Source organism: Sciurus vulgaris, assembly GCF_902686455.1.
Source record: "Sciurus vulgaris genome assembly, chromosome: 8".
Lineage (NCBI taxonomy): Eukaryota > Metazoa > Chordata > Mammalia > Rodentia > Sciuridae > Sciurus > Sciurus vulgaris.
Genome location: NC_136468.1, coordinates 3,246,774 through 4,395,181, shown reverse-complemented (window position 1 = coordinate 4,395,181; position 1,148,408 = coordinate 3,246,774). Strand labels below are relative to the sequence as shown.

At 50.9% G+C, this 1,148,408-nt stretch overlaps 1 protein-coding gene across 6 annotated transcripts; it reads left to right on the top strand.

Annotated features, from left to right (window-relative positions):
* The first annotated feature begins 204,310 nt into the window (after positions 1-204,310).
* Positions 204,311-1,138,898, top strand: DPP6 (dipeptidyl peptidase like 6). Of its 6 annotated transcripts, none has more exons than XM_079149262.1 (26): positions 204,311-204,514; positions 782,190-782,304; positions 808,728-808,826; positions 852,612-852,706; positions 867,517-867,591; positions 936,869-936,921; positions 965,521-965,602; positions 1,007,283-1,007,403; positions 1,030,155-1,030,309; positions 1,032,848-1,032,945; positions 1,052,573-1,052,696; positions 1,054,088-1,054,126; positions 1,059,753-1,059,860; positions 1,061,698-1,061,789; positions 1,062,682-1,062,729; positions 1,063,923-1,064,041; positions 1,108,394-1,108,441; positions 1,119,310-1,119,408; positions 1,122,325-1,122,394; positions 1,124,180-1,124,374; positions 1,130,039-1,130,093; positions 1,132,210-1,132,321; positions 1,133,996-1,134,054; positions 1,134,948-1,135,020; positions 1,135,110-1,135,183; positions 1,137,011-1,138,898. In XM_079149262.1, exons 1-26 carry the CDS (start codon positions 204,455-204,457, stop codon positions 1,137,155-1,137,157), a joined length of 2,415 nt encoding a protein of 804 aa, XP_079005388.1. In that variant the 5' UTR covers positions 204,311-204,454; the 3' UTR covers positions 1,137,158-1,138,898. The 6 variants fall into 6 exon arrangements, with proteins under 6 accessions (XP_079005388.1, XP_079005390.1, XP_079005387.1 ...); XM_079149264.1 differs by lacking the exon at positions 204,311-204,514 and adding an exon at positions 308,896-309,092; XM_079149261.1 differs by lacking the exon at positions 204,311-204,514 and adding an exon at positions 423,451-424,034.
* Positions 1,138,899-1,148,408: the final 9,510 nt, after the last annotated feature.

Genomic DNA, 1,148,408 nt, shown 5'->3' with positions numbered 1-1,148,408 from the left:
GGCATGACTGGTGCCCACCTCGCCAAGACCTGCTGTTTAAAAACGAGGTGGGGTAGCTTTGCAGGGGCTCCCCCAGGGGCTGCCCACACCTGCGCCTGCTGACAGATGACACAGCACTGCCAGCCAGTATGCTGCCCAGGAGCGGGAAAGTGCGGCCTGCCGGTCCGGCCTGGCAAGGCTCCTGCCTGCTCCCGCGGGTGCCAGGCTCAAAGGCAGCAGTGCTCAGCTCCTTGGCCTGCCACCCAGGCAGCCAGGACCGAGTGCAGACAGCGCAACCTCCTCTCTTCGCTCTGTGATCTCCGCACCTGTCCCTCGGGAAGGGTCCCTAGGATGTGCTCCAAGAAGCAGCTGCAGGGGCTTCGTGTCTTAAACTCTCTCCTGGGTTCACTGCGCATCGTCCAGACCCAGAGGGCACTTCAGGACCCATCTCGGTAGGTTGGTTGTCAAATCACTTCGGTTTTGCTTGTGACTTTGTATGGTTTTCAATCAAGTCACGCTCAGCCACCCACGGCTTCTTACCTTATTCCACCTTTGCTGGATTTAATCCTTGAATCAGGAACCTAATCACGGAAAGAGATCCAATTCTCTGATTTAAGACAAACAGGGATGCGTGGTTCCTGTTGGAATCCCTCCCTCCTTCTGAAGAAGTCATCTGCCATTAGAAGCAGTGCCTTCCCTCCTGAATGTCCCCTGGATTAAAACCTGTGACTTCATTCATGGGAGCCGTGGCTCTCAGGTGAAGAACCGTGCCGGTACAGAACTCTTCACCGTGCTCTCTTTTTTCCATGGACTGACTCATACTAACTCTACAAATCCGTGGGCTCGGCGGTGACGTTTCCACACGTGTCCCAGTCGTATTGTGATGTGTCTGCCCTGCTACCACCTGGCTCACCCTCCCCGTCCCACCCCTCCGCCCTCCCCGTCCCTGATACGCCTCTTCTTGCACATTGTCTTCATATCCTCCTCCTCCTCCTGCTCCTCCTTTTCTGTTTTCACATATGAGCAGATCTTGCAATCCTAGTCTTTCTGCGTCTGGCCGATTTCCTTGACATGAGAAGCTCAGTCCCATCCGTTTCCCCGCCCATGTTCTCTGGTCTGAGCGATGCTCCGCTGAGGACACACCCCATGTTTTTCATGCAGGCTCTTCATCTCAGGTGGGCTGCCTGGGACCCGGAGTGCTTCCGGTCCTCCTCATCCCTCCCCCGCTCCCTCGCCCCGCGGGTTGCTGATCTGCTCCAGCAAGTGCCATGCAGAAGCTGTGTGGCAAAAAACAAGGTCCTGTCCTCCCGGGGTCAGGTGGGTAATTTGAAGGGTGCAGAAGAGGAAGGAGGCTCTAGAAAAGGAGGAAAGGAGGTGATGGCTTTGGACTCACCTGAACCCACAGTTGACATCCCTCCCTGGAGGCCTCTAATCCTGGGCTATGGGTTCCTGCAGATCAAGCAGCCTCTCCCAGCAGAAGGGGAGCTAATGGGTGACTGTCCCATCAAATGCCATCCGCATGTGAGACTGTCCTCTCTGGCTATGCTTCTCCCTCCTGCTTCTGCACTTGGCAGTTTCTCGCCTTTGAAGTTTGGACCTTCAAAATGCCTCATGCTACAAGAAGGAAAAGACCAAAGAACAGCCAAACACTTGAGGAAATCCTGAAGCATGAGAAAGAAAGACTGCAGTGAACAGACCACTAGAGGAAGCAGATCCTGAGGGAAGTGAGGAAAACGTGGGATCATTCGTCAGTTTCCAAAAACAAACCTGAACAAAAATGGTACACACTATTTTTTTGAATTGATATTTACTTAGAAGCAAGAGTTAGCTCTTGCAAGTTCAAATGAGACTATGTTTTCCAAGTGTTGTTAATGAATGCAAGGATTCAAAGGGAAGGCTGAGGAGACCATCTAGAATTCAGAGCACAAAAGCAGACCCTGGGCAGACAGGTGAAGAGAGGCAGAGGGGCAGAGTTTTAATTCAGAAAGCTAGGTGTTAACTCAATGAACATTATGGAGAGGGAGACCAAGGGGATAGAAGAGCTGGTAACCCAACCGCCAATACCAAAGTCATCCAGACTCGAGCAAGATTTGGGTCTTCATTCTGAATGAGGCTGATGAAGGGGGTTATAGTACACGGAATATGAGAATAAATGGCTCAAATACACACTTTCCAAACATGCATTCAGCAGATGAGAAAGGCTGACACAAAAAGAGACTTAAAGCAATTTCAAATGGGACAATGAGAGCAGCTGAACACCAGCGATGCCCTTGTAATAACTCAGGAGCTGGAGCTGGGCACAGGTGTGCTGAATCCTCAGCTCTCCCAGTGGGACTCGGGGACTCCAGACGTATTGATGGAACAGGTCATTTAACAACAAGGAAAGAACCAGAAGAAAGATTAAAGCAGCAAGTGGGAAGACATGGGACTGAGGCGTGTTGTAAGTCTCTAATTCTTTATGTGGTTTCTAGTATTCGTTCAGGTGCTACTTTGATTTAAAAAAAACTGTTTGTTAAAATCTGCTCTTCAACTAAAAGCACTTCAGACATCTTTGCCGGAGAGGCAGACCTTTGTCAGTGGAAAAATCAACAGAAAACTGCAGGATCACTATGAGTTGTACACACGTGTTAAGTAGCTAAAAACATTCAGTGCCGTACGGCTCGCCTCTCCTGCGCTCAGTGCTTCTCAGGGATGCTGAGCTTCGTCTGACATGACTTTCTCATCCTAATGCACACACTTGATTTATTTATGCTTAAGGTCTTCCTATTGTCTTGCCAGTCCGGAAGTTATTTTGTCTCTTGAAGACTATGGAGCCTATCTTAATTCTGATCTTCGTGTGGGTTTTTAAATTCAAAAAACTTGGTTTTTCCAGTTTCCCAGTCCCAGTGGCCTTTCCTTTCTTGCCAGGGCAGTCCAAAGGCAAAGTGGAACTTGGGCTGAGTCTTCAATGATCACAGACACGTGAACAAGCCAACTGGCCTGCGTGTGGACACGTGTCAGCTGCCTGTAATGATGGGGGGCTTGCAGGGATGGACTGGCAGGGCGTGTTCCCTGGTGACTGGATTTGAGCATCGTCTATGTCACTCCCCATGACCATGCAGCAGGAGTTCACCATATCCACACCTGCCTGGCCAGGAAGGTGACTGGCCTGCCCACCATCTGATTCTTAACTACTGTCCTGCCGGGTGGTCTCTGTTCCCCAGCTGAAAAACAGCCGTAATGACCTTGCAGGCTGTCGTTAGAATCCAATAATGCAGTCAAAGCCTTTACCTATCAGACACCGAGTCCCAAGTGCCAGAGATTACGTAATAGTACTGTGGTCTCATCGACCCTTAATGTCTGAATGGGATCCATTAGGATTTATTTGTAAGCTTAAGTAGTCTGTGTTGTCAAAATAGCTAAGTGATTCTTTCACTCAGTGGACCACATAACTACCTTTTAGAAATTACCAAGTATACATGACTTGATTAGCTACTCCCAAGAGATGAGTGATTATAACGAGATCTTAGAGAGGAAGTGGGGGGTGCCAGTTTCATATTTATCACAAGAGGACGTGTGTTTAAGAAGAGGTTGAGTTGAGAGTAAATACAGAATGGTCTCGTTTATATGTGGAATCAAAAGTGGTCAAACTCAAAGAAGCACGGCGGTGGCCAAGGGTGGCCACGGGGAGAGAGTGTTTGAAGGACACCAAGTTTTAGTTATGTAAGTAAATTCTGCAGATATCACACACTGCCCATGGCTAGCAATACTCATTGAGCACTTAGAATTTTCCAAGATGGTAGGGCTTCTGTTCCATCTTGTTACAAAAATAACAGCAACAAGGGGAAACTTTGTGAGGGTGGATAGGAGCATGGCCTTGACGCTGATGATAGCTCCATGGATTTTATCCTCAAACTATTGAGACGTAGACACTAAGTATGGGCAGCATCTTCTGGTATGTCAATTATATCAAATAACATAGGATAGAAAAATTGCTGTGAGGATAACCGAAAATTTTTTTAGAAATAGTATTCTGATACATAGGAGACTTTTAGCAGATATTTTATTATCTATTATCTAGACAGATAGCATACATTATCCATACTACTGGAAGAACATAGGCTTCCCACATTTACTTCTGTGGATATTTAGATTGGCTCTTCAGATTTGAATTAACATGTCAGCCAAACCATAATTGTCTGAAGTTATTACAATGTCATATGCTTTTTAATGAGAGCCTGGCATTTAAAAATTCGAAGCTCATGTCTTTATTGTGGTAAGAATTATGAGCTATTCTCCTAACTGTCTCTGTCACATCCCAGAGCATGCCTGCTTGCTGTTGGGTTCTAATTTAAGCAAGGGAAAGAGATTGTGAAGTTATTTGATTAATCTTCATAAGGAAACTGGTTTAAAGCCTAAGCAGCACGATAATTGGGGGCCTTAAATTATTAGTAATTAATGTTGTGGATTGCACATTTCACAAGGTGATTTTTAAAAAACTAATTTTAGTATATGAAAATTAATTGTATAGAAAATTAGCAATAACACTATAAGAAGCTTAGCACCATATGTAAATATTTGTTCTAGAAGGAGAGCAGGCATTCTGAAAGGGCCCTTGCCAGGCTGGACCAGGGTCTCGAGGCTCAGAAGAGGGGCTCTGTGGACCTGAGATCTTTGAAAAGGGGTCCTCCTGCCAGCTGGTGCCCCCCAGGGTGCCATGAGGCAGGTAGTGGAGAAACCGCACTCAACACCTTCTGCTGAAGCAGTCGCTAATGACGGGGAGAAGGAACGGGAACAGCAACATTGACCTCAAGGGGAAGCAGGTGACATGCAGCCAGGAAGCCCACAGGACGGAGGGAGGGATGTGTCCTCCTCCTCCCTCTCTCTGACTCTGTAGAGACCCCTATTGGCAAAGTGCAACAAGAAACCACCTGACCCAGAGGAAAGCTGGTTTCCAGAACCCTCACCCACTGCAATGGAAAGCCAAGAAAAGCTCAGGCGGGCGAGGTGGAAGGAAAGACTGCTGGGCACAGCGTGGGGGCGGTCAGTTTCCTAGGACCGCAAGGAACAAGGTGCTCTGCCCCAGGAGCCTGGAGGGCTGCCAGTGACCTCTGGCAGCCAGCTCTTCCCCAGGAACTGCCCCTGGCCACAGGACGTTGCCCTACCAATGAGCTCGAGGCAAAGGCTCGGAGGCCTGGGCCCACCCTTGTCCTAATTCAGGGGAACTCTAGAGGCCCAGCTCCGGAGATGGCCAGGGCACTGGCCAGGTCTCTATGACGACCCTGGTCAGGGGCGTCCAGCTTCCTGTGCAGTGTGGTGCCTGTGAGCACCTCCTCTGCACACCCTCCTGCCCAGCACGTCGGTGAGTCTCCCAGCAGCCCCTGGTCTGGGCTCGCAACAGGTCTACTGTTACATGCGCCAAGTCAGAAGGTTCTTTCGCCATGAGAAGAGAACAGTTTGCATTCCTCTATTACTTACCAGAAGATCTCCAAGGAAAGAAAAACGGAACTGCTGTTGTCAGGGGTCTCTCTCCCATCGTGGCTGAAGTTGTCCCCGAGCTTTCTCCACTGACTGCTGCCTGGTGAGGATCAGTTAAGTAAGTGAACTTTTTTGAAGTATAACCTAAATGCAAAAAAACAGTGCAGTTCTTAAAGGTACAGTTTGGTGAATTTCACAAAGTGAGAACATCCATTTAATCAGCACCCAGATTGAAACAAGGAACATTATCACAAATGCACATAATTTTTACACGGATCTTACAGTAGCTGACTTGCCAAAGTTTTTTTGGATCATCTACAAAATTTGTCTAAAGATTCTTTTGGGTTTTAAATGAAGACGTGTAATTATACAACACTTTCTTCTTTTCAAGTCTTATCATTTAATTATTTTCTGATCTTATTTCACTACCTAGGACCTCCTTTTAATATTGAATACAAATAGTGCTAGGAATCTTTGGGGGATAAGATCAGGAACAAAGTCAATTCTTCCACTAATATCTCACCATTAAGAATGAACTCTGAGGTGGCCTTTTGGCAGGTATTATTTTGTAGTTAATGTTGTTCTCTTCAATTCCTCTTAGGCTAAGATTTTCACAATTATAATTGGGTGCCAAAGAGTTTAATAATATTTTTGGCATACATTGCAATAATCCACCATGACCAACTGGGTTTTCCCCCAAAATTCATATAGTTCATCTCCTTTAATTTGTTAATTAAATTCATATTTGTTAATTGAAATCAAAGGAGATAAGCTATATGGTTATCTTTTTGTCATACCTAACTGGGTAGCATTCTGCAAAAGAAATTAGAAGCATTTGGCATTTAAGATGACGAGAAGGATTGACTTAATGCTTTCCTTTCCAACTTTATTTGGCCTTAGTTTCAGAGTTTCAGTGGCCTCTTCTATGGACACACTCTGTCTGTTCTCTGGCAGGTAGAGTATGATTGGGCTCAGGAGGATTTACTGTCACAAGGTGGAAGAAGGTGCTGATGAAGACCTGTGCGCCTCCTCCGGGGACACACCGTCCACAGCTCCACTCCCCGCTGGCTAAAGCCCTGCTGAGTGTGGCCCTTGGTACCAGCACTTTGTTTGGCTTTGTTGATATTTTCAATCGTATCTTTTACTTCTATTTTATTCTTTTATTTTCTTATCAGTATATCATTATATTTACCTTAAAAACTTCTCAGGTTGATTGACTAACTCATACACTTTGGATCTTTCTTTTAACATAAGCATTAAAACTAAGTGTCTCTAAATGCAGCAAGAACTGCGCCCACATGTTCTAAGATATGTGGTATTTAATCAACTGCCAACACTCGGTCTCTAGATGCCCAGACCAGTGAGGCTTTGTGGAACAGCATTTTGGGGAAGGATCAAAAACATTCTGCTGCTGGGCATGGTGGCGCACTCCTGCAATTCCAGCGAGGAGGCTGACGCAGGAGGATGGAAGGCTTGAGGCCGAACTCAGCAACTTAGAGAGGACCTAAGCAATTGACTGTGCCTGGAGATGTGGCTCAGTGGTAAAACTGCCCTGGGTTAAATCCCTAGTACCAAAACAAAACAAAGAAATATTCTGCTAACTCTGTATTTATGGCATGTTCTGGAATAATTTTTTTTTTTTTTTTTTTTTTTTTTTTTGTGGTACTGGGGATCGAACTCAGGGCCTTATGCCTGCAAGGCAAGCACTCTACCAGCTGAGCTATCTCCTCAGCCTGGAATAATTTTTGAAAGTTACTTAATTGAGAAGATTAAAATAGTCCTTGCTTTTCTCATTGTGTTGTTTTCTTATAACTATTTTTTTATGCAAGAAAAGAAACCGTGTTTGTGACTTGTTCCTCCGACAATTCTTAATTTTTCCATTTCAAAATTTCAGTCCCAAATTCAGAATAATCCACACTGTGTCACCGTACCAAAGTAGATCTAGGACATTAAGATGGGATACATATTTATATAAAAATAAAATACAGGAGAAAATATATGGATAATAAAATTAAAACTGCCAAAATCCCTGCACAAAGCAGAACCCGGGCTCACGTTTGGGACACCCACCAGGTGCAGCTCTGAGTTGCACACACTGTTCTTTTCTCTGCACACACAACTGTTGTTGAGTCCTCACAGGTGACCCTTTCAAAACAGGCTGGGACTTTGTGTGGCTGGGGCAGAGGGCATGCTGATGCACAGCAGGGAGATTTGTTCACGGTTCAGCCCCAATAGGATGACAGAGAAGAGGACTGTGCAGGACGGAGACCCATGCTGTGCACAAGACGTGACGGAACCCAGCTGCTGGAGAGACGGCCACAGGCCAGCGGCCAGGCGGGGCGAGGTGTTTTCTTCCTCTCCTCGTGGATCTCTGTCTGCAAGAGCTCACAGTGGGTTGTGCATGAGTGGGTGTGTGCACGTGTGTGGGTGTGCATATGCGTGTGGAAATCTCTGGGGCGCTAGAGTGCTCGTAGCCGAATCACTTAGAGGTAGATTATGTTCACCAAACCAGCATAGATATGTGTATTTTTTTCAATTCTGGTGCCGGGGTCCAGCCCCAGCAGGGGTCCACGGGTTCCACACTGCTAAGGGGGCGCGGGGAGACAGCGTCGGCGATGGATGGAGAATGAAAGACACAGACTCTAGTTCTGGTGCAATCATTCCTACTTTATTCTGGGGAAGGCTGGGTTTATATACATTTTTCTTCAGGCTTTGATGACAGGCTTGTGACTAATAAAATCAAAGAAGTTTCCAAAGCATAGGCAGAAATTGTTTTTACCAAAAGATTATGAGAAAACAGTAACCTTACAGATTATCCTTACTTAATCACCAGGGCTTGCCATTGATAAAATAAGCTGGTCCATATCTAGTAGCTACTGTGGGAGGTGCTTTGTGCTTAGAACTTGGGGAAACATTGTTATCTATAAGTTTCTGTGCCCCAACAGGTTCTGACTGTGCCAGTAAATGCAGTGTTTGGTTTTTAACATAATAAAAATATTCTGCTGTTGTGAGGTTAATCATCACAGGTTTCAACATGTGTTTTGTCTCCATGATGTTTTTCTGGAAATTTGTAGAATTATTCCCATCACCTCTAGCAAGATCCCCAGACTGAAGTGAGTAATATATTATTAGGAAAACTCCACAGAATGACATCTGAGCTAGGGAGGCATACATCTGGCATGCAATCCTTTTAGGATGAGTCTTTGCAATCATCCTTCAGTGGAACTCTGTCAAGCACTGTAAGGAGAGCCAGGTGCCCCACATTCTGGATTTAGTTACTTTTGAAAATATTTGCCAATTTGATAGGCAAAATATTATTATTATTGCAATTTTATGTCTTGCCCATACTAAAATAAATATGAGTCGGTATGGTGGTGGCCCGTAATCCCAGTGGCTCAGGAGGTGGAGACAGGAGGACTATGCGTTCCAAGCCAGCCTCCGCAACTTAGTGAGGCCCGAAGCAACTCAGCGAGACAGTCTCTGAATAAAATATAAAAAGGGATGGGGATGTGGCTCAGTGGTGAAGTGCCTCTGGGTTCAATGCCCCCACAAAACAATAAAAAATAAATAAAAAGGAAATAAAGAAACACACTGTGTCCCTCCTGCACTTGTGATTCTTTGATGAATTGCTCTTTGGGGGTTTTTGTCCATTTTCCATATCCTGACTCATCTTTTGTTCCTTAATTGATTTCTATGAGACATATTACAGTATACAATGGATTAGGAAATGTAAAGTATAGATTTTAATTTGAATCTTATTTATTGCAGTTTTCTGCACAGAAATTTAAATTTTTATGTTCTGAGTTATTAGTCTTTTTAAAAATGTTTCTGACATTTTGTTATGAGAAGGAGCTGGACTTCATCACTCAGGCTCAGTTATGTGACCAAGCTCATGAACGCATCACCCGTGTCTGTACTGCATGGTCACAGTTCTGTACAGCTTGATATTTGATTCTGAGTACTTCATTTTTATTTGCAAAATGAGACAGATTTATTTCTCTTTGACAATGGTTAGCCATTTTTAAGGCTATTTATTAATAATAAACTTTTCCCCCGATTACTTAGAAAACCATCTTTGCCGTAGGGTAAGTACCCAGCCAGAAGTACGTGATAGTGATTGTTAGGAGATGCCTGTTAAAATAACGTTCCAGCTATTGATGCCTTTGAGATTCTCCCTCTGAACATTCTTCACTTCCAGCAACTCGTAGAAGCCAGTGGTGTTGTCCCAGGCTGGCAGAGTATGGTGGCTTGTCACACTCGGTCATTGTAAAGTATTCACCGAGTGTCCCTCACGAGCCTACATGGTTGCAGCAGCTTTGGCCACATCAGTGCCCACAACATACACAACCTGGGCTCACGGAGCTTGCTTTCTTTGGGAGTTTTTTCCAGAGTGAAGTTTCTGTGGGCCCAGCAAGACTAGCAGACGGTAGTGGGCCCTGGTTAACAGTCCCTGGTTTGTTGGCTTAGGTCCTGGGATGGCCCAGCAGTCGGGGTCTGGGTGGGAGCAGCAACTTGTCCTTGGCACCCTCTCTCTGCTCTGGGGGCCGGGAAAGGAAGAGCCTCTCTCCCAGCAAGCGCTCCTCGTAGGGCCGTGCTTGGGAATCTGAAGGTGTCCCAGCCCGGCTGCCTTCATTACTTCTACGGAAATTCTTTTGAGCTTTTTCTACAAAAGAGATTCCGTGTTCCTCCTCTGGTTAGTCTCTATTCTGTCTTCAGTGCATTTCTGTGCAGGGATTTTCTGAACCACAAATCCTATGAAGCTTTTATTAGTTTTACCTGAGAGGGTATTATGCAGATGGTGCGAAATAAATAAGGGATTAAAATTCCCCGACATTAATATTTATTAACCTAGGTACTTAGAGCATATCTGTTCTTGCCAGGCCTAAGCAAATGAAGCCGGCTGGATATCACAGGCCGCTGGATATCACTGAGTTAGTCATTACTCACAATGTAATTATTGACCAAGTTTTCCCCAAAGGAAAAGGGAGCTGCCGGGATGATCAATGTTAGCAGAAATTGAAAAACTTCTAGGTAAAAAAATAAGCTGATTTATTCTATTTACTTACCTCTGCCTTCTCTGGTCTCACCAGGACACACAGTTTATCACATAATTATCTACCATCCTGCTTGATTCATTATTTATCGGGTGCGTGCCTTTTGTGAATCATTAACTAGATTTCATGCTACTTTGGGGAGGACTCGGTCTTCTCCTCGCCTCCTCTTACCCTTGCCTGAACGTCCCGAAGCAGCAAGCTCCGCTCCAGGGGGAAGGATGAGCACTCAGCAGTTAGTCTGAAGTGCGCGTCCCTCCGTAGCTCTTGCAGCCTGGCCCCACCGCAAACCTCCTTCAAAGCCCAGGTGCACTTAGCTTTCCTTCCTGCGGGTGGCAATTCGGGTTAAGCTTAGCCAGGCAGCTCTTCTGGTCTCCTGGGGCCTCCCCTGTGAGGCTGTGGTCAGCCTGGCTCTGCCAGGGGCTGGCACTTCTAGGGAAGAGGTAAGGGCCACCAAGGGACCAAGAAAGAGAACAGAAGTACCAGAGGCTTCCTGAGCCCGAGGCTCAGCAGCAGCACGCTGTCCTCTCCTGTCCTAGGCAGGCTAAGTCACGAGGCCACCTGGGATTCGGGAGGGAAAACACCAGCACACTCCTGGATGATCACACGCAAGGGCTCGGCGGGAACTGCAGCCGAGCGGCCGCCCGCTCCACAGGGCGGACTGTGTCCGCCAAGGCTCACGGGTCCAGGACCTAAAATCCCGTTCCACCCACTGTGGAAACACTCGAGGTGGCCAGGGATGCGCGTGTGATGGGCGCCCTTCTTGTCCTGCTACGTTTCTAAAAGCAAAGTCTTAGGAACGCCTCCGTCTTACTCTGAGGATGACGTGTTCCCGAAAGGCTGGGACCTGCCTCCCTGCTGCAGACAGAGATCCCGGCCCAGGAGAGGCGAGGATGAGTGCAGGAAGTGCCTTCCCAGCCGGTGGGGACTGCCCCTCTGCATGCCTGCCGGCTCCTTTAAGGCTTTCATTCTGTGACACTGTGGGGGGCATCAGGGATTTCAGAAAAGATGGGATGAGACTTGAAGTCTTGGGTAGTCCTGGGGTCCCAGCAAGGCTACTGACCTTCCCCAAGCCCTTCCTTCCGTCTGATAAAACGGTTGTTCTAAGGTCAGACCAACAGCATGAACTTAGCCACCAGCATGCATTGCGTGACTGGAATGTCCCTTGCCATTCTTTTCTTTATGGCTGGAGTTTTAGGGTTCCTGCAGTTACTGGTAGGATGCACTTTCTATCTTCCCTGCAGGGAGGTGGCTGTCCCCATGCCTCTATCTTCCCTGCAGGGAGGTGGCTGTCCCCATGCCTCTATCTTCCCTGCAGGGAGGTGGCTGTCCCCATGCCTCTATCTTCCCTGCAGGGAGGTGGCTGTTCCCATGCCTCTATCTTCCCTGCTGCGAGGTGGCTGTCCCCATGCCTCTATCTTCCTTGCAGGGAGGTGGCTGTCCCCATGCCTCTATCTTCCCTGCAGGGAGGTGGCTGTCCCCATGCCTCTATCTTCCCTGCAGGGAGGTGGCTGTTCCCATGCCTCTATCTTCCCTGCAGGGAGGTGGCAGGTCCCTGTGCCTGCACTGATCATGTGGTTGAGAGTGGAGCTGGAGTCGCCATCCGTCGGCATTCTTGCCCTCCGTGAGTTCCGGTGCGTTGCATTGAGATCAACCAGACACGTGTGGCTGCCCAGGGCGGTGCGTCCAGCCTCCAGCCGGCTAAGGACTCCTGCTCTATTACAAGGAGGCCTAAGCTGCGTTTCTGGACAATTCGCTACTTGCTGAGGATGCTGCATAGGAACCGGACACAATCTCACTTTTTTTTTTGCACTCCAAGACTCTGGGTGTCACGGGCCCTGACAGTTGAGTGTGGCAGGGCAGAGGACTTTGCCTTCCTGTCGTGACACAACAGTTCCTCCAAACCCCACTGTGCCCTAGCCCCTCCTCTGCCAGTGACATGAGCTGGGGAAGGAGGCACTTTCCTTGCCACGTGAAACGGCGCCTCAGAAACACTCCCGCCCGTTGCACCCATCCATCCTCATCCCATCCCCACCCCGGGCCCCGCCTGTGTTGCCAGCTCACATCAGCCCTGTGAGCACCTGCCCCTGGTGGGAACTCCACTGGCCGACTCGACCTCACTGTCCGCCTCTGAGTATGGGCATCTATCTGTCTGCAGCAGAGCCACATGCACCTCGGCACCGACCGATGGCCGGGCAGCCTGGTGCATCTCCGCTGCTCGGGTGACGTCAGAGGGCAAGCCGGCGGGTCAGCCCTGGCCTCACAACATTCAGATGTGTGGCAGAGAGGCGGACGCAGGAGGACAGGGAATGGGAAACACCAGGGACCAAATCAGAGCAGACCATATTCCATGCTTTTAAAATCATGTCAAAATTAATTCTAATGTACATGTAACTAGAAAGAACCAATTAAAAAAATGGAAGAAGAAAATCCAGATGGGTTCATTGGTTTGACAGGGAGCCCTGTGAGTCCTAACGGTGACACGTCACTTCCCCGCGCCCTCCAGACACTTCTTGCAGGATGGGGGTGTGTGGCAGGGTAGCCGGCGCGGTCACAAGCTGCGGTCACAAGCTGCGCTGGCACGGAGCGGGGGTAAGCGATGCGCGCAGGTTTGCACACAGTCTCCGAGGGCTTCTGTGCTTCACTGCAATCTACTGATGGCAGCTCACATTTGTCTGGGGAAGAGAAATTTGGCCGCCGAGGGGTTGATACTGGTTTCCAAGCAGCCTGTGTCCGGAGCTACCAGCGGAGGAGGGAGGCCAAGCCAGGCCTAAGCGGGTCACGGACGGGGTCCTGTGGTCTCCCCTCACCATCTGTGGTCCTGTCGGTAACCACCGAGGAGCACGTCCAGCTTTGGAAGAGCAGCCATCAGGAACAGACACCTGAAACCCACCTGCTGGCTTGGCCCCCTCCTGCATCCGCAAGGCACTGGGGACACGCTGGACAGGCCGGAAGCAGCAGTTCGACAGCCTCTGCTGCCTGTTTGGAAGGGTCACAGACCTGCCTCCCCCTCGCCGGTGTCACAGCTGCACTGCGGTGACGGGAACGGCTGAGCCTCACCCTCCGAGTCTCCGCTCCTGGGGAGGTCGGGTCAGGCCCGTGCTCAGGAGGGCCAGGCGGGGAGAAGTCAGCAGTCCCCAAAATGGTCTACATTCCTGCAGGAAATAAAGGCCCCTGGATCCCAGGGCCCCTGTAGAAGCCCTGGCCTCTGGGACCCTGGGAGTCCCTGTGAGACCAACTCTTCTGCTTCCCCTGGGGGAGAGACCCGTAGCCATTTGTGCAGCTATGGTCCTGAAGGCAGTAGAATTTCATCTCTCCTAGGAGGGCCAAATGGTCACAGTCCCAAGAGGCCCCTCAGTGAAGCTCCAGTGCCAGGCCAGGGGTGCCCTCGCCCTGGGCACTGACATTTAGAACCGTGCTCAGAAACCTGGGGTGTCCCAGGCCCTGGAAAGAAGCCTGGGACAGAAAAGTGGGTTGGAAAAGGATCACGTTTCCAAGGAGACTGTCGCAGGAGGGGAAAGAGTGCTGTCCAGGTAGCACACCTGTATCACCTGGTGACCCCCCTCCCTGAGCATGCCCTCCCCAGACAGGCTTGGTCAGCAGGAAGCGCTACTGTTATGACCTGCACAGTGTAGGATACCAAGCACTCCAGAATGTCTGGCACCTGTTCCCTTCCGAGCAGGTGGTCTCAGTGGACCTCTTGGAGCTGAAGAGTGGAGGAACATTTGACTGCACCAATAAGGAAGTTTTCTGGCAAAGATGGGGTGACTACCTGCACCTTAAACCGCAATAACCCACTCCAAACACGATGTAACCAGGACAGATGTTTTGGTATCCATGTCCCGGCTCTGTGTTCATGTTAGACTTCTTTAGCTACCTTCCCTGAGCAATCTCTCCCTTAAAATCCTGTAGCGATGCCTCGCTTACTGTGGTCTGCAGTATGAATGCTTCTTGACTCCCAAGCCCCTCCTTCAAGCCCAGCACCCTGGCCGGTCTGATTCCCAGCCCACCCTCTGCTTCACCCAGGGCTCCCAGGCACCCTTGCTCTCCCCATCTGGTGCTACTCTCCCGGGACTCCACTCCAGCTCAACACCCGTGAAGCTGCCCCTTTACCACTTCCTGCTTCAGCATCTCCAAGACTTTTAATCACAATATTACAGAAGCTAGATTTAATTATATGCTGACTTAAATTATTTAGTTATTACATGCTAATAACTAAACCATGCCCAATACGGTGACCTTCTCACACCACACCCCTCAGTGTTTTATCCACATAGGCACTTAATGCCTGTTGAGTGATGGCCCCTAGATCAGTAGGGAGTATTTGGCCAATCCTCAGTCTGATGTCTGCAGAGCCTCTCTGTATGCAACTTACTCAGACCACAGCAAGCTCAGTTAATGGGGTAAGCATTGCACCTGCATCAACAGAGAGCATCAGGAGAGCCTTACGCCAGCATCTAAAGGGGGCATCTCAGCTGCACTGCAGAGGCTGGTGGCATCATGCTTTTCCTGATGCCATTGCTTTCCTGTGCGTCTCACATATTCCAGAGCCCATCTGGGAAATTTTAAAGTGACTTAGTATCTGTTTGTGAACTTCCTATCAATCCTATCAATTTCATGCTGAAATTGATACACTTACGAAATATCAAAGAAAGAATAGTTTAAAACCACATGAGATCTTCTTACAAGTTGGGTAAATTGCACATCATTAGAACATTGGTATTTTTGGCTTAGTTATTAGTACTTTATATAATTTATTTCAAGTGCAGTGTTTGCATATACTTTTGAGTGGTTTTAAAATATTCTTTTAACAGCCATTATTCAAGTCAATCCTTTTCAAACCAAAAATGTGGTCCCCACCAGACCAGATGGGAACAAAAGATGTACCAGATGCTATGCTGAAAGTTAGGGACAGAAATGTCAGTGAGGGCACAGTCCTGCTCTCAAGGGATCCCCGTGATGTGGGAGACTCAGAAATGATCATTTCAGGGGTGGGACGCAGCTGCCCCTGAGGCCGCAGCCACCCAGAGGTGTGTTCCTCGTGCCGCTGCTGCTCACGTGCATGGACTGCGGAGGTCTGTCCCCCGGTGCCAGGGTCTCGGGCAGCACTGCCATCACCCAGGGGTTTTCTCTTGGGGCCCAGTTGCCCCCACACCACTGAGGCAGGGGCCCGGAGGTCTCTTCTCCAGGCACTGCTGCTGCTGTTGATGCCGTTGCCCAGGGGCCTGCTGCCCTCCACGCTGCCCTGGACGCCCAGCTGCCATCCACACTGCTGCCGCCAAAGCTGCTGCCGCTCCCCGGAGGTCACATGGAGGTCTCCTCCTCGGGGGCTGTTGCAGCTGCAGGCACAACTGCTGCCGCCACTGCCACCACAGTCCCACCTGCTGCCAATGCCACCAACATCTGCAGCTGCTGCTGACCCCCTGCCTGCTGCCACCACCTCCTGCCACGACCACTTCCACCACTGCCCAGAGGTCCGCTGCCAGGGAGACCCAGGTTTCGCTGCACGCCACCAAGCCCACTTTGAGACTCGGCCAGAGCCTGGGGTTTGTTTGGAGTGCTGCTGGGCTCGCTGACACTGCCATCTTGGGGTGCAGCTGCCCCCGTCTGGGGACCCCAGCCAGCACCTGGAGGCCCAGTGACAGGGTGCCTATGGGCTTGGCTGCCCCTGGGGTCCTCCTCCTGGGAGCGTGGGTGGCTGCCATCTGGTGACGTCTCTCAGGGCTGCTCATCCCTGGTGGGCTCTCTCCAAATTCCAGTGGCACTGAGATCTCGGGATTGCAATGTGGCCGAACCCAGGGCATCTGAGGCCCAGAGTGGCAAGATAGTGACTGGGTCTGCCAGGGCCTATCTGGGTAGGTGGTCTTGTGGGAAGTCAGAGACAGGGCTGAGGGGCTTCCGGACGCTGGCAGGGATAGTTGTTCAATTTTCCACCGAGATTTATTTTAATTTTTGTCTTCTCTGGCATCTCACCACATTTAGAGCAGGGTGGTTTTTTTGTGTATCAGTTTGCTGAAGACAGTGATAGATGCATGGTGTTTTGCAGTTCTGCTGTATATTCTTACATTTTTAATGTTTTTTCTCTTTGTATCTATTCTTCCTCTCGTTTGTCTGTCTTCCTGGATTCCCTTTCTACCTTTTCTCCAGCTACCAGTCAATCTCTGTTGGACCCTCTTCCACTCTTCCTGTGGATTTTGGCTTCTGGCTTCTCTCTTTCTCCCTCATGAACACCATGTCCTGCACTGTTTCTGTTGTTTCTTTGTCCACTATTTGAGATTGCAAATCCATCTGGCAAATTTTCTGTTTTTATTGCAGACAATGATTGAACTCATCATTGCTGTCTATAGAGAGAGGGCAGTGGACTCCTTGCTGGACGCTATTAGATTTGAGGTTGTATGTTGTTTGCTCTGGATGTTGTTGATATCTCCCTTTAAGAGGGAGATACTGGAAATCTTCAGAGACAATATAGGTCTACAGGGTAGAATCTGTGTTGCCTCAGATCCATACACTAGATGGGAAAACACAAGGCAACATGAAAAAACAAGGGAATAAAATGCTACCAACAAACCAAGATGCCCCAATAAGAGAAGCCACTGACATCACAGTAGGAGAAATGTCAAAGGAGGAGTTTAGAATGTACCTAGTTAAAATGATCTGTGAAGTAAAGGATGGTATAAAGAGTGAAATCGAAGAGAAAATGCAGGAAGTGAAAGATCACTTCAACAAAGAGTTTGTGGGGAAAAAGAAAACAAGTAGAAATCCTTGAAATAAAGGAATCAATAAGTCAAATTATAAATTCAATGGAAAGCATCACCAACAGACTAGACCATTTGGAAACCTCAGGCACAATATAATATATTTACTATTGAAAATAAAGTTGACCATGCAGAGAAGATGGTAAGAATCCATGAATAGAACTTCCAAGAATTATGGGATAGCATGAAACGACCACATTTAAGAGTTGTCAGGATAGAAGAAGGAGCAGAGACACAAACCAAGGGAATGCACAATCTTTTCAATGACATAATATCAGAAGATTTCCCAAACCTAAAGAATGAAATGGAAAATCAAATACAGGAGGCTTACAGGACCCCAAATGTACAAAACTACAGCAGACCCACACCAAGACACATTATAATGAAAATGACTAAAATGCGGAATGAGGATAAAATATTAAAGTCTGTGAGAGGAAAAAAAAAAAAAAAAGCAAACTACATACAGGGGAAAACCAATTCAGATCTCAACTGATTTCTCAACCCAGACCCTCAAAGCTAGGAGGTCATGGGACAGCATATTTCAAGCTCTGAAAAAAGAAATGAATGCCGACCAAGAATTTTATATCCAGCAAAATTAAGTTTCAGGTTTGAAGATGAAATAAAAACCTTCCATGATAAACAAAAGTTAAAAGAATTCACAATTAGAAAACTTGCACCATAGAACATTCTCACAAAATATTCCATGAGGATGAAATGGGGGAGGGGGGGATAAAAACCAGCAAAGGGATGAACGACACAAAAGGAATAATCAATAGAAACTAATCAAATTAAAAACCAGAAATAAACCAAAATGATCAGGAATACAAGTCATATTTCAGTAATAACCTTGACCATTAATGACCTAAACTTATCAAACAAAAGACATGAACTCTGCAGATTGGATTACAAAACAAGACCCAATTATATGCTGTCTCCAAGGGACTCACCTAGTAGGCAAAGACATCCACAGACTGAAGGTGAAAGGATGGGAAAAAACATATCACTCACATGGATCACGTAAACAAGGAGGGGTTTCCATCCTCATATCAGACAAAGTGGATTTCAATCCAAAGTTAATCAGAAGGGACCAGGAAGGTCATTTCATTCTACTGAAGGGAATCATACAGCTGCAACGCAGAACAACTGTAGAACTTTATTCTCCAAACAATGGAGCATCTACGTACGCCAATTTCAAGAATCAAATAGATCACAACACAATAACAATGGGTGACTTTCACACTCCTCTCTCACTACTGGACAGATCTTCTAAACAAAAACTAAGTAAAGAAACTATAGAACTAAATAATACAATCAGTACTTTAGACTTAACAGACATATACAGACTATTTCATCCATCAACGAGCAAATACACTTTTTTTTCCCAGCAGCGCATGGATCCTTCTCTAAAATACACCATATCTCATGCCACAAGCAACTCTTACTAAATACAAAAAATTGGAGGTAATACCCTGCATTCTATCACATCATAATAGACTGAAATTAGAAACAAAAGATAAAATAAAAAATAGAAGCTACTGTAACACGTGGAAACTAAATAATACACTATTGAATGACAAATGGATAGCAGAAGAAATCAAGGATGAAATGAAAAAATACTTAGAGGTAAATGAGAATACTCATACAACATACCAAAATCTCTGGGACACTGTGAAGGCAGTGCTAAGAGGAAAGTTCATTGCATTAAGTTCATTTATTAAAAGAATAAAACGTCAACCAATAAATGGCCTAACATTACATCTCAAAGCCCTAGAAAAAGAAGAACTAATCAACATCAAAAGTAGTAGAAGACAGGAAATAATTAAAATCAGAGCTGAAATTAATGAAATTGAAACAAAAGAAACAATTGAAAAAATTGACAAAATGAAAAGTTGGTTCTTTGAAAAATTCAATAAAATTGAAAAACCCCTAGCCACACTAACAAAAAGAAAAAGAAAGAAAACCCAAATTACTAAAATCTGTGATGAAAAAGGAAATATCACAACGGACACAACTGAAAAACAGAAGATAATTAGAAACTCTTATGAAAATTTACACTCCAATAAAATAGAAAATATTGAAGACATTGACAAATTTCTAGAGACTGAATGAAGAGATCATACATGATTTAAACAGAAAATTTTCAAGTAATGAAATAGAAAACACCAAAAAATCTACCCATAAAGAAAAGCCCAGGACCAGATGGATTCTCAGTTGATTTCTATAAGAACTTCAAAGAAGAATTAACACCAATACTCCTCAAAGTATTCTATGAAATAGAAAAGGAGGGAACTCTTCTAAACTCATTCTGTGAGGCTAAAATCACCCTGATAGCAAAACCAGACAAAGACACAACAAGGAAAGAAAACTTCAGATCAATACCCCTGATGAACAGATTAAAAAATTCTCAATAAAATTCTGGCAAATCACATACAAAAGCATATTAGAAAGATAGTGTGCCATGATCAAATGGGGTTCATCCCAGGGATGCAGAGTTGGTTCAACATACAAAAATCAATAAACGTAATTCATCAAATCAATAGACTTAAAAACAAGAATTACGATCACCTCAACAGATGCAGAAAAAGCATTTGACAAATGTCAAAACATTAGAAAAACTAGGAATAGTAGGAATATACCTCAACATCATAAAAGCCAAGGCCAACATAATTCTAAACAGAGAAAAGTTGAAAGCATTCCCTCTAAAAACTGGAACAAGACGAGGATACTCTTTTCTACCACTTTTGTTCAACAATGTCCTTGAAACTCTAGCCAGAACAATTAGAAGAAAGAAATTAAAGGTATACAAATTGGTAAAGAAGAACTCAAACTATCAATATTTGCTGATGACACTTCTATATTTAGAAGATCCAAAAAATTCCACCAAAAAGCTTCTAGAATTAATAAGTGAATTCAGCAAAGTAGCAGAATATAAAATCAATACCAGTAAATCAAATGCATTTCTTTATGAATCCACTGAAAGAGAAATTAGGAAAACTATCCCATTCATAGTAACCTCAAAAAATAAAATAAAATACTTGGGAATCAATCTAACAAAAGAGGTGAAAGACCTTTACAATGAAAACTACAGAACAGTAAAGAAAGAAATTGGAAAAGATCTTAGTAGATGGGAAGATCTCCCATGCTCCTGGATAGGCATAATTAATATTGTCAAACTAGCCATACTACCAAAAGCTTTATACAGATTCAATGCAATTCTTATTAAAATCCTAATGACATTTTTCATAGAAATAGAAACAGCAATCATGAAATTCATTAGGAAAAACAAGAGACCCAGAATAGCCAAAGCAATCCTCAGCAAGAAAAGTGAAGCAGGAAGCATCACAATACCAGACTTAAACTATACTACAGAGCTATAGTAACAAAAATGACATGGTATTGTCACCAAAACAGACACATAGACCAATGGTACAGAATAGAAGAAGCAAGAGACAAACCCACATAAACACAGGTATCTTATACTAGACAGAGGTGCCAAAAACATTCAGTGGAGAAAAGACAGCCTATTCAACAAATGATGCTGGGAAAACTGGAAAGTCACATGTAACGAAATGAGATTAAACCTTATCTCTCACCGTGGATCAAAGACAGACCCTAAAGCAGAGACCCTGCAACTTCTAGAAGAAAAAATAGGCCCCAATCTTCACCATGTTGGCCTAGGACCTGACTTCCTTAATGAGACCCCTAAAGCACAAGAAGTTAAATCAAGAATCAACAAATGGGATGGAATCAAACCAAAAAACTTCTTTTCAGCAAAAGAAACAATACGTGAAGTGAAAGCCTACAGATTGGGAGAAAATCTTTACCACATGCGCCTTAGATAAAGCATTAATCTCTAGAATATATAAAGAACTCAAAAAAATGAACACCAAAAAACCAAATAACCAATCAATAAATGGGCTAAGGAACTGAACAGACACTTCACAGAAGATATGCAATTGATCAAAAAATATATGAAAAAATGTTCAACACCTCTAGCAATCAGAGAAATGCAAATCAAAACTAAGATTTTATGTCACTCCAATCAGAATGGCAATTATCAAGAATACAAGCAACAATAAATTTTGGCAAGGATGTGGGGGGAAAGGCTCACTCATACACTGCTGGTGGGACTGCAAACTGGTGTAACCATTATGGAAAGCAGTATGGAGATTTCTCAGAAAAGTTGGAATGGAACCACCATTTGAATGAGCTATCCCTCTCCTCAGTTTATACCCAAAGGACTTAAAATCAACATACTACAGTGACACAGTCTCATCAATGTTTATAGCAGCTCAATTCACAATAGCTAAGTTATGGAACCAGCCTAGGTACCCTTCAACAGATGAATGGATGAAGAAAATGTGATATATATATATATATATGTGATGATATATATATAATGGAATATTACTCAGCTTTAAAGAAGAATGAAATTCTGGCATTTGCTGGTAAATGAATGGAGTTAGAGAATATCATGCTAAGTGAAATAAGTCAAACCCGAAAAACCAAAGGTTGAATTTCTCTGATATGCAGATGCTAATTCACAATAAGCGGGACAGGGCTAGGGAAGAATTAGAGTTATTTTACATTAGGAAGAGGGGAGTGAAGGGAAGGGAAGGGGTATGAGGGAAGGAAGGATAGTAGAGTGAAACAGACCCATCATTACCTCATGTACAGGTATGACTGCATGACCTATGTGATCCTGCAATACGTACAGTCAGAAAAAGGAGAGATTATACTCCATTCACGTATGAGCTATCAAAATGTACAGATGCATGCTACTGTCATGAACAACTAATTAGAACGAATAAAATTTTAAAATGTAAAAGAAAAAGAAGCACTCATTTCTGAGAAGACCCAGTGCACTGTGCAGCGGCTCTTCCAGAGGCAGCAGGAGGGGCCAGGCAGGGAGGGGATCCTGCTGTGGCTGATGCTGTGGGGAGTGGGCCTGAGACGGGTCCCACGTCAGCCAGATGTGAATGACATCTCTGGAGATGCCCTCCAGGGACCGTGCAGGTGCTCTCTTGTGAGCGTGGAGTCCTGGTTAAAACCCAACCTGGGACACCATGGGAGTGACCTAACGACTTGCCATAGCACTGGGACAAAATGGTACACACTCCATGTCTGGGGAACCCCGGAGCACCAGGCACAGCACCCCAGGGAAGGCCCTTCCACCAGGGCCCCGAGCCCAGGCAGTGCTGTGCTCACATGGGCAATAGGACGCAGGCCTGCTGCTTCCCAGCCCAGCGTCATTCGTGGTCACCAGCCCTGGGTTCCTGGCAGGTGGCAGGATCAGGACCGGAAACGAGAGGAAATCATTACAGAATTTGGGAACTCTGGGATGTTGTGACCAAAATTTCTGATAGGAACACTTAGAGGAGGAGGGGGTCACTGGGGACTCACGTTTCAGAGGTTCCTTCCATGGCAGACCGACTCGACTGCTCTAGGCCCGCAGGGAGGCAGGACACCATGTGGGAGGGGCGTGTGGAGGACAGTGTGCAGCTCATGGCAGCTGGGGAGAGGGGAAGCGGCCAGAGGGAAGGGGAGCCCTTCCAGGCACTCCCTCCCCCAGGACTCCCCAGCCACACCCCATCCGCCTCCACTGCCAACCATCCCGTCCATCCAAACTAGGAAGGGCTGCTGAGGTCACAGCTCTCGCGATCCTGTCCCCTCCCCTCTGAACACTCCTGTGGTTGCGCAGGGCTTTGGAGGGACCCCTGTATCCATCCACAGCCAGGAGTCAGGTGGCCGAGGCCAAAAGGGAGCAGAGCACCATTATGCAAGGTCAGCGCCCGTTTCCTCTCTAGTCCTTTCCTCCTGGACCCTCCATAGTAAGGAGGGGCTCTAAGGACTTGGTGACTCTTTGCCCCCTTGTGGTGCTGACCCCAGTCACAGGGGAATCAGCAAAGCTGACCCTCAGGCCAAGTCCCCCACCCAGCCTTACACAGTCCTCTGCGCAGGTCCCTGCCCCGCCCCAGATAGCCAGAACTTGCTGGTCCCTAACCTTCTAGTCAGCAAGGAAAACGTCTCAGGAATCGCCCTGTGAGGCCTGAGCAGCTCCGTGCTGACCCTCCCCATCACATGGTGTCTTCACAAGGGCCATGATGTAACACTGAGGCGGGAGGTGCTGGCCCTCCTCTGACCTGGCTCTCCTCATCCTTAGTTAGCCAAGGAGGGACTATGCAGGCCGATGGCCACTGGGCCAGCAGCCCCGATTCCCCCCTGCAAATGATTCACCGTTTTATATCCTGCTCCCCAGCCCCCGCCAGGCAGCCACGCCACACAGGGCTCAGGTAGAGCCTGATCTACTGCTGAAAACACAAGGGGACCCGCCCTGAGGTTCCAGTTTGACCACTTGCTGTGCTTCCTAAAAACTAACAAATCAACACCAAAAAACAAAAAGGGTGAGCAGGAGAGACAAGACAATGCCAGACGGCCCGCAAGCTTGTCACCTCCAAGAAGCTCACTTTCCGCGAAATCAGCGTCCTGCATTTTCTGATTCGGGTCTGTCATCCTCCAGGCAAGAGCACCTGGTGGCAGACGAGCCACCTTAGCCCAGGAAACCCAAGTGCCAGGAAAGGGGTCGCCCATCCCTGCCCAGAGCTGTACTGCAAGGGAAAGGGGGGACCCCACCAGAATTCTCAGACAGTGGACTAGCCCAGCATCCCCAGAAAACACCTACTCTCGTTCTCTCGTTTCTCGAGTGGTGTTGTGACCAATAAGATTCCTGCACGACTTAGGAAAGGAAGTGAGGTGCTGGCTGGGCACGGGCGGTGGAGGGCCCCTCTGTAAGCCAGCACCAAGGGGTTAGCAGGGCCTGCCTGCATTGACTGGGAGCCACCTGCCCTGCATACCCCGTAGGGCCACCAAGTTGAAGATGTCGCTTCAGTTATGGAAATTCTTCTACTGAAGCCACTGTTTTCAGGGTGGAAAATATGTTCCTTTTAATCTCTCCCCCCACCTCTCTCCCTCTCCCTCCCTTCCTCTCCCTCCCTCTCTCTCTCCCTCTCCCCCCCTCCACTCTCTTTCTCTCTCATGTACACCTGCACACAAACAGGGGGCCTCTATTTCATCTCAAAGGCCTCCTCTCGGGGATGGTCAGCTTCTCCCCCAGTCCTTGCTTACCTCCCACTGAGAGGGTCACACCTCCCCCTGGGTCTGGTTTCTGTTCTAAGGTGCCGGGCATCACAGGGACTCAAAGCTCCTGTGGGTGTGGACGGGTCACAGCTTCCAGAATCTGCTCATCCATCCCTTGATCCTAGCAGTGGGGCAGCTCCGGGCTGGAATAATGGTTGGAAATGAGCACTGCAGAACCGAAGGGGAAGCATGGAAGCTGGGCTGGCCTGGCTGTTTAGCTGAAGTGTTTCCTCCTCTAAAATGGAATCACTTTTGTAATAGAAGCACTTCATAAGGCAACGAATAGCTGGCATTTATATAAAACAAATAAATTGCACCATTAAATTCCAGACCATGTGCTGGGGCCTTGCTTGCATTCATTCATTCAGCATAATCCTCATCTTCAAAAGCCACTGCTATGAATCAGTCAGCTTCCTGATACTCTAACGAAACAAACTGAGTAATTAAGTTATAAGGAAAAAAGGTTTATTTGGCCAAATTCAAGATCAGGTGGTCCTATGCTTTGGGCCTTTGGTGAGGCTTCATATCATGGTGGAGCTTGTGGAGGAGCAAACAGCTCTGCCAGGAAGCAGGGGAGCAAGAAGGGATCAGATCCCTCACTCCTCTGAGGGAGACCTGCGGAGCTCCCTCTGGGCTCCACCTCCTAAAGGCTCCACCATCCAGCAGCAGCAACGCCCTGGGGACCGAGCCTTTGACCTGGTCCTTTGGGGACACTCGTCCAATAGCACGAGGCTCACGTTTAAGACAGTGGTTCCAGTGTCAGAGAAGGCCACTGGATTTGGCTTTCGTGTGTGACACAGGAGATTCAAACTCTGTAGACCGAAGTCTCTTCTGAAGCCGAGTGGACGGCAGCCCCATGGGGGCTTCGCAGATGCCTTGGTGTTAGGGGTGGGCGTGTGACCGCTCCTCGCAGCCCGCTCCAGCGGGAAATCATCGCGTCTCTCAGGACGGGGCCACAGAGAAACGATGGCATTTTTTGTGGACACAATTATTGTGGTCTATTTTCGGGGGCATAAATTGTAATGATTCAATTGACTAAATTCAACACAACCTAAAATGGCACACAGTCACCATGGACGGAGGTATAAGCGGGGATCGTCAGAGAAAACGCAGGTCGCTCACTGCTGCGACTAATTTCTTTACTTCTAGAAATTTTTACGTAATTCTATGTGGGATTGCCTTACTGGAGGAGAAACAGAACAGCCTTCTCTGCCGCCAGCGCCCTCTTCCTGGGCCGTGACCCTGGCGTTGCTCTTGAGGCTGTGGGAGGCACGCTGTGACCCACTGTCGAGCCCAGGACTGGGGACGGGTGCTCCTGAGACCACAGCTCCTGAGCAGGCTGCCCAGAGCACCCGGCTGACACTTGGGAGCGGGACTCTTCCCCTTCTCTCATCTCTGTGCCTGTCTCAGGGCTAAGGAGTGAACCCACAGGGTGACGTGTCCCCTGACGGGGTGGAGCCAGGTCTCCCACGGAGCAGGTGATTGATGAGCTTTTTGATTTTTAATGAAATGAGCGACAGATTTTTCCAATGGTCCATCAGCCCCCAATATCAGGGCCCCTTATGGAAGATGCAGCGTATGGGGTGCCTCTGGAATGGCCCCCAAGGCTGTGTTCCCCTCTCAGGTGCTGTGGGGAGGTGGGGGAGACTGCAGGAGGGCCTGGCTGGAGGAGGCAGGTCACAGCGCTGTCCTGGGTGTTGTCTCAACGCCCGCTCCCTCCCTCCGCTCCCCCCTCTCCATCTCTGTCTTTCTCTCCCTCTGTCTCTCTTTCTCTATCCCCCTTTTTCCCTCTCTGTCTCTGTCTGTCTCTCTTTATCTTCCCCCTCTGTCTCTGTCTCTGTCTCTCCACCTCTCTGTCCCTCTTTCTCTCTTTGTCTCTCTGGCCCTCTGTAAAGATAGAAAGAGCCCACACCTGTGTAAATACAAATATGAGGCTCTTCCCAAACTGCCCTCAACCCCTCATAAAAGCCACAGAGAATTTTCATCTCTTATCTTGTCTGTAAAGGCCAGGTAGCTGACTCAAAAGCAAACTTTGCTGGCACAAAAGCAAACTTAAAGATAATGATAACCCTCCTCTCAGAGGTCAGGGTGACCCAGAACTTAAAATAACATGCTTTGTATACAATTTTATATGTCAACCAATTAAAAAGAACACTGTAAAACTGCTTGCCTTTCATTATAAAAACCCTGCTAAACAAGGGCTCGGGGCCTCTTAGCGTCACCGGTTACCAAGTGCACGGAGGACCAGGCTCGAGCTTGCTAATAAATGACTCTGTGTTGCTTGCATTGATCGTGGTCTCTGGTGGTCTTTGTGGGGTCTCGAGCCACTGGGCACAACACCTCTTTCTCTCTCTCTCTCTCTCTTTCCCTCTCTCTCTCTCTCTCCCTCTCCCTCTCTCTCCCTCTCCCTCTCTTTCCCTCTCCCTCTCCCTCCCTCTCCCTCTCTCTCCCTCTCCCTCTCTCTCCCTCTCCCTCTCTTTCCCTCTCCCTCTCTCTCCCTCTCCCTCTCTCTCCCTCCCCCCTCTCTCTCCCTCTCTTTTTCTCCCTCTCTCTCCCTCTCTCTTTGTCTCTCTCTCTCCCTCTCCCAGAAGCCTCCAGGCAGGTGAGCAGCCCTGTCCTACCACACCCCCTCTGCCATGACACTCTGCCATACCACAGGCCCGTAGCAATGGAGCCAGTCATGGACTGATACCTCTGAAACCATGAGCCCACCTAAATCTTTCCTCCCTTAAGATGATCTTCTCAGGTTTTTTGTCACCATGACAGAAAGCTGATGTTATGGTTTGGATACGAAATGTGCTCCCAAAGCTCATGTGTGAGACAATGCAAGAACTTTCAGAGGTGAGACGATCAGATCATGAGAGGTGAAACTTGATCAGTGGATTAATCCACGGACATGGATTAGCTGTGTGGTAACTGTAGGCAGGTAGGGTGTGGCTGGAAGAAATAGGCCACAGGGACGCCTTTGTGGTTTATGTTTTGTCTGTGGTAAGAGGAGCTCTCTCCTTTCTCTCTCTCTCTCTCTCTCTCTCTCTCTCTCCCCCTCCCTCCCTCTCTCTGCTTCTCTCTCTCCCCCTCCCTCCCTCTCTCTGCCTCTCTTGCTCCTCTCCTTCTCTCTTCCCTTCCTGGTTTCCATGTTCTGAGATCATGACGTCCTGCCTCATCTCGAACCCAGAGCTATGGAGTTCCCAACCGTGGACTGCACCTCTGACACCCTGAGCCCAAATCTACTTTTATTCCTCTAAATTGGTCTTGTCAGGTCATTGGTCACCGAGACAGAAAAGCTGACTAGCACATGCAGTAAAAACACAATGTGAAACAGTCCCCTTTGGAAATAAGTTCCAGAATCTATAAATTTGAAATTATTTAAAATTAAGATTTTTTGGGAAAATTGATAAGATGCTACCTTCAAATTAATATTTTTAAATTTCATGCATACATTTTAAGGTACCAACTACATTTAACTGGACATTTTCTCCCCTCCTTTAGAGGTCTTTCTGCAAGAAGACCAAGAGAAGGAAACGCGCAGGGCACTGAGAGCTGTAGGACTGAGAGGTGGGAAACGGTAGGCTCTTCCCGAGGGCCACCCCAACCAGCAACTTCCCTGTGAGAGTATTAGGTGCCCTGAGACGTGAACCCTCTGTGATGGATCATTTGTAGAGGTGCACACAAATCTCAGAGGTTTTTAATTTTTATTATATTTTATTTTTTTCATTTCTTAGTAACTTTTGCAAGAGATTATGGATGAGTCCTTGACTCACCTGTTGAAACCTTGGCACAATCTGCAGGGAAGTTCAAACTCTTCCTCTGAAGGTTTGCATCTGAGACTCTGGAATGAACTGACAATAGGCGGATTAGCAGGACAAAGGCATGGAGATTTGTTGACGTGTGTCTGCACAGGAGCCACATGAATACAAAGAGGAGCCAGATGGTTGAAGCTTAAATGTTCTCTTGTAATTGGGATTTAGAGGCTGTCTTTGCTGAAATCCCTTACTCTGCACGTGTGCCTGCAGATGACTGACAGGTGACGGAAAGCAGGGTAAAAAGCTTGGCATCTCTGCCTTATTTCCTATCTGTCTCCTTTTCCATCTTAAACTTTGGGCCAAATTCCTGCTCAGCTCTGCGCGTAGACTTGTTAATCATTTGGGGAGCATCAATCTAAAACTGAGTTCAAGGCTGACTAGCCCTAATTCCACCTAACTCTCTCATCCCCCTCCAGGGTGGACACACCAAAGATTTGAGCTACAAAGGCATTTCTAAGATTTGCAGACTGTCAGTTGTCAATTTTGACATCAACCTATTCCAGGCCTCTGGAGCGATGTCTAGAAGTCCCCAGGCCCTGAGTTAGAATTGAAGCCTAACTAACTCCATCTTGCCTTCTGACTAGCCTTCCACTAAGCCTTTCTCCTGCAGTCTCCTTGGATTCCAGGAGCAACAGGTGGATAAACCTCCATGACAAGATTCAGAGCTACCCTCCCGCAGGCAACAGCAATTTCTAACCGCTCTGATGGACCAGACCACAGTTGGACCGAGACTGCGGACCATGCGTACTTCTAGCCCCAGCCTTTTGTTCCTTGCCCTAAACCAGAAGTGAAGACAGGTCTGGGCATGTGAGTCGCCTTGTCTTCCCGGGGTGGCTGAACTGAATAAAACTCCTTTCCTGCTTTGCATCATCAGTTTCCATTTGCTTTCTGGGGTAAGTAGCTAGCCCTGGTATATCGGGACTCCCCAGAGTCAGCTCCCCTTCACCCAGGACTCGGCCAACTCTCTTCCTAAGGATGAAACCGGAGGGTTCTGTAGGCGATGTCGGAGGGGCAGCAAATGGGTTTTAGGGGAAGCGAACGTGTGCCCAGGGAACGGTGATCTGGAAAACTTCTTCCGGGCTCTTCCTATGGTGTTTGATTCTCAGCCTCTTTCTGTGACTGGAGTTTAATCTTCTTCAGACATTTCCTTAATGTTCCTTAAGGACATTTCAGTAAGACAACTTAAAGGGCATTGTGTTCCTCTTTGGTGGAGCCAATCTTTAGGTCAAAAAAGAACTTCAGAGAAAGCCATCTGCTGCTCCCCAGGATTCTCAGTCTGAAGTCTAAAGCTGCATACTTCGGAGTATCATTGTTTGAACCTCAACAACTCCAGCAAAATCCTAAAATGTCAGCAGCAATACCTGGTCCCAAGGTTAGATGCAGGCGTTCTATGCCGTGAGGAGCGCCGCAGGCGGACTAGCCGCGGGAACTCTCCTGCTGGAGCCACCTTCCCGCCTGGACCTCTCGAGCAGCCTTAGATCTGTTTTCTCCATGATGAGACCCAGGGTTCTCTATGCAGGCACATCCCCTGGTGCAAGCCCCAACGGCCCAGGCTGCTCTCCCCATCTCTGCTCTGACATGGATTCGTCCATTGCTGTCTAGGGTGAACCTTTCCAGAAACAGCGAGGATCAGAGGCCTCCCCCTCGTCCACGGCAGGCATTTCCACCGTTTCCAGCCTCCTCTGTCACCTCCCCTTCTCATCTTTCTTGGTAACACTCTCTCTCTGACATTACAGCACGTAACTCTGCTCACAGTGCTGCATCTGAGCTCTGGGAGGCCAGCGGCTCACTGTCTGCTGCTGCCTGGAAGGCCTGGTGCCCAGCAGCGCCCAGCATGGACAGTTGCTGGATTCGCCCTCGTCCTCTCCCTCCGAGCCTGACTGTGAGCCACGCCAGGGTCGGTGGGCCACTCCTTTGCATTTTGTTTTTACTGAAACCAGAACAAGTGGACTGGACTAAAGCAAAAGGACAGCCTGGGCGAGGAGGGGAAGTGACTTCCTCCTTTACTTCTCCTGGGTGGGAAGGACTTCCTGTGACTTTGAAGGCTTCTCTGCCTCGTGGCCAGCAGGGTTCAGAGCAGCCCAGACAACACTTACAAAACGGGAAATTAGTATTTTAATTCTTTGAACTGTTTTTCCTTTGTGAGATCTGTAGCTGTAAGGCATTTTAATTTGCATTTGAATGTGCTGATTTTTAAATAAATGGGATAAGATCAATTACCCTCTTTTAGAGTATGCATGTAAATCACCATTTATTAAACAGACCCTTAAAAAGAAAGGAATTAAAAATAAAAGCAAACCAAATATTAAATATTTTATTTAATTAGAAACTAAAGAAAATTGTTAATTTTGACTCTGTTTTCTACCAGTATGACAAGGTACAGCAGTAATGCCTCAGTAACCCCAGGGGTCTCCTCGGGATCCCTCTAGCTCTTCCTCCTGTGCCCACCCCATGCAACCGTCCTCTACATTTCTGTCCATCCTAGCAGGGTGACCCCTGCCAGGAGATGAGACCAGGAGCTATCAAGCAGAGCAGGGCCCATGGGTCATGTTGACCAGTACCTGTCACCTTTGACCCTGTGCAACCCTCTTCCTCCCAAGGAACCCTGAGAAAGGCCATACTCTTGTAGGTGATACTGACACCAACAGGGTCCTGAAGAGACAGAAACGTCGGCTGAGAGAGAAGGCCAGAGCACCGTCAGTTGTAGAGGTCATCTTGTGCAGGGAAGGGGCATCCCTCCTGATGAGGGAGCAAGGCCAAGAAGCCAGGAAGCCCAAGCTGAGCCAGCCGGCAGCGAGTGCAGCCATGGGAACGGCACAGGCTGCCCTCGGGCTCAGTTTCTTCTCGGGTTGGTACCTTGAGCTGTGAAGTGAGGTCGCTTCTCTGAGGTCTTCCTTCTTTGTAAACAGGCACTCTGCTAAAACTGCCCCTCAGCACTACCGTTGCCACATCTGTAAGTCTTAGCCTTGTGCGTTTTCATTTTCGTTTGTCTGGGGCATTTCTGCTTTTCCTTTGGCTTGACGGGTTGTATAAGAGCATGTTGTGTCATTTCCCCGTGTGGGAACTCCCCCTTCCTGTGGTTGCTGGCGTCAGCCCCTTCCTGCTGTGATGGGGAAGATGCTGGATAGGATCCCAACGTGCCTAAAGCTGTCCAGACTTCCTCCGTGGCCTCCTGCGGGGTCCGCCCTGGGGAATGCTTCGTGTGCCCCTGAGAAGCTCCTGCCTGCGGCTGGTGGATGGCATGTCCCAAGGAGGTCCGGGAGGACCTTTTGTCAGTCCATGGCTTTCCTATTGACTTCCTGTCCAGATGCTCTCCCCCTTGTCCTGAGTGAGCTCTGGTGTCGCCACGGGCATCGTGTTGCTTCTGTTCCTCCCCCGGGTTCTGGAAATGCCACCCTGTATGCTCAGGTGCCCTGATGTGGGTGAACTGATCTTTGGTCCTTGTATCATACTCTTTCTTGTCTTCTTTATAGGGAGTATTCTAACACTTCATCCATGTTTTAGGTAAAAGAATCAAGTTCTGCCCTCTGCAGGGGTTAATCCAAAAATGGGATGAAATTAATTGCTGCTCTAGTTATATCACAATGTGCTATGCAACCGTGAGGAAGCCACAGAATGTCTTTAACACAGAAGTTTGCTCATCTGTAAGTGAATGGCATTCACTTGATTCGTTTTATAGGAATTTCCAATTTTCAAATTTTACAGCAGACTGACCAAAAAAATGGCCTTGATTCTAGCCACGCTACTTGATTTCTTTGTAGAATTATTTGCAACACTGGCTAGTGTAAATATGAAATGAATTTCTCCTGATCTGGGTGAATTTACTTGTTGAACAAGAGCATAGCAAAGTCTCATTCATGGTGACATCAGAGACTATGGAGCCAGATATTTTAATGACAACTTTATCACATTTGTAAAAACGATACATTGTCACTATAAAACATACAGGCAAGTCAGAAAAGTATTAAGAAAGTAATCACCTATAATCCTCAAAAATAGTGGTGTTTTTATTTGATGAATATTACTTCTCTACACAGATATATACATAAAAGGAAACAAGGAAGAGAGAAAACATCTAAGCATAGATTCAGAGCATACATTTTTATTTAAAAAGCATCACACTTACTAATCCTTGACTTTATCAGAGAGGAAAAACTATGGAAATATTCAAATTCAGATAAATTCTCCTTTAGAAACCAGTTTCTGTAGATTTATTCAAAGCCTAAGAAGATGAGGAAACCACAGATCTTTCGGGCTTTGCTCAGATATTCTGGCCTTGCCTGCCCCTGTGGCATCTCTACATTGGCTCAGACCAACTTTACAAAGTGCAGTTCTGTGCATTCCTACCCCTCCTCCAGCTTCCCTGGGAATTTCTGCACAGCGCAGACGTGTTTCCAAATTGGAGAGGAGTCCAACACCCAGGGAGAGTTTTTTTCATAAATGCAAAACTAGTGCCATGTAGACCTTCTGCTTACCCCACAGTCCCCAGACAGGGAGACCTTGACATGCAGTTTATTTGCTTCTTGGAGCCACATTCCCAGAATCAAGCATTCGCAGTTAGCAACCTGTGAACCTTGCCTCTTCCCACACATGTATTCCTAAAGGGCACTATCACACGTGTGCATGAGTACACACACACGCATGAACGCACACACACACACACAAGCTTAAAACTAGACGGTGATTTCAGCAAAGTTGTAGGATACAAAATTGGCATAAAAATCAGTTGCATTTTTAGAATATAACAATGACCAATTTGAAAAGGACCTTTGTCAGAAAACAACCTCATTTAATAAGGCATCAGACAGGACTTAGGAATAAACTTAACCAAGACTTGAACACCAAAAGCTACAATACCTTGCTAAAAGAAATTTTAAAACATACAAATAAATAGTAAGATGTCTCATGGTTGTAGATTAGAAGACTAAATACTGATACAAAGCCCATGTCACTCAAAAAATCTAGGAATTTAACATAATCCCTAATAATTTCCTAATGATTTTTTTATACAAATAGAAAGAAAGTTCTTATATTTACATGGATGTCAAGGGACCTCAAAAAAGTCATGTAAATATTGAAAAAGTAGAACAAAGTTGAAGGCTTCACAATCTGTTACTTCAAAACGTACTGCACATTGGCAGTGATCAGGATGGAGCAGAGCTGGTGTGAAGACAGGCGCTAGACCAGTGGAACAGGACAGAGAGCCATCAGCAAGGACGCAAAGACTGCCCCGTGGGAAAAGGACCGTCTCCTCGACAGCGGGCATTGGGGAAGCTGGACATCAAACACACGGGAAGCTGGATATCAAACACATGGCAAATGCAGTTTTATACAACCCGGATACAAGAACCAACTCAAAGTAGGCTAAACACCTAAGCAAAGTCCTAAAATGATAAGGCCCTAGAAGAAAACTACAGGGGAAACTTGAGGACCATGGGTTTGGCCACAGTTTCCTGGTTATGACACCAAATGCACCAGCAGTGATGCAGACAGACAGGGGACATGTCACCTGTGAGCGTCTCCACGTCACAGAGAACAACCACAGAGTGAAGAGGCAGGAGAAGCGTATTCGCAAATTACAGATCCATAGGGTTACTATCCAGGATAAATGTGGGGCACATTTACATCTCAACAACTCCCCAGATGCAAAGAACCTGAATAAGAGACAGGCCAAGGCCTTGAACAGGTGTTTCTCCAAAGAAATATATACAGTGGTCAACAAGCCTGAAAGAGATGCCCAACATCCCTCTCATAAAGAGTATGTGAAGCACAGCCACACTATCAGCACACACACGTTAGGATGGACAGGAGCAAAGTGATGGAAAGTACTTAGTATTGGTGAGGATGCTGAGAAATTGGAACACTTGTGCTTTGTTGGTGGGAATGTAAAACAAAGCTGCCATTATAGAAAATGGTTCAAAACTAAAAATAGAATTTTTATTCTATTTCAAAAACTAAAAATAGAATTTTTATATGATCCAGCACTCCCACTTTTTGGTATGGATCCAAAAAGATGCATGCAGGATTTTTAAGAGAAATTTGAATTTCCACATCTGTTTGCTGTATTATTCACAATGGACAGGAAGTGGAAGCCACCCAAATGCCTGTGGACATAAGAATGGATAAAGAAAATGTGAAATACCCTTAAAATGGAATATTGTGTGGCCTTCAAAAAGGATGAGATCCTGTGACTGGTTGCAGCATAGATTTATCTTGAGGGATTATGCTAAGTGGACTGATCCAGTCACTCAGAACAAGTACTGTGTGGTTCTACTCTGGTGAAGCATCCAAAGCTATCAATCAGGTCAGTGAAAAGTAGAAGGAGATGGACAGGGCTGGCGTGGTTGGAAACCAGGGCTTCTTGGGTCCAGAGTTTCCAATTTGCCAGATGGAAAGGAGGGACTTGTGCTGTGTGCTGAGGATTGTCACTGCGGGAGACGGAGTGCCAGGTGGTTTTTACCATAGTGACAAGAAGAGAGTTCTGTCAAGTGACACATCCTGGAAGTCCCTCTCTTCTCTTGCAAATATCCAGGTGGCAAACAGGAATCTTACTTTTCCACTTGACTTTTTAAGAGCTGTGCCCAGTTAAATTAACTAGGGAAAATATTATATTGACTCAGCTTCTCTTATTACTCCTCGTAGGGCGTGGGGCAGGGACAGAATGTGGGGTCTCCTGGGCCACATTGTACTCTTCATTTCTTTGGCTTGCTCCATTCCACGTGACATTCTGTACCTTGTCCGTCAGTTTCGACCCTCTTCCTTGTCTACTTGTGGAATTTCCTGTTGGGTGTCTGTTTACCAGGTATTTATGGGAGAGCGATGATGTGATCTGCTTCATCCTGCCACCTTTCCCGTGGCACGTGAGTGTTCTCACATGCACGGTCTTATGTGATAGTGCCAGGACACTCCCTGTGTGATTACATTACTGTTGGGAACAGTGACAGAGGATGGGAGAGCAGTGAGTGAGATGGGGGTCTCTGATGCCCTCATGGCTGTGGCATGCCTAGTTCCTGGGAATGTTCCTGTGCAAGGACACGGGATGCTCAGCTCCTGTAGCAATGCCCTGCATGAGGAGGCTGTGGGAGAGTCCTATCAGCTCTGGCCTTGATCTCAGGCACACAGCTCCTGGGAAGGAAGGAGTTCTTATGCTAGACAGCCACAGTGTTTCACCAGCTCTGCTTCTCTAGTTCCTACCTGCCTTATAGCAATTTTTAATGGACTTTCTTAAGAGCCACACAAAGCTCCTAACATTGCACTTTGCAACTGTGGATTGCTACTCCAGAAAAACTACATAGATGTACTGGTTTCTGTAACTTTCCTGAAGACAAAGAATAATGCTCACATAGTCCTTAACCTGATAAAGAGACATATATAAATAAAGATTGCTCGTGTAACTCTTTAGACCTGCATCTCCATCAGAGAGCAGGCTCCACCTGATGTGGCGGGCGAAACTCGGGGCCCGGGGTTATGCCACGTGCATCTAAAGATGGCGACTGGCAGAGAGCAAACGGCATCCTGATTATGCCTGGAGAAGGGCAGAAAGCGTTTATCATTGGCTGTATGATAATCAGTTCAGCCGCTTAGCGCGTGGACAGATATACTTTACATGTATGCTCGAGCAAGTGATCGCTTGACCTTTAACAGGATTGGATGGACATATCTGGTTACAATTGCTTATGCATGAGACTGCTTATATATTGAAGGTGTTATTTGAATAAAGGGGAAGCTGCTTCATGAACCTCTGAAGCGTACGTGTCTTTCGTCCCGCTGGTCGGGCCATAAGAGAAGCGGCTGCGGAGCCGCTTGGAGCGCCCAGACTAGAAGCGGCGGTTTTTGGTAACCTGATCCCAGCTTAAGCTTCAAGAGCTGTGTCTGTCAATCTTTATTTTCCAATCCCCCTTCACCCCTCACCAGACCTAAGAGATTGGTCGCACTGGTTACAGCACATTACTTCATATCTGAAGAAACTTAGTGCACACTGAGCAATTACTGCAACCCTCTGGCAGCTGTGGTCTGAATGTTCACACTCCCTCCTAAGTTTTTGAGCTGAAATTGAATCTACAGCATGATGATGCTGTAACTGAATGCAGGGTTCACATCAGCCTAAAAGCACCTCCAGGAGCTCAAAGAGAGGAGGAAGGTTTATTACCTGCAGCAGGTAAGGAGAGCAGCGCTGTCCCTGAACAGAGGAAGCATGGGGATTTTACAGAGGAGCTGCACAGTCACAGAGGAAGGCACACCTGGGGAGGGGCGCATACCTGAGTGTGGTCAGTTCAAGGCTGCGTCAGTCAGGGCTCTCTAGAGGAACAGAATGAACAGGAAGTATGATTATAAAAGGGGATTTCTTAGATTGGCTGGACAGTGCTACCCTAGTCCAAGACCAAGGCTTCTGGAAACTACCTGGAGAATCCCTGGCAGAGTTCGCTTTGGAAGAGTGAAGAAGCAAGAGTTCAATGTCCTCAGACGATCAAAGCAGCAATCAAGAACCTGTTCAGGAAGAGCCGAGCGGCATCTGCATCTGCTTCCTGTTCTTCCAGCGTCTATTCCATCCTATTGGGCGGTGCTGCCCACGCTTAGGGAGGCGCTCACTTCAGTTCCTATCCCACATGCCAGTCATCCCTAGACACGCCCCCACGGACACACCAGAGGCCTCTTAATCATGGGCAGCTCTTAATCCAATGGAGTTGACGGCTCACCTTAACCACTATAAGGTTGTGGCTCACGTATTTACAGGAATGCTTCTGGGCACGCTCCATTCAGTGTTCCAAGGAGCCAAGTTCACTCTGGCATGCCTAAAAGTAGAGTCGGGGTGACTTGGTGACTTTGGTTAGTTCCAGTAAGTTTCTCCAAAACCTTTTAGCTGAAACAAAAAGAAAGAATGACTTTAAAGGTGTGCTAACAGTCTTTTAAAGGGACTGTGCTTTCTCCCCCTCAGTGTGGGACTGTGCCCTTAAAGGTGCCTGTCTCCCTTAGCTCCTAACAGTCTTTAAGGTTGAGACATATTTTTTAAAAATCTTGAGACTGAAGGATCCCTGAATCTCTAATCCCCTTATTCTACCCAGATGGTCTTCCTACTTTCATGAGACCCCTGTCCCCCATTTTTCTTTTTTTCCCTCTAGTTCCACATGAGAAAAATATGATGGATGTCTTTAATTATTTTGGATAAGTACAGAGGAGTGAAATAGCTGGATACTGCAGTGTTTATGTTTCCAGTGTTTTGAAGAACCTCCACACTGATTTCCATGTGGTCGTACTAATGTGCGTGTCTACCAGCGGTGTATAAGTGTTGCTTTCCCCCAGATACTTACTACTTACTGCTTTGGACTCTTGATTGTCATTGTGACTGGAGTGAAAGGAGTCTCAGAATACACTTGATATGCACTTTCCTAATAGCTATGATTTCTTTTATGAAATGTCTGTTTAGTTCATTTGCTCATTTATTGAATGGGTCATTTACTTCTTTGACGTTGATTTTTTTAGTTCTTTATATATTCTGGGTACTAATCCTCTGTTGGAAGAGCAGCTAGCAGAGATCGTCTCCCATGCTGTAGGTTCACACTCGTGGGTTTTTTTTTGTTTTTGTTTTGTTTTTTATTGCTGTGTAGAGGCTTTTTAATCTGATGCCATCCCATTTATCAATCCTCAAAATTATTTCCTTAGCTACAGAAGAACTATTCAGAAGGTCTTTGTGCCTGTGTGTGGGAGTGTTGACCCTGTGTTTTCCTCTGGCAGTTGCAGTTTCTGGTCTTGTACCCAGGTCTTTGATCCATTTGGAGTTGACTTTTGCACAGGGTGAGAGATCGATTCTGTTTTATATTCTACATGAGCTTTCCCAGCAGTGTGCTAAAGAGGCTGTCCTCTCCAATGTATGTTTTGGGCCCTTCTGTCATGAAGCAGATGATTGTTTCTGTGTGGGTTTCTCTGTCTTCTATTCTGTACAAGTGGTCTACGTGTCTGTTTTTATGCCAGTACCATGCTGTTTCTTTATCATGGCTTTGTAGTTGAATTTGAACTGGGTTTTGTGAGACTTCTATATCTGATTAAATTCAGCAAAATGGTGGGATATAAAATCGACTTACAAAAAGCAGTGAGTTTTCTATACACTGAGTGTTAGTGCATCAGAAAGAAATCAGAAAACAATCCCATTCACAATAGCTTGAAAAAGAAATGAAAAAATATTTAGGAATAAATCTAACCAAGGAGTGAAAGACCTTTACTAGGAAAATTACAGAACACTGTAAAAAGAAAGAGCAAAGACTGAGTCAGTCCATCCAGGATGTAGCACAAAAGAGGCCAGTCAGCACAGGGAGGACAGGGCCCGTGTTCCACCTCCAGGCAAGGCCTGTCAAGCTCAGCAGGGGGGGCGGGTGAGAACTCTGCTTGTTCTGACGCCCAGCTGCTCTGCAGGGAGGCCAGGCGCCACCCCGGGAAGAGCTGGGGTTCCTCCTCACTGTTCACTCAGCTCGTCTCCTCAGAAGATTGATTCCAACCCGCTCAGAGGCAAGGACCTTTCTATGCACATGACTAAAAGCTCTTCTTTCTAAAACTCATAACAATTCCCTTAGAATCTCATCAATGAACTTGAGGAGTTGAGAATATCTAGTGCAGGCAGAGAAGGAAGGAGACGTGCTGCTTATGTTGCTGATACGAGTCAAGCACCTGTTGCTTCGGTGGATTTGGAAAATAACTTGACAGAACTGATTAAAGAGAAAAGACACCTGCATTTTGACACAGAAGAGAACGCTTGGGGACTGATCCTGCTGAAGTCACGCCATCAGTGTGAGACTGTGGATAAGGACGTCACTGAGCATCGTGTCCAGTGGTGACCAGGTAGAGAAATGGGCACAACAACTGTCAATACGTGAACAATGGCGCAGTCTCAGTGCATCCACTTACAGGACAGCGCACAGTTGCTGAGAACGGGTAGATGGCCTGGACTGGAAAGGGCAGTGTGCTGGTGGCCCATGGACTCAGAGTCTGCATCCTGAGCATGTGACAGCGTATGTCCCACGTGCCTCTGCCTGTGTGGCTGTGTGCATTTTTTGAGAACAGCAGCAGTGTGGAAGGACGTACACTGGAGTTAAGCACCAGTTCCCGGGGACGGGGCACGAGTGGCGGAGGCTGGAGAAAGAGTTCCCTTACTTTGCGTTTCCTGTGTTGGGTTGTGGATTTTTCTTGCCGCAACAAGTGGCATGTGTTACACTTGCAGTTTGAAAGGAAAATCCAATAAAGCATTAGAAAATAGTAATTTGTGGCCTGAGGGCTCACTCAAATGCATCTAGTGGTATCAGCAGCAGTGAACTGTCCGTCCAGTGGGGGACGTGGGACAGTGATCTGCATGTGCTACCATAGTGACTCTGTGCTCAGCGAGTCCACGGCCCCGGCTCTCGCTGGACGGGAAGGACTGAGATGGCTGCGTCACAAGGTGCCCTCCGAGGCCTCCGCTGACTGAGCTTGAGCGCAGTGCCCCACAGTCCCCTCAATGACTTCCATTCCTCGGTCGTACTGATCCGAGCACGCTCCGACCTGCCTCGGTCTGTCCAGGAAAAGGCACTTGCCTATCAAGGGCAAGGCGCGAAGACTCTGGGCCCTGCTCATCCATGCAGAGCAGACTTACGTCACGAGGGAATCGTCCTTCCTCTCCGTCCCACCAGACTCGCCCCCGGCATCACCGTGAGTAAACCGGGGCTGCCTCTCCTCAGGGTTCCTGGAAAAGGCTGACCGTTATCCATACCAAAGATTGCTTGGTCCCGAAAACTCAAGCATCCCTACATACTTACTGGATCTATTGTAAAGCCTCTTTCAAAATACAGACCCGCAGCATGATGTGCGACCAGTGTGAAGTCCCAGGGTAGAGCTGGGCAATGTAGCGTGGGGACCGAACGAAGAACCGGTCTGATCTCGACTTGCCGGCACACAGTCATTCCACAGGGGCCTTTACAGGGACCCGAGAAAAATCACCAAGAACTCTGTTATGGTTTGGATATGAGGCATCCCACACGAGGTGTCCCCAGTGAGAGACAATGCAAGAACTGAAACGATTAGACTGTGAGAGGTGTAACCTAGTTGGTGGATTAATCTACTTGAATGGAGTAATTGAGTGGTAACTGTAGGCAGGTAGGGTGTGGCTGGAGGAAGTAGGTCCCAGGGGGTGTGCCTTGAGAATTTATGTTTTGTCCCTGGTGATGAGGACAGCATATGCAGGGGACAGGACGGGGACTCACTTGGTCCGCAGAGGGACGGGCCTAGTGGCCTCTCTGAGTCTGTGGCCAGCCTCCCCACCCAGAGTGGCAGGAGAAGGTGTAGACAGAATTACTTCCATGGTCTGATGACCCCTTATCTACCTTGAGTTTAAGCTGCCTCATCTGAGTCAAGCAGATTCGTGGATGATGCTGGGTGGGAAAAGCACTGGGTTTGGGAGTCAGGGGTCAGCTGTCGTCCTGAGCCATCTGGCCAACGAACTTCCCCTTTCTGCCTCCTTTCTTCCAAGTGGAGATGGAGCCTGCCCTTGACACAGTACCCAGTTAATCTGAGGACAGAATGAGATAACAGATTAAAAAAATCTTTTTCAGAAAAATTTCAGTGCTCCAAACTTAAGAAAATTTTATAACATTCTCTTTTCTTTGCTATGGAAACCCAGTCTTTCCTCACAGTGATATTCAATCTCATGAGAGGTTTAGTCCTAATTGGAAACTGTACCATGACCTTGCCTTCTAGAAACTTCCCTGGAGCGTCAGCTAGAGTGGCAGCGATGACCGGGGCAGCTGCTCAGTGGGCCTGGACCCCGGGGAGGTGTGTTTCCTCCAGCACACGCGGAGTGCTGCCCTTCCACCTGGCTTTCCCACCGGAGGCCTCGTTTCCTTCCCTGCTGCAGTTTCAAGTTTCGCAGCAGATCTTCTGAATTCAAGGAGGACACCAGAGCAAGGCCCAGTGAGCAGCCCCTCAGCTGGTGGGTCCTCGGGCTGAGACGGAGCCGCCACGGAGGCGTGCAGTCACACAAAGTGAGCGGCAGCCCAGGATACTTCTGACATCCCACTGTCCTTTCTGACAGTCAAGGATGAGGGAGAAGACGGGTCCCGAGCCAGTAGCCAGTGAATAATAGATTTGTCAAGCAGGTGGCCGTGTGCTTTCATGCAGGTGGATTCGATAAGATCCTGTGCTCACTCCGCTGACTCCTCAGAGCTGGTTTCACCCCGCCCCACACATCTTCTCTGGGACGATGGATGTGTGTGCTGGCTTCCGTCACTCTCCTCTCTCCCTATTTTAGGAAAACCACCTGCCAGCTTGCGGGAGGCTGCGGAAGCATTCTCAGGTGATGACGGCCACCGCTTAGGGTCCCCTCCCACCCCCTGTTCCACAGTGACCCCCCTTTCCACTCTGAGGAGACCCAGCCTGTCCCTCCTGGTGTCCTGCCCCTCCTGGTGCATCTGGGGCCTCAGAAGTAAAAGCAAAGTGTGGGCAGGGGAAGGCCATGCAGGCCTCTACCTTCTAATCTCTCAGAAAAACATTTTTGACCCTGTCTTAGTATTTTGCTCATTTTTAAAAAAAACAATGTATGTGTGCCCATGGGACAAAGATCAAGCAGTTCTCTAAAGAGAATCCTGCATTTTTCCATGGATAACTTTTCTGCTGGCATTGGAAAGCTAGCCTGATATTTTGTTGGGTTTTTTGAGAGATCACAGACACATACAATTCGTACATATGTGTGATGCACACCTTGATATCTGTAAACACTGTCAAATGGTAACCCCAATACAGCTTCTTTACAAGTGCATCATCCCTACAAAGTCAGTGTAAGTGTGTGTGTGTGTGCGTGAGTGTGTATGAGAGAGAGATTCCATTCAGTTAAGGTCAATCCTTTTGGCAAATTTCGGGAACACGGTACAGCATTGTCACGTCCTGCCACTGTGGTGTGCTTTGATCTCCTGAGCACATGCGTTTTGCATCATCGGAACTTAGGAGCTTCATTTTAAAAGGAGAGGGTAAACACTGAGTGCCAGCAAAGACTCCTGTGCAAGGACAGGGAGATGCCCCTGTCCCTCGAGGTCCGCCCTTTGATGCCCCGTTGACCCTGTTCCACCCTGGGTCCTGAACACGGGCCCCCTGACCCGCCCTGGGTCACATCCGTGCTCCTCCTGCGTGTCAGGCTGCACCGCACGTCTGCTTTCCTGGGGTGTCCTGAGTGGGCCCCATGCTTCCCTGGTTTCTGCTGATCTATGAACCCAGCCCTGGACTCCCTGGGGCCTGTGGGAGGCCATGTGGATGAGGCACTTTTAACTGCCTGCTCCAGGGTGCTGAGGAGCAGAGAGACGTGTTGCCTCGCTATTATTTTGCTGTCAAAATGCCCCTCCCTCCTTCCTGATGGCGGTTCTTTGTGCAAAGTGACTGCAGAGCCAACCCCCTGCTCACGGTGGGGCCGTCAGGATCCCCGGCTGTGGGGCTTCCTTGTGCATTCTGCCAACTTCCTTCCAGCCGGATCTGGCTTGTTTGTTAGACGGAAGGGATCTGTGGCATTGCAGACTTCTGTCCCGACACCGAGGCCTTCTAAGACGCTCCACATGGGCCACATACATCCTGCTCCCTCCCCAGAGGATGAAGGACAAGCCACGCCCTGACCACCCAGTTCAGCTTCCAGTGGAAGGATGGTGGCAGGAAGAAGTTCCAGGGACAGGTGATGAGGCCAAACCAGGAAGGAAGCAGGCCCAACCTACGGTGCGCTCGCCTGTGCCTGGAATCGGGAAGCCTGTGAAGGTCTTAGGATTTCACATCGTTGTCGCAGGCAAATCCTCTCTCTACACAGGGGCTGTTACAGAAGCATGTCCTATGTGTCCTCCTAGGAATTCAGAGAATGGGCCATTCGTGTCGACAAGGATCAGAGAAGATACCACAGAAAAGGAGCGATTGCAGGTCAGCCCTTGAGGGTCTGTGAAACCTCAGTTAAGAGGACCTGGATAGCCTCTGTCAGAAGAGAAGTAGGGGATGGACAGAGAGATGGGTGTCCAGCAATAGGACCCACGTTTAGGAGCAGAGGTCTCTTGCTTCCTATTTGCTTCTGGCTCTCTGTATTTTCCCGAAAAATAAGAGAGGACTTCACCAGCCGAAATTAAACCCAAACGTTGCTTTCCTGCTGGCTCTTGCTTTGCTGGACCTTGCAGAGGAAGGGGCACATTCAGCTGAGGATTCTTTCTGATGTGCGCTGGTCCAGCAAGCTCTGCTTCCCCGTCTCAGGCCAGGCCCAGAGCATCAGGCTGGCTGACGTCTGTAAGAGGCTTCGTTTCTTTCTGAACATTTAAAAAATGTTCCTTTTCCTTTAGCAACTCAGATACTGCTACGTTTAATATGTGTGTGACTTGCAACAGGTAGTTTATAAATACGAATCGACTAAGTGGGCTCCGGTGATTGTGTTTGAAAATGAGGACTTCCGCCACAGGACGTTTCCATCTGAAGGTACCGTGCTTCAGGCCTTTGCCTTGGTGACGTCAGTCAGAGGCGGCATTATGGCTTTCTTTGCTTTGGTGGCAATAGGGATTGAATGTCCTCTCCATTCTTCCTGTGTCTATTTCCCAAACCTTATGCAAGCAGTAAATGAGATTAATATATATTAATATAATTTATGACAAGCACTTAACGTGTATTTAATGTGAATTATGAATAAAACGATTTCGTTCACTTCAGAGATATTTTCATTTTAGTCCATTCCTCCCATTGGGAACCAGCCATTCATTTCCTTGTCTAGGGAGGAGAGGGAAGGGTTTTGAGATGGTGGAAAGCTGGTGAGGCAGGTGGGGTGTTGCTGTTGAGAGAAGTAGGGTACTCACAGACACACGTAAGAGGAGGTTTTCACGGGACGGGTTGACATGAGTTTGGGGCTAGACGTCCCAGGCAGGCTGTGCTCCAGCTGGAGAGCAGAGAGACGTGGTGGGGCTCTCTCTCCGGGGAGGAGGCAGGGAGGGCATTGCTGGTGTTGGCCTCAGAATCCAAAGGCCCAAAATCCAGGAGCTTGGTGCTGACGCGGAAGAGGAGGTACCAGCTCTCCTCCACTTCCCTCTCCCCACTTCCTGGTCTATTTGGGTCCTCAGTGAATTGTGTGATGCCCGCTCACCTTGGGGGACAGTGGCCCTTTACTCAGTCTGCTGATTCAGATGCTAATCTCTTTCAGAAACACCCAGACACACCCAGAAATAGCATTTACCAGCTCTCTCTGGGCAGCCTGTAGCTCAGGCAAGTTGACCAGCTGTCACATGGGGCACATTTCTGGCTCCACAATAGGGTTGGGATGCCCCAGATAGCACTTCAAGGTCCGCGGTGGGTCAGATACGGAATGGAGCCCTTCATCAGACACTGTGTGAATTACCCTAGAAGCTGTGTGAAAGCACAACGGGAAGCACACTATTGCTTGTCACTGGTCTCTGCAGCGACAGAGGACATTTCCTGTCCTCAAAGGAAAGGCAGAACTGGTCCGGAGGGACTCAGGAGACCCTGAGGAAATCAGAGGTGAGGATGGACAAGACGGGGGACTGTGTCTTCAGAAAGGGGAGCTCACTTAATGTCATTTTCAAACCTATGAGTCAGGAAGGCTTCATACTAAATGCTTTGCCCATGTGAGCCTTTGGACCCACCCGCAGGTGACGGCCCTCCCCGTGGTGTGACTCTGTCCACAGCTGCAACAACTAATAAATACGGAGAATGAGAAATCCCCAAGATAATGAGGCCTGAGATGAGGGAGTGGAAACGAAGGCCGTGCACTGACGGAGGTTTCGGGGTGCGGCTGCAGATGGAAGGAGGCATCTTACACCCCTGGAGAACCAGTCTCTAGGGGGCGCTGACCTCCGCCAAAGTAAGTCCTCTCAGACACTTGCCCACTGACCCCCGACCCCAAAAGCCAAATTCCTGAGTGCCGGAGGAAACCGATGTGCACCCTACCACCCCTGAGATAACCCATATAAACCCAGCCCCTTCTTCGTTCAGTGGCTCGTTCTCCACCAGGAACGCGGGTCCACGGCGCCATTTCTTCCCTGCAGCCCCTGTTCCTGAATGAACAGCCGAGCTGACCCCTGAGCTTGCGCCCTGCCTGGTCTTCCTGTGCTAACAACAACCAGTCCTAGTCGCTCACCACGACTCTCAAACCCCGAAGAAGAGTGGCGGGTGCCTCACACGTGCAGCTCATGATCACAGAACTGTACGAGGCATGACGGAAGCACCTCAGGACACAGGGGCCACGGGAGATGTCTTTCCCAGGACACGGCCTCCCCCGGGGACGTAGCTGAAGAGGCCTGGGCGCTGGGGTAGCCCTCTGACTTCCTGCAGGCAAGAGGTGCCTAATTAATTAATTGGTTTCTGCAGTCTTGGGATTAAACAGGGCCTTGCACATGCCTGCCAGTCACATGCTCTACCTCTGAGCTACACCCCAGCCCAAGAGCTGCTGTCAATAGCCTCATGCTCCTCCTTCTCCCGTCCTCCCCAGCTGTCCCACACATGCAGATTTAGATGGGTGAGGTGGTAGCCTCTGTATCCCCCTCTAAGATTGTCACCCTGTGCCCTTAGTGCTCCCCTGTGTCAGGTCCCTCACTGTCAGATGGTCCTCAGACGGACAGAACCAGGCATCCTTGACTTCCCAGAAGATCAGACCACCAAGTCTCAGAGGGATGAGATTATTCCGCACATCCTGGGGTGGGGTGCTTTAAAAAGCTGAATTCTGACAAACTGCTGCGTATCATCCCACAACCAAACCTCTCCCATGTGGGCCAGCTCTCAGCTTGATTGGGGCAAAAAAATTAAAAATAAAATATAGTTTTATACATACATGCATAGAGTCAGTTAGAATAGACTTTTTAACAAGTAACCTAAATTCATCACTATTTTTCTATTTCACCTAAGTAGAATCTCAGCACCGGAAACAAAGATATTTGCTCCAGAAAGAAAATGTGCATTGTATACATCATGGAATGTTACTCAGCCATAAAGAAGAATGAAATGATGGCACTTGCTGGTAAATGGATGGAGCTGGAGACTATCATGCTGAGTGAGATAAGCCAATCCCTAAAGCCAGAGGCCCAATGTCTTCTCTGATATGAGGATGCTAATTCACAATAAGGAGGCTGGGCTCTAGAGACCAATAGAGGGGGGCGAAGGGAGCGGAGTGGATACAGGGATAGGAAGGATAGTAGAATGAAAGCGATACTATCACCTTATCTATATACACAACTGCATGACCCATGCGATTCTGCAACATGTTCAATCAGAAAAATGAGGAATTATACCCCATTTATGTATGATACATCAAAGTGCATGAATGAATTCTGCTGTCGTGTAACTAATTAGAAAGTGTTATTCAAAACTAAACCATTAGAATTTGTGCACATCTGTAGGAAAAAAAGACTCATAAGTTAAAACTTTAGAAAAGGACTGATTTTAAAAATTTAAAAAAACACAATGAGATACCACTGTGTACTCAATTAGAATGTCAAAAATTAAAGATTGACAATTAAAAAAAATCTCGATTTCTCCCAGCAATAATGTTCTACAATTTCAATACTTCTGGAATATGATTCAAGGATTCCTGACCTTCCCCAGTTATGGGCCCTTCGGTTATCTAAGAAAAGCTATGAATGCTCGCCAGTTTTATAACCCGAAACTTCGCTCTCCAGGGCTGGGAGCCACCTCTCTGCTGTGATCTTCCAGGAAGACAGCCGGGCCTCCAGCCCCAGCCTGTGTGGGAGGTGGAGCCTGCTCTAGGGCCCCTGGCTCCATGGCGAAGCTCCCTCCTGTCCTCTGGGTGAAGCCACTCGCAAGCACAGGGCGCCTACCATCCTCTGGCCCCTCCGCTTGCTCTCAGAACCCTGCTCTTGCTTCAGCAGAGCTGAGCTCAGACTCAGCTCTGGTCTTCTCCACTCCTGTCCTAGCCTGTGTAAAGTCTCTCTTACCTGCTTAGGTTTGTCTGATACAGTTTTTGCTTTGACACTGGTGAAGTCAAGATAAAAACCTGAGCTGGGCACAGTGGCACACCCCTGTAATCCCAGCGACTCGGGAGGCTGGGCCGGAGGACCCCAACTGCAAGGTCAGCCTCAGCAGTTTAGCAAGACCCTGTCCCAAATAAAATAAAACTTCAAAGGGGGATGCGTGTGGCTCAGTGGTAGGATGCTTGCCTAGCACGTGTGAGGCTCTGGCTTCAACCCACACTGTCATCAGAATAAGAAAGGGAGGGAGGGAGGGAGGGATGGAGGGAAAAGAAAAGAAGAGAAGAGGTCCTCCTTATTTTCCTGGGATCAAGGTGTCCCTGGGTGCTCCACACCCCTCTCAGGTGGCTTCTCATTATGAACCACAGTCTTGGAGTTGCTCTGAACATTTCAGGGAATGCCACGTCTCATGACATCCGTGCCATGTAGCTGTCTGAGCCAAGGTGCCAGCTATAAGGCTGAGACACTGCAGCAGGAGTAGTTTCCAGTGAAGTGGGAGCAAGAAAGCAAGAAGCCAGGGGCCCTCCAGGGACAGGAGAGGAGCCGCTGAGGAAACCCAGTGGCAGGCTCGGAAACCAGAGCCCACCCAGCCAAGTGGATACGCATGTCAAGGTCCACGGGCCATGTGGAGCCAGCCTCGAAGTCCTGCCAGGGTCCGTGGGCGTCCCCTCCTCTGGATTAGAAAGGCCGCTGGCTTTGACGCTTGGCCTCAAGTCCGAGACTCGGCCTCCAGCTGGCTCATCCGGCAGCCTCCGTTTGATCCGCACTCTCCTTCCTGGCCTCCCGCTCCAGGAAGTCATTCAGCCCTGAACCTGGGGGTCACCTGGCACCTCTATCCAGTCAGCTAACACGTCCTGAAGCCTTCAGCGGGGCGTGCCTGGACCCGTCCCTTCCTGTCCGCCACCCCGGATTCTAGTTCACACTGCTGCCGCTGAGCACCCCTCTCCACGCGTCACGAGCCTCCTCCACCCGCTGAGACAACCGCACCTCAGGCAGAGCCAACCATGGCCCCTGATCTCCTCTCTGTGCCAAGGGGACAGCCTTTCCTGGACAGAGAAGGTCCCTCCCTCTCGCTCCTTAGCACAACTCATAGCATCTCTTTCAGGTCGTAGCAAGAAAGAGAATGACTGACTTTGCTCTTTGTACTACGATGCTAGTCATTGACGACATCCTGGCTTAACAGCCGTACAACACTGAGAGGTTCCTACATTTTTATAGGAGGGCATGATTATTATAAAAAAGCACTCACTGAGGGACAGAGAGAGAGGCGGGGGAGAGGGAGAGGGAAGAAGAGAGAGCAGGAGAGAGAGAGGGAGGGAGAGGGAGGGGGGGGGGAGAGAGAGAGGAAGAGGGAGACACAGCATGACCCAGGGACCTAGGAAACTACTTTGGAGTGATGCATTAGTCTCGCTTGGCTGCAGAGGTCACTCCGGGACTCAGTGACGACACAACAGCTATTGCCCTACAGTATTCCGGTGGTCAACGTGGGGCCGACCGTCTGAGAGCTCAGACTCCAGCTCTCTCATGATGCTGCAGCCACAAGGCTGCGGCAGTCTCCTGAAGGCTGCGCTGGCGGGAAGGTCACTTCTAAGATGCCCACTCATGGGGCTGACGGCAGGACCCTCCTCAAGGCGTTCTTTGCCCAGGTTGTCCGTCCCCACTGGGCACCTGGGGTCCTCACGGGTGGTGTGACTCAGTCGGTGGGTTCTCCTCATGTGGAGTGCAAGCCAGCGAGCACAGCCAGAGGTAAAGACAGAGGACTACCGAGTGGACAGGGAGCTCACTGGGGCCGCTTGCAGAGTAAGGCTCTACCCAGATGCGGGGGCGTGGGGATTTTATTGGGGAGCTTATACATTTTCATGTAGGAAAACGCATGTAGAGGTGGGCGCTTCCTTCTGAGCATGCTCAGTTTGGGTCATGGACCACGTGCCAAAAGGAAAGCTGGCAGACACGTGCTCCTGGGCACTCTCAGGTCACTATTGTAATGAGCCTGTAAGAATGAGTCAGGGTGAGTGAGCGAGCCAAGTGAGAGGAGCGAGGAGGCAGCAGCAGAGTCTTTTGTGACCTTGTCTTGGCAGTCACACACTGTCCCTATGCCACATTCTGTCGCGGGAAGGGAATGACCAAGTCCAACCTTCAGAAGGGGAATCAGACTCTACCTTAGAAAGGAGAACTGTTGTAGAGCTGGACACATTTTACAATGGCCAGTAGAGAAATGGTCTGACTCCACCCGCTTCACGGGAGACAGTCTGCAGGCAGGGGACACGCCTAGCTTCTTCCTAAGAGCCTGTTCCTCCTGCACCTGGCCAGACAGGGTTCAAGTTCTTAGAGGGATCACCCCACATGGTCTGTGATTGCTCACCTTTTGGACTTTCGATTATTCCTTCAAAGGACCAAAATAGTTCTTCTAGCACAATGTTGATTTATGTATTAATATAAAAATTATCAGCAGCGTTTTTTAATTCTGCTTGCTGTCTAAATAGGAGTGCACTGCTGAGATTTTCCTCTACACGGTTTAACTCAATAAGCATTAAGTGTGGTCACAGAATGACAGTTTTTAATGATCAGGTTTAATGCTTACTGGTGAAGGACTAGGTTCAAAAACGATGTGCACATGAATCTAAAAGAGCTTGCTGAATGGAGATGCCTGCCCGGGTCCCACAAGCAGGGATTTTGACTCAACTGGACTAGAGCAAATCCAGTGGTCTGAGTTTTATTAAGCACCAGGTGATTCTGATATAGATCTGTGACTGAAGATCACATTTTGAGACACAGATTGTAGTGCACTCCCTTGGCACCCCCACCCAGGTCTCCTTTCCAAGGCCAGGAGCCCAAACTGAGCTGTGAGGACTCACTGTCAATGTCACATGGATCCTGTTAGCCAGAGAATCCCCCTGGATGCATCCACCCAGCTCGGAGCCACATCCCTTACACCTGCCTGGCAGCCCCAGGCCAAGGACCGACTCCGTCAGAGGTACAAAGGTTGACTCTGCCTCAGGAGATGGACAGGGCCTGGTACATCAGAACTCTGCGCTGACGGAGCTGGTTTCCAGCTGAGGCCACCCACCATCGCTCCCTTAGCTATTTCCCTGTCCTACCCTGTCTCCCTTAATTCCCCGTTTCTGTGAAGACGGATCAGGGAATCACTTGAGAGAAATGCTCATCTCCAGCTCTGCTTCCAGGGAGCTCTGCAGATGGACTAGAATCAGCTTTCACCTGGAGAATGAGCATTTCAGTAGAACAGAAGGAGGAGCGTTCAGGCCCTGGCAGCCCTTGAGGGAGAGAGTGGGCCAGTAGGCGGGATTTCAGGAGCAGCCGCGTTTGTCCCTGTTACTTCCTCCTCACAGGTGGATCGCTTTGCCCTTTAGACGTATTTCCACATTAGCGTTCAGGATATGAAAACATAAAACTCAATGTGAAGACTCGTCACGTTTTCTGAACTCTTGCAATTACCAAAGAGTAGATTTCTGATGTTTGTAGACTAATTTAAAAATGGCAGCAAACGTGTTTTTGCTCGACGTCATGATGCCACCGCATGTCCCGGTGCTTCCTGGGACCTGCCCTTCCTTTGGCAGGGCATTTAGCAAACTCGGTGGACTGGCCAGCAGGCCTCATCTCACATCGTGGTGCTCCTTGCCTTTGCTACTTCCCGTACTTTCTCTAGGACGCATTAGGCGTTCCGCAGTCTAGGTTATGGTTAAATAGTTCTCTATTTTCCTTTCTTAATGGAGTTAACCTAGCCTGAATTTTCTGGGTCTATCAAAATGCTATCTCACCCCTGACTCTCACCCTCTAATGGAATTTGAATAATGTACTGCTATGTAACCTCCAAAAATTGATTGAATCTCAAATACTAAGAGGCGGAATTCAAGGATGTGCTTTTATCCCTTGGTCTCTTCTGAAAGGCTTGGTAATATTCCATAGGATAAATGTCATTTCGATGAAGAGAAATGGAAGAAGAAAAATAGTTCATTTTTTGAAAGCTTTATAAATGAATCATTTTAAAAATATAGAATTTAAAAAACTGAAACTAAAAGCCTCTAATACTAAACTACATTTAAGATTATCCAGTTTAATCACCATTGATTCTGTGTTAAAAATGCAATCTACCATAATGGGCACAAATGAGGTGCATACATTTGCTGATTCTAAAAGCAACACACAATTATTCTAGCGTGTTCTTTAAATACAGAAAGTACACAAGAGAAAATAAAAAGTAAATACAACCTTCAGTTCCTTTTGCTGGAAATAACCACTCTTAATATGTGCTTTATTTTCTTGTAATCACTTATTTCCCATTAGCATTTATAAACATAACTGTAATTAAAAAGTAAATGAATTTAAATTGATTTTTCATATATTATGAGATAATCTGCCTTTATAAAGTGTTATTTTCTTTCATCCAATATTTCCATCTTTAAGATTTTTTTTCCAATTGAAAAATCACATATCAGGTGATACCACAAAATGGCAGAGCTGGGCACTCCGGGAATTGACGACAAATGGCAGAATTTTTGCTCATCCGTTGAGCACCACTCCTCTCTCTCGGCTCCCCAGAGTGTCAGCAACAGCCGTGGGGTGTGGGCCTCATTCCTGGTGTGGCTTTGCTCGTGCAAACTCTCGTACGTTCATTGTCATAGCAGCAGGTAGCCAAAAGGTGGGAAGGGCTGAAATGTCCATCCACAGATGAGGAGCTGGACTACTCTTGCCATACACCTATAAATCTTTAGAAAGGAATGAGGTCTAATAGGTACTGCAGTGTGTTAAACCTCAGAAGCGTTATACTGAAAGAAAGAAGTCAGGCACAGGAGGTTGCTCATTTCATGATTCTGCTTCCATGAAACATCCTGGTGAATTGGTAAATCCACGGAGGCAGAAAGTAGCTTATTCATTGCCAAGGGCTAAGAGACAGGGGCAGGGAGCAACTCCTCAGTGGAAGAAGATTTCCCTTTGATGGTGTTTTGGACTGTGCAGAAGGGATCGCTGTACACGTGGTGAATGTGTCAAGTACCACTGCATTTTTTGCCTTGGAATAGTTACGTGAATTCCTTCAAATATAAAAAGAAAAGTGTCGGCCGCTGGTGCAGGCGGTCATACGGCCCTTCTTATTGCTGAGTGGGGTCCATTCTGCACACACTGTGGCCCTCCCTCCCTGTACTGATGCCTGGGTTTGCCCTTGGTGATGGAGGACGGATGGGTGTTTCCCCATTGTTACCGAAGACCAGAGCTGGGACAGGGAAGTCATTACTATGGGGTAACGCAGGGGTATCTTTTTGTAGTTCTTTCTACTTACATTGGTGGTTACACGAACATATACATGTGGTATCAGAGAACACTTCAGAAATCATGAGAGCACATGAAAGCAGATTTAGTCAACGGTCCACCAGGGCCAATCTCCTCATTTGTGGCTGTGGGTCAGCTGACGTTCCTTGCCCAGGACCTCCATTTCTGCTCGGGCACAGTGGCCCTCCACACACATCCTCTGAGATCCACGTACTTCTCTGCTGCAGCTGTTAAGGCTTCGCTCCAGAAGCCTATGAATAGAGGCTGTGATGCTTCTTTGGGGTTCGCATGAACTCTACACGACGTACTTTTCCACAACAGATGCCTCTGATGATGCACAGTCTCCTGGTTCTGTGACCTGAGTGGCAAGGAGGCTCATGCCAATGTGGACCTGCCCTGGTATCAACTGCCATGTGGGTCGGAGCAGCCTTTTCAAGAGTGGAATACGCAGCCTTCCAAACCCGGACACGGTGCTGTCGTCTTAGTGGTGAGAGCGGTGAGACGTGTTAATGTATCCTTCATTCGGAGAGGATGTACATACACTGGACTCCTGATGAGTCAGTGATGTGGACCACTCTTCATCTTTATCTGTGGACAATGGACTGCACCAGTGTTAACAAGGTCTCCAGCGTACTTGCTGCTTCTCTCCCAGTTAGCAGGGTGCATTAACGTGGGGATACAGGGTGCTCTGTGGAATATCCAGGTCTCTTTGAGCAGAGTGTTAGCAGAGATCTGGAGACAAGCCCCGAATGACTGAGAATTATTCTTGATTCTTCTTTTTCAACAGGAGTGGAGGAGCATGTGCTTCCACGGCACTGGCTCACATTCCACCTGAGGTCATGTGGTCTGCTCTGGGGAAGATGCCACACTGCGCAGAAGCCACAGTTGTGGATGCAATGCCCTGCATTGGGGCCGGGAAGTCGGGAACAGGCCCAGACTGGTGAAGCCAACGGAGGTGTGATGGGGACTCTACGACGGGCTTCTCTGATTCCAAGGGTGGAACGGATCTCTACGTCCCCTAAGAGGCAGCGCTGTTTCAGTTTCCCTCCCATTTCAGGCAGGAGGAGGCGACCTCAGAGGCTTCCATTTGCACCCCCCCCACACACTCTGGTAAATCTCATCCCCCACCAGTCAGTGACCGAAACAGGGGCTCTGCCAGCTCAGTGCACATCCTGATCACACCTTCAGGGCCATGGAATCCCACCAGGAGCGCCATGTGACAGTACAATTTACCAGCTGGACTCAGGGCTCCGATTTTTATCCTCCCTCCACGCCCTGCCCATCACTGATGGGGTGGTGATGACAACACTTACCCACTCAGGACCCTCTGTCCGACGGTCCTCGACATGAGCCAGTCTTCCCTCTTCCCCATGGCGTGTCACCTACGAGAATGGCACGGCCCTGTGGGAGGGTATTGGGTGAGCCAGCGTGCATCCAGCTGTTACTGTGTGCAAGCTCCTCGCCAGGGGCCAGGCATCTTCTCTGGACAATGGGCTCTGGGTCTGGAGATGGCACCTGGACCACGGTTTTTATTAGAGTGGCTGGCCTCAGCCTCTGGACACTTGTCCTGGGTTGAGACTTTGGTAAGCCCTGGTCGGAGTCCATCAGTCCTGGCCCTAGGGATGCTGCACCCTACTAACACACCCCCGTGATCCAGGCATCAGAAACGCTGACTGCCACTCTGACACCGCTGTTCATTGTAACTGTCCCCGTGTTGGTCCTTAAGCATTGTCATTTTGCTTCTGTTACTTAGAGATCGCAGCGTCCCCATCAATAACGGAGTCCGGATCTGTGAAAGCATCTTCTCCCTCGGCTCCGGCCACAGAGGATGACCACTGCTGCCAGGTGTGTGCGCTGCTCATACTGACCATTTCAGTTGGTGTTTATGGCCATATACCCCTTCTAAAGCAGGCTACCACCTTCTCCCACCAACTTCAGAGGCAGTTCCAGCATGGGCACAGCTTAGCTTGGCATTTGCCCTCCAAGCTTCTAGGAGCTGCCTCATGATCCCGTTAGCACCCACTCCTGGAGCTGCTGCCAAGATACCGTCTTTTGTCATGGCCAAATGCTCCCATAGGCACAGACTTTCATGGCCTAGCTCCACATTCTGTAGGCGCTGACTCAGCCTCTCAAGATTCTGTTCTACAATACTCTCCTGGCACTTTCTAGAACCTGCCAATGAATCCCTACAGCTCTTCAGGGTATAGTACCTTTTCTCTTGGGGGACCGGAACTTTGCCAGAAATGCTTTGTTATATTTTATCTCTAGATATTGATCCAGTGACCAGGAAGGTAAGTATAAGTAAACCTGGGGGAGTGGCGGCTGGGACAAAGAGAACATATTTTGTAGGACAGAATTCTCAACATCATCTTAAGCAAATGAAGAAACCGTGGAGATTTTATTTTTACAGACCCGAAGTGTTTAGGAGTCAAGATTTTCCATTGCGTATAGTTCCAGATTTCCCTAGTCCAGGTTACCTTCTTAGTCATGGCTTTGACCTTGGCTTAGCCTTCCTACTGGGTTGAAAATTCCGCCTTTTCTGGAGTTCTACTGTCTTATAATTAAGCTCTGAGCCTGGTGAACAGGGTTCTTTCTCCATTTTTCCCCTTTGGCTGCAGAACACAAGACTCTTCTTGGATACGGATGAGGACGTCTTGGGCCTCTTATCGAGGACTGATGACACCAGACCTTTCGCTGTTCTCCTGCCGTGTGTCAGTTGTCTAATTCCACAATCTTGGCATCAACAGAGGAACGGCATGCTCCAGCCAGGGGTCCTTCCTCTGGCAACTCGTCCCATTCCCCTCTGGGGAAGGGCTTAGCAGTGCACTCTGTGGCACACCCGGGCGTCCTGGGCTCTGCCCGTCACTAACGATGAGGTGCTGATTGCCAGCCCACTGGTAGACGATCCAGCGCCCAGATTTCATTTTGGAGTGTGTCTTCTCAGATGACTCCTGACATGAAATGTCCCGTGGGTAACCCTACCCATGAAACAGACCGTGAGGTGGAGATTCTGGTGCAGGGAGTTTGGGGGACTATACTCTTGAGCTGAGCATCCATGAGGGAGAGGTCAAGTGGGAATGGTACCAGCTGAAGGTGAACTATGACCCAGTCACCAATGGCCTCACAGATGCCAGGGGGGCTTTGGGGACAGGATGGCTCTTCAGAGTTGTCTCAAACTAAGAGCAGGCAAGCAGGTGTCATTGGATGTGGGCTGCCTCCAGGAAAAGGCAGGACCTAACTGAGGAGACTCTGTTCACACGAGAGCAATTTCCAGAAAGGCATCCTGCTGAGAGTGTCGGCAACCTACAATTCCAGACCTGGGTTAATTCCTTACCAGCCCCAGAGGAGAGCGGTAAGACCTCTGGACTGTACCATAGAATCCAGTGCACGATTTTAGGGAAGGGGACTCTCAAAGAGTCTTGATGAGTAATTTTTAAAGTGGAAGGACTACAGGTTCAGAGATTCTAAGAGTGGATTAATTTCAAACTGGGAGAGCACTGTAGGTACTAAATTAACACGATAAGTGTGATTTTGAGCTGGTATGAAGAGTGGTGATCCTTCTTCACCTGCAATGAAAGGTGTCAAAGGAAGTTCTTCAGAGGGAAGGAAACTGACTGACATCAGATGGGAAGGAGGTTCACATAGAGAAACAGCAAGAGAGATGGTGAGTGTGCTAGGGAGTAATTGCAAAAAAAGTAAAAAAATTTTTTTCTCATTTTTAATATTCTATAAACAATAACAGCGTTTCAAGAAAAAATAGTACTTTATAATTTATGAAGCAGTAATTCGCACGAAAAAGATAACACCAAAGATGAGAGGGAGGAAATTCAGGTCTATAGCCATCCATAAATTATTTCCATTAAATTCAAGTGGAATCTCACTGCTTGCAGTAGGCTGAAGAGTAAGAGACATACAACGTAAGACACAGGACGGAAACCACTTTTCCTAATAAGTCGGCAGTGACAATAAAGTAGATTTATAACCATGCTTAATCCAAGATTAGGAAAAGGGATCTATGGGCAATGAACAAATGGATGGTAGATTGGAATCCAGCACCACAGGCATGGCGGGCAGGTGCTCTAAGTGCTGTGATTCAGAGGCAGAAAGCAGGGACATTAGATTAATAAAAAGCAATACCAATTATTGCTGTATAAGACACATTACATATAAAGATATAGTTAAAATAGAAGTTAAAAAAAAAAGAATGAGGGGCTGGAGTTGTGGCTCAGTGGTGGAGCACTTGCCTAGCATGTTGAGGGTTCAATTCTCAGCACCACATGTATATAAATGAAAAAAAAATGACCATCAACATCTAAAAAATATTTTTAGAACGAATGAAAAAATACTGTGTAGGTACTAATAATAGGAAAGCTGGAGTAAAGAGTGGTCCTAGTTAATTATATGTCACCAAGTGGACATCAGGACGAGGGATGCTAACATGGGACAGAAAGGCCTTCCTTAATGACTCAGGGGCAGATTCACCAGCAGACACATGCTCCTACCTGTGTTCATGACAGAGCTTCAAAGGACACTGAGCAACAAATGAGAGCTGGAAACAGACAGAAAGCTCTGCAGTTGTAGGCGGAAAGTCTAAGACTGGTTATGCAGCAATTGGTAGAACAAGGAGACAGAAAATTAGTAAGTCTGACATGACTGGAAGGCCATTCAGCAGAACCAATGCAGTGCTGGTGGAGGTCCTCCTGGTGGCAGTGAAGCGGGTACAAATTCAAAGACAGCAGACGGTCACCAAAGTGCGCCCCTCTCCAGGGCACAGACCCTTCTCAATGATCTTTACATGAACCAACCACACAAAATATACATCAGAATCACATGGATCAAAATAGGACAAGAATATGACTTGAAGATAAACAAAGAACAAACTTCAAAATAGTTAACTGTGCTAGTCATCTCTCCTTTATTGTGACGAAAGACCCAGGGGTCAATCAACTTAATGGAGGAAATATGTATTTTGGCTCATGGATTCACAGGTATCAGCCATGGTCACCTGGATCCATTGTTTCTGAGCCTGCTGAGGCAGAACATTGTGGCGGGCGGGGACTGTGTGGTGGAGCAAAGCCGGTCAACTCACGGTGTCTGGAAACAGGAAGGGAGGAAGGAGCCTGTTTTCGTCAGCTTTTTTGCTGCTGTGACCAAAAGGCCCGACAAGAACAATTTTAAGGGGGAAGAGTTAATTTGGGGGCTCACGGTTTCAGAGGTCTCAGTCCAAAGAAGGCCACCTCCATTCTTTGGGACCCAAGGTGAGGCAGAACGTTACGGCCGAAGTGTGGTGGAGGAAGTTAACTGGGAACACGGTGCCAGGAAGCAGAGAAAGTTCCACTTGGCAAGGAGAAAATCTATACCCCAACGCACGTGCCAGGGACCCATCTCCTCCAGCCACACCCTACCTGCCTACAGTTACCACTCAGTTAATCCCTCTCAGGGGACTAGTTCACTGATTGGGTTAAGGCTCTCATAACCCAATCATTACACCTCTAAACCTTCTTGCACTGTCTCAGACATGAGCCTTTGGGGGCACCTGGTACCTAAACCACAAAAGAGGCTGGGACAAAATATAGCCTTCAAAGGCACAGCAACAATGACCTACCTCCTACAACACACCCCCTTCCAGTGCTTCCATCACTTTCCAATATCCCATCAGCTAAAAGAAGCCATCAAGGGATTGGCCAACGGCTGAGGTCAAAGCCCTCATGATCCGGTCACCTCCCAAGTCCCTCCCCTGAACTACTGCACTGGGGACCAAGGATTCAGCACTGGAGGTTCTGGGGGACATTCAGTCCAAACCATAACATTAGATGTAAGAAGGGAGAAGGATGCTGAGTCCCAGTACCAACCTCTCCATTCCCCCAACCCAGACTCAGCTTAAGTCTTTGTGAGGAGCAAAGAAGACCAGTGAAGAGGGAAGGAAGGGGAAAGCCAGGAGGTAGCCTGGGCTTAAAGCTGATCCAAAAGCATTTTCAGAAAACTTAATTTTCCCTAATTCTGAAAATACTAACACGTGTCTGAACCACCCAGAAGAGACTCACAAGTCTGCACAATGCATGACTTGGGAGGGAGAAAAGGAAGGAAAGCACGTCATTTGGCAATTTGGTGTACAGGGGAAAAGAACAAAGGTGGAGATCTAAGGTCCTACAAGACAAAAGAGAACACAGAAGAAATACCCCCACACACAAAAGTACTCACACTCAAGAAAATCCACTAAACTATCAGGACTTAATTAAAAGAAATGGGCATTGCTCAGCTGGGAATCTTGTAAGCCACAATGAGCTGTCACTCCACATCCGTTAGCAAGGATGTCATTAAAAAGACAAAGAGCAAGTGCTGGCCAGGATGATTTGGTGGGAATGTAAATCAGAATGCATTACAGAAAACAGTGTAGGGGCTCCTCCATAAACTAACCCTAGAACCACCACCTGACCCAGCAATAGTCCCTCCTCTGGGAGCAGATCCAAAGGAAAGGAAACCCCTGTGTCAGAGACATCTGCACCCTGTACTCACCCCTCACAGTAGCCCAGATGTGGAGGCCACCTAGGGGTCCACATGAGGTTGGACGGAGAAGGAGACCATGAGACGTGTCCACAAGGAGGATTACTCTTCACAGAGAAGGCAGTCCTGCCATTTGTGACAACAGGGATGAACCTGGAAGACATTACACTAAGTGAAACAAGCCAGACACAGAAAGGTACTGCATGATCTCACTCAAAGGCGGAGTCTGAAAAAGAGGATTTCATAGAAACTGGGAATAGAACCGTAGTGGGTGGGGGTTTGGGTAGATATTGGACAAAAGATCTAAAATCTCAGTTATATATGAGAAATGATTTCAAGAAACCTATTGTACCACAGGGTGGCCTGTAGTTAATAATCATGTAATGTATATTTCAAAATTGCTAAAAGAAGATTTCAAAAGTTGGCATCATGATAAAAGTGATAAGCATGTGAGGTGGATATGTTAATCAGCTACTTTTAACTGTTCCATAATGTATACCTGTCCCCAAACACTGAAATATGTATAATCATTATTTTCCAATTAAAAATAAATATTAAAAACTCAAATAAAACAAAACCAGAAATGAATAAGAAGCATGAAGAACTCAGGAAGAAAAAAAAAGAGAGTCCATGGGAATCAGGTAAGAAGTAAGAGAGAACGCAAAATTACTCCAGACCGTAATGATAAGTTACAGCATTTAAACTAAAACAAGACACTAGCGAGAATCACTGAAGAAAAGCGAGAAGATAAAATGATAAATAACTTGAAAATAAGGTTAAAATTAAAGATTCAGAGGGAAAAAGTAGCAAAATGGAAGCTAGACAAGGAATAACGTTTATATTTGGGGGGTTCCCATGAGAGTAAATGAAATAGTCACGTGGGACTAATTAAAAAAATAAAACTCAAGAAAACTTTTCAGAAAAACCAAAGTTACTTGAAAGTCCTGTACTTTGAAAGGGCTAATCAGGTACCTGGGCAGGTTAACACAGTATGATCAACTCTGAGAAGCTTCACAGAAAACTGTCAGATTTCAAAGATGAAGAGAAAATTCTAAAGACCTCAAGCCAAGATCAAATCATTTACAACAATGAAAGAACAAGGCTGCCATCTGATTTTTTCAAAAAGAAGCATACAAAGGAAGATAAAAATGAGGCAGTGTTTTAAAAAAGGATCAAGGTTATCAGAAAACAATATCCAACATACAAAAATTAAGGTACTTCCGCACCCATGAGCCCTTCCTGAAGAACACATTGGAGAACGAGCTCCATGCATCACAGTGACCGAGTCTGGGACAATTTGAAGAAGAACATAAATGATGATAGTAACAGATATGAGCTCCAGGACAAAATCGTGATTTCAGACAAGTGGGAGAGGGGCAGGTGTCCTTATCCTAGATTTTAATTAATAGCTACAGAATGAATGTCGGAAATGAAAATTTCTGACATTAGGCAAACACCACGGCTAAAATTGTTACTGCAAGAATAATGGATTGATTAATTTTCATTCATTGATGAAATTTCATTATTTCATTAATTTTCAAATTAATAGACAAAAATAAAATGAGAAGCTGATGTTCTTACAGGTTCGAAGCATCTCCCTTTGAGACAGTTGTGTTAGTCAGCGTTTCATGACTATGATCAAAATACCTGGCAAGAACAAATGTGGAGGGGAAAAGTTTATTTTGGCTCATGGTTTCAGAGGTTCAGTCCGTGGAAGGCTCCAGGATCAGCCCTGGGCCTGAGGGAGGCAGAACATCACGGCAGAAGGGCCTGGCAGAGGAAAGCTGCTCAGGACTCGGCAACCAGGAATCAGTGAGGGCACGTAGGAGCCAGCGACAAAACATAAACCCCAAAGGCACACCCCTGGCTTCCTCCAGCCACACCCGCCTACAGTGACCCCCCAACAGTCCATCCAAACTGTGAACCTATCAAATAGATCAGTCCCCCGAGGAGGTGAGCGCTCTTGTGATCCATCATGTCCTGTATCAACACAGGAGTTTCTGGGGATGTCTCATGTCCAAACCATAACAGCAGCACATAGAACGCGGCTCAGTTCCTTTGGGGCAAAGCTAATTTAGGGTGCTCCTCAGGGCTAGGAACACTGACGGTAAAGGGGCACAGGGACTTTGGTCAGGGGTGAGACCATTCCCAGTCCTGGAAGTGGTCACAGCTGTCAGAACCCACGGAGCCGCCCCCTGGAAGCCAGCCCCTCATCCTAGGAAGCCCACCTGGGTGGGACTGCTTGAAGCCATCACCCCCCTAAGGCAGCTCAAAGCACAGCCCTACCCCATGCCCATCAATCTGGCTGCGTGGGAATAAAAAATCTCCCAAAATCCCGCAGGTCGAGCTGATGCTCCATTCTAGCTTCCCTCAAAACTCAAACAGGCCCTGAGACCACTTTTGGGACCTGCTCGCACTAGGAACCCTTTTGAGAGATCAGACGCAGCAGGTGCAGCTCACCAGAGAAATCCCTTTACTTGGGGCAAAGCCCCAGCTCAGACCTGGGACGAAGGGCCACTCGGATTCTAAGAGAGCAGAGGATGCTGCAGCCCCGCGGTCCCAGCTCTGGAAATCTGATGAGGGACCAGAGGCACGTCCTTCTGACCTAACGGGAGAAGGAGCGGCTCCTGGAATCCAGAGATAAGGTAGCTGCGGCGGTGGCGGGGCTCTGGCTTTCTCCAGGTCTCTGAGTTCCGTCACCAAGCCTTGGCACTGCCAGGCTCTGCGGGCACCGAGGCCAGGTGGGTGGCTGTGGGTCCTGCCCGCAGGGAACCAGCAGGGGCCAGAGCACCTCTGGCAGGAGAGCAGCCCACCCTGCCAGGATCAGCTGCCCTCCTGCCTCTGGTCCAGCCGAGGTTACCCTTTCCCTGGGCGGGAGAGGAGGGACAATCCCTCCTTGCTGCCTTAGAAAGCAACGGCCGCTGTGTGGGCCTCTGCCAGCCAGCCAGGCTCACTCTGGAGCTCAGCCTCTTCCGTCACTTGTCACCTTCTGCCAGCTTTTATGACTTCGTCTATGTCTTACCCCCACTCCCTTAACTCTCCCATAACACGCCTCTGAGCTTACGGAGCAGGCGCTTCTGGATCTGAACTTTCATTTTCAGGAAGATGCAAATTGGTTTCTTATAAAAGTAAGAAAAACACGCAGGTAAGCTTTCTTCAGAGCAACACAATCTCACAGAGATTTAGAAAGTGCAGAAGAGGAACTAAAAGTCACCTTTCAATGTCCCCCAAGTGATAACTGCTTACATTTTCATGAATTTCTTTCTAGCAGGGACTTAATTACTTTCACTCTATTATTTTGAGAATAGAATTCAAGGTGGGCCACAGCGATCCCTTCAAAACTGTAAAAGACCTTGACACTTTCGATTTCCTTGTGTCATCTGTGCCCAGGAAGCACTCCAGAAATATTTTCCAAATAATAGGAGATGGAGCGTCACTGTCAGTCTGGAACTTTCTACTCCAGATCTGCTTCTCCTTCTGCAGAGCCATGTTCCTACTCTTGTGGAGACACAGCCAGGAGGTTGGCCTGTTTGCAAAGAGGAGGGAGGTGTGTTGATTGATGGCTCACTGGACCAGGGATTCCTGATAAACGATGCCACGGGAGCATTCAATTATTCAAACAACTCCCAACTCCAGGGTCTGAAAATAAGAGCTAAAATTTATTAAGAATTTATAATATACTTGTTTATTGCTCAAAATTATATTAGTTCCTTATAATATATATTAATTCCTTGTAATCATTTAGCAGAATCATGGCCCTTGTTATGTCCAATTTGTGAGGGGGAAACTCAGGATGAGAGAAGCTCTCGCATGATGGAGCCATAGTTGAATCCAGCCTGTCCGGCCCAGGGCCTGACCTCTCTGTCCTCTGCACCATGATGCATGGTCACTACTGTGCTGGAGCATGGTAATGACGTTAGAGAGGCCCAAGCCAGGAGTCGATGCTCTTCTGGACTTGTGTCTGGACTTGTCTGGAAGAGTCTGGAAGTCCACTGTTCACTCTCTGCCTTAGATGCAGATGAGACTATGGGGCTGACAAACCCTGGAAGGCAACACATAATAAGGCCAGCTGTGTGTGATGGGGGTCTGGGGGCTTTTTACCCTGTGGAACCCTCAAGACCCACTGCTTCCTAACCAAGCTCTGGTGGCCACTCAAGCTTCTTAAATACAGCCTGCAGTAATTATTAGTCACCAGCTTCAGAAAGGACACCTAGTTCTATTGAACCCTGTCCTGGATCCTTATTTTGCTGAAATGTGATGACACTGAATGTCCCATCACAGTTTGCATGGTTGAGACGGGGGTCGTGCCAAAATGGCTTGCTTCTCTTCTTCATTCAGCTCCTGACAACTCTAACCCTGAGATTCTAGGTGTGTCAGAGAACAGAGAGGTGGACATAGATTTCATGGCCTTTGACCACACCTTCTCAGCCAGGAGAAAACAGGGCATATCAAATACCAGGAAATGCTTCTACCACCCTCAGGGATCTCTGGCTAAACTTGCCCTGGCAGAATCTCCTGGTCTAACTGAGGGAAATGTTGCATTCCAAGCACTTCGGGTGTAGCAACTGTCTGTTTCTAGATTCTAATTCTAGAGCATGACTCTTGCACTGTCAGTAGCCCAATAGCAGGTTAGCATTGATTTGGATGTCCTCTAGAATATGCAGAAAGCAGATCAGGGATGTTTCCGGAAAGTCAAGGAAATCGTCTTAGTGATAATGACCACCTGTGCTATATCTCTCCTGACTTGTTCAGTACGTGCGTGGTCCTGCAGTCGGGGCTTAGATGCACCAGCTCTGAGGCAGAGCAATTTGTTCAGGGCTCCTCAGCTGTTAAGCTGCAAGGCGGAATTTGACTCTAGTTCTGCTCTTACTCATGGTGGTACTTCCAGAAGGAAGCCTGCAGCCCAGGCCTGGAGAGAGACACCCATCACCCTCCCGCATGTTCACTCTGCTCACCTGGCCTGGGAACTGGAAGCTTGATATCTGCCCGTCGGGTGATACTACGGATGGATCTGCATGTCCGTGTCACCTGGAATGATGAGCGTCTTCCTAACCATTTCTTGCTTTTTCTTTAGATCTGTCCCTTTATCCTATGCCCAGGGGTCTGCCTATTCTTAAAAAGAATATGTTGTCACTCAAAGAGAAAAGGTAGGCATCCCAATGTCACCCGTACCTATTGGTGGGGACTGAGCATGTGTGCCAGAAACCAGATCCCTAAATCAAGCAGAGTGCAGCAAGTGGCCCACCCCCAGGAGCACGGCTTGAGCGGGGCCACGGGGCTTGGGATTGCTCTACGAGAGCCTGCGGAAAGCAATATGGTGCAAGGGAAAAGCAGCCGTGGGGCTGGAGAGCCCCTGCAGGCCAGGAGCTGCTGAGATGCGCCCTGGTTCTGGGGACAGTCTTGGGAATCCTCGACCGCCCCCTGGGGCCTGTCGTTCATGCTTCTCTCTCACATACGGATGCACTTCACAGGTGAGCCTGTGAGCACACTGCTTCTTAGACAAGATGTTATTCCTCCAACACGGGGCTTTTGAGCCGTTCCATGGTATACAGTGCGTGTGCAGAGCAGTTATTTTTATGCAGGATCTAATACAGTGCTTTCTCCGATCCGTCATTTAGCAGCAATAAGCCATTTCGTTATTGTCGTCCAGCTCCAACCGGCTCCTAATAATGATGTACACATTCCATGTGTGTAGACAGACTGAGAAAACCAGATATCGGGGAGGCTGGTGTGGTCAGGATCATTAATGAGCTACATCCACGCTCTGCTGATGTATCGAGACAAAAGCTTCTCACTGAAGAATAAACAGGATAAAGGGCATTGCTGTTTACTAATGTAAGATCGGTGAAAGCACAGGCCAGAGACACATGTCCGTCCGCATGCCGACTTGCTAGTTTCAGTCAGAGACCACGTGGAACCTCATGGGTCGTGTATTCTGGGACTCTCAGGGAGCCGGACGTTGCCTCTGTATTTTGTAGACCTTTCTTCTCTTAGAAGTTCAGTGTGTTCAGTATTCTGGACTAGGATGCCTTTAGACTGTGCTCTGCATTTCACACAGATTAGCTGAACAGTTCTCATCTGCAGCTCGTAAGAGTCCCTTTGCTTCCAGGGGCCATGGTGCCCAGACAATACGTGTAGCCACCAATTAGCATCAAGAGCAGGATGAGAGGTCAGCTCCGCCACTGGCCAAATACTTCATCATCATTCTCTTGATTTAATGTATTCATCTGGGTCTTGCTTCTAAGAAACTTTTGTAAATGGGCAAACTATACCATTACCGGCATCTTGAGGAACTAAGTTAAACATTAAAAAATGATACATTATTTTCTCTGAGCTATAAGAATGATCTATAATCATTTTGTAAATATGGGAAATGCAAAAAGAAAAGAACCAATATGAAAATAACAGTTGTCTAGAATATTAGAATTCTAGTAACTGAGACAACAACTGCAACCATCCCAATGTAAATTGTTTTTTTCTGTGCAGCTATATACATGCATACACGGACATGTGATTTGCATAGAGACTTACCACACATTGAATTATGATGTGCTTTGTGATTTAATAAATCATACAACTATTTTTCTACATCATGACATTTTTTTCTGCCTTAAACATTTTAAAGAAAACATAGGATTTAACCTGTGAAAATCACTTATTTAATCAATAACATTAAATATTTACGTAGTTTTAATTTTCAATTGTTTTAAATAATACCATTAAAAGCAATTACCGAGGAGTACTGTGGTACATTTCTTCACACAAACCCAATTATTTCTTTAGATGAAATTCTCACAAGTGGAATTGCTGTGTTAAAGAGAAAGTATATTTTTAAGCCTTTTAACACATCTGGCAAAATTGCTTTCCAGAAAGATTGTTCAGGTTTTACACTCAAAGTAGCAGGTCCATTTCCTCAAGCCCTCTCCAAAGCTGCTTACATCACTCACTCTGCTTTTCCTGACAAATTGTAAAATATTTTTATCTTAATGCCAGTATAGTTTCTCTTTTCTTTGTTGGTGGTGGAGCTGATTTTATTTCTACTGCATGTTTCCTTTGGTTTCAGTTTTTTTAACGTCTTCCTGAAAGACACCTGTGTATTAGTCACCTCTCCCTGCACAACGAATCACCGTGAACTCAGGGTCTTAAAACAACACACATTTATGACCCCACAGTTTCCATGGGTCAGGAACCGGCACCGCTCACCAGTGTCTCTGGCCGGGTGTTGGCTGGGGCTCGGCTCCGGGGACTCCGCTCCGGGGACTCTGCTGGGGCAGGATCACCCTCAACACTCCTTCCTGGTGTTTGGCAGGACCTGGTTCGCTTTGGGATATTGGGCCGAGAGCATCTGTCCTAGCAGACTGTTGCCCACAAGCTGCCCTCCGTTCTCTGTCATGTACACCTTTCCAAAATGGCAACTGGCTTCACCTGAACCAAGAAGGGAGAGAGTCAACCAGCAAGACAGAGGTCGAACATTCTGCCTTCTAGTCATGAGCATAGCCATCGATTAACTGTCAAGAGCAGATGATTGTCCCCTAAAGTTGAGTCATCCCATTGGTTGGGGGAGTAACTATGGGAGAGGAGTGCCTCATGCCCCAAATACCAGAGGCAGAGATCCCAGCTGTGGTGCCCTGCTCTGCTTCCTTGGGGGAATGTGTGACAACATGGCTGAACTTTGTCATGGTTTGATGTGAGCTGCCCCCCAAAACCCTCCTGTTAGCGCAGGAGTGTTCAGAAGTGAAGTGATTGGATGGTGAGTGTAACCTAATCGGTCCATCCCAGTTTGAATGGACTGACTGACTGGTAGCTGTAGGCAGGTGGGGGTGGCTGGAGGAGGTGGGTCACTGGGGGCTGCCCTGGAAGGCTTGTTCTTTCTGCAGGTCTTGTCTCTCTCTCTCTCCCTCCCCCTCTCCCTCTCCCTCCCCTTCTCCAAGCCTCACTTCTGGTCTCCAGGTGACCCCATGCAGTCCAAAGACTGAACGGGTGCAAGGTAGGCACTTTCTGCCTGAAGGGCAGCATGTGGGCGAGGCTGGCACAGGTATGGCCTGTCCCCTCTGGTCTGACGCCTCTGAAGGGTCTTCTGTGATCGAGTGCTCTCCACAGGTTGCTGGCAACTACTGGAACCAGCATACCTCAACTCCGTTTATCTATTTTTCCTGTTCTCTCCCACAGGAACGGATCCTGAGTCCACACCCAAGAACCTCTACAGGCAAAAGTCTACCAGTGAAACGGGTGTCCTCAGCCTGTACCCCTAGGATTCAGCTCAAACTTCTCCAGCTTCCAGCGCCACAGGCTTGGGCCCCTCCTCTGGGGCTGGATGGAGCTGTCCCCCATGCATACACTCAACCCTGCCACCATTTAGGGGCATGAACAGAGATTGGATTTCTTAAACTGTCCTGCTTAAAACCTTTTGATCTACCATGTGGGATTTAATTTCAGAAGCGTGTATGCAAAAGCATTTTTGTACTGTCAGTTTTGCTGTGATAACAAACCCCCAGTCCTGGGAGTTACCTCCTGCTGATGTTGCACATTGGCTGCAGATCAATTTTTGCAGCTCAGTGCGTGTCTTCTTATCCAGACTGCAGAGCAGCCCTGCTTTGGAACATGCTGTTCTCAAAAGAGGAAGAAGAGTGAGGTCAGCTCCTGCCCACACAATTACTTTTGAGCATGCACAGGGCCTATCACACCTGCTCTGATTTCCTTGCCAAGTCACGTGACCCAGCCTTACAGTGGGATGATGGGGAGCAGCAGAGGTTACAAGCCATGAGTGCAGGAGACTGTGCTCCTCTCATTGGTTGCGATCCAAGATGCCTTTCCCCTGGCTTGCCTCTGTCACTACAACCCTACAGCTTGGAATTAAGGCCTTGTCTTTGCTGCCGGCTATCATTAAACACAAATATTTTATTTCTGAGAAGAAATGTATTTACCCATCACCTATTTGCACTAATTATCTTGATATCTCTCTTTTTTGCTACATATATAGAAAGCAGGAATTTGAGGGCTGAGGGAGGGTTAAAAGAAGCTTAGGGCGTGACCCTCGGTCTCCCACCCGTTTGTGCTAGAGGCGGCTGGTTCAAATGTTCCTGTGGATTCTCTGTGGGGGGAAGTGAGGAGGGAAAGTCCCATGGCCAGCGGGGCCATGGTTCAAGTCCGCAGTCAAGGTTCTTTCTGGATCCTGACTAACGTTTGCTGGGTGCTTGATGTCTTCTTCCTGCCTCTTTATTATATTTAATCCTTATAACGTGCCTGTGAGACAGACACCCTTTCCACTAATTCTAAAGAGCATCCTTTTTTTTTTCAATTTTAGCAATGCTGAAATTCGTATGACTTGACTGCTGCTGGCTGGGGTAGTCACATCCCAGCTGTCACTGCAAGGGAGCCGGGAGGGTCCTGCGCCTGGGAGCAGCACGGTCCCATAACACGGAGCACTACTCCTGCTCCCAGGTGCAGAGAAACAGGAAGGTCAGGAAAGAGGCAGAAAACCAAACCCGGGATGCCATGCGATCTTAGGAATGACTCAACCTATTAATTTAACCTACATTTTCCTTTTTATTAATGCACAACAGTGATGTATGATAAATAGCACTCAGTTTAAAAGAGCTCTTTAAAATCCATAAAATCAAAATCCTAGGTGATCAGATAGCATCATGTCATGGTTGAATCACTGACGCTGGCTCCTTTTTTACTGATACATAAAGACGAAGCTTCTGATCATGATCTAATTCTAGTTTCTCAATTAGGCTCCATGAGAAATGCTCAGTGCCAACGTCCAGGTGAGGACACTGAGGCGCACAGAGGCTGGTTTGCTGGCCCCGGGCCTTGGGGCTCAGGGTCCTGCTTTGCAGATTTGTTCTTCCATGTTCCTTAATAACTGGGCTCGAGGACTTTTAACACCACCTCTCTGAGCTGGGACTGCAGGAAATGTGACCGATGCCCAGTTCTGCTTCCCAAACCCATCTCTTCCCCAGGTACCAGTGTGGCCTTCTGCAAGTTCTGACAACCCCCGTGTCTGTGACGGCCACTATCACTGAAGGAGGGGGTCTTGTAACCCTGACCCTGGCCGGCAGGGTCAGCACTCTGTGCGGCCAGGTCTTGTCCCCCTTTCCTCCCCAGCGGTTCCCAGATGCACAGGGTCCCTATCCCTGATGGCTCCTGCAGCTTACTCCAAGTTGGCCAAGATCAACACAGACCCCTACTTTAGACCTGAGGAAGTTATGAAAGAAGAGATAGATCTCACCTTTCATGTCTGTAGAGCAATCACCACCGCAAGCTGATGACCACCAAGATCTCATGAGAAGGCCCCTGCAGAGTCACAGAGCAAAAATTACTTTCCTGAAGATCTGGTGGCGAGTGATACAAATCATGAAAAATATTAAATCCTACATTTCTCTAGTTTAAAATTCCCAGGTAAAGATGATTGCTATGCAGGAAGGGGCTTTGCAGAAGCCACTGTGATTAACCCCTTAACTGTAGCCCTCCCACAGGGAAGCAGCATCAGGGGACCAGGGACACCCTGGGGACCACTGGCGGTACCCACTTGCTGGCGATAGACCACACTAGTAACTGTACCAGCTAGCAGTTATCCAGCCTGTGCTGTCTCAGGGTTTCTGACTGAGCTGGAACAACCTCACCGTCTCATTGGAATAGAATGACACGGGGCGAGTTTGTATCTACTTACACTGAAATGTTCACGTCTGTTGCCTTTTACTGTTTGCTGTTTGGTTGAATGAAAATAAAAACATGTTAGCAGAGCCTGTTAGCCAGGGAATGCCTCCCGGGATATGCCGGGGGCTGAGCAGGATTATAAAGGTGCAGAGCAGAGGACAGGGCCTGAGGAAAGGCGAGCAGGACGCTGCCCGCATGCTCGGGAGAGTCCGGGTGGGCTGCAGGCGAGGCGGCAGCAGTCAGGAAGGAATCTGCGCTTTCCGCCAAGCGCACCTACGAGTGAGCTTTTTGAATTATTTGATTCTGTCAGGCAGCAGTATGTTTGCTTCCATGTTCAAGTCCGTGGGCGATTATGGAGCTGCACCCAAATGCCCACCTGGTAATGGGACCAACTCAAAGATTTAGAACATCTATACTGTGTCTTATTTTCCCAACTAAGCCTTGGGAATTCTTGAGGGCTGGACACCACTGTGTGGGGCACATTCAGGACAAGTTCCTAGGTAGAGTGACCTGAGGAACTTGGTGGCCCAGGGGAAGCCCACTCACGGGCCCTGCCATGCCTCCCTGGCCAGCTCATCTGCCCCGCCTCTGAGGGCAGCACCTCCCACCACGGCCACGGGTTCCAGTTCCACCCTGGTTTTGGGAGCCGGGTCTCCCTGTGTGGCCCAGGCTGGCCCTGAACTCCTGGGCCCCAAAGGTCCCGCTCCAGCCAGTACTTCAGACGCAACCAGAGTGCCACCTGCTCCGGTGCAGCCTGAATTCTGATTACTGAGGCAGATCTGGTAAAACTTTCAGAAGAGGCTTCATCTGCTTTTCTCGGCTATGGTTTGTATTTTAACAAGGACCTCCAGGCTGCGAGGAATGGCCACAGGGCCGCGCTCTCTGGTGGGAGGAGGTATCTGATTCTCAATCCTCACTGCCAGCTGACTGTACTTCCTCTTTATGGCCCCTGGAGACGACCGAGCAGAATCGGCAACACGGAGCGGGTGGGGCATAACGGGCCCTGGAGGTAACGCAAGGCCACCTTCCTGAGTAAGTAAGTGGGGGGTCCGGCACCCAACGAGCGGATGTCCTGTAGGGACACTCCCAGGCCCCACACCTCTTGCTCCCGCCCCTCTTGTGACATTTTTGTTCCTGCACTGAAGGTACTAGAAACACTCTGTTTTCAGTTTTTTTTTTCTGCACTGGGGGGAAAATTGATGAGCAACCGCTGGCCTCTGACTACTGGAATGTCTGGCACCACCGGCCCTTCCTCCCGAGAGCTTGCTGGGCAATGCATCTGCAAGCGGCACGGACTCTGCACCATCTGCACGGTGGGCACCGCCTCTTCACGTAGGAGCAACTGAGGAGCTGGGTGGGACTTCCTGAGGGCAGGGCTGGCGTCCTCTGTGTGGGCTGTGGCTGTGCAGAGCCAGGGACACGGACCAGGCTGTGGTCCAGAGAGCACCTTCTTCCAGTGTCACTGCCCAGTAGGAGCAGCAACCTCCCCCCATCCCTTCCGAGAGTCTGGACTTTCAGCCGGGCGTTACTTAGCAGAGAAATGGGGACCCAAGAAGAAATGCTGCAGAAGAAAGCAATACAGAGGAGCTCATTTCAGTAAGAGCCCAAATGGCTTTCAAACAGGGGAGAAGAAGCAAATGAATTTCTTCCTGAAGCTTGATTTGGATGCCCAGGGAGGATGTAGAAGTGTTGTGAGCTATTTCAATTCCAGGAAGTAGGCTTAAAAAGCTAAATAAATAATTGACCATTTTAAATTATTTAAACCAGAAGTTCTTAACTCCTTTTGGATACTGGGCCCCTTTGAGGATGTGAGGAGAACTCCAGACCCTATCTTAATATAAACAAACACCCAAGCCTTTGCAAATAAATCCAGGAGATTCGATGGGGCTTAATGGCTGTCCACAGGCCCCAGTTCTGATGGCTTCAGCTGTAGGGCTCACTTCCACCCTTGACAGCATTTGCAGCGGTAGATTTAGAATTACACCACTCAAACCAACTGCCAGAGCTAATGCCTACGTAGACGTGCTAGCTCATTCTCTCAAGGGCAACAGCAAGTTAAATAAAACAGCCTTCAGCCAGCTTGGCTATGTTTGTGGACTGTCCACGCATGGACAGGTTTGCTTCCCTTGCAGAACCAGGATCCATAGAATATGGTGATTTCAACCTCAAAGTCCTGGTGCCCTCCCCTGCAGATTTTCAGTTTCTAGTCAACAAAGGAACCAAAGCCTGCTTTCTCACTGGGAGAAGGAGGAAGGCCGGGGAAAGGAGGTTGAGGCTGTCCCTGGGATGAGGGTCGGGAGGGAGACATGGTTGTGTCATGCCTGTGATTGGTCAACTCAACTGGAGCCTTCTGAGGAAAAGGAGGAGGATGCCACCTAGCAACAAGGACTTTCGAAGCTAAACCGAGAGCCCCATCTCACAAGGAGCAAGAAACCCACCCTAATTTCCAAAGGCTGTTCTCAACCATATCCAATAGCAAGTGCAACTCTGAAGCAAGAGGTTCTTTAGAAACTACTTGTGAAACCTGCAGGACTGGAAGACCCCCATGAACCTGCAGCCTCGTTATCTGACATCCTAACTTTAAAGACGTAGGGCTGGGATTCAGGTAAGACGCCACTGTGTGGGGCTAGCCTTAGAACCCAGTCACTCGCCGAGTGCTGGAGTGGCCTGCTGTCTTCAAGAAGCCTGGTTAGGGATTGCTCAGGGCTGAGTGGTTGCTCAGGAACATTCTAGGTCCAGGTGTGGGTGGTGTGTCCCCATTCGTCAACAGCCAGGGGAAACGAGTTGCTCAAATAAGGAAGTGAACATTAGGGTGTCCAATGCTACTGGAAGTAGAGGAAAATACCAGGAGAGAAAAAGAAGGCATTGAGCTCTCATCCCACATAACTGTTGAGAGTCTGCTTTCATTCACTCATCCATCCATCTAGTCATTGAATAAGTATTGATCATCTGTTTTATCCAAGTCATATTGAGGTGCACTGGGTAGCAGTGCTGAACAGGAGGGAAGAGATTTCAGAATACAGAGCACATTCAGACTAGGGTCTCAAAGGCAGGAAAACAATTAGCAAGCAAACTGCAAGTTTTTATTATAATTTTGGAGGTTCTGACTTGTTATTTTAGTTATTTACTTTGTAAATTTTATTATGATACGTCACTGCTGGTTGTTCTTTGAATTGATTCTCAAAAAGCTGCACAAGAGAAATAGCAGAGAAAGGGTTAAGTGAGGATGTTTGAAAATTCTCTTCTCCATAAAAACAACCAGAAAACTGGCAAAAGTGTCAGGATTCACTTTTCTCCAACTCTAGAAAGTAACCAAAGTCACACAGCAATCCCAGGAGCAAGTATTCGAGCAACATAGCTGAGCCCCAGTCAAATCAGCAAGCTGTGGTGTGGCACCTGCTCTAATTCCCCTCTGTGAACTCTGTGAGGGTCTTGATGTCAGCAGCCCCCCTCATGGTGTGAACAGCAGCCTGGCAGCCGTAGCCTGGGCAGGATGCCACTGCGCCTGCAGAGCCCCACGCAGAGTCGCCATTGTTCACCGGGCACGGAGGCCTGGGAAGGGCAGCACTGGGCGGCTGCTTTCATTGGAGCTGACTCAGAGCCCGCCTAGTGCAGAAAGCCTTTCCCAGGGTTTTGTCAGAGTTACAGGAAACCCTTACCAAAGCAGCTGCCTGAGACTGAGGTGCCATTTGAACAAAGGACAGGCTCACCAAGTCCCTGAAAGAAAACCTAGAGCAAGAGATCACAGAGGGAGCAGGAAGCTCTGTTCCTGAGCATCTGGAGACACACGCTTGGGAGCGCACATGCAGAGGGCAGTACACATGCTCAGAAATAGAGGGCCCCACGCTCTCACTTCTGGCTGACCTGGGGCTCTCCCACGCCTTCTTTCTTTGCATGGATCCTGGTTTCTTTCTTTCTTTCTTTTTTTTTTTTTTTTTTTGGTGCTGGGGTTTAGAACCCAGGGTCTTGTGCTTGAAGGCAGGTGTTCTACCAAATGAACTATCTCCCCAGCCCGGTTCCTGGTTTCTAGTTGAAAACGGAGTCTTTAACTTACTGTGATGACCATTGCTGGTAACCATGGTCTCAGTCCCCCGGGTTTGCTGTCACTGGCTGTCCTTGTTTTGTTGTTGTTTGCTTACTCTCCTTCCTGCAAAGTCTGTGTGCCTTTCCATGCGCAGCCCTGGAGCCTCCCCTTTGGCTAGCTATAGGACATCTAATGATTGGGCAAAGATTTCCTTTAATGCTTGGAACTATTAAGTGTCCCCGTTTTTGCTGAGTGCACTTGTGTGTGTGTGTGTGTGCGTGTACACCTTGAACACATCACAAGGCAGCTGCCAACGCTGCCTTAGCGTTCACTTCCCACTGAAATAAGCCAGACACAAAAGGCCACACATCATAGGCTTCAGTTTATAAGCCGTCCAGAATGGGCAAATGCAAACAGCGCGGGAGTAAGCCCCAGTGTCCAGGCTCTGCAGGGAGGACGGTGGAGGCGGCTACCCGTGGGCTTGGGGTTACTCTTGGGTGGTGAAAATGTTCTGGAATTAGAGAATGACCTGGGGAACCTCCCACACACCTTGGGAACAGGGAGAATGTTGGGGTTTGTTTATGTTAGAGAGGTTTGTTTGTGGATGTTAGAGAGGCTGAACCAGGTCATCTGGAGCTAGTCCGTGAGACATCTGCTTCTGGCCAAGGTGGTTTAATAGACACTGAATTTACTGTCCTTCCTGAGAAACAAAACAAAACAGAAAACATATTGCAAGATAAGGGTCGTAAGGGCTGACCATCAGGCAGTGGTCAGGGTGGCCCTGAGAGGTGAGAGGCAAAGCAGGAGTGCTGAGTCCCACCTGGGAGGAGCCTGCGAGGGGAAAGGCTGCAGCCGGCAGGGACAGCTGACTTGCTGGGCTGAGCAGGTGCACTGAGCACAGGGACACTGGGAGCGGGTGCTTGCCTGCAGAACCCCAGAAGTGAGAGAGCTCCAGACGTGCACCAGACTGCCAGGCATTCAGCAAGAACCCGCCAGTCCAGCGTGTGAGGGAGCTTCCGAGGCCAGGCACCGTGACTGGAGCGGATGGTGTCCCTGCTCACACAGCCCCGGGACAGGGCTGCCCAACAAGGAGGCTGCGAGCTTCAGTTTGTGGGTACCGAGCCCAGCACGGGGAAGGGCTCTCCTCAGTAGTGTGGTGGTCCAGCCCTGTTCTCACGGCCCCGCCACATTTCAAATCAAGACTAGATTTCAAAGGCTTAGGTGCATTCCCCAGCCTGGGGGGCGGCGCACTCCTATCTACAAGAACACAAAATGCAGCAGCTAAAACTCACAGCCTGGCATCTAACTAGAGATTACTAAGCCCACAGAGAAGGAGAAAATCCCCACCCATACTAAGGATAGTAGTCAATCAATTAAAATATAGAAAAGACGTCAAGGTTAGAATCAGTAGAAAGACACTGTGTAACTCCATTCCATGTAAAAAAGCTCAGCAGAGGCATAAACGTTGACAAATAGACACAAGTCAAATTTCCAGAGACAAAATCTGACACCTGAAATGAAAAAAATCCACTGACTGGTATTAACGGCAGCCAAGGCAGCCAAGGTAAGATCAGAGAAGTGGAAGGCCCAGCAACAGGACCCCTCCAAAAGGAAACAGTCCACGGGCATCGCAGAGCCGTGGGACAGGTTCCTTCAGCCTCCTGCCATCAGAGGCCCCAAAGGAGGGGAGGGGACCATAGCGAACACATGGAGAAACCAGGGGGGAAGATCCCCATAAGGATCAAAGTCTTCATCAGCTTTAATCAAAGTACAGCTCAGCAGAAGGCCTGGGTGGACCCACGTTTCCCCAGACCAGGACAGGGGCCCCGGCATGCTTCCTGGACCGACTGGGACTGCTGGCTGGTCAAGATGCTGGTGTCTCCATCTCTACTGGCATGTCACCCAGGTGCCTGCCTCCTCTGGTTCACCAGAAAGGTGCCTGAGCCGCTCTTCTCCCCTCCCCTCCACTCCCTTCTCCTCTCTTCCCACTCCTTCTTCTTCCCTTCTCCTCCTCCTCTTCTTCCTCCCCCTCCTTCTCTTCTTCCCACCCTCCTCCTCTTCCTCCTCCTCCTCCTTCTCCTTCTCCTGTCTTCCTCCTCCCCCTCGTCCTTCTTCTTCCCTCCTCTCCCTCCCCCTTCCTCCCCTCCCCCTCCCCCTCCCTCTCCTGTGCTGTGGGCACAACCAGCAGGGCAGGCCCGCGTCTGCCTCCAGCCTCAGGACTGGAGAGTCCAGCGCTCAGCAAACTCTGTGGGAAAGGACAGAGCTGGAGCCAGGAGCGGGCAGGAACAGGAGCGGGCCGCAAGAGAAACTCTCTCCAGGGCCCTTGATCTGCGTGGAAGCCAGTGTCCAGTGGAAGGGCCAGACCACAGGTTGCAGCAGAGGCCAGCAGACAGCTCTGGTTTTGAGACGCCTTCCTGCTGCAGCCTCCAGCTCAGCCCCGCAGGAGAGAAGTGGCTCATCATTGTAGCAGAGCAGAGCCCTTCGGTGTGTTGTCTGACCGCCACCGCCATCTAGCCTCCAGAAACCAGGTGGAGCGAGGAGAGGCTCATTAAGCTACACAAGATCTCCCACCCGTGAAGGGCAATTAAATTTTGGAGGCAGATGAAGAAGGAGCTTATGAAGCTTCGGTGTTTGAACACTCATGAAATAACCGTTTTCTCTCCCCTTGCTGGTGAGCTCCTCGCGGCTCCCTAGCCAGCTGCGCTTGTGATTAGCAGACCCCGTCAGGGTCCAGAAGTGCCAGTGCACTTGGGCTGTTTCCTCTCTGGTTTTGGTGTGGAGATCTGAGACCCCTTCCAGAGAGGTATCACTCCTCCCTTAAGAATCCAGCAACACAAACGTTGTTTTCCGTTTTCTGGCCTCCTGTGAAACCTATCACACAGGGCTGGATATTTTTAAATTAAGCTCCCATTTTAAGGTATCCACCCACCCAACCCTATTTCATAATACTTGGTCAGGGTTCCTTTTCAAAAAGACTGTGATGGTCAATGGTCAGTTTTGTTTCAACTTGTTAGGCAGTGGGGTCTTAGATATTCAATCAACATTATTCCGGATTTGTACATGAGGGTATTTTTGGATGCAGTTAACATTTTAATTGGTAAACTGAGCAAAGCAGATGACCCTCCCAAAGTGGTGGGCCTTATCCAATCAGTTGAAGACCTGAATAGAACAAGACAGGGTGGCCTTCCATGAGTAAGAGAATTCTTCCTGCCTGGTGGCCATCAAACGGGACACTGACTTTCTCCTGCTTCACACTTGAGCTGAAACGTCAATTCTGGGACCTGGAGATGGCTGGTCTTGGGACAGGACGGCACTGCCGGATCTCCTGGGGAGGCGGTTTGCAGATCCACCCCAGGTCTTGAGAATTGTCAGCCTCCAGAGTGAACTCCTCGCAGCCAGAGTCCCTCTGCTCCCTGCCCCCCAACACACCACACGTCCCTTGGTTCCTCGGGGACCCGTGGCCCATGAGGCATCCTGCCCCTGTTTTCTAGGAGCCAGGTAGACAAGCAGCCTTCCGGGGCTCTCCTCTGCTCTGTCGTCCTGGGGAACCCAGTCCCTCGCCTCCCAGCGACACTGCCACTTGGTCACCTCTTCTCCTGCTGCTCTCTGCTCCCCAGGCTGCCTGGAAACCTCCTGTGACTTCACAGCTCACCAGGAGCCTGGCCCAGCTGCCCCTGCACTCCACTGCTGCCCTCTGTCCATGCCTCATGTCCATGCCAAGGGCGAGGCCAGGACAGTGGGGCCAGGCCTGCTCTGCTCGGGAGGCAGCACAGCAGAGGGGTCCACTCTAACGGCCCCTGGCTTCCTTCCGACCTCACCGGCGGCCTGCAGGGAACCCTGGACCTGGCCCTCTGTGTCACGCGGTCGGCAGGGATTTCCTGGGGGAAGTCCAGGGGAGAAGCGGGCGCTCCTTCTCCTGGTTGCCTCAGGGCTCCTGGGAGACCACGTTTCCCAGGGACTGTTCCGCAGGCCTGCTCCCTGCGGAGTCCAGAGCATCCCCAGAAACCCAGAGCCAGCCTGAGAAGCGTCCCTCTCTTTGGACGCGTCTGGGTGCGCAGGCTGGGGCGGCTGCGTTCCTCTTCGCTCCTCGCCCTGGGGACCCAGCCCTCCCTCGTGCCCGGCCCACCGGCCTCCCTTCCGCCTGGCCTCTCACTCTGGCTGGCGAGCCTCCTGAGGCTGTCTCTGTGCCGGACCTCCACCCTCTGCGTGGCCTGGGTAGGGAGCGTCGCCGGGAGCTCACAGTCAGCTCTGACCTCCCGCCTTCTCTTCTTCAAAGTCATGGGTCTCTTCAAGGTCCTCCTGTTTCCAGGTCAGTTTTGTGAACATCTTGCTGATCTGAGGCCCTGGCTGCCAGGATCTGGGCCGCAGCGTCCGGATCCCCTGGTGCCGCTGCTGGGGAGGCGGCCAGTGGAGACCTTAGCCAGGACGCCCCCATGGCTCCCTGAAGCTCTGCTCGCTTGTGTCCCGCTGCTGGGTCGGTCCCTGGGACCCCCCGGCTTGGGGAGTTTAAAGCTCTGTGTTAACCATTACTGATTATTTTTCTCCTGCTATTTCTAATTGGCTATTAATCCCCTCTGATCATGTTTTATGTTTAAATATTATGTTTTTCAGCTCCAGTATACAATATTTTAGCAATGTGCCTTTCTCTCTTTATTATGATTTGAAATCTTTGAATATATTTTTAATTGACTTAAAAATACCTTTCTGCAAATTTTACTTTTAAAATTTCTGATCCTATTTCTATTCACTGAATTTTTTCCTGGTTATAGGCCACATTTTGGTCTTTTTTGCCTGTCCATGTTTTTAAAAATTTTGTGTTAGGTGCTACTTTGTGACTCTCTGGGGTTGGTTGTTTTCCTTTAAAGTGTGTCGAGTTTATTTTATCAGGAAATTAATTTTTTCATGAACCAAACTGGATTCTTTTTATTTTTGTTGCTCTTTTGAGATATACGTGACAGTGGAATGTATTTCGACATATCACACGTACATGGAGTGTAACTTCCCTTTCGAGTGGTTGTCCATGATGTGGAGTTTCACTGCGGTGTATTCTTACATGAACATAGGGAAGTGCTGTCCAGTTCATTCTACTCTTTCCTAGTCCCAGTCCCCTCCCTTCCCTTCAATCTAATTTGCCTAATCCAATGAACTTCTATTCTGCCCCCATCGTGTGTTAGCATCTACATATCAGAGAGGACATCCGGCCTTTGGTTTTTTGAGACTGACTTACTTCACTTAGCATGATGGTCTCCAGTTACGGGCGAATGCCATAATTTCATTCTTCTTTGTGACTGAGTAATATTCTACTGTGCACATGTTCCACATTTTCTTTATCCATTCATCTGTTAATGGGCACCTAGGTTGGTTCCATAGTTTAGCTATTGTGAATTGAGCTGCTATAAACATCTATGTAACTGTGTCACTGCAGTATGCTGATTTTAAGTCCTTTGGGTATAAAGCAAGGAGTGGGATAGCTGGGTCGAATGGTGGTTCTCTTCCAAGTTTTCTGAGGAATCTCCATACTGCTTTCCATAATGGTTGCACCAATTTGCAGTCCCACCAGAATGTATGAGTGTACCTTTTCCCTACGTCCTCACCAACATTTATTGTTGCTTGTATTCTTGATCATTGCCATTCTGACTAGAGCGAGACAGAATCTCAGTGCAGTTTTAATTTGCATTTCTCTAATTACTAGAGAGGTTGAGCATTTTTTTTTATATATTTGTTGACTGATCATCAAGCTGTATTCTTCTGAAGAACTTGGTGAATTTTTCTTCCTGTCCACCTAGAATAGCATCTGCTCTGGAACTAGTTTCTCCCTAATGCCGAGGCCTGAACTTTGTGGTGACCGCTGTGCGTCTTGAGTCTTGCCATGTATTCTCTGGGGTGCCTTGTCCAGGGCACTTCCACGCCTCAGCTTCTCCCCCAGACCCGGGGTCGACATGGCCATGCCCTGTGTGGCGGCTCACCGTGCACCCTGGTCCCCGGGGAGGGAGGATCGCCCCATTAACCGCTCTCCTCTCGGCGCTGAGTCCTGCGTGTGGCTGCTGAGCACGCAGAGGCAGCTGCTTCACGCGCCTCTCCTGCTTTTTGTTTACCGCAGTGAGAGACCTGGGCGAGGTGCAGAAGGGAACTTGCAATGTTATCTTCAAATCTACAGACACGTGGCCTTGAGACATTCCTCCATCCTCCATGGTGGCGCTGAGAGACGGTCCCACCTTGGGGGTGGTTTAGCTCTTCACTTTTTACTCAGCTGCCTGGAACACAAACACACACATCTCAAGTTGCCCCCATCTCCCCCTCAAAACATTTTACGGGCTGATAACAAGAATGCCTTATGTTCACACTGTATTTCAGAACTTGAAAGTGCCTTTTTATTCTTTAACCCATATAATCACGAGGAAAAAAAACCTGTGTACATAAAAGATATTTTTCAAAGCTGAACTGCGGGACCTTGGGCGAATTCCTGAGGTGAGGAGGCCAGGGGGCGTCCCCGGCCGAGCCTTGCTCAGACCACCTTCATTTCCGACGTTGCCTGGCCACGTCACAGGGTGGAAGTGCACCTGCACGGTGGTCCCACCAGGCTGCCTGGGATCCTCGGAGGGTCCCCTTGCACCTGTCACTGCCCCTACCAAGCACATGAGGAAAATAGAACTCACGGCTGGTGTAAAAAGCCAACCCTCTTCATAAATCAGTTTTTATTTCATACCACAGTCCATGGGTAGGAGCAGGAGAGCAATTTGGTCAGTAGCATGAAGCCTGGTGTAAAAATCTTTACGAGCAGACAGGTAGACGTTCATTAGGCACGTTACTCTCCCTCATATGTTACCCGTAAAAAAGACAGAAAGGGGCTGAAGGGGAAAGCCTCAACGCTGTTCATACAACCTTCCCCTCTCTTCAAGTCAGTGTGAATATACGAACGCTCTCGGGTCCCGATTGGAAAAGGGTTGCAGGGCCATTGCAGACTCAGCAGAAAGCAGCGCTGAAGTTCCATCCTCAACGTTTGCAGACAGAGTCAGAAAAGGCAGCGGAGACACAGCAGAAAGAAGCAGCCTCAATCACGGATCCCAAGGGAAGCATGCTTTCTTAAGAACTCGGTCTCTTAGAGCGAAAGCTTCTTTACCTATGCAGAGCAGTGTGGAGTGACACTGGGTCACTGGAGGGGCAGATCATGACTGAGCACAGGCCTCCTAAGAAGCCCGAGCTCCTTAAGGCTCCGACTCCTGTGCAAACAGCACAGAACGGGACAAGAGGATGGGCGATCGCTAGCCACCTGCATGTCACATGCACAAGGTGACATTCCAGGGGGCAAGAGGAGCGAAGAGACTTTGAACCAAACTAAGTTGGCAGAATTGAGTTCTAGAGGAGGTGTCATTTATAAGTCAGGAGAGTCTGATAGACACAGGAAAGGACACTAGAACTGATGAGCGGGTGGAGAATAACAAGGCGGACGCGGAACTCTGTCACTTACTGAGCAGCCAGGGTGCCAGCAGTCCAAGTCTCGGCTTCGTCACCTGCAAAATAAACACAGGTGATAATCGAACTTCAGTCGCAGAGGCTGCCAGCACCTCTGGAGAAGAGAGATGGAAAGAATTCCCATAGAGCTAAGGCGCAGCCCTACTCTCACCCCCGCCCCCTGCCCTGTGGCCGGGGCATCGGGTCCTCAGCAAACACCAGCTCTGCAGTCGTCAGAAGCAGCGAACACGCGATCGCCTGCTCTAGTGGTTACCGAGTGACTCCATCCGTGCCCTGCGTGGCTCTGTCGTATCACTGCTTCGTACAGGAGAACTGAGCAGCTTCCCTCACATCACAGAGCTCTTAGTTTCTGAACCAGAGTGTCACCGGGATGTCCCTGTGACCCGTTTCACTACGCAGCATGACTTTTGTAAGAATCCCCTTTCAGCTGTGATCTGTGTAAGACACGAGTGTTTTAAGTGGACTCGCGTCATGTAAGGACGGCATTTCGATGCAGACTCGTGAACGTACGACCTCCCACCTCGGCAGACATTCTTGGTCCCGTGCACAAGAGGACAGGATCCCAGCTGTTGGGGAAGGTGACACACAGGTGCTGGCCGTGCTGTGGCAGGGCCCATCAGACGTCACGGAAAGCGGTGAACACAGAGGGGAGGACGGCGAGCTCTCCTGAGCACGCCAGTCCACCCGGAGCGGCAAGGATGCGTGACGGTCTCCAGCAGGAAGGTGACTCAGCCCGGCTGGTGCTCTGGGAAGAGGTTCTGGGGAAGGAAGGTCGGCGGGAGGGTCAGACCTGCAGGCAGACGGGTGCCTGGGAGGCTCTTCAGGTTGCCCAGCAGGAGCAACTGAGGCTGAGGGAGACACAGAAGCCAAGGTGGAACCAGGGGACGAGGCAGGGCCAGGCCCTGCCCTCCGGCCCTGTCCCTCTGACTCCCGGGGGTCTGCTCAGCGCCTCCTGAGACTCCTTCCCCACCACCTCTCAGGGCCAGCCCACCGAGTCCTCCCAGGTACACCCCGTCACCACCTTCTGGACACTAGGGCTACCTTAGCTGACGGACGGCCAGGGCCACATGTGGCGGGGGCGCCCCCTGTGGGCCAGGAAGACAGTCTCCCCACTAAGTGCCGCAGAACATGGACGTAAGGACAGAAGCTTCCACGGACGCTGGCGACTAGGCCTGGAATAAAGTTGACGATACAGCGAAGTTGGAGAGGGGGAGTAGAGGGCCTGCAGTGGGTGACGGACAGGCACATGAAGAGAGCGCTCAAGGACTTGAACTTCCCAGAGGGCAGGCAGTCACCTGGGGCAGGTGACGCAGAGAGGCTGGTAAAGACGGGGAGGTTCTGATTAACCGAGTTTTAAGACGCTGATACCTGACGAACGCTTGTACCAGCCAACCATGGACCTTCACACCCTGGTGCATAAACACACCAGGTCCTGTCCTGACAGACTTTGCGTCCACTCTGGGGGACGGCTGGCGATAAACAAACCTAACAAAGAACACAGAGTGTTCAGGCGGAGATGAGTGCCCTGGGAAGAAGGCCTGCATGGCTACAAAGGCCGCAGGGAGAGAGCGATCCCAGACACGTCAGGAGGGAGAGAGTAGAACATTCCAGAAGGAGGAGGGATGGGCGTGGTTCAGCCACAGCCAGGGGCCAGAGGGGCTGAAGGGAGGGAGGAGCGGAGACTGGGGTGGAGAGGTCACAGGACAGGCGGGGACTCAGTCCAGGTGAAGAAGCTAGGCTCAGTCTGGAGGGAGCAGTGGCTGTTTTAACAGGGCACCGAGGTCGCTGCCTGGAGAACAGATGAAGGGGGAAGAGGGCAGAGCAGGGAGAGCCGCTGGCTCAAGCAGGACGAGGCCCAGTGGGCAAAGGCAGCACAGAGGTGGAGAGCAGGCTCCCTCCTGGAGCTGAAGGCGGAGCTAGCGGGATGGCTGGAGCCAGGACATCAACTCATACCAAGTTCCCGGAAACCGCCCGTGAGGTGAGCTGGGAGCTGAGGGGCGGGACTGGGCAGAGGGAGCTGCTGATCTCAGGTGAGTCCCCACAGGGACCTCGGGGGGGTCAGGAGGGGAGCTCTGGAAACGGGAGGCCAGGTGGCCAGCCTCACGGCCTGCTCCCGTCAGCATTGGAACCAGCCGCCTGGCAGCCTGCGGCCACACACCAGTACTCAGAGGTCTCAGCCACTTCTTTTCTGGAAAAATGCTCCTGGCATCCAGTGGACATTGGGATCTGTGCAGCCATGCAGTGAGCGACTGCTTAGGGCTTGTCCTGAGTACATTGGCCACTGTGGTCAGCTCCACCCTCAACCACCCCAGGAGCTAGAGACCGTGACATTATCTTGCAGGTGAAGAAGTGGAAGCGCTGGCAGCATTCATAACTGGCTCCAGGTCACAGAACTAGGATGGAGAGGCCCGGTGCCCACCCCAGGTTCTGCCTCAACGCTGTTCTGGGGCAGAGTGGCCACTCCTCTCTCAGGCAGCTTATAAAGTCCATCCAGCAAAGCCATAGCTCGGGACAACTGTGCGGCCGAAGGTCCCCAGACCTGGCCGCAAAGCCTGGCCCTCTGTGCACCTGCATGTTTTCTACCTAGGCTTGCCCTTGATGCCTCACAGCAAGTCTTAGGCCGTGCTCAGTGTTGCCTGTTAATCATGAGTCTGTCCCATAGGAACTTTCCTTGTGAGAAAATAATCGGTCAGCAAAATACCTCAAAATCAATCTTCTAAATTTTGAAATTAGTCCTATGTAGAATTGTGGATTTTCCAGATAGTGTAAGAGATGCCAAGCATGGGAACACTTTCCAGTGGAACTAAAATTTAGAAGGATGATAATTTCAAAATCTAATAATGGAACAGTTGGGATTCTTAAACATTTCTGGTGAGAGTAGGAAATGGTATGGTCATTTTGAAAGATTCTGTAGTTCCTTCTACATTTAAATATATTCCTATTCAATGATACAGAGGTTCCATCCAAGATGTTTACCCAAGAGAAAGGAAAACGTGTCTACTAAAGGACTTGCGTGTTCAGAGCACCTATATTCATAGCACAACAGAACCCAGCTGTCCATCAGCCAGAGATGGACAAGCAACCACAGTCTTGGTCACACAAAGGGACGATACTGGGCAATAAAGAGGATCTGGCGGCAGGTGCACAGACAGGACAAGGAATCCAGAGGCCTTGTGCTGAGTGACAGGGGTCCTGCACCGGAGAACACAAGGCATGGAACTCATCCGTGGTGGGCAAATAAATCAGACAGATGCCCTCGGGTGGGCAGGCATCCGCTGAGGAGGGCAGGGGTGTAGCAAGCTTCTGCATTTGGTAGTGACACTCTGTTTCATTTGTGTTTGAACTTTGGAAAACAGAGAATGCATCTGTGCCAGGTGGTTATATGCCCTCTTGACCCTGATGGGAAAACTAAACAAACACGGGATTCTACGTGGTGGAAAGTATATCCTTGAGGAGGTTTGCTGGCATCTGAAGTCTATTTGTAAATGCAGCAATAAATTCAGAGGAAGGCATGAACGACCAAGGAGTAGTTGGATGGATAAGGTTCACAGGAGGATAGGTGGGAACAGCGGGATCTGGGAGACAGGAAAACGCATGGTCAGCTTGGATCCTCTCAACTCTAGACCTGAGAAGTCTTTAAACAAATGAGAGAGAACATAGCTGAAGACACGGTGGCTTAGGTACCCACACACCCGATTTTGAAGACTTTTGTGTGTAAAGTGTGGCCGTGGCTTCACTTTTTCATGATCCAGATGTGATCACAACACCTGGCTTGCACTGGCCGTCTCCAGGTTCTGGTGTCTTGGTCGGGCCAGCAGCTCATGGAGTCACAGGGTGGATGGGTACAGGTCCAGGCCTCAAGTGGCTCACCTTCCCACACATCATCAACAACGACGGAAACACTCCTACAGATATGGGACAGTGGCCTAGTAACCACACTCATCAATTTACTGTGGGCTGAGGTTGGAAGAATGAAGAAATACTCACCTGAACAGGAGAGTGAGGAGGAGGGGGTGGGAAACCTCGGTCCAGAGCAACAGAAGGCAAGGAGTGCCCTTGGGCCAGCACGATAAGAGCGTGGCCAAGACGATTCTGAGTGTCCTGCAGGCCAGGGGAGGGTGAGATCGTAAAGGACAGACAGTGGCATTTGCGTTTGCAGTTGAGTAGACGTTGGGAGAGAGCACACAGGTTCCCAGTTATTCCCTAGGACAAGGTGGACGATCTCTTTCTTTGATAGACAGATAAGGGACAGCCACATCTGTGTGGGAAGATGACAGAATAAAAAGGCTAATGAATGCTTCCCTAACGGCGTTCATGGTCCTCACTTGCCAAGTAGAGTTGGTGTTGCCACGGGCAGAAGACCTTGTTGGATGCAGGCGTGTGGTCCACAGATGGAGAATCGCTGCTTCAAAGACGCGAAACACTAGCTCAGCGGTGGTCCAGGCGGGGCTGCTTTGCTGAGGACCCACGGATCCCAGCCTCCCTTCCAAGGAACGGGCGTGTGTGGCACGGCTTCCCCATGGGATTCGCAGTTGGGCGGCTGCATGTTTTACTTGGATGCACATTCTGGTGATGCATAGAGATGATCAGTTTTAAATAAAAATCAGGACCAAGAGAAAGCACTCAACCCTCGGACTACAGGGAAATCTTCTCCCTCATCCGCTCTAGTTGTGAACGTCAAGGTTCCTAAGGAGGCAAGCTGCGAAATCCGTGTCTGACGTGTGCTGTGCTCCGTTTTGGTTGCTGCTGGGACGACAGAGCAGTAAACTACCCGTAAGTGGCTTCCACTTGACAGAATGAACTGTGAACGAGGATCTGCCTCATTTGGAAAGCATGAATAAAGCCTCAGGTGAGTGCTGTCAGGGAACCTAAGGCCCCTTCCACGTTCCTGGGAGAGAACACAGCGATCGGGGACAGCCCGGCCCTCCCTACAGCAGGTCTTTGCTTCTTTAACGCAAGAACAGAAGACATCCTGAAAAATACATGAGCAATATGGCCTTCTGCATATTTAAAAAGAAGCTGCTCCCTCCGTCAAGATCCTTCCCAGGAGAACAGCTTGCAGGCAGGGCTCGTGCCTCCTGCCTTGAGAGAGCCAGCGTGGCGGTGCTGGACTCATCTCGGAGTGGTCTCCTGGGAAGGGAGTTTCGGCTGCCCCTCTGGAGGCCCAGACTTCCCTCCGCAGGATCCTCCGCCTGGCCCCACACCCAGCGCCTCCACTCGATCTCTGCTCATGTCCAGGTGTATGTCCCACCAGTACAGAAGGGTTTGGTGGCCGTCCCTTTCCAAACACCCTGTCTGCCCCCTCAAGGCCTTGCTGACCTCCACATCAGGCATTTTGGTCGTTAAATCGTCGTGGTAGTGATGAAGGAGACCTCCTGGTAACTTCCCTCCCCCACCTGAACAGAAACGCTGTGAAACAAAACTTTCAACTGGAAAAACTAAGACATTCGGGCATTTTAAAACCCCCAGTACTGTTTCATTTGCCACCACGTGTGCCATATTCTTCCTGAAAGGGGAACAGAGAACCAGACCCCCATGCTCAGCAAGGTATCAGCGTCGGAATGTCTACCTGAAAATCCAAGGCGGCTCTCAAGTCACTCATGAGGGCAGAAAGCAGGAAAGTGAAGGACAAGGGACAGGAGCTGGCAGATGGCAGGAGCCAGCGGCCAGACCAGGAGAGCCCAAGAGAGTGGGAGACGCTGACCGCGCTCGATTGTGACTCCAGAGAGTCCACTGCCAAATTCAGACAGCTGAACAAGTAAGCAGATGGAGAAGGAAGGGAAGCTCTTCCTCAGAGAATCACAATGAGCAGGAAGGACGCAGGAATCCAGAGTCTCCACTGGAACCCTGGAGAAGTGGTTGCTGCAGGAGAGACCCTCCCAGGAATGCTGAACTTAGAGAGCGGGAGATGGAGGTGACAAGGACATCTGTGTAGTTTGAAGTGCCTCCCATAATGTACCCATTGCAGAGGGGAGAAGGAGGAGGAGGAGGGACTTGAAGGTAGCTCCTAACCGAGGGACAACTTGGCTGCTGACTTACTAATGAGACACATCAGGATCGGGCTCCCGGATCGATGCACAATTCAAGCAGGTGACCATAATAGCAAATCATCTTGCCACATTTCCTCCCAAGGTCCATGACCTTAGTATAATCGTGAAAAAATCACAAAAATCCAAATTGAAGTGTAGCCTGTGAGATACATGATTATTATTGTTCAAGAGGGTCAAAGACATGAAGGACCAGGAGAGGCTGCGGACCTGTCGCAGGTTGGAGAAGGCCAAGGAGAGGACTAATTGCTGCCTAAAATCCCACAGTGGATCCTGGACTCCAGTGGAAACATCAGCTGAAAACGGGCACCGCCTGAGTGTAGTCCACGGCTGGCTTAGTGAGCACAGTGCCTCAGGGCAGCAGGGGAAGCCCGGGGAGGGTCGCAGGACCTTTGCACTGTCTGCAATTTCCTCTAGGTTTAAAATTATTTCAAGGCTTTCTTTTTTTAATTTAAAGGTCTGTATCCGCTTAGAACGCCATCTTTACACGTCCATGTAACGTGGATGGGTTCCATGAAGCAGTCAGGTCTTTGTCAAACACATAATTCTGTTTGTATGTAATTTAACTTTTGGGAACGTAAGTGCAAAAGGTTTCATTTATCATTATTGAAAGTCACCTCCGCAGAGGGTGGATAAGTGGAGTACAAAGGGTCTTTAAGATGCTGAAACTTTTCTGTATGAGGAGGTGGATACATGTCCTTACACATTTGTCAAAAACACAGGATGTCTGACATCAAGGGTGAGGTCCGGGGAGGGTGACAAGCCATGCCAGCAGGTGCCTCGTGGGACACTGCCCCTCCATGGGGGTGCTGAGGAGTGGGAGGCTGTGCACGTGGGCAAGGCACAGGTGTTCTCTGCACACCCCCAACCTGCCTTTGAAACACCTGGCTGGACAAACTTTCTTAAGGTCACTATTGCTTTAATTAGCGATTAGCAAATAAGCTCTTATTAAGTTCTGCGTCTATTATCAAACATATTTAGAAACAGAATTAGGGAAATTTCAAATTTCACAAATGAATTTTTATATACATAATGGATAATATGATTTTAGATGATATACTCATAATTATTTAACCATTTTATAATCCTGATTTTATATATTACAATTTCATGATTACTTAATAATTTGATAATCATTTCATATTACAAGTCAGTTAAGGTATGACCTCTTGGCCTTCATGTTGCGTGCTAAGTACGCCACGTTCAGATGCTGCGCTCTGCGCTAGGAGCAGGCTGTTCAGAAGCCTGGCGGGACCGCGCACCACGCGCCCCCGAAGCCTGTGATGGCCACGTCTTCACACACTGGGTTGTGTGATGTTCACCTCCGCAGGCACACCGCCGCACTTTAACTACAGAAGGACAACGCTGCCAGGGAAGCCTGGTGCCCACGGCGGCCCTGAGCGCCCAGGTCATGGCCGCGGGGCCCTCTGCTGTGCCCCTCTGCCAGGCGGGGTCTGACCCTCCTTTAACAGCTTAGCCGCCCATCCACGTATCACCCATTGTCTCCGCTTCCCTTTGCTTCCCTTTCTGGGGTGCAGAACATGTTAATTCTTGTCTGTGTTCAGCCATTGAAGAGGTGCAGGCTGCTAGTACTCCTCTCACCGCCACGTGTTTCTGCGTAGATCAAGTATCTGGATTCCCACCACACTCACTGTGCTGTGCCTCCTAGACTTTGAAGCTGTGCTTCTTTCCCTCCTGAGACTTGTAGGAGTGTGCGGTGCTTCTGGCAGAGTGGGGCAGCAAGGGGCCAATCCCAAGTTCAGTCTGCTCCCCTGCGAGTCAGGCATTGCCCTGGACTGCAGGTTTGTGTTTGTGACAATCATGTCACAAGATTGGGTTGGACTGCACTGGGAATCAGCTTTGTCTCCAGTCCTTTTTCCATGTGAACTGAGTCTTTCGCCTTTACACTCAAGCAGGCCACCTCGACCCGTGGGTTGACGTCTGTCTCCATGAGTGCTCCTGTAGGGGCCGTTCCCCCAGTGCTGTGTAACAAACAGCCCCAAAGCTCAGTGGTTTAAAGCAGCTCATTGTGTTTCATTACACCTATTATTCTAGTTTAGTGACTCAGGAATTTGGAATCAGCTCAGCTAGTCTGCTACAGCTTAGCCCTTTCATAAATTGTGGTCAAGTTTTTGGCTGGGGTGGAGGATCTGAAGCTCGTTCAAAGCAACCAAAAATCTTTCTTCTAAAACTCAGGCTTCCTGTGTGTTTAAGACTCTTGTGCTCTAGGAAAATAGATGAAGATAATGTTACCCTAAGGATGATTTGGGGTTGTTATGCCCCCCTGGAGGAATCTTCAACTCAGATGATAGTACAAATTAGAGGTGCCCTTGAAAAGAGGTCATAAGACCTCTGAATGCATCTTTTGATTGGCAGATAGCAATTTCTAAAGGACAAAAGACTCTGAGATAGCTTCTCTGCAGGATTCCTGGAAGTACGCCAGTGAGAAAACCAAGGCTGAGCTTCTCACAGTTCTGACATGACAGGAAGGATCAGCCCCTGTTAAACTCTGCGCCTCTCTGATTCTCATTGGCTGATCATCCTGAACCTGAACCTACTAATCCCCTTGATCCTTGGCCCCTTCTTCCTGAACTCTCTCAACATCAAATTATCTTAAAAAAATATCTTCGAGTGATCCAAGGCTCCTGACCTCAGAGGATTAAACCCTGTGTCAAGTTGAGCCACTGTCAAAGAGTTTCCAGGCTCCCTAAAGTCCAAACTAAACCTATAGAAGAATTTAAAAGTCTTCTTGGTGCCTATGATCCTGGACTCCCTGATTTATAACAATTTATACACCCAGAAGACAATCCTGAAGGGGCCCCCAAATGGTTTTAAGTAGTACATTGGGGAGCCCATAAAAAAGATCTTGAATACCATTCCAAACATGCCTCTAGAGATGGAATAAAAACAGCCAGAAATTTAGCATAAACCCTGAAACAGTTGCCAAAGTTTTTCCTATGAGAACAGATTGGGCCCTGCACAATCTTATAAAAAGAAGAAGGATGGACCAGTGGCAGACTTCTGAATCATTTAAAAGGGGTATGCAGACCACACTCTGGCCTCAATATCTAGGAGGGGAATTGCCCTGTCTGCCAGGTTTTTTTTTTTTTTTTTTTTTTTTTTTTAATGAGCTTCACCCAGAAATCTGTGATTTACTAAAGAAACTATAAATTAGAGAGGAAAATCACCCTTTTTCCAGAGCTTCAACATTTTGCTGGGCATTCAAAAAGAACAATAAAGAAAGAAAAGCTGTCAAGGAAATAAACTCCTGGCCCTACAACAGTTACTGGGGCCAAGTTTTTCTTTTTCGTTTTCTTTTCTGGGTATCGAGGATTGAACACAGGGGCACTTGACCACTGAGTCACGACCCAGCCCCAGCCCTTTTCCATGTTTTATTTTGAGACAGAGTCTTGCTGTGTTGTAGGTGGGCCTCACTAAGTTGCTGAGGCTGACCTTGAACTCGTGATCCTCTTGCCTCAAGTCACTGGGATTACAGGTGATGCCACTGCACCCAGCTCCAGTTAATCTTGAAAGATTTGCCTTCACTCCAAATTTTACTCCTCATAAAGGAGATACCTATAGAAACTGTAAGCAAAGAAGAAATTGGATAGATAGTCATGGGCCTCTCAAGCATCTAGTTGTCCTGCAAGAGGGTGGCCTTAGCGCCCAGATTCCTGTGATGATTGACAACAGTGATGGAGCCAATTCATTGCACAATAAGCTACCTCCAAAAATTCCCTTCAAACAACAGAGAAATAAATGGGAAATTTGTACCGTTCTTGTATTTACCAGAGTGGCTGTGTGTACACCAAACCCAACACCATACACCAAATGTTTCTCAGGCAACAAAAATATCTCAGTGTTGTAAGTTTCAAATCAAGTTCCAAGATTTCCTTTTGAGGACCTTAGAAGCTTCAGTCCCATTTGGAAAATAAAGTGGCAGGTCATTTGAAGGCTCTGAGTCATCGTGGCTTTGATGAGTCCTGGGCGCAGCTACCCTCACCAATCTCCCAGCCCACCTGCCTGGATCTCTGCTTTGTTTCCTGATTTACAGGGTAAGCGTCTCTTCTCGCTTGCCCCTCTCTCGCCTGGAAGGGAATATCCCACAGCCTGGACTTGTCTTGCAGGCACTGCTGAACTCCTGCCTGCCCCCAGTGTGTTCCGCTCCGAGAGGTGGGATGCGCAAAGCCAAGTGCTGCACAGACCTGCCGGCCTCTCCCACCCAAGCCCAGTGAGGGGCGGCCTGAAGGTTCTCTTCCCATCCGTACTCTCTGGCAAGGTAGCAGTGCCTGTGCCCAACCCACCCCTCCATGCTGTTGCCAGGTAAAACCAAGGGACTCAGTCTGACAAGTGGCTGCCTCTGCACAGCCCCCGAAGGCCTCCTGAAGTCTCCTTGAGGTTTCTGTACCTGCAGATCCTACTCTGGGAGCAAAGTGCACAACAGCCTGAAGGGCCAGGGCATGGTGGGGTGCCGAGATGGGGGAGGGGAGGGAAGGGAGGGGAGGGGAGGGAAGGGAGGGGAGGGAGGGGAGGGGAGGGAAGGGGAGGGGAGGGGAGGGGAGGGCCCTCCTGCCCCAGCCGGTCCAGCCCACTTCCTGCTCTGCCTTTCACAGCCTGTCACTTCAGGCCTCTGGCAAATTTCCCCACGGGAAAGCCGAGGCGGCTCTGCAGTACCCTCGGCCTACCATGTGGCGGTTGCTTCGTAAGTACCAGGGTGATAGGCTGGCGGCACAATGGTCAGACACTCATAGTCTAAAACTGTGTCTGAGATCAGAAGTTCCAAATGCTTTGTCAACTCCAAATCCATGAAAGGAGACTGCAGGGAGTGCAGAAGGCACCGGCTGGTCATCGCTGGCGGTTCCGTTTCAGAGTCTCCTTGGCAGTTACAGTGTCACCAGCTGGAGTGTCACCAAAGTGAGGGGCAGTCTGAACACCACAGGCCGCCATCCGGTCCACTGCAGATCCTCGGCCGCCCTTCCAGCTTAGCAGACGGGTGGACGTCACTTGATTCCGGTCCCCCTCTCCATCAGCACCGGTTCTTCACCGCCTCGGTCCCCACTGAGTCCTGTTCCTGCATTCCCAAGAGGTGTTACGTAGTGACTAATATGTCACCCTTCCAACCAGGGGTTAATGGATGGCTAATGAATGGCCCATCTGGAGAGTGGTGCATTTCCCCTGTGACCTCTGTCTTGCCTCCAGGGAGGGAACAGTCCATTCAGTCCCTGACTCACGGCCTCCCTGTAAATTTTCTGCACCAGAGATGTTTGCGTTCAGATAAAGGAGCTCTTGGCAGCAAGAACGGCTGTGAGCCTGTCTGCGGGTTGGCATAGCAGCCTGGGACCATGGCGTCCCACCAGGAGGTGGACACATGGAAAAGGGCCACAGCAGGAGCTATGGAGAACTTCCCAGGTCAGCTGTGAAAGCCGAGGGTCGAAACCAGCCGAGAAGACCAGGGGAACTGTGCACGCTGCTCTCTGCTGTCCCTGTCCTCTGGGAAGGGGCCCCGCTCTGGCATTTAAAATGGAAGCACCAGGCTGCAGGACAAGGGCAGGACAGGGTGGGCACCATGGTGGTGGGCCACCTTTCCTGTCCCCTCTCCAGCATTGAGGTGTCCCAGACGAGGAGCTGGTGTAGCAGGAGGTGGCAGGTCTTCCTCCTGGGGCAGCAAGTGGCTGCATCCATGCCGCCAGCACACACCAGGCCACCCTCACACACCGCGGAGCCCTGGGTGGGTTTGTGCTTTAGCGCCTTGTGTTTGAGAAGCACATTGCAAATCATCACAGTTCAGAATCTCGTGGAGGAAATTACTTTGTACTCTACGTTAAACCAAGGGAAATAATTCAAACCTCTGAATCACTTCTGAAGGTCTGAAAACAGCTTTGATTTATTTTTCAAAAAGAAAATATAAGGAAAGAAAGAATGACTGGTTTTGATAAAAAGTGTGTTTTTTTGAGGGGGGGTAATTTTTTGTCTGACTTAATTAATCCCTTTAAAAGGTCCTCGAGGGAGCATGAGGAAGTGTGAGTGGAGAACTGCAACAAATCGTGAACTTGTAGGACTTCCTTCAAGGGAATCCTCACGGTTGACCTAGTGGTGCTGTCGTCTGCAGTGTGCGGAGCCTGTGGTGAGGACCGAGGCTGTGGTGTGGACGCAGCCAGCCCCACCCTTGGCTCTTGAAAGCTGGCACCATGATGTGTGGCATCCCCGGCTTCAAGGAGGCCCAAGAGGTCAGCTCACTTCATAAGACACCGATGTCACTGGGCTCCTTTCTTCTCGTGTCTCCTGAGTGCGTCCACTGTCTGTCAACACGGCGTCGGTGCCCACTTGCCCCTTGCTGGTGCTGAATCAAGGAGCGTTCACGGTTTTCTTAAAGCTCATGACGCTACCCCGCCCTCTCCAATCCCACATCTCTGTGGAGCCGCCTGTCCCCAGCCTCCGGCTAACAGGCATTATTGGGGACGAGTGCAGAAGCAGATGTGAGGGCCCAGCTGTCTTCTATTAGTCCAGATGTGGGAGAGATTTGAAAACATTAAACCAGTACCATCCCTACACTGTTTCTTCTGTCTTAGGAAATGTAGCTACTTGTCATAACATGATTTAATTGTATCAACAGGGAATGGCTAATCACCTATTATTATTTTAAATGAACTAATAAAGAAATACTTTTAAATGCTCTGCTTTTAATTCCGATCTGGTGAACAGAAATTGACAGGGCCCACCTAAGCAAAAGTCTTTTCTGTCCTCAGTGATCTTAATTTAAGAGTAGAGAGACATAGTCATGTCGTGAGACAGGATCACCGAGGAAATGAGACGTGCAAAGCAAGGCAGAGTCCGCCTGGACTCCGGGGAGTGGGAGTCACCGGTGTCTCGGGAGGCCAGACACCCTGGCAGCGTCTGCACTGACTACCTCCAGGACGGAGGTGTGGTCTCGAACCCACGCCCAGATCGGCAGTGTTCCTGCTGAAGACAGACTGGCTCCTTGTTGAAACTCGCCTCCCGCTAGGTCAGAAGCACAGCCTCCTTCCTGAGCTCTTTGCTTTTCCAGCTCATTGTACATAACTAGAATGAAAACGGCCTGTGAGTTTCTCGTGGTAAGGCAGAGGTTCGAATGGTCCCTCCACAGTGAGGATGGCCCGAGACACTGAGGGTGGGACAACAAGCACAGGTGGGGACACCTCATTAGCCTTTGTGCTGCATGGTGACATTGGAGGGAGTTAGTCGAGGTTTAACATAGAACAAGCCGCAGGCCCCGCCGCCAGGCACGTGGTGTTGGAGCCTCGGGGCCCTCGGTTGTGCAGCACGCCAGGAAGCGAGAGGAGTCTGGCTGGAGAGGCCCAGCCACGGAGTCCCAAGAGGAGGCGCAGGAGGCATTTCAAGAAAGATGGGACAGTCCCACGATACTGTGCCATGTGCTTGTTAGACTGAGTGACGTGAGGAGAGAATTAGCAGTTGGGTTTGGCCACGGAAGACATGATGACCCTGATGAGAGCAGTTTTAGGGTTGGCGGACAGATTGGAGAAAGTTCTAGAGAGAGTGGAAGGGAAGGAACTGGGAAAAGGAGCAGTGGACTTATGTTTCAAAGAGCCGCCCTCTTAAAGGAGACCAGTCCTAAAGGAGGCCACTCCTAAAGGAGGCCACTCCTAAAGGACTGCACTCCTAAAGGACTCCACTCCTAAAGGAGGCCACTCCTAAAGGACTCCACTCCTAAAGGACTCCACTCCTAAAGGAGGCCACTCCTAAAGGACTCCACTCCTAAAGGACTCCACTCCTAAAGGACTCCACTCCTAAAGGAGGCCACTCCTAAAGGACTCCACTCCTAAAGGACTCCACTCCTAAAGGAGACCAGTCCTAAAGGAGGCCACTCCTAAAGGAGACCACTCCTAAAGGAAGCCTGAGGCTGGGAGGAAGGGCGAGGCCCAGTGAGGCTCTCTCCCTAAGCCCAGGGCACGTGAGAGCCTGTTCGTCTGAGGACCTAGCAGTGGAAACCGATGGCACAGGACTGTGCAATGGCACCTATCTGCACTGAGGACCAGCAACAAACAGAACGTGCTCATCACTCCGAGATCTGGAGTCGTTTAATCAGATTGACGAACATTGTAAATTTACATAATCAGTAAGTCATGCTTTTAGCAAAAGGGCCAAATTAACAAATTAAGAATGTGTGCAAGCTGCTCTTCTTCAAAATAAAGCAGTTCCATCGAGATCAGAGAATTACTGTCTAGAACAACTTAAATATTTTATTCATTGAAAAAACATCATCAAGAAAATGACATTCTGTTTAATGATTGACTTACTGATACCTGAGGTGTCAACACGTAGCAGCATCATGTTAGTATTTCATACTTTGAATGTGAGTCCGTTTTTGAGCGTGGGTCTGTGGGCCCGAGCAGCGACGGGACATGCCACAGGGAGCGTCGCAGACAGAAGGCCTGGCGCCGCCTCCTGAGATCTTTCCCTGAGCCACAAGTCCTGTGGCGGCTTCTCAAGGGCTGAACACACAGGATGCTGTGGCAGGACCCTTCCTGCAGACACGGGGGCTCCTGCTGGCTGGCTCTCACAGGATTTCTGTTGTTGTTCTTTTTAGCTATTCATGGCAGTGGAGTGCACTTTGACACATTATACATGCATGGAGTATGACGTATTCTAGTTAGGATCCCATTCTTGTGGCTGTCCGTGACATGGGGTTAATCTGGGCATGTATTCACATAGGAACATAGGAAAGCGATGTCCAGTTCATTCTGCTGTCTTTCCTATTCCCATCCCCTCCCTCCCTTCATTCCCCTTTTTTAATCCACTGAACTTCTTATCCCCCCACCCATTGTGTGTTAGCATCTGCATATCAGAGAGAGCATTGAGCTTTTGGTTTTGGGGTATCGGCTTATTTCATTTAGCATGACAGTGTCCAATTCCATCCATTTACCAGCAAATGCCATAATTTCATTCTTCTTTATGACTGAGTAATACTCCATTGTGTGTGTGTGTGTATGTGTGTGTGTGTGTGTGTGTGTGTATACACACACACCACATTTTCTTTATCCATTCATCTGTTGAAGGGCATCTGGGTTGGTTCCACAACTTAGCTATTGTGAATTGAGCTGCTATAAACATTGATGTGGCTGTGTCACTGTAGTATGTTGATTTTAAGTCCTTTGGATATAAACCAAGGAGTGGGATAACTGGGTCAAATGGAGGGTCCATTCCAAGTTTTCTAGGAATCTCCATTGTGCTTTCCAGAATGGTCGCACTGATTTGCAGTCCCACCAGCAATATATGAGTGTGCCTTTTCCCCCACATCCTCGCCAACATTTATTGTTGCTTGTATTCTCGATAATTGCCATTCTGACTGGAGTTTTAATTTGCATTTCTCTAATTACTAGAGATGTTGCATTTTTTTATATATTTGTTGAACATTAGTATTTCTTCTCTGAAGTTTCTGTCCATTTATTGAGTGGGTTATTATTATTATTATTATTTTGGTGCTAAGTTTTTGAGTTTTTATATATCCTGGAGATTAGTGCTCTATCCGAGATGCACGTGGTAAAGATTTTCTCCCCTTCTGCAGGCTCTCTCTTCACATTCTTGATTGTTTCTTTTGCTGTGAAGAAGCTTCTTAGCTTGATACCATCCCACTTATTGATTCTTGATTTTACTTCTTGCACTTTAGGAGTCTGGTTGAGGAAATCAGTTCCTAAGCCAACATGATGGAGAGTTGGGCCTACTCTTTCTTCTAGTTGGTGCAGGGTCTCTGATCTATTGCCTAGGTCCTTGATCCACTTTGAGTTGAGTTTTGTGCAGGGTGAGAGACAGGGGTTAAAAGTCATTCTGCTACATATGGATTTCCAGTTTTTCCAACAGCATTTGTTGAATAGACTATCTTTTCTCCAATGTATGTTTATGGTGCCTTTATCTAGTATGAGATGATTATATTTATGTGGGTTTATCTCTGTGTCTTCTATTCTGTCCTATTGGTCTTCTTGTCTGTTTTGGTGCCAATACCATGTTTTTTTGTTACTATGGCTCTGTAGTATAGTTTAGGTCTGGTATTATGATGCCTCCTGCTTCACTTTTCTCACTAAGGATTGCTTTGGCTACTCTAGGTCTCTAATTTTTTCAAATGAATTTCATGACTCCTTTTTCTATTTCTATGAAGATCATCATTAGAATTTTAATGGTAATTGCATTAAATCTGTATAGCACTTTTGGAAGTATGGCCATTTTGACAATGTTAATTCTGCCTATCCAGGAGCATGGGAGGTCTTTCCATCTTCTAAGGTCTTCTTCAATTTCTTTCTTTAGTGTTCTGTAGTTTTCATTGTAGAGATCTTTCACCTCTTTTGTTGGATTGATTCCCAAGTGTTTTACTTTTTTTTGCGACTGCTATGAATAGGATAGTTTTCCTGATTTCTCTTTTAGTTGATTCATCATCGGGTGTAGGAATGCAATTGATTTATGGGTGTTAATTATATGTCCTGCTACTTTGCTGAATTCCTTTAAGAGTTCTAGAAGTGGTGGAGTTTTTGGTGGAGTTTTTGGCTCTTCTAAATATAGAATCATGTCCTCAGCAAATAGGGATAGTTTGAGCTCTTCTTTCCCTATTGGTATCCCTTTAATTTCTTTCTTCTGTCTAAACGCTCTGGCTAGAGTTTCCAGGACTATGTTGAATAGAAGTGTCTTGTTCCAGTGTTTAGAGGGAATGCTTTCAGTTTTCTCCACTGAGAATGATGTTGCCCGGGGTTTAGCACAGAGAGCCTTCACGAGGCTTTCCTTGAGCTCTGGCTCTGCTGCTCTGCAGTCTTGTGTGCTTCCGCCATCCTCCCTGCCTTTCTTCACTGGGGGACGTGCACTGAGACGGTTGCTTCTCTCACCTCTCTGGCTTCCTCCTCCTCTGGTATCCTTTCTGAACATTTGTTCACATTCTTGCATTCACATCTTGGAGGAGCCAGACTCATGCATACGGTACCAAGAGTGGCCTGACATGGTAAGAGAGGATTGGGGAGGGTGGTAAGTTTAATATACGAGAAGTCCTCCAAAACTCAGTGTGTGACAATGCAAGGAAGTTCAGAAGTGAGAAAGTGAGATGACTGGATTATGAGCCTTAACCTAAGCGTGCATCACTCCATGATAGGGGTTAACTGGGTGTGACTGTAGGCAGGGAGGGTGTGGCTGGAGGAGGTGGGTCCCTGGGGCGTGTTTTGACTATTTCTATTTTGCCCCTGGTGAGCAGGGCTTAGTCTCTCTCCCTCACCCCTGTTCCTAGAGGCCGTGTCCTGACCTGCTTTCCTCTACCACTTTCCTCTGCCGGGATGTTCTGCCTCACCTAAGCCCAGAGCAATGGAGTCGGCTGTCTGTGGATTGAGACCTCTGAGACCTCTGAAACCTTGAGAACCAGATAAACATTTCCTCCTAAAATTGTCCTTCTCAGGTCTGTTGATCACAGTGGTGAAAAACCTGTTGAAAACAGGAGGGCTCCCCTTGCTTGGCAAGTAGGCAGAATGTCACCTGGTTTGTGGATGTGTCATGGATAGTCTCGGCACAGGTTGCAGACAGTTTCTAAACATGTCATTGGTTGTGACCTGGAAAAATGTCTCAGTGGAGGGAAAAGCCACAGCAGGGCATGTGCAATTGAAAATGTGCCCACAAGCAGAGGCACTGGCTGGCCACTGGTAAGTTGTACTGGCTTGCTGTGGAAGGATGAGAGTGGGGATATTAGCGAGAAGTCAGTGGCTCAGTGGATAGACAGTGATCATTTAAGAAAGAGAGGAAGGAGGGACAAACAGCAGGCCAGACACTGTAAGAGTTAGTGAGTCACAGATCACATGAACCCATGGCCAGGCCCCGTGTGGGGATCACCTAGAAGCTAGGGACAGGGCTGTGGACTGATATGGTGATGCTGACTTTGCAGTTCCCCTGGGCGCATGGGCTTGCAGAGGTGACCCACACGTCCCTAGTGAGAGTCAGTCCTCCCATCCCTGAGGGAGTTCGCAGAAGCCCCTCTCACTCAAGGCTGCGAATCCCAGTGGCTGGCTGCCTGACTCTCCAGGCCGACAGGACAACAGGCAGGTCGAACCCCAGCATGTCTGAGCTGCAGAGGGTCGTGCCTGACGGGAGAAAAAGAGCCTGTGCACTTAAGAAACTGTGAACTTTAGGAGGCATTTGTCAGGGGAGCCGGGAACACCCTGGGATTGCACCTGAGGTGCTGATCATAAGGGCCAGAATATGCATGGCATAAGTGGCACACTCGCCACAGGGCAGCAGGAAGCAGCAGATACCGAAATGACCCCCAGGCTGCTTCATGCAGGACTTGGGCGTTGCAAACCCTCAGCACTGGACTCCGGGCTGTGTGTCTTGTCCCCAGTGGAGCATGAACACAGCAGGGGACACAGCAAGACTCCAGCTGTTGCCTGGGTGGGCTACCTGGCAGCCTCCAGCGACCTCTGCCCTCCTGATGCCCAGCAAGCACAGCGTGAGGTCACCATGCTCATGATAATTGACCCTGAGCCTCAGCAGCAAGCCAGATGGTTCTAGGAAATTCAGGCAGGGAGGACTATAAGAAGGGCCTGGACGGTCACCTCACTCCTCCTTTATGTCCTTGTCCCATTGCACAAGTGGACATGAGGAGCATTTCTGAGCTGAAGGGTACAACTCCTAAGTGTCCAGGACCCTTAAGGATGAAACTGGATCATAAAGCCAGGCAAAGCCACCAATGCCTGCCGAAGTGATTTCTGAGGGTGAGGATAGTTGCTAGAATCAACCGTTGCGGGCAGAGGGGGGATACCCTGTGGCCTGAGGTCCCTGCTCCTGTGGGTCCCCTCCTAACCCCCTCCTGAGCTCCTCAGGAAGAGAAGGCCTGCAGGAGAACTCAGGAAGCCGCTCCCCAAGCCTGCTGGAGAGGCCGATCGACTCAGGGCAAGGCTGGGACGCCGGGGCCACAAGAAGGCTGCTGGGAGTGTAACTGACCGGGAGTTGAGCTGCTCGCTCTATGTCCTGCAGCAAGAGCAGCAGACACCCCGCACTTTGGGGCTCCCCAGGGCGGACTGGCAGGCTCCCTGGGCCTGGTTCCCTCCTGGGAGACCTAGGACTCCCCGAGGTCTTGCGTGGTGATCCAGGGCTCTTCCCTCTCTCCTCCGCCTGCAGTCAGACTTGCCCTGGGGTCTGGCGGCTTCCCCAAGTCCCCCTCCTGTAAGTTTCCACAGCGGAAGTCCTCAAGTGCTTAATTTTAACTCTTCTCCTCAGAGGACAAGACTGCGCAGACCAGACTGCGCAGTCCAGTCGGAAGCAAGGGGCAGTGCTCCACCTAGGACCAGAGCCACCAGCTCCTGAGGAGGACTGGCCGCCATGGCACTGCCACCCCTGGCTGGGAGGGGCCTCACTGTGCCCAGCAGACCAGCCTTCTGAGCATCTTGGTTGGGGACACAGCCAGCTCCGGGGGTGCCTTCGTGGTTAAAGCACTCGGCACTTCCCCAAAGGACCCCCGACCTCCTGCCCACAGCGGAGGGGAGTAAGGCCTTTTCAGCATGAGTGATGTCTTGGATAGAGTTGGGACGCAGGTCAGAGATGGGCAGGACGCAAGTCCTCGCTCCCATCTGCTTTTTATAGCACCATTATCTTCCGGTCACATCTGCCACTCTTTGGCATTTCTAGGGAAGACCCATCTTTATCCAGGAACAAAGAAAACTCAAGACGACAATCTGTACTTTGAACATGCATGATGATCAGCTGTGTTTCAGAGTCAGGACCAATGGAATCTTTGTCCTGGTGCCCTCGGTTCAGGCTCGTGCCTCAGTGGGAGACAAATTTGTGACAGTGACATTAATGTACTAGTAGAGGAGGAGAAGCTTAATCACTGGGCATGACCACCCTCCCAGAAGTCCCCTGAGGTGCCACAACCAAGCACCACGGCTGGATCCCTAATCACAGAAGTGGACGTTCTCACAGGTGTGGAGGCCAGAGGTCCAGGTGAGGGTTTGCACCCTCCATTTCTTGAGGTCTCCCTTTGGCTTGTAGATGTCCCTGGGTCCTCAGGTGGCTATCCCTCTGTATCTGTGTCTGAATTTCTTCCCCTTTCAAGACGGACACCTGTCAGATTGGATTAGGAACTGCCCTAATGACTTCAATTTAATTCAACAGCTTCTCTAAAGACCCCTTTCCAGTGCAGTTACATTCTGAGGCCCCAGGGTTAGGACTCCAAAACATGATTTTTGAGAGGGCATGAGCCTGCCTATAATTTTTTTTATTGACTTTGAGAAGAAGCAAGCCAAATATATTCATTTTATTTTTAAGTATACATGAACATTTTGATTTTTAAAACTCGGCACGTTATTGTGTCAAGACAGAATAAACCCAGTACTTGATGCATACTTGGCTTTGCAAGGTTCCAAATACCTTTGAGCCTAGAAGAAGACAGAGTGGCTTCCCACAGAGCAGCTTTTGTGAGCTGTGGAGGAGCTAACTGAGTGTATCCTGAGTGGAGATGAGGAGCTGAGGCTCAGACGGAGCAGCGTCTGGAGTCAAGGCCAGCTGGAGAGGGAGGGGCCGGGCAGATGCCCTTCATGCCAGCCCTGCAGCCACTAGCTTGCTCTTCTGCATGCTCTGCTTTTGGACCACATTCACAGATGTTCTAAGTAGCCACTGCCTCCCCTTGCTCTCACCCTCTGTGCCTGCACAACACTGAGGACATTAGTTGAGTTATTCTATCAGGGAAAAAAAAAAAAAACTTAAAAATCCAAAGATCCTTTAATATGATAAGATTTTTTTCAAGAAGTCAGGAATGCATCAGGGCATTTCAAGTCTTATAATAAAACCAAATGTCCTATATTCAGCTGAATTCTTTAGAGAACTATTCCATCCATGGACAATGAGAAATCAGTAGTTTATTAGTCAGTTTTCTGTCACTATAACAAAATACCAGAGATAATCAGCTTATAAAGAGAAAAGATGTATTTGGCTCACAGTTTTGGAGGTTCCATGCATGTTGAGTTGGCCCTATTGCTTTGGGCCTGTAGTGAGGCATCACAGGAGCATCCGACAGAGAAGAATTGCTCACTCTGTTCAGAAAGAGGAAAGTGCTGGGGCCCCCCTATTCCCTTCAAGGGCATGCCCCAAAGACTTTAAGGGCCTGCCATTGACTCTGCCTTGAAAGGTTTCCGTTATTTCCTGGGGCGCCACACTGGTGAGCGGACCTTTAACCTGCAGGCCTGTGGGGGACATTCAAGATGCAGAGAGCAGATCATCAGGTAATGAAGGCGGGAACGACGAGGCGGCCTTGCAGTGAAAGCCAGCTTTCCATGGACAACCTCGCAACTGGCTCTAAGAGCTGGAAAACGAGACTGTCACCACCATGGTGAGTAGCATCTGCCGAGTGGGCTGTTCCTTACCATGGGGCTGGTGATCAGGAAAAAGTGGAATCACAGCCTTGAGGGTTTCAAAGGCAAACAGGTCACCCATTGTTCCACCCTCCGATAATCACCGTCAAAACTGAAATTGTGTGTATTTTCGCTCAGTGGCAAATCCAACTTTTAAAACAACATCCCATGACTAATTAGAGGGCTTTCCTCAATATGTTTTTTGTGTATAATTTCATGTTTCATAAACGTTTGTTGCGCCTTTGACAAAACACAAGGCCTTGAATCTCTGCAAACTTCAGATAATTCCTGAGCCTGGCAGAGTAGATGATATTAAAAAGTTAAGCTTCTGTCTGCACAAACTAACTGGTGCGGGTTTTTATGTGTTTTATGAACGTCAATTTAGTACTGAAGAAATTAGTCCCGTGCTACGTATTCTTCTGGCAATTAAGAGTAAGTTGTGGGCACGTTATCATGTATCTCACAAGCACGCTTAAACTAAGAGGGGCGTGCCGATGAGGACCAGCCACACGCAGTCAGCCACCTGCCCGTCATCCATGGCTGAACATTGGAATTGCCATGCACCTTCCTCTCTGAGGGTCACTCTGGCAGGGACAACAGAGCTCTATAAATTGGCTGCTGTGATGTGAGCTTTAGCAACAGGAAATGGACATGTTCTAGAGAGCCCTGCACAGCGGAGAGCCTGTGGTTAAGAACACAGCATTGTGCACTGGGTTCAGAGGACAGATCTCATGGTAAGCACCCCTACTACACAGGCCTATCAGAGATCCCCAGAGAGCGCCAGGAGACCCGGGAGGCGCCAGTGAGGTCCGCTGCCTTGATTAGGGTGAAGCTATCACAGGAGCTGGCTTGTGTCCAAACTCATCCAACCACGCATGCTAAATACACGCAGGTCTTTGTACACCAAATGCACAACAAAAAAGATTCTAACAAAGGAAATTTGAAATCTAGTTCACAGGAACACTGATGCGGAGATGAAGGCACACTTCATATTTTGGATCATCTAATACCTTCACAGATAAATCAACAATTAAATATGTGGGGAGTTCGAAGCCTGTCGACTGTGACTAGGCAGCCCCAGAACTGACAGCTGCTTCGTCTGAGTGAGGTGGGATTCTTTGGAATGCATTTCCAGCCAGAATGTTCTCTGTGGGAGGGTTTCTACGGGGAGCGCTGGGCTGCAGATTTGCCCGTGAGGAGCTGGCTCTCTGCTCTGGGCTCCATGGCTGGGCCTGGCTCCTTCCTTCAGCCTCTCTGCCAGGGAACTCTGAGTACCCATGAGTGGGCTGCCCAGCCTGAGGACCAGGGCAGAAGCCACTCTGGGCTGATGCTTCCAGCATCAAAGTCCTTAGGGAAAGAAATGGGAACCATTCCATTCTGCCTTGGCCCAGGGGTGACTGTGGTGGTTTGGACTTGTGGTTAAAAAAAAGTCAGAGAGAAGATCAAGCCGGAGAGGCAGAGCGGAAAAGAAAACTGAGAGGCGCCTCCTGAAGCACCCGCACGCCTGCTCGCTCCTGAACCGCGGCGCAGCCTTGGACGGCGTCCAGAATCAGACCGCAGCGGTGCCTGCGGCTGGAGGACTCTGCTTTGACCCACAGGGTGCTAGAGTTTGGTTACAAGTGGACCTCAAAGGGCCATGTGGTGAAGGCTTGGTCCCCACCGTGGTGCTGTTGGGAGGTGGCGGAGCCCTCAGAGTGGGGCCTGGGGCGGGGCCTCAGGTCGTGAGGGGTGTGCCTTGGAGGGGTGATGGCCCCCAGCCTCTGTCCTCTCCGCTTCCCGGCCAGAAGGACTGGTGTTGCTCCGCTATGGAGTGCTGCTCTCTCACGGGCCTAAAACAGGGGCAACCAGTCGTGGGCAGACACCTCTAACACTGTGAGCCAAAGGAGACCTTTTCTCTTTACAAGTTGACCGTCTCAGGCATTTGTAGTAGTGAGGGAAACCTGACTCACACACGGCTCATAAAGGCTCCAGGTTCACATAATAAATGAAGCCACAGAAGCCCGGAGAGTTTTGTAGTGGGCAGTGGGCCAGCCCATGAGGCCCGACCCCTGTAGAACAACAATGAAGAAAAACACATTCATGCTGTCTTTAAAACTTTGATATGAGCCTTCCTCTTTTTTACCAGAAGAATCTTAAGAGATATCAGAGCCTTCGGGAGACGCTTGGCTTCGCCTCTCCATCCGTGTGCTTTTTGGCATTCCTGAGCTCTTCTCTGAACATCCAGGAAGCTCAGGGCAGGACCTTGCACACACTCGGCCCTCCGTGGTGGGCTTTAGTTTCTAGACATCTCTTCCTCCATGCCACATCACATCTCCCAGAAGCACAAAAAATACCTGATTTCAGTCACGACCTAAACAAGGACTTTCAACAAATTATAACGTGCCTGGCAGACAGAGTTCATAAAGCTGCTAGTCACTAAAATGTTGAAAAGCAACAGTAAGAAGGATGAGCCCACTACAAAGGCTTTGCCCCAGGCCCGGTGCGGGGCTGGTCACTGTCCACACACTCTCTCCACGTGCACAAAAGCCTGGCCGCCTAGGTGCCACTTTTAATTGTCTCACAGATGGAGGAGCCTGGACGTAATTAAATACTGGAGTGGATGTTTTGCCTCCATCATGTGCTTCAAAACACTTCACCAGGGAAGAGCTGCTCATTAGAGAGCAGGAGTCAGGAGCTAAACGAAGAGCTCAAGTGCATCTTTCTGGAAGGGAACGCAATCCTCATGCCCTGATCAAAAGTCTCCCTGGATGACCGGCACCAGCTGTGAAGGCAATTCACAGGAAGATGGCGGAGGAGGACCAGTGCTGGCGGGGTGGTGACACTCAAGGCGAGACCACGAGTCACACGTCAATGGTTAACTACTGGCCAGAACTGAGGCCTGGCCAGAGCTAGTGGGCACCATGTTTTTTAACCCTTTGGTATCAAAGCCCAAACTTCCTGCCCACCCAGATATGGCTTTGGAAGGGAGGGCCTGTGTCATCGGGGACCCCGAGGGTACGAAGCCACTGGGCTTGTGACACAGCCTGGCACGGGAATGGATTCCCTCTCTACCCTCCCACTCAGCAAATGTTTCCATGGGACGAGTATGTCCACCCCTTCCCTTGAACCCGAGTAGCCAAAGCCCAGCTGCGAGGGGACACGGCTGCTTTGCGTAGACGTGATTCAGATTTGAAGATAACAGAATGAGGCAAGGTCACCCAAGAAGACCGGCTCCAGCAAGGACTCTGAGAAGAAGGAAGCCTTCCAAGTCATTGTAAGCGCCTCCTTTGCCCTCCGCACCCGTGACACGTTAATGACAGAAATGAGCGAATGCCAGTGGGATCCGGCCGGTGCTAGGAGGTCTGCACAGGCGCGAGGAGGCGCTTCGGGCTTCCTGCCCATCTGCGCCAGGTGCCCAAGGGCAGGCCTGCTGTCCCCAGCGCAGCCCAGAGCGAGCGCCCTCAGCCGGAGCCTGCCCCGCAGGGACCTGCGGCCGCGCCCCTTCCGGTTGTGTGTCCCCGAGCCCCAGAGATGTGCTTCTGGGCGTGGAAGTTCACCGCACAGATCTCAGTTCTGCCTGACCACACGGGCCTGGTGGAGCCTTAGCTTCCTCGCCGTCTAATTTGAGTGACGATCACTGCACCCGTCGCTGCTGTAAGAAGGAAACCAGCTGATACACGTGGGTCTTCTGAACAGTGCCTGGCCCATGATAAGTGGTATAGAATGTCAAGCAATTATTACAGCTTTGTTAGCATGGAACATTGATTAATGCACTATGATTGACTTTCTATAATTATGTGTTGTTAGTGTTGATCATTGTAATATATTATATGTAATTATAACTAATATAAAATATATGTGGCATATATATGCTAAGACAGTTCTAGCAATTGCTAAAGTTCTATAGCACTAATTATGTGCCATGCACTTAAGAAATACACACACACACACACACACACACACACGCAGACTTTCAAAGGATGAGACCAACTTAAATGTAAACAAAATGTGTTTTCTCCTGGCCCCACAGTGAGGGCTTGTAAGCGCATTGGGTGCACATTCCAGTCCGAATGTCCTTTTTCCATAAAGGTCAGACAGTAAACATCTTCAGTTTTTCAGGACATCATAGTCTCTAGTAGCTACTCGGCACAAATAAAGCAACCGACAAGTTTTTTTAAATTTGTTTATTAATTTTTTTATTAAAATCTTTTTTATTTTTACAGACATATTTTGCTTCATTGTACTCAGATGGGGTACAACTTTTCATTTCTGTTGTGCACAATGTAGATTCACACCACTCTTGTAAACATTCATGTACGTAGGGTAATGCTATCTGTTTCATTCTACTTTCTGTCCGCCACCCCCTTCCACCCCTTTTTCCTCTGCACCTTCCAAAGTTCCTTCACTCTTCTCTCCCCCCCCCCCATTACATATTGTCACGCACTTATCAGAGAAAACATTCGGCATTTGGTTTTTTGGGCTTGGCCTATTTCATTTAGCATGATATTTTCCAACTTCATCTGCTTACCAGAAAATGCCATAATTTTATTCTTTTTTATAACTGAGTAATATTCCATTGTGTATATATACCACAGTTTCTTTATCCATTTATCAATTGAAGGGCATCTAGGTTGGTTCCACAATTTAGCTATTGTGAATTGAGCTGCTATGAACACTGATGTGGCTGCATCACTGTAGTATGCTGATTTTAAGTTCTTTGGGTATAAACCAAGGAGTGGGATAGCTGGGTCAAATGGTGGGTCTATTCCAAGCTTTCTGAGGAATCTCCATAATGCTTTCCAGAGTGGCTGCACCAATTTGCAACTCTACCAGCAATGTATGAGTGTGCCTTTTCCCCACATCTATGCCAACACTTATTATTGCTTGTGTTCTTGATAAGAGCCATTCTAATTGGAGTTAGATGCATTCTTAATGGAGAAAAACTGAAACCATTCCCTTTAAAAACTGGAACAAGACAGGGATGTCCTCTTTCACCACTTCTATTCAACATCATCCTTGAAATATTAGCCAGAGCAATTAGACAGACTAAAGAAATTAAAGGGATACGAATAGGAAAAGAAGAACTCAAGCTGTCACTATTTGCTAATGACATGATTCTATAATTAGAGGATCCAAAACTCCACCAGAAAACTTCTAGAATGAATAAATGAATTCAGAAAAATAGCAGGATATAAAATCAACACGCATAAATCTAAAGCATTTTTATTCATAAGCGATGAAACATCTGAAAGGGAAATGAGGAAAACAACTCCATTTGCAATAGCCTCAAAAAAAAAAAAAATAGTTGGGAATTAATCTAACCAAAGAGGTGAAAGATCTCTACAATGAAAACTACAAAACATTGAAGAAAGAAATTGAAGAAGACCTTAGAGGATGGAAAGATCTCCCAGTTCTTGGATAGGCAGAATTAATTTTGTCAAAATGGCCATACTACCAAAAGTGCTATACAGATTCAATGCAATTCCAATTAAAATCCTTATGCCATTTCTTATAGAAGCAGGAAAAACAATCATGAAATTCATCTGGAGGAACAAAAGACCCAGAATAGCCAAAGCAATCCTGGGCAGGAAGAGTGATGCAGGGGGTATCACAATACCAGACCTTAAACTCTACTACAGAGCAATAGTAACAAAAACGGCAAGGTATTGGCACCAAATTAGGAAGACAAATGGTACAGAAGAAGACATGGAGACATACCCACACAAGTACAGTAACCTCATACTAGACAAAAGTGCCAAAAGCGCCAAAAGCTTACAATGGAGAAAAGATAGTCTCTTCAACAAATGGTGCTGGCAAAACTGGAAATACATATGCAGTAAAATGTAATTAAACCTATCTCTCACCCTGTACAAACCTCAACTCAAAATGGATCAAGGATCTAGGAATTAGACCTGAAACCCTTCACCAAATAGAAGAAAAAGTAGGCCCGAACCTCCATCACGTTGGCTTAGGACCAGACTTCCTTAACAAGACCTCCATAGTGCAAGAAATAAAAGCAAGAATCAATAAATGGGATCGATTCAAACTAAAAAGTTTTTTCTCAGCACAATCAGTAATGTGAAAAGAGAGCCTTCAGAGTGGGAGAAAACCTTTTCCATACACACCTCAGACAGAGCACTCATCTCCAAAGTTCACAAAGAACTTAAAAAACTTTACACTCAAATACAAAGAACCCAGTCAATTAATGAGCTAAGGAAATGGGCAGACACTTTACAGAAGAAGGTATACAGGTGATCAACAAATATATGAAAAAGTGCTCATCATCCTTAGCAAATAGAGAAATGCAAATTAAAATCACCCTAAGATTTCATCTAACTCCAATTAGAATGGCTGTTATCAAGAACACAAGCAATAATAAGTGTTGGCAACAGACGATTTTTAAGTGACGGATGTGCACCAGTAAGTCTTGTCTTGTTTTGTTTTACACACAGGTGGCAGGAAGTCCAGGTCTGCCTAAGGGCCACACCCTCTCCCTTGGGGAAAGGATTGGAACAAACACAGGGAACTTGTAAGGAGACGGGACCAGGTTGTCCCCATTGCGAATGTCCCAGCAAGGCCGGTTGTCTTGTTAGTGAACTTCCCAGCCCCGGGTTAGTAAGCAGAACCAGAGGGGCCCCTCCGGGGATCACTTCTGTAGGGATTCCGAGCTTCGTGGGCACAGCCAGACATAGAGTGTCACAGACCTTTCTGAAGCTCAGACTTAATTATTCTTTTCCTAAATAATGCTGAATGTAGGTCATCGTAGGCATTCTGGGAGGTCCGTAAGTGAAACATAGAATCATTGCTAGGCCTAAGCAATTACAGAAAAGAAGCAGGAGGTGGTTGTAGCCTTCCATTCCAAAGCTCTGAGTATAGCAAAGTTCCACCTTATAATCCCAGGGGAGTTCCCAGAGGCGTGCTATCTTCCTTCCTGGTGAGAGGTACAGGTGGCGGCAGCCTGTCTTTCCACTTGGAAGTCACTGAAACCCCCAGAATCATCCTCGAGGTGGGGGGCCTGACCTTTCATAGGTTCTGTCCCCCGCTCCCCAGATCACACATGCCACGTGAAAGAGGCCACTCTTCAGAACCAGGCAGGCTAACTGTGGACAGCGTGACGTTCTGCGGAATGTCAAGGAAGTCCTTCACAACTGTCACAGTCCTGAGCGAGGTTGTGAAGTCCTGCTCCCCCGGCAGGTGAAAGCAGACTCTTCTCGCCACCCTCGAAAATTAACATGGAGGGAAAAAATCAGCCCCGTCCGCAGATGCACACCAGATGCTAGGGACTGTGCTGGCATCTTCCAGGAAAGATCTGCAGCAGGACCGGCAGCTGGAGTGGAATCACCACGTCATTACACAGGGGCAAGCTGGAGATATTCCCAAGAGCCTCCCACCGCCTCGCATCCTGCACAGGGAGCCAGTGGAGGGACACGGGCATCGCCTGCTGTCTGTGATGGTGACCCTGCACTGGCACCCACCAGGGACTGCTTATCGATGAGGAAGGTGGGGAGGGAAGCTTCCAAGGCTGCTCCTCAGCCCTCCGCCCCTGGTCGGAGGACTCGTGGGGATCCTGCAGTGCTGGGCACGTTCATTCCAGTGGGACATTCAGGAGCTGGGGAGATGGCCACAGGTGGGGCTTGGCTCTCTGTGCCCATGGAATGCTGAACAGCTCATACTCCACGTGTCCCCTGACCACCATCCACACCCACTCAGGTAGTGAGCCCGTGGTCGCCCGACCCTCCGGGAGCCTCCTGCACTTGCTCTCCAGGTGGGGAAAGAACCCCACCCCGTGATCAGCTCCAACGCCTCTTTACAACCAAATCGACCAGACCCCAGCAAAACAGCAATGGCAGGAGGACACCACTGAGAGCTGCAGACATCACCCTTTAACTTTTTAACACTTTCCAATTAATTTATTTAAATTCATTAATATTGCAAAAATATGTTTGCCAGATCGGGACACAAGGCGTTGCATTCCCAACAGGTCCCTTTATTTTTAAAGAAAAGATAGGAGACCTACTTTGGGTCACCTCCCAGATTTTATAGTTTCAGCCAGAGGGGAAAGATTAGCATCACTTACCTGAAAAAGAATGTCCTCTGCCACCCCAGCCCATCCGTAATCCTATTATTGGTGGATAGAGAAGCAGCATTACAGTTAACGGGGCACCAGGGGCCTGTTGGGAGTTTATGATGATTTCCGGGGACCCACCCAGTCTTTACTGGGCACTTTATCCTCATCAGGCCAGGTGCTCCAGGGTCCCTTGTGCATGGTAGACCGTGACAGGTATTCTGAATTAAGACCACATCCACTAACTGCGAGTTTCCAATCTGTCCTCTCCTCTTTCTCTTGCTGGGTTCTGAGATCACATATTGCAGAATAGCTGCCAGATTTCTTTTGCTCTTTTCAAGAGAGAAATTTCCCATTTCAGTGGGGCCTCAGCAAGAGGCACTTCCCAGCTCCGCGCCGTCTGACCTCCCCACACGCCAACCGCAGGGTCAGCTTGGGCTGTTGGCTTTTGTCTTTTCCCTCAGCGTTGACCCTGGGGCCAGAGAACCACATTTGGATGTGACTACAGATACAAGGTCCTGGGACTGATCTCTGAAGCCTCGTGGAAGCTTTGCTAAACCCTCTGGCTCGACTCTGGGAGCTGTCCATTTGGGTCGGAGGCATTTGGAAGCTTTCTCAATGGGAGGAGACAAATGCCCTTCATGACAGAGTGGCCTTCTCCGAGCCACACTGTTGAGGTCACTTATGGCTTCTCTCCCCCTCCACCTCCAGGACCACCATGGAGAAACACAGCTGGGTTCCCCTGCTGTTTCCAGACGTCGGGCATGCCTGCCATGGACTCTGAGTAGGCAGGTGGTTCCTCTCGAGATCGTGAACGTGTCCTGGAGGAAGGTGACACAGACATCCTTGACAAACGCTAGCCAGCAGATTGCCATTTCACCTCCCCTGAAAACACCGCTCGCAGGTTACTAATTGTCAAATGTCTGCCAGACATACATTATTTTTTGTCTGCTCCATAATATTTCAAAAATTGCTTCAGTTCCTGATTTAATGGGGAGGAAATTGAGGTTGAGGAAATTAAGTGATTTCTCCAAGGTTACATGGCTGGTAAAGGGCAGAGCTGCAATTTCTGCTAGTAAGCCAAAAAGCGCTGTCTTATTAAATCTGTAGTCCAGAGACAAGGAAGCCAGGCAGAAGCCATGTGGGCGGAGGAAGCCATTTTCCCTGATGGGTAGCGAAGCCAAGGTGTTGGGACATGAGACAACTCTCTCTCCTCCTTTCTTTAGCTAACCTCGCTGTGAAGCCTGAGTGTGGAGCCCTGTCACATGCAGTGACAGCTGGGCCTGCTCTCCATTACATGTGACAGCGGTCGCTCCAGTGTTACCATTGAGGAAGGGGGAGTTTCAAAGAGACGAGTTGCCCAGAATTACAGCCCTTCTGAACCCTGGTGCCAGATTCGAAACTAGAACTGTGACCCTGGACAACATGATGGTCTCCGCTGCTTCCGTCGCGATGATTCACTGAAGGGTCTTATGAGTGTACAGACAGGAGCTCTAAGCCCTGGGAAGACAACGTGCCATCCTCACCCAGATTAACTCCACGTGAAAACAATGGTATGGATAGGCCCATGAAGTTGTGATTTTGACACTTTCTTGAGTCATCAAGTGTCGCATTATTCCGAATACTTCTTGCTCCTTCTTGGTTCTGCTCATCTCTTCAGTTTGGGGCAGTTGCTTACACGTCCAGTCCATCCTTGGAATCCTGCACAAGGCCACCTTCTGCAGCCCCCTCTGGGCAGATTCCCAGGTGCCAAGTCAGAGAGTCACCCCATGGAAGGCCACTGCAGTCTCCTGAACCCACTGGGACCTGCTCAGAGACGCCGTCTGCATGTGGCACTGCCTGCACATGTCCAGGTGCAATGGCCCTGTGGGCCCTGCTGCCCAAGTGTGTCCAGGTGCCCTGACCCAGTGGTCCCTGCTGCCTGGGTATGTCCAGGTAACCTGGCCCTATGGCCCCTGCCTCCTGTGCATGTATAGGTGACCCAGCCCCGTGACCCCTGCTGCCCACGTGTTTCCAGGTGATGTGACCCTCTGGCCTCTGCTGCCTACGTGTGTCCAGGGGCTGTGGCTCTGTGGCCCCTGCTGCCTGGGTGTGTCCAGATGACCTGGCCCTGTGGCCCCTGATGCCCTGTCTGATCCTCATCGTCTTGTCACTTGTTTGCCCACTCTTTGTCACACCCACCAGGCTGACTTCCAGATCCACCTGACTTGTGCCAGGCAGCTCACCATCTGCACATCCGGCCTTATTTGTCCTTCGTCCTCTCTGTCGACTCTGGCCTCCCGCAGTGCGCCTGCTCCAGGCCACCACCTCATTGTAGCACCACAGAGCACCCAGTGCATGACACAACCACCCCTGTGCTCCTCTGTGTCCGCAGGCCAAGCCTGTGGGGCTCCCGCAACCCTTTCCAGCACTGGAGCGCATGACCCAGCCACGCACACTGCGCCTTGCGCATGTATTTTTTTCAGTTTCTGTGAGGCAAACAGTACTGACATGCTGGGTAGTGTTTATCGTCCATCATGTCTGCCTGGTGCCATCCTGATCTGCTGAGCAAGTGAGGCAAGAGCAAGTGACAGGTGACATGAACAGAAAGAGTGGAGAGAGGTTAGCTACACTTTTCAAATTCCCTATTTTTATAGATGACAGAAATACGAATGACTTGTGCACATGCGTGCAATTAATTTTTAGGAAGTTAAACTCAAACACTGACACCCTGCGTTCCTGTCCCTCATGGCTCTTGTAGCTAACAGCCTGCACGTCCTTTGGTGAAGCGGTGATAGGTTTGTTCTGTTTGGTGTTCACCCTTTTTTGCAGCTTTGGAAACAATGCTGGCTCCCTGTGGCCCCACTTCTGCTTCTTCAAACAAATGTCCCAGCTCTCCAGACCCTCATCCCAGGCCACTTACCAGGTTGCACTGAAACTGAAATATGGCAGAAGTGTTACTTGGCTGCAGGTTCCACACTAGGCCCTTGGCCAGCTCCTTTGTTCTCCATTCCAGGAAATACAATGCCTTGGTGCCCTTCATGGAGGAACATCGGCCCCTGAGCAGGGAAGCCCTCCCCTCACGCTGTGAAATCAACGGCACCGTCCACCTGTCCCCACGAGCACAGCCACCCTGTGCATGCAGCATGCCTAGCAATGGTACGTTTGCCACAGGGAAGGACAGAGGAGCAACCAGATAGGGCATTTCAAAGCTCCCAGTCATGCACTTGGGCACTGTGTTGCACTGACTGGGAACCATGCCCCTAAGGACACGCCTTACTCTCTTCTTCCCTGTGGCTCCCCAAAAACATGTCAGGTAGGCTAATGGGTAAATAGACCTTCTCAGAGACCTTGAGGCAATTCGCTGACCAGATCCTGGGAAAAAGCAACTTGCCCTTCACTTAGTCCCTTTCTTGGGAAATACTTCTCTTTGGAGACGGTATTGAGACAAGGGTGGCAGACAGGCTCTACGTTTTCTTAGTCTTTATGCTAAAACAGAATTTGGTGCCATTTATTAATCAGTCTGTGGAGAGTCGACAGTGAATGCCAGACACTTCATTTCAATAACCAGTGTGGTTTCATGAGGAAAGGGTCATGCTTCACCAGCTTGTTAAGGATCCTATGAATTTTACTGTCACTTAATCAAAGCAACTGTAATGGAAGTGCCCACACCACAGCCTTGGGTCATTCCTATCGCTTTGTAAAAAAGTTTCCTCACGTCGAGGAAGCTTCATGAGGGGACAGAGGCATGCAGTATTGACCAAGAGCGAGAAACTCAGTAATGCTGCAAATGGCACGGAACCAACCACAGACACAGAGGCAGGCAGCCCGAATCTTGGAAAGGTCTTCAAGACTACTGCCCATCCCCCAGATTTTGCAGTGAAAAATTCCCAAAAATGTGCTCCTCATGCTCCCTGGGTTCACAGCCAGAGTCGACGAGGCCTTTGATCCGATGGCTACCTTACTGCCCCACGGGTGATTTTCTTCTCTCTCCGTAGCACAGATTTCCTCACATGTTCTGCAGGAGACTTTGTACACAAGGGTGCACTGTTTCTGTTGATGGTAAGGAGGTGACTAATGATATGGAAAGTGCCGGTTTTCAGCCCAGTAAACCATACTAACTAGTGTCATATCAACCAAGATGTGTCATCCAGTCCCTCCTGACAAGCAGGACTGGAAGGAAATCCAGAGACACGACTTCAGGGTAGCAGACACGGTAGGTGTAGTTATGTATGGAACAACTCCTTCCTGAAAGAGGACAAAATACAACACAGTAGATTTCTGCATCATATCCAGAAAAAAACAATTGATCAAAATCTCTTATCTTACAGATGAAAACTGAGCCCTCAATGGGCAGCAATTTACCCGAAGTCTCATGGTGATTGCCAAGTGTTTTGGTTTAAATGTGAAGCGTCCCCCAAAGGTCACGGGTGGGACAGTGCAAGAAAGTTCAGAAATGAAATAATTGGATCACGAGAGCCTTAACCTAATCAGTGTGTTAATCCCCTGATAGGGACTAACTAGGTGGTGACTGTAGACAGGTGGGGTGTGGTCGGAAGAGGTAGGTCACTAGGGGAGTGACCGTGGGGTTTATATTTTGTCCCTGGTGAGTGGAGCTCTCTCTCTGCTTCCTGGCGATCATTATCTGAGCTGCTTTCCTCCTCCCCACCCTTCTGCCATGATGTTCTGCCTCCTCTCAGGCCCACAGTAATGGAGTTGGCTGGCAATGGACTGAGACCTCTGAAACCATAAGCCCCAAATAAACTTTTCCTCCTCTAAAATTGTTCTTGTCAGGTCTTTGGTTACAGTGACAGAGAAGCAGACTAAAACACCAAGGATGGCTAAGCAGATGACAATTTCAGACTTCACAGAGACATAGACAAATAGACACAGAGACGTGGACAAATAGACACAGAGACAGACTTTTCTGAGAATCACCTGCTTCTTGAGGGCAGGTACTATACCTACCTATTCCCAGGTCCTCCTCTCATGGGGAATCATCACCATATCACTCAACTGACCACCGTTTATCTGACTCTTAATCCCCCAACATCTCAAATTTTTAAACAACCAGTGCTGACAGAGTCACTCTTCCTATAGTGTTCAAAAAAGCTTCTTCCATTGGTCCTGTAGATTCGATGACCATACATATAGAGGATTAGCTCAAACTACATACTCAAATTCTGTCTCTCTGTGTATGTAGGTAGGTAGGTAGGTAGGTAGATAGACAATAAATGATAGATAGATGTATGATTAGTGGAACGTGGTTGAAAAGTGACTGGAACATCTTGGATTTCCTCAGCCTCGCCCACCCTCACCCTCTGCTGCCTGCTTTGCTGACTGGCACTGCCTGTGGCTGTGTAGCCCACCAGGAAGTCAGACGCCGCTCACCACCTGCTGTCTTTTCTTGCCATTGCTGGTGGTGTGGGCGAGGGCACCGGGGGTCTGCTTGCTGCCATCTCCCTGCAGGTGAGCATCGGCTGCATGGTCTGCATGAGGCGGGCCCACAGAACACCCAGGGCTGCGGAACAGGGAGATGGCTTTCCTGGGTGGCTGTGAAGTGGCAGGCGGGAGTATGGGTGTGTTAACTCCCATGAAAGCAGAACTTCAGTCAGCGGGAGGGAGCAAACAGATGCAGACCCTCTCCCTCCTCCGAGGGTTTTGGAGAGACTGGTTCTCTCGCCTCAAGAGCCGCCCTTGCTTTCCGAGGGGTCCTCCTGCAGAACAACTGGCCGCATTTCCTCCTCCTGGGCTGTGCAGAGGGGCGGTGAGCGTGGGAAGCATTGCACACGTTGCTCTGTGTCCTTTCTTTGGCTCTTTTCTCTCACTCTTGGATTGTTCCATCAAAACAAAGCTTTGCTAGTTAGTTTTTCCTCTGGCTCTGGTTTCTGGTTAAACTATGTTAACACAATCTGCATCATGCATTTCGAAGTCATGCACTGGAAGGAAGAGAATTCAAAAAATTACTGGCTTGCTCTCAATACCAGTGGCAAATCCCTGCTCTTGTAAGTGAGGTGCAGTTTACTGGCCCAGAGTCATTTCAACCCATCCCTGTGGCAAGAGCATCTCCCTCCTCCAAAATACGAGAACCAGTGCACTAACCATCCTCCACCTGCAAGGTCAGAATGACCCGGAACGAGAAAACCCGAACAGTGCTGCATCGGGGAGTGGGATTTGTTTCTCCTCTTCTTTCTTCCTTTTTTTCTTTTTCTGCTTTATTAACTTTCTGAACTCCTTCCTCCATCCATCAAAAAGCAAGCCATGGAGTGGCAGAGCAGTGTCTAAAAATGAACTCCGGAAGAGAGCCTTTGAGTTGTGAAACTGCCATTGAATATCCATCTGGAGACATGATTTACGCGACATTTCAGAGCCTCACTTTCCCAGTCAGATCCAGCGAGGGTTAGAGATCGGCCCGGGAGCGCAGCTAGTGCTGAGCTTGGCAGAGCCGGCGTAACCTGAATCTCTGGGTTTGCTTCCCCCAGATTGCTTTGGTTTACATAGCTCTTGAAAGAAGTCCTATTCCACCTCTGGATACTAATTGCCTCTTCAGATTATGTATCTCATTAAGCTCTGTATATCTTCATTTTCTAGCCTCAGTGGTAATTGAGTGCTCAGTCATTGTTATGTTCACTATCCTGACAACATTTATTAAAATGAAGCAATTAACTATTGTCTTAAATGGAGTTTAGAGGTAAGGCTCATTAGACTCAGGCGCATTACAATTAACTTAAATGATAAATGCAAAATTGTTTTATCCAAAGCTTTACCCTGAAAATTAGTTCAACTGGATTTCTCCAGAGCTGCCTTTCCTTCCTCACATTAGAACTGGTTAGTGAAACACCATCTTCATTAACAGAGCGTTATTAAAAATGTAAGGCCCCCATTTGGCTCACAGGGGTCCTACACTGTAACCCCTGGCCCCGGGCTCAGCTGGCTTCACAGCTGCCACAGATTTGGACTCTGTGACCCTCTTAAAAGGAGGAGAAAGGAGGAAAGAGGCCCAGACTAACAGGGCTCAGCCCTGGTCTGCCTTCAGCTTCACAGCAGATGTGTGCCCGCCCCACGGGCCACGGGCGAGCCACGGGCAGGGGCAGGACCGACTGGCTGCAGCAAGGCCAGGGCTGTCAGAGCTGGGTGGTTTTCTTCTGGGATAATCAGTCTCTTGCCAGACGCAGGCATTGGACATGCCATTTAGGGATTTTAGTTTTGTTCCAACAGTCTTAAGAAAAGGAAACAGAAGCAGGGGGAGTCTTGTTTAGCTGCATCCGTCCCCTTCCACGTCACGTCTCAGCAGGAGGAAGTTTCTGGAAAAGCATCATCTCAGGGCTCACATCCACGTGTGGGCTCTGGAGTAGGCAGGGCCTCGTCCTCTCCCAGGGGAAACAAGATCCCCCGTGTGATGCGCAGACACACTCAACCTCCCCAGATCTCACTTCTGTGACCTGAAGTGACGTCTGATCCTCCGGCGGCAGTGGGACTAGATGAGAAACGAAGGGAAGTCCCTCAGGTAATCTCAGGCCTGATGAACACACAAAGGGTATGGGCTCCTTCCACCTTTGGCTTCCGTGAGCATCCCAACCACTTGTTTTGAACAGAAAACTGGTTCGGATGGATGTGAAGACCTTTCCTAGAACGTCCAGCATAAGTTAACAGTGCATGGAGTATTCTAGATTTGCCCCTCTCCTGCCAATGATTATTATGTTCTCTAGTTTTTGATTCAGAGGAGAGGCTTCTCAGTATAATCCTTAAAATCTCTAATAGTCGGATGACAATTAGAAATATTTAGAGCAGTCCTCTCAGCAACCATAATTTGACTGTGACCTAATGGAAGGAATGAAAGAAAAAAAGGGGAATCCATTGTAATCACAAAGCTGATCGTGAGGCATCTGGGGAGCCCTCTGGGGTGAGCAGTGATGTGAAAAGATGGGGAAATGGAATGATCAGGTCACCAAAAAAAAAAAAAAAAAAAAAAAAACAGATATATAGTTGCTTAAAATAATCAGATTTTGTACTTTTTTTTTTTTCCTTACCTTACAAAAATCTCAGAAAGACGTCATCAAGAGGACAGAGCAGGAACACATGGGCACAATGATTCAACAGCAATATCCAGATGAATTCCCTTTGTGAGAAATGCAGAAAATAACTGAGAGGCTCCTGTATCCTGACAAAATGAACCAGCCAGGCTAAAGCTGATAGTAAAGTTGGCCTCACTCTTTCACCCTTGTCCCACCCCAGCACAGTGCCATACAACCGAGAAACACCAAGCCCCAGCTCCTCTCTGGAAGGGAAAGAATTAAACCATGAGCCCAGTGTTCCAATTTTTCTGCAGGTTGCCCAAGAGACTGCCTTCAGTCTCCCCTTTCTGGATGAAACCCACGTATGCTACATGCCTGGGGCCACTGGGATCAAAGAAGGTGGTTTGAACAAGCAAACACACAGTTGCCACAGGCCTTTGCAGCCTCAGCTCAGGGCCAGCAGTCAAAATCTTCAGCTACCCTTTCTCACCAGGATGGGAAAGAATTCGATCACCTCTCCCATGCTCTGCTTTCTCCAGGCTGTCCGAGGAATTGGCTTCTGCCTCGTGTCTTGAAGTGCTGACAATCCTGGCATACTCTGGACTCCTGGGAGCCACTGAGAACAAAATGGTGGCTTGGACTGGCATGAAAGTTTAAGAAGCTTTCAGAAGCTCTAGCCAAAACAATCGATTAAGGTTTTCTCCTGAATGGGTGAAATCATGAAGAGGGGGTATGACTTCTCTCCTAATGGGTAGGTAGATTCGCCGGATCAAAGGAGATGAAGAGATGGGGAAACATCATCTGAACAAAGGAACAAGATAAAACTCCAAACATTATATACACAATGGAATAGGACTCAGTCATAAAGAAGAATAAAATACTCTCATTTTCAGCAAAATGTATGGAACAGAAGGATACTACATTAAGTAAAATAAGGAAGACACGTTTAAAAAAAAGGAAAAAAGCACTGCATGTTCCCTCTCCATGTGGAAACTGAAGAATGACCTGGAAATAGGCCAGCAATGATGAGATCAGGAAGAATGGGGTGGTGGGTGGGAGGATGGAAGAGTGGCTGGGTCTGATCCAGGCGCCCTGTACGCGCACAGGGACATATCACACTGAACCACGTTCACTAAGGTGCATCCATTAAATCATCCTCGTGAAAAACCAGTGGCAAAGGGAAACTTTTGGAATCAGTCAAAGTGACAGAGCACAAACATGGAGACTTCCAGGGGAAGTCTGAGACTTCCTCTGCCAGCAGAGGATTCTCAGCAGAAACCTTGCAGGTCAGGGGGACAGGGGACATATTCAAGTGGTGAAAGAAAAATAAACTGCCAGCCAAGGCTGCTCCACCAGGCAAAATGTCCCTGAAATGTGATGGCAAGATAAAGGCCGTCTGGACAAAGGAAGGTGGAGGAATTCCACGGCCTCGGCAGCTGCTGGGTCAGAGTGAAGGGATTCCAAACCCGAGATGAAGGGACACTGACCAGCAACTCGCAGCGGGAGTGTAGCCAAAGGCAGAACCTGCTGCAGGGGTGGTGGACAAGCCGCACCTAACTCTAGAATGAAAATCAAACGTCGTCACCAGGGAGATGCCGAAGACGAACAGATCAGCGCGTCTGAATGTGTAGAGCAAACATCGACAGAACTCAAGGGAGGCAGACAGCGATACTCCACGAGTAGGAGACGTTGCCCAGTGTTTGTGTTTGGGGCCCTGGGGTGGAACCCGGGGCCTCTCATTTTTTAATGTTTACTAGTGCAATATCACCATACCTATTAGCAGGGCTCATTTTGACTCGTTGATAAGTGCACATAGTTTGCTCCATTTCAGTCCGCACTACTTCCTCTTTTTCTCCCCTCCTTCCTTCCCCTGGTCCCCTTCCTCTACTCTTTTTTTGAATTGGTGCATACAGTCATATGTAAAATTGGAATTATATGTGGAATTGGAATGCATTGTGACATATCTATTCATGCACAGAGCAGAATCGAGTCAACTTCATTCCCTGGTTCTCCCCATTTCCTTCCTCTTCTCGCCTGTTTGGTCCCCCACTTCTGCACTACTGATTTCCCTTCTATTTTCACAAGATCTCACTTTTTAAATTACTTTTTTGTCTAACTTCTGCATAAGAAAGAGCATTCAACCCTTGACTTTCTGAGTCTGCCTTATTTCACATACCATGGTATTCTCCAATGTCATCCACTTGACAGCAAAGGACATAGTTTCATTCTTTTCCTAGGACTGAGTAGAACTCTGTTGGGTAAATATAATACATTTTCGTTATCCTTTCATCTATTCAGTGGGCATCTGGACTGGTTCCATAACTTGGTTATTGTGAATTGTACTGCTATAAACATTAATATGCATGCATCACTACAGTATGCTGATTTTTAGTTCTTTTGGATAAATACCAATGAATGGGGTAGTTGGTATTTAATCCCCTGTTGGAAGATCAGCAGGCAAACATTTTCTGCCATTCTATAGACTTTCTCATCTTGCACTTAATCATTTTCTTTTATGTATAGAAGTCTTTTAATTTAATGTCATCCCACTTATTGATTCTTTGTTTATTGTTTAAACTTTTGGAATCTTATTAATGAAATTGGGGCCCACACCAAAGCATTTTCAGTGTTGCTTGTATAATTCCTAGATCTTTGATCCACTTTGAGTTGATTTTTGTGCAGAGTGAAAGATAGAGATCTAGTTTCATTTTTCTATATATGCATATTCAGTTTTTCCCATACCATTCTTGTGGCTCTTTTCTCCATTGTATGCTTTTGGAAACTTCGTAATCATATGACTGTATTATTTATGTGGATTTGTCTCTGGGTCTTCTCATCTATTCTGTTGGTGTTTATATCAATTTTGATGCCAATACCATGCTGTTTTTGTTACTATAGCTCTGTAGTATAATTTGAAATCAGGTATTGTGATGTCTCCAGTCTCACTCTTGCTGACCAGAATTTGACTATTCTAGGTCCTTTATTCTTCTACATAAATTTTAGGACTTTTTATCTAGTTAAGTGAAAAATATCTTTGGTATTTTGATGGGGATTGCACTGAACCTGTAGGTCACTTGGGTATTGTTGCCATTTTGACAATATTAACTCTATCTATCCATGAACATGGTACATCTTTTTATCTTTAAAGTTTTTCTTTGGTGTTTAATAATTTTCATTTTAGAGGTCTTTCACCTTGATTTCTTTCTTGGCAGATTCATCACTGGAGTATAAAAAGCTATTGGTTTTGTATGTTTTATCCTGTATCCTGCTACTTTGCTGGATCTGTTTATCAGCTCTCAACATCTTCTGGTGGAGTATTTGGGTCCTCATGTCTTCAGCAAACAGAGGTAGTTTGACTTCTTTTCCTGCTCATATCTGTTTAAGTTCCTTCTCTTGGCTGATTGCTCTGGCTGAAGTTTCAAGAGCTATAGTGAATAGAAGCAGTGAGAATGGACATACTTGTCTTGTCCCTGATTTTAGGGGAAGGTTTGTTTTCCCATTCAGCATTATGCTGGTTTGGCTTTGTCACAGATAGCTTTTCTAATGTTAAGGTATTTTCCTTCAATTCATCGTTCCTTTAGTGTTTTTAACATGAATGGGTGCTAAATTTTGTCAAAGACTTTCTGCATCAATTGAGATGATCATGTGATTTTTGTCCTTGATTCTATTTTGTGGTGATTTACATTTATTGATTTATGTATATTGAACCAATCTTGCATCCTGAGTATGAATCAAACTTGATTATGACGTAAAATCATCTTAATGTGTTTTAGAATATAGTTTGCTAATTTTTTATTAAGGATTTGTTCATCTATGTTCATCAGAGATACTTGTCTGTGGTGTTCATTCCTTAGTGTATCTTTATATGGTTTTTTATCAAGTTGATATGGATTCATATTATGAGTTTGTGAGTGTTCCCTCCTTTTCTGGTTCATTAAATAATTTGAGGAGGATTGGCATTAGTTCTTCTTTAAAGGTCTGTTTCAACTCTGCTGAGAATCCATCTGGTCCTGGGATTTTCTCTGTTGCAAGACTCTTATTACTGCTTCAGTCTCATTGCTTGATATTTGTCTGTTTAAGTTTTCTATAGCTGTTCAGTTCAAATTTGCTAGGTTATATGTGTCTAGAAATTTGTCAGTACCATCTAGATTTTCCAATTTATTGCAATATAAATTTTTGAAATAGTCCCTAATGAGCCTCTGGATTTCAGAAATGTCTTGGATAATAATAAAATATGCCTATTATTGAGAGTCTATCAAGCAGTATTATACTGGTTGCTATAAATCTGGTTTTATTAGTTATAACAATGATTCAAATTCTAGGCATAAGTTATTATCACTTCCACATTAGGCAATGGTCACCAAAACATTAACTAGATTACCAAGGTCAAGGAACAAGTTAGTGCCAGAGCTGCCTTGTGAATAGTCAGGTCTGTGTCATACACACACACCCTATGAAATATCAAGCATGACACCTGTGTGGAGTGATAGGAAGTAAGATGAATGAAGACAAGCTGCAGCTCTGCCAGTTTCCACATGCCAGCTTCCCCATGCCATCAACTACCAGCAGCTGATGGTTTTCAACTTGGCATTTTCTCAGTGGTTGAGCAGAAGCAGGGATATTCCCAGAGAGATGGAGCAAGAGAATACACCATGCAGGCCTGGGTCCCTGGAAGACCAGATGGTCCATGTTGTATGCTTTCTGCTTGCACAACTCAGCAAATAAATTTTCTCTGACTTTAATTGCACTTGACACACAAGGACAAACACATTTGCTTTTGCTTTTAACAGCCCTTCAGTGGTATCTGGAGCGTGCACAAGCACGGCGTTTACATGATCTGAAAAGCCAGTCCCCGCCTGACGGCTTCGGCATTGCTTCTCGTCCCCTTCCTCTCTTTGCTGTTACTTCTGGTGTTTTATGGATTTAGGTTTTATTCAGGAACATGGCACTCTGAATTACTTGTATACCTGATGTGAGGCAAGCAGTGCAATTTTTGCATTTGCTTAGCCACTCGTTCTAGGATGACTGTTGAGAACACAATAGACGTGAAGATTGCTTTGCACCTTTGTCAACAATCAATTCACCATATATGAGTGGCTCTATTTTTAACTCCATTTTTGTCATTTTTTTCTATTTATCTTTAAAGTAATTCTAGAGTACAGTAACTTTATAATAAATCTAAAAAGGTAGTCTTGGTCTTAAAACTTCTAGGTCATTTGCATTTCCATATGAATTTAGAAACAGCTTGCCAATTTCTGCAAGAATCCCGCTGGAATATCAGTTGAGTTTGCAATGAATCTATAGAACCGTTTGAGAGAACTGTCATCTAAACTATTGAATCCTACAAACCACAAACATGGTACAACTCAGTTGATCTAAGTCTTCAGTTCCTATCAGTAAAGGTTTATGGTTGTCAATGCAGTGTTTTCAGAGAGCTTGAATATGGTTTGGGGGCTGTAAATACCTACATACCTAAGTAGTTCATGTGTTCCTGGAATTGTAGGTGGTGTTTTTTAATATAAGCTTTTTATTTTAGAACAGCTTTAGATTCACAAAGACTGAACAGGTAGCATCAAGAGTTCCGATGACCATCTAAGCAGACACCCATATGCACGTCTTACCTTGGTATGGAACCCCTGTTAGAACTGGGGGTCAATGCTAATACATTGCTATTCAAGCTCACACTCCATCTAGATTTCCTTAGATTCCCCATGTCCTTTTTTGGTCCTGGGCCCCCATCCAGGATGACACACGCCAGTTAGTAGTCATACCTCCTTAGGGTCCTCTTGGCTTCTCAGACTTCCCTTGATTGTTGATACCCTGAGGAGCGTTGAGGCGTACTGATTATGTAGTTTGCAGAACGTGCCTCTCTTGGGATTTATCTAACATTTTCTTCATGATTTGACCAAAGCAATGTGTTTTGAGGAGGAGACGTGCAGAGGTGAAGTGCCGTTCTCTTAATGTCATGCCAAGGGCGCCGACTATGTCCAGGACATCATGGCTGATGCCGACCTTGGCCACCTGACTTGAGAGACTGCTTACCATTTTCTCTGTCATGAAGTTACTGTTTTCCCTCTTTTTCATTTGTATGCTCCTCAGCATGTGCTGCCAGCACCTGAGGGGTGGGTTGTGCCCCTCTTCCTTGAGGGTGGAGTGTCATTTATCATTTAGGATTCTGTAGATTTGTCTCTTCTTCCCTACTTATTTAATTGTGTATTTATTTAAGCATGGGCTTATGCACACTCATTTTATATTTTGAGGTATAATCCCACATCGCTTTTTGTACTTTTTGCTCACAACTGGCCATCTGTTGAGCTTTCAGATGATTGAATCCTACATCCTGTGACCTACCCCCAAGTGTTGTGGAGTGGTTGCTACTTTTTTTTTTCCCCATTTCCTTGCTGTCTGGCACTATAAGATGTTCAGTGTCTTCTTGGATACTTCCTACCCCAGACCTAAACTCAGCCACTTCTCCCAGCGCCCTGGTTTTTGTCATGGGAGAGGCTCTGGAAACTGAGAGCTGGGTGTTAGGTGTACTTATGGCTTCTGGGGTGGGGAAAGAGTTGCTCTTAGGTCTTTCAGTTTACAGAGTAGGAGACATGTGCCTGTCATACGTACGCAGATGAGTATTTCTGTATGTTGCAGTCATTCTACAGTACGCTAAGCAGGAGTTTGTACTTACGTATCCAACTCTAAGACCTTTCCACATGGATCATTCCAGCTTGAGGAGGGGGCTTTTCTAATGAGGAATTGTTTCCTCTTGGTTACCATCGTGATCGGTCTACAACACAGATCTCTCAACACCTGGCATCATTTGCTTTTCTCTAAGTTATACTGGCTTGACGTGGTCAGGCAGGCTGTCGTACTGTGTAAAGATGACCTACAAGTCTCAGTGGCTTGATAGACTGTGTGTTGCTTTATCACCCATTACGTGTCCAGCGAGGGCCAGGAGGAGGGCTCTGCTCACAGAAGCTGCATCTCCACCTCTGCTTGCACAAACAGAGGAGGAACATGGTGATTTTAGTGTGGGTGCCCAGGGTGAGTGACACAGCACTTCCACTGGGTGTTATTGGCCAAAAGAAGCAACATCGGCTGACTGGAAAGAGTTGGGAAATTCAGTTCTAATCTAATGCCCAGAAAAATCAAAGCCAGAATTTTTGTGGACACTTGTAATATTTACCAATAAAAACTGTGTCTTGCTTTTCTATTCCACATCTGCTCATTCAAGGGTGTTAATTTTCTTTTTCTTTTGAGGCCATTTTCCTAGTTGTGACTGGCGTACAAAGTCATGCATAATTGAAAATATACAGCGCGTGTATTTGTGAGAAGAATACACATCCATAAACCCAGAACAGCAAGCTATGCCACATGCCTAGACACCACCCCCAAAATATTTCCTCCCTCCTCTTCATTTGTTATTACTGTGATGGGAAAAGTCAACATAAAGTCTCCTCTTACAAAACCTTGAAGAGTCTTCTGCCTGCCCATGTTCATGGCTGCATTATTCCCAATAGCTAAAGAGACAAGGAAACAGTGCGAGCATCCACCCACAGAAAATGCCCGCATGTACACAGCTGGAGTGGGGCCCAAGGACGCTGGGTTAGAGGAGCCAGACGCAGGAGGACAGCCGTTACGTGATCTCTAACGAAGAAACCCACGGAGAGTGGAATGGTTTCCAGGGCTGGGGAGCAGGGGTCAGCCGGCCGGACCCCTAGCTGCCTCACGAGACTGCCTGCCCGTCACCGCGCTCCACACGCCCTAGCGAGGCGTGGGCACTGAGGTTCAGCCTCACTGGCTTGTGTGGGTGAGAAATAAATAAAGCCAACGCCTGTTCTCGCTCTCTTGCTGCTTCCTGTACAACATTAAAAATGCAAACTAAAGCAGCTGGAGTGCTATTGCTCCCTTTCTTCTCACTAAGTGGCTCTAGGGTGAGATGACATTGTGCGTTCATCTCCTGGCAGGTGCTGGGAACATCCCCCGCTCGCGCTCTCCTTCCTCATTCTGGGACACATGTTGCATGAGAGGTCCGCTGTCGTTCATGCTGAGCACTCTGGGTGGTCCTCCCACAGTGGAGAGCAGCCTGGAGTCCTGCCACAGCAGACGGGCGGAGTGGCAGGGTGGACAGCAAGCCCCTCCCCAGGCCTGCTTGGCTCCTCGCTGGTGCTCGGGCGGGCTTCCTCTGTTCCACTGTCCGCAGGCCTTGGGGATGGCTCTTCTCCTGACTGCTGAATCCCCAGAAGGCTTTGTGCATGAGAAGGGAGAGCTGGGAGGACTACAGTGAATCACAGTGATGCCCTGGCAGCCGATCTGGATCTGACGAGAGGCTGCCAGCTGCCTGACCAGGAGCAGCACTGCACGGAGAGGCAGCTCTGAGGCGCCAGTGGGCTGTTCCCAGGGTCCCACAGGGCACAGGTGAAGGCTCCAGCAGGAGTGTGGTCCCTAGAATTTGTGACCCAAATGAAGTTCAGTGATGCACTCAGAGATCACGGAATTGTAGGTGGCATCAAAAATCCAAAAAAGATGGATGCGGATAACTCAGAAAAATACCTTGTTCGGTCAGGCGGGGTCAAGCAGAGCGAGCTTTCCACCTACACAGATCAGGGCATGCGCCTTGGCAAATCTACAGGGGACCCAGTCCTAACCCTGCCAAAAGGAGGAGGGACATGTGGAGGTTGAAGAGGACACTCCCCACCTGTGTGTGCTCAGGGTGTTCCGCCTTCAGCAGGATCTGCATGGGCCCCTAAATGGCTGCCCTGGGGGTGCAGTATTTTTATAGGTGCATTAATGATTCCTTTGGAAAAACAGCTACTAACTGAAGAAAAAGACGTGTCGGTTGTAATCACAGCAGTAGTAAGTAAGAGTTTGTGTGTACTGAGCCCTTATTATGAGCTGTTCTAAGTGCCCTGCAAATATAAACTCAGGTAATCATTACAACCTACAAGAAAACAAGGTACAGGGAAACATCTTTCCCCACGTTTGAACGAGCGCCAGGATTGAAACCCAGGAAGTCTCTCTCCAAACGGCCACTCGGGCTTACTTGGTATCAATCAGATCACAGCTCGAATCTTAGCCAGGGCTACTAAGTGGCCTTGCCTTTTCTGATTGATCACAAAATAACTGTCTTGTTCTCCTTGCAGGAGCTGCTCATGGCCTCACCAGAGGAATTTTAACCGTCGTCTATTCCCGGACCTCCGGTGGGGATCTCAAAAAAGCTGAATGGGGACGGAGTCCGGCCCTGTGGTCTCAGCCGTCCTCCCCTGGGCTCTGGGCCTTTCCTCTCAGCTTTCAGCACCACGTCCGTGCCCACTGCGGATTTGGCCCCTCTTTGGTTCCCTCTGCCTGGCTAAAGACCCCAGGAACACTTTACCCATGTTCACAGCTGGGAAATAAAGCTGGCCTCCCACAGGGGCAGGGAGCAGGGGCTTGCTGGAGAGTCGGGCACGGGTATGTCTTCAAAGGACGACCGTTCCAGGGAACGGAATTCTGTGCTTCCTCTGGAAGACGGAGAGGCCCTCTACGCCTGCCTGGCTCACGAGGCTCCCTCGGTGGAGTCTGCAGAGGCCCTGTTGCCACGAAGGCTGGAAGAGGAGCGGGAAGAGTCCCAGTGAGGCCTGACTTCTTTCTCGGGCTGCTCCAACATTCACAGGTAAGAACTTTACCTATGGTGACCGCGGACGTTGCTGCCCCACGTGGAATGTCCCCCACGTCCGTCCGGGCATGTTTTCTGAAATGTCCTCACCTTGGTACTTAGTTCTTGACATGTTTACCATGCTGGATTCCCTTGAGGATCTGGAGAGAGTTGCAGACTCGCTTTAAAGTTCCGGTGCGCACATGCTCACATACACGCAGGGCTCCGCGCACAGAACCAGGGGCTTCACACGAGGTCAAGACCCCGTGACCCAGCTTTCCCCTTGGATCAAAACCATGCTGTGAGAAGCGTGCCTTGAAGGTGGGGCCTCTGCAGTTTGTGACACCCAAAGGAAGACTTTGCCCTTCGGACACGGCTGTATCAGAAATCAGCAAACCAGACACGGCTCGGTTCTGAGGGAGGACGGTTTTCGTTGGCAGGGAAGGAAAGACCTCTGAGAAGGAAGGAAAGATCATTGAAAAGAGGGCTCAATCCAGACGGAGCCCCGGACTGGGCTTTAGGGATGGGGTCAGGCAGGGGTCAGGCAGAGGCCCCGCCCCGGCCCATCTCACCTCGCTCCCTGCTTCCTTCCCACTCACCTTGGAAGCACAAAGGTCAGAAGCTGCCGAGGGCTTCCTAGGACCACTGCTTCCCTCGGCATCCTGGTCACCAGCTCCGACAGCACGTCCACCACGCATCACTCCCTTTTACAGATTAATAAACGGAGGCCCCACAGTTCAAGCGGTGCGTCTAAGGTTGCCTGAAGAGTGAGTTACAAGCTGCAGCTCGGTTTGGGTCCTTTTTGGAATCGGCCTGCAGGAGCAAGACTCAAGGATTATCAACTTAACTGACACGAGATCACAAGCAGAATGTGCAAGTACCCGCCCTTTTGAGGGAACTGCACTAATCCCACATGTAAGATAACTAAGAAATAAAGCAAGTGGTGGAGTACCTCTGCTTGAGGTATTTTCCATTTAACTAGGAAAACAAGACTAACCCGCATGATCTTAGAATAGTGACTTTCAGATTGATCTGTGGCTTCTGTAATGGGCCTTGGATTTTTCAAAACTGTGCAAATATTATCCATAATTACCCATTAAAATATGTAATTCCATGCACTTTTGTTTTTAACATGGGACAGAAGAGATCATTTGTGCATAACCTGGCAAGTGGATCATGAAGGGTTATTGAAGTCGACACACCCAAGTGCAAGTTCGCACAGTGGCAGAGCTTCCTGAGACCCTGGTCAGCGTTCGACACAGGACTTTGGTTATGGTGAAAGGTCTAGCACCCAAAGCTCCTGGCGAGCGTGCTCACCGTGGGCAGGACTCCAGTCGTTTCAACATCAGCATTGAGGTAAGATTTGGAGTGCTGCTATTATTTGGCTTTCGAGTCATAAATTCCCATTAGTTTACATTTACTGTTTATTGGCTCAGTCTTCACGTGGTACTTGATCAACCTAAAATGAGTAGAAGTGAATGTGAGCATTAGGAGTATTTATGCCTGTGGTTCTACAATAAACAACCCTTATGTGTGTCCGAATTCTATCCTCAGACATCAGTTACTATCATGTTATTACTGAGGATAAATGACCATGAAACTTTCAGGTACAGTGGCTTGTCGTTACATATTTTCTCACATGAAGTTGGATCTGAACTTTTGGGTCTTCTGTGAAGGTCTCCTATTCCTGCTAACCTTCAACTGGGCCATGAATAAAAATTGTTTGACAATTTTTGCACTAAAAATATGATACGATGCACATGAACATATGCAATGGTGGCCCTCAATCTTGGTGGGTTAAGGTGGATCATATCCACTTGAACTACTGCATCCATAAAATTGGAGTGCTGAGCATTTATGTACGGACTGACTGATGACTGATTGGTGGACTGGCTTGAACTGGACCTTGCTACAGGGCTAAAAATGGCCACAGTCCAGTGGGGAGAGAAGGCACTTAAAGCTAAGGGGCTGGAGCCAGGACTGGGGTGGAACATGTGAGTTCTCTGCAAAACAGTGACAGGATGAGGGCTGTTTACCAGGAGCCACAGCCTGCACAGAGCCGGGTGGATAATGTCCAGGGCACACAGACGTCCCCCTGTCAGCATCTGTCCACCCGAAGCCATGTGATTCCTTACTTGTCAACTCTATGTCAACAAGGTAAAGGAGGAGGGACTTGTCCACAGATGACAAGCAGTGGCCTTCTTTTCCGCAGAGTAAAATAGCAGACCAGCCAGATGGTAGCATTCAAGGGACAGCAGCTGGCCAGACCCCTCCAACTGGAATTTCACACTGAGAGATTCATTCCTTGGCATCCACTGTCTCCATGGCTTTCCCTTTGGGGGTGCGGCCCCTAAGCCCCTGTGAACCAGGTGGGTATGAGTGGCCGACACATCTCAGGAAGGGTAAGGAGGACAGGCTTAATGGGAGAAGCCCTCTAGCTGCATTGTGAATGAGGCCTGAGTGCAGCTCGGGAGAGTCACCGGCAGAAGCACCTCACCGGCCAAGACACAGACGCACCAGAGTGTTTGAGGCTGGAGGGGGGAGTGAAAGGGGGACTCGGTCTCCAACCACTGGCACTGAGGCCGCCCCGGCCTCACCGGAAGAGCTTCTCGGATACTGGAGGGGAGAGGCAAGAAAGTCGGGAGGCGCTCTCAGAGGAGTTTGCACTTGGACAGATGCTGAAAGGTTTAAATTAGGGAGTGACAGGACAGGGTCTCTATTTTAGAAGGAAATTCTGGAATTCTGATTCTGGCATATGATAAACTAAATATCTTAATGTTTAAGACCTCCTAATAGTTCATTTCAGTAATTTTAGAGGCAAGTCCTAATGTTTGATTTTGTTTCATGGATCGGGATGTGCAGGTGACATTCCGTACCTTGCATCTCTTTCCTCACTATAGTAACCAGCTACTCCACGTTCTGTGCCTGCAACTCCCAAACCTGGACTCCCACAGGGCTATCTCTGCTGCTCTTATTCTCTCTCTTGGTCCTATGTCCTAGTTAGTATTCCTGCATGCCAGACTTCCATGGAAAATTCTAGACGGTCCGAGAGGGTTTACTTTTCCTTCCAGTAGGCATTAAGAGCAGGTCGACTTGATCCGATAATGCTTAGAGTATTGAGCTTGACTTCCAGCTTTGGAGGATGATTTGTTGGTCCTCCTGTGTCCTCGCCCGCCAGGTGTGATGGACGTGATGGACGTCTAGGGTGTCTCCAGCACTCTGACGTCAGTGTCGCTCACCAGAGGGGTAAGCCAGACACCCTAAGAGTCAGCCGCTGCCTCGGCATGGACCCCAAGACCTTGCTGCTGCAACTCCCCAGCATCTTCCAATGGCTGGCAGTTTCTTCTACGTGTATTGAGATTTTATGAATATCCTTGGTCAGAGATTCAGTCTGATAGGACGGACTGCATCACGACCAGGTGGGAAGGCTTCTGCCGCCTCGGGATTTCCCTTGGGCTGATTTCGGTTCTGTAGGGGCATCCCTCCTTCTCTTATAATCCGGTCCATTCGACTTTGGACAACAGTGTTTGTGTTGTGTATCGGAGGATCTTTCAAGGAGGGACGGACTGTGGAAAGCGAGGACCGTGTTGAATGACGCGTTCTGTGTGCCACGGATTCCATGACTCACACGTGTGTTCCTGACAGTGATGAGTGTCCCCGTGCAGCGGAAGGACACTCCAGAGACGCCTCTGCGAGGCCCCGGAGGTCCTTTCTCTGGGCATGGCTGTCGTCTACACTGCTGCTGCCCACGCTGCTGCTACCACCTCCACTGCTGACTCCAGCCCGGCTGCCACCCTGGGGGTCGTGGGAGGTCTTCTCTCCAGGTGCCGCTGCCCTGCAGCCAGTGCTACCACCCCACTCCACCGACCCCCACCTGCTGCCAACTGCACCAACTCACAGCGGCTGCCACCGACCCCAACCACTACCACTTCCACCACCACCCAGAGGGGCGCTGCCGGGGGCTCCGGGTTTGGCTGCGTGTGGCCACATCCATCTTGAGACACCAGCCAGGACCTGGGGGTTGGGGTGCCAGCGGGTTTGCTGCCACCGCCATCGTGGGGCCCAGGCACCCCTATCTGGGGACTCTGGACAGGACCTGGAGGTTCAGTGTTGGGGTGCCTGCAGGTTTGGCTGTGCTGGGGTTCCTTCTGGGAGTTCTGGTGGCCACCACCTGGTCACTGTCTCTCGGTTTTGCTCATCTCCAAATCCCGTGGCACTGAGATCTTGGGACTGCAGCATGGCCAAACCCAGGGCATCTGAGGCCAGATCTGTGGGACAGAGATGGGGCCTGGCCAAGCAACCTCGTGAGAAGTCAGAGAGAGGGCTAAGAAACTTTTGAACGACAACAGAGACAATCGTTCAACTCTCCATTGAGAGTTATTTTATTTTTATTTTTTTCTTCTCTAACATCTATCTCCACCATATTTGGAGCAACATATTTTTCATACATCACTTTGTTGAGGACAGTGATATATGTGTGATATTCTGCACTTCTGTTGTACGCTCCTATATGTATATGTTTTTTCCTCTCTGTATGTATTCTTCCTCTCACTCGTCTGTTTTCCTAGATTCCCTTTCTGTCTTTTCTCCACCTAACAATCAATCTCTGTTGGTACCTCTTCCACTCTTCCTGTGAAGTTTTTCTTCTGGATTCTCTTTCTTCCTCATGAACACTGCATCCTACATTATTTCTGTTCTCTTTTTCCACCATTTGAAATTGTAAACCTTTTTGGCAAATTTTCTGTTTATATTGTAGACAGTGACTGAACTCATCATTGCTGTTTATAGCAAGAAAACAGTAGATGCCTTGGTGGGAGCTTTTAGATTTAAGGCTATACATTGTTTGCCTGGGTGTTGTTGATATTGGTCTCCCTATTAAAGGTAGGATACTGGAAATCTTCAGGAACAATATAGGTCTACAGGGTAGAATCTGTGTTGCCTTAGATCCATATACTACATGGGAAAACACACATGCAACGTGAAAAAACAAGGGAACAAAGTCCCCCAAACAAACCAAGATGCCCCAGTAAGAGAAGCCACTGACAGCACAGCAGAAGAAATGTGCAAGAAGGAGTTTAAAATGTGCACAGTTAAACTGATCTGCAAAGTAAAGTATGGTGTAAAGAGTGAAATCAGAGAGAAAATACAGGAAGTGAAAGATCAGTCCAACAAATAGAGCTTGTGAAAAAAAAAAGAAGAAGAAATCCTCGAAATGAAGGAATCAATAAATCAAATTATAAATTCAATGGACAGCATCACCAACAGACTAGAACATGTGGAAGACAGAACCTCAGACAATGAAGACAAAATATTTCATATTGAAAGTAAAGTTGACCATGCAGAGAAGATAGTAAGAATCCATGAACAGAACTTCCAAGAATTATGGGATAACATGAAAAGACCAGATTTAAGAGTTATTGGGATAGATGAAGAAGCAGAGATACAAACCAAAAGAATGCACAATTTTTCAATGACATAATATTAGAAAATTTCCAAATCTAAAGAATGAAATGGAAAATCAAACACAAGAGGCTTACAGGAGCCCAAATGTACAAAATTACAGCAGACACACACTAAGACAGATAATGAGAATGGCTAAAATATAGAACAAGGATAAAATCTTCAAGGCTGTAAGAGAAAGAAAGCAAATTACTTATTGGGGGAAACCAATTCAGATCTCAACTGATTTCTCAACCCAGACTCTCAAAGCTAGGAGGTCACAGAACAGCATATTTCAAGCTCTGAAAGAAAATAGATGCCAACCAAGAATTTTCTACCCAGCAAAATTAAGTTTCAGATTTAAAGATTAAGCAAAAACCATCCATGATAAACTAGAGCTAAAAGAATTCACAATTTGAAAACCTGCACTCAGAACATTCTCAACAAAATATTCCATGAGGATGAAGTGGACAAAAAAAAAGTGAAAACCAGCAAAGGGAGGACCACACTAAAGGAATAGTCAAAAGAGAAACTAATCAAATTAAAAACCAGAAGTAAAGCAAAATGGGAATACAAATCATATCTCAATAATAACCTTGAATGTTAATGGCCTACACTCATCAGTTGAAAGACACAGAATGGAATATTAGATTAAAACACAGGAAGCAACAATATGCTGTCTCCAAGAGATTCACCTCATAGGTAAAAGAATGGGAAAATACGCATCACTTGTATGGATCACATAAACAGGCACGGGTTCTATCCCCATATTAGATAAAGTGGACTTCAAGCCAAAGTTAATCAGAGGGACAAAGAAGGATACTTCACTCTATTGAAGGGAATTATACATCAGTAAGACATGATTCTAAATATCTATGCCCCACACAATGGAGCATATATGTACATCAAACAAACCCTTCTCAATTTCAAGAATCAAACAGACCACAAAATAATAATAATGGGTGACTTTAACACACATCTCTCACTACAGGATAGATCTTCCAAACAGAAAATAAATAAATAAACTTTAGAACTAAATAATAAATCAGTAATTTAAATTTAAGACACATATATAAAATATTCCATTCATCAATGAGTGAATATACTTTTTTTTCCAGCAGCACATGGATCCTTCTCTAAAATAGAGCATATCTTATGCCACAAAGCAACTCTTGGTAAATACCAAAAGTTGGAGACAATACCCTGCATTCTATCAGACCATAATGAACTCAATTTATAAATCTACAGTAAAATAAAAAATAGAGGCTACTCTAACACATAGAGACTAAATAATACACTATTGAGTGATGAATGGATAGTAGAAGAAATCAAGAAAAAATAAAAAAAAATACTTAGAGGTAAATGAGAATACCAATATAATATACCACAATCTCTGGGACACTATGAAGGCAGTGCTAAGAGGAAAATTCATTACATTGAGCTCATTTATTACAAGAATAAAAAGTCAATAAATGAATGACCTAACATTACATCTCAAAGCCCTAGAAAAGAACAAATCAACACCCAAAGCAGCAGAAGACAGGAAATAATTAAAATCAGAGCTAAAATCAATGAAATTGAAATAAAAGAAATAATTGAAAAAATTGACAAAACAAAAATTGGTTCTTTGAAAGATATCTACAAAATTGAGAAACCCCTAGCCATGCTATAAAGAAAGAAAAAGAGAGAAAACGCAAATTACTAAAATACATAATGAAAAAGAAAATACCACAGCAGACACAACTGAAATACAGAAGATAATGAAAAACTATCTCAAAAATGTATACTCCAATAAAATACAAAATATTGAAGACATCAACAAATTTCTAGAGACATATGATCTATCTAAACCAAATCAGAAGGTCATACACAATTTAAACAGAACGATTTCAAGTAATGAAATAGAAAATGCCATCAAAAGCCTACCAATTAAGAAAAGTCCAGAACCACACAGATTCTCAGCTGATTTCTACAACACCTTCAAAGAAGAATTAACACCCATACTCCTCAAAGTATTCCATGAAATAGAAAAGGAGGGAACCCTTCCAAACTCATTCTATGAGGCTAATATCACTCTGATAGCAAAACCAGGCAAACACACATCAAGGAAAGTAAACTTCAGATCAATATCCCTGATGAACAGAGATACAAAAATTCTCAATAAAATTATGGAAAATCACATACAAAAACATATTAAAAAGATAGCACACCATGATCAAGTGGAGGTAATCCCAGGGATGCAGGGTTGGTTCAACATTACAGAAATCAATGAGCATAATTCATCATATTCATAGACTTAAAAACAAGAATCATATGATCATCTCAATAGATGCAGAAAAAGCATTTGACAAAATATAGCACCCTTCATGTTCAAAACACCAGAAAAACTAGGGATAGTAGGAACACACCTCAATATCATAAAAGCAATATAAGCTAAACGCAAGGCCAACGTCATTCTAAATGAAGAAAAATTGAAAGCATTTCCTCTAAAAACTGGAACAAGGCAAGGATGCCTGATTTCACCACTTTTTTCAAACTTGTCCTTGAAACTCTACCCAGAGCAATTAGGCAGGAAAAAGAAATTAAAGGCATACAAATAGGTAAAGAAGAATGCAAACTGTCACTATTAGCTGATGACATGATTCTATATTTAGAAGATCCACAAAATTCCACCAAAAACTTCAAGAACTAATAAATGAATTCAGCAAAGTAGCAGGTATAAAATCAATACTGATAAACACATTCCTTTACATCAGTAATGAATCTACTGAAAGAGAAATTAGGAAAACTACCCCATTCATAGTAGCCTCAAAAAAAAAAAAAAATACTTGGGAATTAATCTAACAGAAGAGGTGAAAGACCTCTACAATGAAAACTACAGAACACTAAAGGAAGAAATTAAAGAAGACCTTAGAAGATGCAAAATTCTCCCAAGCTCCTGGATAGGCAGAATTAATATCGTCAAAATGGCCATAACCAAAATCCTTATACAAATTTAATGCAATTCCTATTAAAATCCCAATGACATTTTTCATAGAACTAGAAAAAGCAATCATGAAATTCATTTGGAACAATAAGAAACCTATAACGGCCAAAGCAATCCTTAGCAAGAAAAGTGAAGCAGGAGGTATCGCAATACCAGACTTAAACTATACTACAGAGCTATAGTAATAAAAACAGCATGGTATTGGTACCAAAACAGACACATAGACCAATGGTACAGAATAGAAGACACAGAGACAAACCACATACATACAGGTATCTCAGACTAGACAAAGGAGCCAAACACATTCACTGGAGACAAGATAACTTATTCAACAAATGGTGCTGGGAAAAATGAAAAGCCACATGTCAAAATGAAATTAAACCTTATCTCTCACCCTGCACAAAACTCAACTCACTGTGGATCAAAGACTTAGCCACCAGAACAGAGACCCTGCGACTACTAGAAGAAAAAGTAGGCCCCAATCTTCACCATGTCGGTCTAGGTCCTGACTTCCTTAACAAGACCCCTAAAGCGCAAGAAGTTAAATCAAGAATCAATAAATGGGATGGAATCAAACTAAAAAGTTTCTTTTCAGCAAAAGAAACAATAATGTAGAGACAGAGCCTACAGGATGGGAGAAAATCTTTACCACATGCACCTCAGATAAAGCATTAATCTCTACAATCTATAAAGAACTCAAAAAGTTAACACCAAGAAAACTAAATAACCCAGTCAATAAATGGACTAAAGAACTGAACAGACACTTCACAGAAGAAGATATACATTTGATCAACATTTGAAAAAATGTTCAACATCTCTAGCAATTAGAGAAATGCAAATCAAAACCAAGATTTCATCTCACTCAACTCAGAATGGCAGTTTTCAAGAATACATGCAACAATAAATGTTGGCGAGGATGTGGGGAAAAGGTGCACTCATACATTGCTGGTGGGACTGCAAATTGGTGCACCCATTATGGAAAGAAATATGGAGATCCTTCAGAAGAAACTTGGAATGGAACCACCATTTGACCCAGCTATCTCACTCCTCAGTTTATACACAAATAACTTCAAACTAGCATACTACAGTGACACAGTCACATCAATGTTTATAGCACCTCAACTCACAATAGCTAAACTATGGAACCAACCTAGGTGTCTTTCAATGGATGAAAAAAAAGAAGAAAATGTGATATATATGATGGAATATTATTCAGCTTTAAAGAAGAATGAAATTATGGCATTTGATGGTAAATGGATGGAGTTGGAGAATATCATGTCAAGTGAAATAAGCCAAACCCAAAAATCCAAAGGCTGAATGTCTTCTCTGATATGCAGATGCTAATTCACAATACAGGGGAGGGTGCTAGGGAAGACTAGAGTTACTCCAGATTAGGTAGAGGGGAGCTCAGGGAGGGGAAGGGGCATGGGATAGGAAGGATAGTAGTGTGAAGCAGATATTATTACCTCATGTACATGTATGACTGCATGACCCATGTGATCCTACAACATGTACAGCCAGAAAAATGAGAAATTATACTCCATTTATGTGTGATTTATCAAAATGCATAAATACATTCTACTATCTTGTATAACTATTTAGAACAAATAAAAAATTTTAAAAAGAAACATGAACTATTGAAATAATCATGTGATTCTTGACTTTAAGTCTGTTGATATGGTGAATTACACTTACTGATTTCTGAATGTTGAAACAACCTTGCATCCCTGGGATAAAACCCACTTGATCATGGTGCACTATCTTTTTAATGTATTTTTGTATGCGATTTGCTAAAATTTTGTTGAGTATTTTTGCGTCGATGTTCATTAAGGATATTGGTCTGAAATTTTCTTTCCTTGATGAGTCTCTGTCTGGTTTAGAAATCAGGGTGGTATTGGTTTCATAGAATGAGTTTGGGAGGGTTCCCTCCTCTTCTATTTCATGGACTACTTTGAGGGATTTTGGAATGAGCCCTTCTTTAAAGGTTTTGTAGAACTCGGCTGAGAACCCATCTGGTCCCGGAATTTCTTTGTTGGTAGGTTTTTGATGACTTCCTCTATTTCATTACTTGAAATTGATCTATTTAAATTGTGTATGTCCTCCTGGTTCAGTTTGGGTAAATCATGTCTCTAGAAACCTGTTGATGTCTTTGAGATTTTCCATTTTGTTGGAGTATAGATTTTCAAAATAGCTTCTAATCATGTTTTGTATTTCAATCGTGTCTGTCATGATATTTCCTTGTTCATTCCAAATTTTATTAATTTGAATTTTCTCTCTCCTTCTCTTTGTTAGTGCAGCTAAGCGTTTGTCAATTTTATTTTTGCAAAGAACCAACTTTTTATTTTGTCAATTTTCTATTGTTTCTTTTGTTTCAATTTCATTGATTTCAGCTCTGATTTTAACTATTTCCTGTCTTCTACTACTTTTGGTGTTGCTCTGTTCTTCTTTTTCTAGGGCTTTGAGCTGTAGAATTAGGTCGTGTATTTGTTAGTTTTTTTTTTTTTTTTCTTTTATTGAATGTGCTCCATGAAATAAACTTTCCTCTAAGAACTGCTTTCATAGTGTCCCAGAGATTTTGATATGTTTATCTTTGTTCTCGTTTACCTCTAAGAATTTTTTTATTTCCCCCTTGATGTCTTCTGTTATCCATTCATCATTCAATAGCGTATTATTTAATCTCCAGGTGTGGAAGTAGTTTCTGTTTTTTATTCTGTCATTTATTTCTAATTTCAATCCATTATGATCTGATAGAATACAAGGTAGTATCTCTATCTTGTATTTGCTAACAGTAGCTTTGTGGCATAATATATGGTCTATTTTAGAGAAGAATTCATGTGCTGCTGAGAAGAAAGTGTATTTGCTCTTTGTTGGATGGTATATTCTATAAATATCTGTTAAGTCTAAATTATTGATTGTGTTATTGAGATCTATGGTTTCTTTGTTCAATTTTTGTTTGGAAGATCTGTCCAGGGGTGAGAGAGGTGTGTTAAAATCACCTAGTATTATTGTTTTGTGGTCTGTCTGATTCCTGGAATGGAGAAGGATCCATGGTGTACATGGATGAGCCACTGTTTGGGGCATAGATATTTATGATTGTTACGGCTTGCTGATTTATGCTTCCCTTAAGCAGTATGAAATGTAAATGCAGCACCCCTTCATGCTCAAAACACTAGAAAAATTGGGATAGTGGGGACATTCCTTAACATTGTAAAGGCCATCTATGCTAAGCCTATGACCAATATCTGTCTAAATGGTGAAAAACTGAAAGCATTCCCCCTAGATACTGGAACAAGGCAGGGATGCCTTCTCCCACCACTTCTATTCAACATTGTCCTTGAAACTCTAGCCAGAGCAATTAGACAGACCAAGGAAATTAAAGGGAAACAAATAGGAAAAGAAGAACTCAAATTATCCCTATTTGCTGATGACATGATTATATATTTAGAGGAACCGGGAAATTCCACCAGAAAACTTTTAGAACTCATAAGTGAATTCAGTAAAGTAGCAGGATATAAGATCAATGCTCATAAATCTAATGCATTTTTATACATAAGTGATGAATCTTCAGAAAGAGAAGTCAGGAAAACTACCCCATTCACAATAGCCTCGAAAAAAATAAAATACTTGGGAATCAATCTAACCAAAGAGGTGAAAGACCTCTACAATGAGAACTACAGAACTCTAAAGAAAGAAATTAAAGAAAACCTTAGAAGATGGAAAGATCTCCCATGTTCTTAGATAGGCAGAATTAATATTGTCAAAATGGCCATACTACCAAAAGTGCTATACAGATTCAATGCAATTCCAATTAAAATCCCAATGACAGAAATAGAGCAAGCAATTATGAAATTCACCTGGAGGAATAAGAAACCCAGAATAGCTAAAGCAATCCTTAGCAGGAAGAGTGAAGCAGGGGGTATCGCAATACCAGAACTTCAACTATACTACAAAGCAATAGTAACAAAAACAGCGTGGTATTGGTACCAAAATAGACAGGTAGATCAATGGTACAGAATAGAGGACATAGACACAAACCCAAATAAATACAGTTTTCTCATAGTAGACAAAGGTGCCAAAAACATGCAATGGAGAAAAGACAGCCTGTTCAACAAAAGGTGCTGGGAAAAGTGGAAATCCATATGCAGCAGAATGAAACTAAACCCCTATCTGTCACCCTGCACAAAACTCAACTCAAAATGGATCAAGGACCTCGGAATCAGACCAGAGACCCTGCATCTTATAGAAGAAAAAGTAGGTCCAAACCTTTAACATGTCGGCTTAGGATCAGATTTCCTCAACAGGATTCCCATAGCACAAGAAATAAAAGCAAGAATCAATAACTGGGATAGATTCAAACTAAATAGCTTTCTCTTAGCAAAGGAAACTATCAGCAATGCGAAGAGAGAGCCTACAGAGTGGGAGAATATCTTTGCCACTCATACTTCAGATAGAGCACTAATTTCCAGAATATATAAAGAACTCAAAAAACTCTACACTAAGAATACAAATAACCCAAGCAACAAATGGGTGAAGGATATGAACAGACACTTCACAGAAGAAGATCTACAAGCAATCAACAGATATATGAAAAAATGTTCAACATCTCCAGTAATAAGAGAAATGCAAATCAAAACTACCCTAAGATTTCATCTCACCCCAATTAGAATGGCGATTATCAAGAATACAAGCAACAATAGGTGTTTGAGAGGATGTGGGGAAAAAGGTACACTCATACACTGCTGGTGGGGTTCAAATTAGTGCAGCCACTTGGAAAGCAATGTGGAGATTCCTTAGAAACTTGGAATGGAACCACCATTGACCCAGCTATCCCACTCCTTGGCCTATAGCCAAAGGACTTAAAATCAGCATACTACAGAGATACAGCCACATCAATGTTCATAGCTGCTCAATTCACAATAGCCAGATTGTGGAACCAACCTAGATCCCCTTCAATTGATGAATGGAAAAAGGAACTGTGGTATATATATACAATGGAATATTACTCAGCCATAAAGAATAATAAAATTATGGGATTTGCAGGCAAATGGATGTAATTGGAGAATATCATGCCAAGTGAGATAAGCCAATGTCAAAAAACCAAAGGATGAATGATCTCACTGATAAGCGGATGATGACACATAATGGGGGTGGGAGGGAGGGAAGAATGGAGGAAGGAGGGACTCTACAGAAGGATAAGAGTGGTGGGAGGGTGGGGGGGGAGAAAAAAATAACAGAATGAATCAAAAGCTATTACCCTGTGTAAATGTATGATTACACAAACAGTATGCCTCTACTTCATGTACAGAGAAACAAGATGTATCCCATTTGTTTACAATTAAAAAAAAAAAAACATGAACTAGAAAATTCTTTGAATAATGCAGACGTTTAGAGGGCCCTAATGAGGGTCGTGATGATTAAGATGAAGAGTTTTAAGGGATGAAGATTTTCGCAGGGAAATCCAAAGAGGAAAGGAAGCGGGGTGGGGTGGCGGGAGGCCCTGGGGCTGAAGGCCAGATCACGGAGGGGCTGCCCTGGAGGAGTGCGTGACAAGCCCGCCACTATGTGCAACCGCAGTGCGCCATGAAAGATGTGGAGAGGGAAGAGGACGGGACCGTCTCCGAGGGTGAAGGAAATCGACCTGGAGAGGTGGACTCCAGGGTGGCGGCTGGACCGCCCAGGGCTCCAGACAGAGGAGAGCGCGGGCGGCGGGTCGGAGGCGGGTCCACCGCTCTGGAAGCGCGTCCAGTGGCAGCGCGGGTCTGGGCGGTGCAGGAGCCTGGCGGGTGCTGAGCGTGGTGCAGGGCCCAGCAGGAGGCGGCCGGCCCTGGAGCCGGGACGGGCGGCCGGAGGGTCGGCGCTCAGCAGCGACTCCCAGCACGGCCAGCACCGCGCCGGGTTGCCAGGTGGCTCCACCGAGGAGTGTGTGTGCCGGGCTTCCGGTCGCGGCATGGTGGGGTGACGTGCGAACCCAAGGGACACCAGTTCCCTCCGCGGGTCTCCAGTTTCAGGTGGGCAGCTCCGCCTGGCCTCCGGCCCAGCCATCCCGGCCCAGGCCTCAGCCGTCCTGCAGGGCTCCTGCTGGCCCTTCGCAGGTCCCCTCTTCCCCCGCAAGGCTTGTGCTGGACCCTCGGTGCCGCCCACATGCCAGCTGCCCAATAATGTTTGTTGAACAAATACAGAACTTTAAGCCTGGCTGCGGAGACCCGCTGTGAGATGGTCACTGTCCGGATCCTGGTGTGGCCAGTCGCAGCTGCTGAACCCAAATTGAATTGTGTGTTTTTACCCAAACTGGAAATCAGACTGCTGGCAGCTGGGCAGGCGGGTTCTCTGCCTTCTGGAAAGGCGGGCCCAGGCCACACGCGCTGGCCTCTGCGACCACCTCCGGACTAGGCGCCCGTACAGCACAGATGAAGCTGGCCTCGCGGCCGGCAGAATCCTGTTCTCTTGCCGCCACTTGGAAAGGATGCAGGTCCTAATGGGGCAGCAGTCAGAGCTGCAAGTAAGTGCAGGGAACAGGCTGCCAAGAGGCTGGTGCTGAAGAACCCGAGCCGCATCATTAGGAAACCTGCTTAAATATTCATGCGGTTTCTTATTTTCAACTGAGGCAAAAGAATTCACAGTAACTCCGAACCTTTTCCTTCTCTCATATGGAAAAATACTTGGGCATCCATATTAGAAGGACATAAAAAGCCCTTTTATGATTTTTTTCATGCAACCCCTGTCTAATCCACATTTGCCTGGATTCTAGATATTATTTGTGCGTGTCTTGGGAATTGATAGGTTTTATTAATATTTCTAGCTCTGATATGACCCTGCCTGATGCTTGAGGTGGACTTTCCCAGGGCCAGTCTTCTGAATGAACCAGAGGGGCTGCCTGTGCTGTCCTACACAGCCCATGTCCCAGAATGTCACTCCACCAGGGAAGACCCTCCCTGGGCCTTCGCGGTTCGCAGTGTGTGACACACTGAGACGGCAGGTGACCTCAGGCTACAATGGTCCACACACCTGGTGAGGTCAGTATCACTTAGGGAGCGAAGAGGAGGTGGGACAGAGCGACTCCACGGGGCGACCCAGAGCGTGCCTCCTCGCAGGTGTGTCAGAGCCCCCGGAGATGCCCCAGAAGCCCTGCTTTGCAGAAAGGCGAATCTTCTGCACAGAGAAGACCCCAGGGGAGGTTTCAGGGAGGAAATGGCGAGGCCCAGTCACGGCCGGAGAGTGGAACCAGGGGGAGGGATTCACCTGACAGGAGTGGAGCAGGGGAGGGAGCTGGGGAGAGACTCGCGCTTCTCAGGTGACCAAGCAGGTGGGAGTGGTGACAGACGTGGAGATGGAGAATGTAGGAAAGGGGCTCTTGGATCTAGGGGTTCCTGGTGGCGCCAGCGTAAGAAAAAGCAATCCTGAGCGCCTTCCGTCAGTCATTTGAAATGTATATTTGAAAACATTTAGTTGTGGTGTAGTGACAGTGTTGCTGTAGCTCTGTCCCCGTGACACTGCCTCCACAGCCACACAGGAAGGCCTCCGCCTCCCCAGCCCTGTCTCCCTCCCCTGGCCGCCAGCTGCCCGGGTGACCGCCCTCGGCTCCCTTCACTGGAGCTGGAGTCTGTGCTTCTCAGGCCACTGCCACCACAGGCGGCTCGCTCTCCTTTTGCCCGGCCTTCATCTGCGAGTCTCAGAAGACCTTCCGTGCCGTCCTCCTTTCCATCGGGAATGGGTGTCATATTCTCCAGCTCCCTCTTCCATGTCTATCGACGTCCCCATTAAGTTGTCGGGCCTCAGCGGCTGCTCTTTGGAGGCTGGCCTAGCTTCACCTTCCTGGTTGAAGGGCCTCGGTCGTGAGGCACTGGCCTGCTCTGCGTCGTGGGGTGTCCTTGGCCGAAGCTCAGCCAGAAGGCCTTGCTCTGTGTGCGAGGGACGCTGAGCGGTTTTCCTGTTTCCCAGTGTCTTTCTCTAATGCCAGCTCCCGGGAAGTCCATCTTTCATCTTCCTTAAATGTCTGGAAAGCTTTGAGCCGCTCGTGTCTGGGGTTTCCATTGTGAGGTTTCCTAAACGACAGGACCGATTTCTCAAACGGATTCAGAGCTATCAGACGGCACGCTCTTTTTAAGTGACATTTGACAGCCTCGCCCGTCCGGCTGTCCACCGTGCCCCCTCCTCGTGACCACAGGCCTGTTCATGGGACTGTTTCATTCCTGACATGCAATCTGCATTTTCTCCATCGTTTTCTATTCAGTCTGACTAGAGATTTATCAGTTTTACAGATCTTCCCAAAGATCTGGATTTCACTGGGTTTTTTCCTATCATTTTTAGTTTGCCTAGTTTATTGATTTCCACTCTACATTTCCTCTGCTCCTTTTATCCTAGTTGCTAAAGTTATTGAATCAAAGTCTATTTTAACAGAGGTGCTCATCTCCGACATTTTCTAAGCACCTTTTCCATCGTGAATGATGAGAATGCAATACAGCTTGATTTTTTTCCAACGTGCCTTTCAATATCTTTTTTGACCCGCTTGTTATTCAGGAGTGTGTTGTTTACTTTTATCATATGGATGAACAGCCCAAAGTTCGTTTCTTATTCATTCTAATTTCATCCTACGTGGTCACAGAACACATTTTCCGTGACTTGAATCCCTCAATCCTTATTGAGGGTCGTATTATAAGCTGCAGTAAGCTCTGTCTTGGTCAAAGTTGTATGTGTACTTGAAGGTAACGTCTGCTGCAGTCGGCCTGTTGAATGCTAGCAAGGCGACACCTTCGGTACCCTCCCTGCTTAGTGGCTGTATGTGTTAGCTTTCTGCCCCCGTGGGAATACCCCTGAGATACCCAACTTGCAAGGATTGTTCAGGGTTCAGAGGCGTCTGTCTATGGTCCTTGGCCCCCTGGCTTTGGCCTGTGGCCCAGCAGAGCATCATGTGGGAAGAACAGGGGAGGGAGCTACTGAGCACATGGCAGCCGGGAAGCAAGAAGACAGGAGGGCAGGGGTCCCAGAGTCCCTTCAAGCAGGGCCTGTGGCCTGGCCTCCTCCCCCAGGCTCCAAAGTCTCCACCTCACCTCAGCATGTGACCTCTGGGGCACACTGCAGGTCCAAGCCACACACTACATTTCCCTTCTCTCATTTAGAGATGAAAGTAAATCTTCTTGACCTGTATTTGTGCATAAGGCTTTTAATTCTTGCACTGTTCTCGTTTGTACTTCATATATATTGAAACTATGGGTTTTAAAAATACTTTTTAGTTGTTTATTCATTTACTTACGTGTGGTGCCAAGAAAAGAACCCAGTGCCTCACACATGCCAGGCAAGTGCTGTACCACTGAGCCACAGCCCCAGCTCCAAAATTCTGTTCTTTGGCACAGAAAGGCTTCGGATTCCTGTGTCCTGTGGACCCCCTTTATCAATGAGGCGTGGCCCCTGCTCCCTCAGCACATTCTTTGATCTGAAATCGATTCCACCTGATATTAACATGACCACTGCACATTTCTTTTGATTTCATTAAGATCTGCTATTGAATAGTTTCCATGTTTTTACTTTCAGCCAATTTTTATTTTTATATTTAATGTGGCTTTTCAATAAATAGAAGGTAGCTGGGTCTTGTTTTTTAAATTTGATTTGATCATCTCTGCTTTGTAGAGAGGTTACTTAGGACCTTCGCAGTTAACGAGGTGGTTCTATTGTTGGATTTAAACGTGCTGTTTACTCTTTGTTTTGAATATTTTCCCATTTGTTCTTCGTTTCATTGCCCCTCTCAGTTTGCCTCCTCTTGGATTAGGTGATTTTACAGTCTCCCTGATTCTCCTTGTCACGTCAGGGTAGAGCAGTGAGGTTTATATATGCATTTGTACCTTCACAGTCTGCTTTTTGTTTTTGTTTTTTTGTTTTTGTGCTGGGATTGAACCCAGGGGCGCTTCACCACTGAGCCACATCCCCAGCCCTTTTTATTTTTTGTTTAGAGACAGGGTCTCACTGAGTTACTACGTTGCTTAGGGCCTCGCTAATCTGCGGAGCCTGCCTTTTAATGACAATCCTCCTGCCTCAGCCACCTGAGCTGCCGGGAATACAGGTGTGCCCCGCGCACCTGGCCTGTGGCCTGGTTTTAACTGATGTCAGCTACCTAGAGCACAGACCTCCCTAGTAGCACATCCCTTTCTCTCTCCCAGCCCACGTGGCCACCCTGTCACGTGTCTTACTTCTGCTGTTATGTGTTAAATCCCTGCATACCTTGTTACTACTTTTGCCTTAAAGAGCAGTTATTTTCCCAGGGTGTCCCAGGACAAGGACACAGTAAGCTGCATTTCTCTGGTCGCCAGGCCTGCTGTCCTCGTCCCCCGTGCAGGCTGACACTGTCGTGCTGGCTCTCCCGCCCTCTCTGGCCGGCGTCGCCTCACCTCCACGCCCGCCAGGGGTACAGTTCCAGGCAGCTTCCCTTTCCTTCTGAAATGGCTGCTCTGGGCCTTCTGGCTGGCATGGAGACCTTTATTTTTGTTCTGTCCGTAATGTGACTTATTTCCTCTTCATACTTTGAGGACTTTCCCTTGAAAAAGAACTTACATGTCACACAGTTCTTAGCCTGCGGGAAGCGTGGGACCTCAGTCACCTAGGTCCTCTGACCTGCCACAGCAGCTTCTGCAGCCTCCCAGAGGCCAGCCCGAGGGCACGGCCTCTCCCCGCGGGCTGCAGTTCTTACCTGGGATGTGGAGCGGGTCCCAGATCCTGGGTCTGACGATGCGGCCACCGTTCCAGGCCCAACCTCTGGGCGAGGAGCATGCGTGTCTCCCCTGGCGGCCTCGGGGGCTCCCGGTTCCCACCTCCTCCTGCGCCCCCCTGCCTTCGGGACTGCCCCGACCGCCGTCCCATCCTGAGGGCTGGACTGGCGGCTCCTGGGCGCAGCTGTCCGTGTGCTGGGCATGCACGAGGCTCACTGACTCTCGGAGCTGTTGTTTTGGAGGCTATAAAATCAAACGTCGATCGTTATCAGCCATTAATTATTGCTTCCATTTTGTCGTTGTCGTCGCTCCCTTTGCTCCTTCCAAGATTTAATGACAGTGCTGGGCTGCTGGAAGCTGTCCCACCCGCTTTGATCACTTCTTCAATTTTTCGCCTGTGCTTCAATCTGGAGAGCTCACAGATTGCACCTCCCGTTTGCGGCTGCACCTTCCGTTTCACTTACCTGCTCTTCTGCCTCGTTTGATCTGCCGTTAGTCCTGCCTGCTGTGTTTCATCCAGGTAGCATCAGGGGTTTCACTGGCTCTTTGTGTGTCTTCCGTGTCTATACTGAAGATGTCTGACCTTTATCCAGTTTCTTGGCCACACGGGATACAGTCACACGAACGCTCAACACCCTTGTCCATGAATTCTGCCTCTGTTATGTTTCCGTTGTTTAAAGTAAAAATACGGAGTGGGGACATAGCTCGGCAGTGTACACCTGCCTAGCCTGCGAGACCCTGGGTTCAATCACTAGCAGCACACATAGCACACACACGCTCACACTCACATGCGCACACGTGCAAACGTGTGCAAACGTGATCTCACTGGAATCTCTGAGGATGAGGGTGGTAGGCCTCTAGCCCCTTAGGTTTCCACTCAAGGTCACACTTTTCAAGACCAGAAATGGCAACAGATGCCCAGGCTCCCCCGAGGAGCAGGTGGCATGGGATGTCTGAACGAGTCACGCTCTCGTCCCTCAGGAGCTCCTTCCTAGAGCTTGTCCATCTGAGACCCTCTGCGTCCTGAGTTCCAACAAACTATTCACTATTTTTGCTTTTGTCCACTAGTTAGAAAGTCAGGCCTGCCTCCTCCTCCTTCAGAATCTTTCTCCTGTGCATTGAAAACATCCAAGCAGGGAAGGGACAGTTCAAGAACAGACGGTCTAGGAACCGTAGTCCCGAGGGCCAAGGCAGGTGGTCAGGAAGCCGACTGGAGAGGGCAGCATCTCCTTGGATCCGGTCCAGAGACTTTGCTCCCGTGCTAGAGCTTCAGGGGAAGGAAGACACATGTATGGGGGCGTGAAGAATCACACTCACCCCTTCTGTAGCAAACGGTCAGACTTTTTCCATCAATAAATGAGCCTGATCTGACTAGTCAGGCTAACAACAAGAACTGGCTTTACCACTAAGTTTTTTGACAGACATTGCTTTTGAATTGAACAAGTTAAATCTGCAGCTCCCTCATTTGGATAGCTATATGTTTGAGTATTGATAATATCTAAACAGCTTATGCAACCAAATATGCAATAAGAAATTTTAGCTATCAAATTTAAAAATATGTGGCTTCCCCATGGAATGCTGTTCAGCCCCAGGAAGAGTGAAATCCTGCCATTCACAATGTGGATGGATCTGCAGGTCATCGTGTTAAGTCGGATGAGCCAGGCCAGGAGGACAAGCACCACATGGTCTCTTCCACATACATAGGCTTAAAACGTCGGTGTCACAGAAGCAGAGGGCAGCAGAATGGAGGCCCGGAAAGGCAGGGGAGGCTGGCCTGTGGGTGATGAGGCACAGTTAGAAGGGAGGTAGGAGCTTTGGAGCTAGTGCACAGCAAGGTGGCTTCAGGTAGCAATGACAGACTCTATTTCAAAAAGGCGGAAGAAAAGCATTTGGATGTTTTCCCATGAAGAAATGAGAAGCTAGAAATGTTTAACCTGATGCAAACACTACACAATACAGACATGGATTGGAATATCACATGGTATCACATAAATAAGTACACTTTTATGTATTTATATATCAAAGTAAATTTAAATTTAAAGTTTTCAAAGAGTATGAATGCCAAAATTATTATGAAGCTAAAAGTTTCCAAGAATTTAATTTTTAATTGCCTGTGATAAATACCAATTTTTATCAGAATATTTTAAGATCGACATCCAACTAGAATCTTACAGAAGGAAACATTGTGTAATTCTTTAGGGACAACAGAGGAGCATCCACAGGAGACCCTGGAAGCCCCGCCTGACCAGGGAACCTGTGGCTGTCCCGGCAGGGGCTGTCCTGAGAGCGTCCAGACAGCTTCCTCGGGCCTCCTCCTGGGCAACTTAAACCTGCGCCCTGGCTCTGAGAGCTGCCCCCGTTCCTAGCCAGGCCAACGGCAAAAAAGAACACGAGCAAGGCCTCCTCAGGCCCTGTTCCAGCCCTGGCACCTGCGACTGCAGGAAGCTCCCTGGTGGCGGCAGCTGAGGCAGGACAGGCTCCCATCTGAACAGCCTGGGGAGAGCGGCAGAGACAGGGACGGTGTGGGCGCGGAGGGGCTTGTGCGGAGGGGCTTGAGAGGAGGGACGGCTGGGGAGGAGGGTCCACCTCGCCCTCGGTCACTCTCCGGAGGGCGCCCACGTCGGGCCCTACGTGGCTGCTGTAAGTTCTTTGAACTTTAACGGGCTCACCGTCTAAGTGCGGGGGCGGAAGCCACAGCCGCAGGTCAGCCAGCTTCGTGTTTCGTGAATTTGCTGCTCCGTGTCGGTTTGTGTCCCGCCTCCTCCCCAGCTGTTCGCACAGGTACGAGCTTCCAGGACACGTTCAGTGCGAACCGAAGAGCGGGAGCCGTCGGAAGGGCCTTGGTGCGGAGGCGGTGAGCACGCGCGGTCACCCGACGGCCGCGCAGGAGCCCCGGCCGGCGCCCCGGAGGGGAGCGGAATCTGGCCTGCGCGTGCTGCACGGGCCACCCTGGCAGAGGAGGCGAGGCCCGGGAGCCGCCCTCGTCCCCCCGCCGCAGAGCGGGGCTCTGGGCGGCGCCTGGCCTGGCCCGGGGGAGCGGAGCTGGGCGCTCGGCCTCCCCGCGTCCCGCGTCCCCTCGGGAGAGTCTGGAGGCGCGGGAGGGTCCATGCTGCACCTCTGTGTTCCATACTCAAACCAATACGCTTCCTCCCACCTGCCGCGCGTCTTTACTGCGAGATCGCTCTCGTTCCGCGTAGGAAAGGAGAACGTCGAAGCCAACAGCGGTCGCGGCGCACCCTGGACACTGCGCCGGCCACCGCCTCCCGCCTCCCGCCCCCTCGGCATCCCAGTCTCCCCAGAGCACCAGCCTGTAGTCTGTAGCTTCGCGCAGCCCTCCCTCCTCCTGAGAGCGTGAGGTTTGCACAGGGAGCCACCTCTAGTCACAGGCCTGCCGCTCCCGTCCCCGTGGGCATGTTGCATGAGACCACGTGGCCACATCGAGGACTGGGCTTCACGTCGAGGGCGGACGCGCTGCAGGACAGCTGGAAGTGGAGGACGGTGTTGTCACGCAACCTCCCTCTGGAGCGTCAGGGGCGCAGGACCATCAAAGGAGCCTCCGAACGCTGTTGCGCACGTGCAGGTGGATCCACCCTTAGAGGAGGGCAGGCGCACCAGCAGATACTCTGCAAATCAAATAAAGGAAGTGTAAAAGAAAGGAGGGGAGAGAGAATAAGACGTCTTCCAGCTTCAGACTATACCAGATGTCCAGCTGGAAGGCTTGTCCTGTGCAGACAGCTAGGTCCTCCCCTGGAGCTCCTGCAGGCTGCAGTGGGGCTCAAGAAGTCAGGCCTCCAGATGGGGACAGTTGCACACCTTTTTTTAAAATTACCAAATACATTTTATTTTATTTATTTTTTTCATTGTAAACAAATGGGGTATAACTTGTTTCTCTGGTTGTACATGAAGTAGAGGCATACTGTTTGAGTAATCATACATTTACATAGGGTAATGGTGTTTGATTCATTCTGTTATTTTTTTCTTCCCTCCCATCCTCTTTTCCCTCTAAACAGTTCCTCCTTCCTCCATTCTTGCCTCCATCCCACCACCCATTATGTATCATCATCTACTTATCGGTGAGATCATTCACCCTCTGGGTTTTTGAGATTGGCTAATCTCAGCATGATATTCTCCAATTTCATGCATTTGCCTACAAATCCCATAATTTTATTATTCTTTGCAGCTGAGTAATATTCCATTGTATATATATACCACAGTTTCTTTATCCATTCATCAATTGAAGGGGATCTAGGTTAGTTCCACAATCTGGCTATGGTGAATTGAGTAGCTATGAACATTGATGTGGCTGCATCACTGTAGTATGCTGACTTTGACTATAAGCCGAGGAGTGGGATAGCTGGGTCAATGGTGGTTCCATTCCAAGTTTTCTAAGGAATCTCCACACTGCTTTCCAGAGTGGCTGCACTAATTTGCAATCCCACCAGCAATGTATGAGTGTACCTTTTTGCCCACATCCTCGCCAACACCTTTTGTTGCTTGTATTCTTGATAATCGCCATTCTAATTGACATGGAATCTTAGGGTAGTTTTGATTTGCATTTCTCTTATTATTAGAGATGTTGATAATTTTTTCATATATCTGTTGATTGTTTGTAGATCTTCTTCTGTGAGGTGTCTGTTCATTTCCTTAGCCCATTTGTTGATTGGATTTGTATTCTTCATGTAGAGTTTTTTGAGTTCTTTATAGATTCTGGAAATTAGTGCTCTATCTGAAGTATGAGTGGCAAAGATTTTCTCCCACTCTGTAGGCTCTCTCTTCGCGTTGCTGATAGTTTCCTTTGCTGAGAGAAAGCTATTTAGTTTGAATCTATCCCAGTTATTGATTCTTGCTTTTATTTCTTATGCTATGGAAGTCCTGTTAAGGAAGTCTGATCCTAAGCCAACAAGTTGAAGATTTGGACCTACTTTTTCTTCTATAAGATGCAGGGTCTCTGGTCTGATTCCAAGGTCCTCGATCCATTTTGAGTTGAGTTTTGTGCAGGGTGACAGATAGGGGTTTAGTTTCATTCTGCTGCATATGGATTTCCACTTTTCCCAGCACCATTTGTTGAAGAGGCTATCTTTTCTCCATTGCATATTTTTGGCACCTTTGTCTAGTATGAGAAAATTGTATTTATTTGGGTTTGTGTCCGTGTCCTCTATTCTGTACCATTGATCTACCTGTCTATTTTGGTACCAATACCATGCTGTTTTTGTTACTATTGCTTTGTAGTATAGTTGAAGTTCTGGTATTGCGATACCCCCTGCTTCACTCTTCCTGCTAAGGATTGCTTTAGCTATTCTGGGTTTCTTATTCCTCCAGATGAATTTTATGATTGCTTGCTCTATTTCTGTCATTGGGATTTTAATTGGAATTGCATTGAATCTGTATAGCACTTTTGGTAGTATGGCCATTTTGACAATATTAATTCTGCCTATCTAAGAACATGGGAGATCGTTCCATCTTCTAAGGTTTTCTTTAATTTCTTTCTTTAGAGTTCTGTAGTTCTCATTGTAGAGGTCTTTCACCTCTTTGGTTAGATTGATTCCCAAGTATTTCATTTTTTTCGAGGCTATTGTGAATGGGGTAGTTTTCCTGACTTCTCTTTCTGAAGATTCATCACTTATGTATAAAAATGCATTAGATTTATGAGCATTGATCTTATATCCTGCTACTTTACTGAATTCACTTATGAGTTCTAAAAGTTTTCTGGTGGAATTTCCTGGTTCCTCTAAATATATAATCATGTCATCAGCAAATAGGGATAATTTGAGTTCTTCTTTTCCTATTCGTATTCCTTTAATTTCCTTGGTCTGTCTAATTGCTCTGGCTAGAGTTTCAAGGACAATGTTGAATAGAAGTGGTGAAAGAGGACATCCCTGCCTTGTTCCAGTATTTAGGGGGAATGCTTTCAGGTTTTCACCATTTAGAATGATATTGGCCATGGGCTTAGCATAGATGGCCTTTACAATGTTAGAAATGTTCCCACTATCCCTATTTTTTCTAGTGTTTTGAGCATGAAGGGGTGCTGTATTTTATCAAACGCTTTTTCTGCATCTATCAAATTAATCATGTGATTCTTGACTTTAAGTCTGTTGATATGGTGAATTACACTTATTGATTTCCGGATGTTGAAACAACCTTGCATCCCTGGGATAAAACCCACTTGATCATGGTGCACTATCTTTTTAATATATTTTTGTATGCGATTTGCTAAAATTTTGCTGAGAATTTTTGCGTCGATGTTCATTAAGGATATTGGTCTGAAATTTTCTTTCCTCAATGTGTCTCTGTCTGGTTTAGGTATCAGGGTGATATTGGCTTCATAGAATGAGTTTGGGAGGGTTCCCTCCTCTTCTATTTCATGGACTACTTTGAGGAATTTTGGAATGAGCCCTTCTTTAAAGGTTTTGTAGAACTCGGCTGAGAACCCATCTGGTCCCAGACTTTTCTTTGTTGGTAGGCTTTTGATGACTTCTATTTCATTACTTGAAATTGATCTATTTAAATTGTGTATGTCCTCCTGGTTCAGTTTAAGTAAATCATATGTCTCTAGAAACCTGTTGATGTCTTTGAGATTTTCTATTTTGTTGGAGTATAGATTTTCAAAATAGCTTCTAATTATGTTTTGTATTTCAATCGTGTCTGTCATTATATTTCCTTGTTCATTCCAACTTTTGGTAATTTGGGTTTTCGCTCTTCTTCTTTTTGTTAGTGTGGCTAAGGGTTTATCAATTTTGTTTATTTTTTTCAAAGAACCAACTTTTTATTTTGTCAATTTTTTCAATTGTTCCTTTTTTTCAATTTCATTGATTTCAGCTCTGATTTTAACTATTTCCTGTCTTCTACTACTTTTGGTGCTGTTCTGTTCTTCTTTTTCTAGGGCTTTGAGCTGTAGTGTTAGGTCATTTATTTGTTGACTTTTTCTTCTTTTATTGAATGCACTCCATGAAATAAATTTTCCTCTAAGAACTGCTTTTATAGTGTCCCAAAGATTTTGATATGTTGTATCTTTGTTCTTGTTTACTCTAAGAATTTTTTCATTTCCCCCTTGATGTCTTCTGTTATCCATTCATCATTCAATAGCTTATTATTTAATCTCCAGGTGTTGAAGTAGTTTCTGTTTTTTATTCTGTCATTTATTTCTAACTTCAATCCATTATGATTTGATAGAATACAAGGTAGTGTCTCTATCTTCTTGTATTTGCTAACATTAGCTTTGTGGCATAATATATGGTCTATTTTAGAGAAGGATCCATGTGCTGCTAAGAAGAAAGTGTATTTGCTCTTGGTTGGATGGTATATTCTATAAATGTCCGTTAAGTCTAAATTATTGATTGTGTTATTGAGATCTATGGTTTCTTTGTTCAATTTTTGTCTGGAAGATCTGTCCAGTGGTGAGAGAGGCGTGTTAAAATCACCTAGTATTGTTGTGTTGTGGTCCATTTGGTTTCTGGAATTGAGAAGGATTTGTTTGACGTATATGGATGAGCTATATCTATGTTTGGGGCATAGATATTTATGATTGTTATGTCTTGCTGATTTATGCTTCCCTTAAGCAGTATGAAATGTCCTTCTTTATCCCTTCTGACTAACTTTGGCTTGAAGTCCACATTACCTGATATGAGGATGGATACTCCAGCTTTTTTGCTGTGTCCATGTGCATGGTACGTTTTTTCCCATCCTTTCACCTTTAGTCTGTGCATGTCTTTTTCCGTGAGATGAGTCTCTTGCAGGCAGCATATTGTTGGATCTTTCTTTTTAATCCAATCTGCCAGTCTATATCTTTTGTTTGATGAGTTCAGGCCATTAACATTCAGGGTTATTATTGAGATATGATTTGTATTCCTGGTCATTTGGCTCATTTTTCTTTTTTAACATGACTTGGTCTCCTTTTTTTGGCTCTTCCTTTTTTTTTTTTTTAATTTTGGTGGTACTGGGGGTTGAACCCAGGGCCTTGTGCTTGAAAGGCAAGCACTCTACCAACTGAGCTATATCCCCAGCCCTGGCTATTCCTTTAGGATAGTTCCTCCCTTTGCTGATGTGCATCATTGTTTTTCAACTCTTCCTCATGGAATATTTTGCTAAGAATGTTCTTTAATGTTGTCTTTCTTTTTGCAAATTCTTTTAGCTTTTGTGTATCATGGAAGGATTTTATTTTGTCATCAAATCTGAAGGTAAGTTTTTCTGGGTATAAGATTCTTTGTTGGCATTGATTTTCTTTCAGAGCTTGACAAATGTTGTTCCAGGCCCTTCTAGCTTTTAGGGTCTGGGTTGAAATATCTGCTGATATCCGTATTGGTTTCCCCCTGAATGTAATTTGATTCCTTTCTCTCGCAGCCTTTAAAATTCTGTCTTTATTTTATGTGTTAGGTATTTTCATTATAATGTGCCTTGGTGTGGGTCTGTTGTAATTTTGTGTATTTGGAGTCCTTTAAGCCTCTTGTACTTGATTTTCCATTTCATTCTTCAGATTTGGGAAATTTTCTGATATTATTTCATTGAATAGATTGTTCATTCCTTTGGCTTGTTTCTCTAAGCCTTCCTCAATCCCAATAATTCTTAAATTTGACCTTTTCATAATATCCCATAATTCTTATAAATTCTGTTTATGATTTCTTACCATCTTCTCTGTTTGTTCAACTTTGTTTTCAAGATTAAGTATTTTGTCTTTAGTGTCTGAGGTTCTGTCTTCCAGGTGTTCTATCCTATTGGTCATGCTTTCTATGGAGTTTTTAAATTGGTTTATTGTTTCCTTCATTTCAAGGATTTCTGGTTTGTTTGTTTTTTTTCAGTATCTCTAACTCTTTATTGAAATGATCTTTTGCTTCCTGCATTTGCTCTTTTAACTGTTGATTGGTGCAATCATTCAAAGCCTGCATTTGCTCTTTCATTTCATCATTTGCTTCTCTGATCATTTTAATTATGTACATTCTAAACTCCCTTTCTGACATTTCTTCTGCCATGCTGTCATTGGATTTTATTGCTATACCATGTAGGTTTGTTTGGGACATTGTCTTCCCTTGTTTTCTCATATTGCTCAGGTATCTTCCCCTCTAGTAGGGAAACACTGACATATTGCAGATTTCCCCTATTGACTAATATTGTCTCTGTAGATTTCCAATAACTCACCTCCTAGCCTTCAGTAGGCTGAAGTCTTGGAGGAACTTGATAATGCTGTGCTCCACAAGGAAGCTGCCCCTCTAGGGGTGCTGGCCTTCAGGTGGGGTGTATTCCCTGCTAGTGGGCAGAGGCACCTCCACTTGTTGACCAATGGTCGGCCACAGGGGGACTAGACTGTGGGCTGGGCATGGCTGGTCTGGGCCTGGGTCTTTGGTTCTATTGCCCCGGTAGGAAAGCCTAGCCCGGGGAGGAAGACTCACTGGTGGGGAAGTCTTACTGGGCAGCTCTCCTCCGAGAAGTTCCCTGGTCCAGACCTACCGCCCAGGCCGGGGAGCCTCGCTCTGCAGGGAGTCTCTCGCTAGGCCGCCCTCCTCTGCCACACTCCTGGCTGTCTGGGTTCACGGCTCCCGCAAGGGAGTCTCGCTGGGCAACTCTTTTCCACGAAGTTCCCTGCGTTCCAGGACTACTGCCCTGGCCAGGGAGCCTTGCCCAGCGGGAGAGACTCACCCAGCGGCTCTGAGCTGGTCCCGAGTCTCTCGATACCTCCTCTTCTTGGATCCTGAGTCCTCAGCACTCTCCTAGCGTTGAGTCGCCACCAAATGCACTTTGTCATTTCAGCCACTTCGGCCACGTCCTGGTCTACTTGCCTTCAGGCCACTCATCACCAGGTTAAAACCTGTGCAGCACCGATTCAAACTGCGTTCTTTATTGACAGCGCCATAGAGGACACGAACACTCCTGCCCGAAGGGAACGACAAAGCTTTCGCCACTCAACAGCTCCAGAGGCACCAGAAGGCAGCCATCTTGAGGCCGGACGTGGAAGGGTCAGTTGCACACACCTTGAATCCCAGTGGTTCAGGAGGCTGAGGTATGAGGATTGTCAAGTGTGAGGCCCACCTCAGCAACTCAGAGGCTGAACGCCCCTGAGTTCAATCTGGTACCAAAAAAATAAAGACAAAGATGTTAGGCCTCTAACAAGTTTCCAGTGATGCCAACGCTGCTGACCCAAGGCCCACACTGTAGGAGCCCAGCCCAGCTGGTTTTAAACAGCGAGATTCAGCTCAGACTGCAGGGACCTCCAAGTTTCAGCCAGCGTCAGGAGGGATGACGTAGATGTGAAACGGCATCACCTTGGCCCTGGCAGCTCCACCCAGTATTCCCATTTTGTTCTCCTCCAGGTCCTCGTTTCATCCTTAGGCCAAGCTCCCCTCTTCCACCCATGTCCCCACCATGGTGACAAAATGACTGCTCCAGCTCTCACATCTGCTCAGTTTCACTTCCATTAAGAAAGAGCAACTTTCTCTCTCCTAATAGTAAACTAAGGTTCATTGGTTTAAACTGGAAAATTTACCCATTTCCCCCTAAAAATCTCTAGAGTCGAGCAAAGATGCTGACTAGAGCTCCCAGGGCGGATCCTGTGCTGACGGAGGGTCGGCTTTATTCCAACCCAGGAACCGGAGTGGAGGGAGGGTGGTGGCTGTGGATACTCCGGCAGAGTGTTTTCCAGGGCAACATGGAATGGATGACAGGTCACCTGGGCTGATGGGACAATAATGGCCCTTCTCTGGAATGCTCTGCTGACCTTGCAGAAAGAGAGCAGGTGAACCAAGGTCAGGACCCGAGAGCTCTGCAGAAGACAGACTGCGGGCAAGGACGGGGAGCAGCCTCTTCCAGACGCCCTGGCTCTGCCACCGTGGGGCCGGGCAGACTGGGCTCTCTGGGAATTACTGGGCCTAAAGACTAAGGGTCAGTCATGGTCCCCAAGCATGGGACACGAGCCCCTGCTTAGGGCCTTGGCCCTGACAGAGTCATGCGGATAATTTCCCTGGGCTGGGGATAAGAGGCCATGACACGCCCAGATTGCCTAGGATCCCCCACCTGTCCCTGACCCTGGAAACCACTATCAATGTTCACCTGGAGACCCCACCCTTCCAGGGGCAGGAGGGGCGTGTGGTTCCCAAATGGCAAAGTCTGTAGTGTGAACAACATGATCTCTGACTCCACCAGCAGAAACAGGAGGCGGGAGCTGGCCGAGGGGACTTAGCACCTTCCTGCACTGGGGGCGGTTCCCCGGCAGTCCTGCTGTCAGCCCTCCAGAAACCTCTGCAGACCCCCTCCTGTGGCGCACAGCAGGAGCAGAGGGTGCCCCTGGTAGAAATCACCGCACCCCCGTTTTGTCGCCAGAACGTTCGCCTAAGTGGAAAATGGGCCTCAAACGTGCACGTGCTCCTGGGGGCCTGGCTCCCCGGCGCCACCGTCCCACCCCGGAGGACTTCGCAGCCCCGGCTTCCCCTTCCTCCCCGTCCCGTGTCCACTCCCCTAGCAGGAGCCAGGCCACCCCAGGACGGCGGACGAGCAGGCGCCCGGCTTCCAAGGAGGCCTCTCTGCGCGCCTGGGCCGGAGCCCCGCGCGGCCTGCGGGGAGCCCTGGTCTCCCTGTGCACCCCCGGGTGACCCCTGCTACCAAGCGTCAGCGAGGACTGCGCGGGCGTTGTCAGTGCCAAGCACCGAGGGAGCCTGCGAGGCAAAGGGAGGCGACGGGAGGGAGGCCAGGGGGCCGCGGCAGGTGAAGGGCGGCGGGCGGCCAGGCTGCGGGCGCTTCCTGCCCTCCTGTGGGAGTTCTGTCTTCACGAAACTGGAAAAGCACATCTACCCACTGTGGCCATAGACTTGGGCCGGGAATGTCTTCCTGCAGGGCTGAGCTGGCCCGAGCGAGGGGAAGCGGTGGCCTGGGAAGGCCCGGTGCGCACGGAGCCCGCAGTTTTGCACGGGGCTCACACACGCTCGAGGACCTTCAGCGAAGTGCACCTGTGTTGTCAGACCCGTGCCTGCCAAGGCGGACGCCCAGGCTCACGGGGGAGAGCGCCAAGGAGAGCGACTGATGCATCTGTCTGTTGGTTCCTTCACTCACTCATTTTCCTGTGCTGGGGGCGGACCCAGGGCTCCCCTCCCAGGCAAGGTCTCCAGCTGAGCCCACCCTCAGTCTGACCACTATTATGTTTTCTCATATTTTTCCTTCTGGCCCTTATACTATTCAAAAGTTGTTCATTTCTCATTGTTGTTTCTCACACATTTGAAATCACATTTTTTTGAAACCAAATAAAGCAGGATATGAAATTGCAATTTATCACAAATGTTATGATTAGTTGAGAAAAAAAACATTCAATTCCTTAACTCTGAAGTTAGAAAACTACCCGGCCATGGTGTCAGGACTTGTCCACTTCACACTCGAGAAGAGATTGTCTGTTACTTACTGTCCAAATCAGTAAGATACTCACAAATTTAGTAATTGGCTCCGTGAAGCATGCTTTAGTCTAAAATAATCACCACATGAGTGATCCATTTTTGAATTTGCCAAATCTGGGAATAAAAGAAAAACAATTGAGCGTAGCCTGCTGCCACACCAACCCACACCTGGTGGGGACTCCTGAGAACCTCGGCACCTTACCCCTGCAGAGATGCTGCCACAGCCGGTTCAGAAACAGGAATGGCCACCCTCCCGACCCTGCCTCCCGGTGTTCCTCCCAGCCCCTCACACTGGAGTGTTTGACCTGCTGCCGGGTGGTGGTGCGTTCAGCTGCGAGCCATCCGCTCCTGCGCTGGAGGGGCACCTTCGTCTGCTGGTCTGCTTCTGTAACCCAGCACGGGGGAGCCTAGCACACGAAAGTACCCTCAAAAATAGTTGTTGAATGAAGATCGGATTTTTTTGGTTTTGTTCTTGTTTAGTTTTTACACTGCTGGGGATTGAACCCAGGGGTGCTCTACCACTGAGCAATCTCCCCATACCTTTTTATTTTTTATTTTGAGACAGGGTCTTACTAAATTGCCCAGGCTGGATTCAAACTTGCAGACCTTCTGCCTCCTACTTATGAGTAGATGGGATTAGAGGTGTGTACCTTCGTGCCTCGCCTCTCTGATTGTTTTTTCAACTTTTATTATATTTTTTCTTTATTTTTTTAATTAAATTTAAAAAAATTTTTTACAGACCGAATTTGGCTTCATCGTACACAGATGGGGTACAACTTTCCACTTCTGTGGTTGTGCACAATGCAGATTCACACCATTCATGTGATCATACATGTACACAGGGTGATCCTGTCTGTCCCATTCTACTGTCTTTCCGTCCCCACCCCTCCCATCCCATTTTCCTCCACAGCATCCAAGCTTCTTCCATTCTTCTCTCCCCCCCGCCAATAAGATTGAACTTTTAAATGATTTAATCTCCTCCAAAGACATTGCAGAGGGGGTGGAAAAGAGGCTCAATCCTAGCCTAATCTGGTAGATGTAGTTGGCTGCAATAGTTGAAGCAACGTCTTCAGGCAAACTCCAGCTCCGTAGATGAGCCGTTGGGGTTTGTCTGTGAGGCTCCCCAGAGGCTCCTTTGTGAGATGATAGCGGGAGGTGCACGGGGAATGACTGGGTCACGAGAGCCTTGACCAGTCAGTATTATCCCCTCGCGGGACTGATGGAGTGGTAACTGGGCAGGTGTGGCTGGAGGAAGTGGGCACAGGGCCTGGCTTTGGGCATGTATTTGTGTCTGGCGAGTGGAGTCCCCTCTGCTGCTTGATTACCAGTGGGCCTCTTCCCTCTCCCTTACTCGTCTGCCACAATGTCCTCCTCGCCCTGAGCCCTGAGGAATGGAGCCTGCTGTCTGTGGACTGAGCCCTCTGAAACTGTGGGCCCCAATCAAACCTTTCCTCCTCTGCACCAGTTCGGGTGGGTTTTAAGTCACAGCCGTGGAAAAGCTGACTAAAAACACACTGGCCTTCTGGTTCACTTCTGTCCTTCTGCCCCTGCAATGGCATCTGAATCGATGGGGGACATGTCCGTTATTCTCTTTTAATCCCCAACCCAAATCTCCCCTCCATCCTCTTTGGACTGCTCCCCAGGGAGGACATCCCTGAAGGCACTCTGGGCTCCCCTGCGTGCTGGCTTCCGGCTGGGTTTGACCAACGAACGTCACTGCCAGGAGCAGGGAGACAGGAGGGTGGCCTTCGGGGGCACTTTCCTCCCCTTCCCCTTGCTTCGCCAGTGGTTCTGACAGCAGCTGAGTCACTTCTTCACCTCTTCCTGGGCAGGACTTCTTCGAAGGCTCACCCTCAAGGGCCATGTCCCCTCAGGCCTCTCGCTGGTCCAAGATGAGTCCACACCTTCTGCTGGTCCCTGCTCCCCTTTCTGAAGCAGCCGTCTCATCCAGTCCTCTTCAAGTTCTGACTTGTACCTTCTGTTTCCTCCTGGACCCCACACGGGCAAGGAGCCCAGGCGTCCTCGTGGCTTGTAGGTACCGTGCACCACGGGCCTCAAGTTGCCTCCGTGTGACTCCTGGCCAAGGTGCCCTGGGATGCCCTGCGGTGCTGACATGGCAGCTGGAGCCCAAGGCTGGGTCACTGGTGGCCTCATTTTCTCAACACACCAAACATGGTGGTCCTGCTGCTGACGGAGCCACGTCTCGGTCCTTTCACCTCATCACGGCTCTGTTTTCTGGATTCAGAGGCATCGGTTCAGCCCTCTTGAAGGCCACTAAGACTCCCTGGTTCCTCCCACGCCATGTGGAGCTGAGGGAATCCAGGTGTGCTAACTGGGCTCTGTTAGCACACCTGGGATGCAAATCCCATGCACCTGTCTGTCCCCAGATTTCCAAATGGGGGCTGAGACAGGCCTCCTTGTGCTTTCAGATACTTACCAACCTCTGGGCACAGCCGAAACCTCCAAATCCTCTGTCCGTCTCGCTCTCTTCCACACCTCCGCCTTCCTCTTCCTCTCGGGCTGAAGAGACTGGATCATGCTTCCCGTCCCTGCCTGGTCAGGAGGGCTCACACTGCTATGCCGTGTCCTTGTCCTTTCTGAAGTTCTGTCCAGTTTCCATCTTCTTTTCATGAACTTCAAAGAGTTCAAGGAAAGAGAGGATAAACAAGATGGTGGCCAAAGGAACGTGAATTAGAGAGTATTTCAAAAATATCACAGCTCGCCTTAGGATTCTCCAGAGAAATAAATCCCCTAAGAAACGTGCACGCCTGTCCTTGTGTGTATGTGTGTACACGTATGTCTGTACAGATGAATTGTACATGTACCTTTCCTCGTGCCACAGTGGAATTCAGACCAGAGCCTTGGATTGCGCCCCCAGGCCGTCAGCCTGCCAGTGAGGTATTTCTTTACTGAAGCTCCCTCTTTGCCCCCAAGGCCATGGCTGACTGGGGAGGCTCACACCTGTATGATGGAGGGCAGTCTACCGGGCTCGAGGCCTACCACTGACTTAAATGCTGAAAACCTGTAGCTCCACAGCAATGTGGCATTTCACCAAACCCTGGACACCGTTGCCTGGCCACGTCAACACAACACATTCGCTGTGACCCCGCGTATCCATTTAACAGCTTTAAGAAGAGGCTCTCGCCTCCTGCCTTAGTTCAGGGGAGCGGAGAAGCGGACCTCAAGGTTGACTGACAGGTGGGAGGCTTGCGGGAGGATGCAGGAGGAGGCGCAGAGGAGGTGGGACAGCGAGGGGAGGAAGGAATCCTGGACCCTGGATCTTGAAGTGCCGTTGCCTCCGAGGACAGCCCTGCTAAGCTGAGGAGGTCCTCGAGCCCAGGTCCTCTGCCAGAGGAATCCCATCCTTTGCCAAAACGGGCCTGCCCCTCCTGCCACCCTGTGCTCCCTCATTTTCTGGGCAGCCGTGGGAGACATGGCTCCAGTGCTTAGGGTGATGGACAGGGAGCAGCTGAGCCGTGGTCACGTGCCCCGCACAGCAGAAGGCCTGAGGAGCACGTGGCCCCATTGATGCGCTCTCTCCAGGGGGTGTGGCCTCGCCCACGTGCCTTCTACGCCTCATACTGTCCAGTGAGGCCTCCAGAGAACAGAAATATGCTGACCACGTCGGGTTCTATGCAGCCTTTTTTTAAAGTTGGGAGACAGTTTTTTAAAAGTTAAAGGAAGAGAAATAACCTTCAAAGTGACGTTTGTAGCTGTGCGTATGAGGACTCGTAGCTGTGAAAGACCAAAGGGTAAACTAGAAAGACTTACACTGTTGGATTTGGCTGTGCATTTTCTTACTGGTTAGATTTATACAATTAATTGATTTAGATTAATTTACTGGTTAAACTATACTATTAATTAATAAATTAATCAATTTATACTATTAATATATTTAATAAATTAAAGAGATGGCAATTTTCTTTCCAACTGGTGGAGATAGGGGCTATCGAAACAAGTGGGTGAAGTGAGGAGTTTATTGTCTGTTACAAGGGGTGAAATTTCACCTAAAGATGGAACTCTTGACTGGGATTTCACTTTGGAATTATCTGATTGCTGTAAAGAAACTGCACCAGGGTTATTGAGAAGGATGAATGTGGATCTGGTTTATAGGAATAGTAAGTACATGTTCACACAGAAGTTGAGAGTCTGAGTTTGGCAAGCTGTTCTGCAAATTTATTTGTTTTTACTTTCCGAAACATTTTTAAAGGTCGTATTATGATCTAATATTTTATGATCGTAACCCTTCTGATGAGTATTGGAAAGCAAAACATAAAGCCTGGTTAGAATATTCAGAACACTTACACTCTGCCACTTGCACAGAAACGTGAGAAGGACGTGTCCGGGAGAACGGACCCCACTGTGCTCTCCTGGCACTCCTGGGGAGGAGGGGTGCTGGGACCCAGGAAGAGGTGTTCGGGACCCTACAACATGACAGCTCAACAACGTGTGTGTGCTGATTCACTGAACTCCACACGCAGCCGTGAGCCGGACTCCTGGACAGTACTGATGTGCAGTACCGACTTGGGACCTGCCCGGTGTGGGAAGGCGACACCAGGTGAGTAGTGCAGCAGCCACAACCATGAGGACAACATGGAGACACGTTCTTCACAGATCACTCAGGAAGGAGCATCGCAGGGACTGAGCCCCACAGGCCATTTATCTGGGTCCTCCATCCGTGGGGAACGCTCCCCAAGAAGTCAAATCTGAGCCTGCGGCCCAGGGAGGGAGAATGGCCTCTTTATGTGACCTTCACACAAGGTGGAGAAGCAGCCGGGCCGTGAAGTTGTGTCCACTCTCAATACGACCGGTATAGTGGCCACACTGGGAATCCTCACGTGACCGTCGTCACAACCACCGGACAGCATTTCACAAAACAGATATTCCGTTACCACAGGGTTCAGCCGTCCAAGAGCGTCTGACTGAATCTGCGTACTTCGGCTGTCACTGTACATTTCCCAGATTAGATATATATCGATCACACTCCACTCACCTTGCACATGGACCGTGCCCGTGGTTGTGCCACAGGTGCACACTCGCACACCTGTGGATTTTCATCAGTATTAGAATTAGCAGAACGTCAATGCTAACAGGAAGTCTGTAAAGAATTTGATCTTCCAGTCTTTCCCCCTCGACTTCTGCCTCTGTTTCCCTAACCTCTGTGCCCAGTGCTACTCTTCTGGGAAAAAGTCCGGTGAGTCACATTTGTCTTTGACTTCGAGTCCAATTTTTTCACTCCATCCCTCACACACATGCTCTCGAATGGCTCCCAAGATCCATTTGGCCTCATTCTTCCCTTTTTTATTTTAAAATCGATAGTTAACTTCAAGGCTACCTCTCCTAATAGCATGCATTTCAAAAAAGCATCATGCAGCAACTATTGAGCACTTACTGTTGGAGGAAACTTCACTCACCTGGAAGAAACAGAGACGAACAAGTTCACAGGACCACAGAGCACTCTTTGCTTATGGGATCCAACACATAAGCTCCTGAGACCCAGCTGGGGCCTCACAAGAACGAAGGAGCCTAGATCTGCCAGTCACCATTTTGAGGAGAGCTGCCCAGGAAGACTGTCCGACAGGACATATCTGCATTGGAAGGTGCAAGAACAATAACTCTGTTTTCACTCTTCCACGCCTCTGAGCCTAGGGACGGTAGCTACAGCAGTGATACCATCCTGAGCAACGTAGAATCGGAGCAGACGCCGGGAGAAGGGGGAGTAGCTGCAACACAGGACAATAACTTCACGACGAGCTCGCAGGAAAAGCCGCCGCAAGAATGACGGTGCAGCGATGGCATTTCCTACAGCTGCCGCTCGCCGAGCGCCCACTGAGTCAGCAGCCTTAGCCAACGCGATTGGGAGAGACGAAGCCCTGGTGTGGGGACACTTACTGGATGCATTCATCAAAGTGTCATCAGAAAAACTTATTTCTAAACACTGCAACAGGAGCAAGAGTTCAGAGGCCGGGATGGACGGGCCTGCTCCTGAACCCAGTCAGAAACAGCGTGGGGGTCTCGGAGTGGTGCCAGAGGTCAGGCCCAGCTTCCAGCTTTTCCATCCCTCCCTGGCACCACGCTTGCGTGCGCTCTCTTTAAGCCCGTGAAGACTTTGCGCATATCGCCTCCTCGCATCTGTTCCCCCCTGAAGTGGATCCCTGTGGGATAAGGGCAGTCATTGCTGCTCTCCGGATTCCAAGACCGTTAGGAGGCAGGTCGGCCCACGAAGCCCTCACCTGTGTGGGCGAGCACGTGCTACGCAGAACACGCTGTGTCTCGTCACCTCCTTCCTCCACCACAGCCATTGGGAATGAGAAGAGAGCATTATTTAACTCAAACAAGGACTGGAGGATCCTGACGCGGGGGACAGGTCTGCGCTGAGTACTGGGAAAGCCCCTCAGAAGGGAATTCCTGGGTCCCGAGCCCAGAACCCGAGTCGCACGAGTTACCTGAACAACTCAGTGATAGGCAAAGGAGAGATGCCCAAAAGAAGGAGCGGAGGTGAGGGACAAGCACTGTCAGGCCTAGAGACCGTCTTCCGTGCACCCGGGAGCCCTCCCCTCCTGATGGAGGAAGCCAGCCTCTGACCACCCCGTCCTCTAGCGTGGGAGCAGAGGGTGTGAGTGTCACCTTACCCCAGAGGCCTGGATGGCAGTTTGTATTTCCAGGCCGTACTCTACCTTGAAATATTTCAGCATCAATGTGAATAAGTGGGTGTGAAATTTCATCCTGCTTTGTACCTGGGAGAGGTTCCTCTGCACTTGAAGTGTCCTGATTAGGCATCATCTGCGGGAGCACGTTCTTCCCGTGGCTGAGGCGGCTGGACCAGGGCTTCCCCACTATAGCTTTGGTTTACAGTAACTCCACAGTTTGGTTGTCAGAATGTGCAAAAAGCACAGTTTTGTGATTTTGAGTTATCCTCTTTCTCTCTCTCCATAAAATTGCACTTTCAAAACTCTTTCCCCACTGTGGATTAAACAAGTGAGTTTTGAGACTCTAAAATTCCATTCTGCATGCCAAAAGCTGAACCCCATAGATACAGATATGTGGATGATAGTTATATATAAATAGACGATTGATAGATAGATGATAGATATATAGATAGATGATAGAGCCATGGATATTTTGTCTTTGCATTTAGGTGTGACAATCCTAAAACTACCAGAAGCAAGTGAATTCCTCTAGTCAAATAGGAGAGATTAAACTTATTAAACTTATTGTAAGGTAAAATGCAGATAAATTATCTTGTAGAAAACACTGGAGATGGTAAAAAGCTACATGAAAGAGCTTTTCACAAATGAAACAGAAACATAGCAAAGCATAGTAGTTTATCATTAAAAAATTTTCAAGAGAAAATAGCAGGGCCTTAGGAGGTAAGGCGTTGACATGGGTTTCTCTGGAGTCAAGGAAGACTCCTCTTCCTTCTGATCCTCAGGACAGGACTGAGCAAAAGATGTAGAGAAAAATATCATCCCTCCCAATATCCTAATTAACCTTTCATTTGCATCCATGGTACCAATTTCCCTTGCGGGGTCAGGGCAGGGGCCGAAAAGAGTTACAGGGTCAGGCTGATGACTTCTCAGTACCGTGTCCCTGGAGTGAGTGGGAAATGGCAACTCGACCTTCAAGTGTGGTTTCCGTTTTCGGTGTCCGTTTCTCCGTGGCATGGCTGGCCTGGCTCTGGGCCCCTTCTCTTTGGCTCTTAGCGCAGAGATCCCGCCCTGCACCAGGTCACAGGAAGCTCATCACAGGCCGGCCTAAGCGTTGTTGAGACAGACGGAGTTTCAGGAATCATGGTGAAATCTCACAGGATCAGGTGGCGACACTGGAACTCACATATCCAGAGGGGTGTTTTCAGATTAATGCCGTCTTCTCCGACAGCATCGCTGGAGCCTCTGGGCACGCTGCAGCTTGGCTGGTGTGCCTCCCTCCTGGAGACCAACAGCAAAAGGCCCCAGAACTGAGGGAAGTCTTGCCAAGCGGCTGCATGAAGGGCTACGGTTGACAAAGGATCTGTGACCCTCCCTTGGCCGGTGGCCTCTCTTCCCCGTCCACTTTGCGAACACAGAAGGGAGAGGCTCTAGGGCTCCTGAGACCCTGCATCTTCCCTGCCCCCGTCGACCTCCTCAGCTGGTGGGAGGAAGAGGAAGAGGAGAAGGGGGCGAGAGAAGGAGGGAAGGAGCCAGGGAGGAGCCCAGGAGCGGAGCCCGAAAGGAGGAAGGGGACAGGAAAGGACAGGAGAGTTTTCCAAGAAGTGTCTTCAGTCGATAGAGATAAACAAGTTAAAATATTCCTATTTCCTGTAAAAATAACAAATAAAAGAAAATCAAAATCTAGATCAAAGCACCGAGAATATATTGAAGTCAACCCAAATGCTATTTGAAATGTAATATTTCCATCAGTGAACTAAAAATATCTTCTTGGAAATAAAGAACTCTGGCAGGTAAGAGTCTGGCAGCAGACGGGAGCCAAGGGTGAGAGCCAGCCCCGGCGCCCTTGGCTGTGGTCGCACACCCCTGGATGTGGCGTTGGGGCGTGAGTCCCAGGGACCCCAGAAGACAAACTGGAAAAACTACATGGTTCTCAAGGACAGGACCACGGGCACCCCTCTTCCCTGCCCTTCAGTGCCAGCCGGCCTTGCCCGCTCCCTCTCCCATCCTCCTCCTCCACTCTCCCTGCACAGTGAGCACCAACGCGCAGAGCCCACTGCACTGTCGCCCCCTCCCCAGATGTCTGCGTGGACTGCCGCAGACACTGCTACAGTCGTGTCTCCAGGACGCGGTGTCCAGCCAGGAGAGCAAGGAAGGGGAGCCCGTGCAGCGTGCTGGCGTCTGAGGGTGGGACGTGAACCCTGCGCCGTTTGCTTGTTCCAGAGACACGTGGGCCCACCATGATGGTAAGAACGGTGGTTTACAGGAGAGAGGAAGGGACTCTGTGCACAGGAAGGGGGGACCAGGATAAAACAAGACTTTTCAAAGGTACCCAGGTTTGTAGAGATGACTTTGAAACAATAATAATCATTTATGAAATTATATAAACAAAATTGGGATTTAGAAAGTAATACTTACAAATTAATGGTGAAAAGCAACAAATGGATTCAAGTGAGTACCTAACTGTCAAAGAGTCACAGAGGCCGTTTGCCAGCAACTTTAGATCAAGTCATTCCTGAGACAAAATGAAGAGTGGAAAACACTGAACCGTCTTCCGTCATCCGTCATCCTGCTGTTGGGGGCCGGTCACAGTGAGGGTGCTGTTGTTCCAGCTGTGGGATAAAGCCAAGGAGTCCTTTGTTCATGTCATTCAGGCTAGGATGTTACAGTGAGGGCAAAAAGAAGTAAAGAAACAAAATTAATAAAACAAACAGAAAGAAAACCACATGAAGTCCTGCACTTCAACTCCAATACTAATGTGAACTCAGAATGTATTGTACTTTGAACAATTTCCTGATTGTCTGCAGAAGACGTCTGTATATTTTTAGACACTGGCAAATCCCAGAGCACAGGGCTCCCTGGTGACCAGAGTGTGACTCCAACAACTGCCTACTAAAAACCAGGGCTCTCTGGAGAAAACAGAGTCCATGTTTGTAGCAGAAAATGTACAAGATGTTGAGCCTGCAACACCTTGAAACACCAGAAAGCAAGGAAAAGGACCAAGACCCCCATGTCCTGGCCCAGGACTCAGGAGCCATCCCATGAGACTTCCCACCGTAATGTACAAAGGGGCTCCCCTGCCCATCGGTTGCAGGCCATTTTCCCCGCCTCCCAAACCCCTGGTCAACCTGTGAACATCCTGGCTAGCTATTGGTCCATCAGTCAGCTCGCAAGTGTCCTTCTGCGATATTGGTCCCGTTAGCCCAGCGGAATTCAGCTGCTTACTGTGGCCTCCCCGCCATCTTTCCCGTCCTTCTGTCCTCCTCACTTTCTCCATCCTCCTGGCTCTCCACTCTCGCGCGCCCTTTCTCGTTCCCTTTCTCTTCCTCTCATTTTCTCTCTTACGCTGCAGGGAGACACTCTGCTTCACCAACTCCCTTACGTGATTTCCCGTGTCCCGCGTGGTTCCGTGGAAATTCCCTTATACCCACATAAGGCAGCCCAGAAGGCCAAGGTGGGTCTGCTGAGCCTCAGAGGGCAGCCACTGCAATGGCCCGAATGCACAGCATTTAGGTCTAAGATTCCGACTGATACCAGCCAGGTGAGGACGTCATCAGTCACCTCTGGAGGGTGTGACGGAGCTAGTTCAGTGGCCCAAGCCTGGAACATAAAGCGCAGGAGTTAGACTCCCTTCTGTGACCCCGAAGACACCCACAGGGTCCACAGGAGGCGGTCTCCCTAGGTAGCCCTCCATGGTCAACGAGGAAGGACTGGCAGCCAGGCGCGTCCCTCCTTTTACAACCCGCGAGTGCAGGAATGGCCCGGCAGTGAGAACCCTCGGGGACGTCAGGCGTCTGTGCTACGCGTGAGGTCTTACCAGAAAAAAACAGCCCACACCTGAACCTCAGCAGGGTACGTCCACAGCACACCCAGGGACAGAAGCCACTTAGGACAGCACGGTGGGCTCCCAGGACAAGGGGAGAAGGAGAGGGGCTGGCGACCTAGGCTAAGAGACTAGAGGAACTCACAAGCCAGCCCAGGCGCAGCAGCCCGGGCATGGCTCTTATGTAGATCTGCTTAAGTTGAAAATGATAGAGAGGAAAATGGGAGAAGAGTGGATCCTACTTGGATGGCCCATAGTACAAAGGAATCATGATCATTTTGTTCGAATGTGATAAGTGGTGTTGTTGTTGTTGTTTGGTACTGGAGATTGAACCCAGGGACACTTAACCACTGAGCCACATCCCCAGTCCTTTTTTACATTTTATTTACAGACAGGGTCTCGCTGGGTTGCTTAGGTCCTCACTAAGTTGCTGAGGCTGGTTTTGAACTTATGATCTTCCTGCCTCAGCCTCCCAAGCCATTGGAATTATAGGAATAAAGTTATTTTTGATAACATAAACTTTAAAAAGAATTCTTATTTTATTATTAACCATGATCTTTTGTCTTTTAAGGATACTTCTATTTGGTTATGAGTGACAAAGTGCTTGTCTGAGATTTGCTTTGAGAGATTGGGCAGGAGCAGTAAAGGTGAGATAAAATTGACCCTGGGGACAAGACATTTCAAGCGTGCTGAAGGCCTCTCAGACTTCCTGCCTACCCTCAAAGGCTTTGCCTCCCTGCTGCTGCCTCTGACTCCTGGTCTGGTGAGTCGTCTCTTATCTTTTCTTTCCTCCTTCCCCCTGCTGCTGATCTAAGTGATACTGCTATTTACCAGTGACGAGTTCTGCTCCCTCTAATGTTGAAGATTGAACACTCAAGAAGCACGCAAGGCAAGCATATTAAGCAGGTTTATTTAAAAGTAGTAATAATACAGACTTCTCCCGGCAGGAAGAAGGGGGCCATGGCTGATGTTCTAAAAGTCCCAAGAAGTGAGCGCACCCTACATCTTTTATAGGTTAAGGTCTCTTTTGTCCTCCAGTTCTCTCCCCCCCTTATCTCTCCTTCCTGCAGATGGAGCAGGAGGAGGGCCAAAGTGATTCAGCCAGGCAAGGGCCCTGGGGCATTAGTTAGCAGCTCCTTGCTTGCAGTCCTTTGATAAGGGCAGGTAAATTTGGTAATCCATGGGCTCCGGAGATCCTTGACATTCTGTTCTCCCAGGGGCAGTGTCCAACTTCCAGAGGCAGATGGCTTTCATGGCCTCCATTGCCTCCATTTGACTTGATCCCCTATTTCTACACTAACTGCCTGTCCCCAATTCTGGCTTCATAGTCCTGGTGGGTTATCCTACCATCTTGAAATTGTCTCTAACTATTTGACATCTTGCCCCCTCAGGACCCCTGCTCAGCACGCCACCGTCGCTTGCTGTCTGTATGTCCCTCTCGTGGCGAGCTGCGCCAGTCCCAGCCTCCTCTCCACGCCACAGCTGGGCCCATGGAGCTGCTCTCGAGCGCAAAGCACCCAGCTAGCCCGACCCCGTCCCGTGCGCAGGATGAGCCGGCGCTCACCAGCCCTCCAGGGCTCTCTGGGGAGCCTCCTCTCCTCCCCACGTGGTCGGGCAGCCAGGCGGGGCGGCAGACTCCCTCCTCACCGGGCGTGGCTGCTGTGTTCAGGGGCCCCTCCTTCCTACTGTCACTGTCTCGTTTGGTTGCAGTTCGTTCTTCAGGACACCTCTCCCGTGGCCCAGGACGGGGTTTGTGCCCTGCCTAAGTGCGTCCTGTAATCTCTATTCGTTGGTCAGTTTCCCTAACTGTGACCACAATGCCTGACGAGAACGACGTCGAGGAGGAAAGATTCCTTTTGGCTCATGGTTTCAGAGTTCTCAGCCTGTGGCCGGCAGCACCTTTGCAGAGACAGCACGGGGAGGGGCAGCTCAGGCAGCGGCGAGGCCGAGGGAGAGAGAGGGACGGCCAGGGGCGGGGTCCAAGGCCACCCCAGTGGCCCACTTCCTCCAGCACGCCCACCTGCCTGCTGGTCTGCCCGTAGTCCTTTCAGCTCTCCTTAGATCCATCCAGCAAATGGAGTGACGCGCCTTGAGGTCCAAGGCCTGATCACTTTCTACAGGCCCACCTCTGAACCTTGCCACATCGGGGATCGTGCTCGCAACACGCGAGGCTTGGGGGGTCATCCTAGATCCAAACCATACACACTAAGAACACCATCCTACAGACCCGGGGATGTGGCGGGTACTTAACAGTGCTCAGTGCCAGTTAATGGACCAAGAGACTTGATCCCAGGAAGGAGCAGAGGAGGAGGCAGGGAGGAAAGACAGGAGAATTCAGGTGTTTAATAATCTGAGACAACTCTGGTCTGCTAAATCCTGATTATACTAAAAATCAACATGATCCTGAACTACAAATCCTCCAGTAAGTAAATTCACAAATAAATTATGTGTAATTAGCATTAAAGAACTTTGCCATCTAATCAAGAGAATATTCTTAAAGTGTATTCTAAGCTCTAAATTCATTATTTCTGGATTATCTTTAAATGAAAAGACCCTCAAAAATCTAAGAACAAAACCGTGTAATAACAGCTGTATCAAATTGGTATTTAACTTTACCGCTGAAACCAGTTTCCTAACCCATGGTTACGTATTTCATTAGTCGCTCACCAGCAGATTTTCTTTATTCTGGTGATCGCCACAGTAAGCAAAAACTTTATTTTTAAACCCTCGGAAACAATCCAGACTAAAACTTGAAAACTCGTTTTCTTTCTTATTAAAGAGTTAGTGTTACAACCTGGCTTTTGCATCTGAGTTTACTCTGCTTGGTGTCCTGTGTTTCCAGAGAAAGGCCAGGGACACAGCTGCATTTCAATCACCAAACGGATCAGTATTGGCCATAAACAGCCTCAGGCTGCTCCATTATTCCCTGAGCATGGTCAGCAGGAAGCCAGCCTTCTCTCTAGTGAGTGAAATGAGCAGTGTCACAATTGTGATTGCCATTGATCCTCTTCCCCTGTGGGCCACAGGAACCCTAGCCCACGGAGCCACTAGCGCTCAGAGAAACGGGACTCCAGCAAGCACCACTTCAGGGTGTTCGGAGGTGCAGAGGGGCCCGCGGAGCGAAACTAGGCACGAGGGCTGGGCGCAGGGCAGCAGCACCTACAGACCAGTGGGGTGAGGGCAGCCTGGTTCTGTGGCGTGCAGACACAGGCGTGGGGTGAGTGGAAGAGGCAGAGCAAGGGGAGTTGGTCCACAGGAAGCGGAGGCTCCTTCCCGGCTGGGCGACGGAGGCTCCTGTGAAGCCTTTCCCGGGACTGCTCTGTGTCACCTCCCAAGATGCAAAGGCCCGTCCTAAAGAGCAGTTTAGCATATAACCCTGCTCCATTCTGCAGATGAGAAAACTAATGATGAAGGGAGGGAAAAGCGACTTATTTATTTGATGATATTCATAGTCGAGATGGGAGCCCAGGGATTTGGGCATCTCTCCGGGCCTTCACAGTCCAAGGGCATGAGCAGACCCAGTGCTCAGCTGATGGAATCCTTTGAGAGAACTGCAGGAAAGGCTCCACTGTTTCACACCCAGAGCACCTCCATCAATCAAGGACCATCACACAAGGCTGAGAGAGGACCGTCAGGTGGTGATCTCCTTCCCAGGTATGTTATGGGAAGAAGATAGGAACCTGGAAGTGCTGCTTTATCCTCCCCTCTTCTCAAAGTGAGCCCCTGCAGAGAGAAATGTATGTCAGGATACTTGCAATTCAGATGGATGATTGGGTCATTGGATGGATGGGTGGGGGGAGAGAGAGAGAGAGAGAGAGAGAGAGAGAGAGGAGACATATGATGGACAGATGGATAAACCACATGATGGATGGATGGATGGATGGATGGATGGATGGATGGATGGAAAGAACAATAGATTGATGATTGGCAGATGGATGGACTGGGTGGATGAAGGAATTACAGATTATAAGATGGATAATAGATGGACAGACAGATAATGTGTGAGGATTGAGCTGGACCCCAGACCAGCTGTTGTAGCTCAATAAAAGCTCATGGGTAGAGAGTGTTTAACCCACTAGTCAGGGATGGGGTATCTATGGAGACAGGACACTACCTGAGAACATTATCACCTGGGAGCAGCTAAGAGAAAGTATTGGGCGTTAAAATGACTTCGGCATGTTTACACATTGCTTCCCTGCGCTCTGAGGAGGCTGAGTTAGGCCCTAGATTCTTTTCCTTCAGGTGTCTTCATTTTAAGCAAGATTTCAAGGCAGCTGAGGTGTTAATATTGCTCCACATGTCCATAGCTCCTGATGGGTTCATTTATATTTTACTGCAGTGATATCTGTGAAGCATTATTGGACTGCAGCTAAGAGACATTTTTCTTATTGTTTCTTCCTTCGCTTCATCTAATTGACATCTTGTGTTTTGTTCTGTAGTATCTTTTGGTGTTTATGGCAAAATGTTCACATTTCTCAAGCAGCTACCCCAAGGTGTTTCCTGTGAACAAAGATGCCTCTTATGAGAAAAACTTCCCAACTCCTTCCAGTTCTGTGCTTACTTTAATAGCCTGGATTGTTTGACAGAAGAGACTTCAAAGTTGATTGTGGTGATGACTTACAAAACTAAGTAATAACTCGGGAGGACTAGGAACAAATCTATTCTTATGAAGTTAGTACCGGTTCTTACCTGGTACAAATGCACAAATAGACTATTTTTACCTATAACTCAGTGGGTATAATGAAGTTTTAAAAATAGCTATAGAATTAAATTATTTCAAAATCAATTTCAAAATTCACCTTTTGAAATTCAGATCCTTCATCATAAGATCATTGAATTTCTAAGCTACAAGAATCCAAGAGATATTATCTAATTCATTCCGGTGTCTCTGTCAATCCAACGGTGAATCCATCAACCACGGCTTTTCCCAGCGTGAGCCCTGCCCTGCACCTTGTCCCAAGGCTGAAGCTGAGAAGCGGGAGGAGATCCCAGCACGTGCATGCCTGTGAGCCGCATGCAGCTTCCACGAAGGGAGAAATCCAGTCGTACGGCTGCAAGGAAGAGGTGGAACTTGACAGTGGCTTTGAAAATTGCATAACATTGAGACTGTAGAGAGGAAGGTGGAGAGGGTCAGAGCCAGCCTGATCTACCAGCACCGTTCACGGCCAGGGAGAAGGTAGGGGATGGAGTCTTCAGGCATCTGCACGTGGCCGCAAGAGACCTTCAAAGATGGCAGTCTCGTTTACTTTAAGGCAGAGTCCAAGGAGGAACACCATTCTAGAAATGGCTTACAAAACGGGAGGGTCAACCCAGTGACTCCAGGGGCTCCCTGACTTCAAGAGCTGAATTTTCTCTTGCCCTTCTTTTCTCCTGCCTGCTGTAATTCCATGCCCCGAACACTGTCCTCACCAAGTTACTGGTTCATGTCCACCGGAGAGGTCCCCGAGAACCTCCTGGTACACAGCCACGCCAGGAGCGGCTCAGACTGCATCTGGAATGCTGCTTTAGAAATTCACATACGGCCAGCACACTGGCACACGCCTGTGATCCCAGCAACCTGGGAGGCTGAGGCAGAAGGATCACAAACTTAAGGCCAACCTCAGCATCTTAGCGAGGCTCTAAGCACTCAGTGAGACCCTGTCTCACATAAAAAATAACAAGGACTGGGGATGTGGCTCAGTGGTTAAGTGCCCCTGGTTTCAATCCATGGCACCAAAAAAAAAAGAGAAAAGAAAAAAAAAGAAAAAAGAAATTCAGACGCAAGCCCAGTGATGCGGGGGCTCCCTTCCCAAGGCCTGCTGTGCACCTGCAAGGTGACCTCTCTCCTCTCCGACACCAGCCCTGGGAGACAGGAGCAGGCCCTCCTTTCTCCAGCCCAGTCGGTATTGTCTGTTCTGAACAGGAAACACCGCTGCTTCTCTTCTCTCCACTGCCGCTCTCAGCCTTCCTGTGTCTTTTCTCGGGAAGACTCTGTGCTTATGTGTGCATGGGACTCTGGCCTTGCCTCTCCATCCGTGGCTGGACTCCCCATTCCGGCAGGAGCTCCCATTAACCCCTTTTGCAAAGTGTGGCGCCTGCACATATTTACATGTTCTCTATATTGAAGTCGCAGAATTAGGTGGCTACGTTTATGATCTTCTTAGCAGAGCAATCCATCAATGTGTAACCTAATCGTTTTAAAAAATGCTTTCCCTTTATATTTTCTCTGATGTTCACTGTACCTTATAGCTTAGTATAAATTACTATTTTCACAGTGTTTCCTAAATAAGAAACAAATTAGCATTTGTCTGATCTGCTATTTCAAATACTTTTCCAGTGTTTTGAGGAACAGTTGACAGAAGAAACTTGTTGACCGTCACAGCATACAGCTGGAGGCTTTCCCATTCATCAATTTTCAAACTTCCTGTGTCCTTAGGTTTTATGTCTTTCAGTTGGAGAATTCTGGCCAATTCTGTGATCCATTACTTGTTTGGATTCATTTCTTCCACACATTTTTTTCTTTCGTTTGTCCTACTTTTTCTGTGTTTGTCCATTTTGCTCCTGTTTTTCCTAATTTGGAGTGATTGAGGCCTATTTTTGTTGTTCACATTTTTTATTTCACTTCCCCTGTACTAGCTGGATGACATTCTCTTTTGGCAGAGTCCTTGTTCCTTCTGGCCACACCTGTTTGGGCATCCCTCAGCATTTCAGCATTCACGTTGACCTTCAGCCAGTTTAAAGGACGCCTTGTCATGCAAGCGCTCACAATGCTGTAGCTGGGCCACCCTTTCCCGGCTACTGCTCTATTGTTTCTAACTTTAGGAGATTAGTCTTTGTAAGCAATTTACTGCCACTTTTAGATTTATTTCTTTATAGCCTCCACTCAGTATTATCTTTACATCTCAAACTTTTCTGGACTTTTTTATCTTGAAGTATATCAGTTTGAACACTGATATTCAGTGTGTGGCCTGCAGATGATCAGCATTAGCGTGCAGACTGCTAGTTACTGCTCATCATCCAACAAGGAGCTTGATCCAGAATGCAAATGAACCACATCATTAAGAACTCCACTTATTGCCGCTGACGTGTTTTTCACAGCAAGATTTTGTTACTGAACAGAACGATCTGCCAGTTTACATTCTGGAGCTAACTTTGCCTCGTCCAGGACCTGCGTATGCTCTGTAGTACGTGGAATTCTGCTGGCATTAATTCCCTCTGGGGAATTTTTCTTTTTTTTAAGCAAAATGTTCTTATCTTGTGTTTATTATGAAAAAATAATTCTGTTGACAAATAATTGTCAATAGAGCGATTCTACTTGCTGGTTGCACTGTTGAGAGAGCAGTGCTCAGCCTAGCTATCACTCCTTGGCAGTCGAACTTTTTCTCTCTGAGAAAGATTCCATGTTTACTATCATCCCTCTGGGTAGAGATTCCTTCTGATTTCTCCTGCATGGGTCTTACTGATTTCCTATACCTGAAGAAGGATTTTTCACAAACCACAGAGAATCCTTTTCCTGTATCTCATCAGTGACTCTTCAACTTCACACTGTCGTAATGAGCCCTCTGTCCCTTTACCTGTCTGGCATTTTGGAATAGCTCTCTCTGTGGTAACTTAGCCCTTTGTCTAGATCTGTCTTCCAGGTCAACGATCCTATTCCAGCATCATCTCGCATGAATCCTACTAAGTTCAGAGATAGACAGACATGAGAGTTGATGGGTAGACAACAGATAAATAGACGATACATGATAGATAGCAGACAGATGATAGAGAAATAGATGACAGGTGCTAAGTAGCTGGCAGATAGCCAGGTGACAGCTTTCTGTCACTTAACAAATACCTAAGACATCAGCTTATGAAGAGAAAATGTTTATTTTGGCTCAAAGTTCTGGGGGCTTAGTCCTCTAAAAACCGAAACAGCTCATTTCAGTCCATGATCGGTGCCATGACTTTGAATTTCCAGCAATACACTGTGGTGGGCGGGTAGGATGGAGCCAAACCCCTCACCTCATGGGACACAAAAGAGAGCAAAGAAAGGGGCTGGGTTCTGCACTCTCTTGAGGGCACCTCCACAGGGGCGTCAAGACCTCCACTAAGCCCCGTCCCTAAAGGGCCCACTGCCTCCTGAGCATCCCAGCCGAGACCAGACCTCTAACACTCGGCCCTTGGGTGACACCAAGATCCAAACCACAGCAGACAGAGGACAGGTAGACGAGACAGGTAACAGACAGGCGACAGCCAGCTCGCTCCTGACACAAGCATGGGCTCTGGGTAGAGGCGGCCTGAATGGCTCACAAGCCTCTCTCCTGCAGGGCCACGGGACAGCACCATAGAGTCAGGTGCTCGGGCTCCGCCTTCAGGCCCCGCTGACCAGGTTAAATCCGCCTCTCAGCTGCGCCTTCTGAGGCACCTTCTGGCCCCCTGAGCAGACAGCCTGAGCCTCTGTTCCTGTGGTCAGTGCTTCCAGTCCCAGCCCTCCTTGGGGACTGCGTCCTCTTTGGGCCCGTGCCCTCGGGAGCCTGCTTGGAACCCTGGGCTTCAGGCCTGTGCTCACCCTGCATGGTGCTGTCAGGGGGGTTTCCACTAAACAGACTGCTGTGAGTCTGCCCACCAGCTCTGACCCCAGAGGGCAGGAGGGGTTCTTTCCAGCTGTGAGTCTGCCCACCAGCTCTGACCCCAGAGGGCAGGAGGGGTTCTTTCCAGCTGTGAGTCTGCCCACCAGCTCTGACCCTGGAGGGCAGGAGGGGCCCTTCCAGCTTTCCATTCCCATCAGAAGGCCTGGCACGCTGCAGCTGTCAGGGGCCAGGACCCTCATCCAACAACTGCTGCTCTGGGGATTTCTGTTCCTTATTATATTGTGTAAGGTTACATTAGAATGAAATGCTAGATGTAGAAGAAAGTGCAGAGAATAACTGTTGCGCTCTATACAACTGTTCTATTTAGAGTGTGCTTTGTCTCCTGTTAAGGACTGGTATTGATTAGAATATTCAGTCCCACCTTCTCTTACATCTCACGAACCAGTACAAGTTTATGTGCCTAAAATATCGATTCAGGGTAGGAAGGAAAAGTGGGTATCTACTGGCAAGAAAGAAAGGAGGGCTGGTCAGCTGGCACACGCCTGTGAGCCCAGCAACTCTGGAGGCAGAGGCAGGAGGGTCAGAAGTTCAAGGCCAACCTCAGCAACCCAGTGAGGCCCTGTCTCAAAAATAAATAAACAAAAGAACTGGGGATGTGATTCAGTGATTAAGTGCCCCTGGGTTCCATCCCCAGTACAAAAAAAAAAAGGAGGACGTGGTCACTGGGCAGTGAAACATTTAAATACATTTGTAAGTCTGTTAATAATTCTTCTGCCCCAGAAATGGCTCCGTTTAGAGAAGGAAACTATCATAGGCACTTCTATCCTTTTATTTTAAACATTTTCCCTACCGCCCACGCCTGCCCGAGTTCCCTCAGCCACGCGTGAGTTGACAGAGCCGCAGCTCTGCCCGATCCATCCGGGGGTACCGTGACTTGCAAAGCTTCAGAACCCCTCAGCATCTGCCTATTAGAAATTCCAAGCTTGTGCTTCCCTGCTGATTTTTCACTGCAGAGGTGGAAAAGCACTAACTGGCAATTTGTTCATTTAATTTTCCTGTGCAAACAAAGTCAGGGAACAAGGAAAGATGCACAGTGACTGTGAAATGTCATTATTATTTTATCAAGAATGATAACACAATGCTCCATTAGAAGAACTTCCCAGTAATAAATGCACAGGAAAGCAAGATAGCTAGGCGTGCAAAAGCCAGATTCCCATAACACTACATCATTTTGCATACCACCAAGTGGAGCCTACCATTACCTAAGAGAAGAATTGCAAATTTCATAACTCTGTCTATCTCACCAGCCTTCTGACTGCCTACCTGATATGGCTAAACTAGGTGATATGAAATCACACGCACGAGCAGAACCCTAGCACACCTGTGCGAAGATCGCAGGGCTACTTCTGCAGAATGTGATGTTGGAGGCTACTGCTAGAAATTTCTTTAAAAGGAAACAGTAGCTCGCTTGTGATTAAAAGGGATAGCTTAACAGATTCCTCTTTTGGGAGTGATAAAGAACATGAACTTAAACTTGCCCTGAAGTTCAAATGATGAAAGGTGAGGTAGAATTTAGATTAGAGAGTGCACAGATAAATGTAATGCTTGATGCAGGAAAAGGGAGTCCACTGAAGAATATAGGGGGATACGACATATTTCATTTAATCATTAAAATTCATCATGTACTTCGACTGTGAATGGAAACAACAACCCCATTTGCATTAGGAAAACCTATGAGTCTGTTTCCAGCAGAAATGACATTTTTGCTATTTTGATATCACCTTACAGTTGTTGTAAACATCTTGAAATATTTATTCTCAACATGACTTTGAAATTATAATCATTCTTATATCTGTCACATTTGATAATCCCAAGAGTTATGTTTCAAAATTTGAGTTTTAAAAAATTTTAATTATGAAATTTCAATGTAATCCATTTCTTTGGTCATCCTATGGTTTTCTTTTGCTATATTTTCTTCTCTTTGCTGTGAAGAACTCTATTCTGAGAAACATCTCCAGACTCAGGCACTCTGCCCAGGGGTCCAAATCTCAAACAAGGTCAAGTGCCTCTGCTGTAAAGGTCAGAGGAGGCAGGAAAAGTCAGGGCTCTGTTAATAAAGTTCTCCAACTTCACGATGTTGCCCTTGGCAAAAAAGCAACGGTCCCTTATGAATACACTAATGGACAATTTAAAAATCAATTTCAGGGTAATGACAGTGAGCACAACTTCCGAACAGAATTCCTTCCAGGGTTGCCAGATGTTCATCCAGACCCGGAATCCTAGCGGGAGTTGGGGACCTCCCCATTGCAGGGAGACTCACCTTTATTCAGCAACTAAAGAACCCCATTTCCTAAGGCAGGAGAATATTTTAACTAATATTAATTGAGGCTTACCAGCAAACATACGAATTAAGTTGTTAACAAAAGGACCAGTCAAGGAAGCCTCCTATTTCCTCAAAAAAGAAGGAGAGGAGAGGAAGGGAGAAGAGGGGAGGGAAGGAAGGAAGGAAGGAAAGAAGGAAGGAGGAAAGGAAGGGAAGGAAGGGAGGAAGGAAGGAAGGGAGGGAGGGAGGGAGGGAGGAAGGAAGGAAGGAAGGAAGAAAGAAAGAAAGAAAACATGAAAAAGAGCATCCACTCCTTTCCTCTTGTTATCTCAGCAAATCATGATCCATTTGGATGAATATTATACTGTGTTAATTTCTAGGGGTCAGACTCTCCAATTGGGTCACACTTTAAATCAAATCAGACAAAAATTTTCCATTACTGGCTAGGGATATATCTCAGATGGTAGAGTGCTTGCAAGCACAAGGCCCTGGGTTCAATTCCTAGCACTGAAAAAAAAAAAAATTATAATTTTGAGGGCTGATTTTGTGCTCAGTTCATTAAATGAGTGTTTATTGAGCACATGGTACATGCCAAGTACTTTTCTTTTGTTTTCAAAATATTTTTTAGTTGTAGATGGGCACAATACTTTTTAAATTTATTTATTTTCTATATGGTGCTTGATTGCTTATAAGCACTCTGCCACTGAGCTACAACCCAGCCCCACCAAGTACTTTTCTACACAAAGGGTTGCCAACTTTTTCTGTAAAAGGCCGGGTTGTAAACATTGTCAATTCTGAAAGCTATACTAAGGTCTCTGTCACCACGGGGTGCAGTATGAAAGCTAACATAAACATACCCCAAACAGGTGACTGTTCCCATGTAAGTGTTCACAAACAGGGACGGGACCATATGTAGCCCATGGATTGTAGCCTGATGACATCACAGCAGTGAGCAGCAGCCTAAGAGCTCCTGTTAGCTACACTGACCTCCTAGCAGAGGGCACTGCAGGACGAGCTGGCCCTAGTGAGGAATCCAGGGCTCCAGGCCGGCGGGGCGGGGTCCTGAGAGAGGTCCAGTTTGCAGTGTTAGCTTTCTCTTTAGAGGGAAATGTTGGAGGATGTTTTTGAAAAAATTGAGGGAGCAAGGCAAGAGCATCCCAGTTTCTGAGATCATCACAATGACTGTGCAGGAATGAAAACCAGCTTCTCTCTGATAGAAGGAAAACAGGGACCTGGAGAGCTTAATTTGCATGTCAAAACCCGGATGGCTACGCCCACTCAGATCCTGCAATCCTAAAGGGCCTGGCTATTTTTCAAAGCTCTCTGGGTGATTTTAACTTCTAGTCATTGTTGTCTGTGGGCACTGAGCTACACAGACCTGGAACTCATTTCATTTATTTTAAAGGAAACAACCTCACACAAACACCAATACTTGTCGGACATCCCATAATTTCTGAGTTACTCAGAGTGCTGGGCAAGATTTTCTGAAATGCAGACACCGACTAAGGAGTGAACAGGCAAGAAGTTTATTAGGGGAGATGTGCGGATAGGAAACAGGATGGGACCTGGAAACAGGGAGAGCCAGGAGCCATGACAGTAGGGGGCTCAATACAGCCTGAGTCGGATGCAAAAGAGCATCATCCACCATCCCTCAGCGGCCATCCCTGGTGGGTTTAGGGAGCTAAACCGCGGCCGTGACAGGCTGCATTTAGGACATGAAAGATTTCAGGACTAGATAGCCGATTCCAGGAAGGCTACTAGATTAGGACTGGCCTTTGGCAAAAACCAATCAGGAGCTAACAAGCCGATGCCTAGCATTCCAAACCATATATGTCAATATGTTAAGACCTGGGTACCCTAAGCCAATGGAAACATGCCAAACCACACATGTTGGAAGATCAGCCAACTGCGTACTTTGCTTTGTTCAAATTTCCCGCTCTATTGTGGAGCTCATAAAAATCCCACTGAATCGAGACTTGGGACTCTCAGCCAGTACCTGCTGCGTCAGTGAACGCTGTGAGTCCGAGCTCGAGCTTGCAATAAAGACCCTTTTGCTTTTGCATCGGAGACGGCTCCCTAGTGGTCTTTGGGGATTCGAGATCTGGGCACAACAGGGCCTTGCTAACTGGAGAAGACATTCACCAGATCAACGGCTATGAACAGGGTTGCTGCTTTAGCAACGACACTGCACCCGCTGCCAGCTCGGTCGCCCATCTGCGAGAGCCAACAGTCACATCCCAGCTTCTGTTCTGGTTGTGTAGGGGCCACCGGGGTGAGTTAGTGGGAGAACCCAGAGGTCACTTTTCTGGTCTCCTTGGGTCTCTGATGGTGGTGTAAACCCTCGCCATCTTCTGGGATGTGACCCGGCTTCTTGTTCCTGTTTCCCCAGGGGGTGCTGAGGGATTCCCAGAAGTTTGTACGTGATTTTACTCACTGTGTTAGTCAGCTGTTTTGTCACTGTGACCAAAATCACCAACGAGAACAAGTTAGAGGAGGCAAAGTTAATCTGAGGCTCAAGTTTGCTGGGACCCAGTCCACCGTCAGCTGATTCCGTAGCTGCGGAGGTGAGGCAGACCAGGGCAGAGGAAGTGGCAGGGGAAGGCGGGCCAGCTGGGGCAGCAGGGAAGACGAGAGCAGCGGGAGGAGCCAGGACAGACGTTTGATCCCAGTGACCTGCTTCCCCGTGCCAGCCCCACGGCCTGCGTCGATACCAGTGGGTCAGGAGAAGTGTTGACCACCCAGGGGTTAGCCAGCCATGAGGCGCCCTCTCATCACCTACCCACTTCACCCCAGAACACCTCTGCACTGCTTCATCTGAGCTCTCAGGGGACACTCACATCCAGACCACAGCGCCCACTGGGACAGTCCCCATCCCCCATGCAAGTCCAGAGTGTTCAGGGGTCCGAAAGTGGACATTCTCTAAGGCATAAGCCGGCCAGCCCCACGCTGTGCTCCTTGGTCTCAGTCCTTCTCTTTTGGACAGTGACCTCTGCCATGGGCCAACCAAGCGTCCTCATGCCCCTGGAGTTTGCAACGCAAATGACCAGGTCTTATGCGTGCCCTTCCGCTTTGGGGCCACCTCCCACCAATGGAGACGTGAGTCGCCTTGGAAGCCAGCAGAGCTTCTCTGGCTCCCACCCTCAGCCCTTAGCCTGTCGCCAGCCTCAGCCTCTCCTGGCCTCTGGAGGTGTTGACACAAGTCCCCCTGCCAGGTGACTCCTCTCTACATACCCTGCTTCTCCGGAAGAGGAACCCACGAATGCATGGCAGCGGCTGTTTGCAGGACCCACTGAAGTTTCCACTTCCTACACCGTCAGTGGGTTCCTGAACACCCTTCCTCACCACGCTTTGCCATGGCCAGATGTCCGAGTCCTAGAAGACCTACCACAGTGCTTGACGGGTAAGGGACCACGCTCATGCACACTGCGCCCTGGGGAGAAAAGAGAGGCGCTGGGCCTGCGGCAGGGGTGCCCCTGCAGCCGGGGACTCAGCTCAGCATCACGCCCTGCAGCGGCCCCTTTGGTCTGCCGCTGCACTGCGGGCACTGTGCCATCTCTTCACGGTCATTTTCAATGGGCCTGGGTGTCCCTCGGATGGACCAGCGGGAGTACCGAGCCCAGGAATACACACCCAGCCCCACAGAGGGCCGGCGTGGAGCACAGAAGCCGACTAGCGTTCAGCCCAAATCCCAACTCGGTTGAAAGAAATGGCTCCATTCCGCTGTGACCAGACACCCCCTGGTCTGTCCACAGGGCCGATCTGTTTATCTGCTTCATGAGCCCAGAGAACCAGCAAAAGCCAGGATCCCCCATTCAACTCCAGGGGCGATTCCAGTGCCCCTGGGGAGCAGTTCACCTCAACAAGGAGCATTCAGCTCCTGTGAAACGCAGTCTACGGAGAATTCCTGTGTTGGCGGGCTGCGACATTTGGAGCATCTAAATTTCTTTTTTCTAGTTCAAATTAATTATTGGGAAAGGACAGGGTGAAATCTGGACACCACAGCCTGTGCACAATTTGACTCGAAGGCATGTATTTCAGGGCCATGTAAGTCAACCTATCCAAGTTGCAGCCACTTTCAAGCTTGGTGCCGCATTCCAAGAAGATGAGCCGTGCAGAAGAATATGCCCGTGTCCTCTGGGATGGCTTCCTCTCAGAGAAACCCAGATCCTCACCGGACACAGTTCTGAGACTAACTGCCACGTGCTTATCTTTCTATTTATAACACAGGACCAGGTGGCAAGCGTAGAATAGACTGGGATGCCACCCAAGCACACCCCGTTCTGCAAGCCATCTCCCCCAGGTCACTCACACACTGATGGGCACTCCTCAGCAGGGTGACTCCATCCTTCCTCCAGCGCCCAACACTCCACGGGAGCTCCCAAGTCTGGGTGCGGCAGGAACTGCAGCTCTTCATCACCACCCACCAGTGACCCGCGGCTTATCCATGGCACGTGCCATGTAAATGTTGGAAGGGGGACATCAGTGGGGCGGCATTAAAGGGTCTGTTGAATTAATTCTCAAGTTTTCAAGCTCAGGCTTCGAGGGACCCTACCACTCTGAGACTGTGGACAAAGACAACCAAGGCTTCGGGGAAAACCTGCGCCCAGCACCTCGTGCAAAGGCAGGTCAAGTTCCTTGTGTCCTGGCTCCCTCTGGCAGAAGCACGCCTCGTCACACCTGCGCAGTGAGCAGGGGTCGCGTGGCGTATCGTTCTCATCGTTACTAATAGCTGATACTCATTGGCAGCTTGCCTCTAAGAGGTCCGAACACATAATTCAGAAAATGGCACAAACTGGGGGTAAAACTGTACTATTTATAATAACCCCAAAGCATTCATTTCGACATCTGGACATTAAGGCTGGTATTTGATGGTTCCAAGCTACTCTGAAGTAGGGAGATCCCTGAGAGTCAGACTATAACATGAACCAAAGGTGCATCATATGCCATCGCCATGGGAGAAGAGGCCTCAGGGCAGAGCCAGACGTGACTACAGTCAGTCTGAGGTATACGTGTCAAGAAGGCAACAGCTGGAGCTGTTCCTGGCCCACTGAAGAAGCTTTGGAACAGAGTGAACAAGCAAGAATCTGCTTCTGTGGGAATCGGAGACTTGGAGGTCAGTCTTGCCTAAGACAAAGAAGCTCTGTAGACTTAGAAAGGCAGCTTTAAGTCTTGGAGGTCGAAGAGATATCAGACAATGGACTCCGTCCCTGAAAAAGGACAGTACTGGTCTATTTCAGGAGTGGACTCAGGACAACCCCCAGCAGGACTCCACCTTCCCACACAGACTCTGCACCACCTTTGCACAGTCCGGCCAGTGACAGAGTCACTGTGCTCTGTGCTTCTTCAGCCCCTGTGACTGAGCCGAGTGGCATTCTGCAAGGGGCGGACTCGCTCTGTAAGACAGCCCAGCCCTGTGGCAGCTGCTCCTTCCCTAATGCAGAACAGTCGAGAAGGCTCAGCCCAGGAGCCATGGGTGCAGTGGCACACCCCTGTCATCCCAGTGACTCAGGAGGCTGAAGCAGGGGGATCGCAATTCTAGGCCAACCTGGGTAACTTAGTAAGACCCTGTCTCAAAATAAAAAATTAAAAGGGCTGGGGATGTAGCTAGTTGTAGAGCATCCCCAAGTTCAGTGCCCAGTACCAGAAAAAATTAAATAAATCTTACCCATAATTGCAATAGCTGCTAGACCTGGTATCACTCATGTCATATTAATAAAAAAAAATAAATATGCAAGCATTATTTTACCTAAATGTAATTTGATACCAATTTAATTCTAGAGCATATCTTGCTTCTGGTATTTTATTTTAAAAATGCTAGTAGATGTCCACAGCAGTTTTAACATAAAGGTATTTCAAATTAAATATTAACTCTGAAGAGCTCAAATATTATTTCATGCAAAGATTTTAAATCACAATAAAAAAATTATGAAACAGCAATAACTTAGCAGTCTTTCTCCATTCGCTTTAAATTGCATGGTATTATGCTAACGTATTCCATAACGGAAGTCTGCTTTCTCCTTACTGACTTTCCCTAACATCTAGATACACTCTTGCCTTGTACTCCTCCTGAGATGAACTGCCCTTGCTGACTAAATTCTGACCTTTCAGCTTTGCTTCCTCCAACTAGCCCATTGTTTGACCTCTCTGGTCCTCAGACAGGGCCAAGCAATGAATCAGCAGCCCTTATTAGCTCCATTACGGCGCTTCCTGGGTGCTTGCTTGCAACGTGTGCTGTATCAGACTGCTCTTCTAGAAACTACAGTAACAAATGCTTTGTGTTCTCCAAGGAACTTAAGAAAGTGCTGGTGTGGTATAGGAGCTTTAGAATATTTTTTGATCCACAAGAATTTGGGGGAGTGAGTATGTCTATTTTCTTTCATTGCAAACACATACATACAGTTACCCAGTGGTTAAAATGTTAAGTCAAATTGAAATGTTGACTTTAAGACACTCAAAAAGAGGTATGATCATTTCTCATGGTTCATGGAGTGAAAGTCTATAGGGCCACTGGGATGAGTAGTGCAGTGACTCTATAATGTCCTGTCCCTGTGGAAAGGACAGTGTCAGGTAGAACTCTGTGAGCCTGACCCCAGCTTATTTTGTCAACCAGGCCTATTCTACATGTTTATTGCTGACTCACTAACACTGAAGTGGCCAACGCCCTGTGACCCAACCTGAGCGAAGCTTGTCTCTGTGAGGCACATCCCGATGGCCTTTTTGACTCAGGCACCAGAACACACTTTGCTACCACACAGCAATATCACCAGCAAAAGCACAGCACTGAAAGACATGGCACCAAGCAGACCGGAAGAGGACCGGCATCCAGTGTGAGCTGAAACAGGCAGGCTGGGCTGCGGTGGGTGGTGTGCTAACACACAGGGTCTCCCAGAAGACGGGGCGGACGCTGGTACAGCAACCCACAAAGGCTGAACCACGAAGGCACGGAGAATCTGAGCAGACCAGTAATCAATAACAGCACTGACTCAGGAACAAAAATATCCCACAAAGAGAGCCTCAGAATTGGGTGGTTCACTGCTAAGATTTTGCCCAACTTTTAAAGAAGTGCTAGGACCAATTCTTACACAATTCCAACAAACTGAAAGAGAAGGAAGTCTTCCAAACTTATTCTATGAGGCCATCATTACCCTCATACCAAAACAACAACAAAAGAAAACCAGACACCCATATTTCTGAAGAACATAGATGCAACCATTTTTAACAAAATTCTAGCAAATTAAATACAATAGCACATCAAAAGGTTTATATACCCTGATCTAGTGGGATTTATCCCAAGGATGCAAGGAAGTTTTAACATGCAAAAATCAATAAATGTCATATATCAAGTTAATTCAGTCAAGGGCCCAAAGTGTTTGATTGTCTCGGTAGTCACAGAAGGATCATTCAATAAGATTCAATAATATTTATTATAAAAACCCTCAAAATATTAGGTATAGAAGGAACATAGCTCAACACAATCTAGGCCATGTATATCAACGTTCTACTGAGTGGGAAAAGGCTGACATCATGCTCATTAGGATCAGGAAGATCAGGGACAAGACGAGGATGTCCACATTTGCCACCCTTATTTCACATAGCATTGGAAGTCACAGCAAGAACAATTAGAAAGGAGACCAAAAGGATAGAAAGGAGGAAGTAAAATTGTCCCTTTTTGCATATAACATGATTTTATACACAGAAAAACCTAAAGGCTCCAATAAAAACTATTAGAAATCATAAAATTTAGTTAAGTTACAGGATATAGATTCAACATATAAAAATCAGTAGAATTTTTATACAGAGAAAGAAATCAAGAGAGCAATCCCATTTACAATACACACACAGATTACTTAGCAATAAATGGAATCTCATGGAGAGATGTCCCTCTAGGGGGGTGAGAGCCCCAGAGAGCCCCAGCCCTTTGCACCTCACCTTCACAGGAAGCTGCTGAACCCCTATCACCAGACTCGTTCCACCTCACTTAGGCCACAGGATCCTTCCTTTTTGCCCACAGATGCCCCATTCCATTGCTTGCTGGGCACATTTTCAAAAGAAAACTTACCATGTTGGTGTCTTATGTTAGGGAGGGAACTAGTTCACAGGCCTACAAGAGTGTCTGCCATCTCCAAGGCACAGGTAAGTAGGAAAGTAGGGCTGCTTTAAAGGAAAAGCTCTCATCTTGGTGGAAAACAGTGGAAATTCCAAGGTCCCTGGTACAGAGGGCCAAGGGGTAGCAAATGAGAAGGAGTCTCGTCCCTCTGGAGAAAGCCAGAATGAGGATCGCCACCAAAGCCTGGTGATTCTTATGTTCTGGTAATATTGACATGCACAGTAACTCACCCTATGGAGAAAGGAATTCTTCCAAGATAGTTCTAACATAAAGATTCATTTGGAATCAATATAATGCTAACCTAATTTACTCTATATTCAAGAAATTGCATGTTGTACTATCATTACATTCTCTAAGCCCATTTCCCTTTTACTATAAAATTTATCTGACATACACCACCATGAATCTTTGTGTTTTTAAGCCTTTTACATCAAATACAGCATTTAAACCCTTATGATATAGAGAGAATTTTGTAACAACCAGATTTGAAAGGGTTGAATATTGTTATGATTCAATAAAATGGGTAAAAAGCATTTTTATTAAATTAAAAAGTTCTTCATCTCTTCTTAAATTTTATTCAGCAATAAATTGGTCTATGTCTTCGTTTTTTTCTTAAAACAGGAGGAAAATGCAGCTGGTTTTAGTTTTAAAAGCATCATAAATTTTAAAAAAACTTATGAAAAATTACTGAACCCAACTTCAATTTAATAAGGGAATTAGCAATAAAATGCGAAGTACGCTGGTGTCTATCGCGAGTAGGAAAATGGGAATTGCACTTAGTAGGAGGGCTAGGAATAAGACTGCCGGGCAGCATAGAGGACCTCCGCGGGTGCCCTGGAGTTAACCTCGACCGGTGGTGGTGGGCGGGTCACACGAAGCACTGCCCACGCCACCCGGGGCCCACATGCGCCAGCCAGGGGGCCAAGGGTCGGGCACACCAGCGCAAGCGGAGAGCGCCCGCCCCAGCGCCTGACCCCGCGCTGCTCCTTGCAGGTGTGTTTTGGAATCCTGACTAGGGCGCGCACAGCTCCCTTGGTGAGTCCCTCCAGGTCCATCATTTTAAGCGCCGTCCACACAGCACCTACTTCCGATTGCCAATCTCCAGGTCTGCAGCTCTCTCCTGAAAGCCATGTGCACGCACCCGAGAGCTGCGCTGCCTTGTGGCACCTCAGCCTAGCTGCCATCGGCCCCCGCCTGCTCTCCCGCCGTCTCCCTGGCCTCGGGAGTCGGACACCGAGGCCCAACAGCTGCAGCCATCCTGGCTTCCTCTGGCCATCACCAGGATTCCCAGGAGAAAATCCTTTGTTTCTGTCTTACAACTACCGAGCTCCGGACCTGCGGCTTCCTGCCCCGCACCCTCTACCCAGTGGCCTAAAGCAGCCCCTAAGTGGTCTCCGTGCACCTGCCGTCCGCCCTTCCCCAAAACCTCGACACGGGGATTCAGGTAAGATGTAACCATATCTGTCACCCCTGTTTGGCGACTCTGATGACTTAGCACAGCATTCCAAGAGCTTTCCAACGGCTTCACGACGGACCGACCCGGTGACCCACCGCACTACCTCCTGACCCGCCTCTCAGCACTGGTCCCACTGACTCTAGCCCAGCCCACTGCCCCCCGCACACAGTGCGGTCCGTGGTGAGGCATCAACCGCTCAGAAACACGCATCGAGCAGGTTGTCTGTTGATGGGCTGATGAACGCTGACCGGAGGCTCTGAGCACCCTCGGCCCTTTGGAACACTGGGTTATGATCATGAAGCTCGGCGTCCACAGCGCTTCACGGAACACACTCTCACGGGCGACCAGAATCAACCCAGAAGACCTGGCCTCGAGTGCAATGGGGAGGAGTGACACACAGCTGCCGAGGCACAGGCGGGGCAGGAGGGGACACGCCCAGGTGCATTGGTCTGTTCATCACCGTGCAGTTCCTGCATGCTGCCCAGCCATCTGGACTGGGAGATAAGGCAGAGTAAGAGTCCTTTCTTCTCACTGAGTGGATGAGATGCACGCTCAATACGGTGGTGCATTTTAAAACTGGATCATGGTTATTTCCTGCAACCAAGTTGATTAAAAGAACAAAAAGTGAATTACAAACTGCACCTGGACTTAATTTAAGATCAAGTCTCTACAGAACCGATTTAAAGAAAGTTGAGTACACATATCATTTTGAATGTAATGCGCCTTGAGTTTACATTATTCTCTGTGCAGCTGCTTAAGAATATAATTTCTAACTGCAGAGGACCTCCCAAAAGGGTTCAGAATACGCTACCCCCAAACAGTACAGGGTATTGGAGAAAACAGCAGGAGCAGAAAGCTCATGCTCACTCTCCGCCTGCTCCCCTGCAGCAGCTCCCGAGACCCGCTTTCAAGAGGGGTCCCTCCTCCCGAGAGGGGTGGAGGGAAGGGAGCAGCCAGGAGACTGAGCCAGCTGGCCTTGCTGGGTCCTCTTGCTGCTCACCATCCAAGCACATTCACTTCTATGCACCTTACTTCTCCCCAGCCGTGTTTCCCATCAAACCCAGCACCGAAGGCACCAATTTCCCTTCTTCTTTGGGACTTCATATCAGAAGGCACCACTCAGGTAAAACTTAAGTTACATACACGAGTAGGCTTTTCTCTCCATAGTCCGTCTTTTGTTAGGGGGCACTGGCCCTGGGTGAGGAGATGAATATTTTCATCCTCTGCATTATTCCTGTGGTTTGGATCTTAAATGTTGCCTACAGTCCATGTTCTAAAAGTCTCCAGCTTGCAGTGCCGGGAGGTGGTACAGCCTTCAGAAGGTGTGGTCTAGGGGAGGAAGGTAGGCCACTGTGGGCTTGACCTCGAAGGGCATCCCAGGACCCACACGCCTTCCCGCCCCACTCTTCACTTCCTGGCTGCCGCGAGGTTAAGTCTTTCTTCATCATGAGCTCTTGCCACCCTGATGTCCTGTTCGATCACAAGCCCAGAACAACAGGGCCAAGTACCATAGACTGAAACCTCTGAAATTATGAACCAAAATAAGCCTTTTCTCCTTTGAGGTTCATTTTCTCGGGTATTTTGTCACAGTGACAGAAAATGAATACGATTACTGTCCTTAGAACCATACTATCTCCTTGCTCTTTCAAATGTATTTAAATTGTATCCCATAAATATACATAATTATTATTAGTCAATGAGAACTATGAAAAAATAATTCAAAGCTCCTAACACTGCTCTATAAGAGTACACATGAGTTTTAAAAATTTTTAATCAATTACAAGTGACTTCAAGCAAGGGGCGGAGCGTGGGTGCTTGGAGGAGTCCCAGAGACATCTGTCTACATTTTGCCTGTAGCTCCAGGCTCTGTGTAGGAAGCAGTGTCACAAAGCCCTGCACTCTGGTCTCTGCCCATTTGCTTCTCCTATGCGTGGTGTCCTCCAGGGTGTGGCTGCACATCCTTGCTTGGTATACTCACTGCTTTTGAACAGAATCATGAGAAACAGCGTCTGGTTTGGGTTTAGTCTCCACATAAAAAAGACCACTCCTCACATTTCCTCTGCACTTTCCATGCTAGACCCCTTTCCATCCCTCCGCCAATCTTGTCCTTTAAATCAGTATTAGACCATTTACCCCAAGGCAATCATCCACAGAGTAGGACTTACATCTGCCATTTTATGATTATTTTATTGTTTCCTCTTTCATTTTACTCTTTCTTACCTTTCTATGGGTTATATGAACAGGTTTTTAAGATTCCAGCTTGATTTTTATAGCACATTTGGATAGATTTCTTCATATAGATTTTCAGTGGTTGCTCTAGGTGTTAGAAGAGAAAAAAATCACTTACGGCTTCGAGAGATGTGCAGGAATCTCTCTCCTGTCAGATCCCTTGACCCTCCTCAGGTTTTTAATGGTCTTGAGTCTCTTCTCTCCGCGCTTTGAGCATCACATCAGACGACATCCTAACGCTTGCTTCAACCATCCAATGTGATCTTTAGAGACTCATGAGAAGATTGTCTATTACATTTAGCAATGTTTTTATCCGTCCCTACATTCCTTCTTTCTGAAGTTAGTAGCTTTCTTCTTTTATCACTTTATTTCTAAAACTGTCTTCTCCTATTCTTTAGGGGCAGATTCGCCAGCAGCGAATTCCTCTCGTTTCCCCGTGGGCGACGTCTTCACTTCTCCCGTTCCTGGATGGTGAGTCCTGTGGCCGTGGAACTCGCAGTGCTTCACACCTGGAAACGGCTTCCCTTCCTTCGAGCCTCCGTGGTTGACGCCGGAGCTCTGCTGCCATCTGCACGGATGTTCTTCTGTGAGCAAGGTGTCACTCTGCCTGCTTTAAAGGTCTCTCTCGTTTTTCTTAGCCGGCGAGGATATGCATTAGTTCTTTCGTTAGCAGATGCCTGCTGCTCTGTCACCTGTACCTCTCTTGTGCGGACAGGCAAACTGCATCCATCTGCCCTCAAGTCCACTGAGCTGATCCTCTGTCATCTCCAGTCTCCTACCCAGGCCACCCAGAGCTTTTTATTTGGGGTATTTTCTTTCCTCAGGATTCCTATTTCCATTTGATATTTTATTCTCTTTTTCTTTGTGTGATTTTCTCATTTGTTTCAAGAGAATCCATAACTGCTTCCTGAAGCATTTTTACCATCGTTGTTTTAAAATTCTTGTGGGGTAGTTTCTACCTCTGATCTATCCTTGTGTTGGAGTCAGTCCTCTTTTCCCACTTATGCTGCAATTTTCCTGGTTCTTGGCACAATGAGTAGTTTTAAAACTGTATTCTGGGCACTTTGGATAGTACATTAAGAGATTCTGACCCTTTTATTTTAGGTGGGCCATGCCCCTATTGAGATGTGGCACAAGGGCAGGTGGAATTGTGAGTCTAGGTTCCTGTAAGATGGAGGACCCTGTCTTCCCATGTTCTACCTTTACAAACAAAATGTCCTGGACACAGAACAACAAAGAGTGCAGAAGAGGTAAGGGGTGAAGAGAAGGCAGACTGCTTGGGACATCAGGACCAGAAGAAGGACAGGACAGTGAGCTCCCTGAGTATTCTTTTTGTTACTGTGTGCCCAAGACAGGGCACTGCAGAAAATCCAGCCCGGAGCTCAAAATCAGCCTGTTCATCCTTGGCAAAGAACCTGGACAGGCATGTGGCCTAATAATAGAAAACATTCTGCAGTGATACCTATTCCAGGCCGATAACATGGTACCTGTCCCTGCCTGGGCACAGGAGGGCAAAGTAGGAAGCTGGTATTACATCCTACCCTCTACCCCAGCAAAGCAGGCACTGAGCTCTGGTGCCTACGGTATGCCAGCAGGATGCACTGTGAGCACCCACCTGGCATCTGGGGGACAGAGCAAGGTTGCCATCAGTGGACTTTCAACTTTACATATCGTCATGGACAGTTGTTACCAACAGTTGTTACTGGAGATGATGGTCCACTTTTGTGAATCAGTGTGATGGCTACATGACCCTTGGGCCACGGGAGAACAGACTGGGTGGCTCTGCTGCAGGCATTGCATCCCGCACCGTTAACAGAGCTGCTCCTTCTGGTCAGAGCTGCAGCTCCGGCCTCCCTCGAGAGAGTCCCCATCATCCTGCCCCTGCCCTTCCTGCGTCCTGCACCCAGGAACCTCATAACAGGGAACTGCAGAATTCACTGGGTGTTTAGTGTTAGAAAACCAAGGCAGAAAGACACAGCCAACCATCTCTAGAGCACTTGTTTTTGAGCTTTTAGAACATAAGAAAACGGTTTAACAGCTGAATCTGCAAATACAAATGGAGAGTGAAATTGGTCCTGCAAAATCCAAAGAACGAGGGGTAAGCGAATTATTCCTGCCTGTTCACCATGAGAGAGCAAGGCCAGGCTTCACGGCCTGCGTCTCCTCCACATAACCATTTTCCTAGGGCGAGTCTGGCCTGCCTGGTTTACCGAGGTTGTGGGAAACCTCCCTCCCCTCTGAGCCGACAGGGACAGCTTGGAGGAAGGCAAACCTTCTTCTTACCTCCCCAAACCCTCCTGGGTCCCCCAGGTCACCACCACTCCACAAGGTCGTTGTAGCCCCCTGCCCGAGTGTGTATCACTAATACCACACGCCTGGTGGCACAGAACCAAATGGCAGTGTCAGGGAACAGGAAGAGCCCAGACTGAAGTCCAGGGTTTCTCGGGTGGGCGCATGGTATGTTGAGGATGCCAAGGTCACGTCTGAAGTCTTGTCTTTTACTTAAAAAGTCCGTGTGGCTCTCTTTATTTCATGTCTTCCACAAACAACAACAGTATTACTTCATTTTTATCTTTTTGCCTCTTAATTCCTGAGCCTGCCTTCGTGACCTGGCCAGGAGATCTAGTGTCACACTCAGTAGAAATGACACCAGCAGCGACGTGCCTTTCCTTTTGTTTGTCTGTTTATCCTTTTTTATCACCACACCATGTTACCATTCTTTCTACAAACGTTTTAATGTGCAAAATGGACTCCTTGAATGTATACCAGAAAATCCACATTGTTGCTTTGGTGCATATGTTTTTAATATTGGTAAGTTACATTCTATTCTGTATCACATGCTTTTTCTTTTCTTCTTTTTTCCTAAGCTAAGGGTTAGCAAATTCTGACTCCCTGGCTAACTCCAATCTACCATCCGTGGCGAGATTAGAGTGGTGTTCACATTTTTAATTCGTTGGGAAATTATCAAGAGAATATTTCATGACGTGTAAACATTATGGAATTCAAATTTCAAACTGTATAAATAAAGTTTTATTGGAACGCACCTGCTCCCTTGGTTTTTATGGGGTCCATGGCTGCTTTGACACAATGGCAGAGCTGAGTGGTTGCAGCAGAAATCATCAGCTTGCGCTGCCTGGGTACTGAGTGCTGGACCTTCACACAGAAGCTGGCAGACACCTGTCTGGCCCAGGAGTCTGGACGTGTTTCACTCCTCTGCATGGATGACCTACTGCATGGTACTTGGTGGACATTCTGCTTATTTTCCTTATCTACTCTCCTGGTAAAGGACATAGAAACTCTTTCAGCCCCACACGATGCTGTAACAGGCTTTCAAATAAGGGTCATTACAATTAGAGAGATGGAGTTTGCATTTGGTGTGATAAAGAACTCTGGGGCTAGTTAATGGGATGTCTACACAACAGTGTGAATATACTTTCATGCCAATTTTAAAATGTGAATCCCACATTTTAAAATGGCTAAAATAGTAAACTTTATGTTGATCGGTAACTGATAGGCTAAATTGGTTAAAGACCATTTTTCCCTTAAGTGGTTGAGTTTTATTTACACTATTGATCCGCTTAGTCAAGTCTTCTTCATAGAGAATATAAAAGCAAAGTGCCCCAGATTCTGAAATAAGTATGGGTCTATGTAATGAACCTCCCTCCAAATATAGTAATTCACTTAATTTTCCTGAAGTATGTTTATATATATATATATATATATATATAAAATATGTGCTATTCAATATACAGCATCTTTTCATGTCTCTTCACTGAAATATTCCAGCTATTCCAATTGCATAGTAGAAATGACTTAAAGAGAAGCAGACTATAAATTTGAAGAGCGTGTCTGATGGAGGTGTGTACATTGGCCATCAACATCAATTCCAGGGAATTTAGTCTATCAGAGTTGGTGAACTGACTCTGCCATCACGTGCGGTTCTCATGGAGAAACCGAGCAAGCAACTGAGTTTCAGAGGACAGGGGTAGGGTGGGCGGGTGCACAATGGATGAAGGAGGTGGCTCCAGTGTGGGAAGTAGGTGCCTGAGGCACAGGCCAGGGTGTAGGCTGGGTGCAAGAACACCTGAGCTGGTATGGATAAGGGGCACTCAGGAGGAAAAAGTGCCAATTCTCCCTGCCGCTTGCTGAGTTCTGCCAGGATGATTTTAACATTTAATTAAAACAGGAAGAGAACAGAAAATGGATTTTGCCATATGAACCTTTCCGGAGTGTTGAAAATGATAGTTCAGTACATTACATTAACTCAGACATTCAGTTCAACAGCACCCCCGTTTTCAGGAGCACCATAGAATCTGGCTGATATGACCGAAAGCTGAGTGAGGATTTTATTAGCTAGGAAAAGGGTGGCAGGGAGGGACCCGCCTACTCAGGTGGCTTCACCTAAGGCAAGAAGGTATGGCAGATCATTTTCCAGAATTTCCTGATAGCATACCCCTTCTGCAAGTATCAAAACAATTCATATAACTTATGAAAAAAAGGTAGACTTGCAGCTTTTGCTGAGAAAACAGACTGAATGAAATTACGTGCTTTGTTAATAAAATACTAATTCCTTTAACTATGTTATCTGTAGCATGATTATATTTTGAAAACGATTGTGTGTAGGTGAATACATTCACCCATCACACTTTAGACTCTGGTGCTCATAACCCACAGAACCTGCAGATTCCAGGCCCTTGTGCCAGGATTCACAAAGCACTGGCTTAAAAATACTGTGGCAAACAAGCTGCAAATTCAGATTGTTTTGTACTAATTGTCTGGAATGATTTCTTTCAAAATGTAGGTCATCGCTGTATCACAGTATTTATCTGAAGTGACCTGCTCCTGCCTGGGCCTCATCTGAGAGGTGAACAGATTTCTTTCTTTGTGCTACATCCCATGATATAGGGATGATTATAAAAACTAAACTAAGGTTGTGTTTGTGAGGTTGCGCCTCCTCCTATGCCTTAGTTTGGGGCTCTCCCTGGAAATGGACTCTAAGTCAAGGTGCATAGGGCTGGGAGGCGGGAGGTGAGGCAGGATGCCCTGGAGGGTGGGGGAAGAGATGCTGCCTTCCTTCACCAGGAAGCACACCACGTGGGGTTAAACGCGAAACCCAGTAAGAAGCCGGTGCCTGCCGGTGTGAGACGCTCTGCAGGATCCTCGCACCAGGAGCAGCCTGCACGAGCACTCCTGCCGGGTCTGTGGGTGGCTGGGTGCACCAAGCGGGCAGCAGCAGGGGCAGGGGCCCACTGCACACCAGGAGCTCTGGCTCCCCGGGCGACCACAAGGGAAGGGAAGCCAAAGGAGGCTGCAGTGCTGATCAAGTTCCAGGAGGGCGCCGGGAGCTCCAAGGGACAGCGGGAAGGGCTCCCAAGGTCACCTTTCCCTAGGTTGAGGGCTGCACGTGTTCCGACCACCATCCACCACAAGATTCTAGTAGCACTTTTCCCCCTTTCTTTATGAGATGCACTGAGAAAATTACCTAAAAGTTAAATAGTCAGGTAGTCAATTGAGAAGATCAAATGGGCCTGAAGTGCGGACACAGAGGCAGGATGGGCAGTCTCTCTAGAGAGCAGAGCTGCACTGGGGAGGAGCTGGGCAAGGACAGCTAGGGCCTGGGGGTGCCACAGCATGGGGCACAGGAAGGGGGAGGACAGATCCTGGAGAACAGGGTGCTCAGGGCAGCTTCTGATTTGTGGGGACTGTTTGCCAAGGGAACTTGGACTACTTCACGGTCAGCCTGAAAGACAGACAGGAAGTTCAGCCAGCCACAAGAGTGTGACCTGTAGCATGCCGCTTCATTTTTAGTGTTCTGCAGCTGCTTACCTGGTCTGGAAAGTGAATTACTGAAGGAGTGAGCAACCAGCAAACCTTAAACTCACCATCAGAAACATGGAATTTCCCCTCAAAACACTGGATTTAAAAGCTCACAGCACTGGTGGCTTAACAGCGACCACACAGCTTACTCACTGGAGCAAGTGCTATTCTCAGCTATCCATTCTTTGCTCTGAATTCATGACCAGCACTTGTGCATGCCTACATCCCTGAAGAAATTTTGTGAAATGCAAAGTATGCAATTGTGAAGCGAGAAAATGTAGCCAGCTGCTGCCAATGATATGTGGCTGCATTTCACTTTGAAAAACCAAAGTCAGGTTTGACCTGATCTATGTACTGCTTCCCTCAATCCTGGTAGGAAAGGGAGCTGTCAGGTGCAGAGTGCTTGTCCAGAGCTCAGCTACGAGGGCTCCCCTACCAGCTCCTCTTGGGGTGGTCTGTGTTTGCTCTAATTTAAGAGTCACTGAAAAGATGCTTAGGTGACTTGAAAGACAAGACTTACAGGATGGAGTAGCAATCACATAGCTCACCAGTGCTCCCAAGACAGAGCTGTGCGAGGGGAAGGCAAAGAAGGAGGCTGTTTCTGCTCATGTCCCTGGACTTGGACCCTTCAAGCCTGATATAGTACAACCTATTGTGTGCGGGTTGAACGTTGCACCTCTAATGAATACCACCACGCCTATATGTTCCAAGTTTTGCTATTAAAAAGTACGATTCATCATGGAAGCTGGCCACACCACGGTGAGAGTTCTAACCCTCATTAATGATGAGAATACACATTGTGGTTAGAGTAGGCTGCTTCGTAGACCAGCTCCCCTCCAACAACCACTGAAGGGAGATGTGGTCTGGAACTGTGCTGGAAACGGGCACAGACAGACGTGGTTTCAGCTGAGCTTCCCTGGCAATGAGGAGGGTAGCACCCGGTGTCACCCGGTGCTGAGAGCAAAACATGAGAGGAGACACAAACCGAGGGAGGGAATGTTAAACAGATGTACAACAGGAGATCTCAGGTCCAAAAGACACCAGCCGACACCGTTTCAGCGTCCAGGGAATGGCTCGCAAGCCACACCTCCGCACTTCAGGAAGAGTCTGGGTGAGGAGAAAGCCAACGGCATTTGCTGGACAATCAAGAATTAAGTTTTGAGGGCCAGCTGTCACCCAGCAATGGACAAAACCAGGAAAATTTAGGAAGTCACAGCTGAGCTCTGCTCAAGTGGAGACAAGCCACCGGACGCTACCGAGGAGCAGGGATGACAGGCGGGAAGAGTGGAGGCGTGTGAGAGGGGGGGTCCTGAGTCACGTTAGGGCCCCACACGTGGACGTCACCTCCAGAAACGTCGCCAAGTTCTCACAGTGAAGAGGAGGAGAGACACCACTGTGGTCTGGGCGGAGTGTGAGGAAGAGTGAGCACCGTGAACTTCACACAGACCATCATCCTCCAAGCAAAGACCTGCTCCCCGGGGGCCACACCCGCCTGACACTCAGCCCCGGTCGTTTTCACGCTCTGCCTGCACCACCCTTCCTATCCCACTAAGGAGGGAACGTAAAACTAAGAGCCGCTTGCGAAGGTCACATCTGAGGGACAGACGCCTGCTAGATGTGACTCAATGTTACACAACACGTCCCCTTCTCCAGCCTCACCACCCCTCAGTGCAACCACAGGGTAACAGGGCGCTGCAGCGTGTCAGGGCGTGGATTCGGGTGTCCCCCAACACGCCCACGTGGGACACTCAGAGGTGGAGAGTGGCAGCCTGTGTGGTGGATTCACCCACCTTGTGAGTTAATAATGTGAATGGGACACCGGGTGGAACCGCAGGTGGCGGGGGCGGCTGGAGGAGCAGGGCTGAGCCCTGGGGGCCATAACTTGTCCTGCTGGCTTCTTGCTCTTCTCTGCTTCCTGGCTCCCTGTAGAAGTGGAGTCTAGAGGCAAAAGATGTAGAGGATAAGCCTGAAAGACCTCGTGCTGCCACAAAGGAAGGAAGGACCAACACACCCATGCACACACAGGCCGAAGAAGGCAGGACACAATGCCCAGGAGCCTGAAGGTCCCCAGTGACCAGTGCCAGAATCACTTTCAGCCCCAAACGAGACAATCGGAACATATGCCCACGTGAAATATAAATACCCGCAAGTCCAGGCTACGCTGTGAATCAGTGAATCCATGGATGAGAAAAGACAGCCTCCGTGGAGAGGGGCATAAGACTGAGACCAGTCCCTGGGACGTGGCACGTCACTCCCCTCTCCTGGGGCCTGGGCTGCTCCCAGAGCTTCCCAGCGCCCTTGGAGGACAGTCTGAAAACCAGTAAAGACGTGGAAACTGCGCTGTGGGGAGCCTGAGGAACACGCCCAGGCCAGCACGCCCGGCCCTGTGCTGTCGGGTTCAGAACCTCCACAGGGCATGACCCCTCCGTGTCCCCAGCCGGCCTCCCTCTGCACAGGTACTCTTTACCCACCCCCGTTCTCAGCACAAGGGAGGGAAACCTGGGCCTCGCCGTGGGAGCCCAGCTCCCCACCTGACCTCTTTACCTCACAGGCCTGACCCGGGAACCTCGCTCACACCTGGACTGATCCAGGTGAGGGAACTGGACTCTGAGCTGCTGCTGAGTGGGGTGACTTTGGGGGAACTTGAAAGGAAGTGGGGACACAGATCTGTGGAGGCTGGAGGGCAGACAGTGACGACTGCCCCTCCCAGCCATCCTCCCTCCTGCTGCTCCGGCCCTGTGGGTGTGGAAGGACTGATGACTTGCTCCTAACTTAAGGAATGTGGCGTGGGGAAAGCTCTCGCACCACAGGGAGGCTGTCTGTGACTGTGATCCGTCTTGCCTGTACTCCCTCCAGCTCCTCTGGAGTCCTTGCCTGATGAAGCTGTTTCCAATTGCCAGGAAAAGTAGGTGGCCCCTGGTCAACTCCATCACAGGACTGAGGCTCCAGGCAAAGTCCAGGAGGAGCGGGATCCTCCCACAGCCTTGCCTTCCCTGGCAGAGCCCTCTGATGAGGCCACAGTCCCCGCTGCCCACTCACTGCCACCCCGGAGAGAGCCTGGGGGGGGAAGACAGAGCCAAGCTGTGCTGGACCCCAGATCCAACAAACTCGGAAAGGAGAGGTGGAAGCCGGTGTTCACAAGAAGCCCTGCACACCAGTGTTCAGAAGAGTCTGGTTCCCGATAGTTGAAAGCTAGAGCCAGCTCAGGCACTCATTAGTAAGGGAATGACACGTGATGGTGTGTCCAAGGACTAGAACACTACGCGCCAAGAGAAAGAACTAGTGAAAGGTGCGGAAACACGGTGGAACTCATAGGTGCTGTGAGGAGTTCAAAATGTACGATTTCATTTATATGAAATTCCAGGACAAGCAGAACTGACCTGCGGTGACAAAGTCAGAAGTTACTGCTTGTGAGGGAAGTTTCCTGGGAGGTGGCAGGAAGCGGCCCCCACAGATGACGAGAATGTATCTTAACAGGGGTGAGGGCTAGCGAACAAACACACCTGTCCAGACCGACCTGCTCCTTTTATTACCTATAAATCACAACACAGTAAAAAAAGAAGATGGGAATTAAAAGTGAAAGAAAAAAATAGTCAAACTCAATGTCTTGGAATATTTTGGAATAAAACTATTCATGTCATAGAGAAAAAAACATTGTTTTTCTAAAGCAAAACTGACTACGTCAAAGTCATCCATGTAAGTGACATAGTCAGTTAGGCATCAATGGCTTTCCCGTCTTTTTCTTTGTGGGTCTTTCAAGCATGATTAATAAATGTGTTTTCTAACACAAAGGTGAGCCATCCGAGGTCACAGGAATTCTCTTCAGGTCACTGACAACTGCTTCCTTGAATCATTCTCCAGGACTGGTTTCCTCTACCACAGCAGCACCTGGTCTAGAGTGGAAGAGGGAAAACACACGTGATTGATCACGTGGGTCCTTGCACACGAGCGGACAAGAGCCAGAGAAGGAGTGGAGTCAAGGGATAGTGTCTGTGGATTAAGGCGAAGGGAGCAGATTCCAGATGGCAATAACAATGCCTGTCATTTATGAGCACCTGCAACTATGCCAAAGGCCTTCCACACAGCAAACCTTGGTTTTCTTACCTGGACAACATCAGCTATAACATCTACCTCGGAGATTTAAGAATCATTGAGAGAAAGAATTTGCATAAAGATGCACACTAGTAGGTGGCAAGCTAGGGTTCTAACCAACCTGCAGAAATGTGGAGCTGTTTTTGACTTCAGCGGGCAAAAGCCACCGAACACAAAAATAGATCTTACAAAGTGGAGATTACTCCAACTTGGGAATGGGAACATCAAAGAAAGGAGGAGCATCAGCAAATAACATAAGAATGAAAACAAACATTTTTATTCTTAAAGAGGCGTCCCATGGGGTGCTTGTCACCAAGTCAATGTGCCTGAAGCACAGGTGAGTCTGTGGTCCTCACCCCTGAGCCCAACTTCTTCCTGAACTTTTCACATGATAAAATTAAGGAACTGGGTCTGGCAAGTAGACACTGAATTACATGCCTTGATTTTCCATCCAGAATATTCAAACTCAGCTATCTCTGCCTAAAAAAAAAAAAAAAAAATCTAGAAAAATTCAACCTTCCGCTCATTGAAATGGCTGTATTCTAATGTGCCCTTGGTCCCCTTCAGACTCCATTATGCAATGTTGCAATGCAGTCTTCATGAAGCAGCTGCTCTTTCCTGATTTCTCATCTTCCTCAAGGGTCAATATTCCTTCCACCTGTGCCCAGATGATGCCGAATTAGATCATGACTTCACAATTGCCAAAAGAAAGACAAGGTAAAACGAAACACCAACCAACCACCCAGGTAGAGGAAGCCTTGGGGACCGGCAAAGACTTCTTGCACAGAGTAGATTTACCCTGCAGCCCCCCTCTAAATACTAAATAAGGCCCTACTCCAGCAGGTGGGGCCGCCCCAAACGGGAGGGTGATGTGAGCTGGTTCCGGATGGGGCGCGCAAAGTCCTCCCGCTGACAGAGTGCCTACTTCCCTCAGCGGTAGCTGCAGGGACTGTGCCAGTGGACCCCGGTGTGATCCCAGCTCCTCCTCCGCCCCCTCCACTTTCTCGCCTTCGCCTGTGCGGTGGCTCAGGCAGAGCCTCGCGTGCCACCTCCCGACCATCCCGAGAAGGGTTAGCGACTGGAGCCCAGAGCAGGAGCCGCAGGCAAGAGTGGGCGCCAGCCCCTCGGAGTGGAGTTGCCCGTCTGAATTAGCCGCTATCGGGGTCGGTGTGCCGGGATTCGCACTGATTACCGCTCCGGCTGGAGCTTTCCCGGGTGTGGAGGGGTCTGGAAAGATCCATGCAGGCGCGGAGGGCCAGCGCCGGGGTCCCTCACAGCAGCGGCGCTGCCCCGCGGCGTGGCGCGAGCGCGTGAGTGCGCGCGCTCTGCTCGGGCTTCCGCGGGTTTCCCCACCCCTTGCGCAGGGAAGAGCTCGGTCCTACACCCCACTCCGAACACACCTCCTCGCCCCTCCTCCGAGCGCCTTCGGGGTTGCTCCGGCCTCTGGTCTTGAGAGTCCTGGACTGCTTCCCAGGAAGGCAGTCCTGGGCAGAGCGCCCTTAGAGCCGCTGGCGCCGGCCCGGGCTCCCTCCGGGGTCCAGGCAGCTGCTTCTCCTCCGGCTCTGGGCTGCGGATTTTATCGTCCCTGGGCGAGGAGCTTACCAGAAACCCGCAGCGCGAAGACTCCCCTCGCCCTCGCCCAGTCGCTGGAGAGGGAGGACCCTCTCGCATCTCACCGGAGGCGCGCACCTCTGCCGCCACCCTCCACGCGCCAAGGAAGTTCTCAAGGTAGAGGATCCGGAACCCCCAACTTCCTCTGGACATGAATCAAACAGCTGGAGCCTCCAATAACGTCAGGTGTCCCCCCGGGAAAGGCCACAAGGTAAGGGATCCGCGTCGGAGGGGGCTTGTGCGCGTCTGGAGAGCGGGTGGAGGGTGCACTTTGCTGGCGAGGAGAGACGCCAGCTAGCTGTGGGTTCGGAGCAGACCCGGGTCTGCCCCCAGCTTGCGGGGTCCTTGGCTGGTCGCGGGGTTTTCTAAGAGTGTGTGATGTGTGAGGGACCCACAGTCAGCAGAGCCCAGGCACCTGCCTGTGGCTACCCAGGGCGGGTCTGAAGACGCAGCTGTTTCCCGATTGTGCGGGGGCAGAGGTCCGCGGTGAGGGTCGGAGGCCTGGAATCGCACCCCTTGGGTGCCAGCTTGCTGAGTAGGCGTCCCGATGCGCGCTGGGCTCCCCGCAGGCGCCAGCTCTTTTCCGTATAGCGGACACGTGCTTCATTAACTTTAATGGACCAACTCGTGCCTGGAATTATTTCCAGGAAATTAGTGAGGCTCAGAGAAAGTAGGACGGGCAATGCCTGAGGAATCCTTGCAGAACCCTTCTAGTGCCAGGGCGTATAGGGACGTCTACTTCCAGGCGGGAAAAAAAGAGCCTTGGAGGCTGGCGACTCTGCCCACGCGCCGCGCACTGCCCAGCCTTCCTCGGCCCTGCCCGCTAGTCTCTTTCCCGCTTATCTCGGGTTCGATTGTACCTGGTGGTTAACTGCAGAGAAATTCCTTACCCGGGTTTTACATAGAAAGTCACTCAGCAATACATGCATCAATGTGCTTTTAAAACATTTTAGAGCGTTCATATTTTTTAAAAATCCGAAAGACAAAGTACCTAGCATTTGATATGAAACCTGAATCTATGCTCTACTATTTGTCCTATGTTACACCTATTTTTACGTATGCATTTTTATATTCATGTGTATTAGCATATCGAAATGTTCTCATTAATTCTACTTGTTAGGCTTTGGGGCTTGTGTGGAGTTGGGGTAATGATGTTGGATCCATCTGATGGATAAAGGAACTTGTGGTCTGTTACAGTTATGTAAGATGAGGATTTAGGACTGAATACTTTCAACTGAATAATATCCAGCGTTTCCTTCTGCTATTAGATTTGGATGAAATATTTGAATCAGGAAGTCATATCTCTGATCTCTGTTCTCATTAACCATGATTCCAGTAGTTACATGTTTCACATTTACTTTATTTAATATCCATAGGAAATGTCTTTTTAATCCGTAGTAGCTGACATTATAAGATTTTAAATGAAAAATAATAAAGTTTCACACATCAGTGATTATGTAGTGTAGATATCTGTGCAGTTCAGCAGATCATACAGTAATTTCTTTTAAAAACTGCCTTTGGCTCCTGTGTTAAAGTGGCTTCTTGGCAGAATTGGACTGCAGGGTATTGACACCAATAAACCTTTCTGGAAAGTGTGGAAACACACACCAACGATTGAGAAGGTACTGGAGAACCTGTTAGTCAGGAGTCAGGGATTGGGGCTGGGGCAGTGGCTCAGTGGTAGAGCACTTGCCTAGCATGTGCCTGGCACTGGGTTTGATTCTCAGCACCACATATAAATAAATGAATAAAATAAAGGTCTATCAACATCTAAAATATTTTTTTAAAAAAGAGGGATTGCCCTGGGGAGCTATGAGGTGTCCAAACAATACGTGGTCCATGGACTTATATTAATTCAATATACAGTTGCCATTAATATTCATTTAGCAAGCATAAGCCCCTATGAAGTTCCAAGAACTGAGACCCCAAATGAAAAGTTGTTGTTACTTTCTCTCTAACACACTTCCAGCTACAGCCCCTTGCTTGCACTTTACGGTCTGTGGTGACTGACCATTGCTGACCGTGAGACCATGGCTCTCCATGAACTCAGAGAACAAAGGTCAATTCCTTTTCTCAAAGAAGAATCCACTTAATGTGTAGTTTGCCTTCAAAGTTTGTGGTTTGTGTTGAAGGTTGTTGTGGTGCAGTGGCATTGTTGAGGATGGAAACGATGGGAGACAGGTGTCCCTGGGTGCTCTGGGGAATGAGGGCCACACAGGCTGCTGCGGGTGGACAGTTTACATTGCAGAGGATCATGTGAGAGCTAGGTTACAACACCTTGAAGTATCAACCCCCCAAATGAGGGCTGATTGCATTAGGAGTTTGAAACAAGTTTGTTGGGACCTGGTGTTTGGCGTCTTCCCTGGAGGAAAGGCTGTGACCCTGGGGAACACGCCCTGGCTGGGCTCACCGTCTTGTCTCATTCCTCAGCTGATTTCTGCGGAAGTGTTTTAAACCGACCACGTCATTGTGATGTGTTCTTGCACTGACATTTCTTGAGAAGCACTTTCTTTCTTTCCAGTGGTTACACAATGGTGGACTCTAGCCACGTTTAGGTGTATTACTTACCACTAGGCTCATCCTTGAATACCAGACCTCAGAACTGAGAAGCAAAAGTCCTGGTAGCTTCCTCGTTCCTGCGTGTGGGCAGTCTGCTAAGGACCACAGCGGGTGACTGCCCACACTGTCACCCTGGTATAGGCAGGAGCCACTGTTCCTGGGAAGAAAACTCCAGGAGTTACATGCACATGGGGTGGGTAAATCCAAAATATCCCGTGGGACATACACTCTAACTGCCCCGCCCCCGTCCCCCGCTGTGTTGACATAGTGCTGGGCTCAGGGACTGGTGGTCATCAAGTACTAGCCAACAACCAGGGCTGTTCTACAAATAATTGAGGCTAGAATGACACAGTGCTGCCCACGCCTGGTAAATAACATTTCCTATGTAAACTTCAAAGGGGTATCCATTCTTGAGCAAGGGACACCAAATTGAGTTTCATAGAAAATGTAAAGTATGAACATCTGATTGTGGAACGTTAGCTCTGAAAGCCTGCAAGTACTTCCTCCTGAGCAGAGCAAAGGTGCCCAGGTGAAGATAATGCCAGCCCAAGCAGAGGCTCGCTCTTCAGTCTCAGGTTTGAAAAAGAATCTTCTGTATGGTAACTTGTCGTATGTGTTACCTTAGGCAACAAATCGTAGGTGGTTTCTCAGGTCTCTGGAAACCTAGAGTAGCTGCACAAAGCTCAGGCTTTGGAGCCCAGCTGTACTGCTGTCATTGTGGACAGATTGACCTCAGTCTTCAAGTCTTGTGGGGACTTCACTGCAGAATTGCTGTGAGTTCAGTTACCGTGATCCATGTTTGGGGCTGACAGCAGGACCTGCCACACAGGGAGAGAGAGGCATGACGTGACCCTGGAACGCCCAAAATCAGGGAGGATGGTAGGGCTTCACGTTATCCCTTCCATTTACGTGATGCGTGGTGCACAAGGTTTGGATTCCAGATATTTTTTAATTTGGTCACCTCCTTTCCTAGCAAGTCCACTCCTAAGGAGCAGATCCCACAGAAAATGGGCAGGGTGGTATATTCCTTAGGAATATGGGCCTTGTAGTGAGACAGATGGTACTATGCTAGAGATCCTGTAAGGATCCCTAAGAGGAAGGTCCTGATTAAATTTCTCTTTGCAGATCTGGAAAAAGTGAATGGAGTCCATGCTTCATCTTAGCTAACCTTTGAGAGAATGTAGCACCACATTTTTATTTAGCAAGCCATCACTAGGTCACCATGTGATAGATCTTGATGCCCAGCATGGACATAGGTGTTGGAGATTCAGGAAAAGTTCAGTGTAAAGACAAAAGGTCTTTACATTACTTATAATCGGGGGTTTCATTTTTATCTACAGTTCTTCAAACAGCCTGATATTGTAATCACTCCTATTTTATGCCTGTTGGCTCTTTTCTCTTTTAAGATTCTCCCCCACTTTAGTTTTGCACATTTGACTAGTATGTGCCTAGCCATGGGGTTATTTATCCTACGGAAGGTAAAATTCTCTAGACCTTAAATTCTTTCACCATATTGGAGATTCTGCATTCTTATTTCTTTAAATATTTTCCTGTCCTGTTCTTCCTGTCTCGGGATAACAGATACACACATATTACACAATTTTAACATGTACTGATCTGCACATTTGTAATACCCACTGACAGACCTCATTTAGACCATCCTGTAGTGACGGCCACTAGGACAGCTCTCAGCACCTTTCTCTGTGAGTTCCGAGAACACCAGCTGAGCGTGGGTGGAGATCCTGCCAGTTCAGGAATGCTCAGCTGAGGGACAGCAGCCTGAGGGTCAAGGTCAAAGACTCTCCTCTGTAGACGTGGATGTTTAACATGGCTCTCTAGTTCCGTCCTACCCTTCCCTTGTCTTAGAGCAAAGCAGGGCTGTGTCGGTTTGCCACGGGACCTTCGCCGTTTCCACCACCCCTCAGACGTGGAGCTCGCTTTCTGTGGTTCTGTCTTGACTGAGCTGCTGCAGCCCTGGGGGGATGGAGGGGTCCCCAGAAGCTTCTCTGATAAGTGGCGTGACTCATAATTTCTGTGTCCCGGTAACCCATCCGGGTTCCTGGAATGGGCAGGAGGTCAGCCAATGCCCATCACCTGGCATGCAGTTTGGGGGACAGAACATGACTTTCCACCCATGAATTGCCAGAACACTGGTGCTTCCTTTACAGGCTCATGTGGTTAAAAAGAAAAAAAGCCCACCAGGCGGTTCTGTTTAAAGCTGGCCCATGACCACCAGGGGTGTTTTCTGCAGGGCCAGGCTTGCTGCCCAGGGCCTGCCACTCTGGCCAGCTCTGGTGGCGTCTGGCCGAGAACTTTCTGAGTCTCTCCCTTTGCACTTCCAGAGCTGCTTCACCCCAGGCTGGGCAGCAGAGGTAGGGCTGTGGCCGTGCGCCTCACTCCTCAGCAGGTTCCTGGGAGGACACTAAGGGAAAAACTGTACCCTGGCAGCCACTTGGGCACAGTGTGAAGGCACCTCGTGAGGCCATACAAGCAGCCCCACCTGCATTTTTATTTTGCTTTCAGTCTGAAAGCATTTTTTTTAAATTTCCTGGGTAACAGTTCTGAGTTGGCAGGGTTTTGTTCCCCTTCAGCGATGGTGTCCCACACAAGGTGGCGGTGCCCCGGGGGAGAGGGAAGTGTTGGAGGCGTTGTCCCTTACCTACAGGTGCTGTCCTTCGCCTGCCTCAGGATCTTCCCGTTGTCTTTGATTTCCAGTCGTTGATGACCGTGTGCCAGGCTGTGGTCTTGTGTGTCCTGCAAGGAGTCCAAAGAGCATCTGAAATCTTCAATTTGGGGATCTTTATTTGGGGATTGGCAGCCATCGCCTGTTTTTGTTTTGGTTTTGGTTTTGTCCTTAATCTGTCGGGATGACGATTATATATGTTATAAAGTTTATAATCTATAGGCCTCTGAGACTCCTCATTTTTGGCCAATTGTTTTTCTATCTTCTTTGGATACAATTTCTGATCCTTTATCTTCGAATTCAGTGACTTTTCTGTCTCCTCCAGTCAGCTGTTTGCACATTCCAAGGTTTATTTCAGATATTGCTTTAATTTTAGAATTTCAACTTTGTTCTTTTATCGTAAGTTTTATTTTCTTGCTTGAATTTGCTAGTTTTCACTCATCATGAGTATCTTTCACCTTTTTAAACATTTATTTATTTTGGTAGTAGGGATTGAAGCCAGGGGCACTTTACCACTGAGCTACATACCCAGCCCTTTTTATTTAACTTTGAAAAATTTAAGCTACAGGGCTGGGGTTGTGGCTCAGTGATAGAGCACTCACCTGACATGTGTGAAGCACTGGGTTTGATCCTCAGCATCACATGAAAATAAATAAATAAAATAAAGGTATTGTGTCCATCTACAATTAAAAAATATTTTAATTTAAGCTACAACCCAGTCCTTTATGTTTATTTATTTTTTTTAATTGAGAAAGTCTCCCTAAATTTCTGAGGTTTTTCACTAAGTTGCTGAGGCTGGCCTTGAATTTTTGATCCTCTTGCCTCAGCCTCCCGGATCTCTGGGATTACAGTTCTTTTTCCTTTACTTAAGGGACTTGTTATGATAGCCACTTTAAAAACCTTCGTGTAATAATTCTAGCAACTGAGTCATCCTGGAGTCGGTCTGTGTCAGCTGCGTTTTCTGCTGCAGTTGCCGGGGTGCTCTTCTCTCCAGAAGCTGCTGACCTGGGATTCCTGTCCAGGACTTTCAGCATTTCGATCGGATCGTGCTCGAAGACCGTGCACCCCAGTGTGAATGTTCAGCAGGAGCTTCACCCAGGTGCCACTGGCCTGGAGCTCCCTGTTTCCTTCACCAGGAAGCCCAGCGGATCAGCTGTGCAGAGCTTGTCTTCCCAGGTCTGGAATCAGGGCTGTCAATCTCTACCGTAGCTCAACAGTCTGCTCTTTTTTCCCAAGGTTTTCAGCCAACCTTGTGCCCACAGCTGCCATGTCCAGGAAAGAACGGTGAACCTCCTCTCTCCTCCGATACTGCTGGTCTGCTGCCCTGCCCGCCTTTGTCCAGATCTCCGTGGGTCTGTCTGTCCTTTGACCTGAGCTCAGTCCCTTCTGCATGTCCTCGCCTGTCATCCTTCTGCTCCCGCCTGCCTTCATTCCCCTGACGTGTTATATTCTGCAAACGCACATTTTTAACCAATTACAACTTGATCAGGCTAATGGCTTCCATTTGTTCCTTCCCCTCTTATTAAAAGGACCTCTGACACTGTCCTCCCTCTCCCCAGGATACCTTCTCCTGCATCCCCTGGCGCTCCTGCTGCCTCCACATCGGCAGAGCTATGCTTCCTGGGCCTTTCGCCCTTTCCACACTTCTCCTTGGTCCGTGCTTCGGAGCTACGCAGCTCCTCTGCTTCCCACGGCTTTTCAGTTTTCAGACCCAGCTCAGTCATGGGCTCCCCTTCTGTGGGACACCCTCCCACAAATGACTGAGCAAGCCCCTGGCGCCAGGCCACCAGGGCCAGGACAGGCTCCCTGAGCTTGTGACTTTAATGATGGCAGCTGTGACATAGCAGGGTGCCCTTCTTGCCTGTCTCCTTCCTCACACATGCAGCCCAGAACCACTGCCCTGGGCCAGAGCATGCCACAGAGCGGGCGCCCCTCAGGAGGGGTTCCCCGGCGCCTGGGCGCAGGGCTCTTCTCCAGTGTGGTGTTGGTGTTGAGACCTGCGCTCAGCCCGCACCCACCCTTCTCTGAGCCTGCCTTCCCTTCTGAACTCCCAGGTTCCCCGATCCTGCCGCTCCGCACTGTCACCCTCTATGGTAGTGTCTGGTTTGTCCTGTGCGACAGACTCCTCCATCCCTAAATGTCACATTTAGAACCAGCATCTAACCTCAGGGGTCATTTCTTTCAGTCCCTTCATTTCATAAAAACTGAGATCCAACGAAAACCAAGCGGATTAATGAGAGAGCCAAGGCTTGAATCCTCATGCCCTGATCCCGGTCTGTGGCACTTCCTGTTGCCGCAGGCTGCTTCCCACTTGTCTTCTCCACGTGAGCAGAGTCGGGACCACCTCCCACGTACACTCGGGCTCCACGCAGGTCGGTGAACCAGCCCGGAGGTCACTGCACCAGTTCTTCCTACTGGAAGGATGTGTTCAATCCAGTTTCTCTCACCCACTCTTGTTCTGCGTGGTAAATGAGAAATTTTCTTGTTTGGTTGGTTACTTCCAAAAGAAGTAGGAAAAGGCACCCATATAAATAAAAAATGTAAATTCATTTTACTACCCAGAACTTAAATCATCTTGAAGGTTTTTAGAAAGTTTAATGTAATGCATAAAACATAAATTGCTTTAATGACTTCCAGGATATTAGTGAAAATCTATTTATGATATTTTGGTTTTACATTTTATTGGTTTTAAAATTTTTAATTGTCCTTGTTTTTAGAGTAAAATACATAAAATGAATATAAACTCATACATAAGTTAATTTCCAGGAATAGAAAGCAGTAAATGAGTAGTAATTGTTTTTCTGGTTTCATTTCTTGGATTACTTTTTTAAGTAAAAAGTTGTACTTCAAATGCATTACAGTTGGTCTTCCCTATTCATTGGCTCCATATTCATGGATTCAACCGACTGTGGATCAAAATTATTTGGAAAAATGCAGCTTATCTGAACATTTACAGATTTTTTATGATACTTTTTTAAAATGGAACTTTAAAACAACTATTTACATAGTATTTGTTCTGTTTTATATAAGTCATCTAGACACAATTTAAAGTATATGGGAGGATGTGTGTAGATCATGTGCAAATACTGCACCATTTTAGTCTGGGTAGAGTAGGGACCTGGGCGACTGAGGATTTTTATATTTTTATATTTGATCCTGGATCAAATCTCCCGTGGGTTCCAAGGAGTCCTCTGGCACCTTCTCTATCGTGGAGATAGCGATCTGGGATTTTACAGGACCACCAAATCTGATGCTCCCTAGGATTTGGTCCTGGCAGCCTGTGGTTAGTCAACAGTCAGGAAGTTATGTAACTCCTCACTCATCTTTGTCCCACATTTTTGAGGCTTTCAAAAGTTTTATCATTTCCATGTATCAGAGATACACTGTGTAGAATATGTGTGTTCTTGCTGTATCTGTGTCTTCCTTTTCTAATGAAAAATTTAAGTGTGACACTGAGAAAGTACAAGACACGTAGACAACGCAGCAACTTACAGTTATGTCTGACAAATGGGCCCCCAGCCGAGCAGCTTCCTGTTTCCTGGCCTTCGCAAGACCTGGTAACTTCACACGCTCAGATGGGGAGAGGCTCACCCAACGAGGGTCATCTGGGAGTGGGGTGAAGACAGGGAAGGAAGGAATAGTCCACTTGACCCAGTGTTTGCTGTGCCTGCTGATGGGCACCGGTTGCTTCTCTGGGCCTTTGCCCACCTGAGGGCTGAGGACATGCCCCTTTATGATGTTCCAGCTCTAGAAGGAGCCATAAGCAAAGCCACCGACATCATGGAGGCCTGCTGGGCATAGACGGCAAGACAGTCACACGGTAAATACCTTCACACAGAACCAAGGCTGGGCGGCCTTCAGACTTGGTGTAATAGCAGTGACCCTGGCAAGCCCTCAGGGAAAGGCATCCAGCAGCTGGGCTGTTCTTCTCAGGGGCCCTTGCTTGCTATTTTTCACTTTTAATGAGTATCAGACTCATTGCATAATTTTATAAGTTAATTAAGTTCACAGTTCGTGGCTTCAAAATAAGACCCTCCCCGCAAATTGGTAATCACCAGGTTGGCTTGTGAAACAGGTTTAAGGTCCTGGCAGATCATGTGTAAGGACTGCACCGAGTCATAACTGCATGGGTGGGCGTGGGTGGGCCTGGGTGGCTGTTTACACACCCGCGTGCACATGATGAACCGAGGCCTCTTTCCCAGCAGCTGCTCTGCTTCCAAGCGTCCCCCTCACCATCCCCTCGCTGCTCCGTCCCCACATTTCTTATGAACGGAAATAGGAACTCATGTGTCCATGCTTGTATGCCAGCTCTCACTGACTGTCATTACTTTGGGATTCGTCCCCATTGTGACATGTGTCCATAGTTCACTCTTTTGCCACTGAGTCACCGGTGATGGTGGGCTTCTCGCACCCATGTCTGGCTGTCACAGGCACTGGGGCACTTCCGCCTTTTGGCCGTAGCCTGTGACTGTCGTGAGCATTCACCTAGGAGCCTGTCACAGATAGCGCACGCTGCACGTAGCCCGGTGGGTGTCTAGAGTGGAGTATGAGTCATATGGTAGGTGTGCTTAACTCTGACGTTTACTCTGCCAAACTATTTGCCACAGGGTTTTTTAATTTTCCGTCTTGCCCACGGTGTGTGAGGCTGCCAGTTCCTCCAAATCCTTGCCGATGCTCAGAAGGCTCAGTCTCCACTAGGACTGGGTTTGCACTGTTGCAGTGTAGACTTGGATTATTCTAGTGGCTAGTGAGGTTTACACCTGCCCATTTGCTAGCCCCATGTGCTTTTTGCTGAAAAAAACAAAACCAAACAAAAAAAAACCAATAAATTAAGTGGGTTTCTCGCACTTAATGGAGTTGAGGGTTCTTTGTAAATTCCTTTATCATATTTGTGATTTATACGATTTTAAAGAGGTCTTGTGGCTTGATCTCTTTGTGGCTTTTGAGAACAGAATGTTACATTGTGGATATTTACGTGCAGGAAAAATAAGCTCCACTCCCACCACCATCTGAAAATATTGTCTCAAGTGGATCATGAATACGGATGTTAAACGGGACTGAAAATTCTAGAAGGAACCTTGGCAATGCTAGTCTGGCCAGAATCAGCTTTTTCATACATGTCCTCAAAGAATTAACTTGTGATTTCCTTGTTCTCTGTGAGTTTTTTTCCTTCCCTCTATTATTAATTTCTGCTCTGATTTTAATGTTTCTGTTACTTTATTTCAAGTTCAATTTACTGCTCTTTTCTACTTTTCTAAAGTAAGAGCAGCAGTCATTGATTTAAGCTTTCCTTTCTAATATGAACATTTAGCATGACAAATTCCACAGTAAGTAGTGCTTTAGTGACAAATTTTGCTTTTGTGACAAATTCTGCTGTTGTGTTTTCACTTGAATCAGTCCAAAATAATTTCTAATTTCCCTTTGCATTTCTTTTTTGACCTGTGAGTCACATACAAGTGTTTAGTGATTTCCAAATAATTGGAAATCTCCAGAGATCTTGCTTTTTTTTATTGCTAATTTAATATCCTTGTGATCAGAAAACAAACTGGTATGATTTGCATATTTTTAAATTTACTAAGACTTGTTTTATGGCTCAGAATGTGGTCTGTCTTGGTAAATGTTCCAGAATACTTAAAAATTGTGTGTTCTACTGGTATTCACTGGGATGCCTCAAAATGTTAATCCCATCTAGATGGAAGTAGCGTTGTTCAAGTCTTTTACAGTTATATGACTTGTCTTCCTACTTACTCTGTAAATTGAGAAAGGACTATTGAAATCTCTAACTGGAATCACGAATTTGTCTTTCTCCTGTACTTTTTTTACTAGTTTCTAAGGTTTTTTTTTTTTTTCTTTTGTTTTTGGTGAGACCATATCAATATTTTTATAAATGTCTATAATATTTCTGCCTTTTAGTACATTGATTACTTTGTCTTATAAAATGACTTTATTGCTGGTAATATCATTTGCATTGAAACTGAACTTATATTAATATATTCAGCTGCTTTTGATTGTTAGCATAGTATATATCTTTCCATCCTTTTACTTTCTACTTATTTGTGTCTGTATATTTAAAGGGCATTTCTTGTAGGCAGCATATGTTTGTTTTTTTCCCAGTCTGACAATCTCTGCTCTTGTTTGAGATTTTAGATCATTTACATTTAATGTTATTATTGATAACAGTTCTATTCTTGCTATTTGTTTTCTATTAGTCTCATCTGTTATTTAACCCCCTTTCCTTTTTATCTACCTACATGTGGATGAAGAACTTTTTCTGATTTTATTTCCATCATTTGCTTGTTAACTATAATCTTCTTTTGCCAATTTATAGTTGTTTCAGGCTGTGTAGTATACCTCTCTAACTTGCACAGTAGGACTTCGTGATATCATAGTACTTCACCTGTAGCATTAGAATCTTACGGCAGTAGATCCCCTTTTCCTCCCTAATTTCATGTTACTGCCTTTGTGCGTTTTACTTCTACTTTTGCTAGTCACCACACAGCTTTGCATGTAAATAATTACATACCTTATTTAAGCAGTTTTCTTTTAATCAGATTAACAAGAAAATCATTGCATATGTTTGGTTGCCATTCCTAGTGTCCTTTGCTCTTTTCCATGAATCAGGGATTCCACATTGGGCCAGATAATTTGTTGAGTGTGTGTTTGGGAGGAGAATCGACTGTGCTTTGTAGCCTGACTGGCATCCTGACCTCTATCCACTGGATAGAGCTGTGGTATCCCCCAGTTGTGACAACCCAAAACATATCCTGGTATGGCCAAGTGTCTTTTGAGAGGCAAAGTCACCCACTGTTGAGAACATACCCGTAGATCCATATTTACATGTAAAATTTTCTTTGATGTACTTCTTTCAACATTTTGTATAGCAGGGATCTGCCACTTGTAGATTCTCACCACATTTGTCTGAAATCTTTCATATACTTTCATTTTTAGAAGACGTCTTCACTTACTATAAAATTCTAGGTCAACAGAATTATCTTCCAGGACTTTAAAGATGTGGTTCTGCTGACATGTGGCTTATATTGTCAATAATGATAAGTGTTCTGCCATCTTTATCTTTCTTCTTTTGTACAAAGCAAGATTCTTTTCTCTAGGTGCTTTTAAGATTTTCTCTTTATCCATGGTTTAGATAATTTGGTTGCTGTGTGCCTTGTGTGTGATTTTCCTTATTTTTCTTGAGCATGAGGTTTAATGAGATTCCTAAAACCATGGGTCTATCTTTTTCAACAATTTTGGGGATTTGAGGGCATTTCTTCAAATTCTTTTCCACGCACACCTACCCTTCTCTCCTTCCAAGGTTCCAAGTACTTGCACACTAAGCTGCTGGAGTTTCACAAATGTCATTGATGTTTTGTTGAATTTTTGCAATTCTGTTTCCTGTTTCATTTTGAATTATTTACATTCTTATTTCTTCAAGTTCACTTGCATTTTCTTCTGCCATGACTAATTTGTTGTTGATCCCAGCCAGCGTCTTTTATCTCACACCTAATTCTTTTGCTCTATAGAATTTCAATGTGGGTCTTAATATGGTACACATTTTCACTTGACTTGTTTGTATGAAGGACAACTGTAGTGACTCTTATGCTCGTATTTGTTGATTTTAAAAACTGGATCAGTTCTGGGTCAGCTTCAGTAGATAGAGTCCCCCTTAACTAAATCTGTGTGACCCTCCTCTGCAGGCCTGGTGATGTTTACTCAGATGCCAGATTTGGTGGTACGTTTTCCTTGCACATGCTGAATATTTCGGTATTCCTGTACATATTCCAAGGATTGCTTTCTGTAACTCAGTTAAGTCACTTGGAAATACAGCTCCTAATCTAAAATATCTGAAATCTAAAATGTTGCAAAATCTGGAATGTCTTAAACACAGTTACAATAATCAAAATGTTTCAGGTTTTAGGACATTAGGATTTTGGATTTTCAGATTAGGATGTTTACCTGATAAAGTCTATGAAAATATTGCACAATCAAAAACCACAAATCTGAAACACTTATGGTCCTAAATATTTTGAATCAGGCACACTCCACCTGTGATTTGAGTCCTTCAGATCTTCCTTTATTCCATGGAGGGGCTGGGGCTGTAGCTCAGTGGCAGAGCGCTTGCCTAGCATTCTTGGCATCACATATAAGTAAATAAATAAAAATAAAGGTCCATCCACAGCCAAAACCTTATGTGTTTTTTAAAAAAGGAGGGTCTGAAGGACTAAGTGAAAGTCCACATTAAACATAAATAAAATAAAGGTATTCATTCTGTCCATCTACAACTACAAAGAATAAGTTAAAATTAAAAAAAAAGATTTATTGCTTGGAGCCAATAATGTGCCGATTATGCCCCACTAGGAAGAACACCCCTTCAGTGCACCCGGTGTCTCTGGGTCCTCCCACTGCGTAGGCTGGCCGTGTGGAAGGTACGTGTCCTGCCCTGCGTGTCCGGGTCTCCCAGCCCTCAGGCGGTGCGGTGCCTGCCCAGGCAGTTCCTGGGGCGTGCGCTGTTGGGAGTGGAGCTGTCCTTCCCGGCGACCCTGGCAGGCCTCCTGAGCGCCCGTCCTTCCTGCCGTGCCCTCTCGCGCCCCCTGGCGGTGAACCGTGAACTGCATGGTTCTTTAGTCCAGGGAGTCACCGGGGCTCCCTCTGGGTTCTGTCTCCAGTGGCCTGGAGCTCAGCGGGCAGCCAGCTGAGGCCAGCTGAGGCCAGCACGGGCTCCTCCTCTCGTTTCCCCTCTGCTTCTTACCTGGAAGGCTTGTCTGACATGGGTCCGGATTTCCACTTTTCAGGAGGGGAATCAGCCTGCCCTTTATCCACTTTGACCAGAAATGGAAGTCACTAAGAAAACCTTATATATCCCTTTTCATTCAGAAATCCTGATCTTAAAATAGGCATAAGAGACTGAAGGAACGGGAACGTATGCAGAGGCATGCGAAGGAACCTGGCCCGAGCCCATGAGGTGACTCCAGGGAGCCCGGAGGCCAGGAGGGCCGGAATGAAGAGCAGCAAGCAGGTCGCTCCTCTCTCCAGCCCTCCGTGCCCACCCCTTCTTCTGTAGTGTTACTTACTTCATCCTCACAGCAGCCCCTGAGAGACAGAAAAGTTCTTATTTTTACTGTTGTTTTTTTTTTTTAATTTTTTAACTAAGGAAATGAGAGGATTGTGTGCAGATCTCTATGGTTCAAACAGAAAATGCGTAAATAGTGATCTTTTATCAGCAGGCACTAGCCTGTGCTTGGCCAACCCAGGGGTCCTCCTGGTAATTTGCTCAGGACTGGTGTTGTTCATAGACCTCATAAGTTTGGGCTCCACGCTTTACTGTTCTTTAAACTAAAAAAAAAACAAAAACAACAAGAAACTCCAACTTTTATTAGCGAGTTGGGGTCTGCACAGAGGAGCCAGGGAACAGGGTGTTAAAGATGGATGACTCCAAGCTATGGGGTTGTGGTTGCTCTGAGGAAGCAGTGGTTTAGTTCCCATGGGAAATATGGACGCTTGGCCTACTGTCCCCATAACTGTGAGTGCTGTCTTCACAGGAGCATGCAGGCTGAAGCTGAGGTGCAAACCGTTTCCGTTTCCCCAAATGGTAGCGGTGAGTCTTAGCAATCAGGGGAACTGTAAGTTTTAATAGACAGTTATTTTATAGTACTTTAAATATTTACTTCTCTTAATTAAAAAATTTATTGCCAAATTATAGTCGTATATATTTATGGGATATAAAGTGATGTTATGTTTTTTGATACAATGTGGAATGATTAAATCTAGCTAAGAACACATCAGTCACCTCAAATATTTAATATTTTTGTTATGAGAAGAACTGAAGTTTACTTGCTCAGTAATATTGAAATATACACACTGCCCAGTGTTTAGCTGTATTCATCACTGTGTAATTGATTTTAAAAAGTCAAGCTTACCCCTCCTCTCTCACACGTTGCTAGCACCCCCTAACTGTCCTCCCACATCCTCCCTGCCCCAGACTCTGCTCTCCTGCTGTGAGTTCAACAGTTTCGGATTCCACATGAAAGGACATGGGTATTTGCTTTTCAGTGCCTGGCTTATTTCTCTTAGCACACTCTCTGCCATGTTTGCCATGTTGTCACAAATAGCAGAATCCCTCCCCTTTAAAGGCGGTGTAGTTTTCCTTTGTGTGGACCCGACACGTTTCCTTTGTCCCCATCCACTGATGGACGACTTGGTTGATGCCACATCATGGCTCTTGTGGAGAGTGCTGTGGTAGACACCAGAGGGCATCTCTGCCACGTACTGATTTCACATCTTTTCAATAAACACCCAAATGTGGGATTGCTGGATCATAGGGGGATTCTGTCTGTAGTTTTCTGAGGCATCTCCATACTGTTTTCCTTAGTGCCTGTAATAATTTACATTCCTGGCCATCTTCCACATCCACACCAACGCTTGTTATCTTTTGCCTTTTGACAGCACTCTTTGACAGTGCGAAGAGGTATTTTATTTTGGGTTTGATTGGCAGTCCCCATGGTGAGTGATGTCGAGAGTTTTCTTCATGTTTCTGTTCATGATTCACATGTCTTCCCTTTAGAAATGTCTGTGCAGGTGCTTCATCATTGCCGAGTTGGGTGGTTGACTTGCTGTTGACTTGGTGGATTTCCTTACGCCTCTTGGAGATCAATCCCTCCTCAGACGCATGGGCCGTGGGCTCTTCCTCCGTCCCTAGGTCACTCCGCATGCTGCTTGCTGCTTCCTTGGCTTTTTGTTCATGGGTAATTCCGTTGGTCTGTTACTGCTTTTTCTTGTCTGTGCTTTGGGGATCAAATCTAAAACATCATCGCCCAGGCCAGTGTTTTATCTCCTACGTTTTCTTCAAATAGTTTATACACAGTTGCAGCTCTTGAGTTTGAAGTCTTTAATCCATGTGAGTTGGTTTTTCTATTCTCTTGCGTATGGATATTCAGTTTTACTAACATTATTTATTGAAGAGACTGTCCTTTCCCCTTCTAGAAAATCAATTGGCTGCAAGTGTGTGGGTTCATTTCCGAGCTCTCAGCTATCTTCCATTGGTGACATGTCTATTATTATGTCATTACCATGCTGTTTTAATTAGTGTTGCTTCATAGCATAATTTTAAATTAGGTGTGTGATGCCTGCAGTATCATGATTTTTGCTCATGATTGCCTTGGCTGTTCAGGGGGTTTTGTGGCCCTGCATAAGTTTTAGGATATTTTTGTAGCAGGAAATGAGGATCAGGACACCAAGACTGGAAGCAACACTTTATTAGCAGTGCCAAGGCCAGAGGGACGATTCCCGAAGTCTGAGCCCCAAGAGAGCAGGGCTTGTATGTTTACACATACGCGTCTTGGGTTTGTCGAGGCAAGGGGGCTGGTGCAAATCTATCAGAGGGTGCATCCTACGTTGTTCACATGGGTACGAGTTTGCCAGCTGCTGAGGTCATCCAGCTTGGGGACTTTTACTGCACTGAGCCTAAGGGGGATTCTTCTGTCCCAGGTACTTTGTGTCTGCTTTTGTCACAGTGGCCATCTTGTTACAAGGACCTGATAGCTGCTGCAAGGCTGCCGTGTGTCAGCAGCAGAACCAGAGCCTGTCAGCTCTTAAGCTGCTAAAGTTTCCATTCTGTTCTTCCACCGTTTTACTGTGTCTCTGAAAAATAGCACTGGAATTCTGAAAGGGGTTGCCTTGACTCTGTAGGTTATTTTGAGTAGCATGGACATTTTAACAACGGATTCTGCCCGTCCATGAAGGCAGGTGGTCTTTGCATGTACTTGTGTCTTCTTCAGTTCCCTTCACTAGAGTTTTACAGTTTTCAGTGCACAGGCCTTGCACCTCCTTGGTTGAGCTCATTTCTAAGTATTTTCTTTTTTTCTAGCTACTGTCAGCGGGGTTGTTCTCTTGGTCTTCTTTCCAGAAAGTTCATATAAGTATAGAGAAATGATACTGATTTGTGCAGGTGAACTTTGTATCCTGCAATTCTACTGAATTTTAAAAATCAATTCTAACTGTTTCGGGGAATCTTCGGGGCTTTGCGTATATGAGATCCTGTTGCCAGCCAGCGACAGACGTTTCATGTCTTCTTTTTCCAATTGGTTACCTGTTATTTCTTTCTTTTGCTTTGTTCTATCAAGGACTTCCAGCTCCGTGCTCACACACGATCATTTGTGCCAGCGTAGGTAGAGGGGGGACCCTTCTCTTCTGTGAGATAGCCAGGCCCAGAAGGACTGTGATCACGCTCATGTGAAACCTAAGAAATCAGATTCCGCAGAAGTCGAGAGTGGCAGGGTGGGTATCACGGGCTGGGGAGGGGTGGACAGAAGGCAGTTAGGTTGGAGCAAGACACTCTGGTGCCCTGCTGAACACCAGGGGACCACAGGCAAGAACCATGCACCCGTGTCTCAGAGAGCTGGAAGAAAAGACTGGAATGTTTGCACCCTAAAGGAACCTACCAGTTTGAGTAAATAGTGTGCATAACTGACTTCAACTTTACAGTGTATATGTCTTAAAACATCACAGGGCAATTTCCCATATGAGTTAAACTTGATTTAGATTTAAGAGAAGGGAGAATGACATCTTTGCCTTGTTACTGATCTCAGAAGAAAGGATCCCAGTGTTTCAGTGATATGATGTGAGCTGTAGGCTTATTATATATGACTTCTGTTTTGTTAAAGAACATTCATTTACATATAATTTGTTGAATTTTTTTCATGAATGGATTTGATTCCATCATGTGCTTTTTCTGCAGCAAATGAGGTGACTGTGCAACTCTGTCTGTGTCCTGTGAATGCAGCCTGCAGCATTTACCGAGGTGTGGATGTGCAGCCGTCCGAGGGTCTGATCCCACTTGTTCAGTCAGGTTTTTTTTGTTGCTGTGACCAAAAGACCTGACGAGAGCAGTTTAGGAGGAAACGTCTATTGGAGGGCCCCCTGCTTCAGAGGTGTCAGTCTGTAGTGACCACTCCATTCCATGGGGCTTGAGATGACGTCGAACATCATGGTGGAAGAGGGTGCTGGAGAAAAATGGCTCAAGACATCACGCCAGGGAGCGGGGAGAGGGCTCTGCTCATCAAGGACAGAACGTATGCCCCAGAGGCTCACGCCCAGGGACGCGGCCGAGGGGGCCAAGGCTGGAGGAGGTGGGCCACAGGGCACGCATCTGAAAGTGGGGTCCTCTCTGCCTCCTGGTGCCCTGCTCCCTGGTGCTCTCCAACTCCACGTGTCCTGCGCCCCTCCAGCCCCGAGGAACAGAGCCAGCCTTCTATGGGCTGAGACAGAAACCGTGAGCCCCCAGTAAACTTTTCCTCCTCTGATTGTTCCTTTCAGGGCCTGTGGTTGGAGTGGATTGTCCTTTAAGTGTGCTGCAGAATCTGGTTTTCTCTTTGTCGAAGGCCTTCACATCGCCTTCATCAGGGACATTGTCCTCTTCCTAGGTATCATGTTTTTTCCTCAGACTAAGGAACTTTCCATCCATTATTTATCCCAATATTATTTCTGGACCTTTTATCTGTTTTTTTTCCTTGAGTTACTACTATTACTGTGGGTAACTTAGGTCTTTTAATGATGTACCGTGATTCCTATAGGTGTTCCTCTTATTTAATTTTTACTTCTCTGATCTGGTCCTTCTGAAGGCTCTGTCTTTGATCAAACTAGCTATGGAAGCTTTCTGTGGCATTCGCCATTTAGTCGTATTGTTCACCTCTAGGATTTCAATTTCTGATTTCACTACTCCTGTTTCCTCGTCACACGTCGTGTGTGTGTGTGTTTCGTGTGGTACTTAGGATTAAACCGAGGGGCCTTTGCCACTGAGCCACATCCTTAGCTCTTTTATTATGATGATTCTTTTGAGACAAGTCTCCCCGAGTTGGCCCGGCCTGGACCAGACCTGTACTCTTCTGCCTTAGCCTCCCAGCCTCTGAGATTGCATGGTTGAGATTTGTCTCCTGTGGTGGGGTCTGAGGGTGAGCTCTGGGGCCACAGGGAGCACTCAGTGAACACCCAGGTGAGGCAGAACCAGCACCTGATTTTTGTCCTGAGAAACAAGCTAATAAGTCACTGAATTATGAATTGCTTTCTAATCAGGAGTGGAGAGGATGATGGCTTTCCCGGTTGTTACTTCACAGAGCTCGCCAAAACTGAATTTATCAGACACGTGGAGGGTGTCTGTGAGGCTTGGTGACAAGAGATAAAGAGAATAGTGACAGAAAAGTTGCCGGCACCCTGGAGATGCACTTCGGGAGCAGAATAGAAAGGTCACTGTGTTATATCTTGTGTTTCAGAAAAGCATCCATAGAAATCTTTGAGTCCACTAATGTGCTTTCCAGTGGACCTGGGGCCTTTGTGACTAGTAGGTTTGGCAGTCTGATGTGACGTTCAGTAGAGGTCCAGGATGGGAACAGGGCGAGAGCCTCGGCTGCCCGGGGGCTCAGGAAATCCAGGTCACCTCCACAATGCCGGTCTGGTGTTTCTGTCTTGCTTCGTTTTTACTTTTACCTTTTTTTTTTTCTTTTGGAGCTACTTTGTATGGGTATCGATTTTTTTTTTTTTCCTTTTGCAATCAAATGAGCTCTAACAAAAATGATGCATTATGTGCCAAGCACCTTGAAGGCTTCAGTGAGCATTAGACGTGGCCTGCAGCCTCCAGCAAATTCAGCAGTGTTACACAGACTGCGGTGGACTCGGGGACAACCACCAAACACTCCCCCCGCCCCAGCTGTCTCTTCAGTACAAGCCTTTGTCTAGTTCTAGCCAGAACTACCCTGGCTTTGTAAGATTTTGTAGCTTATTTTTTTTTTTTTTTGCGGTGCTGGGGATTGAACCAGGGCCTTGTGCTTGCGAGGCAGGCACTCTACCAACTGAGCTGTAGCCCCAGCCCGATTTTGTAGCTTTTTCTGGTGCTTTTGCATTACAAGGTGTAGAACTTGCACGTTGGAGCTGCCTAGCCCACCCAATGCCCCGTCCTCAACTCCAGTGTCCTCTGAGGAGGAGGCTGTGCTGGGCCTGGGGGCTTGTGCTGCGGAGGACAGGGCTGCCCCGGGCCTTCCCAGTGTCCCTGACCCTCTGTGCTCGCTTGCCTCTGTGCCTCGCCTCTCCCTGTCTGGGGTCAAAGGGGAGGAGTCCAGGGAGCTAGTGTCCTGTGACCATCGCAGTTCACTCTGGTGGCGGGTCTCAGTGGACGTGTGGATGCTCGAGCTGACACTGTCCTCCTGGGGACCTTTGGGGACTCTCTGGACACTCCCACCAGTCTGAGATGGCCTGGCCGCTGTGCCTGTGCCTGCCAGTCACTCGTCCTCTGCTCCCTGTGTCTCCTCTCTGTCACTCTGCCTTTGGTGGAGCACCTCCAGAGTGGCCCTGGCCCTGTCCTCCCGCGGGGTCCGTGAGAACAGCCACATGCTTCACCATTGCCAGTTCCCCTCAGTCTTAGGGGTAGTTTCCAGGGGCATCAAGATGCACTGCTCATGCTTGCAGGGCACCCTGTCCCTGGTGGGAGGACTGTGAGCTCCGTGAGTGGTCCTGTGACCCCGCCACCTGCCTTGTGCCCAGAGACAGGGCAGCTCTCCCTGTCCTGACTGGTTGCGCACCCCTTCCTCCTCCCCAGGAGCCCGGGTCGCCAGGGAAGCCCACCCCTCGACTGCGGGAAGCTTCCTCTCGGGTGGACAAATGCGTGCTACCAACCTTCGTGCCCTCGCTGCTTCCCTTACTTGCGGTCTCAGAGGTCCCTAAAGGCTGTAGGACACCTGGCAACCATTTCTGAGGTTCCTGACTGTTGGTGCTTTGGCTGGAACAGAGCCGGAAGGTGTGGGTGAACGTGGTCATCCTTCTGTTGTGGCTGTCTTTTATTTCTGAGAGCGCCGGGCACTTGTGTGTGCGGAGGGCAAGTGCTTTCTGAGTTCAGTGCATGTGTTCCGGCTCAAGTGGTTGCACAGCTCTCATGGCTGGGGTGGAGCTTCAGCTGGGAGGTGGAGGACCCAGCGTCACACCTGAGACCGACCGTGTTTTACCTGGAAAACACTTGCGGCCTCTCCAAAGGGGAAATGGTCCATTCTTCACACCCGAGGACGGTGGTCCACCCTGACCCATGGTTTCACCTTCCACAATTTCAGTGACTCACCGTCAACCATGAACAAAAATATGAAATGGAAAATTCCGGAAGTAAACAGTTCTTAAGTCTTATGTTGCGTGCCAGTCTGAGTAGCAGGATGAAATCTCCTGCAGCTCCGCCCCAGACCCCAGGGTGAGTCATCCCTTAATGTGAGGTGCTCATTACCACCCACGAGTCACAGGTGGCCTCTTGGTTATCACAGCTCCTGCTGCAGTATCACAGTCTTCTGTTCCAGTGACAATTACTTTCCTTGACGGCATCCTCAGAGTGCGAGAGGAGCGGTGCTGGCCGTCCAGGGATGCTGACCAGCAGGGGCGATGGGCCTCAGAGGAGGAGGGAAGGTGCCAGGAGGTGTCTTGGGAAGGAGAAAGATCATTCACGCCACTCTTCTTACAGGGCACTGTGAATCTCTTACTGTCTCTAGTCCATAACCAAATTTCATAGGAAAAACATAACCCATGGGGTCCCCGATGGAGAAGGGGTGACCACATGCGGTTGCTCCTGGGCCCAGGCATGGGGAAGGGGCACTGCTGGGCGGCTTACTTCCCTGCCCACCAGCGTCCGCTGCACTGCTTCCACAACGTGTGCGTACACACAGGTCAGCTGGGTTTTCTTGTTAAGAAGCAAGTGAGTTGGTCAGATGGGGAGCCCCAGAGTCTGCATTGCTTAAACAGCTCCCTCATTTGCAGCTGTGGCTGCTGCTGACCCTCTGACCACTCTGAGTAGCAAGCCCCTATTGCTTTCTGAGTCATATGTACTGCACTGGGTCATGTATGAATGACAAATTGGTGGAATTTTTTATTTTGTGAAAATGATCCTTGTGATAATTTGTCCATAATGGTCTCTTATTTCCATGAACAACCTGGTGGTGTTTATTAGGAATGGAAGACTGAAATGGAGACAGGAGCTTCGGTCTCCACTGTCAGCTGGTGTCCGGGCATTGACAAGCACCTGCATTTCCAGCTCATCCAGCGGATCAAGTGCTCGGTGGGTGTCCAGGCTGGTCCCCAGAGGTCTGCCAGCACAGCTTTCTGTTTCCAGACACGCTCTCTGCTCCCCTGCCCGGCTGCACCCTTACACTCGACAGCTCAGTCTGTACTTTTACCTGCTTTTCTTCCTGGGACAGGATAGAGCTTTGCCATTAGAGGCTGCTCAGCAGACATTCACGAATGTTGATGCAGAAGAACTTCAACAGTGGAGTCCTGAGAGCAGATGGAGGTATCGAGGAACCCACAGGCTTTCGGAAACTTCTCTTTAGAAATCTTTAACGACATCAGCTTATTAAATTAAAAGAGTAAATTTTATCATGTCCGTGTATGCTGAGTCTCTTCTGATTTTGGTTTGGGTTGAATACAGGCAAATCTTCCACAATCTAACAGTAACAGCAGAGTTAAAAAGGCTTACAATGTTATCATTATAAAAACAATAACTTGTTGAAGGAAGACTAAGAAAAGCTGTATTTCTTAGCTCACCCGTTTTAGTGAAATCTCCAGCTTTTAAACATGATTCACTAAGACATTATGAAAACCACTTAATCTTTCCAGGCAGCTACTATAGTCTATAACTTTTTTAATGCAAGTATTTTGATCCAATCCACATCAGAGTCCACATACTAATTTGAAAAGTTGGTGATGGAGCTATGAGCTGTCACTGTTTGTAACCTATTGGGTGTGGGATCCATAACTAGAGAAATGGGTGGGGAAGGCGAAATGGCCTGTTGTGGTCTTGGAACAATGTGCACACATAGGAAATGCCACTACAACCTTTACCAGCTAGGGAAGCGGGAGGAGAGGGGAGAGGAGGAGGAAGCAGATGATGTTCAGAAACTCCTACTTGATAAGTCTAAGGGAGAGGTAAATGCTCCCATTTATCGAGCGGAGCAGAAAAACACCCACTTTTCTTCTACCTTTAAAGCTCTTGCTTTAAAGAATAAGTTTTGTACTTAATGCCCTTTGAAGATAGGGACAGAACGTTCAAGTGTAGAACTGACGTCTTACCCAACTTCCAAAAACTTAAGTTGGCATTTAAATATCTGTATTTGATATTATGGGAAAGTTCAGGGCCTTGTTCTGGACAAATATACCCGATGCCGCGAGTTTGTAAATTGAAAGTGCTCTAAACCAAAATTCCTTGCAGCACTGTTGCCCGGGAGCCCCACGTTTGTGCTCGCTGTTCACGTCACACAGGGAATACTCGAACAGGTGTGCGGATGCAGGTGAGGGCCACGGTAAGCGTCGTGGCCGAGGGCACTGAGACCCACACGAGGGCTTTAGCAGCGGCAGCCTAGCTCAGCCTCTGAAGCAGAAGGCCCCCCAGCCGGAGGGTCCGGCCGCAGAAGGGAAGCACTCTGAGGGTGTGTCTGATATCTGGGGGATGAGCCGGAAAGTCAACACAGGGTCGGCAACGGGAGAATGCGGTTAAAAAAAAGTAAAGTCTAAGTCCCGCGGACAAGGAATGTTGACTTTTTCCTTGGTTAAGTGCGATGGCCAGGGAAAGGAAAACGGAGTCCTCATCAGTAATTGGGGAATAAAGGGGTGAGGGTGTGCCCTGGACTGCAGGGTCCTGTGTGCCAGGAGCGTGCGTGCTTTCACCGAGCCTCCAGGTCCCCGTGAGACTGCTGTGTCAAGAGGACTCGCAGATACCCAGTCAGTGGCCAGGTGAGGTCCTGGCTTCCCGCCCGGGTTCTGGACTCTAATAGCCGCATTGCAGCCCCCCGTTGCCTGATGAAGGCAGAAAAGCAAATCCGTTACCGTGACAGCGCAGCAAAGCGTTAGTTTCCCTGGCCTCCTCTCTGTGGGAACAGCACTGGACAGCCGCAACGGCCTGTTAGAAATCCGGCTCTCCTCTGTTTGCTGAAAGGTCGTTGGTTTTCACTAGTTGATCGTGTGTCTCAGTCTCACCACTCTCTCATTAGCTCTAGCAATCAGTTTTCGCTGATTCTGCATGTTTGATCAGACTGTCCCCAGATGATGACATCACGTATCTTAATTCCCTTGCCTTATCGTTCCCACTTCTCTTAACTGCTTTGCCACTGTATACATTTAAGTTGCTGTCTGGGGTTTTGAGATACGTATACACTAGAGTGGTTAAAATACTCAAGCTCGTGATGGAATCTGTCACCCCGCGTCGTCTTGGTCGGCCTCTGGTGCTTCCTTGAGCAGCGGTGCATCTCCATCTCGAGAGCACACGATGGCTTTGTTCACGGCAGGGAAGGTGAGCAGACAGTCTGGAGGCAGATGTTGTCATCCTGCATGTGTCCCGGTAGAGACTCAGTGGAGAGTTGGCTGTGGACGTCTCCGGCTCTGGAAGGAGGTAATTTTAGGACATGCAGACTCAAGAACCATCAACTTACAGGCATTAAACTGTGAGGTCACTTTACGGTTTTTCTCAGGGGATTGAGAGATGGAAAACATATACATAACCTTATGACAAGATAGACAGCCAGTTAAAATGCGAGCTTCAGACCTTGGACTCGGTTAGAGAGAAGAGGTCATAGTCCAGCCCCTGACCCAGACCTGTCTACAGGCTGACGAGGGACATGGACACTCGCAGACCTGATTCAGTAATGTCAGCCCTTAGCAGGGAGATTTGAGCTGAAGGAGCCGGTGATTGGTGGTGGTCAGGCGCAGGCTGACGGATTAACCCGGGCTGCTTGTGTGCGGGAGGGAAAGGGCTCCTGATCTCTGGAAGTCGTGTCTTTCTGGAATCCGGCGTCCACAGGAAAGACTGGGAAGAGTGCAGAAGAACTTTCTTGCAGGCTTGAGGGAGGGGAAGGTGACCATGGCAAAGCACGGAGCCCCTGAATCCCGAGGAACCTCTTCTCCCTCCCGCCCACCAAGGGAACTGCTGCCCTCTGCACCTGGGCATGGACGGGGGACGGGCACCTACCACAGGGAGTGACAGGAGGGCCTGCAGGGCCCAGAACTGTGCTGGAGAAAGGAGGAGGGATGACAGCCACACGTCCAGGACCAGAGGAGCGGGCGGGTCCCGCCGTGGCAGAAGGCATCCTGAACCTGCGCGTTGATGCGGCCTCTGAAGCCTGCAGTTCCCAGAGTTAGAATAGCGTCTCCCAAGGCTCCATGAAGCATACCTCTTCATGTCACGGCCCCTCGCTATCAAACGCGTCTCAAAGCCAGTGCAAGTGCTCGCCAGATTAAACAAGCCCTACCCCAAGGCTGGGAGAAGGAAAAAGGAAAGGAAGGCCCACTTCCAGGCAGAACACCGAGGGCCTCGTTGCTCTTACTCTACAAGCGCGCCCAGCTGCCCGCAAGGAGGAAGTGTGAGGAATGTCGCAGCCGGGACAGAGCCGCCAAAGGCCCAGGGCAGCAGAGCTCACGTGGGAGCCCCAGCAGAGCCTGTAGTTGCTCGGCTGTGTTAAGGGCTGAGGAGAAAGGTGAGCAGGCGTGGTCACATGGGTCACTGTTCAGTAAAGGAAAGTCACGTGGAAATACTGGGAAAAAAAAAAACATGGTAAATAAAACCCATGGTGACCTCATCAATTCAGACCAAGGTGGGCATCGATAAATAGGGAGGTAGAGTAATAGAAATTTAAAAAAATTGAAACACAAGAGATTAAGTGACAAGAAAAGTAAAGAAAACAGAGTGGGCATCAGTGAGCTGCTGAGCAGCACAGAATGGTCTAACACAGGCGTTGTTGGAACCCAGAAGGGAAGGGGAGAGAGGACGAGGAGACACGTTAGCTAAGAACTGCCCTGGTTAGAAACTCCAGGCAGCCTATCCCGGCACTTCAGAGCCTCTCGCAGAGCTGAGTGGCATCACGTGCACAAGGGCACACACAGACCCACTGCCCCTGCACCAGCGCTGGAGGCACGGGAGGAAGAAGTCCCAGGCATCCAGGGAACACGAAGGCACCCAGAGGACACCAGTGAGATTACAGCAGACTCTGGGCTTTTTGTGAGGACGTGCGAAACAGAAGATCCCAAGGTAGTGTTTTTTTAAATGATGAAAACGGTTCAACACAGTTCTGTACAAACTGGGGGAATATCTTTCAGAAGTGAAGCATGGATTGACTTTATTAGACAAAAAGAGTGAGGGATGTTTTGCCCGTTGACTTACATTGAAAGAATTATTTTTTTAAAAAAGAGGATATTAAAGGGATATTTTCCAACAGAGGAAATAGGACACCAGAAAGAAACCTGGATCTACACAGTGAAACAAGAAGTGTTTGAGAAAGAATAAAAGATTTCTGATATTTAATTGCTCTGAAAGATAACTGACCTCTCCAGAGCAAAAATTATGGACATCTATTAAATATGAAATGGTTTATACAGACAGAGGACAAAGATGTCCAGTTTGGATTAAAAAGGAAAAACCAAGTTAGAAGTTTTCTTCAAGAAACCTAACTGAAAAATAAAGATTCAAAGAGGTCACAGAAAAAGAACTGGATGAAATGCAGTCATTAACAAAAAGAAAACTGGAATATCTAGATTAATTGCAGATAAACTATAGACATCAAACAGTAAGCTATCTGACGTGACAGGGGACGTGGCACAGAGGTGCAGGAGGAAGTTCTCTAGGCGCCCACTGTCCTAGGTGTGTGCACCCTCGGCAGAGCCTCAGAGCACATAAAGCAGTGATGAGTCCCAAGCCCACGATGGATTTACTTTCTTTCAATAATATATATGCCAACAACACATAGCTTCTAAATATGTGTGTGTGTGTATTTATACAGGCATGAAATTAGTAAGAGTTTATAAGAACTGAACATGATTGATGCGATTTAACCAATGATATTTGTAGAACATCACACACGACTAAAGCAGATTAAACGTTTTGTTTTAAGGGCACCTGGAACATGCACTGGACCATAAAATGAATTTTATCAAATTTGAAAGAATAGAAAACATATAAAATATGATGTCAAACCATTAGGGATTTAAACTAGAAATTAATAACAAGTATCTGCAAAATCCCCAAATAGTTGGAAATTAAATAACATATTTCTAAATTGCCCATGTATCAATAAGGAATCTTCAAAGAAAATTTTTAAAAACTTGAACTATATGGTGGCAAAAGTCTGTGATCCCAGTTACTCAAGAGGCTGAGGCAGAGGGGCCACAACTTGGAGGCCAGCCTTAGCAACTTTTTATTTTGAGACCCAGTCTCAAAATAAAAAGGTCGGGGAGGGAGGCGAGGAAGGTATAGGTCAACAGTACTTTAACCTCCAGTACTGAAAAAAAATGAACTAAAGGAAATACAGTACATGAAAATTTGTGTATAAAACCATGCTCAGAGTCAAACAATGCAATGAAGGTTTTTATTGGAAAAAAAAAAGTGAAACTAGAAAAGTCAATACAAGCAACAATTAATGTTGGTGAGCATGTGGGGAAAAAGATACCCATATGTTGCTGGTGGAAATGCAAATTGGTGCAACCACTATGGAAAGCAGTATGGAGATCCCTCAGAAAACTTGAATGGAACCACCATTTGATCCAAGTATCCCACTCCTTGGTTTATACCCAAAGGACTTAAAATCAGCATACTACAGAGATACAGCCACATCCATGTTTATAGCAGCTCAACTCACAATAGCTAAGATATGGAACCAACCTAGGTGCTCTTCAACAGATGTCTGGATAAAGAAATTGAGGTACATAGTTACAATGGAGTATTACTCAGATTTAAAGAAGAATGAAATTCTGGCATGGTAAATGGATGGAGTTGGAGAATATCATGCTAAATGAAATAAGCCAATCCCTAAAAACCAGAGGCTGAATGTGTTCTCTGCTAAATGGATGCTAATTCACAATAAGGGAGGGGGGCTAGGGAAGGATAGAGTTACTTTGGATTAGGTAGAGGGGAGTGAAAGTAGAATAGTAGAATGAATCTGACATTATTACTCTATGTAAACATATAACTATAGGAGCAGTGTGGTTCTGCATCATGTAGACCAGAAGAATGAGAAATCATACTCCATTTATGTATGATGTGTCAAAATGTATTCTACTGTCATGCATAACTAATTAGAACAAATAAAAAATTTAAAATATGAAATGGCACTAATATAAAAAGGAAAGAAATAATAAAGCCAACAGAAGCAAGTAATTACAACAAAAACAAATAAACAAAAAATAAAGAGATCAATATGATCAGAAACAGAAGACATCACAAGTTCTGATGAGGACGTGGAGGAAGGGGGATGTAGGTCAGTAAAGCCATCCTGGAGAACCTATGGTGGCTTCTCACAAAGCTAGAAGTATTCCTGACTCTTTAATATAGCTAGAATTATTTCAAAATAAAGAATTAAACGAAAGGACACTAGGGTGATAGCTTACAGAATGTAAGAAGAAAAGCATGACCTGGTTCCATTAGGGGACAGGCAGAGGAAGGTTCCCTGCTGGAGACGGAAGGGAGACTCAGGGCAGGGAGCAGAGCCCAGGGAGGGGTTTGGGGCACAGGCAGACGGGATCGCTCCAGGAGCCTTCTTGCAGAGCCTTCTCCTTAAGGAACCCCCGTGAGTGAGGAATGAGTCCAGGGTCCGTCGTCTCTGCGGTCAGTGGCAGGCCCCATAATGGGTGGAGTGTCGTGATTGAGGGGGTGACCTTGGTCTTGGAAGAATCAGATTGACAAGATGACAGTGGTCTTGGGAAGATGAGAGGGAATAACCCAGAGAATGTGGAGGTAGTATGGAGCAGTTCTCTCCTCAGAAGCTCTTGAGAAAATTCAGCTGGGATTGTCCAGAGATGTTGGAGTGGCCAGGACTTGATCTTTGTGGTTCAAGTTTCCACCTGGATTGTGATGCAAGTGTGGGCTTTCAACAGGCTATCTCCCTAGGAGAGGGATCAACTCTTGATGTCTCCTCACAACCCTGGACTTGGAGGAAAGCAAATAAATATCACTTCTGACTGCTGAAAAAGGAATAAAAGAGAAAACTGAAAAATGATTGCCATGATAAAGCTCCCTGACGTATTTAGTGTCATTCTTTCCTGAAACGTTTGTCAAAGAGACAGTGATGAGGTCCAGACCATTTCACACACTTAGGTGTGCTCTCTGAATCATTTTAGAAGAGGAGTTTCAAATGCAGATTAATAAATTACCTGTGCAAGTCAGGGTAAGGAAGCGTCACGGTCACTGCTGGGTCCATTCTCGCACCTCGCCTGCACACTCTGAAGTCTTTCACTGGCTCTGAGTTAGCTGCCCGTTGTATTTTTTTCCTGATGTCCAAGATGAGAGCCAGTCCAACAATTTGCTTAAATCCCTCATTAATCCCGGATCAGAATTCCCCAGGGCTGCAGGAAGTGATGGGCAGGAAGATGTTCTTGAGATGGGCTGGCTTTCCTTTTGCCTGGCTGGATGAGTGAGCAGCATCTGCTGTGGTTCTGCTGGAGGGGCGTGCATGCTGCTTGCACACGCACTCTGCTGCTCGTCAGCCCCTTGAGGGCAGACCGGCACAGCATGCCCCTGGAAGCCTTTGCATCCTTCCCTGGGGTCCGCTAGGGGAGGGAGGAAGGTTGCCTGGTGTCCTGTGGCTCCTCTTTCCTCACATAAGTCGCCCCTTACGATGCTGAGATGCATGGAGGTGTGAAGCAGTTTCCAGGCACCTTGGAAGGTCCTAGCTGGGCTTAGTCATTTCCCTATGTATCTGCCTCCACATCACAGTCTGTCATTCCTTCATGGAGAAATAGATGACACTCGATGAAAAGAAGGTAAATCTAATTATTGTAAGGATGATTGAAACAGCCTAATTTATGAGATGTTACTGAAGTTTTTTCATATATGGAGTCATAAAGAAGTAATTATTAACTTTTAATTATTAGCAAACTCACCTAATAATCTGAAGAAAGCTAAGCCCTTCCCCCAGAGAATGTGCATGCCTGTGGAATGTGAATGTACCTGTTCGCAGGCATCTTTCATTTCTCATGACTGTCCCATCTACAGGAACAGTCAGGATCATGGTGGTGGACACTCCAACTTCTGTGAGGGCTCCAAGCTGTTGGGGAGGGTTTCACCCAGTCCCATCTTTTGCCTGGACTCTGAGTCTTCCAGACCAATAGCATCTTCCCCTAACCACACCACAGTGACCAGTTGGTTCCAGGAAGCCAGGCAGTCAGTCCTGACATTCCCCACGGCTGTCTCAGACAGGGCCCGAAGATCTTGAACAGCAGGACTATGCTAGGAATCTAAGACACAGCTGTCCCTCCTGCGGGTGGTGGGACTGAGAGTAGCCAAGGTCAGGTGTTTGCCATGGAGGAGGCTCACCCTGGCGCATGGTGATGGAGTCATCAGCCAGAGGCAGGCGCAGTGAAGAGGGTCACAGGGCAGGGGAGTGAAACAGCAGCTTTGAAGGAGATGCCCAGGGCTGGGGAGATGCCATCCTATGTGAGCTCGACCCCCTTCAGCCTGCAGGTGCCTGTGGGTGCTGGTGTCTGTTATTGGCAACACGAGGGATCTTAAGTGCCAATTATCTGGTGATACTTCAGGTACAGAAGACAGCAAGGCAGGGAGGGGACCTGAAGGAAGGGCTGGCTGTAGCTCTCTGGCAGGCTGTCCTGGGTGCACACACAGAACTACTCACACACACCCACAACCGTGCCATGTTTCTCTGGAACACAGCCAAGTCTGGCCTCGGCTGCTTTCTTGTCATCAGTCTTAGTCCATGACTGCCCAGGGTCAGTAAGTCCATCAGCCTGGGAGAGTGGGGACAGGTGGGGTGAGGAACCAGACCACCTGCAGCCTGGCCTCACCCGTACCAGGTGCTTCACCTGATTAGACAGCTGGCTGTCCCCGGCTCTGTGGCTCCTGCAGGAAGTTGGACTGTGCGTGCAGGTGACATGCTGGGAATCTGGTAAGGCGCGCCTGCCTTTACTTCATGAAGGAGGGGCAGGAGACCAGCAGAACCTTCAGAGCAGACACATGGCAGCACAAAGCCAGGCAGTGCAGGCACTGGGTCAGGCATCCCTGATGGCCACCGTCACCTCTCACTTGGGGCATGCCCTAAAATCCGTATGGGATGTGAGGCTGTGGAAGCTGAAGGTAGGTATGCTTGCTACCCCCAGCTCTGGTAGCGTGACGGAGGGGCTTGCACACTGACGTGGGCGTGAGCATGCCCAGATGTGCCTTCCCAGGACTCCGCAGGGGCACGGGGTGTGCAGGAGCACACCCAGAGTGCTCCCAGAAACGCTGGCACAGCCCCGAACTGAAAGCAGCTCCACGTGCGTCACAGCGGCCTGGCGAATACACTGCGGTGTTTGAATAGATAGAATATGGCGCATCTCACATTCTTAAGGGAACGCATTCCTGACTTCTGTGTGAACGCCTCCCGTGGTACCCGGAGCACAGTAGTCCCTCTGGAGATGAAAGCTTGTCATTTCCCTTGAAACTCTAAATACAAGAAGATGCAGTTATTGCTCAGTGGGTAAATCAAGTGGCTCCCTCGTTCTCTTTACATCGAACGTGGTGCGTATAATCAGGGTGCAGCAAGCCTGGTAAACCTGCCATCAGCACTTCGTGGGGAACGCTGCTGTCATGTCACCTGTCCTGTTCTGTAAATCCTCATTCATCAACCTGGAAGCAAAATATGTATTCAGTGTGCTTAGCATAAACTTAATTGTAGCAAGCGGTTTCTGAATTTGGAATTACGTGGTGGTGAGAATGACCAGGAGTGTTATCTGCCCATCAGTTCTATCTTGCTCATGAACATTTAGCTATCGCTCAGCCTGTAATGATTCATATTATTGAGAAGAGCCAAATCGTTCCAAATATAGACCTTTGGTGATCCTGAATGTTTTAGTTCTTGTTTTTGAAGAATTAGCTCTGTGGGTATATTGTGATAAAATGGCTTAATTTTCAGACGAAGGTATGAGTATGACTTCCATTTTAAATCTTCAACTCCCACAGAGTTAAACTGCAGTGAAGCTCATAAAAATCACTGTCTGTAATTGATGGGACATTGGATTTTTAACGATGTGCTTCAGGAGACCGAAAGGACCTAGTGGTCCATTGCTAATAGGCCACCTAAAATAAGGTCATTTTTTTTCCCCCCAAATGCTAAATTTTATATGGGACAGGCAGGTAGATAAGGATATGAAATAGATATCCATTTTATTTGTAGTTACTAGATTTGAATAAAATCATTTTAAGGAAACTCTTAAGTCTTTAAATATCAGATCAAAATTGAAGACTGAGTAAATACCTTAATTATTGCAAGATAAAATCTTCTGTAGCATCTAACAGATTCCCAATTAGCCAGGGTCCTAGAGGGAGAAAGAAGTTGAAACTACTTCCAACTTGTAGGTTGTCTATAAATCCAGATTCTGAATCCCCAGCATGGAGGGTAGATAGCCCTTTTCTTGTCTGCATGGTTCTTGTTTCATTGGTTGGTTTTAACATGTGGATAATGACAGCTGGGACCCCGAATGAGTTCAGATCCTCAGGGGCATCTGAGAAGCCTGGTAGACGGGAGCTGGCTGCTGCGGACTCTCACAGGCCCACCTGCCCCTGCTGGGTCCCGTTTCTGCACGGTCTGCTCTGCCCCTTGCTGTGCCCACTCTACCTGACAGCAAGCTCTGTCTGCAGACTGAGCTCCTGAGGGGGCTCCTGCTTTCCTCATGGGTGCAGCGGGACCGTTGGAAAGGCCTGGCAGGTGGGGTTTCAGTGATTGTTGACTGAATTAACGACACACGATTTATAGTTGGGAGGATCAGTTTTGTCCCTCTCCCACCTTTCCCTGTTTTAATCTCTTTCAGACGTTTCCCAGATCTTCTCATTTTTTTCTTTTCTTTAAAAAATTTTAATATGTTCCATTTTTTAAATTGTAAGAATGTTTACGTTTTAATGTTACAATGGCAGGGTCCTGCAAATTAACTTATAATTCTAAATATTTTCAATTTTGAGTTCTCTCCCTTGAGAAATGGATGCTGTATTTATTTTTACAAGTGTTCTTTAGTTGAACTTGTTTTCTTCCTCTAGGACTAAACAACAAATGTGTAGAATTCCAGAACTTCAGAGCTTATGCTTTTGAGGGTCATTTTTATCCATTGCAGATCCTAACTGCATGTATTGACTTGGTGCATTCACTTGTACCTGGCCATGTGCTGCACTTGGACTAGCAGGTGGGGTCAGTCGGGTCTTGAGTATTCTTGCCAGATGTTTACAGCCTTCTCCCTTCTCTCTTGCAATATTTATACTTCCGTCTTCTTATGTTAACCCTTTAATGTTCTTAATGATCCATGACTAGAAATACTAGTTCAAAGTACAGATCTTAGCAACTGAGGAATTGCATTATCAATACAGATGAGAATACAGTGAAGACCGTGTGAACTCACTCAGGATGTGTTTCAGAGGACAGACAGACACCATGGATGTCTGTGCAACCCTCACAGTCAAGACGGTAGAAATTGAAATGGGAGTGCTGCATTGGCCCATCAGCGTGGGCAGGTCACTGCTTTAATCCGTTCCAGCCTCATCAGCATGGTGAACAAAGCCCCTCTGCTGGCCAGGGAGCTGGGAAGGGCACAGTCCAGGCCTGCATCTGGCCCTGGGTGTAAAAATCGGGGGAGGGGCATATCTCCTTTAAGAAACAGGTCTTGAAAAAGTAGTTGGGTAAATACACAAAAAGCATTTGTAGGGAGCTGCTTGTTGCAATAGAGCGCAGAGGGAACCACGCGCTATCCTCCTGCAGAGTATCTCCAGGTCTTGTTTCTTGCACAGGCAGCGTAACTGAGGAAGCCCCGAGTGCATTTCAGGATCAGGCATTAGTGTGTAAAGCTTGGGGGCAGGTGTGCAAGGTTGGCTCAGCCCTGGTGTCCGAGTGGTCTGCACTTGCTGTTAGCCTTGAGCGTGCCCGTCTGTCGCCTCGCAGCCCACTTCCTGGACCCACGCTGCCTATCGGGGGCAGGGTGGGGGAAAAGCTCGGCTCTCTAGTCAGTGGCTCAGCATCGATCCCCTCGGTCCCCCAGGCTGGCCAGCTTCAGGCCGCCAGCCACCTCTACCTTCCCCAGGTTTCCTCTCTGACAGGGAAGGAATCCTAATTCTTCATGACTTGGAGAATAACGTCCTGATCCAGGTGGCTTTGCAGATGTGAGATCTGAGGTCTGAGGCAGCATGAGTGCCGAGTATCGGCTCACGGTTCGGGGTATTCGTTTTCTCTTCCGTTTTGTGACCTGCCCCGGCACGTTCCAGAATGGTCCCTGGGAGCATCTGTCGGAATCTGGAAGTGTGGATCCACTGACCTTTGGTAGCATTCGCTGAGCTGTAATTTGTGCTGCCAGGTCGTGACTGTGCACTATTAGGCAGTTTGAAGAGTTCCTGGGTAAAGGTCTGTAGTCAGGTGAAGCTTCCTGGGGGAAGAGCCCACGGCACAGGTGCCATCAGCTCATTGGTGCCCCAGCCCATCAGTTTAGGGCCCACTCTGCACACACGTAGCTGACGTCTCCACCCCTTGGAACCACACGTGCTTTCCAGTGGATGGATACCTATGGGCAGCGCCAGCCAGCCTGGCTCAGCCGCCATTCCTGTACCTGGGAGCTCCGGGTAGGAGTTCCACCAGCATTGAGTGCTGTGACTTCCAGTTCGCACCACGTTACCTGGAAGTCTCCCTCTGACACTTCAGGTAATACCGAGAAATGTCAGCATCAGTGCTGTCCCTTGGAAAATCCAGGTGTCAGTAGCAGCCTGTACGAGCCTCTCCACTCAGTTCCTCATGACCCCCAGGGAGGACGAGGCTCAGGCTGCGGTTCAATTGTAGCGCGTTTTCTGTAAATTTCTTAACGTAAACTAGGTCGCGTCTTACAACCAGTGAGGTCTTGGAGTCAGTGTAATAAAGAACATAATTGTAACATGCCCTTTAAATCCTGAAATAAAATTCACAAATAGTAAAACTACCTACCTATGTAATTCTCGAGAATCAGTGTAATCACCTCCTTCCACAATGACAGATGAATGGAAGATATCAGCGTGTATTCACTATGAAAATGACTTGGCGCTGCCATTCCTGAATACATAATGAAGTAGTCAGGTGTTTATATCTACCTATGGTGAATAACATCGGATTTAAGAGAAATTAGACAATCAGAAGCTATTCTCAAAGGAGAAGCACAGGAGAATGAAATGCACAGGTACAGAGGGATGCTGGAGTGAAAAACTAATGCTGTGATAAATAACAACAAATGAGAATCATTTGTGTTGATCAGTGAAAGAATAAAATGATCTTAATTGGAGGAAAGATAATATATTTGGAAAATTATAAACTGTTGAAAGGGAAATAATGAGGAAGTGCTTTTCTGGAAGAGCTGGGACTCATTTACAGGTATAATATCAACATAATTGCCTTTGTTATGACACGGATGACAAATATCATTGAAAACGTCTTCTTCAGTAGGTGTCCTGATAGAAGGCCAGGTGTGCATTCTGCTCCCTAGACCTTAGACTCCAGAGACAATACACAGTGTCCTCCAAAGGTCCACTGGAGAGGCACCGTAAGATAGGAGCACGTTTGTGTGTCGGCCTCTGGGGATGGTATCTGAGTGTGGAGCTGGGAACAAAGTTCACAGTGGATAAATAATTTAAGCAGCTAACTTCGATAAGATGAAGTTGTATCATTGTGCTGTATAATTATTTAAATGTAGGAACTGGCAATAATCCGAAATATTTTTAAGAAGCCATCTTCATTAATGATGTTCAAAAAGATCCCTGAGTCTTATGTGGCTGTTAATGTAATTGTGTTTGGTTTTGAGTCTCCTAAAAGGAGTCTCCTGCCTCCCATTTTGCGTCTCTGCAGTTGGATCCTGTGCTCTTACAGAACTTTTGTGACTAAAAGTGAAATTGGAAACTTCATCATACATACAGTGGGTGAACAAATGGCCAAATTATTCCATTATTCAAGACTGTATCATTAATTCATGTGCGCATTCTTCTCCATAATAATGTTTTCGAAACACTCATCCTTTTATGAAACTTCTGGTAAGGCCTTTCGAGGGTGATTGTGCCCCTGCGTAGCACTGATATAGTGCATGGACCAGGTTCATCAGCTCGTGGGAGATGAGGGGCGGTTTTGTCTCGCGGCATTGACGTGCGCGTTGAAGAAGCGTTCACGCACTCCCTGCTGCGGAGCGCCGGTAGCACCCCGCCAGGAACACCCACGCCTGCTTTTAAAACTCTCCCATCAGGGCTGGTGCTGCGCCCTCGAGAGCCACTGCTGTCCCGGCCCTGGAGCCCGATCGGAGCAGAAGGTGAGTAAGGCTAGGAAACCTGAGCCAGCCCCGGGGACGGGTCCAACACCCTTGTCATGTTGGGTGTTATTAACAAGGTCTAGTGGGCGAGGAGTTTGTTCTCCAGGTTGGATTCTTCCATGAGTAAGCTCAGTAGATTAGAAAACCAGATTCTAACCTGGAAGATCCCTCATTGCACATTAGGACCTGCTGGTTAGCCGCAGACTTAAATGGGTCTCTGGACAATAAGGGACTCATGCAGAGCTTTCCCTCTATACCCCAAGGGTTGTCCCTTGGAATCAGTAGATGAAAGTGACATCCCTTTGTATTGGAACATCAGCATTTTAATCAAACCCAGCAAAGTATCTTAATTCTAATAGAAAACCACTGGGGAAATGATCTCAGGTGTGGTCAGTCTTAATGTTCTAATTGGAAAGAACCAGGGAAACACACACACACATACACACACACGGCGCCAAAAGGTTCTTTGTCAACTTGTTCAAGACTGGCATGTGTAGGATGCCTTGTTTGGGGCTACTTTTTGTTAATCTTATCAGATCCAACATAAAGATGATTCTAAAGTCAAACCAAGAACACTATGTTAAAGCTCCTTGTTTAAAATGTAAATAAATTTGTACATTGAACTCATCTAATTTAGCTGCTGTCCTAATTAGGGGTCCTCTGATTCAGGCAGAGAAAGCTGGTGTCCAGTGGGTGAAGCAGAAGCAATGGCTTCTGAGAGATCTGGTGAAAAAATGAGGTACTGTACACACGTGATGATAAGCTCCAGACATATTAGGAAAGGTCCCGCAGAGTTATACCTGTAAGTCGATGAGAACAAATCTGAAGCATACTTGCGAAAGAGAAGTTCCAAGAACATAGAGATTTCAATTTGTTAATTTAAAAACAATCCATAGAAAACACAGCAGAAGAGAAAGCATGCAGAATATTTACAGCAAACACAGAAATTTTGTTGAACTCATAACTAAAATAATGAAGCTTAATGATTATTAAGCAAGTTATTGAAATGGTAAATAGCAGTGTTGGTAGCGTTCATTATGCATACATGCTGAGCACCATTTAATATTTATGTATCTGATAAAGTTCTAAGTGAATCTGTTAGTGAACACAAGATCAGACTGTCATGTTCTGTGAGATGTGTGACAGTTGAAATAGCCTCCTCCTCCAAGTTGATTTTTGTTCTGAGTCACAGGGATACCTGGCACTATCACCCTGCGGCTGGGTGACAGGGTGGCCGTCCCCAGCACTAGCGCAGGGTTAGCAGGGAGATGGATCTGAGAGGATCCTGGAAATCCCTGTGCTCCTGAGGACACCTGAGACTGGTTCTCTTCATGAGCGTGTTCACTGTGCCTGGGACATAATAAGAACGCAAACATATTTGGATTAACCCATGTCACTTCCAAGTTGGTTTGCTTGGGTTTGCGATACTTGTGCTTGGAACTGATTCTACTTCACATCTGATGATCTTCTGTGTTTCTCTCTGTGCCCCTCCCCTCACAGTGAAGAGTTCAAAGAGCCATCAAGTGGTGACACATCCCGATTCTGTGGCTCTAGGACTCTTGCCTGGCCATTGTCTTACTGGGAGAGAGCCTGTTGCTCACCATGTGGGGCTCCACCAAATCCACCCAGCTCCTTCCTCCCTCCAGTTGTAGCTCTGTGACCTAGTCTGTGTGCTCCTGGGACTAGGAAGTGAAATGGGAGCAAGGGTGGTGTTTCTCCATGGACTCGGCCGCCTTGGTGAATCTTAGGCTGGCAGGTTGGTGGGCCTCTTGTTTCCCGTCTCTGATGAGCTGTTTAGGCAGAACACAGGCATCGAGCCTTCCTGGGACTTGGAAGCCTCATTAGAGCAGGTTGAGGTTTGGCAGCTGGAGAAGCGTTCTCAAGAGCATGGAGAGAGAGCCAGAGAGGCCAAGAACATGACCTGTTGGGCCATTTTTGTGGACGGCCTGAGGCTGGCTGTTTTCTCCTGGTAATCAAGCAGCCTCAGTTGCGATCTATCAGAGGGGGTCGGAGAAGAGGTGGCTGAAGAGCATCTGAAGGTGCTGGAGGGCACGGTCATGAGGGAGTGGGTGGGCAAGCCGTGGGCTCCTTTCTGCAGAGTGGCCACTCATCCCTGTGGAGGACCCAGGAGGCCAAGGAAGGTCCTGGAACGTTGAAGAGGGGAGTCCTATGGTCTTCCTTCTGGGGATGCAGCTAAGCGTAGCTCTGCTAATTACAGTCATTCTCTTGTTTGTCTCTGTGCTAAATTACTTTGATGTAAAAGTCTCAGAAATAATTGGAAAAAATTGCATGTCTTACTGCCATTTTGGGGTCCCATCGGTATTCCTAACAAGGATGCTCATCACTAAGCCAGAAGACGGCGCGTCAGGAGCCTGTGCTGTGTCAGCGTTCGAGGGTGAAGCAGCATCACCTACACAGTTTTGTGACAAGGGTCCTCAAGACTACAGGTAGCTTTTGCAGCTCAGGTACAACTCCATGCCCACTCACTCTCCCCTGCGGCCGAGAGCCCGTTATCAGTGCCCTAAATAACGACTGGGACAGCAGCCTGCCGATCACATCACGAACCAGAGCGTGACAGAGGCGGGCTGGGCTCCGTGGCAGAGCACGTGGGCCCTGGGCTTCGTCCCCCGCACACACCAGGACAAGAGGCCCCGCGCTGGAGGCCTGGCCCTGTGTGAGACAGGAGTGAGGCTGTGTGCGTAGCACTGTGGTACCAAGTGGCTTCAGGTGGGAGAGCGTGCGTCTCAGGGGCAGTGGCAGACCCCGGTGTGTCCCCCGGGGGCTTCTGGGGCTGCCCTGAGGTCTGTGCGCCCTGAGTGCTCGTCTGTCGTTGCGCAGGGAGGAACCCTGAGCTCGGCTTCTCTGGAGATGGCCTCCTCCCTGCTTTTAAGGCCCAGACCCCTTCCTGTTAGTGAGCCGATCTGCCGGAAGGGCTCCGTGTGTGTTCTTTCCGCTTCTCCTCCGTCTCTGTGAGGAGAGCTCTGAGCATGCATTGTTTTCCTGTACCCTTTGCGTTTTCATCTCTATACGAACTTCAGAATCGATTTGTGGATAGCTCCAAATACTGTTTTGGGATTGAGATGGAAATCAGGTTGAATCTATGGGAACGTGGGGAGAATCCATATCTGACAAGGATTCCCATCCCTTCACGCTCTTCAGCCGTTCATTTCAGAAGAGTGCCGACTGGAGACTGAAATTGGTGGTCCTTGCTCCTTGAAGGCTCGGTGGAGTCCGCCCTGGGGTCGTTGGGCCTGCGGTTGTCCTTGTGAAGAGACCTTTAGGAGCAGTTGGGCTCCTCTGGTCGGCGCAAGACTGTTCAGACCGGAGATTCCTTCTTGGGTGGATTTTTGTGGTCTTCCCATTAATGGGGCCATTTTGTTGAATTTCCGTCGTGGAGCATCTCCTGCAGTGGCCCTTAGTGTCCCTGTCATCCCCCTGTCCACCAGGGGGGCCTCCGCTCCCGTTCCTGTGCTTGTAGGTGGTGTCTTTTGTGATATTTTCCTGATTATTTTGGCCAGGACTTTGTTTTTATTGATCTCCTCAAAGAACTAGCTCTTGGTTCTGTCTATTGTCTGCCCTGTTTTCCCAGTTCCTACTTCATTGATTTCTCTCTGAGCTTTTATTATTTCTGTTCTTCTGTTTCCTTTGATTTTATTTACTTTTCTAGCTTCTTAAGATGGAAACTGAGTTGTTGATTCGAAACCTTTGTTCATTCTAACACGGACTTTTTTAAAAGAAAAATTTTGATCCTTTTACTTAGGTGGGGAGAAGTCACCTGACCCCTCCTGCTGGCCTTTCCCAGGCTCACCCTCCTTTTCCCCAGAGCAGGGCTCTTTCCAGCGTATGTACTGCATATTTGTACACTGCCAAGTACTAAGTGGGAGTTCTTTTCTGGTATTTATAGTTTAGATGGCATTATACAGTCATTTCTTTCATGATTTCATCATATTTTGAAGTGGGCTTTTTAAGGTTATAAATTTCCTTCTAAGAATTTCTCTAAAAGATTAACACACGCTAATAAAGCATGATTTCATTTTCATTCCCTTCAAAATCATTCATAATTTTTTCACTTCTCTGACTTCAGGATTATTTGAAGAGGTCTAATTTACTTTCCAAATATTGAGACATTTTCTCGAGACCTTGGTGTTATTGGTTTCTGATTTATTGCCATTGTAGTCAGATCACATGACTTCTGTGACTTGACTCCTTTTAAAGTTACAAGACTTGTTCGATGATCCTTAATAGGGTCTGTCCTGAGGAGTGTTCAGGGGCAGTTGAGCAGGTTGTGCATTCTCCTGTGGGTGGGTGCTCATCATGGAAGGAGATGGTGTTGGTGATGCTGTAGCTCCCGGGCTCCACATTCCCATTTACTTGTTCTAACCATTGTTGAGAGAGAGAGGTTCTGAAATCTGTAGCTACCATTATAGACTGCCAGTTTCTCTCTGTGGGCCCAACAACTCCCTGTATTTGAGGCTCTGCTATTAATTGCATAAATGTTTAGGATCTTGGAATCCTGACAACTTTGTAATTATGAAATACCTCTGTTTTCTCATAATATTACTTGCTTTGAAATCTACTTTATCTGATGTTGGTGCAGCTGCTCCACCATTTTTTTTTGACCAATGTTAATATGGTATTTGGGGAAGCGTATGATCTTATCCAAATTGAGGGCTGGCCTTCATCTCCGGGAACCTCAAAAATCCCCGAGATTGCCTGAGTGGTGGAGGAGCTTGGTCTGGGGACCATGCCTGATCTTCTATGCTAACTATGTGATCCGTCTGTGCTGAGCATATCCCATGTGGCCTCTGGGTAAGCTGGAGACAGCGTGAATGAGGGGGGACCCACCAGAACCCCACAGGAAAGCCACGTGAGCAGCTTGGCAGAGCTGGTGAACTGCCCACATCAACAAGGGAGGCATGCCCGGTGGGAAGGAGGGAGCAGAGACAGGTAGAAAGCACGGAAGGGAAGTGAGGAGCCACACGTGGCTGTGGGCCTAGAACCCCCTCAGTCTTGTGCACAGGTCTGTTTGTCCCTCCAGGCCCACGGCTTCCAAATTTCTGTGAAAACCACAGCTCTTAGAACTCTCTCTCCACCCATCTGTGAAAATCGCCGGATTCTGATGGAAGTTTAAGAGCACCGAGCACCTACCGCACGTGTTTGCAGGTTAGATGAGACGAAGCTGTGCTTTGGAAGCCTGCAGTGGAGGCACATTCCGAAGGTCATCTGGATGGAGGAGGTGAGGTCAACCTGAAGATCGCCAACAGGACCCCCCTCCCTCAGGGTGCGCCAGCAGAGGGCTGAGCTCTCCAGGCAGACCTCCTGCCGCACACGTCCCTGCCCCACCCCCGTTTCCTTTAAGGAAGAGCCTGAGACCCCAGAAGCCCTCCTCCCCCTCCAGATGGCCCACGTTCAGCTCTGAGGATGCATTTCTTCACCTTTCAGTGTCTAATAAAGCCCTTCCTCTTTGCTGAGACCTGATGCCCTTAAATTCTTTTCTGTGGCTTGCCTATTAAATATATGAATGCAAAACGATAATGCCCACTCCCAGCAGTTCCTGAGGATGCTTTGACCACTGTCTGCCTTTCCGTTCACCGAAGATGTTATTCCACCGCCTTCTCATGTACAAAGTGGCTCTGCAAAGGCTTCTGCTGGTCTGATTTTCATTCCTTTATTATCTGACTTCTTTCCTCTGGAAGCTTGTCTTTCCCCTTTAATTGTTGCCTTGTACAGTTTCAGTGCGAATTATTGTCCAGCTAATGTTTTCTGTGGATGTAACTTGAGTAGAGTTCTTGTTGCTTCCTGACACGAGGACTCCTGTCAATAGCCAGTTCCGGAACATTCCCATCGTTACCTCCCGCAACACGTCTGATGACCGAGTCGTAGCTTCTCAGTCCACCTCCACGTCTCTTCCTCTGCTTTGTAACTCACATTTTTTGTGTCTGTATTTTGGTATTTATAGTCTCTTTTAACTCGCTATCAGCTCTGTTTAATCCATTGGTTTGTCTGAATCACCTTTTCATTTCTAGAAGTTGTCTTTGTGCTTTTTCCAAACTGGTCACTTTGGCTGGCGCCTAATACCCGGAACACATGTTCGAGATCACTCTCGGATGTGAGCTGGTTGGAAAGCCGGTCCGTGTTCCGTGTCTGCTCGTTCAGACGCGTCCCGTCCTTCGGGGGCCTGGCTGCCTTCCGTTCTGCAGTCCGCCCCTTGCTGGAGGGGCTCCTCGTGCGCCTGTGTCTTTTCAGTCTGTCGCCCCCACTCTGCAGATCTCTGCTCCCGCGTCCACCTTCTGACCTGCCGCTGTTGGCCAGCTCTGCAGCAGGCTGGCCAGGGGCAGACCCTGTGCGCGTGGTGCTCTCTGCACACCCCTCTCTGCACACCCAGCTGATCTCAGAGCTCTGCCCAGAGCGCAGCCCAGAGCAGAACGGCCTGGCTGCCGCAGGGCACTCGGGCGGGAGGCACTGACGGGCACCTTTCCCGGGAGGGAGAGACTTAGGGCAAAACCAGAGTGCGGAATTTCCTTCTTGTCTCTGCATGCTTCTCAGTCACACACATCAGCCATTGCTGACAAGGGCCCGGGGATTCTTGAGACCTTTGTGCGGCTGGGCGGAGCCCCATCCTCTGAGGCCCTTGGCTGTGAGCTGTGGAGGGCACGTAAGTAAAACTGGGCTCTTTAAGGAAGGAAAACGGGGATAGGAAGGAAAGCAGCTGCCAACAGCATTGACGAGGACTTGTAATTCTACAGAAAAATGCATCTTCATTGTTAACAAAGAGTTTGGAGATTCTCTTTGACTCTTTCCCAGTGCGTTTCAAGCTGACTTTTGATTTATCTAGCTCTGTACATTTTATAGAACTAACAACCATGCCAGTCTTCCATGTTATGAGCAAGGAAATGCAGTCTGAAGTTGCATGACCAAGGCCTTTTCTGAGCTGGCTGGCTCCTTGTTTTTCATTTTTCTCTGAGGGAACGTTTATTGAGTGTTTATTATGTGCAGTAGTGCTGGACACAGTGGACCACCACCCACCCTCAGAGCTCACGTACGTCTCTATGCAGTGCACTGTTCATCTCCGGCCCCTTCCTGGATTTCCAAGAAGTGATCTTCAGATTCCACATTTTATAGCCAATAAAATCTCCTCATCAACTCACTGAAGCCTGTCTACCATACGTGTTTGAGTGTGGCAAGCTCCTCCTTGCAGAAATGCTTAAAATTTGCCCATTCCATTAAAAGGACATTTTCTTCAGTGATCATTAATTATATTAAGATGGATTTGCACCATTGAGACTAGATTAACTGCCTCTATTCTTCTAATAATGGTGCATTTGTAATTTTAGATAAGAATGAAATTATCAATTCAATTTGACCATAAACTGTATCACATAGACTAAAAGTGATAGTAGCAAGAACACTACAAAATATTCTTTTGATCATTAAGGTAGTTTGTGATACTTAGCTCATGCAGAAAGCAGTAAGTGGTGGGAGGAGAGTGCAGTACCCCTGGAACTGCAGAGTCCCTGATGCTTCTGCAAATCACCTTAATGTTTGGGCACAGCACTATTATTTTTTATAAGAACATTTTCTTTTCTAATTTCAAAAATAAAGTGTATTTTATTTTTCATTTTCAATACTAAGAAATGTATCTGGTACTCACAAAGAGGAGCCAAAAAAGTCAAGTTTGAAAAGTCAGGATGACTCTCATGGCAATGTGGGGGAAAGGCTGTCCATCAAATCTCTTTGCAAGGCCCTGCCTGGCTTGTTACCCTCGCGGGTTCTCCAGTCCTCTCGGGCCTCTACACCATGCACTAAAGGCAGCAGGTTTGCAGCTGTAGAGGGCAGGAACTGTACTGGGTCATGAGTTCTGTGCCCAGCTGCGCCCTGCATGAAGGACCAGGGGGAGGGTGGCAGAAAAGGGGCAGCACCGGCCGTGTGAGGGCAGCACTGCAGCTGCCGCCTCCCTGGGCCGTGAGGAGCCTATGCTGGAAACAAAGGAAAAAAAGAAATTGCAAGTGTTCTCATGGCAGAAATTAGGAGACTCTTTTGAGGACATAAAACACTCTGGAAACTCTCCCCAGCAGGTACATAAACAAAAAATCATGCATTAAAATTCAGAGGTGGCTTGAGGCAGCTTCTGTCCTCTGTCCAGTTATGGTTCATTGCAAGTTAATCAGCTCTTCTTTTCCAACCCTTAGTTCCCTCTTTCTGAAGTCTTCACACACCTCGCATGTCCCTTTATTTTCAAACAAGTTCTGTTAAGAAGGAAGGGCAGATATGGATCTCATGTCTGGAACAGGTGGGGGAGCGCACGGGAAGTTTTGGTGACGTAACCAAGATCCACGTGGTGGCAAGGCGGAGGCATTGAGCAGCGGGCACAGCTGGGGCCCAGCAAGCTTCCACCTGCCACTGGCACGTCCGAGCTTTGGAGCAGGCGCACCCAAATACAGTGACACCTCCGCACCTTCTCTAACCTTCCAGCCGCTCTACCTCCTCGCCTGTGACAGGGAAGGGAGATCCCCAGCACTGAGGTTCCTGCGAGGGTTCAGTGAGGCTAGGAGAAGTAAGAGGAAGCTCCAGCCCCAGTTCCTGGCTCACCTGTGCCTGCTGGTGGAGAATTGGTCCCATCCCAAGTGGCCTCGGGCTTTCCTGAGGGCTTTTGTTGCCGACATGTGAAAATCGTACTGAGGCTCTGATACAGTCAGTATTTCCAAACAAAAATTCTACCCGTAGTGCAGAAATTTGACAGAAGATAAGAAAGAAAAGACAAACAAAGCTAGTGGCCTCTTGATGATCTCTGAAATTGGCTCATGCACTGCCCGAGGCATGGCAGCTGATTGCCCCTCTTTCAGGACAAGTTATCACACTCCTTCACTCAATTATTGATGCTTCAAATGCACTGAATTTTTATCTCTGTGATGGTGCTGCCTCCAGTTCCCAGGCTGTTCAGAAAATGCACAGGCAGAGGAGATCTTAATTCTTGTTTCTGAAGATAAAACTGCGTTTCAGAGTTGGAACTTCGTGCTGATCACAGAGCAAGCGCCCGTATTCTCACAAGCGCTCTGTAACGAACTGCGGCAGGAGTCCTGCTGGCTGCGCTTCAGGGTGCACCCAGAACCCGACCATGTTGCATCTCCACGCTGGCCGCAGTTCTGGGCCACCCGGTTCCTTGCCTGAGTGGCTGCCACAGCCTCATCTGGGTCTCCTTCTCCCTTCTTCCCCTGCCCCGAGTGCAGCAGGAACCATGGTCCTGGAAAAGCAGGCAAGGCATCTGTCACCTCTGCCCTCTCCAAGTCCTGCCCAGTACATCTCCCACTGGGGAAAAGCCATCCCCGTCCTTCGCCTGTGAGCCCCGGGGACTTCCTTGGCCATACCTCTTACCTCTCCCCACAGCCTGCGTATTCCAGACCCCTGGACTCCAGGACGTTCCTCTCCAGTGCCGCACTGCCCAGGTAGACACCAGCAGCTTTTCTCGTTGCTGTGACTAATGGCTCCGACCAGCACAATGATAGAGGAGGAAAGGTTTGTTAGGGGCTCACGGTTTCAGAGGTCTAGTCCATTCCTCAGGGCTCGAGATGAGGCTGAACACCATGGTGGGAGAGTGTGGCAGAGGGAGGCAGCTCACGTGGTGGTCAGGAAGCAGGGACTCCACTGCCAGATACAAATATATGCCCATAGCCACGCCCCATGCCCAGCTCCTCCAGCCCCCCTCCGCTCAGTTACCACTCAGGTATTACCGATCAGGGATTAACTCACTGATTGGTTAAGACTCTCACAACCCAGTCATTCCTCCTCTGAACCTTCTTGCACTGTCTCACTCGTGAGCTTTGGGGGGACGCCTCACATCCAAACCATAACAGATGGTCAACTTAATTTGTCAGCCATGAGGCACCAGGTTGAACACCATGTCTGAATGGGTTTGTGGGTGTTTCTGGACGAGATGAGCATTTGTGTCTCTGGATGCAGTGAAGTGTGGGTGGGCACCCCATCCATTCAGGGCCCATGTGGAACAAAGGTAGAGGAAGAGGAACTTGACTGACCCTTTGTGCCTGCTGGCTTGGTGCATTTCTTCTCATCTTCTCTGGACCCTAGGCTGGAATTTTAACCAACAGCAACTTGGTACCCAGGTCTTTGAACTTGCACTGAACTATACTACCAGCAGTGTGGGGTCTCCAGCTTGTAGACAGCAGATCCTGGAACTTCTCCACTTCCATAATCATTTGAGCCAAGTCCTCATAGTAAATCTCTTTCATATATAAGAGAAAGATAAATGTGTGTGCACATACGTAGATGAAGATACTCATCTAGAGAGACATAAATATCTCCTTTTCTATATTACACATTACAGAAAATGATCTCCTTTTGTATAAATTATTATGTATATATAAATATATGTAATTCATGTACAAGCAGATTCTTAAGAATACATATTTTATATATAAATTTATTTATATGAATTTATAATATTGCTATTAACTATATTTCATATATAAAGGATGTTTGTGTAAGGAGATTTTTACATAGCTATAAAAGGCTGTCTGTGTATAAAGTACTTATGTGTATGCATATTTAATAATTGTGTTTATGTGTATAAGAGCTATGTATATGCTAATTTAGACACAAAAATATACACATATGTGTGGTAAAGGGACATACGTGTAACTCCTTTGACTCTTTTTCTCTGGAGAGCAGACAACAGACCCTTCCTCCAGGTGCCTGTGCACCTTATTTCCCTGCAGGGGCGAGTCTTTGCTCAGATGGTCCCCTTGAAGGAGCTCTTCCCCGTCCTGCTTGCAGCTGCTGCTGCCCCCGGCGCTCTCGGGAACTCTCAGCTGCCTCTGCTTGGGTTCTTTTCCACAGAACCACAGTTCATTAATTCTAATGCAAAGATCTTTTTCCAAATTTTAATCTCTCTGAAATTGGGCTGCATCAGGGGAAAGTGGCGAAGCTGTTGCTTGTAGATTCATGTCAAAACTCGCAGCCTGGGTCTCAGGCTGGTGGGGAGCCCCTGGACACAGTGATGCTGACCATGGCAACACCGGCTTGGCCAGCCGAGGGGAGGGATCTGGCAGAGGCGGCCTGAGTGTGACGGTGTTTTAGAAACGCAGCCACAAACCTGTTTTGTTTATGTTTTCCTTTCTAATTACTGACAAGGGTGGTATATGACAAAGGGCCCACCGATGTCTTCCTCTGATAAAGATTTCCACGAAAGTCAGTTTTTCTGATTTTAACTGTCACAATGGGGCCTCTTCCCGTGGCGTGTGGAGGAGTGGTCCAGCGCCACCAGCAGCATCCTGGACTTGGTGAGCGCAGTGGCCAGGGTGCTCAGGTCCTCGCCCTCGCTGTCCGTCTAGGAAGCCACTGCCGCAGGACACAGCACCTGCTGACCTCGCCCAGTCAGGAAGCACACTGAATGGGTCTCCAGGGGGCTACTGAGTGTGCTGGTGACCCGTCCAGCACCCCGTCCAGCTGAGGGAAGACACGCTGACACATAGGAAGGGCATGGGTTGCTCTTTGTCAACGCATGTTAGTCGACCGCGTTAATGGGCTTGACGTCGCCACACATGTCCAGTGGACGCCAGGCAGATACAGCCGCCCCTCCTCCACTGTCACCTGCTGCAGCCCCCACGCCCTGGTCATCGCCCTCCTGCCTTCAGGCCAACCCTTTCTGCTTTCCACGCCTGCGAGGGAATGTTCTCGCCTTGGGGCTGGCCGTCCCTGCCGCAGCCCACTCTGGTTTGGTGGGTGATTTCAGTTTCTGGTTGTGCCTCAAGGTCTCGGACCCATTTGGGGGTGAGTTTTGACAACCGGGTGAGGGGTGGTGGCGTCAGACCTCTGCCTGCGGAGGTCCCGGTCCAGCACCGTTTGCAGGGAGGGCTTTGCCCCGTGGTGTTAGCCCCTCCTTATGGATTCTTGGTTCTGTTCTGTTGGTCTGTGTGTCTGTTTTTCATGCCAGTCCCTGTAGCTTGTTCGTGTGTCTCGAAGTTGAGTGCTGTGACCTCTAGCGTTGCCCTTCTTGCTCAGGATGGCCTTGGCTGCTGAGCTTCCACGTGGATCTTGGGATCGTTTTCTGCGGTTCTGTGGAGATTGCTGTTCCAGGGGTGCACGGAGGGCGTAACCGTGCAGCGGGTGTGTGACCCTGATTTCTCTTGGCTTTTACTGTGAAGGTGTAGTGGACTTCACCACAGGCCTTTTCTGCACCTCTTATGGTCCAGACATTGGGTGTCCCCCAGTCGCTCACGTGTGAGACAAGGAGGAAGGCTTGGAGGTGAAGCGATCGTGTTATGAGGCCTTAACTGACTCAGGCATTAATGCACTGATGGGGCGGCCTGGGTGGTAACTGTAGGCGGGTAGGGCGTGGCTGGAGGAGGCGGGTGGTTGCTGGTGTGCCTTTGGGGTACCTATTTTGTCAATGGTGACGGGAGTCTCCCTCTGCATGCTGGTGCCAGGCCCGAAACTATTTTCCTTCACACACTCTTCCACCTGACGTTCTGCCTCACCTTGGGCCCAGAGCAGTGGAGACCTCTGAAACTGTAAGCCCCAAATAAACTCCTTCCTCTGGAATCGTTCTCGAGAGGTCTTTTTGTTGCAGCAATGAAAACACTGACTAAAACAGCACGTATTGAGGTGATGACATTGTTTTCTCCTTCTTTCTGTTGTGATGTGTCACATTTACTGACTGGCACACGTTGACCCAGCCTTTCCTCTTGGAGTTAGGCCAACTCGAGCACAGTGTTTGATCTTTTTGATGTGCTATTGAATTTAACTTGTTGTTTTATTATTTTTGCATCTATGATCATCAGGGATACTGGCCTATAGTTTTTCAATTTTTGTTGTGTCCTCCTTGGGTTTGGTGACAGCGATGCTGGTCGTACATAGACTGAGCTTGGAAGGGTTTCCTCTCTTGTGGGAATATTTTGAGAAGCATTGGTGTTAGTTCTTATTTAAAGTTTGGTAAAATTCAGCAGTGACTCCGTCCTGCCCCTGACTTGACTCTGTTGGGAGACTTTTTATTACTGATTCAATCTCATTGTTATTGATCTAGTCTGACTTTTTTTATCTTCTTGTTCAGTTTTGGTAGGTCATTTGTGTCCAGAAATTTGTTCATTTCTTCTGTATTTTCCAATCTTTTAAAAATGTCTTTAAGCCCCGCCTTCCTTTGCATTTCTGTGGTATCAGTTGTAACATCTGCATTTTCTCGATGTGGGTCTTCTCTCTTTTGTCTTGATTGGTGAAGCCCAAGGTTCGTCAGGTTTGTTTATCTGTTTGAAGAACCAACTCCTTCATTGATCTTTTGTCTTGTTTTTGGTCTCTTTCATTCATTTCTGTTCTGATGTTTCTTTCTTTCCTTAAACTGATTTTGAGTTTGGTTCCTCCGGTTGGGGAGCATCATTCGGTTCTTTATTTGAAGCCTGTATTGATGCAGGAGCTCGGCCCCAGCCCACCTTCCATGTTCCAGCCCTTCAGTGAGAATTCCACCCTGGGCGCACGCCTTGCCCACATGAAATCTCCCTGGGTGAGACCTTCCTGCAAGTGCCCTACATAACGCTAATCTCTGTCCTCTCTGAATCCCAGCACTTTAAACTCCTGCAACTGAACGTATAGACCATTTTCTTCATTCATCCATTTATTTTTCTGACAAATACTGGTTGATACTTACGAATCAGTCACTGTTCAGGGCCCTGAAAGAACAGGGTGACCACGGAGGGGTCTGGATGTAGCTCGCTTTCCAGCCGTGACCTGGTCTGCAGCTCGCCCGAGTCCAGGAGACCGCACTTGACCCTGTGCAGAGCCTTTAGTGCACCTGGCGCCTGGGAGGATGGGGACAGCTGGGTCTTTGCTGCCTGTCCCGTCAGGACTCTGTAACTGAAGCAAACATAAAGGTCAAAGTGCCACTAAATCCACTTTTGCTTACGAAGCATGCTTTCTATTTCTGGCCTGTTTGTGAACTGCCATGGCTTTGAGCCTCGGGGGCCCTTGGGAAAGACCACTTCTTTTTGTTTCGGAGGTGCCCTGTGGGTGGAAACGGACCTAGTTTCAGAGGGTGTGGGAGGAAGGAGCATGGAAACAGAATGGAGAATGTTTCCTGTGAATATACGGAAACACTTGCATGGAAATCTGATTTACTAAAATGTTTGGGAATTAGACTTTGGGGGGTTAAAACTTATTTGTCTGGAGCCTGCTAGCGCCCTCTCAGCTCCCTCTGTCTTCCAGAAATCTGTGTCACATTGTAGACTCTCTGTTCCCTGCCCTGGCATGTAAACTTTATTAAGTCATAAATCAACACTTATAGAATTCAAAAAAATGTTTAAAATTAGGTTGTATGAAAATCTCCTGGCATAAAGACAATAAGTAGTTTAAAGTTTGGGGAGACAGAATCCAGGTCGGTCCCTGCAAGCAGCCTGCTTCCTGTAGGCTGGCTGCTTTCTCCTCCAAGTTCAAAGCGCAGGAAGCATTACTTACATGGGGTTTTGGCTGGTTGGGTGGAGTCCGTGTGATGAATTATTCCTTGCATGCTCTGAGACTCGGTGCGTGCTCTAATCTGGGTGCTGCCAGCTTGGTCACAGGAGAAAAGGGAAATTGAGACGGAGACTTTGTTGTGCATCAAATCTAAATACCTTCTGTCCCTGCCCACGTTTCATTTCCAAATGCCCATATTGATTCCACCCACGACGCCAGTCGATACTGCAGCTTGAAAGAAGAAGCCTCTGCCTGGAAACTGTGGGGGAGATGAAGTGAGAGAAAATCAGTTAACCTGGACAGCAGTCGGGAGGCCCGCAACAGGAATACCAAGTACCTCCGGAGTGAGGAATGCCAGTGGGCACAGCACACGGGACGCCAGCACTGGCCGGAACAGGTGCTCCTCCATTCCTGCTGCTGCCCTTGGGATACTTCTTCCAGCTATGTTGGGAAACAGTGGACAAATGAGAAGTACCTGTGCTTAAGGTGACAAGGCACTATTCTGCTGTGCGTATGCATTGTCAAGTGGCCACCTCGTTGTGCATGGTGTGCCCTACCTTGGTCTTGTTCTGTGTGGGCAGCAGGAATGCTGAGTGCTCCCAGTGCACTTCAAGCACACAGTAGAGTTGCTTCCTATGGTCCCTGCTGTGCCTTAACCCCAGAGCTTGCTCATCTTGCCTCTGCTAGTTGGTAGCCTCCCACTAAGATCATGCCCGGACCACGTCCTGAGCCTCTACTCAGTTCCCAAGAGTTGGAGCCTTACGTCCCACATCCATGTAAATCGTGGAAATTGGGCGTGTTCTGTTCTTTCTGCATCTGGGGTGCTGAGCACGCCCTCCGGGCTCCTGCCTGCTTTCTGCGCGTGGCGGGGCCGGGCTCTCCCTTCAGGCTGAGTTACATCTCATGGCAGGTGCGTGGGTCCTACAGTTCCCTCTCCTCTGTCAGCGGATATGGATGTGCTTCCCGTTATCCTGGTGTGACTTGTGTTTCTCTGGTGATTAACGGCAGCACCTGTGTATGACCGTGGGCCACATGGCTGTCACCTTTGGAAAAGTGTGTATTGAGGCCCTCCCCCGTTTTGTGTACTAGCTCCGTATTCCTTTTGGTGCTCTCCGCTTCCCAGTGTACCCGACGTCCCTCTGTCCTACCCCTGCATATTGCCCTGCACCGGGCTCTGCACACGACGGTTCATCCCTGTCGCCGGTGTTGAGCTGGGTGGCTGGAGGTAAGTCACGGCCTCGGTGCTTCCCCTGGGATGGCCGTGGGCTTGCACCCTCCGGGTGGCACCCATCTGCTGGAGTTCCTGCCCTTTCTCTGCTCTTCCGTGGACCCACTTACCCTGCTGGAGTCAGACGGGTCCGGCAGCCCTCGCTGAGGCAGGGGTGCTCACTTGCTTTCCTGCCCAGGAATTCTAGTTCCTGAAGACAGTGGGATAAACCCTCATCAATGACGTGCTGCTGGGCGGGAATCAGCTGGGAGGGAGCCGCGGCCGGCGCCGGACACCCTGCGTTCTCGTCTGGGATCTGCTCCCTTTGGGGTGCAGCTGGGCCCACTCGCCCCGCCCCTTGGGGCCGATTCTCCCGGCTGACGCGCCCGGTTCTTCCTGTCTGCTCCCTCCCAGGGCTGTCGTCAGGGTCGCCGAGTTGCAGTATTCACGGGTCAGGGGTCCTTGCTGCTCAGCTGTGCCGTCCAGGGCGTGTGTGCGCACAGTCCACAGCCTTAGGGGAGCTCCTGGCAGGAGGAGCCAGACAGGCCCTGAGGAAGTTGCTTTGGTGTCCTGATGAGGTCCAGGTCACCTTTGTGGTCACCCATGCTGATGCTTCCGCAGGTGCTCCGACCTGAAGCTGTAAAAGTGACTCTGCGTGACGACAGCTGGGCAGGAGCTGTGGGCATCTCAGAGCTGCCAGGTCTTGTCCACCTGGGCCTCAGTGGACAGCTGCCCAATCATTGTTGCTTCACAGCCGCTCGTTTCTGGGATCGGTGAATGACTCCTAGGACTTCAGAGTGGCAAAGTCAGAGGTGGTGAGACTGCAAGGGGGACAGGTAACCCGCCCCTCATGAGCCGGGAAGGTTTCAGTGTCACATCAGACACATGGACATGGATACACCTGTTGTCCTATATTTTTGTTTCAGCACCAGCAGAAATACTGCTACACTCTAGAGAAAAACCCAAGTAGCTTGGCTGAGAGGAATGTGGTGCCACTGGATAGGAGGTGACAGGAGGAGACCGCGGAGTCCGGAGAGTGGGGAGGAAGGAAGAGCCGTCTTGCTGAATAGCGCTTCTCTCAGAACCAACAGAATTAAGCAGAGTGACCGTGTTTTCCACAGTGCCCCTCTTCTTCTACCCGCTGACCCTGATGCTTCTCCCTCTTAACGAGCATCAGGACATCTGTCCTGTGGCTGCACTGGACACTTTTTTTTTTGGTACCAGGGATCAAACCCAGGGGCCCTTAACCACTGAGCCATGTCCCCAGCCCTTTTTATATTTTATGTTGAGACAGGGTCTCACCGAGTTGCTCAGGACCTCCCTAAGTTGCTGAGGCTGGCTTTGAACTCGTGAACCTTCTACCTCAGCCTCCTGAGCTGCTGGGATTACAGACTTGTGCCACCGGGCCCGGCTGCTCTGGACACTTTTGACTGAAACGCTGAAGCCTTAAGTCCTAATTCACTCTCATTCCTACTTCATTGAGAGTTTAAAAATTACCTCAGTGATAAGGACAGAAGGGTAGGAAATAGGCCCTGCAGCCCCGGAACAAAGCCCTGACTTAACCCGCCCCTCACACCCAAGGTGATCTTCCTGGAACTGCGTGCCTGTGGCTGGAGCCCATTGTCAGCCTGGCTTCCACCAGGTGAGGATTTAACACTCAGCTCGAACGGACATTAGGCGTCCTTTGGCTCAGAGTGTCACCAGGATGTGACATGCTACTTATCCTGCAGAGAGGAAGCAGTGACTCAGAGAGAGAGGCCTCCAGGTGCAGGCAGCTCCTGCTGCTGAGTCTGGGATGCTGGATGGATGGTCTGGGACAGTGAGTAAGCACCTCAGGAAGGAGCCCCTGCCAGCCTGCCTGGCCCAGGACCTCCCGCAAGGCCAGGTGGAAGGATGCTTGGCAGGCTCCTCAGTGTGTGAGCTCTGTTCTTCAGTGCCATCTTGGTAGGTGGACTCCCCTCCAGCACCTATTTAAAATGCTAGCTTTTGGGGTGTGGCACGTGGTGTGAGTTGGGGGCGCAGAGGCCTTCTTCCATGAAGTAGAAAGCCCAGGCGTCCCAGAGGAATTGGGTGCCCGGGAGAATGCGGAGTCACCTACTCCTGGCTCGCTGTTCAGGGTTGCCCGTCATTTCTTTGGGACCCTCTACAAGTAGGTTTCCATCCAGAAGCTGCCCCTGAGCCATGGTGGGAATGGCACCCCAAAGGCTGGATCAGATGAGGCTGATTGACTCCCTCATTTTGCAGATACAGATTTCAGAGCTGGTCTCTTAAGATCATGCAGTTATGGAGGTTCATGCTTTCTGCTGGGGAGCGTGACGGCATTCTGGTGTGTGAGAGTGCCGTGTTCTTGGTGGGTCTTCCTCATCCCGGCCTTGGACGCTTCACATGGATTCCAGATGTTCAGGGGGCAGGACGGTGGGTGGCAGCCTCCAGTGCTGGGCTTGCTGGTGGTGTTTCTTTGGGCGAGCAGCTAGCTGTGGAGAGCAGGAGGCAGTGGAGGCCATGGAGGGCCAGAGACCAGCCCAGCATCCTGTGCTCCGTCATGGTTCTCATGTGCCTCCAGGGCCCTCCCCGTCCACGCGCTTCAAGCCTGTCCCTCTGGGGCGCTGGGTCCCCGGAAGAAGAGGATCCTTCAAACATGCCACCTGTTTTCAACCTGAGGAAGTGCCAGTGGGCGTTCCCAGGTGAGAGTGTTTCTCTTGTAGTTTCCTTGCCCAGCCAGGGGTCTGAGCGGGGCCCCAGCCATCCTGCCCTGGGCTGCTCCAGGTGGTCGCTGCTTGGGAGGAGCCGCTCAGGATGTGAGCACAGCCCGAGGGCAATGGACCAGGCTCTGCGAGAACAAATAAGTCACCGCCCTGTTAGACACACAGCCAAGGAGCGTGACTTCGAGAGAGCGAGGTCGACTGAAGTCAGGGCCCGGAGGCTGTGACCTGGCGAGTCCCGCCCTTGACCTGGGCATTTGAGCGGCTGACTCCAGAAACCTTTCGCACTCCGTGATCCTCAGACCGAGTCAGCATCTTCCCAGCCTGCGAGCTTCCCAAGAAGGCCGGCCCACGTGGAGGTGCATGGAACACTGCAGCCAGATCAAGGGCCTGCTCAGAGGAGAGAGGGCCGGACCTTGCTGTGTCGCCAAGCATCCGTGCTCATGCCGACAGTCATGCAGGTTAAGTGCTGAATTCTGGATCAGGTGCTGAATGGAGACTGTTTTAATCAGAATTATCATTGCTCCCACTACCCGGCTTAGCCTGACCTAGGAACCCCAGCAACGGTGTGGCAGAAGAGGCCGCGTGAACCCAGGGAGCAGAGCCTCAGAGGAGGCTGGACTCCCGCTCCTCTCGTCTCTCCCCAGAGCTGCCTCTCCAACTGGCGTTCGCAAACTGGCGTCCTAAATGACTGCTTGTTGTTCCACATATTTTAATAAAAGATGTTGACTGAAAGAAATTAGCATGGGCTAAGACAATATCATAAATTAGCAGAGTAAGGAATGGCCAGTGTTTTTTGAGGCCCAGCTAGGTTTTCAGTGTCAATTATATAAATTAATATTCTCATAACATATCACACCCCAAGTTTAATTCCAGATATATTTAAGTAACTCCACATAAAAATAGGAAAAAGATAAAATTGTATTGTAAAAACAAAAATAAAAGTAAATATTATTTCAGTATAGTCTATTTTCCTTTCAGAATAAAAACAGATAAAATGATCACAAACAAAAGTATTCTTAGATTTTTACTAATAGACCTATTTAAATCATCAAGCAGAGGTTTTCCAAAACTCTAGTGAAATATTGTGCAACAAATTCCAGATGTCACCATATTTAACATTAAGAGATGAAACATTCATTAGAAAAATCAGGCAAAATAGCAAAGATATTCTGAAAAAAAGTTTGAACTCAATTATTATTGTTATTGCTTGTAAGAGTGAAAAACTAGAAATAAACCATCCCCCTATGATGAAATATTCACAGCAGCATGCAAATTATGATACATTTACATGATATTTAAATTGGAAAACAAAACTTATGTAATTAAATCCTGTCTCTTTCCCTAGAGCCATTGAAATAAGACTAAATAGATGTAGAAAGACCTTTGTTTATAAGACACTGAGAAGCAAAAGAGGAAGCAGTGGACCAAGATTTCGACTAGTTTCTATAAGAAGGAAAGTCAAAGGGGTCATGTTAACACACACATGCTGGCGAAGGAAACCACAGCCAAACACATGCAGGAGAAGTTCCACCGGTGAGACCCATTCACTGGGAGGCTGCGTTTCCTATCCTGCTCCTGGTAGAGCAGAGCAATGGGGTAAAAAAATTAGGGCACTGATTTGTGGACTGGGTACAGGACTATATGTCACATATATATAGGTGTAGATCATATGCCCTCCAGGTTACCTACCAGGCATCTCTCCATCCAGGTTATCTGACATGCATCTATCATTCCTTGAGTTAAAAAAATAATAGAAAGACGGACAAGTGGCATAATCCAGCAGTTCAAAGAGAGAAGATGCAAGTGGCTAATGAAGATGCACATGTGATTCCAAACTTGATTCATAATCGGGAAAATCAAGCTGAACTGACCTCAGACATCATTTCCCACCATCCTCACAGCACAGGCAGCTGTACTGGCCCCATGATATGCTGGAGAAGAAGGTGGGCGGCTGCGGCGGGAGCAGTCCACGTGACCTCTGAAGAACAGATGTCGTGTCAGGGCAGAGACGGGCTAGAGAGGTCTAGGGCGTCCTCGTTGGGCGATGGGTGGCGGCTGTGGAGCACGCGTAGCGGGAGGGGCAGAACCAGAAAGGCGGATCCTGGGTACCAAGCACTGGGAGCAAGAAGTTTTGGGTGCCAGTACAGCAGGGTGGCTGCAGACAGCGATGACGAACTCTGCTGCAGAAGCTGGAAGAAAGGACACGACGTTTTACCAACGACGTATTACCAAATGTCTTTACCACATGCCCCTCCGATGAAGCATTCATCTCTACAGTATATAAAGAACTCAAGAAACTTAACACCAAGACAACAAATAACCCAGTCAATAAATGGACTGAGAAACGGAACAGACACTTCACAGAAGAAGAAGTTCAAGTGATCAACAAATACATGAAAAAATGTTCAGCATCTCCAGCAATTAGGGAAACGCAAATCAAAACCACTCCAAGATTTCATCTCGCTCCACTCAGAATGGCAATACTCAGGAGTACAAGCAACAGTAAGTGTTGGCAAGGACGTGGGGAAAAAGGCTCACTCGTACATTGCTGTTGGGTTGCAAATTGGTGCAACCATTGTGGAAAGCAGTATGGAGATTCCTCGGAAAACTTGGAATGGGACCCCCCTTTTGACCCAGTTATACCACTCCTAGGTTTGTACCCAAAGGACTTAAAATCAGCATACTACAGTGATGCAGCCACATTGATGTTTATAGTAGCTCAGTTCACAATAGCTAAACTATGGAGCCAACCTATGTCCTTCAACAGATGAATGGATAAAGAAAATGTTATATGTATACACGATGGAATATTACTTAACTTTAAAGAAGAATGAAATTCTGGCATTTGCTGGTAAATGGATGGAGTTGGAGAATATCATGCTGAGTGAAATAAGCCAAACCCAAAAAACCAAAGGCTGAATGTTTTCTGATATGTAGAAGCTAATTCACAATAAGGGAGTAGGGGGATAGGAATAGATAGATTTACTTTATATTAGGCAGAGGGGAGTGAAGGGAGGGGAAGGGGTATGGGGGTAGGAAGGACAGTAGAGTGAAACAGACATTATCACCTCATGTACATGTATGACTGCGTGACCCATGTGATCCTGAAATATGTATAATCAGAAAAATGAGAAATTACACTCCATTTATGTATGATCTATCAAAATGTATAAATGCATTCTACTGTCATGTACAACTAATTAGAACAAATAAAATAAAAATAATTAAAAGAAATGATTTATGTTTGTAGAGATAGTTTAACCTGATGTGAACATTTCCCAGTGTGCACAGTATGAAACATCAGTTACCCTCCTAATATGTGCAGTTTTTTATTAAAATAATAATGGCAATGAAAAAATAAATCTGAGAAGATTGTGCCAGAATAGTTGGTAAGAAATGGAGGGAAGAGTTGAATAGTGGAAATGAGTTTCATTCTTCATTTCTGCACCTGGTAGTAAATAGATTCTATTTTGGGGTTGATAAATCAAGAAGTGAATGTACGTGTGTTGCCCAGGTGTGGGGGCAACAGAAGAACTTGAGTCTACACCCTCAGAAGTGGTTTACTTTGAGAATGTGGGCTGAGAGCAGTGGGCATGTTGGTTTGTGGCTGATGAGTGATGATCTACTGTTACTGCTTAGTCCTATTTTGAATTTTAATTGTCATGTGCATGGATAACTCTTATAATTACATTATTAATAATAGTAATAGTGGTAAATATAAGCTATAACATTAAACCCATGGGCAGATCTACTTAAATAATAAGCATCCATAGACAAGGATCGAGAAACAATTTCTTCATGATTTTATTATCACATTAACAAATCACACTACTAAGGGTGAAATGCAAGTAGAAATCATAGATGGATTTTTTATATAAATAGGCATATAGAAGACTAGAAGGGAACCATAGTTATTTTTGTGTATTTGCTTACAGTGGATTATGTTGCCGTCTTTATTTTTGTCTCTATTTTGACCTTATCGCTATCTGTCTTTATGATCAATTCTATTAATATCAATGCCTTTGCATCTAGAAAATTGGAATCAAATTTGTTGTCAAAAGATGGGCCGGGAGGGGAACCGCGGGGCTCAAGGGAGGTGGGACAGAGGCGTGGCGTGCGGACAGCTTTGTCCGCAGCTGGAGTGAAGGTCTGGCCGGCAGGCTTGGTTTTCCTCCAGGTGTGTGGCTAGCTGAGTGCATCGCTCCATCCAGGCCACTTTATCAGGACCTCAGTTTCTTATTTGTCAAGTAATGTCTGTATTTCCACCACTTTCTCCCTGGACACGTCAGTGCAGCCGTAATACTTGTGCTGCTCTTGGGGTACAGCAGATCAAAGAGCGTGAAGCCCCGCCGTAGGAAGGAGCGTTTCACAACATCTCAGGTGACGAGAGTCCCTGCGATCCCGCCAGACCTGCTGCCCATGGCTTTCACCAATGGGCCAGCCTCCCCAGGGAGCACTCCGGCCCACTCCTCCCCAGGGAAACGTCCATGTCTCCTGCCTGCCACTCCCTATCCTCATTTCCTCTCGGGACTGGCTGATGGCCCAGTTAGTGCCCTTGGAATGTTCTGTTTCATATATTCCCTGAGCTCCGCTCTTCCCTTGGGGGATTTGTCCAGGTGAGCTGTTTGCAGGAGAAAATTAGAAAAACACTGAATTCCTTTGGTTGTTAAAAAGAAAAAAGCAAACTGGATGGAGGTGTTGTAGTGCTCCGTTTCCACGTAGGAGCAGGCCACAGTCTCTACGTGCACAGAGCTGGTGCGATTTTTGAACATCTAATAATTAGAAAGTATTGCAGAAATAAAACCAGCCCTTCGATAGCCAGCAGCACGAGAATGATTCAGCTTCCTACTGTGGAGGCCAGAGAAGAGCAGTCCTTTCTGTTTGTATGTGTTTAGCTGATCTAACAAAAAGTACATTTGTAGGAGCCCAGCCAGAGATATTTCCAAGAGTAAAGTATAAGTTATAGTGCTGCTGGAGCGATTACATCCTTTACCCCTCTTAACATTTCAAAGAAATTACCTCTTATGTATCACTTAAACAACATCAGGCTTCCTAAGGACTTACACACCATCTTAGCAGCACTGACTTAAATATATCTTCAGCATGATATTTTTCCTGGTCTTTAGGGGAGCTTCATTCAAGTGCTTTTTCAAAGGTTTTTCAAAGTGAAATATTCAGAGAGGGCCTCATGTATTATTGCTGAATTTAATAATTCTTTGCAATCAGCTGAAATCCATTCCTTTTTCCAGTCAGCTTCCTTTCCTACATCTCTCATATAGCTACTCCCTTCCTCCAAGCCTACTTGCCACCCGTGCAGAAATGACAGCTCTTATTTCAGCAAAATGTGCGCATTTAATCTGTAAACTCTGGCCTTTGCTCTGCGTCATTCTCGATGAAGGCGAGGCCAGTCGGGCGTCTGAGTCCTGCCCCACGAAGAGCTGGGTCTCTGTCTCACCCGGTGGCTCTCCCAGCTTCATCCACCTCCTCCCTCACAGGGCACCCCTGCCTGAGTCCGGGCAGTGGGAGCCACGGCGGGAGACCCGAGGGGAGGAGATAAGGAGGCTGGGTTGGGGGGCAAGCCGATGTGGTGGCTGCTCCTCCCAGTGCTCCTGCAAGGTGGCCTCTTCTGTAGCAGCTGGACACGATCCCCAACCCCAAGATCCTGATTTGCTTACTGCTCCTTGAGTTTCACCTTTTCCAGGGTGACACACAGATGGGGCTCAGGAGATTGCGCTGGGGGCGTGGAGATAGGCCTCTACGAGGAAGCAGGAGGGACCAACAGGGAGGGATGAGGACCTGCGGTCCCTTGATCCTGGTAGCCACCATGTGACCACGTACAACTGTGGAGGCTCCTCAAACAGCAGACCAGTGGGGTGACATCCATGGCATGTAAATTGTACTTCAAGAAAGCCAACCATAGTGAGGAGAGCGTGGTGGTAACCGTGATTCCTGCAGCCCACTGCCCGCTGCTGCATCCCTGCTGTGCATCCTGCCTCTCCATCTCGGCCATTCGCGTTTCCATCTGGTAGCTCCATCCCTCCTCATCCTGACTGTGCAGGGCGACGCTGAACCACACGTGTTCATGGAGAAGTCTGTGTGGTGGCCGGTCTCTTGCAGAGTCCTCCCGGATCACATCTGGGGTGGGTGTTGGGATTCATGTCTGCCTTGGTAGCTGGGCAGCTTCACTTCCAAATTCCTACTTGGGGAGTCTTTGAAGGCCCAACTAGTGAGAGGATCGAGATTTCTTTTGATAGTGAGATTCCTCAAAAAACATGTCCCCTCATCGTAATGCCAGCACCTACGTCTCGAGGCTGTCCAGGCGTCCTCCAGCATGCCCCGCTTCACCATGAGGCCGCTCCCTGGCTTTCTGTCACCCCACAGCAACTGCCCTGAGACTGGAGGACAGTGCGGGTGAGGCAGCCCCTTTTGTCAGCCGGTGGCCCGAGTGGCCTGCAGACCTCCCTCGGTCCTCTGCCGGCGAGGTGGCCTGCACTCGGGCCCTGCTGTCTGCGCTCAGGGTGCAGCCAGCTCTCCCGGCCGGGCCCCGCCCACCCTTCCTCCCTGCATCTGGTCAGCACGCTGTCTTGCTGGCTTCTGGGTCACCTGTGTCCTTCCCTGCTTTCCCACAGGAGAGGGACCCACTCATGGACACCATTCATGGGCAATGCCAACGGGCTCTCCTGCGATCTGATACCACTTACCCCCTGCATTCCTACTGCAGGGCACCTTCCAGGTCCTCTGATTTCTCCAGATAGCTCAGGACATGGAGGAGCCCAGCTGCCCAGAGTATTAGCACAGCATTGTGTGCAGATGTACCATATCCACGTGTATTCAGCTGTGCCCCCTGGTGCCACCGAGAGTGCCCCTTAGGGATGGGCACATTGTTTCTTTCTTATTTTTCTGTCTCCTCTGATTTACTATCAGTGTCTTAGTAGATGCCCAATATTTGTTTGCCACATGAAATTGTCTTCATTAAAAAAAAAAAAAAAAAAGGAAAGAAAGAAAGAAGAAAGCGTTGCCAGTGCGTATGGTTGTTGAGTTATGTGCCTGCTGCTCTGGAGACCTGGGGAGCAGCCTGCAGCCTTTCTATAAAGGTGTAACTGTGAGGGAGCCAGGAGACAGCAGCACACATCCGGCCCAGTACGTGCCTCACATGGCCCATCTGAAACAGTGACCGCTGGGAATTGAGCGCAGGGTCATCCTCACTGAAGAGCACAGCCCCAAGGTGTGTGGGGTTTGCCTGGAGGGAGCTGGATGCTGGGCAGTTCGAACTAGAGGAGAGCAGAGAGTCAGCTTTGGGAATGAGCCCTGTGGGTTGGGAGGCAGGAAGCAACTGCCCAGCCTAAGTGGACATACGTCGTGGGATGGAAGTGGGGTGCCTGCTTTGCTGTGGACTTTTCTAGACATGGAAAATGAGGCTACCTTGTCTGTAATTCTGTGTACGCAGCCTTTGGTCTCAGTGAAACTCTACCCACCGTCTCTGTGTTCTTGGACTTCTTTTATTTACTTAAATGGGTTCCAAACATTTTTAAAGGCTTTCAATATCCTTTGCTTGCAATAGAGATGCTGAAAAATTGTATTGCTAATAATGGTTAGATATGAACTATTCTGCTAATATACTTCACCTGCTACAAATGAATTTTTTGTATTTTTCTAAAAAGTGTCTAAGTACCATCACCTGCATTAAAAATTCACTCCAAGCTCCCAAGTCCCTATTCTGCCTATAAAACATCTATTTGGCTCCCAGGAAAGAAAAAGAGGTTAAGAAGCCCAAGATGTGAACCCCAGCCATGCGATTGGTGATCTCTGTTGGCCTTGCCTAAGCATTATTTTCAACATATGTAAGCATATCCATATAATATGTGCATAAAGATAATGAACTTTGACATAATATGTGTTAAGACATTTGTTCAAATGTTTAAATGTGAATAGAATGCTAAAAATAGAACTAAACAAGTTTCATGACATTTACTGGGAATTTTATGACCACCAAGTGTTGAAGACTGAGTTTGAAAAGAAAAAATTGGGATGCATAGATGAAAGCATCAAATCATTAAATGATCAAATATTATAAAAACATTCAAGATAAGGGGATAATGTGTAAATGTGATGAGTTTCTCGTGTTTTGGAAAATAATAACACTGGGCTCAAAGTTACTTCTAGTTATAATTTTAACTTTTTTCCAAAGAACATTTAACAGTCTGTGAAAATATCCATAAAGAAATCAGAGATGATACTATCATTGTTATTGTTATTATTAATATATAATATATTCTTTATATATAATTATCAATATACATTATCATTAATATATCACTAGAATACATTATATCAACTAGGAAAGGAATTACATTCAACTTGAAAGTACATTTTTGTGCAAAAATGAAAATATATACTATATGAATGGATAATTGCATATGCTTGGGAAGCTTCCAGAAGGTTACATGGAAACTCTGGGTAGGGGGGCTGACAACTGAGAACAAACTGGGAATTCACTTTTCATTTCTGCTTTTCTGTGTTATTTTCAAATTTTACCATGAGAATTTATCACTTCCATAATTGAAATGCACTACCTTAAGGCTATAAAGGAAGAAATGATCTTGAAAACATATAATATTTAAAAGACCTTGTTGGAAATAATACTAAAACTAAATTGAATTTAGACCATAGAAATCTGGATCTGGGCTACTTCCAACATGAGACACCTGGAACCCTGGAATGTATTCATTTCAAAATTTAGTTTCTTCCCAGTCATCCCCAGGGTGCGGTGCACTTACAGAGGCACAGCGTGGTTGCAAATTCACCTCGTGTCTGCGTTATCTCCATGGCCACATGGCTGGCTAGCAAAAATGCAGGACTGTGAACAGCAGTAGAAGGCAGAGTTGTCAACTCTGGTGGCAGGGGATCCTCAAAGCAGAGTGTTATAAGAGGCCCCCTCTTTCTGAGGCCACATTCTGCTTTTCTTTCCCTGGTGCATGCAATTGCGGGTCCTCCTTTCCATCCCCTCCCTCCCTTGCTGACCCCCAGCCTCTTCTCTGATGTTTGGCGTGTCTGGATTTCTGACCACATTCTCTCCACGAATCTTTGCTTGAGCATCTTCCGAGTGTCAGGCGGTGCCGTGCACGTGGACTGCAGCTGTGGGGAGCCGGGCACCCTGCTAGCCTGGAGCAGAAGGAGCGGCTCAGCCTGCCGACAGATTGCTCAGGGCACTCCTTAGTGCAGAGACGGGGAAGCCACTTCTCAGTGTTGAGGAGCTCGGACTCCTCCTCCTGCAGGGCCAGAGATAACTGGGCCACCCTGTGCTTTGCGGTTGGGCCTCCGTGGGAAGGGAAGCAGGAACTTCAGCTGCCGTGGTGATGCAGGCTCAGAGTTGTCTTTAGGAACTTGGGATCCACTTCATTACGTGTTTGTAGGAAACTGAAGTAGAACAAGGCAAAATAGATTTGGGCTTGCCATAATGCACTTGTCTCCTGGTTGCAGCTTTAGTCACGTATTAAATCGTAGAAGCCCTTTTCAGTTGTATTAATTCAGCTCACCATCAGGGCAGGGGCTGATGTCAGGAACTTCGTCAGTTTCAGCTGTTCGCCAAGAGCCCACAGTGAAGTAAGCAACTTAGGAAGAAATTTCTCATTCTTCTCAGATGGGCTCAGAAGGATTCCACAGTGTCTTCCATTGGGCTTGCTCTAAAGGAATTTCTCATGACAAATTGTTTTTATGATAACATTAATCTGTTCATTCCTAAAAATGAAGCAGTGATTGGCATGAGCTCGCGCTGGTCTTTGGTGGTCTTGAGACTTCCTCAGAGCCAGCCCACATTTGGTAGCCTTTGGTAGACTGTTTTCCTTAGTGTGATAGCCTTTCATCAATGTGACCAAAAGACACCCCCACAAAGGAAAAAAAAAAAAAAAAAAAAACTTGGAGAAGGAATGTTTATTTGGGGCTCATGGTTTCCGAGGTGCCTTGACTAACTCCATAGCTCTGGGCCCAAGGGAGGCAGAACATCATGGCGGAAGGGCACAGTCGAGGAAGAATGGTCAGGAAACAGGAAGCAGAGAGAGCTCTGCTCACCAGGGACAAAGTACAGATCCCAAAGGCACAGCCCAGTGATCCCCCTCCTTCAACCACACCCTCCTGCCTCCAGTTACCACCCAGTTAATCCACGTCAGTGGATCAGCCCGCTGATTAGGTCACAGCTCTCATAAGCGTTTCACCTCTGAACATTTTTGCTTTGTCTCATATATGAGCTTTTTGGGGACACTTCCTATCCAAACCTTAACACTAGGAGACATGCCAAGCGAGGCTGGAGGGGAGTCAGCTCACAGGAAGAGAGGCCATGTTGGGCATTGGCCGGGGCTCGCTCCTCTCCCTGCGTTGGCTTTGCAACTGGCCACCGTTAGCCATTCTTGTGCTTGTGTTCAGGGGCACTGGCTTGGCGATCTGGAGTATGTGCTATGAATTCTTCACCACGGTTCGCATTTTAGCTCTTTCCCAACCTCACATCCTTATGACTTAGATGGTATCCTGCCCAGAGAGAACAGTAGCTCAGGATGCAGTTCAGATATTTTGGCCCAAGAGCTTAATTAGGCTAGAGAAAAAAAAAATGTAAGTCACTTTATTAGATATTGACTTTCACTTTCATGAAATAAAAGGTTGATTAGCATTTTCTAAGCAAGTTCTCCTGCATTTATTTGATTCACTGAGCATCCATACACATTTTTGTTTAGATTTAATATTCTTTTTACATTTTTACAAATCATATTAGAAAATAGGAAATTTTTCCTGGAAAAAAAATGAACTCAGAAAGTGAGAAACATTAACACAACCAATATTTATGAATTTGCAACTTATTTGACCAGTTTTTCCTATATTGCCTACTATGTAACATTTGAGTAATTTCCTGCACCCTGTTACCCAGCAGATGGTCACTGAGGTCCAGCTACATGCACAGCACTATGTGAGTTCAAGGTGTGACACCAAACAGCCAAACAGAATCCCTCTTCCAGGAGTCTGATTCTAGCACAGGGAGGACATAGCATTTCCCAAGGCAGCGCAACCTCTCAGCGTGGTCACAAAGACGTGCAGGGCCATGCGCACAGCCAAGTAGAGGGGCGGCCAGCAAAGGCCTCCCAGGGAAGAGGCTGAGGCAGGGAGGGGCATGCAGCGGGTGCTGCTGGGAAGGGGCAGTGTTCACAGGTGTTGCGCCAAAGGCTAGGTGTGAGTGGTTCTGTCCCTGTGCCCCACGACCTTGCGACTTCGCTGCTGGCTTTGGAAAGGGCAGAGCACCCACACACAGCATGTAAACCAACACGCCTGGCTTGTTCCAGTGAGGTTCGTTCATGGCCACCAGCAATTACATGTCATATACTTTGTGTCACAAAATAGTGGTCTCTGAAATTTTTTTTCAACCATTACAAAAAGAAATACCATTCTTAGCTCAGAGACTATTCAAAGCAGATAGTGTTCCAGGCTCGGCCCATGTGGGGGGTTTTTGCCAACCCTTGGGCCAAAAACTAGAGAAGGAACTAAGGTGGGTGGGAGCCAGGTCACCTGAGACCATAGACTTTCTTTTATTCTAAGAAAATCTTCAGTCACTGAGGGATTTCAGCAGAGGTGATTCACGGTGTCACACAGGCCTTTCTGTGCCAGCTGGTTAAGAGTTGCAGCAGACAGGTGCGGAGCAGGAAGGCTAGGCAGGGGCTAAGGTGGCAGCTGGCAGGGGTTTAGCCAGCTCGAGGGAAGTGTGCAGGTGTGTGTGTGTGAACCCCAAGACATCAAGCCACGCGGCCTCGCCGGTACCTCGGGCTCACAGAGGCACTGGTGAAACTAGGCAGCTCCAGCTCGCCCCTGTTGCCTACCACGCTGTGCTGAACGCCTCTTGGCCGTAACAGACGCGCTGCGCTGTGTGGCCGAGTCTCTTCCAGGAGTCCGCCTGCCTCCCTTCGCGACCACAGGCGCTTTCTGATGTGCCGCCTCTGTTAGATGCTTCCAGGCAGGTCTCTCGCTGTGGCAGTGAAGCGGATGGTGAGGATGTTTGCGTTTTGTAAGAACAAACCCTAACAGAGTTTGGGGACACCGGCCACCTTTCAGAAGGTGGCGGCGCAGGCTGGTTTCCCCTGTGCTCTTTCCCTGATTGCACACACTTAGCTGCACCACTTGCCATGGAGGGGGTTTGAGCAGTGCCCAGGGGGTACGTAAACACATCAGGAATGCGTGATGTAAGTGCAACGTTAACTTTGGCCAGGAGATGCCATAAAAATATAGGGTGCCTGTGGTTGGGTATTGCCCTGTTGAGTTTTAGCAGTGATGGTTTTTTTCTAAATGCATATGGCTGTAAACATAAGTTTCTGAGCTTAAATGGCTTGATTCCAGCCTTGTCTTCTTGAATGGTTTGCAGTCTTCTCTGGACACCGGGCAAAGGCGGTGGTCCACTGAAGCACTGTTAAATCCCAGAGCACCTCCCGTGCTCCTGGAGGCTGGGTGCAGTGTGACTCTCGAGGGAGGCATTGGCTTACTTCTCAGTGAGATGCAGCTAAGGGGCATCTCATCTTCCTCTGTCTGGGACTCTTGGGACTCACCTTTGGTGCTTGGCGAAGGCTTTGGGCTGCGTGGTTTCTTCGGGTGAGATGTGGCATCTTTTGCGGTGGGATGAGGGTCAGACCTGCAGGTGCTCCAGTGGGAGTGCACAGCTTGCCAGAGTCCTCGATGTGAACAGTCCCCTAACCGGCTCCTGTCTCCAGACCTTTATCGCCTGACTCTGCTGTTACTCTGAATCCCTGCATGTAGGCATGAGCACAGGTGGAGACAGACGCACAGGGCTTACACGTCCAGGAGAGAGGGTGAGCGGTAGCCACTGGCCAGGCCCTGGCATCTCTGTGCTGCCTACTTGGGGTTCTGCTGGACTGTCCACACACGTCCCAGATGGTCCCCCCAGACTGAAGTGCCCACAGGCCGTGGAGTCCACCTGCAGCCTCCGTCTCACATCTCGGCTGGTGCATTTCCTCACAGCTGGACCGCGGGCACGTTTGTCTTCCTCGTGGTGTCCCATAGGACACAGCTGACCCCGCTTGCCACAGACCGGTGTGCCACACATTCTTGGCACATCTGCCATGCTTTTGCCATGGGCTTCGAACTCCTGGCTGTGGGTTGACGGTGGGTGTGGATGGCATCTCCTCAGGAAGTGGGAGGGCGTGAAGGAAGGGTGGGGAGCTCACGTCCCTCTGGGATGACCACGTAGGAGTCCCCAGATCTCCAGCAGCGTACTCCACTCTTCTGGGCTGGGTTTCCTGAGTCACAATTTATTTATAGGTAAAGCAAGGATAAGAGCCTCTGCTTTGTTTAGTTCCTCTGAATATTAAATTGTCTGATGAAACCGAAGGGCCAGCAGCCTGTCCTGTGGTGAGTCAGTGTGGTTGCAGGTCACCTTGGGTTTACGCAGCGCTTCACAGATACTCTCCCTCAGTCTAGAAACCTCCGTTGTTTCACCCCTTCTTTCAGCTGGGTAAACAGACGCTCAGCAAGATAAGGACTGTCCCTAGGGTCACCTGCTGGCGAGCTGCTTCTGCTGGGAGGCCAGGATTTGACCATGCTTCAGCCTCTTGCCTAGTAAATAATCGTTGGATAAATAATCGGGGCAAGACAAAAAGTGAACCTGCTCATACCAGGAGACAATGTGGCAAACAAATATAATCCAGTTACATTAAGTACATTTTAATATTAAATTCCAAGTTTAAGGGACTGGGGCTGGGGCTTGGTGGCAGAGCGCTTGCCTAGCACATGTGAGGCCCTGGGTTGGATCCTCAGCACCACTTATAAATAAATAAAATAAAGGTATTGTGTCCATCTGCAACTAAATTTTTTTTTAAAGTTTGAGGTTTGAGTGTTTAGGCTAAGTGAGGAAGATTGGCATCCGTCCTGTGGCAATCCTCAGCAAGTGCTCTGCAGTGTCCAGGCTGCCACCGCAGGACAGGGCCACTCTTGGGCAGAGGCATTAGGATTTAGAGAAAACAGCAAAACTGACAAGGCAGGAAGTTCCTTCTAGGCCCAGGTGACACAGGTGCCTCTCCTTTGTAGGTGTGCAGAGCACAATGTCAGTGGGCCTGCCTGCCATGAGTCCAGCGGTGGCCTCGTGGAAGGAAGCCTGATGTATTTCTAACTCAGAGTTGCTCGTCAGTTTCATTCATTTTAAGATGGAATGCCTGACAGTCATTTAGTGGCAGGTGTGATAACTGCTGATGTGGCTTCTAAGTAGAGGTGAGGTGCTATAGGAAGACTCTGATGGTATAGTTAAAATACCTAGAAACTGAGACTAAGCTTGCCCTCTGCTGCAGTTCGGAATCACACCCCTGGTGGCTCTGTGAGTGGAGGGAGGAAAGGATCTGCATGGCGTTCCTCCACACCTTGGAAATTCAAGGCTCCTTTTACCGTACCAGTTGATCCATTTTGGTACTGGTTCTGCACATCGATCAGATTCAAGAACCAAATGCTTCCATGGAAGGCAACTTTGAGGAGTGAGTGTCAGGAGTTGTACCCTCGAGTCCCAACAGTGATTTCTGCTGCCTCGCTCACTTTGTAAACTACGAGGGATCCTCTAACACACCCCTGGGAGTCCTGGTCGTGTGGTGTTGGCATTAGGTACTTAGTCTACCCAGAAGTAAGATTGTGCCAGAGTGTATGTAGAACACCATCATACAAGCAGCTCTGAGTGGGCACCTGAGTGAAGAATAGCGGCCACGCGAGGCAGAAAGTCGCTCAGCAACCTTCGGTACCCACTGCATCCCCAATGCATGGGCTCCCAGCATTCCTGGCACAACAGCCTGGGCTGGAGGTGTCGGGGCAACAGCCTCTGCACCAATGGCAGTGAGGGATTGCGAACCCCAGGGAAGAGAGGATGGATCACAAGAACTTCCCGCTGCAAAGCATGGTCCCTAAAGTCGGCTCCAGGCGCAGGCTAGTGGAGCCCTGAGTTGTCCTGTCCTTCCGGCTGAACATCATTCAGTTCTCTTATCTCTCTCCAAAACCACCAGCTGGCTGGCGCCCCATCTTGTCAGAGCATGAGCGTTGGTGTGCACACACTCATGGTGCAGAGACTCCAGAAACTGGAAAGGAGGCTAATACAGAGTCGCCCATCAAATCATTTTGTGCGTCTTCCTGGCTGCAGTGTTTCACATTCAACGTTTCAGAGGGAAAAGAGATGCAATAATAACCTACCTTCTATAGAGTGTTTGAAGGCAAGAAGAATAGAACATTTTAGGCCTCATCATCAGCATGCTATGTAGACTTCAGTATCCAAAATAGTTGGCTCTGATTTTGAAACAGAGCACAGTGGATTTGAACATTCATGTGTTTCCATAAAGAACATTCTTCGACATATCCTTTCTGGTTTTCTACCTTGCTAGAAACCTATTGCTGTTCAGTACACCAAGGTGGTCCATTGTCAAAGTAGAATAATAGCCTTTTTTCTAAGTTTGCAGAAAAATTAGTGGATCAAATTTTATAAACATTAGAGGTTTTTTCCCAATATTTTTTCATAATGTGTTGGCTACAAGTTCAGCACCTGCAGAAGTCAAGGAAAATGAGACTGTCTGAGGTGTTTTCTCTCTGGGTTTAGCATCTGTACATTTCAGTGGGATGGTACATATTTATCTCTACCTTAAAAGGGAGGATTTTTGTTATGAATCCAGGCTACTCAATTTCTGTCAGTCGCTGACCATCAATTGTGTGCCTCATGTGTTATGATAATTAGCTCGTTTAGTGTTGCCACCAACCCCAGGCAGATGTCTTTAACCAGGTCTGGTTAAAGAAAGGGAGGCTGAGACCACTTAAGTGGCTTTACCGAATTCTCTTAACTCACGCATACTAGTCACTGCATTTGGACTCTGGTTTGTCTAGGACTCTGGCTCTCTAGGAAGCCTATTAATTTAAAGCCCCTTTTCTGCCCAGAATGAGTACATTTCAGGCACTAGACGGGACCTGTTTTCCAGCACCTTCTTGGGTGTATAAAGGTCAGGGATAACCTCTTCACAGAACTGTGTGCTTTTGTAGCTCTGGAGTCCTCCCAGGATCCCACTCCCTGTGTCCCGTTGGCTATCATGAAAGCTAGTTTGGGGCAGGAAGCTACCAGGGAAAGAAAGGCTAGTGGAATCATTGGAAGAGCATAAACTGGGCCAGTGGCAGTTCCCAAGAGGGCGGGGAGAGTGTCCACATGTTAATCCACAGCCTCGTTCTGTGTTTCCAAGGGTGCACACGGTGTTGAGGGTGAACCAGTTACAAACCCTGACCCCAAGGCCCCAGCGGAACTAGACCAGAGAGGGGAGCGTCCAGGGTACAGGGCTCAAGGTCCAGACTCACCAGGCCAGAGAACCTGGCCAACGCTGTCACACAAGAACAACGAGACTGCCTTGCTCCTGGCTGCTCTTCTGTGTCCCCTTGGGAGGAGATGGGCCAAGAAAAAGAGCTGGATTGTCACGCTGGTGCCACTGACAGCACGGGCAGATGGTCGTGAGTCCCACCGTCACCGCTGTCATCCTGGCAGGCTGAAGCTCAGCGCAGAGCCGCGCGTCCTCGGGCACCTCTGAGGGAGGCAGGGTGCACATTCTCCCTGTGCCCAGCCTTGACATGCCCACTGCCAGAGGCTCAGCAAGGGAATGATGAGGGAAGCAGGGTGTTGGGTTCAGTGGATGGACCTGGACACGGGCCTCAAGGCAAGCTCGCACGCCCCCGCCCGCTGGGTCCATCCCGGGAGGCCGCAGCAGGGAGGCTTCCGGCTTTTTCTTTCCTCTGGTCATAGCTGTGTGGGCAAATTTCCTTCCTGCGCCCTCCAACCCTCCAAAGGCAGAAACTCACATGGCCTCACGGTTACAGAAGCACAGTCTGTACAATCAACGGTGCGGAGGGACTGTAGGACCCCCCAAAAGGAAGACCCTTACTCGAGTCTCAGGATGGCGCGCTCCAGGAAGCACGAGAGACCGGCTTGATGCAAAAGCACGAGGCACTTTAATAACGGAGCTCCGGGCCAACACGTATCTCACGCAGGAGATAGAGGAGTTGACCCCGAGGCTCAGTAGTCAGGGGTTTATATAGGAAAAGTTAGGGAGTTTGGCACGGGTACACATAATTGGCTGATTCAAACATAAGCGGGCACATGACTACATTGATTACATCAGCAAGTAGTACGTGCAAATTGACATTCCAGCAATGTGGTAGGGCAGTTTATTTTGGTTAGCAGGCGGTCAAGTTAACCTTAAAGAAAAGGGAAGAAGGGGGAAAGTGGGTGACACCAGATGGTCCACGGCCTTGTGGAGATTGTTTATCCTCCATGGCCAGTTAGATTTTGATGTTTTGGCAGTCTTATTTTAGGCTTGTTAAGGTATGTTCAGGCCTCAAGCCTGTCCCTCTTTGTTTCTTTTCCTAAGTTCATTTGCTAGACTACAGATTCTGTGCTTTAATTATGGGCACTTAAATTTTAACTCCTTCATTCCCCTCTTCTTCTTTTAACTAATTCTAATCTTAGAATTTTATAAATCAGTATCTTATGGAACTTCTGTTTCTATATACTTTTCTCCCAAGTTATTTTCTTGGCGGAGGGACTGATATTGTTGCCTGAGCATTAATACCTGTACAGCACTTACTCTTTCCCTGATGAAGGTAACTAGGCGATTTCATGGCCTTCATTTCCTCGATTTGACCCGATCCCCTATTTCTACACTAACTACCTGTTCTTAATTCTGGCTTTATTCCCCCCTCTAATCTTAGGAACTCCATGCTGCTGGGGAAGAAGGTCGATGACCGCTCTGGCTTCTTCAAGCTGGAAGTGGGTGGCGTGGGGCAAGCAGCTTGGAGTTCCTTTTTTAAAAATCGGGTCAATTGAGGGGTCCAAGGTAGAAGTCTGGTTGGGGAAGAGCATGTTGTAAAGTCATCTGGGGGTGGGTGCTTCTATGAGAGAAGAACAAAAAGACATGAGTACTGAAAGGAGATTAGTACAAAGTAAATGTTGCAGCATCTGAAATATGCCATTGAGTATCATGAAAATGACGGAAGTCAATCTTTCACCAGGAGGTGGAAGAACTGAGAAATTGTTCCCATAACTAGGCCTAGCAAAGGCTGGAGAGGACAAGGCCTTCATTTGGGGACTTTAACATTGTCCAGGTTACCAGGAATCTAAACACAACATTTAACTCTTAATGTCATAGATGTTCCCAGAAAATATAGTTAAGCTACTTAATGTCATCTGATTTTTGTAAAATATCCCTTTATTGATATAACCTGTGTTTAGTAGAGATCTCTATACTTCTGTTACTTAGGGCTAGGTAATTATACTAGCAAACATAGATTAAGTCTACCTGTGTAGCTTAAGAAGGTCTTAAACTGACTAAAAACTTCTGACTCTGGCAGTTTCTCTTAATAGTTATCAAGCACATTTGTTGAAGAATCTTTCTTTCATTTGTAGCTTTCAGTCTTTATTCTAGTGGGCTAATACAAGTGTACATCTTAAGTTACATTTAACTATTATTTCCTTTAAATGCCCAAGAATGGCTATATTTTGGGTTTTAACTGTTTTGCTGGGTGTTCAAGATGAAGCTGGTCAAATTGACCTGATTCCTGTCTTATTAAAGAGTCAGCTGAGTTCCCACAGGGGTTACTCATAGAGAACTTAAGAGCAGCTTCTTAGCTCCACCAGTGACATTGGTTAGGCAGGGTCTTCTCAATGATGTGGCTTTCCTTGAAAGCATAAGGGATGTCTCCCTTTTTTCATGACCCTCCTCTGCAGCAGATGCACTGAGTGATTTTTCATCCTCTAGTCTCAACAATCTCCTTGATCAGGAGGTTGTGTGACCCAGAGTTGCAACACTCCTTAGAGAAGTTCTCTCATTCCCTGGGTTCAGGCTGACATTGAGGGCAAGACCCAAACATGGAATTTTCTTGACCTCTGTATTTAACTCCAATTTCTAAGTTTGATCTTAATCATCCAGAAAGCCAGTCTCACCAGTCATAAAGTAACAGTACTGGGCTTTAACTTTAATGTCCATAATTTACAGTTATTTACCCTTTTATCTAACTGGAGTCTGTATTAGTACTGGAAGTTACCACTATCTGTTCTATAGGTGATGGCTTATTATCACAAGTTACCTAGGTTGCATGTTCTGGAAGCAGCTACTTCTGCAAAACAGTAATAAGCAACAGTTTTACAAAATGAAATTAGCAAGAGTAAAAACATATTCAGCTTGTATAATAACTATCTTGAATTTTGACTGAGAACCACATTATATCCCCAATTTGAGATCATACTACTTTTACAACAAAAACCAATCTTTTGACTATAACTTTAAATAAGCTGAAGTCTGACTTATTTTGGAGTCACTCTAACATGCAGTAAGGTGGAAGGCACAGCCTTATATCAGGTAAGGCGTGGCTCTTTATAGATCTTAAGTGTTTTAATTCTGATGTTGATCTTTGCTTCTTCCTTAAATATCATTAGTTTACATATACTGTTTCCTGAGTCTATATAAACTTTATAATTAACACAATTTAACATTATATCTAAAACATGAATCAAAGAAAGGCTGAGAGAGCTTTTAACTTTCCTTTTGTGTGGCAAAATGCTTTCACCTTCTATTATATGAACCTTTAAACAAATCAGGCTGTCACTGACTCTTAGACATAAATTTACATTTAAATTTTTATCTCAGTGAAATAAGTAACCAATTTTACATATATCTTATTGATAATAGGTCCCATAATAGAACATTAAATGATAAAAATAAATCCCCAATAAAATGTACCCCTTAAAGTTTAAGATTACCATTACAGACAAGTTTATTCTGGAGAATAGCAGCGCTTGATAAATTCCCTGCTTTAAAAACTTGTATACCTGGAAAATATGAACACATTTAATATGCAACTAGTGACCATTTTACAATTACCTTGACACTTTTATCTTATCAAATTTAGTTCTTAAAGAAAAATGTAGACTCTGTAACATAGTACAATACTCTTAACAGTTGTTTAACCATAATTGTATACATCCCAATCTTTAAGACTAATTGTTTTAAAGAATAAAACTTAATAGACACAAAGTTAAGAGTAAATTAGCATTTCAAATCCTTGTCATTTTACCCTGTTATTTTACCATATAGATTAGACTTTGATTTATATCAGAACATTAGTATTTTACCTTAGGAAAAACCTTAAATAGTTTTAACTGATTGTCTCACATACTTGTAACCAAATTAGTTACACACAAACTTGCTCAAACTTTCTCTTCACTTACACAGACTTTCTTAGCACTTACTTAGACCCTCATGTCATCACACAATCACTTTCTTACCCAAAAACATTTCCTTTTCCCTTTTACTAAATATATTTCCATACCCAGAACCTTTTATTTTCTCTTCATTTACACTAACTTTCTGTCGACACCTTTTTGTTCACATTCTGAGACAACTCTCATGAAATTTCTGAATTTAGATAAATTACTCCATTTTAGCAAGATAAAATACTTTGTCGTTTATAGTACTCTAACTGAAACACAGTAAGAGGAGAGATGGTAACTCTAATTCCAAACCTAAGAGCTCCTTGGAGCTTTGCAGAACTGGAGGGGGAGCAGGGGCAGTGATAAGGAAGCAGATGGAACGCTTATCCTCCGGGTTGGGGTTTTACCTGTTAGGACATAACTCTTAATAACCTTGTTTTTAGTAATGACACAAAGCAATTCTAAACAATTTTTAATTTACCAACCTATGAAAACACCAATAATGTTTAAGTATGATACCCCACGGAATTTAAGGACTTAAGAGTACTTAATGTTATTTAACAATTAGCATTTTAACTTTGCAAATTAATCAGATGTCTTTACAAACACATTAGAGTAATCCTGTACATGTTAACTCTAATTCACTTATTCTGTAAAAACCAAGATATCAGACAAGTGTCCTGAACAGTATTTGCTGTCTCTTTCCTGTTGAAGAAAAGTCCTAGAAACAACTGATATTAGACATTGTTTAACATCAACATTTCATTAGTTTGACCACTTAGCCCAGGAGTTTAAAATGCACCTCTTTTTTTTTTTTTCCTTTTTTTTTTCTCTCAGGTTAGTTCTGCCTCTCCCACTGAAACTGCTACACTTCACAACATTCCCTTACAGGCTTCAGCAAGGCCAGGCAAGGGGGAGGGAGGGATTGCCCAGGACTTTTTAACCCTTTTTTTCCTGGTTGAGAAATCAGGTTAGGTTTGAATGCAGAAAATCACAAAACATTATTTCCCACCACTTTTGGGGAATGGAGCTGCTGAGCTCTCCACCTAGGGGGACTGGAGTAAACAAATCTCTTAGGAACAAGGAGAAGGACTGTAAAGTACCCTGCAATGAGTATCCCTAAGCCTAAGAATAGGGGACCTGAGGGAGGACAAAGGGAGCCCATCCTCCGACAAAAAACACCAAACACCAAAACAATATAAAGACAACAGACACTAACACGTCCAAGCACACTCGTCCGCGCCTAGACTTGAATAGGCAGCCGAACGCGACCTCTGACGGGGTAGGACCCTGCGTCCACTCCCGCCTGGATAGAAGGAGCACTCCGTCTCCTTCGTTCCGAAAAACCACAGTCAGGTCCTCCTGACTGCCCTCCACCCATGGAACGTCTTCCAGGGCTGCAGCTTGAGGGACCGGGGCGTCCCCCCTTCCGCGGCCAGAGGGTCCTCACGGACCACAGAGGCGGCTGCATGGAGAGGGATTCCACGTCCTCTCCCTTGTTTCAAACCGAAACCAAAACTCACATACACACTGCGGGGACACACACAAACATTCAAGACTCACACCAATGTACCTCCAAGGGGTCTTCGAGCTCCTGGGGTCGCGCACTCATCCCGGACGAGCCCCCAAATGTAGGACCCCCCAAAAGGAAGACCCTTACTCGAGTCTCAGGATGGCGCGCTCCAGGAAGCACGAGAGACCGGCTTGATGCAAAAGCACGAGGCACTTTAATAACGGAGCTCCGGGCCAACACGTATCTCACGCAGGAGATAGAGGAGTTGACCACGAGGCTCAGTAGTCAGGGGTTTATATAGGAAAAGTTAGGGAGTTTGGCACGGGTACACATAATTGGCTGATTCAAACATAAGCGGGCACATGACTACATTGATTACATCAGCAAGTAGTACGTGCAAATTGACATTCCAGCAATGTGGTAGGGCAGTTTATTTTGGTTAGCAGGCGGTCAAGTTAACCTTAAAGAAAAGGGAAGAAGGGGGAAAGTGGGTGACACCAGATGGTCCACGGCCTCGTGGAGATTGTTTATCCTCCATGGCCAGTTAGATTTTGATGTTTTGGCAGTCTTATTTTAGGCTTGTTAAGGTATGTTCAGGCCTCAAGCCTGTCCCTCTTTGTTTCTTTTCCTAAGTTCATTTGCTAGACTACAGATTCTGTGCTTTAATTATGGGCACTTAAATTTTAACTCCTTCAGGACCACGGGTCCCCACCGCAGCAGGCACCAGAACCCGCAGACTGCGGGCCCACTGCCTGCCTTCTGATGGAGGCCCAGCACCAATTCGGGACCTAGCGTTTGCTTTTCTGTTCTGCAGCTCAGGTGGTTCTTGCTGGTCCTGCGGTCATACTCTGAGAACTAAGGGTGTTTATCAAAAATGCATTAAGGCACACATGGTGGCGCACGTCTGTAATCCCAGTGGCTCAGGTGACTGAGGCGGTAGAATTGCGAGTTCAAAGCCAGCCTCAGCAACTTAGTGAGGCCCTGAGCAACTCGGCGAGATCCTGTCTCTAAATAAAATATACAAAGGGCTGGGGCTGGGGCTCAGTTGTTGAGTGCCCCTGGGTTTAATCCCCAGTACCAAAACCAAACCAAAACAAAACAAAAGTAACAAAAATCCCCACCAAAACACCACCACCACCACCAGCAACAAGAAGTTAAAAATTTCCGTTGACTCGGTGCAGAGACTCCGCAGCAACACGGGTGTGTGTGCTTGTCTTTGACCAACAGTGGCAGCTCTCCTACACCAGCGTCGCATGCCTGAGTCTTCGTGGAAAGCAGTGTCATCAAATGCAGAAGTTTGCTACTTGGACTTTGTGTGAGGACAAAACCCACAGGAGGTGCTGGTGTCAGTGAAGACCCCAGGAAGACCCCCTAGGCCTTACCGCATATTTCACACCAGCTCTCTTCATTGTTGCAAAACAGGTAGGATTCCAGTAATTTCACTCATCTCCATTGCTAAATTGAATAACAATATCAGAGAAGAACGCGCTGCCCAGCAAAGCCCAGTTCAGGAAAGAGTGCAGGTGTACAACACATGGTCATATTCTCGTCAGCTTGTAATGTTCAGTCACAGAAACTAGAGAATCGAATTAAAAGTTTTGATTCATATAGTACAAATTCTTATACTCTTCTAAACTCCTGTGTTCTATCCTGTCTCAAACATAATGGTATTTGTTCATTAAATAAAAATTTTAGCCCCTGTCTCTTAGTGTAAGAAAGTGGGTTGGAAACGAACATGCAGAATTGCTAATGAAAGACTCTCAGATCCATGTAGACAACCCAATGCAGAGAGATTTGTAGACTGAGAGTTTTGGGACTGTCCTACTGGAAAAGCAACTCCATCCATGGCCGTAACCTGAATCTTCATACCCGGCTGCTCATGGAAAGAGAGGGAGAAATTTCTGCTGAGGACTCAGTAAATGATTACTCAAGGCCAGGGTGGGATTTCGCTTGCCTCTGGCAATAGTGGACCCTGCCCTTCCAGTCCTAACTTCGTGGGACAGGAAGCTCTGGGGAGCTTTGCTCATTTGAGCTGAGCCTTAAAATGAGGCCAAAGGCTTGCCCGGAGACAGTAACGTGGACAGTGCCCACCGTTGGTGAAATGCCCATTGAGACAGCAAAGGAAGGACTTGCTCCTGTGAGAGAAACCACAGCTCCAGAAAGAGCAGAGGGCTCCGCTCTGAGCTTCCTCAGGGGCCTGCAGGCTGAGCCTCAAAGAGGGCAGAAGGTCCCTGTGATATAATGAGATAAAACGTGGCACTGACGCGCCTGTTGCCAGTGACATTAAATGCTGCCTTGATAAACATTACGTCATGGTGGGCGTTGCTTGAGCACACACAACTATTTTGGAGAAATGAATCGCCAAACATATTGCTCTTGCACAAAGATGCACTCTGAAAGCCAGAGTATCACTTACCTGACCACTTGTTTGAGTAGCACGGAGGTCTCGGCTCCGGGGACACACAGTGTGCATTCCTGGGCCCCCTTCTTCTAGATCTCAACTGTCTCGCCTGATGACAGGCCACTTCTCTTTCATTCCATTCCAAGGGCTGCTTTGGGCTGCTGAAGCTCATTTTTCTTGTGCTGAATGAGGCATTGAATTAAATTCTCTAAATAAAAATTAAGGGTATCTCTGCATTACCAGGAAGATTTGTGTCTTGTTAAACAGTAAGATGGTTGGAGTCGAATGAGTTTGCAACAACTACTCGAACCAAATTGACTTTGCCCATGTTTTAAAATCTTTTCACATTTCACTTATATATTCCACACAAATGCATAAATCTTAAAGCAACTAGAGTCAGCTGAAAAAAGAAATGTTCTAAGCATTTACCGTGAACAAAAGAAATTTGAGAAAGTAGGCTGAGAAAAATCGGGAAATGAGTAGTGAGAAGTGATGAGCTATGCTGACCTGACACTCCGGAGAAAAGTGGAGGCTGCAATCAGTTGGCACCGTACTTTTTCCTTCTGTGCAATGTATTTATCTTGCCTTATATATACGCTTCCCAGTACAACCTGTTTGTAACTCTACAATCCTGTATGAGTCACTAGTTTAATGTGTATCCATGTTTCTCTGGGCTTTTCATTGACAACCATTGGAAATGAAGAACAGACCAAACAAGAGCTCCTTGCTTAGGTGTGTGGGTCCTAGAAGTGAAAGTCAGATACGTGGAGTTGACTTCTCTCAGGGTACCGCACGTTTACCCTCCAGGAAGGCACAAAATGTACAGGCGAAGAAGCAGCGAGCAGAAATGCCACTAAACGTGACCCCGCCCAAAACCCGTTGGTGTTGCTTTAAGAGTATCTCTCACTTTGGGTCAAGTAGCCTGTCTTCATTTTCATTACATATTGTCTAGTTACATTTTTTCTTTCGAATTTACCATTCTTTATTCTTGGCAATCATTTTGCCTGAGAAATGGATCAGTAATTAATATGTCAGCTTTTGTAATTAGGTATTCTGTTATAAATATTCTCATTGTTGCTGGGCTCAGTGGTGATGCCTATAATCCCAGAGGCTTGGGAGGCTGAGACAGGAGGATCTCGAGTTCAAAGCCGATCCCAGCAACAGTGAGGCACTAAGCAACTCAGACCCTGTCTTTAAGTAAAATACAAAATAGGCAGAGTAGTTGAGTGCCCCTGAGTTCAATCCCCAGGAGCCCCCCAAAATATAGGCATATATTCTCATTATTTGCTTTATAGCTCCTCCTCTCTCTCCCTTTCCCCCTTTCCTCCCCCTCCTGTTTTTAGAGACACACAAGGTCTTTATTTTTTTATTTTGCATTTGGTATTTTTCTTTATGTTGCTTGCCTATTTAATCACGTTTAAAACTACATCACTACCCCAAAATTATGCATTTATCTTAATTGTCTTATGATCCTTTTGTGACTTTATCTTTTACATGCAAATCTTTAAATCATCTGTATTTGATTGTACAATAGTGAGTAAGGAAGAGATATGCCTTAATTTTCTTTCCAAATAATTAGCAAACTGTCACAAAACCTTTTGAAGTAATGATTTTTTTTTCTGGTTGACTGGAAATTCACATTTATCATGCAGGAAGTTATTCTCTATGTATGTAGCTATGACTGAGAAGTAAATCTAAATATTGGAAGATTCTTCAGGGCACATGAGGCACTTTAGCATTGTTCAGAGCAGGTCTTGGCCAGAACCACGAAGGTCTGTCCACTCCTGCACAACCAAGATGGTGGCAGGGCAGGGAAGCCCCCCACTCTATCCCAAGAGCCTCTCTTGATGGGCATGATTTTTCACATGTCAGAAGCATACTCTTTGCTGGTGGGTGGACCAGGTCAGGCTAATGGGACATGGTTTTCCACCCTTCTGTATGTGGTAGCACTTAAAATACTTTCCGTTAGTAATTAATATACTTTTTAATGTTTTGAATTGGCATAGGTATAAATTATTTGAGGTGAATTTCTATGAAATTATATAAACAACTAAAATATAAGCTTGCAAGTATGGTCAAAATAAAAAAAAATTGAGAATTTATGTCCCAGATTTAGATGAATTAACACATCATTAAATTTTGCAATGAAGTTTCTGGAAGTCAAGGCATAATGAGCAATATAATGAAGTGTTTAGCTTTCATTTTTGAATTAAAGAAGTAGGCAATTCATCAGAAGAAATATAATTTAGTTCCAGGAAATTTTTAAGACAAATTTGGTTTTAGCAGATGGATTCTCTTTAGGAGATGTTTATCTATGTAATAGATAATGTATCCCACATTTTTTATTGTACAATTTGTTTTTGTTAAAATCAACTGTACATTTGAGATCCTGTATTAGGAATCTGTACAGTTATAGCTGAAATCCATTCCTTAGTGACTGCAGTAGTTTCTCCGTTCTTCTTTTGAGGGACGTATTTTAAGTCATGCTGTTAGGTTTAAAGACGTGTGCTCCCTTTACCTCTGTAAGGCTGGAGGTCTTAATGCCTGATTCGTCTGATGCTGATGTATTGCTGCAGATCGCTGTAGACCTGTGTATCACATAGCTTCAGACCTTCAAGCTCCTTCTACCTGGATTTCAGATCTACCTCTCCCACCCAGCCATAAACCAGGTCCATAAACCAGGACCTTAGTTTTCTGTTGGACAGTCTCAATCTTTTCATTTTAGCCTGAACCATGACAGCAATTATGGATACGTTGGACTTCTCCCGTTCATTCATCTGCCACCCTCAGCTAAGTTGTTCTTAGACTTGCTTTACTTTAGATGAAAAAAACAAACCATTTTCTTTGCTCCAGAAGTATGAAAGTGAAACACTGTATTTCTGTTCTTTGGTGGTTACAATAGGTATTTGGAAATGCACATTCAATAGAGAAAGCTGAAATTTAATTTCTTCTTCCAAAGGAGGACTTTAAAGCAGCTTAACTTGAATCCACCTCACCTTCCCTCTTGCCCTGAATATATTCCTTTTATCAATCGGGTTTATGGCACCTTCATTTAATCCCATCTTGGTTCATTTAATTGTCTTAATGATATTAAATTTTATTGTTTAATTTTTTTATCCAGTGATTTGCTATTTTCTTTCCCTTGGATCAATATGTAGGAATGGAATCCTTGCTCCTAGGATAGTAGGTGACTGCCTCTATAATGCACTAACAAACATCTTTCCAGATTATATATTTCACCTCCGTGAAGCTCAGCAAGACAGTTTTGGGTGTTCCACGTCCTCACCAACATTTGTTGTTGTCTGTTTTAATTTGACCAATTTTAATGGGTTTTAATTTTTGCCCCTGATAACTTAGTGTTGAGCAACTTCTTTCTCTCCTTTCTTATTGGTGTCTCACATTCATTCTTCTCTGAAGTATCTGTTCAAGTCCTTTTACTGTTTTTGCACTGGGTAGTTTTCTTTTGGCTCTTGATTGGCAGGAACTCTTTACATGTTCTGGATACACGTCTGTCGCGTCACCTACAGGCGCAGGTATTCTCCCATTTGGCCCCTTGTCTTTGACTCTGAAAGCTGCTCCTGATGAACGCAAGTTTTTCACACTGATGAAGCTCAGTTTATCTGAGAAGGATATTAGAATCGACCTCATGGTCCCGCTGTGCTCCGGCCTACGGAAGCTCCGGGCCTGCTCCCCTTTCTGCCATCCGATCTCCCCTCACGGACTTCCAGTGGTCTGCGTGGCACCACTCCGTGCTGCCCCAGGACCCGCATGCTCTGTTCCTTTCTCTTGATCTTTTCCCTCTCTGTTTTCCAGAATGAACCGTTACTGTTGGTCTAGTTGAACAAGCCGTAGACTTTCTCCAGCTGCGTGGAATCTGGCCGTAGGACATTCTGCAGTTCTTTTCAAATTTCAACAGTTTCAGGCTGATGGGATTACCCACTCCTCCCACACGTGCCCTTTCCCTCACGGCCTGGACCTGCTTTGTGCTGCAGTGTGAGCCCACTCCGCCTGTGCTGACCACCTCAGAGTCTCCGTGGACGCCTGTCTGCCTGTGCGTGACCCTCCATTTCCTTGCGTGCCTTGTGATTTTGTGCCGCGTGCTAGACTTGGGAGAGGACTCTGCCATGGATGTTGCCTTCTGAAGGTCCCCAGCCTTTGTCCTGGCAGGAGGTTGAATTCAGGCTGTCCCCTGGCCGGATGGAGGTCTGCTTCAGCAGCCTCAGGTGTGAATTCTGCCATTTGAAAGGCACTCTGACGGGTCTGCCGAGCCCTCTGATCTGGAGGGAGTTGAGGTGGCCGCTGTCTCCCCCAGTCGGCGCTTGTACCGCATGCCCAGGGTTCTCAGTCCTCCTCTGTTGCCCCTGCAGGCTCCTCGGTGTCGGTCCTGGGCACCTGCGGTTCGCAGTTCAGTTAGACACCTGGGGGCTTTGCCGGCAGCCCCTGCTGCCTGTGCTCTTCGTTTGTGGGGATCCTCACCTGGGGTGAGCCGCTCTGGTGGTCTCACTCACCCAGAGACTGTAAGAGGACAGTGGCTGCCAGCTTTCCGGCCGACCCTCCTGGATGGCCAGTGCTGTATAGACCCCTGGGGCTGCTGACTGCCTTGGATCTCACACAGTGCAGTTCTCTCCTGGTTGGGCTTATCTCTGCTTTTAGGAACTCTCTGGAACTGTGAGATTGCTTCCTTCCCTGGGGTTTATAATGCTATTCTGCTATAAGCTACTCTGTCACTTCTGGATCAGAACTATCCAGATCAATACTTAAGCTCACAGAATCTCTCTGAGCTGTTTTATGTTATCATGCCATCCCTTAAAGGTTTTGGGTTTGCTTTCTACCTTTTTATTTATATATATCACTTGGTTATTTTTCTAAATGTGTGTCAGTTTTGACTGTTTCTTGCTCTACTGTCCTTTCAATGATTCTTTTCTCTTTAAACACATTATATACTCATTTTGTTCAATAACCCTGTTCTCCTCCGTATCTTGGGAGTAGATATATGAGGGGGGGGTTGTCCCTTCTGACTGTAATTTATGATGGATCGTTTCCTTATGCTTATTTGAGGTATTTTTATCACAAGTTTTTCCCTTTAGAACATTATCTTTGGGAATCCATTGAGCATGGACATTAAAATGCATTTCTTCAGAGAAGAGTTTGTTTTATTTTCTTCTGCCGAAATTATGGAGAGAGCGCCAAAACTGGATTGCCCAAGTGTTTGACTTGATGTTTTATGAGCCGTACCATTATGTACAGTAGTACATTGAACAGAGATCCTAAGCCCAGTGGTGGTTACAATTATTAGCATATTTTTTTCGTTTTTCTTTTTTTTTCTTTGAATGTTCTGTAGAGCATTAAGACTGGGACCGTCATGCCTGCAACTACCTCTGTGGCAGCCGTGTCCCCAGCCCTCCACGGCACCTGCTCCTGGCAGCATCTTATGTTCCTGCCCTCCATTCAACTTTGCCTATTGCTTGGGCCCAGGACTTGGCTCCTTTCAATGCTCCATAAAACCCTAAATAGACCTTTCATTTTAACCCCATTAAGTCATAATGATTTTTGTTTTTTTTAAAGAACAGTTTAACGTTTTAGCCATCACTTTTGGAATGCCATAAAAGTCAAGGGTTTTTTTTTTTTTTCCAAAAATATGTTTAACAATTTCATGGAAATAGAAATTTTCCTAGATTTGTTTCATGTATTTTGAGGCAGTGTTGTTAGGTACACTAAAGGTCCTAGCTTTTCTTAAAGTTCTTTGGGAATCCATCACATCCCCAGCCTGGAGTGTCCTTCCTGTGTATAGGGTGCTATTTGTCTTGTAAATTCTCCTTTGTCTCATAAATGTTGCCACTTTTTTTCTGTTAACATTTGTTTTCTTAATAAACCTTTATTTTCATCCCTAATACTTTTTTTTTTTTTTTTTTTTTTTTTTTTTTTTTTTTTTTTTTTTGCTACCAGGGATCCATCAGGGGCACTCAGTCACTGAGCCACTTCCCCAGCCCTGTTTTGTATTTTATTTAGAGACAGGGTCTCACTGAGTTGCTTAGCACCTCACTCTTGCTGAGGCTGGCTTTGAACTTGCCATCCTCCTGCCTCAGCCTTCTGAGCTACTGTGATGACAGGCATGTGCCACCACGCCCGATCATCCCTCATACAATTTTGTCTTTTTCATTCAGTGAAAAATAAAAATAAACTACTGTCTGCAGGAACCCCTCCGGTGATCATAGATAAGTGTGGACACATTAGCTGTCCTGAGAACGTGCACAGCAAGGACACCTTTCCCTGCCTGGGTGCTTTCTCTTTGCATGCTTTCAGTTGCCCCACCCACGTTATGACCTGTTGCTGTGTCACCGCAGCACAGTCCCTGGGGTCTTAGAAACTCACATGGATGGTCTCACAGCATCAGCGGGCAGGAGTGCCCGCACCTCACAGCTGGGTCCTTGGTTTTGGGCTCTCATGGCCACAGTCAGGGTGTCAGCAGGCCCTGGTCCCCCCGAGGCTCAGCTGGGGAGGGTCTGCTTCCAGGGCTGCGCGGCTGTGGCAGCATGGAGGCCCTGTCTGGTGGGCACACTGAGGGCTACTTTGGTGGCTGTCAGCTGGAGGCCACCTTCCTGGCTCGTGGGCCTCTCTGGTGCCAGCTCACAATGTGGCAGCTGATTTCTCAGAAGCAGCAAGGGAGCAAGTCTGTCACCAGGACAGAGGGAAACCGAGTGCCATGTGCCATGGGCATGCAGGTGTGGACACGGCGGCTCCTCCCCACTGGGTGGGCCAGAGGGAGACCTGGGAGGGCCTGACCCATCCAGGGAGAGTCTCCCGCGTGGGAGCCGCGGGAGTCCTGGCCCTGCACTTCCTTCCCCAGCCGCCTGGCTGTGCTCTTCTCAGCGGGTCCCTGGTGGCTGGAGGTTGTCTGCACTTGCTTCTCTGCTTCCCCGGTGGGGCCTGGACTTGTGCCACAGACCCCCTTCCCTCAGGTGGGCCTGGCGCGGGGCAGGCTTGGGGCTCCATCCACGCCTCCCACTGTGGCCAGTCACCCCTGGGTGATCCAAATTCAACTTGAGATCTAGAAATTACATAAGTATGAATATTCAGCAGTAATTTAACTTAGCACATTATTAAATTAGACAGTTGGTGTTGGCACTCTTTCATTATTAAACCGTTTCTCCACTTTCTCGGGGCCATTTCTCCCTCTGGGGTTCACTTGGTGCATCACTAATTACTGTCACTCCTGACCTGCACCCGAGGCGTGTGACGCCTGGTTCAAGGTTCGTTTTCTCCTGAATTTTCAAGTTGCTACTTACTCCTCCCTGTTTCTCCAGGGTCACGTGTGAGACGTCTGGTGTCAATCTGAGGCTGGTTTCTTCGTACATAACCAGATGATTTTTCTCAGATAAAGATAAAAATCAGAGTTTCATCTTCATCTTTGGCTTCCTGAAATTTGACAGCCAGTTGTTATCAATTTTTGTTTATTTTACTAATGTCTCCAAGTTCCTTTTACTTACAGAGGATAATCGCAGTGTCAGTAGACCTCGTTTTTTCCAGGACTAGGAAGGTTTCTATGGTTATTCTTTATTTTTCTCCTACATTATCTTTATTTCCCTTTTCTGAGAACTCTAAATTCCAGCCCCAGCTTCTAGGTCTTTTATTTCATACTTCTTGTCTCTTTTCCTTCCTTGAATAAGTTCTTGAAGAATTCCCAGGAGTGATTTCCCAGCTCTGTAATTCGCATTTAGAGATGCCTGCCAGTGTGTGGTGATGTCCTGAGTTTGGCGTTTCAGCGATATGGTTTCTACTCCGCAGGATTTCGAGTTCATTTCCACCAACAGTGTTCTTCCTCACATTCCACTTTGCTCCTCCTCTGCTGCAAGTTGTTTGGTAGCCGTATTTCATGGAGTTTTCTCCCCGCCGACAGCAGGCAAGGCTTGGACATGCTCCGGCCTCTCTTCCTTGGACTCCAAACCTGCGCGGCCTTGTTGGGAGGAGTGATCAGAGATGCCAGAGAGCCCAGCAACACCACGGCACGCTCTGTGTGCTGCGAGCTGTGGCGCACACTCGCAAGTGAGGGTGTGTTTGCATACGGAACAGATGGCTTACAAGCAATTAATTACTTACCTTCCCGGGAAATTTGATGTTTGTCCTCTTACGAAATGAATTCTGATGTCGTATGTTCTCAATATCAGTTTGTCTCACTAGTTGAGTACTTTGTTGCTTTCAGTGCACCGAAATGCATCTTAGTTATGGTTGAAGAACTCAATTTTAAGACATTTTCCATAAAATGATGGATTCTATTAGTATTTTCTAACTTTAAAAAAATTAGTTTTCCCTTTTCAAGATTATCACAACTATTCTACATTCCTTGCATTTCCACAAGGACTTTGAGATTGTTCTTTCCCGTTCTTGTTTTATTGCATCTCTCCTTTTTTGTTGAAAATTGGACATTTGAAATAGTATGCTGTGGCAACTCTGAAATTCAGACCACCCCTTCTTAGTGTTTTGTTGTTGTGATTTTCTTGATTCTTTAAAGTCCCTGTTTTACTCTGTGCTCAGTTAGCGTAGTGATGATTTGTTAATGATTGGACGGAGAATCCAACCTTGTGGGTCTGGAGTCAGTAAGTCCCCTAGTCTTGCCCAGTGTGGTTTTGTGCCTGTGGACATATCTCAAGATCCAGCCAGGCACTGGAAGACCCTGCCTTAGCACTCACTTCCTGTTGAGGTCACACCTCAAGGTCAGCAGAAGGTGAGAGCGCAGGCATCAGTCTTCTCTGTCCCTGCCTGTATCTGAGGGTATGTGCTTGGCCTTCCTCATTCTCAGGAATGTGTTGAAACTTCCCAGGGGATCGATGGACCCCTTCCTTCCCAGCCTTACCGTTTGAACTCTTTGGTTAGCCTGTTGTCTCTCCCAATGGCTGTGGAGTCCCCACAGACACCTCGGAAGGAGAAGGGTGGACTCAGTCATTTCAACAATTTTTCCGCAGGTCAAAGCTTTCTGGACAGAGCAAGCCCAAATCTCATCAGATTGGCCTGAGAGACCTTCTAGGACGCCACCAGGCAGGGCAATCGTGACAGTTCTCTGGATGTGAGGCTGTGCAGGACCTCAAACCTGCCCCTCCGGCAGTGCCGCTAGGCTGCTGGTTGCACTGAAGCCTGCTGCAGAGCTGGAGAGGAGTAGGCATGGGAAGAGGCAAAGGCAAGGCCCACGGCCTTCACCATAAGCCGGCCATTTTCAGTGAATAAGTGCTCTACAGATTTATGTGAAACTTTGGTTTTAATTGCTATATTTCTGAAAAATTGGTTCTGACAATTTTTATGTTTTTTCATTGCTTTAATAGAAGAGAAAATGTTCAGAGGTTCTTACTCTGCCATTTTCACTGATATCCTACTGTTACTTAATTCACAATATCATATATGAAAAATATTAGGATATGATCAAGGGAAAAGCTAATCCTAAGCATGATTATGCTGTACGGGGAGCCTTCCTGTGGATTTGAATCAGATCCTGCCCCCAGAGTTGACTGTGGTCCTCAGTCACCCCTGTGCTCCTCTGTCAACACACCTGCCCTGTGTCCTGTTCCCAAGGGACCTCTGCTAGCTCATGAGAACAATTAGTGTTAAATGTCAATGACATTAGTGACACTTTCTATAATTAACAAGTCACATTTTCATGGTCACCAAGGGCTTCTGCGCCTGCATCCAAGGGAGGAATCATTTGCACAGTGTCTGCTGTGTAAGAGGGTCAGTCTGTCCAGCACAGAGGAGCTAAGCAAGAACTTGGCCCCAGACAGGTCAGGCTGTGTGTGCAGTTAGATTTACTTTTATTAAAAATGCCAAAACATAATCTTGTTCAAAGCATGTGAACACTATTGGACTTCTGTCACCTAATTTATTGTCTGCTTACTTTGAAAGTACACAAAATATTGACGGAAATGATCAGATACATGTTTATTATGGTTTGGATGGGAGGTTTCCCCCAAAAGCATGTGTGAAACAATGCAAAAAGGCTTGGGGTGAAATGACGGGGTCGTGAGAGCCTTAACCCAATCAGCAAATTAACCCCCTGACGGGATTAGCTGAGTGGTAACTGACTGCAGGTGGGGTGTGGCTGGAGGAGGGGGACAATGGGGGCCTGCCCTTGGGGTTTAGAACTTGTATCTGGCCAGCAGGGTCTCTCTCTGCTTCCTGATCACCATGTGAGCTGCTTCCCTCCACCTCACTCTTCTGCCATGATGTTCAGCCTGACCTCCAGCCCTGAGGATTGGAGCCGGCCTTCTGTGGACTAGGACCTCTAAAATCACGGACCTCCAAATAAACATTCCCTCCTCTTAAGTTGTTCTTGTCACAGCAGCAGAAAAGTTGACTAAAACAATGCTCCAAATTAATTAATTTTTCTGTTATGAAGAAGCCTTTAAAAATGGAAATAATTTGTTTTTTTACAAGGCCACATTTTTAGTTCACAAAGTAAGTAAAATCTTTCATCTGAAAATTTTTAGCATCTCCCTTTTCAAATAAGTTGAGCAAAGTCCTTAGTAGCTAAGTAGAAAGCATTGGGTTTAATTCTAATTTATCACTGTTTCCTTAGAACTGAGAAACCCTCCGTGCATATGTGTGTGTGTGTGTGTGTGTGTGTGTGTGTGTGTGTGCATCACAGTCGCTTAACTGCTACAGTCAGTATTTAAAGTTCTAAGCTCACTACAAAATCTCAAAGTCTGCCAGAGAGGAACTATTCCTTGACTTGAAAACTGTCCTCTGCACCAGCCCCTGCTCTAGTGTTCTGGCCTGTGACTTTGGAACAAAGCCATGACTCTTCTGCCAGGCAGGGTTTGGGGATACTCTTTGAATGTTAAATCATCCGGGATGATGATTCTCCTCCATGAAACGCAGCAGATGCTGAACACCAGCACCTTCGCCGGAATGGCGCTCGCCACAGCTCCTCTCAGGCTCACCTCCGTGAAGAGGAGGCCGCGGAGATGCGGGTAGCGTTTGACCTCCCTGACGCACTTCGCATCGGTGTGCACGATCATGAGACCTCACTAAGTGCAATGCCACGTGGACTTTCTGACGGCCTGACAGCCCTGGCTAGGTGACCTTTGCATGAGTGAAGAACGGCTGAAGCAGTGAATTTGTCATATACAAATGTTACAAGTTGAGTCCTCAGTAGACTCAGAAGTTTTCTCTGGCTCCCAAGTTGTGATGGTGTGACTTTTTCAGTACCATTTACGTATGGATGTGCTTGTTCCCTTTCATTCTAATTAGTCATTAGCAAGTGTCTTCCATGCACAGCCAGGAGGCAGTGTTAGCCAAACTTAAATTATGTTTTTTCTTTCTCTTTGTTGCTTCCCCTTCCCTATTTACTTGAGAATGGCAGTTTTCTTTGAAATCAGTTGAACGAGGCTCAGCTGAATTAGGATGAGCTGATTAATTGAACATTTGTAGTGAACTATAGTGAGTCTTTGAGGAAGAACTGGCCCTGATCATTTTCCCACCAAAAGCAAGGTTTTGTTCCTGCAAGGCCAGCCTGGACACTGGTCTTGCTGTGGTGGGGTGATGCACAAGAATTTTCAGTGTGTCCAATCAAAAATAGAGGTGCTAGTAACAGAGTCAACCTCTTCTTTCTCCAGGGACGGCCTGGACCTGGCTCAGGCCTGGACACTGACCCTTAGTTGCCCTCGTCCCCTAGATTCTGCGATTCCTGGCCCAGCGGCGAGGCTGCCCCTCCCCCAGTCCCCTGTTACTGCACAGGGGCTCCTGTGCAGCTCCCCGGTCAGCTCTTTCCAAAGCTCCCTTTGAAAGGCTGCTGCCTGTGTCCATTTTCAGCCCACTGCGTGGAATTAGACCCAGTCCCCCACAGTGACCGCACACTGCGCGGTGGGCCTCTCCATCCTCTCCTTCCGCCTTACCAGGGATGTTTGATGCAGACGTGATTTCATTTCCTTGTCCGTAGATAGCACTTGCTGAGTCGAGGGCAGAAGGTGGCTGGATGTGGCGGAGGCAGCGTGTGCTGACCACCGTCTGCCAGGACGGGCAGCGTCAGGCTGTGCCTGCCAGTTGCTGTGGTCCGCAGCGTGCCTGGGGGGGCCTCGCACCCACGTGGCTGCACCGCTCGGACCCACCAGGACAGGAGCGCCCTCTGCGGCCGAGCGTCTGCATGGGCTCGCTCCCGCTGGGCTGCTCTTTGCCCTGAGCCGGGGTCCACAGGGAGTGAACTCCTGGGTACGCACGAGCTCAGACGTGGCGACAGTAACAGAATCTTCACTCGTGCCCTTGGCGTTGGGGCCTGTTGCTGAAAGGCTGAGGCTGGTGGGCGACCGACCGGCAGGGTCACAGACGCAGGCCCGCCCTGCAGAGACCGACTGTCCGAGCAGGGTGGCACCACCCGACTGTGACCCAGAGGCAGTGCTCCCATCCCACCTCCCCTCAGGCTGGAGGCAGCCGAAGCCCCGAGGGATGGGGTGCTGGCCGTTATCAGAGGGTGATGGCGTGTGGGGACCGAGGCTCCCTCAGGCAGCCGACTGGACAGCGTCACGCAGGACCGTTTGGTGAGGAGTGAGGACTGGAATCAGTGCCTGTCCGTTACCGCCTGGGTGTGGGGCACAGTGACACCGCGCTGTGGCCCGGGTGTCCTCCCTGCAGAGCGCTGGGGTTTGCCACGGTGGCCGTGTTGGACGGGGCACCAGCAGCCTCCTTGCCCGACAGCGCGCACCTGGCAGCACTGGGTGGGCTTGCTGATGAAGTGAGGCCCTCAGCCTGCCCGCTGCCTTGCCCGCCTGCCTGCGTCTCCCACTCGTCTCCTCCGCCGTGTGGTGACCCAGCAGGCGGCCCTCCCAGGGTGGCTGCCTCGATTGAACTTCAGCCTCCACAGCAGTAAGAAGTCCATTCCTGCTCCTTACGAGTTGTCCAGCTTCAGGTATTGTGTTACAGTAGCAAAGGGCAGAGGGTGATGCTGCTGGGCAGGGGCGCTGCCAAGGTTAAATAGGCTGCTGTTTGTCGAGTGCCAGCTGGTGCCCCACAGCTCTCACTGAAGAGAGGCCGGCATCGCTCTTGTTTTAGTGACAAAAGCCGGTATCGTTTATCCAGGACGGCAGTGGTGACGCCAGCTGTCCTGGTGTGTTTGCTGTCTCATTCCACAGGAATGACCCCAAAGTCCACCCTTCCGGTCCTCTGTCGCCCGAGGCAGTCTCCCGGTGTCTCTGGGCGGTGTGTGTGCAGAGCCTCCTTTTGCCCTCGGCAGCCTCTCCCTCCTGCTCCGTGACCCAGGAGCCTGACTGGGTTTGGCCAGTGGGAGCCCCGGCAGTGGAGGGCGGAAGAGGGGTGAGGTCAGCGGGCTCTGTTCCTGACCCACCGGTTCCCCGGGCGGGAGACCCAGGTTTACGGGGGCCTCCATACCCTCTTGGGGTTCTGGCTCCTCTCGCTGCTGTAGCCCCTTTAGCCCAGGACTGGGGCTGGCTGTCCAGTGACTGGCCATCCAGTGACTGGACCAAGCACTGCACTTCCTTTGGGTGGTTCCCCCAAATCTTGCTCCCACCTTAAAAAATGTCCCTCTGCTAAGGTTTCCTCCACTCTTCCGTGTGAGTGACTTCCTCTTCCTGCACGGGCACTTCTGCCCTGGAAATCAGCCCAGGTCACGGTGACTGTGGTTCCATGCTGTTCCGAGCCCGCTTCACCTCCTCGCCTCTGTGCTCAGCTCCCAACCCCGCTCCCGTTTCAGCCTTGGTCACAAAGAACCGCAAGCACACGCCTAGTGCACAAACGGAGCAGAGCAGAGGAGTCACCCTGGGTGGCTGCGTGTCCCTGTTTTGATTATGTAGGATGTGTTCATGTTTAAAGCATCACTGAGATGCTTACCCTAGGAGCAGGTGTTTTCAAATTGCATTTTTATTATACTTCCCTATATCAGGCATGGAAATTATGATCTCTAGCTATTTCGCCATTTGCTAAATGTTCCTAGGTAGTTATCACAGATAATACTTCTTTTAACATCATATTTAGACAATTAGAACTTTTAGGTTAATTAATTTTATATATTAGAATAAAGGCCTGTTATGAATTTAAGGCAATGAGATTAACTTTATTAACAATAATAGTTATTGCAAGCCATGGGCATATTTAGAATTTATTTGTATAAAATATAGTCCCTGCTGCAAAAATACTGGTCTATTATCAACACAATTTGCAGTCCCCAAATGCAATCTTTGTGAGTAGCTGCACTTTCTGAGTATAACCTATTTGGCTATTGGCTCAGTAGAAATAAATGGTAATCATTTATTCATGCACACCAGGATCTGAATAGACGTTTCTCAAAAGAAGACACCTGAATGGCCAACAGATAAAGGAACCAATGCACAACATCTCTCACCAGAGAAATGCAAATGAAAACCAAGGTGAGATGTGAACTCACCTTTGTTAGACTGACTTCATCAAAAATGCGAGATCACACGTGTTCGTGAGGGTGTGGATGGGAAGGTGAATGAGTGCCGCCATTCAGAAACAGGGTGGAGGCTCATCCACAGACAGACAGAAAGAAAGAAGCAGAATTCCGGGTAAGCCAGCATTCCCACTCCTGTGCGTGTCCACGGGGGTTGGGGCCAGTGTGCTGCAGAGATTCTTAACAGCCGCGGCTGGAAACCACCCGAGCGCTCACTGGTGAACTGACCATTCCGTAGCCTCGGCGTGTGCTGCACGTGACGGGGCAGCCCCAAGTGGATGCAGCCACTATTAGTCAGTTTAAAATCAGCCAAGAAGTCAGGTTGGATACCAGGCTCCACTCCAAAGACCCCAACTCCAATTTTAAATACTGACTCCTCTTCAGCAGTACCTGCCGCCTTGTCCACGACCTTCAGCTTCTCTCAGAAGGTGGAGATCCCACACGTAGCCCAGGTGATCCTCACCCTAAACGCGGGGGCTCAGTTTCATGTTGTTTTTGTTTTATTTTGATCTTAGGCATCATATCTAAATAGTTCCCAAAACATGTTCTCATCTGCAGATTTTGAGATAAATAAAATGATAGCTACAAACTCATGCTGCTGACACTTCCAAAGGGAAAACAAGCTGGAGTTGGCGGCTTCAGTACTATTTTCTTATATTTTAATTTTTTCACATTTCTCAAAATATTATGATCATAGAAATAAATGGATATGCAACTTTGGCAAATAATACAAAGTCAAATTACACAGGATTATGGGAGCCTTTTGTGGGTGGGCTTATTCCAGACCAGCTATTCAGGAGGGCCTCCCTTGGGTATGCTGGGAGGACCAGGGAGGGGACCCTGCCTCTGAGTGGCAGGTGGGTGGCTGAACAAACCACCCTCAAGAACAGCCAGGAGAGGTAGACATTGCACGGCTGTCAAGAACAGGAGAACGTGAGCAGCTAAGTCCAAAACAGATGGAAGGACGGACAGATGGAGGGAGTGAGGACTGACACTTGCCATTTGCACATGGCAGCTGGCAAGAATCAGGGCTGGCGGGTGAGGAGGGCCCTGGGAATCACACAGGGTTGAGATGGAAGCAAGGAGCTGGGGCTGGGTGGTCCCTCAAGCCTGGCTGCTGCAGACCTCAGCCTCTGACGAACAGAGACTGCTCCCCTCCCAGTTGTCTGCTGGGAGCAAGACCCGTGCACTCTGGAGGAGGAAGAGCATCTGGAGCCCCAGAGTCTTGACAAAGGGCACTGAAAACCAAACACCCAGTCAGACATAGCCAAGAGGTCAGAGTGAATGAAAACGCATAGCATGTGTGGGCACACCCAACACACACAGGAAGGCAGACTGGAAAGAAACGGTCAACCGTGGACTTCAGTGTACACGTCATGAGCACATCTTAAAAAGCAGATGATAGGATGGAGACATGCCACAAGTTGGAAACTATGGAAAAGAATGAAATGGGCATATTAGAAATGTAAAAAGAAAAAAAGGTGTGAAATTAAGAACTCAGTGGGTGAGTTCAACAGCAGATCCAACATGGCTGGAGAGGGTCAGTGAGTAAGAAACAATTAGTTTGTGATCAGAGAGAGAAATAGAAAAGAGCGTGCCATACATGATGCACGTTGGCCACCTGTAACGTGGGTGCAGCTGCGGTTCCAGGAGGAGAGGAGGAGGAACTAGACGAGAACATCTCCAAGCAGCAAAATGAGCACAGATTCAAGAAGCACTGGGCACTGCAGACAGGAAGCTGGCCGGACAGCCGAGGATGCGAAGGTAGAATTTCCAAAAGCTGAGGCAGAGAGAAACTCTCCAGCCTGCAGAGAGGAGCGTGCACCAGCACCCGGAGAGTGAGTGCACGTAGGTGACTTGGAGCATGGAAGTCGGGTCAGAGGTGCGCCACTGCCACACGGGCAAGGGAGCCGGTGCCAACCTGGAAGTCTGCACACCCTGCGCTTCTCGTCCAAAAACAAAGGTGAATTAGGGCAGGTGCTGAGAAACTCGTCACCAGCAGACTCGCAGTAGAGGGAAAACTAGCAGAGAAACATGATCACAGATAAAAATGGGGAAGCTATGAAAGAAGAGTGGAAAGGTTAAACATCTAGGTAAATCCAAATGAGTATTGGGCATGTGGAAAAATAATTAGAAAAGTCCTATATAAATAATTCAGAAGAAACAGCATGAAAAACAAGATTTTGTTAAGTGCCGTTTGATTATTCAAAGTTCCTTATTACTTGGAGAACTGGAAATTTATGTAATTATAAATTAAACAGTATTAACCACTTAAATTAATATAATATTCAGTTTATTATACTTTTTACATTAACTAATAATATATGTTGAACCTCTGGGATAGACATTAAAAGAATAGTGATAATTGTTCAGTAATGGAAGGAGCGTCATCAACAAACATAATTAAGAAAAGGAGAACAAATATAAAACTAATAAGATGATTGGTTGAAATGCTAATAAATTGCACTGATACAAATGGATTGAATACCCACATTCAAAGAGAAAAATTGGCAGATTGGATTAGCAAATACACATAGCTACAAGAAAAAAAAAAAACCTGTGTAAAATATGAGGACAAAAAATGGCTAAAAATAAAATGAGAGTAAGTTAAATACAGTACAAGTGAGCAGTAGGCAAAATAAAGTTGATTTATGTGGTCTTGACGATAACACTAAAATGCACAAAATGATACATTAGTAAAAAGTCCTTTCATACTGAAGGGACTATCTGACAAGAATTTATTATCTTAAATTAGTATGCACCTAATAAAAAACTTCAAAACATATAAAGCATAAGTGGTCGTAATTTATTAAAAAGGAAAATAGATATATCTGTAATTTCAGATTTTACCATACTACTTTAAGCACTGAAAGAAAATCCAAACCAAAATCAAAAAGGATATAAAATATTGGAAAAGCAAATATAAACAACTGTGACCTAGTTGAAATATACTGCATGTGTAATCTCAGAACATATATTGCATTATATTTAATGTAGAGATTCTTTGCCCAGATAGACTATATGTTTGAAAATAAGCACACAGAGTCTGTGTCTCTCAACCACAAATTATAATTATTGAAATTCTTAGCATAAGTTTTCTCTATAAGAATAAGTAGAAATTAATACCTAAAATATAGCTAAATGTTTATTACTTACTTCTAACAAGGTCTTGACAAAAGAAATTACAAAGGAAATTAAAATGCCAGTTATGCAACTGAACAGCTCAATAATTTAGACAACAAAACAGCAAATAAAATAACAAAGAAAGTAAAATAAGAAGATAGGACATATGAGCATCCTTATTATTTAAATAGGAAAAAAATGTGTGATCCACTTCAGCAAACTAAAAGTTGTTTTTCAAGCAACTAATTAAATTGATAACCAATTAAAATCCATTTTTCAGAAATCAAGTCTTACTCCATTCTTGATGAAAAAGGAACATCACATTAATGTCATTCAAAGGGTAGCAGAGTATAGTTCCAGTTCTTATTAATGGACAAAGGACTTATATCCTAGGTGTATTAAAATATTTTACAAAATAAATAAGAAAAAAGTCTCAGACACTAGAGTTAACAAATGGGTAGAAACATTGATATTTACTCACAAAAGGAAATACCAAATAACTAAGAAACACACAGAACTTCCCTAGATATTAGTTTAATTCACCAGCAATGTTGCCTTTAAAGCAGAATGAAGCCGGATACAACCTACCAATCTCAACTGTCACAGTGGACGTGGAGCAAGAGGACAGTCCCGTGCTGCTGACGGCAGCTCGGGCTCCTGTGACCATGAGCTAAAAGTGGACATACATGCCGTCTGGTAGGTCAGTTCCATTTCTAGGTGTTTAGCCCTCAGACATTCATACTGAGGATGGGAAGACTTGGACTAAAACATTCACAGCATCATTACTTTTGTGCACAGCTAAGGATGACAGGGATTAACGATGGCATTCTCACAGTAGGGTGCCAGCTCACCATGAAGATGCATCCCCGGAGCACCTGCCTGCATGAAGCAGCCAGACTCAGGCACACATGGTCTGATGCCCTGGGTGTGAGGCTAGGAGCTCTCCAGAGCTGATCAGTGTTCCAGGGCAGGACGGCAGCTGTCTCAGCGGAGAAGGAGCGGGCTGGTCGGTGGGAGAGTGCACCAGGAGAGCGGCTGACCCAGCTCAGGTGCCCTGTTCTTGATCTGGTGCTACCGCTGGCCTGTGCTCACTTCCTGATGGGTCATGCAGATGCGTACTTAAGACTTACACACGTCTCAGAATATGCTGTTCTTGAACAAAATTTCTGGTTTGTTTTCATTTTTAAATAGTGGGAGAGCATTTAAGGTAAAGGAAATGGCAAGTGCAAGTCCTTGTGCAGGCAGTGAGAGAGGTGGGTGCAGAGTCTGAGCAGAGCCCATGTGCCTGGATGCAGAGATGGAGGTGGGGAGAGGGGCAGAGAAAGGAAGCAGGGCGGAAGGTGGGAGAGAGTGAGGCCAGGAAGGAGAAAGAGACCAGAATAGAGGAAAGGAGTGATGGGAGAGGTTGGAGGAACAATTCCATAGCCGCTGCCCACGTCCTGAAACTTGGGGACCTGCCCTAGCAGCAGAGGAATTCAGCTAGGGGCTGGGAAGTTTCCAGCTGAATGTGTTGGAAAGCAGCATGCAGGGGAGGGTTGATGAACTAAGAATCGGCGGCGATGGCCAGGAGAGAGAAGGCGGGATACCTGGGCGTGAGCAGCACAGATTAGAAAAAGGGCCAGCCCAGAGTGTGTTCCAAGAGGCACGGGTGGATGATGGTGGGCACGGTGGGGACCAGGGGGGTGGTCAGACCCCAGCCCTGGCTCCCTGACTCCAAAATGCCTTGAACATCACGTCAGCAAGTATTTCTCTTGTTTCATAACTCTTTTTCTCTTCATTGCCTATACCCAATTATTAAGAGCTTTTGTATTTTAGCCTAGTAACACTATTTGGTGGATAAACCATTTCAGTGGGGTTTCCTAGTCCACCCAGTTTTATTTATAATCTCATTTGAGACAGAGTTTTACTATATATTTGATAGTGGTGGGCCCAACAATCCCTGCCCTATAGTTGGACACACATAATAAATTTTTCAAAATTTATTACCTGCTGTTAATTTCTCATCTTTTTTGAAAGAAAAGATACAGATTTTTGACTCATTCATTAATTATTGTGCCACCTGATGGGAAAACTAATGAGGCATATTTATGAGTGTGTCTCTAAGCTTCTTTCCTCAAACTACTTGTGCCTGAAAATTATAAGTAAGCTGTCTAATTTGACTATTACATATAAGTTTTATTATAAGCAAATTAAAGTACCTCCTTTTGCATAGACACATATTCTGTGCATTAGCTTCAGTTTATAAGTGTTTGGCCATTTCTGCCCTATAAAAGATTCCATAGGAACTCTATAGCAGAGAGTCTGTCCTACTGATTCTGTAAAACAGACATGTGAAAGAATTTCACATTATCTAAAGAAAGGATTCTCAAACATTTAACTGCTTCTATTTTCTAAAATGTGCTTATTTACAAAGCTTCTTTATGCTGGTCTTCTCTCCTATAAAAGAACCCATCAATGGTCAGGATTTTCATATTTATTACACATCCTTGTGAGAGTGTTCAGTATTGACACCTTATTGCTTCGACAGAGAGTCCTTACCCAACCAGTTGGAGTAAGAAGACTGAGTGGCTGAAGTAGCTGTGGCCCTGGTGCCCAGGGCTGACGTGGGGCCTGGCTGGGGATGTGGAGCCCAACTGCTCTGCAATCTGTTCTTGCACTTGAAATTTGGGTACGTAGCAGGAACACATGTTGACTTTCAGAGGTAAGAGTGAGGAGAGGAGTGAACTTGAGTCCCATGTATTTTGGTCCCCGAAGCCCAAGACACAGAAGAACACCAGGGCCAACCTAGTCTGGAGGATTCCATCAGAATCATCTAAGAAGTTTCTGATTACAGTGGACTCGGGAAAAACCCGTCAAGTCAAGAAAGGCCTGAGATGGAAATCGACTTAAATAATGTCTTTGATGCTTGCTTTACTCTGGCAAAGTGAGATCTGGCCACGGTGAGAGGTCTTTTAAAATCTGAAACCTTTATGTAAACACTTAGGGTTTCTTCGATCCATTTTTATCAATGGGGCAGTGTGCCCAGGTTTTAAAAGGATATTTATTTTAAAATGTTATAGATGTGGATTCTTGATTGAAAGTGTCACAGGAGAGAGGTGGTGGCACAGTGCCCCTTCATTCACTGTAGAAACTGGACCGTTGGCCTGTTGCAGTTAGTTTTGGAGCAGGAGGGTGCACAGTAGGACTGTGTGAGGCGCTTCTGTGGCAAGATGATACACCAGTGTGTAGATACACGGGCGGGTTACTAAGATGCTGAGCGGCTGTGGGAGACACCAGCACAGGCGTTATAACGCTGTGCTGTCCTGGGGAGACAGGAAGTTTCATTTCCACCTCTCCACAGGGCCCCAGACAGGGAGATGGAGAGCGGCAGGCGTGGGCAGAGCGGGCTGCTCTGAGGGCTTGTGGAGCAGAGCATGCACGACTGCCTCAGTGCTGGTCCCAGAACATTCATGAGCTTATCATTCATCCTCGAAATGAGTGCAGGAGCTTCCCGGTTGCCTCACCTGACTCCTGCCTCTTTGTCCTTGGAGGGTAGATTAGAGGAGAAGCCGTCCCATTTTCAGAAGCCTGGTTCTGGCTGTGCCACACTCCACCTGGGCGGCCTTGGCTCCAGCAGTACAGTCCCCACATGGACGGGCTCCCAGAACTCCTTCTGCCGGCTCCTTCCACCCTCCTGTTCATCACTCGCCTCTCGTCCAGTCCCGTGGGAGCGTTCTGAGCAACTTGTGCTCTGCAGCACTTCCCTCCTCTGGCTCCCGGTCCCTAATGACCACGTTTCTAATGGTCCTACTGGGTGCAATGAATCTGTCATGACTCTGAACACCCCAACGCACTGCCCTCTGTATCCCTCTCTTGTGTTTACACTGTTATTACTACTATTATTAATTTTGACGTCTCCCATCAGACACTGGGAAATGCTCAAAGGCTGGGACCGTGTTCAGTAGACACATTGCCTCTCATTTGTGCCACGACATATTCTCATGTGTCTAATTTTGTGAGTGGATTGAGAGAATGCAAAAATGACTTGTTACATGCTTTCCCAAACCATTTTCATCCTATCTGTGCATTTGGTACAATAAATGTCGACCAATCTCATTTTTCCAATAGGTCTCTTCCTGAAATTTGATGAATTAAATTGTATAGAGTGAATGCTGTTTTACAGAGCAGTGAGAAAGCCAGAAATGAATGAATCTGTGTCAAAGAGTAATCTGTAATGAGAACAACTGCTCTCTTTTTATGCCACCTTAACTTTCACTTTGATGAACTGGGAATTTCATGGGTGGAGTTTTGTTCTGATGGTGTTCACCTGGGTAGATATCCATGCAGTTAAACGTCAAGGACTAAGTGACAAGAAGAGAACAGTGATAAGAGACCTGAGGAAGCTGTTCGTATATTGAAAGTATTACTTGATCACAAACGTGAAGCTGAACATTTTGCCAAAAGTCTCAACTTAAGTCAAAGCTACTATAATCAAATAAGATCTAATGCCAGCAATTCATAAATCAAGCACGGAGCCGAGCTTAGACAAAACCAATGGCTGCATTACAGCGGGTCTGGAGGGATCCAGTCGGAGTGAAATAGATGCCCATGAGTCAACACGAAGCAAAGTCAGTGGAACTCAGTGCCGTAAAACACGGCAGGTCCTCATGCCCGAACCTACTGAAACACCACTGGGCAAATCACAAGACAAATGTACTATTCTTGTAGATATCTGCTGATAAATGTCAGAACCACAATTGTGTCTGCTAAGGTTTTTCTTAATTTTTCCATTGGTGCATTGTAATTAAATATAATAGTGGAATTACATATAGTTACATAATAGTCGTTAACACATTTGTACATGCAAACAATAGAACAATACAATTTGGTTGTATCTGCCTCTGAGTGTCCCTGCCAAATTCTGAAATGCATTCCCCCTTGTGAAGTATTAAGAGGTAGGGCCAGTTGGGCTGTCAGAAGATAATCAAGATTAGAGGAGGTCGTGAAGGTAAGGCCCCATGACTGCATTAGTGGCTTCGTAAGAAGGGGAAGAGGGCTAAGTCAGCATGCTGCTGTGTCTCACCCTGTGTCATGTGATGCCCTGTGCCACCTTAGGACTCTGCAGGTCCCAGTCAGATGCAGCTGCTCAGTCTTGAACTTCCCAACCTTTAGAACCATAAGCTGAGTAAACCTATGGACTTTATAAGCCAGTCCCACTGTGGGATTCAGGTTGAGCAATGGAAAATAGGCTAGGACAATGTCCCTGCTTATGAAGGCAGCAGTGCAGGAGGAGTTACTGGGGGGTGGGGGATGGGAAGAGAGAAGCCATTTTCACATATTCCCTACTCTAATTTTCTCATAGAATAATTTATTATCCACGATTAATATGGGAACAGAGACTCGCCTATTTTAGGCCCTTCCCCTTACAGCCCTGTCTTCCTTCTTTCTCACAGAAACCTCTTTATCACCACCTCCCTCCCCAGCATTCCACCTGGCCATAGCTAAATGCCAATGAGTTGCAAAGAATGACAAAGAAAAACTACTTGAATTCCTTTGCTCTTTCATGCCCTGAATTATTCCCTCTTTAAGCTTCTTAGTTCTGTCTTTCCTGATGTTTTCTTGCCATAAGCCAGGCAGGAATCACAGAGAACTCAAGAACTCCAGGTGAGCAGTTGGGCTAATAACTGTTTGGTGAATGTCGAGGAAAATATTCAGTTTAACAGTAAAGGTTTAATCCATTTATTCCATTTTTCCATTTCCAGAAATAATTTAAAGGAAGCTATAAACATGTCAAGTCAAAAAGTGGTGTTTCCTTGTCTTCCCTCTCCCCTACATCATGTGGTGGTGGGATGGGGGAAGACCCCTTTTCTGAAGACACTTCAAGACCGTGTGATCTTCAGAACCTCTGTCCTAATTCTGGGTGGGAAAGAGGAAGACTCCAGATAAATTATTGGTATTTCAAAGAAAGCAGAAAAACCATCATTTTAATGCTGCTTGACACAGACTCTACTGGGTTAGACTAAAATTCAACAGCGCACAGATCTGTGCTCACGAGTCTGTTTCTAGAGAACAGTGGTGACTGAGAATCCTATGGTCTTGTGTGTCCCTCACTCATGTGTTGAAATCCTAACACTGAGGTGACAGTATTTGGAGGTGGGGTCTTTAGAAGGTGGTAAGGTCATCAGGGAGGAAGCCTCATGTATAGGGTTAGTGTCCTTAAAAGAGACCCCAAAGAGTGCCTTTCCCCTACAATGGTTTGAGGTCACAGCCAGAGGCTTAAGTGTGAACCGGCCAGAAGAAGAATCTGCTGGTGCCTGCGTCTTGGACTTGCAGCCTCCACCACTGTGAGGAATGTTTCTATTGTTTATAAGGCACCCACTTAGGGCCATTTTGCTATAGCATCCAGCAGAAATTAAGATAGATCCTAACCAGGGAAGAGTGCCAGGACCTGAAGCATGCCTTCTAGGTCGGCAAAACATAATCCCCGGTCCTTTAAAAGCTGCTTTCCAACCACAGGGCTTTGGTTTACCTATTTCTTCTGATTATTTGTGAAGCCCAAATCATTCATTTATACCTGCACACCAACTGCATATGTGCTTATACATTTTATGCATAACATGTAATATACATGTAGTGTATGATGTGTGCAGGCATGTAGGCATTGTGCATAGACAGGTAAATGCTGTTGCAGTTAGTTCGAATTTTCTGCTTCCGTGAGTTAAAACTGGCCTTATTCCTTTTTACACATAATTTTTATGAATGTTAAAAAAAAAAAAAAAAAAATGGAAAGGCTTCTGGAATCCCTAGCACACTGCCACTCCCGCCACTGCCCCTCCCTGCCAGACGCGGCGTGCTCCCCGCCCGGCCCACCCCGCGGGCTGCGAGCTCCAGCCTGAATCGCCTGTTGGACTGGAGCGGCCAGGGTCACTCTGCCCGCGTGCGCGTTCTCGGGAGCGCGTGTCAGTGGGGTCCAGGCAACAAAACCGCGTTTGTGAAAGATCTGTCCGAGTGCCCAGGGATGGCGATCGGGGAACCGAGGGCGTGGCCACCGGGCAACCCGCCGCTTCCCGCGGATAGTGGAGAAGTGGGCGCGGGGGTCTGACCCAGGGGGCGGGTCCAGCAGCCCGCAGAGCCCTAGTGCTGGGCTGGGGGAAGCGGCCGCACGGATCCGGTCTTGCTGCCGGGGAGGGGGAGCCGGGAAACCACGTGGCTGGAGGGGCCTGCTGGGCGGAGGCCTGGAGGGAAGCGCACCCGGCAGCCAGGTGTGCGGCGGGTCCGCGCCGGGAGCGGGTGGCGCTGCTCGCGGGAGCTGCCGCGGCTGGAAGGGTGCAGCCATGGAGACGCCACGCGTGTCCCCTCGTAACCCCGAACGTTGTCCATGAGCCGCCATCCCAGCCTCCCGCGGCTTCCCAGCGCCTTCGCCAGACGTGCGACCGACTGCACCGCCGCGCCAGGCCTCCCGCCTGGCCTCCCGCGGCGCCGCCGAGGCCGTCGCGGCGGTCCCACGGCTCGCCGGGCGCAGGCGGCCCCACCCGCGGCGGGCGCCGGCTGCCGGTGTGTGGAAGCCGCGCGTGCGCGCGGAGGGGCGTCTACCGGGGAGGGGCGCTCGGCGCGGGCTCCGCGCCGCCCCTCGGCGGGGTTGCCGAGCCCTGCTGCGCCCGGGGCTCCGGTCCTGCGCGGCCCCGGCAGAGCCCGGCGCGCGCACAGCCCCGGCCTCGCCGCCCGGCTCTCCCCGCCCGCAGGGACAAGTGCGGCGCCCGTGCGCCCCGCGCTGCCAGCCCGGGCTGCGCCGCCCCGTGTCCCCGACTGAGCCCCGCGCGTGCGGCGCCGCTGTCGCTCGCACTGTGTTGACGGCGAGCGCGGCGGACACGCACGCTGTCTGCTCGCTCCGCTCCCAGCCTCTTCCCCGCGGGGCTCCCGGCTTTTGGTGGAAAGCGGCACTTCGGCCATCGGCTCGTGCTTTCCCCTTCCTTGGCGGCGACCGAAGATAGTTGATTGGACCCGGGGTCCGCTGGGGCGCGGGAGGGGCGGGGTGGGAGTGTAGGTGGGGACACCAAGACCTGGAAGAATCTTCTTCAGAAAGGCATCTCCACCCAGTCACCAGCCAGCCCAGCCTCTACTCTGAGCCTCAACAGGACAATGGATTAAGTTACTCTTCCTTGGGGCAGAAGTCGGGTTCAGATTCCGGGCAAAATGAAGGAAAAGGCGATGATCAAGACGGCTAAAATGCAGGGGAACGTGATGGTGAGTGTTGGCGGGCGCGCGGGATCTGGGGACCCGCAGTGAGGGCATGGAGGGGTTTCTGTCCTCCTCGGTTCTAATCCCATGGGAATGACGGCCACCTGGTGCCGGTGCGGCAGCACTTGCGCCGCTTCGCGGTGGCTCCCCTTGTGCTGAGGATTCGGCATTTATTTGCAAATAGCAACTTTGGTCGCTCTCCTTTGGGCATGTGGCTTTGTGTCTTTGGGCGCGGGCTGCAATGGAGCCCTTGCTGGCCTCGTGTCTGTCAGAGTTCCAGGCAGATCCCTGGGACTATTCTGGGGGAGACGCCGAGAGGAGGTCATTTCAGCCAGGGGCAGGGCCACTCGGTCCTTGTGCCGGCGCTGGCCCTAGGGTTGAGAGTCCCCGGAGCTCAAGACCTGTTGGGGTTTGCTGAGGCTCGAGTACTCTCAGGCCCATCGCTCTGCCTGGAGGCAGCCACCACGTCCAGGGCTGCCTCCCAGGCCGGGCCCTACCCACCAGGTTTGGGAAAGATGACTCTCCTTTGATTGATGGTGCCAGAGAAGGTAATAATGGCACATGCCCCCCCAGGGATGACCAATCTCAGGAGTACAATGCTTGTCTGCAGGAAGCTCAGGGTTGCCGCCGGAGGGGCCCCTCAGCATGGACAACTTTGGTAACTTGAGAACCTGGAGTCTCACCTTCCCAGCAAGTAGGGGCCAGCTGCCTGCTCACAGCCGGTGCACTTGGCCTAGGCTCACCTGCTGTCTGATTTCCTGTAGTGGGGGTTGGGGGCGGGGCATGGGGCTGGGGTAGGGTGCTGGACTCTCTTGGTGGGGACCAGGAGGTTGCCATTTTGTTCTGTTGAAATGGTGTGTGTTTATTTGGGCCATGTTTTAACCTTTCAGGTTGGAGTGGGATGAGGGACCTGGTGTTACATTGCTAGCTGGTGCTTTCTGTTTGAGGCAGGGACAAGGAGATGGGATGGCCATGTTACTTTGGAAGGTCCAGCAGGAAATGCAAGAATTGTTTCAGCTGCAAGATCTAGAGTTGTTTACAGAAGTGGTCTGTGTCCAGGGCAGAGGTGTGGGGAGGGGTGTTTGGGAGACCCAGATGTTGGGCCATTTGGGGGTTTCCCTTCAAGCAAAAAGAGAGGAAATGAGAGTTGGTTTTAATTGAACAAATACCAGGCTGGCTCAACCAACCGCAGTAAGACACCTGTTGCCTGGCGTGGAGCAGCAGGGTGGGTTGGTCCAGAACTTGACTTCTGGTGGGGCGTGGCCTGCTCCACTGAGACCCTAGGTTGGGATGCAGCAGGAGGCCACCCCATGACGATGACGGCAAGCCCTGTTAGGGGCCGTCTGCAGCCTGTGGGTTCTGCTGCTGGCGGGCCTAATTGCTCATTAGTGAAAGCAGAACTGTTTTCCTGATTTTTCTACCCTCCTTCTGGTCACTGTTATTCAGCATAATTCCTCTTATAAACAGAGCAGAAACGTGTGTAGAGTAACGTTTTCCAATTAAGTGTCCACCCACATCCAGAATTCCTTGTTTTATATTGTGCCGTAAAGTGCTAGGAAAGCCTTCACATGGGGGACTGAGACGGAAGATAAGGATACGGTTAGTTATCTCGATAATGACACGCTATTCATGATCACATATATCTGTCATTGATTATCACCAAATAAGTCATAACTTATAGGGTATGTTATAATGTAGCAACATCTTATTACATCAGCTTTGAAAACTTTTGAAGTCTTCTCTCCCATCCTCCCCTTTCTGCCTTTTACTTCAGAAAATAAATTGGAGGACTGCTAGCCACATGCTTCCCACCTGCTGAGGAAGGCTAGCCCACCATGCTCACATGTGCTCTCCCGAGCCTGAGGCTAATAAGTATAATTAGAGCAAGTTCTACTGCTCCGCAGAATTCTACAGCAGCCGATATGTCAAGAGCCATCCACTGGACCAAGAGAAAAAGGAGAGGAGAACTGACTCAGCTTTTAAGTAAATGTTCTAGCAATTCTTTAACTGATGATCATGACTCTGCCGTCTGGTTTGTAACGTATTTGAAGCTTCCTCCACCATCTAAATGTGTGTGGCTTCACTTTAGTGATCATCCCAGGCTTAAATTATAAATTTGGGACTTCACTTTTTTATCATTTGCCTTGGAAGTTGATCACAGTCTGTCTTAAATTAGGTGACTGACACGTCTTTGCACACCCACCTTGGTTGGAATTCAGGTGATCTTTAACATTCACAATGAGGATTAGATAATTTACTCCTGTTTCTTGACAGTCGGGTTGCTGCTCATTCAACAGCTACGAAAAGTGCCTGAGCGTTTTGTGCTGTGCTGTGCTGTGCACTGCATCCTCGCGCAGGGTTGTCGGAGCCAGCCTTGGTTCAGAGTGTGCTGAGCTCCTCCAGCTGCCTGACTCACAGGGGCTTGCTGTTAAGGAGGGTCAGGAGAGAGAGGCAGGCTGCAGCCTTGGGACTGCCCGTGGGGCTGGGGAGCAGCTGTGGATGTGACTTGTTGATTCAGCCAGAGGGGAGGGGCCAGGCAGCAGCCTCTGGCCAGCACCAGCAGTGCCACATTGCGTGGTTGAAAAGCTATTATAAAACCTTCCTCCGTGTTTTATTCTCCAGACGTTGCTTTTAGAAGCTTTTTCCTGATTCCAGTTGGATGATTAAGAGAAAACAAATGTATTTGCACACTCTGTGCTCTTGTTTGGTGTTAATCAATGAGTAAAAGAAATACCATCAGTGGATAGTTCACAACTGCTATTTTAATTCTCAGGATGAGTCTATTTCATAAATATCGTGAGAACAGACGAGCCATTCAATCTGCCATTTACTGCACTGAAAAAGAAAACAAGATTTTTCCAATCTCTTGGAACAAAAAAAAAAAAGATTTTTAAAAGTAAACTGTGTTTTTGTGAAATACACATTTGAAAATTCATGGGGGGGGGGGGCGCTGTCAATATGTTGATAAACTGCTTATTTAACAGAGGCATATCCTCTTGGAATAGGTCCTGAGATCAGTGGAAGATTTTGTTATCCAAAGAGTATCACTTCCTGCTAAATTCTCCTGTTCTGTTCATATGAACTTCTTCCAGAAACTGATTGCTGAGTCGGTTAAAGGTTGGTTAAAATGAAAGTCTTGGGGACTGCCCTGTGCCGAGTGGAGACTCCCCTGCCTCCATGCCTGCATCGGGCGATCTTTAAGTACAGGGTGGAGAGCTGAAGATCGGCGTGCCTTTCTGGCCAGAGTGGTATAGGAGGGACTTGGAAGTGCCCAGGGATGATCAGAGTTCTGCAGGCCGCTGGCCTTTTTGAGGACCCTGTGGCTGATGGGTGTTGGTTTGAGGTGAAGGCTGCAGTCTTGGAATCCCCTGCTACAGGTTCTCCTTGTGTTTGCTGGAGTTGACTTAAGGTCTTTGGCCATTGATTGGCTATATCTGTGATATCATGAGCCTAGGAACTTTCCAGAATTATAATCTTCCCCATCCTGTGTTGGAAAAAACCTCTGGATCTGAGCTGTCCACAGTAAGGGTTTTCTTTTCAACCATTTGAACACAATCTGACATCCGCCATGATGCTCTACCTATAAGGAGCCCAGGTAAGCCAAGGCTCTTTGTGGCTCTTTTAGGAGATTAGTGGGCTTGTGGGCACCGAGCCTCCTATTGGGGACCCTTCCTCGGGTCACCAGCCCGTGCTCCTGAGTTGACTTACGCCGGCGTAGCCTTCAGAACTGCAGTGTTTCTCCTGTCCCAGGCCTTTGGGAACACTGCTCTCGCTGCTTCTTACACCCTGGTGATCTGAGCTGGTTCTAAACGTGATCATGGCAGCATGGATTTTGAAGAGAATGTGCCTTCTAATCATGGGTTCCAGAAATTACTTCCAAGGCCTCAGGTTTCTGAGAGTTCTCACCACGTGTCCCAGAGTCCCAGGTTATATTTTTTCTCTTCCTGGTTGTTCAGCATCCCTTTGTGAAACCATCAGCCCTATAACCAAACTCCTTTTGGAAATATAGATTAACCCCATTTCTGTAAGAATAGGTCCAGGCCTTGGTCCATTCCCCACAACTTCCTAGGTTTGGGAAGACCTTGTTAACAGCCAGTACAGAATCAACTAACAGAAGAAATTCACATATGAGAGGCGGGGAACTTGGGCAGGTGGGCTGTCCTGGTCTTCTGCAGAGCCCGTGCAGGTCTTCAGCTCCTGTGTCCTCTGGATCTGTGCGTTCTCCCCCTTTCTGTAACCCATCCTGGTCACTCATCGCTTTGCTTTAAACCTGCTCCTCATTTGCTCTTTAAACCTCTGTTACTACTAAGAGGGGGTGCGTTTTAAAATGTTAGCATTGATTGTCCCCCCCCCCCCCACAACAGTTTTGCCTAATAAGCCCTCAAGTGGACGAATCTGTTAAACGAGTGGATGAGGGATCTTTCTGAGAACAGTGTGGCGTAGACCTGGCCTTTGTGAGAAAGGCCCATGGTTTCAGCTGTACATTATTTTCCTTCATTTCCAAAAGAAGGCCTTCAAGTCTGACTCAATTAGGTCACAGGAGAGAGAATTCCATGCATAGTTTTTATTTCCACTTTTATAATAACATTGAATCATACGTCCAGTTTATTGGTAGATAACTACTGCCTTCGTTCAGTTTTTATTTGGGGAGGTAAATAAATTTACTCCAGGTCAATTTTTTTCTTTCCCATTTATTAGTTTAAAATAAACGCAACAATACAGGAGAATTTTGTGAACTGCTTTGGGAGCCAATTATATCTGACTAACAAGACCTTGTTTTAAAACTCAAGAGCATGCCCTAGTCTTGGAAGGTCTTGGGTGCTAAGAACACAGTCATAGAACCAACCAGAAGCCCCCTTTGACCATGTGCCTTGCTGGTGAATGGGAGAAAGGCTTCCATTTAAGACGTGGACTTTCCAAAAACTCACCAAGTCAGTGACTCTCAGCAGTGACTGGGAGGTGGAGAAGTGCAGGGGCTTCCACGGTCAGGCCAGCTGACCGTGGGTTGGGGATGGAGGGCCTCAACCCCGCCTCATGCTATCCACACCCTCCTCCGCCTGGCTACCTCTGCCCCTAAACCACACTCTCGAGATTCTGAGTTCATTGCTGGGCAGCAGCTGGGCAGGACGGATGTGGTGGTGGTTCTGTGCGCCAAGGTGCAGAACCACAGGATGAGACGTGAACTTCTACACGCTGCCATCAGGACTCGGGAAGCAATCAAAAGACTGAGGGGGAGGCCCTTTAGAAAATGCGCAGTGGAATCTGGTTCCACCAACTGTGGAGGAAATCCATGGAAAGACTGGGAGCGGGCACTGAGTGAGGGGGTGGAGGAGATGGTCGCTCGGAAAAACGCTGAGCGAACATGACGTTTTTTAATTAACCTTAAACAGACACATACAACCATAACGTGCATACTGATGGGGTGACAGGTAATGGGTGGATACTCTTGAATTCTCAATGTTTGTTCCCATAACAAACACGGCCGTGGATGCATTCTGTAACATTTATATCAGGTTAACCTGTCTCCTCAAACATTTATCATTTATTAAGGTGAAAACTTTCGAAATCCTTTCTTCTAGTGAGTTCTCACTTTAGGTTTCCTGGGCTCAGTGGTAACCCTGGGAGGGGACGCCTGACTGTTTGGGGAAGAACAACTGTCCCTCTCTTCATGCCCAGAGAAGAGTGATCTTTTTCTTTGAAAGATGACATTGTATGTCTGTGTTCACCTGAACGTTTATTTTACACAAAACAGAAAAAGTAGGAGCAAGGAGGCGAGCGTGTCGCTGGAGACTGCGGGGCCAGCCTGTGGGCAGCTCTGGGACCTGATTTTCTCCCCTGGGAAATGTGGGTATTTGAGTAGATTGTTCCTGAAGTCCCTTTCGATGTCCCCTCCCTGTCGAAGCAGTCTTATTACCATCTCTCGATCTTGCTCCTACAGCACGCTGTGGAAGTCACCTTCCCGGCCAGAACAGATCATCTGTTGGCATTGGAGTCTCTCATCGCTGACCTACATGACGTCCCAGCCCACCAGTCTGTCCCCCACATGTCTCTGTCACCGGTAAATGAAATAGGTGACATGAATTTATATGCCTCTAAGTTGCAAAACCTGAAGTGAGTCCACCCCAGCCGCAGGAGACCCAGGCGGAGGCTGAGCAGCGTGTGTGAGCATGTGCTCAGCACACGGCACACGTCCGGGGTGCACACGCCTCTCGTGGGAGGGGCTCCGCTTCCTGACCACAGGTGCGGACCTGCAGCGTAGAACTGCCGCGGGCACAGCTACCTTGATAGCTTGACTTTCTCGGCTATTAAATAAAAATCTCTGTGCTTTGATAAGGCAGGAGTCGAGGGTCCTGGTGTCCAGTTCCCTGCTACTCATCTGTGTAGATAGTGGGGACTTGCCAGCGGGCCAGGTGGCACAGGGCCTGGCTGCCATTGCACCGGGTCTCATCTGGGAGACATGTGGTGGATCACTCTGTCCTCACAGATTCGTAAGGTTTTCCTTTCTCATTTGCCCCTCCTGCTAGACTAGTGACCCTCTTAACACAGCATTTAATTGTACTTCACATAATTCTCATCTTATGATTTTGGTTACATATGAACAACATGTAGTGAAACTTCCACTAACAGGCCCCCAGCTGTGACCTCAGCCAAGTGAACTAGCAGTCTCAGCTGATCACAAATGGAACGTGTGGGGTGGCCGCCGCCTCAGTGTTCATTCAGCTCCATTTGCTCTACCTTGGTATTCTGTATTTTTGGGAAATAAGAATTGATGATCTTCAAGCCCAAAGACCAAAATTATTTGGTCAGAGGCTGGCTTCTCTCTGCTAAGGCAAAAGAAACACATTTTAAATATACTGTCTACAGTTATCTGTAATAGATAATCAAAGTTTTATGGTTAAATACTATTATTTTTTCCCCCAGAAATTTCTGTTTACCAGACCAAATCGAGTCTTGAGTAAACTTTTTGCAGCAGGATTTTTTTGGCTCTTCTCCCTCTGTAAACTGTGCCTGCATTCATAAGATGCCACCCTTATAGCTGCATAGAGCCTTTACCGCTTATAAAATAGTTTTCTGCACACTGTTCCGTTGCGTCCTGGCAGCACATAGTGTTGGCAGGACAGACAGCGTTTTGGTTTTGCGTTGAAAGGGCTGAGACTTGGAGGGGCTATGTGACCACAGCGAGGAGCCCAGGTGCACGCCGCATCCGGCAGCATCTCCTTGGGAAGTTCTCCACTTTCCAGTCACTCCTGACGGAGGGGCGTGGAAAGCTTCTGGAGCAGGGCCTCTTCGGCTCTGCCCCTGGGGCATCTCCAGCCTCTTCTGCCATGGCTGACGTGCTCCATTTGTTAGGCTCTTCTGTGGGGAACTTGATCAGTGAACAGCACTATCAGGAGTGAGAAGCTACCTGCACTCCCAGGAGCCACTTCAGCCGCAGGAGGAGGTTCCCTTGGGAGCCCCTACCTGCAGTCGTAGAAAACGCCGACCCTTCCCGAGAGCCCGGGACTGGAGTAGTTCCATGCCCGCTACAGCATCAGCAGAGTCTGCACCTGCGTTTGTAGAGCAATCTTTCTCTGGGTCAATGGAATTTTACAAAATGCATTAGCATAACCAGAAAAACACACATTAAAATCGTAGTGAGAAAACACCCAATGGAATCTAAGGCTTTAAAATGTTTCTAGCACTAACTTTTGCACCGAGGGGGAGGGATGGGAACCCTGTGCACAGGTGGTCGGGGAGGGCGCTGAAACATTCCCATACTAACTGCTCAAGTTGCAGATCTGCATAGTTTATGATCCAACCATTTTCCCTGGGTATTTCCCAAAAGAAATGCCTAGCTGCGTGCCCCCTAGAGACACGTACAAGAAGGCTTGTTGTACAAGTGTCGGCGGGAACCAACCCAAGCCTCCATCCACATGCAGCGCAGAAATACCTTGGTGTGCTTATACAGGGGATGCCGGACAGACGGGGGTCATTCCACTTCACACTCAGGACCCTGAGACTTCCTCAAATGGTGTTGAGTGAGGACATCAGACCTGAGAGAATACCTACTGTGTTACTAGTACTAAAAAGTTCAAAAATAGTAAAAACCAAAATATTGTGCTAATGGATATCGATGTCATACCCATAACAGAAGTGATAAGATTTCCAGAAAAATTAGGAGAATTTTGACCATGTAAATTACAGCAGGCGGACCGTGGCAGCTCGGGGGAGGGAGAGCAGAGACTGGCGGGGAGGCACAGCGAGGGGCTTCTGCAGCTCAGGTGGGTTCCGGTGTTTGCCCAGGTGGTGTCTGCACAGGTGATGGTTTGTTTTCTGCCTGTGTGTAGATGTTTGGAGTGCTTTTGCGTGTCTCTGTTGCATCTCACAGTGTGTAAAGATTTTGAAATGTGTCCCACATTTATTGGGTGACAGTCCCGTGCCACGCGTAGGTGGACATAAGCCTCTCGTTCCTGTGGAGGGAGATTGTGAGTTTGGGGTCATGATGTTTAGTGTGCCTCCTTATCTAGGGGCATAGCCATGTTCTCACACGCAGAGGTAACTTAGATGTCACCGTGCGGAGCCGAGAGTGAACTCAGGGAACAGCAGTTGGTTGGGGAAGGTGCGACTCCAAGGCGGGGGCCACGGAGCAACCAGAGGAAGATAATGCCAAGGCGAGTACCCAGAGGACAGGGAGCGTGTCAAGGAAGGTGGACAGGCCGAGCTGCCGCTGGAGGCCTTAGGAACGGGAATCCCTGGCTGTAGGAAGAAGGCTGGCTGGTCGCTCTTTCCATGTGGATTCGGTGGCCTTCCAAAGTAAGCTGTGTTGGTGGCAGAACAGGGGCGACGAGAAGCCTCTGACTTCTGTGAGACTGGAGGTCACCCTGCCTGCCGCGCGTTTGTGAAGTAGGGCCACACTGGAGCGAGCTCAGTCCATGGGTGTGGAGGAGAACCGGTCACTTTGTTCAGCTGTTTCACTCTAATAAATGGTTTCCTGCATTCTGAGTTGTCGGTTTTATGAATTATTGTGGGCGACTTGCCTTATATAAGAAGGGAGATGGCAAGAATGCAGGCTCTGGGCACTTACTGATATTTAGAATTACAGCCGGATAGAAAGCCAAGGGCAAGTGACAAGAAGCACCCTCTACCTCCTCCTTGCACACCCCTCCGCCTCTGCCCTCTCTTGCCCCTTCCCCTCCTCCCCTGGAAAACCGGTTTACCCTCGACTGAACTCATGTTCCTACCCAGCATGGTGACATGCCCACATCTGTTTTCATAATGGGAAATCGTATGCCACAGCTTGGGGACGATCTGATCACCTCAGATCTGCCCTCCAGCTGTGATCCCAATGAGCAGGAAGAATGGCGTGGCACAGAGGAGTCCAGCAGATGCTGGCGAAGAAACAGGACGGGTCTTCTCTTATTCACGTTTCCCTGTTTGTTTGTTTTGTTTTCTTGTGCAATGTGTTTTACCCTGATCAGCCTGGCCGCCTGGTGACATGTTGTTTTTACGTGGAGGCTTACTTGGAAAACTGATCTATCTTAGTCTTCGATTCTTCAATATCATTGAAGTTCTCCTGGTATCTTGCAAATTGCTGCTCGCAGATCTCTGCATTTCAGCGTGATCTGACCTCTGGCTGCTGCTCAGCTCTGGAGAAACCTGTCGTGCTCAGGTGCCCAAGGCTTCGTAGGAGGTGAGGGCACTGCAGCCGGCAGAGCCGACTGCGTCCTTTGTGTGTGTGCCAAGTGTGAACGCCAGCAAACAGGCACGTGCAGGTGCGTGCACATGTGCACATTCACACTCAGGAAGCTGGACTTGCTTCCCTCCTGTATGGTTTGGGTGTGAGGTATCCCCAGAAGCTCACCCGTGAGACAGTGCAGGAAGGTTCAGAGGAGAAGTGACTGGGTTGTGAGTGTCCTACCCACTTCGTGACTAACCCTGAGGGGGATTAACTGAGTGGCGGCTGAAGTGGTAGGTGTGGCTGGGGAGCTGGGAATTGGGGCCTGGCTCTGGGGTGTGTATTTTGTATCTGGACAGTGGGGTCTCCCTGCTTCCTGATGGCGGTGTGAGTGGCTTCCCTCTGCCACTCTCTCCCGCCATGATGTTCAGCCTCACCTGGACCCCTGAGGAGTGGAGCTGGCCTTCTGTGGACTAGACCTCTGAAACCATGAGCCCCCAAACAAACCTCTCCTCCTCTACAGTTGCTCTGGTCAGGTCTCGTAGTCACAGCAGTGGCCTAGTGACTAAAACACCTCCTCGTGGTGGTTGAAGACCTCATTATCCAACCATGGAAATGAGACAGGTGCCGGGTCCACTTGGTGTGGACCTGAGTCTGGTTCTGACGGTAAGCGGAGACCTGGCTGCTCTGCAGTCACTGGAGAGTGGCTCTCAGCAGGTGGTGCTTGACCAGCAGCATCAGCATCACCTGGCACTGGCGTTTGGGCGAGCGTCACCCAAAGGCCATGTGTTGAAGGCGTGGCCTGGGGCACCCTGGGAGGTGTTATTCCTGTAAGAGGTGGGGCCTGCTGGGAGGAAGTTGAGACGTCAGTGTGCCATTGTGTACCAGGATCTCATCCTCTTCCTCCCTTTTTGTTTCCTGGCTGCTGTGAGGTGACGGCCTCTTCCTCCTTGCTCCCACCATGATGTGCCACCTCATAGGCCTGAAAGCAACCAACTTTCATAACTGTGAGCCACAATAAACCTTTTCTCTTTTTCGATTGATAATTTCAAGTATTTCATTACAGTAATGGAAAGCTGACTGATATAACTGAGGACATCAAAGATGCACATTCTTGGGGCCCATCTAGAGCTGCTGCAGAAACATCAAAGCCTGGGGGGTTATTCTAAAACAGGCTACAATTTTGTTGTACTCTTGTTAGTTATCAAGCTATCTGTGGTGAAAGGGCTGGTTTTTGTTCTTTTTTTTTAAATTTTTGCTCCATTATAGATCAGTGTTTTTATAAAACATGGGAATGAAATAATTTAAAAATAAAAGAAACAGAAAATACAAACCCACATTTTGTATCATTAGATCAAAAGATGTAAAATTCGTCTTCAAATTGCTCTGAACGTCTAAATGACATGCTTTTTATTTTCCTACTTAACCCTTAGGGAGCCATCCAGTGGCCAGATGTTTATGGACAGCCTGGCTGCAGATGATGCTCGGAGTAGCTCTCCCCTGGAGGACTTGGAAGGGCTTCACTGGCATTCTTAGCTCTCCCTGTTAGGTGTCAAAGCCACTGTTGAGGATCTGTTGTTAAAAAGAAAATCCTTCCCCGTGCAGTCGGAAGAGAAGGCAAGTGCTTGTGTTGCCCAGCGCTGGACTGGCACGTGACGGACATCCCAGGCAGTCAGCTAGGAGGTCACGGGGCAGATTGAAGTCCCATGCTCCTAAACAGCCCGTCACTCATTCTGCTAGCTGAGTTTCGCCATCTTCTTCCTAGAAGCTGGGAGATGGTCGAGCTCCCTTTTTCCAGAGAGCTGGTGCCACAGTCCTTGATGGGCACATTCATAAAGGATGGGTGCTTGGAGGAAAGGTTGTGTGTATGTGTGCAGTGCCTCTTTCTTACTTCAGAGTAGGAGAGGTCACCTCTCGATTTTAATTCTGGGGGTGCCGTGACTCTGCTTTGCCTTTCAGCATCACCTTAGCATGCGTTTTGGTGGCAGGGAGGCCTGTGAACCATGACCCCCCAGATTTTACCTTCTCAGTATGACCATTCCATTTTGAATTCAATTCACTATAAAGTGCTTATCTGGGTGGAATTAGGGTCAAATAAATGTCTTTCCTTTGAGTTTTGTTATTAAGGAAGAACTGGGTATCTTCTCCAAAGTTTATTTTTGGCTCTGATTACTTAACGAGGTTCAATTTTTAGACATCTAGGAAATGTTAATTATTACAGATGAGACTCCCAATTCTAAAGCCAACCACAAAAGCTTTTCTTCTTCTTCAATACATGTAAAGGAGATAATGTTAAGATACTCTTATGCAAATTTTAAAATTCCCTGTTACATTAACAATGCTAATGACAGTCAATGCATTCATGAACCTTCTGTGGGATCCAAAACATTCAAAGTGCTTAGAAATGTTTCAGGACCACCCTGCAGGTCTATGGGGAATGGAATCTTCCATGGCGGTTGGCTCTTTGGAAAGGGATTCAGTGCTGGATTTAAGAGGTGAAGAAGGGTGGAAGGTCAGAGTAATGCTCTTCCAGTCAGGGGCGGAACCCTCCTTCCAGTCCACTACCAAGGGAGGCACAGCACCTGAGATGACTTCTGCAGTGTGGTCAGAAGGGGAAGCAGTCCTTCAAAAAGCACCGCGAAAGATGGCAAGAAGCAAGGGTGTTAGGGTAGGTCAGCCGATGGTCCTGGGCTCCCTAGATGAGGCGGCATGAGCCTCCAGCAGGACCACTGAGTGGCTGCAGAAAAAGCATCCTTGTTTCATAGATGTGTCAGCTTTCTGTGGCTGTGACAAAATACTAGACATAAACACGGCAAAGACTGAAGGGTTTGTTTTACGTCATGGTTTCAGAGGTTTCAATCCATGGTCATCTGGCCTGTTACTTTGGGCCACTGATGGTGGAGTGTACCAGGGTGGGAGCCTGCGGCAGAGGAAAGTGCTCAGCTCCTGGCAGCCAGGAAGCAGAGACAGGAAGGGGCTCAGGCCCAGGATCCCCTCCAGAGGCACGACCCCAGTGCTCTAACTTCCTTCCAGGCTGCCTGAGAAAGGTTCCGCCCCCTCCCAACAGTGCCACAGGCTGCAGATGAACCCCTCAACACATGGCCTTGGGGGACATTTAAAGTTCAAACTGTAATAATAATAGGACTGTGTCGATAAATCTAGTATCAAAAGAGGAGTCCTCATGTTTCTATAATGACTTAGGAAGATTTTCCTGCAGCCAGGTTTGAAGAATAAACACGCAGGCTCTTTGCCAATGACTTTTTTCTTTTTTAGGTTAATTAGGTTGCCCTAGGTCTTTTGCACTGCCTATTATTCTGGAAGCTGTCTTGACAACATCAGCCTGTGTTTTCCTCCCTTCTTCCTTGAGCTCCTTAATATTAGCGCAACAAGGGGACACGTGTAACTCACATTATGGTTTAGGTGTAGCAGATGGTGCCTTTTGCATGTTTGGGGGGTTCAGGTTCCCAGGAAGTGAAGCATTCGAGTGGTGTCTGCTGAAACAAACTGACCATAGATTAGCAGGAGTCTGAGCTTGCAGATTTGTTAACATGCAGGTGCGCGGGGGCCACACGAAATAGGAAATCTGAGAAGGTTCAGATGGTGGAGAGGAAGGTGAGCGCTACAGACAGTTTTAAAGGGGGAGCACCTTATTTTTAGAGAAACAGTGGTCCCCGGGACAGAGTGCCTCTGGGCCCTACATGTACTTGATTTCCAGGCTCTTCCTTGGTGCTGTGACTTGAATCTTCTTGGTTGATGACTTTCAGGTCAAAAGAGAACTCCAGGAAAAGCCTTTCCCTGCCTTCACTGCTCCCAGGGACTTTCAGTCTGAAGTCCAAAGCAGAACATGTTGGGATATTGTTTTTGAGCCCCAATAGGTGCCTTCTGGAATTTCCTCATGGTTACGGTTTGGATGTGAGGCGAAACCCAAAAGCTCACATGTGAGACAAAGCAAGAAGGTTCAGAGGAGAAGTGACTGGGTTGTGAGAGTCTTAACCCAATCAGTGAATTGACCCCCTGAGACGGATTAACTGAGTGGTAACTGAAGTGGCAGGTGTGGCTGGAGGAATTGAGGCGTGGCTTTGGGTGTGTATTTGTGTCTGGCAAGTGTAGCCCTCTCTCTGCTTCCTGATCACTGAGCGGCTTCCCTCTGCCACAGTCTTCTGCCATAATGTTCAGCCTCACCTTGAGCCCTGAGGAGTGGAGGCTGCTGTCTGTGGATTGAGACCTCTGAAACTGTGAGCCCCAAAATGAACTTTTCCTCCTCCACAGTTGTTCTGGTCAGGTCTTTTAGTGGCAGCAGCGGAAAAGCTGACAAATACAGAACTTGGTCCTGAGAAGAGGAGTCGTGCTGTAGCTCACCTGACCGTGACTCAGAAGCTCTCGAGTGTTTTGGAATTGGCGGGAGGAGTTTCGAGATGTGTCGCAGTGCAAGCTGCAAATGCTGTGAGTTGTTGTAAGGGAAACTTAATAGCCCATTCTGGTGGGAGGTCAGAAGACCAGAATGCCAGTAGGACCAAGGAAGTGAGGACAGGGCTCAAGAGGGCTCAGGGGAGGACTCTACTGGAATTTGGACTAGAGATTATTCCTGTTATGTTCCGACTGACAAGTGTCTGTGTTATGCCTATGTCCTGAGACTTTCTATGAGGCTGATTTTAAAAGCAATGAGCTTCTTAATCTGGTGGAAGAAATGTCTGGGTAGCATAGCATTCAGGAAGTGTCTTGGGTAGTTGCTTAGCCAAGTTTACTGTGATAGAAGCAGAAAGCAGAGCAGAAGGATTTGAAAACTTGGACTTGAAAGGCAGGAGTAAAACTGGGCCTAAAAGTTACAGTTTTACAGACATTGCCGCCACTAAAGAAACCTGAAGACTCCCTAGAGACAGTGAGAAAGCTGGCTTGAGGGCATCTCAGGAGCTGGCAAGGCCACACCCACCTCAGGCTCAAGGGAGTAAAAGTGAATATTCTCTTGAGAAAGGCCAGTGGGGCATCCTTCTTGCACAAGGGAGCCTACGAAGTATTTTCAACATGCTTGGCCACCCAGACATTCAGAGGCTGCTGCATCAAGGGTCCCTGGATGCTTGGCTGCTGCTCAAGATGGCGGCAGACCTTGATGTCAACCCATGGCGCTGGTTCTGCAGGAATGCAGGATGCTGGAGTTAAGGGGTCATGGAGGCTTCCACCAAGATTTCAAAGGAAGGCCCTTGGAGGCCAGGCAAGGTGAGGCGGGTCAGAGTCCCTGGGGGCAGCCCCTGGGAGGTCAGTGCATGAAGATGTGAGGAGAAAGCCAAAGCTGCAGTGGAGACCCCTGAGATTAAGGAATGTCAGTAACTTGGGTCAGCATCCTAGGAAAACTGCAGGAATCAAGCACAGACAAGCCAAAAGAAAGGCCACTTGGGCTGCACCCAACAAGGCCACAGGGGCAGAGCTGCACAAGCCCTTTGGAGAGGACAGCATGTCATGTGCTCCAGATGTGGAACCCAGAACTGTAGTGCTTGCTGACCAGCTGGATTTCCATCCGACTTTGATCACATCCCTCTTTCTATACCCCTAATTTTATGACTGGAAATGTTTACTCAGTACCTTTATATATTGGATACTTTTAAATTGCTTTTAATGTTACAGGAGCTCACAATGCGAGATATCCTTGAGCCTCAGAGACAACTTTGGACTTGAACGTGAGCGATCTCATGACTGTTGAGACCAGGGGGCCTCTTGGGAATGGACTAAATGAATTTGCATTGTGAGGTGGTTGTGAGCTTTTGGGGGCCAGGGGCAGAATGTTGTGGTTTAGATGTGAAGTGTCCCCCCAAAACTCACATGTGAGTGCAAGAAGGTTCAGAGGAGAAGTGACTGAACTGTGACAGTCCTCAGCCAATCAGTGAATTAATCCCCTGCGAGGGATTAACTGAGTGGTAACTGAAGTGGCAGGTGTGGCTGGAGGAGGTGGGTGTTGGGGCGTGGCTTTGCTGTATGTGTTTGTACCTGGCAAGTGTAGCCGTCTCTGCTTCCTGATCATCACGTGAACGGCTTCCCTCTGCCACACTCTTCCGCCATGATGTTCAGCCTCGCCTTGAGCCCTGAGGAGTGGAGGCTGCAGTCTGTGAAACTGTGAGCCCCCAAATGAACTTTTCCTCCTCCACAGTTGGTCTAGTTGGTCTTTCAGTCGCAGCAACAAATGCACTGACAACACTCACGGAATCTTTTGGGTAGGGGCCTGTTGGGGGATTATAATTAAAAGCAGAATCCATCCCCCCTGATGCTGTCCGTGAAGATAGTAGAGAAAGAGCATGTCCATTTTTGAGTAGGCACTAAGCAGAATGTGTGCTCCCCACAGGCTGCAGCTGGAAGCCTGCCCCACAGAGAGGGGCCTTGCCCGCTTCTGGCCAGGCAGAGGTGGCCCGCTCAGCAGCTGTTCTCTAGACAAACAGCAGCTCGTCCTTCAGGAGGAGGATTGGCATGTGTCACACACACTTCATCCTCAGCCGACTGATAGTTGGGACAGACATGTGAGCCCGTTACTGAACTTATGCAGAGAAAAACCAACTCCTGTCTTTGTGGCAGAAGCTGGTTTTGCATATGTGAGCAGCGTGGCTAGGAGGACCCCGCTGGGGGGTCCAGGGCTCTCTCCTTGATGTCTGCATTTCAGAACGTTGGTTCCCGAGTCCTGGAGAAAGACACGCCTGGGTCGTAGACCAGCAGCTGACCTGCCTACCTAGGCTTCAGTGACCCCTTTCAAAGAGATGCAAAAGTACAGTGACCAGAGCTGTAAGACAGATTCTCCAAGGAGAAGGAGAGGAGGGACATCGTTTTCCTTATTTTCTTCTTCTTGTTTTTAGCTGTAGGTGGACACAGTTCCTTATTTTATTTATTTATTTTATGGGGTGCTGAGGATGGAACCCAGTGCCTCACATGTGCCAGGCGAGTGCTCCACTCTGAGCCCCAGCCCAGCCCTGTTCCTTTAGTTTCAGTGAGGAGAATTAAGCCTCTTATTTTTAATTTGAACTTCTTCACATAGGCCACTGAATTCACTTGAGTAACCTTGACAGTAGCCAGTGACCCACAGACACCCAGGCTGTGGATGCCGAGGTCTCCGGGTATCCACAGGGTTCAGCCCAAACCAAAATCAGGATGCAGCCGTGCACACCTGTGCCTGAGGACCAGTCCTCTTCCACAGCCGTAAGAGCAGGACAGTTGCTCAGGGGAGTGCTGGGGACAGGGACTTTCCTGTCCTGGACTGGAAGTGTCCATGCCACACAGGGCAGGGAGGAGAGGCTGCTGGGCGCTGGGCAGTGGGAGCAGGTGCCCGGCTCCCAGCACGGCTGTTTCCTCAGAGCTGACTGACGTCTGGCAGGCAGGGAGGCGTGCGTGTTGCCCGCTGTACCTCACCGAGTCCCTGCACCCCCAGGACGGCCCTGCATGCAAGGGGTATTGTTGTCAGTTCTCACATGGAGCTCAAAGAAGTTCAATCAGAAAGTGGCCCAAGGTCACCTTGGTAGCAGGGAGAAGGCTTCCCATGGGTAGAGAACCCTGTCGTGTTAAGAAGGGGTCAAGAGTTGGGCGTCCCCGACTAGGGTGACACTCTTCAAGCAAGTGATGATTGGATGGAGTCCTGCTGCTGTACCGGCTGAGGCCACAGGAAGACCTCCGGAAGACACCACAGCTCCCCTCCCTGTCTCCTCTGGTCTGTGCTTTTCCTTCTTCCTCTTGGCTGGTGTTGAACAGGTGCTGGGATCAAGGTTGGCTTCCCAGCACTACGTGGGTGCTCTGCTCGTTCTCTCACAGAGATCAGCCGCCTCGCCAGCTTCCCGCTGTGCAGGGAGAGGGCGCTGGGGTGGGGAGTGTGCTGCTCTGTTTCTGGAAAGGATGAGTGGTCCTGACGGGTGGAGGGTGTCTAGGGTCTGGGCCGCCCACGCAGAGCAGCAGAAGTGTTGCTAGCGGGAGAGCAAAAGCACATCATCCTTGGCCTCTGCTCCTGGGCTGTCGGTGCCCGTGGCCTCTGCTCCTGGGCTGTCGGTGCCCGTGCTTGGACAGTGCCTGTGCTCAGCAGCCTCGTCCCTGTGCCTGGCCAGCGGGGAGGTGGAAGCGGAATTCCTCCAGGCCCACGATTCATCAGCACTAACGAGGGGAGGTGGCAGAGGGTGATGGTGGTGACAGTGAGCACTTGAATCTCACCCTGATCATCTCTCCAACGGCTGAGTGAGTGACGGGCCTGTGCGCACTGTTATCAAGGGCCCTGTGCACGGGCGCTGAGATGTCTCGGCACGGTACAGCCCTGCCCTTCTTGGGGCTCATACTCTAGTGACGGAGATCGCACACAACTGATTACGCACCTCCTCATTTAACTGGGAATTCTGATGTACTCACTGCAAAAGTAGATTAAGAGAATTAGTATTTCAACATAGACTTTTCAGTCTAGGTCTAGATGATCATACAAATAAGGAAAGTGTCTTGAAGCTGATGTCTGTGTGAGAGACCTGATAGAAAGATGACGTTTCCCCCGCATTATCAACCTCAGGCAAAACAAAATGTCATCATTAAGAATATTTCTTGAAGAAGATGAAATTGCTATAAAGTGACAATTTATTACTATAGTAAGGATTTTAAAAAGAGAAGAACTTGAATGAAATTGAGTGAAGCGTGGGTTTCTGTCATTTATGTCTGTGAAAGAGACCCTCACTGAGGAGAGCTGCCTGGACACGCTGGACCAGCTGCCAAGGTGTGCTCGTCAGACGCTGGAAGCAGAAGTCCCAGGCAGCAGCCGGGTGTAGCCTGTGGGCAGCTTCAGGTTTAAAAAGCAGAGAGGACCAGCTGCCAAGAACAGTGGATTGTGAGCAGAACAGAGGGCCCTCCCAATATGGGTGGGGCTCAGTCAGTGAAGGCTCACATGCCACGAAGGACAGGCCTCCCAAGCAGGAGGGGCTCCTGTAGCAGGCGGCCTTGGACTTGAGCTGCAAGGACAGTCCCTTGGGTCCCCAGCCTGCCGTCCTTTCCCATGGGTTTTGCACTTGGCATCTCACGAGTTGATTCCTTCATATAAGTCCCTTCCTGTGTGCCCACACATCCTGCCGGTTCTGCTTCTCTGAAGGGCCCTAATGCATGTGAGTGCAGAGACATGGGGTCACATGCCCAGCCTTTATAAACGTCTGGAAGGCTCTCAAGGAAACAGAATCAGGTGGGCTTCTGAGAGCTCTGCATTCCTGGGTTAAAATCAGAGGCTTTTAGTTTAAGAGGAAGAAGACAGCAAAAATTGATGCATTGATATAAAAATTAAGTATTGACATATGAGACAGCAAAATTCAAAACCTGGGCCCTGTTCATAAAGTTAGTGAACCACTTGTGCAAAAAGTACTGTAAACGGATCCAGGGTGTCCACTGGCAGTTGGAATTTGAAAGGATTTTGGAAGGTTCTGATGGAACTGTCCATGTTTCTGGTAGTACATGCTGTAAAGAACTGAGAAATATTTGTTTATTCCATGAAGGATGAAGTGAGACTTAACCCAAAAGAGACAGTATGGGTTTTAGATGGAGAAAGTCAGACCACAGCTAGGTAAGAGCAAAACCCTAGAAACAGTTACAGATTTGAGTCTGATTATTTTAATACTATTCTTTTGGAAATATGGGTAAGAAAAATACAGATAGGAGGGCATCAATAAATACCTAACATAAAGGGAGTGATAGCAGACAGTTTCTACCGGCACAAAAAACAGCTTATTACAGAAAGAGCTCATTTTCTGTAGCTTTCTTACTAAGAATGTGAGGTGTAGGTTTCATTTTTTAACCTTCTAATTTTTATTGGCGCATCATGATTGTACATAGTCATGGGCTTCGTTGCGACGTAGTTGTCCAGGAGCACGGCCTAGTTTGACCCCTCATTCCCACTGCGTCTTCCCTCCCTCCCCGACTCCCTCCCTCAACGCTGCAGGTCTCCTTCTGTTTTCCTGAGGCTCCTTGCTAACATTTCTGCTCCGGCCTCTACATACCAGAGAGAACACACGGCCCTGGACCTGAGGCTGGCTTAGTTTGCTCAGCAGATATCCTCTGCTTCCGTCCATTTTCCTGCAAATGATGTAATTTCATTCTTTATGACTGAATGAAATGCTACTGTGTGTCTGTACCACAGTGGCTTTATCCGCCCATCTGTCCACACACTCCCCGCTGGTTGCCTAGTCTGGCCGCTGTGACTTGTGCTGCTGTCAACCTGGGTGCACACGTCTCACCGCAGTGAGGAGACCTCAGCTGTTGAGGATAAACACTGAGGAGTGGGGCAGCTGGCCATGAGGCAGTGCTGTCACTTGGCTTTTGAGGAACCTTGGTACTGATTTCCACAGCGATTGTGGCCTTCCTCCTCGACTTCCTGACTCGGTGTGGGGACCACCGTGCACGCGGTTTTCACGTTCTGAGTGGCCCGTGATTCCTTTCTCTCTCCCAGCCACTCCAGCCAGCAGCTCCAGCCTCACGTGCCTCCTAATCTGAACACCTGTCCCTTCCTGGGTTTCAGCCCTGTCAGTGCCCTCATCCTCTCCCACCTGGACCATAAGTAGCCTCTGGTGAGGCCTCCCTGCCTCTACTTGGGGTCAGAGAGCTTGCTCCTCACAGCCTCCAGAGTGATCTTTCAGACACGTCGGGTCGCTTCCCTTGGCTTCTCACCAAGCTGGATGACGTGTTTCTTACCAGGACGCTTCCTGGCTGCTGCAGGGGCTGCAGCACAGAGTCCTCCTCGGCGGCTCCCTGTTCGTCTGTCATCTGGATCCTCATCCTGGATCTCCCTTTCCACCAGAGATCAGCTCCTGTTTTCCTGGGATGTTCCTCCTTCAGCACTTGAAGCTCAACTCATTCTCCACACGCTGCACTCGGAGCCCAGGGTCACGCACCTCCTTGGCCTCTGCTAACCAGAACCGCTGACTTTTTTGTAAAGAAACTGTCTGCCGGCTGGGTTGACGGTTGGTTCTCCACAACTAGAAGTGGCCCCACTGGTGAAGAGCCCTCTTGTGTTCTGTCCCCATGGTCTGCACACACCAGGTACCCGCCTCCACCCAGGAGGGTGCGTGGAGAGAAGGAGCCCTTCAGATTTATGACTCGTTTTTTAGAGAAAGGGTTTGGGTGTGTCCCTTCCTCCCTCCCTTTGCAATTGAGAGCGATTTCAAGGCAGACGACACAGGTTGGAAGTGCATTGGAGCATCATTTAAAAAGTCCTGTGCTGATTGTCACCACGGATGCCTCTGTCATCCTGTGGCCGTGGCAGCAGCAGAGCAGGAAGACTCCTGGGCGGAGGTGAGAAGGAACTCCTTCTGCACTGGACACGGGAAGAGAAACGCGTGGCCTGGCGTCGCCCCCGCCGCTTCCGTGTCAGTGCTCCTGTGTTTTGACACTGACTTTTAAACTTCTGCCATGTCTTCTCCTCTTCCAACAAGATGACCCCTAGGACACGTGGTGTGGCAAGGGTCCACTGAGCACTCCTTGGGGTGACCACAGCGGACTCCATGCTGTGTAGCCAGTCGAGCTGCGCGTCCAGACGTCTGCTGAACACTTGGATGGAAGAGCGATTCGGAACTTTCCTGAGTTCCAGAGCTCTGCTTTTATTGTGTATTAGGTAACGCCTTCAGTGGCATCTGAGGCACCACCCCACGAGCACAGTTATTTTCTCAGCAAAATATAATAACTATCCTAAATGAAAACAATTTTTAATGCCTTCATAGCAGTTTCTGTAAGTTTTACTACCAAAGGAATTCAGGGCATAAATGCTCCATTGCCAAATATGTTTCAAGGAGCCTGATGAGTTATGAAATTATGGTCTACATGTGACATAATCTCGGCTTTTCCAGAGCTGAATCACTGCAGCACAGCTTTACACACACTCAGTTCAAATGAGCAGCGATCAGGTGTCAGCGCGGGGACGCTGGGAGGAAGCCAGAGTCGGGGGAGGGAGCCGAGCCAGACAGCGAGCGCCCCCCGAGGCAGGTGCAGCTCCCCAGGCAGGTGCCCCTGGACAGCCCCTGCAGTCGAAGGCCCCTCTGCCAGAGCGGAACCCTCCCAGCCTGGATCCTCATTCTCTTCCCTATTACCTTTCAGCTGCCAAAATAGCTCTTTGAATTTGGTGCTTAGAAGGATTTAGAGATACTAAAAATTGCAGCACTTCCTACGGTGCTATTTGTAAGAGGAAGCAGTGGAGGTAGAGAAGTGGGTTGTTGAGAATAATAGGGCGAAATCGAAAAGGGGATTAAAACGCGGACCATCCTCTGCATGTTGAAGTTTCCCAAACTCGATTTTCTGCCAGAGGTCTTCCTCTAACGTCTTTACGGGACGGGGATCAGACTTTTCAAAGTTCACTCGCACGCACGGCGGTGGGTGGGAGGGTCACTGAGGTGTGAGAGCCTCGCTCACCAGGCACTCCAGGGCCTCTGCGTTAACACCCGTCAGCCCCGCGCCACCGTCCAACCTAAGGAAAACAGACACCTCCGCAAGAGCCTGGGAGAAGTTGAGTGTGAACATGACCTTCATGTTGCCTGGTCAGCAGGGACCAAAGTCTCCCTCCCCACTCCCCAAGGTAACTGAGCAGACTTTCCCACCTCGAAATCTTTTCTCATCTTCAGGTGGTGGGTTCCAGTTAAAACCTGGCGGTTCTTTCTAGTCTTGACGCATCCCTTCTCTGGTTTGGAGTAAGATATTACGAAATGGTTCTTAAAGCAGATTCCTTGTTTCTTCACCTGTCTACGAGCTACAGAAAACAAGTCTCAGGGTGGTTGCTGCATCCCCAGACGGTGATGCAGTCTGGTGGACCTTGGTTCCCACCTCCCTGGGCTCACTGGCCCCAGAGCCTTGGTTAGTGCCAGCACCTCACCGACTTCCTTTCACCCGACACATGACGAGTGTTGGAGGAGCTCCCTCTCATCTCCCGGGTGCTGTTCTTTTTGCTGTGTGAAAGGCTGCAAAGTCCAATTTGGGGAAGCATTGTACATTTTTCGTTCTCAGATCCTGGGAACCTGTTAAAGCTTTGCAGAGGCGCGCTCTGTTCCTGCATGACTGGGTGTGTTCTGGGAACATCCTTGTAGGTCTCCATCGCGTCGTGAAATGCTGGGGAGTCGGCTGGTTCTGGAGGGTTCTATTTGCACTGCATTACCCAGTTTGCACACTGGACAGTTATAACCTAGAAGTGAGGACCTGGGTTTTGAACATCAAAAAGCCAGTTGCTTCTCTTGTAGCTGGAGCACAAGCATCCATTGCTGTTCACTTACCACTCACTGGTTTGGTTATGTTGGCTCCTGGGCCCAGGTATTCCCTGGTCCCCTTGTGTTACCTACAGATGTATGTTGATTAGGATCTGTTCTGCAGGGGGCCCTTCTGAACACAGGCATGTTTATTTTAACAAATCTATTGGGATGTAATTCACCTAGCATATTCAAGTGGACAGTTCAGTGAATTTTAGTATATTGGGTTCTACTTCCACCACTAATGTCTAATTCTATAACATCTCTGTCGCCTCATCCCGTTTCATAGGCTTATTTTGAACGTGGATCTTGGGAAAGTCACTTGTTCCTGTCTTTGCAGATGAGGACCCTCAGGTTCAGAGAGACTGGCCATCTTTGTTCTTAATTCCCAGGGTCACAGGGCCTCCTCTGAGAAGGCTCTGTAAGGACACTGGGTCAACAGCTGAGCATCACACAAATACCTTGGTGCCTTGAGGTTATTTTTATCTATGCTGGAGCTTTCTCCTGGTTCTCCAGTCATTGGGTCTGGACTCTTGCTTTTATTCATGATCGAACATTTCAAATTGATTTTGATATCATCTAGCAAAAACTACCAGTGCTGCTTTTAGCTTTAATAAAGTGATTGTTCCACAGCAGAACTTTTTGTTTGGCATGTGTGTTCTTTTGGAATGAATTTGTTCTTATAATCTGACTGGTAAGTGTGTCAAGGATCAAAGCTCGAGATCAGGTCCCATAATTTCAGTTCCGAAGAGGGCAAAAATATAGTCCCTTCCATCAGAAAAGTTGTAGGAATCTTCTAAGCATTCTCTAAGCTTGCCCAAAGTGACTACTCCGGGAGAGTTTAGAGAAGGTCGTGTTTCTGACCCATGTCCTGTCGTCCTGAGGATGTCCGGGCCCAGTGACGACACTCCAGTCCCATCCCTGGTGCTCAGCCCATTTCTTGCCGTCCATCCCCAGGCTGGCCTCTTGCCTGGGATCACGTTCTGCAGGTGTGGCTTGCTCTCTGAGGACCGTTCCCCCGTGCTCAAGCTCAAGTCAAACAAGACCCCTTTTAAAGAACAGTTTTCTTACTTCTGTCACCAAAGTGAGCTTGGTGGGGGTGGGAGGCTCAGAGTGGGAGCCAAGGATGGAGGGGATGCAGGAGAGCTGGGCCAGGCACAGGCTCACAGGAGAGGTGAGCATGGGGTGAAGGCGGCTCTGGCCACTGAGGTTGGGGACAGTTGCTGGGCGTGGGATGTGCCAGGGGACATGGGTGACTGTCCCCTGGCCCTGTGAGCTGATGATTCCTGTGCTGCGTGGTCGTGAAGGGTTCAAGATCTGCCGTTTGTATATTTGGTGAAGTGACAGTGAGGAGGGACATTAAAGCTACAAGAGAATCATATCTTGGACCTGCCCTGAAGGACAAAGACTGAAGTTTTAGAAAGTGAAATTAGTAAACCCCCTACCTGTGCCTCAGCTGAGCCCCTCGGACAGGTGGCTCCTTTGCTGGGTCTCCAGCAGCACGTTTGGGAGCAAGTGGCCCCATCGGCTGAGGCTTCGCCCCCTCTCCTCTTCTCCCGTATTTCTGTGTATTCATCAGGACTGAGAAACAGCTTTCAGCTCATGCTGGCTCTTACGCACAGAGCTCGAAGAAGGAATTAGTGAATTTCTTGACCTTTTTCTTTAGAAATATTACTACTTTGCAGATGTGTATGTTTTAAAGAAAACTGTTCTTTTTTGTTCTAATTAGTTACAGATAGTAGAACGCACTTTGACAAATCATACATAAACAGTGTAACTTCTCATTCTTCTGTTCTTATGTGTATCTGAAACCAGTGACTTGTTCTGACATGATTGTTGTCTCTAAAATACAGTCCATCCACGTTCAGAGGTTCTTCATCCACAGATCCAGTGAACCAACTTTGCATAGAAAGTACTTTTAAAATGTTCCGTTGGTACTGACATGTACCATGTGGTTAGACCTACAAAGACTGCACCTGCCCTGAGTTCGCAGGAATATTGTCCTTATTCCTTGAACAATGCAGGTTAAGAACTCCTTCAGCAGCATTTCTATTATGTATTACAAGTAACCTGGAGATGATTTAACGTATCCAGGGTGGTGTGTGTGGGTCTGCGCAGTCACTGTGCCCTTTGATGTAAGGGGCTTAAGCATTCATGGATATTGGTATCCAAGGGTCCTGGAGCCAGACCCTGTGGGTGCTGAGGGAGGACTAATTCACAGATAGACCATCACTGACTGTCACCGTCACAGCTGAGCTCCTGGGTGCTGTAGCTTTGCTTTTCAAACTGGAATGTGTGCATAGATCCTGTGCAAACCCTTTGAAAATGTAGATTCTGCTCATGGTGCTGCCTAGGGCTGGATTCCACATTTCTAACAAACCCCAGCCAGGCCGATGATGCATCTGTGAGCCAAACTTGATGAGGTGAGTTCTGGTAGGTCTGTGGGCAACCAGCCGGGCAGGGCCGAGTGGTGCGAGTTTCCCCTAGTCTGGCTGTGCTGCACCTCCATGCTTGAGGTTTGGGGCTTGTGGCCATGCCAGTTGATTGGGGTGCGAGTAACTGGAGGGAAGTCCTGCTGGGGGGAAGGAGTCCTCTTTGCTGTGGGTGGCACATGCCGTCAGTCCTGTGTGCAGTGTGCAACTTCCCCGCAGTGGACAGGCAGGTCTGCGCAGGGGGAGCTGCTCACTCGGTGCTGCCCCTTCCTCTGCCCCTGGGTGCCGTAGACTGTGCAGGTGTGGGGGTGCTCGGAGGGCATGCCTCACTTCTCTACCTCCCACGGGTTTGGCTCCCCTTCCCATGGCCTACAGTGGCCTGAGGCTCTGGGAAATGGAAAAGCAGTATCTCCACAGGAAATGGAAATGCTGACAGAGCTTTACCCAGGCTCAGGTGCATCCGGGGTTCCCCAGGCTGCCCTGGTGCGGAAGAGCTGGTCGGGCCTCCTGCTTACAGACATTTGTTTTGACAGTATTCATATCAATTCAGATTGCATCAGGCCTCGGTCCTGGCAAGAGCACACATCACTTTACCTTGCTGTTCATGGGAAAGGGAGCGGAAATGGTTCAAAGACTTCTCTAAAATGGTTTGATCTTCTTAATATTAAAATCTGTGGCCATAGTATCTTTTGGAAAACTCAGAATTCCTTTAGAGGGGTTCACTTGATCACTCACGATGCTTCCTGTTGTCTAGGAAGAGCTCCTTGTGGATACAGGTTGTGGGCTGTCATGCTGACGTGAAGATGGCCTCTAGCAACTCGGGCCTCCTGCACTGGCCTGCATGCTGACCGCCCCACGGTGCCTTCACTCCCAAAGCCGTCGCGTCAGACACCATTTTCTGGAAAACACAATCATAAATTGGTGTCTCCTTGTCTCCACAGCATGACCCGAGAGTACTTTGACTGCTGTGGGGACTAACACTTAAAATTGAGTGAGAAATAATTTAAATCGCCCGTTGAAGAGTTCTTCATCACTCCTTATTAAAGCTGTGGAAATGATGTTCCAGCAGACTCCTTCCAGCTGAATCTCTTTTGGTGTCTTAAAATGATTGACCACATTAATCCCTGTGGCTATTTCTACTAAGGCAAGGGGAAGAGGTAAATTTTTAATAAACAGTATTGGGTAATGTCACCTCTATGCAGCCAGACAGACGCTACAGGTCTTTGGCTTCTTCAGTAAGTTTGGAGTGAAACACTGAACCACCCTGTGCCCCTCAGCTGTAGCAGAGGGTAAGGGGAGGCCAGACTCCAGCTGTTCTCCATTGTGGGACAGCTGTCCAAATTCCTGGCTTGAAAAAAATAAGTTCTAAAGCACAGGTGGGTCTCCTTGGTCTTGCTCCTGAGTTGTTTGCACCTGGTGATAATTATGCGCCTGGGACATAGGAGGTGCTGTGTGCAGACCCTGCGCTTACTCTAGGGGAGCCTGTCTTCCCTCCTGCTCTCCACTCGGGGCCTGGATTATGCTCTCCTCTTGGCAGCTGCTCAGGCAGGCTCCCAGGGCATTCATTGCCAGGTCCTGGCTGGTGTGGCAAGTCCCAGGGATATGTAGGAAGCTGGCTCTGTGGGAGCCCCAGACCATTCAGGTGAGTATCTAGCATTTTCTGTGCCTTTAGTTCCATGGTAGATTCCAACTCTGCCTAAGTTGAATAGTTGTCTACAATGGTGGAAAAATGGGCTTAACATAGGATTTCCTGATTAGCAAATTACAAGTGACAATTTACAGAGACTTTGAAATCTGAAATACATTTCGACCAAGAAATGCAAATTCTGAATGATGTATTTCATTTACAAAAGGCAGCAGCCGTTCTCTGGGGAGGGAACGTTTCCCAAGTGACCCCTTCCAGCACTCTCCCTCCCGTGCTGCACCACAAACAAGCGAGGGAAACAGAAAAGAGAGCGTGGTCCAGTGCTTTCTGGGTGTGAGTGGTTGAGGGGACTAGGGCGGAGCCTTTGCCTGGGGAGTTCTGCTTGCTGTGACCCGGCTGAGGATGTGGTGGACGGGATGCACCGTCACTGTTCTCAGGCTGTCTGCAGTTCTGAGGACCCCGCACTGTTTGCAGCTGGCACTCGGAAAGCACATTCTCAGTTCCCACAGGTGGGCTTCCGTTCCCACTGCGGTGCTTCCCAGGAGAGCACGCCAGCTGACCGTGGCTATGCAGACCTGCTGAGCGGGGCACCTCTAGGCATGGCCAGCAGCCTCTCTGTTGTCGCTGATAATAAGTGTCTCTGAAAGAAGCAGTGGGTGAGTAGCTGTGAACATGCCACCGAGTGCTATGGCCCAGTGCTGAATGCCCCCTAAAGGCCCGGGTGGTGAAGCATGGCCCCAGGATGGTGCTACTGGGAGGCAGTGGAGCCTTAAGAGGTGGGGACTGGTGGGGTTCTGTAGGTTGCTGGGGTGTGCCCGGGAAGTAGGTGGCATTCCCAGTTCCTCATCTCTTTATGCTTCCCGACCATGAGTAAGTGGGTTTGCTCTGCCGTGTGCCCCTGCCCTGATGCACTGCACTGCCACAGGCCCAAGGCAACGGGGCCAGTTGCTCATGAACTGGAAAGTCCAGCTGAGTCCAAACGAACCTTCTCTCCTCATAAGTTGATTATCTCAGGTATTTTGTCATAGTGATGGGAAGCTGACTAACACATTGGGTTAATAGTTTTGCTTTTGTTTTAAAAATTTCTTTGAAGCAAAGCTGCTTTGTATGTCTGGTTGGTCCAGAATTGGTTGAGAAAACTGGGGAGCAAACTGGTTTCCTTTTCCCAGGGTTAAGAATGTTGTGATGCAACTTGGGAATAATCCTGTCTTGATTCAATCACTTTTAGAACTGGTTTAAATGGGAAAACAGGAGAAAGAATGAGAGAGAGGGAAGGAGACAGAGGGAGGTGGGAGTGGCTCCAGAATAGGAACGGGGTCCTCTTGGTGGGATCTGGTCCACTGCTCATTTCCTGTTCAGATAGTCAGCCTCTTAGTCATTATTAATATTGTTACAAATGGTGCCATTAATTTCACCACCAGCGTGTACTAATTAAGTCACTTCATAAGGGAAAAAGGTCCAAGATTGAGAAGCCTTAAATGATGGCATTAACCCACGTGACCCTGCAGGCGCGTGGGAGAGCACCTTTGTCTTCCACAGTCATTCAATTTGGCTGTAGGTTTGTGTCGGCCAACAAAATGTGGGAGGGTGGCGCGTGAGTGTCAGGCGCTGCTCGTGGCTCCCTGTGTCTCTCCTGTTAGGAGGGCAAAAGGCACCCCAGGGAAGCCGAGTCCCCAGCCGGGTCAGCGAGGAAGACAGCAGAACTCGGTGACATGATGGCAGTCGAGCAGGAGCAGACGGCTGTCCCTGTGAGCCGTGCTAACAGCACAACCCACCCACCCTGCCTGCTGACGGTCACCTGCAGCATGTCCCTGCGGGGATCCTTTGTTTCTGTTATTTAAAAATTGATGCTGTCACATTGCTCCAGAAAAAGATTGAATCCTGCCTGAAAGATGCTCCCCACTCAGAGGAATCAAAGTGCACCAATTACGTAACTCATGCGAGCTGGCCACCGGCTGACCTGGCGAGCGAGCGCGGCCTCCCCATGCCAGCAGCAGTGCCATTATAGAGAGAACATGTTGTTCCCAGTTAAATGGACCAGTTGTTCCCAGGCCCCGTGAGCACAGCGCACAGGAGCAACAGAGTGAAAATTAAAGTAAACTACTTCAGCAGGAGTTAGAGCCCCGAAGCATGGTGCCAGGCTAGGACGTGGCCCTGAGGTCTGCAGACGCAGGGGACAGCGGCCTCCCTCGGCTCCTTCTCCACCCCCATGTCTAAGTCTTCATCCAGCAGCTGCCAGCACATCTGCCAGGGAAGGAGGCGGCTGGCCCTGAGGAGCAGGCTCTGGCTGAGCTCACGCAGCCAGCTGCACACTCAGGGTGCACCAGGCAGTCAGGCCTGGAGGGAGGACTGAGCCGACTCTTGGCATGTCAGGCCCTGCAACTCCTGGCCTCTGTCAGTCTGGTTCAACTGACTGGTCCTGAGTGGGGTCGAGAAGCAGGAATGGAATGCAGCCCTCAGAATAAGTGAGGACCCCAAGATGAGGTGGGCACACTTCCACTCCATAGTCTGCACACCCAGGTGGGTTACTTTCTTTGTTTAATACACAAGCAATAATCCCAGCCACCTATCCCTGGCTTAGCTCTGTATTTCTTCAGATCTAAAAAGCAAATTATCTGAATCTTTTTTATATTTCTCATATCATGGCATATCTAATAATGGCATGTCATATATTAATTGGAAGTCATTTTTCCTTCATAGTGATCCATAAAGTAATGTGGTACTTTGTAATCAGTGGTCTCTTTTTTGATGAAAATATACAAGGACATTTGCCATCACCTTGCCTCAGCCTGAATAGGTCAGGCTGGGTTGAGGAGAGTCCTCAGCCAGCCCCTGGTATTCCTGGTGTGACTGGCATCCCGTCTCTAGTGTACAGGTAAGAATGGGAAATTCAAAGCTGGTGTACTCTGGAGAGGCAGCATAGAAATAGATAGTCTCTTTGTTAGTCGGCTTCCTGTTGTTACAATACATAGCTGAGGTAAGTCAGCTTTAAAAAGGAAAAGTTTATTGTGGCTCAGTGTTTTGAGGTTTCAGTTCATGGTTGGTTGGTTCATTGCTTTTGGGCCTGTGGTGAATCAGTGCATCATGGTGGGAGCACAGGGTAGAGGAAGCGGGGCACCTCAGAGCAGCCAGGAAGCTGAGAGAGAAAGGGGAAGGGCTCCCAGTATCCCCTTCGAGGGCAAACCCCAGTGACCTAGCTGCCCCCCAGGCCCACCTCCTAAGGATTGCAGGTAAAAGATTGCAGTAGCACGGTCGGCTGGTGACCAGGCCTGCAAGCTGTGGGCCTTTGACGGATGCTCTTCCAGACCATCCCAGTCCTGACAGCAGTGGTTCTGGACGGTCTGGGCCTCTTAGCCTTTGCTCCCAGCTGAAAGTTCGGAAGTCTAGGGTAGCCATGCCCCTGAACAGGGGAGTCTGTCACCCCAGCCACAGGAGTGCCAACTGCTGTGTCTCACCCAGAATTCTCATTGAGTCGTGGGCACATCTCCTTAAATAGTTGGATTGGGATGTGAAATAGAAGTCTCGAAAAATAAATACCAGAGTGGTCATGCTGTTGTTTAAATTTCACCCAGCACACAGGACTCAATATCGCCTCTTCAGTTTGTAAGTAAAGGTGAGCACAGTCACCAGACGGGTAACCTCAAGCTGACCAGTAACCTCCCGGCCTTCCTTTGCTCCTGTGTGCAACGTGGAATGGCAGTAATATCTGCCACTTAGGGTCTTGAAGGAATTTAAATGAGCGCATCTCCCCCCTGGTGGCCAGCTCACCTTCCTTCCTGGGGATCGTATCCAAGCTTTCGGCTCCAGCCCCTTTGCAGAGCTTTCCCTCCTCTGCAGCTCACAGCGGTGGGCATGTGCTCCTATTTCAGGTCTGTGCTTTGAGAGGGGAGAGGAGACCGTAGCCATGTCAGGCTGATCTCTGAGGCTGATGAGCAAAGACCATCTGCCCAGCTTTTTGTCTGAGTCACCAAGGGCCAGATCCAAAGATCAGAGGGCTCCTGGGTCAGAGGTTCCAGCTGTGGTGGGTGCCCAGGAGTGCGATTGTGTGGCAGAGACAGGGCAGCACCGTGGGCACTCTGCTGGCCAAGGAGCACAGGGCCCCTTGGAGCAGTCGGTGCCTGGGTGTCGGGCTTGGTGGAAGGCTTGTGTTGTGTTCTGGACTTGGGGATGCTGCTTAGCCTGGGCGGTCTTTCCACAAGCTTGCATTTGTAGGGCTGTGGGTTTCTAAAGGCCCTGACTGGCGCAGCGTGGCTGATGGAGGCTGTGGAGCAGAGCTGAGCATGGAGCGACAGGAGCCCATACTCAGGACTCAGGCATGGGTTCCCTAGGAAGGTTGGTCCAGGACCCTGCTGAGCGCGTCCTAGACTCTGCTGGGGGCAGAAGGCAAGCATGGCGGAGGATCTCCCCTAGCAGTGGGCCTCAGGTAGGCCCCTTGATCTTTCCCGGCCTTTTCTTTTTTTTCCAACAACTCTGAAGCGCCCTCTCATTACAGTAAGGGCGTTTACAGTGGCCGCGTACCCTGAGTGCCTGGCAAGTCTGCAGGTGACTGCAGCCGTTCCTGCCATGCTGTGAACGGCCTCCTGAGATGTAGCTGCTCTCACCGATTTCTCAGGACTCGTTCCTCACACCACCCGAGAGAGCGCTTCGCTGCCTCAGCCACCCTGTCGCCTCTCTGCTGAACTCGGATTCTGTTCATTCAACAAAAACTCATGGCGCGCCCACAGAGTCCAGCCATTCTTCTGAGGCGTTTGATTCACAGCTGCACGTAATCCGTTACCTGTCACCGATCACCTGCTCGGTTCTGTCTCACGGTCTGTGGTGCACGTGTGTATAAATAAATCACGTCAGATTAGGAATTGCCTAATTAATTTGTGGAATTCTATTACGGATTGCCTGAAATCACATTTCTATCCTATTACAAAAGAGAAAGAGGACGGCAGTCCCCACAGCCCAGCTGCCACATGAGAGAATTGCCATGCCAAGCTGGGGAGGGAGCCGTGGGCTTGTTAGGGACTGAGAGCGTCCTGCCGGGTCTTACACCCAGACGGTCAGGGTTCTTCTCTAGCTGGTCTGAGGAGTATTTCTGGAAGATGGTGTATTTTATTTAGGTGGTTCAGATGTTTAAGGCAGGGAGGTTTTATGGGAGTTGATAGGTAATCGTTACTTGGTCAAAGGACAAATGAAGTGTAAAAACGTTAGCTACGCATTTTTACCTCCAGGTCTGCTCCCTGTGGAAGCTGCAAGGAACCAAGAATTACCCGTGTCACAGAAGCCAGTTCCTGGGTGGGGGGGGATGGGGGAGATTAATGGTCACTTAGAATCCCCCCATGTGGTATTGGATCAAGTTGTTCTTCCCAGGTACGCTGGAAACATGCCTATCTTTTCTTTTAAAAATAGCATTTGTTGCAAAAATGTTTCCTGGGTGGGTTTTTTATTTTGTAGAAAAAGATCATTTATTTTACTTACACTCTTACTGTGAAAAATGAATGCACCCATATATTCATTGTAAGAAATTTCAAGGTAAAAATGTGCCTGAAATCATGTCATGCTGAGATACCACCTTTACGACATGGGTGGACACATGGGTAGCTCTCCTCTGGTGCACATGTGCCCGGGAGGTGTGGAGTCTCGTATACCATGAGAGAGATCCTGAGCTCCATTTTATGCCCATTATGATTCCCACAGGAAATGGGTTCTGTGGAGAGGTCCTTGAGAGTGAGGGCAAGAAGTAACCCTTGCTGTTGTAAAGGTGCTGGGTTCTCACACATGGTATTATGGATGAGCTCAAATGTGGAGCACAGAAAGAGAAGACAACCTCACACTGAGCTAGCTGCCCTAGGACGTCCTGCTCCACCCGCACTCTGTGACAGCGCACCACAGATCAGGGGCTTGGTAAACAAGGGAATTGTATTTCTCACGGTTGTGTAGGTGGCAAGTCCAAGATCAAGGTGCCAGCAGGCTCAGGGTCTGGGAGAGTCGTTTCCTGGTTCATAGATGCACCTTTTCACAGCATCTGCCCTGGTGGGAGAGGTGCTCGAGCCCCTCAGACCTCTTTCATAAGGGCACTGATTCCATTCTCCAGGGTTCCACCCTTGTGACCTCCTCGCCTCCCAAAGGCCGACCTCTTACTCCTCACTTAGTGAATCAGCATCTCACCATGTGAATCTTCCTTGTAGGAAGCATCAACATTTGGACCATAGCAGACTTGCACACAGAGTTGGGATGAAAGGTCAGAGGGCAAATGAGGGCAGCCCGCTGGACCTGGCATGGTGGAGACATGAGCTCTGCCTTCATGCAGCAGTAAGATTGGACGGCTTTCAGGCAGAGAACTGCGGTGATCGCACTGAGCTTTGGCAGGATGGGGCTCCTTGCTGGTTGGGGAGGGACACAGGTGAGGGCTGATGGGGAGCCTCACACAGCCAGGAAACCACGGTGGTGGGTGCAGAGAAGGGAGGCGGGCACGGGGTAGAAAGGAGGGTGCCAGGTGGGGTCAGACGGGGGAGTGGGACAGAGGTTGAGGCTGACACTGGGAGGGGCGCCTGGGCAACCCCAATGGCACTGTGTGTTATTGACATGTGGAAGACTGGGGGTCCCGAAGCGCATCTGGGGTGAGGTTTTCTGCTGGGCATATGTTGAGTTTGACGTTGTTGGAGGTTGATGAGTGGGTCTGGAACTTGAGTCTGGCTGGAGGTTGGGGTATCCTTTGAGGGATCATTAGCAAACTCGGGACATTTGCAGCTTGGTGATTGGACGAGCTGAGAAGGGGAGTGAATGTGGACGGGGAAGAGAAGGGCCTGGGGAGACGTTTCCTGTGAGGCTGTCAGTGACACATTTGCAGATGAATTTGGACAAGGGCTCCAAGGGCCTTCCCCAGCGTCACAGGGTGGAGTGATTGACTCGCTGTGCCCACGTCTGTTCTCTGTGTTCTACCTTCTTAATGATGGACGACATGAAAGAAAACATTCCTACTATTTGATTGTAATTTATTTGTCAAAAAGAATGAATTTTCACAAACATATCAGTCATTTGCATGATTTACAGTGTAGTGAATTTTCTGGGTTTTCTCCGTAATTCTAAGTTGGAGAAGGTTCTCTCTTGTTACAGGGGAAGCCATGGAATATTTCTAAAGAGCACTGCATGATGCTGGTGTTATTGGGATTTTAAATCTTCTATCCCTGCATCCTTTCAATTCACTGATTCAGTCCTAGAACCTCAGCTTCCTGGAAAGTTTAGAGAAACTGGTCTTGGGTAGCTGCTAGTCAAGAAGAAGTGAGATAACTGGGTATTAATGGAAGGAAAATACTGTAATTATTGCTGGCCTCAACATGGAGATCCACTTAGGACACCTGTCAACATGGAGACCTCTTGGGATCACCTGTCAACCTGGAGATTCACTTACGGACACCTGTAAATATAGAGACAGACCACTGAGGCTCACCTGTCACCATGGAGATCACTTAGGGTCACCAGTCAACACGGAGACCTCTTGGGCTCATCCGTCAATGTGGGAACACCACTTAGGGACATCTGTCAACTTGGAGGCCACTTGAGCTCACCTGTCAACATGGAATACCACTTCGGGACACATGTCACCATGGAGACCGCTTGGGCTCACCTTTCACTGTGGAGACCTCTTAGGGTCACCTGTCAACATGGAGACCTCTTGGGCTCACCTGTCACTGTGGAGTCCATCTGGCCTCACCTGTTGGCCTTGAGTCAGGATGCACAGTGCAGGAGACAGATTCCCATCCTCTTGTTCACCCTCTTCCTGAAGCTAATTGCCGAGGCAACCCCCTGTTCCATCCCTCCCTTCAGCTCAGTGAAGGTGCTGGCCTCGTTCCTATTCACATTACACAATACATAGGCATGGTCCCTGGCTAGTCATTGTCTTCAGGGTAGGTGACATGATTTCCTGCTTAGCAACCAGTGACCTTCCCAGCAGAAGGTGGTCCAAAAAGAGCTTCTATTTTATTTTTTATTAGGAAAAATCACACATATTTATCCTGTATAGCATGACCTTTCAAACTGTTTACATTGGGTAATGGTCCCATCGAGCTAATTAACATTTTGTATAGCATGGTGACTCTAGTTAATAACAATGTATTGTACTGAAAATCATTAAGACGGTAGATTTTTAAGTGTTCCCAACAGACTTGGTAAAGGGTGTAAACATCAGGGGCCCTGCTGACTCTCACCAAACCCTCTGCTGTGGCTGTCCAGAATCACCAGTGGGAGGTTCAGGGAAGCAGAGCTCAGGTCTTGGAATTGCCTTTGGAACCTGGGCTATGATCTAGGTGCGTCTTCTCTTGAATATCTTGAATCTGCAGAACCAAGGGTCACTCAGTCGTGACAACCGAGGCGAGCTGGACTTGGGGCTACGTTTACTAGGCTTGGCTTTGAGTAAGTTGGTGAATGCCAGCTCAACTCCCGAGACACACCTCGTTTTGGAACAATGTGACTAAATTTCTTTTTATGGTTCTGCGAACAATTCTCAAAAAGGAATTCTAAAAATATTTTGAATAGCAGCAGCATTATTAGGGTTGGCTGTATTCCACCCCAAGGTGACTCCTTTATGGGAAAGGATGGTCCCTTGCCTGCATTCGTCTTGGTTGGCCTTTAAAAAGCAATCTTGGAAGATGGGCCTCACAAGCCAGCCCTCAGAGCATTCGCACTGAATTGAAAACACTAATTACTGGGAGGTCTCATTTAAAATCACCACGGGGAGGTCAAGCTGGAACTCCGGGATCAGGGCCCCTCTGTCTTTAGGAAAGTAGAATTCAGTGTTCACATTCAGAATAAGGTGCTTAAAAGCTTTGTCATTTTAACTTTTAAAAGGTCTCACATTTATCAGCATGTTTCTCCAGAGAAAGAGTCAGCACCGTGATCTGCAGCTCCAGACTCGGAGTCTTACCACCAGGGTGAACCAGGCAAGTTTGCCATCATGGTGGGCTCCTTGCTATAAATGTAACTTTTCTTTCTTCAGGTAAACATCCCAGCAAGGAAAAATATCATTCTTTGCAGAAAAAGGAAAAAAAAAAAAAAAAAAACCAACTAGTTAGAGTATTTCATTGGGGTAAAAAGCAAAAACAAAAACACACCAGGTATTTAAATTCATTATTTTGGCAGCTCCCCTGAGGTCCCCGAGGCTGTCAAGCAGCTGTTCTCTGGGCACTGTTTCTGCCGAACCCTGAGCACATTCTTGCCACACATGATTTTCCTCAGACAACAGTCGAATTCTAATAATGTTTATTTTGAACTGTGTGATAACTAGCAGCCTAAGCTGTCTCAACAGCCTCTTGAGAGTGTCGATAATGGACGTGGAGAATCCAGGTGCCGAATACCTCCTTTTTTAACTTTTTGTGACTCAGTTTGCATCACCTGATCAGCTGATCAGCTGCTCAATGTGGACAGCACTCTTCGTGTGCCGGTTAGCTAATGACATTGCAGAAGAACGTGTGTCCAAACAGCCTGGAAGGAAAACTGCTGGTTGCTGATCAGAACTATGAGAAGACTGTCAGTTAGAGAAGACAGAGGCGGGACTTGTAACGGGAAAGAGGAAACCCTGTGTCTTGGTTTTGCTGCTTGCCATTGGCTTATGGTTCTGGTCACGTGAATTATAGGCCACCAGCCTCCACACAGGGCCACGGCCTCTGATTCACAGGCCTCCCTTTCCTTTTCCAAAAACCCGAGAAATAGCAACAGCTGGAGGCCTGGAGGCCCTCTCGTCTCCTCTCAGAGGTGACAGGGGCAGGCGATGGGGAGTCTGAAGAACCAGGAGGACGACAGCCTGCCCTCTGGAAGCCCGAGGCCTTGGGAAACGTGGCAGGGGTCCCCAAGGCCCGTTTCCAAACAGCACCGGCCGCGGCCTTCTCGTCCTCTCCGGTTATCCGGGTTTCGGGGACTGAAGGAGGCTTGCCTCCGACCTGACGCTTCCCCAGCGCACTTGGCTTTAGCCTCCTACGAGCCAGGACAGTCGCCACGGTGTTGCTTCCTCTGTGTCGGATGCAGGTGCGGTCTGGCGGGACAGAGGACTGCCCGGTGGACACCCCGCCGCTGCCTGTCAGCTTAGGCAGACCTTGTCTGTGTGGACGTCGACCAAGTTCCTAACAAGCAGGAGCCACACGGGGGCTCTGCGATGTCCCCAGCCCTGACGCTCTGCCGCCTTCCCCTGGCTCCTTCCTTCCGAGGACATGCTCATCCCTGGCTCCGCGCCTCGCAGGCAGCCCTTGAGCTGGCGCAGGTAGTGAACTTGCGTCACCCCGTCCTCCTCGTGGGTTAACGTGTTTTCAGTGTCCTGCGCTGTGTCCTTCTCGCACACACTGGCACACGTGTAGAAGCCCACACCCAGACCAGCGCTCTGCCCCTGGGTTCCTGCAGGCTCCCACCTTGGTCTGTCCGACCACGTGCTGCACACCGCCTGTGTCAGGCCTGGGCAGTTCCCATCTCCGTGGCGGGTGGGCACCACGGCCTGGGGCCAAGTCCGCCTGCTCAGGCTGAGCTGGTGCAACACAGCAGCCCTGTGTCTCCCGCAGAGCCTGCCCTAGGTACCCTGGGGACCTTCATGGGGCAAAGACGGCTGAGCCCGCCCTGGGTGACACACCCACTTCCACACTGTGGTCACCTCCAGTGCCTGCTCTGGGGGCTCCGCCCCTGGAACCTGTGGAGTTGGGGTGCCCTCATCTAGGCTGAAGGACCTTCTGATTTTCCCTGTGGGCCTGGTGGCCTGGACTGGGCCCAGCTGGCTGAGGGCAAGTGAAGCAGGCTAGTGAGGAGCTGGTGAGGAGCTGGTGCCTCCCTGTGTCCCCCCAGCTGCGGGAGCAACCCACACAAAGGGATTTGGAGACTGTGCTGTTCCTTTCTTCATTGAGGCTGCTCGTGGGTTCATCTTGACTCCATCTGCACTCGAATGACAGTTTGGGAAGAGCGTAGTTGAGGTTCCAGGGTCAGCATCTCATATTCTTTGCCATGTATTTGGATCCCCCATCAAAACTGCGCATAGCTTCTCCTGGATGCAGATTGCCCTGAAGTTGACGTGTTTTGCTCCAGCTTGTAACTGAAGACCAAGGGGAGTGTTCTCTAAGGTGTGGGGCACAAGAGCGTCCATCGCCTCCCCAGGCCCCTGGTGCATTCACACACGCTCGGGCACATGACCACTGTCTTGAGGAGAATTTGCAGGACACACAGTAGCCTGGAGACCTTGGTTTGCTCCAGCACCTGTTGGTAGGGAAGGAAGCAGAGCGCATGCGAGGTGTTCAGTGAGCCAGGGCAATGAGAGTCACCTGTGAGCTGGACGCTGGTCAGCCGCTCGTGGGAGCCACCGCTGCCAGCTGTGAGGGGTGGCAGCCCAGTGTGTCCTTGCTCTGTCCTGCAGACCAAGCGAGGTCCACACAGTGCAGGACAGTGGGCCCCGGCAGATGACAGGCAGGACTGACCCAGGGTGGGGACAGGCAGACACTTGTCATCACCGGCTCTGCAGGCTGGTGACCAGCAGTGCATGGAGGAGGTGCGGGTCAGGAGAGAGGGACAGGTGTCCTGGGCCTGAGAGGAGAGGGGTAAGGAGGAAGTGTCCAGAGAGGGGCACTATTGCCATGCTGGGCTGCCCTGACCCTGGCTACAGTCATGTGATCCTTATGCTCAGAAACAGACCACTTCATCCGGTGTCACCGTCAACAGTCCAGCATTACACTCTTTCCTTGCTGGCCAACCTCCTGCCCGGCCTTCTCTCCCCAGGCCCCGCTGCCCTCTCCACCCAAGCCATCCAGTGAATGGCGCAGTGAAGCCAGGCAACAGGGCCTCATCCAGCACAGGGCATCTCGACCCTCTGTGGCAGCCCTGGGAGTTCGGTGACTTGGATCTGACTGCACACCAGGAACTGGGGCTCAGGTGGGAGGGTGCAGGCAGCCTGGCTCTGACACCAAGCCCAGGCTTCCCGGGGAGGCAGCTCTAGGAAGGCTGTGGGTCCCAGCTTGCGCCTGCCCTCTCCTGGCCCGGGGCGCATCACCTGTAGCCAGATAGCGTGCCACACACTCAGCGTGCAGTGCTGCGCCTCAAGGGTCGCCCCCAGTGTGCACGTGAGTATCTGTGGACTAGTCTGAAATGGTTCTGTTTTTCTTTTATTTCCAAGAAATCTGATGTCCCACGGAGCCCTTGGTTCAGTGCGGGGCCGGGTTCAGTTCTCTTGAGCGGAGGGGAGAACCACTCTGTCCATGCCAGCTTCTGGGCGCTGACTTCCCCGTGACAGCATGTGGGTATCACAGTGAAGTGCAATAGGATGCCAGCTTGTCTCCCAAGAAGCTTGTAAACCAGGCCTTGGAGACAAGAGGCAGATAGCTAGCGGGCAGCAGCACAGGAGGCACCGCTGGTAACCTGCCCTCTGTGGTCAGTGGGCTGTTAGGTGAGCATGGCTGGGAGCGTGGTTTCCAAGGCCGGGCAGACTCAGAGAGGGGACCTGGGGCAGGCGCGTTAGGGCGGCAGGCGCTGATCACACTGGGCCTCCCTCTCCCCACGGGGCGGATGGGGCGTCTTGCAGTCCTGCGGCTAGACGGGAGCCCTGCGGCGGAGAGCTGCCACTGGACTGTGGGGGGCCACGAGGCTGCAGCCTTCCATTCTGCAGTCCCCTTTGTGCTACTGAGGGCAGCTCTGGAGGACTCACGCACCAACCAGTGCGTCCCGATGGCAGTCTCAGGGGACAGAAACTTGGTGTCAGGACTCAGAAATCTGAGACAGGGATTGACCTGAAATTGGCTCCCCGCAGCCTGTGGCCAGGGGTGACCCGTGGGTGCAGCTGGTTGGACCAAGGGGCTGGGGACAGAGTCCTGACTCAAATTCTAGGGCCTCCCTCAGGATAGACAGAAGGTCGGAAAGCCCCTGAGCTCTGGCTGCCAGCCTCAACTTTGGAGGTCTGAGGTCGAGCGGCCAACGGCTCTCCAAAGGCAAGGCTGATGCGTAAAAGCCGCTCCAGCTCCCTCCCTCACCCACACGAAGGAGCTGTGCTGCCCAGGTTGCTTGGGACACCTTTCTTAGGTTCCTCTGTGTTTCCCTCCCCTTTCAGAACTGCCTTGGAGTCTGATCCCACCATGGGAGAGACTTCCCAGGAGGTCTGTGCCCAGGGTGGCCTGGGATGGGCTGCTGAGCTGCCCACCAGGCAGCAGGCTGAGCACGAGCGCCCGCCCTTTGGTTAAACCCAGCAGAATTTCTCTTGCAAGTCTCAGTCTGCTCAGAGGAAGAGGCACAGGCTCAAAGAGAAAAATGCTGGTCTGGAAAAATGCTGGAGCTGCCCTGGTTCCTGTGAGCAAGGAGAGCCCGGGGGCCATGCAGGCGGTTCTCTGGATGGCCCTCCAACCAGGGCCCCTTTCTCTCTGAAGAGCGTGGGAGCGCTTCACGGATTCCCCCCTCCCTGGCTGAGGGAGGCACGACCCCGTACACCAGCCTGGCCTGACCGAGCTTGGAGCTTGCGTTGTTGGTGCTCAGCCCCTGGAGACCCCGGCCACCCGCTGAGCTCATCTGCCCTGCAGTGTCCTGCCTCTTGAAGAACAAAGGCAAAGAACATGGAAAACCCACACACACCAAAACACTGTTCCTGCGGCGAGGTTTGTGGGGTCCATGAGCTGCCACCCAGCAGCGCAGGCAGCACGCCTGGTCGAACCCTGTAGTGCAGCGGTGGTCAGGCACACAGTGTCCCTGACCAAATCATCCCGTTAAAAATTCTCAGGCCGTTGACAGAAAGGCACTTTTTCAACACGTATCAATGCCGACACAAAAGCAGGTTCGAATCCATTTGTGTGCGCTCAGCATACAGAGGTTTCTTCCCCCAGAAGAAGTGAATTCTTCCGGGCCATCGCGGCCGTTGTCCTCAGCAGGAATGGAATACTCAGTGAAAGTTGAATGATGTCGTTTCTCATCATGTTATTTTTATTTTTCTGCGCCTACAAGAATGTGCATTAAGATCATCATCCATTACTTTAGACAGAATGCCATTAGTCACGACTTTAAATATAGTACAAACTCGTCATTAGCCACTAATATTGACTCAGCGTTCACGATGCCCTGGCCACCACGCCGAGTCCATGAAGTGCCGGGGCTGAGTTACCGCGCTGTGTAATTTCCACCCCGCTGCCATGGAGTGTTCTCTTACTTTACTCAACAAATATTTATTAAGTGCCTGCCCTGCAACGCGGCCACGAGCCACGTGTGGGAGGCCCAGGGCTCCCAGAGCGCACGGCTTCACAGCCCCAGCGCGAGGACATTTGGTGAGCAGTCACTGGAAGCCACTGTGACGGGATGAGTGAGGTGGCACACCGTCCCGACTGGTGCTGTGCTCCGACATGCTCCCCAGAGCTGCGTTTCTTGAAAGTCCTCGTGGCCTGCCGAGCGTTTGTTGAATGCATCAAGCCCTGTGCTGGGGTCCGGGAGAGGAAGAGACCCATTTCCTGCTCTTGAGAATTGAACGCCCCAGCGTGGAAGGCGGACATAAAGTGGGCAGTCCTACGGGCTTCTGTGACGTCACTTCCTGCACTTGCTGTGAAGGCTCATGGGCTGATGCACCTTCCAGAAACAGGACCTGAGTGGCAGCTGCCTGGGGACCAGAAGAATCTGCTATCACGTGGGAGGCTGTCAGGAGGCGGGTAGCAGGGAAGGAGCGTGGCTGGCCATTGCGCGATGAGCGTCATCAAGGGAGCAGGCAGTGAAGAGGGCTGGCTGATGTTTTGCATGTGACAGGGACTTAGACAGGAGAAGGGTGGGAATGGTTCCTTTGGACGAGGCCTTGCTAGAGATGGCTCCTGCCCTCCAGCTTCGGCTTCCAGGGCGCAGGCTGTGCCTGGCTCCTGCCCGTGGAACACGGGAGGAAACGGGAAAGCCTTTGGCGTGCAGTCCCTGTTGGGCCCTCTGTGTCAGCTCTGGCAGGACTGGTGCAGGTGGAACGGGCAGTAGCTCGGTGTCCGGTGAAGCCGGTCTTTGCTCTGCTCCAGTGCCGTCTCAGCCGCAGACTGGGATTAACCAGTGCTGTGCACTGAAGAGGCTTTGGCATCCCACGTTTCACAATCAGGGAGCGAAGGTCTCGGGCATGGCAGTTCACTCCATGTTTCATTATGTGTCAGTCAGAGCAGGCGTGGGTGTTAGGCGTTAAGGCGCAGTTACGGTTCGTGGCTAGCTCCCAGAAACGCTCCACAGACACAGGTCTCACACAAGGGACTTCTATTTTATGCAGATGATTCACGTCTGCACGGGGGAAAGGGAAGAAAGAAAGAGAGAACGTGGCGCAAGGTTTCTCTCAGACATAGGAATTTCGCGGGCTGAGAGGAACCAATCGCGGAGGAGAATTCTTACAGACTGACTGATGGACCAATGACATATTAGGTCATAACGTGGGAAGCAGGAAGATTACGGCAACGTAAGCCGGAAATTCCTGTAACGTGAGATGCGGGCGAATGCAGATTGACAGGTGGTGAGGGAAGCCAGATTCCTTACAGTGGGGACAGCCTGGCCCCTTCAACAACAGCATCTACTACACTAAACCCATTTCCCTACGCCCACTGTGGGCTCTGATGATTGACATGTGCTGAAACCTGCTCTGTGCCACAGGTGAGCACTTTGTCTAGAGCTCTGAGAAGAGAGCCTGCCTGGTACCAGCCAGGGGTTTGTCACCACCCCAGGGACAGTCCCTATGGTCTTGCTTTCCAAACCCTAATGCACATAAGACCTACCTGTGTTCCCAAAGCAGCGTAGCTTCAGGACCCCAGATTGCTGCTTGTAAATCCAGAGCCCCCCACAAGCACTGTGGTCATGTCTCTGTGGGTGGAGAGGGAGCCAGAGTGTGCTCAGAGTAGAGGCCACTTTCTGGGAATGACAGAATTCCCTCGAGAACTTTCCCGTTGTGGGCAGGTAACTGCTCTGTGCTGATGTGGCGTGAGTGCTTCAGGCGAGGTGCTGTCCCTGTGGTGAGGATTGTGTGTCACTGTGGAGGAGCACTCCTGTGGATGGTTTCCTCAGGAGGATGGAGCACTTGCACATCAGCAGGAAGCACACCTGCGCTGGCCCAGAGACCAGCCTTGGATGCCGGAGTCCCGTACCTTCCAGCCTCTGCTGGGTTCACATGCCACGCCGCCTGTGACCCAGGAATGCCTGGTGAGCTTGCCATGGTGACTTTGGCCTTTTATCTAAAGTGAGCATGTCACCCACAGGCTCCCTGGCCCTGATGTTGGATGTGGGGACCTGATGGGTGACTTCAGTACAAGGTAGGACTCCAGTCCCCTAAGGTCAGTAGAATCTCTCACAGCCCAGGCCTGGACCCACTGCCATACAGGGTCCTTTCAGAGTGCACACTGGAAGCTCACAGCTGAACAGAATGCCCAAGGAACCCTTCACACGGTGGCCTCTGCATGACTGAAGGGAGAGAGGAAATGTGAACTCGTCGTCTTGGCTGACACCTCCTGCGGCTCCCTGCCAGCCTCTGGTCTGCGCGTGCAGCCATGGGTCATTCTGGAAGTGGGGGTTGAGAGGATCATATCTTCAAACTCCACTGACCACAGAACCAAAGGAGGGCCAGGTCCACAGTAGAATCAAGAAGGATGGTCTTGATGCTGAGCTTCTGGGCGAATAATCAGAGGAGTTTCCGGAATGTGCTAAATAAGAATCCAGCTCTCTCCAGCTCTTCCTCTCTTTCTCCTCCTCTCTCTCTTTCCCATCTTCCTTCCACTCTTCCCCTCCATGAAAGTTCAATCTGCACCAACTCATGTAACCTTATATTTCACGAACAACTGGAAAGAAGGGAGTTGGGGCAAGATAGGCGCCTCCCCAGAATGACTGGTTGCAGGGAGCTCGAAACCTCCTGAGGAGAGATGTTGGCCAGGGGAGTTGATCCGCTGCCCCAGGGCCGACGGTGCCAGGGGACTTGCTGCACCCCCAACCTTGTTTAGTGCTGCCTTCAGTACCTTTGCCTTGAGAGAACCAAAGATCTCTCTAGTCATGAAATCCTCCAGGTCTCTTTATTAAGTACCTTCTGTATGCCAGGCCCCATTTCACATCCTGCATCCTCCAAACCTCACTTCTTCATTTTGGGTTTTGCATTTCTTTGAAGTATACACCTCACCTGTTGGTTGATGCCAGAAATTCTCTTGAGGCAGACAAATCTTTTTCATGACACCACATATGCTAGCTTTTTGTTGCTGTGACAAAATACCTAAGAGAAACAACTTGAAAGAGAAAAGATTTATTTTGGCTCATGGTTTCAGAGGTTTTAGTTTATGATCAGCCAACTCCATTGCTTTGGCCTGAGGTGAGCAGAACATGGCAGAAGAGTGTGGCAGAGGAAAGAGCAACCAGGAAGCAGACAGACAGCAGGGGGCCAGGAACAAAGAGACACCCTCCTAGGGCACATCCACGGTGACCTCCTTCTTCCTCCAATAAGACCCATGTCCTGCAGTCCCCAGCATCTCCTGTGGCCCGTTCAGTGGTGAACCCATGGATGGATTGACCCACTGTGAGGTCAGCGTGCTTGTGACCCACTTACTTCCCTGAAGCCCATCCTCGGAACACTGCTCCTTGGGGACTAACCTTCAACCCTTGAATCCTTGGGGACATTCCAGATCCAAACTGTATCAAAACTGTGTTTTGAACTCAGCCATGCCCCGGAGAACGGGCAGGGCCAGTTGACGCGCAGGCTCCGGCTGCATGTTGTGGAGCGGGCTGAGAGGTTGCCGAGGTGGAGAGGAGAGTGATGGTGGGCGCGAGGCCTGTGGGAAGGGAGGCCGGGCTCCAAGGTCACCGGTACCTCCTGAAGACAGCGTGGGGAGAGCCCCGCTCCAGCACTCACTCTGCATCCTCGCCCGCCGCTGTGGCTCTTGATGGGCGCTGGCGTCTCGTGTGGGGCCCCTGGAAGGTGGGCCCCGGCTGCTCTTGAGTCTGCCCTGCTCAGCTCGGTCTCCGCCGGCGGCTGCCTCTTCTGCTGCTGTCGCAAGGCCTTCCGTTCCGCCTGGGTATTTAAGCTCCTGACTAGTAACTGGTGCACGTGATGGAGGGCCCAATGCCAGCCGAGTGCCCCTCTACTCAGAGCTGACCTTTTCCCTCGGGCAGGGCTGACCTTGGGCTGCCCGTGGGGCATGGGCTTTGTTCTGGTCTTGATCTTCTTTCCCGTTTGCCTTTCTCTTGACTTTCAGATGGTTCCAGTTTTATAAGAGCCTTGTTCCTCAGTAAATATCTACACATCCCTAATAAAGTTTTATTAAGAAGAGGTTTAGAGGGACTCTCAGGTAATTATTTCACTGGTTTGGGAAATCTTAAATACAAAAATCTTAAGGTCCAGAGGAATGAATCTCTAATGGCCAATTCATGACACTCCCTGGCAGGTGGGGAGATACGTTGAGGCAAAGAGATCCCCTGGCTACTCAGAATCTATAAATAAGCTTCCATTGATTTTGTAAGCGTAGTCCGTCCCCCAGAGGGACTAGTCAGGAGGTTCAGGCATCAGGTTGGGTTGGCACCTGAGGCCCCTGTTGGGGACCCTGCGGACTTCCATGCTGTCATATCGCCTCCTGCAGGCTCCTCCGCCTTTGCCCAGGGCCTCTCAGTTCATGGAGTTTGCTCCCCGGTGGGGAGGGAGGGACTGGGTGCTCCGTCGAGGTTCCCTCTGGTGCACTGAGGCCTCCCTGGCTTTCTCGTGAACTGCCCGTTTCAGGCCCTCCATCACCAGCCTCCACGCCAACACCCCCGGGAAGCCACACAGGCGCCGGGGCTGCTCCCGTGGTGGTGTGAACGAGGCAGCCGGAGGAGTTTTCACAGATGGTTGGCAGACACTGCCTGCCAGCTTCAGTGTTGAGAGAAAGCCATTTCGCGTCGCCGTAAGTGAGCCATGTTTATTCCACATGTAATAGAGACTTGACGGTTAGCATTGAAACGTCGCTGTGCCCGCGTCTGAGCCACGTGGGGCTGCATTTTCTTGTACAGGGAATTTAAAAGAGCCAGGGCTGCAGCCCCCTGGCCTGGGACAAAGCCTGCTGCAGTGGAGCCTGCTGTGTCCTGTTCTCCCCCGCCTTCCTTTGCTCCTCTGGGGGCACTTGGTGGCCTTCCCACTTGGGCAGATGAGCACATGCTCTGTACATGGAGAAGGTGCAAGGGAGGCAGCAGAGGAGGCTGCTCCTGGTGGGAGCGACCTAGCTGGCTGACCTGGGGCTGCACAGAGAGGCCTGCTGCTCAGGAGCCCTTCCCACCTGCGTCCCCAGCCCCTCGTAGTTCCCCGACCTGTGTGTTGCCTCCTGTCCCCACCACGGGCAGGTCTTCACAGCACTTTGCCTGAACCCTGGAGGAAGGAGCGGTTAAGCAGGATGGCCAGCTGGCGGTTTGTGAGGGGAGGGATGGCAGAGCCTGGGGTCACTGAGGCAGGGAGGTCTCTGAGCACGGCCAGTCTTGCAGTGACAGGGAAGGGGGGCAGCAGTGGCACTAAGGAAGAGGCGGAGGTCTGGCCTCAATTCGTGGCGTGGGGTCTGGAAGGACACAGTTGAAGTGGGAGTGACCTTCAGGTCCTGTTTTTGCAAGATCACTCAGTATGAGGATCACTCACCCAGAGCCCAGAAGAAACCAAGTCAATCCCGACCTCCAGCCTTTGTGCACAACGCGCCTGCTGTCCTGCCCTGGGGCACAGCACCTGGGAAGTGTCTCCTTTTAGCAGTGGCTAAGGGGCCTCCCAGTGGTGCACGGAGGTTCATTCTGAGCCAGTGGTGCTGTGTCGTCCGCTCCGCATGCTCCTGTCAGATCACGCCTGGCTCATAAGGACCTTATTGCTTCATTTGCATTAAGACTGTGAGTCCATCTGTTCTTTATTCTGTAATTTGATGGGAGCAGAGACCCATCTTCCCAGTCTGCCGCAACCCTAGGACTTCACCTGGCCCAGATGCTGACAGTGGGCCCATGTTGGGTGGAGGGATGGACGCCTGTAGCCAGAGTCCCTTGGAAGGCTGCCCAAGGCTCGTGGGACCCAGTGGACTGAGGGGGCGGTGGACTGAGGCATGCGGTGGGGCTGGAGTGAGAAGAGGGATATGACTTGATAAAAAAGGGTACCCGTGAAACTAGGAAGTTTGAAAAACAGAGGGAGTCTCTCTGGAGATCTGAGGACACTGGGCGCAGGGTTGGTGGTGGGCGCCCTCGGGGCTTGGCCTGGGGCCCTTCCTGCTTTTTTCTTGCTCACCATGACTCTCATCTGACCTTTGGCTGAGGGTCTGGCTCATCCCAGTGAAATTGCAGTCCTTTGTTCCCCCCAGGAAGCTCTCGGAGATCTCCAAAGGTCAGGGAGAGGCTTCCGGGACTCTGTGGCCTTGCGTGGTGCTTGAGTCTCTCTGTCCTGCTGCCACGTTGACCCAGGGTTGGCTTCTCTCCAAATCTTAGTTCTTGTGGAAGGAGAACAGGATTGAGTCTAGTCAGCTAATCGAAGTCCTGAGTGGGGCAGTCTGGACTCAGAGACTTCTCATGAGGGCTCATGAGAAAGATGTGCAACAAGTTCAAGACCAGGCTTTTGTCCTCGAGACCCCGCGGGCTCTGCGGTGGGAATGCTGACCTGGGGAAAAGCCCTCAGCAGAACACACAGAAGCGGTTGCGCCCAGTGCCCAGGGTTAGGTGAGCAGGAAGCAGTCGGCACGTGGCCCCCGGGGAGGCGCTCAGGAAGGGTGGCACCTCAGGTCCTTGCAGTCTCCGAATAAGACTTCGCAGTGCCAAGAAGGGTCAGAGGATTCTGGGCAGAAAAGAGGAGCAGTTTGGGCACGTTCAGGGGAGGGACCGACGGTGGAGCAAGCGGTGCTCCCTGGGGGGAAGCGCTGTCCCGATGGAGGCCTTGCTCCCGAGGCAGCAGGAGGGCATCGCCTGGGAGTGCGGTCGTTCCCTTTCCCAGAGCAGCTTCTAAGCAAACTCCTTCAAGCTCCTTCCTGCCCGAAGGAATCCCAGAAAGTCATCCATTTGCTTTGCTAGAAGTCGAGGCTTAACTGGCAGATCGTGCCCTTCAAACCAAGATCTCAGGTTTTAGTGTGTCAGTGGCGATCGCTCGGTACCCCGGGCGGGCCGGCGTTGACAACCACTAAGGGTCTCGCGTCCTCGAGAGCAGGGCGTCAGCAGGGCCGGTTTCCGGGCTGGGAGCGAGGGCTCTGCCCCACCTCTCTGGCTTCTCCTATGCTGGTCTCTCTTGTGGGAGGAGGTAACCTTTCATCTTCTTGCCTCTGGGATCTTGGGCCAGGGCCCTACAAATGTAGACTGGCAAAGACAGACAGACGGAAGAAAGACAGCTTGCCTAATGTGGCACAGGGCCAGAGAGCAAGGAACCTGCCCTGGGAGGCTACCACCTGCGGGCTCTGGCTCGACTGACGGGGTGGGCAGTCGTAGTGCAGTGTGGTGGACAGACTGGAGCCATGGGAGGAGAAGCCCGGCCTGAGCCCAGGCTCCTCTGAGCACCGAGCGGACAAGGACGGCCTTCCCTGTGGAGGCCCCTCTCCCACAAGGGTCTCCTGGCAGCCTCCGCGCAGGGGAGGTGGGGGCTCCGTCCTGCCCCCGCTGTTCCTGACTCCTTCAGGTCGGAATACCCAGGGCTAACCTGTCCTGGACCCTGCCTCCCTCCATGTGTGTCCCTGTGTCCAGGTATCCCCTCTGTATAGAGAAAGACTGGTCATACTGGGCCAGGACCGCTCCAGTGACCTCTGTAGCCTGACTGCCCCTGCAGAGACCCCATGTTCTGATGGGTGGTTAGGAGGCAGCATGAGAGGGCAGCCTTAGTATGCACTATACTTGAAGCTGCTGTTCACTAAGAAAAGAAGATCAGTTCTAATGTCGTGGCCATACCATTTCTTGTCACTAGCAGATGGCACTTCTGTAGTCCAAGGAAGGAGCAGCCGCCCGGTTGCCTGGTGTGTTATTGTGAAGTGAAGTATTGGGACGTAGCGGAGCACCAGGGAGGAGAGGGAGGGCGTGTTCACTGGGCACGCACAGGGGAAGGTGGGAGCCACTGCCCAGCGTGTGCACCGAGGCCTGAGACCCTGGGCACTTGCTCAAGACGTGTCGGGAGCCCAGCAGTTGCTGTGTAGACGGAGGCCAGGACTCATGGTGGACACCAGACTTGGCCCCTCCCTGCTGAGCTGCATGGTCGTGAGAAAGTCACTTTGAAAGCTGACGAACGTTGGGCAGGCAGCTGTGACCTGGGGAGGGTTACCCTTCATCTTCCTGGGCCTTTTATTAATCAAATGAAGTAAAACATGAACTTATTAACACATTTATCCAGTGCAGCACGAGCCGAGTAAAGCCTCCACATCACTGTCCTCCGTTCGGCAGACCCCCTGTCCAGAAAGCCCCCTGAGGACGGCAGCTGGTTCCATCTGTGCACAGAAGTCCTAAGGCTCAAGAGAGCATCGCATCTGACCCTGGCTGGTTGGGACGTGACCTGTGGACCAGGAGGTGGGCTAGAACTAGACCTGGGCTTGGGGGCCTGGTTGTGAAGGCCTGTATGCACCCCCAGAGAGACTCGGTAGGTGGTGGGGAGCAGGCACAGTGGCCTGTAGGAGTGTTCGTGGGTCAAGTATGGACTGGGGAACTGAGGCTGGAGAAGGAAGGGTGACAAGGCCGAGCCCAAGGCCCAGCGAAGCGGAGAAGGAACGAGATAGGAGGAGAAGCGAGCTCCTTGGGTGGCAGAGCGCAGGACGTCGCACTGCTCGCAGAGACTGGCGGCCGGTGGATGATGACCCCATTTGCTGAGGAAGGGGAGTCGGAGAGGCTGGAGACAGAGGAGATGGAGGTGCAGGCTTGGGCCCGTTTGGTTGAAGGGACTTGGTGGTAGACCAAATGGCAGGCTTGGTAGGGTTCCAGGCAGACTTCGGGGTCACAGAAGTCCGGGGGTGCAGGGCGCATCGCCCTGACACTGCAGCACGAGGTCTGGAACCTGGAGAGCGGTGGAGCCTGAGGATCAAGTGCGCCGGACAGTGGAGGCCACAGGCCTGTGTGTGAGTCCCTAGGGCAAGTACAAGGGAGGACCACTGGGCTCCGGGGAGGCGAGCAGCCCCATGGCCCTGCTGGTGTGACTGGGGGCAGGGGCCAGGACAGCAGGAGGGTCAGAGGGAAGGGACTTGTCAGTAGGGGCGAGAGACCCAAGGTGCCCCAGGCTGATGAAGGCGCCCTCCACGTCCGCTGCTCCTCGGTGACCCTGGCAAGAGCCACTTGGGCGCAGTGGGAGCCAGGACCAGAGCGCCTGGGTTGGGGAGCGAGGAGCTGAGACGGGGAGAGCAGAGTGCTGCCCTGGAAGCAGTGCTGCGCCCTGAAGCCCCCGTGTAGCTGGGCACAGCGAGGGGACTGCAGCGCCCTGGGGAGACCGGAGCAGGTTCCTGCTGGAGGGGAGTGTCGTGGCGAGGAGGGACAGGAGGGGGTGAGAACCCCAAGGTTTCCTGGGGGGATTCCGGCAGAAGGGCAGTTTGGGGTCCCCGAGCAGACTGCTGGGCGCTGAGCTCAGAGTGAGCATCCCCCCCAGAGCAGGCAGGGCTGCAGAACCCGGGGCTTGCCAGCGTCTCTGGAGGGCAGCTCGACCCCACACAGCAAAGGACGGCACACCTGGTGGCCCGTTTGCTCCTTTTGCACTCTGCTTACTTTATGAATAGTTGATGGGTCTCAGCTAACTCTAGGTCCTAAAATGTCACGTCTTTTACCATGATGACTTGAGATGGAAACAGTGTTCAGTTGTGACGATTTATGACAAATGCTTGAAACCAGGAGAGCCACCGTCTCCCAGAGTCCTCTCAGGTCCAGACGTGGGTCAGCTGCGATTTCTAAAGGCTCATCAGAGACGGCTCTAAATCTCCGCTTAGTCAAGTATATCTTAACGCAGAAGATTATGTTTTAAATCTTGCCTGGAAATTTTCCATGTTCTTTTTTCTGATCTTGCAGTGTGCTTGGGGACGGCAGGGGCAGGGGAGGAGAAGCCCCGTTTGTCTCCAGCCTGCTCCACGAGCCTAGATGTGGGCTTTCCTGGAAGCCAGGGGGTGTAAGCATGAATGCCACCATTATCTTTTCTTCTGAACACGTGTTTGTATCTTCTTTAAATTTCAAGGGTGCCCTCAGATCTATTTCTCATTTTATCTGCAAAGCCACAAGAATTAAATGAGGCTTGGTATTATCATGGCCATTTACAGATAAGCTGAAGCCAGAGAGGTTTGGAAAATTAGCCTAAAAATATCTGCTATTTCCCCCACTTAACCCTAAAATGCTGCACACTGTCCTCGAAACTGTCATAAATTGCCAAGTTTCAGGACAGAGACGGTGTCTAGGAGATGAGACATGATGAGGGGCAGGGGCCGGCCTCTAGTGACTTACTACACAGTCTTTCAGTATTCAGTACCTTAGTTCTGCTTCAGAAATCTGTGGAGGGTTTTTTGTTTGTTTGTTTCTTTGTGGTACTGGGAGTGGAAATCGGGACCTTGAACTTGATAGGTAAGTGCTGTTCACTGAGCTACCCTTAGCCCGTTTCCTCTTCCTTCAAGCCGTGGAGCTGGTCAGAAATGGTAAATGTCATCTGGGCACCAGATTGAACTAGGTTCAGTATGCTATTGTGGAACCAACTGGCGTGTGTGTGTGTGTGTGTGTGTGTGTGTGTGTGTGCACGCCCGCACCCAAGGGCCGACTGCAGGGACGGACTCACAGGGCCGTGGGCCTGGCAGCCTGGCAGGTGGGAGCTTAGACTTGAGTTCTGTGTTACAGTCCTGAATGCAGAATTCCTTCTGTTCCAGGGAGCTCTTGTAAGATCGTCAACAACTCATATTCTTGAGTAGTCTCCTTTATTTAAAAGTCAACTAATTACAGATGTAAACAACTTCTCCAAAAGCCCGTTTGGCCAAATGTCTGGCCACTGCAGTCTCGCCAGGTTGTTAGGTGGCATTAGCTGTCACAGCACGAGGGCCCGTGCACTATCATGATGTATGTCTATAACATTAACCGCTGCATCTATTAGGTGTCTCTCTGGACAAGATACATTTGTTTCTTACCAAAGATGCTCAGGACTAAAGAATTTCCTTTCCTGAGAAATCAAAGTGCAGAACTGACAAAATTCAAATTTCTAATAAATGCAGGCCATGTTTCCCCATACTCACCTGAAAATACTCCTATTTTAAATTCCCAGGGTTCCGAGTTCCTGTATAGGGCACAGATAAAGATATGATGATTTTTGAAGAAGGTCGGTGAATCATGAAAATGGTATCAGTCTGTGATGTTTAATTTTATGTGTCAATTGGCTGGGCCGTGGTGCCCGATATTTGTTCATACATTATCTGGGTGCTTCCATATGCTTTTTGGAAGAGATTAACATGTTAACCAATGGTCTTTGAGAGAAGTAGATTGCCGTCCACAGTGTGGGTGGATTCCACCCATCAGTGGGAGGCCTGAGGAGAACCGAAGGCTGAGCTCCCCCAGGCAGCAGGGTCCTCAAGCCTTCGGGCTTGATCTGCCACAGGGCTCTTCCAGCTTCTGCAGCTGGCAGCCTGTGGCTTTGAACTGCAAGGCTTTCCTGCGTCTCCAGCCTTCTGGCCTCTCCGATCAGTTTTGCACTAGACAAGTGTGCGTCATGGAAACCACTTCCTGGAAAGATGTCTTCTGCATACACAGCCCATTGGTTCTATCCCTCTGGACTGCTCTAATTCTCCAACAAAGGCTGAAAACCCATGTAGGCAGGGGTCACGCAAGGGAGAAAAAGGAGAGCAAGCAGCTGACTGAGAGATTCAGGTGCCTGCAGCCTGGTGTGTGCCCTGGGGCTGTGGCAGCCTGCGGCTCCCCGTCCTCACAGGGTGAGCTCTCACCAGCCGGCCAATTGTCCCAATGTGGAATAGGTTCCCAGAATCCTCAGATTTCCTCGTTTTAAATAAGCTGTAAATATGGACTTTATGTGAAGTTTTTAAAAATTCGAGTGTTGGCATCTAATACTTAAAAACTTTACTTTGCCTGCAAACTTCCAGCTTGCAAGCTACATGAATGTGGCACCTGTGGATTTCAGGGGGCATTATTAAGTTATGTCATAATATCATTATGGACGGGATGAAGGAAAATAAAACAGCAGGAGGCAGTTAATGTCAACCTCCAGGGAAAGTCCTGTTGGGCTTTGAGGGACCTCCTTCTTCACCCTGTTCCAATGGACATTTGCATAAATGACTCTGTGGAGAAGAGTCCTCCTGGAAGGGGCTCGTCACCATCACCACCTCCATCACAGATACGTGTACATGGTGATGGGGCTGGTTTTGTACTTCCCCTGTGTCCCCAGACCTTTGTAACTCATGGAGCAGTATGATCGTCCCTGTTATTTTAGAGCTGAGAGGCCAAGGCAGAGAAGATGTGAGGTCACATGGGCAGGGCATACCAGTGGCGGACGTGGGTGCAGGAACTTGAGTCCAGGAAGCGTGACTTCAGAACCCACTGTGGCCAGGTGTGCTCTCAGGCGGCGATTAAACCCGAGGAGAACCTGAGCAGGAAGAAGCAGTGATTGTGTGAGACCACGCATTTGACCTTACTGGTGGGACGCCTTTGTCAGACCACACCTGTAAGGGCAGGGAACACACTGCCCGTTGGCACCTGTTCACACCTGCAGAAGCCCAGGATGGGGAAGGTGTTGGCTGCAGGTGATGTTCCCAAGCCCAGGGCAGACCCCCGTGATCAAAGAAGCCCCTCCAGCTGCACTGCTGGACAAGCAGGACTTGGCCCTCATCTCTGGGCCCACTGCCCACCTACAGGAGTGCCCCATGGAGCCACCACTGGGGAGGGCCTGGGCAGGCCTCACCTGGGCCTGGTAGGTCCAGCCAGGAGTCCAGGGCTGTGAGAGTACAGGGCTCCTGTGTTTTTTCCTGATTTCTTTTTAAACTCGAGAATCACTGGGTGGGACTTTCCTCCTGCATATACCACACTCTCCTCCCTCCCCCTGTTTTGCCTCCCATCTCTGGGGGTGGAGGACAGCAGGAAAAGGTACTGTGACTAAAATCAGCCCTCTGGCACCATTCCCTGAAAGCCTGTTGCCATTTCTCTCTGAACATCTGGCGCAATGCCTGGGCTGTGTGGAGAGAGGCCCTCTGTTCCTTCAGGCTGGGGTTTAGCACCTGTGAACACGGATGTTACAACATCCTCAGAGTCTGCAGGCCAGTGACTTGGAACACAATCTGCTGGGCACGCAGGCAGCACACCCCTGCCAGTAGGAATAATATTTACCTGCTTGGCAGAGAGGGCTGTGGCGAGGGTGTGGGGGCCCACCTGCTGTGTACAGCTGAGAGCTTCTCTAATGAAAGGCATTTGTGGGCAGAAATCAGTTACGGTGTATTTCAGAGGGGCCCGGGAACATGGCCCCCTTTCCCTTCTACTGGGGGACTGCACTGTGCTGATGGTCACTAAGGGAATGACAGCAACAGGAAGTCTTGGCTTTTCATTTCTTTTCTGTGGTATAAATAGCAGGTGGGCCTGGGCTGCCGCCATCAGCCCTATAGCCTGTTGTCCCAGTTCTTTTGACCCTTGGAACACCACACCATGCTTGTTGTTAGTGGGTCCAAAATGAACCTAGAATGTCCTGGTGTTCGCTGGTGGGTTGAATGGCAGGTGTCTGGTGAGTGACCCCTCTTAGTGACATCACATTGTGGGGGGTCCTCCAGTTGTCTCCATTTCTCACAAGAGCACCCTAAGGGTAAGATGTGATTGATGGAGGGAGCGCCTCACCTGCACACACCCCAGGTGGAGGCCAAACTGCTACGCTTTCTACTAATTAAGTTCCACTATGAAAGAATTATGCGAGTTCATTTTCGGCTCATTTTTGGTATCAGGAGACCTAATTACACGGGGGATTATGCCAGCTTGACTACAAATCGCACTTTTGGGTGTGACTGCTAAGCAGCGCTGTGCTTATTCCTTTCCTTCTTTCCTTTGCCATTCCCTGTTCTACTTCTCCCCCACCCTCCCGCATAAACACGTTTGAGACCTAAGACTGCTGTTTGCTCAGTCAGCCGTGGCATTGTTCATGTTAACAAAGGCCTGGCCGGAAAGTTGCCAGGGGCTCCAAGTCACAGGGAAGAACGGGGGCCCCTTGAAGGTCGCCACATCCCTGTGTGCTTGTATGCGTAGGTGTGTGCGTCTGTCTGTCTGTCTTGTGTGTGGGCACTGAACTTTTAAAATATTACTCATTTATTTTTGGCCCCTCTTTTGTTTTCTGTGAGTAACTGTTCCTAGCAGTGAGCTCCAATAAGCTTGTGAGACAGATAGTTAGGTGTATGATCGTATTTGAAACTGCTCAGAGCTGTCTGTGATTTAGAAACATACTACTGTGTCCTGACAACTTGTTAATGACGTTCAGCTACACCTGAGCACGTTCTCAGCATCCCATAGACTTGATTCCAGTGGTTGCTGAAAAAGGAGCTAGAGTCATTGCTCTGGTGTATGAGTTGCTGCTCTTTATGTGTGTGTATGTGTGTGTCCCCACATGTGCAAACACGTCTGAATATGCACACAGATGTGCACATTTGCATACCCAGAAAGATATGTGGATAGAGATAGATTTTATATAGGCGTGCAAATATGCTCTTTTCCACAAATAACATGCCAAAATGTTTTTTACCACGTAAGTGTGGCCCAAGAATGTGCTTTGGCAACGTCCACTTATCAACCTAGATGGAGCATACACACTGACCTCTCTCCTTTCAGGCCGCTGCCTGTGTTCTGCAGTGAGGTGTGCACAGTGTAAAGCCTCTGTTCTGCACACACACGCGTGTGACTTCTGAGCTCTGCTCTGACTGCAGCGCTGCGGGGACTGTCTTGAAATGTCCTCCTCGTAAGGCAGCGTAGGTAGGTGTTCCGCCAGCTGAAATGCTGAGACGTGGAGTGACTGAGACGGGCACTTCACCTATTTTTTCTTTTCTTTCTTTTTTGGGGCTGCTGGGAATTGAACCCAGGGGTGCTCTGCCACTGGAGCACAACCCCAGCCTTTTTGCTTTTTATGTTGAGACAGGGTCTGTCTTAGTTGCTAAGGGTCTAATTTGCCCAGGCTGGCCTTGAACTTGTGATCCTGCACTCATGAGCTTTCAGGTCCTACAGCGTTTCAGATTTTGGGATCAGTGCCGCCTAACCTGGCTCATCCTTTATAACGTACACAGGAGGTGGGGATATATGGTAACACAACTGTGTTTTCCTCACGGTGACTGCAGATAACAACCCACATGAGTACTGTCTGCATACACTATCCTGCATCCCTTGTGGGAATGGCTTTGTCCATCGCCTTTGAAATTCTGAGACAGAATCTCTTGGATCTCGTCAGAAATTGAGGGCAGAGGTTGATCCCTTGAAGATAGGTTTTTAGATTTTGAAGAGCCAAAGCCATAATGGAGCCAAATCTGGCAAGTGGGGTGTGTGAAGGGCCCTCTCTGCTCAGCTCTCTGGTGTGGCGGGGAGGTGAGGTCGCCTGCCTTATGCGGATGTCACCATACCAGTCAAAGGCGTGGTTGTCACTCGTCAAAAACAAATCAGTCACGTGCTTTATAGTCGCCCCCCCTGAAGTTAGGACAAGTTCCTGTAGGGAAGGCTGTAGGAATTCGCTGTTCCCATCATCCTATGGATGAGAGGTCAGGTGGGTGGGGGCAGTGAAGGCTGAGGGCGTGAGCAGCCCTGGGCTTGACTTCGTCAGACGACACGTGCAGTGTCTGCTCTGTGCTCCGTCACTTGTTGGGCCACAGCCGGCCCAGCAGCCTGAGCATTTGTCTCCAAGGACAACTGTGTGTGTTCCCTTCAGGTGCCGCGTGGGAGACCCTGGGCCTGCTAGGTGCCCGCGGAGTCCCTGGGGTGTCTGAGGTGACTCCCTGCCCAGGCACAGGCCCCTTCAGGAAGAAGCCCAGTGTCCCAGGAGGCTGGCGTTGGGCGGACGGCCCCACTTCCTGGGCATGGCAGGCTGAGAGAGAGAGCTGGGCTGTGCCACGCTTTGAGTTTCATGGATGTGATTGTTCCTAACACCTCCTTTTATGACTATTAGTCTTTGAAAATTGCTCGGAGCTATTTTTAAGGAGTCTTGGAATAAAAACAGATTATGGGGAAGGTGAGGGAAGCAGATGCCCTGCCCTGCTGAGAACAATGCTGTGTGGCATTTAAATAGGTCTCTCCGTCCTCAGGGCTGACAGGGCCTCAGGGCTCCAGGCCAGGTCCCACCACTGCACAGGGATCTGACCACTGCAAGCTCCGGGGCGGGTCCGCCACGGCTGCTTCCGCTCCGTTTGCTGGGACAGGCCTGTCCTCTGTCAGTGGGGCAGGCCGAGGTGTGGTGCATTCAGGCTCCCTTTCAGGAATCATCTCACCTGTGTCTGCTTCTCACGAGCCGTGTGTGCGCAGGCGTGACCATTGCCAGGGGCCACCTCTTGAGTGCGGCTTGCCCTTTGTTCCCAGGATTAGACTCTTGTTCCTCCCCTGCAGGTTTTTAGTTCTCATCTTTTGTGCTTCTCTACCTCTGCCCTTTGGGTACTGCTGTGTCCGCCCTTCCTCCTGGATGCTGTTAATTGCCTATGGTCACGGGTCGCCATGGGCTTCCATCAGCTCCTTTGCGCTCATCTACACCCCCTTGTGCCACATGCTCCGGCCCATTCCCTTCTGTGAGTTTGACTTTTATTTTGGAACTTGCTTGCAGACACTTCTAAATGGAAGCCCCCCAGAAACTGCAAACCCAGCCCCAGGAAGGAAGTCCATCATTTGTCCCTGCAGACTTTCTCTGCTTCCTGTACTTCCTATCTGGCTAATGGTGTTCTCCTATGCCAGATGGAACAATCTAGAATAATCTTCAACCCCTGCTTCCCAGCCCACTCCTCTCTGCTCCCTAGGAAGGCAGGACTTCGGCGTGAGATTCCACCCCATTCCTGTGTTCACGTTGCTCTGCTTGGGAGGCTCTGCCCTCCTGCACATCCCTCAAGGCCCAACGCACTGTGACTTTTACCTGGGCCCTGTTTTGACCCTCCTATCCAGACTGAACTAACTGCTCTTCATTTGTATTCTCTAAAGGGTTTGCACTGTTTTTTTTTTTTTTTTTTTTTTTTTTTACCATGCTTATGAAAGGCCCCAGAACTAAGAAAATAATTTTGCAAGTGCTGATGTTATGTTAAGGCATATGCCATTTTCAAGGGATGAAGAAGAAGGTGTCAGCAGCATGAGAGAAGGTGAGGAGGGAGACGGTGAAGCCAGGGCCAGAGCATGTGGAGGTTGCGGCCACGCCAAGGAGCGGCCGCCCTGGGGGGCCTTCCGCTGCAGGCCCTGTGGGGACTTGGCGTGGACCTCCTTAGACATGCTGGACCGGGAGCAAGACGCAGCCTGCAGAAAGCAGGGGGAGGGGCCCAGTGCCCTCCCAGCTCAGCCGGAGAAGGTCCCTGTGTCCGAGGGCTGCGTTCTGAGAATCAGAGTCAAGTGCTCCTTCATCCACAGCACGCATGGTACCGGCCACCTTGCTGGGCCTGGGCCTGAGGCCCAGGTGAGGCCCTGCGGTGAGGGCGTGGCTGGACTCTGAGCTTCCCAGCCTCCAGAGTCCTCGTGGACGCTCATCTGCTCCAGAGTTGTTGGAACGCAGGGAATTCTCCTGGAAAATGAATGTCGGGCTCATGGCTTTGTGGTGTTTCTGGTTCCCTTCTGTCCCCTAGCAGCACCCACCCAGCTGGGCACACGGGGCTCCGTGATGATGGCTTTCCCCGGGTGCCGGGATTTCCAGCTTTCCAGAGGTTTGGGCAGTGACAACCAGCAGGGCTGGCGGCAGCTGGGCTGCCAGTCCCTGGCTTGCGATTTCTTCGACCCTGGAGGGACTTGGGCTGGCGGAGTGCGGCCGGGCCCGCGGGAGCAGCTCTGCTCCGCAGCTGACCTCTGTTGCTCTTCTCTTGGTTTTAATGCAGAGTTAGGATCTTGGTTGATCGTGACAAGCTATTAATAATTCCTGCTCTGTTAATTTCCTCATGTCACACCGTATTTTTACAGCTTGACTTTCTCCGGTTCCCTCATCTCGTCACATCTGTTTTCTAAGCGACCTGGGGCGCCTCTCCACGCTTTCCCCAGTCCCGTCTGGAGCGGTTGCAGCGAGCAGTCTGGCTAAGGCCGCGGGTTCCGGCGCCTGCGTCGCGGGTGCGTTCACTATCTTACTGTTCCGTCGTTTCTCTACTTTCCCCTCACCAGCCCTGCCAGGCCCTCTTTGGGCCGCGTCCACACGGCCACTAGGAATGAGGACAAGTCCCCTCCCTACGTGGGTGGGCTGAGTGGTTTCGTCCTGCGGTTGCGCCTGCAGGCACGGTTCCTAGGACGTTCGTGTGCCGTGAGTGGCGATGGGACCAGCTGCCAGGTGAGCCCCGGACGGCTGCTCTCTCACGGCAGCGCCCCCTTCTCATGGAGTGGGTGTCGATTTAGTTTTTCTGATCCTACAAACTCGATGCTGGTCAAATTCCCCGTGAAGAAAATCCCAGCAGAAGGCGTCCTGTGTTTGCACCGCGGGGCTGGGGAGAGCTCCAAAGGACGGACAGACGTGAGAGCCTTTCAAAGGGGACCCCCAACTCGGCGACAGATTGGATGCAGAGGACAGAGAGGGCGGAGCCACAGCAGAGTGTGAAGACGTCTCTGGGTGGCGAGGCCTCCCTGCCGGGGACATGCTGGTGCCATGAGGTGATTAGACGGAAGAGAACAGGGGATCCTGCTAGACGGCCAGCCGTGTTAGAAATGGCCTCACACATGGGCAGGGCGTGGGTGTGTGTGTGCGTGACCGGCCTGGTGTTGGGGACATGCATTTACCACGAGGCTCCTCAGAGGAAATGCCATCCCTGTTCCGGGCCATGCCCCTCCTGGGATGGGAGCACTGTCCACCCGCAGCCCTCCGCCCTCAGCCCTCCAGCTTCCACCCAGACCCATGTCCGCCCATGTGTCTTCCTGACCTCTGTCCCAGGGACGGAGGTGGACAATGCACTGTGAGCACAGTTCTCTGAGAGTGTGGGTCTTGTAATAGCACAGCTACCTCAGAAGAAGAACCAGAGAACAAGAACTGAGTGTCGCTTGTTGCCAAGGGCGTCCCTGGGCCTAAAGTGGACTCTGAGGAGATCCAGCCTTCAAAGGGAGGCAGCAGATGGCAGACAGTCGGGGCCACTCCACCTGCCTGGCACTGTCCCTCCAAGGCTGTGTGCACAGGGGCGCTTCACACTTGTATCTGGGCTTACCTTGCAGGTGTGATGGGTTCTCCAGCCCTGACAAACTCAGCCTGTTATGTTATTCAGCTCTTAACTCTCCTAAGGAGCTGTCCCTGTGTTGTGGATGCCACGTCAGGAAGAGGCCAGGCCTCTGACCCCAGGGAGGTTAGCCAGCAGCTCCAGCCTGGTAGTTTCAGCCACAGGAGACTTCCCAGCACTTCTTGCAGTGACTGGTGGTGAGTAGGGATAGTAGGCTTCATTGTCACCTCAGAGAGACTCTTGTCCAAGGCGCTCAGCACTCTGAGACTCCCTGCTCAGCAAACAGGAAATGCACTCAGTGCAGCAAAACAGGTCGCGGCCCTGCGCAGCTCAGCTAGGTGGCCCTGAGAGCCAGCTGGTCCAGCTGGGCATGCTGGCCCTCCTACCACGTCCACATGTGCATCACAGTAGGGTTCAGACTCTGATCACAGTTCAGGGAATTCAGTGCAAATGATTCAGAGTCACCAGTTCAACTGACTCAGTGTCCCCTTCATTTAGCAGACATTTAATGTGTCCTGGGAGCCAGCCTGAGTAGTGAACACTAGGGTAACCATGTGCCACTCAATCTTGCACACAGTGAGAATCCAAAACTCAGTAGAGCCAGGGAGCTCAGGAGTACATCTAAATGAAAAGATGTAGTAAAGCAATGTCAATGCAAAAAAAAAAAAAAAAAAAAAAAATAGAATTCCTAGTTTTACAAAAGAAATGTATTCACACATGAAAGGCGTTCTCTGTGAGACCACCTGTAAGTCCACACTTTGAGAATAGATCTTTGGAACAAGGATGCACAGAAAGTGTCTGAGCACCTGAGCCTATGGAGATTTTTAGCGTCTCTATTAGATAAATCTTGCTAGAGGGTCATCTTTCAGGAAAACGGGGATCCTTGTACCCAGAGGCCTTGCAAGTTTCAGAGCAGAGTCTTGCTCTTATGGGTCTATAGGGAATCAAGGCGACTTGAACTAAGAAAGAAAATATGGTACTGTTTGGTAAAACACGCTGCAATGACAGTCCTATTTCTTTACTTGGCAAAGTACAGCAGACATCAAATTTTCCTGTAAGGCCTTGATCAGGATACGTTTTCTTATTACTTTGGCTCAGTATCAGAATGGCGAAACATGAAGTATAAGTCAAGATAATAATTTTCTTTGAACCTTCATTGTTAAATCTTTCAAAAGGAAAGCATGGTGCAAGCAATGCCTTTCCCTGATGGACGAGGATGAGGAACTGATCCAACTAACAGGAACAACACTGAGAACCAGCTGCATTCGTGCCGGGAGTCAACCAGGCATTAAAGCAAAGGCTCCTGGTCTCAGTCTCCTGGGGACCTTTGCAAGTCCTCTTGGGGACATTCCTATGGCAGACACCAACGAAGTTGTAACAGTGACCACATCCAGAACCGACCACATGCCATCCGTCCTCCATGAAGGCCACCTGGGGCTGACGTCAGGGTTCCTGTGGTGGCTTAGTCCCATCTTCCCTCAGGGACCTGAATGTCATCCTGGAGTGATTTCAGTAAAAGAGCACTCTCATGGCGAAGCAGTAATGGAAAGCGCATTTTATAAAAAACAACATGAACTTCAATTTCCACTGAAAGATACCGTGTAAGTAATTTTGACAAAAATAAAAAATGTGCTTTGTAATCTAGTTGGGAAGGCAAGAAACAGTTTTCATGAAAGAGGAAGTGATATGTGGATATCTAAGAAAGCTCGTCTGCTTGAGAAGCGGGATACAGCGTCACAGAACCTGGAGGAGTGCTTGTCCAGCCAGAAGCTGTCCACAGAAGGGCTCCGTCCAGCAAGAGGCCGACCCTCTGTGGGAAGACGTTGCTGGATGTGGAAGGAAAGGGCCAGGTGAGCTTGTACAGAAGCACATGGGAGGTGGAAGGGCCGTCGGGCCGTGAGTGGCTCCGTGTGCTCACGAGGACCCAGGGCCTCCTGCTCGGCACCCCGCCTCCCTGGGACAGCACCTCTGCTCCACCGCTCACCACCCAGGCTCCTCAGTGTACTCACAGCCCCAGCCCAGGTGGCTGCTGCCTCTTTCCCTGTCACCAAAGCACCTTGCTGGGAGGGATGTCTGCGTTTCCTCTCTTCTGCCCCCTGTTCCCTACTGCCCGCACCCCAGCAGCCAGCTGTTGTCACGCAGGTGGGCATGGCCCTGCTGCAGGCTCAGGTGCTGCTGGGAGCCAGACTGGACTGGGGGCTGCTCACCAAGTAGGAGGAGGCCGGGCCATGGCTGGCCCTCCTCCACCCTGCCCACAGGTCCCGTGGACATGAAAGCAGCCTGTGCTCCTGCTGCTGGTCTCTGCTCCTTGAGGTGGGCGCCAGGACTTGCCCCATGCTCCCCAGCTCCCAGCAGCCCTCTCACACCCACCTGTCCCTGGGACAGTCTGTCCCCACTTCTGCACACATACCACTTACAGGTGAGGTGTCAGGTTGGACGCCAGATCTCCTGAGCACCATCCTGCAGCCACTCTGTGATCCCTCAGGGGTCAGTGAGCAGGTGTGCTCATGCTCGGGTCAGACCTGGGCCTCCCTGTGTCTGTGGGTCCTGCCTGGTTTACATGATCCTTTAAAAATGGAAGACATTTGTAGTGACATGAAAATTCCAGAAAGCTTTCTTGTCAAAGGGCTTCCTGCTGCATCGCACAGGAGGTCTGTGAAAACTCTTCCTAGAAAGACGGACCCAGACGAACGCTACCTGGAGTCAGCCTGGCCTGCCACGGTGGGTGCAGGACGAGGCCCGGCCAGCCCTGCCGGGTCTGCCCAGAATCCCGAGGTCCTGGCCTGCGCTGCCACTGGGCAGGTGCCTGGTGGGGACTGCTCTCCTGCACAGGCTGCAGCAGCTTCATGGGACACAGACCGCTTTGCCACTGGCTTCGCATGCTTGAGTCAGGTACGGGGCCTGTGGGCAAAGGGCAGGGTCCTGGTGCCATTCACGGCGCCCTCTGGGTTTTTCTTCGTGGGTCCCCATAAGGATTTTTAAGAAATCTGACCTCTTTTGACGTACACTTTCTAGATGCCCAGTACCCGATCTCCTTGGGGGCTTCTCTGACACTCTTGCCCCTGTCAGGCCCGTAAGGAGGCTGCCTGGGTGGGTGTGATGGGAAGGGAGCCGCCTAGGCCTGTGTTCGTCTCACAGACCCAGACTCCACTCTGCAGGAAGCCAACGTCGGTGGACATTCTTAGCATGTCACTGGGGTGACTTTGCCCTGTCCTACCAAGTAGAAATCCTACAGAAAGACCCCAGGCACGCCACACCCCACAGGTGACCAACTCTGCGGACCAGTGCTCCTGCTCTCTGCTGCTCCCAGGTCACTGGACAGTTGGCCTTTTCACCCTGGTGCTGCTCGGGGGCTGAGCACAGGAAGGCTGGGGGTTTCTTCTGTTAGTTTTTCAATTTGCTTTTGCACTCAAGAGATTCTGTCGAATGCTGTCACCAGAGTGGCGGAAAAGAGTGTTCCATCTTCTAGTGAGACTGCAAACCCCAGCAGCACAGGAAAGAAGAAGAACAAGACCCCGCAACATGTTAGGGAACCAGTTAATTTCTCAGAAATTACATTTGACGATTTGGGGTCAAGGGTAAAAAATGAACTTTTCATCTCTAACACTGTGACCGTGGGGTCCTGAAACAATATACGGTATCATAAGAACCCTGCTATGAAAAGGAAACTTGTTTCAAGTCCCAAGTAATCCTTTGAGGAACAAATGGTTGGAAAGAAAAAAGCAAGACCTTAACTGGAAAGGGAGGCATCTGAGTGTTCACACAGGTAACTCAGACTCGATCAAAACGGGAAAAATGGCCCGTCCTGGTTGAGGACCCTGATCCGAAACACTGGGGACCACAGTGATTCAGAAACAAGGGGACTTCTTGACGTTTGAATATCCGTATGTGTATAATGAGCCACCTTGGTGCAGGGACCCAAGTCTGCACATGACATCACTGACAGTCCACATACGCCTTTACCCATAGCCTGAGGGCATTTTTCTACAATACTTTTAACAGTTTTGTGCCTGATATGAAATGTCGTGGCGTGGGAATATCCACCTGGCGCCTGACGTCAGTGCTCAGAAGGCCTCAGATTTTGGAACATTTCTGTTTCCAAGTTTTCAGGTTAGGAATGTTCCACTCGTATATTACACAGAGCTCTCCAAAGAGAGGAAGGAGGGGAAAGGCTCCTCGGTCCACTGGATGGCCATTCTGATGTCTGACCTACATCCCTTCTGCTGAAAGGCAAATAAGGCCCCCCCTTTTTTTCTGCATTTTCATTGGAAAGAGAAAACATCTACCCATTTGTCAGTCTTTAAAGAAAAGAGTGAAAAATTGCTTTTTTAAATTAATTCCATGTAATCATGTTTTCCTCAGAAATTCTCAGTGCCTTTTCTCTGTTTCAGTAGAGAAATAAGTTGCCTTGCTTATTTTTTCTGGCCTCCTCCTCTTCTTCCAAGAATGGTACATCTCATTTCTGCAGGCCCAGAACTGACCCAATGGGATCCAGCCAGGGCAATTGCATAGATCTTGCAGATCTGGAACAAAATGCCACAAAGAAAAGATTGAGTGAACAGAGCAGATGTAAGCGCCTTGCCCCAATCCAAACTTGAGAGGACTCATTAGGTGGTCAGCAGGGAAGCAGGGAGCCTGAGAACTGTGTGGAATTAAAGGTCATCTTTGTCAAGTTCAGTGAGACTCCATGATATTGACTTCTCAGGATTTAGCAGGAATCATTGGTGAAATTTCCTTGTAAACCCTGCAGATTATTTGTCAGACATAGATGAATTTGTACTCAGACCTTTCTTAGGTAATTTAAATTTCAGCAAGAAATATCACTGATGGCCTACAAGGAGTGTCCAGGGACCCAGGTTGAATCGCTGCATTTGAATGAAGCTGCGCAGGGGAAGAGCCGCAAGTTGGCAGAAAAGTCTCGACTGTTCCAGAGGCGAGGTTTGTGTGGTCAGGCTTGATTGGTTTAATTTCAGGCAGGTGTGGATTATTTAGAAAGCACATGTCTTGATTTGTCAAGGTGCTTTTTGCTCTTTGCTCAGTCGTGGTGCACCAAGGTGCAGTCTTTGTGGCTCTGAGTGCCACATACCAACACTGCTGGTCATTCAGGATTAGGAAAGAAGCCCCCTTAAGGAGAAGATGGCAGTATCAGTTTGTGTTGTTTTTAAAAGCCCTCCACTGAGCACCCCTCCAGCAAGGGCAGCTCCTGGTGTGGCTGTTGCTTCAGCGTCTCCTCCTTGTACCGTGTCACTGGCTACCAGACCCTTTTGTGTGTTGAGCAGGTTTTAAAAATCATTCCAACATAATTACTGTCCCCCAGCCTTAGAGCAAAGCTGCTGTTGCCAGCCACGCCCTCCCGCTGGGGAGGACACGGGGTCTCCCAGCATGTCTGCAGAGGGTGGCCGCCTGGTGTAGCTCCCACACGCATCAGCAGTCTGGGGAAGGAACAGTCAGACCATCGTCACTTTTCCGCCCTCAGAAAACCCAGCTAAATGTTAGTCCCGATCCATTTCCCTAGGACCTCGCTGCCAGTCTCCCAAACGCTGAAACAGGGACGGCGACAGGGCAGCAGCTAGGGAGGGGAGGGCTGGCCTAGCCAGGGGATCGGCACCCCAGGGCCCAGCGGCGAGTGGTGGGGAGCCGTGCTGGGGAGGACGTGTGGGCCGCCTCCGTCTGTTCCCCTGGCCCCCGTTGACTTGGGGTCTGATTTAGATGCAGGGCTCAGCGGGCAGGTGTGTGAGCGCAGCGTGAGTGAAGCGGCACCTCCTCCAGAGCCAGGGCCCCCATCTGGGATGCCATCCAGGAGGAGCCAGGCAGCAGCAGGAGCACGTCGGCTGCTGCGTCACCGCCCTTGGGACCTGGTCAGGGAGACGAGCTGGGAGGAGGGGAGACGGGGGCCAGAGGACCCGGGATAGGACACGAACCTGGGAAGCCAGTCCCCAGACACACACAGCGCTCTGCAGATGCCCCTGACCACCCTGTGCCCCTGGAGAGTTCTGGGGAGAGGGTGGGACGTTTTGCGTGAACTTGATCTTCGGTGGGTTTCTTCTCTTGATGGCGGAGGAGGGAGGGCATGGAAGGGCCACGCGTCACACCAAGGGTGACAGGGCACTGGCAGCTCCTGCTCCACTTCCCAGCCAGGGCGGCGATGGTACTGGAGGGAGGAGCCCGGGAGTTCCCGGGGCTGGGTGGTGGTGAGGTGTGTGGACAGGAGTGGCCGTGATGTCCCTGCTGGTGGTCACCCATCAGGAGGCAGACGCCCCTGTGTCCTCTGGCTTCCCTGCCCTCCTGGTACGGGCTGTGGGTGCAGGTGTGGTGCAGGAGGGCAGAGCGGTCAGCCTCACTGGTTAGGGATGAGGTCATTGAGGTTGGCGCTGCTCTTTGGTCTCCAAGCTCTGATCACACCCGCCCCTTAATTCAAACGCCCAGGCTGCTGAGGGAGGATGAGGAAGCGCCAGGGGGAGGGCTGTCCTGGCCCACCAGGCAGTAGGGGCGCAGGGCATGCTCTCAGCCAGGAAGCCAGGTGCCGAGTGCCAGGGGTGGGGAGAAGGGCCAGCTGGGTCCTGCTCATGGGCAAGTGGGGTGGGCAGCCTGGGGAGTCAGAAGCCTCCCAGCCTGGATGGGCGATCAGGGAAATGAGGAGTTACGGGGCTCCAGCTGTAAGTTGGAGGAATTAATGAATCCTGGAAATGCAGTTCCCGTGAAATCCAATTGCTATGGCGATTGGATGGTTTTGCGGAGACGCGGAACCCAGGAGCCGGCCAAAGGTGCTGATGATGTGTGGGAGTGAGCAGGAGCCAGGGTGGTGGCGGGGACAGTGGGGGATGAATTCCGCGCGGATCAAACAGGACCGGTGCACACGGGAAGCCTGAGCCAGCACTTTGCCCAGGCGGAGAACAGAGGTGAGTCCTGATGTGTGTGGACAGGAATGGCCACAGGGTCCCTCCTGGTGGCACCCATCCGAGCGAGTACCAGGTTGTCCTGCAGTCCCTGCTGGGCAGGTAGGGGCGTGGAGGGCGGAGTGACAGCTTGGCCTTCGCTCGTTTGGAATGAGATCACGGAGGTCTGCTCTTGTCGCTTGGCCTTCCAGGTTCTCCAGGTTCAAGTGTGGATCCTACAGATGGGAGCTGACCAACAGGGGCAGAAAGCTGGAAGGAGGGTGGGACGTGGCTGCAGGGCTAGCGGGGCAGGAGGGCAGCAGGTTGCAGCCCTGGGTGGGAGTGTGTGGGTGGAGGGAGGGTGGACGTGTGTGCGCATGCACGTGGGTGTGCTGGACACTGGGCTCCAGCGGTCATTTGAGCAGGCCCTCCAGGCTGGCTGCCTCTGCGGGACCACCTGCCCTCCCTTTGCCTCCACAGGCAGAAGCAGGCTGGGCTGAGGCCCAGCCAGGGAAGCTGTGGTCACAGTGGGGTGGGTCCCAGGTGGAGGCTGAGGGGTGACTCCCTGCAGGGTGAGCTCGGGAAGCCTGGGTCAGAGAATGTGGGACACCTGTGCCATGCAGTGGAAGGAGGACTTGGGTGCAGGGAGCCTCATGTCTGCCACCAGCCTGCTTCCCTGGGGGTCCTGTCCCTGAATGACCCCGGTAGACCTGGGGTGAAGGTCCAAAACGAATCAGAAGAGCAGACAGGAGAATAATAATTTAAATGCTTATAAAGGGCAACTCTCTTTGATTTTATTTTCTTTGCCCGAGGAATTGGAATCACTTCCAGTATACAGTTAATAAGACGGGAGGCCTTAGTGCAGGGACCTGTTACTCCCAGGCCCTACTGCTTGGGAAGGTGGCTTCCAAGAATGGGCTCCTTCTGACCTGCCTTTGAGCTGCTCATACTCAAAGAGGAGACCCCCCCACATGCTGGCTTGCGTGGCAGGGCGGGGCAGGAGAGCCCCCTCCTACCTACCATTCTGCAGAGTGGGGGCCTCAGGGAGGGTCGTGACCTGTCCATAATTACACACAGGTTTAAAGCTTATTGAAGAACAGGGCTCTGAGGAGTGGTTCCAAGTTTATTAAGCTTCAGAAGAAGAAGACTGGTTGGGTCCTATTTAGGGATGTTCCCTTATTTGCTGAAAATCAATTCAGATTCCACGTCCCTTCTGAGTTGTTGAACTGTGATGACCCGGCACTCTGGGCTTCACAGGGGGAGCATGCTGGGTGCCCTGCAAGTCTGGAGAGGGATGGTCACGGGGTTTAGAAACAGGAAGCAGGGACCAGAAGCCTGCTGCTGTCCTGAGACCAGCCCGTGGTGCCCAGGCAAAGCAGACAGGCGGGTGGTGGGTAGGAGCTGAAGTGCCCACGCGGGTGGATGAAGGTGACCTGCAGCTTTGTGCAAAAGCCATGGTGAAGACTCTAGCCTGCTCTTCCGTTAGGGAATCCGCTATTTAGAAATATCCACATTCATTTTAGACAGATCTTTTTGATGTTGTTTTTATAAAATGGAAAATAGGGAAAATTTTTCCCTTTTCTACTTGCGTCTTCCTGAATTAAATGGTTGTACATTATTAAAAGAAAATAAACATTCAGGCAAAGCTACAATAATTCCTCTGTTAGATTTTGATAGTTATTCTAATAAGATCCAACATACTTGTAGTTAAAAGTGAGTGTCTTTAAAAGGGGAGGATTGGGGTTTCCTGCAGCAGGGCTGATCATCTTTTTCCCTTGAACTAGTGTGCATTTGCCTCCAGCTGCTGGGCTCTGCCGCACCTGCCTTGATCCCTTACCTCACTCAATCCTGCGTGTGCTCCCTCCCCGCCCACGACCCGGAGTCATCCATGGCCCATCAGACAGCCTGCAGGGGACAAGCTGAGTCCACAGGGGATGCCCTGGAGGAGTTCTAGGCTGCCAACCCCAGAGCTCTTCTCCAGCATCTGCCCTTGGTCCCCTCCCATCCTCTCCCCCTTTTCCTGCTCTCCCTCTCCCCTCCCCTCCCTCTCTCTCCCTCTCCTGCCCTCTCCCTCTCTTTTTCTCCTCTCCCCCTCCCTTTCTCCCTCTCTCCCTCTTCTCTCAGTACTTTACTGCTGAGCTACATCTCAGCCCTTATTTTGAGACAGGGCCTAAATAAGTTGCTAAGGCTGGCCTCAAACTTGAGCTCCTCCTGCCTCAGCCTCCCTAGTCACTGGGATTGTAGGCCTGCACCACTGTACCTGGCAGTTCTTGGCACTTTTAATTTGCTCTACCTGTCATTTGGCCTCCCTCAGGTGAAGTTCTGGTGTCCACCACATTAGATCCCTTTATTTACTTTGAGTCTGCTTTCTCCATTTGAGATTTTCAGAAGCTTCAAAAATGTATTGTCCTTTAAATTTATAAGTAAATACCAAAGGAGCCTGAATGGAATACAAGAACTGGAAAACCAACTTCAGGAAAGCCCAGACGGCTGACCAGGGGGGCTGCACTCCAGTGCAGTTGCCACAAGTGAGCCACAGACTGCGTCTGAACTGCCTGAGAGCCAGGCAGCGAGGGAGAGCCGTTGAGAAGCCACTAGCTGCCGCCACCTGATCACTACCATGAAGCCCCCATTCACTACCATGCGCTGCCAGTGAAACCTAAGGACAGAGCTCTTGAGGGTTCTTTAAAGAAAAGATGAAGAGTGCGGTTGCAGCGTGATCCAGAGACTCGGTTGGTGATGTGTTGGGTAATACCCTCCACAGAAGCATTTCATCCGGCTTTAGAAGTGTGCACTGCCGTGTGGAGTAGGTGGGACCCAGGAGAGGTAGAGGTCACTCCTAGGCCTCTAGCACCAGGTGGGGCGGGGCGGTCCCGCTTACCTGCATTCTGGGTACCTTCAAATCCTGCAAGAGGCAGCACTTCCTCTGGAGGCTTCTGCAGGCTCAGGCCTCAGCCAGGGCCTGCTGCTGAGCCTCTGGGGCACGCTTACCCACCCTTCGCTTCAGAGTGCGAGAGTGTCCGCAGAAGCCCTGCGGTCTCTGTATCTCGGTGGGCGTAGCCTGCTGGGCTGGGCTTGTGCCACGTGCATCAGAAACCCAAAGTCTGGCTCATTTCCTGGCACCATGGGCCCTCAGGCCTGGCGAGTTCACGTGGAGCCCTGGAGCCCGGGAGCCCTGGCCCAGCTGGCATTCAGGACCACAGACATCTGGTCAGGGTTGGGGAGGCCCCTGTGGCTACATGTCATGAAGGGGGACTCCGCCCCACTGGGCAGTGGCAGGGGTCGAGTCTGTTTTTATTTCGCTTCGTGTCGGCTCAGAGACGTCCATAGTTTACTGAAGGATGAAACAGAATAGGGTTCTGTGTTTGAGTACCTTTCCTTGAAGTACCGTTTCTTAAAAGCCCCCTAGCTGGCCAGTCCTCCTGCCTTAGCAGTGGAGGGTTGGAGCCGTCAGGAGAGCTCTCCATCCCGCAGGCTCAGTCTCACGCTCGCCCAGCGGATCCGTCCCCCACCCCTCACCTCCACCGCCCTCCTGGGGCCCCCACACAGTGCGTCTCCTCACTCACCATGCTCTCCCTAACATACTCAGGGCCTCCCTGGACCTCCTGGGGCATTTGGCGGGGTCTCATGCAGTTTGGGATGTCCCGTCTCTGGGCAATGCCCCAAAGGTAGCAGGTGTCCCCAGAGTATGGTCTGACCTCACACAGTTGGTGTCATTGTTGAGCGAGCTCAGAGAGGAGACGGGATGCGGGCACATGTAGGTGAACAGTCAGCGCATGTGATGGACAGCACCCTGTGAGTTGTCAGGAAGGATTCTGAGGGAGGACGGACCGTGGGCTGAGGTGCTTGGCGATGTCTGTCCTGCATGTGATGGAGCAATGCCACCCGTGTGTGATTCTCTTCTCTATTTGGGTTCAAGTGTAGGAGGTGGGTTTGACGGAAAGAATCCGTGTTTGCTGTGGTTTGACGTTGTTTCTCCCCAGGGGTTCACGTATGGACGACGTGGTTCTTGGCACAGCCAGGTGAGAGGTAGTGGGCTTGGGTGGGAGGAGGTCAGGGCATTGGGGCTCTGCCCTTGGAAGAGACTTAGGTCACTCTCCTGGGACCCCCACTGGCTCCTGCAAGGGTGAGTCGTTACAGAAATGTAAGTGTTAGCCCTGTATCACTCTGGCTTCCCATCTCACCGTGTGACCGCTGCCTCTTGCACACACACTGCAATGTCATATCCCATGAGGTAAGACCACCAAGGGACCTCCGATGGGCCCCTAAACTGTGGAGCGGCCTGATATTGGATTTTCAGCCTCCACAACTGTGAGCTGAAAAATCCCCTTGATTTATGTATTTTTGGGGGAATGTACTGGGGGTTGAACTCATGGGCCCTTGGCTATAGAGCCACACCCTCAGCCGAATGTTGTATTTTATTTAGAGACAGGGTCTCACTAAGTTGCTTAGGGCCTCACTCTTGCTGAGGCTGGCTTTGAACTTGAGGTCCTCCCATCCCAGCCTCTGAACTGCTGGAATTACAAAATTCTCTTTATAAACTACCAAACCTCAGGTATGTTGTTATAGCTATGGAAAACAGACTAATATAATAAAAGGAACTTTCAGAGGGAGAAATATGTCTGACTAGAAAGCCCTACTCCTACCTGTGTCCCAACTCTGCACCAGTCCATTTGGAAATATCATGGTAGCTTCCTTCATGCATCTTAGAGCCTTGCGTTCAGGCTAAAGTAGCCAAAGCATAAAACAGGAAACGTGGGAAATAATCAAGTATGATTTCTCAGACAGATTTTTAGGAAAGTAGGAAAGTGATTTGCTTGCTTATGAGACCTTCAGAACTTGCATGGAGTGGGCTGAACCTCTCCCCTCAGTTCTGTGGGGTTCTTCATCACTGTGGGTAAACCAGTAACTCCTCGCTGGTAGCTCTGAGGCAGTGTCACCATGATCAGGCAGTGCTTACAGATCTTTGCTAATGCATGTATTCCAGAGAACAACATTTAAAGAAAAGGTTGGGTCTGTGTAGATACTTCGGGGAAGTAAGTTTTGAACAATGAAGAGCGCTTCAGAGAAAAACTTCTGTTATGTCAGCTTTGCCACACTCAAAATCAACAGCTATTTGATGCAAGCTGGGCTCGTCTGCGGTTCTTCGGACACAGAATCCTGTGCTTCTGTGCTGGGTGCTTCTGTTAGCTGTTGCTTGGCAAGCACCCCATACTCAGTGGCTCAGCACCACAGGCCCTCCAGCCATGAGAATCTCCGAGCCAGACATGCCTGGCCAGCCACACTGAGCAGCCCTGCTGCATACCTCCCTGTTCCTTCCTCCTGGGGAGTCTTGGCCCAGCCATGGCAGAAAAGCAAGAAAACAGGTGGGTACATGCAAGGTCTCTGGGGATGTGGGCTCAGAACGGGCTCACCTGCCCTTCTCTGTGTTCTGTGGCCCCCAAGTGAGTCCGTGCCAAGGTCTGGGGACATAAGCTCCATCCCACTGCAGAAGGACTCACAGTTCCACATGGACTGTGAATTCAGGTGGAAAGCTGAGACGACAGTATTGCAAATTGCCACGTTCTGCTAGTGTGGAACTCTTACCCATGATTCTTCTGGGCCATGAACGTGCCCAGCAAGCCATTAGGATGGTGACTGGTGGAGGCCACGTGGGTTACCGTGGCTGGTGGAGGCCATGTGGGTTAGCGTGGCTGGCTTTCCCCTCACTCAGCATCGGTTTTCACAGACTTGTTGAGGTTAAGATTCCTGGATCGGCAGAGAAGTTTAGTTCTTTCAGTTTTTTTTCTGTGGTTGGTTAGTAAATAGTCGACCTTCACTGGAGCTACCAGATAAGCACCTGCTACCCTCCTGGTTCTTGGGACGTAGGACTGAGGAAGAGTCACGTGTCCTGGGCAGCCACCTGGTGTCAGCAGCTGTGCCTTGTAAACTCCAGATAAAGGAGGTAGACGTTGCAAGTGGGGAGGCTTTGTGGGCTCTTTGATGGTTTAGTTCCAGCACATATCCGAAGGGTGGAGCATTCCGGGAGCCACCAGCGATGGAGGAAGTGGACTCCGCTTCCCGGGTCGAGCTTGCACACAGAAAATAAAGATCAGTAAGTGGGAGTGTTCTGTGGCTTCGATCATGGCTGTAGTTTGGACGTGTAGGAAACAGTGATGAATTATACTCCTCCAAACTGAATTGCTTTTAAGTGATGCCTGACAGCCTGCTTGGAGCCGTAGAGAGCAGGAGCTTTTCTCCACCTCCCTGTGACATCACCTGACACTGTCACCCGCTCTGGAGGGATTTGGGGAGGACTCCTCCAACTCACGCTTGTGCTGACGTGGTTTGTTCCTCTGACACCTACTCTCAGAGCCATGTGCCACGGGTTCCTTTCTCGGGCTTGTCTGCCCCCGTACACCTGTCTCCCGTGATGGCTGTTAATGGCTTTTAAAGAGGCTCATGATAGTCTGTTACGCCAGAGAGGTGACACTGCCTTCTGCCTTTTCTGTGTGCGTGTGGTTTTGAAAATGAGGACACACAAACACAGATACCTTACTTCATGACCTGCTAAAGCAGCGTAAGCCGTGATGCAGATTCTTATTCTGGGTGTACACAGCTGCAAACCACTGGAAGAACCAGAGATATCAGAAAAGACCTGTTTTTCAGATTTCATCTTGGAGACCATTAATCATAACAATATGATATGATAATTCCTTCCCCAAGAAAATAACTAACTTGGTTTAGACTCTGCCGTGCTTGGACTCCTCACGGAGTAGACGGAACGGCCGCCTGGGCCATCTGAGAAGTAGGCTAGGTCTGTCCGGGGCTTCAGTGCCCTGCCTGCTGACCCTGGTGGTGCTCACTCTAGCTGACTCTGCTGTTCTGATGGGAACACAGCGGACAAGGCAGCGTGCTTGGAGGTTAGTCCTGAGGTCAGACCCGGGGTCTGATCTGCGAGAGCATGAGGACCACTGCCTGGGAAGGACCGTGTACAGAGTCACTCCCATTACTCTGATGGCTCATCCGCAGTAGGTGTCTGGGCTGGCAGAAGGGTAGGAAGGTGGAAGAGGGGTGCTCAGGAGGAAAGCTGGAGGGGCCCCCAGGCTGGGCAGGTGGGCGCTGTCATGGCCGTGTGCCTGCCCTCCGCAGGCAGAAGTGGGCGAGGCTTTCCTTGACGTCCCACTCACTTCTCAGAGGGCAGACAGCTGTCCACGTGTGCTTCGCAGGAGGAGCCAGGTGCCCTAGCCGCACAGATCCGGGCGCAGTGGAACCAGGCAGCTGTTGCTGTGGTCCACACACCCTCGTTCAGCCTGCACTTGGTAGGCGTGCGCTCAGTGCAGGACGGGCTTTCCACCACCTGGTGATGGGGTCTGGCAGGCGGGTGCTGCGGAGTCTCAGGGCTGGGCTGCTCCCGGGTGGGCCCTGAGCAGCTGCAGGGCTGGAGGAAGCCAGACCTCAGAGCAGCTGCTAATTAGAGCCCTGGCTACAGGTTGGTGCCACGGGGTCCGGACAGGGTGGAGCAGAGAGAAGAGCAGCCAGCTCCTCCGAGATGGAATCGCCAGCTCTGTCCTGGGACCTGCGATGGCTCCACAGTGACGGGGCAAAGGAACAATAGCTGGTGGTCGGCTCTCCTTGTGCTGAAGGTTGGGGTCCAGGCTTCTGACACCCAGCGAGCGCCAGAGTCGGCCCTGTTTGAGCCTCAGGACGGCCTTGCCTCAAGTGGGGAAATGAAGGGGCTGGAGGCAGCGCCAGGTCTCACTCTGGGTTCTGTTATCCAAGGACCTTTCCAGAGTCTTTCTGAATGTCCAGAGGTGAGCTCAAGTGCTAAATTCAGCTGCCTTTTGAAATCACGAAACGGGGTCAACAAGCACTGGCATTTTCTGCTAGCAAGCAAGCGATGGCGTCATTCTTTCACGGCCAGGTTCTGAGTCTGCAGAGCCTGAGTTCCACCCCACTCTGCCCTCACCACTCCGGGCCCCTGGCCCGTGTTTGTTAACTGAAAACCAAGGCTGTGGTTGCGCTGCACCCTGGGGTTACTGCTGTATCCACAGCGAATGCTTCTAGGACCCCAGGAAACACCCCCGTGGATGTCCAAGTCCCTCCCATAAAATGGTGCAACATCCTCCCATGGACCGTAAGTCGTCCCTGGAGTCCTACCAAGTGTAACGCACGTGCTGTCTACACAGTTGTTGTAATGGATCGTTTGTTTAGGGCGTAATGTCAAAACCAGTCTGTACGTATGCAGTGTGGACACAGCATTTTCCCAGTATTTTGGGTCTGCAGCTGGTCGAATCTGAGGATGTGGACCTGAGGCAGCCACGTCTCTGCAGAGTGCCTGGAATGTGAGAGTCCTCATAGTCAAAAGTCTGCTGTGGTTCCTGGTGGTTATCCTGCGCGTGACCATGGGACTCTTCAGGCACGCCCTTGGCCTTGCTGACATTTGGCTCAGGAAGGAGAAGCGTAGAGCTGCTGCCTTTTTTCCGTGGGTGGCCAGCCCTCCTGGCAGGGCTGGGTTTTCAGTCTCAGGCCTGGCGCTTACCCGAGAGGATACTGGGCTCTTTCTGAGCTGCTGGAGGTTTAGGAAGCGACTGGGTGCAAAGCCCAGACATTCCATGCGTGCTGGAGGTGCAGGGCCACCATCTGCAGCCCCTTAGACCCGCCATTCTGGGGGAATTCTCCCAGAAGGACTTGCATGGTGCCCCCTGGTGTTGTGAGGTGGGATTAATGACTCCCGAGAGACCAGAGCTTCTCATTGGCCTGCCCGCCCAGTTCTTCAGTTTTCCACTCTGAATCACGTCTGCTTAGGTGTGCCACCCACATGGCCCGCTTAGACGGAGCGGGTCTGGGCCAGGTCATCCTGTATGTTCACAAGAGACAACCTAGTTTGCTGAGCACATGCCACAGTTTTTTGCACTACGAATGACGTTAGGACAATAGGATGTCAGTAGTTCTCTACAGGAAGCATGAGTTTTCACTGACATTTTATCGTAGGAATGATTCAGTCAGGTTTCCACCTTTTACAAAGGTGGAAAAACTGGCTTCAGAGGCTGTAGGTGACTTGCCACAGGCCGCTCTCCTTTTCAGAGACGTGGGTTCAGAGCCACGTCTGGGCAGTGCGGTCAGCCGCCCCCACTGCCTGTAGAACCTGGAGCTGGGGCCATGCTGGGACCAGGTTTCCTGACTGCCACTGCGCTGTCGCTTTTCACAGTGCGAGCTGGTTCTTCTTGTCTGAGCACACTGGATTGCCATGGGGTGGGCAGGCCTGACACTGGAGTAAAAGCTGCCAAAAGATTGTCCTGTTACCACGTGGAAATGTGGAAGTTTTCCGCTTCCTGAGATCTGTTCATCGCTCTTCTGAGGGCCCTGGCCCTGAGGGGCTCAGAGGTCAGCAGCTTCAGCAAGTGCAGAGGTCAGGAGGAGTGTTCTCAGCTCGTGAGAGGACTCCTGCACTCGGCCGCCTCCCGGCATTTCCTCCCCAGCTTAGACCCACGTATCTTCAACAGGTTTCACCACCTCCATAATCCACACGCTCTCTGGGGCCAGTGGTCCCGAGGAGTCAGCCTCAGCAGATTGCATGTGAGCTTCCTCATGTGAGCTTCCTCTCCCTAATGGCCATGTTCACTCGGATCAGACTCCGCTGAGTACAGTTCCTCTGGGAGTCGAGAGCCTCTGGCATACCCAAGGAGCCACCAACTGCCAGCAGCAGATGGCACAGGGCATCCCTGCAGCTCCAGCCTGACCTGTAGGCTGAGGCTTCCAACGGCGAGCTCTTCTCCTTGGAAGACAAACAGGGTTTAGCCAGTGCTGACCTTGGCCTGTTGACCTTCAAAGACGAGGGCTCCAGGAGGGTGTTGTGGGCCTTTAGCCCCATGCCAATCATTCCTGATCCTTTGCCCTGGCTCCATGGGAAGGAATCCAGAGTCCTGCCGACTGACCTCCTGCTAGTAAGACGAACGTGCGGGTCCTGACAATGACCTGAGATGATGTCGCCCCCCCATCATGTCCCAGCCATGGCCCACATTCAACACTTGCATGCCAGCTCACTCATTCTTGCTGTACCTTCAGAAGGAAAAGGACGCTGTTCTCTTGCTGGGCCCTGAACCCTTCCCACATGAAGCAGCTACCCTACCTCACCCCAGAATCGGTCTCCACTGTGAACAGATTAAAGGATGTTATAAAACCCAAGCATTCAAATGCCTGAGGCATATGAAACCAGGTACTCAGGCCCTTACAGAAAGCTGGAACTTGGCACCTAAGCGTTGCTTTTGACTTACAGCAGCACTCACAGGCCTGGAGTCACCTGGTCAATAAAAGGCTGGATACTTGTCTATTGTGGGAGGAGCTGTACCGTAATACCTAGACACGGGGGGCTGCAGGAAGAGGAGCATCTCTTTTCCTTCTTGGGTTTGTTTCGGTTTTGACTCTCCTGCCCTGAGACTGGCTTGCCTCTGAGGAAGCCAGTCCAGCTTAGCTGGAGCAATGCTGGACTTCGCCTTCAGTCAAAGCCTTTCAATAAAGAATGCACATCAGCTTAACTTCCCCTCCCAGGTCTGTCTGTGCCTCATACACCTTCCAGCAACTGAATGCAGCAAGATCTGTCCAGCAAATGTGCAGAGGGCTTTGATCTGTGCGGGCAGTTTGTGGACAGATACAGCTGCTTCCTGGGGGCCCAGCATGTTGTGCAATCAAACAGCCTGGAAGACAAGCTGCCCCAGACCTGCTGTTCAGGCATCATCTGACGTAGTGTGCCGCCAGAACAAAGCCTGTCAATTAAACCAGAATCAATTTTTTATCGTAATATCCATTGCCCAGTGCTTCAAATGATTTCTCACAAAATAATGAGCCCATCTACTTACATATCAATATTTTGTTTTATTTTAAACCAGAGGATAAAACACAAAATGAGGTTTTGTTTTCAGTGTCTACTTTCCTGTTGTATTGATTTGACAGCAACTAAAGATTGAATCACAGAATGGTTATTTCATTAATTCATTTTTAAAAATGGCTTTTATTTTTATTGGTGACAAATTAAGGGGGCATGACTTGGAGAAATTCAGACTGAGGTCATCAAAGTGGCCCAGAGTTTGGAAATTTTTATAAAATCCAACTGTGCAATTGGATTGGAACTGTGCTAAGAACAGATTTTGAAGCCAGACTTGTGCCCAATTCCATTTGGATCTTGGCAAAAAAAAAAAAAAAAAAAAAAAACCTGAAGATGATATTGGTTTTGTTTACTTGGCATTTTGAAAGCTGGTTCATCTGGCTCCTGTCCTGGTGCAGGAATGGTGAGACCTGGTCTTGGGAACTGCCGTGCCGAGGGGGTTGCAGGGTGCTGGTGCGGGGCTTTTAGGTCCCCAAGGTGCCCCCAGGGGGTACAAGGTGCAGGATGACCTTGGCTGTAGCACTTGGCTCCCCTGTTGCTTTGTGGGCTGCTCTGACCGTCTTCCCTGGGGCTTCAGGACCCTCTTCCTCCCCAGCCCAAGGAGGAAGGCCTTCCACATAAGCCCTGGGTCCAGCGCTGCTCCCGAGCCCCACAGCTGCAGGAGAGCCTGTCCGTGGAGGACCCTGGAGAGAGGCCTGTCCTGCTTTCCACGGGGAGAAGTGGATGCTGGAGCCCCCTCCCCACTGCTGTGAAAATCGTCCTGTTGCTGGTGTCCTCATCGGGACACCCCGTGGCTTGATCCGTGGTGTCTGGGACTAGCACTCTGAGCTCTGCCTTTGGATCACTCCACAGCGCAGTAGGCAGCTGAAATCTAAGCTTATCTCCACAGGGAGTCAAAAGTGAATCGTTTTTAAGTAGGCTCAAAAAATAAACCTCCGTTCACGAACTTTAAAAACTCAGAAGTGATAAAAATTTTGTCTTTGCTCTAAGAGTATAATAGCCAAGGTAAACGACATCCCTTTATATATTATTTTTTCTATGCAAAATTTTCTTCCTCACTTAAGGCAACTATTCACTGCGAAGCAATATTAGAGATGGTGGCCAAACCCACTGAGAAAAAAAGCAAGTTTTAAACAAAATATTATTCCCTAAGGAGAATTTAAACAATTTGTCAGATTCATTATTGAGATCAGTAACAGAAAGAATTGGAAGTGTCCTGAGGGAAGGCATAGCTCATCCCTTGTTTCACAGGTGAGGAAATGCCAAAGCAGGAGGAAGAGCTCACTCCCCAACCTGTTTGTGGTGACCCCCACCTTAATGTTCTGATGAGGAAGCCATCTAAAGTGATGGAATGAGAGCTGACAGTGGCAAACACTTCCCTCACTAAGTACTTCCCATACTGTATCTCACTAACTCACAACAGGACATAGCAGACGTCCTCATTCCTACCAGGTGGAAGAACTCAGGTTTGCTAACGTTAAGTAACTCTCTTGGGGTCACAAAGGAGGGTGCAGAAGGCAGGACGTGGAAGGACTTAACAAAGACAGTTTCTTTGTTGGTTTCTTTGCCAGTATGAGAATTCCTTTTCATTTACTTTTTTTTCAAATCAGAAATCTTTCTTCATAAGAAACTAATGATCAAGCACCTAAAAGTGAGAAATATAAGCTTTAAGAAAAAAACAAAGGCATATATCTAATATACCACAGAAACAAATGGAAATTTTAGAATTAAAAAAACATAACATCTGAGCAGAAAAAAAAAAAAATCTGACCTTGGGTTAGGATATTGTTTCTTACATATGACCACAAAAACACAAAGAATGAGAAAAAATAGATAAATGGGCTTCATCAAAATTAAAAACTTTTGTGCGTCCAGGAAGACCATCAAGTGGTTTGCACTCCTATAATCCTAGTGGCTCAGGAGGCTGAGGCAGGAGGATGGTGAGTTCACAGCCAGCCTCAGCAATTTAGCAAGGCCCTAAGCATCTTAGTGAGGTCCAGTCTCTAAATGAAATATAAAAAACAGAGCTGGGATGTGCCTCAGTGGTAAAGTGTCTCTGGGTTCAATCCCTGATACCAAAACAAAAGACAAAAACCAAACAACAACAACAACAACAATAGCAACAACAAAAACTAAGGAGCATACAGAATATGGGAAAATTTTTATAAATTTATATCTGACCAGAGATTATCCAATGAAAGGAAGGACAACCCAGATGTCAGTGAGAGGTATTGTGAATACCTTTTCATTTAAATCATTGAACAGTTCATACAGCTGTTGTAAAATCCTTGTCTTTCTGGTCTACCCTTCATCTCTCAGTCTAGTTCTATGGAACAGTTTTCCTCTGGTTATAGTTGGTCTCCTGGTCCTTTGTCTCATAACTCTGAATGTAGGACATCATAGGTTCTACCTTAATCTGAATTTAAAACATTCTTTTAAAGAGAGTTTTGGTCTGGACCACATTTAAATTGCTGGCTGTGGAGCTCACTCCCATGCGTTCTTTTTCTGACTTTGCAGAGTGGTTCTACAGCAGAGGTCTGGTCTCTGTGCTGCAGTGGGAAGCAGCCCTGGCAGGAAGCTGGTGTGAATGACCTGCCTGTGCTTCCCCCTATCCCAGGGCACAACCCTGTAGTGTCTGCATCCAGCTGCTGAAAACCTTGGCTACATGTGTGTTGTCCAGGTTTGTAATTGGAAGGCAGATCTGGCCACCCATTCCTCTGTCAGGATCCGAATCACAAGTCCATCCTACTTTGTGTTTAATGCTTCTCTTTTCAATATACTTAATTAAGCATTCTGCCGTGTTTAAATTATTTTTTGGGGAGAAGTTCAAGATAAATAATGAATCAGCCAAACTTTTAGTCTGGGAAGTATCATTTTAAAAAACCTCAGGTTTAAACAAATTCGAGGTTTTATTTGTTTCAGAAGTTAAAATAGGTACAGCCAAATATGGTTACAACAGGAAACCTCTGTGAACTCTACTCCGTGCTACCAGGTCAGATGACAATGCTTAGGAAGAACACAGCAGAATCCTCACTTAGTGGTGGGGACGTGCGTGGCTGGCGCTGTGCAGGAGGCGCACGGTGAGACGGCAGCACGTTCCCTTGCCCGCGTCTGCTCGCATCTGGATTGCCGCTCGTGTTCGTCCTGGTCTTCTGCCTTGATTGGCGTGTGATTTCCCCGGCCACCTCATGCTTCCGTGCATTTAGACAATTCACTGGGCCTGTAAAAGGGACATAATGTAAGCTGTCTTCTGGTCCCCTTCGGATCACCCGTCTCCTTGGGCTTTAACGTGGGCAGTCTGCACCTCCATCCTCTCCTAGTGGAGCTGTAGGGAGAGGGGAGAGGCCAGCAGCCCCTGTCCTCTCCTCTGCTCCCTGCCGTCGGGTACCCTCAGCCTTCCAGCACCTCAGCACCCGTTGTCCAGGCTCCTCTGGCCTGTGTGTCTCTCCCTCAGGCTTCAGCACTAGCGCTGACAGGAAGGTTCTGGAAAGCATGACTAGCGTACAGTGGTCCTAACACAGCAGGACCTTCACCAGTTCTCCTCGAGTCAAGAGAACTCCACCCAAAGTGGGGGATCCTGAGCCGGTCCCAAAGGTTTGTGAGGTTGGAGCATGCCCCAGGTGTTCCTTGCTCCTTACTTAATGTCTTGAGTCTGCACCATCATGAGGCCAGCCTAGCTGCTGCTGTGTGGGCCACTTGGCCACCTCATTCTGGGCGTGATAATACACGAGCCAGCTACTCTGCTTGGATTTTCCAGTTCTTTGTCTCCTCCTGCTTTACATCCCTCAATATTCCGAAAGTGAAACCTCCCTCAGGTCTCTAGTGTCTCCTAAGGATGATGAAGCAACTGTTCTGGTCTGGAAGAACCTGGGTAAAATGGTCATGGAAGATCCCGACGAAGGTCAAACCACCCAGTTCCCAATCTCAGGACACCTACACGACCATGATGGATTCTTGTTAAACCCATTCTTTATGGGTCTCAGAATGCACTTTTAGAATGATCCCATTTTTCATTTGGATGCCTGAACTTCCTTAAATGGACTATTGGAAAAGCTGCTTTCCATTGACATACGGTCCTAAAGGGATGAGACATTAAGAAGTGCCTGGATATGGGTTTTCTCCTCCAGCCCAGTGTCATCAGGGGCTTGTGGAGATCCGTGGTCTCCTCTGCCCTGCTGTGTATTCTGCCTTCAGCTCATCTCACTATTTGGACATGCTGGCCTCCATCTCACGCGCTGTCTTCTGACTTCTCCTGCACTGGCCACTCCTGCTCAGTTCCCGTGGCTGGTTCTGTGTCCTCCCCTTGACCTCTTAGAGCTCCAGCCTTGTGTCTTCCCCTTCTCTAGAGTTGTCTTCTTCCAGGGTGAGGTTGCCCAGCACTGTGGGCTTGGATGTGCCATTCTTCTCTGCCCTCGTCTCCATGAACGTGCTGCACACTGTTTTCCGGTGCCCACCTGACCACTCCTGAGGTGTTGAACGTGCTTCCACTGAGCACTTGGTTGGATGGGAACTCCTCACCTAGCAGCCCGCTCACTGCAAGTGACCCTCTGCATGGTTTTCCAGCTCAGTAAACAGCATCACCACCCACCTGGTTGCTCAGACCAGAAGCCCTGGTGTTAAAATTCACTAGTGTTCCCTCACACCCATGTATCCTTCAGCAAATCCTGCCAACCCCATCATCTAAGTATAACTCCATGGATTCATGTCACCATGCGCCACAGTCCCCAAACCAGCTGTAGCCTCCATCCTTTGGGGATCCCTGAAGTTGCTCCCCAGAGGTCTCTGCTGCCATGCTCCCTCCTGCAAGTCAGTCTTCATAAGGAGGCCAGACTGAGTGTTAGATGTAAATCAGACCAGGTCACACCTTGCTTGGTTTGGCCTCCTTTATGATGTCCTTACCGTGTCCACAGCTGGGCCCACCCTGCTTCTCTGGCCTGATGAGGACCCTCTTCCCTTCATACCGCGTGCGCTGGCCACGCTGGCTCCCTTTCCGCTCCTCAGCCTGCCATGTTGTTCTGCGTCAGGCCTTCATCCTGGCTGTCTCTGCCCAGAGGCTCCGTCGTGGGTCCTCCCTGGACTCTCTCCTTCCTCTCACTCCATTCAACCCCCTCAGAGAGGTTCTGCAGCCCCTGCCCAAGTCCCTCCACAGCTGGTCACACCATCTGCTTATCCACGTGATCCTAAGCGTGCATCACTCTTAAGAAATACTGAGAGGTCGCCATTCCAGGTTTCTTCTGAGGGAAGAGAAGGACCTTGTTTATTGGTTCTGTTGCATCTCCAATGTGCCCAATGAATGTTTATGCAATAAACAAAAATTTTAAAAATTAAAACATTTGAAAGTAGTTTTGTTTCTTTCAGGATGCCAAGGGTGTGGTGTGCATAGTAATAAAACATGTAAAGTAAGAGTCAGGAGAGCTGAAACCTCGCCAGAATTCGCCATTGCATAGGGTGAGGTCAAACTTCCGCTCCCTCATTTATAGACAGTCCCGCCTTCCTAGTCATTTCTATAGGACTAGTGAGGAGACTGGATGAAAGAAGACCTCAGCAAAGCAAGGAGGGTCATGAAGCACTGCCTAAATATCATTGTTGGCTTATTTTACATTAAAATGGCCACTTGAAGAATTTTCTTTGGCAGTGTAGAGGCAGATAAAATTCACACCCATGGGGTTGTGGTCAGAAGTGCCTGGTCATCAGGATCAGCTGTGCACCCAGGGCTGTGCGTGGTAGTCAGAGCAAGGTGACGGTGTGACCACCATGTCCACATGTCCACTGGGAGCTTCCCTTGCAGCTGTGGAGGATCTGAAGTATGCTATCCCCTGGGAGGCTGCTGGTCTTGTGCTGACCATGAACATCTATCTGGTTCCTTGTGGGACCCTCAGCACCCGGCCCAGTGCCTGGTACAGGCCAGAGGTCTAATGACACCATTCAGTAGGGAGATTGGAACAGCTGCTGGTGTAATAAAATGGAAGGAGGATGCTGAAAGGGAAGGAGAACCAGAGCAGAGGCCATGCCTTGCTCATTGAGTAGGATTCATGCACTCTGCAGCTGGTCTCAAGGTCACAGCTCCCTGCTTCTCCTGAATGAGCGGAAGCCAACTCCTCAAGGAGCCGAGGAACAGGCAACTGTCCCTGTGCGGGGACACAAGCTCTCTGCGCTCACAGCCCAGCTTGTCCGGCTTTCCAGTAGATGTTTCCATGACATTACGTAGGAGAACCTGGCGGTTCCCATGCTGAGGGCGCAGGGTGATATTAAAAGAAGCATTTGCTGCTCGTTATACTCAGTGGAAATCAAGATGGACTCAAACTCATTGAAAGCGGGGCTGGGAGCACATTTGCATGAGCAGAATGTGACTTCCAGCAGCTCCTCACAGCCTCTCCTCCCTTAGAAGAGACCAGAGCGCCTCCTGAGCCTGTTTGTTCTTAATTAAGAGGAATCCCTTTGGGATAAGAAAGGGTTCATAATGGCATTTTTACCACCATGACACAGCTTCTCAAATTTCCCCTTCCCCCAAAGCTTCAAGTACAGCATTTGCAGAAAATTCCAAGGGGGTAATATGGAAGAAACATAAAACAAATACAATAAATAGAGAAAACGGCTTAAGAAGATTCTATGCACAGAGGAATAGTGCGAAGCTCCACCATGCTTGCTGTCTGTGAAGCATCCATTTAATATGAATGATTTGCAAAGAAAAGTGACAGTCACCTTTTTTTGGCAAGCCTAACGCTTTCTGCTCTAAGTCTCAGGTGCCCAACCATTTCTGACACGGATAAGTTTTAAAATTGTTCTCAGTTTTAAAATTCTGTTTTGTGAAAACTTTTTCTAAAAGGAAAACAAATATGCTGTCCAAAGCCAGATGCTCCTTGGTCAAAGCTGTCTCCACCATTTTCTTTCTTTCTTTTGGTATTTAATTTTCAGCACGGGCTCGGAAGTCAATGCGCACGGCTTGATAGCTGATCATTCTGGCTCCAGGGAGGTTTTATTTCAAGGCAAGGAGCACATACAAAGCAGTTTCTCTGTCTTTCAAATTCCCTGTCAGTGAACACGGTCATTAAAGAATCGTAGCAAGAGGAAACACTTTTGGAGTGGGGCTCTCTCCACATTCTGAGGATGGTGTTGTTATTGATTCAGTAATACTTACAAATAATGACACAAAATGAGCTCTTCTACACTTCCACCCTCCCCCCTTCATAAAACCTTTATAGAACAAGTATGGCCAATAATAATAATAGACAATGCTCTTTAAATTCAGTCTTCCTGCAGATCACATAAAGTCTTTGATGGACGCTCCTCTGTGGCTCCTTGAAGCCTTTGTTTTCTTTGGTTTCTGTAGGAACCGCTTTCATTGTGGAGTCTGGGTGCCCACTTGGAATCTCACACCAACAATCCAAAGGGCACAGATGTCTATCTTAGTCCGTCTTGCTGACCACACTCTGGGTGTGTAGCTGAATGGACGTCCTAGGTTTCAAACTAAATCTCATAATATTTTACACACACACACACACACACACACACACACACACACTCTCTCTCTCTCTCTCTCTCTCCCCCCCTCCCCCCCCTCTCCCTCCCCCTCTCCCTCTCCCTCTCTCTCCCCCTCCCCCTCTCCCTCTCCCTCCCCCTCTCTCACTGTGGTACACCCCCTCTACTGTCTAAGATGTCCAGGTGCAGGTTTGTTTTTGGTTTGATTCATTTAAATTCTGAATTCTGTGTGCATGTTTTAAATTTTTTCTTCAGATGAACATGTGGTCGATGTGGTAGAGCTTCTTCTTAGAGAACTGGTGTGCGGAATCCCCAGGGCCGAATGCGGTACTGGGGGAGGTGGGAAAGAGGAGGGGTGAGGTCAAGGAGGGAGGAAGATGGAAGAGAGAATAAATGGACAGGAAGCGAGCTCATGACCCTGAGTCCTTACTCATGACAAGGTTTAAGCCCCCATTTTTCAGGTAGTTTGGAAAGCATTAAAGATCAGCCTGAAGTCTTAGGGGGTAAGGGTTGGGGCCAAGTCCTCCCAGTTTGGTCCAGAGCATTTTCTTCTGTGTGGCCCTCAGTTCCAGGCCGTTCATTACGTTCTGGGCAGTTCAGCCTGTGTTCTTTCAATGCTGACTTTTCTCCAGCATGGTCCAGCCTTTGAACATCGCAAGGGATTCTAGATAGACTCTGGCCTCACTGAGCTCAAATTCTCACTGTGGAGATGGTTCCAGTCACCAACAGATTAGAGACCAGCTACATAGTGCACTGGGCAAGTGCCAGGGACAGACGGAGGCGTGTGTGAGGACAGAGGAGTCTGTTGTGGGGAGTGGCAGGCGATGAAAGAGAAGGCTTCAGGATGGGTGTGCATATGGGGGAGGCAAAGATGGAATGGGAAAACATGGTGACCCAGAGGCAGACACATGACAACCTGCCCCTGGCTGCAGAGTGACAGAGCTCCCAGCCCTTCGCCCGAGCTTATGTCCATCCAGAGCAGCTGGCACACGTGGAGGGTGCCAGGCACAGAGGAGATGTCTGCCAGGGAATAACCCTGTCCACCAACCCAGAAGACAGGAATCGCTTGGAGCCAACAGATGGATTGGAGGAGGGCCCTCCCCACGGCCAGCAGCGCTGACCCCCCAGCCACCTCATCACGCAGGGGAAAGGCTCCGCACTCAGCTGCTGCTGTTCATTGATCACCCACATGCCTGGCCCTGGCAGCCCTGAGGTTGAGGGGCCTAGGATCCCAGTTTGAGGGTTCACTCAGCTGTAAGTAGGTTCCTGTGGCTTCCTGCCCCTCCATCACCACTCCCTCATGGAATGGAAGACTCTGGGGCTCAGGAGCATGCTCCTGCCGGCTGTGCTGCTGCAGAGCTGCCCCCACAGACAGGCATGCTCCCCTGACCCTGGGGCTGTGCGGCCCCCCAGGAGAGGGCTTTGTGCCCTGCTGTTGAGCAGAAGCACCTCCAGGTCATTGGGAAGGGTCAAGTACTTCCATCTCTCTCCAGTCTGTATACTTCTGGTATGCAGAAAAGTGGAGATAGGAAAAGTCAGGTGTCTTTTAACTCAGCCTACCAATCAATGATGATCTCCTTCAGAAACTTCCTCAGAGACACAAACTAGAAATGTTGTTTTACCAGCTATCTGGGCATCCTGTGGCCCAGTCAAGTTCAACACAAAACTGTCCATCACAGTTACTAAGAAAAGCTCAGGTTTAAGGGAAGGGGAAATGAACCCCACCATGCAATGGGAGAAATCCCAGAGCCACTGGAGTTTCTTCCCAAAGTTTTTACCAAGTGAATAAAATCAGGAGTGAACTTTACGCATAGCTGTGGAAGGGCATGGAAGAGCTGGAGTGGGAAGTTCCATGATGATGCCTAAATCCACTCAGATTTTTTTTTTTTATAGAAACAAAAATAATAAATTATAACAGTTTCCACCAAAAGGAATTCTCCTTTTCTTGAGAATTTGAGGAGATTCCTCTTTTTGGAGAAAAATAATTTTGAAAGTTGTTTGAGTATGGAAAGTGAGGTGCTGAGAACCCAAGTAGTATAAAGGTGGTTTATGGGTAGGAGGCAATTTTGCATTTGGAAGGGAAGACAAGAGAAGTAAATAGAAAAGAGGGGAGGGCTGGAGGATTGGGAAGATGTGAGCACTATGAGGAAGCGAAGACCAGGGGAAATTTGAGTGATGGGCTAGAACGGAAGATTTTTATCTCTTAAAAGATACATATCACACTTCCTGCCAAGAACTCTTCCTCTTCTTGTTTTAAGGCAAGTCTTGTAGACTGTCCCGGACTTTGTGTATTGTCTTGTGTGTGCACTTGGAACACAGAGTTGAGGAAGGAGCTGGATCCCACCTCAGATGCAGCACGAGTCTGCATCTCACTGAGTCTGATGGGAGGGAGGCAGGAGAAGGCAGAAGAGCTGGCCTGCAGGGGTGGCCAGAGGAACACGTCTTTCCTGGGATGTGTCAAGGCAACTTCCGTGAGGATTTTGGACTTCCCTCCCCCGGACAAGGAAGAGGCTAGAGCTAATCTTGATTATGCCCGAAGGGCAGAGAGAGCCCTCCCACCACCTCGTTTACACGTGGGCTGGGTGGTGGTATGGGCGCTTCCCTTTCCAGCTTCCAGCCCAGGAGTCAGTAAGGATCAGTTCTGCTACTTCTCCTGTGGGAGGAGCCGCCTAAAGCTCAAGGCCGCAGGTGTTGATCCTGACCGTGAGCTAGGATCACCTCTGGCTCCACCAGGCTCCGCTGACCTCTATGCTTCACGTAATGTTCCTGTCCAAGAATGGTCACTTAGCAGAGAATGCAGTGTGGACTGTGCACGTCCTGCCCGTGAGGAGGCACAGGCTCAGGCTAAGCCTCAGCCTCTCCTGCACTTTACCCAGCGTTCATAAGGACTGTGGCTCCAGTTCTGGCATTGGCTAGTGTGTGGTTTGACGCAGGAGTGTGCTAGAGATGTTTCTGCACACACACACACACACACACACACACACACATCTACTTTCCCCATATAGTAAAGTAATATACATCCCAAAAGTTTACAGGGTTTTGCAATTTAATTTAATGGCATTGGTACCTTTGAAATATTGCCTTTGTAGCTTTTAAATAATAAATTGTGGTATTACAAACTTCCTCAAAATACTTTAGATATTTTTTAAATTGCCCCCAAATTGGAGAAAATAATTACAGAAGGTTTATCTGTCCAGACAATTATTAGAAGCAAGAACTATCAAAACACCTTCCTGAAGCCATCTGAGGTTGAGCATCACTTTCGGATGCTCACCTGTGACCTTCAGTGTTCTTACCATTTTGGGAACTTTCTGGTGCTTATATTCATGCCCTTTTCAAGCTCTGCTTCCAGCTGCATGAATTCCTTCTCACCTGTAAAATATCTCCTTGAAAAAAAGCGTGGGTGAGATGGAATTGTGGGAGCAAATATGGTATTTATCACTTGAACTAAAAGACTAAACCTGGCAAATAGTCCAACTATCAATCCACAAATAGCATCTGTTGTTAGCAATGTGATTCAGAGAGTTTGGTGAGTAGATGTCATTATATGTGAACGTCGTAAGCATCAAAACCACTTTTATGTGTATTATTTTTCTTGTCACCCACAAATCATGCTGCAGGAAGATTGATGGTAATTGAATAAATTGCTGTGTGTACTTAAAGGCTGGGCTCATTGCAGGCATAACAGATTTATTAGAGGATCAATTTCGTTTTTCTCTCATGCCAGTGCTCTTGGAACACTTCCTTTCAAACAGGAAAACCAAGCTCTTCAGGTCTAGAAAAACAGGCTCCTGTTTCAAGGATGACTTTGAGAAGAGGAGAACATGGGACTGGACATCTGACTCCCTCACAGATCCCACTCGTGGGCGGCCTGACTGAGATGTCTCTAAAATCTGTTTCCGCTTGACTGTGTTACGATTTCATCACATAATGCTCACTTGGGGCTCCCTGGGCTGACTCTTATCTATCTAATTGCACTGTTGTTAGTGGAGATGGGCTTCTCCCCCCATGAACGCAGGATCTTCTTCCTGCCGCCATCTTAACTCTCTTGCTTTCCTTGCCAGTCACCAAAGTCTTCGTAAGGTATTCTGGGCTGAGACTTTGCAGTCTCAAAGTTTTAAACTCTTACTTCTGTGGCAGGGTCACCTAATCCAGTCAGTGGTCTTCATGGACTAAGCCACAAGGCAGAGCCTGAGGAACCTTGGACACCCCATCTCATCAAACTCCGTCAGCCACTGGCTGGCCAGTTTCCAGAAGTTGTGATGTTTGAGGAGCGGGGAGTCTTAAAACAGTGTTGATTCTAGGAACTCCTTTAAACCCTAACACCTGGGACATTACCTGCTGACTTACTGGGAATTAACACTCTGTGCTAATTGCATTGTCTGATGATTTTCTTCCTTTGTGGTTTTCGTCTGAGAAGAGATCTGACAAATGAGCGTCTTGAGGTGTGGAACGCATAAAGCATCAAAGACACGGTCTTGAGGGAGAAGCTAGACGAGGGAATTTGCATGTTGGACTCTGGAGAGGAGAAGGGAAGAGAGCAGCCAGGGAGCAGAGGGAGCATCGAGGGGAAGAATTTGGAGGGAGGTAGATAGTTGCCTTTGGCTGAAGTTGGACCATTGCCAACCATGTTTATGTGGCTCAACAAGAATCTCCTCTCATTTTGGTGCTGTTCGTTAAATATACAGCTATCTTGATGGATGATCCTAGGACCAACCTAGTTACGAATGCAGCTGCCCTTTCTTGAAATGATGGCTTTGAGCTCCTTAGCACTTTAAATGTATCAACTCCCTTGCGCATTTGTTTTTTCATAATGTAGGCTGTGACACATCAGAAGGTCATGAAATTAATTTAGTGGGTCATGACCAGCTTCCAAAAATAAAATACAATAAAAACAGTGCCCCATGGACAGTCACTAGTAGAATGAGTGAGTGCACTTTGGAATCGTGTGTGTTATATATGTACACGTTGTTGTTTACCCAGTTGATATGTAAAATTGGTTTCTTGCAGCAGAATGCAGTCACAATAGTCTGAAAGCCTTTGAACTCCGTTTTGGCCGTGGGAAGGAAGTGGATACAGTACAGGAAAGGGCTAGCTCAGCAGACCTGGGTTGCCCAAAGCCCACACATTGCTGTGGAAGACCAGCTTCAGGACTGGCCGCTGGGCAGCTCCTGGAATATTTAGCTGACAGTGGTTGGAATATTTTCCCCATGGAAACATTTTGTTTTGCTTACTCTGTATGCCCAAGGTCTTGGGCCTCACGGAACTAGTTTGACTGTAGTTTACCCTAGCAGTGTGATTATTGGGGAACACCTGCTTTGCTCTGTAGTAGTGTGAGTCGCTGAGGTCCATCATGTACACGTTACGTGACTGTGTGACTGACACACAAGCACCCTGGGCACAAGGCATGGGAGAGCTTCTTTGGTCGGTGGTGTGGTTTTGCTGGGAGAATTAATTGTGTCTGTGAGATTCCACTAGTAGAGAACTCCTGGGCACGTGGCCCTGGCTGGCCTGGACTCTGCCTCGTGGGGTTTTTATTCTTCCTGGCTCTGCGCGCTGTCCTTTCACTGTAATGCATCACAGCTGTAAGGGTGACCTGCAAGGTGAGCTGTTCCATGTCCTCTGACTGCTGGTGAATCACGCCCTCGGGCATCTCCAGGACCCAGTGCAGGTGCAGAGACGGGACCTGACTGGAGAAGCTGAGGGGCTTGCTGGACGCAGACCCTGAGTCTGAGCCTGGAGTCAGACTGGGACTCGGGGCATGGCTGGTGTGAGGGTCTAACCGAAATGAGCTTTTATGGTGGAAGGCCTCGTTCCGCTCTTCATTTGGGATGACAGTGATCCTTGGGCACTGCTCGTTTGAGTGTCATCTGTGAGTGTAAGTGGAGGAGAGCCAAGGGCACAAACGTTGTATTTCTTTCTTGGTCCCCATCAAGGGACTTAATAGCAGGAGGCTGATATAAAATATCGAGGGCTACCAGTCCATTTTTGTTCCTGTAATGAGACACTCGATGCGGGCTCTTGCTGAAGAAGGGAGGTTCATTTAGCTCCCGGTTCTGGGGCTCCAGGGCATGGCACCAACGCTGGCTCGGCTCTGGCGAAGTCCCCATGAGAGTGGCACATGTGGCAGGTGGAGGTCGCACGGCCAGGTGGGAAGGCAAGAGGGGCTCGGGGATCAGATTGCTCTTCTGGCAGTGCTTTTGAGCACTAGCAGGGACCCAGAGGACGAGGCTGCTCCTTCAGTGGTCTACACCCTGTCCCCAAGGCCCGCCTCTTACAGCCCCACCGCCTCTCACCTTGGACTCCCAGAACCAGGCTCCCCACACACCAGCCTGGGCGACATACTCAAACCCGACCTTGGCCAAGCTTTCGCCAACGTCCTCTCGGGTGGCCTCTGGTCCTCCTGACCTCTTTCTTCTGCCCCGATCCGTGAGTTCCGGTGATGCTTCGTGCTTGGATTTACTTTTTATCCTGGCACATTGTAAGCAGACCAGATGCCTCTCAGAGTCCGCAGGACTGAGGCTCCCTGTGAAACCAGAGTCCAGGGCACAGGGGACGGCGGGCCTGCACCCTCGCCGCCTTGGCCTCACAGGGCTTTGTGCTCACGTCTCCTCATGTGGCTCGGGAAAATAATATGAAGGAGATCAGTCACCAAAGCTTTGAGATTTAATTACGACGAGGCAGTTCTAAAGGAAATCAAGTGCCGCATGATTACTTTTTAAAAATATAAATTCAGTAAAGCATCTTGGCCAATCATTCTTCCCATACTGTTAGCTCATACTTTCTACCATCAGGGGGTAAAAACGAATTTTTGAAAACTCTTATTAACTAATAATGGTGTCTGAATTTTTAGGGCACTTTTATGGTTTTTGATTTATTTTTTTGCTGAACTTCCTCTCAGGTCTTATTTATGACACGGTCAGTTGCAGATAATACGTCATTTGAAAAGGACGGCACTTCCCCACCTTCTGCATTGAGGCGCCCGGGCTCTCCATGGAAGGAGGCTGTGGTGGGGTGGAGGGAGGAAGGGACACAGATGCACTCGGCAGAGGCCACCTCCGTCCTGCCTGCCTGCGGCAGCCCTGCAGTCCTGCAGGAAGAGCGGGAGGCCATGGGCATGCAGGGGGTTCACCGAGAAGCGCCCTAGCTCTGGGAAGCCTCTGTCTTCACCCTTTTCTATGCCATCAGATTTTTCTTTAATCTCCCACTGTGACAAATCCCTCAGATTGTAATCGGTCGACTGGCTCTTAACATAGCGGGATCAGAAAAGGCGATGCCCTTCTCTCTGTGCTCTCCTCCTCTGTCCCTCTTGGCCGTCGGCCTCGTGGGCTCCCCCTGCCCATCCTTCATCTGTGCCTCCAACACACTGTACTTAGAATTTAAACCAGGCTCTCCAGTCCTGCGTGCTTATAGACCTTGATCTAGACATTGGGCCTCGTGGTCACTTTTTACTCATTCTTAACCCTTCACCTTTTCCTGAAGACCAGTTAAATTTCTTATCCGCCACCATCTTCTTTTGGAAAGGCTCTGTGCCTTTGAGTGACCGCCCCTTCACCTTTCACTTAGGGTGCGAATAACTTCAATTAAAGTATCTTTCACTCTTGGACCATGTGCCTGTCGATCTGAGGAAGCAAAGCTTCTGTACTTCATTTATTAAACACAGATCCTGTCCCATCCACTCTATCGTCCTCTCTAAAGTGTCCACATCTCAAGCTCTGTCCTCTGGACACAGGATGGTTTGTTTCCCTCTGCGGCCTGCCTGGCTGCTTGATCTGAGGGTGAACCAGGCCTTGTTTCCAGCAGGCCGGCCCTGCTCAGCCTGGTGCTGTTCGTGCCCCTCACACCTGGCTTCCGAGGGAGGTGTGCGTTCCTCTGCAGCAGGGCCCACTCCTCCCAGGGCTGCTTCTGAGCCTCTGCGCTCTCCCTTTTTCTCCGTAACCTCCCCGGGACGCCTGCCCCACCTGGAGTGCCTTTTCTTCCTGCTCTGGCTGCCCTGGTTTCTGGAATCACCCAGGCTGCTTGCTCGGGCATCCAGGCTGCACAAGGATCCTTCTCTAAAACGGACCACGTTTTAGGCCACACCGCCACTCTTAGCAAATACAGAACAACGGAGGTAATACCGTGCATTCTCTCAGATCATAAGGGAATGAAATTAGGAATCAGTGATAAAATAAAAAATAGAAGCTACTCTAACACCTGGAGACTAAATAATATGCTAGTGAATGGCCAGTGGATAGCAGAAGAAATCAGGGATGAAATAATAAATACTTCTAGGTAAAGGAGAATAGTGACACAGCGTATCAGAATCTCTGAGACATGAGGAGGCAGTGCTAAGAGGAAAGTTCATTGCTCTGAGTGCATCCTTTAAACGAATAGAAAGTCACCAAATAAATAAAGAACAAATCAACATTAAAGGCAGTAGAAGATGGGACATAACTAAGCCCTTACTTCCTGGGCTTTGCCTCTGAATGTGTTTACCTAGTGCCTGTGTGTGTGTGTGTGTGTGTGTGTATGTGTGTGTGTGCCTCACAAATTCTCATCTTCCCCTGAAGGTCCTCGTGGCAAACCTAATCTTCTTCCCTCCTCGCACGGTCACCTGAGTCTTTGTTTTCTCTTCTTCCTGTTGACTTCTCCTTTGAAGAAGGTGAGGACCTCCGACTCTGCTGCCAGGCCTCGGCTCTGCCTGGCCCCTTTGCTGTGACCCCGCCACCCCACAGCTGTCCTCTGCCTGCCTTTGTGAACTCCTCGTTGCCTGGCTTGACCACCAACACCAGGTGCTGTGCAAAGCCAGAGCAGAGTCCCTGGCCTCCCAGAGTGCCCACCCCCTGGCTGTGCCAGGCACATTGCCCCCTTCTGCGGGCTCTGAGCAAAGCTCCATCTACACCATCCTCATACCGCCGCTCCACCCCTGATCTGGCAGGTGCCCTGCAGGCGTCTGGCACTGGGAAGAGGCACTGTTGCACCCACCCTGACCGAGGGGGTTTTGCTCTGAAACATCCCAAATACGTCCCTCCTGTGTCTCCTGATTTTAATTTACATGGGGGACATGACCATTTTTTTTTTTTTTTGATCCCATGCCTGTTTCTTCCTTGGGATACTGCAGTGGCAAAATTGTCAGAACTGGCAGATTAGAAATTTGTTAACATAGAGCCATTTGGGCCTCTAGCTTTTTCTCTGCCACCTACACATTTTTCTGAAATGCTGTGACATCTTCCCAATGGAGTCACCCACAATACCTGAAGTCTCTGTACTTTTCCTTTGTCTGCACCTTCCTGGCAGATGATGGGGTAGTGAGTGTCTGACTGACAGTCAGCATCCTGGGACCAGGCCGATGCGTAAAGTCAAGAAGCTGAGGGTCAGGTCAGGAGTCCCTCCCAGAGACAGCTGTCCAGGAGCAGGCCACCTGAGGGTGCACCCGGTCCAGGCCTGGGAGGTGCCAGCACTTCAGAAGATGCTTCTTCACTCCACCCACTCCACAGTTACACAGAGCATCACCTCAACACACACCTGGGTCACGTGAGGGAGGCTGGGCTCACATTTCACCTTCAGACTGGACCTCAGTTCTTAGCCTCCCCTAGATCTGATCCTCTCCTTCTGTTATGCTCTTCCTCTGGTTGCCTGGGAAACGCCACCTCTGCTTGAGCACATAGAGTCCCCATCCAGCCTCTGACTGCTCCGAGGGAAAATGTCCTCTCCAGAAACCCCTGGTGACTGCTCACAGCCTGACCTGTCACTCAGGGTTTCCCCTCTGGAAGCAGCGGTCCCTCTTGCTGACTTACCAGCTCTGCCGTGTTCCTGGGAATTGGCTGTCCCCACGATGCTAATGCACAACCCAGGAGCCCCGGCCTCCCAGACGTCTGAGGACGCCTTACAGTGCAACGTTCAGTCACTGCTGGATGCCCGTGGTGGCCACAGGTCAGCATGGCCTCATGTGCCTTGCTGGCACTGCTATCACCACGTCCTGTGCATCCTGCCCCCAGGGTGGGGCAATCCCTTCTCTCACCCAGAGCCACTAACACAGTGATGATGTGCACGTTGAGTAGTCTTACCCACTGAAGTTTCAGGAAAAGAGTTGTTAAACCAGAGAATCCTTAATCGAAAGCCAGGCTTCTTTCTCCGTTCCTGACATTTCTGGGTCTTACCCAAGGAAGCCCTCTCCATTTCCTCAGGCCCTGGCCTCCTCATCTCAGATAGGAAAGTGAGATTTCTTAACATGGGCCTTCAGGGGCCCAAGAACTGGGGTGGAAGCAAAAAGTCATTGCCAAAGCCTGACAAAGCTCGGCTGCCCTTTGGCATGGCTGAGGCCAAACCTGTGACCAGTGGAAGCTGCAGGTGACAATTGTGGTTCCTGACACGTAGTCCGGTCACTGTTGTGGAACCGGAGCAGTGATCAGCCTACCCACTGGGTTGCAGGCACAGACCCCAGAGCGGCTCCATCTCAGGTAGTCCCTGACCCAGGGAGCCACATCTGGCCAGCAGACCCTCAGGACTCCAACTCAGCACCCTTGGAGAGTCCAGGGTTTCCAAAGATAGGGCTGTCTCAGTTCTGCAAAGGTGCACGCTTTAGAGTCTGGTCTTCTGTCTTTGTGCAACTCTGTTCTGCTGGCTATTGGAAGGAAAATGTCAGAATTGGGCATCTGACTCGACAAGCGTGTTTCTTTGTCAAAGACAACCCCACAGTTAAATACGATTAATGTATCCAAGCAAAATAGCCTTTACACAGATAAATATTTCAAAAGAAAAAAATTTAAGTTGCTTATGTTTTGTGTATTATACTATGAATCAGTAATAAATCAATGTGAATATGTTTTATTTTTGGAGAGTTATAACTGTTTAAAATAATACATTTTCTTGGAATATGACATGACTGTGCTTACATATTTAAATGTACGATCGTGAGAAAAGAAATACAGTCTTGGTCAGATTGCCCTAGGGCTTCATTTGTCGTGTCATTTTTATCTAAAGAAAAGAAAAAGGTCTAGAATATTTCTCTATAAAGAAGTGTTTTCCTTATTTTCTCTAAATTCTTAGGGACTCAACGCCTTTCTCTTCAAAATCTGTGCCTGCCCAAACACACCTTAGCTCTGTGGGCCAGCCGAGGGCATTGGTGCCTGCTATGGTGCTGTCCCTGGGGCTTTCCTAACAAGGCAGCAGTACGGCTGACCACAGGTGACTCCACGGAGTCCTGTGTGGCAAGTGATTTCCTGCCCTACCCCACGATGTGGGGTCATTGATCGAGGACCCCACAAGTGGTGGAGAGGGAATCCAGACCCAGGGCTTCTGCCTCTGGGGCTCCAGCCTGTGGTGTTAACCCCTGTGTCATGTGCTGTGGATTCGTTATGGTGTCTTTCTACACGAATCGTCTATACCTGGTCACCTGCTCTGTCCCCAGAAGGCACACACATCTGCAGTCAAGGAACTTCATCCCCTCCCCGCATGTTTCTGCCCCTCTGCATTGGGAGTCAACTCCAGAGAGAAGTCCTGTGCATTCTGTGACTGTGTCCTTGTCCCTGCCTGAGAGAGGTCGCACTGAATCATCTCCACAGCCTTTGCAGCACCAATGTTTTTATTTAAATCCAGCGTAAGCTGAGACCCCTGACTGCGACGCCTCACAACCTGGCTGGGGACGGATCATTCTTCACATCGACTGCGGTGCACAGACTTTGCCTCAGGCTGCAGATCTTTTCCGTGAAGAAGTGACCTGGTGCCTGCAGCCCCTCTAGCGCCACATGTCTTTGGGCAGTTGCATTTGTCACTTTGGATGAGTCCACACAGCAAGCCGACAGCTCCCACATTCATTGGTCGGCTAATTTTTCTAGAAAAGAAATGGCTCATTCGTGCTCACAGTTCCTTTGTGGAGACCCAACAGGATGTTAGCATGTTTCTGAAGTACTAGTACTAAGCACCTCTTCTTACATGGCACCGGTTCCTGGGCAAACAAAAAAAGTGGTATTTCTGACAACCAACCCCTTTCTCAACTCACGTTAGTATGGCGTGGTTTCTGGGCCATTGCAGCTCGATTGGAATTGATAATCAGTTCAAATGGCACATGTTTAAAGGGACACTGAGCAGAGTACTTATGCCACCGTGATGTGATTAGAAAGTTTGCTGAGGTGATTTCTGAGACTCGTGTGGACGCTAATTCTAGCAGTGGTGTCTGCAGCTGCAACAAATTAGGCCTATTCAGTCATTTGGTGACCCAGCCTTTCCACCTGCACTGTTGTCAGGCTGAACTGGTCCCTTCCCCCAAATGGCACAATGTATTATCTTTACCTGAAGCGGGAGGTGTACCTGGTCAAGTCCTTTCATCGCAAGCAGGGTGTTCCATTGGAGATAATATGTTTCACGAAGCTTAGAACATGAAAGAATCTCAGATGTGCAGCTGATCCAATCTGATGAATTCATTTCTGAGGGCGTTGTAGTCCGAGGAGGGCATGAGACTCATTCAAGGCCATATGGGAGGGGAAGAAGGGTCTACCGATGGCCACCTGCCTTTGCCTCACCTCTGCTCACCATGGCTAGGGTCAAGATACCCTTGTCTGTAGCCCGAAAATTCATGAACCCTTTTCCTTTTACCCATCCCTCCCTCCCTCCCTTTTCATGTGTACGCTCGTGTGGGGGTGCACGTGTGCATGGGTGTTACTCTGGAGGTCAGGACTTCATATTGCAGCTGACTCCTGACTTGAATCCAGGCGTGGTTTGCCTCGGGGCTCTTGCGGCATGTGTGGATCAGTTGTGCGACACCCTCTTGATCCTTATTCTTACTGTTATATGTGGCAAAATGTGCGTAACATAAAATTTACTCTCTTAGCCTCCCTTCCCCATTTGTACAAATTATTACTCTACTCTTATGCTGGTCATTAGCACAACACAACACCATCTTTCAAAGGGTGTCAAATCATTGCCCAGCAAGGACAAGGAAGGTGACCTTGCGTCTGTCTGGGTGTTGAGTCTTTCTTCCCCGCACATTGGCAAGTGGAATTCATCTCAATTCCACTTTGCCCCCATCTCCATTCCCTTCTGTTATCAGCTTAGTCAAAAGGTGCTTTTGCCTCATAAAGGATTAACCAATAGAAAATTGAGAAGGTCAATCCATCATCTTATTTGGCCACTTTTAGTCACTGTCTGAATTCAGAGATTCATGCCATCCATTCCTGATGGATGGGCCTCCACAAAATGGTCAGCACCCCTGGTTCTGACTTGCCTTGGGACTGAGTATTGGTTTCTTCATATGGAATCCCTCCTATCCAATTCAGAACCCCACCAAATTCAGCAACCTCTGCACCCTAAGATTTTGTAGACATAAGGCTCTTTCCTGGGGTCTGCTTTCTTTGGGTAGTCTTATCTTTCCTTTTTGGACAATTGGCTCACTGGCTGATCATTGGGTTCAATAGACAACATATCCTTCTCTGCCATCTCTGAGTGACAGAGTGAAAGGCTCCATTGGAAAAAGATGATGATGCGGTCAGGAGATGGAGTTAGCTTTCAGTGTTAAATTAGGTGAAGCATTTCATTCATTACAGATAATGAACCAGTAGTACAAGCCAGCAGTAATGTCTTGCATACACTACTAATTGACTTCATTTCCTTCCTGTCCACATCAGAGTACAACAGTTGGTTTGTTTGTTTTATTTCCTTGCAGGAATTACTTGTAATGGTGGTAGTAGAACCAGGGAACTAAGACGTCCACACTCTGATGTGGGAATTCCACCTGGCTGTACTGACAATAATCTACAATGCTTTTACCCAGAGAGACATTTACCTCTTTAAACATACCTGGAAAAACTGCATAGAAAACACAGTAGCATCCAGAAGCTCAGAATTACTACAGAGGCACAGATTGGTGGTTTATAAGTCTTGTCTCACCCACAGATATCTGCAGAGATTATATCCGTACATCATTGCTGTCGACCAAGGGCATCGTCATACCATTTGCCCTTTCTGCATCCTCTGTAGGAGATATTTATTAGCTATTTAGAGGAAAATAGTAGAGCAGCTCTCCTCAATGTTAGAGGCCTTGGCAAACCTAAACTATTTTAAAAATAAAGTCTTACAAATGGCAACTCCCTGGCTGAGTCTCATGAACGGACATTAATGGCATAGCAGCTGACTGACCAATGCCCAGAAGATGTGTCTGTGTGCATAGATGTGTGTTGAAACAAACAAACAAGTTTTCTTGTTCTTTTTAGCAGTCCTCTGAAATACCTGTGTATCTCTCAATGGGAAATCCCTAGGAGTTGAGCTACAGATGACTTGCCTACAGCAATTTTGAGGCTCTGAGTTATGAAATCAACTAGTTGCTGGATCTTTTCATGGGCAACAGAGCTGTAGAAATGGCCTCAGCTCAGATAGTGCCCATGCCTCTCCACCCAGCCATGGTTTTTACTCTTCTTCAAAAGGAAGGTCAGAAATGGAGAGCAGAGGGCCACACTACAGAAAGTGTTCTACCCGTTCATGGAGGAGGTGTCTTTCCACTGGAAAACAGGATTTCTGAACAGAATTGCTGTCTCAGTAGTCAGTTGCTACACTTCAGTGCCCAAGGAAGACCTGGTGTGTGGTAAGACAGCAGGTGATAGAAATGTGTCAGCGCTACATCATCACTCTGCTGTCTATCCATGATGTAGGTCCCATGGAGGAGCTAATCCGTGGGATCTGGAGAGCCAGCAGGCACACGTTTGGTGAGTGCTTGGTCATCTGCAATCCAGCAGAGGTTATGAACAAGGCTAAAGGTTATGAACAAGGCAGTATATTTGTGAGTCATATTCAAAACTACAGTATCATTGTTTTGCACCTTTTTTTGGTCTTTTCAGTTCAAGGTTGATTTGAGATGCATGAGTCTTGGTACAGACATTTGAAAATCCCTAGACTTGAGAAACATGTTAATCCAGAATCAGCGAGGAAGCCCCACGGAGCAGCTCTGAGCTTGGTAGAAAGGCAGACTTCTCAGGAAGCAAAGCAGAGACAGCCAGCTGTGGCCCTGGAAGGCACCTTGAAGAGATTTCAGTCTGCTAATGCTCTGCGACTGTGTGGTCTCTGCTGCTGTTTTCAGAGCACGACTCGGGGGCAGAGTCGTGGCTTGGAGCCAATGTCATAAGTGTCCAGGGCCAAGTGCAAGCTCACCCAGAAACTGGGGCCTGGAGCTACATGGTTTTCAAGGTTTCATAGGTGGCCCTTTGGCAAATATTTATAGAGTAACTTTCAAAGAATCATGGATGCTGGAATTAAAAACAATACTTGGTCATGAAAAATGACTAAATAAGTGAATAAGCAATCAAAACCTTTGATATCTCTAAAGAGGCATCAGCAGAACCACCCACCATGTGTGTATGAGTGACACACACAACATGGTCGGTCTTCCAAATTTTCCTCTAAAATCATACCCTGACCTCAGGATGACATGATTTACCAGCCATGTGCATATGAAAATACACACACATGTATATGCATGAATAAAATGAATTGATTTCAAACTGTGGAGAAAATTCTGCACTGGCTTATCAATGGTATTAGTCTGTTGGGAGGGATTTTACATCTCTTGCAAGTGGCACTGAGCCATGGTAGTTTTTGTAGGATATGTTGTTATTAGCCCCTTGGTGATAAATGGCCTTCCCAGTAAAGTATTTTTTAAAATCCCCAATTAAAGCCCTGTTGAGCCTTCGGTGGAGGCTCTGTTAATTCCTGAAGGCTGCTGGAGGCACAGGGGACCCCATGGATGTGCAGCTCTGAGCACTGAGTAACTTCCCTTGATCAGAGTCTGTGGCAGAGTCCTCACTTGATAATACACACACCCAGATGTTTTGCTCGATTGATGTAAAAATGATTTGTCTTTTTATTTTCACCTTGGAAATCCAGGACGTTAGAAGTCAATGAATCCCTCCCCCGTAAAATGCACAGTGATACATTCAGGGGAAGGACATTTAACCAGCTGCACTGCTCTGTCATGGTGAGGATGCAGACTCACCTGCCACGGCTTTATCCTTGTTGTTACAGCCTCATTCATTCATTTAACAAGTGTTTACTGCTCACCTCCAGTGTCCCAGGCACCATGACTGTCACGGGTCACAAACACTGAGGGAAATGGCAGCAGTCCCTGCTCATGGGGAATTTGTGTCTCAGGTTTCTCTTTAAAGAAAATATTCTTTCCTTTTAAAATAAGACGTATCCTGTTCTTGTATAATTAGATCAAAATAGATTCTAATGTCATGTATAACTAAAAAGAACCAATAAAATACATGTACATTAGTTCCCAAAAACGTGCAAATAGCTACAAAAAGAAAAAATGTATACTAATTTTGTAATCAACATGGCCTGAGAAACTGAGAATATCTTAAGCATATTCAGGACCCTGGAGAGCAGCCTTGTGGTCACAGCTAGTCTTACAGAACACACATGTTTTGACTCTTGAAAAGTTATTGATTCATTTGGAAAAAACAGATTCACAATTTGTTTCTGAAAAGTACCATTTTTAATAAAAAATCATTTTCATATCATTGGTGTAGTCACCTGTTGGATCAGTTCCTAACAACTCCAGAGTACTGTCTTTCATCTGATCACCTTGTGAGGGTAAGTTGGGTTTTAATGAACTTCCTTCTAGTTTGAATTCCCACTGTATCTGCCACAGAGCTCCGTGTGTGAACATAAACTGAATACATCTCTTCTTAGAGAACTAGAACACATGGCCAGCCTGGTCAGGGATGAGTAATGTGTTCCATGGTGAAATGAATGGGCAGCACAGGGTAGGCTGGTGTGTTTGATCAGACAGGTGCAGTGAGGAGTTAGAGACCCTCATTGGACTCCTAAAATATTACAAAGTCTTGGAGGGTCTCTTGGAGGAAGGAGCTTTTGAGGTGGGCTTTCAGGTAAGGCTGTGATTGAGCCATTTGGAAATTCAGTTTCACAACTTCCTGGAATATACTTCCAGGGAGTGATTTGTCACAACAGCAGATGGGGTGAGCAGAAGACTCCTGGGGATTCTCCTGGTGATGTAGCTCTCAGACAGACCTGGGTGTGAACTCCTGTCCTCGACTGCCTGTAACATAGGACCTTTGAAATTATTAAATAGGATGATGTGCATAGATCACATTCTTGAAACAAAATTGAATCTGTTATCATTCATCAGTGAAACCCTTGCATGGGTTGACAGTCTGCCTGTAAATTCAGAATTCATTTGGAGGCACCTGACAGACCTACAGATATCCTTGCTTCCCAGATCCATTGCCAGTTTATAGGAAATTATGCATTTTTAAAACTGTGACTGAAAACATATTATAAAATTGTTTTTTCCAAATGAATCAATAACTTTTCAAGAATCAGAAAATGTGTGTTCTTTAAGAAGACTAGCACAGACAGGACCATGGAGCCTGGGGCTGCTGTCCAAGGTCCTGAATTCGTTTACTGTTTTCTCAGCGTGTCCACTATCACTGCACCGTCTCTTGCCCTATGAGTTCTTTTTGCTCTATAAGAAGAGGAAAGCGGTAGCTGGAATGAGCCCATGCAGGCTCCGTGGTGTGTGATTTAGATCTAGGACAGCCACCACCTAAAGCAGTTCCTCACTGTTCCCGCCATTCCTCAATACCAGTTCTGTATCAATTAAATAAAATTAAAAATTAAAAAATGGCTGAAAGCACTCCAGGATCCATTCTGAGCCACAAAATCATTCATACCCATCAATATGATATGTCTGTTCTCCATGATGATGTAAATCATACTCCCTATCAGCCTCCCCTGACCCTGGAACATCAGACTCTTCAACAAATGAGAAAACAGTTATGGTTCACCCACTGGCTTGTGTCTGAGAGTATTGCAAACATTTGTAGAGCAGCAGCCTTCCTTTCATAGGAAGCAGAAGTCTTCCAGGGCTGTCTCGTTGCCCCTGTGAGGAGCTGTACGCAGCAGCAGTGTGACTGGAGTGCAGGGTGTCCTCAGCCTGAGCTGCGGTGAGCCAGTGACTGCCGAAGTCCAGTAGCTCCCTCCAGCGGCAGCAGCAGCTCCGAGTTGCTCTTTGTGCTGCTGCTGCGGTGGTTTGTTTGCCTTGGCTTTTCTGTTGGTAATCAGCTGCTCTTGCTTTGCAGTTGGCTGAAGCCAGCAGGGAGCCATCAGTGCACAAAGCCGTAAAGCTGCAGGAACAGGCTCTGCACATCGTTTTGCAGTGAGAGGGAGGCCTCACAATGGAGGCTGGTGGTAAGGTCAGGTGGGAAGAGAAGCAGTAAGAAGAATGAGTGAAAGAGAAATCCCAGAGATTGAGAAATGTTTGTTGCTGCCTTTGCCTGATCAAGGCAGAGCACCGACAGCACACAGGGTCCAAAGCCAAACAGACTGCAGAGAGAGGGAGCATGCTCTGGGGGGCCCTTTCCCTGCTGAACTCTCCCAGCCCCCAGTTCTGTGTAAGAGGGTCTGCAACATGGACCACGTGTGTTGAATCTGCTTTGTGGCTAGTCGCTGCTGTGATCGATGTGAAATACGGGGTGGAACTCATCTTAGCTCAGAGGTGCTAAAGATCAGACAGTGACATCCCTCCCATGTGCAATTCCAAAGGGAGACGTCATCTTGTGGAATCAGGAGAACATGCATGTGTGCTGAAAATAAGCTTCTTATCAGTCTGAGTGTCGAATTCTGTATGTGCTCATCTGGCTGGAGTTTTTTCTGATTGCTTTGATCATTATTCTGATCAGGAGTGACAGAAGGCACGCTCGTCTCCTGCTGCCCACTGGGGAGCCTTTCTAGCCTGCCACCTTGTGGCTCAGGCAGCCTGGTGGAGTGGGCTCTGCGCCTGCTCTTCTGGCAACAAGTCAAGGTCGGCGTCACAGGCCCTCCAGGGGAACTGGGCTGCATATCCAAAAGCACGTCACGTGAACACGAGGATTCGGGTTTGAAAGCAGCATTCTCTTCGCCCATGGCCTGGACTCCTCCCTCCCTGCCCCGTCCTGTTTGGGGCCAGTACATCTTCTCTGTGGTTCATCCGCCCTGCAGAGAGAATACCTTACCTTGTTCTCATCTCTTCATGTGTGTAAAAGGCCTTGGCGCCTGGACCACATTTTCCTCCAGATATTCTAGTTGAAGAAATGTGAAAAGTTAACAGCAAAACAAGCAGTGGAGTTGCCGCACGACTGGCCAACAACACTCAGGGGTAAAAGCTTGATGATTCACGTTTTAGATTATTACCTACAGGCAGCCATAGCATGTTCTAGAGATTAGGAACTCACAAGAAGTTTCTAGATTGCCCTATATAACAGTGTATGTGAACCTCTCAGGAGCCTGTGTTGGTGCAGCTGGTAGGATCAGCCTCCCTAACATCCCAGTGCACTCAGTGAGGAAACCAGGCATCCAGTTGTGTAATAGGGATGCTTTTGTCATGTAATGATTCACGAATGAGAAAGGGGTCTTCACCTGGGGTGGCAGGGCTCTGTTCCTCCTTGCTTTTAGGGTTGTGGGTTTGCCTCATTGCCAATACCTGCCCTTTCTCCCATGGCCCCAGGGAGGCTGGGGTGGCTCTGAGCATCATGTCCTCACACAACTCTGTCAAAAGAGAGAAAACAGAAGGAGAAGATGCTGGGGAGGGAAGAGAGCCCCCCTTTACCACTCTCGCAATGGGGAAGGAAAAAGTCTTTACAGTAACCACCCACGAAACTTTTCATTTCTCTTTAGTTGAAGGGACACCCTTTGCTTGAGGACGGGCATTCTGTATTGGCTGGCAGACAAGTGAAAGGACATGTTGGAGCATTGGGGTAACCCAGGAGGAGTGGGTCATACCAGCCGTTGTGGGTGCCGAGTGAGGAATGTGGGGCCCACGTTTATAGAAACCTTCCTCATCACTGCTGCGGCAAAACAAAACAGATTTTGGTTACCTCGAAGGCACTGATTCAGGGACGCCGGCTTGGTCCCAGCATGCAGCACAGTGCAGAGTCAGGGTTATTTTCAAATGGATGAGCAATAGGAGCCCCCTTGTAGAGCACTTCCGTCACGCCTGAGAAGTCAGGTCCCACCACACCATGAAGGGCGTTGAGAAGATGTGCTCGGGGCTGAGAGCCAGAGTCGTGTTCGATGCTCCACAGAGAGCTCTTTCCTGAGACCAGGTGCCAGCCAGCAGCCTGGGGCCTCCTCCAGCCTCCGCTCAAGGAGGCTATCTGAACAAGCGAGAATGACATTGAAGGTGGTGGTTTTATTTTTCCTTAAAGTTCAGTGACATCACCGGGGCATTGAAGAGTGTGAATCATTTCCTTCAAGTCTCCTTGTAGCTGTGGAAACTGGTTCAAGAAATGGCATCTTCCATTTTAATTAGGAATAGAATCTAAGGGCTGGGCGTGGCTTGCCCGGGGAGGCTCCCACCTCTGAGACGTCGGCCAGCATTTCTGGCGACTATTTTCCATCACGTGGACCCGTCCAAGCAGGCTGCCTCCCCAGGAAACGTGGAGCTATGAGGAGAGGGACTCAGGGATCGGACGTTAGACCAGCACCCATCCTGAGTGTCCAGGGAGAGCCCCTCGGTGTGAGCAGGCCACCCGAAGGGCGTGGCATGCTCGGTCACGTGCTTGGAGTCTCATGTTTCATCTTAGGATACTCAGGGTTTCTGTATTCTACCCCCGAGTCGAATCTGGGTTTGATAATTTTATGTTATTTGAGCAAATTGTCTACTCAAGAAAGATGCTGAGGGATGTGACTGTCTCAGAGGAGAAGCTCAGCATTCATGGGGCCACACTCAGCCATCTGCATCTCATTTTGAGTTGAACCCGGGCTGTGGGTCATAGCAGCATCCTGAGAGAGAGAAGGGAAGGATCCTGAAAGGCAGACATAAAGAGCGCCTTGTGCTGCTTCATCTTTTGCCCTGAGATGGCTGAGACATCCTTCAAAGTCCTTTGAAAGCATTAATTCATTCAGCTCTCCCCGTGAAGATTGAAAAGGCCCTGTGTAAATGATGTGATTTGGGTATTGTTGGGTTCTAAAGAGACGTAATGGCCGTGATTGTGGGTGCAGTGCAGAGGATTGAGCTTTGGGCGCTCTCAGGGACTCAAAGCACAATCCAGGGAACGAATGAGACCCACCTCATCCTACTGTAGCCGAGAGTCAATTTTGTTGTTGCTGTGGTTGAGGAAAAAGGCTGTTCAAATTGCAGGCTTATATGACTAATGGATTTATTTAGCCAACAGGCAATTTCTGTTTACCTGTCAAGCAAAATATAAATATAAGTAATTGTTAAGGGAATTACTTTTTTGAGTTCCAAATTACTATGATTTGAAATGCAATTAGTAGTATAGACAAACCTATTTTTCCCTTTATGAGAAGGAAATTGTTCAGAAATGAGTGGAGTGGAGCCGATAGAGTTGAAGATCTCTGTGAATCGAATTACCCAGAAGACACAAATGGGTGGCTTCGTTTCAGTTTTATTGCTTCTAATATAATCTGTTTCCATCAATGAGAACCCACTACCTCTCATATCTGACTCACCCACGTACACAGCAGTCAGTTTAGCATTGACATCTGGATTTGTTCATGAGGAAGTAAACATACAGCAGGTCCAGTCAGCTCTCAGACTCCACATTGAGCATCTATCATGTGCATGTTGGTGTAAATCTGTAAATATTAAACATGCACTGTGGTCTAGAGAACATGTTGAAATTCAAGGAAAACTATCAAGACATCCAAAGTAGCATTGACCCATTGTTAAATTTACAGGAATATTCCATGGAAATTTGAAGAATATCTTAAGTGATGGTGAAAAATAAAATAGAATGGATTTTATAATGAGCATGTTAACGTGCTTTAAAGAGTAGACTCGGGAAAATCAAGTTCATAAAAGCCAACTTTCAACTTAAATATGTTTATTAACTTCATTGATTTTTAATTAAGCCAGTTTTTTTTTAATTGCATGAAGCAATGATTCCAAAGCTGAAGCACTGAGGATTTTTTAATGAAATCAATTTTTGAAACTAAGCCTGTTTCCCCCTTGTAGCTCTGCAGAGCTCTCCTGCCAAATTGCATACATCTGGGGAAATGGAAAAGGCTCTTCTCTAAGGCACACTACAGAGCACCTCTGAGACAAGCGCCCCGGTTGTGGTGTCTTAACTTTCACCCTGGTTTGGTTCTGCGTTGACAGATCCCGTTTGGCCACTGCTGCTTCCTGATGCACCTTGAACATAACTCAGGGGTGGAGCAGCACGTTCAAGGTCCCGCAGAGACCACTACACTCCTCTCTGTTGTGACCTCGAGTGAGTGCTGAGACCACCCCCATGTCAATGAGGGAGGGTAGGGAGACTTCTTGCATTCCTAGAAAAGCCTGACCCTGAGAAGGACTTTTGTTAGATACTCTAGTGTGTAAGCTGTTTCCTGAGAATAAGCAGGCCCTGGGGGCTTTCCTAGGTGCCGGGATGCCATGTAGAAAACTGTTCCACTGCATTATTGAAGTACAGTGACGTGCCTCAGAATCACCTCAAAGGCTTGTTAAAATACAGATCGCCTGGCCCCAGCTCCAGATTTGTTCAGTGGATGTGGGATGGAGCCCTGGAGAGTGCATTATGAATCCCCAGCTGAAGCTTAGGCTGCTGGTCCAGAAACACCCTTTGAAAGCCACAGCCTTGGACCAAAAATGCTACCCATTGCTCCTACAACAGAAGACCAGGCTTTATACTGAGCACAGTTGTATTCCAGAGGTTTCTAACAGTTTTTTTTTTTTTTTTTGTAATAAAATTAGCAGTGCTGCAAATGTTCTAAACTGAGCAAGAAATTGAAAAGACTGCATCTATTCACAAAAGGAAAGCATTATCAGTCAGATCATTTATAACACCAGGCCTGCTCACTGTGAGGAGTGTTGACTTCAAGCTGTGTGAATGTGAGTTCATTTTAGTCCATCACCTCACCCCTGGAACACAGCACAGTAACTGGCACGTTTTTGGCATTCAGGTGAATACTGAGTAAGCAAGTGAAGTGCTGTGGTAAGCACTGGCATTACCTGTGCCATCTTTCGCACATGGATCTGCTTTTGTTTTAGTGAGCTGATGATGCCCACACGCTGCCAGACATTAGCCCAGACACAAAGGTCTGTATGACAAGCATTTATTCCAAGACTCGTGTCCACTGTGGCTGAGCTGGTCCACAGTGGGGTCAGCTATCTGGCTCTGCTCTGTGTTCCCCAGCTGCAGGAGATGGGTAGGGTCCATGTCTGCTCCAGATGTGTTCATTTGTAGACTGGGCCATAGTGGCAGCCGCCAGCTAGATTTATTCTCTGAGTGAATCAGTAGAGTACAGAGATCAGCCAGGCTACATACATACCTGCAAGTCCTCCACTGGGTCATGTCCATACATGTGTCATCTGCCAAAGTCAGTCACAAGGTCAAGTTCAAAGTGCATGTGTCAGGTCAGGACACTCCTCAAAGTGGGTGTAGGGTGAGTGAAGATTTGTTGAACAGTAGTCCTGTCTCTCATGGTTTTGAACTTGGAAATAATGGCTTGCTCGGAGATGGATCATAGAACCTGGACTCATGTGGCTTGTGGGCAGAGTCAGATGCATTTACTGCATCCTGCTTCTGGAGGAGGCTGCTGCCCAGATCCCCTCTTACACACCTGAAAAGGTGGCTTCTGGTCCCAGAGTCTGTGCCATGTGCCCGAGTCAGCACTGGCACCCCTGCTTGCTTGGTTGGTTTTGGTGTGAGCTTCGGCTGTGTGCCAGTCATTGTTCATGGACACTGTTCCAGCAGTGCCTTGCTTTAACTCAAAGGAATGCCATGATTCTGACAGTTTTTGACATGGGCTAACAGGGGTGGGAAATTCCTTTTGAAGAGACTTTTATAAATGTGGCCAAGTGGATGATGCAGAAGCAAGCTATGCTCTCCTGCCCTGGCAAGCCGCGGGTGGCTTCCAGCCCTGATGCTATGCCGTCTCAGTATCACTGTAAGAGTTTAGAGGAAGCTGGCCTCCTCCCTGTCCTCACACCTTAAAGCCTGGGCATTGCTGGAAGGAGATGCAAGAATCCCCAGGATGCGGGGAGCTGGGGCCGGGGGTGGGGGCGTCTACTCAGCTGGCCTCCGTTTATTTTGCTGTTCCTGGCAGGCTTCTCTTTCCAGGATGAATGACATCAGGCTCACACTCTGTCCTCCAGACCTTAGTCCCCAGGCACATTCTTGGCACACACCATAGCCCCTTCCTTTCTTGAAACTGCAGTGTTTTCAATGAAGGTGGGTTTCCTAATGTTGTACTGGTCTGCAGGTGAGGGTGGGTGAGCAGGTACAGCCGTTTCCTGCTGTCTAGAGAACACCCTGCACCTGACCAGCCTCTTCCTAATCCACTGCTCCCTCTAAATCAAAGCCTGGGAATTCCTTGGGTGAGGTAATGCAGATGCACCCTGGGGGTGTCTGGACCCTCTGCTGCCCACCTCCTGCCACCTCTTCTTGCCTGCACTGACCACTCTCAACCAGGAGTGTTGGCCAGGGGTGCCACAGAGAAAAGAGAAAAGCTTTTTCTCCTTCTGGGCCACAGCCACTGCCTCTGTTGAATAAAAAATGAAAGCACAGAATGTAGAGGCTCATTAATATGACTTTGACATCAAAGGAAACCTGTTTAACCTAATCCACAGGACCCAGGGAAGTTTGTGGTCTGTAAAGGGCAAGGAGCTCTTGGGGCATTTTAGGGCAGAAGTCAGATCCCTTTGGATTTAGTCATGCCAGATCTGAAAATTAAGACATTCAGAGAATGATGTGGCCATGCGCAGATGGTCCCAGGGATACATGCAAATGCAGGCTCCGCTGCCCCGTGGCCTGCAGCTCCTGAGCGCCCCCGGAAGGCCCGGTGGGAGCGCTCATCGTGCACACAGAAAACGTGACAAGACAGATGTTTGTTTGAGCCTCTTCCGTTATTTGGATAATTTTTGAGGCATCTTGGGTTGTAAAAAGTAGGATTTTACAGTTACTTTGACAGGAGCAAAGAATATTTAGAGAAAAAAATATGTATCGCTTACTGATACTGATACAGAGAAAGAACAGGAAGGAAAGGCAAGAGGGACAAAGTGAAGAGTGAAGCAGGGAGAGCAGGAGAAAAGAAGAAACTGCTCATGCTCCAAAGTGAAGGCAGGAGGGGAGAGCGAGAGGGAAGCGGGTGTCGCGGGGCAAGAGCAGCAAGTTCAGCTGGGTCCACACTGGCCACTTAGCTGGAGCCGTGGGAAGTTTAGCCTACTTGGCAGTGAACTTGAACACCTGGGTTGGCTTCCCACCTGGGTTGGTGCATAGGCAGCTAGGCAGGTAGTTGCAGGTGTGTCCTGAATTGTGTGCAAAAGCAGGCAGTGGACGTTGCACTAGTAAAATGCAGACAAAAACGCTATTGGGAGACGAAAATTTACTGATTTTGAAGAAGATCTTTTTATTGAGTTAAAATAAATGTTTTTCTTTAAAACATGTATTTAAGTAGCAAGTTAAAGAGCTCCAAATTAAGCCAATTCATACTTTAACTTTGCATTTTTTAAAAGGCCCAGAATTATTTATGTGTGCACGCGTGCACACGCTAGACACTTCCTGTTTGAACATTTGTAAAGAGGTTATATAACCCAGGCTCAAATTGGCAGTCACAAAATAAAGAATGAAATAAGCAACAAACAAAAAGACATTTTTTCAGCGACAGCGACAGATTTTTTCGAGCTGAGGGTCTGCTTTGTGTCATGTATTTAGTACTCTGCATTTTCTCAGGCTACCCCCATAGTTGCTTTCTCCTCATTTACACAAGGTCAAGGAGTGATATCTACAAGACTTTGGAGCTGGGATTTCTTTGGAGTCTGCTGCATTGGTCATTTATTTCTTCAAATATTAGTGTTAGGAAGAGTAAGAATCTTACATAGTCTGCTCTCTTCCCTCACCAAGCAGAGAAAGAGAAAGCGAAGTCCAGCCTGCAGTTCTCCCAGCTGTAAGAAAACCTCTGACCTAATGCAGATCCTGCTTGGGTTACTGAAACCAGCCTTTGGTATTCCTGCTCTGCTTAGCCTCCTGGCTTCCTGTGTTGTCATTTTAAAACGACCACCTACCATGTTTTGCAGCATCTGCCTAATTCCAATGACTTACCGTATTTGTTTTGTAAATTGGTTCCAGGGAAAATAAACACAGTCACATCTTTACCTAATAAATGGGGAAGAAGTAATCACGTGGAATTAAATCGAAAAATGGGTCAGTGGGTCTTCTGTTTCAAGCAGTATGGAGAAATCAAAGTCTTGACACGAAGTAGTCCACAAAACAATTTCAAAGACATTTTCTTATGCTTATCCAATAAGTAATAGTGAAAATCTGCTTTAGTATCGCATGTTTCAAGTGATCAGGGATGAGTCGAGTGGCAGGAAAGAGCAGCTTGTTTCCTTCTGAAACGGCGCCCACACTGACTAGGAGCAAGAGTTGAATTACTTACGAATCATGAGCCTGAGTGGCATCTTGTCTTTCTCTGCCTCCCGTCCCTCATTCTACAACATGAGCCACAGTCTCTAAAGATGCTCTGGGATGTACTTCAGTGTTTAAGGCAAATTTGGATGTGCTGGTGCACAACCGCACACACAATCTGGAATGTTCTCTAAGATGCCTCTGGGAGCATTGTGTTCACTGTTCAAGGGGGAAGAAAGTAGCCAGATTCTTAAGTCAGCTCACGGGCCCCAGCCTTGTTCCCCCGAGGACCACCCGCCCCTGTGCTCTGCTTGTCCCTGGTGCTCTGTCTCCACTCTCCCTGCCCCAGCCTGCCTCTTCCTGCCCACATTCAGATGCACTCCTCTATACAAATTTTGACCTCAACTCTCTCCCCAGTTTTTTGAGTTTTATAGTCTTTTTGTTTTGTAGATAACTTTAAATACAAATCACATCTTCAGAATAAATTAGGATTTTTAACTTTGACCAGACTGTAATTTGCATATCTACAAGCTCAGCCAAGAAAATCATTTTTAAAAGTGAGGCCCATGTGCCTTCTTTATCAATTTATTCAATTTGTTATTGAATCAAAGACTCAATCTAATGTATGATAGGTATTATGCACATACCTTAAAAGCAGTGTGTATGATATTCTATATTCACTATTTGTATAAAATGTATTACTATGATATGTATATAAATATATACTTCCTACAGCTTGTGTAAAAACATACATGTGCATATCTTATATCATAAGCAAGACCCGGACAGCTTCTATATATAGGGAGATGTCAGGATCCAAAGGCTCTGTGCAGTCAATAGCATGAGCTCTGCCCTTTGAAGTCTGCTGGAAAGAGCTTCCTCCTATCAAAAGCCCAGCTGGTGTGAGAGGGGAATGAGAGCCAAGGTTTCCATTTATTAAATGGGATGACTTTTAAAGTTTAGTTTCATGGCTTTTGTAATTGTTGCAAGGTTCTTCAAAGTGAAGCCGGTGAGGAAGCTCTCCCTACCCCCAGACCCTTCTGGGTAGTGTTTCCCGTGCAGTGAGCCCTAGAGTGACTGAAGTACTGGTTTTACTTGTTTTTGAGTGTTTTTATCTACTTTAGTGATCACACTTGTTCCTTCATAGTTCAGAGAAACCACGGGAACACAGGATGGGTGTGGTCTAACTTTGCCTACAACTGAAAACCACCGATCTGACTGCTGGCTTGGAGAAGGGCAGGGCATAGGCATGGAAGGGTGCAGATCCCAGCAGATGCTCACTGGCCGGCAGCCTGTTTCTCCCTCCAGGCTGAGGACACAGGGAGGCCATTTCAGCCCGGGCCAGGGGGCTTTCTGGCATGGGGCAGTGATGTCAGGAAGGGGCTGGTGGTCTGGGGCCTGTGAGCTGCTGCCTGCCTATGGTTTTGAAAACTGAAATACGGAGAGGGTGGAGGAGGTGGGAGCACCATTTGGCCCTGGGAGGCGAGGATGCCTCTGGACTCAGCATGTGGAAGGGAGCAGCAGTCTCTGGGTTAGGTGCTAATCTTCCCCGCCACTCCCACAAGTTTGTGGTCCTGGCCCTGCTGGAGCTCAGGATGGGGTCCATCGCAGCCAGGAAGGACGGCAGGAAGAAGCTGTAGGGATCAGATAAAGCAAGAGCGACAGGGCCCTTAAGAAAGATCATGGCAAGGGCTCTGGAGAGAAGACAAGAGAGCCAGGTTACAGGAAAGGGAGGTAGCCCAGGGGAGGGAGGGAAGGAAGCACAGCGCCAGCCAAAGTGGAGACTCGCAGGGAAGCACACTTCCCTGTCTTTCCACACAGGGGCGCTGAAGCACGTTTTAATGCAGCAAAATCAGTTATTGCGAATCCCTGAGTGGTGCACATCATTTGGGGTCACTGTGCCCCTCATTTCCTAACCATGGGAGGTTTGGAGGGGCGGTGGAACAAGCTTTGGGAAAGTTGCTGGGATCCCAAGTGCTTCAGCCTCTCCCTGTATTTATGGGAAAGGAGAATGGAATCTGATACACACAAGCAGGCGGCACAGTGGGGAGGAGCGTGCAGTGGGACTGCTCCCGCGCTCCCGCGCTCCCGCTAGGCCTCCGCTAACCTTCGCCTGCCTCCGAGAGGGGGTGAAGGAAACGAGGCTGTTTCCCAAGACCTCGGCTTTGAATAGAAGGTGCCCCCCGCCCCGAAACCCGCTCGGCCGGCGCGGCGCAGGCCTCGTCCTCCCTCCGCGTCCTCCCCGCTGGCCCGCGCCCCTTCGCGCCGGGCCCGCAGGGATCTTTGCTGCTGTTCCGAGTTGGGCGAGACCTGGCAGAACCGCGCGGGGAGCCGCTCGGAGGCAGCCTGCCGCTGCGGCCGGAGCCCGCACCAGCGGTGGCCGCGAAGCCGAGCCTCGCGCGTGGACGGGGCGCCCGCGGGGGTGGTCCGCTCGGCCCGCCGCGTGCCACCCTCCCGGGGCGCCCGAGCGCCCGCGCTCGCCCCAGACCCGGCCGCGCGACCCGCGCGCCCGCCCCGCCCTCCTGAACGACCGCTCTGCCGGCCCCCGGCCACCCGGGCGCCAATCGCCTACCGGCGGGCGCGGGCCGGGCTGGGCGGGCCAAGGAGGAGCCGCGGGGCCGGGCGGGGGAGCGCGGAGCGCCCTGGGTGTGTGCCGGTCTCTAGGTGGTGCCCAGGGACGGGCCTCGGCGTCGCTCCCTGCGCGTGCCGTGCCTCTCCTGCCTCCGATCCCCGCCGTCAGGCGGCCGCGGCCGTGGCGAGGAGTTGAAAAAATAAAAGCGGCAGAAGCCCGCGAGCGCGCGGGGAGGGGCGCAGGGGCCGAGCCAGGCAGCGGCGCCCGCGGCCACTTGCGAGCGGCGCGGAGGGGCGGCCGCCGCTCGCCGGCTCCGGTGCTGCTTCCCCGCCGCCTCCCTGCTCCGCCTTTCTTTTCCTGTTCCTTTTTCTTTTTCGCCTGGAGGGGGTGGGGAGCGGGAGCCGAGAGTGAAAGCAAAATCTTAAAAAGCACCGAGACAGCCAGCGAGCGCGCGCGGTGACCGATGGCTTCGCTGTACCAGAGGTTCACCGGCAAGATCAACACCTCGCGCTCCTTCCCGGCGCCCCCGGAGGCCAGCCACCTCCTGGGCGGCCAGGGGCCCGAGGAGGATGGCGGCGCCGGGGCGAAGCCCCTCGGCCCGCAGGCGCAGGCGGCGGCGCCCCGAGAGCGCGGCGGCGGCGGCGCGGGCGGCCGGCCCCGGTTCCAGTACCAGGCGCGGAGCGACTGTGACGAGGAGGACGTAAGAGCATCGCGGTGGGTGGGGGGCGGCGGCGGGCTCTGGCCGGGCGCACCTGCGAGGCGCAGAGGCCTGGAGGCTCGCGGGTTTCAGGGCGCGCTCCGCGCCTCCCCTCCCCCGCGCCGGAGCGCCCAGACACTGCTTAGCGCCGGATCTCGGTCACCGCGGTCCGGAGCGGGCTGTCTGCGGCGCCCAGGAGTTGGTGGCTGGAGCGAGCAGGGTTCTGGAGCTGCGCCTGCTGGGATCTGGATGTGCTTGGGGTTCAGTAGATGCGCGGATGTCTGTAACCGCAGGCTGCTCTGGATCCCAGGAGGGAATTGGGTCTGTTTGTGCTTACAAGTTGATAGTGTCTATTATTTATGTATTTATTCATTTATTTTCCTGCCTTAAGGCTCAGGGAGCATCAGGTCTGGGCTTGCTTTTCTTTTCCTTCCACCTGTCACTGGGACCTATCCAGGGTGCCTCTCCTCACCTCCCTACTCTGGCCCTTGAGGCAAGTGCCATCACATCCCCTTCCACCCTCCCCCAGTTCTCTCCTCCTCCTCCCCAGGTGGTGGTGGTGGTGGTGGTGATGATGATCTTTTCCGAGAATATGTTAAAGTCCTGGCCTTGGAGCCCAAGCCCTATACCAGGTCCAGCCCATTTTTTGCTTATGGGCCCTGACCATCTCATGGTCTCTATCCTTGGGCCAACAACTCTACCTTAGGCTGTGTTCCTTCTCTGCAAACTTCTCCTGGAACGTTTTCTACTCTTCTCGGGGCTGGAAGCTTGGGTTTCAAAGGTTGAATTTGCATATCACCCTAGTAACGGATGACTCCTGCAGAGCGCCAGGTTCCAGGAATGGATGGGTGGAACCACCTATTGATCCTTTCCAGATGTTCAGAGCACTGGTGGGACCCAGGAGAGGAAGCTGCCCTTTTCTTTCGAGATACAATCCCAGACTAGCTCTCAGGCAAGCGGGTCTGCCATGGGTGGCACAGCCCTTAGCAACAGACACGCAGGGTGTGCTGGGTTGTAGCAGCCAACGTGTGGCCTTTGAGGAGTTTCCCTTTGGAGGCGACTTTTGAGCAAAGCTGAGCAGCACCTGGGGTCCTGCACTCAGGTAGTCTTCCCCATACTCCCAGGAAGTGCATCTCTCTGAACTGAGCGGGAGGTCCTGGCCATTGAACTCCTGTCTTAGGTTACCTGCTTCAGCATTTGGCATTTCTTTAGCTGTGTTTATGTGGGGGGTGAGCGCTTCCATAGGGACAACTCCCAGTTGCCAGATCTTACAGAATCAGTGAGATCGTGTTGTGTTTTATGATACAGGATGTGGATGCTGTCACAGATGTGACCAAAGTTTGTGGGGGTGTGGTTTATACATAGGTGGACACCCAAATGCACCCATGGATCATCCTTGCATGAAATTGCATAATTCTCTTGGGTGGTTTTCAGACTCTCCTAGTTAGATAGAGAAATACCCAAGGTCCCTTCGCTCCAGTGGACCAGGTCTTGAGAAAAATGGACAAATTCTTCAGATGTGTGGTTCAAGGAACTGGATCTCTTGGGGAGGGTGAAGAATTCCAACAAAATAGCACATATATAGGATGAACCAGTCTGATGACACAGTTCTAGGGTTATGTTGCTGGGGGTCTTGGGAAGGCCCTTTAGCTGCAATGCAGACAGAGAAGATTTGCTTTTTGCCTCAAAGGTGACTTAACAACTATCACATTGTAGATGTTTGGAGTACGAACAGTGGCATTTCTCCTCAAGTGACACTAGGTGTCGCTAGGAGAAAGGAAAGGTAAAAACTGAATATTGTGCTGCTGGCCTCCATCCATCCTCTCCAAAAAATCTTAGCTTGGAGCACGTATTTCTTTTTAGTGTGTGTAGAACTGGTTCTCAGATAAAGCAAAAGTGTTAAACTGAGGAACAAATCAGAAATTTAAGTGATGCAAATGATTTCCATAGACAGAGCTCCAAGTCCTGATATCAATATTCGTTTCCCGGAAAATACAGTAAGGTGTGTATGTGTTTGTGTGTGTGTGTGTGTGTATGTGTGTGTGTGTGTACACCTGTGTACGTGCGTGTAGGTGTGGGCAGTGTGCCTGTTTAGTATACTATGGTGTGTATTTTTCATTTTCTGTATATGTTCATCTGGACATACTCAGTACACTTTGGCAAAGATGCATTACATGTATTTCCTACAAAGCAGCAGACATGTGGAATGAACAGTCTAGAGCTCTACTGTACAGCACAAGGATTGTAGGTAATAAAATTGTACTGCATGTGGGTCTCACACTAGTGAGAGATTTCAGCTGCTCGTTGCACAACATGGTTGTGAGAGGTGGTAAATCTGTTCATTTGCTTCACATAGTAACCTCTTATATATACATGTATACGTACATATATATGTCCCATAACATGTTGTGTACCTTGAATATATTCCATGAAGTTAATTAATTGTTTTTAAACATGTAAGCAAACCCATGACACCTGGCTAAAGGTAGTATCAGTTTCTTAAAAACTTTAATGTACTTTTCTCAGAAAAGTTATTCAAAATTGGCAAAGTTATGTATAAAACCTTACAAAAAGATGATATATGTAGCAAACCACTTTTCTTCCAGGAACAAAACGTCCATTTGCCTTGTAGTCACTAGTTAGGAAAAAAAATATTTGATTTGAAAACTTTATTTTAGAGGCCAGCGTGTCTCAAGATTAAAGGATCTTAGGTGATCATTTGCTGCCCAAACTCAAAGCTGAAGAGGTGCAACCCATTAGGAACGCATGCCTATCGTTTTATGTATCTGGGCATCCCGAGGAACTGCAGGGCAGCGGCTCTGTCCTCTGTTGAGCAGCTGGGGAGCTGAGCTCGGGTGGAAGCTGTGGGTGGGTGCTGAAGAGTTCTCTCGGCACCTTGAGCTAAGCAGTGCCATCCCGGAGCTGTGTCCCGGCTGGGGCTCGTTAGTCAGGGAGAGCTGTTCCAACACACAGAACCCACAGAACACCCTCGCAGTGGTCAGCGAGAGGACGGGAAGTGGAGCGAATACCTTTGGGCTCTGTGCATCGTGTCCTTCAATCCAGAAAGGGAGGACTAAAATGCAGTCCCTGACCCCTGTTCACAAGCCTGGCTGTCGGCGACGGAGAATGAGAATTCAACCCAAAGTAGAGCTCGGGCTCGTCTGCAGGAACTCTCTCGAGGTCTACACACACAAACGCAGAGCTCCAGTGGCCTGCAGTGAACTATTGCCACGTGGCCTGAATGTATAGCTCTGATTGGAACAGGGCCTGTCACCGGGTAGCTCCATGGAAGACCCTCTTTGGGGGTCGGTTCTAAGAGGCAGCTTCTGACTGTGAAATAGAAACAAAGCCCCAGTGTCCTTACTGTCCGTTTCCTTATAAATCTTAGATTTATTTAAATATAAAGTCAATTACTTGGGCAACTCCTCCGAGGAATCAATAACCACTTTGATTTAAAATTCATTGTGTAGGTTTAAAGATAAGTTGACTCTTAAAATGTTGCTGGAAGTGACTTCAGCGGGATTCAGTGACTTCCGACTGGAACGAGCTGACTGGTTTTAAAACGCTGAATTTGTCGTGCCGTTCTTGAACGTTCCTTTTCACTTTCCTTAGGGCTCTGCCAGCCTTGCCTACCGCCTGGGCAGCAGTTTTGTTAGGACGCATATTGTGTCCCTGCGGTCTTCCTTCTTGATGACATGATTCCTAACAATGCAAATGTAACGAAAACAGGATTTTAAAACAGCAAATTGTCCCCAACAGGGCCTGAGTGACCAACCACTGCCCACGCTGCCTGCCCGCATAGGGGGCCATCCTGCACGTCCTGTACGTCTTGGGCACCCAGCAGCCCCTCTGCTTTCCTCTACCTCGGACTTCCGTTGGTATGATGTCAACATCCTGTTAACGTGACCTTGGGATCTATCAGTTTTGCAGATGTTTTCATAAGTAGCCTGGCTGCACAGATGATGTCGATATATGCTGTCACTTTCTTCACCATTTTTAAGCGTTTTATAAAAATTTAGTTTCACACGGTTTCCAAACCCTGTGAGGGCAAGACTAAGCCTTCCAGCTCTGCTCTTGATCCCAGGGCTCTTACCAGTAATTGACGGCACGTGGTGCACTCAGCTACAGGAGGGGTTTGAGGTGTCACAGGGTCCTAGGACCTTTAACCAAGGAGGCTTGCAGGTTGCAAAGTCACTGATTCCTCATTCCATCAGGAAGGTGGTGCAGCTGAGTGCCAGGGAAGTGCTCAGTGAACACAGGCGGCTGCCATTGCGCATGCCTTCGTCTCTCCGCCAGTCCTTTCTTCTCTCCCTGCCTGCAGAACAAAATGGCCTTCCCTGGTCCCTCCCACCATCCTGTCTTGCTTCTTCCTTTTATTTTGCAGCTTCCCAAGCAGGTGGGGTAGCACTGCTTCCAATTCTTTCCCATCAGCAATCCTCTGCCTCAGCTGGCTCAGATGTGGCCTTGTGTTCTGTGCTGTCCTCATGGCAGGTGCTAGACGCAGCATGGTACCAGTGTCCCCTGACTTGAGATGATGGCAGGTCTGACTCCTCCTCTGCCTTGATGTGATGGCTGCATTGCTCTTGGTGGCCACCACTCTGCCCACCACACTTTTATCTCATGCCTTTCATGATGCTGCCTGAAGTCAGGCCCTGCCTCTCTCAACTCAGCCTTTGAGCTCTTTGGGAAATCATTCCCTTCTCCTCCCCTTGAAGGTTTTTGTCCCCAGTATTCTATTCTTCCGCTTTCATGCTCTCTTCATAAGATAAATTGTCCATCTTTGTCCAAAGGGAGCCCCACACATTCCACAGCTTCTGCATTAGGAGATGGTTAAGATAGCTTTATTACTCTGATATGCTTTTACCATTTGTTCTGAAGACAGTTTGCTCTTTTATTTTACGTAAGTGGAGAATTCTAGCAGTGCAGGGCCCTTGGTGGCCACCATCTTGATCGGTCTTCTCAGTTGCCGTACCACGTGCCATGTGTCTTCCTAGGCCACTTCTGTGGTTGTGCAGGACAACCTCTTGGAATAAATCACTAATTCCTCTTCTCTTTACACCTGCCTGTTCCAAGTAAGTTTCAACCTCACCCTTATTTCTGCTACTCGCATTGCTGTTCCTTGCACTTCCTAGCATGGTGCACCGTGTGTGTAAGTGTGAACAAATCACAGTCTGTGTCTTGGCTCTTTCTTGTAACATTATTTCATTAGCTAAGTGCTGGAGTTTCTCGTGGCCCCAGAACACTGTACCCTATGCCGGATGTGATAGTTCAGTGCTCCAGAGCATACTTGGCACATACACAGCACCACGGGTGAAGTGAGTCGTCACTTCTTCATAGAATTCGGTACTGACAGATTTCGCTGAAGTCATAACAATGTTAAGCAAAACCCTGCTTGCCATTTTTGCAGAGAATATAATCATGATTAAGAAGTTGTCTCTGTTAGAAGAAAGTAACATTGACACACACAAAGAGGCAGGCTTACCTGAGTGGTACCAAGCCAAAAACAGCCTGAGACCCCTGCCTTCTGCACCACACCTGTTTAGAGCTGTTCGTGCATCTCGTTGTACCTCCACTGTTAACTTGACTGGGTGGAAAACCACCACCAAGAGCCGCTCTTTCGGCTTGGAATGTTAATAAGGGTGAGCTTAATTGGCTTTCTATTGGTGGGTCAGTTGTCAGCTGTGAACTATAGCAAAGAAATGTCACTGTGTTTATACACCTTTGCTCTCTAAAGCCAGCTTAAAAAGGTGTGTCTGTCGTAGCTCCGCAGGGGCTTTGAACTCTGCTGGCAGCCAGGGAGGTAGAGGCAGCATGAAAGACACCTTCATACGACACACTTTCTGCTGCTATGCACACATTTCCAAAATCTGCTCCTATGTGCCTGTAGACTTAAGGAGGTATGGATCACAAAATAACATCATATTGTAGTTGTCCCACATTAGTGTTCTGTCATCACTGGTAGGCAGGGATGTTTCTACATGTTGACTTTGGACACTTTTTCCTTCATGAGATGGAGCCTTTTTATTTCTTACCCAAAGCATTTTATCCTTTAGAGCTGGAATGATTAATGAGTTTAATTTTTGCAAGCAACTGGCAGGAGTTGCTGAGTAAGATGTACATGCTGATTGGATATGACCCTGTTCCTTTTAATTACTCAGATGATAACAATGCATTAATCAAGTGGGTGACGAAAACTTCTCCACAACGGGCAGTATTGATCTTTTCATGGAGCATTGCCTATAAAACAATAATCACCATAATCCTTTTAAAATTAGATTCTGTAATAAATGTAGTGTTAAGGGCATTGAGGGCCCATGGGCCACATTAGGATTTGCTTCCATTTTAAGTGCATCGATTTGATTTTATATACAGTAAAAGTTTGCTCAGCTTTTCTCATGAAAAACTTTGGGAACTTTATCAATCAAATGATCTAGCATTCTGAACTAATTCTAAGTAGACAGTTTTAAATCTTTGGCGCTGACCTAATTTCACATATGAGAAGCCTGAGGGTAGTTACATGGATGACGTGTGGCAAGGCGTTGGGGTTCTCTGGAGCGTCTGTTCTTACTCTCATGTTTTCCTCAGTGTGCTCTGCTGTGCCATAATCAAGTTGGGGGCTTTATACCACCGAGTTAACGATGTACATTACGGAATAGAATTGGTGTATTTGCCAAAGGGAGAAAACCACGCTTAATGGCATAGCAATATGAAAGGTTCTGACTTACTCTCTTCAGTAACTTTACCTTTTTTCAGCAGGTATCACTTTTTGTTTCCCAGCTGTGTCCATATCCATTTACGCATGGGAAAACTTCAGTTCTTCCCCTTACTGGTGAATGCACACACCACAGGTCTTACAGGAAAATTAGAAGCACGAAGGTCTGAGTGGCCCAGTGGTGTAGGTCCAGATGGTGGCAGACCACCGGCTGCCCACTGCCCAGAGGTGAACCTAGTTACAGGATAGAGCATGCAGCAGGCCTGGGGGAGGGGTGCGGGTACAGGAGGCAGATGCAGAGGACCTGGGAGGAATGTGCCAAAGAGGGAGAGCCTGTCTCTGCACACAGAATGGCTGGCACGTCCTGAAATAGTCTTTATCTTTAAAAAGAACATCAGCAAACTCACTTTCAGTCAGTCCTGCATGTGTATAAACAACTCGCAGACATTTAGAATGCGTGAAAATCCTCCTGGCACAAGCCCAGGGGATCGGGGAAAGAGCACGCACGTACACACACACACACACACACACACACACACACACACATTGTAATTCCAAAAAGAGACCTAACACTTTTCCATATCATCAGAATCATTGTAAAAATCAATTTTTAATTTTCAATAGTGGTTAGATTTTATTTTGGCACCAGCTTTTACCTTAGATAATTTGGGGTCAATTCTAAAATAATGCCTATATTTTAAAAAAAAATGTAATGAAGGATCGGACATCCACCCCAACTCTGATCTGAGAAACTGATTATTCCCATCTTCTTTTATTTACTACTGTGGGAAGATTTATTTTAAAGGAACTATTCAAATTAATGCAGCAGCTTCTGAACAGCAGTAGACTCATGTCATCCATAATATCTATATCTGATCTTGTTTCTGTCCTGGTACTGGGGATGGGACCTGGGGCCATGTCTATGGTAGACCAGCCTTCTCCTGCGGAACTCACTTATCTGAACTTACTTATCTGTGTTATCAATATAATGTCTGCACACTGTATTCTAAAGGTGCCATTAACTGGAAGGAGAGTGGGAGTGGACCTGGGAGCACCGGAGCTCCAGGAATCTCGGACCTCATCAAGGGGGACATTAGAGGAGGGAGCAGAAATTAGAGGTGAAGAAATGCAAGAGAAAAATCAGTGGTCTCCAACCCCCGATCTTTTTCTCCAGAGCACTCGATTTTCTAAACTGTGTTCAATATTCAAGCCCTTCCTCTGCAGTGGAAAATCCTATCCAATATTTTTTAACAATTAAAATTAAAAACCTCTAAAAGTATCTGGAGAGGTGACATTCTCTCTTTTTGAAAATGGTTAGTGTTCTGGGACACTTACCCCATCTAGAATGGCCCCACTCCAGGGTTTCAGCTCTAATGACTAGAGAGTTACTAGAGAGTCGTTTCCCATTCTGGGCTTCTCCCTGGCTCCCCCCGTGGTCCCCTCTTCCCTGGTTCTGAGATAGGCCACCTGCCCACCCCTGGAGCAGAGGAGGCTCCGCAGTCTCAGGTCTTCCCTTTCCATCATCTTTGGGCTGCCTCAGGGGCTCTATGCGGAACCTCGCCACCCTTGCGAGTCTGCACAGGAATGTTCAAGGAGGGAATCCAGGCCATTTTCTAGGGTCCTGGAGCTAGGCTGTGGGATGCCTAGCTACCCGCAGTGAGCTTTGGTCTTCCTACAGTCACCCTGTCCTTTCCAGTCTGCAGAGGCACGCCCTCCCTGGCCAGGTCTGAGTAACGTGCTGCAGGGAACCAGAGTCCAGAGCAAACACAGCTGCAAGTGTACCTCACGTGAACTCATGCTGTGTACTGCAGCCCTGGCACCTTCCAGAAGGAACGCAGACCCAGCTGTAACCCACATGCCACCAATGCTGCTCTGCAGGTGTTTCCAGGGCTGTACCCACTGGACTGTGCTCTGTCCATTTGGCATTGATGGGTGAGACCGGAGCAGGGGAAGCCGTCAGAGCCAGTGCCCGCCTGCTGTGCTCTCTTCGTCTGCTGTGGAGACCAGCAACATTCTGGCAGTGGCTGCACAGGAGCAGGGGCTAGGCTGGATTCATGAGCCCATGGGGACTGCGCTGGGGCAGCATCACCTAGCAAACCGGCTGCTACGTGGCAGGCATGATGGTGTGCGTGATCGCCCTTGTTCATGAGCCTCCATTACATCATCTGTGGGCAGAATTTACACTCACTGAACGTCTCTAGGAAGTGCACCTCCTTCCCTGCAGCTCACAGAAAGCTTCCATTCTCCAGGAGACCAGGGGAATGGCCCCAGGGAAGGCTCAGACCCTGAAGCTGCGCTCTTCCCAGCTCCTTTGTTTGGGAAGCTGGTGTCGTGCAGTGTCAGGGCAGGAACTGTTTCCTGAAGGCCTGGGCCTGGGGTGTGGCTGAGGTGGACCAGTGGGTGGCGCGAGGCCAGGAGGAGCAAGCCTTGCTGCCTTTAGAACATCCCGAGTGTCAGCTGTGGAAGTGAGGCCTCCGGCCTTGGACTGTGGGCCTTGGGGTCACAGAAGCAGAGGGTCTCACAGGCTCTCACAGTGGAAGATTCCTGGTGTGGACCAAGTCCAAGTGCCTCCTCTGTGTCCTTGGTGCGAAATGCACCCTTCGGTTTACATGGTTTCGGGACAGGGCTATCTGCGTTGAGAAGCTGAAGGTTGCAGGTTGTCATCTAAATAGCGAGGAGAGTAGCAGAAGAGTTCCGCTTTAGCACGACCCTCTCTGTTCCCAGTGTCCTGCGTACTGACGTTTCCTCTCCATTTCAAAAATGGAAAGGGTGTCATGGATTTGTCCTTCTCCTTTCCAGATTTTTAAATCTTTCAGATAGAAGGAAATCCAGCCCCTAATTTTTCCTGTGACTGGCTCTCTGTTGGAAGGAGAGCGGAATGCTGGAGAAGGCAGGGGCACTGTTTCTATAGAAACAGGAGCTGCGTGGCAGCAGGCCTCTGGTTCCGTGTCGGCGGCTGGCCTTACTGAATTCTAAATCATCGATACACTTCCTCGTTGCCGTCTCTGGCTCCAGTGAGGGCGTATCAGTCAGCAAGCCTTTCGCTTCTGCAGATCCGAGAAGGCACCTGTGCAGAATCCCAGTGCTGCCTCCCTGCCTGCCAGCGGCCCCTCCGTTCCCGCTTTTATCTTCCCACAACCACTAGAAATGCACAGTCTTCCTCCCATGGGCTTTCTGTGTCTGGGGCTGATCTCAGAGTCCCTGAAACGCCAGGGGACCAGGAGTGCCAGCTCAGCCCTCTTGGCCTGCACCCCACTGCCTGGAGATCCTCTCCCTCTGGGACTGGGGAAGTGTTGGCCCCTCTCATCCAGGATGTGTATCCTTTTGCCCAAATCCAGTCCCAGGTTTGTTTCCTTGGGTTCTGAACTTGCTCGAGACACTTGCTCTTGGGGATGCCCCCCCATGATCAGTCCACCTCTGTCCTTGCTCCGTTTGGAACCATGTGAGGCCACTTCATTTCACTCAGAGTGAAAGCCAGAGTTCCTCTCACGGCCTGAGGGCCTGACCTGTCCCCTGATCACATCAGGCTCGGCTCACGCCCACCTCGGTGAAAGCTGAACTCACCCCCACCCCTCTCACACAGCACCCACTGCCCAGTGCCCTCCTGCCCCTGGCTCAAGTCCACTCCAAGGCCAGGTCCTCAGTGAAGTCATCCACTGTCACTCAGTGCGCTGCAGTCCGCTCTTCTCTTACCTGTAATGCAGTATGTAGCGTGATTAGTATGCCTACCTTTGCTTTGGTCCTCCTGGGTCAGAACTGTAGGGAACTGAAGCTAAGGATCCTGGCTGCTTTGCTCTCTGATGAGACCAAGTGCCTCTTACAGTGCCTGCCAGAAGTCTCAGTAAATGTCGGATGATTGAGTGACAGGCACCGTAAGAAAGCATCTCTGGTCATGTCCATCTCAATAATCCTGGTTCCTTAAATTCCGTTTTCCTACTACCAGCCAGTCATGTGGATGTCGTAGACCCCCGATATGATGAGATGATGGGGCATAGCATCTCAGTGGTAGTCTTCCGCAAAGTCCTGATCATGGACCAACCAGGAGAGAACAACAGAGAAACTCCGTTGAGGGACAGGCTACTAAATACGTTACCAGAACTACATAAAATTCTCCAAGTGATCAAAAACCAGAAAAAGCTGAGAAACTGTCACAGCTGGGAGGAGCCTAAGGACAGGATGACTCATTGAAATGTGGTGTCGTGGAATGGGAAAAGGCATTTGTAGGAACACCGGGAAAATTCACAGTCTGTAGACCGGTCAGTAGTCTTATACCAGTGTTGATTTCTTGGGTTTTGATGAATACGCCATGTTTATGCAAGATGCTGACGCTGGAGAAGTAGGATGGGAATCCATGGGAACGCTGCGCCACCTTCGCAGCACTTTGGTTACTCTAGAATCATTTCAAAGTAAAAATGCGTTTTAAGAAAACAAACCAAAAATTCCGTTTTCCAATTTTTTTTTTCTTTTGTGGTGCTGGGGATTAACCTGGGATCTCCTGCACGCCAGGCCAGCTCTCTACCACTGAGCCACACCCCAGCAAACATCTGCATAAATGGAGTGAGTTCTGAAATGAGAACTTGGAGCTGTGTAAGTGGCTGCTTCCAAGTATCCACAGGTGGATTTTCACCTTTTCAGGATTCCACTTTTGTTTCATTCTGCACAGGCTTTTGCTGACTGTCCAACCAAAGAACACGGTTGAGTGAACACAGTAGTTGTTATAGGGACAGCAGAATGAATTTTTTGGGGGTTTGCTTAACGTGTATTATTTAACATCTGAATATTTTGTATTTCTTTGCCGAATTAAAAATGTCTGAGATAAATGAAAATATGTATGACTGTCCTGAGTGTCTTGTTGATTGGCGTATGTGCATGCGTGTGCATGCGTGTGCGTGTCTGTATCAGAGAAATGAAGCGGTGGAAAAGAACTGCCATAGGGAGAAGGGTGAATCCTGGCAAAGGACAGGCTCCTGGGATCTAGCAGTGCAAAACGTTGCTTTTGATTAGAACTTTACATCACCTGATTCTCAAGTGAACTGGAAGATAAGGATCAGTCTCTTTTTCTATGACACTGTGATCATTTCTTTAGTTAGTAGGTAGGAAGTGAAATCAGAATGTTTTGGAACCATGTATCATTAGAAGAAAGCTGATGTGCCCAGACCAAAGTGCATGATTTCTGCCAGGGGTAAAAAGAACAAAACAGAAGTTCCTGGATTCCGTAATCTATTTGGAGCTGCCCACGGCTCTCTGGCTGTCTCCAGCATCCATTTCTATGATGATATGATCACAACAGTCTGGTGTCTAGCAGAGCTGCAACAAGGAACTCAAGTCTCGGCTCTGGCTCTGGCCTCTGCAGAGTGACCCGGGCAGTCCTCCTTAGGTGCTGTGGAGGCTGCCGCAGCAAGCTGTGATTCAAGTCTCTGAACACACGTGCACACTTTCGGGTCCTGTTGTCAGATGGGGTAGGACAGCAGCCTGTCTGGGAGCTTTCCAACTATACCAAGCCACACTGAACTGCTTAGCCACCCTGTGGGGCCAGCCAGACCCAGCCATCGTGAACTCCGGTGTCTAGGGCAGCGTGTTGGACGGGTGAGCAGAGGCCTGCAGGCGACTCTGTCCTCCATCTGAAGCTGCAGTAGGAAGCACGTGTGGTCCTGCGTTATCAAATGGTGCCAAAGTGCACACACTTGGATGAAGTTAATGTGGCAGATAACAGCAGGATGCACAGCTGTCTCTGCTGTCCTCTGACCACTGAATCTAAGTAGCCGAAGGGCCTCAGACACTTAAGATGAAAAGATATAAAAACAATTTTCTATCATTATATCCAGATGAGGGACTGTGAGTCAGTATATCAAGAGATCCAAAACTCAACAACCAGTTCTAGTCCAGGGAAGAGAAGGTTCATGGTGCATCTGAAAAGCCACCCCACAGCACTGGCCAGATGTTAGCACCAACTCTCTGCACCTGAGAGAACTTAGGAGCCCTGGGCACCTGCCAGACTTCAACAGGACTGCCCAGGCAGGGGCTCCGTGGAGACCTAAAAGGTCCCTCTCTGTCTCCAGGGGAACCCAGGCTCAGCAGCAGCTGAAGGTAGTTGGGGTATCAGAATATCAGGATCCCTCAAGCCCCTGCCTTCAGCCCTCACTGTGAGTTGAGGCATATGCAGCGTTGGGAACAGACAGGTGACTTAAGGAGGTTTGGATGGGGCTGGGGAAGCCAAAGAGGAAGAAGGAGAATGGGGGTATTTGGGACAGGGGTCTAAAGGGAACCACAGAGGGGGTGGCCGGGCATGGTTCTGAAGCAGAAATGGGCACAGGTGGCCGTGGAGACTCAGTGACTCCTGCACAGTTAGAATTCCTCCTGGGCTGCAGGGAGGTCCAGAGTGCCCTCGATCAACAGATCGGCTCAGTGCCGTGTAAGCCACCAAGACTGCCCACAGCCAGAGGCCAGGCTGGGACTTGGAGTCCTGATTTTCATGCTGCTTCTCAGAGTCGTGGGGTTCCCTGCAGGAGCTGCCCAGGAGAGGAAGGGGGAGGTGGAGCTAATGGAACCCTCCTTAAAGTGACCCTCCTTAAAGCAGTTGTGCTCTTTAAATATTTTACTTGTATATACAATTTCAAATGAGAAAAAAAGGATTTGGGTATTAAATGAGCTCTGCTGGAGTAAGAACCAAATTATTCAATAAACTCACAGATATCCAACAGGGTTGTGTAATGAGATGTTCTTATTACAGTTTATAAAAGCCCTGCACGTAGAATTCAGTCAAGCCTGTGCCCAATACCAGTATTACGGTAAGCAGGGCCGAGACTGGTAAGCAGTTCCTGGTGACGGACCCGAGCCCACAGAGCCGTCCACTTCAGAAGACGGGCTGCCACAGGGCAGGCTGCCGGAGCTCCAGAACTGATCCTTTAGTGGTAGATGGAGAAGATCCACCATCTACCGGTTGTTTTACCAAAAAATATCACTTAACTCTTTCGGGGGCCTCAGCTTCCTCGTTTATAGAATAGGGGGAATAAATCTGTGGCATTGTTCCCGTTGGTTTATCAGAAGGTTCTGTTGACACATGTAAAACACGCAGCACTCAGGACCACAGATTGATGTGCTGGTGTCATAGGATCCTTCCAAGCAGGCCCAGTTTGCTAGGAATGGCAGGGGACAGACCTGGATGCAAGGTGAAGCCAGCTGGGGTCTGCAAGCAGGAGGAGAAGGGAGTGCCACAGTCCCTGGGGCCCCAAGTGCACTGACAGTTGAACCGTAGTTGCATGTGTTTGGAATTCAGCTGTGATTCGAAGATACGGACAGTTTGAGTGGTTTGGTTATGCAGGAGCTGGGGTGAGGCCGTCCAGGGCTGCTTGGGTGTGGCTCCATGCCCATGGCCACCTCTGCTGACCACAGTGTCCCTTCTCCCTCTGAAGGCATGCATTGGAGTCCTAGCCCCAGCATTGGGTATTTGGAGGTGGGCCTTTGGAGGAAGTCAGACGCTGAGATGGAATTCTCTGGGTGGTAGAAGTGCCCTTATACGGCACCCACAAGAGCTCCCTAGTGCTTTCTCTGCCTCAAGAGGCTATTATTAGAAGTCAGCAGTCTGAGCTCCAGAAAGGACCCTCACCGGAGCCTGGCCACGTGACTCCTTGGTCTTGGCTTCCAGCCTCCAGAGCTCTGAGAAACCCCTTGCTGTTGTTTCCAAGCCACCCGGGCAGGGCACTTTGCTACAGCAGCCCAAGCTGACCAAGAAGTGGAGGCTTGGGACAAACCTGAGCCCAGCTACCCCCTGCGGAGGGAGAGGCAAGGAAGCCCCGCCCGACCAGAGATCCTCCCAGGACCTGCAGGGCAGCAAAGAGAGGACACAAGCCACTTGCCAAGTCATTCACCAAGACCTTCTGAACCGGATGGCTCCACACTGAGCGAGAGAAAGGTGGTTGAGAAATTGCCACCTCTCTGAGCCCAGTGAGTCATTCCTAGGATGGAGAATTTGAGATAATGCACATCCCTGCTCGGTAAATAGCTTTTCCCCAGCGGTGGTTGGAACAGCCCAGCTAAAGCACGCCGGGGATGTCATGGAGGAGCTCACGGCTGGGCAAGGGGGATGGCGCACAGGGGGTTCAGCTTGAGAACCTGTTTCCAGGGCCCACCCCAGGCATGGTCTTGGCAGCAGAGAGCAGGAAGGTGGAATCAGTGTGCTATTTAGGAGAACAGAGGGTGAGGTTGGCCAGATGAGGATTTGACTGCAGCAGTTAAAAAATGGCCCTCCAACTGTAATGATCCAGAGCCTGCTTCTCATTCTGCTTCTGTCGTGAGCCTGCTGAGTCACTAACAGACCAAACACGTCTGTGTTTCTCCACAATGTCAGAGTTTATTGAATAATAGTCAATTCACAGGCTACAACACTTTGAGCAGGGGTGGTGGGTCACCTGGTGGTCATAAACCGGCAAACAGGTTCTTCTATTCTACCTTTAATTTCTAATACCTAAACAGTCAAGTCATGCGGACTTCACTCAGTGATATATAAAGAGGTCACAGAAACACTAGCAGAGGGTTAGAGTGGCCACAGGGTTATGGGAGGGTGAGCAAGGAGGGCAGGCAGAGATATGAGTGCAAAGAGTCAAAGAGTCACTGTAGCTGGTCAGATAAGGATTTTAAGGAACCAGTTCTGCCAGTGGGTAAAGCAGAGGGCCTGGTCAGCTTGGGGTGCAGAAGAAATCACACTTGACTGAAGCCCAAGAGGGACAGGAAATCAGAGATTCATTGCTGTGGCAATTTTCCTGGACAGGAGCTGGGTTGAGTGACCAGAACAACATAGTCAAGGGTGCCACCTCATCCAGCCTTGGGGGGCTCCCCCTTTTATGGGCCTTGAATGAGGGGTCCTCATCTGGTGAGGTTACGGGTTCCTGTGTCTGGTGTTCCTGGTATGATTTGGGATGTCCGTGTGTCCAGGTGTCCCTTGATGTAGCCTGGTAAGTTGGCACATGTAGGTTACTTACCAACCTGTGCCTCATGGCCATGTTGGGCAGATGGTGGCTGTTTACTTGTAAAACAAGGTGTGTGTCATCCCACTGGGCACTTGTCCTTGAAACGCAGACGCTTATGGCAAACTGTGCTTTCAGAACGGAGCCACACAGGGTCAGGCACTGCCTGGCTGCTGTTCTGTACTGTACATGGGAGAGTTTCAGAGCGGGACACACCTGCCCTCCACAGCTTCCCTTAAAATCTCGCTTTCAACTAATCTCTGTCGGTCAGGACAATTATGGCAGCAGCTTTTCTTTTTGCTTAACATGTTCCAGAAGTCTCTTCACTGGGGTTCCAAAGCTAGGTAGAGGCCTGGGTTTCTCTGGGCAGCCATTGGGATGCTAACTGTGGGTGATGTTCAGTAGCTTTGGGAGGCTGGGGAGGCCTCCCCACTTCAGGAGCCAGGGAGGGTAGAGTCGGGGAGGGTGCTCCCGGGGTTCAGAGCTGTGGCGCTGTGCTAATCTGCCTTATCTAGTGAGGCCCAGTCTCCCACCACGCTCACTGTGTGCCAGTCATCACCCACAGACATGCCACACGTCCCACACGCAGCTGCACGTGGGAGGCACGACTCCAGCGGCCCTTGCAAGCTCACAGCTGCGGTTCCAAAGCAGTGTGAAGTGCTGCTGGCCACAGGATCTGGGGGCCACAGCCAAGCGTCTCTGGGAGGTGAGGAAGGCTGTCCCCCTCGCCTCTTCAGGGAGCTCTAGGGCATGGAGCCTCCTTGGGGGTCCAGGATGCTGCCCAGGGAGCGCAGACAGAGTGCAGATGAGTCCAGATGAGGTGGCAGCAGGTCCCTGAGCTCCAGGCCCCAGACCCACATATGGGGCAGTGTGCCACTGGACACAGCACTGTTGGAGGCAGGAAGAAGACAAGGCAGCTAAGCCTGTGCCAGAGTGAAGCGAACAACCAGCTTTGTGTTTCTGGAGGGTTTCTGTGAACTCAAGACCACCAGAATCAGAGATGTCTGGTGGGCTGTCAAGCCTTGGGAAGGTGGTCAACATCAGCCCTGTCATGGGGACGCTGAGAGCCTGCCGTGAGCGCCGGCCCCCAGTCCCTCCCAGCACAGACCCCAGAGCCCAGGTGTGGCTGCGGTGGTGTGGCAGGAAACGCCAGCTCAGACGTGGGGCACCCAGCCTTTCAGACACTTAGGAAGCAGGTGCCCCAGGGAGACGGAACTCATCAGGGAGAGCAAGTCCAGGGAAATGGTGGGGAACCATCTCTCATCTGGCCCGCTCGGCCGCGAGGCACCATGTGGATCTCAGCTGCACCTGCCGCAGCCACCGGGGAGAAGCTGGCTGCCATGGAGAAGCTGCTGGCCTCGTGCTTGGGTCTGAACATTCCCACCCTTCCTGTGATGCTGAGCTTCCAGCTCCACATCCCCAAGTCCGAGCACATCTGACTTCTCTGAATAATCAGCAGCCACTGGCACTCTTCCTGGTCGTTATGGCTCCGGGACTGGCCTGTTCTCACATCATGGAGTTCAAATGCAGTCTGTTGACTAGGAGAATATAAAATTCCACTTAAAAATACAATTATGAAGTGCCTAACTTAATGTAATTCTTGAACATCAGTAATGTGCGTATGCACTTAACTGTCAGCTCTTTAGTTCCTTGGAAACAGGATTTTGTCCTTGCTAACACGAGCTTGGAGAAGACTTCACAGGCGTCTTCCCAACTGTCCTTTAAAACGCTACCCGTGCAGAGTGGACTTCACGGTCAGGAAGTTGGAGAATACCGAACTCTTCAAGGTTGTCTTATTGGCTCTAAGTGAGTTTCCTGATGCACACTGGAATGTCAGGTAGTTTCTCAGTCACTCCTGTCCTTTTGTGATGAGGCGTCCTCCCGTCTTCGCGTCTGACTCCCACACCCTTTCTGGTGAGATCGCATCGTCTCTGGTTCCAAGTCCAGCTCTCCCTGACTCCGTTCACTTCCTAGAGCGGCGGGAGCGACACACCCCCAGCAAGTTTGCCTGAATAGCTCAGTTTCTGTCTCTCAGTCCTGGAGCCTGGAATTCAGCGTCACACTGCCCTGAACCTTAGGGACGGCCTGGTGTCTCCCAGTGTCTGGCAGCCCTGGGCATTCCTTGGCCGTGTCCATCTCTTTGGCCTTCACCCTCCCTTCCCCTGGCCACCTTCCCCCAGTCTCCTTCCTTCCTGTGAGGACACTTGTCATATGGGAGGAAAAGCCCACCCTCCTGCAGCCTGACCTCATGTGAGCGCCTTACATCCGCAAGGGCCGTGTCCAAATGAGTCACTTTCTGAGGGACTGGGGCTTATTACAGCATATCTTTTTGGGGCAGAGGGGTCACAGTTCAACTTGTGACATTGACATCATGACATTATTTTCTCAAAGCATGTATAACTCTTCAGTTACCAAAGGGTATTTTAGAGGTTTATTGCCAGTAAATTAGACTCATCTACTCTGTGCAATGGATCAATTATTCAACCATTTATTGTACTTTTTGGTTGTTATTTTGCTGTTTTCATTTCTTGGCGACCTTTTTACATGCTTTGGACAAAGAGATTGCAGGAGGAAGAGAAGAAATGGATTTTGATATAATCAGGATGTCAACCTGAGAAGACGTTGGTGTCAGTCAGAGACACAGCTCAGTGAGAGGAACCATTCGGGGAATGGAGGGAAGCCAACGGTGGGAGTACCCCTCGGCTGGAGAACACAGCGAGTGTTTGCCGACTGGAGGTGCTGTTCTCCTGTGTGGGTGCTCGGCTGTGCTGCAAACTCTTGGCAGGGGCTGCGCTCAGGTGATGGGTGCTGTGTTGTTTGGTCTGGGAACCAAGGCATAGCTAAGAACTAAGAGTGTTCTGGAAACCCTGCTTCTGTGGTGTTGTTCCAAGAACCAGGCAGGAAAGCACGCTTAATTTATAGTGCTTGCCTTTCTTCCTACACAAAGTAGGTTGTAGACCTAGTGGGGAAGCTAGAAAATGAAGCCTAGGTCGATGGCTGGCAAGTGCTCACGGAACACTGAAGCGTACTTGGGCTCTGTGGCATGAAGATGTCCTGGGCTACAGGTGTTCAAGCAGTGCCACGCAGATGCCTGGACTGGGTGGTGCACTCAGTAAGCCAACGCCGTGGCCTTGGGATTTCTCTGTGCCCCCCAGCAACGGGCTCCTGAAACCAGACAGGGTAGGGTAGAGGGGCTCAGGTCTGGGGAGACTCTGGGCAAGCCACAGCTGACCTGCATATTCCTGTGTGCCAGCAGTGGCTGGGCCAGTGTCACATGCCACCTCCAGTCTGTGGCATGGAGCACAGGTGACCCGAGGTGAGGACCAGGGGAGGGTCTCAGGATGCAGGTGGGACTTTTTACCTCCCCAGCTGGTGCTACCCACGCCTCTTCATGGTCCTGGCTGGACACAGTTTTGTCCTTGATAGCAGTTGCCAGCCCCAGAGTCCAGGTACTGGCAAGTCCCCCCCCCATAATTAAATGTTTAAAACATTTAACGGACACATAATGGTTTTATGTCTTTGTAGGGTGCAGTGTGCTGGAGGCGCACGTGCGCTGTGAAGGAATGCAGTCGCGGCGATGGCGCTTCCGTCTCCTACGCACTTTCCTTTTCTTTGCGCTGGGCACGCGCACCATCCTCTCTCTTAGTCTGAAATCTGTGATAAATTGTTCTAAGCTGGGCTTCACCTTGCTGCTCCGTAGGCCACTAGAAAGTGCTCCTCCTTCCTAACTGTTGTGGCATCTGCTGAACCGCCTCACTAGTCCTGCCCCCGCCCCCGCCCCTGGACACGGATGACTCGTGTCCCACTCTTTACCCTGTGACCAGCATTGTCGGGGAGACACCTGCCCCTCATGCTCACTGCAGCCCAGAATCCACCCCCTCCGCTGTCGGATGTGTGGATACAGAAAACGTGGTAGGCAGGCAGTGGGGTGTCCTTCAGCTCTAAGGGAGAATAAAACCCCGGCATTTGCAACAGCCTGGGGTTCCTAGAAGACGTTCTGCTGAGGGAACTGAGCCAGGCCCAGAAGGACAGGTGCTGCACCTTCCCTCACAGGTGGACCCTCTAGGAGTAGTGGAGTGTCACCGAGGAGAGGAGTGATCGCAGGTGTGGCTTTGTCCAGCTGCCCCTTGCCCTGTCCCTCACACGGGCTCCAGTGTAGCCTCTGCGGCTTTGGCGCGTGCGTTTAAAGTGCGGCTTCATTTTATGGCCCTTCTTCCTGGAGCCACCCCACCCCCCAATCCGAGTTTAATGTCACTCAGACATGCCCACGGCCCTGAGTCCTCTGCTCCAGGAGCTCTGACCACGTTCAATGGAACCTGGCAGCTCCTCTACTCTCCTCCAGCAGGACCTGAGCTCCTGCAGGCCCAGCTGTGCCTGCCCTCAGGGTCTCCTGTGACCCGTGCCAACAGCTCTACTCCTCATCCTCCTTTACTTCCACTAACAGCCTCCCAGGTCGGGAAGGGGGGGCATCAATCATGAATCCCAAGGCCAGTTCTGGGGAAGATGCAGGGAGCCTGCCGGAGCCTCGCAGGAGGCGCCTTGGGCCGCGACATTTCTCCATTATTCATTATTTCCTACCCTGCCGCTTCTTGTCATGCTGTGTCCAACTTAACAGAAATGAGGTTATTTTTAAGTGTGTCCTTTCAGAAAGCCTCAGCCACGTATCTCTTGGGGTTTCCAGTCACTTCCACGGTAGGAGGTAGAACCTGCGTTCGAGGAGTGAGAGGGAAGCATTCGGCTGGGACAGAGGGAATGCGGACTGTCACAGCAGCATTGCCACCGCCCTGTCTGGCCCTCACCGGCTGAGTGTGCACCTCGGGGACGTCTCCGCCGCATGCTTGCTTTCCCTGGTGACCCACTTCCGCCTGCGGTCGGGCCTCCAGGTCAGTGTGCAGCACCGTGGCTCGGGTCCGGGCCCCTGTGGCCTCTCGGTGACGGCACCTCACCGGGCAGCCCTCGGCCTTCCCTGCAGCTCACAGGCCCTTCTTGCCTCCCCGCCATGCTGCTCGTGCTCGGCCACCACCCTCTGTGCCTTCCCATTTCTGCACAATGCCTAATCGTCCTTTAAGGCCAGCGCCAGGCCACCTGCTCTGTGAGGTAAGGTTGGAGAGGGGTAGGATGAACCTCCCTGGCGGCTAGGCCACCAGGCCTGCAGCAGGTCTCAAGGAGGACAAGGACTGTCCTCGGTGAGATGACCCCTCACTAGGCCAGTGCTCTGTGGTGTCAGCACGTGTCTGAATGCCGTTTGGAACCCTGAGCGCTTGAAGGCAGCTCTGGCAAAAGGCAGGTTCTTGGACTGTTCCTTGAACATCTGTACCCTCCTGATTTATGAAACTGGAAGTCGTCAATAAAAGCAGCTGGAGCTGGGTGTGCAGGCTCACCCTGTAATCCCAGGACTCGGGAGGCTGAGGCAGGAGGATGGCAAGTTCAGAGTCAGCCTCAGCAACTGAGCAAGACCCTGTCTCAAAATAAAAAATAAAAAGGGCTGGGGATGTGGCTCAGTGGTAAAATCCCCAGTACCAATAAATAAGTGAATGAATGAATAAATAGATTAAAAAATAAAATAAAAAAAAATAAACCCAACGGAGAGCAGAGACACAGATCAAACCAACTTTTAGAGCGTTGGCTCAGCCTGAGGGCTTAATTCTCTTTCTGGGAAAAACCAGACTGCGCGTGCGTTGGCCATGTGGGCCACAGATCTCTGCCATGAGTCCCCCGTATTCCTACAGCACTAAGGCACCAAGGGTGACGTGAACGAAGAGGTGTGCACGTGTCCCAAGGGAACTTCCTCTGTGAAGGCAGGCGGCAGGCTGGATTGAGCCCATAGGAAGGAGTTTGCAGTCCCTTGAACTGAGGAGTAAGAACTGACCATGGAGCATCAGTGGGACTTGGGTCAGCTGCCCATCGGCCAGGTGTGAGTCAAACCCCGGTGCATGGGGAACACACCAGCAAGGCGGGGGAGCTCCCTGCATCAGCCGAGGTGAAGGAGCTCATGGTGGATGTGCATGGGCAGAGGCTGGTCAGCCTTGTGCCTATTGCCAGGCAGCTGCAGAAGGTTGTTGAAGTTTTCTCTGAGGCCACAGGGGAAGGAAGTCCACTTGAAATACTGATAAAGACAGCGAGGAGAGAAAACCATGCCAGCAAGTGACCAACAAGGAGTCCAGGGGACTCTCAGGGACAGTGTAGAGCTGGAGAAGGGAGAGCCTGAGAGCCAGGGGGGTGGGGAGGAGGGGCTCTGGGAGGAAGTCTCCGGAGCTGTCACCTGGACTGCAGGCGTGGCAAGAGTGGCCTCGAGGAGGTGCGGGAGGGGCGCACCAGCAATCCACTGCACTCGACGTCAGTTGTGGGGAATCAACTCCTTGTCTCATTTCTGTCCCTGAAACAAGGCATCGACTTGCAGAGAGAGGCAGGATGGCCACACAGGGCCTTGTTTTCACAAGCGTTAAGACGGAGCTAATAAGGCGACTTGAAAGCCTCTCCGAGCGCACCCCACACGCTCCAGCTTGGCCTCATTAAGGAGCTCTGAAGGCGAGCAGGCTGCGTCTGGGCTGGGCATTGCCCGCTCTTGCTGGGCCTCTCTGCCACGTTGGTAACGAGAGGTGGCTTCTCCCCAGCCTGCTTTGAAATCACACAGACCTTCCAGAGACCTGAAGGCCTTGCTCCTTAGCAGGATGCCCCTGGCCCCTCTGGCCACCGTGCTGGGAAGCGGAGGCACGGCTGGCCTCCGGGCTTGCGGCCTCTCCTGGGTTGGAGTCGCCTGTGCTCTGCTGCAGGCCCAGGCTCCTTTGGAACTTCTCTTGCATGCAGCACAAGGCTGAGCCGCTGCTAAGGCTGAGTGTGCACTCTGAGCTTGTGATGGCCGAGGTGACGGAGCCCCAGGGCGCCGGCCACTGTTCCTGCCCACCATGCAGTGCCTCCCAGCTCACTGCACTGTCCCTGCAAGGCTGCCGTTTCCGCCCGTGACTCTCCCAGTAGACTCTCTCCATGGGCAAGTTGGACAGCTGGCGGTCCCGGGTGCCCCTGTGCATCGTCACCCTGGGCATTTGCTCACTGCTCACACCATTTCTGCTGCTTTTGGACCCGTTACTTCTCTTCAGCTCTCAGGGACAGACACATCCCGAAGCGGCTGACACGGAGCCGTCAGCCAGGGAGTGAAGCTCCGTCAGAACGAACAGTCCTCCAGGTCGCACAGGCCACCGCTGAACGCCTCCTCACATGGCTTCCTCCCAAATCCACCTTCCCTTTCGGATCCTGTCCCGTGCTGTCAACCCGTCCCGCGGCTGTCTAAAGACCATCCCGCGTTCCTGTCCCGACTGCCACGTGCCTTCTGCGTTGGGGTCCTGTGGCGCACCGTGGCACATCATCAGCCCGCTGTTCTTCCTGCCTGCCTTCACACAGCCCTTGCTCTGCGCAGCCACAACCAGAGCTTCTCGCCTTTGGCGCAAACTCTGATGAGGCAGGGGAGGCTGCGAGGGCAGGGAGGGTGGGCGCCTCTCCTCATGGCCACCAGATGAAAAGAGGTCTGGCCTGAGCTCCACAGGCCTCCGCCCTCCTGGAGATCCCTGAGGAAGAAGGGCAAGGCGCCCAGTCCTGCAGCAGCACCAAGGAGCCCCGCCCTCGTCACACCCTCGCTGGCCTGGGAAGCGCAGGCCGTTCTCTGCCGTATGCCCCCAGCATGGTCACTGCTGGCCAGTGTCCCAGAGCAACAGCTGTAGGCCAGTCAGCACGCGAGGCAGCAGCACGGGCACACATGGTCAGGCCACCTGCCTGATGTCAGCACTCTTGTCTGTGCTCAACCGAGCTCCGCAGAGGGTCAGCTGGCTGCTGCGGACCTCAGAGGGGCTGAGGCTCTGGGGCTCGGTGGGCAGGTTCTCCTCAGGGAGGGAGCCTGGGCTGAGGTCCCTTCTGACCCGCTGGTGTGGTAGCCAGACTCGAATTGTGTTTTCTGCTCCACGAGTCCCTGTGCCTCGAACATCCCTGGCGTGCCTGTGTTGTAGTGCGGGGACACCTGCTTTCTCCAGACCTCTCGTAATACTTCTGTGTTGAAAGGGATACCAGCTGAACTGGGTTCTGGTTCCCTATACTTGTGCCACCAGTGGAATTCAGTGGGCTGTCCCTTCAGAATAGAGCCCCTGTGGTCAGCTGTGGGGCTAGGCTGGCAGGCGTCTGCTCAGTGCTGTGGGGGTGTCAGCAAAGCTTAGGGCCATGTGCTTCTGACCCACCCACCCAGATGGGGAGCAGCCATTCTGGAGCCAAGAGGTAGGAGCACTCAGGACGAGGATCCTGGAGGGGGGCCTGGAAGGTGGGGGTGGAGGACTCTGGAGAGGCGCAAGTAGGGGCAGGAACTTGGGTGTAACCTGTCGGGTGGTGAGGACACTGGCCCCAGGAAGTCGGCCAGAGTGGGCTCATGCAGGAGAGGAGTTTCCCGCGGGTCCTGCAGCTGCCTTTCCCAGAGTGCCCTGCAGGGTGCTGCCTTGGAGCAGGGGCACCTGAGAAGCTCGGTCTGTGGGAGAGGCCTGCCCGTTAGCAGGGCATTGAGTTGGCATGCCCCATAAGGGCCTGGAGTAGTGGGGTCCAGTAGCGCTTGCTCCGTCCATAGAGATGCTGTGTCCACTCTGTCCGATTCATCTCCACGACCACAGGTGGCTTCCAGCACTAGAAATGCAGCTGGTGCCATTGAGGAACCGAACTTTGAATCGCATTTAATGTTCTTCTATCTCAAGTAACCATGTGTAGTGACTGCGACTTTGGCCAGCACGAGGCTGAGATCAAGAAGAGAGATTTGTACCCAAGTCAGTAACAGGAAGACAGGTGGGTTGGTTCATTTGTTTAAAACCCACGTAGGAGTCCCTCCAGAGGGGCTTGGGCCGGAGTGGAGGACCCCACGACTAGGTCACCCTTGCTCCAGTCGAGCTCCCGGCTTCTCCCACCTGACCTGATGGACGTGCAGAGGGCCCGTGGGAGCAAGAGGAGAGACACTTGATGCAGCCTCAAGGGTGCCTGGAGAGCTTCCCGGAGGCAGAGTGCTTACGACTCCTGAGGGGTTAGAGGAGAGAACTGGGGAGGAGGAGAAAGGCTCGCGTGGCAGGTTCCTGCCCCTGCAGAGGCTCAGTGACATGAGGTGGCTCAGCACACTCAGCAGGCGAGGGACTGCTGAGTGGCCTCACACCTTGGATGACCTTTTTCAAAGCGAGGGGAGGCACTGGAAAGTTCAAGCAGCATCCCGAGCCGGTGGCCAGGTCCTCCTTAGGTTTCTTGTGTGTCTGTTCTGATCATTCTGACCTCAGCCTGGAGGGTGGGCCAGGGGTGTCTGGCTGAAGGAGAGGGAGCCTGGGAGAGTAGGTGAAGCACCCTGCCCAGATGAGTCCAGCCACCTCCCAGCAGAGGCCACGAAGAGGATGAGCAGCTGGAAGGAGCCACATGTGGACACACGCGCCCCTGAGGGGCTTCTGCTGTGGCATCCTCATTTCAGGGTTTTCCCAGGAGCGGCAGCATGGCGGAGAAGGAGGGGGCCAGTGCGAGGGATTGTTAAAGGCTGGACGCAACCTGCCGGGTTGGATGTGGAGGGAGGATGGCAGGGAAGGGAGGCTGCGGGATGCGGACAGGGTGTGTGGAACAGCGTCGTCCTGCAGGGAGTCTGTCCGCGACCGCCATGCTCAGATGCGCACCTCTTGGTGTCTTCATGGGTGATCTGGAAGCTGCAGGGTTGGGGAAGGTGGGAAGTGTGCTGGGGAGCACAGGAGCACACCTGTGCTTACAGGTCCAGGAAGAGGGGACCTGAAAGGGAATCCGAGGGAAGACTTCATGAAAGAGAGGACAGGTTCACAGTGGGCACCTACCCTGCAAGCGGGAGGGCACCTGGGATTGAGGGCAGCTGGTATGGGCAGCCGGGGTGGCTTCGGTCAGGCCCGAGTAGCTCAGTTGCCACAGCTGGAGAGCTGAGGTGTCCCTGGTGGGGAAGTTCAGGGCTTCCCAAGAAGCGGAGCACTGGTCGAATGGAATCTGCAACCAGAGGAACGTCGCAGGAGGTCCTCGTGTGCAGTGGGAGGGCCGCAGCCGCCTGCTCGAGGGTGCCCGGGCAGGGCAGTGCCAGGATGAGGAGCTGCCGCTCGCTAAGCGACAGAACGGCCGGAGTCAACCACGTGGTACAGAGAGGATCCCAGGAGAGCAGGCTCCGAGGCCAGGAGGATCGCTGCTGGGGATTTCGCATAGGCCGCCAGGGACGGCCATCGCTTCACGTTCTCTCAGTCAGAAATCAACCAGTGAGAACCGGGGCAGAAAAATGATTCAAATGATTTTGTTAATTTCTGTCTATGGTGCATTTATACAAAGGTGCACACACACATACACACACACACACACCTCCCTTTTAAAGAGACAAAATAAATAAATAAAATAAAATAAAAGATAAATTGACTTAGCCACCTCTACACATCTAAGAGCCCAGCCTGGACGTGAGGTGTGCTGCCTCAGGGCCCCAGGCTGGTTATGAAGTCCTGAGGGGCGGGGTCTGTGTCCAAGGACAGACCCTAAGCAGACTCTGGATCATCTCCAAATTTCTCTTCAAGAGCATGCGTAACTGTTTCTCTTTAATGATGTTCTGCACTTAGAAATAAAACCATAAGAAGAAAGCTTAGCGGAGAAGACTAGCTTACGTGGGTTTTCTGTGGCTTACCCCCAGAATCTGAGAACATTTGGAAATGTTCAAATGATTTACAAAAGTGACCCATTTTTTATATTTTGGTATTTTTTCAAGGCTTTATTTTATTTTTCAAAATTTTCAAGCTGCTTGAGGTCATCAGGGTTCATTGGTTATTTTTGTTTTTCTTTTAGTGATGCTTCATTTAATCATACACAGATGTGTTTGATAGTTAGATACATTAATAAGTCCTCTATTCCTCCTTTAAATGGCATTTTCTTTTTATATTTCTTTTGCAAAATGCAAAAATGTGATTTTCTCAAATGCAAAGCTCTGTCTGCGCCTCTGAGTGCTTGAGCTAGCCAATATCAGGAACTGAGGTGAAGCAGGACAGCGGGAAGTGCCTTCCCCTGCCCTCTGCTTCCTAGGGAGGGTCCTGCTTTCCTCTGCAGAGGGTGTGTCCTGAGAGGGAACTGCTCAGGCAGGAGGACCCGTCTGCAACTGGATGTCACAGATTCATCACATGGAAGAAATCCTTCAGCCCCAGCTCACTCCTCTGCTTTGTAAGATGAAGCACAGGTACGGTTATTCCTCAGAGGTCATTTGTAATTATCTATCACTTTGTGACATTCCTGTTAATTCACTGAAAGGTCCTAGAGGAACGTGAGGTGCTCTGTGTGCTGGTGAGGCCACGTTGTGGGTCCGAGATGCCCTCACCTTTCCTTCGGGTCTCCACGTGCTCCTCTGAGGTTTGTCTTTCCTGAGTGACGTCATCAACGAGCGAGGCCATGCTCACAGAAACCAGCCTCGTGGGTTTTCTCCAACCACGTCCACCCTTTGCGTAACAGAAAACCACAGTCAGCAGAGAGCGTTCTTCCAGTATTTTGATTAGTCAAGGATAGTGGTCATCCAGACAGTCAGGGGCAGTGGTCATCTAGACAGTCAGGGGCGGTGGTCATCCACAGTCAGGGGTAGTGGTCATCCAGACAGTTGGGGCGGTGGTCATCCAGACAGTCAGGGGCGGTGGTCATCCAGAAAGTCAGGGGCGGTGGTCATCCAGACAGTCAGGGGCAGTGGTCATCCACAGTCAGGGGTAGTGGTCATCCAGACAGTTGGGGCGGTGGTCATCCACACAGTCAGGGGCAGTGGTCATCCACAGTCAGGGGTAGTGGTCATCCAGACAGTTGGGGCGGTGGTCATCCAGACAGTCAGGGGCGGTGGTCATCCAGAAAGTCAGGGGCGGTGGTCATCCAGACAGTCAGGGGCAGTGGTCATCCACAGTCAGGGGTAGTGGTCATCCAGACAGTTGGGGTGGTGGTCATCCACACAGTCAGGGGCAGTGGTCATCCACAGTCAGGGGTAGTGGTCATCCAGACAGTTGGGGCGGTGGTCATCCAGACAGTCAGGGGCGGTGGTCATCCAGAAAGTCAGGGGCGGTGGTCATCCAGACAGTCAGGGGCAGTGGTCATCCACAGTCAGGGGTAGTGGTCATCCAGACAGTCAGGGGCGGTGGTCATCCAGAAAGTCAGGGGCGGTGGTCATCCAGAAAGTCAGGGGCGGTGGTCATCCAGACAGTCAGGGGCAGTGGTCATCCACAGTCAGGGGTAGTGGTCATCCACACAGTCAGGGGCAGTGGTCATCCACAGTCAGGGGTAGTGGTCATCCAGACAGGGGCAGTGGTCATCCAGACAGTTCCTAAGAAGCAAGTTCTCTGTGTACTGAACTCTTTAATGCGGCGCGTGAGCTTGTTGTGGAGTAGTGTGGTCTTAGCAGTTGTGCTTCTGTTCCGCCTGAGCCACCCTCTCTGGTGTCATTGGCCTGATGCCTCAGTGCTGTGACACCAGAGCCAGCCAGCGCGGAGCAGCACAGAGCCTGGGGCAGCACAGAGCCCACAGCAGCCGCTCACCACACGTGTGCACACGGGCCGTCCTACATGCATTACTCTCTCGCTAAATGACTTCATAGAGGATTTCGCCTTGAGCGGCTGAAGGAAAGCAAGCGCCTGTCACCAGGGCTTGCAGGGTGACCCTGAGAAGGCGCTCTCTATCGCTGCTGCAGTCTGACCACTGGGGTGTGTCTGAGGGTTGCTGGAGAAAGGAGGCAGGGCTGCATGTCCTTAGCCTCCTGTGCAAGGGCATCTTAACTCGTGGTCTTTCTTCTTCCCCACGGCTAACCCCGTGCACGGTTTGACTGTCCTCATTCTGCAAATAAACAGGGATGCTCACCGAGGCTGAGAGACATGAGCAAGTGGCCAGGGAGCCTCACTCAGTGCCAGGAGGGCGCAGGCAGCCAGTGTCCAGACCCTGTGGAGTCACAGCGGGCCTTCCCCTCCTCTGGTTCCTGCAAAGTGTGGCTTCTTTGTCCTCCAGCTGTGGTTGCTCAGTCTTTGCCAGATCCAGAGGGGAGGAGCTTCTAAATTTAGGGAAACTTACAACACAGGAAGGTGGGGGGATTTGCACAGTGAGCAGCCCTGTGACCCTTGAGACCTGGGAGTCCTGTCTGACCATGTCCCTCCCACATCTCTCATTTCATTTCCACCTGAAATAGTTCCCGATGCTGGCTGGCCTGGGTCCTGATGTGTCCCATCTATGCAGAGTCCCCACACAAGCCCCGCTCCTGGGCGTCTTCAGACGAGCTCTAGTGGTATGCTCTTCTGAACCGGAACCAGGGAAGGGCGTTCCTGCCTTCCACTCCTGTGTGTGGTTAGGAAAGATCCAGCCAGCAGAATGAGCCAGGATCTCAGTCCCTTGAAACAGAAGAGTCAACAGTCTTAAATAAACAAATATCCCCTGGTGGTAAAGCTTTGTCAAGTGCTTATTCCCCGGGCTGTGTGCTTCCTGCGTGCTGACAGCAGAGGGCAGAGCGGGCTGGCTGCATCCTGTTTCGTGGGCCCTGCCACAGTGCAGTGAGGGTAGAAGAAGCAGCCTAGGAAAAATGCTCCTATGCCAGCTGAAGGGACGGGTCACGGCGCAGGCGCAGCCAGCTGGCCCTTTGATTCTGTGGCTCGTCTTAGCATTTCCAGGGGGCAGGGGAGCTGTCTTTTGGAGAAGTGCTTGCTTCTTGGGTGATGTTGCTTATGTTCTGAGAGGCCAGCCCGGAGGCCTGACCCTCCAGACCTTGCTAAGCGCCCTGGGCTGTGCTGCCCCCTAGAGGCAGGAACAGCAGTAGCAGGTGGGGCTAGATGCCGTCGTCATGGAAATCCCCCTACCTGTGCCTTGGTGTCTTGTAGCCCCCCTGCTGCAAGTGTCCACAGCAGAGGTGGATCCTTAGCATCTGTCCACCTGAATAGTGAACATGGGAGGAGGGCAGGTGGCTGCCCACCCTGGTATTATGGGTCATCAGTAGGCTCCTGCTTATAAGTGTCGTTTTTGTTTTTTTATTTTACACTGTGGGTTGCTAAGCCTCAGTGTATAAATATAAACAGCCTGTGGCCAATGTGTAAACATCACAGCCTGGGGACTTGTCTGAGCTCTCTGGTAGTGCTCAAAGGCATGACCTTTTTTTTTTTTTTAACTATATATATATATATGTATGTATATATATATATATATATATTTAGTTGTTGATGGACCTTTTATTTTATCCATTTATTTATATGTGATGCTGAGAATCAAACCCAGTGCCTCACCCATGCTGGGCAAGCTCTTTACCACTGAGCCACAACCCCAGCCCAAAGGCATGATCTTGACTTCTGGTTTGATCCGCACAGCATGGAGAAAATGCCTGTCACAAGCTGCAGACCAGCCCCTGCCCTGGTCGGTGGTGCTGTTCCCATGGTGATGCTTGGCTGGCATAAGAGAGCCATCTGGCCTCCTTGCCCCAAGACCCACTGGGACAGTGAGGCAGAATGACCATGAGGGACACAGGGAGTCTGCCACCCCACGCGTCCTCCTGCCTCCAGGACTGCTGTCCTCGCCAGCATTTCTGCAGGTGCAGGAACCTCAGGTGCAGGGAGCCGGGAGTGACCACACCTCAGCTTTGTGGCCCCCGTCGTTCCTCATTGCCTGAGAGTTAAACGCCGTTCCTCCAGCCCCTCCATGGCCTGGCCAGCCTGGCGCTGAACTCTGCCCTTCCACACTCCAGCTTCCTCTTCCCAGCAGAGAGAGCCCTCCCGCCCCCAGCCTGTCTTCCTGCATCTGCAGTGCCCTTAACGAGTGAGCTCCTGCTGGGGTCCACCGTCCCCCAGGCGGGTGCCCTGTGGGAAAGCTCCTCAGACCCGCTCCCCAGCTCCTGCTCCCGGGTCCAGTTGCCAGGCTGTGTGCCCACCTCTGTGCTTGAATCTTGGCTCTGCCCACCAGCTGTGGACAAGGACCATTAGGTAGTTCTCTGCACAAAACAGGTGCTTCTTGTTCATCACTCCTTCAGAGGAAGAATGCTGATACCTAACAGCCAGCATCCAGAACACAATCTTTAGTTTCTCGACTAAAAATTAGATTCAAGTCTTTGGTAGTAAATAAAGATCTTGAGGGGAAACTAGTATTCATGGAGGGGAAAATCTTGCTGTCATTTAAATTTTGAAAAATATGTTGTTATTTTTTAGAATACATCCATTCTATAGAAGTTATCTGATAAAATTGTTTTACCATTAAAAAATTCCGGTAGAGTTTTTCCCATAAAACATAACAAACTGATCCTAGGTAAAGGCAACAAGGAAGGATTGTGTGAGGTGTTTAGAAAGTGTACACATGCGTGTACTTTGATAAACATGCACAGGAAGGCCTGGGGGTTCCCGTACCCCAGGGGCACGCACTGACCAGAGGGGACAGTGGGGCAGGGAGAGGAGATGTTCCAGGCCAGCTGTACTCTGGGCTGTGCCTGTTTTCACTGTTTCGAGGTAGTAAGTCCCTCAGGGAGACACATGCTGTGGAAGGACAGCAGACCCGGTGCCCTGTCCACCCGGGTATCAGGCCCACAGCGAGGCCTCAGTTGGTTTCTGTCCCTGCAGCGAACAGGACCCAGGAAGCAGACAAGGACACAGCAGAAATGAGGACCACTCGCCCTGGCACCAGGCTTGCTGTGAGCCAGGCCCTACTTACACAATTTTCAAGCACAACTCCTTCCCTCCTCACAACCACTGGGAAGAGCACACAGAGAGGCTGTCCAGCACTTCAGGGAAATGAGGAGAAAGGGCTGGATCAGTAAACCCAGCGTACATGCAAGGAATTGGCCCAAGAGACGGTGTCTCACGGATCAGTAGGGAAACTAATACTTAATACATAGAAACTATTAGGCATTCAGAAAAAAATATAAAATCAGGTTCCTTTCTCTGTAGCCAAAGAAGATTCATAGGGATTAAAGACTAAAACTTTAAATCATCAAGAAAAAATGCAGGGCACTTGTGTAAGTGGTCAGGGTGGGGGATGTTCCTACACAGGACCCCAAAAAACACATTGAAACGGGAAACAATGGCGATTTTTCTGTTGTATAGAAGACAGAAGAGAAATCAATAAATAACAGAAAGCAGACTAGAGGGCCGCTGCTCTCCTGCCCAGGGTCCCCTTGCCCCCCCAACACCCACTGACCACCCACTGAGCAGGCTCTGGCCACCTCCGCAGGCCCTGCCGTTCCTTCCACCTGCTGTCTCCAGTCCCCACTCTGCTGCCTCTGCCACCCTCAAGGTAGAGGCAGGCACCCTGGCCCCACCTTCATCTCTCGTGGGATTTCCAGCTCACACTCCTCCATGCAAAAGCTCAGACTCTTCATTGGCTCAGGGTTTAATTTTCCCCAGGGGCTCCCAGGGTGACCACTTGAGAGCAGGCAAGGCCACATGATGTCTCTGCTAACCATCGCTGAGCAGACAGCAGGTGCTCAATAAAACATCTGTGGCTGGCAGTCAGGATGGCTGCACCCCAGGTCGACTCCCTAAGGATACTGAGGAGGTGGTGATGCTGTCCTGTGGAGGGAGGCGGGCATGTCGAATGGGAAGAACCATGATCCCTTCCCTTCAGAGTCCCCTTTGGTGTTTTTTAATTTTAAGAAAGGAAGAAAACCTGTTTTTGTTTTTTTCAAATCTACAATCATTTTGAAAGGAAAAAAAATTGAATTTGTTTTATAAATCATTTTGGGTGAATTTTTTTTCCTCCCCAATTAAATTCTAAAACCAGGTGGCTTTCTTTGATTTCAGTCCTTTTCATGTCCTTCCGTCATGTAGAAGTACAGTTGCTATGGCAACCACTCATTATTTTTCAGGAGTTGGCTAGATATTTGAACAATAACAACAACAACAAATCCCTAAGTCATCCTAGCCTCCAGATACTCTTAATTTATGTCTTATAGCGACTTCTAATTCTTACAATTCCTAAACTAAGCGCTTGCTACAGCCTAACCAACCCACAGTTCTGTCACTAAATGAGCTGGGGAAAATCCAGCAGAGCGCTTTCTCCTCCTATTACCTGTAATGTAAGAGGCTTTCAGAATTTTCTGGCATTCTGGAGCCTTTCTCTGTCTTTAGATGGAAGTACATGGCAGTTTAATGGCACTTAGGAATGGCGCCTGTGTGCGCATGTGCACGTTTGCTCAAGTTTGAGCAGGTTGCTATAGAAATTCAGGAGGAGAGAGTTTCTTCTTTCATCATTGTCTTCAAATTCTCATGGGGTGCATGTGCCACATTCTGAGCTCGGTGCTAGAATTCCTGCAGGATTCAAGAAGAGCTTGTGACATCTCTGGCCTTCAGCACACTTCGTGTCTGCAGTAATTAACTTGCAAGGTCAGAGGGATGCTACGTGAAGAGAGAGGACATGAATGACTTCCAGGGGACCCTGATAGGCCAGTAAGAGAAGGAGCTGAGATGGGAAGGAAAGGAGGGTCACACCTCCAGAAGTGCCTGTAGATTTCATCTTTCCGTCATTTACTGTGAAAGCATCCTCCTGGCTCAGGTCTCTCCATGTGCAGAAGGCTTCCCGGGCAAGCGGGATGAGGTTTCTTACCCCTCTGAACCGGCTGCCTGACCCCGGGACCACCCTCAGTGCCCTGGTCCCCTGTGCCATCTGTCCCACCCTCTGCTCTGCCTGTTCAGTCCTGCACAGTGCCACACTCATACATTTGGCCCCTTGGACTCAGCAATTGTGTTGCCATCACAGAGCTGGGGACAGAGCCAGGTGAGTGTCAGTGTCAGTCATGTCCTGGGGGACAGATCGCACCCAAATTAGGATCATTTAGGGAGAGTTTTCAAAGGGTAACAAATGTAAATTGGAAGCTGGGGGTCAGGAGCCACAGGGATCATACAAGTGCGAGGGACAAGTGAACGAGCTGCGTCCTGAAACCAGAAGGACCGTGTGTGAGAGGCACACGGGCACACAGGTGAACCCACCTACTGGCTCTTCTCAACCTGTCGCTGGTCCAGGCACCTTCCCCCACGTCCCACATCTCAGTGCCTTTGGTTGACGAACACCGGACACACTATGCCAGTCTTGATGGATGAGGCTGGCTGTCCGGTCAGTGGACCGAATCCCAGGAATGAGCTGGAGGTAGCAAGGAAGCTGGACCGGCCATCCCGCATCAGGGCTCCGACAGAAAGATGCATTCCTTTTTCCTTTATACCCTAGTTCTCAGCCCCAAATCCTGGGCACCTCTTACCTTCAGTGTTTCCCAGATCTGAGTAGAGAGGAGCGTCTCAAGGATTTGCCTTCAGAAGTCGTATATCAAGGATGGAGAAGGGAGTAGTGGCCTCGTGGTCCTCACCTGCCCCGCCCGCTGAGGCATCTCCCTGTTAGAGCCCTGCTGTTGTGGACGGCCAGTGTTGGTTCCATGCCACCCTCCAGCTCGTTCTGAGATTGGCTCCTTCCATTGGCCAGTCAGCCTTACCCATCAGGACTGGCCCGGGTTTGTCCACAGTGTTCTTCAGTCAAGGGCACGGGATCGGGGGCAGTGCCTCACACATTGCGAGGTGGACCTAGACCTGGGTGGTTAGGATCGAGAGGCAGGGGGGTCCTGAGGGGGCCCAAGAAATTAGTATGGTGCCTTAGGGCTCGTAACAAGCCTAAGTACCTTGTGCGAATCCCATCACCTGATTCTCTGCCATTCCAAGTGGAGGGGATGGAATTTGTCATTCAGCTAAAATACACCAGAGTTGAGATTATGGCCTGGACCTCAGAACAAAGTTCAGGTAATTTCAAACGCCTAGAATGCCAAAGGGAGCAAAAATGTGGGCTGTGGGCTTTGGTAAGAGTGGAGAGGCAAGCTGGTCTCCTTCTAGCAGGAGAGAGCGGAAGGAGAACTGCAGGCAGACCAATACCTGCACCTTACCTGACTTACATCGGTTATCAGTAAGATTCCTCTGGAACCCGCGTGGCTTCGGCAGCCACCTTGTCTCCTGACTCTCTTCCTCCTTACCCCGCTCTCTGAAGTGCTCCGTAACCCTGCAGTGAAAGGGGACTGGAGTCTGGATCTTCCAGGCTGGCCTCCGCTTCCTCCCACCACCTTCCAGCCTCACCAGCCAACACCACCTCCCTGAAGGCCGGGCACCCTCCAGCTTTGCGTCTCCTGGCAGTGCTTAGATGCCCACCTTTTTTCCTAAATGGGGACATGGATAGAGGGGACCTCACCCACCACCTTGTCCTAAGTAAGCTAACTTCAAAAAAATACCAGATGCCGTTTTTCTTTTTGTTTTTCATTTTGGTCCAGGGGATTGAACTCAGGGGCACTTGACCACTAATCCACACCCCCAGCCTTATTTTGTATTTTATTCAGAGAAAGGGTCTCATTGAGTTGCTTAGTGCCTCGCTTTTGCTGAGGTGGGCTTTGAACTCGGGATCCTCCTGCCTCAACCTCCCAAGCCACTGGGATTGGAGGTGTGAGCCACTGTGCCCGCTCAGGTGCTGTTTTCTATTTTGCAAAATAATGGACATTTTAACATCAACAAAAATAAATATCTCACTGTCATTGAAAGAAAAACATGTCTTCCCAAAACAGTGTCTTCTCTTTCTCCTGCTTTAATTTCACTGTGTGCAGAGAAGCATGTGACTAAGGACAAGCAGTCACTGAGCAGTCACCCATTCCGATCCTCCATCTGGACTGGCCCTTTGGTCTCTTTCATCCAGTGCCAGCATTCCTTCCCACCCCAAGGACTGCCCCCTCCCCGAAGCCTTCCTGGACCTCCACAGCCGTGGCCTCCACTGAGCAGGACCGCCTTCTCCCTGCTCTTGCAGATGCCCCTCCCACTCCCTGTCTCCTGACCTCCTTCACGTGGTTAATCACGAGTGTGTCTTGCCAACCAGGCAACAAGACTGTGTGCTCTCCTTTAACTCCTGGTATTTATCAAATACGTATTTGTCAGATCCACAGAATGGTCGTCCGTCAGTGTCTGTGTCCCAGTGTCCCTGAGCTCCTGGTGCTCAGTCCCTTCTGTGAAGTGGCATGGTGCTCGCATGGAGACTGCACAGCCTCTCGTGTGCTTCAGGTCAGCTTTAGATTAATTATAGTAACTAATACAACGTAAAACCTACGTAAATTGTTTAGAGAGAAATGACAAGGAAAAACTCTGTACATGGGTCTGGGGTTGTGGCTCAGTGGAAGAGCGCCTGCCCAGCACCTGGAGACACGGGGTTCGACACGCAGCACCACCTAAAAATAAATTAATCACATAAGGTATTGTGTACATTTACAATCTTTAAAACATCTTAAAAACTCTGTACATATTCAGAAAGCATGCAGTTTTTTCCAGTTCGTAGTTGGTTGAATCTGTGGGTGCAGAACCTATGGATGCAGAGGGCCGATTAGACTTAACAGGTAAGCTCTCAGAATTTGCTGAATGAAGAGGGTAGGTTCTAGCTGTACCCTGGTTTTCATGAACTATGCTATGAACCAGTTTTGAAGCTATAGCAGCAAGAAGCTAAGAGACTGCACTCCAAGTATGTCACAGTTACATATCAGAAAGCTTTAAAGACGATTTGGCTTTCTCGTCTAACATTTAAGTTTGGCTTTCTGGTCTAACATTTCTAAGCCAAATCCAAACCCAGGACTCTCTTGAAAGCTTGGAGGGTATCGCATCAGACTAGCTGTTTTTAAATCGACGGATTAAATTCTCAGTGGTCTCTTCTCCCAGAGAACTTGGGATCTGGTTGATAGGAGACGGGCGAGGCTGCTGTAGATGCCAATGATGTTCACAGCTCTAGGGACTCCACAGTGCCAGGTGAGCAGGGCTGAACCACTGGAGAGGCTTTCTGGACATAGCAGACATCGGACCGTCATGGGAGAGGGAAAAGCACGTGGCATGGTGCACACTGTGTGGACAGCTTGGGGACGTGTTTCTCTGCCCTTGATCCTGCACGGGCCCTCACATGAGATCCACCTCCTACGCAGCCTGCACAGGGTGGCCCCGTGGGCACAGGTGAATCAACACAGCAATTGGACAAACTCACTGGCCACATCTCCTTTCTCATTCCGTTGTCTCTGCCGCCCTCAGTGATTCCCAGAGCGTTCTGTTTCAGGACTCAGTGCTGAGCTGTCCACTTGTCACTCAGCTGGGCGAAAACACATGTGGCCTGCCTGATACAGCCCAGGCCTAGTGAAGGTGGCAGGTGGCTTCTAAGTGAAGGGTGGCTGTCCAGACCAGATGAGGTCCAGAGGCTGTGGGTGGGAACTGCCTGGTCCGGGAAGAGATGCATGATTATGTGACATCATTTTCCCTGAGAAGAGTACGTAGGAGCCAAGAGCTACTGCATGAGTCCTTCACCCTGGCATCAGCAGCGACCCCAGCTGTGTGGCCAGGATTCTTGCCTTAGTCTAAGAGTGACAGGAAGGCTTAGCAGAGTTTAAGCAGGGTGGTGGTGGGGTCTGAACTGTGCTCCTGAGAGACCGACCAGCTGCTGTCAGAGTGCAGGTGGAGGGAGGCTGGGAGGGAGCGGAGAGAGGGGCACTTCCCACCAAGGGCACAGGAGCAGGGCCCAGAGCCTTCCTAAAAGGGGTGGCCATTCTCTGTCCTTCCCTACGCCAGACAGGAGAGACCCAGGGCTCTGTCATGGCCAGGCTCCTCTCTGCTGCTGTCCTTGAGTGCTTTTCAACCAGGTTCGGGTTCTTTGAGCATAAACTGTTGACTTCTGCCGCTCGGGGTCAAGTTTAGACAGGCGGTCCACGACCCACAGCGGCCGAGGTTGGGGGTTATTAAGTAGGTGTGTGTTGGCACACGCACACGGGGCACTGCAGTGACCTCCAGACTGGTGCACAGGGGCCTGCTGAGTCTCTTGCACACTTGGCCAGTGTTGGAAGGCCCAGTGGCGTCCACTGATGTGTGGGCCACGGTGAAGCTGGCCTCGCTCCCTTCTTGTCCTCTTGCTTGTCTGGTGTGGTGGACAGAAACACATGTCCTCTGTTGGATGCCGCCCTCTCTGCGGTCTTGAGACCACGCTGCGGGAGTGATGCAGAGCCCCGTGGCACCGCCTGCCCCTGCATGGTTGGCTGGCCGGGAGCACCACACAGCCTGGCTGTCCCTCGGGCTGTCTGTGCTGCCCACCTGCCCAGCACTAGCTTGGGTCCAGCCCCTTGAATCCTGGCTTTGGGCCGCCTTGGCTGCGTCTCATTCTGACACGTCGCCTAGCGACCCTGGACACAGTGATTGCCGTCCTCCCTGACTCGTCCCGTGCTGTGTCTCTGAGAAGGGACCTGCTTACCAAGAGCTGCTGCCTGGCAAGCTTCATCCTTCCATGGTTATCGGCTCAGAACAGCCTGAGCTGTGGGGCCTGCTCATCCCCTGGTGGCAAATTACCTCCTCCAGCCGAGCCCCGGGTGGAGGCCCTGAAGAAGCTGCCTGAGGACCTCGGGGGAAACGGGGAGACAGGACTTCAAGCGGCAGATGTGACAGCCTTACTGTTTTAATTGAGTCTCAGTGCGGATGAGTCAGTCCACCACGTGGCGCCGGGGACACTGATGCCCCGAGAGTCTGCCAGTAAGGGCCCCTTGAGGACCAGCTGCACGTGGCGTCTAGCATCGGCTCCCGGTGACAGGTTTTTAGGGAAAACTCAGCCTTTTTGGAGAGGCCCAGACCTGCACTGACCCAAGAGCCATTGGCCACACACGGACATTTAGATTTTCAGTAATTCCGATCTAGTCGAGCAGGTCCTCTGGCCTTGCCACGTTTCCAGTGTTGGAGGCCTCACGTGGCCACCAGATGGAGGACTGGGCAGCACAGTGCTCTGGACAGTAGGGCAGGAGCCATGTGTCCTCAAGCAGGCCACCACAGGCTGGCTTCTCACGGAGGGCCAGGGGCTCGCGGGCGCGACCTGACGGCTGCGGGAAGGCCAAGGCCTGGGCTGCCCGAGCGCTGCCTGAGCCCCGTCCGGCGTTTCTGCCGGTAGGTGTTGTCTCCCGGGACTGTGATTTCTCTTTTACTCAAGGTGTTCACGTGGAGACTGGTGTCCAGGTACTGGAGACGCCACAGAGGGTCCTGCCAGCAGAGGTGGGGTGCGCCATCAAACATGAATTTTCGTCCCAGAAAAATTTAGTCCAAGTTCAAGTTTATCATTTGGTCAATAAATGACTATTTCAGCTCACCACACCCCTCAGGAGTCTGCTCAGTTAAGCGGGGGCAGTGATGAGAACCAGCTCGTAACAGTGCTTTGGGTTCTAAGTGGACAGAGGGATACAGAGAACCAAGGGCAGCGTCTGACCCCCGAGCAGCCGGCTCCGCAGTGTGGCCTCCACACATGAGCAGCTGACCCCAGGGCTAGCCTCCTGCCCTCACGAAACCCAGCCCCTCCGAAACTGCACTGAGGTGCCAGGAAGTGAGGAAGGTGCTGTCATGGGGACCAGCTTCAGTCCTCTGTGGCTTCTTAAATAAGCTATTTACAGGGCAAGCCATTCACCATTATTCATAGCAGGTTGGGTTACCAGTGTCCGCGTCACCCTGGGAAGGACCTGCCAGGTGAGTCCTAAGTCCCGTCCAGCTTTGGTTGCTGCCGGGCTTCCCTCAAGGTTCAGGGACTTCATTCACGTGGAATGTGAGTGAGACCAGAGGGACTGGTTGGAAGTTTCACCGGGGGGGCAACAACCTGTCCTCCCTCATTTTAGGCCCATGGACTTGCTGCAGCAAGACTCTGAAGGTTTTCTTCCTCAACTCTCTAGGCAGGGGCCTGGAGCTTAGCAAAGTGGGCCTGTGTGGATTGTGCCACGGAGGAGCCACGGGGTGTGAGCAGCAGGGAGCCCCTTATCCCTGTCTTCCCCGGCCAGGACCCTCTGTGGGCAGCAGGGCCTGCCTGCCCAGGAGCTGCAGAGTCACCTAGTGAACAGCCGGGCTACAGTCCCCGTGAGATAGAGGCATGTCTGTCGGTCATGAACGGGACTGAAAGATCCAGATAACCTTTAAGATCCAGTTGTTAATTGACTTGAAACATTTCCATCTTCTCACACTGGATTGAATTGTGAAATGTTCCCAGTGAAAAATGCTATGAAATCTAAGGTTTGTATTCATACCTGTGACTTTGGAAGCTTAGAACCTTGAAAAATGTTTCACTTAAAATATGGATCCCTGTGTATCAAGGAGTTTATTTTTCCAGTAATTTAAAACAAAGTGAACCACCAGTTGTCCATGAAGGTTCCTGCCCGCGAGGCTGGACGTGTTGTTTCGGGTTCTGTAGGAAATAAAGAGATTAAGCAAAGCTCCCAAGGCCACGGGAAGCCAGATGGAGCCAGCGAGGAGGAGCTAAATCCAAGGCTTGTCTTTTGTTCATCTTCTCTTTAAACTGCAATCCTTAAACTTTTCTCTATTAGTGTGGAGGCTAGGCTTAAACACTTACTTGGAGTGGTTCTAAAATTCAATTCTTTGGAACTCAATAATATTTATTGGGAAGCTTGTAGGTGCCTGGGAAAATTGAGGCCATCCTGGAGGAAATAAGGAAGAAGTAGAGCAGGGGGCACTTAGTGAAGAGGAAACCTGCCGGGACTCCTTGGGGCCCGCCTGTGACCTCCCCCTGGCAGTCGTGATCCTGCATGTTCCCACCCAAGTCTCAGGCTTTCTCAGGGCGTATTTATCATGGTTTAGCTGAAGACAAGTGTCGGCCGTTATCCTGGCACGATAAGTTTCTGGCAGCCTCTCTTGGGAAGGGAGTGGGTTCTGTGGTTGGCAGGTAGCCAGGAGCCTGTATTGGGCCTGGCCCTCCAGAAACATTTGGGAAAGCCCCTGTTCAACTGAGCCATTGGAGAGACCCAGTGGGAGGAGAGAGTCTCTGGGAAGAGGACCGTTAGCCCCTGCGTGCCTGCTCTCCCCCACCACCCACAGGGCCTCGGAAGTAAGATGGCACTCCTGCTCCTGCTCCCGGCTCCTTGGATGGGTCAACTCTGATTGTTCAGTCTAGCAGACAGACAGAATCAACAAGAAGTGACAGCATTCGATCATTATGCGGTTTCACAAATGATTCAAAGCAAAGTTCAGAAAAAGCAGGACTTTATACAACTCCTAGGGTGGAATCCCAGCAGGATGTGTAGACATCAGGCCTGGTGGACGGGCTCTCCCTTGAGGGCTGGTTGTGTTTGTCCATTGTGTGACATAAAGATGGGAACTGTTCTCACGTGAAAGGGCTTCTCCACAAACCCAGGCATCTGCCGCCCTGCTCCCTGCTCTGACTCGTGGCTCTGTGTGACAGCAGTTCAGATTTACAGAAGAGTTGCAAAGCAGTACAGAGGACGCCTCTGTATCCTTACTCAGATTACCAGCCACTTACATCTAGCTCTGTTGACTTTATCATTCTGTGTGTGTGTGTCTTGCTGAATGATGTGGAGTCAGGTGTAGAAATCACGCACTAGAGTGTGTATGTGCCCACAAGTAGGAACTCTCCCTATGCAGACAGTCCAGCTGTCGGGACGTTGGCCTTCGCTGCACTAGTATCGCCCCATCTGGAACCAGTGCTCTGGGCTCAGCTGCGGCCTGGGGTGGGAGCAGCGGCCACTGCTTCAGACTGTTGGTCACCAGCATGTGCAGTTGTCATGTCGCTGATCCCCCTTCAGCTGCACTCTTCTTTACGTGATCTTTACGCTGTTTAAGAGGTCAGTCCACACTTCCCGTCCAGTGCCTGTCTCTGCAACTTGCTTGGTGTCTCCTTGAGTGATGATTTTGGCCAGAATACCCTGGAAATGGCATTGAGCCCTGGCAGAGCAGCCTGGCGGGGGGCACCTGATGTCCTGTCCCACAGAGATGCTTGCTGACCACGGTCGCTTGGCAGGGTGACGGGCATCAGGTTCTTCACTGTCCAGTTGCTGGACTTCCTTGGAAATTCACAAGTGATCTGCCAAAGGTCTTCAGAGCTGCCTCCTTGCTCCAATGGAGAGGCGTCACCGCCCGCAGGCGATTCTTGCTGGAATGGAGGATGGAATCATGGGCAAGCAGCAGCTTTACCCTGGTCCCTCCACTGCGCACAGTTGGCACTTCAGGAGTACAGGAGTGCAACGTGTTTACTTGTGGCCTCGGCAAGAGCTGTGCTGACTACACCGGGCCACACGGTCCTAGTGTGAGTGCTTCTGAGGCAAGGTCCACGCTCACCCGACTGCCACACACACAGAGACGACAGTCACACTCCACACTCACACACACCACACCCAGTCACACACCACACTCACACACTTGTACGCACACACCACACACACACTCGCCCACGCACATCACACTCCTACGCCCTCCCTGTGGGGTCCTCCTACTGAGACTGGCACACGCAGTCGGTCAGTTCCCCTCCTTGTTGCAACTGATTCTTCATCTCCGCAGGTCATGTTTCTCCTGAGCTAGGAAGCCTAAAGGTGAGGTATGTGAGAGCTTTGTCGCACCAGGAGGACATTGGGACAGGGAAAGTGTGAGGGGAGCTGGCTGTGACCGCATGCTGTGGACAGCGTGGCCAGTGCAGGGACAGTTCCCTGACGTCCTCCCACCTCCACATCCCGTTGTGTCCCATGGCCTCGTGTTCTGTGTTGGAGCATCCTTCTTGATTGGCCCAAGATGGTTTCCTTTAATCCTTGTGGGCCTAGGAAAGAAGGAACTTTTTCCTAATTGATTTCCAAGTGTGGAAGGGCCGATTGGGGTATGAAAATGAGTGGAAATAACACTAATGCTCCACATGGATGTCCATGCACTGCGTCTGCACCCTGGACCCCTCCCTGAGCAGCCATTGGCCTCCGTGGCTGCAGGGTGGCTCTCAGTGCCTGTTAGTGAAGCACCCGGAAACCACTCCGGACATGGGCACTCATGCAGGAGATTTCCTTAAGCGGATAGGCAGAGTGCCTGCAGGGAGAGAGGGAGAGAGAGAGAGGGAGAGGAGAGAGGGAGAGGGAGAGAGAAAGAGGGAAGGGGAGAGGGAGAGGAGAGGGAGAGGGACAGAGAGGGAGAGGAGAGAGGGAGAGAGAAAGAGGGAGGGAGAGAGAGAGGAGAGAGGGAGAGGGATAGAGAGGGAGAGAGGGAGAGGAGAGAGGGAGAGAGGGGGAGAGAGGGAGAAGGAGAGAGGGAGAAAGGCGCTGGAGCCATTCTTAAGTAGTGGAATTTCGCGGCCAGTAGCAGTTGGACCAGTGACTGGCCAGGTGGTTCCCGGCTAACCGTCTGAACCGTGACTGCCTGGGAAGTTTGCCGGCTAGCAATCTAGGTTGTAAAATGGTGTTGGGGGGCGGGCAGAATACTGGGGCAGCAGAATGGCAGATCTGATGCCAATAGTTAGCGTGCGGTTTCCTGGGCTGCCTGGAGAAGGTGTCATCAGGGGAGGCTCAATAGCCTCATGGCTTCAGGTCACCCACCAGGAAGTTCCTCTGCCCGTGTGGGGTCACCCACAGACCACCCTCTTTGTCCTTAAATAGTAGCTTGTCTAGGTCGGTGTCCATCCCAATTAAACAGAGCAGAAAGAAGTAGAGGGGTCTCGCCACACCTGGTGGTCACTAAAAAGGCAGCTGCTGGGCAGCGTGGGCAGCGTGGGGGTTGGGCGGTGTCTTCACTGAGCCCTCTGTGCACACAGGGGTTCGTCTACCAGGAGACCTGCCCACGGCACGCGCGGTGGCAGGAAGACGTAGGTGACTCCCACCACATAAGAAGGACCCCTGGGAGAGGGAGCTGCCCATTGTCAGCCTGGTAACCCCAGCTCCGGAAAACAACAAGCGCTGAGCGCCAGCAGTGGGCATTCTACCAGAAGAGTCACATGCAGCTGAGCAGGTGGGCAACGTGGAGTCCCTGGCGCGGGAGTCCCTGAGGCCATCCTCTTGTGCCTGGTGCTGGTCAAGTCACACACTGTGTCTCCCGGAAGTTGTGCTTATGTCTGATAGTAGAATATTACGTCACTGAAATCGTATTTCAGAAGAATTTCCCTTTGTATTAGAAAGTCCATGTTGCAACATTAAATGAAAATGGTGTGATAGTAAAAGCCAAAACCAGAAACAAAAACCAAATCTTGTAAATAACGTATTGAGAATACTAGCAACCAACAGCGTAGTGACTAAACTATATTGGTGAACTCCTCTTTGTGCAAAGCTATGATTACATAAGAATCCCCTCTTCATTCTTTCTTTATCATTCCAGATATTTTTATAATTCACATTGATTACATTCGTAACCCCAGCAGATCAGCAGGGTGTTTTTACGACACAGGTACTGGCTGTCCTGGTTACTCAGCAGGGCTGGCTCTGCGATACAGCAGAGTCTCGGGGGAAACCTGCGGTCAGGTCTCCTTTTGGCTGTGTGCTGCCCTCCCTGGGTTGGGGGGCAATGGATGGAGTTCACGGATCTGCTACAGTAGCATGTCCACTTGGCCAGCCGTGTGGAGGACTTGGGATAACCGTGCCCTCTTGGTGACCTCTCAGCCATAGGACCAGGCTTCCCTGCCGTGTGACCTTCCGCGTGGCGTGGCTTGCTTGGGTGCAGGTCAGCTCGCCCACGCCTGCTCTTCCCTGCAGCCCACAGTGCGCAGCACCAGCTACTTAGCCAACAGCAGCTCTGCAGTCCCCTTCCGACCCTCACCAGGTCCCTGTGCTACAGACACCCTCCAGGTGGATGTACCTTGGCGGCCTCAGGAAGGGGCTGTGTCTGACACACAGATGCAGCAGCTGTGGTCATGATGCTGAGCTCTCTGCACGGCCCGGCTGCCTCCTGCTGCATCCCAGGCCCCTGGACAGGGAGGACCCCTGCTGTCCAGCTTGGTAGCACCCAAGTGCTCAGCATAGCACCCCAGGCACAGGGCATGCTCCCTAAACCTCAATGAACTTATGGTGGACGATCCATTAAATTCATCTGTACTCTGGATGGTTTTTAAGAGTTATATTTAAAACACAGCGTTATCTGTATTTACAGATTAGATTAGATTAGATGTCTATTGTATAACGAATTATCCCAACATTTTGTGACTTGAAACAACAAAGAGTTGTTGCCACAATATTTTGGGAACAGGAACTGGGGTGCTTAGCTGCCCTGATGCAGGCAGCCGTCACCTGCAGGCTGATTGGGGTGTAGGATCCGCATAGAGAGGCCCTCACCTGGCACAGCAGGGGGCCTGGGTGGCTGGCCACAGGGCCCTCTTCATACATGGGACCTGGCTTCTTCCAGAATAAGTGATCCGAGCGAGGGGTGGGAGGGGGCGTGGGGCTGGGCAAGCTGGAGCACAGCTCTGTGTGGTCTGTCTCCAGGGCTGCGCTCTGTCGCTTCTGCTGGGTCTGCTGGAAGCAAGTCACAGAGTCAGGTCCCCATGCTGGGCCCCACCGCCAGCAGAGGGGGAAGCGGAGCTGGTGGTCCTGTCCTTTCAGTCACCACAGAGGCCCAGCAGATGGAATTCGGCGAGATTCAAGTTTAGGCAGGTGACGCGAGGGCCTTCCAGAAGCAAACGTGGACGAAGGCCTGTCCACGTGCGGCGTTCTGGAGCGGGTCTTGAAGGGACGCGCCCACTGCCGGCTCAGCACCAGCTGTGGGCCTGGGCTGTGCCTGCTGCCGCGTGAGCTGCTCTCCTCCTCGCGAGTTGAGGCTCTAGCTCCAGAGGAGCAGAGCCCGGCGGACCACCCATGCTGGGGAGCCGCAGACGCAGACTTCCAGTCCTGCCCTCACGGGGAATTGGTGACGCAGCCTGTACGGTGTACGTGTGAGGTGTCCTCATAAGGCTCACGCGTGAGACCAGGCGAGGATGTCCAGAGGTGAGATGATCAGGTCAGGAGAGCTAGGACCTAATCGAAGGATGAACCCACTCGAGTGGATTAGCTGGGTGGCAGCTCCAGGCGGTAGGATGTGGCTGGAGGAGGTGGGTCACCAGGCATGCCTTTGGGGCTTGTTTTGTTTCTGGTGAGCAGAGCTCTGTTTCCTGGTGGCCATGTCCTGAGCTGCTTCCCTCTACCACTCCCCGTGGTCATGATGTTCTGCCTCACCTTGACCCAGAGCCGTAGAGTCAGCCAACTGTGGACTGAACCTCTGAAATCGTGAGCCAGAGTAATCTCTCCTCTAAGTTGCTCTTGTAGGATCTGTTGGTTGCAGCAACGTGAAGCTGACTGAACCCGTGAACGTCCACTTCTAAGTATCTATAATAAAACAAGCAGCAAAACTTATTCTTGCCACATGAAATTCCTACGCCCTCACAGTAAATCACTCTGCGCTGGTCATCCAGGCAGGAACCGTGAACAGCCTTTAGATTTGTTTTGTGAACAGTCATTCTGGTGCTTGTTCTAATGTACTGATACAGTTGACAGATTTATGATTTCTAAGCAGAATGGCAAAACATAAGCACATATTCTGCACAGGGTGAAAATGTAAATCCAGTGAAATAAAATGAGAGTTTGCTCCATTTAAGAACAGAGGCCATTCGATTCAGGAAGATGGGGGACTTTCCTCCATTGCTCTGTCCTCACACGAAGCATAGTGACATTTTTGTTAGACATAAAACTGAAGATGTTCTTCAAAAACCACTCATTCATCAGTAAATATCAAGTGAGCACCAAACATGTACCACGTGCCAGATCCTAGTTTTAGTACTTTGGAGTCAGCATTGGACAGCAAAAATCCTTGCCTTCATTCATTTAATATTCTTATTGGTGGACTGGGGTTGTGGCTCAGTGGTAGAGCGCTCGCCTAGCACGCATGAGGCCTGGGTTTGATCCTCAGCACCACATAAAAATAAAAAAATAAAGCTATCGGAGCTGAAGAAATAGCTCGTTTTGGAGAGTGCTCTCCTCGCATGCACAAGGGCCACAGTTCGAATCCCCCACCTCTCAGAGGGAAAAAAAAAATGTTTATTGTAGAACTGAATATAAATAAATCCACAAATAGTACTATGTGCTAAGTGGTGATGAAGAGAAAAGGCAAGGAATGATATTGAGGGCTTAGGGGATGCTTAAAATCATAAAACTTCTAAAAACAACAAATTAAATAAAATTGTAAAAATTGTGACTGAGAAGTCACATTGGTAAATTCATATTCACTCAAATAGCTAAAAGAGCAGAGAAGTGACCCCAGGGCTGGCAGGGAAGAGCACTCTAAGAACAGAGCAGCTGTGCAGAGGTCCTGGGCACATGGTGCTAGGATGCCTGGGGACATCCAGGAGGCCACTGTGGCCAGAGAGGGTTTGGGCCACCAGGAGCACCCTGATCACGTTGTGCCTGTCACTGTGGCCTGAGGATGCTGTTGCTCAGACCTCTGCAGCCTGCCCCCTTCTCCTCCTCCGAGCCGGGCTGCCCTCCCACCTTTCCGTGGCACTGCTTCTAGGGCCAGCCTCCACCCTGCAGTGCTCCCCAGCTGGTTTCCCAGTGGCTCTCGGGGGTCTCCGCATCCCTGTCTAACCTCGCCACATGCCACACCAGCAGCAACTGAGCATGCTCTGCACTCTGCAAATGATTGGCCCCCTCCTGGAAATGGACCGTCCCTCCTGCCCCTCTTGCTGATGGACGGAGAGCCTACTGGGTCTTCCAGTCTCTGCTCAGGCCACCCGTGCGATACAGCGCAGAGCCGGCACCCAAGGTCCCTTCACTCGGCAGCCCCCTCGGCGTGGTCTGGCACATCCCACTGTGCTAGGCCAGCTGCGTGCCGCATACCTGGCCCGCCTTTCCCACCTGTCTCTGGGCCTTGAGCCTCTGACTGCCGGCTGACAGCCGTCCTCTGGGAGAGCCCTTGGCACTTGTCATTCCCGCTGCTGGGAGTGCGCCCCACCGGGCCTCTCGATTGGGCTCGGCTTGGAGCTCTGCGTCGGGTTCCAGCTCCTGCTCCGGCTCCTCTCCTGCCGCCCTGCCCTGGGTCAGCCCTGGCTTCCTGTTTCCTGCCTTCCCTGTGTTCTTCCAGGCCCTAGGGCCCTGCAGATGAAGCTATTCCCAGAATCACAGAGGCTGGGAATTTGGGGCTCCTCGACTGCTCCCTCACTTGGGGCACATTCCCACAGAGCCTCTTGCTCCCACCCCGGTTTCCCGGGAAGCCCTCCTTTGGCCGCGTTGGCCTTCTGAGGCCTCTTAATCCCCTATGTGCTTGTTTCTTTGTTCTCAGGTTCTCAGCTAGAGTGAGAAGAATGCGTCACACTTTTGAGTGTCTTCCTCAGGATAAATCTTAGGTCTGTGCATGTTGATATGTACAAAAAGTACCAATAGGATGGTGGCAGGGAGGGCCGTTCTCCCGCCTCTGTCGCAGTCGGATGGCCCGCAGCCCATCTTTCTCCCATTCCTTTATCCTGATGTTTTCACCTGCTGTTCCTCTTCCTGTACACACGTGCGCTGTTTATCGCTAAGATCACACCGTCACATGGCTTCTGCAGACCTGGAGGTGTGTTCCGTCGGCTTGTGTCCAGATCACACAAGCAGTAAGCAGGTGGGCTCTCGGGTCGGGAGCAGCACACCTACTCAGAAGCAGGTCCAGCTCCACAGGCACAGTGGCTGACCTGATTCGCTTGTCAAGGCTGAGTTCTCCGGCCAGACGTTTAACTTCAGCCCCCAAGAGGCCGCCTGCTCAGGATACCGCGCTCCAGAGAGACTGAGAATTACAAAAGGGGGCTTCGGCCTGTGAACCCACGGTGGCTGTCCCCCTACCCTGATTCAAAGAGAGGCACCATCCATTCAGCTGGCCCTTCCTGTGTCCTGTCCCTTCTATACGCTTGACCCTTGCAGGAACCTACATCTGGCATTCCTTGTGGAAGAAATCCCCATGGTGAGTTTAAATGCGAGTGGTTTTAACTGAGCCCAGGAGGAAAGCAGGGCCAGGACCAGGATTAGAATGCGCATCCCCTTCTTGGGTTCGCAGAGCTTCCCTGTGCAAGCTCCTTCCTCCCTGAGCTGCACGGTGTTGCTCATCAGGTGGAGCCTCTCTCTGATCCTCCTTTGCCACCTCATGCGAACTCACAGAACACATATTTCCTTACCTTCCTGGAATCTCAGTCTCCTCCCTCACCCCTCAGCATGGAGATGCCTCACCTGTGTATCCACCTGATAGATAATCTTAGAAAATGCCCCTGGTCCAGAGGGGTAAGGCATTGAGCTTCCCAGAGTTTTTTGTCTAGACCTCAAGAAACTTTGCTCCCTAGACAATGTAGTCATATCTTATGAAGATCATTTGTCAGTGGCTAGGAAAGTGGACACGCGTGATGTATGACTGGGCAGGACTAATGAGCTCTTCCTGCTACACTTTGTCAAAGTCAGGTGCGCTGCCCATGTGGAGCTTGCTCTGGGAACCCCGTGAGAGTGTTCCGGTGAGGTCAAAGGCAACACATTCATATTTCACGACTCTCATGACTTCTCCAAATAGCCGCTACCATGAATCTATTGGGTGGCATGATGTGGGACACATTTTGGATTTTCTCAGAGGTCCTTTGGCCTTCACAGACACCTCTGTGGTGCTGAATGTTTATCTGCTTGCACACGTTGAAGCTCTGGACCTGTGAAGAGTTCATTCAGAGCAGAACGCCAAGAATAGGGGGGAACATTCAAAGGAGCTACTCCACCCTGCCTCTCTGACAGCCCGTCTAGGCTGGCAGAGTGTGTGTGTAGGGAAGGCTCATGGGAGGGGCAGGACCTGGGGGATGGTGCCCTCTCTCTTGTTCAATGACGTCATTCACAAGGGTAGGGATGGCCCCGAGGATCCAAATGGACGTGCAGTGAGGCAAGCTCCTCAGAGGCATCGCCTCTGGGCTTCCAGGGGCTGAGCTGTGGGGAGCATGTGGCCTGTCTGTCCCCCTCACCACAGCCAGCTCAGGGGCCTCTGCACCAGCGCTTCAGAGTCGGCTCAGCTGCTCTCGGTGTAAGGCCCTGACTTCCCTTCCTACTCTGCCTTTAGTCTGCTCCGCATGTGCACCTGAGGCCCAGCTCTGACTCCTGAGATCGCAGAAATCCCCCCAGATACACAGATTCCCTCCCATTGCACATCCCGCCTCCACCGCCCCGTGAGGAAGAGGACAAAGGGCATCAGACTGCGCTGCTCACCTGTTTCTTTCGATTGTTTTGCTGTACTAGGGATTGAACCAGGGTGCTCCATCACTAGGGTGCTCCATCACCAGGGTGCTCCATCACTAGGGTGCTCCATCACCAGGATGCTCCATCACTAGGGTGCTCCATCACTAGGGGCTCCATCACTAGGGTGCTCCATCACTGAGCCTCATCCTGGCCCTTTTTTATTTTTTACTTTTGAGACAGGGCCTCAATAAATTGCTGAGGCTGGTCTCGAACTTGTGATCTTCCTGCCTCAGGCTGTCGAGTTGCTGGGATTGCAGGTGTGTACCACTGCACTGCACCCAGCTGCACCCTTGCTTCTTAGTCAGAGACAATCGCATTCAGAAACATCACGAGCTCCCCGGGATCAACCAGTGGCTTCCTTCTTAGCTCCCACAGAGCAGCACTTTGTGGAAACTAGACCTGTGACTGTCGACCTTCTCCCCTGGGGCTGTGTACCCTGCCGCAGGGGCAGAGGGATTGACCCACTCTGCCTCCCCAGCGGCTCAGGAAACCTCAGCAGATCCTTGGTGTGTGTTTACTGAACATTGTGGTAGACACTGAGTTGTCAGAGTGAACAATGCCGATGTGATTTATGTTCTTGTGAAAGGGCGAAACACGCAATTAACTGGTGTGTCCCCTGTACCGGGTGAGTGCTGGACACAGGACAGTCACCCACTCTGCTCTTGCACGTAGGAGGCCCTCGATAACCGAGCACAGACAGGAATCAAGTGGTCTGGCTCTGTGGAAGCAGGAGATGGGGCAGAGGACTGGGTGGGGTGCTCTTTGCTGGGTGGCTGAGGATGGCGTCCTCTGAGAAGGCGACACCTGGTGAGGCCCTGGGGCAGGTGAGAGCATCTACTGTGTCACTGGAGGGAAGGCCGGAGTGCAGGAAGGATGCAGGCTGGCTGGACCATGGCAAACGCGGGTCATCAGGACGCGGCTGTGGCCCACGCACTCTGAAGCAGGAGCGCTGGCCACGGGTTTCGCTTTGGGAAGGGGCTGTGGGAAGACAGAAGCCTGGCCCGCGGGTACAGCAATGGAGTCAGCACAGCCACTGGAGAAGACAGAACTGTGTGCCACCCGGCACTCGCACAGCGGGGCACGTTCCCGGGGAACGGAAACTGCGCCCGGGAGGGTGTCCCCCCGTGTTCACCGCAGCACTGGCCACAGAGGCCGGGCCCTGGAAGCCGCCTCGTGGCCAGCACAGATGAGATGGGTGGAACTCACGGTATAGGTAAATCAGTGGGTGTGATTCGGCCGTGAGAGGAAGGAGCCTGTCACCTCTGACGGTCTGGCGAACCTGGAGGACAGTGTGTTAAGTGAAGGAAGCCGTGACCTCACCTCTGCCTGGGCGCTCCATCAGTTAGACTCTTGGCAGCAGCCATTCAGGTGATGTGTCCCGGAGGCCAGAGGTGCGTGGTGGCTGGGGAGGGTGATGCTGGTACAGGGACAGTGTTGCAGTTAGAAGGAATGAGTACTGCCCAGCACATGACGATGGTTAATAGGGTGGATTGTAAATGCTTGTGCCACACAAAAAGTGGTAAGTGTTTGAGGTTGATCAGCTTGATTTAATCGTTCCAAATGTGTCCGAATATCAGAACATCACATTGTGTCCCATAAATATGGACAGATGTTATTTGTTAATTAAAAATCTTACAAAATGAGTGATGTGATCCTGCAATATGTATGATCAGAAGGAAAGATCACACTCCATTTATGTATGAGCTATCAAAATACATAAATGCCTTCTACTGTCATGACAACTAAGTAGAGCAAATAAAATAAATTTTAAAGAAACACAAAATGAACGAGGGTTGGACAGGGTGGTGCACACCTGCAATCCCAGCTACTCAGCAGACATAGGCAGGAGGGCTGTGTGCGAGTCCCGCCTGGGCAGCTCACTGAGATTCTGGCTTAAGGAAAAGTGATAGGCCGTTGCTCAGTGGCAGGCCACTCGCCCACCAGTGTGAGGCCCTGGGTACCATCCCCGGCACAGGGAGGAAGTAGGCTCCCTCTCTGAGGATCAGGGATGAGACCCCTGAGACTGGGCTCCCCACATGGCCCCCTCTGTCATCCCTGGGCAGTGCAGACGCTGACTGGGGACCTCTGTGCCTGGTGACATCACAGGCTCAGTGGATGCACCTTGGGCCCTCCACAAGGGTGGGCTGACTGTGGGGACTGCCAGAGTTCGTGGGGCAATTCACTTTTCATTGTCTTGAGATCTCATGAAGTTTAATAACAAATAAGTATTTTGTGGGCTCTGGACAGGAAAGAGAAAATGAGTCATGTGTCCACTCCAACTTACAAAGGAGGCCCTTGGAACTCAGCCCATTCCCCACCTCTGCTCCTGAGCAGGGTCACAGCAGCAAAGGACAGTGCAAGTACCCTCAGGGCACTGCAGATTCTCATCACAAGGCCTCTGTGGACAGAGACTGGGCAAGAGCTGGGCAGGACCCACCCCTGGCAGCCCAGCCACTGGGCCACTAGCTCATGTAATGGCCACTAGCTCATCTCAGAGCCCTGTTTCCTGGCCTGTCCAGTGGTCAGTGTTGGTATGCATCTTGTGTGGACATAAACAGCTCACAGTATTCCCGTGGCACTAGCTTAACACTCCAGGGACCACTGAGGCTACAAGGGGAGAAACCTGAGAGGAAGTGGAGACTGCTGGTCATCGCCACCATCCATCTTCCCGTCCCTAACAGTGGAACAGCAGATACTCTGCGAAGTGCCTGGCATCACCTGTGAAACAGTGTCCAAAAAAACCACCAGGTGAGCATGCCCGAGCTCTGAGGCTGAACCTCAGTCCTTAGGAAGTTTGGAATGCAGAGTGTCCAGCTAGTGGATCCAGGACCAGCCCTCAGGTGGCCCACTCTTTTCAGCAGGCCAGCGTTGTGTGGTGGGGCTGCAGGGCAGACTTGTCCCATGTCACACCCAGGACCACCAGGAGCAGGGCCTTGTGCTGGGCTGCTCTTGTCGATACCAGCCAGCTCCATAAGCCTTTTTAATAATTAGGGAAGTTACCAGATGACATTAGAAAATCATTCTTTTTAAATGTGAAAATGTTCTTAATTATGTAAGAAAATATCTAGAACTTAGGGCGTCTACTTGCTTTTTCTTTTTAAGCCTGTATTTATTTATTTATTTATTCATTTATTTACTTACTTATTTATTTATTTCTATGTGGTGCTGAGGATGGAACCCAGTGCCTCACATGTGCTAGGCAAGCCTCTACCACTGAGCCACAGCCCAGCCCCAGGGTATCCACTCTTAAGAGCTGTCCATCATAAGATGAATGCTGAATTATTGAGAGGAAAAGCATTGTGACGTCTATATTCACTTGAAATAATTTAAAATATAAATACAAAGCAAATGTGGAATGAGCCACAGCAGTTAGGATCCAGGTGATGGGTGTGTGGAACTTGCCCACGCCCCCGCTGAGGTGCTTTTGCAAAATGGTCGAGAGTGGTCCTTTCCCGGATGCCCTCTAAGATGTCCCTGAGAGGCACGCTCTTCGCCCCTGGTGGCACACCATTCTTCCTGGGAGGAGGCCCTGATTGACAGTCACTGGCTGTCCACCCTCACCCATCAGAGGGCCTATATCCCTGAAGCAGGAGACCCTGGATGCTTATGCTTTGGGGGCTCAAACATGATATTGGGGAATCCCCTAAGCTCAGTGTCTTTGTGGGGGACAGGAAGTCCCCAGACCAGTCAGCTGGGGTTCATCTGGAGAGGATGAGTGAAACTTTGGGGTACAGGGTTAGGACCCACAGTGCAAACACAGCTCAACACTGGCTTCAATACCAGCTGCTGCTTTTTTAAAAATTCAACTGGAGAGTTTCGCATGGCACTAAACGCAGGAGGGTGACCAAGCAGGCCAGGGTAGGGAGAACAGGGGCCATTCTGTGGGTGGCGCCATCTCATGTCCTGCATCTGCCACCTTGGCTTCCGGCAGCAGGGAAAGCTGTGTGTGGGAGGAGGGGCCAGGTTCGCCTCCTGAGGCCCTGGGAACGCGGCTTCAATGCAGAAAGCCTCGTCTGTTCAGGTCCACCCCGCTCAGCGGTTTCTGCTGTGGATGCTGCTACCTGAGCAGAATGAACTAGGGAGGAGGCGTGGAAAGACGGCGCCCAAGCTGACTCACTGAAGGCCGAGTGGATCAAGAAGAAGCCCTGGCACTCAACTGTACCTGGGTCGTCAGGGAAGAGTCTTGATTCCCCTTGGATCTTGAGGTGGATGCACAGTAACAGCCAGAGTGTGTAAAACAACCAAGAAGGACAGAGCTGAGAGACATACACAAAGCATCCTCAGACCCCTGTCACAAAGGTACTTGAAACCTAGCAGGAGAGAGACCAGGGGCCTTGGTAGCATATGGCTGGAAGCAGGAGTGTGGGGAGGCGTCGCAGTGTTGAGTGCAGAGCCACACGGCAGCCTGGGCTTACACAGGGCTCCCCAGGAGCCACCTGCCCAGGGGAACGAGTTCCAGAGCATGGTGTCTTCGCACCCAGGACCAGATCTGGAAGCTACTTTTCCACTTCCATATTGAGGGGCATCAGACCAGCTGGATACAGATGAATCCAGAGAAAGTGGAGAGGGCTGGGGGCCAAGGGCTGGGGAGAGGTTCAGGCTGCAGCACAGATGCGTGTAGAGAAGCGTGCCCTCGAGACAGAAGGAGATAGGAGCAAGAGCAGCGGTGTGTGGGACTGAGCAGGTCCGCCCGCAGAGTGGGCTCCTCCTCGAAGTAAACTCGTGCCTTTGACAGTCACGGAAAGAAGGCCTTGGGCAGTGCCCTGCACTGGCCATCGCAGGGGCAGACGTGCTGTGGTTGCTGCTGCTTATAATCACGGGCTCCGTTGCGGGTGGCGGGGAGCCTGCTTTTTTGATGGTGGTTCTCCCACCCGGCCGCCGCTTACGGGATCAGAGTGGCCAGCAGGAGCCAAGCTGAGTCCAGCTGGAACACGTGCGGACTCGTGCTCAGCTCTGCTGCACCGAATCTCGGGGTCTATAACACAGGAGTAGTAATTGCCATGGGGGTGTGTGAGAATCACACAGAAACGCGCTGTCGAGCTCTCCAGCGGTGCCTGGCCGTCGGTAAGCACTCGCTAAACACTGCCATCAGCATCCTCACGGTGTGCGTGCTGCTGCGATGCCTGTCAGAGCGAATCATGACTTATGCCAGAGGGTAATGGGAAATATTTATCTCAGTTATCTTCTGCTCTAGGTAGTGCCAGAGGGAATCACAGAAATAAAAACAGGCAGGTATATTTTTTCCCTTTGTGTGTAAGCATGATTTAGTTGATGAAATTAGATGTCTCTTCTGATCTATTTCCTCTCTGTCTTCTGACTGGAACACAAAAATCCCATCTAAATATAGCCAAAGAAAGTCCCCACACTGGGTCTTGATGCATCAGATGACTAGGTCTCAGATTCCTGTTGTGGAGATTGGAAGGCAGTTTCAATGATCAAGGGTGAATTTCCCACATTATCAATGTAGTTTTAGGCATAAGGCAGGATCCTTATCCTTGGCAGAAAAAATGTTGAAACACATTGTTATGGTGTGGATGTGAGGTGTCCCTCAAAAGCTCACATGTGAGACAATGCAAGAAGGTTCAGAGGAGGAATGATTGGGCTATAGACTTAACTTAATCAGTGAATTGATCCCTGATGGGATTAACTGGAGGCAGCGGGGTGTGGCTGGAGGAAGCGATTTCATTGGGGGTGTGGCTTTCAGGTATATGTTTATATCTGGCCAGTGGGGTCTCCGTGCTTCCTGATCATGATGTGAGCTGCTTCCCACTCTCTCCCACCATGATGTTCAGCCTCACCTTGAGCCCCAAGGAATGGAGCCAGCCTTCTATGGACTAAGACCTCTGAAACCATGAGCCCTCAAACTTTTCCTCCTCTACAGTTGTTCTGGTTGGGTCCTTTAGTCACAGGAGCAAAAAAGTTGACTAAAACACACATATGTTCCTACTTTTTAAATTTGGAGTGAAATTTTATAAAGGCCAAAACGGGCAGGACTTAGTAGCAGAACCCAGTTTCCAGCTTGGACTCCTCTTCCTCCAAGATTCTCTGGGTCTTGGCTGGCGTGGACAGCAGAGTAGAAAAGCTGGGAGAGAGCACGTCCTTGGAGTGCCCAGCTACCCCGATGCGGGCTGGGTGTAACGCTAGGTTGTGTGCCATGGTGAAGCTGCCCACCACTGCATGGCCATTCCCATCAGACACCAGGAGACTCCTGTCAGACAGATGACACGCTCTGGGTGAGCTGCGCCACATTGCCGCAGCGCAGAATGCAGACATCACGGTGCTTTTAGCAAGGGGCCGCTTGTAGATGAACGGAATCCCTAGATATGCTGTCCTCCAGGTTCTTGTGTGTCACCGTGGGTGGCAGGACTGCCTTCTCTGAATGACACGTCGTGGCGGGCATACGCCACCTTTTCTTTATCCCGTCCTCTGTCGATGGGCTTTGGGGCTGTTCCCATGGGCATATCTGCTGTTCCTGGATCTTGGCTACAGTGAACACAGAAGCCCGGATGTTTCTTTGAGATCTTGACTTCAGTTCTTTTGGATAAATGCCACGTGGTGGGACCACCGGTCACGTGACGGTTCTGAGTACGGCTTGCAGCAGCCTCTGCACAGTTTCCCTACTGGCTGCTCTGCTATTCCTGCCAGAGTCTGGGAGACTCCTTTCCATGTCTTTCCAACCTGTGTCACCTTTTAAGGTAATAACCATCCTAACTAGCTGAGGTATCCCTGCTGTGGATTTAATTTTCCCTTCCTTGGACCTGTTGGCCTTTTGTCCATCCTCTGGAGGACAGCTGTCGCCATGTCTCAGATGAATCATCTGCTCTGTTGCCATCAAGTTGCCGGAGTTCTTCTGAATCTCGGAGATTAACTGCTTGACAGACACATGCTCTGTGACTGCTGTCTCTCTGGAGGATGGCGTTTCAGGGCTGACTGTTTCCTCCATTGTACTGAAGCTTTTTAGTTGGATGGTGTCTCACCTTTGGGGTCACATCCAAGAAATCGCTTCCTAGGCCCGTGTCATGGCGCCTCCTCCTGGGAGTCTTTCTGTTTCAGGCTTTATCCCAAGTCCATCGTCCACTCTGAGTGGTTCTCTTGTGCATGGTGAGATGGAAGGGTCCTCTTCCATTCCTTTCATCCAGTTTTCCCAGCACTGTGCTTTGAGGAGACTGTCCTCCCCCACTGCGTGTCCTCGGCACCACTCACTCGTATAAAGTTGGAAGATCAGGAACAAGACAAGGGCGGCCACTCTTGCTGGACAGTGGAGTCTTCGTCCATTTGTCAGCCAAGAGAAGACATGAAAATCATCCCAGGCGGAAGAGAAGCTAAACCATCATCACTTGCAGACAGCATCATCTTATACGCAGAAAATGCAACTTATCCCCACAGAATATTCTGCATAGTTGAGCTCAGGATAAAGGAGCTCAGGTCATTGGCCCAGCAGGTAACAAGGTGGCCTTACCTGACCCTGGGTACCTCCAGGTGCTCTTTAATTGCCAGACAATTTCTAATTGGATGGCGAATTCTCGGTTATCCACAGGAGAAGCATCCTTTTCTGGACGATGTTGGCCCTGTCTTACAGTAGCTGAGTTACCTCAAGTGAGCTACTTAAACTCTCAGAATCTCAATTTTTTTTTTTTTTATCTCAAAATCAGATTATAGGACCCCAGGGATACTCCAAAGATTAAATGAGATCTTATAAAGAGGTTTAACCAAGGCCTGAGTCTAACTCAGAACTAAAAGCTGAACTTTATTCTGCTATGGCGGTGGGCGGGGGAGAGAAAGAGCAAGACTGAGGAACAGAGAATATTTCCAGTGAACAACAGAAATTCGCTGTGTTCTCTTCCTGAGGAGAGGGCCCGGCTTCACAGCTTCACCCCGTGGCGTCGGAGAGCGGGCACACCCAGCTCCAAGCTCCACTCCCAGGTGCCAGGCAGTGGGTGCAGAGCGTAGGGACTCACCCTCAGGGTCGGTGCTGCAGCTAGTCTGCCATCTCAGGAACCCACCTCACCCAGCTCCGCTTTTTGAGACCTTTCCGTCTGTGTCCGGGAGGCTTCCGGGGGGCTTTGCAGTGCAAATCGGACATGGAGAGTCCGCCGATTTGCGCCGACTCGCTGACATCTGGGTGTTCGGATTTGTGCTGCTCCCTGGCTCTGGCCTTGGGTCGGGTTCCAGCACCCCTTTGTCTGCTAACTTGAGGCAGCGATGTTGGCAGCGCCTCAGAATCTCCTCCTTTGAATCTGGTTCTGGGTGCGAGTTGGCCTCCGGTGAGCTCTGCAGACACCTGGGAGGGGAGTGTACGGCGGCCGCTCTGCTTGGAGGGCCTCCTTGGTTATGGACAGACTCATGGGGGGCCAGAGGGTCCCTGGACAGCTCCCTTTCCCTCTGGTGGCCAGTCCTGCTGACCACTGTGACCCCAGGGCCACTGACATTCACTCTTCTCTACATCAGGACCGCAGGCTGACTCCAAGGCAGAACGGCCCCTCCATAGACCTTCGTGGCCCAGCGGCCCCCTGTGGAGGGCCCTTCCTCCAACGGGAATGTTCCATGAGGCCGAGCGTCCCCCAGTCCAGCTCTGGTTATTACCGAGGCGCTCCTGGTCAGCGGCGATTCTACCGACGTGAACCTTGGATTTCTGCCACGCCGTCACTGCCCCTGCTCTGTGGAGACTCCCCCAGCTTCATCGCACATCCTACTGGTTCATTTTTTATTTTTTAGCAGTTCTGGGGTTGAACTCAGGGTGCTCTGCTAACCGGGCCACATCTCCAGCCCTTTTCACTGTTTATTTTGAGACAAGGTCCAATAAGCTGCCAAGGTTGGCCTCAAACTTACAGTTCTCCTGCCTCGGCCTCCTGAATCACTGGGATTACAGGTGTGGGCCCTCACACCCAGCATTACCCATTCATTTTTAAAGGTGTTTCATCAACACTGTGCCCTTGAACTAAAAATTAAAGGGCTACTTATAATGGTGGAGGATCATCATCTATAAAAGTTTTCTGACTTCTAAGAACAAGGTACCAATAAAATATATTTTAAATACATTTATAAAATAAACATTGCATATTATAAAGTAGCTTTCTGAGCACTAAATTGAAGTTGGTGACAAGTAGTGTATGTAAGAAACACTGAGTTGCTGGGGACTGCAAGGAAATCTTCCTGGATTCCGGAAATGGGCCACAGAGTCCGATCTAGCAAGGGTCATCAGCTTCATTGTGTCAGAGAACAGCTCTGGGTGTCTATGATTCTCTCTGTGGCTCTCTCTTTCATTTAGTCGGGCTTTACTATTTATTGTTTCCCCTCTGCTAGGCCTGGTGTAGTTGCCCTCCTGCTAGTTTATTCAGGTGGAGTGGTAGGCGACTGGCTTGAGATCTTTCTCCTTTCTTGATTAAAGCTGGAACCACCATGGTTTTCCCTCCAAGGACCGTGTCCATTGTACCCGGTGAATCTTGGCATGCTGGTTTTCCTATCTCTGTTTCCCATGTGTCTTCCTCTGTAACCCTTTGGCTGTTTGTGAGGGTGTTTGTTGTTTAACGTCCACATATTACAGCCTCCATCTGTCTGATATCTAGAACCTTCCACGGTGATCAGAGACGTGCGTGTTGATGCGACGTTGGTCTTTATAAGACGACAGGACAGGTTTTGTGGCCTGACCTGTGGCTCTCCTGGGGAATGGCCCACAGTGCCGGGAGATGCGTGTTCTGCTGGCATCAGGCGTGATTCGTATTGCACCTGGGTTCCGACTTGGGTGTTGGCCAGGGCAGCCTGTTGCTGTGCCAACAGTGACGCCAGGAACGCAGCTCTCTGTCCTGACGCCACACAGCCGGTTCCCATCTCAGAAACACGCTCATGGTTTCTTAGCATCCATAAAAGTGGCCCATCATCCTGGCTGCACTTCTCACGATGCTAGAGATGTGAAAATGCACAGGAGGCCGAAAGTTCATCTTATTTTCTGTTCCATGTGATCTGCGCATGTGCACCTAAAGCTGAGGAAGGCACAGCCTCACAACGGGCCCGCCTCTCTAGGACCTGTGTGGGTGTGGCTTGAAGGTGATCACCCGGAGCCCAAGGCTTGTGGCATGGTTGGGAAAGTCTTCCTGTCGCAGGACCCCAGTCTCACCATCCCTGGGGTACTGAGTGCATGCCCGTGTGTGCACGTTGGTGCAGTGACCAGAGGCAGTGGGGGCAGAGGTTGGAGCCATGATGTGGAAGAACAAGAACCCTCAACCTAGATCCAGAGCTCACTGAAGACAAACCCCAAGAGCCAGATTTGATCAAGGAAAGAAGAGGCGACTCACGAGCAAGCGGTGTGACCTCAGAATGGCTCATTTTGCCCAGTACAACTCCATCTCTTAGATCAGATCAACAGAGGCTCTTGGGAAGAGATGGGGAGTTGAACGCCTGTCACGGACCCCTTGGCTGGCCTTGAGCGTGTGGCTTCTCAGAGCCGTGAGCGTCTGTTTCTCCATCTGTGGTAATGACGGCGCTCCTTGGCCATGTGCGTAATGACTGGCGTGGTATCTTAGCGCATCCGTCGTGGTGTCTGGACTGTGCGATCCTGCGCCCCTAGCCCCGCGGAAGATCCCCAGCACGGGACCCTGTGCTTCCGGCCGTGTTGGTACTGCTCTCTGCTACGAGACCCGCTCCCCCCTGCCCATCAGACCTGCCTCTCGGGCCATCCGAGGCCTCCCTCTGCCGTCACTCTCCCTCTGCTGACCTCTGATCCGCCCCCCATTTCTCCCCAGTGCTGTCGCAGCCGCAGCCCCCAGCAGATTCCCACTGCCTTTCTGTTCAGAATCAGAGCAGTATCGAAGGCGAAGGCTCGCCGAGGAGACACGTTGGGTTGATGATGGAAGATGGGGTCTGGAGGGAAACAGATGCAGCAGAGCGCGACATGCAGCTCCCAAGTGGCCCTCATGATCCCACAGAGCTTCACTTTGACTCTGTGTCAAGTGAGGACATCGGTACATAACCACCTGCTCCTTGTGTCCTGGTCCCGAGACCTGAATGGCTTCTTCCTTGAAGATCAACTTCAGGGCTTCCTTTGAAACAGTCAAATAAATAATCAGTCTAAATGCAGTAACATGCAGCCTTAAAGCTCCTTTCTTTCATAAGCATTTGATTCACGTTTACAGAGTGGCGTCAGCTCTTAAAATTACTAGGGCCACAGCTCATTTCCAGTGAAGACCAGACCTGCCACTGTTTACTGCCTGTTCTGCTCCCTACCTCCCCCTGTTCTGCTACGGCTATTCGTGCTGGCGTGTGTGCTAGCTGCACGCAGGGTGAGGAGAGCCTGCCTGGTGGAGGGCACCCCCTCAGCAAGCTGTGCTGGTGCCCACATGGCTCAGGAGCCAGCAGGGCTGGGGACCAGGACGGGCGGCACTGGCTCCCAGGGCTGGCCCACAGCCGTTCCCTCACGCGCTTCTGGCTCACTCACTGACTCCCATGTTCAGCCTTGATGTCACCAGGAGGGAGCATGTGGGTGTTGGGTGTGGAGGAAGAGCCTGGAGAACGTGCTCTTCTACAGGGTGACCAGGGCTGCCTCCAGCAGCAGCGCTCAGGCTGAAGCGTTGAGGATGAGGAGGAGCCAGTGTGGGGCGAGTGAGAACTGAAGGATGCGGAGATGGGGAGGGGGAGGGAGACTAGTCTTCAAGAGAGGCATCTCCAGAGTAGCCAAGATGGGCGAGGGGAGCGGCTCTGCCGGGGGCAGCGAGAAGACTGGCAGGGCAGAGGACAGGACAGCAGTAGCCGTGCACTGGCAGCTGAGGCGGGAACAGGTCAGAACTGGAGAGGGACTGGCTGCTTTATCCTGATTGGCACTGGGAGACATTGACATATTTGAAACGATGCCGGTAGACAGAACTGTTCCAGAACCCATCCAAAACCAAGTGGCAAGTGGGATTTGCTGGGCAGGTTTTATTGGCAGGGCTGGGGGAAGGGTCTGATAGCACCAGTGCTGTGGGTTTTTAAAAAAAAAAATTTTGGTGCTGGGGATTGAACCCAGGGGTGCTTTAACCACAGAGCCACCATCCCAAGCCCTTTTTTTTGTATTTCACTTACAGACAGGGTCTCTCTGAGTTGCTTAGTGCCTCGATAAGTGGCTGAGGCTGGCTTTGAACTCAAGATCCTCCGGTCTCAGCCGCTGGGATTTCAGGGGTGTGCCACGGGCCTGGCACAGCTGTGGCTTTTTGAGCGACCAGTGAATATTGATTTCACTTACCTTTTCTTCTTTTCCTAAAGTAGTGAACTCATTTCACTACTTTAAAAAAAATACTGTGAGTATTGCTGAACACCGACATGCGATGCTGATCTCACAATCACATCAACTATAATTGATATGATTTGGGCACTTGGTGCTGAGTTATGCTGTTTTAAAGCACTTAGAATAATACCACAAAGTCAAGACCAAGCTAATTCCAATGACTGCTGTGGATATTTTAGGAAAATACTCACCAAGAGAAACGTGATGTCAAAATATAACAGGTTTTCTCCTGCCAGGAAGACATCACATTTATTTTGGGTATGGAGGAAGTGAGGAAAGTAGAGTTGAAATCTTTAAAGAGGAAATGGAGTTGCCAGAAAGGTTTAACTCACACTGGGGAAGATCACTCTCCCACACGAGACGTGGACACAGGCGACCTCTGTTTTTGAGGACTCCTGTTGGCCATTGCTTCTGGCTCCCTAGCTATTCTGGAGGGGCAGGAGAGGGGGGACAGGGACAGCATCACGAGAAGAGCTCTTGCTGGTGTTGGAGAACGTTCCTTCCCACTGACCCACTTGCCTAATGTGGGCCAGATTGTGACCTGTTTCTCTCCGGGTTTGAAGGCAGCACTCCCTCTCTGAGCTCCTCTTTGTCGGTCCCTCCTTCTCTCGGCGCCTTCCGGCTCTGGCCTCTGTTTCCCCAGCAGCAGGCCCAGCCACATCTGCAGCCGCCCTGCAGTCAGCTCAGTGCAGCAGCCTGCACTCCAGGCTCTGTGCACCGGGGATGTCGGGCTGTGCGCTTGGAGGAACTCAGCCTCCAACAGCAGCCGGGTCTTGGGACTCTGGGCCAGAGGCAACCTCAGCAGGGACCCCACCCTGGCTTTTACTGCTTGGTTTCCTCCTTGAATCTGGGAGGGGTCACTGCAGAGTCCTTCATTAGCATAAATCTGAGCCAAGGAGACTCTCCCATGGTACCTGGCTTAGCTTAGCAACTCCTTGGTAACTCAAGCTGTTGCATCTCAGCGACGAGCAGGAAAGGACATAAGCAGTGCCCCTGGGCCTTCCCTCTCCTCTGGCTCCTTGAGAACATTGTGCTGTCATCGTGAATCTTTGAAAACCCGCCCACACCCCCAGCACAACCAGCAGTGCGCCTCTCAGACCTCTCCCCACGTGGAAGTGGAGGCCCTTCCTGCATGGAAACGGCAGAGACCAGAAAGATGATGGAAGCAGGGATGAGAACCCAGTCGCCACCCCCTCCAGTCCCCTCATGGGTCAGAGTAGCCCACTTAACAAGGACTTCATCAAGAGGTGCATCTGGCTGGCCAGAGCCCTCCCACAGCTGAGTTCAAGAGCTATTTAATTGTGCCACTCTCAGGTGGGGGCTCTGAACCGGGACAGCTAGTGTCAGAGCTGGGCTGATTCATTTCTCCAAGCTGCTAGGCAGGAAGTGCAGGTAGCCAAGCTCCTCCCTCCTGTGGAGTTCCTGCCCCCTGGCTTCACCTCTGGAGACATCAGGCACGTTCAGAGGGGACTCTGAGGCAGAGCTGAGGCTGGAGGCACCTCCTGCTTCCCGAGGTCATGCCAAGCTACCACCGCCCAAAGGGATCCTGAAGGAACGTGGGGAGGAAAGTGGACTTGGCATCCGTGACAGCGTAGGCGCTAGGATGCTTCTTTTGAACTGTGAGGCAGTTTCCTCCTCCGTAGCATTCTGCTGCGGCGCCTGCCCGCTCATTAGGTGGTGCTGCGTGAGGGCACTTGTGAGACCTGGAAGAGCATCCTCGTGGTCTCCTCTAAAGCCTTAGTGAGAGCTGGGGTCTGCCAGGCCAGCTCTGTCCATGGGCCCTCATTTTCTCCTGGAGCTCACCTGAGCTCGGACAGATGCTTCATCTCCTGTTTGATCTGAGGTCTAGCTGCGGGTCTGACAGCTGCGTCCCCTCCAGTCTCACATCACAGGTGGGAGGATGCAGTGACCCAGTACTGTTTTCTGGGGAGAGAAGCAGCGCTGTGCCTACAGCGCTGACCAGTCTGAACATCAAGTTGGAGGGCAGCTTCTCAGCGAGGGTGAGATGAAGCAAGAGGTGGCTGAGCAAGAGGGGCGGGCAGACCTGGGCAGGCACCGCAGAGGAGGGTGGTCAGCCGGCTTGGCCTGCTGTCAGCCAGATGCAACGGGTCCACGTGCCTAACAGAAGCCAGTGTTGAAGAACAAGCAGGGCGCTGGCCTGTGGGCAGCCATCGGGAATGGGTCGGGGAGAACCCCGGGGAAGCGTGACCTTCCTGGGTCTCACCTTCAGGGGGCGTGGGGTGGGTCTCAAGGTCTGTTTTCTGTTAGTTCACAGAATGTTCTAAGATGTCATGTGGGGAAATGATGATCAACAAGTGCTATGAATTCTGGGTTCCATGCAGGTGGATCCACTTGCTTATCATGAGACTTAGAGGCCATTTCAAGCTGATGTGACTCTCCAAAGTTTCCAGAAGGGAGTGTGACATGATGTGGCGGTGAGGTCTTGTGTCCGAGGACGGAATTTCTGTTCTGACTGATCACACGCCGGACCTGGGCTGGGAGCTGAGCTGGATCATCTCCAAGGCCTGTTGGCCCTGGACATTCTCCGGCTGTGGCCACACAGGGGACACCAACAATGTACGCTTCACGTCAGAGGTGCTCCTTGCTCGTTCCTGGACTTGGCACCATCAGGAAGGCCGCTTGGAAAAGGTCCTCTCCTCAGCCTCCTCCTACCTTTTGTTCTATGATGATGACATGCATCAAAAACATTAGCAACATTCTGTTTGGAGAATATTGGATTAACAGAATATTGGATAAAATCAAAATTGGAAGAGTAAGGGACTCTTACTAGTGTTGTCCGTCAGAATAGAACGAAGCGCTCGCTGTTCCTTAGCAAATGCAGAGAGTCTGAAGGATGTCCTGGGTGGGGGCCCTTTGGACTCTGGTTCTGTGTGTGATGGGAAATCTAAAGGAAAATAGGACAGTCTCCTGAAACTTTACATAAATTCTCATTATACAGAAATTGACTCAATTCATAAATTGTGTACTCCTCTGAAAAGTCAAATATTAGCCTGAAAATATAGAAAAAAATTGGATCTTTCGTTTTTACATTTTTATATGCACACATTTTTTCCTTCCCAGAAGTAAAATTTGTTTTAAAAATTTGGCTAGTGGCACAACTTGGGGTCAGATCTTGCTGGTTCGGTCCCGAATTTGTCCCAGGTAGGAGAAGCGATCTCGATCACCCTCCTGTGATCTGCCTGCTCAGAGTTCCTGAGGCAGAAGTTGCTGGGCTGGAATGGCCGACAGCCATGGTCAGAGGAGCGCTGTGGACAGTGGACTGACCGGCTGGGTTTGTGCCCCGGGCCTGCTACATCCATCCTGCAGATTCAGGAGAGGGTTTTGATGTCCTGAAGGAAGTGAGTGACCATGGTGGTCATTCTCAGCCTGGCTCAGCCCTGGGGACTCGGGGTGACCAGCCACCACAGGCCCTCCGCCCCGCCCCACCCCAGGCTGCAGTCTGCAGCTGCGCGTCCGACGCCTCCCTCCCATTCCCCCACGTCCTGCTCCGGGAGGTGGCTCCGTGCCCTGGCCACTCTTGTCCTGGGACGCCTCCCACAGGCTCTCCTGCTCATGCCTTGCCCAGGCTCTGGTGCCCCGCAGCTCTTCGCTGGTTTCCACTGCCTGAGGGTGGCTTCCACATCACCACTCGGGGACAGAGACGCCCCCATCGGGTGGCCCACCTGGCTTCCTCCTGCTGCCTCCCACCCCCGCCCCGCAGGTGCGCAGCAAGGCCCCACCCCCTGCACAGGGGTCACTGCGACTTTGTCCTGTGCTGTTGCGATTTGCTTTGCCCAGAAGACCTGCCCACTCTTCTCTGCCCTCGCAACCCGGCTCGTCATGCCCACGGGGCTCCTGTGGCCCCTCGCAGTGCCTTCCTGCTTGTGTGGAGGGATTGCTCCTCTGTGGCCACACCGCGCTCTTCCCATCACTGGGTTGGACTCAAGAGTGTGTCTCCCTGGTCTGCAAAGTAAACAGGACGGAGGATCATTGTGCAGTAGTCCTCAGTGGGACTGATACGGACACACCACAAAAGGCAGCTCCGGGCTAGGATTCTGTTCCTTTGCTTAACGTGGCATCTTATTTAGTCTTTAAGTCATTTTATCACACCTCACAAACAGGTTCAGAGAAGTCAAATACACCCCCCAGGGTCACACAGCCACTCGTGGGCAGGGCTGACTGTACTTCCCCATGGCTGTGGGGCCCAGTCCAGGGCACCAACTGGGCAGTGTTCAGAGAAGCTCCAGGAGCGTTTCCGAGTAGATCTGAAGGGCTTTCTGCCATGATCAGAGCCCTTCGTTGGGAGATGTAAGGACACTGCTAGGAAGTGGACCCAGGATGCTTTTCCTCAAGGGGCTGCGAGCCAGGGAGGGGAGACGGGAGAAACTTCCTTAAACTGGACACAGGGTGACCACAGTCAGGCACCAGGCACAGTACTGCCAGGGGAACACAGGAAGGCCACTCTCCCGTAGCTTCCTGACTTTACAGTGTTTGAACAATTCGGAGTTAATCAAAGAAGAGATGAAAGGGAAAAAATGTGTGTTTAACAGGAAAAATGCCAAAGCGGCTGTTCCGAACTGGGGCAGCCGCTCCCCACTGCACTGGGATAGAGTCGGTTGCTTCTGGTAGGGGCTTCTGGACCTGTGGGCACACTCTCATGAACTCAGTGACTCATTTTCCCGCACAGACCTGGCATGATCCCGGGGAGGCAGGAGGACATCACAGTGACTCCACAGGGCCAGATGAGTCTCCATAGTCTCCATCGACCTCCTGTGGCCTCTGCTAATTAGGTTCACTCCTCTGCTCAGCATCCTGCCGCTGTAGTGAGACTCGCCACACCGGAGGACCTTCCAGCCAGAGTTCGTAAAGTCGTGCCCCAAAGTTCAAAAAAGCTAATTCAGTTTGACCCCACAGTGCTGCCACTCAGTACGGCCTCTGGATTTAGAGACCCTTCCTCCCTCAGTGGGCAGTCCACCTGTGATTCGGTGAGATATGCTGCTTTCCTGTGTCATTTGGAACACCAGTATGTGCACAAAGAAGCAATGGCTGCTCCTCCACGGTTTGTCCACCAGACGTTCTTTTCTTCTTTGGACTGAAACTTCCTAGCACAGTCACCATGGGGAGTCATCATAACCTTAGTCTAGAATTGTCCAGAACTATGATGTCATGCTCACTCCTGACCCTTCCTTTACCATGTTCTCAGGATGGTTTGTGGATTCTTGCTGTGGGAGGTGGTAAGTAGGGAGAGCATCAGCCTGCAGTGTGGGGTTGTCCAAGGAGAGAGACACTGTGATAAAATGCCCAACTCCAGAAGCAATCCTTCCCGCGGGGCCCATTCACATAGCTAGATCTGTGCGGTCCTAGCACACATCCTGGTTCATAGTCCTGACAGCTCCGTGGGGTCAAATAAGTTTGAAATCCAGTGTTGTGTTTTCTAATCTTTTCCTCAATAAGCCTTGCATGTTCTGGTCTCTGCATCAACCTTGGCTTCCTGTAACATGATTGCTATAAGCACACACTTCCTGTGAGTGCCACTTCCTATAAATGAATACTTCCATGAGCCTACACTTCCTGTTAGTGGACACTACCTATAAATGCATGCTTCTGTGAGCCCACATTTCTTGTGAGCACACACTTCCTGTAAATGCACACTTGAAAATGCATGCATGCTTCTATGAGTGCACACTTCCTATGAGCCCGCGCTTCCTGTAAATGCACATTTCCCGGGCCTACACTTCCTGTGAGCTCACATTTCCTGCGAGTACCCCTTTCTGTGGATGCACACTTCCTACAAATGCATGCTTCCTTGAGACCACACTTCCTGTGAGTGTGTACTTCCTGTTAGTGCATATGCTTCCTGTGAGTGTACACTTCCTTTGAGTGCACACTTCCTGTAAATCCATATTTCCATGAGCCCACATTTCCTTATGAGCTCACATTTCCCATGAGTACCCCTTCCTGTGAGTGCCACTTCCTGAGCCCATACCTCCTGTGAGCTCACACTTCCTGTGAGTACCCCTTCCTGTTCCTGTAAATGCATGCTTCCTTGAGCCCAGATTTCCGGTGAGTGGCACTTCTGTGATGGCACAGTTCCTGGGAGTTCTTGCTGCCCGTGTGCACTTCTTCACTTCTTCCTCATTACTCATGCAGTTCAGACCTAGTGAGCTGCTTTGGGAAATCTTGATCATAGTTCTTCAAAGACAGTTTCCTGGAGGATGACACAAAAAACCCTAAAATGTTAATACTAGAACTTTGGAACTTATGAAAAGAAAATCTATATCAGACCAATAATTTAGGCAGAGAGTTCTGGAAAACATTAATCTACAGACATATGCCTAATGGTAAATGATTTGCAAAACTTATTATTCTAATTGGTGTGGTCTATGCAAATCTGTTTCTTAAATATTTCAGCATAGTCCACTTGCAAAACTGTGCTCAAGGAAAATGCACTGCACCGGTGGACAGAGGTGGTAGAAATGCCATCTTGGTAGAGTCCACTCAGGACCCTGCAAGGACCTGGACAGAGAATCTTAAGGAGACATCCTATGAACCTCAAGTCCCTCCCCGCAGCTTCCTGACAGTACCTGACAATCCTCCACATTGTCTATCAGAGTGAGATGACCAGGAAATTGCTTGCATTCCTTTGAGAAGTCTCTTAGGCCCTTTTATGTGGCCCTCTGAACTCATCAAGTCTGCCTTTGGCCTGTGGGGCCACCCCCCATTCCCCTGCTGGAAGTCAGCCCTCCTCCCAGCCAGCATCTGTCCCCTTCTCCAGTGCCTGTACTTGCCTTCCTCTCTAAAATGCAATCAGACCATCTGAAGCACCCGCTCCTGGGGTGTCATACAAAAGCAGGGTCATAGAAATGAAAAACCTGGGGATAGGAAGGGGTCCCAGAGGGGGGCCAGTTGGGCCAGCGCCCTTCCACCCCCACCCCAGTGATGAAAACTGGCATTTCTGTACAGAAGTGAAATCAGCAAAGAACAGGGTCGCAGTGAGAAACGCCACCGAGCGAGAAGGAACCCGTTGGCTGGTGTCGGGTTCCGGCCGAGGATCTGTGGTGCGGAGGGGACAGGCCAGTGCTGAGGGGGTGAAACAGCAGGGGCGGGGCCAGTGGGGCATTGCCAACCTGTAAAGGGCCCGAGTCCCCTGGATCAGCACATGACTTCCTTGTTGAAGAAAGTGCCCGGAGAACAGTGGTGCCCACCGGCTGCCATGGCCTCTGCCTCTCCGCTCACAGGTCACCCAGCCATGCACATCGTGGGGAAGGTCACCAGTGAGTTCAGTTGAAAAGACTGGGCTGCAGGGGCCGTGGTCAAGTGTGGCTTCCTTCTCCACCAGTGCCAGGCCCTCCTTGCCTCGACTCGCAGGACGGCACTGCGACCTTCTCCCCAGAAGTCAGAACTGACGCGGCTCCTGGGTCAGGAATTCATCTCTCCGAGCCCAGGGTGTCTCAGAGAAAAGACAGACCCATGTTCTGCGTTGCCTACCTGCTTCTGCTCCCAGCTGGTGTCCTTGGAATCCATACCTCTTCCTGGCAAATGATTTTTTTTTTTTTTTTTTTTTTTTTTATGAACAGAGTATGTGGACTTGACTGCTTTCCTTATTCTCTCAGAAGTTCATTAACAGCTTACCACACACCAGTCAGGGCTTTTCGTGGGACACAGCCAAGATGTTTCACCTATATGGTGCCAATAAACACACATCTCCAGAAGGACCGGTACTATTTTTGTAAAGTAGACTCAGTTCAACTGAATGGAAATAGCAAATTTGGGATGCTTGATTGTGACATTGAGGATGCTTTCTGGGAGGAGACACTATTTGGAAAATCTCCAGGTGTTCCAGGTTGAGGAACATTAGCATCACATCGGGCAGGTAACCCTCTGAACTAGGTTTGGGGCTTGAAGCCTTCAAGATTCTGTTTGAGTGCAACTCCACTGGAAAGCTCAGATCCATGGAGAAGGGGACAACCTACTCCTTCAACCTGACAATGTGGAACAAGATCGTCCCTTTAGCTCCTTTCTTGTGAGACTCCATACTGATTCTCTGTGGGCAAGAGCATATTGGATCAGTTATGAAACTGATACTGGCACACCCGGACCTGTGACCTCATAGGTAAAATACCAAGACTGGAAAGGAGTGTCTCTTGGGTTTGGGGGACTTCTGATCTCCGACAATGAATTTGAGCAATTAGTTTTCTAAATTTATTTTTTTTAAATGTGAACTGCCCAAGGCACCCTTCACTGTGAACCCAGATGAACACAAAATGTGTTCAGGCTGTCAGATGACTGACACCAGGACTGTCGCTAGTGGGAAGAGAGTGCACAGCGTCACTTAGCAACACAGGCCTGACAAGAATACATGTCAGCTATCTGGAACACCTGAGCCCAATTACAAGCCTCCTGCATTTATGTCGCTCCCTCTCTGTTCCTCTTCCTGGGAGCAGAGGAGTCGACGTGGCCAGGCTGAGATGGGTTTTCAGCCCATACGTGTGCCCATCAATCAAGAATCTCCAGAGAAGCAGGACCAGGAGGATGTGTAGACATTGGTATGGGCACAGATAACAAGAGGGGGTTTGGGGGAAATTGTTTTAAGCAATTGTGGGGTTGAGAAGCCCCGCCACCGGCCGCCTGCAAGCTGAAGGCCCTGGGGTGCTGGTAGTGTGACTCAGTCCAACGCAGGCCTCAGAACCAGGGAGGCTGATGGCGTGACTCTCAATCTGAGGGTGACAACCTCAGAACTGATCCACTGGTGAAGTCCTGGAGTCCAGAGGCTGGAGCTCTGGGTCCCAGGGCAGGGGAGGAAGGGAGTCCCAGCTCCAGGAGAGGGAAGAATTTGTGCTTCCAGGGACTTTTTGCTCTATCCAGATCCTTGGCCGATCCGGTGGTGCTCTGCCAACCCCAGTGAGGGCGGATGCTCTTTGCTCGGCCTGTGGATCTGAAAGTGGATCTCTTCCACAGACCCTTAGAGACACGCCAGGAGCAACACGTCACCTGCCATCTGTATCCCTTAATCCACTCACGTTGGCACCTCTAGTTAACCATCACAGAGGGGCAAGGGTGGAGTGGCTGAGTGCTTCCTGGGGCAGGGGAGGACAGTCCCCCAGTGACTTCATGGTCTGGGGAATCCAGTGAAATGACCAGTGGCCACTTTCCCCCCTGTTGACCACACAGACCTCCTTCCTGCTCTGTCTCCATCATTCCTGTGCTCTTTATTTGGGGCCACACCATCTCTGCACCTCTTGCTCCCCCAAACAACCATGGCCCTTGGCAGCAACTGCAGCTGGTACCCCTGAGAGGAAGAAGGACTGCCCTTGAACTGGGGGACATGGATGAAGGTGCTCCTTGTTTCTTACACTAGGTGGCCTTCAAGCCCCATCCTTTCTCAGGGACCTTGTAGACCAAGGTCACAGGAAACACCCACACTGCTGGTTTCCAGTTCTTGCTTCTGCTCTAGTTGCCCTTATCCACAGAGTCCTTCCTGCTTCTCTGGAGTTCTAGCAATGATGAAGAGCCCCACAGAGTTTAGACGGTCAAGGAGTAGCTCATGGGAAGACGTCCATCAGATCCTTCCAGCACATGGACTGGATGTGGTGGGAAGAGCCCAGTGATGGGTCTTGATGTTTTACAGCTTGTCCACCTGGCCCTGCCCTCCACATGACTCTTCCATGATCACAAATGTGCACTGATTCAAGATCTGGAGCCCACATTTGTACTTAATCCACCCACCAAGGAACTCTTCATTATGTGCATTTCTAAGGAAAGGGCCACATTTGATTAAATGTCCCTCATTCTGTTTGCAAATGCCAATCATATATTTTAAAAGAGACATCAAATGTCCCAAAGTAGTTAGTTTGATTTACACCAGGTTTGCTATGTAAACATGGTAGCCCTTCACTCCGGTATAGGTGAGATTCATGGCCCCTGTCCTATAGGAGCCTAAGGAGCTGAGCTTGGGGACCCTTGGAGATTCCAGGAGGATGTGTGTGCTAATACGTCTTTCAAAATGTCAGTATGTACTTAATAATCTGAAATATTCATCTGGCATGATCTAAATCTAACTATGAGAGTTTTAGAAACTCATAGTTTCAAACACAAAACACTTCTAATAATAACACAGTGATTAACCACAATGATTGAAGAATTGCCTCAAAACCTTTTTGGAAGTAGGCAGAGTATAAATAAATCGGTTAATACATAAGAGTGCTTCCAGCTTCTTGACCTTCTGGTTCTCAGGTTTCCGCATGCCACATCAGGGTCTGGCCCACCGAGTAGCTGCTGAAGTGCCTTCTGCGTGGCAGGCTGCGCCTTCACTTTCTGCTTAGGCCAGTGAAGTGGGAGGCCTGATTGTCTCTGGCCTTGGTGGACAGCCATTGAGAGACATTGAGTTCGGGTACCTGTCGAGTGCAATGAACTGGATGAGCATATCACCTCTGGTGTCATGGGTCACCCACAGATGGATGCTCATGTTCCAGGGGGTGGGGCTGCGAGAGCCCATGCTGGCTGGCCCGTGTGTGAAAAGCTGCTCATCTTTAAGGAGCCATAGTTAAGTTCATCTGCTGGCCTCCTGCGGAGGTCCGACTGTCGTCTTCTGGCACGTTAGAATTCCACTAATTCCAGATAGTGCAGCTGGTTATAAAAGCCTGTCTGTGCATTGTGACTTTCTCCTTCTCCCTCCCCAGTGTGGGGCCAGCCATTCTGCAGTTGGAGGCAGCGAGGGCCACACCTTGCTTACTCTGAGCTGAAGACTTCAGGTTCCCTTCTGTTTGTTTCTGGCACCTAGCATGGTGCTTGGCATGAAGTGGCCCCCCAGGGGACACTGAATGAATGAAGCAACAGCCCTGCCCTCAGGCGATGCCTGGGATGCCTATTCCTAAGTCCTGGTGACCTCTGCTTATGCTTTGCACCTCTTCACCTTCCGCTTCTCCTGGAGGGACATTTATGGCCCTCTGGCAGAGTCACCGCAAGCCGCTGTCGGCTGCTACTAACCTGAGGAGTAGCCCATTCTCAGCTCATGCGTGCTTCTGTTGGAGCCCCTTTAAAATAAATGGCAGATGCTTCTGTCGTGAAAATCAATCCTCGGCAGATTCTTCCTTGGAGTCCCTAGCAAAGTCCAGTCCACATTCGTGGCAGTCTTGAAATCGGGGCTGAAGTAAGCGTAGCTAAGGATCAACAAGGGGCCAGAGAAGTTGGTGAATATGCTGATGTAAATTGTCAGTGGGCTCATGCTGCAGGTGGACTGCCCTGCAGTTCATGCCAAGTGCTCAGCTGCAGCAGGATGAAGCAAGAGCATCTAAACCAAGAGTCCCAGAAAGAGTGGCCGAGGGTCTTGACTACAGCCTACACAGTTAATAAGGCGTCAGAGCACTCTTATTTGTGGCTTAGAATTGAAAGATAGGATACTCCCAGGAAAGGAGCAAGGATCACCACAAGATAAATTGATAATGACCTCATTCTTAATTCATTGCGCAAGTACTGTGTTAAGTGGTCCAGATAAGTGATAGAGGTCATAATTTAAATATGGGTATGTTGGTAGAAAAGCATTTGAAATTAAGTGACATCAACACCACATGCTGAATATTGGATAAGGACTGGGGTTTGGCCGCCATTGAATAATTGACTTGAAATTTGGTTTTCCAGACTGAATATATAATTCAACGGGTAGATAAGTCGTGAACACAAATGTAAATAAATACAGTCTATGGTTATTATTTATAGCTTCTTCCACCAAATATGTAAGGATGTGGAAGGTGGAGGTGATGAACAGTGACTGTGCCACCTGACGGGGACCAGGGTTGGACTACGAGGCCCCGCTGGCACGAGTCGCGCTTCTGTGGATGGTGTCATCCGCGGATCTGCTGTCTGCACACGCTGCTCATGGGTGCCTTCCTGCTCAGGGAGCACCGGCTGGGCCTTCAGTGATCCTTCGCGTCAGCTCCCTCCTCGTGTCATCAACAGAGCCGTGGAACTTCAGCTCTCGTGACCTCAGCCCTTTTCCTCTGCAATCACTTGCTTCATTTTGTAATTTTCTACTACTCATTTAAACAAATGAACAAAATGCACCTAAACAAAAGTCACATACACACCGAGTGGTGGGTGAACCAAGATGCTGCGAAGGTGGTCTGCTGCCAGCACCACGGTGTCTCTCCCTGTCAGCTCTGGGGATGGCAGGGGACTAGGCCACCTTCTCAGTCCTCCAGACTGCAGCATCCACAGCGCACATCGGTCCAAGTCAAACGACTCCAAAGGTCTCTTCTCAGTAAGCTCTGCTAAGCAGCAGCAGGGTGCCAGAGGAGGCCTCGGGGTTGTCGCCTGGGACTTGGATCACCCCCTGTGCAACATCTGCAGGTCACAGTGGTGACGGGAGTTCCAAGACTGCTCTGTATGTGCGCTCTGGGGAGGCAGAGGAGTAGGCAGCTCCACCCAGAGAGAGGCATGAAGGCAGCCACCACCGTGCTTCGTGGGTGGCCGGGAAGTCCTCCCGGTTGGCGGTGTCGGTGCTGAGTGCTGTCTGTCACAGGCAGTCCTTGGTACAAGGTGCTGGAGGGAGACGCATCCCGGGGCACGTGACCAATTACCTGGCATCAGTAGACCTGAAACCATTCTAGCCGTGAACGGTGGACATGAGCTCAGCTCTCAAGTGCACTTCAAAACAGCTGGACCTTTTATTCTTGAATAAGCAATCGACACGTAATGAAGAAAAATAAACAGGCCGTGGTGCACGCCTGTCGTCCCAGCAGCTCAGGAGGCTGAGGCAGGGGGACGCGAGCTCAAAGCCAGCCTCAGCAACACGTGGGACCCTAAGCAACTTAGCAAGACCCAGTCTCGAGATAAAAACAAGTAAGTAAAAAGAAATGGGCTGGGGTTGTGGCTCAGTGATTGAACACTCCTGGGTTCAATCTCTGCGTCACAACAATGAGAAACTAGAAACTTCAGGTTAACAAGTAAATGAAATGCAAACAAATCAATGAACACAGAGGGGGTCCATAATCCAATAAGCACCCAAAGATGATCACTGCCGGCAGTTGCCATATGTTCTTTCTGGCATTTTCCAGGCATCTGTAGTTCTATTTATATACATTTGTTTATACTTTGTCTATTTACTCAGATACTTTTCCTTAGCGAAACGCTGTCCCTTTCTGTACTTGCCATTTTGTGCAGAAGTAATTACGAGCCTGTTTTCCTGTCCCAGCTCTATCTGTCTCCCTGTGGCCTTCGGTAATCATGAGCCTGTTTTCCTGTCCCAGCTGTATCCGTGCAGCAGGATGGATGTCGCCACTGGGTTGTCCTCAGTGGCCAGCAGAACTGCCACTGGCCTCTCAGACATCCATCTTTGCATGTTCCTTAAATAATTTCCTTAGGATGAGATTTTTCAGAAATGGAGTTGATAAGTAGGTCGGAATTACGTTTCTCTAATACAGTTTGACATCTGTTGGGAAATCGTCCTCTGGGAAAGTCGTTCCTCTGCCCTGGCAGTGAGTGAGCCTCTGCTCCGGACGCGTCTCACTGGCATTGTCCCTCGTAGCTGACGCGCCTCGTGGTGGTAGACCCCACTACTTTGCATTTTGCTGATTCCTAAGGAAGGCTGCATTTTTAGTGGTTAGGAGTCGTTTTTCCTCGCCTCTTCCTGCTCGCTTGCCCAGCACGCCGTGCCGTTCCCCCATCGCTGTGTATTATTCATTCATGTCTTTATTTGTATCTTGTGTTTCATGTGTGTTGCGACCACTCCCAGTTTATTGTGTGTCTTTAAATTTGATGTATGATACTTTCTAACCTCTCATTTTTAAAAAATTCTGAATTTTATTTGTTCTCATTAGTTTACATGGCAGTGGAATGCATTTGTACATTTTGAGAGGTCATACATAACTAGAATGTAATCTCTCGTTTTTTCTGATCATACATATTGCAGAATCACATCCGTCAGGCAGACAAGAATGTCTCTCATTTTATGTTGCCAAATTTACCAGTCTTTTCCGCCGTGAGTTCTGCTCTTTGGGTCTCTGTGAGTTTGGTCGTTCAAGTGCATGCTCAAGCTGAAGTGCAGCAGAGGCTTAGAAACCTGAAGCTACGGTGCCACTTGCAGGGAATGTCAGTGAGATGGGGCTTGGGCCCTCAGAGTGCATGACAGAAGGATTCAGAAAAAGAACAAAGTTGGACACATACTGTCAGATACTATCAGGGGCCCCAGTTGTGTTGACTGCCATCTGTGTGTTTTCCCAATGACCTCCAATGATGCATTTGGAGCTGGAGCCTTTGGTGGGGTAGTTAGGGTTAAATATTGTCACGGGCAATGGATTCTGCTAATGACCAGTGAGTTGGAAGGAGACTCCAAGCCCCAGAAGGAAGCAGGCTGGCCAGTGCCTGCCTTTCAGCCTCCTGAGTCCCCAGCTGTGAGACCTGCTAAGCTGAGTCAGGCTTGTGACCTGCAGAATCTGGGAGGTGAGCACCTTGCTCTGTCTTGTGCTGTTAAGTTCATGGTAATTTTAAACTTGACCTAGAAAGGTGTGCCAGTGCCTGCACCCCTGCAGAGAGCAGAGGGTGGGACTGTCCAGGTGACAAGGTCCTGCTTCTCCAGCTGAGGCTTTGTGCCTTCAGGGGTTTGGCTAATGGTGCAGCTGTTCTGGGACAATGTCCCCTCATTCCTGTGAAATGCCTAAGCGGAAATTCCCAAGTGGACTTGGGAAATGCCTAAGTGGACATTTGCTGGAACATCCGAAAAGCAAATGACACTAGGTTTCAGGGTCCTCCAACAAGATTACTGTCTTTCAGCAAAGCCAAGTCTGTGGGTATTTGGGGGTCCCTACTAAGTGATAAGAGGAACACAATATTAAGTACTTTCTGTCTTGAGGTTTCAGTATTGTTGGGGACATGATGCCCACAGCCATGAAGCCAGGGGTAGCACCACGCAGTGAGCACCCATTCATTTCTTAGTGGAAGGTTCTGAGCGAGCCACAGCCTCTGGGCACTGCTTTCGCATCCCTCTGCATCAGGCCATCCTGTTCCCAACCATCCCTGTTCCATATCCGACCCTCCACCCTCCTCCCTGGTCCCTCCCCCCTCCCTGGTCCCTCCCTCCTCCCTGGTCCCTCCCCCCTCCCTGGTCCCTCCCTGGTCCCTCCCTCTTCCTAGCCTTCAGTCTTCTGCATCTCCATTTCCTCTGGAGTCACTGTCTTCTAAAGCTGCCGGGTGGTTTTCTGGCTCTGTGTCTCAGTGGAATTGCTTTCATGGTACATGAACAAGATTTGTCGTTCAAGGTCTAGCAGAAGGGCCACCCCCACCCTGGAACTGACTAAATCCCATCCTAGCACACAATCCTGCAGCCCCCTTTTGTGCTCTGACACCTCACAGGACGTTTAGAAAGTTGTAGTGTAGAGACTGTGACATGTGCGTCCTCCTGAGACGGAAAAGTCTGGTGGCGTTCCTTACCACACTGTCCCCTCCCCTCCCACCAACACATGGCAGGTGCTCAGAGTGGGTCTCAGCAAACAGGATGAAGGAGGGTTGTCTGCTCAGATTGGTGTTGCCATAGCTGAATGACCTGTTGAGAAGTTCACCTCGGCCTGTATTTGGCCTCCATTCTTCATGTGAACGTGCCAAGGTGAACTGGCCGACAGCTGTGTGGAGAAGGCTGCTTCACCCGGCAGCCATGGCAGAAGCATGAGAATTCTTGGCCTGGGGTGGAGGGGCAGAGCCCCGCTCTCCCGGCCTCCCCCTCCTCTGTGGGGTGAGTACCTCCTCCCTGAGTAGCTGGGCCACCCGCTGGTCCAGCGTCCTCTGCCTTGGTTCTCTCTGGGTGGCCAATCTTACCACTACACCTCTGAAGCAACCCAAGTAAGGACAGGGGTGCCCTCAGCCGGGAGCAGACTTACTTCGTCACCCCCTTTGCCATGACTTCCGCTGTCTGGAGAGATGGGGCTCCAGGGACAGCTGGGACGTGCCCTCCCTCTCGGCCCTCCTCACCTCTCTCCTCTCTGTGGGCTCTGTCCAGCTAATCACTGAGCCCCAGACCTCGGGTCCTGTCATGCTCACATCTCTGTTATCTTCTCTGGCTTGCCGGCCTCTGATTTTAACCTCCTCTCTCTTCCACTCCTTTCTTTCTCTTTCTTTCTGTGAATGAATATAGCATCAGCATAGAATAAAGAAGAAAATTCTAAAAGAAACCTGTCAAATTATCTAACTTGTAGGTGGGCAGGGGAGATTTTACCCTTGACTGTATTAATGTGCATTTAATATTTTTACGACACATGAAATATATTTATGTTTTTAGCACAGAGCACAGAAGCACTGCTCTCTATAGCTCAAGTTTATTTTTCTCACTGAACCAAGCCTCACAGTTATACCCGACTCCCTCCACTGGATCACACCTGTCCAGGCAGAGCCTGTTTGAGATCAGCAGGTACATTTTCTAGGAGCCCTTAGCATGCTGTTGTGACAGGTGTGGTTCTCCAGCACTTCATTATGAATTCTCAGTGGACATGGGGCTGGGCCTTGGCCACAGAGCCCAGTGGGAGCCTCTCCTTCAGGTGAGTCTTGATTACATACCTTAGCAGGAGGTTCCTGCCTGATTTTCTCCTGCCAGCTGGGCCTGTCCATCTCTGTGACCAGCATGGTCTGGAGACCAGATAGGCCAAGGGGCCACTTCCAATCCACTGCATATTACTGATGGACGTTCCAGAAACAGGGTTTGAACTAAAGGGCGTGGCTTTGGAGAAGAGAGGCAGGATGTCCCTAGAAGGACACAGAGGAGTTTGGGGCCAGGCTCTGCCCCAGACACATGCCGTTCCACTCGAGGCTTGCCGCAGTCAGAAGCAGAGTGACAACTTCAGCAACCACAGGGGTTACGAGAGAGAGTCACTGGGCTGGTAGCCTGTGTGTGCCAGGTGTCGTGGTGACGCCGTGGGCTTCACGTCACTGGTCACCAGTGATGATGAACTGCCTGATTTTACTACACAGGTTCTCATTTCTTTGAAGCAATGATATTTAACTTATTTTGAAATCTCAAATGTCGTTAAAGGACACGTGCTATTTTTAGGGCATGAATTTTAAATGCTTCCAAGATGCAGCAGCCCGTTGCCCTTATTGAAACCAGGTATTGGTTGTTCCCATGGTGTCCCTAAGAGCCATGCAGAGGGTCCCCCTGCTCTGGGGCATGCAGCAGCGCCCTGGGTTCTCGTCGTTGTCCCAGCTCCTGTGCTTGTTGATGTGTGAATCACACTGCTATGTGAAATCCATGCCAACCCACGACGGGGATTTGACCAAGAGCAAGAGGCTTTGCAAAGTGAGTTCAGCTTCCTTCACTGAGGAGAGTGGCAGAACCCCTGCTGGGCAGAAATAGCACGTGGGGTCCTGTCCACAGGCAGTTTGTTGGCCCCCCATCCCTCCTGGGCCATTCCCCTATGAGCCTCCATGCCACAGAATATGCACACACCTTCATTATCAGTCATCTTCACCTCTGGAAGTCCCTTTTGTCTGGAAGTCACATGTTCCTGCACTTCCTGCTCTCTCCAGCTCCCACCAGTGCAGAGTCCTTCAGCCAGGTTCTCTGAAGGCCAGTGAAGTCCACAGCAGAAGCCCACCAAGATGCTCCATGTTCCTCCTGTTGATTCAAGCCCTAGCCTGCCTCCTGGCTGTCAGGTGGGGAATTGCAGTGAGATCCCTTTCCTGTGGAGCTCCATCTGGCAGAACATCTGCAGCTGGCCTCGGCAGGGGGCTTGTGCAGAATTATAACTGGTACCTCAGAACTCTACTATTAGGCAGGCAGATCTGTCTGCAGACATGACTACAAATCCTAAACAGCTCTGGGAATTCTCTGCTCTTGGACCCCATCCCCACCCCTACCCCAAGAGCTTCCAGGCCCTGTGCATAGCAGGATTATCCAAGAGATTGATTCAGGTCTGGATACAGAGCAAATTCTTGGATGTAGAGGAGTCAGAATAGGGTGAAGGCTGCCTCCACACAGTGGATTATTGACACCCCTCCCAGGGCAGCCCAGGCTGCCTAGAAATTCCAGTCAGGTACACACATCTGCCTTCTGGACAGATCAAGTCTGGGAAGGATGGGTTAGATTAGTGTTGCTACAATATTATTGTTGAATTGATTTATATGGTAATTATTAGCAAAGCAAAACTAATAAACATTTTTAAAAGATGTAGGGTTTTTTCTTGCATCTTTTGAATCTATAATAAAATTGCCAGAGAGGTTGTCTCCATGGAATTCTGATGCTGTATTATAACCAAATCCCCAGCTGGAGGTCTTTGTTTTTGCTTTTTTTTTTGTTTTGTAAGAAAAAGGTTCCTCTGGTTCTTTTTTCACCTTTAATTTGGAACTCAAGGAAAGCGTAGTCCACGAACAAGGGTTAAATTGAACTTTCAAGGACTCCCTCTCTTGTTGACAAGACCCACTTCTCTTGCTCTTGGCACCTTGGCAGCCCCAACCTTGGTTCACAGAGAACATGTGGGAGGAGCTAGGATGGGGAAGCCGTACTGGAAGGCAGCGCGTGCACCGGTCACCTACTGATCTGAGACCAGGTCCCAAGGGATTGTTGAGACCTGGCTTTTTCTGGAAGGATATGCTGAAAAGAGAGCACAATGGGAAAGCCCTGGTGCTGTAAGATTGTAGGAAAGGCAACGCTGCACTCGTTGGGAGAAGCCCTACGGGACCAGCTGTGCTCCATCATTAAATTGCAGAGGAATGGAGGTGTACCCAGGTTGAGGCACCCTGCATCCTCAGCCTGGGAAGAAGAGGGTTGCCAAGTCTGACACGGGCCTGGTGGCCCACGGCCCTCTGCTGAGGCACCATGCAACCCTGCCGGGGTGCAGCTTCCGCTGGCCTTACTGTCTCCGTCTTCCCTCAGCCTCCTGCTCATCCAAGGTATTAGGAGCCACCTGAGTTTCACCTGAAGCGGCCTCCAGGGGGCGCCCTCCTCTCGCTGGGTCCTCCCGATGCCGGAACATCCTGGCTCCTGGAAGGCCAGCCAAGGCCAGGGTCTCCCAGATGCTCGTGTTACTGTTTCCATATATTCATGCAGAAGACAGAAATTGAGGACAAGTGTCAGGAACCTGGTAATTCAAGTCGGATGAATATGGCGAAGTGCTTTCCCTCCAGATCCCCTCCAGAGCTCTGTTGGCCCTTCCTCTTCTCTTCCCCTCCTGGCCAGAAGAGACACACCCAGGGGTTTATTCCTACCCGCTTCCAGCCAGACTCTGCCCCCACAGGCCCAGTTTGCTCAGACAATCCCATCCTTTCCCCAGAGGGCCTGTGCTTCTCAGGGCTCGCTCGCTGCCCCCGGCTCAAGGCCTGAAAGCTCCTGGATTCCTGCTGCCTGCTCACCACATTGGAGCCCCACTCTCTCCAGACCTCCCCCCTCCAGCCCAGCTTCCTGCCGTGGTCCAGGCCCTGGTCCTCTCCTGGGGGACCATGGCAGTAACCCCTGGGTATTCTGGCTTGGGCTTTCTGCCCCTGGATGACCGCTGCTGTCCCAGGGCGTCCTCAGAACCAGGCTTCTCTGCCACCACGCCATGGTGACGCCTTTAGGAACAAGGGTTGGTCTTGACAGCTCACACTGTCCCCACCCTGCTGCAGTCCCTTCTGCTGTGCGTGAGGTCGAGTGTGATCCTGTGGGTGCTCCTGGTTCGCCCCCAGCTCCCATGCCAGGGCCTGCCCCCACCCAGCTTCCACTGACCTGTTTTTGCTGCTACTCACAGCTGACTTGCTGAGACCAGCCTGGGAGGACCAGCCCTGAGACCAGACGGGCAGCTGTCGCTGACTGGTGCAGGTAGACAGGCAGCCGCCATGGGCCTGTGGTGAGGAGGCGGTGCCGGAGCTGCCAGAGCTGGTGAGACCAGCCCCGCCCTTCCCTCTCCTGGAGGCCCCATGAGCCGAGGACACAACCTCCACCTCAGCCTCTGCTGCCGGGGCACCTGGTGGCAGAGCAGAGCAATGTTTAGCGGCGCTGAGGAAGGAGAGCGGTTTTACAAAGGCATCTCCACCTGCCCTGAGTCCCTGCCAGGGCTGCCCAGGCATTCTGGTTGGGCATCCAGATCATCGAGCAGCCTCAGCCTCTACTAGCATTCCTCATGCTTCAGGCTCAGCTGGGCTCCTCGAAAGAAACCAGGCCCGGTGACTCGCGCTTCTGTGCTGTGACACTCCTCACACTGTCGCCTGGAGTCATTTCCCTGGTGTACATGAGAGAACAAGAGACAGGTGTAGTTTACAGAGCGGCCGGAGAAAGAGGGGGAGTGGGGAAGAGAGGGGTGGGAGGCAGGGGCCGTTCACGTACAGGAGTCTGCGGCTCCCTGCACGGCACAGGGAACAGGGTGCAGGAAGAGGGCAGATGGGCGTGACTGCTACTCAGGAGCCAGGCGTCTTCTCAGGCGCCTGCAGCAGCATCTCCTTCAGACCTGGGAGCACCTCAGCAGCTGGGGGCAGGCCGTGCTCCTGGGCGGTGGTGTTCTGTGCCAGTGAAGTGCTGTCGGACGAGGGGCACCCCTAGGAGTTTAGTGACCGGGGCATGGCTTCACAGCCGGCCGACGTTTCAGGCCAATCCACTTTGTGGATTAGAAAGTTATTAGGAAGCAGCCTTGGAGTTCATGTATTTGGCCTAAACCTCTTAGCTTCAGTTCCCTCGTCTGTAGGACTGAGGGATTTGTTGGATCACATAGCTCAGGGTAATCCAGGACCAGAAATCTGGTGGCGTGAGGCCTGATCCCCTACGGGGGTCCTGGCGATGCTTGGGCTGAGTGCTGGTCCCAGGTAGCGGGCTTCGGGAGGGAAGCAGGGCACGGCTCAGCGGGAGGCAGGTGCTCGCTTGACCTGGCACTGGTGTTGGCGATGTGGCTATGAGGACAGGAGCAAGCACCATCTCCCTCAAAGCCAGCAAGGTCTGCGAACCCTCCAGAGCAAGGAAGAGGAAGGCAGGCCTGACATGTGGAGACCCTTCCAGACATGTTAGATAAGCGTGTCTCCCACCCACATCCTGTTCCATTTCGGTTGTCCCTTCTGCCTTAGAGAGCGGCCTGCACTTGGTGAACTGGAACACCACCATGCCTGTGGTCCTGGCTCTGCAGTCCAGGCTGGGCCCAGTGGTGCCCTTGCCTGAGGCCTGTGGGGAGAAAGCCCCTCCTTTTCCTTACCCAGTGCAAAGGTCATGACTGACTCCTCTGTGACAAGGGCAGGTGAAGGAGAAAAAGTGCAGCAAGTCCATGTAGCTTTTGGTGACACGGAGACCTAACAAATGAAGACCCCAAGACTCAGGGAAACTGTCCCTCTTCTAAGCCTGGCGAAGGCGATGACTGTGGTTGGGCTTGATGGACAAAGGGGCATGATCTTGGGGTGTTAAATGGGGGCCTCAGCTGGGCCTGCTTCCTGGGTCTATCCTGTATCTCTGACTCCCTGAGAATGAGACCCTGTGACCTACCTCCAGGGAGATGGCTGGAGAACTTCTTTATAACCATGCTTCAGGGGAGGAGTGCAGGGGAAGGTTATAGCTACATTTTGCTTCTGCAGTGTTGTCAGTTACCAAGGTGCCATATGTTAGGGTGTTATGTCCTGAACCCCAACAGGTTCTCATGTGGGCAGAGTCATCTGGAGGCTGAAATGGGCCTCTAAGATGGGGACAGCAGACAGAGCTGATGCTGGCCAGCACCGTGTCTTCTCTCCAGCAGTGTCCAAGAGTCCAGGGACTCAAGAAGACAAGCCCAATATGTCCCCAGGGCTGTTGCCTTCCTTTTCCATGGGAAAGCCCTGTGCCCAAAGCCAGTGGCTTTCCTCACCTGTTTCCTGCCCATGTACATTCAGAAGGTGACAGGCCTCTTTATTCTAAACTCAATCTCTTTCAATTATTTCCAAGTTTGGAAGTAATTTTATTACCTTGTGGGCTTCCTATGTATCAAATTTTCTTCTCCCTTAGCAAAAGTTCTACCCACAAATCTGTGCAGGACAGCCCCACCCTTTTTGGTCTGTGAGTAGTGGTGTTGTGGGACAGTCCTCTGTCTGGCTAAGAGCGTGCATGAGGCATCACCTTGAACTTTCCTAAGTTGTAACAAGAGCCACGCTGTTAACTTGCTGCTGACCCCGAGGCACATTTTACTGGCAAAGCCCTGAGCTTGATAGTTACCCTGAGATCATTTCTTGATTTTGGACTCTTATTGCAGACAGGGCTGAGCATTCAAATCTGCTCTATGTCCTGGCTTGTAAGTTGTGTTTGGAAATTTTCCTGAAAGTTCTTGGGAACTGAATAGTTCCTTCTTAGTTCATCTGCCCCTTCCTGGTTCATCACAGACTCAAACAAGCCAGGTAGCACTGCTTCCCACTGCGGGGGAGGTCGTGCAGCTCCGGGGCTTCTTGGGCACCTTTCCTCTTTCCCAGTTTCCCAGCAGGTGGTCTTGTTCTTTGTTCCATGTGGCACACGTGGGACCATCCCAAAAGGACTTCCTCATTGCTGCCTGCTCTCCCAGACTCCGGTCGGAAGTCAGCACTCTGCGTCTTATGATGGTTTCCCAAATTATTTTCTGCTGTGCAACAGCTGGTCTCTAAGGTCCCACTCGTTCCCTTGGTCACAAGTCTGTAGTCGTGACTCCTTCACTGACAGGTTTTGATGAATCACTCACAGGTCGGCAGTGTCAGGAGTCTCACTGAGGGCAGGGTGTCCTTCTCTGTCCTTCAACAGGAAGGTGCTGTCCAGGCCTCTGCCGCTGCATGAGGGCTCTTCAGAGAGACTCCCTCCCAGCGTGACAGCATGCAGCTGGGGTCCAAGAGGGAGCATCACAGAGGGAGAGCACCAGGGCCTAGCTGCCCACCAGTCCTCTCCTGGACAAGCTCAGTGGTGTCCCATCACCACGGCAAGCCTCGTGGCCGACTCAGAGCTCTGCAAAGGGCCCGTACTGCTGAGAAATGAAAGTCATGCAGGGGCTGAGCAGAGCTGCTCCACAGTCCCACCTGGTGACGCCCTAACAGCTCATGCCCCTGGCCGTGCACAGCTCCAGAGTCTGCACTGTGCAGACAGCCGCTGGCCACCTCTGCTAGGCATCCACAGGTGTCCTTCCATCTCCCTTCTTAGGGACTGTGACTCAGTGGGAGGACTCACTACTGATCTGATCTGTGGTTTCTTCTGAAACTGGCCCACAGATCACATCAGTAGTGAGTCCTCCCACTGAGACACAGTCCCCCAGCTGAGGTGTGGCTTTCATCAGCAGAATCGCTGCCTCTGGAGACTACCTGCTTCTTGACCCCTGCAGATATTTGACTGGTCACCTCATTTTAAATAATACTTCCTCTCAGATTTTTGCTAAATGTCCTTCAAGCCCCACATTTGATTATTTTACTCTCCAACGGCACATTTTTTCCCCTATTTCTCTTAAACATCAGAGTGCTTTTGGAATCTGTCTGAGGTTGGGGTTCCTGGGGAGCCTGACCCTGGTTGGTGATTGGCATGCAGGAATTTTATTAAGGAGTACATTGGGCCAGTCTCCCTGGAAAGGGCAGGGAGTCCAAGTCTTCGTCACCCGCACCCCCGACTCTGCCCACTCCTGCACATTAGCCTGTGGGGAGTGCGCTGCCCAGTGACGGAAGCTGTCATGGCACAGCCTCCCCCAGAGGCTGCAAGCCGGCAGAGGGCTCATCATACCCAGTGGCTTAGACCAGAGACTGCGGAGCCAGCGGAGATGATCTTTATTGGACTGACCGGCCCTCTTTGGAGCGTTGTGATAAGAAAAACCAAGGCCACAGGTAGATAACCCTCACAGAGCAGGCATTTTGCACGTGTGTGTGCACATACAACCAACAAGCACGGACGTTTCTTCCTTGTTTAATAAAATCTCTCCATCAATACTTTCTAACGAGGTGGCCAAGCCAGGTGGAGTTTGGTTTCTTGATTGGCATGTAGATTCTGAGTTTAGGAAGGCTTAGCTGTAGCGAGGCGGAAAGACTCCATCTGCATCACACTTAGCGGACGCAGCCAGAGTGCCGTGTCGCCCGCTGGCTCCCATGGTGCAGTACTTTAAGCACACCTTGGTCCCTGGTGGCAGGAGGAGCCGTTCGGTGTTCTTCCTTATATAGCCTTAGGTTGTTTCCCTGGTGGTGAAGAGCAGGCTACCTTTGTGATTTTGGGAGAGGAACTTAATTTAAACGATATAGCCTCACTGGGATAATTAAATCCGACGTGTGAGTCTCTTTCTAGCTCAGGTAGAAGATCTGCTCGCGGTATTCACATTTGGTTATTCTGAACATTTTCCCTCCATACGTCACAACTCCCAATGCTTCAGCGTGCACATATTTTTGCATCTTATATATATGAATACCTTCATCTAAATTTTTGGAAACAACTGGAAAGAAAGAGTCAGATCATGGTAACCAGCGAGTTGCTGCTGCACATTCTGCTCTCCAACCTGGGCTAGGAAATGTGGAGAGTTTAGAGAACTCAGGCTCCCGCCAGGTCCCGTTTCTACAGCGTCCAAGAGACACACAGGGGAGAGACGTGCTCCCAGAGTGGGAATTCATTCTGTAGTGCTTTTCTGCTGTTCTTTATTTAAAGCCATTTTTATTTTTTATTCAAGTTAAGAACTACAAATATATAAAGTTGGGTTTATCAACAGAGCCCAGGTCCCCCATCTCTCTGTTCCTTAACCCAGTGTTGCTCCCCGGGCGCTGAGGCTTTGAGTTTCTTCTTGCTGTTTTCCCAGCATCCGCTTCAGTCCTCCTGTTTTGTTATTGGTTTGGACGCTGCCCACCTGGACCCGGCCCTTTCGCCTCTAGGTTCTCCAGCACTTGGGTTTGCCCTTGTGCTTGAGCCAGTGTGAGGACCAGTGCTGCGCCCCCGGCTCTAGCTCCTCCTCCCGGCCAGGTGTTCCCCTAACCGTCTGAACCGTGACTGCCTGGGAAGTTTGCCGGCTAGCAATCTAGGTTGTAAAATGGTGTTGGGGGGCGGGCAGAATACTGGGCAGCAGAATGGCAGATCTGATGCCAATAGTTAGCGTGCGGTTTCCTGGGCTGCCTGGAGAAGGTGTCATCAGGGAGGCTCAATAGCCTCATGGCTTCAGGTCACCCACCAGGAAGTTCCTCTGCCCGTGTGGGGTCACCCACAGACCACCCTCTTTGTCCTTAAATAGTAGCTTGTCTAGGTCGGTGTCCATCCCAATTAAACAGAGCAGAAAGAAGTAGAGGGGTCTCGCCACACCTGGTGGTCACTAAAAAGGCAGCTGCTGGGCAGCGTGGGCAGCGTGGGGGTTGGGCGGTGTCTTCACTGAGCCCTCTGTGCACACAGGGGTTCGTCTACCAGGAGACCTGCCCACGGCACGCGCGGTGGCAGGAAGACGTAGGTGACTCCCACCACATAAGAAGGACCCCTGGGAGAGGGAGCTGCCCATTGTCAGCCTGGTAACCCCAGCTCCGGAAAACAACAAGCGCTGAGCGCCAGCAGTGGGCATTCTACCAGAAGAGTCACATGCAGCTGAGCAGGTGGGCAACGTGGAGTCCCTGGCGCGGGAGTCCCTGAGGCCATCCTCTTGTGCCTGGTGCTGGTCAAGTCACACACTGTGTCTCCCGGAAGTTGTGCTTATGTCTGATAGTAGAATATTACGTCACTGAAATCGTATTCAGAAGAATTTCCCTTTGTATTAGAAAGTCCATGTTGCAACATTAAATGAAAATGGTGTGATAGTAAAAGCCAAAACCAGAAACAAAAACCAAATCTTGTAATAACGTATTGAGAATACTAGCACCAACAGCGTAGTGACTAAACTATATTGGTGAACTCCTCTTTGTGCAAAGCTATGATTACATAAGAATCCCCTCTTCATTCTTTCTTTATCATTCCAGATATTTTTATAATTCACATTGATTACATTCGTAACCCCAGCAGATCAGCAGGTGTTTTTACGACAGGTACTGGCTGTCCTGGTTACTCAGCAGGGCTGGCTCTGCGATACAGCAGAGTCTCGGGGGAAACCTGCGGTCAGGTCTCCTTTTGGCTGTGTGCTGCCCTCCCTGGGTTGGGGGGCAATGGATGGAGTTCACGGATCTGCTACAGTAGCATGTCCACTTGGCCAGCCGTGTGGAGGACTTGGGATAACCGTGCCCTCTTGGTGACCTCTCAGCCATAGGACCAGGCTTCCCTGCCGTGTGACCTTCCGCGTGGCGTGGCTTGCTTGGGTGCAGGTCAGCTCGCCCACGCCTGCTCTTCCCTGCAGCCCCAGTGCGCAGCACCAGCTACTTAGCCAACAGCAGCTCTGCAGTCCCCTTCCGACCCTCACCAGGTCCCTGTGCTACAGACACCCTCCGGTGGATGTACCTTGGCGGCCTCAGGAAGGGGCTGTGTCTGACACACAGATGCAGCAGCTGTGGTCATGATGCTGAGCTCTCTGCACGGCCCGGCTGCCTCCTGCTGCATCCCAGGCCCCTGGACAGGGAGGACCCCTGCTGTCCAGCTTGGTAGCACCCAAGTGCTCAGCATAGCACCAGGCACAGGGCATGCTCCCTAAACCTCAATGAACTTATGGTGGACGATCCATTAAATTCATCTGTACTCTGGATGGTTTTTAAGAGTTATATTTAAAAACACAGCGTTATCTGTATTTACAGATTAGATTAGATTAGATGTCTATTGTATAACGAATTATCCCAACATTTTGTGACTTGAAACAACAAAGAGTTGTTGCCACAATATTTTGGGAAAGGAACTGGGGTGCTTAGCTGCCCTGATGCAGGCAGCCGTCACCTGCAGGCTGATTGGGGTGTAGGATCCGCATAGAGAGGCCCTCACCTGGCACAGCAGGGGGCCTGGGTGGCTGGCCACAGGGCCCTCTTCATACATGGGACCTGGCTTCTTCCAGAATAAGTGATCCGAGCGAGGGGTGGGAGGGGGCGTGGGGCTGGGCAAGCTGGAGCACAGCTCTGTGTGGTCTGTCTCCAGGGCTGCGCTCTGTCGCTTCTGCTGGGTCTGCTGGAAGCAAGTCACAGAGTCAGGTCCCCATGCTGGGCCCCACCGCCAGCAGAGGGGGAAGCGGAGCTGGTGGTCCTGTCCTTTCAGTCACCACAGAGGCCCAGCAGATGGAATTCGGCGAGATTCAAGTTTAGGCAGGTGACGCGAGGGCCTTCCAGAAGCAAACGTGGACGAAGGCCTGTCCACGTGCGGCGTTCTGGAGCGGGTCTTGAAGGGAGCGCCCACTGCCGGCTCAGCACCAGCTGTGGGCCTGGGCTGTGCCTGCTGCCGGTGAGCTGCTCTCCTCCTCGCGGTTGAGGCTCTAGCTCCAGAGGAGCAGCCGGCGGACCACCCATGCTGGGGAGCCGCAGACGCAGACTTCCAGTCCTGCCCTCACGGGGATTGGTGACGCAGCCTGTACGGTGTACGTGTGAGGTGTCCTCATAAGGCTCACGCGTGAGACCAGGCGAGGATGTCCAGAGGTGAGATGATCAGGTCAGGAGAGCTAGGACCTAATCGGAGGATGAACCCACTCGAGTGGATTAGCTGGGTGGCAGCTCCAGGCGGTAGGATGCGGCTGGAGGAGGTGGGTCACCAGGCATGCCTTTGGGGCTTGTTTTGTTTCTGGTGAGCAGAGCTCTGTTTCCTGGTGGCCATGTCCTGAGCTGCTTCCCTACCACCTCCCCGTGGTCATGATGTTCTGCCTCACCTTGACCCAGAGCCGTAGAGTCAGCCAACTGTGGACTGAACCTCTGAAATCGTGAGCCAGAGTAATCTCTCCTCTAAGTTGCTCTTGTAGGATCTGTTGGTTGCAGCAACGTGAAGCTGACTGAACCCGTGAACGTCCACTTCTAAGTATCTATAATAAAACAAGCAGCAAAACTTATTCTTGCCACATGAAATTCCTACGCCCTCACAGTAAATCACTCTGCGCTGGTCATCCAGGCAGGAACCGTGAACAGCCTTTAGATTTGTTTTGTGAACAGTCATTCTGGTGCTTGTTCTAATGTACTGATACAGTTGACAGATTTATGATTTCTAAGCAGAATGGCAAACATAAGCACATATTCTGCACAGGGTGAAAATGTAAATCCAGTGAAATAAAATGAGAGTTTGCTCCATTTAAGAACAGAGGCCATTCGATTCAGGAAGATGGGGGACTTTCCTCCATTGCTCTGTCCTCACACGAAGCATAGTGACATTTTTGTTAGACATAAAACTGAAGATGTTCTTCAAAAGCCACTCATTCATCAGTAAATATCAAGTGAGCACCAAACATGTACCACGTGCCAGATCCTAGTTTTAGTACTTTGGAGTCAGCATTGGACAGCAAAAATCCTTGCCTTCATTCATTTAATATTCTTATTGATGGACTGGGGTTGTGGCTCAGTGGTAGAGCGCTCGCCTAGCACGCATGAGGCCTGGGTTTGATCCTCAGCACCACATAAAAATAAAAAAATAAAGCTATCGGAGCTGAAGAAATAGCTCGTTTTGGAGAGTGCTCTCCTCGCATGCACAAGGGCCACAGTTCGAATCCCCCACCTCTCAGAGGGAAAAAAAAATGTTTATTGTAGAACTGAATATAAATAAATCCACAAATAGTCTTTGTGCTAAGTGGTGATGAAGAGAAAAGGCAAGGAATGATATTGAGGGCTTAGGGGATGCTTAAAATCATAAAACTTCTAAAAACAACAAATTAAATAAAATTGTAAAAATTGTGACTGAGAAGTCACATTGGTAAATTCACATTCACTCAAATAGCTAAAAGAGCAGAGAAGTGACCCCAGGGCTGGCAGGGAAGAGCACTCTAAGAACAGAGCAGCTGTGCAGAGGTCCTGGGCACATGGTGCTAGGATGCCTGGGGACATCCAGGAGGCCACTGTGGCCAGAGAGGGTTTGGGCCACCAGAGCACCCTGATCACGTTGTGCCTGTCACTGTGGCCTGAGGATGCTGCTTGCTCAGACCTCTGCAGCCTGCCCCCTTCTCCTCCTCCGAGCTGGGCTGCCCTCCCACCTTTCCGTGGCACTGCTTCTAGGGCCAGCCTCCACCCTGCAGTGCTCCCCAGCTGGTTTCCCAGTGGCTCTCGGGGGTCTCTCCGCATCCCTGTCTAACCTCGCCACATGCCACACCAGCAGCAACTGAGCATGCTCTGCACTCTGCAAATGATTGGCCCCCTCCTGGAAATGGACCGTCCCTCCTGCCCCTCTTGCTGATGGACGGAGAGCCTACTGGGTCTTCCAGTCTCTGCTCAGGCCACCCGTGCGATGCAGCGCAGAGCCGGCACCCAAGGTCCCTTCACTCGGCAGCCCCCTCGGCGTGGCCTGGCATGTCCCACTGTGCTAGGCCAGCTGCGTGCCGCATACCTGGCCCGCCTTTCCCACCTGTCTCTGGACCTTGAGCCTCTGACTGCCGGCTGACAGCCGTCCTCTGGAGCCCGGCACTTGTCATTCCCGCTGCTGGGAGTGCGCCCCGGGCCTCTCGATTGGGCTCGGCTTGGAGCTCTGCGTCGGGTTCCAGCTCCTGCTCCGGCTCCTCTCCTGCCGCCCTGCCCTGGGTCAGCCCTGGCTTCCTGTTTCCTGCCTTCCCTGTGTTCTTCCAGGCCCTAGGGCCCTGCAGATGAAGCTATTCCCAGAATCACAGAGGCTGGGAATTTGGGGCTCCTCGACTGCTCCCTCACTTGGGGCACATTCCCACAGAGCCTCTTGCTCCCACCCGGTTTCCCGGGAAGCCCTCCTTTGGCCGCGTTGGCCTTCTGAGGCCTCTTAATCCCCTATGTGCTTGTTTCTTTGTTCTCAGGTTCTCAGCTAGAGTGAGAAGAATGCGTCACACTTTTGAGTGTCTTCCTCAGGATAAATCTTAGGTCTGTGCATGTTGATATGTACAAAAAGTACCAATAGGATGGTGGCAGGGAGGGCCGTTCTCCCGCCTCTGTCGCAGTCGGATGGCCCGCAGCCCATCTTTCTCCCATTCCTTTATCCTGATGTTTTCACCTGCTGTTCCTCTTCCTGTACACACGTGCGCTGTTATCGCTAAGATCACACCGTCACATGGCTTCTGCAGACCTGGAGGTGTGTTCCGTCGGCTTGTGTCCAGATCACACAAGCAGTAAGCAGGTGGGCTCTCGGGTCGGGAGCAGCACACCTATCAGAAGCAGGTCCAGCTCCACAGGCACAGTGGCTGACCTGATTCGCTTGTCAAGGCTGAGTTCTCCGGCCAGACGTTAACTTCAGCCCCCAAGAGGCCGCCTGCTCAGGATACCGCGCTCCAGAGAGACTGAGAATTACAAAAGGGGGCTTCGGCCTGTGAACCCACGGTGGCTGTCCCCCTACCCTGATTCAAAGAGAGGCACCATCCATTCAGCTGGCCCTTCCTGTGTCCTGTCCCTTCTATACGCTTGACCCTTGCAGGAACCTACATCTGGCATTCCTTGTGGAAGAAATCCCCATGGTGAGTGTAAATGCGAGTGGTTTTAACTGAGCCCAGGAGGAAAGCAGGGCCAGGACCAGGATTAGAATGCGCATCCCCTTCTTGGGTTCGCAGAGCTTCCCTGTGCAAGCTCCTTCCTCCCTGAGCTGCACGGTGTTGCTCATCAGGTGGAGCCTCTCTCGATCCTCCTTTGCCACCTCATGCGAACTCACAGAACACATATTTCCTTATCCTTCCTGGAATCTCAGTCTCCTCCCTCACCCCTCAGCATGGAGATGCCTCACCTGTGTATCCACTGATAGATAATCTTAGAAAATGCCCTGGTCCAGAGGGTAAGGCATTGAGCTTCCCAGAGTTTTTTGTCTAGACCTCAAGAAACTTTGCTCCCTAGACAATTGTAGTCATATCTTATGAAGATCATTTGTCAGTGGCTAGGAAAGTGGACACGCGTGATGTATGACTGGGCAGGACTAATGAGCTCTTCCTGCTACACTTTGTCAAAGTCAGGTGCGCTGCCCATGTGGAGCTTGCTCTGGGAACCCCGTGAGAGTGTTCCGGTGAGGTCAAAGGCAACACATTCATATTTCACGACTCTCATGACTTCTTCCAAAATAGCCGCTACCATGAATCTATTGGGTGGCATGATGTGGGACACATTTTGGATTTTCTCAGAGTGTCCTTTGGCCTTCACAGACACCTCTGGTGTGTGAATGTTTATCTGCTTGCACACGTTGAAGCTCTGGACCTGTGAAGAGTTCATTCAGAGCAGAACGCCAAGAATAGGGGGGAACATTCAAAGGAGCTACTCCACCCTGCCTCTCTGACAGCCCGTCTAGGCTGGCAGAGTGTGTGTGTAGGGAAGGCTCATGGGAGGGGCAGGACCTGGGGGATGGTGCCCTCTCTCTTGTTCAATGACGTCATTCACAAGGGTAGGGATGCCCCGAGGATCCAAATGGACGTGCAGTGAGGCAAGCTCCTCAGAGGCATCGCCTCTGGGCTTCCAGGGGCTGAGCTGTGGGGAGCATGTGGCCTGTCTGTCCCCCTCACCACAGCCAGCTCAGGGGCCTCTGCACCAGCGCTTCAGAGTCGGCTCAGCTGCTCTCGGTGTAAGGCCCTGACTTCCCTTCCTACTCTGCCTTTAGTCTGCTCCGCATGTGCACCTGAGGCCCAGCTCTGACTCCTGAGATCGCAGAAATCCCCCCAGATACACAGATTCCCTCCCATTGCACATCCCGCCTCCACCGCCCCGTGAGGAAGAGGACAAAGGGCATCAGACCTGCGCTGCCTCACCTGTTTCTTTCGATTGTTTTGCTGTACTAGGGATTGAACCAGGGTGCATCCATCACTAGGGGTGCTCCATCACCAGGGTGCTCCATCACTAGGGTGCTCCATCACCAGGATGCCTCCATCACTAGGGTGCTCCATCACTAGGGGCTCCATCACTAGGGTGCTCCATCACTGAGCCTCATCCTGGCCCTTTTTTATTTTTTACTTTTGAGACAGGGCCTCAATAAATTGCTGAGGCTGGTCTCGAACTTGTGATCTTCCTGCCTCAGGCTGTCGAGTTGCTGGGATTGCAGGTGTGTACCACTGCACTGCACCCAGCTGCACCCTTGCTTCTTAGTCAGAGGACAATCGCATTCAGAAACATCACGAGCTCCCCGGGATCAACCAGTGGCTTCCTTCTTAGCTCCCACAGAGCAGCACTTTGTGGAAACTAACCTGTGACTGTCGACCTTCTCCCCTGGGGCTGTGTACCCTGCCGCAAGGGGCAGAGGGATGACCCACTCTGCCTCCCCCAGCGGCTCAGGAAACCTCAGCAGATCCTTGGTGTGTGTTTACTGAACATTGTGGTAGACACTGAGTTGTCAGAGTGAACAATGCCGATGTGATTTATGTTCTGTGAAAGGGCGAAACACGCAATTAACTGGTGTGGTCCCCTGTACCGGTGTGAGTGCTGGACACAGGACAGTCACCCACTCTGCTCTTGCACGTAGGAGGCCTCGATAACCGAGCACAGACAGGAATCAAGTGGTCTGGCTCTGTGGAAGCAGGAGATGGGGCAGAGGACTGGGTGGGGTGCTCTTTGCTGGGTGGCTGAAGATGGCGTCCTCTGAGAAGGCGACACCTGGTGAGGCCCTGGGGCAGGTGAGAGCATCTACTGTGTCACTGGAGGGAAGGCCGGAGTGCAGGAAGGATGCAGGCTGGCTGGACCATGGCAAACGCGGGTCACCAGGACGCGGCTGTGGCCCACGCACTCTGAAGCAGGAGCGCTGGCCATGGGTTTCGCTTTGGGAAGGGGCTGTGGGAAGACAGAAGCCTGGCCCGCGGGTACAGCAATGGAGTCAGCACAGCCACTGGAGAAGACAGAACTGTGTGCCACCCGGCACTCGCACAGCGGGGCACGTTCCCGGGGAACGGAAACTGCGCCCGGGAGGGTGTCCCCCCGTGTTCACCGCAGCACTGGCCACAGAGGCCGGGCCCTGGAAGCCGCCTCGTGGCCAGCACAGATGAGATGGGTGGAACTCACGGTATAGGTAAATCAGTGGGTGTGATTCGGCCGTGAGAGGAAGGAGCCTGTCACCTCTGACGGTCTGGCGAACCTGGAGGACAGTGTGTTAAGTGAAGGAAGCCGTGACCTCACTCTGCCTGGGCGCTCCATCAGTTAGACTCTTGGCAGCAGCCATTCAGGTGATGTGTCCCGGAGGCCAGAGGTGCGTGGTGGCTGGGGAGGGTGATGCTGGGTACAGGGACAGTGTTGCAGTTAGAAGGAATGAGTACTGCCCAGCACATGACGATGGTTAATAGGGGGATTGTAAATGCTTGTGCCACACAAAAAGTGGTAAGTGTTTGAGGTTGATCAGCTTGATTAATCGTTCCAAATGTGTCCGAATATCAGAACATCACATTGTGTCCCATAAATATGGACAGATGTTATTTGTTAATTAAAAATCTTACAAAATGAGTGATGTGATCCTGCAATATGTATGATCAGAAGGAAAGATCACACTCCATTTATGTATGAGCTATCAAAATACATAAATGCCTTCTACTGTCATGACAACTAAGTAGAGCAAATAAAATAAATTTTAAAAGAAACACAAAATGAACGAGGGTTGGACAGGGTGGTGCACACCTGCAATCCCAGCTACTCAGCAGACATAGGCAGGAGGGCTGTGTGCGAGTCCCGCCTGGGCAGCTCACTGAGATTCTGGCTTAAGGAAAAGTGATAGGCCGTGCTCCAGTGGCAGGGCCACCGCCCACCAGTGTGAGGCCCGGGTACCATCCCCGGCACAGGGAGGAAGTAGGCTCCCTCTCTGAGGCTCAGGGATGAGACCCCTGAGACTGGGCTCCCCACATGGCCCCCTCTGTCATCCCTGGGCAGTGCAGACGCTGACTGGGGACCCTGTGCCTGGGACATCACAGGCTCAGTGGATGCACTTGGGCCCTCACAAGGGTGGGCTGGACTGTGGGGACTGCCAGAGTTCGTGGGGCAATTCACTTTTCATTGTCTTGAGATCTCATGAAGTTTAATAACAAATAAGTATTTTGTGGGCTCTGGACAGGAAAGAGAAAATGAGTCATGTGTCCACTCCAACTTACAAAGGAGGCCCTTGGAACTCAGCCCATTCCCCACCTCTGCTCCTGAGCAGGGTCACAGCAGCAAAGGACGGTGCAAGTACCCTCAGGGCACTGCAGATTCTCATCACAAGGCCTCTGTGGACAGAGACTGGGCAAGAGCTGGGCAGGACCCACCCCTGGCAGCCCAGCCACTGGGCCACTAGCTCATGTAATGGCCACTAGCTCATCTCAGAGCCCTGTTTCCTGGCCTGTCCAGTGGTCAGTGTTGGTATGCCTCTCGTGTGGACATAAACAGCTCACAGTATTCCCGTGGCACTAGCTTAACACTCCAGGGACCACTGAGGCTACAAGGGGAGAAACCTGAGAGGAAGTGGAGACTGCTGGTCATCGCCACCATCCATCTTCCCGTCCCTAACAGTGGAACAGCAGATACTCTGCGAAGTGCCTGGCATCACCTGTGAAACAGTGTCCAAAAAAACCACCAGGTGAGCATGCCCGAGCTCTGAGGCTGAACCTCAGTCCTTAGGAAGTTTGGAATGCAGAGTGTCCAGCTAGTGGATCCAGGACCAGCCCTCAGGTGGCCCACTCTTTTCAGCAGGCCAGCGTTGTGTGGTGGGGCTGCAGGGCAGACTTGTCCCATGTCACACCCAGGACCACCAGGAGCAGGGCCTTGTGCTGGGCTGCTCTTGTCGATACCAGCCAGCTCCATAAGCCTTTTTAATAATTAGGGAAGTTACCAGATGACATTAGAAAATCATTCTTTTTAAATGTGAAATGTTCTTAATATGTAAGAAATATCTAGAACTTAGGGCGTTCTACTGCTTTTTCTTTTTAAGCCTGTATTTATTTATTTATTTATTCATTATTTACTTACTTATTATTTATTTCTATGTGGTGCTGAGGATGGAACCCAGTGCCTCACATGTGCTAGGCAAGCCTCTACCACTGAGCCACAGCCCAGCCCCCAGGGTATCCACTCTTAAGAGCTGTCCATCATAAGATGAATGCTGAATTATTGAGAGGAAAAGCATTGTGACGTCTATATTCACTTGAAATAATTTAAAATATAAATACAAAGCAAATGTGGAATGAGCCACAGCAGTTAGGATCCAGGTGATGGGTGTGTGGAACTTGCCCACGCCCCCCGCTGAGGTGCTTTTGCAAAATGGTCGAGAGTGGTCCTTTCCCGGATGCCCTCTAAGATGTCCCTGAGAGGCACGCTCTTCGCCCCTGGTGGCACACCATTCTTCCTGGGAGGAGGCCCTGATTGACAGTCACTGGCTGTCCACCCTCACCCATCAGAGGGCCTATATCCCTGAAGCAGGAGACCCTGGATGCTTATGCTTTGGGGGCTCAAACATGATATTGGGGAATCCCCTAAGCTCAGTGTCTTTGTGGGGGACAGGAAGTCCCCCAGACCAGTCAGCTGGGGTTCATCTGGAGAGGATGAGTGAAACTTTGGGGTACAGGGTTAGGACCCACAGTGCAAACACAGCTCAACACTGGCTTCAATACCAGCTGCTGCTTTTTTAAAAATTCAACTGGAGAGTTTCGCATGGCACTAAACGCAGGAGGGTGACCAAGCAGGCCAGGGTAGGGAGAACAGGGGCCATTCTGTGGGTGGCGCCATCTCATGTCCTGCATCTGCCACCTTGGCTTCCGGCAGCAGGGAAAGCTGTGTGTGGGAGGAGGGGCCAGGTTCGCCTCCTGAGGCCTCGTCTGTTCAGGTCCACCCCGCTCAGCGGTTTCTGCTGTGGATGCTGCTACCTGAGCAGAATGAACTAGGGAGGAGGCGTGGAAAGACGGCGCCCAAGCTGACTCACTGAAGGCCGAGTGGATCAAGAAGAAGCCCTGGCACTCAACTGTACCTGGGTCGTCAGGGAAGAGTCTTGATTCCCCTTGGATCTTGAGGTGGATGCACAGTAACAGCCAGAGTGTGTAAAACAACCAAGAAGGACAGAGCTGAGAGACATACACAAAGCGTCCTCAGACCCCTGTCACAAAGGTACTTGAAACCTAGCAGGAGAGAGACCAGGGGCCTTGGTAGGCATATGGCTGGAAGCAGGAGTGTGGGGAGGCGTCGCAGTGTTGAGTGCAGAGCCACACGGCAGCCTGGGCTTACACAGGGCTCCCCAGGAGCCACCTGCCCAGGGGAACGAGTTCCAGAGCATGGTGTCTTCGCACCCAGGACCAGATCTGGAAGCTACTTTTCCACTTCCATATTGAGGGGCATCAGACCAGCTGGATACAGATGAATCCAGAGAAAGTGGAGAGGGCTGGGGGCAAGGGCTGGGGAGAGGTTCAGGCTGCAGCACAGATGCGTGTAGAGAAGCGTGCCCTCGAGACAGAAGGAGATAGGAGCAAGAGCAGCGGTGTGTAGGACTGAGCAGGTCCGCCCGCAGAGTGGGCTCCTCCTCGAAGTAAACTCGTGCCTTTGACAGTCACGGAAAGAAGGCCTTGGGCAGTGCCCTGCACTGGCCATCGCAGGGGCAGACGTGCTGTGGTTGCTGCTGCTTATAATCACGGGCTCCGTTGCGGGTGGCGGGGAGCCTGCTTTTTTGATGGTGGTTCTCCCACCCGGCCGCCGCTTACGGGATCAGAGTGGCCAGCAGGAGCCAAGCTGAGTCCAGCTGGAACACGTGCGGACTCGTGCTCAGCTCTGCTGCACCGAATCTCGGGGTCTATAACACAGGAGTAGTAATTGCCATGGGGGTGTGTGAGAATCACAACAGAAACGCGCTGTCGAGCTCTCCAGCGGTGCCTGGCCGTCGGTAAGCACTCGCTAAACACTGCCATCAGCATCCTCACGGTGTGCGTGCTGCTGCGATGCCTGTCAGAGCGAATCATGACTTATGCCAGAGGGTAATGGGAAATATTATCTCAGTTATCTTCTGCTCTAGGTAGTGCCAGAGGGAATCACAGAAATAAAAACAGGCAGGTATATTTTTTCCCTTTGTTTGTAAGCATGATTAGTTGATGAAATTAGATGGTCTCTTCTGATCTATTTCCTCTCTGTCTTCTGACTGGAACACAAAAATCCCATCTAAATATAGCCAAAGAAAGTCCCCACACTGGGTCTTGATGCATCAGATGACTAGGTCTCAGATTCCTGTTGTGGAGATTGGAAGGCAGTTTCAATGATCAAGGGTGAATTTCCCACATTATCAATGTAGTTTTAGGCATAAGGCAGGATCCTTATCCTTGGCAGAAAAAATGTTGAAACACATTGTTATGGTGTGGATGTGAGGTGTCCCTCAAAAGCTCACATGTGAGACAATGCAAGAAGGTTCAGAGGAGGAATGATTGGGCTATAGACTTAACTTAATCAGTGAATTGATCCCTGATGGGATTAACTGGAGGCAGCGGGGTGTGGCTGGAGGAAGCGATTTCATTGGGGGTGTGGCTTTCAGGTATATGTTTATATCTGGCCAGTGGGGTCTCCGTGATTCCTGATCATGATGTGAGCTGCTTCCCACTCTCTCCCACCATGATGTTCAGCCTCACCTTGAGCCCCAAGGAATGGAGCCAGCCTTCTATGGACTAAGACCTCTGAAACCATGAGCCCTCAAACTTTTCCTCCTCTACAGTTGTTCTGGTTGGGTCCTTTAGTCACAGGAGCAAAAAAGTTGACTAAAACACACATATGTTCCTACTTTTTAAATTTGGAGTGAAATTTTATAAAGGCCAAAAACGGGCAGGACTTAGTAGCAGAACCCAGTTTCCAGCTTGGACTCCTCTTCCTCCAAGATTCTCTGGGTCTTGGCTGGCGTGGACAGCAGAGTAGAAAAGCTGGGAGAGAGCACGTCCTTGGAGTGCCCAGCTACCCCGATGCGGGCTGGGTGTAACGCTAGGTTGTGTGCCATGGTGACGCTGCCCACCACTGCATGGCCATTCCCATCAGACACCAGGAGACTCCTGTCAGACAGATGACACGCTCTGGGTGAGCTGCGCCACATTGCCGCAGCGCAGAATGCAGACATCACGGTGCTTTTAGCAAGGGGCCACTTGTAGATGAACGGAATCCCTAGATATGCTGTCCTCCAGGTTCTTGTGTGTCACCGTGGGTGGCAGGACTGCCTTCTCTGAATGACACGTCGTGGCGGGCATACGCCACCTTTTCTTTATCCCGTCCTCTGTCGATGGGCTTTGGGGCTGTTCCCATGGGCATATCTGCTGTTCCTGGATCTTGGCTACAGTGAACACAGAAGCCCGGATGTTTCTTTGAGATCTTGACTTCAGTTCTTTTGGATAAATGCCACGTGGTGGGACCACCGGTCACGTGACGGTTCTGAGTACGGCTTGCAGCAGCCTCTGCACAGTTTCCCTACTGGCTGCTCTGCTATTCCTGCCAGAGTCTGGGAGACTCCTTTCCATGTCTTTCCAACCTGTGTCACCTTTTAAGGTAATAACCGTCCTAACTAGCTGAGGTATCCCTGCTGTGGATTTAATTTTCCCTTCCTTGGACCTGTTGGCCTTTTGTCCATCCTCTGGAGGACAGCTGTCGCCATGTCTCAGATGAATCATCTGCTCTGTTGCCATCAAGTTGCCGGAGTTCTTCTGAATCTCGGAGATTAACCGCTTGACAGACACATGCTCTGTGACTGCTGTCTCTCTGGAGGATGGCGTTTCAGGGCTGACTGTTTCCTCCATTGTACTGAAGCTTTTTAGTTGGATGATGTCTCACCTTTGGGGTCACATCCAAGAAATCGCTTCCTAGGCCCGTGTCATGGCGCCTCCTCCTGGGAGTCTTTCTGTTTCAGGCTTTATCCCAAGTCCATCGTCCACTCTGAGTGGTTCTCTTGTGCATGGTGAGATGGAAGGGTCCTCTTCCATTCCTTTCATCCAGTTTTCCCAGCACTGTGCTTTGAGGAGACTGTCCTCCCCCACTGCGTGTCCTCGGCACCACTCACTCGTATAAAGTTGGAAGATCAGGAACAAGACAAGGGCGGCCACTCTTGCTGGACAGTGGAGTCTTCGTCCATTTGTCAGCCAAGAGAAGACATGAAAATCATCCCAGGCGGAAGAGAAGCTAAACCATCATCACTTGCAGACAGCATCATCTTATACGCAGAAAATGCAACTTATCCCCACAGAATATTCTGCATAGTTGAGCTCAGGATAAAGGAGCTCAGGTCATTGGCCCAGCAGGTAACAAGGTGGCCTTACCTGACCCTGGGTACCTCCAGGTGCTCTTTAATTGCCAGACAATTTCTAATTGGATGGCGAATTCTCGGTTATCCACAGGAGAAGCATCCTTTTCTGGACGATGTTGGCCCTGTCTTACAGTAGCTGAGTTACCTCAAGTGAGCTACTTAAACTCTCAGAATCTCAATTTTTTTTTTTTTTTTTTATCTCAAAATCAGATTATAGGACCCCAGGGATACTCCAAAGATTAAATGAGATCTTATAAAGAGGTTTAACCAAGGCCTGAGTCTAACTCAGAACTAAAAGCTGAACTTTATTCTGCTATGGCGGTGGGCGGGGGAGAGAAAGAGCAAGACTGAGGAACAGAGAATATTTCCAGTGAACAACAGAAATTCGCTGTGTTCTCTTCCTGAGGAGAGGGCCCGGCTTCACAGCTTCACCCCGTGGCGTCGGAGAGCGGGCACACCCAGCTCCGAGCTCCACTCCCAGGTGCCAGGCAGTGGGTGCAGAGCGTAGGGACTCACCCTCAGGGTCGGTGCTGCAGCTAGTCTGCCATCTCAGGAAACCCACCTCACCCAGCTCCGCTTTTTGAGACCTTTCCGTCTGTGTCCGGGAGGCTTCCGGGGGGCTTTGCAGTGCAAATCGGACATGGAGAGTCCGCCGATTTGCGCCGACTCGCTGACATCTGGGTGTTCGGATTTGTGCTGCTCCCTGGCTCTGGCCTTGGGTCGGGTTCCAGCACCCCTTTGTCTGCTAACTTGAGGCAGCGATGTTGGCAGCGCCTCAGAATCTCCTCCTTTGAATCTGGTTCTGGGTGCGAGTTGGCCTCCGGTGAGCTCTGCAGACACCTGGGAGGGGAGTGTACGGCGGCCGCTCTGCTTGGAGGGCCTCCTTGGTTATGGACAGACTCATGGGGGGCCAGAGGGTCCCTGGACAGCTCCCTTTCCCTCTGGTGGCCAGTCCTGCTGACCACTGTGACCCCAGGGCCACTGACATTCACTCTTCTCTACATCAGGACCGCAGGCTGACTCCAAGGCAGAACGGCCCCTCCATAGACCTTCGTGGCCCAGCGGCCCCCTGTGGAGGGCCCTTCCTCCAACGGGAATGTTCCATGAGGCCGAGCGTCCCCCAGTCCAGCTCTGGTTATTACCGAGGCGCTCCTGGTCAGCGGCGATTCTACCGACGTGAACCTTGGATTTCTGCCACGCCGTCACTGCCCCTGCTCTGTGGAGACTCCCCCAGCTTCACCGCACATCCTACTGGTTCATTTTTTATTTTTTAGCAGTTCTGGGGTTGAACTCAGGGTGCTCTGCTAACCGGGCCACATCTCCAGCCCTTTTCACTGTTTATTTTGAGACAAGGTCCAATAAGCTGCCAAGGTTGGCCTCAAACTTACAGTTCTCCTGCCTCGGCCTCCTGAATCACTGGGATTACAGGTGTGGGCCCTCACACCCAGCATTACCCATTCATTTTTTAAAGGTGTTTCATCAACACTGTGCCCTTGAACTAAAAATTAAAGGGCTACTTATAATGGTGGAGGATCATCATCTATAAAAGTTTTCTGACTTCTAAGAACAAGGTACCAATAAAATATATTTTAAATACATTTATAAAATAAACATTGCATATTATAAAGTAGCTTTCTGAGCACTAAATTGAAGTTGGTAACAAGTAGTGTATGTAAGAAACACTGAGTTGCTGGGGACTGCAAGGAAATCTTCCTGGATTCCGGAAATGGGCCACAGAGTCCGGTCTAGCAAGGGTCATCAGCTTCATTGTGTCAGAGAACCAGCTCTGGGTGTCTATGATTCTCTCTGTGGCTTCTCTCTTTCATTTAGTCGGGCTTTACTATTTATTGTTTCCCCCTCTGCTAGGCCTGGTGTAGTTGCCCTCCTGCTAGTTTATTCAGGTGGAGTGGTAGGCGACTGGCTTGAGATCTTTCTCCTTTCTTGATTAAAGCTGGAACCACCATGGTTTTCCCTCCAAGGACCGTGTCCATTGTACCCGGTGAATCTTGGCATGCTGGGTTTTCCTATCTCTGTTTCCCATGTGTCTTCCTCTGTAACCCTTTGGCTGTTTGTGAGGGTGTTTGTTGTTTAACGTCCACATATTACAGCCTCCATCTGTCTGATATCTAGAACCTTCCACGGTGATCAGAGACGTGCTGTGTGATGCGACGTTGGTCTTTATAAGACGACAGGACAGGTTTTGTGGCCTGACCTGTGGCTCTCCTGGGGAATGGCCCACAGTGCCGGGAGATGCGTGTTCTGCTGGCATCAGGCGTGATTCGTATTGCACCTGGGTTCCGACTTGGGTGTTGGCCAGGGCAGCCTGTTGCTGTGCCAACAGTGACGCCAGGAACGCAGCTCTCTGTCCTGACGCCACACTGCCGGTTCCCATCTCAGAAACACGCTCATGGTTTCTTAGCATCCATAAAAGTGGCCCATCATCCTGGCTGCACTTCTCACGATGCTAGAGATTGCTGAAAACGCACAGGAGGCCGAAAGTTCATCTTATTTTCTGTTCCATGTGATCTGCGCATGTGCACCTAAAGCTGAGGAAGGCACAGCCTCACAACGGGTCCGCCTCTCTAGGACCTGTGTGGGTGTGGCTTGAAGGTGATCACCCGGAGCCCAAGGCTTGTGGCATGGTTGGGAAAGTCTTCCTGTCGCAGGACCCCAGTCTCACCATCCCTGGGGTACTGAGTGCATGCCCGTGTGTGCACGTTGGTGCAGTGAACAGAGGCAGTGGGGGCAGAGGTTGGAGCCATGATGTGGAAGAACAAGATCCCTCAACCTAGATCCAGAGCTCACTGAAGACAAACCCCAAGAGCCAGATTTGATCAAGGAAAAGAAGAGGCGACTCACGAGCAAGCGGTGTGACCTCAGAATGGCTCATTTTGCCCAGTACAACTCCCATCTCTTATATCAGATCAACAGAGGCTCTTGGGAAGAGATGGGGAGTTGAACGCCTGTCACGGACCCCTTGGCTGGCCTTGAGCGTGTTTCTCAGCCCGTGAGCGTGTTTCTCCATCTGTGGTAATGACGGCGCTCCTTGGCCATGTGCGTAATGACTGGCGTGGTATCTTAGCGCATCCGTCGTGGTGCCTGGACTGTGCGATCCTGGCGCCCTAGCCCCGCGGAGTCCCCAGCACGGGACCCTGTGCTCCGGCCGTGTTGGTACTGCTCTCTGCTACGAGACCCGCTCCCCCTGCCCATCAGACCTGCCTCTCGGGCCATCCGAGGCCTCCCTCTGCCGTCACTCTCCCTCTGCTGACCTCTGATCCGCCCCCCATTTCTCCCCAGTGCTGTCGCAGCCGCAGCCCCCAGCAGATTCCCACTGCCTTTCTGTTCAGGAATCAGAGCAGTATCGAAGGCGAAGGCTCGCCGAGGAGACACGTTGGGTTGATGATGGAAGATGGGGTCTGGAGGGAAACAGATGCAGCAGAGTGCGACATGCAGCTCCCAAGTGGCCCTCATGATCCCACAGACTTCACTTTGACCTGTGTCAAGTGAGGACATCGGTACATAACTACCTGCTCCTTGTGTCCTGGTCCCCGAGACCTGAATGGCTTCTTCCTTGAAGATCAACTTCAGGGCTTCCTTTGAAACAGTCAAATAAATAATCAGTCTAAATGCAGTTAACATGCAGCCTTAAAGCTCTTTCTTTCATAAGCATTTGATTCACGTTTACAGAGTGGCGTCAGCTCTTAAAATTACTAGGGCCACAGCTCATTTCCAGTGAAGACCAGACCTGCCACTGTTTACTGCCTGTTCTGCTCCCTACCTCCCCCTGTTCTGCTACGGCTCTTCGTGCTGGCGTGTGTGCTAGCTGCACGCAGGGTGAGGAGAGCCTGCCTGGTGGAGGGCACCCCCTCAGCAAGCTGTGCTGGTGCCCACGTGGCTCAGGAGCCAGCAGGGCTGGGGACCAGGACGGGCGGCACTGGCTCCCAGGGCTGGCCCACAGCCGTTCCCTCACGCGCTTCTGGCTCACTCACTGACTCCCATGTTCAGCCTTGATGTCACCAGGAGGGAGCATGTGGGTGTTGGGTGTGGAGGAAGAGCCTGGAGAACGTGCTCTTCTACAGGGTGACCAGGGCTGCCTCCAGCAGCAGCGCTCAGGCTGAAGCGTGAGGATGAGGAGGAGCCAGTGTGGGGGCGAGTGGGAACTGAAGGATGCGGAGATGGGGAGGGGGAGGGAGACTAGTCTTCAAGAGAGGCATCTCCAGAGTAGCCAAGGTGGGCGAGGGAGCGGCTCTGCCGGGGGCAGTGAGAAGACTGGCAGGGCAGAGGACAGGACAGCAGTAGCCGTGCACTGGCAGCTGAGGCGGGAACAGGTCAGAACTGGAGAGGGACTGGCTGCTTTATCCTGATGGCACTGGGAGACATTGACATATTTGAAACGATGCCGGTAGAACAGAACTGTTCCAGAACCCATCCAAAACCAAGTGGCAAGTGGGATTTGCTGGCAGGTTTTATTGGCAGGGGCTGGGGAAAGGGTCTGATAGCACCAGTGCTGTGGGTTTTTTAAAAAAAAAAATTTTGGTGCTGGGGATTGAACCCAGGGGTGCTTAACCACAGAGCCACATCCCAAGCCCTTTTTTTGTATTTCACTTACAGACAGGGTCTCTCTGAGTTGCTTAGTGCCTCGATAAGTGGCTGAGGCTGGCTTTGAACTCAAGATCCTCCGGCCTCAGCCACTGGGATTTCAGGGGTGTGCCACGGGCCTGGCACAGCTGTGGCTTTTTGAGCGACCAGTGAATATTGATTTCACTTACCTTTTCTTCTTTTCCTAAAGTAGTGAATCATTTCACTACTTTAAAAAAAAATACTGTGAGTATTGCTGAACACCGACATGCGATGCTGATCTCACAATCACATCAACTATAATTGATATGATTTGGGCACTTGGTGCTGAGTTATGCTGTTTTAAAGCACTTAGAATAATACCACAAAGTCAAGACCAAGCTAATTCCAATGACTGCTGTGGATATTTTAGGAAAATACTCACCAAGAGAAAAGTGATGTCAAAATATAACAGGTTTTCTCCTGCCAGGAAGACATCACATTTATTTTGGGTATGGAGGAAAGTAGAGTTGAAATCTTTAAAGAGGAAATGGAGTTGCCAGAAAGGTTTAACTCACACTGGGGAAGATCACTCTCCCACACGAGACGTGGACACAGGCGACCTCTGTTTTTGAGGACTCCTGTTGGCCATTGCTTCTGGCTCCCTAGCTATTCTGGAGGGGCAGGAGAGGGGGGACAGGGACAGCATCACAAGAAGAGCTCTTGCTGGGTTGGAGAACGTTCCTTCCCACTGACCCACTTGCCTAATGTGGGCCAGATTGTGACCTGTTTCTCTCCGGGTTTGAAGGCAGCACTCCCTCTCTGAGCTCCTCTTTGTCGGTCCCTCCTTCTCTCGGTGCTCCGGCTCTGGCCTCTGTTTCCCCAGCAGCAGGCCCAGCCACATCTGCAGCCGCCCTGCAGTCAGCTCAGTGCAGCAGCCTGCAATCCAGGCTCTGTGCACCGGGGATGTCGGGCTGTGCGCTTGGAGGGAACTCAGCCTCCAACAGCAGCCGGGTCTTGGGACTCTGGGCCAGAGGCAACCTCAGCAGGGACCCCACCCTGGCTTTTACTGCTTGGTTTCCTCCTTGAATCCGGGAGGGGTCACTGCAGAGTCCTTCATTAGCATAAATCTGAGCCAAGGAGACTCTCCCATGGTACCTGGCTTAGCTTAGCAACTCCTTGGTAACTCAAGCTGTTGCATCTCAGCGACGAGCAGGAAAGGACATAAGCAGTGCCCCTGGGCCTTCCCTCTCCTCTGGCTCCTTGAGAACATTGTGTTGTCATCGTGAATCTTTGAAAACCCGCCCACCCCCCAGCACAACCAGCAGTGCGCCTCTCAGACCTCTCCCCACGTGGAAGTGGAGGCCTTCTTGCATGGAAACGGCAGAGACCAGAAAGATGATGGAAGCAGGGAGGGAACCCAGTCGCCACCCCCTCCAGTCCCCTCATGGGTCAGAGTAGCCCACTTAACAAGGGACTTCATCAAGAGGTGCATCTGGCTGGCCAGAGCCCTCCCACAGCTGAGTTCAAGAGCTATTTAATTGTGCCACTCTCAGGTGGGGGCTCTGAACCGGGACAGCTAGTGTCAGAGCTGGGCTGATTCATTTCTCCAAGCTGCTAGGCAGGAAGTGCAGGTAGCCAAGCTCCTCCCTCCTCTGGAGTTCCTGCCCCCTGGCTTCACCTCTGGAGACATCAGGCACGTTCAGAGGGGACTCTGAGGCAGAGCTGAGGCTGGAGGCACCTCCTGCTTCCCGAGGTCATGCCAAGCTACCACCGCCCAAAGGGATCCTGAAGGAACGTGGGGGAAAGTGGACTTGGCATCCGTGACAGTCGTAGGCGCTAGGATGCTTCTTTTGAACTGTGAGGCAGTTTCCTCCTCCGTAGCATTCTGCTGCGGCGCCTGCCCGCTCATTAGGTGGTGCTGCGTGAGGGCACTTGTGAGACCTGGAAGAGCATCCTCGTGGTCTCCTCTAAAGCCTTAGTGAGAGCTGGGGTCTGCCAGGCCAGCTCTGTCCATGGGCCCTCATTTTCTCCTGGAGCTCACCTGAGCTCGGACAGATGCTTCATCTCCTGTTTGATCTGAGGTCTAGCTGCGGGTCTGACAGCTGCGTCCCCTCCAGTCTCACATCACAGGTGGGAGGATGCAGTGACCCAGTACTGTTTTCTGGGGAGAGAAGCAGCGCTGTGCCTACAGCGCTGACCAGTCTGAACATCAAGTTGGAGGGCAGCTTCTCAGCGAGGGTGAGATGAAGCAAGAGGTGGCTGAGCAAGAGGGGCGGGCAGACCTGGGCAGGCACCGCAGAGGAGGCGTGGTCAGCCGGCTTGGCCTGCTGTCAGCCAGATGCAACGGGTCCACGTGCCTAACAGAAGCCAGTGTTGAAGAACAAGCAGGGCGCTGGCCTGTGGGCAGCCATCGGGAATGGGTCGGGGAGAACCCCGGGGAAGCGTGACCTTCCTGGGTCTCACCTTCAGGGGGCGTGGGGTGGGTCTCAAGGTCTGTTTTCTGTTAGTTTCACAGAATGTTCTAAGATGTCATGTGGGGAAATGATGATCAACAAGTGCTATGAATTCTGGGTTCCATGCAGGTGGATCCACTTGCTTATCATGAGACTTAGAGGCCATTTCAAGCTGATGTGACTCTCCAAAGTTTCCAGAAGGGAGTGTGACATGATGTGGCGGTGAGGTCTTGTGTCCGAGGACGGAATTTCTGTTCTGACTGATCACACGCCGGACCTGGGCTGGGAGCTGAGCTGGATCATCTCCAAGGCCTGTTGGCCCTGGACATTCTCCGGCTGTGGCCACACAGGGGACACCAACAATGTACGCTTCACGTCAGAGGTGCTCCTTGCTCGTTCCTGGACTTGGCACCATCAGGAAGGCCGCTTGGAAAAGGTCCTCTCCTCAGCCTCCTCCTACCTTTTGTTCTATGATGATGACATGCATCAAAAACATTAGCAACATTCTGTTTGGAGAATATTGGATTAACAGAATATTGGATAAAATCAAAATTGGAAGAGTAAGGGACTCTTACTAGTGTTGTCCGTCAGAATAGAACACGAAGCGCTCGCTGTTCCTTAGCAAATGCAGAGAGTCTGAAGGATGTCCTGGGTGGGGGCCCTTTGGACTCTGGTTCTGTGTGTGTGATGGGAAATCTAAAGGAAAATAGGACAGTCTCCTGAAACTTTACATAAATTCTCATTATACAGAAATTGACTCAATTCATAAATTGTGTACTCCTCTGAAAAGTCAAATATTAGCCTGAAAATATAGAAAAAAATTGGATCTTTCGTTTTTACATTTTTATATGCACACATTTTTTCCTTCCCAGAAGTAAAATTTGTTTTAAAAATTTGGCTAGTGGCACAACTTGGGGTCAGATCTTGCTGGTTCGGTCCCGAATTTGTCCCAGGTAGGAGAAGCGATCTCGATCACCCTCCTGTGATCTGCCTGCTCAGAGTTCCTGAGGCAGAAGTTGCTGGGCTGGAATGGCCGACAGCCATGGTCAGAGGAGCGCTGTGGACAGTGGACTGACCGGCTGGGTTTGTGCCCCGGGCCTGCTACATCCATCCTGCAGATTCAGGAGAGGGTTTTGATGTCCTGAAGGAAGTGAGTGACTCATGGTGGTCATTCTCAGCCTGGCTCAGCCCTGGGGACTCGGGGTGACCAGCCACCACAGGCCCTCCGCCCCGCCCCACCCCAGGCTGCAGTCTGCAGCTGCGCGTCCGACGCCTCCCTCCCATTCCCCCACGTCCTGCTCCGGGAGGTGGCTCCGTGCCCTGGCCACTCTTGTCCTGGGACGCCTCCCACAGGCTCTCCTGCTCATGCCTTGCCCAGGCTCTGGTGCCCCGCAGCTCTTCGCTGGTTTCCACTGCCTGAGGGTGGCTTCCACATCACCACTCGGGGACAGAGACGCCCCCATCGGGTGGCCCACCTGGCTTCCCTCCTGCTGCCTCCCACCCCCGCCCCGCAGGTGCGCAGCAAGGCCCCACCCCCTGCACAGGGGTCACTGCGACTTTGTCCTGTGCTGTTGCGATTTGCTTTGCCCAGAAGACCTGCCCACTCTTCTCTGCCCTCGCAACCCGGCTCGTCATGCCCACGGGGCTCCTGTGGCCCCTCGCAGTGCCTTCCTGCTTTGTGTGGAGGGATTGCTCCTCTGTGGCCACACCGCGCTCTTCCCATCACTGGGTTGGACTCAAGAGTGTGTCTCCCTGGTCTGCAAAGTAAACAGGACGGAGGATCATTGTGCAGTAGTCCTCAGTGGGACTGATACGGACACACCACAAAAGGCAGCTCCGGGCTAGGATTCTGTTCCTTTGCTTAACGTGGCATCTTATTTAGTCTTTAAGTCATTTTATCACACCTCACAAACAGGTTCAGAGAAGTCAAATACACCCCCCAGGGTCACACAGCCACTCGTGGGCAGGGCTGACTGTACTTCCCCATGGCTGTGGGGCCCAGTCCAGGGCACCAACTGGGCAGTGTTCAGAGAAGCTCCAGGAGCGTTTCCGAGTAGATCTGAAGGGCTTTCTGCCATGATCAGAGCCCTTCGTTGGGAGATGTAAGGACACTGCTAGGAAGTGGACCCAGGATGCTTTTCCTCAAGGGGCTGCGAGCCAGGGAGGGGAGACGGGAGAAACTTCCTTAAACTGGACACAGGGTGACCACAGTCAGGCACCAGGCACAGTACTGCCAGGGGAACACAGGAAGGCCACTCTCCCGTAGCTTCCTGACTTTACAGTGTTTGAACAATTCGGAGTTAATCAAAGAAGAGATGAAAGGGAAAAAATGTGTGTTTAACAGGAAAAATGCCAAAGCAGGCTGTTCCGAACTGGGGCAGCCAGCTCCCCACTGCACTGGGATAGAGTCGGTTGCTTCTGGTAGGGGCTTCTGGACCTGTGGGCACACTCTCATGAACTCAGTGACTCATTTTCCCAGCACAGACCTGGCATGATCCCGGGGAGGCAGGAGGACATCACAGTGACTCCACAGGGCCAGATGAGTCTCCATAGTCTCCATCGACCTCCTGTGGCCTCTGCTAATTAGGTTCACTCCTCTGCTCAGCATCCTGCCGCTGTAGTGAGACTCGCCACACCGGAGGACCTTCCAGCCAGAGTTCGTAAAGTCGTGCCCCAAAGTTCAAAAAAGCTAATTCAGTTTGACCCCACAGTGCTGCCACTCAGTACGGCCTCTGGATTTAGAGACCCTTCCTCCCTCAGTGGGCAGTCCACCTGTGATTCGGTGAGATATGCTGCTTTCCTGTGTCATTTGGAACACCAGTATGTGCACAAAGAAGCAATGGCTGCTCCTCCACGGTTTGTCCACCAGACGTTCTTTTCTTCTTTGGACTGAAACTTCCTAGCACAGTCACCATGGGGAGTCATCATAACCTTAGTCTAGAATTGTCCAGAACTATGATGTCATGCTCACTCCTGACCCTTCCTTTACCATGTTCTCAGGATGGTTTGTGGATTCTTGCTGTGGGAGGTGGTAAGTAGGGAGAGCATCAGCCTGCAGTGTGGGGTTGTCCAAGGAGAGAGAGACACTGTGATAAAATGCCCAACTCCAGAAGCAATCCTTCCCGCGGGGCCCATTCACATAGCTAGATCTGTGCGGTCCTAGCACACATCCTGGTTCATAGTCCTGACAGCTCCGTGGGGTCAAATAAGTTTGAAATCCAGTGTTGTGTGTTTCTAATCTTTTCCTCAATAAGCCTTGCATGTTCTGGTCTCTGCATCAACCTTGGCTTCCTGTAACATGATTGCTATAAGCACACACTTCCTGTGAGTGCCACTTCCTATAAATGAATACTTCCATGAGCCTACACTTCCTGTTAGTGGACACTGCCTATAAATGCATGCTTCTGTGAGCCCACATTTCTTGTGAGCACACACTTCCTGTAAATGCACACTTGAAAATGCATGCATGCTTCTATGAGTGCACACTTCCTATGAGCCCGCGCTTCCTGTAAATGCACATTTCCCGGGCCTTCACTTCCTGTGAGCTCACATTTCCTGCGAGTACCCCTTTCTGTGGATGCACACTTCCTACAAATGCATGCTTCCTTGAGACCACACTTCCTGTGAGTGTGTACTTCCTGTTAGTGCATATGCTTCCTGTGAGTGTACACTTCCTTTGAGTGCACACTTCCTGTAAATCCATATTTCCATGAGCCCACATTTCCTTATGAGCTCACATTTCCCATGAGTACCCCTTCCTGTGAGTGCCACTTCCTGAGCCCATACCTCCTGTGAGCTCACACTTCCTGTGAGTACCCCTTCCTGTTCCTGTAAATGCATGCTTCCTTGAGCCCAGATTTCCGGTGAGTGGCACTTCTGTGATGGCACAGTTCCTGGGAGTTCTTGCTGCCCGTGTGCACTTCTTCACTTCTTCCTCATTACTCATGCAGTTCAGACCTAGTGAGCTGCTTTGGGAAATCTTGATCATAGTTCTTCAAAGACAGTTTCCTGGAGGATGACACAAAAAAACCCTAAAATGTTAATACTAGAACTTTGGAACTTATGAAAAGAAAATCTATATCAGACCAATAATTTAGGCAGAGAGTTCTGGAAAACATTAATCTACAGACATATGCCTAATGGTAAATGATTTGCAAAACTTATTATTCTAATTGGTGTGGTCTATGCAAATCTGTTTCTTAAATATTTCAGCATAGTCCACTTGCAAAACTGTGCTCAAGGAAAATGCACTGCACCGGTGGACAGAGGTGGTAGAAATGCCATCTTGGTAGAGTCCACTCAGGACCCTGCAAGGACCTGGACAGAGAATCTTAAGGAGACATCCTATGAACCTCAAGTCCCTCCCCGCAGCTTCCTGACAGTACCTGACAATCCTCCACATTGTCTATCAGAGTGAGATGACCAGGAAATTGCTTGCATTCCTTTGAGAAGTCTCTTAGGCCCTTTTATGTGGCCCTCTGAACTCATCAAGTCTGCCTTTGGCCTGTGGGGCCACCCCCCATTCCCCTGCTGGAAGTCAGCCCTCCTCCCAGCCAGCATCTGTCCCCTTCTCCAGTGCCTGTACTTGCCTTCCTCTCTAAAATGCAATCAGACCATCTGAAGCACCCGCTCCTGGGGTGTCATACAAAAGCAGGGTCATAGAAATGAAAAACCTGGGGATAGGAAGGGGTCCCAGAGGGGGGCCAGTTGGGCCAGCGCCCTTCACCCCCACCCCAGTGATGAAAACTGGCATTTCTGTACAGAAGTGAAATCAGCAAAGAACAGGGTCGCAGTGAGAAACGCCACCGAGCGAGAAGGAACCCGTTGGCTGGTGTCGGGTTCCGGCCGAGGATCTGTGGTGCGGAGGGGACAGGCCAGTGCTGAGGGGGTGAAACAGCAGGGGTGGGGCCAGTGGGGCATTGCCAACCTGTAAAGGGCCCGAGTCCCCTGGATCAGCACATGACTTCCTTGTTGAAGAAAGTGCCCGGAGAACAGTGGTGCCCACCGGCTGCCATGGCCTCTGCCTCTCCGCTCACAGGTCACCCAGCCATGCACATCGCGGGGAAGGTCACCAGTGAGTTCAGTTGAAAAGACTGGGCTGCAGGGGCCGTGGTCAAGTGTGGCTTCCTTCTCCACCAGTGCCAGGCCCTCCTTGCCTCGACTCGCAGGACGGCACTGCGACCTTCTCCCCAGAAGTCAGAACTGACGCGGCTCCTGGGTCAGGAATTCATCTCTCCGAGCCCAGGGTGTCTCAGAGAAAAAGACAGACCCATGTTCTGCGTTGCCTACCTGCTTCTGCTCCCAGCTGGTGTCCTTGGAATCCATACCTCTTCCTGGCAAATGATTTTTTTTTTTTTTTTTTTTTTTTTTTATGAACAGAGTATGTGGACTTGACTGCTTTCCTTATTCTCTCAGAAGTTCATTAACAGCTTACACACACACCAGTCAGGGCTTTTCGTGGGACACAGCCAAGATGTTTCACCCATATGGTGCCAATAAACACACATCTCCAGAAGGGACCGGTACTATTTTTGTAAAGTAGACTCAGTTCAACTGAATGGAAATAGCAAATTTGGGATGCTTGATTGTGACATTGAGGATGCTTTCTGGGAGGAGACACTATTTGGAAAATCTCCAGGTGTTCCAGGTTGAGGAACATTAGCATCACATCGGGCAGGTAACCCTCTGAACTAGGTTTGGGGCTTGAAGCCTTCAAGATTCTGTTTGAGTGCAACTCCACTGGAAAGCTCAGATCCATGGAGAAGGGGACAACCTACTCCTTCAACCTGACAATGTGGAACAAGATCGTCCCTTTAGCTCCTTTCTTGTGAGACTCCATACTGATTCTCTGGGGGCAAAAGCATATTGGATCAGTTATGAAACTGATACTGGCACACCCGGACCTGTGACCTCATAGGTAAAATACCAAGACTGGAAAGGAGTGTCTCTTGGGTTTGGGGGACTTCTGATCTCCGACAATGAATTTGAGCAATTAGTTTTCTAAATTTATTTTTTTTTAAATGTGAACTGCCCAAGGCACCCTTCACTGTGAACCCAGATGAACACAAAATGTGTTCAGGCTGTCAGATGACTGACACCAGGACTGTCGCTAGTGGGAAGAGAGTGCACAGCGTCACTTAGCAACACAGGCCTGACAAGAATACATGTCAGCTATCTGGAACACCTGAGCCCAATTACAAGCCTCCTGCATTTATGTCGCTCCCTCTCTGTTCCTCTTCCTGGGAGCAGAGGAGTCGACGTGGCCAGGCTGAGATGGGTTTTCAGCCCATACGTGTGCCCATCAATCAAGAATCTCCAGAGAAGCAGGACCAGGAGGATGTGTAGACATTGGTATGGGCACAGATAACAAGAGGGGGGTTGGGGGAAATTGTTTTAAGCAATTGTGGGGTTGAGAAGCCCCGCCACCGGCCGCCTGCAAGCTGAAGGCCCTGGGGTGCTGGTAGTGTGACTCAGTCCAACGCAGGCCTCAGAACCAGGGAGGCTGATGGCGTGACTCTCAATCTGAGGGTGACAACCTCAGAACTGATCCACTGGTGAAGTCCTGGAGTCCAAAGGCTGGAGAGGCTGGAGCTCTGGGGTCCCAGGGCAGGGGAGGAAGGGAGTCCCAGCTCCAGGAGAGGGAAGAATTTGTGCTTCCAGGGACTTTTTGCTCTATCCAGATCCTTGGCCGATCCGGTGGTGCTCTGCCAACCCCAGTGAGGGCGGATGCTCTTTGCTCGGCCTGTGGATCTGAAAGTGGATCTCTTCCACAGACCCTTAGAGACACGCCAGGAGCAACACGTCACCTGCCATCTGTATCCCTTAATCCACTCACGTTGGCACCTCTAGTTAACCATCACAGAGGGGCAAGGGTGGAGTGGCTGAGTGCTTCCTGGGGCAGGGGAGGACAGTCCCCCAGTGACTTCATGGTCTGGGGAATCCAGTGAAATGACCAGTGGCCACTTTCCCCCCTGTTGACCACACAGACCTCCTGCCTGCTCTGTCTCCATCATTCCTGTGCTCTTTATTTGGGGCCACACCATCTCTGCACCTCTTGCTCCCCCAAACAACCATGGCCCTTGGCAGCAACTGCAGCTGGTACCCCTGAGAGGAAGAAGGACTGCCCTTGAACTGGGGGACATGGATGAAGGTGCTCCTTGTTTCTTACACTAGGTGGCCTTCAAGCCCCATCCTTTCTCAGGGACCTTGTAGACCAAGGTTACAGGAAACACCCACACTGCTGGTTTCCAGTTCTTGCTTCTGCTCTAGTTGCCCTTATCCACAGAGTCCTTCCTGCTTCTCTGGAGTTCTAGCAATGATGAAGAGCCCCACAGAGTTTAGACGGTCAAGGAGTAGCTCATGGGAAGACGTCCATCAGATCCTTCCAGCACATGGACTGGATGTGGTGGGAAGAGCCCAGTGATGGGTCTTGATGTTTTACAGCTTGTCCACCTGGCCCTGCCCTCCACATGACTCTTCCATGATCACAAATGTGCACTGATTCAAGATCTGGAGCCCGCATTTGTACTTAATCCACCCACCAAGGAACTCTTCATTATGTGCATTTCTAGGGAAAGGGCCACATTTGATTAAATGTCCCTCATTCTGTTTGCAAATGCCAATCATATATTTTAAAAGAGACATCAAATGTCCCAAAGTAGTTAGTTTGATTTACACCAGGTTTGCTATGTAAACATGGTAGCCCTTCACTCCAGGTATAGGTGAGATTCATGGCCCCTGTCCTATAGGAGCCTAAGGAGCTGAGCTTGGGGACCCTTGGAGATTCCAAGAGGATGTGTGTGCTAATACGTCTTTCAAAATGTCAGTATGTACTTAATAATCTGAAATATTCATCTGGCATGATCTAAATCTAACTATGAGAGTTTTAGAAACTCATAGTTTCAAACACAAAACACTTCTAATAATAACACAGTGATTAACCACAATGATTGAAGAATTGCCTCAAAACCTTTTTGGAAGTAGGCAGAGTATAAATAAATCGGTTAATACATAAGAGTGCTTCCAGCTTCTTGACCTTCTGGTTCTCAGGTTTCCGCATGCCACATCAGGGTCTGGCCCACCGAGTAGCTGCTGAAGTGCCTTCTGCGTGGCAGGCTGCGCCTTCACTTTCTGCTTAGGCCAGTGAAGTGGGAGGCCTGATTGTCTCTGGCCTTGGTGGACAGCCATTGAGAGACATTGAGTTCGGGTACCTGTCGAGTGCAATGAACTGGATGAGCATATCACCTCTGGTGTCATGGGTCACCCACAGATGGATGCTCATGTTCCAGGGGGTGGGGCTGCGAGAGCCCATGCTGGCTGGCCCGTGTGTGAAAAGCTGCTCATCTTTAAGGAGCCATAGTTAAGTTCATCTGCTGGCCTCCTGCGGAGGTCCGACTGTCGTCTTCTGGCACGTTAGAATTCCACTAATTCCAGATAGTGCAGCTGGTTATAAAAGCCTGTCTGTGCATTGTGACTTTCTCCTTCTCCCTCCCCAGTGTGGGGCCAGCCATTCTGCAGTTGGAGGCAGCGAGGGCCACACCTTGCTTACTCTGAGCTGAAGACTTCAGGTTCCCTTCTGTTTGTTTCTGGCACCTAGCATGGTGCTTGGCATGAAGTGGCCCCCCAGGGGACACTGAATGAATGAAGCAGCAGCCCTGCCCTCAGGCGATGCCTGGGATGCCTATTCCTAAGTCCTGGTGACCTCTGCTTATGCTTTGCACCTCTTCACCTTCCGCTTCTCCTGGAGGGACATTTATGGCCCTCTGGCAGAGTCACCGCAAGCCGCTGTCGGCTGCTGCTAACCTGAGGAGTAGCCCATTCTCAGCTCATGCGTGCTTCTGTTGGAGCCCCTTTAAAATAAATGGCAGATGCTTCTGTCGTGAAAATCAATCCTCGGCAGATTCTTCCTTGGAGTCCCTAGCAAAGTCCAGTCCACATTCGTGGCAGTCTTGAAATTGGGGCTGAAGTAAGCGTAGCTAAGGATCAACAAGGGGCCAGAGAAGTTGGTGAATATGCTGATGTAAATCGTCAGTGGGCTCATGCTGCAGGTGGACTGCCCTGCAGTTCATGCCAAGTGCTCAGCTGCAGCAGGATGAAGCAAGAGCATCTAAACCAAGAGTCCCAGAAAGAGTGGCCGAGGGTCTTGACTACAGCCTACACAGTTAATAAGGCGTCAGAGCACTCTCATTTGTGGCTTAGAATTGAAAGATAGGATACTCCCAGGAAAGGAGCAAGGATCACCACAAGATAAATTGATAATGACCTCATTCTTAATTCATTGTGCAAGTACTGTGTTAAGTGGTCCAGATAAGTGATAGAGGTCATAATTTAAATATGGGTATGTTGGTAGAAAAGCGTTTGAAATTAAGTGACATCAACACCACATGCTGAATATTGGATAAGGACTGGGGTTTGGCCGCCATTGAATAATTGACTTGAAATTTGGTTTTCCAGACTGAATATATAATTCAACGGGTAGATAAGTCGTGAACACAAATGTAAATAAATACAGTCTATGGTTATTATTTATAGCTTCTTCCACCAAATATGTAAGGATGTGGAAGGTGGAGGTGATGAACAGTGACTGTGCCACCTGACGGGGACCAGGGTTGGACTACGAGGCCCCGCTGGCACGAGTCGCGCTTCTGTGTAAGATGGTGTCATCCGCGGATCTGCCGTCTGCACACGCTGCTCATGGGTGCCTTCCTGCTCAGGGAGCACCGGCTGGGCCTTCAGTGATCCTTCGCGTCAGCTCCCTCCTTGTGTCATCAACAGAGCCGTGGAACTTCAGCTCTCGTGACCTCAGCCCTTTTCCTCTGCAATCACTTGCTTCATTTTGTAATTTTCTACTCATTTAAACAAATGAACAAAATGCACCTAAACAAAAGTCACATACACACCGAGTGGTGGGTGAACCAAGATGCTGCGAAGGTGGTCTGCTGCCAGCACCACGGTGTCTCTCCCTGTCAGCTCTGGGGATGGCAGGGGACTAGGCCACCTTCTCAGTCCTCCAGACTGCAGCATCCACAGCGCACATCGGTCCAAGTCAAACGACTCCAAAGGTCTCTTCTCAGTAAGCTCTGCTAAGCAGCAGCAGGGTGCCAGAGGAGGCCTCGGGGTTGTCGCCTGGGACTTGGATCACCCCCTGTGCAACATCTGCAGGTCACAGTGGTGACGGGAGTTCCAAGACTGCTCTGTATGTGCGCTCTGGGGAGGCAGAGGAGTAGGCAGCTCCACCCAGAGAGAGGCATGAAGGCAGCCACCACCGTGCTTCGTGGGTGGCCGGGAAGTCCTCCCGGTTGGCGGTGTCGGTGCTGAGTGCTGTCTGTCACAGGCAGTCCTTGGTACAAGGTGCTGGAGGGAGACGCATCCCGGGGCACGTGACCAATTACCTGGCATCAGTAGACCTGAAACCATTCTAGCCGTGAACGGTGGACATGAGCTCAGCTCTCAAGTGCACTTCAAAACAGCTGGACCTTTTATTCTTGAATAAGCAATCGACAAGTAATGAAGAAAAATAGAAACAGGCCGTGGTGCACGCCTGTCGTCCCAGCAGCTCAGGAGGCTGAGGCAGGGGGACGCGAGCTCAAAGCCAGCCTCAGCAACACGTGGGACCCTAAGCAACTTAGCAAGACCCAGTCTCGAGATAAAAACAAGTAAGTAAAAAGAAATGGGCTGGGGTTGTGGCTCAGTGATTGAACACTCCTGGGTTCAATCTCTGCGTCACAACAATGAGAAACTAGAAACTTCAGGTTAACAAGTAAATGAAATGCAAACAAATCAATGAACACAGAGGGGGTCCATAATCCAATAAGCACCCAAAGATGATCACTGCCGGCAGTTGCCATATGTTCTTTCTGGCATTTTCCAGGCATCTGTAGTTCTATTTATATACATTTGTTTATACTTTGTCTATTTACTCAGATACTTTTCCTTAGCGAAACGCTGTCCCTTTCTGTACTTGCCATTTTGTGCAGAAGTAATTACGAGCCTGTTTTCCTGTCCCAGCTCTATCTGTCTCCCTGTGGCCTTCGGTAATCATGAGCCTGTTTTCCTGTCCCAGCTGTATCCGTGCAGCAGGATGGATGTCGCCACTGGGTTGTCCTCAGTGGCCAGCAGAACTGCCACTGGCCTCTCAGACATCCATCTTTGCATGTTCCTTAAATAATTTCCTTAGGATGAGATTTTTCAGAAATGGAGTTGATAAGTAGGTCGGAATTACGTTTCTCTAATACAGTTTGACATCTGTTGGGAAATCGTCCTCTGGGAAAGTCGTTCCTCTGCCCTGGCAGTGAGTGAGCCTCTGCTCCGGACGCGTCTCACTGGCATTGTCCCTCGTAGCTGACGCGCCTCGTGGTGGTAGACCCCACTACTTTGCATTTTGCTGATTCCTAAGGAAGGCTGCATTTTTAGTGGTTAGGAGTCGTTTTTTCCTCGCCTCTTCCTGCTCGCTTGCCCAGCACGCCGTGCCGTTCCCCCATCGCTGTGTATTATTCATTCATGTCTTTATTTGTATCTTGTGTTTCATGTGTGTTGCGACCACTCCCAGTTTATTGTGTGTCTTTAAATTTGATGTATGATACTTTCTAACCTCTCATTTTTAAAAAATTCTGAATTTTATTTGTTCTCATTAGTTTACATGGCAGTGGAATGCATTTGTACATTTTGAGAGGTCATACATAACTAGAATGTAATCTCTCGTTTTTCTGATCATACATATTGCAGAATCACATCCGTCAGGCAGACAAGAATGTCTCTCATTTTATGTTGCCAAATTTACCAGTCTTTTCCGCCGTGAGTTCTGCTCTTTGGGTCTCTGTGAGTTTGGTCGTTCAAGTGCATGCTCAAGCTGAAGTGCAGCAGAGGCTTAGAAACCTGAAGCTACGGTGCCACTTGCAGGGAATGTCAGTGAGGTGGGGCTTGGGCCCTCAGAGTGCATGACAGAAGGATTCAGAAAAAGAACAAAGTTGGACACATACTGTCAGATACTATCAGGGGCCCCAGTTGTGTTGACTGCCATCTGTGTGTTTTCCCAATGACCTCCAATGATGCATTTGGAGCTGGAGCCTTTGGTGGGGTAGTTAGGGTTAAATATTGTCACGGGCAATGGATTCTGCTAATGACCAGTGAGTTGGAAGGAGACTCCAAGCCCCAGAAGGAAGCAGGCTGGCCAGTGCCTGCCTTTCAGCCTCCTGAGTCCCCAGCTGTGAGACCTGCTAAGCTGAGTCAGGCTTGTGACCTGCAGAATCTGGGAGGTGAGCACCTTGCTCTGTCTTGTGCTGTTAAGTTCATGGTAATTTTAAACTTGACCTAGAAAGGTGTGCCAGTGCCTGCACCCCTGCAGAGAGCAGAGGGTGGGACTGTCCAGGTGACAAGGTCCTGCTTCTCCAGCTGAGGCTTTGTGCCTTCAGGGGTTTGGCTAATGGTGCAGCTGTTCTGGGACAATGTCCCCTCATTCCTGTGAAATGCCTAAGCGGAAATTCCCAAGTGGACTTGGGAAATGCCTAAGTGGACATTTGCTGGAACATCCGAAAAGCAAATGACACTAGGTTTCAGGGTCCTCCAACAAGATTACTGTCTTTCAGCAAAGCCAAGTCTGTGGGTATTTGGGGGTCCCTACTAAGTGATAAGAGGAACACAATATTAAGTACTTTCTGTCTTGAGGTTTCAGTATTGTTGGGGACATGATGCCCACAGCCATGAAGCCAGGGGGTAGCACCACGCAGTGAGCACCCATTCATTTCTTAGTGGAAGGTTCTGAGCGAGCCACAGCCTCTGGGCACTGCTTTCGCATCCCTCTGCATCAGGCCATCCTGTTCCCAACCATCCCTGTTCCATATCCGACCCTCCACCCTCCTCCCTGGTCCCTCCCCCCTCCCTGGTCCCTCCCTCCTCCCTGGTCCCTCCCCCCTCCCTGGTCCCTCCCTGGTCCCTCCCTCTTCCTAGCCTTCAGTCTTCTGCATCTCCATTTCCTCTGGAGTCACTGTCTTCTAAAGCTGCCGGGTGGTTTTCTGGCTCTGTGTCTCAGTGGAATTGCTTTCATGGTACATGAACAAGATTTGTCGTTCAAGGTCTAGCAGAAGGGCCACCCCCACCCTGGAACTGACTAAATCCCATCCTAGCACACAATCCTGCAGCCCCCTTTTGTGCTCTGACACCTCACAGGACGTTTAGAAAGTTGTAGTGTAGAGACTGTGACATGTGCGTCCTCCTGAGACGGAAAAGTCTGGTGGCGTTCCTTACCACACTGTCCCCTCCCCTCCCCACCAACACATGGCAGGTGCTCAGAGTGGGTCTCAGCAAACAGGATGAAGGAGGGTTGTCTGCTCAGATTGGTGTTGCCATAGCTGAATGACCTGTTGAGAAGTTCACCTCGGCCTGTATTTGGCCTCCATTCTTCATGTGAACGTGCCAAGGTGAACTGGCCGACAGCTGTGCTGGAGAAGGCTGCTTCACCCGGCAGCCATGGCAGAAGCATGAGAATTCTTGGCCTGGGGTGGAGGGGCAGAGCCCCGCTCTCCAGGCCTCCCCCTCCTCTGTGGGGTGAGTACCTCCCTGAGTAGCTGGGCCACCCGCTGGTCCAGCGTCCTCTGCCTTGGTTCTCTCTGGGTGGCCAATCTTACCACTACACCTCTGAAGCAACCCAAGTAAGGACAGGGGTGCCCTCAGCCGGGAGCAGACTTACTTCGTCACCCCGTTTGCCATGACTTCCACTGTCTGGAGAGATGGGGCTCCAGGGACAGCTGGGACGTGCCCTCCCCTCTCGGCCCTCCTCACCTCTCTCCTCTCTGTGGGCTCTGTCCAGCTAATCACTGAGCCCCAGACCTCGGGTCTCTGTCATGCTCACATCTCTGTTATCTTCTCTGGCTTGCCGGCCTCTGATTTTAACCTCCCTCTCTCTTCCACTCCTTTCTTTCTCTTTCTTTCTGTGAATGAATATATGCATCAGCATAGGAATAAAGAGAAAATTCTAAAAGGAAACCTGTCAAATTATCTAACTTGTAGGTTGGGCAGGGGAGATTTTACCCTTGACTGTATTAATGTGCATTTAATATTTTTACGACACATGAAATATATTTATGTTTTTAGCACAGAGCACAGAAGCACTGCTCTCTATAGCTCAAGTTTATTTTTCTCACTGAACCAAGCCTCACAGTTATACCCGACTCCCTCCACTGGATCACACCTGTCCAGGCAGAGCCTGTTTGAGATCAGCAGGTACATTTTCTAGGAGCCCTTAGCATGCTGTTGTGACAGGTGTGGTTCTCCAGCACTTCATTATGAATTCTCAGTGGACATGGGGCTGGGCCTTGGCCACAGAGCCCAGTGGGAGCCTCTCCTTCAGGTGAGTCTTGATTACATACCTTAGCAGGAGGTTCCTGCCTGATTTTCTCCTGCCAGCTGGGCCTGTCCATCTCTGTGACCAGCATGGTCTGGAGACCAGATAGGCCAAGGGGCCACTTCCAATCCACTGCATATTACTGATGGACGTTCCAGAAACAGGGTTTGACTAAAGGGCGTGGCTTTGGAGAAGAGAGGCAGGATGTCCCTAGAAGGACACAGAGGAGTTTGGGGCCAGGCTCTGCCCCAGACACATGCCGTTCCACTCGAGGCTTGCCGCAGTCAGAAGCAGAGTGACAACTTCAGCAACCACAGGGGTTACGAGAGAGAGTCACTGGGCTGGTAGCCTGTGTGTGCCAGGTGTCGTGGTGAGCGCCGTGGGCTTCACGTCACTGGTCACCAGTGATGATGAACTGCCTGATTTTACTACACAGGTTCTCATTTCTTTGAAGCAATGATATTTAACTTATTTTGAAATCTCAAATGTCGTTAAAGGACACGTGCTATTTTTAGGGCATGAATTTTAAATGCTTCCAAGATGCAGCAGCCCGTTGCCCTTATTGAAACCAGGTATTGGTTGTTCCCATGGTGTCCCTAAGAGCCATGCAGAGGGTCCCCCTGCTCTGGGGAGCATGCAGCAGCGCCCTGGGTTCTCGTCGTTGTCCCAGCTCCTGTGCTTGTTGATGTGTGAATCACACTGCTATGTGAAATCCATGCCAACCCACGACCGGGATTTGACCAAGAGCAAGAGGCTTTGCAAAGTGAGTTCAGCTTCCTTCACTGAGGAGAGTGGCAGAACCCCTGCTGGGCAGAAATAGCACGTGGGGTCCTGTCCACAGGCAGTTTGTTGGCCCCCCATCCCTCCTGGGCCATTCCCCTATGAGCCTCCATGCCCACAGAATATGCACACACCTTCATTAGCAGTCATCTTCACCTCTGGAAGTCCCTTTTGTCTGGAAGTCACATGTTCCTGCACTTCCTGCTCTCTCCAGCTCCCACCCAGTGCAGAGTCCTTCAGCCAGGTTCTCTGAAGGCCAGTGAAGTCCACAGCAGAAGCCCACCAAGATGCTCCATGTTCCTCCTGTTGATTCAAGCCCTAGCCTGCCTCCTGGCTGTCAGGTGGGGAATTGCAGTGAGATCCCTTTCCTGTGGAGCTCCATCTGGCAGAACATCTGCAGCTGGCCTCGGCAGGGGGACTTGTGCAGAATTATAACTGGTACCTCAGAACTCTACTATTAGGCAGGCAGATCTGTCTGCAGACATGACTACAAATCCTAAACAGCTCTGGGAATTCTCTGCTCTTGGACCCCATCCCCACCCACTACCCCAAGAGCTTCCAGGCCCTGTGCATAGCAGGATTATCCAAGAGATTGATTCAGGTCTGGATACAGAGCAAATTCTTGGATGTAGAGGAGTCAGAATAGGGTGAAGGCTGCCTCCACACAGTGGATTATTGACACCCCTCCCAGGGCAGCCCAGGCTGCCTAGAAATTCCAGTCAGGTACACACATCTGCCTTCTGGACAGATCAAGTCTGGGAAGGATGGGTTAGATTAGTGTTGCTACAATATTATTGTTGAATTGATTTATATGGTAATTATTAGCAAAGCAAAACTAATAAACATTTTTAAAAGATGTAGGGTTTTTTCTTGCATCTTTTGAATCTATAATAAAATTGCCAGAGAGGTTGTCTCCATGGAATTCTGATGCTGTATTATAACCAAATCCCCAGCTGGAGGTCTTTGTTTTTGTTTTTGTTTTTCTGTTGTAAGAAAAAGTGTTCCTCTGGTTCTTTTTTCACCTTTAATTTGGAACTCAAGGAAAGCGTAGTCCACGAACAAGGGTTAAATTGAACTTTCAAGGACTCCCTCTCTTGTTGACAAGACCCACTTCTCTTGCTCTTGGCACCTTGGCAGCCCCAACCTTGGTTCACAGAGAACATGTGGGAGGAGCTAGGATGGGGAAGCCGTACTGGAAGGGCAGCGCGTGCACCGGTCACCTACTGATCTGAGACCAGGTCCCAAGGGATTGTTGAGACCTGGCTTTTTCTGGAAGGATATGCTGAAAAGAGAGCACAATGGGAAAGCCCTGGTGCTGTAAGATTGTAGGAAAGGCAACGCTGCACTCGTTGGGAGAAGCCCTACGGGACCAGCTGTGCTCCATCATTAAATTGCAGAGGAATGGAGGTGTACCCAGGTTGAGGCACCCTGCATCCTCAGCCTGGGAAGAAGAGGGGTTGCCAAGTCTGACACGGGCCTGGTGGCCCACGGCCCTCTGCTGAGGCACCATGCAACCCTGCCGGGGTGCAGCTTCCGCTGGCCTTACTGTCTCCGTCTTCCCTCAGCCTCCTGCTCATCCAAGGTATTAGGAGCCACCTGAGTTTCACCTGAAGCGGCCTCCAGGGGGCGCCCTCCTCTCGCTGGGTCCTCCCGATGCCGGAACATCCTGGCTCCTGGAAGGCCAGCCAAGGCCAGGGTCTCCCAGATGCTCGTGTTACTGTTTCCATATATTCATGCAGAAGACAGAAATTGAGGACAAGTGTCAGGAACCTGGTAATTCAAGTCGGATGAATATGGCGAAGTGCTTTCCCTCCAGATCCCCTCCAGAGCTCTGTTGGCCCTTCCTCTTCTCTTCCCCTCCTGGCCAGAAGAGACACACCCAGGGGTTTATTCCTACCCGCTTCCAGCCAGACTCTGCCCCCACAGGCCCAGTTTGCTCAGACAATCCCATCCTTTCCCCAGAGGGCCTGTGCTTCTCAGGGCTCGCTCGCTGCCCCCGGCTCAAGGCCTGAAAGCTCCTGGATTCCTGCTGCCTGCTCACCACATTGGAGCCCCACGTCTCTCCCAGACCTCCCCCCTCCAGCCCAGCTTCCTGCCGTGGTCCAGGCCCTGGTCCTCTCCTGGGGGACCATGGCAGTAACCCCTGGGTATTCTGGCTTGGGCTTTCTGCCCCTGGATGACCCTGCATGCTGTCCCAGGGCGTCCTCAGAACCAGGCTTCTCTGCCACCACGCCATGGTGACGCCTTTAGGAACAAGGGTTGGTCTTGACAGCTCACACTGTCCCCACCCTGCTGCAGTCCCTTCTGCTGTGCGTGAGGTCGGGTGTGATCCTGTGGGTGCTCCTGGTTCGCCCCCAGCTCCCATGCCAGGGCCTGCCCCCACCCAGCTTCCACTGACCTGTTTTTGCTGCTACTCACAGCTGACTTGCTGAGACCAGCCTGGGAGGACCAGCCCTGAGACCAGACGGGCAGCTGTCGCTGACTGGTGCAGGTAGACAGGCAGCCGCCATGGGCCTGTGGTGAGGAGGCGGTGCCGGAGCTGCCAGAGCTGGTGAGACCAGCCCCGCCCTTCCCTCTCCTGGAGGCCCCATGAGCCGAGGACACAACCTCCACCTCAGCCTCTGCTGCCGGGGCACCTGGTGGCAGAGCAGAGCAATGTTTAGCGGCGCTGAGGAAGGAGAGCGGTTTTACAAAGGCATCTCCACCTGCCCTGAGTCCCTGCCCGGAGGGCTGCCCAGGCATTCTGGTTGGGCATCCAGATCATCGAGCAGCCTCAGCCTCTACTAGCATTCCTCATGCTTCAGGCTCAGCTGGGCTCCTCGAAAGAAACCAGGCCCGGTGACTCGCGCTTCTGTGCTGTGACACTCCTCACACTGTCGCCTGGAGTCATTTCCCTGGTGTACATGAGAGAACAAGAGACACGTGTAGTTTACAGAGCGGCCGGAGAAAGAGGGGGAGTGGGGAAGAGAGGGGTGGGAGGCAGGGGCCGTTCACGTACAGGAGTCTGCGGCTCCCTGCACGGCACAGGGAACAGGGTGCAGGAAGAGGGCAGATGGGCATGACTGCTACTCAGGAGCCAGGCGTCTTCTCAGGCGCCTGCAGCAGCATCTCCTTCAGACCTGGGAGCACCTCAGCAGCTGGGGGCAGGCCGTGCTCCTGGGCGGTGGTGTTCTGTGCCAGTGAAGTGCTGTCGGACGAGGGGCACCCCTAGGAGTTTAGTGACCGGGGCATGGCTTCACAGCCGGCCGACATTTCAGGCCAATCCACTTTGTGGATTAGAAAGTTATTAGGAAGCAGCCTTGGAGTTCATGTATTTGGCCTAAACCTCTTAGCTTCAGTTCCCTCGTCTGTAGGACTGAGGGATTTGTTGGCATCACATAGCTCAGGGTAATCCAGGACCAGAAATCTGGTGGCGTGAGGCCTGATCCCCTACGGGGGTCCTGGCGATGCTTGGGCTGAGTGCTGGTCCCAGGTAGCGGGCTTCGGGAGGGAAGCAGGGCACGGCTCAGCGGGAGGCAGGTGCTCGCTTGACCTGGCACTGGTGTTGGCGATGTGGCTATGAGGACAGGAGCAAGCACCATCTCCCTCAAAGCCAGCAAGGTCTGCGAACCCTCCAGAGCAAGGAAGAGGAAGGCAGGCCTGACATGTGGAGACCCTCCATAGACATGTTAGATAAGCGTGTCTCCCACCCACATCCTGTTCCATTTCGGTTGTCCCTTCTGCCTTAGAGAGCGGCCTGCACTTGGTGAACTGGAACACCACCATGCCTGTGGTCCTGGCTCTGCAGTCCAGGCTGGGCCCAGTGGTGCCCTTGCCTGAGGCCTGTGGGGAGAAAGCCCCTCCTTTTCCTTACCCAGTGCAAAGGTCATGACTGACTCCTCTGTGACAAGGGCAGGTGAAGGAGAAAGAAGTGCAGCAAGTCCATGTAGCTTTTGGTGACACGGGAGACCTAACAAATGAAGACCCCAAGACTCAGGGAAACTGTCCCTCTTCTAAGCCTGGCGAAGGCGATGACTGTGGTTGGGCTTGATGGACAAAGGGGCATGATCTTGGGGTGTTAAATGGGGGCCTCAGCTGGGCCTGCTTCCTGGGTCTATCCTGTATCTCTGACTCCCTGAGAATGAGACCCTGTGACCTACCTCCAGGGAGATGGCTGGAGAACTTCTTTATAACCATGCTTCAGGGGAGGAGTGCAGGGGAAGGTTATAGCTACATTTTGCTTCTGCAGTGTTGTCAGTTACCAAGGTGCCATATGTTAGGGTGTTATGTCCTGAACCCCAACAGGTTCTCATGTGGGCAGAGTCATCTGGAGGCTGAAATGGGCCTCTAAGATGGGGACAGCAGACAGAGCTGATGCTGGCCAGCACCGTGTCTTCTCTCCAGCAGTGTCCAAGAGTCCAGGGACTCAAGAAGACAAGCCCAATATGTCCCCAGGGCTGTTGCCTTCCTTTTCCATGGGAAAGCCCTGTGCCCAAAGCCAGTGGCTTTCCTCACCTGTTTCCTGCCCATGTACATTCAGAAGGTGACAGGCCTCTTTATTCTAAACTCAATCTCTTTCAATTATTTCCAAGTTTGGAAGTAATTTTATTACCTTGTGGGCTTCCTATGTATCAAATTTTCTTCTCCCTTAGCAAAAGTTCTACCCACAAATCTGTGCAGGACAGCCCCACCCTTTTTGGTCTGTGAGTAGTGGTGTTGTGGGACAGTCCTCTGTCTGGCTAAGAGCGTGCATGAGGCATCACCTTGAACTTTCCTAAGTTGTAACAAGAGCCACGCTGTTAACTTGCTGCTGACCCCGAGGCACATTTTACTGGCAAAGCCCTGAGCTTGATAGTTACCCTGAGATCATTTCTTGATTTTGGACTCTTATTGCAGACAGGGCTGAGCATTCAAATCTGCTCTATGTCCTGGCTTGTAAGTTGTGTTTGGAAATTTTCCTGAAAGTTCTTGGGAACTGAATAGTTCCTTCTTAGTTCATCTGCCCCTTCCTGGTTCATCACAGACTCAAACAAGCCAGGTAGCACTGCTTCCCACTGCGGGGGAGGGTCGTGCAGCTCCGGGGCTTCTTGGGCACCTTTCCTCTTTCCCAGTTTCCCAGCAGGTGGTCTTGTTCTTTGTTCCATGTGGCACACGTGGGACCATCCCAAAAGGACTTCCTCATTGCTGCCTGCTCTCCCAGACTCCGGTCGGAAGTCAGCACTCTGCGTCTTATGATGGTTTCCCAAATTATTTTCTGCTGTGCAACAGCTGGTCTCTAAGGTCCCACTCGTTCCCTTGGTCACAAGTCTGTAGTCGTGACTCCTTCACTGACAGGTTTTGATGAGTCACTCACAGGTCGGCAGTGTCAGGAGTCTCACTGAGGGCAGGGTGTCCTTCTCTGTCCTTCAACAGGAAGGTGCTGTCCAGGCCTCTGCCGCTGCATGAGGGCTCTTCAGAGAGACTCCCTCCCAGCGTGACAGCATGCAGCTGGGGTCCAAGAGGGAGCATCACAGAGGGAGAGCACCAGGGCCTAGCTGCCCACCAGTCCTCTCCTGGACAAGCTCAGTGGTGTCCCATCACCACGGCAAGCCTCGTGGCCAGACTCAGAGCTCTGCAAAGGGCCCGTACTGCTGAGAAATGAAAGTCATGCAGGGGCTGAGCAGAGCTGCTCCACAGTCCCACCTGGTGACGCTCCTAACAGCTCATGCCCCTGGCCGTGCACAGCTCCAGAGTCTGCACTGTGCAGACAGCCGCTGGCCACCTCTGCTAGGCATCCACAGGTGTCCTTCCATCTCCCTTCTTAGGGACTGTGACTCAGTGGGAGGACTCACTACTGATCTGATCTGTGGTTTCTTCTGAAACTGGCCCACAGATCACATCAGTAGTGAGTCCTCCCACTGAGACACAGTCCCCAAACAGCTGAGGTGTGGCTTTCATCAGCAGAATCGCTGCCTCTGGAGACTACCTGCTTCTTGACCCCTGCAGATATTTTGACTGGTCACCTCATTTTAAATAATACTTCCTCTCAGATTTTTGCTAAATGTCCTTCAAGCCCCACATTTGATTATTTTATACTCTCCAACGGGCACATTTTTTCCCCTATTTCTCTTAAACATCAGAGTGCTTTTGGAATCTGTCTGAGGTTGGGGTTCCTGGGGAGCCTGACCCTGGTTGGTGATTGGCATGCAGGAATTTTATTAAGGAGTACATTGGGCCAGGCCCCCTGGAAAGGGCAGGGAGTCCAAGTCTTGGTCACCCGCACCCCCGACTCTGCCCACTCCTGCACATTAGCCTGTGGGGAGTGCGCTGCCCAGTGACGGAAGCTGTCATGGCACAGCCTCCCCCAGAGGCTGCAAGCCGGCAGAGGGCTCATCATACCCAGTGGCTTAGACCAGAGACTGCGGAGCCAGCGGAGATGATCTTTATTGGACTGACCGGCCCTCTTTGGAGCGTTGTGATAAGAAGAAAAACCAAGGCCACAGGTAGATAACCCTCACAGAGCAGGCATTTTGCACGTGTGTGTGCACATACAACCAACAAGCACGGACGTTTCTTCCTTGTTTAATAAAATCTCTCCATCAATACTTTCTAACGAGGTGGCCAAGCCAGGTGGAGTTTGGTTTCTTGATTGGCATGTAGATTCTGAGTTTAGGAAGGCTTAGCTGTAGCGAGGCGGAAAGACTCCATCTGCATCACACTTAGCGGACGCAGCCAGAGTGCCGTGTCGCCCGCTGGCTCCCATGGTGCAGTACTTTAAGCACACCTTGGTCCCTGGTGGCAGGAGGAGCCGTTCGGTGTTCTTCCTTATATAGCCTTAGGTTGTTTCCCTGGTGGTGAAGAGCAGGCTACCTTTGTGATTTTGGGAGAGGAACTTAATTTAAACGATATAGCCTCACTGGGATAATTAAATCCGACGTGTGAGTCTCTTTCTAGCTCAGGTAGAAGATCTGCTCGCGGTATTCACATTTGGTTATTCTGAACATTTTCCCTCCATACGTCACAACTCCCAATGCTTCAGCGTGCACATATTTTTGCATCTTATATATATGAATACCTTCATCTAAATTTTTGGAAACAACTGGAAAGAAAGAGTCAGATCATGGTAACCAGCGAGTTGCTGCTGCACATTCTGCTCTCCAACCTGGGCTAGGAAATGTGGGAGAGTTTAGAGAACTCAGGCTCCCGCCAGGTCCCGTTTCTACAGCGTCCAAGAGACACACAGGGGAGAGACGTGCTCCCAGAGTGGGAATTCATTCTGTAGTGCTTTTCTGCTGTTCTTTATTTAAAGCCATTTTTATTTTTTATTCAAGTTAAGAACTACAAATATATAAAGTTGGGTTTATCAACAGAGCCCAGGTCCCCCATCTCTCTGTTCCTTAACCCAGTGTTGCTCCCCGGGCGCTGAGGCTTTGAGTTCCTTCTTGCTGTTTTCCCAGCATCCGCTTCAGTCCTCCTGTTTTGTTATTGGTTTGGACGCTGCCCACCTGGACCCGGCCCTTTCGCCTCTAGGTTCTCCAGCACTTGGGTTGCCCTTGTGCTTGAGCCAGTGTGAGGAGCCAGTGCTGCGCCCCCGGCTCTAGCTCCTCCTCCCTGGACTGCTGGTACCCACACACCCCGGGACCAGCCCCTGCAGCCTTCCCCCAAATCCACAGGCAGTGCTTGCGCAGTGCTGTGGAGCCCTCCTCCCTGCGGACTCTGTGCCTCTCCCGATCTGGAGCCTCCCATAGGTCGCGCTCTCGTGTAATGTCTCATCTTGGACGACTGCAGTCCACACTCTCTAAAGCAGAAGGGTGCAGGACAGGTACAGTTGAGTGACCTTGGGTGTTGGACTTGTCCTGCTTTATCCTAACACTGGCTCCATCAGCGGTCTGGGTAAAGCACTCTGGCTAGATGTGACTGTCCCAGGACTGGAGGTCCTCCGGACCTTTCTGGCTTCCAGGGTTGTCCCACCAAATCCAGTGCCGCCCTGACTTCCGACCTGCTATGGCACCGGCCTTTTCTCACTGGGAATTTCTGAGATTCTAATATTATGGGCCTTAGTGGGTGTCACAGAATGACCCCTTCAGTCTAGAGCAGTGATCTTTCAGATCTGAGAGATAAGATTTCACCTGCTGTCTACGCTGAGTCCGTGGAATGGAGCCTCCTGATATGCTGACTTGTACAACCTGTGTCTGTTTCTCACTCCGAGTCCAAGAGTTTAGGAGAGACTCCAACCCATGGATCACCTCTGGGTTTGGCTCCCATTCATGCAGGTGCCGTGCCTTCCTTGTCCTCTGGGGGACACATTCTGCACAGTAGCAGGCTAGTCCTGCAGCGTAGAGGAGAGATGCAGGAGGAGCCACCCTTGCAGGCTTGTCCCCGGCTCTGCGTCCTTCTGCGCAGGGTGACGCTGACAGTGAGAACGCCCTCCATGGGAGAACAGGCCGCCTTTCCCAAGCACAAAGCACCAGAAGGTTTGTGCGGACGTCTCGGATGCCCCATGCCCTTCTCAGGTCAGAGGCGTAGGACGACCTCACTCCGAGGTAACACTGATGAGACAGGCTGCCTCCACCCCTCCCCAGAATCTGTGAGCCTGCACAGGGGAAGCCTCCCCCGACCGGGCAGCTCCTGGCGGGGCAGGTAGGTGAAGTGCTTGCCCGGGAGCGCTCCAGCGCGTGTGCGGCCCTCCCTCCTCAGCCTGAGTAGGAGCTGGTCATAGCTTGTTTGTTTGGATTTGAAAAATCTCACCTAGAGAGGCTGATGGACCCCCCCAGTTGAGAGCACGAGGTAGCAGAAATAGGACTTGAGCTCAGGACCGTCCCTCCACATGAAGCCAATCCACCGGACCGTCTGTCTACCAGGGAGGAGGGCATGTGCCCGGGAGTAGCACCCTGGCAGCTCTGAACCCAGGGGACGCACATGCCACCTGGCTGCACCGGAGGAGCCGTGCCTTCCTTGTCCTCTGGGGGACACATTCTGCACAGTAGCAGGCTAGTCCTGCAGCGTAGAGGAGAGATGCAGGAGGAGCCACCCTTGCAGGCTTGTCCCCTGCTCTGCATCCTTCTGCGCAGGGTGACACTGACGGTGAGAATGCCCTCCACGGGAGAACAGGCCGCCTTTCCCAAGCACAAATCACACCCCGTGTATCTGAAAGAGGAGGCCCCCTCCACAGGGCCCTGGAGAAGGAGACTCAGGACTGCCATGGGGCAGGTGCAGATAGACGTTGCATCTCCAGACTCCAGGCTTGTCGTTTTGTTGGTTTTTTAAATCCAAGGACACTTCACTTAGTTTTCTGGACCAACGGCCAGTGCCTGAGTCTACAGGGCTTCCCAGAGTCACCCAAAGGGGAAGTGCGTATTTCCTTATTTACCTAAGAGCTTCGAAATAAGGTGTCAGAGAATACTGCTTCTCCCTGAGGAGAAGAAAGAGAGCTGAATATAAATCTCAGTTGAAATGAACTTCTCAAGTTGCGAATAATCTGAAGATTAGGAACAGTGATTCCTCTTTTAGTAAACATACTCTGGTTGGAAACATACTCTGAAGAAGGTCTGATTTCGTCATGGGTATACATACATGTGTGTCCTTCCAGGGCTCCAGGACCCTCTGCAGATAGCACACTGCTGGTGCTCAAGTCCCGTCTGTAAGGCAGTGTAGCCTCTGCCTTTACTAGTGTACCACATCCTCTGAGAACCTCTGGTCATCTCCAGATTACTTAGAACCTGATGCAAAGTAGGTTCTATGTCAGTGTTCACCGTGCTCCAATGTTTGGAGGTAACGACAAGGAAAAGCATTTTCTTAAGATAGGAAATGTTTGTCTTCCACCCACAGCTGGCTAGGTTCCTGGACAGGGGAGCCAGGGATACAGAGAACTGCCTATATTTTAATTTCCACCCCTTCCAAGAAGGTGGAATGAGGGGGGACCATGAGGCAGGGTCAATCTCAAAGCCCAGAGGAAGCGTGGTGTGCTGCAGAAAGCTCTCCCCTTGGCCTGGGGCTGAGCCCAGCCTGCCAGGTGAGGTTGTGGTCCCACCACTGATGACCCCATTGGCTCGGGGCTGGAGTGTCCTGTCAGGGGGCAGCTAGTGAATCCAAGGAGGAAGCTCAGCAACTGGGTTCCTAGGAAATAGGTGCCTACAGCTCCATAGACTCATTCTCATCTAAGGGGTGACTGAGAGAGCTATTTAACTCTTGAATATATAAACCAAAACGTGTGTGCTGGCTGCTGCCGCTGTTCATGCAGGGTCCACTCTGATCACCAAGTCTTCCTCCCACCTGCCCAGCAAGGTACAGAGATCCTGCTTCCCTGGGCAGCAGCAGAGTCTGCCTGGGACTGCCGAGATCAAGTGTGGCAGTGTTCCAGGCTGGCCCTTCCGTGTTCTGAGGTGGTCAGGGTTTTCAGTTGCAATTACTTTTGTTTTTATTTTGCTCCTTTTCAATGTAATGTTACCCTTTGGCACATTCGGTTTTGAGCAGTGGCCTAACCTGATAGCCCGCAATTAGGTGTTAGAGATGCACATCTGTTCTAAAATATTTTGACCTCAAATTCCCCAAAGCTAGTTTATGAGATTTGTTTGCCTTGACTTGACACATAAATCCTAAGCGTCCCTATTGCCCAAGGTGGAGCTAGCCATGGAGCACATGCTGGGCGCAGTAATGCTTCCTTGGGCCACGAATCACCTTCCAGTGGGAACGGCAGGCGGCGGGTGAGGAGGTCCTTTGAGACCAGCAGAAGTCAGAAGGACTTCAACGCTGCCGTCAGGGTACAGGTAGGGTGCAGGAGTTGTGGGAGGAGGGCTCGGCCTCTTCCTGCTGCCTCCTCCAGCCCTGCTAGGCCCCTGTGGCGCGGGGGCCGCCTTCTTCTTTCCAGCTGTCCACAGAGGAAAGGGTCTCACTAGGCTCCAGCTCAGGCCCTCCACCTGCCGAAGGCTCTTGTGCTGTTTGCTGAGACGCTGCACTTGGACTCCCAAGCGGATTCGCCCTGAAGCTCCTCATCACAGCCCCGACCCCGGCATCTGTGCTGAGGCCCAGCTGGGCCTCATCCTGGCAGCTGGCTCAGGTGCCTGCCTGGGCCCCGGCGGGACCGTCCGTACTCCCTCCCTCAGCGCAGGAGTTCGGACAGGGCCTCCAGCAGCACATTCTTCAGGAATCAGGACACTGAACATTCTCTCATCGCTGTGATTTTTTTCAAAAAGTGCCAGAAATGCCAACAAACGGCCGTGCGCCCGTCTGCACAGTCCTGTGTGAAACATCCTCTTTGTTTGACTTAACGTGCTGCTGCCTCTGGACCTTTCCATCTGTTTACAGTTTTGTTAAGGTATAATTTACGTACCATAAAATCCAGCCTCTCAGAGGACCCACTCAGTGGTTTTTAGTACATCCACAGACCGGAGCAACCACCACCCAACCTAACTTTAGACTGTTCCCATCATCCAACAAAAGAAACCCGTATCCCTTAACAGCCCCCCTCCCCCGCTCTTGCCTCGGGCAGCCTGTGCTCTGCTTTCCGTCTCTGGACTTGGCTGCTAGGGCTGGTCATGTAGAGGGGACCACACACTGCAGGGCCTTTGTCAACAGCCTCTGTCACTTAGAACAGTGTTCGTACCATTCGTCCATGTTGCTGCGCGTATCTGCATTATTCCTTTTCATAGCTAATCGTGTCCCTTCGTTTGGACCTCTCAATTTGTCTGTTCATAAGTTGCTGGACATGCAGGCGGTTTCCACTTTGGGGCTGCTACGAATCAAGCTGCTGTGAACTGCCCTGTCCAAGTTTCTGTGTGGATATAACCATTAGATTTATGATGGTTTTAATTAGCCATTTTTGTGCTTTTTACTGAAACTGGATGTTTTATTTCTCAGAAAGGGGACTCTTGAACTTCTAAACATAGATTCATCCTGACATAAAAGACTTAGTTTAAGATAAGCAATGTCAAGATTTGGTTTTGCTCCAAGTAATATTTCTCCTGTAGTTTTCCGTGGTTATTTTTGTTATCCTTGTTGTTTATTAAAATTTCTTCTGTGGGTGGTCTCCCAGAACAACATATTTGGCAATGTTTTCAAGGAGCTTTATTTCCTAACAGGTTTAGCTGCTTCTCCTTTTTAATCACACTTCAAGTCGAGAGCATTATTAAACTCTTCCAGATTGACACTTCCTCTCAGTCCAGGTTTTAGATTTGTCAATCAAAGGAGCTCCACAAAGCAGCGACTCTGTGCAAAGGCCCCTGCTATGTGCTGAGGAAACCCTGGAGAGCTGCCTGTGCTTGGAGGGCGGGCTGTGTGGGGGCCCACCTTGGAGAGCCCACCTTGATCACACCCCATGACAGGTCCTTGTCAGAGGGTCAGTCAGTAACCAGAGTGGGCAGCCAGGAGAGTGGAATTGGAACTTCAGAGCTGGGAGGGGGTCTCAGGCATCCCAGGATAGGAGGGGGAACAAGCAGAGAGGGCCGGGCAGGGAGTTCTGCCACTGAGGCGTGGACCACATCTGACAGCTGTTGGGAGTGTGGACCGGCAAGCTTCCTGAGCTACTACTGCACAGCTCCAGATCCAGCTCATCAAGACTCAACAGGCTGCCAGTGACAAGTGGGAGCCTCTCATCTTGGGTGTAGGGATCTCTTAGGATCACGATCGTGAAGGTTGGGCATCTGCCGCTAGTTCCCAGCCTTGGCATGTCCCCCACGCTAGAGGTCAAGGGTGTTTACATGCAAGAGGGAAAGTTTGGGTGGTGAGTACCTGTCCTCTACCTGTCCCCCTACCTGTCCTCACACAGCATGCAGTTGTGCTGAGGGCTGGGGCATACACCGGTGCAGACTCAGGCTGTATGTGAAAGGCAAAGCCTATAAGCAAGCCTAGACATCTGGTTCTGTAGGTGACTCCAAGGACAGGGCTGCCTGGGGCCAGGGGTCCAGAAGTCCTAGGCTCTGGGCTGGCCCCTGAAGAGTTAGTCTCGCTAACGAAGTCCCTGGTGCCACGCTGTCCTTTCACACCCTCCTCCTTGTGCACTGCATTCATCCCTTTGCCTAGTAAGCAACCACACGCGGAGCCCGAAGTCTTTGGTGGCACTGTCCCAGGTCCCAGCCGCGCTTGGCCTCCAGGGCTCACCGCGTGACGAGGGCAGTGGGAAGGTGTCCTGCTGTCCTTGCTGACTTGGCACCGGTGCTCTGTGCCTGGATGGCTCCCCTCCTGGCTGCTCCAGGAGGCTGTGCAGCTCGGGCGCCCACCTCGACGGTGGCCCTTTCCAGCCCGACCGCGCCTTGCCTTCCTGACTTTTCATGCCTTTCCCGTCCCAGTCTTTCTCTTCGTGCTTCTTCCTGGTCTGTCAGCTGCTCGAGTTCTTTCTGCACGTCAACCCTTGCACTCGGAACTCGGGTTAGTAAAGATGGGGAAATGGTTTCCAGTCTCCATTTCTCCTTAAGAGCACTTCTTCCCCTGCCACCAGCCAGGGACAGCTGAGAGTCTGTCTCCCTCCTGACCCCTGACTGGGCACCTGACCAGGATTGTAGTGCCAGAGCTACCAATCCAGGGGCCTAAAGGGAAGAAGGTGGGACTTCTAGAAGCAGCTTTCTTCCTCCAAGAGCCTGCCATGTTTCTCAGGACCCACTTGCATGGGGCCAGCAGCACAAGTGCCCATGATCCCCAACTTTGCATAAGACCCAAATATTCCTATCAAATAATTGAAAGTAAGGGACTCACCTGCTGGTCTTCGAGGGCAGGAAGCCTTACCCACCCCACACTGGTTAGCAAGGATCTGTTAAGTCTCTGATTAAGATCCAACCCTGTCCCAGGCATGTGGGGCCTAGATGCAAAGGGGAAGCCCTCTTCCATCCAAGAGTTTCCAGCTCCTTTGCAGATAGAGGAGGGTGTTTCTTCCCAACACCCAAGTCTGCCTGCACTGTGGAAGTGGCTTTCAATTGAACCACCTCTGGGAGGCCACCCTCTTTGCCCACAACGAGGCCAGCTATACGCCGTTCAGAAGGACAGGAGTGGCATGGAAGTCACTGAGCAGAGGCTGGCAGGCAGATGACAATAACTAGCCTAAAAGAACCCTCCAGACTTGGGGCTGAGCTTCATAGAAATCTAGCAACTGGCTTAGCAGTGGTGTTTGCTGGGAAGCTACTCAATTTAATGCTGAGCTTCTGCATAAATGCAGAGCTATCGGCATCCGGTGAGTCTTGAGCGAAGCCGTGTTCAGAATGTGTTAAGCCCCTGGCTCCCTTTCTTGAGGACATCTTGTTTGCTGAGACAGTGTGTTTTGCCCTAGGCAAATGATTGCTTGAATACGCTTTCCCATTCTAAGCCAGATCTCGAGAGTCGAGAGCTAAACTCTTTGCATAAGCATTTGACAGTTCCAATGGCATGTCCTCCTGGGTGTCCTCACCACCTCCTCCTAACCCTGTTGCTTCCCAGGGAGGTCTCTCTTCTGCTCACTGTCTACTCAGTCCAGTCAGTGCAGACCCTTTCAGGACTTGTGGCCTGCAAGGGTTTGGTGTCTATTTCAGGCTTCTGGGCCCCCTATGCAGGCCCTATAGCATTAGCTGCCTGTGGACTTGGTAAGAACCTAGATTTTCCATTAATCTAGTGACTTTGTTAATTTTAGTTAACTCTTCATTAATGGAGTGACTCTGTCATTTGCTAAACCCTGTAAACTGCTCTACACAAACGATTTCCTTTGATCTCTGCACAATGCCTGCAACATTGTTATCATTCTTACTGTTAGAAGAGTAAGCTGGAACCCACATGGGGTTGAAGTGTGGGATTTAACATGGGAGGGTCTGTAGCTAGATGCACACATGCCACCCGCTGCGTTAGGTCTCCCGAGGCTCAGTGCAGGTCTGCCTGCAGCAAGGGCTATATTGTGCCTCACCAGGGACAGAGTGGCCTCTCTCACACCTGCCAGGCACCTTTCCCCCTGAGGCTGTTTGCTGGGCCACAGCCAGCCTCATTTGGAGCCTCTGTCAGTGAGCAATCCTGCTTCTTTCCATTAGATTCAGTAGAGTCAGAGGCAGCTGCTGGAGACAGGGAGGTGGCTGAAGATAACAACAGGGAGACCAACTGCCCAGTAAGGAGCAGCCACTACAATTAAAACCGTCCCTCTCTCCAGAGGTCATGGAATCAATACAAAACGTGTCAGACCCCAAGACTGAGCTCCTGGAAACCCAGACAGAGCAGAGAGGAGCCCAGAGGCCTCATTATCCCTGCTCCAGGCAGATGCTCAGGATCAATGAAGTAAATGAGCTGTTTCATCCAGGCTGGGTGGACTAATCCAGGGATGTGGAGACAGACAGACACATAAACACAGTGATCACCCCATAGAGCCTGCTGGCCCAGCCTCCCGGAAAATGCAGGTGGACAGAAAGCAAAGAAATCGCACTAGATTCAGTTCTGGCCACAGTTCTGGCCACGAGCCACCTCTGTCCTTCTGCAGAGGGGCAGTTGCAGCATGGTCTTCCAGAACAGGGGAGACAGTGAGGGTAGAAAGGCAGATGTGTCACCAGCACACAGCAGGTGGGCAAGGACTGTCCTGCAAAGTTGCTTGACATGGGGCCTGAATTCAATGGTCTCTTCTCCCTGATCTAACTGAACCCATGTTCCGTGCGACCTCAGCACCGGCGAGGTGAAGGGTTCATGGCACTCACGAGGGGTGGGAGATCATTTCTCCAATAACAGCGACAAGAGCAATCCCAGCCGTCGCCAAGCTCGCTCCAGGAGCCAGGCCCTACGTTAGGCACCCTGAGGTAGGACAGGTGGGGGCTACTGAGACCGCAGCCCGGTCTCGAGGAGTTGAGAGGACAAGTGAACGTGCGACCAGGAAGACAGGAGGAGCCAGTGGGCCCTCGTGGGATTTTTTGAATCGTGAGACGGCAAATGACAGGAAAGACTGACACTGTCCGTGGGCAGGCTGAGGGAGGGAGGGAAGGGGCCCAGCGAGGAGGGCAACGTCCTGCTGCAGTCCCCGCGCTGCTATTCGCTCCGTGATCTGCTCGTCAACATAGGAGCCCCACCCTCACTGAGAGCTTGGGTGGAAGGGGTCCTGGACCTCGGCCCCGGGGATTGGCCAGGGCGCCTCCCAGATTCCGCATCCCCGTGGTTGAGGCTTCAGCGGGAAGCTTCGTCAACCAGTGTGTCCTCACCCAGGAATCTATCTTGTTTGTTAAAAATCTGGACCTAAAAGGAACTTATAGCAAAGAGTAGACCATATTTACACTAAAGTCAGTGAGAGGAGTGATTGGATTTCCGGGAGGGATATGTTAAAGTGAATCTCAGATTGGGATTATTTTAATTTCCTTCGGAGGAGTGTCAGCAAATAGATTTTGTTTCTTGGCGTAACTGAAGTTCTGGTTATTTTATCCCATGACAGTAAAGGCATAGGTAACGCGAGTGGTTTCTGTGCGTGCTGGGGTGGACAGGACGGAAAGCACCCACCCGATGGACAGTTAGGCAGTGCTGAAGGAAATACGTGGACAGCAGTTTTGTTCTGTCTTTTATGAGAAGCAGAATACAGGAAGCAGGTGGGCGAGAATGCTGGCTCCCGGGAGCCGAGCTGGGAGCCACGTGCTGGTGTGGGTGACTCCTGGCGCCCCTGCCTGGTCTGGGGTGGTACCCTTGGCCTCCAGCTGAGCTCCTCCCTCTGTGTCTGCCCTTTCCCTCCCCTGGTCCACCACCCTGCCTTCCTCCCTCCTCCTCTGCTTTCCACGCCCTCCCCCGTTTTCTCTTGCCACAGAGGTTGACTGAGCAAGGAACGGTCCTCTCTGGAGTCCACTGCTCATCTTTCCCGTTGTGCCCTATCATGGAAGCCAGGAGAGGATTCGGGTGCCAGTGAAGGCAGGCTTCGCCTTCCCCTGGGCTCGCCCAGGGGTGGGGAGTGACCCGGCCCCGTGAACGAGCTGTTGGCCATCCAGGGCTCTGCTGCCCACATGCGCTGTGAACAGGTGTCTCGTGGACCTGGGCGCGACCAGTCCTGAAGCTTCCCGTGATGGCCCTCTGGGCTGTTCTCTAGCGACCTGGGCTTGTTGCTTCTGGGGCCTGGCTTCTCACTCTGGCTCCTCGGTGGTCCTTCTGGCCACTTGTCTGCTTGGTTTCCTTGGCTGTTTCCAGGTTTCTCTGGGTGAGAGGAGGGTGACGCAGAATGACAGTGGACTTCAATCGCACTGTTTTGGGTGGAGCCAGACAAGGTGGTGGCTCTGGGCGGGTTTCCCGCTTTCCTGAGGTTCTGTTTCCCACAGACACCCGGAGCAGCGGGAGCCACCTGAGGTGGCCGGGAGAAGCGAACGCACAGGTGGATCACAGGCCGCGGCTGGTCTCATCTTTATCCTGCCGAAGGACAGGTAGCGCAAGCTCCGCCATCTTGCCTTTCAGGCTTCCCTTCAGCAGGGCGAGGCTCGTCTCCACCCTGGAGAAGCAGGCGGCGGCTCCTGGCAGGCTGTGTAACAGAAGGGCCTGGGTGGGAAGGTGGCCCCTGGGGCGCCCACCTGCTAGGAAACCAGGCCCTGCCTCTGGTGATGAGCCTGGAAGGCCAAGGCCGCTTCCCCGGGAGCGAGGCTGCCCAGCCCGCGGGCCTGCCTGCACATCTGTTGTACCATTTAGAATCTTCTTCTGAACGTCGTTTCTTCATTGCTGCAAGCCTGGCTCTTCGCAGAGGGATCAATATTCCCAAGGTGAAGCTACTTATTTTTGTATATCTCACTGGAGACTTTGGGTCCCTGTAATGAGGCCAGTTGTTCCCTTCCTGCCACTCATGTTCTGTCTCCCCAGCCTCCCCTTCCCGCCTTCCCCCAGCCTCCTTCTTAAGTCCTAAGCTCTTCTTCCCACTTCTCTTGTTTTTCCTCCCCTCTCCTCTCCTCTCCTCTCCTCTGCTCTCCTCTCCTCTGCTCTCCTCTCTCTCCTCTGCTCTCCTCTCCTCTCCTCTCCTCTGCTCTCCTCTCTCTCCTCTCCTCTCTTCTCTCTCCTCTGCTGTCCTCTCTCTCCTCTGCTCTCCTCTCTCTCCTCTGCTCTCCTCTCCTCTGCTCTCCTCTCCTCTCCTCTCCTCCCCTCTCTCTCCTCTGCTCTCCTCTCTCTCCTCTCCTCTCCTCTCCTCTGCTCTCCTCTCTCTCCTCTGCTCTCCTCTCCTCTGCTCTCCTCTCCTCTCCTCTCCTCCCCTCTCCTCTCCTCTCCTCCCCTCTCCTCTCCTCTGCTCTCCTCTCTCTCCTCTCCTCTCCTCTCCTCTCCTCTCTCTCCTCTGCTCTCCTCTCTCTCCTCTGCTCTCCTCTCCTCTCCTCTGCTCTCCTCTCCTCTGCTCCGCTCTCCTCTCTCTCCTCTCCTCCCCTCTCCTCTCCTCTCCTCCCCTCTCCTCTCCTCTGCTCTCCTCTCTCTCCTCTGCTCTCCTCTCCTCTCCTCTCCTCTGCTCTCCTCTCTCTCCTCTCCTCTCTTCTCTCTCCTCTGCTGTCCTCTCTCTCCTCTGCTCTCCTCTCTCTCCTCTGCTCTCCTCTCCTCTGCTCTCCTCTCCTCTCCTCCCTCTCCTCTCCTCTCCTCTCCTCTCTTCTCTCTCCTCTGCTCTCCTCTCTCTCCTCTGCTCTCCTCTCCTCTCCTCTGCTCTCCTCTCCTCTGCTCTCCTCTCCTCTCCTCTCCTCCCCTCTCTCTCCTCTGCTCTCCTCTCTCTCCTCTCCTCTCCTCTCCTCTGCTCTCCTCTCTCTCCTCTGCTCTCCTCTCCTCTGCTCTCCTCTCCTCTCCTCTCCTCCCCTCTCCTCTCCTCTCCTCCCCTCTCCTCTCCTCTGCTCTCCTCTCTCTCCTCTCCTCTCCTCTCCTCTCCTCTCTCTCCTCTGCTCTCCTCTCTCTCCTCTGCTCTCCTCTCCTCTCCTCTGCTCTCCTCTCCTCTGCTCCGCTCTCCTCTCTCTCCTCTCCTCCCCTCTCCTCTCCTCTCCTCCCCTCTCCTCTCCTCTGCTCTCCTCTCTCTCCTCTCTCTCCTCTCTCTCCTCTCCTCTCCTCTCCTCTCCTCTCCTCTCCTCTCCTCTCGTCTCTTCCCCTCCCCTGTCCTGCCCTCCCCTCCCCTGTCCTCTCCTCTCCTCCAGAGTCCGTTTTTCAACCCCCTGCCTCGTGTTTAATTCAGTGGGTTTAAGAGCCAGTTCTATGTGGTTAGCACTTGATTTTCAACACAAACAGGACTGGGCCAGGAAGGCTCCCAGGGCAATGGGGCTGAGGAGCGAAGGGCGTCGACATCTGTGCTAAGGAGTGCTTTTGTTCACATAATGACATCACTGCATTTCCTGTTGGCAGAAACAACTATGGCAATAAATTATTTACAAAAGTTTTGGAGGATTCTTCCTGGCTCCCAGTTTTTCAAATTTTAACGGAACACTATGTTTGGGTCTTTCATTTGCCTGTGGAAAGAGTCTTGGATGAATCGATGTTCAATAGGGCAAAACCTCATTAATTTAATTCCTATTTATTTTTAATATTACATAACATGGAGTCATTTCCAACTGAAATGCCTTATGGTTGAATTATTCTTAGTACTTAATACAGCCTGTCACACAAAAGCCATGTCAGCGGCCCCTGGTCACAGGCAGAGTTTTGGATCCTGTGCTCTTTGTCCTCGTGATATGCCCATGAAAAGGACTGTACCCAAGGGTCTTTGCAGATGGAGTCAAACCTGGAAAATAATCTTGAATTATATGGTGGATTCAATGTAATTAAACAAAACCTAAAGGCGAAGAGGAGGTCAAGGAACACTAAGCAGAGAAGACCTCATTGCAGGAAGGAGAAGGCCTGAGAAGGTTCTGGACGCTTCCATAGTGTGAGTGGAAAGCAGAAGGGAGCAGCACACCCGCTGCTCTCCCCAGACTCTGGTCAGGCAGGTCAGCCACACTACGCCGGGCCGCTCACTACAGAATTGCACCGCGGCAAATGGGCATTGTCTGAATCCACTGAGCTGTAGCCATTTATCATGGTGACAGGGAACTAACCCACCAACTGTTCACGGGCGGATGGATGGTTGACTCACAGACGAGGCTGACTCTCTGCAGGAAGATGCAGCCACTGAACTCACCTGCACACTTTGCCTCAACTACCTTCCAACCAACGGGTGCACGTGCCGGGTCCCTAGCCAGGTGAGCATGGATCCTGTGTCCATGCACTAGGAGGAAGTGAATTAACCTTCCGGAACATGCACCCAGAGCTCTGCTCAGCCACGTGGCTTGGCGGATCCCGACTCAGCACTCCTGGCCAGGGACTCTGAAAGCGAGCTGCAGCCTCTGGGAAGCAAGGGAACAGCAGAGCTCCGTGGACCCTGTGGCTCGCTGAAGCAGAACCTCAGGGGTACAGGGCGGGGTCTGCACTTTCTGCGGCACCAGGCAGCTCCCCCATGTGTCAGCACGCGAAAGCTCCTGCTGTATTCCAGCATTTTCCACACAGTTGGACGAGACCCAGTGGGTCCTAGAAGAATGTAGGTAGACCAGCTTTTAAAAATGAAATGAATAGAAGGAAAATGTCATCAGAGGGCTTTGCAGGGTGTTGAGGACAGGAGTGGGGAAACGGTATTTCTGTTTGTGTCTGTGTCGTCTGTCTGTCTGTGTGTCTGTCTGTGTGTCTGTGGGTGTGTGTCTGTGGGCATGTGTGTGTGTGTGAGTGTGTGTGTGTGTCTGGGTCTGTGTGTGTGTGTGTGTGTGTGTGTGTGTATGTGTGTCTGTCTGTCTATCTGTGGGTGTGTGGGTGTGTATGTGTGTCTGTGGGTGTGTGGGTGTGTGGGTGTGTCCAAGTCACCAGGTGAAGTGATCAGAAACACTTGAGATATATCTTGTCTTGGATCCCCAACCCCAGGCCTTTGGCTTGGGACTTTCCTACCCACACTCCCATGTCAGCCTCCCTGGCTGCCTTGTTATAGGGTGAGTTAGTCAGCTTTTGCATCACTGTAACCAAAATACCAGACAAGAGCAACTCAGAGGAGGAAAGCTTAATTTTGTTCAGGATAACCAAAGTCTCAGTCCGCAGATGGCTGACTCCTTTGCTTTGGACCCAAGTGAGGCAGCACATCATGGCGGAAGGGTGTGGAGGAGGGAAGCTGCTCACCTCATGGTGGCCAGGCAGTTGCAGGGGTGGAAGGAGTCACAGGGAAGACGCGCCCTTCCAGGGCACACCTCAGTGACTCACCCCAGCTACGCCTCACCTACCTCTGCTCCCACCCAGTCAGTGCACTCAAGCTGGGATGGACGTATTGGGTCACAACTCCTACCGTCCAGTCATTTCACCTCTGACTGTCTCTGCGTTGACACAGGAGCCTTTGCAGCTCACCTCATATCTAAATGATAACACCGGGCTACCCTATAAAGAATCTGGACAGGCCGGGTCTGGGAGTCTCAGGGATACGCTTCCTTCATCTGGGGCCCTGTGAAATATCTCAGTGGGAATCATTTCCTACTCTGTAGGGAACAAAGTTGCTTTGAGCATTTCCCAGAGAGAGAAAGGGACGTGCAGCTCGGGACGGTGCCTGAGGGGCTGGCTGCAGATGGCCGGAAGTGGATCTCCTCTTCCTTGGACAGCTCGCCAGTTGATGCAGAGCAATAATGACACTGAGATAAAGAATCCCTTCTGAAATTAGCTTTGCCAAAGAAATATGGTGAAAAAGGAAGTTTAAGAGGCGGAAATTAATTTAATACATGAAGTTAAGTGGAGAAAGACTTAGAGGAGGGAAGGGATCAGAGCACAGTCGTGCAGGTAATTTTAAAACGTTCCTTTGTGATGAAGCAACAGAAAGCTCAGGAGAGCAGAGAGGGGGCTGAGGAGGGCCGGCTCCAGGCTCAGGCTGTGGCTGGCGCAGCTGCCGAGGACCCCAGCATCGGGCACGCCTCGCGGGGCTCACTGGGAGACGCCAAGCCAACAGCCTCCCCCAGAAAGAGGACATCTGTTCCTCTGTGCACTTTTTAAAACTATCATCTGCGATGTGAGCAATTCCCACGGGCGGGTAAGGAAAGAGCCCTCCTCGCGCCGTGTTTGAGACGGGCGGCAGGTCGCATCAGCCTGTCTCAGCTGTGGTGGGGAGAAGACGCTGCTGTGGCAACAGTGATGGACGCTCCAGGTGGACTCAGCAACACGCGGGCGTACCCCGTGCACAGCCTGGCAGTACCATCACCACGCGTTTGGTGGGAGAAGAGCGAGGGTCAGAGAGGAAGGTGTGCGCCCTGTGGTTCGCTGTCAGAGCTGAGGGGACTGTGTGCTCGAGTCCCCGGCCAGGCCCGTCCTGTCCCGGCAGTCCCACTTCGGGAAGCAGAGGGTTAAACAAAACTGGGGCCAGATCCCGAGGGGAAGTGTTAGGTCTCCGTGGCACTTGGTCCCTGAGGAAGGTGGAGTTTCTGCTCAAGGTCATGGCTACCTTGAAGGCGAAACCTTTATATAGACAACATCCTGCCATTATTACCTAGAGCTCAGCATCCTCCACTTGTCAGGAAGCAGAGACGGCGTTGACCAGACTTTGAAGAAGCCGAGGCCCCAGGGACCACCACACCTCTGGTAAAGTGCTGTCGTGCTGACCACCTTTTATTTATTTATTTATTTTTGGCTCCTGTCTTCAGTCCCCGACCACAAAGCCAAAAACCACAGGAAGGCAGGAAAGTACACGAATGGGCTCTCTACCCAGGCCCGGCAATCACACCCTGCCTTTAATGAGTCATGCAGAAGGAGAGCCTGCGGAGCACCGGCCCTGGCGGAGCACCTGCCCTGGTGGAGCACCTCTGTCTAGTGCTCTGCAGGAGTGGCGTGAAGAGGGAAACGAGTGCCCAAGCCCAGCACGTTAGACACACGTGTCTGTCTGAAGGAAGCTCCCGCTAAGGCTGTGCCCTGACACACACAGGAACTCGCCGTGGAAGAGCTCCCTGCTCCTTGTCTCTCCCGCCTCATCCTGGGACAGCCCTTCGACCAAGCTGGGGTGCAGAAGTGGGAGGTGGGGGTGGAGAGCTTTTAGAAGCCCCAAGAGGAATAGATGGGGAGGAGGAGTGGCTCGTCCACCACGGATCTCTGGGCCCCTCCAAGGCAGAACCCCAGCAGGCAGCAGGAGCCCAGGGAAAGCCAGATGGTGCTGGAGTTCTGGGCCAGCCCTCCAAAGGGCTGTGGGTGTCAGCTGGGCACAGAGGCTGCAGGGCTACATTGCTGCTGCAGCCTGTGGCCAGTGACCAGAAGGCCTCTCCCCATGCGCTCTCACTGCCCAGACCCCCAGGACCTCCGGGCAGGCCCAGCATGGATGCCCCAGGGGAGATGAAGTTGAGTTTCCTGCCAGCCTGTTAGAACAGAGCATTGGATCCAAATTCTAGTTGTGCAAATGAAATAAGGGAGTGTGATGTTTTTTGCCACCCTGAATTACGTACAGAGAGAACCGAGGGAGAACAAATGGGGTCCGAGACGGCAGCGCCACCTGCTCGTGTGACGACAGAGTGAATGGCGCAAGCTCACCTGAGGGGAGTCGGCTTGGAAAGCCTGGTCTTGAGGAGGTGATCTGCGTTAGAAGCCCAGGAAGCCTGCTGACACCCTACGCTGAATTCCTGGCAACCTAACATGAGCCCTGCGTGTGCCGGGGCACTGTCACTTCATTAACGTTGTCCCCGAAATGCAAACGTTAATCCCGACCTCCACTCTCCCTGGCCACCAGCCTGGCAGCAGGAGTGGCGGTCACTCCCTTCCCCCTAAGTTGAGACCCCGGTTCCCTCAGGCTTGCTGCGAGTCTCATTCGCCCCAGGAGCCGTGGACTTGCCGTGGGAGGCTGGAGGCTTCATGGCATTTTTGTCTCTGAAGCATACCAGCTGCCTCCACGGCTGTCAGTGTGCAGCGGGAGCTCTGTCCTACGGTGGCCTCGGCCCGCCACCTGGGGATCGCCCTGAGCACACGCACTGACACCGTCCGGTGAAGGCCACACAGCGCCAGCAGCCTCCACCCTTATTCACAATCCAATGAGTCATTAATATTTTTAAAACAATCTAAGCTAAAAGTGATGTTACAGTCCTTGGTTTGTCAATGACCTCTTAAAAAGATGAGGAACCTCACAGGAGGGTTTCGGTTTAAAAGGTTGAAAAGGGACTTTTTGCTTTGACATATGAGGAGGTGCAGGATATACTAAGATTCGGCAAAGTCACAAAACATTGGAGCATGTTTATGTTTTTAAAATTTCAAAAGCTTCCCCTTAACACCAAGATCCATGAGTATGTCATTGTCTAAGTGACAAGGCTGGGAACCACTAATGACTTGGAACAAAAGGTGTTACAAAAGCAGCAGCGCCTTTTTGAAGAGGAGTCTTCCGTGATCGAGGGGCAGGAACCTGCGTTTCTCACTCACATTTTCAGTGATTGAAGTGTCCTCCAGTGCTGTTCCTGCACTTCTGTTTCCAGGGTTATAAATCTGCGGTGCTGCCTCCCCAAATCACATACCTTCAAGTTCACGTTGTTTTTATCAGCCTTCGAGCAAATATTTATCCGCCCATCTTGATCTTTGGCCCGTGGGTCTTGCTTCACAGACTCTTCACAGGGAGCTACTAGAAACCCGGCCAGGTCAGACCCTGGCCTGCCCAGTTCTGCGGCCGTGCCGATCCTGATGCTCTCCGGCTGCTTAACTCGCGATTCTCTAAGTGGAAAACCTCTCAGAGCCCCGAGAGTTCTCGCTTGCTGTCTCCACACTGACGTGATCGATAGGCTACGTGCACATCTTACGCGTTTCGATTCCCACACGGGGCCATGGCCCTGAAACTGCTGTGAGTGGCTCTAAATTCCAGTAAGCCTCAGCTCCCGGGCACCCCCTCCTCTCTGTCTTGGCTTTCCACTCGTGAACAGTCTGGCTTGTGGACGAGAAGGGCAGGCTGCTGTCAGACAGTGGGGACAGGGCACTGTTTGAGGGGCACAAACCGCCTCCCTACCCCACCCCACCGTCCCTTCTTCCAGTTGCCTGTGCTGGAGCCCAAATGTCCCAGGGTTCTCTGGACTTGTGCCCTAGGTCACTGTGTCCAGGGGGAAAGGCCTGTCAGTGGTGGGCTGCAATAAAGACCCTGAGTCCTCTGTTGTCATTCGGCTGAGGAGGGGCTGAGTCCACTGAGCCCAGGCTGTTCATTTATACCCATGGCAGGAAGTGAGCGGCGTGTTTCATGGAGACCTCCACTAGGGAAAGTGGGTAGCACTCTTTGCATCCCCTGTGTCTCTGCGGACTTAGATTGCATCTGGGCTGGTGACATGTCCTCTGTTCATTCACAGGGATGAACAAGATGGTCTTCTCGCTTAAGAAATCACAACAGGCCATTGCACATGACGACCTTTTGGTGGTCTAGTTATTGATTGCTTATGGAGACCAAAAATTAAGGACATCACGTCACCAATCGTAACCTCCAGGATAGGAGAAAATCTCTTCTCTCCCCCTGGCCACAGGTCCACTGCTGCTGTGCACCTCCCACTGGGCAGCCTGACAGGGGGGACCAGCCCTGTGGTGGGTGATTCCAGGTGCTAATACCGGGTGGCACGCCACGTCTTCCCATGTCTCCTGGACCAGAACTGTCACGTGGGTCCTTCAGCTGTCGGAGGTCAGCACCGTCATAGCACGTGTGCCAAGGAAGTGGGCCGCACGTGTTTGGCAGCTAGTGCAGCTTACACATGCAGGACGCAATGCGATTTCTGTGGCAAGTTAAGCCAGCAGCCCCTTCAAGGAGGGCTGTCTCCACACTCCATGATTGCAAGGAGGTTTAGGTGGTGTCTGGGGCTCTCTGTGACCCAGAGTATCACCAGCTTCCCCACAGAGAAAAGGCACAGCTCAGTGCTCAAGGTGGGTCAGGTCAGCAGGGGCAGGGGAAGGCCCCGCTCTCCAGGCTGCTCAGCCTGCCCTCAGAGAGGACTCTCAGTTCTCCTTCTGGGCTCAGAATCCTCCTTCCTCCTGTCTGCTTCCTCTGGCCTCAGTGTGCCTTTGATTCAGAGACCGTGTCTTCCTGGCGATTTCTCTTCCTGAGTTGAGATGAGACAGTGGAAAGGGACCCCACCCATTTCTGGATGTGTGACCCAAGCACAGATTCTTAATAGATGTGTGAATGTATTGCCATTTGTCCCTAGTCCCCCACTCCTTGGACCTCTGGGCACTGACCACTCACCTCTTCTGTTCCTCCACCCTTCCTTCCTTGCCCCTTGGGATTAATTAAGCCAGTTTTTCTCAAGCCCTCTGGTTTACTTGTTGCAGCCCTGCTTCTGCACCACTGTCTGTGTGCCTGGCCACCAGGGACTACTGCAGCCGTAGCAAGAAAGGCCCAGAGAGGCGGGCATCCAGCCTTCCGTGTGTCCGTCAGAAATCCCCTCCCTGGCCCCACGCTGTTGTGGTTCATTATGGAGAGGAGTAGGTGGTGTGCAGGTGAGCTGAAGGCCTTGTCCAAAGAGGCTCCCAGCCCTGCAAGGAGGTCCAGGTGTCAGCTCAGCCAGCTAAACAAGCCCAAGCCCCTGCTAAATTTCTGTAAGGCAGAAGCAGCCCAGGGAGTTGTCCCTCCAGTGGGCTGATGTGAAAGCCCGGGCACAGATGGGCTCAGGGTTGGTTTCTGTCCCCTCCTTTCTCCCTGCCGCCCTCCTCATTACTGGGCACCTGTGCCAGGTGCTGGGTCAGGGACCAAGATCCCAGCCTGGCTTGTGCACTCGAGGGTCTCACGGCATGTGGGAAGAACAGGAGATACTTAACCCTGCACAGCACAGTACTGTGCAGAACTGGCTTCTCTCTGTTCCTCACCCAGATCCTGCCGCAGGGCCTGGCATGGAGTCAGGGGTCAACGCCTGTGTGTTGAATGGACCACTGAACACGGGCCGTCACAGAGGGGGTGTAAACAACAGTGGTCAGTGCCCCTGCTCATGGCTGCTGCCTAACAGGACTCGAGCTGTGGGAGGAGGGCGTGTGGCTTGAGCCCCCGTCCTGGGACCCTTCAGTGCTGCTCTGAAACCCCTCTGGATTCGTTCAGCATAAGGGTAGGGGACCATGGCCAAATCCCTTTCTCTGGGCAGCTGAACACAACAGTTAGCTTTAGTCTTTACCAGAAATAACAGAAGTCCTGTCCCTGGCATGCCAGGCACATGCTGACTGGTAGAAGCTAGGACTAGCCCCAGTGCCCTGGGAACCCTGGGCATCAGGCTGCTGGTTCTGAGCTGAGATGAACACTACTGTGTGTCTGACTCAGAGGAGAATGTGATCCTCACCCTAGGATGTAAAGATCATCCGAAGTAAGAACGGGAGGACAGGGCCACTTAGGAAACCGCGCCTCTCCCTGAGGGGGTGGGAGGCTGAGCCTGCACTGGGGCAGCGCAGCTCCCCTCTGATCTCCAGAGGCTGAGGCCGTCCTCTTTGGCTATTGGCTGCTCCCTGCTGCACAGCGAACTCTGTGGTTGTCGGTAAGCAGCATTAAAAGCCAGGGAGTGTCCCTGCACTGAGGATCCCGGGCATCTTGCTGCTTGGCCAAGGGGAGCTGGCAGCTACGAAGGCACACCTCCACCTGCCACTCGGGATGAGCGCTTCCAGGCTGCCCGGAGTGAACAGGCTCAAGCAGTTTTGGAGGGTGAGTGAAAGGACACAAATCAATCTGCTGGGGGGAGAGTTCAATTTCTGAAAAAAATAGCTAACCTGCAGGGTGAGGCGCGCTGGAGAGGCTTGAACGATCTCACGGAACTCCACCGGGAGGTCCAGCCAGGCAAGCTTGATGCCTCGCCAGAGGGTGGGACTTTAATTTTAACTAATCTGCAGCAGATGCAATCAGCAGCCAGTTCAGTCTGGGTATTTACTCGGAGCAGAAGTTTTCTGGAAAAGGCAGTTTAGCACAGGAGCCACAGTAGGGTGGTTTGTCATATTTACTGCTACCCAGGTGTCAGGCAGCACATCTGAGCGTAGCCTGGGGACAGCGGTAAGCATTGAACGTGTTGGCTCATAGAATCCTGAAAATAGAGGGTGTAGGTGTTTCCTTTGAGGTTGGCTGGTCTCTATCAGACGCCCCATCCAACTGGAGGAAGAAAGCCATGGAAATCTGAAGCCTTGTGTTGCACCGTTAGAGCATTAGAGAGTGCTAGGGTCCCCATGCAGACGGGGACACACTGTGGACCCTTGCCACAGCCTGTGTGTGGGGACATCCGATATGAAGCTGGTCTGGTAGGGGCAGCTTCTGGTATCTCCGCGTTTGGCCCTCCTCACAGAACTGCAGAACACAGTGCAAACCGGGGCTTGTTTTTGGTTGTCAGAAGCAGGGTGCAGAGCAACAAGTAAAGAATTCTTTCCTGAGTAGTTAGTTGCTCGGACTCAGGGCGATGGTAAATGTCCCTGCTACGTGTCCACATCAGAGTCGATTTCCACGCGTGGTTCGGGACCTGGGAAGGAGAGGATGGTTCTGACTGTCAGAGACCTCTTCACACGTGACACAGAGCTGGGAGGGAGTAATGGTGACCGTCAGCGCACTCGAAGGCTATGGGATTCTATGATTTTTTAATGCCAGTAATGGCACCCTGCTCATTAGAAATCACTTTACTGGATGAATAAATAACAAGTAGTTAGTGCATTTGATATGTGTCTGACAAGAGGTGAACAGCTTTCTCTCTGAAGTTCAGAGAAGGGCCTGGAGTGATGGAGGTGCTTTGTCAATTGCTTATTGACCGTAACATCTCTTTATTTCTACGTGTAATGGCAATAGTGTAAGTTTGCCAGTGATTCTGAAATGACTTGGTAAGTGGGGTTTGCACTCAGCTGGGTAGAACCGAGGTAAGTTCTTCCCAAGCCACAATGTATGTGGACTATATACTCGTCTCTTCTGAGCAAACAGGATGTTAAGAACATTTAAACAAAGAGGCCCTACGGTAGATGCACCCGCAGCTCGCAGGGCTCGACGGAGGTGGGACACTGTTGGGTGTGGGTCCTGGGTTGTCCTCTTGATGGTGGCAGTTGCTTCTCTCCCTTCAGTTCCCACTCGTCTAAAGTGGGTGGCTCCTCCCAGCTCTGAGATTTAATCTGAACAACATGGAAAACAGATTGATCTCTGCTCTGAATTGACCAACATCTGTCTAGATAGTGACGGGAAGTCTGATTAAATTTCTTGTGTCACTTTCTGCAAAGTCTTGTTGGAGTTATGCTCAGATCTGGCTCTAGGCTTTACAACGTTCCTCTTTGGTGTCACTGAGTGGGATGAATTAGCCACTGGTAGGTGTGTCGGTGAACAACAGGCCAGTGTGTGTTTGTGTCCTTCATTTTAGCCATTCACATCTCCAAATGGTCTGAGAGTGGACTTTGTACAGCTCCCCAGTGTTTCAGAAGGCACCTCCTGCCCTGCATGCTGGGTACCCTTGGAGAGATGACCTTTCTGATGCACAGTGCATGCAGTTGCAAAGGCAGGGCCCAGGTCCCTGAACTGGCACCCAGGTCTGGCCTTGTGCACTGGAAGGAGGACTCAGGGATTTCACCAACCAACTGCACAGTCCAGATAATGGAGCAGATTCTAAATAAGCTGAGGAATCCCTTAATTATTTAGGGGATGCAAATGGGTGATACAATTACTCTGTCTCAATTCTGAATTATTCATTCCCTTTGCAATGGTAGCTTTATGCTGATAACTTCAGGCTATTATTAATATTTTTTTAAATTGAAGCTGGATTAGAAAGTGATTCACAGAAGAGATCTCAGTGCCTTCTCCTATAGGACTGGCAACAGGGCAGCCCAGTCAAAGGGCCAAAGCTGGAGCCTTGCTTGGCCTCCTGGGTCGAGTCCCACTTCCTGAGCTGGTCCCCACTGCAGTTCTGGGCTGCATGAGCTCCCTGGTGCTAGGACTCAGTCCACTGAAACTGCTGCAGGGGCCAACGGCAACAGCGGAGAAAGCAGGTGGGGTAGAATTTTCTCCAGTTGTCTTTGGCTACTGACATGAAATGGAATTTTATTACACTACAATTTGCTCTTAAAAACAGTGACGGTCTTCCTGTGGTTTTGGTATCTTCTGTCTGTTTATGTTATTTTTTTGTTGATAGCAATGTTTTTTAAGCAAACCCAGAAGCATTCTGCTGGCACTAGTTGGAAACAGGGAAGATTTGGAATCACGGCCTGCAGTGGCTTTGCTGTTTAGATGTTTGTAGGCAATGACCAAATCTGAATTTCAGATTTCACCAGGAAATCTGTAATTCCAGCTACTAGATGAGATGAGGTCATTTGATTGAGCACACATTTGACAACAGAAATCTATGTACTGGAAAAGCAGATCCAGAGTTACAAGAAGGGCAAACAGACTTTTTTCTCTGTCTTGGTTTATGGTGAGTGGAGACAACCCAAGCTCGGGCATTTCGAATGTGCAGTCCTGAAAGGCAGCGTGGGAGAGCCGGGCCCGGTCAGGACGCAGGAGCCCTGGCTCAGCCCGGCTCCCCACGGTTTACCTCCTGGCCTTCGGCTTCTCACGAACAGCTGGGGAGGAAGGTGCCGATCACGTGGGTGTGCTGCGGAGTTGGACTGGGCCAACCTCTCAGAAGGCTTCCCCCTCAGTTTTGGTGTCCAGCTCTCCCCTGCTTCAATAGGTCTGAGTCCCAGTGGGAGCAGCCCTGATGGGCCATTTCCAGCCCCCAGGTGATTCTGATGGTCAGCAGGGTGGGGCCAGGCATGCCATCTGCAGGTCCCCTCTGCTCTAGTCGTCTGTGTGCGGAGGTTCCAGTGCTGTCTAAGCACTCTGCAGACTGTGCTGGTTGGGTTGTTCCTCTGACTGTTCTGGTCATCTCAGAAGAGGACAGGAGGAGAGAAATTGCAAAAGATATGAAGGACTTTAACCCCAAGCGACTTCCCATGAATGCACTTGGTGTGCACAAAGAGCTCGTGGCTGCCTGAAGTTTCAGTCCCTTGCGGAATTCCTCTGTTCTTAAGGGCAGTGTGCTCTGATTCCAAGGGATAAAGCAAGTGAAAACAATACTTTCCCATGTACAAGCTTCTCTTGGTTGCACTGAGATCTAATGGTATGCTACGTGTGCAGAGATTCACAAGACACCCTCCTTAGGTTTGATGAATTTGCCGTCTGGTGGGGGTGAGAGTCAGCAGTAATTGTGTGATTTGGGGATGTCTATGCCTGATTCTCTTTGCTGGGCAATTCTCTAGTCTTAAGGACTTGGCTAATGAGTTCCCAAGTGGAGGAAGGCCCCCAGCCCACCATTTGCTGCTCACAGGCCCTCGGGGTGTGTAGTGAGCCTCCTTCTGAGACATGAAGATGCCTAATGAGCACAGTTCCCCCTGAACCTGTGCACACGGCACCAGAGAGTGCAGCACATTTATATCTACACCCAGCAAGTCTCTGAGCCTTTCAATACTCAATCCTGCACTGATACATTTGATAAAAGAATGAGGTGTAGTTGGATATTTCGTAAGTAATGACACAGAGGTGGAAGCCAGTTTAGAGCATTTGCTGCCCCTGGGCAGTGGGAGGCAGCTCCTGTCCCCAAAGTGTTGAATCTCCCTGCCCCGGGTCCGCCTCAGTGACCCACACACTCAGTCCAGACGCTGTCAGGGAGGGAGGGAAACGCCGGTTCTCAGCACTGGATGGGAGAGGACAAATCGCCTCCTCCAGAACTTTTGTCCCTTCCTGTCAGGTGACAGGTTAGACTGGGTTCTCTGTCTCCTCCTCAGGTTCTCTGATCCTGCCTGAAACCACCTCCTTCAGATAGGCAGGAGGGAGAGACCCATTTTAAAACTTTAATCCAAAGAGGGAGGAAGGCAGGGGTGGTCTCCCTCCAGCCCACCAGCCCGGAGGGTTGGCTCTGTAGCAAGTCAGGTTTGAATTTGGATTCTTGGGCTGGTTCCGCCCATGTGAGCCTGTGTTCCCTCCTGTGTAAGGTGAAGCTGGCGCTGCTGCTGGGGGTGCCTGGGGTGAAGCTTGGCTCCGATGGTGTCTGCACACCGCACACAGCAGGGCTCCGGGAGGGAGCGGCTGCGGCCCACAGGACAGGCTGAACGTGGGCTCCCAGCAGGTTGGCCCCGTAAGCTTAGCCTCTGCCCTGGCTCTGCCTGATGCTGTGGGTTCTGGGGTGGCAGTGCCTTTGAAGGGAAGAGCATCCCATTAGCCTCCTGGGACGGCAGGGTAAAGGAGGCCATTCCCCAGGCGCACGTGAGCCTCGGCCCCTGCCGCGGGACTCTCGGGTCCAGCCCAGCTGGGCTGTCTTTGCAGCTGAGACTCTCCTCCTGGTTTGGCTTTTCTTTTAGCGCATATCTTTCCACATCAAGCAGATCAACTGCTCTCAGCTCTGGGAGGAAAACAAAGAAACAAAACATGGCACATTCAAACAGTTCTGTTTCTCAGCACTCCGCGGTCAGGCCACCAAGGAGACTCTGCGGCCAGTCATTTTGAGGTCTGGTAATCGGTTCTTCATTTGGTCTTAAATACATCCCTTTGGAGAAAGTTCCTAGTTTCTTTTTAACCAACACTCAAAAATTATTAATTTACCTCTTTATTCATGAACATTAAAAGCTGGAGTTTGATAAATATTTTATGATTCTAAAGCTCCAGTGCATTTCTGATTGGTACTAAGGGTGAAAAAAGCCCTCCTCTCTCCAGAATTTGCAAAATCAATGTGAAGTGGCTCATGCTGACCTACCAGGTGCATGACTAACAGGGCAGGTGGACTCTGAGGGAGCAGGGCTGTGGGAGGTCCTGAAGCTGCTCCCGAGGCCTCCGGGGTCAGAGCCTGACCCTCTTCCCACACTGCAGGGGAGGAAGATGGGGAGTGAAGTAACACTCCCCCGCCATTTGGCCAAGTAGAGACTTCAGAGAAATATATACAATGACTCTCCAAAGTATTTTTGAAAATTAGAAGTTGGTTTTGGAAGAATAAGCAGGGAAGTCCCCTGGCCAGGTAGAGAGGACATGAGACTCTAATTTCTCCTGCGAACGCCCTTGGGAGCTCAGTACAGCGGACGTTCCGTGAGGATTCTTCTGCCTTTGCTCCTAGTGAACTAGAATAGTTCATCGGGTTGCTAGTGATCATACCCATGGTGGGACTTTCTCAGAGAAGACAGAGTAGGATACATAGAGACTATTTGACCCAGGAGCCTAAAACCTCGTGAATTTCCCTGATGCCCGGGCGAGAGCTGTGTTTCCATTAGAGAAGGCGGCACGGGTGGGCACTTCATGGGTGTCCTCCAGCAACTCTTCCTGGCCAGTGAGGTTGCTCATAAACTGCTTTGCTGAGGGCTCCTGGGAGAACCTGGGAAGTTTCTGTTTTCAGACATTTTACAAGAAAACACGCTAAATATTTTATAAAGGGGAAATTAATACATGAAATATAAATTCTCAGATGATTTACTTGGAAGCTAATAACCAAAGAGCTATTGATTGCAGAGAAGCTCAGTGAACAAATTTGAGAATCAGGGTCTGTTGATGTTTCATTGTTAGGGGAGTAATTTTCTAGGCTGAGACCTGTGCTTGATTGCCAGTGCCGTTTTCTGCGAGTGTTGCCTGAGCCAAGTCTCTAATTAGAGAGGTGTGTGTGTGTGTGTGTGTGAAATAAGACACACTTGTGAGATTTTTTAATATTACAATTTGATTGTACTGTTTACTTGAATCCCATGGTTCCTGAGATCATGGTGAGGAAGGCTGAGAACTGCCCTTGACAATGGGCACATAGAGGTACCGGAGAGTTCTTTAATTGCCCGTCTCGCTTGCCTCACTGCGTGGTAGTGACAGGTTGGTTGGCCTGTGATGTTTCCTGAGGAATCAGTGAGAGCACACGTGTGATGTGCCAGCACACAGCCTGTGGCTCCTCAAGGAACATTAGTGTCCCTGTCCCCTCCAAGGGCACCAGCTTCAGCCGCTGGGCGTGGACGGAGGAAGCACTAGCCCTGGAGGCTGCAGGAGGAGGGGCGGGTGGCGGGTGGAGGGATGAGTGAAGCTGCTTCCGTTCGCTTCACATCTACGTCCTCATTATGCCCGGGTCTTGGGTCACCCAGGAGCGTCTGAAGGCCGACGTTGGCGAGTCTGCCTGTGGCTGGTGCGAATACGATCCCGGCGGCTGGAGGCCATAGCCCTGGCCCCTGCTCGTCCCTGTTGCTGCGTTCTTGCCCGGGTTGTCCTGGTGGTTAGCCGCCAGGTAGGCAGCTTGCGCACTTTGTGGTTCACCTTGGAATCCACGATCGCTCTCTGACTCAGGAAGCGCAGCACCTCGACTCTCCAGTTCATCGACTGGGAAAGGAGGCATTGAAAATGAGCATCTAGCCTGAGCGCTTTCCGTGACCTCCGTGGCTAGCTTTCTGTCTGTGTTTGAGTGACTCCTTGCTGTCTTCGCCTGCAGGAACCCTCGCGGACTGATAGGTAGACTGAGTGGGGGGTCCTTCCAGCCCAGGATGCCTTGTTTTGACAAAGATTTGAAAGATGAAACAGTCTCCAGCTGAACAGTCACTACTGAACTTCATTTATCATTGACTGAGGGGACATGAGCACGCAGATCGAGAGAGGTGCCCAGACCAGAAAGTGACACCCTAGAGTGGCAGGCTTGTGCAGAGTGGCAGCTACGTGTCAGCAAAGCGTGGCAGGGGTATGGAGGCCTGAGCTGCGGCGTGAATACGGGATGTCCTCAGGACTGGGGTCTCCTCGCTGGTGGGCTCACGCACTTGGCATCTCCCCAGTGACAGGTGTTCTCAGGCCTCTGACGGAGGGGAACGGGTACGTCACTGAGTAACATTCTCAGGTTCAAACAGCAGTGTGAAAATAAGAGGAAACAGTGGCTTCTGACCCGCTGCCAAGTAGGTTATGAGAGTTCAGGTGTCCTCCAAGACCCCCGCCCTGCGTCCACCACAGAGGTGTGGGCAGCTCAGGGGCAAGAGAGAAAGATAAGCCCCGGCTCCTGAAGTGTGATCGTTGCCGTGTGTGTAAGACGGCCATGCTTTTTTAATAAAAGAAGACATCAAACCCAATTTGAATGAAGTCTAGCAAAAAGGGTCACCCAGCAGAGGAGCTGCTAAACATCGGAGTCTTTGTTCTTAAGCGTGGTCACTATGAAACTTAGGAACCCACCCGCTCCCAGATGCTGACTCTGTTAGTGTCACCTGAAGAGTCAGTGGCACTCCGGTGACACGGAAAGCACAGGACATGGAGGCGCAAGAGGAAGAGGAGATTCTAGAAGTCAGAAAATGCAGCCGGAGGGCGAGAGAGGAGGCAGCTATCCTAAGAACGGAGAGTAAAGGCCACGGATTGTGTGCACGGAATGCTCTTTACCCTCAGCAGTTTCACTGAGGGACAGATGGCGGAGAGTCCGTGGCTCCGATTTGACCTGTGCAGGTGGGACACCTCCACCAGGGCCTGTCTAGAAGCAGCCCACAGGCGGGGCGCCACACAGGGAGCCACTGCAGGCCTTCCTCCTGAGCCTGGGGTCTTACTCTGGCCTCTTCCCAGACAACCAGGTCTTTCTGCCCTGCCCGGTAGCACTTCCTAGAACGTTCCTCATGTGGAATCATCCCATGGAAGGCGCCTTTCCCGGGGGCCTCTGCTTTCGTCCTTCTCGTGAGGTGTGCAGCGATATTTCATGACGATTAGTCTGCACTTCCTTAATGAGAAATGTTGTTGAAAATCCTTTCGTGGGCTTACCTGTCTTCTTTGCTGAAGTGTCTGGTTGAATCTTTTGTTCATTTTATAACCGAGGTTTGGTTTTGTTTTATTGTGATTGAATTTGGAAAGTTCTCATATTCTGGGTACAAGTCCTTTGACAAACATGATCTGCAAACATTCCTCCCAAACTGTAGGTTTTCTTTTCTTATCATTCCCTTAAAAATGTCTCTTGACAAACAAAGATCTTTCCTTCTGATGGTGTCTAATTCACCAACTTGTTCTCTTATAGGCCACACTTTCAATTATATAGTTAAGAAATCTTTGCCTCATACAAGATCACAAACCTTTTCTTCTCCCAATTCTTCTAGAAGCTTCATAATCTTAGGATTGATATCTAGGTCTGTGAGTCATATTGAATTATTTTTGTATATTTTATGAAGTATCTTCAAAGTTCTCTGTGTCTGTGTGTATAGTCACTTGTTCTGAAACGATTTCTTGGAGGACAAAACCCACTCTTTCTCCATGAGCTATGGCTCCGGTGATAACACGCTTGATGCAGACAGCTTCCAAAATCACACTTCCAGCATGTCTTAGGATCATGGAGCTTCTTGAGCGAAGCCGCAGGAGCGCAGATGGCTGTGGTCAGCAGATGGGCTGTCGGCTAACAGCTCTCCACCAGGACACCTCCTGCACCCTGGCTAAGCTCCGCTCTTGGGCTTGGAACGTGAGGCCCACTGGTGCACTTGGGGAAGTCTGGCTGAAACTACCACTAAGCGTGGAGGAAGATAGCACTGGATACCAGGGAAGTGACCACAGGGCCCTGACCCTGGGGCTCAAGCATTGCAATTCAAATGGGCCCCACCTCTGATCACCACAGCTGATCGCCTTCGCTGTTCCTAGGTGATATTTCTGAAAACAGAAATTCTCTTCCCCTTATTTACTACATCCTGCAGCAGGCCCTGCTCCTTGAGAAGCCAGAGAACACCTCGCATCCCTGCGTTCCCTGCCCTGTTCTCACAGGACCCTGCATCCCGTCTCCCATCATTCCCTGTATATCTGGGTCCTTTCCACTTTGTGCTGGGGGTAGCACTCCAGCTGCCACTCCCCCTCTGTTGGGAAGACCCCTGTCACTTTCAAGACTCTTCATGGTGGTGTCTGTGTCTGGGTCTGTTCATCACCCAGTAGGTCAGCTGACTTCCTCCCCAGGCCGCAGTCCCCAGATGGCAGTGACAGAGACCTGCTCCTTCCCATATCTGCCTGGCTGGAATCCTCCCGCTGGGAACAGGAACTCAGGGGCGCTCAGTAGAGTGTGCTCACCAGGGTGAATTCTCACTCATATGGCCTGAAAGTCTCGGAGGGTTGTTCCGAGACTGAGTCTTGTTCTGAGGACGCCTGCCTTTCAACTTGGGTGCCACCCTGCCTCCTTTCCAGGAATACCACCTGGCCATGGCCACGAGCCAGGGATCCCAGAGCCTTGGACTCGCTCAGTCTGCATCATGGCCCGTGGTGCCTCCACCCTGCTCAGGCTGCAGGAAGCCTCACTGCTTCAGGACAGAGGCCCAAGCCCTCGGCTTCAGAGTCCTCTGCCAGCGGGTCACCCTGCCGTCGCCATGCATCTACTCTTCCCCGTGGGACGCGCCCTGGCTGACAACTCAGTCTCCTGGTGGATAGTCCTGTGTGTTCCCGCCTCCGTTACCTGTGCCTGGAAATCCCCTCCCATGCAAGCGCCATCTCCTCTTCCACCTCCCAGGTTCTCTGTTGGCTGCTGCTGGGGTTCGCATAGCCTGAGTCCCAGCAGGACACAGGCCTGGGCAGGTGCCTGGGTGAGGGTGGAGCCTGGTGAGTGGCAGGTGCTCTGCTGGAGGGGCAGTTATCTGGTCTCAGGCCTGCGTTAGTTGCCAAGGCAGCCTGTGTTTGGAAGGCGAGGCTGTCCCTTCTGCTCGCGTCCCTCTGCTTCTCTTCCACTTCACGCCGGCTGCCCCCAGAAGCTGAGCAGATGCCAGTGCCGTGCTCCTGGACACCCCAAACCTAGCCAAATCAACCCTCTTTCCTTTGTGAATTGCCTGCTCTCCCAGTTACTGTGTTACAGTGACAGAAAGGAGCCTGAGGCTCTCTGGGGCCATCCTCTCCCCTGTCTCCCTCTCTGCCTGGACAGCCTCCCTGCCATTTGGTGTCTAACCGACGCTGCTTCCTGTTTCAGAACTCAGGGCTCTGACTAGGCCATGTGTGTTCCTGTGACCCCTGGAAAGGCCTCCTGCACTGCAGGATCTGTTCCCTGATGTGTGATGCAGTGAACTTGAGCATGAGGAGAGTCCATGAAGGCCAAGCACAGCGTATGTAGGGCTGTAACTGCAGAGAGAGAGGATTTATTCAAAGATGTAAGAGGAGCCACAGGAAATAAGCAGCCCTAGCTTCCTCTAGGTGCTCCCTGCTCCTCTGTGGGAGCAACTGAAGAAATGCTCCCATCCCGTCTTGTCCAGGTGGAGGGGCCTCCTTCGGAATGTGCTCCTCAGAGAACGTTCCTGATGCATGCCTTTGCAAGAAGGAGGCGGCACAGCATGGAGAAAAAGGAGTGTCCCCTGAGATATGCCAGTGCTCCACACTCAGCTCTAGGATATCATAGCAAGGGATGATTGTAGGGGGAACTTGATCCCATCCAGTCAGCTCTGTCTATTGGCAATGAGCACCTTTGACTTATCAATATTTCCATGCCAAGATGCCCATTTGTCCTGAATAAGAATCAATGTCATTTGATTAATATAGATTATGTCACTGAGCAGTTAATTTAGAATGTCACTGCTCTGCAGTTCATATCTTAACTTGATTGAGTCTCAACACACACGCCTGGACCCACTCCATCAGGATGGAACGAGGCAGAGACCCTGAGGGCCACCCGGCAGCACACCCTGCCGAGGCCTCTATCCTGGGGCAGCTACCAGGAGCCACTCGGGTGATATCACTGGCTCTCTGGCCAGGTAGCCAATCCATGTGGGGTTTCCCTGACACTGAGGGCTTGGACCAGGAACGAGGCAGCAGCAGGTGCCCAGCCTGGGCTCTGGGTGACCCAGGTGGTGCTTTACGTGTGTGCCTTGCCCGTTTCCCTCTTGAGCTCTTTCCCTTCCCCTGGCCATGAGCAGGATGTTTGCTGCTGGTGGCACCCTGACCCATTCCTGCTGCTCACATGAAGGCAGAGAGTGGACAACAGGGTCTCAGTACGGGATGGGAGCATTTCTTCAGTTGCTCCCACAGAGGAGCAGGGAGCACCTAGAGGAAGCTAGGGCTGCTTATTTCCTGTGGCTCCTCTTACGTTTTAAAATGAGCACAGCAGTCTGAGCACGGCCGAGTGCTGGTGAGACAGCCGACGTGAATGGCTGGGAAGTGGCAGACCCTCACTAAGTCAGCTGCTACGCAAGTGCCGGAGGCGCACGGTCGTCAGAGGGCCCTAGGGCCTTTCTCCTCTGTGTTGTCAGTTGACCTTGGTCCCTGTGCTCAGGAGGAGTCTTGGAATGGACAGGGCCTGATGAGCATGGGTCAGTGAGTGACCTGGTCTTTGGTTATTTTCCGGTCCTTCTGAGCCACGTCTCTGGATTTCCCAGGCATTGGGACATTTAATACAGCCTCAGTTTCCGTAGGTCATCGTGAGGGTCCTCAGAGACCCTCGTTGCATACATCCACTCTCCTGGGCATTGGTGCTGCAGGCAATCTGCACAGCTATGTCCAGATGGGGGAGCTGGCTGCAGACAGCAGCGAGGGCTCCTGGAGGCTGCTCGGCTTCCTGCCTGAGTCAGGCCTCCTCTCACCTGTCTCAGCTCCCTTGTCCAGGTGTTCAAGAACCTTTACAGAGGCTGGTTGACTGCCTGTAGTCTCTTCAGCCCTAGAGTCTGTTCTTGTGTGGCATGGAGTTTCCATGTGCCGTAGTTGTGTCGGGCAGAGTCCTTGCGTGTCCCTGCACTTGGGTAGGCGTGAAGTCTGTGTCTGTGTCATTACCTGGCTCACCATCGCCCTGTGTAGGGAGCTATCACTCCGTCCATGGCGTTGCCTCACTCATTCCCTCTGGGCCACTTGCAGAGGCAGCCCCTGCTGTGTTGGATGAGCAGCTGACTCTTCGGAGGAGCTTTGGCGGAGCTGAGGCGGCTGGGCTGGAGCTCCCGGCTCATGCCTGGCTCGTCCCTCCTTTGGACGCTTGTGAAGGACGAGTGTCCGAGTGTGCCTCTGAGTGACAGATGGCATCCTGCGCCTGTCAGGTGTCCTGAGCAGCTTTCCTGGCTGTGCCTGTGGAGCCCCTGTCCTCACACCTGGCCCTTTGCAGGCTAGTGGGCCCAGAATGCTCTCCTCCTGGCTGGTGCAGTGGAATCTCCAGGGCTTCTCAGGAAAGACATACACTAATATTTCAGAAACGGAGCACACACACCTGCAGGTCACACTGTAGGGTCTTGTCTAATCAGCCAGGCTCTGGCCTGGCCTGGCCTTGGGGTTTTTGGCCCAGGTGACCCTGCTGCTCAGTCAGGGATGAGAGGCCTGCTGGGGTTCAAGATCTGTGTCTCTAATAACCCTGGAGCCTGGGCATTGAAAGGCTGGGAGACCTTTGTTGTGACAAATGCTAAGGGTCAGTACCAAAAACTACCCAGGCTATCCTAGGGCATTTTTGTCCCCCACAGGCCAGGGAGTGTTGCCAGCTGTGCTCTCAGGATGCACCGGTTGCTCTCCTGAATTAGGTTGCAAATAACCTGGGTTTTTTTCCTCCTGATTTTCTTTGGAAGAGTAGTGAGTGGTTAAAAGAAAACCAAAGTGTCCCGTCATTTCAGAACCTGAAAGATGCTCAGTTACAGTGTTTTGCACCCAGAGCATCAGGTCTGCTTTGAGGCCAGCTGTGAAGCTCTGTGTTACCTGAGCAGGTGTGGTGGGAGGAAGGACCCCACCACTCTCAGGGGTCCTTAGGGAAAGAGGAGCGCAGCTGCCTTCTTAGGCCTGGCTTCCGGTTTTAAACATGTGCTATGAGCTTCCCTTCCCCTAGCGGATGACACCCTTTCGAGAATAAGAAAGCCAGCCTTATACGTGGCCCCGCATCTTCAGCAGATCCCCTGGCACGGCCAGGTTTCAGGATCAGCAGACAGACATGGATTGCAGTGTCAGGTGATAGGGGACAATGTCCCTCCTGGAGCTAATGTTGATGGTTGCTGAAGGCCGGTCCAGGCTCCTGCACCTAGAATGTCCACACGGGCAGGACCCATCTGCAGCTGGGTTGCAGATGCTGGAGTCTCTACACATCCCTGTCTGGACCACTCGTGCCCCTAGGAAGGCGTTGGGACAGGCTGTGGCAGCGTGTGCTGCGCTGGCCCGGGCAGCAGTGGCCTGGCAATTCCCATCTCTGGAGGCGAAGCACAGGATGTGACTGGCAGTGGATCCATAGGGAACAGCTGCTGCAGGGATGGCAGTTAGCAAATCCAGGTGTCACGGTGGTCTTGGAAAGGGAAGCGTAAGTGACTTAGGTGGAACAGCACACCCAAAGAGCTTTTAAAATCAGGGAAATCTAGACTCGGACCCAGGGTCAGCACTGAACGCCTCTGAATGTCTTCATCTCATTAAACTTCCCAGATCTGCTTCCTGTTAAATCGTGTCCATGACCCTTGTGTCCCAGTGTCACCAGAATGATTGGCAAATGCCATTTTTTTTGTGTGTGTGTGCTAAATGAGCCCTTTTTTGTCCATTATCGTTAGTGTTACCTGACGTGGAGCCAGGTAACACTAGCTTGGAGTGAATTTGGAGGAGTTTAAGCAGGCTGATAGTTGGATGGAGTGTGGAAACTGTAAGGTGCTCCACACCCAGTTCACGCCTTCCTCAGGTGCCCACGGAGCGAGTCCTGTGTGGTAGATGCCCCATGTGTTCCGGAATGAGAGGTCGGTGGGTGTCGCCCCTGTCCCCGTGGAGTCTGCATTCAGGTAACTCTGCACAAGTGGACTTACTGAGGTAGCATCGTGGAGGAGTAGAAGGCAGCCATGGTAGGGGATGTGGAATGGCAGCAGGGTGTCCCTGGAATGGCGGTGACATGGCTGAGCACCTTCGAGGTCTGTGGGATGCGAGCCCTTCCAGGTTACGATGGCTGCTCGTAGTCACGTGCTTTGCCAGCTTTCCCTCCCGGCTCCGCTGCCCACCCTCCACGCTCACCGAAGTGCCCGTGGCCTGCACACCGCACACGAGCTCCCCCACACTCTGTGCTTGTCTGTGCTGGTCCCTCTGGGGAACCACACACAAGTTCAGCACCAGTTGTCACAGCTCAGCATGGGCCGGGTGGATCCGGCCCCTCTCCCACACAGGCCTGTGGGCTGAGTCCCATCGGTGAATGCCCCTCTCTCCTCTGGAACCTTCCTCTGCTCCAGCACTCCTCCTGCAGTGCGGGTGCCAGCTGGGCACAGAGCCAGACTCTGTCAGACCTTGCATTGCTCCTAAGTTCTGGCTAATCTGCAGGAGCGCGTGCACACGTGCACAGCAGCTCTCCTGCTGTGGACACAGGCCAGGCTGGGGATGTAGCAAGAGGCAATAGAGCTGGACTGTAAGGAGACTAAAGTCAGGTAAACTGGGGTTCAAGTTGTGATTTTGCTACTCAGGTGGTGGCCTTTGAAAAATTAGTTAAATCTCCAGATTTCCTCTCTGTCTTGGGAATAAGAACCATTATCACACAGTACATTTTTGAAAGTATTAATATGGACATGTGTTAAAGTGAACTCATGCTCAGTATGTAAAATCTGTAATTTAGCCAATGTGTTGTTATCCCAGTGGTTAGGGAGGCTGAGGAAGGAGGATCACAAGTTCAAGGCCAGCGTCAGCAACTTAGCAAGGCCTTAAGCAACTTAGTGATACTCAGTCTCAAAATAAAATATATAAAAAGGACTGGGGATATGGTTCGGTGATTAGGCACCCTTGGGTTCAATCCCTGGTAACAAAAAGAAAAAAAGCAAAGTCTGCTGCCAGCACTGGGTGTGTGCCTGGTACTACTGCCATGGGTGCTGGCCCTGCGTGAATCCAAGCAGACAGTGGGACACAGAGGTCATTATCAGATACCCTTGGCCGGAAGCCCCGTTGCTGAGGGACTGGTTTCCTTGGTCTGGATTCTCAGTGGCCTCTCCCTGCTGGGAGCAGAATCTCAGCCAGAGCTGAGGCTGAATGAGGTTCGTGGGCCACAACTTGGCCACCACGGTTCATTCTTGGGCTCACAGCAGGCCAGCGCTTGTGCTCGGTGCTGCTGTCACGACGTCACTGCCTCCTGCTCTGTGGTTGAGGTCTGCAGGAGGGGTGAGGCGGCGTGCAGGACAGACACCAGCCGAGGGGACAGTCAGCAGATCCAAACAGCATGCACAGTACCCATGTGCCCTACAGGGGTGCAGGGGAGAGCTGGAGTCCACGGCCACAGAATGAGACCTCAAGAGGGGACCAGCCTCCTGGGCCCCGGGCACCCGCAGTGGGAAGCAGCACCTGCTTCCCACACACACGTGGACTGACTGATCTTTGTCAAACTGCTGCCCCACCCCAGTGACCAGGCGGCCAACTCCTCCAGATTTGCTTTGCCTCAGTTTCCCATATTGTAAGAAAATGAGGTGCAAGTAGCTTCTTTCATGTGATTAATAAAAAACGACACTGTATTCAGAAGGTGCCTTTTATGTAGAAGTGCTTGGTGAGCAGTTGCTGTGGGGAGCCCGCCAAAGTTGGTGGAGCTGCCAGGGCAGCGTCCCTCCCGGAGCTGGGTCCCAGGAAACCCTGGAAGGTACCCGTTTCCCTCAGCTGCCTTGTCCCACTCAACACAGCCCTGCTTCCTCTGCGCGCATCTGCCTGCCGACACCCCGGGTTCTGCCACCAGGGTGTTGGGGACATCCAGGAGCAGCTCCTGAGGGCAGGGCAGCAGCTCCTGAGGGAAGGGCAGCAGCTCCTGAGGGAAGGGCAGCCGCACTGTGCCGGCTCCTGAGTGGCCTTGGGGACAGCAGGGTGGAGTCCTGGAGCCTCCTCTCCTTCTCTTGGAAGCCCGGGGCAAGTGCTCAGAGTCCCCACTCACCTCTGGCCTGTGGCGTGTGAAGGGAGCAGTCCCCCCTGCTCACTGGACACCAGGGTCATTATCCAGCACCTCAAATGTGTCTCCAGGGTCAGGAATATGAGCCTGTCCCCAGTGTGAGCAGGACCAGCCCGGAAGCCCAGGGATGGGAGATTGTTAGACACACCAGCTCCGTTTTTAGGAGTTGCTGCTGCCCGGCGTCGACCCCGTGCAGGTCTGCGTCAGCTCAGACACACCCGAGTGTCCTTGCTGCGCAGATAGCGGTTCTCCAGGAGGGCTCAGTCTCTGGAGGAGCGGCGACACAGGAACCGGTTTGGACTCGCTGCCGACTGCTCCAGGGACCTTGGGTGTGTGTGCACGCCACGCCTGTGTGTTTTCTCCTCCCGGATCTTTCACCCCGACACGTGGGAGCCCCTCCTGTGCGCAGCTGCGGCCTGTCACAGGCCTTCTGCGAGGTCCCTGGCGGAGCCGCCCGGCTCCTTTCTCTGCAGCCTTTCCCGTGGCCACCTCTTCTACCGTCTCAGGGGCTACTTTTCTCGAAACATTTACTCCTCCGCTTTCAAGATCAGGCCCCTTGAAGTCTCTTCTCCTTTTATAAAATCCAGCCTTTTGAGGTCAGTTGTAAGAAATCTCAGAGCTCCCGTGTCCCCTTCGCCCGTTCCCTCCACGGCACGTCCTGCAGAGCTAGAGGCCAGCACCGGGTACTGACATCCAGGACATTGTGTCCTGCCGGGCCCTTTGAGAGCCCCGCCCTCCCCAGCCCCAGCCACGCTCTGGTCCCTTCTCTCCGGGTAGCTACGTGGCTGGGACTGGCGACTTCCAGCTGGGCAGACTTCTTAGAGGTGATCGCACGCGCCCTGGTGCCTCAGTCTTGGAGGACTCTGAGCCTGGAATCCTGGAGTGAGAAATGCCTCTGGATGACCCCGTGTTTGAGTGATGAGCAGGGGAGGCTTTGGGAGCCGGCAGTGCCGCGGTCCCCTCTCCCTGGAGACAGGGCCGTGGATGAGGGGAGGGCTCCCGTCCCCAGGCCTGGGCACTGCCCTCGAGGGAGTCCAAGCAGTGCAGCCATGAAGCCTGTCATTAGTCCACTGTCAAGATGTCCTATTCCTGCCCACCACGCAGGGGGCCCATGGACACCCCGGCCTCCCCAGTCACAGCACAGCGGTGGCACGCTTCGGGGCCTGCAGGAGCATGTGAATGTGGCGTGCTATGTTACAAGCATGCTGCCCCTTCCAGCCTGCCCGGCTGGCCTCAAGCAGGGTACAGGCAGGGGTGCTTCCCTTAGTGCCCGCTGCATTGGACTGTGGCCATACCTGCAGGCAGGTCCTCAGCCTCCTCTGGCCTCTGACATGGCCCCTTCTGGCATCTCCCCTCTTAGAGGAAGCCCCTTCATCCTCTTCCCCGACCCTTTAGGACCAGGTAGTCAAGCACTGTCAGGCCTCTTTCTGTTCTTGTTCTCTGAGCACTACTCTTGCTGACCTCAACGGCCACCGCCCTCAGGTCCCCCAGCTGTGGCCCTTCCCATCCCTTGTCCAGGACACGATGCAGCACAGGGAATTGTCTGCCCACTCATCCTTGAGTACATGCTGGTCTTGGGCATGTCACTGGGGGTCTGAGCAGCTTATGGAATGTAGTGGACACTTTGAGGGTGTTGAAATGTCGGACGGAGCCCACTGCCCTGGCTGTTCACCCTGATCCTCACCTACCTGAGCCCACCCATCCCACCAAACGCTAATGGGGATTGTGTGCACAGTTAATCACTCCTTCAAGACATTCTTGTTTCTTTTCAATGTATCAAAACCTCGAAAAAAATATATGTGCTGATGGGTTTTACTTTAGATGATGGACATGTTCTAGAACGAGGGAGGGGCAGTGGCTGCACAACCCTGTGAGTGGACAAATGGCAGGGACCTGTGCCCTTCAGAGTGCTCAGGTCATGGCCCATGACTCACACACATTTATCATCTTTTAAATGCCTTTGGTGTCACTTCAAGGTGAAGTACCCAGATTGCTCCAGAAAAGGGGTGTGGACAGAGCGTTCTGAAATGTTTTCAGGCAGGGCTGAGACGGGCCAGGGAGGAGAGACAAGCATAAGGAGACACCTGTCCTCCTCCTGCTCCCTGAACTGACACCTGGAGACTCCAGGGAGCTGTTCGGGCAGAGTACGGAGAGTGTGGCCTGGTGGGCAGCGCTTGCCCCCGTGACTCCTGTGTGCAGTTCCTGGTACTCTCTGGCCACTTCAGACCCAGCCTTGACCCCAGCTGCTCGTCAATCAGCACAGGGAGAGGATCACGTGCATCTCCTGACATTTCCAGTTCACAGTGGTCACGCTGTTTGTTTCCAAGTAGTAAACGGGCTCACTATTCGGAGGATGTGCGTTGTACTTGTGATTTTATGTGGTCTGTTTATCAGTTTGCATGGTTTAAAAAACAACATCTTGCATTAACACTGAATAGAACATAGGAACGTTGAAGTTAATGTCGATGCTACTGGGTCAGGCCACCTCGTCTGCTGGCCACCATTGGATGGGTCACAGGCACCCCAGGTGAGGCACTGCCCACCACGCCTGCAGGGCTGGTTTCCTTCTCCAAAGACTAGAACCTCCATACTCAGCCCAGCTGTGATTTATAGTTGGCAATCCGTCAGTTATGGTTGGGGTGAAGACCACATTCAAACTAGCCACAAACAAGCCTGTTTCCAGACAGACCCAGAACAGTGTACACAGTTAGACCCGGAAGAGGTCTTCAAATACATACTTTCAGTTTAAAAATGAAGACACAGAGCCCAGAGAATGTTTTTTAAAAATAGGAATTTAAAGCAAAAATACCCTTTTTAAAGTGTCATCTATTTTTAAGAACATTTATTTTCTGGTTTTTACAGGTACACTTCCAGTTTCAAATCATTTTTATGTTTTATTCTAGTGGCATGACCCAGAAAATAGGCATTGGTTCACGGTATCTTGTTATTTTAAGAAAGAAAAGAAAAAGGATCCATCTGCCTCCTAAGCACTTACTAGCTTGCCGAAGTCAGCCCCCCTTCTGACAGTCACGGAGGGAGGAAAGAGGCCCAAGCCCTTGGAGCCTGTGACATCTGTCAATACCTGTACTAATAAGACTCCTCATGGCATTTGCAGGGTTCTGGGAACAAAGGTGCAGCAGTTATTCTTTGGTAAGAGTTGGCTAGAGAAATTAAACATTTTCTGGGCCAAAAATAGAGCTGACCTCTACCCCTTACAGCCTCCAGCCTTCCTGTGCATATTTATCCCCACCCCATTTGAAGAGCCCTGGATAAGCCAAGGTACCCAGGGCTTCCAGTATCCAGCCAGACCCCTGATTCATCCCATCTGGAATGTGTGATGTGCCATTTATCATGAACCTCCTCATCTGTCTCTCTGCCCAACATAATAAATATTAAGCGAGTGCTATGTACTTACATAATTTGCAGAATTGATCGGCTGACTTAAAAGCTTGATTCTCCAACAAAAGAAAATGCAGTGCCTTGCGCAAAGGTTAAATGCACAGTTTAATTGGCAATTGTGCATTAGGAACCTATTGTAAAACGATCACAGTTTGAGGGGACGCTCCAGATAGCACAGTCAGGGAAGTAAGTTTTCATCTTTGGCCATTAAAAGTCAGTCCTGAAATTGAAGTGAAGAAATGGGGCAGCCTCGGTCTGGATTTCTGTCTCAACAGAATGTAATTTTCTTCCTCCTACACTCTACCTCCTAACTCAGATTTTAGAACATATTAAATATGCAGACTTTAAAGATTCGTTCCTTGCCTAAATAATTTATCCAAATCTAGCAGACTGTTAAATATCAGAGAAGTGCATGCACATGCACAGTGGAGGATATTTTGGGTATTTACCATTTAAGGTGAAGGATGTGGAAATCCAGCAAAGTCTAATGAAATTACTTTCAACTGAATAAGAGCATTGTACAACAGTGATTTCCAAATATACTTAAGAAAGTATCTCACAGGAAGTTAAGGTTGTCGAGTCTCCTCCAATTCAAACTAAGCGAAGGTCCTGCCTTTTGCTTCAGTGAGGCCGTGGGGGAGAGGTGGACATCTTACTTCAGGCAATGGAAAGAGATCAGAGGTATGTGTGGTCACGGAGGGGAAGCTCTGGACTGAGAGGCATGCTCCACGGTGGAGAAGGCTTTCCCTCCCTGAGTACCCAGAGGTCTCTAGGCCTCCTGGAACATGCATCCTCCTCCTCTTTCCCACGTGGTGCTGCATTGACAAGATGCTGTCTGAGGGTTCCAGAGTAGAGCCATGTTGAGCCACAAAACTCAATCTCAGTGGGTGTGTCTTTCTGAGGCTTCCCTTTCTGCCTCTGTTGTCTGAGAGTTTATCGAGTGGTTGGTGGTCTCTGGTGGAAGATGAAACGCCCTAGTAATTCCCAGGTATTGTGAACGTGTCAAAGTTGAGAAAAGGAGCCCCTTCTTCAGAGCCGATTGGAAAGGACACAGGACATAACCTGTACTTGGTCTTTCATCCTCATCAAGAAATCCCAGAAGAATGGAGCAAACCACCATGAGTCGTGCTCGTCATTCCTGCAGTGAGTTCAGAGGGGCCTTCGCTTCTCAGCCGCTGTAATAAAGCAAGGTCAGGGGTGCAGTGTGCACGCACCACTGCAATGAGGCTGGTTGCCTGGGTTCTAGTCCAGGAACACTAAGACTGCGACTCTCCACTCCCTCTTGCCACAGGGAGGAGCAAGACAGTCAAATGGCGTTGACGCTGGTCCAGTTACTGAAAGCAACAACAGAGCTGCATCTAGGCCCCAGCGAGCACGTCTCTAAAGCCTCAGGACTTCCAGGAGGGGTGGACATGCCTGGACACACCTCCAGCTTCGAACCTTGCTCTCTCTGACTTTGTCAAGAAAAGATCAGAGCCATAAGTGTTATTTTCAATCATGAGCCACATGTCAGTGAAGAGGAGGTGTTCCTTGGAAGGAAGGGATTCATGGAGCCATGGAGATCCAATGCTTCTGATGTCCCCAAATGTTCCTGTTGGTGCCTCTTCTCATTTGAACCAGGATGCCTCGGGCAAGGAGGACCCCAGAGAAGCTCGGCTGTCCCTGCCTCCCAGTGCAGAGCCAGGCTTAGCAGGCACTGGAATGAGGCTATCACCATGTGATCAAGTGGCTAGTGGGGGTGCCTGGGGGAGGGAACGCACCAGTAAACAGGTCCTACCTGGGCACAGGTAGGTGAGGAGGAAAAGCTGCACTCAGATTTCAGGGTTTCATTGGACTTTCCTGCTCAGGACCCTCATGTCCCCCTCAGTGTGTCCCCCTCAGTGGTTCACCACGTGAGGCGGTTCATAGAATGTCAGCAGCTGCCAGAGTGGAAACTGTGCTCTGCAGTCTCCTCTCTGACCTGTGGGGCTTCTGCAGAATTCCTCCCGTACCCACAAGAAATGCATCCAGGCTCTCTGTGGGGCTCTGCACAGTCCCAGGGCTATTGTATCTTCTTCCTCTCTTGGTAAGCAAGAGGGAGGACCTCTCAGGAGGTCGTGACCTTCTCTGAAGGCGTGGGTCACCCACTCCCTACTGCGTTCACCCTGGTGCCAGGAGAACCTGAGGTGCCCCATCCCGCTCCCCTCGGATCCTCCCCTGTGAAGCACTGGAGTTGGCACTGGAGCGCTGCCTCCTGAGCTCCTGCGGGGCGTGGCTCGTCTCAGCTGCTCCCCAGGGGCGTCTGGCAGTCTGGCAGCTTGAGCTGTCACCCAGTAACTGGGGGGCATTTGAATATGACACTGCACTGCTTCGGTGCAAGATAGCGTCACTGTAAGAAGACTTCAGCAAGTCCTGTGGCCTCCTGGTCTCCCAAGGCCTCATCTTCATTCCTCATCCGCTCTTTGTACTTGTGCCTTAGAGGAAATGCCAGATGCTCTACCTACATCATTGCGATAGTTCTTCAGAAAATAAAGACACGGCACGCAGGAATTCTGGGGAAATCATGGAGAATGAACGGGGCTTCAGGATACACACAGAGCGAGGACTCCATCTGCCTTCGGCCACTGATGTTGAGAATTCCCACCTGACCAACTTTGCCTCCATCATGAAAGCCATTCAGGGAACCAGCGGGTGATTCTGGCGCCTGAGGAACCCTCAACCCTAGACACACAGGCATGTGGTGCTGTAGGCCCAATGGCCTGGTTAGGTAGGGAGCTGGAGACTAGTCGAGGTCTCAGAGCTGGGATGTCAATCAATCAATACCTGTTGTGAGAATAGAAATGGATGTTCTAGTCCCCACTTATTGAAAAGGTTGATTATTGAGGACTTACTCTGTAATCACATGCAGTGGGATAAAATCCTTGTCCTAGAAAATCCAGCTACTCAGAAGAGGACCCAGTAGCTACCAGACAGGATGGCAAGTGCTGGGACTGAGGGACAGATGGAGCTGAGCGTGAGGAAAGGAGGCTGCAGGCCCGAGCATGGTGCAGAAGACTTCCTCCAGGAGACATCTGAGCTGACTTCCAAGGAATGTTCAGCCCAGAATAAGGCGGTTCCAGGAATGTTCTACAAAAAGGCACCGTGCTGGAGGTCCACCCGCTGAGCCAGGTATCAGGGCTTACTGAGAGACCCAGCTGTCTGAGGGAGGAGCCTGTTCTGATGTAAGGCAGGTGATCCAGGTGTAATGTAATCCAGATTCACAGCTGGGGAAAAGGAGACCAGGTGGTGGGGATTGGGTGGTGTTGAGTCAGGAGAAGAGAATTTGTAAGTGGACACTCAGTGCTTTTATTCCAGAACAAGTGAGTGGGAGTTGTTTGGCATGAGTGTGCACCATGGAAGGAGTTCCTGTGGGTCCTGCAGTAATGCAGGCCGTGACCACTCTCACCAGCCCTGGAATCAGAGCCCATGTGCCCGTGTCCATGCCTCTGCTTTCCATTCTGTCACGCGGACATTGCTGCAGGAACAGTGTCCCGAAGGCGATGAAGACAAAGGGAGTCTGAGTACTGGATCTCAAACGTGCCCGTGGACCTGTGTGATCGACACCACGCTCGAGAGCTGGAAGGGTCATCTGAGGTCTGGCCTTGTGACCCCACCACCTATGCTCAATTGTGAAAGGGTGTCACTTTCCCACTCCCTTCCTCCAGACTGAGGCTAGAGAGAGAGGAATAGGGCACGTCCTCCAAGCCCCCAAACCAAGACGTGAAGTTAGACCAGCTGCATTACCTGAAGGATCTGCCCACCTGGAGGTAAACCTGTGTTTCTTTCCAGCTGGGCGTGCTATACGACACCGCCTAATGGCCGAGGTCCACCCCCTCTCTGATCTGATGGAGTTGGTGGAGATCATAGGCATCTGCAGACGAGGCCCCCACGCACTCAGGAGATCATGCGAGCGATAGTTAATCCAAGAGGACATGAATGCATGCTGGCGGAGGTGCCTCGGGAAGGCAAAGGCAGGCCAGTGGAGGCTGCCACCGTGCAGCCCGGGCTGCAGTTCCAGACAGAAGCTGTCCTCTTCCCTCTGCAGGAACACAGCACCTGAACTGTGTCTTCAGTTCTTAGGAAACACGAGCCCCCAGGACAGGTGTCTGGAAACACTTAGCTGGGCAGGCACAGCCACTAAGAGGAACAAAGTCACTGTTGACTTGAAGTGGTGACAGCCCTCTGGTACTCTCTGCACACTTAACACATTTCAAATATGTGTTTAGGTGCAGAATGACAGGGATTTCAAGACCAAAGTCTTTCCGAAAATTCCAGCAACCCAGTTTAATCCCCAAAGCATTAAGCCAGCATCTATCTACTTTACGTCGGAGTGTTTGCAATGGACATTTGAGAAATGGGCTCAGTGGCAAGTGACCTCCAGAAAGGACTTCATGTCCTTGTGGGTTCCATGACCTCTGAGGACTTTCCAGCCCTAGCACAGAGCCTGGCACACCACAGATAATTGCTGGAGGTGTAACCTGAAATGCCAATGTGATAGAATGGACAAAAGGCCACTTGGATGTGTAGAAGAAAGAGCCAGACACACCTAGGTTCAGATACCAGTCTGTCTACTTCTGATTGACATTGTCAACAAATCATTTCAACTGAGTCTCTGTTTTCATGTCTGTAAATTTGGCATGTGCACATGTGTGTCCCAATACTGTGAGGCTCAGTGAGTTGCCTGGTGTACAGAGCAGCTGATAAATGCTAGCCCCACCCACCCCCCTGGGCCCTGGCATTTGAAGGGAGACCTGGTCTTCATGGCCAAAGGGAAGAAACAGACTTCCTTCTAATAATGGCTGTTGAGAGATACCCTCCCCATTTAACCCACAACCTTGCTACTCAAGAGTGTGGTGTGTGGACCAGCCCTGGAGTCAACGAGGAGCCCTGGTAACAGCCCCTGCCCACCCCAAGTGCTCAGCCTCAGAACCCCCATTCCGAGGAGACCCCCATGTGGTTCATTTGCACTGGCCAGCAGCACCTGCCTGTCGATAGGTCGAGGAGTTCACTGACAGCCTGCCCAGCTGAGAGGAGCAGGGGAGGTGCTGGTGGAGCCTTCTAGATGCCAGGCAGGATTCTTCAGCCAGCAGCAGGTGCAGCAGAGCTGCCCTGGGACAGAGGCCTGCTGCTTTCCAAGGGTTCAGTTCTGGGCCGGCCAGCAGGTGTGCCTCCCAGCCCTCTTGTTCCCTTCCTCTGCCAGGAACCACAGTGTTCTGTACAGAGGTTCTGTTAGGACAAGCCCAGTTGGCAGCCAGTTCAGCTCTGAGTGTCCGACCAGCAGAAGAAACTCAGCAGCCTGGCACCAGGGACCCCGTGGGAGCCATCGGGCATCCAGCCAACTCCGAGAGGAGGAGGACTCACAAGGAGGAGCCCTGGGAATGAGGGGAAGGACCAGCCTCTTGGGTGGTCCTCGTGGATGGGCCCTTACCTGGAGATCTTTCAACTCAACTGCAGATCTTTCTGCACCGTTCCCACAGTGTCCCCTTCTGGAAGAGCAACAGACAGGGATCCTTAGTTGAGAATGCTGGAGTAAGCCTGCTATCGTGTGAAGTAATGAGAGGGCTTCGAAGGCCTGAGCAGACAGAAGGCTGGGTCCCTGCCTCGTCCTCAGGACGAGGGCAAAGCCTGCAGAAGCTTGCCGCTTGGGGAGGGATGAGGAGAGGGCCAGGCAAGAGCGTGAGAGTCTTACCAGGAACGACCAGAAGAAGGAAGTGCGTTGGGGGCCCTCTCTTTAAAAGGGGCAGGAAGAGAGTCCCCTTCACATGCGCACATTCTAGAGCAGCAGTAGAAGCTCCCCTCAGGGCCCACGGCCAGGAGAGGATGACTCTCCTGGGCCTCGGGGGCTGACCTGGCATGGCTGTGACGTGAGGGAAGTGGGCTTCGCAGCTTCCTTTTGCAGTTTGGCAGAGTTTTTGTGCAGTTGTTTCCAAATCACAGGAGGGTTCAAGCCTCACCTGTGAGCAGGTGACCCTGTTGGAGGAAACAGACCAGTTGAGAAGCAGCAAACAGCACTTGGAGACAATTCCGAACTATCTCATGCTGGCGGACCCCAGGGAGAAAAAACTTCCAATTCTGAGCCCTGAACCACAGTCTCTCATAACATTTATAGGTTATTTGGCATCATCTTAGACCCGTCCTATCACTGAGGCTTTTTTCCTCTTAAAAAAAAAAATCCTAATCTACGCAGCTGAGCGAAGGCCTGGTGCCTCTAACACACAGCCTTCTTACAGGTAAGAAGAAAGGCTCTTCACGGCATCTGCGAAATCCCTAGCCTTGGACCTCGTGCAGAGGTGTCTGCGTTATCAGGACCGAGCAGTCAGACTCCTAGGGCAGTTATGTACCATCCAAAAGGTAGGGACCTTGGTTAACAGGCATCTGAAGAAAGACCGAGAGAGGGGTGCAGAACTGACCCAGCCAGGTCTGGTTTTACCATCACAACCTAACGAGAGGATGTGCAGCCTCTCTGAAGAGGGAAAGGGACAGGACAGGAAGCACAGGCCTGCTAACTCTGCATGCACTGAGCACTTAGGCAGTCTCCCTTCCCACAGGACAAGAGCCAGACCCTGACCCTGTCTACAGGACACTGACATCGAAACATCCCAAGTCTCCCCCCTGGGTGGACCGTCCCCTTAGATGCCTTGTGGCACAGGCACAAAGGTAGGCAGTAGAGTGTGTCTGTCATCACCTGTGACAGGGAGAGTCCCAGGCTACACTTGTTCTCAGGGAGGGAGCGTCTGGCCGGGTGGCATCCAGCACACAGCGCCCCAGCCGTGTCCACCTCCTGAGGAACAGCAGTGTGAGCCTTGGGACTTCCAAACACACACACACCCATGTGCACACACCCATGTGCACACACACACACACACACACACACACGCACACACACAGGGTGGAATGGGAGGGAACCGCATCTCAAACTTAAATTTAGAAATTCTGTCAACTGCAGGGAGCGCGTCTCTGAGACGTTTCTGGGTGCACCAGACAGCAAGCTTCAGTGCGTGAGGGTCAGCTCATACTCAGTTACTGGGGAAATCGTGTCAGCCTTTTTGTTACAAAATCACGTTGTCGAAAAGAGTAGAAGCCTACGAGTGTCAACAGACACATTCCTTTTTCCTTTTTAAATGGGCATCTGTTGCCTGCTCTCTCGCCTAGACTCAGGTAAGTGGGCGCTCTTAAGGAAACAACTGCCAGCCTCCCTAGGCGGGCCCCCTCCCCACCCTTCATCCCCACAGGGTGACAGCAGAGCCCTGTCCTTCCCTTCCTCCTACTGGACACAGGGCAGACAAGCTGAAGGGCACCCCTGTGCCCATGGGGGAAGAAGGAAGAGGAGGGCCCGGTCTGCCCACAGTGCCTGGAGTGCCAACAGCCGGTGGGGGCTGACTCACAGAACGCACGCAGGACAGGAGCGCACTGCGTGTCACTCCTGGAGCCCACTGGGTGGTAGAGTTCGTTTCCCTTGTCAACGTAATCAATATCAAAACAAATCCAATGGATCAATGTCAATGGACAGGGAAGCACCTCATGTTTAAGGTCCGTCCATCGTTTGCTCGGATGTAGAGGCAGATTCCACACCATAGAGTCCTGGGTGATAGCGAACAGCCCCGCCTGACAGAGAGCAGAAGGGACACCTGGCTTCCTGCTCCCACACGGGGTGCCCCCAGAGTCTTCTGACAATTACTGTCACCCTAAATTGCGTAGACGTACAGATTACCTTCAAGGAGATGCAGGAGCACAGCTTTATCTTTCAAGGTAACTGAAATATCATATCGATCCTAAATCATATCATCCAGTTAACTTACCAGCTCTCTTCAGAATTAAGTACCCGGCACGCGGGCGCACCTTTAGATGGCCTGATGCATGGAAATCTGCTTTGTTCGTGGGCTTTCCTTGGGTTGCAGGAAACCTTAATATAGCTTTTGTTTCCCAGAGTGTCTGATGACACTTTGTGTGTGATCACACTACATGGGTGTTAGTGGCAGTAAATTTGAATGACATAGTCTGCAGTTTTGCACTAGGAGGTGGCAGGTGATTCATTATTTCCCTCATCTTCCTGTTTACATGCTGACTTATAAGTCATGCTCAGAATCCACCTGCCAGCTCATCTGGAAGGGCTCCATGCTCCATCACAGACTCTATCTGCCAGTCCAGAACTGTAAATCACTTTTCTATTAAACAGCAGTGTTAAAAACGCAAACATATGTACTTTAAATACACGTGGCCATTTCTAATTTCCAGCAGTTCAGCCAAAATCAAAGAAATGTCAGAAAAGCAAGTTTAGGAATTTAATGAATGAATGATTTGACTTAAAGCCTCAGAAATTTGCACCTTGGCACATACTGAGGAGATGTGAGTGTGTAGATTTCCCACAATGGACTCGTTGGGAACTGTGTATTTTGCAGAATTCTTGGTACACTGAGTTTTGATCATTAAAAGTTTTGCATTATAAAATTATTCATTCATGCAGAGTAATAAGTCAGACTTTACCAAGGAGAGATAAGAGGACTGGCTTTAAATTCTCACTTTTGTATAAGGGGAGGCTGTTGTCCACTGCCTCCCTGACCTTCAACCCAGGCCAGCACTGCGGATGGAACCACTTGCTCGGAATGAGGGACTCCCAGGCTCTGCAGGGCTCCTGATTTCCAGATCCCCTTGCGAAGGGGAAAGGTGTTTGGTAAGGACCATTTCTTTGCCTGGGAAGCAAACGCCACCCACTTCTCCACTCACTGAAGGGGACTTAATTGCAGTGTGGACAGACTCCCACAGGTGCGCATGCGTAACGGATACAGGCTGACACGTGCATAGGAACGCTCGCCTACCTGGTGTTCTTGAGGAAGGGAGGACCTCCAGGCACCTGAAGCTCGCCACCCCAGGGCTTTCTGTTTAAAACTGCAGAGGCTTCACTAGCTTCACTTCAAGCTAGATTGCTTGTCCCCTACTTTCTTAAGCAAGAGTCCCTAATGGTTTGTGTCATTCTTTGGTTCTCTGATTATGACTGCCTGGGTGTCACAGCAACTGATGGATGCTGCCTTGAAGGTCCCCGTCTTCCACCTGTGGTTTCCATCACATTTCAAGAACTGTGGTAGAGGGAAACTTAAACCCCAATGTGAGGTGTGGAGAGGCGGGCCTCTGAGAAGTGATGAAGTCCTGAGCGCTCAGCCCCTGGAGGATGACAGCTCTCACAAGAGAGGATGCAGAGAGCTGCCCTGCTCCTGGCGACCAGTCCACCTCCCACCTGGGGAGGATGCAGCAAGGAAGCTCCAGCTGGAAAGCAGCGCTCACCAGACACCTAATCATTTGATCCTGGGCTTCCAGCCTCAGAAGAGGAAGAAAATAAATTTCTGTTCTTGATAAATTTCCCAGTGTTGGGCATTTTGTTATTGCAGCACAATGGACTAAGAGAGCAGCTTATATTATAAATGTAGGGTTGGTAAGTCCTGCAGAATTCCCTGTGTACCCTTTCTACAGATTAAGCATAAACACATTTGCAGTAGCTCTTTTAGAGACCCTGGGGCTCTTCTTGTAGGGCAGTTTTGGGTGCTCTGATCTCTTATTAGCTCATGTTTGGTTTTGGTTAACTAGTGATCTCCAGATAAACAGGATTTTACTTAGATATGTGGAGCTGAAGTTAAAAAAGCATTTGACAGGTACCCATCATGAAAACAGGGTCCCTACTTGTCTTAGTTCATTTGAGCTGCTATAATGAAATAACTGACATTGGATAAAGAGTAGGAATTTATTTCTCACAAGTCTGGAAGTACAGATCAAGGCACCAGCAGGTTCAGCGTCTGGTAAGGGCCACTCCCTGCTTCCAAGATGGCGCCCTGTTGCTGCATCCTTGGGAGAAAGTAAGCTGCGTGTTCACATTGTGGACAGAAGCTGGGCCGAGCTAGTTCCCTCCAGAACTTTTATGAGATCATTAAGCACTTTTTAAAGGCCTCACCTCTTTGTACCATCACAGCGACAATTACGTTTAAGCATGGATTTTGAGAAGCAGCCACAGAGCTGCGGCCACACAGGCTTCCTTCCCACCCCCAGCCTCCTTCTTCCTTTATTACTTTGTGAAAGCGCAGCCTGTTCGATGACCTTTTCAGTCCTATGACTCAGTGGCTTAGTTTTTTATAATAAATCACAAGAAGGTGGCTTAACTACTGAAATTTTTATTAAAATGGTGATGGTAATGACTTCATTGCTCCCTGAGGCTTCCAGGTCTTCTCTGCGTTCCAGGGAGGCCGGTGTGCAGAGGCATCTGAGACTCGCTATTAACCTCCACTGCATCAGAGACAGGGTGGATGAAAATTGCTGGAAGGGGGCCAAACCCTTCTCAGAGACAATGGCCGCATCGTAGCATCCCCAGCTTAAATATAACATTTTTGCATTATTAAGAAGGCATATTAATTCATGGTAAACTGAGAATTTAATTTAATTTCCCCTAGATTAGTTAGGGAAAAAGTGAAGAATTTTTATTCTGCCTAATTGGGTGACCACAGGGACAGCAGAGCTCTGCAGAAGAGTCTGAGATGCGGCCCTTGCCCTCTGCCTGCTACCCTGGATGCCCACTCCTCCCTGTTGTGCCAACACGCCATCTGACCACGTTTTCACCTCAGCCTTTGCTCCTAATCCGCCACTCTTCATTATTCCAGAAGACCCGATTTAGTGCATCTTCCAAAACACACCTCGAATCCCAACATTTCCACACCTTCTCTACCTGCCCAGGCCAACAGGCAGCCTTTAGTTGAGTTGGGGATAAAAGAAATGAGAAATTTAAAATAAAACAAAAGGTCTTGCAATAGAGATAAACCTCACAGTAAGTTCTCCAGATCAGGATCATCATTCCCACCTTTCTTTACCTGCCTTGTGACCTGTCACATCCCTTAGCTCTGCCTCTGTTCTGACAGGTGTCAAGGTCTGTGTTGAGAACCGCACCTGCTGAGCTGGCAATCCTGATGGGCTGGCTGGCGAGGCTGTGGTGCCTTAGCTCTGCAGGAGTTTTGGTGGGGGTTGCTATTGTCTCCCATCTTCTAGGACCTGGGCACCCCATTCGTAAATACTATACTAGATCATTATTATACAACAATAGTTCTCAAGAAAGTCAAAAGCAACTCTATGGGACCACGGAGCCCAGGTAGAAAATTACTGAGCTAGAACAGATTGTCAGTAGGAAGAGGGGCGTGGCTTCCATTCCTGTAGGCATTAGACTTCAGCGTATGCAAAGTCTGTTCCCATCCCATGACAGACTCCTGGCCCAAGCTAACCATTAAAATGATGCTTCCATCAGCCAAGAAGATCAAACCAAGGAGAGCAGAGCCTAGGGCATCGTACTGACCAGCAGAGCCTCAGGTGAGCAGGACACGGCTCACTAACTGCAGATGTTAAACATCTGTGCTTACTTCTCCTTCATTTCTTTACTCATCATCCATAAGCACATTTTGACCGTATGTCTTATGAATCCACTACCTGCTAGGCACCAGGGATTCAAAAGTGAGCAAGGAACTACTGATACCTAGTCAAGGAGATGGGTAAAAATCAGATACCACCACCTACGCACATCTAACTAGGGCAGATGTTCTGAAATCACAAGAGAGGGCAGAGGTGCTGAAATGGCCCAAGATGGGAGACTAGGTCAGCAAGGTCAAGTCTCTCGTCTCTGAGGATCTGGCTGAAAGCTGAGATCTGCGGGATGAGTGGGAGCTGGGTGAGGGTGGTGGGAAGACAGAAAGCAGAGGCGGAGTCCTGGGGGGGCACGTTCTCCAGGTGGAGCAGAAGGGAGAGGGTGGGTATGTGGACAGAGACACCATGCTAAATGTTGTGAGGTGGAACCTGGGGACAGGGTGGTCCACTAGGTAGCATCTTCTGAGGACGGGTAGATGGAGCACCATCCTGGGCTCCAGATGGGAACAGAATTCAACTTGGAGGGACCTGCACACTTTGAGGACTTGTGGGTTTGTCCCCAGATCCCTGCTATCAAATGCAAAACTTTGCCTTTCATGAAGCGTGACATTGACCAGGGCCTCTTTTCACATGTGCTCTATGCCTTGAGCTATGTAAGGAATAATCAGAAAATGGACACTTCCAAATTCACTGTTTGCCTGTGGAGGCTTTAAGAGTTGTTTTCAAGATGGAAATCACAACTATGTCCAGTGTACTGTTAGATTTCAAAATCTACCAAGATTCAGCAACAACAGGAAGAGTGCTAGTGATACCCAGAGGAAATGGACACCAGCAGCGTGGCAGAGGACAGAAGGGGCCTTCTGCGGCGGTGCTCAGTCCCTTCATTGTGAGCGTCTTAAAAGCAGTGATTTCAGAGTAAGCATGCCATGAACAAGAAGTTGCCCTGTACCTTTAGTCCCTTTTGAGTTTTAGAAAAATCTGTTCAGACAATGTGCCGTTTTGTGATCATAGTCTGCAAAGCATTAGGAAAAGCAAATATTTCTTTTCAGAGGACATTACAGATACACAGAGCTACATAGACACAGAGGTGGAGGTGCCGGTGGAGAGAGATCGGACACAGCGTGTGCTTCATGAATTCAGACGTGATTTCTCATCTCTGAGGCACTGAAATAGTCAACCCCAGAGAAGTGGATGGGACGGTGGTTGCCAGGGCTGGGAAGTTCTTCCTTTTGCGTAACTGAAACCTCATACCTGCTGTGCTGTGGGCATGAGGCTTCAGTTATACAAGAGGAAAATTCTAGAGATGTGCAGTACTACATTGTGCGTGTTAAGAGTGTCATGCTGCACACTTTAAAACGTGTTGGCAGGGGTTACACCTCTGCCGTCTGATCTTACCACACTCATAATAGTAAAGGAAGCACAAAGCCCGGCGGCAGGTGTACCCAGGCTGTTCCCCTCCCAGCGCCTCCTGTACTCTGCTCCACAGCCGCGCATGAGGGGTTCAGGGCCCCTGAGGGGGGCTGGAGGAGGGGGGGGGCTGCCGTTCCAGGAAGAGGGCCCTTCTGGCCAGGATCTCCTCCCTGGGACCCGCTGGCGAGGGCCTGCTTTGTGGCGGGAGGAAACGGGGCAAAATGAGCTGCGTTCGGGGCTGCTGTGGGCTGCGGCACGGTCACTCCCCGTAGTTACGATTTATTTAAGCTGCTGAGGAATTTCAGGAGCAAATAAGTGGATGCAAAATCGATACTAATGAACAGTCTCCCTTTCAGAATTATCATAGTGGTTATTTTCCTTATTCCTCTAGTAACAGGAGATTTAAACGTACCTTAATAAACTCCTTGGCCCAAGCTTAATGGAATTAATCATCAAATGAGATATTCAGATCAATAATTCTCAAATTGACTTTGTGGTCCAGTAATTAATTCCCAGTGTGTTTTCCAGACTGAATCTGACACTTCATTTTTAAAACAATTTGGAGTGACTTTTGTGCCCGTGAAATATGCCAAGTTGAGAGTGTACAGCCGAGAGCTTCAAGTCATACAGAGAGGTGATGTGCAGTGAGAGTCCCAGGGGCCCGGGCTCATCAAACCTCCTAGTTGTACATGACAGTAGAAGGCATTTATACATTTTCATAGGTCATACATAAGTGCAGTGTAACTGCTCCTTTTTCTGATTGTTCGTGTTGCGGGATCACATGGGTCATGCAGTCATACCTGCACATGAGGTCATAAGGTCTGCTTCACTCTACTATCCTTCCTACCCCATGCCCCTTCCCCTCCCTCCATGATTTAGTTAATTCAAGTATTTATACTTTGTTTCACCTCCACCACAAAGGAGAACAGTACTAGTCCTTGATTTGAAGACAGGAATACTAGCAGTTGGCACGAATTCTGTTTCAAGTAAGACATTATTTTGCTTTGATAGTTACCTATCAGAGAAGCCTCTTGGTATAGGGAGCCAGAGGGGAGACAGCCTGGCAGGGATGAGGGCCCGGGGCATCCATCTCCCTCCACTCAGTGAGACCCTGAAGATGCTACGCTTGCTTCCAGTCTTGGGCACCGAATTAGCACTGAAACTGAGCCTTGATAACAACATGTAACGTATGCGTGTGCACTGCCTTGTATTTTCTAAACTTGTAAAGGATGAGAGGAAAACTCTTCTGGTATAGGTCATAAGGAAGTTGGGGAGCTGCCCTGTCTGAACTCGGAACTGGTGTCCCAGCTGTTGACATCCCTTGCCTCTGCCCTCTCCCTCATTCACATCCCGGCCCACAGATCCCGGGCTGATGACCCCCACAAGCACAGGAGGAGTCCTAAGGGAAAGGAGGAGGAGCAGGACATGGCCCACCTTTCCCCAGAAGCAGGTGCAGAGTCGCCCTGCAAGGTGCCTGTCAGGAAACTGTCTCTCCCTCCCTGCCCGGGTAGAGCGGGTAAAGGGGACCTTCCTGGATGCAGAGAATGATGTAGCGGAGTGGGTTTCCTGTGCCTTCTCTCCATGGCTGTGACCCCTCATCCTGAAGGGGTCAATGCAGGGTGATTCCTACCTGAGGCCAGGGCCTGGGGGTCCTGGCCAGCAGCTCCTCCCTGGCCATGAGCCAGGGCCTTCAGAGCAAGTGGACCAGAATGCATCCTGCTCCAACCACCTGCTTTACCCAGAGGGGCTGCAGGCTCACACTGCCGGGTCACCCAGCCTCCTCCCTGAGCTGGACAGTGGGAATTCTGACCCTCAGACTTCTCTCCTTAGTCTCAGGTGCATCTCTAAACTCTTCTCTAAAGGTCAGAGCCCATGTGTATCTGAAAAGGGCCTTACAGATGTTTGGGCTTATGCCATTTTGTCACACAAGAACATTTACTGAGTAGTAAATGCCACACACTGTACCAACCTGAAGAGCAGAACCAAAGGAAAGAGCTGATTATAACAAAATCAATCTGCACTGTGTGCATATTAAACTAATAACATGTATTTTCACATTAGTATAAAAAACATTTCATCTTGCCCATTCAGTTCAGAGCATAATAATGGGCAATTACTTATTTTTGACATTTGTAAGACACCTTGAAGGACAGAATTTGAAGACTACATCCAGTCATCATAGACTGTTCTTGTATATGGGGCTGTTTCCTTATTTTCCACGCGGCTTTAAACTTGCACGTGGATAGGAACCTCACAGTTTCTGGATGGGGTCTTCGGTCCTCAGAATCTTAGTATCTCAGGTTTAGTGAGGGCCACACAGAATCCTATCTTGGGAACAGCATCGTGGGCACAGTGTTTCAGTCAGCTTTGTGTCACTGTGTCCCGAAAGGCCTGACGAGAATAACACAGAGAAGGAGAAGGTCATGTTGGCTCAGGGCTTCGAGAGTTCAGTCCACAGCCAGTAGACTTGATAGCTCTGGATCTGAGGTGAAGCAGAGCAGCGTGGCAGAAGGGCATGGAAGAGGAGAGCAGCTCAGACACGGCAGTCTGAAATGGAGAGAGCTCTGCTCGCCAGGGACAAATCTAAACCCCAAAGGCACACCCACCCCCAGTGACCTACTTCCTCCATACCTTGTCTGCCTACTGCTACTACCCAGTTAATCCTTATCCATGGATTAATGCATTGACTGGGTTACTGCTCTCCTAATCTAGTAACTTCCCCTCTGAAGTCCTTGCATTGCCTCACACATGAACTTTTGGGGACACATCGTATCCAAATCAGAACACAGAGAAATGGCTGCCATGAGCCTTGTCTTGTCTCTGTCCTTCCAGGAGGCACAATGGTTGGCCACCTGGGCTTGGAAAGGCGGGTTCTCCCAAGGTCAGGTTGCAGATCTGCTGAGCCTCACAGTTTGGGGCACTTAGACTTCTGTGCCAGCACATCAGCAGTGTCCCTAGGGTGACATGTGCTCCTTCCCTGGCGGCAGGTGGGATGGGTAGCACTAAGAGGCATGTGTCAGGATAGAGTTGGGCCCAGGAGTCCCTACTCAGTCTGAGAGCACAAAGCAGAAGAGGGTCTCAGCCACTATCAACACTGGGACATCAACACAAAGTAACAGCACCTGTCCTTCCTGGGGACTGGGAGCCAGCAGCACTGAAATCAGGCAAGTGGCAGCATCTGAGAGCTTGGGGATAGGACGCCAGGGACACAGTGGAACACAGCCCTGAGCTCCGAAGGCTGAGGTGGACTCATTATCAACACAGGGACTTGGGTCCGGGAAGCCAGGTCCACTGGCCAGCCATCCAATATAGGCAGGAGCTGTCTGAGATCTGCAGGGGAAAAGGGGCAAGAAATGGATAGCCAGAGTGAGTAGGGGCCCTCCACAGAGGGTGAGATTGGGGTAGGGGAGACGTGTAGGAAGATGAGGCATCACAGGCCCGTCTGGCCACGCTGCTTCTCCTCCCTGGATTCCCGTCTGGGGTGTGGGAGTTCTGACCCCACCTACTCCGGAGCGATCGCCGCTCCCTCCTCACCCCACCACCCATCTGCATTCCATCGCATCTCTATGTCTCTGGTACCTTCACCCAGGACCTCCTGGCCCACCTTCCTCTAGAGCAGTGGCCATCACAGGTAAGGGTCAGTCAGCCAGGGACTGCTCACAGCCTGGAAGTGCCCGGGCAGTCTACACGGAGCTCTCCCAGGGCCCTGTACAGCTGGTCTGAGCCTTATTTAGGAGTTCCAAATCTGAGCAGACTTGTGGCCTTGGAGGTCCCCTGACATCCCTGAAGATAAAGTCAGGGTGGGAACTGTCCAGGGTACTGCCCAGCATCAGACAGCTGCAGGACACCCAAAGAGGTGACTTGACTTGTCTGCTGACCCTGTTTCTCCAGCTGAGTCTAGCAGGCACATGGGGGGCAGACAGAAGCCGGGAGTCAGCGGGCCACCCGGAGAGTGGTTGTGGTCAGCGCAGAAGAATGCAGATGGGGCAGGGACGGCGGAGACGGGGTGCTGGGACCTGTGAGGGGGTGCTCACCACCTCTGTATGTTTCGGATCACTGAATTTGCTGTTGGTGGTAAAAGTAAGCCATGGCAGTTGCTCTGTTTTGAAGAGAGAAGCTTGCTTAACATGGTCTCACTTAGAAGTTCCAGCGTGAAGCTGTTGACTGGGGAATCTGCAGAGAGTGGGTCTGACCAGCTGTGAACCGAGAGGCCTGGAAGGTCGGATTCAGAAACGAGTTTTGAGAAAAGCTGGCGTAGAGAGGCAGCACTCTGGCTGGCACGCCTGGGTAGGGTGTGGTTAGAATCTCACGGAGCCGAGGCGGGAGCGGCTCAGCTAGATTTCCTTGTCTGTGTGGTCGTCACTGCACTGACACAAGATAGTCGGAAGCCAGCGCGTGGTGGCCGAGGGGCTCACACCAGTGAATTGGGGCTCACGCGTACTCCTTATGAGAGGACTTCTGGACTTGTCACAGGGCAAGGCCCTGACCTTGGAGACCTCAGCATGTGGCCTGATTGGGAGCGGGAGTCACTGCAGACGTGATCAGCTCTGACGAGGTCACACTCACCTAGCCTGGGCCCTGCCTCAAAGCACACTGTCCTTATAAAGAGGAAACTTGGACAAAGACACAGAGGTAACAGGATGTGAAGGCAAAGGCAGTGGTCAGGACCAGAGCCGGCAGCAGGCCAGCATCTCACCCTCTCAGGGTCCAGCCCCGCTGCTCTTGGATCTGAGACGTGGAGCATTCTGGACTCTGAGATGAGAGTCTCCTGAGGGTTAGGCTGCCTGGTCGTGGGGCTGAGCTACAGCAGCCCTGGAAATGCGTCCTTTGGAAAAATAGAAACCAATGCAAAGCAGCTTTATAGCGCAGGCATCATGCTGATCACTACAGGGCAGGGAAACCTGGGCCCCTGGCATGAGCTCAGCGCAGAGCACACACCTAGCATGTGCCAGGGCCCGGGTTCCATCCCCAGCAATGCACGATAAACAAATAAATATATACACTGATTTTTTTTTAAAAGAAAATTTTGGGGCTGGACTTACTCTGGAAATTCCTCATAGGAAAAATAATGAACTAAACTCTGAGGGCATGTCAGAATGGTCTGGAAGGAGGGAAGAGAAGGGGATGACCTTTTTAATCACTTACATTCAGTCAGCCATTCAGAGCATATCTTGGTGGGTGGCGGGGTGTGCCAGGCACCCTGCCAGGTGACAGGTGCTGGTTCTGTTTGGCAGTGTGACAGCGTGGCCGTTCGGCAGGAAGCAGGTTTCAGACAGAGCGAGCCTTGGGGCAGAGGTGGCAGTGTGAAGATGCCTCCTCTGTTCTCTCCTGGACCAGGGAGAGTGGTGTCCTGCTGCTGGCTGGACCGTGGCCTGAGCAGGCCTGCTGCTCCTTTGCTGCGGTGACCACCGAGGTGGTCAGGCTTCATGGACGCTGAAGCTGCACCTCTGAGTGGGAGAAGCATAGAAAACAGAGGCAACTGCTGACCTTTAGCATCTCCATTTTTAACTTGCCAGACATTAGTCCCAGAGATAGCATTTCCTTCTGGATCTTAGTCAGGCCTTCCTTGTCTGTTTTCCTCCAGGCTTCTGCTTCTGGGTCTGGAGCCCACCTTTGACTTTGAGGCATTTGTCCATTTCCCACTTAAACAGACAAACATTCAAATTTGCCCCTGCCACTATGTACACAGGACAAAGCCAGTTCCCTGCATGATCTGTCTTGGGTGGACACCTGCCCTCTTCTCTCTCATCGTTTCCTGGGTGATGAAGTTATTAACAGTTTATTGAAAGTCTCATTTCAGAAGTCAGGTAGAGTCAAACCAAAGTACTTTTCAAATCTAGAGAGTCCACAGTTTGGACCCACATAGCACTTGGGAATATCTGGTCCACCTCTTGTTCTAGATGAGAAGTCTGAAGTCCTTAGAGATCACTGACCTTCGGGTGAGAGGCCAACCCTGAGTGGTGAGTACAGTCTTTGAAGTCAAACTGCCTGAGTTGACATTCTCCCCAGCCACTGCCTAGGTGTGTGACCTGGGCAGCCCCCAGCTCCTCATCCCCCCCATTCTGGGCTTTAAATGTGATTAATATTACCCAAACTCATAGGGGTGTTGTTAAACTGAATTATCCAGCCAGCCAGTAGAGCACGTGAGACTATGTCTGGCACATTGCAAACACCTTACAAGTTAAACATTGTACATATATTCTGTTTCTCAGAATAAATATGTCACATTATGGATATTTCAGCAGGTTCAGGTGCTGTTTCCTTACTGATATTTAAGATTTCAATGTATTATGATCCAAGTGGCCAGAAAATAGTAAATAGTTTCTCTTATGGTTTCATGCAGGAAATAATGGAGATTTAAAGCAATGATCCCAAAGCCATTTAAATCCTGGGAATAATGCCTCAGTCCCTCGCGAAGGCTCCCTTCCTTCTTTTGGAGAATCGGTGGCATTCTCTGCTTTATTCCAATAACCTTTATTCCAGTAGCCTCTGTGAACATGGTGGGGCTCACCTTGGCGCATGTGTGTAGCTGGTCCCTCCTGTGTGTGGATTCATGGGAAGCCTCGGCTTGAATCAGACGTTCCTCTGACATCTCCACAGCTGGGCAGTCTTGGCAAGGGTTTCCTCGTGGAGACCCTGTTTTTTACTCAGTTATCACTTTCCTGCACCCATGGAGAGCCCCATGGCAGAGAAGGGGGAAGGGCCAGAGAGAAGGTGAGGGAACAGGAGGTGGGTACCCTGGAGAGTCCCTCTCCAGCCCCATTTGGGTGTCTCTGTCGCCCACCTAAACCCAACACCTGTGCAGTCTCCTCCCCTTTCCCTCCAAACCTGCACCTAGAGTTCTCCAGCACCTTCCCGGGAGGTGTAAATGACCGATGGGAATTTAAAATGTTGCAGCTGGGCCTGAGGGAGGAACAGCAGGGCTGGATGCCTCGACATGAATCCAATCCCAAGCTGGTGGCAGCAGGAATTTAGGGCCCGTTTGCCCCCCCCCCCCCCACTTAAGCAGCCCACCCTCTGTTGGCGGCCCTGAGACCCCAGGCTGGAGGGTCTTCTAGGCCATCTGAATTCTCCCAGCATCCTGCTGTGTGTGGTGTGCACATGGAAGTACAGCCTCGTGGGGAAGCAAAGGGAAGGAGGATGAACCAGACGGCTGCGAGGCAGCACCGTCTGCTGTTTCCACGGTCGGTCCACCTCCCGACAGAACAGGCCCTCAGACTCCAGGATGCAGTACCCGTGTCAGCCTGAAGGGTCATCTCGCCTGGCAGCAGACTTACGTGGAGGCGTGTCAGCTCCGCTGGCTTGCAAAGGGGCTGAGCGGGTGATGGGCGGATGCTCAGCCGGGGCCTGCCCTCTGGCTCACCTGGGACCGCTCGGGACTGAGCGCCGTGGCCTGAAACCTCATCTTCAGTTTCTTTTCCTCTCGTCTTTCTTTTCCGCCCTCAGGCCTGCAGGCCTGCCCGTGTAGGCCTGTCCCCGGCAGCGTGCCAGGGGTCCTTTCCATGGAAGTCCTCACAGGAGCCGTAGCAGTGCTGGGTCCCTGGCAGGGGCTCTCTTACTGTGCACTGAAGTAACACCTCATTGAAAAGGAAATGCCACACAGGTTAGGAGGAGCCAACTCCTGGGTTGGCTTCAGAGCAGGGACACTGATCCCAGGGAGGGAGGTGGGGCGTCTGGGCCTCCACCTGCTGCAGGCTCCTGTCCGAGAAATAATCCCAGGCTGGCTTCTTGGTGACTCCCCCTGAGCAGAAGGAAGACTTCAGATTTCACGAGGACTGTGCTGATGTCTGAGGGACCCTTTCCCTCACCAAAGAGATGTGTTACTTGGTATTTTTAATAGGACCATCTGCCAGTGAGGGAGAAGCTCTGAGTTGCAATATTGATCTTGTCACTTTGGGGAACGGTTTGCTATTTGGATTATAAATAGGGTTTTCATTTGCCCTGTTATCGCGTTCAAGCTGTGCTTGGTGGTGGAGCCCAAGAACATCATTTTCTCATCAAATAGGAAGGTGTATGCTTTTCTTGAGGCCTGAACTCAGGATTTGGAAATAATATTGACACATATTAAAGAGAAAGATTTGCTATGAAACCTTAAGAATTCAAAAGCATTATACAAATTATTTTTCCTTTAAGATGAAATAGAGCACAGGATGTTGAAAATAACCATCATTGGCCAATGTTACCTAGCCCTGGCTGTCGGGCTGGAGTATCTGCATTGAGCCTTGTGTCGGGTGATCAGGAAGCACCAGTCATTGCTGAGCGAGGTGGCGACCTACCATCGTGTGGCTGGGTAGGAGCAGAGCTGGATTGGAGGCTGGGTGCTCATTCAGATTTCCTTTATCTCTTGGATCGGAGCAGTAGAAAACTCTTACCACTATTGTCATTATTGGAAGCAAGTATGGTCACACTTAGAAGACAAGCTGAACTGCGTGTGTCTTGGGTGGTTGGGCTGGTGCAGAGAGCGCCTGCAAGAAGTTCTGCAGCTCTTTGCTGGAACACTCTGGAAGCGTTCAGGTGGCTCCTGCTGGGTGGCGGGAGCTCGTCCTCGCATGGGACTGAGCTTGAGGCCATTTCCTGTAGGCCAGGTGTCAGAGCCTCTGGTTTCTGTTTGGATTTGAGGCCCTGTGTTTCTGTGAGAGAGACCACAGAGAGCTACCCCATGGCTCTCCAGTGTCACGGCCCTGCATTTCTTCCACATGAGCTTTTGTGCTGTGATGTAAAGAGTTCTGGGTGCAGCTGAAGAACAGACCGACCACCACTGAGAAGTCCAAATCTGAGAGTCTTTATTAAGCCAGCTGGTTGACTGGCTCACACGATGCCCCAAAAAATGGCTTTTGGGAGAACAGCCCCAACCACAGGGTTATAGGGGTTCTTATACCAAAAATCACATCTATCATAAGTGTCTGTTGCTATGATTCGAAATTACACATTAACATCATGAGATCATCCACAGAGGGGGAAGTTTGTACTTACCTAGGTACAAACTAAAGAATGGTTCTAACATCCACACAATCACCGTTCACATGGTACATTGTTAAGGAGCAATAGGAATCAAAAGAGAGCAATTCTTTACTACATAGGAGCTGCCATTGTATATTATTAAACATGTCACACCAAGTAACTGATGATGGGCACAGAGGCGGGGTATTCCCATGGGAGAAGCTTATTTCCTACATAACATGGAGTCTCAGAGCAACATGGAGTCTCAGAGCCACATGGAGTCTGTTTAGTCATTTCCCTTAGAGTCTGTCCTATAGCATTCTCATGGAGCCAGATCTGTCAGCCCATCACATAAAGTATCCCAGAATTCCATCTAGCCTTTACCATCTATAGACCTTAAGAAGAAAAGGCTTCCTGCTTTGACATTGCCACTTCTCACCAGGCTGTGTGTGCCGAGTAGCGTAATTCTAGCTGTATTTCAAGGTGCATAGATTCTCAGGGTTAGCGCTGGTTGCCACTGTCGAGAAGGCGTTTGTCCCATGCATCCCGGGGTGAGATGAGATCACCTGCTCTTTCCTCACGGCCAGCCCAGCCTGCCTGAGCATGCTGTCTTCCTCTGGCCAGAGTCCACAGGCTTTTGCCTTTCCTTCTACACTAAGTGTATGATTAGAAAATGGCCACCTGGATCTGCAGCTTCCACGCTGTGCCTCACCCAAGGCAAGGTGGCAGAGGGCAGGATAATTGCTACTTTGTTAGAAACAACCAGGAACATCACAGCACATGGTGGCCATGTTTCATGACTACTGGTTGGTGGTGTTTCCTGTGGGTGCTCCCCAGCCTCCTCCTTTGAAGACAGAGCCCAAGCACAAAGCCTTGCTAATTTGCATGGTGATTGTTCTAGTATTCTCTTAGTAGGGAATGAACAGTGACAGTTGCCTAACTGCATTCAGTGTATTGTATGCATGATGAACTGTGGTCTGACCACCCCCTTCATCTGCGAAGAGCAACATTCAAGCTCTGAAATGAGGTCACATCTAGGATTTCCGTGATGTGCAGGCTTGGACAATACACCTTTGGGCTGAAGGCTGTGATTTTAGGGAATTCCACCTAAGAAGCACACAGGTCAGCTCACTCTCCATCATTTGTCGTTGGACCCTGGAGCGTTGCATTGATGAAGATATTGATTAAAACCTTCTTTCTTGTAGTGCAAGCACATAATTTTGTGCATCAATTGTGGGGCACAAAGATGAACCTAATGCAAAGCAGCAGGTAACTCGGCAATCCTGGGAACATGTGAGTTGGCTTTTGTGCACTTGGGACAGTGTCCAGACTTATTTTTCCTCTGAAGTGCTGAATAGGATGTGCCTTCCTGTCTTTCCCTGTTCCCTCCAAATCTCCATCTTTCTGGATGCTCCATTCCTGTCTACTCCAGAAAGCCTCTCGAGGCATCCTGTGATTAACTCACTCATTCTTCCTCAAAATCATGCCACTTGTTCACTAGATATCATGCTACCCAGCATTCAGTTTTCACAATTTTATTTTCCCCAAAAGGAAGACGTATCACAAGTTAGACCGTAAGTTTAAAAAAATTAACTGCTGACTGGAAAAATGCGTGTTGAAACCAAAGAAAGGAGTCTGTCCCTTCCTGAATGCCCAGGTGGGTAACGGTGGCCGTGGCTCCCCTCCCCTCCCCCCGCACTGTGTTCTGCTCCACGCGTAGGAGGCAGAGTCCCTGGTGGGTCAGCTGAATCTCTGGTGTGGTAACCTGGTCTCACACGTGCAGGGGGCCAGAAGCTGCGCAGAGGCTCGGAACTCACTCTGCATTTCCAGCACTTGTGTCCGTCCTTGGAAGGGGCCGCCATGTCCCCCACTGACAAGCCCCAAGTGGACGAAGGGCCTGCTATTTCTGCATCCCCCAGACTGGCGCCCCTGGAGTCTCCTCCAGCCTGCTTCCTCCTGCTTGTGCCCCCGTGTGCGTGCCTGGGGCGGGCAGCCCGGCCTCCCTCAGGCCGGTGAGGAGCCGCACGTTCACGTGCTCCGTGGGCAACCAGGAGTGCGGCGCGGAGGCAGCCCCACCGGCTGACCCTGGAGCTCCAATGGGGCGATGCTGACCAGGAGGCGAGGCGTGCGTGCACCCTCCCCCTTAGGCTGCTGTGTCAGTCAGCTTTGGGCCACGGTGGCCACACGCCTGCGGGAGGAGGATGACTTAGAGGAGGGGAAGTCACTCACGCCTTCGGAGGTTTCAGTCCCCGGTGGGCCTGGTGGGAGGCAGAGCTTGGCGGAAGAATGTGGCCGAGGGAAGCAATTCAGGACATGATGGGCAGGAAGCAGGGAGAGCAGGAAGAGGCTGCGGGAAGACGCACCCTCCCGAGGCAGAGCCCAGTGACCACCTCCTGCAGCCACGCCCCGCTGCCTGGGGTCACCACCCCGTCAGTCCATTCAAACGGGGAGGACCGATTAGGCCACAGTTCGCACAGTCCAGTCATCTCACCTCTGAGAAGTCCTGATGGGGGACTCCGGGGGGACCCCACATATCCAAACCCCGGCACTGGTGGTGTGAGGAAGCACAGGCTCTGCCCCACTGCTGTGCTGGAGAGGCTGGCGCTGTGCGTTCCCTCCGGGCACAAACAGCCTGTGCTCCTCAGCTTTCTGCCACTGTGACAAACACCCGACATAATCAACTTATAATGACGAAGAGGGTTGGAGGTTCCAGTCCGTCTTCAGCTGCCCTGAGGCTTCTGGGCCTCTGGCAAGGGAGCACATCATGCTGGGAGATGCAGTGGAGCAAACTGCTGCCCTTTTTGCCGGGAAGTGAGGGAGACAGAGGAGGCCAGAGCCCAACAGCTCCCTTGAAGACACACTGCCGGTGATCTGGAGGCCTCCAGATGTCACCTCTTGAAGATTCCAGCACATCCCACAGCACCCAGTGGGGACCAAGCCCATGACACACGGGCCCTGGAGGACATTCTAGAAGCAGACTGCAGCACGACTCTACAGTGGCAGGTGTGGGGGGACAACAGGGTTAGTCAGCTCTTTCCCTGCCGTGAATAAGACCTGACAAGAACAACTTCAGAGGAGGACAAGTTAACTTGAGGGCTCAAGGTTTCAGCGGTCTCTGTAGAAGGCCGGCTCCATTCCCTGGGGCTCCCGGTGAGGCAGGACATCATGGCGGAAGGGTGTGGCAGAGGGAAGCAGCTCACGCCATCAGGAGGCAGAGAGACCCCACTAGCCAGAAACAAAATATATACCCCAAGGGCAGGCCCCCACTGCCCACCTCCTGCAGCCACACCAGACCTGCCTTCGGTTTCCACTCAGCTAATCCCGTCAGGGGATTAGTTCACGGGTGGGTTAAGGCTCTCACAACCCTGTCACTTCTCCTCTGAACCTTCTCGCACTGTCTCACTTGTGAGCTTTGGGGGACACCTCACATCCAGACCACAACACAGCCATTTCAAGACACGGAACAGGCAGCACAGAGCTGTCATCCTTGGGAGAAGGGAAGCCCGGGAGGTGAGCTCAGGTTGTCCCAGCGCTCTGCTGGGGCACTTTCCTGCAGACCTGCCTCCCTGAGCCAAAATGTGACTGCAGTTCCCAAGTCAGGAGCAGCTGGAATTTGTAGAGCAGGGCACCAGAGAAGAACAGAGGCGCAGGGGCTGCCAGAAGTCCTGGCGAGGACTCCCCGCAGGCTCCGGCCGAAGGCTGCCTGCACGTGTGGCAAGAGGAGCTGGGAGTGCTCACTTGCTGCAGGGCTGGGAGGGGCGAGCCGCTGGCCAGGCACTGCTGGAGCTGCTGGAGTCCCCGCAGCTCGGCCGGGAGAGACAGTCGGCTGAAACCTGGGCAAGTCCACACCTTAGGGGTGAGCCATGACCCAGAATAAGGGCCTTGCCATAGACCACAGCTGGGCAAAGTTCATGTCTAACAAAGGAAAAAAAAAAATCCTGATATGACTAAAAGATCCATTTGTAATTTACCTGGTTCCAGAACAAAAGTGAACATACTTTTAAAAATAATATATATAAATATATTTTTATTTGTAGATGGATGTGATACCTTTATTTATTTATTACTTTTATGGGGTGCAGAGCCTCACATGTGCTAGGCAAGCACTCTACCACTGAGCCAAACTGGCCCCAAACTTCACATACTTTTCAGTTAAAAAGACATTTTCTAGAATGTCTAAAACATTTCATCTGCAGTATTTAGCATGAATTTTACAATTACTAGAGTTGCAAATAAACACAAAGATGTGACCCAGGATCAAGGAGAAAAGCAGTTAATAGGAATAGACCCTGAGATGAAGATGGCTTTGATGTTGTACTTTTCAGATAAGGATTTAAAAGCAGTTATCATAAATATATCCAAGGAATTTTGGCCATACATGGTCATAATGATCAACATTGCAGCAAAAAATTAAAACTATAAAAATTAAAATTCTAATACTGAAAATATTTTAAATAAAAATGCAGCAGATGGCTTAATTGATCAAGAGTGCAAAATAAATGCCAGTCAAACTGAAGGAAGATGGACAGAGGCACCCATTCCGAGGAGTCAAGATAGAAAATGGAAAAAGGTGATAGACTGTATTTCAGTGAACAGCAGGACTGTATCCAAGGGAGGAAAACACTGAATCTCCAAGGACAGAAGAGAGAATAAGTTGTAGCAACAACAATAATACTAAAAAATAGGTGAAACATTCCAGTATTTGGTGAGTGGTTAAAATATTGGTTTAAGAAGTTGAAGAAATCCTGAGTGGTATACAAATAGGGAGAATCTACACTTATGATAACCACATTACTGAAAATCAGAACTTCACAGGAGTTGGAGAGGAAGACACTTTTCAAACAAGGAAACAAGCCTCCAATTCACGCTTGATTTCTTGCTAGAAAATGGTAGAATACTTTTTTAGACTGCTGAAAATGGGGAACACACAAGCAAAAATACCATTCTTAAATGTGAGTAAAATACAAACTATTTCAAATGAGTGAAAACTGAGAGAATCAAAAGCCCGCAGAGTACACTACCAGACCTATTAAGAAAGTTTTCAGGTGGAAGAGAAAGACCAGAAAATTGTGTTTGTAGGATAAAAGGAAGGATGTCAATAACAGTGAATCCGTGAATATATACAAGGCGCTATGTGTGTTTGTCTCTTAATTTCCTTGACCTGACTGTATAATGCATGATAATGACGTAAAGAGTGTGGAGCTGAATGGAATTAGATGGTTGTAAATTTCTTGCATTTATGTGCATTAGCATAATATTGACCTTTTATTGACTGCGAGATCATGTGATGTCCAGTGCAGTTGTTACAGGCCAAATAAAATCGGATACAATATACCTAAAAAACCCATAAAGGAACTGAAAATGGAATTCTAAAGATATTTGGCTAGCCCCACAGAAAGTAGAAAGGAAGAATCAAGAACCACAGGAGGTGCCAGGACACAGGACATACCAAATGGCAAAGTCAAGGCGAACCTATCACCCATCACATGAAGTGAGATGGACTGAGTCAACGAAAAGTGGAAGAGGAGCAGATTGAGTTTTAAGAAACTCAAGTCCTGACTGCACCCTGTTCACAAAGGACTCCTGCTAAGGGCAGACGCAGGTGGGAAAGGAAAGAGTGGTTGGAGATACATCGTAGAGCCAGGAAGCACGAGAGAGCATCCTTGGCTGGGTTAGCATCAAGCAAGGAGTGCTTCAAAGCAAGGAGTGCTTCAAAGACAAAGAGAGAGATGTGATTATAAGACGGTGGCTAATTTATTAGAAATACGTAAAATAATAAATATATATGCATACTGTTATGCCTGTGGTGCAGCCTGAAGAGCCAGCACTTGGAGGAGGCAGCTGGCAGAGTGCTTGGTGAGAATTCTGCAGCTTTAAATCTTTACTTAAGGGGGAAAACAGGGTAAAACCAATGATCTAGACTTCCTCTTTGAGAAGTCAGAAAAACAAATACAAAATGAACCCCAAATAAGCAGGAAGAAGAAGAACTGAAGAAAAGTAAGACATAAAACTGACAAGCAACATAAGCCACAAATGAGAAGGATCAAGATCGCTAAGATGCCAGCTCTGAGGTTGATGGACGGGCTTAGTACAAGGCCCATGAAAATCCCATCAACAATGGAAAATGAGAAGCAGATTCTAAAATATGCACAGGAGTTCAGTGGTCCTAGTAACAGTGAAAACAGGCTTGACAAAGAAATACAAATTTGAGGACTTCCACAGTCTGTTTTCAAGAAAAGTTGCTGCAACAGAGTGCGGTGTCAGCAGGAGGGGGGCGAGAATCCAGGGGACCTGTTCCCATGTCGCAGGAACAAGGTTCAGGATGCTGAGATCTGGAAGCAACACTTCATTACTATGCATAGCCCAGAGGGATAATTCCCAATGTCTGAACCCTCAGCACAACAGGACTTTGGCTTGTTAAAAACATTTTCATTTGTTCTAATTAGTTATACCTGACTGTAGACACGTCATCTTGACACATCATACATAAATGGAGTATAATTTCTCATTCTTCTGGTTGTACATGATGTAGGATCACATCGGTCATGTAATCATATATGCACGTAGGGTAATAATGTCCTGTTCATTCTGCTATCCCTCCTACCCCCATATCCCCTCCCCTTCCTTCACTCCTCTCTACCTACTCTAAAGCAACTATTCTTCCCTAGTGCTCCCATTGTGAATTAGCATCTGCATTTGGCTTTCGTTTTTTTGGGATTGGCTTATTTTTCTTAGCATGATAATCTCCAATTCCATCCATTTACTGGCAAATGCCACAATTTCGTTCTTCTTTAAGACTGATAATATTCCGTTGTGTGTGTGTGTGCATGTATGTATGTATGTATATATATATATCACATTTTTTTATCCATTCATCTGTTGAAGGTGCCCTTCAATAGGGTTTTACTTTTATACCTAAGCAAGTTTTGGATACATGGAGGTAAGATGCAATTCTATTGGAGGGTGCATTCTTCATTGTTTATATGGGTACAAGTTTGTCAAGAGCCTAGGGACTCTTACCCCATATAACTTGGGGGATTTTACTGCTCTAAGTCTAAGGGGAGTCTTCTGTCCCAGCTACTTTGTTTCCTGCTTTTGCTACTGAGGTCATCTTGTTATAAGTACTTGAGAGCTGCTGCAAGCCTCCAGGGTTAATGTCAGTAAACAGAGCTGCTGTGTCAGCCTGCAGAACCACAGCCTCTCAACTCTTCAGCTGATAAAGTTCCCATTTTGCTCTAGCACACTGGAGAATCGGGAATTAGACACACCCATATAGAAATGGTTGATTTGCAAAAGAAGAAGGCCTGAATGAAATTAAGAGAAACTTTGTAAGTCCTACCTCTCGTCATCAATAATAGTTTTTGATGGATCATATGCCTAAACATAAAAGCTAAAGCTATGAAGCATCTAGAAGAAAATAATGGGGTAATTTGCAACTTTGTGCTTCATATAAAACAAGTGATTGATTATACTTTATCAGAATAAAAATCCATGCTCATCAAAGGATATTGTTAAGAAAATGAGTTGTCAAGTAACCAGATTGAAAGACTATATGTACTCCAAATGTCTGACAGAGAACTTGTATCCACAAGATATGTGTACACTCCTGCAGATGAGTTCTTTAAAATGGATAAAAGGCTTGCTGTCCATGAAAGGAGATATATATCAATGGTCAAGGCACATGTGAAATGATTTTATTAGTAGTGAAGGCAGATAAAACTATATTGAATCCCACAAATAGGCAGAATTTTTATGTTTTATGTATCAGAGTAAAAATAAATCTATTTTAAATTAAAAAATAAGTATACCGAGATGGCATTTCCCAACCTACTAGAATGGCAATGAGGAAGAGGTTGAGGAGACCAAGCCTTGGCGGGAATTTGAAGCACAGGAGGTCTGCACGTCGGGGGCGAGCCCGGGGGTGCGAGGGCTCTGTTAACGGCTCCAGGGTTCCCTGCACAGCTGCTGTGCTGTCCAGGTGACGCCGAGGCTCTCCCGAGTGTTCCGGCGGCCAGCCTGCTGGGAGACCTGCACCAGACGGCCGCAGCCGTCCTGCCCATCACGCCCCCAAGCTCCACAGACCCGAGCCCCTTTCCCAGGATGCTGGGTCCACGCAGCAGTCTCCTAGGGAGCTTCCTGGTCGACGGCTGCTGTGTGAGCCCTGTAGGCCGGGTAAACACGAGCCAGTCATTCCTACCGGGAAGCTCCAGTCTCTGCCAGCGTGGCGCTTCTGGGGAGGGCTCTCCTCCCAGTCGCAGGCTGCCCTCTTCTGTGTCCTCATGTAGCATGAAGAGGGTGAGGGCCCCCTGGGGTCCCCTCGTAAGGACACTACCTCTGCTCCTGAGGGCTCCATCCTGTGACCTCGCCACCTCCTCACTGTCCCACTAGGGGTTGGGGTGTTAACATGTGAATGGTGGACCCGGACTTCCAGACCTTAGGTGAGCCTAAGAAGGACTGCCCCTCGGCACATGAGGCAGTACGGGTGGATTTCAACCAGTATCTCACGCCTGGCACGAACGAAGCTCGACAGGAAAGTTCCAGACCAGTGAAAGCATCAAAATAGTGTCACCTATGGAAAGGGGGTGCTGATGGCCTGTGAGGGGAGCCGAGGAGCTTCGGGGGCTGACGGGAGGCCTTGTGTTTCCGTGAGAGCACGTACGTCTGATGACTGTGTGTACCTGTCAGAGTCTGTGGTGCTCACGCGAGGTGGCCACGTTTCACTGTCCTGAACTTCACCTCGGTGGAATGCACCAGGCACGTCTTAGGATGTGCTGAACCTGTTAGTTCTAAAACTGGGTAACCCAGAGCCTACAGTGTAGCCATGAAGTGGGTGGCCTACGGCTGGTAGATAGGATCTGGGGACCCAAGTGTGTGGGCCCACAGTGAAGCCATGATAATAAACCAGTGTTTTTGCATCTCAGGTGGTGACAAGAATTTTTGTTGTTCATCAGGAAAACCAGGAGTAAGTGGTAAAGAGGTGGGGAGAAGGCACAGTTGGGGGAAAGGTGGGGGAGGAGGCCAAGGTGCAGGTGGAGGCAGAGGTGGGGAAGAGGCTGAGGTGGCATGGAGGCAGAGGTGCGGGGAGAGGCAGCTTCCTCTCTCTGAATATGCTAGCAGGAAGCCATTTACTGGCTTTGTGCATCAAACACAAGCATACAATTCACTTTCAGAAACTAAATCCAACTTTCTTTAGAAAAGGAGCTTTAATTTGACAGAGAATGAAACAGATCAATTAACCTATTAATTAGCCCAGAGAAAGTGTGAGCCAGGGAGATAGTCAAATTGCTTTTTGAAGGATTACTTGGCAAAAGAGAAACTGCACAGTTACCTCTGCAAACACTGGTGCTCTTGCTTTCCCTCTAAGATAAGGCCAGGGATTTAAGCGTCAGGGGACCCCGGCTATTTGAGGAGCGTGCCCCTCAGCTTTCCTGAAGACCGTGCTTCAGTGTTTCCCAGATCTGGGATCTGCGCTGGCAGTGGGGGCAGGGGAGACTCTGGGATTCCAGCGGTGGCCTGCAGCCGCCCACAGCCTGTTGGGTCTTTGTGCCTTGAGCACAGCTGGCCGCCTGGGAGCCTGTCTGTGGCACATTCGGGACGACATGAAAACACGGTCCTGCCTGTGACCTCTAGGCTCATCACCACGGTCTGTCCCAGCCCCTCAGCGCCGGCACCACTTCCCGGAGTCGGAAGCCCTAGCTCTCCTTTTCTTGCGGTTTGCTTCATGCAGGTACAGGCTGCTCTGCAGGCGACCTGGGGGCTGGTCTTGGTCGGTGCCTTCAGAAAGGCACAGTTGGCTTCACTGGCTGCCTGTGGATTCACACAGGAGTCCAGTGAATTTCCTTCCTTCTCCGATCCGGTGTGGGCAGAGGCGAGCTCAGACAGCTCCACTTAATGGGAGAAGTGACTTTCTGTCTCCAAGTGCAGGCTTCCCCGAGGCTCTCACTAGACTCTGGACTTGAGGAGCCACGTCAGCACGAAGGAAGGGGTGCGGCGAAAGAGGGAGGGGGAGGGCGGGACGCGAAGCCACGTGGGGGACGTGTCCCGAGGCACGTCAGTCCTCCGTCAGAGTGTGGACTCTTGAAGAGCAAGGCGGAGGAGTGTGTCACGGGGATGCGGAGAGCACGGGAAGTCCAGAGGCAACCTGACCCAGGGGACAGGGGCAGGGCGGTGTGGCCAGGCTGAGCCTCAGTTTCTCTGATCCAGATGGGAATAATCAGCCCGGGAAGTTGCAGGGAACAAAGGGGTTCCAGAGCCTGGCTCCCCGCAAGGGAGACGTTACCTATCTGTTTCTGGACAAGGTGGGCGCAGAGGCCAAGGCAGCTGAGGAAGTCATCCAGTGCCCACCCAGTTGGCAGAGGGCTGCTACATGGAGCTCTTTACTGGGTATGAGCTTCTCCTGGTTTGGGAGATGATGAGCTTGGAGAGCAAGATGCTCTGGGAATGTTGGACCAAGGGCAAGTAAGACACCAGCAAAGGTTCTCCATCAGAGAGCTGCCACCTTCCGGAGTCAGCTGGGAGGCTGCAGTCATGTGAGGAGATCAAGTGGGGATGGCGGGGTTCAGGCAAGAACAAGAACAGTGTGAGATAAAATGTGTCTATACCCGAGGCTTCAACGCACAGCCTGCTGTGGGCCAGAGCCATAGAGGGACGAGCTCTTGGGTGCAGATGAAGCTGCCCAGTACTGTTTCCTCCCGGCTACAGGCTGTGCCAGGCAGAGCACATCTGCCCACTTCAGTTACACTGGAAATCACAGCCCCAGTGTCGCTTGGGGGTGTGTGTGTGTGTGTTTTCACGTGCATGTGTGCACACAGACACACAGTGGAAATGGAGGGAGTGTGAGTGACATAAGGTTAATCTTCACACAGTCCCTTCACCTGGTTGAATGGTGAAACACTTCTGGGGATGGAGAGAGGGGCTTGTCCAGGTCCAGGAAGTGCTGACTGCTCCCACTGTTCAGAAGGGGGGCCCTGGTCTCAACATGAAGCAGACTGCCCCTTAGTCAGATCTCGTATTGTTTGAAACTCTCTGCAGACAAGGCACTGCCTTGTCGAAGTGCTTCCTGTCCCAGCAGACTCATCCCTGAGACTCTGCATCTACTCCCCACTGTCCCTGTCAAAAGCATCTGAGCAAATTTCATTGACACTACCCCTGACCAAAGTGGGAGATTTATTGACATTTATGGATTTTGACTGATTAAAAAACTAAAAAATTGCCTGAAAGATCTAGATCTGAAGAACGTCCAAAGTAGTTGGAAAGGTACGATTCATCCGTCTACAGTAAGCGTAATGGTCTTCGCCAATTGTGCTGCCAGAGTGGTCGATTGGAATGGTGCTGGAGACCCTCTGTCCCCAGCGTGAGAAGGGGCTACCTGGGGGTGCAGTTCTGTAGGAATATATGTGACTGGACCTATACGCTATAACCATGGTGATAAGAGTGTCCAATGAGGGTGATGTGCTCTCTAGGAAAAGGATCCGTATTCCAGCTCTTTCCATACGTTGTCCATTTATTCTTACAGTTACGCAGAGAAGTGATCTCGTAGATGAGGACGTGGGGTTTCCAGAGGCTGAGGAAAGGGCTGCGATGACAGCCTTTGCCAAGAGGTCCGCCCAGCCTCCCAGGGAGCCACCAGACCATCTCTTTCTGCCCTGACTTCCTGAAGGTGTCTTATGAAGCATCCTTTGCTTTTGCCACTGGGAAGCTGAACCTAAAGAACCTCGTTGTAACTGCTTGTACTGCAGGTGTGATCAGGGGCAGGTGCGTTTTGTTTAGGTTAGTTTACGATTGAAAATCCTTGTAGTCATGGCATTTGTCCATCCTGGATTTCATAAAAGGAACCGGCAGAGCTGAGCTTCCAGGAGAAAGCTAGGGGCAGGCGGGAGTTCTGTGGATGTGGTGACCTCTGCCGTGCACGGCTGCTTCTGTGGGTGGCTCTGTGCCTGTGGCGGTGGCAGGGGACCCGTGACTTAGTGATGATGCCTGTAAGGACAGAGGCAGGGCTTCCTCCCGTGTTCACGCTGAGGCGTGGTGGGAAGATGAGCGACCGAGGGAACAGTCGCTCCGTGAGCCAAGGAAAGCTAGACTCGGCCATCCAGGTGGTGCCAGCGGCTGCGTGAAGCGCTGCTCCAGTGGCCCTCTGAGCGGGGTGACGTGTTCATCGGCAGGCCCAGGGCCAGGGCCAGGAGAGGCCCCGGGAGCTGCCGCCCCCTGTTAGGCAGGAGGAGCTGTAGGTCACATCCTGGAAATGGAAATCCATTTCCTAGGGGCAGCGGGAAGCATTTCCTGATTGTGCCAGAACCATCAGTTAGACCACTGGCACACTGCAGCTGTCAGTTAGACATGGCAGCAGCGCAGATGAGTCACGCCCCAGCAGCGCGGGGGGAGGGCCAGCAGACTGTGACCTGCAGAGAGAGTAGCTCTGGCACGGCTGGGAGGCCCTGGGTAGACGGGCTGGGTGCATGCGGAGGGCAGGCGTCCAGCCTGAGCCAGGCGCTGTGCGTGGAGACCATGCGGTCTCCTCCCGCCCTGGCCTCTTCCTGCTACCTGTCTTCAGCTGGCCCTCCCTGGCTCTCCACGGTCCGTCATTCAGTCACAGAACAGGAACAAGGTGCTTCCAAAATCTCTGTGCTGTGGCTCTTCAATGTCCTTTGGCTTCACAGTGTCTTTTTATGCTTTAAAGACAACACGGCATGGTAAACAGTTAAAATGACCTGAGAAAACAATGTGGAAAGACTTAAAGACCTGGTCTCTATGTGCGATGATTCTTGCTCTGCTGTCTTATTCTTTCCTCTGACCTTTTCCGTCAACCTTGGAAAGCTTTTCCTGCTAACTGGGGGTGGTCGCGTCTGCTCTCCTTGCCAAGGACCGCACAAGGTGAATGTATGGAATCGCTCGGTGAGAAGCATGAAATACCATCCAGCCTGCAGTGGTATTTGTGCAAGGACCAAGCAAAACTGTAATTGTGTCTGAAATCTAAGAATTGATGAAGAAAAGATGTATACCGCTGTAGACTCCAACACGGTGTGATTAAAGTCTGACTACAAGAAGAAAAATCACTTCCTGATGAATTATGAGACCCAATTTATGGAATAAATTATTGGACTGGCTTTTTAAAAAGTCCAACAGTGGTTATAATTTATCTTGATTAGTAGAAAGGTCTGTTCACTGTGGCATACGAAGCATCGACCTGCTGCCAGCGCGGGCACAGGGCACGGGGTAGCTCAGGCACCTCTCGCTGCTCGGGCAGTGCCGGTGGTGGGAGGTAAGAGCGGGAGGTTACAATGGAACCACCGCTCTGCATGACTGCTATGCAGAAAGGGAGCAGGGCGTTTGAAAGCACATGCCCAGGCCTCCAGCAGTTCTTCAGTGAGAGTCCATCCGTATATTCGTATTCTTCATTCTACAAGGAGAGTCGGACAGGATTTTGATTCGTGCCTTCTCTGACTCTCACGTACTTTTTCTATCTACTCAGGCCACAGTCAAATAAAAGAGAAAGAAACTGTGCTAGTGGAGGTAGTGAGCCACCTTTTAGAGTCTTCCTTGTGGAAAGAAGGGCAATTGGGATTCAGCAGGTCATTCTCTTTTAAATTTGTTTTTATTTCTTCTTTTAAGATACACATTATAATAGAGTGTATTTTAGCGTAGTATACTTACAAGGAGTCGAACTTGTTCCGATTGGGATCCTGTTCTTGTGGCTGTACGTTACGTGAGTTCATTCATGATTGACACTTGCTGACCCCACACACTCGGCAATCATAGGGGCTTTTGTGCTTCAGTGTCGGCCTGAGGTTGTGGTGGGGCATTGTGTGTGTGCCAGCCAGGAGGTCCCACTTGCTTCCCAGCCTCCCGTGGAAAGGCCACTTGAATTTAGAAAATGCCCTGCATTGGATGCAGCAGGAAGTGTTCCCCCTGGTTCTGCAGCACAAGATACCTTTTGCAGCAGTTCTTCTCTGTCTACCCTTCACTCCACCCAGCCCTTCCAGGCAGCATCTGCCCATCCACCTCCAGAGGTCTCACACCTCTGGTGGCCTTGCTCCGTTCTCAGAGGGCAGGTCTCCCACTTAGAACTCTCAAGTTCAATGTCCAGACACCTGGGGAAGGCCACTGAGTGAGACACGGGGGGTGGGTCCAACTGTTTGAGCGGAGGATTCCCAGTGGGCGAGTGGCTGGTGTGACTTAATGGAGAAAGCTATCAGCAAAGCTGCAATGACCTTGCTTAGCTGCCCGCTGTTCAAAGAGATCCTGGACATCAGCCTGGGCCACTTGTCAGCATGATCCAGCCTGGTCCACTTTGCTGTCCTTTGTTCCTGAGAACCGACATCAAAGGGCAAAACACTTGACCTCATTTCCAGTTGTCATGTTCTAATGCAGTGTCTTAAAGCTGAAGAGCCAAAGGCCTCATTGGAAATGACATCTATTCTAGGGCAGCAGAAGGAACTTGGAGCAAGGACGAGCTGGACAGGGTCAGGAGGAGGGAGATCCGCAGCAGCTGCCCCACTTCCCACAGTCCAAGTGGCCCCTTGGCTTTCAGTACATCCAGACTGAGTTTTAGCAAAATGCATGACGACTGTGCCAAATGTTCCTTTGCTTGAATATGTAACTGTTTTGTCCTCACACAATGCGGACCCTGCTTTCATCAAACCCGTTTGAGAGATGAGTTTCAGACAGGCAAATGCCACGCACCCCAGTCCTGAAGCAGATGCCCCAGAGAGCTCGAACCACCAGGGACAGCCAGGGGACCGGGCTGGTGGGAGGACGGTGTTACAGGAATGTGTGCAGGGCTTGCTGGTTCAGGGGGTCATTGTTGTCTGTCATCGCGCTCCACAAGTGACAGACGCACATGCAAAGGATCCGTTCGAGTGCATTTTAACCTAAAACGTGTCTGATGGTGCTGGGCCCTCAGTACCAAGGTCGGGGGCATGAAGTTCAAACGTGCATTCCTGAAAGATCAAAGTCACACAAAATTCCTGTGTTTATGGGGGAGATGGGTCATGGACAATCAAATACTCTGTCTGTGACTCATAAAGAAAAGACCTGAACCTGGTAAAAATTGCTAGTGTAGTTTTGCATGTTAGATGGCTAAGAAATCACAAAACTACAATACAGATGGCACTCTACCTTACAGACGGCCTGTGGTCTGCTGGTGGGCTCAGGCTCCGGAAGGCTGTAGCAGGGGAGTGTGACGTGCGGGAGGGCCCGTGTCTGAAGTCAGGTGGACGGTGTGAGCCCACTGTGGAGCCAGGGCAGACCTGGGTGGCACATGCCTCAGGGACATCCATGCAGGCTCCAGTCCCCAGCCACATGCTGTTTTCTGTGTTTACTTGCTGTGACTCCCAGACAACATCACATGTTAGCAAGCACCAAATCAAAGTTATGCTCAAATTGTTCTCAATATATCAATCACATTGGAACAAAGCCAGCTCTTCAGAGCAGCATTTACCAGACCCGACAGCAACCAGCTCCCGCTCTGAGGAGCTCACAGTTGCGTTCAGAGCAAAACACCAACAAACACAAAACCCTGAATTGCTAAATGCCCAGGGGAACACACAGGAGTTTTAGAAAAGGAGTTTTGACTCAGAGAGAAAGTTAAGAGGCATTTTCCTTAAGGAGACAATTGTAGAAGAAATGATGTAGGCAAAGTCAGAGAAGTGGAGAACAATGTGAGGGGGAGAGAGGAGGAAAGGATGGGGCAGAGGGTACGCCTGCCCAGCACGCATGAGAAGCAGATGTGAGCAGCAGCCAGAGTGACCATCACGAACACTGAGGGCCTCAGAGAGGGTGTCTTTTAACGTGGGGCTGGATCGGTTCTGCAGCATGGACTGAGGAGAGAATAGCCTCAGAATCCCCGCTTGTCTGCCTCCTGCAGCCAACCTGTTCCTTTCTCACTGAGCAGTGCCTGCTGGTCCCCGTTGTGCCAGGCAGAGCCTACAGCTGAGGAGACAGCCGTGGGCATGAAGGCCGGACACCGTCCCAAGGAGGCCACCTCCTTGTAGGGGAGGCAGAGCAAGGGCACAAGCAGAAGGATTCCAAGTAGAAACGAGGGCTCAAGGGTCAGGGAAGCAGATCAGGGGAGAAGGAATGATGGGTTTGTGGGGGAGGTGGCTGTTTCAGGGTGGCCAGGGAAGTCCTCTCTAAGGGTCCCACCTTCGAATACCAGAGGCCAACCAGGAGTGGGAGCGGGTTTGGCAAAGCGGATCCCAGGCAGAGGAAGCAACCAAAGGAAAGATCCATCCAGAGGCAGCCCATAGGTCTGTGCGGGTGCAGAGAAGGGCATGGGGGGAGAGGACACCGGACAAGCAGGGCCCTGCCATGCAGGGCGTTGGGTCCATGATAGGGAGCAGGGCTCCAGCCTAAGTCCCTGGGGAAGCCACTGGATCGGCAGCCAAGTAGATGGAGGGCTGTTAGGCATACACTTTCCACGTCTGACGCGGAGGCCCTGGTTCCGTACCGCAGAATGTGACTTTATCTGCAAATAGGGCCTTGAAAGTAAAAGACAGAGAACAAACAGGGATAAAGTGGCGTTTGTAGGCAGGGAAGCCGCATTTCTGATTTGGGATAAAATGATTTATTTTCCATGATTTTCTTGGAGCCCAGCTGGCCTTGACAGTTTTTCCTGAGGTTTAACTTTCACCCCCATATACTGGCTCAAGTCAGTGTGGCAAAGAGAAAAAGTGGTTTACGCAAGTTGCTGTTTGATCAGGTGTGTTAGAGTTCTCTAGAGGAACAGAATCAATAGGAAGTGTGATGAGAAGAAGGGATTTATTACAATGGCCTACACGACCAGAAGCTGGATAGTCCACAGTGGCGGTCTGCAGCTGGAGAGAACCAGCAGCTGTGCAGTCCAAGAGGCGGAAGCCCCAGAACAAGAGGGATCAATGATGCTACTGTAGTCCGATACCAGAGCTTCTGTAAACTCCCTGGGGAATCACTGGCAGAGTCCACTATGGAAGAAGGAAGAAGCCAGAGTCCGATATATTCAGATGATCAAAGCAGAAATCAAGAACCCAATCAAGAAGAGTCGTGCTTACGTCTGCCGCTGCTTCCTTGTTCTTCCAACTTTTATTCCATCCAAGCCACCATGCTATTGGACAGTGCTACTCCCGCTTAGGGAGGGTGTCCACTTCAGTTGGCTGTCCCACATGCCAATCATTCCTAAACACGCCCTGATTGATGCCTCTCAATCACGGGCATCTCTTCATCTCAGTTGACAATTCAAATTAACCATTACACCAGGTAAGAACCGTGGGGAAGAATTTCCTTTAGTATCATCCAAGCATCTGCTCACCATTGAGCAGGAATAGCAAGCAAGTACAGCATGTTGATGCCACAGATCTCAGTTCAGTTAAAAAAAAAGAGCCTCCATTTCCGCCTGGGGAGAAGTCACACAAAGACATGGACTTGTCAGTGAAGACAGCCTGCAGGAAGTGCACCCCTGCCCTGCCCGCAGTCCCAGGAACCCAGGAAGTCCACCCCTGCCCTGCCCGCAGTCCCAGGAACCAAGGGGCGGCCGACAGAAGCTGTGGCATGTACAGGGTCCTCTGCTAAAGGGCTGAAGCACAGCTCAGGAGGACATGGGGATGCTTTCCTCCTCTCAGGACAGTCTTGTCTTTAAGATCAAGATTGGAAAGCTGATTAAGACAGGTTAGATTCTGCTCATGTAGGAGCGATTTTAATGGCCGAGTGGTTTGAGGGAAGCTTCGTGATCATTGCTTACACAGCAGAAGCTAGATCCACCTCCCATGAGACTATAGTTTCAGGGTGTTGGATGGAAGGAAATAGATTCTGAGATGTGAGACCCCTGGCATTTTGACTACTAGGTCCCTGTGATAAGTGGGTGCTTTGTTATTTCCTGTCTACACATCTATTTCTTTCAGTTTGGTCATGGTGATAATGATGGTGATGATGATAATGATAATAGTAGTGACAATCATGGTGATAGTGATTGTTATGCTGGTGATGGTGATGATGATGGTTATGGTGATGGTGGTGATGATTAGGATGATGGTTATGGTGATGGTGGTGATGGTGATGATGGTTATTATGATGATGGTGGTGGTGATGGTGATGATGGTGATGGTGATGATGGTTATGGTGATGGTGATGATGAGGGTGATGATGGTGATGGTGATGGTGATGATGGTTATTATGATGATGGTGATGGTGATGGTGATGATGGTGATGGTGATGATGGTTATGGTGATGGTGATGATGAGGGTGATGATGGTGATGGTGATGGTGATGGTGATGATGGTTATGGTGACGGTGGTGATGAGGGTGATGATGGTGATGGTGATGGTGATGATGGTTATTATGATGATGGTGATGGTGATGATGGTTATGGTGATGGTGGTGATGATTAGGATGATGGTTATGGTGATGGTGGTGATGGTGATGATGGTTATTATGATGATGGTGGTGGTGATGGTGATGGTGATGATGGTTATGGTGACGGTGGTGATGAGGGTGATGATGGTGATGGTGATGGTGATGATGGTTATTATGATGATGGTGATGGTGATGATGGTTATGGTGATGGTGGTGATGATTAGGATGATGGTTATGGTGATGGTGGTGATGGTGATGATGGTTATTATGATGATGGTGGTGGTGATGGTGATGGTGATGATGGTTATGGTGACGGTGGTGATGAGGGTGATGATGGTGATGGTGATGGTGATGATGGTTATTATGATGATGGTGGTGGTGATGGTGATGGTGATGATGGTGACATTAAACTGAACAAGGTCTCAGATGTGACCTGTGGTGCTACCCTCTCTGATCACTGTGCAAAAGAAGGCTTCTCAGGACATGTTTTTGCTATAGCTTGTGCCATTCAAGTCCTTGGTATGCATTCTAATAAAAAAAAGTTAGTTGAAAATATTTTATACAAATTCACCATTTAATATTCCCTTGTATAATCGAAGGTCAGGAACCACAGTAGTAAACATTTGTGTTGTAACTTTTGTTAAATTTGTTCAATCACAATATTAAGTAAAGTATTGTATCATAGTTTGTAATAGCAAATATCCAAAAACTCTTAGGTGATAATATAGCTGACAAAAATAAGCTTAAAATAACTCTTTTGGCCAAGGAGTTTCTTGAATCAGGAGAAGTATATCAGGAAAGGAATGAGATGTCTGATTCTACTGCAGTGTTTTAAGTAAGTTTTGTTGGACTTTTTCATGCTTGCTCCTCAGTGTCTTTCATTATTTGTCTTTTATTTTCTTTGTATTTTAAACTAACAAGATGTAAGACAAGATAAAGGGAATAAAGAAAGATACCTGAAAATCAGCATGTACAACACACAGTCTAGAAATCATGAGACTGGCAACATGAGAGGCAAGTGCCCATAACTGACAGCCATGGGGAGAGGGAAGCCTGGTGCCCTGCCTCCTGCCCCAGGCTCCCAGGGCGCTGGCGCCTGGCCAAGTTTCAGAGAGCTTGCATATTGCTTCTCGCTGCCCACGTGTGGGAGTTCACTGAGCAGCTCTGACAGAGCTCCTCAAGAGCATGCTCAGGGCAGGCTGGAGAAAACACAAATGAACACAGAACAAGTGAAACAATCCCAGTGTGCTCCCAGCTTGGAAGCTGGCCATGAATCCGTCCTGTCCAGGAGCTCAGAAGAATCTTACTCACCAAGACATGGCTCAGGCTCTGAGAGAAGGGCTCAGAAAGACTTCGTCCTCTGATTTCAAGTTCACCAGTTAACTAATGGTCTTACTGGGTTTTGTCTTGGGAATAGCTCAGACTGAATTTGTACAGGTCACTCAACAGGGATAATACTGAAGATAAATCTATTTAATGAAATGATTCAACCAGAAGTTTCCAAGTAGTTCTGAAGATCCTGGGGGTAACCAAGACCTGCTTAGGAAATGTGGAAAATTGAAGCTATTTTCACAATAATACCAAGATGTTATCTGCCTTTGACACTTTCATTCTCTCATGAGTATAAAACATTAATTAATTTGGTTTTAGAGTTCACATTGCCACTACCCTTGTCAAGTTTGGATATAGTGTCAAAGAAGAATGTTTGCAGTTATCTGATAAGGCTATTAAAACATCCCTTCCCTTTCCAACAACATATACACGTGAAGCCAGATTTCTTTCATCTCCTTGAATCAAAAGAGTATATTGTAACAGACTCAAGTCCAAAGCAGTTGTCAGAATCCAGCTGTCTTCCTTTTCTATGAAGCTAGAGGTTAATGAGATTTGCAAAAATGTAAAGAGATGCCACTCAAGGTGTTTGGGGGGGTATTGTTATTTTTCATAAATATATTAGTTATATTAAAACTATTTTATTTTTATTTTATTTTTCTGACTCATTGTACACAAATGGGGTATAACTTCATTTTTCTGGTTGTACATGAAGTAGAGTCACACCATTTGTGTAGTCATATATGTACACAGGGTAATGATGTTTGTCTCATAGATTTTAAAAATAATTTAATGAATAAATACTTTTAGCTTTTTTTTTTTTTATTTAAGTTTTTACTAAAGACCAGCTCCCCATATAAATAAAATCTTTTGGAGTCCAAATAACTTCTGAAAGTATAAAGGGTTCCTGAGAGCAAAATGTTCAAAAGCCACTGGATTTCTTGACAACTCTCAAATTTGAAAATTTATGGTTTCTAGAAAATTCTCAGCCCTGGTTCTTTGAAGCATGAGCGGCCATCCTTGTCCTCAGCACTTGTCATGGCATCCAGGACGGTAAGGCCTATCTACATCAAGCTGGCCAATTAGCTTTTGTGTTTTGTTTGAGCCGCTACGACAAACTACTACAAAGCTGGTGGCTTACAGAGAACAGAAATCATTCTCACGGTTCTGGAGATCAAGGTGCTGGCAGAGTTGGTGACTTGGGAGAGGCCTGCTTCCAGGAGCCAAGACAGTCCTCTCCTTGCTGTGTCCTCACGTGGGGGGACAGAGGAGGGCCTTATCCTGGCCTCTTTTATAAGGGGACCAACCCCATTCATAGGAGACGCTCACGAGCTAATGGCCATCAAAGGCCCACCACCCAATGACTTCACATTGGGTTAGGGTTTCAACATAAGAATTCAGGGTTAGGGGGACACAAGCTCAGACAGTGCAAGACTTGCTCTAATAAGCTGTGTTTTAGCTAGCAGTCTACATAGGGAGCCAGTGTGGGTCACTTCAGGTTCATGGGAAAGGTCCCAGCAGCGGGGAAGTGGGGATGCCTGCCTGCAGGTGAGAGACGCCCTGAGTTCTTCATTCTGGATAAATCCAGAACCAGGGGTGACTGAGCCCCACTTCTGGTATAGAAAGTTAAGCTGGTATTTAAAATGAGTGGCCAGGCAGGGTACAGCCAGAGGACTGTGCTGCCTGGCTTTCCTGGCACCTGGGCTGGTGATCATGGGTAGATTCCTCAGCTGCTCTGGTCTTGGATATTCTTTTCTATAAAACCTTAAGTTTGGTCAAGTTTACCTTAAGATCTCTTAAATCTTACACCTGTAGATATACTGCTGATCAAAACAGTTTACAAACTCAGGACCCTCCCAGATAACAGAATCTTACTACTTGAATGGTAGTAAAATCTGCTTTCCCAGATCCCCGAGGTACACACAGAGTCTGCATTGCAATGCAGGAATCGTGAAGTAAGGAAAGCAGGGGACCATCTTGGAGCTGCTGTTGGGCACTGTATGAAAGCTACAGTTAACTGTCAGGGTCAAACCTAAACAATGAGAAGTGCCACCAGGAAGTCCGTTCAGTCAGTAGGCAGAGCACTGGCCCCACAGCCCCTGCTGGGGCATCTTAAGCTCTAGACGAACCATAGAGATCCTCGTTTCATGCTTTCTTCCATGATTAGCTGGTTCTCATGTTAAATTCTAATTAAAGGAAGAAGAGTAAACCCAGGGTGCCGGAAGGGGTGGGGTTGGTTCTTTCTCTGTGAGTTTCCACACTCACTGTCATGTGCACTAACTGCCCCCAGTGCTGTCACCGAGCTGAGGACCGCACGACACACCGTGTGCTGCAGTCGTTAGTGTGGTCATGGCAGGGCACCCAGCTTAAACAGCCCCTCGCATTTGGCTAGGAAATCTGGGCACGAACTTCGTGAACATTTTATAGGGAAACAATTTTGAGTGTGAATAGAAGGGAAGAAAATCTAAGTCAGATGTGGAGCGCCAACTTGGCATCTAAGAATCCTGTGAAGGATGAGAAATCATCAGCCCCTATCTTGCCAAGCCACTGGCCGTGAAGCAACATGTTCAGGGTCCCCTGTTCCCCTGGCCCTGAAGCCACTCGGCCTCAGGCTGAAATGTCTGATTCCATCAGCCAGACCCATGGGGGTTCCCTGAGAGCAGAAGCAGCGAAGCCCAGCTCTCGGGGCAAGGCTGACCGTGAGCCCTCCAAAGGGGAGTCCAGGAGTGGTGCTCCCACAGAGCATGGCTGGCTTTGCTCCTAGGAAGACAAGAGCCAGGTATCTGCGCCCCGGGCATGAGGCGGAGGCCCGCCCGGGCAACTGGAACTGGACTGGTCGACTTGGACCTGAGCAGGTGTCCTGTTCAGTGTGGTTCGCTCTTACCCAGGATGCAGAGCAGCCATCAATATGGAGGTCAGCACTGGACCAGGAGGGCTGGGACGGTCCCAGTGGGCAGCAATCCTCATCATTATCCAATGGCACAGCGGCCTCATCTTATCCTCCGTGTGGGGAACGTCAGGAAGATGCCATTTGCAAGGAGTGCCCTTGCTCAGGGGACCAGGGAGTGCCATGTGCCCACAGTATGATCGTCATCCAGAAAGCCCATGCCTTCCCCACAGTCCTGTGAGTCACAGGGGAAGCAAGAAAGTCAAGGCTAGACACCGGATATCAGGCTGCCACCTGCAGACGGTGACACAGACGTCTTCCCTCAGCCTCAAGCCTGGAGCCTCCAGCTCCTCCTCCAGCCTCCAGGTCTCCTGCAGAAGGGGCTGCCTGCTAACTTGTGCTCTTAACTAGATGGATAGCCGTCCAAGCAAAACACAGGCACGCCTAGCGCATTACCGCAGACCACGAGGACACACCTCTGTCACCTCCTATGGCCCTTTTGGGACAACTGTGAATTGAGTTTCATGTAGTTTATTAGCATAATTGAAAAGGACATTAATCCGAAGGGAAGCGTTCCGCAGACGCCTGGGCGGAAACGGCAGGGAGGTAGCGCCCGCAGCGCCACAGGGGCGGCCGGCTTCCGCCAGGGTCGTCGCCAAGCGCTAAGGCGGATCTTCCTTTTCCCATTTGGAATTTGATTTTAAAAAATTTGGAGACATAAAGAATTTTAGGGAAAATTATTTTTAAAACCATAAAGAGAGTGAAATTCCGTCCTTTGTGGCAACATGGAGGAACCTAGGGGACGCGAGTGAAATTAGCCAGTCACAGGAAGGCAGGTGTCGCGAGAGCTCTCTCAGGTGGGATCTAGAAAGGAGGACCTGGTGGTGGGTGTGAGTGGAAGGGTAGTTACAGAGGCTGGGGTGGTGGTGGAGAGGGGCTGGTCACCATGCACAGGGACAATCCGGAGAAACGCAGGGAGCGGGGCTGGTCACCGTGCACAGGGACAATCCGGAGAAACGCAGGGAGCGGGGCTGGTCACCGTGCACAGGGACAATCCGGAGAAACGCAGGGAGCGGGGCTGGTCACCGTGCACAGGGACAATCTGGAGAAACACGTGCTGGTGTTTCAGTGCAGATGACTCCGGTAGAGAATACCATGTTGCTGGTTCAGCATAGTCAGAAGCGAGGGTGCCCAGCGTCCTCACCAAGGGACCTGACTCTCTCCTCCTGAGCCTCTCCCCTGCCCAGTCTGGACCCCGCCCTGCCCTCAGGCTGAGGGATGTTTCTGTTGCATGGAGGTTGGTGGGAAAAAATCCACTTTCCCCAAAACCAGAACTGCAGGGAGATTTCGGCGCTCCAGAGCGAACTCGCCCAGCTCACCTGCTTCTCACCAGAGACTCTCGGACCATTTCCCTCACAACTGACCCTGGGTGGGTTAACCTCGTCTTCTAGAACACAGAAGTGCTAGGCGGCACGGTAATGGCTCCCTGCTCTTGTCTCACTCCCATTTGCCACAGGACCTTCTGATCTGTCTGGAGTTGAGTCTGAACCATTTGAAATTCCCCAGAATCCGGGACCCCTGGTCTTTGTCCCAACTCTTCTTCCACCAGCTGTGTGAGGCCCAGTCCGGAAGGAGGAGAGACGCAAGAGCTCTGAAGGCCAGGGATGAGGACAGGGCCAGAGCCACGTGGGCCCTGAGGGCAGTGGAAGTTAATGGCAGTTCGTGGTTTTTGTCGTGTGGCCACAACCTCAAGTCCCTTCTCCCTTGCACAAACAGCACAGGACCTTGCCATTGTGACAGTCATTGGCTTAGAAGTCATCAAGTGACAGTCACTCACATTTTGGGGCAGTGCAGTTTCCACACTGAAGTAAAGACGGTCCTGTTGCATGATGACCTGTTTCTCAGTACACCTCCTTACCTAAGATGGCAGAAGAAGGGGCAACAGCTCGTGTTCTCTGCAGCGTTTGATCATGTCTAGTTTTATTGATGAGTGACATGTTTTAAACTATAATTTCAAAGTGAAATGTGTACTTCTGTTGTTTATGTAACTTAGGAAAAAATGTTTTGTGCCTTAGATTGGGTTTCCTTGAGTTTAGCCGGGATGTGGTGGTCAGACTGGCACAAGCAGAATTGTGGGCACGGTGGCGTTAGCAGGAGGAAGTCAAAAGTTCTGCAGTTCAAGGCGTCCCACCATAAATGCTGTCCACATTTTGCCTCAGACAAATGCAAAATGCAAAAGCCATCATTTATAACATGGCTCGTCCCTGCCTCGCCTGCCCCTGCTCAGGAATCCAGGTGCCAGATGAGAGCATGCCTGAGAGTTAGCCGTCCACGTGGGGAGGCAGAGCCCACGTCTGGAGCGTTTGGATTTACCTCATCACCCATCAAGAGCCGTCGGAGGACTTGGGCCCCCAGCAGCAGGTGTGCAGGTTACTATGGTTCTCGCCAGTGACCTTTCAACTGCAGGATCCCACAGTCCCGCCCCTTCCCCTTTCTTTATCCAGCGTTCTCTTGGTGCAATCGAAACCTCATTTCCAGGTTCAAAGTGCAGATCAGCATGCAGTGGGACCCCACAGTTCCCGCGGCAGGACCTGTGCTGGAGCCATCGCGACACCAGTCAGACTCTGGCAGGTGCACACATGGCAGCCACTCCCGGGTAGCCAAATGCGTAGAGCCATGTTGGAAGACGTTGGTCCTATGCTTTCAGCTACTCTCTCACCCTGACCATCCCCGTGGCCTCCCACAGATTTAGAACACTGACAAGGTGTCATCTCGGCAACTGGGACTGTCACACCCTAAATTCTAGCACGTACCAGTCGGGATGCTTCCATACCCTTGAGAAGATTTAACTTTCGGTACGTTGAGTGCAAACATGCACAGTCAGATTTTTTTCTTGCCCTTGGGCACTGGTCACCAAAGTCAGTAAGTCTGTCTTTGCCACATGCCTGCTTTGAAAGGCAGTTCTCTGCCGACATGCACGCTGGAGTCCACACCTGGCCAGGGAGAGCGTGAGTATGATTTTAAACCTTGCGGGTCCACTTCTCTCTTGTTTTTCATAGCAAAATGTCAGGAATAACTTTAAAAAAAAAAAAAATTAAATCTGAGCATTTCAAAACTACAGCCCTTCATCCTTCCCCACCATTGCAGTAGAGAATGTGCCTGGTAAATGGGTCCCTCCTCAGTTAGGGTCAAAGATGCAGTCAATGTGAACATGCTCTGCCCACATCCTCAACTGTGCCCCGCACACCTGACCCAGGTGTGCTCCAGGCCCTAGACCAGCACCTGTGTGTCCTCCTTGGCGGGACCTGCACATGCAGCCGTGGCCCATTTGTGTGCGGGACAGGTGGTTGGAAGTGCCTGGGGTTGTGTCCATTGGGGCAGCCTGGCCCAGAGACTGTCAGGTGTGGATGGGGCCCTGTGGGCTGCCCCTAGGGTCCTCGGCAGGGCTGAGATGTAGCCCCACCTGCATGATCACCTTCCTTTCCCATCCCACTTCTTTGGGGTTTCCTTGGAAATGTCCTGGAAAGCCACTTCCATGAGAAGGCGCACTTCAGTCACTTTTGGCACCTCAGCCTCAGACAGACAGCTTGGCCTCCACGGTGGTGAGAGTCCACGGTGTAGTCACTAACCTGTCACGGCCTCTGGCCACCAGGCCTTACGACTTCTCCTCTAAGGATGCCCTTTCCCCAAGCCGAGTTTAAAGGTGCGCTTGTTCCAAGTTGAGGTGACCAAAGGGAGCTCTTTGCAGGCTTTCAAAATCATTTCAGGCCAGATGTACCACGGATCAGACTCACAAGGGGTACTGAGCATCTCGGGGGCCTGTGGCCTTGATCATCCACCGACATCTGTGTACCAATATCACAGTCCTTGCCTTGGGTGCTCCGTGCTCTCTGGGACTTCGGGGGACGAAGGCCTTTGGATCTGCAAAGTAGGCACTCTGAGTCCCTCCTAGATAATGGAGAGAATATGGCATGATCTTTACTGGCCAGGAACCAAAAATGGTGGACTCGGAGGGCCGCCCCTCCTGGGATTCACAGCTGGCTTCCTGGTGTCCTTCCCTGGCAGGATTGGCACAGGCAGGCTCCCAAACCACTTGCCTTGAGGGTTGTTACAGCTTTCACTAGATGCTTTACTCAGAGCTAATAAGTGTGACATGTTCACAGGCGACCCAGCTAGTGCGGCTGCCCCTGTTCCCACTGCCCCACCCCACCCTCTCCATTCCAAGTTCAAAATGTGGCGTGAAGACTCTTAGGGATGGGGCTGTACTTGAGAGGAGCCGGAATGTGAGAAGGTGAGACATTGCCGATCCTTGGAGCTTCCTGCTCCAGATGGAACAGTGGTCACTGCTCCGTCACTTCAGAAGCCCAAGGAGCTCCGAGCTCCTCCTGCTGAAGGGTGGGTGTTGTGGAGGATGCTTCCACTAAAACACAAAAATCCCGGTTGTTCTGTCTGGGCTCCTACGTGTCACCCTGGAAAGGTGTGCACAGCCCGCGGGTGGTTAACGTGCCCACTGTAGAACAGGGCAACGTGGGCTTGGAATCGCTTTCTGATTTTCCCCAGGAATTCCCAGACAAAAGGCAAATCCTGCATCAAGATTGGGGTCTGCCTGACGTTGGTGTCACATGTGCCTCTCAATAATTAAATGGCTTTCAGGGCCACAGTAGAGATGGCGTGGGTATGAGTGAGGAAAAGGAAGATTCCCTGTGCTGGCCAGATGGTATTGATCACTGGTTAGGTCAGGAATTGAGGCTGGAGAGGAGGGCACTCTGCTGACCCTGGGGGAAGACTGCTGCTGGAACAGAATCGCCCCTCACCCTCTAGTGAGGAGGACAGTGTGGCAGCCCTGGAGGTACAGTAGATTCTTGCCGTTCTCCATGGTCAAACTGTATCAGTGGCCCTGAACAAGGGGTTAGCAGCTACTGAGCCATTGCTCCTGGCAGAGATGCTGTTCCCTGCGACCTCCAGTCACGGCACTCCTATCAACATATGCAAGCCTCTTTGAGATGGGATTCTGTCGGAAGAGGCCTTTCCGACGGTCGGTCATTGTCGATTCCCTGAAACAGAACCCACAGTGCCAGCTCTGTAACTCACGCTGGATCGAACCTGATCTGAAGTACACATTTTCCCCATGTCATGGCCTCCTGTGGTCAGGAGCCTGGACGGCACTTCAGTGCTGCCCTCGGGCTGTTTCAACAACAGAAAGCACAGGAATATGAAAATGTGGCCCCAAGTAGACTATGAAAGAAACGCTTGTTCACAGCGTGAGCAGAAATGAGAAGCCAGGCCTGTGCCTGAGCTCTGTGTGTCCTCAGCTGGGGACAGGCCTCTGGGTGACTCAGAATGTTTTCTGCTCATTGTGTGTCTCTGAGTGACCCCCGAAGCACCCTGGGTGTTGATTTGGGGGTGCGAATAAGTTTCAGCAGTAGGCAAGTTTGCCAGGATGGCATCCTTCATGATGAGGGTCACCTGTACCTGTGTCAGCCCCTGCCCTCCGGTCAGTCCTCAGGGTGTTAGGACAGGGCCATCCCTCATACCAAGGCTAGTGACCCACAACCATACACATGTGGGAGCAGCCATTAGCTCAGGAAGCTCAATTTCTTCCTCTAGTTAAAACGTTAAGGATGAAGAAGAGGAAGGCAGTCGTCTCTGTCCTTCTGGGCGGTTCCGACTCGTCCTGCCTGGAAGTTGCTACTGTGTTTGCTGTCCCTGTGCCTGTGATGGCCTCTCAGCATGTCAGTGTGGACCCTCACCAACCAGCTCTTCAGCATGCATTTTCTGAGCTCCACTGAATGGCGAGTCAGGGGTGCTGTCCACCCGGAACAGAGGTGAAGGTGGCCCATAATGAGTACAGTTCCACCACCGGGAAGCTAAAAGCCAGGCCTGAGTAGCTGAGTTCAGTGGCCACTGTGTCTCACTGGTGGGAGACACGTGGACTCTCAGTTCTAGAGACACAGTGGGGGGCGCGGGTCCACAAGCAGACTCGGTCAGCAGCTCAAGCTGCAAGATAGATGCGAGGAGCCCGCTCCAAGCCACATGAAGCTCAGCACTGCAGTACGATGGCCACTGACCAACCCGCTGACTAGGGGGAAAAATCTAGCTCCAAACACTTTGAGAAATAGTTTTCACACTTCAGAAAATTCCAGATCACTTTCATTTGCTGCTAAATCAGACACCGTCTTTGAAGAATTTGCTCACAACTTTGTTTTTGAAGCAGCTTGAAGAAGGCTCAGCCAGTGGCTGCTCCAGCCCTGTGTCTCCCGATGAAAATAGACCTGGTTTATCACCAGTGTAGACAGACCCTGGCTCGCCACAGGGCAGACATATGGAAGAACCTTTGGCGGTAAAGTGGCGTATCTTCTTAGCGGCCATCTCAGAGTGCGTCCAGGCACACGCTTTGCCTTCTTCGAGCCCCGATGAGGCACATGTCTGGAAGTGTTTGTCTGGAGATGTTTGGACATGACATAGTCACTGTATATTTGGAGTATGTTTGATGACATCATGGCACAGTCGTTTAAGGGGTGACATGTGCACACCTGTGTGCGTGTGTGTGCGTAGGTTGTGTGGACTCGTGAGTGTGCATGTATCTGTGTGCATGTCCATGCTGTGAGGACAAGGCACCTGTGGGAAGAACACATCATTCTGAGGCAGGGAAATGCCATGGTTGGCCTCGTTTTGTGCAGTGACTTTCAAGATTCGTGATTGTGTGTGTGTGTGTAGTGCAAAGATTCCAACCAGGGTGTGACCTTCTGTCAGATCATGGGGCAGAGAACATGGCTAAGGCCTCAGCTGTGCTGTGTCAGTTACTGGGCCAAACAGGGCCATGTTCAGAGCAGCATGTGGGCAGGGGACTCCTTTCAAAGGACCAAATGGCCGACTGTCTTGCTGTGATAGCCATAATGGCACCTAAATTGTGGCCTTAGTAGTTTGACATGTAATCCATGGTAAACCTTCAGAAGGGTGTTGCTGCGTCTGCTGAGAGTGGGTGGACCCAGCTCTGCCTCACACTGGGGTTAGGGCTGCCTCGGGAGTGTAGGGCTGGCGATTTCTTCCTTGCTGCTCTAACCTTGGGTGAAGAACCCATCGTGATGACTGCACAGGAGACCCTCTAAGGAACAGCTCCAAACCCCTGGAACAGGCTGTCTTCTCCACTGGGATTCTCTGCGCATTGCACCAATGTTTTGACTTAGCGTTAGGACACATTCAGAGGCCTGTACCTAAGCAAGTGTTGACAGAACATTTAGATATAAGCCCAACACCCATCGATTCCCCCAGGACTGCACCAGAAGGCCCAGCAGCGGAGACCATTCTGAGATCCAAGGACCTGGACAGGCCTGTTGTTATGACAAGCAGAAAATTTAACACTACTACTGTTATCTAGTGTTTGTTGATTAAAAAAAAAAAGGTCCTCCCCAGAGTTCCTAAGTGTTAGACCAAAATGCAAATGTAAATCCGTGGGTCGGAAGTGTGTTCCCTTGGGCACTGCAGAAACTGGACTTAGTGCCAAGGAAGTATGTCTTCGGGGCCCTCCTCCCAAAATGCCCCACGGCGCCCGGGCTGTGGGTCGCACAGCGCTGGGCTGGAGGGGTCCCCAGGCATGCTGAGACCCTCCTTTCTTTCCACTTTCCGCCTCCTGACTTTGGGCCTTGGTTCCTTTATTAAGGACACAGGGACAGTACTGTGAGCTGCAGCGGGAAGGCTGACACTGTATCCAGCAGGGTTGGTGTCATTGTGGCTCTTGAAGAGATGATGGCCACAATCATGACTATTAATTAATTGGTACTAATTCAGTTTGCGTTTGGATTTAATTAACAATCACCATGAGTGGCTTCCTTACCACGCTACAGTAGCAGTGTGTTTTCAGCCTGAAGAAAGTCCCTCCTGGGAAAAATCACACCCTGGCATCTTTCTATTCCTTCCGCCGCCTTCTTGAGGCGACGCAGTGTGAGTCGGCCTTGAGGGGCTGAGCACTGTGTGCAGACTTTATCCTGAGTACCTTGGAAATGCAGGGGGTCCCCCACTTACAGGGGTGTGACTTGAGGGTCTTGACTCGCCCTGGTGCTGAAGCCATCTGCATTCAGCAGCTGCTGTTCTTTGGATCTGGATCCTTTCCCGAGTCCTCGATAAGTAGTAGATTCCCTCTCATCACTGAGCGCAGCCAACATCGAACGGCGGCTCCGGCAGGCCCCGCCCAGGGTAAGGCCGACGTTCTAGGCCAGGATATGCATAGTGTGGTTGTGTTTAATGCATTTCTGGCTCCCAGCATCCTCCACTGGGGATGAGTTTATGGGGACCTAACCCCATGGTAAGTCACAGGTCATTAGTGTCAACGGATGTCTTCCTCATGGCTGTCCTGAGATAATTACGCTTGCTATCTCACTTTGACAGACGAGGAAACTTGATTAAACTAGTAAGTGACAGAGACAAATAGCCACTGATAACAGCAGTACAGCTTTGAGTGCCAGGGTGTGTCTCTAGATGGAGGCCGGGCCCTCCCCAAACCTCATGAGCCACACTCCTGTCTCCCAGGTGGAGAACCTGCCCCCACAGGTTCAGACCTGCAACCATATTACATGATTGAACAGCAGCGTTGTTCAGGGTAAATTTCCATAACCCGTGGCGAAGGTTTTAGAAACCAAGTATATCCACAAAGTAGGAAGATGGATCACATCAGCAATACGAGATCGGACGACGTTATGCTAAGTGGTATTTCAAATGCATTTTGTGCCTCTGTATATAATCTCTGCAAATTTAAGTGAGCAACTGGGACGGGCCCTGCTGTTAAGTAGCTGGATGCTTGACCTCGGAACTTGTTTCTGCCAGTGGCGTCTGTTTCATAGTCCCAGCGCATGTTCAGGAAGTTGGACTCCAGTGATGCAGAAGACTGCCTTCTGCTACCTGAGAAAGATGCAAAGCGTCCTTGTCCTGCCTGGAGGAGCCCCTCCCCCTCCCTCAGCGAGCACAGGGAGGACAGTGTGGGTGGTTTGAGTTGTGGGGCGTGCGGGACTTTATCTCAGTCACTCGACCTTTTTCCACCTTTGTGTCCTCACCTGAGAGGGTCATCAGGTGGGTTTTGTGTGCCGCGCTGCAGGGAGTTGGGGTGGTTCTGGCAGGGTGGCTGGCACATCCTGCACATTTATACTACTGCTTCTTGCCTCTCTGCATCCTGCTTTGTGTGTGGCCCCTTAAAGAAGGTTCACTCTCTCGTTTGCCTTCGGTGGTGGCAGATTTTGCCAGGTGTTTGTTCCTCACTTGTCCAATCCAACAACCGTGCCTTCGCTGGCGTCCTTCCCTGCCTGCGTGTCCACAGAAGTCTACACAGGATGCTCCTAAACAGCCAGCGCTCAGGCCAAGGCAGCACCGCCATGGCTCAGGATTGATTGGCATCCCTGCGTGGCGTTTTCAGAACTCTATCTCCTCCTTGCTGGGCCTCCCCTTCCCTTAGTTCCGCACAGCCCCGGAGAGGTGCAGCCACTGTGAAAATGTGTACCTTACCTTGAGCTCTCTCGCCTTGGACTCGAAGGCAGGACCAAGTCTGCAGCCCAGCACCACCCGCCTCGGCCCTCTCTCAGGGGTGGTATCTTCCGAGTCGCCTTCCGGTGACAAGCTTGAGTGGCAAGCTCGTTTGAAAGAGTTAACATAAAGTGGTTTATTTATGCTAGTGAGGCATCAAACAGAAACCCAACAAAAACATCGAGCTGGGCAGTTATATACAGCGTGGTTTCCAGGGGTTTAGAAGTCATCACCAATGACCGACTGGTAACGGAGCCTAAGTGGGAGATGGGACTCTGGGGATCACATCTGAATGCCACAGGCTCTCAGCATCCCGGACCAGGGAAAGGAGCTGTCCAGGACCAACAGGGCACCATGTCCCCCTGGCCTCAGGCAGCGCCCCACTGCCTTGCATCCTGCCTCCAGCTCCAGGACTCGGTCACCCTCTGTGGATTAGGATCGCAGCCCTTGAGACGGAAAGGGCCCACCTGTGCGCTGGGCCCGTTGTCTCACCCTCACTCCTGCCTTTGGGAGGCAGGCGGGGGAGCGTGAAGCAAGAGTCCCGCAGCTGCACCCGTCGGGGTCCTGGATTCCGTGCAGCTAGGTAGACGTAAGTGAGACAGTTTCTCCATCTCGGTTCATCGTCCGTAGCTTGAGGATCAAGCTGTGCGCTCAGCAGGATCGTTCTGAGAGTCAGCAAGTTAATACGCATATGAATCAGTAGAACGCCGGAAGCACAGTAGTTGTTGAGGGTCAGCCACCACCACCTGTGTCACCATCACCGCGTCACCGTCACTATCACCAGCATCACCAGCAGCACCAGCAGCACCAGCACATCATCGTCATCGTCATCGTCACCATCATCATCTCCTTCGTCATTTTCATCAGCATTAAGATTTTGCCGAGTGATTATAAAGGCCCAGCGATAGCTGTTACAAGGTGGAAGCCACCCAGGTGTCTGTCGGTCGATGATTGGGTCAACAAAACGTGCCGTGTACACACCAGAGAATATTACTTAGCTGTGAAAAGGAAGGAAGTTCTGATAGAGGTTCCAGTGTGGGCGAACCCGGAAGACATGATGCCCAGGAATTAAGACAGGAAGGAGAAAGCCCGCATGACTCCACCTCCAGGAAATACCTGCCCCAGGTGGATTGGTGAGGACGGAAGCCAGGCAGAGGCTGCCCGGGGCCACGGGAAGGGACACAGGCAGACGCTGCTTAAAGACTACAAAGTCCACATTTGGGGTGATGAAGTAGTTTCGAGACTACGCAGTTGTCTGGGGCACGACATTGCCCGTGTGTTCACTGGCGCTGGACGATACCGGGAGGTAGGAGACTATCCCGTTATCAAGACAGCCTCGGTTGAGTTTCTGTGAGAAATGGTTAAACATATGTGAGGTCACAACGCGACACCTTAAGGAATCTTATAAGCTGGGAGAAAACCATCGGATCTCGTGTTTTCCGTGGCAGAAGTGCTGCTCTCGGTGCGGAGGTGACCTGTTCTAGTCTCAGAGCGGCCTCCGCTGTGTGCGTGGGTGCACGGAGGAAGGGAGGTCTGCCGAGGGACGATGGTCAGCCTTCTGTAAGAGACTCCAGCGTGTTTCTCGTCCTGACCAGCTGGTGAGGAGAAAGCTCTACTTCACAGACCTGCGTGTCCTCAGAGTCCTGAGACCCACGTGGCCTCTATTCTTCCATCACACTGAACTGTACCTCTCAGAAAGCAGAGCTGGGTCCAGGTCTGAGGCCAGCCTCCTGCTCCTCCGCAGCCACGCCCTCAGAGACGCCTGATGCATCTCACTCAGCACATGGGGGACAGACGCTGAGCCTTGGGATCAGGCCACAGGGTCTTGGGACACCAGGGACATTCAGACGGGGTGTGACGCCGCCCTCTCGTCCTGTGACAGCCTTGGCAGAAGGTGGCCTTCGTGTGCCGTGTGACGGGAGCAGCACAGTGCTGGCAGGCGGGAGTTATGGAGACCTAAGGAAAAGCTGTTGCTAAGCCTCACGGACAGGCTCCCCAGCCGCGGAGCTGGGCCCCTGACCTCAAGCCTCGGATTGCTCCATCTCTCCGGGGCTGTGGGGCTCACTGCAGCTTGGGGGACCGCCTCCCTGCTCCCACAGCTTTGGGGAGCAGCCCTCCCCGATTCCACCCCACTCCCAAGATTTCCTGACTCCCGGGAAGGGACACCAGGGTGCTGTCCCCTGAGAATGCCCAAGACTACCAACAGCAAGACCCAAGCGGAAGCCACCAGGGCCCCGAGCCACCCAGCAGAGACGCAGTGTAGGGATCTCCAGGCGTCTTGGAGGCGGCCCTTGGGGACAGTGCTTGAAATGACCAGAGGGAAGAGAGCAAAGGCAGCCGCCTGCTGGCCTCTGGCAGCTGGTGTCAGGCCCGGCCCCTCTGTGCGGGCAGAGAGGGCTGCGTCCTTCCTGGCTGGGTGGACCGCGGAGGGCAGCACAGGTCCTGCTCAGTGCCGGGCCAGCCGCCGCTGCCTCGGGCCCTCCGGTCAATGCCGCGTGGGAGGCGGGCAGTCCTCACGACAGCCCCGCCTCTGCAGCCTGTTTCCAACCCGGAGCTGAGGGAGGGCAGGGGCAGGGGCAGGGAGGGACAGCGCCCGCCTGCCTCCCACCACGTCCATCTGCTCTGCTGGCGCGGGCCGCGGCTTGGCCATACGTGTCAGGGCTGGACGCCCTGTGGGCCAGCAGGGGGGCGCTTGTCACTTCCCACCTCCCTGGTTAAGTGGAGTGACTGGCAGAGCAGGAAGGCAGACCAGCCTGCTCAGGCAGGAGGGCGAGGCCCACGTCCTGTGGGGCAGTTGCCCAAGGTGTCCCTGTGCTTAGGTCCGGGCAATGGAGGACACTGAGGTGACAGGTGGGGTCTCGCTGGAGGAGAGCTCTGGAGGACTCAGACATCACTGCACAAGTTTTCCTTCTACAAAAGAGAAGTCTGGAAAAGCCACCCAGCCACCCATCAGGCAGAGCTGAGGAGCTGAGAGACGGCTCTCCTCCAAGTCCCGAGCCCTCCTCTGAGGCCGTGGCCACTGGCTTCCCGCACAGTCCCTCACAGAGGGCTCCCTGCCTTGCTCGCCCTTCAGTGCACAGGAACAGGATGGGTTGTGCTGTGTGGCCCCGTCCAGAGACGAGGAAGGTCAGAGGGCAGGAAGCCATTTCCTTGGCTCAGCGAGCCGCCGGCCTGACCAGTCCCTCTGTGGGTCAACGGACTCGCAGGGTGGGAAGCCCCCACGGCAGGCTCGGGGGGCCAGGCAGTCCTTCCCCTGGGGGCTCCTGTGACCTGCGACATGTGGAGCAGGCCAGCAATCCCTGTGCACCTGGCCAGTCCAGCCCCCTCCATCCTCACCCACCATGCACAGTGAGGGGGCACCTGCCTGGGCCAGGTAGAGGCAGGAAATGCAGCAGCCAGCAAGGCCTACGGGTCGCTGAGCTGGAGACGGCCTGGGAGTCCTTAAGAACCAGTTGGTGCTGGGACCTTTCACATGCCATCAGTACACCCAGCACTAAATGGGAACCAGTGTGGGTTTGAGAAGGAGGCCTCCAGGGTGCATAATCCCAGAACACTGGCCAGTCAGCCTAGTCGGGTTCCTTTTATTGTGAAAAAAGAAAGATGCATTAAAGTTGTCTGGATAAAACAGCTACATTAAGGATAGAGCCCCCGGAAATGAGACTGGGCAGTAGCCAGGCCCAAGGCCACTGGGGCCACCTGGCCGCTCACCATCTCTCTCCCTTGCCTCTTCCTGCCACCAGTGGTGCCCGGCTCACTGCGGCCTCTTTCCGCCTCCACCCTGCACACAGCCTCACTGGAGCTGCCTCCCCCTCCTGGACTCACCTGTGGCCCTCCTGCCTTCCATCTACTCCTCTCCCCGACAGACTCTTGGTCCTGGGAAGGGGAGCGGCCTGACTCGTGTCTTTAGGACTCAACCACCGTGACCTCGTGTTCTTACTCTGTCCTAAGAGGGAGTAGTGGAGGTGGTTACTCCACGTGAGGGACGTGGGCGCTTCTGTGAGACCTGAGGCCCCAGGGAGACCAAATGCCCCAGCAGCAGGAGCGCATGGCCTCCAGGCCTCTCAGGTCCAGTGGGGACCTTACGCCTCAGCAGACGGGGCTTCACGTACAAGCAGACGAGCAGAGTGCAGAAGCAAGCTGCCCCGAATCCAGAAAGGGCGCTCCTGAAATCGTCAGGCCAGTCCTGTGGGCTCTGCGAGTGTGGCCCGCTGGCGGGCCCTCCTTCCGGGGGCCTACGCTGTGTCGGCTCTGCTTGTTACCAATAGTTTTAGGAATGGCACCAACTGCATGTGATGAAAACCCAGTCGTGAGTTCAAAGTCTCCACTGAGGAGATATTTTAAACGGGAGCCTTCCTGGTGGCCCACTCGTGTGCCACATCAGCTGTGCCCTCCTCTGCCGGTCATCCTCCAGAGGGTGGGCCTTCACAAATGTCTCATTCTTGTGGTTTGGATCTGGAATGTCCAAAGGCTCCTGTGTTGAAGGCTCGGCCCCCAGCGCAGCGGTGTTCAGAGGTGGGCTTTCGGGAACGCAGGGGGTCGAGAGCACTCTGACCTCATCAGTGGCTGAGTCCACTGAAGGGTTCGTAATCTGATGGTTTGTTGGAAGGAGTTGGAGACTGCAGGAGGAGGCGCCTAGGGGTAAGAAATGGGTTTTTAGGGTGTGCTGTGCATACCGTATCCTCATTCCCTTCTCACTTCTCTGTCTCTCTCTCTCTCCCCTCAGTGGCTGTCATGAGCTGAGTACCTTTCCTCCACCAGGCCCTTCTGCCATGATGTGTTGCCTCCCCTCAGTCATTGGAGCAGTGGAGCCAGCTAAGAACTGAAACCTCTGAAATTGTCAGCCAAAATAAATCTTTCCTCCTTTAAGCTGTTTTCCTCAGGCATTTTGTCACAGCAATGAAAAACTGACTAACACACTAATTCTCTGTGGACTTCCATCTCACATCCTTTCTGAGATGTGGCTCAGGCCAGCCTAGCTCCCCTGGTGTGCCACGTTTACACAATACGGTCCTTATCAGCATTTGTCTGAGCCTGTGTGTAAAGGGATATAACTAATGTGGTACCCATGCTTTTCCTCCATTGCATGAGGACCCTAGGCTGACTTGGCTTGGTAGCATATTTTATAAATGAATTTGTTCCAAGTGGGAAGTTGGTGAGTGTTGGAACCAGAAGCCACTGAAGGAGTGGTCTCTGGTGTCAATTCAAGCTCTTGTGGAGAAGCTGAGCAATCAGAGCATTAAATGCTTTGGAATCAAAGGCTTCTTGGGCCCATGGTCAGGTGCCATCTCTTTTGACTTCCTGTGGAACTTAGCATGGGGCTTCCTGGTGTTTCACTGGTGAACTTGTTTTGCAAAAGTTCCACAAGGCAGTACCTTTAGGGAGGGCTATAGACACTGACATTTTTAATTTTATTTTACTTTCTTAATGCTCATTTTGTGTATTCGGAAGGTAGTTGTCCCTCCTGGTTGTTCTGCATCCCCACTGAACCATCTCTTTTCTGTTTCTTGTGGGCTGGAGGAGACTCGCCTTCTGCCCCTTATCATTTCACATAGGATATACTCTTTTTAATCACTCGGCTGGGCTCCAGCCATCGGGACTTAGGCTCCATTCTGATTTTTGGCAAACGAGACTCTTCAAAAGCACCTAGGTCCTGTGTGGGTGTGTGCGCCTGGGGCTGGTGCAGCGTGTCTCCCTGCGGTTTCGCCTGGGCTTGCTGACGTGGCAGCCGCTCTCCTCTTTCTCGTTGTCATTATTCCTTTCTACCCTTCCTCCTTTTGGAAGTGACCATCTTGGCGTGGGTTCCTTGGTCGCAGGGGTCTTAAGCCATGAAGCCCTGGGTTCCAAAGATCCACAGCTGATGTAAGGAGATCAAAATGGGGGAGCTGGCTGAGCTGGATCAGGGCTGGGGTGGGGATGGAGCGCCAGGTTCTGACGGGCCCCCACCCGCTGCCCCTTCCCATCGCCACGTGCACAGCTGGAGAACCTCGGGCTGCGTGGGTCTAACCGAGGCGTTCCTTCTGCTGAGCTGATTCCCATCCTCCCAGGGCAGCTGCATCAGCGTTTCTGGTTCCCCGTGGCCTCTCTCAGTCATTCGTAAGCTGGGACCATACGACTCTGCGCCCTGAGTTGATTCCCTTCATCGATAGGTGCCTTCCAGCCCTCAGTCCCGCTGACACTAGCGGACCCTCCCATTGTTGCGTATTCTGTGTGCCGAGACCTGGGATGAAAGATGAGAAGGCGCCCGAGGAGAGCTCGGGGAGCGGTGAGCAGGGCCAGGCGGTCCTTCTGCATGTTCCTCGGTTGACCTCATTTCTCTCACGTAATCCTGACGGCACGCTCCGAGCTGTCCACTGCTGTGCCCTTTAACATCTGAAAACTAGATCCCGGAGCTTGCAGGCAGCCAGCAACTGAGAGGACCTGGGATCTGCTAACAGGAAGTTCCTCTGACTGCAAAGGTCACGCCTTCACTGACACGGAGGTTGCAGGGAGCCCTGGCCATGGAGGGACTCACCACGGGTCCAGGAAGCCAGGAAGAGAGGTGGACAGCAACTGCGCAGGGTCATGAGCAGTGAGGCGAGAGGTCAGACCCATGGGCTGAGGGTAGGAGGTGACCTCTGCACTGGGGCACTAAGGCTCGGGGAGGATCTTGCCGGGGAGAAGGGGCTGGGCGCAGAGCTGGGGCTAGGGCCTGGCAGGGAGACTGACCCCTTGGCTCAGGCTTTGTGAAGTGCTTCTGCTTAATGCCTTCCTGAAGAAAATGCTAAGTGCTTTAGATTTCCACTGCTTTTATGTGTCTCCGATTTTAAGGGGCCCCTTTGAACGTCATTTAAGGTTTCACTTACACTAATTTCCTAAGCCATATCAGATGCACTTTACAAAGCAGGGCAGCAGGAACTGTTGACTGATCCTTCCCGAGAATGTCCTGCTCGAGCCTGTTTGTTGATTTATTTTGAGGTTTGGAGACATTTCAGTACGATGTTCTCCTGTGTGGGGAGCGAACCCCTTCCTGACCCCACTTCTGCTGAACACCCAGGCAATGTCTACAAGGCAGGTGGCCGAGGCCAGGCCAGAGGAGGCTACAGAGGGCTTCTGTGGAACATCTTTCCCAAAATACCATGGAACCCAGTATGGCAGTGGGAATATCTGAGCCACCCCATGACATTTGTCCCCAGACAATGTGACAGTCTGTTCTGCAGCTGGCGCCAAATAGGGCTGAGCAAATAGTCCCAGAAATCTCAGCAATCATAAATAAGGCGTCTGTCACGCTACTGTCACCAATGGCACCTGGCAGCATGAGGTGCCCAAGGAGGAGCGTGTGGTATCCTGGCCCTGAAGGGCAGCATGTGCAGGCCTGGCTGGGTCCAGCACAGCCTAGCTGTGCCCAGGTGTGCAAAGGTGTGATTGTTCAGGGGTAGACATGCAAAGCAGAGCAGGTGAATGAGATAGTGCTACTTTGGGCTGAAACATGAGAACTTCAGAATACAGCACAGCACAGCAGGTGGTCCCTCACAGCTGCAGGTGGCGCCCTCGAGAAGCAGGGCTTGAGTTGGCTGTAAACCCCTATTGCATGATACCCCATTTTAGAAAGCCGACTATCAATGTTGGCATACCTACCTGGACTCCAAAGTGGAAATTTCGAGCTGGAGGGCAACCCAGGGAACTCCTAATTTAAAGAGTGTGGTGGTAGCTCAGAGAGTGGTGAGCTGGACTCAGTTGTGAGCTGCACGTTCGGCCTTTATCCAACCACACCTTGTGGCCGGGCAGACTAGCCATTCCCTCTAAGCCCAATCTCCTTATCTGTAGGTGGAGAATCACAACGCCTCCTTCCAAGCATGGTCCCGAGGGTGAAATGACATAGGACGGGTGACGATGCCCAGCTACAGAAGACTCTCCATACGTTCCATTTTGACTTATTTTGACTTTCCCTACTGTTCTCATCAGTTTTTTTCGCCACTGTGACTAAAAGGCCTTCACGATTTTAAAGGAGGGGAATTTTGTTTGGGGCTCACAGTATCAGAGGTCTCAGTTCATAGATGGCTGACTCTACTGTTCTGGGCCCAGGTGAGGAACATGGCGTGGCAGACGGGTGGCCCAGCTCCTCAGCCGTGCCCTCCGACCCCAGTCGCCACCCAGCCAATCGCATCAGAAGACTGACAACCTGCTTGGAGTGAGGTTCTCGTAACCAACCATTCACCTCTGAACTTTCTTGCACACATGAGCTTTGGGGGACACCTCACATCCAAACCCGGACACTCTACTCTCAGTACAGACAAGGAGACAGAGTGGAGAACACAGTCCCCAGCACCTGGTCACCCGTTCTTCCCTCTCTCCCTTCCTTCACTCCTCCCCCCACTCTTTCCTTTCCCTCGGTCCCCTCGTGATCTACTCTGCGTCCCCTCTCCACTTGCCACAGGTTATACCCTGTTTTCAGGGCACTCTGTCTGCGTTCTTCTGAAACACATTTCACGTGCTGTGTATTCTTTTGGCTAGACGGTTGGAGTTGATGTTTGGTGTGCATGTGCGTTTACGTACACACACATATTTCTTACTTTCGTCCCCTAAGCACCGTGCCCGTGATCCGCCCAGGCTCTGAGCATACACGTAGTCTGTTGCCGCCAGCCTCTGCCGAGAGCTGCACAGGGTGCAGCCAGTCTGCCCTCCACGTGACTCCTCCCCAAGGACTGCCTCCAGGGACCCTCAGGCAGCACTGAAAGGCGTCCTGGTGAGGGTTTCCTCTCCAGTCTGCCGAGGCTGAGAGCAGGCTTCCCGGCCTGACCAGCAGAGCTGATTGGCACAGTACATGCAGGGTCATGGGGTCTCAGCAGTGGACACGCTGCTCAGGCAGAGCCCACTGTGACCCTGGTCCCTGACAGGAGCGCCGCCCCAGCTGCAGCAAGGCCAGGAGCACTGTCTTACCCCGTGAAGACTTGCAGTGAGGAGAGGAAAGGAAAAGTGGAATCTCTTCACGTGGGGTGTGGTGGAGAATCCCCTTTGAGACCAAAGTCCCCTCATCGTGTGTTTGTTTAAACAGAGATTTTCAGGCACTGGCTCAGCTGCTGGGGGTTATGGACTGGCAGACCACATGAGTGCTGTCAGTACTTAGCAAATCCTTGTCCGTGTTCCCCAAATCCACCAGAGGTTCTTGCTTCCCAGGCACCAACCCGGGTCCATAAGGCAGCAGGGTGTTGGAGGGGATGCTGTGGGCCTGCACGTGGCCACAGGAAGGAGGCTTGTCCCTCTGGTCACAGGCCACCATAGATGTGGACACAAGCTGCCTGCTGACAGGCAGCGTGGACACGGGACTGTCTTGGTTAGCACAGATCTTTCCACTCCTAAGAGTCGTCTGCTGGGTTGTCAGCAAAATGCATTAGGGATTTTCCTCTGTGGTCTTTCCTTTTGTGGATTTGGGGGAGAATACTCGGCCTTGATACTGGAAGATTCTTCTCCTGTTGAATTTGCAACCCCAAATGTGTGGACACACTTTGATTGTAACAGAGCCCCTCTGGGCCAGGATGGGTGACCTTTCTCTGCAAAGAGCCAGGCCATATGTGTTTTGCACTTCACAGGCCTCATGTCCTTTGTCACAAGTCCCACCACTGCCTCGCGGTAGTGCAAAAGTAGCCACAGACCATACGTCTGAACAGCCACAGCTTCATCTAGTACAACTTCGGTTATAAAACAGGAAGGGGGCTGGTTTGGGCCCGGCTGCCGTCTGCGGGCCCTGTTGCCATGATGTGCGCCTGCTTGCTGTGTCGTGCCTGGAACAGCATGAACTCGGTAGGTCTCACAAGGCAGCCCAGCTCCTGTCTCTTCCCAGAATGACCTGCCATGCCATCCTTTCGGAACCACTCTGAACACACCTGCTAGGCAAGCAGAGGAAGACCAGGAATCACACTGGACAGTGTCAGCTCGGTCCTGCCTTCCAGAACCTGAAGCATCGGCCACCTCCATGAGACTCAGCTGTTCCTCCTTCCTGTAGATGAAATCCAGAGGGGAGGAGTCCAGGATGCTGTGCTCACTTGCACAAGGTCTTCAGGCTCCGCTTGTTGCCTCCCACAAACCCCACACACACTGGGTGGGGAGATGGAAGACAGAGAGGACGTGAAACAGCGTCATTGGGACAGAATCTGCTACAGACGCCTCTCCATACAGCCTGTCATGATTGACTTGTGTGTCAGCTCGCCAGGCTGTGGTACCGAGGTTTTGGTCTATACCAGTGGAGATGTTGCTGTGAAGTTTTGCTGTCGTTGTATTAAGATGAAAGTATCATTTAAACCCATGGATGTTGAGGAAAGCAGGTCCCTCTGCCATGTGGGTGGGCCTCCTCCAGGCAGTCAAAGGCCTTCAGAGAAAGACAGAGGACTCCCAAGGAGGGAGGGATCCTGCAGCAGATGTGTGAGCCGTTCCTTAATCGACCAGCCAACCCATCAGTCTCTGTCTCCCTCCCTCTCACATGCATGTCCTTTGGCTCTGTTTCTCTGGAGAGCCCTGACTCACACACCAACCCTTCCTCAGAGTGCTCCAGCAGGGGCCCCTTCTGGCTCAGGGGGGCTGGTGGCATGTCCTGTACTCATGACACTGTCCCATTGTGGAGCAGCCAGAGTCTGGGTGTTGGGGACCACAGCAGGCTGCCCAGAGGGGGATGCCTGTGAGCTCACTGCAGCTCCACGCTCTTCTTATTTTTCTTAAAATAAACAATTTGAAAATGAAGGAAGCCCCTCATCAACTGGGCGTGATGCCCCAGGCTTTCCCACTTCTAGTTCAAGAGATTTACCCCCAGGCGGGCGTGGCTCAGCCGCTGAGGGCTTGCCTGGCATGCGTGAGGCCCTGGGTTCCTTCCCCAGACCTCAGGACAAAGGAGAGAGCGATTTGCCACTGATGCTCTTAACGGGGAAGCACCACTGCACCCTCCTCTGGGGAACGGACTGAGCCAGATGTGGGGCGGCGGCTCTGGCTGGGCTTTTAGGATCTCCACAGAAACTCCCCAGCAGCCATTCCTGTGGGATCCACACAGGCCAAGGGCAGAGGCTTGCTGCCTCCTGTCTCTTTCCCTGACCCTTCCTGCCTTCCCAGACCTTCCCTGACCCATCCTGCCTTCTCAGACCTCCCTCCATACAGCTTCTGCCTGGCTGCCCACTGTTCCTCACCTGAGCGTGCAGCACTTATATAATGGGCTGTCGAGGTCAAACCAAAGCAGCCTCCACATGCAAATGGTAGCTCTTCTGTTAGAGGTTCGGATTTCCAAGCAGTCAGTGGTTGGAAAGCTGACCCTTAGTTTGGGAACCTTCGCCACCTCTCATCTCCCTTGGGAATTTCCAGTGGGGTTTGTTTTTTTTTTTTTTTTTTTTTTTTTTTTTTTTTTTTTTTAATTTCAACTTGTTTCTTTGGGCCCTGGCATGACTCCTGTGACTCCTTGCCACCCCACACTTTTATTTTCGGGGAATTGTAAGTGGGAGTAGCTTCTCTTGCAGATGGTGAATACTAAAAACTTGAGACTTCCCAGATTGTACCCTCAGGATATGCTGAGCTCTACCTTATGCAGGAGATCACCTGGCATGCCTGCTGCTTGTAGGGGCTTCTCTGTCTGCACAAAGTAGGTGCTCCATAAGTGCTTGCTGATTAAGTGATGCTTGAAGCAAAGTCTTGCAGCTGACAGGCTACTTGGGCAGGCGAGAAGGAATCTGAGGAGACACTACTTCAAGCAGCAGAGGAACCCAGGTGTGCACGTTTGCAAACAAACCTGATTAGCTGTGCCCATACCAGCAACTCTGGTCAGACGGCTTCTGGAGTGGACAGCAGGTGGAGGCTGTGTTGGCCAGCCTAGTGAGGTGGCCTGTGTACCTGTGCAGGACTGACCAAGCCTCCATCCCTCTGTAAGGCCCAGCAGAGGCGTCCGAGCATCCTAATAGAACTGGTCAGACATGCTAGCACAAATGGGAGGGGAGAGGCCAAGGGAGGGGTAGTGGCATCTCCTTTTGGCCTATGGTCAGCCCCATGCCAGCTGACTCCAGGTGCCCAGGCCCAGTGAGCACAGCAATGGGCTCTCACGGCTGGCAGGCCCTGTGTAGTCCTTACTACTTGCTCTGCGTGTGTCCTGCTGCTCTGAAATTTCTTCCGTGAAGAAAGAAAGTGCCTCTACTCACAGGCACTCCATCAAGTTGGACTCGTCCTGGACACAGAGGGAGGGGGCACCTTGGGATGAGGTCTTTGCAAGATCCTCTGGGCCGCCTGACCTTAGCAGAAGCTGGTCAGTCAGGCTTGAGCTAGGAGCCTCACTCTTGTTGAGAATTTGGGAATTCATCTCCTGCCAGGCACTTGGGAAGTGTTGGCAGAAACACAGAAAGAGTGTGTGTGTGTGCACACGCGTGCAAGAGGAGTCTTGATGAAATAACTGGATGGCAGGGCCAACTCTGCCATCGGCAGCTGGATGCAGGAGGCTGGAAGGGTTCCTTACAGTCAGATGGTGCTCGGAGCAATCATTATGAGCTGTCGTGTTCTCCAAATGGTCACACGCAGAGTTCTGACCCCAGGACCTCAGAGTGCGTCTGTATTTGGAGACAGCATTTCTACGGAGGAAATCAAGTTGAAACGAGGTCATCGAGTGCCACTAATCCCATCTGACTGGTGTCCTTAAAGAAGAGGCAAGACAAGGCAAGAGGACACAGCATGATGCCATCTACACGCCAGGGGGCAGAACTCAGAAGACCCAGCACCCTGGCTTCAGTTCCAGCCTCCAGAATTTTGAGAGAATAAATTTCTGTAGTTCCAGCTGCCCCCTCTGGGGGCTTGGTTACATGTGCCCAAGGAGACGATCCTAGTACTAAGAGACTTTTAAGGATGAATTAGGGTAATGTACACAGTGAGCTCAGTGTCATTCTGGGGCAGACTGGGCAAATACTTGTACTGTTGTGTATTCTACTCTCCGGGCATCGTGGGTAGTGCCATATGGTGGTTTAGGGCCTGGACTGCTGAGGTTCAAGTTTGGGTTTGGCTATGTAACTCTGCATGACCTTGGGTTTCATATCAAATTCTCCAAATATCTCCCTCTGTGTAAACTGGGGGAACTGCAGTGGCTGCCTCACAGAGCTGCTGGGGCACAAGGTCAGGTGGCAGCGCCTGCCACTGGCAGATGGCCATTCCTGTTGCCATCACTGAGGAGAGTGAGCACCCTGCCCCTTCACTAACCAGGTGCACATCCCGGCCCTCCTCTGTGCTGGGCACTGGAAGGGCAGGCAGAGGACACCCCGTCCCCCTGGGCTGCACGCCTGCACTGCCAAAGACGCCCAGCGCTCGTCTGAGATGCCTTCCCTGCAGTCTGTGGGCGCTGCAGACCATGATATTGCTGTGTGCTGCTCTCACTAACTCACCTATAGCCTCCTTTCTTTCCCTTGCTTGGCACAACCCTGGGGCAACATGTCCTGTATTGGCCTGGTTAACCTTTAAAAGCAGAATCAAGAGTGTAGCAAAGTTGGCAGCTGGGGACTTGCTGCCAGGAAAACCCAGTAGGGAGCTTCTGAGTGGCCCTTCCGGCCTGGCCCTCCACCGATCAGTCTCACGCATTTCCTCCCTCAGGGCTCTTGATGACAGAACTGGAATGTAGGGGAGCCGGGGTCAGGGTCTGGCTGGGTCGACTTCCATGAGATCTAAGGCCAGGAGGACATTCTTTGGAAGTGCCATGTGTGACTTCACAATGTCAGCAGACTTTTCAGTATATTCACATTCATGTTAGAGGCCAAATGTTTTCAGCTCTTTACCGAGAGGTAAAATGGGAAGTGTCCAAAGGGGTCTCATCTGTTCCCACTGACCCAGCTGGCCATTCCTGCAGCACCACCTCCTGGTTTCCATGGCGGTCCTGGGAACAGTGGAGGGAAAGGTCGCAGGTCCCTTCCCATCTGCACCTGCCCATCCACTGCCATTCCTGTCCTTGGATATCAGTCCTCATCTGCAGAGGACTAGCTGTGACACCTTTCTGAGTTGTCACAGAAGGTGGCTCAAGGTTCATCCCACCCCAGGGTGTAAGAGGAATCTCTGGGGACAGCGCAGTGTTGAGCGTGGGATTGTGAAGGCGTGTCGTGGGGCAGGGGCTGCTGATGACACTGACCGCAGGGGCCGGCTGGGTCGCTGGCATGTGAAGGAAGAGCAGTCGCTCACCTTGCTGCCTGGCCCTCCTTTCTGAGTCTCAATGTTGGTTTGCCTAAGGACCTCAGGCCACCATGGCTTCCAGGGCCCACAGGTGTGACCAGGGTGGGGCCAGGTCCTTCCACATGTGAGGCTGGGATTGTATGAAGACCTTGAGAGTCCGCCCCCGCCCCAACTTACTGGCACCCACCCTTCAATCAAGACTGATAAACACTCAGGTGCCAGGCATCGCAGCAGGCAGGGCCACAAAGATGCGTGACAGGACTGCACCCCTCTGCTGTGGCACCCCTGAAGCTTAGAGCCCTGCAGGAAGTCTCACCCAACTCAGAAAAGGCGAAACAGGACCCTCCCTGGGTAGCGAGAGTTTTATGTGGGGCTTTCCTCTCCTGCACGCTGGGCCAGGCAAGCCACTGGCTTCCCCTGGAACCTGTGCCACGTGAACCCTCAGAGCAGAAGCAAGTGCAGCCTGCATGGGGGCGACTACTCCTCTTTATGATTTGGATTCGTCTGCCAACTCCAAAGGACACAGTGCCTTGGACTTTGCCTGTTGTCTGTTTTTGTAACAGACTTGGGGGGCACTGTGAAGGAGCTGGACTGTGGGAAGGAAAGTGAAGGGATGCCACTCCATTGGCTTCTTTTCTTTAAGAACTACACTGGTCTCTGCTGCGGTGCAAAGAGCATGATGACACAGGCCCGGCCACAGGGCCGACTGTAGAGTACCTACTAGTGACCACGTGGAGGCGGGCAGCTCTCCGGTCACCAAACACCAGGAACTGGCTGGGCGGATGGAGAGGCACCCAACCTGGAGGTCTAGAGTGTTGGCAGAGGTCCAGGGCACACACAACAGGGCCACAGGAGTTGGGGGGTCACAAGATGATCCCACCTGCAACCCCCTGGCCCTTCATGCATCCCCTAGATCCCCCTCTCCCTTCTCTACCCACTGAAGGTGTCACTCAGGTGTAGGCAGCAGAGTCCAGGTGTGGCAGGAGCCCTGAGTCAGTCCAAGATGGAGGCCCCAGGCATCAGGCCGACTTGCAGGGCTGTCTCCTGCTCTGCTTGAGCTCAGGGTGCAGCAGGGAGCCCAGTGTCCTCCAAGGTCATTGCACACACCAGGCCTTTGCCTTTCTTTTCTCTCTTAAGGGCCAGGAGAGACAGCCTGAGATCCGGGATGATCCTCCAGGGGAAATGTAGCTTCTTTGACTCCAAAGATGGAACCAAGTTTTCTGGATTGTAAGGGAAACAAAGGCCAAGGACCCCACCAGCCAGCCTTCCTGCAAACCCACTAGGCAGACAGAGGATCCCTTCCCCGGTAAACACCCCTTCCTCCTCAAAAGCACCAGCCGCTTCGCAGCAGCAAAACACAAAGACCATCCCCTGCGCCGCGCTGTGCCCCCCGCCCAGGTGTGAGCTGTCCGGGGCGCTGCTGCGGCCCAGGCTCTGCCTCCCGGGCGCGGCGGCCGGACACGCCGGGCTGCGGCGGGGCTCGCGGCGCGTGGGCGCGCGTCCCCCCGCGGTCCTCCCGGTGGTGGCCCCGCGGCCCCCGCCCCGGCCAGCCCGGCGGAGCGCGGCCCGAGCATGCGCCGTGCGCGGCCGGGAGGCGGCGGCAGCGCACGCCCGGGCCCTGCCTGCTCCCAGCCGCGGCCGCCGGTTGCTAAGCAGTTATTGTTTCTGTGGCGATCGCGGAGCTGTTGCTAATTGGAGAAGCCCCCAGCAGCGGCACCTCCGTCGCGCCCTCGCCCTGCCCCTTGCGTTTCCAGAGGGACTGGGCAGCCCGCCGCCCCCGCCCCCAGGCACCCTGCGCCCGGGAACTATGGACTAGGCTGCGCCCGCCGGCGCCGGGTTCCACTCTGTGGCTCCACACTCGCCTCGGCCCCTGCCCCGCGGTGGCCAGCGCCCGGCCAGACCATGACCACGGCCAAGGAGCCCGCGGGGAAATCGGCCCAGCAGCAGGAGCAGGTAACGCGGTGCCTCGCGTGTGCATGTGTGTGCCAGAGGGAGGGAGGTTCGCGCACGACTTGGTGTGTGCTCGTGGCTGGAGCCCTCCGGACCCCAGCTGCTGAGTGCAGGGTCTGCCCTGGCCTCCACCTGCTGCCTTTTTAAAGGATCGCCGGGTGGGGTCAGTCATGGAGAGGTCTGGCAGGTAAAGTTGACCAGAGCACCCGCGGACCCAGGTCTCTTCAGAACTGCCTAATTTCACCTGTTTTAGTTGCCAAGGTTCCTAACTACTTTGCAATTTGGGTGAGGAAAGACATGGCACAGAAATAAATACACAAATTAAAAATAAAGCTTATTCCCACCCCCAAGAGGACTTTGATTTGGTTCGAAGCCAAGTCACAAGGGATAGAGCCGTGTGTAGAGGACTTTGCTCTCCATCCCTCCTGTGTTCCCCCCTTTCTCCGGAGTATTTCTGGAAGGCAGGGGCAGATTGGTGCTGCTCTCCTGGTCAGAGACGGTGCAGACGTGGCCTGCTGAAAGATGTACAGTGAGGACCAGGTGAGCTGGGCTGAGAAGTAGCAGTATTTGCAGGCTGGCTGAGGGCCAGAGGTCTGCAGGGGGTCCCGTGTGCAGAGGGAAGGGCAAGAGCTGACACCCTGCCCTGGGGAGGCCTAGCTTCTGCAGAAGCGGGTGCACTTGGGGCAAGGGTGAGTCTCCAGGCCGGGGTTCAGTGCTCCTGTAGATATTGTGATTCCCTTCTTAGAGGAGCCGAAGGGTTCTTGTCTGTTAATCGCTGTTCAGTTCACCTCAGGCGGATCATTAAAATAGACCCTGGGAGACACCACTAGATTTGCAAAACCATTCGCTGGAGCTTGGTAAATCAACAGCAGAAGCAGATTTCTCCTGTGTGGTGTGGGATTGTCCTTAGGTTGCTTTTGCTAGGATCAGGGCAGAGAAAGGAGACCCCGCTATAGTTCAGGAAGGCAGAAAGCCTGGGGGAACATGGTGTGACAGAATTCCACCGTCAGCTATTTAGGGAACACATGGAGACAACTTTGCATCTGTATTGGGTGAGAGCTCCATTTTGGGATCATTTCCCCAGAGCCTGTTTTGCAGTAAAAGAGGGACCATCTTATTATCACCATCTACAGGACCTGAGAGCAATTTAATTTCTCCTGGGAAGAAGACCTTGTAAACATGGAAATCTAGAAATCCAGCATGTGAGTGTGCAAGGGTTAATGCTTAGTGTAGCTTGACAGGTTCACATAGGCCAAACCTTCCTTCTTTTAGAAATTCTACAGAATATTTGCTCAATAAAGAGGCATCTCCACCCTAAACCAGCATCTTGTAACCAATGGGGTCTCCTTTTATTACAGTTCTCTTCCCTTACTAGGTATAAAATAAACACTTACTGACTTGCAGGCTTGAACTAGGACTAGGTGGCCTTTCTGACATGGGGCAGAAGTGAAAATTATAAAAAGAGCAGAGTGCTCATAGGTCGAAACCCAGGGATCAGAGCCTAAAGCCCAGCCTGTGTTATGTAAAAGAAGTTCCCTGGTTTTCGCCTGGTTCTCCTGTTATTTTGCCATTACTCAGCAGGCAGGGGCCTGGCGATGGTTAATTAGGGTGTGGGGCTTGGAGGAAGGATAAGTTCTTAGTTTGATTTTATACTTTGACCATTAAAATCCCCCCATCTTTGAATCTGCTTCCCCTTTGGAAGACGTAAACTGGTGTAGATCAAAGTCTAAAGGCAGCCTTGGCTCCAGAGACCAGGTGGGACATTCAGAGGTGCCTGTCCTTGTCACCTGCAGCTGGGAAATCCTTTTCCTCCATTCTCAAGTGGCCTCTTCTTGACCCTAAAACATTCACAGCACTCTTTCAACCAGGTCCATAAATGGAGGGTCAGTAGCAGGCTAGGGGAGGAGAAGACTGGGTGGAGGACTAAGGCCTTGCACTAGACGGTACATATATATACACATGTGTACACACGTGTGCGTACACGTGCACACATGCATGCTGCTTTAGAGGATCTGGGCTAAAGTAACTGCCCAGAACACAAAGAGGTCCATAAAATGCCTGAAGACTGCTTCTTGTGGCTCCATCATACTTAATTTTGTGAAGCTTTAAGCTGTTCTGTGTGCTCAGGCTGCCAAGCTCTCCAGGAGTTCTGCAGGGTCTGTCTGGTGGGGTTTGCAGGGCCCACGAGAAGAGTGTGATCCCTGTGTTTTATGAGAGTGGGGTGGGTGGTCCCTGTTTCTGGTTTGATTGGTGGTTTTGGGGAAATTTATTGTTCTGACTACAAGGGCCATCTCCAAGTCACCAAGCACTCGGGGACGGTGGCTCTTTACACCTGCATATTGGGAGGCATTACCCTGAGGATTTGGATTTCACAGAGCATAAACCTATGTCCAGCATTCTTTAGAACCTATGGTGACCTCAGTAGACCCGTTTCTTCTTAGCAAGCCAGGGGAGGGGGTCTTGAAGCTTCTTCACCTGCCGAGACTCTTGGGAGCCAGGCCTGTGGGTGGAGGAAAGAAATAACTTCTCTGTGGAGGATTAGCACAGATTAGTGAAAAAATTAGGAGAACATGTAAAACCAATTGTTTTGCCTGTTAATTAGATATTGCTGTGTTTTCTCAAATTTGCTAAAAATTTTTACTAAAAACAGATGAATATGTGGAAAGAGCGTTGGGGGGTTTTGTTTTGTTTTGGTAAAGGATACTATGTGAACATATTGGAAATAAAAGAGAGAACGGAATTCCAGAAGACAATTTTTCTCTTTGGAGATGCTAAAATTTACTTGTAAGGGAAGTATTGCCAGCCCAGAAATGTTGACAAATAATATATCTTTTAATGTGAATGAATTGATTCACCCTTTGGCTCAGAAGCACACTGGCTATACCCAGGCAGAGTGTAGCCCAGTGGAAGAAGCAGAAAGTGCGGAGCGGATTTGGTTCAAATTTAGTATATTCTCATGCAGAGACTTAGAAAATCAAATTCAGTGACTTTCCCACTTAAAATTAAAAAGCAAAAATTTGCTTCAACATATGCTATTCCCATTTCAAATGATTTAAAATTGAAAAGCAGTAATCTGTAATGCTATTGAGTAAGAAGACAGAAAAATTAATTCTGGGTTTTTTCAGTGAGCCATTAAACATTTCTGCTCCCCTGTTGAGAGGGTCGAGCTGCTGGTGCACATTCTGAGCATGCATGTTGGGTGTGCAGGCACACACGCACACCACTGAGCATGCACTTGTGCCGAACACACGTGAACACATGAGGAGCCTCATGTGCCACAGGATCAGAGTGGGCAGGGACAGCTGCGTACATGTTCTCGTCTACCTGCTGTGCTTGGGGATCTTGCTTCCATAAGGGCATACCTTCCCTTCGAAGGTGCCCAGAGGCCCCTGGTCCCGCACCAACATCCTGCTTTCTGTTTGCTACCTTGGAACTTTGCCTTTACCTGTAGCCACAACCTCAGTCTTCACATACCTGGAAATCAGCTCTGAGGAGCATTCATTTTTGGTGCTTCTCAGTTTTCTGGAAGCCGTAGGAGCGCTTGTAGCCCCTGATGTGTCTATTACCTGTTCATTCCTGGGCCCAGGTGACGTATGAGCCAGAAGGGACCTCTGACTTCCTGCCAGGGCTCCTCGCTGTGGACCTTGTTGCTTATTAGTAGTAAAGTCCAGAACAGGCTGAGGTCAAGCTGGCTTTGACCTTTATGAGCGTTAAACTTGTATGCAACCATGTTGAAGAAGAAGGCAACGTAAGGCATCCAGAGTCAAGGTGACACTGTATTGGGGGAATAAAGGGTTGAAGGAAACCCTGAAAAACAAGCTGCAATAATGAGAAGTGCAGGTGTGTCATGTTGATAAGGCATGATCAAAATTCAGAACCACTCACGTAAACCGAGTCCCGTTCTGTGCACAGTCCAAGTTATCTGAGACTCTCTGCTTAGAAAGAGGACTTTAAGAGACTGGGTAAAGAGTGGGATCGCCAGGTTCTCAGGGTTCTTTCAGAACACCCCTGGGGCTCACAGGCTCCAGAGCAGGAAGGAGGGCCCACTGGGACTCAGTGAGCTGAGTGTGGAGGGTTTCCAGGGGAACTCGGGAGGTGTGGGTGTTCTAGAGAGCACAGAGTAAGGGCTGTGGGCCAGGGAGCCGTGGGGTGGGGCCTGGTGCAGAGGATGCAGGGGGAAGAGGGGGTGGGTGCGCTGCTGTCCTTGGGAGGAAGTTTGTCTCATCAGCAGAGAGGACAGGCGGTTTCCAACCTTCTGGGACCCTTGTCACAGAACTTATTCAACAAGTCAATCAGGAAATGTCAGTGCACTACACGAAAGTCCAGGCAGCCTGGGTGGGCGGAGGATATGCTGCTGGTACAGCCCACTCTCTCCACGGGAGTGTACTTTTTTGAACTATGTCCGTTTTAAAAGCTAAACCCTGTCCCCAGCCCTGCCCACCATTGCCACCACCAGCCTTGCAGGAAGGCTTAACCAAGACCTTCAAATGCAACACAGAAAAACGGGGACTCAGAGTTGGAGAATGCTTTTCACTGACCTTGACCCAGGCTTCTCTAGCCCCAAGGTGACACGGGAGTGTTCAGCTGCCCACCACTCATGGCCGTGAGCAGTCGCCGGCGTGGGCTTCGTTGAGGGTGGCAGCATCAATCTCTTTGCAGAACGGAGCCCCGTCTGTGTAACGCTAATGGCCTGGGCTCCGAAGTGGACGCCCTTCACTCCCCTCCTGGAGAGAGCCGGAGTCTGCCGAACTGAGTTGTGAAGGTCCAGGGAGAGAGGGCCCTGCTGGGGCGGCGACTCTCTGGGAGCTTCAGAGTGGTGGGGCTCGGCGCCCTGGCTCTGGGAAGAGCCGACCAGGGCGCTGTGTGTTGGTGCTGCAGCCACCCCTGGAGAGGCACGACCATCTGAGCTGGCTGCATCTCGAGTTCCAGCCGGGCCACTGTGGTCTAGTGCAGGGGGTTAGGGGTGAGGCACTCCATCCGGGGACGCTGCCTGTGGCCAACATCCTCCAGGCTCCCCGACTGTGGGATCTGAATTTCTCGAAGGCAAATAAATAGGGCGTGGAGCAGTCTCAGCGCTGCACCGGGGAGAGGGTGGACCTAGACAGTGTCCTCCCAGGGTCCTCTTCTGTGTCCTGTTGTGGTTGGCTCTTCAGGGCTGGCTGCCACGTCCTTTCATCTCCACTAGCACCTGGAATGGGCCCGAGTCTTCCCTTCAGAACTGCCGCCTGTGCTTTTCCACGGGGCCTTGCTAAGTGACCGAGGAAATCCAGCCCTTAACGAGGAGCAGAAGGTGGCGTAGCTCCTGACTCCTCCAGTCGTCCGAGGAACATGGTGGGATTAGGGGTGGATACTCAGGAAAGAGTCGTGGCAGAGCTGATGAAAGAAAAAATTAGGTGTTCAGTCATAGTCATTCATAGAAAATCACGTCACGGCCACAGCGCGACAGTCTTGGCCCCACCGGGACTGCGGACAGATGGCACGTCCTGTCAGAGCCTGTTTGTTCTGAGTCTGCGTTAGAGCTGGACTTCTGTCAGCCAGGTACCACGTCACAGATCCCGTCGTGCCTTCGGCGTCCAGATACAGGAGGCTGTTACGGTAAGAGTCGACCGCCCCTTCGCGGGAGAGTCGCTGTCCCTGCAAATGCTGCGTTGGAGCCCCGGGTCCACCTGGACAGCGCCGGCTGGTCTGCTGTGGCATCCGGAACGCAGTCCTGCACCAGGGGCTTCTCAACACTCCTCACTGAGTGAAGTCCCGCTGATCAAATGCTCTAGATCATTGCCCTACCAGCATCTGATCAATTTTTTAAGAAATTTAACCCCCCTTCCAGAACTGGAGAAAGAGTGCCTTCCCCAGCCTGAAGCACCCTGGGGCCCTGAGCATCACCTGGCCTTGCTGAGCTGGATCTGCACACAGGCTCTGAGTCCCGGCCGTGCGGCGGGGCTGGGAGGGCCACAGCATCGGCCTCAGTCTCCTGATCCAAATGGGGAGACTGTGCTGGGGGCTGTTTAAAACCCTCCAGAAGCAAAAGTCTGCCTTCCGACGTGCTCACGTGATTCCTCTTGAAGATAACGGAATCCTTTCTCTTGAAAGGGTTGATTGAACCGTCTGCATAGGTTTTACACTCAGCAAGGAGGGACATCACAGCCTCAAACCCCAGCGATGTCCCCATTTTCTTCTCTTTCAGAAATCCATGGGCAACCGAGTTGGCCTTGAATGGTAGTGATATCTGTCTTGAAATGAGTGAGAGTTTCCTTTCTTCTCTTGGACAGGGGATTTTTCTTGCTAGTGTTTGAAGTTACCATCGCATTCTCTCTGGGAGTTGTGAAATGACGGTGCTGCCTGCCTATCTCTGCTCTGGTCCCTGGGTGGCGACGGGGTAAACATTTTACTTTTAATAGCTTCCCTGATGCCTCCACTCAGGAGCGAAAGGTTGGCTCAGAGGAAGATGTGATTCTGACAAACGCAGAACGCGGGGAGAGGGGCCCACGTGGGGCGGGGAGCCGGCCGGAGAGAGCAGAGCACCCAGCGCGGCTAGGTGTGCGTGCGTGACCACGGGGAGGGTCCTCCGCTGTGCACACCTGGGAAGCAGCAAGGGTCACACAGTTCCAAAAGAGGGGAGACCAGGCCTGGCACGGGCTCCCTGCGGCGGGAGCTGGCCTGCGGCAGGAAGCGCACGTTGGGGTGGAGGTGTCGTTTTGTGAGGGTGCCTCTGGAATCCAGGCGCCCCAAGCCTAGGACGGGCACCGAAGGCTTCTGGCTTTCGCGGAGCTAAGAGGGCTTGAGACTTGGCGAGCAGTCCGGGCACTTGGAGACACTCTGGCGCACACACACATCATGAAATGCATAGCAGTTCTCAAGGTGGCCCGAGGGGCATATTTAGGAAAATTCATGGAAGTTAGGATTTCTGGCTCTGACTTTGATGAAATAAATACTTGAGTCCTCCACAGGGTCATGTGGCATGTGGTTAAAGAATGAGATCGACTGATAAAGGAACTCGGCAGGTAAAGACCTTTTTATCATTAAAAGAAGCCGTGGCATCTCAGAAGCTCCCATGGTGCATTTCATTAATCTTACCCCCGTGCCAGGATGTGGAGGGGGAACCCGCCTTTGCCTTGCCAGTCGGGGAGCTGGGGAATGGCTGCTGGGCGGCACAGGTGCTCCTGGCCCCCGGCTCAGCGCTCCACCTACGTCCCAGGCTCCTTGGGTCAGCTGGTCTGATTCCATGTTGGGAAGACCATGCCTGGCACACCGTTGTCATGAGAAGGACCGTGGATGGAGCATAGAGCTGGTCTGGAGATGCCGTCTGCTTGTTGAATGAGCACTTGACGTGTGCAGATTCAGCAGGGTCCTCGAGGGGACCGCCTCACTTTGATTTGGCAGGGGCTTGTGGGCCATTCGCGGGATTGTTCTGTAACACCATGGAATGTTTGGCTTTTAAGCTTCTTCTAGACCATCTTGCCCAGTGACTTTTGAACCTTTAATTTCATAACTAAAGTCCCCATAGGAAATAAACCAAGACTGGCACAAGAAGAGGGTGAGAACACTTCCCTGGTCATCCATCCCAAGACACATCAGTGGGATTCCAGAGCAAGTCAGAGCTCAGCTGTCAGACCACACATCTAATCCAGCAGTCTAATTCACACAGGAGAAAGAAAGCTCAGAGAGGTGCAGTGGATTATCCAAATCACACAGCTGGCCAATCGCAGTTTAGAACACCTCCTTTTTGTTGTTTGCTCCCCATCAAGTAATCCCAAGTGAGAAATGGTAAGAATAATATGCCGAGAAGATTCAGAGAAAACACAGTATTTATTGGAAACTGCAAAGGAGATGAAGGAATCAGGCCATGCTGGCTGGGGACTGTTGCAGCTGTCCCCATGTGTCACAGGTAGACACAGCTATGTGCAGATGGAGGTTCAGAGTGACTTTTCACATTCAAGTAATTACTTAATGAGTTGCTGTTGGAACAGGGAAAACGGGGACTATGGCAGCTGCTATCTCCCAATTTTTTAAATCAAGCAACAATTAATAGATTACGCGGTGGGTGGTTTTCAACCTCATCTTACTCTTGCATAGCCTCAGGTAGTAGGTGCAGAACAGGTGTGGGGAGGTGGCCGTGGGGGCAGGAGAGGGACCCCAGGAGATCACCTGTGCAAACCAGGGATTTGGCACAGTAGGGAGGCAGGTGTGGAAACATCTGGATGTTTTATTGGTTCACAAACTTAATCTGAGCTGAGAGTACGTGGGTCATTAGCCCTTGGCTCACAGATCCCTTTTGAGGATCTGACGAAAGCCACGGACCTGTTCACCAAAACTGTACCCATAACCGTCTCAGGCCTTCTGTTGTGTGGACCCCCTGGTTGTAGGTCCCTGTGGTCTTTCTGTGGTCTACCTGAGGATAGCACAGTCATTAGGCACATCAGAAGTACTCTCGGTGCTCAGATGCACACAGGTGTTGACCAAGCAGCTGTGGCGCCTGGGTGCTGGCCCGTCCCAGAGGGGCCCAGCACAGCAGATGGCAGGGCTGGGGATAGCTAGGGAGGAGCGGGCAGTGTGGTAGAAATGAGCCATGCCAGTGACCAAAGGCCACGGGAGGGAGCTGTGTAGCCAAGAGGAACTAGGGCAAGTCCTGGGGATGCCTGTCATTCGTATTTGAAGGATGGTTGAACATTATTAGAAGAGATAGGATTTCAATCTTTATTTATTTTTCATGTTGCTCTAAAAGGCAGAGCTGGGGGCGTGTGGATTTGTGCCCCTAACAGCACCCTGGTTAACTTGCTTGCCCCTGTCCTGGACTGCTCACCTGTGCTCTGCCCTGGTTTTGGAGTTGGACTAAGGGCCCATCTATGGACAACCTCAAGACCTTAGTGTGGTACCTAGTTTACCTTCTTTTGACACATATTCTGAGCCACTGAAGGACACAGAACTGTGATGTCATTTATTGCACCCCAACACCAGGCACAAAGCTCAGTCCAGACCAGCTAATCTGTGTGCTAAATGAATCAATGAAGGGATGTGTCCTGTCTTCCTCTCTGAACCTCCTCTAGCAAATGATCTGTGAAGTTGAGAACCTATGATTGTATCCATTTAGTTATTCAACACATGAATCATTGAACAGCTGAATCAAGTTTTTAGAGCCTTGGAGGAAGACCAAACCCATATCTGAATCACCCAGCCCTCTCAGCATCATGGCGGCACTTCCTTTCCCAACACCGGCCCATCCCTGTCCACTAAACCCTCTTCCCTGCTGCAGAAGCATCAGCCATTCGCCCCCCAACCCCAGTGGCACACCATCCTGCCAGCTGGTGGCTCCCATTCATAACACAAGTGAGGGTCTCTCGTTCACCAGCAGTGTAGATGAGGGGCGCAGGAGCTGACAGTCCACCTGTGAGCAAGGGGCACGACCTCACCGGGGCACGACCTCACCAGAGCCCGGTGCTGTCACTGTGAGGCAGGAGCAGCGTCTTCAGCAGATGCCTGATCTGGTGGAAAGAAGCTGCGGGTGCACCTCCCCCTCTGCAGAGCGGGGGAGTTGGATTTGGAAGATTTGTGTTACCTTCTCGCTCTTAGGTGGGGAAGCACCAAGGAAGAGGGGAAAGTGGGTCGGGATGAAGAGGATGAAGGTCTGGAATGTTCACCCCCATGGCTCTCTGCCAGGCGGGGTGGGGGAAGCTCGTGGAACTCTTTAATGAGGTAACCCGGGTTCCAGGGGATTTCAGGTGACAGGGTGAAATGTTCTCTTACAAAGAGGAAGGAATCCAGAAACAGGCTTGAGAGCCGGCAGTGGGTGTGGTCGGGAGAACCTGGCTTGGGTTCCCACAGGCCTGAGTGCAAACCCAGCTGTGGCACCTGCAACTGTGGCACCAGGCCCACACTGAGCAGATGTCCTGCTGGTCCCTGCAAGGGTTGGAGGGTGGCCCTCACTGTATGGCAGCATGTGGAAAGGCAGAGATGGGAGGCCGTGGCCGATCTGGGCAGAGTCCCGACTGTCCCATGTCCCACCCTGGTGTGGCTGCAGGAGAGGTTGCCATATGGAAATAAACAGCTGGCTTTTCCTTAACCAATGCTGTCCTTGAAACCGGGCAGGTGCAGGCCACAGCTGGAGCTGCAGTGTCTGACTGTATGGAGTTCACTTGAGCGTGTGGCCTCCTGGTCATGCCAGGGCGCTTGCAGATCAGTTGTGCTGTGTGTCCAAATGCCTATAAAGAAGCAATAAAGGAAAAAAGAAAAAAGTCATGTTTATGAAGGCTTTTTAATGGCACAAAGGAACTCTGAGATGTGAATGTGAATTAAGGATCCCAGTTACATGCAGGATATGTTCTTAACTATATGAAACAATGTTCATCAAAGAGACTGGATGGAAATAAATCAAGATGTTAAAAAAATGCCTTTGCATCTTAGATGCTTGCTTACCTCAGTAGTAAGGCTGTGGTGAGCCTGCAGACACCAGGCAGCTAATGTCTATAGGTGATGTTGTATGGAAGGTAGGCTGCCTTGCCAGGGTGGAGATCGCCGGGTGAGTCTAGAGAAATACAAACTCAGTAGTGATTAGAAGTTTTTATTAGCGTATTTTTATTCAGTAATAACTCACTGAAAATTTCTGATTTACATAACTGTGCATCTTTGTTTGAATGTGAAAATGATACTTAAAATGGCAGATAGTAATTAAGCCCAGAAAAACTTTTTAAAAATAAAGTTCACTGTCTGCAGAGCAGCTGGCTGTAGGGTTCAGCGCCTACAGCGACTTACATGTTTGTGCACGCCACAGGACCTGCAGAAAATGTTCTCAGCAAATGGATACCAAGAGAAGAAGTGTGAGATTCATGTTTTCCAGTGAAATCATCATTTCTTGAAGGAAACTCAAAATGCCTTTTAATTCTGCAGTAGCTTTTGATCTCATTCAATGTCTTGAATTTTAGGATTATTTGGAGAATTCAGATAAACCTCAGATTTAAAATTTTCCAAACGCTCTACCCTTTGGGAGAACCTTACTTCTGATCTCAAATCACTTATTTGATAGCAGTGAAAACCATTGAGAGACTGAGCATTCCACAGGTGCATTTGGAAACACGGGTGAAAGCTTTTAAGGACGTAGGGTTCATGATTCCCTCCCTCCTGATCACTCTGGATGTGTAGGGATGCCAACTGCTTTCTTGCCTTAATCTCTCAAGAGGTGGAATCAATTTAAAAACAATGAGAGTGACCTGGGGACAAAACTTACTCAGCCACAGTCAGGTGCTTCTCTCAGTGGGGCTCCGTGGTACTCCCAGGCCAGGAAGCTGGCATCACACCCTGAGGTCCTCTGCCAACAACTTGCACCCTGAAGAAGTCTCCTGGAAAGACGAGCCTTTGACTGACGTTTGTCCAGGAGGTGAGGTGTCCCCAGTTCAGGCCTGTTCCAGCCTAAGAGCAGAGGAGATGTGCCACCTGCAAGGTGGGACCCAGGGCTGCTCCTCCTGCTGTCATCCAGGAGGGGTTGTTTTACTTCTGAGGTGCAGCAGGTAGAGTGTCGTGACCACCAGTGTCACTTGGTCCCGGTCAGGTTGTAGGTTAGAGAAGAACGAGCGAGCCAAGCTGCATCCGACCACTTAGGTTGGGGACACTGTCTCGCCGTCCGTGTTGGTGGCAAGTTCTGCCAAGCAGAGGGTGAGCACAAGGAGGGCATGGGACCCTGCTGGCCAGCCCTCCTCGCGCCCTCAGCCTTGGTCATGTGTCAGTGCGGCGCTGGCTGGAGATCATCCAGCAGGGGAGGAGGAGCCTGCCCTGGTCAGGGAGGTGATGAGTGGGGACTCGGAGGACGGGAAATGCGGTCTGTCTCTGGAGTCCACGCCCGCATGAACGTCACCAACAGTCTTACTGGTTTCTTAAAGCAAAAATTATACCTGATGATCATCTATTTCATGTAAAAACAATAGGCAATTCCAAGGTAAGGATGAAATAGAGCGGTCGTACACCCCTGTCCCGCCAACTGTTCTGCTCCAGCACTGGTGACATTTTGATTTCCAAAGACGGGGTTAAAACTCCTGGTTTTTCTCTGCGTCACGTTGACATCTGGAGTAGAGCAGTAACAGAACGTGATGTTTACGTGCCGCCCGGCTCAAGCACCAGTAGAAGAGCAACGCGAGCCACAGAGGTACTCCAAGCAACCAAATGGCAGTCGCCACGTCACAAATTAAAGAGAACAGGGGAATTGGTTTTTAACTATATTCTGTCTGATCCAATGTACCAGCATCTTATTCTGATATGAAACATCTAGAGATTTTTGATGGAATGCTCTGTTCTTTTCCTCCACCTGGTCTTTGAAACTGACGTGGGCTTACACCTGCCGCACTTCCCGGCTCAGGCCAGCTGCATTTCAAGTGTTCTGTGCCCTGCGTGGCCAGCGGCCGGCGGTTCTGATGGCAGCTCTACTTGGCTTCCGCGCCAGTCCTCATAACCTCTAAGGTCTTCAGTTCTACACTGAGACGGAGGATACACTCCCAGGTGGCAGGAAGTGATCTAAGCTCCATGTTATTGGAGAGAAAAGCCAGTCAGTGGGGTTACTGTTTGAGCTTACATGGGCCAATGTAGGAGTTTTCTGGAATTGCAGAAAAGGTAATATCATTTGTTCTTGATGAATATTCACTGAGAACTTCTGGAGCACCAGGTAGTGTCATTTAATGCAGTTATTCACTGAGCAGACTTCAAGACGCAGAGGATCTGGGGAAAAACAAGAATGTCATACTGACTGACCGTCAGCCCCCACGGCATGCAGCGTGCTGACCGACAGACTCGCATCAGTACCCTGGGTTGCTGTTGTTTTTCAAAGCCTGCCTTCCCCTCCTCCTCTCTGCCCTCTCTGCCCTCTCTGCAGCCTCCTCTGGGAAACACACAGCTCCTGCGTCCCCGCCCACCTCTGCCTCCTTGTAGCTGCTGGCTGGGATTGGAGGTCAGGAGTGGGAGGCGGCCTTGCAGAGGAGCTACCCTCCTGCAGGCAGCGTCGGAGGCAGACTGGAAAGGCTCCTCTCCATGACGATGCAGCACACACATGTGTACAAGGAGATGCACTTGAAGTGTGGAAAAGCACAGGGCTTGCTTTCCCCTCAGTTCTTATTTGGGTAGAATCAGCCCAATCTGTCTGACCTTTGCCCTCTGTGCACTCTGACCCTTCAACAGCACCCTTGAATGCAGAAGGGTCAACCAGAGAAGGAAGGTCCAGAACTTCCTTTGGCCTAGAACTTTCTATCTGGTGGTGTTCTGTGCCATGAAGAGAATGATGCTCGATCATTCCTTAGACAACATAGAAGTTTACAGACAGTGTGCCACCTGCCTGCTGCCTGCAGGCACTGGGGAATGTCCCACGGCGGGGAAGTATGGATGAGATTTGGGAACCACAGCAGCCCAGGATGGAACAGGAAAGTCACTGGGCTTTAACAGGCATCTTAACTCCTGGTGTACTTGGGAAGCCCATAGCATGTGTTGGATTTCTACTCTGAAAAGCACCATTTACAGTGGGTTCATAGGGATAAACATGGTAGCCTTGTCTTCAAGGGACTCGAGGCACGGAACACGCTCACACTGGCTCAACATGCCAACTTCCGGTGCCTGTACTAATACCCCACAGCTGTGGAGTCATCCACCTGCTATCAGAAGCCACAGGCCACAAGTGAGTCAGGAAATGTGTGTGGAAGTTGGTTATGAACTGCAAGGCTGTGCAGACCCAGACGCGGTACCGTGAACGTACCTTCTGCTTTATAGCTCATTTCAGAAGCTGGCCTGCTTGTGGAGAATAATGGGCCCATTAGCCCTGCTCAGGAAGAATAAATGGAATAATGAAGGAAATTCAAATCCAAATGAGCTGCTGTTCCACGCACATCTTGAAAAAGTTTATGAAGTAGTTTAGGCATGAAGGGCTAGTATAAGCTTGACGATTAAACTGTAAAGGCATTGCTTTCTTTCCAAGTTCACTGTTCCAAGATGGCTCTAATACAAGTCTCTTGGACTTCATTTTAGTTCTTTAAATTGGTACAGTTGGCCTAAAGCTAAAACTCTGTCATCTGTATTTAAAAAAAGAGACAAAAGAGGAGGTTCTGTGCACATAGCTGCCAGGATTTGAGGGCGGCATTAAATGCACAGTCAGGTGATGATGTGGGGTGACAGCCGGCAGGCACTGGGCCCTCCTGGGGTGAGCTCCCATCTTGGTGCAGACCAGATGTGTGTGTTCGGTATGGTGTGTCCAGCCCATACCGAACCTGTGTGTCTACACCATCAGCTCATTTCCGTGGACCACTTGTTGCTCTTACCCTGGCCAAGAAACTTCGTGTACCTGCTTGCCATCTGTCCTGCGTGAAGCTGGGAGCCTCTTTCTGGAGGGGGAACTCCAAGAGCCACACCCGCTCTCCTCCGAGCAGCCCGCGCTTGCCGCCTGCCGGGGTTTCGACACCAGCTCCTTTCTCTGTCAGGCGCGGGCCCTGGGAGGAGGGCCAGGCACACTCTCCTTGGCTTTGCAGAATCCCCATAATAATCCTGATCCCTCCTTTTGAGCTGATAGCTGTGACAAAGGCCATTTGATGTCATGGTTCCAGAGCTCTGAGGGCTGGGGAAGAGCTCTGAGGGCTGACGATGGAGCAGTGGGGTGACACAGGTGGAGGCCCGGGCAGCAGGTGGCAGCCCAGCAACTCGCACACACTCTGGTTTTCCACCTGCAGCCAAGAGGAGCGGGACGGGAGGAGTCCTCGGGAGGGGGAGGCACCGCTCCTGGACAGTCGTGGGCGGAGTCCACTGGGCCGAGCCCGCGGTTTTCTCCTGTTTGGGGATCTCACTGATCCCCTCCCTCGTGCAGTGCCACCTGCTCATGGCTGCCTCCTGTGCACGGCAAGCGCTCGGCAAGGGCCGTCCGCTCCTGGGCCAGTGTGCCGTGGCTTTGCTAGGCTCAATTTTGTTCTGGATGGTTTAGTAGAATCTGTGTGTGGGGTGCCCCTGACTTGCTCTGTCCCCTTGCCCAGTACTTGGACCCAGCGTGGTGCTGGCAGTTTCCAGCCACCCTGCCCTTCACTGCTCCGTGACCGAATTGGAACGAGCCCCCTGGGTCTGTCCAGCATCACCTGGGTCCTCTTCCCCCCACCTAGTTGTACCTGCACTTAGGCCACAGCCTGGGCTGCTCTCATACCTGGGGCGAAAGCGATCCTGGTCTGATGGCAAATTCTCGCTGAGGCAGGAGGACATGGCTTTTATGGATGCCCTGGGTCTCAACCTGACCAGGGGCCTGATGCCAGCTGCCGAGGCACGTGACTCCCCAGGTTCAGCCCTCCTCCCAGGGATGTCTGTTGGGATGGGGTTGCTGGTTTCCACTGTCCACAGGAGGAAATGGAAACCCTGCAGAGGGTGTCCCGGGGCTCAGGCACTAGTGAGTGGTGGGGTCGGGGCTCGGCTCAGTCACCTCACCCCACTCCCGCCTCACACCGTAGTCTCACTGGCCACTGCTTAGCCAGCGTTTAGGGCCTGGCTACCAAGCAGGACTTCGGGCAGCACCTTCTTCCAACCAGACCGGCTTGCTCCCCAGATCAGCCTGCTGTGGCTGCCTCCCTCGCCAGTCCCCGGCCTGCAGGACCTGCTGTGCACCTTGGGCTCCAGTGCAGACAGGGCGTTCCCTTCTTTGCTGTGTTGAATCCTCTCCCCGTCCTAGGAACCACTTTGAAGCTCGACAGGAGTTAGTCCTGGTCTCACTTCTGTGATGGAAGTTCAAGGGCAGTGCTTCCTGATTAGGTCTCTGCTCTACGGATCCGAGCAGAGCACTGGCTCCGTTGGCTGTTTGTTAGGCACCAAAGATCTGGATGACGTCTTCAGATCTATTGAGAACCGCACCAAGGCTGTAGCGTTCAGTGACCATTACTCATGATCAGAGGGCAGACACCTGCATTTCCTGCCAGTCAGATGTCCCTCAATCGGGGGACCAAGGGACATTTTGAATGGATTCAAATAACAAATATAAATGGAGGCCTCCGTTACCTGAATCTCTTACCTGTGTGGAGGTTTTATTGTTACCAGCTGCCAAAGAGCAGAGATGCACCATTTAATTGAACCTTAAGCGTGATGTTTTTATTGGAAAACAACAACAAAAAAAGGATTTCTGGTTCTTTTTCATACATAGAGACTGAGTGAGGAGTGCTGTGTGAGCCAGGTTATCACAGACGCAGGTGACCTCACTTCCAAGCCTCGAGGAGAAGCAAAACCGCACTCGCTCAGATTCTTAAGTTTTGGTAGAAATTGGGCAATTAGCCCTCCAAAGGCCACAATGAAACGACTAGAGGGAGAGGAGCAGACTGCACTGTGTACAGGTGATTGGCTCCTCAAAACACGCGTGGACCTGGCCTGAGTGCTGCGCGAGCCAGGGCCCAGGATGGAGCCCGGTCCAGGCAGGCATGGTCGAGTCCTCGGTGCTTCCTAATTGAGGTGGACTGGTCTTTCCCTTTCTTTTCTGTTCTGTTTGGAGATGACCTCGCCGTGGCGCCCAGCCAGGCCTGAACTCCTGGGCCTGGCGATCCCCCCGCCTCAGCCTCAGGGTGGCTGGGACCACAGGCCTGCACACGGCACTGGCCTTGTCTTTTCTGTTCCTCGTCGTCCCTGGAGGGTGAAAGTCAGCCAGAACCTCACTTTGACTTTGCAAAATGCAGCTATAACTGACAGAACTGAACCTACCATCTCAGAAAGACAGTTCAAAAGATCTGAGAATCCAACTCGCGTGTTAATTGCTTTCTCTTGTTGCCAGGGGAGACCTCCTCTGAACCAGGCACGCGCGCGTCGGCCCCGTGTTAGTGGGTATCGGGAGGGTAGCTCTGGCCGTCTTAGTCTGCTTTGTGCGGCTCTAACAGGGCACCTGCGACTGGGCGATTCGTGAAGGAGACAGATGAGTTTCCTGTGCTCCGGAGGCTGGAAGTCCAAGGTCGAGAGGACTTCACCCAGCTAGATCCTCCTGCTGTGTCATCCCATGGAGGAAGGCGGGCGGGCAGGAGAGCACGAGGGAGACAGGAGGTGCTAGATGTCACTCTTGTCAGGAACCCACTCCTGAGACAAGGACCCCTTCCCACAGGAAGGGCACGAATCACCTCTTCCAAGGGCCACCTCTCAACACTCCTGCATCGGGCGCTAAGCTGCTAACTCGTGAACTTCGGGGACGTATGCAAACTGTAGCCCTGGCATCCAGCCACATAGTTGATCTGGGCCTGAAAATGCAGAAACGCTAAAACATTGCAGGCTGTTGTGATTGTAGATATATGATTTATGTCTTCATTGCATAAAATAATACCTTAGATTTTCCTATCATGATTTTTATAAGTCGTTAGCTGTTCAGCACCAATTTATATCTTTTACCATTGTTTTTAGCAAATTAGATACTCTCTGAGTTCCCTACAAGGAAGGGATAGAAAAGGGAAGCGATTGGTCTCTTTGATCTGTGAACAGTGCTCAGTGAGCCCGGGAGGGCGGGCCTGGCTGAGGATGCAGCCTGCCTGTCGCTCAGCGTTGTCAGGAACAGGTCTCTAGGTCTCTAGGTCAGTCCCAACGTTTTTCTTGGTTTCTGGGCCCCACAGGTAATTGTTGGGGTGTATGTGAAGATGGATGCCTCTGGGAAGAAAAATTTGTTTAGCCTTCTAGGCAATGTTGAGAATTAAGAGTGAAGACCTGGGGTGAAGGACAGTAGAAGAAAGTAGAAGGGGCTGTAGTTGGTAGAATTAGGAGAATACAAAGCAGCAAGCACTCCGCAGGAGGGTGGCCATTGATTCCGATTTGCTTAGGTCAGCCTTAGGTGTCCCGACTTGAGTTTGAGAAGCATTTCTTCTTATTCTCAGCAGTGTCCTGTCCGGGCACCAAGTCAAGTGGTCACCCTTTGCATGGTGAGGAATTAATATCTTAAATGGTAACAGGGCACGGAGTGAAGATTAAAGCAAGACCATTTTGACTTCCCCCTTCTCCACCCTGGATTTTGATGTGGGTCTGTTTTTATGAGGAGTAGTATCAATCTCCTTCTTAGAAGAAAACTGAAGGTAAGAAAAATAGCAAATTGCTCAAGGTGTTACATAATTGCCTTTCTAAGGTAGCACTGGAACTCAGAACACCAAACCTCATTGCCTGACCTAACACCCACCCTAATGGTGAGAAGTGGAAGGCAGAAGAGAACCCTGGAAGGAGGCACATGCTTGCACGTCTTGCTCTGTTCCGAACTTGTCTCTCGCTGGCCTCAGTTATGCTGGCTGTGCGATCAGGTTTGCCAGGGTAGCAAAGAGATTCACGGGATTATCAGCCCTGGTACTTTGCAGAGAAGCCTCGCCTGCCCAGCATATCCGTCCTGGGTCATCAGAGCAGGTGTTGCTGTGAGCATCCGTGGGCTCCTACGGCAGGGGTGCTGGCGGGGCTGGTTGTGATTCACCCTCCCTTGGCACTTTCCCCCAGGCCCGCGAGCTCAGGCACAGCCTCAGACCTCAGAGCACCAATTGCAGACTAAGGGAAAAGCGGGCAGGGGTCTGCTCAGACCCCACATTCCTCCACTCTTGCTCGGTGGTCTGCATGGTCAGAGTTAGAGTGGCCTGGGAGCAGGCGCTGCTTTGGGTGGGGAGACCTGGGGAAATGGCCCATCCACGGGAGACAGCAGCGGGAAAAGGCTGGTGAAGATCAGGAGCATCACAGAGCTGCCTGGCAATCAGGAGCGTGGCCTGTCATGGGAATGGGGGCCAGCAGGGGTTCGTGTCCGGCTGGTGGGTAGACACTGGGTTTTTTCAGTGAAATAGAATCAGGCAGAAGCAGGGGCAGGGCAGGGAGTCATCAATTGGTGTCGAGGGGGTTCTGGAAGCCCTGCTGGTTGGCCTGGTGTGGTCTACACTAGCAGGGAGGCCTGGGAATCCTATTGATCCTGGATTAGAACCAAGGAACCATAAAATATTAAAGCAGCTGCAAGAGAGGCACGGTCATTAAATTCATTCTGAAATGAAGGAAAAGGAACCCCAAGAGATGAGGGGTCACTCAGCTCCCAGTGTACCTGCCAGGGTTGGTGGGCACCAGGCTCAGGACACACCTGCCTCCTCTCACCAGCACCCTTCCCCAGAGAGCAGAAGGGACCCCAAGTTCCCCTTGACAGATGCAGTGTGGGCTGAGCGGATCCCACACCTGGGGCCAGAAGCTGTGTCTCTGCTCACCTGTTGGGTCACTTTCTTCCTAATTGTCAGCAGCCAGAACTGTTTAGAAACATTGAAAATAAGTGTTTCTAAACATGGACGCCCTGTAAGCAGGACCTCCCTGTCCAGCGCTTCCTGCAGGTGGGCATTTCCCAGAAGGTTCTAGGGAGGAGTGGAGACTGCGGGCCCTACCCCAGGCACCTCAGAGAGTGTGGGCTGGTGGAACTGACGGTTTGCTCTGCGGACTTGTGGATCTGCTCCCCTCTGAAGCCTTGCTCTGTTCCTGACTTTAACCAAGCTGTCCTGAGCAGCACCTGCCATGTTCTAGGCTGGTGTGGCCCTGGGGGAACGTCAGCTTGGATGGGACTCTTCCCGTCCCCACTGACCAGTGTGGTAATCTCTGGTCACATGCTGCCAGTGGGTTCCCCAAACGTGGCTGGTAGAAATGAGAAGGGGGGTTTCAAATCTTACTCAGTTACAGTGAATTAAAAAAGAAATCACAAAAAACACGCAGGGACAGTGATTTCCATGTGGACAGCAAGGATCTGGATGCTGGCATTGGGTAAAAAAGCAAGCTGAGCTGTGACCCCTGAGGGCGGGCACTGCCAGCCTGGAGAGGGGCCGGGTAGGCAGGAAAGAGGCGACCACACCGCGCGAGCGTGCTGTCAGGCACACGTGGTGCAGGGCCGTGGAGCAGAGCAGGGAACGCTCGAGGGGAAGCACAGGGACAGCTCGTCCTCAGCGTGGTCCATGCACATCTGAGATGCACAAAATGAGGAAGGTTCTCAGCAGCAGGGAACAGGCAAGAGCTCATGGTGGTGCATAGGGCCGAGGCCAGAGGAGCCAGGCTTCTGGAGACAGGGGCGTTCACACGCCCTGTGGGGCAGTGGCCAAACAGATGGTGTGGCAAGAGGCTGCCCAGCGAGGTTCTGCCACACCGTAGCCCTTGTCTACCATAATGTGACCTGAGACAAATCCGTCTTCTGCTGTGGAAGCGGGGTCATGACTTAGAGCCAGCAGGCAGGGGCGAGGCAGCTCGGACTGGGCCACCTTAGCAGAGGTGACCGTGAGCCCTATCACTTTCCTGCAGGCCGCTCTGTATTCCCGGCCCTGCAGCAGCCTTCCCTCAAGAGCACGAGCCATCTTGTCTTGGTGGGCCTTTGAGGTGGGGCAGCATGATGTGACCAGGGACTCCAGAGGTGCGTGTAAAGTCACCCCTGGTGGTGGCTGCGGCCTCTTGCTCTGGGTTCCTGTATTGTTGCTGCACTATTTTCTCTCCTTGCAAGTCTCTTGGGCCCCACAAATAACTGGCTCCTCTAGGAGCCTGTGTGAAGACTGAGCAGTATTTGAGATGTGCGGGCAGAGGTGCGTTTTGGAGATCCATCCATCCATCCCTCTCGTTACCTTGATTGGCAGTGTGCTCGGCGCACAGGGGCTGCCTCTGTGGCTTTTGGGAGAGGAAGTCAGGTTTATTTTCCCACTCCCTCCTGCTGGCTGGGTACGAAAGGTCCCTGCCAGTCTCCCAGGGAACTCGCAGGAGCTCCACTAATAGGCAGGTGCGTGGCAGGTAGACCACGAGAGAGTGCACAAGAAGAAACAACGCAGCTTGGTCCAAGAACCTCTCAGGATTTTTTTTTGCCCTTGAACTCTCATTTCTTCCAAAATGGTCACACCTTTAGACACTAATTTTTAAGAAACAGAACAGAGCTGGAGAGGGTTGCTGCTGGATCAAGAAGGTCCACCTCTGGAAGAGATCCACAGGGAAGAGCCTGTGCACCTGGGCTCTCTGGGTCTGAGGCACACCTCGGGCTCTTGGTGCCGGTCTTCTCTCAAGGTGGACACACTAATGACCACATGGCCTTTAACCACAGCAGGTGTGGTTGAAGGCACTGTCTCGTAGCCTGATGAAGAACTGAGCTACTCTGTCAAGGTCCACAAGCGTATGCTCTTCGCGTATCCCAGACAGACCTACTCCACCGGGGCCTGGCATCTCCTGGGTTTTGAAAGTGTGGAGTACGTATTTCTACACACTTGGCAAATGTGTTTCTTTGGCAGTGAGCTCACCTATTAGGCCTTTCATATTTTCGTTGATTTGAACGCTGGGGTCTGCAACCAAAGATCACAAGAGGTAGCCAAGGAAGGAATCCAGAAACGTGTTCTTCATTGTTTCTTAACCAGTGGTGCTGAGCTGTTGGTCTGGGTCTGGCCACCTGGAGACTGGGTGTGTGTCTTGGGCAGCAGGTATGGTGAGGGTCCTGCCAGCCCGCTCCCTTAGGGGAGCAGGTGTGGCTGGCCAGCTCACAGTGCCTTCAGGCAGCGAAGCCCCGGGCCTTGGTGTGCACACGGTGTGTCCCTCGGAGGATATTGCAAGGGTCCCCTGAGGAGCTTCCACAGAAGCTCCAGGACCAAGGGCGTCGGAGAAGCCCAGGTGCTGTTGTCTATTCCCGGGTGTGGCTACGAGTGAGCGGGCCTTGTGGATTCCGGCTCCTTCCATAGGGAAGCACAATGAAGTCTTCTCTGCTGCAGTCTGTGAACGACTTTTCTCAGCGTCTTGGCGGGTGTGCCTTTGTCTGCTCCAGCTCATGCTGCCCCAGGCTTCCCTGGCCAGCGTGGGCCACCGTAATTGGGAAGGTGAATTCTCGCCTCTCAGGTGAGATGCTTATCTGGGTCTTGGGCTCTGGGGACTTGGCGGCTGGGCTGGGGTTGCCTGGGTCCCAGGAGCAGCCGCCCTCCCGCTGCACCCGCTGCACAAGCCCGACACGGGGCGCTGTGGCAGGTGAGCCTCAGCCACCCGCCTCGTGGGGAAGGGGGCCAGGCTCCTCCACTCGGTCCTGAGCATCCCTCGGCCGTTTCTAGCAGCTGCAGGTCACGTGTCCTTGTCCTTTCTTATTTTCTCTGTCTTCGAGGAGGATCTGTCTGGTTCTCTATCACCCAGTGACACATTTGCCTCTGTAAGGAAATAGACACATTTCTTGGGTTTTAAAAAATGGAATGTTGTTTGCCGTTGATGTGTGATTTCTAGGCCGTCTGTAACGTGAAAGGCAGACACATTCATTCCCATCAGTTCCCGGAAAATGTCCTCCCTCGAAGCCTCTGGACGGGGCTTGCCAATTCAGCAACGACTTCTTTAATTCTGTACTTAAATCATGAACAGCTAGTCATACAGATTAATGCTTCATACGGTCTCAAAGCTGAACTCCCAGGTTGCATTTAGATGGTTTAAGGCATTGATTTCTCTCTCTGACAACCCTGAAGGTATTGGCTGTCAAAAAAAAATGGGGGGAAGCTGGTTAATCTCCACGGCACATAGGTCGCTTGCTGTGGAGAACACTGGTGGAATGTATAATTTTTCTTTATTGTAAGATGCACCAGGGAATTTGCAGATTGCTTTAAATCATTGTGAAAACTGGAATCAGAAAAACATAGATTTCTCATTAAACTAAGGAATTTAGGATCCAAAACAAGGTCCAGTCTGGTATTGGGCAATTCATCCAATATCTGACTGTGTATCACTTTAATTATTAGGGTGGGTCATCCTAATTACCTTATGTTTTGTAATAATTTCTAGCAAGCCTTTTTTGGCCGCTAGTACTCATGAACAAGAGTGGAATGGAAGAGGAAGTACCCAGATTCTAATTCCTTAATATTGTCTGGCATGGTTAGAAATTTGATTTTAGTAGACTGTTTCCATAATACATCTCAGAATCCTTTAACCCCCTAGTGTAAATACAAAACAATTTTAGTGAGGCGGATTAATTTCAGTTTTTCTTTCTATTATGTGCTGCATTAATTTAAATTATTCAGATCACTAGTATATTATTAGCACCTCATTTTCACAGAGAATTTTAAATATGGGCTGACCAGATTTTTGTGGTGTTTATGTTCTGTCAGAGTTTAAAAATGGGGAAAGGGGAGAAAAGCACTTCACAAGATTCTCTTTTGAATGCTCTTTTCCTGACCCCAGGATATTCTGATGACTTCCAGGAAGTTTCTCTCATACTGTTGATTAGCCTTCTATTACTGTAAGAAAATACCTGAGATAGTCAACTTTAAAAGGAGAAAAGGTTTATTTTGGCTCAGAGTTTTGGAGGGTTCACTTCATGATCAGTTGACCTTGGTGCCTTTGGTGAGTCACCACATCATGCAGGGAGCACGTGGCAGGCAGAGGAAACCTGCTTGCCTTGTGACTGGGAGGCAAAGAAAGAAAGGAAGGGGCCAGGTCCCAATGCTCCCCTCCAGGGCCACCTCCAGAGACCTGCTTCCTCCCAGTGGTGCCAGAGGCTGGGACCACACCTTCAGCACAGGGCCTTGGGGGACACTTCTCCGCAGCACAGCACATACCATATCTTCTCCAATGGGAGGCTTGGAGGGAAGAGGTGGGGTGCAGAGGTGGATAGCACGCTGCCACCCACTCCTGTCTCGGACGCCTCAACAAGGCCCCCAGAGCCTGCCTGCAGCTGGTCTCCAAGACCACCCTCACCTCTGCCACCAACAGCAAGCCCAGGGGCCCCTGAGACCAGCCCCAGGCCCAGTCACTTGCTGGCAGGACTCAGGAAGGTTTGCAGTCGGAGGCTGTGGTTTGTCACAGTGGAGGGAGGCAGACCGAGAGCAGCCAGGGAAAAGACTCGTAGGATAGTCCTGGGGATCCCAGACATTGGGCTCTCACAGTCCTCTCCCCGTGGAGTGGTGGACACTGTCACTGTGACCAAACACCTGACAAGAACCACTCGGAGGAGGAAAATTGGGGGGGATCACGACTTCAGAGGTCCAACCATCGGGTTGGCTGCTCCAAGGCAGAACGTCATGGTGGAAGCGCGGGGTGGAGGGAGCGGAGCCGCTCAAAGCAGCCAAGATGCTGAGAGGGAGCATGGGCCGGGGCAAATTCAGTCCCCAAAGCACGCGCCAGTGACCCACCTCCTCCAGAGACGCCCACCTGCCCCAGCTGCCAGCTGGCGGCCCCTCCCAATTGTTAATCCATCACGTGGACTAATACACTGGTGAGGCTGTGGGTCTCGTGATCCAGTCATTTCACCTCTGAATGTTATTGCTCCGTGAGTCACACGGACTGTTTGGGGACATCTCCCATCCAAATCCTAGCACCTCCCTTCCCAGCAGCATTGTGAGATGGGCGCACACAGCCTCGCCCCTCCGCCAAGGCCACAGTTCTTGTTGGGGCTGGAGAGTGGCTGCCCATGCAGCTGGCCTTCCTCTCTGACTCCTCTGGAAATGAAGCTGACCCCACCAGGCCCACAGGTTCCACCCACATTGCGTCTGCCTAACCTGGTGTGGCCCACAGCCCGGACAAGCAGAAACTCCTCAGGGAGCTTTCTAGAGCCTTCCTCCCTGCAGCTTGCAGCAAAGGCCACACTGCTTGGATAAGGTTAATCCTGCACCCAGAATTGCCAGTGTGGACCTGCTGGTCAGTTAGGCAAGTGTGTTAGAGCTTAGAGACCCGCAGGGGAGCTCCCTCTCAGGCTGAGGAGAAGCCGAGGCTCGGGGTTTTGTGGAGAAGCTTTGTTTTTGTAGAGAAGCTTTGCCTTAGCTAGTTCACTTTCGCGACTGAAAGACCCAATCAGCACAATATTAGGAGAGAGGTTTATTTGAGGGCTCACAGTTTCGGAGGTCTAGTCCATGGAAGGCCGGCTCCACTCCTCAGGGCACGAGGTGAGGCTGAACATCACGGTGGGAGAGTATGGCAGAGGGAGGCAGCTCACATGGTCAGGAAGCGGAGAGACTCCAGTGCCAGATACAAATATACGCCCAAAGCCACGCGCCATGCCCACCTCCTCCAGCCACAGCCACCTGCCCGTCACCACTCAGTTAACCCAACAGGTGATCAGTTCACCGACTAGGTTAAGGCTAAGGCCCAATCATTTCTCCACACCTCCTTGCATTGTCTCACGCGTGACCACCTCCAAACCAAGCCGGCTTCCTAGAGGCAGTGCAGGTCAGTGGCGAGTGCTGAAAGTCGCGACCCCTCACGAGCTGTGGCACATGGTTGAACTGCTCCTGAACACGTGGCGTTGCGCTGTCACCACCAAGGCTGGGTCCCTGCTGGCCACTCTGCCTGTCACCCAGTCCAGTCCTTGCCCCGCTGCCTCCGGGTGCATGGGGACAGGCAGGGAACCTCCACAGCCTTGCTGTTCTGCTCCAGGGTGGCCAGACCTGGGGTGGGCCACTGGAGGGCCGCTCCCCTGTGTGGGAAGGTTTGCGCGGGGAGTTTCCTGAGACTCCGGGGCTAGGGGTGAAGCCTGTAGGTGCAGGGGTGAGGGAGCAGCAAGCAGGAGGGGCAGTGCGACACCCCAGAGGGAGGAAGGCATGGGGGTGGGGGGACGCCCTGGTGACCAGAGTTGGGAACAGCAGGTGTAGAGGGGGCAGGTGTCACCCTTGAAGTTTGTGTCTTCACAAACTGGGTGCAGGGGGCTCTCCAGTCCTGAGCCAGGGAGAGTGACGTGGGAGGACGTCAAAGAGTACTGACGTCCACTTGGTGGTGGGGAGGCCCAGACCCAGGGTCTTCAGGAATCTAGTGACTCGGAGCATTTAGCAGAGTGGCCTGGCAGCCAGAGTGACCGTGGCATCCTGGGCCCTGCACACTTGCAAAGACAGAGTTAGAGGGTTGGGCCTCCCACGGGTGTTGGCTGGTGGCAGACTCCAGCTTTATTTCAAGTCTGACGGGTTGTGGCCTCAGCTAGTCAGTAGGGCCGGGGGGACCGTCCCAGCGCATAAGCAAACAGCACCTACTTGTTTCCTCTTGCCTTTGTGCTCTCCATTTTGTCCAATGTCCCCAGCACCGTATGTTTGAAGTGGGGCATTGGGCAACTGTGTGACGTGTCTCAAGGTCGCAGAGACTTTTGATGGGAAGTTTCCTTTGTTTTCCTGCAGTCTGAGGATATTTCTGTGTAACAGACCTAGAATATTCGCAGAGAGTGTTTGATAAACCTGCAAGGCCTCAGTTGCGTTTGCAGGGGCAGAGCACGCTCCGCAGTATGTCCTCGGACAAGGCGGCCTTCCGTCACCGTCCCGTGCAAACTCAGAGTGGTGGGAGACGAACGGTGGGCACATGTGGGTGTGGATCTTGGGCAGGGACGCCGGCTGTTTCATGACCACTGTCAAAGCAGGAGGGTGTCGCCCCCTGAGGCCTGGAGGGGCCGGATCACCTCCAGTGCCCTTCCCTGCCGGTGTGGAGCTGGCGCTTTTTAAAATCTCAAGCAGGAGGGACTAAGGAAGTGACGTGTGGTGCCTGTGTTGTATCTGGGTAGAAAGGTCGTCCGTCATCAGTTGACCACAGTGCAGGTCCCGTGTGACAGCACAGGTGTCAGGAGACCCCACTCGAGAGGCCGGGAGGGCACAGCGTTGCCTGCCCCGCCTCCTCCGGCTCCTGCGACCTCACACACGTCGCCACCTGGACAGCGGCTGGTTCCGGGCTCTGTTCTCCTGGGTCTGACAGTGCAGGGAGCGGGGGACCCTTCCCCAGGCCCTGGCTGCTCACAGGAGCCAGCGTGCAGGACATTGAGCAGGACTGGAGCCCCATGAGAGCAGCACACGCAGCCCAAGAGCTTTTAATCTTCTTGCAGAACTGGGAACGCTCAGGGGTGGGGAGAGGAGGTGGAGGAGGCGAAGGGAACCGAAGCCCCTGGCTGGGCTCCTCCAGTTTTCCTTAGGACGAGCTGGAGAGCGAGGCTGAGGAGTGTGTTGCAGAGACCAGCTTGGGTCGAGGCCAGGTGGGTGGGGGCAGTGGGACAGTCCCTCCCTGGGAGGTTGACGGGGTGTTTCAGTCAACAGCACCAATCTGGGCCCTCGGAAGTCCCACCCCGTTGTCTGAATGCAGATCTCAACCAGCGTGTAACGTGGATTGTGGACTTCAGCTCGACTCTGAATGGAATTCCAGCTCCGCCACTCACTGGCTGGTGGAAAAGCCAGGATGGCCCTACCGCACGGTGCCTGGAGTGTAATAGCTGCTCAGCAAATTCCAGGGCCGGCGGCTACCAGAGCAGAAGCACTCTTGGGTTCCCCCTGGTGTCATGTGGCAGCAAATCCTGTTCCCGCGGTTGAAAGGATCATTTCACTTTTTCAGTGTTCACGCTAGAACCCACGTGAGCACTAGTCTTCCATGCAGGAGGGAGCGTGGAGGAGCATGGGGGAGAACTGACCCACAGGTGATTTCAGGCCCCGGCTCCTTAACTCTGTCACCTTAGTTCCCCTCATGTGAAGCGAGGGACACTTACTATCACAGTTGTCGGGACATATCCCAGCGAACGCAGGATGCCAGGAACAGGCTTCCCTACCTCACATCGCCTGACGTTTTCAGCATATCAGGTGAGAGCCATCCTCAAACAACTCCCCGCACCACGCACCTGAACTTCACCTAACCAATACTGATGTTTCACCACTTGCCAGTTGTATAAATGACCATGAGGATGATTTGCTGGACACAGTCCGCACGGTTAACCTATAAATGATGTGCAGATGGAGGCCATAAACATGACACCCAGGATCCAAGAGGTGCTACGCTGGGCAGCGTTTCACATCTTAATAAACAATTACTGTAGATATTAGGAGTAAAAAATCCATCCAGGAGGCCATAAATCAGAGCGGTAAGCGCAGTCGCGGAGCAGGGAGCTCCCCTGCAGCAGCGGGGTGCTCTGCCCCCTGTCCTTCTGGGGTTGCCGCCCGTTCTGGAGCACAGGCCTCCTGGGCGTGGTTTGCACTTGGTATTCTAACCTGAGATCTACCGCTAATCGTGCGAGAGGCAACACGGCTGGTGGTGTCGATGGCTGTTAGTCAGGGGCTCTGGATGCAGAGACGGCAGTGGGTTCTGTGGGCTCAGGTGGACACAGTTCAGTCGTGCAGATCGAGGATGGAGGAGGACCTGAGCCTCTTGGCTTGGGATTTGGCACTGCAGCAGAAAGACGCGGAGTCTGGCTGAGATGTCGATGGCGGAGCTGGGAAGATGCACGCAGTTCTCCCTGGAGGGCTCTTTGCCCATCTTGTCTCAGTGACAAATGGGACGAGTGGTAAAAACAGGTGCCACAGCCACGGACAGGAGGGAGGGCTGAGGATGCTGCTGTGAGCCAGAGGTGCGCTCCAGGACACCCGCCGGGGGCTTCTCAGCGAGCTCAGTGCCGGCTGCTGGTGGCACCAGGACCCCAGAGCTGCTGAAGGTGACACCCACTCTCCACTTGGAGTCCATAATTCAAACACAGAGGTGTGGGGAGAACCCGCACGGGCCAGACGAGGCAAGGAAGAACGCCATGTAGGGTTCTGATGGATGGAGGAGTTGGAGGGGCCTGGATACAGGAGGTGGCAGAGGCAGGCGGGCACCAGGCTGACGCCAGCGGGTAGGCAGGCCGCCTGCAGACCAGGACCACCACGCGGGACCAGACTCAGGCTGTGCCCAACTCACCCCGTGGGTGCAAAGAAGGCGTCTGTGGGGACAGAAGTGGTGCCTGAGGGTTGGTGTGAGCCACCCTGCCTTCCCAATGCTGACTAGGAGCTCGAGCTTCCTTCCTGCTTAGAAGTGCCCAGGTGCAGACGGGTCGCTCTCCAGCTTGGTTCCATCAGGTGTCCTCACAGATGAACCTAAACTCACTGGTATGCGGGCAGAGTAGGGAAGGGGCTTCAAGCGATGTCAGACTGCCGCTAGGTGCTGACCCTACTGTCTGCCGTGCACAGGACCCTGGTTTGTGCAGACCAGGAGGGATCCACACCACCGTGCCCGACTCCCTCCTGCTCCTCCCAGGTGCTCCCATTCTTTCTGAAACTGCCCACTTAAAACAAGCACCCGCAGAAGTTCAAATGACAAAACATTCAGTGGTTTTGGCATTGTGACTGGAGGAGCCCATGAGCCATTTCCTTAAGGAGCGTGGTGCGTGCCCAGAATCTGAATTGTTCTGAAACCCGGAGCTGTTGGCAGAGAGGGTCCGCACAGCAGACCCCTGCCAGACTCCATGGCTGGTCGTGGAATGGGTGTCAGCACTGCCCTGTCCACTCTGGTTCCTGGCAGAACTCAGGGACCCTCTGTCTGCCTCTTTACCCTCACGGACACCCAGACGACCTAGCAGGTCTCATACACCCATGCTCAGGAGAGGAATGTGAAACCCTCCCCAGGCAGGGAATGATGGGAGGTCCCCTTCGCGGGATTGCTGCAGACAGATCCAAGCAGGTACTAGTGGAGTACTGAGTGCTGGTGAAGGTGGCCACAGGTCGCCCTTGGGCCCCTCGAGGGCCCACTGCCTGGGGACTCTTCCCGGGTCCCTGAGGTTGCTACCACATTGAACCAAAGCCTCTTCTTGCAGCCCACCGTAGAGGTGATGCAGCTCCGTCCTGGCCTGCATTTCCACCTATGTGTGAATTTGCCCTGTGTCTAGCAGATATTTTCCACGAGGCATTTTGCAGATTTGACCCTGGATTCAGGTTGTTTCCTTCTGTTGGTGAGATTCCTTGCCAAGATGTCACAGAAAAAGGAGGGTGACAAAGTTAGAAGTTGCTTAAAGTTTTGAGGGGTTCCTTGTGCAGTTTTACCCGGTCAGTACTGCCCTTCCACATGTCCAGACTCCACCTGCCAAGGATCTCTGTGTGCCAGAGTCCCTCTGACCCCATCTGAGAGGAGGAGGGTTGCCATCCAAGCAGCATCTTAAATACCTGAGGGCTGGTAGGGCCCTTAAATAGAGCGAGGCGGGAAAACAGAAAGGTCAGAAAAACAAAATTGACTCACAATTCTGAGAGATTTAAGATCTGAAATACAGCCCCAGGAAGATGCCGGGTGTTTCCATTTGTGAACGATTGAAGCCAAAAGAAAACAGAACAAGGGGCTGGGTTGTGGCTCCGTGGTGGAGCGCTTGCCTAGCATGCATGAGACTCTGGGCTCGATTCCCAGCACTGCATAAAAATCAAGAAATAAATAAAATCCATAAGGTCCATCAACAACTAAAAAAATTAAAAAGAAAACAAAACAAAAATACCCAGCTAGGGGCAGGAGCCTGCTCCTGCGTTCGGGGCCCATGCCGGGGGGTCCCAGTCTCGCAGGGCACCTTTCTCAGTGGTAGCTTGGACTCCTCCATCTTACTTCTGGCCTCAGCTCCAGAGAGGGAGACTAACCCTCCTGCATTCCACCGTCTTCAGAAATGGCCGAGCCCTCCAGGAACAGAGCCCCCATTGAGCAGAGGGAAGCAGCCCGCCCAGCGTGTCCTCCTTGGGCTTATTCAGTTAACTTGTGCCGCCCTCCCTCGCCTCTCTCTGTCCCATTCTGAGCCTGCTCTGAAAGCCGATGTGGGGAGCCCCCTGTGTGCCCTGGCACAGTGCCACCCTCATCGGTGGCCGCAGCCACTGTCCTTCTCTCCACCAGAGCACGGGGGCCAGTCTGTTTTCCCGAGGCTGTTAGCGTCCAGCGATGCTATTTAAGCTCCAGATTTCTCAACTTGCACCAGAATGGATGTGAGCAGGCCAGATTATTTGTTTCCTTTTAAATAAAGTGCTTGTTTGTTGGTTGTGTGGGGTTGGTCCTCGGCGGTCACGGCCACGTAATAAGCATGCAGGGGCTGTAGGAGGATGATGTAGGAAGGTCCCCTGCATTTCCTTCCTGGAGATGTGTTGAGCAGCACGTGCCAGGCATTGCAAATGCGGCTGGCTCAGAGCTCAGAGGGACAGGAACAGAGTGGAGACGTGCAGGTGACGTGCTGGCTTCGGGAGACTGGTGGGAATGTGTGCTGGGGAGAGGCTGGGGCTGCCCGCCTGTCCCTCAGGGTGGGGGCATTGTGACCCTCTGGGTGGACCTGATGTTTACCAAGTGGCCACTCCCGAAGGGCTCACAGCGTAGAACAGCCACACTGCCACACTCCTGGGACTCTCCGTCGGTGGGCATGCTCTGTGTGCAAGCCTGTCGGGCTGAGCAGTGGCCTGTCTGCTGGCTCACGTGAGAGGATCTCCTGACCCTTCCTCCCCATCCAGTGGATGGTGGCCACAGTCACACAACTTACTTTTTTGCCCCTGCAGTGTTGTGAGAAGCAGCCAGCAGCACTCAGTGAGGAGGAGGACTCCACACTGTTTACACCAGGGGGCCCAGGGAAAACAGAAACTCCAGCTTCTGAGCCCTGAGCCCAGTTTCTCACAACATGTGTAGGTTATTGGGCGCCATCTTAGACCCATCCTATCACTGGGGCTCATTTTTAAAACAATTCCTGATCTACGTGGCTGAAGGCCTGTGCAGGGTCTCACACAGAGCTGCTCACAGAACAGACAAGAAGAGGCTCTTTTCACAGACGTCTGTTGCATTTCAAGAGGGAGCCGTCAGACGCCTAGGGCAGTTACTTACAATCCGAAAGGTAGGGACCCTCGGTCGACGAGGCTTCCTGGAGAAAGGCTGAGAGGCCAGCGGAACTGACCCTCCGCAGGCGCTGGTTTCTTGCCATCACGTTTTTGTGATTTCATTTCAGAGCCAGGTCTGGTTTTGCCATGACAGTAGTAGGCTAGGGACTTTGCGGGCAGTTGTTGGGGTGCAAGTGGTTTGTCTCAGTTTCCCTGTGGTGACTTCTGATACCCTGTCCTTGCACGGGCACAGCTTCTTGGGGCAACATAAGCTCAACCTCAGGTTTTCTTTAGAGACATCTCAGTTGATCACGATGGAAACGCAGAGGCCTAATGCTGTCTTTGGCAGTTGTAGAAGGACGCACATAGATTTTAATTCCTGTTTGAATAGAGAGTTGCAAAAGAGTTCCCGTGCTGTCCTCTGTGATTTCCAGTGTCAGTTACGTGCCGCCAGCACACTGCAGCCTGCAGCAGTTTAACAGTGAAATGCCTTAGGCCCCCGCACCTCCCAGCTGCTGCGCCTCCCAGCTGGCTGCTTGGGTCTCTGGTGCTTTCCTTCCTTCTCTTCCTCAGCTGCTGTCCAGCCTCATCGTCCTCCTGCAGAAATGCCCTTGATTCTCTGAACGTCCCTTCAGGTTTCCTGGTTCGCAGGCTGTGGTGAATGTGTGCTCCCTCTGGTTTTAATATCGTCTATTTTAGTGTGTTTTAAAAAATGGAGACCCAAATTGTTTTTCCTGTGAAATTTTTGTTTAAAACTGTGCTTAAGAAATGCTTGCCCTGCCCTTCAACAGAAAATGTGGTCTATATACTCAGCCTTAAGAATGAAATGATGGCATTTGCTGGTAAATGGATGGAGCTGGAGAATACCGTGCTAAGTGAAATAAGCCAATCCCAGAAAACTAAAGAATGAATGTTTTCTGTGATATGCAGATGTTAATTCACAATAAGGGGGGATAGGGACGGATAGAGTTACTCTGGATTTGACAGAGGGGAGTGAAGGGAGGGGCGGGGTAAGTGGGCAGGAAGGATAGCAGGGTGAGTGGGCGTTATTACCCTATGTGCATATTCGACTACACGACCGGTTTGATTGTACATCACGTACAACCAGAAGGGTGAGGAGTACTCCGTTCATGTGTGATGTGTCAAGTGCTTTCTACTGTCAGGCTTAACCAACTGGGAGCAAATAAAGAAGAGGAACGCTCGCACCTATGCTCAGGGCGGTGGACGTTGCAGATGAGGGACGGCGGCTCTTCCCATCCACATGTGTCCATCTTGTGGTCAGTGCAGTCAGCGCAGTGGCCAGCAGGCCTTATTTCCATGAATACGCCTCCATTTCATTACTGTCACTGTCCCCTTTCCCTCAGAGGACAGGAGGCTCGGGCCCTGTAAGTCAGTGGCTTCAGTCTCCCAGGCGGGAGGCAGCATGGGCCCCACATAGGCCCCACATAGGCCCCAGAAAGATTGGCTCTGCTCTTGGTGGCTCTACGGGTGACGTTCCAAATTGAAAAAAAACAGCGCACATAAATGGCTTTCTGAAGACGTCCTTTCCCGGTGCTTGGACCTCTTTCGACCTGCAGGACATGAAACCGCAGTTGTGTCATCTGGACATGTACCATATGTTCTCCGGTGACTGAACTCAAGGCCGCTCCAATAGATGCCAGTTTTCAAAGCTACTATTACAATAAATCACACTTAAATACACGCAGAGTCCAGGAACTTACTCTGTCCCTCTTCTGGTATTTAGAAAGCACCAAAAATACTTATGAAAGGTGCTAAGTGGGGTTTTTGTAAACAAGGCACTGAGGAGGGACAGTGCTCTGACGCACAGGTCCCGCGTGCCTCCCCTGCACCAGGGGTTCGACTTGGACAGGGTGGTGCCCTCTGCCCCATCCTTGTGCCCTCTGAGGCAGCCACAGACTGCAGGGAGGAGGTGGTTGGGTGGGCCGCGGAGGTAACCACTGAGAGTCCATTTGTTTGGGTTTTAAGAGTGGGACTTACCGAAAGGTGACGCTCTGACACTTTCTAATCAGAAAAACTAAACGGTAGACAAGAGAAACCCTCATTCCAGGGTTGAAATTCACTTCTTGCCCTCCCCACTCTGCCAATAAATAAGTAAGTAAGTAAGTAGAGTGCAGAAACGAGCAGACGAGAGTTTAGTTCTTCCCTGGAAGTGGCATGAATCATCGTGTTGGAGGAGGAAACGGCTGCCATTCATTGTCTGTCTCTTCTGCCTAGTCTTGGTGTGTGAGAGGACAGAGAGGGAGATGGAGAGATGAGGGGACAGAGCTCCAGAGTGTTCCCCGCCGTGACAGTAATGACTGTCAGTTTCCATGTTTCAGGCCTCATGCATCTTCCAGCATTGCTCCCTGGCTGCTTGGTGCTGCCTGATGCTGCTTTCCACCTATGTGAGCTGCCTGGTGCTACCCTGCACCTGTGTGAGCTGCCTGGTGCTGCCCTGTGCCTGTGTGAGTTTCCTGGTGCCGCCTGCTGCTGCTCTGTCCATGTGTGAGCTGCCTGTGCCGCCTGGTGCCACCCTATGCCTGAGTAAGCACGGGCGTGGAGCTGGAAGGGAGCATTTGAGCCTGGGAAAGGGAACAGAGTGCAGGCTGTGGCCTCGGAAGAGCTCCTGGGACAAAAGTCCCCAGAAGGATGTGGAACTGGGAACTGTGAGCCTGACCAGGGCCTGGCCCACGGGGGCATCACCTCGGAACTCAGTCCTCCTCGAGTTCTTGCTGGACAGGGAGGAAGGGTTGGCACGATTCCATCTAGAGCTTAATCACAGGCCAGTTGTCAACACTGGAGAAGAAACGCTGCTCCCCCAGGGCTGGGTGGGAGCTGAGCGCCCAGTGCTGAGCAAAGGGGGTGAATGGGTTGTGGGCAGCCCAGGGTGGCACAGGGCCCAGTGTACTGGGAAGTCCCATCTGAATGGACAGCGGTCTGGCTCTGGGCAGGATGAAGGGTGCCCCGGGGCAGAGCAGGGCTGGGCTGGTCAGCTGGAGGCGTGGATTCTGTCCCCACCCCCAAGGCTTTGCACAGCAGCCAGACAAAGGTGTGGAAGAAGCAGCACTGGGTCGGGCCTTGCAGCTTTCCAGTCAGTCACTGAGTGGGGCTGGGCGGGATCCAGTTCTGGTCAGCTCCAAAGGGGAGGCTCTGGCAGCAGCTGCAGCCTGGCCACCTTAGGACTCTCTCCTTGGTGGGCCAGCAGCAGATCTGGTGAGGTGACGTAACCTCAGTGTTTCTTCTGAAACCTGGGAGAACGCCTGAGGCTTTGGTGCCTTCCCACCCTCCAGGCTGTTGCGACTCACGGGAGCCATGAATGAATCAGGTCACCATTTTCCTTCCAATGCCCAGGTCCCAAGTGACAGTAGACTCGCCTCCGCTTCTCAGAAGTGAAGGACAGGCTGCGTCGAGAGACTGCGGGCCAGAGCCACCGATGCTCTCGTAGGGAAGCTGGTCCTTGAAGTGATCGGTGCTTATCGTAGGGCAGCCAAAAGCAGCTGAGATGGGGCCCAGGGCACCACGGGGCTGGTGCCAATGTGTTTGGAGCAGGTACTTTTAAACCTGCCTCGCACCGGAGACAAGCTGGATTGTTCAGCTTTGCTGAAAATGACGTGAGGGGAGTGTGCACCTCGGGAAAGGGACTGGCCATTGCTGAAAGGAAACAGGCTGCATCCCTGGGAGGGGGAGGGAGACCTGCTGCAGGCGGCCTGCAGCCAACCACTGTTAACCAGCACAGCGCCCCCGCTTCCCAGGTGGCAAAGCCAGGCTCAGCAAGCACGCGAGTCCCCCGACACATGACTACCAGACGGCAAGGCCGAGCTCTAAACAGATCCTGTGTCCAGACACAGGAACCGCTCACCTGTCTTAAGAAGGCACCGGCGTCCTCTGTCCAGGTGCTGAAGTAGAGGCTGATGGAGTCTGGCTTTCCAGAGGCGGTGTTCTCAGGGGGTCTGTACTCAGTGTCAGGCGCGAGGTCCCATAGGCTAGGGGTGCTGTCCCACGTCTGCGGGGAACGTTTGGCAGACGTTGTGCCTCTGCCCCTCTCTCCACTCAGAGGTCTCTTCATGGGAACTGTGACGCAGCAGGTGGGCAGGCAGGCGCTGCTGGGCTTGGTTCAACCTTCTCCTATCACTCCAGGCATTTGTATCAAGCTGACTTCCCTCTGGCTGTCTGTTCCCCAGCACGCCATGTCTGCAGTCTGCCTGCCCCTTTCCAGCCTTGGTTTTGCCGTCTGTAAAACGGGCGCCAGCCCACACGTGACGGTGTGAAGATTAGGTGAGGAGAACGTTGCCTGCTGTCTCTCCATAAAAGTAACCCCTGAGCTTAGCCGCGCCTAAGGGAAATGCATCCCGTTTCCAGCTCAGAACTCAGGGGTCCCTGGAGACGAGCTCCAGCCCCAGCCTCAAGATTCAGCAACCCTCGTTTTGCTGTCTAGGGGTGCGGGTTCATTGTCTCTGCTCAGCAAAGAGTTGAAGAACAGGACACAGATGGCAAACAAGCAGCAGGTTTACTGCAAAAGCGACAGGCAGACTTCTCCGAAGAGAAGGGGCCCCCGAGCTGGGGATCTGGTGGGGAGTTTCAGCCTGTTCTTTCTGTGGTCTCTGGAATTTCCTCCTTCCTCTTCTCCTCCCTGTCCATGTGCATCTCACTGTTACTGACTGGTGCCCCCTTTGTCCACGTGTCTGTTAGAGCCCCCACTTAGGACAGGAGCAGAGGCCTGTCTGTCTGATCGGGTCTCCACTTGTGTCCACAAGCGCTTTCAGCAGGCAGTTACCTCGTGCGGAGACCCTCGCCGAGCTCCTTGTTCTGGCCCTGCCCGGACCTCCTCACTCACCGCCCTGCCCTGGCTGCCCAGCCCTGCTCCTCTCCCTCCCTGGGAGCTGGTGCTCCATGCGCTACTGCAGGGATTAAAGGCAGGAGCATTAAATGGTTCGTTCCTGGCACTTGAAGAAACTTAAGTGAGAAAACTCACCCCAGCCCTGGTCAGATGCCTCTGGCCCCGTCTCTGTGGCTCTGGCTCCTGTAACCATGCGTGGACCACGTGGCTGAGACATCGTGGTGGGGAAAGGCCACGGGGTCCCCTTGTGCCACGTGGGGACAAGACAGGGGCTCTTCCAGCGTCTCACCCCTCCCACTGGATGCCTCATGTCCTGAGGGACCCTTAGTGGCTTGACCACACTTGCTTTGTCCTTAGCTCAGGGTCGAAGCTGTTCCTCATGTCCAGCTGTGCTGCAGGGTTGATGTTGAGGTTCCAGCACATTCTGTGCCTTGTGTGGTCATTTGTTTTAATGCAACAAAACAAATGGTTGTCAGGGATGCGGGTAAACCACAGTTCCCTTACTGCTGAGTCTGAGGTGGGAGTAACAAAGCCTACGATTCCTGGGTGAACTTCACCTGCGGTAAACTCTCGCGGCCTGGCCACTCCCCATAGGGACTGGTGTCAGGAGGAGGCAGACTCCGCCTCACTCAGGGAGCCCTGTTTAATTCATCTGCACACACCCCTTCTCACCCACAGATCACTGTCTGACGTTGCTGAACGTTAAATGGCTGCCATTGACCAAACCTGGTGCCTTGGGAGGATCTCCCCTTTGCAGATCCCTTGCTGTTGAGTTCAGCTTTATTCCACCAGTCTTGACGTGGGTTGAGTTCACATGCAGGGGCTATAAATTCTTGATCCAGAGTTTTAAAACTCTGAATGGTTGTGACTCAAACAGAAAAGATCAAACCAGCATTTCCTATCCCTGGATGCAACTGTGTGTTTAAAGAGTGATGTTTGAGGCAGAGATTAGTTTTCAGAACATTTAAAGATTCCAGTGATAATATTTGCAAATCCTTTCATATGCATGAAAAATTAGCAACTAAATCTGGCCATTAAAATGTAATCTTTATTTGACCAAAGCATGGTATAAAAATGGAATAAACTGTAATTTATCTTAGCTGACAGCTAATTACCTGGAAGTCTGATCAAAGGGAAAACTAAATTTACTTAATTAGTGTTTTGGTGTTTAGTTTGTGTACATATAAATATGCCTATCTGTTCTTCTACATGAACATTGCTAGAAATAAATTACCATTTTCGTTTGGTCCCATTCAAATGCTGCCAAACTGAGGACGTTAGGAGAATGGGTATCTGACTAACAATGGTAACAGGTGTTCGAAGGGAAGAGCTGCTGAAGCAAGAATAGGTTGTGACCAAGTAGTTTCCTTTCCCCCAGTGGCTCCTCCTCTGCCAGCCAACTTGTGGACTGGACCGGCCCTGCCAATAAATCCTGGCACAGTTGGGGAAAATCTGCATATAATTAACCCCCTGAGGCAAATGGGCTTTGATAGACAGGGAGGTTGTTTTGAAAGCCTCAAAAATCCCTCGTTTGTTCCGCATGGCATTGACAGAGTTGCCTCTGCAGGATCTGCAGAAGTCTGCAGTAGCTGCGGCCCAAGGGTGCGGGGTTTTCTGAAACTGTCTCAGCTGCGGGCGCGGCTTCTCCAGCAGATGCCTTTGGGACAGATGCAGCCCACCTCCGTCCTGCAATGAAGTCATTTTCCTCGCTCAGCCTCTGGAAAGGCAGAGCTTACGTGAATTTTTAAAAGTGATCTGAAAGTCGTAAGATTTGACAGCTGTTTTTGAACTGGGAAGATATTCTTACTTAAATGGAAGACCTACCCATGCTAATAAAAATTGGGCAAAAAATATCAGTTTTAGAAAGCATTTCAAGTTTTAATCAAAATCCATAAAGAAATGAAAATCTTAATTAAATCTGAAATTCTACTTCCCAGATCTAAGAGTTTGAATTATTTTTAATTCTCACAAAACTCTCTCTTTGATGAGGGAGAACACATGTGGCAAAGAGCCCCCTATGTAGAGGAGGGTGTCCCAGGATGGGTCCTGAAGCACGTGGAAGTCTTTCGGGACCTGTGGACATGGATGGGAAGGCTTGACTGTGTCCTCACTGCAGGTCAGGGGCCACTCATTTCACTGTCCTCACTCTTCTGAGTGGCGGGATTGTCCAGCATAGTTGGCAGTTCTCCAAAATAACTGCATCCGACAGTGTTTCTGAAGCTGCAGGTGGAAGTTAGATGAGCAGCAGCTCCCTTAACGATTAGGGAAGGACGGACCTGACAGGTCCCGGAAGCGTGGCACCCACCCACTTCCTGGCCCGTCCTCTTCTCCACCAGAAGCTTAGTCACTTTCTGACCCCTCCCCGTGTTTGCCCTGCCACTTAACTGAATGGCCCCCCGGGTCACACTGTGCACAGGAATGGGATGCAGTTGTCACATGCCCTCTGTTCTTTTGAGGCCATGGACAACACCAGACACCTGTTCACCTGTTCTCTTCCGTGTCCCTGTGTGCTCATGGCGCCTGGTGATGGCTCAGGGTGTGGTCTCAAGAGAATAGGCCTGCTCAGGGCCATTTTCCAAAGGGACAGAGAGCAGAGCATGGAGACGTCCTGGGGAACATTCGCCGTGAACCCAAAGCCGAAAGGGAAGGATAGGATGACACGTAGCTTTTATGGTGTTTCCTGTTTTGATGTGGGAGTGAAACAGGGCTGAAGTGTTCAGCCTAACGCGCCAGTGCTGGTCTCGGATGTGGCGGCCTGAACCTGGCTGGGTACTGAGCTGAGAACTGCCGGGGTTGCGGTGCACACAGGGTCACGTGTGTGAATGGTCTCCAGGAGATGTTAGGAGATGGTCTCCAGGAGATGTTAGGAGAGATGTGGCTTTGGGAAAATAATAAACCTCCCTAAGGCTGGGCCCGTGTGGCTGGCTGGTCTGCGCTGGCGCCCGCGCTCCCTGAACCTTGCCTTTTATGGCGTGGCCCTTCAGTGCGCCTGAGCTCAGTGTCTCCTCTCAAAACCCAAGTGCTGAGAAGACATTACGTTAGCAAAGGTCAGATTCAGAATTTCAGTCATTTGTTCCAAAAGTAGACGCAAACACAAGTGTTAGGACTTCTTTATTTATGTGCTTTTTGCATGGATGACCTTTGAGCCAGTAAGCTGCTGGAGTCGCACTCTGTTACCCTTGACGGGCATCAGTGAGCATCAGTCAGTGCTCACCCCAGAGGATGCTGCGAGGGCACACCTCACCTCTGCCCCCAGGAGGGGTGGAGCCTGCCGTGTGAGAGGCACAGACCCTGTGACACAGCTACCAGCGGGGGCTGCAGGGGGCAGACGAGTCACGGGTACTTTTCCTGAAGGACCTAGTGGGCACTTCACCTCGGGCTGACAGACATCCAACCAGGGCCTGGAAGGTTCAGTGGAATTTTAGGAGGGGGGAAGAGATAGAAAGCTGGACCTGAGACAAGTCGAAGTTGGAGGCTTCTCAGTGGCCTGGAGTGTGGCAGGGTGCCTTCTACTCGTGGAAAGGAGCTTGCTGAGCCCATCATGCCTGCCATGCTCTGCTGCTCAGTGGGGAGTCAGTCCTGGGTCAACACAAACCCGGTCTCCACGGGACCTGTGCTGGGTATGGGAACTGAGTTGTTCACTGGTGACTCCAACACCGGTGTCAGTTAGTGACAACTGAGTACGGTGGAGAACTCAGAGAGGAGGCTCCTGGGGCCCGGAGCTGGATGGTCCCCCAGAGACAGTCAGAGATGGGGGGCTACTGCTCAGCAATGGGGCCCATCCTGAGCAGCGCACAGAGAGGGAGCCACAGGCAGAAGCCCTGCAGGGGTGGGGCCACACAGCTCCATTGATGCCCGTCTTTCCTGAGCCCCACCTGCCATCTCCTATCATGGAGAGATTGGGGAAGACCTGGGGAAATCGTGAAGAACCTGCCCTACAAGTTCAGATGGAGTATTAGAACTTTCTCTGGTCTTTCCACAGGCAAGGGAGTCCCCGCCAGTCCCTGCCCTGCGGGGGGGCCTGGCCCAGGAGCCAGGCAGGGAGCCAGGCGCTATTGGGAGGAGCTGAGAAGTGGTGGCCTCCCACCACTGCCCCCACCCCAGCCTCGAGGTGGAGGAAACCCTGCCTGCCCGTTCACAGGGGAGGATAGCTGGCACCCAGCAGGACACAGCCCCAGGGCTGGGCAGCCTGGGAGCTACCTCATGATCAGAGCTAAGAGGGTTGTTGAAAGACATGTAGTGGTGAAGAGGCCAGTCAGTGTGCCGCACAGATAGCAGGTGGCAGCCCTGGGGTACCTGCCAGTGGGACTCCAGAGCCTGCATGCCAAGCCCCGGGCTGTGTCCCCTGCTGCCACTGATCACTGGCTTCTCATCTGAACGGGTATGCTGTGAGGCCACTCTCTGCCCTGGACCTGAAAGGCCTGGCCTGGAGGTGGCCAGGCCTGCTGCAAAGTGGGCATGAGAGTGAAGAAGTGGGACAATCCCCAGTCTACTCATGGACGGCCCACTCTCCAGGATGCAGGCCACGGGGCTGCCTGCAGTCGGGGTCCTGGTCAGGACCCCGGTGGAGGAGAAGCACACATGGTGCGACGGCCCTGGGCTCTCGCCTCTTGTCCTTGAGTGTTGAGCTGTTCGAGGGCTGATCTAGGGTCACATCCAAGGTCCTTTCCTGTGTATACTGTTTGTTTTATGAACTGAGCACTGAACGGCTTCCTTCTGCCTCTGGTCTTTCCGTGTTAGAAATGCCAATGTGCTCAGCCACAGGAGGCCAGGAGAGGGATGCCCAGGCTTGCTCGGGCGTTCCCGGAAAGCTTCAGACCTGGGGACTCGCCTCATTATCTCTTGGGTGAAACTTGTGGTAAAGTTCCATTTTTCTTCCTTGTTCAACTGCATTTATTGTCTTTTAACAAGAGCTTGGACTAGCCTTACTCTGAATGTTCCAAATTGAGGCAGAAGATACCCACACACCCAGGTGGAGAGTGTGCAAGAGCATGCACACAGACTTGACCTCCAGGGTCAAGGAGTCAGCCAGCTGCTCTAGTCTGGTTTGGGAATTCTCCTGACAGTTGAGTGGAGGAAGGAGAAGTTTAAGTGTTTCCCTGTGTGTTTCTTCTGTCAAGTGGATGGGGTTTTGTTGAACCCCAGGTCTGGCCACCAGGGTCTTTACTGTGACAGAAAGAAGCATACAGGCATGTAACCTATTAGAATTTAACTCCAGCCAAATTAGAGACTTTCCTGCTGCAAATCCATAGGCCCCTGGGAAGGGAAGATAGCACTGATGCTCGGCTGACTTCGCAGTGGAAGCCTCTAGCTCAGATCCAGCGGGAGGGCCGCTGGCTGTCCGTGAATGTGACCGGCAGAAGCCTGCAGTCCCAGAGCCCCACAGTGTGCTCGCCCTGCAAGGTCTCACAGGAAGGAATTTGGGGTGCCATGTGCATTGTACCAAGGAGGGACCAAAACATTTCTCCCTAAACACTGGAGACAGCTAACAGTTAAAACACAGATCTCTGCGCCTCTCCCTGGCTCACCAGACACAGATTCCCATGCACAGACGGTCTTCCCCTACTTCTATTTCTCACCCAAGTCCACATCCCCTTGCTGGTGATGGCCACTGTAAGCCGGGGCTGGTAGGGCCACCTCAGGGGATCTGGGAGCAGGTGTGACCACCTTCCCATCTTCCTGCCTCTGAAGCCTGGAGCATGGCTCTTCTGTCTTGTCCCTCTAAGATTCAATGCTCGTTAATGGTGAAGTCCTGTAGGATAGTTTGAGGTCTGGTATTGTGATTCCTCCTGCTTCTCTATTCTTGCCAAGGATTGCTTTGGCTATTCTGGGTCTCTTAGTTTTCCAAATGAATTTCATGATTGCTTTCTCTAGTTCTATGAAAAATGTCACTGGGATTTTAATAGGAATTGCATTAAATTTATATAATGCTTTTGTTAGTATGGCCATTTTGACAGTATTAATTCTGCCTATTCAGGAGCATGGGAGGTCTTTCCATCTTCTATTCTAAAGAACTATAGTAATAAAAACAGCATGGTATTGGCACCAAAACAGACATGTATACCAATGGTACAGAATAGAGGACACAAAGAAAAGCCCACATAAATACAGGTATCTCATACTAGACAAAGGTTCCAAAAACATTCACTGGAGACAAGATAGCTTGTTCAACAAATGGTGCTGGGAAAAATGGAAAGCCACATGTAACAAAATGAAATTAAACCTTATCTCTCACCCCACATGAAACTCAACTCACTGTGAATCAAAGACTTAGGCACTAGAACAGAGACCCTGCAACTACTAGAAGAAAACGTAGGCCCAAATCTTCGCCATGTCGACCTAGGACCTGAATTCCTTAACCAGACCCCCAAAGCGCAAGAAGTTAAGTCAAGAATCAATAAATGGGATACAATCAAACTGAAGCACCTTTTCTGAGCAAAAGAAACAATCAATAATGTGAAGCAAGAGCCTATAAATTGGGAGAAAATCTTTACCATTCATAACTCAGAACACTAATCTACAGGATATAGAAAGAACTCAAAAAACTTAACTTCAAAAAACCAAATAACCCCATCAATAAATGGGCTGAGGAACTGAACAGATATTTCACAGAAGAATAAATATAATTGATCAACAAATACATGGAAAAACGTTCAACATCTAGCAATTAGAAATCAAAACTACTCAAGATTTCATCTCACTCCAATCAGAATAGCAGTTATCAAGAGTATAAGCAACAATAAATATTGGCAAGGATGTGGGGGGAAAGGTACACTCACACATTGCTGGTGGGACTGCAAATTGGTGCAACCATTATGGAAAGCAGTATGGAGAGTCCTCAGAAAACTTGGAATGGAACTATCATTTGACCCAGTTATACCACTTCTTGGTTTATACCCAAAGGATTTAAAATAGCGTACTACAGTGACACAGCCACATCAATGCTTATAGCAGCTCAGTTCACAACTATGGAACCAACCTCGCTGCCCTTCAACAGATGAATGGATAAAGAAAATACACACACACACACACACACACACACACATACATACAATGGAATATTACTCAGCTTTAAAGAAGAATGAAATTCTGGAACTTACTGGTAAATGGATGGAGTTAGAGAATATTATGCTAAGTGGAATAAGCCAAAAAGCCAAAGGCTGAATGTTTTCTCTGATATGCAGATGCTAATTCACAATAAGGCAGGGATTGGGAAGAATAGGGTTACTTTATATTAGGTAGAGGCCAGTGCAGGGAGGGGAAGGGGTGTGGGGGTAGGAATGATAGCAGAGTGAAACAGACATTATTACCTCATGTGCATGTATGACTGCATGGCTGCTGTGATCCTGCAATATGTATAATCAGAAAAATGAGAGATTATACTCCATTTATGTATGATCTGTCGAAGTGTGTAAATGCATTCTACTGTCATGTACAACTAATTAGAACAAATAAAATTTAAAAATTTTTAAATTAAAAAATAAAGAACAGTTTAAGATCGTCCCAAGCCGGTGCCTTCAGAGTTACTTCCGGAGTGAGTGACCTCCTGTGTGAAGCATCCTATTCACAGTAACAGACTTGTTTATGTCTTTCTCTTGTTAATCTGCCTTTTGCTATCAGGAATCAGTCCCTGCTAAAAGTTTAGAGGGTTGAGAAAGGAAATCACCTTCTTCTCCCCTTCACCATTTAATGTTGCAGCCTTGGAAATGGGCGGGTCAGCGGCTCCCTGTCCAGGTGCAGCCCACTGCCGCAGCCTGAAGGCTCGCCCCCCTCACTCCTGCTGCCCACTGCCACCACATCCCGCAGTGCTGTGGCTATTCCACGCCATGGCCTCTGCAGGAGCCTCTCCATGCCCAAGGTGAAGAGGATTCTGGCAGCTCTCACCACCCACCTGCTTTGCTTGCTTTCGAACCCATGAGATGCACATCCTTTTGTGTTAGAATCTGTGTGATCAGAGGCAGGTCTGAGGGAGTCCATCGTGTGCAAAGGGGTTTCCTCCCCCGCCCCTCTGTGCAGCGCCCTTTGTGAACAGAGCACCGGGCATTTATGCCAATGGTGGACATTCGTGCTGCTTTCAGATTTGGTCACTGCGTGCAACGTGGTGAAGATGCACGTGTTCACACTGCACAGATGCACGTGTTCGCACTGAGGACTAACACCTGGGGGTGTGTCGAGCTCTGCTGGACACCAACAGAGGGTCAGAGCATGCTTGTCCCTCTGTGTCCATGACTGACTGGTCCAGGGTCCCTGCAGATACAGGGCTCCGAGGATGCTTGAGTCCTTCCTAGCATGCTGTGACATCTGCCTGTACCCTGTGCCCATCCACCTGCAGTGTCCGTCACCCTCAGACTGCTTGTGCACCGGGTACGAGGGAGGTGTGCAAGTAGGTGTGGTGCTGTGCTGCTCAGGGAATGACGACAGAGTCTGTGCAGGTCCACACAGAGAGTGCGGCGCAGAGGCAGGTCGGGGGGCGATCTGGTCCAGGAGAGCCGGTGCTGTGTGCCGACGCGAGCCCAGCTGGGCTGCGAAGCTCACCCTCCCGCAGCCTCGCCCTTTTCCTCACGCCCTCTCGCCCCGGCCCTCAGAATGGCTCTGGCTAGCCGGTTGTTGGTGACGCTGTTTGGCCGTTGGGTAGAGGTGCGTTGGGGGCTTCCTGTCATCCCGATTCCGCGCACCTTCTCATACGCCTGCTGCCTGTTTCAGACGGCTTCCTCAGACAGGTATATAAGCAGGTTGCTTTTGTTTTTGCGTCTTGTCGATTGCTCAGGGGTGTCTTCCCTCTCCCCTCTACCTGTGCACCTAGGAGAGTTCTTTGTGTGTGCTGGACGTGAGACCTTTGTCAGATACATGATTGCAAGTATCCTCTCCGTGTCCTCTGCCGTTTTATCCAACAGCTTTCACAATACATTCTTGATGAGCAGAATTTTAAAACACTGATGAAATCTAATTTAATCTTTGCTTTTTGTTTAGTGGTTTTTTTTGTTACCTTCTAATGAAACTTTGCTTTCTTCAGAGTCATGGAAATATTTTCCTTTGTTATCATCTAGGAGCTTATTATCTTACTTTCAACATTTAGATCTTTGATGGGTCCAGAAAATGGTTCCCAGCATGGTGTCAGGTAGGGATCTGAGGTTCATCTATGGATATTGAGTTACTCCAGGCCCACGGGTAAAAACACCATCCTTTCCCCACAGTAAGGATTCTGTGTCTGGACTCCCATCTGTTCCCCTGGTTAATTTGTTCCCCCAGGACTGAAACCTGAGGCAGGAAATCTTACTGACTGGCCTTTAAATCTCATTAGTGGTGGTCCAAGTGCTTCTGGTAACAACCTCAAGACTCTCTCACTATCCGTTACCCTTAGAGTTTCATGAAAGTTTTAGAATCAGTTTGCCGCCTCACACACACACACACCCCATAGGAATTGATACTGCAGTCTATCTTAGAAGATGAAATTGGATTATTTGTCAATCAATGAAAAAGTAAAACCTACCAAAGAAAATTAAATTGGTAAGAATTGACATACATACAGCATAAAAATTCACGATCCATGACTGTGACATACCCCTCACTTGTTTAAAGACCTTCGGTTTCCCTTAAGGAACGTCAAGCTCCCTGGGTGGGTATCCTCCACATCTTTCAGGATTTGGGGATCGGCGATGCTACTATAAACGTATCCCTGTGATTCTCACTTTTGTTCTTTCTCCATTTGTTCGTATCGGTGAGATGGAAATACAGTGGCACTGATTTTGTTGCTGACTTTGCATTTTCTTAGTCCTCACTACAGAGAGCATTTTAAGGTTCAGTTGGTGATTGCATTTTCCTCTCTGTCTGAACTATTCGGGTGTTGGGCCTTCCTGGCCGTCCTCAGCCCAGTGTCCACCACGCGTGCTCCCTGGCTTGTGGACCTGCTGGTGGTGAGCTGTACGGGCCCTCCTCTCTGGTTAGGCTGTTCTTTGGTGGACAGACACCTCCACCTGACTTGGGAGCCGAACAGAGCTGAATGTCACAGGCTCTGCTCGTCTCTGCAGTCAAGCTTTGAGAGGAACCTTTGTGTGCAGGGCGAGGCCTCCCCACAGACGTCTGCACAGCACCTCTGCCCTGCTGTGGGCCCTCCATGAACTGCTGTGAGGTGCAGAATACATCTGGTTAGACAGCGCGGAGAAGGAAGAGGGCAGAAGCTTGAGTAGTCCTGGGAGGAAGTGAGCAGATTTCATAAAGCTGGAGGCTCCACAGCCACACGTCCAGCGTTGTATCTTTGGAGTTTAAAAATAAGGAAAGCTTCATTGGCCAGAAGTGACTCGGGCCCATCATTTAATAGAGGACTCATTGTGAAAGGGAACATAGTCGATCGCTGCCTTTTGTCCTCCTTGTGATGTATTCCAAGTGAGCAGTGAATAACCCAATGTGACCTTCATATGCGCAGCAAAAGGTTGAAGTAAAAAGGGAACACATCAAACTTTTTTTTTTTAAAAAAACCACATTAGTTCTCTTTGATCTTAAACCAAACATGTATAGTGCCTCTTTCATTAATGCATTATCTTTAGAAAATAGTCTGGGTTTGTCGGAATTGAAAGAAGATTCATTCAATCAGCTCTCGCAGTTCATCTGTTAAATTACAGCACTTTGCTCTCCATTTGTAAAATAATCTTCAAGCTAATGAAGTAAGGTCAATTGCATGCAGTTTTATTTTAGCCAAATTGCTGTTAATTGCATCAAAGGCTTTGGTAAGGTCAATAAACGCTGGCTTTTTATACCCACTCTTGAAAACGGCAGAAAATCAACGCCTCTGCTCCCCAATGCATTCAGACTTGGGGCCTCTCATGGCAGACAGAACCTTGGATTTTTACTTCCTGATCAGAAAATGCTCCATTTCTAAAGGCCTTTGGCGGGGATTGAAGGTCCCAAGCAGGTGTAGAATGGGGACTTTATTCCCGATGACTCCTCATTGCCCTTCAGGGGCAGCAGTAGGTGTCCTTCAATAAACACAGGCTTCTCAAAGAATCGCAGACTTTGTTGTTTTCATCTGCATAAGGTCGTAATTTCTACTGAGTATGTTTGAGCTACTGATTACTAATAATATAGTTTTGGAAACAACATCTTAGCACAAAATTAAGTGGAGATACTTTTAGAAGCTGCTGAATTCAGGGGATACAACACATATCCCAGTGCTGGGAAACTTGGTAAGAACCTGTCTCAAAATTAAAAAAAAAAAAAAAAAAAAGTAAAGAACTGGGAATGTAGTTCAGCGGTAGAGCGACTCTGGGTTCAATTCCCAGTACCAACAGAAGAGAGAGAGAGTCAGAGTCCAGAGGTGTCAAACACCATAGTCATGAGGGTGGAGCCTGAACTTGACCCCTGAGACCCGACTCTTCCTTAACCTTGACCCCGACAGGTGTAGACGCCCATGGTCAGCTCAGGTAGGAAGCAGTGCTCCAGCACTCAGGTAGTGGCGCCTTCTGATGCGTTGAGGACACCTCCCTAGGGTGTCACTTCCACACGGACACTGGGAGTCCAGGCCGGCGGCGCGGGCAGGAGCCGTGCTCGGTGGGGAGAGTGCTGTCGCGGCTGGCTGGGATGGGCTGCCTGCAGAGGGAAGCTTGTTCTTCTGACTGCCGCTTGGCTTTGGGGTCTAGGATTTACGTGCTTGACACCTCCCGGCCCATTTTGCCACGTCCATGATGACCTTTCTTATATTTGTAAGAATGGAAGCTGGCCTGGGTCTGCTTTCAAGCTGCCATGTCCTGGTTGGGATCGAGTGCTGCGTTAACTCTGCTCATTCCCTAGTATCACCCAGGTGTCCGGCAACCCTCTCCCTGGTATGCCACCAAGGGATTGCTGCCCATCAGTTTCCGGGGAAATGCAGCCATCTCAATGGCAGCGCTTGCCCCTGCATCTCCCAGGTCTCTCCGCTTCCATCCAACACCTCAGGGACTTCCTTTAGTTTCCTCCTTGCATAGCAGTAGATGCCAGGGTCAGCCTGACCAAAACCGGTACAACAGGATCTTTTAAAGACAGAGACTCTTAAGACCTGAATAATTGCCCAGAATGGACTGGAAGTGAATGGTGGATGTGACTTGTTGGTACCTTGTCCTCAGCTCTTCCACCAATGTGACCAAAAGACCTGGAAGAACAATCTTAGAGGAAGAAAAGCTTATTTGGGGTTCAAGAGCTTCACCCCATGGTCAGCCGACTCCAACCCCTGGGCCCAAGGTGAGGCAGGCACCATGACGAAAGGGTGTGGCAGAGGAAGGCTGCTCAGGACAAGCAGCCGGGAAGCAGAGAGCTCCACTCACCAGACAGACACCCCCCCCCCCCCCCCCCCCCGCCTGAAGGCACGGCCCCACCGCCTGGGCCCTCCCTGCCTGCTGACAGTCACCATCTGGCCGACCTGATCACCACTGGTGAGTCAGGGCTCATCCGTCTCACCTCTGAACCTTCTTGCGTCGTCTCGCACATGGGGTCACCTCATAGCTAAAGCATAACGCTCCGAGAGGCCCGTGTAGCACTTTTCAGCAAATGTCTTCACATGGCAACGTTAGTGGTTCGGTGCTACTCAAAGAATCTGAAAGCAGAGTAAGAAGCCGTTGCCCTGTTTTAAATGAGCCAGGCACAGGAGTGAGTCGTTTTCTAAGTGACCAGCCTGTGCGAAGTATGACCACATCCCTGGAAAAACTCAATAATGTGGCACAAATGAGTAGAGAGTTAATGGGGGGCTTCAGAGTAACAGGAAGCAGGGCCTGGAGCTCATGCCCACCGCCTGGAGCTCATGCCCAGGGCCTGGAGCTCATGCCCACGGCCTGGAGCTCATGCCCAGGGCCTGGAGCTCATGCCCACGGCCTGGAGCTCATGCCCAGGGCCTGGAGCTCATGCCCACGGCCTGGAGCTCATGCCCAGGGCCTGGAGCTCATGCCCACGGCCTGGAGCTCATGCCCACGGCCTGGAGCTCATGCCCAGGGCCTGGAGCTCATGCCCACGGCCTGGAGCTCATGCCCACAGCCTGGAGCTCATGCCCAGGGCCTGCTCTGGGTCTGCCTTCTGCGCATAGGGGTTGTACTGAGCTGGGGCATGTGTGCCCTAAGCTCTCAGGTCCCTGGGCCAGGGGCTTGCTGGGCGTTTGAGTCTGCCTCCAGTGCCGCTCTGGCCGAGTGTGAGTGGCCATGCAGGTTCTGATGTTTCGATAGCTTGCCAAGTAACAGCACGTGGCTGCATCGTTCGCTTCTAGACCCCAAATGACGTGTGCGTCTTCCTCATGTTTTCCTGGAACGTCTCTGCCTAAAGGTCAGGGTGAGATGAAAGGACTTTTAGGTTTTCTTCCTGTCTGAATTTATACGAATGTCACAAAACCTGTGAGCCCTGGTCCTTTGTTTGCATTGTAAAGTACGCCAAAAAGACGGCATAAAATCAGCAAGGTGAAATTTACAGGGATCAGTGTAATCCTTGTTGTAGGTTAGAGAAGCGAAGGACCTGAGCAGGGAGAGCTATGCTTGGTAGCCAAAAAATGAAAATAAAAAAGGAAAGATGGATCTGGGGTCTTACATGACCTCATACTTCACATGGGGTGACACTGAGACAGTGCTGCAGACACTATCTATTAAAATAAAAGCAAGTCCCTTAATCATTTTTACATCTGCTGAACATCCTGTGCTAAGTCCTTGGATATCGACTCTCTGCCTCCACACACAGCCCAGTGAAGCACTCTACTATCCCAGCTCTGAAAACCAGGAAACTGAGGAAAAGAGATGCAAGGTGACTTTTCCACAGTCAGGTGGGGCACGGTACACGGCTGTACTCTGAACCCATGCAGCTGGCCCCTGGGGCTCTTCCCCTTCCTGCTGGGCCTGGCCTTGCTGCATCTGGAATGTGTGCTCACCCGAAGAAGCCACATTCGCCGTGGAAGAAGCCAACAGTCAGGAAGCCACTGGCTCCACAGGCTGGGGTAGGAAGGGTACAGAGAAGAGTCTCAGAGGTGGCGTACGGCCCTACAGACGCCTGTGAATTAACTCAACACCATCCTTTCCTGCCTCTGTGGGAAGAGCTGGCATAAGTAGCTGGCTCCCAGGAGAGTAATTCAATATGAGATACGTGGGTTGCATAGACCTCAAAGCTGCCTGTGTAACTCAGCTGGGGAAGGAGCCAGACACGTCTCTAAGGACTTCCCAGGGCGGGCTCCTGCGTTCAGGGTCTTGTCAGTAAGCATGGAAGTGGTTTCCAGCTCCAAAATTGTTGGAAAGTAGATGTAAAAAACTGCAGCCTCTGTTCCAGAAGAATCCAGATCCCCTTGGAGAAGGTGTGCCGAGTCTCTCCTTGCAGTCTGTGCTTATGATGGTGAGGGGGCTGGCCAGAGCCACCCCACTTAGAGGCCTGGCCACTGCAGGGGAGTCACTGACCAGCCACACTGGCCTCAGTTGGAGCTTGTCTGAAGTGAGGTCCCAGCCCTGACGGCTAGTCAGCATGGCACGTTCACAAGATCGTAGGTGGTGGTACGCGCACTAAGCTTGGGCGCTGTGGTTGCCAGTCTTAGCTGAACCTCAGTCGCCTGGGAGAGCATCCTCAAGGCTGCTCAGGGTCCCTCCTCTTCCCCGCTATTCCAGCATGCACCGTGGGAAGTGAGGGTCTTCAGAGCTTCCCAGGTGCAGCCAAGCCGAGAAGCCCAGTGCAAGGCCTGGCAGCTGACCACAGGAACCGGCCCTCACCAGGGTCAACAGTGATCCAACCTCTACGGCTCTGTGGAACCTGTAGAACATTCCCCAGGTTAAGAGGAAATGCATGTGTTGTGAAGAGGCTTACTGTCGGGGAGGTGCTGCAGGTTACCACGTTGGCAGTTTTGATGGCAGTGTCATTTTGGCTGGGTGTGGGCAGGGCTCTTGTGTTCGGAGGCTGCTGAAGAGAGCAGCTGCATAGCCCAGCCACTTATGATGAGGTCCACAGGGGTCCAGCTGCAGGCTGGGGCCGGGTCTCCAGCAGGGGACAGGAACAACCTTGTCTGTGTCCCTGTTTCCTCATATGGACAAGCCGTCTGCTTATCAACAGCCACTGGTTTGCTTATTTGTTTGTTTTGAAAATAGTTGTCTCTAAGGCTACATTTTAGCTGACCTTTCTAATATTAATGCTTTCGTTTTTACTCTTGACAGTATTTCTTCAGGTAACACATACTCTTTATTTAATCTAGTTTTTCCACTGAGTTCCTCTGAGTTACTATCTCAGGTTTAATCTAGGTTGTTCTGTATGTTAAATTGTAGCTATATTGTATTTTAATATTTTTATATGCTTGGCCTTAATATTTTGAAATGTTACTAATTGGGTGTTTATTTACTTGTCTTTTAAAAATGGTCTCTGCTTTCACAGCTGGGGCAGGAAGCTGGGCAGGGGAGGACACTGCACTGGCAGCTGTGTCCCCTTCTTGGGAATCAGCAGTCTCAGCCACCATGCACCAGTCTGGCTTCAGAGTCCTGTTCTCACTCAAAGACCAATCAGTTCATGTACACTAATCAATCCTCTGTGTGAGTAGGAACGTAGATAAAAGATACAAGTGAATGAAATGGATGGTAAATGTGAGCCTAAGTAAAGTTTATTGTCCCAGCTTTGAAGATCAGATGATCAGCACCTGGTTAGAAGTCCCCCATGTTCTCATTGTCACGTCCCCTCCACACCAGCCCCTCTGTCTCCTGGGCAGGTGCACACACAGCACACTCAGGCCAAGCCACTCTTGTGCCCACCGGAGAAGCATAGGATAGCCCAAGTGCCCTGGACACTGACTGCCAGCCTGCTCACCTCCTTGTCCTTTGAATTCCAGCTAGTTTATGAGCACAAGAGGAAGGAGGTCTAAAGACCCCTGTACCCCGTAGGACTGCTTGATGCCTGCTAGGCTGCACAGGCAAACCAGGCACTGCTTTATAAAGCTCTTTATAAAGCTCTGGAAGAGTCTATGGAGCTCACACCACCTCCCTTGCAGAGCTCAGCCACAGTGGGAGGGCAGGTAGCTGTCACTCTCCCAGCCTGGTGGGCTTCCTCCCACCATGCTGTCACCCAGCACTCAAACTTCCTGGGACACAGCCTGTGGTAATGGGTGTGCCCTGTCAGGGAAAGATGTGAGGCTGGCAGTAACGATGGTTGGACTGATTGCCTTCCACAGTGACGCCAGGCAGACACATTCGCATTATCGCAGAAGGAGATGGATTCAGGAGTGAACCCTGCCGTAGAGGCCTGCCACCACTGGCTATCGGAGGACTTGCCCAGTACCAGACGCTTTGCTGGGTTTGTCCAGCAGAACAGGCTTCCCCCAGAAGGAGCAGAGGAGCAGAGCAAGAGCAAACTTGAACGGCAGCAGAACCAGTCCTAAAGATCAGGGTCCTGGTGGCCAGAGGTAGTGGAAAGAGTAGGGCCCCCAGGGCAGGGTCAGGCTGCGCTCACACGGGGTCAAGGTGAAGCCTCGCAGGAGCCCCGGCCCCTGCACCCTGTCCCTGGGAGAGGCGAATCACATCCCTGTTCCTAGGTTTAATCAGGTGAGAACATGTAGCTCGGAGGTCCAGGTCACACCGGGCTGAGCTTGGTCCTTCTGTGCCTAGAGCGACTGACTTGCACGGAATCCATAGCTAGACGCCCGGGTGAGCCCAGTCTCCCTGCGCACATTCGCTGCCCACCAGAAGGAGCGAGGGAGCCCTCTCTGACGTGCAGGCAGGAGAGCGTGCGTGCTGGACGCTCCTGACGGCTTCACGCCTGGGCTTTCACATTCCAGTCTGTACCCCGCGGCCGCCTAGCCACAGCTCATCACCTGCACCAGAGCCTGGCTCAGCATTAAGGCAACTCGTGCCAGCTCTTCTCACAGAGGGCTGCACGCTCTCCTCGCCTGCCCAGGAGGTGGGAGGAGGCACATGCAGTGTGAGGGCCACCCCTGAGCAGGGTGCTGGGAGGGACGGGGATGCTGGAGGGCTCTCCACACACAGCCCCACCCGTCTCCCATGCCCCCTGGTCGGGGAACAGCTCTGCAGCCCTACCTTGTCCCTGTGCCTGGGCCTTCTGATGAGATGGTGTTATGCCTGGGTTAGGGTCACATCAGTAGCTACAGGTGACTCCCAACTTCGGATGCACAGCAGCTCATGGGAGAAGCTCTAGAGATGCAGGTGCGTGGTTGGCATCTGACTCAGCTGGTCTGGGGCGGGACTTGTGCATCGGTCACGTAAGAGCTCCCCAGGTGACTGTAATGTGCCCCCGAGCGAGGGCCCCTGCTCAGGGTGAGTGACATCTTCAGGGTTCTTTTAGTCCACAGGTTTCAGAGCATGAGATTGAAGAACGGGGTGGGATGGAATATACTGAAATAGAAAGAACTAAACTATGATCATTAGTTTGTTTTTTTCTAAATCTTATTATAATTTGCTCTCAGTGAAGCCTTAAAAACTTGTCAAAACCATCTTTAGTAACCAAATTGCATAGTATGGCTGTCAGATTAACTTACAAGAACTTGAACAACGTGGGAAACTTTCTGATTATATTACTTTGTCTTTGAGACACTGTTCTATGTACTAGAAGAAAATGGCTTTTTTGCGGGGTGGGGTACCAGGGATCTAACTCAGGGTCACTCGACCACTGAGCCACATCCCCAGGCTATTTTGTATTTTATTTAGAGATGGGATCTCACTGAGTTGCTGAGCGCCTCACAATTGCTGAGGCTGGCTTTGAACTCATGATCATCCTGTCTCAGCCTCCTGAGGCACTGGGATTATAGGCGTGTGCCACCATGCCCAGCAAAAATGTGTTATTGATACTGGTTTTGCTGTGCAAGAGAGTGTTCTCTTCTTTCCTCAGGAAGGACACAGCACAGGTAGCATGGGTTTCCTGAGGGTCCAGTGGAGTTGCTGAGACAGGAACTGACACAGTTATTCCCCCACAGGAGCTGGTCAGTGGTTCCTGGGGTTGTTGCCAAGTGGCAGGCAAGAACAGATGTCTGCAGGGCCCTGGAAGGCCCCAACTCAGGGTCCCATCGTATCTCATGGTTCCACCATGGGTCACTGGTGCTACTCTTCTAGTCTTTTGTGGCATTGAGCCATATCATGATGAAAAGAAACATGTCACATGCATATTAGTGTAATTTTGGAGTGTACAATTTACCAAATTGAAAAAAAAAAATCATTTTAAGTCTACGAGATTGGTTTTTTTAAAGTGACTCTAACAAAATATATCCATGATCAAACTTCTGGAATTTCTATAGCAATTTGAAAAACATGAACACATAAAATTCTGCACCAACACTTGTTACATGCTTGTGTGCTCCTTAAATATTAATTCATTGACTCCCAAAGGTCTTTAATGATATAGTATTGTTGTATTGACTTTCTTCCAAATTGATCACTAGATTTCCACTTAAATCTGAAAGAAGTATGTCTAGCATTTTCTTGTAATGAAACAGTAAAAGAAGGAAAGAGAGAATATCAGCACACAGCAGGAGTAAGCCTTCATTTCAGTTGTGTGTATATGTGATTAGGTTGTAGTGGGAAGTGGATTTTATACCATGAAACATGAATAAAGCTTTGAAAGCTGTTGTATGATAGCATTATTTATAATAACCTCACAGCCCAATCCCACAAACATGAAGTCGATGACCTCTGCCTTATTTTCTGATAGGTACAGGAAACCCAGAAACTCAAGAGCACCCAGATTTGTCTGACTCATGGTGCACAGCTTGACCAGTGTTCTCAAAGTGTGTCTTGGACCAGCCCCATCAACATCTCTTGGAACTTGCTAGAAATGCAAGTTCACAGGGATCCTGTCCCAAATCCGAATCATAAATTCTGGGGGTGGGACTCATCAGAGTTTGAACACATTCTGTAGGCAGTTCTGTCCTGGTGTGTGGCCACTGGAAGAACACCTGGCCAGCCAGGTATGAAGACGCTCCATCTGTAAGACCTGGATCTGCATGGGGTCAATCAGTCCCATATGCCTTTAAATCTAAAGGTCAGTCTATTAGTGGGTGGATTTTTTTTTCTTCACTCTTGTAGCTAATATTTGTAACCAATTTTGTATCAACTGTTACTTGAATCAGCCCGCCACAGAATTTGAAGTTACTGAACTGCTCAGTTGCCCTCTGCCACCCAGTCCCCAGCAGCCTCTCTGTTCCCAGCCCAGCCCCAAGCTCAGGTCCTCCACCTTCCACCTGTACTCCAGCCTGACTTCTGGCTGAATTTCACCATCTGTACCTCACGTGCCCCCAGTTTCCCAGGAGCATCAGCATGTGTTCATTGGAGTGTGTCATTGTTACCACAAGGTGGGACGGGACCAGTGCAGTTCATCAGGGACTCTGATGCCTGGCGGCACCCGACAGTAAGGCTGGACACAGAGCAGGTCTGGGGGAGGGGAGCTGAGTGGACATTGTGGGGGTCCATGCTCATCACATCAGCCCAGGTGGCTGGCTGCTTTCTCCCCTGGTTTCTGGCTGGGTTGGATTTGGGGCTGCAGTCAGCTGCCTGGTTGAGGAACCACATTGCACTTCTTTGCTCTTTCAAATGCTTCCTCGACCTAAATTTGCACTTTGTAAATTTGCATTATTCTGATATTCTTCATCTCTTTGGGAAAATGTCAGTTCTGCAACTTTAGCTGATTAATTAAAATTGGGTGATGACTCACAACAAGGCATTTGAAGTTTTCAATGTGACTCACAACTGTTCTTCTGTGTAGAAATATTAGATGCAAATTCTTTCAAATATTCTGCCTCAGAACTAGGTAGAATACTTGCAGAATTTTTCTGAATGTGTTTTGTCAATTCTTAATGTAAGCAAACATACCCTATTAGAAGTTGTTCAAGAAACTGAGTGCAGAAATCTGATTACTTTAGCACAACTAGTTTCTTATCCTAGCAAGTATGGAGATATCTTTCAAACTCGGTGAATGAAGCGCCGTGAGCCTGCTCACTTGAGACTCCTGAAGAGCTCCCCCGGAGATTAGAATCCTCTGCTCGTTTGACTTGAAGGTCTGCTCTGGCTTCAGGGGCAGTTTGAGCTGTCTGGCCACAGAAATCCTTTTCCACCTCCAGTGAAATACAGAAATGCAGAAGGGTTTCTTCCTGCTGCTCTGGGAAGGGTGTTTCTGTCCATCCCATGAATGGGAGCAAGCTCCTGAAAGGAGAAGGTGGGAACAGATGAGTAATGGATGTCCCTGTGTATGACGCCACCTTGCAGGCTGGCCAGGGGTCCCAAATGGCTGGGGCTGTGCAGTGAAGGAGGACGTGCAGAGACATGCAGACAGATCCCTTTCTGGGGCCCTGAAACAGGCCCACAAACTGGAGCAGGATTTCAGGACCCAGCCCTGCCTTGGCACGATGGAGGAGCAGGGCAGTAGATGGCCAGTGGCACACCTGGACAGACACCTGTGTCATGTGATTCCCGTACAATGGAAAGCTCTCCTTCCCAAATGCCAGACAAAGGAGGCAGAAGCCAGCATCCCTACCCAAGACCTCTTCTGCTGACGGGCTGGACACTCCTGCTGCAGCCCACCCTCTGTGGCACTTGAGGAAGACTCACCCCCAGCTGTGCTGCATGTGGATGGGGTTACCCAGGCCTCTCCTGAGAGCAGGCTGCGACTGGACAGAGTGTGGTGTGAGGCGAGCAGGGCGGAGCCCCCTGTGAATAGGAGGGAGGGTGGCTGAGGGGGGGCCATCAGAGGAGGCCAGTCAGAGCCACCGCCTTGAGAGGGGCCGGGCTGCCCAGGTGCGGGCTGCTGCTCTCTTCCAGGTGTCTGATTCTTCAGACGGAAATCATTTCGAGGGTCCCGGCCTCTGGAGGCCGGGCTCCCTGATCACAAAGTGTAATGCACAGCTCTGTGACACCTTCCTCTGCAGTTTTGAAAGAAGGCTTAGAATGGAAATGAGATGATTGTGGAGTGTGGTTTTCTGAAGTGAGGCAAGCACATGGCCATCTGGCCAGCGCCCCACATGCTCAGCCAGCTCCCAGCGTGCAGAGCTGGACTTCCCCAGCGGCCTGGGGGTGCGGTCATGGTTAGGCGTTAATTCCGTGCCTAGCTCCCAGGCTGGTGTGGTCAGCTGGCTCCCTGGATGACAGTACCTGTTGGTATGTGGAGTCAAGACACTGTGTGCACAAAGGTCCTTTTCCTGAATGTTACTCCCTGAGAATAAAAAGGAATTGCCATTAATACATGAGTTGATGTGCTTAAAATTTGGGTCACAAAGAGAAGCCACGGGAGCCAGCTAAACCCAGATGGGGAGGCAACATAGGAAGTCAAGGGATCCAAGGAGACCACAACTTGGTAGTGCCAGCCTGCCACCCTGGGAGGACATCACGTGGACAGCTGTGGCTTACAGACCAGCGCCCCGTCTCCAGACAGGGCCACCGAGGACAGAAAAAGCTGCTGGCCAGTCCGGCAGGTGGACTGGCCCTGGGGGTCTCCTCCCTCGCCTTCTTCATCCGTCCCTGTCGCTCAGCAGTCAGCAGCCTCTCCTGCACCTGCCCTGACCTTGACCTTCCCTCTCTCCCTTCCTACACCTCCCTTTCCTCCCTCCTTCCTTTCCTCCCTCTCATTCTTTCACCTTTTTTTGTTCTGAGAAGAAAAACTGATGACAGTGTGGGGCATAACTGGGGCCACGGTCTCAGTTGAGTGGGTGCAGGGGCTGATCCTCGGGGTCTGTCCGGCCCCTCTTCCTGATGACCTTCACTGTTCTCCGAGGACCAGTCTTTAAGAAAACAAAGTAACCGTTTGACTCCACTGTTTCTCTTCGAGTAATCATGGCTGGCATCGTCTGCGGGAGGCATAGAGAGAGGCCCTCTGTTTTGAGGATTCTGTCACAGGGTGAGTGGGCGTCTGGCGCCCCAGCTGCATCTCCCTCCCGTCAAACACACAATGCCTGGTCCGCCTGGACCGTGAAGAAGCCACAGGTGGATCGCACAGTTTTTGAACGATTCCTGCATTTATTTCTGGGGGTGCGCGTTGTAGGAAAGACATACCTAACAGTCTTCCCCACCCCGCCTCGTCAGGTGCAGGGCTCGGGCAAGCAGGAGCGCAGGCCGATGCAAACGCCACCCGGTCCTCAGAGCCTTCCGGGGCCCCACGCTGAGGCCCAACCCCCGGCACCCGCACCGCCACCCTCCATGAGTGTGGCGGCTCTGGGTGCCTCCTGCAGGGGGACTGTGTGTCTGTCCCTCGTGCTGTGCGACCCCTCTGAGCGTGAGATGCGTGGGTCCTGGCGTGCAGTGTGTCAGGAGCCCCTCCCCTTAGCAGGCCGAGTGCGCTCATCTTCAACTGACTGCTTGGAGGCAAGCATTCTGGAGAGAGCCTGCTTTCCGGCAGGGTCTCTGCTTCCAGAAACATGACCCTGCCCCACCCCACGAGGCTCACAAAGAAACCACAGGCTCTGGATCAGACAGACCAGTGGGCACCCAGGTCTGGGACTGCCACTGTGTGACCTTGGGGAAGCTGTCGGACCTCTTTGGCTTCATGTTTGTAGGGTTTGGACAGTAGTAGTAACTGCCTGTAGGGCTGCTCTGTGGACCCAAGGACTGGTGGGTACGTGGCAGGTCAGCTCGCTAAGCGTTGGCTGGGACAGCCGCCATTGTCAGTTCAAAGGCCATTTTAGAAAACGTGTTTTCCCATCCTCTTTCCCTTGGCCACTGGCGCAGGAGTGTGTACGGAGGGCACCGTGAGGAGCTGCCCACTCCAGGCCAGCAGCCCTGCTGGGCGCTTGACTTTCCCTTCACTCTTGGAGAGAAGCCGTCAACATCATAATGGCAATTGATTCTTTTTACAGGTATTTATTTAGAAGTTATCACAGGCCAGAGGCTTTGGAGACACATTATTGCACTGCAGGGACTGGTGCTCAGTGGATGCAGGAAACAGCCCCATCTCCAGGTCCTCGGAGAGGCCCTGGAGGAAAATGAGCAGTGCTGAGTGTCGGGAGCAGAGGGGACAACTCCAGGTGTCGCCAAGTTCGCGTCTTTGAGGAGGGGACGTTGGATCAGATTGGCATGAGATGGGCAGAGTGAGATGTGCACGGTGCCAGGGACATTCTGAGCAGAAGGGAAGTGAATCTGGAACCCATAGGTGACGATCGGCCTGGCTCGTCCCCAGGGCTAGAAGAGACCACAGGGGCCACATAGGGGCAACAGACCGGTGTGGAAGGGGTAGAGAGGGTGGCACAGGGGGAGGCAAATGACCTTATTTACCACACTTGGAATTTGAACCTCTTGGATCCAAGTTTGTGCCCCCCTAGGATTCGTCTCTGAGGCCCTAACCTGGGCGCGGCAGCTTCTGGAAGTGGGTCCTTTGGGAGGCCCCAGGGGATTGGTGTCTCGGTGAGGAGAGGCCAGGAGAGGCACCGGAGCTGTCCCTCCCCAGCGCAGGGACACCCTGAGGAGCTCGGGGGACAGCCTCTGCAGAAGCAGCCCGATGGCCTGCCGATCCTGGACTTGCGCCTCCGGGATGTGGAGTGTCTGTCCTGAGTCCCTCAGTTACTGGCACCTGTCTGTGGCACCTCGCGACTGCGACGGCCTTTTCTTTTTCAGATGACTCAGCCCGCACCTTCGCCCCCCCTCCCCACTTTTAGCGCACATCCTGCCTTTTCCTAAGGCTGCTGAGAGTGAGGAAGAGTGGAACACCGCCCCTCCTGGAGAGACGGTTCTCTGGCCTGCCCGCTTGAGGGGACCCACAGGTCAGCCAGGAGACCAACACAGCCAGTGCACTCACCCTGCACGGTGCCGCCGGCCACCTGCCCTCCCAGGCCCCGGCCACCTGTGCTCAGCCCTGTCTGTAGCCGGGCAGTGTTTGGCTCTTGGGTATGTCAGGAACCCAGCAGCGCTGGGTGCCTGCTGGCCATGGAGCTGCCGTGCAGGAGGGCCCCCCAGGCCAGGCCTGGGCAGAAGGACATCTGTGCTGGCACCAAGCCTAAGGTGCTGGAAGGGCTGAGGCCGGTGTCAGCTCAGCAGCAGTTTTAGAAACTGTGTGGCCCTGCACTTTGGTCCAGCTTAAAAACACTCATAGCAAGAACACTTCAATAGGCAAGGCAGCATTAGGAAATCAGGCAGCAGACTCATAGAAGCTGTTCCACCACCTGTGTCTTAGCCACCGTTGCTAATACTGACAAACAGGCTCTCGGTATTCATCACGAGGGTAAAAGTGAGAAGGGTTATTTTTCTCAGTGGATCAAGAGTAACTCTTATGGGATTTAAAATTTCACACTCTGCTAGAATCGCATATAGCAATGCCCCATGACTGTGTGAACCAAATAAGAAATACATCCACACGTGTCCTGTGGAAGGAATTCAGATTCAGCTCTTTACAGGTACAATGACCCCTCCTGGCTAATTGACTTACAATTGGTGGTTTCAGATGCCTGCACAGTGGCTCTCGCTGGAGCAGGTCTGTCTACCCAGTGGCCCATAAAACTAATCTCCCTAGTTAATAGTGTGCAGCTTGGGTCTCATTAAGTCAAAGAACTCTGCTGGCCACACAGCTGGCTGTAATCCTCTGTATTAGTGCGCTGTAATTTGGCTCCTAACTAGAGGATTTCTCTCTGCTCATTGTGTGCTACCCTAGAAGTAGTATAGTTTCCAGCATTTTGCTTTTGGAAAGTGTCAGTGATTGATTCCATATTGTAATGTCTGGGTGGGGAGGGAGCCTGGGTTGTTTTTGGTGTCTGACATTAAACATTTTTAGAGACAACAAGTCAATAATAACATAAGATGAGGGGCAAGAGGCAGTCGTCACCGCCATGTAGTGTGTGCCAGAAGAGGTCTCGGCCGGGCCTGCCTGGCCCTCAGTCCTGGCCTGCACGGAGTTCCCCCCGCATTCTGCAGAGGAAGGGAGAGCGGCCCGAGTGGTCTGGCCCGTTCAGCAGCTGCGCTACCGTGAGGTGAAAGCCCAGCGTCCAGCCTGGAGTCGGGCTCTCTGTCACTCTCCAGCAGAGCTCGGAAGGCCTCCTTGGAGTCCTCCCTGCACACCAGACCGTGCAACCGTGGGCCTGCGCAGCACTCCAGGTGAGCCCTGCAGACCTTGGCCCCATGGAGGTGGTGAGAAGGGGCCTCAGGCACGTCCCAGAACAAGGAAGAAAGTACAAAGGGGGCCTCCCCTCGTTCTGTGCCGGGCTCTTTGGGTGGCGGCTCCTGGAGGTACTAGGCACAGTCACTTCCTGTGGACAGCGTGCTGGAGGGCAGGCACCAGGTTAGGGTCGCCTTGCAGTGGAGGACATGGAATATGGCCTTGTCTTGGGCAGGAAACTGTCAGCCTCACCTCTTGGGGCATTTGCTTTGTGTTTTGCTCCGTGTGAGAAAGCCTGGGGTGGAATGAGCCCTCGTATCGTCCCGGGAGAAGCACGCACAGACAGCCATCACAAGAGGGACAGACCCCACCCTCCTGGAAACAGTCTCAGTCCCTTCAGGCTCTGTCCTGATTACCACAGGCTCGACGTCTCAAACAGACACCGAGAAGATTTCTCTCTCAGTTCTGATTCTGGGAGCCAGGGTCCAGTGCCGGCAGATCCGGGGTCTGGGAGGTGGGCTGGCGTCCTGATCCCAGGGCGAGGCTGGAGAGAGGGAGAAGACGGGGCTGTTCACAGGGCTGCACCTCCTGGCCTGGGCCCCCTCCCCAAAGCCCCCAGCACTGCACATCAGGGTCACACATGTCAGTCCTTAAACGTTGATGTGACTACCCGGCATAACGAGTGTCCTCATCAAAGGTCACAGAGACCCCAAGAGCAAAGAGCCACCGGAGTGTAGCTATGAATTTGCTTTAAGAATTCACCCCTCAAAATGCATAAATGCATTCTACTGTCATGCATAACTAATTAGAACAAATAATTTTTAAAAGCCAGTAAAAAAAAAAAAATTCACCTCTTAAAAATGTGGGAAGTGTCTAGAGAATGGAAAGTGTCCCTTACAGAAGAAGACTGCCTAACAAATAGAGAAAGATCATGGTCTTGGACAGTTACGGTTTTGTAATCTACAGTGTCATAACTGAGTCAGCCAAAAATTACTAATAAATACTAAAAATCCTTGAGTGGCAGTTCATTCGGAAGTTCTGATGGCAAGCCTGCGCCAGGCCCCAGCAGGGCAGAGCCTCACCATGACAACGCTGTAGTCAGAAAGGTTTCGATCCAGTCATGAGAAAGCAGATAAGTCCAGGTGTGGGCCTTCTACCAGACAGCGGGCCCAGATTCTTCACTGCGAAACAAACAACATCATGTAGAGAAGACAAGCCAAGGAGACGGTGAGTTTGCAGGGGAAAACCTTAGTCAGAAGGGATACAGACAGGAGGATGGACCCAACACAAGCCTCCACTGAGCCTTGCCCGACAGTAGGCACAGAAGACACACCTGGCCGCGTCTACCTAGCTGCTTCGCATCCAACAGAAACAGGGCCTGGGGTCGGGCGGCACAGCGTGGTCAGGATCCTCGCTGGGGTGGCTCAGGGGACCGTGCAGGCTGCCAGCAGGTGGGAGAACATCCTTATTAGGGAACATGCTGAGGTATTTGGGGTGGTGTTTGTGACCTGTTTTCCAAGTTTAGTGGGAAAGTATCTATGAGTGTATGAACTGCCTGTCTCGGTGCCATGGAGGGAGAATGGGAGCTGGGGCCAAGTGCTGACCCCGCCTCATGAGGGGCAGATGGCTGCCACTGTGCTGCCACTCAGCCCTCCTGAGACTTTTCAGTCCTCAAAATAAGGAGCATGGGGCAGGTGAGACCACACCTGTGTGCCAGGTGGGGCAGGTGTGGGGAGGGCGGGTCAGGCCCCAGCTGTGCCTTTCTGCTTGGAAGCACCCTTTCCTTTGCTTCTGGGTGGGGGTGGCTGTGCCCCGTTGCTCTGGGGGTGTGAGCAGGGCATCCGTTGAGGCTGTTCTTCTCAAATTCCCTGACACTTGTTGGTAGGGAGCGTACTGCAGTGCCTGAGCCGTGGACTCCAGTGTCCGAGGGGTTGGTGGGAATGGAGCTGCTGGTGTGGCCACTTCTGGCCTGCGTGCGTCCTGGGATGTGAGCCTGGTTACAGCTGTGGTCAGTTCCTGCTTCTCCACCTGCTGGGCAAATTTGCCCTCATTTTTCCAGGAAAGCAGTTTGCTCTTAGCTTCCTCCCGGGGGAGTGGGTGTGGAGAGGGGTCATTACCCTCACCTGCAGGGTGAGGCTCCCAGAAGTAGTGCCGGGTGTCAGGTACACGCCACCTCCGTGCCAGGCCTCTGGGGCCACCCAGCTTCTTCCCCTGGGAGGAGAGGGTCCTGGAGCTGTGGGTGTGCCCAGGTGAGGTGCTAAGGTGTTTCCACTGGGGGTGGCATGTCACTTTTAAGCACAACATGGCCAGCCCCTTGGTCTTAAATGCCACCAAGCAAACCTGCACCCAGGCCTCACGCTGCCAGGTGTCCTGGCCCCGCCCGACTCTCCCACCTCACCCTCCATTTCATGCACAGGTGGTCTAAAGGAAGTGAGGCGTTAACAGTGTCCTTGTTCTGATACCGCTGTTTACGGGTGACAGTTCTGCTCCCTCTAATGTTGAATTTGAACCCTAGAGAAGCAGCCAAGGCAAGCATAGTAAGCAGGTTTTATTTAAAGGTAAAAATACAGACTTCTCCCGGCAGGGAGAAGGGGGCCATGGCTGATGTTCTAGAGTCCCAAGAAGTGAGCGCACCCTACATCTTTTATAGGTTAAGGTCTCTTTTGTTCTCCAGTTCTCTCCCCACTTACCTCTCCTTCCTGCCTAGTGACTAGGCCTGGTTTGCAGATGAGATGTAAAAAGTGAGAAGCAGATGGGGCAGGGGGAGGGCCAAAGCATTCAGCCAGGCAAGGGCCCTGGGGCATTCATTAGCAGCTCCTTGCCTGCAGTCCTTGATAAGGGCAGGTAAATTTGGCTATCAATGAACTCCTGAGATCCTTGACATTCCGTTCTCCCAGGGGCAGTCTCCAACTTGTAAAGCCAGATTCTTTCACAGCCTCCATTTCCTTGATTTGACTGATCCCCTATTTCTACACTAACTGCCTGTCCCCAATTCTGGCAAGTGTTGACAATGACTCACGATCACAAAAGTGTTTCAGAGACCAACCTGAGTCCCCGGACCTGTGTATGGTTTGAGACTCCACGGAGGTGGTCTCCTGTGCCTACACCCCTACGTGTGTGTGCACTTTGCTGTGTGCGTGGACGTTTCATCAGCAACCCTGACGCTTTTGCCTCAGGAGTTACCAGGGTGCTGTTTTCACACGGAAGTTGCAGGCGGGGCCTCCTAAATTGAGCTCACACCTGTGCTTTGAAAAACCCTGGTGTCAGTGACAGTGGCTTATTGTAGGGCCACCCTGATGCGTGTACTGTGCTGTGTATGCACGTGTGTTGGGCACGTTACAGGAACGGTGCGCATGCGCGGGAGGGCTTGTTGAGGCAGCCTGTTGTCTGCACCCTTGCTGCTGCTTTCCGCTCCATTGGGCCAGGCCCTACAGAGACCTCAGAGTCCAGTTTATCAATGGCGCTGAGCTGCTTTCTCTCCACTGGGTCACTGGGTGGCAGAGAGGCCCTGTGCCCAGTGGGTGAATCTGGGTCGTCTCATCTCTTGGTGAAATTACACACAAACCAGGCTTCGGGTCCTCTCCCGAGGAGCGCTCCTGGCTGTCAGGAGCCCACTTCCCTCGCACTGGTGTTGGCTGTGGACGCAGCAGCGCATGCGCACTGACAGCTCAGCTGCAGGTGGCTGACTCACAGGTGCCTGCCCAGGCTTGGTGGCATCTGGGTCATGGCACGTGCAAGGGGCCTGCGGCAGTGGGTGCCAAGGATGGCCTTGCACAGACTCCAGGGCCTCACATGACAAGGGTACTCACCCGTGAAGCAAGGGCACTGGGCGGTTGTTAAGACGGGGGTTGAGCCCAGTCAGCTGTCCAGGCGGCCAGTTCTGGTAGGATGGCGTCTTCCCTGAGCTTAAGGATTCCTCCGCACCTCTCTCCACCGGAGAATGGAAGCGGGAGCAGCAGCAGCCCGCCTAGCCCCGGCTCGCGCCACGCGCGCGTGCGCCCTGCAGGTTCTTCTGTCTTCAGCAGCGAGCTCAGCAGCCCGGTTCTGTCTGCCTTCCTTTCTTTTCCACATGTGTCTGGGGGCCGAATTCTGACATTCCCCTTGGAAATCTCCAGCCTGCGCACCTAGGGGAGCGTGCCCCCTCCTCCAGGGCAGGGCGCGGGTTGCAGGGGCTGCTGCGGCCCAACCCGGGGAGGCAGAGCCCAGGGCACCTTCTCAGGCCAGCCCTGGACAGGTGAGCCGGGCCCCAGGCCTCGGAGCTGCTCCGGGCTGCCTGGAAGTGGGCGCCCTTCCTAGCTGGCTACTCACGGTGCCCAGGCATCCTGGTTTCTCCTCCCCACTTCACATCCCTAAACTGCGTTTTTATTTGGTTCCTTGGTTAATGAAAATACGGGCATTTTGGTTCAGATCTTGTGTTCAGACGTTTTGAATCCTGAAGCGTTTGCTTCGTGTGGCCTTGAAGAGCATGTGGATCATTCCTGTGAGCAAAGCCCAGCGGCCTCAGCCAGCTACACATAGAGAGGTGGTGTGCCTGCCACATCACGCGGAACACCGGAAGAGGCTTTTCTCCCTGCTGGCTTATGACTCTGCAGTTTAAAAGTGAGTTACTCAGAATGGCACCTCATGGTGGACCCAGGGGATCCCTGGCGCTCTCTGGCAGCCCCCTGGGTGCTCCACCATCACTGGTGACCACCTCCACGTCTCTCAGTTCAGGGTCAGCAGCTTCGCCCTGGCTGCCCGGGACTCAGCGTCCTCCCTGCTTGTGCTTAACCGTGCTCACTTTGCAGTTGAGGCCAAAGAGCCGAGTGACCACGTTGTCACAGGATGGTGGGTTTCTGCAAAGCAGAGAGTGTATCCCCTAGGGCAGAGAGCAGCCCCCATGAACAGAGACTGTGCCCCCATGGCAAGAGTGTGAGCCCCTATGACAGGGTGCCCTCCACAGCAGACAGTGTGCCCCTCGTGCCAGAGAGTGGCATCCCCCACCTTCCAGAAGATGGCCTTTCATTTCACGAGATGTTCAGGCACACAGCTCCATGGCACGGAGCACAGAGCACAGATCACCCCTGGAGAAGACTTGCTGGATGTGTTGGTCAGCTCTTCATGACCAAGATACCTGACCGCCAGTTTAACGGTGGTGGAAACGTTTATTTTAGCTCCTGGTTCCAGAGGTCTCAGTCCATGGTCACCTGGGTCCATTGTTCGGGGCCTGAGGTTAGAGTGTGGTGAAGAGCTGCTTACCTCTTGGAGTTCAGAAAGCAGAGAGAGAATGGGCTGGAGATACGGTCCCCACAGCTGCGCCCCAGGACGCGGTGACTAGGTCTCAGCTCCTACAGCTTCCACCACCTCCCGGGAGTTTACGCAGATCATAATCCATCCAGTGGGCTAATCTGCCGATGAGTTAGCACCTCTCCGTCTAATCATTTACTGAAAGGCCTCCTTCTGAATATCACTAAATTGGGGACTAAACCATTAGCCCATGAATCTTTGGGGGCACTTCAGATCCAAACTGTCACATAGGACACTAACCTTGGGCAAATACTTGAAGGTGGAAAGAATTTGGGAGGTGGGGCAGGAGAAGTACTCCAAGATGCAGTCGGGCCCGAGGGGCCGAGGGAGGGTGGGCTGCGTCATGATAGGGCAGCGGGCCAGCCCAGAAGGCCCTTGAGAACGAGATGTGGAGATCTCAGCCCACTACCACGTCAGCTTGTTGTCTCTCTCCCTAAATTGTCCTTTTTCTTTTGGTGAAAAACAGTAAAAACCAAGTGAGTGAGTTAATTGCATTTTCTTGCCAGGAAATGAAGGGCTAAGGTAACATTCTGATTTAACCTGCTGGCTCCTGCTTCCAGTCTGTTCTTTCTTGCCTTAGGCACGTTTGCTTCAACACCCAGCTTCATACCTCCCCGAACAGACCCCACTGCACAGAGGTGTGTGCTCTGCGCCTCTGCTGCCCTCTGAGTTGCTGAGAGGGCAGCCGGAATCGCAAAGTCCATCCAGCCCCAACTCACGCGAAAGAGGAAGGGGTCTGGGGTGGAGGGCGGCCGGGCTCTCAGGGTCAGTGACGGCCTGTGACTGGTTCGGGTACTGGGAAGTCGACTCAGGTAAAGGAAGGCCGTATCTGTCGCCATTTAAGTGAAGCTAAATGGGAGAACTCGGATGGTCGAGTGGAGAGTGCCATTTGTCAAGGGTTACGTCTTACTTTTGGTTGTTCATTTCCTTGTCAAATCCGCGGTGTGCCGCCACTGACACCCGGGAGCTCTTCAGCCCCCTCAGCGCTTGAATTTTTTCCGTGAAGCAAACCTGTTGTACTTTAAGCCTGTTTGGAAACTGCCCTTCTGGTTGGCGCATCTCTGCCTGCAGCAGGGTCAGCCGCCTGGGGTCCAGGCACCCCACCCTAAGCATCTGATTTGGGTAGAAGGGCATCTTGGTGCGCCAGCAACTCCAGAGCAGCCGGGAGGAGGAGCCCGGGAGGGCCCGCATCGCCCTGCACCTCACACGGCGGGAGATGGGGCGCTCCCTGGCAGACGTCACCCTTGCTGACGTCCAACATGCCTTGAAATTTAGATGGCTCCACTTGAGGATGAAAACAGCAGATCAGAAAAACATGAAGGCAGACGGCTCCGCCCGCTCAGCAGGTGCTTGAGTCGCGAGCCTTGGTCTTCAGCTCCTGCTGCAGAGAGAACAGATGAGTGATCCATGGTTCCATGTGAGGCCTTCGATTATTTCACTGTCTCTTCCCATTTGAAAGTTGACCTTTGTGTCTTGGAATTAGTGTCAGACACTAATATATTTCACAGCATCTTGTGATCTGTTGTTTCAGCACCTAAATGTCCATAACACCACGGTGGAGTGTTCACCTTCAGAGTTATGCGCTAGCTCAGATCTGGAGGCCTCACAGTGTGGGGGGCTGGTTTTCCTTGCATTCCGACCTTCCCCAAAAATGCAATTGGCCAGTTTATTCTTAAATGGAAGCTATTCAATCAAAACTCACATGGTAACTTTCATATGTAGCAGATAAATTCTAAAAGGATTAAATATGTAAGCTTTGAAGTCCGAAGGGTGATTATCACAAAAACCAGATTAATACAATTTGGCCTCATTTCTAGACAATGACATTATAAGCAGCCCTGTAAGAATAGCTTATTATTGTAAATACGGAGGTTTACAATGTGTAATCCAAAAATGGTTAGTTTTTCTTACTTCATGCCAAAACTTACACAGTCACATGCTTGTTGGCAGTAAAATGGTGTTACCATGGGAAAGGTGGGTGTTTGGTTACTTGTCAGTTCATTCACCATGCGATTTATTGAACACGGACTGTGTGCCCGTTACCTTATCATTCCCGTAGACCTAGGTAAGGACACAGCAATTACACAGCCAGTTCGTGATGTGTCAGGTAGAGATTCGAAGGAAGTGGAGGGCAAGACAGGGTCCAGCCCCCAGGAAGGGAGGCTGGCCTCGGGACTCCCTGGGGGCAGCCTGAGCCCCAGAGCTCCTGCAGGCCAGACCGAGACTTCCATTTCATCCCAGGCAAGACCGTAAGGTGTTGGCGTTTCAGCCAGAGCAGTAACCAGGTCTGGTGAGTTTTGAGCAGCTGTCTGGATGAATTCTACAGCTCTAAGGCCTACTGAAGAGGGACCCGTGTTCAGGGGCCAGGCTGCGCCTCGGAAGCAAGCCTGGACAGGACAGGCCTGCTTGGTCCTCAGCCACCATCTCCTCTGGGACCATCCAGGGCATCTCGCTCTCCACACTCTGGACCAGCTGCCCTTTAACAACCAGTCACAGAGCCGCCCCGGGAGACCCTCCCCAGGGACTCCTCCACTCTTGGCTGCACCTTTCATGGGATTACCTGCAGGGCCCAGATCACAGACATGGCACTGCCAGTTGTCACCCGTGTGTGGCCTTGAGCAGGTGGCTTTCCCGGTCTGCACCCAGTCTCCCCGTCTGTAAAGCAGCACCTGTCAGCTGAGCCACCTCGAAGGTAGCAGGAGATGAGACCCTGAAGCTGTCAGAGCTGCTCTGTCCGCAGTGGGTGTCCTGCAGCTGTTGCCCCTTGCCAGCACTGTCCTGTTGCTGCGTCCTGTGCTACTGACATCACAGCGTCACAGCCCTTGGCCACACGCTCTCACGGCAGCCTGAGGAGCAGGTGCCATTGCTCAGACTCTCTGGTAGTTCACAGTGTCCTGGGCACTGCAGGCAACCTCTGTTCTCACTGGCTGGCAGTTCACTCTCCTTTAATGCCACCTGTCCCTTCTGGGTCCCCAGCCTCCCCAGTTTGCTGGCTTCAGGTGTCACCTCATGCATGCCACACTCACGCCCCTAGCACGGGGTCTCCTGTGCCCCCCTTGGTGTTCCTCATTTCCAGCAGCCTTCGCTCCACCTGTGTCCTCCAGGCCCTGTTCAGCTCACCTGGCCAAACTCCTCCGGCCTCCGCCAGGCGGGGCAGCAGGCAGGCTCCCTATCCTTCCCGCCCGGGCTTCCGCTGGCTCCCTCCTGTGAGCCCAGCCCCCGGGCCTCAGGCCAGAGCATATCTATAAACCGAACTTTGGTTCCCGGGGGCCGGGGAGGTGAGGCGTGGGTGCCAGTGCCGTCAGGATGGGACTCGTCTGAGGGCTTCTCTGAGCAAGGCGCGGGGTTTAACCCGCCCCAACAGAGGCCACCTCGGCATACGGGGCTCGGTGACCAGTGCTCCAAAAGAGCCACCATCAGCCGCATCTTCTGATGACGCTGCAGCCTCAGTCCGCTGGGGGAGGAAGGACCCGGGCTGTGACAGAACTTGAGACTTCACACCCGAAAGTGCACCCTCCAGGGGGTGTGGGCCCAGGCGCAGTGCGGGCGGAGCTCAGCTGAGCAGACCCCCTGGGTGGGCCTTCCTGCCTTTATCAACCTCGCTTTTTAAGAGGCAGGTCCTGGGGGTCATCTCACTCAGATGGGGTGTGGGCCTGCAACTTCCTTACACCCCCTGTAGCTTCACCCATGTCCACGGAGCTGCAGCCTGGGCTTCGAGGCAGAGCCCTCCGACCTCCAGGATGGGTTCTGTCTGTTCGACTTTCCTAAGGGCAGAGCTTGGAATGATACATCGTAGGAAGACGTTCAGCAGAGCATTGAACCTGAGCAGTGGTTCTTGTTAGTCTTCGGTTAATTAGAAAATTAAATTAACCACAACCCTCATTCCCAGAGCATTCTGGTTAATTGATGTTTTACTGTGTTTGGATTAGAGAAGGCCTCAGGAGGCCCAAGGTTATAATTGTGTAGAATTAGAGAATGGAAGGAAGAAGGAATTGAGGATAATTTGCAAAGTTCCAAGGCTGTGGGCCCTCTCAGAAGTCCAAAGCAACAACTCCGCTTTATGAACAGGTGGGGCAGCCAGGGTGAGCTCTCTGGGTCAAGAGCTCTTTCAAAGAGAACTGAAGAGTCGGAAGTGCTGTCTGTCTGCCGTGCCACAACAGAGGAAAATAGATCTCAGTGTAAACTCTGGTGGGAAAGTGGTTTATTGCTTCTAATTTGCATTTAAAATCTTAAAGTTTTTCTTTCCCCCTACATCTATCATTTTCTGTGGTTTCCAAGTATTTGCACTAGACTAATTTAGTGAAGTTTACAGTGGGCACAATCTAGTCTCTTGAGGGGCCAAAAGAATAAATGACTGAGGAATTTAATCAGACATTGTCAGTCTTAAGATAAACCTTTAATTGCACCAAAGCAGAGAACCAGATTATAACTGGAATGAGCCTGTCCCTACTAAAGCTTAGAGCAGGTCAGTGGAAACAACTAGAATCTGCATAATAGCTTTGCGTGGAATATTCAAGTGCAAACTGAGGCTGCTTTGTGGACCAAGTTTATGCCTCAAAAACAAAAGAAAACAAAACAAAAAAAACACCAAAAGCAACACTTATTAGTTACTGGGGGGGCACATTTAGCATAACGGAGTTGGTTGTAAGCGTCTTGCCTCTTGTTTTCTGGGACTTGAGTCTAGTGCGGGGAGGAAGCGGGAAAGCTTTGGAACAGGTCCAAGCACAGGAAATGGATTTTGTCCTCTCAGACCCAATGACTTTTGGATTTACACTGATAACTATTTTTTCCTCCCAACTTTTTTATGTGGTAAAATACGCACAATAGACACCTTTCCATCTTAGCCGGTGTTAATTGCACAGTTCAGTGCTGTCAATCACGGTGGCGGTGTGTGCAGCCACGGCCACCACCTCTACAAACGTTTCTGTGTAGGACTGAAGTGTCCCTGGGAGACGGCGACTCCCGTCGCTCCTCTGCAGCCCCTGCCGGCCTGCTTTCCATCTCTGTGGCCGTGAGCACTCCCGGGTCCCTCTGTGATAGAATACCATGGTGTCTGTGCCTTGGGGCCAGCTCTCTCCCTCAGCCTCACGTCCTCAAAGCCATCATTCCTTCCTTTTTGAGTGTCATTTCCCTCTTGGCGTGCCCACCATTCTTCCCTGGAGGGACACTTGGCTTGCGTCCCTGTTTCAGCTGCCGCGAGCAGGGGCTGAGGCGCCTCTTCCAGACTCTGCTGTGGGTGCTGGCGAGAGGCCAGCTGCTGGACCCGGGAGAGATTCTGTTGTGGGCTCTTGAGGCCCCACCATCCTGGTTCCCACGGTGACTGCACCCTTTTGGGTCCTCACCAGCAGCACACGGAAGCTCTGCTTTCCCACGTGGTCCCAGTGCTTGCCACTGTCCTCCTAAGAGCAGCCACCTTGGTGGGTCGCAATGAGGCCGCACTGTGGCTCTGATTTGCATTTCCTTAATGGTCAGTGCTGTTGAGCATCTTCTCAGGGGCTTACTCCTGGCCATTGGCAGCTCTTCCTTGGAGAAATGTCCATTCCATTTCTTGGCTCATTTTTTAATTGGGTTGTTTGCTTTCTGATGTCGACTTTTAGGAATTCTCCATATATTCTGAATATTAAGCCCTTATATGATTTGTAAATATTTTTCTCATTCTGTGGGTTTCCCTTTTACTCTGTTGATCTTGTTTTTTTTTGATGCAAATTTTTAAAAAATTTATGAAGTGCAGTTTGTTTTTTTTTATCCTGGAGTTTATTTTCATATTGAATACATGATTGCCAAATTAAATGTTCTGATGTTTTGCTCTATGTATCCTTCCGGGAGTTTTGTAGACTTATAGTTAGCTCTCTGATGCCCTTTGGGTTATTGTTGTGCATTGCGTAAGGCAAGTGCCAACATTTTTCTTTGGCCTGTGAGTATCCTGACTTGTCACTGTTTGTTGAAGAAACTGTGCTTTCCACTGTGGTATATACACACAATGGACTATTATTCAGCCATAAAGAGGAATAATATTATGGCATTTGCAGATGAATGGATGGAATTGGAGACATCATGTTAAGTGAAATAAGCCGATCTCAAAAAACCAAAGGCCAAATGTTTTCCCTGATAAGTAGATGATGATATATAATGGGGGTGAAGGGGTGGGAGGTGAGAGAAGAATGAAGGAAATTTACTTGGAGGCAAATGAAGGGGGGTATGAAAAAATGGTGGACTGAGACAGACATCATCACCCTATGTACGTGTATGATTGCACGAATAGTGTGAATCTACACTGTGCCCAACCCCAGAACAATGAGTCAAAATGCAGTCTATAAAAATAAAAAAATTGAAAACAATAAAAACTCTAAATAAGGCATTTAACTATAATAACTCTAGAGTGTTAGGTGAGGCAGACCTATACTTGTACAGCATCAGTTTCTTATTAATTGTATTTCATTTATCACTATATAAACTGGTTGCTGACAAATTTTTTAAAAATAAATGTGAATTTTTGGGTACCCTGTTCCTTCACCTAAAACAAAAATTCAAAAATCAAAAATCAAAAAACAGCAACCATAAGGTCTAGAAACAAAGACAAAGAGTACATAATAAATGCTATTGATATTACATTGCCAAAAGAAAAAAAAACCATGGAGGTCCTGCACCTTCTCAGAACTCACTTCCCCATGTAGGAGGGTTTGTTCTGGGTGGTCTGTTCTACTCTGCTCTTCTAAATGTCTGTCTTTGTGCTTGTACCACAGACTTTTGATACTGGAGAGTCATGGTAAGTGTTAAAAATCAGGAAGTGAGAGGCCCACAGCTCTCCTCTCTTCTTCTTTTTAAATATCGTTGTAGCTGTTCAGGGCCTCTGGAGAGCCACGTGAATTTTGCCATGGTGTTTTCTGTCTGTGAAAGCATCTTTGGGATCTAGGTTGGGATTGCATTGACCCTATCCTGGGTAGTGTCTCACTCTCTGTTAGTTGCTCTAATGAAAAGCCATGCTCCAGGGGAGCTTCAAAGCTTGGGGACTTATTTCTCCAGTTCTGGAAACTACAGTCCAAGGTCAAGACTGGTGGATTTGGTGCTGGGTGAGGGCCTTCTCCCTGTGTCCTCACCTATGGAAGGGCCAGCAGGCTCCCTCGGTCCTCTCTGAGGAGGACACTGACGGTATTCATCAGAGGACTGCTCACATGACCTGCTTATCTCTCACAGAGACCCCACTTCTTAATACCATCACATCAGGGATTAGCTTTCCACGTGTGAATTTTGGGGAGAAACCATCCTTCAAACCGCAGCAGGTACTATTGACATCGTAAGTCTTCCAGTCCACGAACATGGGATGTTACCATCTTTTATGTGCTCCTCATTTTCTTTCAGCACCGTTTTGTAGTTTCTGTTGTATACGTGTTTTACCTCCTTGGTTAATTCCTAAGTATTTTATTCTTTTTGATGTCATCGTAAATGTTTGTTTTTATGATTTCCTTTTCAGTTCATTGTTAGCCTACAATTGTGTGTTCACTCTCTTTCTACTTTCTTAATTCTTTTACTCTAAAAATAATTTTTAAATGGGATCTTTATCATTTTCTACATTTACAATCATGTCATATGTGGGCAGAGATAATTCGACTTCTTCCGATCAGGATGCTTTTCAAAAACATTTTCGATTTTTGCCTGACACCTGTCTATCCCTCGTGGTCTGTGTTGACCGCTGAGGTGGTGAGAGGCTCCCGCGTGCTCCTGATCTCAGAGGAGACTGCTGTCCTTCCCCACCATGGGTGTGCACGTTCACCTTTACCGTGCTGGGTCGTTTCTTTCTGCTCCTCCTTGTCAAGTGCTTTCATTGTGAAGGGTGTGGAATTGTGTCCAGTCCTTTCTCTGTATCAGTGGAGATGATCTTTTGCATTTTGATTAGTGCCTATTGGTCAGACAGAGTGGTGGCGGTCTTTGTGGCATGTTTGCACGTGCACATGACACAATTTGGTCCGTTTCACTCCCTGTACCTTTTCTTACCCTGCCCCTCCTGTTTCTCCCCTTCCTCAACCCCAGGGGTCTCCCTTCTTCTTTTATGACAATCCCAGTTCTTTCTTTCCCCTGAGCTTCCACATATGACAGGAAATATGCAACACTTGTTTTCTGATCTGGCTGTTTCACTTAACATGATGCTCTCCAGATCCAACCAATTTCTTTTGAATGACACAATTTGATTCTTCTTTATGGCTCTATTGTATATGTATAGATACCACATTTTCTTTATCAATTCATCTGTTGACGGGCACCTGGGCTGGTTCCATGACTTGGCTGTTGTGCACTGTGCTACAGTTAGCATGGGTGTGCATATATCTCTAAAATATGCTGACTTTGATTCTTTGCTACAAACACAATACCAGGGAGTGGTATTGCTGGATCATATGGTAGTTCCATTTTTGATTTTATATCAATTACTTCTGTAAATGTTCCTGTAACTTTGGATGAGAATATACTTGTGAATTGATTTTTTTGAATTGGATTGATTCAACTCTCCAGTCACTGAAATAGTAGCAAAAATAAAAATAGTAAGTATACTGTGTCCTCACTCACCTTGACATGGGCTGCCAGGATATGTTCACGACTCATAACCATCAGTCAGCTCCTGGGGCCCTGCTGCTGTGAGCACCACCCTACTAGTGGGACGAGACTCAGAGGCGGGGGTTCCACCTGCCCAGCTCCTGAGCCTGCGCACGTGGCTGCCGCGTTGCTGGTGTGGCGGGTCCAACACTGTGGGGTGGTGCAGGAAGGAGGAGAGGGGAGGGAAAGAACCGAATTCTCCCCTGCACTTCAGAGAACCATTGAGAAGATAGTGCCTTCCCAAGTCAAAAGAAGCACTCATATTGAAATGAGGGCCAAATGTCAACTGTGAATGTTTGCAGGGGCTGCCAAAGAAACCTGGAGCTCACCTTGACTTGCTTGATGTTTTTCAATACAAACAGTGGCCGTTTGTTAGTAGAGCACACAGGCAAGATACAGAGCTTTGTAATAAAGGACTAAATATACTTGAAAGAAGAGCAAATGGGACCTGCTTTTAGAATCATCTGATTATTGTAGATCAGAACAAAACCCCTTGTGATGATCCTTTCATGACCATTTAGCAATGAGCACCAGCTGCACAATAGTGTAGAATTGTGAAAAATTTGCATGATATTAAGTCTTGGTCTGCTTCTTATGAAAATTGTAAAGGAAAAGATAATCTGACCCAGGAGGGGATAGAAAGAACCACATTTCAGTTTTAGATTTTCAGCCCCAAACTTCATTAGAAAAGAGAATTCTAGAATCATCAAATGGATGGAAAATAATGTTTTCTCCAAAAAAGTAGTGTTGCTTTTAAGAAGTGGCACCTGCACTACCGAATAAAATATCATCCACATAATATGATATGATTTTGGTGGAAGAAATTATAAGCTGACAACCCTTCATGATTCATGGGCCACCAAGTCAAGCTGTTAATACCAAGATCAGCCCCCTCTGATGGGCGGTGGCTGGGGTCTGGGATGAGCTAGCCCCTGTCTTTAGGTGGGGCTGCTAGCAGGTGCAGGATGCTTGTTTGCTGGTGCCATCTGGGGAGGGAGGGACGGACTGCAGCAGGACCCTCTCTGTAAGCAGCCCTAGCCCTCGCTGCCCCTGGGCTCTGCGCCAGTCTTCAGAATACAATAGTTTCAGGAGTGAATTCATTGCAGCTTAACCTTTCCAGCAACCTTGATGCAGTAATGATATGGTAGTGCTGGGCAGGGCACAACTGTGAGCGGCGATCACAGCATGAACTGCTGTGTGTGACCCGTCAGGTGTGGCACTGGGTGTGTTGGGACAGCGTGTTGAGTGTCTGGGTCAGAAACTTGACTTCTTAATCTTCCCAGTACTTCGGTGGGGTATACATGATAAACCCCATCCTAAAAATGAAAAAAAAAAATCTGGATCAGATCATTTAAAAAGTTCGCCTGAGAGCTCTCCACTGATTAGCAAAGAGCCCAATTCAGCCCAAGTTGAATGAGCCCCGGGAACCAACCTGGAACCACACTGCGCTGCCCGACTTGCCTTTCGGGTTCATTTGTCAGTTGTGGTCGATGATATCATCTCCTTTTCCATTTGCACTTCAAAGACTTCCTGATCAGTCTGGAAGCCCTGGTTCTTAGGCATCAAAGTGATCGCAGGAGGAAAGAGTAATTATCTGCTGTTCTCGTCTTCTGGTCACAGATTCCCCCCGTCTCTCCCTCCCTCCCCATCCTGGCTCTCTGACTCGGTTTTGCGCAGTGACATGCCACACGAGCCGGAGGTGGTGTGTCCGGCGCCCTGCACGCCACTTGTCCCCAGGGTGAGACGCTGGTGCTCAGAGGCCGACCTCTCCTGGGTGCACTTGCCAGGTCTCGTTTATTTACCTTTGTGTCTCACAAAGCCCTTTCTTAAAAGCAGCTGTGCTTGGGCGCACGGCGGGTCAGTCTTACATGGCACACTTGTTTGCTTAGGGGACAGATTTGGAAAGTTCTCCCTTTAGAGGGGAAGATACTGTTTTTCCAGGGTAAATGGCTCCCCATCCTTGAGTAACCTAACATGTCTCCCACTCTGCCTCATTGGAGCTGTTAAAACAGGGCTTTGCTCATTCACAAGCAGCTGCTTTAATAAATGAACGGTGAGTGGAATATTTTAAACACCATCCCAGCGTTGGCCCTTCAGTGGTGCGTTACCCAGAGGATGAAGGAAGGGGGTGGGAATCTGGAGATGCTGAGCCGAGAGGCTGTCCTAGCTCCTTCCCGAGGAGGAGGAGGAGGAGCCTTCTCCAGGGGAGCTTGCTTCCCAGGGGTGGGGACCTCCATGCCTTGTCTGGGTTGTCGATTCAGTTATTTGGCTTAGAGTAGTCTTCTCCTTCTGCTGCAACTGTGCATAAGATGGCTGCATGATCCAGGCACCCGCTCTGCCTGTAGCGCTTCTCTTAACTGTATAGTTACAGTGAACAACTCCACTCTTTCAAAGACTCCATTACCGTTTCTGTAACATGAGTGACATCAGACATTCCCTGTGAACTTCATGGAATCGTTGGAAGGATGAAATGAGGCAGGACCTGCATTAAAACTTGGCCCCAATTCAATGCCAGGTGTTAGTTGATTCACACCTTTTGCTGCAGCTGACAAATGCTGAGTTGTTGTTCTGATCATTTATATGGAGGACAGACTCTGAGAACTGTTTGCATTGCCACTGAGAATAAATCTTTGCACACAGGTAACCTGGCAGGAAGTGATAGCTGCTGGGAAAGGTGGATCCTGCAAGCCCAGGACCAGGAGGAGGGGCCTAGGACGAAGAGCAGGGAGCCCTTGGACAGGACCACCTCCTTTCCATTACCAGTTTCTGTTTCTGGCTTCTCTTTGGTCACAATGCATTTGCCAAGCTTGATTTCTATCTTTCTTTACCCTCCTGAGCATCTCTCCATTGCAAAGAGCTTTCTGAACTCATTGCCCCTATATACAGATGGAACTCTGCTGGAAATCGGCCAGGTGCACAGGGCCATGTGATCCAGGATTGAGGTGGGAATGGAGGAGAAGCAGAGGGTCAGAGTGTCCCTGCTGGTGCTGCAGCTGGCTCTGCTGTTGAGCAAGGATGCTAATGCACAGTGTGGGGATGGAGGAGTACGCTCCCCACAGGAACACCCGAGCTTTGTGCAAGGCGGGCAAGTCCAGAGCTGGATCAGTGCAGCTGGAAGGGGGTTTGTGTCTATTGACTTCTCTGAAGAGCTATGTGAATATTCATTTTGCCTCCTGTTGACAGTTTTGCAAGAATCAAAGGATAGAGAGACTTGTTTAAAGGTGATCCCTGCGGGCTGGCTGATCAGTGCGTCTTCAAAGAGCATGTGGTTAGGGGAGGCTCTTCCCACAGCCAGATTCCTGGGAAGATGGGGACCCTGTTGTGGCAAGACCTGCAGAAGCAGGGCTGGTGGACTCGAGGCTGCTGGAGCTAGAAAGGAAGGAAGAAGCCACATGGCTCACTCGTCTCTTTTTGAAGACCAGGAAGCAAGCCCAGAGGGGGCGTGATGCTGGCCCGCCCTCCCAGTCACCTGAAGACACGTGCCAAGGTAATGGCACAGTGCCAGCTGGGAAGGGTGGTGAGAGGCACGGAGCTGCTGGTGTGAGCCACGCGGCTCCTGACTTACGTTCCAGGTAGTTACCTGCAGACACCCAGGGACACTGGCAAGGAGCCTGGCAGTGGCCGTCCTGGCTCGTGTGCCCCGGACATGATAAAGGGAATGCAGAGCAGGCGCGCCACTGTCCCTGCACAGCCACCATCGAGTTCCAGTGGGAAACAGAACCCCACCAGTCCGCACACTAACACTGGCAGCCGCACGTTATCAGGGGAGCCCCATCTGGCTACCCTGGGATCCTCACCATGCATCCGGGGAGCCTGGCCAGTGGCAGGCAGCTGAGCGTGGAGCTCTCCCCTTCACCCCAGTGCACTTGACCTGCTCTGGACACCTAAGAGGCACTGTTCCTGGAGAAGGGAATTGTAGACTGGCCTCATCTGGCCAGACTCTGGAAACATTTTCCCCCACGTATTTATCTATCACTGCCTGACTCGCTGCCTAGACCCTTAGAGGCGTAAAAGACTAGGGTGAGCACATGTGCCTTCCATTCCTGAGGGCTAGTAATCCAGGGGAACCCAGCCTTCTCCTGGCACAGGGGTTAGCTGTAGGCTGGCGCTGGGCGGGCTCTGCCCTGGCCCCAGCTGGAGGACCCGCGCACCCCTGAGGCTGTTGACAGGCCTTCAGCCCCCCACTGTGTGGCCATCTCTACAGCAGGCCAGCTGGCTTCCCAGAGAAAGGGATCCTGTGTCTCGTGACTGCAAGGGACATGCCATCTGTTGAGCACATTCTGTGGGTCACATGCCAGGAATACTCTGGAGAGACCCTCAAGGCTGTGAGGAGCAGGTAGAGCTGGGCCTCTGAAGACGCTGTCCCCATGTCCCATGACTGGCTACATTAAGTGAGCCTTTTCTTTGGGGCCAATCAGAGAATCTCTTTGTCCAGTTTGAATCTCCCATCAGTATATGGCATGGGCTTGCATTAGAATAAAATCCAACTATCAGCCCAAAGGTAGGCAAGGAATCACATATGCACATACAAATCCACCTTTTTTGCAGTTACCTGTACATTTACAGGTAATTATTTGGAAACAAAAATTTTCTGTTTGGTAAACATTCATTTCTCCTGGTGTGATGTGTCACCTAACGGGAAGGAGCCAGGCAGGCCCTAGGCCAGTCGTCCTGTGCTCTCCCTGCTCTTGTTTCCCTAGTTGAGAATGTTCATTGAGCACCCACTGCATGTAGGTGGACTGCAGGCTGACCAGAGGTGGCCCTGCCCCATCTCACCAAGCCCAAATCTGAGGAGAGAACACTTAGAGGATTCCTTAAGGGAGAAATGGAGACATTTTAAAATGCTGACAGTGTTGGCAACTAACGTCCAGGGTTGCATAGCTTGATTCTGTTCACCGCAACCTGGAATTACTAATCCATGAGCCTTTTGACCACAAGGAAAGAAGCGGTTTGCAGGAGGCCATGGACGCGGAGCAGAGGCTGGGAGGGGCCGAGCTGCTAGTGGTCTGTGAAACCTGCGACTAAAAGCCAGTCCATGACAGTTTCTTACCACCACTATTGGGAAGGGAATGAGGCCAAGTACAAGGGAATATCCGAATCATTGTAGGAAAAGTGAGATGGGATGTATGAGAGAGGGGGAGACGGTCCAGGCCCCGAGTCCTGCTACGTGCACTCGGCTCTTAGGCCCAGAGGGCGGAGGCATTGGTCTGCAGCTCCAGCATCGCTGAGCTGGGCTGTGTCAGACTAGACGCTAAAGCGCATTATCCGGGCTTCTATGGGACCGAGTCTCACATGTACCTGAAAGTGCCTGTGGCTACCCTTTCTGGAAGCCACGCACCTTGCGACGACCTCCTTGTGCTAACACCATGCCCACGAGGCAGATCGCGGGGCCCTGAGCATGTGGCCCATGGCGGGGCTCTCCTGATGGCCTCGGCGGCCTGCCCCTTGCCCGCCGGTAAGGGAGGGTGCACATGATGCTGAGCATCACCTCCCCTAAACCTCAGGGGAGAGGATGCATCACACCCACCCCAGGATCGGACTGCATTCCCAGGGCCACACGCCCTTCCAAACTGAGCTCAGAAAGTAGAGAGCTGTGTGGTGAGACTCCTAAATGTCACCTCCAGGGGTGGAGGTGAGAAGTGACCCAGGGACCCTGTTTGAGGCCTGTGAAGGGCCGGGTGTGGGGAGGCAGAGGCGTGTGGGTGGCAGGTGTGCAGTTTTGGCCTCGGGACCCCAGAGCAGGAGAAAGGCGTGCCCCTGTGGGGCTCACCTCTGTCCCCAACCCTCCTCCTTGGAAGCATTTCATCTCCCTTGGTAGGAAACCCGCAGCAGCGTTCAGAAGGCCGCTGACCTTGAGCTCATGAAACAGATTCACCTTCATCTCCTGCTTAAAGAAACCCACCTTGTGTTTCAGAGAGCTGCGGGAGGCTGTGGTGTGCAGCTGTCTCCTGTCCTCTGCATGCAGGCCCCAGAATAAGCCTGTAACCGACTCATTTAACAAAGCACTGAATGCAGAAGGGTGAGCTTCGGGGCTGGACTCGGAGCTGAGCTGATGGAGATCTGTCTCACTGGGCTCTAGAGGGAACAGTTGAAGTCACCGTGGGGTCTCACCTGCACACCCCTCTGCACAGACTGCAGGTGATGCTCAGGGAATGTGCCAAGGGCCCCCTGGGGCATGTGTATCGAGTGAGTAAGAATGTCCATCGGAGTGGTGTGAGCGGAGAAGAGGCTGCATGTACTCAAAAGCAGTGGAAGAAGTCAGCAGGCAAAGATCAGTACCTGTTGCATAAAGACAGAAATTTGAATTCTGTGAGATGACATATGGAAGATCAGAAAAAAGAAAAAAGAGCCAGGGGAAAATATTTACAAATAAGAAAAAGGATTACTGTCTTTGAGCTACAGGAGTGCTCACAGGAATCAATAATAAGAAAGTTACAAAGGCCAGATTCATGAGCAGCTTAGACACGAACAGATGGCTAGCTGAAACAGAGAGCATGAGCAACTCCCAGCTCATCAGAGACCTTCCGCACCACCAGTAATCGGGAAACTGGAATCAACACCAAAAGGAGGTGATTTACTTATAAAATTAGTAAATGATTTCTAGGGAACATCTTCAGTTCTAACAGTGAAATAATAATGTGGTCACCTCTCTCCACACTTGGCACGAATCATTATATCCACGTTCTCAGAGGGACTGACCTTCCATTGCAGTAGCATTGAAAATATCCATCTGCTTGAACCAGAAACCTGCTTCTGCAAACAAATTCTAAACAAATCAGATTCTGTACAGACCCAGCACTCCAAAATATGCACCAATATGTTTGTGGTAGCACTTTTTAGGTATCAAAAAATGGAAAAATGATATCCTTTAAAATTATACTTCAGTTTAATAATAACAACAGATGTGTATTTTGAACCTATGTGCAAGCTCTGTGGCTCTCTGTGCGTATATATGTGCATTTATATGTGCATATACATGCATATTTGCAGATATTCATAGTATGTCCTCAACTCAGAAATCCGTACTCTGAAATGCTCCACTACCTGAAAGTTTTTGAGTTCCAATGTAATTCCTCAAATGAAAAATTCCACACTTGACCTCAGGTGACAGATCACCCTTAAAATGCAGGCATACTGAAAATATTGTGTAAAATTTCCTTCAGGCTGCACATATAAGGTGTAGACAAAACCTAAGTGATTTTGTGTTTAGACTTGGGCCCCATCCTCAAGAGATCTCATTGCATATATGTAAATGTTCCAATCTGAAAAAAATCTGAAACAGCTTTGGCCCAGGCATTTAAGATTAGGGTGGATCCACCTGTATCTGTATGAATGTACAACATCTTTTCATTTAATGTCCAAAGCCACCCTTTAAGCAGGGCCTGCTGCTGCTTCGGTTTGCAGAGAAGAGCCTGTTGGAGAGTTGAGTAGCCCGTCAGTCACAGTCGTGCCCAGGGAATTAGGGAGCACTTGCTCCAGACTTTGAGGTTGGGATCCCATGGTCGGGAATCTGCATAAACGTTTTCAGGTGGCAGGTCAGATGTTCTGCTGTAATGACATTGTGCAGGGGTGCGCCTATGTGTTGCTTGCTCTCCCTCCTGGCTACGATGAAAGCAGAGATGTTAATTTTGTCACCAGGAAAATATGACATCTTCCGTTAGGAGATGCCTCTGAGTGGATGGAGAAAGCCACATATTAAAACCACCTGACACGAAGAGAACTGCGCCTGGGCAAGTGGCTCCCCGTCAGATCCCGCAGGCGGGGTGACAGTGTACTGACCAAGCAGAGAGGCCATCTGAGGGGACAGAAGCGCAGCCAGAGCTGGGCAGCTCTGCGCAGGGGTGGACCAAGGAGGGAGCCTGGCAGGACCCTGGGGAAGGAGACAGAGGACCCTGGCTGTCACACTGGGGTCTGTGGCTCCAGCTCTGCCCAGCTCTGTCCAACACCTACCTTCTCAGGATGAGTTTGGAAATGCTTTCCTTCAACCTGCTGGAGATATTTGGGGAACAGAGTGGGAGATCTGTGCTATGAGACGGATCCGTGTTCACATGCATGAGGAGGCCCAGCCGTGTGAGGAAGCCCTAGCAAATGCTGCAGAGAAAGGAGAGCGGCAGGAAAGAGTGCGTAAGACAGACGAGCTGACAGAAGCTAACTTGACTCCGGAGTGTGTGGCGGGCGAGACCCGGGGCCCAGGGTTGCGCCATATGCATCCAAGATGGCGACTGGCAGAGAGCCAAAGGGCGTGCTGAATGGGCCTTGAGAAAAACAGGAAGCATTTACCATTGGCTGTATGATAATTAGTTAATTAGTTAATAATTCAATAATTACATAATTAGCGCGTGGACAGATATATCTTAAATGTGTGCTTGGCTTGTGATCGCTTGACCTTTAACAGGATTGGATGGACATATCTGTTTACAATTGCTTATGCATGAGACGGCTTATATATTGAGGGTGTTGTTCGAATAAAGCGAAAGCTGCTTCGTGAACTTCTGAGGAGTACATGTCGTTTGTCCCGCTGGTTGGCGGCAAGCGATAGGTGTGCTGGGTGTTCCAGGAAGTGGATATCAGGAGATGTTATGTCGCCACTACTGAAGGGAAGAGAGCAGGGTGCTGTCATGTCCATGCAGTGCATGGACAGCCCAGAGGGAGTCCTGTCAGATGTCATGTGCGATTAGTCTGGACATCCTCACTCCGCTAAGGGGGGAAACCACAGGTGTACCAGTCAACCTTTAGTTTTGAAGAGAGAAGTTTCCACAGGGCTTTGAAAAGCCAATAAACATTTTCTGTTATCCAATGCACTTCACAATTTGGTGTGGCTTGAGGGCCAGTCTTCTCTTGAAATATTTTATAACTTTACAACACTAAAGTCGGCTGTTAAGGACATTAGGACTGGGCAGTGGACACACATGCATGTGACACACACACGCGCACACATGGGCCATCACGGAACACGGATAGCTCAACACTTTTGTCTCGTGGAGATGCTGTGGTTGTCAGACCAGCACCCGCAGCACCACCGGGGAACTTACCAGAAAGGAAACGCAGTCACACCAGATAGACCGAGTCATACTCTCTGGCCCTCGTCACTGTCCCTTGGTACCTCCTCACAGCACACTTCTGCCTTAGCTCATGCCCATTGTTTAAGTCAGCTGTGCACCTCTGTGACCCATGTGAGAGGAGGAAGAATTTATTTATCTCAGGGTTTCAGAGGTTCAGTCCATGGTCAACTGACTCCATAGCTCTGGGCCTGAGGTGAGGCAGAAAGTCATGGCCAGGGCACAGTCGAGGGCAGCAGCTTAGGACATGGCAACCAGGAAGCACAGAGAGCACTTTGCTCACCAGGGACAAAAACCCTCAAGGCACAGCCCCGTGACCTACTTCCCCCAGCTAAACCCTGCCTCTCCACGTCAGTATCCATATCAGTAGATCAGTTCACAGCTTAGGTCACACCTTTCATAGTGTAATCATCTCACTTTGGAACATTCTTGCATCATCTCACACGTGGACCAGCCAAACCATGCAACTCCACCCGGCCCCCTAGACTCATGCCTATCTCACAATGCAAACAACATTTGTCCCTTTCTGAGAGCCCCATTTGTCCTACCAGTACCAGCACTGCCCAAAAGCCCACATCCAAGATCTCATCTGAGACTCAAGGCAAACTCTTAGCTGTAAGAGTAAAGATCAAAAGCAAATCACATGTGTCCAATCTATAAAGTCACAGAATAAACATTGCCATTCCTCAAGGGGGAAATAGGGGCATAGAAAGAAGGGATGGGACCAAACCAAGCGTGAAATTCGGCCAGGCAACAAGTCCTGTAGCTCCACATTCAGCCCTGGAGCACATGGCCTCATAATGCTCTCTCCAGCGGCCTGCGTGCCTCCACCCCCTGGCCTTGCGGGTTGCAGCCCACATGCCCTTGCTCTTGGCTTGTTCCTGCTTAGTCCCTGCACCTTTCCTCAGCAGATGGTCCACAGTGTTGGCCTCTGTTAATCTCGGGGTCTGTACAGCAGCTGCCTCCTCACATCTTCCTCCATCGCCCTCTCAAGGTCAGCTCCCAGGAACTCTGACCCTGCTTCACCTTGCCTGGCTTCCCAGGCCTTCCTTTGAAATCTTGATGGAAGACTCCATGATCCCCATGATCCTAACTCCAGCATCCTGCATTTCTGCAGAACCAGCACCACGTGGTTGACGCCAAGTCTGCTGCCATCTCAAGCATTAGCCAAGCCTCTAGGGACCGTGGCTCCTGCAGTCTCTGAGTGCTTGCGTGGCTGAGCACTGAGAATCACTTCCTGCACCCCCCACGTTCAAGCAAGGCACCTCCATGGCCTCTTCGCAAAGGAATTTTGACTTTTACACCCTTGAGCCTGCAGTGGGTGAGGTCTTGCCAATTCCTGAGATGCCCTTCCAGTCATCTTATTTTCTCTACGTGAAGTCCTCAGCATCACTTTAGAGGCAATAGTGTCTTTAACAACCACTACCTTGCAATTTTGAAAAACTGGAAGTTTTTCAAATATCTCTCCTTTGCTTTCTGTTCCTGAGTATCACGGTATACGTGACTAAAAACCACCAGCAATATCCATGCTACTGCCTGAATATTGTGCAACCTGGAAATTTTCTTTGCCAGATTAATTAGTATACCACCTTTAAATACAGCTTCGGGTCATGGGCAAAGTGTAGATGACTTCTTTGCCAGAAGATAGCATGAATGGCCTCTAGTTCAATTTCCAATAAAGTCCTCCACCTCAGAAATCTTATGAGCTCAGTCTTTATCTCCATTGTCTTATCAGCATTGAAAGGTGAGGCAGAACATCATGGAACATCATGGAGCATCAAGGGCATGGAGGAGACATGCAGCTCAGGCATGGCAGTCAGGAAGTGGGGGGAGAAAGAGAGGAGGGAGGAGAGAGAGCGCTTCTCATCAGGAACAAGATTTGTACCCCAAAGTCACACCCCTGGTGACCTCCTTTATCTATCCACATGCTACCTGCCTCCAGTTACCACCCGGTTAATCCATATCAGTGGATCACTTCACTGATATGATTATATCTGATAATCAAATCATTTTACCTCTGAAAATTCTTGCATTATTCCACACATGAGATTTTAGGGGACACCTCATACTGAGACCATAACACCCATCAAAGTTCAAGATGAAAGTGAGGATGTAGTATACACCAGATGTAGTCTCTTCAGGCTGTGAATGTTTATACGTTCCCTGAGGGAGGATTGTGCAAACATGGCGCGCAGACGCTCTCCTGATCATCTGCCAATCATCCCTGACAACCCATGCAGCTCGACTCTCCCGTCTGCACTCAGACCTGCTTCTTATCACTGCCTCTCTCTTTGAAATGAATTCAGATCCTGGGTCTGCATTTGGTGTCAGGACTTTACTGCTGCTGCGTGAGTGTGGAATCCTGTGTCCCAGTAGTTTCTCTGTGTACCCAGGGACTTGATGGCCCCTCTGCAGCACACACCATCTCAGGCCTGTGGCCCCCACGACTTTGTGCCCAGCCTTCTCCTCCGACTGGAATTCCTCCTCCATTTGCATTTCCATTTGATCTAAAGAGCCATTGAGAAGGGTCCTTCAAGTCTTCCCTTCCTGAACAGCTTGTAACTTTGCTTTTCCACGGCATTGTGTCCGTCACAGATCATATTTAAAAACCATTTTATGTGTGTTATGTCTGGATGGCTTCCAGCTTAACTGAAAAAGTGTGGTGAGGAATAATCCCATCTCCCCTTTCTTGGCTTCCTTGCAGCGCCTGTCTGGTGCCTGATAAACATTCCACTCTGCTGTGTTTACCTTGATGCCCCAGATGTCCACGTAGTCTTGACTACCACGGTCTGGGCAGGATGTGTTTAAACACATTCACCCTTGGTCTCTTTTTTCCTTCTGCAGTTCCTTGGATCTCAGATGTGTTTGGTTTATGTGACCTGGATGGTTGATTTTTCTTTTGAATCTCAAAGTTTCAGGATTTTTTAAATAAGAAGTAAAGCCTACAGTTTCATCTGAAATAAAACAAGAGCTAGGCCCCATGTCTCTGTTCCTGGGGGAGTTCATTTGTGGTCCTGCTCCCTTGAGGGCCTGCGGATTCCAGGTGCCACCGTTCCCAGTGTCTCCTGCATGGACGTTGTGTTCCTGTGAATACCCTGTGAGCACTGTTGATCTTTGTGGATTGAAGTTCTGTGTAAGCTTGTAAAGTTTTCAGGGTCTGCCTTGCAACTTTCTCACTCTTTCTAAGCAAGATACATAACCACCTTTCTTTTCCCAAGTTGGGTCTAGCAGTGGTACCTGACACCAATGGTGTAGGAATGATTAAGTGAGTTGGAAAAGTACGTAAAACAGGCACAACACGTGAATTGGAGAAGGAGTGCAATACAGTCTGTAACAGCAATGAAAGAAATAGGTGATTCAAGGTCAGGAAGAAAAAAGACAGAGAAACGGTTACAGACTGGAGGATGCCGGGAGACCTGGCATCGTGTGTTAGGAATGGTACTAATAGCTGGGGCGGGTATCTCATTTACTAATGTTCCTCTTCAGGGTAGAAAAATGATATGGATTAGGAAGATCAGTTGTTTCAATAAAAACGGGATGAAACATTTCTTTTTAATAGAACTGAATTTTCTGGTTTGTTCCATATGTAAATGCATGCTGTGGTGTCTGTGAGTCTGTAATTTAAGACACCAGGCTAGTTTACAATTACCTGCTTGAATATTTGTTAGATTGAAATTGGAAACATGGGTTGGTTCTTGGTTTTCTTGAACACATCCTAATATCTGCTTTGCATGGTCATTAGGGCTTTTAAAGATGTCTTTTTGATATAATTTTTGTTTTGCAATGGTTTTAGATTAACAGAAGAGTTTCCAATGTAGCAGAGAGAATTGTTATGTTCCTTGCTCAGTTTCCCCCTTATTAATAACATCTTACTTTTCTGTGGTTCATCAGTCAAAACTCAGAGACTGACTTTGCCACATAGCCCTTGACACCACACAGAGTTTGTGTGTATTCCCTGTCTTTTCCTTCAGTGTCCTCTTTGTGTGGCAGGTCCTAACCCTGAGTACCACAATGCCAGGTCTCCCGGCATCCTCCAGTCTGTGACAGTTTCTCTGTCTTTTTTCTTTCCTGACCTTGAATCACCGATTTCTTTCAGTACTGTTACAGACTGTATTGTACTCCTTCCCCAATTCACATGTTGAAGTCGCAGGACCTCAGGAGGTGACTGTGCTTGGAGATGGCATCTTTAAGGAGGTAACTAAGCTTGAGGAAGGCCACAAGGGTGGGCCTTCATCCAGTAAGACTTGAACTTACAAGAGGAGCTGGAGACACAGGGGAAGGGAGAGGATGCCCTCAGCAAGCCATGAAAAGCAGCTTCAGGAGAGCCCGTTCTAGTTATTGTTGGTCTCCAGGGCCCTGACCTTGGGCTTCCAGTCCCTGATCGAGGAGGAGGTGAGAGTTGACTGTGCATGCTGCTCAGCCTGCGGCGCTGACTCAAAAGCCAAAGAAAGCATGATGCCTGCCTTTGAATTGGACTCACAAGTTCATTCTCAAGCTTTCGTTGCTGTCCTGTTGTGTGGTTTATACTGCTGCTTAGATGGGTTGGCGCTGGCCACTGGTCACCCTCCGTGGGGCCCCTGAGCCTCTTGGCATGGCCCTGTGCTTTTGATTCCTGAGCCTTCTTTTCTGGTACTATAAGGTGTTTCAGGCTCATTTTGCATTTTCCTTTTCTGGCCCTAGAATGAGCCATTTCTCTAAAGGGTGCTGGGCCCTTTTCCTTAAGGATGGCATTTAGAAACCAAGCGCTATGGCACAGGTCCTGATTCTTCACCTGTGGCACCTCCTGGACACTCGGTGGCTCTGGAACAGCGCCAGCCAGAACAGCCCTGTCCTCCAGCCTGGAAGCCTGGTTGCTCTCCGAGGTGCTGATCACGAGAGGGTTTTCTTCCCCTGTGCTAGGAGAGAGAGAAAAATATATAAGAACATCACACATTAGCAGGAACATTTTGTTCTGCTCACACTCACGGTGCAGATGAAGGAAGATATGCCACCTGGGTGAAAGGGATCCAGAAACCTCAGAATTTAATGAGTAGTACCTGTCCCTTTGCACATCTGTCCCTTGAAGGGGACAAGAGAGCCTCTGTAAAAAATAAACCATCCAGAATGTTCTGCGTGAACAGGGATCACACAATTTCGGATTTGCCCATCACTCTGTCTAGTGGTGACAGCTCAAGAGGAAGTTTGCTAAAGCCGAAGCTTGACAGGTCTCCATTAGATGCACGCATTCACTGACGCCTAAGGCTAGTTAGTAGATTCTGGAGCAGTAAAAATGAGCTTTACAGAATTTTCTTCCAATTCTGCTAATAAACAAGTGCAAACTGGCTTCAACATCTATGTGGGTTAAAATATTTCAGATTCATATTTGAATAACCAATGTTGTGAAGTGCTGTACTTTTTTCCTCTATATCTTTCTAACATATTGAGTGTGAAAATAGGTAGAATGGGCAATGCTGGTTGTAATTAAATAATCCAACTTTTATTTTCATTTAAGAATCCTTAATCAACAGATGTTAAGAACAAAATGGATTCTGCTTTATTACTGTAGCAGATTTTTAATTTTAGTGCTAATAACATTAAAGTCCCATAATGTGCAATATTTTGTCTCTTTCCTTTTAAAAAATTAAGTTTGGTATTTTCCCTTAGAGCCTGATTCATTTGCTAGATTAAAAGGCCTTTTTCTAGGGCTTTGAGAGGTAATGTTAGGTCATTTATTTGTTGTCTTTTTATTCTTTTAATAAATGAGCTCAATGAAATAAACTTTCCTCTTAGTACTGCCTTCATAGTGTCCCAGAGATTTTGGTATCAATCCTCAGTATTCTTATATACCTCTAAGTATTTTTTATTTCATTCTTGATTTCTTCTACTATCCATTGGTCGTTCAATAGTGTATTATTTAGTCTCTACGTATTAGAGTAGCTTCTTTTTTTATTTTATCATTGATTTCTAATTCATTCCATCATGATCTGATAGAATGCATGGTATTATCTCTGTTTTTTTTTTTTTTTTATTTACCAAGAGTTGCTTTGTGGCATAAGATACAGTCTATTTTAGAGAAGGATTCATGTGCTGCCAAGAAAAAAGTGTATATGCTCATCAATGGATGAAATATTTTATATATATACACATATATATAAAACATATATATATATATATATATATCTACTGTCTAAATATTGATTGTATTATTTAGTTCCATAGTTTCTTTATTTAGTTTTTGTTTGGAAGATCTGACCAGTAGTGACAGAGGTGTGTTAAAGTCACCCAGTGTTATTGCCTTGTGTCCTATTCAATTCTTGAAATTGAGAAAAGTTTGTTCGATGTATGTAGATGCTCCATTGTTTGGGGAATAGATCTTTATAATTGTTATGTCTTGTTGCTGTATAATTCCCTAAGCAGTATGAAATGTCCTTCTTTGTCCCTTTTGATTGACTTTGGCTTCAAGTCCACTTTATCTGATATGAGGATGGAAACCCCTGCTTGTTTACACAATCCATGTGAGTGAATGTCTTTTCCCATCCTTTCACCATCAGGTGAGTCTCTTGGAGATAGCATATTGGTCAGTCTTGTTTTGAAAGCCAGTCTGCCAGTCTAAATCTTTTGATTGATGAGCTTAGGCCATTAACATTCAAGGTTTTATTGAGATTTGATTTGTATTCCTGGTCATTTTGGTTTATTTCTGGTTTTTAATTTGATTTAGTTTCTCCTTTGATTGACTATTCCTTTAGTGTGGTTCCTCCCTTTGCTGGTTTTCACTTTTATTTTTCACTTCATCCTCATGGAATATTTTGCTGAGAATGTTCTATAGTGCAGGCTTTCTAATTGTGAATTATTTTAACTTTTGTGTATCATGGAAGGTTTTTATTTCATGTTCAAATTCGAAACAATTTTTCTGGATAAAAAAATTCTTGGTTGGCTTCCATTTTCTTTCAGAGCTTGAAATATGCTGCTCTATGACCTCCTAGCTTTGAGGGTCTGGGTTGAGAAATCAGTTGAGATATTGATTGATTTTCCCCTGTATGTAATTTACTTTTTTTCTCTCACAGCCTTTAAGATTTTATCCTTTTTCTGTATTTTAGTCATTCTTATTATTATGTGCCTTTGTGTGGGTCTGCTGTAATTTTGTACATTTGGGGTCCTATAAGCCTCTTGTATTTGATTTCCCATTTCATTCTTTAAGTCTGGAAAGTTTTCTGACATTATGTCATTGAAAAGATTGTACATTCCTTTGATTTGTGTCTCTGCTCCTTCTTCTAGCCCTGTAACTCTTAAATTTGGTCTTTTCATGCTATCCCATAATTCTTAGAGGTTCTGTTCATGGATTCTTACCATATTCTCCACACGGTCAATTTTATTTTCAAAGTTAAATATTTCTTTTCTTTGTTGCCTGAGGTTCTATCTTCTAACTGGTCTAGATTGTTGGTGATACTTTGAATGTTTAATTTGGTCTATTTACTCCTTCATTTTGAGGGTTTCTGCTGGTTTTTGTTTTCAGGATCTGTAACTCTTTATTGAAGTGACCTTTCACTTCCTGTATTTTCACTTTGATTTCACTCTTTATACCATCCTTGACTTCGCAGATCAGTTTAACCATGTACATTCTAAACTCCTTCTTGGACATTTCTTCTACTATATTGTCAGTGAATTCTATTATTGGAACATCTTGGTTTGTTTGGGGCACTTTGTTATTTCATGTTGTTTTTGTGTTTTCCCATCTAGCAGTATGGAACTGAGGCAGTACAGTTTCTACCCTATAGACTTATATTGTTCCTGAAGTTTTCTAGTACCTCACCTTTAAAGGGGAGACTAATATTGGCAGCACCCAGTGTAAACAATATATAGATTTAAACCTAATAGTTCCCACTAAGGCGTCTGTTGCTTCTTGCAATAAACAGACATAATGAGTTCAATTCCTGTCTGTAGCATAAACAGAAATTTTCTAAAAAGGTTTACAATTTCAAATGGTGGACACAGAACAGCAATAGTGTATGACATGATGTTCATGAGGGAGGAAGAAAAATCCACAAGAAGAGTGGAAGAAGAACCAACAGAGATTGGCTGTTAGGTGGAGAAAAGGTCGGAAGAGAATATAGGAAAACAGATAAGTGAGAGGAAGAATATGTACAAAGAGAAAAAAGTTTAAAATATAAGAATACAAAACAAAACTGCAAAACACCACACAGGGTTGGTTCAACATACAGAAATCAATAAATGTAATTCATCACATCAATAGACTTAAAAACAAGAATCATATGATCATCTCAATAGATGCAGAAGAAGCTTTTGAGAAAATACAGCACTAGAAAAACTAGGGATAGTAGGAAACAGACCTCAACATGGTAAAAGCCATACATGCTAAACCAAGGCCAACATCATTCTAAACAGAGAAAAACTGAAAGCATTCCATCTAAAAACTGGAACAAGACAAGGATGCCCTTTTTTACCTCTTTTATTTGACATTGTCCTTGAAATTTTAGCCAGAGCAATTAGACAGAAGAAAGAAATTAAAAGTATACAAGTAGGTAAAGAATTCAAACTGTCACTATTTTCTGAGGACATGATTCTATATTTAGAAGATAAAAGAAATTCTACCAAAAAACTTCTACAACTGAAAATGAATTCGGTAGAGTAGCAGGATTTAAAATCAACATCCGTAAATCAAATACATTCCTATACATCAGTGATGAATCCACTGAAAGAGGATATAGGAAAACTATTCCATTCACCCTAACCTCAAAAAAAAGTGAAATACTGAGGAATCAATCTCATAAAAGAGGTGAAAAATCTCTACAATAAAAACTACAGAACAGTAAAGAAAGAAATTGAAGAAGACCCTAGGACTTGGAAAGACCTCCCATGCTCCTGGATAGGCAGAATTAACATTGTCAAAATGGTCATACTACCAAAAGCATTATATAGATTTAATGCTATTCTTATTAAAATCCCAATGACATTCTTCATAGAACTAGAAAAAGCAATCATGAAATTCAGAATAGAAGACACAGAGACAAACCCACATAAATACAATTGTCTCATACTAGACAAAAACATTCACTGGAGAAAAGATAGCCTGTCCAACAAATGATGCTGCAAAAAATGGAGAGCCACAAGTAGCAAGATGAAATTAAACCTCTATCTCACCCTGCATTAAACTCAACTCAGTGGATCAAAGACTTAGGTACTAGAACAGAGACCTTCTGCCTAAAAAGAAAAAGTAGGCCCATATCTTCACCACCTTGACCTAGGATCTGACTTCCTTAACAAGACCCCTAAAGCACAAGAAGTCAAATCAAGAATCCACAAATGGGATGGACTCAAACTAAAAACCTTCTTCTCAGCAAAAGAAACAATTGATAAAGTGAGGAGAGAGCCCACAGAATAGGAGAAAATCTTTACCACACACACCTCAGATAGAGCACTAATCTCCAGGATATACAAAGAACTCAAAAAACACCAAAAAAAAAAAAAAAAAAAACCCAACAAATAACCCAGTCAATAAATGGGCTAAGGAACTGAACAGACACTTCACAGAAGAAGAAATACAGTTGATCAACAAGTATATGAAAAATGTTCAATATCTTTAGCAGTTAGAGAAATAAAAATAAAAAATAAGATTTCATCTCACTCCAGTCAGAATGGCAGTTATCAAGAATACAAGCAACAATAAATGTTGGCGAGGACGTAGGGGAAAAGGTGCACTCATATGTTTCTGATGGGACTGCGAATTGGTGCAACCATTGTGGAAAGCAGTGTGGAGATTCCTAGAAAACATGAATGAACCAACATTTGGCCCAGCTATTCCACTCCCCAGTTTATACCCAAAGGATGTGAAATCAGCATAGTGCAGTGATGCAGCCACATCAATGTTTATAGCAGGTCAATTCACAATAGCAAAGTTATGGAACAAACCTAGGTGTCCTTCAGCAGATGAATGAATAAAGAAAATTGTGTGTGTGTGTGTGTGTGTGTGTGTGTGTGTGTGTGTGTGTGTGTGTGATGGAATATTATTCAGCTTTAAAGAAGAGTGAAATTATGACATTTGCCAGTAAATGGGTGGAGTTGGAGATTATCATGCTAAGTGAGATAAGCCAATCCCCAAAAACCAAAAGCCAAATGTTTTCTCTGATACAAGGATGCTAATTCACAATAAGGAGTGGGGGTTGGGGGATGCTAGGGAAGAACAGAGTTACTTTAGGTAGAGATATTGAAGGGAGGGAAGGGGGTCTGGGGGTAGGAATGATAGTAGAGTGAAACAGACATTATTACCTCATGTGCATGTATGACTACATGACTGACGTGATCCTGCAAATGTACAATCAGAAAAATGAGAAATTATACTTCATTTATGTATGATTTATCGAAATGCATAAATACAGTCTACTGTCTTGTATAACTAATTAGGACAAATTTTAAAAAGCAAACCAGATTATTGCTAAATAAAGAGTTTCAACCTAAAAAAATGAGCTTTAAAATCACTGTTTTAGCACATGGGAAAACATACTGATTGTTGCAATTTTTTCTTTTTATAAAGAAATGAGTGTGTATTTGCATCCTGAAATAACATAGGTTTGCAGTTGTTGCTTAAGAATTACAGCATCTACATGGCTTGGCTGCTATTATTTTGATCCCCAGAATGTGTCCTTACCCCAATGTGTGAGAAAGTCCCATCAAATCAGATCCTTCTAGAACTGCATGTTCCCTTGGAAGGCCCAGAGAACAGCCCCCTACCTTTCTCTTTAAAGCTTGGTGGCCTTTTCTGAAAGCAGCCTCTTTGGTGCTCAGCAGAAATGCCCCAGGGGCGGACCCTGGCCTGCCTCTCCAGTTTCTAATAGCTCTTGCTGCCTGTCTGCTCTTCAGTTTGATGAGCGCCGTGTTATCTTCCGGGGTATCTGCGATAAGCCTTCCTGAGTGTGTCACTGACTACACCTGCATGCTAACTCACCTTCCAGAAGCCAACTGTATACATGAAGACGTCAGGACTTACTTCTGGGCTGAATTGCACTGGGTGGTATATTTTAAAACTGCATTTATAGGTCACCCTAAACACTGAAGCGCCTCCTGCATGGCTTGTGTGGGGAGTCCTGGTGTGATTGTCCCCTGGGCTGATGGGCGCTCCGCAGCCTGGGGATGGAGCACACTGGTTAACTGCTGGGCCAGAGCTCCCTGCAGTGGGCAGGCTGATCCCCACTCCTTTGGGCCCTGGGTGTGACAACATACCAACAGCGTGGCTTCTGAACAGCAGGGCTGTGTTTCTCCCCGCTCCGGAGAGCAGAGTCCAAACCCAGGCAGGATTGGTATCTGCTCAGGCAGCTTCTCGGGCTGGTGGCCAAGCCCTGTCAGCGTGTGCCTGGTGAGAGCGAGGGCTGGCGCCAAGGCCTCTCTTACGAGGACATTCCCGTGACCATACCACCCGCCTCCTGATGGTGCCCTTGGGGTCAGGACCTCAGCACGTGAATCAGGTAGACCGGCACGCAGACCAAGCAGGCTGGCACAGCAGCCGCCGGGGAGCCTACTTTCCCGCAGGCCGGAGGCTGGTGCCCACGTGTGCCGGCTCGTGCGGGGCGCTTCTTCCTGACTGCAGACAGCACGGTCTCACGGCCCTCTTGTGCCTTTTCTCCACTCTTCCTCTCCTCGTCTCTTCCTCTTCTGGTCGTGCCTCAGTCCTGCAGGATCAGGGCCCACCCTGGTGACCTCAGTGGCCACCTCCAGAGCATCTCACCCGCATCTGGGGTGACGGGGTGCAGACTGTGACTTAAGAACTCTGTTGAAGCTTTGCGTTCTCTTCTCACTTACTCAATTGCGTCTAATCACAGTGACGTCGTGTCCCCTGATGGCTTCGCCTGATAACTTCATGGTTCCTGTCCCACCCATGCTGCCCGTATCCGGTGGATGGGTGTGTCTGCTTGTCGTGTGTGTACCCTTCCTGGTGTTTTGGATGAGATTTTGGCTCTAAAATCTTACAGCTTGGTCCAGGGTCTCTCAAATTCTTCTCATTGGAATCATCTTCCTCGGTTGATTCTGCAGGCTGCCATTTTGGAATATTCAGAGTGTATTCTGAGAAACATTGATGTCACCTGGAGTCTATTAGAAATGGGACGCTTAGGCCCCTGCCCAGCCCCTGCATCAGAGCATGCGTCTTGTGGGACGCCTGCCTGGTCTTCATGCATCGCAAAGTTTAAGGAGCGTGGTTCTACGGGAGCTCTTGATACAGATTGAAAGCCTCTGCCGCCCCAACGTCCAGTCACCTGGGCTACAGCAAAATTCCCTCCCAGTCTCTTCTGAGTGTAAGTAGCCGGCTCACAGGCTTCCTCCAGGGCCTCCATTCCTGCGACCTCACTCTGCTGTTCCTGCACCCGCCTGCCTTTTATGCTGTAATCATGGGACCCCAGGCTGTTTCTGCAGAGCCCCTGCTTGCTGCAGGATCTCTGCGATCAGGTGAGCTGTGCCGAGCAGGGAGGCTGGAAACACGGCCAGAGTGCAGTTACAGTGAGCGGTCCGGGGTGAGGTTTGCTCAGTGGCCCCGTCTTTTATTCTTATCGCATTTCGATTTTCTAGAGTGAAAATGTGGAATATTATTTGAATCCATTTACTTGAAGCTACATTATAAGTAGTTTTAATTTGAGATATTTATTTTATATTAAATGTACCAAAGTTTTATAAATAAGAGCTTCAAACAGCAAGCGTCCCCCTGTTGTATATCTTTTTATTATTGTTGGGCTTTTAACATGTGACTAAGGTCTGTGAATCAAATTTCTTCTTTCCAAATGCTTGAAAATTCAGTAATCGTTTATTTAAAATCACTGAAAATCACATGAGGGTCCAGAGTCCCAGTGAATGAGGCAGTTTCTTTTCCTTCCCACAATAGCACATGCTCGCAAGCTGAGGAAAAGCCACCTGTGTCCTCGTGGAAAGCACGCGAGATTATTTTAACAACCACAGATGCTTTTCAGAGCGTGCTTTCTCAGAGTTCCTGTAGTACTGAAGTTTTAAAATAGGTGTAATTGAAAATGAATAAAGCATATGATCTGTGAATTGCTGAGGCTCTGAAGCCATTGTGTCTGCCGGTTTTTATGGAGAGGAAACGGCTCTGATTCCACCGCTTGGCCCTGCAGGCTGCCTCGCGTTGTGATCACAGCTCATTAGGGGCCGCTCTGAACACCAGCTCGTCTTTGGGTTGCCGTCACTAGGATGTTGGCTTCCCGTGTCTCAGGTGCAGAATTCAGGCCGACGTGAACTTCGCTAGCAAATGGGACTCCCCAGACCAGAAAATTCAAATGCTCTGTACAAGGGAAGGGAAGCCCTTCTGCCAGAGAGACACATGCTCCAGCTCTTGAGTTCCCTCTCCTATCTCAGTTATGAGGGCCAACTTAATTTAAATCGCAAAGGAACCTTTCTTTCAAGATGCGTGTTTGACGCCACCTCCTCTGCTTCATCCCTGACCATCCCTTAGAGATGGCTGTTTTCCTGTATGGTGAAATAGAAGTTCTCTGTCCAGCATCCTAAATTGACCCCACCCAGCATGGTCCTCTTCGTCACCTCTCTCTACTTGCCTTAAGAAGTTCTCAGTTCCAAATGACCTAGATGTTACCCACTGAGCCTGACCAGTCCTTCCTGAGAGCCTGCCTTGGTTATCTGTTGCTGCAAGCAATTCTGACATCTGCCCAGTTCTGAACTCCCTCTTGCAAGGTTGCGATAGGACGTCAGTGGTGGCTGCATCATCCGGAGGCAGGACAGGGGCTGGAGGTTCCCCAGTGGTGGCCAGTTGGTGCTGGGTGTTGGCTGAGGCTCTTGGGGCCCCGCCACAAGCTGTTTGAGAGATCCTGTGGCATGGTGGCTGGCCTCTACCCTAGGAAATGATCTGCAGTTCCCTGGCAGAAGCTGTGATCGTGTTGATAATCCAGCCTCTGAAGTCAGACGTGTCACTTCCACTGTGTGCTGTGAGCCGTGCCCCCCTAGCCCTGGATCAATCTGTAAGGGAGCGAATAGCAGAGGTTGGAACATGAGGGCCATCTCGGAGTCTGCTACCACAGGGTCTTAGCTCACACCATCAAAGCTCACCGGGGCTGGTCTCCTCATGACCCCTCCAGCACACTTGTCTTCCTCCACAAGTCTTCCTGCCTTCTTCAGGATCAAAGTGCGGGGCCTCACCTCTGAGCCTCTAGCGCAGTACCTGTGTGGATCCGGCTGCGTGCCTCTCTTTGCACGTACAAGTTTCATCTCTAGTTGTGTTACATTCCAGTTCAAGGTTCTAGCTTTTACAAGAATACCCTCCATGTGGTAGGCACTGATCCCCTAATGATGGTTACTCGGAATTAAGAAGACAAACCTGCGTCGTACATCTGATGCCTCTGACGCACTGTGGCTTTGACTCACGTTCACATGCATCTCCTCGGCCTGTGAGTGGCAGGTGTCTCAACCTTGCTGGTAAGTTTTGTGGAGAACTGTTCTGACGTTGCAGACTGTCGAGGCTGGGTGAGCCGAGGCGCCTGTGGAGAGGAGGCTGCCCTGGCATCCATGCCTGTTTAGGAAGCCACTGGGCCCCGAGCAGCCGCGGGGCCCTCGATAAGCACAGCAGACTCGCTGAGGGCCTGTCTGGCTGGGCGTTGAGTTGCAGTCTGTTCGTCGTGGTAGGAGGCACATGCCGTATGCCATCTAGAAGGCGGGGGAGGCATTGTGCTTGGTGCCGGGGAGCCTGGGCCATTCTCCCTGCAGACGTATTTGGTGTTTGGATTGAGTTCGACAAATCCTCCATGACATCCAGAAACAATAGTGACTTTGGGAAGCGAGGCAAGGGCCATGCAGGGTGGATTTGGAGGGGACCCGGGCCTCTCTCCCTCGTCCTCTGCCTTCACTTCAGGTTGTACAACTCCCCTAGGAGACGGGCCCCGTAGGCGCCTAGTTGCTACCTTCATCCTGTGGGTACTTAGTCTTCAACGATATGAACAAGTTGAATGAAAGCCCGTCGTTGAATGTTGCTCTCGTGTTTTCAAATTCTAACACTGACCTCGGTGGGGGCTTAGGAAACACTTCCAGATGGAGATGATCAAGTGTTTGGCTGGCCGGCTCCTTTTTGAGCGCAAACAATAAACATGCAGAATCTCTGAAGCAGCTGGTTCCAGGGCTGGGGAAGCAGCTTCGTGGCTTACCACGGCCTGTGCAGCCAAGATGAAGAGCCGCTTACCGCCCAGGTCGAGCTAGGATGCTGTCCAAATCAGGGGAGCCCGGTCGACAATCATTTTCTGTCCTTGCCATGTACACACTGTGCCCCAGGAGGCGAGCGAAGCCAAGCCAAGCCCCCGATGACCCCAGGCCACCTCTCCCCACCCGTCACCTTGCAGGCTGGCTCCGTGACACCCCAGATCCTTTAATTTGAATGTTCTCGCTCTGTGCACAGCATACCTTGCCAGCTTTGGTGTGCCGAGTTCGCGTAGGGACCCTTTGAGCGCACGGATTGGGTCTTGGTCGATGTGGATGACGGCCCACGTGCTGGCCGTCCACATACCAGGTGTGGGAGAACCAGGAGGCACAAACCCCTGGAAAAGTCAGCACCTGGGCCTTTGCCCAAGACAGCGTCCTGCGGGCCTGGGTGTGCTGTGCCCACCTGTGTGCATGATTGTCTCCCCTTGGTTTGTCCCTCCTCGCCAACCACTCCACTCCCAGAGACGAAGACAGAAAGTGCCAGACCACCATCTTTTCCCCGTTGGGGTGCTGGCCCCAGAGTCTACACACTCCCCCAGAATCACGGTTCATCTGTGCCCTCTCCTGCCCGGGCCTCGCCATCCACCCCACTCTCCTGGGTAAGTCACTTGTCATGGTCCCGTGGCTGATGGTTGTGTGGACGGTCACATGGTCGTGGGCTCAGGATCAACTGTTCTCTGTGGTGGTGACTGTACCTCTTTGTTCCCACCAGCAGTGTACTTGTGGGTATTTATCCAGCAGAGTGGAAATCAAGTACCAAGAGATGGTACCACACCCACGTGCATTCACGATGGCATTCACAACAGCTCAGGGGAGTTAAAGATGTGGTCTAGACACACAGTAGACTATCATGCAGCCTGTAAAAAGGAAATCCTGGGGCTGGGGTTGTGGCTTAGTGGTAGAGCACTTGCCTACCATGTGTAAAGCACTGGGTTCAACCCTCAGCTCCACATATAAATAAATAAAATAAAGGTATTGTGTCCACTACAAGTGAAAAGTATATTTAAAAAAAGGATATCCTGCCAGCTCCCCAAGCTGGGTGAAACAAGCCGTCACAGGACAAAGGCCGCACAGTCCCCGTACGTGAGTGTCTGAGATAGTCAGATGTGTGGAAGCCCAGAACAGAATCCTGGCTGCCAGGGCTGGAGGGGACGTGGGGTGCTGCTGATCAAGGGGAAAAAGTTTCTGTCACACAAAAAGGACAAAGTCTGGAGACTGCATGGTGCCTCCGTTCACACTTCCTCGTTGGCCGAAGACTTAAACATCCCTGAGGGTGGAGCTCAGGTGCAGGGCTCCCACCAGGACAGACCTGGGAATGGGAATGTGCACAGCCGGTGAGTGTCGGAGAGAAAAGCAGGCTGGGCTCTGGCCCTGGCGAAGCAGAAAGAGAACCGGGTCTGCCGGAGCAGGTGTGGCTCGGCACCTGCTCACCCATGACACTGGACGCCCGCCTGTGGGTGGACACGACAAGGTCCTGTTTTCAGCACAGTGACAGTGGTCATGCCCCTTGCAGGCCGTAGCACACGGCAGGACCCTGGAAACCCGCGGCCCCTCTCCTGCGCCCCATGCTTCTGCCCTGGCAAGCTACTTGGTACCAACAGTTTCCTTTCTGCCTTTCTAGAAAGAGGGGTTTGGACGTGGCGATCTATTTGGGGTGACCCGTGCTCTGTTGGCGAGGTATAGACAGTATGGCGCCTTCCAGTGATGCCCAAAGCTTTTGGTGAGCCCGGTCAGCCGCGTCAAGTCTTCAGAGGACGAGGCCGCTGCTGTGCGTCCCGTTCATTCCAGTGGCCCCAGCGCCCAGCATGCCGTAGGCACGGAGAGCGTCTGTTTAATGGCCGGAATGACGAGGCGTGCCAGCGCAGAGGCGAGAAGTGGATGGCACATTCAAAACAGGGTTTGAAGAGAATGAAGAGACGTTTAGAGGAACGAGCAGCAGGAAGCAGCACCCGCTTGGTCCGGGAGAGCCGTGCTGGGACCGGCAACTCTCTACAGCAACGAGGGCGCGTCCTCCCGGATGTGGCGCTGGGCCATCGGGAGCAGAGTCAGCGGCCAGTGGGGTCTGCGTGGCCCCAGGTCCAGGCCTCATCTGCTCAGGGGCCAGGGGAGCCTGGCCAGGGTTTGGCCAAGGAGTGGCCGTCGTCGGCCGTTAGCCTTCTCTCGTGAAGCGTTTTGCTCTCTCTGAGTACCTGGGAGAGGATGTGGGAAAGCCGGATGCAACGGAATATGCGGTGAAAGAGCAGTTTCCCTGCAGGACGCAGCTCGGTGGTGACTAATGAACTGGGAAATCATGAGATGCCTCCCTGAATCACTCTCGCAAATTAATCGTGTTTTGCAGGACTGCTGAGGATTTTGGCTCCTTCGTTTAAAGCCGAGTTTGGAAAGAACTGTTGAGTGTGAGCTTATGTCCTCTGCAACATTCCCGGGGGGCAGAGGAGCCAGCAGGGCAAAGGAGCTGATGGAATGTTCCAGAGTGCACACAAACACCTTGTGTTTGGGAAAGGCCAGCAACTGTCATGGAAGCAGGGACCTTGGAGGAGCTGGCATGAGGGTCCCGTCTTTCACCGCTCTTTCCATGGGGTGAAAGGATTGCCAGTGTCCCCAACAGCGCACACGTCTGTAAAAATGTCTGCCTTTCTCTCACAGAGAGTCTAAAAACAACTCTGTTCTCCGCGACTCTCTCCAGCTTCAGGCCCCTGAGGGAGGCAGGAGTCCCGCGGGCCCAGGAGCATCGTGTTAGCGACGCGTGTTTGTTCCAGCAAGCATGCACGCTCACAGGCTGGATCCGTTGTCCACAGGTAGAGGAAATGGTCCAGAGGAAGCCTTCTGCATTGTCACTATCGCTGCTGTGACGTGACCACTGATGTGATGATTCAAAACAGCGAATTCACTTCCTGCACCTGTGTTACTGAAGCCCACCCTGGGCTTCCCGGGCTCAGGTCCGGGGGCCTGCAGGGCTGGGACCCTCTCGAGGCCCTGGCCAGGGTCTGCTCCAGCCCTTCCAGCCTCCAGCGCCCCCACGCTCCCCAGCTCAGGGTTCCCTCCTCTCAGAGCCACGGTGGCTGGCGGGGTCTCCAATACCACCTCCCTCGTCCTTGTGAGTCCAGTGACTCCGGGGACAATCCAGGATCGTTTCCATTGTAAGGCCACTGGAATGCGGCGTGTCTGCGGGCCCCGGGAATCCCGGCGTAGATGTCTTCCACGGGCGGAAGTGCTCATAACGCTCAGTTCTGTGTTGGCCTAGGTGAGCCCCTCCCTCGGGTCCACCCCGAGGTGGAGGTGACAGAGCCCAGCGATGGGTCTGCAGAGAACTGGGCTAGGAGTCAGGACGGCCGGCGGCTAGACCTGGGCAGGCAGCCCTGGCCCAGCTGATCTCCCAACCGCCGGAAAGAGGCTCCCCCAGGCTGCATCTGCTACCCGAAGGCTTTGCGTCGGGCAGCCCCTGAGATCTCCTGGAGACCCCCGAGACCTCCAAGTGTGAGAATCCGTCTGCTGTGGCGAAGGTCACGAAGAGCAGTGTGTGTCGGTGTGGTGGTGACGTTCCTCTGGGCTCATTTGAGCCTTGGATGCCCCTAAAGTCTTAGGCGCGTTTAAAGTGACTGGTTCCCCGCTGAGTAATTAAATGTACATGACCCAGGGACGTGAGAGGCCGATGGCTAATTCTCCCCAGACGCAGCGTGTCTGCTCTCGGGAACAAGCCATCGTCTTCGGGGTGACTTGGCGTCCAACCTAAAGGACAAGGTGTGGATTTTGACAGAATATCATGCTACGCTTTGGGTTCCTTAGAAATGAATGATTAACTTTTTCTTTTTCACAAAAAAGACTCCATAACCCTTCACAGAGGTTATGAGCACCCCTCAAGTGGACTTCAGCCCATGAAAGTAGCAGTCAGCGCAGCCCTGAGCCCCCTGCTCCACCCTCAGCCACACTATGTGAAATGTGCTGGGATGATCCCTGGGACATCTCCCACGCGTCACAGAGGGCAGGCTCTGCTCCCGCCTGGGCCTGTAGCCATGGATACGTCCAGGGGTGCAGTGGCCCCAAGGACGTTACTGTCTTCCTCCTCTTTTCTTTATAGATTAATTTGGAAGAGAAAAAAGTCTCCTTTTAAGTATTTAAACTGGCTGGCAATACACTCGGATGCCATAGAACTAAGAGATGATCCCACTGTGAGGGCATCGGATCCTGAGTGGATCTGACTTCCTGCTACTGTGGAACACCTCACGTGCTGGATCACTAGGCAGGAGCTGACGTCCGTGTCTTCTGGCCTGGACAGTCCCCAGAGTCGTCCTGTTGCTTCAGCTGTGCGTCCGGTAGATAGCACTCGAGGCCGGAGCTCTGCACAACGCTTAGGTGCAGTACAGTCTATTTTCACACTGACCATTTTGTCTTTCATCATCTTATTGAGTTGATTGTACGACCCAGGGCTCTGCATTCTAAAGAGCACTTCTGCACCACAGGCTGGGGGTCTGTGCCCTGAGGCCCCACCTCCTGCATGCATGGTGAGGGGACTGTGGCACTGACTGACCAGCGAGGTGGGGTGGGAGCTCCCAGGAGCACCAAGCTGTGGGGTGGAGCCCTTGTGTTTTACGACGTGTTATCATGTGTGCACCCTGGGTTTTGACGGCGTGTCACAGGGAAGGCTGTGGCTGTGGCGTGTGCAGCCTGTGCAGGGAGCCCCTAGCCCTGACTGTGTAGGAGAGGGAGGCAGCAGGACAGGGCGGCTGCTCTGGCCACCAGGTCACCATGAAGAGGGTGTGCTGGGAGGACAGGTGGCCACTGAGAGATGGCGACTTTGGAAGAACATCAGCCAAGAGGCGCTCTTCAAGAGATGGAGACGTAGAGACTCAAATCCGTGGTGTGAACAGGTCCTGGAGCATAAATCTGCTGGGAAGCCACTTGTCTCCACCGCTAGAGTGGAGGACTGCCTGTCCGTGGGCAGTGCTGGGGTCTGAGCCCCGATTATCACTTCCTCTACCAGTGGCCTTTACTGGTGGTCCAGCGCCGATCGGTTCATCATAATCGGAAATAATTTTTGATAAAGATTGCTATGCAGGTAAAAATTGTAACAAGTTCGTTCATATTTTAACGTCAACAATTTTATGTTATTATGTTATCATTTGGAGCTTTGTTCTCTACTCTCACCTAAATATATTGAGTTGAGATAAACACAAGTATTATCTCTGTAAGTCACACCCTAACATTAGGAATCCACGCATTCTGTATTGTTCCGTTTTCATGCAACAGTTTGGAAGAAGCTCGAGGTCACGTGAAATCCGCGTGCCCCTTACCAGAGGTTTTTGCGCAGTGAACCGGGCCTTCTCGCTTGGGCTTGCTGTGGCTGAGACTGATGCAGGTGTCCTCTTTCTGCCATAGGGATTCCTTCCTTGTCCTAGGAATAGTCACTTTCAGGAGCTGTTTGAAAGCAGCCTTCGTCCTTCAGAAGGCTGGAAACGGGACCCCAGCGTAACATTGCACCTTGATCCTGCAATAGCCGTGACAGACGTGGGGCGGTTTTCAGGTGGAACCAGCCGGGGAGCCGTCTCTTCTTCAGCTCACCTGCGGCGACCGTGCTGGTCTCCGCTGTTTCTTCTGTGACTTGCCTGTGCATGTCTCGTGTCTTCAGCTGTTTGCTGTTCCAGGAGGGAAGCGCCTTTTCTGTGGCCATCGCCGGGACTTACATGGGGGCCTTTGGACAGAGGACACCCACTGGCGCTGGAATAAACGGGAGAGCCAGGAGGCGCTGACAGTTCCAGGTGAACGCCTCCAGAGCCGGCGTGCGAGCCGCACCAGCTCAACCCAGCAGGTCACCTCGCGAGCCCGGCCTCGGCCAGTCTGTGGCAGCGCTGAATCCGTTGCCGTTTCCTTTAAATTAGCAGCATTTTGATCTTGATTTCAATGCCGTGGCCAAATCACTTCATTTCAGAGAGGCCTAGATAAGTTGAGAGCCTGTGTTCCTAAGTCTGAATAGGATAAGACAGGTCTGGCAGATCAAAGAGGCCGTAGCAGCCTGGCAGGGCTTCTGTGGAGAGACTTTTGTTGGCAATCGGGAGGCATGAGTTCTTCATAGGATCCCATACAACGCTTCAATACCTAAGAAGTCGGGGACCAGTGGGGACCTGCTTCTGGAGCCAGGAAAGTCGGGCTACATTGTTTGTTCTGAAAGCCCCTGCTTGGCTTAGTACACCTACAACACACTAGGTCTGTCACTCGCACGGGGGGAGGTGCTCAGAGGAACACCCTTGTCAAGTGAGGAAGAGTTCTTGGGAATACCTGTCCCAGTGGTGCAGGTGAGGTACAGCTGACATAGAACCCAGGACCTGGCCTCCAGTTTCTACCTGCTGATTTACATCTGTGTGACGCTGGGCAGGTCCCTCCGCCTCTCTGAACTTCGCTTCTTAACCTGTAAAAAGGGATGATTCATCTAACCCTGTTTTTGCTCACATGACCTAGTTCTGTGAAGTACATTTGAGATTCAGTGGAATCCACGTGTGGTCAATTAAGGCCTGAAGAGTCCAAGGCGGCCACAGTGGATTTCGTAGCACCGCTGAGTTGTGCTATGATTGTTATTACCGTTTTTATGTCTTTATTATTCATTTGGGCAGAGTGTGCCGGCCACAAAGCCTGTGCTTGCTGAGCGTGGGGGTCACGCTTTGGGTTTTGCTGAGTCATGCAAGACGCTGGAGAGGGCAGTGTGGCATCTGTCTGGTGACGATGTCACTGGTCACACATGTTGTTTCCCATCTGGTGAAGAGAAACTACATGGGGGGCGGTGGCTGCTCACACTGGTCACAGGTGGCCAGTCAGAGGGCAGCATTTGTCACTGGTGACCGCTGGCCAGAATTGAGTTCCCACAGGATCATGTTTCCTTGCTGGTCCACCTAATGCTGATGGGTGCAGTTTTATGTTTGAAAAACCACCACCCCACGCTCCTACTCTCACGGGCTGTAAAGGGTTGTGGAGGTGGGCGTGTGGTGTGGGTTGTGGACGTGGGCGTGTGGTGTGGGTTTTGGAGGTGGGCGTGTGGTGTGGGTTGTGGACGTGGGCATGTGGTGGTGTGGGTTGTGGAGGTGCGTGTGTGGTGTGGGTTGTGGAGGTAGGCATGTGGTATGGGTTGTGGAGGTGGGCGTGTGGTGTGGGTTGTGGAGGTGGGCGTGTGGTGTGGGTTGTGGAGGTGCGTGTGTGGTGTGGGTTGTGGAGGTGGGCGTGTGGTGTGGGTTGTGGAGGTGGGTGTGTGGTGTGGGTTGTGGAGGTGGGCGTGTGGTGTGGGTTGTGGAGGTGGGCGTGTGGTGTGGGTTGTGGAGGTGGGCGTGTGGTGTGGGTTGTGGAGGTGGGCGTGTGGTGTGGGTTGTGGAGGTGGGCGTGTGGTGTGGGTTGTGGAGGTGGGCGTGTGGTGTGGGTTGTGGAGGTGGGCGTGTGGTGTGGGTTGAGGAGGTGGGCGTGTGGTGTGGGTTGTGGAGGTGGGCGTGTGGTGTGGGTTGTGGAGGTGGGCGTGTGGTGTGGGTGGCAGCACAGGGACCAAAGCTCCTCTCCTCAGCACTGGAAAACAAACCGTTCGTACCTCTAAAACCCTAATGTTCCGCGTGGGAAAGTCCACTCTCCTTCAAGCCTCCTCACTCGTATAATCAGCCAGGAAGCAACCATGGCTTCCCATGAGCCAGAGGAAGAAAGGAAGCCTCTGAGTTCAGGCCAGCCCTGTCCTCGGCTACCGAGGGCATCCCAAAGCCCTGCAGCCACGGACTCTCGGTTTAGACTCGAGAGCTCCAGGCTGGGAGGGTCGCATGGAGTGCCTCAGGTCCACCTTCCGTGTAAATATATCCTGCACACACAATTGCACAACCCAGCTGCGGCTGGGCTAGTCCTCCTGGCTGGGCGTTTGAAGGAAACTCATTCTAATCAGTTTATTAAGCAAATACTCATTTAGCATGTGTAGGAAGTGCTGTTTGTGGCACGAGGGAAGGAAGTGGCCACCAGCCTGCTTGCAGTGTGGCCCTGCCCTGCAGGAACTGCAGTTTAATTGTCAAGAGGCCAACAGGTAGCGTGCAGGGCGTGGGTGGCTTGCAGGTCGTAAGGGCTGCACCCTTCCTTGCAGGTGCAAGAGAGCACCACGGGCTCTGCACTGAGCTGTGGGCACACTAGGACAATGAGAGTGACGATCCTGCAGGCTGGACACCTGAACCTGAAGCTGGGCCTCGACTGAGCCGGAACAGTTGGCAGTGGCCATGGCATGACTGTCCTCTGGACAGGCGGAGGCCATGGAAGTGTGGCCTGCAGGTGTGTGGTTGTGGGTGGAGGACTCCCCTGCCAGCAGGCGACAGGGAGCCTGACAGAGACACCTCTGACTGCTCTTGGCTGTGAACTCCCCGTGCTGCCAGCCAGCCCTCTGGAGGCCAGCCTGCAAGGATGTGAGGGCTGCAGAGTGCGAAGGTCAGGGCTTGGCCTCCTGGAACATGGAACGAGGCAGGGAAGGCGCGGGTGAGTTGAGGGTGCTGGGGGCAAAGGGCATGCTCCCACACAGCACCCCAAAGAGACTTCCTCCTGAGAGGTCAAAGCCTTGGGGCAGGGCTGTCTGACAAAGGCACAGGTGGCCTTGGACATGGATCCTGAGCACCCCCGTCCCCAAGCAGCAGTGCTGATCTGGCGTCCTGGGGCATCCCATTCAAATCGTTGGCGAGGGCGTGGCTAACCCGGCTTGTCCTGGGTGGGTGTGCGGGCTGTGGCGGGCGCTCCTGTGGACGGTGGCTTCATCCTGCACTTCTTACCGGCGTCGGCTGAGGGCGCTGTGGGGCGGAATGTCCGCCCGCCCCAGAGGCTCCGGTTCAGTGGTCTCAGGCTGCGTGGCTCCGCCTTCTCCATGCCGGGACTCCAGGGCTGCCTCCAAAGCATGGTTTTGAGAAATGCGGGAATTATTTCAAACCCCCTTTCTGGTAACAGCAGTGAGCTTTCCCCTTCTTCCCTGGGGCCTACAGCTTTGTTCTTTGTCGGGTCCAAAAGCCTTTGAATTTCACGCAGAACATGTCGGCTCACGGGCTTGAGGCTGCTCTGGCCTGGCCACCCTGACCCCTCCTCCTGGGTCCAGCTCTGACAGTCTCCGCTTGCCTTCCTGCAGGCTCTGCGGGTGCCTTTCACGACACACAGCGTGGATGTCAAACAGCGATTCCTGTGTTCCCTCCCGTGTCGAACGCGCCGAGGTTAACGCGTGTGCCTCGGGTCTCCGCCGAGCATCCTAGACTGTGGATTTCAGAGCTAAGGTGTTTCACCCACAGCAGCAGTAAAGGCGTCCTGCAGCTTCCCAGAACTGCAGGAAGAACATGGGGTCATCCGTGAGGTGAGGAAGCAGCGCAGCGCTCGCGGTGTGACCGAGGCTGAGGCCTCACTCCCCACACCTGCAGCACGGGACACTCACTTTGCGTCCTGACACGCAGAGCGCCTTTGCATCCTTCACCTAGGCGACCCCTGTTGGAAATGACCCCTGTTGACCGCTGCTGTGCGGAGGCCACCACCACCTAGAAGTCCTTCCCATGCTGCAGACTCCCTTCTACACAGGGCGTGGCTGTCGCAGCGTTTGAGGCACGAGAGCACGTGCCCTCCCCAGAAGTCCAGCCTCCCCTGCGCCTCTTCCTCCACGCCTCCTGCGGTGGCACTGTCCCTGTGGCCGCAGCCTGCCTGGCTGTGCTGCGTGCCCCCGTTTTTCTCTAGTGCAGGTTAGGTTCTCCTCCCGCCTTCCTTCTTTCCTCCCTGCGTCCTGAGCTGCCCACCTGTGCAGTGGCGGGAGGATCAGTAGACCAGGTGTGCTCTCTAGCAAGTGCTCGGGCCTTCCGATCTGCCCAGTGACCCACCCATCAGTGACAGAATAAAATCTCTCTGGACATCTGAGTCCCTTGGCCAGTTTTGGCCGGTGCTCGTCTCTGCAGAGACTGCTTGCCATTGTGGCTTTGTGTTCGTGCTCCAGAGGAGGAAGCTTCCAGTGAGTCTTGGATTCCTGGGTATTGACTGTGTGCGAGAAGGAGTGGGAGAGGGGTATTGAGAGAGAAACTGAGGCAGAGGCCAAGAGAGGAGAAAGAGGAGGCATCGAGGGAGGGATCGAGGGAGGGAGGGAGGGGTACAGAGAGAGAGAGAGAGAAACTGCCCCAAACCAAGCATGATTTCCCGTGAATCACTGCAGGCTGTACTGGGCCAACCCTTTCCCACTAGCTCCCCTGACAGGGTGGTCACACAGTCTTGCTTCCATCGCATCAGGTGGGGACTGCAGGGTCGTGCGTTTTGCTGCAGCCTGTCCTGGGTTCCTGTGGCTGTCTTTGTCATGCAGTTGGTCCCCATGTGAAAGGCAAGAGCTTCCCATAACGAAGAGGAAGCGAGTGAGCTGGTAAATCAGAAATGGGAATGCGCATCCAACAGCTTCCTGGCGTGATTATTGACGGACGCGTGTCAGTTGCTGAATGTTATTTAAAACTTGTTCTTGCCATCTTAAAGCCATTTGTTGTCCTCCTGAATATGGAAATACAATGATTAGGAAGCCGTTTCGCCATCCTGAGATAGATGCACCATTGATTTTGTAATTTGTTGCTACCTTCTACTTACAGCAAATGGTCCATGGTACATAAAAGAAATTTATGTCAGAGCTTTTCACAGTGAATAAATATTAGGAAGAAAATGCATTTAGACAACAGAAAGGAGCTGCTGATGGAGCTCCTGCTGTCAGGCTCGTGTCCTTCATTTTCTCCAATGATTTTTATAGTTGTGTGAACAGTCACATTCCACCTGGGTCTGACATTTGGCACATTTTAAAGCACTGTGGGAGAAATCCTGGCCTTTTTCTGTGTACTTTTATGATGTCAATAAGAAAGTATGTAACTGATGACTGATTTCTTCTAGAAGTTTCTGAGGCAGCTTACAGAATGCTCATGGCCCGCCATTGTGCTTTGGATGTTAACACAGGGCAGGGGCCATTGTCCCTGAGGCTGCTCTGTCGGTGCCTGTTCCTCCAGGCTCATCCCACCTGGTTGCCTTGTCCAGCCACACCCAACCCCCGGCTCAGGCCTGCTCCCTGTGCATCCTCTGTGTGGGACCCACCCAGCTGTCCCACTCCAATCCCTGGCTTCCCCAGAGCCTCTCGCTGCCCCCAGTGACCTCAGCGCCTGTCCTGGGGCTCCCACCTCATGCCGAGCCTCCCTCCCGGGTCTGCTCGGCATCCTTTGGGTTGGCAGACCCGCCTCCCTCCTGCTGGCCGTCAGCCAGGGAAGCGACTCTGCAGGCGACCGCTTTGGCCAGTGCTCGTGGCATGAGGTTGGCATGCAGGCGCGGTTGACCTTGGCTACTGGAAAACATCACAGTGCAAGCCTGAGGAACAGGTAAGCCGCGTGCGTAACAGGCCCTGCCTGAGGCCCCTGTAGCCCCAGCTGGCCGAGGACAGCAGCAGCTGGCGCCCACGCTCCTGCACCTCCACACCCTTTCCAGTGGCGACCTCCCTCCCCATCCGCTGGGTGCATCTGGGCGTGTGCAGATCCTCTCTCGAGGGCTTCGTGGACTTCAGCGGGAACCTCCTGCTTACCCTGTAATTCTGCCCCTCTTTTTGTAGAAGTCAAATCATTCACCTCCCTCCTCTCAGCGTCTGACCTGCTTCACTTGAGGTTATATCTGCTGGACAGAGCGGTGACACCCCAGCCAGGCCCACCTAGATGTGCACACCCCAGTCCCAGAACCTGAGGTCACGGGGACCGTGGTCACAGTTCGCAGGAGCAGTTGAGGAGCTGAGTTCTGATCAGCTGACACCCTGTCCAGTCATTCTCTGCTTCCGTCGGCCTTTCTGTGGAACTGGATGACATTAGACCAGGGACTCTTTACCATGGACCCACCCAGTGACTCTCAGTGTAGGCCAGCTGTCGGCCAAAACCACCGCAGCTTTCTCTTTGCATGGTTTATTGCGTGAGGCAGCAAATGCCTGAGCATTCTGTCGTCAGGGGCGACTGGCCTTCCCATCTGCTTGGACTGCCCCTCCAGTCCCAGAGGTGTGGGTGTACCACTGGGGTGGTGGACAGACCTGCAGATTCCTGAGGGTCCATAAGGTGTTGCTGAGTTCCATTCAGAGTCCGCTGGAAAGGTAATTACATATTGCCACAATAGCCAGTCTTTCCTAAGAAAATGACACATTAAATCAGCAAGTTAGTTATTGCAGGACTACAAACCAAGTGGGGGGCTGTGATTTTCACCTCATCTTCAAGTGCAGGCTTTGTCACCATCTGCCACAAAACCAGGAGCATGCCCCTCATGGGTCAGCTCGGGGCTTCAGGCGCTGGGCGACCGGGCTCTGCCTTGCAGTATATCCAGCATCTTTTTCTCAAGTTTCCAAAGTCAACTCAAACTAGTTTAAGTAAACAAGACGGTGTTTCATGAGGTAGCAGCAGTGTGTCACTGACTCCCAGGAAGACCATGTGTCCTAGAGGAGGAAGTGGAGCAGGGCGGGGGGCCAAGAGCACCGCTGTCCTCCTTGCTTCCTGCTCGGGCTCCCCCCGCTGCCCCTCAGCCTCCCCGCTTTCCTCTCACGCCCCCAACCTGCTCCACTTGCTGAGTCCGACCTCCAGGCAGTGGGAGACGCTCAGCTCCCTGCCTGGCCTTCTCCTGGTCCCAGAGCTGCCAGGATGCGTGGCGTATTTTCCTCCTACACCTGGAATCCTGGAGCAGACTCCTGGGGAGAGACGAGGTCCCAGCCGAGGCTGGAGGAGGGCAGTGAGTCCTGTGCAGCGCCTGCTCTACTGACCGCACATCCGGGTGCAAGACCACCTGTGAAAATGAGCTCCAATTGCTTAGTCTTTGCCGTTGAATTGCTAGCGGTTCTTGCCCTTGAAACTTGTTTATGCTTAATACTTAGCAAGTGCCTGTGAGGACTTTTGATCGTAGAGAGTGATGTGTTGAACGTGCCCCCAAAAATGCCTGGTAGAGAAAGCTGTCTCCAGGTGGCCTGCGGGTTTAGGGGCCAAGAGAGGCAGCCGCTGCCTGGAGAGGCTGAGACATCGGTACCCGACGCGGAAATGGGGAGGATGCGGGGGCTCAGTTTTAATTCTGCCACTCACCTTGATATCAGGACTTCGGAGGAACCCTCCTGAACATGGTATGTTGTGAAACTTCTGAGGAGACAGGCCACGATGCCCTTGCATTGGGGTATTTGAGGAACCACCTGATACCCTACAAACAGTGTCAAGAGATCCAAGTGCAACTGGGCTCTGAACCTAAGAACGGTTTTCACTTGGAATGAATTTCATAAGAAGCTCTCAGAGAGTCAGTTAAGCAGTGGATACTAAAATAATTTGAACCCTGGTGTTAGAATTTGCCACTAAAATAGTCAAGAAAAGACTTTAGTCGATCTTGGAGTCAGTAATTTGCCTGGTTTTGGTTTTCTCTGGTATGATTGACAGAGCAGGAGCTCATTCTCCAAACACAGCCCCGCTGGGCTGCAGGTAGAGGGTTGGCATCAGCCTCAGCAAGGGTGCTGGATGTGGCTTCAAAGGGCTCTGCCTGAGGGCAGGAATGTAGAGCCACACGTCAAGCTGTCAACCTTAGAAGTGTCCAAACTTACAAGAGTAAAGGAGAGTGGAGCCCAGGTGAAGCCACACGGCACACACAGGATGGGCGGTGGAGAGCCTGGGAGAACCTGCTTGTGGGGCATCCACTGCAAAGAGGGAGGAGGAAGGGAAGGAGGTGCAGGAAGAGGTGCCCCCAAGAGATGATGCACTCAGGGGGCTGAGGCAGGAGGATCACAAGTTCAAAGTCAGCCTCAGCAACTTAGTGAGGCCTTAAGCAACTTGTCGAGACCCTGTCTCAAAATAAAAAATTAGGACTGGGTTTGTAGCGCAGTGGCAGAGCACTTGCCTAGCATGTGTGGGGCACTGGGTTCAATCCTTAGCACATGTAGAAATGAACAAGTAGAATAAAGGCGTGCTGTCCATCTACAACTACAAAAAAATATATATATATATATATAAAATAATAGATAAATTTAAAAATTAAAAATTAAAGCGACCAGGAATGTGGCTTGGTGACAAAGTACCCCTGGGTTCAATCCCTGCTGCTACCACAAGAAAGAAAGAAAGAAAAAGAAACAATGCGACTGTCACCATCGCAGGAGATCCTTGCGGTGTGGAACGTGTCCTGCCAGGCAGGTGTGCTGCGAGCTGGACACGGAGTCAGCACCTGCCCGCCAGCTGCAGGTTCTTGTCTTCACTGCCAGCCTCCCTTGTGAAGCCCAACCAGCTACTGACGTGTGCATGTCTAATTTTAAGAAGAGTACTGGTTGCCCAACCTTCCGTCCAGCTGTGTCCTAGGAAAGGCCCTTTTCTATTTTGGAAGCTGGAGTCAGCCTTGCAGTCTCCCATGCTTCTGAAAGCCCCTGATAGAGGAGGGGACTGACTATTGAAAGAGGGATTATTTTGAAAAAAGACTCTCCTCCTGCCCCGGTGAAAGGGCCATCTTGTTGACCCCTCTGCCTTTAGCTAAGGGAAGTAAAATGTGAAATTGCCAGCTGTCCCCTGGTGGATGGCAAGGCCAAGCTGTGCTGCCACTGCAGTCTGCTGTCCACCTGCCGCCCTGGCACCTCCCATGCCCGCAGCTCCCCCGCTGCACCTTCCACCCCAGAGATGCATTATTCACTGTGAATGGTCCACTCTCACCCCTGCTGGATGCTGCTCCTTCTGTCCCTGCAGCTGTGTGATATGTTCCTTTCACCACATGAACTGGCATGTCACATATGTGCACCCAGAGCACCTGAGGGGGTCCTGCCGCTGCAGGGGTACTCCTCTTGAGACCCAGCAAAGTTAAAAGCTTTGTGCAGCAGGAAGTGGACGAGTGGACTGTGGTCAGTCTGTACCCTTTACCCTCTTTAGAGAGGGTGGAAATGTGTATCGCACTTTTGGGTTCTTTCTGAGTTGCATCGTGTTGCAGCAACATTATCTTGCGGTGACGTCAATTAGTGGTGAAATTTCCTCTGCTGCTTCTGTGATTTCTGAGTTTCCATGAGCTCTCCAGCTTGTTGTGTCAAACCCTCATGGTGACCCCACTCTCAGACCTTCCCTGCCCACCCCTTCCATCGACAGCCTGCATTTTCTCACTTTTAAGGTCATCTCCACCTGACAGTCTTCACTGGAACCAGTTCTCCTCATCTTAAGGATGACATGATAAAGGGCAAGGGAAATTAATGACAGAGATCATGCTGGGGCCGAGAGGTGGGTCGCACAGGGGAGTCCGCGGCCTGTGCTACTGGGGATGCCTGGACCCCGCAGGCCGGGCTGTGGTAGGAAAGGCCAGCAGCCTGCAAGGAGCCCTTCTTGAATCAGTGTAAGGACACTGTGGCTCCTTGATTATTTGAATCTGTGCTTCTTCCTCTTCAGATGTACAACCACAATCACAGTATCAAGCTGTTACCGCAAATTAGAAAACAGTAACATTCTCTAAAGGTGAATTTTTTTTTTAGGACAAGCCGCTTAGGAAAATGTCTCGTTTGTTGTTAGTGCCTTGTTTGTTCCCTTTTGCCTGAGTTAAAATTAAGTGTGAACGACAGCAACATCAAGAACAAGGTGGGGACATCAAGGTCTCCCACCGTGGGTGTCGGTTCGCACTGTGGTTTTAGGGCCGTAGCTGGAGTGGCACTGTTAACACACCTGGGCTTGTGTTAACCCTTAGTTTTCTGCGTCAGTCAGTTGCTTTTCCACCACACACTCCAGCAAGGATGGCCTCTGGTGGAGGCAGTCACCTGTCCCTTCACGGGTGCAGCACGCAGTCCCTGGGCACCATGGCACCAAGTCTCACCCTGGCATTGGCACCGTGAGCACGGTTGCCTGCGACCCGTTTGGAGTGGCACTGCTGGTGGTTCTGTGAAGGGCCGGGCCACGTCTCGGTCAGTCTCCCCTGGGTCCAGCTGCTCCCTGGTCTCAGTGCAGCAGCGCCCTGCTTCCCTTGTGGATGGGAGCCAGGGTCCCCTGCTGCTGCGGGCAGACCTCCCCCACTCAGAGGTGAGCCGAGGCCTGCACACAGCCCTCGGGCCCTCCCAGCTGGCCTTGGCTGCCTGCTGTCCTCCTGGGGACTGGGCACCTGCCACGCTCTCCACCTGGACTGTCTCTTCTCAGCTGTCAGCCCTGTGTGTGTCCTTCAGTTCTGCTCCCAGCCTGCTTGTCAGGAGCTCTGCCTGACCTTACCCACCCCTCCGCCTGCTTTTGTCTGCTTCTCTTAGTGAATTTATCTGATGTTTTTCCTTCCAAGAAAGGAATGGAAAAAATTCAAGTCATTTGACCTGGGTTGATAACAGTGTCATTATCAGTTTGATTCACTAATGTATCAAAGGTTCACAGAATAGGGCCTGGGAATGTAAGCCCTAGACAGATGTGAGATGGACAGGTGGGTTGGACAGATGGATGAGGTGTCTGGATAAGGGATGGACAGATGGATGGATGGAGGGTGAGTGGATGCAAGATTTGTTCTTCTTTGTGCAACTTGTTCAGCATAAATATGCTTTTCAGTTCCTCTGGACCTCTAGTCCATATGTGGTGCCAAGCAGAGCAGGAATTGTACTGCAGGCTCATTTTCACTTGTAGGCCAAGAAGTAATACGTGCAATTCTACTGAAAACCATGCTGCCAGACGCAAGGTGTCAGGGCATAATTTATTGACTTATTTTGTCCTTCATGGGAAGCAGGGTAGATTCTACTTGTATTTTTGGGAGTTCCACTCCTGTAAGTTAAGATGAAGAAGGAATTTTGAGAGATAAACGAGATGTTCAGAAAAGCAAGCATTAACCTGCACTCTAGCTGCAAAGCCACCCTGAGCCCTGGTTACACCCATGGAAAATGAAGTGTGCACCTGGACCAGGGGAGAGAGGAGCATGGAGACGGTGAGGGTGTCCACCACCTCTTCTCTCCAGTCCGCTTCCCACAGTGTTGGTACAGAGTTGTTCGTATAGTAGAAGAAAAGGCCCTGCGCTCTGAAAGCAAAATTTGCCAGATGATAATGGAATTTAGTGAGAATGTCTTCATCCCTGTGGGTAAAATTAGCCTACTTTTAGAATGCAGGAACACTGCCTGCAAGCGCATCTGGTGCGTCTGTGCTCAGGACGGAGCAGCGACCCAGAACCCGTGAGGGGTGTGATCTCTGTGCCTCCCCGGTTACCTCGTGGTGTGTCTCGCATTTGGTGATACGTGCTGAAATGGCTCTCAGTGCAGAATCTCTTCCTAGTCCAGCAGAATCTCTTCCTAGTCCAGCAGAATCTCTTCCTAGCCCAGCAGGCACACAGGAAACAGGCTCTCTGTCCTTGTTCAGGAAGCCTCTGGATTCTTATCCTTCCACCAGCAGTACCAGCCTCCGAGGTGTGCGTCTCTCTCCCCCCGTGTGCGTGCAGGACTTAGCCCTGTCGAGCTCATTCATCGCCCCCTTCCTCCCTGAAGGACTGCCCTCCAGGATCCTGGGTAGCTCTCTGTCCACCCTGTTTGATTCCTCCGGAAGCAGCCCCTCCTGTTGGTAGGCACTGTTAATGGTCTGACGTTTTATTCTGCCTCTGCAAAATTCCCTTTTCGTTCTAACTCTGCCTTCTGAGGGACACAGTCTTCTCCCTCTTTATCTTCAATAGTTGCAGAGTGCACGTCTTGGTGTTTAAGTGGGCCTTCAATGCATGGAGAACATTAGTCTTTGGGATTTTTCACACTCCATGTGACATACTCTGCAAACATTGTTGCCTTCTGTCATCTCTTTAGACACACTCTATATGTTATTACCTACGGTGATTCCATCATTGACCTGTGTGTCATAATGTGGGTGTGTTTGGGCAAAGTAGGGCCCATGATTAAGGGAGTATTATCTTTATTTTGATTTGCTGCACTTTAAAATATTCTAATGAACCTTCAGTTATGAATGAAGACATATTTATGCATTGCATTGTCTACTTTTGGAGACTGTCTCCATTTGGCTGACTCTTGGCTTGGTCATTATGAGTTGCAATCATGGGTACTCTAGGAGTGTGTTCTCAGAGATACACATAGGAAGAGTCATATGGTTATTTGTCCTTACTTGTTCCTGTATAATTTGCTATTTTATGATTAATAATAATCATTAATATGTACTACATGTTTGTTATTAATTACCAATGTAGCTATTATTATTAATTCCTAATAATGCTCCCCTTGCCTCTCAAAGACTCCTATTTTGAACTGTGAATTATATGACCAGGGAATTGAAGTCTGGCTTCCCCAGCGCGTATCCCTGATTGAGATCCTGGATCTCTTCACCCTTTAGCATCGTTTGCCCGTGTCTCCAGACTCCTCCTCCTGCACATGGGGGTCCACAGAGAGGACCACAGACTGGAGAAGGGATAGGTGGGCTACCCAGGGAGCTGAAGACTGCGTGAGGGTTAGAGAGGAAGAAAAGACTTACAGGAGTAGAGATGGGCAGACAGTGGTTAAAATCAGTGCCAAGTATGTGTTAACTAAATATTTAAATTGTATACAAGTTCATAGCGTGGCTGGAAACGCCATCCCAGGTTGGACCTGGTGGGGGCAGACAGGCTGGCAGTAGCCAGAGGGCTCCAAGGCCACTACCTGTGGACTCTAGTTTTCTGGGAGGAGCAGCAGTGGGCTTCTCCGCAGCTTGGAATGGATAACGCCAGATTCTGTGTTGAGACTCATCTCCCCTGGTGCAGGGGAGGGGCGGCCCAGGGCTTTTCTGCCACCATAGGCGGAAAGGCACAGAAAAGAGCTGGAGCGGCTTGGAGGGCGGGGAGCTGCCCCTTCCGTGGTCGCATCTTGGTTTTGGGTCTCGGCGAGCTGCTGGAGTGTGGGGTTCACTTCCTATTCTGCTCACTGGTGTTTCTCCTTCTGTGGTTGTTTCAGGAGCTGGTGGGGAGTAACCCTCCACAGAGGAACTGGAAAGGGATCGCCATCGCTCTGCTGGTCATTCTGGTCATCTGCTCCCTGATTGTCACCTCGGTCATCCTGCTGACACCAGGTACCTGACTCATTCTCAGTGCAGGTCACTAGCAAGGGGCCAGGAGCAAGGCTTTACTCTGGTGCCGTCTGCACAGCTACCAATTCTGTCATCCATCCCCCCAGATTCTAACGCTCATTGTGCCATGTGATAATATGATGTAGTGAAAACAATCCATTTTATATGCTTTGAGTCTGTTTATACAGTTGACTGGTAGCAATGCTTGGCACAAATTGAAATCCACAATTACTTATCCATTTTTGATGAACCTAAGGACAGTGGCAATGTAGCTGCAGTAATTTCATGTATATCTTGTCATTCCTCATTCTGTATCAAGGATGAATACTAAAAATCACCGAAATGACATGTCCTGAGTGTAATTTAAGGGCGCAGCACCTCTTAGGTACCACTGACGAGGTAAAAGCCCGTTGGAAATCCCTCAGGGAAGGAGACACACTGGTCCCAGCAGTGGCACTGCAGGCGCTCAGGACGGAGATCCTTAGAAGTTCTTGGGAACGTAGGATGCGAGGTGGGCTTTGTAGAGTGGACAGAACTAGAGCCAGAGGGCAGTGGCCATCTATACAGCCGCCTTGGCCTGTGAGATTGCCATGTGGAGCTGTCATAGGAAAACACATGGCCACAGGTGAACGTGAGTCTGCTTCCTCCATTCTCATGATCCTAGAGATACCTGTGTGGGGGCACAAAGCCAGAGCCCAGTCCTCCCTAAACAGGCTGCACAGACGTCAGACTTTAAGACAGAAAAAGAAGTGGACTCTGCAATGTGAGGCAGTTTTGTGAGGGATACAAAAAATGTAGGCAAATATGTTGCTTCCATATTGCATATGGTACAGTCATCACCCTTATACTGAAATGAGAAAGGAAAACCAGAATGCCACCACCAAATTAGATGACAATGTCACAAGCCGAGGAGACCACAGACAGGGTCCCTATGAAGATAGGTAGGAAGATTCTTCCTAAAACAGCAGTGGACAGAACCCAGCAACAGGAAAGGTCATGCACCGTGACCAAATGGGATTGATCCCAGGAAAGAAAATTTGGGTCAGCATGTGAAAATCAATGTGAAAATACCCATAGGACAGAGTAGAGGATAGGTCATCTCCACAGACATGGAGTGACCATGTGGCAAAAGCCCTTTCATGATGAAACACTCAACAGCGAGGAAAGAAGATTCTCACCCTGACAACTGGCAGCCATGTACCCAGGGTCCTTAAGTGTCAGAAAGTCAGTGCCCCTGAGACCAGGGACCAGACAGCAATGTTCACTCTGTCTTTTCCATTCTGCATCCCATTGGAGCTTCTATCCAGGGCCATTAGGTGAGAGATCAGAAGAAGGACATCCATACAGGAAAGAAAGATGCAGAACTCGATTCATAGAAGACATGAACTATACGTAGGAAGTCTTAATGAACCCACAAATCCTAATGCTCATTATAAATAATAAACGAGTTCAGCAGGATGGAAGATGAAAGACCAGTGCACCAAATCGTTTATGTCTGTGCCCTCGCAGCAACAACCCAAAAAGGGAATTACAAAAACAATTCCACTTGAAATAGTTTCAAAAAGAATAAGAAAAGGAACGTTACATTCATTTGTTGGGAATGAATGTAACAAAAGAAACGTAAGACTTGTATACTGCAAACTCCAAAACTGGAGAAAGTTGAAGACCTGAGTCAAAGGAGATCAAGAAGGGGGAGGAGGGTCCAGGGGAGGAGGGTGGTGTGAAGCTGACCACACTCTCCTGTGTCCACATGTGAAGACCCACAGTGAACTTCCCTTGTACATTTACCTATGAAGCAATAATTTTTAAAAATCATAAATAAATACAGGGGAACCCAGTAGAGTAGAGGGAAGCGGGGGAGGGAGGAGAGGGAGGGAGAGAGGAAGCACTGGGGACCGAATGGGGGCACATTGCTTTCTATGCTTGCAGGATTATATAAAAACGAGCCCCAATATTATGTATGACTATGATGCACTCATAAAAATACTTTAAAGCAATTGAGAAAAAAGACCTAAGTCAATAGAGGGTGTAGTCAATGGAGGGATCCCATGTAAATGGATTGAAAGATGTGACATTGTCAACATAGCCGATTCCCCAAATGGATCTGCAGGTTCATTTCTACCCCTGTCATAATCCCAATCGCCTTTACTGAATACGTTACTGGTTGATAGTAAAAGTCTTACAAAATGCAAAGGAATCAGAATAGCCAAACAAGGTTTAGAAAGAATAATTAGAAGACTTGACCTCCTGATTTTAAAACTTACCCTAAAACTACAGTAATTAATACCATGTCATGCTAGCATCTGTACAGCCATATAGACCCATGGATTAGAACTGAGAATCCTTAAATAATTCCACATATCCAGAGTTAATTGATATTGACAAAGGTGGAAGACCATGAAAGGGGGATAGAATAGTCTTCCACAAATTTTGCTGGTACAACTGGATTTCCACACACAAAAGAGTGAAGTCAAACCCTTACTTTACACTGTATGCAAAAGCTGTTGTGTGGATCCAGTGCTTAAATATAAGTGCTAAAACTATAGAATTTCTAAGGATAAAACATAGTAATAAGCTTTTGTGACGATAGACTAGGCAACAGTTTCTTAGATATTGTTGCAGAAGTGCAAGTACCAAGGAACAAATAGATAAATTAGGTTTTGTCCAGCTTAGTCTACAGCACATCAGAAGACACCATCAAGCATGTGGAAAGACAACTCACAGGATGTGACAGAATATTTACAACCAGCAAAGGTTGTGTCCAGAATAGATAAAGAACTCACAACTCAAAATGAAAAGGCAAATCTATAATTCAACTTAAATTCAGGCAAAATGTTTAAATATAAGTTTCTCCAAAGAAATACAAGTGGCCAATAAGTAAAAGATTCTCAACACCATTAAACATTGGGAAAATGACAGTCAAAATCACAATGGAATATCACTGTATGCTCACCAGGGTGAACATAAAGTCCAAGAGCACAGAACAAAAAGGAAAATAGAAAGGGCTGGTGGGGATGTGGAGAAATCGGAACAGAAATGTGGGAAATAGTTTAAATATAGAGGTGCACATTATGCAGTATTTCTACTTCTAGATAAATACCAAGAAAACCAGAAGCATATTTATACAGAAACTTGTATATGAGAGGCTCCTGACAGCGTGGTTCATGGTTGTCCAACAGTGCAGACAACCCAAACGTCTGTCACCTGGCAGATGAACAAGCAGGTGTGGCCAATCATGCAGCAGACTCTTCCGCAGCCTAGAAAGGAAGAGAGGGCCACACCTTGGGCACAGAAAGCCCTGGACAACATACTAAATGAAAGCTGCTGGACCCTAAAAGCCACATGTGGGATGATTTCAGCACCAAATGCATAGAGAAAGAAAGGAGATGGGCAGGAAAAAGTGCAGTGTCTGCTAACAGGCACGGAATGCCCTTTCCAGGTGATGAAAATATGGTGGAATCCATAGTGGTTGTGGATGCACATTTGCTACTGTATTTTTAAAAAAAACTGAGTTGTGCATGGTAAAAGGCAGAATTCATGATGTGTAAATTTTATCCCAATTAAACTTTCAGTTTAAAAAATGATGGGGAAGTTGTAAAAACAAAAAACAAAACAAAAAAAAAAAACAACTCGACAATCTGGGCATTTATATGTGAAAGAAGTGTCATCAAAACTTGCCTAACACTGAAGAGGTTCCAGCAGCAGTTCTGAAAAGCTGAGCATCACATTGTCCTTGTGAGCGAGTCCACAAATACGCCAGAGGCATCTGGACCAGGGAGGCTTGGGATGCGACACTGTGAGCAGGAGAAAAATAGGCTCAGCAGTTGGACCCTAAATGGAGGAGCTGGGGAGGACTCGCAAAGACAAAGACCTGTTTGGTTTTGTGGCGGTGTTGCCGCAGCCACAGCCCAGCGGGGGACACAATTACAACTGTGTGTTTGTAATTGCTGTAGAGGAAATCGAGTCCCCTCCGGTCTGGGGACGCACATCTATCTTTGCTTTGCTTGGAGTTGTGCTTTACATAAGCACGCCTTGGTTCTGGGGTGTCACTCCCTTTGGGACCCTTTGGGATGTAGCACACAGTGGTGTTTGTCACTTGCAGTTTCTGCCACCCTCCCAGAGCACAAACACACGTCCCTGTCACTGGCTGCCCAGGGCTTGCACAAGTGTCACTGAGACGGGGGATGCAATGGCTGGGGAGCTGCCTGCGGAAATGGCGGCAGGGAGGTGTTTTGAGTAATGCCAGGCTCAAGAAGCCGTGCCAATGCCTCCCTCAGCCCTGGCACTGCTCCACTGCCCCAGGAGGCGGCTGCTCCGCTGTCCTTCATCCCCACTGCCATGAATGGAGAATAAAGTCACTGTGAACCGCGCTGTCTGCATGCTGACCCCAGTTGTCAGGACAGCCATGAGCTAGAGGCCAGTGCCAGGTGGGGCTCAGGTGGACCTCTGCGTCCCAGAAAGGCTTTGAAGAGGGGAGTTCTCTCACTCCTCGGTCACATGCATGCAGACCTTGCTCACCCCTGTGGAGCTGCGGCTTCCAGGTGGTCTTGCTGCTGCAGGTCATGTGTCTTGGCGCAGGTGCCGGTGTTTAGGGATGTCAGCTGCAGTGTTGTACCTTAGCTTCCCCCATCTCAGACTCTGCATGTCCACTCTCCTGCAGTGCCAGTGGCTTTTAGCATTCAAAACTCTGGCAGGAAGAGAAGGGTCTCAAATCATTCGATCTGCCACTAGCCTCAGAGATTTCTCACTCACCAGTATGCAGAGCATCCTCATGTCAGCCACCAGTACCTACCTGTCGATCCAGCATCAGTGATCCCCCACTGGGAGCTGAGCACGCATGCTTAGTCCTGGAAGAAATGTGGAAAAGCTGAGTGTTCTCCGTGATGCTCAGTGCTAGGAGGTCACAGCATTGTGAGTGTCAGGAAAACACAGGTGTCGTGAGGTTGGGCCCGAAGCCCGTTGCAGAGCTCAACCCAATTGCACCAGAGCATCCAGGTGGGTTGCTGAGAGATCGAGGAGGAACCCAGAGAGAGGACAGGAGATGCAGGGTTTATTGAAAAGCTTTGTGGGAAGGTCCAGGGATGACAGACTGGACAGATACTTTGCCGGAAAGCCCAGGGGTGTAGGCTGGACTGGTGCACTTCTACCACATGCAGTCCTCCAGTGCTGCATGGGAAAGTAGGGCCTCCTCTCCCTAGGACAGTGTCCAGGGGCAGCCACCTGGGCCACCCTTTCTTCTCCACGGGGCTCTGACCCACAGCAGCTACCACAGGGAGAGGGGTTGACGAGTTAGGCTGCAGGGGCAACGGCATCATCCAGCATCCCAAGGACCAGCTCCCTAAGATAACACTAACTTGCTCTGACTCCCAGCCCTGGGGACAGACAGCCAGTGTCCGTCAGGATAACGTGTCTGGGCATTCTGGATGGGACAGCTCAGTGCTTCTTAACTTGGCTAGGTTTCGGGGGAGAGAAGAGCCCCCAGGGACGTGTTTTACTGCCTCCTCTCCTTAAATGACACACCTACTGAACTGGGCAGATAACTGGAAACTGACCTAGTGACCGAGACATGACTAAGGGCAGCAGCAGCGTCCACCTGATGAGGCGCTGCGTTTGTTCTCCTCCCGGGGAGAGTCCCAGGAATAGCAGAGTGGCACTTTGGAAACACTGCACACACTCTTGTGCGTTCCCGTGACACCACTTCCCACCAACATTGCCTCCATTTTGGGCAAACTTAGAAATTGCTGTACATACGTAAATTTTTTTTTTCCTAAATACTACTGTTTGCCAGTCTTGTATTCTGGAAAATCAGATTACAGCCTCTGCCTTTACTTCTCTGTTCTGAACTCATCCAACTCAGCCTCTCTGTGGGCTGTATCCCGGCCCCCACGGCCCCTTAGCTTGGTGAGAAGAACCTGGTGAGTGTGGAAGGCCACATGGGTCCCTTGGTCTGGAAGGGTCTCGTGGCCATCCTAAGCGTCAAGGCTACTTGTTCCGTAATGCAGCCTGATTATTACCCATTCTGCACAATTGCTGTTTCAGAGATCAAATTAAAAGTGTTTAAGGCAATCTTACCTCCAGAGGGAGTCACCAGATGAGAATGTGTCCTTTTCAGTTTTGTCATTCATTTCTCCCTTGCTGCTGTGCTCTTTTCTAAATTTCTCTTTGGAATCGTAGACTCAGAGTTACCTTTTGTAGTTTCAGGTGTGAACTATGAGGCTATGGTGGGTCGGATGCATCAGGTGTCTTTTAGGGGCAGCTATAATTCTTGCATTCGGATGAGGAGCGCCGTGCTGTTCTGTAGGGGCACCACCTTTGTCATGGGAGTCTAAGAGTCCGCAGGGCATAGTTGCTTTAGAACCTTCCGGTACTTGGTGCTTTTGGATTTCTGCCTTGAGATGGACAGCAGTGTGATGGGCATGCTAGACCACACCCAGGCGATATGTACAGGGAGAACCGTGGACACTGGGAAGCCCTACTGAAGGTAGGATTTAGGATCAGGCCGAGCGCAGGTGATCAGAATAGGAGAGGCGCTCGTCTTTGGGTGGGAACGTAACATAGATATTATTTTTGTGTAATCAAAAAGACACTGCTATCCAATGCAGGTGTAATGTCTGACTGCACTGCTCAACCCCAACTTATCTTAAAATTTTAGAAAACAATATTTTAAAACATTCTATTATAATACACATAAAAGTATAAACATTATATATCACGTACAAATAAAATATCTGGGTGTTTGTGGATATTCTATCCCTGGATGCATTTTCAAACTAAACATTTGAAACACAGAATGTAGCCGGCTCCCCCGAGGGCCCCTCGTGCCCGTCCTCAGCAGGGATCCCTCCCTGGGGAACCTAAATGTCTAATGTCTTGGGATCGTCTCAACTTCCGTGCTTTTTCATTATACACTTAATCATATGACGTACATGCTTTCATGCTGGTCCTTTGGTTCAATATGTCTGTGAGATTCATTGTACTTTAGGTGGCACAGGTGCCCAGCTTCTGCCTGGCATTGGATTATCTCATCATAAAGTCCCACACGCTCCCTGTGAAAACCACAAACAGCTCAGCAGTGACTGAAGGCCTTGGTTACATCGTAACACATGCACCTCATTACTGTTGAGTCCTGTAGAGACAGGCAGCTTGTCCCCTACCTTCTAGGCACTTTCTCTGTTCTCCCCGAACACCCCCACAGTCCAGTCCTGTCACATCTCATCTGTCACCAACACCTGGCCCAGGGTCTGATCAGAGGAAGCACAGGTGACTGCGTGTGCCTTGGGCAACTGGGGCTGTTTCCTGGATTCCTTGGTGCCGTTCATACCCGTCTGCCGCTGGGTGACAGGGTGGGTCTGGTCTGCTCCGGTCATGAGCAGAGATTGGCTGTGGCCATGGTGGCTGTCCACGTCGCTCTGCCCACAGCTCGTGTGTTGGTGCTGGTTGGGACTGACTGCTGTAGCTGAGCATGGCAGGCGTGTCAGTCAGCTTCTCGTCACTGTGACAAATGCATGACAGGAATGACTTGGAGGAAGGAAGATCTGTTTTGGCTCATGGTTTCAGAGGCTCCACCCATGGCCGGCTCTCACCCTTGCTCTGGGCCTGAGGTGAGGCAGGACATCATGGTGGAAGGAGGTGTGGAAGAAAGCTGCTCAGCTCTTGACAGCCGGGAAGCAGGGAGAGGGCAGGGCGTGGAGAGAAGAACTGCCTTCCAGTGTCCTACTTCCTCCAACAAGGTCACACCTGCCAGTCGTGGCTTTAGCTACCAGTGGCTTAATCCAGTGCTCAGGTCAGAGTCCTCACGGTCCAACCACTTCCTGAAGCCCCACCTCTGACACTGCTCACTGGGAGCCAGTCTTCATCACATGCATCCTTGGGGGATGCTTCTTACCCAGACCATAGCAACAGGCGACAGTTGTGATAGTCCAGGGTGCAGGAGAGAACAGGTGCCTTCGTGGTGGGCTTCATGGAGAATGAGCATTACAGATGCTGATAGGCCCATTGGAGGTGGAAAGAAAGGTCCAAGAGGAAAGGCCACCCTGGGCCATCACAAGTGGCCATAGAAGGAACACCCAGGGGCTGGAGGGCAAGGAGAGGCATGGTGAGGCTCCGGATTTCAGGGGCAGGGGTCACGGCAGCACTTTGGGAGAGTCTGGGACACCAGGCTCTGGATTTCAGGCTGAACCCTAATTGCTCCCACTGTCTGTGCCAAGTTGTGATAACCGTGTCCAGAACCTGCTGGAAATGTGAAGTTAGTTTATCCCTAGGGAGGAGAGAAGGGGTACCTGTGAGCAGACAAACACTGCTGAGTTTCAGAGTCCCCAGACTGGCCGACCCATCCCTGGGCTGTCCGGGGCATCTGCTCGAGCACTTACCCAACCCCAGTGCTGTCAGTTAAAATGTGTGTGTCTGCAAGCACCAAGACAGCTGCACAAAGTGCTCAGGTTGTAGGTGTCTGCAGTGCCACAGAACAGGTCCTGGGTGATCCAGGGGCTCAGGTCACCCGGTCAGGTTGCCTCTACCCTTTGCTGCTGCCCCCTCGGGGCTGAGTGGCTGTAGTAACCTCACTGGGAAGGAGGGGCGGGAACTTGCCTCACACATCCCTCTCCATCCCTCTCTACCGCGGAGGAATCAGTTCCCTGGAAGGAGCCAGGAGGCAGCTTATTTGTGGCGCCTCTGTTGCCTGGAGACGGTGGCTGAAGGGGTGCTGGGAAAGCAGGCACTTCCCAGGAGTCCTCCTCCATCCGTGAGAGGGCAGCCAGGAGATGGCTTTGGAGGAGGCAGCTGCAGTGTCTGCCACACAAGACCCCTTGACTTGTAAGATCCGTGAGGACGCAGTCTGCATTCCTCTAGCTTGGACAGCAAATCCGAATCGCCGGAAATTGAAACAAATCTGAAAAGAGGGCGTTCTGACAGAATCTCCTGGAGGAAAGGATGAGCTTCCACTGCTGCTAACCTTCCAGGGAGCCGCAGGCTTTGGAGCACGGAGACGTGGGGCCCGAGAGCATCTTAGTGTCTCTCTTCTGACTTCCCATCGTTAATTCCAGGAGCGTTAGGTGCACCGTGGTTATTTATTGACTCCTTAAGCTAAAGGGCCATGTTTCTAAAGGACGGCCGTCGATGCTGCTCGCTCATCCTCGGGGGAAGACTGTGGGCCGGGCGGCCCGCCTGCCTGTTAATCCAGAGGGCCCTCCAGGCACTGCTCCACTGTGCAGCCGCCCCCGGGCACGGGTGCTCCTTGCGAAAAAGCAGATCTCGCCGTGGCACCCTGGCTTCTCTGGAGTCCATTGCTGGGTGTGGATGAGACTTCGTGGCAAGTTTCAGGTCAGTTTTGAGAACGTTCAGGACTACGTGCTGCCCATGCACTGGTTGCTATTTCAGGGAGCATTCTGGCCAGCCAGGAACCAAAGGCAGCAATTTAGGAGTCTGAGCTGAGTTACCAGCTAAGGGTCGGAGACATAGACATCTATCCCATAATAGAATCAGAGAACGGGGGGAAATGGCCCAAAGTGAAGCGGAGGGCGAGGGCTCCAGGGGAGGCCAGGCTGAACTGACCTGCCTGCTCCCAGAGCGGACACACCCATCTGTAAGCACAGTGGTCACTTCTCCTGCACCGTCCCTCCCACATGGCTGTGTCGGGTTCCCCAGATCCAGTTGCTCTCAGAATGAACTCGGTGCTCGGAAGCAAGGTGCTGCATCCCTGCAGACCAGGCTGTGTGGTAGCTTGCAAGTCCCCAGACGTGCTCGGGCTCTCTCGCGCTTTTCTCTTGCGCATACACTTTGTGCCTGTTTTCCTTAAATTCAGCAAGTGATTGTCACTTCTTCAGGCTTGACTCCTAAAGTTGTGAGTTGGTGGGAAATGGGCCAGAGACCCCAGGGATGAGTGGGTTAACACCCCACAGCAAAAAGATGTCCAGGTTCAAATCCCTGGAAGCTGAGTGCTGGGTACTCAGCAGAGGGGGCAGAGGGGGGAGGTCTGATGTGGTCACACTGTACTCCTGTATTCCGTATTGTCCACTGGGCCCCAGGTGCAATGACAGAAGGAGACTGGACAGAGACTGAAGAGGAGATGACCTGTAACTGGCAGCAAGCCAAGGAACACCGTCAGCCTGGGAGTGGGCAGCCCTGCTGGCTGATTTGGGCCCAGGGAGACTGATTTCTGACTCCTGCCCCCAGACCTCCTGTGGAGCTGTGCTGCAGCCAGGACAGGCCCTGATTGATACAAGGACCAACAAACGGCTTCGCCCACCTTTCAGACACCCTGTCTTGCAGGCCGCCCATGTTGTGGGCTAGAGATCGGAACCAGAAAATGATGTGCAGGCTCTGGGTCCTTGCCCTGCCTGCTTGGTCCCCTCTTCCTGCTGGTCCACAGGGAAACCATTCCACACTCCTCCCTCCCGGCTAGTGGACACCCCCTGGTGGCCAAATTTGGTTTCGTATCATCTTTACCACTAATAAGGGAATAGAAATTGAGTTGAACATTGATGCTCTTTGAAATTTGGGATGAAAAGACGGTTCATTTTCCCAGCATTCTTTCTATTACTGCTCTCCTTGTATGCATTCCACAGGCACACGCTCCACTTACAGTCTGTACTAAATTAGCAGACACCACCAGATAAAGGAGAGATCAACCCACAAGGCCAATAAAATGCAGATTGAACCCATACATTCTATATGACAGATAAAGACTTCTGAAATAAACACCCTCTTAAAATGGGGGGAGGGCATTTGCTATGTGGCACAGGTGTTTGGGGTCTCTCGTGTCTACCTGGGCACTGCAGAATCATCCACCTGCTCCTTCTCCACCCAGGGTACTGCATACCGCTACTCATGCTGCAGATGGTGTGGTCACAGTGAAGGTGACCTTGGTGACCTTGACATATCCTGAAGACATGTACCGGCTCAGGCTCTGAATCTGGGTCTGAGGATCTGCTCATGATTTGAATGTGGCTTTATTGATTTTTATTGTACAAGTCATAAGTATAAATAGAAAAATAAACAATAAAGAAATATATTGAACCAGCCAACAAAAATCAAAATAATGACAACCCTTTTCTCCGACTGTCCATTCTGTGCCAGTCCCTGGACTGCATCCTGTCCACCATGTCTGGTTGTAGTTCTTCTGGGGTCTATTCAAGTATTTCTTCCGATCATATTTGTATAACAGTGTCCACAGACCACACACTGTGAAAGTCAAACACTTATCTCCCATCTCCTCCCCTTTTCTTTCCTTTACCCCAAATTATAAAACCTATGAAGTGAGTAGAAGTCTTCCCTATATTTATTTCATAACAATATGTGAGCATGTATTTATGCACAGATTCCTCGTGGCATTGATCTTGCCTCCTCGTGGCTACTCTGGGGAAGCTGCAGGTCTGCAAGATCCCTGGCCCATCCTGTAGCTGCCTCCTCAGCTGAGGGGAGAGTTTGCTGCCTCTTCTCTCACTCTAATAAGACCCCCTGGCAAACAATGGCAAGTCTGTTTCTTAAATGAAAACCATTGATGACATTCATCATGTTATAATTAAATATTTCTTACCATAGGGTCTGAAAACATGGATGAAGCTAGACACAGAAAAAAACCGTACAGCTATTCTGCTTAGCCATTTGTGCTCAGGCCTCAGGATCAAACGGATTTCATTTCTGCTCCCAGCCCCCATTGAAACAACCATATTGAAGCCAAATAAAACAAGCCAGGGGACAGTTTGTGTTGCAAACCATCAGGAAGCATTGATAACAGTCCATCCCTGCACAGAAAGAAGGGGCAATCTTGGTAACAGAAAACATCTGAAATAAAATATTAGAAGCATAGCCATGAACATATTTGACAAGAAGAAAAAGATATCAAGCCTATTCATGTGCACCTGAATGTTTTCATTTATATTTGCTTCCTAGATACTGTTTTATTTATTTTTTTACTTCTTATATTAACCAGCAGAAATTAGAAGGTTTCAGCAAAAAGTTTGGGAGGGAAAACTCAACATATAGAAAACACAATTTCTGTTAAGTCAATTTTTTCTGCTGCTTGTGATACCGCCGTTTACCGGTGACGAGTTCTGCTCCTACTAATGTTGAAGTTTGAACACTAGGAGAAGCAGCCAAGGCAAGCAGATTAAGCAGGTTTTATTTAAGGGTAATAATACAGACTTCTCCTGGGAGGGAGAAGGGGGCCATGGCTGATGTTCTAGAGTCCCAAGAAGTGAACACACCCTACATCTTTTATAGGTTAGGGTCTCTTTTGTTCTCCAGTTCCCTCCCCCCTTACCTCTCCTTTCTGCCTAGTGACTAGGCCTGGTTTTGCATTAAGTGAGAAGCCATGGGCAGGGGGAGGGCCAAGGTGATTCAGCCAGGCAAGGGCCCTGGGGCATTAATTAGCAGCTCCTTGCCTGCAGTCCTTGATAAGGGCAGGTAAATTTGGCTATCAATGGGCTCCGAAGATACTTGACATTCCATTCTTCCAGGGGCAGTCTCCAACTTCCAGAGGCAGGTGGCTTTCATGGCTTCATTTCCTCGATTTGACCCGATCCCCTATTTCTACACTAATTGCCTGTCCTTAATTCTGGCTCCACTTGGAGAAAAAAATCAATTTTGCTAGATAACTTCCAGAATACCATGTCCAGGATGGTGTATCTGAACACACTAGAGATTCCTGCTCCTCCACAGTGTAAGGGAATTTCCATGAACCCACACCGGACACGGGAAATCACATAAGGGAATTTATTAAGCAAACAGAGTGTCTCCCTGCAGGGTAAGAGAGAAAATGAGAGGAAAAGAGAAAGGAAAAGAAAGGGCGTGTGCTAGAGAGAGTGGAAAGCCAGGATGATAGAGAAAAGTGAGGAGGACAGACAGAAGAATGGAAAAAGATGGCGGGATAGCTACAGTAAACAGTTGAATTCTGCCGGGCTAACAGGGGACCAATATCGGAAAAGGATACTTGCAAGCTGACTGATGAACCAATAGCTAGCCAGGATGTTCACAGATTGACAAGTGGTTGGGAGGCGGGGAAAATGGCTGCACCTGATGGGCAGAGGAGCAGCTTTATACATTACATTCCCCCGTTTCTGTTTTTATAAGAAAATCTTTTGCTCTCCAGTTCTTTCTGAAGCCTTCTCTCTCCTTCCTGCCCAAGTGACTGGGGCTGGTTTTGCAGGTGAGATGTAAAAAGTCCATTCTCCTTCCAGACTTCCAAAGGCAGATGGTTTTCATGGACTTCATTTCCTCCATTTGACTGATCCCCTATTTCTACATTAACTGCCTGTCTCCAATTCTGGCTTCATTCACCCCTCTAATTTTAGGAACTCCTTTGCTGTAGGGAAAGGGGGTCGATGACTGCTCTGGCTTCTTTGAGCTGACAGGGGGCAGCATGGGGCAAGCAGTTTGGAGTTCTCTTTTTAGAAATTGGGTCAATTGAGGGGTCCATGGTAGAAGTCCAGTTGGGGAAGAGCAGGTTGTAAAGGCATCTGGGGATGGGTGCTTCTATGAGAGAAGAACAAAAAGACATGAGTACTGAAATGAGATTCATACAATATAAATGTTGCAGAATCTGGAACATGCCAATGCATATCATAAAGATGACAGAAGTCAATAATTCCTCACCAGGGGGTGGAAGAACTGAGAAGTTGTTCCCATAACAAGGCCTAGCAAAGGCTGGAGAGGATAGGCCTTTATCTGGGAATTTTAACATTGTCCAGGTTATCAGGAATGTAAACACAACACTTAGTAGAGATACTAGCAAACATAGATTAAGCCTACCTGTGTCTGTAGGCCTTAAACTGACTAAAAACTTCTGACTCTGGCAGTTTCTCTTGATAGTTATCAGGCACATTTGCCTAAGAATCTCTTTTGTAGCTTTTAGTCTTTATTCTAGTGGGCTAACACAAGTGTACATCTTAAGTTACATTTAAGTATTATTTCTTTTAAATGCCCAAGAATGGCTATATTTTGGTCTTAACTGTTTTGCTAGGTGTTTAAGATCAAGCTGATCAAAGTGACCTGTTCCTGTCTGTTAAAGAGTCAGCTGAGTTCCCACAGGGGTCACTCATAGAGAACTTAAGAGCAGCTTCTTAGCTTCATTAGTGCCATTGGTTAGGCTGGGTCTCCTCGATGAGGTGGCTCCCCTTGGAAGCATTAGGGGTGTCTCCCTTTTTCCTTGACCCTCCTCTGCAGCAGATGCACTGAGTGGCTTTTCCTCTAGTGGCCTCATCAATCTCCTTGATCAGGAGGTTGTGTGACCCAGAGTTGCAAAGCTCCTTGGAGAAGTCCTCTTGTTCCCTGGGTTCAGGCTGACTTTGAGGGCAAAACCCAAATATGGACTTTTCTTGACCTCTGTATTTAATCTCAATCTCTAAGTTTGATCTTAACCATCAAGCAAGTCAGTCTCACCAGTCATAAAGTAAGAGTACTGGGCTTTAGCTTCAATGTCTATAACTTTATAGTTATTTACCCCCTTTTATCTAATTGGGGTTTACATTATACGATGTTCGCTCTTGAAGCAATACTTCTGCAAAATATTGATCAGGCAACAATTAGAGTTTACAAGGAAAATACAAAATGGAATCACCAACAGTAAAACATTCAGTTTGTGCAATAACTATCTTGAATTTTGGCTGAGTTTCCATTTGAGATCACAGTAATCTTTATAACAAACATCAGACTTTTGAACACAACTTTAAATGAGTTAAAGTCAGGCTTACTTTTTGAGCAACTGACGTGCAGCAGAGTTGTGAGGCGGAGCCTTATCTCAGGTAAGGTAGGGATTTTCCTAAAGCTAATTTTTCCTCTTTTGCTATGACCAGCATGACCAAATTCTCAAGTTCAGTGAGGGGCAAAGGAATATTAGAAAATAAAGGTTTATAAACACAGATTTTGATGATTAAGCTGAGATCAGATGAAACTCTGTTCTGTGATGGAAATGCAGATCTAAAGAGTTATGTCAGCAACATTTATATATGTATGTAAGCATTAAAAAAAGCTGAGAGAGCTTTCAACTGTCCTCTCAATAACTTTTAGAAATACATTTAACAAATTTTACATATACCCTATTGATGACAGGTCCTATAATAGAACATTAAATGATAGGTTTACCATTAAAGACAAGTTTAATTTGGAGAATAGCAGCTTGATAAATTTTCTGCTTTAAAGGCTTGTACACCTGGAAAATATGAACACATTTAATATACAAAGAATAATGTTTTTAAGTATGTTACTCCATGGAATAACTTTGTAAATTAATCAGATGTCTCTAACAAACACATTTGAGTAATCCCATACATGTCGACTCTAATTCACTCATCTTATTGTAGAAAAACCAAGATATACAAGTGTACCAACAGTATTTGCCGTCTCTTTCCTGTTGAAGAAAAGTCCCAGAAAAATTGATGTTAGACATTTTATAAACATCAATATTTTATTAGTGTGACCACCTAGAGACTTGTGAGTTAATTTTAAAGACATTTTACTTCTATTAGTTTACCCAATTTAAATTGAACCTTTTTAAATCATGTGAATTAAAAATATTTGAAAAATATTTGGATCCATTTTTAAAATTTTAATTTTTATGCGCGCTTATATTTAACACAAAAGCAAAGGCCTTGTAATATTTATCTCCATTGCAATGTAACAGATGTTCAAAAATAACTCTAGAGTTGGATAAAAAGAACTGATCAAAAATCATTAACCTAGGTATGTAGGCTCAAAATTGTGATCTCAAAAATATAGCATTTAAGAAAAACAAAAGTCCTAGAAGAAAAATGATAATGGTCATTAGTTAAAGCATGAGAAAATGAGGAGAGAAGAGGTGAAAGGGAGAAAAGTATTCTGAGTTGTAGCCCAGGAGAAATTTAAAATGGACACTTTTTTCCCTTGGGTTTGAGACTGGTCTCCCACTGCGCCTTCCTCCATTTACATTTCAATGTAAGCCTTGACTGAGATCTGAATCCGAAAGGGGCTAAAATGTTCTAGCAGAAACTTGATGCTTAGGTCCTTTTAATTTAGACTTGGACGCAGAAAATTGTCAAACAATTACCTCCCACTACTTGTGGGGAATGGGGCTGCTTATATTACACTGGGAAGCAGGGTCTGGAGGCGCTTGAGCCTGCAGGAAGAGCCAAGAAGCCAGAAAGGAGAGACTGGAAGATAAGGATCCCTTTCCATCTGCCCGCCCGCTCACGGAAGCTGTGGGCCATTACACACACGGATTTTGATGGCTTTAAGTCTGGGGTCGGGCGAAAGGTTCCCAGGGTGGAATCTGCCAGATTGGAGGACCCAGGTTCCATGGTGGGGACTGATAAGCCGAGTCTGTGGCCAGGGCGTCCCGAGGCCAGAGTACTGGGCTGGAGATGAGGGGCAGCACATTGATTGTGTCGTCACACAAGCACCAACGTGTGTGCCGGGCAAAAGCGAGAAGAGTGGAGGACCTGATATCAGGGTTTTCGAGTGCGAGTGCGAGGTGAGCCTCACCCCTGAGAGAATCTCCGCCATAAAATCAGGACTCCGCCCGGCAGGTAAGACCCACTAAGGGGCTGCCGTGACTATAAAAGTGTGGCTGGGGGTACCCCCACCCCTCAGCCGCCTCCAGGGTACAAACCGGCCTGGGGAACCGGCCTAGAGGACTCACCAACCCGAAGTCCGGTGATGACTGCAGAGCAGAGCGTGGGCAGAATGGAAGGTGGAGCCGTCTCCGGGGGGCACCGGGGCTCAGATGGGGTTCCACTCGCTTAAGCGACAGTGGAAGATCCCATCCCGAGTCACGGCACCAATGTCAGGAATCCCACGGAACCACGCGGGACACGGGAAATCACGTAAGGGAGTTGGTGAAGCAGAGTGTCTCCCTGCAGCGTAAGAGAGAAAATGAGAGGAAGAGAAAGGGAACGAGAAAGGGCGCGCGAGAGTGGAGAGCCAGGAGGATGGAGAAAGTGAGGAGGACAGAAGGACGGGAAAGATGGCGGGGAGGCCACAGTAAGCAGCTGAATTCCGCTGGGCTAACGGGACCAATATCGCAGAAGGACACTTGCGAGCTGACTGATGGACCAATAGCTAGCCAGGATGTTCACAGGTTGACCAGGGGTTGGGAGGCGGGGAAAATGGCTGCACCGATGGGCGGGGGAGCAGCTTTGTACATTACACACAGCCTCCCAGGTCTGCGCACTTGCCTCAGTGTACCTGTTAGGTCCTCACCACTCACTCCATGTGGTCCCGGCTCATCATCCTGCTCTGTCTTCCTCCAAAACCTCACAAGCCTTTTCAGAAAGTTGTGTTTCCCTGATGAGCTGCTCTTCCTCTTCCATTTCTGAGGCTCCTGTGCATTCTTCCAAGCCTCATTTACATGTCCCAACCCCAATCTGTGCTTTCAACGTCCTCAGCACAAGGCCCTAATAAAAGTTATTAAATTGTTATTTATTTACACATCTTTTGATGTTGGAAATATACTCAAAGGTGTTCGCTTTAAAATCTTGAAAGCATCTGGTTGATTGGAAGCTGGAAAGGTATATTTGCTGTCTGTTTGGCTAGCCTAGAACCTAGTGACTGCAAGAATCAATGTAACTTGGAATATTTTTTTTAATTTTTAAATTTGTTTTAATTAGTTAAACATGACAGTAGAATGTACTTTGATACATCATGTATAATGCAGTGTAATAAATAGGCTAAGGAACTGAACAGACACTTCACAGAAGAAATACAATTAATCAACCGATATGTGAAAAAATGTTCAACATCTCTAGCAATTAGACAAATGCAAATCAAGATTTCATCTCACTCCAGTCAGAATGGCTATTATCAAGAATACAAGCAACAGTAAATATTGGCGAGGATGTGGGGGGAAAGGCACACTCATACATTGCTGGTGGGACTGCAAAATGGTGCAAACATTATTGAAAGCAGCATGGAGATTCCTCAGACAACTTGGAATGAAACCACACCATTTGACCCAGCTATCCCATTCTTTGGCATACGCCCAAAGAACTTAAAATCAACATATTACGGGGATGCAGCCACATCAATGTTTGTAGCAGCTTAATTCACAATAGCTAAACTATGGAACAAACCTAGGTGCCCTTCAACAGATGAATGGATTAAAAAAATGTAGCATGTATATATATAATGGACTATTACTCAGATTTAAAGAAGAATGATATTATGGCATTTGCTGGTAAATGGATGGAACTGGAGAATATCATGCTAAACGAAATAAGCCAATTCCCAAAAACCAAAGGCTGAATTTTTTCTCTGATATGAGGATGCTAATTCACAATAAGGAGCAGGGTTGGGGGGACACTAGGGAAGAACAGAGTTACTTTAGATTAGATGGAAGGAGAAAGGTATATGGGGGTAGGAAGGAGAGTAGAATGAATTGGATGTTATTACCATATATACATATATAACTGTATGACTGGTGGGATTCTACATCATGCATAACTAGGAGAATGAAATTATACTGCATTATATATGATGGATTTCATTTCAGTCCATCAGTGGCTGCAGGTAGTGCTGAGGTATTTGGACCGTAGCTTTCTTAATCAAGCTGGGTTTTCTCAGCAACTCAATTAGATTATTTCTACTTGACATGAAGAAGAAACTTTTATAGACAAAATGAATGTTCTAGGTGCTATGTTAGTGGGGCACGTAAGTAAATTTAGGACGATCACAAAGTACAAGCTCTGTGTGCACACAGCAGCTGAGTTCCTGGTGACTAACTGCAGGAGCTGGAAATCCAAATTATGAAGATGCTGCTTGGGTTTGCTCTTCTTAGATACGTAGCTTGGGGAGTTAGATTGCAGGGTTTTCTTTTCTCATGGTTCTGGAGGCTGGAATCCAAGGTCAAGGCACCAGCAGCACTCTGCTCTGGTGAGGCCTCTATCTGGCTGGCAGACATCACCTTCTCGCCAAGTCCCCACGTGGCCCTTTTCCATGTGTGTATGTGTGGCTCATGCCAAGAGTGAGCTCTTGGTCTCTTCCTCTTCTTATAAGGACCCCAGTCCTATCAGACTGCAGCCTCAGTCTTGACCCCACTGACTTTAATTGCTTCCTTAAAGGCCCTGTCCTCCAATACTGTCACTGGGGCTTAGGGCTTCAGCGTGGGCTTTGGAAGGAATAGGACCGTTGCATCATCGCAGTGCACACGTGTGTTCTGATGGCATCATCTCACCTCCCTACCTTCTGACCCCAAATACCTCCATCCCACCTGCAGAGTACATCGTTCACTCCATCCCCAGGCACCCAGGAATCTCAGTCTATTATAATATGGACTCCAAGTCCCAAATGTCATTGGCTCCGAGGTCCCCGATCTCGTCAAGTCATCTAAGAGTCACAGTGAGACTCCGGGTAAGCTCCACCCTGGGCAGAATTCATCTTTTGTGGATCTGTGCCTAAAGAAATAAGGGCCAGCTCCTAAAACGCAGCGTCAGGACGGGCATGGGCGGCCACTATGGACGTCCCTGTTCAAAGGGGTAAACCGAAGGAAGAAGGCTGCCACCAGTGCCCGGGGTTCCCAAATGCACTGGGGACGTCCTGGGCCTTCCCAGCTGCAGCGATGCCCTGGGGCTCGCCCTCTGCAGGGGCGGAAGCCTGGGTTTGCAGCCGGCAGTCTGATGGGCCTGTCTCTGCCTCAGTGTTCTGGGGTCCAGCAGCTTCTCATGTCACAGTTTCCCTCCTCTCAGTCCAGGCTGGCGGCGTTTCTGCGTAACGAATCCTCAGGACAGGGTCTCCTGTGTGTGAAGGGTCCCTCCTTTGACGAAGGCTTCTCCACGGGGCTTCACAGTTCCTCTCATCCTGCTCTTGCCTTCTGCTGACATGGCCGGGGAGCTGTGAGTCGCACACTGTGTCTTCCAAGAGCCTTTGTGTGGCCGAACGCTGACCCGTGGTCTTCCAGAGGTTTCGGCTAAAGGCTGCTCTTCGCATCCTCAGCTCCTGCTCTCCTGACAGTGAAGACCCTCCTATTGCTGCAATCTGGGAAGGGTGAGGCATTTCTCCAGAGAACTCACGCACCTGGATGAGGAGCTTGTGGAAGGATGCCCAGCAGCACGGGCCTTCGCACGGCACCCAGCCATCCTCAAGTGCCAAGGGGCAGAACATGCTGCGCGTGGTACTAGCGGGCCGGGATCCACGGGAAAGTCCAGAACAGCCATAGAGAGAGGGAAGGTGGGCGCTCGGCTGTGCGGGGCTGAGGTGGGAGGGCAGGAGTGGGGAGCCACCCTCAGGGCTGTTTCCTTTGGGGTCGTGAGAGTGGGGCGGACTTAGGTCATAGCCACGTCTGCACGACTCTGAAGGCCAGAACAATTGAGTGGTGCCTTTAAAAGTGAGGCTCAGGGTGTGCGAGTCTTATCCTTAAGAAGTACCTCAAAAAAGAGAAAAAACTAGGTAGGACACCTGTCACCTGTGCACATGTTGTGCGAGGTCACAGGTGCCCAGTGGTGGTCACTTGTTAAAGGAAGGGATGGAGAATATTCTTAAATTTCTACTTGTTGCCCACATCTAAAGGAAAGGAGTTAAAGATATGCAGAAGGGATGGGTACCGAGACTTTCTCAGCGTACAGGGTACATGGATTAAAACTGATAAATAAAAAGTACAGCATGTCTAATTTTAATATCATACTCCTTGTTCTCTTGGATGGTTTTAAAGACCTGTGAACTTAAAATCTCTTAATATAAAGCAGCATCTGGGACTTTTCATGGACATATGCTTTAGATGTGATCATAAGTAATATACTTCATCAATGCAAAGACTTGATTATTTTAAAAAACAAGACAAAGAGCAAAGGTATAGATCATACAATCAAATGCTTTCTTCATTCAGAAGATCTAAACCAAGCTGCTACTATGTGCCAGACCCTGTAGAAAGATGAAGTCATGATTCCTATCTTAAAAAGAAGAGGGAAAAAATCATGCTAGTATGAAATGTAGACTTGATGGCAGGTGATCAGTTAGTTCAATGATAGCCCTTGGTGGCAAAAAAAAAAAAAAAAAAAAAAAAAAAAAAAAAAAAGGCCTGGTCGGTTCCACAAATCAAAAAGAAATACATCCCACAGAGGTGTGGAGGGTGGGTTTTCCTACAGCTCCTCTACTGTCACTCAGCTAAGGTGGTTCCTAGTCAGCTTCCGTCACTGTGACAAAACACTCAAGAAAATCCAATTTAAGAGGAGAAGGGTTTCTTTTGGCTGACCGTGTCCCAGGTATCATCCATGGTCATCTGATTGTCGTTCCTGGGCCGAGGGAGAGGCATCACAACAGAGCGAAGCTTCGTGGTAGCCAGAAAGCAGAGAGAGAGAGTGAGCACCTGCGAGGCCACAACCCCAAGTACCTGCCCCCTCAACTAGCCAAACCCCAGTCTGCGTCCTCTTGAAGTCATGCATCAGGTTATGAACACATGGCTGGCTTCACCGTCCATGCGGCCAGACCTCCATCCAGTCACCTCCCAAGGCCCCACCTCTGGTCATGGCTGCCTGCGACCAGGCCTTCAATACATAAGCCTTGGTAGGACATTCTAAATCCAGAGCATCTCAGTGGTTTAATATAAGTCTCATCCAGACTGTGTTACTTAGCTGCATGCATTTGTGGTGTGTTTTGGAGTCAGACTCACTCTTTGCAGAGGGAGAGAGTGCTCCCTAGACGCACAGCTGCTGCTGCTGCTGCTGCTGTCTCCAGGCCTCTTGTCTACATAGGAGATGCTGCCTCCTCGGCTCTGAATGAGGGGTTCATCTGGTGAACGGTCTGCCACAGCTGGACCACATAACTCAGAATTAGGTCAGAAATCCCCAGGGTTTTGGTTGTGATTTGCAGAGCCACTACCTGGCTTTGCATTTCATTGTTCCTGCTCTGTTGATAGCACAGCATATTATAATTTAGTCTTTCGTTAGGATAAGAATCTACCAAGGAAATAGGAGTAGCATCTACAACAGATACTGACTGCACTTCTTTTACTTAAAAAATCAAGGTCTAATTGGAAGAACGGGTTCCAGCACCTCGCTGTGCCTGCCCAGGGCACTTGTCCATACGCACGCTGGCAGAGGGAAGGACGCTCTCTGTCTCAGGGAGCCTGTTCCCCCCACCAAGCTGCACCCGTGTCAGGTTCATCATTAACGGAACAGGCTGCACTGGCTGGCTCTTATACAAAAGCAACCTCATTGGAACTCGGGAATTAGCAGTGTAAACACTGAAAACTGGACAACCTCTTTGATCTCCACCTGTTCTTCTGAAGTATTTGTAAGAGAGCAAACAAATATTGTCAGCTTTTGTAGGAATAATGTAAATATCATTCGAAATAGAAAAACCGCTTGGCTGTGGTCCTGGGCATGGGGTCTGTCTCCCCTGTGAAGTTCTACCTCACTAACTCTCCACAGCCTTTGTCCCCTTGGGGTTTTGCAGACTCTTAGGGCTTGGCGTCTGTCATCGAGCTGCCCAGTTTCTGTGGAAGAGCCAGGTGCCTGGGCTGAGCTTCCTTAGAGAGACTTTCCTGCCTCCCGTTCTGGTGGGGATCTGAAGGGTTAATAAATGCCCTCGGACTCTGCAGAGTGTAGAGCATTCGGGTGTCGACTCCTCCACTCGCTAACAGTAGCAGAAGCTTGCAAGCCGCCTCTGACTTCCTTGGCAGGCTTGCCAGGCCCTCCCCTGCCCTGGCAGAGGCACACAGCACCATGGGCAGCCAGGCTGCAGACCCGGTTTTGACCCATCGTAGGGTGACAGGATTTGCTCCTACTTTCAAAGTGTCCAGAGAAGAAGTTCCAAAATGTCCTCTGATGACTTTGCTGTTCACAGCAGAGCTGTTTAGCAAATATCTTAGGAATGAAAGGGAGGCTGAGCAGCTTGCCAGGCGAGCCGACTCGCAGAGAGCACTCCCTCACTGGAAAGGCCAGTGTGGCCCTGCTGCTGGGAGCTGACTGGGCCACACAGTCAGAAGAGCCGCGGGATTATCTGCAACATAGTGAGCTCGCGGGCTGAAAGAAACCTTCCTTTTCTGTGATCCCTGAATTCCACTCAGGGTAAAATCCAAACTGTGAAAGCCTCCACCACTTTCTCTAGCTCCAGCTCGCGGCCGACTTCCTGTTCAAGGTGAAGTCTGAACATGTACATCTTCTGGGTTTTGGCTTCAAGTATGTAGAAGTGATAGGAAGATAAACAAGAAACGCGTAGCTGCACTTCACAACAGGAGTAGGGTTCTTCACCTGCCTGGTGTGGAAAGAATAAGACAGAGACCTGCCCAGGAAGCCAGGCTGAATCCCCAGCACCTCCAGGCACAGAGGCCAAAGTCGGGCTCCACAGGAAGGTGGGCATCTGGAGTCCAGGAGAGGCCAGAGGCTGGTCAAGGGCCCCTGCCCTAGAACCTGGGCAAAGGGCCTTGGCCCAAATGGCCATGCGAGACCTGGTGGAGAGCCACTATCCCGATAGTGTTGCCCAGCTGTCCAGTGTCACCTTGGCACCGTGTGGCCAAGAGTCTCTTCAACCAGACACCATGATAAGCTTGAGACCGAGTCCCCACAGAGCACAGGCCCCAATGTAAGAGAACAGCTCATGAGAACTGAGGTCAAGAGAACTTAAATCAATAGGGAAAATGGAAAATGACATCTTGGGTTTTTAAAAGAACTATTGATGTGATTAAGGAGATTGAAACTATAAAATTATAGTTTAGAGGATCTTGAAAAGAGCTAAGTAGGACATTTAGAAATAAAACTACCCTACATTTAAAACTCGGCCGCTGGGTGACGGTGGTCCAGGCAGGCCGGAGGAGACGCTGGCGCCTGGGAGATGGACCTGGAGGAGCCTGCAGACACGCCCAGAGAACCTGGAGGAGACACAAGGGCAACTCCTACACAGCCCAGCGGGGATTCGGGAGGGCAGGCCGAGGACGGAGCAGCAGCTGGGGATGAGGTTATTCTTGGACTTTCTGATGGGCGGATATGCCATTCTTGGAGCTGGAATACTACTAACCCCTACCCAAGATCAGGAGGGGAGGTCCAGCAGCCACGTTGTCAGAACCTCAGGACACCCAGGGCGAGAGGCTGCTGTTGCTCCGCGGTCCTGCCCACGCTGCCTTGAGCAGGGCATGCCCGGACCTGCTGAGCACCCTGCATGCTGCACCTTCGCCCGCCATCCTCCCTTATCTCCTCCGTCTTCCCGCACGGTGCTTCCCTGGAGGAGGCCTCCCCAGACTCCCGCCACTTTCTTGATCCTGATCCCCTAAGCTGTGAGCGCGGCAGGCCCCGCTGTCCTCGGCTCTGTCCTCGGCACCTCCTCTCCACCAGGATCTGCAGGGTCGGCGTGGTCTACGGATCGTGGCTTCACCTGTGCCTGCCGACCCATTGAATTAGTTAGCAGTGGGACATGGGGACGAGCCACTCAGGCCTGGGAGGCCCACGGGGAGCGTCTTGGAGAGGCAGAGCTAATGGTGGACAAAGTTTCTGTCCCCAGTGCAGCACATGTAAGAGCTCATGCCACGATGCCGTCACCACAGTCTGTCGCTGTGATCGGCTGTACAGTCTCTAAGACCTTTAGAAGCCTTTAAAAACTTTAAAAACTTTAGAAGTTTTTTAAAGGAATATTTATAAGAAAGATTCCTAGCAAGTAATGAGCCTCCTTCCACCTCCTCCACGGCTGGTTTCCATGGCAGCCTCACGCTCTTCCCCGAGGCAGCCGTGAATACCGCAGGGAGGAGAGCTGGCACCGTCCTGGGGTAGTGAAGTTCAGTGGATGGGTTGTCTTGTGACCACACGTGTGGCCTCTGGGAAGTGTCCATAGCTCTTGATTGCCAGGTCCCAGGATGAGATCAGATCTCATGATCTTCAACGTCCTCAGTGAAGTCCTTCTTCCCGGGGAAAGCCTCCTGGGATCGCCGCTCTTTCCCCGGGCTGCTCTGTGGCAGAGGGAAGCACTCGGCCTGGCTCCACGTTGCGTTTAGCACCAGGCCTACCCCACGAGCTCCTGTTTCCGTCAGGCCACCTACAATCACATCTTTCTGCGTTTTTCAAAATACTTTTGTACCCAGTAAGCCCATTTTACAAGCAAACGACGCATCAAGGAACATGGGGCTTTCCTGGGAACTTCAATAAACACCCGCAGAGACAAGACAGGCAGTGGGATGCCCGGAGTGGCCTCAGAAACGTGGAGTCTTCCTCAGGAGGTGCTGTGCTCTGATCCCATCCCAAATTCCAGCAGAATTCCCTGTTGGACTCCCACCCTGCCACAGGTTTTGAAACACGATTAAAATAGACAAATGTAGTACCAAGGGCAAGCACCTTGGCAGTCCACCACGCGGAAGCTGCAGAGACATACACAGGGGCAGACTCTGCAGTGCAGAAACGCGGCGATCCCAGTACCTGAGGGGGCCTCAGCCCGCACCCTGGTAGCACTCACTGGCCCCTGGGCAGCACTGCAGAGCCGAGGTCCCAGAGACCCGGTCTTCAGGGAAGTGCAGTGACAGTCAGCATCCTCTGTTAGGAGGTGGGGACACAGAAGCACTCTAGAGGATGGTGTCCATCAGACATGGTCACTCTGACGGAGTCAGGTCAGTGGGCTGTAGGTTAGCCCCTGTTCAGACAGGATGACTGTCCAGGTAGCCAACTCCCTGGCTTCCCGGCCTCATCTTGATTCCTGGGCTTGGGAGGAGGCCAATTGGTGACCCTGCAAAGGCAGTTGAAGGAAGGCTGGCCAGATGGACTGTCCTCTGGGTCCGTCTGTTAGCGTGGGCTCCCAGGTTCTGCGTCTTTTCACAGCAGATCAAGGGACTTGGTGGCTCTTCTGAGGAGGAGCTAACATCCCAGGAACGTTGCCCTCTGGAGGGAGGCTGAGAGCTGCCAGACCTTCCACGTCAGCCTCTGGTGCAGTAGCTGAAGATCCCTCGGGCCAGGTGTGAGTGCAGTTCCTTCACAGGCTCATCCCAGGGCCGCCTCAGCGTGGGGATGGAGATGAGGCAGGGCCGAGTCTGGGAGTTTGTGTGCGGGTATCTGGAGTGTTATCCTGTCTGAACAGGAGCTAACCCACCACCAGAGACAGCCGGATGAGCAAAGCTTCCAGAGAGTAAATGCTGAGGAATATTTATGTGCCTTCGAGTTCTCAGAAACTGACATGCTGCCTGCCATTAGTGACAGTTAACAAATGCTTGCCACACAGGTGCCTGCACCTGGCCACTGGGCTCCATTCTGACATCCGCACTCTCTCTTGCCCAGCCTCGAAGCAACCGTTTACCTCTGTACCCCAAATAGGGCCATTTCTGTATTTCAGTGTGAGTGAGAGGGAATTGTGGCATGTTCTGATTCATGATATCCTTATCGAAGGTTTCGATGGTTTAATTAACAACAAAAAGCAAGACCAGCTCTCATTCACCTTTCATCTGTGGAAACCGTGTTTTGTCAGAGGTGCTGTTTCTGAACGGCGATCGGGATGTCTTACAGTCCTTTGCTTGTTAATTAGAAAGCGGGTTTAACCATCTGCCTCATCTCTTCCAGCGGAAGATAACAGTCTGTCTCAGAAGAAGAAGGTCACTGTGGAAGATCTCTTCAGTGAAGACTTCAGACTTCACGACCCCGAGGCCAAGTGGATCAGCGGTGAGTCCGGAGCCCCTCCCTGCCCTCCCCTCTGCAACGTGGCTTTGGCTGCGGGCCCCCGTCCTTGCGCAGGGCTTCCCTGTGATGACAGCAGCCGCCCCTCTGAGGATGTTGGGTCTGGAGGGCGGGCTCCTTCCTCCGTGCCTGAGCTCCAGATAACTGGCTGCGGGGACTCTTCCTCCGCCTCCTTGCTGAGCCATGATTTCCCAGGCAGAGCTGTGTTGCTAGGCAACAGGGCCTTGGAGAGAGGCGAGCTGCCTCCCCCTTGGCTCCAGGCTCCCAAGGAGGGCTCCACTCAGACCCGCCAGAGGCAGGGAGCCCTGCCTGCAGGTGCTCATCCATCCGTCTTCCCCTCGAGGCTTAAACGAGACCAGATCTAGTGTTATGGTTTGAGGGATTTTTTTAAATAGTACAACAAAGAATTAGGGATGGAAATCAACACCCTCATAGTTTTTTGGGCTCCAACGCCATCTTTCTCCTCTCTCTTGCCCTGAAACTGGCAAATGCATCCGTGGGAGCCAGAGTTGGATACCTGCTCACCCCCTCTGCAGCGCCTCTCCTGATGCTGTTCGCATTCAGTGGGGTGCCCTCGAAAGTGAACCCTCGGGTTGGCACACCTTCCCAGTGTAATGTGCAGTGCCTAGTCCACTTCCTTTCTCTTGGAGTGAATGAGGTCCAGAGAGGGCAAGTCACTATTCTAAGGTCACACAGCTGGTTAGCAGTGCATCTGTGTCTAGAAGCCCTCCTGACTTGCTGTTTGGGAGAGGGGCTCAGTGTGCTTGTATGTTGTGCTGTCAAACTGCTGCTGAAATGTTCCTCATGCTCACAGACTCAAAAATTAGTCAGCAATGTCTCTTGGCCTTCAGTCTTGCACATGGCTCTTGCTTCTCTTTTGCCTCTACTAGGATGTCGGTATCCATTTCTGACCCTTAGATGAGCTTACTAAATTGAAAGGTGGCTCTTGGAAGAAATGTATTTTACAAAACTGGGGGAGATGAGAGCCGTGTGTTGGGGAGACCAGTGGGGGCCAGTGGAGGCACCCAGAGACCCGCGCCCAGCCAGAGCAGAGCCACTTGGCACCACAGTACTTCCACCTTTCGCCTCGAGGCTGACCTGGTGCCCACTGTACGCTTGTGTTGCCCATAGCATGGGCTCCCGGGAGCCCCGTGGCAGGCCCTGGGCCAGCTCTTGGGAACAGAACGTGGTCACTGTCCTTAAGGAGGTTGAGAAGTCACATTCTGGAGACAAATCGGAGGAGCGGCCGTGGTGATCCTGGCACGCGGGAGGCAGAGGAGGAGTGAGGCTTCTCTTTCTTCCTGAGAAGGCGTCTCAGAGATGGCATGTGATCTGGTCCTAAAGGAGTGGTTAGGATTGTCTTGAGAAGCTGAGAACAGACCCCGGCAAACCCAAGTCTAGAATGCTGGTCTGTGCCAGACCCCGATTGGGAGAACCCGGGGCTGGACAAGAAGAGGGCAGCGGGGCAGACCCTGGGATTAACTGAGAGGCCAGAAATGAGGCAGCCAGGCTCCAGGGTCCAGGGCAGGCTGCAGGAGGGCCTGGAAGACCCATGAGGGGCCCAAACGACTGGGATCACATGGTTTCCGACTTGGCCTGAACCAAGTCGGCTATATGCAAAATAACCAAAAACAACAACAACAAAAAACCCACACAAGCAGAGATGTGGAGCAGGCGTGCCCTCCCCAGTCGGCACTGTGTCGTTGAGGTTAGCGGCACAAGGTGTCTGCATTTGGTGACTGAATGATGGACCTGGCCCAGAGGTGTCCTGGCTCTGGGGAAGCCAGCCAGAACTTCCTTCTACTCGGGAGGCAGGAGTGGACACCAGCCACAGTGCTGAGCCACGTGTCACGGAGTCGGCTGCCTGTCCTGGCAGGTCACCCCTGGCCACAACCCGCATTTCTCCAGGGGCCTTCTCAGGATGGCTCTTCCTTGTAAATGTGCACAGCGCCAGAGGCTGGCTCCCCAAGGCCGGAGGCCAGGTCTTCCCAAGAGCAGGCCCGTTGGAGAGTACCGGAGCTCCGGGGTTCCAGGCTGCTTTTTCCTCCTCCGGATTTTTCCTTCACTCTTCCCTCCTCCTGATCATTCCATCTCCTCCTGCTCACCAAGCTCATAGCACTCGAGGTGAATCGAGTGACCCTCTTCCCTCCGTCACCGTCACGATCGCCCATCCATCTGCTCGTCTGCCGTCCTACGTTCTGGGCTAAACACCTTCCGGACATCAGGTGAGAGACGGAGTACATCAGGAGACGGAGGCTTGCCGTGCTAACAACTCAGGCGACCGCACACAGTGAAGAAGCAAATCGACCAACCCGGTCTCTGGGCTTCCTGAACTGTGCTGGGTTGGTGGCACGGGGCCTCCCTTCCCCGCCCGTCGAGCACCACCGAGGTGATGGCGCGAGCATCTCGGAGTACTGCCAGCCCTTGAGTCCTGTGCCTGCTGTGCCCTTCCCCACGCCGCCGCCGCCGCGGAATCCCGCGCGGTCACGAGAACCCAGCAAGCCCGCAGAGTCTTCAGGGAGCGTCCCCCACTGCGGGGTGCCGCCTGGTGTCACCTGGGAGTCAGCAGCCCAGGACCCGCCTCACTCACACCACAGACCCGTTCTTGTGAACCTGCGTTTTCCGTGATTGATCCGCACAACAGCCTTCAAACTCTCGCTCCCCAGAGCCCTCGGAGACAGCCGGGGCCTGCGAGGGCGGCCTGTGGGAATCAGGGCGCGGCCAGCCCCGGGCCCGGTGAGCCCTCACACAGGCGAAGAGGCGCCGCACAGTCCCCGGGTTCGCTCTGTTGAGGACCGCAGGTCGGCCCCGCCGCCCCTCGCCCGCTGCCTGTGCGCCGCTCTGGAATCCTCTGCTCTGGCACCACTTTAGTCAGGGCTCCTTACATGGACAGCCGAGCTGGGCCCCCCTGGTCCACGCACTGTCCCATCCCTGGACAGCAGACAACTTCAAAATTCCTCCTCTGTCTCCCACGCCCCGTTCCCCTTCCAGCCTCCTCCCCAGCTGAACCTACAGAAAAGGGCTTGGGAACACCCTCAAGCCACCCGCCCCATCCCTCCCTCCTGCCACCCTGCCCACCTGCAGCATGGATGGCCTGGCCCCCGCCTGCTCCACCTGGGAAACCGCAGTGAACCTGCTCACCTCCTGAGGGGTGGCTGCAGCATGCCTCTCCGTTCCCCCGAAGTCCTGAATATTCTTACTATTGTATTTTGCTCTGTATTAGATTATTTCCTCCAGTGCTGGGGATTGAACCCAGGGTGCTACCACTGAGCTACATCCCTAGTCCTCTTATTTACTTATTTTTTGAGATGGGATCTCACTGAGTGGCTGAGGCTGGCCTTGAACTTGTGATCCTCCTGCCTCAGCCTCCGGGGTCTCTGGGCTCCCAGGCGAGCGCCCCTGCCAAGAGCATCCTGAGCTGAAGAAGCGTGCTCTCATTTCTCTCACCTTCACACACCCCTACTGAGTACAGTGCCACCAGGTCTGCCTGGTCCCTCTCCCTTCTCCAAAAACCCACTCAGTCGGGCCTCCACCCCAGGCGCCCCTGAAACTCCCGTCACGGGGTCCTGGGCATCCCAGGTTGCTGGGCTCAGCAGGCACTTCTCAGGCCTCCTCCTCGCTTTGCAGCAGCAGCACTGGACAAAACCATGGCCTTTCCCCTTCACGAATGTCCTCTGGTGGCTTGAGGCCGCCACGCCCCATGTGCTTCCTGGTGACCCTCGCAGGCTGGTGCTGCTCCCCGCCTGCCCACCTTGCTGGGCCTGGGCCTCAGGCTCTGCCACCCCTTCTGTCTACTCCGGCCCTCAGTCCCGCGGTCCTCAGCGTGCTGCCCACCCTGACACCTGGGTGAGCATCTGCAGACCAGACCACTGTCCCCAACTCCCCACCATCTCGCAGACGCCACAAGCTCCACCTTTCTGCCTCCAAGTCTGAGAGCCCCACTTGCCTCCAAACAAGAAACACAGCAAGTGGAAACCTCCCACCACAGCCTCGCCCCGCTTCCAACAGGAAAACCCCCCGATGTGATTCTTCTAATGTCCACAGCCAGGGATTGATGTGGCAGAGGCCCTCCCATGAACCCTGTTGCGGATTATAATAGGGAGAAGGTTAATGGCAGAAAGAGGGTGAAGGTGTCTGAATGAACGGTGAGCCACAGAATCAGTCTCCGTCGCGTGACTAGGATCTGCGACCTGCTCGGGTGTGGACGTGGCCTCCACAGGGAGGCCTCTGGTGACAGCACCCAGCAAAGTTACGTGCTTCTGCCGGTTTGCCTCTCAGGAAGGCAGGCTGGGCGGACCTTGGAGCCAGCGGAGAAGCCCCACGCCCCATGCTCCCCGCAGGCCGGGGCCACCTGCATCCCTCAGGGGACGGCGCTCCCTCTCCCCCCAGTGTCTCTGGGTGCAGCAGGCCCAGGCCACCCGGCAGCAGCCGATGAGCAGGCTCGGCCCCGTTCCTCCCCGAAGCCCGATCCGCTCCAGTCCCAGCGTGCGGACAGCCCTGTGCTGGCTCCGGATGGCCGTCTGTGCCTTCCCCGCTTCCCCTTGGTCCCACCACTTGCTGGCAGGGAGCCCTCTGAGTCTCGGGATGTGGGATGGGAGAGACTGTAAAAGTGGAGAAAATTGCTTCCTTTGAGTGTAGGAAAATATCAGCTGGCTGGTTGACACTGGCAAAGTATATGTTGTAGAAGATAAAATGGGAGTTAGTGCACGGGGCTCAGAGCAACTTGTTTGCTTTACTCTCTTTTGTTATTCTGAAAAAAACAGTTTTTTCCACAAAACTTGTGGGGTTCGGTAAAGGGGGCATTTGAGTCTAAAACGTTTGGGGTTCTCCCACTGCTTTTTGGAGGTGGCAGTTTTTATTGGAGTGTTGAGCCTCGAAGGGTAGAGCGAAGATGTTCCCTGGAGGCCATCAGTGCCGTGATGACCCAGGGCAGTGCCCAGCAAGGGCAGGTTCCGCAGGAGTAAGTGCCCCCGGCGGCCCCTGAGCACACGGAGAAGGTAGGAGGCACCACGTAGGTCACCGCAGTGCCCGTCTGTGGGCCCACCGCAGCCCTTGAGCGAGAAGCCAGGGGATCACAGCGTGAGTCTCTGCACACGGCCGTTCCTTCTCTCTCTGCCATCGTCACCTTCAAGATCCCACATTTCCTGGGGGCACAGATGCCGGTGGTCACCTCCTCACCGAGGTGTTTTCCAAGTCGTCTTGGGGGTTTCCCTGCAGACCCTGCAGTACCCACCTGGTTTTTCCTACCTGATGGAGCAGAGGGGCATGATGCCAGCCTGGCAGGTGGGGACGCTGGGAGGGCTGTGGGCCGAGAGTGGCAACAGTGCTTCCGCCCCAGCAGCCACAGAGCAGGCCCACAGTTGGCCGTACTTCAGTTTCACCCAAAGTAAGAGTCTGAGAACTCAGGTGGGTCCCGCGTACCGTGGATGGTTGGCGTGAGGGCGAGACCCCGGGTGCCCTTCCTAGAGGGCCTTGTAAAGCGTTCCGGGAAGCCCCGCTGAGGAGTCTCCTCGCCCCTAGACACAGAGGTCCTCGCACAGTGCTGCTCTTATTGTCATCTTCTCAGAGCACCGAGTGGTCCTGCACCAGGGCCACCTGCTAGAGCCTAATCCATCGTCATCGACACCTCTTCAAACGGGGTCCCCTTCTCAATCAATAGAACATTCCTGGAGCACCCCACACCTGAGCACTACCCGTGGCCACTTCCACCTACAGACAGGTCTGCACGTCTGCGCTGCCTGACAGCAGCTTCTCGGGCCGGAACCCATCACGCTCATTATCGTACCCCTCCTAGGCCCAAGTGTCTGGCACGTAATGAAGTCTCAATGAACATTAATCGATTGAATGACTGCCTCAGCGAGTGGGCAGACGAGTTTCCGTGGGAAGATGACTTAGGGTAACTGAATTTAGGGTTGACTGAGGGCCAACCAGCTTCTTCCTTCATGTAACTCTTGACACTTTAAGAAATTATACTTATATTGATAAATATACAGTTGAATTTATTTTCTTGCTTGAACTGGAGTCTCTAATAGATGGTGAGACCGCTCCTGCTCCCCACAGTGAGTTTTACCTGGCCACTTAATGGCCACACACTGGACACGGTGCTGAGTTCTGTGGGTGTGTGTTCTCACACGTGCCTGCCAAACCACCCTGTGAGGGAGTGAGGTGTCATCGCCACCGAGCCCACTCTCAGAAGCCTCCAGCAGGGAGGAACCGTGAACAGGAGCTGCTGTCCTGTGGGCGGACACTCTGCGGTGTCCCCTCTCCACCGGCGCCCCTCCCCCGCTGCACCTCCACCCTTCTAGACAGTTCTGTCTCGTCTCCACCTTGCTCCTTGCTGGGCCTGGTCACTTCTCTGTTCTCCTCAACACTCTAACACATGGTGTTAAGAGCAGACTGAAGAAAGTCAGAGGCTGTCAGCACGGCACCCCGAGGGACGCAGCAGCCTGGGCCAGCATGCAGGGCCGGGCCTCTTGGAGACGCTGTCACCCGCCTCCCTGTTCTTCCTGCCCAGGTCTCCCAGACCTGCAGTGGCTAGTTCCACTGTGCTCTCAGGAGTTCCTCTGCTCCAGCCGGTGACCAGCAGCAATGTGGCGGGGCCAGGGGACGTGAAGCTGCATCCAGGTTGCTGTCATCCGTGTTGCGACTCTTGGGTCCACACCTCCAGGGGTTTGGCCCCTGCCTGGTTCTGACAGCCAGTGTCCTCTGCTCTCTGTGAGCTCAGTGGCTTCCGGGGGAGGCCTTCCTGAGCTCCAGGTGGGCCTGACAGCAGGCTTCTCGGGCCGGAACCCATCATGCTCATTATCATACCCCTCCTAGGCCCGAGTGTCTGGGCTGGGCCCAGTGACAGTAATCGAAGTGAACGTCATCCTGCCGTTGGGGCACGTGTTGAGAGCACAGGCGTGGACGTTACAGCTTTGGCACTTTTTTCTTTGGATGCCTAGCTGATCCTATAAAATGGCCCTGCAGAGAAAATGGGGCTCTCCACCAGACGCCAGCATAAGCTGGTCGGTGTAGCCTCTGGGTGCTCCTGCCGAGGCCAGTTCGTCCTTTCCTGACAGCGAGCAGAGGCTCCAGTAGAGGACTCTCCCCAGACAAAACACACCTGTGATCCCCGCCTCAGTGGCTTCTTCTGTTTCCAAATTCTGGCCGGGATGTGACCTGTTGTGCTCTGCCCTGCACTTCAACCATGTCACTCTGACACACCCACAGGTCACAGGCAACCAGGCGGATCAATCGCAGACTGAAACCATTAACCAAAATAAACCTCTCCTCTTCTTAAGTCCATTATCTCAGGTGTTGGTCACGGGGGGAAGGGGGGAACCCTGGCTGGTACAGTGGCCCTAGGCCTTCTGTCTGCCTTACTCTGAAGGCCTGGGGAGGATCTGAGGCCCTCTTGAAGCTCAGTAGGAGGCTTCTGTTTACCATACCGAGGGCACTGATCAGTCACAGGGTTGACCATTAAAGCGCACTGGGAATCTGGAATTGTCCTTGAAGGACAAGACAAGGGTCAGCCCAGCTCCTTGCTATGCATCTCCTCTAGGCCTGGGGTCCTGAAGGTGAATGGCCGTGAGTGAGGGCAGGTCCGCGGTCCCAAGGCCCAAAGACAACCAGGTGCGGCTTGACTTCCCAGCCCATCCCACACGCGGCCGGGCACCCGGTGCTGTCCTCAGTGCAGCTGTGACCGCAAAGACCAACCCCAGGAAACAGACGAACGTGCCTGAGCAGAGCGCCCAGGCTGGATCATTACTTGGAGGGTTAATTGGTTTTGATCCAGCACTTTGCTGGTGGACTTTCTGTCCATCCACATGAGCTGCTGGGGGGTTGATCATCCTGAGCTTGGAACTCTAGAGGACAAATGTCTGCAGGTCTTCCCTGTTTCCTGACCAGTTCTCTCCCTGGGAGCGTCCTTTACAGAGTGACAACCAGAGGTCAGGGATGAATCTTTCAGAACCCATTCAGGACCTTGTTGCTATGTGCAAATCAGCTCCCTACTGCGACCCCTGACTGCACCGAGCACCCCCCAAGTACCAGTGGGAAGCACAGTGAGCAGAGAGGGAAGGGTGCTGTGCTCCCCGAGACCAGGCCTCCGGCTGCAGGGCAGCATGGCGGGGTCCCCCCTCCAGGGGATTCTGCTTCCCAGCCTCCTTCTCAACAGCGTCACCCATTGAAAGAGGTTCTTACTGAACTAAGTACCGTGTTCATCCTTAAGCCAAGTTGTCAGGTTGTAAGAACTTAAGGTTGGGTTGCGATCTCCTAGTAAATACAGTTAAACACAAAGCCAGGGGGTTGAAGAGAAAACCAGAGCCTGCTGATTCAGCAGTGATGGACACTAGGAGCAACCCCATTAACGCTCCCCAGAGCCCTTCTTAAGCCACTAACTGCTCAGACCCTGGACGCGTCTAGAAGACATGGGATGAGGCCCAAGAAAAGCCACAACACAATAAAAACTGAGAACTTTCCGTTTCACTTTGACTCTCAAGTAAACCTGTTGCCCCTTTTGCTTCCCATCTTCTCTTTGCTCCTAGGGTCTCGGGTCTGTCCCCAGTCTTTGCCTCCTCACTCTTGAACGGAGGTTAGAAAGAGCTGGAAAGAGAAGAGATGGCTTGGCCCTGGCCCACCCCACCCATTTCCCTTTTCCCTGTGCATCTGAGGATTTGCTCTGAAGATCAGCTGCAGAATCTCACTGAAGGGTCGAGGTGTAGTCTGACTTCCCAGCCCTAAATGTGGCCCAGAACAGGGAACAGCCAGTGGAACCAGGGAGGTCTTTACCCGTTTTCTTCAACAAGGCGCCGTGGCCCCATCTGCAGGTTGAACCTGAGGCTCCTTCAGAAGGTGGTGCTTCTCATTGACTAGGACCAAGTCAGAACAGAGCCTACTGCAGGGTGGACTGAAGGGCTCACTCACCCTGGGATGACCAGGTCAGTGTCACAGCTGGGCTGGAGGCAGGGCCCCACCCCTCCAGGCTCACTCTTCCAGGGGTTTCCAAGCACCCCTGGAACTTTGGGTCAGCCCTGACTTTTGCAATGAGGGTCATCTGAATAGACAAAACGATGGTATGAGCCAGATTCTCTCTCGTCCCTAAGCCCCAACCTGCAACTTCCTGGGGCTCTGTGACCCTGAGGGCCTGGGCAGGTGCACCCCTGCACCCAGGGAAGGCCACAGGGCTATTTTATTTAAATGGATACAGACAACTGAGGATTGGTGCCTGAGGTTCCATTGAAAGATGCAGAAGACTGAACTAAAACATTTGGATTTATTTTGTTCTAAAACTGAATTGTTTCTCTTTGGAATGCCTAGAGAGGCAAGATAATTACAGCACAATGACATCATCTTAGATAAAGGAAAACACAATTTTGATATGCCTGGAAAGGGTTGTTTTTAGTAGCTTGTTAGTTGACTTTCTTGAAATGTGTATTGAGTTCTAACTTTTTAAAAGAATTCAGGGCAGAGAGCTCGCGTCTGTGATTGCACGTTGGCCACACATGATTCCTGAGCTTCGTGTGCAGCGGCAAGCAGGGAGTTTGCTTTTTTTAAAGTGTGAGCAAGATGGGCCGTGAATCTGCCAAAAGCACCCGCTTGATAGCTCTGTTGCGATATGGAACTGCTAGACGCTCCCAGAGAAAGGTAGAGTACAAGCTAAGCCGGGAACCACGAGGACCGCCTGATAGATTCCTTACTTAGCTGGAAAGAGCTGGCCTGTGAAAGTTGGCAAAAACCGGTACTGATTCTTCTTTACTAAAAGATACGTGTGTGTCGACATCAGTAGTCCAACGTTAGTTAACTGACCATGGCCACACCACAGATGACCTGGGCACCCTAGGACCTTAGAATCTGAGATGGAGGTTCTCTGAGCCAGGTATTTCTTGAAACTGTCTTCCTTCCTACATTTTAAATAAAATTCAGATGCCAACTTTCAAAATAACTTTCCCCAGGAAATTAAAGAACGTTCTCCTCTTAGTTCAAAGACTGCATTATTGATTTTATTGGCACTTCATTAACCGGATTTTAGGTGAGAAAAGAGGAGCTGGGCAGTTCACCCAGGCGTCCACGCCAGGCTCAAGGGTTCCAGCCGAGGGTCCTTCCCATTGCTGGCCTCCTCCACGTCAATCCTTTCACTCTTTCATTTAGTCAGTGACTTAAAATGAGGTAAAGATGGGTAAGGCACCGTCCTCACCCTTGGCTAGGGAGAAGCTCAGGTAAACACTTAAGTGCCACAGTGATGGGGGGGCGCAGCAGTGCAATTCATTGTCCTGCGAGCTCAGCGAGGTGGCACTTGGCTTACAGTGACATCGGCACAAGGACCTTGCCAAGTAAAACTGGTTGGTGGCATAAGGAAGGAGTGGGGATTTAAAAATGTGTCTTAGAAGCCAAAAAGGATGAGAATTGAGGCGTCGCAGAAACTGCTCAGAATGCCAGTTGGGCTTGGGGCCGGGACACTGGGGGACGGGAGGGTTGAGGCCCCACGAAGAGAGTCTCCCAGGCCGACTCCTCTGAGCAGCAGGGGCTCGTGGTGGTCACTGAGTGGTCAACAGGGTTGGGCCCAACCCGGGGTACCCACTTGTACTGGGCGATTTACCAGGCACAGGCTTAGAACTCACTAGAAGAATCTCTTCAGAGATGGTGATTTTACAGATATTATATATCTTAATTTTGAATGAGATCCCCATGATTTGTTTTGAAGACTTCTTTCTCTCTGGAATAAACACTGATGAGCTGAACTTATTTCAGGAAAAATATAAAGGCAGGTAAGCCTCTTAAATGCACTAAATATAATCCTTTTTCTTAGAATCTGAGCCCACAAATCTCCAGTCTAAAAGGTGAATTAATTTTTGAAAAGCAAAATGAAGATGTTATGAACGGTAAGAATTCACTGGATATAATTAGCTTGCTTCAAAGGGGGGCTCTGGGAGCCCAGAGATTTAGGGTTTTTCTGTATGAGAATATTCTGTTATCAGGGCTCATATATTTAGACCGTCGTACTCAGCACTGTTCCAGGAGGGCGATTCTTCAACGGCCCGAGCTCTGAGGACAATGTGTGTGTGTGGACAGACCCAGCAGGAAAGTCAAGCTCATTTAGGCCCCAACAGGAGCGGAGTCCTCGTCTCTGCTGGGAGCTTCTCAAGGCCGCCTCTGTATCAAAAGGCAGAGTGTCCACTCAGCTCTGATGCATCATTAGCGTCCCAAAGAGCAAGCTACTGAGCAAGCGAGAATGGGCCCAGTGCCTGTTTCCCACATCTCAAAAAATGTGCACCAGAAACAGAACAGAAATCGTCCTTAACGTCACATTGAAATGAAAAGTGCACCTGACCCATGTCCGAGAGCCTGGGTTGACCCACCGTCCGTGATCACAGCTCGGGAGCACTGGGCATCGTCACTGAAAACAGAAAAGAAGCTGGATCCCCGTCTTCCAGGGGGTCGCATTCTGGTTCGTTCTTTCCTGGGGAGCTGTGTGTTGTGTCTCGGGAGCCATCTGGAGTCTGTGAGGAAGACAAGCCCTGTCCATCGGCTCACGGCGCGGTGAGGCCCAGGGGTGTGTTCCAGAGCCAAGGCGGGGGGCAGCGGGAGACAACCTTGGTGACCTGTGGTCCAGCTGCCACTTAACAGTGCACATTTGAACCGCAGGGTGACCTGTGGAGAACATTCAGCCCTTCTGGGAAGGTGGCTCCTCCTCTAAAGTAGGACCAGGGCTGCCCCGCAAGATCACCATCCGCAGAAACAGCCACAAACCTCACAGCATGGACAACTGCTGAAGGACACATAAACCCCACACCCTTTTCTTAAAATCAGTCTGCATTTCCTGCTGGTGCTCGGGGAGAACCCGGCAGGGAGTGAGGCGCACTGCCCTTGGGGTGCTCCTCCTGGCCAGCACCGGGGCTCCCCCTTCCTGACCCCTGCGCACCCAAGGACCTGCTCACTTAGCCTTGGGCCGAAGCCAGACTGCTGGCCCTCCCCATCCAGCAGGGTGATGGGAAGGCGCAGGTGTGCTGCCGTGGTGGCAGTCAGGAGGTGTCCTGTAGTCATGCACAGGTGGGAAACACCTGCCCGAGAGCAACATCATAAGCCACACCCCCGTCCAGGAGGTCGTGGAGACAGCGTCTGAACTGGCGCTCGGGACAGCGCCCTCTGACAGCTCTGAGGCCAGGAGCTGGGACACACATGCTCACAGGTAGCTGGACAGGTGGATGGGTGCGTGCTGCGTGCCAGATCACTGGGGTGGAGATTTCCTGAAGGAAAGAGAAGCCCAAATAAATGGCTTCATCAAATGTGAAATTAGTTTTCTGCACAGAGCACCTGCGGCTCCTGTTACTGTTCCCCAGCGTTATCAGGAACCTAGACTTTTCCCAGCCTAGGGTTTTGTAACCTCAGCATGGTGGACATGTGGGCCGGGCATCTTTGCTGGGGGCTGTCTTGGTCTTGGGACACTTGGCATTGTCCCTGCCCCACCTGCTCCATTCCAGCAGCATCTACCACCCTACTGTGAAGTCCCAGCGGCTCCTGTCACCACCAAAGCATCCCTTTCCTGAAGACCACTGAGCTAGACCCCTGTGCTGCCGTCAGCCACATGGACGTTCTTCTTCAGAGGCAGGAAGTGCGGCTCATGTGTCGACAGTACAGGTTTAGACTTGCAGGAGCTTTCTGCCCTGTGCGTCTCGGGCCTGAGCTCAGGGAGGGCAGTGCCTTGCTCTGGACGTGCTGAATCCCTAGACGAACTTGGGGCTCTGGAAATAAGGAAGAGGAGGCAGCATGGGTCCGGCAGGAAGCTGCCACATGTTAGGGGAGACGGAGTAAAGCACAGTGTTTCGTAGCGTCACCAAGCCAGCGTCCATGGACACAGTTGCAGGTGCTTACGGCAGCATCCCCTGTCCTGCCCTCTACGCCCAGGTGTCTGTGAGCGCTCCAGGGGCCCATTCCTGGGATCCCGGGCTCACGCTTCCAGTTCAGCATCCTAGTTAACTTGTCGCCATGAGAAGAGTCTAGCTTGTGTGTGGATGTGCACAGTATCCTTGCTGGGCGGCGGGGGCCACAGCCAGTGTTGATGGAGGCAGACCCAGCATCCTGGAGGCCTGTCCCCACACTGTTCCGTCTTATTAGCTTACCGCCTCTTTTGGGTGTCCCAGTGGTCTTCTGGAAAAGCACACTCTTTGATTTATTTTTACTTTCTAAATAAACAAACTCATTTTTGAAATTAGAGAATGGCGGACTGGATCCCCAGGTAGCCCACCCCAGCTCTGACAGTGACGAGTCATGGTCATCTGTCCCGTCTGCACCCTCTCTGACCTCCCCCAACTCTGTGATTTTGAAGAGTCTCTCATGCTCTATTTGTCCACCTGCAAACATTCCAGAATGTGCTCTAGCCAGGCCGAGGGTTGGTTGGGAGGACTCACAGGACTCAGCATCCAGACACACAGCTGAGGGCCTCACGGTGGGAGCGACCAAGAAAGTTGCTGGAGGCACAGGGCACACAGTCCCCCAGGGACTGAGGGTGAGCTTCCCTGGTGCCCTCCTGAGGGGCAGTCCACAGGACATGGGGAGTCCCCCCAACAGGTCGTACTGCACCGGTGAGACGTTGCTACCAGGGCCATGTTAGAGACACAACACCCTTGGCTTTTTGTGGGTGGCAGGTCACACGCAGCACACAGGTGTGTCTTAAAGGGCTGGACTCTCAGAAGGAAGCCACCGCAGGAAGCACTTAGGCGGAGAGTTGTATCAGGTGGAAGACGTTCTGGTTAGTGTGATACTACCAAGCACCCTTGACCCTGTGCTTTAAAACGGCTCAAATGGTGATTTTGTTCCGTGAATTTTGTCTAAATAATACGCATCACCATTTCTGTGAAGAGGAATCGTGGAGGACGAAGCTTATCAGTTGACTTGGGGCCAAATCGCATTGCACTGAACGGCAGGTAAGGAGCAGTTCTGCTCTGCAGTTCACGGGAAGGCTCCTGGGAAGGCTCCTGGGACGCCTTTGTCTGGGGAAACTTGTACTTCCTGGTGGTCACCCTGACAATGGTGTCGGAGAGCACAGCGTAAAGATCAACTACGTCACGGGCTTGGGGGGCAGTTTAAGCCCAGCCCGGGGTAGTTTGGGAATCATCCAGCTTTAGTGCTCAGAATCAGGAAACGTGGATTCGTCCTTCAAGGCCTCTGCCTGGTGGGCAGCAGACGGCCGCTGCGACAGATCTGCGTGGCTCTGGACTCTGCCAGTGCCATCCACCCGTGCTGCCTGTGTCCTCTCAGGGGGAGACACCGGGTTGCCTCTCACTGTGGCAGCGCCTTCGGTCTTGGCCCTGGAACCTGCACCGGGGGGCACCGTGTGAGCCTACCCTGAGTGCCTGTCCTTGCTGGCTTCCTGGCTCCCTGGGCACACAAGGCCGGGCCAGGTGTCGTAAGAAAACAGAAAGGGCGGGTGCTTTCAGTCGGGAAGATGCTATCCCCGTTCTGTACCTGCTGCCCCAGCGGCTGCCACCTCCAGCCCGCGATGCCCCCTGTCGGTGGGCTGCACCATGCACCATGCTTTTCTCACGCAACTGCGGAAGGCAGACGAGATGGCGGGGCTGGAAGCCCTCGGCAGGCGCGCAGCCTTGGCCGCTGTCAACAGAGCCGAGAGCAGGGCTCTGCTTTGCCGCCTGACTTCAGCTAAGCTTCAGAAACCACAGCCAGAGCGTCTGAAGAACACCGCGACGGAAGGGCTGCGGCACTCAGTCAGGACCCTGTCTGGGGAAAAGACCTCACGGGCCAGGCGGCGTTCGGGCAGACAAGGAGCTAACGTGCCAGGCTCCAAGCGAAGGACCGAGAGAAAACGCAGTGTTCTTGACTTACGAATAAGGAATGTGAACAGTGAAATATGATTCCAGCCAAGTCGCCCGCCTCGCCAGCTCGGGAGCCGCAGTGGCGAGCTGTTCTGTCAGCTCTCCGGGGCCACCTCAGTCTGGGAAGCACTGCCCCCCAGTGGCCGCGGGTGTGCTGGGCATGGCAACAATGATGCTCTGCTTAGTCTGGCCACAGAGTGAGTGGTAGGGCTGGCATTTGAAGAGATTTATGACCTCGCTGTCTGTGTGCATGTTATCTACGCGCAGCAAATAAGCAGGAAGACAGATACGATCTGGCTTGTTAACTGGGTGTGTGATTTCTTGATCACTGACCTATTAATTCTCTTATTAATATATAATGTTACCCTGGGTGTAAATTTAGCTGCCTGTCATTTATAATAACATTAGCAGGGCGACAGATTGTCGTTTGAGCAAGAGCCCTGCTTTCTGCCAAGTCCAAGAGCCTCAATGATTACTTTTTAAATGTGGTTAGGTGTGATTCTGAAGAGACATGAGTACAGGAATAGAGAGTCCAGGACCAACATATGGGGTCTGATTCAATGAAAAATTACTCATCTCATCCTTCTTTCTTGTCCAACAGATCATCACAACCCAAAAGTTCAATACCATATTTTCCAAAATGCAAATTAAACACCACCTCTCAAAATAGCCTTTCTTAACCAAAAATATCTTAACTAAAAATTTAAGCAGCTTTTAGTTAAAAAAAAAAAACAACTAGATGGAAAATATACAGATTCATGCTCATTCTCTCTCTCTCTCTCTCTCTCTCTCTCTCTCTCTCTCTCTCTCTCTCCTGGGAACACTATTAATGACAAGGTGTTTTAGAAACCTGTGGTCTGTAGTTTTAAATCCTCAACCTTGCATGGCCCAGCACACATGTATCTGGGCCATGCAAAGTGACAGTTTTGAATGAGACTTTGTAGTTTGGAGAGCTAAGGGTCTTAAATGTTTGGAGATTTTCTTTGAGAATAACTACTCCATATTGTATTTGCAGAACGGAAACGAGAGTGTCTCCTGACCGGGAGACAGTGTGTCCTGGTGGCAGCTCCTGAACAGGCTGCATGGTGGCCCAGCAGGCTGCCCCTCTGGCCTGGGATTGGCAGGGCACCCTTGCAGCTTGGCATAGCCCCACCACACCCTGCTAATCCTTTGCTTGAATTCCTTCTAGGAGATTTTTTTTAAAGTAAGGCTTTTATCTTAGAATAGACTTGTACATGCAGAAAAGTCCTGAAGACATGCAGGGCTCCCGCATGCCCCACCAACCGGTCACCGTCGTCTCCAGAGTGTGCATGCCGGGGTGCTGATGAGCCGGTCTCCATACATCACTACTGACTGCGGTCCTGCCTTCCTTCATGCTTCCTTGGCTTTAGAAGGTGTGGAAGCCCCAGGATCCCATTCAGGACACTGGGCTGCCTCTCGTCACCCTGAATGTGTGAGGCCCTGGGTTCAGTCCTTGCAGCACACACGTTTTAAAAAGGTTGGGGATTTTTGCAACTATCTTCGTAAGAGATATTGGTCCACTGTTTATTCTTTGTGTCGTTATCTATTTCTTTTTGTATTGATATTATTCTAGCCTCATGGAACAGCAACCAAGGGTCCCCGGCCCTTCCGTGTTTTAGGAGAGTATATTTTGCCTCTGGTTTAGAATGTGTATTTTGCTTCTGTGTTTTAGAAGAATTAGCAAAAACTGGGGTTTTGTTGGAATTCACATGTGAAATCATCAGGCCCCAGGCTTCCTTTAGGGGAGGTGTGTTGCTTACAGATTCAGTCTATTACCTTGTTATAGGAATAGTTGGGTTTTCTATTTCTTCTTGTGTCAATTGCAGTAATTTGAACCTTTCTAAGAATTTTTCATGTTGCTTAGATGATTATATTTGTTGGCTTACTGGTTTTCAAAATCTTTCGTGGTAAATAATTTTATTTCTGTAAGCTTAGGAGTAATACTAACTTTTTATTTCTAAGTTTAGTAATCTGAATCTTTTCTCTTTTGGTCTTGGTAGGTACAGGTAAAAAGTTTGTGAATTTGGTTGATCCTTTGACAGAAGGAAATTGTATTGCAGCATTTTTCTCTATTATTTTCCCATTATTTGCATATTTCCACTCTAATCTGCACTGTCTCTTTCCTCCTGCTTGCTCTGAGTTCGATTCGCTCCTACCTTGCTGTTTTCTCTAGGCGTGGGGTTAAGTCATGTGTCTGAGCTCTTTCTCCTCGACCTGGGGTGCCCACAGCTGTGGAATTCCCTCTGAACCCAGCCTTAGGTGGTACAGCACAGGTGTTCTGGAGTGCTCTGTTTTTATTTCTACTCCCCTTGAAATGTCTGCTTTGACCCATTTGCTAGTTATGAATATGAAATTTAATTTCCACATGTATGTGGGTTTCCCACAAGATCACCCTATGGATTTCTTATTTTGCTGTGTTGTGGTTGGAGAACATGCTTAATATGATTTTAGTCCTTTCCAACTTTGAGGCTTCTTTTGCAACCCAGAGGACCACCTTTCCTGGTCCTCCGTGGCCCGGAGAAGAGTGTACATTGCTGATGTTAGTGCACTGAAGGTACCCTTCGGCCTGGCTGTTTCACAGAGTCATCTACGTCACCCGTTCCCTCTGTCTTCTAGTCATCCTACGAATTAGTGAGAGGAGAGTATCGAAGTCTCTAATAAGTACAGCTGGATGGTTTCTTCCTCTGGTTCTCCCAGTATTTGCTTCACGCATTTTGGAACGCTTGGGTTGGTACATATAAATTTATAACTGTCACGTCTTCCTGATGGATTGACCCTGTCACCATGATAAAATGTCTCTTTCTATCTACAGTGACGATCTTTTCATCCTAAAGATGATTTTGTCTGATATTGCTATAGCCAGAGCAACTCTCTTGTGGTTACTATTTGTGAATTATACCTTTGTCTAGTCTATTATTTTTAATCTATTTATTATTTTATATGAAATGTCACTTATAAACAATGTGTATACGTATTATAGACCATTCTTCCAATCGTGTCTTTAGTCCATATTTAGAGCATTATTTTCATAAGGTCTAATATATATCTGACATTTTGCTATTGTATCATATAATTTTGTTCCTCTGTTCCTCCACTACTGCCTTTTTTGTGTTAAATAGCTATTGTTTAGGGTACCATTTTAATTTTATTGCCATTTTAATTGCATTTTAAAAGTTATTTTCTGAGTTGTTGATCTTATGGCATCTAATTCACATTAATACCAACTCAACTTCAATAGTATAAAAAAGCTTTGCTCTTATATAAGGTTGTTTCTTCTCCTCTTTATTCTATTATTGTCATGCATTTCACTTCTCTATTATAAGCTTATCAACATAGTTTTATAATTATTGACTTTTTATTTTAAATTATATTGAAAAAAATTATTGCAAACATATATTTTATATTTCCCTATGCCGCCATCTTTACTGAAGTGCCTTAGTTCTTCTTGTGGATTTGAGTTACTGTCTAGTACCCTTTTTATTTCAGACTGAAGGATTCCTTCTATTATTGCTTGGTGAGCTTAGCAGTCAGACAATGATCAGACAGAGATTCCCTTAAAAACCTGGAATCATCAAGTCTCCCAGCTTTTGGAGACAAGTTCTATGTTCTATGTGCATATTAGAGCAATACTCTGCCAGTTTACAACCCTGCGGTAGCCCTTGTTTCCCATTTTCTGAGTCTCAAGGTCAGCCAGAGGTGAATGATTAGGGCCTTCTCAGGTCTTTCTTGAGCGTGCACACGGCTCTTTGCCAGCAAATGTCTCGGATTCACAGCAATGTGTTCAAGCTTTTCAAAGCTCTTGTGGATATTGTGTTCCCTGGATTTTCCTTTGGCAACATCTTATTACTTTAGCTGTGTTCATGACCTTAGGCAACTGTTATGTTAAATAATTGTCACTGATTGTTTGCAACAGAAGCCCTAGGGAAAAGGCTGTTTGCAGGGAGTCAGCTCTAAGCTCAAATAAAGACAAGCTCTGTGAGTGTGCAGTCCTAAGGAACTGGGGCAGATGTGATGGGATTGTTTTATGCAGCTTTCTCACTGCTGTGACTAAAGGATCCAACCAGAACAACTGTACAGGAGGAGAAGTTTATTTGAAGGCTCATGGTTTCAGAGGTCTTAGTCTTAGTCCATAGAAGGCCGGTTCCATTCCTTGGCCTCGAGGTGAGGCTGAACATCATGACGGAGGAGTTTGGCAGAGGGAGGCAGCTTGCACAGTGGTCAGGAAGCAGACTCCACTCACCAGATACAAATACATACCCCATAGCCACGCCCCATGCCCACCTCCTCCAGCCACACCACCACTTCAGTACCACTGTTAATCCCCATCAGGGGATTAACTCACTGATTGGGTTAAGCTCTTACAACCCAGTCATTTCTCCTCTGAACCTTCCTGTACTGTCTCACACATGAGTTTTTTGGGGACACCTCACAGCCAAACCATATGGAGGCAGTTATCCAGATATGGGTTTGGGGGAGCTCTCCAGCTGTTGCTCCCCCTCCAGGAGCTTCTAGGCTAAACTTTTCCATGACTAACATGGTTGTGAGGCTGTAGCTCACAGGCAGCTGGAGAGGCAGAAGAGAACAAGGCAACGTACAAGGCCAAAAGCTCACTCCTATTACTGAGATTCAGTGATTTAAAACAAAGTCCCTCAGATTGTAGAAAGTCGTAAGTTTGCCAAGGTTTGGCAAAGTTGTTTTTTGACATTTTTGGCAGTCTCGTTGCTTGTGTTCAGTGGGTTTCTGCAGCCTCTGCTCTGCCGCTCTGCAGGGGGTTCCTCCCTCTGAGGGAGCTCACCTGTAGCTCTGCCTCCTCTGTGTTCAAGTGGTCTGTTTCTCAACTCCCACACTTTTGATACTGGGTGATGCTCAAAAGGATTCTAGTTTCCCAACAGTGCTCTCATGATTTTTGGAGAATTCAAGATGCTCGCAGATGTCTGTGCTGCCAGGAGCGGTGTGTGTTAGTGTGAGTGTTAAGTACACGGAAACCCATATTTTTGAAAATTATGCTGTTTAATAGTCTACTTCATAACAGTATAATATCTAATAAAGAATCATTGTATATTTATTCTGCAATGTCGAACTGGCTAATGCTTTGAGGAGGAACTACCCATGCATAATGAAATATGCACATTTTTGTTTAATGTATCAAATTAAAGTGATAGTCGTTTTTGGTCAAAATCCTCCACACAACCTATGTCAAAGCAATGTCTATTTCATTCTTTTCTGTACAGAATGACAAAAGTTTAAAAAGATGATAACTCACAATACCTGAAAGAGGAAAACATGACATTGTCCTTTGTCTCTTGAAGATGAGGGTCCACATTCAGGAGAACAGAGGTGACCCGGCTTCCTGGACGCCCACCATGGGGTCAGAGGAAACATGGGAACAGTCCACACCTGTCCCTTGTTGCTTCAGGCAGAGGATGGTGGACTGGGTGGATTCCCACACTTTTCCAGTTGTAACAGGGTACCGGGAACGCGGGGATTTCCCTCCAATGTTCTCCGAGAGTCTGGACGTTTCAGACCTTGCTTTGGGGCCCTGGGCCTCTGTTTGCCAAAGTCTCAGCAGATGTAGAAACTGGTTTCCAAGTGAGCAAACGTGTCAGCCCGTCTCGTGAGGCGCTTCTTTCTTTGATGTCCTTTCACGTGTTGAGCAGCAACTGCGTATTCCTGGTGATTAAAACCACTTTATGTGGAGTGATGGAGAAGTTTTCTTTAAAAAACAGGCTTTGTGCAGGTGAGAGTATTTAGAATGCATACTCTAATGGCAAGGCTGAAGAACACACAGCAAAGTTAGACCCCAGCAAGAATGGCATATCAGGGAAGGTAGCTTTGGAAGGCTTCATAGAGGTGGTCTCTAAGTCAGATCAGACGGAATTTATGGGCATAAGCGGCAGGAGTCTTCAGGCATTCTGAACCAAGCCTCTGGCATGGGTGTGAGCAGACAGGAGGCAGAAGCAGGGCCGGAGGGGTTTGCCCTCACCCCAATCACCCACCCACTTACGTCTGCAGCCCTGACTGCTGTCCACTAATCTGTGACTGTATGTGTCTATCCAGTGGGAGCTCAGGGTCCCGTGAGGAAGGAGGTGTGGTCCTTAGAGAGCTCTCATGGTACTAAACCAAATGTCATCTCTAGAATTCTCTACTCTCAGACCAAATTGTTTCTTTTGGAGCAACTTAGACTCAATTTAATATTTTTTGTAATATTTCTTCTAATCTTGCAGGAAGTAGCTATTATTTGTCTCTCATCCTAATTCTGTTTATATTCAAGACCAAAGCCCATTCGAAAGCACATGGTTCACTCCAGATGCAGACTGGAAGGTCAGCCTGGTGTCTCAGCACTCACTGCAAGTAAAGGACCCAGTCAGTGTACTTGAGGGATTTTTAAAAATTGGTTATTTTTGATTATACATATCAGTAGAATCCATTTTGATGAAATCATACAAACATGGAATATATCCTATTTTAATTAGGATCCCATTTTTGTGAATGTACACGATGGTGGGATTCACTCAGGTGTGTTCATGTATGTACATCGGAAAGTTATGTCTGACTCATCCCACTGCCTTTCCTAGTCCCGTTCCTACCTCCTTCCCTTCATTTCCCCTTGTCTAGCCAGCGAACTTCTCTTCTTCCCCTTTCCTTCCCTTTTTTGTGGTTTAGCTTCCATATATCAGTGAAAACATTTGACCTTTGGTTTTGGGGGGATTGGTTGATTTCATTTAACTTGATAGTCTCAGACCCGTCCATTTACCAGTAAATATCATAAAGTAAATATCATAAACTAGTTCTTCCTTATGGCTGAGTAATATTCCATTGTGTATACATACCACATTTTCTTTATCCATTCATCTGCTGAAGGGCATCGAGGTTGACTCTGTGTCTTGGCTATTGTGAATTGAGCTGCTATGAACATTGATGTGGCTGCATCTCTGTAGTATGCTGATTTTAAATCCTTTGGGTATAAACCAATGAATGGGATAGCTGGGTCAAACGGTGGTCCCATTCATAGTTTTCTGAGGAATCTCCACACTGCTTTCCAGAGTGGTTGCACCAGTTTGCAGCCCCACCAGCAATGTATGAATGTACCTTTTTCCCCACATCCTTGCCAACACTTATTGTTGCTTGTATTCTTGCCATTCTGGCTGGAGTGAGATAGAATTGCTGTGTCGTTTTAATTTGCATTTCTCTAATCACTAGAGATGTTGAACATTTTTTCATATATTTTTGACCATTCATATTTCTTCTTTGAGAAGGGTCTGTTTAGTTCCTTTGCCCATTTATCGATTGGGTTATGTGGTTTTTTATTTTATTTCTTTATTTTTTGGTGTTAAGTTTCTTGAGTTCTTTGTATATCACAGAAATTAATGTCCTATGAAAGTTAACCCTTATCTCTCGCTCTGCCCAAAAGTCAACTCTAAGTGATCAAAGACTGAGAATCAGACCAGAAGCCTTGCGCCTACTAGAACAAAACGCTGGCCCAACACTCCAACATGTCGGCTCAGGAACCGACTCCCTCAACCAGCCTCCTAAAGTGCAGAAGTAAAATCCAGAGTGATGGCGTCAAACCAAACTGCTTCTCAGCAGAGGAAGCAATTAAGGACACGAATGGCCACTCCTGCCAGGGACGGTGCAGGAGCACGTAGAGTGCAGAGGCAGCGAGCAAGAACTGCAGCTCTGGAAAGGGTCCACCGTGCTAAGAGCTGCAGAGGCACAGCCTGAGGTCGAGAGCCCCAGTGGCCTTCGTCTACACAGAGCTCTAGTGTCCCACAGAGCGCGCCGTGTCCCGGTGCAGCCTCGGCACGAACCACACAAATAGTCCACTTTCCAACTTTTTACAGACTTTGCCATGGTGTTGCTTTACTAGCTCTTATACTTTCGAAGGCAGTGTATTTATGCAAACTTGCTGGGTGACGTGAGCTGTGTCGTGCTGTGATGACCCTGACAGGCTTGTTAAGACCCTTGAGTTACTACTGCAGCACTGTCTTGTAGACGCACCAGATTTGACTCTCTGAGGAGCTGGAGTTCCCTCCCACAAAATTTATCCAGTGTCCAGGGCCAGGGTGGGAGGTCACCGGGGCTGCCGACAGGTGTCTTCCAAGGCCGGGGCCTCGATTCAGGGGCATTCTGCGCCTGGCTTCTGGTCTGCGTCCATCAAACAGCTCTGCTTTAACTTTGCCCAAATCGCGAGAAAAGCCCTAACCCTGTGCAAGTTTCTCCCTGAGAGCCTCGTGAGATCCGCACTGGTGTCCAGACAACCCTGTGCAGGTGACCGTTCGTCTCCGTTCCTGGTGCCCCAGGCGTCTGGGCCCTCTGGTGTCCCAGCTTTCCTTCACACTTGGTCACTTCCAGGCACAGTGGCACGTCACTAAAACTCTAAGCCCTGAAGCTCCTTGCTCACTGGCAAAGAGAAGAGAATCTCAGGTCACACCTGCTTCGTGCTCAGGGACGGGCTGCAGCCCACGGTCCCTTTCTGGGGAGATGGGAAGGAAGTGGGCAATCCAGCCCCGGAGCCCCAGTGTCTGTCCCACAGGCGGATCTCAGACCGCACGTCTCGGCACGGACCGTGTCACAGAAGGGCGCATGATCCTCGTCATCTCTGGTGATGACAAACTGCTGACTCCTGGACTTTCCAGGTCCACTCATGGGCTTCCAGTCTGAGTTAGCCAGGCTGCCCGCCATTCTGCTAGGACATGGGCGCACCCTGGGCTCTCACGCTGGCAGAGGGAGGCCCTTGGTGCAGCGTGGTGACTTCAAGTTGGGCAGTGAGCTGACTTGGAAGGCACACCTAGGAGAGGCTGGGCAGGTCAGTCCACCGTGGGTGAAGTGAGGCAGCCAGGTGCAATGGGTGGGTGTGCGCCCACGCAGGAGCTTCCACCAGCGGCCTGTGGGGTGTGGCCCGGCTCCAGCGGGTGCGCGAGGTGCGAGAAGCCATTAGGAAGCTTGCTTGGGCGTCCGTGGTGTCGGCTGTGGGGGAAGCTTCTTGCCTTTGAAGCTGCCCCTGGCTGGTGCTGAGCCATCCCGTTCAGTGCACGGGAGTGGACACAGAACCCCAGCAGTCCAAAAGCCAGTGTGGAAGCAGCACTGGGAGAAAGGGGACAGGCAGGCCTTGGGCACAGAAGATGTTCTGTCCCCAGAGTGAACAGATTGCCCACTGAGCCTCCTGGTCTCCAGCATTAGCTGCCCGTCTCTGGGCACTGAGCAGGGTGTCTGTCAGCTGAGGGGACAGAGCTCATCACCCATGGGGTTACCCTGCTGCCTTGACTGAAGGCTACCTCCTGCTATGTCCTCCACGTGGGGACCAGACACCACTCCGACCGAAGCATGACTACAGGACCCTGCAGCCTCATCTGGGTGCTGAGCCGCAGTGCAGACTGTGCATCCTGTTCTGGGAAGGTTGCTGTGTTGCTTCTTGAGTTGGAACCCGTGCGGATGGACAGCATGCATGGGGCACCACGGTCAGACTCGCAGGCCTGGGGGTGTAACTGGAGCTTCCGCTGTGCAAACACACTTCAGTGAGAAGTGCAGCTGCTAAGTCGAGATTCTGGGTTTTAAAAATGTTGGGCCACATGAAACGTGTTCCCGTAGTGCTGCCTTGGTAATAGGTAAGCAGCCTGGCCTGCTGGCTTGGGGACTGAACCAGGGACCTGTCCAGGTGACATGCACTCCCCCAGGGAACACCAGCGCACCCCAGCGCTGCCAGTGTCCAGGTCACCCGGTCTCGACAAGGCTGCGGGTCACAGTGTCCTCAGGTCCTACAGGAGCACCTCTGTGAGCTCCCAGGCGCCATGTCACCCTGAGGCTGGCAGTTGTCACCATCATTCTCTGCTGACAGTGCCCGTGTCCTTGATGCTTGATACTCAGCAGTCCCCGGGGCCGAGCCCAGGCCCGTCCTCACACCGTGTGAATGGGCACCATGGAGAACCCTTGTGGACAGGATATGTAGGCACAGGAAAGCCAGCTAGCCTCTTAGTACTCGGCCACCAGCTGGCAGAGTGGGGACGCCATCCTCCAGGTGAGCAACGTCAAAGCCACATTCTCCCCTGGCTGAGACGGGTAGGGACGGCCTTGCTTGCGATGACTGTCATGCTGGGGCTGGTGTGAGCGGGGAGCCAAGTGCTGGCTAGCCGCCTGTCCCTTTCAGACGGGCCTTTTCCAGCACCGACGGGTGAGGCTTTGGGGATCCCGGAGGAGGTGGGAGCCAGAGGGAAACGTGCTCCGGTCAGAACTCGAGTCACAGGACAGAGGTGGACGCCTCCAGCGCTGCACAGAGCCAAGCCTGGGACAAGGACACTGTGGCCACCGTGCCCTCCCCCTCCCCCACGGCACCAGCATCCCCTGGAGACGGTGGAGTTCAGAGCCACGTCCTGCCCACTGCAGGCAGCCCCGCAGCATGGAGAGACTGGCCGTGACTCCTCAGGTGACACAGGCCAAGCCTTCTGGAGGGGCCGCCCACCACGTGCCCTCTGTCATCAGGCACTGGACTTGGCTGATGCAGCCAGCCAGTGGGGTGGGCGGCAGTGTCCGCAGGCAGGGGCCTGCCTCCTGTCCCAGAGAGGGAAGAGCCTCTTGCCGTTCATTTCTGTTTTTGCCCCGAATGACGCTTCTCTGTAGGAGATGGCAGCTCCAACTGGAACTCCTATGTAGGCTTTTAAGCTCAAGGGAGAGGGTTGCGCAGGGGCGGGGTCTTCACGGTCCCACCCAGCATTCTCTAGAATGTGGCTCACTGCATTCCCTGACGGACAGAAGCATCGTGATTAAAAGGCAGAGTCATTTCTGCCCTTAGGAGGTCTGGGTGCTGCAGCTGGTGGGAGGTGGGATCTCATGTTTATCCAGCACGTTCTTCTCCTGTTTCTTCTTCTGCCCTTTCTCCTCCTCCTCTTCCTCCCTCTCCTCCTTCTTCACTTTTTCAAAATGCCTCCACATGGTTAAACTCAATCAGTCACATAGCAACGCCTCAGGAAAACAAGAGTCTTTCTGAAATGCAAATGAAAGGCTGAGATGAAGTGACCTGCCTCAGACAGACTGTAAAGACAGAGTTACAAATTGCTCTGACTCCAAATCCAGAAATTAGAGTCAGAATACAATCATATCTCCTCATTAGGAACAACATAAAAAACAAAAATAATACTGGTTTTAAAGAGATAGAAATGTGTCTGCCAGATTTATTTCTCTTTACATAAAAGTCAGGAATAAGGATCTATGCTGTCTGGTTTGCATTTGTAAACCATTCCCAAGGCTTAGGGTGGCTGCTCTAGCTCCATCACAACAGTATTCCTTGCTAGTAGGTAAAAAAAAAAAAAAGGACAGGGAATAGCATACTCTATTCCTTTAAAGAGGCTGTTTTAAAAGTCCTATTGTATAGTGCTGACAGCCAGTCTGTGGCAGAGCCTAAAATAGAAGCCAAATTTCCAAATTCCTAGACCAAGCTCTTTCCAACTATCTGTCTCCTATGCCTGGTACTTTCACCAGATTTTTTCCTGACGAAACCTTCCCATCAAGCATACATCTTTCAGCTCCTCCATTAGTCTTTGCTAGTAGGTGATTTTTTTCCCATGAAACCATAAAGTGAGGTGATCATTTTGATTAGACCTCTAGGTACATTTATTTGCTGATTGGTTTGGTCATTATTTAGAGTGAACAACTTTGGCATGAAACTTGAGTTTATTTTCTGCAGAACTCTGCTGCCTTCACTACAGCCTGCTGCCAGTTAGGCTATTTGAAAGGCCACACTCTATACTCATGGGGAAGAGGCTCAGGCAGGAGTCCCACATGAGGAGGCAGCCTTGACTCGGCCCTGGCATCTGTATGAATGATGATGCTTTTGGGGCAGTAACTGCTGATTCCCTAAAACTATGGCACGGAAATGGCACAGGCCACATCCCTCACTGACCTGGGGATCTAAGGATACACTAGTGGGTCGTGACTTTTAGAATAATTGATTTTGAGGGCGCTTGGCGTCCTACAAAACAGTATGATAATCTCCAAGTCAGTTAACTTTGAAACAAGCTGCTAACTCCAAACACCTCCCAAGTGACTTGGTGGCTTGGAGACTTTCCAGCACCCACCTGGGGAACTCCACCCATTTTCCTCACAGACTGCACTTCTGTCAAGGAAGCATGCTTGAGCGTGAAAGTCACAAGCCTTGTTGACATAAATAAACCTGTGCCAAAGCTTTTGTTCAGCTTGTGAAGTAATGTGTTCATGTATAGAGAAATTTAAAAACAGCCACCCAGACGAGAGTCAGAATGCTGGAATGAACTTGCTGCACAACTGGTCTTTCCCCGGAGGTGGCTGGGGTGGGGTCCCTCGTCTGCACCACGCAGAGCTCATCGCACCTCTCTGGCCAGCATCCTCACACTGCTATCAGTCTTCTGCAAGTTACGGGGTCATTAAAAAGCTCAGAGAGCAGGACAGGAGCTGGCAGGTAGAGACTGGAAGCGCCCAGTGTGCTAGAGGACCTGGTAACAAGACTCTTCAGGGATGCTTGTTACTGGGTGGAAGTGAGGTGCGCTAGATGAGAGAATCACTCTATTATGATCACTTCACAGGCCCTTCACAGAACCTCGGATTTTTATGAAAAGTAATCACAAACTTAAGAATGTCTGCGGTGTGCTCCTTTTTCGTTGCTGGGAAAGGACTTTGCTGACACACACATTAAGGGTGATTATTCTTTGGATAAATGTTTAAGGAGATTTAATCCTTGCTGATCTTTCCTTTTTCTTCACCCACACAAACATTTAAAAGCCTGCTCTCCTGCATATTTTCTTCTGTGGTAGCTTCCTGCAAAGGATCAGTTGCAAACCCAAATCTTAATTCCACAAATTGCTCCTGCTTCCTGAGCTGCGTGGCTTACCGGGGCAGGAAGAGCAACCTTGAGGCTCCTGCTGCCGCTGCTTAGAAGTCTGAACGGAACTCTGTTGAGACACAGAAAACATCTTCCTCATAAAAGGAATGGGAATTTCAAAGTTTTCAAAAGTTGTCTGGGCAGCCCATTAAGCAGACACAGAATCAGATCATCTCAGATCTTAGGATGAAAATTAGGTGAAATTTAGTCATTTCCAACCAGAAGGCTGTTTGAAGACATGTCCGTGGCTGCCCAGCGTTGTGCGCTGGGAGCTGAGCTGCGGCCCGGGCTCTCCAGCATCCGCAGCGACTCTTCCAGCGCCAGGCGGTGTGGCTTCTGCTCTTACTGAGCTGAGAGTTCCAGAGGCAGGTGCCCGTCCAGCCCCACTCCCGACGAGGGGACGCAGTCTTGTAAGGGGCAGCACATCCCTCGCCGTTTTTCCGGCTTATTCTCAGTCTGCAACTCCAACAGGAAAACCGGTTGCAGTGCCTCCCAGCCGCTGCCCTGCCCCCGGGGCGGCTGCTGGCGCTAGTTAGACGCCAGGCAGCGGCGCAAGCCCTTGCGGGAGGCAGCGGGTGGGCCCGCGGCAAGGTGGCGCGTGGCGGGGCGCCGGCAGCCCGGTCCAGCGCAGGGCTGCCTGGGAATCGATCAGCGCGGCCGCGCCCTGGCCGCCTGGCCAGCGCTGCCTCCCTCCGACGGTGCTTACGAAGAAAACCAGAAATAAAAACCGGAGCACCGGAAAGGCATGCGGACACGTGTTGGACGCCCCTGTCTCCTCCAGGCCGAAGCCCAGGCCCACCGCAGCCCTGCTCCAGGGGCCCCTCTGCGGATCACGGCTCCGGGCCGGCCCAGCCGCGGAGCGCAGCCAGGCATGAGCGCACGTTCTGCTGCAGGGGGAGCCCAGGCCTGGGCGGCGGGTGGGCGCCTTCCCGTCCTCCGGCGGCACTGGCCTGGGGTGCCCCTGGAAGCCGCCGCGTTCTTTCCTTTCTCCTCCCTGTTGTTAGAGGCACCGAGGAGCCAGGAGAAGCCAAGCCCGCTGGGAAGGGTGCGCAGGCAACGCTGCCTTCCGCCCCTGATGGGAGGACCCCGGGTTCCAGCCTCGCGGTGGCTAGGTTAAGACCAGGCGGCAAAGGAAGGGCTTTCATTAAGAAGGCCACAACTGGATCCGGTTAAGGGTGACTTCTATAATCTGAAAATGGACCACGGACTTTCTGTGTCTCACAGTTCTATATATAAAAATAAAACCCAAACAAAAAACCTTTCAGAGAAGTAGAGAGGTCCACAGAGTGAACACCTGTGCCCCCACCCTGGCACTGCCACCCGCAGTACAGACACCAGCTAACAGCGGTCCGGCCTGGGTCCTCTGCAATGTATTTTGGCTGGAAATATTTAAATGTACATTATTTTGCCATTTTATTTCATTTCCGAATACTCAAACATGCGTCTCCAAAGCATATCCTTCTGTACAGCCATGAAGCTTGCTCCTAGCTGCCCAAAGCACTGTGGTCCCTGGATGCCCAGGCCATGTTCAAATGTCCTCATTCATTCCCCAAATACCTTCTATAGCATCTTCTTTTGCTCCCAGTTTGGATCTCATTAGGGATCACAATTATGCTTGATTGCATCTCTTACCTTCCTGCAAATGTAGCCCAGCTCCTCTCTTTTCTGTGACGTAGGTTATTTCGGTGGATCAGACCAGCTGTGTGTAGAAGCCCACTTTGAGGGTTAGCCTGACTGTCTGCTCATGGACTGATTTAACGAAGTTTTCCATGTTGCCTGGTTGTCCTGCTACTGGGGATTCTTAAGCGGACTAAAGAGGTGATCATGGAACCTGTCTGTCGCAAGTGTGTCTTCCCACAGATGTCAGCCTGCCCTCTGTGGGGTGTACGTTGGTACCAGACAGTCTCACCAGCTTTTCTCCAGGCGTGGTGAGCACCCATGTATGATCATGCCTGTCCTCTCAGTCAACAGGGGTTGCGGTTTTCTAAATTGGTCACTCCTCCTACACTTAGGGCAGTCAGGCTGCAGGAAGCAGGGACTCCCCTGCACACCACAGCTGGTGTCCTTGAGCTACAGGAAAAGCAGGCTGCACCATTACTCATTCTTTTTTTTTGGGGGGGGGGGGGGATACCCAGAATTGAGTTCAGGGGCACTCAGTCACTGAGCCACATCCCCAGCCCTGTTGTGTATTTTATTTAGAGACAGAGTCTCACTCAGTTGCTTAGAGCCTCGCTGTGAACTCGCCATGCTCCTCCTCAGCCTCCCAAGCCACTGGGACCACAGGCCTGCTCCATGGCACCTAGTACTCCCTCATTTTTAACTGCTGGCTTCAGAGCAGTGAGGTGGCATCATAGTTAGATCCTCCTGTGGGAAAGGAAGTGTTTGTTTCTTAGAAATCTTCTGCTGGCTATTATGGACTCAAGAGTTTGAATCAATTTTAGCTTTTTTCTTTTGGTGTCCAGTGGTCCCAATTTCAGCTGCCAAGAGCCCATCCAGGGTCCTCTTCCTCCTACCAGTCACCTGGTGCCACAGTGCTGGGTGACAGCTGCCACTCCACCTCAGCAGCATAGTGTACATATTTCACGTGGCCATCGGTGGCAGGTAGTCAGGTGACTACTGTCGCGGCAGATTTGCTCCCAGGGCTGGACAGCTGCTGGCTGAGGCTGGTCCGGAGGGGCCTCCCCCTCTCAGTCAAGATTGCCTGATGATCACAGCAGCTCAGCTCTGCTCCACCTGTCTTTGTTTCTCCTTCTGGCACTAAAATACCAGGCCAGGCACGTTTGCCTTTTGGCCAAGGCAGAAGCCAAGAGAGGACAGGTCTGTCTCGGCCAGTGCCGCTCCAGGACCCACTGACTTGTGTTCACTGACACACCATTGGCCCATCCGTGTGTCTGAGCCCAGAGCCAAGAGAAAGGGCCCCATAAGCTGGACTGCATGATAAGGTGATCCATCTGGGCCAGTCTTGCCACCTGCTGTGGTCTTCTTGACACGTCCCTCTAGCCGTTTGTCTTTGCTTTGTGCCCAGTAAGATGATCCAGATCCATGGTGTCCTCTGTGTGCCTCAGATATGGAAATATCCATTTTTTCCCCAGGGACACTTTGTTCCTTTTAGGGAGACTGGTACTTAGAAACACAAATCTGGTGTCCAAGATAATAAAGCTTCTAGGCCCTTTCTGCATACAAACTAGCAGGCAAATGATTTTAAACATGAACACTGTTTCCTATCGATTATTCTGATGCTCGTTGAACATCATGGGGCTTTAACTTTCAGCTGAACTTACCGGATTTTAAATGTGGGTCTCTTTTCTCTCATCCAGAAAATCTTAGCTCCTAATAGCCCTAACAGAATTCCTCATTTCATGGGAACGGTCTCTCGGTGCAGTGTGTTGAACATGAACTTGACTCTAGCCAGCGACAGCGCGTTTCTCTGAGTCAGGGCACGTGGCTACCCCGTGGTGCTGTGGAACGCACTGCAGAGGACCTACACGCTGGGAGCAGCCGTCAAATGCACGGAAGCTCTGCTGGGGTTTTGGCTGGTGTCCTCTATGGCCCTCATTTCTCTCCTCAGGACACCCGCCTTCTCTGGGCGTGTCTGCAGGAAGTGAGCTCCTGAGCTGCCTTAGACAGAACACATGTGACTATTTTAGACTTTTTCACCAGCTGTCTGTGTCCCATTTACCAGGTGTTGGAAGACCGTGGATCTTTAATTTCAAATAAATAAATATAAGTATAAAAGACACAGGTGGCAGTTGTCATGTTGGATACTTCCTTAAAGATATGGTGCGTTTCAACGACATGAAACCTGAGTCCCTTCGGCATTTGTGTGACACTCGGGCTCCTATTTTGTTTCTTCTTAGTTTTCGGAGCAAATCGCCCAGGACTCTCGTGCACTAGGCTTGTGCTGTAGCACTGAGCCACGGCCCAGCCCGGAGTCCCATCTTCAATCTGTTGATTCTGACGGCGTCTATGGGAGTGAGGAATTGTAGCTTTGGGGCTGTCTGGACATATCTGTTGACTATTTACAAATCTCTCTATTGTCTTCATAACTGCCATCTTCGTCGTCACTAGGAACGGAGACACTTCCTGGGAAAGAGGCACCTGGAGGTCTACAATGACCTCTGAGGATGTCCTTTGGTTTACTTTGGTGGCTGTGGCCTCAGAGGAGTGACGTTTCCAGATGAAGGACAGACCGTGGGGTGAGCCAGGACCTCCCTGGGGAGGAAGCACACCCACTTATTAAGCCTTCTGGACAGCTGTCCCAAGGAACACCCCGCAGTGAAGGGCTGTCCATGCCTGCGGCACCCAACGCTCACCCCCAGCCACACCTGATGAGAGAGCTTTAGAGATGGGCCTAGTACACGGGAGGAAGTAAAATCTGAATTAAATTCATGTTACTGGTCCTTTTCAGTTATGCATGACGGTAGAATCCATGTTGACATGATTATAAAAGCACAGCATGTACCTTGTTCTAATTCAGTCCCCAGAACCTCTCCTTCCCTCCCCACCCCTGCTCCTTTCCTCTGTTGATCTTTCTGCCATTTACCCGTATTTACTTTTCTAATTGATTTCTTGTGGGTGTGCACGATGGTGGGATTCACTGTGGTGCACTCACATATGGACCTGGGAAAATCGCATCAGGTGCATTCCACTGTCTTTCCTTTCCCACCCCTCGCTCCCCTTCCTTCATTCCCCTTTGTCTAATCCGAAGAACCTCTATTCTTCCCTAGCCGCCACCCACCACCTTATTGTGAATTAGCATCCACATATCAGAGGAAACATTCAGCTTCTGGTTTTGGGGGATTGGTTCATTTCACTTAGCATGATAGTCTCCAGATCCATTTACCAGCAAATGTCATAAAGTCATTTTTCTTAATGACTGAGTAATATCCCATTGTATATATACCATGTTTTCTTTATCCATTCATCTGTTGAAGGGCACCTAGGTTGGTTCCATAACTTAGCTCTTGTGAATAGAGTTGCTATGAACATTGATGTGGCTGCATCACTGTAGTATGCTGATCTTAAGTCCTTTGGGTATAAACCGAGGAGTGGGATAGCTGGGTTAAATGGTGGTCCCATTCCTAGTTTTCTGAGGAATCTCCATACTGCTTTGCAGAGTGGTTTCACCAATTTGCAGCCCCACCAGCAATGTATGAGTGTGCCTTATTCCCCACATCCTCACCAACAGTTATTATTGTTTATGTTCTTGTTAATAGCCATTCTAATTGGAGTAGGATGAAATCTTAGGGTGGTTTTTATTTTCATTTCTCTAATTGCTAGAGATGTGGAACATTTTTTCATATATTCGTTGACTGTTCATAATTCTTCTGTGAAGTGTGTGTTCAGTTCCTTTGCCCATTTATTGATTGAGTTTGTGTGTGTGTGTGTGTGTGTGTGTGTGTGTGTGTGTTAAGATTTTGAGGTTTGTTTTTTTTTTTTTTTTAATCCTGGATATTAACACCCTCTCTGAGGTACAGGTTGCAAAGATTTTCTTCCAGCCTGTAGGCTCTCTCTTCATGCTCCTGATTATTTCCTTTGGTGTGAAGAAGCTTTTTAGTTTGAATTCATCCCATTTATTTATTTTTTAATTTTACTTCTTGTGTTTTCGGAGTCTTGTTAAGGAACATGATGGAGTGTTGGGCCTACATTTTCTTTTAGTAGGTGCGGAATTTCTAATGCCTAGGTCTTTGATCCACTTTGAGTAGAGTTTTGTGCAGGGTGCAAGATAAAGGTTTAATTTCATTTTGCTACATATGGATTTCCAGTTTTCCCAGCACCATTTGTTGAAGAGGCTGTCTTTTCTCCAATGTATGTTTTTGGCACCTTTGTCTAGTATGAGATAACTGTATTTATGTGGGTTTGTCCCTGTGTCTTCTATTCTGTACCATTGATCTTCATGCCTATTTTGGTGCCAATACCATGCTATCTTTGTTACTTTAGCTCTGTAGTGTAATTAAGGTCTGGTATTGGGATACATCCTGCTTCTCTTTGCTCACTGAGCATTGCTTTGGCTTTTCTGGGCCCCTTACTTTTCCATATGAATTTCATGACTACTTTTTCTATTTCTATGAAGAATATCATTGGAGTTTTCATAGGAATTACATTGAATCTATATTGCACTTTGGTAGTATGGCCATTTTGACAATATTAATTCTGCCTATCCATGAACATGGAAGGTCTTTCCATCTTCTAAGGTCTTCTTCAACTTCTTTTTCTAGTGTTCTATAGTTTTCATTGTAGAGGTCCTTCACTTCTTATTCAAGTCCCAAATTGTGTTTTGGTTGTTTTTGTTTGTTTGTTTGTTTGGTTTTTAGGCTAGTACGAATGGGGTAGTTTCCCTGATTTCTTTTTCAGCTGATTTATCTTTGGAGTATAGGAACACAGTTGATTCCTGGGTGTTGATATTGTATCCTACTACTTTTCTGAATTCATTTATTTTTTTGAAGTTTTCTGATGGAGTTTTTTTGGGTCTTCTAAATATAGGATCACGTTATCAACAAACAGAATAGTTTTAGCTCTTCTTTTTCTATTCATATCATTTTAATTTCTTTCTCTTGCCTAAATGATCCGACTAGAATTTCAAGACTCTGTGAGTAGGAGTGGTGAATGTGGGCTTCCCTATCTTGTTCCTGTTTTTAGAGGGAATGCTTTCAGTATTTTTCTCCAGTTAGAATGATGTTGGCCTTGAGTTTGTCATATGTAGCCTTTACAATGTTGAGGTATGTTCCTTCTATCCCTAGTTTTTCTACAGTTTTGAATTGTTCTGTTAGGTAAAAGATGATGTAAGTAGAGAAATCAGAGAGAAAATTCAAGAAAGTGAAAGATCACTTCAATAAGGAGATAGATATTTTGAAAAAGAGCTAATCAGAAATCCTTAAAATGAAGGAGTCAATAAACCAAATTAAAAATTCAATGGAAAGTATCACCAATAGACTAGACAACTTGTAAGATAGATTTTAAGACCTCAAAGACGAAGTATATAATCTTAAAAATAAAGCTGACCATAAAGAAAAGATGTTAGGAGATTATGAACAGAATCTTTAAGAAATATGGGCTAATATTAAAAGGCCAAGTTTAAGATTCATTGGGATAGATGAAGGTCGGAAATACAAACTAAAGGAATACACAGTATTTTCAATGAAATTATATCAAAAAGTTTCCCAAAAGGTAAATATGAAATGGAAATTCAAATACAGGAGGCATACAGTACTCCAATGTACAAAATTACAACAGATCCACTCCTAGACACATTCAGAATAAGGATAGAATTTTAAAAGATGCTAGAAAAAAATGACTGGCAACTTAGAGGTAAACCAATCTGGATCTCAACCCAGACCCTAGAAGCTAGGAGGTCTTGGAAAATATATACCAAGCTCAGGAAAAAAAAAAAAAGACACCAACCAAGAATACTATACCTGGCAAAATTAAGCTTTAGAATTGAAGATGAATTAAAAACCTTCACGATAAACAAAAGCTTAAAGAATTCACAACTAGAAAGCCTGCAACTACAAAACATACTCAATAAAACATTTCATGAAGAAGAAATGAACAAGAAAAATGAAAACCAGCACAGAAGGAGGAACTATACTAGAAGAATAGTCAAGCAAAGACAAACTAATTCAAATTAAATCAGAAATATCCCAAAACTGACAGGGAATAAAATCATATCTGAATAACAACATTGAATGTAAATGGTCTAAACTCCTCAGTCAAAAGACACAGACTGGCAGATTGGATTAAAAGCAAGAGCCAACCGTATGCTGTCTCCAGAAGACTCATCTCATAGGCAACGACATCCACAGACTGAAGGTGAGGATGGGAGAAAGCAGCATTCGTGTGGGTCACGTAAACAAGCAGGGTTTCCACCTCATATCAGACACCTTTATTTTTATATTAGTGGCAGGTGGTGCTGGAGGCCACACATTAGCACTGCTGCCTGTATTGTCAGTGTGGTTCGACTAAACGCATTTGCATTTGGCTTCTGCTTCCAGAAACCAGCATGATTCCAGACGTCAGCAGTCTGGTCATTGCTGACTCCTGTGTGACTCAGCACAGAGCTTACTGCATGGAGTCAAAGGGAAGGCCCGTCCTGGTCAGGCTCCATCACTGGGCACTGCAAGTTCACACCCTGGCTCCCCGCGTTGTAGGGAAAGAGTTCAGAATCTAAGTTTGTGGCTCAGTTGTTCCTGGAGAAATGGGTTGAAAACCCAACCACTAGTTGCTTGCAACCAAAATAGGAAATAAAGTCAATAAACACTAGGTACCACAAAAGCAGAACAAGAGAGAATGAAAGAATAAAGCCACAGTGCTTCATTTCCATAAGAGCCGAATAATTTTTTTTTTTTAAAAAAAGAACTCTTGAACTTCAAAATCCATTTTAGGTGTCCCAGAGGACAGCAGAGGGCGTGCTTCTCCCCACTCCGGTGTGGAGACAGGTGAAACAGGCACAGCACCAGCCTGCTGTGAGGCGTGTAAGCGGGACCAGTGCTGTGGGGCAAAGGCAGACGGGCTGATCCTGCCAGCAGAAACCTGGTCGCCTTACCAAGGAGGTGACCTTTCCCAGAACCCAGGAAGCTCTCGTCTGGCAGGAGAAGAAGGGCCTTTGCAGGCAGAGGTGGCAGCTCAGGAACAGGGGCAGGAAATGCCTGGCAGTGTTCAGGCTGCATCGTAGGGATGGCAGAAAGTCGACATGCGAAGAGGGACCCAGGCTAGAATACGAAGGATGTGACTGACAGGCCAAGGAACTTGGCCAAGTCGTTTCTGCCAAAGGGAGAAGAAAACATGTTTTAAAAGAGTACCGTCTGTCTGCACAGAGAGGGAAGTAAGGAGAGGGGCCCACTGGGAGGCTGGTGGAGCTGTCTGTGGTGAAGGCGCTGCCAGTCAGAGCAGGGCAGGACCCCTGGAATGAACAGGAGGGGGGATTCGAGAGGCCTCCAGGAGGGAGGGGGCAGGTGTGCGAAGGGGCAGGGAAGGGGCCCCATGCCTGCCTCCTGCATCTCTTACTGACCTGCCAATCACACAGGCATGGAAGAGAATCAGAGCATTTAAATAAGATAAAGTGTCTAAATTGAGAGAAGCTGCTACCCAAGGAAGAAAGTTGGTAGTTTAAGCCTAGCAAAGAAAATCACCTGCTCTATCAAGAGAAGCAGAACCCAGGAGGAGTAATAAGAAACCCAGAGTGTCCCTATTGTCTAGGACGTCACCCAAGATCACTCGACATACAGTGAACCAAGAAAATGGATCACACTTTCAATATAAAAGAAAACTAATCATGTTTGACCCTAAATGAATCAAATTATTGAACCAACAGGAATTTTAAAACAGCTGTTACAGCCATCCTCAGTGAATTAACATAAACTTGTGTTCAGGAATGGAAATTGGCAGAGAAATGGGAAATCAGCAGAAAAATAGAAACAACAAAGAAACCAAATGGGGATTTCCAAATATAGAAATTCAAACTTAAAAATTGAAAAAAAAAATACTTGTTGGATTTGATGTTGAAAGACTGTGACAAAGGACAGCAAATGACCTTGATGATAGTTCATAGATGCTACCCAAGGTAAACAGAGAGAAAAGAAAATATTTTAACTAAACAAAACATCAGAGACCTAGGAGATGATATCGAACTCAGCAAACTTGATAATTAGAATACCAGAAAGGGACGTAAGAAAACAGTTGTCAAATCAATGACTGAAAATGTGATAAAAGACATACATCTGCGGATACAAGATGCTCAGTGAACAGCAAACAAAATCAACAGAAAGAAGCCCAACTATAAAGGCCTTCCTGTTCGATCTGTTAAAAACCAAGAGCAACCAATAAACTTTGAAAGCTGTAAAATAAAAACAGCATTAATTGTTGGGAAATAACAGTTCAGTTAATGGACAACTTCTCATTAGACACTATGGTGACTAGAAGAGAGTGAAACAAAATTTCAAAAATGCTAAAAGGAAAAAAAAAAAACCTGTCAGTCTGGAAATCTATATTTAGAGAATCCTTCAAGAATGAAGGTCAAATGAAGACATTTTCAGGTGAGATAGAGATAAAACAAATGGGTTACCAGAAGATCCAGACCATCAGAACTCCTAAGAGAAACTTTTTAAGAAGTTGATACCCAAGGGAAGCCCAGATCCTAGAATAGAATGCATCAGAAATGGTGAATTAGTGAGTAAAAGCAAAAAGCCTTTTTTTTTTTTCTTTTATGACTCTTTCACCTGAAGTTCTTTATAAACTATGTTCTGTTACAAATGAAAATGAAAACATTGTCTTGTGGGACATCTAAAGTGTGTTGGTGCAGTATACATAACAACTACAACAGCAGGAGAATGGCTGGGGAGTGGCCAGGGACTGGACAGCTGGACAGATTTTCATATTTCATGAGAAGGGCCCCATTGTTGACTCTTTGCAGATGGGAAGAGTTAATGGTATACACGATAATCTCTGGAACAACCACTAGGAAGCTAACACAGAGAACTGCAGTGGAGGCAGGTACATAGGGAGGAGAGGGCTTAGCTTCCTACCATCCCGTTTGTCTACTTTTACCTTGGTTGCCTGTGTCTTCAGAGTATCACCCAAAAAACGTACTGCCTCGGCCAATGTCATGAAGCTTCCCCATGTTTTCTTCTAGCAGTTTTACAGTGTCGGGGTTTATACTTAAGTCTTTAGTCCAATGTGAGTTGATTTTTATATGGTGTGAGGTAAGGATCCCGTTTCATTCTTCTGCATCTGATATCCAACATCATTTATTAATAGACTGTCCTATCCATTGTGTGTTCTTGGTATCTTTGTGGAAAAGTAGTTGAGCATAAGTGTGTAGGTTTATTTCTGGGTCTTCTGTCCTGTGACCCTGTTTGACGTGTCTGTTTTATATTGATTTAATAGTGATTTGATTATAATCACTTTATAACATGTTTTGAAATCAGAGAGTGTGATTGCTTTTTACTCTAGATTATTTTGACTATTTTGGGTCCTTTGGCAATTCCATAAAAATTTAATCCTTTTTTTATTTCTGTGAAAAATGACATGGAATTTTGATAGGTATTACATCACATCTGTAGATCAATTTGGCTAGCATGAACTGAACAACAACAGAATGCAGCAGACCAAAATTTGTGAGATGGAGATAATATCATCCATAGGGGAAGTTTGTTAGCTTTGATAGTTTTACTTAAAAGGATGGAAAATATACAAAAGACCTAGGCTTCCACCTTAACAAGCTAGAAACAGAAGAGCAAATTAAAGCCAAAACAAAGAGAAGGGAGGAATGGAAAATAACATGATTCCTTGAAGTAGAATACAGAAAAAATAGAAAGGTCAGCAAAATTGATAAACCACTGTCTAGTTTGATTTAAAAAATAAGACACAAACTACAATTCAAGGAAAGAAAGTAGGGACACGATTGCAGACCCTGCTCACCTACCAAAGCACAGTCTATTATCTTATTATAAAGATGATAAAACCACAGGAAGAACAAAGTGCACACTGCTGGGGTTTAGACAGCCATCCCAGAGGGTGGCACATTGGCATTTGAGCACAGAGAGAAGTAGGGCCTTCCTGACCTTCTGCTCTTCTCCTCTGAAGCAGGCCATGACTTCCTGTGAACGAGGCCATAAGGCCCATCCACAGGAAAGGGAAGGGACAGAGATGAATCTGAACAGCCTCACTGTGCTTCCCCAGTGGTGACCTGTGGACCCCACCTGCTCTGTCCAGTCACACTCCCACCACGGTCCACTCTGCATGAAGCCTGGGTGCGGAGCAGTGTTTTAGCCAGTTTTTCTTTCTGTGACCAAAGCACCTGACAAGAACAACTTGCAGGGAGGGAAGTTCGTGTGACTCGTGGGTCAGAGGTTCAGTCCTGGGTTGGCCAAGTCCACTGCTCTGGGCCCAAGATGAGGCAGCACGTCAGGGGAAGGGCCTGGCAGAGGGAAGCTGTGCAGGATGTGGCAGTTGAGAAGCAGAGGGTCAGGGGATGAGGCCAGAGGGAAGATGCACCCACCTCTTCCATCCACACCCCACCTGCCTAGAGTTGCCATGCAGTCCATTCAAACTCAGGTGGACTGATTCAGTTGCAGCTCTCAGAATTGAATCAGTTCACCTCCAAACAAGCCTAGGCTGACTCAGGAGCTTGGGGGACGCCCTGTATGTAAACCACAGCAACACAGTTTCCCCGTTTCTTTGAATCTTCACTTCTGAAGGCTCCTGTGTCAATAAAACTTACATTAGACAAGGGTGCATGCTTTTCTCTGGCCTTCGTTTTAGGTGCTTCAGTGCAAACTTAGCAATGGGTAAGAAAAGAAAACTTCTCCCTTAGCTACTAAAGCATTTACAACCTGAACAGATAGACAAATTCCTTGATGGCCTCATATTATCAAAATACACATAAGAATAAATGTAAAACTTAAGTAGCTCTGTCAATTTAAGAACATAAGTTTTAATTAAAAACCTCTCCACAAAGAAAACTCCAGACTCAGTTGGCTTCACTAATGAATTCTATCAAATATTTAAGGCAGAAATATGCAAATGCAACATAAATTCTTTCCAAAAATAGAATAGGATAAAGCACTTCCCAACTCATTTTTCAAAGCCAGTAATATTCTGAATCCAAACCAGACCCTAAAAAAAGTAAAATCCTAAGAAAATAAACTAAGACTAATATACCTCATGGTCACAGATGCAGAATATTAGCAGATCAGGACCATAGTACAGCCTGGCAGTGGGCCTTGTCCTATTAATGCAAGGCCAGCTTAGCTCTGAAAACTCAGGGTCCCCAGCCCACTATACTAATGAAAGTCCATATGATGTCTTCAGTCACTGCAAGAAAAACCATTTAAAAATAGTCAGCAACCATTCATGATAAAAACCCAACAATCTTGCAATGGATGGAAACATGCTCATCTTATTAAGTTCACCTGTGAAACAGCTCACAGCTAGTTTTGAGCTCAGGGGTGACGTACTGGAAGCTTATTACCCAGCATGGGAGTGAACTGAACAGTCACCCTCTAACACCTCTCCTTGTCAGCACTGCACCAATGACCTGAGGTTTGTTGTTTTTGGTCACATTATTTATTACTGAGAGAATATTGACCTTCTCAAAGTGTCCTGGGATAGTAGGTACATGCATAAGCAGGTGCAGATCCCAGCCTCACACCATATATGCTAGTCATTTCCAGTGAGCTAAGTCCTTGTTTTTGAAAGGAATATCCAAAATTGTTTCAGAAAAAATTCAGAGGATTATCTTTATGATCTTATAATAGGAAAGGACTGGGTTTCTTAAATGGGGCACATCAAACATAATAAAAGATCATAAAAATTTGGTACTGTATTAAATTTACTGATCAAAATATTCCATAAAGAAAATGAAAAGTGCAGTTAAGAAGAGGCATTTTCAACACATAAAAGTAATAAAAGTATCATTTATGATGCATAAAAATTCCCTGAAAATCAATAAGATAAAAACAGTTCAAAACATGAACTTGAATTGGAAAAGATTATATCTTTATATTTACTAGATTCTAACTAAAATTTAGTATTTCCTTCAAATACAAATGCAGACAACCACAGAAGATTCTGTGATTTTTTAACCAATAGATACTATGGATATTATCAATTTATCATTGTTAGAGATACTTCAAAATTTTGGGGCTCATCACTACTCCATATGTATGGTAGTTTTAGGGCTGCCACCAGACCTTTATGTTTAGTGTACTGATAAAGAAGCACAAGCCCATGCCTATATGGCACACTAGCCCATGACCATAATTCCAGCTATTCAGCAGACTGAGGCAGGAGAATCACAAATTTGAGTCCAGCCTGGGCAACTTGGCAAGACTGTCTCAAAATTAAAAGACTGTGAATGTTTAAAAAAAAATAGTTCAGAAAAAAATAAGCTAAAAAAATAAACCAGGAATTTCCAAAATAAGAAATAAAAATAGTAAAGAAGTATTTGAAAAGACTCAAAGTCATTAACAGTACGACCATTTTGCACCTACTCTATTGAAACGAGAAAAGCTATTTTGGAGAGGACGTGAACCAGGGAGTCTTCCCCCCTGTGGATGCTTGTTCAAGGACCATGGCCACTCTGGAAAAGGACTTGTAAGGCCCTGTGACCTGCCACTTCTCCTGGACACAATTCTAGATACCCCTGGGGAAAAATGCATTATGCATTTGTACAAAAGACAAGAAGAAAAATATTCCTGGCAGAAGCGTTGGTCATAATAGAACTAGCAATGACTGACGTCCATTGTTACTCCAATATTGACACTCCAATAGAGTGCATCTACGAAAACAGAGCTCACCACGATGGCCTGAGTCTTATCAGAACGTAACGAGGACCGTCTACTTAAGTACCCACCACTGAGCTCAGTGCAAGAGAGGCGGGCTGGGTGTGGCTCAGCAGCGGAGCGCTTCCCAGCATGGTGTGGCCCTGGGTTCCATCCCAGCACTGAGAGAATGAGAACAAAAGGGCACGCAGACTGAGCAGCCTGCCACGTAGGGACAGGTCGGGTGTGATAGGGTTAGGGAGTGACGTGCTTCGGAAGCGCAGGCCAGAGGGAGAAGAGGGCACAGGAATCTCCTTCCACTCCTTAGTGATTCCTCTGGTGACCTCTGGTGTTCACGTCCTCTCCAAAATAGCTTTTCTCGTTTCAATAGAGTAGGCGCAAAATGGTCGTATTGTTAATGACTTTGAGTCTTTTCAAATACTTCTTTACTATGTTTATAAGAAGTTCATGCACATCCGCTGTCACCCAATCTTAAAAGTCACAGCTAATGTGGTGTGGCTAGTGCTGGGAGGGTGGTGACAGCAGAGAGCTTGGGGCTTCTCAGGGACTCGGTGGTAGGACATCTTCATCTACTGAAGGCAGGTTTGAGTTTTAGAAATTCAGTGTGAAAGACACTGGATAGGGAGATGAGGTGGTAAGCAGACCAAGTAGCAGCCTTTTGAAAAATTTCTTTTCTTTCTTTTCTTCTTCATCTTTTTTTTTTTCTTTTTGTAACTTTCCTGAAGAACTGATAAACAGACTCTGAAGTGTCTTCCCAATCAGAAATCTTCAAGTTGCTGTGTCAAGGGAACTTGACTGAAATGACTGAATAGGCCTCTATAGACAAAAGTATCTCAGTGCATCTTCTCCAGAGGAAAGAACTTGACTCATTCGATTTGTGCATGAAAGTATTACCCAGAAAATCAGTGAAAACAATTCCGGCAACTTCTGCACTGAACCCAAGGTGACTCACAGAATGCTTAAGTGGAACAGTCTAGAACCAGGCAGATGGTTCATACTCCTTCGTGAATGGGTTTTACTTTTCCTCCTAAAATCTGAGCATTCTGGATTTTTAATAGCTCTGCTCTTGGGTTAACCCAGTCTGCCCAGCCTTCCCCTCAGCAGCTCCAGTGTGAAAAGCCTCTGCCTTCAGACTGGCCCCATGCTCCCCCCGCTGCTCAGGACGATGGCTCTCCTTCTGCCCAGCTCGCCCTGCCTCTCCACCAGCAGTCCGACTTTCAGAACACTACCTTTTCATCCGTAGTAGGCATGTGCTCACACACCCACATGCATACTATTTACTATGTGCTCATTAATTTTCTAAGGGGATAATTGAAATCTTGGTTAATTATATGCAAAAGACTGGAGTCACTGACAGGATGATGTGTGGGTTCTAAAGAGGTTCGTAGCAGCAGAACTGTCAGAACCTCCAAGAACAGCAGGAGGAGGCTGTGGTCAGGGTACGAGCTAGCCCTGCAGGGCACAGCTGTGGGAACCATCATAGGTGCACGTGCAGTTCAGTGCGGGTCTCAGACACAGCAGATGAGCCCCCTCACTTCCGCCTCCATCCCGTGGGACCTGATTTTTTCATCTGCTCAGCATCGACACTGCTATTCTTACTCAAGAACATTCTAGTACATTCTGGAGACTGTGGATGTGGTGCTCAGAGAAAAGCATCGCATGAGGGACACATTTGCTGCATTTAAAGGGCCTGTGGATGAAAACCTGCGTATCGTTTTTCAGAACTAGTCAGTTCATTTTCTGTAAGTGTCCATCAAAAGCCAAGGCAAGTTGCTTGATGGTTCATGTTTCTCTTTTATTTCCTTTCCTGTAGATAAAGAATTCATCTACAGAGAACGGGAAGGCACCGTAATACTGCGGAACGTTGAAACAAATGATTCTACGGTGTTAATAGAAGGCAAAAAAATTGTAAGTACTCTCTCTAATGACCAGAATAATTTCAGAGTTTTTTCCTGCTGCAAGTCAATAAAGCAGAAAATGACTTTAGGTTTTAAGTTTTAGTATAGCCAAGGAAAAGCAATAAACTTGTAATACTACAGGCTGAGCAACTAAAGATAATGTGAAATTGAAATGACACTAATTTAATAAGATGAGAGCAGTTTTCTTCAGCGTCCAGGAATTTCTCTGCAGGTGTTAGAAGCAAGCACTGCATATCAAATATAATTGAAAGATAAAGCCCTGAGGCTTTTATACGTTTACAGAACAATTGCCATAATGCCTACAGAATATTTCTGGAGAACTCTCATTTAAAGAGAGAGATGTGTCCTCATGCACAGGGAATATTAACTTAAGCACTGTGACTATACCTGATGATATTAAGTGATATTTGTATCTTAAAACAAGTGCCAAGTCAACCAGGGTGCCCCTGCCTTGGGGTCTGGGAGAGCTTTTTCCCCCCAGGATTTTAAAAATCATTAAGATTGTGGGTTCATGTGTATTAGGACCATTGACTGAAGTTATGTACTAAAGATAAATTTAAAGAAAATTAACTTTGTATTGTTGTTTACAATATGCTCATGCTCAGGATTAGAAGAAGTAAATCTGCTTTATGGGGTTGATCATTTTCTTGTCTGATACAATGAGGAATTCAAAGGAAGGAATCAAGGCTAAATCTATGTAAAAAAAACAATAAATTGATACAGACTGGGAATTCTGAGTCAGAATGATCATAAAATGGCTCTGGTATGAATCAGACACCTAGAAACCTGGGGCTCCTCTCATCTGGGACTGGATGACACCACAGAAAGATTCATCCTGGTGTACGGATGAGCGTCCCAAGCCCAGCTGACTTTAAGCTTCTCAACAAGGTGGCTGGTTGCTGGGCCCCAGGTGCCCCGACCCAGGAGAAGATAGATGGCTTCATTTCTGGGCCACCCAGCCCCAGCCCCTGGGAACACCTGCTCTTCCTTCCCTTCCCTCCTCAGGGACATTTAACTGTCTTTTCACATACTTTTATTTCATTTCTTTTTGCTCACAAGGATGCATTTTTTCTTTAAAAAAAAAAAAGTTTACTGAGGTTTTGTACTAAACAGCTCCTGCCTTGCGAGCAGAGGCCGGCGGGAGGGAGGCCTCCCAGGGTGGGATCACGGTGTCATCCCCCACGATAGCTTCCTTGAATTCGATTGTGTTCTGCGAAGCAAGACCCAGAAACAGTGAATGTACCTGCATTTTTGAACTAGAAATCATCTTTGGCAGAATTACTCCCATAAGAAATTCCGATTCAACCCTCTTAAAAATACTGAAGTGGCAGACGTGGTTTTCCAACACTGCTCTGCCTGCTGCTGAGCGCCCCTACACTTGAATGTCAGCGTGTTCCTGTGTGTCCCCGGGGAGCTGGGTTTAGCTGGAGCAGGGTGCTGTGTGCACAGCTGCACCTGGTGAGGACCGGGGAATATGAACGGCCTTCTCTCCCTGCAGTCAACAGCTTGCGACAGATCGTGTATTTTGATTGAAGTTGTTTTAGCTAAATAACAAGGAAACCACTGTAGGTGAAGAAAGCGCCTCATCTTCCACATTAGCTGGCTTATTCTGTAGACTAAATCTCTTTGCTTTAAAATGTCATCTGCGCACTTAAACAAACATTTCTTGGGCACTGGGTGTCTACGGCCTGATTGATTCATAACTCTTCTCTCAGAGCTGCATTTAAATGCTCCTGGAAACAGGCTTCAAAGAGGAGAGCAGAATAAATGCCGTTGAGGGCCTGCAGCGTAAGCTGGAGTGTAGGCGCTGCGGATCTAATTTTCATTGAGCCTGTTAATCATTTACATTTCTTGTGATTTAATTGCTCCATCTCCAAGTTAAAGCTAATTTCTCCCGCCAGCCTAGATCCGGGTTCTGTGAGACCCAGAGGAATCCCTGTATGCCCTATGGTGCCCCCGAGCAGGTGTTGAGAGAGTGAGCAACTTCTGCAGGGTCCAGAGCTCACAGAACCCTCTGCAGTCTGCAGGTGACAATGACCCTGAGGGACAGAGATCACAGAGCAGTCATTGCCAAATCCTTTCCCTGCCTCCTCATGACAACCAGGTGGCTTCTTCCTAGCTGGTCCCCGAAACTCTGAGCTTGTGTAAGAGCTAAGGTGACCTGAGCCCCCGAGGCCAACTGTGATGTTCACTTTGGTTCATAAAACAGCCTGAAGCAAGCAGAGAAGTGGCAGATGTTGGAAGTCCTGTGGTCCGCAGGCTTTTAAAATCTTCCCTGTGATCTTGCCAATCTCATTCTCTTCCCTATCTGATAAACGCAGATGGTTCCTGTAGATGCTTACTTAATGTCCCCAAGTCCTTTAGTCTCCAGCCCCTTCTGGCTCCTTGGCCAGGTGACTGGGTGGGAGGGATGCAGGGAAGCCCAGCAGAGAGCGACAGAGACCCCAGGGCTGAGCAGAGGTGGGCTATGCTGGGCGCCATGCTGATGTGGCTGACCACCGCCTTCCCTGGCCACGTCTCTGATGGAACCTCCTAACTCTGCTTTCCTCTCCTGCATCCGAACAGCAGAGGCATTAAATATTCACACACACTCTGAATGGTGTCCCCGTGCGAGTACTTGCCGCAGTGTGATTCCATCGCCATGGTTCATGCTTTCTTGGAATGCTTTTGGCTTCCATGTTAGTTTTTGGAAGTGGACCATTCCTGATCCTTCTATTTCCTAGCATACCCAGGGAAGTGCAGACTTGCCTTCTGAAGGCTCCATGTTTGAGTTTGCTAAAATGAGCTGGCAGTAGGCCGACCAGCAAGTGGAGAAGCATGTGGATTAAACATGCTCAAAGGAGGGCTGATGGTTGAGGCTTAAATGCCCCTCTCTCAGGGAGAGGGAAGCATGGACTATAGTGGGGAATAGATGATTTGGGGGGAAATGAATGAGCCCAAAGAAAAGATAGTGCCTGAGACAAAGTTCCTCTGGGCTCTGGGGTTGTCAGTAATTTTCCAGAAACATCCATGTGAGAGAGGATTGGAGGAGCCATCAGCACCAGGGTGGTGACCTTCAGCTTCTGCTCTACCTCCCTGCGGGAACTAACTCTGCTCAGGGGCAACAGGCCACCAGGCAGTTGTGTAAGCTCTGCACACCCCAGTCCTGCCTCCCAGGGTGCTATAAGGCCCATGAGAGGGTGTACGCAGGCTACTGGAAGGCCAGCATAGGTCACGTGTGGATTCGAGACTGCTGGGCTGGCCTGGAGGGCCTGGGCTGGACTCAGGGCTCAGGCAGCGGGGGTGCTGTGGCTCTAAGCAGCAAGACCCCAAGGAGGGCACTGTGCTGCACGGGCAGTCCCGCAGCTCCAGGCTGCAGCAGCAGGGTTAGCATCCCCTTCCTGTGGGGCTGCGTGAGGCGACTCTCCAGAGGGAGACAGGCTCCTCAAAAGCCAGCACTGAGAGCAAGAGGCAGCCTCAGATCTCTAAAACTAAATTCAAACAATGAAACCAAAATCAATGTCCTCTTAATCTGCGTATTCAATGTCCCAGGAATCCTGGGACATCATATTCTATTCTTACTTTTAAAGTAATTGAAATGTCCAACTTAAAGTGATCTTACTTTCATGCTTCCAATAAACTCTCTTGTTGGCAAATTAACCTTTATAGGATGGTCTTTGTTATATAACTTTGTCCCCTGAAAAATGAGCCACTCTGAACGTGTCTCATGGCCCAAACTGGGTCTTTGAACGTTTGAGCCGTGGCCGCCTGGTTGCTGCAGGCTCTCATTCACTTTGTCTGCTGACTTCTCCCCTGTCTCCCCTTCTGCCCCTCCTCTCCGGTGGGAGTGTACTGAAAATGGGCCAAATACACTTGGCTGAATTAAATTCGATAGATTTCACGGGGACCGTAGTTCTTACAGAAACTTAACACTCTCCAATTCTTCTAAAACATAATGGAGCAAAACTTCTCAGAAGGATGAAGTGTTCTGCCTTTGCTTCACCCTTAGGTATTTAAGTCTGGAATGGCCTTTGGAGAGTAGGTCAGTATTCAAACCCTTCTCTCCTTGGAAGAGGAAACCACACACAAACTCCTGCTTGACCTCCACTTTCCAGGCTGTTGGTCCACCAGGAATATTCTGGAACAGATCACCGTATGGATTGTAGTGCTCAGACTTCTTGTGCCCTCTTCACTGATAATTCAGGTGGTGACAAGAAGTGGAGAGGCAGATCCCGTCATTTGCTGTGCCATTTACATCGTGCTGCGTGCTTAGAAGGCAGCGTGGCACTTCGTTTCAGGGCAGTAGAAATATGTATGCATTACAAGTAAATAATCTAAAAGGCAGTGTGGCAGCATCGTGTGTGACGGTAGGAATGCCTGAAGCTAGGCAGGCAAGATGAGTAAATAAAAATCAGATGAAATGAGGGGCAACCATGGAAAGGGCGGCTAGGAAGGCGCAGCAGTGATGGGAAGAGTAGTTAGGATTTTACCCTGAAGAGGCAGAATGCAGCGTGCGGCTCAGATGAGAAGCGTGAGCATCATCGGCGTCTACAGAAAAGACTGGAAGCGAACCCCAGCTGCCAGCTCCACACTGGGTGGAGAAATTCCGGGTATTATTTCCTAATATGCTCATTCCCATAATTGCTGCTTCAGTGCCACTCATTCAACAATTTAATCAGGTTCTTAAAAACTTAGCCTCATGTTTCAAAGAAATCAGACTTCTTCCAGAGGTGACTATGCACAAGCTGTAGATGGTTCTGGAAACCCTTGGGAGGAAAGTGGTCTGTTAGGAAAAAGCATTCCGTGGTGCCTGTGCCAGGTGTCCTTGCTTTTTGTGTCTTGATTGCTAATGGACTTGTGTTCATCACTTATTTCCACCACAAAATTAACATTTAAAAAGTATTTGCTTCTCTAATTTATAGCTGCCATTGACTTTGTATAATCATTAGACACAGAATTTGAATTTTTATCTCGCTCTCCGAAAGTTAATTAGTTCCAGCTCCTCCCAGAGAGCAGCATGATGGGGCAGCTACTGCCGTGTCAGGAGAGCCGGGAGCGTGCCCGCCTGCTCCGGAGGGCTCCAGGGTGGGGGGCTGGAACTCGGGGTCTCCAACTCCTCTTGCCCTGTTTTCACTGCTGTGCACATTCCAGCTCCACACCGTTAGCGGCTCTCCTGCTTCATTTGATTGCCATGAGGTGCTTCTCACACTGCTGCTCTCTGCCCCATGAGGTGGCAGGTGGGCAGGAGAAGGAAGCCACATCTACGTCCCCACCAGTTCTGTACGGGAGCCTGGGTGGGCTGTACAGGAAGCTCTGCCTGGCATCATCCCTGGTGGGTGACAGGTGGCCCTGGGGGCCATGGGTCCTGCTGTATTTCAGTTTCTGCTGTCCTGAGGTCCCCACAGGGACACACCATGTGCCGGGATCAGGCAGGACAGTGGGCCAGCAGTGGCAGAGGGCACCACCTGCCCCAGGCCGGACTGCACTGTGCACAGAAGTAAGACAGGAAGGGGACGTGAGCTCCATGGTCTGCAGCTGAGAGGGCAGACCTGCAGCTTCTGCTGCCTTTGGAAGGCTTTGCTGGCCCCCAGGAGACATGAAGACCCCACCTCACTTACAGGCATGTTGTGCAGAGCCAGGGGGGCTTCCTGTGCTTCTGTGACTGTTTCTGAGTCTCCGATGACCTTTGGCTTTTGGCCCATTTTCTTTCTCTTCCTCCTTTTCTCTCTTCCCATTTCCTCTTTGTCTCACTACAAGATAGAACAGAAAACATGAGTAATTCTACATGTAGTTTTGCTAATTGTCACTTCACGGGCTGTCCTTTTCATTTTTAAAGGTGTGCAGACTGCATTATACTTAGTCTTTAGAAGATCTGAAAGTCCAGCTCCTCTTGCCGACCCCCAGCAAAGTCCTCATCAGCCGGGTGATGAGCCGTCCCCCAGACCATCCGCACTGTCACTGGACACTGAGGGCAGCCTTCTCCGAGCCAGGCCCAGGGTGGGTGGAGACAGTGATTAAAATGGAACACAGCTTCTCCCGCTGGCTGGCTCTCGTCCTGGGCATAGGAGGCATGATCCCTGAAGGCAATGAGTTCTGCAGTAGTGCGCACTGTGCCCGGAGAGCGCTCTGCGGGGGAAGGAAGAGGGCTGCCGGCCCCCTGCCCAGGACCGAGGGTGCAGCATCTCAGCCACCCTTGAATTTGGGGGATGAGTGGGAGAAGGCCTTGGGGCAGAGTGCAAGGCTGGGAGGTCAGCATCTAGGGGCGGGGCGGTGGGAGGGGGCGGAAGGAGGTGGCTTCGAGGCCCAGGACTGGGGCGCCCATCTTCAGGGGCCTTGCTGCTGTCTGGACTTCACTATGAAGGAAACAGGAAGGGGTAGGAGCTTGAGCAGGGCAGCCCGATGGACTTTAGGAAAATGACTCTAGGCCCACATGAAGGGTTGGAGAAGGGAAGGATAACAGTCAGGGAGTCCCCAGGAGCTGCCCCAAGCCAGGGAAGGGGTCCTGAGTTAAGGCAGCAGTTTGAAGGCACCGAGGGCACGTGGGTCCATGGTACCTTATGGGAGGAGAATTGGGAGCACTTGACCCCTTGGGGTGGGGAGATGGAGCAGTCCTGGGTGTCACCGGGGTCCCGAGCCTGTGTTCATGAGCAGTGGTGACAGAGTGTGGAGGGAAGAAGCTGCTGCAGGGTGTGCAGAGTACAACAGCTGGTGACTGAGGCAGGAGTGCTCACGATGTAAGCGGGGTACCCTGCACGCCACGCACACAGTACTCACGCTGCCAGAGTCCTTAGGAATCCGGAGAGCCACATGCCTTATTATTCTTACTTGACAGATAGGACAAGAGGCAGAAGAATTTGTTTCTAAGTCACACAATTGACAGTCAATCGCCTGGTCACTGAGCTCAGCTTTGTCTAATTCCAAGCCACAGTGGCCCTGTCCACAGAGGAGGGCGCCACCCCCAGGTGCCAGCCCACTGTGCCAGCCCACCTGTGCTGTCTCCATCTCACCTAACCTCACCAAGGCCAGAGTTTAGGCAGGCTCAGGTTCAGAGAAAAACTAGCATGAATTTCATTTTCCTTTATCACAATTTCATGGGTAGAAAATTCATTCCTCACATAGATTCTACTAATTCCAGTGCGGGAATTTTTTTTTTCCTTTTTAAGTCAAGCATCTCACCATCTCCCTTGAATGAGCCTTCACAGCTTTGTTTGCCACAGCTCCACGCCAGCAGCCGTGCTTTTGTGCTCTGGGCCCTATTAGGTGAAATCAGGGTCACCTGAAGACAGACACTGCGATGCTCGCACAGTCTGCCCCGGAGGCGGCTGCTCGGGAGCCTCGGGCAGGTAGTGTATACAGCATGGACACGCTGGGCGGAGGGCCACTCACTCAGCAGGATGGAGCAGGAGAGTGCGATCCCCTCCTCAGGGCACGCACTTGGAAACATGAATTATTTTTGAAATTTTCCACTCAATATTTCCAGTTCATGGTTGACTGGGTACCTGGAAGTGCTGGATGTGAAACCGTGGCCAAGGGGGGCTGCTGGACATTACCTCTAGATGGCACAAAGGGCCGCTCCATAGGCCAAGGCACGGTGGTTGAACTGGAAGGATCTACAGCTTCCTGTCCCTTGCCCGTGCCGGTGGAGACCATTGCGCCTCTCAGCATCACCCTTGGAGATCCTGCTTGCTGCCCTCAGGCTCCAGATACAAAGTGGAATCAGTTTAGCCCAATGCAAACAACGACTCCTGCGGTCAGGTTGGCCAGAGCTCAACGGGAAGCACCTGGAGGCCTCAGGGGGCCGCCACTCATCCCTGCCTGCTGCACCGCAACCCCAGCTTCACATGTTCTGCCTTTCCCAACGGGAAATGCGTGCTGGGAAATGGCACCGGGACTTCTAGATGATCTTTAGATGAATAAAGCCAGAGGCAGGCTGTGGCCACCACCCCTGAGAATCCCCCCAGCCCCCAGTCGCTTCTTCCTGCTTCACTAGGAGCCGCTGCAAATAGATAAGGTTTCCTCATGACAACAGTACTTAAGTGTCAGGAAGTCAGTCAACAAACACTGTTACAACCAACAAACAGCACAACATCGGTATGGTTTAGTGGCTAGTGCTGAGGGGCAGCTGGTGAAACTTGTCAGCAGCTTCCAAAAAGTGTCCTGGGTGAGGACAGGATGAAAAACTACTTAAATAGGATGTAGTTTATTTACCAAGAACCAACCAGCAGTGAAAAGTACCCAGTGGCAACAACAGAGCCGTTTCAAGTGCAGCCAGCTGTCTGGGGTCCTCAACCTCACCTCAGCATCGAACGCGTTCGTGCAAATAACTGGAATAAGAGCTAAAAATTAAAGGAAAACATCCCCTTTCCCTGTGATTCCATCCATAGGAAATCTAAAAGACCTTAGTTCAAAAAAAAAAAAAGTTAGATTTGTTAATGTGGCTGAATATAAGAGAGACACTAATAAGTCAATCGCTTTTGTCTTCACTGATATAAGAACCTAAAAGTGGGCATGAATCTACAACAAAAACAAAGAAAAAGAATAACAAGAACACCATCAGAACCAGATAAAGAAAACTATAAAATCTTGTTAAATACTTGAAAAAATGTAAAGATACAGAATGGTCTTAGATAAGAGGATAATATTAAAATGTTAAAGTTGATATGAAAATTAATATAACCCTAATCAGAACTCTGCAAATCCTTTAGTGTCAAACATTTGACAAGATGATCCTAGTCGTTACGTGTAAGAACAATCACCTGCTCGTGGCCTGCACCTGGCGTGAGCACTTCATAGACTCCCTCAGCCCGCAGCAATGACAGCTTCACTTCCAGCTCTCGCTGTGCACAGGGTCGCAGTCTCTCCTCAGAATGCCCACGTGCGCCTTGGTAGGACAGAGGCGCCAGAAGTTACGAAGTCCTCAGAATCTCAGAGTAAGTGGTGTGAACAGTGGTGAATCACGGGCTTTCTGGACCCGGAGTCCAAGCTTCCAGCTGTCAAACTCCACATGGAAACAGCACAGAGTGGTCAAAGTCTAAAGGGTCCAAAAGCAGATTCCACCGTGATGGGCACTTGACTTATGAAGCCCGCGGGGGAGATGGGCATACAGTCAGACCACCATGCTACACAACCACGTTCCTCTCCAAGGAAATACGCACCATTTCACAAGGACAAAAAATCAGATTACATTGCATTGAAGGATCAAGTGCTTTTAAAAATCTGTCATTTGGTTTAGTGCAAAAGAGAACTTTTTAATCAAAATGGGAAATCCAGAAGATAAGACTGCTATGTTTCACCTCCCATATAAAATTTCAAGGATTTGTAAAGTCAGACAATATTTGCAAAAAATCCAGGCAACAAATAAAAAGATAACGTTTGAAATCTATGGAGAGTTTTTCCAAATTGATCAGAAAATTAAAAGTAAGAGGAAATAACAAAAATGTGCCTGAGCTGAGGCCTGCGGGGTCGCCGGGAATAGATCTTCGGTTCAGAGTCCTGAGTGTGCTGGTGGTTTTTGCATCCATTACTTGTGCCTGGTGGAAAAGGGGACCTACCGTCTCAAGTGTCCATAGCCATCGGGGGCCTGGAGGCTGGGATGGCCAAAGTGTGCAACTGCAGAGCATGAACCCCCACTAACTTGGTGGCATGGGCCTCGGCCAGCACCCCCAAGCCGATGGCCCACCCGACTGCTTTGAGAAAGCTGTGCTCTGCCGGGTTCTGCTGGCGTCGTCCTTCTGTCAGTCGTGGTGCTCCACCATGTCCAGCTGAGGTTCTAATTGTTCTTTATTTAGATGTAGATGGAGCATCAACCCAACCCAGCACCATCACCATCACCACAGAAATGAAAAAGACATGAGGATAGTCTGAAGAGCTTTATGTTAATAAACTTGCCAACATTAATGAAATAGAGAAATCCCGGAAAGACACACACGACCACAGCTCACCCTTGGAGAATTTCTTACCAGGGCAGCCCTAGACTGATGGACTAACTTGGGTTAAGAACTGAAGAGCTCCACATGAGGAAAAGAGGCCCAAGTTGCTCTCCTGATCAGTTCTACCAGTCATTTAAGGAAGAAATAACATCAGCTCTGCAGAAACTTAGAGAACACAGTGGTCTGAGTGTGTCCTTCAGAGTTCAAGGTCAGGAACTTAATCCTAAAGTCCATCAGTGTAGTTAGAGGTGGTTCTATGGGTGGTAATTAGCACCAAGTGAGGTCCTAAGGTGAGGGCCCCAGAGAAAACAGGAGCCACCTAGTGAGCCAAAGAGCAGACACACAGCAGCATGCCTGCTCTGACTTGCCACCTGGTGCCCTCATAGGGTCGTGGTGCTGCAAGAAGCCCACCAGACTCTGAGCAGATGCTGGGGCCGTGTGCATGGACTTCCCAGCCTCCAGACCTGTGAGGCAAACAAAATTCTACTCTTTCCACATTATTCAGTCTCAGGTGTTTTGTCACAGCAACGGAAAGGGGACTAAGATAGAGGACAAGTAGGAGAAGAAGAGGAAATGCTTCCCTGATCCATTCCTGAAGTCAGGAAGTACTCTGAGAGGAAAACCCAACAAAGGTCTCACCAAACAATACGGCCACAGTGCTCCTTCCAGGAGCGCAGGGTGCATCTAACACTTGAGATCAACAACACAATGTGTGATACTGGCAGGCTAAAAGAGCAGAAAAGCCCAATCATCTCAGTAAGTATTGAGCGGCGTTTGAGAAAGTCCAACACACATTCATCCTAGAAACTTGCAGCCCTGGAAGTAGAGAGGCTCGCCCCTACCTGATAAATCCCCTGCAGGGAAGGTCCGTCACCAGTACTATGGGAGACGATGGAGCAGGTGCCCCTCCGGAGGCCAGACTGGCCTTCGTGGCTACCACCACTCAGATTGGGCCGCTCCTCACAGTGTGATGTGGCGAGAGGCAGTAAAAAGGAGAAAAACATCCACCGAAAACAGTTATGTAGAAAATTCTAGGAACCTTTTTAAAAATCCCTACTGAAACAGATTTAGCAAAGTTTCAGAATATAATATCAAGGTTCTAAAATGCATCACATTCCTGCAGATTAGTAATAGAGGATTTCACATTGAGATTGAAGTATACATGTATATTTCATATGGGCAAAATATCAATCATTAAAAAATTAGAGATGAATTTAATAAAGTGTGGACAAGACCTTTATGCTAAAACACCACAAGATATTGCTGAGATAAAGATTTAAACAAGCAACCTCCTCTCGGGGAGCCTGCCGTCTAGTGATAAATGAGAGAAGCAGGTATTATCTTAGATAAGGACAGGTCTGAGGACATAACCCAGAGCAGGGCACTGTGGAAAGCCAGCAGGAAGCTCTTGATTTCTTGGCATGTGGCCGCTGAGGGAGAAGGGAGGCCTCACTCAGAGGTGGCATTTCAGGAAAATCCGTAAGGAATGAAAGCACAAGAACATTTGCAGCCAGAGGACTGGGGGGTGCAGAGGTGGGGACCCTGCAGGGCCTGGGCAGGCCTGAGGCTGGCACGATGGGCAGAGTGGAGGAGGGGGACAGGCTGGGAGAGGGCAGCCTTCTGTGGGGCAGGATGCCGTGGGAGCCAGCTGGTGACTTCCACACCAGAGGGTGGCCCTGACCACTGTGGTGAGACTGGACACAGCTGGGCCAATGAGGGCCTGAAAGGCAGCTGAAGGTCACTGCCCAGCCTCAGGGGAGGGTGGCCACAGGGAAGGGGGCTGGTTCTGCCTCAATAGGAAACCAGTGGCAATTTCTGACCCTCTGGACCTAAGGGGTGCAGAACAGAGAGAGCAATACAAGGCAGTCAGGAGTTTGGCTGAGCTCTCAAGGGAATGGATGGTTGCACCCCAACAGGAGGGGGAAGGTTCCAGAAACTGGGGGGGGGGGGGGAGAGAAGGAGCTGGGGTGCGCCTGGTGACGCCCTCTGTACATCAGGGAGAGTTTCAGGGAGGCAGTCGGATATACTATCTGAGGTCAAGGTCAGACTGGCCAAGTGCAGGCGGCTCGGCAGGATCCCTAGCTGGAACGTGGTTCTTAGGACCTTGGGTCTGGATAACTTCACCTAGAAAGTGGTTCTGAGTAGAGGAGTGAAGAGCCCCAAGTATTAGTCCAGGGTCAGGGAGACCAAGGGAAGCAGCAAGGGCACAGAGGAGCTGGGAAGAGGCAGGAAGCGCTGGGCTTTGAGGAGGGGTGGCTCTGGGGACAGGCCCCTGGGAATCAGGGCCTCAAGCAGACTGAGCCCAGGAACCTGGAGAAGAGCGAATTGGTTGAGTGGTGGGTGAAACATGATAGTGAGCTTCAGAGAGAACCGGGGAGTGAAATCAGGGCCTGGGGAACGGCTTTCAAGGGGGAGCAGGGGTTTCTGAGGACAAGCCCACATTGTCTGCCCCAGGATGATGAGACGCCAGCACACCTGTGCGTGGGAGCTAGGCTGCCAGCGCACACCCTTCCACGCCCTTTCACACCACGGCGGGCAGCGCTGCGGGCGAGGGGCCTGTGCTCCAGAGGGGGGCGGGCGGGAAGCGTCTGGATGTTGCAGGGGTGCCATGCCCCTTTGGAAGGCAACCTGGCAGCACGTTTGAATTAAAAACGAGAACCGCAAAAGAACCCGCCGCTCCTCACTCCCAGCCTTGGATGCCTGTCCGGTGAAAGTTTTAGACCGCGCGTCAGTGAAGGCACACGGCGAATCCCTCTTCACAGGGTTGACAATTGCTGCTGTCAGGAAGCTCTGTCCCCCAGTGTCCTGATTCCCATCCTCTGTGTCTGCAGACTCGCCTTCGTGGTTAGATTTATTTGTATCCCCCAAGTAATACACACCTTTGGGGTCCTTCAGCACAGCAGGAAAAAAGGGTCCTCTGAGGCTGTGCTCCTGGCTGAGCCCTCCCTGGGCCGTGTCTGCTTTCCGCTCTCAGCTCTCTGGTGCAAACGATGTGTGTGCGTGCATGTGTGTGTGTGCATGTGTGTGTGTGTTCTGTTGAGTGCTATGTTTTTCCACCTGCTTGTGTTTGTTGGCATTTCCACTGTTAAAATGGTCCCCAGGCAAGGTGCTAAAGTACCGTCCAGCGTCCTGGGTGCTGGAAGGTGTGATGTGCCTTACAGAAAAACCAGTGTCAGATCAGCTTCTTCAGGTGCTGTGGGCCACGAGTTCAGTTTCGGGGAACCAACAGCACATCTTTAAACAGAAACACACAGAAAGCCAGGCTACGCATTGGTCAGTTGACAGTGTGCACAGGAAGGCTTGCCCGAACCCAGGCCTGTGTTTCCCCAGGAGCAATGGCTCAGTGTCCTGGCTGTGTTCATGGTGACTTTGTGGGGCATAACCACCAAGAATAACAAGACTGTCACCTGTGAGCAAGGACTGAGTGAAGGAGTGTACATGTAGGTGAGGACAGTGGGATGACATCTTGAAAGATCGCCGGTCCAAACAAACCTAATCCCTACAGGTCACTTCCTTAAAGTATCCTTGCATGAGGAAATCACATGCGATGTCACTTTGCCCTGTCTCCCTGCAACCCTGTGGTCGTCTGAACACATACAGAGTGATTCATGGCAGGCTGGCAGGGAGGATTCCTGGAGGGGCCAAGCAGAGGGGCCGAGGCAAGGGAAATCACCCTGGTTGGTGGCCGCTGGATGTGCAGTGAAGACAGTTGATGGAAAGAGGGAGACCGAGACCTCTGTGTGCTGACTGGTGGGGACACCTGGGCTGGTGGAAAACAAGCTGCAGAGTAACATGTACACGTTGTTCTACTTTAGTAGCAGCTCTGCTTAACACATGCTGCTGAGCATGCGAATGAAGCCACCCCCACCATGGGGAGTCTTGCAAGGGAAGACTTAGGTCTATGAGTTTGTTACAATGGCCACTCTCTGTTGAATTTTGAAAAAAATTGAAAAAGCACCAGTGAAATGTTGTTCTGCTAACAAAGAAAGGATGCAACCATTTTTTTTCTTTTTCCACACTTTCCCTGGTGCGTTGTAGATGTACACATGGTGGGATTTGTCCTTACACACTGGTACATGCACAGTGTAACAGCACACTCTGCACATGGTGGGACTTGTCCTTGCACACTGGTACATGCACAGTGTAACAGCACACTCTGCACATGGTGGGACTTGTCCTTGCACACTGGTACATGCACAGTGTAACAGCACACTCTGCACATGGTGGGACTTGTCCTTGCACACTGGTACATGCACAGTGTAACAGCACACTCTGCACATGGTGGGACTTGTCCTTGCACACTGGTACATGCACAGTGTAACAGCACACTCTGCACATGGTGGGACTTGTCCTTGCACACTGGTACATGCACAGTGTAACAGCACACTCTGCACATGGTGGGACTTGTCCTTGCACACTGGTACATGCACAGTGTAACAGCACACTCTAGCCAGTGTCATTCCCCAGTCTTTCCCCCTCCCCCAGCATGCTCTCCCCCTCCCCTTTCCTCCACTGGTCTCCCTTTGACTCCCAGGAGATTCCCCTCCATCACCTCTGTTCTTCCCCTTTTCCTCTCTAGCTTCCTCATGTGAGAGAAGAACCTATGACCCTTGCCCTTCTGAGTTTGGCTGATTTCACATAACATAATGGGCCCAAGTTCCAGCCATTCTCCTGCAGATGACATGATTCCATTCTTCTTCATATCTGAATAATCTCACTGTGTACATAGGCTGTGTTAACCCATTGATACCGCCATCTTTAGTTAGCCAGGGGGCTGCTAACTAGTTCCATTAGCAGATTTGGAAAGTGGCATTATCAGGCAGTTCTGCTATAAGATTCTGAGTTGTTATATGCAATACTCTATAATTCTCTCTTTTTTTTTTTCTTTCAGGAATCATTAAGAGCCATCAGATATGAAATATCTCCAGATAAAAAATACGCACTTTTTTCATATAACGTGGAACCAGTGAGTACCTCCCTTTTCTGTCTACAAAGAGTTTGCTTTTTTGCTCTGATGCCTCGTTAATTGTATTTCCTTAAATCTTACTCTTCCTGAGTTTTGAATCCTGCAATCCTCTGTGGTCCTGGGATAGTCTCTGGTCACACTGCCACCTAGGAGAGATGAAAGGTCCAGAAACTTCCTTGGCAGAGGAGAAGAAACACACTTATCTTAGGAGCCATTTCTGGGGATTTTCTTGGGGAGATGGCCTCTACACAGAGATTTGCCTTTCCTTTCTGTGCATCCTTCCTCCATTATCTAAAACGGTACCTTTTACCCTAACGATGAAAGACAGTCACCAGTTTCCCCTGAGCACCGTGTGCATTACCTCCTGGCCATCTGTGATCTGGTGAGAGCTGTGACTTCTATTTTATATAAATGCCTGTTCTTAGCACTTCATGTGAACATCTCATAAAATTTTGTCAGAATTTTCTATAAAATCTCACCCTGGGTTTGAGAAGCAGCCTAAAACTTCCTGGGCCTGAGTTTCCTTTTTTCTTTCCCTCCCTCCATCCTTCCTTCCTCTTCCTTCTCTCCCAACTTCCTCCCTCCACACGCAGTTTCCAAACTTGATTTGATAGCTGTGTCACTTTTTGGGTATTTCAAATGTATTCCTCCAGGTGCAGACTTTTTCAATTCCATTTTCAGTTTATTGTTTTACTTTCTTGAATGTCTGTTATCTATAACAGTTTTTATTTCTCTCTTCAAACTCTTCTGTAAAATTGGGCATCTTTATCTATTTGATGGGGCGTAGTTGGTGAACTTGACCCCCTAAAAGGCAGTGTTTCGCTTTGGGACTCTGCATTTCCTACACTTACCCCAGCTATCTCTGGGTGCAGAGTACCTGGGCATGGCATCCCTGGATCATGCCCGATTCAGCCTCTTCTCCTTGGAAACTCCCCAGACCATCATCTCCACACCCGAGGAAGGAAGACTCAGCAGAAGGACTCTCTTTGCTGCTCCAGGAGGCATGGCTAACCTGAGTGAGATGCTCAGAAGGATTTCAGGTTGTCTGGCTAGATAGTCGCTTACTGGCCAGAGCGCCCAACAGCGGCCCTGATCTCTCTCGCGAGGTGATGAACACCCTGCTCCCAGGAGCCTTCTGGATGAAGTCCCATCTGGTTCCTTGCACTTTAAGAAGTGTGAAGAGCAACAGTTGTCGAGTAGATTTGAGAAGGAGTACGCTCAAGCACAGCTTTCCATTTTCCAGGCTGTGATACTTGCCTGGAATATGGAAAAATAATAAAATACCATGTTTTTATTTTTGTGGTCCAGACTTACAGTTTGCAAAGTGTGTTGATTTCCAGTGTCTCATTTCTTCTCAAAAGATCGTTCCTGCCCCAAACAGGTAATGTTCGCTAAGTGAGTTTGTTTTGTTCTCTCATAGATAAAGTGTCGTATTATTTCATAATGTACAGAACCTGGAGGGTTGTCTTGAAACTCAGCTAGATGTTGGGGGAACACTAATTTTTATCTTGAACACCACACTAACTACTAATAGGTAAAAATTGCCTTAAAACAAAGTTATTTGAGTATCATGTTTCTTCTTGCTTGACAAACATGGGAAGTTTCCAAAATTCTTTGAGGGAAGAAAAAAGAATTTTAAATGCAATATTTTTGATCATTTAAAAATATTAATACATTTTGTGATTTTCTAAGAGGAAAGAGAAATTGTATCTGGAAAATATTCTTCCTTAGAGAATATTTTCTGAAAAAGCCACTGAATATTTGTGAAGAATCCCCAGCCATGTTTAAAGGAGTCAATGGGGGACTGTTGTTGCCCCTGGCTGGAGTGTTGTTCTGTTCCAAATAGCATTTTACCCAAATCTCATCTAAACGAGAGCACAAGCAATCGCCCAGTCTTTAAGTTGGAAGAATGATTGACGTGTGGATGGATCTTTTCAGCTCTCTGCTGCTGCATACAAACCACCACACCCATAGTGGCCCGAAGCAAACAGCTTGCTTGGCTGGGGACAGCCCCAATGTGTCCCCATCAGAGCGGCAAACCAGCAAAATGGATGTCACGCATTTGACAAGCTAATGTCAGATGTGATATCCCCACATTTTATCCTATTCTGTGAGTTAGAAACTCGTTACGGGGCCCACTGACAAGGCAAGAAGACCGGGTGGGGTGGGGGGCACTGAGGCCATCTCAGACACGGCCTCAGCCACCACCAGAGTCCTCCACGGGAGGCTGTGTCCTGGCGTTTGCACAGTGCTTGACTGTCCCACATCTGCTCCGGGACATGCTCTGTCTGCATGGAGAGTGTGCTGAGCCCCTTTCTTTCTCACATGGCCCCAGAGTTCCAAGGAGAGAGAAAGCAAGCGGGTGAGCACAGCCGGGGCTCGAGAGAGCACTGGGCAGGAGTCAGGAGCACCAGGCCCTTGCTCCTCCATGGGGCAGAGCTGCTGGGGCTAGACAACTGCAGCGTTTCTATCAGAGAAGCAGAGAAAATAGGCCCTTCCGTTGTGATTCAGGGGTATTGTGAAAGTCAGTGTGGAAAATATACACTATATAAACATAGGGCTTTATACGCATTTGATAAATAACATAAGCAGATTCCTGGCCCAGGTCTTGATTCACAGTGAATTCTCTTCACTGTGATCTTATTGCTCTTATATATTCAAGCTCAGTGGAATAAAGATGCTACCTAAACCCACAGAGTGTGCAGTGTACTGGGATTCTCTCGGGAGCCCCAGTGAAAAACTCATTTTATGGTGTGCTAATTCCTTCCAGAATCTTAAACTTAGCAATAACTTATGTAGATATATTCCCTTTGGTTTACTGGTACATTTCCTAAAGGGCTTTGTGGGTCGTGTACTGAAGAGGAAGCTTCCCTAAGGTGTCCCATCACGTTCTGCTTGTCTCCCAAGGCCCATGCGCTAGCCTGCGGGGATCATGCCACTTACCAGGTGGGGAAGGAGGTCAGAGGTCTTGCTGCTGTAACACAGATGGTGGCTTCGGGAGGTGACCGATTCGTCACAGGTGTCATTGTTACCCGGGTGTATGTCTCCGGCCGTCTTCAGCAGCCCCTGCCTGCAGCCCTTAGCTCTGGAGGTTGACTTGTGAGGCTGTGGTGTCTTAGTCGTGTGTCCTTCCTGGGATGACAAAGTGGCATTTTTTCCTTGAGTCTCCAGCACTTAACATAGTTGTTAGGATGGCTTCACAGATGTTCTTTCACCTCCCCTCCCCTGCCAAGGATAGCAGATGCTGCTGACAGGAAGTCGAAAGATCCCTCACCTCCAGCAGCTTCCACCTCAGAGGGGAGAGGTGTCATCCCCTGCAGCCTCCTCCTCAGAGGGAAGGGGGACCACGGACAGCCCCCTCCTCAGAGGGAAGGGGGCTCCATGACAGCCTCCTTCTCAGAGGGCAGAGGGATCCACAGACAGCCCCCTCCTCAGAGGGAAGGGGGACCACAGACAGCCCCCTCCTCAGAGGGAAGGGGGCTCCACGGACAGCCTCCTCCTCAGAGCAGAGAAGTCTCCACATACAGTGTCCTTAGATAAGATGGCAGGATGCTGAGTTGTCCATTGCAGGAATTTGAAACCATTTTCACATTTGCTAGATTTCCACTCTTTCTGCACTGGTGTGAATTAGTGCAGCCTGTTTTTCCATGGAAGGGGCTGTCAGATTTATAATCCTGTAGAGCTTGAAAACTACCCGCAGGGAGGGCCTGATGGTGCCCGGGGGGGGGGGGGGGGGGGGGGAGTGAGTCCCAGCCGAGTGTCAGGGTCTCTGAAGCGCCTGCCCGTGGAGTTGCCCACTGATCTATAGGAGGAAATGTTTAAAGATGGCTTGAGGCCGTATCACCCCAGCACAAGGCGTGGCTGTCAGTTCTGAGCCGTGTGCGTGCACTGACGTACAGCCGTGTCCCAATCTGTGCACACAGTTCCGCCAGGCGCACGCCTCCACCGAGTGAAGACGCCCTTGCTGTGCTGTGGGCCTCCTGCTGACACCTCCCTCCCTCGTTAGACCTGATGAAGTCTACCCAGGAGTCACCAAGGAAATGCCTCTCATTCCTGTGCGGTGGGACTAGTTCCCCCGTGCTGTCTGTGGAGCCTATGGGGCCCACCTCTAGTGACTGGCTGACTCTGGTGTTCGTGCTGGGTGACCCCAGGCCCCTTCCAGCCACCCTCCTGGGTCAGTCTCACAGGGAGCTCTCTGCCTCCTTCTGCCCCTGGCCGGGCAGCAGCTGAGAGGGCGGGAACCGAGGCCAGCTTTCTGCAGTCCTCACTCTTCCTCCCCGGGGGAGATGAATGGCCTCCAGGACCAGGAGGTGTCCCTGGCACTGCCTGGAAGTGCCCCCGTACCCGTCAGCACTTCTCAGAAGCCCAGTTATTCTGTGCTTTATTTCTGTGTCTTTATTTCCTTAGCCAGACTTACAGATAACAGTCCAGATTGCCTTGTGAGCACGGGACAGCTTCCCCTCTAACTGTTTGAGGCCCACTCCCCTGTGACTCTCACCAGGTTAGGTTATTGAAGTGGTCCTCAGATCTTTGACATGTATATTCTCACGTCGCTCAGAGCTACATGCTGAGCATGCTTCCCAGCACCGAGGGTATCAGGTAAGGTGTGCAAGGCCTTGGAGCACCGTCTCATGGCTGAGCCCGCTTCAGGGGGGCAGGATGCAGAGGCAATGGGCCTGGTAGACAACAGCAGGAGAAAGTGCCTCTCCCTGTTCTGGAACTCTCCTGGGGGTGGTTGTGCCTTTCTTTCTTGTTTGTTCTGAAATTATAGGTCGTTAGCTTTTGTTGTTGTCATTTGGTTATTGTGATATTATTTGAACACAAAACTGATTCAAAACACACACACACACACACACACATGCAGAGTGTTTACTCTGGGGGGTTATTTTTATGTAGAGTTCTATTCAGGTTTTGGAGCTAAATTTAAGAGCACAGATGTAGACATAGAAGAAATGTAGCTCACAGGGTGGTTCTTTCCTCAGTGGCAGGCCAGCACGAAGGTACTTCTGTGTCTGTGGGCACAGGCGTCGCTCTGGCGAGAGGGGAGAACCAGGATGGTGTCTGCCTGGGAGTCCCAGACCCCACAGTTTGGAGATGGTGCTTCTAATTAAGCAAGGCCACACTTCACAGGGTGCTGCACAGCACCCCTGGCCCAGCCCTGGGCCTTCCTCTCTGACTGCTGCTCAGGTGCCGTCCTCCTGCATCCCCTGCCTGGAACCCTGGTACTTCCGCCTGTGGCTGGAAGGAGGAGCCAGTGGGCGTGCAGGCCCACAGGCCTCCAGGAGGCCTGCCTGGAAGTGCCCCCGTACCCGTCAGCACTTCCAGGAGGACGCGGAGTTGTCTCTCCATGCATCCTTCAGTTTTCCTAACACATTTTACCGGAGCTCCCTTGTCAGAGGGCGGGAGGAGTGGGCCAGGAGGAGGGAGCATGGTCTGCAGAGCAGCAACGAGTTGGTGGCCTCAGGCCCAGGGAAGCCCCTCGAGCAGGTGCTGGGAGTGCCAGGTCGTGGAGGCCTGAGTGGACCAGAGGCCAAGCAGACGACCCAGCTCCATGCCTGTCCAGGAGCATGGCTGCCCACCTCCCTGCACGTGATCCACAGGTGGGGCTCCTGGTGCTGGGAACCTGGCCCCTGGGTGAGACCGGGAGTTCAGGGTGTATCACCACAGACAGCGAAACCCACCTGGTCATGGGGGGCTGAAGCCAGGGGAGCTGTGGGTAGAAAACAGTAGAGGCCATGAGTTAATGGTCTTCAGGTGGGTCAGGCATCAATCCTGGGGAAGCTCAAATGTGGTGGAAGGACAGACTGCTCATCAGAAAATACACATGAGGTGGTGCCCCATTCAGGGGTGGACCTAGCCATGGTGCCCCGTGCAGGGGTGGACCTTGCCGTGGTGTCCCGTGCAGGGGTGGACCTAGCTGTGGTGAGGTCAACAGAAGACTTGAGAAGACAAGAGCAGGAACAAGGAGCAGGCACAGGTGTGTGGGGTCGGGGCCTAGAGGACACTAGTGTGCTTAGGAGGGAGGGGTCTTTAGGCAGAGGAGGACCAAGGGTCCCAGTTCCATCTTCCAGCCCTTGAAACATGAGAGGAGAGACTAGCAAGAGCCTCCTCTGGGGGGAGAACACAGCCCCCTCCCAAGGGCCAGGCTCCCTGCAGGCAGGAGTCGGCGGGGGACCACGTTCCCAGAAGAGGCTGGAGGCAAAGAAGTGGCTGCTAAGCTGAGGGCAGGTGTTGGGAAGTGAGGGGCGGTCAGCAAGTGGACGCTGAGTGTCTGAAGACAGCCTGGAGAGAATGGTGGCCGAGAGCCCGGCCGCGATGCTGAGGTGATAACGCCCGTGACAGTGCTCAAAGACCACCACTGACGGGCCTCGGGTGGTCTGAACTAACCAGTGCCCTTGTGTAATCGGCAGTAAAAGAAATGAAGAAATGTAAATGAGGAGAGAAGCACTTGCTGAGTGACACAGGCCGATAGCACAGAGAGCACACTAATGACTCTCATTATGAATGGCCGTCGTTGTGTTGCAGTCAGGGAAAGAAACGACTCGCATTCCTCCTGAAAGATTTGTTCTTCAGATCTATTTAGCAGTCCGTGATTGTGGGCATGCTCATTAACAGCAATTATATGCGGAGACTCAAAGCTGATTAATATGGACCAAGCGACGCAGGCCTCTGAGCGAACAATTAGAGCTTAGAGACTTCACTGTGGATCGCTGTCCCTGCTTTGGCTGGAGCATTTTCAGACTATGAACAACTGAAAAGATGGGTAATTGGGGTGAGTCAGGACCAACTGCATTTCAGATCTCCAGATCCAGCTTCTGTGAAGGAAATGATTCCACGGACGTTGAATTAAGATGCCTTCCAGGGCACTGCCAGCAATGTCGCCCGCGCGGCCCTCTTGGCGTAGGGTGAATCAGACACCCGTGTCCAGAGGCAGGTAGGAGGTGCCTTTGCTTTTCTTCTAGCCAGCTAAAATGAGCTCTGTGATTGCAGACAGATGTTCCAGAACGTGTTTCCAAAAGCTAACCAAGCTCCCCCCTTGTCCTGAGTGTGTGCGGTGGTAAGGAAGCCGTGTCCTCGAAACCCGAGTTGCTGCCCTGCATTGTGGCAGTGCCTTGGGACTTGCAGGGTTAGCAGACAGCAGGTGTCCGTGTTCGAATGGTGTCCTTTCCCCACACCACTGGGTTTCTTCCTTGTGGAGTGTCTGTCCTAGTACAGAGCCTACCAGTGAAGCCCGAATCCTCAGCAATCGCCCACAGGCTGCACGTGGCAAGACCAGAACTTGGCAGGTTCTGCTGATGCAGCTGCTGCGGTGGTATTTTGGGCCAAGTCCATAGCTCTGGGTTTTGAATCTGTAGAAATTAATGAGCATGAGTGATGAGTTGCTTGAACAAGTCCTAAATTGTGTGTCTCCCTGGGCCTGGCAGTGCCTACCCCCTGCTAGATGGGGGGCGCCAGTTCCCCAGGTTTGTGCTTGCAGGGTCCCCAGCACTACCACCGCCCCCATGTGCGTGGTGTGCGCATGCATGTGTGCGAAGGGCAGTTCTTACTTGACAGTTCCTGCGGTTGGTGGGGCTCGCAGTGCCTTCTCCCACCCTCTGCAACCTGCTATGTGCCGGGCAGCAGGCTGTGGGCTCTAGGTACAGTGAGGGAGCAAGGCCGGTGGCGTGGCTGCATTCCTAGCCCAGTCTGGTACCTCGCCTGCCTGCTTGGCTGCCCTGCCAGCTACCAGAGATAATCAGTTATCAAGAGAAGGAAACTCTCAGTCTCTTCATATGAGAATGGAGACATGTGAAGGTACTGGGGTTCCTGAGTGGAGATACCCACCCCATTATCAGGCTCTTAAACGAGGAAATAAAAATGAGTGGAACCAACCTGTACTTCCATCTGCGTAATGTGACTGCAAGGGACTTGACTTGCCTGCCGCTTCCCCTCGTTACTGGATTGTTCTGACAACCCTCGAGCCCACTGGGCATCCTGAGGAGCCAGGTAAGAGCTGCCCTTAGCAGACTGGCCCTGCACTGTCACAACTTAGATGCCAGTGGCACCCTCTGCAGACGCTCACTGGGACCCTGGAGTGGTGACAGGGAGCAGCAGGGAGGGAGGAGACAGGCCGGCAGGTGCCAGCACATCCCAGGTGTTTAAATGTCATGGTGAAGGTTTGTGACGTGAAACCCACAAAGGAGTAGGAAAATAAGAAGCAAACACAGGAACTGTTTCTAAAGCGGGAAAACCCCTTGTGCTGCAGACCAGCAGGCATGCTAAGGAGGCCAGCTGCCAACAGGACTCTGGAATGCTCGGGTGAAGGAGGTTCGACACCTCGTCCGTGCTGGAGCGAAACCCAGGATGGAGAGAGTGCTTTCCCACAATGAGCCCCTTGTCAATCACTGAGTATCCCAAGTTAGCAATGAGTCTCCTGTGCGTTGGTGAGGGTGGTGACTGGCACCCCAGATCAGGCCTGCATCTCTGAGGACTGCTCTGTCTCACACACACACACTAAACCGTTCACTCATTGACTCTGGTCTGTTTGCTCTCAGCCGAGGCTGGGGTCTTCTTTCCTATGGAAAGGCTGGGGGAAACCCCGGGCAGGGCAGCACTCTCCTGAGGGCACCATGCTGTGTGAAGGTTACTGTGAACAAGGGAATTGCTGGCTATTTGTTTGCTTGTGACACCCGGGGACACAGACGTGTGACCTGACCGTGTCCTCCCCTCCCCTGGTGTGCAGCTGCCCATCCCTGACAGCACCATTGCCCCCTTTGTCCCCTGGCCTTGTGCATTACAGTGCCAGGGCTCTGTGGAAGAGCACCTGCCCAGACATCCTCGTGAGCTGCCCTGGGTTCAGCATCTGCCTGTGGTGCAGCCTGTGTCAGGGTGAGGGGGAGCCATCAGGCCACCCGGGCTGCTCCCTGGCTTAGGGACAGGTCCTGGTTGTTCAGGAAGGACAGAGGATGGGGCTTGAGTTCAAGAGGGCTCAGGAGGAGAAGGCCTGGGACACAGGAGCTGCAGTGACAGCTGGCAGAGCCCCAGGAACGGAGGGAACCAGGCCACAGTGCCATGAAGATGTGATGCCCACGTCTCCCTTACTCGTCTACAGTCTCCGTGAGCAAAGGGTAGAGAGGTCAGAAATAAGTCAGTTTACCAGATTCCTGGGATGGGCTGCTTGTCTGACCCCAGTGCTCCGGCTCAGTTGCCTCCTGCCTCCAGCTTCCAAGGCCATGCAGAACTCACCATCTGGAAAGGAAGCAGGGACCCAGCCTTCCTAACCCCTGCTGTTCTCCTTCCTTCCTCGTCAAACTGCCGAGGATAGAGGGGCTGGCCTTGCCCTCCGTGTGCTCCCTCTCTGCTCCCTGCACGTGCTGAGCTCAACCTCCCAGAAACCCAGGGGAAGCACCACCGTCACACGTTCTACAGATTGGAACACGGGGCTTGGGACGGCCTGAAGCTTAGCCAGCCCTTGGATGGAGGCTGTGGTTCAAGGTGCCCCTGGCCATGAGGCACCTGCTCTCAGCACTGTGCAGCTGCCCTTGGCCACGGGCATCTGGGCTTGGCCCCATCACTCGGCGAAGCCCTGGCTGGTCTCACCAGCAGTGCCCTGGCCTCTGAATTCGTGGTGCCCACCTTTTTCAGGCCTTCCTGAGGCTGGCCTCTCTGCAGAACTGAGCTGCTCACCACCGGCCTCAGCATCTTGGTTGGCTGCTCCGCTCTCCTGTTTGGTTAGGGTCCATCCTGAGCTCAGACTTGGTTGGCTTTCCCTGAGTCCTGTCTGAGGTGGCCTTCTGGGGCCACACTGTCCCTGGACAGCTTCAGCACTGCAGTTGTGGCACAGTCGGGGGCTGCCCACAGCTGGCAGCAGAGGGAAACGCCGACTCAGGCCCAGCCTAACTCCCCACCGTGGGGATGCGCTCTGCAGTTTGACACATGGGCATCTGGATGGTAAGGAGTCCCCCATCGTGTCTCCGGTCCAGCTCTCTCACTCCAGGCCTGCTGGGAGCCAGAGGGACTGTCACAAGTGGCAAGGAGGAGTCAATGAGAGTAAATTTGGTCCAAAATCAATTGGCTTTTATTCGATGCTGATCACACAATTATTTATAGTTATTCTAACTTTTAGTCACACCAATATCACACACAACTTAATCACTAAATTATTATAAGCCCCGAATAAACAAGACTCACTCCTTACTGAGAGCCGTTCCTAAGGTCCACTCCTGCGTGACGTGTCTTGAGTCGAAGGGCAGCAGCTCCCAGAGGTCAGTCAGGAAGACGGCTCAGGAGATCTCACTGGGGAGTCCTGATCGGCGAGGATGGTTGGACGGTGAAGGAGGGCGGCAAGGCACAGCAGGCAGGCCGGGCAGAGACATCGCAGGCAGGATGCACACGGGCATCTCCACTGTCACTTCCACAGGGACGTCTCAGTCACGGTCTGGATGATGGATGGTCCATCAAGCAACGAGCAAGTGAGTGAGTCCCCTTCAGGCTTGGCGCAACACTGGCGTCATTAGTGTAAAACGGGGACTGGAGCTAGGCTCAACATGAGTCCTTTTAAACCCTTTTTTATCAGACCCTGCCAGCCGGTCTTGGTCAGGGGAAGTCAGTTATCTTACTCGGGGTCAGTTGCACGTGTCTCCAGCTTGGGGCAACGTCAGTCTTATCTCGGGGCAACACCACATCATTACCTCATTACAGCACAGAGCACTCAAGTTACTTTTTGCAAGTTACACAGCACACAGAATGTCACACATTTAATTTTGCTCCTTACAGTGACTCAAAGAGTGACTACACACAAACTCATCACAGGCCCAGAGTCCCCCCTTCCTTCCTCTGACAACACATTAAGAAAAACACCATCACCTCTACTTGCCAGGACTCGGGTGTGGGCCTGTGATGAGTTTGTGTGTGGGCCCAGCCGTCCCCACCAGCACCCTGCCCTTTGGAGGTGCCCATTCTCTGCTCCCCACAGCCGTCGCCTGTGCACCCAACCTCACTGTGTCTAAGGAGCCCCGTTCTCCTGTCTGTGGCCGCTTGCTCAGACACCCGCTTCCATGCATTCTCCAGGTGGACTTCAGGGTGACCATTCTGTGTGACAGCAAATGACACTCCTCTGCTTGGCTCCCCTCTCATCCTCCTGCCACCAGCCCGTTTAGCTCCCTCCAGAGGGAGTTGGTGTGCTGAGGACAGCGTCCAGGCGAGCAGCCACTGCAGCGTCCCCTGTTCCACCAAGGACAGCACACCTGTGCCTCCACCCAGCCCCAGCCCCTGGCAGGAACCCTTCCTGACTGCAGGCCTGGGTGAGCTGCCTGCCCACTCCTCGGGTCCTCTGCACTTGGGCAGTTTTCCCTGATGCATCCCTGTCCCACGACTAAGGCCCTTTCAGCTGCCTCACTGGGGCCAACCCCTAAGAGGGCCTCCAGAACACAGGAGCCCCCGTAGCGCTGCCCAGGGTCTCCTGGGACTCCTCCTGGGCTGGCGGCATTTGTGGGAAGGAAGCATTTGTCACCATCATCCAGGAAGCCCGTGGTGGCCACAGCTTCGGCTCCCGTGACTTCCATTTCTTTAATCAAGTGCTCTTTTGATGGACTGTCCCTGTGAGAGCTGGCCTGTTGGAATGTGTGCGGCATGGTGAACTCTCAGGCCACGCAGCCTTCCATGGTGTCTACACGGAAGGCCGCTTTGCCTCTGCTCCGAGCAGCCATTCTCCACTCAGCTTGCAGACGCTGTTTGTGGCTGTGGCCATCAGCCCACCTGGAGGTCCCCTGGATTTCAGTTTAGAAGCGAGTCCTCATGCCAGGTGGTGCAGAGTTTAATGTTCTCTTTTCTACTGAGTGTCTGATTCTGCGAGTTTTAAGACCTTCCAGACTTGTGTATCCGACACCACCCATCGGGGGCCGGACCACCCCTTGGCTGCCCCATCCCAGGCAGGTGTTCCTCCACCCCAGCCAGTGGCACCACCAGCCCCACTTCCGTCCCTGTACCCGGCCTTTTCTAGAATGTCATCTAAATGGCATCGAGTGGCAGATTACCTTGTGGAGACTAGCGTCAAAGTGGAGAGTTCTTTAATGTCCAAATGGGAGGAAAATCAGAGGCTTCTTCAACATAGTTGGTTTCACAGTTGTGGCATTTAAATGCTTTTCCTGCGGGAACTTCTTTGTTGTCTCGGTGAAACACATAATGCTGGGTTAAACCATGAAACGTGGTTACCGAGTTCTTAACTTCAGGTCAGAAACCCGGCAGGCCTTTGGGTAGAGCACCCCTCTCTGCAGTAGCAGAATCCCTGCCCTCAGAAAGCCAGAAGGAAAGTCACTCCCGAAGACTCAGGAAGGCAGGTGAAGGGAGCCCTGTGCACAGGGATCCCAGATCCTGTGCCAGCTGGAGGCAGACGGCTAGGACCCAGGGCACGCTGATAGCGTGGTCATTAGGGCAGGAGAGGACAACCACAGACATCCGGGACACAGGACAAGAGGAGCAGACATGCCTGAGCTGAGAGGAGACTGCAGAGACGCCCAGGTATAGGAGGAGAGATGCAGAGATGCCCCAGGTGTGGGGGGGAGACTGCAGAGACACCCCAGGTGTAGAAGAGACTGCAGAGACGCCCCAGGTGTAGAAGAGACTGCAGAGACGCCCCAGGTGTAGAAGAGACTGCAGAGACGCCCCAGGTGTAGAAGAGACTGCAGAGACGCCCCAGGTGTAGAAGAGACTGCAGAGACGCCCCAGGTGTAGAAGAGACTGCAGAGACGCCCCAGGTGTAGAAGAGACTGCAGAGACGCCCCAGGTGTAGAAGAGACTGCAGAGACGCCCCAGGTGTAGAAGAGACTGCAGAGACGCCCCAGGTGTAGAAGAGACTGCAGAGACACCCCAGGTGTAGAATAGACTGCAGAGACGCCCCAGGTGTAGAAGAGACTGCAGAGACGCCCCAGGTGTAGAAGAGACTGCAGAGACGCCCCAGGTGTAGAATAGACTGCAGAGACGCCCCAGGTGTAGAAGAGACTGCAGAGACGCCCCAGGTGTAGAAGAGACTGCAGAGACGCCCCAGGTGTAGAAGAGACTTCAGAGACGCCCCAGGTGTAGAAGAGACTGCAGAGACACCCCAGGTGCAGGGAGAGAGGCTGCGGAGACGCCCCAGGTGTAGGGGGAGAGGCTGCGGAGACGCCCCAGTGCAGGCCTATCGTGCAGGGGGCAATGGTCCTCTGCCCACAAGGATTGTGTGAGGCCCCTTGCTTCTCACAGCTGCGGTGGCCGCGTGTCCTGGTCCTGGCCTCCTGGGGCTACAGGAGAAGTTTGCTGGAGGAGCTCCCTGAAAAGGGGACAGAGGCCTGGCTGCCACCTCCCCCTCCCCCACCGTCTTTCCTTCAATGCACCTGCAGTGTCAAGCAGGTGACCACTCACGAGCACCAGAGCGCCTGGCGGAGATGCCCAAGCAGGACACACGGAGCCCAGGACCAGGATGCTGGCGACCGTTGTGCTCCAGACTGGTGGTCTAGAAAAGCCAGCCTCGTTTGTCTAGGCCACTGCCCGCGGGCCACAGGCTCCTGCTGTGGCCTTCTCCTGGAAGTCCTTCCCAAGTCTGGCTGGTGCTCGCCTCAGGCAGAAATGTAACTGTTTCTGGTTAACCACCTCCCCGGAAGCTCGGGCACCAAACCCTGTTGCCACTCCTCTGCCCTGTTGGGTCTTGAAGGGAAGAGCGGGGAGGCCTTGGGAACAAGACCGGGAAACGGATGGATGTGTCCCGGAAGCCGACAGTGCAATGTCAGGCTGCCTGCTTGGCCCGTGCAAGGGGCACCTGTTTCGGGTCCTCACTGTGAGCTACACCTGGGGCATCTCCGCAGTCTCTCCTCCTACACCTGGGGCGTCTCTGCAGTCTCTCTTCCTACACCTGGGGCGTCTCTGCAGTCTCTTCTACACCAGGCTCGAGGCAGAGGCGGAGGGTGCAGGACTGCCAGTGGCCCGGGCCTTGCACAGCTCAGCTGCTGCCTGCCGGTGCTGCCGGCCTGAACGTGTGCATGCAGCGCCCGGCTTGGGTGGGTAGGGTTTCCCAGGGGCGTCTGCTTGCCCAGGGACAGTGGGAGCAGGCGCAGGTGGTCTCGAGTCGGACCCTCCGAGTGAGCCCTCAGCCCCTGCTGCCAGCCCAGGCCAAGGCTGTAGCGCTGGAAGAGAGCCGGGCCTCGCCAACCGGGAGAACTGCCCTCCATCTGACCCCACCCCAGGGCACCTGGAGGAGCCCCAGAGGAGGGGAGCACGCCTGGTGGCGATGGCTTTCCCCAAGAGATGCGGGCATTGCCCTGTGGACATCTTGAACCCCAGCCATAGCAAGGAGGCCAGTCCTGCGTGACTCTGGAGGAGCACTGTGCCCAGGCCCCTATGTCTTCCTTCAGGACACAGGGTGCGCCCCAGGACGCTCGTCCCAGTTTCTCGTCATGGAGACTTCTCCGGCCTGCTTCGTTAGCTTATGACCCATTCCAGGATTTCATCCAGCGGCTTCTCCTCAGCTGCCTCGGATTTCACCGTGTTTCCTTAACGTCCAGCAGAACAGAAGAGCGGCTGTTCTCTTGAGGCCAAGTATCCACGGGCCTCACGGAATTCATAATTTATGTGTTCCTGTGAAGTGGTTTTATGAATTAAATTAAAGTTTAATTGTGATTTAAAATCTTTCTCAGCGTGTCTGAGGCTAGTACGTGCCCCTCGTCCTTGCCGAGTGTGAATCTGCATGCTCTCAGTGGCCTGTCCCCTGGGGACGGACGCTATCTCCATCAGCAAGCAGGAGGCTCACTCTGACGGCGAGTGGCTCCTCAGATCCGTGTTCAGGGACACAAGCCCGATGCTGAAGCTGGCCCAAGTCGCCCTTGGGCTGACCCGAGGGTGTGGCTCTGGGTGTGTGGGGTGTGTTGTTGCTGTTGATGTTTCAGTTTGGTCTTTTCACTGGACAGTGGAATGGGGGTTGGGGTGATTTTCTCAGCTTTGGGTCTTGTTTGGACGCCTTCTAGGAATTCTGCTCCGCCCTGGCTTTCCTCCTGCTCATTAGGGTCGTTGGCTGCGTTCCAGGCAGACGCCTTCAAATGCTCCCGTTGCCTTTCTCTGCAGGAAGGTATGTTTCTCCATGTGTTGATTTTAACATATTCCATGACTTGTAGAATCAGGGTTCTGAGGCTGAGGGCAGTTGGCAGGTGTCCGACATACGCTCTGCCTGACTCCCCCAGAGAGACCGGGGCTGGCTCCCAGGGACACAGCTCATCCTGTAGACCACCCCTCCTCTCCTGTGGCTGGACAGCCTGTCTTTGCCAAGCTCTTCTTACCTGATTTTGCTCTGCTGTTTAAAAGGTCTCGTCTGCGGAACCGTGTTCCACCTTAGCACACCAGTGTCCTGGAAGTGCCCTCGGCGACAGGAAGGTCCCACAGCAGCACACCTGGAGACGGTGCTGCTACCCCCTCGCGCCTGTGGAGCACTTGCAGTGGACCCACGGCAGCCAGGGGCTCTGTCCGCAGTTCTGTTTCTTTGTAGTTAGAGTCACATGGCCACATGTGGTCAGTGGCTGCCCTACGGGAAGGACGGCTCTAGAGCAACATGAGGGAGATGCTCACTGACCCTCGGGTGCTTGAGGACAGCCCTCCCAGGTGCCCCTCTGGTCCTTCCTCTGCAGCCGAGCACACGGCTAGAACACATATCTGGAGCCCTCAGCAGCAGGGTCACCTGGAGTCATGTGATTTCCTAGCGTCTCTTTAGAGAATCACAGCATTCAGCTGTCCTAAGCAGAAGGCCGCTCCTTGTGGTGCCCACGCTGGAGACGGGGAGCTGAGCTTCTCAGGGGCACCCCTCTTAAGGAGGCAGGCCCCATCCTTACTCATGCCAAGCACGCTGTTCTCTTAACGTATTAACTGAGACACAGGCGTCTCAGGCCAGAACGAAGACAGTGTGGCCGTGCCTCCCTGGGCAACACATAGGACACTCGAGATGGCTCTGCACAGGGTCTCGTGAGATGACAGAGAAGGACACAGCCTGGACCAGGAGGCAGAGAGGCAAGCGTGGTCGGCCTTGCCCTCCTTGAGTGTGGCGGCATCCGCTGGCCACGAGGTCAGAGACCAGAGAGGCAGAGACAGTGCCACAGAGACCCCTGGGAAGTGACAGCCGACGGCTAGGAACAGAGGGGCAGCCGGCCCCCGGGTCTGAGCTGTGCCCTGGTGAGCTTTTAGTTGCAGGAGGTTTGGGGCCTGGGAGGTCAAGGCTCAGCTGATCCTGAAGACTGGTGACTGCTGGCGGTGCTGGCAGTGGCTGTCCTGGGGAAGTGACAGTGACGACCACAAGGAGGGGAACAGCAGCAACAGGGACAGTGATGGCAGCCTCTGACTACAGCGCTGAGCAGGCCCAAGATGACTGTGGACATGAGGGCAACAGTGACGAGGGAGCATTCTCACTGTCCCCGAGGGGCCTCTCTGATGAAAGAGCAAGAGGCTCAGGAGTCTGGAAGGAGCCAGATGAGGGGCACGCGACTCCAGACCAGGGACGCTGGCACTGCCTCGCTGGGGGCCGACGACCACCAGGATGAGGGGCACGCGGCTCCCAGACAGGACCTGGCACTGCCCTGCTGAGGGCCAGCCGAGGATGCCAGGACGAGGGCTTTGCCCCGTCACAGTGTGTCCGCCACCCGACGTGAAGAACCGCGCCTGCTCCAGCAGAGGAGCCCCCAGGCCCAGCCCACACCCACGCAGGCCCTGGTCAACACACCCCAAGACCTGAGCCAGGATGGAACACTTCACTCAAGGGGTCCTGGCGGTCCTGGGTGTCCAGGGGCTGGGGGCACGTAGGTGCCTTCCCCCTGGACTGTGCTCTCTGCTGGTGCCGTTGAGGCCCTGGTAAGACTGCAGGCTGGCAGCAGCCACTGCAACCATGCTGAGTGCAGGGAAAGTTGGGGACCCTGCGGGTGGCAGGTGCCTGGCTCCTGTGGCCATCTGCCCTGCCTTGGAGGGGCTCATGGGCACAGTGACACAATCGGTCCTTCTGCCACTGGATCCCAGGTGAGCCCCTATCAGGGAGCTGAAGTCAGCTTCCCGTCTGGACAGAGAGGAGGGTGTTGAGCCAGGACAGGCGCCCAGTCCCTTCTCCTTACATACTCCTGTGGACGGGGCTGGGGCGCAGTATGAAGGATGGAAGAAGCGAGGAAAAGCTGCAGCCGAGGCCAGTTACCATGGCCAGCACAGTGGGGTCCCGAGGGCCAGCTGCTGCCTCTCCGCTGACCGGTGAGTGCTCCTTCATTCATCCCCTGGCAACCACTTGGCCCTGTGAGGTCAGAGGCACTCTTGTGGGTACAGGGCATGCACAGCAGGCAAAGCAGAGGAAGCCCTGCTCTAGGGGATCCTACATGCCCCTGGGAAGGGACCGTCTGTAATGGAAGGCAACGTGTCAGGTAGGGATGTGGCTCGACAGGAAGCTGAGCTAGCAGGAAAGAGCCACCGGCCACCTGAGGGAAGATGGCAGGGGCGGCCTCTTGGGCAGGTCACGTTGAAGCCGAGACGGAAAGGCAGAGGGAGGAGGTGAGGGTCTTTGAGACGGAGGGAGGGCGATGCCTGGCACTGTTCTGGGCCAGCTGCTGTCATGGGATGGTGAGCTGGGTGCCGTGTATGGTGTCCCAAACCAGCAGAGTGATGTCCAGGTGCTTCCTCTTTGGGACCCACAGCAACAGGCTCACGCCAGCTCCCCACCACCCACCCTTGTCCCCACTTGCTCAGCTCCTCTAGAGCGTCACAGAGCGAGCCGATGGGAAGCCCTTCGCTGCACGGCCTTGTCCGCTGGATCTCCCCTCCAATCCAGATGCCACGTGCTGGTGCCCCTGAGAGCCGCAGTGTGAGCTGCCGTGGCCGAGCTGCATGGGCCTGTAGCCCCCTGCTCCTGGCCAGCAGGGCAGTGTTGGTGTCAGGGCAGGTGCACCCCAGGCCCTGGGGGCCCAGATGGCACCAGAGGCTGTGCTGCCACGGGCACAAGTGTATCTTCCAAGGCACAATTGGAGTTGGGGATCCGCAGCCCCAGCCAGGCAGCAGGAGGCCGAGCAGCGCACAGCTGGTCGATGGCACTGTTCACCTCCGTCCTCATCCCGGCACATGGCGACCGCCTTCCCAGGATCGCAGGGCAGAATTTCCTATCTGTGAATCTTGAAAAAATAAATGAATGGAGTTTTACTTCAAAAATTAGATTGAGCTCAGTCACCGTGCTGTTCAAATTATGAATTTGTCTCTTAAATGTTGGACCAGTGTTTGTCAATCCTAGCAGGCTGTTTATGCAGAATCCTAGGACACTCACAGTTAAAAAAAAAAAAAAAATCACATGTCCTCCTTGGACTTTGGATGCCACTAAATCAGGAAGAAGACTAACCATGTGACACAAGAAGGGCTTCTGCTCTCAGCCTGATCCCTATGCCAGCTGACTTGATTATCTCTGCAAAGTCCCAGCTCCAAATAAGGCCACATGCTGAAGTCCTGGGTGTGAGGACTCCTCCTGGGGAAGAGGCATTTCCGCCATAACAAATGGTTAAGGAAACAGTAGCAGAGTCGGTAGATGCTTTCCGTTTGTACTTCTGTTACAAAATCAGGGCCCCATTACAGACCAGTATCATCTGTCAGGATGTGTAACTGTGCCTGCATTCCACATGCACGCTCAGATTTCCAGTCCTGATTTTCATACATGATCAAGTCAACACTATGTTCATAAGGAAAAACCACTTTAGAAAATAAGAAAAGGAAAACAGAAGCAACCTAGCACCGTACTTGGTGACGTAAACTGCGGTGCGCATTTCTTTTCAGGTGAGGCCACTTGACGCAGGCTCCTTGGCCATCATGCAGATCCCGAGCAGGTGGAATGCGCCCTGCCAGGTCCTGCTCAGTTTCCGCCTGCCAGCCCGCATTTGTTAGTGTCACAGATTCCAACAAAGCAACACTGGTGCATGAAATTAGCCACCTTGTAAATAGAGTGCAGCCTCTCTAGAGGACGAGAGGCTGTATCCCCTGGAAACAGCTGGACACAGTTCCAGTGCACGTCTTGCCAAATACCCTTGGTGGTTCAGGAAAGGGCCCTGTCAACCGCGGAGGGCGCCCTGTCCTCCCGGCGTCCAGACCCGTCCTGCCTGCGCCTGACTTGAGCCTAGCACACTGAGTGCGTCTTCAGAAGGGCCGGGTCTGCGGGGCACCGTGTCTTTTGCTCCTGGTTCTTCATGTCACGTTCGTCTTGACTTTCTGAAGTCTGTTTGATGTGTTCATCCCCGGTGCGATTACCATGAGCCTTGGAAGGAAAGAGGCTTCGTGGGGCAGGGACCCTGGGGGCAGCGCGCTGTCTCCCCATGAGGCAGAGCTCGACAGAGCCGCGCCCCATTCTCCCACACGTCTGGATGGCTGCCCACTCCTGTGCCAGGGTCCAGCCCTAGCAGGGGTCGTAGTGGTCACAGGTGAGGGAGCAGGCGTTGGCGAGGTGGAGAACAAAGCAGCACAAACTCAAGGAATGGATGCTAAGTTCTAAGTTTTATTTTTCCCAGCCAGCTTTTTATACATTAAATGTTCACGTCGCTCAGTGATGGTTTTGGGAAGCCAAGTTGCAAACCTAAATCTACCCATTTTTCAAAGCTTGTACTTCTTTAAAAAGTAACAGAAAATTGTTTACTTTTATTGCTTAATCGTGAAGTGTTTCCACTGCATGGAAAATGAAGTTGGCTTTATTCGAAATCCCCACACTCAGAACTTAGACTTACACAGGAGCTTTCTCTGTGTGCGTGACGAGGTGCACGCTGGGTGGCCGGCCACCTGTCCATCAGGGCCCGCGGTGCACACCTGTGTTCAGGTCTACACTTACCTGCCGCTGTGCTCTGTGCATTGCTGAGAAGCCCTGCCGTCTCCAACCCTGTGGGTCCAGCCCCCCGCTCCACGGGGGTTGAAGCTCTTGCCCGAAGTACGGATGCGTTCAGGGTCTTCGCATCTCGCTGCCTGACTGACCCTGGCCCCGTTAGCTCGTCGCTGGCCGCACCCTCCCTCCGGACATGCCTTGTTCTGCAGCTCATTTGGTCTTAACAGAGCCGCGTCCTTGGTTCACATTTGCGAGTTAAAACCCCTCCATCCTTTCCGACCCCTCCACATGCTCAGATTTAGAGTCTGTGCCTTCTGGATGGCCCCTTGTTGGCTCTTGCTACTTTTTCCCATTTCAACGGCCTCTGCGTTGGAAGCAGGGCATTTAGACCAGGGATCGGCAGACAGTGGCCCGGAGTCCAGCGCACTCACTCCCAGTTTTTGTGAATAGAGTTGGGTTGGATGTCCAGGAGGACGTGTGTCTTGCCTCGGGCTGCTTTTGTACCCACAGAGCCGTAGTAGCAGAGGTTCTGTGGCCTGTACAACTGAGGGTTGTCATCTGTCCCTCCGCAGAAAACATGGGCTGATCCCGGTCAGACCCTTGCCTTTGAGGCGTCACCGGTTTAAACCCGCCGTTTGCCGTCTGTCCCTATATGTGCCCATCTGACTGCGGGGTTTGCAGTCGTTGTTTGCTTGTTTTCCAGGGCTGGGTGGGGACCTGCAGCCCACTCAGGCTGGGCTGCGCTCCACCACTGAGCCGCGCTCCACGCCCTTACTTCCTGCCTGATTCTTCTTCGTTTTGCCAGTCTCCTGGTTCGTTTAGTGTGTTGCTATTCCGTTTTACTTCCATGCTTGGATTATGACCAAGCGCTTTGCTTTGTAGCAGGTGCTACAAACTTATCACAGTCATCTTCAAACAACAAAGCACTTTACATAAGGCGTAAAACCTTGCAGCAGCGGGTGAGCCATCCGTTCTGATAGCTCATCATCCATCTTATTTCTACACGTTTAAATCCCATTGTACATTGTAATTATTTCTAGTTTCAAAATTCAACATCTTAGCTGGGCACAGTGGCGCACACCTGTTATCCCAGGAACTCGGGAGGCTGAGGCAGGAGGATCAGGAGTTCAAAGCCAGCCTCAGCAACAGCAAGGCACTAAGCAACTCAGTGAGACAAAACAGGGCTGGGGGTGTGGCTCAGTGGTCGGGTGCCCCTGAGTTCAATCCCTGGTCCTCTCCCCGCAAAAATCAATATCTTTAAGGTCTAAAAAAATGAGCTTTATACTTACCCACTTCTTAATTCTTAATCTTTTATATAGAAAGAAATGTCCTCTGGCATAATTTTCTTTCTGCCTGAAGAACTTACTTTCCTTAGTTAATTTTGTTACTGATTGATTCATTTTGAGATGGAGTCTCTGTATTGCCAGGCTGGTCCTGAACCCCCAGGCTCAAGTCATCCTGGGTTGGGGTCTCGGTGCCCAGAGCAGGGTCTTACCCTGGGACTTCCTTCAACTTGGTGACAGGACTGTGCTGGCGAGGAAGCCTCCCTGCTCTGACTTCCCTGAAGGATGCTTCATTTCATCTTTAAGATGTTTTTGCTGGGAGGAGAACCCTGAGTTGGTAGGTCCCGTTTTCTTCAGCCCTCCACCCGCCATCTCATTGTCTCTGGCCTCAGGAGCCCTGCCCCTTGCCTCTGTTCCTCTCTGCACGGTTGCTCTCTGTCTGCATCCGGACTTTCTCCTCCACTTTGAGCACTGTGGTTATGATGTGCCCGGATGCCACTTTGGTTGCCTTTACTTGCTGGGGGTTCTGTGGTCTGCGCTTAGCCATCTCCCTCGTAGCCCTGGACCTCCTGCATTTCTCTGGTCCCCCTCCCCCTCCTCTTGCTTCCAGAGCTTTCATGCATGTGGGACTCTGTGCATGGTGCCCAACCCCCGGGTGCACTCTTCTACTTCTATTAATGTTCATCTTTTTCTCATAAAAACAGTGCTAAGGAATAGAAGGCAGACACAAAAGAATAAAATTCTAATTGTTCCAGATGTGCAAAGTAAGAGACCCTCCAACTAGCCAAGAGCAGTGTCAGGATGGGATGCGGGGGTGGAGTGCAGTGACCCAGAGGCGGGATTCCTTAGCCTCTGACAATGCCATTTCTTGGTCTCTGTGGATGTGCGCTGCAGAGATTCAGTGAACCATGCACGTGATTTGTGCACTTTCTTTGCATGATTCTTAAATATTTTACTTGGAAAATAGAAAGTAGCCCACATGTTCTCTAAGGTCATGGATTTTGTTTTGGTCTATGATCTTCCTGGAGTGGATTTTTGTCTGTATCATGAAGAAAGAATCTAACCTGATTTTTCTCCTGCCTTGGTAGCCAGCTTTCCGCTTGATTCTGTAATGGAACCGGTTGACTCCTGAACTCATCAGCACTGGTGGCCACCGGCCTGGGCCGTGAGGTCTGTGTCGCCTCCTCTTCAGCGCTGCTGGGCTCTCCTTTCAAACACCCCACTCCTCACATGCGGGGCTTTCTGGTCCACCCTTGTACCTGGGATGGGCAGGCCCGTTTCCCACTTCCCTTTAAGAGCTGCTTGGCTCTGCTCTTTCCATTTCTTTTCCATGTGAATTAGGAATCAACTTTCAAACTTCGTGTTTTTATCCAGATTTTGTTGACTTGAGCTAATGATTTGAGAGAATTGGTGAATGCATGGTGAACTGTCCCATGCTGGAACACGGTCTGTGCATAGGTGGGGATCTTCTTTCAAGTCTTCAGTGGTAGCATGTTACCAGCCTCACCATCAGTGACGTGAATGTGCCTAGGATACTCATTTCTATGTGATTTGTAAATAGCATGGATTGAATTTAATCACACTTCATTTACTGTGATTATCGCCAGTGCATGGAAGTGCTCTTCACTCTTTCTTGCGGTCCTATGTATAGGGCTGCCAGTTTCATCAACTTCAAATGGCTGCTTTCTCCAGAATTTTCCACATAGACATTTGTAAGCGGTGACAGTTTCCCTTCCCCCTCACCTGGCACACGTCCCTTTTCCCTGTCTGTTTTCTTGCCTCACTGCCAGCTGCGACTTCCCTTCCAGTGTTAGCCTGAAACCATGGCGGCCCTGCTCTGGTCCTCGCCTACCTGAAATGAGTATCTCCATCTTTCCATCACTAAGTGTGATGTCTTCAGTACCTTGGTTTCTGTCCTTGAATCAATTTATAAGGATCTCCTCCATCTCTGGACTGTATTTTCAGTACTTTGAATTTTAAATGGGTACTATAGAAAGTATTAATTTTTGCAAATTTAAAGGTGCTTGTATTTCTCTTTGTTTAATTTATTACTATGGAAGTTGACCTAAATAAAATGTCCAGTGTTAAAACAACCTTTATCACATTCCCAAAGTATACTTTATTTGGATACAATGTATACTTTTTTTAAAATTTGAGACAGGGGTCTTACTAAGCTGCCAGTCTGGCCTCCAACTCCTGCTCAGCCTCCTCAGTCACTGGATTATAGGTGTGCACTTACACCTAGCTCTTTTGGTTATTTATTTTATCAATTTGTAATCCAGGGGAATCTCCTTATGGTCGTTAATTCCTTCTAACAATTGCTTCAGTTCCTTCAATGGTTATGGTTCTACTCAGGCATATTTCTTCTTGGGTCAGTTTTAATATTTATTTTAAAAATTATTAATTATACTTCTGTTTTCAAAATTTAAGAAAGTTTTGGTATGATACTTTTAATGTAGTGACACCTTGTGTTCTAGACCTAATATTGTTTGTGTCTTTTTGTTTTGGTTTAAATCCATTTGGACACAATTTTGCATTGTTGTATTATTCTCAATATCGATGCTTTGGTTTTATTTTCCCTCTCATCTTTGTTATCCCTCTCATTAATTTTTCCCCTTTTATGAATTTTTATTGGTGCATATTAATTAAGTACAGTCCAGCTATGCCCCTCCTAGGTATTTTTCCGTAAGAATTATGGAAATTCAGCACAGCTCTACATTTCTGCTGCCTTTGCATTTACTTTGCTTTTGTTTTTATTTTTTTTTAGTTTTTGAGAAGATATTTAAGCACATTAATTTCAATCTTCCACCATTTCTGTGAGAACACATATGAATTTCCCTCTTTTGCTTTACCTGCCTCCACAAGTCCCAAATTAGGGGTTTGATTGAATTTAATACCAAATATTTTATATTCTACATGATAATTTTCATTCATGTATTATTAATTTTCACATGTACACTTTTTCTTACTTTTATAACAAAAGGGATATTGATTTTATAATAAAGAAATTTCTAACATAACAATTTGTAATAAATTAGTAAGTTATTAAATAAATTCAAAGTTATGCATTTATAACAAACTAGGGATCAGTAACAAAAGCTACCAATTCCAAATATCTTTTAATGCATTTAGAGTTTTCTGTGAAGAAAATTTTAGGTGTATATGTGAGACTTTCAAGGCCTACTACTTGATAAATTCGAAACAGGGATAAAATTATAACCATTGAACAAGTGTTCTAAAATGGTTCGCTAGCTGATTGCAGTATTGAAATCGTCTCTGGTTTTACTACATTTTAGTATGTTTATCAGTTTTTGAAATCAACTTATTAAAATTCTTGTAATTCTGCAAGTTTTGCTTTACGTGTTATAAGGCCATGTTGTTAGGTGCCTACAAAGTTCAGGATTCTTATAGCTTTCAGATCAGTTGCTTCTTTTTATCATTAATGTATTATTCTCTTTGTGCCCAGTAATGAGTACTTTTTCTCAAAGTTGTACTAGTCTGTTGGTATTATGTCACATTAATTTTCTTTTGGTTATTTGTGTGGAGTAACTTAACTTTTATCTTAGTTCTGTCTCAGTCATTATTTAACTATGTTTTTCCCAATTGCATATATTTTAAACATATAACTTTACATTTTAATCTGCCTATAGTTATTATGATCACTGATAAACTTTGACTATTGCTAAAATCTCATTTGTTTTTTCTGCATACCACTCCTTCCCTTTGCTTCCCTTTTGCCCTTGACTGCGCGTTTAGGATCGCCCAAATGTTCCTTATTTCAATTTTCCTCTCTCGTCACCCCAGTTAGTGGTGTCTGGTGTCTGGACTCCGTGTCACCCATTAGATCGCAGTCATACTGATTTTTACCCTTCCCCTGCTTGGCCGGCATGTGATTCATGATTTCATGACGAGCACGTCGCGGCCTTTTCCGGACTGAGCCTCTTTAGTACTTATCACGTGAATACCTGTGACCGAGAGGCTCCCAGTTCTTGTGATCATCGTTCTGATAATAGTTCAGTTAACACTTCAGGTTGACTTCTGTTTTGAAGATGACAAAGCATTTTCCTCTGGCCACGCTGTCTCTGTGATTCTGCCCACAGTTCAGTTTTTTTTCTTTGCAGGAAACCCCTCCTCTGCCTGTTTGCTTGCAAGCCTGTCTTCACTTTTGCTGAGATGTGTGTATGTCAAGACTTATTTTTATTTATGCAAGTCCTGTACTATACTACTCCCCTCTGAGGGACCATGTGTTAAATCTAAACAGATTCGCATTCCCTCTCTTCAGAGAGGATCCCTCTCGTGGTTCCTTCTTCTCGGTCCTCCTGGCGTGCCCTCCTCGAGTCTCTCCATGTGCACCACAGCGTCTGTTTCTCTTCTTGCTCTGTGTGCTGTGCTGCCTCCCGCAGCCATACCACAGGAGCGCTCGTTTTATTTCTGCTGAGTTTCACTGGCTGGGTAGCAGGTCTATTCGTGTTTTTGTTCAGCGGATGTTTTGTGATATCCCAAGTGCTCTTTGTTTCCTTAAGAGAATTTTGGGTGCAAGGGGCAAGTTCTTTGCTCTGTGTGCCCACCTTCTGCGTGGCTTCTGTGCCCGTGGCTCATCAGTGGCTTCTGTGCCTGTGCTCATCCTTTCCCCCAGGAGCTCCCCTTGAAGGGCCTGGCTTTGCTCCACGTTCTGTGGGGTGACCAGGCAGAGGGGTTTGCAGGTGCCAGACTTCAGCTCCCCTGCTACGCCCCTTAGAGAGTCCCACCTGAGCCCGCTTGACAGGAAACATACTGCCTCTTCCAGGGAGGGCAGACGGACTCTTCTAGTCCCATTTTCGAGGAAGATTAACCCACATGTGACGCTGCCTTTGTTAAGAGGTCCCAGTTCCAGGGAGGCCCTGTGCACCCCCACAGATCCGGGGCTCAGTTTCCCCCAGGGGAGCAGCCTGCAGAACTGGAGGAGGATCTCAACCAGGACCTGGACGTGGGCGCCGTCCACTGATCTCATTCAGATTCCCCGTCTTGCGGGTCTCATGTGTGGCTGCGTGTGTTTAGGTCTTTGCATCTTTATTGTTTGTTGGTATCATGCAACATCACCTGCCATGGATTGAGCCTGTTGGAAGCTCAATCCCCAGTGCAGGGGTTGGCAGGTGGGGCCTGATGGGAGGTGTCAGGGCAGAGCCCTCAGGAGCGTGTGCCGTCCCGCGGAGGGCTGTGTGTCTGCCTCCCTGCCACCATTCCAGCCAGGAGGCTCTCCCACGTGGGCCCTCGACCTCTGCATCGCCAGCCTCTAGCCCTGTGTCTCGGGTCATTGCAGTCGCCCCCCCGGGGGGCTCCCTATGGCAGCACAAGTGGAGCCACGGGCACAGAAGCCACGCAGAAGGTGGGTACACAGAGCAAAGAACTTGCCCCTTGCACCCAAATTCTCTTAAGGAAACAAAGAGCACTTTGGGATATCACAAAGAGTCAGGATACGGGACAGTTCAGAGGACCTCACATGACAGTCCTTAATGCTTCACCCCACCTTCCAGGCCTCCTGGCCTCTGTGACCACGTGTCTCTGGTCAGTTCTCTTTAACAGTGTCTTTCCAGAAGTTGTCATAAAATCAGAATTGTCCTCTCGTTTCCGTGACCATCTGTGTGACCGTCACCTATGGGTGGTGTCAGGGTTGCTTACGGTTTGGCGCTACTACAAATGGAGTTGTTATGAACTTCCATACAGGCATTGTGTGAGTATAAGCTATCATTTCTTTGCAGTAAGTGTCTTTGATAATTGCTGAAGTGTTTGGCAATCACCTGTTCCTTTTAAAAGAAAGCGCCACTGCGAGACACTGCCGTGGACCACCAGCAGTGTGGTGTTCGCCACCCTCCGGTGTTGTCATTGTTTGGATTTGGGCTATTCCCATAGACTCATATTGGTGCCATTTGGCTGGCTGTGACACATTATCGTAGACTGGGTGGCTTATAAACCACAGAAAGGTGTTTCTCACAGTTTCTGGAGGCTGCAAGTCAGAGGTGGGGGCTCCAGCAGGGCCCGTCTAGTGACCACCCTCTCCTGGGTGGCAGACTTCCGGGTCCTCCTGTGTCCTCACAGGGCAGAGCACAGAGGGGAGCCAAGCTCTCCTGATCGCTGAAGGGCTCTGCCCTCAGCTCCTGATTCCCTCCAGCACCCCCTGAGGCCACCTCCTGCTTCCCTCCCAGCACCCCCATGGGCCACCTCCTGATTCCCCTCCCAGCCACCCCTGAGGCCACCCTTATTGGAGGGTGGGAGGCAGGGGGCGGGGAGGGTTTCCTGCCGGGAGTTCTGGAGGGACGGGACCTGGCATTCACGGCAGGCTGGGTGTGTTTACTTGGTGTTCAAGTGCCTGGGAGTGCTGTCACGCTTCCCTGGAAGGTTTGGGGATGCGAACCGTCCTTGATGTGATGGAGCCCCGTGGCTGAGGCCGGGGCTCACTTAGGCCACAGAGCCAGACACAGAAGCACTCTGCCTTGCACCACGTCCTCCACTAATGCTGCTCCTCCTCCTGACTCAGTGGAACTTTCTGATGCATCCCTTCTTCCTAAAACCACAAAGATTGGCAGCCTGGCCCCAGAACTTGCCCTTAATTCTGGGATGCCCAACACATGCACGAGGCGGAGTAGTGGGACCTGGCCAGGTATCATCCAGCTCCAGGCCGAGGGGCCCTGGCAGACCATTCTGCTCTGCCCACAGCTGTCCTTCCAGGCGGCCCTGCAGAGCCCACTCCAGCCCCTGGCCACCCTCCTCCCGCTTCCTGACCCCACTCCCGAGTGTCCCTTGGCTGCTCCGCTGCCCTCCCGTCCCTCTCCCCCTCCCTCCTGCAGTCCTAGCTGGCAGAGGGTGAGCTGGCTTCACTCCTGTAAGTGTCTTGGCTCTGTTGGTTTTCGGTGTCCTGGCTCTGAGTCAGTTTAATCCCAGGAGGAGCGGCAGTCTGTCTGTCTTAACCGCATTGTCCTGGGGTGGGGGACGTTGGAAGGGGAGAGGGAGACGCGGGCTCACGTTTTTCTTCCCGGCAGTGCAGCCTTGCCGTCTTTCCAGGTAGGACTCCGAGCACAGAAGGGGTTTCCGCCTGAGTCAGACCCGGCCTCCTTGCCTCAGATGGCTTATTGGTTTTGTGGGTTTTCTTTCCTCTGACAACGTTGTCCTACCTTTGCTTGAAAACCAAGCAAGGACTTGGGTCCTTATTGGTTGTTCCTAAACTGATGTCAGCAGCAGAGTGAGCAGCAGGGCTTCCGGTTAAATTCTCCTGGGAGCTGGCTGGAATGTTCCTGTTTCGCCTAATCGAAGCATCCCTGATGTTAGCATTGGACCATCTAGAGTTCTTCTATTAGGCAACAGAGGGAAGTCGGGAGGGCGCCCTGAGGATTGCTTTCTGTGAGGGCTTCGTTGAGGCCTCCGCCTTGACAGACTGCAGAGTGGGAGAAGTGTCTCTCATTGGTCTCCCAGGTCCGCGTGCAGACTAATTTGCTTCCCCCAGGTGATACTGAGGCCCACCTGGGCCAACGCCTGTGGTGCCTGGTGGAGAGTTGCATGCAGTGAGGCCTGGCTTGGGGCACTGAGGTCAGCAGGAGGTCCTGCTTCAGCAGGACGGTTGGAAATTAAATGTGCCTGACCTGGGGCTGTGGACGTTCCTGCACAGGAGAGTTCTCGTACAGGAGGAGGTACCGGACCCAGCTGCCCATCTTTATCAATACAGGTCTGGGGCCAGAGTCCAGGGCCAGAGAGCATCCTCACCTGCAAAATGAGGAGAGTGGGTGACGATTCTTCGTGAGCCCTTAGCCCTGATTCATATTCCAAAGTGGCCAATAGCGTGCGATCACTAATGGTAAGAAAAGAGAACTGCTTCAGGGGTCCTGAGCAAGGCAGTGCTGAGCGGCCTTCACCACCATGGAACACGAAGCTTCTCTCGGCCCCAGTGGGAGCTCTGCGGCACTAGGCAGCAGCGCCCCTGCCTGGCTGCCCTCCGTGGGGGAGCCTCAGTTCTGCTCCCGTCCTCTGAGGCTCTGCATGTTCCAGGCCCCGCGTCAGCAGAGGCATCCCTGCCGGTTCACTCCCACGTCTGGCCTGCTGCTTTACCATGCGGTCCCCTCCAGGTTAAGGAAGCAACCTTCCTTTCCCTTGGAAAGCGGGGTGGGCTGCCAGCTCCCTGGTGACAGGTCCAGCCCAGGCAGAGGCCCTGGCATCAGCACGATCAGGGACGGACACCTGTGGAGGCCCCTGCCCTGACCTGAGGAGCTTCACACCTTCCACACGACAGGCAGCTGTTGCCTGACCAGGACCAGCTCCGGGCGGGCAGCTCGGGCATTTGTCAAGCCTCCACCAAACCTCCAGAGAGGATCCCAGCCTGACCCCCAAGCATTACTGCCTCCGCATGTTTAGGGCCTGAAGAGCTTCCTGCAGTTAAGAAGCTAATGCTCAGCTCCACCCCTGGGACTTGGAAGCTGGTCTCCTGAAAGGCTTAGGATTCCATTGCTTTCAGGGTCCTTTCAAAGTGGAATACAGTCAGTCTTGGTGTGTACGGTGGCTGGCTGCAGGAGACCAGAATCTAAGGAGCTCAGGTGCCTTACACAAAATGGTAGATTATTTACCAACAACCTGGGGGCATCTTCCTGTGTGCCCTGAGCCATCCCTAGATACAGTATAAATACCATGCAGCAGCTGGCTGCTGTCCTGTTGTGTTGCCTAGGTTCAGTGGCAAAGAGAGGCAAGGTCTCCATATGTTCAGTACAGATGCAGGTTTCTCTTGATTACTATCTGCAGTCAGATGTGGGAACCTGCAGGTACCGAAGTCTGACTCCTATGTTCTGTATAGTTCAAGTCCTTGAAATCGTGATCTTAAGAAAGCTATAAAATCCCCCTTTATTTTGAGTTGAAGGAGGGCAAGATCCAAAACAGCACTGGGGAGTCTGGGACACAGCCACACAGCATCATGGGTCTGGAGGGACAGAGGCTGGCAGACGAGGACAGGGTGGAGGGTGGGGATCTTATTCGTGACCCCCTGGCACCACACGCTCACACAACACACCGGAAATCACTTCCTCCAAACATGAGCTGTTCTTTTTTAACCAGAACTGGGTTCAAAGAAGTAGGAGGGCGTCAGTGTGAGAGAGAGGAAATTAGCTGGGATCTGACGTTGAGTCTCTCACTGCCTGAGGAGCAACTGCCAGTGGCCACCTCGAGGAAGCCATGGAGCATTCAGGGTGTGGAAGCTCCCATCCCATTCAAAGGAAGCAAATTCATCAATTCCCTAATCTTATTTTCTTTAAAATATAATCTCATCAAGTCAAAACCCATAGCCTCTCATAGCGGCAAACACAGCTGCAAGTTGGAGGTCCTGGAGGGCCTTCCCCGGGGGTCTCCGTGGCTGCTGCCGTGGACGCCATGGGCAGGTAGCCCCCAGACCACCCTCGTCCCTTCAGTGGCGGTCTTCACGAGGTCCTGCTGCACACCAGCCTGCCTCGTGGAGAAGGCATTTGGTCTGTTTTATAAGAAGGCCCGGCAGCCTAGCCAGGACCTAGAGCACACGGCCACTGGCCTGGGAGCTTCTGCGGGGCCAGTTGCTCGTGGCTGGAGCAGAGCCAAGGGAGGAGCCCAGCCGTGGGGTGTTTGCCTGGAGGTCCCTGTGTCCCACACGCCCTCTCCCTGCACCCCGCGGCCCACGCTGGAAGCAGGAGCTTGGGGAATATGGAGTGTGTGGTGGGTGAACTGCTGGCCCGTGCCGCAGGGCGTGAGGGCAGGGTCCTGGTTTCTTCGTGCCACCACCCCCCGCCATCCGGCGAAGGAACCTTAGAGACGTGCGTTGTGTTTTGAGAGGAGATCCTATGGCAGGACCTCCTGCCGGAAGCTGCCATCGTGTGGCTGGCTGTCTTATCCCTGGCAGTCTTTGACACACAGCCGTGGACTCCACCCCAACACACACCACCAGCCAGGCCTGTTGGTGACTGTCCGAGGTGATGATTTGTGGGGATAGAGTGCACAGAAGTGCGTGTCAGGAGGATGAGGTGTGTTAATAAATGTGTGTGTTGGTCACATGAGTATTTATTGGCATATAAATAAGCAAAGAAACTGCTCCATTAAACTTCCTCCTCCCAGGAAACAGCAAAATCATTCCCCGGGAGAAAACTAAAAGAGAAAATCCCAAGTCCAGACCAATGGGAGAGAAGGAGGGTCGAGGACGACAAGGACACTTTGGGTCAGTGCTGGGCCTTGCGTCCATCTCATGGGAGAGGAACACTTGACCCAGAGTGGCTTCAATAGGGTGCCCCTGGCCGCCCAGCACTGCAGCCCTAGTGCAGCCCTCCCTCTGTTCACCGTGAGGACTTCACATGGTGCTCCCACGTGGGTGCCGCCTCCCTTCCCTAAATCCGACCCTCCTGTGGTTGGAGCAGAGCTGCCAGAAGTCTAGAATGTCACCCTGCATCATGCTGTGGCCCTCGGGGCTGTTCCAGTGTGCTGTCATCCTGGGGCAAGCTCAGCAGAGCCTCTGGGCTGAGACCTGATTTGCTGGAGAGGGCTGATGGAGCTGTGTGCACAGAGGTCTCGGGGACTAGTCTCCCCTGCCGCCAGCCGAATCTGCACCTGCCTGTGCAACCGTGGTCTTGCTCCTTGTTCCCCCTTGTATGGTAGATACTGTCCTTTAGGAGCCACAGTGCAGAAGGGAGCCCCGGGCCTCACTCAGGGTGATGCCTGAGAAGCTTGCCGTGTGTCCCTTGGAAGGCGGCTGCAGTCCAGCCTCCACACTCCTGGAGGAGGCAGTGTTCCACGCAGGCTCCTGCCTGGGTGCAGAACTAGGTGCACCCGCCCCTAACCAACATCTCCTATGCATCCTTTCGTCATGTCATCTCTGACTACGTCACGCGGGCTCCCACTATTATCGTCCCATTTTCATGGATGAGGAGATGGAGACCAGCGAATGTTTGTGGCTCTGCCAGGGTTGCCCAGCTGCACAGTGGCCCAGCTGGGGGGTCACCCGTGCGGGTGCTTGCTGGGCCGCGATCCCATGCCTCGTTCCTGGGTATTTGTGCTCCGTGTTCGTGATCAGCTGTGGCACAATCCGTCACCTATGGCTGATTCGCTGTTTATCTTCAAGTCAGCTGAGGCCTGATACCATGGCCGCTTTGTCCTAAGCAGCAGGCCAGTGGGATCTGGGTTTTGATGGGCATCTTGTATGTTTTCCATTATAATAGAAAAGCAAATAGTGGATTCTGATAATGGACCACCACTGAAGATGGCCTCACCTGCACACCAGTGACAGACGAGGGCCCAGCCTGCCCCCGTGCTCACGGAGCGTCTTGTGTGTGACTGGTGAGGGGTGGAGAGCTTACCACCCTGATGAAGACTCTTGAAAAGGCCCGATAGCTGTCAGCACTGGGCCCACAGCAGAGAGCCCACACGACCAAGCCAACACGCCTGGTATGTGTTTACCTGCCGCGATAGACTTATAGGGTGCAGAGATCGATAAGGAAAGGGCCACAAGTTACCAGTGCAACACGGACTCCTTGACCGTGACCTAGTGAGCCAGGCCCCCGATGGTGTCATTTGAGCTTTATGTAGTCCAGGTGACTCCCAGTGGAGCCGGGCTGTAACGCAGGGCTGGCTTTCGAACCCCAGAGTGTTTACCCAGGGGCCCTTGCTGCAAGTGCCCTGCAGGCCTTGCACGTGGAGGCCTCAGAGGCTGGTGCAGACCCAGGAGCCACACCCGCTCAGGTCCAGTGTGACCCAGGGCTCCGCACCCTGAGAGCTGTGCTGCAGAACCAGCTCCTGGAGGGCTGCCCGTGGCCCCTGCGAGTCCCGCGGACCAGAGCAGCTAAGTTCCTCCAGTGCCTTTAGCTCTGGGAGAAGCTGCACAGAGCTCAGCAGCCCAGTCCAGGTCCGGAAGGATCCTCGGGTGTTCCTGGAGGAAGGAGTCTCCCCGTGTTCCCAGTGTTCCTAGAGGGCTGTAAGCACGTGACGAGCACAAGCAGGGTGTGCTGATCACTTTTTAATGTCAGTCTCTGCGACCATGTGGCACCCCAACATCAAGCATCAGATGTTGCCACCCCGCCCTGCTTGGCAGCGTCTCAGAGGCACGGCAGGCTGCGATTCCTCAAATGTGTTTGGCACTGTCAACACCAGAGCTATATAAAGAACCACTGGGTGCAGAAGGCCAAGTTTCACCGTGTGCAGCATCGCCCAGCGGGACCAGAGGCGTGGGACGAGCCACATGGCGCCGGCGGCTGGGCTGGCTCTCTGCTACTTCGACATACAGAGCTGCTCCTGCCTGGGCTGCTGCAGAGAGCTCAGCGTGCGAGTCACTGTGGACGGCAGCCATCTCAGTCCCCGCAGCTTTAGAGCGTCCGTGCCTCTTGTGCTCATTTCACACCTGGTTGCACAAGTGCTGGGCCTCACACACAGGGCCGACCCAACACCAGAGTGTCCTCGTATTTCCTGGTGGACGCCTCCCTGGCCGTCACGGCAAAGGCGCACAGGGAGAGTGAAAGCTCAGGCCCGCGGGGTGTCTCCTGCCTCAGGCTGAAGCCCTCCTGGGGTCTGAGAGCACTTGTCCTCCTTTAGAGGGGCCCTACCGTTCCAGTCTCCTAGGATTTCTTAAGAAAACATGTGGACGGGGGCTGGGGTGTAGCCCTCAGTTGGTAGAGTTCTTCCTTTCAAGCACAAAGCCCTGGGTTCAATCCCCAGCATTGCCAAAAAAAAGAAAAAAAAAAAAAAAAAAAAAGAGAAGAAAGAAAGAAATATATGGAAGTCTATGATGGAAAACAACCCCCTCTTAGAACTGAGACTGGAAACCCCACCTTGGTTCCAGCCCCCACATTCTCCAGAGTTCTTTTCCCAGCACTAGTCAACACTGGACCTGGATTTAAACATTGTGCCCCTCCTGGTTCCCTCTATGGGGAGTGGGCATTTGATTCTCTTGGCTCCTCCTAGCAGCCCTGGCGTGGTTTAGAAGCCTGTCAAGGATGCTTCTGGAATGTTTATGTGTCACCCAAGCCATGGTCACTGTAAGCTGACGTAGTCCTGCGTGTAACCAGCTGGCCCTGGGGCTTTAAAAAAAAAAAAAAAAAAAAAAAAAAAAAAAAAATATATATTATATATATATATATATGGTTTTTTATTTTTTTTTTATTTGTTCTAATTCGAATAGAGTTACCTGGGGCTTTCTGAACGTTGGTTTCACTAGGTAGGTGCTTTCTGCTTTGCGTTCTAAGCTGGATTCTTCCCCTTCGGACTGGTGAAATGGCCTTTCCATCCTGCTACTGGTTTTCCCTTCTCCGCCCTGTGCTTGCTGTTCCTCGGTCCCCTGCCCTCTCTTCCCACCTGACACTGCCATGTGGGCCTGGGGCATCCGACGTGGGTGGTGCCCTGCGATTCCCTCTGAGAGGGCTGCACGCCCGCCCCTTGCTCGTCTGTGTTCGACCTCTCTCACCAGGTCCTGGCTTCTTTTAACGAGTGCCTTTTCCTAGTTAAACTGGGAAGCAGCCTGCTGCTCTGGCAGAGCGGGGACCCTCACAGGGCAGCCAGTGGACCTGCCTCCCAGGTCTGGGCCACCTGTTTCACACCAGGATTTCGGCAGCTCGGGGTGCGTTTTGAGGCAGTGGTGGCACTGTGCAGGGTGAGTCTGGACTGGAAGATGACAGAGGCTGGTCAGGACTTGAGCGCTGGGCCAGGCTGAGCCCTGCTGGCGAGGTGCAGTGGCCCTGGCTTCCCTGCGCCGCTGGGACTGCTGCGTCAGCATGATGCGTACAGAGGATTCCAGCCCTCCTGCCTGTGGTGTCCAGAGGGCCAGCTACCAGGCTTCTGGAGTCACTCTGTGCTGGGGTGCAAGCCTCGCTGCTGCTCACACGGCTGACTCCTCCTGGACGGCAGGCAGCAAGCCAGACCAGAGCCAGCGAGTCCCTGTTGAGAATCCCTTCTGTCCCTACCCTAGGCCGACGTCCCCGGCAGTGCCCACGTGAGGAGGCTAAGAGGGTCTCCTGGTCACAGCGCAGTCAGGAAGAGGCCTCTGAAGTCTGAGCAAAGCACCAGGAGGCTCCAGAAGCTGAGCGCTCCAGGAAGCACGAGCCTGGGGAGACAGAGAAGCGGGGGTACAGAACTGCCTCCCTGAAACCTGGTGGGAACCCAGGAGGGAGCGTGGACGCAGCCCTCCGGAGTGGGGTGCAAGCAGACCAAGTGGCCCGGGAGGGCAGGAAGGAGCGCAGACACAGCCCTCCGGAGTGGGGTGCAAGCAGACCAAGTGGCCCGGGAGGGCAGGAAGGAGCGCAGACACAGCCCTCCGGAGTGGGGTGCAAGCAGACCAAGTGGCCCGGGAGGGCAGTGCTGTCAGAACAAAGCGTGCAGGTCCGCAGCCCTGTGGGAGTCCTCTCAGCTGAATGTTCCCAGTGGACTCTGAACCCTCCTCTGGTCACTGTCATACAATGGAATTTTCTCTTACCTGTGAGGATTCGCCATGAGAGGCTCAGATTAAGCTAAGAGGACCTTGGTTACCGAATGCCGGTTTCTGGTGGGGATGTCGGGGCTTCAGCTGCGGGATGGGACTGCACCGCGAGGGCTGTCTCACTCTGCCTCCTGATGCCAGTGCTGTGCTCCAGGGGCTCTGAGCCCCTTCAGCACGGGCCATGCTGTTCCTGGTTGAGGGGCGGTGTCCACAGTAGGGTCTGAGACTCCCTGCAGATAGCCCAGCCCCAGCCTGCGTCCTGCACAGGCTGACGGCCCGACACCCCTGGGGGTGTCTCCTCTGTGCTCTGCTCACGCGGGCCTCTGCAGAGAATATGCCCAGGACTATTCTCTTTAGTTCCGTGAAGTCCTGCGGGTCTGCCCCTGTGTGGTGGCCGTGGTGGGGCAGCATATGGAGCTGCGTCCTGATTCCCCAATTCTGTCAGGGTAGTCTGAAAGCCCCTCAGGAGAGTGTTTTAAATAATAAAACTGCCTCACCTTGGATTTGTCACCCAAAACAGGAGGGAATTGCTTCCCCCCACATCATTCAGGAAAATCAGTGGTTTATATTATAGTTTAGGAAATTTTTTAAGCTCTGAAAATATAAATGAGGACCTTTGCCTACCAATATCAGCAGTTGTCAGGTTAAATCCATGTATGACGGTCTATGGAGGTGAACACAACTGAGCAGAAAACTTACCCCAAGGCGTTTACATTTAAAATACATACTTGGACATAATCTGGCAGAGGAAGGCTTATTTCAAAAGCAGAGAGGAAGGTGCTTGGGGGCCTGGTTGGAGGAACAAGATGTCAGGGCTTGTGCCTTCTGCTGCTGTCCTGGAGGTGTTGGTCCAGGGTGGGGGACACTCGGGCAGAAGCAGAGCCCAGCTGGACCCTGTCAGAAGCAGAGCCCCTGGGCCAGGCCTGAGGTAAGAAGTCCTGTCTTCCCAGAGGAAGGCCTGACCCTCCCCAGCAGTGCTGGGAGAGGAGCTTCGGCAGACCTGCAGAAGCATAAGCTGCAGCCACTCTCCGCCGGGGGACAAGGCACCACCAGCACCTCACACGACAGGTGGACCCCGCCGTACTGAACGCAGATGCGCAGACACCAGGCGGATGGTGGGTGGCCATCACGTAAGAGCAGTGCATTGGCATTGTGTGGGTTTAATGGTCAGTGGATAAAGATATTCCAACACCCACACGCAGGTCAGCAGCGTCAGGTTAGGAGGAAAGAGTGAGCCCGAAACTGAACCCAAACCAGCAGCTCATCCATGAATAAGCTCATTATCAAGATCAGAGCAGGATAAAGAAAAATGAAATGATGCAGAGGCGGGAAATGGGTGGAACTAAGGGACATCCTGTTCAGTGAGAAGTCCGTGGGTCAAGGGTCACATGTTTTCTCTCATTGTGAAGCTGGAGAGCAAAGAGGGAAGCAAGGGTAAGGGTGGGTCTCCAAAGTCAAGGGAGACCAGAAGAGGGAAGGGACCCAGAGGGGGCGTCAGGAGCTGGGGTGACAGTGGCCAAGTTCTGCCGTCACACTGTGCACACATACGAATGTGTGACACAGATCCTGTCAAGCTGTACAGCTGTAATGCACCAGTAAAAAACACGGGACAAAGTGAGCAGGGCAGGAGGAGCAGAGGAAGGACTGTGCATCTGCAGAGCAGAAACCATCATGAGCCACTGTCCTGGGCGCGGGCAGGGACGCCAGCGCTGCTGAGCTTTCCCAAAGGCCAGGCAGAAGCATGCGTGTCTGATGAACAGTGGCAAGAGGGGACACCGTGTACCTCAGAAGCTAGAGAAGAAGGGCCACTGGAGAGACACAGGGACAACGGAGCCACGGGGAACCTCCTGCCTGGGACCCCTCCCTGAGTTGGCCCTGCTGGATCTTTTTTCGATGAAAGACCAGTGGCCGTGCAATTTTCAGACTTCGTCCTACTTATGACCCGATGCTGTGAACATGGCCCTGTGGCTTTCGTGGGTGTGGTCTTGGCTGACGTCCTCTGTCCCGGATGTGGTGAGCCACGTTCCTCAGCTAGATCAGACTGTTGTTCTCGAAACTGTCTGTGGTCCTCACTAGCCCTCCCAGTGAGGGACCCATGCCCTGGCCCCGGGGGGCACCAGTCCAGTGCCAGCCACATGGCAGAGGCTTGCAGCACCAGCACCAGGCTGGCCTCAGGAGCTGGGGAAACAGGTTTCTGGGCTGTGCTCACTGGTTTGCCAACTCAGCAGGACGGTCGATGTTCCCAACAGTTTGCCAGGTGATGCTGATTTCAACAGGGGTGGAATTTGACTTCATAACAATTAGCCAACACCAGCTGGCTTAGAACAAACAGAAATTCATTGTCTCGGAATCCTGGAGGCTCAAGTCCAAAACCAAGGTGGAGCAGGGCCTGGGCCCTGGAGCCTGAGGGTGGATCCTTCTCCTCTCTCTCCCGCTCCTGGCGGTGGCTGCCCTGTTCTTGGCGTTCCTGTGCGTGCGTCCCTGAGGCCTCTGTCTTTGCTCATGCTTCCGGTGGCCCTTCCCATCTCCTCCCTCCATGTGTCTGTCTCCTTGTCCCAGCGTCCCCTTTTTATAGGTGTACAGAATCAGCACCCATCCTGCAGACCTCATTTTCACTTGATAAGCTCTGTATAGACCCAGTTTTCAAACAGTTACACTTCAGGGTACTGAGAGTGAGGACCTCAGCCCGACACAGCTCAACCCAGGGCCTTGGAGAACCCCAACAAAACAGGAGCTGAGACTTTTGGATGATGACAGGGAGATAGTAAACACATTTCACAACCTCACCTAGCGTGTATAGGTACCTGTGCAGAATGGAAACGCACACAAAACGTCCTTGCCTTATGCCTTATTCTCTAATATTTTTCTTGCTTCCTACTTTATTTCTTTTTAAAAAAACAGCCCACTGCGTTGAGTCCTTGAGTCAGAGGTTGACAGACACCTTTCACTAGTGTGGGTGCCCACAGCAGAGGCTCAGGATGTTCATCAGTGTGCTGATCCATGTACTGACCAGGAGACCTGTGAGCAGGTCTCGGAGTGTGTGAGAAAAGCACGTTTACCGAGCGTTTTTACCAGGAACGTTGTCACAGCCAATGCCTTTAGCGATGTGGCTGTCGTAGGCCACCTGCTGCTCCCGGTGTTGGCTGTGAGGAATGGCCAGCACCCTCCTCTGAGGCAGTGGGAGGTCCCTTAAAGCCTGGGGTCCAGCCTCACCTGGCCCACAGCAAAGGCTCCCTACCCTTGTGACCCAGTGCAGCCACTGAACCCACCTGAGCTCAGAGCGCCCTCCAGCCGTGCCCCGGGAGCCTGCAGGACGGAGTCGCCTGGGCTTGCCGCTCCGGGGGCTTCACACACAGACCCGACCAGAGGGTATAACAGGACAGATGTGATGTGGGGGCGAGGGAGTCAGAATTTCTGATCTTGGGAATGGCTCACAGAGCAGGGGCGTTGGATTCCGTGGACTGAAAGGACGGGCTGATCTAGAAAGACACAGAGAGAGGAAACACGAGGAGAAAGATGGCCCACCCCAGCCAAGGGTGGCAAACGGTACTCTGGGAAGCTTCTGTGCAGGACAGAGTGAGCTGGGGAGCAGCTGCTGAAACTGGGAACGCAGGTTGAGGGTTTGACGGGGCGGGAGGGTTGGGCCCAGACTGGAACCTGAAGGGAACTTGGTGGAAGCTCACTAGAGGGCAAGTGGCAGTGTCAGAGATGGCCAACAACTTGGGCAGCTGCGGAGATGAAAGAGGTCTGTCCTGGGTTCTGTTCAGAGAGGATCAGAGGAGGGAAAGAGGAAGTCTGGGGCAGAGGGTCGGCATGGGGAGTAATGAGTGGCCTGGGGATGGGGGCGTCTGCTGTGTCAGATGGGAAGGCCAGGAAGAGCTTAAGGAGACAGCTCGGGGCTTGGCCGTACAAGTGGGAGGGCTCTCCAAGTGCAGGAGGCAAGCAGGTCATGAGAACTAAGCATGGGACCCGTAGATTCCAATGGCAGAACACGGAAACTGCCCCTCCAGAAGTCAGTGCCCAGTGGCCACACACAGAGGTTCCTTTTGAAAAGCAGGGTGGGGGGGACGACACTGAGTTGGCTGGACCCTTCGTCCCCGACCTCTGGTGAAGACTGGCTCGGGTGCAGCCTGGCACGTGTGCACAGACGTCTCCATGGTGCGTGCGGACATCTGTGTCATCATAACCAAGTGCCAAACATCAGGCTCCCTTCCCTGGGTGCCTGTTCACCCAGGAAGCAGATGCTGGTGTGCCCCCTTCGTCTGGTCTTGGGAGGGAGCCCAGTGCACCTTTGGCACAGAGGAGACAGCGCCATATGAATGTGCTCAGAAGGCTGTGGGCGGCTGCGGGCAGAGGCTCCGTGGTCTCCGCCTTGCTCCTCCCACAGCGACTTCAGTCCTCAGTCTCCCTACCTCTCGGCACCTACTCTGGATTCTGGGCCCTTCTGAGGAATGATCCATGACTGGTAACCGATCCTTTCTGTAGGGTGGCTGACGGTGGCTTCAGCGTTAGTCACCCAGTTCTTTTCTTTTTCAAACAACCCTTTTGGAAAAGGATCTATCCCTTGAGGATTTCCAGCTAGTAGAGAAAAGGTGGTTTAAGGGGTAGACGCTTTCTCCCCAGAATTTTATCCAGTAAAGCTAATGTAAAGCGGGTAACTCCTCGGTTCTTTTCCTTCAACATGATGTGACCTTGGACAGATTGCTTTGTATCTCTGAGTCTCAGTTTCCTGATTTAAAAGACGAAGCAAAGAAAAACTGTTCTGGCAACAAGAGAAGTTTCTCTGAAGGTCAATTTAAGGAATGGGGAAAATGCTTTGCAAATTCTGAAGACATATACAACGTAAGGACATTTATTTATTTTTATCTTGTCTCTCTGTAAGGCTAATTCTGCAGGCAGTCTATGCAACAAGAGCAGGAAGTCAGTCAAGCAAGCAGGAAAGAAGGAGATGTTGCGTCCTCAAGGAAAATTTGGCATGAGTCAGCAGAAAGGTCCGGCAGACAGCAGAATAGAAAAGTAGTGAAGTCGGAAGCCAGTGGCCAGGGCCAGGCAAAGCCAGGGTCAGTCTTCAGTGGTTGACCAAGGAGGGGACAAGGACGGACCCACCTGGGCAGAGGGGAGGGCAGGCTGGTGTGTGTCCTTGGTGTGGGGTGGGAGGGCGTGCTCCTGGACCATTGCACCAGGTTCTCCAGGAAGCTCACTGCTTTCACTGGCTCTGAAAGAACCAGCACAGGCACACGTGCAGCAGCAGGAGGTGGCATGTCCACGCCGAGGTTGGAGCACACGATTACAAAGTCCCACGTACTCCTGATTCGGAAGAGGTTCAGGAGGTGTATATTTGAAAACATCTCTGGGATCATAACTGAAACTTGCCGCTCATTTCTGAAACCAAAGATACTTAGACACAGCCTCACTTTAATCATTTTGCCGCCATATGCAGATGTTCTTTGTAGTAACCCATAACTAAAAATTCCATGTGGGAAGCAGACAGAGGCTGAAAGGAACACCCCCCACCGATGACTTGGACAAACAGGGACTGGGCGCAAGACAAGGCATTGCTATGCCTCAGGAGAAGGCATTGAGCTGCACATTTGAACAGGCTGCAGGTTCAAGAAGAAAGGAACCCCACTCTGCCCTCTTAAATTGAAAAGGGTTTGTGGTGGACGGGTTATTCCAGGAGGAGAGACAGATTGCACGCTAAGGGTTTGTATTCTGAGTCTGACAACTGTACATCTGTACGTCACCCCTCGCCTGTTGTTGCACCAGCTGTGAGCTCCACATCGTGGGGAGGAAAGGTGTGCAACCAGGGCGTGTTGGCTCATTTCCACTGCTGTAAAGAAATACCAAGGGCTGGGGAGTTTAGAAAGGAAAGAGGCATAATGGGCTGATAGGTCTGATTCCGGCGGTCCAGGAGCATTGCGGTCTGAGCTGTGCCCTGGTGAGCTTTTAGTTGCAGGAGGTTTGGGGCCTGGGGGTCAAGGCTCAGCTGATCCTGAAGACTGGTGACTGCTGGCGGTGCTGGCAGTGGCTGTCCTGGGAAGTGACAGTGACGACCACAAGGAGGGGAACAGCAGCAACAGGGACAGTGATGGCAGCCTCTGACTACAGCGCTGAGCAGGCCCAAGATGACTGTGGACATGAGGGCAACAGTGACGAGGGAGCATTCTCACTGTCCCCGAGGGGCCTCTCTGATGAAAGAGCAAGAGGCTCAGGAGTCTGGAAGGAGCCAGATGAGGGGCACGCGACTCCAGACCAGGGACGCTGGCACTGCCTCGCTGGGGGCCGACGACCACCAGGATGAGGGGCACGCGGCTCCCAGACAGGACCTGGCACTGCCCTGCTGAGGGCCAGCCGAGGATGCCAGGACGAGGGCTTTGCCCCGTCACAGTGTGTCCGCCACCCGACTGTGAAGAACCGCGCCTGCTCCAGCAGAGGAGCCCCCAGGCCCAGCCCACACCCACGCAGGCCCTGGTCAACACACCCCAAGACCTGAGCCAGGATGGAACACTTCACTCAAGGGGTCCTGGCGGTCCTGGGTGTCCAGGGGCTGGGGGCACGTAGGTGCCTTCCCCCTGGACTGTGCTCTCTGCTGGTGCCGTTGAGGCCCTGGTAAGACTGCAGGCTGGCAGCAGCCACTGCAACCATGCTGAGTGCAGGGAAAGTTGGGGACCCTGCGGGTGGCAGGTGCCTGGCTCCTGTGGCCATCTGCCCTGCCTTGGAGGGGCTCATGGGCACAGTGACACAATCGGTCCTTCTGCCACTGGATCCCAGGTGAGCCCCTATCAGGGAGCTGAAGTCAGCTTCCCGTCTGGACAGAGAGGAGGGTGTTGAGCCAGGACAGGACAGCCCAGTCCCTTCTCCTTACATACTCCTGTGGACGGGGCTGGGGCGCAGTATGAAGGATGGAAGAAGCGAGGAAAAGCTGCAGCCGAGGCCAGTTACCATGGCCAGCACAGTGGGGTCCCGAGGGCCAGCTGCTGCCTCTCCGCTGACCGGTGAGTGCTCCTTCATTCATCCCCTGGCAACCACTTGGCCCTGTGAGGTCAGAGGCACTCTTGTGGGTACAGGGCATGCACAGCGGCAAAGCAGAGGAAGCCCTGCTCTAGGGGATCCTACATGCCCCTGGGAAGGGACCGTCTGTAATGGAAGGCAACGTGTCAGGTAGGGATGTGGCTCGACAGGAAGCTGAGCTAGCAGGAAAGAGCCACCGGCCACCTGAGGGAAGATGGCAGGGGCAGGCCTCTTGGGCAGGTCACGTTGAAGCCGAGACGGAAAGGCAGAGGGAGGAGGTGAGGGTCTTTGAGACGGAGGGAGGGCGATGCCTGGCACTGTTCTGGGCCAGCTGCTGTCATGGGATGGTGAGCTGGGTGCCGTGTATGGTGTCCCAAACCAGCAGAGTGATGTCCAGGTGCTTCCTCTTTGGGACCCACAGCAACAGGCTCACGCCAGCTCCCCACCACCCACCCTTGTCCCCACTTGCTCAGCTCCTCTAGAGCGTCACAGAGCGAGCCGATGGGAAGCCCTTCGCTGCACGGCCTTGTCCGCTGGATCTCCCCTCCAATCCAGATGCCACGCTGCTGGTGCCCCTGAGAGCGCAGTGTGAGCTGCCGTGGCCGAGCTGCATGGGGCCTGTAGCCCCCTGCTCCTGGCCAGCAGGGCAGTGTTGGTGTCAGGGCAGGTGCACCCCAGGCCCTGGGGGCCCAGATGGCACCAGAGGCTGTGCTGCCACGGGCACAAGTGTATCTTCCAAGGCCACAATTGGAGTTGGGGATCTGCAGCCCCAGCCAGGCAGCAGGAGGCCGAGCAGCGCACAGCTGGTCGATGGCACTGTTCACCTCCGTCCTCATCCCGGCACATGGCGACCGCCTTCCCAGGATCGCAGGGCAGAATTTCCTATCTGTGAATCTTGAAAAATAATGAATGGAGTTTTACTTCAAAAATTAGATTGAGCTCAGTCACCGTGCTGTTCAATTATGAATTTGCTCTTAAATGTTGGACCAGTGTTTGTCAATCCTAGCAGGCTGTTTATGCAGAATCCTAGGACACTCACAGTTAAAAAAAAAAAAAAAATCACATGTCCTCCTTGGACTTTGGATGCACTAAATCAGGAAGAAGACTAACCATGTGACACAAGAAGGGCTTCTGCTCTCAGCCTGATCCCTATGCCAGCTGACTTGATTATCTCTGCAAAAGTCCCAGCTCCAAATAACGGCCACCTGCTGAAGTCCTGGGTGTGAGGACTCCTCCTGGGGAAGAGGCATTTCCGCCATAACAAATGGTTAAGGAAACAGTAGCAGAAGTCGGTAGATGCTTTCCGTTTGTACTTCTGTTACAACATCAGGGCCCCATTACAGACCAGTATCATCTGTCAGGATGTGTAACTGTGCCTGCATTCCACATGCACGCTCAGATTTCCAGTCCTGATTTTCATACATGATCAAGTCAACACTATGTTCATAAGGAAAAACCACTTTAGAAATAAGGACAAAGGAAAACAGAAGCAACCTAGCACCGTACTTGGTGACGTAAACTGCGGTGCGCATTTCTTTTCAGGTGAGGCCACTTGACGCAGGCTCCTGGCCATCATGCAGATCCCGAGCAGGTGGAATGCGCCCTGCCAGGTCCTGCTCAGTTTCCGCCTGCCAGCCCGCATTTGTTAGTGTCACAGATTCCAACAAAGCAACACTGGTGCATGAAATTAGCCACCTTGTAAATAGATGTGCAGCCTCTCTAGAGGACGAGAGGCTGTATCCCCTGGAAACAGCTGGACACAGTCCAGTGCACGTCTTGCCAAATACCCTTGGTGGTTCAGGAAAGGGCCCTGTCAACCGCGGAGGGCGCCCTGTCCTCCCGGCGTCCAGACCCGTCCTGCCTGCGCCTGACTTGAGCCTAGCACCACTGAGTGCGTCTTCAGAAGGGCCGGGTCTGCGGGGCACCGTGTCTTTTTGCTCCTGGTTCTCATGTCACGTTCGTCTTGACTTTCTGAAGTCTGTTTGATGTGTTCATCCCCGGTGCGATTACCATGAGCCTTGGAAGGAAAGAGGCTTCGTGGGGCAGGGACCCTGGGGGCAGCGCGCTGTCTCCCCATGAGGCAGAGCTCGACAGAGCCGCGCCCCATTCTCCCACACGTCTGATGGCTGCCCACTCCTGTGCCAGGGTCCAGCCCTAGCAGGGGTCGTAGTGGTCACAGGTGAGGGAGAAGGCGTTGGCGAGGTGGAGAACAAAGCAGCACAAACTCAAGGAATGGATGCTAAGTTCTAAGTTTTATTTTTCCCAGCCAGCTTTTTATACATTAAATGTTCACGTCGCTCAGTGATGGTTTTGGGAAGCCAAGTTGCAAACCTAAATCTACCCATTTTTCAAAGCTTGTACTTCTTTAAAAAGTAACAGAAAATTGTTTACTTTTATTGCTTAATCGTGAAGTGTTTCCACTGCATGGAAAATGAAGTTGGCTTTATTCGAAATCCCCACACTCAGAACTTAGACTTACACAGGAGCTTTCTCTGTGTGCGTGACGAGGTGCACGCTGGGTGGCCGGCCACCTGTCCATCAGGGCCCGCGGTGCACACCTGTGTTCAGGTCTACACTTACCTGCCGCTGTGCTCTGTGCATTGCTGAGAAGCCCTGCCGTCTCCAACCCTGTGGGTCCAGCCCCCCGCTCCACGGGGGTGAAGCTCTTGCCCGAAGTACGGATGCGTTCAGGGTCTTCGCATCTCGCTGCCTGACTGACCCTGGCCCCGTTAGCTCGTCGCTGGCCGCACCCTCCCTCCGGACATGCCTTGTTCTGCAGCTCATTTGGTCTTAACAGAGCCGCGTCCTTGGTTCACATTTGCGAGTTAAAACCCCTCCATCCTTTCCGACCCCTCCACATGCTCAGATTTAGAGTCTGTGCCTTCTGGATGGCCCCTTGTTGGCTCTTGCTACTTTTTTCCCATTTCAACGGCCTCTGCGTTGGAAGCAGGGCATTTAGACCAGGGATCGGCAGACAGTGGCCCGGAGTCCAGCGCACTCACTCCCAGTTTTTGTGAATAGAGTTGGGTTGGATGTCCAGGAGGACGTGTGTCTTGCCTCGGGCTGCTTTTGTACCCACAGAGCCGTAGTAGCAGAGGTTCTGTGGCCTGTACAACTGAGGGTTGTCATCTGTCCCTCCGCAGAAAACATGGGCTGATCCCGGTCAGACCCTTGCCTTTGAGGCGTCACCGGTTTAAACCCGCCGTTTGCCGTCTGTCCCTATATGTGCCCATCTGACTGCGGGGTTTGCAGTCGTTGTTTGCTTGTTTTCCAGGGCTGGGTGGGGACCTGCAGCCCACTCAGGCTGGGCTGCGCTCCACCACTGAGCCGCGCTCCACGCCCTTACTTCCTGCCTGATTCTTCTTCGTTTTGCCAGTCTCCTGGTTCGTTTAGTGTGTTGCTATTCCGTTTTACTTCCATGCTTGGATTATGACCAAGCGCTTTGCTTTGTAGCAGGTGCTACAAACTTATCACAGTCATCTTCAAACAACAAAGCACTTTACATAAGGCGTAAAACCTTGCAGCAGCGGGTGAGCCATCCGTTCTGATAGCTCATCATCCATCTTATTTCTACACGTTTAAATCCCATTGTACATTGTAATTATTTCTAGTTTCAAAATTCAACATCTTAGCTGGGCACAGTGGCGCACACCTGTTATCCCAGGAACTCGGGAGGCTGAGGCAGGAGGATCAGGAGTTCAAAGCCAGCCTCAGCAACAGCAAGGCACTAAGCAACTCAGTGAGACAAAACAGGGCTGGGGGTGTGGCTCAGTGGTCGGGTGCCCCTGAGTTCAATCCCTGGTCCTCTCCCCGCAAAAAATCAATATCTTTAAGGTCTAAAAAAATGAGCTTTATACTTACCCACTTCTTAATTCTTAATCTTTTATATAGAAAGAAATGTCCTCTGGCATAATTTTCTTTCTGCCTGAAGAACTTACTTTCCTTAGTTAATTTTGTTACTGATTGATTCATTTTGAGATGGAGTCTCTGTATTGCCAGGCTGGTCCTGAACCCCCAGGCTCAAGTCATCCTGGGTTGGGGTCTCGGTGCCCAGAGCAGGGTCTTACCCTGGGACTTCCTTCAACTTGGTGACAGGACTGTGCTGGCGAGGAAGCCTCCCTGCTCTGACTTCCCTGAAGGATGCTTCATTTCATCTTTAAGATGTTTTTGCTGGGAGGAGAACCCTGAGTTGGTAGGTCCCGTTTTCTTCAGCCCTCCACCCGCCATCTCATTGTCTCTGGCCTCAGGAGCCCTGCCCCTTGCCTCTGTTCCTCTCTGCACGGTTGCTCTCTGTCTGCATCCGGACTTTCTCCTCCACTTTGAGCACTGTGGTTATGATGTGCCCGGATGCCACTTTGGTTGCCTTTACTTGCTGGGGGTTCTGTGGTCTGCGCTTAGCCATCTCCCTCGTAGCCCTGGACCTCCTGCATTTCTCTGGTCCCCCTCCCCCTCCTCTTGCTTCCAGAGCTTTCATGCATGTGGGACTCTGTGCATGGTGCCCAACCCCCGGGTGCACTCTTCTACTTCTATTAATGTTCATCTTTTTCTCATAAAAACAGTGCTAAGGAATAGAAGGCAGACACAAAAGAATAAAATTCTAATTGTTCCAGATGTGCAAAGTAAGAGACCCTCCAACTAGCCAAGAGCAGTGTCAGGATGGGATGCGGGGGTGGAGTGCAGTGACCCAGAGGCGGGATTCCTTAGCCTCTGACAATGCCATTTCTTGGTCTCTGTGGATGTGCGCTGCAGAGATTCAGTGAACCATGCACGTGATTTGTGCACTTTCTTTGCATGATTCTTAAATATTTTACTTGGAAAATAGAAAGTAGCCCACATGTTCTCTAAGGTCATGGATTTTGTTTTGGTCTATGATCTTCCTGGAGTGGATTTTTGTCTGTATCATGAAGAAAGAATCTAACCTGATTTTTCTCCTGCCTTGGTAGCCAGCTTTCCGCTTGATTCTGTAATGGAACCGGTTGACTCCTGAACTCATCAGCACTGGTGGCCACCGGCCTGGGCCGTGAGGTCTGTGTCGCCTCCTCTTCAGCGCTGCTGGGCTCTCCTTTCAAACACCCCACTCCTCACATGCGGGGCTTTCTGGTCCACCCTTGTACCTGGGATGGGCAGGCCCGTTTCCCACTTCCCTTTAAGAGCTGCTTGGCTCTGCTCTTTCCATTTCTTTTCCATGTGAATTAGGAATCAACTTTCAAACTTCGTGTTTTTATCCAGATTTTGTTGACTTGAGCTAATGATTTGAGAGAATTGGTGAATGCATGGTGAACTGTCCCATGCTGGAACACGGTCTGTGCATAGGTGGGGATCTTCTTTCAAGTCTTCAGTGGTAGCATGTTACCAGCCTCACCATCAGTGACGTGAATGTGCCTAGGATACTCATTTCTATGTGATTTGTAAATAGCATGGATTGAATTTAATCACACTTCATTTACTGTGATTATCGCCAGTGCATGGAAGTGCTCTTCACTCTTTCTTGCGGTCCTATGTATAGGGCTGCCAGTTTCATCAACTTCAAATGGCTGCTTTCTCCAGAATTTTCCACATAGACATTTGTAAGCGGTGACAGTTTCCCTTCCCCCTCACCTGGCACACGTCCCTTTTCCCTGTCTGTTTTCTTGCCTCACTGCCAGCTGCGACTTCCCTTCCAGTGTTAGCCTGAAACCATGGCGGCCCTGCTCTGGTCCTCGCCTACCTGAAATGAGTATCTCCATCTTTCCATCACTAAGTGTGATGTCTTCAGTACCTTGGTTTCTGTCCTTGAATCAATTTATAAGGATCTCCTCCATCTCTGGACTGTATTTTCAGTACTTTGAATTTTAAATGGGTACTATAGAAAGTATTTAATTTTTGCAAATTTAAAGGTGCTTGTATTTCTCTTTGTTTAATTTATTACTATGGAAGTTGACCTAAATAAAATGTCCAGTGTTAAAACAACCTTTATCACATTCCCAAAGTATACTTTATTTGGATACAATGTATACTTTTTTTAAAATTTGAGACAGGGGTCTTACTAAGCTGCCAGTCTGGCCTCCAACTCCTGCTCAGCCTCCTCAGTCACTGGGATTATAGGTGTGCACTTACACCTAGCTCTTTTGGTTATTTATTTTATCAATTTGTAATCCAGGGGAATCTCCTTATGGTCGTTAATTCCTTCTAACAATTGCTTCAGTTCCTTCAATGGTTATGGTTCTACTCAGGCATATTTCTTCTTGGGTCAGTTTTAATATTTATTTTAAAAATTATTAATTATACTTCTGTTTTCAAAATTTAAGAAAGTTTTTGGTATGATACTTTTAATGTAGTGACACCTTGTGTTCTAGACCTAATATTGTTTGTGTCTTTTTGTTTTGGTTTTAATCCATTTGGACACAATTTTGCATTGTTGTATTATTCTCAAATATCGATGCTTTGGTTTTTATTTTCCCTCTCATCTTTGTTATCCCTCTCATTAATTTTTCCCCTTTTATGAATTTTTATTGGTGCATATTAATTAAGTACAGTCCAGCTATGCCCCTCCTAGGTATTTTTCCGTAAGAATTATGGAAATTCAGCACAGCTCTACATTTCTGCTGCCTTTGCATTTACTTTGCTTTTGTTTTTATTTTTTTTTAGTTTTTGAGAAGATATTTAAGCACATTAATTTCAATCTTCCACCATTTCTGTGAGAACACATATGAATTTCCCTCTTTTGCTTTACCTGCCTCCACAAGTCCCAAATTAGGGGGTTTGATTGAATTTAATACCAAATATTTTATATTCTACATGATAATTTTCATTCATGTATTATTAATTTTCACATGTACACTTTTTCTTACTTTTATAACAAAAGGGATATTGATTTTATAATAAAGAAATTTCTAACATAACAATTTGTAATAAATTAGTAAGTTATTAAATAAATTCAAAGTTATGCATTTATAACAAACTAGGGATCAGTAACAAAAAGCTACCAATTCCAAATATCTTTTAATGCAATTTAGAGTTTTCTGTGAAGAAAATTTTAGGTGTATATGTGAGACTTTCAAGGCCTACTACTTGATAAATTCGAAACAGGGATAAAATTATAACCATTGAACAAGTGTTCTAAAATGGTTCGCTAGCTGATTGCAGTATTGAAATCGTCTCTGGTTTTACTACATTTTAGTATGTTTATCAGTTTTTGAAATCAACTTATTAAAATTCTTGTAATTCTGCAAGTTTTGCTTTACGTGTTATAAGGCCATGTTGTTAGGTGCCTACAAAGTTCAGGATTCTTATAGCTTTCAGATCAGTTGCTTCTTTTTATCATTAATGTATTATTCTCTTTGTGCCCAGTAATGAGTACTTTTTCTCAAAGTTGTACTAGTCTGTTGGTATTATGTCACATTAATTTTCTTTTGGTTATTTGTGTGGAGTAACTTAACTTTTATCTTAGTTCTGTCTCAGTCATTATTTAACTATGTTTTTCCCAATTGCATATATTTTAAACATATAACTTTACATTTTAATCTGCCTATAGTTATTATGATCACTGATAAACTTTGACTATTGCTAAAATCTCATTTGTTTTTTCTGCATACCACTCCTTCCCTTTGCTTCCCTTTTGCCCTTGACTGCGCGTTTAGGATCGCCCAAATGTTCCTTATTTCAATTTTCCTCTCTCGTCACCCCAGTTAGTGGTGTCTGGTGTCTGGACTCCGTGTCACCCATTAGATCGCAGTCATACTGATTTTTACCCCTTCCCCTGCTTGGCCGGCATGTGATTCATGATTTCATGACGAGCACGTCGCGGCCTTTTCCGGACTGAGCCTCTTTAGTACTTATCACAGTGAATACCTGTGACCGAGAGGCTCCCAGTTCTTGTTGATCATCGTTCTGATAATAGTTCAGTTAACACTTCAGGTTGACTTCTGTTTTTGAAGATGACAAAGCATTTTCCTCTGGCCACCGCTGTCTCTGTGATTCTGCCCACAGTTCAGTTTTTTTTCTTTGCAGGAAACCCCTCCTCTGCCTGTTTGCTTGCAAGCCTGTCTTCACTTTTGCTGAGATGTGTGTATGTCAAGACTTATTTTTATTTATGCAAGTCCTGTACTATACTACTCCCCTCTGAGGGACCATGTGTTAAATCTAAACAGATTCGCATTCCCTCTCTTCAGAGAGGATCCCTCTCGTGTTCCTTCTTCTCGGTCCTCCTGGCGTGCCCTCCTCGAGTCTCTCCATGTGCACCACAGCGTCTGTTTCTCTTCTTGCTCTGTGTGCTGTGCTGCCTCCCGCAGCCCATACCACAGAGCGCTCGTTTTATTTCTGCTGAGTTTCACTGGCTGGGTAGCAGGTCTATTCGTGTTTTTGTTCAGCGGATGTTTTGTGATATCCCAAAGTGCTCTTTGTTTCCTTAAGAGAATTTTGGGTGCAAGGGGCAAGTTCTTTGCTCTGTGTGCCCACCTTCTGCGTGGCTTCTGTGCCCGTGGCTCATCAGTGGCTTCTGTGCCTGTGGCTCATCCTTTCCCCCAGGAGCTCCCCTTGAAGGGCCTGGCTTTGCTCCACGTTCTGTGGGGTGACCAGGCAGAGGGGTTTGCAGGTGCCAGACTTCAGCTCCCCTGCTACGCCCCTTAGAGAGTCCCACCTGAGCCCGCTTGACAGGAAACATACTGCCTCTTCCAGGGAGGGCAGACGGACTCTTCTAGTCCCATTTTCGAGGAAGATTAACCCACATGTGACGCTGCCTTTGTTAAGAGGTCCCAGTTCCAGGGAGGCCCTGTGCACCCCCACAGATCCGGGGCTCAGTTTCCCCCAGGGGAGCAGCCTGCAGAACTGGAGGAGGATCTCAACCAGGACCTGGACGTGGGCGCCGTCCACTGATCTCATTCAGATTCCCCGTCTTGCGGGTCTCATGTGTGGCTGCGTGTGTTTAGGTCTTTGCATCTTTATTGTTTGTTGGATCATGCAACATCACCTGCCATGGATTGAGCCTGTTGGAAGCTCAATCCCCAGTGCAGGGGTTGGCAGGTGGGGCCTGATGGGAGGTGTCAGGGCAGAGCCCTCAGGAGCGTGTGCCGTCCCGCGGAGGGCTGTGTGTCTGCCTCCCTGCCACCTTCCAGCCAGGAGGCTCTCCCACGTGGGCCCTCGACCTCGCATCGCCAGCCTCTAGCCCTGTGTCTCGGGTCATTGCAGTCGCCCCCCCGGGGGGCTCCCTATGGCAGCACAAGTGGAGCCACGGGCACAGAAGCCACGCAGAAGGTGGGTACACAGAGCAAAGAACTTGCCCCTTGCACCCAAAATTCTCTTAAGGAAACAAAGAGCACTTTGGGATATCACAAAGAGTCAGGATACGGGACAGTTCAGGGACCTCACATGACAGTCCTTAATGGCTTCACCCCACCTTCCAGGCCTCCTGGCCTCTGTGACCACGTGTCTCTGGTCAGTTCTCTTTAACAGTGTCTTTCCAGAAGTTGTCATAAAATCAGAATTGTCCTCTCGTTCCGTGACATCTGTGTGACCGTCACCTATGGGTGGTGTCAGGGTTGCTTACGGTTTGGCGCTACTACAAATGGAGTTGTTATGAACTTCCATACAGGCATTGTGTGAGTATAAGCTATCATTTCTTTGCAGTAAGTGTCTTTGATAATTGCTGAAGTGTTTGGCAATCACCTGTTCCTTTTAAAGAAAGCGCCACTGCGAGACACTGCCGTGGACCACCAGCAGTGTGGTGTTCGCCACCCTCCGGTGTTGTCATTGTTTGGATTTGGGCTATTCCCATAGACTCATATTGGTGCATTTGGCTGCTGTGACACATTATCGTAGACTGGGTGGCTTATAAACCACAGAAAGGTGTTTCTCACAGTTCTGGAGGCTGCAAGTCAGAGGTGGGGCTCCAGCAGGGCCCGTTCTAGTGACCACCCTCTCCTGGGTGGCAGACTTCCGGGTCCTCCTGTGTCCTCACAGGGCAGAGCACAGAGGGGAGCCAAGCTCTCCTGATCGCTGAAGGGCTCTGCCCTCAGCTCCTGATTCCCTCCCAGCACCCCCTGAGGCCACCTCCTGATTCCCTCCCAGCACCCCCATGGGCCACCTCCTGATTCCCTCCCAGCCACCCCCTGAGGCCACCTTATTGGAGGGTGGGAGGAGGGGCGGGGAGGGTTTCCTGCCGGGAGTTCTGGAGGGACGGGACATGGCATTCACGGCAGGCTGGGTGGTGTTTACTTGGTGTTCAAGTGCCTGGGAGTGCTGTCACGCTTTCCTGGAAGGTTGGGGATGCGAACCGTCCTTGATGGATGGAGCCCGTGGCTGAGGCCGGGGCTCACTTAGGCCACAGAGCCAGCCACAGGAAGCACTCTGCCTTGCACCTACGTCCTCCACTCATGCTGCTCCTCCTCCTGACTCAGTGGAACTTCTGATGCATCCCTTCTTCCTAAAACCACAAAGATTGGCAGCCTGGCCCCAGACCTTGCCCTTAATTCTGGGATGCCCAACACATGCCGAGGCGGAGTAGTGGGACCTGGCCAGGTATCATCCAGCTCCAGGCCGAGGGGCCCTGGCAGACCATTCTGCTCTGCCCACAGCTGTCCTTCCAGGCGGCCCTGCAGAGCCCACTCCAGCCCCCTGGCCACCCTCCTCCCGCTTCCTGACCCCCACTCCCGAGTGTCCCTTGGCTGCTCCGCTGCCCTCCCGTCCCTCTCCCCCTCCCTCCTGCAGTCCTAGCTGGCAGAGGGTGAGCTGGCTTCACTCCTGTAAGTGTCTTGGCTCTGTTGGTTTTCGGTGTCCTGGCTCTGAGTCAGTTTAATCCCAGGAGGAGCGGCAGTCTGTCTGTCTTAACCGCATTGTCCTGGGTGGGGGACGTTGGAAGGGGAGAGGGAGACGCGGGCTCACGTTTTTCTTCCCGGCAGTGCAGCCTTGCCGTCTTTCCAGGTAGGACTCCGAGCACAGAAGGGGTTTCCGCCTGAGTCAGACCCGGCCTCCTTGCCTCAGATGGCTTATTGGTTTTGTGGTGTTTTCTTTCCTCTGACAACGTTGTCCTACCTTTGCTTGAAAACCAAGCAAGGACTTGGGTCCTTTATTGGTTGTTCCTAAACTGATGTCAGCAGCAGAGTGAGCAGCAGGGCTTCCGGTTAAATTCTCCTGGGAGCTGGCTGGAATGTTCCTGTTTCGCCTAATCGAAGCATCCCTGATGTTAGCATTGACCATCTAGAGTTCTTCTATTAGGCAACAGAGGGAAGTCGGGAGGGCGCCCTGAGGATTGCTTCTGTGAGGGCTTCGTTGAGGCCTCGCCCTTGACAGACTGCAGAGTGGGAGAAGTGTCTCTCATGGTCTCCCAGGTCCGCGTGCAGACTAATTTGCTTCCCCCAGGTGATACTGAGGCCCACCTGGGCCAACGCCTGTGGTGCCTGGTGGAGAGTTGCATGCAGTGAGGCCTGGCTTGGGCACTGAGGTCAGCAGGAGGTCCTGCTTCAGCAGGACGGTTGGAAATTAAAATGTGCCTGACCTGGGGCTGTGGACGTTCCTGCACAGGAGAGTTCTCGTACAGGAGAGGTACCGGACCCAGCTGCCCATCTTTATCAATAACAGGTCTGGGGCCAGAGTCCAGGGCCAGAGAGCATCCTCACCTGCAAAATGAGGAGAGTGGGTGACGATTCTTCGTGAGCCCTTAGCCCTGATTCATATTCCAAAGTGGCCAATAGCGTGCGATCACTAATGGTAAGAAAGAGAACTGCTTCAGGGGTCCTGAGCAAGGCAGTGCTGAGCGGCCTTCACCACCATGGACACGAAGCTTCTCTCGGCCCCAGTGGGAGCTCTGCGGCACTAGGCAGCAGCGCCCGCCCTGGCTGCCCTCCGGGGGGAGCCTCAGTTCTGCTCCCGTCCTCTGAGGCTCTGCATGTTCCAGGGCCCCGCGTCAGCAGAGGCATCCCTGCCGGTTCCTCCACGTCTGGCCTGCTGCTTTTACCATGCGGTCCCCTCCAGGTTAAGGAAGCACCTTCCTTTCCCTTGGAAAGCGGGGTGGGCTGCCAGCTCCCTGGTGACAGGTCCAGCCCAGGCAGAGGCCCTGGCATCAGCACGATCAGGGACGGACACCTGTGGAGGCCCCTGCCCTGACCTGAGGAGCTTCACACCTTCCACACGACAGGCAGCTGTTGCCTGACCAGGACCAGCTCCGGGCGGCAGCTCGGGCATTTGTCAAGCCTCCACCAAACCTCCAGAGAGGATCCCAGCCTGACCCCAAGCATTACTGCCTCCGCATGTTTATGGGCCTGAAGAGCTTCCTGCAGTTAAGAAGCTAATGCTCAGCTCCACCCCTGGGGACTTGGAAGCTGGTCTCCTGAAAGGCTTAGGATTCCATTGCTTTCAGGGTCCTTTCAAAGTGGAATACAGTCAGTCTTGGTGTGTACGGGGCTTGGCTGCAGGAGACCAGAATCTAAGGAGCTCAGGTGCCTTACACAAAATGGTAGATTATTTACCAACAACCTGGGGGCATCTTCCTGTGTGCCCTGAGCCATCCCTAGATACAGTATAAATACCATGCAGCAGCTGGCTGCTGTCCTGTTGTGTTGCCTAGGTTCAGTGGCAAAGAGAGGCAAGGTCTCCATATGTTCAGTACAGATGCAGGTTTCTCTTGATTACTATCTGCAGTCAGATGTGGAACCTGCAGGTACCGAAGTCTGACTCTATGTTCTGTATAGTTCAAGTCCTTGAAATCGTGATCTTAAGAAAGCTATAAAATCCCCCTTTATTTTTGAGTTGAAGGAGGGCAAGATCCAAAACAGCACTGGGGAGTCTGGGACACAGCCACACAGCATCATGGGTCTGGAGGGACAGAGGCTGGCAGACGAGGACAGGGTGGAGGGTGGGGATTCTTATTTGTGACCCCCTGGCACCACACGCTCACACAACACACCGGAAATCACTTCCTCCAAACATGAGCTGGTTCTTTTTAACCAGAACTGGGTTCAAAGAAGTAGGAGGCGTCAGTGTGAGAGAGAGGAAATTAGCTGGGATCTGACGTTGAGTCTCTCACTGCCTGAGGAGCAACTGCCAGTGGCCACCTCGAGGAAGCCATGGAGCATTCAGGGTGTGGAAGCTCCCATCCCATTCAAAGGAAGCAAATTCATCAATTCCCTAATCTTATTTTCTTAAAATATAATCTCATCAAGTCAAAACCCATAGCCTCTCATAGCGGCAAACACAGCTGCAAGTTGGAGGTCCTGGAAGGGCCTTCCCCGGGGGTCTCCGTGGCTGCTGCCGTGGACGCCATGGGCAGGTAGCCCCCAGACCACCCTCGTCCCTTCAGTGGCGGTCTTCACGAGGTCCTGCTGCACACCAGCCTGCCTCGTGGAGAAGGCATTTGGTCTGTTTTTAAGAAGGCCCGGCAGCCTAGCCAGGACCTAGAGCACACGGCCACTGGCCTGGGAGCTTCTGCGGGGCCAGTGCTCGTGGCTGGAGCAGAGCCAAGGGAGGAGCCCAGCCGTGGGGTGGTGCCTGGAGGTCCCTGTGTCCCACACGCCCTCTCCCTGCACCCCGCGGCCCACGCTGGAAGCAGGAGCTTGGGGAATATGGAGTGTGTGGTGGGTGACTGCTGGCCCGTGCCGCAGGGCGTGAGGCAGGGTCTGGTTTCTCGTGCCACCACCCCGCCATCCGGCGAAGGAACCTTAGAGACGTGCGTTGTGTTTTGAGAGGAGATCCTATGGCAGGACCTCCTGCCGGAAGCTGCCATCGTGGCTGGGCTGTCTTATCCCTGGCAGTCTGTGACACACAGCCGTGGACTCCACCCCAACACACACACCAGCCAGGCCTGTTGGTGACTGTCCAGTGATGATTTGTGGGATAGATGCACAGAAGTGCGTGTCAGGAGATGAGTGTGTTAATAAATGTGTGTGTTGGTCACATGAGTATTTATTGGCATATAAATAAGCAAAGAACTGCTCCATTAACTTCCTCCCAGGAAACAGCAAATCATTCCCGGGAGAAAACTAAAGAGAAAATCCCAAGTCCAGACCAATGGGAGAGAAGGAGGGTCGAGGACGACAAGGACACTTTGGGTCAAGTGCTGGGCCTTGCGTCCATCTCATGGGAGAGAACACTTGACCCAGAGTGGCTTCAATAGGGTGCCCCTGGCCGCCCAGCACTGCAGCCCTAGTGCAGCCCTCCCTCTGTTCACCGTGAGACTTCACATGGTGCTCCCCACGTGGGTGCCGCCTCCCTTCCCTAAATCCGACCCTCCTGTGGTTGGAGCAGAGCTGCCAGAAGTCTAGAATGTCACCCTGCATCATGCTGTGGCCCTCGGGGCTGTTCCAGTGTGCTGTCATCCTGGGGCAAGCTCAGCAGAGCCTCTGGGCTGAGACCTGATTTGCTGGAGAGGCTGATGGAGCTGTGTGCACAGAGGTCTCGGGGACTAGTCTCCCCTGCCGCCAGCCGAATCTGCACCTGCCTGTGCACCGTGGTCTTGCTCCTTGTTCCCCCTTGTATGGTAGATACTGTCCTTTAGGAGCCACAGTGCAGAAGGGAGCCCCGGGCCTCACTCAGGTGATGCCTGAGAAGCTTGCCGTGTGTCCCTTGAAGGCGGCTGCAGTCCAGCCTCCACACTCCTGGAGGAGGCAGTGTCCACGCAGGCTCCTGCCTGGGTGCAGAACTAGGTGCACCCGCCCCTAACCAACATCTCCTATGCATCCTTTCGTCATGTCATCTCTGACTACGTCACGCGGGCTCCCACTATTATCGTCCCATTTCATGGATGAGGAGATGGAGACCAGCGAATGTTTGTGGCTCTGCCAGGGTTGCCCAGCTGCACAGTGGCCCAGCTGGGGGGTCACCCGTGCGGGTGCTGCTGGCCGCGATCCCATGCCTCGTTCCTGGGTATTTGTGCTCCGTGTTCGTGATCAGCTGTGCACAATCCGTCACCTATGGCTGATTCGCTGTTATCTTCAAGTCAGCTGAGGCCTGATACCATGGCCGCTTTGTCCTAAGCAGCAAGGCCAGTGGGATCTGGGTTTGATGGGCATCTTGTATGTTTTCCATTATATAGAAAAGCAAATAGTGGATTCTGATAATGGACCACCACTGAAGATGGCCTCACCTGCCACCAGTGACAGACGAGGGCCCAGCCTGCCCCCGTGCTCACGGAGCGTCTTGTGTGTGACTGGTGAGGGGTGGAGAAGCTTACCACCCTGATGAAGACTCTTGAAAAGGCCCGATAGCTGTCAGCACTGGGCCCACAGCAGAGAGCCCACACGACCAAGCAACACGCTGGTATGTGTTTACCTGCTGCGATTAGACTTATAGGGTGCAGAGATCGATAGTGAAGGGCCACAAGTACCAGTGCACACGGACTCCTTGACCGTGACCTAGTGAGCCAGGCCCCGATGGTGTCATTTGAGCTTTATGTAGTCCAGGTGACTCCCAGTGGAGCCAGGGCTGTAACGCAGGGCTGGCTTTCGAACCCCAGAGTGTTTACCCAGGGGCCCTTGCTGCAGTGCCTGCAGGGCCTTGCACGTGGAGGCCTCAGAGGCTGGTGCAGACCCAGGAGCCACACGCTCAGGTCCAGTGTGACCCAGGGCCCGCACCCTGAGAGCTGTGCTGCAGAACCAGCTCCTGGAGGGCTGCCCGTGGCCCCTGCGAGTCCCGCGGACCAGAGCAGCTAAGTTCCTCCAGTGCCTTTAGCTCTGGGAGAAGCTGCACAGAGCTCAGCAGCCCAGTCCAGGTCCGGAAGGATCCTCGGGTGTTCCTGGAGGAAGGAGTCTCCCCGTGTTCCCAGTGTTCCTAGAGGGCTGTAAGCACGTGACGAGCACAAGCAGGGTGTGCTGATCACTTTTTAATGTCAGTCTCTGCGACCATGTGGCACCCCAACATCAAGCATCAGATGTTGCCACCCCGCCCTGCTTGGCAGCGTCTCAGAGGCACGGCAGGCTGCGATTCCTCAAATGTGTTTGGCACTGTCAACACCAGAGCTATATAAAGAACCACTGGGTGCAGAAGGCCAAGTTTCACCGTGTGCAGCATCGCCCAGCGGGACCAGAGGCGTGGGACGAGCCACATGGCGCCGGCGGCTGGGCTGGCTCTCTGCTTACTTCGACAGAGCTGCTCCTGCCCTGGGCTGCTGCAGAGAGCTCAGCGTGCGAGTCCTGTGGACGGCAGCCATCTCAGTCCCCGCCAGCTTTAGAGCGCCGTGCCTCTTGTGCTCATTTCACACCCTGGTTTGCACAGTGCTGGCCTCACACACAGGGCCGACCCAACACCAGAGTGTCCTCGTATTTCCTGGTGGACGCCTCCCTGGCCGTCACGGCAAAGGGCTCACAGGGAGAGTGAAGCTCAGGCCCGCGGGGTGTCTCCTGCCTCAGGCTGAAGCCCTCCTGGGGTCTGAGAGCACTTGTCCTCCTTTAGAGGGCCCTACCGTTCCAGTCTCCTAGGATTTCTTAAGAAACATGTGGACGGGGCTGGGGTGTAGCTCAGTTGGTAGAGTTCTTCCTTTCAAGCACAAAGCCCTGGGTTCAATCCCCAGCATTGCCAAAAAAGAAAAAAAAAAAAAAAAAGAAGAAGAAAGAAAGAAATATATGGAAGTCTATAGATGGAAAACAACCCCCTCTTAGAACTGAGACTGGAAACCCCACCTTGGTTCCAGCCCCCACATTCTCCAGAGTTCTTTTTCCCAGCACTAGTCAACACTGGACCTGGATTTAAACATTGTGCCCCTCCTGGTTCCCTCTATGGGGAGTGGGCATTTGATTCTCTTGGCTCCTCCTAGCAGCCCTGGCGTGGTTTAGAAGCCTGTCAAGGATGCTTCTGGAATGTTTATGTGTCACCCAAGCCATGGTCACTGTAAGCTGACGTAGTCCTGCGTGTAACCAGCTGGCCCTGGGGCTTTAAAAAAAAAAAAAAAAAAAAAAAAAAAAAAAAAAAATATATATATATATATATATATATATGGTTTTTTATTTTTTTTTTATTTGTTCTAATTCGAATAGAGTTACCTGGGGCTTTCTGAACGTTGGTTTCACTAGGTAGGTGCTTTCTGCTTTGCGTTCTAAGCTGGATTCTTCCCCTTCGGACTGGTGAAATGGCCTTTCCATCCTGCTACTGGTTTTCCCTTCTCCGCCCTGTGCTTGCTGTTCCTCGGTCCCCTGCCCTCTCTTCCCACCTGACACTGCCATGTGGGCCTGGGGCATCCGACGTGGGTGGTGCCCTGCGATTCCCTCTGAGAGGGCTGCACGCCCGCCCCTTGCTCGTCTGTGTTCGACCTCTCTCACCAGGTCCTGGCTTCTTTTAACGAGTGCCTTTTCCTAGTTAAACTGGGAAGCAGCCTGCTGCTCTGGCAGAGCGGGGACCCTCACAGGGCAGCCAGTGGACCTGCCTCCCAGGTCTGGGCCACCTGTTTCACACCAGGATTTCGGCAGCTCGGGGTGCGTTTTGAGGCAGTGGTGGCACTGTGCAGGGTGAGTCTGGACTGGAAGATGACAGAGGCTGGTCAGGACTTGAGCGCTGGGCCAGGCTGAGCCCTGCTGGCGAGGTGCAGTGGCCCTGGCTTCCCTGCGCCGCTGGGACTGCTGCGTCAGCATGATGCGTACAGAGGATTCCAGCCCTCCTGCCTGTGGTGTCCAGAGGGCCAGCTACCAGGCTTCTGGAGTCACTCTGTGCTGGGGTGCAAGCCTCGCTGCTGCTCACACGGCTGACTCCTCCTGGACGGCAGGCAGCAAGCCAGACCAGAGCCAGCGAGTCCCTGTTGAGAATCCCTTCTGTCCCTACCCTAGGCCGACGTCCCCGGCAGTGCCCACGTGAGGAGGCTAAGAGGGTCTCCTGGTCACAGCGCAGTCAGGAAGAGGCCTCTGAAGTCTGAGCAAAGCACCAGGAGGCTCCAGAAGCTGAGCGCTCCAGGAAGCACGAGCCTGGGGAGACAGAGAAGCGGGGGTACAGAACTGCCTCCCTGAAACCTGGTGGGAACCCAGGAGGGAGCGTGGACGCAGCCCTCCGGAGTGGGGTGCAAGCAGACCAAGTGGCCCGGGAGGGCAGGAAGGAGCGCAGACACAGCCCTCCGGAGTGGGGTGCAAGCAGACCAAGTGGCCCGGGAGGGCAGGAAGGAGCGCAGACACAGCCCTCCGGAGTGGGGTGCAAGCAGACCAAGTGGCCCGGGAGGGCAGTGCTGTCAGACAAAGCGTGCAGGTCCTCAGCCCTGTGGGAGTCCTCTCAGCTGAATGTTCCCAGTGGACTCTGAACCCTCCTCTGGTCACTGTCATACAATGGAATTTTCTCTTACCTGTGAGGATTCGCCATGAGAGGCTCAGATTAAGCTAAGAGGACCTTGGTTACCGAATGCCGGTTTCTGGTGGGGATGTCGGGCTTCAGCTGCGGGATGGGACTGCACCGCGAGGGCTGTCTCACTCTGCCTCCTGATGCCAGTGCTGTGCTCCAGGGGCTCTGAGCCCCTTCAGCACGGGCCATGCTGTTCCTGGTTGAGGGGCGGTGTCCACAGTAGGGTCTGAGACTCCCTGCAGATAGCCCAGCCCCAGCCTGCGTCCTGCACAGGCTGACGGCCCGACACCCCTGGGGTGTCTCCTCTGTGCTCTGCTCACGCGGGCCTCTGCAGAGAATATGCCCAGGACTATTCTCTTTAGTTCCGTGAAGTCCTGCGGGTCTGCCCCTGTGTGGTGGCCGTGGTGGGGCAGCATATGGAGCTGCGTCCTGATTCCCCAATTCTGTCAGGGTAGTCTGAAAGCCCCTCAGGAGAGTGTTTTAAATAATAAAACTGCCTCACCTTGGATTTGTCACCCAAAACAGGAGGGAATTGCTTCCCCCCACATCATTCAGGAAAATCAGTGGTTTATATTATAGTTTAGGAAATTTTTTAAGCTCTGAAAATATAAATGAGGACCTTTGCCTACCAATATCAGCAGTTGTCAGGTTAAATCCATGTATGACGGTCTATGGAGGTGAACACACTGAGCAGAAAACTTACCCCAAGGCGTTTACATTTAAAATACATACTTGGACATAATCTGGCAGAGGAAGGCTTATTTCAAAAGCAGAGAGGAAGGTGCTTGGGGGCCTGGTTGGAGGAACAAGATGTCAGGGCTTGTGCCTTCTGCTGCTGTCCTGGAGGTGTTGGTCCAGGGTGGGGGACACTCGGGCAGAAGCAGAGCCCAGCTGGACCCTGTCAGAAGCAGAGCCCCTGGGCCAGGCCTGAGGTAAGAAGTCCTGTCTTCCCAGAGGAAGGCCTGACCCTCCCCAGCAGTGCTGGGAGAGGAGCTTCGGCAGACCTGCAGAAGCATAAGCTGCAGCCACTCTCCGCCGGGGGACAAGGCACCACCAGCACCTCACACGACAGGTGGACCCCGCCGTACTGAACGCAGATGCGCAGACACCAGGCGGATGGTGGGTGGCCATCACGTAAGAGCAGTGCATTGGCATTGTGTGGGTTTAATGGTCAGTGGATAAAGATATTCCAACACCCACACGCAGGTCAGCAGCGTCAGGTTAGGAGGAAAGAGTGAGCCCGAAACTGAACCCAAACCAGCAGCTCATCCATGAATAAGCTCATTATCAAGATCAGAGCAGGATAAAGAAAAATGAAATGATGGCAAGGCAGGGAAATGGGTGGAACTAAGGGACATCCTGTTCAGTGAGAAGTCCGTGGGTCAAGGGTCACATGTTTTCTCTCATATGTGGAAGCTGGAGAGCAAAGAGGGAAGCAAGGGTAAGGGTGGGTCTCCAAAGTCAAGGGAGACCAGAAGAGGGAAGGGACCCAGAGTGGGCGTCAGGAGCTGGGGTGACAGTGGCCAAGTTCTGCCGTCACACTGTGCACACATACGAATGTGTGACAACAGATCCTGTCAAGCTGTACAGCTGTAATGCACCAGTAAAAAACACGGGACAAAGTGAGCAGGGCAGGAGGAGCAGGAGGAAGGACTGGCATCTGCAGAGCAGAAACCATCATGAGCCACTGTCCTGGGCGCGGGCAGGGACGCCAGCGCTGCTGAGCTTTCCCAAAGGCCAGGCAGAAGCATGCGTGTCTGATGAACAGTGGCAAGAGGGACACCGTGTACCTCAGAAGCTAGAGAAGAGGGCCACTGGAGAGACACAGGGACACGGAGCCACGGGGAACCTCCTGCCTGGGACCCCTCCCTGAGTTGGCCCTGCTGGATCTTTTTTCGATGAAAGACCAGTGGCCGTGCAATTTTCAGACTTCGTCCTACTTATGACCCGATGCTGTGAACATGGCCCTGTGGCTTTCGTGGGTGTGGTCTTGGCTGACGTCCTTCTGTCCCGGATGTGGTGAGCCACGTTCCTCAGCTAGATCAGACTGTTGTTCTCGAAACTGTCTGTGGTCCTCACTAGCCCTCCCAGTGAGGGACCCATGCCCTGGCCCCGGGGGGCACCAGTCCAGTGCCAGCCACATGGCAGAGGCTGCAGCACCAGCACCAGGCTGGCCTCAGGAGCTGGGGAAACAGGTTTCTGGGCTGTGCTCACTGGTTTGCCAACTCAGCAGGACGGTCGATGTTCCCAACAGTTTGCCAGGTGATGCTGATTTCAACAGGGGTGGAATTTGACTTCCATAACAATTAGCCAACACCAGCTGGCTTAGAACAACAGAAATTCATTGTCTCGGAATCCTGGAGGCTCAAGTCCAAAACCAAGGTGGAGCAGGGCCTGGGCCCTGGAGCCTGAGGGTGGATCCTTCTCCTCTCTCCCGCTCCTGGCGGTGGCTGCCTGTTCTTGGCGTTCCTGTGCGTGCGTCCCTGAGGCCTCTGTCTTTGCTCATGCTCCGGTGGCCCTTCCCATCTCCTCCCTCCATGTGTCTGTCTCCTTGTCCCAGCGTCCCCTTTTTATAGGTGTACAGAATCAGCACCCATCCTGCAGACCTCATTTTCACTTGATAAGCTCTGTATAGACCCAGTTTTCAAACAGTTACACTTCAGGGTACTGAGAGTGAGGACCTCAGCCCGACACAGCTCAACCCAGGGCCTTGGAGAACCCCAACAAAACAGGAGCTGAGACTTTTGGATGATGACAGGGAGATAGTAAACACATTTCAACCTCACCTAGCGTGTATAGGTACCTGTGCAGAATGGAAACGCACACAAAACGTCCTTGCCTTATGCCTTATTCTCTAATATTTTTCTTGCTTCCTACTTTATTTCTTTTTAAAAAACAGCCCACTGCGTTGAGTCCTTGAGTCAGAGGTTGACAGACACCTTTCACTAGTGTGGTGCCCACAGCAGAGGCTCAGGATGTTCATCAGTGTGCTGATCCATGTACTGACCAGGAGACCTGTGAGCAGGTCTCGGAGTGTGTGAGAAAAGCACGTTTACCGAGCGTTTTTACCAGGAACGTTGTCACAGCCAATGCCTTTAGCGATGTGGCTGTCGTAAGGCCACTGCTGCTCCCGGTGTGGCTGTGAGGAATGGCCAGCACCCTCCTCTGAGGCAGTGGGAGGTCCCTTAAAGCCTGGGGTCCAGCCTCACCTGGCCCACAGCAAAGGCTCCCTACCCTTGTGACCCAGTGCAGCCACTGAACCCACCTGAGCTCAGAGCGCCCTCCAGCCGTGCCCCGGGAGCCTGCAGGACGGAGTCGCCTGGGCTTGCCGCCTCCGTGGGCTTCACACACAGACCCGACCAGAGGTAGAACAGGACAGAATGTGATGTGGGGCAGAGGGAGTCAGAATTTCTGATCTTGGGAATGGCTCACAGAGCAGGGGCGTTGGATTCCGTGGACTGAAAGGACGGGCTGATCTAGAAAGACACAGAGAGAGGAAACACGAGGAGAAAGATGGCCCACCCCAGGCCAAGGGTGGCAACGGACTCTGGGAAGCTTCTGTGCAGGACAGAGTGAGCTGGGGAGCAGCTGCTGAAACTGGGAACGCAGGTTGAGGGTTTGACGGGCGGGAGGGTGGGCCCAGACTGGAACCTGAAGGGAACTTGGTGGAAGCTCACTAGAGGCAGTGGCAGTGTCAGAGATGGCCAACAACTTGGGCAGCTGCGGAGATGAAAGAGGTCTGTCCTGGGTTCTGTTCAGAGAGGATCAGAGGAGGGAAAGAGGAAGTCTGGGGCAGAGGGTCGGCATGGGGAGTAATGAGTGGCCTGGGGATGGGGGCGTCTGCTGTGTCAGATGGGAAGGCCAGGAAGAGCTTAAGGAGACAGCTCGGGGCTTGGCCGTACAAGTGGGAGGGCTCTCCAAGTGCAGGAGGCAAGCAGGTCATGAGAACTAAGCATGGGACCCGTAGATTCCAATGGCAGAACACGGAAACTGCCCCTCCAGAAGTCAGTGCCCAGTGGCCACACACAGAGGTTCCTTTTGAAAAGCAGGGTGGGGGACGACACTGAGTTGGCTGGACCCTTCGTCCCCGACCTCTGGTGAAGACTGGCTCGGGTGCAGCCTGGCACGTGTGCACAGACGTCTCCATGGTGCGTGCGGACATCTGTGTCATCATAACCAAGTGCCAAACATCAGGCTCCCTTCCCTGGGTGCCTGTTCACCCAGGAAGCAGATGCTGGTGTGCCCCCTTCGTCTGGTCTTGGGAGGGAGCCCAGTGCACCTTTGGCACAGAGGAGACAGCGCCATATGAATGTGCTCAGAAGGCTGTGGGCGGCTGCGGGCAGAGGCTCCGTGGTCTCCGCCTTGCTCCTCCCACAGCGACTTCAGTCCTCAGTCTCCCTACCTCTCGGCACCTACTCTGGATTCTGGGCCCTTCTGAGGAATGATCCATGACTGGTAACCGATCCTTTCTGTAGGGTGGCTGACGGTGGCTTCAGCGTTAGTCACCCAGTTCTTTTCTTTTTCAAACAACCCTTTTGGAAAAGGATCTATCCCTTGAGGATTTCCAGCTAGTAGAGAAAAGGTGGTTTAAGGGGTAGACGCTTTCTCCCCAGAATTTTATCCAGTAAAGCTAATGTAAAGCGGGTAACTCCTCGGTTCTTTTCCTTCAACATGATGTGACCTTGGACAGATTGCTTTGTATCTCTGAGTCTCAGTTTCCTGATTTAAAAGACGAAGCAAAGAAAAACTGTTCTGGCAACAAGAGAAGTTTCTCTGAAGGTCAATTTAAGGAATGGGGAAAATGCTTTGCAAATTCTGAAGACATATACAACGTAAGGACATTTTATTTATTTTTATCTTGTCTCTCTGTAAGGCTAATTCTGCAGGCAGTCTATGCAACAAGAGCAGGAAGTCAGTCAAGCAAGCAGGAAAGAAGGAGATGTTGCGTCCTCAAGGAAAATTTGGCATGAGTCAGCAGAAAGGTCCGGCAGACAGCAGAATAGAAAAGTAGTGAAGTCGGAAGCCAGTGGCCAGGGCCAGGCAAAGCCAGGGTCAGTCTTCAGTGGTTGACCAAGGAGGGGACAAGGACGTGACCCACCTGGGCAGAGGGGAGGGCAGGCTGGTGTGTGTCCTTGGTGTGGGGTGGGAGGGCGTGCTCCTGGACCATTGCACCAGGTTCTCCAGGAAGCTCACTGCTTTCACTGGCTCTGAAAGAACCAGCACAGGCACACGTGCAGCAGCAGGAGGTGGCATGTCCACGCCGAGGTTGGAGCACACGATTACAAAGTCCCACGTACTCCTGATTCGGAAGAGGTTCAGGAGGTGTATATTTGAAAACATCTCTGGGATCATAACTGAAACTTGCCGCTCATTTCTGAAACCAAAGATACTTAGACACAGCCTCACTTTAATCATTTTGCCGCCATATGCAGATGTTCTCTTTGTAGTAACCCATAACTAAAAATTCCATGTGGGAAGCAGACAGAGGCTGAAAGGAACACCCCCCACCGATGACTTGGACAAACAGGGACTGGGCGCAAGACAAGGCATTGCTATGCCTCAGGAGAAGGCATTGAGCTGCACATTTGAACAGGCTGCAGGTTCAAGAAGAAAGGAACCCCACTCTGCCCTCTTAAATTGAAAAGGGTTTGTGGTGGACGGGTTATTCCAGGAGGAGAGACAGATTGCACGCTAAGGGTTTGTATTCTGAGTCTGACAACTGTACATCTGTACGTCACCCCTCGCCTGTTGTTGCACCAGCTGTGAGCTCCACATCGTGGGGAGGAAAGGTGTGCAACCAGGGCGTGTTGGCTCATTTTCCACTGCTGTAAAGAAATACCAAGGGCTGGGGAGTTTAGAAAGGAAAGAGGCATAATGGGCTGATAGGTCCTGATTCCGGCGGTCCAGGAGCATTGCTGTAGCTGCTATTCACTCTGGGGGGCCTTGCAGCAGGTGCAGGACCATGGTGTGGGGATGTGTGGGCACCAACAGAGGCCCCAGGAGAACTGTATCAGTCCCATTTGAGGGTGGTGACCTGGCCACCTACAACTAAGCATAAACTCTTAAAGCTCTGCCACCTCTTAATACCATCATGTCGCGGACCACGCTTCCCACATGTGAACCTTGGGGGATTCACTCAAACCACATTCATACCAGAGCACAGGAGAAAACAAAGGACTTCTGGTTTATATTATTTCCCAATATTTATGTTGTGCATTATGAACTAAACATGTTTGCTTTTTACTATTTTTATCTAGTTACTTGGGGTCCTATAGGAAACTTTTCTTTTTAAATCATCACAGGAGGTTAAACTTTATGAAAATGGTACAAAATAAATGGATGGGGTGTGTGGAAATGTGAGCCAACTGTAGTCCTCAGAACCCAGCGTGCCCATGGCTTGGGCTTGCAGAAGGAGAAGTCACTGTAGGTCCACCATCATTCAGCTTCAATGTCAGGACTGACGAGTTCCTGGACCACCAGCCATGGGAGTGGGAAGAGGCAGGCAGGAACTCTCTTGGCAAGATGCCGCATCCTTAGAATAGCGCACGAGGAAGATGCTGATGGAACAGGAGATTGAACATCCAGAGGAGACTGGCACCGCAGTGGACCAGCCTCCTGTAGAATCTTAGCGGGGAGAAGGTGTGGGATTTCCAAGTAGGAGGGACAGAATCGATCTCGTCGTAGGCACAGCTCACCAGAGTTGCCATGCTAAGGCTTGAACTCGTTGATCCAAGGTTCAGACAGGACAGTAGCTCTGGGAAGCGGTCAGACCTGCGCTCTAGCAAGGGCAGAGGGGTGAGGGACGCAGCAGCCCAGGCGCACCTGGGACTTGGAAGACAATTGCTGTGGCCACCTGGCTCACCCTCACCACCCCTGAGCTTTCCTGGGAGAACCAGTAAATGGTTCTTATGCTTTTGTGAACAGGCTTATCTGCCTTTATGGCAGTGGCTAGTTTCAGCTACTGTGAGATGCTGCTGTAGCCTGTCTCCTTGGGATGTGTACACATCAGCCCTACTCTCCCAAGAGAACGAGAACACTAACTCATGGTGCCCCCTCAAACCTTGACCTTGTCCCCTGATCCCCTTGGTCTTCTGTCCTCTGTGTGTTCCACCTCCACTTGCTCCAGTTTCCAGACGCCAGTCAATCTGGTCATCTACTCTAGAGAATTTCAGCTCATTGATCTCATTCCTAGAAACGGAACCCTCAACTGGGCCCATTTCCCCAAATGTGGAGGGAGAGAGTTTCTAGACACCACAGGACAACATTTCTTCCCAGAAGGTCCATAGGAACTGGGGAGCTCTGGTCTATACCCACCATGTTTGGCTGTCTTCCGGGCAGAGACATTTTGGTGGAAGGGCATGGTAGAGCTAAGCTGTCAGCTCGTGGCACCCGGGAAGCAGAGAAAGGGACCAGGGAAAAACAGGGTCTCAAAAAGGCCAGCCCTCCAGCCCGGCCCCATTTGCCTACTTTTAGCACCCAGTCATTCATGCAAAATACTACGCCATCAAATGAATCAATCCACTAGTGAAATTAGATCCTTCATGATCCAGTCATTTCTTTAAAAACTGCCTCTGAACGTTTGCTGCACTGGGGACCATGCTTTCAACACATGAGGGACTTTCCAGATCCAAGTGACAACAGAGTTAGAAGTGAATCAACCATGAACCAGTGACACAGCAGACTTCATATGAGGCGTCACTGTACTAGAAGGAGAAGTTCAATGGGAGTCTGGCCAGGGATTTTTCTAATGATTTGATTTCATATTCCCCACACTTGGGAGAGGTAATGGTGGACAAGGGTTGGTTGAGGAGGGCTTCACAGAGCAGGAAAGACTGAGGTTCAGCAGGAAGCAGAGGGGCAGGACCCAGACTTCAGGGTTAATCTAGGGAAGGGGAAGGTCTCCTCTTTCTGTGGAGATTGTGGTGGAGGAATTTGGAAGAAGGCACCTTCCCCAGGGATGAGGAGTGGCCAGTGGATTTGGGAAGGACTCAGGAAGAATTGAATTCTTCGGGGTCAGCTGAGTTGGAGTAAGGGAAGGAAGGGGCAGAGAATGGAGTCAAGAAAAACTAAATTTTCAACTCAGTTTACTAGTGGACAATGGAGCCACCAACTGAGATAGGAATTACCAAAGGAAAATAAGGTTGGAGGCTGCGGAGAGTTGATTTGGGAGTCATACATGTGTCCTCCGGTCCTGCTAGGTCTCGCTGTGTGTGATGGTCTCTGATGACCACAGTGTCCTCGTTACTGTCTCTGCTGTATTTATAAACCAGGTGTCTGTGCACCTAATCTAATCCCAGGACAGGTAGCCATGGAGATGCCTGTAAGCCTCTGATGCCCCACAATCCATGCAAGTGATGAAAATAAGCAGGATATGCACACTGGCCTCCCAGGCCCCCAGAAAACCCTGCCTCCGGCCTCCGGATTAGCTAGCTGCCCTTGCCCGCTGACGTCCTCTAGGATTCGCTAATTTGAAAACTCCCACCATCACAGCCTGTGTCTCAATGCGCTCCTTCCCCTTCTGTCTTTCAGATATACCAACACTCCTACACTGGATATTACGTCCTGAGCAAACTTCCTCACGGGTAAGATGGTTCTTTCATTCTCTTCTAATTAGAAATCTGTGGAACTTTAACTAGTTACTCGACCCTCAGAGCAGGAGCGGGGCTCCTTGACCTCTGCAGAGAAGGGTCCTCATGGTCCCAAATCCGACTCGTTCCTAGGTAACTACTAGAAGGGCATGGGGGCGGTCGCTTACGTCCAGCCGCTGGCCCTTTTGTGAAGCCACTCTGCCCACCTCCTGCTCTGGTTCCAGCCGAGGCTCCCAAGAGTGAGGTTTTCCCATGCCTTCCATCGGGCACAGCCTGGCGGTTGGCCTAGGATGCCAGGGGGCTCCTGGTCGCAGCCTCACCAGTACCTCGGAAGCGCTCACTGCACCACACGGCCTCACAGACACCCCAGGACGTGCATGGCATCGAGTGAGGAGCCCCCGTGTCCACAGGTTCGCCTTCAGCATTGCCTTGCACCGGGCAGCCTTGGCCACAGGTTGGAAGAGCTGGCTGCGCAGCAGCCCCGGGCATGTCGCTGATGGTCTTCCTGGCGTCAGGCTCCCAGGAGCCAGGGCTCAGTGCCCGCTTCTGACTGGGCCACACAGCTTTGCTGCTTCTGCCTCACGATGCACTGCCCCACTCTTGGTCTCTCAAAACTTCATGGTTTGGAGCCCAAAGTGTATGCAGGAGGGAAAGTCATGAGAGCAGGAGCGAGTTCCAGTCCCCAGCACTGTGCAGACATGCCCACGCAGCCTTTCCACGCCTGCCCTGGCCTCAGCCGGTCCCCGAGGGCAGTGAGGTGGCTGGCTGGAGTTTGGCAAGGCCATGGTGGAGTCAGCACAGATGCAAGCCAGTTGCCAGCCAGGAGAGCCAGCAGGGGGACGGGACATGCTGCTGGTCTTGCTTCTGTTCTTTTCTCACTCCTCTCCTCCTCCTTCCCCCACCCTCCACCTCTCCTCTTCCCTCCTGACTCTTGTTTTCCCCTGAACTTCCTGTTCCCCACCCACCCTTCCCCTTCTATCCTTATGCTCCATCAATACACTTGGAATAAGCCAAGTGCTCAGGAAGAGCTTGGGAGGAAACTGAGTGGGGCTGCCGCTGTCAGAGAGGTTCCTGTGAATATTTGGGTTGTGGCATCCTGATTTTTCCCAAGTGAGGTGAAATCAATAGCAGGAGCTGCTCAAAAGCATTGTTCCCAAGGTCAGCACAAACCTCAGCATGATGGCCACTGTCACTGCATCTGCTTTCCACCAAGCTTAGATAGCACTGGGCGTGTCCTTGGACAACAAATGTGGAAAAAATGATTTTGTTTGGACTTCAGACAAAGAAGAGATGCATGCATGGAGATAGGCAGCAAACTGTGATTGACAGTTGCTGTCTGATTATTCAAAAAATTTAGCCAAAGATTTGGGGGCTGTGACTCAGTGGTACAGAGCTTGCCTTGTATATGTGAAGCCCCAGCATTATTATTATTATAAACTATTACTAATAATAATATTTGTTTTTATTATTATTATTGTTATTATTATATAAAGAAACTGAAGATGGCCTACCCTAGTAAAAGTAGTCTCCATAGGAATCTTTCATTAGGAGCATATTTCAAGTAGAAATGCACATGATCTTCAGTACAGAGGAATTATTGTATTTCTTTTTGAGCAGATATACATCTTCAATGGTCATGTGGAAATATAATTATGCATTGAGATTTATCTACTGCTGGGAACAATAGAATTTGTTATAGATGATGGAACTTTCATTCCATCTTACATAAATTTGTAAGACTCAAAACTCAAAAAGCAGTTTATTCCTAATGCATTGTGTTAATATTTTACTGCATCAGTTAGAACCGATCAGGAACAGAGTCTAAAACCTGGCACAAGAGTTAGCCAAACAAGCTGGCAGGCCCAGGACAAGGAGTCGGTGGTGGAAGCTCAGCTTGCACGCTCAGACCCCTGGAGCTTACACAGTCCCCTTCCTTGCTAGTGCCAAGGAATAATGAGCTGCTCTTGGCATCTTAAAATCAGCGGGGTGACAAACCACATCGTGGCTGTGCTTTGTGCACATTTCCCCTGTGCAACAACATTGCGGGAAAATCTCTCATTACCATTTTAAGTGAGAGCTCAGAGAGAGTAAGTTGCCTGCCCAGAATCTCACAACCCATGTACAGAAGAGCCGGATCCCAATGCAGGGCAGCCTGGCTCCAAAACCCCTGACATCAAAGTAACCTCCTTGGATTAATTCGACTTACGATCAAACTTGATGTGAAGGATAATCATCAGAGCAACAAAGGCCTGGCTGTCGTGAGACACTGGTTTATTTCTCCCCTGAGCATTCTTGTAGGACTGGCAGAGGCAGCGGTTGGAGTGTTCCATTTACACCCTCTGGTGGGTGGTGGGGCCAGTGTTCCTACCTTCCAGCCACCACTTTACCAACAAGTGTCCCTGAAACCGCACTGCTGTACCTCCCTACCCTCCTCTTTGTCATAGGACCCCTGAGTGCGCAAACCATCGACTGATTATTTCAGGTCCAGCTCCTGTCTGAGTCAGTGAGACAGTGAGTCCCTGAAGGGACCTTCCCTGTGCCTGGGGCTGTGGCCGCTTGCCTCCGAGACCCTCTTGGGTCAGCTGTGCGCCTGCTCCACTAGGTGGCCAGAGATCAGCCCTGGCCTACAGTTTATGCTATGAGTGGGTTTTGGAGAGAGGAGAGCACGTTTATTTGGTAAAAATAAAGCTATCACTATTGAAATGTTTGAAGTTACATTATTCACATACAAAAGGCTTCAGAGTCTTCCTGATAATTCTGAAGACAAGACGGGTGGCATGTCTTCCCCCACCCCCGCCGCCTGCTGGGTAACAGCTCCTCCTCTTTAGGGCCAGTCCACCTGTTGTTTAAACTTCATTTTTTCCTGAGCCTCAGACTTCCCCACCAGCCACATAGATGTGTCAGATTAATTCTTCAGTGTCCTCTTCTGCCAGCCTTCTTTTTTGCAAGTGGTAGAAGAGAATCTGGAAGGGCGTCCCTCTGTCCTGCTCCTGCGTTCCTCTGTCTGTCCTAGTGTCTGTCCTTCTGTGGTTTTGACCTTCCCCAGTGGGAGCTGGGGGTTCAGCATGCCGGTGAGGGGCTGCAGCACTCTGGGAGAGCGAGGCCTCTGCTCTCCAGGCATTCAAGACCCACGTACCAAGACCCGCGCATTTGCTAGCTTGCACGTACCAAGAAGCATATTCTTAAAGGACGTGGGTCTTTTATGCAAATTTGTTTACATAAGAGGAATTAAAGCTGGTTATTATTATCAAAGAGCATTTCACTAAAAGTTTTTGTACTGCAGTCTCAACAAAATAAAGCCATCTTGCCCAGCAGAGATTGTAGCCAGCTAAATGTTCTCTGTCACGGGTCTCATGCGTTTCAGACAAGAGTTTTTGTAGATCGGCTGCCTTGTGACATTTTCCTGGCATGACTTTTTTTAAATTAGTTTTGCCTTTGGCTCAAGTCCTTTAAAAAAAAAAAAGTGTGTGTGTGTGCATGGGCATGTACAATCTCATATTTATTAGGATTATTCTGAAAGTCACAAACTCTAGAGAAAATCAACTCTATAACAGAAATCCATTTTAAGAAAAACTGGACATGTCCCTTTGTTGGCAAAGTCAGAGCAATCATGAGCAGGAAACTGAGGAGTACTGAGGGGTACTGTTTTATAGAGGTCCTTCTGCCTGGAACTGTACACTTAACTGCAGACTAGGGTGCAGGGGGCTCCCCACTGTTTAGGAAGTATGTGTACAGTGCCCAGTGCCTCATGCAGCAGTGTGATGCGGCCTCGCAAGCCTGAAGCCCTGCAGCCAGGGAGCCCTGCAGTCCCACGCACCCACTGTCCCCGACTTCGGCTCTGTGACCTGGAGAACTGTTTTGCTTCCACAATCCTTAGTTTCATATTTTTAAAAAGATGATCGTCACAGCAGCCACCTCATAGGCTCCGTATGGCAACTGAGTGGAAAGATATACCCGAAAAGCACAGAGGAGAGTTTTGCTTTTGGTGAGCTCTTCATTCTTAATGTTGTAGTACGCACCTGATATCTATTTATAGTCTTGTAATTAAATATTATCAGACTACTTCCCAGCCAGCCCAAATCCCCACTGTACAAGGACAGCAGTAATATGCCTCTACAATAATGAAATTTCCTCTAATTATTTTTCTAAAGCAGGGCTTGTTCCATGACACTTGAGTAATTCTGCAGCCTGGGTAATTTTAATTTCCCTCTTAGAAGAGGTATTTGTAGCCTTGTCTATCTACAATTCTAAATGCTCAATGAATTATTTTTATCTCATCTTGTTTGGACCTAGTGCAGTTAATTTTAGACATTCTTGTTTATCCCCCAATGGAAGCAGTAAAGACACCATAAGTCTGCAAGCATTTATTGAAATACTGTATCAAGCCACAGAAACTTGGTTGCTATCCTTAAGGAGCTCAAATTCTTATGGAAAAGGAAAGATACAGAATTGCATAGCAACGTACAGCAAAGTGCATCCAGGGGGTGTTTTAAATCTACAGTCGAATAGGAAGGGTCATGGACATCCTGGTCTCATGAACAGCCTCAAGAGGGAGAGCTGAGCCTGGCGGCAGAGCTGGTCTTGTTGATTCATTCTAATGGACTGAGACAGGAAGGCACTGCTCCAGGCTGGGTAGAGCACACATGCAGCTTGAGCTTTGCAATGAGCCAGTGCTTCCTGGGACACAGGAGGTGTTGAGCCAGGCTCCAACTGCTGTGCACCTGGGACATCACAGGCGGCGGTGGGTTTGGGGAGTTTTAGGGTGTGCCTGAAACACAGGAAACCTCAGCCCCACCTGGTGCGATTGGTTTTACAATGAGAACGTGGCAAAGGTTTTGAGTGGGAGAGACGTGATGGACGGCAGGCTTGGTGCTGGCGCAGAGTAGCCCGAAGGGAGGTGAGCCATCTGCGTTCTGTTAGGCGGTCTGGGAGGGGTCATGCCTGCGTGCCTGGTGTGAGAACTCAGCAGGGCAGAAGCCGCGTGCACTGCAATTACGAGAAGCTGGGGCTCTTGTGGAAGATGAAGACAGATTTGTGAGTGTCTGCATTCTGTGCCCTTCTAATTAAACCTGTGCCATGTGGCGAGTTGAGCCCGGTGCATGAGAAGACCCCAGCAGTGTGTCCAGGAGGGCGACAGGGATACTCCTCAGCACCAGGGCCGTTGCCCCCGCAGCTCAGGGCTTTGCCTTTCTGAGCCTTTCCTGTGAGGTGCAAGGCCCCGGCCCCTGGAGCTATGTGCTCACAGACCTGCTCGGCTCTGCAGAGCAGCACACAGCCATCGCAGCTGCCAGAGGCCACCTGCTAAAGGAGCGAGAGGTGTTCTTAGCATGGCTTTTCAACAGACGTTTTATTTGTTCTAATTGTACATGACAGTAGCATGCATTCATGCACTTTGATGTATCATACATCAATGGGGTACAATTTCTCCTTTTTCTGATTATACATGTTGCAGGATCATGTGGGTCAAGCCGTCATACATGTACATGAGGTCATAATGTCCGTTTCACTCTGCATCATTCCTACCCCACACCCCTCCCCTCCATCACTCCCCCCAACTAATCTGAAGTAGCTCTATTCTTCCCTAGCGCCCCCCTCTTATTGTGGATCAGCCTCGGCATGTCTCAGCCTGGCCTCGTGGGAGAGAGTCCCCCTGCGTGGGACTGTCATGGTTTTCAGAACTGTGGACAGCTCCTAGCTCTCCCCAAGACCTGCACTTGTTCTCTGCTTCCCTCCCCTCCCCTACTGTCTTCCTTCCCCTCTTCCCTCCAGCTGAACTCCACCTCTTGGCAAGTTTTACCAAAAACCACGGCTTTGCACTCAAATCCCAGCGAGCCTCTCTACTGTGCCGTCACTTCACCGTGTGGACACGCTCACTCTACAGAACGCTTGGCGTGTAGGACCCCATGAAGGTCTTGTGCGGTTCAGTTTGGCTGTGAGGTGTGAGTCCCAGTGCCTGTGGGTGTGCAGAAAGTGCTTCAGGCTCTGTTCCTGGTGGGCGCCACACCTTGCCCGGTGCAGCCAGACCTGACTGATTAGTCCTGCCCCTGGTATTCCCACCCTTGGGGCAGAGCGCAGATTTCGGCCTCAGTACCAACTGACCAGCCACAGTGGCTCCCTGGAGCTGTGCAGGAGTCGGATGGGGCCTTCACGGGTCCCCAGGAAAGAGTGCTTGTCAGTGAGCTGCTGGTGAGTGAGGAGGCGCACTCCGCCCCACCTTCTCTGGTGTCGGCTTGTCACACTCCCGCACATCGACTGTGCGACAGGATCTCCTTCTCGCTCTGCACCTTGTATCCAAGTCCTTCCTCCCTCAGCCCCAACTTTAAAAGCTCCTGCTCTGAAGATCCTCTCAGTGACCTGAGTTCCACAGCCCATTCCAAGCAACCATTTCTTCTTACGTTGCTGCACGTGTGATTGTCTAAGGGAGATTTAGGAGCAGGTCCTCTGACATTCCACGCCCTTCATTCCATGGCACAGAGAGGGGTTGGACGGGGCTTGACCGTGCCCATTATACCAGTGGCTGTGGTGTGGGACGGCAACTGCCCAGGAAGCTGCCCCAGCCACCTGCACGGGGCCCATTTCCCAGGCCTCTCCAGTGGGATCATCCCCTGTCCGCAGGGTCCTCCTCAGCCCCTCTGACTGGCGAGGTGACAACACACCTGCTCTTTACTTTGCCAGCTTGTGTATCCTATACGAGATGTTCATGTCTCCCTCTCCTGGCCCAGAGGGCCCCCAAAGTGTTGGTTGGTTGTTGGAGGAAATGGATTAAGTAGCTGTGGATTAGCAGGAGCAGGCGTGCCTGGACCCACCCCGACTGAGCCTGAGGATGGTCAGTCCCCTGAGCCGCCTGGGTCTGGGGTGTGGACTGGTCGATGGGGCTGCCCCCTCCTTGCCTGCTGCCTTGCTAAGTGGCACCAGGGTTGCAGTTGGACAAGTAGCACTTCCATCTCCGGGACGACCAATGAGGCTCCCCTGAAACATTCCTGTCCTGGTCATCTCAGCAGACTCAGAAGTCGTGGTGGATCTCGGATCAGCAGAGCTCCTGCCTGGTTCAGTGAGGTAGAGACTGCGTTTGGCCCCTGCCTGGCAGTGGGAGCGGAGGGGCTCCCTCAGGCCTGACAGGACAAGCAGCCGGGAGGGGATCACCAGACCCTGCCCGGCACAGGCCACCGACAGCGGCCCATGTGGCCTTCCTGCATTCTGTGGCACTTTGCCCTCCGCAGGCCCACTGAATCACACACGTCTGTCACCTGGGTTTCCTTCCTGAAAGTTGGAACTGCTCCTCAGTCTTGCGGCCTCTCCCCAGTTCGATCAGACTGTGTAAAGTTCATTTTTCCCTTTCCATCTTTTGCCTATTCCTCGGGGGGCGGGTAGCTGAATCCAGCCAGGGGGAGCTGGGCAGGGTCCCTGGGTCAGGCTGCCGGTGGCCACGCTCAGAACAGGCGCTGCAGGTCCGAGGTCTGCTCTGTGGAGACGAGGCAGCCCCTCCTCAGTTTCCTCATCTTTCCCATTAGGGGGCACGTCTCCACCCTTCCCGGCTGCCCAGCTTCACCTTCCTGCGGCTCCACCTGGCGGGACGCAGCTGTTTGGATTCCTGCCTGGGAGTCTGTGCTGCAGATGAACGTGCTGGTTTCAATCCTCTGTCCAAAGCTTCTCCTGGCATTTGGTTGGTTGCGCTTTGTTTTTTCTCTTCCCATCTTGTCTGTGCTCTCCTGTGTCGACACTCGCAGGAAATTTCAGGTCATGCACGATTAGAGCACATCCAAGACCGGCGGGAGGCCGAGAGCTTCCCCGAGGACTCCTCTGCGAGGAGCGGCACCCAGGCATCAGGCTGCACCCTGGACAGCCAGCCTGGTGAAGGTGTACCCTGTGCTGTGCCCTTGTTCCAGGGACGGAAGAGGCGGCACCCAGCGAACACCAGGCAGAGGATGGTGGTGACAAGGCCCTAGCTAGCCCTTCTTGTCTGCTGTGTTTTGTTTAATTTTTAGTCACCTTCTCTGTGCTCTGGGCTGCACACGCGTGTGAGCGCATGTGCGCCCCCCCCCCCCCATACACACACAGCATTCCTATTTGGTAACATTGACTTAGAAGAAATGTGGAGGGCAATTTTGACCAAGAGGAGCCGCAAAGACAGGGAAGGGCAGGTTCTGTGGACAAGGGGGTGGGAGGCTGGTGAGAGGAGGTGAGGCTGCGGGCTCATCCAGGGCAGTGTACTGACAACCTGCGCTTTAGGAACGTCCAGCTCAGCAGTCCGGGCTCCTAGGTGCGATCGCTGAGTACTGCTACTGCAGACGCAGAGCACTCCATCTCCCCGATGCCAGGCCCCTCCCCTTGGCAGGTATCCTTGGCAGCCACTGCCATGTTCCTTTGCCTTTCTAGAATGTGCCATCAGTGGAGCTATACAGCCTGGTCTCGTGAGTCCGGCTTCACTAGCACAGTTGCTTTTGAGAGTCGCCCCGTTGTGCGAGGGTCTGGAGTCCATTCTGTGGATGTTGAGGAGTGGTCTGCGGCCGTGCAACACCATGACTGTCCATTCACTCACCGTGGGCTGTTCCCAGCCGGGCTTTGGTGAACGACCTGTGGTGAGTGTCTGCCGTGGACACGTCTTCCTCCTCCTGGGTGAATACCTGGAGCGGGCATCGTTGGTCCCACAGTGAACGTGTCCGCTCTGATAAGAAGCTGCCACGCTGCCATCCAGAGCAGCCGTACTATTCAGGAGCCTCCGCTTGCCCTTCAGTCGGTCTGCCCCATAGAGTCCACTTCAAAGCCCTTGCCCTCCACCTGGTAACTGCATGGCTGGAGTGATCCATGTGCCCTGGGATGGCTCCATCTGCTACTGCGGGAGATGCTGGGGGACCATCTCCCAATGCCAGCCCATGGCTTCCTTTCTCCACCTGGCCCCTGGGCTCAAGGGCGAGTGTTCAATCTGCAGACTCTCCCATCTCCCGTCCCCACAAACGGTCTGTGAAGCATGCTGTAAATGACAGGCTGGCGCTGGAGTCAGCAGTGAGGCCAAGCAGCAAGTCAGAGGCAGGGGGTGGACGGGCTCCCGAGGATCGACGCTGTGACCTGGGTGTGAGCCACGGGCGTGGGGGAGGCCCCGTCGGCTTGCTCAGTGAACGCAGAAGTGTTAGAAAGGAATTTCTTTTCAAGAAGTGCCCTCCTGGGTCCCCTAAGGAGGGACAGAGGAAGGGCGAGCTCCAGACGTGCATGACCCTGCAACCTGGTCCTGGGCTGGCTCTGTTGCTTCAGGTTTGAGGGGTGAGTTCGCCATGGCATGAATGGGCTGGTGGCCTCCAGCAGAGACCCGCCTTTGGACGTTAGGGTCTGCAGCTAGGACTGGCCAAGGTCAGAAAGCAGCCTTTCTTGGAGGGGTAGCATATGTTTTCCTGACCACCATCCATCCTTCCTTACAGCTTAACCACAGCACCGTGGAAAAGACGGCAGGCACTGCTGAGCCTCCCCGGAGGCAGGCTGGTTTGCACAGTGCTCCACCCCAGCTGCATATTGGACCAACAGGTGTCTCTACAGACACCTGCTATGGACAGATCAGGAGAGGACACTTCCCAGATGAGGGCAGAAAGCCCAAGGGCTCACCTGGGGGGACGATAGCACAGAGTTGCTAGGGGTCAGACACACAGGAACAATGTTGGCATGCAGTTGGGGCCGAACCCAGAGCACTTGAAGCAGAAGAAGCCACTAGTCCAAACTAGAAATTAGTTTAACCCCATATGTCTTTTCTACATCCACAAAATGAAGCTGGTGCAAGCCTGTCAGGGTGGGGGAGGAACAGAAGTTTTGGAGTTTTACCTTTTCCATAAATACAAAGTTTAGACAGCCAGGTTCCCATGGCTAATGTGAAGCTCAGATACTTCCTAATTTGTATTCACTACATCATTGCTCCAAGACAAATTTCTGTGGACCTTTTAAAATGCTGGTAGGGGCTTTGAGGACCCTGAAGCATACACACTGACAACTTCCTAGATATCTGTGCTATACTAGGTACTAGTACTGCACCAAGTACTAGTACTGCACAAGGTACTAATACTGCCCTAAGCACCAGTGCTGTAAGAAGTACTAGTATTGTGCTACAGTATTAGGTTCCAGTACTGGTAGGTATCGGCAGAGCACCAGGTCCCTCTACTGTACTGGGTTCTAATACTACAGTAAGTATCAGTATTGCACTGGGTGTTAGTACCATACTACACACCGGTATTGCACTAATATTGTACTAGTACTGTACTAGGGACCTGTACTACGTGAGATACTAGTACTGCTCTAAACACCAATATTGCACTAAGTATTAGTACTGCAATAAGCATTCCCACTGCACAGGTTTAAGTAGTATACTAGACTCTAACAGTGTTACACTGTTAGAGTAGCTAGCTGGCGCAAACATCCACGAGAGACACAGCTCTGAGTTCAGGCATAGGTTGTTGACAGAGTCGGCCAGGCTGCCCTTCTACAAGGTGCAGCAGCCTGCTGGAAAAAACTTCTTAACTGTGTAGTCATGTACAATGGAGTAGTTAAAAATAACCAGTCTGGCCCTGTGATTGTTATTTGGCTGTGGTTTCAGTAATTAGGGACTCCTTGGGGGTGGGCCTACCGGGAAGGTTATGCCTGGATGGGCAGGTGCTGATTTTCAAAATGGAGTTACTTTGGCCTAAGGACCTAACATACACAAGTTATCAGTACTGCACAAGGCACCAATACTATACTAGATACTAGAATCTCACTAGGCTAATGTTGCACAGGGTACTTTCGTTGCACGAGGCACCATTATCGCACTGGGTACCAGTATAGTACTAGGCGTAAGTATTGCATTAGGTATCTGTACTGCATTAGGTAACTATACTAGGTACCAGTACTACACTAGTTATTAGTACTGAAATAGGTAACAACGTTGCACAAAATACTAGTACTACACTGAGTACCAGCACTGCAATAGATCCCAGCATTGCACTTATTACAAGTACCATGCTATGTACTAGCATTGTATTAGGTACCAGTACTGTTCTTGGTAATTATATCTACTAGGTAGTACTACCTAGTTACTTGTACTGTACTAGGTACCAGTATTACACTGGGCACCAGTACTATACTGGGTACCAGTCTTGCATTAGGCTTCATATTGATACTGCTGGTTATCAGTGATGAGTTCTGCTTCCTCAAATGTTGAAGTTTGAACATTAGAGAAGCCCCGAGACAAGTGTAGAAAGCAGGTTTTATTTAAAAAATAGTAACAGGACTTCTCCCGGAGGGGGAAGGGGGCCATAGCCCGTGTCCTGGTATCCCAAGCGTGATCACACCCTGCCCCTTGTATACGCTTCAGACTTTCTTTGTTCTCCTGCCTCTTCCCCTTCCTGCATACATGCCTAGGCCCAGGAGATGCCCGTGGAATGGCCAAAAGGTGAGACGCAGATGGGGGTACAAATGGAGCAGTCGGGGCAGGCAGCAGTGACGCCGTCCAGAGGAGTCAATTTGGCATGGGAGACAAACGAATAGCAAGGCTCTAGAATTCGGAACGGTTTATTGTAGATTCAGGAAACCCGGGAACCGGAACCCCGAACCTACCACCCCGAAGCCGGCTTACATTCCCTCCAGGAGGTGAAGGGTAGGGCTGACGCCAATTATGCGAAGATCAGGCGAGGAGCCAGCTGCCCATCATGGTAAAGGTCAAAACGAGCTGGCAGGATCAGGAGCCCTCGAGAACACATGTGCACGCGTTGTATGCGTGGACTTAATTGAATACGGCCAATGGCAAATCACCTGAGTGTGCTTATGTTAATTAACCTCCTCACTGCCGATGTGACCAAAAACAACTTCTGGCTGGCTGCCAGGCGCCATCCTGGTGCAGTCCGCATGGCATAGCCCCCAACAATTCCCCCTTCCTTATGTGAAATGAAAAGGAAGCTGGCAGGGATCGTGTCTGTCTTAGGTCCCGGGAATCAACATCCTGTCCTTACCCATCATCAAAGGATACCAAGGCAGGGTTGGCCCTTCTGTCTTAGGTTGGTACAGTGTTTTCCCATGGTTACCCGTCTTTGACTACCGACCCAGCATACTAAGCTATATACTGGGAGATTGTCCTGCTCCAAGGGCGGCCATGGCCTGTTTTATGATCACATTATAAGCCTGTTGACTGGCTTTGAGGTGTTTGTAGATGTAGAATAGAATCAACACAAGCATACCCAAGCTTATTAGTGTGGGACTTAAGAGTCCCCCAAATTTGGTGCCAAATTGTGTTAGTTTATCTAATGCTTCCGTGATAAGTCCTCCCAGTTTGACTTCCACCTTAGTGGCGTTCATGGCAAGGATCTGCCATCCAAGCCTTGTTACCAGCTCGTCGAATCCATCCGTCCATTGTTGTGCGATCTGTGAAAATAACTGTCTAGAGAAGTTCTCATTAAAAGTCACAAAAAGGAAAGCTAGGCACACAGGAGTATATGAAAAAACGATCATTTCACTCTCTCTACATATTTCAGTATCAGCTCCATTAACCTTTGGATCAGTGCACTTTCCTTTACTTATAGACCCTCCTTTTACAAAAGCCAGGGGGCTTATATCCGTACATGCCTTAGGTCCGCATAAGGACCAGATGGATAAGGGGTTGAAATTGCCTTTATATTCCAAATTTTCTATAAAATCTTTGGTACTTTAAGATGTGATATATTTCTGATTAGGTAAATACCAAGGTCCAAAAGCCAGATTACTGGAGACACTTTTATCAGGTCCTAGGTGCTGACAAGCCCCCATAATGGAGGCCAAGTAATAGGCTTTTTGAAGGACTGGCAATGGCCATACCAATGGATATGAAAATCAGTCTTATTATTAATAGCTTTGGGCATGTAACCGTAGGTAACCCTAATGTGGAATTAGTGGTAAGAATAGGAGGATATAAATTGAAAGAGTTAGTAAGGGGCAAAAGGCAAGGCCACACCTTTACTATCCCCCATAGGTAACGCACGGCTCCTCCATTAACATGGTGAGGGATTATCAACAACAGCAGTGGGAGGAACTTCCACATCTTCTTGTTGTTCTTGGTTTTCTATTGAGGAAGCCCTGACTAATCTTTCAGGCACCCAAATTGGCGATTGTGCGTCCTGCGGGAAAACACAAACAGACCCTCAGGTCCAGATTAATACCGGATCTGGGCCTTTCCATTGTCCTGATAGAATGTCCTTCCAGAGCACTTGAGGTAGATGATTTTTATTAGGATCTGAATGACGGTCAGCAGCCGATCAGCCCTCAGAAGAGATTTAAAAAATTTAAAATGAACAAGACAACAGATAATTTGTCTTTTGGGGATCTTATGATGCCCCTATTCCCCCTTTTTGTTTATAAAGCATGTTTTTAAGTGTTAAATGGGCACGCTCAACAATGCTCTGTCCAGTAGGATTATAGGGAATTCCTGTGATATGTTGAATTCCAAAGGTGGAACAACATTGTTTAAAGGCCTGGGACGTATATCCAGGACCATGATCTGTTTTAATTTGTTTGGGGACCCCCAGGATGGAGGAAGAGTGTAAACAGTGTGTTATCACATCTTTGGTTTTTTTCTCCAGAGTGAGCAGAGGCCATAATGAATCCCGAAAGGTATCTATTGACACATGGATGAATTGTAGTTTTCCAAATTCTGAATGATGAGTTACATCCATTTGCCAAATATGATTGGGCCGAAGCCCTTTTGGATTTACTCCTAACGAGGGGTTAGGAATAAGTGTAGCACATTTAGCACAAGACTTGACTATGTCCCGAGCTGTTGCCTTAGTAATTTTATAGTGTGTACGTAGAGTAGAAGCATTTACGTGAAATTTGGAATGAAAAGTTTTTGCATTTTCAAGTGCATCAAAGATATGTGGGTCTCTGGTGGCCATGTCTGTTAAATCATTGTGTAAACTTAGAGGACCTGGAAGGCCAGTATGAGCCCGAACATGCCCAATGAAAACAGGATTTTTTTCTGTCCCAAATAAGTTTTTGTAAGGATTGTAAATGTTTAGTAATAGTGGAGGTGAGGGAGATCAGACCAGTTAATTCTAAATTTTGAATAGCATTAACAACATATTCGCTATCAGAGAACAAGTTAAAAGGCTCATGGTGGGTTTTGAATACTTCTATTACTACTAATAGTTCTGTTTGTTGTGCAGATAGAGTATTAAACAGCAATGTTTCTGTAACATTATTTATAGTAATAGCACCCGTACCATTTTTTGATCCATCAGTAAATATAAGGGTAGCTCCTATAATAGGTTCTTTTCGGGTGACTTTGGGGAAAATTATAGGATGTTGACTCCAAAATTGGAGAAGAGGATCAGAAGGCAAATGATTGTCAAACACAGCAGAAGTACTGGTAAAGACCATAGCCCATGAATTTGAATTATTAATAAGATATTGTATCTGGTCAGTAGTATAAGGAGTAGTTATTGTCGAGGGATGTGACCCAAAGGTGGAAAGGGATACTTTTAACGCCCTAAGGATTAATTCTGCCACAGATTCAGTAAACAAGGATAAGACCTTGTTAGGGGCATAATTCATGTGAACCCATAGAATAGGACCCTTTTGCCAAAACACTCCTGTGGGTAACTTATTTGTGGCCAAGACAATGAATGATAAAGGCTTAGCTAGGTCAATGTGATCAAGATGAATCTTTCCATAGCTGTTTCAACAAGTTTGAGAGCTGTTCGAGCCTAGGGGTAAGTGCCCACTCAGAGAGGGGATCAGAATCACCTTTAAGAGTGTCAAACAGGTGGCCCAAACTTGAGGTGGGTAAGTGAAGATAAGGTCTAATCCAGTTAATGTCACCTAATAGCTTTTGAAAGCCATTCAAAGTCCTAACTTGGTCTACTCGAATACTAATTTTTGTGGGTTTAACCATAGTTGCATTTATGAAAGAAACCCAGGAAGTTTTTGGTGTCTGTCATTTGTACCTTATCAATGGCAATATGTAAGCCCCACCTTTTTAGTGACTTTATTAAGGAACTATAACAATTTTCCAAGACAGTTTTTTCTTTATGAGCTAACAAAACATCATCCATATAATGATAGATTAAGAGTTGAGGGTTTGCTAGGCGTTAGGGTTCAATGGCCTTGTTTACATATATTTGACACATAGTGGGGCTATTGGCCATGCCTCGTGGGAGAACTATCCATTCATATCTTTTATTAGGAGAACTGTTATTAAGTGAGGGCACAGTAAATGTGAACCTTTTGGTGTCTGAGGGATGTAACGGAATGGAAAAGAAACAATCTTTTATGTCAATTACAGTGGAGGGCCAATTAACTGGAATAGTCGATAAAGTATGTAATCCTAATTGAATAGGTCCCATGGGCTCCATTATAGAATATATTGCTCTTAGGTCATGCAATAGCCTCCATTTTCCTGATTTCTTTTTTATTACGAATATTGGTGTGTTGAAAGGAGAGGTGGATGGTTTGATGTGTCCTGCCTCTAGTTGTTCTTTAACCAATTGTTGGGCCGCTTCTAATTTGTCTTTTGAGAGGGGCCACTGAGGGACCCAGACAGGTTTATCAGATTTCCATGTTATTTTAATTGCTTCAGTGGCCCCTAATGAAAATCCAATCCCTTTCTATCTTGTTTTGGAGTAACTAAAATGGATGAAGTAGGTCCTCGACTATTTTTCCCAAGACCTTTTCCCCATATGTGTCCTTGGGCTAACATCACTTGATTAGCTTTTGGATTACTGCATGGGATCTCGGATATGAGATGTAAATCCATCTGTTCCATGATATCTCTCCCCCACAAGTTTGCCGGGAGATGTTCAAGGACGTAAGGTTGGTTGGACGGGTACCACTATGACCTTCTTCATCCTTCCATTTTAATATGGCTGTGCTTTTGTTAGGATTGGAAGCTATACCCAGTCCCCTTAAAGTCTGATCTGCCTGTTGAAGTGGCCAGGCTTTGGGCCATTCTGTAATTTTGATAATACTTTTGTCAGCCCCAGTATCTAATAAGCCTCAAAACTTTTGCCTTCTATCACTAACTTTGTCATAGGTCTATCTTTTAAATCCAATGTTAACATGACCATATTTTGGCCAGTAGAACCTAATCCTTTATTTCCCCTAATAATATTCTTTGATGGATATTGATCATGGCAGCTGGGTAAGACCAACAATTGTACTATGCGATCACCCTGAGTTATTATTGCTACACCTCTTGGTGAAGAAGCAAGGATTTTTATTTCTCCTGTAAAATCAGGGTCTATAACTCCAGGGACAATATTTAATCCTTTTAAAGCAGAAGAACTCCTCCCCAGAATTAGTCCCACTGTTCCTTTAGGTAACAGGCTGACAACCAAAGTTGGTATTGGTTGTACTCCCATCTCTGGAGTTAATACTGCTCTGGCGGAAGCACAGAGGTCCAATCCTCTAGTTTGTCTAATTGGGGAGTCAAGGGGTAATGGATCTGAGGCATGGACTGGATAGTCCCATATATTTGTGGGCCCCAAGGCCGGGGGCCCTGTGCCCCATTTCTTAAATGATTTGGTAACATCTTGCCCTCAACATCAGTAACTAATCTGCACTCGTTAGCCCAGTGTTTTCCTTTTCTGCACTTTGGGCGAAGACCTGGGGCATGAGGCGTAACAGGTTTTACTGTGGTCATCTCTTGTCTTTGGTTAGGGCATTGTCTCTTTGCCGCTGTATATATCTGTGCGTACACTCCAGGATCATATTGATTTTGAGTATCTATTGAAGCGTATTGGCCTTCTCCTATTAGCATATCAACATTTCTACCAGGAAACCTTGCTACTGCGTTTCTGCAAGCAGTTTCAGCACCTATTTCCTGCCACTGAGCTCTCCAATTCGGATATTGTCCTCCAGATAACACTGCTCTGCATGGCTGTTTCCAATCAGTCATAACTGCCTCTTTAAAGTTTTTCTAATGGTTGATGGTATCCCTATTTTGGTCCTCAAATACGGGCAGGTTCCATGAATTTTGAAGTTCTTTGTATTAGGTTTAGCTTTCTCCTACCTTTTTCCCTGTTCTTAAGTTTTCTGAGCAATGGTTTTCTAGGTCGCTACCACTCGATTCTCCTCGCTTTGTTCTCTTTCCCATTGTGGCACCTTGAGCAGCCTTTCCTCCATGGACCCTGGGCTTATTATCTTCTAGCTCCTCCCCAGCGTCTCCTTCCTCCTCTGAACTCTCCTCCCGTTTTTGGCCATCCCAGCCAACCTCCTCTTTAATCTCTTCTAGCACTTCTCCCTCCTGTAATATATTTTTTATGCCTCCTTTTTGAATTATCCTTTCAGACTGATTCCGAGATATTTCCGAACCCATCTTTTACTGCTAAATAAGTTTGATACAGGATGAACAAAGACCACACTAACAGTAATGCAAACACACAAACAATACAAGATACACGCACTCCGGAGCTCCTTTATCATCCTCTTTATATTCCATCACCTGGCCAGCTACCCTGAGTGCCTGACTGCCTTAGAGAGAGACAGGGCCTCAGCTTACCTGAGTACCTCTAAAATAACAGACAGTAACCAAGCAAACAAAAGCAATGGAAATACTGACACAACTAACACTTTAAACACATCTATTTACTATAGGACGTCCTTTGCTGTCTCTTGGGACAACCTTCTGTTACGTTCCCTCACTAGGGGGGCCTTCTCGTGAATCACGCTAGTGAAACTGTCTTTTACTTACCTTATCCTGTGGTGCTGATAGCTGTATAAAATGTTACGGGTCCCCGTACGAATGCAGAGTTCCCATATGGGCCACCATTGGACGCCGTCCAGTGGAGTCAATTTGGCGTGGGAGACAAATGAATAGCGAGGCTCTTGAATTCAGAACAGTTTATTGTACATTCAGGAAACCCGGGAGCTGGAACCTCGAAACTGCAACCCCGGTGCTCGAGGAGAGCCAGCTTGCATCCCCTGCAGGAGGTGAAGGGTAGGGCTGACGCCAATTATGCGAAGATCAGGCGAGGAGCCAGCTGCCCATCATGGTAAAGGTCTAAACGAGCAGGCAGGATCAGGAGCCCTCGAGAACGCCTGTGCATGGGTCACACCTCTGGCCTCGCCACCCTTCACACCCAGGCAGGCTTCGGCCCTCTTGTGCCCCGACGCTGGGGAGAACCCTGAGGCCTCTGCTGGGAGTTTCCTCCAGTGCATCGGTTCCGCAGTGGGGTTGCCCAGAGAGGTGCACAGAGACGCCCCAGAGGGATCCCAAACTCACTTTTGGGGCCACGTGGTGAGAGGTGAACCTGGAAGGAGGGGACAGACCCACTGTGGCTACTGGCCGCAGGGAGACCTGCTGCACCATTGCAGAGGAGCCCCCTGGCAGGGAGGGTCCCCTGTCCATCACCTGCAGAAGAGCCCCTGGGTGCTGAGGTGGCGGCAGAGACAGTGATTGAAGGGCCAGGACGTGGGGTGTGGAGGCGACGTAACAAGCGGGCCAGCACGTCCTCCCCCTGCCCCGGGCTGCAGCAGCACAGCACAGCAGTGCCTTCGCAGGCTGATTTCCAGGACCCGGGAGCTGGGCTGGATTCTGCCTCCCATCAAACCTCACAGTAGCCGAAGAGGACCCGCCCAGAGGAGGAAACAAGTTCAGAGGGATGGAGCGATTTGTTCACAGTCGGGACTCGGTCCCCATGAGTCACAGGAAGGCCACAGTGCTCCTCCTCAGGACAGCACAGAGGTGCAGCACGGGGGGCTCTGGGGCTATTTGGCCACAGGGACGTTCTGTGGCTTGCTCGCTGACCAGATGTGCGCTCTTAGAAAGCGGGAACGGGACCAAGGAGAGGCTGCCGCGCCTGGGTTCTGGGCTCAGGAGCTGTGTCAGGATGAGTGGGCTCAGTGGTGCCGGAGGCATAGGGACGTTTCTGAGCAGCACAGGGTGGCTTCCTTCCGGGTCTGGAGGCCACGCAGAGGCAAGTGGGCTTTGCAGGTCAGTTCTGCCTGGGGCCAGATGGTTCCTTACCTGCTGGAGGAGAGCCTGTCAGGGGTCAGCAGTGCACATGCTGAACCTGGTGTGGCCTAGAACAGCACCAGCTGGGCTCCTACCCAGCGGGCTTGCTTCCAGCACCCCCAGGAGGGGCAGTGGGGCCTCCCTAGCCCGGCTCCACCTGGCCACCTGTGGTTTCACCTGTGGGTTCACCTGTGGGTTCTCCTCTGTGGGGTCACCTGTGGGTTCGCCTGTGGGCTCACGTGTGGTTTCTCCTCTGTGGTTTCTCCTCTGGGTTCACCTGTGGTTTCTCCTCTGTGGTTTCTCCTCTGTGGGGTCACCCTCGCTAGTAGGAAGAGCAGGGCGATGACTGACTCAGGAGGTGTGTCCTTGCGTGGAGGACCTGGTACGAGTCCCTGGGAAGTGATGCAGAGCAAGAAGAACTGGAGCCCTGAGTCGCAGGGCGCCCGTCATCCAGAGCCCCTGAGGAGGTGGCGACTCCTCCCTTTGTCCCCGCTGCACCTCAGCTTCCTCTTCTCCTCCTCCTGATTTTGTTGACATGTACTTCTTGCACCAAATGTGTGTCCACTTGAATCATCCCACTCTGCAGCTTTTAGTGCATTCACAGAGTTGTACAACCATGGCCTCTATGTTGGCTTCCTGTCACTGTAAACAAAATACCTGGGATAGTCTATCTTAAAAAGATGAAAGGTTTGTGTTGGAGGTGAGCCCATGGTTGGGTGGACCTGTTGCCTTTGGGCCTGTGGCGGGGCAGCACATCATGGCAAGGAGAGCATGGTAGGAGCCCCCATGGCGCTTCCAGTGAGCCCCACACCTGATGGTGCAGGAGGAAGGGAGCTCTGGGCCAGCACAGTGTACAGACATGTCGAGTTAACTGTGGGCGGGACCTCAGCTGCTGGCCCCTTGGGCTTTCCGCCCTTAAGAATTGAAATGCATCACTTAAGATAAACCTGGAAAGGGGTAGCATGGGTCTCTCAGAGCTGCATGAGTTCCGGGAGTTACTGACCCAACTCAATCAGTTACTGGAGATTAGACCAGATCCTGTTTATTAATCCACCCATCTATTTGTTCCACCAATATTTATTGAGCATCTATTTTGCTGGGGACTCATCTTGGACTGGAGTGTGTCTGCCTTCTATCTCCCACTGTGCTGAGTACACAGGAAGACAGCACACACATATTGACGTTGAAGTGCTGTTTTCTATATCTTTAGCCATGAAAGCTTAGGAACCAGAAAAGCAATTTTTAGCTCTTTTTGCCTCCAAATGCTGTTGTTTTTAGGAAGCTTTTCAATCCCTCAAAATAACTTAGAAAGATAAATGAGCAGAGTTTGCTGCACTAATTCACTCTTCAGATTTCAACATGATTTATGCCTTGTTTTGTTTATTGCTAAAATAAGCAAAATCAGAATGGATTGCATGTTTGTTCTGAGATATACTAAGTCCAGATCATTTCATTCTTCCTTAATCATTTTTTACCAATACATCTCCACCCGTAGGTGATTCCTCACCAGCCTGCCATGGAGGATTTAGAATAAATGAATAAATAAAAAGGGGGAGGGAAAGTGGTGGAAGGGCGCTAACCAGCCCAACATACCTCCCCAGCTCCGAGCTCTGCCTCTCTCACACACGCACCACACACCCCTGAGCCCTTCAGAACCGTCTAGGATGTGGTGGAGACTGGTGGCACTGGGCCAGTTCCAGGGCCTGCAGGGGAGGGTGCTGCTGTGGTCCCCGTGTGACTGGCCAGGCTTGTCTGAGGGAGAACGGAATCCACCAGGAAAGCACTTCCTCAGGAGTGGCCCCGGGTCAGGACTAGGCATTGAAAAGTCTGGGAGACACCCCTGGGTGTGTATCCACAGGAAATCAGCATAGTAGAGATACGTCTGCATGCCAATGTTTATCACAGCATTATGCACAATAAGTAAGATGTAGGGTCAGCCCAGGGGCCCATCAGCAGAGGACTGGATAAAGAAAATGTGGCACATACACCCAAGGGAATATTATTCAGCTGTAAAGAATGAAATTCTATCATTCACAGCAAAACGGATGGAACTGGAGGATGTTAAATGAGTAAGCCAGTCACAGGGAGACAAGGACTGTGTGTTCTGTGTCACACGTTTAAGCCGACAAACAAAATCAGACAACCTGAATATGGAACAGTGATCACTAGAGGTTGGGAATCAGGTAGAAGGCTGGGTGAAGGGCAGCGGAATTTGATCAGTGCACACTCCACATGAGTGAAAATATCACACTCAGACCCGCTAATGTATACAACCAGCACAGGATGACTGACAATAAGAGGCAAGCCAGTACAGCTCACCCGTGGAGACCCGCGTGTGCATTCCGCACGGGTGGAGTAGGAGGGGCAGGCCAGAAGGAGCAGCAGGCTTCGAGGCACTTCTTCTAATCTGTACCAAGAAGTTGTTCTTTGTCTTGTACAACCAGGATCTTTCTCTATCCTCTCTCCTGTTCTTGATTTGTTTCAGTGACGTCTGTTATGCAGAAGGAAATTAAAAGACCTATATTATTATAAAGATTTGTCATTCAATAAATCTGGGAAAACTCCGAGTCAGAGGACGGGTGGGGACTGGGGTGGGTGGACGGATGGGGGCGTGTGTCAGATGGGGGTTTGGGCGTTGCGTTTCTCTGCTCTGTACGTGGGAGAGAATAGGCTTGGGAAGGGAGCAGCCAGGAGGGACACAGGCCCAGGGACCAGGAGCCAAGTCCCAGCGGTAGAAGCTGCTCCAGGGCCTGGACACCACCCCTCAGGAAGGGCAGCCTCTGGCAAGGCCAGGCGTGGCACTCCCAGACGGGCAGGACTGCGGCCACTCGGAAGGCCGCGCTTGGAGACGGGCCCCGAAGCCCTGCTCCAGCATGCTGCGCGGCAGACGCACCCCAACCCGGGGCGCTCCGGCAGAGCCAGCCCCGCGGGAACCAGGCCCTGTGAGGGATCAGTCAGGACTGCTCCCATCCTTCCCGAGCAGCCGCCGAGGAGCCCTGTGGAGGATTGGGGGCCCGGGACGGGAAGGAGACCATACTTTCATTCAGAATTTCTGTGAAAACTGTTTTTTAAAAATAAAGCCTATTAACTTGAAGATGATGACGATTTCCCCAGAAGGCTAGCGGTAAGGAAAGGTCACGATGGCTCTCCTGCAGCCAGGAGGCCCTGGCTCGGACTCAGGGCCAGGAGGAGGGACCTGCACCACACGGTGGGAAGGGAGCAGAGCGGGCCTGGGCAGCGGGTCCACGGGAAGCCCCGCTGGGCAGCATAGGAGGTTTGAAGTCACCGGGTGGCAAGCAGGCTGGGGGGTTCAGGCCTCCAGGCAGACGCGGCTGCTGCAAAGGCAGAGGGAAGAAGTGGTAATGGCACTCGGAGCCTAGGACTCCTATACACGCCACCTGGGCCCAACCCGGGGCAGAGCAGAGCCTGCCTAGGAAGTCACCTGGGCCCAACACGGGGCCAGAGCAGAGCCTGCCTAGGAAGCCACCTGGGCCCAACACGGGGCCAGAGCAGAGCCTGCCTAGGAAGCCACCTGGGCCCAACCCGGGGCAGAGCAGAACCTGCCTAGGAAGCCACCTGGGCCCAACCCTGGGGCCAGAGCAGAGTCTGCCTAGGAAGCCACCTGGGCCCAACACGGGGCCAGAGCAGAGCCTGCCTAGGAAACCACCTGGGCCCAACACGGGGCCAGAGCAGAGTCTGCCTAGGAAGCCACCTGGGCCCAACACGGGGCCAGAGCAGAGCCTGCCTAGGAAGCCACCTGGACCTAACCCTGGGGCCACAGCAGAGTCTGCCTAGGAAGCCACCTGGGCCCAAAATGGGGGCAGAGCAGAGCCTGCCTAGGAAACCACCTGGGCCCAACCCTGGGGCCAGAGCAGAGTCTGCCTAGGAAGCCACCTGGGCCCAACACGGGGCCAGAGCAGAGCCTGCCTAGGAAGCCACCTGGGCCCAACACGGGGCCAGAGCAGAGTCTGCCTAGGAAGCCACCTGGGCCCAACACGGGGCCAGAGCAGAGTCTGCCTAGGAAGCCACCTGGGCCCAACACGGGGCCAGAGCAGAGTCTGCCTAGGAAGCCACCTGGGCCCAACACGGGGCCAGAGCAGAGTCTGCCTAGGAAGCCCCCTGGGCCCAACACGGGGCCAGAGCAGAGTCTGCCTAGGAAGCCACCTGGGCCCAACACGGGGCCAGAGCAGAGTCTGCCTAGGAAGCCACCTGGGCCCAACACGGGGCCAGAGCAGAGTCTGCCTAGGAAGTCACCTGGGCCCAACACGGGGCCAGAGCAGAGTCTGCCTAGGAAGCCACCTGGGCCCAACACGGGGCCAGAGCAGAGTCTGCCTAGGAAGCCACCTGGGCCCAACACGGGGCCAGAGCAGAGTCTGCCTAGGAAGCCACCTGGGCCCAACACGGGGCCAGAGCAGAGCCTGCCTAGGAAGCCACCTGGGCCCAACATGGGGCCAGAGCAGAGCCTGCCTAGGAAGCCACCTGGGACAAGTGCCCACCCTCTGACTGGGAGGACAGCTGCCATTCTTTCTGAAGGCCCGAGCTGTGTCTTCTGCCTGCCCCAGGTGCACACCTCCATTTCAAGGAAGAGCAGAAGTTAGAGAGGAGAGGAGATTGGCACTGTCACCAGGAAGAACACAACAGACCTGGGGGTGGCTGTCAAGATGGGTGGGCACCTGCACTCAGATCAGAGACATCTCCTGAGCTCCCTGCTCTGCCCTGTTGAGGGATCAGGTGTGGACATGCAGGAGGCAGAGTCAGCATAAGGCCAAGGTGGGCATCTGCAAGGCAGGGCAGGGAGAACTGCCAAGGGACACTGTCTGTGGGAGACGGACACCAGGAACCACAGACCACGGAGAGTCTCACTGGAGAAGGGCCACCATGGAGGGCTACCTGCAGCCTCTTGTGACTTGAAAGCAAAATCATCAGGCCAGGCACCACCCAATGCCCAAGCAAAAATATAGCTTTTAAATAAATTTTTTATTTTTTAGAAATTTTTATACGCAAGCCACGTAACAGTTGAAAGGGAAATGAGGAAAACAACTCCATTTGCAATAGCCTCAAAAAAAAAATAAAATACTTGGGCATCAATCTAACCAGAGGTAAAAGATCTCTACAATGAAAACTACAAAACACTGAAGAAAGAAATTAAGGAAGACCTTAGAAGATGGAAAGATCACCCATGTTCTTGGATAGGCAGAACTAATATTGTCAAAATGGCCATACTACCAAAAGTGCTATACAGATTCAATGCCATTCCAATTAAAATCCCAATGATATACCTCACAGAAATAGAGCAAGCAATCATGAAATTCATCTGGAAGAATAAGAAACCCAGAATAGCTAAAGCAATCTTTAGCAGGAAGAATGAAATAGGGGGTATCGCAATACCAGAACTTCAACTATACTACAAAGCAATAGTAACAAAAATGGCATGGTATTGGCACCAAAATAGACAGGTAGATCAATGGTACAGAATAGAGGACACGAACACAAACCCAAATAAATACAATTTTCTAATACTAGACAAAGGTGCCAAAAATATGCAATGGAGAAAAGACAGCCTCTTCAACAAATGGTGCTGGGAAAACTGGAAATCCATATGCAACAGAATGAAACTAAACCCCTATCTCTCACCCTGCACAAAACTCAACTCAAAATGGATCAAGGATCTTGAAATCAGACCAAAGACCCTCCATCTTATAGAAAAAAAAGTAGGCCCAAATCTTCACCTCATTGGCTTAGGATCAGACTTCCTTAACAGGACTCCCATCGCACAAGAAATAAAAGCAAGAATCAATAACTGGGATAGATTCAAACTAAATAGCTTTCTCTCAGCAAAGGAAACTATCAGCAACGCGAAGAGAGCCTACAGAGTGGGAGAATATCTTTGCCACTCATACTTCAGATAGAGCACTAATTTCCAGAATATATAAAGAACTCAAAAAACTCTACACCAAGAATACAAATAACCCAATCAACAAATGGGCTAAGGATATGAACAGACACTTCACAGAAGAAGATGTACAAGCAATCAACAGATATATGAAAAAATGTTCAACATCTCTAGTAATAAGAGAAATGCAAATCAAAACCACCCTAAGATTCCATCTCACCCCAATTAGAATGGCGATTATCAAGAATACAAGCAGCAATAGGTGTTGGCGAGGATGTGGGGAAAAAGGTACACTCATATATTGCTGGTGGGACTGCAAATTAGTGCAGCCACTCTGGAAAGCAGTGTGGAGATTCCTTAGAAAACTTGGAATGGACCTACCATTTGACCCAGCTATCCCCTCCTCAGCCTATACCCAAAGGACCTAAAATCAGCACACTACAGAGATACAGCCACATCAATGTTCATAGCAGCTCAATTCACAATAGCCAGACTATGGAACCAACCTAGATGCCCTTCAATTGATGAATGGATAAAGAAACTGGTATATATATACAATGGAATATTACTCAGCTATAAAGAATAATAAAATTATGGCATTTGCAGGCAAATGGATGAAATTGGAGAATATCATGTTAAGTGAGATAAGCCAATCTCAAAAATCCAAAAGAGGAATGATCTCACTGATAAGCAGATGATAATACTTAATGGGGGGTGGGAGGGGGACAAGAATGGAGGAAGGAGGGACTGTATAGAGGGAAAAGAGAGGTGGGAGTGGTGGGGGGGAAGGAAAAAATAACAGAATGAATCAAACATCATTACTCTATGTAAATATATGAATATGCAAATGGTATGCTGTTACTCCATGTACAAACAGAAACAACATGTATCCCATTTGTTTACAATAAAAATAAATTAAAAAAAAAAAAGAAAATGTAGCTTTTACTTCCTAGAAGCAAATGCACAGGATATGAAGGGCCACCACAGGTTCCCTCCACCCCTGGACACTGTTGAATTCAACAAAGTGAACTTGTCCTTATACCTGAAAAATTATCAGGACATTTTTTTGGTGGAGGGTGGGTACCAGGGATTGAACTCGGGCACTCGACCACTGAGCCACATCCCAGCCCTGTTTTGTATTTTATTTGGAGACAGATCTCACTGAGTTGCTTAGCGCCTCGCTGTTGCTGAGGCTGCTTTGAACTCACAGTCCTCCTGCCTCCGCCTCCAGAGCCTCTGGGATCACAGGTGCGCAGCGCCACGTCCAGCTGTCAGAACTTCTAAAGAATTTACTGTAGATAATTGTTGCAGTAACATTTTCTTAGTTTTCAACCAGTTGGTCCTCGTTAGTAGAGCAGCTAACGAGCAAGGGCACATACGTGTGTGTGTTGTACTGTGGTCAAATTAATTATCTGCTGGTTTTTCAGTGAAAACACTGGTGTTTATGGAATATGTGCAGGTGAGCTACCTGTCTTCACTTGCAGCATATTTTTGAGTCCAACCTTGTGAGGCAAACTCTGTTATTCCCAATTTTATACATGAGGAATCAAACTTGGATTCAGTTACTCCATCGCCCAGAGCCCTGTGCTGGTTTGTGGCAGAACTCAGAATTAAATTCACAGCTTCTTGGACTCCGGCTCCCCGTGAGGGGCGCGCGTTTCCTGGAAGGCAGATTGCCTCTCTGCTGGCAGCCGCTGCCCTCCAGCATGTCCGGGCCATTTGCTTAGCGTACAGAGGTGGAGGGGTCGAGGGATTCACCAGCCGGCAGAAGTGAGAGGCTGTGAGAGTTTGTGAGTTGGTATGCGTCGTGTCTCCCGATGGTCGCCGTATTCTGGGGAGAAAGGTAGCTCTCTTGTCCGGGGAGGCAGCTGAGGCCTAAAGGCTTGCTGAGACATTGTCAGCATGCGGTGACCGGGGGCAGAACACCACCCGTGACCTGCAGTCTGGTTCCCATTGCTGCTCAGGCTGAGGAGGGAGTAGAGGTGGACGAGCGGGGACGCCTGCCCCCATGGTGTGTGGCCTGGTGCTCCTGCAGCCCCCTGAGGCACTCTGTCCACTCGGAGATGCCCCGTTATCTAGGGGGGAACCCAGGCTTGTTCTATTAAAGGTGAGCTGCCCCGTGTTGTTCCTGAGCACGGGAGCATCGTGGACGCCCCTGGAGAACCGAGTCTGACAGAGTGGGTCAGCCCCGGCCTGCTGCAGAGTTAACCACTGCCTCCTGCCTCCTCCGCCCTCGGAGCCAGGACGGTCCCGCAGAAGCCCAGGCCCAGGGCTGGCTCGGGCTGGCTCTGCACCTTTGCCGAGAGCCGCCCTCGCCCTTCCAGGTTGCCTGTTGGTTGCTGATTCAGAGGCGGGTATCCTGTGCCAAGGCTGTGCCCGAGGTGGTGGAAGCACTTTGCCACCTGATACCAGGGCACAGGGTGTCAAGAGGGAAATGACCTGATTTTCACCCCTTCCATAACGATGTTTAGAGCCAACGAGATAGAAGTCATCTTTCACTTTTTGTTTTGGATGATGTTAGACTTTAGTTCAAGTTGCACGTGCAGGGTGAAGAAATCCTTCTGCTCCCCGTGCCGCCTCCCCAGCCTCAGAGCAGACCCACAGCAGACCTCAGGCCAACCTCACACCTCCTGGAGTCCTCTCCCTTCACGGGACCCCACGGCCCCTAGGCCACCCCTTCTCCATCTTTCCTGGTCCTTCATGACCTCACAGCTTTTGAAGAGAACTGGTTACTTCTCTGTCTGGGTTCCTCAGGTGTTTTCTCGTGAATGGAGTGAGGCCGTGTGTCTGGGGAGCGATTCTCTGTCCTTCCCGCTGCCTCTAATGACAGCGGCTCTCGCTCCTGACGACTTGGTCACACGGTCTCTCCTGCTTTGCAGTTGCCAATTGTCGTAGGGAAGGTGCTTTGAGACTGGGTGAAAGCTCTAATTTGAACCTCCACGGGGGTCTTGCCTGCAACCCCTGGGCCTCAGTGGCCTCAGCAGGAGGACTGGGTTTCCAGCTCTCCCTCCGCACCCACCACCTTGGTGGAGGAAGGGTGCTCTCCTGCCCTGCGGGCTTGACCGTGTCCTCACACTGGTGTGGACACACGGTGTCTACTCTGAGGCTAGTCATTTCATTGATCCAGTTGTGGCGTCGACTTTTGGGAAGTCCTGTAGGTTAGCGTCTGTGTTCTTTCAACAAACTCCCATATCTTTTGGAGGCCTTCCTTATTTTCTGACCCCACAAGATGTCCCAGACACATCCTGGACTTCGCTGCCTTCAGGCGCACCTGCCCAGAGGCCTGCTTCCTGGTGGAGGCCTGTCTTCCAGGATGTGTCTTTCTCCCTCTTCCTCTCCCTCTCTCCCCCTTCCTCTCCATCCTCCCTCTCCCTCTCTGGAGAGTTCTATCTACAGAAAGCCCTCTGTCCCGAGGCTGCTGGTTTTAGGGAGTTAGAATGACCTGGCATCATGCTTAGGAAGAGCCCAAGGTGACAGTGTAGGTGGGGATTGAAATGTCGACTTTGACCATTCTGGATATTTAAAAACTTGATCTGTAGACGTGTCTGCATGTTTTCTATGGATGAATATTCAGCATCCGGGTTGAAGAACGGTGACCCTATTCACCACTGCGTGAAGATGGGGCAGGACATCCTATTTGTAACAGAGGAGAGCTCTGGAATTGGTGCAGTGGAAGGGAAGAGACGAGCCGGAGGATGAAATCAAAGCATCTTCCATTCTTGGTTCCCACCATCTTGCTTTGTTTCTGTCTGTCTGTCTGTGTTTTCAGAGATCCTCAGAGTCTGGACCCACCGGAAGTGAGCAACGCAAAGCTTCAGTATGCAGGATGGGGCCCCAAAGGCCAGCAGCTGGTAAGAGCGTCGCGCGCAGTAGCACGTTTTGATGGTCAGGAGGTTCTCGCTATCCAGACCGAGCCGCCCGCTGCACTTGGCAGCGTGTGGAGCGTGTGTGCGTGTGAGTGTGCGTGTGAGGGAGTTTGGCTTTGGATTGGTGCTCCGGGCTGTGTGAGTGTGTGAGATGGACACTCACAGAGCTGGAACAACCTAGGTCACCATATCTGACCCCTTCCAGGGGTGCCCACCCTGCCAGTACCCATACCCGAGGCTCCAGGTGTGCCGTGAACTCAGAGGGTGGAGCTCCTGAGGAGGGAGGCGTGACGACCGTGGCCAGCTGGAGGGGCCGGCTGTTCTCCTGGGACTCTCCTCCTGGGGAGTTCTGGTCGGTGTGCCGAGGCCCAGCCCTGCAGCCCAGCTCCACCTCAGAGATTCCCACTCAGACTGGCAACTGGCTTCAGAGTCTGCAACTGGCAAGGATGGCGTGGGGAATGGCCCAGCAGCGGTCCAGGCCTGGACAGGCCTCTCGCTGCCTGTGGGCCGCCTGCCAGGCTGCGGCCTGCAGTCAGCAGCCGCCGGTTAGGTGGAGGATGTGATGACCGGATCCCTGGGTGACTCGCCACCAGGCCTGTCTGCGACCCCGCCCAGCTGCTTGGCAGGAGCTGCCCCCTCGCCCTTCCGGGGGCCCTCTGCCCTCGGGCCAGGCCACTCGGCGGCACTCAGGTCAGCAGTTTCCTTCTTCAAGCTCCTCCTGAAATGTCCCAGGAAGGACGGTGTCTGGAGGCTGGCGTGGGCGGCCCTGCGAGCTCTGGGCTGCTCGGTGGGTGGGAATGTCTTCCCCACAGCACACGCGTGCTGTTGCGGTTGCTTGTTGTTCTGGGCCTTGAGCTGGTTCAGAGGAATAGGAACGCCCGGGCATGGAGGAGCCGCTCTGCCCACAGAGCCCTGATGCCACACACTTGCCAGGCAGGGGTTCCCAAAGGCACCCTTAGCTGATGGAATGGAATGGGACCACAGCAGGAGGAGGGGAAGAACCGAGGGCCGACTCTGGAAGCGGCCAGATCCACCGTCTTGGGCCTGAGGGGAAGCCAAGGGCGTTGACTCCTTGGAAACACCCCCGTGGGTGGGCCGCTCAGGAGGTCCGAGTGCTTCCGGCTCATGCGACTGGATCTCAGGCAGTTGGCGCTACAGCCGCTGAAGGTCGGCAATGGAAGAGGTTCCAGTGCCATCTAATCACCTGTAGAAGTGGCCACGAGAGCCCTCCCATCTCCATGCCGCGTCCACAGCCCGGGGCACTCAACTTGCTGCCCACCAGTCACACCTGGGGGTGGAGAAGAGAACCTTACCAAGTAGCCATCGCCCACCTCTGAACAGTCCCGCAGAAGGGATGTCATCCCCTGACCTGTCAGGGACTCCACCTGCCACACCTGCCACCTCTCCTCACTGCCACTGCTCGGCACCAACTTGTCGACCTACAGGCACCCTCTGCACCTGCAGCAGATGCTAGAGCAACTGAGACCCCAGGGACCTTTCTGCTGGCAAGAGCATGCGATGTAAAGGAGAACAGGCCCACGGTGCAAAGGAGGGTTGTGTGTGTGCGTGCATGTGTGTGCAAAAGGAAGAGTAATACATGAGCGTGCACATGTGTGCAAAAGGAGGGGTTGTGTGTGTGCACGTGTGTGTGCGAAAGGAGTTATACATGTGCGTGCGCACAGGTGTGCAAAAGGAGGGGCTGTGTGCATGTGCATGCATGTGTGCAAAAGGAGGGGTTGTGTGTGTGTGCACATGTGTGTGCATACTCCAGAGCCAGGTGCTGGAGGAAGACAAAGCCATGCTGCTTCCCAGGTCGGCCCTTCCCCACCTTCGGCCTCTGCCAGCTCCTGGACAGTTGATGTCACACTCATGTCATGCTCCTTGGGGACACGGGTGCAGAGAAGTAATCATGGCAGTTGTGTTTGATCCCTGAAAGTGGCCACAGAACAAAGTGGGTGCTGACTTCCCTGAGAAAGCTTCCCCACAGCCCGCCCACACATGCTGTCAGCAGCCCTCTGTGGGTCCGTCTCCTGCCGTCGTTGGTCCCAGACGCTGTCCTATGGCATGTGGACACCCCTCTCCTGTTGGTCACTCAGTCCTTTTCACCTTTGTCCTTTGGCGTGCCCAGTCCTGTGCCTGAGCTCACTAAATATCTGTTGAGGTAAAAACAAATGTGTGATGCACTGGCTAATTAATTAGCATGTTGCCTAAGCCAAGTAAGCATAAAATAATTGGAGAGAGGTAAGTAGGATCTATGATATCTGCCAGGACAGCCCTAATGGGGAGGGAGACTTCCCCTCCTTTCCACTCCTAGGAAGCCAGCGTCACTAAGTACCAAGTGCTGACATTTGCATTGAGTACCAAAGGCACTAACTGGCTGGTGGAATTCTGAGTTTTTAACCTTACATGGCCTCTGGGGTTTTAACGAGGCCTCCTCGTGCTGAATTTAAGGGGCAGCGGAACCGATTCCAAGAGTACCCTGTGTGTCGGAGCCGGGGTCTGAGATTTGCTCTCACAGGGGCAGGTGGCAGGGGGTCCAGGCTTTGTAGGCCCGATGGCCTCTCCCACAACCACACCTTTCTGCTGTCCTACACAATTGCAGACAGGGACTGCGGGAGCGAGCAGGCAGGCTCTGTCCCAACAACCTGTCGACAGGCACAGGTGGCCCAGGACCGTGGTTCACTGACCAACCCAGCCTTAGATCAGCTTCTCTCAAGCATCCTCAACTGGGAAGGCCTGACTCCAGGGCCACTGCCCCAATGCAGGAACGCCAAGCCCTCTGTCTGCAGACGACATTTGCGATCGAGAGCGAGCCTGCCAAACACTGATGTCCAAAGCGACAGCAAGCAACAAATCCCTGGTTGCTGTTCTATTTGAAAAGTCAATATTGCTCCCCAAAGTCAATCTGCTCTAATGATAATGAGCCAGACCCGAGTGAGTACTTCTCCTCAGGGAGCAGAGAGCACAGCTGCAGCTAAGGCCCCAGGGAGCTCTAGCCACAGCCTTCTGCAGAGTGAGCGGCTTCCGCCTTTGGCCTGTGAGCCACCAGGAGCCAGCTAGGGGCATGCTCTTCTGGTCTCTCTAGGCAGTGCCCTGTCTGTGGCTCACACCCTTGGGGTGAGCTCGGTCCAGCCTTCAGGTCGTGTCATCTCGGGGAGTCCTGTGAGGCTTGTGCCTCGTAGAGGACAGGAGCCACCAGAGTGCAGAGGCCTCCGTGGGCCAGAGTCTGGCTCTGCCTCCAGGGTCTGTGGTCACAGTTGTTCACACTGGAACCAGGGGGTTTCTGAAACTTTTGCTAAGGGCCAGAAAGTGACACTGTCTGCTGAACCTAGAAAGAGGAGCGTGGACTTGTCCAGATTAAATAGCGTAAAAGGGGAAAATGGGCGCTGAATTGCTCAGCCGGCGTCTTTCCCTGGCTGCGCCTCCTCCCTCAGCAGCGCTGGGCATACACAAAGCCTGACGTTCAGAGCACAGCCTCGTTCTCCACACTGTGTCTCCCTTCCTGTCTCCTCTTTGTGACCTGCCTGAACTGAGGATCAGGTTCCTTGGCCCTGAGCTCAAGGAGTCCTGTGTGCCGTGCATGCCTACGTGGGCCGTCCCTGCTCCCTGCAACGGGACTCCATCCTGCACACGACATAGTGCTCCACGTCCTTCTGTCTTTTCTACTGGAGACAGTTAGTAAAAGCAGACAGACCTGCAGGGCAGGAGCAGGGGCCTCTGTTCTTGGGACATGTGGAGTGAAGCCTCGGGGCGCCCCTGCAGACCCTGCAGTGTGCAAGTTGGGACATGTGACTTTGCCACATGTTATTTTTTTCCTTTGGAAATAAGAATGATGGAGATTTTTGCAGAGAAGGCTGCACAGTGTGGCCAGCATTCAGAATTCAAGGCTGGGTCTGCTGGACATGCAGAGATGACGAGAATGGTGTCTCTCTCTGGCTGGCTACCTGACATTGATAAATGAGCAGCTTTGGGAAACACACTTAATAAGTCCTTTGGGAAAATCTCAGCTGCTCAGAAAGAGAAAAAGAAGAGCAAGGAATGTAGGTGCCCAGGAGCCCTGGCATCTCCTGAGGGGTAGGAGGCCCTTAGCAGCCGAGGTGGGGTGAGCGAGGGAAGCTGCCTGCGTGTGATTTCCCAGGGCATGGAAGGCTGCAGTGGTGTCCTAAGACCGGAGGGGACAGGTGGGCATTGTTTGCCCAAGCCAGAGGCCGCACACCAGGCTGCATGAAGAACTGTCTGCTTCTATGGCTGTTTAGACCCTGGAACCATCTTTTAGGGAAGATCATGGATCCCAGGAGCTGGGAGTCAGCAGTGAAACCCTGTGTCTGTAAGTAGCTCAGAAGCAGCTCTCTTGACCAGGACTGAGCCAGGCGCACTGGGTGCCCACATGTTCCCCAGCACCCACAGCCCCCTGGAATGACAGGGCGGGTCAGTCAGCTCCATGAAGCCCGCAGGCCGTCCCTGCAGCTCGCTTTTCTGTCTCACTCTCTCCCACCCATCTGTCCCCTGTCTTGAAAACTCGCACCTCTGGAGCAGGTAGCTGCCCTCCCTCCCATGGCCCGGCTCTCTCAGGGTCACCTCGGAGTGGCCCTAGCCCTTCTGCCCGCCATCTCCATGCTCTCTGAAGCCAAGGTGGCCTGTCCACGTGGGCCCTGGGAGATGGGAACTGGCTGTGTGACGCTCTCGTGTTTCACCCAGACCCTTGGACCCTCAAGTCCTAAGGAAATGACGCCCAGCAGGAAAGCTGCCCATTGGCCACCCAGGGACCCTTGGTCCCTTCCTGCATGCTGGAAGCTCTCCCCTCAGACAGGTCAGTTCACTGGCCCTGAGGGCCAGCCTCCCTGTTGCTAACCAGATCACCTGAGGCGCAGGCAGCTCTGCTGTGCACATCTGTCCTGTCGGGCCTGCTGTCTGGGGACCTGCGCCTGCATTCTGGCCCATCTTCTCCCTTGGTAATGGTTCTGCCTCCCCAGATCTGTGACCAGGCAGCTGCAGCTAATGGCACTCTCTGTTGTGAGGAGACTAAACAAAGAACAGTTATTTTTCTTGCTGTCGTGTCCCCGCCTAGGAGAGCAGGGCCAGGCCTCACCCACTGCAGCCTCAGGGAGACATGGAGCCTACCCGTCGCCCTCTGACTTGTTTTCTGAGTCTGTGGGAGATTCAGAAAGATCCAAGCTGCAGGAGGGCTTTTGCACTCACGCTGGGCCACCTTGTGGCATTCAGGTATCAGCTTGAAAGAGGTTTTGTTTTTTTTTTAAAGTTGTGAAATCCTTGTTACCAAACTGTCATTAACTCAGCATTCTAGACACTAGATGAACAGATTGTTCTTGAAGCATCACCTGATTCCTCATGTGGAATGGAAGAGTAAAGACCTGAGCAGAAAATGCAAGCGTGTCCTGTGCCCCTCAGGTGTGGCTGGGCCTGGGAGGGCACCACAGTCCAGGGTCACCATGAAGCACAGACAGAAGAACCCAGTGCACAGGACCACCATGTCTGCACTGACCGGCAGGTGGAAGAGGTCAAGTGCAGCTGGGCGCCAGAGGGTGGGAGCCGGGACCGCCTGGACTTGGAATCTAGCAGACCTGTGGGATCCGTCAGCACCTCGGGTTGCCTCCCGGGCTCAGACACTGACAGCTCTGATCTTGAGTCATAGAAGGAGAAAAGCTGTGGTTTTCAAGGGGGTTGTTATTACATAAGCTTCAGAGTCCAAAGGGCCAGATTCAGGTCTTGGTTCTGGCTTATCTGACTGCCCGGCACTGGTTGAGGGCCGATCCCTCAAAGCCTGTTTCCTCGACCGCAAGGTGGGGATGAGAAGACCTCATCAGGTTTATTTAGGCGTACACGTCCTGGGTCTGATGGAGAACATCTAAACCCGTGCTGGCTCTGTTGCTGTGGCTGTTGTGACTCGGATCCGCCAGGATACAGAGAACGAGAAGAAACGTAAGCAGGTCTGAGTGTCTGCTGGCAGGGGACCTGGGCTGCCCTTCAGGGCAGGGAATGCGGGAGAGAAGACAGACGCCTCCGTGGGCATCGGAGGGCTCCATGACACACTGGCCCAGTTGTCCCTCAAGATCCCAGAGTGCCCTGTGGCCTTTCTCTTCTCCACATCTCGGGAGTGAGGGGTGTTGCAGAGACAATGCCTTTGGCATGGGTTCCTGGCGTCCCTAGCCCCCACAAGGTTGCCAGGGTCCATGCCTTGAGGAAGGCTAGCAGGTGCAGCGACCCTGCCTGAGGCCAACTGTGGTCATCCCTCAGACGCAGTGTCTTACACAAAAGCCCATGTCCTCTGCTCCCTGAACCCAGCCTCCCTTGAGCCAGGTCACCTGGCCCAAGCAGCCTCTGCAGTCAGCAGTCCTTCAGTGGTGGCCATTGGGGAGCCAAGAAGCAGGACAAGCCTGCTCCATGTGCAGCCTTCCTCAAGGGCACCATTGCTCAGACTGACCTGCAGTTGGGGACAGAGGGGCAGGAAGTGTTTTGCCAAGGTTGACAAATCCAGCCAGGGGAGAAAGATCTATCTTTCCAGCAAGAAGAGAGTATTTAATGAAATGTTCTGGACATGCAGAGGACCAGACTCAAGTGACGGCCATTAATGACTTATAAAGGCCTCTAATCAATTTGGGTTAATTTGGTATTCATTGTAAAAACATTTGTCACGGGCACTGAAGTTCATGACAGTAGCCAAGAAATTAATATCCAGGATGGAAATCGCCTTACGTGTCCTCAGATAATGGATGGAGACAGTTTGGTGAGGGATTTACTAGCTCCACCGAGGGTCCCCTTCAGAGTCAGCGCAATATGTCATGCTGCAGGGCTCCACAGCTAAATCACTGTAACGCTCCCTTGCACTCAAGTAAATAAGCCGCGTTTTGGTCATTAACCCAAATGGACACGGTAGAACAGCAGTGACCAGAGGATCAGTTTAAGCACCGAGTCAGGAAATGGCTGCAGAAGCTCCTTTCTGCTGCCAACGGTCTCTCTGAAGATGCAAGCATTTCAGAAGACAAAGTCGTAACGGTGGTGCCGTGGCCGAGTGTTTTGACTCTGCTCCTATGTGTGAAGAGGGAGCGTTCAGAGAACATGGATTTGGGACTCGCCTAACACGGTGTGGAAATATGCCTGGAGAGCCATCAAGACACGCCTGTGCTCAGCCCAGCAATCACTTTCCAAGAGAAGCCAAAGTTATAGAAAAGTGTATTCGTCACACCATGTTGATGATAATTTTAAAAAACTGGACTTGCCCCGCCTGTTTATAGGAGAGCGATCGGGTAAACCATGGTGCGTCAGCGGGAGAAGTTACGACCAGAAGAGACAGCCTACAGGATGGGAGGAGCAAACTATACCTCTGGTCAGAGAATAAATCCAAAACATCTAAGGAACTCAATAGCAAAAAAACAAAGAATCTGTTTTTAAATGAGCAATAGATCTAAATAGGCATGTTTCAAAAGAAGACATACAAACAGCCAATGGCTAGCTGAAAAATGCTGATAAAATCAAATCCACAAGGAGATATCACCTCACTGGAGTGTTGCCCAAAGACAGAAGGTAGCCAAGTGTTGTGAGGATGTGGAGAAAAGGGAATCCCTACATACTGTCAGGAATGTAAATTAGTGCTGCCCTTATGGAAAATGGCATGGAGGTTCATGGAAAATTGAAGACAGCTGTCATAAAACCAGCAGTCCCACTACTGGGCATGCATCCAAAGGAAATAAAATCAATGCATTGAAGAGACATCTACGCTTCCACGTTCATTGTAGCAGTATACAAAACAGCCAGGAAACTAACTTAAGTGTGCTTCAGAGGATGCATAGATAAAGAAAATGTGGCATATACACACAGCAGAATACTATTCATCTGTGAAAAAGAGTGAAATCCCATCATTTGTGACATCATGGGTGGAACCAGAAGACATTATTTTAAGTGAAATCAGCCAGGCACAGAAAAATAAGGACTCTAAAATCTCACACATCGGTAGAAGCTAAAAAGGTTGATGTCATAGAAGGTGAGAGGAAGTATTGTTTCCAGAGGCTGGGAGAGCAGGGGGAGGGAGGGCTGGGGAGAAGGTGGTCAGCAGGTCCAGGCAGATCCGAGGAGTGAGGCTGGTGCACTGAGTGACTGTGGTTAGCAATAAGGTTCTAGGGCATCCAAGAAGCCAGGAGAAATGACTTGGCATAGATTCACCCCAAAGAAATGACCAGTGTTCCAGGAGACAGATTCCCTCACCCTGCTCCCAACATTGCACAAAGTAATCAGATAGCAGAACCTCACCAGTGGCGCCCCACGTGCAGTAAACGTGTGTCACGGACTAAAAAGTAAATCTCAAGAATGCCCCTTCAAAAATATGATCAGGAAGACTAGAAGAACCTGGAACACATACCGTCTGGTAAATAACACGAGGACTCGAACCGCTCGGTGTCTGCTTGCCTGTGGGAGAGGGTTGGTCAGTACTGCCGTAGTCAAAATGGTCACTTCATGGTCAGTAATGCGATGGGCGTTGTCCAGCTTCTAAACGTTTCTTGGATGCAGCAACATTATATACCCATTTAAAATGGAAAGGAAGTGGAAAATGTGTTGGCAAATGTGAGGTCTGAGAATTCTACTCGATGGCACCTGCTCAGGTGGCCTTTCGGGGACAGCAAGGTGCTTTCTGCAGGGAACATGCACATGAATGAGCTGGTGCCCACGCTCAGGGCCTTTCATGACTCAGGTTCCTGGGCCCTTCCTGGCTCTGCTACAGACCCGTGAGAGGGCTTTTCTGGAACCCAGACTTCTCTCATTAATATAATTTTTAATTAATAATCATAGTTGTATATATTTATGGGGTACAAGGTGACTACGGTCAATAATAATGTATAAATCAAAATAACTAAAAGTGTAATTCAAACATCTTATCTCAAAAAAGTGGCAAATGAGCAAGGTAATGGAACTCACTGTTAAGCCTGAGTCAAACTAAGCAGAAGTGTTTTAGGGCTGGATGCAGAGCCCAGCCTGGCTGCCCGTGGTGCTCTGAGAGGGTGAGCCTGTTCCTTCCCTTTCCAGAGCTCCCTGGATGTGATTGTGACCTCAGTAGAGTACAGCTTCTTATGAGGAATCAGATTGAGAAGGGAGCCCAACATCAGCACAGCAGCGTCGGTCAGAGAACTTCAGGATAATCTATCAAAGAGAATTCATAAGCAGGACCAGAGTTCTGCATTAAGGAGGAGTGCATTTATTGATAGGGTCTGAGGCAGCGTAGCAAGGCGGTTATAAATTAAAATAGCCCTGCAGACGTCTGGGCGGGGAGAGCCATGGTGGCTTATGCAGCTGCAGAGGAAGCAGGTCTGGACACTCAGAAGTTCCCAGGGGTCAGAGGTGGGAGGCGAGCTCTGCTCTCTGCTGCTGATTCTCCTTAGTGCACTTAATGGGCTTTCATAGATTACTTTATGGAATTTTCTTACTTGGGTGGAGGGAACCCTTCTCCATAATAAGTCCTAAAATGTTTCACAGTTGGAAGAAATCCGCCTGCAGGCTGCATCTCCTCGTCTGTGCAGGACGACTGTGGCCTTTTCTTCCACTGGAGTGCTGAAATATTGTCAGTTAATCTTATGCTTCTTTGTTTTATTATTCAACTCTTTCACTTTTGAATAACTTTATTTCCCAGACCAAATGTAAGCTGTTCAAGGACAAAGAATGTTTTTCATTATGTTTTTATCTTCCATGGCCCATTGCTCAGTATTGAGCAGAATATAGGTTCTCTACAAATACTTGTTAAATGAATGATATCCAGGAGGAAAAGTAAAGTTAAATGTCAGATTTATGGACATAATGTTCAAAATTCATGGAAATGGGAAAAACTTGATGTCCTAACCTAAAAGATTTAAGATGTAACAATTTGTCTGATGACTGATTAAGTCAGCTATTCAGATAGAGCGACTCTGGGTTCTTGAGCCAGACATTTTTCCTAAAATGTTTGCAATGCTACAAAAGAGCTTAAAGACGTGAATTCTCACTCTCAAGTTTGTTGTTCTGAGCAGAATAAAGGGTCAGAAGTCCCTGGCTTCCATGGGAATTCAAGGGTAAAGCATCCCGTTCTGGTCTCAGGCACCATGAGAGACTTGGTTCTTAATGTCCCAGGGACCAGCCGGACCTCATGGGCTGGTGTTACCCATGCCTCTCCCAGCGTGGAACTGAGACTGACCCTCCTGAGAGTTACCCCAGGACTTTCAGGGTCATTGTGTGGGTTGTTGAACACCATAGAGACAGGTAGGGCACAGAATGGAGGATATTTATCTCACCTAAAATAAAGTGTTTCCTAGAACTTTTGGAGACAGCTCAGCAGGAACCAAGTCAGTGATGTGCACAACATTCTCTGCTTCCTCTTCACATTGGCAGCTCAGGACTCCTCCTGTATAGCACCAGATGAGTCACTTCATACTGGAAAGCAGTGTGCTCCACTTTTTAATAAGACCTCTCTTGATGTCACTGTCTTGTTGCCCTTGGACAGCCCAGGAGGCTCATGGGGAATGTGGGTGTCTGCTCTTGCCTGAGCCGAGGCAGATGTGAGCACAGGTTATCATGAGCTGAATTCCTGGCAGACCAGTCTTGTTTCCTCTGAACCAGGTTTACTTTTAGCTATTTCCATTCTAAGGAACAGATAGCAAATGAGTGAACAGATCTTTCTGTTTGCTCTTCCAGTTGGAAACCTAGTCGTCTAGCCAAGCGGTTTCAGATTTGGCTCTAATAAATTTCTCTCCATGAAGAGTTGGGATTATGTTTTAGTTTCCCCAGCCAGTCCTCATTTAAGTAGTGTGGACTGTGTTTTTGGCAAGCTGAGTGGCCGCCTGCTACCCGGCGCCTCTCTCCTGGCTCAGCTCTCTGCATCTCCCCCTGGGCATCTCAGCAGCCCGGGGCTGAGTCCGCGAGTCTGGACTCACCATCGCTTCACCTGCAGCTTCCGTGGCTCTTCTCACAGTCATCACTCCTCAGCACGTGGCGCCTCCACCCCTTCCGTTTCCCATGCTGGAGCCCTGGCATCTGGACGTGTCTACCCTCCTCGCCCCTGCTTGTCCTAGCTGACCAGTGCAACGAAGGCTGCCTCTTGACATCAGCATCAGTCCTCCATCCTGCCATCACATCACACCTAGGTTCCTGCACACCACCTGCCTCATTTTCCTACCCCAAATCTGCCCCGACTCTAGAACGTTCTCCATACAGTCACCTAATGATCTTTTAAAATGCAAATACGATAACACTGCTATTCCTGTGTAAATTCCTTTCATTATTTTGCATTGCCTTCAAGGTCATTCCCAGACTCCTTAGCACACCTTGTAAACCCCCCTCCCTGCTAGATGTTCTCTGACCTCTTTGACCGACTTCCCTTCCCTGGCTGAGGACCAGCCATATGAGCTACACCCAGTTCCCCTTGTCCCCGACTCCTCCCACCTCAGGGCTTTAGCGCTCGCTGATCCTCCAGTCCAGACGCTCCTAGGTCCTCATCCCACTCCAACTCCAGCCTCCATGGCACTGGGCTGCAGACTTTGCACTCCCATCACTGTGCCATTGCCATTATCACCACCTTGTGATAAGGTCAGGTGTATTTTATCCCAAGGAACCTTCATGCTCCTTAAAACAGCTACCTTCTCCCACGCAGCAATGCACCCCCAGCTCGCTGTGTGCCCTTGACTGTTAGTAGGCAAGAATAAGCATTCAGAGGCTGAATGAGGCACATCACTTAGCTAAGGTGGAAAGCCGTCACCTTCCCGATGTAAGCACGAGCCCAAGCTCATCCGTGATATGTTTTCTACATTTTCACCTATTGGAAGTGGGGTGATCATTCATCCTAGATCACAATTTAGGACATGCTGTCCTTAACTCTTCACCTTTGCTGCTCTAATATGGGTCATGATTACCCATGGCATCATGTTCAAGCTCAAGTGCCACTAAATTCCAGTGTCTGTAGATTATAAAAAAGTACTTGTATGTACATGTATTTGTTTCATTAAGCTAATTTCCCCACAGCCATACAGTCTCATATTTTTTAATCAGCTGAGAAAAGTGATTGTTTATTAGAAATGGAGTCATTCAAATGTCCTCTGAATTCACTGCTCTCCATTTCCTCTAAATCTAATCACCAGAGGACAGTTTGTGACGGGCCTGCTTAGTGAATGCTGTCTTCTACATTCCTGTGTCTTATTGTGGTACAAGACTGGCAGCCTCCTACATTCCCCTGCCTAAAGGCTCAGAATAATAACAGAATCTGTCAGTCAGTCGCGGGAAAGTAAGTGCACTCTGGGCTGCTGGGGCATGCGCAGCAGCTCCTGAGGCACAGACCCGACATCGCCCCACGCCCCTGGCGACCACCCCGGACCGTGACTCTCTGTGCTGTGGAGCCAGCCTGCTAAGCAGCGCTCCACCTGCCTGTCCCTCCCTGTCGTAAACAACTATGCCAATGTGTTCATGATTCCCAACGAGGTGACCGAGTCTGTAAATCCTTTCTTCCAGTAACCCTAAAATTTTACTAGCCAAGGTTTCAACAGCCTGCTTCATACTCGGTGAAACAAAAAGCGTATGGTGGAAGCTGATCACTCTGCTAATGGCTCTTAAATCAGCTATCTTCAGCTTCTGTAGCTACCCTGCCCTGGCTAAGTGCCCAGAGGTCTGGCTCCCTTGGGCTGAGCGGGGCTGGGCGTCAGGAGCCCCAGGAGCCCCTGCTCTGCACTCACACTCGAGCACCACCGCCACAGGTGCCTGCAGACCCCAGGGCTTTGTGATACACTTTAGTGAACTTGGAAGCTTTTCAACAACTCCAGTGTTGTGACAGAGCAAAGTGTATGTGAGGTTGTTTTGAGTAGGAAGGCCCATTAACAAGGACCTGTTTTATACGGAATCACCAGGCGTTCAGAGCATCCTGGGAAAACTGCTTCACAGGCAGTTACCCTCACGTCAGCAGCCAGCCTCAGCTGAGCTGTGGTCTGTGCAGGTCCTGGGCAGCCCAGGCTTCCACCCAAAGTTAAGTGCAGGATATTAGAAAACTTTTGTTTTCTTTTTCTTCTAACCATGGGTGAGGAGTCAGGGTCTGTCTTGATAAATGATTTATGCAATATCAATCATTTTAGTGTGATTTTTTTCCATCAAACTGTAGGCAATAAAGTATCCTGAAGTGACAGCCTGTTGCAGCAGAAGCACCGGATTCCAGGCAGTGGGTCCCGCTCTGTGGCTGTGTAGGTCACAAATAAACAACTGCAACTCTATTCAGGTCTTGCAGTACCTAGTCAGCCTGCTGGGGATCTCGTACTGGATGCCATCTCTTTTGCTCACATTATCTCCATTCAGCAGTGAGGCAACACAAGTTCAGATAACGGATGGATTTGCCCAAGATCATGGAGTGATGGCATCATAACTGAAACTGAATACCGAGTGCCCCTGTCCCAGCCTCTCCCCTTGCACCAAACTCTAACCTGGGTTCAGGGTCCAGAGTGACTTATCTCAAGACCAAATGAGTTCATGTGTCTGGGAAAGCTCTTTCAAATGCCCTGCAAATTCTATGTTATTATGACAGTGAATGCTGCTATCTACTCAAGGCCATTGGCGAGAACATTTTCTTTTGAGCTAAGCAGTCTCCTGATGCCACTTCTGGGCTAGTTAACCTAATACCCTTGTCTTCCTCCATACTGAGCACCCTAAAACTACATGGAACTCTGACCTAACCAATATTGTCACCAGAAATCCTTGCAGCGTTCATAAAAGAGCTGCCCCAGTTCCCAAGCAGACCCCGAATCCCAAACAGGAGGCTGGATTGTCAGTCCAGGATAGTCACATCTAAGGGATGAGCAGAGTCCTTTTAGACAATGGTTGAATGAATACAGCTGTGTGTCTCCTTCCCAGGGGGTGACCTAGACAGTTTCCATAGTTTTCTCTGTTTTCTGGGGTGTTGTTTGTTTTAGATGGATTTTTATTTATAAATGAAGTATTTTAAGAATAAAGATTGACAAACTGAGCACTCACATGCCCTCCACTCGGCATGAAATAGGAACATTACCAAGCCCTGCAGAACTGAGCCCCGTCCACATTCCCTCATCCTCTGAGGGGTTTTCTTTATGCTTGCTGGTGGTTTATAAAAACGGCCTTCCATGTATTCATGAATCCCTAGGCAGCATCTCATTTCTATTCTTAACTTGATGTAGCTCTTACCGTGTGGCATGAGCCCTCCTGTTACTGTTTGCACTCAGTCTTGTGTGTGTGTGCAGTTCCTGGCACATGTAGCTGTAGTTCATCACTTTCACAGGTGTGTGGGAGTCCCATACACAGATGTGCCGTCACCCTGTGGTGGTCCCTTTGGCGTGTGTCAGGTGCATGTATCCAGCCTCCTGTCTGTGGATATGCAGGTTATTTCTAGCTCTCATTGTGAACCACTTTTCAGTGTTCTATGCATTTTGCTCTTGTTCCCCAGGGCACCTGAGCAGAAGTGCAGGTAGCTTTCACTGTGCATGTGATTGGCTGCTAAGGAGGTGGGGCACCTTTCCGTGAATCCAGGTCCTCCAGGTGTTGACATCTGTTCGTGTCTTCCAGTGGCTCTTGGGGGAATGCCATTTTCTTATTGATTTGGTCCATTTCCGCAATTCTTTTCCAGTTATGCCATTTCTAGTATCTTCTCCGATTTTACAGCTTATCTTTTTAACTTTCATATAAGTATACTTTGGTTGTAAAATATATTGATTTCAATGGAATTTATCATTTGTAGTTTGAATTTTTTATGTCTTCTCAAAGAAACTTCTTCCCACCCTGAAGACATAAAGATATTATTCAATATTATCTTACAATATTTTTGTAATTTCTTCTTTCACAATTATGTCTTTAATCCACCAGAAATTGATTTTGGGAGAGGCATGAAGCCTACTTAATATTATTTTCTATAGGAATTATCACACATCCCAAACTAGTTATTGAAAAAGTTTTCTTTCCTCATTGACCCTCGGAGCTGCTTCTGCTATTTACTAAGTGTTTGGAGGAGGGTGGGTTTTGTTCCAGACTCTGCTTTTTGTCTCCCTGATCTTTTGTCTGTGGAGGCCATTAAATTACATGTTCTTAGCTGTGGTAGCTGCACAGTAGGTGACGTGCTGGCTTCAGACAGTCCCTCACATGCACAGTGCTAGGGAGTGCCTTGGCTGTCTTGGTCCTGAGTGTGTATGTGTGTGTGTGTGTGTGTGTCTGTGTGTACATGTACAGACAGCTTAGAATAAGTTTGTTTTGTTCTTTTTTAAAACTTTGGGAAATGAATATGAGTTGCATTAAATTTATACAACTATTGAGGGACAATTTTATAAGCTTTGACTATTGAACTGCTCAATATATGGCATTGTTCTCAATTTAAAAAATGTCTTTCACTAAGGTTTTATGAATTTTTCCACGTTGCTTGCAAATCTTTGGTTTAAATTTATTTTTATGTTGTTGTAGTCAGCTTTTCGTCACTGTGACCAAAAGACCTGACAAGAAAAATATAGAGGGGGAAATGTTCATTATGGATATGGTTCCAGAAGTTCCATCTATGTTTAACTGACTCCATGGGTCTGGGCCCAGTTGAGGCAGAGTATCATGGCAGAAGGGCATGGTGAAGGAAAGCAGCTCAGAACATGGCAACTATAAAGGAAAGAGAGAGTTCTGCTCATCAGGGACTAAACATAAACCCCAAAAGCACATCCCCAGTGACCCTCCTCCAGCCACACCTTACCTGCCTAGAGTTACCACTCAGTTAATCCATTCAAGTGGATTAACCTATGTATTAGTTTGCAGCTATCATAATCTAGTATTTTCAACTCTGAAGATGCTTGCATTGTGTCACACATGAGCTTTGGGGGAACACCTCATATCTAAACCCTAACATTTCCTCCTGACTCCAAAAACTCATGCCCATCATGCAAAATACATTTAGTCCATAACCAATAGTTCTTATAGTCTCAAAAGTTCCAGTATTATCCAAAAATCCAAGTCCAAAATCTCATCTGAGATTCCAGGCAAACTCATGGATGTTTTCCCCTGTAAAGATCAAAAGCAAGTCATACACGTAGAACATATAAAGACACAGTAAGCATTTCCATTCCACAAGGGAGAAATAAGGACATAGAAAGAAGGGATAGGATCAAAGCAAGACAAAAATCAGTTGAGCAAACTAGTCCTGTGGTTTCGTGTAGCATCTGGGACACACAGTATCATGATGTTCTCGCCAAAGGGCTTGTGTGTCTTCACCCATGGCCTGGCTGGTCCCAGGCCACTTGACCTCTGTCTGGGCTTATCTTCTCACAATTCCTGCAGCTCCTTGGTACTTCAGTTCCACAGTGCTAAAAGCTCTTAATCTGGGGATCTGTACTGCAGCGTTAGCTTCCTCTTCACTTCACGCATCACCCTCTCAGAGGCAGCCCACAGACACACTGATCCTGAGGCACTTTTCCTAAACTCCCAGGCCTTCCTTTGAAATCTTGGTGGAAGTCTCCATGAGCCCCTAGGTTAGCTCCAGCATCCTGAAATCCTGCAATCATTCAGAACCAGCACTATGGGGTTGATGCCAAGGTCTGCCACCATCTTCAGCCAAGGTTCATGGGACTGTGGATGCAGAGCCGGAGTGCCTGGGTGGATGAGCACTGCAAAACACTTCCTAGGCCCCTCGTTCTAGCAGAGTGTCTCCATGGTCTCTTCTTAAAGGAATTTTTACTTTTGTACCCTTGAGCCTGAATGAGTGTTGTGTTGCCATTTCCTGAGATGCCCTCAGCTTATTTTTCTTGTCTCTTGGTAAAATATTTGACATTTCTTTAGCGGTGATAATCTCTTTAACAACCACACATTCCTTAGCCCCAGTTTTACTTGCACTTTTTTGATCAGACTTCAAGGTTTTCAAATCTTTCTGCTCTGCTTTATACCCCTGATTATTGCAACAAACTTGGCTCAAAGCTGCCAGCAATACCCATGCCACCACCTGAATGTTGTACTGCCTTGACATTTCCTCTGCCACATTAACTATTCCATCGCTTCTAAAGTCAGCCTCACAGAAAGTCTCAGGACTTGGGCAAAATATAGACAGTGTTTACCAGAATGTAGCATGACTGGCCCCTAGTACAATTCCAATGGAGTCCTCCTGTTCTGAGATCTGTGAGCCCAGTCCTTACTGTCCACAGCCCTCGTACCATTCTGGTCTTTTTGAGTTCCCACGAAAATTACTCCTTAAGTTCCACTCACAACATTCTAAAGCTTTCCCAGCTTACATCTCTAAATTTTTAAGACTTCCTCCCCATGCAAACCAGCTGCAAAGGCTTCTGAACCACATGCTCAGGTTCTCATTAGCAGTGGTCCCACTTCTCAGTACCACTTTCTGTTTTAATCTGCTTTACATCAATGTGACCAAAGACCTGACAAGAAGAAATATAGAGGGGGTAGAAAAGTGCATTTTGGCTTATTGTTTCAAAGACTCAGTCAATGGGCAACCCATTCTATAGCTCTGGGCCTGAAGTGAGGCAGAACATCAAGGCAGAAGTTCAGGGTGGAAGAAGCAGCTCAAGACATGGCAGCAAGGAAGCAGAGAGAGCTCCAGTTACCAAGGACAAAATATAAACACCAAAGGCATGCTGCCAGTGACCTACTTCCTCCAGCCACACCCTACCTGCCTACAGCCACCATCCAGCTAATCCACATCAGTGGATTAACCGACTGGTTAGGTTGTATCTCTCATAATCTAATCATTCAGCCCCTGAAAATTCTTGCATTGTCTCTCACATGAGCTTTTGGGGGACACCTCATATCTAAACCATAACAGGTATTTTACTTAATAATTTTGGCACTGTTGTATAGGCTTCATTTTTAAAATATAGTTTTTCTAACTTATATATTCTAGTTAATAGAATTTCACTTGTCATTTTATATTTATTGTGTACCCAGCAGCCTTGCTAAATTAACTCAATTCCAGTAATCTGCCTGTGATCTTTTTGACTATCACATCTTCTCCAAATCATGACAAGTTTATTTCTTCTTTCTTCATCCTCTGCCCACGCTGCTTCCTCTTTCCTCACTCCACCTCCAGGACCAATACTATGTCAAATAAAATGGCAATAGTAGGATCCAGTGCTTGTAGTGTATCTGATCACAAAAGAAAGGCTTTCAGGTGTTCCCCACGCACTGTGGAGTTGCAGCAGATTTCTTCTTTAGGTTCGGTCCTAGAGAGGATATGTCTATTTCTGATCTTATGTGTTTTTGTTTGTTTCTTTGTTTCTTATTATCATCATTGCTCTTGTGGTTTGTGTTGTTTTTCTTAATTTTGAAAGGATTTTGAATTTTATGAAGTATGTTTTTTACATCTATTTGGATAATCATGTGACTTTTCTCTTTAGTCTATTAGTGAGGCACATTGTATCAACCAATGCAAAACTGGCCTTACTCACCTGGGATAGGTCCACTTGGTTGTGAGGCAGGAGCTGACTGTGCAGGCAGTCACTTGCTCACTGAGGGTCACTGCTTTCCATCAGTAGCTGGGGAGAGAAGGGAGCCATGTCCCTGGGGCCACCATGCTCTGGAGACCAGGCGAACTCTGCCTATGGGAGGAGGGGATAGACCCTCCACCATCATGAGGAGAAGATGAGGTCTTTCCCTCCTGTCACCAAGCAGGCCCTGGGCATGCTGGCAGGAAGCCCCTAGTAATTTCTTCTTCTAAAGCTGCGTTATTCTCATTGGAGTCAGATTTTTGACTAAGTGTTAAGACAGAAAAAAAGAAACAAAACAAAACCCTGGTCGTATTTGCTGCAAGCTCTTCACCTCATCATGATCCTCACAGTGCCTTCTGTGTGCCAACCTACCCCTGCTTTGGGTGCCACCTGCCCCAAGCAGCCTGGGCACTGTCCCATACTACTTGACACTGAAAGATTTAAGAAAAACTAGTAAAACCTAGAACATTGTTCAGGTTTTGCTTAGGTGGAAAAGATTTCTTTCATAGGACCACCTGTGACTACTAACTTTCAAGTGTTTTGATGAAGAAAATAATTTTTATAGTATTGTTTTTATCCACACACTACATAAGTGGAATTCCTTAATGTTATAGAACAAAGGCATAATGTTTGCATGGCCAGAGACATAATTTTAGGTATTACAGGGGGAGCCTTATAGAAGACTGAAGCCCAGAGTAAGGAAAGGACTCCATTTTTAATTCTTTCAAGCTTTGGCTCACAGACAAGGAGAAAGCTCCTGGCATCTCCTAACACTTACTAAGCTCCCCTTTCAACAAACAGAAAGTAAACAGACTCAGAACCTCATCAGACTTGGACTAAATTAGTAATAATGCTCTTTACTGTTTTGATTTTTTTCATATGTATTTTATGCTTACTGCCATTAAGACTACTGGTGTTCCCTGCAGTGATGATACAAAAATTCACTTATCCATGAAACTTCTTTACATAAAAGGGAAATCAATAGGAAAAGTAAAGCAAATACTTGTACCAGATATCGCAGCAAGTGGTGCAAGTGGTTGTCGGTTACCAGACTTTAGGAAGCTCTTGTGTAACCAAAGGGACGCAGCGTGAGAATCAGCTTAGGTGAAGGGGACCCAGTCCTGACGCCCCGCCCGCAGCTTCCTCACTCATAAATGGGCCACCAAGGACTGCCAGGGCTGCTGCGAAGGTCATGTGATCTCAGTCACAGGCAGCATTGCTTGCAGAGCAGATGTGAGCTCCCTCTCTTGGCCACGGGTGCTGGGGAAGAAATCTAATATTGTCTTGGAGCTGTGCCAAAGACATAATGATTTTTGCACAAGCGATGAAAAATTTACAAAATGAAGAAGCATGAACTTTCAAGCAGACCATTAGCCATTTTGACCTTGAACCTTCTGAGTCGATACCCTCATCCATAAAATGAAGATGATTAAGATGGCCGTTTTGCATGATTATTGGGTGCATCTGAGGTGGTTTATCTAATGAACCCACACAGCAGTGATCACGTGGGTCAGAGAAGGCAGTTGATGAAACATGGCGATTTGACCATCTATGTTGGGGAATTCCATAACTTGCCACCTGCATAAGGTGGCAGTTTTTTCCTTTTAAACAGTATCCTCATGTGCATAAAATAGCTTTCAGTGTCTGGACAGAACTCCTTCAAGGAATGTTTGGGGTCAAGAGACAAGACAGTGAGGTGCCTTTCTCCAGACCTTTGAGAGTTTAGGTGCCCCAATTTTAATATATGTGGTTCTGGTGTGGTTCCCAAGTCTCAACAGAGATGTACCTACTTGTTCATTAAAAGTTCAGGGAATCCAAAGTCCTTTTTCCTTGTGATACTTTTAAAAAAACAAAACAAAACAAAAGCAGTTCTTTCTCCTGTTTACTTATCTACTGATATTGCATTCTATCTTATTATCGGTCTTTTTAAGGATTTTCAGGTGGTGATCTGGCAACCCTGCAGGCATATTTCTAAGACACTCGCCTCTCATGTAATGGCAACCATCTGCGACTGTTGGGTTGTGGCTGCCGTGCTCTGCTGGCTTCTACTGAGGGAGGGCGGAGCTCAAGTGGCCGTGAAGAAGGACCCTTCCCAGCGAGATTCCATTAAACCTCCTCCAAGCACATTTCATAATGCCAAGTGATATTATGCAGCTTGGATGTCTCCTGATATCATAAGGAGTTTGAAATTTTGCTTTATTAATTAACATTTTCATTTTGCTTAAATTCTGGAGTGCACTGATTTTCCACAAGTGCTAATTAGTGAGCTCAGAGCCGAAGGTTGGCTGCATATTAAAACATTTCATCACACTCCCTGCCGAGCTCAAAGATGTCCTCGTTCAGCCTCGCCCGCCTTGCAGACGGAGGGAGGCCCCGGGTGGTTCTGCTCATGGGCTTGGGTCCTGCTCTGACCAGGATGAGCCCTGGGTCCCGACAGGCTGCTCACTCTCAAAGGAGCTACAACCACAGCTGTATTTAAGCGCGTTCTATTCATGGGTGCCAACCCCAGCGTGTGACATCAGACCACAAGAGCGTCCAGAGCCGCACCTTCTGCCCACAGCTCCAGCACAGAGTTCCTGTCATATGGCATGTCACAGGCATGTCACAGTCTAGAGAGCCCTGGAAATACCTGTCCAAGCCCCAGCAGAAGCAGAGGGAGTCACCTCCCCAGGGCATCAGAGGGACAGGTATACACATATGCATGGAAGGTTTGGGGGTGCACCTGCGTATCCATGTCCATTTGGGCTTCTGTAGCAGACTACCATGGACTGAGTGGTTCACAAAGAACACAGATTTATTTCTGTTCAGTCTGGAGGCTGAAAGTCCTCAATTAGAAGATTTGGTAGACACCAAATAGGGGCTGAGGACCCTCTTCCTGCCCTCTCCTCGTGTGCCCTCTAAGGGGGAGAGCTCTCTGGGCCCCCTTCTCACCCATGAGGACTCAGCTGCCTGACCTCATCACCTGCTCAGGCCATCTCCTTGGGGATCGAGGGGCACGGTTAGTCCGTAACACCACACGAGAAGGCACGGAATTGGGGGTTTACATACATAATTTTCAGTATTGACCATTCGGGAGTTTTCAATCCATGATACGAATATAAAGATCAGCTCTGATCTCTCAAGGCCCAGCAGAGCCCTCTCTGTCCCTTAGAAAGTCACCTCTGCTGACCTGGGTTGCCAGCCCTCCCGGCTTCTCCAGACTGAGGGGTTCCCAGGCATTCCCGTTAATGCCAGCACAGCCCAGAGCCAGCTGTCTGCCCCACTGAGACCTCTTTGGGCGTGGCGCCCCTTCCTCTCCTTGCTCCTCAGCCCGCCAGAGTTAGCTCGGCCCCTATCTCCACGCACAGAGTGCGCAGACACACCTGCACCATCCCTGCCGAGTCCCACCTGGTGATTCATCACCTGTTCCCCACCTGCTCCTCGTGTGCATAGAAGGTGAGATTTGCCACCTTGGACAAAATTTCAAAATAGTCGGTCCTCTGCTTTGTCATTTAAAATAGGCCCTGTGCCTGCGGTCAGGAGAAGAGTGGGAATGGAGCAGCATCAGCCGGAAGGAGACCGGGAGGCTGGGGCAGGGAGCTCCCAGACTCGTAGGAGGGTCAGGTGGGGCTGGCGTGGCCGGGCCTTCTGCAGAGCACTGTGAGCTCAACTCCAGGCCGCAGCCCTGGTGGGAGCGGCAGGGGGACCGTGCCATGAGCCCCCCATTGCCCAGAGCCCCGCTAGGACTCATACACGCTAAAGGAGAGTGAAGGCGTCACCCTGGCCCTAAGGAGATTAGTGTTTGGACAAGACGCATAGCTGTCAGGATGTACGAATGCATTCTACTGTCAGGTGAAACAATGAGAGAAAATAAAAAAATCAATGAGATTTAGGACAAGAAAAAAGACGAACAGTTACAGTGTCTTACAAAAAAAGATGTCTAGCTGTGACACAAGCTAAGAGCCATTACAGAGTTTTAGAAACCGAAGTCCAACCACCCCCTTTAGAAGAAAGAGGGATTTCGCCATCCTATCTGCAGTTCAGAGGGCTCAGTAGGCTCTGTGGCTCATGGTGACCCGGCATTTGGGGTCTGGAGAACATGGGATGCAGCAGCGGAAAGGCAGTGCAGGAGGTGGCAGGCGTGGGCTCGAAGGCTCGAAGGCTGCTGGACAGGGACTGCTGGCCCTCCAGCGGCCGAGTGGACACACACCAGAGGCATAAGGCGGCTTTGACCTGTCTCTGTATAAGTGGTCTGGAATTCAGTGACCTGTTTGAAAACGGGTTCCTACAGACACGCCAGGGAGGCCAGAGAGCTGGGCTGGACCCTGAGGCAGCATGTCCTCTGCAGGTTTCTTCACTGAGCAAACGCACTCCATTCAGACGCCTCCCGGCGGACCCGGGACTCAGGCTCCTTACCCCGACCTGTGGACCTCTCAAGGAGGAGCCCAGAAGGAGGCGGGCCCTGGGTGCTGGCACAGAGCATGGCCTTCCATAGTGCCAGCACAGATCCTCAGCAGGGCACTGAGGGTCACTCGTGACCCGGCCCCGCCTCACAGCAGGAGAACAGTCCGTGTGGCGTGGCCCTGGGTGTTAGTCAGCTTTTTGTCACTGTGTCCCAAATACCCAACAAGAATAACTTGGAGGAGGAAACGTTTATGGCTCGTGGTTTCAGAGGTCTCAGTCTGCGTTCACCCTGGGCCGGAGGCGAGGCAGGACTCCATGGTGGACAGGTGTGGCGGAGGGAAGCAGCTCAGCTCACGGCAGCCTGGAAGCAGAGAGGGGAGCTAGTGATGGGCGTGATCACTTCCGCGGCCACCCTCACCTGCCTACAGCTACCACCCAGTTAATCCATTCAGATTATTAACCCACCAAATGGATTAATCCCCTGATGAGGTGACAGGTCTTGTAATCCAGTCGTTTCACCTCTGAGCATCCCGCATTGCCACAAGAGCTTTTCAGGGGACACCTTATGTCTAAAGCTAACACCTAGGGGTTCCCCTAGCAAGAGGAACCTCCTGGTCTGTTCTCGTGGCTCTGGCTGACCTGGTCTGGCTCCTGGCTCTGGAATGAGTGACTTAAGAAGTGCCACCTCTGGGGCTGAGAGAGGAAGAGGGAAGGGAAGGACAGCAGGAACTAAGGACCAGAGCCTGGCCCACCCCGGGGGCTGTGCTTGTGCCTGTGTTGTGGGGCTACTCCTTGGGCTTCCTTTCACATGCACGTTCCCCCTCTGGGATGATCAATGACAGTGTCTCCTTCTAGTGACCTGCATGTCTCAGGCAGAGACATTTTCTCAGCAAGGGGGGCGGGGGGGAGGAGCAGCCTGGCCTGAGGCTGAGGGCCCATGTTGGGGCCAGTCTAGACCCAGCTGGTCCAGATGAGGACATAACCAACACTAGGGTTGTGTGTCAAGCTAGTGATCTAGCTGGGTTTGAATTCAGCTCACTGGGCCCAGAGCCACCTGCCTTGGGGACATTTGTAAGACGTGCCTCTGCCTTAGGGAGCAGGCCCCAGGCCTTGCTGCTCCCTGGACCTCCCTTAGCCAGTGTCTGCAGACACCCTCTGTGCCCATCGTCCAGACTCAAGGCCTATGTCCAGACCTGGTTCTGGACCACAGATAACATCGTGCCCACCAGAGGGAGAAGCAGTCTGCTCAGCACAACCCCTAGCCTCCATGGGCCCCCCACCTGGTCCCACAACCTCAGCCCTGGGAGGAGCAGGTGGCCCTCCTGGCCCCAGCTTCCTCCTAGGAGCCAAGCTGGGAGAAATTCTGAGATCTGATTGGGATAGGGAGCACGGTCCAACCCTGGGCTGCAGGGGTGCGCTGAGTCTCCGCCTGTCTGGAATACAACATGTCGCTCTTGATATCAATTTCCCATTGATGGAGTGTCAACCAAGGCAGGACTGGAAGAAGACTTGCCATGGGACGGTGAGAGGGGCCAGGCAACACTGGACGTCCACCTGTCCTGAGAAGGTTTCTGTGACTGGATGGAACCCTGCCTCCCAAACAGCGCCTGGTGCTCCCTGTGGGCACACGCATTGTGGGCAGCCAGAGGTCTTTTCCCACCGCATGCGCATGCGTGGCTCACTGTGGTGTCTCAGCCTGTTGCCAGTATTGGCGGCAGGTCCTTGCGGGGACTTGATCAGTTGTTCTCATTTGTTCACCTCATCACCCGTTGTGAACGTACTGCCAAGCACAGAAAGTGAAAAATGCAAAACCTAGGGAAAAGCTGCCTCATATAGACCCCGATCTCTAGTCACTGTTAACGTCTAGCATGTTTTCTTTATCCTGTCGCCAAGACCAGGCACATTTCTATAGCACTATTAGTTTTCTGTCCCAACCTTTCACCTGCTGCAATATGATTAGCATTTTACACAATTAAATGCTTATTGTAAACATGATTTTAATACTTGCCTAACATGCCATGGAGTAGATTTATGAAAAGTTAATTACCATTTCCTCTTGGACAGCGAGGCTATTTAAAATATTCCATATAGTAACTAGTGCTGTAGGACACCTTGGGGCCTGAAATGCCCCTGAAGTGGCAAACCATGGGCTTCTCAGGGCCCTGGATGCAGCCTGCACCGCGTACTCCTTGGGCCTTAGACCTTACCCGCCCTGATTGCATCCTGGCCAGGGTCAGGTGAGTGGCACTCATTTTAGGGGAATCTTGCTAATTCTATGACTTAAAAAAAAAAAAAATCTTTGCTGATATAATTCAATCGTGTCGCTACTTCAATCAGCACATTTTAGTTATATCCCTTAGTTGATTAAATTTGCATACATTTCATAGTAAATGGATTATTTTCTATAAACTATTACCCGTGAGATCTTCCTTGTGAACTGCCTGGCTTTTTTGTTGGTCAATGTCTCTTCAGTGTCTTGGTGTATAAACAACAGAAAGGGAAAGAGCAGTGCCCAGCACCTCTGGGTCCCTTGGAATTGAGCCAGGAGCTGGTCCCAGACATGTGGCTGCAAATCTCAGAGCATCTGTGTCAAAGTTGGGAGGCTTCTGAGCTTGAGGGGTTCTTTCCCTGCCTACCCTCAGGGGAGGTGCTGGTGAGCAGGACAAGGCGGGGAGGACACAGAGCCAGAGGAAACAGGAACTTCAACAACCTGGAATGACCTACAGGTAGATGCGGAGCCCCAGACTGGAGAGGCGATGGCTGCCCTTCCAGTCACCTTGGAGAGCAGTACAGTCCTGCAGTCACCTTGGGAACGCAAGGCAAAGGCTCCGAGGGGGATGAGCTGGCCCTGTCAGGAAGCGTGCGGGTGGCTAGCACACTCGAGCTCACTTCTGCTCAAGGACTCAACCCTGAAACCTGAGTCACATCCCCCCGGTCATGCCACCTTATCAGAAGCCAGAGGCCCTTCACCCTGGGACCGTATACAGAAAAGCCCAGAACTGCTCTAAGAAAAAATGGACTTTTCTATCACCTTAGGAAGAGATTGAAAATTCATTCACTTCTCTGGAATCAGGGGCCAGCTTCTGGCAACTGATGAGGCTTGAATTTAATGCAATATAAAAAGATCTGAGCGGTGAGAGACTCAGATTGCTCTCTAGCAGTCAATAGAGGTGCCAGTGCCGCCAGGCTTGCAGAGCCCGGGTCAGCGCGCACCTCCTCCAGGTGCCCTGCAGCTGGAGCCGCGTGTGATTGCTTTTTATTATTTTCAGCTGGCAGAGGCCTCAAGCCCACCAGAGGGAGGACCACCCCACACAAGGCTGGGCCTGCGGGATGTGACTCAGTGGCCTGGGCAGGACCTAGGAGTTGGCATTCCTAACAAGGCCCCAGCACGGCTGTCCCGGAGCCCCCTCTGAGGACCACTGGGTCCTGCAGTGTGCTCTCCTGGTTATGCCCCGTACTAGCAGCAGGACCCTGGGCCGCAGCTGAGTACTGGGGGACAGTGCCTCCCTTCTGAGGGGTTGGGAAGATGCGAGGTACAAAGCGTGAGCTGGCCGCAGCGCGTGCTCCCTGAAGTGGTGAGCGCCCAGGGCCTGCCGGACCTGCTGCAGGCGCACGGGAGCTCAAGGCCAGGCTCTGTGGGCCTGGCATCAGCTTCCTGAGAAGGCGGCCTGGAGCAGGGGTGAGGGTGCTGCACGTAGTGGGCAGACGTCACTCTCAGGTCACCAGGCAGCGGCCAGAGGACTAGAGAGAGGAGGATTCAGGCACACGAGACTTCCTGCCCTGATTCAGGCTCATTCTAAGTCCATGTCACAAGAGAGATTTGGGTTCCTAGAGTGAAGCCTCAGCGAGGTCCTCCTTGCATGGACCTGAGCCCGCTGCCAGGCAGGGCACGTCCACCGGCATCCCAGAGCAGGCCGTGTCCCACGGGAGACCAGGGCACAGCCCCTGCCCGTTGCTCTGATACCGGCTGACCTTTGAGCCCTCACGGGTCTGTCTGCTCACCAGCCACCCAGAGGTGCAGGGCAGGCTTCTGTTGGTGGGGCCAGCCATCCCGACAGACGGTCCTCCTGGATTCTGTTGGTCTGACCATGGGCCAGCAGGTAGGCATAGCGTGTCCTGCTTCTCAGCTCACTTTGTTGTCCACCCCAGAGTGAGCTTCCCAGCCCTTCTCTTCTGCCCCCGGGCTGATGGCTGTGCAGCTGGGCTCAGCGCTTCTGTCAGGCCTGAGCCTCCACCTGGTCTCTAGTGCCTCCCCTGCCTCCTGGCGCTGGCTCTGCTGGAGGCCCAGTGCTTTCCTGTGTGCGTGGCTGTGGAGACTTCTCCTTCCCAGCAGCACTCGAGAGTCGGAGAGCAGGATGAACTTAGTTTGCTGGGGAGGGTACTGCACAGGCCCACGGCCACCTAGCAGCTGCAGAGGTGGGGGACGTGTGGGGAGTCTGCAGTGGCTGGATGCTGTCATTTCACCTGCTGGACACACACCCGCCTGCGGTGCCCGTGCTGACTGATCCTCATCTCTGCGACTGCCTCCGTGGAAGGCCATGGACTGCCACACTGTACCACCCCAAAACCCTGTAAGGCACCTGTGTGGCTCCGACATGCCCCCTACCCTCCCACCTTCAGTTTTCTAAAAGTGGCATGCTTGGGGGTTGATGCTGACCCCTGGTGGCGAGTGAGATGAGGTTTTCAGGAGGCCACAATCTCCAAGAGATGGAGAACTAGACAGAACAGCAAGGAACTTGGGGTGTGCCCAAGAGCGCTGGCCCTGGCTGAGAGGGCTGTGGAGGTGGCAGCTTGGACCGCACAAGTCTCAGGCTTAGACAGGAGGGACTAAGTGGGAAGGGGAGCTTCCAGAAGCTGCTCGCAGGTGGTGGGGTCAACCTGAGGCAGAGGAGCACTGTGCACAGGGGATCACCCCTGCTCATCCTGCCCATAGCCTGAGCCCGAAGCTCATCACGGCCACCAGCCCGTGGGCCGTGTCCATCCTCGTGGTCAGTTACTGTATCTAAGGTGACCTCGTGGTTCTCTGCCTCCACAGTCCCTGCTCTTGCCAGGTTGCTGGGGCTGCCCAGACACCGCCCTGCCTCACCCTGCATCCACAGGAGGGTAGAGCCCCAGGGAGCCTGCCTGCCCCTCCACTGTGTCCTCGTGGTGACACCTGGCCCGGGCTGCTCCTGTCCCTCGTGCACACGTCCCTCCCCTTCCTGCCGCACACAGTGTTGGTGCTCATGGTGACACGGTCCGCACCCTCTTGCTCCTTCAGGACGGCCAGCAGCCTTGACAGCCAGAGCCCCTCCGTGGTTCCACATTGCTCAGACGGAGGCACAGAACCATTGGCATAGCCTCCAGGTGGCTGCACGGACCAGCCTGCTTCTGCACCAGCCTGGTCCCCGCACCGCCTGCCCTGGCCAGCCTGCAGCCTGCGGCCTTCCTCTGAGAGGGTGTCTGGGCAATTGCACTTCCCCCTCTCCCGGGTCAACGCTGCTCACCTCCAGGTCTCAGCTCCTGCGTGGCTCTCCATGTGGGACTGCCGGCCACCCAGCTGAGATTGATAAGGGAGCCTGTTGTCAGCCATGGGAGGCTTTTGGAATTTTCTCCCAACTGGAGGATTCCAGAAGCCTTTCCAGAGCACTCAGTGGTCACTCTGGTCCCATGGGTTGGTGGGGAGCCCACGAGGCAGACTCTGCAGGCAGGTCGCTGGCCGCCTGCCCCTGGTGCCCCCGAGTGCCACATCTGATTGTAGGCCCAGGTTGCAGCGGACAGTCTCGCCATGGACATCGGACCTGTGCTGCCCACACTCAGGAGTGCACTTTGATTTCGAGACGTTTTCTCGGCTTTGAAAGTCATTGCATTGGAATCCTTCAGGTTGCATGTGAGTGACCTGAGAAAGGTCCCTCTGGGGAGGCGACCTTGGAGAGGAGCCACACTGATGGGAGGGTCTGTTGTGGCCTTCTGGATTTTTCACCTTGATTTTGTTGCCATTTTGAAAGGAAGCGTGAGGTGAGAACTTTCTGGAGAGCAGAGCAATCTTGGACGGTCTTCAGGCCCCTTCTTGGTGCTAAGCCCTGTGTTAATTTGCTGCTGTGGGCATTGAGGTCACAGGCCTCCTGGTGCTTGAAGGGAAGCCTCTGGGGAGGGTGATACAGCAGGGAGAGGTGGAGAGCGTCCGAGGAGGGAGGGGCGGTCTGCAGGGAGGACAGTTGAGGGTATTTATGAGGCGGATCGTGTTATTTAAGCGTGCTGTATAGCCCGCTGGGGTTCCTCCCGTAAATTATCTCCTTTTACCCTCCCAATAGCACCAGGAGAAAGCACGCAGGTGCGATTATCTGTATTTGATGGATGGAGAAATCAAAGGGCAGAGCAGTTACAGGATTTTTGCCATATCCCACAGCTCCCTGGGCAAGAGCCAACACTAAACCCTGTGTTTCTGAATTTCAGACTGATGGATTAAATGGAAAATATAAAATATTCTCTCAGAATAAACTTGGAATTTTGGCGCTGGGCCCACGAGAGAGACTCAAATGGTGTTCGTGGTGTTGACGATGACGCTACCAGCGAGTTAAAAATCACTGGAGCTCCTGGAACCTCTCTTCCCCAGGTGCCCTGGCGTCCCTCCACCCACCGTTTTGCAGGGAGAGTTGCACACTAGGATAAAGGAAGGCCAGCTTGGCCAGCGGAGCCGTGGCCTGGGCAGGGAGTAGGGGAGAAGCCTTTGTGTGGGCTCAAACCAGTGGCCACTGCCTGAAGTGGAGCGCGGTCCCAGGCTGCGGGGGCAGCCTTCCCTGGGAGAGGCCCAGGGGTGTGTGTGCGTTGGCCTTCTGCTCCAGAGACACCTGCGCTTCCTGCTCTCCTGAGCTTCTGCAGACGTGGCTTGCAACCGCCAATTCCACTTTATTTCTGGCAGTTCTTTATTCTGCTTTTCTCTTCTTGATGATATTTCTTTTTTATTTGGCACATAGTAATTTACATATTTATGGGGCAGAGCATGATGATTCTGTGCATGTATAGTGTGGCTTCGAATCAGGATAATTAGCATATCCTTTGCCTCAATCCTTTATCATTTTTTTGGGTTTGGAACATTGGAAATCTTCTCTTTTGGCTATTTGGAATATATAGTAAATCATTAATCTCCATCACCGTGCTGTGAAATAAAACACCAGAGCTCATTCCTCCCGCCTCACTGTGACCTTGTGCCCATCGGCCAGCTGTCCCCAGCCCTCCTGCCCAGCAATCTTTCTTCACGTCATCCCTGTGATGTGATTGGCTGGCTGCTTTTCCTGAGTGTTATGTCAGCCTGAGCTCGGCCAGGAGGGCACACAGCACCTCCCACAGCCTGGGGGCCTCTATTGCTCAGTTGATAATCAGAACACTCCCACCGTGACAGATTCCTTCTGTTATCAGGACAAACACTGCTGTGTTTTCAGGCCTCTGCATCGTCCTCTGGTCCACCTGATCATGTCCTTCGCCCACACCTCCCATTGCACGCTGAACATGATTCATGATTTTCACTTGTAGGAATTTATGCTGGGGACATAGTGAGGTTACACACAAAGCTTTTTGTACAAAGATGTCCACAGTAGTACTTTTATTGCATTAAAAAGCAGGAAGAGTGTGTCATACAATAAAGAAGTCATTCAGTATTGTGGGCGTGACCCACAGAGTTCTTAGTGGCCTGGGAAAGCATTCCAGTGAGAACTGACTGTGTGACCTCGGTTTTATTAGGAATCAGGCTTACACCCCACCTACCCACCCCTCCATACACGCACACAGGCGTATCTGGAAGGGAATAAAATACAAGTCTAGGTAAGTGTCCTATTTTGTGTATGTGTGTGCGACTTACACAAGACCTCAGCGTGGGAGGTCTCTTTTCCAGGTGTTCACAGAGCAGTGCGGGCGCGGGGTCAGGCCTCCTGGCCAAGGCACCAAGGCATGCGCTTTTCCTCTGATCACAAGATCTCGCGCCTCCAGTGTGCTTCTCCAACACTCCTTCCCCGGCCCTGGTGCACCGGCAACCACGCAGGCGCCCCCTTCTCTCATCTTGGCCACAAGACGGCCCCTCGGATGCAGGACACAGGACCTCAGGGAGGGCGTGGAATCCGCCCTGCCTTGTCTCTGGGGAGCCGTGGCTTCTGGGGCCCCACCAGGAAGCTGCCAGTCACAGGTCACCTGCACTCAGATCAGTTGCTACCTCCAGTGCGCTTGGCTCTCCTCATCCAGATGTGATCTGTCACGAACGACGCAGTCTACCAGGAGAGTCAGTATCCTCCTGTCAGGTTTCCAGGGCAACCGAAGCAGAAAGTTAGCTGAAGGTCGCATTCCAGGCACAGGGGAGCAAGCACTGGGTTCTGAAAGCAAGGTGGCTTTGCAGTCCATTAGCTTTATATGGCCTGGTGGTGAGCCCACACCAGGGGACGAGATCCACAGAGGGACACCAGGCTGCCAGTACTCCTCAGGCGGCTGGAGGCCGGCTTCACTCCGCCTCCACCAAGAACACACTGTCTTCTGTGACTCAGCTTCTTCTTCTCCAGAGCCCCTAGGAGGGGGTGGACCAGGCTGCAAGACTTGCAGACGGAGCGTCTGCCTGGCAGCGGTGTTTGCTGTGGGATTAGCATGGCCTCCAGCGAAGGCCTCCGGCTTGCTTCAGGAACACAGTTGGTCACGATCGTCATAAGCCAGTAACGACAGCCACTCCAGGGACCACCTTAGGGTTCTGCTGCACCCTGCAAGTTAAGTCTGATATCCCGCACGGCAGGACCGTTCCTCCTGATTCACTAGACACATGTCAGGAAAACTGTACTCCATTAGGAATTGGGGAACTCGGAAGGAGCCCCAGAATGCCAATGGGGAGGCGTGATTAGAAAAGCCACCGCCACCTGGGCAAGCCCTGCGATTAGGGAAGTCCCCGTAGGGGTGAGAGCCAGGGCCACGTGGTACGAGGTCTTTAGTGGACAGTTTCCTCCCTGACGGCACCCGGTTCACTGTGAAGCTCCGTTTCCCCTGCTCCTTTCAAAAGCACCGGCTTGGTAACAGCATAACCAACTCATCTGCAAGCATCTCTTCTCCGTATAAATGCTCTTGAGACTTTTGGATTCAGTAAAGCTACAGAAGGAAGAAACCTTTTGGAGATAATCCAGCCCAGGTTCTCCTTTGCGGTGAAGGAGGTCGGGTTGAACAAGGGAGGCATGACCTGCCCCGAGTGTGGCCGCCGTGGCCTCAGACCAGAACGTGGGTCTGACCTCAGACCACACGCTTTCTTTGTTGCCATTCTGTGCTATCTTTTTGTCAAACACTAAGCTATTCGCCATGCTTCCCTTTTGGCCTTGATTTTCCAGAACTAAAAGCTAAATTGCGCCCAATTACAGTGATTATCTCGTCCCGGTTCCTGTATAATTAGCTCCCTCTTTAGCTGTGTCTCTTGGTTTCAGGATAATGACCTAGGAGCACGCAGCCTGGCTTTCATTGTCACCACTGTGGATTCGTTTAGGAATATTAACAATATAGATTGTCCCCTGACATGCACACGCCCACAGATTTCTCAGAGTGTTGCCCGGAAGCTTTATTAACTTTTCAGATTCCCAGAGAAGTCAAATAAACCCACCTAGCTAGCATGCTGAATACTGCAAGCTTTTCTGCGCACTCCGAGCATGGAAAGGGGGAATAAGACAGTACGCAAGAAAACAGCTTCAGGAAACGGGTGCAGATCCAATCCTATCTCCTCTCTACACCTGCACTAGTAGTTCTGGGCAATTAAAATACAGATTTGTATCGATGATATTTAATAATTATTATAGATTTGGTGCCTCATATATTTAATAAGACAGTAGAAACTATGAAACTATTTCCCTAATAAGAACAGAAATTAAAGAGATGTCTTCCTTAATTAGAAAATTCACCAAGAAAACCTGATGAAGCTCCCATTCCTCAGAGTATTCCAGCTAATTGAACTTTACAGAATTTGTTACAACTGTGAATATGTGAACCATATTTAGTCTAAAAAGTTCATTTAAAAAATCAGACTAATGAAAATGCGGTGCTTTGTAAAAACATCAGATATAATTAATTCCCCATTTTCTGTTCGTTTAGTTTGTGTTCAGAAGCAGGGTTTGGTTCTGGGTGAGGGAATGCTGAAATTTCTGGAAGGCTGTGCTGTTCCCAGCCTTCTGTTGTGAACAGCGTCTGAACCTTTAGGATGCTGGAAAACAAGGGAAGGAAGTGGTTTTGGCAAATTAAGATAAAGGCCACGCAAAACCTGTAGGAAATAGACTTCTGCAAACCAGCTGCTTAGGAAACTAGTGTGTCCCCTTGTCTAGGGAGCCTTGCTGTAGGGACCACCCCATAAGGCTGCAGAGCAGGAAGGGAGGCCGGAGCCAGGAGCCCTACTCCTGGATCCAGAGTACAGGGAGGCGAGTCACACAGGTGCTGAAGACGAGGCTCCAGCTGGCAGCAGAGGTGACAGGTTGGGGGGTGACCAGGTGAGAGGAGGGCACTGGGTTGGCAGAGGTGACAGGTTGGGGGGTGACCAGGTCAGAGGAGGGCACTGGGTCGGCCCTGCCCAGGCAGCAATGAGTGGGGCCTACTTTGGCAGTAGCAAGAGATGCAACTGGCAAGAAGGACGTCGAGGTGGGGATTAACTGGGGTGGGCAGTGGTGGTTTCGAATCCCAAGCGCAGGTCTTCACACCTGGTCCTGTAGGCTTAGAAGGAGGGACATGGCACAGGGTTTTGTAAAGGGAGTGTTTGTTCCACTGACGTGTCAGAGCCAATATTGACGTCAACACAATTTTCAGACAGAATGAATAAAGTGCACCTGGTCTTCCAACCTTCTTACGGGAGTGTGTGCTAATGTGATATAGGCAAAGTGGGACTGTCACGGGCTGTCTAAGTACTGGGATTATAGGAGGGTTTTGGAATGTGATAGCCCTTCTGGTAGCCCTGGCAGCCTGCCAGATACAAGGCTCTTCAGTGCGAATGTTGATATCACATGAAACCTGGGAGGGTCTCTTCCTTTTTTTAAATTTTTTAATTTGTTCTAATTAGTTGTACACGACAGTAGAATGCATTTATACATTCTGATAGGTCACACTTAAATCAAGTGTGATCTCTCATTTTTCTGAGTATGCATGTTGTAGGATCACATGGTCACGCAGTCACACATGCACATGAGGTGATAATGTCTGTCCTTCCTTCCCCACACCCCTTCCCCTGCCTTTACTCCCCTCTACCTAATACAAAGTAACTATTCTTCCCTGTTCCCTCCCCCTTATTGTGAATTAGCCTCCACATATCAGAGAAGCATTCAACCTTTGTTTTTTTGGATTTGGCTTATTTCATTCAGCATGATATCCTCTAACTCCATCCATTTACCAGCAAATGCCAGAATCATTCTTCTTTAAAGCTGAGTAATATTTCATCATATATATATCTATATACACCACATTTTCTTTATCCATTCATGTTGAGGGACACCTAGGCTGGTTCCATAACTTAGCTATTGTGAACTGAGCTGCTATAAACTTTGATGTGGCTGTGTCACTGTAGTATGTTGATTTTAAGTCCTTTGGGTATAAACCAAGTTGTAGGATAGCTGGGTCAAATGGTGGTTCCATTCCAAGTTTTCTGAGGAATCTCCATACTGCTTTCCATAGTGGTTGCACCAATTTGCAGTCCCACCAGCAATGTATGAGTGCACCTTTTCCCCACATCCTCACCAACATTTATTGTTGCTTGTATTCTTGATAATTGCCATTCTGATTGGGGTGAGATGGAATCTTAGTGCAGTTTTGATTTGCATTTCTATAATTGCTAGAGACGTTGAACATTTTTTCATACATTTATTGATTGTATATCTTCTTCTGTGAGGCATATGTTCAATTCCTTAGCCCCTTTATTGATTGGGTAATTTGGTTTTTTGGTGTTAAGGTTTTTAGTTCTTTATATATCCTAGAGATTAATGCTTTATCTGAGGTGCATGTGGTAAATATTTTCTCCCAATCTGTAGGCTCTCTCTTTACATTATTGTTTTGTTGTTGTTGTTGTTGTTGTTGAGAAGAAGGTTTTTAGTTTGAATTCATCCCATTTATTGATTCTCAATTTAACTTCTTGTGCTTTAGGAGTCTTGTTAAGGAAGTCAGGTCCTAGGCCAACATGGTGAAGATTTGGGCCTACTTTTTCTTCTAGAAGTTGCAGGGTCTTTGTTCTAGTGCCAAAGTCTTTGATCCACTGTGAGTTGAGTTTCATGCAGGGTGACAGATAAGGGTTTAATTTCATTGTTACATGTGGCTTTCCAGTTTTCCCAGCACCATTTGTTGAACAGGCTATCTTTTTCTCTAGCGAATGTTTTTGGCACCTTTGTCTAGTATGAGATACCTGTATTTATGTGGGTTTGTCTCTGTGTCAAACTCATTCTGAGGCTAATATCACCCTCATACCAAAACCAGACAAAGACACATCAAGGAAAGAAACTCCAGACCAATATCCCAGATGAACATAGATGCAAAAATTCCCAATAAATTCTAGCAAATCACATACAAAAACATATTAAAAAGATAGCACACCACAATCAAGTGGGATTCATCCCAGGGATGCAGGGTTGATTCAACATATGAAAGTCTATAAACATAATTCATCATATCAATAGACTTAAAAACAAGAATCATATGATTGTCTCAATAGATGCAGAAAAAGCATGTGACAAAATATAGCACCCTTCATGTTCAAAACACCAGAAAAACCAGGGATAGTAGGAACATACCTCAACATCATGAAAGCCATTTATGCTAAACCCAAGGCCAACATAATTCTAAATGGAGAAAAATTGAAAGCATTTCCTCTAAACACTGGAACAAGACAAGGATGCCCTCATTCACCATTTATATTCAACATTGTCCTTGAAACTCTAGCCAGAACAATTAGAAGAAAGAAATTAAAGATACAAAAATAGGTAAAGAAGAACTCAAACTGTCACTATTTGCCAATGATATGATTCTATATTTAGAAAATCCAAACAATTCCACCAAAAAACTTCTAGAACTAATAAATGAATTCAGAAAAGTAGCAGGATATAAAAATCAACATCCAAAAAATCAAATTCATTCCTATTCATCAGTAATGAATTCCCTGAAAGAGAAATAAAGAAAACTACCCCATTCACAGTAGCCTCAAAAAAAAAAAAAAAAAAAAAAAAAAAAAAAAGAAATACTTGGGAATCAATCTTACAAAAGAGGTGAAAGACCTCTACAATGAAAACTACAGAACAGTAAAGAAAGTAATTGAAGAAGACCTTAGAAGATGGAAAGATCTCCCATGTGCCTGGACAGGCAGAGTTAATATTGTCAAAATGGCCATACTAACAAAAGCATTATGCAGATTTAATTAAATTTTTATTTTAAAAAATAGCCAAAGCAATCCTTAGCAAGAAAAGTGAAGCAGGAGGCATCACAATATCAGACATCAAACTATACTATAGAGCTATAGTAATAAAAACAGCAAGGTATTGGCACCAAAACAGACACATAGACCAATGGTACAGAATGGGGGCTCTCTTTCTACTCACCTGGTGGTCTCCCTCAGCCCTGTTCTTGGCCCAAAAGCACTGGGTTCCTGGGGAAAGTGCACTCTTACTTTCAGCCGTGTGGGTCAATCTGAAGCTCTTCCCGGGCAGCTCCAGACACAGCCTCCCACTCCCTGTGGGCACCCCCTGGAGCGTCGCAGAGGCGTCTCACCTCCAGTCCTTCCACTCTCACACCACTGCCCCCCTTCATCCTGTTTCCTGACGAAGCTGTCTACCCACTACTGGAGTGTGCACCCGACCCACCCTCCTCATGGCCTTGTCTTCCCTGACACACCCCTAAGTGCTTGGTCCCCAGTCCACCTCTCTTAGCCATTCTCCTGTTCTCATTCGGGTTCCCCGCGTCTTACAGCCTCCCCACTGCAGCCGAGTCTTCCTGCCTCCCCGTGGCCACGGTGGCACCATTCCCCAAGTGCAGATCACACAGCCTTGCTCTCCCGTGCCTTTGCTCTCACGTGTCCCCATTACCAAGGGGACGAGGTCCAGGCCCCTGCGAGAGGTGGACGTCTGAGACGTTCCTCCCCAGCTCCCGCACCACCTAGCGGATTCTTCCCACTCACTGGGAAGCCTTCCGCTCGCTCCCCTGCCCAGGCCCCTGCTGCTGCCACGCCCTGCCGTGGGACTCTCGAGCAGCAACCTGCCCGACCCAACTGAGCTCCTCAGTGCCCAGCACAGCAGGGTCAGCACCAGCCAGTGACCAGCACAGCAGGGCAGCATGTGGCTGGTGGGGACAGGGCTGGGCGGGTCAAGACATGGGTGTTGCTCAGCATGCTTTTCCCAAATGGCCCAGGCTATGTCCAGGGCGGCCCCGTGTGTTCCAGCTGTGGCTCACTGTCCTGTACTGGCCGGCACTGCCCACAGTGCCCATGTGCTGCGTCTGGAGGAATGAGGGGTTTCACCTCAGATAATCGTGAATGAAACTCCTAAATTAAAATCGACTTGAAAGCGTCAATGCCCTGTTGTTGACTCCCAGCCCTGCTGGCCTTCGCCTGGCCTCGCCAGCACCTGGGCCACTGGCCACTCCAGCACCATGCTGAGGTGCTCTCATGACTCGGGGCTCCCTGTGTGGCGATCCCCCCTCTGCCTTGCAGCCACCTCCAGAAACACTCCCCTGCTCTAATAACTCAGGTCGTTTCAGGTTATGTCCCGTTGATCTTCCAAAAATGCCAGGCATTCTACCTGCCAAAGACGCCTTAAAACTTAGAGACTTAAATCTGAAATCCAGCAGTTGAGAAGACAGAATTAACCCCCGGAGAAATCCGGGGTGCCAGGTGTGAATGGCCCGAATGCCCCGTGTCTGGTCAGATCAGGGGCACGAGTTCTAGTGCTCTATGACCCCAGGGGCTGCGTTTGGTGGAGGACAACTTACTGTGTTTTACGGAGAAGTGGAAGAGAGGAGCGTGGAGGCTCCCGCACGTGGAGGTGACGACTGTGTGAGGCGAGGGGTCAGAGCCCACGTGCACGTGCGTGAACTAGCACTCCGCACACGTAGCACGTTCACTTAGCTCTGCTAAGCAATCAGTCACTCTTCCAGGAGTTTCATTTTTGCCAGATGACCTCGCGGCTCCTCATGTCCACCCTGGGATAGGTTCTGCCATCTCCACCGAAAGATGCAGAAACCAAGGCCCACAGAAGCCCAACAACTGGCCCAGGGCATGCAGCATGCCCACTGTGCTCACAGCACGTGGTGTGGACCCAGGCCTGGAGCACCCTGCTCCCGGTGTGAACGTGGACTCCTGCAGCCCAGGGCTGGCCCGGTCCTTGCTCCCCACGAGAGGGGCCTCAGTCACTTCTGTAGGAGTGAAAGGGCTCACTGGCCAGCGGACCCTGATCAGGGCAGGCCTTGGACTCCAGACTAGCAAGTGAAGCTTTATTCTGACGTAACAGTTATCCCAGGTTTCCAAGAACAGACTGGCATGAGGAAAACGGTGTCTTAGAAAAGATGCACGTGCACTGGGGCCTGTGGATCAGTCGGGAAGCTGGGGACTCGAGCCGGTGTTAGGTCAGCGGCACAGGTAGCATGGCCAGCCAAGGACGTGAGAAGGTGGAGAAGCCCTGCAGTGCCTCACAGAACACAGCCACCACGAAATCCACTCGGACACCTGGGCCTGAATGCCGCACGGAAAAGGGGAGGCACCTTGGAAGCAAAGCACTCTTCTTTAGAGCTGGTTCTTTCATTTCCCTCCCATTAAAAGTAAAGCCAAGGTAGGCGAGGATTTAATATCTATCACTGCAAATTGGTTTTTGTGGGGAGGAGTACCAGGGATTGAATTCAGGGACACTTGACCACTGAGCCACATCCCCAGCCCAATTTGTATTTTATTTAGGGACAGGGTCTCACTGAGTTGCTTAGGGCCTCGGTTTTGCTGAGGTGGGCTTTGAACTCTCTCGATCCTCCTGCCTTAGGCTCCCAAGCCACTGGGATTACAGATGTGCATCACCGTGCCCGGCTATCATTGCAAATGTTACTTAAAATATTAATTGACTATAACCTGACTCTATTTAAAAATCCATTGTAGTCTTAGAACACATAAAAGAAGTTAGAATTTAGAAACACTTGCCACCCTCAGCAAACTTATAGGAACAGCTGGTGAAATTCAGTTAGGATACACACTTGTTTCTGGAAGTTTTCCAGCTCATTTCTGGTTGAAGGGCATACTTTAAGAACCAGGAAGCCCAGGCAGAAAATTAATAATCAATAGGACTCTCAGAACCATCCTGCTGAGAACCATCTGGGGAAACGGTCCTTTTTCTGTTTCAATATAAAGCATTTAATATTTATATCATTTTCTGTATTGTAAAAAGTACCTTCTTCTCTGAATAGTCTCTTAATGACCCTGACAATGTGTCTCTAAAATTTCTTTTTTAAAAAAGCTGGGTTGACTCCTTGTTGGGAGAAATCCTAGTTCTTGGCTGGCGGCAGTGAACGTCTCAGGTGTGTAAGGAAAACCTTTGCACATTCAGACCCGACAGGAAAACCTGCAGGGAAGAGCATTCTGCTCTGGGCACCTAGGAAAGCACACAACTCCCCCACATTGACTCAGTGTTACCAAGGGAACTCATATAGGAATCTGGTGATCTGATCCCCCGTGTGCATTGTGATTGGGCAAGAAACCTATAAAATGTATACCTGTTCCTGCAATAAACAAGTTTGCAAGCTGCTTGCCACAAGCTTGCTTCTACCCAGCTCCCGAAGTCTGGGTCTTGACTCTGCGCCACTTACCCTGCTTATGAGCTAGTCTGGCACAAGAGAAGCCACAACTCCTGTTCTTGTTCCACATAGCTCAGTTTCTGTAGACTGGGTATTTGCTGAGTAGGACCAGCAGTGTGCTGTGAGTGCCCCCGAGGCAGGCGGGGACTCAGGAGTGCTGACCAGCAGAGTGGGCCCATGCCCCCAGCACACGCAGGTTGCGCAGGCCAGAGCCTACTTCAAGAGCTTCAGGACATGGAGACTGTCCCTGGGCACCCAGTCTTAATTTGGGCTGCATGCTGCAGTCACCTGGGGTGTTTCTTAAAAATGTTGATGCCTGACTCTCCCACCAGAGATTCTGAGAATCAGGTTGGGCTGGTGGCCTGGGCACTGGGATTTTTAAAGTGCTGTAATTAGAAGCCATCACTAAAAGCTCTGTTGTGCACTGAGCTCTGAGAACCTGAGGCTGGGCTGTCCTCTGCCCTCCTCCTGATAGGCCCAGGGTCAGCTTGTCCTATCTTGTGCCACCCTGCAGTTCTGCCACTGGATTGCCGTCACCCAGTGGCCCCAGACATCAGCCAGAAAGACTGTGTCATCCTGCACGTCACCTCAGACCTCTCACTCACACAGCGGTGGGCTCCCTGACCTCCGTCCCCTGAAGAGCCTCCGGACACTCCTCTCCGCTCCCCGCACAGCCCTGGACCCATCCCAGGAGAATTGCGGCTCATCTTGTTCCCTACTCAGGCCTTCGTGGAGGCTCCCTGTGGCCACAGGTCCCCCGAGAGCTGGCTCCCGGCCTGCCAGGCGCCCGTCTGGCCCCTCCCTCCACGCCTGGTGGGACAGTCCACAGGTCATGCTGCTCCGGCTCTGACACCTGTGCCTCCCCCGGCTCTGGTTCCTCTCAAGCTCCTCCATCCAGCACCCAGCGTCTTAGCTCCCCTCACGATGTCACGGTTCAGAAGTGAGGCCCCCAGAGGCTCCTCTGCAGAACAACGCGAGGATCTGCAGAGGCGAGATGGTTAGATATGGCGTCGGAGCCTCATCGGTGGGTCAGTCTGCAACGACGACCTGGCTGGTTGAGGCCATGGTGCTCTACCTCACCTTGGACCTGGAGCAATGGAGCTGGCTGACCATGGACTGAAATCTCTGAAGCCAGGAGCCAAAATAAACTTGTCTTCCTTAAAAATTGTTCTTGTCAAGAGACAATAAAGCAGAGTGAAGCAATGGCCCTCCTTGTCATTCATCTCTCAGCCAAAAGCCACTTGCTCCAAATCCTAACGCACACCGCAACATGGACGAACCCTAACTGGGACTAAGCGAAGCGAGCTAGTCATAAGCACAGATACCACAGTGTTCCACTTGTATGTGGCCTACAGCGAGTAAACTCATGGAGACAGAAAACAGAATGGAGAGTGCCAGGGGCTGGGGTGATGGCAGGAGTTTTTGTTCAGTGGGGACAGAGCTTTGGTTTGGGAAGATGGGAAGGTTGTGGAGATGGTGGGGTGATGGCTGCCTCAATGTGAATGTGCTTAATGCCACTGAGCTGTGTGCTTAAAAAAGGTTAAAACGGTCAGTGAGAACATTTCTTCACTTTCTGAGGGAGGTTTGCCTGCCCCTTGGGCAAGGCCAGGCAGCCCTGTCAGGTTCCCAGAACTCTGGGCTCCTGCCCCGTTTCCCCCGAGTCCCCATGACTAGTGCAGACAGGTGCTCACCACACAGTTTCATAGTGAGTACCAAGCAACCAGGACCCAGATCCAATCCTAATTTCTGGGGAAAGACTGCCATTGCTAAAATGCCCAATCCAACGTGATGTTAATACCCAGAAGTACCAAGGCCACCTAGTGTCCAGTTGAGACCATGTGGACGTTAAATTGATAAACAGTGATAACCATGAGTGAACTCTCCTGGAGCCTGAGTCCCATTAAACCTTGGATACCGACTTGGTTGTGGGTGGGGAACATGGAATGATTCCGAGATCACCTTGCTTCTCTCTCATAAATGCAACAGGAGACGAAGACCCACCTGAGACTGAAGGAGGCCAGGGATACCTCCTCCTTGGCTCATGCTGTGCTTTTCTCCTCTTTCCAAATTAGATCTTTATCTTTGAGAACAACATCTACTACTGTGCGCATGTGGGAAAGCAGGCCATCCGCGTGGTCTCCACCGGGAAGGAGGGCGTGATCTACAATGGCCTCAGCGACTGGCTGTACGAAGGTAAGCGGAGGGGCCGGTGTGGGCGTGCGCAGAGCAGCCCCTGCTGCGGCTATGGCTGGACCGCGGGGCTGGTATACCTTCTCATTTCTTTGCCTTTGACCGTAGTTAAGCTCCCGTTTTCGAGGCTCCACCAAGTTGAGATCCTGAGTGGGCACGTCAGGCATGGGGCTAGGTGGACACCCACAGGTAGCCAATTGTGGGGGGTTCCACGGAGCCCTTCAGCACTGCCCTGACAGGCCGGAGGCACTTAGTGGACCATTGACCGAGGATCCCAGGTGACCTCTGAGGACATGTAGGAAATGCAAATGCATGTGATTCTCCACCCCCTCCAAGAAGCAGAGGGCCTTGTTTCTCCTGGGGGAAAGAAGGGTTGGGAAAAAATCAAGTTAAACCTTTCCAAAGAAACCAGTGACCTGCCGTTCGGAGCGTGTCTGAAGTGCTGGACGTTTTCTGCCACTGGTTTGACATTGTTGCAGAAGGCTCCTGCTGTGTCCATTATTAAATCACCAAAATTCCGAGCAGGAAGCTCAGGCCACCTGACAGCTCACCAGGCTGGAGCAGATCAAGGCAGGATGGGCTGCTCCGGTGGTTCACAGCCCACCTCACGCACTCCCTGTGCTGTGCGCTCCCCGTGCCGGGGACCCTGGCTGCGGCGGCTCCGGGTATCACGCTCACGAAGCAGGTGGATGTGCGAGTCAGCACCATTCCCCCACCATGCTGCCGAAGTGCGATTTTATTTTCTGGGGAGGTGTAAGTATGCACAATCACAGGGGGAGGTGTAAGTATGCACACTCCCATGGGTAGGTGTAAGTATGCACAATCACATGGGAGGTGTAAGTATGCACAATCACAGGGGGAGGTGTAAGTATGCACAATCACATGGGAGGTGTAAGTATGCACAATCACATGCACATTTTAAGGAGGGCTTGTTTGGAAAATGTAGGTGCCATGCAGCCCCAATCGGGACATAGAGCTTTTCCATAACCCAGGAAGCTTCCCGGAGCCCCTTCGCCCACCAGGTCCAGAGACCACCATGGTGCTGGTCTAGCAGCTTGTTTCCTCATAGAGAAGCTGGACCCCACAGAGAAAGGGCCCGAGTCCTGGCCACAGCAGCCTCCACTCACTCCGGGACAAATCTCTTTAAAAAGTCCATAACCAGGAGATTTAAAAACGTCTTTTACAGCCTCTTAATAAAATGAAAATTCATTGCTTTGCCATTCGAGTTGGGCTTTTGCTTTAGCAAATCCATTGAAAGGAATTTTTTTCTTCAAGGCATTTATGAGAAACTGTACAGATATGATAACAGAGTCCTAAATATTGTAAATCAATCTCAGTGATGTGGCAGCTTAATGTACTTCGCGTTGTTCTCGGAAGGTTCTCTGTACTGATTGCTGAGACTTCTGAAGTCCGGAGCTGGGAGCCCTGTTTGACAGGGAAAGTGAACTTGGAAGATTGCTTTTGCTAATAGGTGACTTGACTCTTTTATTCCCAAACTCCTTTAAAGCGTCGGTGGTGGAGGAATGGGGGGAAGTCAGTCCCGAGCTTTGCGGGGACCAGGCTTGCTTGGAGATGTTGGTTGGGAGAAGCAGGGGAGCCACGCAGCTGCTGTCTGCAGGCTTGGGAGCAGCACAGTGCCGTGTTGTCTTGTTTTGTTTCATAAAAACAATGTCAGACGTATCGAGCTTTGTGGGGGAGACGGGAAGAAGAGGTGGGAAATAGGGGAGCTGCCTTCAGTCTCTGTCCCTCATCAGGGGTGTCCACGTCCAGCATGGGAAGACGTCCTGCAGTTGATGAGCAGCGACCCTCACTCCAGATCACAAGCTGGGACGGGCTGTGAGCTCAGCACCGCTCCTTGCTGACCCCATGGCTCATGGTGACCAGGGCGTGTGGGCCAAGAGCTGCCCCGCGTGGCTCTCCATCACGTTTCAGGGTGGTGGTTTTCCTCCTGCGGCTCTCCGTATATAGAGCACAGCCAGCTCATGCCCAGGAGGCGTGGTGGTAGAGCACAGTGTGGGTCCATGGTTTTCTAACCAGTTATTAACGGGCCCTCCCTACCTCCATTGCCAAAGCAGCCAGGCACAACCCAAAACCAATACAGTTATTCAGGACATGTCCCTACCATGGTCACACCGTGTGGAAAGTTGGTGATTGGGGCCATCTGAGAATGACCTCTCTCCCTGGGTGTGAGGAAGGTCACAACTCAGCTCTTCCAAAAGGGCCATGGAGGGCCTGGGGCCTGGACTCACTGGGCTGGCCTGTCACCCGGAGCGGAGGACATGGCCTAAGGGTATATACTCAGTGTGTTTAAGATCCCTCTTCCCACTTCCTGTGGACTTGCCTGCCCCTCTCAAGTCTCACGTCCTCCTGGGCCACAGCCTGAATCATCCAGGTCCCTGGTGCCTCCCTCCCGTCCACCCTCCAGGGAACCCCCAGGTGGTCCCATCTCCTCGGCCCATGATGCTCACTGCTGTTCACGGAGGCGGTGTGCAGGGGATGGGAGAGGCCCATCTGGCGAGAGGCCCTCTTCTGAGCTGCTGGAGGTCCTGAGTGGGCCTGGAGCCACGCAGGGAGTGTGGTCAGGCCCGCTGTCAGAGTGGGCCTGGAGCCTTCAGGCAGGCCGCTCCGTGGGCGCCAGGCCCCTGACGCACGGTCTGCACTCTCACGTGTGTGGCGCTGACGTCCAAAGGCTGGTGCAGAGACTGCCAGGCCTGGGCCTGCTTCGCCTTCTTCACAGCATCTCAGAGCATCCTTCGAAGGGTCAGTGGTGACGACCTGGCCGTGGTGACAGGCCAGGCGGGCTGTGGGGGTGACTGAGCTACTTGCTGACCTCCTTGGGTACAGGGCCTGTCTCAGGGTTGTGCGTGTCGAGGAAGCAGAGTCGGGGGGACGGCTTTTGGGGGAATGTCACCGTTATAGCCATAGCATCGGTGGCTGATTCCGAACGCTCCTGTCCCCACAGGGAGTTTCCAGCGGCACAGGGGACCCCTGCTGCCCCTCCTGCTCCCCCAGCTGTCCAGAGCGGAACTGCGCGTCCGCGTGGCTGGTGCCTTGGCTTTGGTCGATGCTGTGGGTCTTGTGCGCTGCAGGACACCCTGGCGCCCATCGCGGGCCCGTCATGTGTGCCGTGAACAGACCAAAGCAGACGGATCACCAGTGACTGGTCGCCTTCCAGTACTGACCGGGTCTAGGTTACAGATAGATGGAGAATGCCTGGCTGCCAGACTTCCTTCTGTTTTTGATATTTTTATGTGTTCTCCTTCGCTATACATGACAGTCGAGTGTATTCTGACATATACATGCATGGAGCATGACTCCCTGTTCTGGTGGTCCTACGTGGTGTGCAGTTACACTGGTCATGTGTTCATATGTGAACCCGGAAAACGATGTCCGATTCATTCCACTGCCTTCCCACTGCAGCCAAAGCCGGGGACTTGCGGCTGCGGGAACTTGCGGCTGCGGGAACTTGCGGCTGCGGGGACTTCCTGCTGCTTGCGTCCTGGTTTGCTCAATGGGGAGTGTTGTTCACACAGGGGCATCACCGTCAGCAGATCCACAGGACCCTGGAGCTTCTTTACAGGGCCCCGTGGGCCAGCAGTGTTAGGGGTTGGGAGCAGGCTTTGCAGTCTGCCTGCCTGCGTCAGAGAGCGGCTTCACCTCCAGGCTCCGTGAATCCGGATGAATATTTAACCTCCTTGTGTCCCTGTTGTCTTGTCTGCAAACAAAGGTGACAGCAGCGTCTGTCCCCAAGGCCGTGGTGAGACGACGGGAAGCTGATACGCTGATGGAGCCTCAGAGCAGCAGGCCCGCAGGAACTCCAGCTTTGCCGCGATCTTATCTTGCAGTTTCCAAAACAGGTGGCCAGGGCACCCACCCCACTTTCCCGCTGACGCTGCCAGGGTCAGGAGCACCGGTGTGCAATTAGTGACCCTGGTCCCAGTTTCGGAAACCGGGGCTCAGCTCCGCTCCTAAGGTGCCCGGCTCCACTCCCCAGTGCCGGGGCAGGGGGATGCTCCTGCTGCAGACCCTGTCTCAGGCACAGGTAGGCTCCCCCCGTCACCACAGTGCCCAGAGTTCCCCTGGGGATGGCAGCAGGGGTGTACGGTCGTGGTGGGCCGGGCTCCAGCTGGCCTCTGTCAGTGCCCAGCCACAGCCTTCCTCCGACGAGGGGCAGGACTGGCACCACCGGCTTTCCCTTCCCCTCCACGGGGCCCCTTCCAGGCGGCCCTGCTGAACGAGCTCACGAGACCTCTCGGGAGCCCCTGGGATGCTCTGCCCTCATCCTTAGCAAAACTGTGGGGACTCGGGCTCCATGGCGCTTGGCGTTTGGTGACCCTCCTGTGGTCGCACAGCCAGGAGGGGGCCTGCTATCAATCCTGTAGAAGTCAAGCCTGTCATGTGCGCGAGGGATGAGGCTCGAATCCGTACCCGAGGCGTGTGGCCCGCCCTGAGGCGTCTGCTCAGCTCCAGCATCTCGATCCGTCTCACTCTGTGACAGGCGTCCTGTGGCTCAGTCAGAGCACGCGCCCAGGTTACAGGTGGTGGGAATGTGCTGCAGGTGGAAGGGCCAGGTCCCCTGCTGGACGACACTCACTCTGGGGAGGACTTGCCACCTCTTCTTCCTCGTGGCAAACTCACCTTGGGTTCACACTCGAGGATTGCGACAACGAGACTTCGCGATCCTGAGCACTCACGGCCTCTCCGTGCACTAAGTCCCCTTGCCTGCTGGACGCCGTACATCAGCGGGGGTGGCGCCTGAGCCTCTGAAGTGCCCAGAGGAAGCCCAAGTCTCCTGGGGCCTCAGGGCATGTGCCGGCATGGCTGCTTCGTGGCCTGAAGTGGGTTAAATGCAGATGTCTACCTCAAGGTCAGAGCTGGGTGGCGCTGGATACCCAGCCCAGGCTCTGGGCGTACTTTAGAAAGATTATTCGTTATTTCCCCTCAACACGAAGAGACGGACTGCTTGGACTTGTGAAAACTCAGGAAAAAGGAGAAATCCAAGGGTTCAATGTCATCTAAAGGCACGGGAAGAAGTCCCTCTGGTCTTGAGCAATGTCACTTATGACCCATTACCTGGTTCTGAGAGACGTTGATGAACAGCGTGTGTCGCAAAGCCTTTAGTTACACATTGATGGTGGGAGGACAGAAACCCCTTCACCGCGGTCGGGCCCTGAAGAAATTCAAGTTTTTGTAGTTGGAATTCTTGACCCAGGCACCCTTGGGAACTCCGATTCCTTTTTCCCTTGTCTTCTGAAACCACTAAAGGACATTGGGCCTCAGGCCTGTTGCTGAGCGTTGTGCTGGGTCGCGCTCAGCGCGGGCTGCAGATGCCGGCAGCAAACCTGACTCAGGCGCTCGTCCCTCGGTTCCCGGCTCAGAGCTCGGTGCCAGCCTCCATTCCTTGCCTCCCTGATTGGCATGCCGCCTCCAGCACAGTTCCTCTCTCATCCTGGAAACACGGCTGGTATGAGTGGACAGTGCTGGACTCCTCCAACACTTTGCTGCCCCCCCGCTAAGTGCCATAAGTGCGCGATGGCATGGGGACCCTACTCCAGCCAGGTGGCTCTGTAGGACATGTCAAGGATGCCCCCTTTCATGGTGGATGTGCTGGAGCAAGCTCCTCAGTGGGTGGTGGAGGGCGGAGCACCCGTGCCTTGGCCTCTTTCCCCTTTCCACCCACTTCCTGGCTCAGCACCAGGACTTCTGTGTAGTGGGCAAGCCTTAGCCAGGCGATTCTGGCAACCTCCTTGTCCCCGGGTGAGACTACCTGCTCAGAGGACTCAGACCCTCCAAGGACACCCTGTGTTCAGAGCCAGGCCAGGGTCCATTCAGCCAGTGGAAAAGACCACCTGGGCCTCAGAACTGCCCAAAGAGGAGGCAGCTGCCCGCTCTAGAGGAAAAGCACTTTCAGCCGGCACCTGGGTTTCTGCAGGCATAAGTACACCTGGCACATGGCTTATTAAGAGGAAAATAATCAGCTCTGTGGACAGGCCTGCAGCAGGCTGGGCTTCTAACAGATGCTTCCTGGGGGAGTGACCGACCAGGTCAGTTCTGGGAGGTGTCACCTGTGAGGTCCCGGCTCCATGCCACACTCAGGGCAGAACAAGGGCTGGCTGAGATCAGCCACCTCCACCCGACACCCTCGTGGTCACTGGGTTCCTTCATGGGTCTGTCAGACTTCCGAAGTCCCAGTCTTACCCCTTCTCCCACCACTCAGCTTCCATTGAGGGTGACACCTTATCCGCCACTGTGGCTTCCCCTGCAGGTGCCTGTCCTCCAGACAGGAGGAGGGCACCACGAACCTGTAGGTAAGAGGCACTTTTCCTGAGGATGCTCCTGAGCTCACAGTGGCTCACACAGTCCTCGCTCACTCAGGAGTATCGTTCCGAGTCTCTGCCTGGCACCCGGCAGTGACTAGCTGCTGTGTGGTACAGGCCCCACACATCGGCAAAGCCAAAGGAGGGGAGAGAAGACAGAGGGATGAGCGAGGAGGAGACGTAGGCGGGGATGGTGGACAGTGTCCTGACAGGGAGCCGAAGACCCTGGGAGGCACATCTGCTGCCTCACCTCAGACACAATCTGGGATGTGTTCTCATGTCCTTCGTGGAAAACAGGCGCTGAAAGACCCAGACCTGCCTTTGCAAAGCTCATGTAGAGCAAGGTGGCATTTAATCACACTGAAATTTGATGGTCTGTATCCTCTGAATCCAAAACACACCTAGACACTTTTTTGGCAGAATGATATATTCTGATTCAAGACTGTAGAAACAAAAATTAGAAAACCAAGCAACTATTGATCCATTAGTTCAGGAATTAGTTCTTCAAAAACTTTGTTCAAATTTCCTTCTCTCAAGATAACACCAGAACGTAGTTTCCACTCTTCTGATTTCTGTCTTTGGTGGCACAATTTCAGATTTGGGACCCTGTGAGGTGTGTCCCTGCTTGACCTTCGCTTTGTACGCAAACCTGAAAGAGAGCTGGGAAGAACTGAGCAGTTAGGAAATGCGTCGTCTCGGACCCCACCGTCACAGTCCCAGGGACATTCTGGCCCTGCTGCTGTGGCTGTGGTGAATGGCACTTCCTTCTCCAGCCAGGACCTGCCTCGTGCCCTCCTCCCAGACTAGGCAGCTCCTTCCGGTGCCCTCTCCGGGGCCTGTTCAGATGTCCAGTGGTTCCAGCCCCGACAGCTGGACTCCCTGGCCTTGGTGTCTGGGAGGCTCTGGAAAGTGTAATGGGCATCCCAAGGGCCGCTGTGAGTTAGGGTCACAGGACAGACCCTAACCCTCGGTTGCTTCTTCTGCAAAGCACTCAACTCGCCAAGACTCCTCATTTCTCAGTCAAAAAAATGTCTCGTTGGGTGCTCAGGGAGCTGTGCGTGCAGAGAAAACAGAGCCGGGAACCGAGGAGAGAAGCTGTGGGTGTTTGGCTGGACTCTGCAGGAGCAGGGTGGAGCCGCCGCCTTGCCAGGCGCAGTTCTGCCATCCAATCTGCAGGGCGGGCTGCAGCCCACCATCTACATGCCAGGGATTTTCATACCTACTTCTGTTTCATGGTAGCATTGAGCTGAGTCTGGAAAAAATCCTCACAGAGGGAAGGAAGATAAGGCCAAAAGAGAAATTAGAAACTACGTAGAGGGGCCTTTCCAACTGCCCGGACGTGGCCTCTCCAGGGCCGGGGTCTTACCTCTGATTCAGAAGATGCAGGAGGCGGCAGCAGGAATGGTTTGTGTGCTGAGATTTAGCAAAGCAGATGGGTCAGGGAGAGGAGGGAGCCTGCTGGGGTGCAGCATCGACTTCGTGAGCGGCTTTAACAAAACTGCCAGGCCTGAAGCCAGGTGTCCTTCAGTCACTGCTGCTTTTGGCGTTGCTGGGCTCTTAGATCGCTGCCCTTGTGTGGGGGGATGGCAGGCCCTGGGTCCCCGTGGAGTGGGGCCAAGGTCCCCTGTGCAGCAGGTGGCTCTGCAACCAGCTGGCCACATGTCCTGGATTCTCCCCTGGGACCCTCAGCATTCTAACAGGACAACATGCCAGCCTGGGACCTCCCACCCCAAACGTGGCTCCAGGGGGGTTTCCCCCTAAATGCCTGCAGCCACGGAGAGAAGCCTTGACTCCCCCACACCCACACCTTATGAGGAAGGAAGTCGGGCGCTAAGACCAGCCCTCAGGGGACGAGGGGAAGCCGCACCTCAGAATTCCCTGCTTCCCCAGTTTAGGGGATCAGAGCAGGGACATTGCCACCTGGTGGCCAGCAGGGCTCGCTCCATTTCCCAGGCTCCCCAGGAGTTGATTTGTGGGGATTTGCAGATCCCACTGATGATAATGAAGCACTTGTGGTGTGTGCAATGCAAATAGCCCAGCACTGATTAGCGAGGAAGCTGCCAGCCCGCAAGGCAAAGCCTCCGTTTACCTCTGGCTTGATGTTCACTGATTTCTTTTCTAAACCCCCATTAAATTCTGCTCTCGGCACCTTGGATAAAATATTTAGTGGCAGGAAACAGGCAGCAGATGCAAGCGTGAATAAATAAGATTTTCCGTATTTAGAATGAGTCCATTTATTTCGGAGGACAGCTCTATCAGCCATGTTATTTATGTCTTGCAAATTTTTAGGACTCATATTTCGCAGGTGCCTCAGGTTTGTTCTGCTCTGGACGCGGGAGCGGGATCTTAGCAGCCTGCAGCCCGTTCGCAGTCAGAATCCCGAGCCACGTCCTCTAGGACGATCCTGAACCCCTTCTCAACGTCCACACTGTTTGCTCGGTCTCTTGTCCCATTCAAAGGTGACACTCTGCAATACTGCTGTCACTCAGGCAGACGGTCTCCAAATGGCAAGCCACGGCCTAGCTGCAGACTGAGTGAGCGCAACAGGAAACGAGCTGGATTCTGGCCCTCTGGTTTACAGCCCAGGAGGAATCAAGAGACCAATTAGCTCCTGCTGACTCCTGTCCTTTTGTTTCGGAAAAATGACTGGGTGTCCTCGTTCTGGATTGGCCTTCCTGTGCCCAGTGGTGGAGTAGGCTCCACCTCAGACTGGAGCAGAATCAAGGCTCCACAGCTCCTTGGCTGGGAGCAAGCCATCATCATCTCTGAGCTTCAACGTCCTCTTTGCAAAACGGGACAACAGAGCCGACCCCCAGGTCACTAGAAGGACCACAAGAGTCTCCACAGTGTCTGGCATCTTGTAAATGTTTGCTAACTAAAAGGAAATGCCTGTGCCGAGCTTAGTGACACCTGCTCTTCCCATGTCATTGAATTCCAATGAAGTTTAAAGGACGCAGGGTGGGTAGTGTCTATATTATCATTAGGCTATTGATTGTGAATACTGTGATTCTCACAGTACCTAAGGGGGGAAAAAAGAGCCAATTGCGGAGCGAATGGACTCAGGGCACACATGAGAGTGTGCAACGGGAGTTGGAGAATGTTCCAGAATTTTGGTGTTTGAGGGTGGCAGGGGACATGAGTGACTGTCCTCTCTTCAGGGAAGACATGTGTTTGGGTCATGAGTCCCAGGAGCACTAAGATGTGGGATTCTCCACACCTCCTTCAGTGTCCCCTCTGGTCCCTTGGCCAGGACATAAAGCCCCCCTCCTCGGCTGCACGAGAAAGGAGCTGCATGTTTGGGGTGGACACAGCCCCAGGCGATGCTGCCTGTGCCTCAGTTTCCTGCAGCCTGATGAGTCGGGCGTGCTGACAAAGCCCCACTCTGACCCCCACTGCAGCCCACTGCCATTCTGCTCTGGAAGTCCCCACCCAGGTGCCAGCAAGCCTTTCTCAAGCATCTGGAAAGTTCCCTCTGGGATGATGTATTCACTGAGCAGTTCCAGCAGCCAGGGTTACTTCTTTTTGCATCTTTACTTTGGAGCACAACTAGCCAAGAAGCACTGGGAGAAAACAGATCACAGGTTGGTTCAGACGTCCATGCTATTTAGATTTCGCCACAGGAGAATTCACTACGACTGTTGCTTTTCAACTATAAAAATAAATTGAAAATTTCTGCCAACTACTTCACAAAAACAAATCGAAGATTCACTGAAAGAACTAGAGAAACATCTGATCCTATGAAACGCAACTGGAACATTCTGTCTCTATCTTGGACATGAACTGCCTGAGAGGTGGGGACACAAGCGCCTGAGCCCCTCTCCACCCCCAGTGTGCGTCCACTGAAATCTGGAGTGGGCCTCTCCGCCCTGCAGTGCTCACGGCTGGCAGGACCTCACGCTGCCTACACCACTGGTAGCTGATAGTACCAATCATAGTCATGCCAGCTTATCTGGATGAAGGCATTGGAGAGTGTCAGGGAGGTGGAGGAAACCCTGCTTAGCATCAGGACACAGAAATGTCCTGAGCTCCTCCTCATCTCCCAGTCCCATGCGCTCCATTTAAGGGGAGTTCATCTCACCCTGTGTTTCACTACACAGCTGGCTGTTAACTATGTATAGATATTTTCATTTTGTTCCAAAAATTGGCTCTAAAACCACAGACAGTTTGAATATTGCAAACCCACAACTGCACAAAGGTGGAATTGGGTCTCCAAAAGCAACACGGCTTGTGCAAAGCGTCCAGTGAAGTGTGGGATCCTGGGTTCCCACTCTACCTCACCTGTGGGCCCTGGGTTTCCTGTCTGTAGGACAGGAATGTCTTCATGGCTGTGTGGCGTCCCTGTGAACGTGGCCACAGCCCAGCTCAGTCTAGTGCGACAGCCATCTCTAAGGCCCTGGGCAAACTGTTGCTATTAGACTGTGTGAAAGTGCCTTTTGTGTTAGGAAGAAAGCAGCCTTTTTCTTCTCTGCTTCCATGTGGCTGAGTCTCCGAAGCAGCCTCTGTGTCTACCTGCTGTCATACCCAGAGCGAGGGGAACGCCTGGGCGGTTCTGAGCCACTGTCGTTGTCAGTGGACACTCTGCTGTCCTCTGGGCAATGTTCCAAAAGAGTCATTATGATAATTAAAGTGCCCCCAATCATGTCACTCAGCGCTAGTGGTCACTGAGGGTCATGGGGCGTGAGGCCTGACCATGGTCCAACTCCTGGGCAACTATGAGACTCAACAAGGAAGGGGAGCGCTGTTCCCTGAGGGTCCTGTCCAACCGCTGCAGTTGGCATGCTGACGCCGCAGGTCCTGTCTGCAGAGGAGGCCTGGAGCCCAGCCCCTCTCCCTTCCCAGTGCCCATTCCCACAAGGGGGAGGCAGGAGGCCTGGATGGCCTCCCCTGTAGAGGGGCACAGAGGAGCAGCAGGGAATCGTGGTGCCTGCACACGGGGGCAGAGACTGAGCACGGGCTCAGACAGACGGGGACCTCGGGCCCAAGCAGCCCAGCCCCCCTCCCCTACACTGTGCTCCTGGGGGCCAGAGCCCAGGGAGGATGGGGACTGGTGCTCCATCAACATTCTCAGAACTAGATGACACCACACAGGCCATGCGGTGGACTGGAGCCATCGACGCAGCACGCAGGAGGGAAGCCCACCTGGTCCAAGGTGCGCAGCCCCTGCTAGCACCTTTGCGCAGGTCTTCTCTCCTGAGTTCCTCACATGCACCGTGAGCGCGGGCCGGGTTTGCTCTTCCCATCTTGTAGGTGCAGCGTGTGAAGCAGGCATCCGTGTGCCAGGCCTAAGGCCACTGGCTGACACTGGGTGGCAACATCTGTGTCCATTACCACGGCCCCTGCTGCAGCCTCCTCACACCCACGGCCTGCTCCCGCCCACAGCTCCGGCTGGCTGGGGTCCTCACCTGGGGGACCTGGGTCCCTGTCTGTAGGATGGGAATGGCTTCTGTGGCTGTGTGCACTCGATCTATGGTTGGAAAGTCCATGCCTTTCAATCTGCTGACCAAGACCCGTCATGACGTCAATTCAGTGAAATAGAAGAGTCAGGGGAGCAGAGGAACCTTAGGGACGTGATGAGGAGGGCAGGTAGAACACAGCCGAGTGCCCCAGAACTGAGATGGTAACGTTTCGTAGGCTGAGGGCCAGGTCCGCACATGACGGGTGGGGAGACATCTCTGCCCAAGCGTAAGGACCTCGCGAGGTGGCAGAGGAGGGAGTCCTCCAAGAGGCGTTGAGATGCAGTCGTAACATCTGCCTTACGGACCCACCAGGTGCCCTGCATGAGCAGGGCGCTCCAGCCTGGCACCAGGAGAGTGGCCTGTCTCTGTCCTGGACACTCACTTGTCTGTGATGCCCCATCCCACAGTGCAGCGGTTCCAGACCAAGCGAAGCTGAGCCCAGGAACTAAGCAACAGAACACTCTGACAGCCCTAATTTGTAACGGGTGCTGCTTTGCTCCAAGGCGACCCGGGGCCTGGGGTGCCATCCGGGTATGGTGCAGGCCTAGGACCAGCAGATGTCTGATGGTTGCCCGCGTCATCCCCATGTGGGGACCTGGCAGCTCCCACTCTCAGCAGGAGACACACCACCGTTGTCATTGCCAAAGGGATTGGTGGGTGGACTTCAGCTCTGCCTTTGGTCATACTCTCCCCATCACCGTTGCAGCCCTGTCCAGCTTAGGGACACTGTCCAGGCTTGGTGAAGAATGGGCTAATGTGCCCACCTGGAACAGGTGACCTTGTCCTCAATGCCCTCGAGCACCATGCACAGCCCGCTGGGCGGCGTCAGCCTGAGGTCATGGCAATAACCCTAGGGTATCCCAGGGAGGGCAGCAGTGGGACAGGGCCCAGGGACAGGCCCAGGAGGGGCTCAGCCAGCCCGGGGCTGGGCCCTGCCTTGTCCATCTCCGTCTGTGCTGCTTCTCCATCTGCACTCCGGGAACTGCTAGATGACCCTGTACCTGCTACAGTGGTGGTGGGAAGAGGCCCAGGTCCCCGTCACGTGCACAGCACTCTTGAGTTGTCACCTGGTTGGATACGTCTGAACCAGTGGTAAGGCCGACACTTGCTCTTTGAATGACAGAGCCAGGAAAATTTAATGATCTGATGCCGTTGGGTGCAGAAACCGTAACGAGCACTATTCATAATTTACAGCTAATTAACCTCCTCTTAAAAAAAATCTCGAGACCCAATTTCCTGTCTGACACACAATGTTTTTGATATCCATAATTTTTTAAAGGTGTTTTCACTAATATTAGGAAATAATTATGCAGACTCTCTCAGTCTGATTAAGGTGTCTATGGTTTAGTTAGGATATTCTTTGAAAATGTGCTGTAATGAGCTTTTCAACAGAGCATCATAAAAGGAAATATTATTCTCATCATATAATTTGAAAACTAAATCCAAACTATAAAGAAATATTACATACAATTTTAAGGTTATAAATCTGCTTTGTGGCAAAAACGTCTAACTTCAGAAAAGGAGGCAATAGCATCAGTACTTTTTGAGAAACTCTTGGTAAGTACAGTGATACAAATCAGCAGGTAGTTAAGTCATTGTCCAGTCAAGATTCCAATTTCAGCACCACAGTATTTTCAACTTGCTGCTATTAAGAGAATGATCAGCTTTGGCAGAAAACCCGGAAGAAAAATGTAACCACTCAAGGAAATTAAAATTCACTGCAGGGTTGATAATCCATTTTACCTAAGACATGCCACCAATCTCTGCATAGATTATTAAATTAATATCAAAGTCAGGGTAGTGGGGGGAAGTTCTTTTTCTACTGATACATTTCAGGAACTGAATTTACCGGTGTTGGTGGGTCCCAAGGCACAGGTGTGGGCCATCTCCCACGGGTTACCTTCCACCTCTTGTCGTGTGAGTCTGAGCCCATTATTTAAACTTTGCCCCTTAGTTTCCTTTAGAGAAACAAATGAAGATCCTAATAGTGGCAAGCTGGGAGGTCGTTCTGGGATGCAGTGGGTTAATCGCCTAAGCAATAAGAGCAGCTGGCTGCTTGTCAGGTCTCACTGCCAGGTGACCCTTCTCACCTGGGCTTGTCTTCTACCAAGGGCCCACCGGAAGCTGCCAGGTCTTTTTGGAAAAGAATAAGAAAAACTAAGAAAAACCATATACCTGTGTACACACGCATACACACATGTGCACACACCCACACACACATCCACACAGGCACATACGTTTCCTTGTAAACTTTGATAGAAAGGAAAGCGTAACAATGCCGCCCTGCCTGGGGGTTCTGCCTGGGCTGGAGGAAGGGTCGGGGTGGCAAGCGTCGTGGACGGAGCTCTGCTCTCCATCCCTCCCCTGGGGTCAACCCTGCCTCCCCAGAGTTAGCCTCCTCACTGAAGTCTTATTATTATAAGAAGGAAAAGTGGTGACCTCAATGGGGGTCACTAAGGACCTGCTGGGGCTGCTCGTTTGGTCGTGTTGTTGTGGAGGAAATAGAACTTCCACAGACCATTTGAAAACCCTCCAGTGCTTCCAGGCCCGTGGACTGTGGCCTGTGGCCCTGGTGGGCCAGCAGTCCTGGCCTGGCCATGCAGGGCAGCGTGCAGACAGAGGGTTGGTAATGAGGCTCCCCACAATGGTGAGCCTCTTCTGCTGCCAGCAACTCACCTCGTAGGGGGCTGATGGGACCCCGGCATTACCTTCGGTGTGCACTCTGCTGCCTCTGTTGGGCCCCGTCTCTCTCCAAACCCCATGCAGCGCCCTGGTCAGAAGAGGAGTAGCAGAAGAGTCTTACACACGACAGCTGACAGAACACTCACTATTATTATCCTGCTTTACAGAGACGGAACCACCACGGAGCTAACGCACTTGCCTAAGGTTGCACAGCCAGCAAGTGGCACAGCCAAATTCAGATCTCCAAAACTGTGATCCTGACCAGGGCACAGGACAGGATGGCCTGTGTGCACTCTCCTAACCCTCAGTCCTGGCCCCGGTCCCTCTCCAGGAGTCTCCTGGAATGAGTCCAGTCCAGGTCCCCCTCTGACCTCCATCTAACTAGTAGCCCGAGGTGATACCTGACTGAGCACTGCAGCTCTCCTTAAGCAATGGGGCACAAAAGGGGCACGGGAGCCTCCACTGTCAGAACTGTCCTCCCTCCCTTCGTTCTTCTCCCCTGGGGAGCAGACCCTCCCTTTGCCTCTCCACTGCTACAGAGGCGAGTCCCTTGCAAGCCTTTGGTGTCTCAGTATACAGAATCCTCCCCTCCCTCCCCATTCAGAAACTGTGCAGAACTAAAACTGGGCCAGGAAGTGTTTATGCCTCATGATTTTGAGTGATTTCTAGAGTTTTCCTGCAACAAAAGGGTTTTCTTACAGTGGCTGCCCACACTGAGGACGGAGAGGCCGGTGCAGCCGAGGAGCCTCTTCCCCAGCCTCCCTCTCGTCCTCCAGCTTCCCCTCTCTTTGGCGGCTCCCCCTTCCACAGCCGGCTCCTGCAGACTCTGGAAGCACGCACTCCAGCTTGTTGCTTGGCTAATCTTTGCATAAGTTTGATTATCACTTGATTATCTTCCCCGCTGAGGACCCACTTGTATTTTAAATGCCTCCTTCATCAACGCGCAATCGAGGGTGCTGGAGGTGGGAGGGGAGTGGATCCCCAGGCTGTTTTCTACACTGACTCAAGAGCATAGAGCCTTCCCTCCAGGAACAGCTGTCCCTCTCACCCAGCTCAGGGTGGCCACAGGAGGCAAGGGGGTGACCCACAGGGTGGATTCATAGGGCTCAGTCCAGCAACCAACCCCAGAGGCCAGAGCCAGCTCACCAGCTCTCCTCCCCTGTCCCCCTGCCCTGAGCCTGTGCACACCCAGCCCTGAGCATGGTCTCCAGCCCTGCCTCACCTGAATCCCAGCTGCAGCCCGTCAGGACCCCCTGCTTCAAAGCAAACTCAAGTTCGAGCCTCCAGCATCGTTCCAAGTGCACAGTTAGGAGTACCAGTCAGCAGATGCCACGCCCCTGTCCTGGTGGCCACAGGGCTCCTGGCAAGCCTCCATGTGTCTGGCCAGAGCTCATGCCCTCTTCTGTGTGAGCACGTCCACCAAGTGAACCAACACGTGGCTAGTGTCCACTTGAGCTTGTGAGCAGTGGAATAAACTAGCCAATGGGCGGGAACAAGAAAGCATCTTGGACTCACTGCTGCCTATTGGACATGAGGGCATGAATAGAAGGCAGTGGCCAGAGGTTCTGGACCTTTCTCAAGAGCCTGAGGTGGAAAGGAGAGGGAGGATTGGGGAACACCCAGCGAGCATAGTAGAGGACTGGAAAGCTAACCACCTTTCAGTCTTCTTCCTTTCCTTGCCCTTTTCTAGTCAAAACTTCTTATAACTAAAGTTGACCTCAGTGATATAAACTTCAGAGACTTAAAGCAGTAACATCTGTAAGTTGGTCAGCACACAAGGATCTCTCTGCTCCTCACCCCCAGGGTTACTGGACAACTCTGCCAGATGACCCCTGGCTGACCCACACACGTGTCCCATGGTTGAGACCTGCCCTCAGCTGGCTGGATCACCTCCAGGAGGCTGTGTCACGTGGTCAGGGCTTGCTTACTGTGGATGGTATCAAGGGCGTGAGCCAAGCTGCCTTTCACAACCAAGCTGTAGAATTTACATGGCATCAATTTATACCACACTCCACTGGTTCCAGCTGCACAAAGGACTTCCTTGGCTCAGAGGGACGCACATCACCTCTTAGTGGAAGTGTTGAGTTCTGGAATTGCTGCTGAGGCCAATTTCAGAAGGTACAGTCCACCACACCCAGCAAGTTGTGGATCTCAATAGAATAATTTTTAACAAGGTGTAATATGGGCACTAATAACCCAAATAAGGTCAAGAAGTATTGTTGTGCTTCACTTAACAAACAACAGGGTTGGTTCTGATAAAAAGCATCATTAGGGAAGTCCTCACTGTGCCAACCCCATAGAGGGTACGTCACAAACCCAGAAGGTGCAGGTCCGTCACCTGACAGCTGCCTTACACCATAAAGAGAAGCAGAAGCCAGCATAACCTAGCATTTTACTGTCTTACTTAAACTCTTGTCACTGCCCAGTGTACTCAAAAATAATGACTTTAATACAGTGCAGCAATACATAAACCAGCCACAGGGTGGTTTATCACTATCAAGCGTGTCACACTGTGGAACTGCAGTACTTTATACAATTGGCAGAGCGGTAGTTTAGTTTACACAGCGCCAGCCCCACCTCTGGCCTGTGAGCCCAGTGTTACCCTGGGGTATTGTGGTATCACAGCGTCACTAGGGGCCAGAGGTCCTCAGCTCTTTTGTAACCTGTGGGACTGCTGTCATCTGTGCAGCAGAGAGTTGACCAGCAGTTGCTCTGTGGCTCGTGACCGGTTGTGGGTCCATCTTCAGAAGATGCTGCTGTTCTTTGCTGCCCCAGGCTGCTGTGTGCCCTGACGCCTTCTCCAAACCAGCTGCCCAGGTGTTAAGTCTGTGCAGCCAGTATGGCATTGCAGCCACCAGCCTGTCTTGCCCAGGGACTCTGCATAGCAATGACCCTGGCAGAACAACAAACGGTCACCGGCCACGCTCGGGATCTGGAAGCTCGCCCGTGAGAGGACTCGAGCGGAGGCTTAGCCATGGACGTCACGGTCTCTGTCAGGACCCACCTGCTCCTGGCAAAACGGAGCCTTGGCCTCCAGCCTCACCTTGCCTCACCCAGAAAATGAGGCCAGCAATGTGTCATGTAGCCCACCCTCCAGGACAGGCATCAGAGCCCAGAGGACATGCGGCAGGTCTGTTTCCACGAAGTCCCCAAGCCCCTTGCTTCCCTTTCTGTCCCTTCTCTGTGTGACCTCTGTGGTTTCTCTTTGCTGACTTCAGTGCCAGGTAGTGAACCCCAGACATCTAGCCACCAAGGGAGGTCCCAGCACCCGGCCTCTCTCATGAGCCTGCAGTGCTGTCTCCTCCCTATCCTGGCCCTGGAGAACATGGGTGGCAGGCGCCCTTTGCAGACCCCTGGCCTGGCCCCTGTTGGGAAGCTCCGTCTTCCGTGTGAACGTTGGTGATGACCAGCTCTGCCTGGGGACCTTTGCCAGGAGGTCCTGCTGGTAGGAAGGACCAAAGAATTTTAACATCCCGCAGACCTCCAAGGTCCTCACGGAGTGTCACGGTCACCTGTATGACCGGGTCCCATCCATGTCTCCACTCCAGCCAGCAGCAAGGGGGAAGAGAGGCTGTGGTGGTCACACCCTGTCCCCTAAAACGCAGGCAGAGGCCTGGCTACATGCCATGCCTAACCCAAGGGCCTGGGAAGTGCTGTCTCCTCTGGAAGGCTGTGTGCCCTGCAGTGACTCACTGGTTCTTTTACTAAAAGAGAAGGGAGTGTGGATGTTGGGGCCAAAGACCAGACTCTGCCGTTCCCCCTCCCAGTACGAGCCTTCTCTCATTTCCTTCGACTCCCTTCTAATTTCTGTTTCCAGCCCCTCTGGTCCATAAGATCTCTGTACTGGTCTCTTGCACGTGGGGTTGTGAGTGGCAGCTCAGATTTCACTTATTATAAACTTCTAAGCTTTGCCCTACCAGAGGCACAGGGCCTGGTATGATCTGAGTGCTCAGTTTTTGTTCCCAAAGTTCATTTGCCTGAGCCTCCAATTCTACCGTAGTGAAGGGGACCTAACCTGGGCTGTAGATGTGGGGTGCAGTCTCCGCCTCCATCATCACCTAATGATCTCTCCTGTGTGTGTGTGTCCTCGCTCCTGTCCTTGTAAGGATATCAGGGACCCACGCCACTCCACTGTGACCTGTTCATCCTGGTTTATGTCACTATCACATCTGCAAATACCCTAATTCCAAGTTTAGAACTTTACCAGGTGTCTTGGGGGCACAATCCACCCACAACCAACCCCTGAGGGGAGCTGTCACTTCTGCCTGGGAAGGCACACTCCCCACATAACCCGGAAGCACTTCTCACAGATGCTGCCATGGCCACCTGCGTGCAGTCCCGGGGCAGTGCCCGCTCCATCAGCTAGCGCACACCTCCATCGATGGAGTTTGTCACGTGTTAGTAAGATCGTGCACGTTTGTGGTGCCTGACGCGTTTGGCATCCCCATGCGCTGCAGGATGGCTCTGCCAAGCTCACTAGCGTGCGTCACCGCCGTGTCTTCCCTGGAGAGAACACTCTGAATACACTGGTCACAGTTCTTCAGCGCACAGAGACTACGGTAGTGAGCGATGCACAGCGCCCTGTGCCATGGCCTTACCTGTCCCTGCAGGCCCCACGCTCCTTCAGCCCCTGGCCACCCTGACTTCCCCTTTCCCAGGCTCCACATCCCCATGAGGCCCTGCAGCACTGGGCTTTGCATCTGGCTCACCTCTCTAGCTGGGTGGCCTTGGCTCCATCAAGCTGCCCCGGGTGGCAGGGTTTCCCCACCTCCTCCATGGGCTGTGCTTAACAGACCGCACCAAAGAGCCCCCCAGCCCAGCACGCACCGTGGCCTGCCCAACCCGACTGGCCCTGTGTCAACTGCACAGGCCACTGCATCCTGGGGACTGCCCTGCAGACCACCAAGACCCGCCTGACCAATGTGAAGGAGTCCTGCTGGCAGATGCTGGCGGCTGTCTCGCAACCTGCACTGGCCCAATGGCCTCGAGGTGTGAAGACTGCCCTTTGTTGGCCTGGTGGGATTTTGTCCTACCGGACAGGCCCCTGGCACGGTTTTTACATGAATGATAAGCACTTTAAATGATAGCTTTGACAGGAAAAGAGGGAAGCAGCCCCCTTCTGCTGTGAGCCAGCTGTGTGGACATAGGGGCATCTTCAGGAGAGAAAGGCAGGCCTTGACTACTAGCAAGTGTCCCCAGGTGTCTCTTTCTTTTTGATGCTAAAATAGACCCCCAACCGATCAGGGAAGGTGAGGGAAAGATACATCCTCTCGTTTACCTGAGTTAATTGTACTTGCTCAGAAAGGCAAACTATTTATTCTGTTCCCAGGCCAGGTTCAAGCAATTAATTTAGTTGATGAAATAGGGAATTTTTCCCTCTGTCTGCAGATCTCTGTTCCTAAACTACATTTGGTGTGTGGTATTTAAGCAACTGCCTCATTAAGCTCGGGTTCCTGAGGAAAATGTTTGCAGAATAGGGACGTTCATAATTAATGCTGTGATGTCAGGATTTCATCTGCCCAGTCCTTCCCCCTCTAGTTTCTTAAACTTCATTATCTCTGTAATAAGCAACCAACATACAGAAAAATGAAAACACCAGGAAGCCATGTGTTACAGGACACTCAGGGAAGTAAAGTCACCAGCTTTGTCCGCCCGCCTTTCGGCACCAGAACACCTTTTCACATGCCACTGTCGCCCTGAGGTGACAGAGGAGCAGAGGCTGGCCCCGGGCGGGCAGCAGACCTGCCTCATTCTCGAGGGAGCTGGGCTCCGAGTTCTGCTCCGTGCCTCCCTGTGTAATCTGCAGAGGTGCTTTCCTGCACCCAGACCTTCTGAACAGTGACTGGCGCTCAGAGGAAGTGCCTGGCATTTGCCGGTGGAATCGACAGAGATCTTGTTCTCAGCGCGACTCAGGCCTCTACCCAACGTTCTGTCTCCTGGCTCCACACACGTGTCCCTCCCTGGCCGTGCTGGTCAGGCCTGAGCAGCTGGACTTCCTTTCGATCCAAGGGCAAGACTAGAAACCAGGTATTCACAAAGGTGCAGGCCTGGGCCTCCCTTGCCTGGTCACCTGGGATGAGGTGGCCTGATCTGGCCCAGGGCTGTTGATGGCTGCCCTCTGGTCCTGGGAGGCCACTCTGGTTCAAGGAGAAGGATGGACCAGAGCTTCCTGGGGCACCTCGCTGTCATGGCTGTGTGTCTTCGCCTAGCATTTCTTCCTGGCTGGACCTGTGTTGCAGCCAGCCCTGCTTCTGCTGATCTCCGCGCGGCTGGGCTCCCTTCTGCCCTGCCCCTGGGATTCTGCTCACTCACCGTGATTGTTGATCACTCCTCCTCCCAGCCCGCAGGGCAGGAGTGATCGAGCAGAATCACCACAAATCGCATTCAGATGGTGCCTATTTTTCCAGCAGACCACGTGCTGGAGTCTTACTCACAGTGCCTTGGGAGCAGCCCCGACAGGTCAGGTGACTCCGTGTGCACTCACTTCGGAGTCTCTCGTCCGTCCAGCTGCCAAAGACTCTGGCGCTCACAAGCCATGAGACTCAGCTGCCCTGCTCCTTCCTCCTGCTTGCTGGCCTCACCAGGCCTGTGTCCATTGGCAAACTTCTAAGGAGCTGGGAGGATGCCAGCCTGCAGGTGGAGGGGACCTACGGGCTGCTGCAGAGCCTCTGGAGTCACGGATGAGGCCTCGTGCATAGACAGCGGACAGGCTCAAGCCCAGGACCCCGGGCCCTGTGTCCACTCTCCCTGCGCACAGTGCTGCACTTGGGGCACCCCAGTAGCAGGGCCGTGTCCTCGCCATGGGCTTTGTGCACCTGAGGCTCTGCTGTCTGGGGCTGGAGTTGTGGGCAGGCTCACGTGGCATCTTGCAGGGGTCCCTGTGGGTGCCAGAGGCCTGCAGGAGGCTCTGAAGACAGGGAGGCTGTCTGAAAGGAGAACGGCACCTAACGAAGCTTGTGATTCCTCCACTGAAGGAGCCCAGGGCACCAGGAGGGCAGGAGGTGGGAAGGACAGCCCTCCACCAGTCAGCCTCCCGGCCCCGACTGGCAGCGAGGCCCACTGAGTCCTGAGTGGGTGGGGAAGTGCCTGCATGGGGGCGGGCGACTGGGAGGCCTGAGTCTTCCCTGGTGGGTCCTCACCACCCTCTGCACTCCGTCCCCAGACCCCGAGGCCAGTACCAGCTCCCAGTCTCCCTGCTGTGTCCCCCTCTCCACAACCATGTCCCCCTGTGGCGGCCAGCCTCTCCCCCTTGGGGCACACGCACACATTTGTCCCTTCCACATCCTCAGGTCCCTCAATGCCTCCCTGCCCTGCAGGGGCCCAGCAGGCTCCTCCTGCCATGCCCCTGGGATTCTGCTCACTCATGGTGACCAGTGTTGTGCTGTTTGTGAATAATTGTTCTAGAAGAACCTAGAAGGAGCTGGCTTACAGGACAGGGACCCCTTTCTTACCAGAGAGCGCCCCCCACCTGTGAGCGGCCAGTGCTTCGACTGCAGGTGCTCTGACTTGGTGCTTGGGAAGTGTCTGCCCTTCGCGTGTTAAAAACACAGCAGGATTTTCTTTCTGGATTGGATTTCAGAACTAGAAAACCCATCTGTAGTTGAAACAGATTAGCCAAGACCCTGTGAGATGGGACTGAACAAAAGACGCTTCCGGCTGAAGGCTGAGAGTCGCTATTCCCACCTGAGTCCTTCCAGGATGCCAACCAGCATTTTTCTGCAAAACGTGAAACCATGCCCTTATTTTAAGCGCACCTGGGCCTTTGACCACGTTCTCCGTCCTCAGGGCTGAGTCTAAGGAGTGCTGCATGTTTGCTTGGGTCCCCAGGCCCCTCCCAACGGGCCTGTCTTCCTGGGATGGGACCTCTGGTGGAGCGTCCTTCCTCTCTGGGTGTGTCCAGGTGTGCCACGCCACAGCGTGAGCTCATTTCCTCTACTTCTGCCATGAAAATAATGATCTGCAACATAGAATAGTAGTTCAATTCAAAGGCACTCATTAGCAGAGAAAGGGTTTATTAAAGTGTAGCAAATATAATAACGGAAACATGAAATTGAATGAGATAATTAAAATATAACAGTGACCAGGTTTTTCTAAAAAAGTATTCCTTAGGCTCATAGATCGCAAATGGTGTTTGGTTGTTGGCATCGGGCACTTTCTGGGCCTCCGCAGAATGGAGGCATAGGGGACAGGGCCGGTCTTGAGGCTGCAGAGGTGCTGGCCCCAGGGCGTCCGGCTGTGCGCGCCACTGGCTGCTCCCTGCTGGCTGCTGGCTCACGTCCTCGCCTTTGTCTCTCCCCAGAGGAGATTCTGAAGACCCACGTGGCGCACTGGTGGTCCCCAGATGGCACGAGGCTGGCCTATGCCACCATCAATGACTCCCGGGTGCCCCTCATGGAGCTGCCCACCTACACGGGCTCCGTCTACCCCACGGTGAAGCCCTACCACTACCCCAAGGTAGGCGAGGAGCTGCGCAGCGGGGCGCGGCCTCGTGCATGAGCCCGCGCCTGGGAGTGTGGGCGGGATAATCAGACGTGTTTATGAGCAGTGCAGTAAACAGAAGGAAGATTAATTACTCCTCATTACCTTGCATTAAGTTCCCATCTTTGTTGAGTTGAATTTCCTGGCAGGTTTACTTTATTTTAAATAATTGAATGACTGTTAATCATTTGCCTGAGCTTCTCTGGGACCAAAACAAATACAGTGCCCTCACTGTGACTCCAGGTGACAAAAACTCATGATGCCTCCTCATCACCCCTGTGAGGATGTGGCTCCTGAGAGGCCCAAAGAACTTCTGGCTGCCCCTGGGAGGGGCCTGGCCAACTGGCCTGTGCTTGGTCACTGCTGTGGTCTGGAAACTTCTGTCCCCCAGCACTTGGGTTGAGGTCCTCACCCCAGGGTGACGCCCTTAGGAGGTGGGCCTCTGAGAGGTGACCAGGCACCAGGGCCCTCACACCTAGGATCGGTGCCTCATAGACGAGGCTCCGAAGAGCTCTCTCCCTGCCTCGGCCAGCTGAGGGCCCAGCGTGGAGGCTTATCCGTGTGGAAGGGGCCTGCCAGCACCTTGACCTGGCCTGTAGCCTCATCACTGGTGGTTTAGAGCCTCTGGTTCGGGGCGTTTTGTTATAGCAGCCGGGTGGGTGAGAGTCATGCTCAGACCCAAGGACCATCCCAATAGCCAGGGCTCCCTGAGGGCACAGGCGTCCAGACTCCATTACCAAATCACAGCCTCCATGCTCAAGAGGAGGGCCTGCTGCCAAAGCGTCCCAGCCCTCTCACCTGGGGGAGGCTGAGGCCAGGAGTGGGATGCTGCTCCCTGGGAGTCTCTCGCTGCTGGAGCCACCTCGTAGCTGGCCTCGCTCCAGCCTCTGCCAGGGGACTCTGGAGGCCAGCCGTGCCTGCCCCTTTCCCTGAGAACTCCTGCACCTGCCAGCCCACGGCCACTGCAGGAGCAATGCTGAGGACGCATGGAGGGAGGCGGAGTCCTCTGGCCTATGGACCGCACTGCATCTGTCGGAGGAGCACCTCCTGCATCATCTGCCACCTGCCACCGCAAGGGGCTAGGACCTGGGGATTCACCACTCACTGCTCTGGGGGCCTGGGGCCAGGTGCCAGCCCCCCGTGGCTCTGCCGAGGGTTCCCTCCTGGCTGGTAGGCTGCCGCCTTCTTGCTGGACTTCACAATGGAGTGACAGAGGGCGCTGGTCTCTTTCTCTCCTCTGTGGACACTAACCGCATCCTAGGCCCGCCCCCCCCCCCCCGACCTCTTCTAACTCTGGTCAGCTCCCGAAGGATCCACTTCCAAATACCAGCCCTCGGAGGTCAGGGCCTCCACACATGGCCTCCAGGCGGCACCCGCAGTCGTAAAGCTGCGGTACAGCCCCTTCCAACAACCCTGTGGTCAGCAGGGCCGAGCCCCCCAGGTCCCAAGGTGGAGGAGCACCATTACCCTGGGGATGAGGACCGGCCCTGGCCCTGCCTCCTCCATTCTGAGGCCATCCAGCCCTGGACGCAACCTGGAGCCTTTCACTCCTTTACAGCCAGGCTTGACTTAGCCTCTCACGTGGAAGGGTCCAGGTGGGATGGAGACACAGTTAAATGAAGAACTCCTGCTGCCCGATCTTCCCAACCCCTCCCGTCCCCCAGCACACACCCCTCAGCCGCTGTGTCCGGCCCTCATCTGACCACATGTGGAATGGGCTCTGTCCTATGGGAGCGCCCCTCATCTCGCAGAGGCAGGCTGAGAGTCAGGAGGGACCCCCTGATCTCACAGAGGGCTTGGACGGGTGCTCGGAAGCGAGTCAGGACTCCCAGATGATCTGAATGGGAAGTCTCCTGTCTTAACAGGAAGTCTACATATTCTGGCCAGTTCACACGCGCTCTGGGTCCCACCCACTCCCGACCCCAGCCCTGAGCTGGTGACCCCACACCCTGGGCCAGCTCGCAGACCCCGGTTGGTTCCTCTGCCTTGAGGCGGGGCATGGAGGGGCGAGGACGTGAGCCCAGCCCAGCCCAGCCCAGCCCCCTCGGGCCTTCCAGGACAGGACTTGCCCCACAGAGAGGGAGCGTTGGCCAGTGCAGTGCCCAGCCTTTCCAGGGACTTTTCTTTTCCCACCACTGAGCCACGGTACCTGATGGACGGTCTCCTCAGCTTGCTCACCCCGCAGCTGCCCTCGTCCTGGGACCGCGTGCGACTTTTCCCTCCTGCCTCGTCTTTCTTTCCCTTCCCATCGTGGTCTGCCAAGGCGAGTGGAACTCGCTCAACATGGACAGACAGAGTGTGCCGGATGGAATGGGGAGGTGGCGGGTCTTCTGGGAAGAGAAGGAATTGTCCTGGTTTTCTCTTTGCCCCTTTTAAAATTCCACGCCTGGCCAATCTGTCCTCCACATACTTACATGGCCCCCGGCACGGAGCCCACACTGCTGCGGTGCTCGTGTGCCTGTGCTCTCCAGCGCGGTCACTTGCTCACGGTGCGTCCTCTCGACTCCCTGGCAGGCCGGCAGTGAGAACCCCAGCATCTCCCTGCACGTCATCGGCTTGAACGGACCCACCCACGAACTGGAGATGACGCCGCCCGACGACCCTCGGATGAGGTCTGTGGTCCTCCCTCCTGGGTTGGGGGGCTTGAGATGACAGTCTCGGGTGGGCTCCTGGGACCAGGTTGTCTGGGGAGTGAGTCAGATGCCCAAGAAAGAGGTGCATCTCTGAAGCGCTCCTCGCTGCGTTGTGCTTTGATTTCCTGAGGGAATAGAAGAGGAAACCCAGCCGAGGAGTTCTGCTCAGCATGCCTCGGAGTGTGCCTCCCCGGAGGCCGGGCTCCTCCCAGGCGCCCCGGGCCGTCTGCACGGCTCGGTTGGGTCTCACTGATGGCACACAGCTGACACTAGGTGACTTTCGCTGGGAGACATGATGCAGGCCTTCCCAGAAGATCCACCGAGCCAGACTGTTTCCATGGTGCCCCACGTTTAGAGCAGCGTCCAGAGGCTTCTGTTCCGGCCAGCTCCGCGGGGTGTGGTAGGCCAGGTCCCCCCGGGAGCAAGCCTGGGCGCATCAGAAGGCATCGACCCGTTCTCACCCATACCTGGTTTGGTGGTCAGAACAGCTGAGCAGGGCCTACCAAAGTGGGGCAGCCTCGGTATCTGCTCAGCTCTGCCCCCAGCTTCAAGCCGTCAAGGGCCAATGACACCCTGTGTCCAGCTGTGTCATCACTGGGCCTTCCTCTGTTGGGACCACAGATGGAGGCTCAAGCCGCAGGGACGTAGAGGTGCTGGGAGGTCCTCTCATCCCCAGATCCCCACGGCTGTGCAAACGGGACTGTGTATGCCAGAAATCACTCACTCCTGGCTCAGCCAATACCCAGGGCCAACTTTGCTGTTCCTTTAGCCAGGTCTTCATTATTCACCCACGAGACTCCACATTGTTAGAAGCTTCCAGCAGCTTCCAAAACAGTAGGCCATGGCCGGCTGCTCTGGCTCACTGCAGGTCTAGCTCAGTGATGGCTGCCCGGCACTCTCTGAATATTCCCCTCCATGTCCTTCACTGCTATCCTCATCCACACCAAGCACCTGCACAGAGACAGAGGTCCTCTGAGGCCCTCCCACTCTTCTTCCTTAAGGGGACCTGATGCTGTTGTCTTCAGGAGGGCAGAGTGGGCACAGAACTCCAGGGCTCCATAAGGGCTGCTGCTGCCTCTCTCCCTGACCCGGGTTGTTCTTCCCCCTCCAATGGGAGGGCCAAAGTCTCCCCAGGGAGGTAGTGAACCTGGCCCCAGGCAGCTGCCTCAGGGCCTGGCTCTGCTGATCTGTCTTTGGCAGGCTGCCCTCAGTGTGCGCTGCTTAGAGGAATCAGTTTGACTGATTTTTCTTAGGATAAAACAAAGTTCAAGATGATTACTTGGCTTCTCTCCTGAAGATCCATATATCTCATTGTTCCCATCCCCGACAGCCTCCTGGGGCCTGGTCCAGCCAACTCACTGAATTAATATGGAAAGTCACCTGGAAAATTTCAGCCATCTGTTTGAGTTAATTGAAAGTCTCGTTTAGTCAATTTGGTGATGCTGTTTCCGCAGGCATGATTAGCTTCAAGGACAATGAAAAATTAGCCTCAGTCAGAACGCCAAGTTTGGATGCTGGGTACTGGGTCTCCTGCTTGCTCTAATTTCCTAAGCTAAATGAGATGATGTGTTTCATAAGCAATATAAATTTGCCATATGCAGATGTTACTTCTCTTGCTGCTTGTCTGTCACACATCCTGAGAGTTGAAAGGCGAGCATGTGTGTGTCAGAAATCGGACCCAATGCAGGCAGACGGTTGGCGTTTGCCAGTTGCTAGACTGAGTGCTGAGTTCCGTGGCAATGAGTCGGGGATCTGCAGTGGAGAAGGGGTGCCGACCTTGAAGAAGCCCGTCGCAAGCAAGTCAATGACTTCAGGTGTGAGAAGAGCAGAGGCACGTGGGGAAAGCAGGTCACCACCTGGAGGTGACCTGTCACAGTTAAGCCAGATTTCCCAGCCCTGGCGCAGCTGGCCTTTGGGACCTGATGAGGCCTTGCTGGGGGCTGCCCCGTGTACTGAGGGTGTCACCACTCACTCCACAGCTTCCAGATGACAGCCCCTGGCTTAGGGTGATGGTCCTCCAGCTGACCACGAGGGTTCAGTAGGAGTTCTGTAGTCTCAGGCAAGTTGCTCAGGTTGGCGGTACAGCCCGGTGACAGAGCTTGCCTAGCACGTGGCCCAGGGTTCCGTTCTCAGCATCACTGAAACACAGAGAAAAGCGTTTCCTCTCCCCGGGGCCATGGGGACTAAGGAGAGGGTGCAGCGCACGGGGGCCTCGGGCTCATGCCGGCTGTGGGCGCGGCGTTCTGCAGAGCTGCTGGTGCTCACCTTCAAGGCTCCGCCCGACCATCCGGGAACCTCGGGCACACAGAGCTACCTGGCTGGCCTGCGTCTCCGCTGGGCGTTGTTGAGAGATAGTTGCATTTAGGTGGTCAAACCTGATTCTCAGGCCCAGTGAGTGAACAGAGGCCTCACTTGGCTTGTTCATGGACAAGGGAACGCAGGGCGTCACAGCAGCCCAGAGGGCACTTGAAGAGCGATCGTGCCGTTTAACAGGGAAGTGCAGGCCGGGTTTGCTGGGCTAGTCTGGGGACAGCACCCCCGGTGCACCCCACCCCGCAGAGCGGAAAGTGGCCGACCTGCCAGACGCCAGCCCACGTGGGTGTGAAAGCACCCCGTGACCTGCTCACGCCTTCACGAGATCTGATGCATCTCTGACAGTGTCTAAACGGCATCTCACCCTGAGCAGGGCAAAACCGCCGCTCTCCTCCCCACCCGCGGCTACAGTCTGGGTGTCCCTCCAGGGCAGCCCCACCTTCCGGGCCTGTCCCTCCAGGCTGGCCCACCGCCCATGGCAGGAGCCTGCCCCCCACCCCACATGCCCTCCACCTGGCCCCAGCCCTGCCCCAGCTGACCCCCGTGTGGTCACCATGATGCAGATGTGGCTCCCCTCTTCTCTCAGGGTGAAGCCAAACCTCCACCATGGCCATTAGCTCTCAGTCATGCAGGGGTCCTACCCCGCCCCTCCTGGCCCCCTACGTGTGCCCGTCCTCCGCTCACCAGGGTCTCCACCCAGGCCTCTGCTGGAAAGCCCCTTCCTTGAGGCTCAGGCAACCCTCCCGCCTCAGGTCCTGGTCACTACAGCGCTTCCACCGGCCTTACCTGCCCCTGAGCCCGGCCCCTCCTCTTCCCCTCGTCCATTTCCTTCACAGAACTTGTCAGCAGAATTCTCCAGATACCGCGCACCTCAGTGTCCTCGGGGGAGTGGGTCCAGGGCCCCACAGCTCGGAGAGCCACAGGTAGCCGGGACCCTCTCTGCAGTGGCGTTGCACTTGGGGTGACCCCACACCTCCTGCCCCGTCCTTCCGACGTCTCTGGATCGCTCACGGTGGCTCACACAATCGGAGTGCTCTGTGAATGGTCCTCACACTCAGGGAGGGGTGTAAAGGGACACAACGGATGCTGTGCCCGGGAATCCGGGAAGGGGCGGAGGCAGAGGCTGCCGGAGCCCACGCTGGTGCGGGCCGTTGGGAGGAAGGGACAGGCCTGGACAGTGCAGCGGTCAGCCTGCGAGCGGCCCGGCTTCCTCCTGTGGCTGCCCCAGCCTGACTCCCCGGACGCCGTAGAAATCGGCCAGGGCTTTGGCCGCCCTCTGCCTGTCGCACACTCATGTCTCTGCGTGCCACATGCTGTTTTAGGCACTTGGGTAAGGATTTGGCTCTCGGCCACTGGCCACAAAGAAGTATGGCGGGTCACGCGTGAAGGGAATGTGCCCACCGCGGCAGTGAATGGAAGCCCTGGGCTGTCCTCGCAGGGGCCACAGGGGCCTGGGCACAAGTGGACCTCATCTTGGAGAAGGTGGGTGTTAGAGAACTAAGCCCAGTGACCCCAGTGTGCTGAGAGAGCCCCAGCAGGCGAGGCAGCCCAGGACGCCTGGTGGGGCTGGGAGGAGCCTCCAGCCTGTCCAGGAAGCGGAAGCGCGGCCTCTCCGGGGGCAGAGGGAACCAGGCAAGCCACCACGCGCCGACCGGCTTCCGTGAGCCCACACAGCAACTGCAGCGTGAAACGGAAGCGGTCGTTTTGCTGGTTCCCCAGGCCTTTCTGGAGCCCTTGAGCCGGGTGTTGAATCAAGATGTGCTGCAGCAGCAGGTGTTGACTCGTACTGACCCAGAGGGCAGCCAGAGGTGTAGCCTCTGCTCCCTCCGTTTCCCCAGCTAAGTAATGACCTTAAACACCCATGCACAAACGTCCAGTGCTTGGCGTCTAACTGTGCCCTGGTGCGGGCTGCTCATGTGCTTAAGGCAGCTGCGTTCCTGTGGTCTTCTCAGACCCCAGGCTCCTCCTCCACGCAGTGCCCGTGACACGGCCACACCGACCTCGATGTGAAACAACTGTTTTTGTTCCCAATTTATGTAAAACACATGTTGACTAATTCTTACTAAGAATTTGGGAAAAGTCAAAGATCATGGGAGCAATAGAAATACCACAGGGTAATAGAGTCCACGTTCCTAAGGGCCTGAGCCACCTCCACCAGCATCACCCCCACATCACATGACCCTGAGCACCACCTCCACTTCCACCACCTCTGTCTCCACCATCACAGTCACTGTTTCCTCCTCCTCTCTACCATCAGCTCTACCAGTACCAGCTCTGCCACACCCCCATCTCCACCATCACCACCTCCACCATCACCACCATCTTCACCACATCACCTCCACTATCATCGTCATCACCTCCACCTCCACCGTATCACCACCTCTGCCATCTCTATTATCACCACCTCCTACTCCACTATCACCTCCACCATCACCACCACCTCCACCACCTCCACCACATCATCACCTCCACCATCACCACCACCTCCACCATCACCTCCACCGTCACCACTCCCATCCCCACCATCACTATCACCTCCACCATCACCAACCCCCTCACCTGGTCTCTGCTACTTTCCAGCCTGAGGATCCCTCTGCCTCTTGCCCTGACATGAGCAAGCCCTGCTGCCTAAAGCTTGAAGTCCTGTCCTACCCACAAGGCAACTGGGCTTCAGGGGTTGACCTGACTGGTAGAACAGGGACTGAACAGAGAGCCCTGGCACTAAGCTGCTGCTCATCACTGTTCAGAGCTGCCATGTTTGCACGTGTCCCTCTGTCCCAGGCTCCCAGCTGGCGTGAAGCCGATGGAGGGTGCTGCTGGCAACGCCGCGCCGCCTGCTTCCTCCACCAAGACGGACTCTGGGGGCTCGAGCCCTTCCCAGCACAGTGGTCCTCACTGCAGTGGAAGAACAGTCTTGTCTCCACGTTAAAGACGGACCCTGAATCAACAATTTAGCCTTAACCGACTTATATAGAATATACCATCCAACAAAGAACGAATACACTTTCTTCTCAGCAGCACATGGATCCTTCTCTAAAATAGACCATGTCTTATGCCACAAAGCTACTGTTAGCAAATACAAGAAGATAGAGATACTACCTTGTACTCTATCAGATCATAATGGATTGAAATTAGAAATAAATGACAGAATAAAAAACAGAAACTTCTCCAATACTTGGAGATTAAATAATACACTATTATACGGTGAATGGATAACAGAAGACATCAGGAGGGAAATTAAAAAATTCTTAGAAGTAAATGAGAACAAAGACACATCATATCAAAATCTCTGGGACACTATGAAAGCAATACTGAGAGGAAGATTTATTTCATGGGGCGCATTCAACAAAAGAAGTAGAAATCAACAAATAAACAACTTAACATTACAGCTCAAAGCCCTAGAAAAAGAAGAGCAGACCAACACCAAAAGTAGTAGAAGACAGGAAATAGTTGAAATCAGAGCCGAAATCAACGAAATTGAAACAAAAGAAACAATCGGAAAAATTAACAAAATAAATAGTTGGTTCTTTGAAAAAATAAACAAAATTGATAAACCCTTAGCCACGCTAACAAAGAGAAAAAGGGAGAAAACTCAAATTACTAAAATTCGGAATGAACAAGGAAATATCACAACAGACACGAGTGAAATACAAAACATAATTAGAAGCTATTTTGAAAATCTATACTCCAACAAAACAGAAAACCTCGAAGACATCAACAAGTTTCTAGAGACATATGAATTACCTAAACTGAACGAGGAAGACATACACAACTTAAATAAATCAATTTCAAGCAATGAAATAGAAGAGGTCATCAAAAGTCTACCAACAAAGAAAAGTCTGGGGCCAGATGGGTTCTCAGCCGAGTTCTACAAAACCTTTAAAGAAGGGCTCATTCCAATACTTCTCAAAGTATTCCATAAAATAGAAGGGGAGGGAACCCTCCCAAACCCATTCTATGAAGCCAATATCACCCTGATACCTAAACCAGACAGAGATACATCGAGGAAAGAAAATTTCAGACCAATATTCTTAATGAACATCGACGCAAAAATTCTCAAGAAAATTTTAGCAAATTGCATACAAAAATATATTAAAAAGATAGTGCACCACGATCAAGTGGGTTTTATCCCAGGGATGCAAGGTTGGTTCAACATCCGGAAATCAATAAATGTCATTCACCATATCAACAGACTAAAAGTTAAGAATCACATGATTATTTCAATAGATGCAGAAAAAGCATTCGATAAAATACAGCATCCCTTCATGCTCAAAACACTAGAAAAAATTGGAGTAGTGGAATCATTCCTTAATATTGTGAAGGCCATCTGTGCTAAGCCCATGGCCAATATCATTCTAAATGGTGAAAAACTGAAAGCATTCCCCCTAAAAACTGGAACAAGGCAGGGATGCCCTCTTTCACCACTTCTATTCAACATTGTTCTTGAGACTCTAGCCAGAGCAATTAGACAAACCAAAGAAATTAAAGGGATACGAATTGGAAAAGAGGAACTCAAACTATCCCTGTTCGCTGATGACATGATTATATATTTAGAGGAACCTGGACATTCCACCAGAAAACTCTTAGAACTCATAAGTGAATTCAGTAAAGTAGCAGGTTACAAGATCAATGCTCATAAATCCAATGCATTTTTATACATAAGTGATGGATCTTCAGAAAAAGAAATTAGGAAAACTACCCCATTCACAATAGCATCAAAAAAAAATAAAATACTTGGGAATCAATCTCACAAAAGAGGTGAAAGACCTCTACAATGAGAACTACAGAACACTAAAGAAAGAAATTAAAGAAAACCTTAGAAGATGGAAAGATCTCCCATGTTCATGGATAGGAAGAATTAATATTGTCAAAATGGCCATACTACCAAAAGTGCTATATAGATTCAATGCAATTCCAATTAAAATCCCAATGATGTGCCTTACAGAAATAGAGCAAGCAATTATGAAATTCATCTGGAAGAATAAGAAACCCAGAATAGCTAAAGCAATTCTCAGTAGAAAGAGCGAAGCAGGGGGTATCGCAATACCAGATGTGAAAGAGTGAAGCAGGGGGTATCGCAATACCAGATCTTCAACTCTATTACAAAGCAATAGTAACAAAAACGGCATGGTATTGGTACCAAAATAGACAGATAGATCAATGGTACAAAATAGAGGACACGGGCACAAACCCAAATAAATACAATTTTCTCATACTAGACAAAGGGGCCAAAAATATGCAATGGAGAAAAGATAGCCTCTTCAACAAATGGTGCTGGGAAAACTAGAAAACCATATGCAACAGAATGAAACTAAACCCCTATCTCTCACCCTGCACAAAACTCAACTCACAATGGATCAAGGACCTCGGAATCAGACCAGAGACCCTGCATCTTATAGAAGAAAAAGTAGGTCCAAACCTTCAACTTGTTGGCTTAGGAGCAGACTTCCTTAACAGGACTCCCATAGCACAAGAAATAAAAGCAAGAATCAACAACTGGGATAGAGTCAAACTAAAAAGCTTTCTCTCAGCAAAGGAAACTATCAGTAATGTGAAGAGAGAGCCTACAGAGTGGGAGAATATCTTTGCCACTCATACTTCAGATAGAGCACTAATATCCCGAATCTATAAAGAACTCAAAAAACTCTACACCAAGAATACAAATAATCCAGTCAACAAATGGGCTAAGGAAATGAACAGACACTTCACAGAAGAAGATGTACAAGCAATCAACAGATATATGAAAAAATGTTCAACATCTCTAGTAATAAGAGAAATGCAAATCAAAACTACACTAAGATTCCATCTCACCCCAATTAGAATGGCAATTATCAAGAACACAAGCAACAATAGGTGTTGGCAAGGATGTGGGGAAAAAGGTACACTCATACATTGCTGGTGGGGTTGCAAACTAGTGCAGCCACTCTGGAAAGCAGTGTGGAGATTCCTTAGAAAACTTGGAATGGAACCACCATTTGACCCAGCTATCCCACTCCTTGGCCTATACCCAAAGGACTTAAAATCAGCATACTACAGAGATACAGCCACATCAATGTTCATAGCTGCTCAATTCACTATAGCCAGATTGTGGAACCAACCCAGATGCCCTTCAGTTGATGAATGGATAAAGAAACTGTGGCATATATATACAATGGAATATTACTCCGCCATGAGGAATGACAAAATTATGGCATTCGCAGACAAATGGATGAAATTGGAGGATATCATGCTAAGTGAGATAAGCCAATCTCAAAAAACTAAAGGACGAAGGATCTCGCTGATAAGCAGATGAGGACCTATGGGGGGGTGTAGGAGGGGTTAGTGTTAGGGTTAGGGTTAGGTTTAGGGTTAGGGATAAGGAGGGTGGTAAGAATGGAGGAAGAAAGGAATGTATAGAGGGAAAAGAGGGGTGGGAGGGGGGGATGGGAAAAAAATAACAAAATGAATCAAACAACATTGCCCTATGTAAATTTATGATTTTTAGTTAAAATTTAAAAAAATAAATCAATTAAAAAAAAAAAAAAAAAAAAAAAAGACGGCCCCTGCTTCTCTCCCTGAATCTGCCATCCTATCCTAGCACCGTTCTTGGCTCTCTTTTGTCTTTATCTCAACATCTCTGAGTAGATAAATGGTTTTATCTGAATTGGATTCCCCAATTTCTTTGAAAGCTTCTAGATATAAAATACAATGGCACAAATACTCTGTTGCCCTCAGAGGGACTCCATCTCATTTCTGCTTCGTGGATTAGAATAAGAATCTTGCTTCCTAAGTATTCAAATGAGCTCATCTTGGGGAAGATCAATTCAAGGAGATCAGCTCAGCCAGACAGCCCGTGTGTAATGGTTAATTTGAATTGTCAACTTGATTGGATTAAGAGATGCCAATGATTGAGAGGCTCGGGTGTGTCAATTAGCGTGTGTCTAAGAGCCCCTTCCCTCCCTAAGTGTGAGAAGCACCACCCAATAGGAGGGTGGCTTGGATAGAATAAAAGTTGGAAGAACAAGGAAGCAGATGCCGATGCAAGCTCAGCTCTTCTTAAACGGGTTCCTGATCGCTGCTTCGATCATCTGAGCATATCTGACTCTCACTTCTTCACTCTCCCAAAATGGACTCTGCCTGTGATTCTCCAGGGAGTTTCCAGAAGCCTTGGTCTTGGACTAGGGTGGCATTGTTGATCCCTCTTGTTCTGGGCCTTCTGCCTCTTGGACTGCACAGCTACCGGTTCTTCCAGCTCTCCAGCTGCAGACGGCCATGGTGGACTATCCAGCTTCTGGTTGTGTAAGCCAATCTAATAAATCCCCTCTTCTCATCACACTTCCTGTTGATTCTGCTCCTCTAGAGAGCCCTGACTGACACGCCTGTGTTCATAGTGTCAGATCAGACCAGGACTCGTTATTCACCAGGGTGGGAACTATTGGGAGAGACTTGAGCGATGCAGAAGTTCCAGGCTTCAGAACGAGAGGTCTTTATTCTGTTGATGGAAATTCATAGAGTTGCTGCTGGTCGTGGGATTCTGCACTCTCATTTATAAGAATCCCCAGCACTTCAGAGTGTCTGGAGATCCACCTCAGATGTCTGGTGTATCAGTCAGCTTTCTTCACTGAGACAGATTACCTAGGGAAGGAACCGGAGGAGGAGAGTCCTATCTGACTCACAGTTTCAGATGTTTCAGTCCACGGCAGAGGAAAGCTGCTGAGCTCAGGACAGCTGAGGGGTGGAGGGAGAGAGAAGGGGAGGGGCTGGGCACACCCCAGGACCCTCTCCTGCGATGAAGTCCTGCCTCCTGCCCTTCCCACCACCTCCAGTAACCCTTTCAGTCATGAACCCGTCAGTGGATCATCCACTTCTGAGGTCAGAGCCTCAGGGTCCGCCACTTGCCCAAGCTCTGGGCATCGCTGCGTTGGGGACCAGCCTTCCACATGAGTGTGCGAAGAGATGCTTCCTATCCCAACCATAGCACCTGGATAAGAAGTTCCCAGTGGGGAAACGGAGACAGGTGCTTGGCTTTGTCCCAGCCAGCCTGTGAGAGGGCAGCCGATCATTCTGAAGGGGCTCAGGTGCCTTGTGGGAAAGGAGCCACCTGCAGGCCTATGGTGGAGCACAGTGTTCTGCCTACCCCAGCCTCAAAATCAGGCACCTCTGGTGGCCCACGAGCTCTGTCAGCCGTAGAACAGGCTTGATGTCTGGAGGCGTCAGTGACACACCAGACCAGGTTTCCCACGCCCGAGTCACAGGGCCGTGAGCCGGCTGAGGGTGGACTCCGAGGGTGTAAGAGGCAGCTCAACTTCCTCCCCAGGCCTCAGCGAGAAACTCAGTGCATGCATCTGGTGGCATCTGGGCAGCACCACCACCCGCGCGCTCTGCCACCCACAGGTGGGCGTGGCGTTGTGCGACCCTCTCTAATGGCTTCGCTTCCCAGGCTCCACAATGTCCCAAGGAGGAGAGGGAGGCCCACAGGGCAGCCGATGGCACAGAGTCACCCTGGTTCATCCCAGCGCCACGCCTGCAATCCAGGTTTCCAAACCCAGTGTCCTGGCTGTGGCCATTATTTATCCTCTATCCACTTGAACTCCTGTGCAGCTCTCAGGAGCCCCTGGGAGCACTTCCCCGGCTCCCAGCTGCCCCCTGGAATTCTCATGGCGAGAGAAGCTTTCCAAGTGCCTGGTCTGTGCCCAGTGTTCCACTCAGTGCTGCCAACGGGGGCTTAGGACGTGTCCCTGCCCCAGAGACACAGATGCCACAATTGGGTCAGTGGTGTACCTGGGGCCTGACTATCCCCATGGTTACTTCTGGGCTTTTGAATGAGTCTCTGCCTCCTCGCCAGGACCTGATCCACAAGTCAGGGCGGCTGTAACACAGTGTGTCCTGGGCTGGGGGTAGCCGATCCCCACGACCTGCCCACCACATGGCTCCTCCTGCCGGAGGGCCAACCAACACCCGCCTGCTGCTCATGGGCCCACCGCCTATGGGCATGCTCGCAGGAGTCCCTAAGATGGGAGAAGCAGGTGCTGACCCTGGTTGCACTCAAGGGCAAGGGCCCGGCCTGCTGCCTGGCATATCAGCTGCTAGAGTGCCTCAGGACAGAAGCCAGGGCCAGTCCTTTACCTGGGAGGACAGTACCCTACTGTGTGGACACATGGACTCATGGCAGATCTGGATTTAGACAGGTAGAGACTTTAATCGAAAAGAAAGACCCCCTTTTGTAAATGGAGAACACTCCAACCACAGAAACCTGCAAGCAATGCAACGTCAGACAGAGAGGGCAAGCCAGGGTAGCAGAGGGCAGCAGCCTCCACGAGGGAGGCTGGACAGCGGGGGAGGGGGCCCGTGGGAGCAGCTTGCCTAGTTTGAAACAGACCTGGCAGAGGGTTGCCCGCAGCACATGGGGACACTTGGGAGCCACAGAACAGAGTGGGAACTCTGTTGAGATCCACCATCAAAGATGTGTTCAGAGTGGGAACAAGGAATGTCCCAGCGGCCAGTCGGCCGGTGGACAGGTAGGATGAGAATGTTGGAAGATGAGGAGTGGAAACTAGAATCAAAGCCAGGCGGAGCTCTGGAGCAGGGGCACGAGATCCACTCCCAAGGGTCCTTCTGGTCAAGCCCCAGAGTTGCCGAATAAGGACTCCACAGTCCCTCAGATGTGTTCCCGTGCACTGCCCTCGCCTCCTCCCTCACCCTGCAGCGAACCCAGCCCCTAAGGTGGAAGGAGAAGAAAGCTGAGTCCGCTCCTGGTTTGTCCTTAGGTTGAAAGTGAAATCACAGAACCTGCGCCTGCGGCCTGGAGTCCTCCGCTGCTTCCTGCGGGCACTCTGCGGCAGGCGGCTCCCGGGCAGCCAGGTGGGCCAGGCCTCGCACTTGGCTCTAGCAGCCCTCTGTTCAAGCTCATCCTTCTTTAAGCATCTCTGTCACGAGTTTTCCATCCGAGCTTGATCCAAGGGACAGACGTCGCTTAGACAAGTGCCAAGTTAACCGCAGCTCCTGGTGCCGCTAGGTAAACAGGCCTTTCTCCCCTGCCCTCTCTGCCACAGCCCCGTCAGGACCTCCACCAGAGCTCGGACCACCAGAGTGACGTGGCACGCTCTCCCCTGTGAGGGACGGCACTGTTAATATCCCACCACCAACAAATGGACCAATGAAACATTCACAGACTGCTCGCAGCTCTGACGTGCCCAGGGGGGTTCTGCCACCCCCAGCCACGCTGTGCTCCTCCCGGGTGTGCGCGGGGGCAGGGCATGTCCTTCTGCAGAGCTGCCCGCCCTGGGCTGACAGGACTGGCGCTCTTCTCCTTCAACCCCTGAGGTCCCCTGCAACCCGCGCCTGCCAGCCAGCATGGCCCAGGCAGAGCCAGTGGACCCCGCGCGGAGCCCGAGGTGGTGCCCTCTGGAGGAGTCAGCGCGTCCCTGAGCAGTGCCTTAGGAGCAGACCAGATCAGCCGCACTGCTTCCAGGAACCATTTCCTCCTGCTCACGTGGCACTCGGCACCACCTTCTCTCGCTTTAAGATGCAGTCGTGATCATGGGGACATCTTCATCCTGTTCTGTGGCTGTCGGAGTCCCTGGGTGTTCATCTCCACGTGGACTCGATCCTGACACTGTGGAGTTCTTTCCATACAGTTTGGTCTTCTTCGCATCCCGCGTCCACCTCTCTGGTACCGCTGCAGGTGACCCTGTGCTGGGGAGCTCCCCTGCCTACCAGACGGCCTTCATCCAGAGGAGGCTCAGGACGGGCAAGACGGAAGCAGAGGCCTGACCGAAGAGGCATGTGGCAGTGGCCTCCGGCTCCTGCTCGCAGCATGTGCCTCCTCCCAACTCAGTGGTCCTCAGAGAGACTCTGGAGGAGCCCTGTTGAACCGGCTGCTGGCCCCAGCCGAGTTCGGATTCGTGGGTCTGCGCTGAGACCAAAGACGGCTTCTAACACCTCCCCAGGGCTGCCGCCGGCCTCCCTGTGAGAACTGCGGATCAGTCAGCCGGGCCTCTGCTGATTCTGCCGCAGGCCGTCAGTCCCACCGTGGTTCTGCTCTCTGGGTGAGCCACGCTGCCTTCGATGGCTGCAGCCAGGACACGCGGGCGGTGGAGAGGGCCTCTGCCCATCGCCTCCTGCGGGACGCACAGTGAGAGCAAGCTGGGCCACGCTGCTGCAGGAGCACCCGGCTCCTCCTCACCCCGTCCTGAGCAGGCGTGGCGGGAGAAGGAGGGAGGTGGGCTGCGGGGCGCCCTCCGCTGCCACGTGGCGGCCACGTTCCTCCTCTGCCCAGCCCGGGTCCAACCGAGGACAGACGCTGCTGCCAGATGCCAGCAAGGCTGCCGTCCAGGTGGCTGCCGTGCTCCTCCGCGGCTCCATGCGTTCATTTTGCCACTGTTGATTTTTCTTTAGTTTCAATCTTACTTCTCCTTTTTACCAGAGTAGCGCATGATAGTGCTCAAAGATAAAGTAATATGAAACGGTCACAGTGGGAACCTGTCCCTTCCCTGGCCTTCCTCCCCGCAACCGCCGAGCGAGGTGACTTTCAGCTCCCTGTGGCTTCCAGGCCAGTTCCCATCATGTCACCAGATCGTAGGCCTAGTTCACTCTGCTTATTAGTCTATGGGCTTTATTGTCTTTCCATGTGATGGAAAAGAGTCTGACACATTTGCTTCTGCGCCCACGGCCCCTTCTCCATGGACACGTGCGCTTTCCTGTCTGTTGGCGAACTTTATTAACCAAAGTGACATCCTCACAGGTTCCTCGTATCACATTTACTTCAGGTGGGAATTCCTAACTCCCGGATTCGCAGGAGTGTATCCGCCCCTTTCCCGCGGCCCCCTCCTGTTCCTGCCCCGCCCGTGTCCTCGGTTTCCTTAGGCCACGTGGCTGCTGGTGACCTACACGCTGCCCCGTAGCCACACCCGAACCTTCCTTGGTTCTCTGAGGCGGATCCTGGAAGACGAAGTCCCTCAGCAGCCTCGGTCATCGTGGCTCAGTGATGGCTCTCCACGGGAGAGCTGCGGGGCGCGCGGGGCGCGCGGTCGTCACTCTTCGCTCTGCTTTCTCCCTTCCTGGTCTTCGCTTGCTCGTGTGCTGTGTGGACCTTGATTCTGCCGTAGTCTCTTCCCCAGGTTCTGTCGGGTACCCTCGCGGCTCCTTCCCCAGCCCGCTCCCCGTGCCCGCTCCCGTGCCCGCTCCCGTGCCCGCCTGCTGCGGCCGGGCTGCTCTCTCCCAGCTGCGCCCGGGCCATCCCGGCCCCGCCCTGCCAGGCTGGAGGGCTGCTCAGGGGCCTCCTGTCCCCTTCTTGCCTAACACACCCCACTTCTATCTGGAGCAACCTCCAGATTCTTGCCCAAGAAAGGAGCCTGGGGAGCAAACTCTGATTCTCAAATATAAAATTGTCTCCCTTTTCTCGTTTTTGTTTGAAGTTTAGCTGTGTGTGAAACGGGCTGGGGGACATCATCACTCAGGGGTGCGGCTCCGCTGGCTCGGCCTCCGGGCCGCCGCTGCTGAACCTGATGCTGGCCCGCGCTCGGTCCTTCTTTTCCTTTCCGAGAGCGTTCTGGAGCGCGTTCCGGAACAGCCTATCTAAGTGTGAGTCTGGCTTGCCTTCGCCGCCCCTGTGCCCACAGACTTGGGACCCGCTCACTGCCACCACACTTCCTCGCGTTTCTCCCGCAGCTCCGCGTCTCCCAGCCTCCCCGGGGCCTCGGCTGCACAGGCCCGTCGAGCCCCAGCCTCCTCCGGCGAGGCAGCCCTGGCACTCTGGGGCCGCCTTCTGCCTGGCAGGTGTCCTGCCGGTCTCCCCCTTCCTGTGGGAACAAGCCTGCTTCGTTCCTTCATTGTCACTGCAGCTAGGTTTCCGGAATGAAGAGGGTGTGTTCTTCCACAACTGGAGTCAGAATCCCCCGTGTGCCTGCTTCTTATCTCAGAGCGACGGCAGCATGGCAAGTGCTGACCACGGTAACCACCGTGGGCAGCTGGAGAACCTGGCTTTGGGGTCTTCTACAGACATCCTCTCGCTCTTTATCTACTTGATATTTGAGCCATTCCTCTGGCCCTGTTTACTGTAGAAGTCTTCTTTTCCCTGTGACTTGGAGTGACGTCCCTTTATAATATTAAATTCCTACGTGGACTGTTCTTCTGTAACCTGTTGTGTCGTCAGGCTGCCCAGCACTTTAGAGGGACCGTTGGGACCGGGGGGATGGTGGTGTGCCTGGGGAGCACACCTGGGCAGGCTGCTGGGGCCTGGCTTCTCTGTGCTCAGTGAGAGCCTCAGTGCTACTCATGGGTGGCATCGTGACTTCCCACAATGCCCTGTTGTCTTTGTGGCCACAATAACGTGAGCTTGGTAGAAGCCATCTTGGATTTGCCAGCCAGCCCCACTGCACGCTGGAACCCTCCAGAGTTCACAGGGTGTGCACCTGACGTGGCCCTGAGGTGTAAGTCGCCCCAGCCTCGAGGTCACAGCCAGCTCCATTCCTTCTGTCTGCCTGTGCCGACAGCTTGGAAAGGGAGCCACGTGCAGCGTGCGTCAGGCACTGGAGAGCTTCTTACTCTCAAGGCCTTCTGCCGGGAGAGGCTTCATCAAGCAGGAGCACTTTGCGTTTCCTTTCTGTTAGCCGGTACTGTCGTTTCCGAAAGCTCAGGCCTTGTCCCTGCTACCCATCCAATCACGAGGACACGGTTTAGAACAAAGAAAAAGAAAGTTTTGCTAGCACAAACTGTGTTTTGAGAAGCACAGGGGACTCCTGTCCCAGAGGCTGTGCTCTGCCCTTCGGAAGGAACAGGGTGCTTTTGAAGAGGTGACTCGAAGGCCACATTCCGTGCTCTCTGTTGGAGCTGTGATTCACTCGCTAGTTGGGAGACAGTCATTCCTGAAATCTGGTGCCGTCTGAGCCTGAATTGCTTCATTCCTGTGTTGGGTGCGAGTACTCAAGGGCAGATAACTCTGCCTAGGAGGGGAAGGAAGGTAACCCTGTTCCCTGAGATTAGGGAGGGGAGACATTAGGGAGGAGCAGGGGAGAGGAAGAGGAAGAACCGTGTCCATTTTATAAATCAGCTGAGGTGGCTGAGCAGCAAGGGCCACATTCAGAGCACAAGGAGGACACCTGTCCACTGCTGCCGACCTCACAGCAGGAGCGGGCCTTCCATGCAGGTCACCCTTGGAGCCACTGAGCCAGCCGCATCACCAAAGTGCTGCTGGACCTCCTTTGAAGGGGCCTGGTGGTCATGCTTGCTCATTGCAACTTCACTTGGTTTTCTTTAAAAAATAACCAGAATTACTCAGCACTGAGTCGGATCGCAGGGTGCAGTTCTTAGAGTCAGAATGCGTGGGTCTGAGGTGAGATGTCTGCACACGTGATGAGATCAATGTAAAGCACCGGGGCGGCGCAGGCTAAGGCCAGGTGCTCCGAGGCTGGGCAGACGCCTGCAGCCCCCATTCCCCACCCACACTTTCTGTGGGTGGCAGAGTGCTAACTGAAGAGCTCCCGGTTAAAGAACTCACTACATAATCATTATAGACTCCCTTGATTTTTATTGTCTCAGGGTTTCAAAATATGTCTCATATTTCATCACCATAAAACTCTCCAGAGTGCCACAAGCTTGTTTTTAAATTCACATTACATGAATGAAGAAAGCGAGCATTGGAGTTCAACATGAAATTGGTTGTGGATCCAAAGCTTCCTGGGACCTGGGGCCAGTGACCCCCACCCCAGCCAGGAGGTCTCCACACCAGCCAAGGTCACGCCCCAGCCAGGAGGTCCCCACACCAGCCAAGTCTCCCTGGGAACCAGGAGGCTGGAACCACCTTTAACTGTCCTAATTCTAGTACGGTTACTTTTTCCCTCTGCTCAACATGCCTCATCCTACCAACTAGAAAAGTAAAAACACAAGAGGAGGCAGTACCCTATTTAATAGGAGGTGTTTCCACAACATTCAGAGAAATGGTATGGCTGCCACTCTGCAGGTGACCTCTCCAGGGCATGTCCTCGCCTCGCCTAACTCCGCTCAGGAGGCTTGCACTGCCTGGGTGTTTGACCAAGAGCCTCAAGCGCGAATCCTAGAACAGCTATGTAGCTGTTGCTGCCACAGGAACCCAGCGGCAGCCGAGCCCACGGCACGTTTCTTGATGACTTGTTCCAGAAGCGTTGCTAAGGACTTCCCTACCAAAAGGAAGTGCCTGTGAACTTCAGTTTGTAATGTTTCATATGCCAAATTAGGAAATAGAGGAGTTGGTAATAACAGTCTTATTTGACCTCTGTGACGGTGGCTTGTGCAGAACACCACCTTAAATAACAGAAGGAGACACAGGATGAATGTTTCCAATGAACGGAAATAAAAACAGCGTTGTCCCTGAAGGTCATGGGGAAAGTCCATCACCCCAGGAATGCTTCCTTTTCCTTCCTGATTTCACGCAGATGCAATGTGTGCTGGCAGAGTGAACACAGGTGTCCATGGGCTTCACAGGCAGACTGGGTGCAGACTCCTGGACAGGAGGCAGCTCCCAGGCCAGTCATTCGCTGTATGTTGTCCTCTAGGCCCTTTAAGCTGCCAACCTCTATTCCATGTAGACTTGAAGACCAGCTGTGACATCGCTAAAGATAAAACTTGTTCCATGTGAAGCAAGGCCGGGGGTTCAGATCTTGAAATATTTTTAAGGATCAAAGTGAAATAAAACTTGTATGCCTACAGATATTCAGAGAGATCACCAAATTCCATCATTATAAGCACTACTCCAGCCCTGGGGCAGTGGAACCGACCGACAGAGATTTGGGGGAATGTGACCCAAAGGACACATTGCCTTTCAGAGCAGGAACCAGGGCAGAGGACAGAGGGAGGCCACAGATCCTGTAAATGCCAGCCTGATTAGGGGGAGCAGTGGCGTGAACAAAATCATGAACCGAGGGGTCTGAAAGCCACGCGCGGTGGGTTATGCGCAAGCGCTGGCTCTCTGTGCACATATCTGAGGTGTTCCTCACCACCATGTCCTCTGTCAATTCCCAGCATGGCCATGGGCAGGTCCAGAGCCCCTCCTGGCCCCACGCCAGGGGACCACCAGGGTCAGACGCCTTCTGCCTGGAGACTGTCCTATTCTGATTGTCATATATTCTTTTTTTAAATGGTAGCCCACCCCAACACTCTTTTTTTAAATGTATGTTTTAGTTGTAGGCGGACACAATACCTTTTATGCAGTGCTGAGGATCAAGCCCAGGGCCTCATGCTTGCTCGGCGAGCACGCAACCTCTGAGCCACAACCCGTCCCTGATTGTCATCTACCCTGGATTTAGGCTGTTCTTGAAAACTTTGATTAGCAGGCAGATTTGGGCAATGTGAGACCCTCAGCATTGACTTCCTGGTTAACCAAGGCTTGGCAAAGAGCACCTGGCTGTTTCGTCCTTTCTGTTGGAAGTCACTATTCAGTGCGGTGAGGCCACCTCCTGTTTTCTGGATTTCCTGGTGAAAGCACACAGCCTTCAGTGATAAAAGGTCTTGTAAGACCACAAAGTAATGGTTCTAAACAGTAGGTCTCATTATAGATACGGTTGGGGTAGGCAACTGAACGGTCTTAGCTGGCTTCTAGAACATTCTCGGCATTCACCTGAGGATGTTCATTTGGGGCACTTATTTTCCTGACATTTTCTTCTTCTTAAATGTAAAATTGGGGTCACACTCTTTGGGAGGGCTCTGGGTGAAAGAATTACTCACCATAAGCTCCAATTCCCCTCCCGCTAATTTAGGGTGGCACAGCTCAGCATTATTTTCAGGTTTGGGCAAAATCAGGCATGTAACACTGAGGATATCAAACCAAGCCCATCTGAAGCAAGAGCCATGGGCCAGCATCCCCAGTTAGCGAGAGAATGCTAACTCAATCCTTCAAGGAAGAGGCGGGCAGGGCAGAGCCTTCAGGAACCCTCATCAGCAGGGACCTGGTGTCTCCAGGAAGCCCCCCTCTGGGCTCTTTCCCTGCCTGGCTCTTTCTCCCCACTGCCTCTGGCTGCCTGGAGTTGTGCCTTTGCCTGGGACTGTGACTGAGGCTCAAGTCAGCAGAACACATGGGCCAGCAAGCGACCTCAGGGCCGGGGTATCCCAGTGCCTACCCTGGGTGGTGCAGGCAGTGGCTGTCTCGGAATTCCTGGCTGCCCCCTCAGTTTTATATCCTCCTGCATTCTCGATGAAGCCATTCCAGAGCTACAGCAGCCTCCTGTCGCCCACAGGCTGTGCTCGCTGGCCTGTGTACCCAGGGCTGCAGCGTGACCAGCTCCTGGTTGCTGTGGGTGCGTGTTCCCACAAGGCTGCTCACTGTGCGTTTCCGTGTTTGCAGGGAGTACTACATCACCATGGTGAAGTGGGCGACCAGCACCAAGGTGGCCGTGACCTGGCTGAACCGCGCGCAGAACGTGTCCATCCTGACCCTGTGCGACGCCACCACCGGGGTGTGCACAAAGGTAGGCGGTGGCCTGGGCTCTGGCGCCGGCCGGCCCCTGGCTCTGGTGCCACCTGGTGGGCTACTCGGGAACTGTCGCACAAGCCGGGAATCACTAGGACGCGGCTGCTGGGGGGACCCTGCGCCGCACCTGCGCACCCTGGTCCCTTTACTGGTGCCACTGAATTGTGGAGGAGCCCAGCTTTCTAGCTGATGCTCCAAGGGGTGAAGGAGCAGCCTCAGGCAGGAGCCCGGGCGCGGCAGTGCTCAGCCCGGGGTGCCCTTCTCTGCTGCCCTGTCCCCACTGGACTCAGAGCCAGGCTCCTTCCTCTCCAGTGTGCAGGTCCCCAGAGGCCAGCAGAGCAGCTAAGAGCCTGGGAGACAGCATGTGATCAGAACCTGAAGAAAGACCCGCAGAGCACGCGTCCCACCCAGCAGCCAACCCTCAGGCCGGGCACTGCTGCCACAGAGCGCTTAGCCCCAGGCCGCAGGCCGCCTGGCCTTGAGTCCGAAGACCAGGCAACATGCGCAGGCAGGCCGTTCAGAAACTCTTATTTCCCGGCTTGGAAGGGAAAGGCTTGGTCCAGCAGAAGCCCTGGGCCTGGTGGCCATTGATGGGCTTCACGGTGCAGCCCAGGGATGGTCTGGGCTGACCCCGTGACCTGCTTCTAAGGTCAATGTCCTCCCGTTGGTCAGGGATTTCCTTGCCTCTTTTCTCATTTGGAGATTCTGGGTTTGTTCTGGTGGGCTTGCCTGAGGAGGAGGGCTGGACACAGGCCTGGGCCTCTGGGAGACGCTCCTCCTGCCTCACAGTGCCTGGACTGAACGAGTAGCCACCAAGGAGCCAAGGGCAGGCTCATGCCAGCACCTGGGGCTTTGGGATGGCACCTTGTGTGCCCAACAGCATCGTCCTGGTGTTTGGGGTTTTATTTTTATTTGTGCATCTTTCTATGCAGTTCTGTGAGATCTTTTTTCATATGTTTTAACCACTTTTTTTGATGGGTTTCGACTCATTAGGATTGCTCCTTAGAGCTTCGGACTAGAATTTTGAGTGAACCCTAAAGTGTGCAGCACCTGAGGTTTGCCTGTAAGTGTGCACACGCCTGGTCAGCAGTGACCACCAGAGGGACACAGGCCTGGCCAGTGGTGACACCACGTGGCACCAGTTTGCAGTCCTCCACAGGATTCCTCCCTGGCAGGGATCACGCTTGCCAGCAGGCACAGTGGCTCTCTTCTTGCTCAAGGACAGTGTTTGGCGCTGAGCCTCAACAGGAGACCCAGGAGGGCGGGCTGCCGCACGCAGTGTGGCCCTGTGCCATGCAGCCACTGCGCAGGACAGCCACATTGTTTCAGCACTGTTGCTCAGGCAGGGCGAGCAGCACAAACCTCTCTAATGCTCTTATTTCGTTTCAGAAACACGAGGATGAAAGCGAAGCTTGGCTGCACAGACAGGTGACGTCCCTAGGAGTGCTCACCGCCCCCCCCCCCCCGGGGCCCTCTGCTGGGCGCCTGCGTCCCTTCTCACGGCTCCTCCAGTCCAGGCCGTGGGCTTCCAGCCAGGAGCACAAGGGTGTGGGGTCCTGGGACGGGTGGGCAGGCTCTTGCCCTTCTCATCGAAAGCCCCCAGGGCAGGACGGCCGAGCTGAGTTCCCTGGAGGCAGCTGAAAATCGCTGCTCTTTGGGACTGAGCACTGGAGAAGACTCCTCTCAGATGCTGTCCTTCTGTGAACTCAGAATGACGAGTCCATACGCACTGCCCGTGTGACCTAAGCTGGTAAAGTACAGCAGCCACATGGTCGAGTGTCCCGTTTATCCTTGGGGTGGCTTTCTCCATCTCTAACCCACAGTGGACGCCATTGAGACTCACCAGGCCCCTCCACAAAGCTCCCTGGGATCTTTTCATCCCCCACTCAGATAAAGAAAGGTACGTTTAGAACAGCCTCTGAGAGCCCTCCATGAAGACCAGGACTGGGCTGTGGCTCTGTCACACACACACACATGTCAATCAGGAGGGATTGGAGAGCCTAGATAAATCAGCATGTGACAACACTTTAAAAATAAATAAGCTTAACACAAGAAACACACAGCACTGCTGTGTCCATTTTCGTAGCAAAGTACCTGAGAAAATCAACTTACAAGGAGGAAAGGTTGATTTTGCCCCATGGTTTCAGAGTTCACAGTCTAGGATCGCTGGGTCCGCTGCTTTGGGCCTGCAGTGAGGCTGCACGTCACGTCCGGAGCGTGTGGTAGAGCAGAGCTGCTGGCCTCCTGGTGCCCAGGAAGCAGAGAGAGCCCTCCCCCAAGCCTAGAGCCACAAGTGCCCCAGTGGATTCACCTCTGCTGAGGTCGGAGGCCAGAGCCCTCCTGATCCAGTCGCCCCTCTGGAGTCCACCTCTGAACACTGCTGCAGTGGGACCCAGCGTTCAGCAGGGACACTGAGATCCAAACCATAAAAACCAGTATTTTCTTTCTTCAGTTCTCTTTGTCTCATTCCAAGTTCTTACTTTGAAAGAGCAGGTAGGAGAATTTTGGATGTTTTCTTTCTTCTTATCCCAACTAAGAAATAAAAATTGTCTCAAAATTCTCGAGAATTATTGTGGGATAGTACAGACACACTTTTCCCTTGAAACAGTAGATTCTACTTATGAAAAATAACTAAAGCTGGACAATACAACTCTCAAAAGAGGCCCTCCAAGAACATTCTGGCGCTCGGACTGCTACGCGCTTCTTTAACTGAGGAATTAGCAATCAGTCACAGATTCTGTTAATTATCACAGGGGCAGAAACCTCACAAATGGACACGACTACTTTTCAATACATCTTGTTTCTGATACAAAAGAGGAATGGTTTCGTGGAATCACTCTTGTTTCCCTATGGCCAAATTTGGGTGCCAAGTCCAAGCCGAGAAGTTATCAAGAATGAGAGGAAAACTCAGGAACCCTATTATTTAGCAACTGAAAGTTCTTGAATGCCACCTGGACCAAACATCTGATATCAATATCAAAAGTGATGTTTTGATGTTTTTCTTACATCATTTGAAATGTCAGTTAGATTGGAAAGAACCATTTTTTAAAAAATTCATTATATGTATTGTCATGTTCAATAAGTATTTATAAATCAATTCTTAAAACTATCAGTGAGCGTTTTCATCAAAATAGAAAAAAAAACCCTAAAATTCACATGAAGTCACAAAAGACCCTAAATAGCCAAAGGGATCATGAGTGAAAAGAACAAACTAGAGAGAAAGTACTACCTGACTTCAGAATACAGCATGAAGCCATAGTGACCACACAGCATACCGTGGCAGAAAAAAATGGCTCCGTGGGGGGGAGGGGGAGAGCAGGGGGAGGAGGGGGAGAAGACCTCCAAGTGGATTACAGACTTAAACCTAAGACCTGCGTCTATCCAACTACCAGAGAGATCGTGGGGAAGCTCCGTGGCCATTGGTCTGGGCCGTGGTTACTTGGATACAAACCTAAGAGCCCAGGCAATGGAGCTAAGTGGAGAAGTGGGATCACGTCCAGCTGAAAGTCCCTGCATGGCCCAGAAGACAACCGAGTGAAAAGACGGCCTGCAGAACCCGGGAAATACCTGCAGGCCTGGCAAGGGGCTCATCTCCCCACATAAGAATCCCAGACAACTCGATAGTGAGAAGCCAGGTAGCTCCCCGGAACGATGGGCAAGCACCCAAACACACATTTCTCAAAGGGAGACACGCAGATGGCCAGCGGGTACGTGAAAAATGCTCAGTCATTAGGGTCAGAGAAGAGCAAATTAAAATCTCACGGAGATCACCTCGGATGCTGGAATGGCGACTGTCATGAGCCGGAGAGGGTGTGGAGGAAGGGGACAAGGAGAGGAAGTTAGCGAGGTCCTCAGGGAAAGCAGGGGGAGGTCTCTCGAGCAACTAAGCTGGAAGCACGTGTGATCCAGCAGTCCCACTCGGGCGAGGGCCAAAGGACACGTGGTCAGAAGCTGGAAGAGAGATCAGAGCTCCCGCATTCCCACGCGTTGTTGACGGCAGGCAGGTTACAGATCACTGTCTGTCCATCAAGAGATGAAGGAAATGTGGGCCCCGGGTGGTTTCCACCTTCCAGCTGTGGAATGGAAAAGAAGCCGGACACAGAAGGCAAAACTTGAAGGCATTTAATGAGCAAAGAGCTAACATTATAATAAACAAATGCTTAAAATATGCAATATTTTAAAATATGCAACTGCCTTGAGTTTAAAGCCTCGCATTCTGTTGGAGAAATTCCTCGCAGATGCTGGACTGGGGCAGCCCAGAAGCCCATAGTTCCTCGCACACTGCAGGTCACGTGTGTTCCCACCCAGGGCCGTAGCAAGGAGTGGTGACATGTCTGAACACACTAAGATCATGCATCGGGGGCTCTGGGAGGAGGCCACAGCTCCCTGGTGAGCAGGGGAATCCAACTGCAAACAGTTTCTCATTGCCTCCCTTCTCTGAAGGAATCGTGCACCCTACTTTGCAATGATAATCTGTCACGTTTCTGCATCCTTCAAGATACTGCGGTGTCCTGGAGGGTGACTTAGGAACTAAGTCTGGATTGCCATCCACTGTTACCAAGCTGCTTGCTGCCTCTTCATCTCAGGTGTACATATTGGAGGCCTGTGGGGACAATCTAGGGAGACCCATGGTGAGGCCGCACTGCCTCCACCCATCATCTCCCATGGGTCACTGAAGCTTGCCTCAGACAGTGTCCAAAGGATGAGGCTAGGAAATCCTGCAGGCCTGAGACAGCTGGTCTTCTCAGATGAAGCAGGGTCCCAGTTCCCCATTGCAGCAGCACGGGTGAACCACGGTGGCCTGCCAGCTCTTAGTCACCACCACAACCATCTCTCCAAGCCTTGTCTCCTGTGCTTCTCAGCCATCTACTTTCCAGTGTCCAGCACATTCCACATGGGGCATATCTCCCTGAGCCAAAAAGAAGAGGTGAAGGTCTGTATGCACACCTACCAAGTTCCCTGGTCTCTAAGAATATGCAAAGCAATGGACAGTCCCCTCTCCACACACGAGGTCTCCACCAGCATCTGAGTGCAGACCCAGAGACTATTGTTGTGGTTGAAGTCACTCCTTAACCCAATTTTGGGTTTGTGATTGTCAAGATGTGGGCTGGGAGTTTGGACAAGATGAATGTATACAAACCTTGGAAAGAATTGGCAGAAATGCTCCAAACAGCCCAGCAAAGAGTCTCTCACCAATCGTAACGGCTGGTTCCTCGTGGGCTGCTCCCCATGGAGTCACAGAAGCCAGGAGCCGTAGCTGAGGCCACGAAGGCTTCCCCAGATCAAAGGAGAGGCAGAACCAGGATTAAAATCCAGACCCCCTGGTCAAGAAGCGCTGTGCTTTGTCACTCAAAACACATTCCCCACGTGGGAAAGGGAGTTGAGAGCAGCTGGCAGGGCAGGGGCCATCGCTGGTGTGCCGCGGAAGGTTTCCATGGCGCCGGTGTAGATCACATCGGCATGTGGAGGCCTTCTCCTTATAAACAATGCCTCTGGCCGGAATTAATCATATCACATTTAATCTCTGCCAAAAGTACAAACATTGCCCCCAGAAAACAGGGAATTCCGCCTGTCCATCCTGCTGTTGGCCAACAAAAGCCCATGGAAAAAGCCACATAGTGACTGGTCTTTCCATTCCCTTTCCTTTTAAATACCACACTTCCAGCTCTAAATAGAAAGATCAATATTTGCAGATTAAAGGTTTCATTCTATTGCAGATATTCATGAAGATTAAGTGTCACTTTAATCACACGTTAGTGTATTTCTCTGGCGTATCATGCTTGCATGTGTTCATTCCCTGTGGGGAAATGAGTTCTCCTTGTGCCAGCTGGGGCTTGTTCACCATTCGTTCTCATCCCTGCGTCAGCACGGAGCTCCTCGAATCGGAAAATGTATATGGCAGCCAACTAATTGGTGCTCGTGGATGGAAACTTTCAAACGGGAGCCTCAGAGAGACAGAGATGCTGCCGTTGCAAGATCCTCTTTCACCCGTCAAAGTGACAGCCACTCTGCTGGGGCTGGCTGGGGGCCGAGCAGCTGGCAGCTCAGTGCCAGCGGGCCCGGCCGGGTGGAGATGGAGCGAAATGCACCCCTCTGGTCTGGAATCCAGCTGCAGCCCGCCCCAGGGGAGCCAGGGAATGCGGGTTGTTTCCAGGAAAAAATGACAGTCTTTCAGTTCACTTCAGTTCTTTTCAGCTCACTTGGCTTCTGCCTTGCTGAGCTTCCCTAGAGAGAGAAGCCCTGGGCACACTTTCCTCCATCCTACATTTTGTAATATAGAGAATTTGTGCTGCTTTTTTTGTTGTTGTTTTTTTCCTTGTCTTCTTGATGGGCTATTCACTGTGAGGTGGATTTCTTTTCTTTTCTTATTTTTTGGTACTTGGGATTGAACCCAAGAATTCTTATCCACTGAGCCACATCCCCAGCCCTTTTTATATTTTCTTTAGAGACAGGGTCTCACTGAGTTGCTTAGGGCCTCACTAAGTTGCTAAGGCTGGCTTTGAACTCACAATCCTCCTGCCTCAGCCTCCCAAGTGGCTGGGATTACAGGTGTGCGCCACTGTGCAGTACATGAGGTGGGTTTTATTAGGGAAAGGAATTAAAGGATGGAAAGAAGGCAAAGTGAGGTTGTGATTCCTTGGAACTGGGTTCCCCCAGTGCACGGAAGACGCTGCTGCAGAACTCCAGCGTCCCTGAGGTGTTAGCAGCCCCTGTGAGGGGGCCCAGCACGGAGCGTTTCCAGAGCTCAGTTCTGTTCGTGGTGCGTTGGCGCGAGCACGGGTCCGTCTGTCTCTTGGTCCGTGCTATAGAGACTGGGGCTGCCTTTCTATCTGCCTCTGTCTGGGCTCTGGCCTCTTAGGTCCCCATTGTTCCTCTTCTAGAAACCCAGGTTCGGCCTTATGATTTCCCGAGGAAAGAAGAGGCCACAGCACTTGTTTTCCAACGGCCTCTCTGTAGAAATCACCCAGAAAATGCACCTTGAGGGGCGTTCTGTGCCCGTCCGCCCTCCCCAACGTGAAGGGCGCTCGGTTGATCTGGTCCGTTGCCTCTGCAGAATGAAGAGCCAGTGTTCTCCAAGGATGGCCGCAAGCTTTTCTTCGTCCGAGCGATCCCACAAGGGGGGCGAGGAAAGTTCCACCACATCACGGTGTCATCGTCCCAGGTAGATCCTGCTGGCTTCCACCGCCCTGTGTGCTGTGGGCACTGACCTCGGGTGGCCAGACCCAGTGGCCCTTTCCAAGGCCCCCGGGGACCCCAGGCTGCTGACCCTCGGGTCCTCTCCCGGGGCAGACGGGTAGAGTTGTGCCCTTTGCATTAATGCTCAAGGGCACAAGCGTGAGAGTCTGACACATGGCAGAGGGGACCCTGGTCAAACACCTGGCTCTGGAGTCTAGGGTTTGGGAGGGAGCGCCCCTGAGCAGTGACCTCAGAGATGAATAAACATGAATTTGAACCCCACAGTGTACATCCCGGCAAACACCGTCCCCTACTCGGAGGTGACCCCTGCTCAGAGGTGACCCTGAGAGGCGCTGCCTCAGGCTGAAACTTAGGAGCTCTGCCCTGAGACCAAAGGTGCAGGCGGGCAGGCCGTCGCAAACCGTCCTCTGCCTGTGGGCTCCATTTGGGAGCCGTCTAAAGTTGTTCAGGGTCAGGGCGGGTGACTCCCCCTGATGGGGACCAGAGCTAATGGAAACGTCCTGCAAATAGGAGCCGTGAGGTTGGTCTCTGAAGGGACTCCAGGAAGGAGCATGGCCCGAGAGCCGGGTGCCAAGCGAGGCGCCTGGACCTCCTGTGGCAGCCGTGTCTCCCTCGGGGCTCAGGCACCCACACTCTGGGCTTCAAGCCACTTGACCCCGTGACTTGAGGAGGCTCTTTCCATCCCTTTACTTCTGTGGTCTTCATTCGGTGGCCCCAAATCCCTCTGTTTGCTCACTGGGGACTTGTCAACGAGATGAGGAATTCTGGGCGTGTTCATTCAGCCCCGGCCTCTGCATTCCCTGGGGACCCTGTTGACATCCCGCAGGAAGCAGGTCTCCTCCCCGCCCAGGCGCCCGTGTCCTCCCTGCCCCTTCGCTTTGGAGCTCTGCAGCCCCTGGACCTCCCAACTGCCTTCGTCCCCCCAGCTCCCATGTCTGTGTCCTGGGGTGTTGGCCCTGGGCCTGTCACCTAAGGCGATCTCCATCCCCTGTGCAACTGCCCGTCATGGCTCCTGAAGCCCAGAACAGCTGCCCAGCTACACCTCACACCCAAGTCGCCATGGAAACGTCTCCCGCCCCTCTCCCCTGGTGATCCATTGTTGTCACCATGGTGCTTTGGCACTGGGTGGCTCTGGGTGGGTCACGTGCCATCGTCAGCTACACAGCTCTGCCCTGTCCACAGAGAGTGACCAAGCCTTGCTGCCCCCTCCTTCCCTCTGGTTTTTTTGTTTGTTTGTTTTGAGGTGTTTTGTTTTGCTTTGGTACCAAGAATTGAACTCAGCAGCTCTTAACCACTAAGTCACATCCCCAGCCCTTTCTATACTGTATTTTGAGACAGGGTCTCTCTAAGTTGCTTCGGGCCTCACTAAGTTGCTGAGGCTGGCCTTGAACTTGCCATCCTCCTGCCTCAGCCTCGCAGCCACTGGGATGACTGGTGTATGCCACTGCACCTGGCCTCCTCCCCCCTTTCTCTTGCCTGATCTTGTCCCTTTCTGCAGAGTCCCTCTTCCTGCCTCCATGGCCCATGGAGAGATGGCTCTGCTCTCTGGGTTCACAGATGTAAGACACGTGTCAGCAGCACACAAAGCTGCCTCTCAGGAGAGGCTGGTGGGAGGACCTGGCATGGTGGTACCCAGCACAATGCGGCAGAAGTGGGCCACCGAAGCTCCCGCAGCACACAGGACCTGGGAGGGCGGACGGGAGGGCTCTTCCAGCCAGGCCTCTCGGAGACGGCGATGGTCAGGGTGAAGAGCCGAGCCTGGGGCCCGGCACCTCCCTCCCGATGCCTCCTCTGTGTTTCAGCCCAACAGCAGCAATGACAACATCCAGTCCATCACCTCCGGGGACTGGGACGTGACCAAGATCCTGTCCTACGACGAGAAGCGGAACAAGATGTGAGTGAGAGCAGCTGCTGGGGCCCTCCTTGCTGGCTGGCGGGCCCAGCTGCTGTCTCTAGCCCATCCTGCTGGCCAGGGCAGGGTGAGGCACCAAGGCCCTCTGACCTAGACAGCGGCACTCTCTCCAGCCTCCCGTGACTCACCTGTCTCTCCAGCCAACTTCCAACATGCAAGGCACCCTGACGAGGTGACGATTCCCCGGCCTGGGAGGCGGTGCTGGCTGGAGTCCAGTCATGGGAGTGGCCCCACCCTGGGGTCTCTGTGCACCAGGCCCTGAGCCCAGTGCTCCACAGCATCACCTCCCTGGCACAGTGGCGGCCGGAGGGGCTTGTTGCTCTCGCACCTCAAAGTGAATGCACTGGGCTGGGGGCCAGGGAGCTTGCTCCAGTTACCTGGCTGGTGCCGGAGGGATGAGGACTCAGCTCAGGCCCAGTGACCCCAGCTGGACGCTCACCCTGCTGCTCTCCTCCCTCCCAAGCCGTGGAAGCACGTGGGGTCCTGGGTGAGGAAGACCTGTCAAGTCTGCTGGCCAGGCTTATGTCTGGACTTGCACAAAGTGTTCTCAGCCTTGCCCTCCATACAGTCACAAGAAATCCCTACCTCCTAATCCAGGTCACCTCCCTGTGTCCTCACCAGCTGCAGCAGGACCCTGCAGCTGAGGAAGGGCAGTGCAGGGGATGCCTCGGGCCCCAAGGCCCTGCGATGGCATGTGCCACAGCCCTCCAGTGTCTGGTTTCCCAGGCTCCAGCCACAGGCCCGGCTGGACCTGAGCGGGACCCTGCTCAGGAAGGGTGGCCGTCCCTGAGGGATGCCCTGAAGGTCACGCGTGGGGTGAGGACCGATGTGCCCCGAGTCTCCCTAACCCTGTGCACCTTTGCCATCCTTGCAGCTACTTCCTGAGCACGGAGGACCTGCCGCGGAGACGACAGCTCTACAGGTAGCCCTGGCTCCTCCCCGCTGCAGAATCGCCCCCTCTCCATAGATGGGAGCAGGGAGAAGGGAAAGATTGGCAGCCAGAGTTCTGGAGAGGAATGATGAGAAGCACAGGGCCCAGTCACTGTCCTCAAGGGAGGAGACTTAGGGTCCCGAAGCCAAATGGACCCAGGTGCTTCCTGCCGAGAGGGCAAGGTGAAGAGGGACGGTGGGCACCTCCTGCACCCCTCCCGACTAGAAAGAGGGCCGCAGCTGGCGGCTGGAGCAGACGGCCTGCAGTGTAGACCAGACGGCTGGTGCCAGTGCCCCAAGGGAGGATGGAGCCAGGGCCTGCTGGCCCCTACCCCATTGTGCAGATGTGAGAACAGCGCCTGGTGCACAGAGGTCCCCAGAGGAGCCCCTGGTGCACGGAGGTCCCCCGACTCTGTGTCAAGTATGAGGCTGGCATAGGTGGCAAGCTCCTGCCATCGCGGGCTGCTTCTCTCGGCAGACGTGATGTCCCTGCCCCTCTGCTGGGATGGCTGAAGTCAGTCAGTTCCCAGATTCACAAGCTCAGGAAAGGCAGCCCGCCAGCTGCCCCGCAAGGCCTGCTGTCCAGGCTTGCCTTCCCCGTCCCCTGAAGTGCCGCCACTCTTGCCCGGACAGGCTCCACTCTGGAATCTGTGGTCAGAGTGGCCCCTGCCCAGGCAGCATGCAGAGGACCGTCTCTGGGGCCTCGGCATCGCTGCATCTTTCCACTTGGGGACACAGACCCTCTTGACCGGAAGCAGTACTGGACCAGGGTGGACCTGGGCGCTGTCTTCAAATCGCTCTCCCACGTAGCTCCGCCGGGCGGGCAGCAGCAGCCCACCGTGCCACACCCCGGGGAGCACTGGGCTCCGGAAGCAGCCGGCGTTGGGTTCGGCCGGTTTGCAGAGCTCCTGCTTCTCACATGCTGACGCTTGGCTCTCAGAGAAACGGCTGATGTGTCAGGGGCTCCACTGTCCCCACGCGGCCAATCATCCACTCAGACACACACGGTTGTGGGGCACTGGTGACAGACCATGGCTGTCCTCACACGGGGCAGGCAGAGCCCTAGGTGACCAAGTAGACACGGTCCCAGAAGCTGCAGTGCTGGAAACCCCGGAGTGGGAGGGACGTGTGGGCAGGGAGGGCTCCGTGGGCGCGGCTCGGGCTCACCATGTCTCTGCTCCCCAGCGCCAACACAGTGGGCAACTTCAACAGGCAGTGCCTGTCGTGCGACCTGGCTGAGAACTGCACCTACTTCAGCGCCTCCTTCAGCCACAGCTCTGACTTCTTCCTGCTCAAGTGTGAAGGTGAGTGCGGCCCCTGTGCCCGGGCCGGGGCGCTGAGTCCTCAGGGCCCAGCCACAGGAGGGGCGGCGGGACAGGAGCACCGTGTGCTGCGGAGAGGTGAGGGTCCTGCCAGGGCCACGGTGCTCACGGTCCCGTGCAGGTCACGGCCCACCAGGGCAAAGCCAGGGCATCCCACAGGTCATGTCCTGGCGCCCGCGACAGGATACCATGCCCCTGAGCTGGCCACGGTTGCCTGCGTGTCGGGGAAGCTGGACCAGCGATAAAGATGACGAAACAATTCCAAAGATGAACATTTTTGGCCTACGAAGGCTTGAGGTTATACAGAGAGTCTCAGAAATGTATTCCCATGACCCGATTTATTGATGATTTATCCTGGACATGCGAGCGCTTGACCACACCAGTCAGAGCACCCGAGAGTGGGCCCCGGGCCCCAGAGGCTGCAGGGGAGTCTGCGCATCCGTTCTCACACCTTGTGTGGCTAAGACGTGAACCCACCGGAAGGCAAGAACAATAAACGTGGCCCTAGAAAAAGTACTCTCAAGGAGGAGCGTGGTCTGCCGAGAGCCAGTGCCTCAGACTCAACACGCCTGTGGGCGGGGGGCCCGGTGCAGGGCACCCCGCTTGAGCTTCGTCCTGAAGTCGCAGACAGGGTGCCAAGCAGCACCTGACAGGCGGTAGTGAGCACCTTGTGACCGCACCCCTTCCCATCAGCTCGTCTAGAGCCCTGAGTTGCTGCTGAAGCCTCTGCTCACCAGCTCCACCTACCACGTTGTGCCAAGATGAGGGGCAGGCTTCCAGGGCCTGGTTTCTGAAATGCATTACCCCCTCCCCAGGCCCGGAAACTCCCCAGATTAGCCAGAGTTCTCTGGAGGAACAGAACCCATGGAATATGGTTGTGTCTGATTGTAAAAGGGGGTTCCGGAGACTGGCTTGCAGGATCAGAAGCTGGCCAGTCCCACAATGCCTGTCTGCAGTCTAGACAGCTGAGGAGCCAGTAGTGCTCAGTCAAGAAGCTGGAACCTCAGCACAAGAGGGCCGGGTTTGAGTGGCCCCCCTGAAAACCACTGTGGAGAGGCCATGTTGGGGGAGCGAAGGAGCTGGAGGCACGTCCCCAGGCCATGGCAGACGCCGTGGACACACCTGCTCAGGAGGACTCCAGCTCGCCTTCCAGCAAAGGCATTTGCTTTCTGTTCCATCTGGGCCCCAGCCTGTGGACAGTCCTGCCCCTCGGTGTGCTGCCCCACATGCCAGTCATCTCTGGAAACACCTTCCTAGACACACCGGAAGGCTCTCCGTCACAGCCGTTTCCTAGCCGTCCCTTAATCCAGTCTGGTTGACAACTCCAATTAACCATCGCAGTCCCCTGTCCTTGCCTCCCGGGAAGCAGACCATGGAGCATCTAACCCAGGGGATGTTCCAGGAGGAAGGAACTCAAGGCCCAGCGGGCCCTCATCTGTCAGACGGCAAGCCGAGGCCAGAAGTCGAGGATCCCGACTCCTGGTGAGTCAGCGGCACAGGGAGGACCAGCGCCTGGGCCTCTGGGTCCCTCAGCACGAGCTGCCTCGACTAGCAACTGTGGCCACTCCGAGGGTTAAAAGGCACAGAGATGGGAATGTGGCAAGCGGACCCCTGGAGCCACAGAAACCTGAGGAGGAGCCTTGGTCTGAGGCCCCAAGTCTCTCCCCAGAAGAGGAATGGCTTGGAACACAGGTCAGGGTTTAAGGCGAGTAAGCTGAAGAGCTTCAGAAGAGGGCAGGGGGCACTTGCCAGAGGGGGTTTAAATATGTGCTCGCCTCAGGTCAGCCGGAGGACTCGGGACCTGGAGGCAGGCGGTGTGGCCTTGTCATCCTTGGACTCGGGGTCCTGACGTTTGCTCCTGTGGGATCTGTCAGAGAATCCAGCACCTGTGTGCTGCCAGGCCCTTCTCTTCCCTTCAGAGGTCACCGCTCTCTGCCATGTCCAAGCCTAGGTGTAGCCAGGTTGGCCCCATTCTACAACCGGCCGCCTGCCGCTGTGGTTTCCATGGGCCCCAGCCCTGGGTTGAAGTCGACAGGGCAGATCTGTGGCCCTGAACCTGGGCAGGGAAGTGCCAGCATCTCATATGGTGGCTCTGACAGTGGCCCTGTGCTGCCGGCGGTTTGCAGGTGTGCAGAGGCAGAGCGGTTATCTGAGTGCTGGTGTCCAGGGCTCAAGTTTGGGTCTTAAATATCCCCCCAAGACCACGTGCCGAGGCCGGGTCACCAGCCCTTGGCACTGTCGGGAGGTGGTGGAGCCGTTAGGAGGGGGGTCTAGTGGGAGGAAGTGAGGTCCTGGGGCGTGCCCTGCAAGGGGATGTGAGATCCCTTCTCTCCGTCTCCCTCCCTCCTCCTCAGCCTCCAGAAGCCCAGCAGCCTCGCTCCCACATGCTCCCACTCTGATGTTCTGCCTCCCCCAGGCCCAGACACCAGGGGGCCCACAGACCGTGGTCTGAAAGTTCTGAAACCATGAGCCAAGATGAACCTTTCCTCCACTTAAGTTGTTTGATCTCAGATATTTTGTCACAGAAAAGAAAGCTAACTAATACCTCCAGTGAAGCTGCAGACCTTTGGGTTTTGTCCTAACCTGTATGGGGACATGTGGTATTTGTAGGGTCACTTGTGCAGGGGTCCTCAGTCGATCCGTGTGGGGAAATGACTTCTTGTTGTAATCATGGAGAAAGAGAAAAGAAGGAACATGCCACAGTGGGTCAGGCGCACAGTTGACCCAGTCACAGGGAGCCTGCCCAAGCTCATCCCAGACAGGAGGGCCTGCCCCACACGCGCCAGGACCCACGGCTGCCAAGCAGGTGCACGGGACAGGAACAGCAGGACTAGACCGCAGAGCGCCTACTCCAGCCTCACCCACCTCCACTTTATTAGGAAGCTGAAGGGCTGGAGAGGTAGCTCAGCAGGGGAAGCAGCTCGCTTGCCCAGCACGCTCAGGCCCAGGGTTCAACCCCAGCACTGGAGAAAAGAAAGCTAAAATCTTCAGTGATCTTGGAGTCATTGCCTCAGGATTTTCTGGACTGTTTAGAAATCTTTGAATAGTTAACCTGTTGCTTTATCTTAAACACAAACATAAACCAGCCCTCTTCTCTTCAAAATCACTCTTTAAATTGTGTGTACATCTGTGAGTGTGTGTGTGAATGTGTGGGTGTGTGTGTTGTGTGTGTGTGTTGTGTGAGTGTGTGTGTGAATGTGTGAGTTTGTGTGTTGTGTGTGTGAGTGTGTTGTGTGAGTGTGTGTGTGTTGTGTGTGAGTGTGTGTTGTGTGAGTGTGTGTGTGAATGTGTGAGTGTGTGTGTTGTGTGTGAATGTGTGTGTGAACATGTGTGAGTGTGTGTGTGAATGTGTGTTTGTGTGTGTGTGTGAGCATGTGTGGTGTGTGTGAGTGAATGTGTGTGTGAGTGTGTGTGTGTGAGCATGTGTGTGAGAGTGTGTGTGTGAATGTGTGAGTATGTGTGTTGTGTGTTGTGTGTGTATGTGAGTGTGTGTTTTGTGTGAGTGTGTGTGTGAATGTGTGTGTATGTGTTGTGTGTGTGAATGTGTGTGTGAGTGTGTGTGTTGTGTGTGTGAATGTGTGAGTGTGTGTGAATGTATGAGTGTGTGTGAATGTGTGTGTGTGAATGTGTGTGTGAGTGTGTGTGTTGTGTGTGTGAATGTGTGAGTGTGTGTGAATGTATGAGTGTGTGTGGTGTGTGTTGTGTGTGAGTGTGTGTGTGGTGTGTGTTCTGAGTGTGTGTGTTGTGTGTTATGTGTGTGTGAGTGTGTGTGTGTGAGTGTGTGTGAGTGTGAGTGGGCGGGGGTGCTGGGGGTGAGCTCAGGGCCTCCTGCAGGCCTCCCTCCTAGCCCCTAATTAAGTAAAATTGCACAGAGTAATTTCCCTTTGGCTAAAGTAACTTGAATGACCAGAGAATACAATCCCCGCCGACCTAATGACAACCCCCCCTTTTAAAGGGAACTTGAAAGAAGGCACAACTTCACAAATGCCACAGACTCCAGGAGGAGGTGACAGCACGAGCTCCGTGCAGCTGGACGTGGCCCCGAGAGAGCTAGCTCGGCAGCCTGAAGCTGAGCCCTGGCCGCGGTCAGGGGGCGGCCTTGAGGGGCAGCACCCACGGCCACGGACTTCAAGGAGAAGGCCGTCTGTCCAGTGGGCTTGTGTGGGGCTGCTGCTGGGGAGCAGGGTGGAGGGCAGCTCCCGGGAGAGGCAGCACTTAGAGGGGCCTGGGGGGCAGAGCCCAGGAGGCCCAGCCTGAGGCCAGGCCTCGGTGGAGTGCTTGTTCGGCCAGTCTGGAGGACGTCGGCGGTGGAGAAGCCCAATCCTAGAGCCAAAGATAGTTTAGGTAATCTTACTTTTCCCCACATTTCTTGGTAAAAATTGAAATGGACCCAAATGTGCAGCCCAAGCAGCAATTGTTAAACACCCCTTTCCATTTTTCTCCGTCACACACAAAGCTACTCTGAGAGACTCTAGGAAACCTTGGACAGAAATGGCTTCCCGCTCCTGGTCCTGGAGCCTGTTCTCCTCCCTGCCCCGGCATTCTCCGTCATTCGCAGGTCTCAGCCTCCCAAAGGCCGTGAGAACCGGAAACGTCCCTCCTCCTGGCAGAGGTGACGTACGTTGGCAGTGACAGTGAATCAGTCGGGCATGTAAATGCTTCCACGTCCACAACCGCCCCACCCACGATGTGGCCGGTCGTGAGTTTGCTGAGCATAGGCAGAGATGACAGAGGACTTAGCTAGGTGGAGACCAACCAGCCAAACCGGGAGGCCAAACAGAGGGGACACACGTAGCTTCACACACATTGGGACACAAGGGACGGGCATCCTGTTAGCAGGTGTACAAATCATGAAACCGCGACACCCCAGAAAAATCTTCCAGACAGTCATTCCCCCTGCCTTTCTGCAGCCCTCCCATGGGGACAGGCTGGTCATTTGCCTGCTGTTGACCTGTCCCTGTAGCTGCACTGCAACGTTTAGCACTGAACTCTGTCCTCTTGAGTGTATCATCTCAGGTTGCTATAACTGAACACCACAGACTGGGTGACCGTGAAGAGCAGAGTCTATTTCTTGCAGTTCTGGAGGCTGGAAGTCCAAGGTCTGGGTACCAGCATGGGGGGCTCTGGTGAGGGCCTCCTTCTTGTTTCAGGCTGCCAGCTTGACACCAGGAGAACCCCGTGCGGCAGAAGAAGGTCAGAGGGCTCTCACCCCACTCAGGAGGTCCATCCTCATCACCTCGGGGGTCAGGATTTCAGCATATGACTTTTGGGGCGGTCAGTCGGTCCACTGCAGTCAGCGAGCGTAGCTCACCCGCTGTTCACAGTCACTGTTTGTTTCATTGGTCCCGTGGCGCATTGGCCTCCACCGTGCACTTATTCTACAGCTCTTCCCGCCTCTCGGCCCCATTGGAGGGTTCCGTTGAGCCTCGCCCTCATGCACTTTCTCTTGTTTGTCATTGACTTTTCTCCTCTAGTTTCTCCAGGTTTGACATGTTTTTGCTTCTTTAAAATTCTTAATTTTTAAATTTTTCATTGTTGGTACAAATATAAAATTTTTTTTTTATATTTGGCACAGTTACATTAAAATAGTTTGAAATAGGAATAAGAAGGCTCAGAAATGCTTGTCATGCTTAAATCTACTCGCCACCTAGCCAGATCCCATCTGTCAGTGACAATATTTATATATAGGGATCCCCTTTTTTTTTTTTTTTTTTTTTTTTGGCAGTGCTGGGGATTGAACCCAGGGCCTTATGCTTACAAGGCAAGCACTCTGCCAACTGAGCTGTATCCCCAGCCCTAGGTATCCCTTCTAAACCAGACTCACTGGAACCTTCTGGAAGCTTTCCCATGTGGTACCTGTCAGGTGTTCATCTCTGTAACAGAATTCTTGAGAGGATCAATTAGGAGGAGAAAGACTTGAGTTGGCGCCTGGCTTCAGAGGCATTGGTCCATGGTTGGCTGGCTTCATTGTTTTGGGCCTGAGTGAGGCAGAGCAGAAGGGTGTGGGAGAGGAAAGCTGCTCAGCTCATGGCAGCCAGGAATCAGCAGAGAGAGGGGGGATAAGCCAGGGACATGATAGGCCCTTCAGGGGCACGCCCCCAGTGACCTGCTTCCTCCACGTCACCCTGCCTCCTATGGTCTCCACTCTCCACTACCTCCCAGTAATGCCATCAGCTGTGACGCCATCAATGGATCAACCCACTGCTGAGGTCAGAGCCCTCATGACCCAAGTACTCCCAAGAGCCCACCTCTGAACCTGGCTGCACTGCGGACCAGGCCTTCAATGAAACATGAGCCTTCAGGGCCATTCCAGATCCAAACCCTAACACGTGTATCCATTGTAGAGATTCGGGGCTCTTTCCAGCTCTCTGTGGTCTAATGAAGCCGGCTGCATCCAAAATGTTGTACTAGGAAGGTTTCTATAATGGTTTTCCTGGGCGTACCCGGTGGCTTTGGTGCATATGCATGAGTGGTCTTGCCAATGACCTGTGAGGTGGTAGTAACAGAAATACCTTCTCTGTGTCCAGCTCCTCTCCGTTGAAGAGTACATTTCTTGCTGTATGATAGTTGATCTCTGTATTCCTGTTTGTGATCCTTTACCCAACATCGCGCTCCCCACTCCCGCACTTGGGACTGCCTGGTCTACTCCTGTGCGCTCTTCAAAGGCTTTCCATGGCTCAGCTGACTTTAACGCCCTTCCCAGGAGGGAGATGCCCAGGAAGGCTGGGATTGTCTGTGGGTTCTCCCCAGATGGATGCTGTGGTGGGAACCCAGCTCCCAGCTATCGGATGACTAGGTCACCAGAGTGGGAGAAGCCTGAGCTGTCCCCCACAATGCTACGACATCACCTTCCGGTCCTGCAGAAGTCCACTTCTGCCTTAAAGGACAAGTACCCATCTGAATTCATCTCCTGGGTCCACCATAAGGAGCCACCACAAACTGGGTGGTTTACAACAGGAACATTCTCCCATAGTTTTAGGAGGTAGAAATCTGGAAGCAGCCTCTGAACAGGTTGGATCCTGAGCTTCTGGGGTTGCTGCCCCAGGCAGTCCTGGACTTACAGGTGGTCATGTTAGCCTCTGCCTGTCTTCACATGGCCTCGCCACCATGTGTCTAAGTCCACAACTGCATGTTCTCAGGAGGGCCCCAGTCGCTGGATTAGGACCCCCTGGTCCAGCACGACCTCCACTTAACCTGGTCACGTCTGCAGTCCTCCACATAAGGTCGATTCAAGGGGACCAGAGGTTAGGACTTCAACATATCTTTTGGGGGACACAATCAAACACCTTCCGAGACTCGTATTTCCTCTTGAAGGAGCCGTACTTGATGTTTTCTAGGATGGCTGGTGAAGGAGGCCCTGTTAGCCTGTGTGCCGGGGGCGCCTTTACTGGCTTCACCTTTCACGTCCTGGAAGGGGTGAGAGGGCCCAGGGAGGACGCACGGAACCATGTCTTGGGGCCATGACAGTGGCATCTTGGAGGAAAAGGAGCAGCTGCAGTTTGGATTGACTCCAGGAATGCTTCTCCACGTCACAAAGCAGAATTACTGCTCAGTCGTGTGGCACCATGAAAGTCAGGGACGGTTTTTGCCTCCCCTGAATCCAGCCTTCAAGCCCCAGTACAGTGGAATCAAACGGTCCCATGGACGTAACTTCAGTTGTAGTTTTTGTTTAGAAAATCAGATTTTTCTCTTCAAACAATTCCAAATACCGGATTTTCCTTCAAGTTTGTTAAAAGAACTCAATCAGTCCTGTTTCTAAGAAATGTCTAGACGCCTTGAGGAAATGGGACCTGCCTTTGAATCAGGCCTTTGCTCCTCCGTGCTGAGACATTTTCATGGTTTTAAAGACGATCTTTCCCTGGAGCCAAGAACAGACCACTGCGTTTCCTTCTGCCGTGGGTGGGGAGGTGCCTGCTGGGCCTCGGCCTTCGCACCCCCACTCTCGGTGTTAAATTGTGGCTGAGGAGCCGCTTCCCGCCCTATCCTAAGGTGCTTGACCAGGGATTTAGCGGCTACTGCATTAAGACAAGCGTCTCCATCTTGAAGTTGAATTGAAACAAAGTATTAACCAGCTTAAAATAAAGTGGATCTGTCCTAATTGTTGTTTTTCCTAGTATGAAATATTCTTAGACCCTCTATCACCGTGATGCCGTCCACAAAATTGAGAGAGAAGTCATAATCCTGGAGAGCTCTGGGGAAGGACTGGCAGACCTGGCCAGAATAACTGCGCTCTGCCATTTACTACCTGTGTGACCTTGGTTAACCTTGCTGACTACTCGTGTCCTCACCCTGAAACCCAGGGGAATGGCATTGCTGTCCCGTGAGGCTCCTGGGAGGATACCTAAGGTAGAGGCGGTCACCAGGCATCCACTGGGCGAGTGCTTGGGAGTGTGGACCCACTTACTATTGTGGCATTGATGTTGTCACCTTCGTCATCACCTTAGTCATCGACTGAGGATGTCTGGGACATCTTGTTGCTGCCTTGGCCTGCAGAGGTTGGGCTGAGGCTGGAGATGGCTAACTCCCGCCAAGTCTGCCGAGTGCCCTCACTCACGTGGAGTTCCAAATGTGAATGGTGTTCTTGCTCCTCACGAGCTCATGTGGAATCCCTGGGTCCCGTGCACATGCTGGCAGGCTAGAAGTTCCAGAGGGGACCAGAGCCACAGGACACTAAATCAGCCATCTCTTAGGTATGGACAGGAGGAGCCTGTGGCTTCAGGAGCATGCACATCAGGGTGCCTGCGGATGGTTCTCTGCAGAAGCTACAAAGTAGCCAGATTTTCCAGGCTTCTCTTCACTCTCAGCCTGTGCTCTTCCTGTGCCCTTGCCGCGTGCCTCTGCTCCCGGGTCGAGTGCTCCCAGCTGCCGTGCACATCAGCTCCATGGGGAACTAACTTGCTGGGGGGAAGTGTACATTAAGGAACTTCCTGCCTTGAGTGGAGGTCAGTCAATGGCCACGCTGCCATGGGTCAGGCCAGTGAGAACGGAGTTCACTAGAGGTTGGGTGGTAATGTCCTGGAGGCCATGAGGTGTCCATTGGTGATGTTGAGAAGGTCACAGAGGTCAGGTGTTGATGTCTTCCACCTGGCAGTAGGGAAGTCAGGCAGCCACATGCCATGCATCTGTCACCTCTGATGCAGACCCCTGAGAACAAATGAGTGCTCCTCAATGATGTTTCCCCCATCTTGTCTGAGGTGGACTACCTTTGGGGGTTGAGATGCATCCTCAACTCACCTCATACCACTGAAAGGCAGAGTATTTTCTACAGGGGCTGATGTCCTAAAGCGCTGTGGGTAACTGGGATGGGAAGGGCCACAGGCCACGAGGAGACAGGCACTGAGACGGAATGGAGGTCACCACTCTAGAATTCTCCCGGGGCTTCCGATCAAAGGGCTCCACTGTCTGTCACAGAGCTTCCAGGTCAGGTGGAAGAAACCCCCACGATGCTGCAGAGTGGCCCGTGTCCAGGCTGCACAGCCTCCTGCAGTGCCCTGAAACCACAGGCAAGCAGGCATGCGCTCCTCATCCGACCCAAGGTGGCACGCAGTCTGCTTCTGGTCCATGACTGCTGCTGACTCCTGCGGCCCCAGGGTAGGAAAACTCCACACAGCCAGCGTCCTCTGGTCAAACTGTGTCACTGGCTCCCAAAGACAGGATGTACCAATTCCCAGCAGCAAATTGGAAGCTGATTGGTCTGGTTGGCTAAGCCACCTAACCCTCTAGGTGTCTCTCAGCCACGTTTCCAAGACTTTGACCTCAGCTGCCCTTGTAATCTGCATTTGTCCAGGTGGATGTTCAGAAGCAGGCGGGGCTCCTGGGGCACGGCCGGTGTGCTCGGCAGTGAGAACATCTGCTCGGTCGCTGGGACACTTGGAGTGATTCCCTCTGAGGCTGCATGTACCAAGAGCTGGGAGGGGATTCTCAAGGCAGGTCACATCACTGGCCTAAGTGTCACGAAGGTTTTGGCAGATGTCACACAAGGGCAAATGCGGCCAAGCCCCAAGGAACCCCTCCAGCAGGAGTCACACTGCTTCCCGTAACTCCAGGCAGATGTGTCCTGGGGAAAAGGGACTTCCCCGTCCTCCTGGCACGTCCCCATTGCTGGGCATGTCGCTCGTTGGTACTTGTGACAGTGTGCCTCCTGCAAGAGGAGAGGCTGTGCCCTCGAAATGTCCATGAACAATGACGGCACCCAGTGCCATCAGGGAAGCCTCTAGAACCTTCCGTCCCCTTTGTTCCTGCTCACTCTGGGTGATAAAGGCCCTCACGCTACTGCTCACCTCGCCCTGAAGTCTCCCAGCAGACGACTCACTTACTCCTGGCTGATTGAGACCAGGTTGTGCTTCCTAAAGTACATTTCTGTTCAAAACAGCTTCCCAAGCAGTCCTCCCCTCCGTGCTGTCAATCGATGGGAGAAATATGAAAATAAAAACAATGGTACCCGTGGGCCACCGTGGAAGAGGGACCAGCAAACCGGAACTTGGAAGCGTTTTGAGAAGTAAATAAAAATCATCACACAAAAGTGAAAGCCCGAGACGAAGATGTGTCAGACAATTGGCAAATTCAAGCTTAGGAAGTGGCTGTCTTCTCAGAATCGAGAGTGTGGAACCCCCTGGAGAGCAGAGAGGCTCAGCTGGGAGCCGGAGCGGATCGGAGCTGGAGGGGTGCCGGGCAGGGCTGTGCAGGCGCCGCCTGCTGCTCTCTGAACTGCTGCCTCCCACCCGCACACCTAGACGTGAGCAGACTCGGCCTGGGGGATCCAGAGTGGACAGTGGGCCACAGCAGGGGGGCCCACCTCAGGTGGCCACAGCCATGGCCACCTCTACCCAGAATCCCGGTGTCGCGATCTGCAGGGAGCTGGGGATTCCTCACCTGGAGGCCCCCTTCAGCGTGGAAGTAGTCAGCCCCAAGCTGCCGATGCACCTGAGGACTGTGAACAGGGGCTCACACCGGATGTCAGAGGGGGAATCCTGCAGAGGCTTCTCTTTTTTCAGAATTGGGGGCTGAACCCAAGGTCTTGCACATGGGCAAGCATTTACCACTGAACTACATCCCCAGCCCTTTTTATTTTGAGACTGGACCTTACTAATGTGTCCAGACTGGCTTGAACTTGGTGATCCTTCTGTCTTGGCCTCTTGAGTCTCTGGGCTTATACCGCACCAGCCTGGAGGAACATTTTAAAGATCACTTCTACCTGCTGCAGGAAGTCTGACTGCAAATATCCTCAGAGATTCTGGAAAGTGTCACCTTTATGAAACAAGAGCAGGTGGCTCTGAAAAAAGAAATGCACTGACTGCTCCGGACATAAAGTATTTGCCAAAGTTATTGTTTTAAAGTTCATAGGAACTGAATAGATTTGGCGGTCGTATGCCCCAGTTTCCCCAGAAACATCCTGGCTATTGCCTGAGTAGAGCAGTAAAGCCATGTTCATTATGTTCCTTGTCATCTCCTTTCATCTCTCGGTTGGGCAAAATAATGACAAAGAATAACCTAGGAAATGCAGCCCACAAGACCACAGAATTGGACAAAGATGGAAATTCGAAGAAAACCTGGGAGCGTGACTAATAGAACAAAGGCCTGCCATCTGCTTCTAGAGGCTCCAGAAGGAGAGACTGGTGAGAGAAAAGGGGAAGGTAAACCAAGAGATACTGGCAAACACTCGCCTGAATTCGAGGGATCACTCAGTCAATCAGCAGAGACTGAGCATTGGTTGCATTGGTGCAAGAAACTCCACTGGGCTCCAGCCACGTGCCTGACACTGTCCCCTTCCCCTGTGGACCTTGGGACTGGCCCAAACCATTAGGACCTTACAGAACACTGCCAGCCACAGTGCCCCCTACCCCCGCCTCTGCTCACAGCGCCTCTGTGGCACCTGAGGGCACAGGTGTGGCCCTCCATCCCTCACCCCTCAGCTTCCCCAGCATGCCTCCTTCCTGCCTCTTGTGCTTGGGCACCTGTCCTCCCACTCAGGGGTTGGCCCTGCAGGAGCTCGGACCCTAACGCTGCTGTCCCGCCCCGGAATAGCGCCCGGCACGCCGTGCCCCTGAGTCACAGGCACTTCTGATCCTGTGCTTGGGGCCAACATGCCCTGCAACTTCCTGGGGAAGAAGCTAATGCTCTGCCGATCTTCGGGTGTTATCGAATCTCCCTCTCTGATGTAGGAGGCCAAAATCGTCTTTCAAACATTAGTTCTTATCATTCACAAAAGTATGCTTCTAAGATGTGGAGCTACAAACATTGATCTGATTTTTTAAATAGGGATGTTGGAATCAAAGAAAGAGGGTCAAAAGCAATAAAAATAAAACACTGTAGTTTCTTTTTAAAAAATTTTTATTCGTTTTAGTTATACGTGGCAGTAGAATGTATTTTGACAAATTGACACATGGAGTATAACTTCCCATTCTTGTGACTGTGCATGATGTGGAGTTACACTGCTCATGTGCTCATATGTGAACATAGGAGAGTTACAGCCCATTCATTTTACTGTTTTTCCTATTCCCATCCCTTCTCCCTTTTCAACACTGTCCTATCCTGTCCCCACGCTTATTGTGAGTCAGTATCCACATATCAGAGAGGGCATTTGGCCTTTGGTTTTGGGGGATTAGATTATTTCACTTAGCAACAGAGTCTCCAGTTCCATCCATTTTCTATGCAGTATTTCATTCTTCTTTAAAGTTGAGTAATACTCCACTGTGTATATGTACCACACTTTCTTTATCCATTCATCTGTTGAAGGACATTCAGGTTGGTTCCTTAACTATTATGAATTGAGCTGCTATAAACATTGATGTGGCCATGTTGCTATAATATGCTGATTTTAAGTCCTTTGGGTATATGCCAAGGAGTGGGATAACTGGGTCAAATGGTGGTTCCATTTCAATTTTCTGAGGAATCTCCATACTGCTTCCCAGAGTGGTTGTACCAATGTGCAGTCCCACCAACGATGTATGACTGTACCTTTTCCCCACATCTTCACTAGCATTTATTGTTGCTGATATTCTTGATAATTGCCCTTCTGACTGGAGTGAGAAGGACTCTCAGTGTAGTTTTGACTTGCATTTCTCTAATTGCTAGAGATGTTGAACATTTTTTCATATATTTGTTGATCAATTGTATTTCTTCTTCTGTGAAGTGTCTGTTCAGTTCCTTTGCCCATTTATTGATAGGGTTATTTATTTTTTTTTTGGTGTTAAGTTTTTTGAGTTCTTTATATATCCTGAAGAATAATGCTCTATTAGAGGTGAGTATGGTAAAGATTTTTTCCCATTCTGTAGGCTCTCTCCTCACATGCTTGATTGTTTCCTTTGCTCTGAAGAAGCTTTTTAGTTTGAATCCATCCCAATTATTGATTCTTGATTTTTCTTTTTGTGCTTTAGGAGTCTTTTTAAGAAAGTCAGATCTTAGACCTACATGGTGGAGATTTGGGCCTACAGGGTGCAGGGTCACTGGTCTAATTCCTAAGTCTTTGATCCACTTTGAGTTGATTTTTGTGCAGGGTGAGAGACAGGTGTTTAATTTCATTTGGCCACATATAGATTTCCAGTGTTCCCAGTGTTGAAGAGACTATCTCCTCTCCAATGTACATTTTTGATGCCTCTGTCTAGTATGAGATAACTGCATTTATGTGGGCTTGTCTCCATGTCTCCTGTTTGGTACCATTGGTCTGTGTGTCTGTTTGGGTGCCAATACCATCCAGTGTTTTCACTATGGCTCTGTAGAATAATTTAAGGTCTGGTATTATGAGGCCTCCTGCCTCATTTTTCTTGCTAAGGATTGCTTTGGCAATTCTGGGTCTCTTATTTTTCCAAATGAATTTCATGATTGCTTTTTCTAGTTCTATGAAGAATGTCATTGGAATTTTAATAGAAATTTCTTAAATCTGTATAATGCTTTTGGCAGTATGGCCATTTTGACGATGTTAATCACCCTATCCAAGAGCATGGATCTTTCCTTCTTCAAAGGTCTTTTTCAATTCCTTTCTTTAGTGTTCTGTTTCATTGTAGAGGTCTTTCCCAAATACTTATATTTATAGATTGATTTCCAAATATTTTATTTTTTGAGGCTATTTTAAATGGGGTAGTTTTCCTAATTTCTCCTTCAGTGAATTCATCACTGATATATAGGAATAATTTGATTTATGTGTGTAAATTTATATCCTGCTACTTTGCTGAATTCATTTATTAGTTCTATAATGTTTCTGGTGGAATTTTTTGAATCTTCTAACATAGAATCATTTCTCAAATAGTAATAGAGTTCTTCTTTTCCTGTTCATATCTCTTGAATTTCTTTCTCCTCTCTAATTGCTCTGGCTAGAGTTTCAAGGAGATGTTGAATAGAAGTGGTGAAAGAGGACATCCCTGTCTTGTTCCAGTTCTTAAAAGGAATGCTTTCAATTTTTCTCCATTTAGAATGATGTCCTTGGACTTAGCCTAGGTAGCTTTTACAATGTTGGGGTATGTTCTTACTATCCCTAGTTTTTCTAGTGTTTTGAACATCAAGGGGTGCTATACTTTGTCAAATGCTTTTCCCGCATCTATTGAGATGATCGTAGGATTATTTCTTTAAGTCTATTGATGTGAGGTATTACGTTTATTGGTTTCTGTATGTGGAACTAGTCTTGCATCACTGGGATGAACCGCACTTGATCCTGGTGCACTATCTTGTAAATATGTTTTTGTATGTGATTTGCCATAATTTTATTGAGAATTTTTGCATCTATGTTCTTCAGGGATATTGCTCTGAAGTTTTCTTTCCTTGATGGGTCTTTGTTAGGTTTTGGTATCAGAGTGATACCAGTTTCATGGAATGAGTTTGAAAGGGTTCCTTCCTTTTCTATTTCATAATTTGAGAAGGACTGGTGATAATCTTCTTTGAAGGGCTCGTAGAACTTGGCTGAGAATCCGTCTGGTCCTGGGTTTTTCTTAGTTGGTAGGCTTTTAATGGCATCTTCTTTTTCATTGTGTGAGATTGATCTGTTCAAATTGTGTACGTACTCCTGGTTCAGTTTGGGAAGATCGTATGTCTCAAGAAATTTGTCAATGTCTTCAAGATTTTCTATTTTATTGGAGTATAAATTTTCAAAATAATTTCTATTTATCTTCTGTACATCAGTATTCTCTGACATGATATTTTGTTTTTCATCACATACTTTAGTAATTTGAATTTTCTCTCTTTCTCTTCATTAGCATAGTTAAGGGTTTATCAATTTTATTTGTTTTTTTCAAAGAACCAATTTTTTGTTTTGTCAATTTTTAAAATTGTTTCTTTTGTTTCAATTTCATTGATTTCAGCTCTGATTTTAATTATTTCCTGTCTTCTACTGCTTTTGGTGTTGATTTGTTCTTCTTTTTCCATGGGCTGTAATGTTAGGTCTTTTTTTGTTGTTGTTGTTGATTTTCTATTCTTTTAATGAATGAGCTCAATGAGGTGAAATTTCCTCTTAGCATCTTCTTCATAGTGTCCCAGAGATTTTGATATGTTGTATCAGCATTCTCATTTTCTCTAAGTATTTTTTATTTCACCCCTGATGTCTTCTGTTATCCATTCATCCTTTAATAGCATATATTTAGTCTCCAGGTATTAGAGTGCTTCTATTTTTTATTCGAATTTAATTCCATTATAATGCAGAGTATTATCTCTACTTTTTTGTATTTGCTAAGAGTTGCTTTATGGCATAAGATATGGTCTATTTTAGAGAAGGATCCATGTGCTCCCAAGAAGAAAGTACATTCACTCATTGATAGATAAAATATTAGATATATGTCTGTTAAGTCTAAATTATTGATTCTATTATTTAATTCTGTAGTTTCTTTGTTTATGTTTTGTTTGGAAGATCTATCCAGTAGTGAGAGAGGTGTGTTAAAGTCATCCAGTGTTATTGTGTTGTGAACTATTTGAATCTTAAAGTTGAGAAGAGTTTGTCTGAGGTATGTAGATGCGCCATTGTTTGAGGCATAGATCTTTACAATTGTTATGTCTTGTTGATGTGTAATTCCCTTAAGCAGTATGAAATGTCCTTCTTTGTCTCTTCTGATTAACTTCAGCTCATAGTCAACTTTATCTGATACGAGGAGAGAAACCCCTGCTTGTTTACGTGATCCATGTGAATGCTGTTTTCTCCCATCCTTTTACCTTCAGTCTGTGGATGTCTTTGCCTATGAGGTGAGTCTCTTGGAGACAGCATATTGTTGGATCTTGTTTTTTAACCCAATCTGCCAGTCTATGTCTTTTGATTGATGAATTTAGGTCATTAATGTTCAAGGTTGTTATTGAGATATGATTTGTTTTCCTGGTTATTTTGGTTTATTTCTAGTTTTTAATTTGAATTAGTTCTCTTTGATTGACTATTCCTTTAGTGTAGTTCTTCTCTGCTGGTTTTCACTTTTTTTTTCATTTCACCTTCATGGAATATTTTGTTGAGAATATTCTGAAGAACAGGCTTTCTAGTTGTGAATTTTTTAAATTTTTGTTTATCATGGAAGGTTTTAATTTCATATTCAAATTTGAAGCTTAATTTTTCTGGATATAAGATTTTGGGTTGGCATCCATTTTCTTCCAGGGCTCCTAGCTTTGAAGATCTGGGTTGAGAAATCAGCTGAGATCCAAATTGTTTTCCCCCAATATATAATCAAATATTTTTCTCTGGCAGCCTTTAAAATTCTATCCTTCTGTATGCTAGGCATTTTCACCATAATGTGCCTCAATGTGGGTCTGTTGTAATTTTGCACATTTGAGGTCCTATAAGCCTCTTGTATTTGATTTTCCATTTCATTCTTTAGATTTGGAAAATTTTCTGTTATTTTGTTGAAAAGATTGTGCATTCCTCTGGTTTGAATCTTCATGTCTTCATCTAGCCCGATAAATCTTAAATTTGGTCTTTTTATGTTATCCCATATTTCTTGGAAGTTCTGTTCACAGTTTCTTAACATCTTCTCTCCATGGTCAACTCTCTTTTCAAGATTATATATTTTGTCATTTCCTGAGGTTCTGTCTTCCAAGTGAGGCTTTCTATTGAACTTTTAATTTGGTTTATTGTTTCCTTCATTTCAAGGATTTCTGTTTGTTTTTCAGACTCTCTCTTTATTGAAGTGATATTTTGCTACCTATATTTGCTCTTACATCATCCTTTACTTCTCCGATCAGTTTAACTATGTATATTCTAAACTCCTTCTTTGACATTTCTTCCACTATGGTGTTGATAGAGTCTGTTATTGGAGTATTGGGTTTGCTTGGAGCAATTTGTTCCCTTGCTTTTTCATGTTGTTTGTGTGCCTACCCATCTAACAGTGTGAATCTGAGGCAGTAGAGTTTCTGTCTTGTGGACTTACAGTGTCCCTGAAGGTTTCTAGTACCTCACTGTTTGGGGGAGACAAACAACAACCAGTGCAAACAATATCCCACATTAAACCAAATGATTCCTACCATGATGTCTACAATGTTAATTATCACAGTAAACAGAGATGATATGATCAGTTATTGCCTGTAATAAAAACAGTAAGTTTGCAAAGGGGTTAACATTTTCAAATGGTGGTCAGGGGGAGAACAGAAGGGATTTAGGATGTGATGGTTATGAGGGAGAAGGGGAGACAAGAGAAGTAAAAGATTAAAGGAAGAGTGAAAGTGAACAATAGAGATGGGCTATTAGCAGAAGAAAAGAGAACCAAGGGAAACAGGAGAAAAAAACATATATATATAGTAAAATCTTTAAAAATTTAAAAATAAAATTAGAAGAATACTAAACAGAACTAAAACATACTAATCAAACATCCTACTTAACAAAAAGAAATACTCCATGTAAAATAACTGGCTTCAGAAATGCTAGAGATGAGAAGTAGAAAGAATAGGAAACTATAAATGTCCATGTACACTTAAGGTAGCAATTAAACAGTGAAAAAGAATAAAAGAAAAGAAAAGAAAATCCTGATGGAAAGTTAAAGAGTTCTTTCTGCTGGAGTTCAGAAGAGCCTCAGCTTCTCTTCTCAGCAGTGTCGGGTGGGGTCTTCTGGAGAGTGATGCTCCAGCCCTGGATTGCTGGAGTCAGCGAGGTGGTCCTATGGGCGGAGTTCCTGGGTTTAGGCTTAGGTGGGCTCCAGGCTCTTCTCCGAAGGCCAGTTGGTCTGGAGATTTTTAATCAGCGCACCTTCAGGGACCAGTAGTGTGGTCCATGCTTAATGATGGTACTCCAAGGATCTCCCCAGGGTGCCGCTTGTGTAGTGGAGGGCCCCATTTTTAGTCCCCTGTGTCACCTGCAGACCCCATGTTTCCTGGTCTTGGGTTCAGTCTCCAAACAATTTCTCCCTCCCCCACCTTCCGAGTTCCTGCCCAGATACGTCTCTCCCAGCCAGTCCTGCAAGCTGTTGGATTGGAGGGGGATGCAGGGGGAGATGGGTGGGTTTCCTGCAGCAGTTGTCCCCTGCGTAAACCTCTCTCCGCATTTGATTTTCTCCTGGTCACTTAAGCACGCTCTATGTCGTGCTGTGTGTTCCCTGTGCCTGTATTTTGGGCCAAACTGAAGTCCCTCACCTGCCTGCCCCTGTGCAGTGGCTGCAAAATTTCCTTACTCTGTCCTTCAAGCACAGCTGGCCAAGACACGCTTCCTTCCCACACAAGGCTACTGTGCAGCGTGCCTTTCAGTTTAGTCGGGCAGTGTCTTTGATCTCTAAATTCTCTGTACCCAGACATGCCTAAGGCCTCCTAAAAACGCGGCTTCCTTTAATTCCCTTATCCCTCCACTTGGCTCCCAGAGAGACGGCTCTGGCTGGTGCCTCTGGCCGTAGCAGTGGCTGTGGTGCTGGGATTTCTTCCTTATTTTATCATTTCCAACCTCCTGACGCCCCAATCTGCTTGAATGGCCAGTTTTAAATTCCAGTATAGTCCCCGCCTTTATTCACCCACCTTGTGAGTAGCTGCCTGTCTGCTTTCTTGGTTTCTCGCCATGGTGAAAGTCCCCCCTCTCAACGTTGTTGCTTTAGGGATTAAGTTTCCACAATTGCCTGGTTTGGAGGCATGTCTGTAATCCCAACAAGTCAGGAGGCTGAGCCAGGGGGATCTCAGGTTCAGGGCCGGCCTCAGCAACTTAGCAAGGCCCTAAGCAACGCAGTGAGGCCCTGTCTCCACCACACACTGAGTTTCAAGCCGCCTCTGTAACACGAATCAGCTCAGTTGGAACGCGCTTGCCAGGGCCTGTGGGCAGACTCCACATGGCTTCTCTTGCTTCTGGGCCTGTGGGAAAGTTTTGGGGAGCCATGTTCCCTTCACATGAAGAAGCAGCTGAGAGTCGCGGTGTCCTCATGTGCCCGGGGCGTGTGGGTAATGGATGGGCAGTGACTGCTGCAGTGCCACCCCACCCCAGGGCTCTTCACACAGAAAACAGGTGGCCAGCGGCAGGGATGTCTGGGGAGGACACTTTTGGACTTTTTGGTCTCAATGACTGGGATCGTTGACCACGTAAGAGCTCATGATGGTTTTATTTAGACACTGACTCAACTGAGTGACCATAGGGACTATCCCCAAATCCTGGTCAGTTTGGCCCCTTCTCTAAGTGACCATGGCTCTGGCTGCATGCAGGGGGACTTATTTTAATAAGTAATGACAACATATTCTGAGCTATACCCAAACTCTATTGGATCATGAAGTCAGAATTCCGTGAGTTTTGTGGTATTCGCTGTGTTGCAGGCTGTCACTATCAGCCACTCACGGCAAAGCCTGCTGCACTCTCCCCCGCAGCCTTGCTGGTGGGAGGCTGCTTCTCAGACGTGTCGGAGGCCGTGCCCACCACGGGGGCTTTCACCCCAGCCAGTGCTGCCGCGCATGCCGAGGTCAGCGATCTAAGCTCTGCGTAGCTCTTACTCCTGCAGCTGAGAGTGGGCCGAGTTTTTACTCAATGTATGAGTCAGGGTTTCCCGAGGAACTGAGTGAACAGGAAGTCTGATTAAATAGGGGACTTACTAGATTGGCTTACCCGACCAGAGGCTGGGTAGTCTACCGTGGCTGTCTGCAGGCCGGAGAGCTGTGCAGTCCAGGATGCTGATGCCTCCAAGCAAGAGGAGTCACCAGTGCTACCCCAGTCTGAGACAGGCTTCTGGACACTCCCTGGACAATCACTAGCGGAGTCAGCCTTGGAAGAGTGAAGGAGCGAGTCTGATATCCTTAGGCGATCACAGCAGCAATCAGGAACCCGTCCAAGAAGGATGGAGCCTGCATCTCCTGCTGCTTCCTTGTCCTTCCAACTTTTATTCCATCCAAGTCTCCAGCCTATTGGATGGTGCTGCCCCACTTGGGAAGTGGCTCCATTTCAGTCCCACATGCCAATCATTCCTAGACACACCCTCACTGACACACCCGAAGCGCCTTAACCTTCAGCATTTCTTAATCCAATCAAGGTGAGGATCACCGTCAATCAGAGGATGTTATCTGATTGCCAGGGACCGTTGAATCGCAAGCATGAGATTGGAGGTGCCTACTCGCTTTTATTTTTGTTTTGTTTTGTTTTCCCTTTTTCTTTTGGTTACTGGTGATTGAACCCAGGGGTGCTCTATCACTGAGGAACATCCCCAGCCCTTTTAATTTTTTTTATTTTGAGACAGGGACTTGCTAAGTTGCTTAGGTCCTTGCAAAGTTGCTGAGGCTGACTTTGAACTTGCGATCCTCTTGCCTTATCCTCCTGAGTAGCTTGTATTACAGGCACCTCTAAGCTCTTAATGAGTTTTCTGCTTTAGCTAAGAGCATAGAGTCCACCCCAAACTGTGTTATTGACATGAATCAGAGAGGAAGACAGAGGGGAGCCACCTGATTCTTTTCCAGCCGAGTCCCCACTTGCCCACTCCTGCTCGGGAAAACAGTGAGTGTAAGTGCTTATGGGCAGGGAAGGAGCGGGGCAGGCAAGACCCCTGCATGATTCAGAGGGTGCAAGTCAGGTGCTGGGGAACGCCTATGTCTGAAGGGAATGCTCTCATGGGTCCTGTGTGGTGGCCACTCAGAAATGGCCAGATTTTGGATCTCCCGTTATTTCAACAGAAACTCAAAATTCATATTAATTAAATGTTGGCAAGCAATTGAAGTATGAAAAATATTCCTTTCAAGTACATGAAATGTTTGCAGGCCACACCTGGTCCTCAGGTGACCAGTCTGTGGTGTCTCCCAGAAGCAAGATTCAGGATTGCCAAAGAGGATTTTTGTGGTTTCTGTCCTGTTGATAAATAGGTCATGGGGAAATAGGCAAAGCTCCAGGAGCCGGGAGCATTAGAAAAGTGGACCGGTCAGTGTCTCAGGGACAGCCCTGGACACTTGGGACTCACTTTCTGCACTTGTCTGTGGAAACATTTTCATCTATTTACCCATGGTTTCTAGCTGAACAGGACAGTGGAGTAAAACAGGGCTCATGTTCATTGATTGCTCCCACATCGTTTACATAAATTGTCTTCAAACACAAAAGACCCTTGTCTCTCTGCTAGCTGTCCATCAGTACCAGTGATGTCTAGGGAAGCTCTTTCCTTCCTCACACTCTTGGTCACTAGCATGGACACTGAAGAGAGACCACCACTAGGGATGGGCTTGTGGTGATTGCGAACTCTACCGTCATCACTTCCTCGTGGAGGAGACTGGGCACAGAACTTGGAATGACATAGCCCAAGCCCACAGCTCCTTAATGTTCAGTCAGCACCTGGTCCCCAATTCCGTGACCACCAGGCTGGTATTCTGCAACCCACTCTGCTCCGTTGTGTCCTGGCCAGTGCTCTAACTGGTCATGGAGGTCACGTCTTGGCACAAAGTACGTGGAGGAGCAAAATCTCCTCCATGTAATCTACCTAAAAGGTAGGAGATTTACCAGGGAGAAGGTAGACAACTAAGATCTAGGTCTTGCTTATTCTCATGAGACCTAGGCTTCATAAACACCAGTTACCTAGCTTCAGAAATTGGGGTGCCTCACATTCAGACGAGACAGAGAAGACTGATTTCAACCATTTTTCCTACCACTGGGAGACTTATATTCCACAGCGAATCACTATACAGGAATCAGTCAACAGGGACTCACAGTGACAAGTTCACCCTTATGTAACAGACAAGAACACGGGCGACAGCTAGTCATGGTGATGGTGAATGGTTCCAGTCCATGCATCCTTAACACAGTGTAAGAGTTTAATCAATATTTGATGCCTACAAATAGAAACAGAGTTTTATACATAGAAAAGGTGTTTAAGCAACTGTAGAGGAGTGTTGGCTGAACTCTAGAGAAAGTTCCTGTCTTCCTGTGCTGATCCTTTCCTCTCTAGAAGTTAAATTAGAGGTCCATTCTTGTTGACACCCCACAACTAAAACACTCCTGAAAAGATGAGATGTTGACATTTTCCTCTGTAACCCTGATTCCCTGGACCAGAGTCCTGTTGTCTTCCTGACTGTCTCATTGTTGAACTGCTGTTCAGTGTCACTGATGGGCTTGAGTCCAGCAGTGGTTACGTGATGGATTGTTCTCCGTGGTTGTTATCTGAGGGTCTGGCTTCTGCAGTCATTGTTTAATGGATTGATTTCAGAAGTCAATATCTGATGCATTGCTCTTGCCTGGTCTGTATTTCATAGAATCGGTGGTCATTATTGGATGGACTGGGTTCAGTGGTCATTATCTGGTGCACTAATGGAGATCCACAGGCTATCGGTGTCCATTTCTCCACCAATATCCAAAGGCTTTCTGAATGATCAATGGAGTTTTAAGTCAAATACGGCGCTGTCTTTTCCACTTTCACTCCACAACCACAAAGCCAAAATGGAGGGGAAGGTGGGAGGCTTGGAAAGTGAGCTACAGGAAGGCCAAAACTCCCCACCCGGGGCACTGTTGCTCAGGAGATGGGGGCCAAGAGGCCCACAGCCTTTCCTCTTAATGTAGGTGAAACAGGATCCTCGATGTGCTTAAAACAGTGACGTTCAGAGCAGAGGAGCAGAGACACCTGGCAAAAGGTTGAAATTGCTTCGACCATTTACTTCGTTTCCCAGAAGAAGCTTTAGATGGCGCTGGAGAGCTGCCCAGTGAGAATACAGCACGCTGGGCACGTTTCAGAGGTCGCTGGTGTGTAGCTGTAAGTCAGCAGAGGGGGACTAGACGGGTGTGCCCCGCGAGAACCCACGGACAGTCATTCCTCAGCCCATCCTTCAAGCCATGTTGACGGGAAGCGTTGGCTTGTGTCACTCATTGCCACTTAGAATGGTAATGGATGCTGTTTTTAACCAGCTGTTCCAGAGATGTAAAAGCCACACTGAGTCCACCCTCCCGTCACACTTGAGGGTACCCACCGGGTGCTGACATCTTAATTCAGCTCTTCCTCTTCTTTCCTTTATTTCCTCTGTTCCTGGTCTCCCCTTCCCTAGCCTTCTCTCTTCTCTTCTCTTCCCTCCTCCCTCCCCTACTGTTTCTTTCCTCGCCAGTCCTCCTGCCTCTGTCCTAAAGCCTTTAACTGGACCAGGACAGAGTAGGTGCCCTGCCCAGCATGGGCAACTGAGCAGGGTCCGTCGACAAGAGCATCCATCTCCCCTTTGGGGGTACCTAGGGGGCCAGACCTGGGCAGGTGAGGAGGGCATCAGCAGGGAGGCAGCCAGGTGTGGGGGCCCAGCCCAAGCATGAACAGGCGGGTTAGGGGAGGCTGACACGACTCATGCTGGGAGATAGATCCAATAAGGGAGGATGTTAATGATAACAGGAGACAGTCTCTCACTGCTGGAAGGTAGAAATCTGGGAAGGCAGGAAACTGGAGTGAACACCCAGCTGGCCTTGGGCTGGGGCTCCAGTAGCAATGTTTATGAGTCCCCCCTTTTCCCAACAGAGCCTGAACTTCCAGATGCCCCCCTTGCCGGGGGTATTATTGGGACAATCAGTAGTACACGATGGGTGTGTGACTTGCCTTGCAGTGCCTCAGCGTTAGCTTCCCAGTGCAGTGGTGCTGTCCTGGACTTGCAGGGACAGCCTGCGTGGGGTCATGCAGCCCTGGGAGCCTTTGGGGAAGAGGGTGTCAGGCCAGGTCCACACATAGATGCTGCACTTCTTGGTGCTGGGCTTGCACCCCCTGTACATTTGAACATGCTGTAAAACCTTTTTAAAAAATAATGCAAATTTTTTAAAAAGTAAGTACACTGTGTACCTGAGAAAGCTAGCCAACCGTGACAGTCACCAGCCTCCAGGGGCAATGCCCTCCCCTCCCTTCAAGTTATAGCTATTGGAAAAAGGAAAAAATCTTACCCTCCAAAGAATTTTCAGAGTTTTCTAAAAACGAAAATGTTGCCTGAAGAAAATAAGAAGTCAGATTTAAAAAAAGAAATAACCCTGCTTAGATGATTCCTCTCCACAGGGAACTTTTTGCTTTTGCTAATAGATTCTAACTGGCTGTATTTAGCACCTGCCTCCTGACTCACGGGCACTTGGCCACACAGCACTCTGCAGAGAGTCACTGTCCCCTCGAGGACCCGTGGCTGAGGGTGGCCCCTGCTGCTGCCCAGTGTGGCAGGGGAGGATCTTACCACACGTGGTTAGCCAGGAAAGGAACAGCACCCAAATTCAAATGATGGCTTCCTCTGGATGCACATCACCTTTGCACCATCATGAAGTCAATTAACCGTAAGTCCTACCATCCAAGTCAAGGACTGCTGTATTTATTTTATGAAGATAATTATGCTAAACATCATAATTGCAATTTATGGGGAAAACCTAAAAGAGTTTCTCCTAGGCTTGTTGATGCTGCAGAGGTTTGGATGTCTCCAGCTCTCCTCCCAATAAATATGTTGCTAATACCTGTTTCAAAATGGTCATGAATCTTCAGATTGTGGCATGCTGACATTTCACTCGGTAGCCTGCATCTCAGAATGCAACTTTCTTTCCATTATATACATGCCCTGAACATCGAATGATGTCCTCCTTTGTAAGCCATTCTGTCATCAGTAACGCTGACAATCATATTAGTAAGGACCTGATAGTTACATGTTGATTATCTTACCAAGTCGCCAGTGCTCACCCAGCAGGGGCAGGGGGCAGACAGACGCCAGCAGGAGCACTGGCTCGGAGGGAGTCAGGAGCTGTCCAGGCTCACAAGCCCTCACAGATGACCACTGGAGCCTGTCCACTTGAGCAGCAGTGAGCTGGGCTGACATGGGACAGGTCCTGTTCCGAGGGGCTGCTCTAGCAGAATACCACAGATCAGGCAATTCACAGGGAATAGAATGAATTTGGCTGAGCCTTCTGAAGGCTGGGAAGCCCAAGATCAAGGGCCACATCTGCCCCGAGGGCCTCCTGCTGCAGCCTCTGTAGCAGAAGCATCACGTGGGAGAAAGGGAGAGAGGCCCACCTCAATTTTGTAGCCACCTACTCCTGCGGTAGGGCACTGATCTCCTCAGGGAACAGACCTCACCGCCTGCAGGCCACCACCCCTACCCGCACGTGGGGATCAGGTTTCTGGCACGTGGACTCTGGGGCAGCTCAGCCCGCAGCTTACAGAGGCACCTCCAGCACCCCCAGCACCGTTTCCTGGGGCGGCTTAGCCGCTTTCAGCCCTCAGGGTCTGGCTGCCCCCTCGCTGTGCTCCTCAGAGGTGTTTTAGTCACAGGCTCTCAAAGCACTGTCGAAGGCCTGGGAGGGAACTCTCTGGAAGATCTTTCAGGAATGATGGCCCTGGAGGGCCAGGGCCTCCAGCATCAGAGGCCATCAGGGTGGAAAGGATGGGAGGCTGAGGGAGGGCCACGCTCTTCCCTGCACTGGCTCCCTCCACCTTCTCCTGCTGGCTGTGGGGTTGCCTGGTACACTGTCCCTCCAGGCGCCTGCGCTCTGTGCTTTGCCCTTCATGCAGCTGCTGGGGGCCGGTCCCCACTGGGAAGGCCCTTGGCCCCTGTGACTCATCTTGGGGCAGTGGTGCCCCTTGCCATTGCCCAGCTGCCCCGACCCTGCTGGGCTCTGGAGTCTCCGGGGCATCCCAGCACACGGGACAGTGGTGTGAGGGGTTGTTGGCAGAGGAGCTGCTGAGCCTCGCTCGCGGAACTCCAGGAACGACAGCAAGCGGCCTGATTGCGGTGGCTGAGGGTCCCCACGTCCACTGGAGGAACTCCTGGCCTCTCGGACCTGCCAGGGACATCCCGGGCCTTTCACTTCCCACTGTCCTTCCTCCTGGACCCCACAGGACCCTACCCAGCATGGGAGGGAGGCGGCGTCATAGGGCAATCCCTTGTCTTCTCCATCTTTATAGTCAGGGGCTTCAGGTTGGCGCTGGCCACCTGTGGGAGGACTCCAGTGCACGAGGCTTGGGGCCTTCTGGGGAAAGATCCACACAAAAGGGCGTCCAGACTCTCCCCATGCCAGTGACACAGGAGTAGCCAGCTTCCGTGTCCGAGTGTCATCTGGATCCAGTCACCCTAATGGAATCACACAGCTCAGCCAAGATTCAGAGGCCGGAGCTGCCGGCAGACCCGTTTAAGAGCTGACCAGTTGGAAACATGCAGTGCTGGGACCCCTTCCTGGCTAGCATCCAGTCCCACTGCACAAATGCCAGGAGCAGGGGGCATGTCTCCAGGAAGACTGCTCTGTCCTGGGGCCAGTGGTCACGTGCTTTGGGGAGCCGAGCTGGCTGACCTTGTGTGATTGTTCAGGGGTCACCTACCCAGCCCCTGGGCTGCAGTTCCAAACCTCTCCAGGATTCTAGCCGCAGACTCTGTTGGTGCCTCTTGCCTTCCACGCTCAGGTCACCCTGTCCTCCCTGCCGTGAGCAGGTGAGGAGGTATCTTCCCCATCCTCAGCTCTTGCCTTAGGAAAAGCACCACAGAATCCCCTGCACAAAGGACAAGGGAGTGATCCTGGACCAGTCACTGCAGAGAGCTCTCCTGGCCACCTTCTCTCAAGGCCTTTCAAACAAATCAAGAAGCACACACTTGGTAGGTGTCTGGACACCATCCGCAATCCCCAGGGCCATGTGTGCCGCCATGCTGGGGTATGGAATCCCACGAATCCCAGCCTCTGAAACAAGTTGAGCGAGGCTGCGGCAGGGACGTGTGTCCTGCTTTGCACATCCTCCACGTGTTTCTGCCCATTTCTGATGCGAACTGTGTTCTCCTTTCAACAGGGAGCCATTTCAGCTGGTGGTCCTTAAACCACTGGGTTGCTTTTGTGTAAATCTCAAAAAATCACTCGCACACCCTCAGGGTGGCTCCTCATCAGTCTGAGTGGGAGATTCTCTCCGTCTGCATCAGGTTTTCCCCTGAATGACAGGGAAGCCCCCAGGGCCTGGAGGCGCTTGAGCCCTGCCGCCCTTCCCTGCAGCTCGTTGGCAGCAGAATCAGGCCTAGGCATCCTGGGTCTTCTCCAGGCTTATTTGGCATCAGTCGATCTGTCCTCTCAGTCCAGGGAGCACATGGGCCCAGGGCTTCGTGGCCTGCTGCTTGAGGTGTTGGCATTTCCTAGCAGCAGTTCCAACATGGCTGTGTCCCTCCGTCGTCACCAATTAAATCAACATGAAATAACCTATTATGAGATCTTGCAAAGTAAACTGCAATCCCTCTTACTGAGAAGCAAGGACCTGCCTGAGGTGTTTCTCAAGAGAGCTGTTACTCTTTCCAGAAAGGCACCTCTGCCAGCCGCCAAATTTCCCTCAGAAAGGTGATGACTTTCCTTCACTCACCATCCAGCTCATTATTGAGCAACTACTGGATACCAGGCAATGCCCTGGGAGTTGGGGGTCAAAGGTCGAGGTTGAGTCACCGCCTTGGAGCGACTCATGGCGGATGGGGAGGACACCTAAGGGAATGGCCATTCTGCTCAGCAGTGCAGTGGCAGACACACGGGGGCTGGATTCTCCCCCACGTGCCAGGAGTCCCAGGACCTTCACTGGAGCTAGTGTGTGTGCACACGGACATCCTGCGTAGCCCAGGAGGTTCACAGCACACGCAGACTCACCTGGCACACGCTCCTGGAGTCAAGCACGGGGGTCTGGAAGCTGCTCTGAGCCCACGGTTGGCCCTCTCCTTTCCCAAAGGCAAAGCCACCTCCCGCGGTACAGATGAGAATGTGACACAGGCACACAGCTAGCAGGGGCAGGGCGGCTCTGACATCAGTGTCCTCCCCTGCACACGTCAGCAGCCTCGGATGCCACCTTTGCTGGCTCCTGTGGGAGTCAGTGAGGACTGACTCCCACACCCTTGCTGCTCCCCCTCCCCAGCATGCAGAGCCCTAGGTATAGCCTGGACGCCAGGGGGCGCTGCAGCCCGCACGTTTGCCCTCAGACAGGAGCAAGGGTCTGCAGAGTCGATAATTGACTTGCAGTTGCCTGGCGCTTCCCTGTGCATAAATCCTGCCACCCGGACTGAATATGCCAGACTCCAGGCGAACACAAAGGATTGGAGCGCTTTACTTGAGGAGTGTTTCCGTGGTGCCCCTGTTTGGCAGACCCCAGGCTGGGTGCTGGGTACACAAATGAGCAAGACAGAGGACCTGCCCTCAAGTGGCCCAGAGTCCAGGAAGACTAACAAAGCTGGGAAGCCAGTGAAGCGTAGGGAGCATGGGTCACTAGCATTTGCCAAGAGCCTCTCTGCCAGGCATGGGCTGTGTCACCCAGGCTGGGGATGGCTGAACAGCTCGGAAGAATGGAGCCTGCAGGGACCCACACCCTGGGCGTTTATAATGGCTATTGTTTCAGACTAAAACGATCAAAGTTTCTCATGGATAAAGGAAATTTTTGAACAAAGAAAACTTACGTGGACAAGGAAGGTTTTTTTCTTGGCAGCCTTCATAGCCCATGGATCTGGACATCCAAGAGTTGGCCTGGGCAGCATAGGATGTAGAGAACAATGAGGAGGTCTGTCTCAGAGTGCTCACAGCCAAGTCAGACAGTCCACAGTTTCAAAATGGAAACAGCAAGGAGGAGCCACTGGGCGAGGAGTGTTATCTTACCTGGGGACACTTCAGCCAGACCCGAAGACTCCCCCAGGCCTTACGCATGACATCAATCTCTATTTCCTAGAACTCCTAGCCAGAGCTAAAGAACATTTACCCTATTAATATCAGCTTCCATTTTTATTTTCTCTTAAAATAGCGAAGAACTGCAAAGAAAGTCGACTTTGTTTGGATCTTAGAAACAGCACTGCTGTTCAGGTTGTACCCCAATGGATGAGGCTCGGAGACCAGGGCTGCTCACCAGGAAGTGCCAAAGACTAAGGCTTGTGGTCATAATAGCCTCTGTCTGTTCTGCTCCTCTGGGATCATTATGTTCAGGGCCAGGAAGCGAGATTTAATTTATTCACTGCAGAAATGGTCCTGATGGCTAGCTTTCTTTTTTTAAATTTATTTTTATTTACTTATTTTTTATTTATTCTAATTAGTTGTACAGGACAATAGAATGCATTTATACATTTTGATAGATCATACATAAATGGAGTATAATTTCTCATTTTTCTGATTATACATATTGTAGGATCTCATTGGTCATGCAGTCATACATGTACATGAGGGAATAATGTCTGTTTCACTCTGCTATCATTCCTACCCCCATACCCCTTTCCCTCCCTTCACTCCCCTCTACCTAATATAAAGTAACTATTCTTCTCTAGCCCCCTCCCGCTCATCATGAATTAGCATCCACATATCAGAAAAAAAAAAAAAAAAAAAAAGCTTTTGGTTTTTTTGGATTTGGCTTATTTCACTGAACATGATATTCTCCAACTCCATCCATTTACCAGAAAATGCCAGAATTTCATTCTTCTTTAGAGCTGAGTAATAGTCCACCATATATATACCATATTTTCTTTATCTATTCATCTATTGAAGGACACCTAGGTTGGTTCCATAGTTTGGCTATTGTGAGTTGAGCTGCTTTAAACATTGATGTGACTGCATCACTATAGTATGGTGATCTTAAGTCCTTTGGGTATAAACCAAGGCGTGGGATAGCTGGGTCAAATGGCGGTTCCATTCCAAGTTTTCTGAGGAATCTCCATACTGTTTTCCAGAGTGGTTGCACCAATTTGCATTCCCACCAGCAATGTATGAGTGTGCCTTTTCCCCACATCCTTACCAACATTTATTGTTGCTTGTATTCTTGAAAATTGCTCTTGTGACTGGAGTGAGATGAAATCTTAGAGTAGTTTTGATTTGCATTTCTCTTAATTTCTAGAGGTGTTCAACAGTTTTTCATGTATTTATTGATGGAAGCATTATACAAATTTAATGCAATTCCTATTAAAATCCCAATGACATTCTTCTTAGAACTAGAAAAAGTAATCATGAAATTCATTTAGAAAAATAAGAGACCCAGAAATAACCAAAGCATTCCTTAGCAGGAAGATTGCTGGTGTTCTTGATGTGACACAGAGTCATGTCTTCTGTGGGTGACTGTGCGGGGCAGGCTCCTCAGGAGGGCCTGGGGGCAGTGCCTGCAGCGCTGGTCGGGGTGTCTTGACATTTAGCCTACTTGTGATGCCTACAGGGAGGTTGGGGAATGGGAGCATGGAAAGACTCCGGCAGTAGGGCCAGCATATGCTGCCTTGGCTCTTCTGAGGACACATTAAGACCAACCCTGTTGTGGGTGGAATTTTACCTCCAAAATACGTTGAGGGCGCAGCCCTTGGTGCCCCAGGACGAGGCCTTGTTGGAAATGGCACTACAGATGTGCTTCCTTAAAAGGGGGAGGTGCCCGAGCAGGTCCTCAGTCCGAGGTGACTGGCATCCTTGGAGGACACTGTTGCAGGCGGCCCTCTGGCGCCACAGGCAGAGGAGGGAGGGCTGCGTGCGCAAGTCCAGGGTAGCAGCGCCACCCGCGGGGTGGAGGCTTCCTCCCGTCCCAGAGGGAGCTCCATCGTGGACTTCTCCTTCCAGACCCAGAGACAGTGATTCCCGCTGCCCAGGCCACACAGGCTGTGGGGCTTTGTGAGGACAGCCCTTGAAAATGGGCGCGGCCCCCAGGTGCACACTCGGAAGCCTCCCGAGCCCCTGACATTGCACGGTGACAGCCAGCTGCTGCAAAAGAACTTGCTCTGTCACCTTGGAGCGTGGTGCTGGGTCCTGTTAGGCGGATCCTGAGGCTCCTCGCAAACCCCCAGAGTCAGAGGACGCGGCACGCGCGGGCTCGGCTTCGCCACGCCTCCGGGGACTCGACCGCCCGAGTGTGAGAGCCGTTGCCCTCCGGGCGCACAGAGCGCCGTCTCCTTGCCCCCAGCACCTGTCCTCTTCACATTTTTCTGAAATCAGAATGGCTGCTGCAATCTCCGCGAGCCGTTTCAAGTCGAAGCCCACCTGACAGTTGATGGAGTCTCGCAAGGAGTCCCTGTGCCCAGGCAGCAGCAGGTAGGCAGGATCCTGTGACCGTGAGGGAGAGCCCGCCCAGCAGGCGGTGCCAGGAGTGCAGAACCATCTTCCCGTGGCTCCTCCGCCTTCGTCCACCACTGACGCGCCAGAGCCAGCCTGGGCCCAATATGGTGCCTCCTGCAGTCGTGCCCCAGGCCTGGGCTGCACAGCCTGCACCCACCTCTCGGCAGCAGCGCCCCAAGGCGCCCGCACAGAGGAGCCCCGTGGGAAGGGCTGCGTCTGGCCGGCTGTCTCCTCTCTCTGGAAGACCCTCCTCCTGATGCCTGCCGCCTGTCCCACCAAGTCCTGCCCAGGAAGAGCTGAGTCTCAGAGGACAGTAGTGTCTGTGAGGAGGCCGGCCTGGAGGAGGCATGTCTGCTGCCACGCTCACACGGTTGTTAAAGCAGGAAATTAATTAAGATTGTCATTCGTGCGGCCGTTCAGATCGTACTTCCTCCTCCGCAGAGCATGCGAACGCGCTGTGAGAGTTTCATCGTGGTGCTGCGCACCATTAGTTTTGTTTGAATCATCCTTAATTGCTCACTGACATGAAAAAAGTGAGGAGGAAATTGGGAGGAAGCGATTTTAACAACAAAATAATTTGAAGGAAGAATTCAAGGAAGGAGCCCCGGGCACGTCTGTGTACAGCGTGCACACGTGCACACACAGCCACACACGTGTGTACATGCCCTCACACACATGCCTCATGCCCGCACGTGTTCACATGCATTCACATGCTCCCACATAAGCGCGCGTGCATTCATGAGCTCACGCCCACACACGTGGATTCACACACAAGCACGAACCCACACTCGCCCAGTTGTACACACACATGTAACTTACTCTGCACTTGTAGGAGTATCGTTGCTCCTTTTTTCCCTTCGTTCCCCAGTACTGGCAAGGATTACCTGCGACCCAACCTCTGTACTGGTTTCTCTTTCCGCTCACTTCTTAACAAAACAAACAAAGTAAGACTTCTATTATTGCATTCCCCCAAGAGAATTTAGATTTTTTATAAAAAATTGTTAATTTATTTCTAAAAGTACGTGGTTGTGGTCCTCTGTGTGCAGGGGACTCTGGATTCTATTTGCAGTGGGCACATTAGGATGGTCCTCAAAGTTCTCCGGGTTGAGTTGCCCACGTGACACAGGGTCACGGGGACGGGACACATGAGGAAGCGGAAGGGAGGTAAGAGCAGCAAAGCAGTTATTAAGGATTCTAGAGTGGCTCTAGCTAGAGGACGCTGGGAATGCTTTTTGACTCGTGGAATGTGAGGGCAGAAAGCAGCGTGAAGATCCTCTAATCCAGACGTTCTCCGACTTGTTTTAAGCCCCTTCTTCAAAAGGAAACCTCCTGGGGAACCTGATATGGAAATAGCCGCACCTCCGGAGACTTCTGGGGCTCCCTTTGAAGATTTCTGATCTGGTACCAGTGCTTCATTTTGCAGATTAAGGAACTGAAAGGGCAAAAAGTTTAAGGAATAGAAGAGTCTTCTTGAAGGAAATAAAAACCAACTGCAGCAGGGCCTGCGTGACAGCTGCAGATCGTGGGGTGTCTCTGTGCAAGATGCCCGCGGCCACAGTGCCCCTACCCAGTGCCCAGGAATTCCACTATAGAGACAAGACAGGAGCAGCATAGAATGATGCCAGCCGGCCACCCAGGGCCATCCCTGCCAGGGGAGAGGACGGGCCACCCCCGAGGGACCCCTCACCCTGGGCCCACGAGGACAAGTGGGATTGAACAACTGGAAGCTCCGAGAGCCCATTGGACAGCAGGGGGGCTCTCCTAGATGACCTTCCTGGGACAGGGGGGCCATGCAGATCTCAAAGGCTCCCAAAAGGTGCTGCCAGGCCCGAGGATCGCGGCCAGGTCCCTGGGGAGGAAGATCAGCACTGGGAGGGGCCAGCCACACACGGACAAAGGAGCGTGTCAGAATGAGTCCAGGTCACTGTGAGCGAATGGGATTTGTTTCTCTAAGAGTCTCCTGTGGCTGGGGCCCCTGGTCACTCTGGAAGCCTCGACCTCAAACCCTCGCCAACCACCCACCTTGACGATGTGACCGTTGACCCCAGGATCCCTGGGAAGAGCGTGGGTGAACGGATGACAAGATAAAACAGTAATAATGTAACAAATGTAAACAGTGATGACCGGTGCGCCCTGGGATGGAGGGCCCGGCACACCCGCAAGCTCCTCTGAGACGTGCCCCTGGCAGCACACGGTCAGGCCTCGCAGCACGGAGCCTGCACGTCTCACAGGACTGCTCCATTCTCTCCACCCCTCCTGCACATGTGGCCCTGTCGTCCTGCAAAGACACGAAGACCACACAGGACAGGTCAGGCCGAGGCGCTTTGTGTCACGCCACAGGCGGCCTGTTTTGTGTGCGTTCTTCCTCGGTGCTCAGAACGCGCTGGGAGGCGCAGCGGGGGTGCTCTCATTTCACAGATGAGGACGCCAAGGACCAGCGAGCTCAAGTAACTGGCTCACATCCCCTGAGCCGCCAGGTGCAGCCCAGGGTGAGCCTGAGGTTTCTCGCTTCTTATGATTAAAAGTAAACGTGACTAGTGGCAAAGGGAGGGGCGGTGGCACCTGCCCGAGTGCTCGGGTGTAAATGCAGCTGTGCCACACTATTCTGTGCCTCTTTATTCGCTTGCAAGTTGAGGGGTTAGTGCCTATTACGTGAGCTTATTTTAAGGAATTGGTGAGCAGATGCACACAAAACACATGAAACAGAGTGGGCTTGCGGTCGCATGGTGTGATCAGCACCCGTGGCTGTGGTCACAGACAAGGAGGGAGAGGTCAGCACTGCACTGTGGGGAAGACGTCTGTGGCGTCTTGAGGACTTGGAGGGTCTGCGGCAGGGCTGGCTGGGACGAGCAGGCGTGAAGGTGTGCGTAGCTCAGCTCTCTCTGGAGCAGCGGGCCAGCCCGTGGGAGGTGACGGTTAGGCGAGGCCAGCTCCCAGGTTCTCCTGGGGATGCAAACCGTGGACAGTGGGAACAGCCCAGTCCTGATCTGAAGAGGACAAGGTGAGGAGTGTGTACCTCCTAGTGCAGGAGGAGACGTGGGCCGTGCCGAGGGCACTGCCACAGAGGCCGGAGGTTCCTGGCACGAAAGAGGACCCGGTGAGGGATGGGACGTGGGATTGGAGTGGGTGCGGGGCTGGTTTCATTGAAAAGAGACGATCTGCCTCTTCTGAAGCCTGACATCCAGGATAAAAGCAGGTGATTCTGAATCTCAAGCAGCTCCTGAACAGGGCAAGGGACTCTGGGCCAGGGTGTCCAGTTGTCCCTGTACCAGGCCTGGCAGGAGCATGAGAGCAGGCGACCGCCCGGGGCACACCCTGCGAGAGGCAGTGCCTGGTGGCTGAAGGCTGCTCGCTGAGGGACCTGCCTGCGGGGCCTAGGAGAAGGGCAGCGCATAGCTCGGTCATGGAGCAGAGAGCTCCACACAGTGAGCGAGCTCTGGGGACCTGTGCGGCCTCCTCCTTGAGAAGCAGCCTTCCCGCGTCAGGATCGGATCAGCTTGGACAGCAAAGCGCTCAGTATGATGACCGAAAGGGCTCTGAGCGCCTCACCAGCAGACTCCGAAGATGCAGTGAGTACTGTCCTCCGGAGGCCGAGAGTGTGACCGTGTGACCGTGTGAGGACATTGCACAGAGGCTCCTGGGATTCTTCGAATGGCCGTCTCAAGGAGCAGACACCGTGAACAGTGCTCCCACGCACCTGACTCAGTGTCCTTACAAAACTTGACATGGTGATCTCACGTGCTTTGTGAAAGGAGAGCTGACGTCTAAAGCTGGCAACTTTGAGGCAATTCAGGAGCCTGTGCCTAAACCTCTGAGCTGACTCCACCATGTGCACAATTTTCTAAGAATGTACGGTCAACTAATTATTTATTCATTTAATCAGCAGCTACCAGTTGGCAACTTACTATCAAGTCACTATACATTCTTCCATAGGGACACCAAATTGTATGAAATACAGTGAGTTCCAAGAATGTTTGAAGATGTGAGACATGAATATCATTTGAAATCAAACTAGAATTTCATGGTGTGATTGACAATCATGGCATAACTTTTGAAATCACGCTGTGGAAAACTTTGACAAGTATCTCTAGACTCTGATGCCAGAGTCTAGAGAAGGGGACAGAAGAGGGTGAGACAGGAGCAGGAGATCCCAGTCCAGATGCCCCCTCAGCTCGTGCAGAGACCAGGCGAACAGCCCACGTCCAGCACGTTGTTCCCTGCAGGTTACCTCATCCCACAAGACCAAGAAAACGAATCCATCCCTCATATTTGAAACTCTTCGAATTATGTGAAGCACCTAAAAACGTCACCCGGGTCATGTGAACGGGGGCAAGAGGATGTTGTGACCTTGATGCAGATGGTTTCTAAAACCAGAAGCTTCTATAAATCCACTACCTACAGATGTGAGCTGAGTTTCAAGAGCAGGCAGAGAAGCCCTTGAAGAGCCTGTGGAGGCTTGCTATTTGTTTGTTTGATGATCAGGAAGCTTCTATTCCTAAAATGCACGCAGAGAGCCCCCAGTGTCCCCTGCGATGTCCGGGGCGGAGCCGCCGGGGACTGCAGAGTCAGCGAGGCCTGCTTCCCCCTCCAGTGAGCCTGCACAACAACCCCAGGCCCCCGCTGAGCAATGCCACTCAGCTGCTACATGGGAAATAGAATCGCTTTCAAGTTCCCTGGACATGAAATCGGATTGCAGCAAAACTAAACGCCGTGGGGCACGGTGGGGAGGGGCTAAATCCCAGGTTTGATGTCAGCGATAACAAGGTTTCAAAATCAAACGGCAGCGAAACCTGCCTGCAGTGTTGACTAGGAAATGCTGTCTCTGGAACAAATATTTTAATTATCTGCAGTAGTGCTGGTACCTGGGCAGCTCCCTGTTTACCAGTATGATAATACCGCCATGTATACACTTCGCATGGCATACATTATTCATGAGCTGGCAAATAAAGAGATCTGGAGTCTGCAGCAGCGGGCGGCTGCCAATTATCTGGCGCGGCCAGAGCCGCCCGCTCCCGCCTGCGCACAGCTGCGGTCGATACCATTCATAGCTGGAGCCCGCAAGGCCGGGCCTGGGGTCGCCTTTGTTTACGTACCAGGAGGTTGGCTGCGGTGGAAATTATCTGTCACGTAGCGTCCTCAGAGGACAGAGGTGGGAGCACGGGCAGCCCTCGTCCTTTATGCATTTTTCTATTTCTTCTGAGGACTTTTCACCTTTATGGTTTTACGACCTTTTTAGTCACTTCACTTTCATCTGTAATTGTCACATGACTCCATCCAGTCAAGCAGGTGCAGACTCATGATCTAAAAGGAAAGGGAGCTGGAAACCAGACCCACAAAAACACGTTTTCCGTTGGCAAGCCTGTTGTGCAATTCGACTCTGCTTTGAATGTCATCAAAACACTCGCCCCTCTGTCCTCGAGATCTTTAGTTGTCAAAAAAAAACTGCCAAAGTCATTGGCTTCACTTTCCTTTTTTCCTTTTCAGGAACAATATAATCGGATATTTAAATTGAGCCAAAATGTGTCAATTATCAATCATTTTAAAGGCCAAATGTTGGTTGGTTGGTTGATTTGGTACTGGAGATTGAACCCAGGGATGCTTAACCACTGAGTCACGTGCCCAGCCCCTTTTTAAAATGTTTTTTATTTAGAGACAGGGTCTTGCTAAGTTGCTTAGGACCTTGCTAAGTTGCTAAGGCTGCCTTTGAACTCGTGATCCTCCTGCCTCAGCCTCCTGAGCTGCTGGGATTCTAGGCATGTGCCACAAAAAGGTGTTTCTATTGCAGTTCTCTCCTCGTAAGCAAAGGATGAGCAAATGTAATTAGTTCTCTGCTGTCAGCAGGCTCACGCTTCTTACATTCGTCTGAGCACTTGTGTTTTCCCTGCAAGCTCCAAGACGTGCCCCTGAGGCAGACTGACTTACCGAGGACTAAGAATTACTGGGCGGGAGCAGAGAACCAAGGCACAACATCCGTGTCCAACCGTAAGATTGGCAGAGGCTAATGGGACACAAGTCTACACACCCCTGCCTGGATAATGAGCGTGTGACCTAATTGGCAGAGACATTTGCAATGAATGTACGGTATGCTTCCATGTCCCCAAACAAGACAAAAGCGTGAAATCGGGAGGGTGGGCTGGGAAGAGCAGACCAGAGACCCCCTTCCTTCCTCTGGGCTCTTGCTGCAGGCAGAGTGCACCTCCCTCTCAGCACAGTTCTCAGGCCACTGGCCAGTGCTTCACCTGGGGAGACTCCTTAGTCTGGTCTCCAGCAGCGTGTGCTGCCACCATCTAGTGAGGTTGACAGGTGGTCTCCAGAGCACCCAGCGTAGGGCCAGGCACAAAGCCAAAAGTCTGCTGCTGTGCCTTTTGCAGAAGCCACTGTTGCCCCAAGATAGACCCCAGACTCCTGCATTCTGCACTTGAGGCCCACAGAAGGAAGGTGGTCATCTGGAACCTCAGAGCCACTGGGACAGACCACCTGACCACCTCCTTGCTCATGCAAGTTGACCCATGGAAGCCTACCCATGGGCCTTTGGTGACCGTGCAGACCAGGAGCAAGCATCAAGTCACCCCTGATCTGTCTCCCCTGCGGAACTCTTGAGTTTGCTAGTGGGAAATATTTCGTCCATTTCTGTCTGTTTCCCTTGGATCTAGCACTGTGTCTTGCACGTGGGAGAACTGCAGTATGCATTTGCTGAGTTTAATTATTTGCCAACCAAAAAGACACTAAGAATGAGTTGTCAGAAGAACAGCCATCAAGCAGAGTGCTTTAAGGTTCTGGCCACCTGTGAGGCTAAAAGCAATGATGATCAGGTTTCCCACAGTAACTGTGCACAGCAGTGGAGTGGCAGGCTTCAGGCCACAGGACACTTCAAAACTTTCTTTTGTGCAGACAAACCTCAACTGGAGAAAAGTGCTTTTGGGGCCAGGTGTGCATAACTGCCCTGACCTTAAGAGGAAGAGAAGTGAGGTCGACTTAGAACTTCAGTGGTGAAGCCCCCACAGGTGTCATTGGCAGCAGTCTTCCAGGCTGTCGGAAAGCGATTTAAAGTGCTCCCCTTTTATGTGAAAATCCCCTCTGATCCTGAGCACACCACTCACGCATTTTGTGGGTTCCTTTGTTTCTTAGAGAAATCTCAGCAAAGCTCTTGCACAGGTCTGGACAAAGTATCACAAATCTCAAGTATCTGATTCCCACTTAGAATTTTCATACTTGTTCTTTATTTCTTAGGAGAAAATTCATTTTGATTTAGGTGTTTTCCTGAATTGCCTGCCAATTTGCAGAAGCCTAAACACCATAGAAATTTCGAAGACAGTGGGTGGTACTGTAACTCACATGGACTGAACAGTGGGTATAAACCCCTGAGCCAGAGGCAGATGTGGTGGCACCTTCAGGAGAATGGGCAGCTGGGTCACAGACCTGGGCACCTGCCACCTCCAACAGGATCTCCTCTGAGGGCAGGAATCTGGGTGGGCTGGAAGGGATTAGGTTATAATTGATAGATACAGGATAACAGACAGGGCTGCCTTATTACTTTAGTGTGGTGTTTATGTATATTGCACCAGACTGAAGAAGTATGCTGTGTTAAAATAACAGGGGATGGCCAGGTTGTGATGTGGCTCTCAGGAAAACAGAACCTCACTTAGACTCTGTTAATGGAGACACTTATGGAAACTAAGTGGAAACGTCAAGGGGTACTGCAAGTATTGACAGAGAAGCAGCAACCTGAATTATTAAAAACGGGATGCAGAATGGCCTCAAGAGAGCTTTCCTTAGCCTAATTTAAATTTGCTACCTTGGTATGTCAGGCCACGTATGTGACTAGAAGGTCATTTCCTCATTAGCCGTTAATCTGCTCAGCCAACTTTGGGACACAGACTCACTGCCAGATAGAGGGCAGGCAGTGGAGGGAGGCAGATTCGACCTCTGCCTTGTGTCTTTCTGCCTGTGGAGTGGAAATAGTTACATTTTTAAAAGTTGCAATTCAGCATAATAATGGCTATTATTTGCGCTGTTAAACCTTTTAAAGAACACAGGAGAATTAGCAGCAGCATGGTGAAGACCCAAGACCCCAACTGGCCTAAGAATAAGTAACAGTGAAATGAGACCGAGGGTGGGACTGGGTAGTGTACAAAACACTCAAGAAATGCAAATGGCCAGCAGCCAGCAAGTGTGGGAAGGTGCCCAGCTCCACCCAGGGGCTTAACAATATTTAGGGGTATTCGCCCATTAGGTAAAAAATGTTTTAAAAAATGACAACCGTGCACCTCTCCGCACTGTTTCCACGAGGGTAGGTAGATGACTGGCTTAGATGTGGGCTGCTTCTGCCTTTGGTGGTGGCCGTGGTGTCCCCAGTGTCCCCCCTGCCTGGAAAGCTGTCACCCCCACTGCCACGGGATCTCAGTCTCCTTAGGGCACAGGGACGCGGCAGGCTCCACTGGCATCAGACTGGGCCAAATGATGTGTGCTGGCCGAGGTCACAAGCGTGGCTGTGAGTGACCACCGCCCGGAGGTTGTGAGAGCCGCTGTGCTGTCACACAGCGAGGGCCGTGCATCTCCTTGCAGTCACGTCCGCAGTTCCGCAAGTGTGGTTGCGTGGTCGCCTCTCTGGCCCGTGAGGTTTCTCTGGCCTTCGTTTTCCGTCTGTCCTTGTCAGTAGGGGGACTCCGTTCCGCAGGCTCTGTGCTGCTCCGTGTGGGGGCCTCTGGCCTTCATCATGCACCCCGCTAAGCAGCAGTGAGAACCCCACTGTCTCCTGGGCTGGTCGTGGCACGAACGCACCAGCCGTGCGTACCCAGCAGCAGACCTGTCGGGCACGAGCCTTCAGAGCTCACAGGAATGCTCCATCCCTCCCCAAAGTCTCCGTCCCCACCCACTCCTGCAGACATGGCCTCGGCACCCTGCAACTAACTACCCGCCTAGTACAAAGGCCGTACGAAATGGGCGACGCCGCGACACATCGAGTCGTCCTGCAGGCGGCTTATTCTTCGCGGTTTTCAAGAATGTGGGGTCACCTGTTGTACAACAGGTCTCTTCGACTTATTCCTCCAGTGACATTTCCGTCCTTAACCAGCGGCCTCCCACACTGTCATCCCCACGGCCCTGGCGCTCTCCATCCGGCTCCCTCCATCTCTCAGGTCAAGGGTTCTACTTCTGTGAGATGATGTGACACTGGTCTTTCTGTGCCTCACTCACATCACATACCACAGCATCCTCCAGTTCCGTCCATGGTCTCACAAAGAACAGACTTTCCCTCTTGAAGGCTGAATAATGTTCCGTTGTGTGTCTACCGATAGGCACAGCTGTCTCGCTGTCACGGCCTCTGGTGGTGAATGTGGGGAGCAGGTGTCTCCGCAACACTCATTTCTTTTCTTTGGATTTGTACCCAGTGACGAGAGGGCTGGCTCCTACGGTGGTGCTGTTTTAATTGTGGAGGAGCCTTCGAGCTGTTCCCATACGGGACATGAGATAGTCGGCACCTCCTCCGACCTCAACACTGGAGGGTCAGGCCTGTGGGTACCAGGGCATCAACCCTGCCCTTCTCGAGCTACGCTTGCGTTAGGATAATGACCTGCCACCACCCACCTGTTGCCATTTCCCCTACTTCCTGTTTATTTAATCTTGGAAATTGGCACTCTGGTGGGTATGGGCAGCCTTGCTTCCTGGCGAAGGTCACCTTCTGGTGCACACTTGCTCTTCCATTGTTCCTGCTGCCTACCCAGCCTTGCCAGTCCTCCCCATGGGGAAGGAGTGGTGCTTAGGTAGAAAGACGGGGCTGGGGCAGGGCAGGGCGCTCAGGCTTACCTGGGGCGGGGCTCTTGATTTCTTGTGTGTGCATGTTCAAGGACCACTCCACCCAAGGGTGTTCCTGCTTCTCCTCACCAGGGACAGGACAGCTGGAGGCCCTGGCCTTTTCCCTCACTAAGTACTCATTTTTTAAATTAATTTTTTAATCTGTCCTAATTAGTTGTCCATGACAGTAGCATGCATTTGCACATTTTGATAGATCATACACAAATAGAGTGTGAGCTCCCATTTTTCTGATTATACATATTGCAGGATCTCATTGGTCACGCAGTCACACATGCACATGAGGTGATAGTGTCTGTTTCTCTCTGCTATCATTCCTTCTCCCAGACCCTCCCCTCCCTTCACTCCCATCTACCAAATATAAAGTAACTCCGTTCTTCCCTATCCCTCTCCCCCTTATTGTGAATTAGGGTCTGCATATCACAGAAAACATTTGGCCTTTGGTTTTTTGGGTTTGACTTATTTTACTTAGCATGTTATGTTTAATTTTTAAAAAGTAACAACTAGGGCAAGTACAGCTCAACATTCATGTTTGGTAAAGCTTATAGATGGGCATGAAATACTTTTATGTTATCTTTGTCATGTGTTTAAAATATCTGCTTATGTGTAACTATGACCACCTGTATGCAGGTAAACATTGAGGCTGCTTCTGGAAGAGCAATGAGGTGGGCCTTCCATCTGTCACTTATTCCTTTTTTTAGTATTTGAATTTTGTTTTGAAATGTGTTATGTTCATGAGTTAAAAAGTAAGAGGGGACTTCTCAGGCTCAGAAACTTCCTTATTGTGTGGATGAGACAAGACTTCAAGCCATAAACCTGTGTTTCTCGTCTGTAAATCAGGTTAGAAACATCCTCTTTGCAGAACTGTTGTGTAGGTTGGATTAGAAATTATTCATGTGCAACATCTTGCAGTGGCTTTGACGTGGTAGGCACTGAATAAATAATCGTTGTTTACATTATTAATAAGGGCACAGGATATGCTCTGTTTGCAAATTTACTCACCCTGAAATGGGCAGAGGAAATAGATGTAGACTCTTTATTCTCCATGACTGGTCTGCTCTTCCACATGGGCTCCCCATGGGGAAGTGGATCCTCCAGCTAGAAAACTTAGTTTGCCTCAATAATTTAAACCTTCCGTTAGTGTTTACCTCTCTTCAGTAAGCACTGTCTCAGACGCTCAGATCCCTCTTCCCCGCTTGCTGGGGGTGCTGGAATTAGCCAGGAAGAATACAGGATGCCCAGTTACTTTGGGATTTTAGGTAAACAACAAATACTTTCAGCAGTACTTAGTATGTCCTAAGTACTGCAAGAACATATTAATGCAAAGAAAATACGTGTTGTTTATCAGAGATCCACATGTGGTCAGACAGCCAGAATTTTACCTGGCCACCCTGTTGCTGGGTGAATAGGGAAGGGGCACAGTGTGGGGAAGGGCCCTGACCCCTGGACTTTGAGGTGCACTGAGTGATGTCTGTGTCCAGCTCCTGGGCAGTCGGGCATCTGCTGTGATGTCCACAGCCGGTATGGCCAGAGTCCCTGGCTCTCAGCAGTTGGGACCTCCAGTCAGTGCACACCAGCCCCACCTGCCCAACCTTGCCTGTGAAGGGCCCTTTGCTCTTCTGTCACCGCCTCTCCAGGCCTGGACTAGGAGGTCCACTCCGCAGCCTCTAAGTCCCAGAGGGATCCATAGCAGATCCACAGTTCTCAGCTTGGCTTCTTGGCATGTGGCCCTTGGAAGTGGGGGGGAACTTCCCAGAACTCTACTGTTTCTCTGTCCAAATGCTATGTGCTCTGCAGTTCCAATGAGCTCCCAACCCGAAGCAGAGTGCAGGCAGCCCCCGGGCCGTGGAGCCCCACGCAGGTCAGCCTCCTCCTGGCCGCTGCCTCGCTCCCCTCCTTTCCCCTCCATCCCCAGCCCAGAGGGCAGCCTTCCCCTGCCTCCCGTGTGCTCTGTGTGGCCCGCTCAGCTTCACACAGCCCTGTCCCAGTAAGCTGAAAGTCACAGCAGTGAACTGGACGAGTCCCTGACCGCTGTGGAGCCCGGGTCCTGGCTCAGCGGAGAGGAAGGACAGTGGACACCAGCGCTACAGACTCCAGGGCTCCCCTGTGGCACTGTGTGGCAGGGAGCACCAGGAAGAGGAGGGACTCAGCCAGGGCGGAGGCAGCAGGGTCCTGGCGTGTTGAGGAGGGTTTGGATGGGAGACTGACAAGCTGTGCCAGTGTCGGGCAGAGTGTCAGGAGGACAGTCCGCCCCTTGGGAACCAGCTGGGCATAGCTGGTCCCGCAGAGGAGAGTGGCAGAGAGGGTGAGAGAGGCACCTGGCCTGCCGTTGATGTATGAGGAAGACTTCAGAAGCAACCCCCGCCTTTCCCGGACTCTCCTTTTGCTAAAGAGAATACAAAAGTCAGCCTGCAGAGGAAGTTGACCAGGGGCCACCATGTCCTGGGTGGGCCCTTCCTGCTCACCCAAGACCTGGAGCGGGGAAGCCGCAAACTGAAGGGATGAAGGGGACCGAGGCAGGACGCTTTCACAGCTGCCTGTGCCCCAGCGCGCGTGTGCAGAGCACTCCAGAAGCCCAGAGTGCGGAACAGCTTCCTCGGCAGGGGTCAGCCAAGACCGCCGTCTTTCTCAGACTGAGGCTTGAGAGTGCATGAGGACTCCACAAGCCACCACGGCACTGGTGTCTGGATAGTCTGAGTGGGGTAACAAGTACACAAACCGAGCAAGATGCTTCATAAAATGTTTTATGTCATTACAACAATCTAACAATGCATATGGATGCTCCTCAATGCACAGCGGGAGTGTGTCCCAGTAAACGAATCATAATTTGAAAATCGCATAGGTGCAAAATGTGTTGACTGCCCCTGACCCACCGCACCACCTAGCTCAGCACCTCAGCACTCGGCAGGGTCTCCGTCACTTCCCCTGTGACCACAGGCGGATGAGGGCTCTGGCTCACTCCACCTCCCAGCATCACATAAAGTCCCATTCAAAGCAGCTCCTGCTGCATGTGAGGTGTCTGCACCGTCACAAAATGGAAAGCCTTCAGCGAGCGCTGCGGGCCCTCTATGGCCTGGCGCGTGGAGTCGGCTCTCCAGACCCCATGAATCTGCGTGTCCTCGGGAAAGCTCGCTTGCTCCCTTGTGCTCCACTGAACTAATGGCTTCTCTCTGTTTCTCTCTGGCCTCCTGCCCTACCCCATACAGGTCCTGGAGTGCCCACCGTGACCGTGCACAACGCCACAGACAGGAAAAGTAAGTGCCTGTTGTCGTACATCTCCCTGAGATTCTGCAGAAAGGAAGCAAGAAAACCCGGAGAGAGAATCCAACCCCCGGTGTCCTCATCAGAGGGACGAGCCAGGTCCTGCAGTTCAGAACAGAGCTTCCGGATCCCATGTGATGGAGGTGGAGTTAGTGTGGCCGGCCATGGCGCCACAGGAGGGCTGCGCCTGCAAGTCCAGCAACCACCAGCTCATTGTCTGAGATAGTCAGGTTGGGGGCCAAGGCTGCATGGATTTGAACAGCCAGCCTTCTAGACAGCTTCTAACCGTCCTCCCTGAGGTCCTCCCCTGCGACCAGGCTCGGTGTGTCCTTGGAGGCATGCCTGTCCTTGTGGGATTCTTGCAGGACAGGCCAAGGACTTAGACATCAGCTGGCAAGGGGATCCCCTCAGGGGTGGGTGTGAGACTGGCTAAACTGACTCAGCAGGGCACTTGCTAAAACTGGATGGTGCGGGTTAAAGACAGGGCAGAGGCCAAGGTCAAGTTTGAGGCCCAGTTGAGATTGAGAGGAGCTGAACTGAGTGCCACCAAGCAGGATGTCTCTGCCAATTTATGTGGCTTCCAGGGACTCATGAGGAGCTCCTGGCAGTAGAGGAAGCTGACCTCATCCTGCTCTGGACCCCGCTCTTTCCTGATCCCAAGAAACCCGATGCCTTTCTCCCCACCCCCCTCCTTCCCATGGAGCGCCACAGGCAGAACCCGGCAGAAAGGCAAGCCATGCCAGTTTCTAAAGCATCCAAAAGTGAAAAGAGATGGGTGAAGAGACAGCACATAGAAAGCCATCCCAGACAGGATGACATTCTGCCAAGTCAGTAACCTACCTCTAGAAATTCAAGCATCAGTAATGATAATGCCAGAAATAAACAACTGGGTTAGGACATGAGATTGTTTAAATGAAACAAAAAATGTCAAGGGGGCATCAGGATGGAGGGAGCAAGTGTGAGAAGGTCCTGTGAGGGTTTCGCTGCAGGGCTTGGGCTGGGGGTGAAGGTACACCTGCTCCCAGGCCTCTTCTCCAGCCTCACCGGAGGCTGCTCTGGGTGCCTGGGAGGCTTGGGGATCTGGGACATACCTCAAGGGGTTTATATCCCCTGGGGGACTCCAGAGCTATTTCCTGGGCCCCCCGCCAGCCCACCTGCCCACTCTGACAGCTCAGGGCAGAGCCAGGGGAGCCCTCCCGAGGCCTGGCTGCAGAGTCGGGCTGTAGCTGCACCCCAAGACCTGTGGCTCCAACAGACACGCCCCTATACCAGGGCTCTAAAAATGCTCATTCGTAGACCTAGCCATGATTTTCTCTTAAAAATCCAGTCTTTGTCCACAATGTCACCTGTGCAACTTGCATCCTGAGGAAACTGTATGCTGCACATTTTTAATATCTGTTAAGATTTAAGAGGCCGTGAGTAATTTCCTGACATTCTGTGAGGTCTTTTCCCTTCTTAAAAACTGATAGTCTGGTGAAGTTTGAGCAGAGTCCTGGCTATACAGGATGCCACCCTGGGGGCCAGGGAAAGAGGACACAGAGACTCTGTGAGCTGATTTGCAACTGCCTGTGGCTGGCTAATTCTGTCAGATTTAAATGTTCCTTCTAACATCCATGGTCTAATAAGACGCACATCGCTACCTAGGCTTTGGAACCTCTGACATGTGGCTCCTCCTACCGGGGCAACTCACTTAAATGTTTTTACCTGCTTCTTTGGGGGATCCTTTTATTAATCTTCCCAGATCAGAGGACACCTTAGCACCTACTTTGTGAGAAGGTATTTTGACTTTTCAGCCACTTTCCAGCCAGCTGTGACACTCCTTCAGGAATCCTGAGTCCCAGTGAGAACCCCTAGGGTGTCCCCCTGGGGGTCAAGCCAGCCGTTTCCAAGGTCAGGTGCGCATGACAGTGAGGCAGACCTGCATCTGGGATAGGTGTTGCCCTCACTGAGAAGCATTTCATTTTTTTTCACTTATATAAATAAAGTTCTATGTGCAGAGTGGGGTGCAGTCCCCGTCAGAACTTCCCGGCTGTCCAGCAAGGGCAGTATAAATGCTCTTGAAATTCTGACACCTTGCATTAACTGGGAACCAAACGGCGGCTCCTTTTCACATGTTGGGCTGCCTGGCTGCATTAACCAGCCAATCCAACCAGCGTCAGCGGAAGAGTCTGGGTAGTCGGCGGAATTCCACGGTGGCACTCCACAAACACAGAGGCGGCTCTGTGCAGCATTTACTGTTTGCAGTTGAGCTGTGACTTCTATGACATGACTTCCAGAGGCAGAGAGAAGACCTAGAGGGATAAGAAATAAAAAGCATCATGCACACAGGACGAGGTTGGCATGACATGCCAGCCTTCCGTCCTTCTCTATTTAACAAACAGAACAGAGAAGCAGAATTCCTTCTCCGTTAAACAATGGGCTGGGCTTCGTGCCAGCAAAGTACCGAGGAGCAGAGCCCTGGGCGGCGTGATACCACGCCGGGCGTGCAGAGCCCTCGGAGCACGCACTCTGCACTTGACTCCCAAGCCTCTTGCCAGCTCTGCGGTGCTTCACGCTGCACTTGACCTCCTGCATGCCCTGGGGTGAGCTCAGGCTCTGCAGGAATCAGCCTCAGAGTTACTAGTTGCAGCTGCATTGGTGGCAGCACCCTCTCCCCAAGAGGAGAAGAGGGGCTCCTCTTGTGCAGCCTCTACTGCATCAGACTCTGTGGTGTGGGGCCAGGAAGACACCCCAGCACCCGATCTTCCCACCTTGCGCAGCCCCTGAGCCCCACCCCCTTCCTCCTGCAGGCTGGCATGGTGCAGCTGCATGAAGGCTTCTCATAAAACACAAGTGCCCTCTGTCACTTAGGGTTACGCTTGGCAGTGTTAACAGAAGACCCAGAACAGCCATGGCTCCCACGGCTGGAGGCTTATCTCCCACGCGATGCTCCCAGAGGCTGCCGAAGCCCTGGGCGGTGGCCATGCACCTTCCCTGTCTGGGTCTTTGGCTGGCAGCCCTTGCCCTCTGGGTTGCTGCTCCATGCCAAAGGCTTCAGGCTGGACTGGGGCCAAGGTACGGACAGGTGGGGCTCCTGTGCTGCCATTGCCCCATCAGGCTGGCCTCCAGCAGTGCCCCAGTGCTTCCTGTCACGCCATATTGGCCACAGCTTGGTACCCGGCCAGGCCTAGCTGCAGAGAACACTGGGCAGCATCTCTCACCTGGTTCCTCCCATCTCAGATAAAGTTGGGATTTTATCCTAAGTGATAGCAGCTACAGGAACGGTCAGCAGCCCAGAGTGCAGGGTCCCCAGAGCCACTGCCACAGAGTGCCACACACTGGGCACCACACAGAGGTGCATTGTCTCGCAGTCCCGGAGGCTGGAAGTCTGTGAGCATGGGCGGCAGGGCTGCCTCCTGCTGAGGCTGAGGGACCGTCCCTGCCAAGCCCCTCCCCACTGGTGACTTTCAGGCAGCCTTTGGAGCTCCTTGGCTTGTCATTGTCTCACCTTGATTTCCACCTCCCCCCATGTCCTCCGTGCCTCTGTCCAGTCCCCTTACTGTAAGAACAGTCGCATTGGATTAGGACCCACCCTAGTGACCTCATCTTAATTTGATCATCTGCAAAGACCCTGTGTGCAAAAAGACCACGTTCACAGGCACCAGGATCACAGCTCCAACACCTTTGGGGAGCCTCGATCCAGCCCACAACTCACGGCAGCACAGGGCTCTGCTTCACGCACCCCACGTCCAGTTCCCACGCCCCTGGGCTCTCCAGGGAGGAACCTGGGTGCGAGCGCCTTCCTCATCCTCTTGGTGTGGAAGTAGCCTACGTCACTTCTGCAAGGAGCCCTGGACACAGGAATAAGGAGCTCCGAGGCCCAGGGATGGTGAGGAAATCCAGGGAGGAGTGCAGCAGCCCCGGCCACCTCGTCTGCCCTGGGGGATGGCGAGCCCAGCTCCACCCACCTGCCGGACTCCCTGGCTCTGAGCTGGCTCTCTGGTCCTTGCCTCCTGCAGGTCAAGCAGGCTTTCTCCAAAAGAACCAGGAGGCGCAGACAGGAAGCTCCAGCGTGGCCCACAAGACAGGGGACACGCCAACAAGGGGGCTCTTGAACTGCAACTGGAGGGTCCTGGGGTGGAGCAGAGGAAATGGACGTCTGTCGAAGGCAGAGACATGGCCCCCATCTGAGGAAGGCAGGCTCTGCTCGGCATGGCTGCACCGAGACCCAGGGGCATGTTGCAAAGCGTTCGCCCGCACCACGGCTTCCTTGCTCCCGCGGTAAGGCCACTGCAGGGCAGGACACGCCGAGCCACTCCACTTGGAGGAGGAGCTGGAGGCTGAGCGGCAGGACAGCAGGGACGCTGTTCCTCCCGGAATTCCAACTGCTCAAGAGCAAACCATCCAGGAGAGGAGAGAGAAAGTAGTTTAAAAAGAGAGAGAGGGAGGGAGGGAGGAAGAAAAGACAGCAAGAGGCCACCTAGCAAATACTCCAAGGAGCTCAGACTTTTAGATCAAATGTTTCCATTTTAAGCTCGCTCGCTCAGTCCCTCAGCTCCCATCAACTGCAGGGTGTGGGGACCCCAGTGTGGGCCTCCAGGAGATGGTGTGACCTGTAGCTGCCCAGGGTATGGGCCCCACGTTCCTTCCACCTCACCTCAGGTCCTCATCTGCAGGAGCACACTCTGGGGCCACCTGGAAGTGAGAACTGAGGGCTGCAGGCCCCACTGAAGTGCCAAACCCAGCACTGAGTTCTGGCCTCCAGGTAGTGTCTGGGGGAGGGGCGCTCCACCTCCCCCAGCTGTGACAGCCTGGTGAACAAATGCCCGTGTTTTCACTGTGTCAAACTGGTGGGTCCCCGTGAGGAAGCAGGGCCTGAGGCTCTAGGCCCGGTCTGAGTGACGGCATCATGCCCGTGTCCTGTTGGGCAGCAGGACCTCCAAGGCAGGTGACGGCCCGCAGCAGGGCTGATGTGCACTCAGGCGGCCTGGGGCCTCGCAGACCAGCTTCGGGCCCGGTAGCTTTCAGACCCGTCCCGCTCTTCCATGATGGGAAGAGCCACTGCAAGAATTCTGGGAGCGGCCACCCGCTCATCCCCGTGGCTCTGCTCTGACGAGGAGTCTGCGGGCACCTGCACAGTGTTCCTCGTCCCCTGCCCTCTCTGTCCTGGAGAATGTCCTGGCGGATGCTCCCTGTGCAGGGTGTAGACAGGCGAGGTCTCAGGGAGGGCCGGTTGAGCTGCCCAGCGACCGCGAGCAGGCATCGCCCAGGCCTGTCCAGCCGGCCATCAGCACAGTCACTCTCACGGTGGAGCGGCGCTTTGCCCCGGAGCTGGGCGCGCAGCGGAGTCGTCTCCAAGCCCAGCAGCCTGGTTCCAGCAGAGCCCACCCTTCCAATTGAGGAGGAGCCTCCCTAATCCCAATCCAAAGTCAAAAGCGCTCCAAAGACGTGGAGCACCAAGAGGGCGACACACGGAGAGTCCCAGGCCCCACCTCAGTGCGGGCTCTCCACACGCCATCTCAGGCAGGTGTCCTTGAACATTACCGCCTGGCGCCTGCACCACGCCGACGTGAGCCTGCGTGAACTTGGGGTTCAGGCCTGGGTGCTGTGCCCAGAGGCCTCATGACACCCATGCCCTTCAAGGAGCAACACCCAACCTAGAGCCGCCGTCTGCTCAGCTGCCCAGGCCCCAGGACCCGGGCTTGGCGTCATTGTCCCCAGGCCCAGCAGCAGCGTCCTTCACGCCTCCCAAAGCGACCCTGGTTCAGCCCGGCCCTGGGGAGGGTGCTGGGGCCACACCCATTGGGAACAGGGCACGCAGAGCAGCAGGGCTCTGTCCTGGGCTGGGAGGGCGCTTCCGACCGCCCCGTGGCGCTGAACTGCAGAGCGGGGTCCAGGTAGCGGCAGCTGGGCAGTCTGACAGTGAGCGTGCTTCTGGACTGCTGAGGAAACGGCTGCAGGGACCACAGACAGGACGGAGGCCGTCAGGACCCGCATGCCCCACGGCAGGGGAGGCCCTGGAGGGCGGAGCTGTGGACTTGGGCAGGTGGCTGTCCTATCCCAGCCCTGCTGTGGAGGTTGGAATTACTGTTGCAGAATGCCTGTCCTTTCTCCCTCTCCTGCCTGACCCCGAAGCCGCCCTGGGAGCATTTGACTTTTTCCCCCTTAGAAAATCTTATCTACAAACAGAGCCTGCGGGGTGTTCACAGATGTGACTCTGAATTATTTAGGGGCTGTTTCCTCAGGAATGTAATTATGGCTGGGCACAGCACATTCAGCTGCCGTCTGAGTACGCAAACAGCTTGGCCTGGGCAGAAAGTCCTCGGCTCACGGCTCACGTGTGCAGTGACGCTGGATCCTGGCGGCTCACGGTGCAGGTGGGGCTCCATGGCTTCTGTGAGGAAGTGCAGTGGTGGGGTGATGTCAGGATGGCCCACGACGAGAGCTCGCTGTCTGAGCCCTCGGCTGCTTGGCCACCGCGCCCCGTGGCTCCCTCCAGCTCTTGGTCTGGATTTCATAGCACAAACCCAGCTCCCACTGTGGGCGGCACCGGGCAACCCTGCGAGCCCCCTCGGGCGCTGAGTGCGGGTGCTCTCCCTCGCCCTCCCACCCCCTGCCTGCTTCCTGAGTGGTGCCGACCGGCTGTCATGGCACCTCCTCTCTCCGGCATGGGGGGGACATGCCACTCAGCTGTTGATCACGACAGGCCCCTGAGTGCTCTGAGGAGTCCGGCTGTCCTGTGGGACACAGAGTGAGGTCAGACGCCCCCTCAAAGAGGTCTGCTTACCGTGTGCGTGTGGGTAGGGGTGCTGCCAGGAGGGCGGGCTGCCAGGCTACTGCACACAGGGAAGCGAGGGTATGAACCACTGGGCAGCTGGTGGTGAACTCTTCTTTTCTGACCCTAAAGAGAGAGGGGAAAGGGCACTCAAGAGCCACCTTGTCCCTGCCCTCCAGGGAGCGGGTGGCCACTGCTGATCTTGCACAGTGTCTTAGAGTCTTTCCATGGTCTTGGGCCTCAAAACACGGCTCTTCCCTGGTCCAAGCAGAGAGGAATGGCCAGGGTCTTCCTGGTACTACAGCAGCCAGCTGGACACCCTCCTACTGCCAGACCTGTCCCCAAGAGAGGGGCCTAGGGCTTTCCAGCCTGTGGGCCAGCAGGTTGAGTCCTGAATCTGAAGAAGCGCACACCTATAATCCCAGAGGCTTGGGAGGCTGAGGCAGGAGGATGGCGAGTTCAAAGCCAGCCTCAGCAACAGCGAGGCCTAAGCACCTCAGTGAGACTCTGTCTCTAAATAGAATACAAAACAGGGCTCGGGGTGGGGCTCAGTGGTTAAGTGCCCCTGAGTTCAATCCCTGGTACCAAAAAAACAAAAACTGCATCCCTCCCTTGCCTCCTCAAGCTGACACTTACTTCCCACTGCTGGTCCCTGTCCTAATGTCACAGAGGCTTGGAATTTTTAAAAATGTTTATTTAGTTTTCCATGACCATAGATGGATAATTTCGATTACCGGTGGTCCGCATCCCAAACCACAGACCACACAGCACTGGGTGGGTGTTGGGCATAAAAGGCCATGCTTGCTTTCACACGTGGCTCTTTTTGTCCCCAGCTGGCTCACGTACAGACAGTGGATCTTCCTAACTTCTAGAATAAGTGTCAGACGCTTATTCTCCGGCTTCTTTGCCGATGGCATCCTTGTTCCGTCAGAGCCGAGAATGCGCGTGAGGCTGGAGCGGAAGGTGGCCGAGCTCTGTTGTGGCCTTGCCCCTCTCCGGCCACGTGGGAATGAGGCAGGCCATCACGGGAAACGTGTATTCTTGGGAATCTTCGGACATGTGGCTCAGTCTCATCCCCTGGCATTGTTAAAATCTAAGGACCAGGAGCTGACCGTGTTGCCAGAGATTTCTTGCCCATCGCCAGGGCTTCTCTGCCCAGCCTTGGTGGTCCCAAGTCCTTCGTTCGGAGCTCACCTGCCAGCAGAAGGCCCAGGGCCAGGTGAGGGGCTCGGAGGTCGCCTGCTGCACCTGAGGCTGTGCAGGGCCAGGATGGAAGCCGCATGGGCAGAAGCAGTCCTGAGCTCCTCCAGCCACGTTCCTTCTCAGGCAACGTTTGCTGACAGGCACGCAGCCTCCGAGGCCTGGGAACCCACCCAGAAAACCCTCTGTGCGTCTGCAAAAGTCCTGCTGACTCCTGGGGTGCGCACGCAGGCCTCCAGGATGGGGAGTGACCATCTATTTGCAGGAGGCTGCTTCTGAGACCTCAGCTCGGCATCTTTGGTGGCAGAGCTGGCATTTGGCCAGTTACAGGTAGAGAACAAGCGTGGGCTCAAGGGGGCCCATACCCCTGGGGGACACCTTCAGGCCTCTTTCTCTACCCAGGGCAAGCCAGAGGGGCTGCAGGCCTTGCTGCCTGTGGGCAGCTCTCAGGGGCTTGAGGAGCACCTGCAGGGTGTCAGTGTGACAGCAGCTGCGCCATCCAATGGGCACGCTCATGTTGGGTGTGGGGGACATGCACATACATGGTTCCATCAGCGTGTGTGTGTCCCTGTGCCTAGCATGAGCTGGAGGGGCCACAGATGAATTCTGCTTACCTGGACCCTGCCTTCAGGGTCTCAAAATTAGGCCAGGGGAGGAAGGGCTAAGACATGGGGGAAGGATCAGCTGGTGCTCAAACCGCCACACTGAGTCCGCCAACTGGACCTGGTGGACTCAGAGCCAGGAGGCCTCCCACTGGGCGGCCAGTCCGAAAACCCCTCACCGGTGTCCGCCCAGGCCTGGACTTGGTGTCCAACAGAGGGCAGCAGCCCAGGATGGGCAGAGCACTGTGCAGTGAAGAGGGAGCGCACGAGGAAGGAAGTGAGGGGGAAGTGGCAGGAGAACAGCCCCGAGAGCCTGGGCAGGTGGGGGTGCGTGAGTCCCTGCCCCACTGCGTCCCGCGGGCCGGAGGAGAGAAGGTGCCTCCTCTCCCCGTGAGGGCAGCGCCTGTTGGTTTCCGTAGGATCCGGGCCCCTGTTTTCCAGAACTGAGCACAGTGGTGATTCCAGCAGCCCCCAGCCCCAGGGCCTTTTGGAAGCTCACCGTGGGGGAAGCCGCCCCTGTGAGCAGGCATCCGTCTCCGCGGGTTCACCGTGTCCAGATCTGATAATAGCTAATTCCGCCAAATATTAGAGGGGCTCACATTTAATTAAGGAGTGGCCATTTGTATGCTGCAGACTGGAGGTCCCCACGGCCCCGAAGGCAAAGGAAGAGCCTTCGGGGAATATGCCAATCTTTTCTTATTTCTCTGCAGAGCTCCTGCCCTCTTTGAATGCAATTATGGGAACAAATAAAATGGCTTAACTCAACTCCCCTGTGACACAGTCAGCTCTCTGCTGATAAAACCAGTTGTGTGGGCAATCATTAAATGAGAAATCTAATATTTAACTAAATTTAATAGTCTGTTGCTTTGGTGCTCTTCTGTGAAGGGTGGGATTTAATAGAGAGGAGCGAGCTATTCACACGCAGCTGTGTTGTCAGCGAGCGGTAAGAGCATCGTATGCCCCACGTGAAGCCAGAACTCTCAGGCCCAGAGACCAGGGACGGGCGCTTGGCTGGTCCTTGTGCTCTGGGCAGGCCTCGCTCAGGCCTCGCATGCTGCCCGCTGAGCGGGAAAGCTGTGCTTCCAGATCAGCCTGGGAGGTTGCTGCGTGACACCACAAACACCTCACGCTTCGTCTGGGTTAGGAGATAAGAGCATATTTCCATAAACCGGGACATGTCTGTCCCTGCTCATTTTGAAATGTAGTGGCCCAGATCAGGGCTGGCCACCAGGACGCCTCCCCAGCTCAGGCTCTGCAGGTGCCCAGCTGCAGAAACTGACAGCGCTCTTGTGGCTAAGATGATCTAATTTGCTAATTGCCGTGATCTTGGTGAGCTCACATTTTTACAGTGGGCCCACAATTGCTCACTCCACGTCCCTCTCCTGCTGCCCTCCTGGGCCACTCCTATAGCAGAGAGTGGTAAAGATGGCAGGTTCTCCCTGGGTCCTGGCGGACCTCCTGTGACCTGGGGCTTTGAAATGACCTGGTAGGATCCGAGCACTGGCCTGCAATATGCCTGGGTCTGGGCGTGTCAGTGAACCACAGCATCGATTGGGTAGTTAGTCTCTCAATCACAGGAAGCCATTAGTGAGTCCAGTGGACATTGGCTTCGATTAGTGTTGGTTTGAGTTGGGCATGGAGCCAGGGTTGACGGTCCAGCCATGCAGCTTCCTTGACTCCTGCCACTTGACGGTCTGAATACCGGGCACCCCTGAGGACCTTGGGCTTTCTGGACACTAGAAGGACCTCTCCTTCCTGTTTAGTGTCCCTGCCCCATAGCAAAGTGTTGCCTGTGGAGCTTTACTGTCCACGTGTATAATCCTCCAATCTAAGGTTCGAAGTCCAGATAACTGTACTTAAGAAATCCAGAGTGATTGGGACTAAGGTAATGTCATGAAGAGCACATTCCAGGGTCTACTCTTCCCTTCCTGGCTACTTTGGCCACTGTGTTCAACCATCTGTCCTACCAGATATATAATGCCGACTTTCCAAAAGCTGCCGGTCCCGAGACGAGTCAGCGCAAACCCTGCGTATGAGTGAGAAGCTCTGAGAACAGGAGTGGGCAGAGGCGGCCTGGCGCAGCCGAGGGAGCCCGCTCTGCCCGAGCGCTCGACTTTAGACTCGACTTTCTGCCGTGTAGCTTGTTAAAGTCTGTTTCTTGGCCCCTATTTCATGCCGTAGAAATGAGAAGTGTCGCTCCAGCACTGGCCTGGGAAGCGGACGGTGCGGAGCGCCCGCGGCGCCAGTGGGTATGCCCAGGGCTGTGAAGGGTCTGTCCCAGCGCACCGTACCTTCTCTCTTGCAGAACTCTTCGACCTGGAAACAAATGAGCATGTGCGGAAGGCCATCAGTGACCGGCAGATGCCTAAAGTCGAATACAGGAAGATCGAGGTGGACGATTACAGTAAGTGCTATCCTTCCCCTTTACAAAGGAGGGCGAAGGGCTGCTCCAGAACACGCGCCCGCGCCCCTAGCCACCTCAGCAACTGCCTGCTGAGCGCAGGAGCCCAGCCTCGCAGAGGCTGCTTGCCTGGCCACCCACCCCACCCTTGGCTCACCGTGTCCACACCGAGATGCTCACTCTGGTGACCAGCCCAAAACCAGCAGAGCACACGATTCCTCACCCCGAGCTGGCGTTGAGGTGAGAACTCAGACGGAAACACTGCCCTGGCGGACCCTCCCCGGGAAACAGCCTCCTTCTGGAAGTCCCTCCTCCAGCCGTCCCAGGTCTTCGTGACTTCAGCCTCTTGCCTCTGTGGTCGACTGTGCGTCGATGGGGGGCTTCCCTGCCTCTGGAGAAGAGAGTCGGGTGTGGGCACTGCCTGAGGAGCGCCTTCCTCTCAGACTGCCCGTTGAGGACCTCATCAGGAGCACTTGCTGCCCCAGGCACGGGGACCAGGCTGTGGCTGGTGGGCTGCAGTCCAGGGGAGGCAGCGGGCTCAACAGCGTCGCCTCTTGCCTCTCTCGGCTGGCTCCCAGGTCAACCCGCCAGCCTTGCAGAGCCCCGTGTAAATGCCCACACCCAGCCTCCCTGCCTCCCCAGGTCTCTCTCCCTCCCTGCCTCCACACTAGCACCCTCTGCTTGTTGACTGAGCCTACAAAATGCCTTCGAGTGCTTTCCTTCAGGTCCCACTTGCCCAGCATCTCTGAGGTTGTCCCTAGGCCTCCCCGCCCCCAGGCGAAAAGTGATGGATGGACAGCCACTGTGGGGCAAAGGCTGGAGAGGAGGAGAGGAGGCGGGCTCAGCAGAGGGTGTCTGCCCTGCGCCTCAGGGGCAGGGAGGAGCTGTCGGCCTCTGGCCTCCCAGGAGGTGCTCTGGGTCCACCCGTCCCTTCCAGTAGGACAGCAGCCTGTGACCCGGGTCGGGGGCCCCGGGGTGTGAGCAGATGCCCTCCACAGCTTGGAGAAGACCGCCCCCTGGCAGACTGTGTGCTCCCAACAAGGGACCAAGGCGCACCCAGGGAAGCAGGCAGACGGACCCAGCTGCGTGCTCGCCATTGGCAGCAGGAAGCGAAAGCTTGTGTGCCCAGAGGAGATGCGGGCCAGATCGTGGGCTGTCGGACTTGAACAGTGCCTGCAGGGGGTGTCGAGTTTGTGCCACTCAAAGGAAGGAGGGGCTGAGGCAGGAAGGAAAGCTGTGTAAGGAGGCTGCTCCCGACTCCCAGCACCCACCCAGGAGGCTGCGGGGGAGCCGTGCCTGGCCAAGCCACCCCATGGTGCGTCCCCAGCTCCCTCAACACAACACGCTGTGTCCTTTGTGTTCCAGTCACAGAATGCGTGTGATTGTCTAGAAAGGCACCCGTGCCCCTTCCTTCAGGGAGAGTCACCCGCTCTGAAAGTCCAGGAAGTCTGGAAATGTGGTGTGTGGCAAGTCCCCCTCCCCTGCGAGTCCAGGGTCCCCTCTTTCAAATGCCTCTGTGTGACTGCTCTGGGGCTGGAACTGAAGACGGGGCTCAAACTGAAGACGGGGCTCGAGGAGTGAGAATCACAGGCAGGAAAACCCTGAGCAGAGGCTGTGACAACCAGCTCTGGCCAAGAAGCTGTGTGGCCTGGTGTCCCCATGTGTGGCTCCCGGTCCCAGTGTCCAGCCTCCCGGCCTTAGCCTCTTCCGGCTCCACTGCTGTCCCCAGGTTTCCACCCCAGAAGCCTCGTGCATGAGCATCACCCCCCCACCCCAGGAAGCACAGCGACCGCCGTGACAGCCATCACCAGCCTCCCGCCCTGCTGCAGCGTCCCTAGCACGGGCTCCACTTGGAAGTGGGCACAGGTGCAGGGAGGGGGCCCAGCTGCGTGTTCAGGGGCTGATGTCACCCCTGGGAGCACAGCAAGTCCTGTGGCCTGGGCCCTCCTGGCCTCTGCTTGGTGTTCCACTTCTGCTGGAGGAAGCTAGACAGCCTGCAGGAAGACTGCCCTGAAGTGAGCCGGCTAGCCAGGTTCCTTTCCAAGGTCTGCCCTCAGGCTGCAGGGAGACGTCCAGGGGATGTACATGACAAGCCAATGCCTGCCTCTCTGCCAGTCCCTGGGCCACTGATCCAATTTGCAAGCCATTGACATTCATCCGGGATCCGTAATGAGAAGCTGGGTCAGAGCCTGGCTGCGCAGGCCGGGTGTGGCCGGCTAGTAATCGCATTGAAAAGCCACTGATTCCAATTTAATGGCTGTGCCTTTGGTAATGTGGTTTGTAGTCAGTGTCAACAAACGAGTTCTAACTTGGGCAAGGAGGCTTGTTGGAGGCTTGTTTGGGAGAGGGGGAGCCAGGGGTGCAGTTTGCTCGAGGCTCCTCACCCACACACACTGCCAAGGACCAAACCCAGCGACGTGGGGGCTGCAGGACCAGCTGTAGGCCCAGCAGGGCTGCCTCAGCTCTTTCCCAGCGTCCTCTTCTTGTGGCTCCAGCCGACACTCAGACCTGCCCAGCATGAACCTGAAAACGCGCACTGGCGCAGCCCCCAGCGGCTCTGTCCTCACCCCCACCTCAGCCCCCATCCCTCAGTCTGCCCGTCCCCAAGCCCACGGCTCCCACACGGCTCCCTGCATGTGGCAGACGTGCAGGGGCTGCCCTGGCTGGGTCTCAGCTTCCCTGGCTGCTGCTGGCCGTGCCCAGGGGACCTGTCCTTCCTGGTTTTGTGCGCTCGCTCCTGCAAGGTCGGCCTCAGGCTCCAGGTCAAAGTCCCTGAGAGGAGGCCCAGGCTGTGCTCCGATGTCCACGCGTGCCTCGCCCACAGGCCCTCACCACTGAGGACACAGATGCCAGGGGCGCTGCCGTCCGCCTCCTGGCCCACGCTCCCCTTGACCGCCGCTGTGTTCCCTTTCTCCACAGACTTGCCAATGCAGATCCTGAAGCCGGCGACCTTCACGGACACGGCCCACTACCCCTTGCTCCTGGTGGTGTGAGTACAGCTGCCTCTGTCTTTCTCGGGGTGCCCATGTAGGGACTCCAGACCCAGGGGAGGTGAACACCGAGCCCCGAGGACAGATAGCCAGGAGAGGTGCAGGGAAGCACTGAAGGCGGCTTAGCCTGCCAGCAAAGGCCAGCAAAAGCCAGGGTCCTTGCACAACTCCTGGAGACCCCCGGACTTGCAGGAGGTGGGTGTCCCTCCCCAGGAGCAGGCTGCTTCACAGTGTTATTCAGACACCAGGGGTCGTCTGACGGGCCAGTGCAGTGCTCAGAAAGAGTGACAACAGCTCATGGAGGATGGATGGCCAGGACAGGCTGGCCCTGAGGTGCAGGCGCAGGAGGGCCAAGCCCTGGACCCTGCCTGCTACCAGTGTCCTGAGGGCTGGGCCAGTCAGCTCTCACCTGCGGGGGCCCAAGCAGCATCCCAGAGGTGGCCCGGAACACGCCAGGTCTTTCCTTCTGCCAGCCAGCAGACCCTTGGTTCGTTCTGCGAACACCTCGGGAGAGGGTGGGTCTGCCGGGGGCTCTTTGTAGGCTGGGTACCTCTCCTTGGCGTGCAACCAGCAGGGCCCCCACACTAACAGCGAGGTGACGGAGCAACTTGCCTCGCGCACACAGACGCTCTTGGAAGGACACCCCCACCGGGGTTTGGCACTGCCCTTGTCCACGTCCCTCCTGTCCTTCCCAGACCCAGCGAGCAGGGGGAGCCACGAGCTCTCTGACCTCTGGGAAGCCAGCCTGCTGCACTGTCCTGAGAGCTGGGTCCCAGCAGGGGCCTGCACTGGGGTGGCCCTGGGGACTATAGGACGTTACCCACCTGGTGAACGCCAGGCCTGAGAAACTCCAGTTAGGCTGCTGGCCTCGCCCTGCTGCCTGCCACCCAGGACTTAGTCCCTAGTCACACAAGGGCCTGTGGTATAGACGCCAACATGAACTCACTTCCCTTGATGTCTGTACTGATTTAACACTTCGTCAACCACCCGCCACACTACTTATGCTCTATGCCCATACCCACACACACCCCTGCCCTCAGTACACCCCACACACTGTCCACACACCTATACACCATCCATGCACACCCCACACAAACATACACCTGCACACCACCTGCACACACCCCACACACATACCTATACACACAGCTGCACTCCACCTGCACACACCCCTCAAACACACACACCTATACACCATGCACACCCCACACAAACACACACCTGCACACCACCTGCACACACACCCCCACTCACACCCATACACCATCCATGCACACCCCACACAAACACACACCTGCACACCACCTGCACACACCCCACACAAATATACACCTATACACACACCCATGCACACCCCACACAAACACACACCTGCACACCACCTGCACACACTCCACACAAACACACACACCTGCACACACCCCACACACATACCTATACACACACCTGCACTCCACCTGCACACACCCCACACAAACACACACCTGCACACCACCTGCACACACCCCACACAAACATACACCTGCACACCACCTGCACACACTCCACACAAACACACACACCTGCACACACCCCACACACATACCTATACACACACCTGCACTCCACCTGCACACACCCCACACAAACACACACATGCACACCCCACACACGAATTCCAGCTTGCCGGGCCCGGCAGTGAACCCTGGGGCTGCAGAGTCGGCATGTGGCTCAGGGAGAGGGCCGTCCTCCAGGAAAGGTGCCGTCCACCTGCAGCATGCTGAGCCTGCGACTGTCGCTTCCAGGGATGGCACTCCCGGCAGCCAGAGTGTGTCGGAGAAATTTGAGGTGAGCTGGGAGACGGTGATGGTGAGCAGCCACGGGGCAGTGGTGGTCAGATGCGACGGCCGGGGCAGCGGCTTCCAAGGAACCAAGCTGCTGCACGAAGTGAGGAGGCGGCTGGGCACCCTGGAGGAGAAGGACCAGATGGAGGCCGTGAGGTGAGCAGCCGCAGGGCCGTGGCCACCATGGGACGGTCGGGCTCGCGCCCCGTGTGCGGCAAGTCCAGGGCGGGCTCCGGGGAGGCAGCCTCCGTGCCGGCGTCCACGGCCACGGGCTCCTGCGTCCAGTCGGTCACGACGCGCTCTGCAGGCAGAGGCTGGAGCAGGCTGACTCGCTTCTCGGTGGCCAGTGTCGCTCATGTCCACACCTTTGCCCTTCATCACCAGGGAAGGGGGGAGGGGAGGAGGACCGACGGAGGACCTGAGTGGGGCCACGCGGAGGGGCGACCCTCGCTGGGAGGAGAGCCTGTGCCCTCAGTGGCGGGCCAGGCATGCCCTCCCCAGCTCTGGGCACTATCTGTCCTCCTCCACATCCGTGTCACAGAGTCAGCGAGACCAGCCACATGCTGCCTAGGGCAGAGAGTGACCAACACCAGGGTCAGGGGCTGGAGTTCATTTACCCTGGAAATAAGAGACGTGAGGAAAGAAACCTGCAGGCTCCAGCTGCCCTCAGGCTTGCTCGGAGAGAGCGCCCCCTCTTGCGGCACAGCCTGGTGAGCAGCCAACCTGGCCCAGTGACGGTGCTTCCAGAGCTGCCAAGGGACTGTGCAGACACACGCTCGGGAGAGCAGGAAGGACAAGGAGGACCGTGCAGGACCAGGCCCGTGGTGACTGTAGTGGCTCCATCCTGAGCAGGGACGCGTGGGCCACCCTCATGCCAGCAGGGCGCGCGTGCTAGGCCGAGCGTGAGGGGACACAGCCGTGGGCCCCTCTGTACCTGTTACCGTGTGAGTTCACTTGCAGCTTCTGAAGCGGTCGTCTCACTGGCTTTGCAGAACATTTTCTCTTGTTTAAAAAGAAGCTGGACAGCATGCGGTTGCACGTGGCACAGGATCTGAAACCCATGAAGCAGTGAGGGGACAAAGGACTTCTCTCCCTCGGGGCGTCGGAGCCAGGTGAAGGTGGAGAAGGCAGTACCTACGCACTCCGCGTGCGTTACCGACAAGACACGGGGAGAAACTGAGGACCTGGCACTCGGGAAGGCGAAGCGCAAGGCTGTGTTTGCCTGAAGTCAGCGTGCATGCACACACACACCCCACAAAGTGCTTTGAATAAGGATTTTGCTGGCTCTGAAAGTCCACAGGGTCAGCAGACCTCAGGGTCATGGGACCCAGAGACCAACAGTGCCACCGGAGACCCAGCCCTCTCCACCTGTTTGTGAACCACGTGGCCTGGTCCTGAGCTGTTCCTTGCTCCATCCCAGATGGCCATCAGGAGCACCTGCTCCATGCTGCTTCATGCACCTCCAGCAGGTACAGGCAGCTGGAAGCCACTTCCAGAAACCTCCACAAAGCAAGGAGGAGCTCTCCAAGAATCAACTAAGAAACCTCTCTTTCCATGTCGCTGGCCCTGCCCTGTCTGATTCAGAACTCAGAGCCCAGCACCAGCACCAGCAAGAGCGGTGCAGGCAGTCACCTTGAGCGCAGGTGGGCCTCGTTGTCCTGTGGGGACCCCCTCCTGGCAGAGGAAGGACAGGGCATGTGAACCCTAGGCTTCTGCTCTGGTGGCTGCAGGCCAGCAGCTGGCCATGTGCACTGCAGAACGCTTCCCAGAAGGAAGACAAGACCAGCGGGCTGGAGGTTGCTGGACCCAGTGAGCAGCCGCTCTTTGTCCCTTCTCCGGGGGCTTTTTCCCTGCCCCCTCCCACCCTTTCCTCTCCCCACCTCCCAGCCCCCAGGACCAGGAGGAAGGCCAGGTATCCTTCAGGCTCACCTGCAGGACTTGGCTGCGCCCAGCTGCCCTGCAGAGCTCAAGAGGACAAGAGCTGTTCCCCCCTCCCGTTCTTCTCCAAAAACAAGGAATCAACTCAGCCATCTGTTCAAAAGCGAGACAGAACCTGTTCTAGAAAAACCGGCAGTGACATCAGATCTCAACCCGGGAGTTCACAGGACAAGTGCACAGAGTGACTGGGAAGCTTGGAGCTGCCAGGAAGCAGGCAGGCTCCCCGGGAGCAGGTGCCCCGTGTGGAGCCACAGGACTCGGGTTCTTTAGGGGATCTCTGTTCCCACTACTCAGAACGCAGTGTGGGCAGGTTGAACATCGGGAGGCCCCAGGCTAACTCTCAAGGCTGCCTACGTGTGCGAGCCATCCCATCCCCTAGCTTCCTGCACCTGGTCCTTCCCTCCTGGGGCCCACTGGACCTCAAGTCCCATGTGCAGCTGATAGGAGGGAAGTCCCCTGTCTGAGGAAAGGGTAGTCCTGTCAACCTGTGATTGGGCATAGGTGGAGCCAGCACAGAGCTACAGAAGCAAGTGACCCGGCCCGGAGGGCTTCCGTGAAAGGTGCCTGTGGCCAAGACCTTGAGGGGTAAACAGGGGGCAGCCAGATAGCAACGGGAGATGCGTGTTCCAAACAGAGCACGCTGTGCACAAATGCTAGGCAGTAATGCAAGACCCGTCCAAGAGGCACCTGAGACCCTGGGGCGGGGAGGGCTGAGGGGCAGAGCCAGGGGAGGGGCAGGGCAGGCCTGGGTGGTGACTCCTGCTGGCCTCGTGGCCCCTGCTGCCTACATGCCCCGCAAAGTCTCAGCTTCTCTCCTGACTTCCTCTCCTCATGGCGTCACTAACTGAAACACAACCCCCTGCCTCACTCCTCCAGGCTCTGGGGCCCCAGGGGCAGAACCAGCCCGCGACTGGAGGGTGCAGAGCAAAGCCGGAGGCACAGCATGGCCCCGTGTAGCCCACACATTGTCACTGAGACTCATGTGCAACCCACCAGGGCTCCGTGGCTTCTTGGGGCACAGTGCCCCGTCCTGGCCCCAGGCAAGGCATTTGCTTCGTCTCACTGCCTGCAAGCTCAGCGGCTGAAGGTGCAGCACAACACACCCATCATCGGTCACTGCTGCTTCAGGCCTCTTCCCACTCAAAGCACAGCTCTTGATCCAGTTAGTACTTAGCTCAGTTCCTCTGGACCCCTCCACCCGGGCCTGGAACTGAACTAAGTACCCACTGGATCAAGAAAGATGCCCCGATTGGCTCTGATCAGCTCCTGGCTGTGTCTCCAACATCCCCCAGGAGTAAGAAGCCCACCATGCTCAGGGATCCAGCTCCCATACGGAGGGGTCCATGTCTGTAGCAAAATCATCCCAGAACACAGTCATTCCAGGTGGGCATCGTCAGCAACCTTTAGATCAGGGGGTGAGAGGCACCTGGCCATTAGAGGAGAGGCCTGCTAAAGACCAAGGCAGTCACAGACAACAAGAAGACAAGGAAGGCTTTACAAATCAGAAAGGAGCCAAGACGCTGGCCCTTCAGAGTGTCTGGGCTCAGTCAAGTGCATCACGTTGCCACAGGGATCCCCAGCCATGTGGCCCGGAAGAGCGAGTGGCCCTGGGGAGAAATCGCATGGACTGGGTTGACTCTTCTAGAATTAGCTGGTCATGCCAGACCCTTCCAGATTGCCCAGACCGACATCTGTATGGTGGAGTCGGGGTCAGGAAGAGAAATTCAGAAATCTGGAGAAATGCACTAATGGTGTCCACATATGCAGACATGCCTGCAGTGTCAGTAGTGCTGACCTGGTGTGCATGTGTGCGTGCATGTGTGTGTGTGTGTGTGTGTGCGTGTGTGTGAGAGAGAGAGAGAGAGAGAGAGAACGCGTGTGCGAGAGTGTGTGACAAAGGATTGTGTATGTGTGAGTGTATGTGTGAGAGCATGTGGGTGTGTGTTTGTGCCTGTGAGTCTCAAGTTCCAAACCTGGAGGACATTACCTTTAAAAAACAAGCTCACTGATTCTCTAAGACCAGGACCCCAGAACCACATGTAGGTGGGTCACATCCCCGAAACCTGCAGGAGGGTCCTTCCTGCCTCTGCCAGCCTCTGTGGTCCCAGGTGTCCAGGTCCCCTTGGCTTGTGGGCACATCACTCCTGTGTCCCACCGTCACTTGGCTTTCCCCAGCCTCCCTCCCCTTATAAGGGTCCAATCACATTGTGTTAGGGTCCCACCCTACGACAGGGCGATCTCATCCTGAATTAAGCACATCTACCGTTGGTCCTGTTCCCAAATCAGGCTTCCTGCTGAAGTCTGGGCCTTAGAACCTCAGTGTGCCTTTGCAGGGACACAGTGCAACCCTGACGGACACTCAGCGCCACGGCTGTCTGCTTCCCTGCCCCTCTCCCCACCCGGCACCCATCCTTCTCCCCAGAGGCAGCCAACCCGTGGAGTGTCTCCTCCGGATTTCTGAACCCAGTCACCTCTGCTCTGCGCTTCCTACTTCCAACCCCCATGGAGCGGCGTAGGGGCTGTGAAGCCGGCTCTGCTGGCGCCGCCCCCCTCAGAGGGAGGGCGCTTTGTAAATGCTCACTGCAGAGCAGGCCGTGGCCACAGCACGGGGTCCTGTCCTCCAACCTGCCTGGACTCTGGAAGGCTGGGGCAGCCATTTGGAGTGTGGCCTACACTTAATTAGCTTGTTGGAGGCCTGCCCCTTGTCCCTGCCCTCCACTGAGCCCAGTGTCCCAACCTTGGAGCCTGTTAATTTTATCCTGAGACCTGACCTGGGAAGTCTAAGTACCTGCCTGAAGGGCCCAAATTCCTCATGGCTGACTCAGAAATGGATACAGGGATCCTGACTCTGAGGGCAGAAGGTTTGGAAGTCAAGACCTGTATGTTATTCAACATCTGTCCCCAAGACCTGACCCAGGGCCTTAAGAAAGCCAGGTACTCGTTAAGCAGGTGCCGAGGAAGGAGGGGGAGAAGGTAGCACCCTGTTCTCCTGTGCTTGGCTAGTGCTCAAACCAAGTCCTCGAGGGGAGCTGCGTGGGTCCCCAGTGTCTAGAAATCACCTGGGGAACCCATTACATTAAAACAATGATATAATGAGGATGCAAAATCACCCCATTTTGCTGAAGTGAAGGAAACCACCGCCCGTGGCCCTTGCCACTCCACGCAGGGCACGACCTGCCCTCCAGAAGCTTGTGGTGTCCATCAGCAGCAGTAGAAGCTCTGTTCCAGGGTCCTTGGCAAGTGGCTGACCTAGGATGGGGCACCTGGGGCCCGGCGCCTAGAGCGTCACACCCCTTTGGGCAGAGGAGGGCATAAGTAGTGCAGGTGGCACCATCCAGCAGAGTGAACGGAACAGAGCAAGAGCAAACCAAGAAGCAGAGGGAAACTGGAGTGGCAGGAGGGAGGCAGGTGGCAGGGGCCACGCGGAAATCCGCACCATTTCAGAACATAGCTGGCTATCCCGGGGAACCCCCAGCGGCAGGCAGGACCAGAAACCAGAAAGACCGTAGTCGCTTTGAGAACGCGGGACCACAGCAGGGAGGGTGGGGAGATTCTGGTGAGGAGGCAGCAGGACTCAGGGACATCAGCCTGGATACCAGCTGGTTGCTCCCCGCAGGGCCATGGCAGGGAACTTAAGGAAGGAGTGTGTCCAACCATCCAGGGACAAGAAAGGGGCCCCCACAGAGGACTGGAGACAGGGCACCATGATGGACAAGCTCAGAGATCCTCGCTCAGCCCTGTAACCCACAACCAGGAGTTCCTTGACCCCGGCTGGTCCTGGCCGGCCACTCCTCAAAGAGGGGTGTTCAAGCCTGAGGTGGTGGGCCCGGGGTGCACAGCGCAGCCCGTGGGCACTGAGTGCCTCCCTCCTTGACCTTGCAGGACCATGCTGAGGGAGCAGTACATCGACAGGACGCGGGTAGCTGTGTTCGGGAAGGTGAGTCTGCGCGTCTCGCACGCGGGCCCCTCCGCCCTGGGCCTGGAGATAGCCCTCCTATCCAGGTTGTCAGCGGTCTGGGGTGTGAGCGGGAGGCCAGAGGCGTTGTGTCCCCAGCGGCGCTCGGCTTCATTCCTGTCACGAACGGTGCTTCTCATCGCAGTGTCTGAACGGGGAGAGAGCCGGGTCCTCGCTCGCTCCTTCCAGAGCCTGTGGCTGCTCATGCAGTGGGATGACCAGGGGAGGGCAGCAGGAGTCCGTTTCGGGGTGTCCTCCACCCACGCGTAGGTGGAGGGGAGGAGGCTGTCAGCCCAGAGGAGCGTCCACCTGGGGGCCCAGCGCTGGGCTGAGGCTGGTACGGGCAGGCTGCTGTAGAGGCCCAGAGTTGGGAGCTGGGTGCCCGGAGAGCCACGCTGTGGTCCTGGTGTGCCCACCCGCCTCAGCCTGGACCGGAGACCTCTTGATCTTCAGAAGGCAGACCACAGGCTGTGCACACACCCACCTCCACTCATGGAGGCTCCGCCCTGAATCCCCTGCAGGCAAAGGCTCAAGTCAGTGGTCGGGGAACCAGCTCCAAATTTATGGGACCCAGCACTGGGGAGGGAGGGGTGTGGGACTCCAAGAATCTGGGACTGCCCTAGAGGCTCTCTAGGCACATGGAGGCCACTCCCTGCCTGAGAGGTCCCAGGGCCAGCTGGATGGCTGATGAGTATACCCCAAGGGTCAACTCTTACCATGTAGGTGCCTCCAGAAGTCACTTCCAACAGCCTGTGGCCAAGGCCGGGGGGCTGGTTAGACTTCATTGGTTCTTACTCTCCCCAAACACATGGAGGCACAGCCAGGGAGCTCGCCCCCCCACTTCCTTTGCCTCAGACGTCCTGCCTGTGAGACCGTGCTCTGGACACAGCAGGTGGTCACCTGGTGGTCAATGGGCTCTCCCAGGGGCTGACTCAGCCTGCAGGAACTGAGTACACTCCAGGAGAAGGGACCCTTGCACCCTGCAGCCGTGGCTCACATGCCCAGCCCACGGCTGGAATGAGGCCCAGGACGCACTGACCGCTCCCTGCGAGTCTTTCTTGGGCTCGGCCTGAATGGATCCTCACCCGCCTTCGTGACACGATTTTGTTGGGTGCTCTTTTGTCCTAAGATACAGATTTCAAGAGCCTGTGAAGGAAGCATCCTGCCAGAAGGGTTGGCCTTCTTTGACCTTCTGTGACCCTGCCTCCAGTGTGCACTCCCGGGCTCTGTGTGTCCCTTGTCATGCAGGCCACTTGTGCTCCCTGGTGCCTCCACCCTCCACAGCCCCAAGCTCAGCACACACAGGCTCACATGCTCACACGGGCTCACATGACTGACCACAGTCAGGTGGACGTACACACATGCTTACTCCCACGTTCCCATGCACACATGCACACACGAGCACACGTGCTCTGAGACGTGCTCGCATGTCCCTGGAGCCCTGCACAGTCTCCCGGGTCTCTGGGGCTTTTCCCCTCTGCCCCCCACTTGCTCATCAGAGCTCCTACCTGTGTCCTGTCCCCTGTCCCCTGGGCTCTGCTCTTCACAAGGCTGTGGCTCCTCCAGCCAGCCAGCTATGAAGGTGCCATGCAGGAGCTGATGTAAAGCTTCAGCTGGGAGAGCTGCCCTTGGTGACAGCCCCAAGGTCAGGGCAACGTGGGAATTGAGGGCTCGCCCCATATAAGGACACACGCGTCTGTCTGGGGCAGGCCTAGTCCCTCTTTGCTCTCCCTCGCATCCTCCCCCTGGCCTGGCCAGCCTGGCCTGCACACAGAGGCAGTGGAGGAGAGCCTGTGCAGACGTGGGAGGCGGCCTGCCCCAGCCCTCCGTGCCCAGCGTCCCGTGGCCAGCAGCCACATCTCCACTGCTAGCAGGCAGCTGCGCCACCCACCCGGAGCCCAGGATGGGCAGGCCTGATCACCATGCCTCGCTGGGAAGGCTCTGCTCTGCCTCTCCTCTTACTGCCCTCAAAGAAACCTTCAAATCATTTGTTAGATAAAGAAAGTACATGAAAATGTTCACTCCTCCTGTGTCCGAGGAGCTCGTGATGCTGCGCGGACATGAGCTCTCCTTCTTTCTCTCTGGTGTACCTTCCCAGGACTACGGTGGCTTCCTGAGCACTTACATCCTGCCCGCCAAGGGGGAAAATCAAGGCCAGATTTTCACCTGCGGCTCTGCTCTGGCGCCGATTACAGACTTCAAGCTGTACGGTAATGGCCTGGGTGACCCTGGCATTGACCCTTGTCCCGCGGGCACCTTCCCTCTCAGCACCTCTGCACCCGACCACAGACACCCCCAGTCCATGCCACACTGCCTGGGGAGTGGGTGCTAGTCATGGTTTTGAATGGAAGTGTCCAGCCCCTAATACCTGCAGATCACATCCCTGCACACAAGACCAGGAATCAGAACTGGTGGCCAGCCCCCAGCAGTGCCTTTAGGACAGTCGCGCCCAGAGGCTCTGGGATCCCCAGGGGCTGCCCTTCCTCCTTGCTGCCATCGTCTGGGGAGGGCCCTGCACTGAGCCTTGGCACCTGGGGCATCTGGCGGGCTCAAGAAGGGCCAAGTGGCGGGGAGACTTGGCTGCTACTGGATGATGATTCAGCGGGGCCCACGGTTCTGCTCTGCCATGTGCACTCCCTGCTGTGCACAGGCACCTGCCCTCAGAGTGGCCTTCCATGGGCAGGAGCCAAGGCTGGGGACAGGTTGTCAGGATGCCTGGCTGTGGGAAACCGACGGCAATGAGGGCTCCCGGCGGGGTGGGGAGCATGCTCTGCCCAGGCACAGGTGAGGCCCCTGGGCAGCAGGTTGTGGGACTGGAGCTCCCCGCATTGTCCTCTGGTCACCCAGGTCTTTTCTGATTGTGAGTGGCTTTGTGACACTCACCGTCTTCAGATGTGGCTCTGACAACTCGCTCTTGGGTCAGGTCTGCAGGGCAGCCAGGCGACACCAAGCGATGCTGGCTTGTGGGTAGAAAGTGGAGGGCCCTCTTGGGCAGAGCCTGCAGGAAGCCGCCCACCTCCAGCCGCCCACAGCCCGCATGCCCCCTCTTGGTACCGTGGGCCCTGCCCAGCCATGCAGGGCCCACTGCAGCCCGCAGACCCTCCTGTTGGCACATGCTCTTTCACGCTCTTCCCGATGCTCATTTCAAGCTCGAATCCCATGAGAAACTCTCTGGCTCGAAATCTGGTTGAGTCGTTTTCGAATGGCATCTGCGTGGCATATTTTCGATTTTTAAATTCAGTGAGATTTTCTTAATTTACTAATCATGCTCTTTCAAATCTGTGTGGTCCAGATGCACGCACACGTGGCCCTCTGTGCCGTGCATGTGTGGTCTGAGGACCTGTGCGTGCTAGAGCTGCACTTGGCCCCCTGGCCACGGTGCTGAGACCGGCAGTCCCTCCTTTATCTCTGCCGCTCATGAAGGACTCCCCAGAACCCCGTGATGTGGAGGAGCTCCTCCTGCATCCTGGCAGGGCAGCCCTGGGTAGGCCCTGGTCCTCCACTGGCATCTGACCAACGCCAGGTCCCTGTAGGCCCAGGACCTGGAACCAGGACTGGGCAGGTACGTGCCTGGTGTTTTTACAAAATAAGTAAATTCTGACAGAAACTTGCTGTCTCACCATGTGCTCCCCTCCCGTGTGTGGAAGTGAAGTGGGGTCCTCCTGTTTATTTAAGAGTCAGATAAATCAGTTTGCAAGTTTCACTTCCCTATAAAGAGCCAGCCACCAACACATACCACTGCACCCAACAACCCAAATGCTTAGACCATGTTGCTGTGAAGTACAGTGGGCTGGTCCCCTGCACCCCAGCCCATCCCTAGAGTCTGGGCTCAGCACCAGGGGGCCTTGAGGACAGGAGCTGACCCTTTCTCTGCCCCCATGCAGCGTCTGCATTTTCTGAGCGTTACCTGGGCCTCCACGGACTGGACAACAGGGCATATGAGGTAGGTGTGAGCACAATTGCCCCAGGAGACGTGGGGAACCTAATTAAATCGGTCGACTGCTTCTGCCCTCCTTCTCTGCTGCCCTCCAGCCTGGCCCCATCTGCAGCCCACCTCGCTTTCTGGGCCAGGGTCTTTGTCCCTCTACCACCAAAGCCCAGGCTGAGCTGGGCATGGTGGCCCACACCTATGATCCCAGCTACTCGGGAGGCTGAAGCAAGAGGATCCTAAGTTCAAGGCCAGCCTCAGCAACTCATGAGACCTGTCTCAAAATAAAAAATTAAGAGGATTGGGGATATAGCCCGGTGGTAATGCTCTCTGGATTCAATCCCCAGTACCGAAAGGAAAAAACCCTCAGGCTGAAAAACCCCCAGGTCCTCCTACCACACTGTGTACTGGGTTAACGCGGCCCCTCCCGGGGCAGTCTGTTCCCGTGACAGGATTTGAGGGCTGGGGGAGTCCTGGCCTGGCCCCCTAGGACACAGGCTGTGGGTGGCTCCTGCTCCCCACCCCAAGCTGTTTCTCCTTCGGGAGGACAAGCTGTGGACAGGCACAGGAAGCACCTCTGGTACCACGGGGCATAGAGCATCCAGGGAATTCCTGGGGCTCTCAGGACACCCATCTGCTCTGCATGGGGACAGGGGCCCCTCAGGGGCTCCAGGTGAGATGACGGCCCTCTGAGGCCCTCTGCCATTGAAGACACCCTTTCACTCTCTCCCTAGAACAGTGGGTGTACAGAAGGGGAGCTGGGATCGCCAGGGGCTGCACTGTGTGGCGGGGCGTCCCCGACCCCAGGACCTGGGGCTCCTTGCACACCTCCCTCACTCCCGGCCAGGCTCCCTGTCCTGGCCCACTCTCCCACGGCAGCCCTGACCTGACCCCTCCCCTGTGTGCAGATGACCAAGGTGGCCCACCGGGTGTCGGCGCTGGAGGAACAGCAGTTCCTGCTCATCCATGCCACGGCGGACGGTGAGGCCCCGCACGCTCGCCCGGCTGGTGGAGGCGCCCGGGTGGCGTCATGGTGTTGGCCAACGCGTGGCTCTTTCTGTTTTTTTCAGAGAAGATCCATTTCCAGCACACCGCAGAACTCATCACACAGCTGATCAAGGGGAAGGCTAATTACAGCTTGCAGGTACGGCGTCACATCGCCCGCTTCCTCTGGGAGCAGGAAGAACCCAGCGGCCCTCGGCACCGCCCCTTCAGCAGGCTCCCTTGTGCTGGCTGGTCAAGATGACTGGGCACCACAGCTCAGGAAGGCAGCACACGGGGTCTCCTCCTAGCTGGCCAGCGGCCCCACCTGCAGGCCACGGTTAGATCCTCGGGATCGTAGCGGGGCAGTGAGCAGGGCAGGCCAGCACACACCCCATGTAGCAGTGTGTCCGGCAGGCTGTTCCTGCCTCGGGACATGGGTTGGTGGCCCTGCTCTGGCCCGCATCCCTCTGGGCAGTGCCACACATGGCCGTAAACACTGTCAGGCTGTCCCAGCACCATCTGCAGCTGTGACCAAGTGCTGCCCTTCCCAAACCCACTGTCTGTCCTCACTGGCTTCAAATACTGACCCAGCAACTCCAGGCTCTCCAGCAACTCACAGGGGTGACTCAGGAAACTTCTTCCATGCCCTTCTTGCCCTCTGGCTCCTTTGGTAAAACAGGACCTGATGGTCTTTGGAGCTTCAGAGATCAGTGGGGACTCAGCTGGCCACCCTGTCTCCCTCAGCACATGTTTGCCTGGCTCTGGCCACCCCTGGTTTATCTCCAGCACTCTCTGCCCTGTGGAGCCACGTGTGGCTGAGCAGGTCAGGAGAGCTTCTGCCACAGGGAGTTTGGCCGCGGGGTTGAAGACTGATGAGGGTTGGAAGGATCTGGTCGTTAATTGGACCTTCCTTCTGAACATGGGTAGCCTTTGCACACACAGTGCAGCCGCGGCAGGTTCAAAGGTGTGAGGTGCCGAGTCCAGGGGCAGGTGCTGAAGAGCTCTGTCACTAGCTCCATCTGTGTCCAGGAAAGGGACGTCCTATGCCATGCTTGCGGGCACAGCAGTGTCCTGTCAGACACTCAGTGAGTTTGTAGCCATGACCAGCTCAGGCGTGGGGAAAGGGGGGAGAAGGAGGAGGGCCCAGACCGCTTCCTGCGTTCCTCTATACAGCTGGCTGTTGTGACGTAAGTATGATAATGAAGTCATGAAAACAGGTGAAGGCCACCCCGGTGACATAGAGGATTCAGACTCGGCTTTGGAACCCAGGGTCAGGCACAGCACAGTGCCCCAGGCAGGGCAGGCGGGGTCAGTGAACTCTGGGCCGGCAGCACAGCCTGTGTGCCTGCCCCACGTCTCAGGCTCCTTCTAAGAGCTTCAAAGGTGTCGTCTCACTTATTTCTCAGAACACACTGTCAGCCTGTCTCTTTTGATTATTCTCCCCACCCGATCACTTGCAAGGCAAGGCCTACGCGAGGCATGTGTAGCCAGCCAGAGGCACAGACCGCAGTGACGGGGCTGGACCCCCCGGGACCCTCCCACACTTGAGGGTCCCTGGGATGGGGCAGTGTGTCCTTCCCATTTTTATGGAAATCCCGGCACCCTCCAGATGGGTCATGGCCTCCGTAGACCCCAAACGTGAGTCCAGGTTGCAAATCCAAACAAACAGACCGCGAGTGTGTGGTCTGCGGAGTGTGGCACTTCCTACTGCGTTTCACCAACCCACATGGTGGGCCACTGCCTCGGGCAGGGCAAGGAGCCGGGCTGGGAGGACAGTCCATTCCTGGGCTGCGGGAATAAGGGGTCTACTCGCCGAAGCAGTGGCCTGTGCTTCCAGGAGGGAATGGCACCTGAGTTGGGGCTGAAGCCCTGGAAAACCGATTTTGCCACCTAAATCAGCAGGGCGCCTGGGGCTTCTGGGCTGTTTTCTTGTGCCCATCGCCATCCACTGGGAGTGGACGGGATGATGACTCTGGCTTCCTTGCAGATATACCCAGACGAAAGCCACTACTTCCACAGCCCCGCCCTCAAGCAGCACCTCCACAGGTCCCTGGTCAACTTCTTTGTGGAGTGCTTCAGGATCCAGGACAAGCTCCCAGCTGCCGCAGCAAAAGAGGACGAGGAGGAGGACTGACCACCTGCCAGCCCTGAGCATAGACGAGGCTCTTCCTACCACAGTATGCAACTGAGGAATCCCCCTGCGCCCCTCGGCCCCCCAGGGGCAGGCCTGGCGGAGGGGTCGACGTTCCACAGCATGCCTGCCTCTCGGTACCTTAGGCAGTTTGGCTTGGGAAACAAGCTCCCTCCCCAGTGGAGTTGTGTCCCCACACAGCCTGGAACCCCCAGCTCGGCAGCATCCTGGCCCCACAGTGACTGTCGCATCCCATGGCCCCTCCCCCAAGGGACACAGCAAAGGACAGATGGCAGTGAGGGCCATTTGGAGCCTGCAGGAAACCGGCCCTTAAGTCCAAGCTTCCAATCGTAGCATTCAGACCCGCCCTCCGTGCTAGCGTGCTGTGGCTCCCAGCAGCAGTGCGTCTGTCTGATGCACCTACAGTGGGAACAAGGATGGAGACCCTGACAGCACCTTGTCTTGCTGTGTGTGCCCACACTGGTTGGCTCCTTTCTGTAACCAGGAGTCGGCATGGCTCGGGACTGCACCAAGGAAACAGACCCTTTTCTGTACAAAGTATTACTGTAGCTACGCTAATGGTTGACCTTATAGAATTAATTCATATTTTTCTATGGTTTTCGCCTGACACTCCGTCGTCTGAGCTCGTGGGATTGTTTTCTTGTGCTTTTCCTCCCTTCTCTGTTTCTTCCTGTTGCTTTGCTTTGCTTTCCATTTGGCACTTATTTGGATGAAGACATAGTTCAAAAGCGAACCTCTCTCCTCAGCGTGGTCTTCAGAATCTGTGGAGGCATTTTGGACTCTGACGGAGGAACCCACCCAGTAGTGTTCTCCAAAAGGAAACATAGACAGACTCCTCCCACTGCGCTGCGTTAGGATGCAGCTGTAGATCCACACTGTCCAGGCACATGGGTCCTTAAGCCCGTCCTCTCCCTCCCTGATAAGTTGTCAAGTCTTTCCAGATGACATTTGGCTAAAAATCATACAAAGTGTAGATCCCACCCCACAGGTCTGTTGAGCAAGCTGGAGTCATGGCGTCCTGAAGGGCAGCCCCACATCTGACCAGCATGGCTCATTCCCTTCCCTCGCAGGCAGCGAGCTCCATGCTGTCCTCCACCAGCTCGCAAGATGCGTGCTGGATGGATGTGCAGCCGCTGTTCCCAGTGTACATTTCATTTGTTGTATATAAAGAAAGGACTGCGTGTCCGGCGTTTGTGCAGACTCCCCCGCACAGCACTGACCTTGTGTTGAACTTGCATGCAGACATCTCTTGGCTGTTCTGACTCTCTAGAAGTGTTAGTTTGAAATATACCAATTACCATCATTTCCTTTTGAGCTTGTCAACAACCTGAATGTCAGTGCTGATTTCCCAGCTTCCAGTTCTGCTGGGGTGTCCTAGACATCCTGTCCACAGAGGAGATGTGTCCATGTTGCTTTTTGGTGTTTGGGGGTCTTGGTTCCATCCACACGAGCTTTGAAGGTCAGTTCTCGTCAGGTCCCTTGGAAGGTCTGCATTGCGGGAGCTTCACCAAGTGCACAGATGACCAATGTGCTGACAAGCAGGACCAATCCGAAGTTCCAAGATGGTGCTGGGCTCTTTCAGCAGGTTTGACTGACTGCAGAGCCAAGGAGGTCCCAAGGGGAAGCCAGTTTGGCCGCAGATCTTGTTGTAGGGAGGGACGTGGGGATGTGGCATGGTAGCGTCTGTTCATCCATGGAATAAAACATTATTTTACCACTTGGATTGCTCTTTTCTTGCTTCTCCGCCACCATGTCACCTTAGAAAGTGGGCGAGGCTTCCAGATGTCTTGGAACACTCATTGGCTCCCAAGACTGACCCTGAGGGCAAGTGAGAACTGTACCAGCTGTAGCTGCAGAGGACAGAGGATAGGGTTAACCATTTCATGCCAAAGAAAGTGGGTTTCCATTGTGTCTGCACAGGTGCAGGGTTGAGACACACAGGTGCAGGGTTGAGACACACAGGTGCAGGGTTGAGACACACAGGTGCAGGGTTGAGACACACAGGTGCAGGGTTGAGACACACAGGTGCAGGGTTGAGACACACAGGGTTGAGACAGCTTCTCAACCTCAAGTGACAGGTTCTCACTTGAGTTCACGGCATGACACTCTACAGAGCTCAAGAACGGCTCCATGTTGGAAATTCATCCATTTGTTTTGTTGTTAATTCAAGTGTCTGGTGTAAACAAGGCCCAGCCTGGAAGCAGAGGAACTGATGACATGAACACCCTGCATCACAGAGACCCATGTCATTCAGCCAGGTTAGCTGACTCTGGCAGGCTTTCTTGATCAATACTCAAAAGCAGCAAGAGATTTTTAAAAATCGGACCAACAGGGGCCTGGGGGTCTAGTGGCTCATCTGGGGCCACCCGAACCTATGCCCAGTCCACCTCTCTGTCCATCCTCCTGGGTGGAGACTTCCTGCGGGGACAAGAGATGAAGGTTCACAGAGAAGATGCGTTTTTCCACTTTGGAAACCTCTGGGGCCAGGATGAGGAGACAGGAAAGGCCCTGAGAGCAGACGCTGTCCACAACTTGGGCACTTCCCTGGTTCCCACCTGGAAGACCCTCTGCCTTCCCCAGCTCAAGAGTGGCTTTGGGAGGTGCCAGAGTGGCCTTGCTGGGACCCACAGCTGTGGCCACTGCGCCTCCTCATCTGGGACCTGACATCTCCCAGGCCGGCTTTCTCTCTGCATTCAAGCTGGTCGCAGACCACACTGTAGAAAGCTGTCTTACTTCTTTTAAAACAGACATACAATACCTTTAATAATAAAATACTAGGCACACCCAGGCTCCTCAGCACCCAGTGTGGGGACCGTGTCCTGACACACGGACATTCCTCAGGGCCTGCCCGGGACTCGGGCCACCATGTTCACACAGGTGTGTGAGTGGGGACCTTTATCCCCACTGTCCTGAAAACATGCCTTGTGCCCTCCTGCCTGGCCCAACAACTCCAGAAGCTATGATTTTGCTAAGGGACAGGGTTGCCTTCAGCAATTAAAAACCCCAGTGCCCAAGAGAGCCCAGGGGACATCCTCAGACAGACCCCTCAGCCTTCCTCCTAGGCATGTGGCACGGGTCCTTAGGAGCATCCCAAGAGGACCAATGGGAGCCTGGCCGGGGACTGGACGTGTAACCAGTGATGGCCAAACCACAATGCACATGGCAACCTTGACCCACCCCTGCTGGGACCCATCAGTCCGCCACAGCCAGGACTCGATAGGACGCTGACAGCCTCCCTGGATCTGGGACCAGCACACCCCTAGCAACCTCGCGGCAGGTCCCACCTCCAGCCTCTGGGCCACCTCTGCCAGGGCACAGGGCCCACACCCCCTGAGGCTGGCCACTGCACTGCCGGCCTGGAGGCTCCTCCCAGCGCTGTGATGGCGGTGACCACAGCTCCCTTGCTGTAGCGGGCCTCACAAGTGGCTTCCATGGGCTCTGCCTTCGCTGGCGTCCTAGCCCTGCTTTGCTGGCGTCCCAGCCCTGCTGCCTTAGCCAAACACCACAGACGGTGCTTACACGGGGTCCATTCCTCACCCTTCTGAGGTAGAGGCACTGGCTGGTTGGGCTCCTGGTGCGCAGATGGGTGCCTGCCCGCCAGGTCCACACATCACCCGGGGCACTTGATGGCTCAGAGTGCCGGCAGGTGTGTGCTTCTCCAGGTGGCCCTGTTGATGGAAGCCCGTCTAGAGGTGAGAATCCTCACTGGGACAGGTGTTCACGCGCTGGAGGACCGAGACGGACCTATCCCCTGCCTCTTCCTCTCGGCAGCAGCCCGTGTTGACGTGGGCGCTCGGGACCTGCTCAGGTGTGCTGGTAGACCCCTGTCTACAAGGAAGAGCAAGGAGAGAGGGAGGGAAAGAAAGGGCCCCGGCCGGGGGTGTCTGCCGGTGCCCCTGGTGTACACGCTCCCCCTGAGACGCCGGCAGCCCAGCGTCCCGGCAAGCAGGGCTGAGGCCCACCATCACCATCCCCTCTGCGTCACCGTCAACAGCAGCCGTGGGGGCTGCATCCAGGTGCCGTTCTCCTGGGGCTAACACGGGGTAGTTGGTGAGCGGAGTTCTAGAAGCCTGGGGAAGGGACACCGAGTGTCTGGGGCAGCTAAAACCGCTGGTTTCCAAGCCCTGAATCCCAACCCAAAGCCAACCCTGGCTGCTGGAGGAGCCGGGCCAGGGAAGGAGTGAATGAGCTCTTGCTGGGGCAGGAGCCCCCTGAGCGGCACTGAGCTTGATGCCAGGCAACGGGCCGACCGGGCACCACAAAGCAAGTCGAGCAGTGGGGAGTAGCACCAAGTCTCCAGGCACCGGGACAGAGTGTCCTGCTGTGCCCACACTGGCTCATGTGGGATCCATCAGGCTTCATAAGTACGGGAACCTTCCACGGCCACAGGCACTCCGCCACAGACCCTGCAGATATTTCTTCAGTTGTCTAGTCCCTTGCTCGGGCACGAGTCGGCTGCTTCCAGGTTGGACTCTGTAAAGTCTGACCACAGCCCAGGGCAGGGCGGCTCCTCTGCCGGGAGGGACTCCTGCGCTCCCTACTTGCTTTTCCTTCCTATCCCTCGCCTCTCTCTTCTCTCTCTCCTACCCATCCCTTCCTCTTCCCTCGCTCCCCTCTCCTCTGCAGGGAGGGAGGGGCTGGGCCCTGGTGTGGGCTGGTTGCACCAGGTGCTGGCATTTCATCTCGGTGGACGTCCAGTGCACGATTCATAACAGCGAGTGCAGCCAGCCTGGCAAAGTGCCTCCGAGTGGGCAGCAGCAGGACTCAAGCTCATTGTCGTAGGTGTTTACAGGTTGGATGCCCAAGGTCCCTCCGAGCCAGTAGGGAAGTCTTTTTCCTGGTCTCTCTCCAGATTCTGGGCTGCCGACCGTGCCAATCTTCCCACGGTGCTTCCCCGAGAGGGTGTCTGTGTCCACGTTTCCTCTTTCTAGAAGGACACCAGTCATACTGGATCAGCGCCCACCCTCCAGGGCCTCACTAACTGCATCTGCACAGTCTCGTCTCCACTTAAGGTCATGTCTGGAGGTGCTGGGGGTCGGAACTTTGCAGATCTTTGGGGGGACACAACTCAGCCACTGCGGCAGGGCTACTCACCAGGGAAGCGGGCAGAGAGGTAGTGGGCTGGGAGGACAGTGCTGAAGAGCCACCGCCCTCTCATTCCGACCCAGCTCTCAGCGGCCAGGCGGCTCCAGCTGGTCCCAGGCGGGCGCCCTGTGTGGCCCTGAGCGGGGGCCTCACGGAGTCTGGAGCTCCTGAGCAGAGACACAGCCAGGTGCCCTGGCTCTGCCCCTCCCATGGTGTCGCCGCTGTAGGCCACTTGCCACCCTCCTCCTGCCCTCCTGCAGAGCCGAACCTGCTGTTTTGCTCCAGATGAGCAGCTACAGAAAGAAAGTGAAGATAATGCCCCTGCACGAGGTCTTCAGGGCTGCGATGCAGTGCCCCACCAAGCTGAGCTGCCTCACTGTCCCGCAGGCCAGTGGACAGCAGGCCACGGAGCTCATCCAAGAGAGCCCAACAGTGCTGGGGCAGCCGGCTAGTGTCAGAGCTGCCTGCCAAGCTGCCAGAGAGGAGCCAGGGTCCTGGGGTGGGTCCACGGTGGGGTCAGACAAGAAGCAGCAGGTCTGAGAACTGGACAGAGGGAAAATCACACTGATACTCTGCAGATCAGGAGGCCCGGTCCCTGCAGGCCCCGAGCTGCCCCAGCCCTTCCCTGTGGTGCCCCCACCCCATAGTACCACCAGGAGCCTGGAGCCCATGTGACCTCGTGTCCTCTGACCTGCCAGCTTTCCCTGGTCAGAGAGCTCACCTGTGCTCCTCCCTTGGACCTTCAGTGCTGCCCACTCGGTGACCACCAGCAGCTCTGACTCCTCACATGGGCCCTAGGGCACAGGGCGATTCAGTACACACAGGCAGGCACTCTGGAGGGTCACCTGGGTGGCTCGCCACAGCAGATACTTGGTCAGAATGACTCTAGATGCTTCAGTGGAGGTGTTTTAGGACAAGAGCATGGTGGGCCGTGTCTCCCTGGGCCTTGAGTTCGATCACAGGCTGGGAGGGCTGGAAGGGGCCTTGGACCTCTCTTGCCTCAGAGGAGAGAGCAGTGTGGATGGAATTTGCATTCGTCTAAGTGCTGAGGATGACAGTGGCTTCCGCTCCAGGGCAGGTTCCTCTGCCTCAGCACCACGGGCAGCTGAGCTGTGTCCTGTGGGATGCTGACCGCTCTCTGGCCTCCGCTGCCTGATGCAGTCACACCTCACCCCAGCTCACGTCACGACGATAAAGACGTCTCCACTTACCGTGAGCTGTCCTCTAGGGGTATATGGCTGCCGGACTTTACAAATTAAAAGCGCCCTTAAGTGTGAAATTCAGATAAACTGCTAATGATTTTAGCATAATTGTGTCTCGTGTAATATATGGGACATATTTATACTGAAAAGTAATTTGTGTTTATCTGATGTTCTGAAATCACTGTGTGTCCTCTGTTATCTGGAAATATCACCTGTGGGAGAGAAACAAGCCCCGCACAGAACCAGTGCTTGAGGGCAGCGAGAGCAGCAGCCTGGGCGGGTTCGAGGCGCGCACGGCACTCCTGTGGCACGGCCCCCGAAGCTCGGGCGGGAGGGCCTGGCCAGCACCACCCTCCACCTGGGAACAGACGTCAGGGCTGAGGGCTGAGGGCCGGCCCAGGTCAGCCAGGCAGTGGGCAGACTCCGGACTAGGCCTGGGCCCGGGCTCCTGGTCACCTTCACAGACCTCTTCCTCCATGAGAACAGTTGAGATCACATTCGTAAGTGCATTGGCAGGACGCCGAATATTGTCACTGATGTGGGAGTGACACGTGTCATTCAAAACATAGGCTTTCACCTAAGCTTTGATTGCTTTTTACTTCGGATTAAAATAGAAATTAAACCATGTCCCTAAGCCCTAACAGTGACTGTGGCCCCAGACCCTGAGCCCCATGCGCAGTGGACTGTGGGCCCCCATGTTTACCTGCTCAGTTAACAACTCTCCCCTGCTCCAGGCGCCCCCTGGTGACCAACCTCAGCTACAACAACGGGACAGGTGGGGCCTGCCCACTGCTCTGGTCCAACTGGAGCATGGGAACCAGATTTGAGCAGCATGGAGCAGCGTGGTCAGGAACCAGCAGTCCTGAGGCTAGTGCTCCGAGCCCTGAGCTCCTGAGCATGGCACTCTTTGTTATTCTTACTGCTGTTACTACAGGCACAATGCTGTGCTGCCGGTCCCCAGAACTGACTGCTTTAATGACTGACGCTCTAGGCCTACTGGACACAGCCCCCATGTCCCCGCTCCCAGTCTCTGGTGACCCCATTCTACCCTCTGCTTCCATGAGGCTATCTTAGATGCTGCATATAAATTTCTGTTTTAGTCGTTTTTTTCATCACTGTGACCAAAAGACACGACAAGAACAATTAGAGGAGGAAAAGTTTATTTTGGCTCACAGTTTCAGAGGCCAGTCCACAGACAGCAGCCTCCATTGCTCTGGACCTGAGATGACATCATGGCGGGAGAGTGTGGTAGAGGAAGCAGTTCAGGACTGGCCACCCGGAAGCAGACTAAGCTCCGCTCACCAGGGACAGAACGTAAACCTCCAAGGTGCGATCCACCTCCCTTGGAGGGCCCTCTGACCCTTGGTGGTCACAGGTCCTCTGCGTCTCACAGCTGCCCCTGCTCTGCCCTGCCCTCAGCAGTGGAATCTGCATCCACAAGCTGTTTCTTTTCTTGTCCTCAGACAGCCCAGTCTCCCACTTTCCTCCGTGGTAGACACTGCAGAGGTGCCAGGGACCATCATCGGGCCTGCTGTGCGCTCAGAGGCAGGAGGGCTCCCTACACACCAGACGAGGCCAGCCAGGGCTCTGGGCCGCAGGGTGCGCCTGTGGACTCCTCTGCTCTGCCACACCCCCAGGCCACATTTCCAGCCACTTCTTCCCTTGACGTCCCTCCTGGCTGATCTGACAGGCTTCCCTGCCCTCGCTCTCTGGTCCAGCCGTCCAAGCAGTGGCAGCCTGCTCCCCCTTAGGGCTGGGCACCCCTGCGCTCGGTTGCTGTGGTCGGCAGGGATTGCACCCTGCACCCTGCCTCCCTCCCTCTCCTCTCCTGTCTCCCCTTCCCAGACACTCCTGGGAGTCCACCCTGCACTCTAAACAGAGAGACCCCAGGGCCACAGGCAGCCTGCCCCTCCCTGTGCCCATCACTGTTCCAGGCACTGAGCTCCCTGGGGTGAGGCCAAACCCAGGTGTGAAATGAGGGGATGCCCCTGCCTGCCCAGGCTGCTCTCTGCACTCGAGGGTGGCCCCATGGGGAGGGTCATGGAGCCCTGCTGAAGGGACACAGTCTCTTCCCTTTCTAACTGTGGAAAAGCAGGAACTCTCACTCAGCCCTCTGGGTTTGCCACGTGGGTAGTGAGCTTGTGCTGGTCTCACAGCCGGCGGCCTTACCACCCCCACTCGGCTGCCACTCTCGCCCTGGCCACCTCTCGGGGCTGTGTTAGCAGTGAGCCATCTTGAGAAATGGACTGTGGCTCCCTTAGGGATAAAGGGTTGCTTGGCTCTGTTTGCTAGAAAGCAGAGACTTTGGGTGGTGCTGTCCAGGGGCTGCCCCCAGAGTGGTGGGCACATACCGAGGCCACGTGTCCTCTGGCTCACCCAGGGAGAAGCACGACGAGGCTGCAAGTGGGTGAAACCAGCCCCAGCCCCAGAGCACCCACTGAAGCAAGGCCCAGGAGCCAGCAGGCAGGTGTGACAGCAGCTGAGCAGCAGCAGGGACAGCGGTGGGGGTGGCCACCAATGCTGCCATGTCTGACCCTCTGGGCACTGAGGTTAGAGGCTCCACCTGGGTGCCTGGGGCTGGGGAGCTGGTATAGGAGTGTGACCTGTGGGAGGGGCTTTGGGAACACTCCTGAGCAGAGCCCACAGTTCAGTGTCTGCTCTCTGCTACAAAGCTGTCCCCTATGCACATGGTGCCTCACCTGTCCATCTTTCCCAGAAGGAAGGGGTGCAGAGCAGAGCCCAATCAACACCTGGTGAGCAGGCAGCAAGTGAGAAACTAGCTTCCATCTCGTTGAACCTGAGATGCAGGGTCATTTGTCACTGAGGCTCCGCCCAAGCTCTCCTGGCCACTGCAGGAGCTAGGACTGAGGCTGGAAACTTAACCCTTGGCAGCAGCTGGACCCCAGCTGCAGTCAAACTTTAAGGTGTCGAGTGGTTTTAACACAGCCTGCGTGTGCAGCAAGCCTCCTTGCCTGGCGAGAGGGCAGCCAGAGGCTTCCTCCGCCCAGTGCTGAGGACTTCGCTCCTCCAAGCTCTGCAGGTGAACCTCCCGGTTTTCCACTGCAGGAAAACTCCACTCACTCCTCCTTTGTTCTGCAGGTGTGTGATGAAGCCTGCCTGGAGCGAAGCACGACAGTAAGAACCAGAAACAAGGAAATGAGACCTGCTTTTCCACCAGGGCTCACAGGCTTATAGGGGAACTCAGGCCAACAAGACCAGAGGGCACTTATGACCAGGAATGGCGCGTGTGGGCCCAGCAGGGGCTGAGGGCACCCAGAGCCCCCAACTCCCCTGGGGAACACCTGGACTGGTTTCTGTTGGAAGGGAAACTGCTTTTCCTCCTTGAGTACGTGCTGCATGCGGCCCTGCCCTGAGCAAGCCCGGGCCGCAGTGCTCACCGGAGGGCAGAGGCGCCGTGGCCGCACGGAGGCTGCTGGCTTAGTCTGCCGCGGCGTCTCTGCAGAAGTGTCTCGTCCTGCTGGCTCGTCTGCCTCAGGTGTTGATAAACTGGTGGGATGAAGGAAAGGTGTATGCAGGCCACATTTGGGGCCCTCTCTGTGCTGTGCACGCTCATAATGTGCTGCTGGGCTTGCTAAGGGTCTTTCGTGCTTCATAAATTGAAAAAGGAGTGGACCGATATATTTCCTGTCCCTATTTGTTCGGGGACTGCAAAGGCATGCAGTGCCCCCTTTGCTGCGCTGGTGGAGAGCAAGCCTTGAGGGGCTCCGGCCTCCGCACAAAGCCTTCGCTCCCACGCCAGCGCCTTTTCTCCTGACCCCTGGACCTGGTTCTTCAGGGAACTCTTTGGAAAGGTGCTTTCTGGTTGTTCTGGCTTTAATACTCACCAGTCTGCAACTATGCTACAAAGGTTTAAAAATAAAAGCCAGCCCCCACCTGTTAAGCCTGGGGGGCCAGGGGCTTCCCTCTGTACCCCAGGGTCACACAGGTTCCCAGAAGAGCTGCCCTGTCTGCTTACGTGATTCACGGACACATAACAGAAAAGGGTCTCAACCCAGAAATCTCAAGAGGCCCCAGACCACCTCGTGTGCCCCTCACTTGCCCAGGCTGGTCCCTCTCCCTGAGTTCTCAGATTCTGGGTGCAGGTGACAGAGGGACCCCCAGTCATCCTCAGCACAGGAGCTCACGTGAGGCCAAGGGACCCATTCGAGAACTTGCCCCACTTGCTTGCAGCCCCAGCTTCTCCTGTGTCCGTGGGGGTCACAAGGGCCAGCAGAGGCCTTTGTTTTCAGTCTTAGGAAACGGCCAGCAGGACAGTGGCTCAATATCAGATAATGGAATCTGAGCAACCAGCTGATGCTCATCTCCTAGCAGCCCAGGCTGAGCCAGAGGCACGGCCGCCACCCTGGCCCTTATCTGCAGTGTGGAGCAAAGGCCCCGATCCTATCGTCAGGCCATGTTTTCTCAACGTCACCCACCGCACTTGCTCGGTCTGCACGTAATGACATTTGCGTGCTTGCTAATTGCATTTCCTCGGCGGCACTGAAATCTCTGTGTGCCCCAGAATCAGCGACATGCATGATTCTCTCAGAGGGACTGGCCGTGGTGGGCTGTCAGCTTTATACTGCTTCTTGTCCTTAACCAGCTGCGGGCCAGGAGCACGATGGCAAGTCTCTGAGTTCACCAGCCACCTGTCACCTGTCAGGAGTCTCTGCCTGACTAAGCAGAGATCTCCAGCTAATGCCGCCACTTTGCAAAAGTCTTCACAAGAGCGTGGGGTGACCAGCCTGGGAGATGGAACCCTGTGAGCAGAGGGGGGCCAACTGGCTGCAGGAGAGCCCGCATCGCCCTCGGGCCGAGGGGCCCAGCCTCAGAGGTGGGGCCTTCCTAAGCCGCCAGAGAACAGGCGGAGAGGAAGTCAACCCCAGCTGTGGAAAAGTGTGTTTGCCGAGAGGAATCCCTCCCAAATGCCTGTCTCCAGCACAAGC

Coding starts and splice junctions, on each gene's coding strand:
- DPP6 (XM_079149261.1), top strand. CDS start 423,798: ATGGCTTCGCTGTACCAGAGGTTCACCGGCAAGATCAACACCTCGCGC. Junction 1,030,310..1,032,847: donor AGCCCTACCACTACCCCAAG/GTAGGCGAGGAG, acceptor ACTCCCTGGCAG/GCCGGCAGTGAGAACCCCAG. Junction 1,064,042..1,108,393: donor CTTCCTGCTCAAGTGTGAAG/GTGAGTGCGGCC, acceptor TACCCCATACAG/GTCCTGGAGTGCCCACCGTG.